We start from the raw sequence: 1153433 nt of genomic DNA, 5'->3' as shown, positions 1-1153433 counted from the left end.
TTTTGACATATATTTTGGTTTTTTGTCTTTTCTGCTATTGTTACTGTCTGCTTTGTTGTTTTATTGCACTCACTGAGCTCTTTACAAAAATGATGTTTTTTTTTGTTTTGTTTTTTAATGTGCCGTGATTACATATGGGTGACTAGAGTCACAGTGGATGTGTTGGACAAAACAAAATAAATCGGGAAAATTTTGAAATTGGACATTAGCAGACATAGTCAACATCACACACAAAAAAATAACTGCAAATAAATATTAACAACTTTATTTGTATGTAAAATCTGCTGATGCTCACCAAATTTGTCTATTGAATATGAGGCATTTGTTGTTAAAATGTGTTTGTAGATGCTTGACAGACGAAATAATAGAAATATTCCGAATTTTCAACAAATTGTTTTGTTGCGAAAATAGTTGACTGCTATCGATATGAAAACAAAAATACAAGACTGGTTACGCGCACATCGCTGAGAATATGTACGAAAGCTAAAAGAAGTATGCGAAGAACAGTGCTGCCGCTAGTGAAAAATTGAGTGAAGTAGATTTTGGAAAAAAGTGGAGTAGATTGAATAAAATTGAAGTAGCATACATTTTTGAAAACAAAACAATAGAATTCATTTTATTATACCCTCCACCATAGGATGGGGGTATATTAACTTTGTCATTCCGTTTGTAACACATCGAAATATTGCTCTAAGACCCCATAAAGTACATATATTCTGGGTCGTGGTGAAATTCTGAGTCGATCTGAGCAAGTCCGTCTGTTGAAATCACGCTAACTTCCGAACGACAGAAGCTATCGACTTGAAACTTGGCACAAGTAGTTGTTATTGATGTAGGTCGGATGGTATTGCAAATTGGCCATATCGGTCCACTTTTACGTATAGCCCCCATATAAACGGACCCCCAAATTTGGCTTGCGGGGATTCTAAGAGAAGCAAATTTCGTCCGATCCAGCTGAAATTTGGTACATGGCTTCAGCATATGATCTCTTACAACCATGCAAAAATTGGTCCACATCAGTCCATAATTATATATAGCCCCCATATAAACTGATTCCCCGATTTGGCTTGCGGAGCCTCTAAGAGAACCAAATTTCATCCGATCCGGCTGAAATTTGATACATGGTATCTGTTTAATGTCCAACGACATTAAACTAATATCATTTGTTTTTTCACTTTTTTTATTTTTCATTTCATTATCTCCATTGCCATTATTCCTTTCATTTGATCAGTTTCCTTAATTTCCTTATTCATTTGTATTCTTATTCTTTCATATTTTGTTTATTTTGAATTGCTTTTAACATTACTTTCGTATTACATTTTAATTTTCAACATTCATTTGATGTTTGGTTTGTTTTCATTTGTTCTTTGTTTCTTATTGAAAAGACTGTTAGGAATAACAACAACAATAACAACACTCAACATCATCTACATCCAGTGTAGAGAGTGAGTGTTGGTATTGTTACTGTTGTTGCCTGTGATCTTTTTTTTTACTTTGCCCTTGACCGATATAAAGGGAAACAAGAAAGTCAGTTGGTTAACGACTTGCTTTATATTCGGTGCGCTCGACTTAAAGAAAAACAAACAAACAAACATCAAGTGAAAATCAAACTCATAAATAAAAGTGAATTTTTGTGATACTAATTTGAAGTTAATAAAACAATACATTGTGTAAAAATTAAATAGAAATCAAACAAAGACTTTTATTAAAACTAACAAGGCAACATCAAACGGTAAAAACGAACGGGCAAATTAAAACAACAAAAAGTGGCATAGTGAATGCAACAAACTTAAAGAAATATACTTAAACAAATTAAATTAAAATAAAAGTGGGAGAATTTTTGCCCCCACTCAAACATTTGGTCCTAATCGAACCGAATAAGTGTTTTAGTTAATTGTTCAAGTGACCTTTGTGAACAATAACTCACATAGAAATTTGTTTGTGCAACAAGTTTGAGCTTTGGTAAAATGCAAATTGACCTAACTCCATTAATGGAAAATTAAATGAAATAATTTATATAAAATTTTTCTTTTTAAAAATTAAACGTGTGTGACATTGACATTTATGTGAATTAACAACAAAAACAAAATCTGTGGTGAAAGACATACAAACGTAAAAGAAAAAAAATATATATAATAATAAAAAGGAAAAAATTAGTAAATTGTTGGTGACTGAAAATTATCTTGAGGAAAAAATTAGTTAATATTTTTGAAATCTTGTAAAGGAAAAAGTGACATAGACAAAAAGTGAAAGAAAAGTAACTTGTGCAAGGTCCAGTGACATCTTTTTTGGAAAATTGCAAATTTTTGTGAAATAAAAAATTGTGACCTGTGAAATAAAATACATAAAAGCAGTTAAAGCAAATAAACCAAATAAAGTTGTGTGACATTACATAAGTGCAAATCAAGATTTCAAAATAAGTGACGTTTTGTAAAAAGCAACTGTAAATTCTAACTGTCAATTCCAAAACAAAATTTTCAAAAGTGTTGACCTCAAAGTGATTTTCTCTTTTTCTTGTAGACCTCCGTTTATTTATCAAGACCTCTCAACGAGTACAACAAAGAGACTCCAATTCTCCACACTCGCAAAAAAAAAAACAACGGAGTAAGTACAATCACTTTTGCTTTCCTCTTCGTCCCGATTTAGTCGCTCTCATCGACTCATTTGCTTACATATTGGCGAATCGGTAAATTGGGTTGCCAGATCGGACCTTTTTTGAAATTTTGCGGGGACATTTTTGGAAATTTTTAATTTGAAATTTCTCGATTTTCTGATAAATTTTCAACATACCAACGCCAGTTGACCTATAATATTGATATTTCGTGGGATTTTTTCGATTCTTTTTTATTTCGACCTACTTTTTCGAAATGAGCGTTTCTGAGAAATTTACTAATGCCTTTAACGACCTTATGGACTTCGAGCAGGCTGAATCCAATAGACCTGCCGAAAAAGATGTGCACTCTCTAGACGTGTTACGCGTTCATGTGGACCATTTATGGACCCAAGTTCAAAGGTCGTATGAGATATGTAGAGACTATAAGGCACCAGAAGGAGAAAAACCAATTGATTTAAAAATTTTGCGCGAAACTTATCGAAAGGCTCTGTCGTCCTACAAACTTGTTGTCAGCTCACTCAACGCAGAAAAAGAAGCTCTTTCTTCCCTCAACCATCCTCCAGAGAAATCAGAGAGACTTTCAGCCCCCAGCCCAGCGGGCTTTGACAGATCACATGAATATGCCATAAAATTACCGCCATGCGATACGGACGTTTTCTATGGCAGCTACAAGACCTGGCCAACATTTCGCGACCTTTTCTCGGCAATTTACATTAAAAATCCGAGACTTAGTGGGGTTGAAAAACTTTACCATTTGAATCAGAAAACTGGAGGTGAGGCGCGAGAAATTATATCCCACGTACCACTTGTTAACGAAGGCTTTGACATCGCTTGGAAAAGTCTAGCAGATCGCTACGAAAACAAGCGTATGCAAGTCAATGAGCAAATTCGTATATTATTTGACCTCCCCGCCGTATCTGTACATTCAAGTTCATCACTTAAATTGCTTCAACGCACAGTAACTGGATGTTTACAGACTTTAAAGACCTTGGACATTATTACCACGTCATGGGATCCGATTTTAATATATTTATGCTCTCAGAAATTACCGAGAAATTATTTGGAGGACTTCGAAAAGAATCTAGACGACAGTTCTCAAATGCCTTCATGGCGTAATTTTGATGATTTCTTGACCCAAAAGTTCAAGACTTTAGAATCCGTAGGCAATGTTCAGCCGTCGACCTCAAAATCAAACAGCAAACCTCAGGAAAAGACATACAATCCAAAAGATCGGCGCATTCATACTTTCCAGACGAAAATAGAAGAAAAAACTAAAATGAGACCTAATTCAAAAAAAACACCTCAACCTCTCACCACAGTAACATGCCAACTTTGCAAAGAAAGTCACACTTTGGGAAAATGCCCTAAATTTTTAGAAAAGAACATAAATGATCGTATTCATTTTGTAAAAAATAGTCGATCATGTTTCAATTGTCTCACAGCAGACCACCACATCAAAGATTGCAAAAGTAACTATAACTGCCGAACTTGCAATCAACGACATCACACACTTTTACACAAAGGTAATGGCGCATCGACCATGTCACTTGAACAAGACGCCAGCGTACGACCTAGTACCAGTGCTCAAGCCTTTACAACAACTATACAGTCCATACCAGATACTGAACAACCTCACATCACGACTTTAGCTCTCCGAGAGGCTAATCGACCTGCGCTTAGACCTCAGTCTAGAGAGACATTACTCTTCACAGCCCTTGTTGAAATAGAATCGAATGGTCAGAGATACGAAGCTAGAGCGATCATAGATCCCGGATCTCAATCGACTTTTATCTCCGACAAATTGAAAAACCGACTTAGACTTCCGACCAAGCGGAACTTAGTGCATGTCTCAGGTTTGAGTCCAACAGTGACTGAAACATCAACCCAGGCTTGTATTTTCACACTGTGCTCAAAGGTGGAACCCAATTTCAAACTAGATGTTTTGGCTCCAGTTCTAAAGACCTTACCATTTAATTTGCCGCCTAAAGACCTAGACATCGACATCAGTACATTTGAACAACCCTTGGCAGATCCGTACTTTTACGTAAGCCAATCAATTGACATTCTCATAGGACTTGACCTAGGTCCCTCAATTTTTGACGTAGCAGCTCCGATTCGTCCACTCGGCTCACTTTTGGCACAAAAGACAGTATTTGGCTGGATTGTGGGGGGACCAGTGGAGAAATCGACTGAATCAAAAAATGAGATATCGCTTTTCAATGCAGTTGCCCTCGATAAAATCCTCACACAATTTTGGGAGGTGGAGGAGACCCCAAAACCCATTTTGAGGTCGGAAGAGGACAAGACCTGCGAAACAATCTTCCAAACTACGACCTACCGAAACAGTTCAGGAAGATTCGTTGTTACCCTTCCATTCAAAAATGGTGTAGAAATTGGACATTCGCGTAGTATAGCAATGGCTCAGTTTCTACGGATGGAAAAGATGCTCAGTACGAAGCCTGACATCAAACATCAGTATGACCAAGTAATACTTGAATACCTGGACCTAGGACATATGAGAAAGATACATCATTCTGAGATTCAGAAAAGACCTAACTACTATTTGCCTCACCACGCGGTGATAAAACCAGACCGTGTTACAACTAAATTGCGAGTTGTCTTCAACGCGTCGTCTCCGACTTCTAACAAGAAAAGTCTTAACGACATTTTGTACCCTGGACCTATTCTTCAGCAGGACCTCGTTCTACAGACTTTGAAGTGGAGACTTTTCAAATATGTCTACAACGCGGACATTACCAAAATGTATCGTCAGATACTAGTCGACCCATCACAAACTCAATATCAGCGAATATTGTTTCGGAAATCCCCTAAGGACCCAATTGAGGACTTTGAACTTCAAACAGTGACCTTTGGAGTCAATTGTGCCCCATTTTTGGCAATAAGGACCTTACTACAGCTAGCTGAAGACGTTCGACATTCTCATCCTTTGGCTGCTAAAGTTTTAGAGGAAAACATGTACGTTGACGACGTTCTAGCAGGAGGGCATACGGTCAATGAGGCAATCATTTCTAGAAAGCAACTAGAAAGTGCGTTACTATCTGCCGGGTTTGACCTCATGAAATGGACTTCCAATGATCCTCAAGTCATCAAAGACCTTCCTGAAGAAAAACTTCTATCATTAGATTGCCTGACTTTGTCCGAAAATATTGGAACCAAGACCTTAGGGATAAAATGGGACATTAAAGCGGACTCATTTTCATTTCCCCAACCTGAAATTATAATTAAACCCTCGTATACTAAACGAGAGGTTCTTTCAACCATAGCTCGATTTTTTGACCCATGTGGCTGGTTAGCGCCAATTATAATCGTCGCCAAGCTCATCATGCAGCAAATCTGGCTGGACAAAGTCGGATGGGACGATGGGCTAACACCACTGACCTGTATAACATGGCAAAATTTCCTAAAGACCTGCCCTGACATTCAAAGTGTCAAAATACCTCGCTGGGTACAATTCACTCCAGAATCCAAGGTAGAACTACATGGGTTTTGCGACTCTTCGGAGAAAGCTTATGCTGCGACTTTATACATCCGACTTGAAACGGGGAATGACATAAAGTGCCATTTACTAGTTGCTAAAACTCGTGTAGCCCCCATCAAAAAGCTGTCGTTGCCGAGACTTGAACTTTGTGGCGCAGTTTTACTCTCGACTTTGGTGTCTTCTACAGTGCCACGTTTACAGTTGACCTCATATGACCTACATTTCTGGACCGACTCAACGATTGTTCTATCATGGCTAAATCGACCTTCTTGTACTTGGAACACTTTCGTGGGAAATAGGGTGGCGGAAATTACAGAAAAAGTAGGAACCTCAAACTGGCGACATGTAGAGTCTCGATATAACCCAGCAGACATCGCTACAAGGGGGTGTTCGTCAACTGACCTACAGACTTACGACCTGTGGTGGTACGGACCTTCCTGGTTGAAAGAACCAAAAAGCCGCTGGCCGGTTCCCAAACAAATGGTTGAAACGACTTTGGAAATAAAACCGGTTAAGACATTTTTCACAACGACCTATGAAGATCCATTGGAACGATTTTCTAGTCTTTCTCGAGCTTACCGGGTTCTCTCTTATGTATTTCGGTTTTGGAGAAATACAGGTTCCAAAAGAATACACCTTCGATCAACTTCTACTGAAATTTCATCCGATGAAATTAAATTCGTTAAAACTCGACTTATCATAATAACACAACGACATAATTTTGGAGAGGAATATACTCAACTTTCGAAAAAGCTTCAGATAGCTTCAACCAGCTCACTTTTGACATTGAACCCATTCGTAGATACCTTTGGCATTATGAGATCAAATGGACGTCTTACAAAATCGCCATCTTTGACATTTAATGAACGACATCCCATCTTGATTCCCCATGATTGCCGACTTGCACGATTACTTGTTGAGCATACTCATAAATCGACTTTACACGGCGGCAGTCAACTGATGATTCGTATTTTAAGAACAGAATTTTGGATCTTTCGACTTAAACCTCTTGTGAAATTTGTCATAAATCACTGTAAGACTTGCATTTTGTACAAAAAACATACGAGAAACCAGATCATGGCTTCTCTACCTCCTGAACGGAGTACTTTCACACGACCTTTTCAAAACACCGGAGTTGACTTTGCCGGACCTTTTAATATTCGAAATTATACAGGTAGAGCATGTCTCATTACAAAAGGTTACGTGTGCATCTTTGTATGCTTTTCGACCAAAGCCGTACATTTGGAGGCCACTAGCGACCTCTCGACCCAAGCTTTTCTCGCTGCATTTGCCCGATTTATTGGTAGACGGGGTTGTCCTGCAAAAATGTTTTCGGACAACGGAACCAACTTCACGGGAGCAGCAGAAATGCTGAAAAAAGATCGGATAGAGTTCTTCAGACATTTACAATCTGACCTTATCACTCGACATTCATCTCAGGACATTGAATGGAATTTCATTCCACCCGGTGCCCCACATATGGGCGGACTATGGGAGGCCGGGGTGAAATCCTTTAAGTCCCACCTAAAAAGGGCGATTCCTGACATGACCTTCACTTTTGAGGAACTTTCAACGATTTTAGCTCGTATCGAAAGCTGCCTCAATTCAAGACCTCTAAGCCCCGCTAATGATGACCCAAATGACCTCTCTCCACTTACACCAGGACATTTTCTAATTGGCGCCCCAATTTTGTCCCCAGCTGAACCAGACCTATCTTCAGACAATATCACGCTTGCCAATCGTTGGAAACGTTTGAAGATAATCTCTCAGCAGTTTTGTCAACGATGGAAGACTGAATATCTGAGAGAATTACATCGTAGGTATAAGTGGAAGAGACCACAGGAAAATGTGAAAATGAATGACCTCGTAATAATCAAGGATGACAGACTTCCTCCGAATGACTGGAAACTAGGAAGAATTATTCATCTTTATCCAGGATCAGACGATAATAGCCGTGTAGTTGACCTTAAGACCTCCAATGGGGTCATTCGAAGACCTATAACTAAATTGATTCCTCTTCTCTCCAATTAAATACATACATAAATTAGCTACGATCCGCACTATACACGTTCCTCTTTTCAGAAATGGCAGCCAAACAACCAACCACTGATCGACACAGCAGCAGACCCAAGGGATGGATGTATTCATGTGGTCTCTGTAAACAAGATCACCCCATCAAGACCTGCCATAAGTTTTTGAGCCAAGGGCCGTCCGAGCGCTTTGAAATCGTCTGTCAGCATTTTTACTGCATAAACTGCCTCGCTTGTTCACACATACGCCGTGATTGTCCAACTAAGTTAAGTTGCCAGATATGCAATGCCAGACATAACACGCTTCTACATTACGCACCACAAATCAAAGAAATGCACGCCAAATCTGAGGAACGTGCGGAGCCACGACCTAAGTCATGTGTTGAACGACCTCAACCATGTGACAATCGACCTCAACCACATGCTAACCGACCTCTACCACGTGAAGAAAGACCTAGTCCTTGGGAATCTATACGCCGACGCAGCCTGTCAACCGATAGAGACTCAACTTCACAGGAACGGAAATCCCGAACACCTAGTCGACCTTCACATTCAGCCAAGCGACCTCAACGCAGCCAATCAGAGTTCAAATTGGTACCGCAACCTCATGTGCCGTTCAGGTGGTCTAAAGTTCTTGTCCCCACGGTTCAAGTTCATGTGGCTTTTCCGGAAGAACCGTATATATGGCATACCTGCCGAGCGATCTTGAACTTCAGTGCTACTGTGTCTCGGATTTCTTGTAACCTTCAGTCGTCACTACATCTTCCGACCTTTGCATATCGTGACACACGCTTTGCCAAATTTCGTTTATCAGGTCGGCTTGCGCGTTTCAAATGGACAAAAGAAATACGAGCACTGATGACCAGCGACCTCCCACGAAAACCCTATGATGGACCTATATTATCTAATCCGGACAAAGACTTCTCGCTCGACACATTGGCTGATCCCGACTTCAAGTGCAACACTCCAATTGACATCGAGCTGGGTTCAGATTACTTCGCAGACCTATGGCGCAACGGCTCGCTTGAAACCAACGTACCAGGCGTCGTCGCCATCAAAACAGCACTTGGCTATACTTTTAGCGGATCCATGGGGCGACTTTGGTGAAGAATCACTGGGAGGCCGGCATGTTTAATGTCCAACGACATTAAACTAATATCATTTGTTTTTTCACTTTTTTTATTTTTCATTTCATTATCTCCATTGCCATTATTCCTTTCATTTGATCAGTTTCCTTAATTTCCTTATTCATTTGTATTCTTATTCTTTCATATTTTGTTTATTTTGAATTGCTTTTAACATTACTTTCGTATTACATTTTAATTTTCAACATTCATTTGATGTTTGGTTTGTTTTCATTTGTTCTTTGTTTCTTATTGGAAAGACTGTTAGGAATAACAACAACAATAACAACACTCAACATCATCTACATCCAGTGTAGAGAGTGAGTGTTGGTATTGTTACTGTTGTTGCCTGTGATCTTTTTTTTTACTTTGCCCTTGACCGATATAAAGGGAAACAAGAAAGTCAGTTGGTTAACGACTTGCTTTATATTCGGTGCGCTCGACTTAAAGAAAAACAAACAAACAAACATCAAGTGAAAATCAAACTCATAAATAAAAGTGAATTTTTGTGATACTAATTTGAAGTTAATAAAACAATACATTGTGTAAAAATTAAATAGAAATCAAACAAAGACTTTTATTAAAACTAACAAGGCAACATCAAACGGTAAAAACGAACGGGCAAATTAAAACAACAAAAAGTGGCATAGTGAATGCAACAAACTTAAAGAAATATACTTAAACAAATTAAATTAAAATAAAAGTGGGAGAATTTTTGCCCCCACTCAAACAGTATCTAACAACTATGGTCCACATCGGTTAATAATTCAATGATTATAACCGCTATGTTCATAGTAATTAAAGGAATAGGAAAAACAATTAGGTAATATGGGGAAAAATTTAAAAATTTGAAGCAGAACAAAAAGTGAAGCAGATTTTTGGAAGAAGGAGTGACGAAGTAAATTTTGTGAAAATGAAGCAAAATACTTCAATTGAAGTAGTAGCGGCAGCACTGGCGAGAATACCGTTAGAACAAAATGAGTATGAGCACATGCACGTGTATGCTAGCAAGCAAAGAGTTCATTCATCAGAGAATACAGAAAAACGTTTATAAATGTCTGTGAAAAATTTATATTTTTCATTTCTAAATGTGTTTGTTATATGAGATAATTAATAAAACCATATTAATATCGGGATTAGAGTTTATACAATTCTAATTAACTAGAATATATATCACTGGGCAAAAAGTTGTCAAAATGCTTGCTAGACCCTGGACTACTCAAATTTAAAATCGTCATACATTTACAAAAGTGAGTATAGGATTTTCGACACAAAAATGTTACATGTTCCCCGTCCAAAAATAGCATTTGGGTCATATTTCTTCTCTGTGTGTACTTAACAAAATATCTCCAAAATTGTTCGGGCAATTTTGGTGCAATTTGTTAATTCTGTCAATTTCAATTTAATTTTTTGTCAATACACCAATAAATTTGTTACAGGTCATTGTTAGACTCCAACAATTCCCATACAAATTTTTTCGTTCAAATTCAAAAATATTTGTTGAGGATTAAACGTAATGTTCAACAACAAATATTTTGTACTGTTGGATGCTCAACAAATTACTTACACATTATGTTATTGAGAACACAAATTATTTGTTGCCTTCTGATGGTAACGATTGCTAACAACTTTTTTGTAATAATGGTTATTTAAAGTACAAATTAGTTTGTTGCAGGAAAATTAACAAATTTTGTTATTGGTTTTCCAACAAAAGTTATTGGTTCTCAAACTTATTTTTATCCGTGCATCATGTATAGAACATGACTTGCAATGTATCTACAACGATGCTTTGAATATTTTGGACGATTTTGGAGTAAGTGCATGTTCACACACGGATGAAAAAGACTGTTTTTCATATGTTTGGCTATAAACATTATATGTTTGGAACACAAATTTTTAAACACAATATTTTTGAGTGCAAGCATATAATGTTCATAAACTAGCATAACATGTTTGGGACATATATGTTAATATGTTAGAACATATTATGTTTGGGACATAAAATGTTTGTAAATATAATATGCTTGGATGCAAACATATATTAATTTAGAAATAGCCTATAAATATATATGTGTTTAGTAGCTTGGACCGCTATTTAACAGGGAGCGATATTGAATTAAGTTGGTGGTTGTTGCTTGTTATTACAAAATTAACATTTTATTTTTCCTTGGGCAATTGATCAGCTACTTCTTTGATCCTTAAAAACTGTGTGGTCCGCTGTTCGAATCCCCGTCCGGCAAAAGGTAAAATTAAAATAAAAAAAATCATAAAATTGAATAATTTCTTCTACAATGTTTGTATTACAGAAAAATGTGCTAAGAACTAAAAAATCTCGTGGAAGTGAGAAAGATGTCGGGGAATATACAATTGGGCAGAAACAAAATTTTGAGCATTCAGGTCGAAAACCTATGTTGTTAGCACCTATATTACCTGTTTATTTTCATAATTCATTATGATTGTAAATATATAAATAAATAAATAAAATTTTGAGCACAATATTGTTTGGGAGAATTTTTTTTGAGCATATAATATTTTTGGGTGCAAAAATGCTTCCAAACATATTATATGGTCACATAATAACATATCGTTTTTTGGAAGACAGCATTATTGAATTTGGATGCAAAAATACAAAATGTTTGGAACTTAGACTACCCAAACATATATTGTTTAGACCAATATGCTTTCAAACATATTATATATTGGTAGAGATCAAACATATAAATGTTTGGGCAATACCCAAAAATGTATATGCTTGAAGCAAAATATGTTTGGGAGTATATGTTACAGAAGCGATTTTTTGTGAGGGTGCATCCATTATGACTATCGGTTGACGAACATATACTCGTATATTTATTTCATATGGGGGATGTCATTAGTTAGCGAACAAACGTAGTTGTTGGCAATGAAAAAACATTTTAGAATTCAAACCAATTGGCCAATGATATTGTGAAGTAAGTATATAAAGGATGATTTTTTAAACCACGTTTTGTGTTTTGTTTCACAGCCAAAAATCTTCAGTTTGGCCTATAATTTAAACATAAATCGTCTTACCAAGCAAAAACGCTTGCAAATTATTGAATTTTATTATCAAGATGTGTGTTCCGCGATGATGCTCATTTTTGGCTCAATAGATACGTAAATAAGCAGTAAATATTTTTGTCGGGCTATGTGAAGCACATGTCTATACGGACAAACCAGCTTCAATTGACACATTGGAAGACAATATTGAAGCATATATTCGTGAGATACCAGAAAAGTTGCCAAAATTGAACTAGTCGGATTGACTATTTGAGGCTTCAAAGATTAATCATCAAACATTACATTATATGGACCGCGCTTCCGATTCAAATAAAGCTTTCATGTATTTTTCAGAATTTTATATGTTTTTTGTTTTGTTTGAAAAATACTCTCGGGGATTTGGCTGTGCGATTTACCTTTCTAATGTTTTCGTCCACACGAGGTGTAATCAAAAATCATGTATGATCTGACTGAAATTTCTGGCAGGCACATTTTTATGCAGGTCAAACTTGTCATACAATGAACGCTTAGTGGTTTAATTTATAATGAATTTTCTAAATTAAACAATAAAATTATATACAGATTTTTTATAATTAAAATTACAATAAATAAAATTAAGAACTAGCAACTAAAGCTATCGGCTTATATTTATTAAAATATTTAGTCGTCTACCCTTGACATATAATTTTTGTTTTTCATTTGTACCACTGTCTGAAAACATAGTTTTCCCGATTTACTTCCTAGCCGCCAGTTTAGTTGCTTAAGATGTGGTTGGTCTGGTGCACTTTTCATTTATGCCAGTCGTTGATTAATAAAATGAAAACAGTAGATAGAAAAGAAATAGTTGTTTATTTGCCTGATTAATTAAAGTTAACGTGATCATGGATATTCCAAGCATAATGTGGAATATCATGGTATATATGAATCGAGAGTGGAACGAAGACGGACACCAGTGTGATGACAACGACTACTGTGGTGCTACACACCGAAGGATGGAGAGCAGTATAGGAGTAGAAATCATCCCATACACGCACACTTATAGCTATCGATTGAAACTACTTCCTTGATACGAGTGTTAACGCAGAGAGGAAGCTACTACTCATTGTAAAGATCTGGACCCCGTTATGATTCGGATAATTCAACATTAATCACTCGGAACAGTTTCATTCAGGAAAAAAAACTCCATGGATTTGCTTAACCAGTTAGAGAATGAATTTATTGCTCCTTCCCATGTGACATTACACATTTCGTGTAATATTTGCAAGAAATTTCCATTTAAATCATACCATCGTTTTCTCTTCCTTGGAAATATGCAAATTTCATCATGTATCGTGATATAATTAGCTAAACATGAAATTGTATTATATGTGCTGGTTTTTTCATGCAGTGGAAAGGAAGTAAGTGCCTCTAAAGTGGATACGACAATTTTTTTTAATAAAATGTTGCAATAATTAAAAGATTTGCCAAAAATGAATGTAGAGCGTGTGATATAAGATTTCGGTTATGCGACTATTCTTTGCATTTGTAAGGAAATGTCAACAGGTCAGCAAAAAAATTAAGTATTATCGCATGGGAATACTCCAGAGTTAGTTCTGATTACGACAACAATTATGAACCTAGATTCTTTAGAGGAATTCATACTGTGCAGAAAAAATTGCAGGTAAATGAAAAAAAAAACAACAACAAAACAATTAACTTGTAGACCCAAATTGATTGTGTAAATTGTTTCTCATCAAAACGGACGATCGGGAGATGGCGGATTCATTATTTAGCCGATGATCGAGATTTTACGCGATGTTCAGTTTTTAGGTGATACAGAATTGATGAATTGGTCTATAATGATATAGAAGATCTGGAACTACACGTTTCAAGTAATGTATCTGATTGCCGCAAGTAATGTATCTGATTTTAACAAGAATGTTATGTTTACATTATGTTCTCAAAAAATATTTGAGGTGATCATATTCCATTATGCTCTCAAAAATATTTGAGGTGATCATGTTCCTTCCCTGGATGTCTGGAAACTGGCGAATTGATCGATGATCGGAAATTGGAGAATTTTCTAATTTGTAGAATATCGGAAAGTGGTGAAGTTATATTGCCGTCTCTTCATCAGCATTAGTTTGGCATATGGTATTGGTTTCGGGTATGGTAATCATCACGGTACTCCAGTTCACGAGCAGTAACAAAAAGCTCTTGCAACATGTTTGAGTTTATCCTATTAAGTTTAAAAATTATTACTCATGCAAAAAATAAACAGTTTTTGTTACAAACTTCATTCATTTATTAAAGTTTTTTATACCCTGCGCCACACTGTGGAACAGGGTATTATAAGTTAGTGCATATGTTTGTAACACCCAGAAGGAGACGAGATAGACACATGGTGTCTTTGGCAAAAATGCTCAGGGTGGGCCTTTGAGTCGATATAGCGATGTCCGTCTGGCCGTGAACACATGTTTGTAATCAAAGTCTAGGTCGCAGTTTTAGTCCAATCGACTTAAAATTTGGCACAAGTATGTGTTTTGGCTCAGAATAGATCCCTATTGATTTTGGAAGAAATCGGTTCAGATTTAGATATAGCTCCCATAAATATTTTTCGCCCGATATGGACTTATATGGCCCCAGAAGCCAGAGTTTTACCCTAATTTGCTTAAAGTTTTGCACAAGAAGAACAATTAGTTCTATAGTCAAGTGTGCTAAATTTTATTGAAATCGGTTCAGATTTAGATATAACACCCTTATATATCTTTCGCCATATATTGACTAATACGGTCCCAGAAGCCAGAGTTGTACCCAAATTTGGTTGAAATTTTGCACAGGGAGTAGAATTAGCATTGCAGCTATGCGTGCCAAATTTGGTTGAAATCGGTTCAGATTTAGATATATCTCCCATATATAGCTTTCGCCTGATTTACACTCATATGACCACAGAGGCCAATTTTTAACTCCGATTTAGTTGAAATTTTGCACAGGGAGTAGAATTAGCATTGTTGCTATGCGTGCCAAATTTGGTTGAAATCGGATCAGATTTAGATATAGCTCCCATATATATGTTTTTCTGATTTCGACAAAAATGGTCAAAATACCAAAATTTTCCTTGCAAAATCGCCACTGTTTAGTCCAGCGTTGCCAATTTAGCTTTTTTCCCGCTAGATTTGGCTTTTTTTGAAAACGTTTAGCGGGGAAAAAATGCATTTAGCTTTTAGCTTTTTTTCTGGCTTTTTTTCATGACCCTTTTAGCTATTTTTGGCTTTTTTATTTTCGACATGTTTCTATTGAAATATGGATAAATCGGCGTTTTTATCTAAGCCTTGCTGCAAGTATAAGGGTTTCCACATATTTCAAAGCTCAGTTGAAACATTAATAATGAGTCCAGCCATTATGCGGGCACTTTTGTAGCAAATACACCTTGTTGTAAAGTTTTTTCATTATATACATAAAAGTTATCGTAAACTTTAAATCTACTATTACCATACAAATTTGTTAGATAAACTGTCAGTAAATTATTGGGAATATTATCATTTGACTCATTTATCCTTTTTATGTTATTATAATATTCTAAAGTTATTACGATATTACTAAATTAAAATAGTAGATGTGAATAGCTTTGTGTACTGAAAAAATATTGTCGTCTCCTTAAAATACGAACGCGAATTTTGGTTATAATAGCATTTGTGAATTTCTTTTATATAAACTGTTTTCCTTGTGCAAAAGACGATAAAGTCGTTTTGTCCTTATAATTAAGTGATTCAACTTAAAAATGGGTATGCTTTCATGAAAGAAGGAAGAATTAATGAAATAGTCGTCCCCGCCCGACTTTAGACTTTCCTTACTTGTTTTTTTTTTTATTATTCCCAAAAGCTCTAACAAAACAATTTTTGCTACAAAATTTTTATTATTCCTGCAACTAAAATACTTTTTGTTTCATAAAATCGAAGGCAGAATTTAAAATAATTTATAAAAACGGATATTTGATATTTTTATTCTTTGTAAAAGAAACGAAAATTTCAAAAGTTGTTGGTTGGACTAAAGTTTTTTTGGGAAACCCTACACTGTTAGAAAAATATGTTTTTCATATGTTCCGATATAAACAAAATGTGTTTCGGGCACGATTTTAAACCACAATATATTTAAGTGCGAACATGTAATTTTCCTAAACTAACACTAAATGTTTGGGACATCTATGTTAATATGTTAGAATATATTATGTTTGGGGCATGAATGTTTCATAAAAATCATATGTGTGAATACAAACATATATAAATTTACAAATTTCAACTAAACATACATATATTGTGATATATTATTCAAAGCGACAGAGAGAGTATAGAGAGAAATAGAGATGGAAACCGGGAGAGTTGACGAAAGATATCAATATAACACAGCAAAAGAGTCAAAAGAGAACATTTTCTGTGAAACCGCTTGTATGTTGTTTCGGAAAACTGTTTTATGATAAGGCCAAAAATTTGATATGTTTAAGTCTAAATATTATTTAATTTGAATAAAGAGAATATAAATTCTGAACCAAGAGAATAGACATTTGAAAAACAAACAGCTTATGTTTTCGCCTTGAGAGCAGCATATTATGTATGTGTGGACATGTGTTTTGTTTATCATTTTGGCATTATGGGCACAATTTTCTTGGTTCGTTAAAAGAAATCAGGGGTCTTCATAAAAATAACGAAAGGGCACTATACTCTTTTTAGAGTTGGGACGGTAAAATGAAATAAGGAGGAAATAGTGAAAAATTACACAGTAAAATGTAAAAAAAACAAAGTTTAGTTTCTCTTCATTAAAAAGTAGTCCACGAGGAGTTGACGGACACTATCAAATATAAAAGCGGGCATTAAGTTCGACTTTTACAGCTAAAACAATTTAAAAAGTTTATTTTCTTTAAAATGAATTATTAAAGAAAAATAAAAGGAATTTTAGAGCGACGGTGTTAAATGCTAGTAAAAAACTGTTCACTCCTAAATAAATTTATGTTTATATTATAAAATTATGTATGTATGTTTATACTCGACTCCACGTTCTTCTTTTGTTAGTTTTTGAATTCCCTCCAAATTTTAAAGTTTTGTACAAAAACAGTTTTTTATTACAAGATTGTTATTTTTGCAATAAAAAATAATATTTTATCCAAAAATCATTCAATTTCGTTTATATCAAGCACTGTTACTGACTATAAATCTTTAATAACGCACATTTCGATGTTTCATTTAAAAAAATTAATATAGTATAAATATAAATGTGTAAATTAAAAAAAAAAAAAAAACAAAACAAAAAAAATGTTCGGTCGGAGCAGGGATTGAACCCACGACCCTTTGCATGCAAGGCAGACATGCTAACCACTGCTCCACGTGGCAAACAAATGTATGTTTCTGTTAAATAATGTTATGTTTGCATGGGCTCGTGGGCGCTGCAAACTATGCTATATAAATGTAACTTAAAACGATAATTATCTACTGGTGACTATAACAGCTACGTAGCCCAGTGGATAGTGTGTTGGCTTACAAACTGTATGGTCCTCGGTTCGATTCTCCGTGCAGGCGAAAGGTAAAATTTAAAAAATTTATAAAAGTGAATAATTTCTTCAACATTATTTGTATTACAGAGAAAGGTGCCAATAACTAAAAAATTTCGTGGAAGTGAAAATTACGAGTATGTTAGGGAATGAGCACAATCGTGTTTGGGAAAAATTCTTCCAAGCATATAATATTTTTGGCTCAAAATGCTTCCAAACATATAATATGTTCACATAAAACAAACATATTAATGTTTCGGCAGTATGCAATAATATATGTGCTTCCTGCAAAATATGTTTGGAACATATGTTAAAGAAGCAATTTTTTTTGAGGGTGTAGCGACTGAAGAGAAGATCCGGATTGTAGGCCTCAGTTTCAGGTAAACAATAGTTTTAGTTTATAGTCCATAGCACATATAGGGGATTTTCAGATATAGCCCAAAAATCATTATTTTAGTATCATTATGATATAAATTTCACCCATATAGTTTGCTGAACAATCCATTTCATTTATAGGCCGATATATACAATTTTTTATTGTTCTGATAAAATGAAATCGATATAGACTATTTGAGATATAGTTCACAATAAAAAATCCTGGAAACATCATAAAAAAGCGTAGATACACCCTCAAAAAAATAAAATCGCTTCTTTAACATATGTTTCAAACATATTTTGCAGGAAGCACATATATTATTGGATACTGCCGAAACATTAATATGTTTGTTTTATGTGAACATATTATATGTTTGGAAGCATTTTGAGTCCAAAAATATTATATGCTTGGAAGAATTTTTCCCAAAGACGATTCTGCTCATTGCCTAACATACTCGTAATTTTCACATCCACGAAATATTTTAGTTCTTGGCACCTTTTTCTGTAATACAAATAATGTTGAAGAAATTATTCACTTTTATAAATTTTTAAAATTTACCTTTCGCCTGCACGGAGAATCGAACCGAGCACCATACAGTTTGTAAGCCAACACACTATCCACTGGATTACGTAGCTGTTATAGTCACCAGGAGATAATTATCGTTATAAATTACATTTATATAGCATAGTTTGCAGCGCCCATGCAAACATAACATTATTTAACAGAAACATACATTTGTTTGCCACGTGGAGCAGTGGTTAGCATGTCTGCCTTGCATGCAAAGGGTCGTGGGTTCAATCCCTGCTCCGACCGAACACTTTTTTTATTTTTAATTTACACATTTATATTTATACTATATTAAATTTTTATAATGAAACTTCGAAATGTGGGTTATTAAAGATTTATACTCAGTAACAGTGCTTGATATAAACGAAATTGACTGATTTTTGGATAAAATATTATTTTTTTTATTGCAAAAATAACAATTTTGTAACAAAAAACTGTTTTTGGTACAAAACTTTAAAATTTGGAATTCAAAAACTCTAACAAAAGAAGAACGTGGAGTCGAGTATAAACATACATAAATAATTTTATAATATAAAAATACATTTAGTTAGGCGTGAACAGTTTTTTACTAGCATTTAACACCGTCGCTCTAAAATGCCTTTTATTTTTCTTTAATAATTCATTTTAAAGAAAATAAACTTTTTAAATTGTTTTAGCTGCAAAACTCGAATTTAATGCCCGCTTTTATATTTGAAGGTGTCCGTCAACTCCTCGTGGACTACTTATTAATAAAGAGGAACTAAACTTTGTTTTTATACATTTTACTATGTAATTTTTCACTATTTCCTCCTTATTTAATTTTACTGTCCCAACTCTAAAAAGAGTATAGTGCCCTTTCGTTATTTTTATGATAAAATGATAAACAAAACACATGTCCACACATACATAAAATGGTGCTCTCAAGGCGAAAATATATGCTGTTTGTTTTTCAAATGTCTATTCTCTTGGTTCCGAATGTCTATTCTCTTTATTCAAATTAAATAATATTTAGACTTAAGCATATCAAATTTTTGGCCTTATCATAAAACAATTTTCCGAAACAACATACAAGCGGTTTCACAGAAATTGTTCTCGTTTGATTCTTTCGTTGTTATGTTGATATCTTTCGTCAACTCTCCCGGTTTCCATCTCTATTTCTTTCTCTATACTCTCTCTGTCGCTTTGAATAAAATATCACAACATATGTATGTTTAGTCGAAATTTGTAAATTTATATATGTTTCATTCACACATATGATTTTTATGAAACATTCATTCCACAAACATAACATATTCTAACATATTAACATAGATGTCCCAAACCTTTAGTGTTAGTTTAGGAACATTACATGTTTGCACTTAAATATATTGTGTTTTAAAATTGTGCCCGAAACACATTTTGTTTATATCGGAACATATGAAAAACATATTTTTCTAACAGTGTATATATTATAATTAAATTAATTGTACTCCCTTGAAAATGTATCTCATTGATTTAAATTTTAATAAAAAAATAAATGAATAGGCGTCCAGGTCCAGGCGTGTATAGATTTGTATCTGGCGTTTTCTTTTCAATGGCTCTATTAACCATGTTCCTTAATCTATATCTGTCCACAAAGCTCGAAAAATAATTGTATAATTAGATATAATGCATTTGGAAGTCAATTGCCTGTTTCGGTATCAGGCTAACATGAAATATAAGTTGTGTTCCTTTACGTACTACTAGTTACTACTTTTACTAGTTTTTACTAGAAACCGTTCCTCAACCCCAAAAAATAGTAAACGTAGTAAACAATTTTAAGAGAACAATGTCAAAATGCATGTCTCTTTTAAAATTTTTTTACTACAAGTTACTCGACAAATTCTTTCGAGTAAAAGTTGTAGATATGTCATGACAAAAATAATTATTTGTTTTCAAATTTTCCAAACTAAAGTAGTTCCAAATCGCTTTTTTTTGGAAATAAATCTGTAACTTTTTAATGGATTAAGATATCATCATAATTTTTTCTTTGTGCCAAAGCTGAAATGTTTTTCTCTATATTTAGAAGTTTGTAGGTCCCTAGTGGATTCACGGGCTGGTCTATAGACGTTGGAAGTTGGACACCTCGGATGTATGCAATTTAGTGTTACTTGGCAAACGCGCAATTATGCACCAATTTTCATGATTTTTGCTTTGCTGGATAGAACTTATAAACTACCATAAAAAGATTGTGTATGTGTGCGAATATATATAATATTTGCGAGACAGGGCCTTACAATTTATTTTTTTGCAAAATTTTAACAAAGTGGGGTCTGTATTTTGAGTCTAGAAGGACTACATTCCTTATAAAATTCTACGTATTCTGGAGGAAAATTTTGTGCACCTTTGTGCTTTAGATTTAACGTGTAGACTCCACAATTTGGAATTTCAAAACAATGCCGAACCAATACCACTTGTTTCGAAAAAAGTACCAAAACATTGACCGACTCACACCAAATTCGGCACACCCTTTAATGGACCAAAAGTACCTCTACGTTTTGAATTTCATGCAAATCGGATAAAAGTTTTAATGTCTATGTCATGAAGACCCCAATACGGGGGTCGGTTCATATGGAAGCAAAATCGAAACTTAGGCCGAAGTAGTCCCATCTTCAAAATTGACCTGCATGTAGAAGAAAAACGTGTCTGTTAAAATTTCAGCACTATAGGTTCATTATTGAAGGAAGTAGTCTGATTACAACAGATAGCCAGACAGAGAGACATCGTCTTATAATTCCTCTCTGATCAAGACTATATATACTTTCTATAGTCAGAATTCGTTATTTGTATGTGTTACAAACGGAATGAAAAACCCCACCTTATAAGATACTGATAATATGCGCTATTACTCTACTTTATGGCCCAGAAGCCAGAGTTTTACTTTGATTAAAAATTTTGCAAACGGAGTACTTTTTATAACAAAGTAAAAACCATAGCTTCTTTCTATCGTAATAAGGATTTCAAAGTTTCCTGCAAAAAATCTGCCATTTGTCAAAAAAAATTTTTGGATATAAAAGTATTTAATTTACCTACATGTTTTGAAAATATTTATTCAAATCACAATGCTTCTTTTGTTTTTTACTTGACATTTTTACAATTTTTACTATATTTTCGTTCCTGTACATTTAACAAATATAGAAATCTGAGAGGATTTTCAATATTTCTCTCTTTTACTACTTTTTACTACGAGTAAAGTAAAGGAACACACCTATAATAAGCAACGATGAGCTCGTCGTAAAACTAGGAAAAAACACGACTAATGTACGCGTTAGAATTGTTGTTGTATCCTGGAAACCAGTTTCTGTAAGTTGTCACATGTGGTTGTAGTTGACTGTAGAAAAAATAAGCATTGTTCGACTGTTCACCACTTAGGTGAATTCTAACAAATTAGCTTTCCAAAAATAAATTTCGTGTTGTTGCATTACTATGTAACAAAACGAAATAAAAATAAGATTAAGGGACTTGTAAGTTATATGAAAAGATGATACAGTGGGAGAAAAGATGATTCAATTTGTAAGAGGAAATTTCCAAATGTTTTCTCCATAAGGAGTTAGCATAAGGGGCCCAAAATTGAGTTATCTCTCCCAGCTGTGGAAAGGTTCATTCGCCCGAACCGAAACATGTACAGTCCAGGCGTGTATAGATTTGTATCTGGCGTTTTCTTTTCAATGGCTCTATTAACCATGTTCCTTAATCCATATCTGTCCATAAAGCTCGAAAAATAATTGTATAATTAGATATAATGCATTTGGACATCAATTGCCTGTTTCGGTATCAGGCTAACATGAAATAAAAAAAATTATGTTTTTCGATCTCAAGTTCAAAGAAAAACCTTTCATAATTATATTCCTTTAAATAAACAGTAACTGTCGATTTTCACATGTTGTCCAAAAAAGTTGTGTAACTATGGGTATAAGCGAAAGCTACTGCATTTCGTAATGAATGGACTCTGCGACAGAACTACGAATCGACACCCAAGTTATTAAACTTCAGGTCTAGGTCACATTGCGTAAATTGCGGACCGTAGCCATTGACTCAACTGGAAGATGATATGTACGGTATTCCTTCTCCTTTAATGTTTACCTTTCCATAATAATTTAACGTGAAATAACCGAGACTGCAGAAATATCAACAAATTCCATGAGTCATATTCTGGACAAATTTTTGGGCTTCAGAATTTCGAGCAAATAGAATCAACACGCAAAAGGCTTTGAACAAAGAAACAATAAAATAAATTGTAATCTTAATATTGTATATATTTGTAAAAAATGCTTATATTTTATATCTGCCGCTTCAACCATTTATTCAAAATCCGTTTACATTACACTTAGGGTAAGTAGTAATCAAAATGCAACAGATAACAAAATCCGCCCCATCTCATGAATTTGTAAAATTTGTACCTTGTTATAAAAAATTATATAACAATTAATCATTAAACATTCCATACATTACAAACAACAAATTATTATTATTTCTTTTCATATATCTTCTTTAAAATTGTATGGCTTTTTCAGCAACAAATTAAATAAAATGCAATAAAACACAATGGTGTTTCACGAATAGCCATTTCCAACAACATTTGCTTTAATAGTAACGGCTAGCATATTAGCCAAATGGATTTCGAAACCATAAGAGTTTATTTGGTACTAAGCTTCATATTCATATGAAGAGGGGGAGAGGGGATATGGTGAACATATGAAAGAAAAAAAACTTGTGTTATAATTAATTTTGATTTATATAGAAAACTTAAACAATGTAAAAACTGCATAAATATTGGACAGTAATGGTCCAACAATACTGGCCCCCACAAAAACCACACATAAGAAATGCATAAAACAAATCGCTTTAAAGTTTCAACACATTTTCCATCATTACTTCATCTCGCTAAGACATTTGAAATGCTGAAATATATTTAGTAAAACAAATTGGCATAACATCAAATGCAAATAAATTTAAGTGTGTTTTTTTTTGTGAAAGTCTACAAATGATGGAGCAAAAAATTGTTTTAATCGTTGGGCGTAGGTGGAAATGGGAATGACAGCCAACTGCAGGCAGACTATGGCAGCTTTTGTGTGTGCATGACAATGAATGAAAAAATCCCAACCATAGGCTATAACTTTCTGGCCATCATACTTGGTTTGACTTAAGCACTGGCGTAATAAATAGGCCTACTTCTATTTCGAGTTTCCTTCACAAATCCATGACAAATCATTGGCAAAAAGTTATGGTTGATGTAGGAAGTTTCCCTAACCTTGGCATAAACCTTAAAAACACACATTCACTTTGTCAATCCCTCTACAAACCCATATACGATTCCCATTTATGCATCTTCTAGGCTCGTCGTATTGGCATCTCGTCCATATCCATGTTCATTGAAAACTACTCCCAGTTGTTGGTTCACTTATATTTTCCGTTGACATCGAAATCGAATCTGGTTTTTCGCGTCTATATAAAAAGTAGGCCTGTCCGGTAAGAGGCATAGATATTTCCCCAACAAATCAGCTACATCGATGGAAATTGGAAAACCCCAAAATGAAACGCAAACGTAATAGGCCAACAAACAGCATTACAAAAAATATAGCAAATGCAGAAAAGTGGCTATTGTTGTCCAACACCAAGAAAAGAAAAACTAGAAAATTTCATAATATCCGGTTAAGAGAGGGAAAAAGGAAAAACATTTGTGGATTTTTATCATCACCGGATCATAAATGCATAGTGACAAAATGGAAACTCAATATAAATAAATGGCTGTCACTGTTGGGGGGATCACAGTCAATATTGAGCTTATTAATGTATATTAAAACAAAAATATTTATACGTGGACGAAAAAGAATTTGGAACTTCTTCCAAAGGCACAACTTTAAAAGCACTTCCAAAATATGTACTCCCAAAGATGTTCTTTATTTCAACTACAAAGGAAGTTCTTTTAATTCAATTATTTATAACTCGTTTTTTTCTTATTTTTAATAGGTAAATTTAATTTTTTTTTTCAAAAAGGTTAAAAACAGAGTAAGCTTTAACAAAATGGTACAAATTATTGAAATTTTGTTGAAAAAAATTCAAAATCCATCCAAGAAATGTCGGGAAGTTTTCAAATTATTTTAATTCCAACGTTTCGGACAAGCGTTAGAATGCATTAAAATCATAAAAAAATATAAATATTATTTATTTGACAAAATATGACAAAAAAAAATTAATTCACATTCAAAACACTGATTTTGAATCACAGAGTAAGAAGTGATGCAAATTCAGTGCAACGGCTGTTGAAATGGTGGACATCCGCTTCATCGCTTCTGCACCAATTTTGCACTACTTCCGGATCCAAAAGGAAAATTTTCACTACTTTTTTGGCGACGCTTTTTTACTGGCTATATGTATATACACTCAAAGAAAATGTCATTAAGAGTTTTTTTCTACCAGTGTAGGCCTAAGGTGAAACATAATATTTTACAAACAATATTTTGTTTGGACCAATTCTGAAAATATATATGCTTGAAGCAGAATGTGTTTGGGAGTATATGTTACACAAGCGATTTTTTTGAGGGTGTAGCTTAATCATTATATTTTAGTTTAGTGTACACAGGAAAAAGCCCGTTGTAAAACTGATGCCAAAGTGAACTTATGTTTACGGCAAAAAATCTGATTTGCGTTAATTTATTTTTTTTTTTTTTTGAAGAAATATATATGCTTGAAGCAGAATGTGTTTGGGAGTATATGTTACACAAGCGATTTTTTTTGAGGGTGTAGCTTAATCATTATATTTTAGTTTAGTGTACACAGGAAAAAGCCCGTTGTAAAACTGATGCCAAAGTGAACTTATGTTTACGGCAAGAATCTGATTTGCGTTAATTTATTTTTTTTTTTTTTTTTGAAGAAATTTTCCCCCAGCACAATAGAATTTTCTTTATTCCATGTATTCCTGGGAGCCACCGTGGTGCAATGGTTAGCATGCCCGCCTTGCATACACAAGGTCGTGGGTTCGATTCCTGCTACGACCGAACACCAAAAAAGTTTTTCAGCGGTGGATTATCCCACCTCAGTAATGCTGGTGACATTTCTGAGGATTTCAAAGCTTCTCTAAGTGGTTTCACTGGAATGTGGAACGCCGTTCGGACTCGGCTATAAAAAGGAGGTCCCTTGTCATTGAGCTTAACATGGAATCGGGCAGCACTCAGTGATAAGAGAGAAGTTCACCACTGTGGTATCACAATGGACTGAATAGTCTAAGTGAGCCTGATACATCGGGCTGCCACATAACCTAACCTAACCTAACCATGTATTCCTAGAAAATAATATGAGACGTGACTATAAATTTCAATAAGTTCAATGCTACCTAAAACGGAAGGACATTTTCAAACACTTCTCAAAAATAGTAAGAATAAACTATAGTAATGAGCTGGCGCCAATGATTTTTTTATTAACTTAAGTTAATTTTTGCTTTTTTAAGAAGGAAGAATTTCGTTAATGAAAGTTAAAAATTCGAAAATCTTTGTCAATACTCTTCAATGGAAGTCCAAAAGCCAAACGGCATAGCTTAAAATCCCCGCTTGGGTGAAAATGTTCATTTTTACTTTCATTGCGTTTTTATTTTTTACTATTTCCAAAAATTTAAATTTTTATTTACACCTAATTGAAAAATTCAAACCACACAATTTTAATATAATTTTTGTGCTACGTATAAAAATTAAAGATAATAATCAATATGAACCACAAAATTGACTACTATTATTTTGTATGAAATACATGTGCATGCTGCAGTTACTGCCTTTGTAACACAACATTCAACATTCATCATATGTACATTCGTATTTAGGTCTCAATTTGAATAATTACTTAAAATTTCACAAATTTCAAAACCACAAGTACTTAAAAAAAGTTGCACTTTTGTGGGTGATAAAAGTTATGACAGTAGCATATTTAATATGATTTCCTTCTTGGCAAACGAAATTTCCTACATTGACTTGTTATAAGTGGAATAGTTAAATATGAGTGATCAATTTAAATCCGTGTACACATATCTTCGGAATGATGACACCAAATCTCTAGTTGCCAAAACTCTCACTTTATGGTAAATATAAATAAAATATAAAGAGGTTGTGACAATGCAATTAAGAAGTAGAGTTTTCCTTTCCTTTTATGATCCATCTTATTGTGCCCAAAAGTCGGAAGGGGCCGGTACACCTATTTGGCGACATTGAAGGTGTGAACCGATCCATAAGTAAAGTTTTTATTCTGTAAGCGAACTTCTTTATTTATTAACTCATCATCGAATCGGCCCGATCATTCGTCACAGTACAGCCCTGTGATCGTTTTACTATCTTCCATGTATTCGAAATAGATAACACCTCACACCTGTAAACCTCAGAAAACCATGACCATCACATTTCGGGAGGACGATGTTTATCAAAAGCATCAGTTCTCAAACATTGTTAAACAATACTCTGAATTGGTCTTTTGATTGCGTTTTGTCCTAGGAGAGCATATTCGAAAACTTTGTCCAGGAATTACCCACGCGGGTTTTTGAAATGACTACTGTCTCTGCTATGTTATCTTGCACACACTCAATAAGCAGCCATCACTTTATTCTATGTGGTATCCGTCTTCATAGCACATGAAACCGATGTGGGTCACTCGCTAAACCTTTCACAGCATTCTCTTCACGCAGAGAATGAATATGATCAACCCAACCATGTTCCAAGAGCAAAATGTTACTTTTTCACGGAAAACATGTAGCATCCCAGCAAAAAAAGCGTTGCCAAAAAAGTAATGAAAATGTTCTTTTTGGATCCGGAAGTTGTGCAAAATTGACGCAGAAGCGATGAATTTAACATGGGCTTGTCATAGGACGGAAGTCCTCCATTTCAAAAGCCTTTGCACTGAAGTTGCATCACTTCTTTAGGTGTGATCCGAATTCAATATTTTGGATGCGAATTAAGAAATTTTGTGATATTTTGACAAATAAATAATTTTTAAAAATTGTTTATGAATTTTAATGCATTCTTACGCTTGTGTGGAACGATTGACATCAAATATTTTCAAAAATTCGCAATTTTTTCAGATTGGATTTAGCATTTTTTTCGACAAAATTTAAATGATTTGTACCATTTTATGAATTCTTACTCTGTTTTTAACCTATTTGAAACAAAAAAAGTTAAAATTACCCATTAAAAGTATGAAAAAACCAAGTTATAAAAAATTTAATTAAAATAACTTCCTGGGTAGTTAAAATAAAGAACATCATTGGGAGTGCATCTTCTGGAAGTGCTTTTAAAGTTGTGCCTTTGGAAGAACTTCCAAATTTTTTTGCAGGGATGTTTGTTGAAATCATGTTCTATTCTCAGAAATTATGTATCTGATTTCGGAAAGCATGTTATGTTTTACGAGAAAAGATATTTTTTGCGACAAACATGCTACATGGTCGCTGTGAAACAGTAACATGGTGCTCTTGAAACATGTTTGAGGTGATCATATTCCTTCTCTGAGTGTTTGTCTTCGCTGAGCGATTTACCTTCTAAAAAAAACAGAATAAACTTATAAATCAAGTTTTCTAGAATCAGGTGGCAATCCCGTTTCCGCATGCAGCGAAAATTAAAATACGATTACGATCTAGCGGTAATTACAACTAACAGGTTGGCTGATAAGTCCCCGGTCTAACAAAGAAAAACACATTTTTTTGTCAAAATTCGTTTTTATTATTTAACATAGTTCCCTTCAAGAGCGATACAACGATTATAACGACCTCCCAATTTTTTGATACCATTTTGGTAATACTCCTTCGGTTTTGCCTCAAAATAGGCCTCAGTTTCGGCGATCACCTATTCATTGCAGCCAAATTTTTTTCCTGCGAGCATCCTTTTGGGTGGGGAAGCAATTCGAAGCCCAATTCATGAATTTTTGTCATCGTTCTCAATGACTTGTGGCACGGTGCGTTGTCTTGGTGGAACAACACTTTTTTCTTCATGTGGGACCGTTTTTCCGCGATTTCGACCTTCAAACGCTCCAATAACGCCATATAATAGTCACTGTTGATAGTTTTTCCCTTCTCAAGATAATCGATAAAAATTATTCCATGCGCATCCCAAAAAAACAGAGGCCATTACTTTGCCAGCGGACTTTTGAGTGCTATATGGTGTTGTAGTCTGGTGGCCGGCGCTTCAGAAACCGACTTGTTTAGATAAAGTTCAGCGTATGGCGTGTTTGTGTATTTCAGGCGAATTCAGCAAGACAGGAACAAATTCCCTTAATGTCATGCTGCATCTATTGCCTTTAGACATTTTGGCCAAACAGTCAGCTGCTGTGCGGCTGTGCGGTTGCGCGGTTGCGCGGTTGCGCGGTTGCGCGAGCTATCGCTGTGGTCAGAAAAAAGTTACGGTCACAGTTCGGTCCTCAAAACAATGCCAGATGTGCCTAACGTAGTGGATTACACTTTGGCGAGTCCACTTTTCGACAAAAAGTTTGAGACCCCGGGGAATAAAGAATATATAGATTTCCACACTGATGGCTCCAAATTGGATGGACAAGTGGGGTTCGGAGTATATTCTAATGATCTGGAACTTCGAATAGCGAAAAGATTACCTAATCACTGTAGTGTTTTTCAGGCTTAAATATTAGCAATAAGAGAGGTGGCGAATTGGCTGAGAAGTAATGTTCCAAAAAATGTGGGCATTAATATATACTCAGACAGTCAACCTGCAATAAAATCCTTGGACTCTGTGTTCCTCAACTCGAAAACGGACATCGACTGCCGCAAATCTCTCAATGAGATAGCTGAGCAGTACAATATTCATCTAATAAGGGTGCCTGGCCATAGGAACATACCGGGGGACTGCGAAGCGGATGAATTGGCAAGGCTGGGGACTACCTTACCTATTCCTGGAGAACTAGAATTTGTTCGTATGCCCCTAGGTACCTGCAAGCTCATGCTGCGTGAGAAGGCTGTTATGATGGCAAATGTTCGATGGGAGAATTGCAAGGGTTGTAACGACACCAAGCAAATATGGCCCCACTTCAACTTAAACCGCACACTAGATATGCTAATGTTCTCGAGATGTCAGATATCACTCCTGATATCTGCTATAACGGGTCGCTGCCTGATAGGCGATTTTGCAAAAACTATTGGCGCGAAATATAATGACTATTGTATGAGCTGTCATGATGCGGAGGAAAAGGAATCAATTAAACACCTCTTGTGTGAGTGTCCTGCATTTTGTGTAAAGCGCAAGCAACTTTTAGGAGCATATAGCTATCGCGGATCTTATTACTGGCGGATCTGGAAAACGTTAACTTAAGCAGTCTGCTAATGTTTTTGGAACAATCACTGATACTATCATCATCATCATATGAAGGGATAGAATGATCATCAATGAGCAGAAATTGATAGAACTGAGACCGTTGAATTACACGCAAAAAATATTTTGAAGCTAAGTATATAAACAATATATAAGATAATTTTCGGTTTTTTGAAAATATACCTTTCGTCCAGACGATCATACAGTTTGTAAGCCATGGTTGGTTCAGCGAAGAAAAATAATCGAGAAGGTTCAGCGGTTAAAACTAGAAGTGCCCATATGTAATAGGTACTTTTAGTTAATGTGGTAAATATCACAATGGACTGAATAGTCTAAGTGAGCCTGAATCTTAATCGGGCTGCCACTTTAACCTAACCTAACCTAACCTTTGAGTCTTTCCACGCTTCTGAGACGGTTCACCGGTCGCTATCCACTCAGCCGACTGTCGATTGGACTCAGGAGTATAGTGATGGAGCCATGTCACATCCATTGTCACATATCGACGGAAAAACTCGGGTGTATTACGAGTTAACAGCTGCAAACACCGCTCAGAATCATCAACACGTTGTTGTTTTTGGTCAAATGTACGCCCGCGCCGCACCCATTTTGCACAGAGCTTCCGCATATCCAAATATTGATGAGTGATATGACCAACATGTTCCTTTGATATTTTTAAGGCCTCTGCTACCTCGATCAACTTCATTTTACGGTCATTCAAAATCATTTTGTGGATTTTTTTGATGTTTTCGTCGGTAACCACCTCTTTCGGGCGTCCACTGGGTTCACCGTCCTCCACGTTCATTTCACCACGCATGAATTTTGCATACCAATCAATTATTGTTGATTTCCCTGAAGCAGAGTCCGGAAACTCATTATCAAGCCAAGTTTTTGCTTCCACCGTATTTTTCCCCTTCAGAAAACAGTATTTTATCAAAACACGAAATTCCTTTTTTCCATTTTTTTCACAATAACAAAAGCTGCTTCACAAGAGACGCTCTATCTTACAAACTAATTGACTTACAGACGTCAAATTTTGACACGAACCATTTGAAGGTTGGTACTATATAAAAATAATATGCATTTAATACTACACGCTCACAAAAAATCGCTTCTGTAACATATACTCCCAAACATATTTTGCTTCAAGCATATACATTTTTGGGTATTGCCCAAACATTTATATGTTTGATCTCTTCCAATATATAATATGTTTGAAAGCATATTAGTCTAAACAATATATGTTTGGGTAGTCTAAGTTTCAAACATTTTGTATTTTTGCATCCAAATTCAATAATGTTGTCTTCCAAAAAAACAATATGTTATTATGTGAACATATAATATGTTTGGAAGCATTTTGCACCCAAAAATATTATATGCTTAAAAAAATTCTCCCAAACAATATTGTGCTCAAAATTTTAGTTATTTATTTATATATTTACAATCATAACGAATTATGAAAATAAACAGGTAATATAGGTGCTAACAACATAGGTTTTCGACCTGAATGCTCAAAATTTTGTTTCTGCCCAATTGTATATTCTCCCACATCTTTCTCACTTCCACGAGATTTTTTAGTTCTTAGCACCTTTTTCTGTAATACAAACATTGTAGAAGAAATTATTCAATTGTATGATTTTTTTTTTATTTTAATTTTACCTTTTGCCGGACGGGGATTCGAACAGCGGACCACACAGTTTGTAAGGATCAAAGAAGTAGCTGATCAATTGCCCAAGGAAAAATAAAATGTTAATTTTGTAATAACAGGCAACAACCACCAACTTAATTCAATATCGCTCCCTGTTAAATAGCGCTCCAAGCTACTAAACACATATATGTTTATAGGCTATTTCTAAATTAATATATGTTTGCATCCAAACATTTTATATTTACAAACATTTTATGTCCCAAACATAATATGTTCTAACATATTAACATATATGTCCCAAACATGTTATGCTAGTTTATGAACATTATATGCTTGCACTCAAAAATATTGTGTTTAAAAATTTGTGTTCCAAACATATAATGTTTATAGCCAAACATATGAAAAACAGCCTTTTTCATCCGTGTAGCGACGCCATCTATGTGTCAGACCGGGGACTTATCAGCCAACCTGTTAATGTAGCGGATGAGCGTATTTCCAGTAAAAAGTGTCATATTGTTGCAATATGGCCATCCGTTAATATGTTTCATCTCGGACTTCATAATTCTCTTCACTCCCAACCATAAATTTTCAAAGATTTCGAAGAAAAAATAAATGGCGAGGTATTTGTTTTTTTCTCATTTATACGCAAGCATTTCTAAGGAATACATTTTTCTTAATCTTACCGATTTTAATTTAAATCAAGACAAAAGGTAACAACAATAAAAAAAAATCACAAATCTCGGCATTATGATAGGAATAAATAAAAAGGCACATTTGTGGAATATTTTGAATTTCTTCCGGGTGACTAATGTGACTGATATTCAAAGGAATCCATTACACTCTCCTTTACTTTGGCTGAAAAAAATGTAAAAATTTTGTCTATTTCTGGGTTAGTGTGAATCGGGGCAACAGTGAAAAATTTGCATACAACAGGTACAAAATAAATGGAACCCCACCATAGCAGCTGATCTTCCATGATTTGGAGCACCAAGTTAGTAGTGTTTGGTGCGGCATTACCTGCCTCCAGCACAATGAATATTCATCATAAAAAAAGCTTTATTTTCATATCTTGTTCAACAGATGGAAATCTGCAGTCCATATAGTCTGTGTTTTCTTTTCTTCCTTTTACCTCTATGCAATCACCATAATTATGAAGCGTTGGTGAATGTTTATTTTTTTCAATTTTGCATAATAAAACAAAACCGCAAAATGATTTGAATAAACCGCTGTGATAGATCTGTCAATTCTGGAAAGGAGATTTAATGAAAATAGAGCAATATTTGTTATGTAATTTCTCTTTTAATGATTTATTTATAGGAATGACAACATTTTTCACATATGAAACGACATCGAGGAACAGCCGAAACAATGTGAACGTATTTAGAAAAAGGCGAAGGTTGTTGACCAAAGGTGGTAATATAAATTTTCCGTAATTTATATCTTGTGATCACATTGACTTCATGGAGAAAAAGTAAAACGATGGCACACCTGTACAATATGGAATTACGGGGCCAATTTGAAGCTGTTTTGATTTAAGTTCTTCAGAAACCTATCCCTATTGCCAAAGAAAAAATGTTTATCATTATAACGCACCGGTTCACACCTCCACCCTTTCTATGGTCAAATTGCTCTATTATTATACAAAGATAAAAATGCAATCGAAACGAAATTTTTAATAATGTTAATGTATCTAAGTTTTATTTATTAATAAATTACATCCTATGTACTTATTTGTAAATTTTATTGCAAATCTTACATTAATTATAAGTCAATATCTTTTAGATATTCTTGTCGAGATTCACTTATAATTCGATCATACCATTTCTTACTACCTACTGGTAGAGACTTAGCTATAAATCGGCTCTTAAAGGATGGACTTGGATCCATGGAGCTGTGATGTTCCTCTAGGTTTCGTAATGTGTTTTCGGGCAATGATTTTTCGGCATTATTTTCTTTAGATTTTACATACTTCTCAGCAGGTGATGCATGTAAATCAGGATCAGTCAGAATTTTTTCCGAATTATTTACTTTTTGTTCATTATATTTATTCGATTTTGAAGAAGGTTTTTCATCATTGTTTGAGGATCCTTTGCCTTCTTGGTTATTGGGCAATTCCAAGGTGATTATGGGAAAATCAGGATGGATAAAGGCATTAAATGTTGAAAATCCAATTTCATGAGCCTTCTTCCCATCATTGGCCACCAGAGGGACATCACCATTTATTACCTCTAAAACTGCAGGATTCACTAATTCCTTTTCCAAATCTGGTGGATTCAAGTCTATGCCGTGTTCAGCTTTTATGGGTTCTACAGGTAATAGAACAGAAGTTAAGTTTAATTTTTCGCCTTCATCATATTTTACTTGTGGTTGGATGGTCTCCAGTGGTTTATCCATAAGTATGCTTGGTTTTTTGGTAGGCCAATTTTCCAACCATTTTCTTTTATCTTCCGGTTCGAAATTCTGCGTTTGACTCAAATAACCCTGCTCTGGGTTAGCCATGAAATGTGTGATACTGACACTGCCATCTGGTCTAACATAGCCATAGGAACCTTTTACACTGCCATTGCCATAGCGTTGTTCATCTCGAAACTGTATGTTACCGCTGGCTTTGTCATTCACTTCAAAACCAAAAGCATAGGTGTTGGGGCCTATTGTGGATGGTAAAATGAAAGATGACAAAAACAAATGTAAGAAAGCTTTTTATTAAAGCTTTTATCTATTGCTGAAACTTACCATAGATATTGTGACGATAATATGAAGTCACCGGACTACTGCCGCTACCACTATTGTCAGCCGGTGGTGCCTTAAGATGTGCTCTAGGTTTGTTGGGTAAAGTAAGGCCAGTTGTAAGGCATATGCTAAGGCTTAAAAATATATACTGAACAAAAAAAAAACAAGTTACCAATTAGCTCTATTATAGGCGACAGCATCGTTTAAGCTACAATCAATTCTTTCTATATCAGACTTAAAAAAAGCGATGTATAAAAACATAAAATAGAGATTTTTGAATATATACATAGTATACACGATATAGAGACAATATAGAAATGTCGGTATGCTTTTTTGTTGTAATCACGCTGCATCAAAAGTGAATCTATTGTTTTTAACCCTTTCACTACCGATGTCCACTTAGAAGGACAATAGGAAAAACAATAAATTCTATTTTCCTACATAGTTTCGATTTATTTCTCGATGTTATTTTAAAGTAGAGGCTTTAATCTAAATAAGCTATAAATATTTTCCATATTGGGAAATATTTATAGCTTAAGTTATTTAACAATAAACGAAAATTTGAGACAATTTTTCTACTATATGTTTCTAGTAAATGGACATTCATACAAAAACCATAGACGTGAAGCTTGCACACAAACATTTTTTCTAATTTAATTACAAAATTAATTGATCCAATTAATGTTTTAGTTGAAATGTCTTCAATCACAGAAATAATAGTATCAATTAAAAAAATATTTATTTATTTATTTATTGTTTATTTTAATCATACAGTAAATGTATGATTAAAAAGGGGAAAAGTAGCATTGGCTGCTAAGGCCATCAGCTATCAATTAAAAAATTAATTGTAGGTCAATAAAGAAATTAATTGATACTATTAATTTTTGTGATTGATTGTGGTTTCAAATAAAAATTATGTTGAATCAATTAAATTTTTAATAATACTATTTTTTAAGTTCAATCATCTGTGATCGTAGCCATAAGAAAAAAGTTCTGTGATATTTCAATTTAGTTTTTATTTATTTTTTTTTAATTATTTTAAATTTGTGTTTAATGTTATGGTATTCATGTGCCGTCACTTTTTACATTTTAACAATGATATAGAAAATATGAAAAAAGACTAAATATTAAATTAAATTAAGATTGACAACATTGATTGAGATCGGTTGTGTTTTTTATCGCTGCGCAAGTTGCTCTAAAAATTGTTAAAAATCTACGGTTTATAAAAGCCGAGTATAGTAAAAAGTGACTTTAATCAAATTAATAACTAAAGTGACACTCGAATAAAAATGCCACGATCAGGCAAACGTCGTAGTGTCGCAAACAAAACGAAATTAATATGTGGTAACTGCAAACATGATATCAAAGAAGAAAGCGAAGGTTACATTCAATGTGACAAGTGTGGAAATAGCTATCACTCTCAATGCTCTGGCCTAACGAAAAGAGAATTTGAGAGATTATGCGAAAACGAGAATGAGATGTTTACTTGTCAAACATGTGAAGATGGAAATGGAGAAATTAAGAAAGAATTGAAAACAATAAAAACAGAGTTGAAAAAATTGGAGAAGTTGGAGAAATTAGATCAGCTGACAGACTCAATTCAGTTTATGTCAGAAAAATTTGATGTTTTGTTGAAAGATGTGAAAGAAAATAAGAAAAAAATAAATGAAATACAAGCTGAAAACAAAAAACTAAAAAATGAAGTTCAATCGCTCAAGTCGTCTATGAAGTATTTAAATGACAGAATGGTGAAAAAAGATTGTATTATTAGTGGATTGGAAATATCTAATGAAATAAAACCTATGGATGCCGTGATAAAATTGGCAAAAGATGTTGGAGTTGAACTGAGACCAAGTGATGTGGATGAAGCATTTTATCTAGAAAACAGAAATAAAAACAAAACAAATAAGACAGTTGTAGTGAAATTTGCGTCACAACAAAATAAAGAAAAAGTAATGGCAGCAAAAGCAAAATTAAAAGAGAACGATGGTACTAAAAAGATTTATATAAATGACTTTTTGAGTAGAGAGACATTAGCATTGCTCAATTATGCAAAATCTTTAAAAACAATTGGATATCGTTTTGTCTATGCCAGAGATGGTAAAGTAATCTGCAAGAAAAGTGAAATAGCGAAACATCAAATAGTAAGAAGCGAGGAGGATGTGGATCGCTTACTCACGGAGGCAACAACAAGCAAACACTGGCAACGCAGATCCATGGTCCAAAATAGGCAACTAATAATTCCTAGTGAAGATGAAGAAGAGAATGAAAATGAAGAAGATAACGAAGATGGAGAAGCAGTATATGTATCCCCTAATTAGACAAAATTTTGTAATACATTTTTTGTTATAAATAAAAATATTATTAATTAAATAATTATGGAAAGAAATCGATATTTTAAACAATTTAGTAACTTTGAAAAATATGTATGTCGTTTAGAGATAAATTCTTTTAATGTTTTAAGTTTGAATGCTAGAAGTATTGCGTCTGTTGATAAGTTCAATAGATTTAAAACATATTTGTCATGTTTTCCTAAAGTACCAGACATAATAGCAGTGCAAGAAACTTGGTTTAGCGCAATTGCTACGCGGATGTATTCAATACCTGGTTTTGATAGTGTTCACTGCAGTAGAGAAGATGGATATGGTGGTACTTCGTTGTATATTAATTCTAAATTTCGATATTCTGTTCAATTTTGTGAAAGTCGAGCTTTTGTAGAAATGATAGTTATAAAGTTGCCGAATATATTAATTGACAGCCGGCCTTTAATGATCGCATCTTTTTATAGATCACAGAAATGTAATTCCAACACCTTCATGTATATGCTAGATAACATACTTAATGATTACGCTCGCAACGCTCTTGTAGTAGTCGGTGATGCCAATATTGATTTGATTCAGAACCCATGTAAAGTTGACTTGCTGTCTTTGCTTCAAAATTACGATTGTAAAATTGCTCATAAACTAGTGACTAGACCAGATTCTGGAACATGTATTGATCATGTATTTAGTAATTTCTCAGAACGACTTTTTATAGACTCAGTAGAATGCAGTTTATCTGATCATAATATGATCTTTTGCAAAATGGAGATGCAAGTCATACCAGAGAGGACTAAAGAGTCTTTTAGATCTTATTGCGATTTTAGCAAGGCTAAGGACGTATTGAAGAAGAATTTGCCGGAGAATTTTTTACCATATACATCTACTGGTATTGCAGATAATGTTATAAGGACTATGGAGAATGCTATATGTAAATCGACTGTTGTGTTGAAGGCTAAGGAAGATATTCGTTTTGATATATCCCCCTGGATCAATGAGGATCTGAAGAAACTTATTCATTTGAAAGAGAAATTATTGAAGAGAAGACGGAAGGATTGCAGGAAAGGAGATATAAATGAACAGCTGAGAAGAATAAGCAGAATCATACGTTTCTCAATAAAATTCTGCAGGAGTAATTATTACAAAATGGCTTTAGACAAGATAAGGGATGATCCAAGGAAATCTTGGCGATTCATTAATGAAGCAATGGGTAGAAAGAGTGGTAACGCTCCGAATTTATTTGGCTTGGATGAAGAAGAAACTTTGGTTCAACAAAAGGCAAATGAATTCAATGGGTACTTTATTTCATCCTTGAGCAACATGAAAGGTCAAATAGTCAGACGACAAGATGATTCAATCAACTTTTTTGGTACGCTTACGCGTAGTAGGGTAGATTTTCGTCTACAGAATGTTGAATTAGAAACTGTCAAAGATGTGATTATTGGGATGAATGTGAATAAATGCTCTGGGAGCGATAATATCTCGCCGAAATTTTTAAAAAGATGTGTCGATGAGGTTGCTCCTGCTATAAAAGAAATGATTAATAAGATTATTAATACTTCGGAGTATCCAGGTTGTCTGAAGATGCACAAGATAATACCTATACCAAAGAAGACTAATGCACGCAATATAGAGAATTTTAGGCCAATATCGATTCTCTCGTCTGTTGATAAAATATTTGAGAAAATACTATTTGATCGGCTTTCGAGCTATATTACGGAGAATCAATTCATGTACAAATTTCAGTACGGGTTTAGGAAAGGATGTGGTGTGAATGATGCTGCATTGAATGTAGTGCAATTTATATGTAATAGCCTAGATACTGGATTTAGTGGTGTTGCAGGACTATTTTTTGATTTTACGAAAGCTTTTGATTTAGTTGATCACAATATAATGCAAAGTAAATTGGAATATTATGGTATACGTGGATCAGAGTTGAATTTATTCAAAAGTTACTTCGAAAATAGGAAACAGTTTGTCCAGCTGGGGAAAAGTAGAAGTTTTGTTGGTCCTGTTTTATATGGAATACCACAAGGTAGTGGACTTGGTCCTTTACTATTCTCGCTCTATTTGAATGATTTGGGTAACTTGGGATTGGAAGGCAAACTTTTCATGTTTGCGGATGATTTTTGTTTATTTTATCCATACAAATATGACACAGTTTTGAGGGCACGCGTAGAAAGAGATGTTGCGATGTTACTCGAGTTTGTAAGATTGAATGGATTGGTTCTTAATCCAGCTAAAACACAGCTGATTCGTTTCCGTCCCCATTCTTCGACTTTGAACCATGATTTCATAGTGAATATAGATGGTACTGACATAAAGGAGAGTCACGTAGTTAAGTATTTGGGTATTACACTACAAAGTAACATGTCATGGGACCTACATATCAATGAGATAAAAGGAAAAATAGCGCCTGCACTTGGTATATTATATAAACTTAGATGGAAACTGGATCAGAAGACGAAATTGGTTATATATCACTCTCTAATTGAGTCGCAAATAAGGTATATGGTGGCTGTATATGCTGCTAATAAAAACTGCAATGCTTTAAAATCTCTTCAGAGCTTACAGAACAGAGCATTGAAGATTGTTTATAACTTGCCTCGGAACTTTTCGACAAGTCGATTGTACATGGATGTTGCAAAAAATGTTTTTCCAATAAATGCGATATATACATATCAAGTTTTAACATTTATATATAAAACCCTAAACAATGTTGGTCATCACACTATTGAATTTAAAAGAAATCAAATGAATTTCAATACAAGAAATCAATTGAATTTAAGAGTAGCACGCTGTCGTTTAGAGAAAACCAAACAGAGGATTGATTATATTGGAGGAGTTATGTACAACGAATTACCAAATGAAGTTAAATTAGTAAATACAGTTTCACAATTTAAGAAGAAATGCAAAGAATTTATTTCAAATAATTTGAGAAACTTTATTTAAATTTGCATGTAATTTACAAACAAGAAAAGTTTGCACATATTTACATAAAAGACATAATAATTAATGTTGTAAAACACAAATGTACATATATAATTTTTTCTTTTTTGTCGTTCTTTTAACTAATAAGTGAATTTAATGTATTAAACTAATGTTGTCAATTGCCTCTGTAATGCCATTATGGCGCTGAGGCTACAAGAAGTATGAAAGATACAATAAAGTACAAATTATATAAATAAAAAAAAAAAAAAAAAAAAAAAATTCAATAAAATTCATCCCAGAAGAAGTTGGAAATTACCAACGAAACGTCGGATAAAAATATGAAGTAAAGTCTTTTTATTTGCATATTTAGAGACATTAAAAGCTCGATTTAGAATTAATCTAAAAGAATACAAAAATAATATTTTTTAAAACTCAATTAAGACTTTAATTGGAAAAATTTTCGTGAAATTTTTTTCTGTGTGGTTTGCTACCCTTTATACGTTTAATTACTTTGGAAGTTCTTCTAAATGCATATCTTTAAAAGCACTTCCAAAAATATACTCCCAAAGATGTTCTTTATTTTAACTACACAGGAAGTTATTTTAATTCAATTTTTTATAACTCGCCTTTTTCATATTTTTAATGGCTTATTTTAACAATTTTTTTGTTTTATATAGGCTAAAAACAGAGTAAGAATTAGTAATATGGTACAACTTTTTAAACTTTTGTCAAAAAAATGCTGAATTTTTTAGGTCAAACGTTTCAGACAATTGTTAGAATGTAATAAAAATCATAAAAAATTATAAAAATTATTTAGTTGGCACAATATCACACATTTTTGTAATTCTCATCTAAAACACTGAAGTGGGATCACGACTTAAGAAGTGATGCAAATTCAGTACAACGGCTGTTGAAATGGTGAACATCTGTCCTATGACAAGCCCATGTTAAATTCATCGCTTCTGCGCCACTTCAGGATCCAAAAAGAAAATTTTCAGTACTTTGGCGACGCTTTCTTTGCTGGGTACTTATACAATGATGTGTCTTTGGTAAATTATATGATTTCCTTTACGTTTATCGGAGCAGTTTTTGATTCAGACCATATATAAATCATTTTCCCGACTCGACATTTTGTATTGTATATACGACTTAGGTCCAGAACTTTTTTATCCGAATTGATCACAATTCATTATGTAGCTTCTCATGGCTAATTATGATCTATATTTCTTTATTCAGAACTTTTTGTGGGCACAATTTGTTAGAGTCCAGTGTTCAGTGGTCAAAATCCAAAATGGTCAATATAAATCCATACACATAAAGATTACATTGATCAATGTAGGTCCATAGCCTGATATAAAACCTCATATAAATCTACATCTCAGGCATATGGCTTCGACGAGAAATTTAGGAAGCACACAAATTCGAATCGCTCTTCTTGACGGAATAGGTTTCTTTAAAACCATTTGAAATTCTTTATATTAAATGTATATTCCCAATACTTTACTACGACACATAGGATCAGAGCAACGATCCATGGTGGCAGTGTGTAGAACTCGGACCGGTCTGATTTTTATTGCTTTTCACTCCGAATTTTGATGCCTAGTCCTCCAATTTTTATTTGAAAGAGAAATCTCTGGAAATATACGATATCGTTATTTCCGGTAGTGGGCCAAGTTTATTTGGAATATTTGAATTAACCTTAATATAAATCATGTATCAGTCGTACATATATGATAGAGTTCATATATTAGTCTTCACTAATCAAACACTTTTGCCAATGTTCCCCTTTTTAAACTATACAATTATATTCAAAATTCATCACTTATTCAAAAAAAAAATTAATTCATTTCACTTTCGTATGTTAGTAAATTCATGAATTGTGTGACCTCATATTTAATTTAGTTCTTTAAATTGTTCAAACTTACTCTCCCGATTAATGCCAAACGCAAATTTTGTGACATTATCTGAATATTAATAGAAATTGAATTGAATTCACAATTTATCCGTTTTTGCTTATCAAATTTCTCCGACTTATTTACTCGACCAACTTTGTAGTTGAACTGAACTTGAAGCAATTTGGCAAATAGAATTTACCTAGCAAGAAAGGTTTGCAGAGACCTGCAAAAATATTTTATTAGTTTCTTATTGTAAATTAATGAGCCAGCCACAAAATTGGTGGTGTCATAATGTTAGTAACCCACGGGTCTTGCAAACACTGACAAGGCATTAGAAGGTAAGAGCGCAATGAAAGGTGATACAAATTAATTATGAATTCTATACAAATTACTGGACGATGGTTATTAGAATTAAATGTAAATTAACATAAGCACTAACAAGAATATATAAAGATAAAGAGAAAAAGTTGTAGGACTGATAGTGTGTTTGTTGCTTAAGTCTTTTGTTTTGGTAAAATATTTCCCAATTGTCATATGCTTATATGCCTGGCAATATTATGTTAGAATTTTATGGTGGTATGTCGTAATATTTCCGTTGCTTTTGGGATTTTTTCGAAAGAAATGTATATAGAAGCCTAGAAGTACGATAATATAAAACAACACATTACCCAAATAATATAAAAAGAAATGGTTATATAACAAATAACTAGAAATGGAATTTGAGAAAAGAATTAAGGTACAAATTTTGTGCCTTAAAACTGTAGTACCTCATTTTCAAAATAAAACAAGTATATATAGCCGTAAGTTCGGCCAGGCTGAATCTTATGTACCCTCCACCATGGATTGCGTAGAAACTTCTTCTAAACACTGCCATCCATAATGGAATTACTTGGGTTGTGGTATCTTAAATCGTTTTCTAAATTGTGAGTTAGTCCATACGTGGTATATATTAGACAAAAATGGTATGTGTAGGTAAGTCTACAAATAATACGAAACGATATGGACTTTTGCACGGTACATAGATAGCCCGAATTGAAATATGGGGGTCGCTTATATGGGGGCTATATACAATTATGAATTTGATATGGACCAATTTGTGTGTGATTGGGGATCGATTTATCTGAGGGCTATATATAACTATAGACCGATGTAAACCTAGTTAGACATGGTTGTTAACGGCCATATACTAGCACAATGTCACAAATTTTAACTGGCTCGGATGAAATTTGCTCCTCCAAGAGGCTCCAAAACCAAATCTAGGGATCGGTTTATATGGGGGCTATATATGATTATGGACTGATATGGACTACTTTTGGCATGATTGTTAAATATCATATACTAACATCACGTACCAAATTTCAACCAGATCGGATAAATTTTGCTTCTCCAAAAGGCACCGGAGGTCAAATCTGGAGATCGGTTTATATGGGTGCTATATATAATTATGGACCGATTTCGACCAATTTTTGCATGGGTGTTATATTAACACCACGTACCAAATATCAACTGAATCAGATGAATTTTGCTCTTCCAAGAGGCTCCGGAGGTCAAATCTGGGGGCTATATATGGGGGCTATATATAATTATTGACCGATGTGGACCAATTTTTGCATGGTCATTAGATACCATATACTTACACCATGTACCAAATTTCAGCCGGATTGGATGAAATTTGCTTCTCTTAGAGGCTCCGCAAGCCAAATCGGGGTATCGGTTTATATGGGGGCTATATATAATTATTGACCGATGTGGACCAATTTTTGCATAGTTGTTAGAGACCATATATTAACACCACGTACCAAATGTCAACTGAATCAGATGAATTTTGCTCTTCCAAGAGGCTCCGGAGGTCAAATCTGGTGATCGGTTTATATGGGGGCTATATATAATTATGCACCGATGTGGACCAATTTTTGCATAGGTGTTAGAGACCATATACTAACACTATGTACCAAATTTCAGTCGGATCGGATGAAATTTGCTTCTCTTAGAGGGTCTGCAAGCCAAATTTGGGGGTCCGTTTATATGGGGGCTATACGTAAAAGTGGACCTATATGGCCCATTTGCAATACCATCCGACCTACATCAATAACAACTACTTGTGCCAAGTTTCAAGTCGATAGCTTGTTTCGTTTGGAAGTTAGCGTGATTTCAACAGACGGACGGACGGACAGACGGACGAACGGACATGCTCAGATCGACTCAGAATTTCACCACGACCCAGAATATATATACTTTATGGGGTCTTAGAGCAATATTTCGATGTGTTACAAACGGAATGACAAAGTTAATATATCCCCATCCTATGGTGGAGGATATAAAAATTATTACCACAAAACACCTTATTAGCTGTGGAACTCCATTCCTCATCATATCCTCTATCAACCACCCAGCAAAAAAATTTGGAAGTTCTTCCAAAGGCACAACTTTAAAAGCACTTCCAGAAGAAGCACTCCCAATGATGTTCTTTTTTTAACTACCCAGGAAGTTCTTTTAATTCAATTTTTTATAACTTGTTTTTTTTTCATACTTTTAATGGGTAATTTTAACTTTTTTCGTTTCAAATAGGTTAAAAACAGAGTAAGAATTCATAAAATGGTACAAATCATTTAAAATTTGTCGAAAAAATGTTAAATCCAATCTGAAAAAATTGTGAGTTTTTGAAAATATTTGAGGTCAAACGTTTCCGACAAACATTAGAATCTATTAAAAATTATAAAAAAATTATAAAACATATTTATTAGACAAAATATGACAACATTTTTTTATTTAAATGCAAAACATTGAATTCGGATCACACCTAAAGAAGTGATGCAAATTCAGTGCAACAGCTGTTGAAAGGGAGGACTTCCGTCCTATGACAAGCCCATGTTAAATTCATCGCTTCTGCGTCAATTTTGCACCACTTCCGGATCCAAAAAGAACATTTTCATTACTTTTTTGGCGACGCTTTTTTTGCAGGGCAATATATTCTGATAATTCGTCAGATGAATTTAGTAATCCCATTGAGAACTAACCTCTCATCATCCGAAGAAAGGTTTTGAGTCTAAACGGTTTTGTCCTTAATCAATTTGACAAACATATTTAGGTAACATGCGAAATAATGAATAATTGTAATAACTCGTATTATTTCCAACATTTTGTTCCTAAACAAAATTAATATTCCACATTATTTTTTATTTTCATATTTGCTTTTTATTGCAAAACAAATCGTCACAAAGTATATTAAATAATAGTACAGATGCATGGTTATTGTTTCAATTTTGAACTTAAATCTAACAGATGTAGATGAGATAAAGCTAAACTTAAAAAAAAAAACAACAAAAACATAATATGAGTTAGTATAATCATTATAAAATTTAAAAATAGAATCGATCCAATAAATCAATAAAAACAACAACTACATTGAGAAAACATAAAATAATGCATTTTTTTGTATTTATTTTCATAATTTATTATGATTTTAAATAAACTAATAATAATAATAATGCTATGATATGACTTTAGCAAATTTGAATATTGGCAAGTTTATTGAAATATTTAATACACAAGTTTTCCTAAGATTTTCTAAAATTGGCAACAGAAATCCAGATGAAGATGATTACGAAGTTTATAAATATTACACACATAACGAAATATTTGTTTTTTTTCTTCGAAATTAAAATTTGTGAAAAACTATGTTACCCTTTTGTCTTATAAAATATTGAATGTGTACCATAAATGCATTTTATTATTTTTTTTTTTTTTTCTTTAATTTTAAGTACTATTCTCGTGATTCAAGGATGATTTCTTTTCAACGCATATAAACTCACACATTTTTTAATTTTTCCAGTACTTGTTTATTAATAATTTTACATTTTAATTTTGTGTTATCACTTCCAAATATGAACATAGTACCCACCTTTTGGGTAAACCCATCAATTATTTATCTAAAAGTTCATAATTATTTTTTGTGTGTATTAACAGCTATTAATAATAACTAACAAAAAACTGGACTTAAATCCATTTAGATATTTAAGCTAACAAAATTCATTCAATTTCATTTTTTAATATCGATCCGCTCATTTTTAGTGATGATATAATAGAGCAGGTGCGGGTGCATGAGCATGTGCATAAATTGGAGCAGCATGGATTGTATGAATGGGAGCAGCATGAATTTGTGGAGCAGCAGGTGCAGCATGAGCTGCAGGTGCTGTTTTGTGAACAACGGCATTAAAACCATGATGATCATCGGCTGTATAGTCCACGGTACGCACAGAGCCATCCGCTTCAACCAAGGAATATTGACCTTTCACGGCATCACCATCACGTTCTTCGCTTTGTGATTTTATATCACCAGAATGGGGATCTTTAATTCCATAATTGAATGAATATTTGGGATAGGCCTGGAGATTATACAAATTGAATTATTTACATTGAGTATTTTTGAAATGTTAATGGTACATACCACAGGTTCAGCTTGGGCATGAAGGGGGGTAGCATGTATCAGATGACCATGACCATAGTGTTCCAGTTCAATTGGTGTCGCTTGTGTCAAAGTGAAAATGAATGCAATAGCAACGATAAACTTAAAAGAAATTTAATTTAATTATAATAATTGAAATTAAAATTATAATGGAATCTTTAGTTATTACGTCTATAGGTCTAAAGATCTGTATTGTTTTCAGAATTCTTGATCTGAAAAATTTGTTGATGTTCAGGTGGATAGAAACAGTAAACCCACCAGAAAATTTTAACTAAACTGGATAACAAACTTCGATATCACAAAAATAAGTAAATATTTTTCAAATTAAGAACATTTATTAGACTTAATCGGTTTTTTTTACTTGTAAAAGAAAATTTCGAAGTTTGAAGGAAAAAGATTGGAATTCAAAATTGCAAAATGTCTTTAGCGCCATACGAAGTTTTTAAAGGCCGCATTTGTGGTAAAATGTACAAATTTTAAGAAATTCTGAACTGTTTTGTTGAACATACGAATTTAGGAAATCGATTTTCTCCGTTTTTGTATAATGTTGCTACCCTTTTTTAGTTAATTTAACTAACGTACGCAAAAAATTATTAAATCAAGGAAACTTTGTCAAAACATAAATTTCATTTAGAGCGTTCTCTTTTTTTTTTTTTTGAGTGAGGATAACCACCGAATAATTGATTTGTATTCAACCGACACTGAGATAGAACCCATGGCCAACTGTATGCAAGCCGATATGCTAGTCATTGCGCCACGACGTCTCTTGTCACTCTTAGTATCACTTAAACATCATACAGAATGGACCAATTAAAAGCACTAATTATACAACTGACGCTTCAAATATGATTTTAGCTTCAACTTATTATATAATTGATTGTATTGTTGCCTGGCCTTCTGAATCAATTTTTTTATAATGTTTTATTTATTTAGTTCGGTATATTTGTTGGTATAACCTACGTGTTCACATCAATTTTACTTTTATTTTTTATAATATTTTATATAAATTATAAATCTACCTAATTCACTTTTTATATACCTTCATTTTGTTGTCAATATGTTTAACTTTGCACTATGTATAATTTTTATATTTGCAAGGATGTTTTTTAGCCGTTAAGTGGTACTGATACCAATCGTTTGCCGTAGAACGCTTTACTGATGAATATTTCAAATGACCAAAACTCCTTATATACTTTTCATTTGCCATTTTTCTTGTAAACACCCAAAAACAATATTTTATCCTCCGTTTGCAGCAATATCTTATTCTGCCACAAACCTACAATTATGTTGGACTCTTGCAATACGCATCACAGTGGTGGGAATGTCACAAGACATATAAATAAATATATTAATTTATTTAGCTCCATGGAAAGTGGAGAACATACTTCAGTCAATGTGTATGAAAAGATGTAACACCTATAAGCAGTAACCTGAGCCCCAAGCTTACGCTGCACAATTAAGAAATTATCTTCAAATGCTCACCGTACATGAGTTGAGCTGAAAAATGTCCAGAAATGGCCACGTTCCTCTGGGTACAGATGCCTGAATATGATGATGATGTGTTTGAATTCTACCAAGGAATAGTTCTATTTTCTGAGGAACAAAATTTGAGAAAAGCGAAGTTTCAATGCTTGCCCTAAATTCAGGTCTTTTAAATAAAATACTTTATAACAAAGGTGAATTTCGTTTGTCTAAAATGTTTGTTCCGGGGGAAAGTATTTTTTTGTGTGGTGATCAACATATTAATATAAATACATATAAATTAGACTACAGTTAACAATTAATTGAAAATCGTTTAATTTTATTTGAATTTTATTTAAGTCAATATACTGTGGTTAACATTTTTTATTTAGAATTTATTTGCCTTTAGTGAGACATCTTTACCTAACAACTTTACAAACATGATTGGCCTAAAATTTTGTTTCGGAGGAAAGAATTATTTTTTTGTGTGCTTTTTGAAATCTATCACTTCATTCTATACCCATATATATGTGTAATACTGAAATTAATAAATTTAACCCACTGTGAGTTGCACCATTCTTAAATGTTAAACGAAAAAAGTAATCTCAATAACTTACCAGCATGCGAAAAATATCTAACGCATTGCCCCGCCTTTTTGTCAACGTAATCCAGCACAATCCAAATGACTCAATAACATAGTCCTATTTGTTAGATATTTCAAACTGGATCCAGGAAAACTAGATAGCTGGAGTAAAACAAATTTATCAAAAAAAAAAAAAAACAGATAATCAATGCGAGAGTACACTTAAAAATCTTTTAGGTCCACACATAAGTGTGCCGAAGATAGTGTGTATCGGTCCATGATTTGGTATTTCCCTCATACACTGAACTGGTTAATTTTAGAAAATTCAGATTATTTATAGAAAATTTTAACTAAACAGTATTACAAACGCTGAAATCACGCCGATATCACAAAAATATGTAAATATTTTTTATAATTAGACATGATTAATTATTTTCACTTGTTAAAGAAAATTTTGTAGTTTGCAGGAAAAAAAATGGATTTCAAAATTGCAAGAATGTCTTTAGTGCCTTACGAAGTTCAATATGATCGCATTTGTAGTAAAATTTACAAATTTAATGAAATACTAAACAATTTTGTGGGAAGTACGAATTTAGTATTTAATATTTATGCTGCATTTTTTTGTATAGTTTCTTTCCCGTTTTTAATTCATTTAACTAACGCACGCAAAAAAACTATTTGAGTAAAGGAAACTTTCTCCAAACATAATAATTCCATGAACTAAAAAAAAATTAAATTGGCTTTAGTGAAATAGAGGGTTCACTTTTTTTGGAGTGTTTAGACCGATTTCACCTCTTGAGCGTCTAGACATCCCAATTATTTTCCGATTTGTCTAAAATTCAAAATCTAGAGGTATTTTGGGTCCACACGTTAAGTCCGTATATTCTTTTGTTTTTTGTTTTAATTTTACCTTTTTCCGGGACGAGAATCGAACCCGATTTGTGACAACACACTAACCACTTTCCCATATAGATCTCACCTTCATCAACACACAAATATCGCTATAATCACACAAATTATGGAACAATAAAATAATCACAAATCGTGGATTGACGGTAGACAAGCAAACGGATACACAGCTAGGGCTACATGCATTCCGAAGGTCATTAAATTCTGCTTCTAAGATCACATTATGGACGATGATGAAAGATTGTCGTAAAGATAAATCATTTAATATGGGGTCTGTAGAAAATTATGCATCTTATTAAATCAAACATATATAAGAAATATACACCCTCAAAAAAAATCGCTTCTCTAACATATACCCCAAACACGTTTTGCTTCAAGCATATATAGTTTCAGAATTGGTGCAAACAAAATATTGTTTGTATTGTTCAAACATATTATGTTTCACCTTAGGGCATATACTGGTAGTAAAAAAAAATGTTAATGAAATTTACTTTGTGTGGATATATTTTTAAGGCGCCAATTGGTCACTTCCATTATTTTACTTGCAGCATACTCTCTAGGTCTCTCTTTCTAAACACATATAAGTTTATAGGCTATTTCCAAATTAATATATGTTTGCATTTAAGCATATTATATTTACAAACATTTTATGTCCCAAACATAATATGTTCTAACATATAAACATATATGTCCCAAACATGTTATGCTAGTTTATGAACATTATATGTTTACACTTAAAAATATTTTATTAAAAAATTTGAGTTCCAAACATATAATTTTTACACCCAAACATGTGAAAAACGGTCTTTTTCGTCCGTGTACGTACACGCAAAAACAAACAATTTCTTCAACAAAGTTTTCATTTGCTGTTAAAATAGATTTTATCAAGCTAGACAAAATTCGTTGGGGACAAACGTGGTAACAGATACCATAAACAAATATTTACTTGCATTTAAAGAGACACCTTACCAACACCAGAGAAGGAATATGATCACCTCAAACATGTTTTAAGAGCAAAATGTTATTTTTGGGTGGTGACCATGTAACATGGTTTTCTCAACCATGTTATTTTCTCGGAAATCATGTGTCTTATTCGGCAAGCAGTTATATTTGACGAGAAAATAACATTTTAGTGACAAACATGTTACATGGTCACCATACAAAAATAACATTTTGCTCTTGAAACATGTTTGAGGTGATCATATTCCTACTCTGCATGAACAAAGGAAATTTCCTTCGTCTAAAACTGAACTATTGAAGGGTCTATTCAGATGCGGGACATATAAGAACCATCTTTTACATTACAAACTTCCTAAATTTCTAGTCAAAATGTTCGTGATCGGAAATTACGATGTGTATGTACTTCGATGAATATTTATTTATTTCGTCTATAAGACTTGTGTAAGATGATATGTGATGTGTAAGAACGTAGTGATTACAACCCGAACTTTTATGAATTACATTAAAGAACTATGCCCAAAGAAACAACACGATGTTTTAGATAAACCAAATTCCCCTTTATTATAAAGTATTCCCATTGAGAGGAATTAAACTGGGAGGTCTCTAAATTTTTTTATTTGGGTTTAAAGAAAAACTAATTTTTTTTGTTTCTAATTTTTTTTTATTTATTCTTATATTGTTTATTTACTTTGCTGTTATTGTGAGATCAGTTCAGTTGATTCCGTATAGATTTCGGCTCTCTTTTTGTTTATTTGGAGTCTGGGAAAATAACAAGTTCTTCTTTGAAACTAACATGTTCTCTTTTGGACGCATTTGAATGATTTTTACTTATTTATTTTTATACCCTCCACCATAGGATGGGGGTATATTAACTTTGTCATTCCATTTGTAACACATCGAAATATTGCTCTAAGACCCCATAAAGTATATAAAGGGTGATTTGTTAAGAGCTTGATAACTTTTTAAAAAAAAAAAAACGCATAAAATTTGCAAAATCTCATCGGTTCTTTATTTGAAACGTTAGATTGGTCCATGACATTTACTTTTTGAAGATAATTTCATTTAAATGTTGACCGCGGCTGCGTCTTAGGTGGTCCATTCGGAAAGTCCAATTTTGGGCAACTTTTTCGAGCATTTCGGCCGGAATAGCCCGAATTTCTTCGGAAATGTTGTCTTCCAAAGCTGGAATAGTTGCTGGCTTATTTCTGTAGACTTTAGACTTGACGTAGCCCCACAAAAAATAGTCTAAAGGCGTCAAATCGCATGATCTTGGTGGCCAACTTACCGGTCCATTTCTTGAGATGAATTGTTCTCCGAAGTTTTCCCTCAAAATGGCCATAGAATCGCGAGCTGTGTGGCATGTAGCGCCATCTTGTTGAAACCACATGTCAACCAAGTTCAGTTCTTCCATTTTTGGAAACAAAAAGTTTGTTAGCATCGAACGATAGCGATCGCCATTCACCGTAACGTTGCGTCCAACAGCATCTTTGAAAAAATACGGTCCAATGATTCCACCAGCGTACAAACCACACCAAACAGTGCATTTTTCGGGATGCATGGGCAGTTCTTGAACGGCTTCTGGTTGCTCTTCACTCCAAATGCGGCAATTTTGCTTATTTACGTAGCCATTCAACCAGAAATGAGCCTCATCGCTGAACAAAATTTGTCGATAAAAAAGCGGATTTTCTGCCAACTTTTCTAGGGCCCATTCACTGAAAATTCGACGTTGTGGCAGATCGTAAGTCTATTCATGATGAAATGTCAAAGCATACTGAGCATCTTTCTCTTTGACACCATGTCTGAAATCCCACGTGATCTGTCAAATACTAATGCATGAAAATCCTAACCTCAAAAGAATCACCCTTTATATTCTGGGTCGTGGTGAAATTCTGGGTCGATCTGAGCATGTCCGTCCGTCTGTCCGTCCGTCTGTTGAAATCACGCTAACTTCCGAACGAAACAAGCTATCGACTTGAAACTTGGCACAAGTAGTTGTTATTGATGTAGGTCAGATGGTATTGCAAATGGGCCATATCGGTCCACTTTTATGTATAGCCCCCATATAAAGGGACCCTCAGATTTGGCTTGTGGAGCCTCTAACAGAAGCATATTTCATCCGATCCGGCTGAAATTTGGTATATGGTGTTGATATATGGTCTCTAACAACCATGCAAAAATTGGTCCACATCGGTCCATAATTATATATAGCCCCCATATAAACCGATCCCCAGATTTGATCTCCGGAGCCTCTTAGAGGAGCAAAAGTCATCCGATCCGATTGAAATTTGGTACGTGGTGTTAGTATATTGTCTCTAACCACCATGCCAAAATTGGTCCATATCGGTTCATAGTTATATATCGCCCCCATATAAACCGATCCCCAGATTTGACCTCCGGAGCCTCTTAGAGGAGCAAAATTCATTCGATCCGGTTGAAATTTGGTACGTAGTGTTAGTATATGGCCGCTAATAACCATGCCAAAATTGGTCCATATCGGTCTATAGTTATATATAGCCGATCCCCAATCACACAAAAATTGGTCCATATCGGTTCATAATCATGGTTGCTACTCCAGCCAAAAATAATCTACCAAAATTTTATTTCTATAGAAAATTTTGTCAAAATTTTATTTCTAAACTCAAAACAAACTTTACCTGGGCCCAAAAATATTGACCTTCCTTTAAGGATTTTGGTATTGATTCCGAGCCAAAGATGCGGCTTCTTTAAAATGAAGACATTTTTAGGGTCCTCCCTGGCTTTAAATCTAGGATCGGTAAAATTAAAATTGGATACAGATCTCATTCATCGAATTTTTATTCACTGTTTGCTATATATTAGTAAAGTTATTCACGTACAAACAAATTCCAGTTTCAAAATCCAAATTATGCCAAGTACTTCAAAATAAAAACTGTTTTCTTAATGCCCAAAAAAACTTTAAACCAAAGATGCAAATCCTTAAAATAAGTCTTGACCTATATTTGAAGCATTTTTATCTTAAATTTAAAGATTCAATATTTCAGTTGAGTTAAAGACGATTTCTTTAATTAAAAAATGTTTTTCTTTATTTTAAGGAACATTTGCCTTACTTCAAAGATCTACAACTTCAACAGTGGGACGCAAAATTTCAATATTTGTGTCCAAAATTTAATGAAAAAAATTTTTGAAGCAAGAAGTATAAACTTTCTTTTAATTAAAATTTCATTATTTTAAAGAATTTTGTCCTTGCATTTCGTAAATTTCGAGTCCTAAAATTTAAGTTGCATAATCTTCCATATTAGGTCAATATTTTTTTCAGTGTATAGAAACTTTTGTCAAAATTTTTTTTCTATATAAAATTTTGTGATACTTAATTATGTTATATACGTATTTTTATACTTTTTAGTTTAATATATACTACGTATGGACTACCTTGCAATTTAGAAGACGGTGTTAGGAAGTTTTAAGATACCATGCCATCGGCAAGTGTTACCGCAACCCAAGTAATTCGATTGTGGATGACAGTCTTCAGTAGAGGTTTCTACGCAATCCATGGTGGAGGGTACATAAGCTTCGGCCTGGCCGAACTTACGGCCGTATATACTTGTTATATTTACAATCATAATAAATTATGAAAATAAACAGGAAATGTAAACCCTCAACACAAATCGCTTCTGTAACATATACCCCAAACACACTCTGCTTCAAGCATATATATTTTCAGGATTGGTCCAAACAAAATATTGTTTGTATTGTTCAAACATATTATGTTTCACCTTGGACATAAACTGGCAGAAAAACTTAATTTAATGAAATTTTCTCTGTGTATATATATTTTTAAGGCGCCAATTGGTTACTTCCATTGTTTTACTTGCAGCATACTCTCTAGGTCTCTCTTTTTAAACACATATACGTTTATAGGCTATTTCTAATTTAATATATGTTGGCATCCAAATATATTATATTTATAAAATCTTTTATGTCCCATATATAATATTTTGTGGTTAACATATATGCCCCAAACTTGTTATGCTAGTTTATTACCAACATGAGCTTGCACTTAAAAATATTGTGTTAACAAATTTGAGTTCCTAACATATAGTGTTTACACCCAAACATATAAAAAACAGTATTTTTCGTCGGTGTACAAACTTCCTAAACTTCTAGTCTAAATGTTGAGAACATAGTGATTACAAATGTACATGATTTATCCATGAACTACAAATTTTTGGACAAACGAAATTCCCCTTTATTATAAAGTATTCTCATTGAGAGTAATTATATACGAATTTACGGCAAACGATTCAACGACGGTGTCAAAACTTTTTTAAATTGTTTGGAAGAAAATTAAACAAAATTGTTTAGTTTCTAAACTTTTTATTTATTCTTTTGTTGTTTTTTTCTGTTATTGTAAAATCAGCTCAGTTAGTCCGTTATAGTTTTCTGCTCTCGTTTTGTTAATTTGGAGTCTCGGAAAATAACAAATATGCATTTGTAATTTTTTTTTCTATCTCCTTTCTCTTTGAAATTAACATGTACTCTTTTGGGCGCATTGTTAGATTCAGATATTAAAATAATATACAACAATTATGTTACTATTTATTTATTTTACTATTTGGTATTTAACATTTATATTTCATTGATTTAAATATATACAAAAAAACTAAATTAAAAACATTTATCATTTCTGCTTATGTCAAATCTTACAACATAAATACTATATCAAACAATTATAAAAGATTTATTTAAAATAGTTTTTTGGGAAATGGGATTTGCGAAGGCTGTTAGTAAATTTGATAAAGCTGCTCTATTCCTACATTTGATTGATTTTATACCCTAAGAGTATTAAATACAAAACAATACACTTCATTAAACTTTTTCATTGACTTAGTAATGACCTAAGGCTGAATGTCCATAGTAAGGATCAGAGGCTGCATGACCAGAAGGATCCGACTTATGAACAACAGCATTAAAACCATTGATATCATCAGCACTATAGTTCACTGTTCGTACTGAACCATCTGGTTCTACCAGAGAATATTGTCCTTTAACTACATCACCATCGCGTTCTTCAGCTTGTGACTTGATATCGCCGGTCTGAGGATCTTTAACGCCGTAATGAAAGGAATATTTTGGATATGCCTGTTACAGGAAAAGAGTATATTAACTTAAAATCCGGAAAGATTGTACTTGATTGTATACATACTGGTGCTTCTGCAGCGGCAGCTATTGGGCCATGATCTAATACTGCTCCATGGTCATAGTTTCCAATTTCAATGGGAATACTTTGGGCGATGGTCACAAAACAGGCAGCTATAACAAAGAACTTAAGAGAGAACAAATTGTTAATGTTTTATATTTAGAAATACTAAAAAAAAACTTTGATATGGAAGAATGATTTGGAAACCATTAATAATCGAATAAATTTTTGTTTAAAACAAAATGTCTTTAAAATATTAAGTATATATTTTTTTTTAATATTTTTAAAATTAGTTACAAATAGGGGTTTTTCCCCGGGAACGAGATCCCGGGAATTCCCGAGAAATTGCTATTATTTCGCTCCCGCTTTCCCGGGAATGAAGGGCGGGAATTCCCGGAAAATTTTCTGTACAATATTTTATGTATAATAGAGGGTTTTATATGGCAAATGACAGTTTAAATCTAGTTAACGTGGATTTTTGGAAGTGTAATGTGAATAACTATGGTACCAAGTCGTAGTAGTTGCCTTGTTGTACATAGTCGTGGGTTCTAATTCAGATTCCAACGGGCTCCCAATTGTTAAAAAGAAGTTTGCACTTCCTAATTTATGATTGTCATATTTCTGTAACCCGACATTCCGATAGACTGGAAGACTGAGTAAACCCACGTTGGCAATTGCATAATTTCAAAATTTCATAATTATTGCAAGGATGTTTTTTATGAAATAAAAAACATCCTTTAAGTAAAGTAATGTTTGTGCAAATTTCGGCAATATCAGTCAACAGATTACGATAATAAAAGAAAATTTTCGAAAAGAATCGATTTATTTTTCAAGATACTCTCTTGAAATTCAATACACTTAGCCTAGCAATGCTCCAGACCTTTGTAAGGTGCAATGGTTACCATACGCCGCCTGCATGCAATAATTCATTGGTTCAATTCCAGTTTCGGTCAAACACAAAAACAAGTTTTTCAGCGGTGGATTATCCCTCTCAGTAATGCTGGTGACCAGTGGTGCCAACTGTTTTGGGCTGAAAATCGTCATATTTTAAAATATTTTTCGTCAAAATCGTCAATTCGTCCCAAAAAATTCGTCAAAAATCGTCACCCACAAAAGAGCGGAAAACAATGATTTAAGAGCAAAATAAATGTTTTATTCAAACAAAAATATAAGAAGAGGCTTAAATTCATAAACAATACCGTTTAAATCTCTACTTCAGTAATGTAACTTCCAGTTTTTTAAACGTAGATTATTTTTTAGGATATGACTAGACTATACTATATTTCTGATTGTGACTACATTTTTAAGATTTTTTCCGATTCAATTTGTTTAAAAATGTTCCTTGATAATTTTCCATTTTTCATTAAATCCTTATTACTTTCTCATGTATAATTTTTATTATTAATACTATTTGTGTGCATAACTAGGCTTATCGGCAAAAGGTTTAAAGAGTTTTTGGATAGAATAACTCGTAAAGTTGAAGTTTCAAAGGAATTCCGAATTTTTGTTTTATTTATATTGTTTGCTGTTAATTTCTTGCTACATTGGAGACGAACGAGAGCAAGCTAGACGCAAATTGTCATAGCATTGAGACTAAAACATTATTGTTACTTTACAACTTATTAAAATTCGTCAACTTATAACTACGTTACTTTGAAAAATCGTCAAATCGCCATAAAAAATTTAAAGGAAACACTCGAGTCGAACATTTTCAAAAATCGTCAACTCATAACTAAGTGTCTTAAAATCGTCGTCAAATCGTCACAGGCCAAATCTACCATTAAAAATCGTCAAAATGACGAAAAATCGTCAGAGTTGGCACCGCTGCTGGTGACATTCCTGATTGTTTCAAAACTTCTCTAAATGGTTTCAAAGTAATTTGAAGGATGTGAGGACCCTTGTCATTGAGCTAAACGTGGCATCAGTGACAACTCAGTGATAATAGAGAACTCCACCACTGTGGTATTACAATGGACGGTGGGCCACTATACCTAACCTTGTGGGCATTCGTGTTGGCGATCTTCTCTATTGATGTTTTTTATACCCTCCACCATAGGATGGGGGGTATATTAACTTTGTCATTCCGTTTGTAACACGTCGAAATATTGCTCTAAGACCCCATAAAGTATATAAAGGGTGATTTGTTAAGAGCTTGATAACTTTTAAAAAAAAAAAAAAACGCATAAAATTTGCAAAATCTCATCGGTTCTTTATTTGAAACGTTAGATTGGTCCATGACATTTACTTTTTGAAGATAATTTCATTTAAATGTTGACCGCGGCTGCGTCTTAGGTGGTCCATTCGGAAAGTCCAATTTTGGGCAACTTTTTCGAGCATTTCGGCCGGAATAGCCCGAATTTCTTCGGAAATGTTGTCTTCCAAAGCTGGAATAGTTGCTGGCTTATTTCTGTAGACTTTAGACTTGACGTAGCCCCACAAAAAATAGTCTAAAGGCGTCAAATCGCATGATCTTGGTGGCCAACTTACCAGTCCATTTCTTGAGATGAATTGTTCTCCGAAGTTTTCCCTCAAAATGGCCATAGAATCGCGAGCTGTGTGGCATGTAGCGCCATCTTGTTGAAATCTTCCATTTTTGGCAACAAAAAGTTTGTTAGCATCGAACGATAGCGATCGCCATTCACCGTAACGTTGCGTCCAACAGCATCTTTGAAAAAATACGGTCCAATGATTCCACCAGCGTACAAACCACACCAAACAGTGCATTTTTCGGGATGCATGGGCAGTTCTTGAACGGCTTCTGGTTGCTCTTCACTCCAAATGCGGCAATTTTGCTTATTTACGTAGCCATTCAACCAGAAATGAGCCTCATCGCTGAACAAAATTTGTCGATAAAAAAGCGGATTTTCTGCCAACTTTTCTAGGGCCCATTCACTGAAAATTCGACGTTGTGGCTCGTTAGTAAGTCTATTCATGATGAAATGTCAAAGCATACTGAGCATCTTTCTCTTTGACACCATGTCTGAAATCCCACGTGATCTGTCAAATACTAATGCATAAAAATCCTAACCTCAAAAGAATCACCCTTTATATTCTGGGTCGTGGTGAAATTCTGAGTCGATCTGAGCATGTCCGTCCGTCCGTCTGTTGAAATCACGCTAACTTCCGAACGAAACAAGCTATCGACTTGAAACTTGGCACAAGTAGTTGCTATTGATGTAGGTCGGATGGTATTGCAAATGGGCCATATCGGTCCACTTTTACGTATAGCCCCCATATAAACCGATCCCCCGATTTGGCTTGCGGAGCCTCTAAGAGAAACAAATTTCATCCGATCCGGCTGAAATTTGGTACATGATGTTAGTATATGGTCTCTAATGACCATGCAAAAATTGGTCCATATCGGTCCATAATTATATATAGCCCCCATATAAACCGATCACCAGATTTGACCTCCGGAGCCTCTTGGAAGACCAAGTTTCAGACTGATTCAGTTGAAATTTGGTACGTGATGTTAATATATGTCCTCAAACACCCATGCAAAAATTGGTCGATATCGGTTCATAATTATATATAGGCCCCATATGAACCGATCCCCAGATTTGACCTCCGGAGCACCTTGGAAGAGCAAAATTCTTCCCATTCGATTGAAATTTGGTACGTGATGTTAGTATATGGTATCCAACAACCATGCAGGAATTGGTTCCTATCAGTTCATAATTATATATAGCTCACATATGAAGCGATCACCAGATTTGACCTCTGGTGCCTTTTGGAGAAGCAAAATTCATCCGATCTGGTTGAAATTTGGTACGTGGTGGTAGTATATGATATTAAACAACCATGCCAAAAGTGGTCCATATCAGTCCATAATCATTTATAGCCCCCATATAAACCGATCCCGAGATTTGGTTTTGGAGTTGAGTGAGTTGAAATTTGTGGATGTCAGTCTTTCGTAGAAGTTTCTACGCAATCCATGGTGGAGGGTACATAAGATTCGGCCTGGCCGAACTTACGGCCGTATATACTTGTTTTTTTTTTTTTTTTTTTTTTTTAATTTGAATCAAAACGAAGTCGCACGGGGTCAAATAAGAAAAATACAGCGGAAGGCGACGTTAATTGTAGTACTATTTGCCCAATTTCGCTGAGGCTAGGAGGTGTCAGCTGGTGCGTTATGATAATGTGCTCTTCCATTTATTTTGCAAAAACAAAAATTGATTCAGTGATCAACACACGTGGTTAAAGAAGGCAGTGTTCCGATCTGGCTGTATTTTCACCGTAACCGTTTATAGGAATATTTTTTTGCGAAAAACCATTAATTTAAATTCATAGTTTTAATTGTTTACACTCGAAAAAAGTGCATCTGGATCAAATATTATTGACATTTATGATTCTAACACGAGCTTCTTCGTTTATTCAGCCATTATTTCTTATCACAGCTCTAACTTCAGAGTTCTACCGTTAAATACAGCTTTTTTGTTAATAACCATCTTCTTTCTCTTGAAATCACAACATTTTCATTTATCACTACTTGTTATTGGGGAGAAAATATGTCATAACATTTCCTCCCTGATAATATTTATTTATTCGCCAAAAAAACCTCAAGAAAATTCTTTCGCAATGGTATTCTTCAAATAAAGTCTAGAAAATATCTCATGTCGACAATATTCACCGCAACTTTATTTAGTTTTTTGTTAATAAGCGATTATTATCTTTTCGGAGATTAATCCTTCCCAATGGAAATACATGGATTTTAGTTATTAGTTTTTAAAATTATTTTTATTTAAACTGACACTTGAGATATCATATTTTTGTCCAGGTAATCACAGTTTTGTAACCTTTAGTATTACCTTCATTTCGAAATGTTCGGATTTTCACAAAAAGAAATTTTTTCTTAGTCACAATTCGATTCGAGAGATTCCGCGACACACAGCTTTTACCGGTCTATGTTGCACTATTGAATATTCCATTTGGACCAAATCACTTTATATACAACAGTTTTAATTGATTTTTATATAAACATTCCAAATAAGCCACAATATGTGTTACATTCATTTGGGCTGGCATCATCCAATTGAAGTTTCAAACAATTTTCTATTACATCTGATATGGATGGAACCACTGCAATTTCCAATGCATCATAACTTGTTATACGACCAATGCGATAATGTCCTCAAACAAGTGATTGCGAAGAAATGTATAAAAAAGTTAAGTAATCATTTTGATCAATTGTCTAATCGTCTGTTCATTTTCGTCATTTAGCAACGGTTGATGGACACAACGTGTGTGTGGCCAAGATCAAATATAATAAAAATAATGAAGGAAGATCTTAGGTCGGATGATATTAACCTAAATAAATCATGTGAGGTGTGTGCATATGTGAAGAAGATTCATTACTGATAATTAACATATCTACAAGTATCCAATAAGAATACCTGTCACCGGTTTTTAAGATATCGTATTAAATAAGCATTTCGATGAAATTGTCCTATATGTGTTATTACCTCTTTCAAAAGGCAAAGTACCATCCACAACCGTTAATATTTTTTTTTACCTCCCTTATCTACATTTAAAGAAAAGAGCACTTGGATCAAAGGATTTCGTCTTTCATTTGGTATGTGAAGAAATCTGCTCTTCAGATGATAAAGGGTGTGTTTCCCAAAAAAAAAAATGAAACACGTCAAGTATTCTTTGGAATTCACGGACAAAGCTTCTTGCTTTATTGAGTTCTTCTTAAAGACTAAAAATTATAATGGCGATTAAAATAAAGAATACTCCTAGCATATATGTACATATGTATCAGATCGAAATGAAATTATAAGAGAAACTTTGTACTAAAAATTCATAAATGAAACAAAATAAAAGGAATTCAAAATTAAATTTAAAATGAGTCATGGGGACTTTTGCGGCTGTTGAACATGGCTTCAACAGTATGTATTCTCATATATTGGCAAAGCCAGTTTAAACAGCCAAATTATAGTAGATACTTCAAAGTACAACATTTTTTTTAATTTAAAAATAAACCAGGCCTTTATTTCAAAAATAACAAGTAAATACGGCCGTAAGTTCGGCCAAGCCGAATCTTATGTACCCTCCACCATGGATTGCGTAGAATCTTCTACGAAAGACTGTCATCCCCAATCGTATTAATTGCGTTGTGGTATCTTAAAACTTCTTACCATCGTTTTCTAAATTGTGAGTTAGTCCATACGTGGTATATATCAGACAAAAAAGTTATGTATAGGTAAGTCTACAAATAATTACGAATCGATATGGACTTTTGCACGGTACGTAGAGAGCCAGAATTGAAATATGGGGGTCGCTTATATCGGGGCTATATACAATTATGAACATGTTATGGACCAATTTTTTGTGATTGGGGATCGATTTATCTGAGGGCTATATATAACTATAGACTGATATGGACTTAGTTAGGCATGGTTGTTAACGGCCATATACTAGCATAATGTACCAAATTTCAACTGACTCGGATGAAATTGGCTCCTCCAAGTGGCTCCAAAACCAAATATCGGGATCGGTTTATATGGAGCCTATATATGATTATGGACTGATATGGACCACTTTTGGCATGGTTGTTAAATATCATATACTAGCACCACGTACCAAATTTCAACCAGATCGGATGAATTTTGCTTCTCCAAAAGGCACCGGAGGTCAAAACTGGGGATCGGTTTATATGGGGGCAATATATAATTATGGACTGATATTAACCAATTCTTGCATGGTTGTTGGATACCATATACTAACATCACGTACAAAATTTCAACGGAATCGGATGAATTTTGCTCTTCCAAGGAGCTCCGGAGGTCAAATCTGGTGATCGGTTTTTATGAGGGCTATATATAATTATGGACCGATGTGGACCAATTTTTGCATAGTTGTTAGAGACCATCGGATGCAATTTGCTTCTTTTAGAGGCTCCGCAAGCTAAATCGGAGGATCGGTTTATATGGAGGCTATATATAATTATGGGCCGATGTGGACCAATTTTTGCATAGTTTTTAGAGACTAACACCATGTACCAAATTTCAGCCGGATCGGATAAATTCGGGATGTTCTTTAAAATATCTTTAGGCTTGGCCTACATCTTGGTTTCGGAGAAAATAAATAACAATTTTATGTTAAGAGAGATTACAACATTTCCATATGGCTATTTTTCCAATTAAATTCTTAATTGAGTTTTAAAAAATATCCAATTAAAAAATTAATTGAGTCAACAAATTTATTAATTGAAATAAAAATCAATCACAAAAATTAATAGAATCAATTAATTTTTTTTTAAATTTATACTATCATTTCTGTGATTGAAGACATTTCAATTAAAAAATTAATTGGATCAATTAATTTCGTGAATGAATCAAAAACAAAAAAAAAAAAAAAACAAGTATATACAGCACTAAGTTCGACCGGGCCGAATCTTAAATACCCACCACCATGAACCAAATATTAGGGTTTTCTTTGAAATTTCAGGAGGGCTTGAGGACTTGAGGACACTTCCCGAAGATAAATTTAAAGATTTCAACTATGAGGACTATATCAGATTCTGGATTTATAAGAACAATTTTTGTTTGAGTTTTAGAGGAATCATTAACATGTATTGTAAGTGTGCAAGAAAATTATAAAATAACGTCTTGATTTGAAATCTTAAATCTGTAGAAGTAAAATCTGGAAATTTTACATTGAGTTTCAAGCAATTTTCATGATCAGTGCGCCTTCTACACCCTCAAGAAGTGAAGTCGGTCTATATGAAGGCATTACCAAATGGACCGATAAAAACTTAATCCGATACACGTTTTTGCGAGCCTAAAATACCAGAATATTTACAATTTCAGGCAAATCAGATAAAAACTACGGTTTATAGAAACCCAAGGAGTTAAATCGGAAGATCGTTCTTACCTCTTTATGTACTAAAATAGCTCTAGATTTCCAAATTCAGACAAATTGGATAAAAACTACGGTTTCTATAAGCTCAAGACCCCAAATCGGGAGGTCGTTTTATATGGGGACCATACCAAAATATGGCCAGATACTCACAATTTTTGGCACACGTATTTGTGGTCCTACAATACCTCTAGATTTCCAATTTCAGGTAAATTGAATAAAAACTACGGTTTCTATAAGTCCAATAAGTAAAATCGGGAAATCGGTCTATATAGGGGCTATACCAAAATATGGACCGATACTCACCATTTTTGGCACACCTCTTTATGGTCATAAAATACCTCTAGATTTCAAAGTTCAGGCAAAATGGATAAAAACTACGATTTCTATAAGCCCAAGACCCCAAATCGGGAGGTCGGTTTATATGGGGACTATATCAAAACCTGGACCCATATAGCCCATCTTCGAACTTGAACGAGTTTGTGCAAAATTTCAGCACGATTGCTTCATTATTGAAGACTGTAGCGTGATTACAACAGACAGACAGACAGACGGACAGAAGGACATCGTTATATCGTCTTAGAATTTCTCCCTGATCAAGAATATATATACTTTATATAGTCGGAAATCGATATTTCGATGTGTTACAAACGGAATGACAAACTTATTATACCCCCGTCACCATACTATGGTGGTGGGTATAAAAATTATGAACCCCCTCATTCGACTGATATTTTTCGGTCCAGCGAGTGAGTGTTTTAATGTTTTAAAATTAAAAGAAGTCGTCGGAAGTATACGGTAAAGATATGGCGCGTCGGATTTGACAGTGGCCAGGGAGGAGATGTGAACCGGCGAATTCTTAAGGTCGCGAAATGGTCCAGTCGGATATCCCGATTGTTCGGGATACTACAAGATTTTATTTGGTTCACATGTTGTGATTTCCAGAAAAACATATACAGCGAATGGACAGTTTTCGTCCTCAGCCGGTTGTTCCTTGGTCTCCATTGCAGGCTAGAGAATCCATATTTTGTCAACTGTTACCAAACGATGGTTTCTGCAATTACTACTAATCAATTAAGTATCATTTAAAATTCGATTATTTGGAGTATTCCAACACATTCTCTTTATTTGATTATTAATTTTTTTACTTTATTTACTTATTTTATAGAGAACTCATATTCAATGTAACTTTTGAAATATATACAAATAGGTCAACTTAAGAGCAATAATAAAAAATAGAACAGATTGGTAGAGTATTAAACCGACTTTATGAGAATAGATAAAATGTTCTGAGAAAATTTAGAAAACTAAGAATAACTAAAAGTCATATTTACAATATTTTCATAAAAAAATTATAGATAGATTCAGAGAAAAACACAAAAATAAAATATGGAAACTTAATATAACTATGATTAACAAAATATTAAATGCACATTTAATTCAAAATACTCATAAGATAGGTAGGAAGATAAAAAGTTACGTACTAGATTTTGGTGAAAACAATTTGAATAATGCACAGTGACCGGCTCTTTGAAATAAAAAAGAATATAGAAAACAAAACAAAAATTATTGAACCAGATAACCAGTTTGTTGGATAGGTCTTAAATGGCACCATGAAATTATAAATGATGGTCTTATACTAAATCCAAAAATACAATACAATATCAAATTTTTAAAAGATAAAATACCCCATTAAAAGGACCGAGTAAGAAGTTCACTAGAGATAATTAATAAATTATTTACAAAACATAAATAAAATTAAAGTACAAAAAATAGACTAAGAATATTGAGGACAAATAAAAGTAAAACGGTGGTTTTCTTTTTTTACTCAAATCATCCCAATGGAGTATTCCTTATTTTTGTGATGGAAAAGAAATATGCATTAAAATGTGTAATGTTGTGAAATCTGGTTCAAATGAAAATTGGATAAACTGAATACAAAAAGTCTAATATAACTTAAGATTTTACAAATTAGCTTATATATGAGAAGTTTTATACACTAATGTATATATATCATAGGTCAATGAACCAAAAAAAACATAAACATAAAAAACTTCATTCAATACTTGGTCATACCATATTCCGGTCCTTTGGGAAAATCAATGCGTTTGATTTTAGTCAATTATACAATATTCAAGTATCCTTCTTTTTAGAGTAATTTCCCATTAATAATGATGCAACAAATGCGCCGGAGCAGGGGCATGAGCATAAACGGGTGCTGCGTGTATGGCATGGGCTGGAGCTGCATGAACTGCTGGTGCTGTCTTGTGGACAACAGCATTAAATCCACTATGATCATCAGCACTATAGTTTACGGTACGTACAGAGCCATCAGGTTCAACTAATGAATATTGTCCCTTAACAACATCGCCATCACGTTCTTCAGCTTGAGATTTAATATCTCCAGTATGGGGATCTTTAATGCCATAGTTGAATGAATATTTGGGATAGGCCTAGTGATTTAAAAAAAAATATATTTAAAAAAATGTTTTCCATAGTTGTTAATTTCAAACTTACCACTGGCTCTGGATGAGCATGAACAGCAATAGGAGCATGAGCTAGAATCGGTCCATGGCCATAGTGGCCCAAGTCTATTGGATTTGCATGGACTGCAGCCATTAACATGGCGATGACAATGAAAAGCTTGAAATAGAAAATAAGTCTTATTAGTCGCTTTTGCAGTAAGAATGACATAAAACGTAAACTATTTCTTGCGGAAGATAAAATGCAAAACACTCGAGGGTGTTGTATTATTCGATTGAAGGTGTAGGAGTTACCTTAATACAACTTGCTTCAGGTCGTACCCTATTTACAAATTTTGGCATGAGAAATTTGTCGACGTAGTAAATGCCACATTGGAGCTGTACTATACTTAATTATTAGATTGTAATAAATAAATGTAATCGGCAAAATCAAATTTCTCAAATTGCGCTACAACTGTTGCCCTATTTATCAGATTTGACCCCCTTGCCATACACTCAAAAAAATTAACACACCATTAAAGAAAATGTAGGTTTATTTTAAAAATAAACCGTGAACACATTTTGTAATCAAAGTCTAGGTCGCAGTTTTAGTCCAATCGATTTCAAATTTGGCACAAGTAAGTGTTTTGGCTCAGAATAGAACACAATTGATTTTGGAAGAAATCGGTTCAGAGTTAGATATAGCGCCCATACATATATATATATATATATATATATATATATATATATATATATATATATATATATATATATATATATATATATATATATATATATATATATATATATATATATATATATATATATATATATATATATATATATATATATATATATATATATATATATATATATATATATATATATATATATATATATATATATATATATATATATATATATATATATATATATATATATATATATATATATATATATATATATATATATATATATATATATATATATATATATATATATATATATATATATATATATATATATATGTATGGGCGCTATATCTAACTCTATATATATATATATATATATATATATATATATATATATATATATATATATATATATATATATATATATATATATATATATATATATATATATATATATATATATATATATATATATATATATATATATATATATATATATATATATATTTCGCCCAATATGGACTTATATGGCCCAAGAAGCAAGAATTTTACCCTAATTTGCTTAAAATTTTGCACAAGAAGAACAATTAGTACTATACTCAAGTGTGCTAAATTTTATTGAAATCGGTTTAGATTTAGATATAGCTCCCATATATATCGTTCGCCCGATTCACACTCATATGACCACAGTGGCCAATCTTTTACTCCGATTTACTTGAAAATTTGCACAGGGAGTAGAATTGGCATTGTAGCTATGCGTGCCAAATTTGGTTGAAATCGGTTCAGATTTAGATATAGCTCCCATATATAGCTTTCGCCCGATTTACACTCATATGACCACAGAGGCCAATTTTTAACTCCGATTTAGTTGAAATTTTGCACAGGGAGTATAATTAGCATTGTTGCTATGCGTGCCAAATTTGGTTGAAATCGGTTCAGATTTAGATATAGCTCCCATATATATGTTTTTTCCGATTTCGACATAAATGGACAAAATACCAACATTTTCCTTGTAAAATCGCCACTGCTTAGTCGAAAAGTTGTAAAAATGACTTTAATTTTCCTAAGCTTCTAATACATATATATCGAGCGATAAATCATAAATAAACTTTTGCGAAGTTTCCTTAAAATTGTTTCAGATTTAAATGTTTCCCATATTTTTTTACTAACATTGTGTTCCACCCTAGTGCATTAGCCGACTTAAATTTTGAGTCTATAGATTTTATAAAAGTCTATAAAATGCTGTCCAGATCGAGTGATATTTAAATGTATGTATTTGGGACAAACCTTTATATATAGCCCCCAACACATTTGACGGATGTGATATGGTATCGAAAATTTAGATATACAAGGTGGTGCAGGGTATAATATAGTCGGCCCCTACCGACTTTAGACTTTCCTTACTTATTTTTTACTAACATTGTGTTCCACCCTAGTGCATTAGCCGACTTAAATTTTGAGTCTATAGATTTTGTAGAAGTCTATCAAATTCTGTCCAGATCGAGTGATATTTAAATGTATGTATTTGGGACAAACCTTTATATATAGCCCCCAACACATTTGACGGATGTGGTATGGTATCGAAAATTTAGATCTACAAAGAGTTTCAGGGTATAATATAGGCGGCCCCGCCCGACTTTAGACTTTCCTTACTTGTTTTTTTTTTGTAATATGTTTCTTGGAAATTTCCGTTGACTTTCTTGAGGGTATATTGCATTTTGTACAAATTAACTTAAAAGTATGCCTTCTTCTAGAATTCACATCGGGGAATTCATTTGAGCACTCAAGAATCCAAAAAGTTTTACCTGAATAGAATCTGAGCCAAAGATACGGCTTCTATAAAATAAAGGTATTTTTATGAAGCTACCTAGCTTTAGCCTAAATTAGGCTCACCAACATTAAAATTTAGATACGGATCTCATAGAAAGTAGTTTTATTCTCGTTTAGCGATATCTTACCCAAGCTTTTCACGTACAAATAAATATCTATCTTAAAATCAAAATTATAACAGATACTTCAAAGTAAACAATAACTTTTTTAATTAAAAAACTAAAAAAAATTTAAGCTAAGAATATTCCTTAAATTAACATTTTTTTTATTTTAAAGAAAATTGTCCATAGCATTGTGTATATATATTATATTACGTAAATTTTTTTTCAGTGGAAAGGCTATACACCCAGAGAAGGAATATGATCACCTCAAACATGTTTTAAGAGCAAAATGTTATTTTTGGGTGGTGACCATGTAACATGGTTTTCGCAACCATGTTATTTCCTCGGAAATCATGTATCTGATTTCGGCAAGCAGGTTATATTTGACGAGAAAATAACATTTTAGTGACAAACATGTTACATGGTCACCATACAAAAATAACATTTTGCTCTTGAAACATGTTTGAAGTGATCATATTCCTTCTCTGCGTGTAGTAACAGGCTAATAGATCCCTTAATGAAATCTTAGAATTTCACTTTAATCAATAATACGAATTTTTGCGTCTTTATGGGACCCAGATGCAGAAGATTGAACGAAATAAAAAGCGCCCTTGATTGAAATATAATATACAGTGAAAACTCTCAGAAGTGGGTACTCACGGTCGCCTAAATGTTGTCCATATTTCGGAGGTGTCCATTTATGAGAGGTTACTTTTAATGTAATAAAATAGCAAACGTCTCAAAAAATTTTACATTTTTGAGAGGTGTCCGGTTTACAGAGTGTCCAGGTTTGAGAGGTTTCACTGTACAATCTCAAAAGTAGACAACGTTCTTGAGACGTTTGATATATTATCACAATAAAATTAATCTCTCATAAGGTGATACCTCTCATAATTTAGGCGAGCGTAGGTGTCCACTTCCGGGAGGTTTCACTGTGTTTTTAATGGCAACAAAATTCATTTATTTCACTACATTCGTTTTTATATATTAGCATTTGGTTATGGAGCAATATAAAAATATCATATTAATGTAATTTATCTCTTTCCATTTTATTGGTTTTCAATTGTAGAGTATAAGAAAATCTTTCTTTCCGCAGTTCTCGTTCTTTTCAATATTGGTTTGTTTTTTAATTCCTTTAAGGCAAATTTGTCTTAAATAAGCAGTTCACTGGTACCTTCATTTCGTATTTTCTTGGTGTATCTTTATTATGTAAAAGGACTCGGAACACAATCCTCACTACAAAAATGTATAGATTTTTTTAACTTTATTTGTTTTTTTTTTTTTTTTGGAATCACACCAACCGTTTGCAAGAAAATATTAAACTGATGCCTATTTCAAATGTCCAAAACTCTTTATATACGTTTCAATTGCTTAAAACACAATGCAACTGTTGCTGCGGCAACGGCAACGTCTACAATATCTGCCAAACTGCATCATCTGAATTTACCTCAAACCTTTGAAGTGTGTTTGAATTACTGCTCGCTGCCCATTTTGCAGATACAGCATCAAAGATGCAAAAGACACTCAAAAAGAGCCCAACATCGAGCGGTGGCAAGTGTGACTATCAAGTTCTATAGTCTTACGGAGTGTATATGGATGATTGTGTGTGTGTGGCATATCCATGCAATGCTTTGTAGTAATCCATACCTGATATATCTTTGCACCTCCATGGTTACCTACCATGTTCAAGTGTTTAGCTGCTACGCGCAAGCGCATTTCTTAGCGGGGGAATCTCACGCCACAATTCACAGACTAATTTCTTCTAATGGAAATACAAAACATTTTTTGTTTGCATATGGAACCCAAATTAAAAGATTCAATGATAACGAAACAGAAATTGCATTGCAAACAATCTTTGGAATTGATTGAATGAAATGACATAGATGATATCGACTAATGTGGACATTATTTAATGGGTATGAATTGATTGGAATCAGAAATCACATTTTTTGTATCATTCATCAGTTTGGGAATTTGAAATAAGGCATAACGTTTTATTAAATGAATGATAAATTACTAAATTCCAATAAGGCTGACAGTACCAATCCTTGTGAATATTATGGCTTCTGGTGCTGGTTATAAAAATATTGGTTCCATAACCACAATGTCCTTAGCGGAAATATTAATACTAGAGGTGTGCGCGTGACACGAAATTATTGTGAAACGCGTGATTCACGTGAGTCGTGAACAAAATCCAAAGCAACCCTCGTGAATGTGCGTGAATGGGACTAAAATAAATATGTCGTGCGGGAGCGTGCGTGAGAAATAAAATCGGTTCATGAATGTGCGTGAATAAAATTTCTGCAAAATCACGCTCACGAAAATAATCAAGATTTAATTCACACTGAAATGAATTTGGCTCTCGAAGTACTATATTCTATTTTTGAATTTTGTTACCTTTGCTGATTTCCATTTGGAAAATATAGTGATTCTCGTGACTTTGTCGTGAATTGTCGTGCATCGTGCGTGAACGTGAGTTTTTAAAAGTAGTTCGTGCGTGAGCGTGCGTGAGTACAGGTTTTCATTTCGTGAATGTGTGTGAATGGGATTGGGTACCACACGTATCGTGCGTGAACGTGCGTGAATCAAGATTTTGCTTCGTGAATGTGCGTGAGTGTGATTGAAATTTCAGTCACGCACACACCTATAATTAATACTAGACCTCACACGCTGAAAAAATATTGTCATGCACACAGATTTATTGTCCTTGTTAAAATACGAATTCCAGTTTTGCTTAGCACTTAATACGATACAAAGTTTTTCTACTTGACCAATAGTGGATACATTTTGCGTTTTACCTTTAGAGCTTGGAGATTCGACTATAAAATTGGTACCTTTGCATAGGTACCTTTACACATTGAACTGAGTTAATTTCTCCTAACATATTGGGGACAAAAGAAATGTTATGGAAATCGCATGTAAATTTGATGATTCACAAATAGAGGATTTATTTCAGGACTTAATTTTAAATGCGCTTATTTCATCAAACATGACATAATTTGTGTTAATTTTATGAATTTGGATATTTAAATAGTTTTTGAGGACCTTTAATACCACATGATGAAAAAATTAGAAAAAATCAGAAGATAATTATTACATCTTAACTACATTCTAGGGAAATTCTTCCCTTCCTTGGCTTGGAGTCTTCCCTTCCTTGGCTTGGAGTCTTTTGAACCGGATATGCTTTTTCAGTACATGAAAGAAGACCAAGTTAATTAAACACAATTCTCACATTTCTCACCAGAGAACATACTATTGGAAATTCATCAGCAGCAGCTCCTTCGCTCTTCCGAGTCTAAATTTTTGTGGGTGTGTTTGCATCTACTATCCTATTCAAGTATAAGAGTCCACCGGATTAAGTAAACCCTATTGGTGTGGAAATTTACGAATTACTCATCCATTCCACTAGCAATTTGTCAAATATCCGTATTTTGGTAGAGTTTTGTTCCAATTTAGATCTAGCGATAGGCACTTACATGGCCACACATTCCAAAGGACACTCAGTTGTAAAGGGTGGTTAAATTGTAAGGGCCGATATTAAATGTGAACCACACCTAAACGCCAAGTTTTTTCTGAATTTAATTTGACATTTCTCTTTTTCAGACTTACTCAATTTGAACCATGGACGTCGTGAATGGGCAGCAGCGTTGCCAGAATTGTTTCACCAAAAACCGCTAGATTTGTCCAAAAAACTAGCCAAAAAAAGCTAAAAAATGTTAAAAAATAGCTGGAAAAAAGCTAAATTTTTTTGTATCAAAAGTCACATTTTTGATTGAAATTTAACAAACTTAAAGGCTTTATTTCACTTAAAATGCATATTATTTTAATTGTATTCATTTTATTTCCATTTCTGTGAGACTGTAAGAAAATCTATGCTCTATTTGCATACTCGATACATTTTGATTACTATCACAAGTCCTTCATTTATATTTCCTAGTAAAAAACTTTTTTCCCGGTAAACTTGCAATTATCAGCTGGTTAATCGTCAACAAGTCCAATGTCGCATAGAACTGCATTAGAAAATATCAATATATTTCGTTTTAACTGAATTAATGATAAATTCGTGAACGTGTACACTTCACCTAATATTACCCAAGAGAATAAAACCCATTCTAACTGTCTTGCAAGTTTATACTGAATAACTTTTATTCGAAAATTTCCCATACAAACCTATTGTCCAATTTTCGTAAATGTAAATCCATTCCATTAATAAATAGCAGATTTGTTTTGATCCTATCACTACGAATTTTTTATTGCATTTTTTTGATGTTAAAAAAATAATACCACATTCAAAACTTTATTTCCTTAATTATTTCTATGTTCTGTTCCAAAGATTTTGTACACTAATGATTTTGGTATTGATTCAGAGTCAAATTTGAATTTATTCGTTTTTTCATGAGCTATCACAGTGCTTTAAAAATGTGCTAACGACAACTTAAATTTCCAAATTCAGACTCGACTTTAAGTGGAAATTATTCTGTGTATACGTTTATAAAATAAAATGTTGAAAAACCTCTTCTATTTTTGAACGCTATTTTGGTTTGTGGTCAAGATACAAAAACTCCACAAATTTAAAGACTATTTAATTAATTTTAAGAATTTTTTAGAATTGACCCTAGCCTTCTTTCATGAAAAGATACCCATTTTTAAGTTGAATCACTTAACTATAAGGACAAAACGATTTTATCGGCTTTTGGACAAGGAAAAGAGTTTATAACATATAAGAGAAATTCACAAATGCTATTATAACCAAAATTCGCGTTCTTATTTTAAAGACATGAAATCTTTGGCCTCATGACAATATTTTTTCAGTGTACAAAGCAATTCACATCCACTATTTTAATTTAGTAATATCATAATAACTTTAGAATACGTATTAAAATAACATAAAAAGGATAAACGAGTCAAATGCTATTATTCCTAATAATTTACTGACAGTTTATATAAGGAATTTGTATGGTAATAGTAGATTTAAAGTTTACGATAACTTTTATGAATACGAGGAAAAAAACTTTACATCAAGGTGTATTTGCTGCAAAAATGCCCGCATAATGGCTGGAATAATTATTAAGGCTTCAATTGAGCTTTGAAATATGCGGAAAACCTTATTCTGGATAAAACGAAGTTTTATCCATATTTCAATAGGAACATGTCGAAAATAAAAAAAAACCAAAAATAGCTAAAAGGGTCATGAAAAAAAGCCAGAAAAAAACGCTAAAAGCTAAATGCATTTTTTCCCGCTAAACGTCTTCAAAAAAAGCCAAATCTAGCGGGAAAAAGCTAAATTGGCAACGCTGATGGGCAGAATGGTTCCAAGAAATGGCAACATCAATTTTCGAAGAAAATCATCTTCAGTGATGAGGCACATTTTCACCTCAGTGGATTCGTCAATAAACAGAATTGCCGCATTTGGGCGAATGAGAATACAAGAGTGATTGTCGAAAAACCAATGCACCCACAAAGTGTGACTGTTTGGTGCGGTTTATGGGCTGGCGGCATCATCGGGCCGTATTTTTTCCAAAATGAGGCCGGTCAGGCAGTTACTGTGAATGGTGTTCGCTATCGTGAGATGATAACGAACTTTTTATGGCCCGAATTGGAAGATATGGATGTGGACGATATGAGGTTTCAACAGGACGGTGCCACTTGCCACACAGATAACGAAACAATGGCTCTTTTGAGCAACAAATTCAATGGCCGTGTTATCTCACGTAATGGCGATGTCAATTGGCCGCCAAGATCATGTGATTTGACACCGTTGGACTTTTTTCTTTGAGGTTATTTGAAAGAAAAGGTGTACGTCGATAAGCCAGCAACAATTCAAGAGCTAAAGGATGAGATAATTCGGCACATTAACGGCATAGAACCTCCATTATGCCTCAGCGTCATCGAAAATTTGGACCATCGGATGAAGGTGTGCCACCGAGGTCGCGGCGCCCATTTGGCCGATATTTTGTTCCATACTTAATTGAGTAATACCAATATATCATAATAAAATAAAATTACAATAATTTCCTAAATAGTTTGTGTTTTATTCAAAATCAACATCGGCCCTTGAAATTTTAACCACCCTTTACTTAAAATTACTCCCATATTATTATCACATTATTAAAAATGTGTGTCCTGATAATGATAATAACATTCTTTAATGATTTCTTAATAAAGATAAAGGCCCATATACCAAAAAAATTATTGACATTTTATCGAAGGATTTTATAGGGGAAAAGTTGGTTTAAAGTAGAGGTGTGCACGTGAGTAATATTTTACTCACGCTCACGCATACTCACGACAGAAAAATCTTACTCACGTACACTCCCGCACGATATTATTTGCTAGAGCTCACGCTCACGCGTACTCACGAAAAGGAACTTTGTACTCACGCACGAAAATGTCGTGACTCAAGAAAAATATCGTGACACATGTAAAATATCGTGACTCACGAATAATTTTTTGAGTAATTTACCTTAGGGACGTGTCTGAAAACATGATCATGATTAAAATCGAGAGCATTGTTAAACTCTTAACATCCTAGGTGTCACTAAATTTGTAAATCAATTCAACTCGTAAGCGTTTTATGTCCGTGAACGGGATTATTTTCATGAGCGTATTTTTCCGAAATTCGTTACTCACGCACACTCACGAAGAAACTATTTTCGTGACTCACGTTCACGCACGACATTTGGTTTGTTAATCACGCTCACGCACACTCACGCCGTTTACATCAGCGTGAGTCACGACAATTTCGTGTCACGTGTACACTTCTAGTTTAAAGTTCACAAACTTTTTTATATATGTGGGGGAAAGTAGTTCACTTTTATACTTTATGAAAATGTTTAATTTTAAAAAAAAATTCAAAAAATTTTGTCTAAGATTTACATAAAGAACAAATTTATAAAAACTATGCTTGAATTGAGATGAATAGACAAATTTGAACAGCTATTATACAATATGTTTAAAAAAAGAACCTTAGGATAATGGGGGACATTTTATAATGTTTAACTAGATTTATTTTTACATTTATTGTGAGATTCATTTAAAGGTTTATCATATTATTGTTTTATTAAAACCTACCAACGAAATGAGATCTGTGATTTGTTAGAACTGATCTTTCTACTAAATTAACTAATTTTTGATTGCACATTTTGTCACACCTCCTTGCTTTTTCCTAATGTAAACTGCTTCCATATTTCTAGGCCAATGTGTTGTTAGCACAAGTTTTGGTCTTAAGTCTTTTGTTTTCAAATCCCCTCGGAGTTTCATACAGTCCGCCGCTTCTTGAAGATACTGGCTTTATTTAACCAGTACGGTGTTGTGTCAATTTTAGTATTTTAATTGTTGAGATGAACCTTGGAATTCCCATAAATAATTATAACTCTACTTTAGATTACATTTTATTATACTAGCCTGTAAGGGTCGCAAAGACTTAAAAAATATATAATGGCATAAGAAATAAAACCACTGTTATTTATTTGTAATTTTTCGTTTCATTTTTTATTTTAATATTTTTTTTTCGATTTTTGTATTTACATTAACATTTTGTTCTGTTGCAAATGATTTGCGAAAATTAATCATATAAAAATATACATAAATTTAATACATCTTTAAAATGAGAGTATGATAAAGAGGAAGAGGAAAAGGAGAAATAGGAAGAACATGTAAAACAACATTAAAGTAAACTCTCCAAACACATTGAAATACCAGCAATTGCTTACAGAGAGCCTTGGGAAAATTTTCAGAATAAAGTCAAAGAGAGTAACAATCTCATAAATAGATTAAGAAGAAAAAAACTTAAAGTAGAGAGGGAGAATGAGAGCATATGCGACTGAGTTCGACTTGTATTTAAATAAAAATTATAATGTCTAAAATTACAATGAGAATTGAGAATTCTAGCGTTAATATAATAAATGCATGTGAAACTAATTTTAAATTATAAACATGAGAGAGACAGAAAAAACTCACAATGGCCATATTTATAAGCATGAGGGAAATATCCTCGATTTATTCACATACCACATAGAGAGAGGGAGAAAATCTTCATAATGATTACTGTTTAAATGGCACTTCGAGATTAATGCGGCTCTGTATAAATATTATACAGGAAATCACAAAAGGATAATGACTTTCTCGAAACAATAATTCATAAAAATAATTTTCTCCCTTTCTATGATTGGCATAGAGTAGAGTAGATTTGATTATGGTCTTAAGGCTATGCAAAGATATTGTATCACCTCCATGTGGTAACAAAGTTCACTAGATAGTAGTAGACATAATAAATAAATTATTTACAAAAGTGAAATAAAATTAAAGTTATACGGTAGAGACTATGAGTATTGAGAGTAATAAAAGTAAAGACGGTGGTTTTCTTTGTTACCCAGTGAAATGGTTCAACAAACCCTCCACAAAGCTTTGAGCTTAATCATACCCATGTTTTGTGAATATCATATTGGCCATATATTCGAAATTCGAAAAACGAAAAGTTTTATGAATATTGGTGAAAACAAAGAAATTTGAGTTGCAATGATTGATGATTGAATTGTATCATGCTTGATGATTGATGCTTGTTTCATTCTTGCCTATGGTTAACTTAATATTGATAGAAAATTAATGTTTAATTATGTTGCCTTGATGGTCTTGCTATCATTTACCAAATTCCTCACTGAGAAATTGGCGCTAAACTTAAATACAAAATTTTCTGCCATTAAAAAAAAGATTTCATAAATTCTAGGCCATACCGTATTCCAGCTCATAGTCATATTCTTTTACCATTATTTTCTCCAAAGGATATTCTTCTGAGAAAAAATGTTACGTTATCCTCCATCCTCGATACCTGAACTCACTATCCTTATACCGATGCAAACATCAACTGACTTCTTAATAATGATGCAACAATGGAGCTGGAGCATGTGCATAGACTGGTGCGGCATGGATGGCATGGACGGGGGCAGCAACTACTTTGGGAGCTGTCTTGTGAACAACGGCATTGAAACCATTATGATCATCAGCTGTATAATCCACAGTACGCACTGAACCGTCAGCTTCAACTAGCGAGTATTGGCCTTTGACTACATCACCATCACGTTCTTCGGTTTGTGATTTAATATCACCTGTGTGGGGATCCTTGATGCCATAGTTGAACGAATATTTTGGATAGGCCTGGAAAGATTCAATATTCCCCAATTACTTCCTCTCGAAAGCGTCTATAGTAAATTAATTCAACTTACTACTGGTTCTGGTGCATGTACAGCAATGGGAGCATGGGCAATCACAGGTGCAGCATGTAGCAGAGGTCCATGGCCGTAGTGACCCAATTCAATTGGGATGGCTTGGGCGGCGGCAATAAGTAAAGTAATGGCAATGAAGTACTGCATAATTAAAAGAGAAAACAAGGTTTTATTGTTTGTATTGTGTTAAATGAAAATTGATATTCAAAAGTCTGATATAAGAATGCTGTGAGATTATAAAAATTTGCTGAAACAGTAGGAATTCTAAAAGATGGCTTTGATCAAATCGAATTGCGTAATATTGAGCATGCGAAATCGGTGCGGTATTTTACGATGAAGTCCACGTCAACGAAAAACCGAATCATGGGTAGGACGAAAATCGGTCTCACTCAACAAAAGTGGCCCATAATATTATCCAACAAAAGTGGACCATAATATTATCCAACGAACGCAGGCGTTATTTTCATGTTATTGTCATAATGTTCACAGGATGAACATTTATTTAGCATATTGAACGGGGTTGTTGTTCACAATGACATATTTTTTGGTATAAGGACTAACGATATGTAATTTGAAAAATATTTGCACTTAATTTCCATGGGTCGCGTGATCTTCATGTACTGATTTTATCCTTGTAAGGATTTTGGTTATAAGATGTATTTTGTATCGAGTGTGGTGGGGTTCCACCTGAATTTACTGTTTCCTTACTGCACTGAAAAAAAAAACTTGATCAGTTCTAAAGATTTTGTCTAAACACGAAATATTTTGGTACTGATTACGAGCCAAAGAAGCGAAGAATTTTAGTTAGTTCATTAGTTTTCTCTGCATTTTTATCATGTTAACCACAGCAAAATTTTCTAAATTCACTATCCTCAGTTCATCAGAAATTTTTATTATGTAATGATACCAATTTTAAAGTCTAATCTCCTTATCCTAAGGACAAAACGCCATCATTGAAAAGTTTATTGATTTTTGATCCAGACATTTTTGTTCAGGGAAATGCTAATATTTGGCAAACATGTGTTTCAGGAAATGCTATGCTAAGCAAGACTCGCATGTGACTCGAATGTAAAAATTCAAATTTTTGAAACAAATCGACCCTATTTTAGTGTGAAATATATGTAACGATCAGAATAAAACATTCTCCATGCCAGAGTAATGACACGCAGAAGAAAAGTAAACTGGTTTATGGGAAAAATTAACTTCCTTATGCGAAAATTCAATTTAAGGACATTTCTGAATTTTGACTTACAATTTACGAAATTAATTTCATAAAAGCAAAAATGAACTGAATGTCATAACCACGCTGAAGTTCATTCTTGTATCTTTGAGAGAGTACGGATATTTCAGCATTGAACTTACTCTCATTGAAATGTATACCCACGTTTAGTTCATACAATTTTTGGGACATACTTGGAGTAAAGAAAACTTTATTAGTCTGGATAAAGCTTCTTAAAAATATTTTAAAAATAAACACAAACTTAATTTTTACCAATAAAACAAAATTTTAACATCAGTTTATTAACAGACTTATGTGTATTCTGAATAATTTGGTAATTGAATTATTGAAATTCTTTGTGGTTACGGAAAAGATTGGGCATATCGACAAATGAGAAGTAGTTCATTCAAAAACGAATTAAAATTGTTCTTGAATTAAACCTCTCTTGTATAATTATCAAGTGCTAAGGTATAGTTTTCTTCAAGACTATTTCTAATCATGTATGTTTGCAACTTGTATATGTTGTTTCTTAAAAATTTTATTTCTGTTATATTTTGGCTTCATTGAAACGGGAAACTTTAGTCCTTAATGTCACGTTAATAACACTCTATCCTTCTCAGACCATCACTAATCGCAAACAGTTCTTATGTGACCGGTTATTTGCAACAGTTTCGTACCTTCATATTTTGGCAATTATGTGTGGATTTTCAAATTCGGTTTTAATCACAATCACGAGCAACAAGGACACGCACTCACGCAACACCACAGATCTAAAAACAAATTAAATTTCTCAAATAAGAACACAATTCGAATTGCAAAATTAAAAAATATTTTCTAATGGAAGTTTAGAATCAATTCTTTGTGAATTTTGTTTGTTGGCGATACCAACCGTTTGCAAGAAAACGCTGAACTGATGATTATTCCAAATGACCAAAACTCTTTATATACACGTTACAATTGTACAATTTTACACAGCATCCGTCTATCTAGCATGGCAAAAAGCTGCAGCTAATGCAGTTGCCGTTACCGCTGCCACCATGGCTTAACATCTACGTGCTACGTAAAGTACCTTCAGAGTGAGTCTAATTTTCTGCATTCAACTGCCCAAGCAGATATAACCAATTGAAGTTTTTGAAGAATCCAAACAAAAAACAGCACACAAAAAATTCAACAAACTCCAGCAAACCAAGACAAAAACTATCTGTTACCAATATTTTCGCCGAACTCAACGACACTTTAGCGTTAACCTATCTAATGTTAACTTAATCAAGTGCCACTGTAGTGTGAGTGTATGCAACGGCGAGAACTCAATTCTACCGCTAGTGTATACAGGCCAAATTAAGTTATACTCGTACTGTAACTACGATCCAAGCAACAACAAACTACGACGTCTCCCATTAGATGTCGCAGTCACATACAATGCGAATGGGCCTAAAAACTGCAAAATAATCTCAATGTTTGAAAAACCGCACCACGCATGCTCAACGACACCAAGAATGCTCTAGCTTATTACTTGTACATGATACATTTCGTTATTTAAACGCAACATGATTTTAGGACTATCCTGGTAAAGTTAATTTCTTATACCCTCTACCATAGAATGGATGGTATACTAACCTTGTCATTACGTTTATAACACATGGAAATATTGGTCTTAGACCCCATAAATTATATATATTCTGGGTCGTGATGAAATGCGATGTACATCCGTCTATTTAAATCACGCTAACTTCCCAATGAAACAAGCTATGGACTTGAAACTTGACACAAGTAGCTGTTATTGATATATATCAGCATAGTCCCCATATAAATCGCCACCCAGATTTGACTTCTGGAACCTCTAAAAAGAACAAATTTCATCTTGGAGGTGTAAATTTCATCCGATCTGGTTTATATTTGGTCCGTCAGTATACGTTCTCTACTAATGATACAAAAATCGATTCATATCGGTTTATACTTAACCCTTAGCCCCAATATAAATCGATCCCCAGGTTTTATTTCTTTGGCCTCCTGGAGGAGTAAATTTCTTTCGATCTGTTTGAAAGTTGGTACGTGATGTACAAATAGGTCTACCAAACAACTATGCAAAAATTGGCCCACAAACATATATTCCCTTATTATAAACCGATTCCATATTTTTACCTTCCCGAGCCTCTTGCAGGAGCAAATTTCATCCGAGTCGGTTGAAATTTATCCCTCCTCATAATTATTCATGTAATCCCATCTATATAAACCGATCACGAACTTCACATTACTGAACAATAATTTCATCTTCTCTCAGGACAGTCCTTATTTTATCATATATACATTTCGTTAATGTGTCTCTGGGTGCGCCTTCGTTATCTTGCAGTTTTCGTTTAGGCGTTTGTTTATTTCCCTCGCACATTTTGAAGGTGGAAGCAACATTCGAAATCAACCAACCTCTTTTATTTTTCTAAGCCTGGCCAAATTCGTAGCAATTGTGCGAATTTACGATTTTTACATTTCTGAATGTTTGCACAGTGGAGAATTAAATAAACAACCAACAAAATTTGAAATTAGGTTACACAGGCCTAAAGGTGGAGTCTTGGAGTGCTTGCATTGATATCGGCAGCAGCATAGCCATTGTCAGTGGTATCTATTAATCCATATGATACCCGTGGTAGCTATGCATAACCGGCGTTTTTTTCGGCAGCAACACCACCACCAGCGGTGACAGTGGACTGCTGCATAGCACAACACAATGACGGCGTAGTACAGCGTCGATAACAGAACATTGCGTTCAATGACTTTCGTTTTCTTTTCGACCACAAGAGATCACTTGAACAAATTATCTTGCAAAAAAAGTCATACGTGAGTTGTAGAGGGGGAGGTTTTGGGTTTGTTGCTATGGTCGTTATTATTTTGGTTATTACTCTTTTGAATAAAAAAAAAATGTTTGGTTAGTAAAATTTATTTTTAGCTTGTCAACTGTATTTCTTTCACCCTCCACAATGGTATTAGGGGTCTACAAGCTTGGGTATTCTATTTGTAACGCTCTCAGTATCTTAAAATTAGATACCTATATTTCCTAGAGCGTCGGCGAATTCTGCGATATTCTACCAACACCTGTCCGTCTGACAAAATTGAAAAGTTTAGTAATTATCGGATGTGTCAAAAATCATGGCTGGAGGAAAAAAAATAACCTTCCCGTTATAGTTTTGTTCCGATTTTAATTGATCTCACTATCACATTAAAATTCACATTAGATTTAGTGACAGCCCATTATATTACACTGAAAAAAAAGTGAACCCACCAGGAAGAAAAATTGTGTTTAATTTTAGAAAATTTAGATTAATTTTAGAAAATGTTAACTAAACAGTACTACAAACACTGACATCACGCTGATATCACAAAAATAAGTAAATATTTTTCGACAAATTCAATATAATTTATTAAACATAAATAATTATACATTGCGCCACACTGTGGAACAGGGTATTATAAGTTAGTGCATATGTTTGCAACACCCAGAAGGAGACGAGATAGACACATGGTGTCTTTGGCAAAAATGCTCAGGGTGGGCTCTTGAGTCGATATAGCGATGTCCGTCTGTCCGTGAACACATTTTTGTAATCAAAGTCTAGGTCGCAGTTTTAGTCCAATCGACTTCAAATTTGGCACAAGTATGTGTTTTGGCAGAATAGATCCCTATTGATTTTGGAAGAAATCGGTTCAGATTTAGGGCGTTTTCGTTTCGCAAAAAATATGGTGTTACACTACTTTTTCCCGTATTGTATTTTCGCTCAAATAATAGTATCATTCCAAAGTTATTGTTAATTCATAATATTGTGAGGGATACAGGATCCAAAATCTATGACAGTTTCCTTTATATTTGCCACTCAATTTCGAGAATGTTGCACCTTTTTTCCCAATCGAAATCGCCATTAGATATAGCTCCCATATATAGTTCGCCCGATATGGACTTATATGGCCCCAGAAGCCAGAGTTTTACCCTAATTTGCTTAAAATTTTGCACAAGAAGAACAATTAGTACTATAGTCAAGTGTGCCAAATTTTATTGAAATCGGTTCAGATTTAGATATAGCTCCCATATATATCGTTCGCCCGATTTACACTCATATGACCACAGTGGCCAATCTTGTACTCCGATTTAATTGAAATTTTGCACAGGGAGTAGAATTAGCATTGTAGCTATGCGTGCCAATTTTGGTTGAAATCGGTTCAGATTTAGATATAGCTCCCATATATATGTTTTTCTGATTTCGACAAAAATGGTCAAAATACCAACATTTTCCTTGTAAAATCGCCACTGCTTAGTCGAAAAGTTGTAAAAATGACTCTAATTTTCCTAAACTTCTAATACATATATATCGAGCGATAAATCACAAATAGAAATTGCTTCAGATTTAAATGTTTCCCATATTTTTTACTAACATTGTGTTCCACCCTAGTGCATTAGTCGACTTAAATTTTGAGTCTATCAAATTCTGTCCAGACCGAGTGATATTTAAATGTATGTATTTGGGACAAACCTTTATATATAGCCCCGAACACATTTGACGGATGTGATATGGTATCGAAAATTTAGATGTACAAAGTGGTGCAGGGTATAATATAGTCGGCCCGCCCGACTTTAGACTTTCCTTCTTGTTTCTTTCATTAGCAAAAAAAATTTTGTAGCTTGAGGTGAAAAATTGGAGTTCAAACTTACAAGAATATCTTTAGTGCCATACAGAGTTCAAGATGGACGCATTTGTAGTGAAATTTACAAATTTAAATAAATAATGAACTATTTTGTGAGAAGTGAAAATTTAGTACATATCATTTTTTTTTAACCAAAGTTAAATTAAACCAAATTGAATTAATGATAATTTATGTAACTTCTCAATAAGGGTATAATTAAGTCGGCCTACTCATTACTACTTTACTGCTATGAGTCTTACATATATTGTGCACTTTTTTCTGTATGGAGTTATATATTTTTTTCATTTTGACACTTGACATGTATTATAAATTAGACTAAAGTGAATGTAAATGATATGATAAATATCTGTCTACATGTCTGTCCTCCAGTCCTTCCTCTGTCAAATGTCTGTCTATCTTAAAAGACATGTATGACATACCGATGGTATTGTATTTTGTATGAATTGAGGGCTTGTTATGTACAGGGCTAAAGGTTATTTAATTTAAAACCAAAAATATTGGCACATGGCCATTGTGTTGTTTTTTCTCTCTCATTTTTGGACTCTGGCTAACAATTAGAATTGAAAACTAAAAACTACAAATCATTGTCATGCCTCATATGCCTGTCTTGCTTGCCATTATTTGCACTTAGCTGCACATTCCAATGTTTGTTGCAATTTTTTCCCAAAGAATATTTCATCTACGCCCAGTTTGAGTTGAATAAAAATTTGATAATTTACTATTTACGTCATCCATAGTTAGAACTTCAAATGGTACATGCTTAAAGTTGGCAGACTTACATTGGGTACGCATAAATTTTAAAATATTAATCCACTAGCTTTGCAACACACTACAATGGAGCTACACAATTTTAATTAACTATAAATTCGTCGAATCGAATATTTGAAAATGCATAGAAAGAATTATTAACAAACAGCATTTTAATTATACAATTATTATTCGAGCTTTATGGACAGATATAGATTAAGGAACATGGTTAATAGAGCCATTGAAAAGAAAACGCCAGATACAAATCTATACACGCCTGGACTGTACATGTTTCGGTTCGGGCGAATGAACCTTTCCACAGCCTTTAGTATAGATCTGGCTGGGAGAGATAACTCAATTTTGGGCCCTTTATGCTAACTCCTTATGGAGAAAACATTTGGGAAATTTCCTCTTACAAATTGAATCATCTTTTCTCCCACTGTACATCATCTTTTCATATAACTTACAAGTCCCTTAATCTTATTTTTATTTCGTTTTGTTACATAGTAATGCAACAACACGAAATTTATTTTTAGAAAGCTAATTTGTTAGAATTCACCTAAGTGGTGAACAGTCGAACAATGCTTATTGTTTCTACAGTCAACTACAACATATGACAATTAACAGAAACTGGTTTCCAGGATACAACAACAATTCTAACGCGTACATTAGTCGTGTTTTTCCTAGTTTTACGACGGGCTCATCGTTGCTTATTATATTACATGTTAGCCTGATACCGAAACAGGCAATTGACGTCCAAATGCATTATATCTAATTATACAATTATTATTCGAGCTTTATGGACAGATATAGATTAAGGAACATGGTTAATAGAGCCATTGAAAAGAAAACGCCAGATACAAATCTATACACGCCTAGCATTTTAATCAGCTGTTCGTGAGTTCATCAAAGCTTATTTGCTATTTATGAAGTCTCGTTTTCCATAGAAATTATATTAGTCGTTTAGTTTATAGGTCTTTTCCTAAATTCTAGTACTAAGACCGCGTTTTCGCGTGCAAACCGTTATACGCTATATAAAAAACATTCGTTTTTTTGAATATATTCGAAAACACATTTACGCAACTCATTTTTCGCTGGTAAAAATATGAACGTATATTATTTCTGATTTTGAGCACATTTAATGTTATAATGACCTATATTATGAAGGAAACAGTCTAGTTTCTAAATTACGTATACACTCAAAAAAAGAGTTTACTTGAATCCAAAGATTTTGAATCCAAGCTTCCTTAAGGATTTTGGTATTGATTCCGAACCAACGATGTGGCTTCTTTAAAATAAATACATTTTTAGCGACCTATCTGGCTTTAAATCTATACGCACAGAAAAAAAACATGGTTGGACATGGTTTTCGCATCCATTTTAGAGCATGTAATTGTCGAGAAAACCATGTATTTTGTCTTTGTAAAAATAATTTTCGAGCAGAGAAAAATGTATGCTGGTGATAAGCGTTTAAATGGTTCTCAAATGCCGCAAATATGTTCTATTATTTAAATGATACAATTTGAGACCATTACATGGTCAGGAAAATCATGTACCTGACCATTCAATTTTTCGACTTTTTTGCAGGGAAAAAAGTATTTTTATAGGTTAGGTATAGACATGTCTAGAACCATTACATGGCCATAAATACCATGTACATTTTTGTTCGTGACCATTTAATTGTTTAACTTTTTTGCAGCGAAAAGAGTTTTATAAAAACATTGAGTAGGTAACATAAATAAATAAAAACAAACAAATAAAGTTAATTTTGTGTTTTCTTTTCTCAAGTGGCGTTTTTCGACGACGACAAAAGTTTTTTCATAAAGATCACAACATTTTAGGTTGTGACCATGTTCTTTTAACTAGGAGAAAAACATTTTTGACGAATACCATAACATTTTATATCGTGACCATTGTCTTTTGATTCAAACTAAATTATTTTTATCAATATAATAACATTTTAGATGAGACAATTTTATTTTTCTTAGAACCATGTTCACTGAGCAAACATGGTTGCAGGTCGCCGCAAAAATAGCTCTTTTCATATTATTTTGCTCTTCGAATATGATTGTGACAATCATGTTTCTTCTCTGCGTGTAGAAGCAATACTATTAAAATTATGATTCAAATCTCATTTATCAAATTTTCATTCTCTTTTCGCGGTATATTAACCCTTTCACTACCGAAATAAACTAATGTTAAAAACTTTAACTTCTCTTCTGTTTTTACTTGTACTGACAGCATGTAGAACAAAAATTGCCATTTTGAAAACCTACCTCAATTACTTCAAGAGCTATATGAGCTTGTTCTGAAAACTTGATTCTTGAATTGTGACCAAATGGCCTTACGAAAATAAGCGCTATTTGGCCTATAATATCCTTCTAAGTTTAAAAAATCCAAATTATAACGGATCCTTCAAAGTAAAAACTGTTTTCTCAATTCCAAAAAAAAAAAATTAAAACAAAGATGCTAAATCCTCAAACTATGTTTGAGCTTATATTTGAAGCGTTTTTATCTTAAATCTAAAGATTCTTCATTTCAGTTAATTTAAGGAGTATTTCTTTAAATCAAATCTGTGTTTTTTTACTTTAAGGAAAATTTTCCTTAGTTCAAAGTCCTCCGACTTTAACGGAGGGACGCAAATTTACAATATGTATATCATGAATTTAATGAAAATAATAGCCTAGTTCGCTACTACTGGTGCACAAAAATTAGTATTTTTCGTACACAGTAACATTTTGTTGGAGCTCATATTCATTATGAAGCATAATAAGGTCTTGTTCCATTTGGGATTTGGGGCTCATTTTCCTGTTGCCCATTTTATTTATTTATTTATCAATTAATTACATTTACAATAAAATTATAAATATAATTGTAAGCTGTGACTGTTAGGGTCTTAAGCTTAACCCATTTTCATACAGCCAAAAGATTGATATAGAATCATCTTCGTAGTTTCATTAAATTTATACTTGAATTTGTACAACAAACCTTCAACTGATGCCACTTTCTATCTAAGACCTTGTATATGCTGATCCTAAGATAAATGTGATTATAAATCTAAATCCAAATAGCTTACCAACTTCATCAAAATTCAAGTCAAAGTTAACCTCAATGACGATGAAACATCAGGCGTAGGCAAATGACATAAAAATACAGAAACAATTTACCAAATAGTCCTATGTTCTTCATATCATTACAATATATAGCAAATAAAAGTGGATCCAACACACTTCTGGGGGGAACGCACTATTGAACGTTAGGTTAGGTTAGGAGGCAGCCCGATGTATCAGACTCACTTAGACTATTCAGTCCATTGTGATACCACAGTGGCGAACTTCTCTCTTATCACTGAGTGCTGCCCGATTCTATGTTAAGCTCAATGACAAAGGACCTGCTTTTTATTGCCGAGTCCAAACGGAGCTCCACATTGCAGTTAAACCACTTAGAGAAGAGGTGAAACCCTCAGAAATTTCACCAGCATTACTGAGGTGGGATAATCCACCGCTGAAAAATTTTTTGGTGTTTGGTCGAAACTGGGTTTGAAACCACGACCCTGTGTATGCAAAACGGGCATGCTAACCATTGCACCACGGTGGCTCCTATTGAACGTTAGGTTAGGTTAGGTTAGTTGGCAGCCCGATGTATCAGGCTCACTTAGACTATTCAGTCCATTGTGATACCACAGTGGTGAACTTCTCTCTTATCACTGAGTGCTGCCCGATTCTATGTTAAGCTCAATGACAACGGACCTCCTTTTTATAGCCGAGTCCGAACGGCGCTCCACATTGCAGTGAAACCACTTAGAGAAGTGGTGAAACCCTCAGAAATGTCACCAGCATTACTGAGGTGGCATAATCCACCGCTGAAAAACTTTTTTGTGTTTTGTCGAAACTGGGTTTGAACCCACGGGCATGCTAACCATTGCACCACGGTGGCTCCTATTGAACGTTGCTTTTTTACTGTTCACTTTGCATAATAGCGATGTCCTCTAAAAGAGGCCTCAACCTAATGATGGTCCACAAGTGGCAGGAAAACTTAATTAGATTGATTTTAACATATGCGCTATTAAAATTATTGTTGTCGCTGCTACACGTTGGTTTGGTGGTCAGATTTTCCTGGATCGAGAGTGAAACTAAAAAACAGTATACCTATACAAACGAAATACTAATTGATCCACGAACAATGAATGACCCACTGCCCTCAATCTTTCAATAACTTACGAAATCCATGTACAATCCTTTAGCCATCTAAAAAAATTCGCATGAACTCAATTAAAAATCGTGGCATATATTTCAGCTACGCGAACATTTGAATCAATTCCAAAAAATGTAAATTTCGCATGCAACATATTTCATCATTTCCATTGATATGGGTGGCATGCAATCCACCAAAAAGCAATAACGAACGACACCAAAACTACGTCATACACCTCAGAAGCTAAAGCAGTGGTATATAGCGATTTGATATGACAAAATACCAGCACATTTTTCTTATTTGCCTCGACAAGGAGGCTGCCTGCAAAAAATCTCTCCTAACCCACAAAGAAATATGGACCTCTGCGAAGTCTATATTTCAAAGTAGACCATATGTATTTTTTTTGCGAATGATTTCGCAATGGCATAAGTGAGAGAGAAAAAATGTACATAATTGAAATTGATATTTTAACGCCACAATTTAAAAGCGAAAACCGCCAAACATGCGTGTTGGTGGCGAACTGGTGTCATAGCAGAAAGGTACACATGTTGCACACTCACTCAATCATACAGTCGGTGTGAATGCATTCTCCTTCCAATGAAATCATGAAGAAAATACTATCAATTTTTTGAATGACAATCATTGGAAAACAACAAAAAGGAGGGTATATGACAAGAGATTCCATTTTTTCCAGGCGGTAACTCTGATGTCAGCAATATCATTGACAAAATTGAAATTGAATTTTTATGCAGATGTGAATCATTGAAGAATTGCGCAATTTTGCACAATCAAAAAATATTACAAAGTATTTTCAAGTTTTAAATTTGAATATGATTGATTAATAAATGAATCATGAATGGCACTCTCACGCAGTGTGAGCCGCAACAGATTCCAAGTCTTCTGTTAACTAGTTCTAGTCTTGTTAACTTCCCAGCAAAAAAATTTGGAAGTTCTTCCAATGGTACAACTTTAAAAGTACTTCCAGAAGATGCACTCCTAATGATGTTCTTTATTTTAACTACCCAGGAAGTTCTTTTAATTCAGTTTTTTATAACTTTGCATTTTCATATTTTTAATAGATAGTTTTAACTTTTTTTGTTTCAATTAGGTTAAAAACAGAGTAAGAATTCATAAAATGGTACAAATCATTTAAATTTTGTCGACAAAAATGCTAAATCCAATCTGAAAAAATTGTGAATTTTTGAAAATATTTGAAGTCAAACGTTTCCAACAAGCGTTAGAATCTATTACAAATTATAAAAAAATTATAAAAATTATTTATTTGACAAAGTATTACAGAATTTTTTAATTTACATCCAAAACATTGAAGTCGGATCACACCTAAAGAAGTGATGCAAATTCAGTGCAACGGCTGTTAAAATGGAGGACTTCCGTCCTATGACAAGCCCATCGCTTCTGCGTCAATTTTGCACCACTTCCGGATCCAAAAAGAACATTTTCATTACTTTTTTGGCGACGCTTTTTTTGCTGAGTTATCAGATATGCACCTCTCTGATACAGTGTGGGTGATATGTATTGCAAGCTATTTCAGATTGCTATCATTTCTAAACCACTGATCAAGCAAATGACAGATTTATTCTATGACAATTTATTTTATTATTTACAAACTTACAAATGTTTGTAAATAATAATAATCACACAATCATGATAGTGTGATTGCTTTGGCTTGAGAAACACTTGTGGTTATCGTGTTAGAACCCTCCAAAATTTACTTCCCAGCGGCGGAATCGAGAAGGACCTTGCAAATTCAGGCATGTTAAATGCCTTAAATTGGAAGGAGTTGTGTTTATAAGGCATGCATGTGTACTGATTTTACATTCATCGGAAGCCTTCTAAAATCAGACCTGTATTTAAGCATTGCATTTCATTTACTTTTTTCATTTTATGCACACGGACATTCTCTCTGCCTTCTTTATAGCAAGTTGTATAGCATGGGTGTTAAAATTATGTAGCAAGAGAGATGTCTTGCACCCTCACAAAAAATCGCTTCTGTAACATATACTCCCAAACATATTTTGCTTCAAGCATATACATTTTTGGGTATTGCCCAAACATTTATATGTTTGATCTCTTCCAATATATAATATGTTTGAAAGCATATGGGTCTAAACAATATATGTTTGGGTAGTAGTTCCAAACATTTTGTATTTTTGCATCCAAATTCAATAATGTTGTCTTCTAAAAAACAATATGTTATTATGTGAACATATAATATGTGCTTAAAAAAAATTCTCCCAAACAATATTGTGCTCAAAATTGTATTTATTTATTTATATATTTACAATCATAATGAATTATGAAAATAAACAGGTAATATAGGTGCTAACAACATAGGTTTTCGACCTGAATGCTCAAAATTTTGTTTCTGCCTAATTGTATATTCCCCCACATCTTTCTCACTTCCACGAGATTTTTTAGTTCTTAGCACCTTTTTCTGTAATACAAACATTGTAGAAGAAATTATTCAATTTTATGATTTTTATTTTATTTTAATTTTACCTTTTGCCGGACGGGGATTCGAACAGCGGACCACACAGTTTGTAAGGATCAAAGAAGTAGCTGATCAATTGCCCAAGGAAAAATAAAATGTTAATTTTGTAATAACAAGCAACAACCACCAACTTAATTCAATATCGCTCCCTGTTAAATAGCGCTCCAAGCTACTAAACACATAAATGTTTATAGGCTATTTCTAAATTAATATATGTTTGCATCCAAGCATATTATATTTACAAACATTTTATGTCCCAAACATAATATGTTCTAACATATTAACATATATGTCCCAAACATGTTATGCTAGTTTATGAACATTGTATGCTTGCACTCAAAAATATTGTGTTTAAAAATTTGTGTTCCAAACATATAATGTTTATAGCCAAACATATGAAAAACAGTCTTTTTCATCCGTGTGTGCTCTCGTTTAAAAGAGAGCTTTAAAATTGTTTACATTCCTATTAATTTATAATTAGAATGCATTTGCATGCATCGACTTACAAATAGAAATGAATAGGCATGTAATTGCATTGCTTTCCACTTCCAAAAATAAGCTATTAGGAATGCGTAGGATTTCGTGTATGTTAGAGGAATTGTATTTGAACATTTTCTACCCCCAAACAAAAACAAAAATGAAACATAGCAACATTTGAAATTTATAACTATTTATGTCAGAAAATATTTTCATTAATGCCATGTGGATAATAATTTAGCGTACGCCAGTACATGCTATTCGTTAGTTGAATTCTTGATCTGGTAAAGTACGTATGTCTTCCAAATTATAAAGTGTTTCGCATTTGCGATAGTAACCTTAAGTATAAGTCATTAATTTTATTTTATTATTTTCATTTTTTAATGCATTTTAGTTCTTTCAGATCTTGACAATAAATTTACCGAAACGCAGAAAGAATCTTGGTGAGTGACTTGACATTTTCTTTATGTTTTTATATATCTCTGAATGCTAATCTTTTTTAATGTTAAAAATAAATAAATTTTAAACAAAAGCATAAAAATTTAATACCGGATTATTTATCTATCATAAAGGCATTATTTTGGGAATGTGTATAGAAGGCCTTCCTAAACGAGAACCCGTATAGCGCTACAACATGCCTACAATAGGAAGGACGTGAGAAGTAGTTATATTATCAGTAATTATGTAGGTGTTTTATATACACTCCTGTAAGCCTCCTTCTTTTTGGAGGGCTGGTGAAGGGTCTTTTCTGGAAGCTACAAATAAGGCCTTGTCCTCCAATCTCACCCTATGTTAAATGGAAAGGAAGGTGTAATGTCCTAATGTCCTAAGTAGGCCTCTGTAATGCCTAGACAGGCCTGGAAGGAGGCCTTTCAACCACATCCGCAGAAATAATGCGAAAAGTGAAGACCAGATTTAATCATTTATATATATATATATATATATATATATATATATATATATATATATATATATATATATATATATATATATATATATATATATATATATATATATATATATATATATATATATATATATATATATATATATATATATATATATATATATATATATATATATAATTAAATAATATATAGCGATTTACATTCTCTAATTACATATTAGCCGTATAAGCATGGGCTTGTAGACAATCAGCCATATCGAACTACGCTGTTTTGAGGTGAAGAACATTTAGGCTAACGTGGTTAGGGAATCCTTGCATACAAAGAGTCATGGGTTCAATCCAGGTTTCGACAGTTACTCTCTCAGTAATGCTGCTGATATTTCCGAGTGTTTCAAAGCTTATCTAATAATAGGCAACATAATTCGGACCATAATAGGCAACGTAATTCGGACTCTGCTATAAAAACGAGGTTCTTGTCATACAGCTAAACATACAATGGGCGGTCACTATGTCTAACCTACGACATTGCCAATACATATTTTATTCGTCCGATTTTGAAAATTATGGCATTTCCAACTATATCTCGCGAATACCTTGAGGCTCTGCGATGTTTTAATGTATATCCGAAATAATAGTAAAGTTAAGTGCCTCAAAAATTACCTCGGGAGTTGCATTGAAGCCCTCTAAATCTTTAATGAAACTCGTCTTGTTAGAATGTAGAATCTAGGCAACATACCGTTCGAATACCTCAAAATTAATAGAAATAACTTCTTTAGCTCAATCACGCACTGTATCCCGTGGTTTACATACTGAGCTAATAAACTTGTAAAAATAGAACAATTAGGTGGCACTACTTGTTGCAAATTGACATTTATTTATTGACTATTGGTATTTACGAAAAAGTGCCGGTTTGCTGTGACTTCAAAAAATAATAAAAAATTGTTGTGCTTGTGTGTAATCTTGATAAATTGCAGAGGTAAGTGTTTGAGCTTTATTGTAGAATGTTCTTTTTGAACAATTTTTAGGTTTTTTTTGGTGTCAAATAATTTTTGGCAACACAACCAATTTGTGGGAGTTTCTCTTCAAATAATAAAAATAAATGAAAATTAAAAAATACATGTATTTTATTTTTTTGTTGTCATCTCCAATACCAAAAATCGTACAAATCGGAGTTCATGAGTGATAGAGGGTTAATCAGTTTCAGGCAGTATTTTCTCATAGTATTTCGTTTTATAGACCATCATAACTGACAGATGAACAGACATAAATAGACGGCTTGGAATGTTTTAGCAGAGTGCATCATAAAGTACATCTTCTGTGCTTTAAATTGAACAAAATAATACAGTCTAAAGTAGGGCATACTCAAAAAATCGAAAATAAAAATTAACCAAATAATTATTATTTTTTCGATTATTTCCGGATCTTTTGCAGTGTAGATACATGGTGGAAATTGCATTGTGGCATGTCATTTATAACAATGAGCATTCCTTTTATTTGTTCAAAGCCCACGTGCAAATGTTCCATGATTTTGGTTCGTTAAACAATAACACCAACATTACCAGGTGCATAAATCATCGCATTGTCAATGAATGACGATTTACTTGGAATGAATGAATCAATGGACAAAGCAACCATCCAACACAGTTTACAAATTGTATGCAGTGTACAAAATGAAACAAAGCAAACAAAACATAGGAAACTCAATGTAAATTAACAGGAATTTATATTCATGCAAATCGACTCTAAAAGAAAATTCCATTTTTGAATATGGTCATAAAGACAAATTCTGTTCTCAGAGAGGACATAACTAGATTGCAAAGAACATGAGTTTGACTATGAAGAGATATGCCCCCCTAAGATATATATGTGATAATTGTGTTCATTACTTATTAATTTAATAAGAAATTTTCGATATTGCCCAACGTTTGATATATGTTACATATATTAGGAATGGAACATTCGACTGTTTTGAGTTCTCAGGTTTTAAATTTATTCTTTAGGGTCGGGACGGCGCGAACGCCATTCCCGGCTATCAAAAATTGCACGCACGAGTTATTCACATTAGGAATAATCGCAGAGGTCAACTCAATCGTAAGTGCAATGATAGAGCCTCACTCCGGGGGAACCGCCTTCGTGATCACGGTAACCCCTACGCCAGGTAAGTATGCTTTTCTCAGCAAACTATTGATATCTTATTCAATATTGAACATGAAGTAAATGAGAATTATTCAAATATGTTAAATATCCAATGATCATCAAAAGTACAAATGTTGGTATGTTAATTGAACCATCTTCTTATTCGTATTAGGTGGTGAAGACATGCCTAAAACAAACAATGAATAAGGGAGAGAAACTGTTTAATTATTCCTGTGTGGATAAAGGATCGCTTTCAACACATGAAACTGCCTGTTTGAGCGAGTGCTCGAAAACTACCTACAATTTAGATAGCGACTATAACTATAGAAATTATAACACTAGAGTGCAACAGTATTTCTTCTGTCATTGTGGGATGGGCAATTCATGCATGAATGTCTACCTAGCCTAAGACGTTGCTTATTATTTGTTTGTTGTTTATGCACATGACCACGATAATAACCACGAATTCTTTAAGAATATCATTTTTCTTATGCTGTCGAAATTTCATTTTGCTGTTTATACCCTAAACCACATAGTGGTCAGGGTATAATAAGTTTGATCGGCCAAAAAATATGCCTAGCAGAAATATTGATTTTAGACCCCATAAAATATATACCGATCGACTCAGAATCACCTCCTGAGTCGATCTAGCGCTTGGTGTCCGTCCGTCCGTCCGTTCGTCTGTCCATGTATTGGTTGTTCACAGGATTCCAGTCGCAATTATTAACCGATTTTGATGAAATTCGGTACAGGGAGTTTTTTGGACACAAGGACGAACGCTATTGAATTTGGAAGAAATCGGATCAAATTTAGATATAGCTCCCATATATATGTATCGCCCGATTTCGACAAATGGGGTCACGTTGCGCTTTTTTCAAACGGATCGTCACCAAATTTGGCAAAAGGTAATATTTTCCATGGCCCTTCAAGTCTGCAAAATTTCATCCAAATCGGTTCAGATTTAGATATAGCTCTCATATATATGTATCGCCCGATTTTTCTAAATTTGGCCATAAAACCCTTATTTATCAACCGATCTTATTCAAATTCGGCTAAATGTAGTCTTCTATAGCACTAACTATATGTGCAAAAAATCATCGAAATCGGTTCAGATTTAGATATAGCTCCCATATATATGTATAGCCCGATTTTCCCAAATTTGGCCATAGAACCCTTATTTATTAACCGATCTTACTAAAAGTTGGCTAGATCCAGTCATCTATAGTACTAACTATATGTGCAAAATTTCATCGAAATCGGTTCAGATGTAGATATAAAGGGTGATACGGTCGAAATTCGGTCAAGGGAAAACGCGTGTAAATCGGTGAAATCGTTTATTTAAAAAATCAAATTAAATTTCTTTTTCAAGTTCAATTGGTATAAAATTCAGGAAAAATATTCAGTTAGGCTTTCGCTTTTCCAAATCCTAATTGCCGGGCCTCACGTTTGACACCTGCCATCAGATTTTGTACAGCCACCTTGTCCACCTTCTTCGCCGCAGAAAGCCAGTTTGCCATGAACTGCTGCTCGTCCTTAGCAGTTTTTTTGGTCTTCTTTAGCTTCCGCTTGACAATAGCCCAGTATTTCTCAATTGGGCGGAGCTCTGGCGTGTTGGGAGGGTTCTTGTCCTTGGGAACCACCTGCACGTTGTTGGCGGCGTACCACTCCATAGCCTTTTTACCGTAATGGCAAGATGCCAAATCCGGCCAAAACAGTACGGAACAACCGTGTTTCTTCAGGAAAGGCAGCAGACGTTTATTCAAACACTCTTTCACGTAAATTTCTTGGTTGACAGTCCCGGAAGCTATGAAAATGCTGCTTTTCAAGCCACAGGTACAGATGGCTTGCCAAACCAGATATTTCTTTGCGAACTTTGACAGTTTTATGTGCTTGAAAATATCTGCTACCTTTCCCCTTACTTTTGCCGTATAAAACTCCTGTCCCGGAAGCTGCTTGTAGTCGGCTTTGACGTAGGTTTCGTCGTCCATTACCACGCAGTCAAACTTCGTCAGCATCGTCGTGTACAGCCTCCGGGATCGCGCTTTGGCCGTCGTACTTTGTTTATCATCGCGATTTGGAGTTACTACCTTCTTGTAAGTCGATAGTCCGGCTCGTTTTTTGGCTCGATACACGGTTGTAGACGATACACCCAGCTTATTTGCGGCATCTCGGAGAGAGATGTTAGGGTTTCGCTTGAAACTACCGGCAACTCTCTTTGTCATCTCAGCGGCTTCCGGTTTTCGATTTCCCCCCGATCTAGACTTCCTGGCTGTCGACAAACGTTCCCCAAACACTTTAATTACATTTGTAACGGTTGATTTGGCAACTTTTAGCGATTTTGCCAGCTTTGCGTGCGAGTAGCTCGGATTTTCGCGATGCGCGAGCAAAATTTGGATACGCTGCTCTTCTTGCTTGGACGGCATTTTGACAACTGAAGAGTGAATTCCAAAATCAAAATATGAGCAACATTCTACACACACACCTTCAAAATGAGGGGTGTTCAGGTTTTTTAAATGCAAAATTGAAAGAAATACGTCAAGTTTATATTGACCAAATTTTGACCGTATCACCCTTTAGCTCCCATATATATATCGCCCGATTTTGAAAAATTCGCCCTTATAACCTTATGTTTGACCATACAGGCCTCATTTCGTAACTGATCTTACTCAAATCTTGCACAAGGTAACCTTTTGTGGTATTAATCAAACCCGCAAAATATTATGCAAATTGGTTCAGTATTAGATATAGCTTCCATATATATGCATCGCTCGATTTTCTCAAATTTGGCCATAGTACTCTTATTTATTAACCAATGTTACTCAAATTTCAAATTTTGATATACTGGCCGATCGTATTTATACGTACTTGTAGCTCTTACATAAGAATATTGCTCGATTTTTACAAATTTGTATTTATTACTCACACTAATTTAACGATTTTCTCTTTTTTAATAATGGGCTCAATATTAGTGGCATACTAACTCCGTAGGCGCAATACCAACACAGCCAGTGTTGCTAGAAGTAGGGGAAATTCCCTTTATGTGGGGTTTTTCTAATATTTAGCGTCTTGTAGGGCCACAATGTAGGACATTTTCACTCAACACAATTTGTAATAATTTTTACATTTTGGTGGCTCTAGAGGAGGAAATTAGAAGCCGGCAAGGCTTGATCTTTAACAATATATGGTAAACTTTGTTCCTGTAGAGAATTTTGTCAACATTTTATTTCTGTAGAACATTTTTTCAAAATTGTATTTCTATAGAATTTTTTTTTTCAAAATATTATTTCTATAAAAAATTTTCTCAAAATTTTATTTCTGTGGAATTTTTTCTCAAAATTTTACTTCTATAGAATTTATTGTCAAAATTTTATTTCTATAGAAAAATTTCTGACAAAAATTTGTTTATAGAAACTTTTTCCAAAATTTAATTTTTATAGAGATTTAACAAAAGAGATTACTAATTTGGGTAGAATTCTACCAACTGTGGCAACCGTGGTGGTAATACAAAGTAGGGAACTTTTTTGTCCTTGTAGGGTAAACCGAACAATTTCCGTGGCAACATTGACTATGAGCTATAGTCAGATTGACACAAAGCACCCATAGACATGTACCCCTTAATTTTCTTAAATATGCAACTGCGGTTTATCTCCCAAACCTATATGTTACCCCACAAATGCTTATGATTACTAATTCTGTAATGGTGGTTTAGGGTATGATATAGTCGGCCCCGCCCGACTTTCTACTTTACTTACTTGTTTTACTATTGATTTCAAACTTGTATGTAGCATCCATTGTTAGTTTCTTTTAATATCTTTTCCATCAGTTAATATCTTTTCCATCAGTTGACCTTTACTGTGCGAATATTCTTACCAACATCAAGCACCACTTAAACAAAAATATTTTGTTCAAGGTTTTGTAGACATAATGTCTCAAGAATGTTACCTTCACAGGTCATTGTAATTTCGTTTTTATTTCTATAATTCTCATTTACTTTATATAATATGTTGCATAAGATGTCAGCCGCATGCTGAGTAAAGCATACTTACCTGGCGTAGGTAACGAAAAATATTTTAGTGACTTAGGTTATCGAATTACACACACAATCTTTCCTCCTAAACAACATTTTAGACAAGCAAACATCGCGTTTTCAAAAACTGTTACATCGATCGATGAAAGATCACCCATCGGATAAGACGGGTGAAACCAGTCGATATAACTACTAAAGGGATGTTGAACGGTAGTCAGGAGGATGACACTAATCATAAATGGGACCTTAGAATTGAGGGAATTTCTGTGTAAAACAGAAACAGTGGGTATTGATGTATGTAGGGCGTGTTGTGAAGAAACAGATACCTTGGAATTGTACGGGACATAATATAAGTTTATGATAGGTTCTTAAATGAGATCTATGACAAATTTCGTTATAATCGTATAAAAGCCAGAACAAATGGAATGACCGTGGAACAACTGATAACTATGGCTAAACTCAGGGGTTAAAGTCCAAAATAGTTCGAATAGACACGTTTTCACACAGATCAAAGCTATTGTGAACTCTCTTGTTCTTAATTGTTTTACAAAACCTCAAGTTAGAAGAATGACCCCCCATAAACTCAAATCTAATAGTATGACAATTGAGAGTCAACGATACTGTTTGAAATCTAAAAAACTAAACTATTTTAAATAAACCACAAGTACGTGTAATATCAGATTCTGTGACTTTTTATATTAATTCTTTCATGAATTGTCAAGCTAGAAATGACAATAAACGACAGATCCTTTGGAGAATCACGACTTAAGATTTTTTTAAACAGCTAGACTCTTGTCTGGCCTGCTGGCCAGTATTTCCAAGCATTTGTTACTCAGTATGTCACTAAGCTCTTTAGATGGTTGACTGTCTCAAGCCATGTTGATGTTGTTTTTACTTTTCTTTCGTGAAGTAGCTTACTAGTCCGTCCTGCTGTTTGGTTTGGACAAGCTGCTTGGAACATGCTGCTTATGGATATTGTTGCCTATTTTTTTTTAGTTTCCTCTTGGCTCGTTTGCCTTATGGTTGTACATGGACAACAGAGTAACTACAAAGGCGACTAGCAAACATTTTTTAAGCTATTTTTCTTTTATTCTCCGCCATGTTCCTGCTCTTGCTTCTATGAATGAATATTATGCAATTGTTTGTTTTTGTGTCAGTTATCGTTTTTGTCGCTATGTTTTTTGTGTTGTTTGTAGAAAATGATTGGAAAATTATATTTTGTTGTTTTTGTCACTGTAGTGTCTTGGTGGAATTTTCTTAGTATCTAGGTTACAAATGCCAATGGTGTCTATACTTTTTATGTCCCTGACTCGATGTCCAATGTGCGAACATTGGGCTCTTATTGTGTGTATGTGTGTGACGAATAAAGCAAGGGCTATGCAAATAAGTAAATCGATCATAATTTGACTATTAATTAAAAATACTCTTTTTAAGGGGTACCTTAAAACCATTCGAATATATATACACCTTTTTTACATGACCTATAGACTTAAGACAAGGCAAATATGTGCTAATTTTTATTCATTTTTTTTTTTTTGTATTTCTAGACCATTTATAAAAATATATTCCAGACCTGTAACATTTATTCAATGCTTTACAATCTACTCAGTGTTAAAATAACATTCATACAACATTAATGCCTTAGAACGGTTTTCATTTCTCAGGAACAAAATTTTGAGACAACTAAAATTTTCTACAAACAGAAAACAACAAAAGATAATGACATTGTCATTCCGTTTAGTGAACAATGAAATATGAGTGATAAAAACAGCACTATGTGAGATAACATATTCCGAATTGTTCTGTAGATGTATCACATGCATTCCTTTTGAAAGTACAGTGAAAACTCTCAAATTTGAACACTCTGAAAACCGGACACCTCCCAAATGTGGACACTTGTAGATGCTTCAATATCGGAACCATATATTGCTACTTCTGGAATTCCCCAAGGTAGTATTCTTGGCCCTTTGTTATTTATATTATATCTTAATGATGTTCAATTTTGTTGCCAGTTTGCAAACTGTTTGATTTATGCTGATGACATTAATATATTTGCAAATATTTATTAAGTGCTTATCTGATGTAATCTTGCTACAATCTAATTTAGATAGATTCTCGTGGTGTGAATTAAATGTATTGCCCTTGAATATTTAGAAACATTCACGTTCACCTATCCTACTCGAGAAGAAATAATGTTCTAAATTCTTCTTATCTTAGAAATGATCGGGAACTGTTAAAGGTTGATAATATTCGTGATTTGGGGGTTGTTTTTGATGTTAAATTATCGTTCAAATTACATATAGATTATATAATGCCTAAGGCTTATGCGATGTTGGCATTTGTCAAACGAAATTCTAAAGAATTCTTAGATCTATATGCTAGAAAGATATTGTACATGAGCTTTGTGAGATCTAGGCTGGAATATGCCGCGATTGTATGGAATCCTATATACACTATCCATTGCGATCGAATTGAAAGATTGCAGAAGAAGTTCATAAAGTTTGCACTATCGTCTGCGCCTTTTACGGATCCATTGCCTTCATATGAAGCTAGGTGTAGACTAATTCATTTGGATTCTCTTCAATCCCGTAGATTAAAGTTTTCTGTTTTGTTCATTTATAAAATAATTAATGGATTTATAGATTGTCCGTCTCTTTTAGAGTTGATTGGTTTCAATGTACCAGTACATTGTTTGCGAAGTCATGATTATTTTACAATTCCTGCTCATAGAACTAAATATGCATCCTTGGAGCCAATTTTAAGATCTCTAAAGGAATTTAAAAATTTTAAATAATAACTTTGATTTAGATTTTTCAATTTCCCTAAATAATTTTATTTCTATTTTAGACTTAATTTATTTTTAGAATTGCTAGTCTGTAAGGAATGTATTCCATAGACTGAATAAATAAATAAATAAATAAACAACTTGTCTGGGGACATTTGCTATATTAACACATTAAAATTGACCTCCCATAATTGGACACTTCCCAAATGTGGACAAACTTTAGATGACCGTGGTTGTCCACCGTTCAGAGGTTTCACTGTAATAAAATTCATTTTATCCCAAGAGCCCAGATTTGTTCTACGTGCAAAGAAAAAAATCAGCAGAGCTTAATTTAGTTCGCCTAGATGAGTATTAAAAATATTCCGGCATCAACAAGGCGACTAATTTCGGAATTTGAGTCAAATTAATTTCCAAAGTTGAGCAAAAATGCCCAGCTTCGTAGACCTTCAAAAAAAATAGCCCAAAACAGTCAACATTTTAGCTTCGGCATGCTGAATCCTTGGAGCGAAAATATGCATTTAGCATTAAACTTTGCCTAACAATTAGATCTACAAAAGGACTTGTTTAAATAGTGGAAGGTACATAACCTTCGTCTGACAGTACTCACATCCATTCATATTTGTATTTAATGGATTGTTTTCTATATTGCCTCCCAGCAAAAAAATTTGGAAGTTCTTCCAAAGGCACAACTTTAAAAGCACTTGCAGAAGATGCACTCCCAATGATGTTCTTTATTTTAACTACCCAGGAAGTTTTTTTAATTCAATTTTTTATAACTTGGTTTTTTCATACTTTTAGTGGGTAATTTTAACTTTTGTTTGTTTCAAATAGGTTAAAAACGGAGTAAGAATTCATAAAATGGTACAAATCATTTACATTTTGTCGGAAACGTTTGACCTCAAATATTTTCAAAAATTCACAATTTTTCAGATTGGATTTAGCATTTTTTCGACAAAATTTAAATGATTTGTATCATTTTATGAATTCTTACTCTATTTTTAACATATTTGAAACAAAAAAAAATTACCCATTAAAAGTATGAAAAAACCAAGTTATAAAAAAATGAATTAAAAGAACTTCCTGGGTAGTTAAATTAAAGAACATCATTGGGAGTGCATCTTCTGGAAGTGCCTTTAAAGGTGTACCTTTGAAAGATCTTCCAAATTTTTTTGCTGGGATATAATAACGACCTCAAGTATTCATCCAAACACGAACGGACAGCTTAAATAATATAGAATATTGAAAATATAATTCCCGTAGAACTGTTTCGATGGTCCATCTACGTAAATGAATAATACCTCAAACGAACAGTTTATATAATATAGATTATAGCACCATTTTAACTGGTGCTATAATCTATATTATAAACTACTAACTACTACTCTGTGGCCACTTGCCCTGGCCACAGAGTAGTTTGCGGTATGAAAAATAAAAAAATAAAAATATATATTGACCAATAAATTCCAGAAAATCTATAAAATTAAATAAGTTTTCTATGCGTTACATTTAAACATATGTGTGTTATCTATTGGCCTCACCTACAAATCCATATTCATATTGGAACAAACTAGAGCTAAAAAAAAACAAATGTAATTAACACAAATCCACAAAATTGATATTGGACAGTAGTTGTCGTTGGTGCTTTACAAAATAACAAAAGCAAAATATATTGACGTTTACGCATATCCAGTTTAGTAAGACAACTTTTACAAAAATATCAAAAATTAAAATTTTGTGATTGCGTTGTAAATGGATTAGACAAAAACTGTAACATATTGTTATGCCAACAACAAAAAGACACATTGCTCTTAATATGACGAGATTAAAATCAAAAGACTTAAGACACAAACTTTGTAAAAAAAAACAACAAACAAACATACACGCAAACAGGGTGCTTAGGCCAATTTGAATATAAATAGTGGGATTATTCTCTGCACTCGTTGCGAATGAAAATTCTAATCTAATTTAATTGGATAATTGTGTTTCATATTTCTCTTAAGCCCTGTTTGTGACGCTTTGAATTGATTGAAAATTCTTTGGCGGTCACTATTTTGAGTTTTTTGTCATTAACATGCCATACCAGTGGCATATGAATATCCGTTTCACTTGTCCATTGAATTGTCACAATAATCACGTTTCACCATACGTCATGCTGTTCTCTGTCCTACTCGGATTACAGTTCAAAAGTGAAAAATGCCAATCGATAAATGTACGCACATTACATAGTTGATTGAATTATGGACCATTCCATTTATAGGACCCAACGCAAGTGTTATGTCATTAAATTCTTAAAAAATAATAACAAATTTGAATTTTATAACCATCAGTATATCTGTCCTTCATTAAACTTTAGTTACATGGTTCTAGACAAGTTCGGTTATTTGCTTTATGTATATTTTTGAAAAACATAGTCGTTTCCTATTCATTTAAATTGTAACGGAAATATGTTCTTAAATGTAAATTTCCCCTTACTCATTATGGTGAAACCGCTTCGAGAAGTTTTGAAATACTGCCGAAATTGGAATAATTTTAGGTCTGTAAGAATCGAGCATCTTTAATTAATTGATTAAAAATATTCCATCTTCAAAATTAAAAAAAAAGAAAATAAAAACATTTGTATAGTAGAATGGGACAGTAGGAACTCGTCTATTAAAAAAATCCTATTTCTAAATCACAAAAAGTTGACCTCGACTTTTTTGGAGAAAAAAGTCGATTAATCGAAAAATGGATTTTCTACTTTTGTATCCCTAATTGCCATTGTGGCCTTAAGCAAAATCTATTACAAAGTTCCTTCAATGCCAAGAAACAATGGAACTCACCATAACTCGTTCAATCATGGCCCATGATCGTAAGTAGAGCATTTGGTTAAACAAAAAATCTGTGAGAATTTATTACTGGTCGCTAGAAACAAAAGATCAATCTACGATAATGCTTGTTTCGCAGTTCACATCTAAAGATCATTTGTGAGCTTGTCTCTCTCTCTCTCTGTGTTCTGTGACTTTGCATACAAATCTCTTGTGAATTAGAACTTCAAAAGTTTAATTAAACAATCAAAGGAATCTAAAACCATAAATTTTAGAACACCAACTCCATTTCAACTTCAAACATACAAACCAAAATAAATGATTTTCCAATTAAGAGACAAAACAAATCAAAATGATTTATGTAGTTTGTTGGTCATATGTGAAAAGTTAACAGTGGTTCATGGTAAGGAATAATGATTTATTGCGAAGGCTTAATTGAAAACCTTTTTTGAATGTCCACCTACGTAAAGGAATCATCAAAATATAAATATATATATAAGTCCCCCACGATTAAAGCTTTAGAAATGAATCCCAAATATTGGTAGATTTTTAAAAAAGATGACAAGCGATGTCACCCTCCCAATGTAAGTATTAAAAATCTTAGCAGTGAAACAGCTAATTGAAATTAAATACGTTCAGTTCAGTTATGTTAATAATACCCACACGGTTGAAAAAGACTGTTTTTCATATGTTTGGCTATAAACATTATATATTTGGAACACAAATTTTTAAACACAACATTTTTGAGTGCAAGCATATAATGTTCATAAACTAGCATAACATGTTTGGGACATATATGTTAATATGTTAGAACATATTATGTTTAGGACATAAAATGTTTGTAAATATAATATGCTTGGATGCAAACATATATTAATTTAGAAATAGCCTATAAACATATATGTGTTTAGTAGCTTGGAGCGCTATTTGACAGGGAGCGATATTGAATTAAGTTGGTGGTTGTTGCTTGTTATTACAAAATTAACATTTTATTTTTCCTTGGGCAATTGATCTACTACTTCTTTGATCCTTACAAACTGTGTGGTCCGCTGTTCGAATCCCCGTCCGGCAAAAGGTAAAATTAAAATAAAAAATCATAAAATTGAATAATTTCTTCTACAATGTTTGTATCACAGAAAAAAGTGCTAAGAACTAAAAAATCTCGTGGAAGTGAGAAAGATGTGGGGGAATATACAATTAGGCAGAAACAAAATTTTGAGCATTCAGGTCGGAAACCTATGTTGTTAGCACCTATCAGAGAACTGCAACCGGTGGCATTTTTCGTATTGCAATCTTACCCACAAAATGTCGGTGGCAGTGAGTAAGACACCAATTACCATGCGATCTTTTACATTGATACAAATGCGAGAATAAAAACACCAATAGTATATAACAATGTTCGTATGCAGTGTCTTGCAATCTTAAACCAATCTACATCATAACAACGTTCGGTAAACAAAAAACGAGGTTGGCACTTAAGTGTGATTGCACTCAACAACAACAATTACTAGCAGTTGGCATTAGCTCAAGAGAATTGAGAGAGTGCCAAATAAGAGAATACCAAACTGCTGAGATATGGGTAACCAATTTGTGTGATTGCTTTACTACGGTGTTTTCGAGAGACCAACACTCATACTAACAAACACCGACAGTCGTCGGTTGCATTGGATATTGGTGGTTGAAATTTTTTTTACCAATTGATGTTTTAAGATTGCAAATGTTGGTGTTTACTAAATACACTGGCCGGTTGCGGTAGATCGCAGCCGTTCTCTGGCACCTATATTACCTGTTTATTTTCATAATTCATTATGATTGTAAATATATAAATAAATAAATAAAATTTTGAGCACAATATTGTTTGGGAGAATTTTTTTTAGGCATATAATATTTTTGGGTGCAAAATGCTTCCAAACGTATTGTATGTTCACATAATAACATATTGTTTTTTGGAAGACAACATTATTGAATTTGGATGCAAAAATACAAAATGTTTGGAACTTAGACTATCCAAACATATATTGTTTAGACCAATATGCTTTCAAACATATTATATATTGGAAGAGATCAAACATATAAATGTTTGGGCAATACCCAAAAATGTATATGCTTGAAGCAAAATATGTTTGGGAGTATATGTTACAGAAGCGATTTTTTGTAAGGGTGCACTCACGGTTTAACCGATAAATTACCGACTTACGGATGGTTTAACCGATTACTTTTCATCAAAGCAAGTTTACCCTCACTAAACAAATATCAAACCGGAGGTACCCTATTTTTCCATTCAAATTTTGGGTAAGTTCATTTATATAGATGTCAAGATAAAGCGGGTAAGAGGAAAGGAAAGGTACCCTCTTTGCCCTGGTGATAAGATATGGAGTATACTGTGTTCACCTCAAGAATACAAAGACCGAACCTTGTAAATCAAACCAGTTATGTACACAAATCAAAATATATAAAATCAATGACGCATCCCACGACTCTCACAATGTTCCTAGAAAAGAACAGTGAGGATTGAGGATATTCCCAAACACAAGAAATTCGATACTTAATTCCCTTTGGGGAATATCTCCTTTTTTATCAAATGCAAATTCGAAAAATTGATACGCATCCAAAGTTAAATATCAAGCAAATTTGTTTCTTAAGTTAGGTTAGGTTAAAGTGGCAGCCCGATTAAGATTCAGGCTCACTTAGACTATTCAGTCCATTGTGATACCACATTAACTAAAAGTACCTATTACATATGGGCACTTCTAGTTTTAACCGCAGAACCTTCTTGATTATTTTTCTTTGTTGAACCAACCAGATTGTTCCAAAAATATTAGCAGACTGCTTAAGTTAACGTTTTCCAGATCAGCCAGTAATCTGAAGCTATATGCTCCTAAAAGTTGCTTGCGCTTTACACAAAATGCAGGACACTCACACAAGAGGTGTTTAATTGATTCCTTTTCCTCCGCATCATGACAGCTCATACAATAGTCATTATACTTCGCGCCAATAGTTTTTGCAAAATCGCCTATCAGACAGCGACCCGTTATAGCAGATATCAGGAGTGATATCTGACGTCTCGAGAACACTAGCATATCTTGTGTGCGGTTTAAGTTTAAATGGGGCCATATTTGCTTGGTGTCGTTACAGCCCTTGCAATTCTCCCATCGAACATTTGCCATCATAACAGCCTTCTCACGCAGCATGAGCTTGCTGGTAGAGAGGGGCATACCAACAGATTCTAGTTCCCCTGGAATATGAAAGGTAGTCCCTAGCCTTGCCAACTCATCCGCTTCGCAGTTCCCAGGTATATTCCTATGGCCAGGCACCCATATTAGGTGAATACTGTACTGCTCAGCCATCTCATTGAGAGGTTTGCGGCAGTCGATGGCCGTTTTCGAGTTGAGGAACACAGAGTCCAAGGATTTTATTGCAGGTTGACTGTCTGAGTATATATTAATACCCACATTTTTTGGAACATTACTCCTCAGCCAATTCGCCACCTCTCTTATTGCTAATATTTCAGCCTGAAAAACACTACAGTGATTAGGTAATCTTTTCGCTATTCGAAGTTCCAGATCATTAGAATATACTCCGAAACCCAATTGTCCATCCAATTTGGAGCCATCAGTGTAGAAATCTATATATTCTTTATTCCTCGGGGGTCTGTGTGCACCACGCCTCACTGTTGGGGATTAGAGTCTCAAACTGTTTGTCGAAAAGTGGACTCGCCAAAGTGTAATCCACTACGTTAGGCACATCTGGCATTATTTTGAGGACCGAACTGTGACCATAACATTTTTCCGACCACAGCGATAGCTCGCGCAACCGCACAGCCGTTGTTGCAGCTGACTGTTTGGCCAAAATGTCTAAAAGCAATAGATACAGCATGACATTAAGGGAATTTGTTCCTGTCTTGCTGAATGCGCCTGAGATACACAAACACGCTATACGCTGAACTTTGTCTAAACTTGTTGGCTGGTGAAGTGCCGACCACCAGACTACAACACCATATAGCATTATAAGTATAACCACTGCCATGTATAGCCAATGCACAATTTTTGGTTTTAGTCCCCACTTTTTTCTATTGCCTTTTTGCACGAGTACAAAGCTACCGTTGTTTTTCTCGCCCTTTCTTCAATATTAAGCTTAAAGTTCAGCTTCCTGTCCAAAATAACGCCAAGGTATTTTGCACACTCACCAAAGGGAGTTTTAATACCCCCTAAGGAAATGGGCCTAACCGTGGGTTAGTTAGTCTTTGCAAATTTCTTGGATAGGGAAAGCCCCTAAAGAAATTGAGTAAGAAATCTGTAAAGGGAATAAGATAGGCATTAACCCTATAATGCCCAATCCCGCCTTTAGGCGGCCTTCATTAAATCAGGAAGCTTTTAGTAAAACACACCTTACGACAACAAAAGTGGGTGAAATAAAAAGAAAACTTAGTTAAAACTGTTCATGAGGCTTTGCAGCATATACTGAATTTAACCATATAAATTTTTTTGTTTAGTTTTGTTGCTTTTTTATCGTTAACTTTGAATATTTAATCAGCTGGCAAAAAAAAATTGGGCATTAGAGGGTTAAATATCAATTTTTCATCCCAATATCTTTCCAGGTGTCTTGTAGACTTCTAGTAAATCTGAAAGCAGGATAGTGGTGTAGCCTACACCGTGTATATCCTTTCAGTTAAGTTACGTATTATTCTGTTCATATATACAAAAACTTACAAACTTGTATTTCTTTTTACGGTTCGCGTATATATTAACATACATTTACCAATCATTGACGTTTTTTTTTTTTGTTTATATTGTAGGCCATTTTAGAAATAATGACAAAATTATAGATCATTTAGCAAGATCTAATTTCGAATTAATAATGATGTTTGGCTACTTGATCCAATTCGTTTAGCGTAAACAAGAAACCAAGTCGAAATCATGTATTTTTCTATAATGAATTACTTTGCAGTGTTCATTGCTTATCTTCCAAGCAACCTGGCAATTTAGTTTCATTTCGTACCCCTCCTAACTACGCCACAACTATTTCAAGAAAAATAAGAAGAAAAAATGAAACAAATGTTTCCACAATGCATAAATTTTTGTGTGAATTGGCCAAAAAGATCACAGCTGGTGATTTCGAGGTGTTTTTCGACAATGTTGGTGTTGCTTTATTTCATAAAGTACGCATTTAGACTAAATGTCGTTAACACGAAAAATATGTTTTCCTTAAATCATGTTTGTGTCTTAAGTCTTTCGTTTTCATTTGAAATGTTACTATGATGCAAGCTAGTTCAACTGTTATTGATGAAGATAAGCAAATGCTAAATGGATTGGATTTTCTGTAGTCCATAAACAACTATTCTATAAAGTATATCATATTAAACATAAAAATTGCGTATTAATCCTTAGTATGAAATATCTAAAAACTAGTTTGAAATCTTGATACAAAATAAAAAAACCGTTTATCTTAAAATATGGTTTGAAACATCCGATTGAATGAAAATTCCACCATTTACATGATCTTGGAAAGGAAAATCTCTCAAAATTGCAACTTTTAGAAGGCTAATCGAGGGTTGTCTATTTTGCAAAAGTGGTGATTTTTATACCCAGCACCATAGAATGATGACGGGGGCATAATAAGTTTGTCATTCCGTTTGTAACACATCGAAATATCGATTTCCGACTATATAAAGTATATATATTCTTGATCAGGGAGAAATTCTAAGACGATATAACGATGTCCGTCTGTCTGTCTGTTGTAATCACGCTACAGTCTTCAATAATGAAGCAATCGTGCTGAAATTTTGCACAAACTCGTCTTTTGACTGCAGGCAGGTCAAGTTCGAAGATGGGCTATATCGGTCCATGTTTTGGTATGGTCCCCAAGACCCATATTTGGGGTCTTGGGCTTATAGAAAACGTAGTTTTTATCCAATTTGTCTGACATTGGAAATCTAGAGGTATTTTAGGACCATAAAGAGGTGTGCCGAAAATGGTGAGTATCGGTCCATATTTTGGTATAGCCCCCATATAGACCGATTTCCCGATTTTACTTCTTGTGCTTCTAGAATCCGAAATTTTTATCCTACACAGAAAAAATTTCACGAAAATTTTTCCAATTAAAATTTTAATTGAGTTTTAAAAAATATTTAAATACAAATTTAATTGATTCAACAAATTTTTTAATTGAAACAAAAATCAATCACAAAAATTAATAGTATCAATTAATTTTTTAATTGGATCAATTAATTTTTTAATTGACCTTCAATTAATTTTTTAATTGATACTACATTTCTGTGATTGAAGACATTTCAATTAAAAAATTAATTGGATCAATTAATTTCGTGATTGAACCAGAAAAAAATTTTTTGTGTGTATTTACCTGAAATTGGAAATCTAGAGGTATTTTCGGGTCATAAAGAGGTGTGCCGAAAACGGTGAGTATCGGTCCATATTTTAGTATAGCCCCCATAAGAACGATCTCGCGATTTAACTCATTGGGTTTCTATAAACCATAGTTTTTATCTGATTTGCCTGAAATTGTAAATATTCTGGTATTTTAGGCTCACAAAAACGTGTATCGGATTAAGTTTTTATCGGTCCATTTGGTAATGCCTCCATATAGACCGACTTCACTTCTTGAGGGTGTAGAAGGCGCACTGATCATGAAAATAGCTTGAAACTCAATGTAAAATTTCCAGATTTTACTTCTTCAGATTCAAGATTTCAAATCAAGACGTTATTTTACAATTTTCTTGCACACTTACAAGAGATGTTAATGATTCCTTTAAAACTCAAACAAAAATGGTTCTAATAAATCCAGAGCCTGATATAGTCCTCATAGTTGAAATCTTTAAATTTATCTTCGGAAAGTGCCCTCAAGTCCTCAAGCCCTCCTGAAATTTCAAAGGAAACCCTAATATTTGGTTCATGGTGGTGGGTATTTAAGATTCGGCCCGGCCGAACTTAGTGCTGTATATACTTGGTTTAATACAAATAATAATAAAGGACAGTGATTAACAGTCATTATAGATGAAAGCGAAATTTATGACTAACTATATAAAATGTACCCCGATTATAGAATCAATGTATATGATTTAAACAAACGCTGCTAACTTATGTGTAACCAAATGTGATATGTGGTCAATCTCAGCTGCAACCAATTATTTTCACAGACCGACGCCTGCGGGAAGGAGCAAAAGGCTTTTGAAATAATTATCACCACATGAGAGTGTTTCTAAAGCCAAACTTATATAATCATTAAACCCACTGCAAAAGTGAATGTTTTGTTGCAGTTTCGAATTTCTTGGTATTTGCCTGGTGTATTTGTATCAACTGAATATGACAACAAAATTGTTCACAGCAGTATTAGGAACAACAAGTGTGTTGATGGAGAAACCATGGTGATGATTGGTGGTCGTACAGTGATCTAAAGGTTACTTAAGCTAACATTTAGAAAATGGGTCATTCGCCAACACATCGAACGACAGGAATCGTACAGAAATTTATGATGCCAATAAAACCAAATGTTTGAGATCTATTTTAGTTTAACTTAATTTCAAAGCTTAAAAGCATATTGTGATTGACCAAACCATGTCCATCTGTTTGTATAATGAAAATGCGAAAATTTTCGAATTTTCATCAAATTTTTTTGAAAGAAGATGTATGAGATTTACAAGTGTATTACAACATCCGAAGCAAAAATTACCAATACATCATAACGATATGATATAGTACTATATATAAGTTCGATTGCACTGAAAAAGAAAGCATGTCCGGTTCCAAAGATTTTTTTTATACTTATGATTTTGGTTTTGAGTCCGCTTCATAAGAAGCGGAGAATTAAAGCAAGGACACTATTAATACACAATTCTCTTTTAAATTTGAGTTTTACGTACATGATTCTAGGAAACAAATTTTAATTTATTTGTTTTTTTTTCAGCTATTTTTTTAATGTACTTTAAAAACGTTTAAACGACACCTTCTTAGCTCTGTAGCCAAAATGCAAAATATCAACAAATTGAAAAACGATTTCATTACTTTTGAAGATTTGTTTGCAGAAGTATTAAAGCCAAGTTGACCTTTGTAAACGAAAGTTTCTTTCATGTTAGGATACCCAATTTTAAGTCGAATCACTTAACTAAAAGGGCAATACGACTTCAATTAGTAAATAGGTTTACACTTCTCCAGCGTCGTCAAATATAGCTTCACAGAATCCAATGCAGGGTTGATAAAGTAGACACTTTTATGCTTTTTTTGATACATTTCGACTGCCAAATGCACCGTGGCACAACCGCAAGCCATTTGGTACTTCTTCATCACAATTACTCTACATAGAGTTATTCTGCCCTAATGTGTGAACGTTTCTCAGATATCAACTCAACACTAGAAATTATAAATAGCGGATATCGAAGAAATAAACATATTCCCAAATGAGGATATTATAGTTTTTATTACAGGATCTCAACATTTTTGAGAGGAATATTGCCTGTATCACATTCGTTTGGTAGATTATGCAAAGAGGTACTTCTTCATAAATTTTCTATTGAAATAAACTTTTGAGAAAATTTTCTATACAAATAAAATTTTGACAAAATTTTCTACAGAAATAAAATTTTGGCAACATTTTCTACAGAAATAAAATTTTGTTGTTGTTTTTTATTGCAGCTTAAAACCATACATTGACTAAACTACAAGTGTAGCTTAACCAACAGAGGAAAAGAATGTTTGTCAAATTTATTTGGGCAAAGCCCTATAGACTGCAAGATGGTTGGATGGACGGACGTTTCGGAATTACCACATTCCTCATCAGCATCCTCTACTTGCAGCAAAACTATCAACCAATTATCAGAATAAATTCAGGTAGTTTATTAAACCCAACTATAAACAACACTTGAACCCTCCGAAAAAAGGTTTTATATTGATAGCCGGCTTATGCCGAAATAAATTCAAAACAAACATATGTCTTATCCTATGCCACTGTCAAATCATCGATTTGAATTCAGTTGGCTGGGTTTATTTTGAGCGTGCCTCCTCTTCTTTTTCCATTCTTTTTGTTTTGTTATTGTTGGTTTTGTTCTTTAAGCATTGTTGTTGTTTTTTATTGCAGCTTACATTGACTAAACTACAAGTGTAGCTTAACCAACAGATAATTGATAAAATTTTGAGAAAAATTTCTATAGAAATAAAATTTTGACAAAATTTTCTATCGAAATAAAATTTTGACAAAATTTTCTACAGAAATAAAATTTTGACAAAATTTTCTATAGAAATAAAATTTTGACAAAATTTTCTATAGAAATAAAATTTTAACAAAATTTTCTGTAGAAATAAAATTTTGACAAATTATCTATAGAAATAAAATATTGACAAAATTTTCAATAGAAAAAAATTGTTGATAAAATTTTCTATACTAATAAAATTTTCAAAAAAATGTCTATAGAAATAAAATTTTGACAAAATTTTCTATCGAAATAAAATTTTGACAAAATTTTCTATCGAAATAAAATTTTGATAAAATTTTCTACAGAAATAACATTTTGACAAAATTTTCTACAGAAATAAAATTTTGACAAAATTTTCTATAGAAATAAAATTTTAACAAAATTTTCTGTAGAAATAAAATTTTAACAAAATTTTCTGTAGAAATAAAATTTTGACAAATTATCTATAGAAATAAAATATTGACAAAATTTTCAATAGAAATAAATTGTTGATAAAATTGTCTACAGTAATAAAATTTTCACAAAATTGTCTATAGAAATAAAATTTTGGCAAAAAATTCTATAGAAATAAAATTTTGACAAAAATTTCTATAGAAATAAGTTGTTGACATTTGTTGTAACATTTTGGCAAAATTTTCTATAGAAATAAAATTTTTCAAAATATTTATTTTTTTTTTTTTGAAAAACTACAAAAATGCTCAAATCAGTCTAGATTGAAGATAGTCTTTAAATTTGATATTATAATTTTAGCACCTTTCGGCTTCGAAAAGTACCTTTTTAATACATTTGTAATACTTTTTCGTCAACATCATTTATCATCCCTGATCCAATGTGTAATAATTTATTTAATAGTTTAAGAAAAATATCTTCCTTGCGAAATTAGTATTTTTTTTTAAATTTATTAGTTAAATCGGGACGGCGCGAACGCCATTCCCGGCTATCAAAAATTACACGCACGAGTTATTCACATTAGGAATAATCGCGGAGGTCAACTCAATCGTAAGTGCAATGATCGAGCCTCACTCCGGGGGAACCGCCTTCGTGATCACGGTAACCCCTACGCCAGGTAAGTATGCTTTTCTCAGCACACCACTGACATCTTATTTGATATGGAACATGAAGTAAATGAGAATTATTCATATTTGTTCACAATCCAATGAACATGGAAGATAATTTTACCTTTGCTATGATATTTCAACCATTTTCTATTCACTTTAAAAGGGTGGTAGATATTTGGTGGTAAAGGCATGACAAACAACAAAGATACTCATATTTGTATAGATTGGCCTTAATTTCGTATAATACTACAGCTTCTCGTGCCACTGTGTGATGAATACTAACTCGAGGAATACCAAACTAACCGAGGAGATTTCCCATTGTCATTTCGAATACTACAACATTTCTCCTGACACTGTGTGACGAGAATTAAATCCTTGAATGCCTACCTTCTCGAGGAGATTTCTGTTGTTTATCTCTTCATCCACATACACAACTACAAATTCTTGAATGTTGCAGCCAAAATTTTATTTCCATAGATTGACATTGGGTTATTTGTGCGCATGTTCTTACAAACGCCAATCAACCCCTTAAATAAAGATGTTGTTGAAACAGTATCTCACGAATATTGTCTTCAATTTTCATTGCATATTGATTTTATTGCAATGATTCCCATTTACTCCATGGTCCATATTGAATAAGATGTCAGTGGTGTGCTGAGAAAAGCATACTTACCTGGCGTAGGGGTTACCGTGATCACGAAGGCGGTTCCCCCGGAGTGAGGCTCGATCATTGCACTTACGATTGAGTTGACCTCCGCGATTATTCCTAATGTGAATAACTCGTGCGTGTAATTTTTGATAGCCGGGAATGGCGTTCGCGCCGTCCCGATTTTTCTAATAAATCTAAAAACACAATGTTATGTTGTACTAATCCCTAAGGTAGCATTGGAAATTTTTATATAAATAAATCCAGGATTGATATCAAAGATTATAGATTCAGGAAGATAGGAAATTAGCTACTGAGGAGATCGAACCATTTACCGGGTTAGTTTAATACTCGAACCAAACGCGTATACGACAAGTATTGACATAACATTAAAATGCAAATAAAAAGAAATTAAGTGCACGAAATAAATTTCCTGAAATGGGAAAATGTAATTTTTTTGTTGCCTAAAATTTAACATTGTTTCATTAAGAACATTAAGTTTTTCATTTGAAAAATAAAAACGAAAAACAAATAAAAAAAATTACAAACATGTATGGAACTAACATGGTAAATGCAACAATTGGTATGACACAAGCCAATTTCCTATCTTCCTCAAGTTTATTGTCTTTGATAGATATGACGTAGTTTGTCTCAAACGTAGCAAAATGTTTAAGTACAATATTTTAGGTAAATATTTTGCAGATCTTCCCAGTTTATTTATCAGTTGTATTCAATTACCAAAAACTCTGTATTCCGAGCCCATTTAACCATTTTACTTTGGTACATGTAACTTGTAACTTCTTGTTAGAATACATACTTAACTTTAATTATAGTTTGTCTACTTTAGCGATCTTTACTGAAAAACATATGTAAGCACAAATGTACCATATGGATCTATGAATCACAAAAAGTTTGATTCTATTAATGCTTAATAATTTTAGTTGAAGTTTATTGTTACATTCACAGTTTTATATAAATTTTATTTTCCAACTCTGAATCACTTCATTCTCAAAGATGACAGGAATACTTTGTAAATGAGGTATATTTATATGATCCGTATAATTAAATCTCTTTAGGTGTATATCATGACAATTTCTTATTTTTCTAATCGATCCATATAAATCCAATCTAATTTCTTCAAATTTTACAAATCGTTTTCCTTGTGTTAAAAAATATTGTAAATGAGATGAACATTTTAAGAAAAGTAAAAAAAAAACTATTGGTATGCATAAACCTACTGATAAACATTTATGTTTGTTGTAAACACATCTTCCCTATCGATATGTCGCCCTTATCATATTCAAAAGCTTCTACAAAACTATAATTTCAAATTTATTAGTCAAATCGGGACGGCGCGAACGCCATTCCCGGCTATCAAAAATTACACGCACGAGTTATTCACATTAGGAATAATCGCGGAGGTCAACTCAATCGTAAGTGCAATGATCGAGCCTCACTCCGGGGGAACCGCCTTCGTGATCACGGTAACCCCTACGCCAGGTAAGTATGCTTTCCTCAGCACACCTTTGACATTTTATTCGATATGGAACATGAAGGAAATGAGAATTATTCATGTGTGTTTACTACCTAATGAACATCAAAAGAACAATTATTAGTATGCTCTTTAACCGTCTTATTCCCATGTTTAAAAATAAAGTGACAGAAACCTAAGACTAAGTTCAATATTACATTTTACATTGGTGTGGAAAAACACTATTGGTTTCATCTGTCATTGTGAATTTTCTAAAATTAGCTACCATGAAGACAACAATTACTTATAAAGGTTCCTTGTAATCCTTCCCCGATTACTATTGCTATTGCTACGAGTGCAAGCATTTATACTATCATTGTGCGACAGGCATATATGCATGCATGACTACCTAGATAACAAGTTTTCCCATTATTCGTTTATTGTGTATTACAATGTCTACAAAAACATCCACGATGTCCTGAGGACAACCGTTTTCTTCAATGTTGTTGCCGACATTTTTTTACTACTACATATTTAGCACTGTTCTTCTATGGTTATCTTTTCCATCAGAAGCGTATGTTCTTACAGACACCAACCAACCCCTTAACCAAAAATATTTTATCCAAAAATTTGGTCGAAATGTTGTCTTCAGAATATTATCTTCAATGTTCATCGTAACTATTGTTTTATTGCAATAATTCTCATTTACTCTATATTGTAAATCGAATAAGATGTCAGTCGTATGCGGAGTAAAGCATACTTACCTGGCGTAGGGGTTACCGTGATCACGAAGGCGGTTCCCCCGGAGTGAGGCTCGATCATTGCACTTACGATTGAGTTGACCTCCGCGATTATTCCTAATGTGAATAACTCGTGCGTGTAATTTTTGATAGCCGGGAATGGCGTTCGCGCCGTCCCGAATAAGCAATAAATTTAAAAATCAGTGATACCGAAAACGAGAAGTATAGATCTTTTCGTTTTGTTTAAACCTAGGGTTGCCAGGTGCACTAAAAAAAGCATGCTCGGTTCCAAAGATTTTGTCTTTACTTTAACATTGTTGGTATTGATTCCGAGCCAAAGAAGCGGAGAATTCAAGTAAGGATACTTTTAAGACACAATTCTCTTTTAAATTTGGGTTTTGTGTACTTGCTTCTAGGCAGCAAATTTTAATTTTTCGGTTTTTTTCTTCATATGCTATCGAAGCCCTTTAAAAACGAATTAACGACAATTTTATTTTCCAAATTAAGACTCGACTTCCAGTAGAAATTATGCTATGTATCAAGTAAAAACGTCTTTAAAATAAAGTGTTGAAAAACATGTCCTATATTTGAACGATTTTTTGCTTTGTAGTCAAGATGCAAAAAGACAACAAATTTAAAGACAATTTCATTAATTTTAAAGAAGAAAGTCCTTAGCCCAAAAAAAAATTTTTTCATGTTATGATACCCATTTTTAAGTCCAATCACCTAATTATAAGGACAACACGACTTCATTGAAAAGTTTATCGACTTTTGGACAAGGAAAAAAGTTTATATTAGAGAAATGCGTCTTCTACCCCAAGCAAAATTTGCATTCGTATTTTAAGGACATGAAATCCTTGGCCTTACGACAATATTTTTTCCAGTGTAGGTAATAGGTATACAGTATTTGTAAAATTTGGCATTAAATTTGTAATACAACCACCAATATATCGCCGAGTACTTATTCAGTAGGATTGGGTTGGTTGTAGTATTTCTTTTCTATAAAATTATTACTTTTTTGTGTTCTTATTTTTATAATAGGTTTAATTTTAACGAATATTTATCCTTATTTTAAATCCAATGTGCAAAAATTTTCTACCATATGTAGGCCGATAAAATTGGTTTGTGCAAGCAATCTCTTAAAATGGGTCAATAAATGTTGAGTCAACCAAAAAGATCATGACACACATAAAATCAACATCGTCCGTCCATTTAACCACTGGCTGGAAAAGTGTTACAAGTCAAAGCCGCCTTTCCTCCCTATCGGCCAAATCAGATTATACCGTGAAATTGAATTGAAATACTGGCAAATCATTACATTTAAACGCTGACTTTTTCATACCACCTACCAAGTAGGTTCCACTCTCGTTGAGCCTATTTGGTCTATCGGTTTGACATGTCCAATAGTTTTCCCATGGAAACCAACTTGGCTCCCTTCACTTTTAACAGCCATTATATGAATAATTTAACACACAAATTTCTATATCACTAACTTATATTTGTCCATGCTTCCAGATAGTTGTCTGGCTTTTTAGAGGTTGGTTTTGTATCTTTTGCTATTTTTCCGTATCAATTTCCATGGTATCTCTCTCTGTGCATGCTTGGACTAATTTAAATTGAATTTCCAAAACAAAAAAGAAAAACTTTGTATTTCTTGCTATTTTCACTTTCCAATGGTAATTGGCAATAAGTCCAACTAAGCTTCAATTTTTTTTTTGATAAATTAATTTTAATTATTCGCTTAAATGGCTATTCGAATTAAATACCACAGAAAATGGACCACAGAATCCATCCATCCCATGGCAAACATTGTAGTGTGGAATCTTGTTTTGGTTTTCCATTTTTGGGTGGACATTGCACAATACTTTCGGTGAATGTGAATTCTACGCGAGTGTCGTAACTTTGGTGAAGTAAGCCCATTAATTGTTACACTCTTGATAAAATTGAAGATCTTATCGCCTACTATAAACCTTTAAGCGATTTATATGCAATCAAAAGAAAGAATAATATTTTATATACATATGTATTTCTCTATGTAGATTTTACGAAAAAGTTCTATAATACATCTTGAGTTTTGTGGTGGGAAGTGGTATGTTAGAATTTATATTTTTGGTGCTTTTTGGCCTTGGGGAGTTGGCAACACTGGCCTTTACAGAGACAACATTAATAAGAGAGAAAAACTTCGTTGGTCTACAATTTTATTTCGGACGAAAAGAATTGGAAAGGGCGATTGTTAACTCTCTGTCCAAATGCCAAGCAATGGTATTAAATATTTGAGATCTTAAGGACTTACAAGGCATGAAGTATATATATTCTTGATCGTGGTGAAATTTTGAAATTCATTACATTAACGAAAACTGCTTTTGAATATTTAATTAAATCGCATATTGGACTACAAGGAGATGTGATTTATGCCACTCTAGTTTTTGATGTTGCCATCAATTTAAAACTTCCCCAATTTTGTTTCCTGAGCATGCAGATATTTATATTATTAACTAAATGTAGGTATAAAATTCAATGACCAAACAAATAAGTTCAATATAACCTAAATAAAAAAAATCGTATGATTCCCAAAAATACTATATCACTAAATTTTCCTTGTTTTAACAAATCATAGCGGAAATCCCAAAAATTGAGAACAGGCCGTATTAGCTAAAGGAAGAAATTCCAAATTTTCAAACGAGGTAGTTCATGTTTCTTATAGGACAGTTTACATTTTTCTGTTTCCTAAGGATGGTGCATGAGCTATGAACCGGTCAAACTCAGTTCTACTTTTCTTGCTAATTTTAAATTTCCATAAAAAGTCAGATAGAGCAATTTCTGAACGCTCATTCGCGATTCGTATTGCTAGGCTTTGGAATCGTCTCCCTGCAAGCATCAAAGACTTTTCTTTGAGTCCTCACAATTTTAATAAAAAGCTTCTTCAGCATTTCTGTGAGTTGAATTAAACCTATCGTAACTGTTGTCGCTAACAATTTTAACTGTATTGCATTTAAATTTTTAATAATTGGTTTTATTAGGGAAAATGTGTTTTGATTTTACTTTACGATATTTATATAAGTTGCATAAATTGTGTTTCTATCATTATGTAGTCCAAAATGGGCCTTAATTGATTAACAAAAATTGAATTGAATTGAAAATGACAAAAGATTAAATTCTTACTATTCCCTCGGATTCAAAAACAAATAAACATTTAAAAATATTCCCATGAAATGCCAAAATTGCTACTCTTGCATAATATTAGTAATAAATTTTGCAGACAACTATGTATTAACATTGGCACTTTTTTATGGATACGAGTGAATCACACTCGGAATTTGCAGTAACTAAGTTCAAGCAATACAAAATGTCCAGATATTTAATCAAGCATGCAACAATAAAGACCAAAAAATGAAGAGAGGAGGACAACATCGTCAACAACAGCAATGCCAGACACTTCATCGTTTAGACCATATGTTTGGGACCAGTAACGCCTTACTAGTGGCGGCAATCTTTGTTTGCCATAACTTCAAACAAACAAAAATAACAGAAATCCCAACAACTTCCAAACAAATTGTGCCGTTTGACGATATTACCAAGACCCTGCAAAAGGTTAAAGCATCAATATACCAGCAAAAAATATACATATATATTCGAATTTCATGCATATTCAAAGCTAACTAGCCGGCCAACGCCAAGCTACAATAACTTCCAAGCAACTACACCCCAACCATGGCCAATAGCAACCATATATTTACGTGAAGAGCAACAAAAACTGCAACATCGACAATAGCCACCAGCATTAATGTTTAATGTACCTCTCATTTAACTACAATCGATGCAGTGTCTCATCTGTACGACACTAACGCCAATACATTGTCCAATTGCAAATCGAAGCTTACACACTCAATGCTAATAAATAATGTGGGAATATAACTATTGAGCACAGAATAGATTATGATGATCGATTGAATTAAGTTGGTTTAAAGTGGATTCATACGACGATCAGAAAATTTCTATACTGAGTAAACTAATAACAGTCGTCAAAAATTGATTCCAGATGCCGCATTAAGGAACTTCGATGGTGTGTAGGTGTGTAAACTATTGATCTGAGTCCGAATATATTAAGTAATGGATGGATTTGATCTCTGTGGCATGTAACGTCATCGCCGTCATTTTCAATAGACGGTATTCCTGTGTGTGAATCTCTTCGAAGATTATTCATTACAACAACTACTACTGTCAGCATCAACGGACATGTAAAAATCTGTACTGAATTAGTTTTTTTTTTGGCAATGGATTCAATGTCTCAGTTAAGATCAGATCAATCAAAAATATTTTGCTTTATTTTAAGGAAAATTAGCGCTACTTTTCAGATATGTGAATTTAACATAGAAATATAAACACCCAGAAAAAAGTGCCTTCGAAACTAAAGGAAAAATTTTTCATCAATATAGTTTATCCATTTTATTTCCATTAAGGTAAAATTTTGTGGGAAATAATAAAATTTACTGGTTTCAGTAAAAAAATCCTAAACTGTAAGCAGTTAGGAATAGTTCATTAACTAGAATAAGGCATGGAATTTTACTCATACTGTTTTCTTTGCTGGGTATAAGAATTTACTACTGAACAAGAAAATTTTATTCACCGATAACAAAGCATTCGTAAAAATAAACAAAACCCGAACTAAAACCAAGTTTCCTCAAAATTAGTAAAATTTCTTATAAAATGATAATTGCGACTTCCTTTATAATAGAAAGTTTTTCATACATACGAACAACGCTTGGCATAGAAAAATATTTTAGTTCATTCGTACTAAGAAGTATGCAATCCTTTCAAAACTTAAGGAAACACACTTGTTAGAATATAGGAAATTTTCCTATATTTCTATTGTCTACCTGTAATCGATACCTGTCATCGTAATCGATGTGTTTGCGCGTGGGTGTAATCGATATGTTTGCGCGTGGGTTGTTTTTTAGTTGAAATCGCGTTGTTGTGGTATACGGAGAGATTGTTAAAAAATAATATAATAAATAACAAATAAAATATATAAAATATTTGTTATTTTAAATTAGTGAGGAAAATTTTCGTTTTTTTGAAAATAAATCTATCAATGTTCGTGATGGTGTATAAAGAAAGAAAACACCAGCAGAATAACAACCCTTTCATTTGTCTTAATTTTGGAATCTTCAATTATGTGGAATAATTTGGAATTCAATTATCAGGTAATATTCAGTGACGCTAACCTTTTGTAACACAAATGGTTTATGATTTTTTATATTTGTAGGTATTGAAATTGTAAAAGGAGGACAAAATCGTTAGGCAGCAACTTATTAAAAGTGAAAAGTAAAAGAAGAAGAAAAAGTGCGTTTTACAGTTGATAATATCACATGGTTGATTCTTAATAAATATATTCAATATATTAATAAAACATGTCTTTTATTGAAGATAAAATTGCTTATATAAATAAATAAAATTGTATTTAAAAACGAAGGTAAGCAGTTCTAATTATGAAGTAAAAGTTTTACCACAAATGTGTAAGATTTGTCGAAATGAATGAAAAAATGTCAATAAAATCATTCCATATATGAATTCAAATTAGTTAAATTTTTTCATTCTGTAGTATAGTGGTATATAAATATAGGAAAAATGTTAACTAATATATGGAATGCATCATACCTAATTTCTACGAAAATCACATCGTTCAAACAAATAAAAATGTCTTTGGCGCCATACGAAGTTCAACTTTCTTCACAATGAGTTCATTTTAACTTAAAGAAGGGGTCACTTTTTTCTGGGTGAAGTTAAATTTTTAAAGCTGCTTTATTTTAAATAATATAAATACATCTTTAAAATAATAATACACCCAAAAACAAGTGAACCCACCGTGGAAGAAAATGTAGGTTTATTTTAGAAAATTTTAACTAAAAGAGTTTTCTAATATATAATATATATAAATAAGTTAATAATAATAATAAAATAAGTTAATAATATAATATATATAAATAAGTTAATAATTTTTGTCAAATTGAAGAAAATTTATTAAAAATAATTTTTTTTTCTCTTGTTTAAGAAAATTTCATATGTTGAAAGAAAAAAATGGATTTAAAAATTGTTAAAATGTCTTTAGCGCTATACGAAGTTCATGACAGGTACAATTTTAGTAAAACTTACTCATTTGAGAGACTTATGAACTCAATTTTAGTTCACGTCATTAAAGTTAACAAAAAATTATTCAAATAAGGAACATTTACTCATATTGTGCAAAATTTAACTAAAAGCAACTAATATTCATGAACTAAAATAAAGTTCAGTTGGCATTAGAGCCCCTTTTTTCTGGGTGTAAAAATGTGTCCTTAGTATTGCGTAAATTGTGTGTCCTACAATTTAGGTTATATTTGTTATCTTTCATAATAGATCAATATTTTTTGCAGTACATATTTTGAATCATTCGAAAGTACACTGAAAAAAATATTGTCGTGAGGTCAAAGATTTCATGTCTTTAAAATGCGAATGCAAATTTTCTTTAGCATAGAGGACGCATTTCTCTCATATAAAGTTTTTTCCTTGTCCAAAAGTCGATAAACTTTTCAATGAAGTCATATTGTCCTTACAAGTAAGCGATTTCACTTAAAAATGGGTATCATAACATGAAAGAAAAAATGTTTGGGCTAAGGTCAACTTGACTTTAATAATTCAGAAAAATTCTTTAAATTTAATGAAATTGTCTTTAAATTTGTTGTCTTTTTGCATCTTGACTACAAAGCAAAAAATCGTTCAAATATAGGACATGTTTTTCAACACTTTATTTTAAAGACGTTTTTTACTTGAAACATTTCATAATTTCTACTGGAAGTCGAGTCTTAATTTAGAAAATAGTTGTCGTTAACTCGTTTTTAAAGGACTTAAAGGACAGCATATGAAGAATAAAAGCTGAAAAAGTGAACAATTGAAATTTGCTTCCTAGAAGCAAGTACACAAAACCCAAATTTAAAAGAGAATTGTGTCTTAAAAGTACTTGTATTCTCCGCTTCTTTGGCTCGGAATCAATACCAAAATTTTTAAAGTAAAGACAAAATCTTTGAAACCGGGCATGCTTTACATGATATCCTCAGGAAGTCAATAAAATTTTTTATAGCAGATTTAACTTTATTTTGGTTCATGAAAATTAGTAAATTTTAGTTCATTTTTCCGAATTTTAGAAAATTTTCCTTATTTTAATTTTGTTGCTTACTTTAAGACGTGATAAATTAGAAAAAAGTTGTATATAAATAAAGTACACAATTTTACTAAATTTTGAAATTAGTTCCTATTTTCCAAAAATTCATAAGTTTCTCAAAACAGTACATTTTTCTTAAATTGTGTCAGAACAAACATATATTATTTTTTAAAAAAAAAATTCTTCAATTTGACAAAAATGATTATTTGTACTATGTTGCAGTTACTAAGACAGTTAAGTTAAAAATTTCTAAAATTTATCTACATTTCCTTTCATGGTGGATTCACTTTTTTCTGGGTGTATTGTGACAAAATGTTCACTCACATCAACATATTTCTTAGGGCGATCATGGGCAACGCAACTGGGTAAGCCTTTTATTTTTATCAATGCTCCGAAAAAAAAACTATTAAAAATTTAATACCAAAGATATTGCAACTTTTCCTATTGCAATTATCGATATCAATCAACCAATTGACACCAAATGGAAGTATTTCAATGCTAGCAAACCACTTCATCGATGTGGCCAGCTTTTGCCATGAGTTCAGAATGTGTCTATCATGGATGTTCATTAACAGGGACTGTTAATGTTGACGAATAAACCATTTGTGGTTGCAAAATTTTAATGTCATTATTTACACAATTTTCCTACATTTTATATAACCGTAAGTTGAACTAGCACATAGCAGCAGTAGAAAAAATCAATTCAAATTTGTCCCAAATTGCAGAATTTCTATTATCATCTATTATACAGTGGGCCAATTTAATATAGATATTTGTGGCTACAGATTTACCGTTGAGAATTTCGAAAATGTGGCACAAAAAAATTAACAATTAAACACATTATGAAAACTTTAACCCTTTCACTACCGATGTCCACTTAGAAAGCCATTCGAAAAAGACACCAAATTCTATTTTCCCACTTAGTTGCGATTTACTTCTCGATGTTATTTTAAAGTAGATGCTTTAATCTAAATAAGCTATAAATATTGTCCTATTGGTGAGGCCTAAAATACATTTATATAAACTTCTTTAACAATAAACGAAAAATACGAAAATTTGAGACAATTTTTCTACTGTATGTTTCTAGTAAATGGACATTTATACAAAGACTATAGCTGATAATTTTTCGGGTTCTTATTTGTATTTTTTTTTTCTCACACTTTGAAAAATATTATAGGCCAAATAGCGCTCATTTTCGTAAGGCCATTTGGTCACAATTCAAGAATCAAGTTTTCAGAACAAGCTCATATAGCTCTTGAAGTAATTGAGGTAGGTTTTCAAAATGACAATTTTTGTTCTACATGCTGATAGTACCAGGGCTGCGGAGCCGGAGTCGGAGTCTGAAGATGTTGCTGGAGTCGGAGTCGTAAAAATTTTGCTCGACTCCGACTAAACCAAATTTTTTAAAACACTTCACATTTTTGTAACTAAGCAAGTTTTATCGCAAATTAGTTTCCATTGCGTTATTCATTCGATCAATGTACAGCATGATTGTAAATGAAAATCAACTTCCAATTACGGCTATCTTTTTATGTTTCCTAGAATGTTAGACTAGAAGATTATTTCTATAGAAAATTGAGTCAAAATAATAAAATAGAAGAAATAGAATATTTTATTTCTATAGAAAATTTTGCAAAATTTTGTTTGTTATACAAAAATTTTTTCAAAATTGTATTTCTATGATAATTTTATTTCTATAAAAATTTAAGTCAAAATTTTATTTCTATAGAAAATGTTGCCAAAATTTTATAGTAATATATTTTTTTTATTAGAAAATTTGGTCAAAATTTTATTTCTATAGAAAAAGTTGTCAAAATTTTATTTCTATAGAAAATTTAGTCAAAATTTTGTTTCTGTAGAATATTTTCAGAATTTTATTTACTACACAAAAATTTTTCTAAAATTTTATTTTTATTGATAATTTTTTCAAAATTTTATTTCTATAAGAAAAAATTGTCAAATTTTATTTCTATAGCAAATTTTGCAAAATTTTGTTTCTATAGAATATTTTACAAAATTTTATTTCTATTTGCAAAATTTTGTTTGCTACACAATTTTTTTTAATTGTATTTCTATTGATAATTTTTTCAAACTTATATTTCTTAAAAAATTTTGCCAAATTTTATTTCTATAAAAATTTTATTCAAAATTTTATTTCTATATATTTGGTCAAAATTTGATTTCTATAGAAAATTTTGCCTAAACAATTATAAATATTTCCCAAATATTGCCCGAGTTTTGTAGAAGTCTGATTTGAGATTTTATCAAAATGTAGATCTAAATACAAAGTTGTGTAGGGTATATTATAATCGGCCCGCCCGACTTTAGACTTTACTTGCATTTTTATTTTTTGTTAATATTGTGTTACGTCCCATAATGTTAGATTTAAATTTTAAGTACATAGATTTTGTAGAAGTATATACAATTTTGTCTAAATCGATTCATATTCAAATTCATGCATATGGGAATATAAACCTTTATATAGCTCGCAACAAATTTAAAGGATTTGAGATAGTATCAATAATTTTGATCCACAAATACATATACTGTTGGTATATTCTCATATTATGATGGTTATTTATATCATTATTTTATTTATTAAACATTGCCCTAAATTTGAAATATAGAGTTCAATTGGCATCTAATGTGAAATTAAGACCTTTTTTTGCACACATAAATAAATACGATACTTTATATCGATCCACCGGAGTCGGAGTCGAGCTGATAAAAAATGCTGGAGTCGGAGTCGAGCAAAATTGGCTCGACTCCACATCCCTGGTTAGTACAAGTAAAAACTGAAGAAAAATAAAGTTTTTAACATTAGGTTTATTTCGGTAGTGAAAGGGTTAAATTTAACATTCAGGAGATCAAGTCGGTTCATTTAATATATAAAATTTTCATTGCATACTTTTAGACGGTACACGTGTCCACTGAAAACGTTATAGTAACAAAGGGAAATTTTCTAACAAATATATAATAATATACATAAAGTATTATAGTAAAAATGAATGTAAATAAAAAGTGACTCACTAAGGTAAAAAGGTGGCACAAAAATCTAAAACGTATGACATTTAGTGGCGCGAAAGTATCAATTTTTTAATTTTCTCTGTCTATTTCATTGGAAAAGCAAGCCCCAAAATAAAAAGGTAACACGTATTGAGCACTAAATTGATAAACATAACAAACAATGAATTTAAAAGAGCAGGTCGGATCTACTGTACCCTCTACCAGAGATTATGTACAAAATTCTACTAAAGACAATAGCTCACAGTCGCTTTGTTTGGGTTCTGGTAGATGGAAATGCATAATCGAATAGCAATTCTATTTTTCCGATGTATTAACAATATTATTCCCGTACAAATAAATGCCAGTTTAAATGTCAATATTATAAAAGAATGTAATAAATATTTTCTTTATTTCAAAAAAATTAAACAAATGATGCAAAATACTGAAAATAAGTCTAAGCTTATATTTTTTATACATAATCCAAAGATTTATTACTCAATTAATTTAAGGAATATTTCTTAAAATTAAAAAAAAAATGTTTTTCTTTAATTTAAAGGACATTGGACTGACGAATGTTCGTCTTTGAAATATGACTTTAACCCTTTCACTACCGAAATAAACCTAATGGTAAAAACTTTATTTTTATACCCTCCACCATAGGATGGGGGTATATTAACTGTGTCATTCCGTTTGTAACACATCGAAATATTGCTCTAAGACCCCATAAAGTTTATATATTCTGGGTCGTGGTGAAATTCGGAGTCGATCTGAGCATGTCCGTCCGTCCGTCTGTTGAAATCACGCTAACTTTCGAACGAAACAAGCTATCGACTTGAAACTTGGCACAAGTAGTTGTTATTGATGTAGGTCGGATGGTATTGCAAATGAGCCATATCGGTCCACTTTTACGTATAGCCCCCATATAAACGGACCCCCAAATTTGGCTTGCAGAGCCTCTAACAGAAGTAAATTTCATCCGATCCGGCTGAAATTTGATATATGGTGTTGGTATATGGTCTCTAACAACTATGCAAAAATTGGTCCACATCGGTCAATAATTATATATAGCCCCCATATAGACCGATCCCCCGATTTAGCTTGCGGAGTCTCTAAGAGAAGCAAATTTCACCCGATCCGGCTGAAATTTGGTATATGGTGTTGGTATATGGTCTCTAACAACTATGCATAAATTGGTCCACATCGGTCCATAATTATATATAGCCCCCATATAAACCGATCCCCAGATTTGACCTCCGGTGCCTTTTGGAGAAGCAAAATTCTTCCGAACTGGTTGAAATTTGGTACGTGGTGGTAGTATATGATATTTAACAATCATGCCAAAAGTGGTCCATATCAGTCCATAATCATATGTAGCCCCCATATAAACCGATCCCGAGATTTGGTTTTGGAGCCTCTTGGAGGAGCAAATTTCATCAGAGTCAGTTTGGTACATTGTGCTAGTATATGGACGTTAATAACCATGCCTAACTAGGTCCATATCGGTCTATAGTTATAGCTATATATAAAACAGATAAATCGATCCCCAATCACACAAAAATTGGTCCATATCAAGTTCATTATTATATATAGCCCACATATAAGCGTCCCCATGTTTCTCTACATACCGTGCAAAAGTCCATATCGATTCGTAATTATTTGTAGACTTACATATACATACCTTTTTTGTCTAATATATACCACGTATGGACTAACTAACAATTTAGAAAACGATGTTAAGAAGTTTTAAAATACCACAACCCAATTAATTCGATTGTGGATGACAGTCTTTCGTAGAAGTTTCTACGCAATCCATGGTGGAGGGTACATAAGATTCGGCCTGGCCGAACTTACGGCCGTATATACTTGTTTCTTCTGTTTTACTTTAACTAACAGCATATAGACAAAAAATTGTAATTTTGAGGACCTACCTCAATTAGTTCATGAGCTTTATAAGATTGTTCTGAAAACATGGTTCTCGAATTGTGATCAAATGATCTTACGAAAATAAGCGCTATTTGGCCTATTATATCTATTGAAGTGTGCAAAAAAGAATCCGGAAAAATATCGGCTATAGTTCTTGTATAATTGTTCATTTACCAGAAACATACAGTAGAAAAATAGTCTCAAATTTTCGTATTTTTCGTTTATTGTTAAAGAAGTTTATAAGACGCATTTTAGTACTCACGAATATGGGAAATATTTATAGCTTATTTAGGTTAATGCCTTTACTTAAACTAATATCGAGAGATAAATCGACTAAGGGGGGGAAATAGAATTTGTTGTCGTTTTTGAATATCCTCTTAAGTGGACATCAAATGGTTAACGGAGGGACGCAAATTCCAAAGAGCCGTGTCCTAACATAATTGAAACGAGAAAAAAAAGATATTAGAGCAATGACTATGAAGTTTCTTTTCATTGAAATTTTCATTTCGGTTGCCTATTCTTCTTATTAGGTTAATATATTTGTTTTTTTTTTATATGTTTTAACCCACTGTGACATTAAATAACCATTGACTATTTGCTACAATTGAAGTGTAACGCTTTTTCCAATTACCTTTACTTTTGAGTGAGGTTACCACAAAATATCCCAGAAAAAAACATAATTCAAAATATTTTCTTCGATTTCTGCGGTTTCCTTTAAATTGATAATCAAAGCAGACAATCCAGAAAGATCTTATAAATAACCCAGAAGTGTCACAAATCTCATTTAGTTTCGTAAAAGGCCAAGCCATCATCGACATTCATAGTAATCCCCATAGTGATTGAAAAAAGGAGAAGAATACTAAAATTAATTTTCCTTTTACTGCCAAAATGTTAATTCACACATTTAAACATAAAACTACACGGAATAACATCCATCACATTACACGGCAATACTCGTCACCACCCAAGAGAGTAGCGACAAACAATAGCATTGGAGTAACAGATGAATCAGCAGCAACATTAGCAGTAGGCAGTAACAACTCCAGTAGCAGCAGCATCTATGCCAAACAGCTTCATTTTTCACCCCATCAACTACGCACTCGCCATCATCAGAGTTATCTATCATCGGTAATAGCTGTAGTTTTAGGTGTCACCTTATTGCCATTGGTACCACCATGTGATGCTGTTGGTTATTCATACAGCCGTTTCCGTGGTCCCGTCTCGGGTCCAGAATATCGCATACATGTACGCAATAGCAATGTTGATGGTTCAGCTGCTGGTAGCACGCGTCATCATCTTCATTCGCATCGCTATCGTCCCGATGATGAGGAGTCACGCTTGGATTATGTTGCCAAACCGGAATATGAATTTGCATACGGCGTGGAAGATGCTCAAGCTCATATTTTACACAATCGCAATGAGATGCGCGACGGTGATACTGTAAAGGGGGTTTATAGGTGAGTTGCAAGTAATGGTAACATACATGGCAAATACTTGCCCTATGCGAAAGGAAGAAATGCAAAGTCCATGAAACGGAAGTGGAAAACGTGTAACAAATTGGGGCGATGGATTGTGGTTTCGGGTTCACACAAATTCCATCAAGATCAAGTTTGATTGCACACCTCTAGTGAAATAGCGGAAAAAGGAAATACAAAAAATGGTATTTGTATTTGAAAGAAACAGAGAGAATGTAAACGATACCATTATATGATTGTGAGCGTATTTATTTTTATGAGTACTGATACACGGTACTAAATAATCTGGTCATTTGTAATTTGTCACAACATTTTGGTTGCAATCATTACAGGATGTTGTATATGGTATCAATTAATATCGAGTAATTATGTTTCAGAAAAATTGGGGAATATAACATAAAATTTGTTTGTCTTTCTTAGGAAAGTATTTTTTTTTTTTTTGCGTAAAGAATTTTCGAAACACCTGCACGCTCACAAAAAATCGCTTCTGTAACATATACTCCCAAACATATTTTGCTTCAAGCATATACATTTTTGGGTATTGCCCAAACATTTATATGTTTGATCTCTTCCAATATATAATATGTTTGAAAGCATATTAGTCTAAACAATATATGTTTGGGTACTCTAAGTTCCAAACATTTTGTATTTTTGCATCCAAATTCAATAATGTTGTCTTCCAAAAAACAATATGTTATTATGTGAACATATAATATGTTTGGAAGCATTTTGCACCCAAAAATATTTTATGCTTAAAAAAAATTCTCCCAAACAATATTGTGCTCAAAATTTTATTTACAATCATAACGAATTATGAAAATAAACAGGTAATATAGGTGCTAACAACATAGGTTTTCGACCTGAATGCTCAAAATGTTGTTTCTGCCCAAATGTATATTCCCCCACATCTTTCTCACTTCCACGAGATTTTTTCGTTCTTAGCACCTTTTTCTGTAATACAAACATTGTAGAAGAAATTATTCAATTGTATGATTTTTTTTGTATTTTAATTTTACCTTTTGCCGGACGGGGATTCGAACAGCGGACCACACAGTTTGTAAGGATCAAAGAAGTAGCTGATCAATTGCCCAAGGAAAAATAAAATGTTAATTTTGTAATAACAAGCAACAACCACCAACTTAATTCAATATCGCTCCCTGTTAAATAGCGCTCCAAGCTACTAAACACATATATGTTTATAGGCTATTTCTAAATTAATATATGTTTGCATCCAAGCATATTATATTTACAAACATTTTATGTCCCAAACATAATATGTTCTAACATATTAACATATATGTCCCAAACATGTTATGCTAGTTTAAATATCTAGTTTAAATATGCTTTAAATATCGATATCTGACGATAGTGATACCACAAAGTTTGGTTTATTTGCGTCCATAAATAGACATCCAGATTTGAATACTGATGGTGCAAGTATCATTCGATACACTTGAAGTATTGTGCTAACTTCAGTATTTACCTTTTTCAGTATCACTCTATAGTTCTTGGTCGTCCCAACAAGCTCATTGAAATACCATATATGATGAACAGTCATATCAATGTGTGCTTCTCAATTCATTATTATGCTCAGTAGAGGTGTACGCGTGACACGAAATTCTCGTGACACGCGTGAATCAGGTGAGTCGTGAATAAAATCTGAAACAACACTCGTGAATGTCCGTGAATGGGACTAAAATAAATATGTCATGTGTGAGCGTGCGTGAGAAATAAAATCGGTTCGTGAACGTGCGTGAATAAAATTGCTGAAAATCACACTCACGAAAATAATCAAGATTTAATTCACACTGAAATTAATTTGGCTCTCGAAGTACTATATTCTATTTTTGAATTTTATAACCTTTGCTGATTTCCGTTTGGAAAATATCGTGAGTCTCGTGAATTTGTCGTGAATTGTTGTGAATCGTACGTGAACGTGAGTCTTTAAAAGTAGTTCGTGCGTGAGTACTGGTTTTCATTTCGTGAATGTGTGTGAGTGGGATTGGCTACCACACATATCGTGCGTGAGCGTGCGTGAATAAATATTTTGCTTCGTGAATGTGCGTGAGTGTGAGTGAACTTTCTGTCACGCGCACATCTCTAATGCTGAGTAAATAAGGACTCCTAGAGGTTCTTTTAAAAACTTACAAATGTAACTAGCATTATGGAGAGGGGATAAACCACAGATAAAAAAACTGGTTGATGTGGGGATCGAAATTGGAATAAAACCTAGGACCCCTTAGCAGTGCTGCCGCTACTACTTCAATCGAAGTATTTTGCTTCATTTTCACAAAATTTACTTCGTCACTCCTTCTTCCAAAAATCTGCTTAACTTTTTGTTCTGCTTCAAATTTTTAAATTTTTCCCCATATTACCTAATTGTTTTTCCTATTCCTTTAATTACGATGAACATAGCGGTTTTAATCATTGAGCATATGCAAACCCTATTTTTCATCGCTGGAATGGCAACCCTTTATTTTAGAGGTATTTTAGTTAGAGATCATATGCTGAAACCATGTACCAAACTTCAGCTGGATCGGATGAAATTTGCTCCTCTTAGAGTCCCCGCAAGCCTAATTTGGGGGTCTGTTTATATGGGGGCTATACGTTAAATTGGACCGATATGGCCCATTTGCAATACCATCCGACCTACATCAATAACAACTACTTGTGCCAAGTTTCAAGTCGATAGCTTCTTTCGTTCGGAAGTTAGCGTGGTTTCAACAGACGGAAGGACGGACATGCTCAGATCGACTCAGAATTTCACCACGACCCAGAATATATATACTTTATGGGGTCTTAGAGCAATATTTCAATGTGTTACAAACAGAATGACAACGTTAATATACGCCCATCCTATGGTGGAGGGTATAATAAAAAGAAATCTATTGTTTTGTTTTCAAAAATGTATGCTACTTCAATTTTATTCAATCTACTCCACTTTTTTCCAAAATCTACTTCACTCAATTTTTCACTAGCGGCAGCACTGCCCCTTAGTGACTCCCGGCCTTTTAACCTGTTACTCAAATAAAAAAAGATATTTGAAGGAAACAAACAATAATCTTAATCATCTCTCTTAATTTTTCAGCACTGTCGATCCAGATGGAACAGTCCGCGTTGTCAAGTACACCGCCGATGATGTCAATGGCTTTCAAGCTGAAGTTATAAGAAATGGTATCTCAGCAATACATGGCCAACTACAAGAAGATTCACCCATTACAATCGCCCATAGTAATAATGGCAACAACCATAATGGATACTATAGATATCACTATCCTACGAATATGCCCAACAATGGTAATCACTATCACCATTCAACTCAACATTATCCACCAGAGGGCAATCATGACACTCTACCTTCACCTATGGTGGATTACAATAACCAAAACAATCCCAATTTAAATCACTATGATCAAAATAATTACCACGGAAATTATTATAATACGAATCAGGATAACAGTAATCGTGATGAATATCTGCCACAATATGAAGTAACTGAGGAACCAGTTAGTGATAGCCATACTAATGAAGATGAGGACGAAGATTCAGTGGATCAGTACAATAGACTTAAAGGTTCGGAAGATAAGAAAAAAGTTAATGATGACGATTATGATGATGAAGACGATGACGATGAAGAAGATGATTACGATGACTCGGAAGAGTTGGAAGATTATGAAGATGCAGTTAAAAAGCAAGGAGCAAGTAATGACAATGACGACTACTACTAATTACTATTATTGACTATATTTCAATTATAAAATTAAAAATAGTAGGATATAAATTTATACCAAGAGAAAAATAATTAAATTAAAATTTGCCAAGTATTTATCGGATTATTTTCGTATATACATTGTATAAGGTCTCAGACCAATATGGTTATTATTTATCCCAAAAAAAAAAAATTAAGTCGAATGCTATGCTATGATCCATCAAAAGTTACTTTTGATAGCTTATTTCTTTGTCTAAGAGGCTACCATGTTATAATCATCCTCTTAATCGTTTGGCAGGGGCTCATGAACAATATTTATTTTGTTGCTTTCCATATTTAATTATCTCGAGGCAAATCAATTTAGATAATCAAGTTTTACATGCGCATTCCACATTAAAAAAATATATATTAATTTGCAGAGATTTTCTTTGTGACATGTCATGAAGGGTGGAAAATTACCCATAAAAGATAAATTACGCATTAATATATTGTACATAAAAATGGCCACCACTGTGGAACAAGATTTTACTTTAATGTGATTGTTGCCCGAAACCGTTCCTCAAAAAACAAGTGAGCAAACCAGGAGGTTTTGCAGCTTGTTTTACTTCTGTATTGAATGGTGTTTTCCATGTACCAGTTTCGTTATTGCGTTGCAGTGAAATGAAAAGTGAGGCAAGTCCATCAGTCCCATGTCTCAATAGATTGGATAGATTCAAAGAATCCAGTGACAAACATGAAGACATTCATGGACTCATTCATAAGTAGATACCATCTGAGATGGCAACAAACAAAAATCCCCCCTTTACTCATTCAATCAAATAGGCATCCAGTTTAAAATCCTATCAGGCAGCTGTCCAGCCTGTTCTCCATGAGAGTGTCAGTTGGTCAGAAAGTCGTTTAGTCTATGGTTGAAACCAATGGAAACATGACAGCAGAGCTCTGTTGTAATATTTATTTCACCATGTATGTACCGCCAAATGACCAATATAGCGACCATTACCACCACTACTAAATCAAAAACAACAATAATCTTGAAGAGCTATTAAACTATTCCCCGAAGATTTGTTATATCTTGCCCTATCTATCTATGTCTGGAACTGTATCGATCTGCAACTCCACATTCAACTATAGCGAACATTTAAAATCAATGAATTCCTTCCACTACTTGGTGCACTCGAAAAAAATATTCGTAAATATATAGAAAATTAAATGCAGACGAAAGTTCGTTGAGATCGAATTCTCCATCATGGGTGCAGAGTTAATACTATCTTACTTTGCTCTCGAATTTGAACTAGAGAATGAAGCCGCCGAATCGCGCCTCTGATTTCAGTCGCCGCCAACCATTTTTGCCAGTCGACGCCGCCGACTCATATCGACTCAAATTTAGCCGCCAATTAATCAAAAATATCGATTTAAATCAGATAACTGTATTAATAATTGATTTGAACCTTCAATCCCACAATCAATCAATTTCAAACTGCTATAACAGTTTTACAAAAAGTTTGCTCAGAAAATTTTAACGAAATTCGTTTTGTTTGTTATTGTTGGCTTCTCTTCAATCGTTATTGTTGTTTTTGATCTCAGCTTAAAGCCATGCATTGACTAAACTACAAGTGTATCTTAACCAACAGAGGAAAAGTATGCTTGTCAAATTTATTTGGGTAAAGCCTTATAGACTGCAAGATGGTTGGATGTACAGCTGTTTCGGAATTACCACATTCTTCATCAGCATCCTCTACTTGCAGCAAAACTATCAACCAATTATAAATTCGGGTAATTCACTCAACCCAAAGTGAACTACACTTGAACCTCCCGAAAAAGGGCTTGATAGTCGGCTACTGCCTAAACAAATTTGCCAGCATATCTCTTTTCCTTTGCCAAACTCAAATCATCGATTTGAATGCATTTGGCTGGGTTTGTTTTTGAGCGTGATTCCTCTATCTTCATTCGTTTTGTTTGTTATTGTTGGCTTCTCTTCAATCGTTATTGTTGTTTTTGATCTTTTGAAATGTAAATTTGATTGTAAGATTGGTTGTACAACTAATCTCATTCGAATAACTTTTAATTGATTTTATAATGGATAATTGTCCGCCGCCAGACTATAAGTTTTTCCGGACGGAATGTCCAATCGATACGACAATTCGTTGATGACTAAATAATCAGTAAATTTCTTATCGATCCCATAAACATGCAGCAGTATCGATTATGCCTTCGGACTTAACTTATATTGTGGCCAATATATGGGATATGTTCGACAAGACCACTGTCGTCCGGATACACTTATAGTCTGCAAGGCGCATTAGCCGTCAAGACGCCGCCGCCGGAGGAAAAAATTTAGTGTCAGCCGCCGCCGACAAAAATGGGTTGGCTTCATTCTCTGATTTGAACCATTTGTGCCGTTAAATGCTACACTTTTGGACCCTTTGTTAAAATGACCTTTTTAAACTCATTGATTTAACTCCAAACCAGAAAAGAGACATGGTTGTTAATTTGATGAACAAAATAATATGATTGTGGATTTTTCATGTACAGAAAGGACACAACACTATTAACTACTTGCCATTAGGATTGCAAAAGACTTTTCTCATACCAATAAATGCATTTTGGTTCAATTTTCAACGCAATGATAAAAAAAGAGTTCCTTATAGGTTACATTGAACAATGTTAGTCACCACTTATGAAATTTTAAATGTCTGGAAAGGTGTTTACCTTAGAAATTAGGTTTACGCATGTCCGTTGTTGACTTAGGGTCATCTGATTTAAATATTGCAAACACTCTATTCACCTCCATTTACTCAACGGTAACTATAATTGTTTCACTATAATAAATGAGGAGACCAAATTGTGTCAATATTAACTGACATTTTTGTTTGGGTGTTGCAAATGGCATATGAATTAAAATGAGAGTAGAGTAAACAGACACACTTTTTTCGCTTAAATAAATGTTGTTAGAAATTAGGTCAGTGGAGAAGTAGTCAATAACCAGGCCAATGACCAGTGGACACGTTTCTCTCCTTTTCTGTACGGCTTGCACTCTTAATTGACAGTTTAATTTCGCTGTTATTGCTTGGTAGCGGTGATGGTAGTGTTTCGACTTTTCTGAATAGCGATTATTGTTAAGTCTTTTATTATTAATAGATCGATAGATCGATCGATTTATCGTCTCTCTTATGTCTTTTTCATAGTGGCAAATGGATAATCAAAATTCTTTCAATACCTTGCTCCAAAAACAAAAGTGGTGTCACATGAATAGACACTGAGAATGGCTATGATGAAAATGAAATGAAAATATGTTGCAATCATCTTTCAGCAACAAATTATTCGCTACAATAAACTCACTTGAAATGGGTTCTGGTTATGCGATGGAATCTAAACTTATTTTAATTCAGAGCAGCGATGGCAAATCTTTGGAACAATCGATAGATCAATACGGGTATTTCCATTTAAGATTGATATTCGTCTATTTGAATGCCCTCGCCAAAGCTAGAAAAGAAAAATTTGCAACACCTACACCCAAAAAAAAAACTGCTTTCCCCACACACAAAAAAATTTCACGAAAATTTTTCCAATTAAAATTTTAATTGAGTTTTAAAAAATATTCAATTAAAAATTTAATTGATTCGACAAATTTTTTAATTGAAACAAAAATCAATCACAAAAATAATAGTATCAATTAATTTTTGAATTGGATAAATTAACTTTTTAATTGACCTTCAATTAGTTTTTTAATTGATACTATCATTTCTGTGATTGAAGACATTTCAATTAAAAATTAATTGGATAATTAATTTCGTGATTGAATCAGAAAAATTTTTTTTGTGTGCAGGAACGAATTTTATACAAATGAAATTCCTCTTTGATATAAGTATTTTCTTGATGAGCAAATAAATGTGCAGTTATGACAAGCGTTGCAGCGATCATCCCCATTTTCTCATTAGCTATAAAGAATATAAAGTTTTAGGAAAATTCGTTTTGTTTGTTATTGTTGGTTTCTCTTCAATCATTGTTGTTGTTTTTGATTTTAGCTTAAAACCATGCATTGACTAAACTACAAGTGTAGCTTAACCAACAGAGGAAAAGTATGCTCGTCAAATTTATTTGGGCAAAGCCCTATAGACTGCAAGATGGTTGGATGTACAGCTGTTTCGGAATTACCACATTTCTCATCAGCATCCTCTACTTGCAGCAAAACTATCAACCAATTATCAAAATAAATTGGGGTAATTCACTCAACCCAAAGTGAACTACTATAATTGTATACTATAATTGTATACAACTTTTTTCTCATTTTTAGTTCACGTCATTTAAGTAAGCAAAAAATTATTCAAATAAGGAATCAATAAATTTTCACGAACTAAAATAAAGTTTATTTGGCATTAGCGTTTCCTTTTTTTTTTTGAGTGTGTGTATAAGGACTGCGCGATACTGTAATTGTGATTGGCTATGAGGATGACATCATATTTGATACTGCCTGATATTTTTATCTATCTAGAATCAAATACAAACAACTTATTTTCAAAATTCCTCATAAATTAGAGGAGATCGGAAACTTTCGTTCATGTAAACATTTTAAATTAGTTTTGAAATCTCAATGTAAAATACTTGCTAATTGTAAATACATTCTATATATAGAAATAAAGTTAGCTCCTTTAACCCTAGCTTTGGCACTATATACAAATGTAAATATTTCATTTTTGACACTTTTGCTATTTCAACAATATTTATCCGATTTTTATGGAATTTGGACTCAATGGCTAATTTTTCGTGCTCTTTCATAATATGTACAAATTTACCAATATTATTTACTATATAGCAATTTTTCAATACATTTTTGTATTTTTCTTCAAAATCTGCCACTATTTACAAATGTTAATATTGTGGTTTAAGATACTTTTAGTTGATTTGTTTTGAATTATTTCATATGAAAATAATACAAATAAAAGAAGAGGAAATAAAAACTTAAAATATATATATTTTTGGGCAATTGTAGCATTTGGGTTTGCACTCAGCTGTGCTCCACACAGACTGGTTTTTTACATTGCCCACATTTTTGCCTTGTAGGACGCTTCCATTTTTTCTAATCAAGGTAGCACATACAGCAAGCGTTTTTTACTTTTGAATATCCTCTATCACCTTCATCAGGCATAAAAGAAATAGCCAACGATTGTATAGGTTCACCGATAATGTGTCTACAATGCTCAAATGTTTTTTGTAATTGGTTTAGAGCCGTTAAAACAAGATTCACGACAAATTTCATATTTTCGTTCCATTCAGGATTTTTTATCCAATTTAAATCTGTTTTTACTAACCAAAACTTTCTACCTGTCTAATTCAGATAGTTCACCGTCGTTTTCCATATGATATTCCCCCACTTCATTCTCATGTAAATCGGAGTAAAATTTGACCTCTGTGGTCATATGTGTATAAATCGGACTAAAGATATAAAATTTGGAATGCATAGTAAGAATGTTAAGTCTACACCCTGTGCAAAATTTCACGTAAAACGGAGTAAAATTTAAGCTTCTGTGGCCATTTCTGTATAAATCTGGCGAAAGATATATATGTGGGAGCTATATCTAAATCTGAACCGATTTCAACTAAATTTGGCATGCATAGTAAGAATATTAATTCTACTCCCTATGCAAAATTTCACGTAGATCGGAGCAAAACTTTGGCGTCTGTGGTAATATGGGTGTATATCGGGCGAAAGACATATATGGGAGCTATATCTAACTCTGAACCGATTTCAATAATGTCGAACAGATAATGTTCAAAAACAACAATATTTTTTCTGTAGCGAATATCACAATGCAAAACAAACATAACAAGTATATACGGCCGTAAGTTCGGCCAGGCCGAATCTTATGTACCCTCCACCATGGATTGCGTAGGAACTTCTACTAAAGGCTGTCATCCACAATCGAATTACTTGGGTTGCGATAACACTTGCCGATGGCAAGGTATCGTAAAACTTTTTAACACTGTCTTCTAAATTGTAAGTTAGCCCATACGGGGTATATATTAAACAAAAAAAGGCCGATTAAATACGTATATAATCTAGTTTGACAAAATTTTCTATAGAAATAAAATTTTGACAACATTTTCTATAGAAATGAAACCTTGACAAAATTTTCTATAGAAATAAAATTTTGACAAAATTTTCTATAGAAATAAAAATTTGACAAAATTTTCTATAGAAATAAAAACTTGACAAAATTTTCTATAGAAATAAAATGTTGACAAAATTTTCTATGGAAGTAAAATGTTGACAAAATTTTCTATAGCAATACAATTTTGACAAAAATTTCTATAGAAATAAAATGTTGACAAAATTTTGTATAGAAATAAAATGTTGACAAAATTTTGTATAGAAATAAAATGTTGACAAAATTTTCTACAGAAATAAATTTTTTAAAAAATTTTCTATAGAAATAAACTTTTGACAAACATTTCTATAGAAATAAACTTTTGACAAAACTTTCTATAGAAATGAAATTTTAACAAAACTTTCTATAGTAATAAAATTTGACAAAATTTTCTATGGAAATAAAGTTTTGGTACACTGAAAAAAAAGCATACTCGGTTCCAAAGATTTTGTTTTTACTTTAAAAATTTTGGTATTGATTCCGAGCCAAAGAAGCGGAGAATACAAGTAAGGATACTTTTAAGACACAATTCTCTTTTAAATTTAGGTTTTGTGTACTTGCTTCCAAGAAGAAAATGTTAATTTTTCGCTTTCTCAGCTTTTTTTCTTCATATGCTATCAAAGTCCTTTAAAAACGAGTTAACGACAACTTTATTTTCCAAATTAAGACTCGGCTTCTAGTAGAAATTATGCTATGTTTGAAGTAAAAAACTTCTTTAAAATAAAGTTTTGAAAAACATGTCCTATATTTGAACGATTTTTTGCTTTGTAGTCAAGATACAAAAAGACAACAAATTTAAAGACAATTTCGTTAAATTTAAAGAATTTTTCTGAATTATTAAAGTCAAGTTGACTTTAGCCTATAAATTTTTTCTTTCATGTTAAGATACCCATTTTTAAGTCAAATCACTTAATTATAAGGACAATACGACTTCATTGAAAAGTTTATCGACTTTTGGGCAAGGAAAATAACTTTATTTTAGAGAAATACGTCTTCTATGTTAAGCAAAATTTGTATTCGTATTTTAAAGACATGAAATCTTTGACCTCACGACAATATTTTTTTCAGTGTAGATTGACAAAACTTTCTATAGTAATAAAATTTGACAAAATTTTCTATGGAAATAAAGTTTTGGTAGATTATTTTTGGCGATATGGACCAATTTTTGTGTAATAAGTCATCGGCTATATATAACTAAAGACCGATATGGACCAATTTTTACATGGCTGTTAGAGGCCATATATTGACAAAATGTACCAAATTTCAACCGGATCGGATGAATTTTGCCCCTCCAAGAGGCTCCGGAGGTCAAATCTGGGGATCGGTTTATATGGGGGCTATATATAATTATGGACCGATATGGACCAATTTTTGCATGGTTGTTAAAAACCGTATACTAAGACCACGTACTAAATTTCAACCGGATCGGATGAATTTTGCTCCTCCAAGAGGCTCCGGTGGTCAAATATGGGGATCGGTTTATATGGGAGCTATATATAATTATGGACCGATATGGACCAATTTTTGCATGGTTGTTAGAGACCGTATACTAACATCAGGTACCAAATGTCAACCGGATCGGATGAATTTTGCCCCTCCAAAAGTCTCCGGAGGTCAAATCTGGGGATCGGTTTATATGGGGGCTATATATAATTATGGACCAATAAAGACCAATTTTTGCATGGTTGTTAGAGACCATATACTAACATCAGGTACCAAATTTCAATCGGATCGGATGAATTTTGCCCCTCCAAGAGGCTCCGGAGGTCAAATCTGGGGATCGGTTTATATGGGGGCTATATATAATTATGGACCGATATGGACCAATTTTTGCATGGTTGTTACAGACCGTATACTAAGACCACGTACTAAATTTCAACAGGATCGGATGAATTTTGCTGCTCCGGGAGGCTCCCCAAACCAAATTTGGGGATCGGTTTATATGGGGGCTATACGTAAACGTGGTCCGATATGGCCCATTTTCAATACCATCCGACCTACATCAATAACAACTACTTGTGCCAAGTTTCAAGTCGATAGCTTGTTTCGTTCGGAAGTTAGCGTGATTTCCACAGACGGACGGACAGCCGGACAGACGGACAGACGGACAGACGGACGGACGGACGGACATGCTTAGATCGACTCAGAATTTCACCACGACCCAGAATATATATACTTTATGGGGTCTTAGAGCAATATTTCGATGTGTTACAAACGGAATGACAAAGTTAATATACCCCCATCCTATGGTGGAGGGTATAAAAAGCGTTTATGAAGTTAAAAATAACAAAGAAAACAAAATATTTACATATGTAAATAGTGTCAGATAATGTAGAAAAACATTGGTGCCTAAGCTAGGGTTAATGCCGTTAAGGCGCTGGGACAACAAAGAATTTATGAATTAATTGTAAGAATAGAAGAAAATAAAATAAAATTTCAACAGGAGCAGGAAATGCATAATATCGTAGAGAAGGAGGTTGGACTATGCCTAAAATCTTTAACACCTATTGTTGTAGGCTCAACTCTCAAAACAAAGTTTACTTGAATTCAAAGATTTTGACCTTCCCTTAAAAACATTGGTATTGATTCCGATCCAAAAAATACTGCTTCTTTAAAATGAAGATTTTTTTTAGGGAAAACCCTAGGCTCAAAAAAATTTAACAGATTTCATTTATTGAATTTTCATTATATTTTTGTATTTTTCTTCAAAATCTGCCACTATTTACAAATGTTAATATTGTGGTTTAAGATACTTTTAGTTGATTTGTTTTGAATTATTTCATATGAAAATAATACAAATAAAAGAAGAGGAAATAAAAACTTAAAATATATATATTTTTGGGCAATTGTAGCATTTGGGTTTGCACTCAGCTGTGCTCCACACAGACTGGTTTTTTACATTGCCCACATTTTTGCCTTGTAGGACGCTTCCATTTTTTCTAATCAAGGTAGCACATACAGCAAGCGTTTTTTACTTTTGAATATCCTCTATCACCTTCATCAGGCATAAAAGAAATAGCCAACGATTGTATAGGTTCACCGATAATGTGTCTACAATGCTCAAATGTTTTTTGTAATTGGTTTAGAGCCGTTAAAACAAGATTCACGACAAATTTCATATTTTCGTTCCATTCAGGATTTTTTATCCAATTTAAATCTGTTTTTACTAACCAAAACTTTCTACCTGTCTAATTCAGATAGTTCACCGTCGTTTTCCATATGATATTCCCCCACTTCATTCTCATGTAAATCGGAGTAAAATTTGACCTCTGTGGTCATATGTGTATAAATCGGACTAAAGATATAAAATTTGGAATGCATAGTAAGAATGTTAAGTCTACACCCTGTGCAAAATTTCACGTAAAACGGAGTAAAATTTAAGCTTCTGTGGCCATTTCTGTATAAATCTGGCGAAAGATATATATGTGGGAGCTATATCTAAATCTGAACCGATTTCAACTAAATTTGGCATGCATAGTAAGAATATTAATTCTACTCCCTATGCAAAATTTCACGTAGATCGGAGCAAAACTTTGGCGTCTGTGGTAATATGGGTGTATATCGGGCGAAAGACATATATGGGAGCTATATCTAACTCTGAACCGATTTCAATAATGTCGAACAGATAATGTTCAAAAACAACAATATTTTTTCTGTAGCGAATATCACAATGCAAAACAAACATAACAAGTATATACGGCCGTAAGTTCGGCCAGGCCGAATCTTATGTACCCTCCACCATGGATTGCGTAGGAACTTCTACTAAAGGCTGTCATCCACAATCGAATTACTTGGGTTGCGATAACACTTGCCGATGGCAAGGTATCGTAAAACTTTTTAACACTGTCTTCTAAATTGTAAGTTAGCCCATACGGGGTATATATTAAACAAAAAAAGGCCGATTAAATACGTATATAATCTAGTTTGACAAAATTTTCTATAGAAATAAAATTTTGACAACATTTTCTATAGAAATGAAACCTTGACAAAATTTTCTATAGAAATAAAATTTTGACAAAATTTTCTATAGAAATAAAAATTTGACAAAATTTTCTATAGAAATAAAAACTTGACAAAATTTTCTATAGAAATAAAATGTTGACAAAATTTTCTATGGAAGTAAAATGTTGACAAAATTTTCTATAGCAATACAATTTTGACAAAAATTTCTATAGAAATAAAATGTTGACAAAATTTTGTATAGAAATAAAATGTTGACAAAATTTTGTATAGAAATAAAATGTTGACAAAATTTTCTACAGAAATAAATTTTTTAAAAAATTTTCTATAGAAATAAACTTTTGACAAACATTTCTATAGAAATAAACTTTTGACAAAACTTTCTATAGAAATGAAATTTTAACAAAACTTTCTATAGTAATAAAATTTGACAAAATTTTCTATGGAAATAAAGTTTTGGTACACTGAAAAAAAAGCATACTCGGTTCCAAAGATTTTGTTTTTACTTTAAAAATTTTGGTATTGATTCCGAGCCAAAGAAGCGGAGAATACAAGTAAGGATACTTTTAAGACACAATTCTCTTTTAAATTTAGGTTTTGTGTACTTGCTTCCAAGAAGAAAATGTTAATTTTTCGCTTTCTCAGCTTTTTTTCTTCATATGCTATCAAAGTCCTTTAAAAACGAGTTAACGACAACTTTATTTTCCAAATTAAGACTCGGCTTCTAGTAGAAATTATGCTATGTTTGAAGTAAAAAACTTCTTTAAAATAAAGTTTTGAAAAACATGTCCTATATTTGAACGATTTTTTGCTTTGTAGTCAAGATACAAAAAGACAACAAATTTAAAGACAATTTCGTTAAATTTAAAGAATTTTTCTGAATTATTAAAGTCAAGTTGACTTTAGCCTATAAATTTTTTCTTTCATGTTAAGATACCCATTTTTAAGTCAAATCACTTAATTATAAGGACAATACGACTTCATTGAAAAGTTTATCGACTTTTGGGCAAGGAAAATAACTTTATTTTAGAGAAATACGTCTTCTATGTTAAGCAAAATTTGTATTCGTATTTTAAAGACATGAAATCTTTGACCTCACGACAATATTTTTTTCAGTGTAGATTGACAAAACTTTCTATAGTAATAAAATTTGACAAAATTTTCTATGGAAATAAAGTTTTGGTAGATTATTTTTGGCGATATGGACCAATTTTTGTGTAATAAGTCATCGGCTATATATAACTAAAGACCGATATGGACCAATTTTTACATGGCTGTTAGAGGCCATATATTGACAAAATGTACCAAATTTCAACCGGATCGGATGAATTTTGCCCCTCCAAGAGGCTCCGGAGGTCAAATCTGGGGATCGGTTTATATGGGGGCTATATATAATTATGGACCGATATGGACCAATTTTTGCATGGTTGTTAAAAACCGTATACTAAGACCACGTACTAAATTTCAACCGGATCGGATGAATTTTGCTCCTCCAAGAGGCTCCGGTGGTCAAATATGGGGATCGGTTTATATGGGAGCTATATATAATTATGGACCGATATGGACCAATTTTTGCATGGTTGTTAGAGACCGTATACTAACATCAGGTACCAAATGTCAACCGGATCGGATGAATTTTGCCCCTCCAAAAGTCTCCGGAGGTCAAATCTGGGGATCGGTTTATATGGGGGCTATATATAATTATGGACCAATAAAGACCAATTTTTGCATGGTTGTTAGAGACCATATACTAACATCAGGTACCAAATTTCAATCGGATCGGATGAATTTTGCCCCTCCAAGAGGCTCCGGAGGTCAAATCTGGGGATCGGTTTATATGGGGGCTATATATAATTATGGACCGATATGGACCAATTTTTGCATGGTTGTTACAGACCGTATACTAAGACCACGTACTAAATTTCAACAGGATCGGATGAATTTTGCTGCTCCGGGAGGCTCCCCAAACCAAATTTGGGGATCGGTTTATATGGGGGCTATACGTAAACGTGGTCCGATATGGCCCATTTTCAATACCATCCGACCTACATCAATAACAACTACTTGTGCCAAGTTTCAAGTCGATAGCTTGTTTCGTTCGGAAGTTAGCGTGATTTCCACAGACGGACGGACAGCCGGACAGACGGACAGACGGACAGACGGACGGACGGACGGACATGCTTAGATCGACTCAGAATTTCACCACGACCCAGAATATATATACTTTATGGGGTCTTAGAGCAATATTTCGATGTGTTACAAACGGAATGACAAAGTTAATATACCCCCATCCTATGGTGGAGGGTATAAAAAGCGTTTATGAAGTTAAAAATAACAAAGAAAACAAAATATTTACATATGTAAATAGTGTCAGATAATGTAGAAAAACATTGGTGCCTAAGCTAGGGTTAATGCCGTTAAGGCGCTGGGACAACAAAGAATTTATGAATTAATTGTAAGAATAGAAGAAAATAAAATAAAATTTCAACAGGAGCAGGAAATGCATAATATCGTAGAGAAGGAGGTTGGACTATGCCTAAAATCTTTAACACCTATTGTTGTAGGCTCAACTCTCAAAACAAAGTTTACTTGAATTCAAAGATTTTGACCTTCCCTTAAAAACATTGGTATTGATTCCGATCCAAAAAATACTGCTTCTTTAAAATGAAGATTTTTTTTAGGGAAAACCCTAGGCTCAAAAAAATTTAACAGATTTCATTTATTGAATTTTCATTATATTTTTACGCTATTTTAACAAAGCAACTCGCATAAAAATACACTATCTCCAAAAATTGTCCGTACACCAAACTGTTGAAGCTATATTTCACTGTATCTTAGAAACAATATGGCCGACTCGTTTCAAGTAAATTTTATTTTAAAGATCAAGCTTGAATGATTTTTTCTATTGGATACCAAAAAAGATCGAATAAAATCAAATTATCTAGTTTCTAAGATACGATGAAATATATGTTCAACAGTTTGGTGTACGGACAATTGTTTGAGACAGTGTATATACGTAGCCCATGTCAGCACCATTGGTAGACGATAATTGTTATTTAATTTTATGAAAAATCACTCCAACACATATGCGTTCACAAATATTTAACAAAAAATGTGAAAAGTTGCAGATCAACCAAATGTATAAATCAATTAAGGCTTAAAACGAGACAGGAATTCATTAGCCGGTAAATTTTGTCTTAAAACTCCACCAACAGTCAGTCACATTGAATGTGTTTATCTCACACCGACAATCAATAAATAGTTAAGTTAATTTTATAAATTTTGGTTGAAGAATAATTATTTTGATAAATTAAATTGAATGTGTGTTCTAAAAACAGAGAGATAATATATCTCTCTAATAATCTGAGTTATTTTCTCCACACTGAAAAAAATATTGACCTAATATGAACGATGATGCCACCAAAATTGCAAGAAATGCAATGTACAAAAATTAAAGGCAAACTTCTTTAAAATAAAGAAATTTGAATTGAAACATAGTTGATAATCTTTGCTTTAATATTTTTTCATGAAATCTTTGAAAATTGTGTTCGTCCGTTAAAGTCAAATGTCTTTAAAGTAAGCCCGATTCCCTTATAGTAAACACAATATATTATTGAGTTAAGGAAATAATCATTAAATTAACTGAGGTATTGAGTCTTTAAATATAAAAACTTCAAATATAGGCTGATATTTATTTCACGGATTTCGTATCTTTGATTTTAAGTTTTTTGTTTTTTTTTTCGAATTAGGAAAACATTTGCACTTAAGATATCAGTTAAAAATTTTACTTTTAAAATGGCAAAAGGGGACGAAAATTCGATAAACGAGATCTGTATCATAATTTTGATTTTTTACCACCTACACTCATAGAAAAAACTCTGCAGTCGATGTCTGCTGTTATATTTTTGTACTTCGGGGTCTAACGCACAACAAATTATAAAATTTTTAAATTATAAATTTTTGCCCAATGCATATTTAAGAATCAAAAGTAGTTATTGGTATATTTTTGCACTGTAATATATTTACAAGCTCCTAAATGCGATCAGCAAACTTTTAGTTTGATGTTATGCCTCAATTTGATAAATATTCCGATTTTTGGCCAAATATATTTAAAAAATATTGTTTTACGATAAAACACGTTTTTGTGTAATCAAGTTTAAACAATAGCAGACAATGTTTGCTATTTCAACAAACTGAGACTGCTTTTTCAGCAGACTTTTTTCTGTTTTTTTTTTTCTATTTAAGGAAGCCTCATCTTTAGCTCAGAATCAATACCAAAATCCTCTGGAGAAGGTCAAAATCTTTGGATCTAAGTAAACTTTTGTGTGTATGAACATAAGTGAGTTTTTATTATTTATAAAACATTTATATAAATTCATAATTATATTAGTGCCTCAGCGCCTTTAAACCTCATACAAATTACACTTTCAAAATCCACTTTAACTAGATTTCAACTGTCATTTGCCTTATAAAAAAGGGATTTCAAATCCACTTTTAGTAGATTTCGAGCCTAATAATGTGAATGGGCTATTAGATATTTTAGAGGCTACACTTAAACAGTGAACCCACCAGAAAGGAAAAGTTCGATTAATTTTAGAGAATTTTAACTATACTGTATTACAAACCCAGATGCCATGCCGATTTCACATAAATAAGGCTATGGTCACACAAGTCAAATATTTGACCAAAATGAGTGTCAAACATTTTTCCAGAAGCATTTTCCATAGATCTGGATACGGTTTTTTGGAATATAACCCTACCATGATGTTATGTATCCAATATGAGCTCAAAATGTTTGCTGGTTCGGCTGTGGCGACGGATTTTTTTTCGATTTCTGTCAAATATTTGATCAGTGTGACCATAGCATAAGCAAATTCGACAAATTCAAGAAAATTTATTAGTCATAATTATTTTTTCACTTGTTTTTATACCCTCCACCATAGGATGGGGGTATATTAACTTTGTCATTCCGTTTGTAACACATCGAAATATTGCTCTAAGACCCCATAAAGTATATATATTCTGGGTCGTGGTGAAATTCTGAGTCGATCTAAGCATGTCCGTCCGTCCGTCCGTCTGTCCGTCTCTCCGGCTGTCCGTCCGTCTGTGGAAATCACGCTAACTTCCGAACGAAACAAGCTATCGACTTGAAACTTGGCACAAGTAGTTGTTATTGATGTAGGTCGGATGGTATTGAAAATCGGCCATATCGGACCACGTTTACGTATAGCCCCCATATAAACCGATCCCCAAATTTGGCTTGGGGAGCCTCCCGGAGCAGCAAAATTCATCCGATCCGGTTGAAATTTGGTACCTGATGTTAGTATACGGCCTTTAACAACCATGCAAAAATTGGTCCATATCGGTCCATAATTATATATAGCTCCCATATAAACCGATCCCCAGATTTGACCTCCGGAGCCTCTTGGAGGAGCAAAATTCATCCGATCCGGTTGAAATTTAGTACGTGGTCTTAGTATACGGTCTCTAACACCCATGCAAAAATTGGTCCATGTCGGTCCATAATTATATATAGCCCCCATATAAACCGATCCCCAGATTTGACCTCCGGAGCATCTTGGAGGGAAAAAATTCATCCGATCCGGTTGAAATGTGGTACCTGATGTTAGTATACGGTCTCTAACAACCATGCAAAAATTGGTCCATATCGGTCCATAATTATATATAGCCCCCATATAAACCGATCCCCAGATTTGACCTCCGGAGCCTCTTGGAGGGGCAAAATTCATCCGATCCTGTTGAAATTTGGTACCTGATGTTAGTATACGGCCTCTAACAACCATGCAAAAATTGCTCCATATCGGTTCATAATTATATATAGCTCCCATATAAACCGATCCCCAGATTTGAACTCCGGAGCCTCTTGGAGGAGCAAAATTCATCCGATCCAGTTGAAATTTGGTACGTGGTGTTAGTATATGGTATCTAACAACCATGCAAAAATTGGTCCATATCGGTCCATAATTATATATAGCTCCCATATAAACCGATCCCCAGATTTGACCTCAGGAGCCTCTTGGAGGAGCGAAATTCATCCGATCCAGTTGAAATTTGGTACATGGTGTTAGTATATGGTATCTAACAACCATGCAAAAATTGGTCCATATCGGTCCATAATTATATATAGCAAAATTCATCCGATGCGGTTGAAATTTGGTACATTTTGTCAATATATGGCCTCTAACAGCCATGTAAAAATTGGTCAATAACGGTCTTTAGTTATATATAGCCGATGGCTTATTACACAAAAATTGGTCCATATCGCCAAAAATAATCTACCAAAACTTTATTTCCATAGAAAATTTTGTCAAATTTTATTACTATAGAAAGTTGTGTCAAAATTTCATTTCTATAGAAAGTTTTGTCAAACGTTTATTTCTATAGAAATGTTTGTCAAAATTTTATTTCCATAGAAAGTTTTGTCAACATTTTATTTTTATAGAAAATTTTGTAAAAAATTTATTTCTGTAGAAAATTTTGTCAACATTTTATTTCTATACAAAATTTTGTCAACATTTTACTTCCATAGAAAATTTTGTCAACATTTTATTTCTATAGAAAATTTTGTCAAGTTTATATTTCTGTACAAAATTTTGTCACAATTTTATTTCTATAGAAAATTTTGTCAAGTTTTCATTTCTATAGAAAATTTTGTCAAACTATATTATATACATATTTAATCGGCCTTTTTTTGTTTAATATATACCCCGTATGGGCTAACTTACAATTTAGAAGACAGTGTTAAAAAGTTTTACGATACCTTGCCATCGGCAAGTGTTATCGCAACCCAAGTAATTCGATTGTGGATGACAGCCTTTAGTAGAAGTTCCTACGCAATCCATGGTGGAGGGTACATAAGATTCGGCCTGGCCGAACTTACGGCCGTATATACTTGTTTCTATTGTAAAGTTCGAAGAAAAAAATTGGAGTTCAAAATTTGGAAAAATGTCTTTAGTACCACATGTAGCCACTTTCCATGGGTTAACATTTTCCCGATCCACGCCAATAAAATACACTAAATAAATACATAACTAAGGAAACATAGACGTTTCAAAATTTTAAATTTTCTGGTTGTAAAATTTTCTTGTCAAACTAGAAAATTTTCATTTTCATTGAGAGACAAGGAGACTTAAGTTGAATAAAATTTTCTCCGCTCCCAGCACCAGATAAAGATACTGGTCTAGAGCTATTGAAAAAAAAAAAAAACTACAAAATTCAGATTCCGGGAAAACCGACAATTATTTTTTTTTCTCTCTTAAAAATTTCCTGGTAAGTTCGCTGGACAATGAATTGCAAACATCATAGTTATTCTACCTATTTGGCTGTTTAGGAATCCAATTCGGTTGGGAAATTCGGTGGTAAAAATCCTCTACCCGGAGTTACTCCGGGGATTACCAATTTTGGCATCACGAAACAAAGCTCCAAGAAATTGACAACATTTTGGGTTGAGGCCACTCTACTCGTATTAAGCCAATTACCTCAGATTAGCCAAATTAACTCGAATCAATTAATTTGGATTTCACCTATTAACTCGGATTATACGTCCTAACTCGGATTAAGCCAATTAACTCAAATTAGCCTAATTAACTCGAATCAATTAATTTGGATTTTACTCTATTAACTCGGATTGTACCTACTAACTCGGATTAGACCATTTCACTATAATCATTAAGGATACGATGTGGAGGCACTGATCGAATTTTTGATGGGAATCTTCTACTAATATTGTTTATTTGCATATACTATTCTTTAGGATGTTGCCCAGTCATCAAGCTGGATTAATTTAAGTTTTAGTTAAAATGGCCCATTTAACTCTTCTCAACTATTCTATTATCCTACGTAATCGAGCTATGCAAAATTGAGGTACAGACTATAAAATAGATTATTAAACTTTCATATATGAAATTATCCCGAAGTCGCAGGCCTGTGTACAGCGCTGGATATGAATGGTAAGTCCAATCTTAATTTCCTTATTGAAAGAATATTTTGTATTTAAAATTGCATCAGCTCAACCGTACATACGTAATTTTTTTATTGTCCTTTAATTATTTTCCTATCGTTGATATTGTTACCAATTATTTTATTAACCATATGGTCAAGCTTTATAATTGAGTTTTTTAAATTTTTTTTTAAATAATTGGATCAGCATCTCTAACTGTTATTCACGATTCTACCATACGTCTATTAGAATGATATATATATTTTTAAATAGATATTAAGATGTTCTAAAACGTATATTTCTTTCACCACGAAAGGTAAGGGTTGGTAGGTAGAGGATGTTAGGGCCGACGCGGAAGGTCGCCGGAATTGGTCGGGTGGGTTTAGTATTAATGGCAGCAGACTGACATCTCATGCTGCGGTTCTCATCATCATCGTTCTAAATTTGATGTGCATTCGGTTATTTCGGTTCTCCATTCCCTATATTTCCAAGAGCTACCTTTCTTATTTACTTTTATGGCAGCGTATCCAAATCCCCTTTCGTTAGGAAGAACCCCCCCAGGACTGAGCATCGTCGGCAAAAAGAAGGTAGCCGTCCTCTTCGAAAGTGGAGCCCTATGCGGTGGATCGTTACATAAATTAAATGGCGCCCAACGTGGGGCCAGCAGTTAATGTTTATAAAGAATTATCAGTAAAATAACACCTCAATGCTGGCTTCATAAAGATTTCAGGTTTCAGTATCTTTTTGAGATATTCGTTTATTGCTCGTGCTATCAACTTACCTTTGAAATATGTGAAACCTTATATCAGTGTGATATAGGATTGTTCGAATTCTCGACTGGCAGTCCTACACAAGATATGATCTCAATCTTTTATATCACTCTTTAGTACTACTCCTTTTAACCTATTTATATTCTAAATTTTTATCCTTGAAAACTACCGGGGTGGTCTTTAAAACTTGGTTTAAGCCGATTATTTACTCCCGTTAGTGTAAAGGATTCGGTTTACAAAATTGAAATTTTGGCGGAGTTCGTGCTTTTTGTATATTATTGCGGAAAGTGACCGCTAAATTTGAATGAACGGTTTATATACAGATTTTTTTATGATGGTTGATGAGTACATTCATATTAATCCTCTACTGATACATACCTGAGGCTGAGTAGTGACGACAATTGTAACTGTTATTCGATAGTATTTGGTTTAGACAGATTTTTTTAATACAATAGCTTAAAAAGAAAAAGTATTGTGAGGATGCCTTTGACTAGAAGTTCGGATCGTAATTTAGGCGCAAGGGAGCAAAATGTAAGTTTCGTGGTAGAGACGTGCGACGAACCTCCAGCTGAAGGAACTCATAGATCGAGGTCCAGAAGTAGAAGAGAACAAAATCCTCCAAATATGGGAGAGAGAAATGGAAATCGAAATCATATAGACGAAAATAGAATTAGTGAAATGATAAATAGTTCAGTAAATTCAATTCGTGCCGAAATCTCTACGTCTATATTGTCGGAAATTAGAGATTTGATGCGGGGACTTAATATAGATAACACAAATGGAAATCACAGGGACTCGGCTACAAGGAATGGGCAGCAAGAGAATTCGTTTAATAATATAGACAGTCCTGAAAAGGTCCTTAACATAATTAAGAATTGGAAACTGTCGTTTTCCGGCAGTAATACCGGCATTAGAGTGGAAGAATTCATTTATAGAGTCAATATTATGACCTCGAATACCCTTAATCGAAATTTCACTATGTTGTGTAGATATCTCCATATTCTTTTTGAAGGTAATGCTTTGGAATGGTATTGGAGGTATCACCGCCAAAATGATACCATCGAGTGGGTTGAATTTTGCGAAGCGTTAAAGGCCCAATATAGAGACTTTAGCACGGATTTTGATATTCGCGATGACATTCGGCGCCGTAGACAAAGAAATAATGAAAGTTTCGATGAATTCCTTGATTCGGTAATAGCTTTATCGGATAGATTACGCGTCCCTATGACAGACGAGGAACTGTGCGAAACTCTAATTCGAAATCTTAGGCCGGAAATAAGATATGAGTTACTTCATGTGGACATCAGACGTGTTTCGGATTTACGCAAGTCCGCGAGGAAGCACGAGAAATTTGTAAAAGATGTTCAGATGGCTAATAAGTTTAAACAATCCAGGAATATAGGACAGGTGGCTGAAGTTCAAGCCCTTTCTGATAACTCGGACAGAGAATGGATGACATCGGATATCTGCGAAGTTCGGAAAGAGCTCATCTGCTGGAACTGCGAACGCAGCGGACACCTTTATAAGGATTGTATGCGCGACCGAACAGTCTTTTGCTACGGATGTGGTTTGAAGGGTGAATATAAACCCACCTGTTCGAGATGCAAAAATTCGGGAAACTTGAAGAAGGATGTCCCTCACCAGAAGAGAGGACATCCTATAGTGTAGACACCCACTCTATGAAATACGAAAACATTGATAATTACCCAGATGCGAAAGATATGACATATATACGACTTAACGATATAATAGGAACAGGAAAGGGATTAGAAGTTAGACGAAGAGGTGGTTCTAAACGTAGTGCTATACGTATGAGGACCTTTTGGAAGGAAGTAAAAGCGTTCAGAAAATACCAGATTTCATCGATTGTGACACGAGAGTTAGATACTAGACCATACACTCCTTTAACAATCGGGGGTAAATTGTACTTTGCACTATTAGATAGTGGCGCTAATAAAAGCGTAATCGGAGGGGATCTGGCCAAGAAAGCCCATTTAATGCCCAATTTTAAGAAAAGCCGCGGAAACGTGAAAACAGCAAATGGTGATAGACAAGAGGTATCAGGTATAATAAACATGGAATTTACATTCAAGGATAAGGAGTGTTCGTTCGAATTTTTGGTAGTAAATGCAATCAAACAGGACATTATATGCGGAATAGATTTTTGGAAAAAGTATCAAATCGAAATTACAATCGGGGAGCAGTGTGCGGAGATTAACTCAATTGATTCGGATTCCAATACAATCGAGCTTACGGTAGATCAGAGACGGAAGCTGGATGCTATGATAGAAACATTTCCGAATTCCGACCGCGATGGGTTAGGATGTACGGACTTACTAAAACATCACATTGACACCGGGGACGCCAAACCTATCAAACAAAGATATTACCCCATTTCTCCCGCTCGAGAAAAAATTATGTGGACAGAAATTGATAGAATGTTATCTTTAGGTGTCATTGAAGAGTGTCCTCAATCTCCATGGTCGTCACCATGTGTTCTAATCGTTAAACCAGAAAAGGTTCGTTTCTGTGTGGACAGTAGGAAATTAAATTCCGTCACGATTAAGGACTCTTACCCCATTCCTAATATTGAAGGAATATTATCGAGACTCCCGGCCGTCCGATTCATTTCGAAGGTGGACCTTAAAGATGCCTTTTGGCAAATAAAGTTAGATGACATATCAAAGCCCAAGACAGCATTCGTGGTTCCAAATCGTCCGCTTTACCAATTCACGAGAATGCCTTTCGGGCTCTGCAATGCGCCCCAAACAATGTGTCGTCTCATGGATATCGTGATACCTTACGATATGAAGACCCATGTATTCGTGTATTTGGATGACTTATTGATCGTATCGAGAAACTTTGAAGAACATTTAGAGCATCTACAGAAGGTGGCTTTGCAATTTCGTAGAGCAGGCCTAACCATCAATGTCAAGAAAAGTTGTTTTGCGATCAAACGTGTTAAATATTTGGGTTATATAGTTGGGGAAGGCTCGTTGAGCGTTGATCCAGATAGAGTCAGCGCTATTGCGGAATTTCCGGTACCAACGTCAGTTCGGAAACTGCGACAGTTTTTAGGAATGATTGGATGGTATAGAAGATTTATATCGGATTTTTCCACCCATACCTTCCCGCTTACTGAACTGTTGTCCAAGAAAAGGGCTTTCAAGTGGACTAAAGAGGCTCAAGAGTCTTTTGAGCTATTGAAAATCAAACTATGTCAGGCTCCTGTATTAGTGCATGCCAATTTCGATAAGCCGTTCATATTGCAATGTGATGCCTGTACGGTGGGAGTAGGAGCAGTCCTCGCTCAGGAAGATGAAAATGGTGCGGAAAGACCTATTGCATATATGTCGCAAAAATTGAATAAGGCCCAAAGAAACTATACCATTACAGAATTGGAATGTTTGGCTGTGGTATTAGCCATCAAACGATTTCGCGCTTATATCGAAGGTCATGAATTCAAGGTAGTGACAGATCATGCTAGCCTCAAATGGCTGATGCGCCAAAGTGATCTTTCTGGAAGATTAGCCAGATGGGCGTTAAAATTACAAAGCTTCGATTTCACCATTGAACATAGGCGTGGAAAAGAGAATATAGTCCCAGATGCTCTTTCCCGAATATATGAATCGGAAATTGGAGAGCTAGAGGTTGAGATTTTGCCCCTAATAGATCTGGATTCAAAAGAGTTTATGGGAGAAGAATATACGAAATGGCGGGACACACTGATTACGTCAGAATTTCCCGAGTTCAAAATCGAGGGCAAATACATATACAAGAGAACAAAGTTCGACAATGACGTCGAAGGGAAGCCAGAGTCGTGGAGATTACTTGTACCCGCAGGAATCAGAAATGATGTTATATATGCGGCGCACAATACGCCAAAATTTTCTCATTGCGGTATAGCCAAAACTATTGAGATCTTAAGAAGATATTTTTTTTGGCCTAAGTTAGTGATGGATGTGAAACAATATATTGGAAATTGTGACGTGTGTAAAACGACTAAGGTCCCAACTTCATCATTGAAGCCACCAATGGGGCAGTTGATTCTCACCGAGAGACCATTCCAGCGATTATATGTAGACTTGATAGGCCCATTGCCAAGAACAAGAAATGGCTTTATCGGAATCTTAATTGTATTAGATCACTTTTCTAAATTTACTTTTCTAAAGCCGTTGAAAAAGTTAGATTCAAAGCCCATTGTTTCGTATCTGAACGACGAAATTTTTACCTGTTATGGGGTCCCTGAAGTGATAGTTTCCGATAATGGGACGCAATTCAGAAGCAGTGATTTTAAAAGATGTTTGTCCGAGCGTGGAATTAAACATCAAACCACATCACTCTATAGCCCACAATCAAACGCTAGCGAACGAGTAAATAGAACCGTGAATGCAGCATTAAGGGCGTATGTAAAGGACGACCACCGGCACTGGGATAAAGTTTTGTCTAGTGTTAATTGTGCAATAAGAAATACAGTTCATCAGTCCACAGGAAGATCCCCATACGAACTGCTATTTGGGCAAAATATGATTACGCACGGAAAAGATTTTGAATTATTGCGGAAATTAAAAATGTTGGAAGGTGAAGATACGGCAATACGGCGAATGGACAAATTTACACTGTTAAGGGACTCAATTCAACGGAAATTAAAAGCTGCGTACGAGAAAAACGTGAAATTGTACAATAGAAAGTGTAGAACAAGGCTTTTGAATGTAGGTGAGGAAGTAATACGTAGAAATTTCACACAGAGTTCGAAGATAAATAAGTTCAATGCAAAATTAGCTCCAGTCGGAGTAAAGGCGAAAGTAGTACGAAAGGTTGGAAATGTGAGTTATGAATTAAAGGACATTGTAGGAGACAAACAGGGCATATATCACCTGAAAGATATATGGACTTAAGGTTTTTTTTTTTTTTTTTTTTTTTTTGTTTTTGCGTCGTGTTGTTTGTAGCCACTTTCCATGGGTTAACATTTTCCCGATCCACGCCAATAAAATACACTAAATAAATACATAACTAAGGAAACATAGACGTTTCAAAATTTTAAATTTTCTGGTTGTAAAATTTTCTTGTCAAACTAGAAAATTTTCATTTTCATTGAGAGACAAGGAGACTTAAGTTGAATAAAATTTTCTCCGCTCCCAGCACCAGATAAAGATACTGGTCTAGAGCTATTGAAAAAAAAAAAAACTACAAAATTCAGATTCCGGGAAAACCGACAATTATTTTTTTTTCTCTCTTAAAAATTTCCTGGTAAGTTCGCTGGACAATGAATTGCAAACATCATAGTTATTCTACCTATTTGGCTGTTTAGGAATCCAATTCGGTTGGGAAATTCGGTGGTAAAAATCCTCTACCCGGAGTTACTCCGGGGATTACCAATTTTGGCATCACGAAACAAAGCTCCAAGAAATTGACAACATTTTGGGTTGAGGCCACTCTACTCGTATTAAGCCAATTACCTCAGATTAGCCAAATTAACTCGAATCAATTAATTTGGATTTCACCTATTAACTCGGATTATACGTCCTAACTCGGATTAAGCCAATTAACTCAAATTAGCCTAATTAACTCGAATCAATTAATTTGGATTTTACTCTATTAACTCGGATTGTACCTACTAACTCGGATTAGACCATTTCACTATAATCATTAAGGATACGATGTGGAGGCACTGATCGAATTTTTGATGGGAATCTTCTACTAATATTGTTTATTTGCATATACTATTCTTTAGGATGTTGCCCAGTCATCAAGCTGGATTAATTTAAGTTTTAGTTAAAATGGCCCATTTAACTCTTCTCAACTATTCTATTATCCTACGTAATCGAGCTATGCAAAATTGAGGTACAGACTATAAAATAGATTATTAAACTTTCATATATGAAATTATCCCGAAGTCGCAGGCCTGTGTACAGCGCTGGATATGAATGGTAAGTCCAATCTTAATTTCCTTATTGAAAGAATATTTTGTATTTCAAATTGCATCAGCTCAACCGTACATACGTAATTTTTTTATTGTCCTTTAATTATTTTCCTATCGTTGATATTGTTACCAATTATTTTATTAACCATATGGTCAAGCTTTATAATTGAGTTTTTTAAAATTTTTTTTAAATAATTGGATCAGCATCTCTAACTGTTATTCACGATTCTACCATACGTCTATTAGAATGATATATATATTTTTAAATAGATATTAAGATGTTCTAAAACGTATATTTCTTTCACCACGAAAGGTAAGGGTTGGTAGGTAGAGGATGTTAGGGCCGACGCGGAAGGTCGCCGGAATTGGTCGGGTGGGTTTAGTATTAATGGCAGCAGACTGACATCTCATGCTGCGGTTCTCATCATCATCGTTCTAAATTTGATGTGCATTCGGTTATTTCGGTTCTCCATTCCCTATATTTCCAAGAGCTACCTTTCTTATTTACTTTTATGGCAGCGTATCCAAATCCCCTTTCGTTAGGAAGAACCCCCCCAGGACTGAGCATCGTCGGCAAAAAGAAGGTAGCCGTCCTCTTCGAAAGTGGAGCCCTATGCGGTGGATCGTTACACACACGAAGTTCGAAATGGGCGCATTATTGGCAATTTTTAAGAAATTCTAAACTATTTTGTGGGAGACACGAATTTAGTAAAACTTTATGCTTGATTTGTGTATAATGTTCTCCCTTTTTTAGTTCATTTAACTAACGTACATAAAAAACAAGTAAGTAAAGACTAAAGTCGGGCGGGGCCGACTATATTATACCCTTCACCGACTATATTATACCCTTCACCGACTATATTATACGCCAAAATTTGTGATACCATCTCTCCTTTATATTTGCTGGAAGCTATATAAAGGAGATAATTTTTTACTTCTACAAAATCTCTAGAATTAAAACTTAAATCGGCTAACGCTATCCAGTTAATTGTAGGAAATGAAAATGGGTCTAAAATGTGTACCAGTCTACCATATTTCCCCAACTCTGGTGTACGTATATATGGGAGCTATATATAATCTGAACGATTTTGACTAAATTTGACATGTATAGTTAGAATAATAATTCTGCTATCTATGCGGAATTTCACGTAAATGGGAGTATAATTTTGGCCCCCCTGGTCATATGAGTGCAAATCGGACGGAAGATATAAATGGGAGCCATATCTACATCTGAACCGATTTCAACCAAATTTGGCACAATTACCGATACTACTAAACGTACTCCTTGTGCGAAATTTGAAGCTAATCGTGGCAAAACCCTGGATTTTGAGGCCATATAAGTTCAAATCGGACGAAAGATATATATGGGAGCTATATCTAAATCTGAACCGATTTTACCAAAATTTGACACACTTAACGATACTATTAAACGTACCCCTTGTACAAAATTTGAAACAAATCATGGCAAAACTCTGGCTTTTGTGGCCATATAAGTTCAAATCGGACGAAAGATATATATGGGAGCTAAATCTAAATCTGAACCGATTTCAACCAAATTTGGTACACTTACCGATACTATTAAACGTACTCCTTGTGCAAAATTTGAACTAAATCCCGGCAAAACTCTAGCTTTGGAAGCCATATAAGTGCAAATCGGACGAAAAATATATATGGGAGCTATATCTAAATCTGAACCGATTTCAATCAAATTTAGCAAGCATTGGTAGAATGTCAATTCTTCTCTTTATGCAAAATTTCACGAAAATAGGTAGTAAACTTTGGCCTCTGTGGTCATATAAGTCTAAATCGGACGAAATATATATATATGGGAGCTATATCTAAATCTGAACCGATTTGGCTGATATTTAGCAAGATTTTCAAGATTCATAAAATATTTGGATGTACGGTAATTCAAGAAAATCGGTTGATAAACACGCTAACTATGACCAAATCGGGGATAAATATATATGGCAGCTATATCTAAATCTGAACCGATTTTTTCCAAAACCAATAGCGATTGTCTCTGTCCCAAGAAACGGCCCTATGCCAAAATTCAGGACGATCGGACTTAAATTGCGAGCTGTACTTTGTGCACAAAATTACATATACAGACAGACGGACGGACGGACAGACATATAGGCAGACAAACAGACGGACATCGCTAAATCGACTCAGTATTTAATTCTAAGCCGATCGGTATACTAAAAGATGGGTCTATGACCACTATTTCTTGGCGTTATATACAAATGCACAAACTTATACCCTGTACCACAGTAGTGGTGAAGGGTATAAATATTAAAGACAAGAAAACTTTATCAAAACATAATAATCTCATCAACTCAAATAGAATTAAATTGGCTTCAGTGCCTATAGGGTTCACTTTTTTTAGTGTAGTTGGCAAATTGATATGCTACCATTTAATGTTAATATATTTTTTTTTTTTTTGTCGTGTTTATTTATTCAAAATTAACTATATAATATATAACTACAATAAACAATAGTATATAATATTTAGTCTCTTAATACTTAGTCCCCTAGTCGGGCTCTCGAGTACAATAATTATGGTTGAAATTTTTATTTGAAAATTTATGATATTAGTTTTATTCTTTCATGTTAGTAAATCTATTGCAAATTTTTTGTAATGAAAAGTAATTGCAAAAAACATCACGTTTAGATTTATTTTTAAAGGTTAAGTCAGAAGTTTAAAAGCAAAGGATTTAAAATATAAATTTTAATTCATTAGCCACCAGTACTGTTTTGGTACAGGTTTATTAGAGGAAAGTAGGTCTCTATTTGATATGCTAGTGCTGAATCTTAAGTTATTGTCTGAATAGTTTGTACAATCAATAGCTTTGATATTGGCCCTTCTATAACGGTGATAAAACACAGGAAAGGCACTTTCTTTCTGAATGATCTTTTTTTTATCGAGGTATAAAAAAGCCTCAGGCGGGGCCCATCCTTTACTTGACGTGTCTACAATATATCTTTCATCCGCATAATATGGCGCCAATATCAAATTATTCGTAGTACATGAAGTGCATCTTACAATGTAATTTCTGATCAGATGAATAATAAAATTGTCTATCCTTACTACATTCGCTTCATCATAAAGCTTTTTATTTGATATGTATTTTGTGTAGTCGCTGTGTGCTGACCTAAATAAAGAAGTGCAAGCTCTTATACATTTTCTTTCGAAAACTCGTATCCTTTCCATATAGGATGGACATATATTAAACCAGATAGGACTTCCATATGAAATAATTGGTCTAATTAAAGATTGGTACATAATAATTTTAATGCGTGTGGTAATATATCTTGAATAAAATAGTCCCTTATATAGGAAAAATGCATTTCGAGCCTTTGTTAAAATATTGTTGACATGGTCGTTAAAATATAGAAAATTGTCCAAATAGATTCCTAGATATTTTACTGATTGTTTGACTGGGATTTTAGTGTCACACAATTCCGATATTATTCCAAATTTTCTCCAGTTTCTTCTGATATCATTATTACATTTGGTCACTGGCGGTCTAAATAAAATAGTCTCACATTTATTTATATTAATTTTCATTTTCCAATCCAGAGTAAATTGTTCTACTTTATTAAAAATTACTTGCAAATTCGTATTTATTCTATTTATAGAATTATCTGCATGATAAATAATAATATCATCAGCAAAAGATATCATATTTTCAACTTTTTCCATTAAATCCAGTAAATATAAATTAAAGAGTATTGGGGAGTTGACGGTTCCCTGTTGTAAACCATTAATTATGCTAAATGATTTACTGCTTTTATGGTTACCATTATGTATCTCAAAGGATTTCCCATTTATCATATTATAAATTAGAATAATCAGAGCTTGTGTGAAGCCGTAGTTCTTAAGCTTAAATATTAGACCTGGAATCCAGACATTATCAAATGCCTTTTCCATATCTATCAAGCATGCACCTGTGTACATCTTATTATTCCACTTCCAATTAATGAACGATGTTAATAAATGAACTGCGTTAATAGTTGAATGTTTGAATTTGAAACCGAACTGTCTTTCACTTAAAATTTCATGATCAATACAGAATTTATTTATACTATTGTTAACGCAGCATTCGAAGATTTTACTAATATTCGGAAGAAGACTAATGGCTCTATATTTGTATAATACATTGCGATTTTTTGTAATATTTATTGTATTGTATTGTAATAATTATGAGTGCAATATATTAGCAGAATTAACCACATATACCAGAAATGAGTGTAAAACAATTTCTAATTTTAAAAGGAAATTAAAAGAGTATTTGTTATACAGCAAAAACATAACTTACGGCCATTTTCATGAAGCTCCGTTAGTGCTACATTAGCTAACTAATTTTTAAACCGATCTATGGACATATCTGTCATCTTGTCTATACATTCTATATGCCAGTTTGGAGCTTAACTGCTAGAAATTTTTCAGTTAAAGTTAACTGGAGAAAAGATATTTTCAATTTACTTTCTGGTACTGACAGTTAAAGCCTAACGGAGCTACATGAAAATGGCCGTAAGTTATGTTATTGCTGTATAACAAATACTCTTTTAATTTCCTTTTAAAATTAGAAATTGTTTTACACTCATTTCTGGTATATGTGGTTAATTCTGCTAATATATTGCACTCATAGAAAAAAGTCTGCTAAAAACAGCAGTCGATGTCTGCTGTTATATTTTTGTACTTCAGGACCTAATGAACAACAAATTATAAAATTTTTAGGTTATAAATTTTTCCTCAAAGCATTTTTAAGAACCAAAAGTAGTTTTTGGTATATTTTTTCACTGCAATATACTTACAAGCTCCTAAATACGATCAGCAAACATTTTGTATGCTGATCGTATTTATGCCTCAAATCGATAAATATTCAGATTTTTGGTCAAATACTATAGATATTCATAAAATATTGTTTTAATTATGTTAAAACAATATATGTCAGTTGACATTTTTTTTTGTTTCAGCCAAAATAAAACATGTTTTGCTGTAATCGAGCTTAAAAGGAAATTTTGCTATTTCAGCAAACAGTTACTGCAGTCCCTTTTTCAGCAGACTTTCTGCTGTTTTAGCAGACTTTTCTGCTGTCCCTACTAACAAATTTCTTTGGGTGTGGTTAAGTTTGATCATGCGAAAGTAATCTTCCTTTAATTATTATGGGTCGTGCATTTTTATAGGATATTAGTTTGTAAGTGGTTGTGTGTGTGTATAAGTCAGTACATACATCAAAAATTCCCAGTCAGAAATTCCTGATGGTTATAAATATTGAGCGTTGTAACAACGTTGGAAGCTAACGTTGAAACAACGATTGCTAAAGAAATTAATTGACGGTTTTTAAAAAGTACATCTTCCACAAAATTATCGTTGAAAATTCATTTTCCTTCAATACTTAAGGTTTTTTTATGAATAATGGAGGTATTACTGTTGATGTAAATTGATTTAGAATGGGATAATATTCATTTTTCATATAAATTGAAGGTGTACACTAAAAAACAGTGAACCTACCAGGAAGAACAATTGTGGTTAATTTTACAAATGTAGGCAATTGTACAAAGTTTTAACTAAACTAAACGATGATTTCACAAATATAAGTGTGTATCTGTGGATTTATGATAAAACCCCATAAGTCTAAAAACTCAATTTTAGAGGGGAACGAAAATACACCTACACGCTCACAAAAAATCGCTTCTGTAACATATACTCCCAAACATATTTTGCTTCAAGCATATATATTTTTGGGTATTGCCCAAACATTTATATGTTTGATCTCTTCCAATATATAATATGTTTGAAAGCATATTGGTCTAAACAATTTATGTTTGGGTAGTCTAAGTTCCAAACATTTTGTATTTTTGCATCCAAATTCAATAATGTTGTCTTGCAAAAAACAATATGTTATTATGTGAACATATAATAGGTTTGGAAGCATTTTGCACCCAAAAATATTATATGCTTAAAAAAAATTCTCCCAAACAATATTGTGCTCAAAATTTTATTTATTTATTTATATATTTACAATCATAATGAATTATGAAAATAAACAGGTAATATAGGTGCTAACAACATAGGTTTTCGACCTGAATGCTCAAAATGTTGTTTCTGCCCAAATGTATATTCCCCCACATCTTTCTCACTTCCACGAGATTTTTTAGTTCTTAGCACCTTTTTCTGTAATACAAACATTGTAGAAGAAATTATTCAATTGTATGATTTTTTTTGTATTTTAATTTTACCTTTTGCCGGACGGGGATTCGAACAGCGGACCACACAGTTTGTAAGGATCAAAGAAGTAGCTGATCAATTGCCCAAGGAAAAATAAAATGTTAATTTTGTAATAACAAGCAACAACCACCAACTTAATTCAATATCGCTCCCTGTTAAATAGCGCTCCAAGCTACTAAACACATATATGTTTATAGGCTATTTCTAAATTAATATATGTTTGCATCCAAGCATATTATATTTACAAACATTTTATGTCCCAAACATAATATGTTCTAACATATTAACATATATGTCCCAAACATGTTATGCTAGTTTATGAACATTATATGCTTGCACTCAAAAATATTGTGTTTAAAAATTTGTGTTCCAAACATATAATGTTTATAGCCAAACATATGAAAAACAGTCTTTTTCATCCGTGTATATAGCACCCAACACATTTGACGGATGTGATATGGTATCGAAAAATTAAATCTACAAAGTGGTGCAGAGTATAATATAGTCGGCCCCGCCCGACTTTAGACTTTCCTTACTTGTTTTCGACTAATTCAAGAAATTTTTTATACAAAATATTTTTTTTTTCACATTTTAAAGATAATTTCGTTGTTTGAAGGAAAAAATTGGAGTTCAAAAATTGCAAGAATGTTTTTTTGGCGCATTTGGGGTAAAATGTACAAATTTTAAGAAATTTTGTTTGAAATACGGACATTTGTGAATAACTTTTCCCCTTTTTTAGTCCATTTAACCAACCTACGCAAAAAACTATTAATGTAATTCCCTTACTTTCACAAAATACAATAAGTTCATTTTTTTTAGTGTACGTTTGGTTTTTTGAATGGAAAATGTATAGTCAAATTAAAAACTTCAATTTGAATTTTCAGTGCTTTTTATTGGTTGTAAAAACCATCGATACACCGTATAACGATGTTATGATTTTGGGGTTGTCAAAGCGTTCGTTAAACAATCGAAAAATCGTATAAAATATTGTTTTCATGACGCTTTGAAAACGTTGTTAAATACGATCGATACACCGTAGAATGATGTTATCATTTTGGGATTGTAACAACGCTTTTTCCCACCGTGTATCAACCGTTTACAATGCTTTTACAACGCTTTTCCGATGGTTTTTTTCTGAATGGGTTAGTTCTTCGTTCATACGAACAAATTTCATTAAATTTTAAACTAATACCCATGTGTTGATTTTCATGTTCAACCAATCAGTTACAATTCAGTTTTTTTAGAATGTCATTAGTTTCATGTTCGAATTGACGTGTTAAAAACATTGAACACCACATAATAATGGTCAGTGGAAAGCAAGCACCCATACACAGAAAAAAAATATCACCAAAATATTTCCAATTAAAAAGTTAATTGAAGTTGAAAATTTTTTCAATTAATAAATTAATTGATACAATAAACTTTTTAATCATGATAGAAACATTAAGTTAATTAAGTCAATGATTGAAATTTTTAAAATGTTTAATTAAAAAATTAATTGATACAATTAACTTTTTAATCAAATTCGGAAGACTAATTCAGTTAAAAAAGTGCTGATTTTTTTTACTTTTTTAATTAAAAATGTATTTCAAACAATCATTTGTTAATCCAAATAAAAACTCTAAGCCAATCTAACTAAGTAATTAAAAATAGTTACCTTTTTTAATTCATAAATTAATTGAATTTTGCTGAAAAAATCAATTAATTTTTTAATCAAGAATTTTTTCTATGCCCAATTAAAACTGTGATTGATACTATCATTTTCGTGATTGAAGACATTTCAATTAAAAAATTAATTGGATCAATTAATTTGGTGATTGAATCAGAGAAAATTTTGTTTGTGTGTAATTGACATGTGAACAGATATTAGTACTTAAAAAAAGTTGTGGGAATTTTTCAAAAAACCAAAAAATCTCTAACAAGTTCGGGCTTAGATATTTTTTCTTTGTAACTGAAATGAAAGATTGTACAAACTATGCAATTTTTGCACACTCAATTTACACATTATTAAGGACTAATTTCTTTAAAATAAAGAAATTGTAGTTTTTGCAGAATATTTTTCTATGAATGTACCAAAAAAAATATTTATTTGTCAGTATTTAATTTAATACAATCTTTGAATTTAACCGCTTTGTAATGGTCGTTACAACATCAACTAAATTTTCGTCACATCAATACACACACACACACACCATGAGCCAATTCATTAATTAAGACATTATCTAATTTATTTAATGTGTCAATTTGGAATTTTTAACTTTACAGCAACAAAAAACCCAATAAAATACTTAAAGCTAAATCTATCCAAAACCGTTTTCTTGCACTTAGCAAAAAATTAAGAGTCTAAAACTCTAGGAAAAACCTTAAATGTTAACGTTGGTACACATGCATCTTGTTCTGATTATGGTCATTGGCTGAGTTACATAAGAAATTTCCCTAAAATGGTCTTCTCTTATTGAACATTGCCTCGAGTATCGTATCATAATGAATACCCAAAACTGTAAAACAAAATACTCGAACAACTTTATTGTTTATAAAGACCGTATGTGGCTGCCAAGTTAAAAAAAAAAAAAAAAAAACTAATCAGACTCGATATGTTCAGCGTGTGAGCTCAAGTTATTTATTATATACAAGATAAATTTTAATTGCTTTAGTATGACAATTATTATTATATATGAAGAATTGCTAAAAAATAATACAGTACAGGATATAATGCAGAATAAGTTACACATTCGCTTTGTAACATATCGAAATATCTTTCTGCGAATATAAAATGATGTCCGTTTTTCTACATGTCCGTCTACATTCTTATAAGTCACATGTCGCAATTCATTTCATTCTGAGATTTAGATACTTTTACACATTTTTTTTTTTTTGTCATATTGTACATCCAAAGAAATTTGTTAGTAGAAACAGCAGAAAAATCTGCTAAAACAGCAAAAAGTCTGCTGAAAAAGGTTCTTAAATATGCTTTGGGGAAAATTTATGAACTAAAATTTTATAATTTGTTATTCGTCAGACCCTGAAGTACAAAAATATAAAGCAGACATCGACTGCTGTTTTTAGCAGACGTTTTTCTATGAGGATATCCATTTTGAGAAATGTTCCTGTATCTCGTTATTACATGGCGTTGGATATCATGAAGTATGTATTGAAAATAATGGCACTTCTCTTCTATATGAGCTACAAAATCTTCTATATGAGTTACAAAATCTGCAATCATGAAGTACTGAAAATAATGGCACTTCTCTTCTATATGAGTTACAAAATCTGCAATGTGGTAACGCTAAATATTTGGGAATTGTACTACGACTCATTTTTGAATAGTGAATGAATATAGATTTTGTTGTAATTTTAATTTATCTAGTAATTTACAGTAATCCCTCGATTTACGTCGTGATTGGTTCCGGAATTTGCCGACGTTAATCGAAACGACGTAAACCGAATTAAAAATTGCTCATACTTATTCCTAAGTCCATTTATGTATGTATGTGTGTGTACATAATAAAAAATCTTCAAAAATAAAGGCAATTCAGTAAGAATTTCAGAAAAAAAATGTTTCGATGTCATCATCGTTGATACTTATTGTATGGAAGGCGTTTTTTATATTGTGGGCAAAAAAGTCGACGACGTAAATCGAATGGCGTCGTAAATCGAAGTTTGAAGGAACAAAAAATTTGACGACGTAAATCGAAACAACGTAAACCGAGAAGACGTAAATCGAGGGATTACTGTACTGTTTAGTTCATATTATTGAGTTATTACTGTTTACACTTCATATGAGCTACAAAAAAATACGTTTCACATATACTACCATCTATCTTTAGCTCCCCATTTCCTATATTTGACACCAAGTTCAATTGTGTTCAAATTTCATCACAACTTTGGCCCACCACTTCAGCGTGATCAGTCACTAGTCCGTATTCGGTGGCCCAATATTTGAAAGTCGATGTTTTCAAAATTTTATAAATTCACAGATAATTGAATTTTCCAAGCCCAAAATCGGGATTTTGTTCGCCAATTTCAATTCGCTATCATTTTTCGAGAAATCATCATTTCGAGATATATTCGTAAAATTAGCCCATGGGAGCCACCGTGGTGCAATGGTTAGCATGCCCGCCTTGCATACACAAGGTCGTGGGTTCGATTCCTGCTTCGACCGAACACCAGAAAGTTTTTCAGCGGTGGATTATCACACCTCAGTAATGCTGGTGACATTTCTAAGGGTTTCAAAGCTTCTCTAAGTGGTTTCACTGCAATGTGGAACGCCGTTCGGACTCGGCTATAAAAAGGAGGTCCCTTGTCATTGAGCTTAACATGGAATCGGGCTACACTCAGTAATAAGAGAGAAGTTCACCAATGTGGTATCACAATAGTCTAAGTGAACTTGATACATGCTTTACTTATGTCTCTTGTAAACTATGGCATTGAAATATTTTCTGGAACATGGTCTTACAATTTAGATAGGTTACAGAGAATTGTCCACAGAATTGTCCGCTATATATATGATGTTAAATGGTATGATCATAATCGTATTCATGCATGTTCTTCTAATTTTCTTGGTTGCACTTTTTGAAATTACTTGAAACTGCGTTCGTTCTTCATTTTTTTGAGATTATGCAATCAAGAAAACCAGAAGTTCTAGTAAATAAATTTTCATTTATAACTTCAACGTGAAATGTTTAAATTGATGTCCCTATGACACATTCTTCGATATATGAGAAGTCTTTTTTTATTCGAGGTCTTCGTTTTGCCTAATTCACTAAGAAATTTTTCCTTTTCTTACCAATCATCGACCCATGGCTTCAAATTACAAGATCGAGCAAATAAATAAAATAAAAATCCCAAGAGTAATATTTTGGATGATGTTAATAACACACATTCTTAATCAATTACCATTTTCTTAATAAATGTGCTGGTTATTGGGTTTTTTATTTAATTTTGCAATACCTGGTGGCTGAGGGCCATTTTTTAATTGTAATGTATTTATCATCGATAAGGAATTTACCATTAAATAAGTTATACAACAACTTAGTCGTAGTAGGTAATCTTACTGTATTATAGGCCTTATTAGGTTTCCTATGTAATGATGTTTGAAAATAAAAAAATAATCACAAGATATACTTTTCGTGAATGTCAGAAATCATTCACAAAAACCATGTAGCCAATATATTTGTTTTTAATTTTTCACACACTAACTTTGTTACTCATATCTCGTCCCCGCTTACAATTTAGTTCTTGGTACTGCTGCATAGAAGTAGTTTCCTTATAGGACATGTCCTTGCGAAAGTAATCAAGATTTCCATTTAATAGTAATTACATACCAATTTTGTACTAGGTTACTTCCAAAATTACTTGGTATTAAAAAAGACCAAAGATTCACTTTTTCCACTATATCTCTTTAAATTATATGATAGGTTGAAGAAAACGAGACTGTGTACTTTATATTTATTTCCCGCCTGCACCTATTCATCAATTTTTTCATAGTTTCTTTTTGACTGGGTTCTTTTTTATTTAAGACAACTCTTCACATAAATTATTTTATAATTTAAAACAGGAAAAAAACATATTTCAACAACGTTAAATATCTGTAAATCTAATTTGCCACAGCGTTTAGCATCGATGGAATTTCACCTTCGATACGTTCACGTATTAATTCTCCCCTAGATTTTTGTATCAATTGCTTCACACTATAAAACCATTCACCTACAAAAAAGTCAATAGTAAATGAACAAAGTTAATGTATACAATATTTAAAACAAATATTTACCAATATTTGTATTGGCCACACAATCCTTAAAAGCTTGGCATCCTTCCATACTACTAAGTACACCATATACGGACAGATCGGCCAAGTTTGGCTGTTTACCGCCCATGAATTTTGTTTTACGCTTTTCCAATTCCTTTGTCCACTTATTGCAGGCATCATATATGTGAGAACGGACATCGTCTGACAATTGGTGGCGTTTCTTTAAAAGTTTAGCTATACCCCACATTGCTGTAGCACCAGCATATACCATTAGATTTCTTTCCCATCTGGGAAAATGTATATCCCATTCGCCAGCCTGTGAAAACCATTCGAAAGTTTCAAAAGCTTCATCCAACGATTGATAACAGTTGGGGGAAATGAGATGTACTAAATGAGAGTCCGCCCATGTACGCCATTTACGTTCGCTTCTGAAAAATAGGAAGAACAAAGATATTATTTTAATTTTAAACCAAAATGAACTATTGAAAAACTACAATATAAGCAACAATACATTGGTTAACCTAAAAATAAAAAAACAACAAGTAAAAACAGTCTAAAATCGGACGGGGCCGACTATATTATACCCTGCACCACTTTGTAGATCTAAATTTTCGATACCATATCACATCCGTCAAATGTGTTGAAGGCTATATGTAAAGGTTTGTCCCAAATACATACTTTTAAATATCACTCGATCTGGACAGAATTTGATAGACTTCTACAAAATCTATAGACTCAAAATTTAAGTCAGCTAATGCACTAGGGCGGAACACAATATTAGTAAAAAATATGGGAAACATTTAAATCTGAAGCAATTTTAAGGAAACATCGCAAAAGTTTATTTATGATTTATCGCTCGATATATATGTCTAAGAAGTTTAGGAAAATTAGAGTCATTTTTACAACTTTTCGACTAAGCAGTGGCGATTTTACAAGGAAAATGTTGGTATTTTGACCATTTTTGTCGAAATCAGAAAAACATATATATGGGAGCTATATCTAAATCTGAACCGATTTCAACCAAATTTGGCACGCATAGAAACAATGCTAATTCTACTCCCTGTGCAAAATTTCAACTAAATCGGAATTAAAAATTGGCCTCTGTTGTCATATGAGTGTAAATCGGGCGAAAGCTATATATGGGAGATATATCTAAATCAATAAATCGATTTCAACCAAATTTGGCACGCATAGCTACAATGCTAATTCTACTCCCTGTGCAAAATTTCAACTAAATCGGAGCAAAAAATTGGCCTCTGTGGTCATTGACTACACTAGTACTTGTACTCCTAGTGCAAAATTTCAAGCAAATTGGGGTAAAACTCTGGCTTCTGGGACCGTATTAGTTCATATCGGGCGAAAGATATATATGGGAGCTATATATAAATGTGAACCGATTTCAATAAAATTTGGCACACTTGACTATACTACTAATTGTACTCCTAGTGCAAAATTTCAACCAAATTCGGCCAAAAATCTGGCTTCTGGGGCCATATAAGTCCATATCGGGCGAAAGATATATATGGGAGCTATATCTAAATCTGAACCGATTTCAATCAAATTATGCACACTTGACTATACGACTAAGTGTTATGTTTGTACATCATTTCAAGCAAATCGGTATAAAACTCTAGCTGGTCCATATTAGTGCATATCGAGCGAAAGATATATATGGTAGCTATATCTAAATCTGAACCGATTTCCAAAATCAATAGGGTTCTATTCTGAGCCAAAACACATACTTGTGCCAAATTTTAAGTATATTGGACTAAAACTGCGACCTAGACTTTGATTACAAAAATGTGTTCACGGAAAGACGGACATGGCTATATCGACTCAGGAGCCCACACGGAGCATTTTTGCTAAAGACACCATGTGTCTATCTCGTCTCCTTCTGGGTGTTGCAAACATATGCACTAACTTATAATAACCTGTTCCACTGTGTGGCGCAGGGTATAATTAAGACCACTTAACGTAAAAGTTTTGTTTTCACAAAAGGCACTTAAGCAACCAGAGAACTGAAAGTGTTCTATATATAAAAGACATGTTTTCTATTCCCTACTATATCAAAACTATATAGTAGGGAAGAGTATTGATCCCTATAAAAATACTCCGCCAAATTTACTTTCGCTCTTTCAGTATCAATTGATGTTGTTTCGCATTTAGTGTTGTAGTCTACTGATAAAAATAGACAACTTTATTTTCTTATACTCTTAGCTTATCTCGATAATCTAACAAATATCTTCTCATGCATACATGCTTGACTATGGAATTACATTGGCGATATTAATAGATCTTTTATTAGTCATACTTACTCTTCAGATTCTTTGGAATGGCCCTTGGGTGTATGCTCTTGATACATTAGAAAATATTTATTCATTATATCGTGCTTCTTTTTCAGATTATCATCGAAAAAGGATATGGTGGGATAGAATTGTGCCAATTCTCCTACATCCGTTTTCTTGTCATTCAAATAGGTGGCAATCAGGGAAATAATTGCACTGGAGTCACTCATTTGAACATATCGTCCATCGCGCTGACGTATCAATACCATTGGCACCTTTTTCTGTGGTGACCATTTTATGTCCTGACGCAATACAGCATCCACCTCGACCACTTTATACGAAATGCCCATATAGTCTAGGAACGCTCTTACTTTACAACAAAATGGGCAGGTTTGAAATTGAAACAAGGTTATGTCCAAACCAGAGGTATCCTTGGGATTAACGTAGCGTTTGGTAATTTTAACATTAGCCGGAAAATCTTTTATAACGATGGGTGCCGTGCGCTCATGTTCCTTATGAGAATTGCCATCTTTCCAATTCATATACAAAGAATAAACAGTACCACCTGTGGCCCCCAATGCTGATCCCAAAATTGCTAGTTTTAATGTGCTAGGGCCAGATTGAGGACGTTTGGTTTGATTGGTAGTCAAAGCACGACGATGGACAAGGTTACGTGATACCGCATTTGCATTCTTCACATACACAAAATGCCGCATGAAAATGTTATTTATCCGTGGTAAAGACATGATGACAACACTTCTATGTCAGAGGGAGGCGCTTAGATGTAAAATTTAATAAATTATTTTTAAGATCGAATTAAGTTTAATTTTAGGACATGGGTAAAGAATCCAAATCAAAACTACCCTTGGGAGACTGATGTCACATCAAATCAGCTGTAATTGGCAAGTATCACCGAATCAAAAAGTGTATCCAAACATTTTCTAAACCTTAATGGGTCGTACAGACGGCTATACTTTGTAATACTACATTCACACCAGCCACGAAATGCTCTTGGTATGTGCCGTTCATATAATCTGTTTACCCGTACGAATCAGTGTTTGTAAAAAATCGTACAGTGCGATCCAATGCTAAGAATGGTCGACGATAATGCGCCGTCCTGACTATAAGTTTATCCGGACGGAATGTCTGTTTTTGAAAAGAATCTTACAATGTGGCCAATCGATACGAATTATCGGCGATGACTAAATATTCGATAAATGTGTTATCGATCACATTAATAAGCAGCAGTATCGATTATGCCGTCGGACTTAACTTATAGTGTGGCCAACATCCGGGATATGTTGGACACAAGCACTGTCGTCCGGATAAACTTATAATCTGGACGGAGCATATATGCGCTTTACAGTTATCAGTTATTCCGGAAGGAATGCCGGTGTTTGTAAAGAATCTTACAGTGTGTCGGATCGATACGACTTGTTGGCTCAATATATGGGATATGTTCAATACGAGCACTGTCGTCCGGAATAACTGATAATCTGTAAAGCACATAAGTAAAAACTAGATAAGTGCGTAATTTCGAAGGCATACTGCTGCATGTTTATGGGATCGATAACACATTTAAGGTGAGTACTAAGTTCGAGTTTAGCCGCTAATTTTCACTAAAGGGAAAATTAAATCAGTAAAAAAAGTCATAAAATTATACATATTTGTTGCAGATTTCATTAAAACTTGGTGGGGAATATCCCAAAGCAAATTTTTCAAAGTTTGTATTCCTTAAAATGGAGTATTAAAGAAAAGTAATCGTGAAAAAATTACGATTTTAGCGGCTAAACTCGAACTTAATACCCACCTTTACCGATTATTTAGTCATCAGCGAATTGTCGTATCGATTGGACATTTGTAAGATTCTTTACAAACACCGACATTCTGTCCGGAAAAACTTATAGTCTGTAAGACTATATGGTGCGGCCAACATATGGGATATGACTCTTGTTTCACAATAGCCGAACAACACTTTCGTTTAGTAACTTGGAGCGGTACAACTTCTCAATATTGACGACGCTTTCGCGATAATATTTAGATATTGTGTACAATTGTTTTCAACGTGCTAGGGTTTTTAAGAAGTGTCGTCAAATTCAACAAAAATCTTAGAAGGCCTATAACGCTACCTAACGTTGTAAGTGAACTTTGAAATAATGATCTCGAGTTGTAGAACAAATATTTATTTAAATGCAACACTACCATATTCCAACATGCGCGTCTCTACGACCACTAAAGCGACACTGCACCATGTCTAAATGCATGTTATCTGTCAAAACCTAGTCTTGCTGCATGGATATGTGTGTCGATGGCATTTTGACAAACATTTATTTCATATCATTGTGTTTTAACAAATCGGATTTGGAAAGTAATTAGTTTATTTCGTATGTATATAAATTTCGCAACATTACACTACGTAAAACTATCATTGACGATCGCACACGATAAAATTAACAAAGAAATAGTTTGACATTGAACCGAAGACAAAGGAAATTATGGAGGAACAAAACCAAGAAAACGATCAGAAACCAGGAGAACCACAGACTACAGACAAATGTAATGGGCCATCAGAGTGTAAGGACACCAACCCTGCAAGTAGGAAAGAAATCTTGAAAAGAGTATCAAAAAAATCTGCTGACGTTAGCCAAAAATTGCGGGATAAGCGTGTTAATTTGCAAAAAAAAGTCCGTGAAGTAAATGGTAACCGAAACCTGGCTGCTATAAACGATAATAGGGCTGAGCTTATCATGCGTACCATTAAAAACGGGGATTCCCAACAAATGTATAAAGTTGAGGGTCCAGTTGCTGGTACAAAGATACCGCCGACTGCAAATAATACTCCTCCTACTGTTCCGAATGGTGATTTAAACCAATATACGAAGAAGGAATTACAAAGTATGGTTGGGGGTCTACTCGAACTAGTTACCAAATTAACATTGGAAGATACTAAATTGCAATCAAAAGTTAACAAACTAGCAGCAAACATAGATGTTTTTAAAAACTACTCTCTTATTTGGTCATTCAATGATAATTTACCGTCCACATCACAATCGGCAGTAAAACAAGAAAATCGCAAAGAGCGTTCAAGGCAAGACAGCAACTCACAAAAGACAGAAAGAAAGAAGGAAAATCCCCAAGGCTCAAAATCCAATTCCAATAATGGGAAGGAAACCCAAACTAAGGCAAATGAAGAAAAAAAGAAACCTAAAACCCCAGGAGAAATGTTTGTCAACTATATCAACATGATGCTATCCGATTATTTTGGAGATCAAAACGGTGGTGCTCCCAAAGTCATTTGTACTCTAGAGAACCTGGACGATCTGGAGAGTTTTGCCCAACATTTGGTTCAACTGGGTCTTGGACGTATTATCGAAAAGGAAATTAGGATTAATCGTAAAAACAATCGGCAGTCTTTTATATCAATGTGTGACGATAGAGAAGGTTTCGAAAGAGATGGCGCGGTTACATTGCCTGTGGCAAGACGTTATGCATTTGATGGCGACATTGTGAGAGCATTTGTTCTGCATCCTCATATAAGTACTGGCCAAAATGGAGGGGACCAATGTGGTAAGAAAACAAAGAGTACGTCGTCGCCGACATCATCGCCAAAACTTGTTGGTGGCAAGGAAAACTCAATTTGTTTAGCCGATGACGAAGATCCTCTCGGAGAAAACGACATTTCACCAGATACTGATCTGGAAGAGGTCGATTTAGCAGATGCCACTGTCGTCATATCGGAGAATTGTCCCAAAGCATTTGTAATCAAAATTGTTAAGCAAACCGAATTGCGTGAAGTTGTGGGATCTATAAGTTTTAAAAAAACCACCAACTTAAATTCCAAAACCTATTTCACATTGAAGCCACATGATATGAAATTTCCTATGGTATATGTTCCATCCGAGTCCTGTGACGAGCATATAAAATCTGCCAGCAAGGATGATATTGTGGGCATGTTATTTCTGGCCCACATTCTCGAAATTGATATCAATGGCTATTGTATAGGAGAATTAGTACAACCTGTGGGAAAAGTTGGTAATTTAGAGGCCGAAATTAATGCCATTCTACTACATAATGGCCTAAAAAACTTGAAACCGTATGATCAGAAATTCTATGATATGTATGACGCACCTATGGCTCCCATCACTGAAGATGACCTTAAACAACGAGAGGATTTACGCAAGAAATGTATATTTACTATAGATCCTTTAACTGCTAGGGATCTAGATGATGCAGTTTCCGTTGAGAGACTAGGTGATAAAGAATATGAAATTGGTGTTCACATCTCAGATGTTTCGCATTATCTTGAGGAAAATTCGGAATTAGATAATTTGGTAAAGGAAAGAGCCACCTCAATCTATTTAGTGAACGAAGTGATACATATGTTACCCACATCCCTATGCTTCCGTTGTTCTTTGCTACCGGGAGAGGATAAGTTTGCATTTTCAGTATTTTGGCGGTGGAATGTTGAAAAGGAGGAAATGTCACAACCCAGATTTACACGTTCTGTTATCAACTCCTGCGCTCAATTTGCCTACGAGCATGCACAAAAAATCATCGATAATCCTGAAGAAACATTTGGCAAAGATGATTTCCCCGAAATCCTCAACAACTTTACACAGGACGATGTAAAATGGCGTGTTCTGTTATTGCATTCGATTGCCCAGAAATTAAAGAGCCAAAGATACGAGTCTGGTGCATTATCAATAAACAATCCGAAAATACGTTTCTCTCTAGATCCCGTTTCGGGAGAGCCAATATCATTTGAAGCCGAAGGCCGTAAAGAGGCCAACTATTTGATTGAAGAATTCATGTTATTAGCAAATCAGGCGGTTGCTAAATTCATATATCAACACTTTCCGGATACCTCAATACTTCGTAATCATCCACCACCTTTACAAAAGTCCATGCGGGCCCTAAAGGAAAGATTGGCCAATCTGGAACTAGATTTTGATATTTCCAATTCAAAGTCTGTCTATGAAAGTATGCAGAGATTATGTAGTAAAGCATCCGAGCCTGACTGTGTAGAAGCTTGTCTCAACACTTTATTAACAAAACCTATGGCTAGAGCTCGGTGGGTAGAAAGATTAAGATCATTTCATATTCTTATACAGCTTACTATTTCCGGATTCCCTTATAGGTATTACTGCAGTGAAGGCAAATCGTCGGAAGCCGATTTTTGGCACTATGCATTATCTATACCAATTTACACTCACTTTACCAGTCCAATTAGAAGATATCCTGACATTTTAGTGCATAGGTAAGCATGGTGTGGGAAGGAAACAATACATATTTGATTTGAAACTCATCGCCAATTGCCGGATTGAGAACTGATAGATACCTGTTCAAATAGTTAGAGATGCAATGCAATCCAATGCAATGCCAGGTTTAAGTAAAAAAAAAAAATAACATGAGAATCTCATGGTTAAAATGGACACCTCAACATCTCTAACTAAAGAAACTCTGAGACAGTCAGCTGCATAGGTTATCAATGAACATCTGGTAGTGAAAGAGGACCGATAGAAAGACATAATAAGACTAGCGTTCCACATTGCTTCTAAGGGAAAATAATTAATTTCTGACTTTTAAATCGCAGTGATTCTGCATCTTCTACAGCGGAAACGATTATCGATACCAATTTACACTCACTTTACCAGTCCAATTAGAAGATATCCTGACATTTTAGTGCATAGGTAAGCATGGTGTGGGAAGGAAACAATACATATTTGATTTGAAACTCATCGCCAATTGCCGGATTGAGAACTGATAGATACCTGTTCAAATAGTTAGAGATGCAATGCAATCCAATGCAATGCCAGGTTTAAGTAAAAAAAAAATAACATGAGAATCTCATCGTTAAAATGGACACCTCAACATCTCTAACTAAAGAAACTCTGAGACAGTCAGCTGCATAGGTTAACAGGTGAACATCTGGTAGTGAAAGAGGACCGATAGAAAGACATAATAAGACTAGCGTTCCACATTGCTTCTAAGGGAAAATAATTAATTTCTGACTTTTAAATCGCAGTGGTTCTGCTTCTTCTACAGCGGAAACGATTATCTATACCAATTTACACTCACTTTACCAGTCAATTAGAAGATATCATGACATTTTAGTGCATAGGTAAGCATGGTGTGGGAAGGAAACAATACATATTTGATTTGAAACTCATCGCCAATTGCCGGATTGAGAACTGATAGATACCTGTTCAAATAGTTAGAGATGCAATGCAATCCAATGCAATGCCAGGTTTAAGTAAAAAAAAAAAAATAACATGAGAATCTCATCGTTAAAATTGACACCTCAACATCTCTAACTAAAGAAACTCTGAGACAGTCAGCTGCATAGGTTAACAGGTGAACATCTGGTAGTGAAAGAGGACCGATAGAAAGACATAATAAGACTAGCGTTCCACATTGCTTCTAAGGGAAAATAATTAATTTCTGACTTTTAAATCGCAGTGGTTCTGCTTCTTCTACAGCGGAAACGGTAACATTAGATTTTATACAATGGGACAACATAACATTGAGTGTTAGTTACATGCAATTTGTTTAAATGTATTACCCTGTTTGATCTGTTTTATCAATTATTTTCTTCGGTGTGCTTTAACATTCCCGTATCCAGACCATCTGGGCCTATTGCTTTTGATGCCTTGACGGCTTTATCGCAATAGGTATATCCTCCCGGCTGAGCTCAACCAATTCTCATTAAATGCTAGTGTTTAAACATCACAATTGAAATTCGGTCGTGACTTTTTCCATCCCTATAATGGTTGACTGAATTACGGTTCTTCCTTCTACTGGGAGTGGTTTATAACTTGCCCGCACATCATTCAATGTTACATTGTTTGCTAATAAGACGTTCTTCTAGTAGAATATCATAGTCCCAAAATGTTGTGCTCTGATTCTGGAATCAGCGTTAGTCATATGAGTATCTTTTGCTTTTCTGTGGGAATTGTTGTTTCTATCCTGTGGAATTAGTACAAGAGGTATGTGGGAAGCTACTGCTGCGTAGATGATTTTGATGTGTTACACGACTTGACAAAATCAATATGAGAAAATATGGGTATAGTAACAGGTTGGCTGATAAGTCCCCGGTCTAACAAAGAAAAACACATTTTTTTTGTCAAAATTCGTTTTTATTATTCAACATAGTTCCCTTCAGGAGCGGTACAACGATTATAACGACCTTCCAATTTTTTGATACCATTTTGGTAGTACTCCTTCGGTTTTGCCTCAAAATAGGCCTCAGTTTCGGCGATCACCTCTTCATTGCAGCCAAATTTTTCCCCTGCGAGCATCCTTTTGAGGTCTGAGAACAAGAAAAAGTCGCTGGGGTGGGGAAGCAATTCGAAGCCCAAATCACAAATTTTTGCCATTTGTATTACGAGTTAACAGCTGCAAACACCGCTCAGAATCATCAACACGTTTTTGTTTTTGGTCAAATGTGAGCTCGCGCGGCACCCATTTTGCACAGAGCTTCCGCATATCCAAAAATATTGATGATTGGTATGACCAACGCGTTCCTTTGATATCTTTAAGGCCTCTGCTGTCTCGATCAACTTCATTTTACGGTCATTCAAAATCATTTTGTGGATTTTTTTTTATGTTTTCGTCGGTAACCATCTCTTTCGGGCGTCCACTGCGTTCACCGTCCTCCGTGCTCATTTCACCACGCTTGAATTTTGCATACCAATCAATTATTGTTGATTTCCCTGGGGCAGAGTCCGGAAACTCATTATTATTAGCCAAGTTTTCGCTTCCACCGTATTTTTTCCCTTCAGAAAACAGTATTTTATCAAAACACGAAATTCCTTTTTTTCCATTTTTTCACAATAACAAAAGACGCTCTATCTCACAAACTAATTGACTTACAGACGTCAAATTTTGACACGAATCATTTGAAGGTTGGTACTATATAAAAATAATATGCATTTAATTCTAGCGACGCCATCTATGTGTCAGACCGAGGACTTATCAGCCAACCTGTTAGCTCACTGAAGCAGCGATTGGAACAGCTCCTGGAACTGTTACATTTGGCTTCCTTCTGTTTCATAGATTTATTTATGTTACGTACAATAAACTATTTCAAAGTACACAGACAAAAATATGAAATCTTCTCATTAGTTATTAATTGAATGAAATTGATTCAATCATGGAAATAATGATGTAAATACTAGTTTGTTTACAAAAGTGTCATACATACGAATTGAAGTTCTAACAAAAACTCTCGAGTAATAGCGACATTATCATGTTATATCACTTTATTTCTATTTTCCAGGGCTCTTGCTGCTTCTTTAAATTACTGCCCACCATCGAAACGAACTGCCGATGAACTACACCAATTGGCAAAAATATGCAATGAACAAAAAAATAATGCTAAAAATGCTGGTGACGAATCTATTGATCTCTTTTTTGTACGATATATAAAAGCCAAAGAGTCTATAACACTACGCGCGGTTGTAGTTGACATCTTTCAGCATATGATGAATGTGGTTACAATTGAAACAGGTCATAATTTCACAATTAGTTACAAGATGCAAAAAGTAGTGATAGATACAAGCCATGTACCATCTCACATTTTGATCTCTGAAAAGAATTCTCAAATGCCACCGAAAAAATTGCAGTTATTTTCTTCTGTTTATATACGTATTGTGATAAGAAATAATAAAACATGTGCTTTCCTCACATCACAGAGACGTCCTACTTGCAAAGAGTCCACGAAAATCCGTGACACAAATTCACAAAATAATGAAACTGCACCAAATGACTTGCGAAATAATTCAACATCCGAACAAGAAGAAAAGAATGCAACCTCTTCCAAGAAAAAACCTCGCCCAAAAAAGAAATCTAAGAATAAGGATAAAGTATATGCTTTGGTTGCAGATGATGTTGAAAAGGAATAAGTAAAACCACTCGAACACTACCATTTGAATAAAAACAGCGTGTGTGTTTCAATTTATACACATTCATAAAGCCTATTTAAATAACAAGTATTCTTGTTTTAGCCAAACCATTCATCGCGATTTTGTACAAACCCAAATCTATAAAACATTTTTGTTTTCCCAAATTTTGTTATCTATTGTGTAATTACTATTCGTAATTACTATATACTAAATTATTATAGACTAAAACTAATGTTTCAAATTATTATGTTTTTGTTTCAATGAATTTATCCAATACTTTTAGGAAGTATTGAAATTATATTGAACAGTTTTTTTTTATTTCAATGCAATACTTTAGATGTTATAATACACGTAAGTAATTCATTTTAAACATTGTGATTACAATAATTTAGTGAACAGATTTATTGAATATTTTTATTTATAAAAAAGACTTTGGAAAATCAAAAGACATGTTCACGAAAAACTACTTGATTACGAAATTATTTGTTTAGATCACGGAATGTATTTTCTAATACAGATTTTTTGTATATATCGAGAGACAATTGGATAACTGTTGGAAATAAATAACCATTTTATACAAGTTAGCTACAACCAATTCCTCTCATAATAATTATAAAGGGAAAATACATCGGTCAGGTAAACCATCTGAATTTGATATTGTTATTAGTTTATTATTATTCCATTATAGCATTGAGATTAGTTTAATTTGTTTTATTATTATAGTTGTATTTGAATCAAATTGATTTAATTCAACTTCACTATGTAATTAAAGAAAAAAAAACATTCAATTAAATGAATTAAAATTAATTTAATTTCAATTATTCGTATGTATGTTGTGCTTATTCGTGTATCCTAAAAACAGGTAAGACTATTGACCTATTAACCGAAGAGTAGATTTTATTATTAAACAACATATCCCCTTGGTCTGATTCACTAATACACGAAATTCAAAATTGCCCTCAATATATTTGAAACCACGATGATATACGATAATAACTTCGCGTACAAAAAGATCATTTCGAATAATTGGCGTTTTACTTTTCGATATAGTCGTCTCTTTCTAACTCGATTCACTTGGCTCAGTGATCCTAAAATTATTTGGAAACTAAGAAAATTTACACGGAGCCAAATCATGAGATTACGATGGATTAGGCAATAGTTGACCATGACAAATTGAGGCATAACAACAAATAAAATGTTTGCTAATCGCGTTTAGGAGCTTGTAAGTATATTACAGTGCAAAAATATACCAAAAACTACTTTTGGCTCTTAAATATGCTTTGGGGAATTATGTATAACCTACAAATTTTATAATTTGTTGTTCGTTAGGCCCTGAAGTACAAAAATATAACAGCAGGCATCGACTGCTATTATTTGCAGACTTTTTTCTATGAGTGTACACTTTGGTTCTTTGATTTTTTTTCTTCTGGGCACAATGCACAAAAAACTGTAGCTCCGTTGGGGTGAAGGGTATACACATGCATTCCCTCTAGATTTAAAAAAGAATATGCTAATAACATTTATTTGATCCTTATTAAATAATTAGTATTCAACAATCATTCAGAGCTTCCGCATATTGAATGACAAAAATTTGACGTCTACATTGTTTTTTATAGCGGATTGTACGAAACCTGATCGTGTACTTTTCTTTCGAAGCATTCTATGAATTACAATCTCCTAAAAATTGACTCTCCTTGTTTCGTTCTCCTACAAACTTTGATGGGTATATTGAAATGCTTGTATAACAATTAAAGGTATGTACTATGTTCAGTTTTCAAGCTGAAACCCAGCGTATTTTCACGGTTATTTATTTTAATTAATTAATATAGATATCCCAGCAAAAAAAATTGGAAGTTGTTCCAAAGGCACAACTTTAAAAGCACTTCCAGAAGATGCACCCCCAATGATGTTCTTTATTTTAACTACCCAGGAAGTTTGCTGAAATAGCAAACATTGTCTGCTATTTTGTAAGCTCGATTACACAAAAACATGTTTTAGATTGGCTGAAACAATGTCAACTTAGGAGCTATCCTAACATAATTAAAACAATATTGTATGAATATCTATAGTATTTGCCCAAAAATCTGAATATTTATCAAATTGAGGCATAACACCGTATTTATCGTATTTAGGAGCTTGTAAGTATATTACAGTGCAAAACAAGTAAGGAAAGTCTAAACTCGGGCGGGGCCGACTATATTATACCCTTCACCACTTTGTAAGTCCATATTTTCGATACCATATCAAATCCGTCCAATGTGTTGGATGCTATATGAATCCATACACATATATTCTGTATATCTGAGCAGATCTGTCAGAGTTCTGCAATACTTATAGATTTTACATTTAAGTCGGCTAATGCGCTGAGGTGGAACACAATGTTAGTAAAAAAATATAGGAAACATTTAAATATGAACCAGTTTTGAGGCAACTTCGCAAAAGTGTATTTATGATTTATCGGTCGATAGATGTGTAATAGAGTAGTAGGAAAATTTGAGTAATTTTGATAAGTTTTCGACTTAGCAGTGGCGATTTGATAAGGAAAATGTAGGTATTTCGGCCAGTTTTGTCTAAATAGGAAAAACATATATATGGAATCTATATCGAAATCTAAACCGATTGCAATCAAATTTCACATGCATAGTTACTATGTTGAATCTACTCCCTGTGCAAAATTGCACGTAAATCGGATAACAACTTTGACCTCTGTGGTCATATGACGGAAAATCGGGCGAAAGATATATATGGGAGCTATATCAAAATCTGAACCGATTTCAACCAAAATAAACACGCATATGCAGAACATTAATTCTACTGCCTGTGCAAAGTTTCAAGTTCAATTCTACTTCCTCTGCAAAATTTCACGTAAATCAGAGTAGCACTTTTGCCTCTGTGGGCATATTAGTCCAAATCGGGCGAATGATATATATGGGAGCTATATCTAAATCTGAACCGATTTCAACTAAATTTTGCAATTAACGATACTATAAAACGTACTCCTTGTGCAAAATTTCAAGCAACTCAGGGCAAAACTCTGGCTTTTGAGGCCATATAAATTCAAATCGGACGAAAGATATATATGGGAGCTTTATTTAAATCGGAACCGATTTTAACCAAATTAAGCACACTTAACGATACTATTAAACGTACTTCTTGTGCAAAATTTGAAGCAAATCAGGGCAAAACTCTGGCTTTTGGGGCCATATAAGTCCAAATCGGTCGAAAGATATATATGGGAGCTATATCTAAATCTGAACCGATTTCAACTAAATTTGGCACAATTAACGATACTATTAAATGTACTCCTTGTACAAAATTTTAATCAAATCAGGGCAAAACTCTGGCTTTTGAAGCAATGTAAGTCAAAAACGGACGAAAGATATATAGGGGAGCTATATCTAAATGTGAACCGATTTCAACTAAATTTGGCACAATTAACGATACTATTAAACGTACTCGTTGTGCAAAATTTGAAGCAAATCAGGGCAAAACTTTCGCTTTTGGGGCCATATAAGTTCAAATCGGACGAAAGATATATATGGGAGCTATATATAAATCTGAACCGATTTAGCTGATATTTGGCAGTTTTTACGGCACTGACAAAATATTCAGATGTACAAAATTTGAAGAACGTCGGTTCATAAATACGTGAATTATGATCAAATCGGCAGCTATATTTAAATCTGAACCGATTTTTTCCAAAATCAGTAGCGATTGTCTTCTACCCGAAGAACGACATTATGTCAAATTCGAGGACGATCGGACTTAAACTGCGACCTGTACTTTGTGCACAAAATTACATATACAGACAGACGGACGGACAGACGGACAGACAGACAGACGGACATCGCTAAATCGACTCAGAATTTAATTCTAAGCCGATCGGTATACTAAAAGATGGGTCTATGACCACTATATTTTGGCGTTACATTCAAATGCACAAACTTATTATACCCTGTACCACAGTAGTGGTGAAGGGTATAATTATGCTTTTGGGAAAATTTATAACGTAAAAATTTTATAATTTGCTGTTCGTTGGGCCCTGAAGTACAAAAATATAACAGCAGACATCGACTGCTGTTTTTAGCAGACTTTTTTCTATGAGTGTAATCTGGAAAAATTGTGCATTTTTGAAAATGTTTGAGGTCAAACGTTTCCGACAAGCGTTAGAATCCATTAAAAATTATAAAAATTATTTATTTGACAAAATATCGCAGCATTTTTTAATTTACATCCAAAACATTGAATTCGGATCACACCTAAAGAGGTGATGCAAATTCAGTGCAAGGGCTGTTGAAATGGAGGACTTCCGTCATATGACAAGCCCATGTTAAATTCAATTTTGCACCACTTCCGGATCCAAAAAGAACATTTTCATTACTTTTTTGGCGACACTTTTTTTGCTGGGATATTAAATGTTTCGCAATTAAATGCATTAGATCTTTTCCAACCATAATTTGACAAGGCTTGAAAAAAATGTAATCGCCTTCATATATATGTTTGCCCTTTTAATTTAGTGTTTACGAACATATCCTGCCAGCATTTCAAAGTTCCATTGCATCCTCATCGCTACCACAGACTCGTAAGTGACACTGCAACAGTCGCCAACTGACTCCATCGAGAATAAAACTATGGTTCCCAAACACATTTTGCTTTTAGCATATTTATTTTCAGGATTGGTCCAAACAAAATATTGTTTGTATTGTTGAAACATATTATGTTTCACTTTAGGCATACACTAATAGAACAAAATATGAAAAACAGTATTTTTCGTCCGTGTAGTTTCCCTTTTTCAGCAGACTTTTTGATATTTTAGCAAATTTTTCTACTTGTGTCTACAAACAAGTTTCCTCGGGTGTATTATGTCAGCTACTCTGTGTAGAGTAATTTGTATTAAAATGTTCCTTGGTTTTCAAACATTTGTGTTTTCGATTTTTTTTTGCCAAATATAAGCCATACACTTGAGCTTTTCAAAGGCCTCCAAGTAGCCCCTATACATACCACTCTTCCACAATGTGTATTAATGAACTTATCAATGTCAATAGTGAGTGATAATACTTGGGGACAGGGTAGTGGTTTTTTAAAAAAGAATATTTATATGTGTATTGGTTTATTTTTGGTGAGAAACCACAGCCCGAAACTTGATCGATATGCAAATACTGTAAATTCATTCAATTCCACAAATATACAAATTTTATATTTTTTAGCAATATTTTTGTGCGGTAATAAGTACTAGCTAGCTTCCATATATTCTTTATATTTTATGGTGAGGAGGAGCATCTTTGAAGCGGATCAAAATATCAGTATTTATCAGTCTTCGTTTTAAAGAGTAAAACAGTTTACTTGAATCCGACAAGAACTACGGTTGCTTTTGCACAGCGAACATTGATTTCATAGCCATGAAACCGATACTAATAATTTTTGGTAATATAGAAATAGTTCAATTTCATTTTTTTTTTTTTGATTTTACTAAACGATAAATAGAATGTGAAATTCAAATACTTTCGGTTCCTGAATTTTTTGATATATTTTTTTTTCTTCTAAATTGAAGGACTTTTCTCCACATAGCATTATTGTATAATAATATCTATGTGCAAGTGTTAAGTGTTTGATTTAATAATAAAGGTGAGTATTAAGTTCGAGTTTAGCCGCTAAAATCGCTAAAGTGAAAACTAAATCAGTAAGAAAAATGCATGAAATTATACGTATCTGTTGCAAATTTTATTATAACTTGATGGGGAAAAGCCCAAAGCAAATTTTCACAAAGTTTGTATTCCTTAAAATGGATTATTAAAGAAAAGTAATCGTGAAAAAATGACGTTTTTAGCGGCTGAACTCGAACTTAATACTCACCTTAACGTAGAAATTAATACGAATTGGTGAAAGAAATTTAAAAAGAAGTGCAAATTAATGCGATTGAAAATTCAGTCAGTACGCCATCTCCTCAAGCTATTAAAATACATCTTAAACGCATCTACAATTTTTTTGGAAGTTGATCAATGTAGAGCTTATAACGGAGTTTTGGTTTAATAAGTACTTAAGTAAAAGATAAAAAAAAAATAATTCTTAGATCTGAAACGAAACTTTAGACCAACGAAAGGCAAATCTATATTTGCTTATGTTATCATTTGTAATGTTTGTTACCAGCAATGTTTACTTAGTTGGTGGTCGTCGTCTTCAATAGTCACAAATATTGCTGGTCTACAAAAGCCTGAAAAAAAGTTGTTACCAGGACAAAAACATTTCCGCTGTTTCAACTAATGCAGTGTGATATTTCAGCAGCGATGTTTTTCACAAACTTTTAGCAAACACGTTTGCTAATTAAGCAGTATTTGTTTGTTATTTCAGCAGAGAAAATATTTGCTGTTTCAACAAATGGATGTTTGTTGAAACAACTATATGGGCTGCCTATCCTTTTCAGCATACAAAAACTGCTGTTTTAGCACTTTTGCTGCTTTGAATAAGAAAATTTTTTGGTGTAGCCTATAGAAAATGTGCTAACTTCAAAATTGTACACTCATAGAAAAAAGTCTGCTAAAAACTGCAGTCGATGTCTGCTGTAATATTTTTTCCTTCAGGGCCAAATGAACAACAATTTATAAAATTTTTAGGTTATAAATTTTTACCCAAAGCATATTTAAGAACAAAAAGTAGTTTTTGGTATATTTTTGCACTGCAATATACTTACAAGCTCCTAAATACGATCAACAAACATTTTGTTTGCTGTTATGCCTCACTTCTATAAATATTCAGATTTTTGGTCAAATACTATAGATATTCATAAAATATTGTTTTAATTATGTTAGGATAGCTCCTAAGTTGACATTTTTATTTGTTTTAGCCAAAATAAAACATGTTTTAGTGTAATCGAGCTTCAAAAATAGCAGGAAATGTTTGCTATTTCAGCAAACACCGACTGCTGTCCCTTTTTCAGCAGACTTTCTGCTGTTTTAGCAGACTTTTCTGCTGTCCCTACTAACAAATTTCTTTGGGTGTAATATTTTTATTTTTATGCATATATAATTCAATATTTTTCTCTTTCAGGTATATTATCAATAATAATAGGTCAAGCTTTAGGTAGACCACAGTTTCAGAATAGATTCCAGGGACCCGTACAACAATTTCCAGGAAATCCTTTCTTACCATCCAACAACAACCAAGTGAACGGTGGTGGAAACAATTTCTTCCAACTACCTGCAACTCCTGCAACAACAGCTGCACCAAACACTCCTACTACAGCATCACCACAATATTTAGCTTGTCTGCAAGGATGTCCTTCCACTATGGAATATAATCCCATATGCGGTACTGATAATATAAATTATCACAACAATGGTCGATTGACCTGTGCTCAGAGATGTGGCAAAAGTAAGTGCTATCAAATTTTTGTTTCTCTGTTCACAACACACATCTATATTATATTGACAAAACATATACTCAAAAAAATAAGACCAGCCGAGAACTGATGAATTGTTTAGGCACTTGATGCAAACTCAGTTTCAGTAGGACATTTTCTAGGAAATTTTCTTGGCTGGCGGTATATCTGAAACTCCACCCTATAACAGTTTGGTTCTAACGTTTATATCGAGTTCTATTATGGCAGGGTCTTCGAACTTATGTATTTACTTGGATCAATTATAGTTTTCACTCTAGTAGTCACTCCGAGTCAGTAGCTGCTTCGGGATTGGCAGAAGGCTCGCGTGTGGTAGCCGCGGAATACATATTGTTGGTAGTTACACAGAAAAACTTTCATGAGCATTTTTCTATTTATAGTCTTAATTGAGTTTTAAAAAATATTCAATTAAAAATTTGTTCAATCAATTAAATTTTTAATTGAATATTTTTTAAAACTCAATTAAGACTTTAATTGGAAAAATGCTCATGAAAGTTTTTCTAATTGAACAAAAATCAATCACAAAAATTAATAGTATTAATTATTTTTTTAATTGATACTATCATTTCTGTGATTGAAGACATTTCAATTAAAAAATTAATTGGATTAATTAATTTCGTGATTGAATCAGAAAAATGTTTTTTTGTGTATATAATATGGAAGGCATTCTTTCAAGTTCTAACTACTTAAACCGAAGGCTGGTAAGACTACATAACACAATGAGAAACTTAACTACCCAGAATGAAGCCCGGAATATATACACCCAAGGAAATTAGTTAGTACATACAACAGAAAAATTTGCCAAAACAACAAAAAACTCTACCGAAAAAGTTAAAGCAGTACGTGTCTACGATTACACTAAAACACGTTTCAGTTTGGCCGAAACAAACAAAGATGGTAAACAAAAAAAACGTTTTTTCGGATTAAAGGTGGGTATTAAGTTCGAGTTTAGCCGCTAAAATCGCTAAAGTGGAAATTAAATCAGTAAAAAGGCATAAAATTATACATATTTGTTGCAAATTTTATTATAACTTGATGGGAAATACCCCAAATTACATTTTCACAAAGTTTGTATTCCTTAAGGTGGTTTAATTAAGAAAAGTAATCGTGAAAAAATGCGATTTTAGCGGACAAACTCGAACTCACCTTAAATCACGAAATTAATTGATCCACATAATTTTTTAGTTGAAATTGCTTCAATCACGCAAATGCCAGTATCTATCACAGGATTAAGTAGAAATATTGTTCCTATGTAGAGTTGATTGTAATATAATAGAAACAATATATATTTAAAATATATCTTGTATTTGCTTAAAAATAAGAATATCCTATGTATGCGCTTTAGGATATACGAAAAAAAACTATCTTTGTCTCTTGTAACATTTTTATATTTACAAATTGTCGTTCGGTAGACCATAAAGTGCAAAAATATAGCAGCAAACAATGAATAATGTGTTTAATATACTTTTTTTTCAAAGAGTGTAGTAAACAGTTTGATATCAAATCTTAAGATTGAAATTTAAATTAAAAAAATCACTCTTTTTTTATAGACAGAGATAGAAAAAACAGAGCTGTACACAACAGACAAAGATGAACAAATTATGTTATGTTTTTAATTTTTAAGATTAGAATAATTGTTATATAGATATATTTTTTTTTCAATATTGGTCGATAATTTCGTACAGCATAATGATAAATGATAATAAAATATTTATTAATAATTTTTCTCCATTTTCAGACGTTTCCGCATTGCGTGCTGGCACTTGTAGCCCTTTGTAGTCAACAATTATTATTACCTCATGCTTATTTTTTGATTTGATTATAATGTTATGTATTTAAAATATTTAATAAATTATATTAAATTTTCTACAAACGTGATTTTTTTTTAACCTAGGAAACCTACTTTCATTCACCCATTTTAATCATATACACACAAAAAATTGTCTCGTAAATTTAAGAAAATTTTTACAAGAATTTATTACAAGAATTTTCCCAAATTTTAGTTCATTTTTCGTATCTTCAACGAAAATTAACTACTCGCTAAAATTTCCAATACAAGATGGAACTCCATAAACGTTATACGAGACAAATTAACCGATAACAAGAAAAATCTTATAATTTATTGGATTCCCGGACACACATGTCTATCAGTCCATTTCGTTTGTATTAAGCACTGTTTTTTCTGACTTCATGTCTTTAATAAGACATGAATATAATAGCATGTAGTGTTGAACATCTTTTCCGAAGCTTCCGAACATATCTGGTTTATATGTAAAAAAAAACAAACAAAAAAAACTTTTTGGTGTTTGTTCGAAGCAGGGATTGAACCCACGACTCTTGGCATGCAAGGCGGACGTAGAACCACTGCTCCACGGTGACCAAATAAATGTATATTTCTGTTAAATGAAGTTTGTTTAATCGGCTCGTGTGCGCCGCAAGCTATGCTATATAAATATAACTTATTTTTCCCTGTAAAAAAGTAAAAAAAATTAATGGTCAGGTACATGATTTTCCCGAACATTTAATGGCCTCAAATTCTACCATTTAAATGATAGAACATGTTTGCGGTATTTGAGAACCATTCAAATGCTTATTGCCACCAAAACTATTTTTACAAAGACAAAATACATGGTTTTCGCGGCAATTAACAGGTTGGCTGATAAGTCCCCGGTCTGACACATAGATGGCGTCGCTAGTATTAAATGCATATTATTTTTATATAGTATCAACCTTCAAATGATTAGTGTCAAAATTTGACGTCTGTAAGTCAATTAGTTTGTCTTTTGTGAAGCAACTTTTGTTATTGGGAAAAAAATGGGAAAAAGGGAATTTCGTGTTTTGATAAAATACTGTTTTCTGAAGGGAAAAAATACGGTGGAAGCAAAAACTTGGCTTGATAATGAGTTTCCGGACTCTGCCCCAGGGAATCAATAATAATTGATTGGTATGCAAAATTCAAGCGTGGTGAAATGAGCACGGAGGACGGTGAACGCAGTGGACGCCGGAAAGAGGTGGTTGCCGACGAAAACATCAAAAAATCCACAAAATGATTTTGAATGACCGTAAAATGAAGCTGATCGAGATAGCAGAGGCCTTAAAGATATCAAAGGAACGTGTTGGTCATATCATTCATCAATATTTGGATATGCGGAAGCTCTGTGCAAAATGGATGCTGCGCGAGCTCACATTTGACCAAAAACAACAACGTGTTGATGATTCTGAGCGGTGTTTGCAGCTGTTAACTCGTAATACACCCGAGTTTTTCCGTCGATGTCACAATGGATGAAACATGGCACCATCACTACACTCCTGAGTCCAATCGGCAGCCGGCTGAGTGGATAGCGACCGGTGAACCGTCTCCGAAGCGTGGAAAGACTCAAAAGTCCGCTGGCAAAGTATTGGCCTCTGTTTTTTGGTATGCGCATGGAATAATTTTTATCAATTATCTTGAGAAGAGAAAAACCATCAACAGTAACTATTATATGGCGTTATTGGAGTGTTTGAAGGTCGAAATCGCGGCAAAACGGCCCCATATGAAGAAGAAAAAAGTGTTGTTCCACCAAGACAACGCACCGTGCCACAAGTCATTGAGAACGATGGCAAAAATTCATGAATTGGGCTTCGAATTGCTTCCCCACTCACCGTATTCTCCAGATCTGGCCCCAGCGACTTTTTCTTGTTCTCAGACCTCAAAAGGATGCTCGCAGAGAAAAAAAATTTGGCTGCAATGAAGAGGTGATCGCCGAAACTGAGGCCTATTTTGAGGCAAAACCGAAGGAGTACTACCAAAATGGTATCAAAAAATTGGAAGGTCGTTATAATTGTTGTATCGCTCTTGAAGGGAACTATGTTGAATAATAAACACGAATTTTGACAAAAAAAATGTGTTTTTCTTTGTTAGACCGGGGACTTATCAGCCAACCTGTTACATGCTCTAGATAAGCATTAAATGGATGCGGCAACCATGTCCAAATATGGTGCGTGAATAACAGCAACATAGCTCAGTGGATAGTGTGTTGGCTTACAAATTCCATGATCCGCGGTTCGATTCTTCGTCCAGGCGAAAGGTAAAATTTAAATCGAATAATTTCTTCTCATTGTTTGTATTACAGAAAAAGGTGCTAAAAACTAAAAATCGTCGTGAGAAGTGAGAAAGATGTGAAGGAAAATGCAATTAGCCAGAAAAGATTGTTCTTTTGAGTTATTGTTTTTACATCCTGGAAAAGAAAAACGTTTATCACAAAAAGTATACACTTTTCTTCCAAATAAACTTCCTTACAGCGAAAAGCAAAAAAGAGAAACGAACTTTGTTTGTCCAAAATTTCGCTTGGGAGGAAAGAATTATTTTTTTGTGTGTACTTTTGTCTTAATAATATATGTAGGTGCTTGAAAACAATATGTATATCAACAGTAATTGTTTAAAATTACAATTAAAATTAAATTGCAGATAAATGTTTATATATAGAAGATTTAAATAGATAATTACTCATCTAGATTAACCACATCAATTAAACATGCTATTTATTAGATGAGTTCCACATTTTACACAAAATTTACAATTAAATTGATTTACAATTAAATTGATAAGATTACGTTGTCCTTGAGACTTCAGATTTCTCTAACCTTTGTGTAAGAAAATATATCCTTTGATGTTATATTCTGTCGCCATAATGTGATGGAGTATTTACAATTTTGGACCTGAGTGTTCCCAAATGCGTATTTGACATTGGACATAAATTTGTTTCGTCTTCATTATATCCGTGGTATCACAATGAACTGAATAGTCTATAATAGATTCTATTGGCATTCCGATGTAAAATATATTTTATACATATAGGGTGACTGATATGTACACGGATGAAAAAAACTGTTTTTCATATGTTTGGCTATAAACATTATATGTTTGGAACACAAATTTTTAAACACAATATTTTTGAGTGCAAGCATATAATGTTCATAAACTAGCATAACATGTTTGGGACATATATGTTAATATGTTAGAACATATTATGTTTGGGACATAAAATGTTTGTAAATATAATCTGCTTGGATGCAAACATATATTAATTTAGAAATAGCATATAAACATATATGTGTTTAGTAGCTTGGAGCGCTATTTAACAGGGAGCGATATTGAATTAAGTTGGTGGTTGTTGCTTGTTATTACAAAATTAACATTTTATTTTTCCTTGGGCAATTGATCAGCTACTTCTTTGATCCTTACAAACTGTGTGGTCCGCTGTTCGAATCCCCGTCCGGCAAAAGGTAAAATTAAAATAAAAAAATCATACAATTGAATAATTTCTTCTACAACCCAATAAACACAAACGTTTAAAAAATGCTAAATTTCAACAATTTTTCAAACATTTTTTCAAAGGATTAGGGTAATATTCAAGTTGAGAAATTGTTGAGATAATCGCGTTCTCAACAAAAAACAGACATTACCCTCAACAGTGAAATTCAACACATTAGCAATAATATCTCAAGTGTTATCCTCAAATTGAAATGCATCGCTACTCAATAATTTGTCAAACAATTTTCGATGCGAGTCAAATTCAAAATTAACATCTTTGCAAATACTTTTCAACCTAAATTTGTATGAATGATATCCCCACTTCAAATTGAAAGTCAAAGCCAAAATTCTATGAATTTTGTAAATTTATTCATTTTCATCAAAATAAAATATATAATAATACACTACACTGCATAATACACTACAATACCAATTGATAAATAATAATCTTATTAAACATATCAACAAATAAGAACAAAAAAGAAAAAAAAACAAACAAACAACAAAACTTTAAATATCTTAAACATTATTAGTAAACACTTTTGCATTGATAATTCGATTTCCTTCCTTTTGGTGTCATAAAACAGCATTAAAATTTATTAACATGCGGACAATTTGAAATTAGGAACGTACTGGACCGCGTGTTAGAATTGATTTCCAGCAGTAGGAATTCACCATTTTAAACTGATAATAGCATATGAATTAAACTGACGATGTGATGCACATTTTCATCCAGAAGTTGTTGATTTCAACAATTTGTTGTTTTTAACAATTTTAATTGGTTGCACTTGTAATGTTTCTGGAAACTTTTTCTTGTCGATAAGCCACTCATTTTTCATTGGTCAGCTTCTTAATGTTTGCAAGAATGTAGCATCCAAAGATTTTAGTTTTCTGCAAAGAGATTTAAATTTAGTGACTTCTCTAAAGTGTTGATTTAGTTTTTCATATTGACGTACCAATTATTATAAACTATTTGAAGCAGTTCCAGTTAATTGTCCACCATTTTTTCATCGGTCAGCTTTTTATTGTTTTCAAGAACGTAGAATCAATAATTTTAGTTTTCTGCAAAGAGATATACATTTAGTGACTTCCTTAAAGTTTTATTTCATTTTTTATTTTCACTTACCTAGTTTTATAAACTATTTGGTTATTTGTCTAAAATTTTCCATTTTTTTTATTTCTTGCAATTGACCACGAACTTACACATCTTACGGTAGTGTTTTGTCAAAGTTTTCTCATATTATCTTCAACACCTTTTCAAAGATTTCGTCAACATTTTGGCAAATTGGAAGTAATTCGCAAAAAATTTGAAGATGTATTGAAGATGAGCTATTTCAAGTCAAGTTGAATTTATGTTGAAAATTATATTTACCCTCAAACTGAAAAGTTGTTGCATTTGAAAAACGCTTATCCTGTTTTTATTGGGAATGTTTGTATTACAGAAAAAGGTGCTAAGAACTAAAAAATCTCGTGGAAGTGAGAAAAATGTGGGGGAATATACAATTGGGCAGAAACAAAATTTTGAGCATTCAGGTCGAAAACCTATGTTGTTAGCACCTATATTACCTGTTTATTTTCATAATTCTTTATGATTGTAAATATATAAATAAATAAATAAATAAAATTTTGAGCACAATATTGTTTGGGAGAATTTTTTTTAAGCATATAATATTTTTGGGTGCAGAATGCTTCCAAACATATTATATGTTCACATAATAACATATTGTTTTTGGTACGACAATATTATTGAATTTGGATGCAAAAATACAAAATGTTTGGAACTTAGACTACCCAAACATATATTGTTTAGACCAATATACTTTCAAACATATTATATATTGGAAGAGATCAAACATATAAATGTTTGGGCAATACCCAAAAATGTACATGCTTGAAGCAAAATATGTTTGGGAGTATATGTTACAGAAGCGATTTTTTGTGAGCATGTGCAGAATTATACAAAACTTCGGTATATTGTTCCACTCACGGCGAAGCACAGTCTTGAGATGATCGACCCTTTGGAATTTTTAGTGCCAAAATTACTCTTCAAAATACCCCCGGCATAAAAGTTCAACGGATTGAGATCAGGAGATTTTTGTGGACATTGTTCGGTGCAAATGAGGCGTAGAACCTAATTTTTAAGACATTCCCATAATATTGGGAATTTTTTTTGAAGACCCACAACATTACCATCGGTAGCGTTTGTGTTCTGTTGGCCAATCGTATATGCCCTCTTTGACATCTAAAACCGGTAATTTTTTTTCAGAAACTGCTCAATTTGGAATGGTTTCTCATCGGAGAAAAACAGAATTTGGTAATTGACCATTTTTGTGCAAACGAAGCCACTCCTTGCCTCCTTCCAATCTAATTTGCATCGATGAGCTTTTGCACTTTTTGGAACTTCGATGACTTTAGTCTCTGCTCATTTTGCATCCATTCTCATGCTGTCAGACGAGCGATCCAAAAATGATAGCAACATGAAATTGCAATATATATTAGCCATACTGTATTGCCACTTACGGCCTTTTTATGTAGCACCGTTAGGCTTCATCTGTCAGTTAACAAAAAGTATTGCATATATATGTTCTTTTAGATTCGGAAGTGGTGCAAAATTGGGGTAGAAGCGATGAATGTAACATAAACTTGTCATAGGACGGATGTCCACAATTTCAACATACGTCGGACTGCATTTGCACCACTTCTTCAGGTGGGATCCGAATTCAGTGCTTTGAATGTGAAATAACATATTGCATATATCTTTAACTGAAAAGTAATCGGCAGTTAAGTTTCTAACTAGCATATGAATATATTAGCAGAATGACAGATATATCCTTAGATTGATATAAAAAAAGTTGGTTGGCTAGCATTACATTAACGGAGCTTCATGTTCATATCGATATTCACTTAGAAGTTATTGTCCTTTTTGCTGCATGTCCCTGCCAGCATTTCAAAGTTCCATTTCATCCTCATCGCTACCACAGACTCGTAAATGTCACCACAACCATCGCGAACTGTGATGGGGGAAGCATATCAAAAAGTACAAAATGTACATGAAAGTATTTTGCCATCACTACTTTTACAAAAGCCATTTTATTTTTTGTGAAACGCCAAGCGCAACCAGCTTGTTATACTTTATTTAAATAAAAACGAAAATAAAGTTCTGAAAACATAGATTTTACGCTTAAAATTGTGAAAGGTATATTGGTGAACAATTTTTGATTTTCCAAATGGAATAAAGTGATTGTTTTTCAAATATTTTACAGACACGCTGCCTCCATCGAATAAAAACACTGGCTGATAGACGCTGCAACATGTAACTCGCTACTTGTAACTCTACATCATCATTAATGCAAAAAATTATGTTAAATGTGATGTGATAGTGGTATAAATGTTATATTTTTAAGAATTTGTAAATGATTAATCAAATTAATAAATATCTAAACAAACGTGTTTTACTCGACCACAATGATTCTTTTACCACTATCTTAAAATGTGCTTTTTCTGATTGTTTGGAGGGTCTCTTATTGGCGTCGTTCTAAATTGATCTATAAAGGCACCTAATAATTGCACTCATGCGAAACCTCTTTGTAGTAACTTGGCGTGGTACAACTTCTCAATAGTGACGGCGCTTTTCCGACGAGTTTTTGATATCGTATATGATTGTTTTCGACGTACTGGGGATTCTCAGAAGCGCCCCCAAATTCAAAAAATGTTGGCAGGGGTGTTGGTACAATTGAAAAAACCGACACAACTCCGACTGAAACCATTACTCGGCAACCCTTATTGCTTCCATGTTGAATTCGTTTGGTAAACTAAGCAAAATTTTTATTTCTTTTGAAAAAATGTTTGAAACACACATTTTCGGCCCACCTTAATATGTAAACATACATATGACGCGAGATAATCAGTCATTTTAAAAACAGGTTGATAAGTCAAGAACACATCTTGTATTGAAAAATATTACTCAGCTCAAAACAAAATAGATAATGTGAGATATTCAATACTCGTGTGTAGATTGATGATCTCCGAAATCTACAGATGCTTTCATCTTTGTTGTTGATCGATACTCACAATAAGAGAATGAGATTATTTAATGCATATACATATTATGGAAATTCCATTCAATATCAATTCTCGTTTGTTTTTAAAAATAACAAAAACATTCTCAAAACTTTCTTTGTATGACAACAAAAACAATTGAGAATACCAGTGGAGCAAGCAATAAAGAGCTACTGTTATAAATGTTCTCAATCTTTTGAAATTTTGCAATCTAGACTTAGAAAAATTCGTGGAAATTATCAAATTGATTTAGTACAGAATCATTTATTAAACCATAAAGTTCATTTTGGCATCGAGCCTACACTGAACAAGTATATTTTTGGAGAAAGTGTTAAGACAGTTACTCATAATGTACGGTTCCTATATCAGTTTAGCCCTGGGTATGTATTGTCAATTGAGATATGAATGACATTGGTTAACCATGTCTATATATACAACCGATTCATCAATATGTGTTAATAAAATATGTTTAGATTCTATAGTACTTGAGAAAAATTTACATATATACAGTGGAAAATATGTAATCACTATAGTGATGGTAATATATACGAGATTTTATTTAAAAAAATTAGCTCCCTTAGATTAGTTTACATTTTCTAACAATTTATTAACAATTATTTTCCTTAAAAATATATTTTATAAAAAATTGAGCGTTTAAAAACATTGCTTTACAATTTTTTTATATATATGTATTTCTTTTTATACGATTTCTATATTATATAGATATGTGTATGAGACTAACCTTTGTATATATTTTAGGTCTTCTTTTGATACTTTCTAATGTCGATGCGTTCCCCGATTCCCGTAATCCTAATTTGGAATATGAAATCATCAACCCCAGAGCCCCGCAGGTACATAGCAAACCAGTGCTGGAACCCTTAACAACCACTAGTACTCAGCGTCCGCAGTTAATTAACACACCACCTCCACCACCAAGAGATACGAAGAATTTCGCCTATGATCCAATATCTAAAACCTGGTCTGAAGTCAAGAAAAATTCTCCACCCCCAGCAGAAGATGCTTTTGTTTGGAATCAAAGCAATGATAAGTGGTTAACTATGATACCCCGGATTTAATGCAGCCAAAAAGTTTTCCATTGTGGGTGTTTACGTATTTTGAATTGCATACGGTTACTCAATATAAAATACCTATATTTATAATTTTTTATATTGTACCAAGAATGAAATTTTGTGTATAAAATATCAAATCTATATATCAGTATCAGTCCAATCTGTATTTCATAGAGTCATGGATAATGAAGTATATTTAATCGACGTTTCGTGCCCTATCCTGTGTGGCAAAAGAACAATCAGAGGGAAGTTATGAGTGTTGGACCCCCACACTGAGAATATATTTCCATATCATGAAATCTGTGAGCCATAAAATTTTCTTTGTTAGCTGTTTCATCAACTTCTGAAGAGAAAACTACCTTCAGTCCGTTCAGTTCCATGATCGGATTATATGCAGGAGTCTATAAATAATTATGAACCAATATGAACCAATTTTCGCGTGGTATCGAGGGGCACAATTTGAAAAGTATTGAATTAAATTTGTTCCTCCTTGAGGCTCCAGAATTTAAATATTGGGGGTCACTTTATATCCCAGCAAAAATGTTTTGAAGTTCCTCCAAAGGCACAACTTTAAAAGCACTTCCAGAAGATGTACTCCCAATGATGTGCTTTATTTTAACTACACAGGAAAACAGAGTAAGAATTTATAAAATGGTACAAATTATTTAAATTTTGTCGAAAAAAGTGCTAAATCTAATCGGCAAAATTGTGAAATTTTGAAAATATTTGAGATCAAACGTTTCAGACAAGCGTTAGAATCCATTAAAAATTATAAAAAATATTTATTTGACACAATATCACAGATTTTTTAAATTTACATCCAAAACATTGAATTTGGATCACACCTAAAGAAGTGATGCAAATTCAGTGCACCGACTGTAGAAATGAAGGACTTCCGTCCTATGACAGCCCATGTTAAATTCATCGCTTCTGCGTCAATTTTGCACCACTTCTGGATCCAAAAAGAACATTTTCATTACTTTTTTGCTGGGATGTGCTATATATAGTTATGAAACGATATGGTCCAAATTAGATGGACTGCGTGATTATTAGAAAGCATATACTCATGTACCGAATTTCAACCGGATCGCATGAAATTTGCTCTTCCGGAAGTCAATTTTGCGATGCTTTAATAACAGGGATGAGATAACTAGATCTCCTCCCTTTTATATGCTAGGTTAGGTTAGGTTAGGTGGCAGCCCGATGTATCAAGCTCACTTAGACTATTCAGTCCATTGTGATACCATATTGGTGAACTTCTCTCTTATCACTGAGTGCTGCCCGATTCCATGTTAAGCTCAATGACAAGGGACCTCCTTTTTATAGCCACCGTTGTGCAATGGTTACCATGCCCGCCTTGCATACACAGGGTCGTGGGTTCAAACCCAGTTTCGACCAAACACCAAACAATTTTTCAGCGGTGGATATCCCACCTCAGTAATGCTGGTGACATTTCTGAGGGTTTCAAAGCTTCTCTAAGTGGTTTCACTGCAACGTGGAACGCCGTTCGGACTCGGCTATAAAAAGGAGGTCCCTTGTCATTGTGCTTAACATGGAATTGGGCAGCACTCAGTGATAAGAGAGAAGTTCACCACTGTGGTATCACAATGGACTGAATAGTCTAAGTGAGCCGGAAATATCGGGCTGCCACTATACCTAATCTAACCTAGTATTATCCAGTACAAGATTGAGTAAGGTATCGTAGACTTTTAGTGTCCTCGTAGCTTCTCTGTCACCGGCGTTTTTCTTTGTCATCATTACCGCCAAAGACAATAAACTTGAGGAAATTGGCTTGCGTCATACCAAATGTTGCATTTACCATGTTAGTTCCATACATGTTTGTAATTTTTTTATTTGTTTTTCGTTTTTATTTTTTAAATGAAAAACTTAATTTTCTTAATGAAACAATGTTAAATTTTAGGCAAGAACAAAATATTTACATTTTCCCGTTTAAGGAAATTTATTTCGTGCACTTTATTTCTTTTCATTTGCATTTTAATGCTATGTCAATACTTGTCGTATTCGTGTTTGGTTCGAGTATGAAACTAACACGGTAAATGGTTTGATCTCCTCAGTAACCAATTTCCTATCTTCCTACAATTTATAATCTTTGATTACCGCCTCCTTTCTGTTGGTCAGCCATTGTAAATAAATAAATAAATATTTACGCGACTTCACCCAAATTCAAAAGCGTTTTTGCATTTATGTTCCAGAATATTATCATACTAAAATTAATTAAAACATTCGTTTTTTCTACTCTTAATAGGTTATGGATTCTAAGTTTATTACATATTTATAAGTAGCGATACAAAATGTTAAATATCATTATTTTTTAATCTTTTACTACATATTTTGTTTTGTTTTCTTTTATTAATTTTAATATCATTAATGTTAAAGCACCACATTTTATAGCATTTGTAATATAATAAATAATACTTGTATTTATTCGAATCGATTCCTTTGAAACCTTAGACCTTAAATGTTCTATCCGATCGAGATTTTTGATCTAAAATAATTTTTATGCGACACAATTCCTCAACAGTGAAATTCAATTTCTTGCCACAACTATCATTGAATTTATCAATCTTTTCCGCCAATTCGTTGACCTGGGTCTTGAGCATTTGTATTTCAGATCTTACATCGGATATGCTATTAACATAATTCTTCAGTTTTGTAGCCAAATCAGTTTCACCCATCAAAATGTTGGGAACATTTGTGGCCGATCGTGGTCTCAAAAGCTGATCATGTTCGGATCTAGTTGGTGTTTTACTTGGGCAGTAGTCGGTAACATTATTACGATTTGGACTCTTCTCCTTATTGAATTTTGTTGAGTTCTGTCGTTGCAAAGATCTTTGAAACATGGAATAGTTCGATTCTAGCTTACGTCTTCGTATGCTCATATTACGATCTCTTCTCTCCGCCACCAGTTTGTAGATATTCAATTTAATATCTTCCGGTAACTGAGTATCTCTAGGATCATTAGGTCTTATGACGAAGAGAAGTTTATTGCGTGAGGTACGTAACAAGGCACTTCTTTTGCATAATTTCAGTAATTTGGTAGGGGCTCCTCTTAGCAGACGGGAAAAAAATAAGCTCTCCAAACGTGATACCAATTCAGCTTGTCGTACCAATCGATCCAGTGACGCTGAGACCTGTAAGCCTTGTATATCGCTGACAGCCAAACCAACCATTAGATTAGTTAAGATTACAGTGACCAGCAATACAAAACTAAGGAATATGAAATGTGATGTTACCGGATACTGTATTTTTCGATTGTCTCCATAGAAAATATCTTCGAATTCCAATTCGCCGGACATCATTGTCATTGCTTTTAAGAAAGACCTATAACATACACCCAATGGAATCAAGTCATTTGGAGGTGAATTTGAGATGATTTTTTTTTTACATACCATGTTATATTCTTAAAAGGTTTATAGTCATTGAACAGAACTGAGAAACTCAAACCAAATGCAATCAATAGACAAATGTAGGCCAAAAGAAATTTTCCAAAATTCATTGCCACTTTGGTAAACATTTGCACATAAACTCCAAATATAGGGAATCGTCCAACCAACATCATCAACTCTACCCATACCAAGAGGACGACAACAGCAGCCACATGGTGCTGCCATATGGGTACTTCTTCCAGTTTATCAACATCTAAAATTTCGGGTGTCTAAAAAAAACATATTTTTATTAAAAAATTGATTTGTTATAGAAATAATATTTTTGTTTGTCGTTTGTTACAAAATTTTTATTTTTTCAATAAAAAAAAATTATTTTGGAACCAACACCCCAGTCCATTTCGTTTATACCAAACAATGTTCTTTTCTGACTTTAAGTCTTTAATAAGACACACTTTACAGTTTCATAGTAAAAATGTAATATAGTAGTATGTAATGTTGAACACCTTTCCGGAGTCTTCCGAACATATCTGGAATGTATGTAAACAAAGCAAATAAAAAAACTTTTTGGTCGAAGCAGGGATCGAACCCAGGGCCCAGGCGGACGTACCAACCACTGCTCCACGGTGCCCAAATAAATGTATCTTTCTGTTAAAAAAATTTCGTTTAATCGGCTCGTGGGCGCCGCAAGCTATGCTATATAAATATAACTTATAACGATAATTTTCTATTGATGGCTATAACAGCTACGTAGTGGATAGTAGATGTGTGCACGTGACACGAAATTGTCGTGACTCACGCGTGAGTCGTGAGTCACGTTGATGGTAACGGCTTGAGTGTACGTGAGTCACGAAAATAGTATCTTCGTGAGTGTGCGTGAGTAACGAATTTCGGAAAAACACGCTCACGAAAATAATCCCGCTTACGAACAAATGCTTACAAATTCAATTCATATATAATTTTAGTGACATCCCAAGTGTTAAAAGTTTTATAACGCTCTCGATTTTAATCATACTCATATTTTCAGTCAGGTTCTATAGGTAAATTATTCATAAAATTATTCGTGAGTCACGACATTTTTCGTGAGTCACGACATTTAAAAGATTTTCGTGCGTGAGTCCTACCAAAAAATATCGTGCGTGAATAAGATTTCTCCGTGCACCCCTCTAGTGGATAGTATGTTTGATTACAAACTGTATGGTCCTTCGCCGTCCAGGCGAAATTTAAAAAATTATAAAATTGAATAATTTCTTCTACATTGTTTGTATTACAGCAAGAGGTGCTAAGAACTAAAAACCCTCGTGGAAGCGAGAAAGACGTGAGGGAAAATGCAATTAGCCGGAATAGATTGTTTTTTTTTTTTTTGAGTTAGTCTTTATGAAATTGTCCTGGAAAGAATAAACGTTTATCACAATAGTATACACTTTTCTTCCAAATAAACTTCCTTACAGCGAAATGCATATGAGAAACGATCTTTGTTTGTCTAAAATTTCGGTTGGGATGAAAGAATTATTTTTTTGCGTGTAGATTCAATGATTCATAAAATACTCTGTGAATTGCCGCGAAAAGTATGCCTTTTTTCAAAATTTTTCCAAACTTACCACACATAATAAAACACCAAAAATTATTGACCATTGCAACCAGTTCTCCCAGTATTTGGCATAACCCTGCAATCCATGAGCCATCTTGAAGAACATTAAAACAAACAAAACAATAAATACCAATTCCTCAGGGTAGGTTATTCTATAACTCATACCTGAAACAGTTCCTTGCCTAATAAAAGTAGATTTAATATGATTACAAAATATCCAACTGTTGGTATATATCCAGGAGCTCGACACTCTTCATTCTCCTCACAGTGATGTACATAAACACCAACGATATACATGGTAAAGAGTATAACATATATGGCATGATACAGTAAGGACATTAGGAAGAATTTCCGTATTCGTCTCCATTTGAGGAAAAGAAATGTCTCACACAACGGATGCATTAATATCCTCTTTTGGCCAACCTGTAATATAAAAGAAAAATCATAAATCATCAAGTGGAAATTAATACAATAATTAGCACTTTAAGAAATTAAAAATCTTTCATCGAAAGGGCGAGAGGTATTTACTAACGTGTAGTAAATTTTGGACAGCGACCAGAATTGACTTGTATTTTCTTTTTCAACGCCGATTTAAGGGGGGAAAATGAATAAATATCGGCTCGCGATTTGGTTCCTGCACAGAGCAAAATCAGAAGGGGTGCTCCGTATGAGGCGAAAACAGTCTGATCGGCTGAAAAAAAGATACTGCGATTCACGAGATGCGATTCATAGCCATATCCTGTAGAATAAACGATCACAGATAATAGGTTCAATTTTGCAACGACAACCCACGCTATCATATGGGCTACCGATCATCGACGCCTCGGAGGTCTATTGTGCTGCCCTCCAGAAAATTTGTTCTTCGGATAGGTTAAAGGAGTTGGATCGTCGCCGGGTTATATGTTTGTTCCTTTTTCACGCAGAGAAGGAATATGATCACCTCAAACATGTTTCAAGAGCAAAATGTTATTTTTGTAGGGTGACCATGTAAAATTTTTGTCACTAAAATGTTATTTTCTCGTCAAATATAACCTGCGTGCCGAAATCAGATACATGATTTCCGAGAAAATAATATGGTTGCGAAAACCATGTTACATGGTCACCACCCAAAAATAACATTTTGCTCTTAAACATGTTTGAGGTGATCATATTCCTTCTCTGGGTGTTTGTAGGCTACTCTTAAACTTATCAGGTCACCATCGCACATTAAACTTTTGAATACTTATGTACGTTCAAAAATGAATATAGGCATTGATTTAGTTACTTACCTCTATAAGGGAAAGCAATAATTCGGTTTCTCCTCGTTCCAAAGCTCCTGGTGGTACTAACCATCGAAAATCCAATTTAATCTCACAATCGACATCACCAATCTCATGGTCATTAACTTTAATAGAACCATCAAATTTCAACATCAGTTTGGGTATAACTTCCGGTGTTCGCCGTACAATAAAAGACAAAGCTGAAACATTGCCATCTGTTCGAGCTGTTATATCGGCTCCATGTTCTGAAATGTTTTTGAAATCAAATAATAAGGATTTTCGGAATAGACTCTATATATTATACTCACCTATGAAAGCATAAACACAGTTGCTGAATTCATTTAGAGCAGCTATATGCAATGGGGTATATCCATAATTATCAGCCTTATTTACATTAGCTCCAGCCTTAAGCAGAGCTGTGCAACAGTCCAGACATCGTGACTGTTTGACGATTGCAGCATGCAAAGCTGTTCTTCCATCACGATATACAGCATTGACATTGGCTCCATGCTTTATAAGTAACTCCACAGTTTCAATGGACTGTGAAAGACAAGCTAAATGTAAAGGTGTTTGATGACTAGCATTTCTACAGTTAACATCAGCCTTATGTTCCAATAGTAAACGCACACAGTCGACATAATCGTTTTCAGCAGCTAGAAGATATAAAAAAAATCTAACTTCACTAGAAGAATATACTACCGCTAGAATAAAAAAACCTAGCGCTAGTATTTCTTCTTCTGTATCCTGCATCCATCTGTAAATAAACTATCGTATATTATCTGAACTGATATTCATGAAGCAACTTTACTAAATGCAGACAAATACAAAAAGAAATAAATTAGCTTTAGTGTGAGGCGTGAGAATCCGCCTACATGAAACTCTAAAAAAACTGTACAAGTATTTGTAGTTATTCAAGATCTAAAAGTCGAAATTTGACTTTTTGTCTAAATTTCGACTAAATGACTTGAGGTGAATAGTTAGTCAATATCAATTAAGCGCAAATACGATATTTTTACGCCGACTGCATTTTATCGAAATTATAGTTCATCGAAATTATAGTTAATAGTTATTTCTCCCTACAATCCTATTGTCCATGTGGCATATGTTTGGACAGATATGTGTGGCAGACAAAGGCAGAATTGGATGATATCCTATATCCACACGCTCACAAAAAATCGCTTCTGTAACATATACTCCCAAACATATTTTGCTTCAAGCATATATATTTTTGGGTATTGCCCAAACATTTATATGTTTGATCTCTTCTAATATATAATATGTTTGAAAGTATATTGGTCTAAACAATATATGTTTGGGTAGTCTAAGTTCCAAATATTTTGTATTTTTGCATCCAAATTCAATAATGTTGTCTTCCAAAAAACAATATGTTATTATGTGAACATATAATATGTTTGGAAGCATTTTGCACCCAAAAATATTATATGCTTAAAAAAAATTCTCCCAAACAATAGTGTGCTCAAAATTTTATTTATTTATTTATATATTTACAATCATAATGAATTATGAAAATAAGCAGGTAATATAGGTGCTAACAACATAGGTTTTCGACCTGAATGCTCAAAATTTTGTTTCTGCCCAATTGTATATTCCCCGACATCTTTCTCACTTCCACGAGATTTTTTAGTTCTTAGCACCTTTTTCTGTAATACAAACATTGTAGAAGAAATTATTCAATTTTATGATTTTTTAATTTTACCTTTTGCCGGATGGGGATTCGAACAGGATCAAAGAAGTAGCTGATCAATTGCCCAAGGAAAAATAAAATGTTAATTTTGTAATAACAAGCAACAACCACCAACTTAATTCAATATCGCTCCCTGTTATGTAGCGCTCCAAGCTACTAAACACATATATGTTTATATGCTATTTCTAAATTAATATATGTTTGCATTCAAGCATATTATATTTACAAACATTTTATGTCCCAAACATAATATGTTCTAACATATTAACATATATGTCCCACACATGTTATGCTAGTTTATGAACATTATATGCTTGCACTCAAAAATATTGTGTTTAAAAATTTGTGTTCCAAACATATAATGTTTATAGCCAAACATATGAAAAACAGTCTTTTTCAACCGTGCACATAAGAATCTAAAAGAAGAATGTGATACAGTGCAAAATAGTTCATCAAAGTTTAAAGTTAATAATTTTGGAGCCTTTACAGCAATATCATAGAATTATATAACATCTAACATCAATTGAGAAAATTAAAAACTATATGGGTCCAAAATTATGTGTATCTAAAAAACCAAAACCCTTTTCCCACTTCCCAAAGGTTACTTTAATTTTATTTACTCATCAGCAATCTATGGAGCCACCGTGGTACAATGGTTAGCATGCCCGCCTTGCATACACAAGGTCGTGGGTTCGATTCCTGCTTCGACCGAACACCAAAAAGTTTTTTAGCGGTGGATTATCCCACCTCAGTAATGCGGGTGACATTTCTGATTCGGCTATAAAAAGGAGGTCTCTTGTCATTGAGCTTAACATGGAATCGGACAGCACTCAGCGATAAGAGAGAAGTTCATCACTTTGGTATCACAATGGACTCAATAGTCTAAGTGAGCCCAAAGATAATTGAGTATAACAAGATTTAGCATTGTGCTCTTATAAAGAGAAAACAAATGTCAAGGTGTAGAGGGCTATGAGAAAAAATTGTTTTATTTGTCAATTTTTTCCAAAGCAGCTCTGCCCAGGAATAAATTTAAACGGCAATATTCACATAAAACCATAATGAATATTTGCTTTAAAATACACATACGTTTTATTTTAATTTTCTACACTCGTTTTGGTATTGCTTTTGTGGATTTTTATTCAGAAATTTATGAAAAACACAAATGTTTTGATATTTTCCGACGCAAACGGCAGTACATTTGAGAGACACGTCGACGCAAACTTTATGATATTCTGTTGACAGAGTCCTCTGGTGCTTCAGTTTTGCTATGACAAGACCGCATCTTCTTCTCAATTATCTTTGGTGAGCCTGATACATCGGGCTGCCACCTAACCTAACCATCAGCAACCTATCCTATGTGTCATCCAGATGGTAGATTGTAAGCAGGCGCTATCCAATAAATCCCCCGAAAAAAAAAACTAGATCTTATCTTTTCTTCTTGGTATTTTACATTTTCGATTCGATTTCGCGATTGATTGCTCTTCTATAACGAAATCTTCATACAGGAAACATCAAAGCCTATTTGAACATCTACACCCTCATATATACATATTCTGCTTCAAACAATTGTTCGTACTGTGCAAACATATTATGTTTCATCCTAAGCATTTTTTAAAGGCTAAAAATTAGTTAATTCATTTTTAGTTTTTAAACAAATATGTTCATAAATTGTTAATGCTCTCTGCTATAAATTTGAAATGCTCTCCGCTATTGTATTGGTCAAAAAAATCGACATGTTTAATTCTAATGTTTAGACTTAACCATTTAAATTTTTTGGGGTACCTCGTTCAAGTGCGAGACACATGTCAAAGTTAATGCCAGCAAATTTATCCACAATAAAATATGTCTCTCAAGTAGAGCACCACTTGCTCGCATTTGAGTCTCTCAATGCGTTATGTGTGTATGTATGTATATATATATATATATATATATATATATATATATATATATATATATATATATATATATATATATATATATATATATATATATATATATATATATATATATATATATATATATATATATATATATATATATATATATATATATATATATATGTTTGTACGAAATTTCTAAATAAATATGTGTTTGCATCTAGAGACATTATATTAAAGAAAATGCAATGTCCCAAATATAATTGTTCTAACATATATGCCCCAAAAAGGTTGTACTAGTTCATCAACATTATATACTTAAAAATAATGTGCTAAAAATTTTAGTTCCAAACATAGGATTTTTACACCCTAACATATGAAAAACAGTATTTTTCGTCCATGTAGTTTGAAGCAATGGGTTCAGAAATTTTAGTAACATTTTCTCTCAGGAATTAGATTATAACGCACTTCACTATTGGGAATCATCAATTCGGCAAAATTTTGATAAAAGTATTGTGACCTTGCCTTTTTCAAAAAAAATATAGTATTCTTTTATTTTCTATAATAAATCTAATAGCAAATACATGCTTCTTTGCAATTTTGAAAATCATCAACGAATTTTCTAATGAATTGATTCGATGTACTATTTTTATTGCATTTTAATGAAGCGATTCTTATGGTCCACATGTTTGCGTTACCACCGTCAAGTGCTCTCAACAATGAACAAATTAAACAGAAAGAACATATTTAATCAAACAAAAATGTATACAAGCGAGCTGATCGCTGGAATACCGGAATAAGAAACATATGTTTACATGACGATTGAACACATGTATACAGGCGTTAATGTAAACAAACACACTCACAGATAAATCGTAATTCTGAATGGATATAGTGATACGGCATGGAAAAAGTAGGACGCCAAAAATTATAAATTTAATTAAGTACTTCAGAGCAACAATGGGGCAATTGTTACCATGCCCTGCTTCCATACAAAGGATCATGAATTTTATCCTTTTTTAGATCGTAAAAGCAATTTATTAATATTTTATCGATAGTTTAGAAAAAAGTTATTAAGACTATTTAGGAAAATATGTTGAAATTGAAAGTGTATTGAAATTTTTATTATTCAATGTAAAAAATTAATATTCAATTCCAGATGAATTTGGAAAATTTTTAATTATACAAGTATTTTTCGAGCTTTATGGACAGATATAGATTAAGGAACATGGTTAATAGAGCCATTGAAAAGAAAACGCCAGATACAAATCTATACACGCCTGGACTGTACATGTTTCGGTTCGGGCGAATGAACTTTTCCACAGCCTTTAGTATAGATCTGGCTGGGAGAGATAACTCAATTTTGGGCCCTTTATGCTAACTTCTTATGGAGAAAACATTTAGGAATTTTCCTTGTTATATCTCAGCGTATAGTTTAGTCATAAATTGTTAAGTATTTTTTTAATATGACTTTCTTTTAAAAAGAATATTTTGTATGTATATTATTATTTGTTAATTATTTTTTTTTTTTTTTTGAAACCAGTTTAATGTTTTTCTTTGTTGTAAATGCAATATTTAATTTCGGGGCAACTCCAGATGGATTCGAACAAATGTAAAAAATAGAGAATTGGTAAGTTTTCTTTTAAAAATTGGCTTTTTACGTTTTTATGACCTTTTTATCATCAAAATTGCAGGTTTTAATACCTTATGTTAGTACTTTTTTAATCAATTTTTTTGGAAACCAATGTAATATTTTTAATTTAAATAAGAAATATTTAATTTCAGAATAACCCCTTAAAAATTTGGAAAAAATTTTAGTACTCCTTTGCCTGTAATTTAATAGTGAATTGGTAAGGATTCTTTAACTTTCTTTTAACCTTGGACAGTCATTCTTATTTTTTGTACATTAACGTCATCCTTCGTCATTTTGACTACGGCTCATTTCAAGACGCTATAATTTTCATCGTGAGCGAAAAAAAGTGAACCAAACTTTAGTATAAAACAAAAATTCATAAAACGGTCGAATTATTATAACTTAAATTTGCAAATTCCCAATAGACTAAAATGCATTTTAAATCGAAAATGAAGTTACGTGTATGCATATTATTATTATATTTTTCATTAGATTTTTTTGGAAACCTATTTAATAATTTTATTTAATGTAAAAAATAATTTTATATTTCCCCTCAGCGTACAATTTAATAGAGAATTGGTAAGTTTTATATTAAAACTTTGTCTTTCTTTCAACTAGAATATTTATTTTATTATACACGCAAAAAACTAATTCTTTCCTCCCAAACGAAATTTTAGACAAACAAAGTTCGTTTCTCATTTGCTTTTCGCTGTAAGAAAGTGTATTTGGAAGTAAAGTATATACTTTTTGTGATAAACGTTTATTCTTTTCCAGGATGTGAAAACAATTTCATAAAGACAAACTCAAAAAAAAAAACCTTGCTTTCTTGCTCATTGCATTTTCCCTCACATCTTTCTCACATCCACGGGTTTTTTTTAGTTCTTAACACCTTTTCCTGTAATACCAACAATGTAGAAGAAATTATACGATTTTATAAATTATTAAAATTTTTTACCTTTCGCCTGGACGGAGAATCGAACCGCGGACCATGCACTTTGTAAGCCAACACACTAACCACTTAGCTATGTACCTGTTATGGAAATCAATTGATAAATATCCATATACGTTATATTTATATAGCATAGCTTGCGGCGCCCACGAACCGAATAAACAAAGTTTATTTAACAGAAACAAACATTTAGTTTGGCACCGTGGAGCAGTGGTTGCTACGTCCGACTTGCATGCCAAGGGTCGTGGGTTCGATCCCTGCTTCGACCAAAGTTTTTTTTTTTTTACTTATATTCCAGATATGTTCGGAAGATTCCGAAAAAATGTTCAACATTACATTGTAGTATATTAAATTTTGAACTGTAAAATGTGTCTTATTAAAGACCTAAAGTCAGAAAAGAACAGTGTTTGATATAAACGAAATGGACTGTGTTGTTGTTTCAAAAACAACTTTTTTTTATTGAAAAATAAAAATTGTGTAACAAACGAATTTTTTTGGTGATAAAAGCTTAAAATTTTCGAAGCAATTCAAAAAAAACTCTAACAAAAGAAAAACGTTTTCGATACACGTTTTCCAAACGTTTTTTTTCTTTGCGTGTATCCTTCACATCGATAACAACACAGTTTTATGAGTTTATATAGAGTACTTCAATAGGGTTCACTGTTTTTTCAGTGTAGAATTGTGAAACCTCCAGGAAGGATGGTTAAACAAATTTAAGAAATTCTGAACTATTTGTTGGGAGTTTATGCTTCATTTGACTATAGTTCTCCCCCCTTGGTTAGTTCAATTCACTAACGTACACAACAAATTATTAAAGTCAAGGAAACTTTCTCATATTGGAGAATTTTTTTAAGCGCCAGGAGGGTTCAAGTTTTTGCCATAAGTAGGCTTCCACGAGGGACAAAGTGACCGGAAATCTATGATTTCGTATTGGGGGACCGTATGTTAAAGATGCACGAGTTAGCTGATACAGTAGAAATTTCGAATTCATTTACTTTTCACTTAAAAAGTTGCAGCACTCTATTGTCCCATATATTTTGTTGTCCCACACAAATAATATCATAAAATAAAATCCTCTACTCTTTTCCATTTTCGATGTGCTTACCCAAATGCAAAGCCGTCAGTTTGCCTTCTCCAAATTGTGAACGTACATCTGCCCCATAATTCAATAACAATTCCACACATTTTGTAAAACCCAAAGCACAAGCCGTATGCAAAGGAGTTTCCGTGTACACTTGTGGCGTATTTGGATCTGCACCATATTTCAAAAGAGTTTCGACACAGTCAATAGCATTACGATCGATGGCAAAGTGCAAGGCCGAACGTTTTTCCAGTCCAATATTGATGTGGGCTTTTCGCTTTAATAACAGCAATATGCATTCCACACTTTTCGAGCTAGTGGCACAATGCAATGGTGTGACTTCCTTTTTGGCATCCCAACGATTTGGATCGGCCCCACGATCCAAAAGAACTTTAGCGATATGAGCATTACCACGACAACAGGCAAAGTGTAAAGGTGTCCTTCCTTGGGGATCACAGCAATTGGGATCACTGCCACAGTGATCGAGTAAATAGCTAATATTTTCCACACAACCATATATGGAGCAGTACAGCAGAGCCAGTTGAGCATCATTTGATGCAGGTATTAACTCAGTAAATGTCCCAGTTTTTGCCATTTGAGCCACAGCAGCAGCATTATTCAATTGACCCAGAGTCTCCTCGATCTCTTTATTATCCCAGAGAACCTGATGTTGTTGTTGCAACATTAGGATTTCATGAGCTTCGTCACTAAAAATCGTATCACTATTACTTTCACTGGAAATGCTTCGTTGATAGAATACCTCATTGTCAATGCCGCCTTCGGAATTTCGCTTCAAATCGTTTTCCTTGATAAGTGTGAAATAAAAATAACAGCATCGAGAAGAATTTATGAAATTTATAATGATATGTCAGAATGCAATTTTTTGTGGTTTTGTTGGAAAATCACTATTACATAGCGATGTGATGTACCCTACATCAGGTTTTGTTTGAAGTTTTATTTTTTATTACTTACGATGGGAAAATTTCTCTCCTAATATGAAGTTGAAAACTTTTTCAATTAAAAGCTTAATTAATGGACTGTTCAATTTTAAATAATTGTCTTTAATTAATTTGAACTGTATTGAAGCAAAAATGGGCCTAGACCACTATATACACTAATTATATGAAAATAAAATCAATCAGTCTAGTTCTGTTAACTTAAAACGGCTAGCATTGTCACACGTGCCGAGAGAGACTAAATTAAAACAAAAATCTTATATAGGCAAGCCGACGGCTAAAATATCTCAAAATGTTGCCCATGATAAATCTATAGGCACAATGGGTGACACGGTTGCTCTCCTCGGAAAACAAGCGCACCCTTTAGACAAGTTTTAACCTATGCTTGATACTACGTAAGTGAAATCCAAAACACTTTCTATGATTACTTTCGTAATAGTCGACGAAACATGGTCCACTGATATATGTCGCAACCAGATAAGATATATGATCACACTAAACCTGTTGCATAGCGGTGCTTTTTCACGGGTGACATGTTTTTTTTATGAAAATATTGTTTTTTCGCCAAAACTAAACATTTTTACCAAAACTAGTACATATTTTCGAGAAAAAAAGATGGAAACATGTTACATTTTTCCCGCGAAAAAGTAATATTATGTTCTTGAAACATGTTTGAGGTGATCATATTCCTTCTCTGCGTGCGGATAACGAGAAACGTTCGACTGATTTTCGTAGTGAATATAACTGTACATGCGGTCAATTCAGCCGGAATGGTGATGTATCTATTGGAATAAAAAAATGTGTATGTCACATGGTGCACAAAGTTTACTTGGATACAGATATTTTTACCTTTTGGATTTTTGTATTAATCCCAAGCCAAAAATGCTACTATCCAGCTTTTTATATATACTCTATACAGATCTCATTTATCGAAATTTGATTCTCTCTTTGAGATACATCTAACCGAGACCCCAGAAACGTTGAAATAGTGAATTGTATCCGGCGAACTCGCTTCTAAAATGTCTAATCATACCCATCTGTTGGATGGTCCCCATTGCGTGATGTAATCACAAATGTGATTCACTAGGTTGCACTAGGTCGATTAGACACTAGATTGAAGAAAACGACTCACTAAGCAAATATGGCTTTTTCACGATGATACATCTAATTTCCGCCACGGTCAAATTGATTGGATAATGACCGATTTGTCGCTAAAATAGGTAGTAGCTGGATATAAAAATATATATCGAACACGAGAATATTATTTCTGCCACGGAGGACTGATTTCCAAGACTTGAGAGAACGTAAGGACTCATTTATTAAAAGATTGTTAAAAATTGATGGACAAGATTGCCTTAGGTAAATAAAAAGCAATACAAAATTTCTTTGAAACGTCGTCTAATCGGAAAATCGGTCAAAATTGCACTTGTGCTCCTATACCAAATACTATATGAGTTTATATATAATCTAAGCTTGAAACTATACAACCTGATGTAAGTTAAATATGCAATAACAATAAATGAATAAGAAAAAAATTAAATTGATGGATACTACTAACAATTATTGAAAATCGTACGTTTTCCATAATATGGCCAATGACAAATATCCTTTACTTCACTCAATAGTAACGAAATTTTTGACAAAAGATCAACATAAATCATTGAAAACGCGAATGTGTTCATATGCCACAATTAAATATTCATAACCCTCAAATATAAACCGACACTCATCATTTTCAATTATCTTTGAATAAATATTGAAAATTTCAACATTTGTTTATTTTAACTGAAATTAGTCAATTCCAATACACTAATACAATTGCAGAACGCACAAAAATCACAAACGAACACAGAGTTTTTTCCGTTTTTCCAAATCCGTTGGAGATCTAATCCGTTCAACTGTTATCCATAGACTGCCTACAAGAATATACTCAAGAAGTTGAGAGAAACAAAATAATTTTCATTGGTCATGATCTTGTCACAGATCAATGGATAATTTCATTCTTTTATTTTAGTTTTTGTTGTAGCAATTTTTGTTTTTGATGTTTTTCTTTACACAATTGGTTAAGGCACTTGACCGTTTATTTTAAATTGTTTGTTTTGGTTTATCTTAAGAGGGAAAATAAATTGTGGGAGCAATTATGAAGAGTTTATAGTTGAGAATAGAGAGAGAGAGAGAGAGAAAGACCCAAACAGAGAGTACCTGCCAATGATACGCTAAAAAACAACAACAGAATAAAACAACCACTTGAGATATCAATGGAAATGTGTGAAAATTCTCACTTTGCTCTAAACAATGCATTTTCCAAAACAAATAAAGGAAATTATGATTTTGGATAGAGTATAAATATTCGGTAAAACTAATATCATATTTATATATAGGTGTATACTATACACAATAATCTGGTTAGGAAAGATAAACAGTTTTTTGTTCAATTATTATAATTATGTTGGGCATGCAAACTCTTGATATATTTATACCTGGTTTGTTTTCAAATTCAACTCAAACAAAAGATTATAAATTGTAGGAAGATAGCAAATTAGGTACTGAGGAGATCGAACCATTTACCGGGTTAGTTTAACACTCGAACCAAACGCGTATAGGACAAGTATTGACATAGCATTAAAATGCAAATAAAAAGAAATTAAGTGCACAAAATAAATTTCCATAAAGGGGAAAATGTAATTTTTTTGTTGTTGACTAAAGTTTTTATTTAAAAAATTAAAAAAGAAAAACAAATAAAAAAATTACAAACATGTATGGAACTAACATGGTAAATGCAACATTTGGTATGACGCAAGCCAATTTCCTATCTTCCTCAAGTTTATTGTCTTTGCACATGATGTCCTCTCGAACATAACGGACAATGCAAAACGCCATGAGGTAAAACACTTCTTTACTTAAAATTGCATATATTATTTGTAATACGATGCGTATGACAAATACCGGTACTCATACGCCACCTCGTTTTTCATTACAACAATGATTAATGTTGTTTGCCGAATTTATGTTTACATCTCCATGGGAAAAAGGCCACGCGTGACATCTCGAATCCACCGAAACCATTTGCAATGGCAAGTAGACTTCCCCAGTTTCTATGAAAACTTAATTTAGCCAAGAGGGTGCAACGAAAAAACGATATTTCGAGTGGGAAGAGGGACCCGAATATTTAACTAAACCTTTCAAGGTTTCTAGTGTACTTCAAATTATGGAACATAGAAAGGGGTTTCACTACCGAACACTTTTCCTGATTGGTTAATAAGATGTTATTAATTTTGCAAGAAATATTTTCACAGTTTTATCAAGTGTTTTCTCAGGCTGGGCCATAAAAAGGAGGTCCATTTTTTATAAGGAAGAATTCTCCATCTAAAATAAGCGGATTCCATTTTCACGTTATCTAACATAAACTACCACAGGTGTTGAAATCTCTCTTGTCATTGAGTTCTATCCGATACTAGACTGTGATGTAGGTAATATGTGAAAATTTTTTATACCCTTCACCACTACTGTGGTACAGGGTATAATAAGTTTGTGCATTTGTATGTAACGCCAAAAAGGAAAAGTCTGAGACCCATCGTTTAGTATACCGATCGTCTTAGAATTAAATTCTGAGTCGATTTAGCGATGTCCGTCTGTCTGTCTGTTGGTGTATTTTTGTGTGCAAAGTACAGCTCGCAGTTTCAGTCCGATTGTCCTAAAATTTGGTATAGGGTCTTGTTTCGGCTCAAAGACGATCCCTATTGATTTTGGAAAAAATCGGTTCAGATTTAGATATAGCTGCTATATATATTTTTCACCGATCTGGTCATAATTGGCGTGTATATCAACCGATCTTCCTCCAATTCCGTACATCCGAATATTTTATGAGGCTCGAAAAACTTGCAAAATATCAGCCAAATCGGTTCAGATTTAGATATAGCTCCCATACATAGCTTTCGCCCGATTTACACTCAAATGACCACAGAGGCCAATTTTTTGCTCCGATTTAGTTGAAATTTTGCGCAGAGAGTAGAATTAGCATTGGAGCTATGTGTGCCAAATTTGGTTGAAATCGGTTCTGATTTAGATTTAGATATATAGCTTTCGCCCGATTTACACTCATATGACCACAGAGGCCAATTTTTTGCTACGATTTAATTGAAATTTTGCACAGGGAGTAGAATTAGCATTGTAGCTATGCGTGCCAAATTTGGTTGAAATCGGTTCAGATTTAGATATATCTCCCATATATAGCTTTCGCCCGATTTACACTCATATGACCACAGAGGCCAATTTTTTAACTCCGATTTAGTTGAAATTTTGCACAGGGAGTAGAATTAGCATTATAGCTATGCGTGCCAAATTTGGTTGACATCGGTTCAGATTTATATATAGCTCCCATATATATGTTTTTCTGATTTCGACAAAAATGGTCAAAATACCAACATTTTCCTTGTTAAGTCGCCACTCCTTAGTCGAAAAGTTGTAAAAATGACTCTAATTCCTAAACTTCTAATACATACATATCGAGCGATAAATCATAAATAAACTTTTGCGAAGTTTCCTTAAAATTGCTTTCGATTTAAATGTTTCCCATATTTTTTTACTAAAATTGTGTTCCACCCTAGTGCATTAGCCAACTTCAATTTTGAGTCTATAAATTTTGTAAAAGTCTTTCAAATTCTGTACAAATCAAGTGATATTTAAATGTATATATTTGGGACAAACCTTTATATATAGCCCCCAACACATTTGACGGATTTGATATGGTATCGAAAACACACTTGACGGATGTGATATGGTATCGAAAATTTAGATCTACAAAGTGGTGCAGGGTATAATATAGTCGGCCCCGCCCGACTTTAGACTTTCCTTACTTGTTTTATTGTTCAAAAATGTCGAAAATAACAACACATTTTAGAATCAATTTAAACTTGTTCGAATTGGCTACGAATTGGTCCATTCCCGTCGAAGAGCCGTCTAGGGTGTCCAAATAACCTTTTTTTTTGAAAAGACGGTTTTCGGTGTATCCGAAAATCCCATTTTTTTAGAAACGGGTTTCGGTTTTTATTTTCGCAAAACCTGTCAACCGGTAAAAACCGAAATTAAAAAATTTAGTGAAAATGAGTTTTAAATACTCATTTTATTAAAAAAAATCATTGTAATAAAATTAACAATTTATAGAACATTGACAGGAAAATTAAATGCCGTTAAGGTGCTACTTTTGCGCTGAAACTACTCGTTGACTGATGTATATATAAGTTTTCTAAAAGATTTTTTTTCTTTTCCGAGCACCGACACTTTAGACAGACAATGTTCTTTGTCTAAAATGTCGGTCCAAGCAAATAAAAAAAATTTGAGACAATGTCACATAAACATTCGGACTCTTCTTTGGACACATTATAAAATATTACAAAACGAATGAAACTATATTTCATCCAGAATGGTTGAATGATGACCATATAAACACCGATAAAGATCCTGTGAATATAATGTACTACTTAAATGAACATTAAGAAAATACTCGAGGATTTTATGGATATGGCAAACTGATTGTATTGTATATACCAGATATATGCAAACCAGATATATGCAAACAAGAATTTGATTCCCTTAATGAATACCTTTACCTCTGCATTAAACCAATTTCAGTGATCACCATGAACAATTTCATTCTATTATCTTAGCCGTTTCCAGTTTTTATTTTTCGATGTTTTTTCTTATCCCATTCGTTTGAAGCTCTTGACCGTTTATTTACTTTGGGGATAAATGTATTGTTTTGGGTTTGTCTTAAGAGGGAGAATGAATTAGGCAGCTGGTATGAATAGTTGTTAAAGAGAGTGAGAGACAGGGGACAGGGAGAGAAAGAGAATATGTGTCAATTATTTGATAAAAAAGAAAACAACAGAGCAAATCATACAATTGAGTTATCAATGGAAATGTGTGAATTTTCAATTGGTTTTGGACAATGAGATATCTAAATGTTTTTGTTTCTCTCCATTCAATTTCTTAAAAAATGCGGCGGCATTTGCAAGAAGAAAAAAATACAGAAGAAATTATGATTTTCGATTCAGTACAAAAGGAAAAAATCGAAAATGTTGTTAGTGTATAAAGAAATAGCTGAGGTTATTTTCTAATGTTTGGAATTCCGCAGCTTCCGAATTATACTGCGAAGTCATAAAAAATGTTGGATGTCTGGGAATGAAATACATAACATATAACACATGGCATAGACACATATTTTTCCTTAATTATTATAGCCATATCTATTAATATATTGTTCATACTAAATATTATGCTTGAAATTATGGTGTACTTATATCTAGAGATATTCATTCTCCAGGCTGTTAATACACATAATAACCCGCATAAAGTGGAACGGTCAATATAACCGGGCGTGATGTATTATTAACGCACCAATCTCTGGTTTACGAATACGATAAACTACTATGTAGCGTATGATAAATATTGGTACTTATACGCCACTGCATACACGAATGACGATTGTTGGTATGGGAAGGTTTTTCTTTTTTTGTTGTGTTTTAAAATCCAAATAAAGATTTTTCTACCAGTAAACACCTCAAAGTGCCCAGGATATTGATACTAAAACCAAAAATACTAGTCCTATAGTTGAGATATCTTACGTTGCAATTTTTACACAAAATAAAATTTGAAGTTGAGATAATTTTGGAATTAGCTCTTAGCAAGACCTACAACTATATAACAACAATACACAATGTTCTTATGGATAAGGAATTTAATAGGAATAGATTTCAGAAGATATTGACAATTCAAAATTTTGGGTTTTATAATTCGTAAAATAGAACATGGGGGGTAGATAGGTTACAATTTGTACTCGAACTTCTTGAAATTTGGTGAGAATTTGTTTGATATCAGAATCTAGACAAATACAATAAATATAGATATACAGTTTTCATAAATATTGCCATCTATTTAAAACTTTTATTTTTATTTATATTTTCGTTAATATTTTAAATATACTGTAAACTTTAAATTACATAACCTGATGTAGGAGATCAAATGTGCAATATACATGTATCACTTACAATTATTGAAAATCGTACGTTTTCCATTATATGAGATGATAAATATCCTTTACTTCTTTCGATAGCAAGGAATTCTTGGAAAAATTAACAAAAATCGTTGAAATCCCGGATGTGTTCATACGCCACAATTAAATCATCATAAACCACAAATAAAAACTGACACTCAACATATCCAAATATCTTTGAATAAATATTTAAAAATTCCACATTTGTTTATTTGAACAGAAATTATTGAATTCCAATATACTAACACAAACATAAAACGGAAAAAACAGCAAAATATTTTTCCGATTTTCAAATCCGTGGAAAATCCAACCAACTCAAACGTTATCCATCGACTGACTGCAAGAATAAGAGCAAAGAATTTGAGTGGAATACAAAAAAAGTAAATGATCATGATCTTGCCACCGATGAGCGACAAACTTCATTCTTTTATTTTAGCGGGAGCATTTTTAATCGATTAGGTTAAAACACTTAACTGTTTATTTACATTTTTCGAATAATCTAAACAGGGAAAAAAGAGCACTAACATAATAACGAAATGTGAGAGGCAGTATTAAGGATTTATATTTGAGGAATAAGAGAGATTCGAGTGCATATGCCACAAGATAACAAACAAAGAACAGAGCAATAGAGACACTTGAGTTATCGATGGAAATATGTGCTCTCTGAAGAATTATTGTATTATTATTATTTCTCCTTTAAATTATTTCTTTCAAAATGTGATGGCGTTTAAGAAAGTAAAAAATAGGTGAAATTATGCTATTAAATACAGTATGTAGAATAAAAAAAATGGGTAGAAATGGCTATAATGCTTATATATTTTGTTTACCATATAATGATGTTTGGAATTTCCCAGTTTCGATATGGACTGAGAAATAATCAAAACTATTGTATTTCACATATCTGAAAATAAAATATATAGACAATTTGGACTAAATACATCCCAAATAAGAAAAGTGCGTTAAAACAGCAATCCGCGTTTTTATACAATATAATTAAAAGTTCCTAAATACGACCAGTTATGACTTACTATAAAAAACATTCAGATTTCTGAGCAAATACAAGACATTTTCTGTATACTGGGTGACTGATATGTAATACAATAAATATCGCAATACTGTTTGAAAGCAAAAAATGTCGGCAATAACATTAAATTTTATAATCAGTTTAGTTTCGTTTGTCACAAATTATAGCTTCCAGATGGCAGTTAAAGCCATCATACGATGCATGCAAGTATCTCGGTATATTGGCCGATTCTAGATAAAGCGCCTTCTTGAAATGATGGACTTTGGTATTTTTTAGAGGTAACCATACTCTCTTAAATGTCTCAGAAAACGAGCGGGGACGACAATCGACCGTTACGATGGTTCACCGCATGTCCACCGTTCTGGTGACCAATTGAAGGTATAAATTTTCAACTGACCTCTTTGGCAAGTAAACCGATCATATTGTTTGTTCACAAACTGCTTAATTTAGAATGGCTTCTAATCGGGAAACCCAAATTCGGTAACTTGTGATCTTCCAAAAAGAGCTCTTGCACTTTTTGGAACTTCAATAGCTTTAGTCCAAGCTCATTTTTTAATATGCGTTGCATCTGTTTTCGCAGTATATTCAGCTAACACCCAAGTTTTGGAGCCACCTAGGTGCAATGGTTAGCATGCCCGCCTTGCATACACAAGGTCGTGGGTTCGATTCCTGCTTCGACCGAACACCAAAAAGTTTTTCAGCGGTGGATTATCCCACCTCAGTAATGCTGGTGACATTTCTGAGGGTTTCAAAGCTTCTCTTAGTGGTTTCACTGGAATGTGGAACGCCGTTCGGACTCGGCTATAAAAAGGAGGTCCCTTGTCATTGAGCTTAACATGGAATCGGGCAGCACTCAGTGATAAGAGAGAAGTTCACCACTGTGGTACCACAATGGACTGAATAGTCTAAGTGAGCCTGATACATCGGGCTGCCACATAACCTAACCTAACCTAACACCCAAGTTTTTACATCAGCTGCGTAAATTTCGATCAAATCTGGTCTTCACTTTTAGGATCATTTAAGGTATTGTTATTGTTTTTTCCTGCACTTTTTAGATGCGATGCAAGTATCACGATGACGAGCAGTGGTACGAAAAACAAAAGGCTTTTTTCACATGCTGGAAGGCTCTAATGCAGCCACTTCTTTTTTCCCAGGTAAATAAAAAGCAATCATCACGATTGGCCCTGGTTCATCTTTTTGTTTTTGTTTCAATCAAACTATTGCAACTATTTTTATGGCAATCAAGTCTAAAATATAGCAGACAATGTTTGATAGTTTTAGAAGACTTTTCTGACGTCTCTACTTACAAATTTGTGTGTAGTTTAAAACACTCGACAGAATAAAATTTAGATAATACTTAGAAAATCAAAACCAATTATAAATCTTTGCCGGCAAATTATGTAGTTTAGCATTGTTTGTCAATTGAGGCCGACAGTTTTTATTTTGTTTAATACGAACAAAATTTATCATCCACAAGAAGCGTTGTAGGAATGTAAAAAAATACCACGAAAAAAAATTATTACATCTCCATAACACTAAATTACAAAAACATTTAGATTCTTTTCCTAGCAATGGAGTCTTCGAACAAATTATATAAATCAATGAAATTGTGGTTGTATCCTTGCGCCGCAATTTAAACAAAATAAAAACTACTTATAAAACCATGAACTCAGCAATGTCAATTTGTATAAATATGACTAATTTCCATATTGGTTTCTTTTAAGTTCGAATGAAAGTGCAAAAGTAAATTGACTTTTTCCAGATATTAAAATCCATAGTTTTATATCTCATTCAAAAGTTACCCACCGACTGAAGAGCAAAGAGTTGGAGATGAATACAAGAAATTTCAATATAATCTTGCCACGAATAAATGAATAATCATTAGCTGTTGAAGTCAGTTTCTATTGTTTACGACTAATTCTGGATCATTTGGAGATCGCTGCTTGTTTTTAGAGAATTCAGCGATGTTAAAAAGCAATGGCAGAGTAAAACAAACACTTGAGTTTTCAATGAAAATGTACGACATTTTTCTAAGGATTATGGGTTCAATACCAGTTTGGGCTGAACACTATACACCTAGACCTCGCTTGTTTTTACTTTGCGTCTTTAGATTTTCGAAATTGCGTTGTTATCAGTCTCCAATCTTTGCATGAAACTCATAATTCACTTCGCGTCGTTTCAGTTTGCGTCGTGTTTTTTTTTTTTGGTGTAAAGTTATTCAGCGGTACATTTCCCAATCTCAGAAATGGTGGTTAGTCTGAATGTGCCTGGTATAGCGGGCTGCACCTATACCTAACCCAAAATTAAAATATCCTTCTACCAAACAATAAAATTAACGAACGCTAAGGCAACTTACGCTAAAATTTTGACAGTCAAATGACCACAAATTAGCTCAACTGTACCATTACCCCCTCAATAGTATAACATTTATTAATACGTATGCCTGCATTTTTATTGTTTTCTTTCAGAAGTATGAAGCTATATTTGCTAGTTTAGATTTAACATTCATATCACTTAGTATATGTATGGTTATTCTACTAAATTATAAAGAAATTGTCTCTATATTAAATTAGATTAATCACTAATTGATACAAGACGAACATGCGTTGAAATACAAAGGCATTGTTACGTACAGTTTTGACCCGCTGGAAAGTATTTTTTGGTCATTGAAATTTGTTTCGAATTACGGCTATAATAGTTTTAATGTTCAAATATATAAAGGATGTTTATGATGTGTAGCATATTATTGATATTGTTTCAAAAACAGTGTGAATTGTTAAATATCTCTATACATCTGCGATATTTATAATATGTTTACTGGTTCTGTAGGCGAGATGTCTCTTCAATAACAATATTGTTTAGTTGTTGGGGTATCTATTGTTGTCTATTTCCTAATTCGCGACTGCGGTAACGCAAATGATCATTACGACGCATTCTCTGACGACGAGCGCCTACACCGACTGAATGACGATCCTGTCGCCGTTCACTTGTGTTACTTGCACTGTTACGACGAGTTATTGATTGCATCGAACGATTGATTTGCTGATGACGATTTAGCGGTTGCTGATTTGTGTGACTTGCACTATTATTGCTATGAGTTCTTTCATTGGAAGGAGTGGCTCGTTGTTGATGGGTGCGATTAATATTGTGGCCATTAGATTCTTGCATTGATCGCCCGTTAGCCAGTTCGTACGGTATCCCATTCAATATACAAAGCATGAACTTCAAAAACTCAATGTCTTGCTTCAAACGGCGAATTTCTCTTCTATTAGCACGTTCAATATTCCCATCTAACATCTATAGAAATGCAAAACGTAGATGACGAAAGTATTATTAAAAGAAATTTTCATTCGGATTTTCATATACTATGATATACTATAAGGAAATCAAAAACAAAACCTTTCTGAATGTATTTACCTAAAGCGCTACTGTGGTGTGGTTCACACAAAACGTGAAATGTATTTCAGACTAGCCTATAGCATATAAGGATTTCGGCTTATTTACTAAATTTTAATATTGCTTTATATTCAATTAGGGTCAAATAAGTATTATCAGGTTATATTTAGTTATAAGTCCTATTTAGTTATAAGCTACGGTTACAATGCAGCCAATTGACAACTTTTGAGAAATCTCATAAATATATAAGTAAAATTGGTTTGGTTTTCATTGTTATAGAAATGAAGGGGTATGGTTTCTATTGCAGTTTCGTACGAACATCAGCGTTTAAGCTATCCTTTAACTCCTCTCAGTAATTCGGGATGCATTACATGCGGTTAAGCCCGGATTATTGGATGGAAATCTAACATAATTGAAGTATATGGCCCATATAAAACGTTCTGCATAAAACCTTGAGCACCTACACTACACGATTTTCATTGCAGAGGACAAATTCGAACTTTAAATCCCTGAGAACTCTAATAATATTCAATTTCTCCCTACCCCGCTTGATATTCTTTGAACTTGTTCATATTCTTTATCCAAACATAAAATACTTATATATACTTATTTGTATAGATTTATGAATCACAAATACTAAATACCTCGGGCATTTTTAATGAAGAGTTGTTTCCAAGCGATGGACAATTCCTGTCTTGTTTCGTTTGACGTTATTTCGAAATTTGATCGTTGACTACTAGATTGCATACTACGGGGTGTTTAGACGTAATAAAGGACATACTTGACAGAGTTGATAAAATTTAGTTTGTAAACACAACCATAGCGTTAGGCGGTAGGCGAACACCTATTTACATATGTATCTTCACTGTCAATATTTTACAGTTCGATTTTCTCCTCATCTCTACCATAGGTTCCTAATGCGCTTTACAGATTATCAGTTATTCCGGTCGTCAGTGCTCGTGTGGAACATGTCCCATATATTGTGCACATTAGGTCTGTTCGCATACTTTTCCAGTAAAAAATATCCAGTAAAAACTAGCAAGAGAATAAGAGTGTATTTTACACTCTTTGCTTAAAATTGCTGAAAAGTACACGAACGGTATCCAGTAACTATTTGCTCATTGAAAATTTCAGCTGCTAAAACATTGAAAACAAAAAACGAATCCTGTATATTTAACTTCCAATCGTAGTTGCCGAACATGTACATTGTATTGGTACTTTGTTTGTTATCATAAACCAGCTGGCAAACTATGCTATGGTTTGCAAGATTTTACTGGGGGAAAAATCTCTAGCAAGGCATATTAATTATTGTAATATTTATGTACACAAAGAATGTAAACAAACCTACTAAACGTAAACAAAGCCTTTGACAAGATGAATGTCGATATTAGTCACCTGATTGCATGACTTTACCTCTTTAATATGCCTTGAATCTCTAGCAAAAACTTGCAATTTCTCTATCTCATAACTGTCAAATGTAGTCTCTCTCCGGCTCTCTTTTGTTGGCGTTTTAGGCCGGTATGCACCTCTAGCGAAATTTTCGGTAGCAAAAATTTATTTAAGTCTACAACAAAAAAAACAGGGCTGTGTACACAAATTTTAAACCAGCTAATCACTTTTAAAAATTGTTAATATATGTTCCAAATATTCCTCAAATAAATTGTTTATTATTTACAGACCTTTTAAAACTTTTACGCACACAATGATTGTAATAAATTAAATGTTTGCTGACAAAATATGCTTTTGACAACCCTGTTATTTTCATTAGAGGTGCGTACCAGCTTACGAAATTGAACGCTACCGAAAATTTCGTTAGCATAAATAGCAATGCATTTCTTATGGGAATGAAATTTTTCGCTAGAGGTGCATACCGGCCTTAACACCGGAATTATATGTTTGTTAGATGGGCGTTACAAATTGACGGTATCCATTTGGAAAAGCTGAAGAAGACGATAATGTACCACATGTCGGTAAAGCTGTTGCCGAATGTGGTAAGACACCAGGAGTAGAGCGGCTAGCGTTATATTCTTAACAATTATTAGTGTCCAGTGCTGTGTGAGGTTTGGTTGCAAAACAATTTAAAAACTGATAGAAAAAACTTTTCAAAACAATTATCATGAATGCGTGTGTGTAAACAATCTAATCAGCTGCTGCGTATACATATGTAATAATGTTATGACGTTTGGCGATGTTGTCAATTAAATTTCTGAGAAATAAACGCGAAAATTTTCCAAAATGGCTGTTTTCTTCCTTCGAAATCTATTGTCAACACTCTCATTTTTCAACGCGAAAGAATGATTTAGGGACTTTTTTTTCGTGCCAATAAACATAGTACCTACCTTTAATTAATTAAAAAAAGTAACCGTGAAAACAAGCTGGTTTTCAGCTTGAAAACTGAACATAGTACTCAGCTTAATGGTGTTTTCTTTTCTGAAAAAAGTGCTTTGCCTTCATTTTGTCTGTACAGAATGCGCCTTTTTAAAATGTTACCAGCAACCTAAAAAAATGCTATCATTTCAGCGGGCAGAAAAGAATTCGAAGAAGGAAACAGGGCAATCGCAGCACTCTCGTTTGTTGACAGTGCTAAAAATGCCCGTAATTTGCCTCTATGCGTGGCGCTATTTTCACAACAGAATTCAAAGCCTTTTCGCACTTTTGCCTGTTTTTTAGAAAAGAACCTAAAAAGTACATTTTCCGGGCAAAATGCAAAAAGTGCGAATTTTTTACAAGAAAAGAAAACGCCATAAGTTTATCCGGACGACAGTGGTCGTGTCGAACATATCCCATTAATTGGCCACATTATATGTTAAGTTCGAAGGTATAATCGATACTGCTGCATGTTTATGGGATCGATAACACATTTACCGATTATTTAGTCATCGCCGACAATTCGTATCGATTGGCCACAATGTAAGATTCTTTACATAAGTAGACATTCCGTCCGGAAAAACTTATAGTCTGTACGACGCATTATGCGATGTTCAAGTGATGAGTGTAAAACTGACATAAATCCAATAAAGTCTCCACGAAGATGGAAAATAGAAGTGCGCGTGGAAAGTCTCCCCAAATGGTTTTTAAATCCAAAGAGGAGCTTGATTACAGTTACAAAATGGAAGATGTCACATAGAAAATTAAAATTGCTGCATCATAACAGAAGTACAAAGTGGCTATAAATACATAATAAATTGATTGACTAAAAATAAAACGTGTGGATGTATTCCAATTAATAGAAGTGTAATAGCGCATAAAAAAATCCAAGGACATGCTTTTATGTAAATGCTGGTATGTATGGTAAAAAATATGGTTAAGGCCGGTAATATCACGCGAGCAAGGTTACATAATTTCAAGCTAAATTTCTGCAGTATTATTTTTTATTTTAGCGGTCGAATTTTTTACCTTTAGTGCCTAATCGCCTTGAATTAAACAACATAATATACTTCTAGTGCCTTGATTACTTATGACATGGAAGATCATGCTGGATCCCAATGTGGCGAATATTGTTAGATTTGGAAATGGGTAAGTCAATATAATCAACATTTTGTAAATGTTTTTGAAATGCGCTTTAGGTTAAAGATATGTCTAAAAACGTAATCGCGAAAAATTGTCTTATTCAAAGTATCGTACCTCAGTAATGCTGGTGACATTTCTCAGTGTTTCAAAGCTTCTCTAAGTGGTTTCACTACAATGTGGAACGCCGTTAGGACTGGAGCATAAAAAAGAGGTCCCTTGACATTGAGCTTTACATAGAATCGGGCAGCACTCTGTGATAAGATAGAAGTTCACCACTGTGGTATCACAGTGGCCGGAAATATAGGGCTGCCGCTATACCTAACCTTGGTTACATCGTCTTAGAATTTCTACCTGATCAAGAATATATACCTTATGTAGTCGGTGTTACAGTCGATATTTTGATGTGCTATAAGCGGAATGGCAAACCTTTTATACCCCAATCACCATTCAATGGCAATGGGTATGAAAATTGTTTGCAAATCTTGGGATTGGCAATTAGTAGCTCAAGGCTTGTTCGTCTTCATAGCTTATTTTTTTACCGCGTTAGCAGCAAATAAATTTATTATATTCTTTGTTTTTTAAGCTAGAAATTCTAATGAATACATATTTAGAAAACAAAAAAATAAATACAATTTTGAAAATTTCGTGATGTATCGCTATCAATTGCTTACATATTTCTCGCACAAGGAATACATTATACAACTGTATTATTGGTATAAAAATGAAATTTACTTTTAATTTGAATTTTTCAAAGAGTCGATCTTTTTGTTTTAAATGTTGAAAATCACAAGATGCAAGTGACCAGTAATGGCAGGTGCTAATTTCGGTGTTCGAGTTGAAAATCACTTTATTTTTTCGATTACTTTTTCCAAAACAATCAAAATTTTAAATGAAAACAAATATATGCTAAATCTTGGACAAATCTAGATGGAAAAAACAATGCGTATGAATTGAGTTAAATTATCTGCTTAATCGAACTTTAAAAAAGTAACCGCGGAAATTTCAGCGCGAAAAGCGAACAAAGTACCACCCTTGAAAGAGTATGGCTTCCGTTGTTTTTGAGACTCGGTTCTCAACACTAACTCTTTGGTTTACCGCCACCGAGAACTAAAAGATCTATCTTTCACATATAAATCTGGTCCATCTTTTTCCATTTGGTCGCAGTGGTAACATTTCTCGAGGAGCAGTGCGTCTAGTTTTTTCTAGACCATGTCTTAGTAATCGTTAACACATTTTGCACTATCCGTTTTCAGGACTAAAAGCTCTACGCGATTCAGAAGACTTTTTGGTAAACGGTTTCTATTCCAATAAAAGCTATCGTTTCAGCGTATCTTTGAGTAGATTTTGGCTTTTCTATCTCTTCACGTTTGGCCAGTTTATTCCAATTTCTATGTAGAATTATCAGGGGTGTTCTGATATATACTGGCCCATGGCCCAAATTACAAATTCGAGCAAATAAAATAAAAATAAAAATAAAAAATGGGTTGTTATTCACAGTATCGCTGGGGGGGCTATAGCCCCCTTAGCAAAAAATTAATAGACTGAAGTTATAGGTTCAATTAAGGGTTTATCTTATAAAAATGCATTTTTATTTATAATCGGACTTCAACATAACTAGACAATTAATTTATAAAAAGTAATTAAAAGTAGTTCCAATTTTTTTGGGTGTTGTTCTAAAGGCACAACTTTAAAAGCATTTCCAAAAATGTCCTCACAAAGAAGTTAATTATTTTAAGTACGTATTTTTAATGGGTGTTTTTTTAATAGGCTAAAAAAGAGCAAAAATGATAAATTTTCGAAAATATTAGAGGTCAAATGTTTCACACAAGCGTTATAATGCATTAAAAATCATAAAAACTTATAAAAAAATTTTATTCTGGAAAATATCACAAAATATTTCTTGGGGGTCTAAGCCCCCTCCTCAGAGGCTTTCCTACGCTTATGTCCAAGGGTCAAACCCGTGGCACAAAACCTAAAATTATACCTACTATAAAGAGAAGTATCAATCTATGAGTAAAAAAGATCCATTTATCGGATCTAAATAAATAAGAAATATATATTGACGTTGATGCATCAATTATTTAAAAAACACACATTGGAGGGAGAGAAGTGCAGAAGTGTAACTGCATACACAGGATTAGTGCATGAAGATTTGCTCTGTGTTTTCAATTTTTGGTTGAATTATTTCACAAAAAAAAACTGAACTACCTCGTTTGAAATTAACTAAACTAACGTCAAAAAATATTTGATAACTTCGAAATTAGTAATAAAAAATTATTTATATTAAAAAAAATATAAAAAAAATAAATGTTATTAATTTAAAGAAAAAAATAAAAATATGAAACAGTAAAATAAAACAACATGAATATAACACTACTCTATGAGTAAGTCAACATTACTAACCACTGTTGCCAGGTTGGGGGCAACCCCTACATTTGTGGGGAAACCCCCATATGTAGGGGTTTCCCCACAAATTTAGGGGTTTCCCCCCAAATTTAGGGGTTTTTATTACGTTAAGGGGGGTTTTTAGGGGTAACATTTAGTTGGAGGGATTTTTGGGGGTAAAAAATATGTTAGAAATTATAAAGTGGAGCAATTCTCAACCAAATTCGGAACAATTCCGGCATGAATTTTGAGAAAAAAGTCCACCAAATACAAGCAAGTATGCAGTAGCATTTTTAATATATGATACAATTAAAAAAAAATAGAAATCATATGTTAACATAGTAGCTGAAAGCTACACTAGTTTACAAAATAAAAAGAAATTTCATGTACACTTGATGAAAATCAACTTTTCTTATGTATTTTGAGCTGCAGAATTCGAAAAAAAAATATTTTTTTTATGGAACAGTTTTGAGATATACCGTTATTTTTAAATTTTCGCTCTTTTTTCACTAAACACAATATATATCGAGTTATAAATGTTCGATTATAACGTACTTAAATGAAAGGCAATAAGATGACGAATAATCGTGTGTAATTGGATCTGTGATAAGTGGTTCAAAAAATATCAATGCCAAAAATCAACATTTTCAAAAAAATCGTATAAACCATTAAAAAAATTTTTTCTCTTCATGGTCGTATATACGTTATAATCGGACATTTCTAACTCGAGATATATTGTGTTTGGTGAAAAAGAGCGAAAATTTAAAAATAACGGGATATCTCAAAAATTGTTCCTTAAAAAATTTTTAAAAACTTTTTTCGAATTCAGCAGCTCAAAATACATAATTTGATTTTCATCAAGTGTACATTTTGAGTGCAAACTAATGTTATTGGTCTCATAATTCTCATAACGCCTAGAATTTTGGCGAATAATGTATATATTTACTGAAATTTAAGTTTTGTTTCCTTGTTTAATTCTATTATTTCTACTTTATAAACGTTTTTTTTTTTAAATTAATTTGATTTTATAGTTTTATACATTGAATTATTTTGTTTTACCTGCTTTTTAAAATTCTTGATTAAAAAATTAATTGATTTCGTTAGCAAATTTCAATTAATTTTTTAATTGATTCAATTAAATTTTTAATTGATGTTGATTGCAAAATTCAATTAATTTTTTATTTAAAAACTAAACTATTTGTAATCGCTATACTACATTTCAATCACTTTCTATAACTATTTTTTATCCTTTTTAGTTTGATTCAAAAATGTATATTTTCAAAAATAAAAAAAATAATAATTAAGAATTTAAAAAATATATCCATAATTTTTTAACTGTCTTATTCTTCCGAGTTTGATTAAAAAGTTAATTGTATCAATTCATTTTTAAATTGATACAATTAACTTTTTAATTTAATTTTAAAAATTTCAATCACTGACTTAATGTTTTCAGTTTGATTAAAAGATTAATAGTATCAAATAATTTATTAATTGAAAAAGTTTTCAACTTGAACCAACTTTTTAATTGGGAATATTCTGGTGATATTTTTTTCTGTGTATATATATATTTAAATTTAATTTTTAAAGTGAATCACTACAGGTTTTTTTTCCACTATATTTGGGTCTCCTTTTTGTACTATTTACATTCTTATTTTTTGGGTGTTTTTGAAAAAAGTCTAGACCATTTTAGGGGTTCTTTTCTTAAGATTTGGGGGGAAGAATCAAAAACAGAAAAAGCTGGTAGACTCAATACATTATCATAACAAAAATATTTTATATAAATAACTAAATATATATGTAACGAAATAAGAATTAAAACATAAAACAAAAGAATTAAAAACTACTCATATTACCAATTTTTCGTTTTAAAATTTCCCAAAGGATCTCAATTAGATTTAGTTCAAGTGACTGTCATGCACATTTCCCAAGATGCGTTTGCATTATCACATCGGACAAAATGTTTTTAAAGTACTAACTATTTGTCATTCGAACCATCTAAGTTAAAGTTTGATTCGTCGGGAAATATAACACTGTTGATCAGGTATTTTTGTAAGAAGATGCGTTAATCCGTTTTTTTTTTGAAAAAGGGTATTTTTTAACACTTATGATCGACGTGCTTCTAGGGCTTTAAGTCGGATCGTTACGTTTTACATAACCAGTTGATGTAAATTTTTAATTTTTTGACAGGAATTGTTGTTTTGCAATACACCGGCTTTAAAACTGTCTATAATTTGCTTTTGTAGTTATGCAGATTATATTTCTTGACGTTTCTTTTTGTCGAATTATTCCAAAAATATAGCATAAAGACCTATGACGATAAGTTTATGACAAAATTATGAATGAACTTCATGATATTCCTTTGATGCTTTTGATGAATGATTAATCTATCCTCTTAAGTCCTTTTAGTTGTTCATCTATAACAAGTAAGGAATGTCTAAAGTCGGGCGGGGCCGACTATATTATACCCTGCACCACTTTGTAGATCTAAATTTTCGATACCATATCACATCCGTCAAATGTGTTGGGGGCTATATATAAAGGTTTGTCCCAAATACATACATTTAAATACCACTCGATCTGGACAGAATTTGATAGACTTTTACAAAATCTATAGACTCAAAATTTAAGTTGGCTAATGCACTAGGGTGGAACACAATTTTAGTAAAAAAATATGGGAAACATTTAAATCTGAAGCAATTTTAAGGAAACTTCCCAAAGTTTATTTATGATATATCGCTCGATATATATGTATTAGAAGTTTAGGAAAATTAGAGTCATTTTTACAACTTTTGGACTACGCAGTGGCGATTTAACAAGGAAAATGTTGGTATTTTGACCATTTTTGTCGAAATCAGAAAAACATATATATGGGAGCTATATCTAAATCTGAACCGATGTCAACCAAATTTGGCACACATAGCTACAATGCTAATTCTACTCCATGTGCAAAATTTCAACTAAATCGGAGTTAAAAATTGGCCTCTGTGGTCATATGAGTGTAAATCGGGCGAAAGCTATATATGGGAGCTATATCTAAATCTGAACCGATTTGGCTGATATTTTGCAAGTTTTTCGAGACTCATAAAATATTCGGATGTGCGGAATTTGGGGAAGATCGGTTGATATACACCAGATGACCAGATCGGTGAAAAATATATATGGCAGCTATATCTAAATCTGAACCGATTTTTTCCAAAATCAATAGGGATCGTCTTTGAGCCGAAACAGGACCCTATACCAAATTTTAGGACAATCGGACTAAAACTGCGAGCTGTACTTTGCACACAAAAATACATCAACAGACAGACAGACAGACGGACATCGCTAAATCGACTCAGAATTTAATACTAAGTCGGTATACTAAAAGGTTGGTCTATGGTTACTCCTTCTTGGCGTTACATACAAATGCACAAACTTATTATACCCTGTACCACAGTAGTGGTGAAGGGTATAAAAATGTACAAATAATTTCATTGAAGAAGAAAATAGTGCATCGTGTTTAGTAAAGGTTGATTTTTTAGCTTTTATCTCTTTGGAAAAACTGGGTTTAAACAGTTACGCACGTTCCACGTTTTGTTTCATTGTCAGACATCTTCAGTTTGGTCTATAATATAACCGTAAATAGTCATACAAACGTATAACGCTTCCAAATTATTTAATTTTATTATCAAAATTGTGGCTCAATGAGCTACTAATGCATCCACAAAAAGTCACTGTTTGTTGCGGATTATGGAATGGTAGAATTGGCTATATCAAATCTTATACATATAAAACCGCTTCAATTGACGCATTGAAAGACAACAATGAAAAATTTAGTCGTTATATACTGGCCGAAATATTCGAAAGAGTATGCCAAAATTAGACTAAGCGGATGGGTCATTGAGGTCGCAGTCGCGGTCATATATGCATGAAAAATTTTTCAAAGATTAAATTAAATAGACTAGACTATGGATTCAATTTTTTATTTCCAATAGCTCTTAAAAAATCACCATTTTTTTGCAAATGTTTTGAACACAACACTCTACGTTTGGATATACAGTTGTGCGAAAAATAATAAGGACAGTCGCATTCACCGTCTTTATACCCAGCAAAAACTAGGTAACCACATCTCATTACAATTGACATTACCAGGAGTAAAGCTGTCATTACACTTTGCATTACATTGCGGCGAGTTATAATGACTTAACTTGTAAAAATAAATACTTCTCGGTAATTTTCGAATTGTTATTCTCAAATTTTATGCAGTTGTAGTTAACGATTTAATAAAATAGAATAAATGATGGCACCATTAGATATAATTATTAACATAATCGAGCACTTACATAAAAAATCAAAAATAATATGTAATGTAACGGTAATTCTGAAAATTTTTCCGTTAAGAAATTATCACAAATATTTCATAATAATTGTGGTTAATGACATTAACATATTATGTTTTAAATAAATGCTTTCTTATACCTCATTCACATTACACTTCCAAAATGCGCTTAAACTAAATTTCAAATGTCATTTGCCTTATGAAAAAGAGACTTAAAATCCACTTTTAGTAGATTTTGAACCTTATGTGAATTTGCTATTGGATATATTATAACGAAATTCACGAATCCAACTCCTTAAACAACCTACATTTATTTCTATTTTAAGTGTGAAATTAAATTGCATCTTATTTAGATTATTTATTCGATTTTTTGTTTATTTATACAATATTCGTTTCTATTCAAGTAGTTCTCCTATTACAGCATCACTCGCCATATTTTGATCCATTGTAATCGGCGATAGAAATCAATATTTTCGAGATTTGGTTGCCTGAGACAATAAGTAGCTATTTTGCAAGCTTTGGTGTATCTACGAATATGTAATTACATATTAGGTGATTATATGCTTTAAATGCACTACTTATTTTATGGCCGAAAGTATGCCAGGGGAGAAGTACTTTCCTTCTAGGACATGCGTATGTAAATGTAATCCGAAGCGATGCCAATTAATAAGTGGTTATTAATTTTTAAATAAGCTTACCTACAAGATTACCGGGTAATGAGAGTTTTTGCTGGGTATGTTTACGAATTCATATAGAATTAAAAAATGTTTGAAAAAAGAATGTTGGTGTCCAATGCTTGTAGGCGACATTAAGAAATACTTTTATAATTTGCGTTACTTTTTCTTTCGTTTTCAAAGCAAAACATTTTTTTTGGCAAAATGAGTGCACTCATAGAAAAAAGTCTGCTAAAACAGCAGTCGATGTCTGCTGTTATATTTTTGTACTTCAGGGCCTAATGAGCAACAATTTATAAAATTTTTGGATTATAAATTTTTCCCCAAAGCATGTTTAAGAACCAAAAGTAGTTTTTGGTATATTTTTGCATCAATCACAAAAATAATAGTGTCAATAAATTTTTTAATTGGATCAATTAACTTTTTAATTGACATTCAATTAATTTTTTAATTGATACTGTCATTTCTGTGATTGAAGACATTTCAATTAAAAATTAATTGGATCAATTAATTTCGTGATTGAATAAAAAAAAAATTTGTAACAGTTTATTGTGATTTCATCCATTTTTATGTTATACGCTTTGGTACTTCAGCATGTGGCCAGATCGAGGAACTGTGCGTCTAAGGTGGGGTGCGTCCAGAGTGATCTGGCGGTAAGTCGGGTTGGTTTAGCTGGGCAAGAGAAAAGATGACGCGTGTCGTGTGGCCCTTGGTTGCAAATTGAACATACGTCAGCTACGCTGCTATCAATCACTGATAAGTAGGAATTGAGGCGGCTGCACTTGCGTGGGAGGTCTCTTTCCTCCGGTGCTATGGGCGGTGGACGGACTCCGAGAACAGGATTAACCTTGTAGCTTCTCACCGCTTCAACTACAGTATCCTCATGAATCCTGTTCAAACGTGTCTGGTACGCTGCTTGATCTAGATGTTCTCTTTTATAGCGCTGGATCTCGCGCTCTAGATGATGTATATCAATCCTTACGTTCCTGGGTGGTGGTTGTGCATCCATGAGATGGTGGTTTGGATGATTACTGCGATAACAACCCAGGAGATATTGCTTTGACAACATGTAGTTGTGTCTTCGCACAGGGATGATCTTTGTCTCCACATAAAGGTGATCCAGGGGTGTGCTGCGGAGACACCCAGTCGCAGTTCTAAGGGCAGCGTTCTGACAGGTTTGTATGTTATTCCACTGCGTATCACTATTCTGCGGTGTCCACACTGGCGCTGCATAGTTTACCACTGACCGGCCAATTGCCTTATAGGTAGTTAACAAGGTTGCTTTGTCCGCACCCCAAGTACTTCCGGCAAGTGACTTGTGGACTTGAGTTCTATTTGTAATTTATCTTGCATCGGCCTTATGGCTTTAAATTACAAAATTGAGCAAATAAAAAAGGCCCATTTATCGGATCTAAATAAATAACACTCATAGAAAAAAGTTTGCTAAAAACAGCAGTCGATGTCTGCTGTTATATTTGTGTATTTCAGGGCCTAATGAACAACAATTTTTAGGTAATAAATTTTTCCCCAAAGCATATTTAAGAACCAAAAGTAGTTTTTGGTATATTTTTGCACTGTAATATACTTACAAGCTCCTAAATACGATCAGCAAACATTTTGTGTTCTGTTATGCCTCAATTCGATAAATATTCAGATTTTTGGTCAAATACTATAGATATTCATAAAATATTGTTTTAATTATCTTAGGATAGCTCCTAAGTTGACATTTTTATTTGTTTTAGCCAAAATAAAACGTGTTTTAGAGTAATCGGGCTTCAAAAATAGCAGAAAATGTTTGCTATTTCAGCAAACAGTGACTGCTGTCCCTTTTTCAGCAGACTTTCTGATGTTTTAGCAGACTTTTCTGCTGTCCCTACTAACAAATTTCTTTGGGTGAAGAAATAATCTATATATTGACGTTGATGCATCAACACACAAATTTTTTTTTCAATCACGAATTCAATCACATAATTAATTTTTTATTTAAAATGTAAAATGTCACGAAAATGATAGTATCAATCACAGTTTTAATTGGGCATAGAAAAAAATTCTTAATTAAAAAATTAATTGATTGCATTAGCAAATTTCAATTATTTTTTTAATTGATTCAATTAAAACTTTAATTGATGTTGATAGCAAAACTCAATTAATTTTTCAATTAAAAAAGGTAACTATTTTCAATCACTTTCTGAATTGGCTTAGAGTTTTTATTTGGAATAACAATTGATTGTGTGAAATACATTTTTAATTAAAAAATGTTCTTCACTTTTTTAACTGACTTCGTCTTCCGAATTTGATTAAAAAGTTAATTGTATCAATTAATTTATTAATTGAAAAAACTTTAAACTTTAATTAACTTTTTAATTGGAAATAAAGGGTGGTTAAAATTTCAAGGGCCGATGTTGATTTTGAATAAAACACAAACTATTTAGGAAATTATTGTAATTTTATTTTATTATGATATATTGGTATAAAATATCGGCCAAATGGGCGCCGCGACCTCGGTGGCACACCTTCATCCGATGGTCCAAATTTTCGATGACGCTGAGGCATAATGGAGGTTCTATGCCGTTAATGTGCCGAATTATTTCATCCTTTAGCTCTTGAATTGTTGCTGGCTTATCGACGTACACTTTTTCTTTCAAATAACCCCAAAGAAAAAAGTCCAACGGTGTCAAACCACATGATCTTGGCTGCCAATTGACATCGCCATTACGTGAGATAACACGGCCATTGAATTTGTTGCGCAAAAGAGCCATTGTTTCGTTAGCTGTGTGACAAGTGGCACCGTCCTGCTGAAACCACATATCGTCCACATCCATATCTTCCAATTCGGGCCATAAAAAGTTCGTTATCATCTCACGATAGCGAACACCATTCACAGTAACTGCCTGACCGGAAAAAATACGGCCCGATGATGCCGCCAGCCCATAAACCGCACCAAACAGTCACTCTTTGTGGGTGCATTGGTTTTTCGAAAATCACTCTTGGATTCTCATTCGCCAAAATGCGGCAATTCTGAAGGTGCACGATATGCATTTTGATTTGAACGCCCTTTTTCATAATAAGTCTGGATAACTTTAACACGTTGTTGGATTGTATATCTCTCCATGGTTCAAATTGAGTAAGTCTGAAATAGAGAAATGTCAAATAAAATTCGGAAAAAAACTTGGCGTTTAGATGTGGTTCACATTCAACATCGGCCCTTACAATTTAACCATCCTTTATTTTGGTTATATTTTTTTCTGTGAATTGGATTAAAATTTGCTAAAAACCACATCGATTGGCATAAGCAAAAATGGCGAAATATTTTGTGGTTCGTTGAAACAAAAGTAAACTTGTTTTCTTCTGATAGAGGTGTCCACCACGTAATAAGACCTATCCATCAAGAATTCAATCCCAAATATACTTTAAAACCGGTCCAAAACTGTGGTGACAGCATCGTGGTATGGAGACCATTCTCGGATTATAGTGTGGGTCCTCTATATCGTATACAGATTATAATGAAATCATCTGATTACAAAGATATTTTGCAAAAAACAATGTTGTCTTATGCCGAGGAAAATATGCCACATCAATGGGTCTTCCAGCTGGTTAATGATCCAAAGCACACTGTAAGGTACACAAAGAAGTGGTCCCAGCACAATAAATTCAATCTATTAGAATGGGCGGTACAGTTCCAAGAATTGATCCCAATAGAAAAATTTGTGGAACTAAGTTAAAAGGGCAATCAGGGAAATGTGTCCATGAAATTGCGGTGAGCTTTGGAATATAAAGCAGAATGCGTGGAACGAAATACTGGTAAATTTTTGCCAAAATTTGGTCGATTCAATGCCTACAAGGAGTTCTACTGTTCTGGATATCTAATTATCCGCAACTAAGTGCTAATGTAGCACTGATACTTTATGGAACAATTATCAGTATAAATATCTATTTAGTTTTGTTAAAGTTAGTAATAGATTTAAACTTTCATGAAGTGTCCTAATTTTTTTTACACGTAAATCTTGTCGATTTATACCAAATCACAAAAATATCGACAATTTGTGGAACTAAGATAAAAGGGCAATCAGGGAAATGTGTCCATGAAATTGCGGTGAGCTTTGGAATATAAAGCAGAATGCGTGGAACGAAATACTGGTAAATTTTTGCCAAAATTTGGTCGATTCAATGCCTACAAGGAGTTCTACTGTTCTGGATATCTAATTATCCGCAACTAAGTGCTAATGTAGCACTGATACTTTATGGAACAATTATCAGTATAAATATCTATTTAGTTTTGTTAAAGTTAGTAATAGATTTAAACTTTCATGAAGTGTCCAATTTTTTTCACACGTAAATCTTGTCGATTTATACCAAATCACAAAAATATCGAAATACTCGTACAATAGTAACAAACATTTTGTTACTAATATTGTCTCTACATCTTAAGAATAAACAAATCGTTTAAAAAAGAATGATTTTTCAATTTTTTGTTCGCTTGTTAATGTTATCTAAACGTTCGTAGGTACTGTCCCTATTATTTTTCACATAACTGTATAACAATATAACAGCCCATTCATTTACATAATAAAATTTGGAAATGTCTCTCCATAAAGACTAATTATGTTGTAAACTATAAAATTCTTATTAGGAGGAATTACTTAGATCATATTCAACGTAGTTAATTACAAATCTTTCGAATTTTGAATTTAAATTCGCGTTGTACATATTTTTGTACCGATTCTGGATAAATATGTTTTGTTGTTTTTTAGTCTGCCTCAGTTTGATTATCCAGTAAGTTCTGTATATGTTATATAAGAGATGTAGATATAAAGTACATACGAAATAAGAAAAAATATTCTAATAATATATGACCACATTTGCTGTCTTATACAGAACCTCAAAGTCGCATATTATTGTCTACTACTCTATTTCTTGGTGTCTTTTAAAGAAGAGGGTTGATAAATAAAAATAACTCGAGCGAAAGGCCATGAGAATTCTTTGAGAGGGATGTTTTGCTAAAGTTCGCAAGGCTGTTTACATTTTTAGGTAGATGTAGTAATTTCTTATTTTTCCGAATAAATAAAAAAAATTAACAGTGATTGACTTAGGTAGACGGCCAGCCATCACATAAAATCTCAGACCCATTGTTTTTATATACAATAGAAACAGTCGTCGCGAAAATTAATTTTATTTAATACTTTTGTTTGGATTATGAATGTCTTACCTGAATGTTATTGTATACACCCAAGTAATTTTGTTACTAGACACAGAAACTAAAGCAGCGAAAATCTGATGAAAACGGGTAAGCAGTCACTGTTTGTTGAAATAGCATAATCGAGTCTGTTATTTTCTAGACTCGATTATATTAAATCATGTTTTAGCTTGACTGAAACGCTAGACCATGAATTACAAAAATACAACTGCTTTCTTACAGCTTTCCTTGAGTGTATGGATATTAAAACACAATAAGGAAATTTGTGTTGTATTTTATGAAACAATTTTAAATTAGCATTACATTCGTCAGAGTTAATATTAATATTAATAACGTATACCTGAATGCCATGTGTCATAGTAAACTATCAGATAATGCATGTAGATGGGAGAAATAAGAAATTTCTTAATGATAAATTTATCGCAAAGAAATAATTCAGATTGTTGGAGTAAAATGAAGAATGTTTTTAATTTATTGATTTTATTATTACACATTGGTCGGTAGGAAGGTGTGCTAATTCTTGTTTATTTTGTCATTTTAGCAGATTTTTCTACTATATTCATAGCAATATTAATTTTATTTATTACACATAAATTATGTTCTCATATTGAACAAAAACAACAACATTTCTAAAAACCTTCTCATTATCCAATTTATCACCCATTAAATTGTTTGTTTAGTTTCATAAATAAAATGTAAAGATACCATGAATTTTATTTTCCACTCCGAAAAATTTGTCCTAGATTGTCAAAGAAATTTCTCGAACTTTTTATTGATATTTTATTGATTCGGATATGTTTTTCTTTAGTATTCTTTGTACTAAACATATTTTATATTTCTGGATATGTATAAATGTAATCCTATAATCACCTATAATGAAAAGTTATATCAGGTCACTGTTACTATATTAACGCGTTGTTTGAGTATATTAATTATGTGTCTATTTGTAACAATGAATCGTTATAAAAGTAGATTTAAATTTCTACAAAAACATAGCACATATTAATACATAATTTATTTTTATTACAAATGGAACAATAATGCAAGACTTTCGTTGCACAAGCAGATATAATTTTTATCCCTGAGTGAATCATAAGCACGGTATCCACTCGTGCCAAAAATAATCTACCAGAATTTAAAAAAAAAAATACAAAAATTCTTGCAAATTTAAAAAAATCTTATACGGCATACACATTATACTTCCAAAATCCACTTTAACTAGATTTCAACTGTGATTTGCTTTATAAAAAGTAGATTTCAAATCTCAAAAATGTGGATTTTGAGTGTAATGTGTAGAGCCTTTTGATCAGATTTTTGATCAAATTTTTGAGGTTAGTATAAAAAAAATGTTTTACGTCGAAAGAAATATTCTACTTTTTATACCTGCTCCACACTGTGGAACAGGGCATTATAAGTTAGTGCATATGTTTGCAACACCCAGAAGGAGACGAGATCGACACATGGTGTCTTTGGCAAAAATGCTCAGGGTGGGCTCCTGAGTCGATATAGCCATGTCCGTCTGTCCGTGAACACATTTTTGTAATCAAAGTCTAGGTCGCAGTTTTAGTCCAATCGACTTCAAATTTGGCACAAGTATGTGTTTTGGCTCAGAATAGATCCCTATTGATTTTGGAACAAATCGGTTCAGGTTTAGATATAGCTCCCATATATATGTTTCGTCCGATATGGACTTATATGGCCCCAGAAGCCAGAGTTTTACCCTAATTTACTTAAAATTTTGCACAAGAAGAACAATTAGTACTATAGTCAAGTGTGCCAAATTTTATTGATTCAGATTTAGTTCAGATTTCAGATTTAGATATAGCTCCCATATATATCTTTCGCCCGATATGGACTAATACGGTCCCAGAAGCCAGAGTTTTACCCCAATTTGGTTGAAATTTTGCACAATTAGAATTGTAGCAATGCGTGCCAAATTTGATTGAAATCGGTTCAGATTTAGATATAGCTCCCATATATAGCTTTCGCCCGATTTACACTCATATGACCACAGATGCCAATTTTTAACTCCGAGTTAGTTGAAATTTTGCACAGGGAGGAGAATAAGCATTGTTGCTATGTGTGCCAAATTTGGTTGAAATCGGTTCAGATTTAGATATAGCTCCCATATATATGTTTTTCTGATTTCGACAAAAATGGTCAAAATACCAACATTTTCCATGTTAAATCGCCACTGCGTAGTCCAAAAGTTGTAAACATGACTCTAATTTTCCTAAACTAATAATACATATACATCGAGCGATAAATCATAATTAAACTTTTTCGAAGTTTCCTTAAAATTGCTTCAGATTTAAACGTTTCCCATATTTTTTACTAAACTTGTGTTCCACCCTAGTGCATTAGCCAACTTAAATTTTGAGTCTATAGATTTTGTAAAAGTCTATCAAATTCTGTCCAAATCGAGTGATATTTAAATGTATGTATTTGGGACAAACCTTTATATATAGCCCCCAACACATTTGACGGATGTGATATTGTATCGAAAATTTAGATCTACAAAGTGGTGCAGGGTATAATATAGTCGGCCCCGCCCGACTTTAGACTTTCCTTACTTGTTTATTTTAGCAATTTATTTCAATATTTGCTATATTATATATTATAATCTTATTAGCGACATTTTTTAATGTATAAATATGTCTTGAATTGTAAGTGTCGAATTTTACATTTTATTCCTATAGAAAATTTTGTCAAAATTTGATTTCTGTAGAAAATGTAAAAAAATTTATCTCTATAGAAAATATTGTCAAAATTTTATTTCTATAGAAAATTTTGCCAAAATTTTATTTCTGTAAAAAATGTTGTCAAAATTTTATCTCTATTTCTATAGAAAATTTTCAAAAATTTTACTTCTCAAGAAAAATTATCCAAAATTGTATTTCTCAAGAAACATTTATTTCTTGTTGTCAAAATCTTATCTCTATAGAAAATTTTGTCAAATTTTTATTTCTCAGAAAATTTTGTCAAAATTTTATTTTTATCTTCTATATATTTATTTTGCAAAATGTTATTTCTATAGAAAATTTGTCAACATTTAATTTCTATCGAAAATTTTGTCAAAATTTTATTTCTAAAGAAAATTTTGTCAAAATTTTATTCTTATCTTCTATATATTTATTTTACAAAATGTTATTTCTATAGAAAATTTGTCAACATTTAATTTCTATGGAAAATTGTGTCAAAATTTTATTTCTATAGAAAATTTTGTCAAAATTTTATTTCTATAGAAAATTTTGTCAAAATTTATTTCTCAAGCAAAAATTTCCAAACTTTTATTTCTATTGTCAACATTTTATTTCTATAGAAAATTTTGCCTAAATGTTATTTCTATAGAAAATAAAAGAGAAAAAAAAAAAATAAAACCAACAATAAAAAAATGTCCTTGATTGTCAAAGAAATTTCTCGAACTTTTCATTGATATTTTATTGATTCGGATATGTTTTTCTTTAGTATTCTTTGTACTAAACATATTTTATATTTGTGGATATGTATAAATGTAATCCAATAATCACCTTTAATGAGAAGTTATATCAGGTCACTGTTACTATATTAACGCGTTGTTTGAGTATATTAATTATGTGTCTATTTCAACTAGATTTCAACTGTGATTTGCTTTATAAAAAGTAGATTTCAAAATGTGGATTTTGAGTGTAATGTGTAGAGCCTATTACTTTGACAGGTTTGATCAAATTATTGAGGTTAGTATGAAAAAAATGTTTTACTTTTTTATTTTAGTAAATCATTTCAATATTTGTTATATTTTATATTATAATCTTATTAACGACATTTTTTGGATATATAAATATGTCTTGAATTGTAAGTGTGTCGAGTTTTAAATTTTATTCCTATAGAAAATTTTGTCAAAATTTGATTTCTGTAGAAAATGTAAAAATTTTATGTCTATAGAAAATGTTGTCAAAATTTTATTTCTATAGAAAATTTTGCTAAAATTTTATTTCTGTAGAAAATTTTGTCAAAATTTTATTTCTATCGAAAATTTTGTCAAAATTTTATTTGTATAGAAAATTTTGTCAAAATTTTATTTTTATAGAAAATTTTTGTCAAAATTTTATTTTTATAGAAAATTTTGCAAAAAATTTACTTCTCAAGAAAAATTATCTAAAATTGTATTTCTCAAGAAACATTTATTTCTTTTTGTCAAAATTTTGTTTCTATAGAAAATTTCGTCAAATTTTTATTTCTCAGAAAATTGTGCCAAAATTTTATTTTTATCTATATATTTATTTTGCAAAATGTTATTTCTATAGAAAATTTGTCAACATTTTATTTCTATAGAAAATTTTGCCAAAATTTTATTTCTCAAGCAAAATTTTCCAAAATTTTATTTCTATAGAAAATTTTGCCAAAATTTTAGTTCTATAGAAAATTGTGCCAACATTTTATTTCTCAAGCAAAATATTCCAAAATTTTATTTCTATAGAAAATTTCAAAATGATTTATAGAAATAAAATTTCTATAGAAAATTTTGTAAAAATTTTATTTCCATAGAAAATTTTGCCAAAAATTTATTTCTATAGAAAATTTTGCCAACATTTTATTTCTATAGAAAATTTTGCCAACATTTTATTTCTATAGAAAATTTTGCAAAAATGTTATTTCTATCGAAAATTTGATCAACATTTTATTTCTATAGAAAATTTTGCCAAAATTTTATTTCTATAGAAAATTTCAAAAAATGTTGTCAATTTTATTTCTATAGAAAATGTTATTTCTCAAACAAAATTTTCCAAAGTTTTATTTCTCAAGCAAAATTTTCCAAAATTTTATTTCTCTAGCAAAATTTTCCAAAATTTTATTTCTATAGAAAATTTTGCCAAAATGTTATTTCTATAGAAAATTTTGTCAAAATTTTATTTCTATAGAAAATTTTTTCAATATTATATTTCTATAAAAAATTTTGCCAAAATGTTATTTCTATAGAAAATTTTTTCAACATTTTATTTGTATAGAAAATTTTGTCAAAATTTTATTTCTATTGAAAATTTTGTCAAAATTTCATTTTTGTAGAAAATTTTGCAAATTTTATTATCCAAACTTGTATTTCTCAAGAAACATTTTCCAAAATTTTATTTCTATAGAAAATTTTGCCATAATTTTATTTCTATAGAAAATTTTGTCCAAATTTTATTTGTATCGGTAATTTTGTCAAAATTTTATCTCTACAAAATTTTTTTTAAATTTTATTTCTCAAATTTTTTTCCAAAATGTTATTTCTATAGAAAATTTTGTCAACATTTTATTTCTATAGAAATATTTTGTCATAATTTTATTTCTATTGGAATCAAGAAAAATTATCCAAAATGGTATTTCTCAAGAAACATTTTCCAAAATTTTATTTCTATTGCCAAAATTTTATTTCTATAGCAAATGTCAAAATTTTATTTCCATATAAAAATTTGCCAAAATTTTATTTCTATAGAAAATTTTGCTAACATTTTATTTCTATAGAAAATTTTGCCAACATTTTATTTCTATAGAAAATTTTGCCAAAATGTTATTTCTATCGAAAATTTTGTCAACATTTAATTTCTATAGAAAATTTTGTCAAAATTTTATTTCTATCGAAAATTTTGTCAAAATTTTATTTCTATTGAAAATTTTGTCAAAATTTTATTTCTAAGAGAATTTTGCAAACTTTTTACTCCTCGAGAAAAATTATCCAAAGTTTTATTTCTCAAGAAAAATTTTCCAAAATTTTCTTTTGCCAAATTTTCTTTTGCCAAATTTTTATTTCTATAGCAAATGTCAAAATTTTATTTCCATATAAAAATTTGCCAAAATTTTATTTCTATAGAAAATTTTGCTAACATTTTATTTCTATAGAAAATTTTGCCAACATTTTATTTCTATAGAAAATTTTGCCAAAATGTTATTTCTATCGAAAATTTTGTCAACATTTAATTTCTATAGAAAATTTTGTCAAAATTTTATTTCTATAGAAAATTTTGTCAAAATTTTATTTCCATAGAAAAATTTGCCAAAATTTTATTTCTGTAGAAAATTTTGCCAACATTTTATTTCTATAGAAAATTTTGCCAACATTTTATTTCTATAAAAAATTTTGCCAACATTTTATTTCTATAGAAAATTTTGCCAAAATGTCATTTCTATCGAAAATTTTGTCAACATTTAATTTCTATAGAAAATTTTGTCAAAATTGTATTTCTATTGAAAATTTTGTCAAAATTTTATTTCTATTGAAAATTTTGTCAAAATTTTATTTCTAAGAAAATTTTGCAAACTTTTTACTTCTCAAGAAAAATTATCCTGTTTTATTTCTCAAGACAATTTTTCCAAAATTTTATTTCTTTTGTCAAAATTTTATTTCTATAGAAAATATTGTCAAAATTTTATTTCTATAGAAATTTTTGCCAAAATTTTGTCTCTATAGAAAATGTTGTCAAAATTTTATTTCTCTTTGCAAAATCTACGAAAACATCAATAATTCTATCAAACTACCAAACAGTAAAAAATCTACCATTTTTGGTAGAATTCTACCAACTGTGGCAACCGTGATCATAAGTCATATATGGGAAAAATTCGTATATTAAATTTTTTAACTCGATAACGAATCTACGTCCATGGCGGAAGTTATTATAAAATAATATAAGCAATATATATTAAGACGAGTTTTAAATTTGAATTTTGAAAACAAATCTAATTTATAGATTTGTTTTAAACTGAATTAAAAAATAAAAATAACTCTAAATACATTCTTTTTCCAATGCTTTCACCTTCATATGTGCTATAGAGTGGCTACTGGATACACAATGTTATTCTTAAGCAGTTTTAGAATTGTTCCATTATAGTTTTTTTTATTTTTACAAACAAAAGAAAAAATGTAAAACTATGCTACAAAGGCGTAACAATTAACTATATTATTGAAAAGCCGGCAAAGCAGTATCTGTTCTAAATATTTTCAAATTTCTAACTTAGCGAACAGATAGGAAAAATTCTGCTAATAATTGCAAACACCGACTGATGTTTTTAGCAGACGAATTAATGTTTGTTTTTTCGTTTTATTTTGATAAAATTAAATGGATAATAGGTAGTTGAATATTCAAATGTCCGTTTTCGTTGCTCGAATAGAAACTATTTTTTAGTTGAAACAGCATTAGTTAGTTTTCCTTATGTTCTGATTGTTTTATATAAGGATAATATATCTATGAGTTTTACTGTATCAATAAAACTTCTGCAAATTCTGTTGTTTTCTGATGGATTGAATTGTCTAAGTGAATCTATACCTAAACCTAAAGAAATGTGTTATTAGTCACAGCGAAAATAGCAGAAAGTCGGTTATTTTTTTAAACTTCATTACCCTTAAACATGTTTTTGTTTGGTTGAAACAAACAAAAAAGTTTAACTTGGGACGATAGCCCCACGCAATGAAAATGTACAAAGAATATTTTTTGTATTTGTAAAAAATCTGAAAATCTGAAAGGGCATAAAGGCATACAAAAAACTGGTTGCTGATCGCAGATCCACTACAGAACTAAGTACAAAAATATAAAATTAACCGCCTTTTTAATTAATGTAATCTAGCTTTTGATGGGTATAGAGATTTAATTATTTTATTAATTATCACAAAACGGTTCCATCGGTTTTTTTGCTAGAGTTTTCTATACAGGCAAAAGTTACACGATACTAAATGAAACCGTCTCTTATTGGCCTATGGGCTTGGCTATTTTCACAATAAAAAAACAAGTATATACGGCCGTAAGTTCGGCCAGGCCGAAGCTTATGTACCCTCCATCATGGATTGCGTAGAAACTTCTTCTACACACTGCCATCCACAATCGAATTACTTAAGTTGCGGTAACGCTTGCCGATCGCAAGGTATCTTAAAACCTCCTAACACCATCTTCTAAATTGTATGTAAGTCCATACGTGGATATATTAAATCAAAAAAGATCGATCCAATACGTATATAATTCAGTTTGACAAAGTGGACATAAAATTTTAACAAAATTTTCTACAGAAATAAAATTTTAACAAAATTTTCTATAGAAATAAAATTTTCACAAAATTTTCTATAGAAATAAAAATTTTCTATAGAAAGAAAAGTTTCGACAAAAATTTCTACAGAAATAAAATTTTAACAAAATTTTCTATAGAAATAAACTTTTGACAAAATTTTCTATAGAAATAAAATCTTGGTAGATTATTTTTGGCTTGAGTGGCAACCATGATTATGAACCGAATAAAATTTGAACAAAATTTTCTATAGAAATAAAATTTTGACAAAATTTTCTATAGAAATAAAATTTTGACAAAATTTTCTATAGAAATAAAATTTTGGTAGATTATTTTTGGCTCTAGTGGCGACCATGATTATCAACCGATATGGACCAATTTTTGTGTGATTGGACCTATTTTGGTATGGTTGTTAGCGACCATATACTAACACCACGTTCCTAATTTGAACCTCCAAGAGGCTCCGGAGGTCAAATCTGAAGAACGTTTTATATGGGGGCTAATATAATTATGGACCGATATGGACCAATTCTGGCACGGTTGTTAAAGATCATATACTAACACCATGTTCCAAATTACAACCGGATTGGATGAAATTTGCTTCTCTTGGAGACTTCGCAAGCCAAATCTAGGGATCGGTTTATATGGGGGCTATATATAATTATGAACCGATGTGGACCAATTTTTGCATGGTTGTTAGAGACCATATACCAATATCATGTACCAAATTTCAGCCGGATCGGATGAAATTTGCTTCTCTTTGAGGCTCCGCAACCCAAATCTGGGGATCGGTTTATACGGGCGCTATATATAATTATGGACCGATGTGGACCAATTTTTGCACGGTTGTTAGAGACCATATACCAATACCATGTACCATGTACCAAATTTCAGCCGGATCGGATGAAATATGCTTCTCTCAGAGGCTCCACAAGACAAATCTGGGGATCGGTTTATATGGGGGCTATATCCCTTTCCGACCGTATACGCACAATTGTGCGGGTAAGTTTAAGTCTCTATAATGTCTTTAATATATGACGTACTGCGATAAGAGCGGCAAAAAAATAATTGTGTATGCTCTCTCTTTGTCTAAGAATGTGAAGAACCGTTATAAATATTTGTTTTTCATATTAATTTTGTAGTTTCAGCAGTGTACTTTGCGCATTTGTAAAAATGAGGGGAAGAAGTAAGTTTGCAAAAAAATTAAAATTATTTAAGTTATGGAATATTTCATCAAACAAGTGTTTTCAATAAGAAAACATATTAAATATTGTATGCAAACAGTATCTTCGTGATTATTTTGTGTTTTTTTGATATTTTTACGTCCGGGCTTTTACCGGAATTTACCGGACTGCAACAATAGTGCGTATCCTGAAAAAACAGGATACAGGATCAAACTGAACAAACTTAATAATTTAAAATGTTCTATGTACACATAAATAACAGAATTCAAAAATTTAGGAAAATCTACCACGTGGATCGGCTATAGGTCGGAAAGGGATATATAATTAAGGACCGATATGGACCAATTTTTGCATGGTTGTTAGAGACCATATACCAACATCATGTACCAAATTTCAGCCGGATCGGATGAATCTTTCTTCTCTTTGAGGCTCTGCAAGCCAAATCTGGGGATCGGTTTATATGGGGGCTATATACAATTATGGACCGATGTGGACCAATTTTTGCGTGGTTCTTAGAGACCATATACCAACACCATGTACCAAATTTCAGCCGGATCGGATGAAATTTACTTCTCTTTTAGGCTCCGCAAGCCAAATCTGGGGATCGGTTTATATGGGGGCTATATATAATTACGGACCGATGTGGACCAATTTTTGCATGGTTGTTAGAGACCACATACCAACACCATATACCAAATTTCAGCCGGATCGGATGAAATATGCTTCTGTTAGAGGCTCCACAAGCCAAATCTGAGGGTCCCTTTATATGGGGCCTATACGTAAAAGTGGACCGATATGGCCCATTTTCAATACCATCCGACCTACATCGATAACAACTACTTGTGCCAAGTTTTAAGTCGATAGCTTGTTTCGTTCGGAAGTTAGCGTGATTTCAACAGACGGACGGACGGACATGCTTAGATCGACTCAGAATTTCACCACGACCCAGAATATATATACTTTATGGGGTCTTAGAGCAATATTTCGATGTGTTACAAACGTAATGACAAAGTTAATATACCCCCATCCTATGATGGAGGGTATAATAAAATAAAAATTGGGCGATCACAGTTGTATACGTTTAAATTCTTTTTATATCAGTACTTTAACGAGACATTTGACAAAATAACGAAGAATGGATTTCTGCGCGAAATTTAAATTAAAACTGTCTTTATCTTTTATATAAAAGTTGAAAATCGACTTTTTGGAGAAAAGTCAAAGTCGACTTTTTGTAATTATTAGATCAATCGACTTGTGGATTTTTTGAAAATCGGGTCAAATCGGCTTGTCAAGTTGGTCAATAGCAACATCAAAAGTCTATCTTTCTATAATCGCAATGTAGGAAAACAATATGTAGGAATCAATACTTTATTCTATGCACAAATATACTATTTTTTTTTTTTTTTTGTTGATGCTTTGGATCACATGTAAAATTCGAATGTAACAGACGTCATTAAACATAACTTTATACATAAAGTATTAAATAAACAAATGAATTATTGAGAAATGAAATGAGCATCTTTGAAATTTCTGTTGACATTAAATTTTGTTCAACTCTCTATAAATATACACAGGGCATCTTAAACTTCTTCTTAGATTTTGTTTCTTTTGTATACATTCCTACAAAAATTCAACCAATTGTTTTTCTTTGTGTATTTAAAATGACATATTTACGTATACACATCTCTGTTCAATTATCGAATAAAGAAGAAGCGCATTAATTCGAGTTCGAAGAAAAACGGGGATAAAGAGAAAATAGGAAAATAAAGTCCGCATAAATCGTAAAATGTAGGGCATTTTAATGCAAGAGTAATTACAGAAAACGTCCATGAATTTCTAAAACCAATGATTAAAAATATATTCCTTGGGTTCAGGTAGAGGCTATTTGTGAAAAAACCCTAAGAGATTAGTTGGAAAAAGGGATGACAAAGACTAGGAAATACGCACGTACCTGCAAACACTTTGGGGTGGAATACATTCGAAGTTGGACATTTGGCTATAAAAGGGCGAGTACAACTGAAAATTTCACAGTCGTTGGCAAACAGTCGTGTAGTGTTCATAGTCGTGAAGAATAGTTGAAAGTGTTCCCTTAATACAGAAAAATATTTATTCAATCGTTGCTAGCTGAAGATCCAGATAAAGGTGTGTTTTGTGACCCTCTAGAGAAATACCAGTACTCTGTAGATCTTTATTAAATTTGGAAAAACAAAATGGTAGCTCTATATAACGTTGAAGATGCTTATGGCCAAAATCCCAAAACATTGGGAGACTGGGTTAAAAATTTTCGTTTGAAAAGAATACAAATGAAACGCAAACTGCGCTCCTCTTCGGGTGGTGAACTTCGTGTTTGTGCCATTTTGTCAACAGCTTTAATGACGGCCGAATTAGAGCTACGACGAAAGCAACAAGAACGGTTTCAAAAATGGTTAGAATTCCAAACGAAAATCAATAAAAATAACGAACTTCAACCGGAGAGAAGTCGAAGTGATGACAATGAAACGAGATGTGGGCAAAACCAAGTCATACAAGAGGAGGAAATGGTTCTGGTGGCCAGTGGTGATGAAAGTGCAAACAGAAACTGCTGCAAACAAAGTGAAGAGATTACAAATTTATGGAAAGAAGAATTAAGTGAATTAGATAATTTTATGCGCAGTATTAGTAGTAGTGCTGATAACTCTACAACAACAAGAAATGAAATCAATAATACTAATGGATGTGGCCACCATCAAAGCCATTGTGATAAAATACTAGAACAAAGCAGATACCAGCCTCCCTTACCACCCCTTAACCATCATCATCATCAGTCAATAGAAGTTTCCAGTTAATGCCTATTTCTAAGTGCAAAGCAACATCTCTGTGAGGAGATTTCTAGAGACTTGAAATGTGATTTATGTAGTATATAAAAATATTAACTTACTGATAGTATATAATATTGTAATATCTCCTAACATTTATGTATTCTATCCACTGTTATTCCTGTAAAGAAGTTATATTACGCCAGTTTTTCCATTTACAGTCCGTTGGGACCTTTGTCTGAAGCTACAAAAACCCCTACAACCATGTGAAAAATAATGGAGATCTAGAAGAAGTTACCCAATCTGTGTATGGTGATACTTCTGAAAATGATGTGGCCTCTCCTGACCACCATTGCTGGACAGAGAACATGAGACAGGGTCTTCAGCTCAATAGATAGTCAACGACTGGGTGGAAAATTTAAACCAAAACAATCGGTTTGTAAATTCTTTTTCATTTTTTATTTACTCTCTAATATAGCCAATTTTAAAGAAAAGAAAAAAATCGAAATCTTGCGAAATTAACCAGAAACGATTACTCAGGGCCATAAAAAATGTTCAGTTTCTTTTGTTGGTGTGACGCCATTTTGAAGATACACAGAAATCGGTATGTATTCATAATCACGTACCAATACAATTTCACAGTAAAACGAAACGTTTTCGAAAACACGAATATACTACGTTGTACACAAAGAAACAAAGGAAAGAAAATAAAATGAAAAAGAAACACACACACACATAATCGTCGTATAACACATACCTGTGCTCTCTTCTTTGTTTCTTGACGCCTCTGTCGGAGAAATATGAGAGGTATTGGCCTTCAGTTTCGTATTGAACATTATTAGAGGTTTACACGACCGTACAGAGGTGATTTTATTGTAGTATAAATTTTTTCCATTAAAAAACTCCCTGCTTTAGAAACTATGTTTCTTATCCCCATTTATGCCTCACATAGAGAATATGTCTACATTTATTAAATGTAAATCGAGCCTCAGAAAAAATAGGCCAGGTACCAAAAATTACATTGCCATTGTCATAAGTGCATTATAACCGCCATGTGGCAATTAGTTATTATTTCTTTTTCTCTCCCCACGAGTGAGTAATCGTTTTTGTGTTATTTTCTTTGTCTACTGATTTTGTTTTAGTAGTGGTATATGATGTATAATAGTATATTATATACGTAGAAAAGAAAACAAAATGAAATAGCGTGATTCATATTGAATTGTTGTGCTTTATGTTAATGTAAAATTTCGCAAATGAATAAAAACTTAATCGTAAGACATTAGTTAATTTTTTTGTAAATATCTGAAAAGAAAAGTTCAAAGAATTTTGAAAAATAAAAGTATTCCATTTTAAATGATTATATGAACAAACAAAACTCGTGTATGTCTTTATTTCTCCTTCAAAGCAAATCCAGCCTAAATAATGATTTTATTTTACAGCTTTCGTAAAGCCTATGCTTGTTGGTTGTGTTGATTGACCTCATCCGTAAAAACAAACAAACAAAACACAATATAAAACGAACACTACTTTTCAATGATGAAGATGAAGAGGAACTTGCTCTAATTGCTGTAGAGAGCAAGAGAGATGACAAGAGACCAGAGTGAGTTTGTACCAGTACCATGCATCTTTTTTAGGACCATGCAACACCAGGGCACACCTACTTTTCTACTCGAGTATTTACAACAACCCCATCCCCATTTTGCTTATATCTATCAACTCATCCAAGCAGCGAAAATTCTGCACAATTCAAATCAAATCATAAATCTCAAAGAGTAGTGGAATAAACATATCAATGAATGGTTTGGCCATGCATCCTTCTGTTCTTCGAAAGCTTGAGCACACAAACTTCAAATCTCAAAATGTACTGCTGGTTAAGGGGGAAACCAAAGTCACCCAAATACATGCTACGAAGAAGATCTGGTATTATCTGGCTTCAACATCACGTTGGCTAACTGAGTTGCTGTCCGGAGTATCGTCTCTTCGCATGCAGATGATGTGGCGACATCATTCGTCCACCAACACACCTTCTCTTCTTTCAAAACCAAAGGATTTCGCTCTGGGGATGATGATGAAGATGGTATTTATGAATATTTTCCTCTAAATCAACATTTTTCCCAAAACTTTCAGTAAGCAGAGTATAGCCGAACAAAATTCGTACATCTCATCCCTTTATGTAGAGGAATGCTGGTGGTATCATCCTATCGTGGCAGTCTTCTCTTATTAATTATCACATTCCACTGATCATTGTGTACTTAAGGTGTTCTCCTCATCCCTGCCCCCGAGATAGTTGCTGTGATGCGTAAGCACCCCTGGCAGTCATCAAAATATCAAAAACTCTCAATGACCGACCCCTCTTAATTAGAACACATACATCCGTTTTAAATATGACGTTTTACAACTTTCATAGGAAAATAATGTCTCTGCTGCGAATGATATCGTTCGGATCCTTATGAGAGAATACCACAGGCAGGTGTTGCTTTTATTCCTTAACACATATTGTTATGATTTTTAGCACTATGACTCAGTTGAACTGTTCCTGGGCGTAGTAGTTGTGCTATCGTGTGGCGACCTTCATCAGATCCCATATCAATCGTGGAATATGGATCCATTACCAGACTACTACAGGCAGGTGTTATCTTTTTACCTAATATTCGATTGTTGTGAATTTTAGCATTATGACCCAGTTGATCTGTGCCTGGGTGTAATTATCGATTTTTTCTCCAAACCATGTCCCGTTTAAATGGGTGTATACCACTGTTGGAAACACTGGCTTTTCGATTGCTGAAAACTATTTTGCAATACTACGAAAGAATCTGGCTTTAACAGGCAGGTGTTATGTTTTTCTTAACATTACGATTATTGTGATTTTTAGCGTTATGACTCAGTTGATCGGTTCCTGGGCGTAACTAGGTGGTCATATGGTTACATTATTCAGACATGAAATGCGCGGTAAAGAATAAGGAGCTTGACGATGTAAGCAAACAAAAAATTTGTTATCAAATTAACGGAAATTTTACAGGCGTCCATTTAACACCATATATGTTATGGGAACCGTGAAGAGATAACTCGACCCAAGGGAGTGGTCCAACTTTGCATTGGTCTTTATAGGTATCCTAAATTTATAGTACAACGCCTTCATCATAAAAAATTACAGAGGAATTATGAATCTACATTGCGTAAGAGAAATAGAGATATTTTCCAACTTTAATCACATTTTTGCAGAATACAAAGAATTTATATGGTATCCATGGAAGGATATTCTTAGAATGCAGAATTTAAATCGATATGGTAAATACTAGCCAATATGCAATGTATGACAAGGGGAACTGCAAGACATAACAGGAATATTAGTTAATGAGTACCACTATGTTTTGAAATCGAAGCTTTTTTTTATATCGCCCATACCCCTAATCTGACTTTTTAGCATTATGACTCAGTTGATCTGTGCCTGAGCATAATTTCTTATAGTGCGAGCACGCATCCGACTTGTATGGCATAGTTCCATAATATTTAAGTGTAAGAAGACAATCGATTTGTTGTTCTACTCATTTACCTATTTGCAGACCAGTCGATCTTTGACTAATGGGTTCAACTTTGATATATATTAGAAAGTCTAACCAATGCCGTAAGAACACTGAAAAGCACAATTACTGGACTAATTTCCTATTTGCAGACCAACTATTGAGTAATCCAAAATGTAAACACATATTGCCCATGGAATATCGCCGTTTTGAAACTATAATCAGGAATCTAGCAACATTGTCACGTCGTGCGTAAGAAAACATACAAGTCTGTTTTCTAATTATTTATAATTTGCAGGAATCAAGATATTCTAATGTCCGTATGGCGAATTTTTAATTAAATCGGACGCAACTTTTGCTTTCGTAGTAACCAACATTAAAATAATGCATATGTGAATTGAACTCACCATTGATTGGGGTGCCCACTTACCATACTCTTAATTCCGTAAGAATTTGTTGGATTTTATTTGGGACTAACCAACTTTTTGCAGATTATATGACACTAAAGATAGAGGGTGTAGTCCAAAGGCTCGTTTAAACTACAACCGTTGTGCTAGCTACATCAGACAAGCCTTTCATTTGTACTTGTATATATCAACACGTTTTTGAATGAATTTTAGCGTTGTGTCCCAGTTGACACAAAAAAATCATACAAATAAGCAAAATCGACAGTTAGCGGGAGCTGAATTATGAAATCCACACATTAATGATAATGTTATTTGAAGACAAAAAAAAGGATTATCATCAGGCAAGATTACTTTTTATACATGACAAAACGCACTTTTTGAATGTTTTTAGCGTTGTGACACAGTTGAATGTGCCTGTGCATAACTATGCCAATCTCGAAAACTTGAAACGTTCTGTATATGGTCTTTTATGCAACATTAACATCTGGAAAACGTGTTTGGCCACTAAATGTGCAGGCAAGCTTTCTTTTTCTAACCCTACAAAACGAAAACGTTTTTGAATCCATTTTAGCGTTGCGACACAGTTGAACGGTGCCTGTGTGTAGCATGAGGAGCTAGTAAACATTCAGTATGACATCAATATAACACATTACCTTTTCTACAAAGAAATGTAACAGGCAAGCCTTTTGTCTCGACTCACCTTAAAAACAAAAGTTTTTTCAACTTATTTTTAGCGTTACTGTACAGTTGATCCGTACCTGTGAGTAACCGAAAGGAAATAATATTCACGTTTTCGAAGCATTCTCCAACTGGCGGAGGAACAAAACTTAAAACACTGAACAACTGATTCTTTACTTTTCTCTGATCTGCGTTGCTAATTGATGAAAATTGTGCTCTTTCTCTTTGTTTCCATTCCATATATATTTTGTATGTACTTTTAGAAGAGAAGCAACTCTAAAACTGATCCAATTACCATTGAGTTCAAGTGAGGCCGCTTTCAATAAATGCGTAAAATCAATATCATCCCGTTCGCTGACATAATTATTCTGGTAAATGTACTCGATACTCGAAAGAAGCATTTAACTCATTTGCTTTGCAGAGAAATTCATCACATGAGAAAAAATAACCAGTAAGCTAAGGGAATCGCTAATAATATGTTGTGTTGTATGACGATGATGTTGATAAACAACAAAGAAGATGCAAAATGCCTCGAAACATTCACAATCACATACGCCTGTCCCATGTTGTTTCCCCCAGGCCCCATGCACACACATAGATATGTATGTTTTCCGATATCATGATCGGGCGATTTCGGGCGAACGCGGCTCATGCGCGCGCGTTTGGGCTAGCTGAGCTGAGCACGCCAAGGCCATAAGAGACCGAACTGTACGTACGCTTTTGCATGCCATTACCTCTTGAAGTATGATACAAACACTGATGATAATGTATCGTTTATCTTATGACATCAAGAGAGAGTCATATATCGATTGTGCGCGACGGCAACGAGGAAGATAAGACTTGGCACCCTCGAAAAAATATAGCTAAGGGAATCGCTAATATTTTTTGATTACGCAATAACAACGCGTCCGTCGTATGTGTTATTGCGATACCCCGTGAATGTGCACATTTAAGATTTTTGTGATCAGCAACGCTGTCCATATGTTCTGCGTAAGCTTTTGCCCGCCAAACATTCTTATACTAATCAATTCTTTACAGAACATCAAGTGAAGCTCAATTTTGCTAAGGGAATCGCAAACTTAAGATAAGTTACCATCTATTAATGTATTACTCATAGCTCATATATGATGAATGTTTACTGAAATGGCAGCGATTTATGGCCAACAAAAATATGAACAGCATGTTAACACTGATGGAATCATCCATGAAACTAACAAAATTCTTACAGATTATCCAAAATCCAAACTTAAATATTGCTAAGGGAATCGCAAGCATTTAAATTAATTCCGATCACTTTCCATGTGATCATATCCAACATAGGTAAATCCATGTATGCCATATGATTAATGTACAATTTTGTTGTGGCCAAGTACTGAATGAATTGTGACTGCTATTATGACTTAATCTGAAGAGAACGAAAGGCACAATATGTGATGAATATTGCAATGTAATTGACACGGAAACTAACTGATTGATACTTGAATAATGTCCTGGCCTTACACAGATATCACGAATATAAAAGCGAAACAAAGAGCAATGAGAGTCTGCGTTGAAGAAATTAGTTTTGCTGGCAGCATTTTCTTTTCCTGTCTTCTTTTTCTTTTTTACGTGTTTTTCAATAGCTTTCTATGTCACAGTTGATCTGTGCCTGTGCATAGTATTCGTTTGGGCGTTTAAAGGACGGTAATAGTGCTCATCCGCGCTATGGGAATTATGTGGATCGATCCGAAGCTCTTTTTCTCTGTTTCGTTCTCCTTTCCACGTTTTATTATTTTTTTAGCTTTTTGTGCCACAGTTGATCGGTGCCTGTGAGCATATATTGACTTGGTACTTGGGAGTCGTCTTGTGACTGGACTGGCTGTCTGTTTTTTTCTTTTTCTTGTTCTTCGTTTTGTTTTTTCTTGTGGATAATATATTTTAGAATTGTGTCACAGTTGATCGGTTCCTGTGCACAATGGGTATATCAAGACGTGGCCTTCGGAAGGCGGACATAGCTACTGGATGAAGGAGATGCGTTTTTTCTCTCGCTTTCCGTTTTGTTTTTATTTTTTTGCGTTTTGTAGCTTTTTATATTATGACACAGTTGATCGGTGCCTGTGCATAATTCAACTTAGAGAACGATGATGAAGAAGACAGACTTTTGTGAGAAACGTAGGGAGATGACTATAAGGCGATTACAACAACTTCCTAATATTTTTTTGTATCGCTATGTGGAGCTTGAACGAGCAGCTAGATTTCTTTGCTTCTTTTGCTTTTTATACAAAATTTTTAGCGTTATGATACAGTTGATCGGTGCCTGTACATAACTCAATTTATATGAATATTTGGGAAAATCTACCTTGGGATGGTGATTCTAGATGATGGTGATGATGACCATGGCAATGAAGATGATGATTCACAGCTGAAGCAATTTCTCTTTTATACTTATTTTAAACAAAATCATTGGGATTACTTATTTGTGTTTCGGAGAAATTTGTACCCGCAAATCATCGTGTTTTGCCTTGTGCAAGATAATGCTGCTTGAGTTCAACTAAATCCATTGTTTACTCTTGTCAGCTAATACAGGTTATTGTATACATTTCATTTTCACTTCGCTAATGGTACAATTTACAGGCATGTTTGTTTCCAACCACTTCCTCCGTCTATGAGGAGCATTTGAGAATGTCTTCTATTTCCCCGATCAATTCTACACTACAAATATCGTTAAAGGGAATCCATACGATACAACAACTCAGCAGGCCCTACAAACCGCTAAATCTACTTTACCAAATGTTTCTTAAAGGGAATCCAAGAAACACGGCATCTGTAACCTCTATTTTTCCTGCTATAATTTTTTCGTTTCAAAACTTTTCTATGTTTCCTTTTCCACACCATTGTTGTTTGTTATAAACGTACGCCCTATTTATAAAAAAAAAAAAAAAAACAAAAAAAAAATTGTAACAACATTCCTCTAAGATTGAGAAAATCCAAATACCTTGTAACCCAAAAGAAAACACTGAGATGTTGAAAATCACAGTATAAAGAATCTATGAAAAATTAATTTCCAAAAATTATGATGAAAATGTAAAGATATCATTATTATCCATCAATATGAAGCAATAGCCTAGGATGTTTTAAAATCAAATATTTGTTTTGTTTAATGATAATGTTTTTGTTATGTAAATTCCATACTTACACTGTATAGATTAACAAAAAAACTTCAAATGTTAACTTTAATTTTCTGTAAGATCTGTAATTTTCATTACTATTCCTATGTTAAATTGTTGATATATTGATGATACTTGTATATTTAAATGGAGAGAAAGCGAACCGATGCTGTGGAATACACTATAATGTCCCTTTAGTGATAGAGCGAAACAGATTCAACAGCAGCTTCAAGTGTTTGGGAATTGACATCATCCAATATGCCTTTAGTTACGCATGACAGACTGAGATCCAATGCCGGGATATCTCTATTGAAAGCGAGAGGGAGAAGGAACTAGCTTTTTGAATATCCGTATTAAATTTAAGAAAGGAGATTATTTAGACTATTGGGGATATGAAATCAACAACATCTAGTTTTCGTGCTTATGAAATTTTCAATCATCAAGTATGAATAAGCAGAACACCTATCATCAAGTCAGAGCTTCAAGTCTAGCAATCCGATGCAGCTATCAGAGCTGCTTTTTTCATCACAATATTCTTCTGCAAACGTCAAATTCACACAACATCTTATCCTTGATATGTCGAAATTTCAGTGCCCTAAGAACCCAAAAGTCTTTGAAATGTTTGCATCTTTGCCGAGATATATAGAAGTTAAGATTACTGACCTGACCATCATCTTGAACGAACCATCTAGGCGATCACATCTCTTGTAGCAATTAACTCTAAGGGTTTGACGTCGATGAGCGACGGATTATAATTCATCGTACAATTCACACTTGCTGTGTGTGTTCTCTTCCTATCATCAATCTATTCACCGCAAGCTGCTTCTGAATGTAACATCATTTGAGATTGTTTGCAACACACTTCTTTGAGAAATTACAATTCAAAATGCAGCCGAAGCAATCACTGAAATCATCATCATATTGTTATTTTAAATTAAGAAAACTGCACGTACACATACACGCACACTGATTAACACGAAGGTTAAATGGTCCAAAAGGTTTATCAAAGAAAAGCGCTATTAGTGTATATCCATCGATTGTTGAAGAAGAATTGTCTCTCCAAATCTTCTACAAAATTAACTCTCAAGCAAAACACATATTTGAAATTTGTCCATCAAAATCGACGACCTTCCTGTTGTTATGAATAAGAGGCGAGCATAGCGGTTGCTTTATTTACAACATGCGCTAACGAATATAATTTTCGTACTGTGCGAAACTCCATTTGATGACATCCTTTCTGGTGCTGACCTTTATATTTTTGCAACGATATAAAATATCTGAGATTTTCGATCCATCACCTAATAATGGTTCTTCCTATCAATGAGCAGAGACTTTACGATGTATACCCGAAAGATGTTTCGCACTTGTTAGATTGAGAACTTTTTCATAAGGAGTTGGCGATAAAAATCTCTAATTTTCGCATATATATAAATGAGGAGTGGTATATCCCGATTTGAATTTCTATCAATCTGCAGTAATATTTGCAGCGTTTCCAAGGAATGAAACTTTTTAGTCTGAATATTTGCAAGCACTAGCTGTAATAAGAACAATTGGTCCAGATTTAATATTTCACTCATTCGTTGGAGTATATCTGCTCCTATTATCTTTGGAATATACTTCGTACATATGCTCTGCAACTTTGAAATTTATTCGTACCTTCTGTTGAGATGATTTCACGAAGCTCGCCTTGTTCTAGAATGGGAAGAATATCAATTTGTCTGCAGCAAATTCAGAATCATCGTTTATATAGCAATGCAGTAACGTGTTGACGGCGGCGTGGGATTCCAAGTGTTGACGGCGGCGTGGGATTCCAAGTGTTGACGGCAGCGTGGGACTCCAAGTACTGACGGCAGCGTGGGATTCCAAGTGTAGACGGCGGCGTGGGACTCCACATGTGGACTGCATCGGAGGATTCCAAGATGTGACGGCGGCGTGGGATTCCAAGGATTGACGGCGGCGTGGGACACAACATATGGACTGCATCGTGGGATTCCAAGATGTGACGGCGGCGTGGGATTCAAAGGATTGACGGCAGCGTGGGACACCACATGTGGACTGCATCGTGGGATTCCAAGAATTGACGGCGGCGTGGGATTCCAAGAATTGACGGCGGCGTGGGATTCCAAGAATTGACGGCGGCGAGGGACTCCAAGGATTGACGGCGGCGTGGGACTCCAAGGATTGACGGCGGCGAGGGACTCCTAGGATTGACGGCGGCGTGGGACTCCTAGGATTGACGGCGGCGTGGGACTACATGGATTGACGGCGGCGTGGGACTCCAGGGAGATATGGCGACATCGTGGGAATATTTTCTCTTCTTCGTTGATTTTTTTTCCATCCTATAAGGAGCAAAGTTATTTCTCTCAAATCCAATAGGGTGGTTTTTTTGTAGAATGTGCAAAAGCTTTCAATTTAGTATCGTCCGTTTTCGTTGTTTAAATGCCCTTGGGAATATGCGACTGATTTTCTATATTTCACATTTTGTATCCTTAATCCCGCACATAAATATTTCATTATCATTTTTCATTGTTCTTTAACAACTTTGAATAAATTATTGTTCAACTTAATGAATTTCGAAAAAAGTAAAAAAATGAGTTTTATTAAATAAAAATTATATCTTAAATTGAAAACTAATAAAAATTTCCTTTTTCTTCACAATTAAAACTTTTGTTTTTTATTTCAAAGGGCGAGGAGATCACTTCTAGAATACCACTTGGGCCTGTGGTTATAAAAATAATAGTGGTCAAATTGTTTAACAAATTTCAATAAACTATTTTTCAACTTAATGCAATTCGAAAAAAGTACAAAATGTGTTTTATTAGATGGAAATTATATCTTAAATTGAAAACTAATAAAAATTTGATTTTTCTTTACAATTAAAAATTTTGTTTTTTATTTCAAAAGGCGAGGAAATCACTTCTAGAATACCATTTGGGGCTGTGGTTATAAAATTAATAATGGTCAAATTGTGTAACAAATTTCAATAAATTATTGTTCAACTTACAAAATGAGTTTTATTAGATGGAAATTATATCTTAAAATGAAAATTAATAAAATTTTGCTTTTTCTTTACAATTAAAATTTGTGTTTTTTTTTTATTTAAAATGGCGAGGAGGTCACTTCTAGAATACCACTTGGGGTTGTGGTTACAAAATTAATAGTAGTCAAAAATTATTAGTTGGGACAAATTATCCAAACTACTCTGGAATTTATCAAATCAAATTAAAAATTAGGTTTGTATTTAAACTTTCAAAGAAGTGTATTGGGCTAATTGACTAAACTTTATTTACTCTTTATCCTTGCAAAATACCTTTTTTTATTGTCAACAAATAATAAATAAAACATGTAAATCAACTTATGAAATATTGTTTGTAATATTAGAAAGGCTTGGAGATACCGTAAGTTTATAATTGTAGTACTTTTTTACCTGTATTAAAGTCGTAGGGCCAGTTCTATGTTTTGTTTTGACAGCGCAGTAGGGCCAGTTCTATGTTTTGTTTTGACAGCGCATATAATAATTTCGCGATTAACATTCTCAAAAACCAATTTAACTTTATTTTAGTTCATGGAAATTATTATGTTTTAGTTTGAGATTCTTCACTTCCCAGCAAAAAAATTGGAAGTTGTTCCACAAACATTTCTTTTAAAGCACATCCCGGAATCCCCCATCGATTTGTTCCACTTCCGATGGAGTCCTTTTGGAGAAGTCCACAAACATTTCTTTTAAAGTGCATCTTGGGATTCCCCATCGATTTTTTTAACTTCCGATGAAGTCCTTTTGGACAAGTACTAGAAGGTATGCAATTAGGCTAATTCAAGTGAAAATTTAAGTTTTGGACAATTAAATTTCACAAACACTATTAGAAAATCAATAAAAAAAGTAAAAAAAATAATACAAATAAAATTAAAAATTTCACCCCCCGCTAGGATCTGAACCTGTATCGTTTGACTTTTTCACTTCCATGGAAGTTCGTTTGAGAAGGTTTTGCAAATTACGATAATTTTTATTTTTTGTTGATTTTTAATGGAAAAAATATTTTTATACAAAAATATACGCAAAAATATCAAAATATTAACGATGTTTAACATAAAAAATACTTTTAAACAATTATGTGCTAAGGCGTTCGGCTATGGTGCCTACAAACCCAGGTTCAACCCCCGGTCGGAGCGAAAAAGTTCAAATTGAAAAGATTAAATAACGAAAAAAAAATTTAAAGTGTAATAAAGAAATATTGATAATTTTTTTTTTTAATTTCTTCATTTAAATAAAACGAAGTACTTCCGTCCTATGACAAGCACATGTAAAATTCATTGGAGATGATGATTTGGTGTTAAGATTTTTTTTTTATAAATCTTGGTTGTGTTTTAGCCAGAAATACGACTATCCAGTACTATACTTATTTGACTATATTATGAGTACTATTATATACCAAATAGTAATTACAGTGTCCGACTTCACAGTGTCCTTACTTAAATTTCTATAAATTAAATAGACATCCAATGAGACCATGACTTTATTTCATTGTACAATGCTGTGCCAGGACAGGACGTAGCTTTGGTTTGGCGATGACCTAGTAATGTGTATCCACTCTTTAAATAGCCACCGTTTATGGCTTGGACAATTAAATCTTTAGCATTCTGAAGCATTTGGCTGGAAGGTTTGGTATCTAAAACACAAGAGGTACTCATAATGTTGCCTAATTATTATAGAAACGAAACTTACTCTCATAATTGCCCAAAAATACAATGCCAATGCTATTGCGATTATAGCGGGGAGCATGTGAACCCTGATAGCCCCAACCACGACCTTCGTAGACATTTCCATCACCAGCTATTATGAAATTGTAACCAATATCGCTGAAATTACGCCTTCCTTTATGATCGGTTTGTATATTTTTTATTAGACGTTGGCAATCGGCTTCCGTGCTACAGCCATTTGGATTGTCCGAGTGATGTATTATTACATAATCTACGGCACCATTAATACGAACTGGCGATCTAGCTGGAGCTGCATCCCAGCTGCTGCGTGGTTTTATGGTTACTCCCAGAGAACAAGGTAATATCATAGCTGAAACAATCCGAAATGTGGAAGTACATATCACTTATTTAGTAACGCCTCAAGATGACAACACACTGTATTTCGTTTCCCTATTTCCAGCAACACTTGGAATAGATAAAACTATTTTTGTTTTTGTTCGTTGGGTTACATTTTGCACGTAATGCATTAACATCAAAAATAGAATGCAGTTTTTAGTAGACAAAACTTTCCTGTTTCAGCATATTTTGTACTAAAAGCAAACAATTTATAACACTGGAAAATCATCCTTATTTTTTGTACACTAACGTCATCCTTCGTCATTGACATTTGACTACGGCTTATTTCAAGACGATATAATTTGCATCACGATCAATAATGATTACCAAAATTAAGTTTATTATAATAAATATTTCGCCCTATTGAAGTCAAGTTATTTTTCTGAGTTTTTGATTGGGAAGTACAAATAACTTATAGACCACATTATGCTTCTTATTTTGTAGAAGTTTGATTTCAATTTTTATGGCTCAATCAAGAGATGTTTGAACATTTAAAATTATTGTTTGATTTTTCCAACACTCAGACCCCAGCTTAATGAGGCCGTTATAATTACGAAAATATCAATACAATTTTTAAAGTATTTATTGGACATTTTGAATGACTACTAGTTTTAGTATTAAATAATTTAATCAAAATATCAAAATATAGATAAAAAATTACAACGTTTGTAGTTGTAATAACAGAAAAAGGAACTATTAAACGATTATAAGTTTGGATCACGGCATTCGATCGAAATTTCTCTAGCATTGCCAATAGTAAAAAACGACACAGAACAAAAAGAAATTGCAAAACTAAGTTAGCGGTCCAAAATAAAATGTAGAAAACACACTGTTTTGAGGATTTCAAAGTAAAAAGTGAATTGTATTGTTTCCCAGCAAAAAAGTTTGGAAGATCTTCCAAAGGCACAACTCTAAAATCACTTCAAAAATGTTCTTCCAAAGATGTTCTCTATTTGAACTACACAGGAAGTTTTTTTAAATTCAATTTTTATAATTCGCTTTTTTCATATCTTTAATGGGTAATTTGAATTTTGTTGTTTTAAATTGGTAAAAAACAGAGTAAGAATTAATAAAATGGTACAAATTATTTAAATTTTGCCGAACAAAGTGCTAAATCCATTTTAAAAAATTACGAATTTCTGAAAATGTTTGAGCATTTCAAGTCATAAACAATTATAAAAATTATTTCTTTGTCAAAATATTACAAAATTTTTTTATTTCACATCCAAAACACTGAAGTGAACCAAATTCGGTTAAACGGCTGTTGATTGAATGGTGGATATCCATCCTACGACAAGCCCATGTTAAATTCATCGCTTCTGCGCCAATTTTGCACTACTGCGATCTACCGCAACCGACCAGTGTATTTAGTAAACACCAATATTTGCAATCTTAAAACACCAATTGGTAAAAAAAAATTTCAACCACCAATATCCAATGCAACCGACGACTTTCGGTGTTTGTTAGTATGAGTGTTGGTCTCTCGAAAACACCGTAGTAAAGCAATCACACAAATTGGTTACCCCATAGACCTTTTAATACATAGATGAGCCATGGGTGTCAAACTATGTTTGACAGTTCCGAAGATTAAGAATAAACGAGAAAAATAAGAGCACGCTTACAATCTCTTTCGTTTTCCTTTTTGTAGTTTGCCAATTTTACACAAAATTAGACCGTTTATGATGCACCAGAGGATTTATAAATAAATTAATATATTAAAAGTTCATATTTGAACAAAAAATTGTGACCAAAACCGCGAAAATACGAAATTAAATTTTGAGCAGCATTGCTCTTTACGAACAACACAAAAGCAAATGCACGAAAATTAATATTTGGGACTGACTCTTTACGAAAAAATCAAAACGAAATGTCAGAAAATTAATTTTTGGAACTGACACATTTTTTTTAAAGAGAATAGTGGATCATCTATGTATTATAAGGTCTATGGGTTACCCATATCTCAGCAGTTTGGTATTCTCTTATTTGGTACTCTCTTAACCCTTTCGACCCTAAAGTTGCCTGTGGGCAACTTTTTGTGTTTTGAGACTCACTGTTAGCGTTGTTTTTGTACATAAAACTGTAACGGTATCGAAAGCTACAAGTGTTTGCTTCAAGTTGAATGAAAAATCAGCTAATTTGGTTGTCAATTAGCAAACAATTTTTCATTAATACGCACGTACCTCAAGAAAAAAATATTTGCGAATTTAAAAAGAGGTTTTTATACATGTGACTTTTTTCAAAAATTACAACTAAAATGTTGAAAATTTTTATTAAATCTATTGTAGTACATGTCAAATAAAATATTTCTGGAAGTCAAATCTTAGAATTGCAAAAAAACAACAAATGGGAAATTTTTAAAATTGAAAAGTTGCCTGTGGGCAACTTTGGGCAATTGTGGTAGTAAAATTACATATTTTTGAACATAAGACCTGGAGAAAAAAGGTTTGAAAAACAATGATTTTGAAAAAATTTTGAACTTCAATTGGGATGTCCCAGTGACGAGAAATGCGGCGATGATGTGGAAAACATATCTGCAGTGCAGTGGGGAATTTGGAAGGAATCGTAAAAAGGGAGGAAGCCACTTCTTGGCAACGTACTAGTGGATTAGCACGAATATTGACGCTTTATAATACTTTGGTTTTTTACACCGCCAGTTAAATTGACATGGGTTAAAAACAAAAAAAAAAAAAACATTTTCGTAAGTCACGCGTGATTCACGCGAAGTCGTGAATTAAATTTAAACGAAATCTCGTGAATGAAATTTAAACGAAACATCGTGAATGTACGGGATTAAAGAAAAATGTGTGGCGCGTGAGCGTGAGTAAAAATCAAATTGTGTTCGTGATTGTGGGTGATTAAACTTTCTCCGAAATCACGATCCCGATAAAAATTTACTTTCACGATCCAACCCACGCTCACGATCCAACTCACACTCAAGATAAAATTCACGTTAACAATAAAATTCATATTCACGATAAAATTCGCACTGGCGGTAAAACAGACACAAAAAGTCACAATCACGAACAAATTCACGTTCACGATTAAATTCAAGCTCACCGATTTTAATCACCTTTACAATTTTAATCACGCGTAAGATTTCGATAGCGTGAGTCACGAGAAATTTCGTTAATTGCCAGAATTTTATTGAGCCACGAAAATTGTCGTGTTCCGAAAATATTCGTGACTTACGAGATTTGTCGTGAATTACGAAAATTGTCGTGACTCGTGCGAAAGCGTGAGACATAAACATTGTTCATGTGTGAGCGTGTGCGAGTATGACTTTTCATTTCGTGACCGTGAATTCATACCTACATGGCATGCGTGAGTACAAATATTTCTTCGTGAAAGTGTTTGAGCGTGATTGAAATTCCACTCACGCGCGCATCTAAGTATATATTTACTGTAAAATAACAAAAAACTTAACAAAAATCCAATAAAACGTAATACGTCTATCATTACAAAACAAAATAGTTTGTAGTCACAATTGCCCAAAGTTGCCCACAGGCAACATTCTCTACCGCCTAAACGAATGGGCGTGGCGACCCGAAATTTTGGCTAGACGCTTCTTAAATGACTTCAACATGATTAAAAGTAAAAAAAAAAATTTAGCGATACCTATAAAAATTCGGGGTCGAAAGGGTTAATTCTCTTGAGCTAATGCCAACTGCTGGTAATTGTTGTTGTTGAGTGCAATCACACTTAAGTGCCACGCTCGTGTTTTGTTTACCGCGCGTTGTTAAGATGTCGATTGGTTTAAGATTGCAAGACACTGCGTACGAACATTGTTATATACTAGTGGTATTTTTATTCTCGCATTGGTATCAATGTAAAAGATCGCATGGTAATTGGTGTTTTACTCACTGCCACCGACATTTTGTGGGTAAGATTGCAATACAAAAAAAGCCACCGGTTGCAGTTCTCTGATTTTCACTACTTTTTTGGCGACTCTTTTTTAATGATGGGTTTACATCTTTTTCATATTCCTCTTCTTCCGATTGGAGGATGATATGCATATACAATTAATACGGTGACTAAAAAGGGATGTGAATAACCCATTATCGCTGTTTGATTTGAAGTGAAATGGTTCAAAAGAAGATTTCGCTGACGAATTGAGCGTTGGTTATTTGGAGAAATACATTGTTTTGTGGCTATTGATCCCACAATCGGACTTGCCTGTGCACAATTTTTCTATATGGTTCTTTGTCAAGCTAGGAGGTCGCTCACGAACTCGAGTATAACCAATTTTTGTTTACCTTTTATTAGAGTTATATTAGTCCTAAATATTCGAAATATGTCCATTATATGTACATTTACTAACAAATTGATCTAAAACATTCATTTCTATTCCTCTTATATGGAGAAAACAATGCAAACAAAAAGTAAAACATGTTTTACGACTGTAAGTTAGAAATTTCGATATCGAATGCCGAGATTAGCCCCCTGATCGACTTGGGATCGGTTTCCAGTTTGTTCTTTGGAATACGAAAACTCTTCTATCTTATGATCATTAGCAATCATAATCAGTTGATATTGAAAACATACCGGTTTGAAACAAAATAACAAAAATAACGCCTAACATCGATGATTTCGAAGAAAATCTCTTCTGATTGCACAAACTAAAGTTTTATTTTTTACTTACCCGCAGAGATGAAACAGTATATTCTTATTATTAATGTCGCCATTATCAGACTTCGTTGGTGTTAACTATTAAGATTTCTTTAATGGAATGTGCCAAGTATATACACATTGCTGTGGTTTTATAAATGAACAATTCCATGATCCTAATGATCTTTAGGTTCACTTTACTTATCAGCCATAAATGATTGTCAGTTTTTGGATTGTATGGAAATAAATGGGGATTCACAGATATTCTCAGGTTTTATTTGAGTTTTTACACTAGTTAACCATTTAGTTTTCATTTTACTTTTTATATCGTCTTTTGGATTTTAACCCTGGAAAGTCATCCTTATTTATTGTACACTAACGTCATCCTTCGTCATCAGGGATTATTTCAAGACGCTATAATTTGCATCGTGAAGAAAAATGGGAAAATTGAGTTTAGTTTCTTATTCAATTTGTGTTTAATTAGTATACAGCAAAAATTCATAAAATGGTTGAATTAGTATAACTTATATAAATTATTTCCAATCGACTAAAATGCATTTTAGATGGAAAATGAAATTACGTCTAGGGCTAAGTTTGTCCTTTTTTTACCCAATGTATTGTAAATCCGATTCATTGATTGAATAAAATATATGAACTATATATAATTATTACTGCTCTTCAGCTTGAGAATTTTTGGTCAATGTTATGACCGCAGTATTATGAGGTTGCTTCAATAAGTACTCAAAAAAAAAAAACAAAAAAACAAAAATTTTGGATACAACTTCTTTTTCTTCTTCAATTGAGTCCCGACAATTCAGTTGGTAAAATAGCAGATTTTTTTGGCGAAACATAATAATATAATACTTTTAGATGTTGCATACTATATATTACTTTTTACAATAAATTTGACATATTGCATAAAAAATCCGAAAATATTTCTCTGAATTACATTGTTTGACTTATTTTTTATATTATTTGAAAGGTGAGTGATCGTTGCTTTTGCTCTCTGTATCCGAAAATTATTTGACGCACGTAGGTTGTAGGGTTGCGAATCTCAAATATATTCCACTCATTCACATAGATATTCTGGAGAATAATTTTACAGTTTTAGCAAACGATACTGCTTTCCCTTTTTAGCAGACAAAATCTTTTTAAAGAACTAACCTTTTTACTTTTATTACTTCCTTTTTCTTTTGAGTGTAAGAGAATTAATGGTGGGTTGACAAATACTGCATTTAGTGTCAAAATCTATCGAAGATTGTACATTAAAAAATAAATATTTCCAATTAAAAAGATTTAACAAAAAATTAACTGACAAAATTTACCTTTTTTTAAAAGAGTCAGTTTGGAAAATGATTAAAAATTTTACATTTTTAATGAAAATGTTAGTAATTCCAATTAATATTCAAATTAAATAAAAATACAAATATTTTTAACAAAAAATATATTAAAAATGTTGTTCGAAAATAAATTGTGACACAAATCCAAAGAAAAAACCAACTTTAATTGAAAAATTCATAATAAATAAATGATAGTATATTAATTGAACTAATTACAACGTTAATTCAAAGTGCCGAAAAAATAATTTTTTGTTAATCAAGCAGATTTTGTATTTCAAATTAATTCTGTGATTGATTCCATCATTTTAGTGATTGAATTAATTTCAATTACAAAATTAATTGGATTAGTTAATGTCGTGATTGAATCTGAAAACAATTTTTCCTGTGTAGATCTCGTGCGTACTTAAAGGTCTACAGCCAAAAAATAATTCTTTCCTTCCCAACGAATTTTTAGATCAACGAACATCGTTTTGAGTTTTATTTTCTTAGTATAATAGTTTGTTTGGAAGATTTTTGTATTGTATTGCTTTTGTGATAAGCCTTTACGGGATGTTAACACAATCTAATAATAAAACTAGCTCAAAAATAAATGTTTTTTGAATTTTCTGGCTAATTGTATCATCCGTACATCTTTCGCACTTTCACAAAGAATATAAAAGTAAATAGATCCATTATTTCATTTATATCTATTATTAAATTTTTATATATTAAATTGTTAGAATTAATCATTCAGTTTTTATGTTTTTATGTGCACCTAGATAATTGATCATTAGTGTCGTCTTATTGGTTCATCACTAACAGTCTCTCTCGCTCTCTTTTAATTATAACCATAAAAAAATGTGTCAGTTCCAAAAATTAATTTTCTGACATTTCGTTTTGATTTTTTCGTAAAGTCAGTCCCATACATTAATTTTCGCGCATTTGCTTTTGTGTTATTCGTAAAGAGCAATGCTGCTCAAAATTAAATTTCGTATTTTCGCGGTTTTGGTCACAATTTTTTGTTCATATATGAAGTTTTAATATATTAATTTATTTATAAATCCTCTGTTGCATCATAAACGTTCTAATTTTGTGTAAAATTGGCAAACTACAAAAAAAAAAAAAAATGTTGTCATTCTGTTCTTGGCGCTTGGACAATAAATATCGTTTAAGAAAAACCCTTCTTTGTCATCACTGGGGAATGCCGGCGGGGTTACGTTAATTTATAAAATATAAACCTATAAATTATTATTACTCGGAAAGTAGAACAGATTGGACGCATACGTCTGTCTTGCCCTCTTTCCCTATAACATTTACCCATAGGCGACTTTGACGTTAACGTCTGTTCTGCTGGGGCTATAAAGGTTAAAAGTACAACATTACAACAACAAGAGCTGAACAAGAATCTCATGCACATCCTCTACAAATATTAAATTTAAGGATATTTTTTTAATTTTACCTTTTACTCGTACAGAGAACCCAACCACAGACCAACTGTTTTGTAACACAACACATGTAGCTATTATTGTCAGAAAATGTTTTTCAGAAAACTTATCAATAAAGAGAAATAACAAGGCGCCGACTTTTTAGTTTTAATTAAATGAAGACTTTATTCTTTTCACTTGGCTCACATTCTGTTTTCTCTAATTCATATAATATACCTATATAAGTATATCTGTATATGTATATGTATCTGTTATCTGTGGGTGTTTATGTGTTCTTTTTTACTATGTATTTAATATGTAAATATTATGAGGGGAAATGTGGTGGTAAAAATTATTATTCTTATTACAAGTATATGCATGTATTTAGGTATGTAAGTTTTATTTAATACATTATTTAACATAAAAATATCCAATATCATTATCGTTATCTCACAAACTAATAAACAAATAATACAATTTATTTTATTTTATATATGCAATTGAGAAAAAAAATACATAATATGGAATTTAAAAATATTATTAATATCGGTGCTGTATTGTAATTTAAGTAAATGAGTGGTTTCTAAGAGGTTCAATAAACATATTTTTCACAATATTTTATTTCTTCATTTATTGCATTTTAATACAAAAATAAAATATTGTTAAAAAATATATTCTAATTAATATTTTTGCGATCGCAAACTATTGGTTTATGAAGTTAATATTAAACTTTGTAAAACTGCAATATTATGTTACTTATTTGTGGCTCTCTTAGATTCTATGACAAAGGACCTCTTTATACCCCGAGTCTGAATGCTGAGACAAACTGTGTGTGAAACTACATAGAGAAGTTTTGAAATACTCCAGATGTCATCAGCATTTTTGAGAGGAGATAAACCACCATTGAACAATTTGTTATTGTTTGACCCAAAGTGGAATTTGAACTAACGACCCATTATATACATGGAGGGCATCTTAACAATTGAACCATAGTTAGGTTAGGTGAGGAAAAAAAATGTTTCGTCGCATAATCTGAGTTACATTTTATGGGCCTCTCGGTGTTGGCTGGTTCGGTTAACGTTCACAAGTAAACAAAATTATAATGTCATCAATGAAAAGGAGGTTTTTTTCATTTCTTACGCAAAAAAAGAAACTATCACGAAAAATTTTCCAATTAATGACTTAATTGAGTTTTAAAAAATATTCAATAAAAAATTTAATTGATTCAACAAATTTTTTAATTGAAATTTGATCAATTAATTTGTTAATTGATACTATTATTTCTGTGATTGAAGTAATTTCAATTAAAATTTTTTTTTGTGTTTATATGAATTGTACTGGTTTGAAAGCAAATGTTTCTTTCCACACAAAAATTTTTTTTTCTGATTCAATCACGAAATTAATTGATCCAATTAATTTTTTAATTGAAATGTCTTCAATCACGAAAATGATAGTATCAATCACAGTTTTAATTGGGCATAGAAAAAAATCTTGATTAAAAAATTAATTGATTTCATTACCAAATTTCAATTAATTTTTTAATTGATTCAATTAAAAATTTAATTGATGTTGATTGCAAAACTCAATTAATTTATTAATTAAAAAAAAGGTAACTATTTTCAATTACCTTATTTGGATTAACAATTGATTGTTTGAAAAAAAATTTTAATTAAAAATTTAAAAAAAAATGTTAATCACTTTTTTAACTGACTTAGTCTTCCGAATATGATTAAAAGTTTATTGTATCAATTAACTTTTTAATTAAAAATTTTAAAATTTTCAATCATTGACTTAATTAACTTAATGTTTCTATCTTGATTAAAAAGTTAATTGTACCAATTAATTTATTAATTGAAAAAAAAATTCAAATTCAATTAACTTTTTAATTGGAAATATTTTGGTGATATTTTTTTCTGTGTCTACAAACTTCGTGTAGTACAAACATTTTCTTTTTATTTTTTCTGTTTTGCCTCACTTGGAGAATGATATAATTCACAAATTAAATTTATCATATAACTTCCCATTTCCAATGGTTGAGGGTTCTACATTGCAAACGAAATAAGCAACAAACAAGCATCTTTAACAGCTGAACGACAGCAGCTGCGTTGGAAAGTCGAAGTTACGCAACATTGCATTTCCGTAAAGGCCCCATACTAGCAACAAGTTTTATAATACAAGTTTTTTTATACATACGCATAATCATGCATGTTCTGGGTCTCACCGCACTGTACACCTTTTAAGACACTCCTCTTAAAAAGTTTGTTGTTCTGACATACACGTGAGAACTTCTGATCAGAAAATGTTAACAGCTGATTTTTTCCGTAATGCATTTTACAGCAACTAAACATATTTTGCCGGTAAAATTAAGTAGACAGTGGAATAAAAATTGAAAACAAATCGTAACATATACATCAGTCAAATTTAAAATTTTTTTTTATTGTATTTCGTGCCATATGCAGTGATCTTGCTCAATAAAATGAGCAACATACATTAAAGTTTCAGAATCTGTTATTTATTTGTGTTACAAATCTTCTGATTTTGCAAACGATAGCTGTACACGATGTCAAGTGTAGTCGAGAATACCTCTTACCAGAGCAGGCACGACCTGCCAACATTGTGTTCTCAAATAAATTATAAAGGTCTCCGAAGAACTTTTTTTTTGGATCACGCTGATGCAAATTGTAGAAGTTAAACCAGTTATAGTTTAGAAAATGTGCATTTATTTAAAATACAATACAACGAACGTTATATTAAATTTGTGGAATAAACTGAAACAGACGAGTTATTTAAGCGAAAACAATTTCATTAAAAATACGCACTTTAATTTTTCCTTTTCATTGCAACACACTTATATAACATGGTTTTTTATAAAACATTATTACTATTTAAATGATATATCTTTTAAATTGTCAAATTGAAAACAAAGAAACAAAAATTATATAAAACTGTTAACTGTGTTCGTTTGCCTTCAAATCTTCCCTCTTGCAAATCAAATATAATTACAAACGTTTTTTGTTTTTTTTTTCTTTGTAGCGGCTAAAATTAATTATGTACTAAATTATTGTAAAGTTAATTTGAATAAAAATAAGGAAAGATAGAAAAACTTAATATGTACAATGTTTTTTGCAAGTGTTTAGTTTTAGTTTTGTATATGTATAAGTATGTATGAATATAAACATGTTTTTAATTATCAATTTCACTTGAAATTAATGAAAATTTCTTATTTTTATATGATTTAAATTTTCAGTATTTTTTATGGTTTTGCTTAAATTTTGCAAAAAATATTACTCTTTATTCAAGTAAATGTTTATCAATTTTACTCTCCAGTTTATTTGAATTTCTTTTCAAAAGATTTCAGTTTAAATTGGTTGATTATTGTTTTCTCACTACATAATGTTTTGTTTTTCCTTTTTTCTGTTAACAATATATTTCTTAGCTTTGTTTAATATATATATATAAATATTTTTTAATTTCTGTGTTTTCCAACAGTTTTTTCTTAAATTTTTTATGTTTGTTTGTTTAATATTAATGGAATTTTTTACACCTTTGAATTGTGTAAGTTATTTTTGTTGTTTATTTAGAAATTTTATTTGTTTTTTTAATAGAAAAAAGTTCAGCTTAGTATTTGTAGATTCAACTCTCTTATATACGATGTTAAGAAGAGTACAAAGAGAAGACTTTAATGACATTCAAAGTTTGGTTTTGGGACAAAGCATATTGGTTTCAAGAAGTTTTGTTTTTGTTTTTTGCAAAGAAGATTTTAATATTTGTATACATTTGTGTTCATTTCTTTGACCTAGGCAATGGTCAAATATATCATAAATATTTTGAGGTAATAAATGTTTTCCAATTTATGTCTACACAGTTAAGAAATGACAAACAAAAAATCATATAAATGTTTCATCTGCAATTATACTGACTTTGCATCACTGCACTTAAGGAAAAAAATCCGCAATAACAGCAAAAAAATTGTTTTGGTAAAACAGCCAAATTGCTACTGCTGCACTGACTACATACATGTTTGCAATTTCAGCAAAGGAAAATTATTGATTAAGCAAACATAACTGTCCAATTAGAAAATTATAGCTAAATATCAAACTATCATTTACTATCTGCTATGTTCTGACAAGTTATTGATGTTACATGGTTTTTATTCCAAAATAAGAAGATAAAACTCGGTATAAAAATTACTTTCCATTCATCGGCATAAAAAAAAACATACTTTTCGATCAAAATAGTTAACTTTTTCTGCGAGACAGTGGAACCTAAATTTATTCAAACTAAAGTCTGACCATCAATATGCTTTCAAAAGTAGTAGAACATTGTAATCGTTGGATTGTCCACCATTGACATTTTTTCTCTAACCAAGAGCTAAAATCGTAAAATTTAATGTAATAATAATTAAAGCCAGTAAAAATGTACTAATTATAACGATAAAACTTTTCCACGAAGTATGCAGTTTTTTCCACACAGAAAACTGTTTTGTGGAAAAAATTGAACTGAATTGAAAAATTGAATTGAATTTTCCTCCACTTTTTTTTTTATATTTCCGTAATGCGTTGTTAAAACAACGAAAATATAATTACCTGATATAGTTTCCCTCAGCAAATAAAAAATGAACTGAAATAAAGAAAACTACAAGATATATTTAGGAAGGTAGTTTCAAGCTATCAGGTGATTACAAGTTTTTTTCATTTGAGCAGAACTTTGATTGTCGGTATTTGCTTAATGGCATAGGTGTAGCTAAAAGGGTTTTATGGGTTTGTCATCTCCCCCTACCAAATACCATGCAGTATTTCTTCAAACTATGATTATATATCATTGAATTAAATGTTCCGGTTTCTTCCAATCTACAAGAATTTATTTTTTTTTGTTTTGAGGTATCTTCACAATGAGCACACATTGTAGCTTTTACTTCTTACGAAAATGTTGCTAGCTACGCCAATGTTTAATTGAGAAATAAAAATTCAAAATAAAATTATTTTATACCAAAAATTTTGAATTTTTCGAAAAGTAACGAAATAAATTGTCCTCATAATTGATGGTAAGAATAACTCATATTTCGAAGTATATATCGGTATTGTTCAATAAGTGGGAAATTTAATTCAATTAGACTGACAATCAATGTTTCAATATGGTGACTGCACTCAAAAAAATTTGAACTCTCTATTTCACTAAAGCCAATTTAACTTTATTTTAGTTCATGGAATTATTATGTTTGGAGAAAGTTTCCTTTACTCTAATAATTTTTTGTGTACGTTAGTTAAATTAACTAAAAGCGAGGAAAAAAATATACTCAAATGGAGCATAAAGATTAACTAAATTCTTGTCTTCCACAAAATAGTTCAGAATTTTCTTAAATTTGTAAATTTTACCAAAAATGCGTCCATCATGAACTTCGTATGTCACTAAAGACATTCTTGCAATTTTGAAGTCCTAGTTTTTCCTTCAAACTACAAAATGTTCTTTAACAAGTACAAAAACTTAGTTATGTCTAATAAATTTTCTTGAATTTGTCGAAAAATATTTACTTATTTTTATGACATCGGCGTGATGCCAACGTTTGTAATACTGTTTAATTAAAATTTTCTACAAATATTCAAAATTTTCTAAAATTAACCGAAAGTTTTCTTCCTGGTGGGTTGACTGTTTTTTCAGTGTGACATTTTTGTTTTTGTAATACTAAAACTACCTTACTAAATCTGCCTTGGATAACTATTATTGGCGCAAAATCAAGACCCCTTTCAACGTTTAGTACTTTGTTCTTACTATTATTGGGAATCTGACGAAAATGTTGTTCTGCTTTTGTTTACGTTGAACTTATTTTTCAGACATACTTGGGATAAGGAAAATCACATTGGGTTGTGGAAAATTTCGAACAAAAAAATTTTTAAAATTTAAATACAACCGAATATGCAATCTCTGTGTAGAGAATAAAGTCAGCATCCCAGCAAAAAAAATACTCATTCTCCTAGAACTATTCTGCCTACTTCAAACACATCTTGCAATATTCTAAATTTTTGGTATTACTCAAAAAAATCTGAGCCCACCAACAAAGAAAATGTATGTTTTTTAGAAAATATTACAAATGCGAATTAACATAAAATACGTTGATAATTACAGAAAATTCAATAAACATAATTAAATGTTTATATTATTTATGAAAAGTTCGTATTTTATTCACCGTTTTAGAAAATGTAGAACTATTTTAAAACTTTTTTGGTCATCTTTGTTCAAGTCCTTTATTAAATTAAAAAAAAAAATTATACAGAGAGGAAATCCCATATAGTGGGAAAACTTATGTAGAATCTATTAATTTTCATTAACCAAAATAAGGTTACATTGGCTTTCGGAATTTTTGTAGACTTTTTTTAAAGTGCTTTCCTTGAACCAAACTGCATATTCTTGAGCATGTAATTTGTAATTTAATTTCAATACCATGGCTGTTATGACAAAAACAAAAGGAATCGGTTTAAAAAATAGTAGATTGTGATCCATTGCAGATTGAATTGTTTTCAATTATAAATTGTGGTCACTACAACTGTTTCAGAATTTTGTTGCTGTTATTTAGGAATAAATCAGATAAGACATTTCATAATATTCTTAGCCTTTTTGGTTTGTTTCAATAAAACTCTGATGCTTAGTTTATCGCAATGGAGAAAAAATGTATTCGGCCAAATGTGTTACTACTTGATTAAATCTTTCCCGTTTTTTCAGAAGATAGTTTGCAAATGGTCGCGTTATTAAAACGATTGATTTTTATGTAAACATTCCCACTTTTCACCAATTTCTTTTATGGTAAAGTTTTTTGTGTAGACATAGAATATATCTGTTCCACAGTAGAATATTAATTCAAAATGTAGTTTTGTTTCATTTGATGTTACCAACAATCGCATTAACTATGACTTTTGACTTGGCAAAAACGAAGGTGGGTATTAAGTTCGAGTTAAGCCGCTAAAATCAAGAAATAAATCTTTAAAAGCAGAATAACATTACAACTTATTTTTGGCAAATTTTATTATAACTTGTAGGGGAATGATGCAAAGCAATAATTGAAATGGGTTGTTTTAAATAGAGTTATTAAAGAAAATTAAGCGTGAACAATTGTTTTTTTTTTTTTAGCAGGATAATGCGAACATAATACCGGCCTTAAAGGAACACATTTTTTGTGCTAATCATCAATAGAATGTGCAACTCTGTTTCGAACCAAATACTTGCCCTAATCTGTTTGGTTACATGGACACAATTTCCACCAAAGAATTCGATATCCCTACAAACTACCCTACGAGAAATTGGTGTAAATGGACCTACCATAGGACTTTTTAAATTTTCATGATTTTATTGATTTCAGAATGATATATTGCTCAATATATTCCAAAAGGTTTTTCTTATTGTCCCAGACTACTTCATGAAGACCTGCCTATGGGTCCTACTAAGTTGTCTCGGAACGTGTCCTTAGAAATAAGTCCAAGTGGTGTCCTAAATTTTAAATTTACCCCGTCAATGACAAACCCGTGTTAGAGTGACCGGTCCCTTCCATACATTTGCACCAGATCTGGCGCTGATCCATAAAAAACGGCGACTAGCTCTATACCGGTCCTGGGGGCAGATCCTCTTCCACCATTGGGTAGAGATTGGTAGGGATTTCAGAATAATATATTGCTCAAAATATTCCAAAAGGTTTTTCTTATTGGTGCGATTCGAATAAAACAAGTTTATAAGAGATTGTCCCAGACTACTTTATGAAGACCTGCCAACACATAAAAACTTTCCAATTAAAATTTTAATTGAGTTTTAAAAAATATTCAATTAAAAATTTAATTGATTCAACAAATTTTTTAATTGAAACAAAAATCAATCACAAAAATAATAGTATCAATTAATTTTTTAATTGGATCAATTAACTTTTTAATTGACCTTCAATTAATTTTTTAATTGATACTGTGATTGAAGTCATTTCAATTAAAAATTAATTGGATCAATTAATTTCGTGATGCCCCCGTCAATGATAAACTCATGTTAGAGTGACCGGTCACTTGCATATATTTGGACCAGATCTGGGGCTGGTCAATACAAACCGGCGACTAGCCCTATACCGGTCCGGGTGTCCGGATCCTTTTTCACCATTGGGTATTGTAATCAGAATAAAATAGGCGACTTGTTAGAAATTTGGAAAAGTGGACTTTTCGAGTTTTACGCTTTTTCAAAATGTGGAAAATTCAACTTTTCGGCTTTTCGACCTTACGATTTTTTTTTTCAAATTTTCTTTTTGAGTTTTTCATATTCATTGGGAATCTCTTTTAAAATAAATAATATTTTTATCAAAATTCGATTTTAGTCGATTTTCGGAAATATCGCAGGTCTATTAGACGAATTTGAAGATTACACAAATTCCTATTATAAACTACTGCATTAGTTTTACAATGGAATGTAATGAGAGCGTTATCGTGTCAAAAGGTGATTAAAATGTACAAAATGTTTAGAAGAAAAGAAAACACTAAAATTATGGTTGTGGATTTCATGGTTCAGCATTGGACAATATTTTTGGCCCAGAATTTGTCATAATCATGTTCAGTTCATACATGCAATTCGTACGCTCTCAGAAAAACATTGTCTTTCTTATTATTATGTTGTTGGCTTTACAGTGCCGGTCACTGATTTTTCGTTAAAGGTGGGTATTAAATTCGAGTTTATCCGCTAAAATCGTCATTTTTTCACGATTACTTTTCTTTAATAATCCATTTTAAGGAATACAAACTTTGTGAAAATTTGCTTTGGGCTTTTCCCCATCAAGTTATAAAAAAAAATCTGCAACAAATCTGCAACAAATATGCATAATTTTATGCCTTTGTTTACTGATTTAGTTTTCACTTTAGTGAGAAAATTACTATTTTAGCGGCTAAACTCGAACTTAATACCCACCTTAATACATCAAAATGCATGGAGAATTGCCTACACTCAAAAAAAGTGAACACCATTTGGCATTAAAGCCAATTTAATTCTATTTGAGTTCATGGAATTATTCCGATTTGAGAAAGTTACCTTGAATTTAATAATTTTTTGCGTACGTTGGCTATATTAACTAAAAAAGGGAAACATTATTATACACAAATGAAGCATAAAGATTTACTCAATTCGTGTCTCCCACAAAATAGATCAGAATTTCTTGAAATTTGTAATTTTTACCAATAAATGCGCCCAACATCGTATGACACTACACCCAAAGAAATTTGTTAGTAGAGACAGCAGAAAAGTCTGCTAAAACAGCAGAAAGTCTGCTGAAAAAGGGACAGCAGTCACTGTTTGCTGAAATAGCAAACATTTCCTGCTATTTTTTAAGCTCGACTACACTAAATCATGTTTTATTTTGGCTGAAACAAATAAAAATATCAACTTAAGAGCTATCCTAACATAATTAAAGCAATATTTTATGAAAATCTATACTAATTGATTAAAAATCTGAATATTTATCGATTTGAGGCATAACAGCAAACAAAATGTTTGCTGATCGTATTTATGAACTTTTAAGTATGTTACAGTGCAAAAATATACCAAAAATTACTTTTAGTTCTTAAATATGCTTTGGGGAAAAATTTATAACTTAAAAATTTTATAATTTATTGTTCATTAGGCCCTGAAGTATACAAATATAACAGCAGACATCGACTGCTGTTATTTGCAGACTTTTTTCTATGAGTGTAAAGACAGTTTTGCAATTTTGAATTTCAATTTTTTCCTTCGAACTTCGAAATTTTCTTTAAGAAGTGAATAATAATCATGTCTAATAAATTTTTTGGAATTTGTCGAAAAATATTTACTTATTTTTGTGCTATCAGCGTTTGGACTGTTTGGTTAAACTTTTCTAAAATGAACCAACATTTCCCTTCTTGCTGGGTTCACTGTTTTTTGAGTGTATGGAGAGTCACCGTTGATGTATTCAGATAATTATAAGATTTGTTCGATTTGCGATTATCCTGATCAAGACAATAGTTGCATAGTAAAATTTTTCCAAACAGGATTGTTACATTTTTCCAAACAGGAATAATGGTCATCTAAACATTTTGAATTAATATTTCACTGTGTAACAATTTGCGATATATTACATAGGTTTGTGTTCGTTAGAATGAATATACAAAGGAGGTGTTAGTTAATTTGTAAATAGTTTTAGGTTTTTGTAGTTTTGTATTCATAGTTCTGCATTCCATTACCACAATGTGTTGTAACATACAATATGTTTGTTTCTGTTTTACTTTCTTATTGCTTTATTGATACACAAACAAATCTCTATTACATATAAATTGGTATGTAAGTATATACTATGTAATTTCCAATTACCAAATTATAATGGTAAACTGCATAAAATATAAACTAATGCCAAATGCGAATTTCAAATTTGTTTTTTTTTTGTTTGTTTGTTTACTGGTTAACAATTACATCAAATATTTATAAAACAAAATTTTAAATTGAAATAAATACATATGTTATTATAATCGTAAGTATAAATATCCCATTCTATCATTCATTCTCTCATCCCACATATTGCGTCGCCTAAATCAAGAATGGAACAATATTATCGTTAAGGAATCTTGTCCTAGGTCCTAATGTATATATTTATATATATATGTATTGCGACGCTAGTAGCTTTGTGGGGGGGTGCATGGTCTTTTCCAATTGCTTTGGTCCTATGGGTTGTAAGCCTGCTTCGTGTAGAGAACATTCTGTTACACTTTATGTCTTCTTGTGTTTTGTTGTTGCTGCTACTGCTGAGTTGTTGCTGTTGAAACCCCAAAATTGTTGTTGTTATTTATTTTATAATTTCTTCTTGTTTTGTTTTAACAAAGTTTTGAGTTGTTATTTCCTTCGCTGTTTAATGCTCAGATTATCAAATTTTTTTGTTTTGTTTTTTTTTTCTGCAGAATTTTACAATTTTTTTGTGTTATAATTTTTTCTTTTTTTCCTTTCTCTTAAGTTTAATGGATTTCTTTTATTTAAAATTTTTTATATTTTGTTGCACAAAATTTTGTTGGGTATGGAGTTTTTATCGTTACTTTTTGTTGCCATTGCAATTGTCATGGCCTATGGAACCTGTAAAGAATAAACGAAAACGTGATATTAGAAATGATGTAGATTCATATAAAGGAGTCTTCTAAAAACAGCAGTCGGTGGCTGATGTTATATTTTTTGTTTTTATCTCAAGGTCTATTGAATAACAATTCGTAAAATCTTGGTTCTTAGTATTTTCAAGAACCAAAAATATTTAGTTGTTTGTATATTCCAGCAGTCTAATAATGCTATGTTCCCACTCACTCGTTTTTGAAAATTTTTTCACCGCACCCAGAAAAAAGTGCCTTCGAAACTAAAGGAAAAAATTTTCATCAATATAGTTTATCCATTTTATAAAATTTACTCGTTTCAGTAAAAAAATCCTAAACTGTAAGCAGTTAGGAATAGTTCATTAACTAGAATAAGGCATGGAATTTTACTCATACTATTTTCTTCGCTGGGTATAAGAATTTACTACTGAAAAAGAAAATTTTATTCACCGATAACAAAGCATTCGTAAAAATAAACAAAAACCGAACTAAAACCAAGTTTCCTCAAAATTAGTAAAATTTCTTATAAAATGATAATTGCGACTTCCTTTATAATAGAAAGTTTTTCATACATACGAACAACACTTGGCATAGAAAAATATTTTAGTTCATTCGTACTAAGAAGTATGCAATCCTTTCAAAACTTAAGGAAACACACTTGTTAGAATATAGGAAATTTTCCTAAATTTCTATTGTCTACCTGTAATCGATACCTGTCATCGTAATCGACGTGTTTGCGCGTGGGTGTAATCGATATATTTTTAGTTGGAATCGCGTTGTTTTGGTATAGGGAGAGATTGGTAAAAAATAATATGGTAAAATAATATAATAAATAACAAATAAAATATATAAAATATTTGTTATTTTAAATTAGTGAGAAAAATTTTGGTTTTTTTTAAATAAATCTATCAATGTTCGTGATAGTGTATAAAGAAAGAAAACACCAGCAGAATAACAACCCTTTCATTTGTCTTCATTTTGGAATCTTCAATTATCAGGTAATATTCAGTGACGCTAACCTTTTGCAACAAAAATGTTTTATGATTTTTTATATTTGTAGGTATTGAAATTGTAAAAGGAGGACAAAATCGTTAGGCAGCAACTTATTAAAAGTGAAAAGTACAAGAAGAAGAAAAAGTGCGTTTTACAGTTGATAATATCACACGGAAATTGGAAATAGTGGAATAATAAACTAATATTTCAAAGAGATTTGATGCTGTTGATTCTTAATAAATATATTCAATATATTAATAAAACATGTCTTTTATTTAAGATAAAATTGCTTATAAAAATAAATAAAATTGTATTTAAAAACGAAGGTAAGCAGTTCTAATTATGAAGTAAAAGTTTTACCACAAATGTGTAAGATTTGTCGAAATGAATGAAAAAATTTCAATAAAAGCATTCCATATATGAATTCAAATTAGTTAATTTTTTTCATTCTGTAGTATAGTAGTATATAAATATAGGAAAATGTTAACTAATATATGGAATGCATTATTCCTAATTTCTACGAAAATCACATCGTTCAAACAAATAAAAATGTCTTTGGCGCTATACGAAGTTCAACTTTCTTCACAATGAGTTCATTTTAACTTAAAGAAGGGGTCACTTTTTTCTGGGTGCGTTCACGCCAATTTTAGATATCCTGGTTTGGTATTTACCACAAATCCAAGAAATTCCCATTTATTCCAAAAATGTACTATTTGACATATATTTTGAAAAGGATATGCTTAGTGGGAGCATATTTCAAATAAGGGTGGTCCACAGTCTAGAACTGAAATGTTTCATAGGAGAACTTGTGTTTTGGGATTTGCTTTTGAGGAAAACGAATCATTTTAAAATGCTTTTTGTTTCCTGCTATGCCTTAATTTCAGAAAAATTTATATTTGTAAGCAAATACGGATACTTCTTATGGTTGCTATACTGTTTCTTCGGATCAAATAAAGAATAGGGTATACTTATACTAGCTTTAAGAAGGGCATTAAAATATGAAGTTAAATTGAAATTAAATTTGGAAATTGACTTATATACCTGAAGTGACCTCCTATACTTCACTTTATCTATGGCAATAAAATGTATACGTGGACCATTTCCCAGCTGACATTTCCATTTTTTTTGGGTTGGTGGCAAGTGTAATTGCACCATATACACATATGGTCAAAATAATAAGTACACGTTGGCATTTTTTCTTCTTTGTCCTAATTCTAACATATCCCAATAAACACAGGATGAGCGTTTTTCAAATGCAACAACTTTTCAGTTTGAGGGTAAATATAATTTTCAACATAAATTCATCTTCAATACATCTTCAAATTGTTTGCGAATTACTTACAATTTGCCAAAATGTTGACGAAATCTTTGAAAAGGTGTTTAAGATAATATGAGAAAACTTTGACAAAACACTACCCTAAAATGCAACGAAAAAACCATGTGGTTTTCAATACTTATTTGTGCAACGAAGTTCGCAAGAAATTAAAAAAATGGAAAATTTTAGACAAATAACCAAATAGTTTATAAAAATAGGTAAGTGAAAATAAAAAATGAAATAAAACTTTAAGGAAATCACTAAATGTATATCTCTTTGCAGAAAACTAAAATTATGGATTCTACGTTCTTGAAAACATTAAAAACTGACCGATGAAAAAATGGTGGACAATTAACTGGAGCTGCTTCAAAGAGTTTATAATAATTGGTACGTCAATATGAAAAATTAAATCAACACTTTAGAGAAGTCACTAAATTTAAATCTCTTTGCAGAAAACTAAAATCTTTGGATGCTACATTCCTGCAAACATTAAGAAGCTGACCAATGAAAAATGAGTGGCTTATCGACAAGAAAAAGTTTCCAGAAACATTACAAGTGCAACCAATTCAAATTGTTAAAAACAACAAATTGTTGAAATCAACAACTTCTGGATGAAAATGTGCATCACATCGTCAGTTTAATTCATATGCTACTAACAGTTTAAAGTGGATATTTTGTGAATTCCTTCTGTGGAAATCAATTCTAACACGCGGTCCAGTACGTTCCTAATTTAAAATTGCCCGCATGTTAATAATGTTTTAATGCTGTTTTATGACACCAAAAGGAAGGAAATCGAATTATCAATGCAAACGTGTTTACTAATAATGTTTAAGATATTTAAAGTTTTGTTGTTCGTTTTTTTTTTTTGTTCTTATTTGTTGATATGTTTAATAAGATTATTATTTATCAATTGGTATTGTAGTGTATTATGTAGTGTAGTGTATTATTATATATTTTATTTTGATGAAAATGAATAAATTATACAAAATTCATAGAATTTTGGCTTTGACTTTCAATTTGAAGTGGGTATATCATTCATACAAATTTAGGTTGAAAAGTATTTGCAACGATGTTAATTTTGAAACTGACTCGCATCGAAAATTGTTTGACAAATTATTGAGTAGCGATGCATTTAAATTTGAGGATAACACTTGAGATATTATTGCTAATGTGTTGAATTTCACTGTTGAGGGTAATGTCTGTTTTTTGTTGAGAACGCGATTTTCTCAACCATTTCTCAACTTGAATATTACCCTAATCCTTTGAAAAAATGTTTGAAAACTTGTTGAAATTTAGCATTTTTCAAACGTTTGTGTTTATTGGGATATCTTTTAATTTGGTGTTGTAACTACGTCATGTAACTAAAGATCAATATTGGCAGCACTGATTCAATAAGAAAAACGCAAAAATTTCATTAGTTTTGTTTCCTGTGTTCAAAAAGTTTGTTATTGTTATTGTTATTTAGTGGCGATGAATGGAATGCAAATTTAGTAAAAAATTAGATGAACCGAAAAAGTCATTGTAGTAGAAAAGAAAAGACTGGCTTTAGCTCTAAGAATTGAGGGAAAATCTCTTTGAACGACCGTCAAATCTTTTAAGAGATCGTTGCTTTGTGTCCAAAATGCCCTAAAGAAAAGAAGTTCTGCGAAAACACGTAGAAAACCAAGCAAGACACTTCGAAAAACAGATAATCTTTTTGTCACTCTCCCATAAAAAGGCCCTTTCAAATCATCCATACAAATTTCTGCTGAAATAGGCAATGTGATATCTGCACGATCTATTTGGCGGCGATTAGTGCATGCCAAATTACCCGGCCGAACAGTAGTCAGAAAAGTTCCTAAAAATGCTACGAAAAAAAATTGTAAGATTAGACTATGCTTCGCCAGAAAACATTATAGATGGTCAGGAACGGTAGGTGAGAGAAAATGGCGCAATATCTTGTGGAGCAATGAAACTATAAAAAAAATATTCCGAAATGATAGTAGTCGTAATGTTCGTCGACCCCAAGGAAAAAAATTTCATATGCGCTTCACAAAAATGACGGTCAAGTATGGGGGCGGGAACATAATGGTATGGGGCTGTTTTTTTATGGTATGGCCTAGGTCGAATTTATCGCATTACTTATAAAATGACCCGGTTCGAATATAGAAATATATTGGAGAACACAATGCTGCCGTACGCAGAAGAAAACATACCTCTAAGGTGGATGTTTCAACAAGACAACGATCCTAAACACACTTCTCGCTTTATTAAAAATTGGTTCCAAGACAATGACATAACCCTTCTATATTGGCCTACTCAGTTACCAGACCCTAAACCAATTGACAACCTTTGGGGAGAGTTAAAACACAGAATTGGGAATGAAACATTTCAAAATAAACAACAACTTTGGAATTATGTGAAGATAACATGGTATGAAAACTCAGATGAAACCAGTCGGAAGCTTGTAAGCAGTATGTCAAAGCGAGTATAAAATGTTATCAAAATAAAGTTGATACACTGGTTATTGATAATGTAATAATGTAACAAAATTGTGTTCAATTTAAAAAAAAAAAAAAACAAGTATATACGGCCGCAAGTTCGGCCAGGCCGAAGCTTATGTACCCTCCACCATGGATTGCGTAGAAACTTCTACTGAAGACTGTCAAACGATTTACTTGGGTTGCGGTAACTTTTGCCGATGACAAGGTATCTTAAAACGTCCTAATACCGTAATATATACCACGTAGTCCATATTAAACTTAAAATGGCCGATTAAATACGTATATAATTAAGTTTGACAAAATTTTCTATAGAAATAAAATTTTGACAACATTTTCTATAGAAGTAAAATTTGGACAAAATTTTCTATAGAAATACGATTTTAACAAAATTTTCTATAGAAATAACATTTTTACAAAATTTTCTATAGAAATAAAATTTTTACTAAATTTTCAAAAGATTTCAAATTTTGACAACATTCTCAATAGAATAAAATTTTGACAACATTTTCTACAGAAATAAAATTTTGCCAAAATTTTCTATAGAAATAAAATTTGACAAAATTTTCTATAGGAATAAAATTTCGACAAATTTTGCTAGATTATTTTTGCTCGAGTGGCAAGCATGGTTATGAACCGATATGGACCAATTTTTGTGTGATTGGGGATCGGCTATATATAACTATAGACCGATATGGACCAATTTTTGCATGGTTATTAGCGGCCATATATTAACACCATGTACCAAATTTCAGCCGGATCGGATGAAATTTGCTTCTCTTAGAGCAATCGCAAGCCAAATTTGGGGGTCCGTTTATATGGGGGCTATACGTAAATGTGGACCGATATGGACCAAATTTCGCATGGTTGTTAGAGACCATATACTAACACCATGTACCTAATTTCAGCCTGATCGGATGAAATTTGCTTCTTTTAGAGCAATCACACGCCAAATATGGGGGTCCGTTTATATGAGGGCTATACGTAAAAGTGGACCGATATGGACCAATTTTTGTATGGTTGTTAGAGACCATATATTAACACCATGTACCAAATTTCAGCCGGATCGGATGCAATTTGCTTCTCTTAGAGCAATCGCAAGCCAAATTTGGGGGTCCGTTTATATGGGGGCTATACGTAAAAGTGGACCGATATGGACCAATTTTTGCATGGTTGTTAGAGACCATATACTAACACCATGTACCAAATTTCAGCCTGATCGGATGTAATTTGCTTCTTTTAGAGCAATCGCAAGCCAAATTTGGGGACCCGTTTATATGGGGGCTATACGTAAAAGTGGACCGATATGGACCAATTTTTGCATGGTTGTTAGAGACCATATACTAACACCATGTACCAAATTTCAGCCGGATCGGATGAAATTTACTTCTCTTAGAGCAATCACAAGCCAAATTTGGGGGTCCGTTTATATGGGGGCTATACGTAAAAGTGGACCGATATGGCCCATTTGCAATACCATCCGACCTACATCAATAACAACTACTTGTGCCAAGTTTCAAGTCGATAGCTTGTTTCGTTCGGAAGTTAGCGTGATTTCAACAGACGGACGGACGGACGGACGGACGGACGGACATGTTCAGATCGACTCAGAATTTCACCACGACCCAGAATATATATACTTTATGGGGTCTTAGAGCAATATTTCGATGTGTTACAAACGGAATGACAAAGTTAATATACCCCCATCCTATGGTGGAGGGTATAAAAAATATGTAGACCTGTATATTTCACGATTTAGAAAATGTAATTATTATTTTGTCCATTCATTTTTGACTCTTACTTTGTCTTAATTGGATTAGCTTTTTATTTCACTTGTCTTTTCCAGAAAAGTATTTACTTTTAAGTTAAATGTATGTCATTAATATGAATTATATACTCTATTTTGCTTGAATTATATACTCTAGTTTGGTCAGGAGTTTTATAGATATATATGTTCTATTTTTATGAAAAACTTTTAAATTTTTTATTCAAAATCTAAATCGAGTGCAATATTATTTGTAAAATTTCCCAACAAATATCAAATGTTTAATTAACTCCATCTCCAACACATGGATGTTATTGTGATGTTGAGAAAACCAATTAAAATAAATAATTGAAAAAATTCCGGAAACATTTTTTTAAATGGGCAGTCAGTCAGCCCATTTGATTGCAATTTCATTTCAGCTCACATCAATCTTAGTCCTTTTTGCCCTTGTATTATCATTTCATTTATTTTCCAAGAGTATTTTTGGCTAACAAATTTTGAAATTGGAAACAAATGTGTTCACACTGGTATTACTAAAACGTCACTCACTCCATTGTGCCCCGGACATAGTGCAGGGCAAATGTAAGCGCGTGTATGTGTGTATATATTCATGTCAGGGTATGTATGTGTAAATGGAAGATGAAGGAGAACAGTTAACAGGAAACGGATATAAAATGTAATTTTTCACTTGAATACATTTTGATAAGAAATAGACTAAATTTTGTGGAAGAGGAATATGGCCTTAAGAAAAGTATAGACCACATAATAATGGGCTTTGGACAATTTTAAGGTTTTATTATCGAAAATTTAATTTTGTTATATAAAATTTAGTTTTGCTGGAACTCTGGGACGTGTCCAGTTATGAGATAATACGATTTGATTTTGGGACAGTAAATGGGTTTCCAATAAGAGGTGTTACTCTGGTATTTAAATAATTTTTTACAAAAAAGATCCTTTTAATGAAATGTTTGCATAATTTTCCTGATATCTTAACGAATTCTATCTTTGAGTTCATGACTCAACGCTGTTTGTGTACGTGGTTTTTCACAGAATGATAGCTTCAGAAGCAGGTGATACGAAATCATTGGACCGTCAATGAAGCAGTATTTTTCTAATCTCCCGAAAATACCTTTCTTGTTCAGCCTTGTATGATTCTTACCTGGTTAAATGCCGACTACCCTCGTGTACCGCCATCTCAGATGATTTAAATTCATTCAATTCTTTGCGTATGGCAGCCTTATCCTTTGGTGTCAGTCTTGTCCATGGCTTATCAGCTCGACGATCATAATCGTGGGCCTGAGTCACTTCTATATAATCATTGAAACGGATAATTTTCTTTTCCTTAAGCTCCTCGACGGTGGGTCGAAAACTTAATTTACGCAATAAATATGATTTCTTTTCTTCTTTTTGTTTTTTCTCTTCGGCGGGTGTTTGTGCTACAATGAATGATGACAATGACAAATTAATTAATATCTATTGGGCTTCGGATTGCAATTCACTTACTCTTCAATATGTTACGTTCCACCAATTCATCGGCTGTCGGTCTCATCGACAGACGTCGTATTAAACGGGCTCCAATGGCTTCCTTGGATTCTTTGACATCGTTATCGTTAACTGGATGCAAGATATTGCGATTGATCAGATCCTGTTTATCGGGACGCAATTGCAGCTTCAGTGACAATGACTCTTTGCGTGCAATTTTCGCCTGGCGAGATGTATCATCGTCGCGATAGAGAACGCGTGAAGCATCATCATCGCTGCTATCACTACTATTTTCACGTATCACAAATGGCCGTGTGTTCTCCTTGTTTTCCATGGTGCATGGTAGATTTATATTAAACATTTGTTGCCTACTGTTGAAAGCAAAGATAAAGAAAACAAAATCAGACCCATACTCAAAAATGTAATTATTTGATTGTATTACTATTCAAAGATTTACAAAGAATGTTATTCTATACAAAATAATAAGTTTAGTTTAGATCTATATATAATATATAGTGCTGTATGTTGTTATTAATAATGCGTATATATATATTATTCCAAATAGTCATATATATTTTATTCTATTAATATTTGTATCTCTATTAAAGTGTATGTTTGTTGCATACTTTTAGGGGTCACCAAACACAATCATGCATTTCAATTAAATATTAACAAACTTTCCTACAGTGTGTTTCTGCAGATTAGTTAATTGTATAGAATTGTTCGAAAAAAAAAATATTATACACAGAAAAAAATGTCTGTAAATCGATAAGTTTGCAGTTGTATGTTTTAAATCGATTAATAAGGGATTTCTGTGGGAAATACCTTCATTAGTTCACAAAATTTATTTATTTTTAATTCAATTTTATTTAATTATCTTAAAATAATAAAATAATAATTTTTATATTAAACAAATTTAATTCATTTAAAATTATCACTGAATATTGTATATTGTAATATGATTTAAATCGAATTTTAACCCTTTAACTACCGAAATAAACCAAATGTTAAAAACTTTGATTTTTCTTCTTTTTTACATGTACTAAAAAAGCAGGTCCAAACAAAATTTTAATTTTGAGGACCTACCTCAATTAGTACAAGAGCTAAGTTTGTTGTGACCAAAGCTATATTTGTCCTATTATCATATCTATCGAAGTGTGGGAAAAAATACAAAAAAGAATCCTTAAAAATATCAGCTACAGTTTTTGCATGAATGTCCATTTATCGGAAATATACTGTAAAAAAATAGTCTCAAATTTTCGTTTTCTGGTGAATAAGTTTATAAAAATAAATTTTAGTGCTCACCAATGTGGGAAATATTTATTTAGATTAAAGCCTCTACTTTAAAATAACATCGAGAAATAAATCGAAACTAAGTGGGGAAATAGAGATTGTTGTCGTTTTCGAATGTCCTCCCAAGTGGAAATCGGTTGTCAAAGGGTTAAAGTAATTTAAATCGAGTTTTACTTTAATTTAATTTATCGTTTATAAAAAAATAGTCTCAACTTTTCGTTTTCTGGTGAATAAGTTTATAAAAAAAAATTTTAGTGCTCACCAATGTGGGAAATATTTATTTAGATTAAAGCCTCTACTTTAAAATAACATCGAGAAATAAATCGAAACTAAGTGGGGAAATAGAGATTGTTGTCGTTTTCGAATGTCCTCCTAAGTGGAAATCGGTAGTCAAAGGGTTAAAGTAATTTAAATCGAGTTTTACGCGCTAGCAGGATGTGAATGTTAAAATGAGGAAACCGACTTTTATGAAAGGTAAATCTAGTTCAAGCAGTATGGCCAATCTCTTGAGATACATTGAAGCTCTTAAAGGGTGATACGGTCAAAATTTGGTCAATATAAACATAACGTATTTCTTTCAATTTTGCATTTAAAAAACCTGAACACCCCTCATTTTGAAGGTGTGTGTGTGTAGAATGTTGCTCCTCTTTTGATTTTGGAATTCACTCTTCAGGTGTCAAAATGCTGTCCAAGCAAGAAGAGCAGCGTATCAAAATTTTGCTCGCGCATCGCGAAAATCCGAGCTACTCGCACGCAAAGCTGGCAAAATCGCTAAAAGTTGCCAAATCAACCGTTACAAATGTAATTAAAGTGTTTGGGGAACGTTTGTCGACAGCCAGGAAGTCTGGATCGGGGGGAAATCGAAAACCGAAGCCGCTGAGACGACAAAGAGAGTTGCCGGTAGTTTCAAGCGAAACCCTAACCTTTCTCTCCGAGATGCCGCAAATAAGCTGGGTGTATCGTCTACAACCGTGCATCGAGCCAAAAAACGAGCCGGACTATCGACTTACAAGAAGGTAGTGACTCCAAATCGCGATGATAAACAAAATACGACGGCCAAAGCGCAATCCCGGAGGCTGTACACGACGATGCTGACGAAGTTTGAGTGCGTGGTAATCGACGACGAAACCTACGTCAAAGCCGACTACAAGCAGCTTCCGGGACAGGAGTTTTATACGGCAAAAGGAAGGGGAAAGGTAGCAGATATTTTCAAGCACATAAAACTGTCAAAGTTCGCAAAAAAATATCTGGTTTGGCATCTGTACCTGTGGCTTGAAAAGCAGCATTTTCATAGCTTCCGGGACTGTCAACCAAGAAATTTATGTGAAAGAGTGTATGAATAAACGTCTGCTGCCTTTCCTGAAGAAACACGGTAGTTCGGTACCGTTTTGGCCGGATTTGGCATCTTGCCATTACGGTAAAAAGGCCATGCAGTGGTACGCCGCCAACAACGTGCAGGTGGTTCCCAAGGACAATAACCCTCCCAACACGCCAGAGCTTCGCTCAATTGAGAAATACTAGGTTATTGTCAAGCGGAACCTGAAGAAGACAAAAAAAAACTGCTACGGACGAGCATCAGTTCAAGGCAAACTGGCTTTCTGCGGCGAAGAAGGTGGACAAGGTGGCTGTACAAAATCTGATGGCAGGTGTCAAGCGTGAGGCCCGGCAATTCGGGTTTGGAAAAGCGAAAGCCTAACTGAATATTTTTCCTGAATTTTATACTAATTGAACTTGAAAAAGAAATTTAATTTGATTTTTTAAATAAACGATTTCACCGATTTACACGCGTTTTCCCTTTGACCAAATTTTGACCGTATCACCCTTTATAATTTCTTATAATTTTAACAAATGTGTCCATGCTGTGTGCGTGTGTTCATGGAAATTTTGTTTCTATATAAAAGAGATTTTGTAAACTAGTGTAATTTGCGTTAACTCTTAAATGCGCACTGTATCTTTTAAGATACAACCAGAAAAAAATTCTTACGTCTTTACAGTTTGACCAAATTCTATGAAATCAAGTTTGATGCAATTAAAACATCATAACGGTATTTTTAAAAATATGTTTTCCGTAACGTTTGTAGTACTTCTGAGTAATCTGCATCGGAACTGTACATAATATTTGACAAGTTAAATAATATGTACCAGAGACGAAGTAATGTTGGTAAAAAAATGATTAATGTAAAAATATTTCTATTGTCTATTCTCTACTAAAATCAAATTGTTTATTTGTAAATAAAAACTTAGTTTAATGCGCACTGGACTTTTTTTGAAACAACCACTATTTTTTTCTTTTTTTGAAAAAAACAATGTGGTATGCAGATGTTCTTTTTACCATTTTGGAGGAATCGGTGATCTTGTGTATTTAACCCTCTAATGCCCAATCCCGCCTTAAGGCGGTCTACTATAAAACGGGACGGTTTTAGTAGAACACACTTAAAGACAAGAAAAATGGGTAAAATAAGAACAAAACTTAGTCAAAACTCTACAAGAGACTTTGCAGAATACACTGGATTTTACCATATTGATTTTGCTTGTTTCGTTCTCTTGCTTTTGTATCGTAAGCCTAGACTATTTTATCACAGAGCAGAAAAAATGGGCATTAGAGGGTTAAGAGTCAAAGATTAATTGGATTTCCCCATTTTACAAAATGACAAATTTAAATATGTACTGAAAAACAAATATACTTTGCATTGCCTACTTTTAGGCTCTATCTCATAAAATGTATACAAAGGATTTTAAAGGCATTCAAAAAATCTAATTTATCAAATGCCAGCGTGCATAAATTATGTGATGGTTGAAAAAATATAAAGTAAACCTCTTTAGTGCTTGTAAACTCTTTCCTTATCTTCCTTTCCTAAAAAAACCATGACGAAAAAGCTCTCAACATAAAGCAAGTGTTAAACATTTTATATACCGTTTTTATATCTTTGTCGGCTTTTTTATATACACACTTCCTTAAAAAGAAAAAAAGCCATTCTTCTGCACTTGTGTCAATTTTAGCCTAAAGAAAAAAAGGTAAACTGAGATTACGCCTCTTTTTTGTTACATCAATACCTCCTTTTCAAAGTTGCTTTCATCAAGAAGCATCGTTCAAAGTCAACATTCTTCATTTAGGTCTGTTCCACTTCAAACCACGAGGGCCCTAGCATCTGTGTCAATGATGATTGGCCTAATCATTGTCATATCTCAGAAGTGTGTTGAAGCATTAATGAATAAATAATTGAAATTGTTTTTCAGCAATGATGACATTCCTGTTAAATATTCTAAGCTAGCTGCCAACAATACCAAGGATGAAAAGCTCCATTTTTCGTGGATTACAGGAAACCCCTTAAAAATGATAAAGTGTGGGTAGGACGAGAGCTCACGCACAGAAAAAACATGTTTGGACATGGTTGCCGCATCCATTTAATGCTTATTTAGAGTATTTAATTGTCGCGAAAACCATGTATTTTGTCTTTGTAAAAATAATTTTCGAGCGGAGAAAAATATATGTTGGCAATAAGCATTTAAATGGTTCTCAAATGCCGCAAACATATTCTATTATTTAAATGATAGAATTTGAGACCATTATATGGTCAGGAACATCATGTACCTGACCATTCAATTTTTTTTACTTTTTTGCAAAGAAAAACGTATTTTTATAGTTTACGTATAGACATGTCTACAAGCATTACATGGCCATAAAGACCATGTACATTGTTTTCGTGACCATTTAATTTTTTAATTTTTTTGCAGCGACAAGAATTTTATAAAAACATTGAGCAGGTACACACGATTTTCATTTTGCGCGTCAGTCGTGTGTTGATTGTTTCTTGGAATGGACGGAGAATACGGAATTATTGTGTTTTGTGTTAATTTATTTATTCAGAAATGGCACGTGGTTTTATGTGAATACAAAAAAGGAAAGTGTAATTGAAAAAAATATACCTGGTTTTTGTTCTGCATTTTGATATATGGTATAATTTATTTTTATTTGCAGTTACATGATGTCTGCGTTTGTACATTTGATGGGCACGAAGTAAATATGGAATGATTACTTATTGTTGAAATTGAACCACACTAGAGTGTGTAAAAATATGTGAAGTTTGCTTGCACAACATTATAAATACAAATAAACAATGAATTAGTTTATAAATAAATAAAAACAAATAAATAAAGTTGATTTTGTGTTTTCTTTTCTCAAGTGGCGTCCTTTTTTCGACGACGAAAAAAGTTTTTTCATTAAAATCAAAACATTTTAGGTTGTGACCATGTTCTTTTAACTAGAAGAAAAACATTTTTGACGAATAACATAACATTCGTGACCATTGTCTTTTAATGGAAACAAAATTCTTTTTATCAATATAATAACATTTTAGATGAGGACAATTGTATTTTTCTTAGAACCATGTTCACTGAGCCAACATGGTTGCAGGTTAAAATGTTACATGGTCGCCGCAAAAATAGCTGCTATCATATTATTTTGCTCTTCGAATATGATTGTGGCAATCATGTTTCTTCTCTGCGTGCTCTTAGAAATTTTACAAAATTTCAAAATCCATTACATTTGAAAGAAAAGTAAATATTAAATATATATTTACAATGTAACATGGATATTAATTGATGACATTAAAGAAAAGTGGCGACTTTTTTTTATGAAAATAACAAATGAAAAGTGATATTAATGAAGCCTACATTAGGGCCTCAAGTTCAACTAAATTTTTTCAAATAAAATTTCTTCGATCGTTTAACATCCCACTCCTGTCTGTTTCATCGGTTTCAGGTCATTATGATATCATACACAGAAAAAAACATCCGTAGTTAGACTAACGCCAAATTTACAAAAAAAAATATTGTCCTGAGGCCAAAGATTTCATGACTGTAAATAAAAAAAAAAAACTAATATAACAAATTTTACAGATGCGCCATCCTGAAAATTGATTTGATTGTTTTCCTTATATTCTGCGTTTGGTGTGGCGGCCAAAAAACTTGGTATTGATTTTGGTGTTGCTACGAACAAAAGACTGTTCAGCAGTGGTCTCAGTAGAAAGCAAGGATATTTGGTATCAATATACCCTACACAACCATTGTAAAATATGTAACAAGCTTGGCCATATATACGCAACATTGGCCTATAGAATGATGTACTGGATAACATAGTCGGTTTTCTCAGAGAATTTAATCATTTACTTGTATTGCTTTTTTGTGGTAGATCTTGGTAAGGAGTTGAAGTCGTCTCATGTTCAAAGATTGCTGTAGTTTGTCTTCGACTATTTCTCATCAGCGTTTGTATTGTTGTAGTAGATTTTATTTTTCTTTCGGTTTCGATTCACTCGAAATTTTACGAATAATTGGCACATTTGAAAAATTCGGTCATTCTTTTGGCCAAGTCTTCTCAACTACGATTTGCTTCCTCATGGTCATGCTTTTGTTGTTGTTAGTATACATGTTTCCGGATGATGGCGTTGGTAAAATATTGAAATAATTTATACAGCATTTTCTTTTCTTCATTTTCTGGCCGGGGCCTGATAAGGACGAAACCATCGTCGAAGGCCATATCATTGAAGATGAAAATCGCAGATGTAAGACAAAAACAAAAAAAAGGATCTGTGTTGGTATATGGGCGAGGCGCAAGTGAATAGTGAACAGAAGATAAATGTTTCATAATTAGGAGTATATTTGCGAGGATACTCTTTGTGTTTGTCTTACAGTTGTTGATATAGCGAATGGTATGGGGGGAGTGAGGGAGGAATACATCTGGATACAATGGACAGTGATAAAAAATGAGCTCCATTGATGTGACAAATTATGGAGAAAGACGATTTGTGCACTTCATTTCGTTGTTAGTGTTGTTTAATGATATTAATGCTAATTTTCAGGTATCAGCTGCAAAGGCAATTCAGTTTCTTTGTATTTATGAAGTGACACATGTTGAAGATTTTTTTTTTTTTGAATTAAGCGTTGATTAAGTAAATTATAATGAATATGCTTATGAATAGAATAGGAGCTGTTAAAGAGAATAATTGTCGACACATAACCGTGGGTCTAGGAATACAAACAAAGACTTTTTTGTAAACAAAAAATTGTCCTTTAATGGTTAAAGGAGTGTGATTATTGTAAATTTTGTTTTATCCACTCCCATAGGATGTTAGGTTTGGAATCGGGGCAGTCAGTGATTATAGGCGCACTTAGACTATTCAGTCCATTGTGATACCACACTGAAAAAAAAAACATGCCAAGATTTTGTCTTTATACTAATTGTACAATTAATTGTCATTGACAACAATTGCAGTGAGCTCCATTTGAAATCCCAAATCAATCTTTTCTCGTTGAGTTCCAAGTGAATACTAATTTCTTTATTGAATATAAACTCATATCTAGAATATTGAAAATTTTAACCTAATCTAGAACAAGACAACAATAATCTGTTATCATTCTTCTAGCTGTCTTATCTTCACAAGTGGAAAGAGAAAGTAAATATAAACACTATGCTGGAGATTATTGATATTTAGTTACATAGGACGTATTTGTTCCATATGCATTTGTTTTGATTAGAACCCCTCAGAGATCCCATGTTCAAAGCATATTTGTTTTGAACACTAATGATTTTGGTATTGATTCCAAGCCAAAGAAACGGAGAATAGAAGTAAGCAGACATTTAAGACACAATTCTCTTTTAAATTGAGTTTTGCGTACCTGAAACTAGGAAACATACAATTAATAAAATTTTTCAGTTTTTTTCTTCACGTACTATCAAAGCCCATTAAAAACGTGTTAACGACTACTTAAATTTAACAAGTATAAACGGCCGTAAGTTCGGCCAGGCCGAATCTTATGTACCCTCCACCATGGATTGCGTAGAAACGTCTACGAAAGACTGTTATACACAATCGAATTACTTGGGTTGTGGTATCTTAAATCGTTTTCTAAATTGTGAGTTAGTCCACACGTGGTATTGATTAGACAAAAAGGTATGTAAGTCTACAAATAGTTACGAATGGATATGGACTTTTGCACGGTACGTAGGGAACCAGAATTGAAATATGGGGGTCGCTTATATGGGGGCTATATACAATTATGAACTTGATATGGACCAAAAACCAATCTAGGGATCGGTTTATATGGGGGGCTATATATGATTATGGACTGATATGGACCATTTTTGGCATGGTTGTTAAATATCATATACTACCACCACGTACCAAATTTCAACCAGATCGGATGAATTTTGCTTCTCCACAAGGCACCGGAGGTCAAATCTGGGGATCGGTTTATATGGGGTCTATATTTAATATGGACTGATATGAACCAATTCATGCATGGTTGTTGGATACCATATAGAAACATCACGTATCAAATTCCAACCGAATCCGATGAATTTTGCTCTTCCTAGGGGCTCCGTAGGTCAAATCTGGGGATCGGTTTATATGGGGGCTATACATAATTATGGACCGATTTTGACCAATTTTTGCATGGGTGTTTGAGGCCATATATTAACACCACGTACCAAATATCAACTGAATCAGATGAATTTTGGTCTTCCAAGAGGCTCCGGAGGTCAAATTTGGCGATCGGTTTATATGGGGGCTATATATAATTATGGTTGGCATGGTTGTTAGAGACCATATACTAACACCATGTACCATATTTCAGCCGGATAGGATCGGTTTATATGGGGACTATTTATAATTATGGACCGATATGGACCAATTTTTGTATGGTTGTTAAAGACCGTATACTAACACAATGTACCAAATTTCAGCCGGATCGGATGAAATTTGCTTCTCTTAGAGCAATCGCAAGCCAAATCGGGAGATCGGTTTATATGGGGGCTATATATAATTATGGACCGATGTGGACCACTTTTTGCATGGTTGTTAGAGACCTAATACTAACACCATGTACCAAATTTCAGCCGGATCGGATGAAATTTGCTTCTCTTAGAGGGTCTGCAAGCCAAATTTGGGGGTCCGTTTATATGGGGGCTATACGTAAAAGTGGACCGATATGGCCCATTTGCAATACCATCCGACCTACATCAATAACAACTACTTGTGCCAAGTTTCAAGTCGATAGCTTGTTTCGTTCGGAAGTTAGCGTGATTTCAACAGACGGACGGACGGACATGCTCAGATCGACTCAGAATTTCACCACGACCCAGAATATAAAGGGTGATTTGTTAAGAGCTTGATAACTTTTTTTTAAAAAAAAAACGCATAAAATTTGCAAAATCTCATCGGTTCTTTATTTGAAACGTTAGATTGGTCCATGACATTTACTTTTTGAAGATAATTTCATTTAAATGTTGACCGCGGCTGCGTCTTAGGTGGTCCATTCGGAAAGTCCAATTTTGGGCAACTTTTTCGAGCATTTCGGCCGGAATAGCCCGAATTTCTTCGGAAATGTTGTCTTCCAAAGCTGGAATAGTTGCTGGCTTATTTCTGTAGACTTTAGACTTGACGTAGCCCCACAAAAAATAGTCTAAAGGCGTCAAATCGCATGATCTTGGTGGCCAACTTACCGGTCCATTTCTTGAGATGAATTGTTCTCCGAAGTTTTCCCTCAAAATGGCCATAGAATCGCGAACTGTGTGGCATGTAGCGCCATCTTGTTGAAACCACATGTCAACCAAGTTCAGTTCTTCCATTTTTGGCAACAAAAAGTTTGTTAGCATCGAACGATAGCGATCGCCATTCACCGTAACGTTGCGTCCAACAGCATCTTTGAAAAAATACGGTCCAATGATTCCACCAGCGTACAAACCACACCAAACAGTGCATTTTTCGGGATGCATGGGCAGTTCTTGAACGGCTTCTGGTTGCTCTTCACTCCAAATGCGGCAATTTTGCTTATTTACGTAGCCATTCAACCAGAAATGAGCCTCATCGCTGAACAAAATTTGTCGATAAAAAAGCGGATTTTCTGCCACTGTTTTGGGTAATAAAATTCAATGATTTGCAAGCGTTGCTCGTTAGTAAGTCTATTCATGATGAAATGTCAAAGCATACTGAGCATCTTTCTCTTTGACACCATGTCTGAAATCCCACGTGATCTGTCAAATACTAATGCATGAAAATCCTAACCTCAAAAGAATCACCCTTTATATACTTTATGGGGTCTTAGAGCAATATTTCAATGTGTTACAAACGGAATGACAAAGTTAATATACCCCCCATCCTATGGTGGAGGGTATAAAAATTCAGACTCGACTACAAGTAAAAATTATGCTATGTTTCAATTAAAAAGTTCTCCAAATAAAGTGTTGAAAACATCTCCTATTTTTAAACGTTTTTTTTTTAGCTTTGTAGCCAAAAAAGACAACAAATTTAAAGACTATTTCATTAATTTTAAAGATTTTTTCAGAAGTATTAAAGCCAAGTTAACCTAAGAAAATCGAAATTTTCTTTCATGTTAAGATAACCAATTTTAAGTCGAATCACTTAACAGTAAGAACCAAACGACTTCATTGAAAAGCGTGTCGACTTTGGAGAAAAAAAAAACGTTATATCAAAGAAAAGTGTCTTCGATACTAAGCAAAATTCGCATTCGTATTTTAAAGTAATGAAATCTTTGGCCTCAGGACAATTATTTTTGCAGTGGCACAAGTGGTATTTTTTAATGAGTGCTTATTATAGTCGCGTTCGAACGGAGTTTCACATTATGGTGAAACCACTTAGAGAAACTTTGAAACACTCAGAAATGTCACCAGAATTGCCTTGGCGGAAAAAATTATTGGTGTTACTGGGATTGAACCACAGTGGCTTCCCATCTAGTCCAATGTACACGGGCATTAAAGAAAATTTAGGTTCATTTTAGAATTTTACCTAAATTATTTTACTACACTGAAAGAAGAGTTTTCTTTCCTAAGGAATCAAGTTTTCTTTTGGGGTTAAAGTTTTTGTAAAGAAAATACTTTATCACAAAGAAGAATTTCTTTTGTCTAAAATTTCGTTCTGGAGGAATAGATTTCTTTCTTTGGGTATAATCGCAACATGATACAAATATGTCTATACTTTTTTCTCAGTTAAGAAACATTAATTTTTGAAGGAGAAATTTGGAGTTAAAATTTCTTAAAATAATGATTAGACGTTGTTGTGGCAACTCCGATGCTGTTAACTGTTAACGCGTATGGGGCAAAAAGAAATTTAGATGTACACTGAAAAAAAAGCATACGCTGTTCCAAAGATTTTGTCTTTACTTTAACAATTTTGGTATTCATTCCGAGCCAAAGAAGCAGAGAATACAAGAATACAAGATACTTTTAAGACACAATTATTTTTTAATTTTTTTCGTTTTTTTTTCAGTTTTTTTTTCGTCATATGCTATCCTTTAAAAACGAGTTAACTACAAGTTTATTTTACAAATTCAGGCTCGAAGTTATGCTATGTTTCAAGTAAAAAACGTCTTTAAAGTAAAGGGTTGAAAAACATGCCCTATTCTTCAACGAGTTTTTGCTTTGTAGTCAAGATGCAAAAAGACAACAAATTTAAAGACACTTTTATTAATTTTAACGAACTTTTCTGAATTATTACCCCAAAAAAATTTATTTTCATGTTATGATACCAATTTTTAAGTAAAATCACATAATTATAAGGACAACACAACTGCATTGAAAAGTTTATCGACTTTTGGACAAGGAAAACAATTTTATATTTTTTATGTGCTAAGCAAAATTTGCATTCGTATTTTAAGGACATGAAATCTTTAGCCTCACGACAATATTTCTTTCAGTGTATAAATGATCAATTTGTAATGCAAATTTACAAATGCTTACAAAAAATTACAATAATATAAAAACAACTTTCCCGATGTGTATTGGTGAAATCGTGGATGTCTGATTATAAAATCGTAACCATTACGTTTTCAGATCATGAGGCTGGTTGTTTTTTTGACAACACATGGTGTCATTTTATCGTTTTCAGATTGACACCGTCTGCTCTCGGTTTGACACCACATGTGTGTTAATTTTCATGAGCGGATCATTTTGAAACGTGCACACCGTTCATAATTTTTTCTATGGGGACATGCTAGTAAAATTTCGTTATTTTAACAACGCATTATGTACTGAAAAAAATATTTACGTGATTTTAAAGATTATGCAACTTAAATTTTAGGATGCGAAATTTACAAAATATTGAGGACAAAATAATGAAATTTTAATAAAAATAAAGTTTATAATCTTTGCTTCAAACATTTTTTTCATTAAATTTAGGACACAAATTTAGTAAATTTGCACCCCTCCGTTAAAGGCACATGTCTTTGAACTAAGGCTAATTTTCCTTAAATTAAAGAAACACATTTTTGACTTAAAGAAATTGTCCTTAAATTAAATGAAATATTGAAACTTTAGATTTAAGATAAAAACGCTTCAAATATAGGCTAAGACTTATTTTGAGGATTTAGCGTCTTTGGTTTAAAGTTTTTTTTGGAATTAAGAAAACATTTTTGTACTTTTAAGTATCCGTTATAATTTGGATTTTTAAACTGGCTTTTGTTTGTACGACAGTACCTTTATTAATAAACCGCGAAAAGAGAATGAAAATTTGATAAATGAGATCTGTATCTTAATTTTAATGTTATTGGTCCTAGATTTAAAGCCAGATAGGTCGCTAAAAAATTTCTTTATTTTAAAGAAGCCGCATCTTTGGCTCGGAATCAATACCAAAATCCTTAAGGGAACATCAAAATATTTGGATCCTAGTAAACTTTTTTTTGAGTGTGGAAATCTCAAAAAAATTCAACGTGGTTGAATTTGTGCACGAGATAGTTAATTTCCTCATAAAGCAGTTTACTTTTTTTTCCTATGCATTAGTTGTTTGTTATATGCACCCAATTTATTGAAAGGGCTTCATCACTAAAAGCATCGTTTGGGAATTCAATGTAAATTCAATCGCATTCTTCTGCTTGTGTATTATTACACTGGGATACACCCGCTCTCATATCTCTTCAAACAAAAAAAAAAAAGCGAAAGCGGAGATGCGACATATGGATTCGAACGACCCTGAATGCTATATTTGTTGTTAAGGCTTAGAAATGTGGCACGTAGCAAGCGAGTGTGCATATAATACACACATATGCCACCAAATGAATCTCTCCAAAGGATCAACCGCAAACATTACCAATGCCAAGATAAACACCACAAGAATTATGCGCCTCCATATAAACTGTAATGACAGATTTCTTTGTGGAGCGTGATTTTTTTCCCTACATTTTTGCCCTCATAAACCCTATATTCGGTTTTCTCACTTTGCTTTAAGCCTTTGTTCTGGTGAAAGGAGATTTACTTTAAATATTAAATGTTATGAGGTACAAAAGTACTGTCATAACAGATCGAGGAGCGCGGACAGGTTGCTTACAGGCCCAAGAAATGAAGAAAAAAAAGCAAAATCTTTAAATATTAAAATGGTTGAGATGATTTTGTTACGACATTACATCCTTCAAATGTTCTCAAATATTTGCAATCCTTGAAGTATACTTGGCGCTTCTTTTTTTGTGCTGGGGAAAATGGTGACATATCTTAGGACAATTTCAATTATGTGATGCCTACTTTAAGGCGCTGAAAAAGTAATCTCTGATGATTTCTTTGCCATAAAAGTGTAAAACCCCGGATATTAACACCTTTGCTGCATGAAGAAGACAACAGGAAATACTTATAGGTATAAGAAACAAAAATTGTTTATTGAAGAGATTTGGCCTTCAGAGATTTGCCCAAGCTTTCCCATATAATGAAATATTAAGTCATATGCACACACAAAAAGTGATTTTCCCCAGAAAAATAAACACATTGAAAGATTTAACGATATTCGTGCAAGAATTTAATTTTAAACAGCAATGAAGGAGAATGGAAAATATTATGGTTATTTTTGTGTACTTTTGTCATCATATAACTTATAATCACCCTGCAAATAAATGATGGTTAGATTTACTAATGCTAAGAACTTAAGTGATTTAAATTAATAAAAGTGACTTACTTCAGAGATATTATAGAAACTATTATCGCCCCCTTACAGTTAAATTGCAATATGCATTTTTTTGACCTTGCAAAATGCTATTCTCCAAAATGACCTCACAATTGCCAAATATTTTTGCAGTTATAGTAAATAGAAAACGTTGTTAAATCGCTTGATTAGATTATAGCAAACTCATTTCATTGTTTGAAGCACTTCTAAAGAAGAGATTTTTAATAAACCTTGGACTATATGACATAGCAATTGAGCAAGTGAAAAGTGCAACAATATTAAATTCAATTTAAGTCTATTCTTATTGTAGCAATATCAATAAAAAGTTTCCATTTACAATCCAAGTTGTAACAAAAAGAAATGTTTTCAAATTCACGAGTTTTACAAATTTCACTCATGTCATTCATACAGTAGATCTGACGTTGTCCTGTCACTGACAGTGTCACGTCGCGTTATTACTACAAATGTTGCATACAGAAAAATGAAATTGTACGTATGCGGGCAATACACACCCACCACATACATACAAATGTCGTTATTGATATTGAGGTGGAGGTGGGTCAAATCAGGACAGCTGTTTTTAGCCCAATGTGAGCGTAGTAAAAAAAACTTGTGGGAAAAATCAATCCATCATAATATTAATATTCCCCATTCCAGTTCAATAGCTGCAATTACTTAGTATTTTATTAAAAAAAAATAATAATAATAAATTAGTTGCCCAAGCATTTGTAGGTGCGTTAAAAAAGTAGAAATCATTGATAACCCAATGAAATTTACCGTAAAAGAATTAGAATAGACTTAAATTTGTGCTTTTTGATGACATAAACGTATTTAACACCTAATGGTAGCTTTGTATTAGAACCTGTGGATTCGGATCAAGTAGAGAATATATTAGACAATCTGCATATTAATAAGGCACCAGGTTTTGACAAGGTGACTAAGAAGATGTTATTAACTAGGAAATATTCAGTCGTGCAGATAATAACGATGCTTTTTAACATGATACTGCAGAATTCGGTTTATCCTGAAATTCTTAAGTTGCAGAAGATAACACCAATTCCTAAAGTAAACTGCTTAGTTCAATTGAGAATTATCGTCCGATAACTACCTTGTCTCTTGTTGATAAGATATTGGAAAAAATAATTGTTGGACAACTGTTGGATTATGTAGATGAGAAATGCATATTGTCTGAGAGTCAATATGGATTTATGAAGGCTACATGAACAGAAGAGGCTGTTCTTAATGTAATTGACTCAATTTGCCATGGGTTTGACAATGGCTATAAAGGAGTAGCGGGAGTGTTTTATGACCTTACAAAGGCATTTGACCTTGTCGATAATTCTATATTGATAACGAAATTAGGTTTATTGGGATTTTCTCCAGCAACATTGGAATTATTTGAGAATTATTTACAGAATAGATGGCAGTACGTTTCAATCGGTGAATTTGAAAGTGATAAATTGCCCGTTTTGTCAGGTGTCCCGCAAGGCAGCGTTCTTGGGCCGTTGTTATTTTTTTTCTTTTTATTTTCTTTATTGTGCAAATTACAAAACATTAATACATTTCGTCTCTGCGCCATTAGGCATTTTAGAGACTGATCAGAAAGTATATATTTACAATTTAATAAAGATATACATATTATTAATTAAATTCCATTTTATGTAATTACAATAATTAATAATATTTTACAAACTCCACATACATTAAACCAGAAGCTCTTCAATTCGTTCTAATAAATACTTCTTTAAAGTAATTTTAAACAAAGATAGATGTTCAATTTCTTTAATATACAAGGGCAGCAAATTATATTGCTGCGTACCTACATGATCAATACGTTGTTTTGTGGTTTCAGATTGACAATCAGCTATTTTTAAATTATTTCTATTACGGGTATTCACCGAAAGCTGATTTCTCACAAACTGTATGGTGTGATGTCCGATATTATGTAAGCTTTTATAAATATAGACCATTAAATTATATATTAATGATCTGTCAAATATCCCCTTTAGGGGAAAACTATTTTTATATGCGGACCACATATGTCTATTATATTGTTATAATCATTCGGAAGTTTTACAAACACATATTGAATATGATGCATCGATCTTGTCGGAGTTTTTGAGGGTCAACAGACTTAAGTTGAACGGGAGGAAGACAAAACTGATACGATTTAGACCACATGTATCCAGAGAGGATACTACTTTGAGTGTACATATTGATGGAGACATTATTAAGGAATGTGTTGCTGTAAAATATCTTGGGATGTACATTAGTAGGAACTTGTCATGGGATACGCATATAACGCACTTAAAGTCAACTTTATCATCTGCAATAGGAATATTGAATAGGATGAGAAATAAGCTCAATGTGGAGCAGAAAATGATGCTTAACCAATCCCTTATTCATTCTCACCTGACATACCTGCCGGGAGTATATGCTAGTAAATGTTGTTCCCTAATAAGATCTCTTCAATCTGCACAGAATAGAGCACTTAAGATAGTTTTCAACCTTCCTCGTCGATATCGTACTCGGGATTTATTTAGGAACTTTGCAAGTGGTATCCTTCCCGTGAGAGGTTTGTACAAGCAACAAATTAATACTTATGTTTTTAAATGTGTTAGAGGTATAGGAAAACATACATTACAATTTGGTTCCAACCTAGCGCACACCCATCGTATGACAAGACAAGCAATGGATCTTAATACTGTTAGATGTCGCCTTGAGATGACAAAACAGCGTATAATCGAATACAACTTATTGCCATCGAATATGAAAAACATTAATTGTATATCACGATTTAAGAGTGAGTTAAAAGACTTTCTAATCCAAAATGTAGAGATGCTCCTTACATTTTAAGTGTATATAGACAAGTAGTATTTTTTAAATTTAAATTATAATATATATTTATAATATGTATTATTTTAGAATTTATTCTTGTATTTATATGAATTAAAAATTTATATTTTGGTATATACTTTACATTTATATGCAGTCAACTTGTTGCCAGTTTGCTTCTTTTAAGCCTTTTTTGGCGCAGAGGCCTTAGGTTAGGTTAGGTTATGTGGCAGCCCGATGTATCAGGCTCACTTAGACTATTCAGTCCATTGTGATACCACATTGGTGAACTTCTCTCTTATCACTGAGTGCTGCCCGATTCCATGTTAAGCTCAATGACAAGGGACCTCCTTTTTATAGCCGAGTCCGAACGGCGTTCCACATTGCAGTGAAACCACTTAGAGAAGCTTTTGAAACCCTCAGAAATGTCACCAGCATTACTGAGGTGGGATAATCCACCGCTGAAAAACTTTTTGGTGTTCGGTCGTAGCAGGAATCGAACCCACGACCTTGTGCATGCAAGGCGGGCATGCTAACCATTGCACCACGGTGGCTCCTTGAATTTTATTTTGTAATTGTATATATGAATAATAATAATAATAATAAAAAAATACACATAAACAGGATCTAGTTTACAGATTGTTGTTACACGCAGAAAAATAAAACGTTTAGAAAACGTGCGCCGCAAATATTGTCTTTTTGTTACAGTTTATTGTGCCTTTTCTAAAAGTGCAAACATTTATTAACAATAAAATTTTTTTGTTGCCATTTTTATTTTGCCGTAAATAAATACCTTTTTATTCCAAATACACAGTCGATTTTGTTTATATCTGAAGCTGAGTACTATGTTCAGTTTTCAAGCTGAAAACCCGCTTATTTTCACGGTTACTTTTTTTAATTTAATTAAATTATAAATACAAAATAGTTCACAATCAATTCCTTAGATCTTTTCCATTCATTATTTCGCAAGACTTTTTATAAATATAATCGTCTTCATAGAGATTTTTGTACTTTTAATTTAGTGTTTTGGTGAAAAATACGAACATAGTACTCACCTTGAAGAATAAATGGCTTTTTATACCGTAAATGTGATACATTTTAATGTTTTGTGGTAAAAATATAGTACTATGCAAAGCCGCACATCCTAAATTGACCCGAAAATGTCCGAAATATATGTAAAATATTCTGTGTTTGTTCTACACAAAAGTTGTATTTTGTACATGGTTTGTAAGAAAGTGAGCATCAGACGTTTACAACTAAAGTTGTTTGCTTTGTTTAAACGAAGTTTTATTAAATGCTCTTGTGTGTGCATTAAACACTGGTCTATAAATATAAAGGGTGATTTGTTAAGAGCTTGATAACTTTTTTTTAAAAAAAAACGCATAAAATTTGCAAAATCTCATCGGTTCTTTATTTGAAACGTTAGATTGGTCCATGACATTTACTTTTTGAAGATAATTTCATTTAAATGTTGACCGCGGCTGCGTCTTAGGTGGTCCATTCGGAAAGTCCAATTTTGGGCAACTTTTTCGAGCATTTCGGCCGGAATAGCCCGAATTTCTTCGGAAATGTTGTCTTCCAAAGCTGGAATAGTTGCTGGCTTATTTCTGTAGACTTTAGACTTGACGTAGCCCCACAAAAAATAGTCTAAAGGCGTCAAATCGCATGATCTTGGTGGCCAACTTACCGGTCCATTTCTTGAGATGAATTGTTCTCCGAAGTTTTCCCTCAAAATGGCCATAGAATCGCGAGCTGTGTGGCATGTAGCGCCATCTTGTTGAAACCACATGTCAACCAAGTTCAGTTCTTCCATTTTTGGCAACAAAAAGTTTGTTAGCATCGAACGATAGCGATCGCCATTCACCGTAACGTTGCGTCCAACAGCATCTTTGAAAAAATACGGTCCAATGATTCCACCAGCGTACAAACCACACCAAACAGTGCATTTTTCGGGATGCATGGGCAGTTCTTGAACGGCTTCTGGTTGCTCTTCACTCCAAATGCGGCAATTTTGCTTATTTACGTAGCCATTCAACCAGAAATGAGCCTCATCGCTGAACAAAATTTGTCGATAAAAAAGCGGATTTTCTGCCAACTTTTCTAGGGCCCATTCACTGAAAATTCGACGTTGTGGCTCGTTAGTAAGTCTATTCATGATGAAATGTCAAAGCATACTGAGCATCTTTCTCTTTGACACCATGTCTGAAATCCCACGTGATCTGTCAAATACTAATGCATGAAAATCCTAACCTCAAAAGAATCACCCTTTACATGCTTGACTGTATGTGTTACTTGTGCGTAGATAGCTAGTGTTTGTGTGTTGATGACAATTATATCTACATGGCCGTTAGAGCTCACCAAACAGATGGTCCGCGGATCGATTATTTTTCCGGGCAAAAGACAACTGCTACGAAATGACAAATCTCGTAAAATTGTTTACTTGATGAGAGACAACAAATACAGGTTTCATAACACAAAAGGGTGCAAGAAATAGAGAACTCTCCACAGTTTTTGTATGATCGCTTATGGATTTGCAAATAAAAAGAAAAAAACTATGTCAAAACTATTAATTCTTTCGATCCTCCCTTATGTTCTTATCCATTTGGCTTTCAAACATTCTCAAGAATTTTCGAAATGTGAAGCACGTTCAAATCCTTGTTCACGACACCCAAACTAACCCTCAACCTTGAATGTAGTAACAACAGCACCGAATTTTATTCAACGGTGGTCCCAGCATCTCTCCATTAGAAAACGAAAGTAATCTGCATTAGGCACTGCCTTTCTTTGCAACACTATACGTTTTGGGGGAAAAAGTTTTTTGCTTTTGTGTAACAAAAAATTGGAATTTTATATCTTTTATATATGCATATGACATTCAAATGACTAACAGAGTATATGTCTGGATAACTGTCTGTCCGTCTGTATGTTTGTCTATCTCTTTGACAGTTTTCTAAACATATGAACAAAATGAAATCCTTGCAACCATATTAGAATTTATGCAAAACTAAAAGGAGCACATCATACCTTTGTGGGATTTTTTTATGGAGGTGTTGAGCAAATTCGGCATGTTACACACGTGCTTCTTTTCTGTGCAATAAAAATTTTATAAGGTTACTTTCACAGTTTCTACATATGAAAAAACGAGCATAGCGAATTTTGTATTTCATTATTCGTGTCTTGAAATTGTGCAAATTTCTCATTAGAATATTGTTCTTGCTCTTACAGTGATTCAGTTCAATGAAATTGGAATTAAAAATGTATAAATTTTGAATTTATTTTTGTTCGCCTGTCAAAAGTTTATCATACATATAAACTAAATTGTAAGCGTTTGCGAGAAATAATTGGTTGTTTATTATGTAGGTTATGTTGTTAGTACCAATTAAAATCTGACGTATGTTAACCCAAATAGTCCTGTGATGGTAAGTCATTATTCCCAAGCATACTGTAGTGGAGTGTGACACTCACAGCAATTTCTAAAATAAACATTTTCTAACAAACAAAACATTCTTGGTGATAAAAGTTCAAATTTTTCGAAGAGATTTTTAAAACAACTGTTAATTGTTTAGTAAAGATTATATATAAAATATATTTTATTTTTTATAAACATATTTTGACGTTTACCTCACTACAGTAAATAAAATTAAAAAGGTTCTTTTTATACCCTCCACCATAGGATGGGGGTATATTAACTTTGTCATTCCGTTTGTAACACATCGAAATATTGCTCTAAGACCCCATAAAGTATATATATTCTGGGTCGTGGTGAAATTCTGAGTCGATCTGAGCATGTCCGTCCGTCTGTTGAAATCACGCTAACTTCCGAACGAAACAAGCTATCGACTTGAAACTTGGCACAAGTAGTTGTTATTGATGTAGGTCGGATGGTATTGCAAATGGGTCATATCGGTCCACTTTTACGTATAGCCCCCATATAAACGGACCCCCAAATTTGGCTTGTGATTGCTCTAAGAGAAGTAAATTTCATCCGATCCGGCTGAAATTTGGTACATGGTGTTAGTATATGGTCTTTAACAACCATGCAAAAATTGGTCCATATCGGTCCACTTTTACGTATAGCCCCCATATAAACGGACCCCCAAATTTGGCTTGCGATTGCTCTAAGAGAAGCAAATTCCATCCGATCCGGCTGAAATTTGGTACATGGTGTTAATATATGGTCTCTAACAACCATACAAAAATTGGTCCATATCGGTCCACTTTTACGTATAGCCCTCATATAAACGGACCCCCATATTTGGCGTGTGATTGCTCTAAAAGAAGCAAATTTCATCCGATCCGGCTGAAATTTGGTACATGGTGTTAGTATATGGTCTCTAACAACCATGCAAAAATTGATCCATATCGGTCCACTTTTACGTATAGCCCCCATATAAACGGACCCCCAAATTTGGCTTGCGATTTCTCTAAGAGAAGCAAATTTCATCCGATCCGGCTGAAATTTGGTACATGGTGTTAATATATGGCCGCTAATAACCATGCCAAAATTGGTCCATATCGGTCCACTTTTACGTATAGCCCCCATATAAACGGACCCCCAAATTTGGCTTGCGATTTCTCTAAGAGAAGCAAATTTCATCCGATCCGGCTGAAATTTGGTACATGGTGTTAATATATGGCCGCTAATAACCATGCCAAAATTGGTCCATATCGGTCTATAGTTATATATAGCCGATCCCCAATCACACAAAAATTGGTCCATATCGGTTCATAATCATGCTTGCCACTCGAGCAAAAATAATCTAGCAAAATTTGTCGAAATTTTATTCCTATAGAAAATTTTGTCAAATTTTATTTCTATAGAAAATTTTGGCAAAATTTTATTTCTGTAGAAAATGTTGTCAAAATTTTATTCTATTGAGAATGTTGTCAAAATTTGAAATCTTTTGAAAATTTAGTAAAAATTTTATTTCTATAGAAAATTTTGTAAAAATTTTATTTCTATAGAAAATTTTGTTAAAATCGTATTTCTATAGAAAATTTTGTCCAAATTTTACTTCTATAGAAAATGTTGTCAAAATTTTATTTCTATAGAAAATTGTGTCAAACTTAATTATATACGTATTTAATCGGCCATTTTAAGTTTAATATGGACTACGTGGTATATATTACGGTATTAGGAAGTTTTAAGATACCTTGTCATCGGCAAAAGTTACCGCAACCCAAGTAAATCGTTTGACAGTCTTCAGTAGAAGTTTCTACGCAATCCATGGTGGAGGGTACATAAGCTTCGGCCTGGCCGAACTTGCGGCCGTATATACTTGTTTCCTATTATATACTATTTTACAAAGCAAATCATATTTGAATGACATGAGCTTTAACATCAGATTTTATTATAGTAATAGGACATGTTGATGATGATTTTTGATGTTGTTTTTCTTCTTCTCAAATTCATCATATTATTCAAATGTATTTTGTTCATATCTACAAGAAATTGCTATACATATTACTGTTCTTTTATGTTAAACTCCATGGGGTAATTTATAAATATTCCTCAGACATGCAAGGATGGATCTTTACAGCTACGACAATGTGATATGTACATAAGAGAATAAATATATTTTTTATAGGAAAATAAATTCGAATTTATGGTAAGTGCGCCGCTTCATTTGCTCTCAAAAAAAAAAAAACTTGTTGACAACAAAAGAAAATTACGTTTCGAACTATGGTTTTGGTGTACTATAAGTTGTGGCCTTTTTTTCATAATATCATAAGATTTACGATGGTGACCATTTGGGAAAACCCTTGGTTTATCCAATATTATAAAAAATTTAGGCGATGTTCATTTCTTATTCGAGATAAAAAAAAACGATGCACTACTTAATGATGAAAACGCTTTTCATTTATGACCCTACAGTTGATTTAAGACAACGTTGTCATATGTTTTATATCAAATCCAAAAAAATCGACCGAATAAAAGTACACCATGAATTATGTGCATTACTGAGATATCCCGAAATGAGTTGCAAGGGGATTTATCATGTAACATTTGGAATTTGCACTTTATGTAAAATCGCCCTACTATCATGCGAAGAATAATTCAGTTTTAAGGGCAGTAACGTCTGCAAAAGTAATTATGTTTTCCCCCCTTTCCTTGTTTTGAGAAAACTCATGACCATCACAACCAGCCATAATGAACAAATTCAGTAGCAAATTGCAAAAACAATTGGCCAAAATAATATCTATAAAAAAGTATGGTAATTTATAGAGAATGGCATTGCACATGAAGCCCATTGCAGGCCAGTTGGCACTAAATTAATTTGAATGTCAGGAATTCTCCCATAAACATTACAGATCACAACAGATAATAATTAATTAGATTTATTGATTGGATTAATCCCAAAGTGAATGATGGATGGCACACTCAAAAAAAGTTTTTTACAAACTGTAGGGCCCGCGGTTCGATTCTCCGTTCAGGCGAAAGGTAAAATTTAAAAAATATATAAAATCGAATAATTTCTTCTCATTATTTGTATTACAGATTTTTAAATTATTCTTTATGAAATTGTTTTTACATCCTGGAAAAGAACCTACATTTATCACAAAAAGTATATACTTTTCTTCCAAACTTACAAAGTTCCTTACAGCGGAAAGCAAACGGGAAGCGATATTTGTTTGTCTAAAATTTCGTTTGGGAGGAAAGAATTATTTTTTTGTTTGTACACATTACATTTGGCATTAAATTGGAAATTCTCCATTTAATATACAATAACTGAAAGCCAGTTGTTAAGGTCTTGAACACACCGCTTCTAACGGCCCCGAAAACGTTATTTCCCTCAGAACCGACAATCATTGTAAGAAGATAAACCAATCCACCGGCTTTTATTACTCTAGATACATATCTCATTTACCGATTTATTAACAACGCTTTTTACGGACAAATAGATGTACACGCAAAAAAATAATTCTTTCCTCCCAAACGAAATTTTAGACAAACAAAGTTCGTTTCTCATTTGCTTTCCGCTGTAAGGAAGTGTATTTGGAAGAAAAGTATATACTTTTTGTGATAAACGTTTATTCTTTTCCAGGATGTAAAAACAATTTCATAAAGACTAACTCAAAAAATTTTTTTCTGGCTAATTGCATTTTCCCTTACATCTTTCTCACATCCACGATGTTTTTTAGTTCTTAACACCTTTTCCTGTAATACCAACAATGTAGAAGAAATTATACGATTTTATAAATTTTTAAAATTTTTTTACCTTTCGCCTGGACGGAGAATCGAACCGCGGACCATGCACTTTGTAAGCCAACACACTAACCACTGAGCTATGTACCTGTTATGGTCATCAATAGATAATTTTCCATATAAGTTATATTTATATAGCATAGCTTGCGGCGCCCACGAACCGAATAAACAAAGTTTATTTAACAGAAACAAACATTTAGTTTGGCACCGTGGAGCAGTGGTTGCTACGTCCGACTTGCATGCCAAGGGTCGTGGGTTCGATCCCTGCTTCGACCAAAGTTTTTTTTTGTTTTTTTTTTTACATATATTCCAGATATGTTCGGAAGATTCCGAAAAAAATATTCAACATTACATTGTACTATATTAAATTTTGAACTGTAAAATGTGTCTTATTAAAGACCTAAAGTCAGATAAGAACAGTGTTTGATATAAACGAAACGACTGTGTCGTTGTTTCAAAACTAACTTTTTTTATTGAAAAAATAAAAATTTTGTAACAAACGAATTTTTTTTTGGTGATAAAAGTTTAAAATTTTCGAAGTAATTCAAAAAACTCTAACAAAAGAAAAACGTTTTCGGTACACGTTTTCCAAACGTTTTTTTCTTTGGGTGTATTTTTAAAAATTCAAATTAAAATAAACACTTCAAATAAAAAAATGTCTTAATGTCAAAACATATCTTTAGACAAGGATTTAATATATTATCTAATTAAAAGATAAATTATTTATTTTAATTAAAATCTCTTTATTTTATAGAATTTTGTCCTCAGTGTGGTTTTGTGTTATTTTCGATTCCTAATATTTCGTATTAGGATTTTTTTTCAGTGTATGTAAACCTTTCCTGTTGAGAATTCCGAGATACAGACAATAATTATTTGAATTTGATATTATTATCGGCAGATCTCTCCGTTTAAAGGTTATTGTCAGCTATAAATATTCATGAATTTTCATATTTTTCACTAGTTAAAATATATTTTTCCATTCTTTCTTGGAGTAGATACTAGGCCAGCTATATATTAAAATTACATGAAAAGATATATATTTAGTATACCCTCATGCAAGTTTTATATGTATTTCTTCCAAAGAATTCGTATAAAATTATAAGAATAATTTAATAGAGTCAACTCATGAATATTATAGTATGCCACCAATATAACGAATAAGTTTCTACTCCTACATAAAAAAACTAAATTAACCTCCTCCATCATGGGAGAAAATATACAAACGTGACAGGACGAACTTTGAAATAAGTATGCATATGTATATTTGCAAGTCTTTTGTGTTTGAGAATGCGTAAAAATGTGTATGCTTAATGTATTTAAAGCTCTACGTGGATTTGTATGTGAAATGTTGGTCTGGTATAAAAACCCACTCAAACATACACTCGCGTACTTAGCCAAACAATCAAATCTGTTTGTGCGTTAACAATTTCTTTTGATGAAATTAAAGCGAAGCCACTGAGGTGGATATAAAGAATGGGTTTATTTGAGAGAAAGAGACTGCGAGAGAGAGAGAGAGAAACAAATTCATCGTGTGTATTTAGAGTGTGGGTTGATTTTATATTATGCAAATGGGGGTGACAGTATTCGTTGGCTTATTTGAAATCAAAGGTGATGGCGTAAAAACTTGGTAGGGTTTTTGCATAGACACAAACAAATTTTTTCTGATTCAATCACGAAATTAATTGATCCAATTAGTTTTTTAATTGAAATTGATGTCATTAGCAAATTTCAATTAATTTTTTAATTGATTCAATTAAATATTTAATTGATTACATGACAAATATGGTATTTAACAATTCTATGATGGTGGGTATACAAATTGCTATATGTTGCTATTGGTAATTTGAGAAGTCGAAGAGGGCTAACATAACTTTCAATTTGGAATAGTCTAATATAACTATGAATTTTATGTAAATTTAAAATTTACTATTAGGTGCAATGAGCCACCGTGGTGCAATGGTTAGCATGCCCGCCTTGCACACACAAGGTCGTGGGTTCGATTCCTGCTTCGACCGAACACCAAAAAGTTTTTCAGCGGTGGATTATCCCACCTCAGTAATGCTGGTGACATTTCTGAGGGTTTCAAAGCTTCTCTAAGTGGTTTCACTGCAATGTGGAACGCCGTTCGGACTCGGCTATAAAAAGGAGGTCCCTTGTCATTGAGCTTAACATGGAATCGGGCAGCACTCAGTGATAAGAGAGAAGTTCACCAATGTGGTATCACAATGGACTGAATAGTCTAAGTGAGCCTGATACATCGGGCTGCCACCTAACCTAACCTAACCTAACCTAGGTGCAATGAAAAGTAACAACAAATTTATTTACTTTATTTCGGTGAAGTAATTAAAAGGTGATATTTTCGACTTTTTGAAATTTTGGATAAATACATCTTTGATTATTTACAATGTCGAGTTTTGGAATTATTCAATATTTGGAGATGTCTACATATTAAAATGCCATCTATTTAAAATTACTCTTATTCACGAAATTAATGGATCAAACTAATTTAAATTTCTTTGATAACGGAAAGGATAACGCCAAATAAAAAATTACTTGTTCCATTAAAAAAAAAATAATTGTTCCAATTACGAAATTAATTGTTCCAATTCTATCATTGATTTTTATTTTGATTAAAAAAAATAATGAAAACAATAAACTTTTCAATTCAGCATTTCCTAAAATGTCATTAAGTTTTGAATTACAAAAAATTGTTGACTTTTATGTGTATTAAAATCTACTTTTTCCGTACGGGTCGATTCGCTTATGTGGTGAGCAAATCATTAAGAATATAACAAATGCGAAAATTTTAATCGAATGAAGTAAAAGCTTAATTTCGTTGATGTGTTTTTTTACTTTTTCCCTCCAGACATTCTTGTATTTAAACTACTAAGTTATCCACGAAAGAGCATGAACATATGTGCAGCAGTTTTATTTTGTATTATAATGCCCCAAAGCTTTTGATTTTCATTAACAAGGCCATGCAAATCAATAACTACAGGTTTTTCTTTTGTTAATTACAAAAAAAAAAAATTTCTCTGAAAACAAATGTAAAAAAAATCAAGAAAAATATTTTAAAAAAAAGTGTAGAACTCATAGTAGTGTTTTGACATAACTAGGACATTAGAGTATAACTCATAGGTGTTTGGTGCTAATCAGGGGCGTAACCAAGATTTTGAGTTGTGGGTACAAATGCGTTTTTGGAAAATGGAATATTATAGTCTCAAAAGAGCTACGTCCCTGGTGCTGGTGGAGAAAAAGTTGTCATTGGGTGAATGAGTGATAATTTTGTGGATGTTATTTTTTTTTTTGGTGTAGGTTTGGTGTTTAAGGTTTGAAAAATAAACGGAAATAAATATACAACAGAAAAACATACAAGATCACATCACATAGAATACAAAGATAGGGATAACAATTGGAAAATATTTTAGATATTTTCTTTTGATTATTTTTGTTGGCTATATAGAGAAAGAAAAACATAATCTAACTTATTACCATATTCTAATCCGTGGTCGTAGTATGGGCCTAATTGATTAAGGAAGAAACCAAATCATAAAGTGGTAGGACATACAAAAAGGTTACAAAATAGAGGTATTCATCGCCAATAGTGGGGTGACCGTGGTGACGTGGTGATGAAGGAAGGTGGTATTGAAAGTTTCCAAAAAAATAATGTAAAGGAGAAAAAAATATCAGAAACACAAAATAGTATTACACATTGTGTAGTTGGAAAGGAGTTTGTTTTTTATTAATGTCCAATAAGTACCGTGATGGGGAAAGAAGAAAGAAAGAAAAAAAGTATAATTATAAGTTAGAATTGAACCATTATTATAATTGTTGAAATGTTAATTTATATAGGTATGTATTTAACTGTTTTTTATCTCAAAATACATAAATTAATTTATAGAAAAAAATCTCTACTCTAAATTAAAAAAAAGGGAAAACATTCAAACTGAACATATTTTAATAATTAAAATAGATTATTAATCTTCTAATTAGTTTATCTTTAAATGCTTTTCCTTTCACCGGTGTATTTGAATGCTAAAAAAAAAATTATAAATTAGATTATCACAATACTCACTTTAAATTATAACTATTGGTAGCATCCTGCCTTACTACCAATGGACGCTGATGACTGGTTGAGGTATGTGAAGCATTATTGCTCATACCACTGCCACCAACACCACTGTTGTTGCCACTACCTCCTGCACCACCACCCATGCCTTGAGGCAAACTGCCATTGGCATTTGTATGATCCTGGATTGGCGTGGCTGGTGATGATGAAGAGTTGACATTGTGGCCGGTCTTCTTTTTAAGGGCCGATTTTAGAGGAACTGCATTTGGTTTGGGCTCTTTGGCTGGAATTTCCTCAATGCGTTGTGTATCGATATGATTTGGATAATGCTGATAATTGTAATCATTATCAGAATCGTTATCATCATGATCATGATCGTTATCTGAAAAGGTAAGCGTGAAAAATTAGGATAATTTCAGTGAAATATTACAAAATTTGTTTTATTGAACAGAAAGTGGGGACTTTTTCGCCACACGTTTTTGGACGTATTTCCTATCTGAAATGCCGATACCTCATATCGCCTGAATATGGACATATTCAGGCGGAAATAGGGTTCACAGTTTCACTTCAATCACGGAATTAATGGATCCAATGAAATAATTAATTATTATTTGATTCAATTAAAAAAACTAATTGACTCGAAAATTAATTGATACTATTGATTCTTGTGATTGATTTTTGTTTTGATAAAATAATTTGTTAACTCAATTAAATTTTTAATCGCGAAATTTTTTTGAAATTAATTTAAAATTTTACTTGGAAAAATATCACAACTTTCAATAATTTGGATATTAAGCTGATTTCTGTTCATAATCACACAAAAAATTTTTCTGATTCAATTACGAAATTAATTGATCCAATTAATTCTTTTAATTGAAATGTCTTCAATCGCGAAAATGATAGTATCAATCACAGTTTTAATTGGACATACAAAAATACTTTATTAAAAAATAATTGATTTCATTAGCAAATTTGAATTAATTTTTTAATTGATTCAATTAACAATTTAATTGATGTTGATTGCAAAACTCAATTAATTTTTAATTAAAACGGCAACTATTTTCAATTGCGTTCTGAATTGGCTTAGTGTTTTTAGTTTGATTTACAATTGATTGTTTGAAATAAATTTTTAATTACAAATTAAACAAAATATTCATCGCTTTTGTTAACTGACATAGTCTTCCGAGTTCGATTAAAAAGTTAATTGTATCAATTAATTGTTTAATTAAAAATTTTTAAATTTTCAATTAACTTAATCGTCCTATATTAAAAAGTTAATTGTATCAATTAATTGAAAAAATTGTCAACTTCAATTAACTTTTTATACCCACCACTATAGAATGGTGACGGGGGTATAATAAGCTTGTCATTGCGTTTGTAACACATCGAAATATCGATTTCCGACTATATAAAGTATATATATTCTTGATCAGGGAGAAATTCTAAGACGATATAACGATGTCCGTCTGTCTGTCTGTTGTAATCACGCTACAGTCTTCAATAATGAAGCAATCGTGCTGATATTTTGCACAAACTCGTCTTTTGTCTGCAGGCAGGTCAAGTTCGAAGATGGGCTATATCGGTCCAGGTTTTGATATAGTCCCCATATAAACCGACCTCCCGATTTGGGTCCTGGGCTTATAGAAATCGTAGTTTTTATCCAATTTGCCTGAAATTTGAAATCTAGAGGTATTTTACGACCATAAAGAGGTGTGCCAAAAATGGTGAGTATCGGTCCATGTTTTGGTATAGCCCCCATATAGACCGATCCCCCGATTTTACTTCTTGGGCTTATAGAAACCGTAGTTTTTATTGAATTTACCTGAAATTGGAAATCTAGAGGTATTGTAGGACCACAAACACGTGTGCCAAAAATTGTGAGTATCGGCCCATATTTTGGTATGGTCCCCATATAAACCGATCTCGCGATTTTACTTCTTGGGCTTATAGAAACCGTAGTTTTTATCCAATTTGTCTGAAATTGGAAATCTAGAGGTATTTTAGGACCATAAAGAGGTGTGCCGAAAATGGTGAGTATCGGTCCATATTTTGGTATAGCCCCCATATAGACCGATCTCCCGATTTTATTTCTTGGGCTTATAGAAACCGCAGTTTTTATTCAATTTACCTGAAATTGGAAATCTAGAGGTATTGTAGGACCACAAATACGTGTGCCAAAAATTGTGAGTATCGGTCCATGTTTTGGAATGGTCCCCATATAAAACGACCTCCCGATTTGGGGTCTTGGGCTTATAGAAACCGTAGTTTTTATCCAATTTGTCTGAAATTGGAAATCTAGAGGACCATAAAGAGGTGTGCCGAAAATGGTGAGTATCGGTCCATATTTTGGTATAGCCCCCATATAGACCGATTTCCCGATTTTACTTCTTGGGCTTCTAGAATCCGAAGTTTTTATCCTATTTGCCTGAATTTGGAAATCTAGAGGTATTTTCGGGTCATAAAGAAGTGTGCCGAAAACAGTGAGTATCGGTCCATATTTTAGTATAGCCCCCATAAGAACGATCTCCCGATTTAACTCCTTGGGTTTATAGAAACCGTAGTTTTTATCTGATTTGCCTGAAATTGTAACTATTCTGGTATTTTAGGCTCACAAAAACGTGTATCGGATTAAGTTTTTATCGGTCCATTTGGTAATGCCTCCATATAGACCGACTTCACTTCTTGAGGGTGTAGAAGACGCACTGATCATGAAAATTGCTTGAAACTCAATGTAAAATTTCCAGATTTTACTTCTACAGATTTAAGATTTCAAATCAAGACGTTATTTTATAATTTTCTTGCACACTTACAAGAGATGTTAATGATTCCTCTAAAACTCAAACAAAATGGTTCTTACAAATCCAGAATCTGATATAGTCCTCATAGGTGAAATCTTTAAATTTATCTTCGGGAAGTGTCCTCAAGTCCTCAAGCCCTACTGAAATTTCAAAGGAAACCCTAATATTTGGTTCATGGTGGTGGGTATTTAAGATTCGGCCCGGCCGAACTTAGTGCTGTATATAATTGTTTTTTCTTTTTTTTAATTTATTTTATTTCAGAACATAATATCAAATTTCGTAGTGCCCCAGCGCCTTAAAGACATTTTAGGGGCGAGTTGGCAATGTGTGTTTAAAACAATAAATATTTTTTATTTTTTTTATTTTGATCTTTATTACAACTGAGTTCAACTCATTAAGCAATTTTTCTATAATACATGTTGTTACACTGAAAAAAGAGCATGCCCGGTTCCAAAGATTTTGTCTTTCCTTTAAAAAATTTGGTATTGATTCCGAGCCAAAGAAGCAGAGAATACAAGTAAGGATACTTTTAAGACACAATTCTCTTTTAAATTTGGGTTTTGTGTACTTGCTTCTAGGAAGCAAATTTTAATTTTTCGCTTTCTCATCATTTTTACTTCATATGCTATCAAAGACCTTTAAAAACGAGTTAACGACAACTTTATTTTCCAAATTAAGACTCGACTTCCAGTAGAAATTATGCTATGTTTGAAGTAAAAAACTTCTTTAAAATAAAGTTTTGAAAAACATGTCCTATATTTGAACGATTTTTTGCTTTATAGTCAAGATACAAAAAGACAACAAATTTAAAGACAATTTCATTAAATTTAAAGAATTTTCCTGAATGATTAAAGTCAACTTGACCTTTGCCCAAACATTTTTTCTTTCATGTTATGATACCCATTTTTAAGTGAAATCACTTAATTATAAGGACAACACGACTTCATTGAAAAGTTTATCGACTTTTGGGCAAGAAAAACAACTTTATATTAGAGAAATGCGTATTCTATGCTAAGCAAAATTTGCATTCGTATTTTAAAGACATGAAATCTTTGACCTCACGACAATATTTTTTTCAGTGTATATAAGGAATATACATAACATATATGTATTATACAATTTATAGATTTTCATATATTACAGTTAATTTATTTTCCAATTGTAAAATTACATTAGAAGCATTTCAATATTTTGAAGAAGATATTGTCTTAATTGTGTTTTAAAAGAAGATATTGATATCAGATAAAAAGGCATCTGATTATATTCTATAGTACCAATGTGTCCAATTGTTTGTTTCGTTAATTCTAGTTTACCTCCCTTTGCCAATAAGTTAGAGCTATTTCTAGTATTAAAAGCTGTTTGGTTAATGTGAAATTCTATAGGACAATGTCTTGGAAATATTTTTTTCTGCGACAATTCGGAAAAAATTGAATTTTCTTCAATTTGCCATAAAGTACTAACATGTCGTATCATGTTGCAATTAGTAAAGTATTTTAGTTAAAATTTTCTTAAATAAACCACCATTAAGGGTTCACTTCTTTTTGGCGTAATTTTTAAGTTATAAAAAATAATTGGCTTACTTATAAAATATTTACTTGCAATATTGCCTAAATATTTGCCAAAGACTTCTAGAAATTCCCAAACCCTAACCAGCAGTGTAATTGAAAATCTTGTTCAACAAATTGCAAATTTTATTGCTTTATCAAAGTTCCCTCCCTCCCAAAATAAAAAGAAATTGTATTTGTCTTAACAGAAAATTCTTGAGAAGCACTCTCTCCACAAAAAACAACATTATTGTGCTGCTACCTTGCCATGATAAGGTATGGCAGAGCACTATATGCAAGTCCCATCAAAACTACTAAACTCTCAGACGCTGCTTGTCTGTCTTACCATCACAAGGAAAATGAAGGATAACAGCAAAGGAGCTTTTCTTAATTTTATATATGCAATATCCTAGCTTTATTAAGAGGAGTGAATAATCATAAAATTAAATATTATACATGGTAATAAAGGGAATGAATTCAGTTGGACCATGGAATGTGTTTGCTTCATTTTTGTAAAATGTTTTCACGCGTAATTGAAATGGTAAAAGGTATAAGGGTGGTCTATATCCTATTTCTGCCTTTCTTACAAAAAGGACACATTAAATAATGCTCCTACAGGATGGATATTTATTTCAAAAGGAAGGTTTTTCTAAATTTTTATTACATGAAGTCTAGACCTTGGTTGTGTATAACACAGAAGATATTCGATACTTTTAGCCACAGCGATATATTATAAATTTTAATTAATTGTGGGTTTATGTTTTCTTTTAGGAGTGAAGCCGTTAAAAGCAAACGTATCAAATTTCTATAAAATACGGCGGTTCTTTAGGATGCTAAAATATTATATCAGGTGTATAACGAAGCTCTAACATATCTAAGGTCATAAATCAACGCCATAAAAAATTCTGATTGGATAAGAATAAATTTGTGAGTAAATTATAAATGTTACAGTGCAAGAATATAACAGCGTAATAGATGAAGTATACGAAATTATGATTAGCTTTACTTGTCATTGAAATTTTAATTGGATATGGATATGGATCAAATATTTATTGCATACTTTAAGGCCTGGTTGTAAATTTTAAATTAATAGCATTTTTGGGATGTGATAGCAAAATTTAAAAAAAAATCATTTTAATTTAATATTTGCTAAATTCCTTTAATTTATGTTTGTAATGACTTGTGTTTCAACCCTCCTATGGGTAGTAAGGTTTCTGTGGACTTTGGTATTTATATGTTATCAAATCTGATGGTTGATGAAAAAAATATTGTAGCGAGGCCAAAGATTTCATGTTCTTAAAATACGAATGGGAATTTTGCTTAGTAAAGAAGTGTTTTTTCTTGTCCAAAAGTCGATACACTCGTTTTGTCCTTATAGTTAAGTGATTCGACTTAAAATTGAGTATCCTAACATAAAAGAAGATTCCGTTTTAGTAAGGTCAACTTGGCATTAATACTTTTGAGAAAATCGATTTCAAAATTAATGCATTTTTGTGATTGAATTTTGTTTCAATTAAACAATTTGTCGAATCAATTATATTTTTAATTGAATATTTTTATAAATCTCAATTAAAATCTGAATTGTAAAAATATTCGTGATATTTTTTTCTGTGTGCATTACGAGTACGTTTCCATTTAATAATAAATATTTACCGATTTTTGAAATACGTTTCCAACAAGATTTTGTTAGAATTTTTTTTTGTATGTATCACTACCTTCCAATAACTATATTCATTATTTTCAACATCAATAGGAATTAATTAAATAAATACTGAATTTAATTGAATTAAATTTTACAAATTCCTTAGATGCCTTCACTTTGCTTTATGTAACATTCTTCAAATACACCATCAGTTTTCCTAATTTTCAGAGTTCTTAAAACTAATTAAAAAAGAAACTTACCATAATCGTCATATGGCTGATAATCTTTATCATTGACAGCGCCCGGCCCATGCGGTCGTCCAGCAACTAAAGTTGGCGATGGCGTCGAAAACATAGGAGGCGGTGGGATGGGACCGATCTCTGATAACGGTATGGGAGGTTCGGGTAATTCGGAAAGCATTACACCGCCAACCATTTTACCACCATGATGATGATGGCCAGATGCATCTGCGTACGGTGGAGGCGTACTACCCGGTGGACCACCCATCATGGAATTTCCTGAAGAACCATCAGGATCTGCAAATAGAAGAGAAGAACGAAAACCAAAAGGTACATAAATAAAAAATCCGGCTTACTTTCATATTTGATTTTCACATTTTTATTGCTTCTTTATAAAGCCATTATTCATAGAAAACTTTTTCCATGAAGCACAACTCATAACCACAGCCGCCACTAGATGGGTGGCATGGTTGGTGGGATTTACACGGGTAAGCACACATACAAACACAGAAATACCAGTAGTAAGACAAATATTCCATTTACAAAAAGTTTTTACATTTTATGGAACGTAAAAAAAGTAGAAAAACACTGACAACATCGGAATGATATCTTGCTTAGAGCAAGAGTAAGGAATGTGAACCACGAAAGGGGCATTCATGTTCCCTTTTCATTTGCGTTCAGTGAAGAAAACACAAAAAACAGACCGACAGAAAAAAGGAATTGTTTTTAATTCTTTTTATGACAGGTCTTAAAATTTATGTGTCAACTTTAAGATAAAAAAAAAATCACTCGACTGCATATCTTTTACCACTGAAACAAACACTACAACTGCAAAGTACATACAGTTGTCGTACACATCCGCTGCATACTAAGCTTGCAGTTTCATGCATTCCATTCCATTCATCTGACCATATCCGTTTATTGACTCAACACAGGAAACGGAAAGACTACTGCATTCATTATTGATTTATTCGACTTCTTGTGCAAGTATCTGGTGTTTGGCCAACCGAGGAAAAATATGCGGGTAAATTGGTAATTACGATTGTATTCCAAGAGAGGATACATATTTCTATTAAAAAAAGGAAAACTAAAATCGAATTTAGGATTAATATACGCCACTAAACTCGTGGCCACTAAACTCGATTGAAGTCATGAGCGAGAGTATATTTCCTACAAGTATTTTTATCCAGTGATGCCAACTCCCAAAGGTCAAAAAATCACCAAAACTATATTATAAATTCTAACATACCAGTTCCGACCACAAAAACTATTCCAGCCAGCTAAAATTCAATGTACTACTAAAAAAACAAAAATTTCCAAAGATGTATTATAGAATTTTTGGGTGTTGATTTGAAACATTTTTAATTTTAGGAAATTATGAACCTCTATCCATTTGTACAGTTTTATAATTTTTAATGTTTGTTTTACTCTCATTCAATTCATTTTAATCAGTAATGAATTTCAAATATGTTGTTTTTTTTCAGAGGAGAAAATAAATTTTTCGACACTAAATTTGGAAATATTAATATTCTAGTATATTAAAATTTTTGAAGGGATCCTATTTCATATTTCAATTATGAGTGCTTTTGCGAATTTAATACAAACGTTTTTAATAACATCTTTATCAAGTTCAGAAATTCTCCACCCTTGGTTAGACTTTACAAAAGTATAACCCAAATAAAAATATTGATTAAAAAAGGATTAATATCATCTTCATAACAAATTCTATATTTGGCAATATAGTTGAGTCTCTTAAGCTTTGGGCAATCTAATAAAAATTTTTGTATGAAAAGATGTCGTCAATTAAATTCAATACTGTTCAAATTTAAAAAAAAGTACCAAAAGCACTAAGTTGGTGCTTTTTTTTAGAAAAGGCACTGAAAAGGACATTTGGTGCTTTTTGGAAATCCAAAAGCACTAAATTTAATGCTAAAAAGCACCAAATTGGCATCACTGGTTTTATCATATTTCGTTTAAATGTCACTTTTTCGGATCGCGAGCAAGTTTAACTAGTTTTTTTCATTTGTCGTTAAGTGTATAACAGGTTGGCTGATAAGTCCCCGGTCTAACAAAGAAAAACACATTTTTTTGTCAAAATTCGTTTTTATTATTCAACATAATTCCCTTCAAGAGCGATACAACGACTTTAACGACCTTCCAATTATTTGATACCATTTTGGTAGTACTCCCTCGGTTTTGCCTCAAAATAGGCCTCAGTTTCGGCGATCTCCTCTTCATTGCAGCCAAATTTTTTCCCTGCGAGCATCATTTTGAGGTCTAAGAACAAGAAAAAGTCGCTGGGGGCCAGATCTGGAGAATACGGTGGGTGGGGAAGCAATTCGAAGCCCAATTCATGAATTTTTGCCATCGTTCTCAATCACTTGTGGCACGGTGCGTTGTCTTGGTGGAACAACACTTTTTTGGAACCGTTTTGCCGCGATTTCGAACTTCAACCGCTCCAATAACGCCATATAATAGTCACTGTTGATGGTTTTTTCCTTCTCAAGATAATCGATAAAAATTATTCCATGCGCATCCCAAAAAACAGAGGCCATTACTTTGCCAGCGGACTTTTGAGTCTTTCCACGCTTCGGAGACGGTTCACCGGTCGCTGTCCACTCAGCCGACTGTCGATTGGACTCATGAGTGTAGTGATGGAGGCATGTTTCATCCATTGTCACATATGTATTACGAGTTAACAGCTGCAAACACCGCTCAGAATCATCAACACGTTGTTGTTTTTGGTCAAATGTGAGCTCGCGCGGCACCCATTTTGCACAGAGCTTCCGCATATCCAAATATTGTGATATGATATGACCAACACGTTTCTTTGATATCTTTAAGGCCTCTGCTATCTCGATCAACTTCATTTTACGGTCGTTCAAAATCATTTTGTGGAATTTTTTGATGTTTTCGTCGGTAACCACCTCTTTCGGGCGTCCACTGCGTTCACCGTCCTCCGTGCTCATTTCACCACGCTTGAATTTTGCATACCAATCAATTAATGTTGATTTCCCTGGGGCAGAGTCCGGAAACTCATTATCAAGCCAAGTTTTTGCTTCCACCGTATTTTTTCCCTTCAGAAAACAGTTTTTTTATCAAAACACGAAATTCCTTTTTTCCATTTTTTTTTTTCACAATAACAAAAGTTGCTTCACAAAAGACGCTCTATCTCACAAACTAATTGACTTACAGACGTCAAATTTTGACACGAATCATTTGAAGGTTGGTACTATATAAAAATAATATGCATTTAATACTAGCGACGCCATCTATGTGTCAGACCGGGGACTTATCAGCCAACCTGTTATGTGCGTAAAAAGGCGTTATCAACAAGCAAGCGTGGGTTACATAAAGCGAGAGTCTCAGACTTGAAAACGAAAGGTTTCGATGTAATATGTTGTGATTTGATTTGTTTGTGTTTGATGTTTATTTTTGATTATTTCAATGTTGGCCAGCCTAATGAGATTCCAGTGCTTACAAACACCGCCAAGCAAATTAAAAAGTTTTCTTATGGCAAATGCTATACATTGCCACAGCAAATTAAAAAAAAAAATAAGAGAGGTGTATGTGTCGGTTTTAGACATTCAAACTTGATTGATTTTATTGTGGAAAATCGTTGCCCAAAAATACGGCAAAATTTAATTCTATTTTCTTTTCAAAAGTATCCTTAAATTTAAGCAACAATTCATTATATAAGCCAATACACTACCTATGCTATGTAGCTATTATACTCATCAACAACACAAATATTTTTATAGCCATCAGCACATAACTAAATTATAAAGCCATGCAGATCTGTTAATGCACACACAAAGCACATTTAAAAAATTTCGTTCAAAGAAAACATAATTTTGTGACGATCCTTTTGTTACAAACGATACTACTATGTTTGGAACAAAAAATATAATTTTTCAACATTTTCCAAAAGTAACCCCACATTTTGGGGGAAATACAACTGTATCAAAATAATAGAGCTTGCCACACCTGTTTTTAACGTTTCTTTTTTGTGTGTAACAAAATATTTTGGGTTAGTCATTATTATATTGTTTTCACATCTTTTAACGTTTATCAAAAAAATTCCCCCCATCTAAAATCAAAATGGATATTCATCTTCGAAATTGATAGTCTTAATTCCAGGCAAATTATTTAGATTAAAAAAAAAATTGAATAGATTTTATGCAGTATTTCTTATAAAGACAATATGGTTTTAATAAAAAAAATCGTGTTTGTTTTTTTTTTGTACAAATAATCTGACCATTGGGTCACTTTGCACTGACATTACCAATGTCACTTTCTTTGCCCAAGTGTAAACACTTCCTAGGTCATCTGTGAATGTATGTAGCATTTTGTATACGTATGGTGTCTTTGGATGTACTTACAGTGTTCATAGCAGACGTTGACACGTCTAGCTAATTTATTGGTGCCCAGTGTATTGGGTCTTTCCATTTTGGAATTTTGTGTATGGGAATCATGTTGATCACGGCCACTAACCATATGTGAGTGATTTTGCTGAGAGCCTCCACTGCCGCCCCCAGGTGGAGGCAACATAGAGCCCTGACATGGTGGCTGTTCGGTATTTGGGGACAGGGTACCATTACCACCGTGCTGTGCATCAGTCTTGTCTTTTCTGGGTTCTGAAAGTATTGTAAAATGGATGGCGACATTAGTGAAGGCATCAAGAAACCAAAAAACATATAAAATAGAAAGAAGCAAGGCAATAATAATAAATGTCATGACGGCCAGATGTGTATAGTATGGGTCACCACCGATTGGCAATGAGGAAATTATGGCAAAAATTTATATGGGTATATCACAAAGTCTAATAGGAAATTGCTATTTCTTGCTGAAATATTAGTTTTCCTCAATTACGTGGCAAATGAATTAATCGAATATTAGGGAAAGAAACTAGTTTTTCTAGTTGACCACCCAGCAAAAAAAAAAGCGTCGCCAAAAAAGTAGTGAAAATGTTCTTTTTGGATCCGGAAGTGATGCAAAATTGTCGCAGATGCGATGAATTTAACATGGGCTTATCATAGGACGGATGCCCACCATGTCAGTAGCTGTTGCACTGAATTTGCATCACTTCTTAAGGTGTGATGCAAATTCAGTGTTTTGGATGTGAATTAAGAAAATATGTGATATTTTGACAAATAAATAAATTTTAAATTTTTTTATGATTTTTAATACATTCTAAATCTTGTATGGAACGTTTGATATCAAGTATTTTCAAAAACTCGCAAGTTTTCTAGAATGGATTTAACATTTTTTTCGGCATAATTTAAATAATTTGTACCATTTTATTAATTCTTAATCTGTTTTTAAACTATTTGAAACAAAAAAAAAATAAATTTCCCATTAAAAATATGAAAAAAGCGAGTTATAAAAAGTTGACTCAAATGAACTTCCTGTGCATTTAAAATAAAGAACATCGTTGGGAGAAAATTTTTGGAAGTGCTTTTAAAGTTGTGCCTTTAGAAGAACTTCCAAAATTGTTTGCTGGGCAGTTTTACTAAAAAACTGAAAAACAATCTCTAACACACAAAAAAAATTTTTTCTGATTCAATCACGAAATTAATTGATCCAATTAATTTTTAATTGAAATGTCTTCAATCACAGAAATGATAGTATCAATTAAAAAATTAATTGAAGGTCAATTAAAAAGTTAATTGATCCAATTAAAAAATTAATTGATACTATTATTTTTGTGATTGATTTTTGTTTCAATTAAAAAATTTGTTGAATCAATTAAATTTTTAATTGAATATTTTTTAAAACCCAATTAAAATTTTAATTGGAAAAATTTTCGTGAAATTTTTTTGTGTGAATGTTGTGTTAAATATTTTCAATATTATATAATTTCATTGTAATTTAGTATGTAATAGTGCTCTTAGCTGATGGCCTTAGCAGCCAATGCTACATTTCTCTTTTTTTTATCATAGATTTACTGTATGATTAAAATAAACAATAAATAAATAAATAATAAATAGTACTCTTTAACTTTATTCTTTAATTCAACTAGAATGTATTGTTCAAATTCAAACATTTTAAGCATTAAATGGAAAATTTTAAGAGGCAAATGAATTTATTTAATATTCGAAAAATAAACTTGATCTTTGAACAATGTTTTTGTAAGGTCCCTAAGGGTATGCTAAATATTTTCCAGAGTGTGTAATTTCATTGAGGTTTAGTATATAATAGACATGTTTAATTAAGCTTAGTATCTATTATTCAAATAGTTTTCCGAAGCATTAACTAGAATCTTTTATTATAAAGCAGCTTTAAATGGAATCTTTTATTTTACAAATATACAAATGTCTTCAAGGGAGGTAGCCGCAGTAGTTCTATGAATACACCCACACTGTGCACAGACAATTCAGAATCCAATAATCACAACATTCTTTCCAGGCGTCAAATGGTATGCAAACTATTTAAACAATGCAAAACATCATTTACTATTTACTATTGCATAGTCGAGTTCATTTATAGTAGTTGTCATTTTGTATCCTAATGAAGTTGTATTTTCTAATAAAATATTACTACGGGCTAATCCGAAATATTGGATGGAACCTTGTATTATAAAAACGAGCTAGATAAATTATTTGTGTTAAATAGTTAGTCATAGTCAGGGGGCTAATCACGGCATTCGACATCGAGAACTTTTGATCGAAATAAAAATTTTTCGGATCACGGGAGTCGATATCGAGCTTTTTTTTTTTGGTCGAAAATTTTTTCGATTGGTAAATTGCAATCGTAAAATATTTTGCACTTGTTTTTTACATTGTTTTCGCCATATAAGAATAGTAAATATATTAGTTTTAGTTCGAGTTATTGCTAATTTGTAGTAAATTTTCATATAATGAACATGTTTTGAATATTTAGGACTAATGCAACTCCAATAAAAGTTAAACAAAATTTGGTCATAGACGAGTTCGGGAGCGAGCATCCTAGCTTGTCAAAGAACCATATAAAAAGTGCACATGCTAGATCGATATCCAAGAGATTGTGATCAACCAATTACCGTACCATTCCGTGAAAACATAACGCTTCTGGACCACCTTGTAAGAATAGTGAATAATGAAGACTTTCACTGGCCAAAAGTTTTAAGACGGCAGACAATTGTAAAGCGATAGAATTGACGTTGATATGCCACCAAAAATTATATTCCTCCTTCGTCAGCCGAAATCGTCCATTGAGCCTGCAAAAAGGTGACTTTCTAACAGTGCACACCATTTAAAATCCATGTACTTACACCCAGAGAATGAAGCCGACCCATTTTTGTCGGCGGCGGCTGACATTAAATTTTTGCATCCGGCGGCGGCGGCTTGACGGCTAAGCCGATATAAATAAGTCTCTTCGGCGGCGGACAATTATCCATTATAAAATCAATTTGAAGTTATTCGAATGGTAATGAGATTAGTTGTACAACCAATCTTACAATCAAATTTATATTTCATTCAAATTTTCTGAGGTAAATTTTTGCAAAATTATTATAACACTTTGAAATAGATTGATTGGGGGCGAAAGGATCAAAATTTTGACTAAAATTACTACAATTATTAATAAAGTTTTTTGATTTAAACTAATATTTTTGATTAATTGGCGGCTAAATTTGAGTCGAGATGAGCCGACATATTCGGCGGCGGCGTCGACTGGCAAAAAATGGCCGGCGGCGACTGAAAACGACGGCTTCATTCTCTGCTTACACCAATAGCGATGTGCACCTTTATTCCCTATTTGTCGCCAAATTATTTTACATTCATATCATCCTCCAATTAGGAAGGAATTCGGAGGAATGTAAAAAGTGATATGGGTCCATAAGATATAATGCAACACAATTTTCGTTTTACTTTGAAATCTTCAAAAACATATGTGTTTTTCTACATTATCTATTTTGTGCCGCTAACTTAATTTTGTCATTTCATTTTGTTCTGCTTCGTTTTGTGCTGTTGGCAATGATGAGAAATTGCATCAAATTTCGATCGAATGCCGTGATCCAAACTTTTAATCGTATCGACATTTTTTCGATACGATTATGAATTCGATTTCGAATGCCGTGATTAGCCCCCAGGATCAGAATAATCAGGATATATGCAGTGTTGTGTCTAGTACAATTGAAGTATTTATACCGATCTAAATTGCAATTTTTACATCATTTTAGCAAATATTACACTTTGTTACCAATCAGGGAGAATGCTGTTTTCATACTTCCAAAAATTTAAATTTAAATATCAGCATGCTTTTAGGCCATACATGTAGCACTAAATAATGCGAGAATGAAAGGTTTTCGCATGAAAATACTTCAAAGCGAATAATTTAACCTTCTAGTCCCCGGTCTAACAAAGAAAAACACATTTTTTTGTCAAAATTCGTTTTTATTATTCAACATAGTTCCCTTCAAGGGCGACACAACGATTATAACGACCTTCCAATTTTTTGATACCATTTTGGTAGTACTCCTTCAGTTTTGCCTCAAAATAGGCCTCAGTTTCGGCGATCACCTCTTCATTGCAGCCAAATTTTTTCCCTGCGAGCATCCTTTTGAGGTCTGAGAACAAGAAAAAGTCGCTGGGGCCAGATCTGGACAATAGGTGGGTGGGGAAGCAATTCGAAGCCCAATCCATGAATTTTTGCCATCGTTCTCAATGACTTGTGGCACGGTGCGTTGTCTTGGTGGAACAACGCGTTTTTCTTCTTCATATGGGGCTGTTTTGCCGCGATTTCGACCTTCAAACGCTCCAATAACGCCATATAATAGTCACTGTTGATGGTTTTTCCCTTCTCAAGATAATCGATGAAAATTATTCCATGCGCATCCCAAAAAACAGAGGCCATTACTGTGCCAGCGGACTTTTGAGTCTTTCCACGCTTCGGAGACGGTTCACCGGTGGCTGTCCACTCAGACGACTCTCGATTGGACTCAGGAGTGTAGTGATGGAGCCATGTTTCATCCATTGTCACATATCGACGGAAAAACTCGGGTGTATTACGAGTTAACAGCTGCAAATACCGCTCAGAGTCATCAACACGTTGTTGTTTTTGGTGAAATGTGAGCTCGCGCGGCACCCATTTTGCACAGAGCTTCCGCATATCCAAATATTGATGAATGATATGACCAACACGTTCCTTTGATATCTTTAAGGCATCTGCTATCTCGATCAACTTCATTTTACGGTCATTCAAAATCATTTTGTGGATTTTTATACTCTGCGGCACACTGTGGAACAGGGTATTATAAGTTAGTGCATATGTTTGTAACACCCAGAAGGAGACGAGATAGACACATGGTGTCTTTGGCAATAATGCTCAGGGTGGGTCCCTAAGTCGATATAACCATGTCCGTCTGTCTGTGAACACATTTTTGTGATCAAAGTCTAGGTCGCAATTTAAGTCCAATCGCCTTCAAATTTGGCACATGTTCCTAATTTGGGTCAGAATAGAAGCCTATTGATTTAGGAAGAAATCGGTTCAGATTTAGATATAGCTCCTTATGTATCTTTCGTCCGATATGCACTAATATGGACCCAGCAGCCAGAGTTTTATACCGATTTGCTTGAAATTTTCTAAAAAACATAACACTTAGTCGTATAGTCAAGTGTGCAAAATTTGATTGAAATCGGTTCAGATTTAGATATAGCTCCCATATATATATTTCGCCCGATATGGACTTATATGGCGCCAGATTTTTGGCCGCATTTGGTTGAAATTTTGCACTAGGAGTACAATTAGTAGTATAGACAAGTGTGCAAAATTTGATTGAAATCGGTTCAGATTTAGATATAGCTCCCATATATATGTTTTTCTAATTTCGACAAAAATGGTCAAAATACCAACATTTTCTTTGTTAAATCACCACTGCTTAGTTGAAAAGTTGTAAAAATGACTCTAATTTTCCTAAACTTCTAATACATATATATCGAGCGATAAATCATAAATAAACTTTTGCGAAGCTTCCTTAAAATTGCTTCAGATTTAAATGTTTCCCATATTTTTTACTAAAATTGTGTTCCACCCTAGAGCATTAGCCAACTTAAATTTTGAGTCTATAGATTTTGTAAAAGTCTATCAAATTCTGTCCAAATCGAGTGATATTTAAAAGTATGTATTTGGGACAAACCTTTATATATAGCACCCAACACCAGGGATCCGGAGCGGAGCGTGGAGCGGAGCGGAGCAAGGCCTTTTTTAGCCGGAGCGGGAGCGGAGCGGGAGCGGCATTTCTAAAATCCGGAGCGGAGCGGTTTCCAAATGAAAAACCGCTCCGCTCCGAATAAAATATTACTTGAATGAAATGTGTAACTTTGAAATTACACTGTGTAGGTAATTTCAAATTTAGCTAGTACTTAGCGTAGTGTGAGCAAACGTTTAACATGTGCGATATGTATTTTTGTACGTACGTACATTGGGGAAAACACAACGTGTTTTTTTAGTAATTGTTTTCAAAAACGGCAAATGTCAAAATATATCTCTAGTATGTGTTGTAAAAGTAACAACAGTACTTTCGATCAATTTCATCCCCTTTACTACAAAGATGTTTGTAATGAACGTCAAATAAATGCAATTAAACGATCTTATTTATATTTAATTTTTTAGTTTTCTACACTGAAAAAAATATTGTCGTGAAGTCAAAGATTCCATGTCCTTAGAATAAGAATGCAAATTTTGCTTAACATGGAAGACGCATTTCTCTAAAATAAAGTTTTTTTTCTTGTCCAAAAGGCAATAAAATTTTGAATGAAGTTGTACTGTCCTTATAATTAAGTAATTTTACTTAAAAATGTGTATCATAACATGAAAGATAAAATTTTTGAGGTAAGGTCAACGTGACTTTAATAATTAGGAAAAATTCTTTAAAATTAATAAAATTGTCTTTAAATTTGTTTCCTTTTTGCATCTTGCCTACAAAGCAAAAAATCGTTAAAAAATAAGACACGTTTTTCAACACTTTATTTTAAAGACGTTTTTTACTTGAAACATAGCATAATTTCTACTGGAAGTCGAGTCTTAATATGGAAAAAAATAACTCGTTAACTCGTTTTTAAAGGATTTTGATAACAACTGACGAAAAAATCTAAAAAAATGAAAAATTAACATTTGCTTCCTAGAAGCAAGTACATAACCCCCAAATTTAAAAGAGAATTACGTCTTTAAAGTATCCTTACTTGTATTCTCCGCTTCTTTGGCTCGGAATTAATACCCAAACTGTTAAAGTAAAGCCAAAATCTTTCGAACCGGGCATGCTTTTTTTCAGTGTAAGGACATTCATATTTGCTTTACTGTTGTACTATATCCTAGCATTCTCTTATTTCTGATATTACACAGTCTTACACAAGTTTACATACGGTTTAGGAAATTGTATTTTCTTTAATTAATAAAATATAATAAAATTTGCATATATATGCTTTAGATTTTGTAAATTAACTTGAAAAACAAAGTATTTGTCAATTTTCAAGAAGATTTTTTTAGTCTGGATTATAAACAACAACAAGAAACATGTTTAGTTATAAGGTAAAAACCTCAAGGGTATGTAAACTTATGTGAGACTGTGTAGTTCTCCAAAAATTTAATTAAAATTATGGATAGTTTCAATTTTGGTTGAAAAATGTGCGCATATACATTTATTATACTATAAAGGGAAAAAAGCGAAATTAAGTAACACTAGATCTGAGTAAGAATATTCGTGGGTATACCACGGACTGATGTCGATGGAGGTTGTTGCAAACATAAACATACACACACACATTACAAATATAACAAAACCTCTTCTCTACGTCTGTTGCAAAACAAAAAAAACTTTCGGAGAGTAGTTACTTCTACTCTGTGTATAGACTTTCAATTCCAATCAGCGTTGCCGTTTTGGTCCGATCGGACCAAAATTGGTCCAAAAGATTTCTAATTTTTAAATTTGGTCCGATGGTCAGACCAAACAGAATTTGGTCCATTTTCATAAATTTGGTTTCTATCACATATTAAATAGTAGATGGTGCACCGCAAAGAATATTGTCGGGAGGCCAAATACTTCACATGCTTCAAATACGAATTTTGCTTAGAATAGAAGACGTATTTATCTGAAAAAAAGTTTTTCCTTGTCTAAAAGTCTCTAAACTTTTCAATGAAGTCTGTTTATCCTTATATCTAAATGATTCGACATAAAAATGTGTATCCTACACCCAAAAGAAAGGGGCTCTAATGCCAACTAAACTTTATTTTAGTTCATGAAGATTAGTTGATTTTAGTTAGATTTTGTACAATATGAACAAATGTTCCTTATTTGAATAATTTTTTGATAACTTTAATGATGTGAACTAAAAATAAGAAAAAAAGTTGTATACAAATATAGTGCACAATTTTACTAAAAAATAAATTAGTTCATATTTTCCTAAAATGGCAGAAGTTTGCTTAAATCGAGTTCATAATTCTCTCAAATGAGTAAATTTTACTAAAATTGTACCTGTCTTGAACTTCGTACAGCGCTAAAGACATTTTAACAATTTTTAAATCCAATTTTTTCCTTCAACATATGAAATTTTCTTACATACCAGGAAAAAATTAATTATTTTTAATAAATTTTCTTCAATTTGACAAAAATTATAAACTTATTTGTAACATGTTGCAATTAGAAAACTATTTTAGTTAAAATTTTCTAAAATAAACCTATATTTTCTTCCATGGTGGGTTCACTTTTTTTGGGTGTAACATGAATGCAAATTTCGTTTTAATGAAGTCAAAATGGATTTAATATTTCTGAAAAAATCTTCAAAATTAATAAAATGTTTCAACACATTGTTTTAAAGTCATTATACCCTAAACCATATAGTGGTTAGGGTATAATAAGTTTGATCTGCCAAAAAATGTGCCTACAAGAAATATTGATTTTAGACCCCATAAAATATATACCGATCGACTCAGAATCACCTCCTGAGTCGATCTAGCGCTTGGTGTCCGTCTGTCCATGTATTTGTTGTTCACAGAATTTCGGTCGCAATTATTAACCGATTTTGATGAAATTTGGTACAGGGAGTTTTTTTGGGCACAAGGACGAACGTTATTGAATTTGGAAGAAATCGGATCAAATTTAGATATAGCTCCCATATATATGTATTGCCCGATTTCGACAAATGGGGTCACGTTGCACTTTTTTACTAACCAATCGTCGTCAAATTTAGCACAAAATAATCTTCTGTATCACCCTTTAAGTCTGAAAATTTCATCGAAATCGGTTAAGATTTAGATATAGGTCCCATATATATGTATCGCCCGATTTTGCCAAATTAGATCATAAACCCCTTATTTATCAACCGAGCTTACTCAAAGTTGGCGAAATGTAATCTTCTATAGCACTAACTATATGTGCAAAAAATCATCGAAATCGGTTCAGATTTAGCTATAGCTCCCATATATGTACCGCCCGATTTTTCTAAATAAAATAAAACTCAATTGAACAAATAATACAATGTTTGTACTATAATTTTCTCGAAGAGGAGCGGAGCGGAGCGTGGAGCGGAGCGATTTTTTTTTTCTCGGAGCGGAGCGTGGAGCGGAGCGGTTGTTTTTTCTCCGGAGCGGGAGCGGAGCGAAAAAATGGACCGCTCCGGATCCCTGCCCAACACATTTGACGGATGTGATATGGTATCGAAAATTTAGATCTACAAAGTGGTGCAGGGTATAATATAGTCGGCCCCGCCCGACTTTAGACTTTCCTTACTTGTGTTAAGTGTATTTTAATGGGGTTTCTAATGAATTAATTAAGCAATTTAAGTGTTAGTATTACATTACGAAATATTTGAAACAACATACAACTAAAAAACAACATAAAACTTTGCATTCAATTAATAAATGATTTATGGCATTATTACCATCTTTCCTAAAAAAACTATCCCTTTTAAGTTAATGGTAACGACATAATAATCTCTTTCTCAAAGTATGCTATAAAATTTTCCCATAAAAAAGAATCATTGAAAATATAAAACCCCTCCCAATAAGCCACTCAGTGATGTTGCATGACAAGCCATATTAAGTTCATTACAAAATCTTCTATCTCTCTACATAATACACTACACTGAAAAAAATATTGTCGTGAGGCCAAAGATTTCATGTCCTTATAATACGAATGCAATTTTTGCTTAGCACAGAAGACGCATTCCTCTAATACAAAGTTTTTTTCCTTGTATTGTCTTTATAATTAAGTGATCTGACTTCAAAATGGGTATCATAACATGAAAGAAAAAATTTTTGGGCGAAGGTCAACTTGACTTAATTCATAAAAATTCTTTAAAATTAATGAAATTGTCTTTAAATTTGTTGTCTTTTTGCATCTTGACTACAAAGCAAAAAGTGGTTGAAAAATAGGACATGTTTTTCAACACTTTATTGTAAGACGTTTTTTACTTGAAACATAGCATAATTTCTAGTGGAAGTCGTGTCTGAATTTGTAAAATAAAGTTGTCGTTAACTCGTTTTTAAAGATCTTTGATAGCATATGAAGAAAAAAGCTGAAAAAACGAAAAATTTAAATTTGCTTCCTAGAAGCAACCCAAATTTAAAAGAGAATTGTATTCTCCGCTTCTTTGGCTCGGAATCAATACCGAAATTGTTAAAGTAAAGACAAAATCTTTGGAACCGGGTATGCTTTTTTTTCAGTGTAATGTTGGTTAAAACTATTGATGTGGTTGGCAAGACATTTGCCAAAAAGTAACATTATGAAACCAAAACGAGAAAACCAATTCATATGGTTCTATTTGTCACTATTGTTTTCCCACTCTCTCTCTCTTTACGTTTAAATGAAAATTATTCTCAAGACACAAGCTTAACTTTTGCTGTGGTTCGTATGGTACCACAGTTTAGCGGTAACCAATATCAAGCAATACACCAGCCCACCCATTACATGAAGTCGTTATTTAAACCTCATGTCTTAAAATGTTATAAATGGCTTTTGAACATAGTATTTTATAAATGTGGTTGGAAGAATCGTTCACAGAAAATTTAAGAAGCATGTGAAGAATGGTTTTTGAAATGAAACAGAATACATTAGATTGTATGGTTTTTATGGAATGAAATCTGGGAAGTCTATAAGCAAGAAATAAATATATAGATATTTTTTATTAAAATGTTAATTTATTTAATAATATGTAATGAGAGTTTTCTTTATGAAATCAGGAATGTGCTTTCTCTGACATGACTTGCGATAGCAACTAATACTGTGATGGAGACACGTGTACGAGTATTGCAAATACATTGTTAGTCAAGTGACCTAACCAAACTTTTGCTTTCAAACTTTTGTACCTAAAGTTTTTCCTCTAGGTTCTATTTAAAATTGTAATCATTCTACTTCTTCAATGTATCCCTTATCATTAGAGATTTTAGGTAAATCATAGCACATTCTCTTCAGTATGGTTGGATTGTCAGCTCTTTCATCAACCACATGAGTTTAAGTATCGTTCCTTGTTTCAGTTATTCATTCAAACCAAAAGGATTTTGTGGGCAAACGGTTGCTTGGTTCTGTCGATGTTTTTTTTTTTTTTTTTTGAAAAATAGTTTTTAATTGGTATTAAGCCGAGGAAATACAATATTGGGAGTGGTGTTTCATTAATCAAAGTTGTCGTAGTGATGTATGTGGGTGGTATGATGGCAGATTAGTCTTGTATCCAAGTCACATTAATGTATATGACTTTTTTGAGGGCTATAGTAATTTAAGTAAAATGATAATTAATGGACCTAAAGATTTCATATTTGATTGGATGTTTTCATTCGGAGGCAGCAAAAATGATTGCGAAGAAACGAGATTCTTAACAGTTGAATTTAAAAAAGGAGATATTAGAATATTTTTGGGTCAACCGAAAAAAATCGGTAGTTTAACTAACGCTAAATTTACCTTATTTTTCTTGCACAAAAATTATTTGTTTGTATTTAAATTGTATTATTATTTTCGAAATTTCCAACAGCCCAATGAAATTTTCCTTCAATGACCGTACACATAAGTTCAATATGAACTAACGCAAAAGAAAAACAAGTAAGTAAAGTCTAAAGTCGGGCGGGGCCGACTATATTATACCCTTCACCCCTATGTAGGCCAACATTTGTGTTACCATCTCAACTACTTCACATTTGCTGGAAGCTATATAAAGGAGACAATTTTTTTACTTCTACAAAATATCTAGAATTAAAATTTAAGTCGGCTAACGCTATCCAGTTAATTGGAGGAAACTTTCATTGAAAATGGGTCCAAAATGTGTAACAGTCTACCATAACATATTTCCCCAATTCTGGTGTACGTATATATGGGAGCTATATATAATCTGAACCGATTTTGACTAAATTTGACATGTATAGTTAGAATAATAATTCTGCTATCTATGCGAAATTTCACGTAAATGGGAGTATAACTTTGGCCCCCTGGTCATATAGGTGCAAATCGGACGGAAGATATATATGGGAGCCATATCTAAATCTGAACCGATTTCAACCAAATTTGGCACCATTAACGATACTACTAAACGTACTCCTTGTGTGAAATTTGAAGCAAATCACGGCAAAACCCTTGATTTTAAGGCCATATAAGTTCATATCGGACGAAAGTTATATATGGGAGCTATATCTAAATCTGAATCGATTTTGACCATATTTGGCACATACAATAGTATCGTTAAAAGTACCGTTTGTGCAAAATTTGAAGAAAGTCAGGGCAAAACTCTGGCTTTTGAGACCATATAAGTTCAAATCGGACGAAAGATATATATGGGAGCTATATCTAAATTTGAACCGATTTCAATCAAATTTACCAAGCATTAGTAGAATGTCAATTCTACCCTCTGAGCAAAATTTCACGAAGATCGGTAGAAAACTTTGGCATCTGTGGTCATATGAGTCTAAATCGGACGAAAGATACATATGGGAGCTATATCTAAATCTGAACCGATTTGGATGATATTTTGCAAGATTTTCGAGATTCATAAAATATTTGGATGATATTTTGCAAGATTTTCGAGATTCATAAAATATTTGGATGTACGGTATTTCAAGAAAATCGGTTGATAAACACGCTAACTATGACCAAATCGGGGATAAATATATATGGCAGCTATATCTAAATCTGAACCGTTTTTTTTCCAAAACCAATAGCGATTGTCTCTGTCCCAAGAAACGGCCCTATGCCAAATTTGAGGACGATCGGACTTAAATTGCGAGATGTACTTTGTGCACAAAATTACATATACAGACAGACAGACAGACGGACATCGCTAAATCGACTCAGAATTTAATTCTAAGCCGATCGGTATACTAAAAGATGGGTCTATGATCACTATTTCTTGGCGTTCCATACAAATGCACAAACTTATTATACCCTGTACCACAGTAGTGGGAAGCAAATATTAATTATTCGCTTTTTCAGCTTTGTATTCTTCATATGCTATCGAAGTCCTTTAAAAACGAGTTAACGACAACTTTATTTTCCAAATTCGGTCTCGACTTCCAGGAGACTTTTCAAATAAAAAATGTCTTTAAAATAAAGTGTTGAAAAACATGTCCTATTTTTCAACCACTTTTTGCTTTGTAGTAAAAGACAATTTCATTAATTTTAAAGAAATTTTCTAAATTATTAAAGTCAAGTCGGCCTTACTCCAAAAAATTTTTCTTTCATGTTATGACACCCATTTTTACGCCAAATCACTTAATTATAAGGACAATGCGACTTCATTGAAAAGTTTATCGACTTTTGAACAAGGAACAAAACTTTATATTAGAGAAATGCGTCTTCTATGCTAAGCAAAATTTGCATTCGTATTTTAAGGACATGAAATCTTTGGCCTCAATATTATATAATATTTTTTTCAGTGTAGTATAATTTAGTTCAATTTTCGCACGAGGTAGTTCATTCTTGCTTTAAAACAGCATATATAATTTTCTGTATATAAAAAAAAACAGCTGCTCAAGTTGAACCTCAAGAATTTTCATTTTATAATTAACGAAAGAAAAAAAACTTGTTGTATAAAATCGAAATGATATAATTTATTAGAAAATTATTGGTTTAATAATACTTTAGATTAAGAAATACTTTAGTCGTTAAGCCCAAAAGTATGCACTATATTCCACTTATTACAACATTTACTTAAATAATGTATAAAATGCAAAAGCATGGAAATATTTCAATGGGTATTGTGGGATATGGTGCACCACTTGGGCGGTGAATTGCAAAGATTACCCGTAGATGAAAGACTCAAAGCAAATGTAAATGAATGTATTTCACTCATTTCTTTAGAATAAATTTCGCATTGAAATACTTGAATACTTTCAGGCGGGCATATGAAGTTGTAAAAGTACTAAATTTCACAGTGGAAGTGTTTATAATTTAATAACGGAACCCAATAGTGTTACCACTATTGCCTTTTTGATTTTGTTTATAAATTTCGGACCACCTTAAGATTATCCATTACTTTACTTTATTTAAATTTGCAGTCATTGTTTTCCAAGTTATATTCTGAAGTCTTTGAAAAAAACTAGACAATTTTTTAACTTGAAGATTTATCGCAAATTGTATCTCAAATACCATCATTGTAGGAAATCTAAAAATACAAAGTACATCGGTTGGTACGAATTTTAGGTTTTCAAAAGTAGGGTATAGTCTTTAAAAAGGTGAGCTTCAACAGAAGTTGATTAATGTCAAAAGTTACCATTCTTTTCAGATGAAATCAATCTCGTATAACTAGAAGGTTTTTTTTTTGTTAAAATGTAAAACTGTCAACAATAATTGCCTCATGCTTAGTATAAAACATAAGAAAAAAATATTGTTCTTAGCTTTGAAGCATTTTCTGCAAAACAGTTAAATGCTTAGTAAGCACAGGACACCTGCAAAGAATGACAGTCCATGACATGGATTATAATACTGACCGTATGCTGATAAGGGTCCACGAATTTCTTTAATATTAGCAAATAACATTAACGCCCACTGTAAACTTTGCAATAAAAGGTAGACCAACTTCATCCCATCCTCATGAAGAAAAAGTTTTGCCTCTAACTAATTTTCTTCCCTAAAACACAATGTCCACTTCTGCATTGGACATTGAATAATGTGAAAAAAGTTTTGCTTGTTTAAACTTTAAGCACCATTAACTTAAAATGGTGCTCGGTGTTTTCTACTCTACCACCCACTTTTCACTTTGCTACATCCTGTTTACCCACTTTTCTCAATCAGGGTAGCTCAGCAAGGACTCTTCATCATAATAACAAATTAAATTATGTTTATTTACAATTTGCGGCCAATTGGAGGGTACGCTCGAATGAGTGGTTCTGTGAGTGCTCAAAAAAAAAAGAAGAAAGGCAAAGGAAAGCAAATTAAGAAAAAAGTGAATAAGGTTGAAAAATCGATGTATGAAAGCCTGAAAGTAGACTATGGATTTTTATTCATTCTAGGGGGTATTTTGAGAATGATGAACTTTTCTGGTTTTTCATACCTTTGTTAAGCTAAGTAGGTTGCTACTATTTGTTTAGAGGCAATTGAATGGAAATTCAATTTGTTTTTTTTTTTTTGTAATATAAGTTTATTAAACATTATATTTTGGCCAGCAATTTGGTTGATTGATTTTTGGAAATATTTCTTAATAGAGTTACTCCATTGATTAATACAAATGAATGGATTGCTGGGAAAAATGAAAACAAACGGTGCTGTGGGATAAATGAAGGCTATAAGTTTGCATATTTTCCCGCGCCGACCGAAAGTTTTACAAATGTGCAATATTACATTAATAAATGTTTTATTATAAACGAAAACATGATTATTGAGTGAGTTAGGAATTATATTATAAAATAATTACAAAGAAAGATCAAAACTTGGCATCAACATTCAAAAAGAAGTAGGATTTATGGATAATGAAAAATTTTCCACAAATTTTCCACTTACGTGGCAAAATGGCAACACTGCGTTTCTCTTATACCCATAGCCATTTTAAAGATAAGAGCTTATGAATTTATCAACTTCGAAAAACTTCCTTTTAATTTTTATACAACTCTTCATAAATGACATTGCATATCTTTTGTATGAGATAAAAAAAAACTGTTGCATACATATCGGAGAACTATAAGTACAAAAAATCTATTAAAATCGGTTTAAATGATAATGAACTGTATAACCATAAAATTAGCAACTAATCCATGCTTAATTTAATGCCGAAAGATTATCAACACTTTTTATTCATTTATAGTTTGATAATTGACTACTAATTGATTTAAAATATTTTATTAAACTCCATATACTATGTCACGACTTTTTTATACGCTTTCGTACAACAACTGCCCAGAGATAAATTTTGTGATGCAGTTGAGTACATAACTATTTATTGATATTTGCAAATAACACAAAAAAAAAAACAGACAAGCAAAACGAGAATAACTATAAAAACAAACAATTTTTGCTATGATTAATTGGAATCGAATAGAAAGTTGGCCAATAAACAACATAGCATAAACATGGTCTTCGTATTGATAGGAGTATTTGTTTATATGGCATTTTTTCCGTGAAATTGAATATAAATTTTTGGTTATAAAAAAAAATAACATACTTTTGAATTCATTCACCAGAGGGAACTTTCAATCAGAGATTATATGCATGATAGGAATTGAAATTATTTGGGGTTGAAATTTAACGAAAAAATATTGTTTTGGAGCAGAGAAAAAAATCAAGTACAATTCCTCCAATAGACAGTACTGATAGTACTGTGAAAAATTAAAATTGCAGTGTAATATATTTGAAACTAAATTAATACTTTTCCATGATACTAAAAGAGAAACTATCTCTGAGAGCTAAGCAATAAACTTTAATTGAATTATAAGTCTCAAAAACACTTAATGCTATATTGTTTTATCTTATAGTTCTCCGAAATGTATGCAACAATATTTTTTTTTACTTTACCCAAAAATATGCAATGTCATTCTATATGCAATTATGAAGAGTTTTTGCATTACATTTGCGGCCCAAGGGAAAATGTGTGTGGTGAATAAAATCATAACTGTAACTTATATATGGGTATATTTTCCACCCACTTAATATGGATGTTATGATCCAACTATGATTGTGCATGATGAATGTATACATATTAATTGAAGATAATATTTGACCAACAGTTTCGTGTTATTTACATTCAAAATTGCTTCCTAAATGTATGCTTCAAATTACAATGTATGCTGGATATCATAGCGTATGATTTATTTTATTGGAATTGGTAGCGTATGATAAATATTAGGTTTTACTGTGGCAAATGTTTATTATAGCTCGATTCACGTAGCAGATAATATGTGAATTCGAATGAAAAGTGGTATTATATGTAGTTGTACTATCCAAATAATATCAATTATTTAAATGGGAATCTTAAAATAGGCTGTACTTAATATTTCCCAGTGAAAATGGGAGGGTACGGTATATCATAAAACACATTTCAACACAAAATTACCTTACAGCACTAGGCATAAATTTAACAATGGATCTGACTTCTTCCTTGCGTTCTGATTTTTATACACAAGTTATAAGGGGAATGCATAGGGGATAACAAACTTTCCCTAGAATACATATATGATTTGAATTTGCAAAATAATTTTTGGTAGTTATGCTAGACATGGACTGGGTTCTACATCAGTGCTTTCAGTGCATTGATTTTGAACTGGGTTCATAACTAGCATCGCTTAGTAATTTAAGAACTAGAAAGTTTATAAAGTTTGCATTATTGTCTGTGCCTTTTACTGATCCTTTGCCTTCATATGAAGCTAGGTGTAGGCTAATTCATTTGGATTCTCTTCAATCGCGTAGATTAAAGTTTTCAGTTTTGTTTATTTATAAAATAATTAATGGATTTATAGATTGTCCGTCTCTTTTAGAGTTGATTGGTTTTAATGTACCAATACATTGTTTGCGAAAGCATGAATATTTTGCAATTCCAGTTCATAGAACAAACTATGGATCTTCGGAACCAATTTTAAGATCTCTTAAAGAATTTAATAATTTAAAAAATAACTTTGATTTAGATTTTTCAATTTCCCTAAATAGTTTTAATTCTATATTAGACTTAATTTATTTTAAGAATTGCTAGTCTGTAAGGAATGTATTCCATAGACTGAATAAATAAATAAATAAAAACTAGTTGTAAGAATAACATATTTGAGGCATGCTCTCATAATATGGAAGTGTCGGGAGCAAACACGAAAGCACATATGATAATAACACTATGAACATTTAAAAATAAACCTGATGTTGTAACAAGTTGACTGATAAGTCCCCGGTCTGACACATAGATGGATAGATAGTACCAACCTTCAAATGATTCGTGTCAAATTTTGACGTCTGTAAGTCAATTAGTTTGTGAGATAGAGCGTCTTTTGTGAAGCAACTTTTGTTATTGTGAAAAATATGGAAAAAAAGGAATTTCGTGTTTTGATAAAATACTGTTTTCTGAAGGGAAAAATACGGTGGAAGCAAAAACTTGGCTTGATAATGAGTTTCCGGACTCTGCCCGAGGCTAATCAACAATAATTGATTGGTATGCAAAATTCAAGCGTGGTGAAATGAGCACGGAGGACGGTGAACGCAGTGGACGCCCGAAAGAAGTGGTTACCGACGAAAACATCAAAAAATCCAAAAAATGATTTTGAATGACCGTAAAGTGAAGTTGATCGAGATAGCAGAGGCCCTAAAGATATCAAAGGAATGTGTTGGTCATATCATTCATCAATATTTGGATATGCGGAAGTTCTGTGCAAATTGGGTGCCGCGCGAGCTCACATTTGACCAAAAACAACAACGTGTTGATGATTCTGAGCGGTGTTTGCAGCTGTTAACTCGTAATACACCCGAGTTTTTCCGTCGATATGTGACAATGGATGAAACATGGCTCCATCACTACACTCCTGAGTCCAATCAACAGTCGGCTGATTGGACAGCGACCGGTGAACCGTCTCTGAAGCGTGGAAAGATTCAAACGGCCGCTGGCAAAGTAATGGCCTCTGTTTTTGGGATGCGCATGAAATAATTTTTATTGATTATCTTGAGAAGGGAAAAACCATCAACAGTAACTATTATATGGCGTTATTGGAGCGTTTGAAGGTCGAAGTCGCGTCAAAACGGCCCCATATGAAGAGGATAAAGTGTTGTTCCACCAAGACAACGCACCGTGCCACAAGTAATTGAGATCGATGGCAAAAATTCATGAATTGGGCTTCGAATTGCTTCTCCAGATCTGGCCACCAGCGACTTTTTCTTGTTCTCAGACCTCAAAAGGATGCTTGCAGGGAAAAATTTGGCTGCAATGAAGAGGTGTTCGCCGAAACTGAGGCCAATTTTGAGGCAAAACCGAAGGAGTACTATCAAAATGGTATCAAAAAATTGGAAGGCCGTTATAATCGTTGTATCGCTCTTGAAGGGAACTATGTTGTATAATAAAAACGAGTTTTGACAAAAAAATATGTTCTTCTTTGTTAGACCGGACATTACGACAATACATTATAGTCTTAAGAATTCCCAGCTAATCTTTGATTGTGTCATTTACGTAAAAAAAAGACTCAATAAATACAAATTACAAAATTACACATTTCAAGTATTTTTATTTAAAAAAGAATATATACTATACATAGAATCACATAATTGAAGACAAATCTGTCGTTGAGTCCGCCGGGGATAATGGGCGAACCCGGTAGCTAGCTCTGCGTGAAGCCTAAGCAGCCTTTAGGAAATGTTAGCCTTTCTAGAACTTTCGCCTTTTCATTCAAATTTTCATTTCAAGTGGCACTGGGATTTTCAAAGATGTTGACAAAAAGTAACTGCTAGATGTGGTAAATAAGTTTTTTAATGTTAGTTTGAAGAACGTCAAAACTTGCCTTGAAATTGGAAAGGCAGCTAAAACGTTACCTTTTTTGAGTTGCACATACATTTACCATAACATACATTGCTGCGAAATATTCGATTTATTTGGTGCGCAGAAATATATCACCAAAATGTTGACATTTAAAATTTTATTAGAATTTTTCAAAATATTCAATTAACAAGTTAACTGATTCAATTAAATCACAAAAGTCAATTGTATTTGGTGTTTGATACTATCATTTCTATGACTGAAGACATTTGAATTAATTAATTTAATAAACTTCGTAATTGAAGACAAAAAAAAAGATTGTTTTCTGAGTAGTATACACCAGAGAACGGCTGCGATCTACCACAACCGACCAGTGTATTTAGTAAACACCATTATTTGCACTCTTAAAACACCAATTGGTAACAAAAATTTCAACCACCAATATCCAATGCAACCGACGACTGTCGGTGTTTGTTAGTATGAGTGTTGGTCTCTTGAAAACACCGTAGTAAAGCAATCACACAAATATCTCAGCAGTTTGGTATTCTCTTATTTGGTACTCTCTCAATTCTCTTGAGCCACACTCGTTTTTTGTTTATCGAGCGTTGTTACGATGTCGATTGGTTAAAGATTGCAAGACACTGCATACGAACATTGTTATATGCAGTTCTCTGTATACACACAGAAAATATTTAAACTATTTTATGGGAAAAATGAATTATTTCGTGTGAAAATTTAACTAAATTTTATTCCACTTTTTGAGATTACTACAATGCGTTGCTTAAACAAGGAAACTATAATTACCTTGTGTGCCATTTTAAGGAACGAAGGAAAAAATTCTTGACGGCAAGTCTGCCCACATTTACCGTCCACTTGGTCATTCTTACTATTGTTGTACGTATTTTGTATTGTCATTGAATTTTTTAACTATATTAACCCTCTAATGCCCCATTTTTCTGCTATCTGATAAACTAGTCTAGGTTTATGACACATAAGTCAGAGAACGAAACAAGCAAAATCAATACGGTAAAATTCAGTGTATTCTGCAAAGTCTCTTGTAGAGTTTTGACTAAGTTTTGCTCTTATTTTACGCATTTTTGTTGTCTTTAAGTGTGTTTCACTATAAGCGTCCCGTTTTATAGTAGACCGCCTAAAGGCGGGATTGGGCATTAGAGGGTTATGTTCATAAAATGTGTGAGAGATGCATTGGACTACAGAACATTTCGAAACAAAAAAAAATTGTTTTCTTTGTGTATCCTCTTAATATGAATGCTTTGGCTTACACACTAATTGAGATTCCTAATCTGATGATAAAAATCATGTCTGAAATCCAAAAATTCTACACATAAATTACGCATCTCATATTTACACATCCTAACAGGGAATCTACCAGCATAGTGCTCTTGTAAAAATCTACGTCACTATGTCTATGTGTCTCATTATGATCATCAAATTCTGTTATCATCTGCGACATCGAACAAATCTCCAAATATTTTTGTCGAAAGGGGAAAGGGCCATAAATTGATTTGTTAAATTACATTCGTAGCCGCAAAATCAGAATCATGAAGTGAATAGCAACGCGAATAGTTTGGCAAGGTGCCAGCGATAAACGCCAATGGTATTAGAAAGAGGAAAAGAGACCGAGAGAAAAATATGTGATGAAATTTATGGTGCAAAATTCTGAACACGTTGTGAACATCAAAGAAGTAGCAAGGATTGCGATTTTGGAGGGGTGGTTATACATATACTGCGATTTTCGAAAAGGATTAATCACATTGAGTCCAATGTGTACTTCCCTTCCAACGTCTCTGGTGTACACATATGCAGGAAAAAAGTTTCAAAGAAAGAAGGCAAATTCAGTTTTTACAATAGGGACTGTATTATAGAAAAGAAGACTACATTCCTATTTTCTCACCACATCTTTTGAATATTATGGAATAGTTAGATCAGCCATTATAGAACCCATGTGCGTTTTTTGTTAAGTGTTTGCAATTTCCAAACATATTTAAATTTAGTCTAGCTAAGCACACATGTGATGGCGGACAAAAATTCACGGTCACATTTGTTTTGTTAATGAAAATTTTGCAAAGTTTATAGACTTAATTATATATAAAGACGTAGCGTGGATATTAGGGTTTACAGAGACTGCAAGTTAATTTTTATTTTTATGGAATTGAAAATATGAATTATTACTATAGCTTACATGTTTTTTTATGTGATATCATAGATATTATGAAATACTTGTTTTACAACGTTGATATACCACCGTAATATTCTAAAACATTTGTGTTATTAATGGAAATTTTGCAAAGTTTATGAACTTGATATATGAAGACGTATAATGGACATTAGGATTACTTGAAACTGTTGGTTAATTTTTAGTTTTATGGAAATGAAAATGTCAATTATTAGCTAAAATATTTTTTTTTAAATTTTATTTGATACCACATATATTGGGAATAATTTTATAGCGTTGATAATATATACCACACTAATATTCCAAAATCTTGTATGGTATACACCATCCCAAAACATCATTAGTTATTTAAAAGTTCTATGCATTCCTTTGTAGTGATTTATGTTCTTAGTGAAACTATATCAATTTCAGTAGACGCAGTGAACAAAAACTTTATGACGTACATTTTGCAAGTACGCAAATTCTTGGTTATATTTTAAAGACATTTAATCAGCTGTGTATTTGTTTGGTAAAATTTAAATGAGCATTAATAATATTTTGACATATCTTATGAGATTTTTATTTATACTTAGCAACAAAAAGTGTATAAAAATAACCCATGAACAAAGAAGACTGACATCATTAAATAGCAGTAAAGAGTAAATTAAACGTTTAAATGTGTATTGGAAAATAGACAACAAAATAATCATTAGCAAGGGAGCGTATGATGTATAGAATTATGGCCGTGTATATTGAAGCGTATGATAAATAATAATATATAAAATTGAAAATTACTAGAAAGGAAGAGTTTATTCACAGTCGATCAGTAGAATAATAAATGTGTGGTACGCAACGGTACGCAAGGATAAAAATTAACCCAAGGGGAACTACTAACAGTTTTATTAAGTTTTTTATTTCACAAATACAAGAGCAGCATGAATGAATAATGGAGCGTATGATAAATATTATTAGGAAAGGTGTATGGAAGCGTTTGTTAATCATTAATTATTTTATCTCAATACAAATGACAAGAATTATCTCCAATGAAGTGAAAGGACAAACGGGCGAGTCGACCAATATATATCATAGGATCTAGGACCAATATTTCTAGTATGCCAGCAGCCCTTTAAGTTATATGTTAAAGTAGTGCGAAGCACTTAGCAGATGCAAAAATACAACAGATGTAATAAATGGGTTAAGAAAATAGAACCTATAGTGTTAGGGAATAGTAGGCGTATGACAAATATTAATTGCTTTCATAATATTTTCGACTTTAGCAATTGATGAGTGTTCTTGGACTTGGTTGTAGAAATAAAAAAACTAAAGAATAAAAAGGAAGTATTTAATATTTTATTTTGCACAAAAAAAAACAAGTATATACAGCACTAAGTTCGGCCGGGCCGAATATTAAATACCCACCACTATGAACCAAATATTAGGGTTTCCTTTGAAATTTCAGGAGGGCTTGAGGACACTTCCCGAAGATACATTTAAAGATTTTACCTATGAAGTGTGCAAGAAAATTATAAAATAACGTCTTGAAATATTAAATCTGTAGAAGTAAAATCTGGAAATTTTACATTGAGTTTCAAGCAATTTTCATGATCAGTGCACCTTCTCCACCCTCAAGAAGTGAAGTCGGTCTATATGGAGGCATTACCAAATGGACCGATAAAAACTTAATTCGATACACGTTTTTGTGAGCCTAAAATACCAGAATATTTACAATTTCAGGTAAATCAGATAAAAACTACGGCTTCTAGAAACCCAAGGAGTTAAATCGGGAGATCGTTCTTATGGGGGCTATACTAAAATATGGACTGATACTCACCGTTTTCGGCACACCTCTTTATGACCCGAAAATACCTCTAGATTTCCAATTTCAGGCAAATAGGATAAAAACTTCGAAGTAAAATCGGGAAACCGGTCTATATGGGGGCTATACCAAAATATGGACCGATACTCACCATTTTCGGCACACCTCTTTATGGTCCTAAAATACCTCTAGATTTCCAATTTCAGACAAATTGGATAAAAACTACGGTTTCTATAAGCCCAAGAAGTAAAATCGCGAGATCGGTTTATATGGGGACCATACCAAAACATGGACCGATACTCACAATTTTTGGCACACGTATTTGTGGTCCTACAATACCTCTTGATTTTCAATTTCAGGTAAATTGAATAAAAACTGCGGTTTCTATAAGGCCGAGAAATAAAATCGGGAGATCGGTCTATATGGGGGCTATACCAAAACATGGACCGATACTCACCATTTTTGGCACACCTCTTTATGGTCATAAAATACCTCTAGATTTCAAATTTCAGGCAAATTGGATAAAAACTACGATTTCTATAAGCCCAAGACCCCAAATCGGGAGGTCGGTTTATATGGCGACTATATCAAAACCTGGACCGATATAGCCCATCTTCGAACTTGACCTGCCTGCAGACAAAAGACGAGTTTGTGCAAAATTTCAGCACGATTGCTTCATTATTGAAGACTGTAGCTGGTTACAACAGACAGACAGAGGGACATCGTTATATCGTCTTAGAATTTCTCCCTGATCAAGAATATATATATACTTTATATAGTCAGAAATCGATATTTCGATGTGTTACAAACGGAATGACAAACTTATTATACCCCCGTCACCATTCTATGGTGGTGGGTACAAAAATGCCGAATGACAATTACAATTTTTTATTTCTATATTTGAAAAATTAATTTTTAAAAGGCAAAAATTATTTTTAAGCATAGTGAAAATGTTAGAGTGGTGTTGCTCCTACAACCACCACAACTCCTCTAATCTACCAGGAAATAACTCACAAAACTGAGATACTATTATGCACACAGCCATTTAAATTGAAATGTTATGGAAATATGTGTCAAGCAATTAACAAATGCAAAAATGCAACAGAGTTAATAAAGGGTTTAAGAAAATGGAGTCTATGGTGAATATATTAAGACAAATATTAATAGCTAATAACCAACTCAACTGAAATACGTCAAATTATTCCCTTTCAGCATTAGGTTAGGTATAGTGACTTCTCGTCATGGACTATTCAGGACATAGGAGGTGAACTTCTCGCTTAGAGAAGTCCTCAGAATTCTCTCTCAGAAATGTTACCAACACCAAAAGCTTTTTGGTGTTCATCCGCAGTTGTGGCCGAACCCATGACCAATATATGCTAACAATTGCACCAAATTTCATTTAAGCTGCCGATGTGGTACAATGGATAGGCGACCTCCATATTAGGAAAGCAATGTCGGTTTCCAAGCATAGATAAACACACAAAAATATTGGTGAAAGATTTGTTCTGCATTTGATTACTTTCTCTAGGGAACTCTATAGGTGATGGCGATTTATTAAAATGAAAATAAATCCTAATGCACTCACTAATATGAAACTATCTCCCATGGCCGTTATAGTTTAGCATAGTACCATATCGGATTGTTATTACAAAAACATTTGGACTATAAAGTCCAAAGTTTGTCTCATTTCATATTCAACTTAATGTAGATATAACATAGACATAATCAGTGTCTAAACTGTATTTGAAGCCAATACCAATATTTTTTCAAATAAAATTTTATAATAAATTAATTGATTTGATTATTTTTTACCCAAAAATAAAACTCAACCACAAAAATTAATTGAATCAATAAAATGTTTAAATGAAATAATAAAAAAATTATAAATATCATTGGAGAGATTAATGGCACCAATTAATTTCGTGATATTTTCCCCAATATTTTTAATGACAGAGTTACATGAAGTACAATTTGCGCGAATGTCATATAAAAATAATGTATTTTCTCGAGACAAACGTGTTATCAAATTATTTTCATGGGCTCTATATATTTTAATTAATTAATTTGTTTTTTTTTTTTTTCATTTCTCCACACACATATCAATTACTTTCTTTGTGTATTCTTATTAACCTAAAAATTGTATTTTCATAGTAGACTCAAAAAAAAAAAATATATATATATATATATAACGAATATTACAAAGTGTTGCCACCCCCCTATTCAAAACTCTTGTCACGAAGGATCTATTACCCACAGCGAATGCTTACGATGGTAACATATAATTTTAATTAAGTTATATTATTGACAGCATTCATAATAAATATCATTGTTTCAGCAGTGACACTTAATATGATTTTATTTTCCAAAAGATTGTGGTGCTCTATCATCGTTCAGTTGGTTCTGACATATTGATGTCATAAATTCCCCCTCAAAACACCCATCAACCGATATGAAAATAAGATTCAAAGTAAACAAAGTCTCTAAGAAATACAATATCTATGGCAAAAAAGCCGACTATTGAGGGGCCTTTATGGATAGGTCTATGCTTGAGAGCTCTTGGCCGTATTTTGTCATGGTGGGAATTGATTGTTATTTTGATTGAAAAAATTCAGCAATATTATGGAAAACTTGCGTTGGTGTTTTGTGTGTCTACATTAAAGTTTACCGTCCAAAGAGTAATGAAAATAACGCCTATGGAATTTTTCTGCAATCAAATTAATTTCTTCGAACTTATTGGTCAAGTAATCATATAATTCTTTCGTTTGGTGCCCAGACATATCTTGAAGGCATTATAAACATGGTTTTTATTGTTATTTCTGTCTGGATTTTTACCAGGAAAAACAATTGAATGACCGTAGTATATTAAGAAAATATTAATTAATTTAATTAATTTAATTACTATAGTATTTAGTTTTCATTTCATCATAACTTATAATAGTAATTATATAGATCATACGCCACACAAACCCCAACCGACAAATATTGCTCGTACACAAAAAAAAAATATTTTTTTTGTCTTCAATCACGAAATTAATTGATCCAATTAATTTTTAATTGAAATGTCTTCAATCACAGAATAGTATGAATCATCAAAGTCAATTAAAAAATTTATCGTTTCAATTAATAAATTAATAGACAGAATTAATTTTTGTCTCAATTACAATACTTGTTGAACCAATTAAATTTTTAATTGACCACATTCAATTACAGTTTAATTCAAATTTTAATTGGAAAAATTTTTGCCATATTTTTTTTTGTATACTTTTATTATATATAATAAATAGAACATCTCATTCAATTTACCATTTTTTTAACAATTTCTTTATTTTATTTTTTGTGCATAAAATGTGATTGACACACGCCTTATTGTCCAAATATTAACAATCATTCGTTTGGTGCCCAGACATGCTTTGAAGGCATTACAAACATACTTGTTATTGTTATCTTTGTCTGGATCTTTAACATGGTAAGTAATTGAATAAACTTAGTATACCCAGAAAATATTAATTTATATATTAAATTAAATTAAATAAAATTTAATTTAGTTTTAATTTCATAATTGCCGAAATTCAATAACTCTACAATAATGGTAATTATATGAATCATACGCCACCTTACACAAAATGGTAATTATTATTCATAGTATACTTTTAGGTAATATACAACAAAGAGAGCATCTCATTCTATTTTAGTGCCAATTAAATTAAGCCAATGTTTATTATATATCAAAATATACAGTATTTCGTATACTAAAACTCGTAACACATTGAGAAAATAATATTACAAAATGTTTAAAAAATTCTTATGTAGCAATTTTTCAACAATTGGTCGTTTTATTTTTTTTTAGAATAAAATGGGGTTGACCCACGTATAGGTCCTAGAATTTAATATACTTATACCAAGTGCTTAGACACAATCAAATCAATTTATTCGTCTTTTTGTCCACGTATCATAACAATCTTTCGTTTGGTGCCCAGACATGTTTTGAAGGCAATACAAACGTAGTTTGTTCTCTTTGTAGGTATCTTTGACAGGGAAAGTAATTGAATGAACGTAGTGACCAAGAAAGTATTAATTTAATATAAAAATTACTACAGTATTTAAAATAAACTCCACAATAGTTTGCAAACTCAATACTTATAATAGTAATTGTATAATTCATTATTTGTAGTATACTTTTAGGATATTAAATAAGTATGACATCTCATTCGATTTTAATGTCAATTGGATTAAGTTAAGGTTTATTATTTCTAGATATTAAGTATTTCGAATACACAAAGAAAAAAATTTCATATTTTACTTACTTTTACTTAAAAAGTTTTAAATTCTCAAGATTTGTTTTTTTTTTCTGCATAAAATTAGCTTGACACATGTAGGACCACTACAGAATCTACTCTATATACCGAGACTCTTAGATAACCTATATAACACAAAGATAATCCTATCATTTGAGAGGAGACATGACACGCAATTTAGGCCACTTGACACCAGGGATTGGAATAAAGTGTGAGAGTGAGAAGAATTTTTAGAGCATCCCACAAGTCATTCGCTAAAAATAAATGAAGTTTCTAAGACCTTATATATAATTTAATTTATATTACTAGATCAAAAGTTATTGCTAAACAAATTGGAATGTAAATTTCCATAACATTTTATGCAAAAAATTCTTGTAATCTAGTGTTATATACTCGTACAGATATAGACATCTTCGCTTCTTTCCTCTCTAAAGAGCAATCAATACAATTTGCTAATTACCAATTCATGGCTGCTTGTAGATGAATTCGAAGCGGTGGATTAATGATGTGTTGGTGGTTCTCTGCCTCTGACACTTCCAGTTCAGTATAACAGATAATGTATACATGAGAGTTGGCTTTTCCGTGTGAGTGTTTGTGTATATTTCTATTAAATTGACAACTAATTTCATTTGGCAAATTTGAATTGAATATCATTATCTTCTCTGTTTAATCAGTTTATGGTTAAGCTTATTACCAAATTACATTTTGGTATTGTGTCAATGTGTGTTGGTAGGATGTATTTGATTATTAACTTAATGGAGTTTTATCGTATACGATGATTCTATGTAAATTTAATTTTGATAATCAGTAAATTATATACAATTTATATTTTGACATTAACAGATAAATGAGGCAAAATTATAATTGGCCAAAGTAATAAAATAGAATTGACTTTTAAATTCAATAGGGTTTATTACAGAGCAAAATAAAAATCGATTTATTTGGACACTAAGGGTATTTTTTTTTAATTTTAATTTGTTACACTTTAAATTATGGTTGTGTATATATGTATTATTTTTCCGTTTATTGATACACTCATGGTAATCCCATGACTTTATTGCATCACATATATATGAACTTTTTTTTTGATGTATGTGATAAATGAAAAACACGTATCGTGTAGAATTTTTTACGTTTCCCCATGATTGGTACATTTTGCTAATTACTTTTATCATGAGGTAAATTGTAATCGATATAAAATGGATAGAACATCAAAATGTAGCAATTTGAATAAATGAAACCTATTTGTACTCAAAGTTAGTAGTTTGAAAACAAAATTCACACATCAATCTTCTCAATTGCCTGTTGACAATTTCACAGTTAAACATATGTTTTTCATAGAGCATTTGTATCTATGTGCGTTTAGACTAGTGCAGTATGAAAATATACAAGATTTGTTTCCGACCTGGATTTATGGAGTTCCACTAAAATAAAAGTTTGATTTCAAGGCAATTGATTGTGACATATATAGGGCATACAATGTGAGAAGGAATATGATCACCTCAAATATGTTTCAAAAGCAAAATGTTATTGCGGAAATTTTCGCCAAACATGAAATGCTTCCCTAAATCAGCTATATAATTTCCGATAAAATAGCATGATTGTAATAAACTTATTATATGTTCCCCATAGACATAAAATTTTGCTTTTTTGAGAGGTATCATATTCCTTCCCTGCACCCAGCGAAGGAATATGATCACCTCAAACATGTTTTAAGAGCAAAATGTTATTTTTGGGTGGTGACCATGCAACATGCTTTTCGCAACCATGTTATTTTCTCGGAAATCATGTATCTGATTTCGGCAAGCATGTTATATGTGACGAGAAAATAACATTTTACTGACAAACATGTTACATGGTCACCATACAAAAATCACATTTTGCTCTTGAAACATGTTTGAGGTGATCATATTCCTTCTCTGCGTGTGGTTTCTCTTATTTCTAAACCGACCGTCTGACAGGTGATAGATCTATTCCAATGACAGTTCATTTAATAGTTTCCAAGCTTACAACAGTATTTTGATCTATTGCATTCAGAAAAAAAAAATTAATCGTGGTTGGAATTCAAACATGGTAATGTGATTGCCATGTTTAAGAATCTCTGTATTATTAGCTCGATTTTGAATGGCCTCTACTCGAGAATTTTATTCGAATCGGTTGGGCCATCATGAAGTCTAACAACCCTCTTTGATTGTTTCTTACAATTTTTATTTAAATAGCATAAAAACTCAAAATTTACTAGTGCTCCAGTGGTTCCACTTAACACAAATTTTTATCATTTTAATGTGGACAGAGCTGACCTACAGGATAGTGAATTTGAGTTTTCATGCGTTGACCAGAGGGAAGTTCTCGAGTGTGCTAGACTTGTCAGATCTAATGCTGTTGCGACTGATAATATAGACCCCAGATTCATGCGTTTGCTATTCCCTTTTTTGTTACCATTCATCACATCCATATATAATAGGATAATTACGGAGAGTTCATATCCTGAATCTTGGAAACATTCTAAGGTTATACCCATTCCTAAGTCTCATGGTGAATATCGTCCTATTACGATTCTTGGATTTCTTGCCAAAGTTTTTGAGAAGATTTTGCACAGGCAAATTACCACCCACTTGCAGGGCAACGCTCTATTGACCGATGTGCAGTCAGGATTTCGTCCAAAACACAGTTGTACGACTGCACTAGTAAATGTAACGGAGGATATCAGAAGTAATTTGGACAATAATTTGGAAACTCTTTTAGTTCTACTGGATCACTCGAAAGCTTTCGATACAGTTCATCATTCTGTCCTCTGTTCGAAGTTACGGCATTACTTTAAGTTTTCGTCCTCTGCTGCACGTCTTATTCACAGCTATGTTTCATTCAGGACACAAAGTGTCTACACTAATAATGAAGTGTCTTCCCCTCGGCCTATTTCACGGGGGGTTCCACAGGGATCAATACTAGGACCGCTGCTGTTCACTATGTATACAAACGATCTCCCACTGAATATTAGACACTGTCAGATACACATGTATGCGGAGCTCTATATTGGCTACAATGCGGGAAATGTTGAGGAGACTATTGTCATGGTAAATGATGATTTGGCTAACGTTTGGACTTGGGCCATGGCCAATGGTCTCTGCTTAAATCCAAACAAAACAAAGTTCCTTAGAATCAGGAAGAGGGCTAATAGGGATACGTCAAATGTGGTCATTAAAATTATTGATCAGCCCATAGATCTTGTGGCACAAGCTAGAAATCTCGGTATGATTTTCAATGACAAGCTTACATGGTCTAACCATATAAACGCCGTTGTTGGCCAAACTTATCAGAAACTGCGATCGTTATGGGCTACGCAATCCTTTACCCCTTTGGATATTCGGTCTCTTCTTGTCAAATCATATATTATCCCGGGGCTGCTTTATGGATGTGAACTGTTCTCGAATTGCGATGCTAATAGTAAGTCTAAATTGAATAGGCTTTTTAATAACATCACACGATATGTTTATGGTTTGCGACGCTATGACTCGGTTTCTGAATATAGGGATGCATTGTTTGGGGTATCGTTGGAGAAACTAATGTCTATTAGAACTCTGATATTTTTACACAAGATTATACACTCAGGACATCCTTCATATTTGAGTCAAAGGCTAGTGTTTGCAAGATCAAACAGAGGAAGGAAGATTATACCTTTTAGACATACGAGCTTAGTCTCAGAATGGCATTTTTTCATAAATAGTGTCCGTCTCTGGAATTCACTACCAAATAGTTTACAACTCACCAGCAGCGCAGTAAATTTCAAATCTTCGTTATTCGACATCTTTAGTGTTCCACGTTAATGAATAGCCAAAGTTATTTATTCTTTATTATTATTATTTTTATTTATTATTATTATTATTATTTTTCTTTTTTTTAATGTAAATTACGATCAATTGTTTTCTTTTTAATTTTTATTTTCCAATTGTTCTTATTGTTTATAATGTTACAGTGTTTTACTTTTAATTTTCCTATGCAATATTTGTTTAAGTTCTAACTTTGTATTATTGAAATTTAAAATCTTTGTTAAAATGTTTATGTTAGTTATAATGTTAATATTGTTATATTTTTCCGTTTTCTCACTTTGTAATACTTCATTATGGATACGTTTCCTGCACTCTAATTATAAGATATTGTTCTTGTTGTGCAGGACATAACAATCATAAATAAATAAATAAAATTTTCATAGATATTTGCAAAAAATTTTCATAGATATTTGCAAAATGCGATTTAAATAATTTATCCATGACTACTTGATTGATATACCCTGTTTTTTTAGAAAGAATTCTAAAATATATACCACCATCATAAAAATATATTTACTAAATGAGAGCACTTGTACGATATATTTTTAGTGGTACATAATCCCACCACTTCCTGTTTATTTTAAACATTTAGCAAATGTCGAAAATGCAAATTTTACAAAAAAAAAAAAAAACAAATAAAATCTTTGATAACTGAAACAGATGATGGCTCACACGAAACGTGTAGGCTACCATAGGCTATAGTAAAGACACAATTCAATAGGCAAAATAAGAAAATTGATTTCTATCCATTCAACGATAGTGCTACACTCCTACACTTTATTCCAGAAATGTCATACGAAAGCCACACCACCCACGGTTGTTTTCGTTTCCCCATGACAGAATGAATGAAAATTCTATTTTAAAAAAATTGAAATGGAATGGCGGTTTTTTTCACGCTGGCTTCAAATTCAATTTCACAAAATTGAACTGTACCACAAATGCACCACTAAATATGATTGAATCGAATAGAATTGTGTCTTTCAATGTCGCTCCATTTTCAATTTCCGTACAATCAGTTTTTCCACAATATCCTTGCATTGATAGGGCGCGATAGCAGTTCAAGTGGTTTTGTTTTGTAAGGCTTAACATATGGCGAGTCTGAGTGAGAGAAATCAACATGTGTCAGATAAAAGATTTGAAAGAGGAAAGGAATGTAATTTTATTTAATTATAATAAAACCGGTGAAATATGGTCATAGTAACGTTTTTATAGTTATAACGGCTATTAATTTAATTTATTAATACTAGTTTACATATGAAATTGTACCAAAGGGATATGTAGACATTTCCATGACATGAGAAGGTTACTTATCATAATATACTAGTTTAACGCTGATTTAATGTAATCATATTGTATTAAATACAAACAATTTCGTTATGATAATGACCTTAACGTTTGAGTCGTATACCCCTAAGGTGATATTTTAAACTTCAGTAAATAAAAAAAATCGGAGAAGTTGAAAAATGTTACACTGCACACAAAAAAATTTTTTCTGATTCAATCACGAAATTAATTGATCCAATTAATTTTTTAATTGAAATGTCTTCAATCGCAGAAATTATAGTATCAATTAAAAAATTAATTGGCAGTCAATTAAAAAATTAATTGACTCGATTAAAAAATTAATTGATACTATTAATTTGTTTGATTGATTTTTATTTCAATTAAAAAATTTCTTGATTCAATAAAATTTTTAATTGAAAATTTTTTAAAACTCAATTAGGATTTTATTTGGAAAAATTTTCGTGAAATTTCTTTTTGTGTGATGGTAATGGAAATTTTCAATAATGATCTAATATAGGTTTTAACACAAAATTTGTGATTATAGCAAAATAAATTTGATCTATATGAAAATGTGCCTCTAAGTGACAGATAATCATGGTCGTGGTTTGCTTAAATTTGGTATTAGGTTTAGTATAAACGGAGTGCGGTCATGGTCACCCAACATTTTTTTTTTATTTATTACACTTTTTCGTTTCCTTGTTGTAATAACTGAAAATGCAAAACAAAAATTAAACGGAAATTGAAAAATATTAATCCTAAGAAAACTTTTGCAATGATGCAAATGGATACCTCCAATCGCCATGTGAATCATAAACAATAGAAATCAATACAAAATCTAACAAGATACGCCCACATTGTATTTTAAGGTAAACAAATAAAGCAAATACATAAAAATTGAAAATAAATACCAATAAACTGCAAACTGCAAAATTGATATGGGAAATTTCCAAGTGAATGGGTTGATGGTATAAAAACATTCTTAATGTCTAATTCTAATTCTCTGTCAATGTAAAATGGAAAATCTTTATTATTTATCAATTTTAAGTACTCCTCTTCCGATAAAATATACATATGCGAACGGGTTTTCCAATCCTCGAAGCATTCTAAATAGTCCCTTTACCGTGTTGTCATTAGCACCTTTTTTGATTTATCATTTATCCCAGGGTGGTGTCTTGAGTTCTGAGAATGGTCAGAAATCACACAGAGAATACGGTGGTTTCAAAGCGATATTGGTTGAATTGTATGCCTATCTGCTTCCACAAAAGGACTAACTGCCTGTTCGTGGAATTTTCGTTGATATCTCGAAAACCAGGGTCTGTGGACTCACAATTGTAAATCATAAATAATGAGTTTAGGAAAAAATTTATGATTTTCTAGAAAATATATATTTCAGTTTCAATCTAGACGAACGCTTTGTTTCGAGTCGATTTTGTGTTTCATGAACAGGCAGTAAGTCAGTTTAAGTAAATTGCACAATAAATAACTAGAACGTAATGTTAAATATCAGCCAAGGTCAATTTCTATCATATAAAAGTATTTACCTATAGATTGAAATAATTTATTCCCACTCGTTTGATATAAAGCACTATCACTTCAGCTCTCTCTCTCTCTCTCTCTGAGATGTTACAAATTGATATTAATACACTCTTCTACTATAGGGACGCATTGCGTCAAAGGCAAAAAGATTACAAAACGAAAGATTTTTCAAATTGAAAAATACATTGGAAGAATCACAAAAAAAAAAGAACAATGCATGTCACTATTTTTGTAGAAATTTTTGCTCTACTTTTTCTTTGTGCATCGACTGTGATATTGACCTACTGCTGTTGAAGAGAAGAATAGAAATCAAGAGTTGTAGTCTAGCAAGAAAAACGACTGCATATTTACAAACAATTTAGCATTGTGACGGTTCTCTGAGAAGAGTATAACTACGAGAGTGAGTAGTGTGTGGGAAATGTATGAGTGAGTGTTTTGTGCAACTTATGAATATAAGCAAGCAACGAAGACATGATGTCGTTGCCAGATGCAATTGCTCGGTATGCATTTTGAAAATATAACTAAAATTGGCAACTCCATGTGAATGAAGGGGATTCTAATAACAATGGCCTGGGTGATTCATATTAAAAATATTTTTTGTCGTTGAATCGATGTCGTTATAGCCGTTTCTTTTATGAAAATTCTTAGCTTTCTCAATAAATAAACGCAGAAAACAGTGGTAATTTCGATATAAACAAAATGTTTTTGTTGTTTTGTCTACATATTTTCTCTTATTTTAAGCCAATAAATATTTCTATGTGAACTATATTTTGAACAATTTGTGTCTATTTATATATATTTTTCATTAGAGCATTTATATCTACACTGAAAAAAATATTGTCGTGAGGTCAAAGATTTCATGTCTTTAAAATACGAATACAAATTTTGCTTAGCATAGAAGACGCATTTCTCTAAAATCAAGTTATTTTCCTTGTCCAAAAGTCGATAAACTTTTCACTGAAGTCGTATTGTCCTTATAATTAAGTGATTTGACTTAAAAATGGGTTTCTTAACATGAAAAAAAAAATTTATAGGCTAAGGTCAACTTGACTTTAATAATTCAGAAAAATTCTTTAAATTTAATAAAATTGTCTTTAAATTTGTTGCCTTTTTGCATCTTGACTACAAAGCAAAAAATCGTTCAAATATAGGACATGTTTTTCAAAACTTTATTTTAAAGAAGTTTTTACTTCAAACATAGCAAAATTTCTACTGGAATTCGAGTCCTAATTTGGAAAATAAAGTTGCCGTTAACTCGTTTTTATAGGACTTTGATAGCAAATGAAGAAAAAAAGCTGAGAAAGCGAAAAATTAAAATTTGCTTCCTAGAAGCAAGTACACAAAACCCAAATTTAAAAGAGAATTGTATCTTAAAAGTATCCTTACTTGTATTCTCCGCTTCTTTGGCTCGGAATCAATACCAAATTTTTTAAAGTAAAGACAAAATCTTTGGAACCGAGTATGCTTTTTTTCAGTGTATGTGTGATTAGTCTATTGCAGTACGAAAATATACAATTTGTTTCTGACCTGGATTTAAGGAGTTCATCGTGGAATTCAAGTGCGGTAATATGGTTGCTTTATATTTGGCACCAGAAATGATTCGAAAAGTGAAGACCATATTTGATTCTCTTATTTTAAGCCAATAAATATTTCTATGTGAACAATATTTTGAACAATTTGTGTCTATTGCGCACCATTTTCCCGAATTCATGAAAAGACCTTCGTTTCGTTATGGAAAGACGCAAATGTTATCAAAATAAAACAAAAACCAATACTAAAGGAATAAATTATTATAAACAGCCGTTACCATTTATTATAATATATTTTAATTATCCATAATGAAAATGTGCTGCCATTGTGGAGAATATAAGGAAGCCGTAGATAAAATATATTTATTATAGGTATAATTTATAAATTTGTTTTCTTTTCATTCGCCATTTTCGCCATTATAGCCTCGCCAAAGGTGCAGTAAATACATGAATAATTTTCTCTTAAATGCTCAAAAAAGTTAATTCTCCAAATTACCTATTTTTTATTTCATAAAAATTTTTATGTTGTATTTAAAATTTCTCCAATATGAAAAAGTTTCCTTAACCAAAATAATAATAAACAAATTGTTGTCATTTTATTATTCTCGACGTTTCACTTTGGGATTTATATGTTAATTATTTTTTTTTAAATGTTAGATAATTAGTTAGATGTTCGGCAAACAAAGAAAAAAAAACACAAAAAGTATTTTTTATAATTTTTTTACGTTTTATTTGCACTGGATGTTTTGACTGAAACAAATTTATCACTGGGACAATTCGATATGAAAGACATTATTCAAAAGCTTCGACTTCGATTAATCAGTCTCTTGACGCCGAAGGTCGATTCGTGGCCGATTATCGATTTTGGCCGAATGCCGTAGTCGAAGCTATCGAGCTCTATAGTTTCGTTTAGATTAGATTATTTCATAATATATTTTTACATAATATTTGGGTTCATTTGGTTTTAAAAATGTTAAAATTAAATTTTTTATAGATATTTACTTTCTGAAGATGATCACCGAAGGCGTATCGAAATATTCAAATATATGAATTTTAAAAGTCAATCACCGAAAACACAACAACACTGTTGTTTTTTTAATGTTTCATGACCTCAAGCCAAATTAACTACAAAATTATTTAATTAAAAGGACAGCTAAGACAATTTTAACATTATATGTCTACGTAAACCTTATGTCAACAACATTATTAAGAAATTACAGTTAAAAAAATATATATACAATTACTTATTACCTTTGTGACGTTTTTCCTCAGGATTTGGTTTTTGTTTCTACACTTAATTAAAAATCAATTAAGGTCGCTGTACTCTAGAGGAAAAAGAACAAACCCTTTATAACAGTCCCTTTGTCGACAATTAATGTAAATTTAATGCAAATAATTGTTTCCATGAAGGACATATATTTGCCATTAATTGCAGAAAATTACAAGAAAATAATCATTTAATTCTAAGGCAGGAGTTCGTTGAGACTTTTTAATTCAAAGTCAACACCTTTTGAGTATTTTGAATGTCTACGTCCTTGAGCTGATGTATGAATTCAATGGAAATACAGATCTACAGAATTTTTGCGTATTTTTCGAATATACGACTGTATATATATATATTTGATATCATAAAAATGTCTACAATAAATATACTACATATTTATTGTAGATTTCAATTTTAATAAACAAAAATCCATCGAGACAAAAAGCAAAATATGCATACAAATTATTCATTTGTTATTTTCACAGAAGGTGTTGCCATAAAAAAGCAATACACAACACATCTCTACGTTAGCAAAAACAAAGTGATATCAATTCATTTCAAAAGTCTTAAAAAGATTAAAAGCATATAAAAATTGCAAAGTAAACGATTTTATTGTTGCTTGCTTTATTTCTGCTCCATGGATATTTGGTTGGGAGCCACCGTGGTGCAATGGTTAGCATGCCCGCCTTGCATACACAAGGTCGTGGGTTCGATTCCTGCTACGACCGAACACCAAAAAGTTTTTCAGCGGTGGATTATCCCACCTCAGTAATGCTGGTGACATTTATGAGGGTTTCAAAGCTTCTCTAAGTGGTTTCACTGGAATGTGGAACGCCGTTCGGACTCGGCTATAAAAAGGAGGTCCCTTGTCATTGAGCTTAACATGGAATCGGGCAGCACTCAGTGATAAGAGAGAAGTTCACCACTGTGGTATCACAATGGACTGAATAGTCTAAGTGAGCCTGATACATCGGGCTGCCACATAACCTAACCTAACCTATGGATATTTGGTTGAAATGGACCATGTTTTCCATCCAACACCAGGATACGAGGTTATAAATTTAAAGACAATTTACTCTTCTAGAACTATACCGCAGACAAATATTGCAAAGAGCGAGAGGTAATATATATAGAGCGACTAGGCAACCAATTGAAATGAGTTGAAAATTAATTAGTGAAAAATAGGTGGAGAGGAGCAAAAATAAATATTTTAATCGGTTATATTAGGTTAGGTGGCAGCCCGATATATCAGGCTCACTTAGACTATTCAGTCCATTGTGATACCACATTGGTGAACTTCTCTCTTATCACTGAGTGCTGACCGATTTCATGTAAAGCTCAATGACAAGGAACCTCCTTTTTATAGCCGAGTCCGAACCACTTAGAGAAGCTTTGAAACCCTCAGAAATGTGGGATAATCCACCCCTGAAAAACTTGTTGGTGTTCGGTCGAATCAGGAATCGAACCCACGACCTTGTGTATGCAAGGCGGGCATGCTAACTATTGCCCCTCGTTGGCTCCCAATGGGAGAAGTAGTGATGTAGGAACAATGAATATGTATACCCTAATCCAAATTAGAAAGTAGCAATGGTTTGAAACGACTAAAAAGTGTAATACACTGAAAACAATATAGTCTTGGGGCCAAAGATTTCATGTCCCTTAATTACGAATGCGAATTTAAAGAAAATACTTGAAAAAAAACGAACAAATTAAAATTTGTTCATTAGAATCAAGTACGCAAACTCAAATTCAAAAGAGAATTGTGTCATAAATATATTCTTACTTCAATTGCCCGCTTCCTTATATTGGAATCAATATCAAAATCATTATTGTAGAGACAAAATCTTTGGAACCGGGCATTTTTTTTCAGCGTAGGCAACAGAAGTGTTTGTAGACCCCAAGTTAGGTTAAGAAGAATTTCGTTCGTTCGGGACTTCTTGGAGTGAATAGATTACATCCGCTTATTACTTAATATGGCTAGTTTATTTGCATTAAGTAAAATCATTTTTTTGTTTTTCACTTGTTAAAGAAAATTTTGTAGTTTGAAGAAAGATAAAATTGATGTTCAAAATTGCAAAAATATCTTTAGCGCCATACGAAGTTCAAGAGGGACTTATTTGAGAAATATTTTAAAAATAATGATCTCTTTTGTGGAAAATAGGAATTTAGAAAATCTTTATGCTTTAAATGATACACAAGCGAAGCATAAAGATTTTTTAAATTCTTATTTTCCACAAAAGAGATCATTATTTTTTAGTTTAACCAACATTCAAAACAGTACTTGTATGAATCCGCTATACATGTAATGAGCAGGTTTTTGTATAATCTCCCAAAAGAAACGCTTTTTAGGTGTCATGCGTTTGTTACCTTGTGTAATTGCCAATCTATGTATGTCTCTAGAATGTTTTAAACAACGAAATATTTTTTTTTTGGTCTTGAGTACTCCAATAAAATTTGTTTCTCTTTTTTTTTTTGTTTGGTTTCTTGGAATAACCTTCGACAAGCCAAATTTATTACTTCTACCATTACTATAGCATGCAATAAATGAACGTAGATAAAGTCCTTGGATAAGGATTGCTTACAGTGGACCACCGATAAGTCATATCACATTTTTCGGTAATGAAGCTTCCAGTTAACAGAAAGTAAATTGCAGATATGTTTTCTTTGGTTAAGTTTAACCGAAAAATTTTCCCCAATTAAGTTCCTAACTGGTATATAAATTTGTAGGCAGGATTACAGACATGCACTGAAATAAATATTGTCGTGAGGTCAAAGATTTCATGTCTTTAAAATACGAATGCAAATTTTGCTTAGCATAGAAGACGCATTTCTCTAATATAAAGTTTTTTTCCTTGTCCAAAAGTCGATAAACTTTTCAATGAAGTCGTATTGTCCTTATAATTAAGTGATTGCACTTAGAAATGGGTATCGTAACATGAAAGGAAAAATGTTTGGGCTAAGGTCAACTTGACTTTAATAATTCAGAAAAATTCTTTAAAATTAATGAAATTGTCTTTAAATTTGTTGCCTTTTTGCATCTTGACTACAAAGCAAAAACGTGTTCAAAAATAGGACATGTTTTTCAACACTTTATTTTAAAGACGTTTTTTACTTAAAACATAGCATAATTTCTACTGAAAGTCGAGTCTTCATTTATAAAATAAAGTTGTCGTTAACTCGTTTTTAGAGGACTGAAAAAGCGAAAATTTGCTTCCTAGAAGCAAATACACAAAACCCAAATTTAAAAGAGAATTGTGTCATAAAACTATCCTTACTTGTATTCTCCGCTTCTTTGGGTCGGAATCAATACCAAAATTTTTAAAGTAAAGACAAAATCTTTGGAACCGGGCATGCTTTTTTTTTCAGTGTGTCCATAGCATTAACGGAGCTTCTTAAAATGGAGGTTAATAATATTCAAATGTATCAATATAAACGTTTTAGGTTGTTTAGTTTTATTTAAAAAAAAAACATACGTTAATTAAACTACAAGAGTAACTAAACCAACAAATGAAAATGTTTGTTTATCAAGGTTGTAAGATGGACGAATTTAAACGAAATATAGAAGTTTCCACAAGACCCAGTTTGTCATAGAAGGAAAATATTTCTTTATAATACTTACAGAGAGTTGAAAGGTATTACCTGCGTTCGTTCTCTCACCTGCCGTCTATCTCTCTATTTTAGCTTGTTATGATTTCATATATTAGTGTTACTTAATGTTCATATCCAGACTAAGAAATGCTTACCAGGTAAGGCTCTTGTATATAGTAACCGAAAGCGATGGTAAGCAATTATTCCCAAGCATATCGTATTGTCAGAGGTAATGACACATCTGCTTTTGGTAAGATGCATTGAGAACAAAATAACATATGTTAGTAAATACACAATTGGAAGATTGGGAGCCACCGTGGTGCAATGGTTAGCATGCCCGCCTTGCATACACAAGGTCGTGGGTTCGATTCCTGCTTCGACCGAAAACCAAAAATTTTTCAGCGGTTATCCCACCTTAGTAATGCTGGTGACATCAAAGCTTCTCTAAGTGGTTTCATTGTAACATAATGTGAAACGCCGTTCGGACTCGGCTATAAAAAGGAGGTCCCTTGTCATTGAGCTTAACTTGGAATAGGGCAGCACTCAGTGGTAAGAGAGATGTTCACCAAAATGGACTGAATAGTCTAAGTGAACCTGATACATCGGGCTGCCACTTAACCTATGATGATTAGCTATCGTACACGTTTTAACACTGGTGAAAATGCTTTTTAGTATAAATCTGCGAAGGGTGATGGCTGCATTCTAGATGCTGCGAGTCACTGTAAATTCATTTGCAGTGATGAAAAAAGTAACAAATATTTTCTGGCACTTTAATAGGTATGAGTTGAGGTCATTGGGAATAGGGAAACGCGTGTCAGTTGTACAAAATAGTAGCATTAAAAATTGTCACGTATTGTTTTTTTTTATTGGTGAACATATTAAATTTTCATTTCTGTGGATGTCTATATTTAATTAGAATTTTCACAATATACGATACTAAATTATGGGACTTTGAAGAAATTATGCAAAAGTCGGTAAACATGATTATATTTTTCAAATATAATTAATTTCAGAAATTGTTTTCTTCGAAGGCCAAGATTTGTTTCAGATATCATTTATGTTATGTTTTACTGTAGACTTGGTAAGGCTACATCCAATATTGTAAATACTAATCGATTCAACCTAACCTCCTTAGTCGATAAGCTTTGTCTATCACCCCATCTGTTAGTTTTTCTGCTTTTGGTAAGATGCATTGAGAACAAAATAACATATGTTAGTAAATACACTGGGAAAAATTCAGTTGCATTGATAATATTCGTTTTCAGCACACAAATTTTGGAATTATATTCTAACGCTGAAGAAAGGTTAGATTAAAATATTATTGCCATGAATATAATGACAGATATCAAGTGATTAAGAGATCTATTGTTGATGATGTTGCTAATAATTTTGTGATCTTTTTCGAATTATTACAAATATGAATGAATCTGCGTTTATACTCTATATCAGATATTTTCATTGGTTGGTTGACCTCAAAGATGATGAGATATAAATAAGTGCCAGAACTCAATGAATATAACATTTTTTATATCACACTTGTTGTTCATAAAGCATTCGTTATATGTTATGAAGCAATAAATTTGAAATTTTCAAAAAACAAAAAAAATGTTTTTTTGCGTTTTGCTATTTATCAATGACTGAAAATAAATTGGCCGTTTAGAAGCATGTCTACAAGAAGGGGTGCAATCATAAAATCGTGTAAAGATTAAGAAAAAAAAAAAAAAAAAATAACATGCCTAATTTATTATGCCCTTCATAATATATGGGACAATTTTATATAGTCTATTAGGACAAAATCACAAATAGATGAATCGCTTTTGTTCATTGTGCTCATTATAAAAATCAAGTAATTGATTTGAGTCGAGTTTGAAAAATATCGAGATTGCAAAAAGTGGATGTCATTTTTATATGGGGTATATTAACTTTGTCATTCCGTTTGTAACACATCGAAATATTGCTCTAAGACCCCATAAAGTATATATATTCTGGGTCGTGGTGAAATTCTGAGTCGATCTGAGCATGTCCGTCCGTCCGTCCGTCCGTCTGTTGAAATCACGCTAACTTCCGAACGAAACAAGCTATCGACTTCAAACTTTGCACAAGTAGTTGTTATTGATGTAGGTCGGATGGTATTGCAAATGGGCCATATCGGTCCACTTTTACGCATAGCCCCCATATAAACGGACCCCCAAATTTGGCTTGCGAATCCTCTAAGAGAAGCAAATTTCATCCGATCCGGCTGAAATTTGGTACATGGTGTTAGTATATGGTCTCTAACAACCATGCAAACATTGGTCCCCATCGGTCCACTTTTACGTATAGCTCCCATATAAACGGACCCCCAAATTTGGCTTGCGAATCCTCTAAGAGCAGCAAATTTCATCCGAATTGGCTGACATTTGGTACATGGTGTTAGTATATGGTCTCTAACAACCATGCAAAAATTGGTCCACATCGGTCCATAATTATATATAGCCCCCATATAAACCGATCCCCCGATTTGGCTTGCGGAGCCTCTAAGAGAAGCAAATTTCATGCGAATTGGCTGAAATTTGGTACATGGTGTTAGTATGTGGTCTCTAACAACCATGCAAAAATTGGTCCACCCCCCCATATAAACCAATCCCCCGGTTTGGCTTGCGGAGCCTCTAAGAGAAGCAAATTTTATCCGATCCGGCTGAAATTTGGTAGATGGTGTTAATATATGGCCTCAAACACCCATGCAAAAATTGGTCGAAATCGGTCCATAGTTATATATATATATGCCCTATATCGATCCCCAGATTTGACCTCCGGAGTCTCTTGGAAGAGCAAAATTCATCCGATTCGGTTGAAATTTGGTACTTGAAGTTAGTATATGGTATCCAACAATAATGCAGGAATTGGTTCATATCAGTCCATAATTATATATAGCCCCCATATAAACCGATCCCCAGATTTGACCTCCGGTGCCTTTTGGAGAAGCAAAATTCATCCGATCTGGTTGAAATTTGGTACGTGGTGGTAGTATATGATATTTAACAACTATGCCAAAAGTGGTCCATATCAGTCCATAATCATATATAGCCCCGATATAAACCGATCCCGAGATTTGGTTTTGGAGCCTCTTCGAGGAGCAAATTTCATCCGAGTCAGTTGAAATTTGGTACATTGTGCTAGTATATGGCCGTTAACAACCATGCCTAACTAGGTCCATATCGGTCTATAGTTATTGGTCCATATCAAGTTCATAATTTTATATAGCCCCCATATAAGCGAACCCCATATTTCAATTCTGGCTCTCTACGTATTGTCAAATACATACCACGTATGGATTAACTCACAATTTAGAAAACGATGTTAAGAAGTTTTAAGATACTACAACCCAAGTAATTCGATTGTCCATGACAGTCTTTCGTAGAAGTTTCTACGCAATCCATGGTGGAGGGTACGTAAGATTCGGCCTGGCCGAACTTACGGCCGTATATACTTGTTTTTTTTTTTGACAAAAAATTTACCTGTCGAAAAGTCGAATTTCAGTTTTTGTAATAGAAAAATGATTAGTGGATTTTCATCAATATAAAGAGTAGATTAATTTAAAATAGAGTTTTTGTCAATGTTAAAATCGACTTTTTCTAATCTTCAAAATCGACTTTTTCAAGCCAAATCCACCAAGCTATTTGTGATGTTGGTAAAAAACTGACTAATTTAGTTTTCATATATTGTCTGTTGTTTTAGTAATAACTTTAAATATACATAATAATGTAATGTACCCATTGCTTGTTTAATAGTCGTTGGAAATCGTTTAAGTAATTTATCATTTTTTGTTAAGAAATAGTGTTGCTCAATTGGAATTTATGGTTACCTAGTTTAGTAATCTTTATATTGGTTAAGATATTTACACACAAATAAAAAACGTTTGGAAAATGTGTACCAAAACCGATTTTCTTTTGTTAGAGCTTTTTGAATTTCTTCGAAAATTTTAAACTTTTATTACCAAAAAAATTTGTTTGTTACAAAATTTTTATTTTTTCAATAAAAAAAAATATTTTTGAACCAACAACACAGTACATTTCTTTCTGTTCTGTTCTTTCCTGACTTCAATCTCTTTAATATAACACATTTTACAGTTTATAGTCAAAATTTAATATAATAGTATTGTAATGTTGAACATCTTTTCGGAATCTTCCGAACATATCTGGAATATATGTAAACAAAAAAAAAACTTTTTGGTGTTCACTCGAAGCAGGGATCGAACCCACGACCCTTGGCATGCAAGGCGGACGTAGCAACCACTACTCCAAGGTGCCCAACTAAATGTATGTTTCTGTTAAATAAAGTTTGTTTAATCGGCTCGTGGGCACCGCAGGCTATGCTATATAAATATAACTTATATGGATAATTGTCGATTGATGACAATAACAGCTACAGTGCATAGTTTGTTGGCTTACAAATTGCATGGTCCACGGTTCGATTCTCGGTCCAGGCGAAAGGTAAAATGTAAAAAATCTATAAAATAGAATAATTTCTTTTACATTGTCTGTATTACAGAAAAAGGTGCTAAGAACTAAAACACCTCGTGGAAGTGAGAAAGATGTGAGGGAAAATTCAATTAGCCAGAAAAGATTGTTTTTTTGAGTTGGTATTTATGAAATTGTTATTACATCTTGGAAAAGAATAAACGTTTATCAAAAAAAAAAAAGTATATACTTTTCTTCCAAATAAACTTCCTTACAGCGAAAAGCAAATGAGAAACGAACTTTGTTTGGTCTAAAATTTCGTTTGGGAGGAAAGAATTATTTTTTTGTATGTAGGAATTTAAAACGATTATATTTTTTTTTAATTTTTATAACCCGACCTTTTTGGACAATTTCAGAATAAAAATTAAAAATAAAATAAAATCCACTAATCGCGTTTCATCCAAAATAAACAAACACATCGAGAGACAAGTTTTCTACGTAATTCGACTTTTTAAAAGGTACACGCAAAGAAAAAAACTTTTGGAAAACGTGTACAGAAAACGTTTTTCTTTTGTTAGAGTTTTTTGAATTGCTTCGAAAATTTTAAACTTTTATCACCAAAAAAATTCGTTTGTTACAAAATTTTTATTTTTTCAATAAAAAAAGTTATTTTTGAAACAACAACACAGTCCATTTCGTTTATATCAAACACTGTTCTTTTCTGACTTTAGGTCTTTAATAAAACACATTTTACAGTTCATAGTAAAAATTTAATATAGTAGAATGTAATGTTGAACATTTTTATACCCACCACCATAAAATGGTGACGGGGGTATAATAAGTTTGTCATTCCGTTTGTAACACATCGAAATATCGATTTCCGACTTTATAAACTATATATATTCTTGATCAGGGAGAAATTCTAAGACGATATAAGCATGTCCGTCTGTCTGTCTGTCTGTCTGTCTGTTGTAATCACGCTACAGCCTTCAATAATGGCGATATCGTCCCGAAATTTGGCACAGATTAGTTTTTTGTTTGCAGGCAGGTCAAGTTCGAAGATGGGCTATATCGGTCCAAGTTTTGATATAGTCCCCATATAAACCGACCTCCCGATTTGGGGTCTTGGGCCTATAAAAACCGTAGTTTTTATCAGATTTGCCTGAAATTGGAAATCTAGAGGTATTTTGGGACCATAAAGAGGTGTGTCGAAAATGGTCCGTATCGGTCCATGTTTTAGTATAGCCCCCATATAGACCGATCTCCAGATTTTGCATCTTAGGCGTCTAGAAACAGTATTTTCTATCCGATTTGTCTGAAATTGAAAATCTAGAGGTATTTTAGGACCATAAGGAGGTGTGTCGAAAATCGTTCGTATCGGTCCATGTTTTGATATAGCCCCCATATAGACCGATCTCCCGATTTTGCTTCTTGGGCGTCTAGAAACTATATTTACCATCCGATTTGCCTGAAATTGGAAATCTAGAGGTATTGTGGGACTATAAAGAGGTGTGTCGAAAATGGTTCGCATCGGTCCATGTTTTGATATAGCCCCCATATAAACCAACCTCCCGATTTGGAGTCTTGGGCCTATAAAAACCGTAGATTTTATCCAATTTGCCTGAAATTGGAAATATAAAGGTATTTGAGGACCATAAAAAGGTGTGCCGAAAATGGTGCTCATCGGTCCATGTTTTGGTATAGCCCCCATATAGACCGATATCCCGATTTTGCTTTTAGGGCTTCTATTTATAAACTATATTTACCATCCGATTTGCCTGAAATTGGAAATCTAGAGGTATTTGAGGACCATAAAAAGGTGTGCCGAAAATGGTGCTCATCGGTCCATGTGTTGATATAGCCCCCATAGAGACTGATTTCCCTATTTTGCTTCTTGGGCTTCTAGAAACTATATTTACCATCCGCTTTGCCTGGAATTCTTGAGCTATAATAAACTGTATTTATTACATGATTTGCCTGAAATTCGAAATCTAGAGGTATTTTTAGATTACAAATAATAGTGCCGAAATTGAGGTATATCGGTCCATATTTTGGTATAACCCCCATATAGACTGATCTCTCGATTTTTACTTCTTGGGCGTCTAGAGACTATATTTTCTGGTCGATTTGTTTAAAATGGAAAATCTGGAGATATTTTAAGATCACAAATATGTGAGTAGCAAATGGTGCCTATCGGTCCATGTTTTGGTATAGCCCCCATATACACCGATCTCCCGGCTTTATTTCTTGGGCTTCTAGAATCCGTAGTTTTTATCCGATTTGCTGGAAATTAGTAATCTATAATACAATTTTAGACAAACGAAATTTCTTTTTGTTATTAAGTGTTTTCGTTTATTCAACGATTGTCTCTAAAATTTGTGTCAAAAGAAAACAAACTGAAAGTAAAAGTTTCAGATTTCACTCATCGTATTTAAATAAATGCGGAAAAATCTACAGATTTAAGATTTTAAATCCAGGCGTAATTTCAACATATACACGATACGTTTATATTTTCTCTAAAACTCTAACAAAATTGGTTCTCATAAATCCAGAATCTTATCTGGTCTTCATAGGTAGAATCTTTAAAGTTTGTCTTCGGGAGCTGGCTCGTTTGGGAGTCATCAAACCCCCTACAATTCTATATATTATCAAGTAACCCACTACGACGAAGAGTTTTCATAGTAAACTATTATACTTGATTCATGGTGGTGGGTATTTAAAATTCGGCCCGGCCGAATTTACTGCTGTATATACTTGTTTCGGAATCTTCTTGTTCGAATCCCCGTCCGGCAAAAGGTAAAATTAAAATAAAAACAAAAAATCATAAAATTGAATAATTTCTTCTACAATGTTTGTATTACAGAAAAAGGTGCTAAGAACTAAAAAATCTCGTGGAAGTGAGAAAGATGTTTTTTGGAAGACAACATTATTGAATTTGGATGCAAAAATACAAAATGTTTGGAACTTAGACTACAAAAACATATATTGTTTAGACCAATATGCTTTCAAACATATTATATATTGGTAGAGATCAAACATATAAATGTTTGGGCAATACCCAAAAATGTATATGCTTGAAGCAAAATATGTTTGGGAGTATATGTTACAGAAGCGATTTTTTGTGAGGGTGAAGAAGCGAAAAATCCAATTTTTGATTCTAATTCTAATAATTGCTACATCAAACTTGTTGAAGATTAATATCGACTAATTGATTTAACTCAATTTTGAGAAGCCGCAAAAGTCCATTTTATAATTGAAGATTGTAAAAAGTTGTCTTTCTGAATAAAAATTACATTTGTCAGAAATCCAATTTTCGCATTAACAAATAGAAATTGTGTGTATATGTTGGAATACAAATTTCAATTAGTCAAAGACTACAAAAATTAAGCTCTTCTATAAAAACTTGGATTTATTGCTTCATTGATTATTCTCACAGTTGATTTTGAGTTTCTGGCCGACTATTTAGAATATTAAAGTAGATTGGATGGAATAGTGAATTGAAGTTATCTTTATTTAAATGAGTTATATGCCATTTCACTAAATTTACAGAATGTAAATTCATTTTTTCTTTAAAAGGTAAAGTACGACCTCACCCAATCTGAATCCTCGAATGATGTATTGGTCAACCTTTATTTATTTGTTATCATGTCATGCATGCAAATTTCTCTGTGGACAATGTTAACAAAGAAACCTGGTGGGTTTAATGATCTCACACGACAAATCGGGCACAAAATAAAAGAGGCCTAAGTGCCTTCCTATGCGTCTCACCGGCTGACTAACCTCAAGTACGAGGTCCATCATCGATCAAAATTTGACATTTGTGTTGAATCACATCTCTCTCGCCACAAAGCTATGTAAACATTATCAATTTTTATTTTGAAAATACTTCACCACCCACCACTCAGGCATGGGCGGCTAGAGATGGACCCATATGAAAAATGTCTATGACAGTACTGACAAATTTGTCACACATTTGATTTGAAGAGAAATGGATGTACGAGTATTTGGACTTGGTTTGCAGTGAAATAATCAATTACAACAGCTAAGAATATTTAAATTTTATGTCTTGTATTTTGTTTATGATGTTTATTTTTTTATTTATTTTTTTAATTATATACAATGATGACATTGTAGGCAATATTTTTGAATTTTTGTAATGTTCATTGATTTTTATTACGATTTTAATGAAGTGAACTTTGAAAATACATTTCAAATATGTATATTGGAACTATTGAATCATTAATTAATGCCTTTGTGCAATTTTCTAATAGGCTTGTGTCTGGAATTGTTGGAAGTCATATAAGGAGAAGAATTTTTCAGATAATTAAATAATCACAGTATGTCATTATATTAATATTTAATCAATTATCATTAGAGTATTAATAATGAGAAGTTTCTTGGTCAATGCAAATATTTAACATGAATAGTGAATATTCTTTTCTAATACATACAAAGAAGAAACAGGGTTGTTACAAAAAGCAAAATAATATAATTGGAGCTGCTTTGTGGCGAAATGTAACATTTTCCCCACGACCATATTCGTTCAATGAACATGCTGCTAATAAAAATACCGTCGAACTGCTTTATAATGATTCGTGACGGGAACAGAAAATTACCTCATTATACAGAAATTATATCAGAGTAGTTATGATCTTAACGAAAAGAAATCGGTTCGAATTAAAAGAACATTGTACACCCAGAGAAGGAATATGATCACCTCAAACATGTTTTAAGAGCAAAATGTTATTTTTGGGTTGTGACCATGTAACATGGTTTTCGCAACCATGTTATTTTCTCGGAAATAATGTATCTGATTTCGGCAAACAGGTTATATTTGACGAGAAAATAACATTTTCGTGACAAACTTGTTACATGGTCACCATACAAAAATAACATTTTGCTCTTGAAACATGTTTGAGGTGATCATACTCCTTCTCTGCGTGTAATTGTTTAAAATGTTGGGGGGACTTCAACAAAAATGTTTTTCTTCCATTTAAAAGGACATGGTACATTTTTAAAATTTTGTGGTTTTTTATGGAAATGATTTTTTCTCAGTTAACCATATAAAATTTAAGAAAATATTCTTTTCCAATTAAAATATTTATTCATCAGTGCCATGTGAGAAAAAACGGAAACAATTCAAAAAACTTTATTTCGCAATAAGTTCCAACAATTATCTTTCCAAATTTACATTTAATTTAATTGGCTGAGGTAGCTGTAAAATCCTTAATAATTTAAAGACAGGTTTCAAAACTGTTTTAAACTAAACTATTTTAGTTGCGTAGGAATTCTATTCCAATACAACTCAATTCAAACCTCCTTGGAATATCACACTGTTTAAACTGGATTTAACTTATTTTCATTGTCTTATTCATATTTTCATATTTTTAAGAATTTTCATTTATTTTGATTGACTTGATTTTTCTCATCTTGTGCAATTCATTAATCATTCCAAATGATTAAATATGCCTAAAAATATATCTTTTATTAGGACAGAGAGAAAAAAATCGAATACTTTATTTGTGATATGTCCACAAGCGAACCATTTGTGCTAATGGCCTTTCAATGCTTTAGCGTTAAAATAGACAATATCGTTGCATAATTTATGCATCTCATACCCTAAATTCGAATGATAAATGAAGTTGCGTTGCAAATGCTGCTGCTACCGCCTTGATATTGAACTATCATCAGCAGAATTTCTTGAATCTATTTTTTTTTATGAGTCAATACACATACACGTACATTAGCCAGGAATTTTAAATGACTGGCACAACAATATAATCATATTGTCTATAAAAATTATAAAGACGTATAATTTCGAAGAAATTTTTTATGTAAATAAAATTTCTCGGTTTTCTATACCCAGCAAGAAAAAATTTGGAAGTTCTTCCAAAGGCACAACTTTAAAATCACTTCCAAAAGATGTACTCCCAAAGACGTTCTTTATTTCAACAACACAGGAAGTTTTTTAAATTTAATTATTTATAACTCGCTTTTTTTCTTATTTTTAATGGGTAAATTTATTATTTTTTTGTTTCAAAAAGGTTAAAAACAGAGTAAGCTTTAATAAAATGGTACAAATTATTGAAATTTTGTCGAAAAAAAATCAAAATCCATTCAAGAAATATTTCGAATTTTTCAAAATATTATAATTCAAACGTTTCCGACAAGCGTTGGAATTCATTGAAAATAATAAAAAAAAATTATAAAAATTATTTATTTGTCAAAATATGACAATATTTTTTAATTCACATCTGAAATACTGAATTTTTTAATCACAGAGTAGGTGAGGTTAGGTTATGTGGCAGCCCTATGTATCAGGCTCACTTAGACTATTCAGTCCATTGTGATACCATATTGGTGAACTTCACTCTTATCACTGAGTGCTGCCCGATTCCATGTTAAGCTCAATGACAAGGGACCTCCTTTTTATAGCCGAGTTCGAACGGCGTTCCACATTGCAGTGAAACCACTTAGAGAAGCTTTGAAACCTTCAGAAATGTCACCAGCATTACTGAGGTGGGATAATCCATCGCTGAAAAACTATTTGGTGTTCGGTCGAAGCAGGAATCGAACCCACGACCTTGTGTACGCAAGGCGGGCATACTAACCATTGCACCACGGTGGCTCCCGAATCACAGAGTAAGAAGTGATGCAATTTGGACATCCGTCCTAAAGGGTGATACGGTCAAAATTTGGTCAAGGGAAAACGCGTGTAAATCGGTGAAATCGTTTATTTAAAAAATCAAATTAAATTTCTTTTTCAAGTTCAATTAGTATAAAATTCAGGAAAAATATTCAGTTAGGCTTTCGCTTTTCCAAATCCGAATTGCCGGACCTCACGTTTGACACCTGCCATCAGATTTTGTATAGCCACCTTGTCCACCTTCTTCGCCGCAGAAAGCCAGTTTGCCTTGAACTGCTACTGGCCACTCTCTTTGTCGTCTGAGCGGCTTCCGGTTTTCGATTTCCCCCCGATCAAGACTTCTTTAATTACTTTAATTACATTTGTAACGGTTGATTTTGCAACTTTTAGCGATTTTGCCAGCTTTGCGTGCGAGTAGCTCGGATTTTCGCGATGCGCGAGCAAAATTTTGATACGCTGCTTTTCTTGCTTGGACGGCATTTTGACAACTGAAGAGTGAATTCCAAAATCAAAATAGGAGCAACATTCTATACACACACCTTCAAAATTAGGGGTGTTCAGGTTTTTTAAATGCAAAATTGAAAGAAATACGTCAAGTTTATATTGACCAAATTTTGACCGTATCACCCTTTATGACAAGCCCGTGTTAAATTCATCGCTTCTGCACCAATTTTGCACTACTTCCGGATCCAAAAAGAAAATTTTCACTACTTTTTTGGCGACGCTTTTTTTACTGGCTAGAAATAAAATGTCAACAAAATTTTCTAAAGGTTAGGTTAGGTCTGTCTGGATATGGTATGTGTCTCGCACAAAACATCGAGTTTACCAGTCGACTTTTTTTATCAAGATGTTTTCAGTGGACAATTATTCCGCCTAAAAGTATGCAATCTTTTGAATACTAAATTTCAAGGAATGGTTTTCAATGAAATTAAAATAAACTTACCCTACGGGAAATTAGTGCAAATTGCCACTGACGGACCTATCACAGGACTGGTACCTGTGATTCAGTTTATCGCAGTTTTTAAATAATCATAATTTAATGATTTCCATACTCGCTTAATATAAAAATCTTATTGGATCTACACATTTAGTGAAGTGGAATAACCAGAATAATCTATTGCTCAACATATTTCAAAAGTTTTTCATTTCTGGTGCGATTCGGATAACGAAAATGAAACAGATTCCTAAGAGTTTTTCCGAGACTGGTTCATTGAGGACCTGTCTATGGAGTGTTACTACTAAAATGTCACAGGGCGTGTCCTAAGGAACGAGTCCAAGACGTTTCCTAAGGTGTAAATTTACCCCGACTATGACAAACCCATGTTAAAGTGACCGGTCCCTTTCATACGTCTTGACCAGAACTAGGATTGCTCTATATACACCAGGGACTAGTCCTGTACCGGTCCTGTGGTTAATCCATTTCCCGTAGGGTATAGTTAAGTTATTGAGGATCTGATATAAATGCGTTTAATTACCATTTTTCTTTGTCATAGAGTGTGCAAAATTGAGTGTACCAACTTTTATTGCTATTGCCACTAATTGTGCCACTTTTTACAAGTTCTTAACGTTAACACTGATTACTACATTACCTTCGTTTATGCGTAAGTATGCTAAATATATATTTCATAAAAGACGTACCTGCAAAGAAAAAAAAGAGAAAACTTTTATAAACGATATGAAGAAAAAAATGTAAAAATTCTCTTGGGAGTAGAGAAAAAAATCTACAAAAAAGCGAGACTAAGAAGAAATACTCCCAAATACGGATTCCAAAATGTATTGCAAACATGTTTTCTACAAAACGTTGTTCTATAGAAAATTTATTCTACATGTTTGCCTTTTGTACAATGAAACATTTTCTTTTGCCATACGTCCTGGGCAACATTTTGCTGAACATCATGGTGGATATGTATGAGTGGGTGGTACTTGTTACTAACGTTGTACAAATAAAAAAAAAAAACAAACACACACTAAAGTATACTACTTCTGTGTATAAATGCCTAAAGGTATGCTACAATCCATAACCACTATACATCATCTTATGAAGCTTAACTGGAATCTGTTGAAATTGGACCAATCCTTCTTCTTCTTGTGGCCCTTACTTATGTAAGGGGATTTACATAGTATTGGTTAGCACAGCATATCACCATGGAAAATGTAAGTAAAACCAATATTCATTATACCCTTGGGAGTTTTGTTGTTGTTACTTGTTGTTACGGGGCACAAGGATAAAATTACAATTTGAGATTGAAAAACATTTGGAATTATTGAAATTTTTGGTTTTGAAAGTATTCGGTGTCCTACTAGGGAGTCGCCTAACCACATTGTATAATTAAAAAGAAATTTTATGGTCACAATAAGAGGAAATACTCACATACACTTACCAAGAAGAAATTTTTAATTTCCGCGAAAAAGATCGGGAATGACTAGAAGGCATTTTCAACTTGGGCTGTTGTTGAAAAACAAAACATGTAGCATAGTTGAGCTCTCGGCGGGTAGCACGTTTTGCTTAAATAGGGTCAATGGCACAACAGACAGCCACTGACAGATTTCTAAATATTTTTCAGAGGTCGTAGATTCTTCGTTTCGCTAACGTCTGTGGGGTTACCTTTTTTGCTTTAAAAAAGTTTATATTGTGCTCAATCAAGTATTTTTTATTTCCATTTCCCACAAGACTGTTTGTCATCATATAAAAACCCAATGCTGTATTTTTCACATCCATGGATTTTGAATGGATACATTTTTTTACTGGAAATCCACATTCATGATCTTTACATGAAAGGAAGTCACAGTTACAAATACCCCAGCTGAATCCTTTTGTCTTATATAAATGCTATTTCTGCATATATGTATGTATATACATGCGCATACCCTTCTATGGAATGACTACCATAAACGAAGAACAAATATATATATATACAAGACCTTAGTATTAGAGTAGCCTAAATACAGCTCTTAACGATTACATAAAGGATACAAATTCTGTGTTGAATATTATATACACGCATAGAAAAAAGCTGACTTGGTCATGTCTATGACAATTATTTAATGTTAAATTCAAGCATTTAATTGTCGTAGTCTTTGTGAAAAGTGTTTTCTGGCCGAGAAAACAATACTGTGGAATTAAGCACTTAAAGAGTCTGAAATACTACAAACATTTGAATGATAGAAATTTTTGGACTTTTTTTCCTGCGTAAAGTGTATTTTTATTGTTTACGTATGATATAAAGGGTGATTCTTTTGAGGTTAGGATTTTCATGCATTAGTATTTGACAGATCACGTGGGATTTCAGACATGGTGTCAAAGAGAAAGATGCTCAGTATGCTTTGACATTTCATCATGAATAGACTTACTAACGAGCAACGCTTGCAAATCATTGAATTTTATTACCTAGAAAAGTTGGCAGAAAATCCGATTTTTTATCGACAAATTTTGTTCAGCGATGAGCCTCATTTCTGGTTGAATGGCTACGTAAATAAGCAAAATTGCCGCATTTGGAGTGAAGAGCAACCAGAAGCCGTTCAAGAACTGCCCATGCATCCCGAAAAATGCACTGTTTGGTGTGGTTTGTACGCTGGTGGAATCTTTGGACCGTATTTTTTCAAAGATGCTGTTGGACGCAACGTTACGGTGAATGGCGATCGCTATCGTTCGATGCTAACAAACTTTTTGTTGCCAAAAATGGAAGAACTGAACTTGGTTGACATGTGGTTTCAACAAGATGGCGCTACATGCCACACAGCTCGCGATTCTATGGCCATTTTGAGGGAAAACTTCGGAGAACAATTCATCTCAAGAAATGGACCGGTAAGTTGGCCACCAAGATCATGCGATTTGACGCCTTTAGACTATTTTTTGTGGGGCTACGTCAAGTCTAAAGTCTACAGAAATAAGCCAGCAACTATTCCAGCTTTGACAACAACATTTCCGAAGAAATTCGGGCTATTCCGGCCGAAATGCTCGAAAAAGTTGCCCAAAATTGGACTTTCCGAATGGACCACCTAAGACGCAGCCGCGGTCAACATTTAAATGAAATTATCTTCAAAAAGTAAATGTCATGGACCAATCTAACGTTTCAAATAAAGAACCGATGAGATTTTGCAAATTTTATGCGTTTTTTTTTTTTTAAAGTTATCAAGCTCTTAACAAATCACCCTTTACTTAGAACCATTTAATGCTCAAAAATACCATGTACATTTTTTTTCGTGATCAATTAATTTTTCGTCCTCTTCTCTGTGTGTACACGCAAAAAAAAAAACACGTTTGGAAAACGTGTACCGAAAACGTTTTTCTTTTGTTAGAGTTTTTTTGAATTGCTTCGAAAAGTATACACTTTTATCACCAAAAAAATTCGTTTGTTACAAAATTTTTATTTTTTCAATAAAAAAGTTATTTTTGAACCAACAACACAGTCTATTTCGTTCATATCAAACACTGTTCTTTTCTGACTTTAAGTTTTTAATAAGACACATTTTACAGTTCATAGTAAAAATTTAATATAGTAGAATGTAATGTTGAACATTTTTTCGTAATCTTCCGACCATATCTGAAATATATGTAAAAAAAAACTTTGGTCGACGCAGGGATCGAACCCACGACCCTTGGCATGCAAGTCGGACGTAGCAACCACTGCTCCACGGTGCCCAACTAAATTTATTTTTCAAATAAACTTTGTTTAATCGGCTCGTGGGCGCCGCAAGCTATGCTATATAATTATAACTTATAGGGGTAATTGTCTATTGATGACAATAATGGCGACATAGATCAGTGGATAGTGTGTTGGCTTACAAATTGCATGGTCCGCGGTTCGATTCTCCGTCCAGGCGAAAGGTAAAAAAAAATTTTAAAAATTTATAAAATCGTATTAATTTCTTCTACATTGTTTGTATTACAGAAACAGGTGCTAAGGACTAAAAAACTTCGTGGAAGTGAGAAAGATGTGAGGGAAAATGCAATTAGCCACAAAAAAACATTTTTGAGTTAGTCTTTATGAAATTGTTTTTACATCCTGGTAAAGAATAAACGTTTATCACAAAAAGTATATACTTTTCTTCCAAATACACTTCCTTTCAACGAAAAGCAAATGAGAAACGAACTTTGTTTGTCTAAAATTTCGTTTGGGAGGAAAGAATTATTTTTTTGCGTGTAGTCAAATTCGATATTTTAGTTACTCTATAGTTTAAAGACGGCGAAATGCATTTAAAACAAAAAATGTTACAAAATTCACATTAATACGAGGGCGGTTCGGAAACTTCTTAGTCTATCAATGAAAGAGAATAATTAGTTTTTCAAAAATATTTTTATTTTTCAATATAATCTCCTGAAACTTCAATAGACTTAGTCCAACGCTTTTCTAGCAATTCTATCCCTTGATTAAAATAGTTTTCCTTAAGGTCTCCAAAAAAGTGGTTTACAACTGTAATTGCATCTTCATTTGAGGTAAAACGCTTGTCAGCAAAGAATTTTTTTTAGATTTGGGAAAAAGTAAAAGTTACTGGGAGCTAAATCAGGAGAATAAGGTGGGTGGTCAAGCAACTCGTACATTTAGCCATTGTTAAAACACTCTTGTGCACTGGTTCGTTGTCTTGATGACAAACTATTTTTTTGTGTGTTGTAAGCCAGGACGTTTTTCTCGAATTTGTACATTTAATTGATCCAAAAGGTTGCAATAGTACTCTTAATTTATTGTTTTACCCTTTTGCGATAGCCAATCAATAAAATACCTTTGAAGTCCCAAAAAAACGTTGCCATAACCTTGCCAGCCGATTGAATTGTTTTTGCCTTCTTTGGGGCACTTCCTCCAGCTTCAGTTCATTGTTTGAATTGTTCTTTTGTCTCTGGAGTGGATCCATGTGTAGTCAACGCTTAAAATCCATTTTATTTCGCTTAAAACGATCCAAACAAGCTTGAGAAATGTTCATTCTTATGTGTTTTTGAAGGACTGTTAACAAATGCGGCATCCATCTTGCAGAAAGCTTTTTCATCTGTTGTTCTTCATGCAAAATTAAATGGGCTCGATCATTTGAGATGCCCATGATATTAGCAATTTCACGCACTTTTATTGGTCGATCATTTAATACCGATCATGCACTTTGGCTACAATTTCTGTTGTTGTTGCTGTTTTTGGATGACCACTACGTGGTTCATCTTCAATTCTTGTAAGACCACGTTTAAATTCAGCAATCCAATTTTTTACTGTTGCACATGAAGGAGCACTTTAACCTAACACATCCACCCTATCATTATGAAATTCTTCTCCCGATAAACCTTTTTTATGTAAATATTTAGTGACAGCACGCATTTCTAATTTTTTCCTTTGTAAAAAAAAATTGCGGATGCGTCTTTTTTCAACACCTGTTTCTATATGAAGGAGTTGCCAGATCGAAACAAAATTTAATATGTGTTCATAACACAGATGGAAGTTTCCAAAACACTTAATTTTTTTCTGTTTATACAGCGCTTTTTGTGCTAGGCTATGAAGTCTCCGAACTAGCCTCGTATATCTGTCATGTACATCATATTTAATTTATTGACAATTCATTATTTTATTTACAAGCCACTAAAACTAGTTTTATTTGGGCTATTGCACATACTATCGAAAAAATTATTGCTAGGTGGTACACGTTCTTTAACTGAAAACGCAATAATATGAAAAGGGGGAAATACTTACAAATGTTAATTCGATTACTTTTTAAAAGCTCCGACCCTATCCCGGAAATTGGGTTCAAAATTTACAAAAAAATATTACAGCATAAAAGGAATTAATGAAATAGTGAGGCAACATGAAAAAAAGGTGGCACAAAAATGTAAAAAGTGCCGTATAGCAAAAAAGTGACACAAAAATGTCACTGTTTGGAAATAATGGTAAATAGGGAACCACCGTGGTGCAATGGATAGTATTTAGTGGTACAAAAGTGCGCCAAAAAATAATAACACTTTTCAATAGCATACATTTCGGCATCATATGTAATATAACTCCTTTTTGTAGTACTGGTTGCAACATGAGCAGTTCAGAACAAAGTTTTAGTGGCGCTCTATCCAGAACATTTTCTAATTAGTGAAAATGTCGCCGGTAATGCAAGGTTGAATATGATGAACTGACGTTTCCTCGATTCACAAAAGCTATGCATTATGAAATTCAAAGTAATAAAATATCTTAAATATCCAGCAACTTTTGGGCAATTTATTAAAATAAAAATTTTGAAATTTCACTAGATTTCTGCAATAAAGTTGATGGCAGTGTTGCCCATATTGTCCATATTCTGAATAGACAAATACTTTGTTTTCTTTTACTGTCTCACCGTTTGGCTATTCAGAGCAAAAAGGGAATAAGCCTAATAAAAGGTTTCATTGAAATAAACAAATGGTTAATGTAGCATGGCTGTCTTTTGCCTTAACGGGGGTCTCAATGTTAGGGAAAAATCGCAACAAAAACGGAATTTAGTTTAGTTGCTTTTGGTGTTCAAATATGAATAGGACGTTTTATGTTCAACATGTTTTAAAGAGTATCTATACAACTACAAAAAAACTTAAAACTTATTAATATTAACAACCAGTAGTGGCAAAGCAGCTTTTTAAAACGTACGAATAAAAATTGTTTGCAAAATTAAACTTATATTGAATTTAATGAATGGTAAAAAGTAAAAAGAATGTCGAATATTTTTTTACCAAATTAGTAGCACTTTCAAAATTTTCCCATCTAATTAAGCTATCAGACCTAAGGTTGTTTTCCGCAAATAAAAAGACTTTGTTTATTGCATTGTTCCCAACGTTTCAACAATTTTTGTTGTCTTCTTCAGGGGAGTTCGTCTATTAAATAAAAACCATATTATACTTTTGTACCTTAACAACACCATAAAACATTTCCACTTACAATATTATTTTAACTTAAGTTACATTGAATTACAGTATACACGAAACATATAAAACAACATAAGACATAAATTAAAACTGTAAGCAGCACTTATGTTGTCAGTAACTTCTTTTAAGTTCATTCAAGTATTCTGCAGTTATCAAAGTCAGCTATATGCCCAGTGTTCATTATGTGTTGTGATAATGCTGTTCTTTCTTTACGTTTTTCTATGTCCGTTTTGTGCTCTCCAATTCTTGTCTCCAGTGTTCTCTTCGTAGTTCGTAAAGTTTTCGGTAAAATCTAGGCCTTTTTTGTTTTCTGTGAAATCTAAATATTATCCATCTGACACAAATTTAGTGCAAGAGAAAATTATCAACGTGCAGTCAACGGCTATTGTGGAAATGTCTGCCGGATCGGAGCCATATTAATTTTTTACGAAAAATGGAAATATCAGTCGCAGATTAGACTATTGTTTTCGAAATGTAAACTGCTTAACGAATTCAAAGAATGTGTTTATGGCGACTATTATTCTTTGATAGCTCGAGATAATTAAGGGATTTGGAATTTAAAACGATCGCGCAGAATGATGTAAACTATAGACAAAGAATCAGGCGAAAATTTTGATTGCATGAAAATGCTCCGTTTATGGATTTCAAACATATGATTCACATCGACAATGTGAAAAAAAAAAAATAAAACGATAACATGACTGTACTATACCGATTAATGGTCCAATGGTCCTTCGCCCATTTGACGAAGAAAAAGCTTCACCCTGATTACACATCGCCACTATAAAATTCTGTTTATTTCCGAACTTAAAAGAGTTCCCCGATTGGGCAAACATGTTACATGTTCCTCGTCCAAAACTAACATAATGCTCTTGAAACATGAAATACACCCTTCTCTGGGTGCGTATTGTGGGGGTATCATATGGTCTAAACTTCCTTTTCCTTCCTTCCTGCTGCTTCAAAATCCAATTAATTTGCCAATACATGCGATACAGATAAAGTCGTACATGTTTAATGACATGTACCACAAAAAAGCTACATCTCGTTAAAAAGGTCTTTTTCTCATAATATAGGTATGTCTGGTTTTTGCAATTTTACTTGCCATAGAATTTAATACCATCACATCAACCATACCATAACCTACAACAGTCCCTTTCTGTTCGAATGACTCTCAAAAACACAAGGGCCAATTGGTATTTTGTGCAAAAATCTTTAAAATGGTATGTGCATGTATATGAATGTGTGTGTGTGTTTGTGTACGATATTGCTATGTTTGGTGCCTGTTTCATTAAAGTGCGGAAAACCCTCATCAATATCAATATGCAGCCGACATCAAGAGTTTTTGTTTCCTACTGACACAACAGCAATCTTTACCACTATCTATACCACATCTCTCCGAGTATATCGTAGTGTCACTTGCGAAAAATTTATTCCACACAAAAATATTCGAAATTATTTCATCACACAGTGGATGTATTTCGGATTTCGATGCGGCGTAGTTAATTACAACTATATGTTAGTTAATCTTGTCTCAAAATTATCTATCGCCCACTGTGCCATATTACAAAAGAATCTATCGTTGCTCTTGCTGCTGCTGCTGTTGTTGTTGTTGTTGTTGATGCCTTTGTAGCTGTCAACAGTCATAGCAGTGTTTTTGACATTGTTGGCATTCTCACAGTTCATTTGACAGTTGGGGTATTTGTTTCACAGTTTTTACCGATATTTTGTATTGGCCATAGATAGGACAGGCATCGCAATGGGGTTTTATTAGAAAATAATAATAAAAGGAATAGGATTGACGTTATTTGGTATTGAGAAATTTAGCATTGGCATCAGATGATATCCAGCTAGAGTGTGGGAGACACATGGTGAAGTCCAATATATTGGATTAATATTTGAAGAGGGAAAATGTTTCGGGACATTTCGGATATTCCAGCTTATAGGATTGTTTGTCTCTAATGGCTATATAAAAAAATAATAAGTTGCTGTTCTGAAGTTCCATTCAACTAAATGGGAAAATGTACACTGAACAAAAAATATTGATTTAAAATTTTATGCCACCTCGATTTTAGAACACGAAATTTGCAAAATACTAAAGAGAAGTTAAAATGAAAATGTGTAATTAAAAGAAAGTTCATAATATTTGCTTTTAAATTTTTTTTTCATACCATCTTCTATTCCACTCCTGATGGTTCCAAATAGCTTGGAAATAATTTTGCAACTATTGAATGGATAAATATATCAACATATGACGATTTTATGAAGTGTAGTCGTTGTGAAAAATTTGAAGCAAATCAAAGTGAAACTCTGGCTTCTGGGGCACGGTTGCCAGATTTTTTTTGAGAGAGATCTCCAAAATTTCGAAATTATTTCCCCAAAAAATCCCCAACTGAAATATTTTTCCCCACGAAAAATCCCCAAAGAAAAAAAAAATTCATATAATTATTGTATGTGTGCAAATTTTATTCTATGAAAAATAAAAACAATCTTACAATATCGAATTCTTTAATAGGTAAGGACTTCAGCAAGTCTGTTAGCTCGTCAATTGTTGCAATCGATGTGTGTTTTGCAATAAAAATTACGGAGTTTTTTCTTCCGAAAGTTATACCAATCTACCAAAAATTGGAGAAAATCCAGACAAGAATTATTTTGTAAAAATTTTATTTCTATAGGAAAACTTTCTCAAAATTCAATTTCAATAGAAAGTTTTGTCAACATTTTATATCCTTAGAAAATTTTCTCAAAGTTTTACTTCTACAGAAAATTTTGTCAAAATTTTATTTCTATAGCAAATGTTGTCAACATTTTATTTCTACACAAAAAAAAATATCACCAAAATATTTCCAATTAAAAATTTCCAAAATATTTCCAATTAATAAATTAATTGATACAATTAACTTTTTAATCAAGATAGAAATATTAAGTCAATTAAGTCGATGATTGGAAATTTAAAATTTTTTAATTAAAACATTAATTGATACAATTAACTTTTTAATCAAATTCGGAAGACTAAGTCATTTAAAGAAAGTGATGAATATTTTTTAATTTTTAATTAAAAATGTATTTCAAACAATCAATTGTTAATCCAAATAAAAACCAATTCAGAAAATAATTGAAAATAGTTACATTTCTTAATTAAAAAAATAATTGAGTTTGGCTATCAACATCAATTAAATTTTTAATTGAATCAATTAAAAAATTAATTGAAATTTGCTAATGAAATCAATTAATATTTTAATCAAGAATTTTTTCTATGACCAATTAAAACTGTGATTGATACTATCATTTTCGTGATTGAAGACATTTCAATTAAAAAATTAATTGGATCAATTAATTTCGTGATTGAATCAGAAAAAATTTTTTTTGTGTGTATAGAAAATTGTGTCAAAATTTTATTTTATTTCGTTTTGTTTTTATTGTTGGTTTCTCTTCTTCTATTTCTATAGAACATTTTTTCAACATTTTATTTCTATAGAAAATTTTGTCAAAATTTTATTTCTGTAGAAGATTTTGTAAAAATTTTATTTTTATAGAAAATTTTGTCCCAATTTTATTTCTATAGAAAAATTTTACTTCTATAGAAAATTGTGTCAACATTTTATTTCTATAGAAAATTTTTAAAACTTTTATTTCTATAGCAAATGTTGTCAAAATTTAATTTCTATATCATTGTTTTGCATAGAAATTTATATCAAAATTTTATTTTTATAGAATATTTTATCAAAATTTTATTTTTATAGAATATTTTATCAAAATTTTATTTCTAAAAAAAATTTTGTCAAAATTTTACTTCTATAGAAAGTTTGTGAAGCACCTCTTAATTGGAGGGGAGGGAATATTTTGCAAAATCTACCAAAGCCCATAAGCGTTATTGTATTTCGCTTTTACACGTTCTATAACAAATTTTATACTGTGATTTTGAAATATCCCCAGAAAAAGCCCCAAATCACGAAGTCATCCCCAGTCGAATACCCAGATCCCCAAAGTGAAAAAAATATCCCCAACCACGAGAAAAAAAATCACCAGTTTGGGGAAAAATCCCCTAATCTGACAACACTGTTCTGGGGTTCATAACTGCAGATTTGGCAGCTAAAACAAAATTTCATATACCCAAGGTGACCAGCTTTCAATGCCTATTTTGAAAACTTTATCCCTTCAAAAGTTGCAGAATTATTTCCAAAAATGGAATTTGCAACCACTATATGCGGACGACCGTCATGGCATCCGGACTTCTTAAGGATAACATTTGCTATTTCCCTGCAAGAAATTTGAGGATATCCGACACAAAATCCTCAGCAACACTTTTCTACATGGACAGCAGAAGTACGCAGGCAGTTGACAATTCCGATAACAAACTACCCCAAGATTCTCAGGGTCTCATTTGACAGCCTTTCCAAATCGTCTGCCCACGCCACTGCAAGTTCCGCGGTAGAAAAAGGCCCTCAAGTCGCTTGGAGATTGGATGAATATTTCTGATTAGAATATATTCACACAGATTACATAAAAATAAAAATTAAAGATTTACCATTCAATATTTGGACAATTTCTTGGAAAATTTCCAAATTTTTCTACCGGATATTCAATAAAAAATCCGTACTTTATTAACAATAATACAACTCTTTTGATTGGATTTTTTATTAGACGAATAAACAAGTGAAAAACTTTTTTTTTATTGTTTATTCTTGTTATTACTTTTGTTTATTTTATTTTTTTTTACCTCGGCGCTTGACTCGCGCTCTACCATATAGAAATTATTTGTTTATTTAAAAAAAATTGCCACATCTTGTAAAAGTTTCCATAATTTGGCACATGGAATGCTTTCCACCTCTACGAAAGCAGTGAGCTGATGCTGGCTGGTATCCATAAAATTAGTTTGGATCGACCTTCACCCACAGTTGAAGGAATTTTAATGAACTTCACCTTAAGGCAAGAACTATACACAGCAGACGAAGAAGAATATAAATAAAGGCAGACAGAATGAGAGACATACATACCAAGATGACAAAGAAGAGGAAATAAAGCAAAAACAAGAAATTTTGATAATAGGTACCACGCCTACACTCTGCATCATGAAAAGAAAATACAATTCATATTTCCCTGGCGGAATATACGTTGTCCGTATAATCATCCTAACAAATATATTAGGGTGGGGGTTAATATAAAAAAAAAAAAAACGAAAAGCAAATATACACACATAATTATGTGCTTGTTCTGTGATTCATGATGGAAAATATTATAATTTTGTTTATTTGAAAAATATTTGTTATTTAATGAAATCATATGAGATTATATATACATATGGGTATGTGCATAAATAATCATGTTTGCAATAAATATAATTATAGTCAAACACATATACAGTCGAACTTCTATATAACGAAACAATTATAAGACCACCCCATTGCTTCCATTTAACGAATTTCCATACAGCAAATATTTTTTTAAGCAATCATAATGCGTTTGGAGCAAGGATTGATATAACACCAATCCTTAGCATGCACCGAAGGAATTCTCTTCGTTAATTTTACGAAGAATTCTTCATTAACTATTCTTCGTGAATTCTTCATTAAAATAACGAAATGTTCATTCATTTTCGTAAATTTTACGAAGAACATTTTACGAATATATGAAACTTCTACGAAATATTCTACATTAACTTTTCTTCGTAAAAAGTTCGTACTTTTAACGAAACTTTCTTCAAATTTCATGAATTTTGTGAAGAAGGTTTTACGAATATTTTACGAAACATTCTGCGTTAAAATTTCTTCATAAAAATTACGAAACATTTTCTTTGAAATAACGAAGAAGTTTCATTGAAGTTGTAAAATTTCCGTTCGCGACATTAAATTGTCTTTTATAATGTGCTTGAGTGTATTCCTTTATTCTATTGTGTTATGCAAGTCTATGCTACTTCTCATTTGGGTGATAGCGCGCTATGAATAAAAGTGAAGCAATAAAACTAAAAATTGTTCAAAAACTTAAGATGTAAAGTAGTGATGTCATTTTTCACACTTGTAACTACAATCACTTTCGACTATAATTTTTTTCTTCTAAAAGTTCGAACATTTTTGAAAAAAAGTACGAAAGCACGAAAATTTTTCATAAAAAGTACGAAACATTTTCATAAAGAGAACGAAATTGTTTCATAAAAAGTACGAAAATTTTTCATAAAAAGTACGAAGATTCTTCATAAAAAGTACGAATTTTTTCTTACAAACTACGAAAATTTTGGAAGAACTTTTCTTCGTAAAAAATACGAAATATTTCGTACTTTTAAGGAAAAGTTTCTTTGGTTGTAAAACAATGACAAATTTCGTACTTTTAACGAAATTTTTCGTTCTTTTTACGAAGAAAATTCTTTCGGTGTGCCCGCCTTGCATACACAAGGTCGTGGGTTCGATTCCTGCTTCGACTGAACACCAAAAAGTTTTTCAGCGGTGGATTATTTCTGAGGGTTTCACAACTTCTCTGAAATGTGGAACGCCGTTCGGACTCGGCTATAAAAAGGAGGTCCCTCGTCATTGAGCTTAACATGGAATCGGGCAGTCTAAGTGAGCGTGATACATCGGGCCGCCACCTAACCTAACATCAATTTTGTTTTTAAAGAAAGAACTCTGTAAAGTATTCCTTTAATACTTTCGTTAATCAGTATCATCCATCACATCTAGCTTTAAATCTACACTGAAAAAAATATTTACGTGATATTAAAGATCACGCAACCTAAATTTTATGATACACAATTTATAAAATAACAGGTTGGCTGATAAGTTCCCGGTCTGACACATAGATGGCGTCGCTAGTATTAAATGGATATTATTTTTATATAGTACCAATGATTCGTGTCAAAATTTGACGTCTGTAAGTCAATTAGTTTGTGAGATAGAGCGTCTTTTGTGAAGCAACTTTTGTTATTGTAAAAAAATGGGAAAAAAGAAATTTCGTGTTTTGATAAAATACTGTTTTCTGAAGGGGAAAAATACGGTGGAAGCAAAAACTTGGTTTGATAATGAGTTTCCGGACTCTGCCCCAGGGAAATCAACAATAATTGATTAGTATGCAAAATTCAAGCGTGGTGAAATGAGCACGGAGGACGGTGAACGCAGTGGACGCCCGAAAGAGGTGGTTACCGACGAAAACATCAAAAAAATCCACAAAATGATTTTGAATGACGGTAACATGAAGTTAATCGAGAAAGTAGAGGCCTTAAAGATATCAAAGGAACGTGTTGGTCATATCATTCATCAATATTTGGATATTCGGAAGCGCTGTGCAAAATGGGTGCCGCGCGAGTTCACATTTGACCAAAAACAACAAAGTGTTGATGATTCTGAGCGATGTTTGCAGCTGTTAACTCGTAATACACCCGAGTTTTTCCGTCGATATGTGACAATGGATGAAACATGGCTCCATCACTACACTCCTGAGTCCAATCGAGAGTCGTCTGAGTGGACAGCCACCGGTGAACCGTCTCCGAAGCGTGGAAAGACTCATAAGTCCGCTGGCAAAGTAATGGCCTCTGTTTTTTGGGATGCGCATGGAATAATTTTTATCGATTATCTTGAGAAGGGAAAAACCATCAACAGTGACTATTATATGGCGTTATTGGAGCGTTTGAAGGTCGAAGTCGCGGCAAAACGGCCCGGCAAACGGCAAAACCGAAGGAGTACTACCAAAATGGTATAAAAAATTGGAAGGTCGTTATAATCGTAGTATCGCTCTAGAAGGGAACTATGTTGAATAATAAAAACGAATTTTGACAAAAAATGTGTTTTTCTTTGTTAGACCGGGGACTTATCAGCCAACCTATTATTCAAGAAAAAATTTCTTTAAAATAATGAAATTTGAATTAAAATTTATCATCTTTCCTTCATCATTATTAAATTTAGGAAACAAATTTTGGAAACTGGCGTCTCTCCCTTATAGTCGCATGTCTTTGAAAGTTTTTCCTAAAGTAAAGAACTATGTTTTTAATTTTTGGTTTAAAGTTTTTTTTAATTAAAAAAACATATTTTACTTTGAAGTATCCGTTATAATTTTAAGTTTTAAACTGGCGTTTGTTTGCTCGTGAATAGCTTTATTAACAGACCGCGAAAAGAGAATAAAAATTCGGCGAAAGAGATCTGTATCCTAATTTTAATTTTATTGATTCTAGATTAATAGCCAGATAAGTTCCTAAAAATGTCTTTATTTTAAAGAAGCCGCATCTTTTTTTTTTTGAGTGGAAGAAACCTACACTCATAAGTAAATTTAAAATTAGGATACATATCTCATTTATCAAATTTTCCTTCCATTTGCGATATTTGAAGTAAATGTCAGTTTAAAAATGAAAATTACCAACTTCAAAGAAAATATTTCTTTCATCATTTCAAAACAAAAAAGCTTGAAACCAATGAAGCAAAATCTTATAATAAAAATTAGCCTAGATTTGAACCTTTTTAAGGATTATTTCTCTAGATCAAAAACGTTTTTATTTACTACAAAGGAAATTGGTTTTACTTCAAGGGAAGGACGAAATTTTCGAAGATACGTGTCCCAAATTTAAAGAAAATAATTCTTCATGCCAAAACTATCAACCTTCTTTTAATTAAAATGTCTTTATTATTAAAGAAATTTGTCCTTAATGTTATGTAAATTGCGTATCCTAAAATTTAGGCTAAATATTCTTTCATATTAGGTTAGGTTAGGTGGCAGCCCGATGTATCAGGCTCATTAAGACTATTCAGCCCATTGTGATACCACATTGGTGAACTTCTCTCTTATCACTGAGTGCTGTCCGATTCCATGTTAAGCTCAATGACAAGGAACCTCCTTTTTATAGCCGAGTCCGAACGGCGTTCCACATTGCAGTAAAACCACTTAGAGAAGCTTTGAAACCCTCAGAAATGTCACCAGCATTAGAGAGGTGGGATAATCCACCGCTGAAAAATTTTTTGATGTTCGGTCGAAGCAGGAATCGAACCCACGACCTTGTGTATGCAAGGCGGGCATGCTAATCATTGCACCACTTTCATATTAGGTCAACATTTTTCGGTGTTTAAATATCGCGATTTATGCTTCTCTAAATGTATTAGAAGACTTTTTTTAAATTGGTACTAAAAAAATTGTTTGCTGTAGTCCAATTTTTTATAACGAAGTCAGTATTCAGTCTCTTGAAATTCGTTATAGAGAAATCCGACTGTAAGGGGGTTCGTTCATGCTAATTAATAAACATTATCAACCGTTTGAATAAAAGCAAATAAGCACACATCACACATCACACGTATTATAACATTTTCAATTAATTAAATGCATATTTCATAAGTTTACTTCGAATTAAATTTATTTTATTTATTATATTATTTATTTTCTTTCAAATTAATTAATTTTATTCTTTTTTGCTAGTATTTTTTTTTTTGCATATATCGAAGTGCCAATTTGTTTTACCAATGCGTCCTTATTTTTTTCATAAAAACTTTTGCTTCACTTTGAGTTTCCATAACCAAGTGTACATATTTAATTGATCTGCAGTATGCGATTCATATTCACTATTACTATTTCTGTAAGATTACAACGACCGGGTGGTGCTAATGAACGCGAAAAATATGTGAATATTTTTAGAAATTTGTACGAGTTATTTTCAATAGTGCGCTGTGAATGATGAGAGGGAGGGGTCAAAATTCTTATGTAAATTAATTTTGATGGCATCTTTTGCGTTATGCTGTAAATTAAAAAAGGCTTTTCATATCACTCAATGGCTTACGATATTTGCTGACAGACAACCAAATAGATGGACAGAAAGAGATTTTATAGTGAATAATTTAATTTCGTAAAATGACACTTAGAAATGATTTTAAGAAATGTGTAAATATTTATGTAAAAGGAAATTATAGGAATTATTTTCAAACGAGAAATATAAAATGATTTGAAAAAAAAAAAAAAAAAAATATTGAATACATATGGCAAGGGATTTGTTGCAAATTGTTTTTTTTTTTATTGAATAATTTCTCATTGACCTAAATGGGGTTGTTCCTAATAGCTACAATGTAATTTTAAAGGTTTCCTATTTGAAAGAGAAATAAAAAGAAATCTTTACTTTGTCCTCTATGTTTAAGCTTATTTTTCTTTCAATTAAAGCCCATTAGCCTTAAGGCTATTACAACTCGTTGTCTTAACTACGATATTCGTTTGAACCCATAGAAAAAAGGTGTAAATGGTATATAAAGCTTTTATTGTTTTCTTAAGCTTTCATTTATTTTCTGTGTAGTTTTTTTTTTGCTAAAGGAAAACAAGAAATCCTGATAACAGTAAACCTAAAGTAAAACTTGCGTTTACCCTTTTGAAAAAAATGTCTAAACGACCACAAAATATTCCTTTCCGTTTTGAATAAAAATATTTGTTTATTTTCCGGTTCCTCTTTTCATATGCCCCCTTCGTGTTCTTTTCATTCGCCCTTTATGCTATGAAGAATATAGACACATTTATGATTCCAATTGAAAGGAGGTTTAAAATCTTTAGGTTAAAAATATGTCAGTATTGCTGTTTTTGTTGTAGTTGTTTCAGTCGTTACTGGCATATGTTTTACAAAATATGAATATAAGATTTATATGTATGTACATAAATATGTATATGTACATAAATATTGAACATATTCATGGGCATAGAAAAGGAAGCACTCACACTAGGAAATATACATATAAATTGTTTTAATTTTTTTTTTTAAGTTAATTGGATCCAAACATTGTCCGTCCGTCCCTTAAGGAAGTTTAGAAGCAGTAAAACGGCTGCTTCTTTAATATTTTTCGAGAGCAATATAACATTAATTCTAAGCTGGAAAAAAATTACATCGAAAACAATGTTTGTTTTTATTAAAATAACACTAAATCAAATACAGAAATGGTCCAAATAGGCCCTAGCCTATATTTGAAGCATTTTGGTTTTAAATCAAAAAATGAAATATCTCAGTTAATTTAAAGATTATTTCCTTGTCTTTAAATCAAAGACAAAGTATTAATTCCTGGGCATAAATATCAGTGGAATGAAGAAGTCATCACCACCATGGTGCGCAGGCACCGATGAAATTTATTTATCTTACAGAGCCACCGTGGTGCAATGGTTAGCATGCCCGCCTTGCATACACAGGGGCGTGGGTTCGATTCCTGGTACGACCGAACACCAAAAAGTTTTTCAGCGGTGGATTATCCCACGTCAGTAATGCTGGTGACATTTCTGAGGGTTTCAAAGCTTCTCTAAGTGGTTTCACTGGAATGTGGAACGCCGTTCGGACTCGGCTATAGAAAGGAGGTCCCTTGTCATTGAGCTTAACATGGAATCGGGCAGCACTCAGTGATAAGAGAGAAGTTCACCACTGTGGTATCACAATGGACTGAATAGTCTAAGTGATCCTGATACATCGGGCTGCCACATAACCTAACATAACCTAACCTACAGATTAAAATGGTGAAGCATGGTGGGTATATTGGTACACGGACGAAAAATACTGTTTTTAATATGTTTACATGTTTGGAACTCAAATTTGTTAACACAATATTTTTAAGTGCAAGCATATAATTTTCATAAACTAGCATAACATGTTTGGGACATATATGTTAATATGCTAGAACTATTATGTTTGGGACATAAAATGTTTGTAAATATAATATGCTTAGATGCAAACATATATTAATTTGGAAATAGCTTATAAACATATATGTGTTTAGAAAGAGGGACCTAGAGAGTAAGCTGCAAGTAAAATAACGAAAGTAAGCAATTGGCGCCTTAAAAATATATCCACACCAAGAAAATTTCATTAAAATTTTTTACTACCAGTGTATGCCCTACACACAAAGCAAATTTCATTAAAAGTCAGCCAACGAAAAATTTTCATTGATATAACGAAACATTTTCATTAATACAATGAAAATATTCGTTAGTAGTACGAAACGTTACGTTGGTTGACAGAAAATTCGTTCGAAAAACTCAATTATTTTCTTGATTAAAGGTGGGTATTAAGTTCGAGTTTAGCCGCTAAAATTGCCATTTTTCACGATTACTTTTCTTAATTAATCCACTTTAAGGAATACAAATTTTGTGAAAATTTGCTTTGGGCTATTCCCCATCAAGTTATAATAAAATTTGCAACAAATATATATAATTTTATGTTTTTTTTTTACTGATTTAGTTTTCACATTAGCGATTTTAGCGACTAAACTCGAACTTAATGCGCATCTTAAGACAGTCTATTATTTATTTTATTATTGTTTATTTATTTGTAATAATTCTTCATATAATTTTACAAGAGATACTTTTTAATTGGAAATATTTTGGTGATATTTTTCTGTGTGCAATACAAAAATCTTGTTGGCTCATCTTGCAAGTGATGTTACTAATATTTGGAAACTGCATAAGAAAATAACCAAAAAAATATTTACATAATCTCTTTATCTCCTTATCATTCTCCCAAGGGCTACCTCTCTCATCAATTATGGCAATCCGTTCAGAGTATTTACTAAAGAGGAACAGGATATCGAATGGCACAGCTAGAGCCTTAGACGTGAGAGTGCTCGTGTCAAGGATGTGGATAACTAGCTCCTCGTTCCCTCATTATTTCAAGATAGGAAAATAATAACTCCTTGTCCACAAAGGAGTCTTGCCCAAGTGAGGCCCAACTTCCCAGCCGAAGCGGCGGGACTCGCAGGCGAGCGTGATGAACGCCGTCGTGCTAACCCTGCTGATTCTAGAATCAGAGAACTAAATCTAGAGATTAGTATGATAGTCGACGAGCACAAGCGGAACACTTGGTTAGAGCACCTGAAGCAATGTAACTTATGCTATGGTCACACTGGGCAAATAGAAATCAAAAAAGAATTCGTCGCCACAGACAAACCAGCTAACATTTTTAACTCATGTTGGATATATATCATCATGATATGATAATTTTCCAAAAACGGTATTCAGATATTCGGAAGATGGTTCTGGAAAAATATTTGACACTCATTTTGGTCAAATATTTGTCTAGTGTGACCATAGCCTTAGGCACAGGGACAGGTAAATTGTGGTCAACAGTTAGAGCCCTCTCGAATCCCGCTACAAGGGATGATGGGATTTCAGTCACCTTTGGCGACGTGACTGTGACTGATCCGAAGAGATGCGCCAAATACTTGAACCGACAGTTTGTCGAGCATCCCGAGAGTGATATAGCGAAAAGGAGAGCCACACGTCGCATACATGGTCTCCGAGCCGACGACACACCACAATTTACTGCAGCCGAAGTTACCAGTGTCATCAACAGCGCGAAACCATCTAAGGCGATGGGCCCCGACGGAATTTCAATGCTAATGTTGAAGCATCTGGGAATACAGGGAGTTGAGTACCTGACCAGACTCCTCAATTTGTCCTTAGAATCACTCATTATACCCGATTTCTGAAAGAGGGTAAGAGTGATTCCACTAATGAAACCAGGCAAATATTCGAGTAAAGGTGAATCGTACAGACCGATATCCCTTCTCTCGCCAGTAGCCAAGACACTTGAGGCACTACTCCTCCCTAGCCTTGTGGAGAATTTTCCAGCTGTCCACCATCAACATGGATTCCGTAAGGTACACAGCACGACGACAGGCTTACATGCCATTTCGACACATATGAATAAGGGACTTAATCAGCCCAGGCCGTGTCATACGACGGTCCTCGTGGCGCTTGACCTATCGAAAGCATTCGATACGGTCAACCATGCCACATTATTTGAGGACATCGAGAATACGTCCCTACCGGCAGGAGTGAAACGTTGGGTGCTGAATTATATGTGTGGGCGCCAGTCGTACGTGGAATTCAGGGACAAAAAGTCAAAACCCCGTAGAGTTAAACAGGGAGTTCCCCAGGGTGGGGTGATATCTCCGGCACTGTTTAACCTCTACCTGTCCTCGATTCCACGCCCACCTGACGGCGTCGAGATTGTATCATATGCGCATGACTGTACAAACTTGGCATCTGGGCCCAATGTTGATGACATCTGCGATCGTTTAAATGTCTACTTAGCTTACCTTACCAGTTATTTCACTGCGAGAAACTTGAGGATATCCCCCACCAAATCCTCAGCCACACTATTCACTACATGGACGGCAGAAGTGCGCAGGTAGTTGAATATTAGTGTCGATGGCGAAATAATTCCGACCACAAATTACCCCAAGATTTTTGGGGTCACATTCGACAGCCTTTTCAGGTCGTCTGCCCATGCCACTGCAATTTGTAATAAGCTCCGTGGTAAAAACAAGGTCCTCAAGTCACTTACCGGCAGTACTTGTGGTGCGGACAAAGAAACCTTGTTAATTACCTATAAGGCAATTGGCCGGTCAGTGGTAAACTATGCAGCGCCAGTGTGGACACCGCAGACTAGTGATACGCAGTGGAATAACATTCAAACCTGTCAGAACGCTGCCCTTAGAACTGCGACTGGGTGTCTCCGCAGCACACCCCTGGATCACCTCTATATGGAGACAAAGATCATCCCTGTGCGAAGACACAACTACATGTTGTCAAAGCAGTATCTCCTGGGTTGCTATCGCAGTAATCATCCAAACCACCATCTCATGGATGCACAACCACCACCCAGGAACGTAAGGGTTGATATACATAATCTAGAGCGCGAGATCCAGTGCTACAAAAGATAACCTCTAGATCAAGCAGCGTACCAGGCAGGTTTGAACAGGATTCATGAGGATACTGTAGCTGAAGCGGTGAGAAGCTACAAGGTTAATCCTCTGCCCATAGCACCGGAGGAAAGAAACCTCCCGCGGCAGACTAGGGTAGTTTTAGCCCAGTTAAGATCAGACAAGTGCAGCCGCCTCAATTCCTATTTATCAGTGATTGATAGCAGCGTAGCTAACGTATGTCCAATTTGCAACCAAGGGCCACACGACACGCGTCATCTTTTCTCTTTCCCAGCTAAACCAACCCGACTTACCGCCAGATCACTCTGGACGCACCCACCTTAGTCGCAGAGTTCCTCGATCTGGCCACAAGCTGAAGTACCAAAGCGTATAACATAAAAATGGATGAAATCACAATAAACTGTTACAACAACAACAAAGGAGTCCCTATGCCTTGACAGGTAATTTTTAATGGACTTCTGGAGGTGATAGAGAAGAAGAGCAAGGAGAAGGACCAGTCATATAGTTAGCCAACCATTTCTTAAAATAACATCATCTATGAAGATGATATGACTTAACCTTTCAAAGGCTTTAGACAAGTCCAATGCTACGAGAATTAAAAACGTGGCCTTAATTGGGGTATATACATTTTTTGCTCTATAAATTTCTTAAAAAATCTTAAACTAGGTTTCTTTAGTTGTTTATATTTGGCTCCTTATTTCAAAATATGTAGAAGAATAATCTATTTGTATAGCATTAGATATCAACAAGAAAATGTTTTTTGGTTTTTGTTTATTTCATTTTGAAATATTTATAAAATAAATAATTTTTCCATTTTGTTTCTTTGAAGAAAGCGGTAGGATAATAGAAGTGTGTTAGAATAGAAACAATTTTGCTTGAAAGCATACTCGTAAATTTTCATTAAATATCAGCCCCAATATAGGCAACATAAAATGCGTTTTTTCGTATTTGTATACAAACAATAAATTAATAAATATTATTGCTCGAGATATATACAAATGTATAGCTTAGAAACCAAGAATAACTGAATTGAACTTTTGGCCTATTCCTTCACACCCAAAAGGAGAAAAGTTTTTTTTCTAAGGCTATTAAGTTTTGCCTTTTTCCGTAACATCAATTCTTGTTGTTTTCGAGCAACCTAAGTTGGAAGAAATGTTTATGAATTACTTTTAAAACTGAACGGTAAGGTTTTCTTTTGGCAACGAGAAAAAAAAAATAAATTTGTATGGAATACAAACACTTTTCTTTTAGAACAAAGAACACAAAGGGAAAAAAACGAGATGAAAAGGAATTGTGTTTCTTTTTTAGGTTTTAGGTTGCCCAAGTCCTATACAAATATCATATACCCATCGATGCGCAACTGTCTACAAAATACAGACACATTCTAATCTGCTCATATTTTATTTTATTTTTTTTATTTGGCAGGTCATACTTTTTGGCTTGAGGGTCTTATATATTAAATTGTGAAATTCAATTCTTATATGGTTACATTTGGAAATAAATTCTCATAGAACCAGCAATGAAATCAATACATCACAATTTAGTTGGATTAATTTCAAAGGAAATTGAATTTTATTTAATAGGATTTCGCGAAATCGTATTATTCAAGCTTAAAGTGAATAATAACATAATTGAGCAAAATAATTTTTAGATGGTTTCATTTTATAATTAAAGTTGATTATAAACTATGTTAACTAAAGTTAGTTTGACATATAGCTCATAAATTATCAATAAATTACAACATTTATTTATTTAAGTCTTTTCTTTTTGGTTCTAAGCCTTTAGAAGGTTGAAGCTATGAAAAAATAATAAAAAGTCTACTAACAAAAATAAGAATGATGCTGATTTAACTGGCAAAACAAATGTCCCATCTTTTATTGCTTATATATATGTCAAATATTAGGCAGATAGCTTATAGTTTTTAAATTGTAATAATTAATAAATAAACTCAAACATGAAGTATACTTTTAGAGGCTTACTTGTCCATCGATTTTATTTATTATATCAATCAGGAACTAGAAATAAAATAAAAATTCTCTCTTAAGTTGCCTACGAACTTCATATGCCTGGTAAGAGAGATATTTCTTATATTACATCTTAGTTTGAAGACTTTCAATAATAGAATAAAAATTCAGTCGATTATTTCGTAATTTGATTTAAAAACAAATTAGTCAACAATTTTATCTCACTAGTATCCTATGTCTAGTGCATTAAGTGATTGTATAAAATTAGTCTTTGGTTTACATACAAGTTTGAAAAGTCAAACTAATGCTAAGTGGTATTACTACCATCACTGTAATTCGCCATTTTAATCAATGAAGCCATTTACAAACCCCCGAAAGTATATTTCTTTTTGGTATACTGTGGGGCAACAGGATTTGCTACTTAATACATTTAGCCAGCCTTATAGTTAGACTAGTAAACAGATAAAGTTCAAAGCTTAGATAGAGAGGTAAGAAATTTTTATATTTCTTTTTCAAACTTTCTGAAAAGTGGAGCCAACACCATGGTTTTCTGCAACTAACTTAAACCAAAATAAAAAAATTTGTTTCGCAGCTAATTTGCGAGGATACGAGTATCATCAGTGTATCTTATTGGCGTGAGACGATAAAGTTTTGCATTTATATTGGTCAGATGAATGGAATACTAAACCCTCCGTTCTATTTTCCCAACTCCCAAAAAAAATTTTACGTGGTATTAAAAATTACTCAAACCTAATTTTAGGACACGCAATTTACAAAATGTTATCTACACCCTCAAAAAAAAATCGCTTCTCTAACATATGTTCCAAACATATTTTGCAGGAAACACATATATTATTGGATATTGCCGAAACATTATTATTTTTGTTTTATGTGAACATATTATATGTTTGGAAGCATTTTGAGCCCAAAAATATTATATGCTTGGAAGAATTTTCTCCCCAAGAAGATTGTGCTCATTCCCTCACATAATTTTCACTTCCACGAAATTTTTAGTTCTTGGCACCTTTTTCTGTATTACAAAAAAATGTTGAAGAAATTATTCAATTTTATATATTTTTTTTTTTTTAATTTTACCTTTCGCCTGGACGGAGAATCGAACCGGGAACCATGCAATTTGTAAGCCAACACACTACCACTGGGCTACGTAGCTGTTATAGTAACCAATAGACAATTATCGTTATAAGTTACATTTATATAGCATAGCTTGCAGCGCCCACAAGCCCATGCAAACATAACATTATTAACAGAAACATACATTTGTTGGCCACGTGGAGCAATGGTTAGCATACGTTACTATTTCTTTTAACAAACCAAGAAAAACAATTGTGCCCATAATGCCAAAATGATAAATAAAACACATGTCCACACATACATAAAATGCTGCTCTCAAGGCGAAAACACATGCTGTTTTTTTTTTTCAAATGTCTATTCTCTTGGTTCCGAATGTATATTCTCTTTACTCCGAATACCCATTCTAATACTCAAATTAAATAATATTTAGACTTAACCTTATCAAATTTTTGGCCTTATCATAAAACAGTTTTCCGAAACAACATACAAGCGGTTTCACAGAAATTGCTCTCTTTTCATTCTCTCGCTGTGTTATGTTGATATCTTTCGTCAACCCTCCCGGTTTCCATCTCTATTTCTTTCTCTATACTCTCTCTCTGCCGCTCTCTGAATAAAATATCACAACATATGTATGTTTAGTCGAAATTTGTAAATTTATATATGTTTACATTCACACATATTATTTTTATAAAACATTCATGCCCCAAACATAATATATTCTAACATATTAACAGATGTATCCCAAACATTTAGTGTTAGTTTAGGAACATTACATGTTTGCACTTAAATATATTGTGTTTAAAAATTGTGCCCGAAACACATTTTGTTTATATCGGAACATATGAAAAACATATTTTTCTAACAGTGTACAAATTTCTTTAAAATAATGAAGTTTTAAATAAAAGAAAGTTTCAAATCTTTGGAAATTTGCGTCCTCCGCTAAAGACGTATGTCATATTTTCCTTAAAGTAAAGGAAACCATTTTTGACTTAAAGAAATCGTAATAATTTGAATTTTTATATTAGCATTTGTTTGCAAGCGAGTAGCTTTTTCAACATATCGCAAAAAGAGATGAATAGTGTAAATAAGATCAGTATCTGGTGGCACCATTGGCCCACTGTGGCTCCCAAAAATTTTTTTTTTAATTGAGAACAATGTCTAATCGTTTTTCCCATAGTATTATGGACAAAATATGTACAGTGGCAAACATAAGTATTGGCACACCAAACAATTTTGATAAAACCAAGCGTTAAAAGTGATATTAAGCTATTTTAAATAAAAAAATATTTGAATTCGGATTGTAACTGCACTAAGCATTTAGATCATTTTTTATTTTAGAACATTTTTTGTTCTTTAAATATATAAATTATAAAAACTTAAAAAGGCACATTTTTTGAGGAACAAAATTATTGGCACAAATAAGTTTTTTGATACATTTAGTACTTGTTGGCCAATTCTCTTTGTTTGATAACATCATCAAGCCATCTAAACATTGAATGGACTAATTTTTTGTTGTACGACGGACGGACACCATGAGATAAACCAACTCAGGAGGTGGTTCTAAGTCGATCGGTATATATTTTATGGGGCTTAGGTATAGTGGCAGCCCGATATTTCAGGCTCACTTAGACTATTCAGTCCATTGTGATACTTTATGGGGCTTAAAATCAATATTTCTGGTAGGCACTTTTTTTTGCAGATACCCCCACCTCTATGTGGTTTAGGGACCTGTGACAATACTTATGTGTGGCACTGTATAAAGTTGCCCTACAATTTTTTTTTGTTAAGATTAGAAATTAATTTATTGGAAATTTACCTTATTTATGTATGTATAAAAATAGTGAAAACGTACCTGTAAAGAAAAATAAAATGTTGTTAAAAAAATATGAAATAAATTACTATGAATTTAAACAAAATTTATTTTGTATTGGTATTGTTGGTTTCTTCTTCCTTCAAAACATGATTTCAGCTTAAACCCATACGTTGACAAAAGTGCAAGAGTAACTTAAGCATCAGAGGAAAAGTATGTTTGTAAAATTTATTTGGGCAAAACCCTTTAGACTAAATAAATTAAAATTTATTATTATTATATTTATACGTTGTAGAATATCTTTGTAAAGGGTCAATATAAACTTGACGTATTTCTTTGCATTTAAAAAACCTGAACACCCCTCATTTTGAAGGTGTGTGTGTGTGTAGAATGTTGCTCCTATTTTGATTTTGGAATTCACTCTTCAGTTGTCAAAATGCCGTCCAAGCAAGAATAGCAGCGTATCAAAATTTTGCTCGCGCATCGCGAAAATCCGAGCTACTCGCACGCAAAGCTGGCAAAATCGCTAAAAGTTGCCAAATCAACCGTTACAAATGTAATTAAAGTGTTTGGGAAAGGTTTGTCGACAGCCAGGAAGTCTGGATCGGGGGGAAATCGGAAACCGGAAGCCGCTGAGACGACAAAGAGAGTTGCCGGTAGTTTCAAGCGAAATCCTAACCTCTCTCTCCGAGATGCCGCAAATAAGCTGGGTGTATCGTCTACAACCGTGCATCGAGCCAAAAAACGAGCCGGACTATCGACTTACAAGAAGGTAGTGACTCCAAATCGCGATGATAAACAAAATACGACGGCCAAAGCGCGATCCCGGAGGCTGTACACGACGATGCTGACGAAGTTTGACTGCGTGGTAATGGACGACGAAACCTACGTCAAAGCCGACTACAAGCAGCTTCCGGGACAGGAGTTTTATACGGCAAAAGGAAGGGGAAAGGTAGCAGATATTTTCAAGCACATAAAACTGTCAAAGTTCGCAAAGAAATATCTGGTTTTGCAAGCCATCTGTACCTGTGGCTTGAAAAGCAGCATTTTCATAGCTTCCGGGACTGTAAACCAAGAAATTTACGTGAAAGAGTGTTTGAATAAACGTCTGCTGCCTTTCCTGAAGAAACACGGCTGTTCCGTACTGTTTTGGCCGGATTTGGCATCTTGCCATTACGGTAAAAAGGCCATGGAGTGATACGCCGCCAACAACGAGCAGGTGGTTCCCAAGGACAAGAACCCTCCCAACACGCCAGAGCTCCGCCCAATTGAGAAATACTGGGCTATTGTCAAGCGGAACCTAAAGAAGACCAAAAAAACTGCTAAGGACGAGCAGCAGTTCAAGGCAAACTGGCTTTCTGCGGCGAAGAAGGTGGACAAGGTGGCTGTACAAAATCTGATGGCAGGTGTCAAGCGTGAGGCCCGGCAATTCGGATTTGGAAAAGCGAAAGCCTAGCTGAATATTTTTTCTGAATTTTATACTAAATGAACTTGAAAAATAAATTTAATTTGATTTTTTAAATAAACGATTTCACCGATTTACACGCGTTTTCCCAAATTTTGACCGTATCACCCTCTATATGGGTATAATTTAAAAAAGTAAGTAAACATCTTTATTAGATTTATTTATTTATTATAGATGTTTATTATTTTTTTAAATGAATTATGAAATACAGTATATGTGGTACAAATAGGAAGAAGTAATGCGAAATCGATGTGATTCAGCGAATATGTAAAAGAATTTCCCCTGACCTATGTAGAATTCATTGCTATCGATCCAATTTTATGATTTTCGTTGGTTTTTTGGGGACACTTACTTTGCTGGCATATTTTCTTCACGATATAAAATTCTAAATTTATTTCAGTATTTTTATTAATTTAATATTTATATAAACTATATCTGAACTAATCATACCAGTTCCCAAAAACTAAATCACTCATAAACTTGATTAAGACGAGACATACATAACACATAATAAAAAAATAAAAATATTTGCATTTAAAAAGAAACTATGCATATTTTTAAAACTATAGGACTTATGTATAATAATAATAAAGTTTAGCATATACATACACACACATAGGCTCTGATTGAAATGTCCAACATCTGCTGCGAAAATTTCATTCATAGAAGTGCATCGTATAGAAACCACATATCAGCAACCGAATTTAATTAGAGCCCACTACTACAAGCTCTCATATACAGCAGAGACTACAATAGGCAGCACATAGCGTGGCATAAAACAGCGTTGACATGCGAACCCAAAGGAAAAATCCATCAGGCCACAAACGACATCAGCTTGCTTTTTTTTTGAGATGATAAAGGCGCCTGCCGTTTGAGAGACAGAGAGCAGCACATGTATTTCTAGGAAACATGTTGCATATTGAAGCAAATGGGGAGAAATGATTACAAACGCCATAACAGTCTGCTAGGGCAATGCATAGTTGCAAGAAAAAAAAGAGAACAGATCTCGTTAGGTGATTCAATGACCAAGTGTATGGTTGCCATTTAAGATGACTGACCAACCGTCACTCATAATCAAATCAGCATAACTGGGTTTTTCATACAATCTGAAGAAGTGTAGTAAGCGAAATTTTCACAAGAATTTTATCTTTTGTTGCTGTGAAATGGAAAATTAACATTTGTATGACGATCGTTAAGCACTTCAAATTAAGGTTTTGTGAAACAGTGGTCAAATCAAATGTATGAGATAAGACCTATAAAGCTAATTTTTATTACAACGGTCTCAAAATTGAGTATTTTCGTTGAAGTTTGTAAAAATGCATTTTATTCATATTATCCAATAATATGAATCATATTTATAGCGTATTTAGAGTACAGCATCTACTTTAAAATAAAATCGAAACTGAATGAGGAGTTTAAGTTTGACATAGTTTTCGAATGTCTTCTGTAGTGGACATCTGTAGTCAAAGGGTTAAGAGTCCTTGTAGAATTCCTAATTGTTGAAAATTACTGCATTGCTGAGTTCTTGTAATTCATTTGGAAGAGAGTTCCGCAGACAAATAGTGAAAAATTACCATTGTGTATGTTACTTCCTACGTAACATAGGTACAGTAATCCCTCGATTCGAAACAACATAACCGAATTACAATTCAAATATAAAGGTAATTCAGTATTTTATTCATAAATAAATAAATATATACACCCAGAAAAAAGGGGCTCTAATGCCAACTGAATTTTATTTTAGTTCATGAAGATTAGTTGATTTTAGTTAAATTTTGCACAATATGAGTAAGTGTTCCTTATTTGAATATTTTTTTTGCTAACTTTAATGATGTGAACTAAAAATCAGAAAAAAAAATTGTATACAAATATAGTGCACAATTTTACTAAAAAATAAAATAGTTCATATTTTCCTAAAATGACAGAAGTTTGCTTCAATTGAGTTCATAAGTCTCTCAAATGAGTAAATTTTACTAAAATTGTACTTGTCTCGAACTTCGTACAGCGCTAATGACATTTTAACAATTTTTAAATCCAATTTTTTCTTCCAACATATGAAATTTTCTTAACCCTTTCACTACCGAATTAAACCTAATGATAAAAACTTTTATTTTTCTTCTGTTTTTACTTGTACTAACAGCATGTAGAACAAAAATTGTCATTTTGAAAACCTACCTCAATTATTTCAAGAGCTATATGAGCTTTTTCTGAAAATTTGATTCATGAATTGTGACCAAATGGCTTTACGAAAATAAGCGCTATTTTGCGTATAATATCTTTCAAAGTGTGAGAAAAAATACAAAAAAGAACCCGTAAAAGTATCAGCTATAGTTTTTGTATAAATGTCCATTTACTAGAAACATACTGTACAAAAATTGTCTCAAATTTTCGTATTTTTCGTTTATTGTTAAAGAAGTTTATAAAAATGTATTTTAGACCTCACCAATATGGACAATATTTATAGCTTATTTAGATTAAAGCCTCTACTTTAAAATAACATCAAGAAATAAATCGAAACTAAGTGGGAAACTATAACTTGGTGTACATCGGTAGTGAAAGGGTTAAACAATTGAAAAAAATTAATTATTTTTAAAAAATTTTCTTCAATTTGACAAAAAGTATTAACTTATTTGTAAAATGTTGCAATTAGAAAACTATTTTTCAAAAATATCAGAGTTTAAAAATTAAGTCAACAAAAAAATGAAAAGCCGTTGCGTCCCAGTAAAAAAAAGCCCAGCCAAAAAAGTAGTGAAAATGTTCTTTTTGGATCCGGAAGTAGTGCAAAATTGGCGCAGAAGCGATGAATTTAACACGGACGGATGTCCACAATTTCAACAGCCGTTGCACTGAATTTGCATCACTTCTTACTCTGTGATTCAAATTCAGTGTTTTGGATGTGAATTAAAAAAATGTTGTCATATTTTGACAAACAAAACGAATGAAGATAGAGGAAGCACGCTCAAAAACAAACCCAGCCAAATACATTCAAATCGATGATTTGAGTTTGGCAAAGGAAAAGAGATATGCTGGCAAATTTGTTTAGGCAGTAGCCGACTAACAAACCCTTTTTCGCGAGGTTCAAGTGTAGTTCACGTTGGGTTGAGTGAATTACCCGAATTTATTCTGATAATTGGTTGATAGTTTTGCTGCAAGTAGAGGATGCTGATGAGGAATGTGGTAATTCCGAAACAGCTGTACATCCAACCATCTTGCAGTCTATAGGGCTTTGCCCAAATAAATTTGACAAGCATACTTTTCCTCTGTTGGTTAAGCTACACTTGTAGTTTAGTCAATGCATGGCTTTAAGCTGAGATCAAAAAAACAACAATAACAAATAAATAATATTTATATTTTTTTATGATTTTTAATGCATTCTAACGCTTAACCGAAACGTTTAAATTAAAATATTAAAAAAAAATCGCAATATTTCTTTAATGGATTAAGAATTTTTTTCCACAAAATTCCAATAATTTGTACCATTTTGTTAAAGCTTACTCTGTTATTAACATTTTTGCAACAAAAAAAATTAAATTTACCCATTAAAAATAAGAAAAAAGCGAGTTAAAAATAATTGAATTAAAAGAACTTCTTGTGTAGTTGAAATAAAGAACATCTTTGAGAGCACATCTTTTGGAAGTGTTTTTCAAGTTGTGTCTTTGGAAGAACTTCAAATTTTTTTTTGCTGGGGGTTGTATACATACAAAAAACATTGCCACTTGGAAAATTGTGTTATATATGCAATATCAATCAGAATTTTCGGTAAGACCCTGTAGGAATTTCTCGAACTCACTCAAAATCAAACCAACTTTTTACTAACTAATTTGAGGCGATTTTTAGCTAACTCCAGTTGAATTTTTCCCAAACTCACTTTTTCTCGATCAGCAATGAGTTACCTTTTCGCTCACTCTAAGCTGATGCATATTTAAGTGAAGTAAAGTCATGGAAACAATTCAAATAAACAAACAAAAAATGTATTGACTTCTATAACTGTCAATTTGGATTTGGCTTTTTATGTTTGTTTCAATTGTAATTTCAGAGAATTTTGTAATTTTTTGTCACGGATAGCGGTAAGTAACATATAAATGCATAATTAAAATGGAATTTAATAATTAAACTTTGTTTTTTCTACTAGAATCCATCATTATCAGTGACGGTATAAATGGAAACTTCCAATAAAAGTATTAAATGGCTGTTTGGGGACGTAGATATTGCGAAATACACTTAAGCCTTTTGGACTTCCCTGACGAATGCCACTTCCATTCAGAGCGCTTCTTTACAAAAGTAGGTACAACTCCCTCTGAGTTAAACGAGAAAATTAAGACAACACTCAAACTCAAGACATGATGAACTAAACTAATATTACCCGAATTTTTATTTACGTTATATTTTATTTATTGTAAAATAATTTAAAAAATCTGAATTGTTATTATTTTTTAATTAATTCAAAATAAAATGAATCAAAAATAATACAACAAAAACAAAATATTTTATTATCCACAAAGAGCTCACCATAAACTAATCAGTTAGGAGCTAACTCATAGTATGCTCATATATTATCAGCCTAAAGCTAACTCACTTTGAGCTAACTTTTGGTTAGCTGAAGCTTATGTAGGGTTGAGTGAGGACTGACTCGTTCCAATGACAACACGTGTTAAAACTGAATAGGATTTTACATGGGAAATGAGTTAGGTTTTGAGCCACCTATGACTCAGTTATAACTAACAATTTATTAACTTAAAGTCACCTCAATTTCCTACAGGGGAATTTCAGAAATAATTGTTTCGATGTCATCGTCATAGGTACTTATTTCAATTATGGAAGGCGTTTCTGATAAAATTGGAAAAAAAAATCAACGATGTCAAACGAGTGGCGACGTAGGTCGAAGTTGGATGGAACATAAAATTTTACGACGTAAATCGAGCGATTGCTGTATACGTTCTCTACATCAATTAACAGGTTGGCTGATAAGTCCTCGGCCTGACACATAGATGGCGTCGCTAGTATTAAATGCATATTATTTTTATATAGTACCAACCTTCAAATGATTCGTGTCAAAATTTGACGTCTGTAAGTCAATTAGTTTGTGAGATAGAGCGTCTTTTGTAAAGCAACTTTTGTTATTGTGAAAAAATGGAAAAAAGGAATTTCGTGTTTTGATAAAATACTGTTTTCTGAAGGGAAAAATATGGTGGAAGCAAAAACTTGGCTTGATAATGAGTTGCAGGACTATGCCCCAGGGAATTCAACAATAATTGATGCAAAATTGCAAAATTCAAGCGTGGTGAAATGAGCACGGAGGACGGTGAACGCAATGGACGCCCGAAAGAGGTGGTTACCGATGAAAACATCAAAAAAATCCACAACATGATTTTGAATGACCGTAAAATGAAGTTGATTGAGATAGCAGAGGTATTAAAAATATCAAAGGAACGTGTTGGTCATATCGACGAAAACATCAAAAAAAAATCCACAAAATGATTTTGAATGACCGTAAAATGAAGTTGATCGAGATAGCAGAGGCCATAAAGATATCAAAGGAACGTGTTGGTCATATCATTCTTCAATATTTGGATATGCGGAAGCTCTGTGCAAAATTGGTGCCGCGCGAGCTCACATTTGACCAAAAACAACAACGTGTTGATGATTCTGAGCGGTGTTTGCAGCTGTTAACTCGTAATACACCCGAGTTTTTCCGTCGATATGTGACAATGGATGAAACATGGCTTCAGCACTACACTCCTGAGTCCAATCGACAGTTGGCTGAGTGGACAGCGAACGGTGAACCGTCTCCGAAGCGTGGAAAGACTCAAAAGTCCGCTGGCAAAGTAATGGCCTCTGTTTTTTGGGATGCGCATGGAATAATTTTTATCGATTATCATGAGAAGGGAAAAACCATCAACAGTGACTATTATATGGCGTTATTGGAGCGTTTGAAGGTCGAAATCGCGGCAAAACGGACCCATATGAAGAATAAAAAAGTGTTGTTCCACCAAGACAACGCACCGTGCCACAAGTCATTGAGAACGATGGCAAAAATTCATGAATTGGGCTTCGATTTGCTTCCCCACCCACCGTGTTCTCCAGATCTGGCCCCCAGCGACTTTTTCTTGTTCTCAGACCTCAAAAGGATGCTCGCAGGGAAAAAATTTGGCTGCAATGAAGAGGTGATCGCCGAAACTGAGGCTTATTTTGAGGCAAAACCGGAGGAGTACTTCTAAAATGGTATAAAAAAATTGGAAGTTCGTTATAATCGTTGTATCGCTCTTGAAGCGAACTATGTTGAATAATAAAAACGAATTTTGACAAAAAAAAAATGTGTTTTTCTTTGTTATACCGGGGACTTATCAGCCAACCTGTTAAATTTATTTTTTTTAATCCGACTATTGTGGCGTGTGTATATAAATTATCTTCTGTATGTATAAAAGTGAGTAAATATTTAGCAACTCATCAATTTAACAAATTTAAATTAAATTACAATTTTAAATAAAACTAAACTTGGTATTATAATTAAATGGTATTATATAAAAAAAGAAAACAAAAACAATTCATCAATTCCAATTCATTTTAAATTAACTGATGCGATGTAAAATGTAATTATATATTTTTTTCGTTTTGATTACTTCCAATTGCTTTATATTAAACTGGATTGCCTTTTAGTGAATGCTCTTTCGCCACCAATGTCCAGTGAATGATTGTTGCGGCATTTTGGTCAGATATTTCTGTATGCCAAAGATAACAACAAGAATGATTCACAATGTTTTAGAAAAAAATGATTGTTTATGCCACCTCTTTGTTTTTCCCACATTCTATTCTTTTATTTACGGCATTTGCTTTCTGCTCAATGTCTGATGATAATTGCTAAATATTATATTTAAATTATCATTTGTTAGAAAGTCAAGGTCATTGTTGGACTACTAGAAGGTAAAAACAGCAGTCATGGGCAAACATATTGTGAAAAATTTTCATATTCGAATTTTCTATGGGGGGAAATTTATGTGCTTTTGACAAGCAATTTAGAAAATATTATTGAAATTTTCATATATTTGAATTTTACCTAAAAATATACAACTATTACAAATTCAACAAAAGTATACTAATGAAAAGTAAACTATTTCAGTTTCGGCCAAACATAGCTCCTGATGGTATGCTAAGTTAATTACACTTGTTTAAAAGGAATTTAATTTGCTAATGTGTATAAGCATCAATACTTTGCAATGAATTCAAATGGAAAAATCAATTCAATGGAATGTATAGAATGTTAAATTTAAATAGAACTCGTTTTCTTAATTATACATTTTAATTTAGTTAGATTTCAATAAAATTACAAATTTTACATTTTATAATTTTACATGCTTATGTAAATTAAATGTTAAAATTTAAAGTAGTTTAAACTATAAAATATGATTTTACAATTTTATTTTTTGCTATTTATAATTACAATTTAGATAACTTATTGAAAAGACATAATGGACAATTTCACCTAATTTTCTTTAACCAATGCCCGAATGTATGCAACAAAATTTAAGTCAAGGGATATCTAAAACTAATCTCTAATATAACAAAACTCATTTTTATCTAATTTAACATCAAAGTAATTACGAACTATGAAACGAAAGTGTGTGCTATTAAACCCTTTGAATGGCATGCTTATGGAAAATATTCCATAAATTGCAAGCCTTGACCATGGAAGTTTGTCATGTGTCAGCATGAGTATTCAGTAACTAACGCCGTCATCGCCATCATCGCAATTGTCAGCATCATCATCAACAACGCCGACACCCTACAAGGTCCAATCGTATCAAGTCATCAAGTTGTAGTGTCATATCAACATTATCATTGTCATGGTCAACAAAGGACATCAATGTCATCATCAACAGAACGCCTTCATATCAATGGTCATGCGGTTAAGGCGGCAGAAATGTAGAACTAAAGACAATGCAGCAAAAATTCCAGGATCATTTTTCTTTTACCCCGAGAGAAATAGGCGTAGATAGTATAACAAAAGCTCGAGGTGACACAGACAATAGACTCGAAAACAAAAGCCATCATCATCGTGCCCCAAGGCCATGATCAAAGTTATTTGTTTTGCATTTCCCTTTTTCTAGTATGTAACCTTGAATCATACAAAATGTGTTAGAGTTAGGTCCCAGTGCGGTTGTAATAATGACTTGAATAATATCCTAACCTAAGGATGTTCGTAGGTAATATGTAAATGATTTATTAGTATTGCTGGCAAAATAAAACCTCAAATATGGTTTTATTTTCAAACTTTCAATAGAATTTACACAAGTTTTTTTCTACGAACAATAAAAATATCATAGCCACCAATATAGAAGATACATCTGGGTTAAAATTTCCTAGAGTATTAGTGAAAATTTTCCCGAAAGTATGCAATTATTTTTGTAAGACATTTGAAAAGTCGGTATCAGGTTTCCATCCATTATAAGTGTTAATTGCGATAAAAAGGTAAAGTGATTGTGAGGTTAACGCAAATCTATTTTTATGTCATGTTCATAATATAATACCAAATAGAACAAGTATATACGGCCGTAAGTTCGGCCAGACCGAATCTTATGTACCCTCCACCATGGATTGCGAAGAAACTTCTACGAAAGACTGTCATCCACAAATTTCAACTCACATGGTTGTTAAATATCATATACTACCACCAAGTACCAAATTTCAACCAAATCGGATGAATTTTGCTTCTCGAAAAGGCACCGGAGGTCAAATCTGGGGATCGGTTTATATGGGACCTATATATAATTATGGACCGATATGGACCAATTTTTGCATGGGAGTTTGAGGCCATATATTAACACCACGTACCAAATTTCAACTGAATCAGATGAATTTTGGTCTTCCAAGAGGCTCCGGAGGTCAAATCTGGTGATCGGTTTATATGGGGGCTGCATGGTTGTTGGATACCCTATACTAACATCACGTACCAAATTTCAACCGAATGTGAAGAATTTTGCTCTTCCAAGGTGCTCCGGAGGTCAAATCTGGGGATCAGTTTATATGGGGCCTATATATAATTATGAACCGACATCGACCAATTTTTGCATGGGAGTTTGAGGCCATATATTAACACCACGTACCAAATTTCAACTGAATCAGATGAATTTTGGTCTTCCAAGAGGCTCCGGAGGTCAAATCTGGTGATCGGTTTATATGGGGGCTATATATAATTATTGACCGATGTAGACCAATTTTTGCATGGTTGTTAGAGACCATATACTAACACCATGTACCAAATTTCAGCCGGATCGGATGAAATTTGCTTCTCTTAGAGGCCTCGCAAGCCAAATCTGGGGATCGGTTTATATGGGGGCTATATATAATTATGGACTGATGTGGACCAATTTTTGCATGGTTGTTAGAGACCATATACTAACACCATGTACCAAATTTCAGCCGGGTCGGATGAAATTTGCTTCTCTTAGAGGCCTCGCAAGCCAAATCTGGGGATCGGTTTATATAGGGGCTATATATAATTATGGACCGATGTGGACCAATTTTTGCATGGTTGTTAGAGACCATATACTAACACCATGTACCAAATTTCAGCCGGGTCGGATGAAATTTGCTTCTCTTAGAGGCCTCGCAAGCCAAATCGAGGGATCGGTTTATATGGGGGCTATATATAATTATGGACCGATGTGGACCAATTTTTGCATGGTTGTTAGAGACCATATACTAACACCATGTACAAAATTTCAGCCGGATCGGATGAAATTTGCTTCTCTTAGAGTCCCCGCAAGCCAAATTTGGGGGTCCGTTTATATGGGGGTTATACGTAAAAGTGGACCGATATGGCCCATTTGCAATACCATCCGACCTACATCAATAACAACTACTTGTGCCAAGTTTCAAGTCGATAGATTGTTTCGTTCGGATGTTAGCGTGATTTCAACAGACGGACGGACGGACATGCTCAGATCGACTCAGAATTTCACCACGACCCAGAATATATATACTTTATGGGGTCTTAGAGCAATATTTCGATGTGTTACAAACGGAATGACAAAGTTAATGTACCCCCCATCCTATGGTGGAGGGTATAAAAACGGCTCTGATTTCATTCAAGCTGAAGCTCATGTACGCTCTTCCATGGATTTCAAACCTTAGGAACTGCTGTAGCAGATCACTAGTCAGTTTTCTAAGCTATCGTTTTCGCTGATTGAAGTAAGATCAAAGTATGCAAAACCCTGAAAATATCATTCATGGGTTAAAGTGACCCAGATAAATCGAATAAAAAATATGTAAGAATTATGACACCCATCAACAATAAAGCAACTAAAAGGTTGGAAAGCTATACTTGGATATATTAAAAATGGAATGAGAAACTCTTTTAGATCCTCCATCCAATGGCGGATATGCAATAGATTTTGTATAATGTAATACCCACTTTTGTATAATAGTGCAGGCAATTTTGAGTCACTTCTTAGTACGTATATGGTCTTGTGACACATTTCTTCGAAATTAACAAAATAACTCAAATTCCATATGAATCGGTCGACTATTCTCTGGAATATCTTTGATAAACGGTTTAAAACACACGAAGCTCTGTATGGGGACGACTCCAGAACCTGTATTTAGAACATCCTTTAGGCCATCTATGGCTAAAGTTACACCACAGACGATTTTGAAAGGTCAAAACTGGTGTTCAATTTGTGTAAAGTGTGGTAAAGTAAAACGTCATTGATATGAAAGCTTTGGAAAAGCCAAAAACCCATCTTAAAATTTGAAGAAAAAAATATTTACCTTATATTACATAACAGCGTTGTGGAAATGTAGAGACGGTGAGCTTAACGAATAAAATTATTCAAATATTAAATATTTCTTTCAAATGCTGATGATCTATCTCTGTATGGAATTTGGCCTGAAGCAAAAATAGGGTAAATAGTTTAGGTGAACAAGTGCTTACCAAGAGCATTTGTATCAATATCGTATGCTTACGAATAATGACTTACTATTAACGGATTATGTAGGTGATGGTACCTCACATTTTCATCAACTACACAACATCACAAAGATTACTTTTTATTTCTCGAAAACAATATTGTTTGCTCATATTTCGAACAGCTTACAAGTAATCTCTTGGTAATGCTGCAGGGAAGTACTTTCCTCATAGGACATTGTATTCCTCGAAATATCATACTCCATCATACAATTTTTTGGCGACGCTTTTTTTGCTGGGCAGCTAGATCTCTAATCTTGCATAATAAATAATTATGCAAATCTACAATCAATCAAATTCAACTTAAAAGAGGCAATTTATTTTCAATTTGATTTAGGACAGTACTTCAACTGCAATCTAAACAACTTATCTACTTTTTACCTTACATTCAGCGAAATATCATACCACCAATGTAAATACGAAACGAATGTTTGATAAGAGGATAGCTTCTAGATTTTTTTTCGAGAAATCTAACGCTTTGTCATTTTTTCCAGCCAGTATGGAATAAAATACAAGTCTTCATTTTATTGTTAAATAAGAGAGGAGCATGGAAATTGTGGAGCACAATAAATCATCAGTTCGAATTTCTTATTACCTTAGCTGCTAATAAAATTACGAGCGCCCCAAGGTATGCAAATAAATTTTAAGAAAAATTATGAAGATATTTTTCTGACAACTGCTATCATATGATAGAAAGTAAGTATCCTAAAAAGAAATTTGTTAAGAAAAAATGAATCATTTTTAAAGGTTATATTTTTACATATCTTTATTCGTTTAGGCGAAATGTTGCAAGAAAATGTACATTGTTTTTTTTTTAAGGTTTGTTTACTCTAATAATAAGGGTCGTTTACTTTTTTTAAAGTTTACACTCCTTAACATTTATGATTGGATTGTTAAACATCAAAAAAGCTAACTAAGTGAAGGAGGCCACAGCTTAACGTTTACAAAAATAAACGAAAACACAATAAACAAGCCAAGAAAGGTAGCCTGACCTTTGATGTGATTACATCCTTAGCTCTTATTGCAATATTGAAGAGTTGATGGTGTACATAGATGTAATATTTTGAAGCATTAATTTAAGATTATCAATTCAATTCTGCCTTTTTGAGTAAGACATAATCAAAATGATTTTTTTTTAAGGAAAATTTCGTCTGTTGTAGGAAAATTTGTGCAATATTAGAAATTGCAAACAAATCATTTGACCCATACAATATTCAAGATGGATGAATTTTTGGTAAAATTTATAAATTTCGGTAAATTTTAAATCATTTTGTGGGAAATTCAAATTTAGTAACATTTTTTATAATTTAGTTATGAAGACAGGTTAGCTGATATGCGGTCCAGGCCGAGACTTTTTTTTAGAAATAATTACTTTCTATATACATACAATTCATTGGTTTATTAAATCAAAGAAAAATCCAACTATAATAAGAAACATTTAATTTAAATTTAATTTAAAGGTAACATAATCATAAACATAAAAAAATACAATAAATAATTAATTGCTTAAATAAATTTTTTTTTTTGCTACGAAACTCTATTAGATTTTTAATTAAGTCAACAACAAAAATATTGAAAGTATAATGAAGTATATTTTTCAGTTCTAATGATTTCTGTGACTGATACTATCATCAGGGTTGGCCTGTCACAAACTGTGACTTTTGCGACATACATTTGCGACGGTACAATAAAGGGTGATACGGTCAAAATTTGGTCAATATAAACTTGACGTATTTCTTTCAATTTTGCATTTAAAAAACCTGAACACCCCTCATTTTGAAGGTGTGTGTGTGTAGAATGTTGCTCCTATTTTGATTTTGGAATTCACTCTTCAGTTGTCAAAATGCCGTCCAAGCAAGAAGAGCAGCGTATCAAAATTTTGCTCGCGCATCGCGAAAATCCGAGCTACTCGCACGCAAAGCTGGCAAAATCGCTAAAAGTTGCCCAATCAACCGTTACAAATGTAATTAAAGTGTTTGGGGAACGTTTGTCGACTACGGCAAAAAGAAGGGGAAAGGTAGCAGATATTTTCAAGCACATAAAACTGTCAAAGTTCGCAAAGAAATATCTGGTTTGGCAAGCCATCTGTACCTGTGGCTTGAAAAGCAGCATTTTCATAGCTTTCGGGACTGTCAACCAAGAAATTTACGTGAAAGAGTGTTTGAATAAACGTCTGCTGCCTTTCCTGCAGAAACACGGTTGTTCCGTACTGTTTTGGCCGGATTTGGCATCTTGCCAATACGGTAAAAAGGCCATGGAGTGGTACGCCCCCAACAACGTGCAGGTGGTTCCCAAGGACAAGAACCCTCCCAACACGCCAGAGCTCCGCTCAATTGAGAAATACTGGGCTAATGTCAAGCGGAACCTAAAGAAGACCAAAAAAACTGCTAAGGACGAGCAGCAGTTCAAGGCAAACTGGCTTTCTGCGGCGAAGAAGGTGGACAAGGTGGCTGTACAAAATCTGATGGCAGGTGTCAAGCGTGAGGCCCGGCAATTCGGATTTGGAAAAGCGAAAGCCTAACTGAATATTTTTCCTGAATTTTATACTAATTTAACTTGAAAAGAAATTTAATTTAATTTTTTAAATAAACGATTTCACCGATTTACACGCGTTTTCCCTTGACCAAATTTTGACCGTATCACCCTTTACGTATGTCGCAAAAGTCGTAAACCTACTGTAGAAAACCTAATTTGGAATAGAAGAAATCCTGAACATTTTTTAATTTAGCTTGACAGCATTCGCTGTGAGTTTCTGCAGAAATTTGTGAAAGTTTTCCCACGGTCAAGCCTATTTTCTTAGGTGGTATCGAAATTCCCGTTGGTGAGTGTGCAAAATACCTTGGGGTTATATTGGACAGAAGACTGAACTTAAAGCTAAGAAAGGACGAGAAAATCCACGGTTACCCCGTACTTGTGCAAAAGGCAATAGGGAAAATGTGGGTACTAAAACCTTCTCTTCGCACATACCATCGTCTTGTATGTGATCGAATTTGCTACCCAGCTGACGCGACTAAAGTATTTTGAGTTATTTAGTTGAGTTCGTTGAATATACGAAAAATGAACGACTTTTGTTACTTTTTCTACATTTACGAGACGTATGTGACGTTTACGACGTTTACAACTTTGCGACAGTCGCAAACCTAAAAAAGTTTGATACAGACCATCTCTGACTATGATTCTTGTTATTGGATCGGAAAAAAAATTTTGTCTATGTAAATTGATCATAGTGCCTCCTATTTTTGAGTGTACTGTATACTCGCCACAATTCCACTTCATTTTTAATCCATTGAATTAGGAAAATACTGTTTATACTTCATAAAACTATTTTTATTATGAAGGGAAAAAGGTTACATATTCAAATATTGCACAGTCATTCATTAGCAACAAAAATGCAAAATTAAAATTCATAGTTTTAAGTGGACCACCAAAGAGAAGGTGGCTAAGACCATAGCCACAATTAGAAATAAAAACAGAAACCCAAAAATTTACAAAAAAGAAAAACAGAAACTTCTGTGAATTTTTCATTTGAATTGCAAGAGTACAAAACTAAGAGGTACTTAGTTTAATTGCTCTGCAATGCAGCGGTTATATAGTAAAGCTTTAACCATAGTAAAGGGGATCCAAGAACTTCTAAATAACGACAGACATAAGGGTGAGATTTCTATTGTGCACTTACACACACACACATACACACAGGGAAAAAGCAAAACGATTTTAATTCGCATTTATTTAATGTAGGACCATTGCCATCACCAGCATCACTTGGTGCTAATTAAGTGACCATTTATGTCGTTTGCAAATCATTAGTAACAATTTTAAAGCAAACTTTGTCCATTTCCCCACAGTCATACTCATATTCGCACAAATCTACACATTCTCTCACACTCATACACCCGCAGAGGCTAGGGACTAGAGTTTTATGTGTGCTTGTGATAATTTGTTCCATCATCGTTTGACTAACCATCAACTCTCCTCATAATGGTTAAGTTCCTGACCTTTACAGCATGCGTATATGTTAGTGCCAGTGCCTGTGTCTGTTTGCTTTTGAACAATTGTGGATCGCATCCTTGGGGGTATGTCATACGTTTTAAATGGAATATGAAAGCTGGTGCTAATTGCTTATGTACAAAGTATGAGTAATTAATTTCATTTTTATCATATTCCTCTCTGTTATACACTTTTCTCACTCACTCATTCACACACACACATGTAGAGGGCCCTCACACATCCTTGTTAAAGAGTGAATTCATTTGAAAAGCCCTCAGTGCATATGAATGTCTTTAATAGAACTACATGTGAAAGTCTTATTGAGGGATTTGATTGTATAAGAAACAAATTGACCATCTGAATTCATGTTATATCTCAATGTAGTTGTCAAAAGATTATCCGTAATTTTCTCATGAATATCCATAAGTCATAGGGATTTGATTTAATCGGTTTTTAAAAGTTCTGTTCATTTGCATGTTTACTTCATGGGATTGTTTCTTAGAATAATTACAACATATTCAAAGATTACAGGGAAAGAACAGATCATAGATTGCACAAAGGAAAGCTTCAATTGGACACAGTCAGTTGTATGATACCCTAAGTTAATCATAGACGGAAAAAAATAATTTTTAGATTCATTTGAAAGTTTTTTGGATGATTGTCCTAATAGCTAATAGGGCCTAGCGTATTTTGATGTAAATAAAACAATTTTTAACCCTTTCACTACCGAAGTAAACCTAATTTTAAAAGCTTAAATTTTTCTTCTGTTTTTAATTGTACTAACAGCACGTAGAACAAAAATGGTCATTTTGAGAACCTACCTAATTACTTCAAGAGCTATATGAGCTTGTTCTGAAAACTTGATTCTTGAATTGTGACCAAATGGCTTTACGAAAATAAGCGCTATTTGGCCTATAATGTCATTCAAAGTGTGAGAAAATACAAAAAAGAACCCGTAAAAGTATCAGTTATAGGATTTGTATAAATGTCCATTTACTAGAAACATACCGTAGAAAAATTGTCTCAAATTTTCGTATTTTTCGTTTATTGTTAAAGAAGTTTATAAAAATTTATTTTAGTGTTCACCAATATGGAAAGAATTTATAGCTTATTTAGATTAAAGCCTCTACTTTAAAATAACATCGAGAAATAAATCGAAACTAAATGGGAAAATAGAATTTGGTTTCTTTTTCGAATGTCCTTCTCAGTGGACATCGGTAGTGAAAGGGTTAATAAACATGTAGTTTGCCAACGTTTCGTCGATGTATGTCGACATTATCAAGGGATTTTTTTATTGTAACGAAAAATTTATTTTTTACATTAAATTGATATTGTTATTACAAATAAACGTCCAACGACTTTTCCGCACACAGAACTGTTTCAATCACTGAAAGGCTACTATTAATAGACAACGCCTTTAAATAATTTATTGGTTCCATTAAAAATTTAATATCCCGAGTAAAAATCGATAGATCTAATTTGATACGATTAGATATGACTAGATCCGAAAATGATATAAGATATAATCAAATCTACACGCAAAGAAAAAAACGTTTGGAAAACGTGTACCGAAAACGTTTTTCTTTTGTAAGAGTTTTTTGAATTGCATGGAAAATTGTAAACTTTTATCACCAAAAAAATTCGTTTGTTACAAAATTTTTATTTTTCCAATAAAAAAAGTTATTTTTGAAACAACAACACAGTCCATTTCGTGTATATCAAACACTGTTCTTTTCTGACTTTAGGTCTTTAATAAGACACATTTTGCAGTTCAAAATTTAATATAGTACAATGTAATGTTGAACATTTTTTCGGAATCTTCCGAACATATCTGGAATATATGTAAAAAAAAAAAACAAAAAAAAAACTTTGGTCTAAGCAGGGATCGAACCCACGACCCTTGGCATGCAAGTCGGACGTAGCAACCACTGCTCCACGGTGCCAAACTAATTGTTTGTTTCTGTTAAATAAACTTTGTTTATTCGGTTCGTGGGCGCCGCAAGCTATGCTATATAAATATAACTTATATGGATATTTATCTATTGATGACCATAACAGGTACATAGCTCAGTGGTTAGTGTGTTGGCTTACAAAGTGCATGGTCCGCGGTTCGATTCTCCGTCCAGGCAAAAGGTAAAAAAATTTTAAAAATTTATAAAATCGTATAATTTCTTCTACATTGTTAGTATTACAGGAAAAGGTGTTCAGAACTAAAAAAACCTCGTGGATGTGAGAAAGATGTGAGGGAAAATGCAATTAGCAAGAAAACAATGTTTTTTTTTTTGAGTTAGTCTTTATGAAATTGTTTTTACATCCTGGAAAAGAATAAACGTTTATCACAAAAAGTATATACTTTTCTTCCAAATACACTTCCTTAAAGCGAAAAGCATATGAGAAACGAACTTTGTTTGTCTAAAATTTCGTTTGGGAGGAAAGAATTATTTTTTTGCGTGTATGTACTATGGAATTAGATCTGATCAGATCTCAATATTGGCCCAGATCTAATGTCTTAGATATAATTATATCTACGAGGGCGGTTCGGAAACTTCTTAGCCTATCAATGAAAGAGAAAAGTTTGTTTTTCAAAAATATTTTTCTTTTTTAATATAATCTCCTGAAACTTCAATACACTTAGTCCAACGCTTTTCTAGCAATTCTATCCTTTGATTAAAATAGTTTTCCTCAAGGTCTTCAAAATAGTGGTTTACAACTGTAATTGCATCTTCATTTGAGGTAAAACGATTGCCAGCAAGGAATTTTTTAGATTTGGGAACAAGTAAAAGTCACTGGGAGCTAAATCAGGAGAATAAGATGGGTGGTCAAGCAACTCGTACTTTAATTCGTTGATTTTCGCCATTGTTAAAACACTCTTGTGCGCTGGTGCGTTGTCTTGATGAAAAATTATTGTTTTGTGTTGTAAGCCAGGCCGTTTTTCTCGAATTTGTACATTTAATTGATCCAAAAGGTTGCAATAGTACTTTGAATTTATTGTTTTACCCTTTTGCAGATAGTCAATCAATAAAATACCTTTGAAGTCCCAAAAAAACCGTTGCCATAATCTTACCAGCCGATTGAATTGGTTTTGCCTTCTTTGGGACACTTCCTCCAGCTTCAGTCCATTGTTTGTATTGTTCTTTTGTCTCTGGAGTATAGTGGTGGATCCATGTCTCATCAACAGTTATGAAACGACGCTTAAAATCCATTTTATTTCGCTTAAAACGATCCAAACAAGCTGGAGAAATGTTCATTCTTATGCGTTTTTGATCGACTGTTAACAAATGCGGAACCCATCTTGCAGAAAGCTTTTTCATCTGTAGTTCTTCATGCAAAATTAAATGGACTCGATCATTTGAGGTGGCCATGATATTAGCAATTTCACGCACTTTTATTCGTCGATCATTTAATACCGATCATATCATGCACTTTGGCTACAATTTCTGTTGTAGTTGCTGTTTTTGGACGTCCACTACTAACGTATGCAAAGATTATTAGCGTAAAGGAAACTTTCTCCAAATATAATAATTAGTGAAATAGAGGCTTCACTTTTTTTGAGTGTATACAATTACATTATTCAGTACGATCCCATTTCTAAGAAATTACAAATTTACAAGTTAATTTTCTATAATTGACTGTTCCTAAAGCGGCAAAAAGTAGCGCTAAAGCGGCAAAAGTAGAAGTCCTTTATGCTCAATTATATGAATAACTTTTACTCTCACCTTTACCTACTTACAAATATTCATAACTGACTTTAAGGTGACACATATGTAGGAATATTCATAAAATCCGAAAAACCTCTGTTTAGAAAGAAAGTTTACCATTAATTGTCCTTTATATCCACAATGTCACGTACTCTCTAGATGGCACACTTCGAAATTTGATCAAATGGTGGTTGGTGGCAAACATGGCATACAGCTCCACAGTCTCCATGAGTGACTGTATATTCGTATTTGTTTTATTTTTTATGATCTTTGTATTCTACTCAACTGAGTCGACAGTTTTGTCCTGACTCTGATTTTTTTTATATTTTTCGGTAGGTTGGATGATTTGTTAATGGCTGTACATAGTGATGATTACTGGTTGTGTTGGTTTGTGACTGTGATTCTTCTATCTTGGTCCTAGATATCCTGAATGCCATAAAATGGTAAATGTTTTAGTCATAAACGAGCATGCTTCCTTTTCACAGAAATAAAGTAGAGAAAAACTCTGCTTTCCACATCAGCAATTTTTATATTTTTCATCAATTGTCACCAGCAATGCTTCGAAGCTTAATTTTGTATATGTATTGGTGTTTGTTTTATTTTTAAAGTAGTGTAAGTGGTGTCTCTTGCAATTTTAATATGCCACGTTTTGTTAACGAATTGGAATTTAAACGTTAAAAGAGTGATGTTTCTTTTACACTTAGCTGAATGGGTCATTCATGTTTGCGGAAATAAGTGACTTGTTAATGAGTTGGCCAAATAAATTCTTAATTCATTGAAAGATGGAAAGATAACCGGTAGAGTTGGGGTGTCCGAGGTAACACGAATTAGCTGTACAAGCATACTGGGAATCTATAGTTTAGGTTATCAAGAGATATTGGAGAAGAATTTACTATTGGTGTAAACAAGTAAGTGTGTTGGGTGGAAAAGTTTTTAAAATTTTGTGTTATTTAAAAAAATTAACCATTTTTCTATATTTTATTCTTAATTGCATCACTGCAACATGATTTCTTTAGTTCTCACCAGATATTTTTAAAATTTTACTTTTTGTCCGGTAAATATCGCCATAGCCACACACACACAAACAATATATACAGGCAAATAAATTTTGTTTATAAATCAGATTGTAGTACACATTCAAGCAGATTACAAGAAACTTCATTTAAAGAAAACAAATCACTCTAGTAATGTCATCTAATTGTAAATATATTTGAAAATGTTTCGTAAGAGTCAAAAAAAGGTGCGGAATTCCACAGTATTTTACTACCTCCAAATGTGTCGTATTTGAGACATAAATTCGTTTGATATGTTTTCAGAAAATTTTTGTACTTAATATAAATAAAATCGACTGTGATGTCAGATGTTTTTTATTTACACTAAAAATTGAAATTTTATAATAAAACTTTTTAACTGATAGTAAAAATTTGCAATGAAACTATTTTTGGTGTTCTTTGAAGACTCCATGGTGCAATTATACGTAGGGTCGTGGGTTCAACCCCAGTTTCCCATCTCAGTAATGCTGGTGACATTTCTGAGTTCTTCAAAGCTTCTCTAAGTGGTTTCAACGCAATGTAGAACGCCGTTCGGACTCGGCTATAAAAAGCGGGTCCCTTGTCATTGAGCTTAACATAGAATCGGGCAGCATTAAGTGATAAGAGGGAACTTCACCATTGTGGGCTGCCACTATGCCTAACCTAAACTAACATTTGCTGCTGATAAGTCCCCGGTCTGACACGTCGCTAGTATTAAATGCATATTAAAGGGTGATACGGTCAAAATTTGGTCAATATAAACTTGACGTATTCAATTCAATTTTGCATTTAAAAAACCTGAACACCCCCCATTTAGAAGGTGTGTGAGTGTACAATGTTGCTCTTTTTTTGATTTTGGAATTCACTCTTCAGTTGTCAAAATGCCGTCCAAGCAAGAAGAGCAGCGTATCAAAATTTTGCTCGCGCATCGCGAAAATCCGAGCTACTCGCACGCAAAACTGGCAAAATCGCTAAAAGTTGCCAAATCAACCGTTACAAATGTAATTAAAGTGTTTGGGGAACGTTTGTCGGCAGCCAGGAAGTCTGGATCGGGGGGAAATCGAAAACCGGAAGCCGCTGAGACGACAAAGAGAGTTGCCGGTAGTTTCAAGCGAAACCCTAACCTCTCTCTCCGAGATGCCGCAAATAAGCTGGGTGTATCGTCTACAACCGTACATCGAGCCCAAAAACGTGCCGGACTATCGACTTACAAGAAGGTAGTGACTCTAAATCGCGATGATACAAAATACGACGGCCAAAGCGTGATCCCGGAGGCTGTACACGACGATGCTGACGAAGTTTGACTGCGTGGTAATGGACGACGAAACCTACGTCAAAGCCGACTACAAGCAGCTTCCGGGACAGGAGTTTTATACGGCAAAAGGAAGGGGAAAGGTAGCAGATATTTTCAAGCACATAAAACTGTCCAAGTTCGCAAAGAAATATCTGGTTTGGCAAGCCATCTGTACCTGTGGCTTGAAAAGCAGCATTTTCATAGCTTCCGGGACTGTCAACCAAGAAATTTACGTGAAAGAGTGTTTGAATAAACGTCTGCTGCCTTTCCTGAAGAAACACGGTTGCTCCGTACTGTTTTGGCCGGATTTGGCATCTTGCCATTACGGTAAAAAGGCCATCGAGTGGTAAGCCGCCAACAACGTGCAGGTGGTTCCCAAGGACAAGAACCCTCCAAACACGCCAGAGCTCCGCCCAATTGAGAAATACTGGGCTATTGTCAAGCGGAACCTAAAGAAGACCAAAAAACTGCTAAGGACTAGCAGCAGTTCAAGGCAAACTGGCTTTCTGCGGCGAAGAAGGTGGACAAGGCGGCTGTACAAAATCCGATGGCAGGTGTCAAGCGTGAGGCCCGGCAATTCGGATTTGGAAAAGCGAAAGCCTAACTGAATATTTTTCCTGAATTTTATACTAATTGAACTTGAAAAAGAAATTTAATTTGATTTTTTAAATAAACGATTTCACCGATTTACACGCGTTTCCCTTGACCAAATTTTGACCGTATCACCCTTAATTTTTATATAGTACCAACCTTCAAATGATTCCTGTCAAAATTTGACGTCTGTAAGTCAATTAGTTTGTGAGATAGAAATGAATTTCATGTTTTGATAAAATACTGTTTTCTGTAGGGCTTGATAATGAGTTTCCGGACTCTGCCCCAGGGAAATCAACAATAATTGATTGGTATGCAAAATTCAAGCGTGGTGAAATGAGCACGGAGGACAGTGAACGCAGTGGACGCCCGAAAGAGGTGGTTACCGACAAAAACATCAAAAAAATTCACAAAATGATTTTGAATGATGAAGTTGATCGAGTAGCAGAGGCCTTAAAGATATTAAAGGAACGTGTTGGTCATATCATTCATCAATATTGGGATATGCGGAAGCTCTGTGCAAAATGGGTGCCGTGCGAGCTCACATTTGACCAAAAACAACAAGGTGTTGATGATTCTGTGCGGTGTTTGCAGCTGTTAATTCGTAATACACCCGAATTTTTCCGTCGATATGTGACAATGGATGAAACATGGCTCCATCACTACACTCCTGAGTTCAATCGACAGTCGGCTGAGTGGACAGCGACCGGTGAACCGTCTCCGAAGCGTGGAAAGACTCAAAAGTCTGCTGGCAAAGTAATGGCCTCTGTTTTTTGGGATGCGCATGGAATAATTTTTATCGATTATCTCGAGAAGGGAAAAACCATCAACAGTGACTATTATATTATATTATATATCATTATATTATATATCATTGGAAAAAAAGAGAGAAAGAATTAGGTAATTTCCTTTTAATATCTGAAAAATTGCGAAAAAATTGCATTTTCGAAAACGAAAATGTGTTGCAGACAGAATTGACCAAAACCAAAGTCCCTTTTTACGTCGAAAAAAAAAAATAAATAATAAAAACTCATCTCCCGAAAAGATAATAAAAACTCATCGCCCGAAGAGAAAATAAATTAAATACTTGAACATGATTAACTAAGATTAAGGACCCTTAATTTAGAACATTGCTCGGACCCTAATTTTCAATTTTGATCTTTACCACTTGATGACACAACTGTATCAAACAAATAATTTTGGAAACCCCAAGTTGGACATCTATATATAGTATATGATTTAGTTTTATTATATTAACCTATAAATTTTTAAAATTTGGAAGCTGTAATTGTCAACAAGCGCTTGTCGACCCAGCGAATGGATTAAATATTTGTGAGTACTACAAGTTTTTAGTATTAATTTACACTATATATAAGATTTTTTTTTTAACAATTTGTTTTCCTATTTATAATTTACTAATGTAGTAGCCATTACCCATTTATGCTTAATAATTAATTGTACCATTATCATGTACTAAATTTCTTGTCCATTATTTCGAAATTGAAGATGTGACCGTATAGAATGATAAAAGGGCTGACGAAATGGATAATGGTCGGCATGGCAGGGAGGGTTTTCCGATCAACACTAGATATCATTACCATCTAGATATCTAAACTCACGACTTCTATCCCCTTTAAAAGACATATGCATCTGTCGTTATTAAACAAAAAAAAAAAATAATAATAATAAAATCGGAGGAGAATACATATGCTACCCATATATTTTATTCAGTATGTAGCGGACTCGGATCTAACTTCCTTGCCAAAAGAACGCACCCTCCACTGAGCACGGCCGGGACCTATGGTAGCCGAGGTCAAGAGGAGTTAGGGTCAGATTGGAGAGTCGTTACACAGGGAAGAAATTTGGCTGCAATGAAGAGGTGATCGCCGAAACTGAGGCCTATTTTGAGGCAAAACCGAAGGAGTACTACCAAAATGGTATCAAAAAATTGGAAGGTCATTATAATCGTTGTATTGCTCTTGAAGGCAACTATACTGAATAATAAAAACGAATTTTGACGAAAAAAATGTGTTTTTCTTTGTTAGACCGAGTCAACCTGTTATAATTTTTAAATGGTCCAAAGTGTACTCGTAACCACTTCCAACATAAAAAATTTCAAAATCTGTTATCGAAGATATTATATCCAATCATATTGCTTTACGCTTCGAATGTGAAAATTATGTTTCTTCTCCGAGAGTATGATATGGAACATCGAGCAATAAGCCATCATACATTCTCATTCGATTCGGTATTACTTTTTAGGTGTAGAAACTTGGACCTTTTTCATTAACTTTATTCAATTTAATATTCTAAGCAAATATTCTGCGATAATCAATCTATATTTGGCAAGCTTACTTTGCAATTTTTCCTGAGTTTTTTTTTTTTTTTTTTTTTTTTCACCTACATATAGTTAATACTCTTCACGTATGTTTCTTATCGTATACTTAAATTGTTACTCAAATATGTACAAAAATAAAAAAAAGTTATTTTTTTTTGTTTTCTTGCAGAACTTCAAAAAAAGAAACTCAAACTTCTTTAAATTGCGACGTGTTCTTTCCCACATGTTTTTAGGCACATACAATTCTTTGATATAATTTCACAAGTTTTACCTAAAAAAAATTGCCTTAATAATGTGAATGTGCTTTGTAATACAAATTACAAGAATTTCTTCTGTTATATGCAAAGCCCCCCTTCAAAAGAACAAGTAAGAAAGTAAAAATGTTGAAGTATAGAATATTTGGGACACGTAGTCGTTTTAATTTTTGAATTAAACTGAACGCGACATTTATAGCAGATGTGACCCTCATGGTGTTTATTTAAGGTTTCCTTAAAACAACAACCAACCAAGCAACGAAACAAAGAGTGAACTAAAGACTAACACCAACGCATAAAACGCCTACACACATACATAAATAGAGACAAGGAAAATGTCATACGCATATATATATACTCCCATATACACAGACAAAAAAAATATTCTCCTTCTGAATGATATTGTAGACCGATGAATTTTGAGATTGCCGTTAAAGTGGCAAATACACTGAAAAAGTAGTCCATTAGTACAAAGATTTCTTGTCCTTCAAATACAAATCCTATACAAATGTTTTATCCACAAAAAAAAAAAATTCTGATTCAATCACGAAATTAATTGATCCAATTAATTTTTAATTGAAATGTCTTCAATCACAGAAATGATAGTATCAATTAAAAAATTAATTGAAGGTCAATTAAAAAATGAATTGATTCAATTAAAAAATTAATTGATACTATTAATTTTCGTGATTGATTTTTGTTTCAATTAAAAAATTTGTTGATTCAATTAAATTTTTAATTGAATATTTTTTAAAACTCAATTAAAATTTTTAATTGGAAAATTTTTCGTGAAATTTTTTTCTGTGCAGGATCAAAACTCGATAAACTTTTCAATGAAGTCATTTTTCCTCTAGAGTTAGTACATTCGACTTAAAAATTGGTATCTTTACCAATTAGAGAAAATTCTATAGAACTGAGCTCAATTTGTTTTTAAGAAATTGAATATAAATGATTGAATTCATATTTAGGATAGGAGATGCCTTTTTAGACTTTATTTTAGGGAAACTTTTTACTTACAAAATTTGTACTTGGAAGAAACATATTTTTTTTTAAATCACGAAATAAATTGAATTCGTAATTTAAATTTTTGTTTAACACTTAGATGTTACATGAAGAAAACAGAGTTGGGAGGGTTGTTTACGAAAGTTAGTTAAACCCATTTAGGTAGCCTTTAATGGTCTCAAAGTGCCACTAGGCTACAATGATACAAATGATTTGCGGGGATATATACACTGAAAAAAAAAACATGTCCGGTTCCAAAGATTTTGTCTGAATATTAATGATTTTGGTATTGATTCCGAGCCAAAGAAGAGGAGAATTGATGTAAGGATTTCTTTAAGTCACAATTCTCTTTTAAACTTGAGTTTTGCGTTCTTGATTCTAGGAAAAATATTTTAACTTATTAATTTTTTTCAGCTTTTTTCTTCATGTGTTACCTTAAATTCCAAATTCAGACTTGAATTCAGGTAGAAATTATGATATGTTTTAAGTAAAAACATTTCTAAAACAACGCATTGAAAAACATCTCCTATTTGTGGTCGCCTTTTTTTTTGCTTTGTAGTCAAGATATAAAATTTTAACAAATTGAAAATTTAATTTTTCAGAATTATTAAATCCAAGTTGACCTTAGTTACACAAAATTTTCTCTCATTTAAAGATACTCATTTTTAATTCGAATCACGTAATTATGAGGACAAAACGACTTCATTGAGAAGTTCATCGAATTTTGGAGAAGGAAAAAAAACGTTTATATCAGAGAAATGCATTTTCTATGCTAAGTAAAATTCGCATTCATATTTTGAGGACATCATAATAATATTTGGCCTTGCGATAAATTTTTTTTTCATTGTACATACACTGAAAAAAATATTTACGTGATATTAAAGATTACGCAACCTAAATTTTAGGATGTTAAATTTACAAAATATTAAGGACAAATGTCTTTAAAATAATGACATTTTAATTAAAATAAAGTTTATAAACTTTGCTTCAAATTTTTTTCATTAAATTTAGGACACAAATTTTGTTAATTTGCATCCCTCCGTTAAAGTCGCATGTCTTTGAACCAAGGCTAATTTTCTTTAAAGTAAAGAAACACATTTTTGATTTAAAGAAATTGTCCTTAAATTAACTGAAATATTGAAACTTAAGATTTAAGACAAAAACGCTTCAAATATAGGCTAAGGTTTATTTTGAGGATTTAACATCTTTGGTTTACCGTTTTTTTTTTTTTTGGAATTAAGAAAACATTTTTTACTTTGAAGTATTCGTTATAATTTGGATTTTAAAGCTGGCATTTGTTTATACGTGAGTACCTTTATTAATAAACCGTGAAAAGAGAATGGAAATTTGATAAATGAGATCTGTGTCCTAAGTTTAGTTTTATTGATTCTAGATTTAAAGCCAGATAGGTCTTGTTGTTGTTTTTTTTTTATTTCAGCTTAAAACCATACATTGACTAAACTACAAGTGTAGCTTAACCAACAGAGGAAAATAATGTTTGTCAAAGTTATTTTGGCAAAGCCCTATAGACTGCAAGATGGTTGGATGTACGCACGTTTCGGAATTACCACATTCCTCATCAGCATCCTCTACTTGCAGTAAAACTATCAACCAATTATCAGAATGAATTCAGGCAGTTCATTAAACCAAACAATGAACCACACTTGAACCTTATGAAAAAAGGTTTTGTATGATAGCCGGCTTATTATTATAAATTCGAAACAAACATATCTCTTTTCCTATGCCACTTTCAAATCATCGATTTGAGTGCATTTGGCTGGGTTTATTTAGGTCGCTAATAAATTTCTTTATTTTAAAGAAGCCTCATCTTTGGCTCAGAATCAATACCAAAATCCTTAAGGGAAGGTCAAAATCTTTGGATCAAAGTAACCCTTTTTGTTGAGTGTAGGTTTACCCTTGACTTTATCGTTATAATACTGTCCAATTCACCCTAATGTATATTCACATACATGCACATGTACATGTATTTGATATGTGTAACCCTACAGCGAACGAAAAATTCGAAGGTGGAAACAGAAAGAAACAAAACAGCATTGTGTTTAGAGATATGTCTGTGTATGTGTACATTCAACATAAATTCGTGCGTTATTAAGACGATACCAACACACGTTTAGGCCAGGAAGGAAAACCATACTTATGCAAAATGTGAAATAAACACCAATGCATTATCAAATAAACACCCTTTTATATCAAGACTGGTAAATTTTAATTTGAATTTTGAACGAGCTGTGTTCTTGTGAAGCTACGATGTTATAATGTAGCTATAGAAAAAATAAAAACAGGTTGATGTACATTTGGAAAGGAACGATTTTTTAAGGAATAATTTAAGATAAAAGTTATTAGTGCTGTATATTTTATACATTGGAGAGCAGTTGTGAAAACATACAACAAACTTTATGTTAGAACTGCATTTAAAGTCATAAAGATTTGATAAAGTAATAACATTTTAAGGAAACAAAAGGAACCTCAGGGATATTTAATCTAAAAAATGTTTACTTCGAAACAATTTTTTTCCATATAAATTGAACGTTTTATATCTATTTACAGAACCCACGATTGAGACTTGCATGCGTCGAAAAAAAAAATATTTTTCCATATAAATGGAATGCCACAAAAAAGGGTACATCATAAATTGCTATATCATGTAATCATGTAACGTTTTTTTTTGGGTCCACGTAAATTTATTATAAACAAAAACCCCTGCATAATATTACGATGATATTGCAAAATGTTATGAGTGTTGGTCACTATCGAGAGAAGTATCTACAATAGAGTGACTGCAACTTATATGGGGCAAAAAAAATGTCGGAATCGTGTTCGCCTTAATCCCCACAAAACGAATCCCCTTTACAGATATTGGGATAGCTAAAATTTGAGCCCGATTAAACGACCTTAACACGTGCCGCTCGTCGCTCAAAATTTGAAAAAAAAAACGAATTTTTTGGCCAAAAAGTTAGGCGGCACGTGTGAACGTCGTTTAATCGGGCTCAAATTTTGGTTATCCAAATATCTGGAAAGGGGATTCGTTTTGTGGGGTTGAGGCGAATGCTCCTAGTGGCACCAGGTCGCGTTTTTGAAGCTAAAGGCTGGCGTAAGTCGGTTTGACTCAGAGTTACAACAATTTTGTTTATAACATAAATTTTTAAGGACAAAATAAGCTATCGTTTGTGATATCGTGCGTGTTTTTATTATTTACCGTTCTCGAGTTATGGCTCAATACGTCAACGTTTTGGCCAAAACATTCGTTTTTTTTTTAATTTTGAGCGACGAGCGGCACGTTTTAGCGTCGTTTAATCGGGCTCAAATTTTGGCTATCCCAATATCTGGAAAGGGGATTCCTTTTGTGGGGTTAAGGCGAACAAGATTCCGACATTTTTTTTGCCCCATATAAGTTGCGGTCACTCTAATCTACAATACTGCCAAATTTATTTTATGTAAGTGTGGGAAATTTAAAAGCCATTGAAAGGATATATCCAAGTAAAGTAGATTTTAATAGTCGAAAAGCAATCAGAATTACAATGCCGACTTTTCGACTTTTCAAAATTACAAAAATAATTTGAAAATGGATAATAAAATAAAGTGCGAAAATCGCGACAAAAAAAATAAAAAAAGACGACTGAATACGATCGTCTAATAAATTAAGAAAAAACGACAATTTCATATTAAAACTCGGGTGAAAAATTTAAACCTCTATTTTGCCAATAACAAATCGAAGCAGAGATGGATGGACTTACAGGTTTAATCGCGCTGAAAAAACAGTGCACCCACCATGAAGAAAACTTTTGGTTAATTTTAGAAAATTTTGAATATTTTTAGAAAATTTTAACTAAACAGTATTACAAACGCTGGCATTACGCCGATATCACACAAATAAGTAAATATTTTTTGACAAATTCAAGAACATTTATTAGACATAATAAATTTTTTTCATTTTGTAGTTTGAAGGAAAAAATTGGTGTTCAAAATTGCAAGAATGTCTTTAGTGACATATGAAGTTCTTGATGGACGCATTTGTCACAAATTTAAAGAAATAATGAACTATTTTGTGAGAAATACGAATTTAGTAAATCTTTGCTTAATTTGTGTATAATTTTTTCCCGTTTTTTAGTTAACTACCCAGCAAAAAAATTTGGAAGTTCTTCCAAAGGCACAACTTTAAAAGCACTTCCAGAAGATGCACTCCCAATGATGGTCTTTATTTTAACTATCTACGAAGTTCTTTTAATTCAATTTTTTGTAACTTGTTTTTTTCATACTTTTAATGGGTAATGTTAACCTTTTTGTTTCAAACAGAGTAAGAATTCATAAAATGGTACAAATCATTTAAATTTTGTAAAAAAAAAATGCTAAATCCAATCTGAAAAAATTGTGAATTTTTGAAAATATTTAAGGTCAAACGTTTCCGACAAGCGTTAGAATCCATTAAAAATTATAAAAAATTAAAAAAAAATATTTATTTGACAAAATATTACAGAATTTTTTAATTTACATCCAAAACATTGAATTCGGGTCACACCTAAAGAAGTGATGCAAATTCAGTGCAACGGCTGTTGAAATGGAGGACTTCCGTCCTATGACAAGCCCATGTTAAATTCATCGCTTCTGCGTCAATTTTGCACCTCTTCCGGATCCAAAAAGAACATTTTCATTACTTTTTTGGCGACGCTTTTTTTGCTGGGTAATGTACGCAAAAAAATTATTAGAGTAAAGGAAACTTTCTCCAAACATAATAATTCCATGAAATAAAATTTGTGCAACTTATTTCTACACTGAAAAAAATATTGTCGTGAGGTCAAAGATTTCGTGTCTTTAAAATACGAATGCAAATTTTGTTTAGCATAGAAGACGCATTTCTCTAATATAAAGTTTTTTTTCCTTGTCCAAAAATCGATAAACTTTTCAATGAAGTCATATTGTCCTTATAATTAAGTGATTTCACTTAAAAATGGGTATCACAATATGAAAGACAAAATGTTTGGGCTAAGGTCAACTTCACGCAAAGAAAAAAAAACGTTTGGAAAACGTGTACCAAAAACGTTTTTCTTTTGTTAGAGTTTTTTGAATTGCTTCGAAAATTTTAAACTTTTATCACCAAAAAAATTCGTTTGTTACAAAATTTTTGTTTTTTCAATAAAAAAAGTTATTTTTGAAACAACAACAGAGTCCATTTCGTTTATATCAAGCACTGTTCTTTTCTGACTTTAGGTCTTTAATAAGACACATTTTACAGTTCAAAATTTAATATACTACAATGTAATGTTTTTTTTCGGAATCTTCCGAACATATGTGGAATGTATGTAAAAAAAAAAAAAAAACAAAAAAAACTTTGGTCTAAGCAGGGATCGAACCCACGACCCTTGGCATGAGAGTCGGACGTAGCAACTACTGCTCCACGGTGCCAAACTAAATGTTTGTTTCTGTTAAATAAACTTTGTTTATTCGGTTCGTGGGCGCCGCAAGCTATGCTATATTAATATAACTTATATGGATAATTATCTATTGATGACCATAACAGGTACATAGCTCAGTGGTTAGTGTGTTGGCTTACAAAGTGCATGGTCCGCGGTTCGATTCTCCGTCCAGGCGAAAGGTAAACAAATTTTAAAAATTTATAAATTCGTATAATTTCTTCTACATTGTTGGTATTACAGGAAAAGGTGTTAAGAACTAAAAAAACTCGTGGATGTGAGAAAGATGTGAGGGAAAATGCAATTAGCAAGAAAAAATTTTTTTTAGTTAGTCTTTATGAAATTGTTGTTACATCCTGGAAAAGAATAAATGTTTATCACAAAAAGTATACAAATACTTTTCTTCCAAATACACTTCCTTACAGCGAAAAGCAAATAAGAAACGAACTTTGTTTGTCTAAAATTTCGTTTGGGAGGAAAGAATTATTTTTTTGCGTGTTGACTTTAATAATTCAGAAAAATTCCTTAAATTTAATGAAATTGTCTTTAAATTTGTTGTCTTTTTGCATCTTGGCTACAAAGCAAAAAAGACGTTTTTACTTGAAACATAGCATAATTTCTACTGGAAGTCGAGTCTTAATTTGGAAAATAAATTTGTCGTTAACTCGTTTTTAAAGGACTTTAATAGCATATGAAGAAAAAAAACTGAAAAAGCGAAAAATTCAAATTTGCTTCCGAGAAGCAAGTACACAAAACCCAAATTTAAAAGAGAATTGTGTCTTAAAAATATACTTACTTGTATTCTCTGCTTCTTTGGCTCGGAATCAATACCAACATTTTTAAAGTAAAGACAAAATCTTTGGCACCGAGAATGCTTTTTTTCGGTGTAGCGTTGATATTTTGTGCCGCTAAATGTCACACGTTTTAAATTTTATGCCACTTATATCACGTTTTGTCACTTTTTTTGTTAATTAATTTTATGCTGTAATATATTGTGTAAATGTGGATCCAAAAACTGCTATGATTACTGATGTGATCCGATAATCGACTGTTCACATTTTTTAAGCAGACACATGCATCGCCTAAAACTATGTAACGAAATTTGTCTAGAGGACGTAACTTGTGTTACTCCCCTGAAATGATAGTTCACCAATCAGATGAATTCAGCAATGCCTCTAAAAATAGATTTGGTGCAGTAATGTAGTAACAAATTGAAAACGAACAAGTATATATACAGCAGTAAGTTCGGCCGGGCCGAATCTTAAATACCCACCACCATGAATCAAATATAATAGTTTACTTTGTAAACTCTTCGTGGTAGCGGGTTTCTAGATAATATATAGAATTTTAAGGGGTTTGATGACAAATTTTTTCTCAAGCAAATCAGTTCAACCAGATTCTACCTATGAAGACTAGATCAGATTCTGGATTTATGAGAACCAATTTTGTTTGAGTTTTAGAGAAATCATAAACATATCGTGTATATGATGAAAGAACGCCTTGATATGAAATCTTAAATCTGTAGATTTTTCCCGCAATTATTTAAATGAATACGATGAGTAAAATCTGGAAATTTTACTTTCAGTTGCAAGCAATTTTCATGATCAGTGGGCCTGTTATACCTTGAAAGAAGTGTTTTCTTTTCTGAAGAACAAAATTTTAGACAAGCAAAGTTTTCTTTTGACACAAACTTTAGAGACGTTGAGTCACTTATCAAAAATTCTGATTAGTTTGTTCTAAACGAAAATACTTTACAGGGAAGGGGAATTTCGTTTGTCTACAATTTCATTCCGGAGGAAAATATTTTTTCTATGGGTGTACCCTCAAGAAGTTTTTGAGGGTCTAAAATTCCAGTATATTTACATTTTTGTGCAAATTGGATAAAAACTACGGTTTCTAGAAGCCCAAGGAGTTAAATCTGGAGATCGGTCTATGTGCAGGCTATACTAAAACATGGATTGGCACACACCATATTCGGCTGACCTACTTGTGCACCCAGAGAAGGAATATGATCACCTCAAACATGTTTTAAGAGCAAAATGTTATTTTTGGGTGGTAACCATGTAGCATGGTTTTCGCAACCATGTTATTTTCTCGGAAATCATGTATCTGATTTCGGCAAGCAAGTTATATTTAACGAGAAAATAACATTTTAGTGACAAACATGTTATATGGTCACCATACAAAAATAACATTTTGCTCTTGAGACATGTTTCAGGTGATCATATTCCTTCTCTGCGTGTCGACAGCCGGATTCCAGAAGTCCTAGAAATAAATTCGGGAGTTAGGTCTATATGGGAGCCATACTAAAACATGGACCAATACTCACCAAATACCTCTGAATCCCACTTTCAAACGAATTGGGTGAAAACTACGAATTCTAGAAGCCTAAGAAGTAAAATCGGAAGATCAGTCTATATAGAGGCTATACATAGACCGATACGGAGAATTTTCGACACACCTCTTTATGGTTCTAAGATACGTCTATTTTTCTAATTTCCGGCAAATTGGATAAAAACTACGGATTCTAGAAGCCCAAGAAATAAAGTCGGGAGATCGGCCTATATGGGGGCTACACCAAAATATGGACCAATAGGCCCCATTTGCGACACACATATTTGTGATTTTAACCCTCTAATGCCCAAGCCCGCCTTTAGGCGGTCTTCATTTAATAAGGAAGCTTTTAGTATAACGCACCTTAAGACAATGGGTAATATAAAAAAAAAAGTTAGTTAAAACTGTTCAAGAGGCTTTGCAGCATATACTGAATTTTCCCGCATACATTTTTCTTGTTTAGTTTTTTTGCTTTCGTGTCGTTAACATTGAAAATATAATCAGCTGGCAAAAAAATTGGGGCATTAGAGGGTTAAAATACCTCTACATTTTCAATTTCAAGCAAATCGGCTAGAAAATATAGTCTCTAGACGTCCAAGAAGTAAAATCGAGAGATCGGTCTATATAGTGGGTTTTACCAAAAAATGGACCGATACATCGTGGCGGTGAAAAAAATGGTTCAAATTGGGAGAAATGATTCTCGTATGCAATTTTCATAGGAAATTAGCATATAAGACCCAAATTGAATCATCTCACCCAGCCAGATCTTACTAGCGACTACGGAAATGTGGATTAGCCGACACAGAAACATATTTACAGTCAGGCTTGTAAGATGGGTATCTGGCATTTTCTTTTCAATAGCTTTGTAATACAAATTCCTTAATCTTCATGTCCAATTAGCTTGCATTAAAATTGTAATAATATGTACAATAATTGATTTGGACGAAAACCCAACCTGCGTTGATATCAGGCTAACATAAAGATACAATCAAATGTTAGCAGGAAATTCTTAAGACTATAATTAATGTAGTGTCTTAATTGTAAATAGCGTATTATTTTTCTTATATTAAATTACTAATACGCTCGCGAAGAAAATTTGAGAGAAGGAAGAGAACATTACTTGATATACGAATTAATATTTTCCACACTGAAAAAAAAAGCATACTCGGTTCCAAAGATTTTGTCTTTACTTTAAAAATGTTGGTATTGATTCCGAGCCAAAGAAGCGGAGAATACAAGTAAGGATACTTTTAAGACACAATTCTCTTTTAAATTTAGGTTTTGTGTACTTGCTTCCAGGAAGAAAATTTTAATTTTTCGCTTTCTCAGCTTTTTTTCTTCATATGCTATCAAAGTCCTTTAAAAACGAGTTAACGACAACTTTATTTTCCAAATTAAGACTCGGCTTCTAGTAGAAATTATGCTATGTTTGAAGTAAAAAACTTCTTTAAAATAAAGTTTTGAAAAACATGTCCTATATTTGAACGATTTTTTGCTTTGTAGTCAAGATGCAAAAAGACAACAAATTTAAAGACAATTTCGTTAAATTTAAAGAATTTTTCTGAATTATTAAAGTCAAGTTGACTTTAGCCTATAAATTTTTTCTTTCATGTTAAGATACCCATTTTTAAGTCAAATCACTTAATTATAAGGACAATACGACTTCATTGAAAAGTTTATCGACTTTTGGGCAAGGAAAATAACTTTATTTTAGAGAAATACGTCTTCTATGTTAAGCAAAATTTGTATTCGTATTTTAAAGACATGAAATCTTTGACCTCACGACAATATTTTTTTCAGTGCAACAAAACATAAATAACAGAAAAATGATGTCATAAATTTGCTAATTTAACAATTATAAATTTTAAAGCTTAGTTTAACGTCATTAGATATATAATATATACTAAAGGCCTTATCATGTTGTGTATTCTATTCCAAAGAAAATTTTAATTGCATATCCTTCCTTCTTGACATTTAGTAAAAAAAAAAAAACAAAATAAATTAAAATCCGCCTTTATTTCCTGACTTTTACAAGTTCACAATTAGGAGAACTTCTGTCCCCAAGCAGAATACTAAACAATGAAGCTCATTTACTATTAAAGAGAAACGAGAAAATGTTTGTGGGATGTTCTAATATTCATTTCCTTTCAACCAGTAACTCCCAATGGCATTGCAATAATGTCCTCTACAAAATGTAAGGTGGTATGGAGAAGTGAATAAAAGAGCCAAGTAAATTCTATGATATTTTTTTTCCATTTTATGTGATGGAGGGGGGTAGAACATTTTTGTAATCCTTAATCTTATCTCATTTTGTGTGCATTTTACAACTGTCAAATTAGAAAACAATAATTTATTATTCAACATTAGAAGAAAGAAGAAAACCTTGTGGTAACTGATTTTAGGTTTCCACTCAAGTATCCTATCATTTATTTTAAAATTCAACAACATGGGTTAACACACACTCTCTCAAGAGCACACACACACCCACACACTTGAATCCGCGAACGAAGCTTTATCTTCTTGTGTAATGCAATTGTTTTCATTCCTTTTTTTGAGCCGGATTTTCTTTACAGCTATTTCATTCCTTCGAATTCTTATTGCAGATTGCACTCCAGCATTGATTCACATACATATTCACCGCCATAGTTTGTGATTGCAAAGTACTCAGGGTTAAGAGTAGAAACATTAAAGAATTTGTTCAGACTTTTTGTTTGAGTTTCTTTCTTTGGAAAGAAAGACAGAGAAAGGATTTTTTTATAAGTTGTTAACTCAACTCAGCATGTTGGTTTAATTTAAAGATGAGGATAATGGGAGAATATTTTTTTATTTCTATTGTTTATACGTTACAGGACAGAGAAACCTTGGATGAAATTGAATTTTGTTGGAGTTTTTATACGACATTTTTTGTCATAATATTGAGCTTAGGTAGATAAAAAGCAAAATAGATTTTTCGACAAATTGACTTTTTTTGTATTAAACAAGCATCTAAAAGTAAACAACTTTAAGTCCTTTTTCAAATTCTATTTTAATCAAGTCATCAACTTTATGTGTAAGTTTAGTTTCCATTATTGACTAAATCATTGTTTTTTTGTAAAATAACATTTATAGATAAATGACGTTGCAAAATCTTGAACAGACGGTAACGAAATGGAATAGAAGGGTTCATGAAACCTCAAAACGGAAGGTTTCGTCCACAGATGTTCACGATTTAATGAACGGCGTTCGTTTTTCTTTCACTATGAAGAGTAAAAAAATAAATCTGCTTTTGTTTTATTTTTATACCCTCCACCATAGGATGGGGGTATATTAACTTTGTCATTCCGTTTGTAACACATCAAAATATTGCTCTAAGACCCCATAAAGTATATATTCTGGGTCGTGGTGAAATTCTGAGTCGATTTGAGCACATCCGTCCGTCCGTCCGTCCGTCTGTTGAAATCACGCTAACTTCCGAACAAAACAAGCTATCGACTTGAAACTTGGCACAAGTAGTTGTTATTGATGTAGGTCGGATGGTATTGCAAATGGGCCATATCGGTCCACTTTTACGTATAGCCCCCATATAAACGGACCCCCAAATTTGGCTTGCGATTGCTCTAAGAAAAGCAAATTTCATCCAATCCGGCTGAAATTTGGTACATGGTGTTAGTATATGGTCTCTAACAACCATGCAAAAATTAGTCCGTATCGGTCCATAATTACATATAGCCCCCATATAAACCGATCCCCCGATTTGGCTTGCGGAGCCTCTAAGAGAACCAAATTTCATCCGATCCGGCTGAAATTTGGTACATGGTGTTAGTATATGGTCTCTAACAACCATGCAAAAATTGGCCCACATCGGTCCATAATTCTATAGCGCCCCTTTTAAACCGATCCCCCGATTTGGCTTGCGGAGCCTCTAAGAGAAGCAAATTTCATCCAATCCGGCTGAAATTTGGTACATGGTGTTAGTATATGGTCTCTAACAACCATGCAAAAATTGGTCCATATCGGTCCACTTTTACGTATAGCCCCCATATAAACGGACCCCTAAATTTGGCTTGCGATCGCTTTAAGAGAACCAAATTTCATCCGATCCGGCTGAAATTTGGTACATGGTGTTAGTATATGGTCTCTAACAACCATGCAAAAATTGGCCCATATCGGTCCATAATTACATAACGCCCCCATATAAACCGATCCCCCGATTTGGCTTGCGGAGCCTCTAAAAGAACCAAAATTCATCCGATCCGGTTGAAATTTGGAACATTGTGTTAGAATGTCGTCTCTAACAAACACGCAAGAATTGGTCCATATCGTTCTATAATTATATATAGCCCCCATATAAACCGTTCCCCAGATTTGATCTCCGAAGCCTCTTGGAGGAGCAAAATTCATCCGATTGAAATTTGCAACGTGGTGTTAGTATAAGGCCGCTAATATCCATGCCAAAATTGGTCCATATCGGTCTATAGGTATATATAGCCGATCCCAAATCACACAAAAATTGGTCCATATCGGTTCATATTCATGGTTGCCACTCGAGCCAAAAATAATCTACCAAAATTTTATTTTTATGGAAATTTAGTCAAAATGTTATTTCTATAGAAAATTTTGCCAAAATTTTATTTCTATAGAAAATTTTGTAAACATTTTATTTCTATAGAAAATTTTGTCAAAATTTTATTTCTATAGAAATTTTTTTCCAAATTTTATTTCTATAGAAAATTTTGTCAACATTTTATTTCTATAGAAAATTTTTTCAAAATTTTGTTTCATATCTAATTATACAATTATTTTTCGAGCTTTATGGACAGATATAGATTAAGGAACATGGTTAATAGAGCCATTGAAAAGAAAACGCCAGATACCAATCTATACACGCCTGGACTGTACATGTTTCGGTTCGGGCGAATGAACCTTTCCACAGCCTTTAGTATAGCTCTGGCTGGGAGAGATAACTCAATTTTGGGCCCTTTATGCTAACTTCTTATGGAGAAAACATTTGGGAAATTTCCTCTTACAAATTGAATCATCTTTTCTCCCACTGTACATCATCTTTTCATATAACTTACGAGTCCCTTAATCTTATTTTTATTTCGTTTTGTTACATAGTAATGCAACAACACGAAATTTATTTTTAGAAAGCTAATTTGTTAGAATTCACCTAAGTGGTGAACAGTCTATAGAAATTTTTTTCCAAATTTTACTTCTATAGAAAATGTTGTCAAAATTTTATTTCTATAGAAACTTTAAACTTAATTATATACGTATTTAATCGGCCTTTTTTAGTTTAATATATACTACGTATGGACTACCTTGTAATTTAGAAGACGGTGTTAGGAAATTTTAAGATACCTTGCCATCGGCAACCCATGTAATTCGATTGTGGATGACAGTCTTCAGTAGAAATTTCTACGCAATCCATGGTGGAGGTTACATAAGCTTCGGCCTGGCCGAACTTACGGCCGTATATACTTGTTTTTTTTAATAGTTTTCGTTTTCAAACGATTTAGATAGAATCAAAATATGTTATTATTTAAGAAGAAAGTTATGTCAAGAATAATTGTATATTAAATCTATGCGTGTCCAAATCTGAATTCGTTTTTGTTAAAATAAAATAAACATTGTTCTTGGGACAAATATGTGACCTGAACTTTGATTATTAAACTTCACGGAATGATGAAATAATTTTCTGGATTCACTTTGAAGGTGTTATATTTTTTGTGAACTTATGTAGATTGTACACTTACTTTTGGTGGGATATAAATATTTTGAATTAACTTCCAATTGAATTGTTTAAGTTTATATCTGCATTATAAAACCGTAATCATTTTATTATAGCAAAGAGAATACCAAATTCAGTATGTTTTTTGTTTGTTTTTCATTATAAGCTTTTTAAATATGAACAACTTATGGGGAAACATTTAACAAAACTTAACTTCATTTGAATAATAAAGGCCCTAAAGGATTTCACACATACGCATACAAAGACTCTCTAATTCACTTTACACAACATTAAGTCCCACACAAAGTGTTGTGCCAATATTTGCTTAAAACCTCTTTTAGGGCATTTCATAATATATTCCAAGTGGCATTTAATCCAAACATCATAAATATGGCTACTATAGTGTGCCATGGGCTTAATTTAAACAGATCAAGTTTATAATTTATTTAAATTGCATTTCAACACATTGCATTTATTCACTTGAGACCTAAGCAAATAAATGAAAACCATTTGTATTCCTTAGTGAGCCACATACTTTGGCATATCATTAATTTCTTTTTAATTCTCCAAATACGGTTGATGTGGTCCGTTGTGTTGTTCTCTACACAAGTCTTTGCGAATTGTTTATATGCTGTTTTTTATTTTTTTATTTCAAGGTTAACTGAATGTAAATTAAAGTATAATTTTGCGACAAATTTGTAAAAAATATAATGAAACAAAAACAACTGTGGTACAAGACTAAGGTTATTCGTGAGATTTAAAGGAAATTTTATAAGAAGATAACACAGAAATATCGTACACGAACGTTCCATAAGGAGGTTGCTCCATATTTCCGAGTCCAAAAATCGATTTATGAAAAACGCGTAAATTTTACATAATATATTGCCAACAGACAGATAGTGAGTCTTCAATAAAACCGACTAGTTTATACAGTTTAAAAGAGAAATCCTCAATCAATAGCAGTACAATCATTCTATCAAAACTCTTAATTACGAGGATTTGATATTCCGTCAATACGATTGACAGGATTTTAGGGAAAAAAGAAAAGCTGATTGAATGGATATTCCAGGGACCCGATAAAGATGTTTTGAGAGTATTTGTTTGTCTCCATTTTCTTTTAACCTCATAAATTTCGATGTAAATTCCATTTGGAACAAAATATGCTAAAAAAAAAACTAAAAATAAGGTATTTTTAAGATTTTATAAAGAAGACTGTGTGACAATTGTCTCTAAGATATGCGATATCCAAATAATTTAATTTGAGACATAATAATACAACTCATACGCACTGAGGTACAGTAAATATTATTCCTCATACGCCACAGGGAGTCAAAATATCATCAACGCTGATTAAACAGTACTTACACTCAAAAAAAAAAGTGACCCCACCGTGGAAGAAAATGTAGGTTTATTTTAGAAAATTTTAACTAAAATAGTTTTCTAATTGCAACATGTTACAAATAAGTTAATACTTTTTGTCAAATTGAAGCAAATTTTTTAAAAATAAATATTTTTTTCTGTTTAAGAAAATTGCATATGTTGGAAGAAAAAATTAGATTTAACAATTGTTGAAATGTCTTTAGCGCTGTACGAAGTTCGAGACAGGTACAATTTTAGTAAAATTTACTCATTTGAGAGACTTATGAACTCAATTTAAGCAAACTTCAGCCATTTTAGGAAAATATGAATTATTAGATTTTGTAGTAAAATTGTGCACTATATTTGTATACAACTTTTTTTTTTATTTTTAGTTCACGTCATTAAAGTTAGCAAAAAATTATTCAAATAAGGAACATTTACTGATATTGTGCAAAATTTAACCAAAACCAACTAATCTTCATGAACTAAAATAAAGTTCAGTTGGCATTTTTTTTGGGTGTACACTAAAAAAAAGTTAACTCTCTATTTCACTACAGCCAATTTAACTTTATTTTAGTTCATGAAATTATTATGTTTGGAGAAAGTTTGCTTTATTAAGTACTTTAGTTAAATTGAATAAAAAACCGGAAAATTATACACAAATTAAGCATAAAGATTTACTAAATTCGTATTTTTCACAAAATAGTTCATTATTTCTTTAAATTAAATGAACTTCCTATGTCACTAAAGACAATCTTGCAATTTTGAACTCCAATTTTTTTCTTCAACCTACAAAATTTTCTTTAACAACCCAGCAAAAAAAGCACTGAATTTGCATCACTTCTTTAGGTGTGATCCGAATTCAATGTTTTGGTTGTAAATTAAAAAATTCTGTGATATTTTGTCAAATAAATAAAAATATAATTTTTATAATTGTTTATAATTTTTAATAGATTCTAACGTTTGGCTGAAAAATTTGACTTCCAATATTTTCAAAAATTCACAATTTTTCAGATTGGATTTAGCATTTTTTCGACAAAATTTAAAAGATTTGTACCATTTTATGAATTCTTACTCTGTTTTTAACCTATTTGAAACAAAAAAAGTTAAAATTACCCATTAAAAGTATGAAAAAACCAGGTTATAAAAAATTGAATTAAAAGAACTTCCTGGGTAGTTAAAATAAAGAACATCATTGTGAGTGCATCTTCTGGGAGTGCTTTTAAAGTTGTGCCTTTGGAAGAACTTCCAAATTTTTTTTTCTGGGAAGGGAAAAAATTACCTGAATTTGCCGAAAAATATTTACTTATTTTTGTGATATCGGCGCAATGCCAGCATTTGTAACAGGTTGGCTGATAAGTCCCCGGTCTGACACATAGATGGCGTCGTTAGTATTAAATGCATATTATTTTTATATAGTACCAACATTCAAATAATTCGTGTCAAAATTTGACGTCTGTAAGTCAATTAGTTTAAGAGATAGAGCGTCTTTTGTGAAGCAACTTTTTTTATTGTGAAAAAAATGGAAAAAAGGGAATTTCGTGTTTTGATAAAAAAAACTGTCTTCTGAAGGGAAAACTACGGTTGAAACAAAAACTTGGCTTGATAATGAGTTTCCGGACTCTGCCCCAGGGAAATCAACAATAATTGATTGGTATGTAAAATTCAAGCGTGGTGAAATGAGCACGGAGGACGGTGAACGCAGTGAACGGCCGAATGAGGTGGTTACCGACGAAAACATGACCGTAAAATAAAGTTGATCGAGATAGCAGAGTCCTTAAAGATATCAAAGGAACGTGTTGGTCATATCATTCATCAATATTTGGATATGCGGAAGCTCTGTGCAAAATGGGTGCCGCGCGAGCTCACATTTGACCAAAAATAACAACGCACAGAAAAAAATATCACCAAAATATTTCCAATTAAAAAGTTAATTGAAGTTGAAAATTTTTTCAATTAATAAATTAATTGATACAATTAACTTTTTAATCATGATAGAAACATTAAGTTAATTAAGTCAATGATTGAAATTGTTAAAATGTTTAATGAAAAAATTAATTGATACAATTAACTTTTTAATCAAATTCGGAAGACTAATTCAGTTAAAAAAGTGCTGATTTTTTTTCTTTTTTAATTAAAAATGTATTTCAAACAATCATTTGTTAATACAAATAAAAACTCTAAGCCAATCTAACTAAGTAATTAAAAATAGTTACCTTTTTTAATTAATAAATTAATTGCGTTTTGCAATCAACATCAATTAAATTTTTAATTGAATCAATTAGAAAATTAATTGAATTTTGCTGAAAAAATCAATTAATTTTTTAATCAAGAATTTTTTCTATGCCCAATTAAAACTGTGATTGATACTATCATTTTCGTGATTGAAGACATTTCAATTAAAAAATTAATTGGATGAACTAATTTGGTGATTGAATCAGAGAAAAAATTTTTTGTGTGCGTGTTGATGATTCTGAGTGGTGTTTGCAGCTGTTAACTCGTAATACACCCAAGTTTTTCCGTCGATATGTGACAATGGATGAAACATGGCTCCATCACTACACTCCTGAGTCCAATCGACAGTCGGCTGAGTGGACAGCGACCGGTGAACCGTCTCCAAAGCGTGGAAAGACTCAAAAGTCCGCTGGCAAAGTAATGGCCTCTGTTTTTTGGGATGTGCATGGAATAATTTTTATCGATTATCTTGAGAAGGGAAAAACCATCAATAGTGACTATTATATGGCGTTATTGGAGCATATGAAGAAGAAAAAAGCGTTTTTCCACCAAGACAACGCACCGTGCCACAAGTCATTGAGAACGATGGCAAAAATTCATGAATTGGGCTTCGAATTGCTTCCCCACCCACCGTATTCTCCAGATCTGGCCCCCAGCGATTTTTTCTTGTTCTCAGACCTCAAAAGGATGCTCGCAGGGGGAAAAAATTGGCTGCAATGAAGAGGTGATCGCCGAAACTGAGGCCTATTGTGAGGCAAAACCGAAGGAGTACTACCAAAATGGTATCAAAAAATTGGAAGGTCGTTATAATCGTTGTATCGCTCTTGAAGGGAACTATGTTGAATAATAAAAACGAATTTTGACAAAAAATGTGTTTTTCTTTGTTAGACCGGGTACTTACCAGCCAACTTGTTAATACTGTTTAGTTAAACTTAAAAAAAAAAAATATTCAAATCTTTCTAAAATCAATCAAAAGTTTTCTTCCTGGGTTTTTTCAGTGTACACATTACTATCAAAACGTAGTAATATGCATGTGAGAAATTAGACTTTATTATACGTCCTCCATATTCAAAGTTGTTCTTCTTTAAAAGATGAGTGAACTTTTTTTTTTTGGGGGAAATGTAGCCCCCTATTTACATCATCAACTCCAAACTCAAATTAAATATAAATGTTTTATTTGAATTTAATTAAAATGCTAATTACTTAATCAAGTGGAAATTTAATACTTTATAAAATTGGCCAATGGAATACGAAAAATGCAAAAAGCCTAATCACGAAGCAATTATTAATTATTGACACTCAACACAAACATTAAACAAGTTAGGCAAACATGCGAATAAAATATTACCACTTTACTAGTATTTTTTTTTTTTGTAAAAACAAATACTTTTCGTTATAGCTGTATTATCGATATTTATAATTTAAATGGAATATAAAATTCATTATATGAAGTACAGCAAGTAAATAAATTGGGAACAAAGTAAAAATTTAAAATACACAATAACAAAAAAAAAACAACAACTTTATGCATATGGTAGTAGTTGTTGAAATTTACATTGAAAAGCCACAACAAATGAACGATTATAGAACTAATTGGCAAACTAAATACCAGAGATGGTCCAAGTAGCAATTTTTTGTGTTTTCTACTGTCAAAAAGTTGTAAACGTCGAAAACGTCATATACCTGTATAAAAGGTAAAAAACGTAGTAAATGTCAAAAAACGCCTACAGGACCCTTAGATTTGATTTCAAAAACTATTTTTAGTATCCTAAGCCATGAAAACGTCATATTGAAGTATTTTAGATTTTTTTATAATAATATTTTAAAATTTTTATTCAAACGAAATTTGCACGATTCGCTGGCATAAACATTTGAATGCAACTCGTTTTCATTGTTGTGCACAAATCGGATTTAGGTACAACATGTGGGCATGCAAAATACCAACCACGCATATTTAATTTTATTAATAATCATTCTCAAATCAAGTAAGACATAAATGGTTCTAATAAACGTACTGTACAAAAAAATATATTTTTGCCAAAAAGTAAGTATTTTACGAAGGTTAGCATTTTCTTTTTTATAATGAAAAGTCATTCATAAATACAAAAATTTAAAAACAAAAAGTACGAAATAAACGGTTCTAAAAAAAGTATTCAATAGAAATTCGTATATTGTCAAAAACTAAGTATTTTACGAAGGTTTACGACGTTTTTGACGTATGGTAAAATACGTCGTAAATGTATGTCAAATACCTTACAGTTTACGACAGACCATCTCTGCTAAATACACATACACCAGAGGTTGACAACATTTGCATATTGAGGCGGGGGCAAAAGAAGATGCTATTACTATTTACATGAAGTAAGAATATCTGTCAAAATGCAATTCTAATACCGATCGATTTATCTACCGATATGGTTGTCGGTCTAGTTTAAGAGGTCAATTGAAAAGTGTTCGGTCTGACCCATAAATAAAGCTACAAGAATTAATTCCATATTATTTATAATAAGTCTGAAAAATACCAATTTAGAAATTTTGGCTGGTGTCGGATTATAAGATTTTTTTTGAGTCAGTAAAAATAATGACAAAAATCAATGAATTTACATTTCAGATGTGGTCTCAACGCAACTACGTTTTATTTTCATTTCTTAAATTAATATATGGCGGAAAGAAATTTTCGTCGAATAAAAGAGATGTTCGCCAGAACCGAAGCCTACTTGGACAAAGGTTAATTAGAAATACGAAAATCGTATTTAAAAGATACTAGAGGTTTGCTATAATCCCTGTTCACCTGAATTATATGAATAAAAAATGTGTGTGTTTTTTTTATTTTTAATTTAAAACCTATAATAAATGGGGAAGATATTAGAAACAATGGCTTTCGGTGTGTTTTTTATAACAGTTGCACTAAAAACTTTTAAATACTAATTGCGGTCTTCATTCAGGTCAATTTCCGTGTCTATGAATACGGACCCACCTTTGTATTTGCTACATATTTACTCTAGTCATGCATTAGTAATATCGAAAATATGCATTTTTGTAGTTTTTTTTGTGTTTTGCTGTGGGCGTCATTTACACAAATTGTTTTAATGAATTTAACTAAAAACAATTGCCAGCTACATATAGAAAATGTCAAAGTTTTTCAATTAAAAATTTAGCCATGAAGAGAATTGATTGGTTTATTGTTCTGAATGGCTTATATTTCCGAAAGGAAAGTGAGAGAAATATTTGGTATAGGTGTATACACACCAAAAACACGCTTTGTATTCTATCACACGATTCTGAATGTAAAGCGGTTTAGATTACAAAAAATGAAATACCATTTTTTACACAAATTTGTAAATTTTTACAAATGTATGGACTTTTCCATTTGATTCTCAAACCATTAAGGTGGAAGCTTAATTCTTCGCTTTTTACTTTGTTTCGAAAAAAGTTGAATCGTACATAATTATATGAGTGTGCGCACAATAAATATAAGCTTGGCGACGAAGCGTAAAAATAAGTTAAATAAATTTTAACTTTTCCGACTTCTATAAGTTGCCTTGCATATGACTTTAAAAACATTTTTTGCTTCCAGTTTTGTGTATGGAAATATAAATTTGTTTGTGTTTATGAAGCGACAATTATGCTTTTCTATGTATGTTGGAAAAAAGAAGCCGCTTTAAAGCGAAGAAAAAAACTAAAACACGCTTGTTTTTTTTTTTATTGTGTTTCGGCCTTTATTGTTTTGATATCAGTTTAAAACCATACGTTAACTAAACTACCCAGCAAAAAAAGCGTAGCCAAAAAAGTAATGAAAATGTTCTTTTTGGATCCGGAAGTGGTGCCAAATTGACGCAGAAGCGATGAATTTAACATGGGCTTGTCATAGGACGGAAGTCCTCCATTTCAACAGCCGTTGCACTGAATTTGCATCATTTCTTTAAGTGTGATCCGAATTCAATGGTTTGGATGTAAATTAAAAAATTCTGTGATATTTTGTCAAATAAATAATTTATTTTTTTTTTTAATTTTTAATGGATTCTAAAGCTTGTCAGAAACGTTTGACCTCAAATATTTTCAAAAATTCAAAATTTTTTCAGATTGGATTTACCATTTTTTTTTCGGCAAAATTAAAATGATTTGTACCATTTTATGAATTCTTAATCTGTTTTTAACCTATTTGAAACAAAAAAAGTTACAACTACCCATTAAAAGTATGAAAAAACCAAGTTATAAAGAATTGAATTAAAAGAACTTCCTGGGTAGTTAAAATAAAGAACATCATTGGGAGTGCATCTTCTGGAAGGGCTTTTAAAGTTGTGCCTTTGGAAGAACTTCCAAATTTTTTTGCTGGGTACAAGAGTAGCTTAACCGACAGATGAAAAGTATGTTTGTGAAATTGATTTTCCATTTCTAATTAGTGTACATGAAAGCCGGCTTTTTCTTGTCGACTACTTAGAGTTGATCTCGTATGTATACAATATAAACATTACAAACCAGAAATATTAAGCAAATACGAGGGTTCTATTTCGGGTCTAAAGAGTAAAAACAACAGGTGATAATTGAAAAACGCGTAATTGTTTCTAATAATATCTTCCCCATTTAAGATCTATACACTTTTGCATGCATTTGAACCCATTGTCGAAACAATTTTCTGAACGCATCCACAGCTTAATCAGGTGTCGAACTTTCGACGGCTGGTTACTTTCAGGCTCATACGTGTAAATCCTAAATCACGATGTACGAGTATTAGATGTGTTTCGAAGTACCGTGATTGTATTTTATTTCTTTCGATCATTAGACACAAGCTTTTTTGAGCCATTGACAAATTGTGTGGGATCCAAAGCGAACTTATTTGTTTGACGTTTAGATGTTCATGCAATATTGAATTTTTACTGGTCTCACTAATACCTAAGGTTGTCTCAATCTCACATGACGAAATATCAGTTGGCGCACAGCATCAATGGTTTCCGGAACAACAACTGATTTTGGATGACAATTACGAAATTAGTCTTGGAGGGAACAACGACCTTGGCTGAATTCGCTGGTCCTTGATGGAGCTGCCAAAAACATTAAATTAAGTTCATATATACACTGCTGTGTAGTTAATACACGTCGAAAGTTGACGATGATGAATCTTTTCAATATTTCGCTGTAAACAACACAAATAACGCTCTCATGTTAAAACGACAAAAAATGTCAAGATATACGATAGTGCTGCCAGTTGGCAGATTGCAACACTAGGGTTGCCCTATCCTGCCGTATATAAGCCAATCCTCGTAAAATAATATAAACTTAGCTTCAATTTGTCATGTTTATAACAGGTTGGCTGATAAGTCCCCGGTCTGACATATAGATGGCGTCGCTAGTATTAAATGCATATTATTTTTATATAGTACCACCATTCAAATGATTCGAGTCAAAATTTGATGTCTGTAAGCCAATTAGTTTCTGAGATAGAGCGTCTTTTGTTAAGCAACTTTTGTTATTGTGAAAAGAATGGAAAAAAAAGGAATTTCGTGTTTTGATAAAATACTGTTTTCTGAAGGGAAAAATACGGTGGAAGCAAAAACTTGGCTTGATAATGAGTTTTCGGACTCTGCCCCAGGGAAATCAACAATAATTGATTGGTATGCAAAATTCAAGCGGGGTGAAATGAGCACGGAGGACGGTAAACGCAGTGGACGCCCGAAAGAGGTGGTTACCGACGAAAACATCAAAAAAATCCACAAAATGATTTTGAATGACTATAAAATGAAGGTGATCGAGATAGCAGAGGCCTTAAAGATATCAAAGGAACGTGTTGGTCATATCATTCATCAATATTTGGATATGCGGAAGCTCTGTGCAAAATGGATGCCGCGCGAGCTCACATTTGACCAAAAACAACAAGGTGTTGATGATTCTGAGCGGTGTTTGCAGCTGTTAACTCGTAATACACCCGAGATTTTCCATCGATATGTGACAATGGATGAAACATGGCTACATCACTACACTCCTGAGTCCAATCGACAGTCGGCTGTGTGGACAGCGACCGGTGAACCGAAGCGTGGAAAGTCCGCTGGCAAAGTAAAGGTATCTGTTTTTTTGGGATGCGCATGGAATAATTTTTATTGATTATCTTTAGAAGGGAAAAACCATCAACAGTGACTATTATATGGCGTTGTTGGAGCGTTTGAAGGTCGAAATCGCGGCAAAACGGCCCCATATGAAGAAGAAAAAAGTGTTGTTCCACCAAGACAACGCACCGTGCCACAAGTCATTGAGAATGATGGCAAAAATTCATGAATTGGGCTTCGAATTGCTTCCCCACCCACCGTATTCTCCAGATCTGGCCCCCAGCGACGTTTTCTTGTACTCAGACCTCAAAAGGATGCTCGCAGGGAAAAAATTTGGCTGCAATTAAGAGGTGATCGCCGAAACTGAGGCCTATTTTGAGGCAAAACCGAAGGAGTACTACCAAAATGGTATCAAAAAATTGGAAGGTCGTTATAATCGTTGTATCGCTTTTGAAGGGAGCTATGTTGAATAATAAAAACGAATTTTGGCAAAAAAAAAAGAGTTTTTCTTTGTTAGACCGGGGACTTATCAGCCAACCTGTTAAGTAAAATAAAATGCAATAAAATTTTGCTCATTGAATGCTCGACATCAATGAGTTTTTAATTGAGTTTGTCGATCTATTATGTATGCACAATGAAGTATAAGGGCGAGTGTATGAAGCTTTTCATAAACTTTATGTAAAAATATATATTTTCAGTGTCGAAAGGGATGTATGGTCCATTTTTAGTACAAAACATGTCATATATGCATCCGTAGCCATTCGAAAATAGTATATTTACATTTCATTTTGTTGATGAAATGTAAACTGGTTGAAAAAATGTACCTATGTTTGTTTTATGAATCAAAGATTATATTTCACAATTAGCATACAAGCCCTTTTTCAGATGTATGTTCAAACCCTAATACCTTGTATATAGTGAAAATTTGACAAATTGATACATCGAATATAAAACATTTTAGTGTTGCATGGCGAAGTTAGGATCTACATGCAAATCATGTTATTACCACCTACTGTATGTTAGGGTGGGTCAGCTTGCACGGCTGACAATACATTATTAGTTAATGAAACAAAATGATTGAAGTAAGTCTTGGTTAAATTGAATTTTCTTCTTACAATGTTTAAGCAAAACCTTAACTACAAATTGTTATAGATATTTTAAAATAAAATAAGAGATATTACCAAATTTGCTATTCACACATTCTATGTTTTGAAAATATTCCATATAAATTTCCTGGATTATACCCTATTAAGCTTGTGTATGAATATATTAACCTGCCTAAACAATTTGTCGGTTATTTGCTTTTGATATGAACAAGTGAAGCAGTGTTGCAATTTCAATTGAACATAACCGCCCCATACACCCACAACCACCGAAATGTGCTCTGGTGCACCGTTGATAGATTTAATGAATTTGACAGAAACGGATGCGGTTATTAGCCGGAAGTTTCATGAGCCATTGTTGAAGCTTATGACCGTACGATCCCATGCAAAAGGGCCATATTTGTGAAACCACAATGAAATTCATTGATTGGAATTTTAATTGAAATAAAATGAAGGTGGTACCATGGCATTTTGTGGAAAATGTTTAGTCAAACTCTTTAATAAACTCATACAATAATTATGATGTAAAGGTAAGCAATTAAAATTGATAAAGGTAATGGACACACAATGTATGTTGGAAAAATTTCGCAAAAGATGTATTCCAAACTGAAGTATTTGGTCTTGTACAACAGTGGTCAACATTTTTAAAACGAAAAATGTCATTTAATTGAATAGAATTTAAAATTCGACGAAATTTTCTGTAGCCAAAAAATTTCGACAAAATTGTATATGAAAATGAAATCTTTAGAACTTTAAGAGGTACATGGTTATGGGAGTTTTTGCTGTTTTAGAAGATTTTTTTGCTGTTTCTACTAACAAATTTCTTTGGGTGTACGAAGTGATTTATTGGCATAGAACTGGCGAGATTTTAATCGAAAATTTCTTTGAAATAGAATTTCGTTCAAAAATTTGCAATGGAAACTTCATTCTCGGTATGAATTACAAAGAGAAACATTTTTGCAAAAAACAAATTTCCCGAAAATTTTCTATAGCAATAAAACTGTGACGAAATTGAACGAATATTTCCAGATAAATAAATTTCTATAACAATATTTATTGAAATAAAATGTAGTCAAAATAGTCTAAAGAAAAAAGTTTCTTTCCCACGAATTTTCAGTCATAAGTTGAAATTGTAAAGAGAAAAATTTTTGCATAAATACGAGAGCGTTTTTTGTTTTTGCAATGGAATTTTTGTGTGTAAAGCTATTCAGATGGGTCATTTGGCATTGCTGATTGTAATTTCACCACGCATTGTCCTTGGTCTTGAATGCTTACATTGAAGGTTTTTTCGATGAAACTGACAACAAACAAAAACTGAAATCATATGGGGAGGAGACTTTAAGTACACACACACGCACACTCACACATTGTAAAATTGAAATAATGTGAGTGTATGTGTACACACAAAAAAATTTCACGAAAATTTTTCCAATTAAAATTTTAATTGAGTTTTAAAAAATATTCAATTAAAAATTTAATTGATTCAACGATTTTTTTAATTGAAACAAAAATCAATCACAAAAATAATAGTATCAATTTTTTAATTGGATCAATTAACTTTTTAATTGGCCTTCAATTAATTTTTTAATTGATACTATCATTTCTGTGATTGAAGACATTTCAATTAAAAATTAATTGGATCAATTAATTTCGTGATTAAATCAGAAATTTTTTTTCTGTGTAGGTACTTAGATTTTGGTATTTTTTGTTACTCCTTTGTGGGACTGTCAATAAAACACACACACACACACGAAGTAGTGATGGGTTTTATTATTGTGATTTTTAGACGTTTGTCCTACCATATACGAATCATCCATCTGACTAGTCCAGCAGCCATTTAGCCATGCAACTAAACAATGGTCCATTTCTTTGGGTTTGTCCTCGAAACATTGACAGTTTGCCAAAAAAAAGAGAGAAGTACAAAAAATTTACCAATTTCTAGAAGAATGGGGAGCTGGAGTGAAATCAAACGATTCCAAACGATAGAATAACGAATGAATTGTTTGTATATTTAGATCTCAAAAAAAAAAACTGGCAGTTTCATCAAAAAAAAAAAAAATCGCCCTTTCATTTTGCATTCCACGAAAAAACTAAATTGACATGTCCAACAAAACAAGAGGAAATAGAAGAAAATTGCTGGTTGTAAGTCTTGCATTATAAACGTGGTTTTCAGCAGTCTTATTGGTATGCACATGACAACCAAAAAGCTTTAGTAAAAAGGCTAATTTTTCGATACAGAAGCAAAAGGGAAATGTGTTTATAATTGATGGAGCAATAAAAATGTCATATTTTTCAAATACATTTAGAATATGGGAATGCAAAGAGAATATATAATTTAGGGCTTTGCGATTTGGGCAAAACTTTGGGTTTGTTCTTGGCCGAAAAGTATGGAGCTCATACACCCAGAAAAAAGACCCCTTCTTTAAGTTAAAATTAACTCATTGTGAAGAAAGTTGAGCTTCGTATGATTTTCGAATGATTTTATTGAACTTTTTTTCATTAATTTGGACAAATCTTACATATTTGTGGTAAACCTTTTACTTCAAAATTAAAACTGCTTAACTTCGTTTTTAAATACAATTTTATGTATTTATATAAGCAATTTTTTCTTCAATAAAAGACATGTTTTATTAATATATTGAATATATTTATTTAGAATCAACAGCATCGACTGGCCTTGAAATATTAAAACACATTTTGTTCTTCTTGTAGTGCCTATCACTTTGAATAAGTTGCTGCCTAGCAATTTTGTCCACCTTTTACAATTTCAATACCTACAAATATAAACAAAACAAGTATATACAACACTAAGTTCGGACGGGCCGAATCTTAAATACCTACCACCATGAACCAAATATTAGGGTTTCCTTTGAAATTTCAGGAGGGCTTGAGGACTTCAGGACACTTCCCGAAGATAAATTTAAAGATTTCACCTATGAGGACTATATCAGATTCTGGATTTATAAGAACCATTTCAGTTTGGGTTTTAGAGGAATCATTAACATATCTTGTAAGTGCACAAGAAAACTATAAAATAACGTCTTCATTTGAAATCTTAAATCTGTAGAAGTAAAATCTGGAAATTTTACATTGAGTTTGAAGCAATTTTCATGATCAGTGCACCTTCTACACCCTCAAGAAGTGAAGTCGGTCTATATGGAGGCATTACCAAATGGACCGATAACAACTTAATCCGATACACGTTTTTGTGAGCCTAAAATACCAGAATATTAACAATTTCAGGCAAATCAGATAAAAACTACGGTTTCTAGAAACCCAAGGAGTTAAATCGGGAGATTGTTCTTATGGGGGCTATACTAAAATATGGACCGATACTCACCGTTTTCGGCACACCTCTTTATGACCCGAAAATACCTCTAGATTTCCAATTTCAGGCAAATAGGATAAAAACTTCGGATTCTAGAAGCCCAATAAGTAAAATCGGGAAATCGGTCTATATGGGGCCTATATCAAAATATGGACCGATACTCACCATTTTCGGCACACCTCTTTATGGTCCTAAAATACCTCTAGATTTCCAATTTCAGACAAATTGGATAAAAACTACGGTTTCTATAAGCCCAAGACCCCAAACCGGGAGGTCGTTTTATATGGGGACCTTACCAAAACATGGACCGATACTCACAATTTCTGGCTCACGTATTTGTAGTCCTACAATACCTCTAGATTTCAAATTTCAGGAAAATTGGATAAAAACGACGATTTCTATAAGCCCAAGACACCAAATCGGTAGGTCGGTTTATGTGGGGACTATATAAAAACCTGGACCGATATAGCCCATCTTCGAACTTGACCTGCCTGCAGACAAAAGACGAGTTTGTGCAAAATTTCAGCACGATTGCTTCATTATTGACAAACTTATTATACCCCCGTCACCATTCTATGGTGGTGGGTATAAAAATCATAAACCAATTTTTTCACAAAAGGTTAGCGTCACTGAATATTACCTGATAATTGAAGATTCCAAAATGAAGTCGAATGAAGGGGTTGTTATTCTGCTGGTGTTTTCTTGTTTTATAAACCAATTTTCAACAAATATTTTATATATTTTATTTTATTTTTTTTTTAGAAAAATAATAGGAAGATGGAAATCCCCATCGAAACGTTGGATAAAAATATGAAGTAAATAATCTTTTATTTGCATAAACTCCTGACCTTGAAAGCCTGACTAGAAACTCTAGAAATCATTCCAAAAATATATATTTTATTTGTTTTTTATTATATTATTTTACTATATTATTTTTTAACAATCCCTCCGTATACCATAATAACGTGATTCCACCTAAAAAAACAACCCACGCGCAATCATATCGATTACATCGATGACAGGTATCGATTACAGGCAGATAAAATAAATGTAGGAAATTTTCCTTTATTCTAACAAGTGTGTTTCCTTAAGTTTTGAAAGGATTGAATACTTCTTAGTACGAATGAACTAAAATATTTTTCTATGCCAAGTGTTATTCGTATGTATGATAAGCTTTCAACGGTATAGAAGAGGACGTTGACAATTGGCTGAAAAAAGCTAGACCAACATTTGGCCGACTGAAGAAAATATGGAGGGCAAGACAAATATCTCAGAACACAAAAATGAAGATTTTCAATTCGTGCGTGAAGTAAATACTTCTATATGGAAGCGAAACCTGGCTCATGTGTAAAAACATAGCCCAAAAATTCAAACTTTTGTCAACAAATGCCTCCGCATAATATGTGGTATATTCTGGCCCAATACAATAACAAATGTAGAAATGTATACAAAAGTAAATGAAGAAACTATAACAAGACAAATTGCTAGACGATAATGGAGATGGATTACGAAAACCTGCAAACGCCACCTCTAGAATGGCCCTGGAGTGGAACCCCCAAGGATCGAGAAGACCAGGACGACCCAAATACACATGGCGCAGAACCATACAAACTGACTTATTAAGAATAAACAAGATACTAAATGATATTAAAATTATATGTATCGATAAAAGCAGATACAAAATTCTTGTAGAAGCCCTATGGTCCCAAGAGGAACAATAAAGGAACAAAAAAAAAATGATAAGCTTTCTATAATAAAGGAAGTCTGAATTATCATTTTATAAGAAATCTTACTAAATTTGAGGGAACTTGTTTTTAGTTTATTTTTACGAATGCTTTGTTATCAGTGAATAAAATTTTCTTGTTCAGTAGTAAATTATTATACCCAGCGAAGAAAACAGTATTAGTAAAACTCCATGCCTTATTCTAGTTAATGAACTATTACTAACTGCTTTCAGTTTAGGATTTTTTTACTGAAACAAGTAAATTTTATTATTTCACACAAAAATTTACCTTAATGTAAATAAAATGGCTAAACTAAATTGATGAATATTTTTCCCTTTAGTTTCGAAGGCACTTTTTTCTGGGTGTATGGAATAGAGCTGCGATATAGTTTGGTTTAAAGTCAAGCTTTGAATGTCATATGGCATTGACCCCCTAGACTCAGTCAGGGAGCCACCGTGGTGCAATGGTTAGCATTCACAAGGTCGTGGGTTCGATTCCTGCTACGACAGAACACCAAAAAGTTTTTCAGCGGTGGATTATCCCACCTCAGTAATGCTGGTGACATTTCTGAGGGTTTCAAAGCTTATCCCACCTCAGTAATGCTGGTGACATGTCATCAGTAATGCTGGTGACATTTCTGAGGGTTTCAAAGCTTCTCTAGGTGGTTTCACTGGAATGTGGAACGCCGTTTGGACTCGGCTATAAAAAGGAGGTCCCTTGTCATTGAGCTTAACATGGAATCGGGCAACACTCAGTGATAAGAGAGAAGTTCACCACTGTGGTATCACAATAGACTGAATAGTCTAAGTGAGCCTGATAACCTAGACTCAGTCAGTCAGTCATGTCTTACTTCCAGCATCATATTCCACCATTTTCATTCAAGCCGTATTTTTTGCTCGGAATCAGTAGCTAAATCCTTAAAAGATCCTTTGGATCCAACCAAACTTTTAGTGTACTAGATGTAACATATGCGTACTATTTTAAATATTTTCTTAATCTTTGATAATAACGAAATTGTTATCGTTTTCGTATTTTTATATAAAAAATAGTTTTATTCTATATAATTGCTATAAAAATGTTAAGTATTAAATTAACACTGATGACACATAAAGATAAAAGATTATTTCTTTTAGAAACGTTGTTTATTAAGGACCCTCTCCGCTGTATACAATTCACCCACACCAAATAAGGTTATAAATAAACTTTAGCCATTAAAATGTCACAATCTTTTATTGAAAATCATTAAACATAACACTCGACAATGTTGACATTATGCCTTTGTATGTGTATACAATATGTGAGAGAGTGTGTGTGTTGGTTCGTTCTTTAGAATATCATCAATGTGTGTATGTGTATAATAGAGAGTATAAATGAACACATAGGTACTTATATACATCTATACAAATGCAAAAATATAAAGAAAAAAGGCTTTGCACATTCACATAGAGACTCAAACTTGAGTTTATTTTAGAATACACGCGAAACGGAATTCATAAGAGTACTCCTTAATGCGCTAACACAAGAACACTTTTAATGGTTTTTAATGTACAAAGACACTACTCGTACTCTCATATTCTGTCATTTGGATATTAGGGTGGAACAGGGACAGTGAAAAATAATTTGATATTTAGGAAAATGTAATGTAATACACTTATGCTACAGTGAAAAATCATACTGTCAAATTGCTCTGCTGTATCATCATGCCTGCGCATGAATTGCTGAAACAGTTCTCCCAAATGCCCTATATCAAAATCCATGAATATAGGATTATCACATCTATTGTGGGAACATAGCAATCTATATCAGGTGAACAGATGGACGAATGAATAACCAGTACTAGATCGCAGCAGCAGTCGATTATGAGTCTATCACAATCAAATTTGGTAATATACGGTTCGGTTATAATAAATGTCATGACATATAACAAATTCTATGAACCATAAATGCATTTATCTGCAATAAGAAAAAAATCGAAAGGACATCCAAACTCATTGAAGGCCAAAAATGTTTTAATAGACAAAGAGAGAGAGAGAGAGAGAGAGAGAGAAATAGGAATACTATTTTATAACCTCAAAGCCTCTCTGCTGACTGTAAAATTTGATGAGCAGCTATGACGATGTTGCATTGTACTTATTGAAATGCCTTTAGTCATGGCATTTTTGACATTTGCGGCCAATAAAACAAGAACATGATAAAAAAAAACAAATATTTTTATGTATCACATACTCAACAATGCCATTAAACCAAATTCCAAATGCAACAATTTCTAGAAAGTATTGGCGAAATATTTTCATCATAAAAATAACATTTATTACTAGTGAATAACAACAATGCCCTGTTCTATTTGTATATTAAACATTATCTTATAAATAATTTCGACATGGAAATCATGAAGGATATTTATTGTATATCACAATTTTAGTGTTAACCTCCTCAATAAACAACGATGTTTGGCTTTTATGATGGGTCAGATTAATAGGCCCAAAAGCTGTTCATTCAATATGAATATGTGGACATGGCTTTTATATTGTATTTCTCTTTTAATATGGCATAGTAGAAAAGGAATTCATGAAAATATTGATATGGCGGCTCTTCTTATTGTTATGATGGATAAAATATTGACGAAAATATTTCTTTCCATACAAATGTGGGAAATTTTCCTACATTTAAGATAGATATAGAGAAAATGTGAATAGTCTCTGGGCTGAGTAATTAATTTATGATGTGACATATGTTTTGATTAAAAGTAAAAGAAAGTCCTTGATAGAAAAAAATGTTATAATGAATGTTTTTGAGATTTACGAATGGACTTGTAATTAATAAAGAAATCTAATATGATTGTTTTTCTCCATACCATAGCCTTGATATACATATCCAAGATTTAGATTAAGACTTGAAATTAATAAAGAAATCGTAGATTAATGGCCTTCTCTATGGCCTTGATATACGTTTGTAATATTAAATAATTTCCAAAATAAATTCATTAAATAAAGACAATAGGTTTCTATTATTTATTATTTTTCGCCGAAAGATTAAGATATTTTTACTTACGAAATTATGTCTTCGGTTTACTTACCTGAAAAGAAAAATGGAAATTATATAAAAATTGTATGAGTTAAACATTTTATGATATAAAAAATATATATTTGGAATGTTAAACGACCAAGGAAGAAGCATTTCTGCTGGGAGTTTCAAAAGGTATCATTAAAGGTGGCATAAAAAGTGCCACACTTTCTAGCAAAGTAAAAAAGCGGATACATTTCTTAAACATTCTTCATTATTAGAAACAGCTACAAACTGCGGATTGCTTTATGCTGAGACCAAACGAAAAAGATTCATTTGAATGAAAAGCCACCTGACCTAACCTAACACAATAATTTGCCAGAAATGAGGAATGTAGAACAATATAAAATGTTAAAAGAAAGTTAAGAGATTATTTATTGCCAAATATTGAAAACAGAGTCACGATTGAGAATTTGTAATAAATATGGAAGATGACACATAAAAATAAAAAAAGTGGAACACACTTTTTTATAAAGGGGAAAATACAAATTAAGCATATTCATATTCGTTACTTTTTATACAGAGTCAAGATACTAGATTTTTTTAATCATATTTTTTAATTATAACGAATTTTGCAATTATTTTGTTTCATTTTATTGAAGACCGTTCCGAAAACTGAACAATATTGTTCCCTGATGTTGGTAGCTCAGCGACAGTTTCTTTGCATACTTCCAGGCGGTACATGTTGCCGCTTTGAAAGACCATGATATAAGAAAGGAGAAATGTTTACATGTATAGCATTGGATTCCATTAGTTGTTTAGACACAGCTCACATCTGTATTTTTAAAGTGATTTGGTATAACATTTTAGAAATACAATTACAGTATAATTACAATTACAGCATCCCAGCACACACAAACATTTCTTTTAAATCCCCCATCGAGTTTTTTCAACTTCCGATGCAGTCCTTTTGGACAAGTCCACCAACATTTCTTCTAAAGCGCATCGTGGGATCCCCCAATGATTTTTTTCCACTTCCGATTCAGTCCTTTTGGACAAGTGCACAAACATTTCTTCTAAAGCGCATCTTGGGATCCCCCAATGATTTTTTTTCTACTTCCGATGCAGTCCTTGTGGACAAGTATTACAAAGAACGCAATTAGGCTATTTTAAGTGCAAATTTTGGACAATTAAATTTTACAAAAAAATAGAAAGCTAATAAAAAGCTAAAAAAAGAAATAGAAATTAATAAAAAAAAGTAAAAAATAATAAAAAAAAAATAAATTTCATTCCCGCTGGGATTTGAACCTGTGCCGTTTCACTTTTTCGCTTCCATGGCAGTTCTTTTGAGAAGGTTTTGCACATTACGAGAATTTTAAATTTTTTTTGTTGATTTTTAATGGAAAAAATATATTTATACGAAAATATATGCCGAAAATAAAAAATAAAAACGATGCATGACATAAAAATAATTTTTTAGAAAAATATTTGATAAAAAAAAAATTCCCGCTGGTGAGATTTGAACCTGCGTTTCTTATTTTTTCGTTCATACTAATAAAGAACATCTCGAGAAGCAATTAGAATGTTATCCCTTGGTGCGTATTACGATCATATCACAAACATTTGAATTGACCTTTCGACGCTTCATGTTCAATGGCGTTTGTGGCTGAGTGTGCTGCAAGTAGAGGATGCTGATGAGTGAGTGAGTGTGAGTAGAGGATGCTGATGAGGAATGTGGTAATTCCGAAACGTGTGTCCATCCCACCATCTTGCAGTCTATAGGGCTTTGCCCAAATAAATTTGACAAACATTATTTTCCTCTGTTGGTTAAGCTACACTTGTAGTTTGGTCAATGCATGGCTTTAAACTGAAATCAAAGACAACAATATGATTGAAGAAGAAACCGAGTGGTAAAAAAAATTTTCAAAAAATAAAACAAAGTATCAAATTTACCATTGAAGTTGCGCAACGGTATCACAACCCCCAAACTACACAGAAATATTTTTAGATTCAATAACTAAATTAATTGAAATGTCTTCAATCTCATATATGATAGTATCAATCACCAAAGTTATTTTAATTGATACTATTAATTTTTGTGATGGATTTTTGTTTTAATTAAAAAAAAAAAAAAAAACAAATGCTGGATCAGTTAAATTTTTAATTGAATATTTTTCAAAATACAATTCAATTTGTAGTTGGAAAATTTTTGGTGAACATTTTTTCTGTGTAGCAAAATTAAGTGATCGATTTCTAGATAAGTCGTACCATCAAACGAAAGCTACGCTTGTCTAAGACTTCGTTCCTCCGAAAAGAAGACTGTTCTTCCACTGTATAACCTAGCCTACTAGGCCGAAAGAAGACTTTTCTTTTCTGAGAAACGAAATTCTAGACAACGAAGATTTCTTTTGACGCTAAAAAGAATTTTAAAGGCCACTAAAAAAGGTTAGAGGCGATCGTTGCAACGTTTGTCTTCAATTCGGTTTTATGCACCCTCAAAAAAGTCGCTTCTGTAACATATACTCCCAAACACATACTGCTTCGAGCATATACGAGGGCGGTTCGGAAACTTCTTAGCCTATCAAACCTCAGTAATGCAGGTGACATTTCTGAGGGTTTCAAAGCTTCTCTAAGTGGTTTCATTGCAATGTGGAACGCCGTTCGGACTCGGCTATAAAAAGGAGGTCCCTTGTCATTGAGCTTAATATGGAATCGGGCAGCACTCAGTGATAAAAGAGAAATTCACCAATGTGGTATTACAATTGACTGAATAGTTTAAGTGAGCCTGATACATCGGACTGCCACCTAACCTAACCTAACCTAACCTAACCTAACCTAGCCTATCAATGAAAGAGAATAGTTAGTTTCTCAAAAATATTTTTATTTTTCAATATAATTTCCTGAAACTTCAATACACTTAGTCCAACGCTTTTCTAGCATTTCTATCCCTTGATTAAAATAGTTTTCCTCAAGGTCTTCAAAATAGTGGTTTACAACTGTAATTGCCAGCTTGCCAGCAAGAAATTTTTTTAGATTTGGGAACAAGTAAAAGTCACTGGAAGCTAAATCAGGAGAATAAGGTGGGTGGTCAAGCAACTCGTACTTTAATTCGTTGATTTTAGCCATTGTTAAAACACTGTTGAGCGCTGGTGCGTTGCAACCTGATTACTATTGCAACCAAAAGGTACTCTGAATTTATTGTTTTACCCTTTTGCAGATAGTGAATCAATAAAATACCTTTGAAGTCCCAAAAAACTGCTGCCATAACCTTACCAGCCGATTGAATTGTTTTTGCCTTCTTTTGGGGAACTTCCTCCAGCTTCAGTCCATTGTTTGGATTGTTCTTTTGTCTCTGGAGTATAGTGGTGGATCCATGTCTCATCAACAGTTATGAAACGACGCTTAAAATCCATTTTATTTCGCTTAAAACGATCCAAACAAGCTTGAGAAATGTTCATTCTTATGCGTTTTTGATCGACTGTTAACAAATGCGGCACCCATATTGCAGAAAGCTTTTTCATCTGTAGGGGAGCCACCGTGGTGCAATGGTTAGCATGCCCGCCTTGCATACACAAGGTCGTGGGTTCGATTCCTGCTTCGACCGAACACCAAAAAGTTTTTCAGCGGTGGATTATCCCACCTCAGTAATGCTGGTGACATTTATGAGGGTTTCAAAGCTTCTCTAAGTGGTTTCACTGCAATGTGGAACGCCGTTCGGACTCGGCTATAAAAAGGAGGTCCCTTATCATTGAGCTTAACATGGAATCGGGCAGTACTCAGTGATAAGAGAGAAGTTCACCACTGTGGTATCACAATGGACTGAATAGTCTAAGTGAGCCTGATACATCGGGCTGTTATCTAACCTAACCTAACCTGTAGTTCTTCATTCAAAATTAAATGGACTCGATCATTTGAGGTGGCCATGATATTAGCAATTTCACTCACTTTTATTAGTCGATCATTTAATACCATATCATGCACTTTGGCTACAATTTCTGTTGTTGTTGCTGCTTTTGGACGTCCACTACGTGGTTCATCTTCAATGCTTGTACGACCCCGTTTAAATTCAGCAACCCAATTTTTTACGGTTGCATATGAAGGAGCACTTTCACCTAACACATTCACCATATCATTATGAATTTCTTGTCCCTATAAAACATTTTTATGTAAATATTTAATGACAGCACGCATTTCTAATTTTTCCATTGTAAAAAATTGCGGATGCGTCTTTTTTGAACACCTGTTTCTATATGAAGGAGTTTCCAAATCGAAACAAAATTTAAAAATTTATTTTCAAGACTGGCCCAAACATATAATGCTTTACCTTAGGCATACAGTGGAGAATGAAAATTTATGAATGTCCTAAAAGTTTAATTTGCAAACATATAATTTTTACACCCAAACATATGAAAACCAATCTTTTTCGTCCGTGTATGTGATAGGAATCTCATAAAATTAGAAAAATTATTTTTCCTCGCCCGTTTGGTACTCGCTCTTTTTATAAGCCTTGTTGCACTTATATTTATGGTTATTTCATACCCCTTGTTTTGTATTAAAATTTGCTAAAACTATTTCAATCATCATAGAGGGGTTTCAATTGCCTCAACTAATCCTCAATCACATGGCTTATTATAAGCGATTTTATTGTGTTCGCGGTTAGAGCATTGGCGAAAGTGGTGTTTGTGGTTGCTGTTTCAGCAGTTGTGTTTGATTCTATTGATTTCTGGGATTATCATCAATTTAATAAATGGAAAATGGAATAACGAGGTTAAGTGTGTATATTATAATAGAGAATAGTGTGGAGGATTGATGGGAATTTTATATCGAAAATATGATTTTTCAATATATCATATGTAATTACTTTTGTAATTATAATTATGCTTATTGAGTCGAAAATAAAGTAAATGATAAAATCAAATTATAATAGGAAATTCTAAAGAATAAAATATATATTTTCTCCATCTAGCATATGGAAAAGCGCAATAATTCTAACAGTCCGATTTTCAATAATATTGATGTATGTATATATACTGTATTCTTAAATATTATAATAACGGATAAGTTGTTTTAAATGTGAAAAAAACTGAAGGCGAAGAGAAGACTTATAAAAATATGTTTAAATAAAACAAAAGTGCTAAAGTAAACTCAGACCGAATAGGTTGATAGATATGCTTTAAGTTTTGTTTGTGTTCTTGTCCATTCTGTCATAAAAATTCCTTACATATTAAGGCGAAATATCGATAAAAAAAAGAAAATGGATAACAATGTAAAGACATCGGCCTTGATCAATCATTTCATTATAAAAATAAATTAAATTGAAAAAATTTAAATTGAATTTCATTTAGGCTCTTTTTAACTAACTTATTTTGTGGGTTTTGTTTTTTGATGTCTTTATTTGACTTCACATCTTCTTTATTTATAAGGCACTCAAAGACAATAAATTCTACAAAATGTATAAGAGAATCGTACCCTTTGTATATGTAATGAATTAGCCCATTTATTAGGCTATCATTATTTATAAGATCTCTTTATTGGCCAAACTACTGATACCAATTATTTAACATATTGGCAAGGTCAATCTTCAATTATTGAGAATTAGCTAGAAATGCTTGTATCTTCCAAATACATGTATAACTGCGGTATAATGTTGCTGGCAATCGACGTACTTAGAGATGTTTTTAATGCCATAAATTGGTGATGTGCCCTCTCGCTTCGTTTTTTGTTATTTATTATAGCATCTTTACTGTGTTATGGAACAAATGCAATTCAAATTGGTGAGAAAATTGTTTTTTTTTTTTTTTTTAGATTTGCACATGCACTTAAAAAAAAGTCATGCCCAAAGCTTTTGGCTTTACTTCACAAATTTTTTTTTCTGATTCAATCACGACATTAATTGATCCAATTAATTTTTTAATTGAAATGTCTTCAATCACGAAAATGATAGTATCAATCACGGTTTTAATTGAAAATTAAAAAAATACTTGATTAAAAAATTAATTTATTTAATTTGAAAATTTCAATTAATTGTTTGATTCAATTAAAATTTTAATTGATGTTGATTGCAAAACCCCATTAATTTTTATACCCTCCACCATAGGTCATTCCGTTTGTAACACATCGAAATATTGCTCTAAGACCCCATAAAGTATATATATTCTGGGTCGTGTCCGTCCGTCCGTCTGTTGAAATCACGCTAACTTCCGAACGAAACAAGCTATCGACTTGAAACTTGGCATAAGTAGTTGTTATTGATGTAGGTCGGATAGTATTGCAAATGGGCCATATCGGACCACTTTTACGTATAGCCCCCATATAAACCGACCACCCAGATTTGGCTTGCAGAGCCTCTCGGAGGAGCAAAATTCATCCGATCCGGTAGAAATTTGGTATGTGGTGTTAGAATATGGTATATAACAACCATGCAAAAATTGGTCCATATCGGTCCATAATTATATATAGCCCCCATATAAACCGATCCCCAGATTTGACCTCCGGAGTCTCTTAGAGGAGCAAAATTCATCCGATCCAGTTGAAATTTGGTACGTGGTGTTAGTATATGGTCTCTAAAAACCATGCAAAAATTGGTTCATATCGGTCCATAATTATATATAGACCCCATATAAACCGATCCCCAGATTTGAACTCCGGAGCCTCTTGGAAAAGCAAATTTAATTTGATCCGGTTAAAATTTGGTACGTGGTGTTAGTATATGGTATCTAACAACCATGCAAAAATTGGTCCATATCGGTCTATAATTATATATAGCCCCCATATAAATCGATCCCCAGATTTGACCTCCGGAACCCCTGGGAGGAGCAAAATTTATCCGATTCGGTTGAAATTTGGTACATTACGCAAAAATTGGTCCATATCGGTATATAGTTATATATAGCCAATGGCCAATCACACAAAAATTGATCCATATCGCCAAAACTAATCTACCAATTTTTTATTTATATAGATAATTTTGTCAAAATTTTATTTCTATAGACAATTTTGTCAAAAATTTATTTCTACAGAAAATTTTGTCAACATTTTATTTCTATAGAAAATTTTGTCAAAATTTTATTTCTATAGAAAATGTTGTCAAAATTTAATTTTTATAGAAAATTTAATCAACATATTATTTCTATAGAATATTTTGTCGAACTGAATTATATACGTAGTTAATCGGCCTTTTTTTAATATATCCCCCGTATGGACTAACTTACAATTTAGAAGACGGTGTTTTTTAAGACACCAAATCAATTCGATTGTGGATGACAGTCTTTAGTAGAAGTTTCCACGTGGTGGAGGATACATAAGATTCGGCCTGACCGAACTTACGGCCGTATATACTTGTTTGAATTGAAATGGTAACTATTTTCAATTACTTTCTAATCTGTTTTTGTGTTTTTAGTTTGATTAAAATATATATATATATATATATATTTTGAAATAATTTTCTATTTAAAAATTTTAAAAAATCCATCACTTTTGTTACTGACTTAATCTTCAGAGTTTGATTAAAATGTTAACTGAATCAATTAATTTTTTGGTTAAAATTTAAAAATTTTCATTAATTGCCTTAATTAACTTCAGGTTTCTATTTTGATTAAAAAGTTAATTGTATCAATTAAATTATTAATTGAAAAAAATTTCAACTTCAATCACCGAAGTATTTTCATTTAAATACTTTGGTGATATTTTTTTCTGTGTTTAACAATTTTGGAATTGATTCCGAGCCAAAGAAGCAGAGAATACAAGTAAGGATACTAAGACACAATTCTATTTTAAATTTGGGTTTTGTGTTCTTGCTACTAGGAAGCAAAGTTGAATTTTTAGTTTTTTCAGCTTTTTTTTACATGATATCAAAGTCCTTTAAAAACGAGTTAACGACAACTTTATTTTCCAAATTCAGACTCGACTTCCACTAGAAATTATGCTATATTTCAAGTAAAAAACGTCTTTAAAATAAAGTGTTGTAAAACATGTCCTATTTTTGAACGATTTTTTGCTTTGTAGTCAAGATGCAAAAAGACAACAAATTTAAAGACAATTTCATTAATTTTAAAGAATTTTCTGAATTATTAAAGTCCAGTGGATCTTACCCCAAAAAATTTTTCTTTCATGTTATGATACCCATTTTTAAGTCAAATCACTTAAATATAAGGACAATACGACTTCATTGAAAAGTTTATCGACTTTTAGACAAAGAAAAAAAAATTTGGACTAGAGAAATGCATCTTCTATGCTAAGTAAAATTTGCTTTCGTATTTTGAGGACATGAAATCTTTGGCCTCACGACAACAATTTTTTTCAGTGTGCTCATTGGTTTTTTGGCCAACTATTGATTCTAATTCTAAAGAATGTTTTTCTTCTGAATTTTGTACATAATTCATAATTACGTTGTATATAAGTTTTAATTTTAAAATGTAAAATTTTCCATAAAAATGTCTTGGGGATATTATTAAATAAGAACAATATGAAATCGAAATTAAGTTATTTGAAAATATGAAATGTACAAAGTAGAAGCCTAAAGGCGGGATTAAAAATATGAGAAAATGTAGCAAGAGAAACGTTATGTATGAGTTGAGAGGTTAATTTCGTTATTATGTCAACAAGGGAATAAAGGGTGATACGGTCAAAATTTGGTCAAGGGAAAACGCGTGTAAATCGGTGAAATCGTTTATTTAAAAAATCAAATTAAATTTCTTTTTCAAGTTCAATTAGTATAAAATTCAGGAAAAATATTCAGTTAGGCTTTCGCTTTTCCAAATCCGAATTGCCGTACCATTCCATGGCTTTTTTACCGTAATGGCAAGATGCCAAATCCGGCCAAAACAGTACGGAACAACCGTGTTTCTTCAGGAAAGGCAGCAGACGTTTATTCAAACACTATTTCACGTAAATTTCTTGGTTGACAGTCCCGGAAGCTATGAAAATGCTGCTTTTCAAGCCACAGGTACAGATGGCTTGCCAAACCAGATATTTCGTTGCGAACTTTGACAGTTTTATGTGCTTGAAAATATCTGCTACCTTTCCCCTTCCTTTTGCCCTATAAAACGCCTGTCCCGGAAGCTGCTTGTAGTCGGCTTTGACGTAGGTTTCAACGTCCATTACCACGCAGTCAAACTTCGTCAGCATCGTCGTGTACAGCCTCTGGGATCGCGCTTTGGCCGTCGTATTTTGTTTATCATCGCGATTTGGAGTCACTACCTTCTTGTAAGTCGATAGTCCGGCTCGTTTTTTGGCTCGATGCACGGTTGTAGACGATACACCCAGCTTATTTGCGGCATCTCGGAGAGAGAGGTTAGGGTTTCGCTTGAAACTACCGGCAACTCTCTTTGTCGTCTCAGCGGCTTCCGGTTTTCGATTTCCCCCCGATCCAGACTTCCTGGCTTTCGACAAACGTTGCCCAAACACTTTAATTACATTTGTAACGGTTGATTTGGCAACTTTTAGCGATTTTGCCAGCTTTGCGTGCGAGTAGCTCGGATTTTCGCGATGCGCGAGCAAAATTTTGATACGCTGCTCTCCTTAGGTTAGGTTAGGTTATGTGGCAGCCCGATGTATCAGGCTCACTTAGACTATTCAGTCCATTGTGATACCACAGTGGTGAACTTCTCTCTTATCACTGAGTGCTGCCCGATTCCATGTTAAGCTCAATGACAAGGGACCTCCTTTTTATAGCCGAGTCCGAACGGCGTTCCACATTCCAGTGAAACCACTTAGAGAAGCTTTGAAACCCTCAGAAATGTCACCAGCATTACTGAGGTGGGATAATCCACCGCCGAAAAACTTTTTGGTGTTCGGTCGTAGCAGGAATCGAACCCACGACCTTGTGTATGCAAGGCGGGCATGCTAACCATTGCACCACGCTGCTCTCCTTGCTTGGACGGCATTTTGACAACTGAAGAGTGAATTCCAAAATCAAAATAGGAGCAACATTCTACACACACACACACCTTCAAAATGAGGGGTGTTAAGGTTTTTTAAATGCAAAATTGAAAGAAATACGTCAAGTTTATATTGACCAAATTTAGACCGTATCACCCTTTATGTGTCAGACCGGGGACTTATCAGTCAACCTGTTATTTTATTATGTCCTTCACATCGATAACAACACAGTTTTATGAGTTAATATATTAATTCTTAATTCATTATTTCTCTAATTGTTTCAGGTACAAACTTTACGAGGTATCTAAGAAAAGTTTAATTCATTACACCATTTGATAAAATGCCCCCAAATATGGTAAGTTACAAGCTAATATAATATACATATTAATTTTTAACAATTTTCATTATTCCTTCCATTTTTTTCAGCAAGATACGAGTATGTGAAAAATATACTTACGATGAATAAAAAATTAAGGAAGGAAGTCAAAATGTCCAAACAACGAGATAAAATAAACTACTTTCTTGTTCCATGTGGCCGTAATTGTTATTCACAAAAACTATTGTATTAAGAACTTCCATCATAAGTTTTTATAATAAAGTACTTTTGTCTAAAGAAGACGGTTTGTTGTTCCTTTTATTATTTAATTTCTCTGTATTGTGGAAAGATTTATTTAATGCCATAGATGAACTCAAATTTAAGAGAATTATAAACTAGACAAGTAGAAAAATATTTTAAGGGCTAGATCATGGTCAATATTACTACAGTTTAGTTAATTTTGCAATGGAAAAGGGTTCACTGTTTTTTTCATTGTAATGAGTTTTTGTTCTACATGAAAATCATGTCAGGATTTATAAAAGTTAGCTGCATTCGTAATCGTTTCAGTTCATAGAATATGCGATATTGCATATCTAGATTGAAAGCATATATGTACATTCCCATACAAACATCCAACTATTTGCCCAACAACTATAAAAGTTGAGTTTTATATTCTGTATTTGCATTTTGCTTAACTATGTAAATGATTCTATGTGACAGTGTAAGGGTGTCAAAGAAAACAAATGTTTCGAGTGAAGAATGTAAGCAGGGGTAATGTTGTAAATAAATTACTTTACAACTCTACCATGTCAAAGGACAATTATATGTGTAATGGCTGTTACACACAAACAGACTGTCACAAGTATTTAAATTTGAATGCATTTACAAAACATTGATGTTGTAGGGAGTATACGATAAGGAAAAACTATATGTTGTGGAATATTTCCCAAGAGCATTTTCCTTCGTTAGTTTTTGTGGTCCTTGGCAATGTTAGGCAAACCCAAAAACATTGTCTGCCATCGTAGAGATACACAATGATCTCAGGAAATAGTAGTTGGAGTTTTTTTTTTACTACAAGGCTACACCAAGAGAGCTTCAATTTAACTTAGAAATATATTATATGCAAAAAAGTTATTACATTGCAATTTGTGATATTCATATGCAAAAAACTATGCCAAAAAATGTTTTCGAATAACTTTTTCTTCTAAATAAAAAAAGTTTAGAATTTACTTAAAATTTACAGAAATAATTGTAATTGTTTTATATTTTAAATTAAGATGAATAGTTAAGCAAAAACTGAAACATAAATATGCCGAGTAATTGTTGTTATAGTCGACATTTTAACGTTTTGTCTTGTTTGAAAGGTATGCAGCAATAAATTTCAGAGGAGTATTGGATGTATGAAGAAGTTTCAATTTGACACATGTCATGGGTATCGCAATGGAATAATTATTATTCCTCTATTTGTATTCTTTCATAAAACTAAAATCGTTCGTATGACTAAATTAGAAAAAAAGAAGACACAATATGAGTCATCAATCAAGGCAATTTTAAAAACTTCCCAGCAAAAAAAAAAAAAAAAAACGTCGCCAAAGAAGTAATGAAAACTTTCTTTTTGGATCCAGAAGTGGTGCAAAACCGATGAATTTAACATGGGCTTGTCATAGGATGGAAGTCCTCCATTTCAACAACCGTTGCACTGAATAACTGGTTGGCTGATAAGTCCCCGGTCTGACACATAGATGGCGTCGCTAGTATTAAATGCATATTATTTTTATATACACACAAAAAAAAATTCACGAACATTCTTCCAATTAAAATTTTAATTGAGTTTTAAAAAATATTCAATTAAAAATTTAATTGATTCAACAAATTTTTTAATTGAAACAAAAATCAATCACAAAAATAATAGTATTAATTAATTTTTTAATTGGATCAATTAACTTTTTAATTGACCTTCAATTAATTTTTTAATTGATACTATCATTTCTGTGATTGAAGACATTTCAATTAAAAATTAATTGGATCAATTAAATTCGTGATTGAATCAGAAAAAATTATTTTGTGTGTAGTACCACCTTCAAATGATTCGTGTCAAAATTTAATCCTCTAATGCCCAAGCCCGCCTTTAGGCGGTCTTCATTTAATAAGGAAGGTTTTAGTAAAACACACCTTAAAAGAACAAAAATCGGTAAAATAAAAAGAAAACTTAGTTAAAACTGTTCAAGAGGCTTTGCAGCATATACTGAATTTTACCGTATACATTTTTCTTTGTTTAGTCTTCTTGCTTTCGTGTCGTTAACATTGAAAATTTAATCAGCTGGCAAAAAAATTGGGGCATTAGAGGGTTAACGTCTGTAAGTCAATTAGTTTGTGAGATAGAGCGTCTTTTGTGAAGCAACTTTTGTTATTGTGAAAAAAATGGGAAAAAAAGGAATTTCGTGTTTTGATAAAATACTGTTTTCTGAAGGGAAAAAATACGGTGGAACCAAAATCTTGGCTTGATAATGAATTTCCGGACTCTGCCCCAGGGAAATCAACAATAATTGATTGGTATGCAAAATTCAAGCGTGGTGAAATGAGCACGGAGGACGGTGAATGCAGTGGACGCCCGAAAGATGTGGTTACCGACGAAAACATATCATTCATCACTATTTGGATATGTGGAAGCTCTGTGCAAAATGGGTGCCGCGCGAGCTCACATTTAACCAAAAACAACAACATGTTGATGATTCTGAGCGGTGTTTGCAGCTGTTAACTCGTAATACACCCGAGTTTTTCCGTCGATATGTGACAATGGATGAAACATGGATCCATCACTACACTCCTGAGTCCAATCGACAGTCGGCTGAGTGGACAGCGACCGGTGAACCGTCTCCGAAGCGTGGAAAGACTCAAAAGTCCGCTGGCAAAGTAATGGCCTCTGTTTTTTGGGATGCGCATGGAATAATTTTTATCGATTATCTTGAGAAGGGAAAAACCATCAACAGTGACTATTATATGGCGTTATTGGAGCGTTTGAAGGTTGAAATCGCGGCAAAACGGCCCCATATGAAGAAGAAAAAAGTGTTGTTCCACCAAGACAACGCACCGTGCAACAAGTCATTGAGAACGATGGCAAAAAATCATGAATTGGGCTTCGAATTGCTTCCCCACCCACCGTATTCTCCAGATCTGGCCCCCAGCGACTTTTTCTTATTCTCAGACCTCAAAAGGATGCTCGCAGGGAAAAAATTTGGCTGCAGTAAAGAGGTGATCGCCGAAACTAAGGCCTATTTTGAGGCAAAAACGAAGGAGTACTACCAAAATGGTATCAAAAAATTGGAAGGTCGTTATAATCGTTGTATCGCTTTGAAGGGAACTATGTTGAATAATAAAAACGAATTTTGACAAAAAAATATATTTTTCTTTGTTAGACCGGGGACTTATCAGCCAACCTGTTAAATTAAAAAATTCTGTGTATTTTGCCAAATAAATAATTTTTATAATTTTTTTTATAATTTTTGATGGATTCTAATGCTTGTCGGAAATATTTTAAAAAATGCACAATTATTTCAGATTGGATTTAGCATGTCCAACAAAATTTAAATGATTTGTTTTTAACCTATTTGAAACAAAAAAGTTAAAATTACCCATTAAAAGTATGAAAAAACCAAGTTATAAAAAAATGAATTAAAAGAACTTCCTGGGTAGTTGAAATAAGGAACATCATTGGGAGTGCATCTTCTGGAAGTGCTTTTAAAGTTGTGCCTTTGGAAGAACTTACAAACTTTTTTGTTGGGTTATGAATTGATGAGGACAAACTGGGAAACCCCGTCTTTGGTAGGTTCGAGTGTAATTCCCAGTGGGTTTAGTGCATTCACCGAATTTGTTCCAATAAATGGTTGATAATTTCGCTGCAATTATGCAATTAGGTGTGGATGGGGAGTTTTCCGAAAAAATCCGTACATTACAACATTTTGCAGTCTAAAGGCTTTTGCCGTAATAATTTTGACAAACATAAGTTTTCTCTGTCCATAAACTTCTCAATGAGATCTGTTTTTCTTTGCAGCTACTTAAATTTAGATATATTAACTTGAAAGAAACTTTTGTTTGACTAAGGTCAAGTTGACTTTAAAAATTGAAAAAAAAAGTCTTCAAATTTAATAAATGAAATAAGTTTGTAGACATTTTGTAACTTGACTACAAAACAAACAAAAAATAGGAGATGTTTTTCAGAACATTATTTTAAAGATTTTTATACTTGGAACATAGCATAATTTCTACTAAAAACTAATATCGTTCGTATGACTAAATTAGAAAAAAAGAAGACGCAATATGAGTCATCAATCAAGGCAATTTTAAAAACTTATGAATTGATGAAGACAAACTGGAAAACCCTGTTTTTGGAAGGTTCGAGTGCAATTCCCAGTGGGTTTAGTGCATTCACCGAATTTATTCCAATAATTGGTTGATAATTTCGCTGCAATTATGCAATTAGGTGTGGATGGGGAGTTTTCCGAAAAAAAAAATCCGTACATTAAAACATTTTGCAGTCTAAAGGGTTTTGCCGTAATAATTTTGACAAACATAAGTTTCCTCTTTCGATAAACTTTTAAATGAGATCTCTTTTTCCTTGCAGCTACTTAAATTTGGATATATTAACTTGAAAGAAACTTTTGTTTGACTAAGGTCAAGTTGACTTTAAAAATTAAAAAAAAAAGTCTTCAAATTTAATAAATGAAATAAGTTTCAAGACATTTTGTAACTTGACTACAAAACAAAAAAATATGAGATGTTTTTCAGAACTTTATTTTAAAGATTTTTATACTTGGATCATAGCATAATTTCTACTTGAAGTCGAATCTGAATTTGGAAATTTCAGTTTTTGTTAACACGCTTGCAATGCACTTTGATAGTACACGAAGAAAAAATCAGAAAATACGAATGAATTAATATTTGTTTCCTAGTATCAGGTACGCGAAACTCAGATTTAAAAGAGAATTATGTCTTAAAGGGTGATACGGTCAAAATTTGGTCAATATAAACTTGACGTATTTCTTTCAATTTTGCATTTAAAAAACCTGAAGACCCATCATTTTGAAGGTGTGTGTGTAGAATGTTGCTCCTATTTTGATTTTGGAATTCACTCTTCAGTTGTCAAAATGCCGTCCAAGCAAGAAGAGCAGCGTATCAAAATTTTGCTCGCGCATCGCGAAAATCCGAGCTACGCGCACGCAAAGCTGGCAAAATCGCTAAAAGTTGCCAAATCAACCGTTACAAATGTAATTAAAGTGTTTGGGGGGCGTTTGTCGACAGCCAGGAAGTCTGGATCGGGGGAAAATCGTAAACCGTAAGCTTCTGAGACGACAAAGAGAGTTGCCGGTAGTTTCAAGCGAAACCCTAACCTCTCTCTCCGAGATGCCGCAAATAAGCTGGGTGTATCGTCTACAGCCGTGCATCGAGCCAAAAAACGAGCCCGACTATCGACTTACAAGAAGGTAGTGACTCCAAATCGCGATGATAAACAAAATACGACGGCCAAAGCGCGATCCCGGAGGCTGTACACGACGATGCTGACGAAGTTTGACTGCGTGGTAATGGACGACGAAACCTACGTCAAAGCCGACTACAAGCAGCTTCCGGGACAGGAGTTTTATACGGCAAAAGTAAGGGGAAAGGTAGCAGATATTTTCAAGCACATAAAACTGTCAAAGTTCGCAAAGAAATATCTGGTTTGGCAAGCCATCTGTACCTGTGGCTTGAAAAGCAGCATTTTCATAGCTTCCGGGACTGTCAACCAAGAAATTTACGTGAAAGAGTGTTTGAATAAACGTCTGCTGCCTTTCCTGAAGAAACACGGTTGTTCCGTACTGTTTTGGCCGGATTTGGCATCTTGCCATTACGGTAAAAAGGCCATGGAGTGGTACGCCGCCAACAACGTGCAGGTGGTTCCCAAGGACAAGAACCCTCCCAACACGCCAGAGCTCCGCCCAATAGAAAATACTGGGCTATTGTCAAGCGGAACCTAAAGAAGACCAAAAAAACTGGTAAGGATGAGCAGCAGTTCAAGGCAAACTGGCTTTCTGCGGCGAAGAAGGTGGACAAGGTGGTTGCACAAAATCTGATGGCAGGTGTCAAGCGTGAGACCCGGCAATTCGGATTTGGAAAAGCGAAAGCCTAACTGAATATTTTTCCTGAATTTTATACTAATTGAACTTGAAAAAGAAATTTAATTTGATTTTTTAAATAAACGATTTCACCGATTTACACGCGTTTTCCCTTGACCAAATTTTGACCGTATCACCCTTTAAATGTATCCTTATTGAAATACTCCGCATCTTTGGCTCGGAATGAATACCCCAATCATTAGAGTAATGACAAAATCTTAGGACCCGGGCATGATTTTTCCGTGCGGATTTAATACCAAAATCATTATAAGTGTAAAGACAATGTCTTATATACCTTCAATGTGTATATTTTTTTTATATTAAAGTAGTCAAAAGAGAATCAATGACTTGGAATATGATTTTGAGGAGTATTTTAGGATTTAAGCTGGAACATACGTATAATTCCGAACTAAACCTGTTTTTATACATTAATTAGTACTGTCCCCGAAACTGCACTAGAAATTTAATTAATGATCTTACTCAGGACATAGTCATATCTCTCATGCAAGTACTTGAAGGTCTGTAGTCTCATTGAAAGATTCTTCATAAGATTGATAGTAAAGACCTACGCAAAGAAATTTGTCAAAATCTAAGTGGTTTAGGAGCAACATCCTTTTGATATGATTGGCAAATGGCAAATGTCATTGAGTAATATATTTTAATGTGCTTATTTGAGAGACAATGTTTGGCACCCTTAGCATTGCGGAAAAAAATAAATATTATAAGCCTACCAACATTCCGAAGCATTACTTCCATTTGTGTCAGACTTAAGCCCATTGTCAAAACGAGTTGAGTTTTTTTTGTTTGTTTTTGTTCGCATGTCATTTATGAGGGTATGCCATTTTCTTTTGACACCTACACTAAAACCCCCCATAAAATACACAGACAGACAATGTAATCAGTTATGCAGTTATTTTTCCATTTGTTCCCTCCAAAAAAAAGCAATATTACTTGCATACTTTTGGGCAATTTATATTTAATACTTTGTAAGACTATGTGTATTGGTACTGTCTATCACAAGGCTGTATGTGTGTGCTGATGATGGTGGTGGTAAGGCGTAAAAATTGTGTGCACGTTTGTGGTAGTGGAAAGTTCGACTATACTGTTGGTGTATTTTGTTCTCTTCATTTTCTTTCGTTAAGCAGGATTTATAAACTCTGTTGCTGTGGCACCAGCCACTTTATCAATGTCAGAACATTGGCTATAAGTATGAAGGCAAGGGCTTTTCCTGAACGGCAGCAGCAAAATGGAAATAACAACGCAACTCAAAACAAAAAATGTCAGGGTATTAATATTTACTTAGCCAAAAGTTGCAATAGCCAAGTTATTATAAGAATGATCGATAGGCTTAGGTTTAGGCTTGACTACAATAAGTTTTTTGTTGTTGTTTGCTATATTGGTATTACTGTAGCAGTCAATGTCCTTGCTTGATTTAATTTGATGCCTTTCGTTCCTCGACTAGCATAAGTTTCCTTCTCCCCTTTATGACTTTCAATACAATAAAAATTTATTATAGTTAAATTAAAAGTTTTATACATTCTCCCATCGAATTCGTAGCTTTTTAATGTTTCTGTGATATTTTTGCTATTCATTGTAGAAAGGGTTTCTTTCACAATGTCTACTACATCAGAAGATGAAGTTTTGTCATTAATTTTTCATGAAGCAAATAAAATTGATTTAATAGGAGAGGCTGCATATCGATGATGAAACAAAAGAGTTTCGATCCTTTGAAACCATGTCGACAACGAGCTATAGAATAGGTTGGTGAAATCATGAAATTCCTCATTTGACTATGTCAGGACAGCCCATCATAGGGCTGTGTTATACGGAAGACAGGTGATGACATGGAAAAAGTAATATCGAAAAAAACAAGAAAGAAGTATTTTTTTGTAATTTGTCTCGAAACAATTGTTGCAATATCAAAGAGATTAATTAAAAAAGTTTGGTGTAAGGACGATGAGCAATCGAAGGAATGAAATTTTTTTCCAGAATAAAACAACTTTTAACGAATGCCTGAACATTTTTATTAAGAATTGATAATGATAACATTTTCGCCAAGACCATGCAGTCGGATTTATTACGTTTTTAAAGCTAAATTCGTGTAAAAACCTGCAGATATTTAAAGAAAGAAATTAAACTTTAAATTTAGTTCTGAATAAGTTCTTATTTAAGATTATTTTTCGTATTGTTATAAGCTTATAATTATACCCTAAACCACATAATGGTCAGGGTATAATAAGTTTGATCGGCCAAAAAATGTGCCTACCAGAAATATTGATTTTAGACCCCATAAAATATATACCGATCGACTCAGAATCACCTCCTGAGTCGATCTAGCGCTTGGTGTCCGTCCGTCCATCCGTCCGTCCGTCTGTCCATGTATTTGTTGTTCACAGGATTCCGGTCGCAATTATTAACCGATTTTGATGAAATTTGGTACAGGGAGTTTTTGGGCACAAGGACGAACGCTCCCATATATATGTATCGCCCGATTTCGACAAATGGGGTCTCGTTGTGCTTTTTTCAAACGGATCGTCACCAAATTTGGCAAAAAGTAATCTTTTCTATCGCCCTTCAAGTCTGCAAAATTTCATCCAAATCGGTTCAGATTTAGATATAGCTCTCATATATATGTATCGCCCGATTTTTCTAAATTTGGCCATAAAATCCTTATTTATCAACCGATCATACTCAAATTTGGCTAAATGTAGTCTTCTATAGCACTAACTATATGTGCAAAAAATCATCGAAATCGGTTCAGATTTAGCTATAGTTCCCATATATATGTACCGCCCGATTTTCCAAATTTGGCCATAAAACCCTTATTTTTCAATCGATCTTACTCAAATTTGGCTAAATGTAGTCTTCTATAGCACTAACTATATGTGCAAAAAATCATCGAAATCGGTTCAGATTTAGATATAGCTCCCATATATATGTATAGCTTGATTTTCCCAAATTTGGCCATAGAACCCTTATTTATTAACCGATCTTACTAAAAGTTGGCTAGATCCAGTCCTCTATAGTACTAACTATATGTGCAAAATTTCATCGAAATCGGTTCAGTTGTAGATATAGCTCCCATATATGTATCACCCGATTTTGAAAAATTCGCGTCTAATAACCGTATGTTTGACCATACAGGCCTCATTTCTTAACTGATCTTACTCAAATCTTGCACTAGGTAACCTTTTGTGGTATTAATCAAACCAGCAAAATATTATGCAAATTGATTCAGATTTAGATATAGCTTCCATATATATGCATCGCTCGATTTTCCCAAATTTGGCCATAGTACTCCTATTTATTAACCAATGTTACTCAAATTTCAAATTTTGATGTACTAGCCGATCGTACTTATACGTACTTGTAGCTCTTACATAAGAATATTGCTCGATTTTTACAAATTTGTATTTATTACCCACACTAATTTAACGATTTTCTCTTTTTTAATAATGGACTCAATATTAGTGGCATACTAACTCCGTAGGTGCAATATCAACACAGCCAGTGTTGCTAGAAGTAGGGGAAATTCCCTATATGTAGGGGTTTTTCTAATATTTAGCGTCTTGTAGGGACGTAGGGCCACAATGTAGGACATTTTCACTCAACACAATTTGTAATAATTTTTACATTTTGGTGGCTCTATAGGAGGAAATTAGAAGCCGGCAAGAATTGATCTTTAACAATGTGTGGTAAACTTTATTCCTGTAGAAAATTTTGTCAAAATTTTATTTCTATAGAACATTTTGTCAAAATTGTATTTCTATAGAAATTTTTTTCAAAATATTATTTCTATAAAAATTTTTCTCAAAATTTTATTTCTGTGGAAGTTTTTTCAAAAATTTTATTTCTATAGAATTTATTGTCAAAATTTTATTTCTATAGAAAAATTTCTCACAAAAATTTGTTTATAGAAACTTTTTACAAAATTTTATTTTTATAGAGATTTAACAAAAAAGATTACTAATTTGGGTAGAATTCTACCAACTGTGGCAACCGTGGTGGTAATACAAATTTATATTCTAAGTTATATACGTTGCATATTCATGTTTTAAGATAATAAAGTACTTAGAACCATTTTTGTTTTGTAAAATATTTTTAAATTTAACGAAAAATATAGTAGGGAAAATTGTTTGGGAATGTATGGGAAAGTAGGGAACTTTTTTTTGTCCTTGTAGGGTAAACCGAACATTTCCCCTGGCAACATTGACTATGAGCTATAGTCAGATTGACACAAAGCACCCATAGACATGTACCCCTTAATTTTCTTAAATATGCAACTGCGGTTTAAAATCTCCCAGACCTATATGTTACCCCACAAATGCTTATGATTACTAATTCTGTAATGGTGGTTTAGGGTATGATATAGTCGGCCCCGCCCGACTTTCTACTTTACTTACTTGTTTTTTTTTCATGATACAGAAAAAGATAACTTTAGTTTTCAGATTCTCAATTTTAATTATAGCTCCGTTGCATAAGAAGTTATTTGAGTTTAATTCAAGGAGGCATCACCCTTAAAATATATCTAAATGTGTTTTGTAAGCTGTTTTTATGGCTAAGTTAATCTCGCATCTTCCGATATTGATATACCCCGTAATTTTAAGAAGAAAAAATGAGATACTATGAGACTTCAATCCATTTTTAATTTTTTAATCATAAAACACTGCCAACATTTAACTTCGGTGTTATGAAAATGTCGTCGGGACATCGGATAATATATTTGTTTTTAATTTGGAAAAACTCCATTTCGGATTAGTTCAGAATGGTGGAACCTTTTGGGAGCGCAAATTAAAAATGCGGATTTTTTAAATGTTTTTTTTTTTCGAAAACAAAAGACTGACAATTGAAGTATTGTCCCTCGCTACTTTTTCCATCATTCTAGCAACATACGGATACCTGGTCAAAGAAATGTCTCGTCTTTTTACACAATTTGTAAATACGAATAAGCAATCGATCGGAATAAGGGGTAACCAGAAGGAGCAATGTCTGGGCTATATGACGGGTGGTTTAGGACTTCCTTTTCCAAATCAGTTTTTATGGGCTTGGCAACATGTATATGAGCGTTATCGTGCTGCAAATGCTTTTCAAAATATTGTGGCCGTTTATCACGCAATACAAACCTCCTGAGATCACCTTATTCGGTTGCAGCAGCTCATAGTACATCACACCCAGTTGGTCCCACTATATACACAGCCCTAAGGTTCTTTCAATGGATATGATTGATTTTATGATTTTTATTTTGATCCTTTCACTTGGGATTGTCGTAGTGGATCCATTCGATATATGATGGAGAAGGGGAACTTTTTGAAATTATCAAGTTATTTGACGTTTTCTGTGAACACACAAAAAAAAATTTCTGATTCAATCACGAAATTAATTGATCGAATTAATTTTTTAATTGAAATGTCTTCAATCACGAAAATAATAGTATCAATCACAGTTTTAATTGGGCATAGAAAAAATTCTTGATTAAAAAATTAATTGATTTCAATTAATTTTTTAATTAAAAAAGGTCAATATTTTCAATTACTTTCTGAACTGGCTTAGAGTTTTTATTTGGAATATGTTAACATATGATTGTTTGAAATACATTTTTAATTATAAAATAAAAAAAATGTTCATCACTTTTTTTAACTGACTTAATCTTTGACGAATTTGATTAAAAAGTTAATTGTATCAATTAATTTTTTAATTAAACATTTTAAAATTTTCAATCATTTACTTAATTAACTTAATGTTTCCACCTTGATTAAAAAGTTAATTGTATCAATTAATTTATTAATTGAAAACATTTTCAACTTTAATTAACTTTTTAATTGGAAATATTTTGGTGATATTTTTTCTGTGAATGTAGGGTTTGGCCCACAACATTCGGAGTTTTACGTTTGACAAACACACTGAAATAAAAGTTTATCAGTTTCATAGATTTAGTTTTTACTTCAATTATTTTGGTATTGATTCCGAGCCAAAGAACCTAACCTAGCCTAACGAGCTAAAGAAGCTAAAAATAACACTAACGATGCATTTCACAGTTTTTTGAATGCGCTTTAGCCTTGTTGTCAAGATACAAAAAGTCAACAATTTCAAAGACGATTAATGAAATTTTTCAGAATTATTAAATCCTAGCCATTTTAAGGTCAATTCATCTAAATCTAAGAACAAAACGCCTTTAATGAAATGTTTATCTACCGCCACTCTACACTCATAGAAAAAATCATGCACGGCGTGCTCATTTCAAAACGATTCGTTCATGAAAGTGAATCAACACACATGTGGTGTCAAACTGAGAACAGGCGGTGTCAATCTGACAACGATAAAATGACACCATGCGTTGTCAAAACAACAACCAGCGTTCATGATCTGAAAACGTTACGACTTTATAAACAAAATTAAAAAAATGTTTCCGCTAGCGTGACTCGAACCTGGGTTTTCTGCACCATACACGTTAACAGTCGCCTTAGCACATTGCACCACCGAGGGAGTTGCCATAATAACGTCTAACGATGAAAACGAATGCCGTTCATGAAATCGTGAACACCCGTAGACGAAATTGTGAACATTCCGTTTTGATTTTTTGTGAACGTTTTCGTTTCATTTTGTCACCGTCCGTTCACGACTATGGAACGTAACTTTTTCTATTAGTGTAGACAGTCTTCATTTCAAAGACATGCTTACGCCATTATTTTTTTTAGTGCATTAAACCTCCCAACAAAATAGTGTAGCCAACAAGCCAACAATGAAAATGTTCCTTTTGGATGAAAATGTTCCTTTTGGATCGGGAATTGATGCAAAATTGGCTCAAAAGCAATACATTTTATATGGGCTAGTCATGCTGCCTTGATTTCGTATTGGTTAATCAAATTTTAAGCTATTTCAGTAGGATTCCATTACGTAAAACACTGGATTTTTATATATCACCTCAAACGAACTGCCTGTGAAGTGAATATTAAGTCCATATTTAGAAGAGCATTTTTCGATGTTAATTAAAAATTATGATTTAGGAAGAACTTCCAAATTTTTATGCTTGACATCAACGAATGTTCTTCAAGTTTTTTTTTTGTAATAATTGGACAGCGAGGCGACCAAGGAAGGGATTTAAGAAAAGAAGGAACGAGGATATTTTGCCCAAATTTTTATAAACATCATCTGATGATGTTGATCAATTATCTTGATGGCGATGGTCTTGATGCATATGGCCGGCATGGGCATTCCAAAAAAATGTGTCCGACTTTTTTTTTTGTTCCTTGAAGTTTTTAGAATGCCAGCAGTCAACATCCCTAAACCAATTTTATTTAAAAATATTGGGGAATGTGGTGAAAGCTTTTGAAATCAAAATGGGATTCCTCATATGTCCATATCAGTACATGAAACGGTAACTGCACATAATATTTTTTTCTGCTTCAATCACGAAATTAATTGATCCCATTAATTTTTAATTGAAATGTTTTCAATCACAGAATTTATAGAATAAATTAAAAAATTAATTAAATTAATTAATTAAATTAATTAAAAGTTAATTAAGACAAGTATATACGGCCGTAAGTTCGGCCAGGCCGAATCTTATGTACCCTCCACCATGGATTGCGTAGAAACTTCTACGAAAGACTGTCATCCACAATCAAATTACTTGGGTTGTGGTATCTTAAAACTTCTTACATCTTTTTCTAAATTGTGACTTAGTCTATTCGTGGTAGAGAGCCAGAATTGAAATATGGGGGTCGATTATATGGGGGCTATATATAATTATGAACTTGATATGGATCAATTTTTGTGTGATTGGGGATCGATTTATCTGAGGGCTATATATAACTATAGACCGATATGGACCTAGTTGGGCATGGTTTTTAACAGTCATATAATAGCACAATGTACCAAATTTCAACTGACTCGGATGAAATTTGCTCCTCCAAGAGGCTCCAAAACCAAATCTCGGGATCGGTTTATATGGGGGCTATATATGATTATGGACTGATATGGACCACTTTTGGCATGGTTGTTGGATATCATATACTAACATCACGTACCAAATTTCAACCAGATTGGATGAATTTTGCTTCTCCAAAAGGCACCGGAGGTCAAATCTGGGGATCGGCTTATATGGGGGCTATATATAATTATGGACCGATTTCGACCAATTTTTGCATGGGTGTTTGAGGCCATATATTAACACCACGTACCAAATTTCAACTGAATCAGATGAATTTTGGTCTTCCAAGAGGCTCCGGAGGTCAAATCTGGTGATCGGTTTATATGGGGGCTATATATAATTATTGACCGATGTGAACCAATTTTTGCATAGTTGTTAGAGACCATATACTTACACCATGTACCAAATTTCAGCCGGATCGGATGAAAGTTGCTTCTCTAGGGGCTCCGCAAGCCAAATCGGGGGATCGGTTTATATGGGGGCTATATATAATTATGGACCGATGTGGACAAATTTTTGCATGGTTGTTAGAGATCATATGCTGACACCATGTACAAAATTTCAGCCGAATCGGATGAAATTTGCTTCTCTTATAGTCTCCGCAAGCTAAATTTTGGGGTCCGTTTATATGGGGGCTATACGTAAAAGTGGACCGATATGGCTCATTTGCAATACCATCCGACCTACATCAATAACATCTACTTGTGCCAAGTTTCAAGTCGATAGCTTGTTTCGTTCGGAAGTTAGCGTGATTTCAACAGACGGACGGACGGACATGCTCAGATCGACTCAGAATTTCACCACGACCCAGAATATATATACTTTATGGGATCTTAGAGCAATATTTCGATGTGTTACAAACGGAGTGACAAAGTTAATATACCCCCATCCAATGGTGGAGGATATAAAAATTGATCCAATTAAAAAATTTATTGATACTATTAATTTTTGTGATTGATTTTTGTTTCAATTAAAAAAAATGTTGAATCAATTAAATTTTTAATTGAATATTTTTTAAAACTCAATAATTTTCGTGAAATTTTTTTCTATGTGTGTGTGGGAAAACAAGCAGATGACAAAGGCTGTATTGTAAAATTATACATTTGAATTCGAACACACAAATAAATGTCGCCAATACCGTCAAAATTACTGCCTTTCTTGGAAAATGTTTACCTAGAAGAAAATTTGTTATGTCATTGATTTTCAATAAGAGTTTTAATACAACAGGAGCTTTAGTACAATAATACTATGCTAAAACTCTACAAAACCTTTCCATAAATATGTAATCCCATTGAATGTCTAATGAACTGGCATAATTAATCATTTTATTTTATTTGTGGTTTAGAAATTCATATATATCGACCACATTAATAATATGTTTGTTTTCCTTGTTAATAATCATCAATGCCATTGAAATCTATATAGACTTTGATTAGTTGTACAACAATAGGATGATAATCTTCATATAAAGCAGTTGATTGAAATATAAGTGCAAATACATATATATATATATATATATATATATAGGCATAAATACCTATGTATTTGTGTATGTAAAGGGTGATTCTTTTGAGGTTAGGATTTTCATGCATTAGTATTTGACAGATCACGTGGGATTTCAGACATGGTGTCAAAGAGAAAGATGCTCAGTATGCTTTGACATTTCATCATGAATAGCCGAACGATCTGCCACAACGTCGAATTTTCAGTGAATGGGCCCTAGAAAAGTTGGCAGAAAATCCGCTTTTTTATCGACAAATTTTGTTCAGCGATGAGGCTCATTTCTGGTTGAATGGCTACGTAAATAAGCAAAATTGCCGCATTTGGAGTGAAGAGCAACCAGAAGCCGTTCAAGAACTGCCCATGCATCCCGAAAAATGCACTGTTTGGTGTGGTTTGTACGCTGGTGGAATCATTGGACCGTATTTTTTCAAAGATGCTGTTGGACGCAACGTTACGGTGAATGGCGATCGCTATCGTTCGATGCTAACAAACTTTTTGTTGCCAAAAATGGAAGAACTGAACTTGGTTGACATGTGGTTTCAACAAGATGGCGCTACATGCCACACAGCTCGCGATTCTATGGCCATTTTGAGGGAAAACTTCGGAGAACAATTCATCTCAAGAAATGGACCGGTAAGTTGGCCACCAAGATCATGCGATTTGACGCCTTTAGACTATTTTTTGTGGGGCTACGTCAAGTCTAAAGTCTACAGAAATAAGCCAGCAACTATTCCAGCTTTGGAAGACAACATTTCCGAAGAAATTCGGGCTATTCCGGCCGAAATGCTCGAAAAAGTTGCCCAAAATTGGACTTTCCGAATGGACCACCTAAGACGCAGCCGCGGTCAACATTTAAATGAAATTATCTTCAAAAAGTAAATGTCATGGACCAATCTAACGTTTCAAATAAAGAACCGATGAGATTTTGCAAATTTTATGCGTTTTTTTTTAAAAAAAAGTTATCAAGCTATTAACAAATCACCCTTTATATATGTATGAATGAACAAATGAATTGCGTTCTTGAAAGTAAACATTTTGTACAGTTTTCAATTTGTAAATGATCACCTCAATGAAGCATGAAATGAAATAACATCATTTACAGATGGACAAAATGACAAGGATTACATATCCTTTCTACATATATTCAACACCAATTTGGGTGTATACGTATGTATTACAGAATCTGTGAGTAGGGAACCCAGTTATATAGAAACTCGAGTGCTATACCATCATGCTTAACACGTAGACAATATTTGCCAACGACTTCATGGTGTGGCAAAGTTTTTCAATAAAGCCTTTTGGACATTCAAACACACACAGAGACAACCATATCTTCAATACAGTTTCATCCTTGCAATGACAATTATTTTCAATCATAAAAGCAATTTCTACACTACCGTGCTTGGCAGGCTTAAATACCCATAACACATTCGTTGTGTGCCATAAACTCATTGAGAACGAGTGAGCAGTGATGCCAACTCCCGGAAGGCAAAAAGCATCAAAACTGTATTATAAATTCTAACATACCACCTCCCACCACAAAAATTACTAAAGCCAACTAAAATTCAAAAAAAAACTTCCTAAGATGTATTATAGAAGATTTCGAATATTGATTTGACGTAATTTTATAAAATTATGAACCTCTATTCAAGTGTACACCTTGATCACTTTGAATGCTTTTATCCATTCATTTTGGTCTGTAATGTCTTTCAAATTTCAAAATATTTTTTTGAGGTGAAAAATATTTTTTCGACATTAAATTTGCAAATATTAATATTTATTTCAGTTCTGAGAGCTTTTGTTAAATTAAAACAAACGTTTTTAATTACATATTTATCAAGTTCAGAAATTCGGCACTCGTCGCTAGACATTTCCCAGCAAAAATTCCTATTACCATGTATGAGTATAAGTATGCCTGCGCCAAATTGGTTCAAAACAATAACCTAAATACCAATATTGATTAAAAAATGAATCTATACCATCTTAATAACAATCAAATTCTATACTTGGCAATGTAGTTGAGTTCAACCTTTTGAAAATCTAATCCGAATTTTTGTATGAAAAGATATTAAACTTAATACTGTTCAAATTGAAAAAAGCACCAAAAGCACTAAATGAATATGCCAGAAAGCAGCAAGTTGGTGCTTTTTTTGAAAAGGCACTAAAAGGCAATTTGGTGCTTTTTGGAAATTAAAAAGCACTAAAAGGCAATTTGGTGCTTTTTGGAAATTAAAAAGCACTAAATTTGATGCTAAAAGCACCAAATTGGCATCACTGCGAGTGAGTGTGTGTGTGTGTGAGTGAAAGGGAGAGAGAGAGTATACTTAAAGGAAAGATAAACATGTCATAACGTGATAATCATAAAGGCAGCTTAATACTCACTAGCTGAGTAGACGTAACTACTGTTTCGATATTCTTACGAGCATCAAGGGAAAATAAAATGATGAAGTAGTTGGTTTTTTTTCTGTTAATATCGCACAAAATTGTTTGATATGAGTAAAGCAAATTATCTACTATGGCTATGGCGATAGCCTTGATGTATATGTATACAAGTACGTGCCTTATATCAGTATCGTTAAACTGATTCTAAATTTAAATTATTTTCATTGCAAAAAAAAAAGTATTTGCTTTAAGTTTAATTTTATTATTTTTTCGAAAATTTAAGTTTAATTTTATTATTTTTCGAAAATACGATCACGTCAAATAACAGGTTGGCTGATAAGTCCCCGGTCTAACAAAGAAAAACATATTTTTTTGTCAAAATTCGTTTTTAGTATTCAACATAGTTCCCTTCAAGAGCGATACAACGATTATAACGATCTTCCAATTTTTGGATACCATTTTGGTATCCAAAAATTGGATACCAAAATGGTATCATTTTGGTATCAAAATAGGCCTTAGTTTCGGCGATCACCTCTTCATTGCAGCCAAATTTTTTCCCTGCGAGCATCATTTTGAGGTCTGAGAACAAGAAAAAGTCGCTGGGGGCCAGATCTCGAGAATACGGTGGGTGGGGAACCAAATCGAAGCCCAATTCATGAATTTTGCCATCGTTCTCAATGAATTGTGGCACGGTGCGTCGTCTTGGTGGAACAACACTTTTTTATACCCACCACCATAGAATGGTGACGGGGGTATAATAAGTTTGTCATTCCGTTTGTAACACATCGAAATATTTCCGACTATATAAAGTATATATATTCTTGATCAGGGAGAAATTCTAAGACGATATAACGATGTTCGTCTGTCCGTCTGTCTGTCTGTCTGTCTGTTGTAATCACGCTACAGTCTTCAATAATGAAGCAATCGTGCTGAAATTTTGCACAAACTCGTCTTTTTTCTGCAGGCAGGTCAAGTTCGAAGATGGGCTATATCGGTCCAGGTTTTGATATAGTCCCCATATAAACCGACCTGCCGATTTCGGGTCTTGGGCTTATAGAAATCGTAGTTTTTATCCAATTTGCCTGAAATTTTAAATCTAGAGGTATTTTATGACCATAAAGAGGTGTGCAAAAATGGTGAGTATCGGTTCATGTTTTGGTATAGGCCCCATATAGACCGATCTCCCGATTTTACTTATTGGGCTTATAGAAACCGCAGTTTTTATGCAATTTGCGTGAAATTGAAAATCTAGAGGTACTTGAGGACCATCAAAAGGTGTGCCGAAAATGGTCCGTATCGTTCCATGTTTTGGTATAGCCCCCGTATAGACCGATCTCCCGATTTTACATCTTGGGTTTATAGAATCCGTAGTTTATATACAATTTGCCTGAAATTGGAAATTTATTGGTATTTTAGGACTATAAAGAGGTTTGCCACAAATGGTGAGTATCGGTCCATGTTTTGATATAGCCCCTATATAGACCGATTTCCGTATTTTACTTCTTGGACTTCTAGAATCCGGAGTTTTTATCCAATTTGCCTGAAATTGGAAATCTAGAGGTATCTTCGGGCCATAAAGACGTGTGCCGAAAACGGTGAATATCGGTCCATATTTTAGTATAGCCCCATAAGAACGATCTCCCGATTTAACTCCCTGGGTTTCTAGAAACCGTAGTTTTTATCTGATTTGCTTGAAATTGTAAATATTCCGGTATTTGAGGCTCACAAAAACGTGTATCGGATTAAGTTTTTATCAGTCCGTTTGGTAATGCCGACTTCACTTCTTGACGGTATAGAAGGCGCACTGATCATGAAAGTTGCTTGAAACTCAATGTAAAATTTCCAGATCTTACTTCTACAGATTTAAGATTTCAAATCAAGACGTTATTTTATAATTTTCTTGCACACTTACAAGAGATGTTAATGATTCCTCTAAAACTCAAACAAAAATGGTTCTTATAAATCCAGAATCTAATATAGTCTTCATAGGTGAAATTTTTAAATTTATCTTCGGGAAAATGTCCTCAAGTCCCCAAGCTCTCCTGATATTTCAAAGGAAACCCTAATATTTGGTTCATGGTGGTGGGTAGTTAAGATTCGGCCCGGCCGAACTTACTGCTGTATACACTGTTACAAAAATATGTTTTTCATATGTTCCGAAGTAAACAAAATGTGTTTCGGACACAATTTTTAAACACAATATATTTAAGTGCAAACATGTAATGTTCCTAAACTAACATTAAATGTTTGGGTCACGTATGCTAATATGTTAAAATATATTATGTTTGGTGTACGAATGTTTCATAAAAATAATATGTGTGAATGTAAACATATATAAATTTACAAATTTCGAGTAAACATATATATGTTTTGAAATTTTATTCAGAGAACGACAGAGATACAGTATAAGGGAAGAAATAGAGATGGAAACCGGGAGAGTTGGCGAAAGATTTCAACATAACACAGCGAAAGAATCAAAAGAGAGCAATTTCTGTGAAACCGCTTGTGTGTTGTTTCGGAAAACTGTTTTATGATAAGACCAAAAATTTGATATGCTTAACATAAGTATAATTTTATTTCATTTGAATATCAGAATGTGTATTCGGAGTAAAGAGAATAGGCATTCGGAACAAAGAGAAAAGACATTGAAAAAAAAACTTGTGGACATGTGTTTCGTTTATCATTTTGACATTATGTGCATTTTGGCATATTTTCTTGGTTCGTTAAAAGAAATCGGAACGTACGAGGTGTAAAATTGAAAAAGTTTAGTTTCTTTAAAACGATTTTTAAAGAAAAGTAAAAGGCAAAACAATCTTCTTTGGGAAAATTCTTCGGAACATATAATATTTTTGGACTCAAAATGCTTCCAAACATATAATATGTTTGCATAAAACAAACATATTAATATTTCGGCAGTATCCAATAATATATGTGCTTCCTGCAAAATATGTTTGGAACTTATGTTAAAGTATCGATTTTTTTTGAGGGTGTATACTTGTTCTTCTTCATATGGGGCCGTTTTGCCGCGATTTCGACCTTCGAACGCTCCAATAACGCCATATAATAGTGACTGTTGATGGTTTTTCCCTTCTAAAGATAATCGATAAAAATTATTCCATGCGCATCCCAAAAAACAGATACCTTTACTTTGCCAGCGGACTTTTGAGTCTTTCCATGCTTCGGAGACGGTTCCACTCAGCCGACTGTCGATTGGACTCAGGAGTGTAGTGATGGAGCCATGTTTCATCCATTGTCACATATCGACGGAAAAACTCGGGTGTCTTACGAGTTAACAGCTGCAAACACCGCTCAGAATCATTAACACGTTGTTGTTTTTGGTCAAATGTGAGCTCGCGCGGCACCCATTTTTCACAGAGCTTCCACATATCCAAGTATTGATGAATGACAGGACCAACACGTTCCTTTGATATCTTTAAGGCCTCTGCTATCTCGATCAACTTCATTTTACGGTCATTCAAAATCATTTTGCGGATTTTTTTGATGTTTTCTTCGGTAACCACCTCTTTCGGGCGTCCACTGCGTTCACCGTCCTCTACACGCAGAGAAGAAACATGATTGCCACAATCATATTCGAAGAGCAAAATAATATGATAGCAGCTATTTTTGCGGCGACCATGTAACATTTTAACCTGCAACCATGTTGGCTCAGTGAACATGGTTCTAAGAAAAATACAATTGTCCTCATCTAAAATGTTATTATATTGATAAAAAGAATTTTGTTTCCATTAAAAGACAATGGTCACGATCTAAAATGTTATGTTATTCGTCAAAAATGTTTTTCTTCTAGTTAAAAGAACATGGTCACAACCTAAAATGTTTTGATTTTTATGAAAAAACTTTTTTCGTCGTCGAAAAAAGGACGCCACTTGAGAAAAGAAAACACAAAATCAACTTTATTTATTTGTTTTTATTTATTTATAAACTAATTCATTGTTTATTTGTATTTATAATGCCGTTCAAGCAAACATCATATATTTTTACACACTCTATTTTATTTCAATTTCAACAATAAGTAATTATTCCATATTTACATTGTGCCATCAAATGTATAAACGCAGGCATCATGTAACTGCAAATAAAAATAAATTATACCATATATCAAAATGCAGAACAAAAACCAGGTATATTTTTTTCAATTACACTTTCCTTGTTTGTATTCACATAAAACCACGTGCCATTTCTGAATAAATAAATTAACACAAAACACAATAATTCCGTATTCTCCGTCCATTCCAAGAAACAATCAACACACGACTGACGCGCAAAATGAAAATCGTGTGTACCTGCTCAATGTTTTTATAAAATTCTTGTCGCTGCAAAAAAATTAAAAAAATAAATGGTCACGAAAACAATGTACATGGTCTTTATGGCCATGTAATGGTTGTAGACATGTCTATACGTAAACTATAAAAATATTTTTTTCTCTGCAAAAAAGTAAAAAAATTGAATGGTCAGATACATGATTTTCCTGACCATATAATGGTCTCAAATTCTATCATTTAAATAATAGAACATGTTTGCGGCATTTGAGAACCATTTAAATGCTTATTGCCAACATATATTTTTCTCCGCTCGAAAATTATTTTTACAAAGACAAAATACATGGTTTTCGCGACAATTACAAACTCTAAATAAGCATTAAATGGATGCGGCAACCATGTCCAAACATGTTTTTTCTGTGCGTGTATGCTCATTTCACCACGCTTGAATTTTGCATACCAATCAATTATTGTTGATCTCCCTGGGGCAGAGTCCGAGCAGAGTCCAGCGCATTTTTTCCCTTCAGAAAACAGTATTTTATCAAAACACGAAATTCCTTTTTTTTCCATTTTTTCACAATAACAAAAGTTGCTTCACAAAAGACGCTCTATCTCACAAACTAATTGACTTACAGACGTCAAGAGCAACCATTTTAGCTCTTTATCCAATTGAGTGAAGTTGCAATTCAGAAATAGGCTAATTCAATAAAGTATCGTAATTATACAGAAAATTTAACTAATAATCTAATCTACTTCCCTTACTGTAGGGCTTACGAGTATATAAAACTTGTCAGCTCTTAGGTCTCTCTTATCCTTCTATAGTCATTGTAAGGATATCACACAATCATATTTGCAAAAATTTTTTCAATGAAGAAAATACATTTTACTCATCGCTTTACATCCCTATGTACTCATACACACACACACAGGCTGATTCACAAATGACTTGAGTTTCCGATCATTGTTACTCTGCAATCAATGTCCTTTCATTACATTCACTCACTTGACTCTTTCACCTTGGCCTTCAAGCCATGATTTGCTATTAGTGGTGGTCAAACTTGACATATATGCTATATTTTACATTTTATTGTATCCAATTTGCGAATCCAAGGTTACCATCAACTTTTTATTGGCCCACACTCTAAGGGTAGGACTTGTGTGAGGTTAACCACAACGATGAGTGGACTATCTGAGATAATCATGCTTATGGTTTTCAACAGAGCAAAAGATGATGGTGGGAAATGTTAGCGATAGTATGTATGTGGTAGATGTGGTGTGGCGAAGCGAATATGACATGAAATATGAAGCGAATACGTAGTGATATCTATAAATCAATAAGAAAATAAATTCATTTTTTTTTCAAAAGAAGAAGAGCCGATAATTAAGTTTCTTTATTAAACTTATTTCTGCAATGTAGACGAAAAGAAGAAATGTGGGAAAACAGGAAGGATATTAATTAATTTCTGTTTTACCGTAATCCATTGAAATACTACACAGAAAGAAAAATTACTTTCTTGTGATTACTTTCCTTCCTTTCTTTAAGAACAAATAAACTCGAATTTACGACGTATGATGCATAGATACTCTGTATTTTTTTTATTTGGTTTTAAAGCATATTTCTTTGCTCAGAAAAGAAAGCTATTCTTTCAGTGTTTTAAGTGAAAAAAGAATATTGATTAAGCACATATGCAAGTAAATGATATCCTTTGGTCAATTCACTTTATCAATATGTACAGAAAATAACCAACATAAGCATTTATTATAATTATAAATGGGAATCCTACGAATTCACCTTCTCCTTGGCATAGTCTTTTGAGCATTAAGATATTTACATATGAAAATCAATATTTAATTTCTATAGAGAAGGTGTAATATAGATGACCATACACTTCCTAAGGATAGAGAATAATGCATTTGATGGAGGAGGAGGTGTAAATATGTGTACCACTATTGGAATGAGATGATGACGATGATGATGTTTAATCAAAGTCCATTTCATGGTGATATCCACAATTAAATGGAAGAAATCCTTTTGTGATATATCTCAATGTTTGTTATTTGTTGCTTGAAAACTTCATGCAACAATGGGGTAATAACTAGGAAAGGTCTATTGAAAAGGCAGTTCAATTCATTATAAACTTCTAGAACAAACACAATTTGTCTGTTAACGTGGAATTGATATAAATTGATACACTTTGGATTTAGCAAACAAACTCTTTCATCGAATTTGTATTAACAACAACGCAATTTTCAGCACATTTGGGATATATCCATAATGGTTATGTTGTACTTGCCATAGGATTTTCATAAAAGTTTTGTAATTTTGCACAAGGGGAATATTTGGTATATCAACCAAATGAAGCTTAAGAATTTTGGATGAATTGACATTAAATGAAATAAATGATGTTAATGAAAGAACAAACTAAGATAAATAGTAAAAATTTATGATTTCACAAATAAATAAGGAGCTAAATTCCATGATGAAAAATATAATTTTTGAGAAGGGCATTTAATTTTTTTATTTTCTGATGGGGAGAAGAATCTCTACATTGCTAATCGAAATATGTTAACCGATTCAATTGTTTGGACTGTAAGGGGAGTTTCTGTGAATAAAGTTTTAGATCGGAGAACTATATTGGCATAAAACCCACTGTTTAGGTAAAATTACCCAGCAAAAAATTTGCAAGTTCTTCTAAAGGCACAACTTTAAAAGTACTTCCAAAAATTGTCCTCCCAAAGATGTTTTTTGTTTCAACTACATAGGAAGTTCTTTTAATTCGATTTTTATAACTCGCTTTTTTCATATTTTTAATGGATACCCAGCAAAAAAAGAGCTTCCAAAAAAGTAGTTTGGATCCCCAATCTGTGATGCGGAAGTAGTGCAAACTTGGATCATCTCCAATGAATTTTACATGGGCTTGTCATAGGACGGAAGTACTCCATTTCTGGATTCTTTGCATTGCTTTAGAAGTTGTGCCCTGGAAGTTAATTTGAATGAAGAATGAAGCGAAAAAAAAAACAATTTTTTTCAACCAATTTCACTTTTTTCATCCATATGTTTTATTACACAATTAATTTCCTATTATCTAATTTTTACAATTTGAAAAACTTTTTCGCTCCGACCAGGGGTTGAACCTGGCACCATAACAGAATGTCTTGGCACACTCAGCCACAAACGCCATTGAACATAACGCTTCGAAAAGTCAATTCAAATGTTTGTGATATGATCGTAATACGACACCAATGAATAACATTCTAATTGCTTCTCGAGATGTTCTTTATTAGTATGAACGAAAAAATAAGAAACGCAGGTTCAAATCTCACCAGCGGCAATTTTTTTATCAAATATTTTTCTAAAAAAATATTTTTTTATGTCATGCATAGTTTTTATTTTTTGTTTTCGAATTCCAGCGGGGATGAAATTTATTTTTTTATTTATTACTTTTTTTATTAATTTCTATTTTTTTTTAGTTTTTTTATTAGTTTTCTATTTTTTGTAAAATTTAATTGTACAAAATTTGCACTTAAAATAGCCTGATTGCGTTCTTTCTAATGCTTGTCCACAAGGACTGCATCGGAAGTAGAAAAAAATCATTGGGGGATCCCAAGATGCGCTTTAGAAGAAATGTTTGTGCACTTGTCCAAAAGGACTGCATCGGAAGTTGAAAAAACTCGATGGGGGATTCTGGGATGGGCTTTAAAAGAAATGTTTGTGGAACAACTTCCAATTTTTTTTGCTGGGATAATTTAAACTTTTTATACCTTTTTTATGACAAAGTTAATATACCACCATAGGATGGGGGATATTAACTTTGTCATTCCGTTTGTAACACATCGAAATATTGCTCTAAGACCCCATAAAGTATATATATTCTGGGTCGTGGTGAAATTCTGAGTCGATCTGAGCATGTCCGTCCGTCTGTTGAAATCACGCTAACTTCCGAACGAAACAAGCTATCGATTTGAAACTTGGCACAAGTAGTTCTTATTGATGTAGGTTGGATGGTATTGCAAATGGGCCATATAGGTTCACTTTTACGTATAGCCCCCATATAAACGGACCTCCAAATTTGGCTTGCGGGGACTCTAAGAGAAGTAAATTTAATCCGATCCGGCTGAAATTTGGTACATGGTGTCAGCATATGATCTCTAACAACCATGCAAAAATTGGTTCACATCGGTCCATAATTATATATAGCCCCCATATAAACCAATCCCACGATTTGGCTTGCGGAGCCTCTAAGAGAAGCAAATTTCATCCGATCCGGCTGAAATTTGGTATATGGTGTAAGTATATGGTCTCCAACAACTATGCAAAAATTGGTCCACATCGGTCAATAATTACATATAGCCCCCATATAAACCGATCCCCCGATTTGGCTTGCGTAGCCTCTAAGAGAAGCAAATTTCATCCGATCCTAATGACCATGTAAAAAATGACCATGCAAAAAATGGTCCCCATCGGTCCATAATTATATATAGCCCCCATATAAACCGATCACCAGATTTGACCTCCGGAGCCTCTTAGAAGACCAAAATTCATCTGATTCAGTTGAAATTTGGTACGTGATGTTAGTATATGGTATCCAACAATCATGCAGGAATTGGTTCATATCAGTCCATAATTATATATAGCCCTTATATAAACCGATCTCCAGATTTGACCTCCGGTGCCTTATGGGGATGCAAAATTCATCCGATCTGGTTGAAATTTGGTACGTGGTGGTAGTATATGATATTTAACAGCCATGCCATATGTAGTCCGTATCAGTTCATAATCATATATGTAGCCCCCATATAAACCGATCCCGAGATTTGGTTTTGGAGCCTCTTGGAGGAGCAAATTTCATCCGAGTCAGTTGAAATTTGGTACAGTGTGCTAGTATATGGCCGTTAACAACCATGCCTAACTAGGTCCATATCGGTCAGTTGTTATATATAGCCCTCAGATAAATCGATCCCCAATCATACAAAAATTGGTCCATATCAAGTTCATAATTGTATATAGCCCCCATATAAGCGACCCCATATTTCAATTCTGGCTCTTTACCACGTATGGGCTAACTCACAATTTAGAAAACGATGTTAACGATGGTGGAGGGTATATACTTGTTTTGATTCAAATGGGTTAAAAACAGAGTAATAAATAATAAAATGGTAGAAATTAGTAAAATTTTGTCGAAAAAATTCTAAATCCAATCTAGAAAAATAGCGAATTATTGAAAATATTTGAGGTCAAACGTTTCAGACAAGTGTTAGAATGCGTTAAAAATCATAAAAAAAATATAAAAACTATTTATTTGGCAAAATATTACAAAATTTGTTTTAATTTACATCCAAATCACACCTTAAGAAGTGATGTAAATGCAGTGCAATGGCTGCTGAAATGGTGGACATCCGTCCTATGACAAGCACATGTTAAATTAATTCATCGCTTCTGCGCCAAGTTTGCACCACTTCCGGATCCAAAAAGAACATTTTCACTACTTTTTTGGCGACGATTTTTTTTGCCACAAACATATTTGTAAAAGTTTTCTTAAAATTTCCTAATGATTTACAATACCTGGAAAAGGGGAAATTCTTCCAATAATTCCTCTGCCACTTACCTAAAAATAAATAAGAGAAAACATAAATTAGTTCACTAAAATGAATATTTCTTAAAATTGGAAATTTTATCAATGAAATGAAAATAATTTTAGAACTGAGCAAGTATCTGCTTTTCTTGCATTCGATCACAAATGCTACACTTTCTTCTTTTCTATATTTCAAACATATTATTCCAATATTTTAAAATTAAAAAATATTTGATAATTTAATATAAAGAAACATCTCTTCGAGGCAAATAGTCCACTAAAGATATAATGACTTTGGATATAATTGATAACGAATTTGGCAGAATATCTCCCATAATGTATGTACTAAAATATTGAAAAAAAAGAAAGAAAAACGAGCATCTTATTTTCAATAATGTAAGTACATGCCAACAGGCTTATAGAGATGTTTAGGGTTAAATAATGGTCCCATGATTGGCAAAATATGTAAAAAAGATATTTTATTCACCGCTACTCATATCTAAATCGTACACTGAAAAATTAGCTCTAATAACATATGAAGTAAATTTTTTGATTTAAGTATTCTAAAAATACCAACCAAAAGATCCATTACCATACGATAACAATAAACAGATGACCATCCCTTACTCATTTTAGAATGAATTTATAAAAGTTAGTGGATAATTTACATAATGCTACCCAGCAAAAAATACTTCAGCAGTAAGAGTTTAGTTGCGCTTTTTGGTATACAATAAACTAGGCAGTGCATCCACACTGCATGTATCGGTGGCAATAATGTAAACGAGTAATCAAACTAGTTTATGATCATTCGTTTATTCAGTATAGATGCATGAAAGGTAGTGCTGTTTTCCTTCATACCAATAACAATATTGCATACTTCTGAGCAATATTGCACACTTGTTATTGAAATGAGCAATTATATCAGCGCTATGTAGAAGCTGCTATAAATTGGGACATCGCCCACATAAATCAGCGCTGATTCGGTTGTTTTGTAAGCAGTTGGTACTGTCTCTCTCCCTTACAATCCTGCTGAAAGAGTGCTCCATTTTTTGCTGGGTAATTTTGTCAATGTCGGATCATTTTTTACACTTAACAATTAATATGAGTATATACTTTTACTTTGATATAAGAACATTTTCTTAGAAATTTTCCAAAAAAATATATATAAAATTCTATTCATTGCAGGTCCCAGTGTTACCAATGTCTCATTTTGCCGGTAAATTTGCCACAGTTTTCTAATGTTGATACTTTTGTGCCACTTTTTAATTCCTTTTATAATCTAACCTGTTTTGTAAATTATGAATTAAAGCGGATGCATGTATCTCCTAAAACTATACAATTGTCTGTAGCAAATAAATCGTGATACTCCCTTGAACTCTAAAGTTCAAGTGGTAAGTTTTGATCGAGATAAAATGATTTTTTTTTTATTTATTTATTCATTATTAAGTTACAATTGAAATTGATAACTTAAATAGCTTAATGGCTATGACAACTAAGGTCTTAAATAAGGTCTTTATTTTGAGGATAATTTAATTTAAAAAAATATTTAACAATTTTATTTAGAAACCCGATATCAAAATTAAATTAAATGTATTCAACTTATAAAGCTTTGTGCCCCTTTTCTAAAATGTGCCACTTTTTATTGCGAGTGACTTTGTTTTGCCCACTTTTTTTTGTGGAAATTCTCAATGGTAACAAATTTTTCTTTTAGTGTGGATATTGCTTATTTAAGAGGATACAACTACAACGAAGAAGAAAAACGAAATCAATATGCTTGAATGACACATGTCATAAGAATAACATCATATTAGTATTTTGTGTGTTACAACAAACCTATAGCCTTAGGCTATGAGTGAATCCGCAATGCCATGGAAAATATAAGCGTATGTTAGGGATGAAAGAGATATAATAATCTAGTATAGTTTATTTGTAACATGGTGCCGAGAAATAACAACGGAAACAAAAAACATATTATACGAAGCATATGTTAGGGATGAAAGAGATATAATAATCTAGTATAGTTTATTTGTAACATAGTGCCGAGAAATAAAAACAGAAACAAAAAAAAAAAAAAACATATTATACGACCATTGGTAAATAAAAATGTATCTTAACCCTAACCCTAAGATGCAGTTTTACACTTAGAAGTATTCTAACATTTGACAAAATAAAAATAGAATTATCCATATTTATGCAAAGCAAAAACTATGAATATCTTATATCTTTAAAGACAAAATATTTTAAAAGAAAAAAAAAAAAATATATATATATATATATATATATATTCCAAAAAATACATATTATAAAAATATAGATATAGTCTGATATATGACAAAATAAAATTCCTCAAATATATGCTAACACAAATAGGAATATCTTAACAGGCTAAAGATGAAATATTTGAAAAATTCAAAGCATACAACTAGGTGCTGTATATTTTAATAATTCTACAAAGCATACATCACTAGCAATTGTGTGAAATAAAACATATCAATATGTTATATAAATAAACTCAAAAGAATTTCTCAATAACACTACACGCATATTTATATAGACTTAAAAATGTTATTAAAAAAAAAAATAATAGGTAGTAAATTCTAGTGATCTTCATTCCTAAAATTATTGATGAATTGAAGTTTCATACAATATTTTTTTAATGCGCAACATTTTAAAGCAGTGAATAATGTTATCTATTACAAGGCCATACTTTATTTCAGCTTCCAGCTAACAACAACAACAACACACATGATTGATTATGTTTGCGGGATTACTACTCAAAGCTGTGCCATCATAGAAGTATGCTGTATATGATTAATTTTATATTAGCATAAGCGGCATGAATAAATCATCAAGGTGCAATAAATGTTTTTGACATAATGTAAAATATTAGGGAAAATATACATCAGGAAAATGTGATTAATGTACTTGATGGATTTAGTGAATGGGTTCTTTAAAGCTTAATTTCTCCCTAGACGAAATAAATAAAAAATCTTTGGATTTTTTTTTTATAGAATATTTTATTTTTATAGCAATGTTTGATAGAGATTTTATTTTTATACTAAAAAGTTGTTCGAAATTTTACTTTAAGAGGAAATTAGCGTATCCCGACCCGCTTCGTTGCGCCTTCCGAGGCGTATTTGTAGGAACATTTTGCGTTAACTTAGTCACACATATCCAAACAAATTCGAAAAGATTTGAATTCTTTCAAACAAATCGGACTACTTGGTTTTTCGTTTATAGATAAAAAGAAAGAAAGTTTATAGATTAAAAAAAAGTCTGACGGATGTTCACGTACCCCATATTAATTTCACAAATTACCCAACGGTTCCTATAAATTCTATCGAAGTAAATCGACAAAGTTTATTTCACTATTCCCCTACCCCAACCATATCCAAAAATCATGTACTAATTTAACAAGTATATACAGCAGTAAGTTCGGCCGGGCCAAATCTTAAATACCCATCACCATGAATCAAATATTAGGTTTTCCTTTGAAATTGCAGGGGGGTTTGAGGACAGATCAATCAGAGCAGGTCAACCAGTACACTTCCCGAAGATTTTACCTATGAAGACTATGAAAGATTCTGGATTAATAAGAACCATTTTTGTTTGAGTTTTAGAGGAATCATTAACATCTCTTGCAAGTGTGCAAGAAAATTATAAAATAACGTCTTGACTTGAAATCTTAAATCTGTAGATTCTCAACCGAGAAGTAAAATCTGGAAATTTTACATTGAGTTTCAAGCAAATTGCATGATCGGTGCGCCTTCTATACCCTCAAACAGTGAAATCGGTCTATATGGAGGCATTACCAAATGGACCGATAAAAACTTAATCCGATACACGTTTTTGTAAGCCTAAAATACCAGAATATTTACAATTTCAGGCAAATCGGATAAAAAGTACGGTTTCTAGAAACCCATGGAGTTAAATCGGGAAATCGTTCTTATGGGGCTATACTAAAATATGGACCGATACTCACCGTTTTCGGCACACCTCTTTATGGCCAGAAAATACCTCTAGATTTGCAATTTCAGGCAAATTGGATAAAAACTTCGGATTCTAGAAGCCCAAGAAGTAAAATCGTGAATTCGGTCTATATGGGGCTATACCAAAACATGGGCCGATACTCACCATTTTCGGTACACCTCTTTACGGTCCTAAAATACTTCTAGATTTCCAATTTCAGACAAATTGGATAAAAACTACGGTTTCTATAAGCCCAAGACCCCAAATCGGGAGGTTGGTTTATATGGGGACCATACCAAAACATGGACCGATGCTCACAATTTTTGGCACACCTCTTTTTGGTCCGAAAATACCTTTAGATTTCGAATTTCAGGCACATTGGATTAAAACTATAAGCCCAAGAAGTAAAATCGGGAGATCGGTCTATATGGGGGCTATACCAAAACATGGACCAATACTCACCGTTTTTGGCACACCTCTTTATAGTCATAAAATACCTCTAGATTTCAAATTTCAGGCAAATTGGATAAAAACTACGATTTCTATAAGCCCAAGACCCCAAATCCGGAAGTTGGTTTATATGGAGATTATATCAAAACCTGGACTGATATAGCCCATCTTCGAACTTGACCTGTCTGCAGACAAAAGACGAGTTTGTGCAAAATTTCAGCACGATTGCTTCATTATTGAAGACGGTAGCGTGATTACAACAGACAGACAGCCAGACAGACAGAGGGACAGACGGACATGGTTGTATCGTCTTAGGACTTCTACCTGATCAAGAATATATACTTTATATAATCGGAAATCGATATTTCGATGTGATACAAACGGAATGACAAACTTTTTATACCCCCGTCTATGGTGGTGGGTATAAAAGTCATGTATTAATTTAATCACCACGTTCCCTGTAAATTTCAAGTAGATCGGAGAAGGTTAAATTTTGCTCTATTATTTTAAAGGGGCGTCAATTTCCCCGATACAATATCGACAAACACCCAATAGCGCTCTTAACGTTCCCTGAAAATTCCAAGAAAATCTAGAAGGAGAAAGTTCCCTTCCTGACCAAATACCTAAACATCAGGTACATCATATTGATTTCATAACCTTCTCCCACTGCCTTTGTAAATTTCAAGAAAACTTGAGAATTTTAGTTTCAGAGTAGGTCCCCTTCTAGAGGAGGACCAAATATCGAAAAGTGATGTAGCGTATCTTGTGTAATCGTCCCAGAAAATGTCAAACAAATTATAAGCCCAACTTTCAAAAAGCAGGTCAAGGAGCGGCCCTCTTCCCGTCCAAATATCACAAAATGAGGTATCCAATATTAATGTCATAACCTCTCTCCACGTCCTCTGTAAATTGCAAGTATATTGTAAAAGTTTAATTGTTTCTCTGTATGTACTTAAGGAGAAGCGTAGGGCATAGGGAGACATATGCCCTTTTATTTTTCCCCGGCCAAAAAATAAGGAACCTGATATAAATTTCATAACCTCACCCAGTTTTTCCCATAAAATTTCAGTCGAAGGACTTTAGTTTTGTTTTCACTGTACTTTAAAAAAGTCGGGCAAAGGGGAGGTCCGACCACATATCGAAAATAAAGTAGTCGTTTGTTGTCTAGACGCACCCTTCAACTTTTCTTGAACATTTAAAGCAAATCAGATAATTTTGTTCCAAGTCGAGCAAGATCCCCCTCCCCTTCCACATATAAACACATCAGGTACACCGTATTAATTTCATAACCTCACCGCATGTTTCCGGATAAGGTAATTTAGCGAATTACAAAAAAAAAAAAAAATAGGACAAAGAAACATACTTTGAATTTTATATATATAGATTTGGTCAAAATTTTATTTTTATAAATATTTGGTAGAAATTTTATTTTTCTAGAAATTTTGGTCAACATTTTATTTATATTGAAAATTGGGTTGAAATTTTATTTTTGTAGAAAATTTGTTCAAAATTTTCTTTTTATAGAAAATCTGTTCAAAATTTTGTTTTTATAGAAAATTTGGCCTATATTTTATTTTTATAGAAAATTTGTTAAAAATTTTATTGAGTAGACTAGTTGGGTAAAATTGTCTTTTTATAGAACATTTGGTCAACATTTTATTTTTATAGAAAATTTGGTAGAACATTATTTTTTATAGTAAATTTAGTCAAAATTTTATTTTTATAGAAAATCTAGTCGAAATTTTTTAAAGAAATTTTTGTTGACATTTTATTTTTACAGGAATTGTAGTCAACATTTTATTTGTATAGAAAATTTGGCTGAAATTTATTTATTTGTTATAGTCAATTTAGTGTGGTAGCCCAATTTATTGTCAGTTTCACTTAGACTATTCAGTCCATTGTGATAATTATTTTATGTTTTGTTATACCCTGCTCCACACTGTGAAACAGGGTATTATAAGTTAGTGCATATATTTGCAACACCCAGAAGGAGACGAGATAGACACATGGTGTCTTGGCAAAAATGCTCAGGGTGGGCTCGTGAGTCAATATAGCCATGTCCGTCTGTCCGTGAACACATTTTTGTAATCAAAGTCTAGGTCGCAGTTTTAGTCCAATCGACTTCAAATTTGGCACAAGTATGTGTTTTGGCTCAGAATAGATCCCTATTGAGTTTGGAAGAAATCGGTTCAGATTTTGATATAGCTCCCATATATATATTTCGCCCGATATGGACTTATATGGCCCCAGAAGCCAGAGTTTTACCCTAATTTGCTTAAAATTTTTCACAAGAAGAACAATTAGTACTATAGTTAAGTGTGCCAAATTTTATTGAAATCGGTTCAGATTTAGATATAGCTCCCATATATATCTTCGCCTGATATGGACTAATACGGTCCCAGATGCCAGGCTTTTACCCCAATTTGGTTGAAATTTTGCACTAGGAGTACAATTAGTAGTGTAGTCAAGTGCACTAAATTTTATTGAAATCGGTTCAGATTTAGATATAGCTCCCATAAATCGTTCGCCCGATTTACACTCATATGACCACATTGGCCACATAGCATTGTAGCTATGCGTGCCAAATTTGGTTGAAATCGGTTCAGATTTAGATATAGCTCCCATATATAGCTTTCGTCCGATTTACACTCATATGAACACAGAGGCCAATTTTTTGCTCCGATTTAGTTGAAATTTTGCACAGGGAGTAGAATTAACATTGTAGCTAATCGTGCCAAATTTGGTTGAAATCGGTTCAGATTTAGATGTAGCTCCCATATATATCTTTCGCCCGATATGGACTATTACGGTCCCAGAAGCCAGAGTTTTACCCCAAATTGGTTGAAATTTTGCACTAGGAGTACAATTAGTAGTGTATTCAAGTGTCCCAAATTTTATTGAAATCGGTTCAGATTTAGATATAGCTCCCATATATATCGTTCGCCCGATTTACACTCATATGACCACAGTGGCCAATCTTTTATTTCGATTTAATTGAAATTTTGCACAGGGAGTAGAATTAGCATTGTAGCTATGCGTGCCAAATTTGGTCGAAATCGGTTTAGATTTAGATATAGCTCCCATATATATCGTTCGCCCGATTTACACTCATATGACCACAGAGGCCAATTTTTAACTCCGATTTAGTTGAAATTTTGCACAGGGAGTAGAATTAGCATTGTAGCTATGCGTGCCAAATTTGGTTGAAATCGGTTCAGATTTAGATATAGCTCCCATATATATGTTTTTCTGATTTCGACAAAAATGGTCAAAATACCAACATTTTCCTTGTTAAGTCGCCACTGCTTAGTCGAAAAGTTGTAAAATGACCCTAATTTTCCTAAACTTCTAATACATATATATCGAGCGATAAATCATAAATAAACTTTTGCGAAGTTTCATCAAAATTGCTTCAGATTTAAATGTTTCCCATATGTTTTTTACTGACATTGTGTTCCACCCTAGTGCATTAGCCGACTTAAATTTTGAGTCTATAGATTTTGTAGAAGTCTATCAAATTCTGTCCAGATCGTGTGATATTTAAATGTATGTATTTGGGACAAACCTTTATATATAGCCCCCAACACATTTGACGGATGTGATATGGTATCGAAAATTTAGATCTACAAAGTGGTGCAGGGTATAATATAGTCGGCCCCGCCCGACTTTAGACTTTCCTTACTTGTTTTTTACTAACATTGTGTTCCACCCTAGTGCATTAGCCGACTTAAATTTTGAGTCTATAGATTTTGTAGAAGTCTATTAAATTCTGTCCAGATCGAGTGATATTTAAATGTATGTATTTGGGACAAACCTTTATATATAGCCCACAACACATTTGACGGATGTGATATGGTATCGAAAATTTAGATCTACAAAGTGGTGCAGGGTATAATATAGTCGGCCCCGCCCGACTTTAGACTTTTTTTACTTGCTTTTATTTTATAGAAAATCTGGTTGAAATTTTTTTATGCACAATTTGTTTAAAAATTTTTTATAGAGAATTTGGTTAAAGTTTTATTTGGTCTAAAGTTGTTTATTTAGAAATTGATCGAAATATTATTTATATAGAAAATTAGTTAGTAAATTTGTTTTTATGGAAATCTTTGGTAGAAATTTAATTCTATAGAAAATTTAGTCAAAATTTAATTTTTATTGAATATTTGGTCAAATGTTTTGTAGAAAATTTGGTAGAAATTTTATTTTGTCAACATTTATTTTTATTATTTTTATAAAAAAAATTGTTCAAAATTGTATGTTTTGTTGAAATTTTATTTTTATAGAAATTGTGGTCAACATTTTATTTGTGTAGAAAATTTGGCTGAAATTTAGTAAAAATTTTATTTTTATTGAAAGTTTAAAGTGGTAGCCCGATTTATTGTCAGGCTCATTTAGACTATTCAGTCCATTGTGATAATTATTTTATGTTTTTTTGTTTTTTTTTATTTTATAGAAAATCTGGTTGAAATTTTTTTATAAACAATTTGTTAAAAATTTCATTTTTATAGAGAATTTGGTTAAAGTTTTGGCCTAAAGTTTGTTATTTAGAATTTTATCGAAATATTATTTATATAGAAAATTAGTTAGTAAATTTGTTTTTATGAAAATCTTTGGTAGAAATTTAATTCTATAGAAAATGTAGTCAAAATTTAATGTTTATATATGGTCAAATGTTTTGTAGAAAATTTGGTAGAAATTTTATTTTGTCAACATTTATTTTTATTATTTTTATAAAAAATTTGTTCAAAATTGTACTGTTATAGAAAATTTGGTAGAACTTTTCTCATTTGATAGGAAATTTGGTCGAATTTTATTCGTAGAAAATTTGGTCTAATTTTTTATATAAAATTGGGACGAATTTTTTGTTTTTATATAAAATTTGCTGGAGATTTTATTTTTATAGCAAATTCTGGTAGAAATTGTATTAGAAAATTTCTTTAAAGTTGTATTCTATTTGTCTTTGTTTTTGTTTGTTTTCCTCAACATGCTACATAACTTTGGGGCTTACCTAAAGACCTCTTAACTGCTGCACTCTTATTTGGTGTCGTGGAGCGTCGATATCCCTCTGGCAAAAATGCTGGTGGGGGTGTAATTGGTGGAGCTGGTATACCAAAATCGCTAATGGGTGATGTTGAGGCCGATTTGGATTTTGGTGGAATTTCTGTTGTGGGTGATGAACCAGTGCCATGTTTATGCTCGGTGCCATGATACAATTCCAAATGATGGCGATCACAACGGCGACGCCGTCGTATATTAGGTGCCAATGTTTTCATATTCGTAGATGATAAAGTCTCTGGCGGTTTTGTATTGGCTCCAGTTTCAGTATCGTCTTGCGGATTTAAACGGCGATAATAGACTCTTAGGACTGCAGTTGATTTGTTCTGCTGTTGAGGCTGTTGCGGAGGCGGTGTTTGTGATGATGTTTGCTTCTGTTGCTGTGGCAAACTATGTGGATAATCGGTGTTGTGCTGATAGTGTAACATTTATCTTTGGTGGCTAACAAGAGGGTAGGAAGCGGACAAAGGGGTTTAGTTTTTTTTTGTTTTGTTGGGTAATATGTCTACGGGCGGGCCTTATTATGTTTGCTCTACAATTATTTATTTAAAATTCTCACAAAAATATTTCTTTTTTATTTTTGTCTGTTGATCCTTCTTTAACGGTCCACGGCGGTTTCGGGTATTATTTTCAGGGTGCTTATATGCTTTCTAAAGTGAGTTTAAGTTCTCTTATATATCTGCATGAAAAATAGTAACTATTTTTATTTTCTTCAATAAGTCAATATTTGTAGTTGTTTCAAATGGAAGCTTCGTTTATTGCGCGGTTTTCACCACTCTCTGTTGCGGTACCTTTTGCTGGTGTTTTATTTGTTTTGTTTTTATGTTTCAGGATTATTGCCAGGATTCCTGTGTATGTATGGGTATATGCTTATCAGTTGTACGTGTTGATATTTGCTTTGGTAGCTGTGATATTTACTTGAGTAGTTGTGTGTGTGTGAGTATTCTAGGCAAATGAATTTTTACTGCTGTTTAAATAGGACTGATTTCGTTTGTGATGTTCTAGTTGTTTTTATTAAAATTTTAATTTTTTTCTTGTTTTGTAGAATTTAGTTACTTTTTATACTTAATTGTTTTATTTTATTTCTTACTATGGATCAATAGAAAGCGTAGAATATTTGTAGTTTTGTAGCTGTTTTTATTGTTGTTGTTTTTTTTTTTTCAATGATTATTGCTGGTTTTATTTGTTGTATTTTTCGAAGCACTTTAGTTGCAAAATTATGTAGACCTTTTGATTTTATTTCATTAACTTCTCAATTTGTACATTCAATGTTTAATATATATATATATTTCAACTATTTTTTAATTTGATTTAGTTATGGTTTTGTTTTTACCACACACATATAACAATGTTAAAAGTTTATTTTTATAAAATACACTTTTGGGATTATTAAAAGGAGTTTAGCTGTAAAATATTTTTAAATGGCATGTTTAGAAAATTAAGTTTTTTTTATTATATAATTGAATTGTGGGGGTTTTCTCTCTCAAAAGGATGGTCCTTACATACACTGAAAAAAAAGCATGTCCGGTTCCAAAGATTTTGTCTTTACTTTAAAAATTTTGGTATTGATTCCGAACCAAAGAAGCGGAGAATACAAGTAAGCATACTTTTAAGACACAATTCTCTTTTAAATTTAGGTTTTGTGTTCTTGCTTTTAGGAAGCAAATATTAATTTTTCCTTTTTTCAGCTTTTTACTTCATATGCTATCAAAGCCCTTTAAAAGCGAGTTAACCCTTTCACTACCGAAGTCCACCTAGGAGGACATTCGAAAACGACACCAAAATCTATTTCCCCATTTAATTTCGATTGTTTTTTGTGAGCACTAAAATGCATTTTTATAAACTTCTTTTGCAATAAACGAAAAATACGAAATGTTGAGTCCATTTTTCTACTGTATGTCTCTAGTAAATGGACATTCGTACAAAAACTATAGCTGATATTTTTTCGTGTTCTTTTTTGTATTTTTTCCCACACTTCAATATATATAATAGGTCAAATAGCGCTTATTTTCACAGAGCTATTTGGTCACAATTCAAGAATCAAGTTTTCAAAACACACCCATATAGCTCTTGAAGTAATTGAGGTAGGTCCACAGAATTAAAATTTTTATTCTACGTGCTGTTAATACAAGTAAACCCACAAGAAAAATTTAAGTTTGTAACATTAGATTTATTTCGGTAGTGAAAGGGTTAAAGACAACTTTATTCTCGAAATTCAGACTCGACTTCTAGTAGAAATTATGCTATGTTTCAAGTAAAAAACGTCTTTAAAATAAAGTGTTGAAAACATGTCCTATTTTAGAACGATTTTTTGCTTTGTAGTCAAGATGCAAAACGACAACAAATTTCATTAATTTTAAAGAATTTTTCTGAATTTTTAAAGTCAAGTTGACCTTACCCCAAAAATTTTTTCTTTCATGTTATGATATCCATTTTTAAGTCAAATCACTTAATTATAAGGACAATATGACTTCATTGAAGAGTTTATCGACTTTTGGACAAAGAAAAAAAAACTTTATATTAGAGAAATACGTCTTTTAAACTAAGCAAAATTTAAATTTACATTCGTATTTTAAGGACATGAAATCTTTGGCCTCACGACAATATTTTTTTCAGTGTAGGATCTACTTGTTATTCGTTAAATAAAAATTACAAAATGGTACGCTACTACACTCAAAAAAAAGTTTACTTAGATCCAAAGATTTTGACCTTCCCTTAAAGATTTTGGTATTGATTCCGAGCCAAAGATGCGGCTTCTTTAAAATAAAGAAATTTTGTAGCGACCTATCTGGCTTTAAATCTAAGACCAATAAAATTAAAATTAGGATACAGATCTCATTTATCAAATTTTCATTCTCTTTTCGCAGTTTATTAATAAAGGTACTCACGTACAAACAAATGCCAGTTTAAAAATCCAAATTATAACGGATACTTCAAAGTAAAAAATTTTCTTAATTCCAAAAAAAGAAAAACTTTAAACCAAAGACGCTAAATCTTCAAAATAAGTCTTAGCCTATATTTGAAGCATTTTTATCTTAAATCTAAAATTTCAATATTTCAGTTAATTTCAATTAACAATTTCTTTAAATCAAAAAGTGTTTCTTTACTTTAAGGAAACTTAGCCTTAGTTCAAAGACATGCGACTTTAACGGAGGGACGAAAATTTATAAAATTTGTGTCCTAAATTTAATGAAAACAATTTTTGAAGCAAAGATTATAAACTTTATTTTAATTAAAATTTCATTATTTTAAAGGCATTTGTCCTTAATATTTTGTAAATTTATTTATTTATTAAACATTTAAAACCATAATTATGGTATTAAATGTGGGAGGTACTAACAGCAAAAGTTTTCGACCTAGGAACAAAAAATGGCAAAAAATGGTTCTTAAACAATGTGACTTTGCAAAATACAGATACATGGTTTAACAACGATTACTAGCCCCCATATTCAAAATTTTAATTTAATTATTAATTCCATTTTGCTCATACAAATGCTTTCGATTGACTGTTTATTAATTTTTTTGAATGTGGACATAAGTCTTTAAATCACCATAAAATGTTGGGCTTCGTAAAGTTTGGGATTGGCCCGGGTGTTATATTGTTCCAACTTCAAGTTTTATTGTTGCACTGAAAAAAAAGCATGCCCTGTTCCAAAGATTTTGTCTTTACTTTAAAAATGTTGGTATTGATTCCGAGCCAAAGAAGCGCAGAATACAAGTAAGGATACTTTTAAGACACAAATCTCTATTAAATTTGTTTTTTGTTTTGTGTACTTGCTTCTAGGAAGCACATTTTTATTTTTCGTTTTTTCAGCTTTTTTTACATGATATCAAAGTCCTTTAAAACCAGTTAACGACAATTTTATTTTCAAATTTAGACTCGACTTCCAGTATAATGCTATGCTATGTTTCAAGTAAAAAAGTCTTTAAAATAAAGTGTTAAAAAAATGTCCTATATTTGAACGATTTTTTGCTTTGTAGTAAAGATGCAAAAAGACAACAAATTTAAAGACAATTTCATTAATTTTAAAGAATTTTTCTGAATTATTAAAGTCAAGTTGACCTTAGCCCAAAATTTTTTTCTTTCATGTTATGATACCCATTTTCAAGTTAAAGATCTTAATTATAAGGACAATACGACTTCATTGAAAAGTTTATCGACTTTTGGACAAGGAAAAAAACTATATTAGAGAAATGCGTCTTTTATTCTAAGCAAAATTTGCATTCGTATTTTAAAGACATGAAATCTTTGACTTCACACTGAAAAAACAGTGAACCCACCAGGAAGAAAACTTTTGATTAATTTTAGAAAATTTCGAATAGTTTTAGAAATTTTTAACTAAACAGTATTACAAGCGCTGGCATCATGCCGATATCACAAAAATAAGTAAATATTTTTCGACAAATTCAAGAAAATTTATTAGACATAAATAATTTTTTTCACTTTTTAAAGAAAACTTTGTAGTTTGAAGGAAAAAATTGGAGTTCAAAATTGCAAGAATGTCTTTAGAGACATACGAAGTTCATGATGGACCCTGTTGTAGTAAAATTTACAAATTTGAAGAAATAATGAACTATTTTGTGAGAAGTACCAATTTAGTAAAACTTTTTACTTCATTTGTGTATAATTTTTTCCCGTCTTTTAGTTCATTTAACTAACGTACGCAAAAAATTATTAGAGTAAATGAAACTTTCTCCAAATATAATAATTTCATGAACTAAAATATTGTTAAATTGGCTTTAGTGAAATAGTGAGTTCACTTTTTTTTGAGTGCACGGCAATATTTTTTTCAGTGTGGTTAGTCGCTTTCCGTTATTTCAGATCCCTTAAACTATTCAGTCCAATGTGATGTGTAAATGTGGTGAATTCTTATCACTGATTGCTGTCCGATTCCGACGTTTATCTCAATGACAAGAGACCTCTTTTTTATAACCGAGCCAGAATGGCGTTTCACATTCGCATAGTCAGAAATGTCACCAAAATTCCTGAGAGGGCATAAACCACCGTTGAAAAACTGGGATTGAATCTACGACATTTTGTATGCAAGAAGGGCTTGCTAACCTTTGCACTACCATTTTTTAAAATTGTTTTTGTGTTTATTTTGTGGTTTGACAAAGTCTATATATTTATACGAAAGAGTTTTTTTCCTCATTTTTCAGATTCAGAAATGGAATATCAAACCGATCGTCGTCGAACCGTTGAGTAAGATATACGCCCTGAAAAGGCCTAGATCTGGGGGGACTGGAAAGGCATGTTATACTGGAGGTCCCCACGATCCACCGTATGACTGAATATTCTAAGTGAGCCTGATAATAAATCGGGTTGCCACTTTAACCTAACATTAACCTTGGGTGGTGATGGTTGATGACAATGTACCCGGTAGAAAAAGTCCCAAATTTCGTACCAAATGAAGTAGGCGGCAGATTCTATTAGCGTTATTACCCTTGAGCATTTGAACTTTTTAATAAAAATAGAAAAATCATTATTTTAACGAACAGTTTCACAGTATTTATGTAATGGGATCAATGTTGTGGACATATCTCGCAAAAAAAATATTTTAATAAAGAAATCAATAATACGTTACCAAGTCTAGCAACAAGTTTTATGTTTTCTCTTATCCAAATATTTTTCATAGTCCACCATCCTTCTCAAACAAAATTATCCAGACGAAATGAATACAAGAAAATTCTAGAAGAATTCAATTTAAGCAATTCCAAGATTCCTGCACGCACAATTGAGAACATTAAATTTGTCTGGCTTTGGCTTTATTATTTTTTTTAATCTTTCCAAGAAAGAAGGAGAATATTTATTAGGCACGACATTGATTTGGTATTTTTTTGTGGGACAATCATAACGACAAACACCATTGACGTAAAAGAGAGAATCAGTTCAGTGACTTTTTCCGATGGTAGCATCTTGTAGTGTGCTTTTTTTTGGCAACATTTTTTGGTAACAAATAATGTGAATTTGAAGTGCAGTAACATCAAGTCATTAGACATGACAATGTCTAACATAGATATTCGCAAAAATGTTACTAATAACATCTTTAGTGATGAATATTATGGGCCAGCAGACTTTCAGACTTTGATAATATTTTTATGATTACTGGCATGAACAATACAAGTAAATGTAACGACTTTGTCCTTTTTCTGAACAACAATCTGTCTACAACAAAAGCTCAAAGCTTAGAACATATTTTCTTAGTTGGACCCTTTTTCATAGTATTTGTATTGTGTTTTTTTTTGTGCCATTTGACACGCAATCCCAATCATATACTGGAATCTCTGACAGTGACATTTTTATGTTGGCTGCGGTCTAGGGACACCGCTTTAAGGAAAATAAATACATATTTGCATTATTAGCATACATTCAAGGAGCATATATTAGCAATATTTTTAAAGCCTGCTTTTAGGCTATACCCATCTTTTACATATAAGGCAGTATTATTTATGGTTAATTTTAAGGTCTACATTAACTACGATGTATACATATGAACCATTTTCACCCCCAGAGAAAGTCCATATTTTTTTTAAGACAACAAAGCAAAAGGAACAAAGAAAGAATCTTCATAATCCAAACCACCCAAAACCAAAAGGAAATAACCTTAAATTCTACCGTCTTATTATGGTGATGGGTAGCAGAAGAAATAAATATTGTGGTCCCATAAAATGCTCAGCAGGTTACATAAAAGGCAGAAAAAATTAAGTCTAAGACATATCACTTGCTAGCAAGGATCTGCATAAACCATCACATCTTTAAGGCCACACAAATTTTACTTGAGTAGAAAATTTGTTAGCTTGTTGCGGACTAAAAGAGGAAATTCAATTTCCGTTAAATTTTTACATTTCGCACACACAAAAATACCAGGCTATAAAAATCCCTCCTCCGCCCATTCTGGAGAGAAAATGAAAACGGAAGTATCTCTTGAAAATGTCTTCAGGCGGTAAGTGGCCACCAAGGAGCCATATCGAATAACTCTCCAGATACTTAAGTGCCAACAACAAAAGTGAGAAAATGAAAAAGCCATCTTAAGAACCAATGACCATCGAAATGAGCATGTTACATGGACATGTTAATGGCATAATTAATATGGCAACAGTCGAGCAATAACCTTCGAAACTGAGAAAGTGTTGGGAACTAACATAGCGTTGATATGCTATGCCAAATTTTAATAAAGAAAAAATTGTCAATATCTGACGAAAGGAGGAGGCTAAATTCCAATAAGAAAAAGACAATTTTTTTTCATAAAAAAAAGAAACTATAAACGTGAGTAAAATACATTTTTCCTGTAATTTTTGTCGATTGGATGGATGATAATGCCGTTTTAGTAGACTCGTTTCTTCCATTTTCTTTCTTTTTTCTTTGGTGATACCCATGCGATGAATTTTTCTCATTGTTAGGCACGTAAGCATGCGAAAAAAAACTAACGTTTCTACGATTTGGCCTCAATATGGAATCCTCTCAACCGAGGGCTTATGTCTATAATTGGAAAACGAAATTTAAGCGAAATCATTGTAGGAAAAAGTCTCACTTAACTATTAAGCCTTCTTTTCCTTAATATAGGAATCAGTAAAAAAATTAGAGCATACCTTTAGGCTCAAAATTTTACTTTCTTCGCCACCGACGCTTTGAGAGCCACAAGGATACTAAACAATACAAAATGATAAAAAAAAACCTTGTGATTCAATACCAAATTTTATGTTCAATATGTGAACATGGCAAAAATAGATAAAGAAATTAGTCGCCATGTTTGGAATCCTTTACAGTCTCAAGGAAGAAAACAAGTAAAAAATCTTACATGGATCCATTTATTTTTTGTATTGAATAGTGTGTTACAAACTTGAATCTTGATCATCTTCTTAGTTTTATACTTTTAAAAAATTATTACATTGTGAATAAATAATTGATTAATGCCCATTAATTGAATTTTTTTCGAAAATATTTTTAATTGTGAAATAATTAAAATTAATAGTAAAATTTAAATTTTATAAAATGAATTTCAGAGAAAATAAAAATATTTAAATAGTAACTAAGGTATAATTGAAGTTAAAATGACCAAAGTACACCGAAAAAAAAGTGAACTGTTTTATAGGAAGAATGAACTACCACGCACGAAAATTGAACTAAATTTTACTCCACATTTTGAGATTTCCACAAAGCGTTGTTAAAACCAGGAAATGTTAATGCCCTGTTGTACATTTTAACTGCTGATCACGAAATTACATCATCTCATATAAGAACAAATTAACTAAAAATAATGAAGAAAATCATTGGCGCCAAATCATGACCATTTTAACCATACAGTAGTTCGTGCCTACTATTTTTGGGAATCGTACGAAAATTTTCATTTGTTTTAGTTCATATTGAACTTATGTGTGCGGTCATTGAACTTTATACTCACGTTTAGTTCATAAAATTTTTGAGACGTACTTAAAAAAACGAAGATTTCGTTAATCTGTGGAAAATTTCGATAAAAATCTACAAGCAAATAATTTTTTTCCAATAAAAATAGGTTTAATTTAGCGTTAGTTTAACTACGGAAATTTTTTTCTGTGTACAATACAATAAATAATTGATTGCCTTATTAGAGAATTAATTGAGTTTTTCCACCAAAATTAATTAAATTGGTTATTGAAAGGATTAATTATAAATGACCAAGAAATGAATCAAAATAACAGGATGACTGATAAGTCCCCGGTCTGACACATAGATGGCGCGCTAGTATTAAATGCATTAGTTTGTGAGATAGAGCGTCTTTTGTGAAGCAACTTTTGTTATTGTGAAACAAAAAATGGAAAAAAAGGAATTTCGTGTTTTGATAAAATACTGTTTTCTGAAGGGAAAAAATACGGTGGAACCAAAAACTTGGCTTGATAATGAGTTTCCGGACTCTGCCCCAGGGAAATCAACAATAATTGATTGGTATGCAAAATTCAAGCGTGGTGAAATGAGCACGGAGGACGGTGAACGCAGTGGACGCCCGAAAGAGGTGGTTACCGACGAAAACATCAAAAAAATCCACAAAATGATTTTGAATGACCGTAAAATGAAGTTGATCGAGATAGCAGAGGCCTTAAAGATATCAAAGGAACGTGTTGGTCATATCATTAATCAATATTTTAATTAATGGGTGCCGCGCGAGCACACATTTGATCAAAAACAACAACGTGTTGATGATTCCGAGCGGTGTTTGCAGCTGTTAACTCGTAATGCACCCGAGTTTTTCCTTCGATATGTGACAACGAATGAAACATGGCTCCTTCACTACACTCCTGAGTCCAATCGACAGCTGAGTGGACAGCGACCGGTGAACCGTCTCCGAAGAGTGGAAAGACTCAAAAGTCCGCTGGCAAAGTAATGCCTTCTGTTTTTTGGGATGCGCATGGAATAATTTTTATCGATTATCTTTAGAAGGAAAAAACCATCAACAGTGGCTATTATATGGCGTTATTGGAGCGTTTGAAGGTCGAAATCGCGGCACAACGGCCCCATATGAAGAAGAAAAAAGTGTTGTTCCACCAAGACAACGCACCGTACCACAAGTCATTGAGAACGATGGCAAAAATTCATGAATTGGGCTTCGAATTGCTTCCCCACCCACCGTATTCTTCAGATCTGTCTCCCAGCGACTTTTTCTTGTTCTCAGACCTCAAAAGGATGCTCGCAGGGAAAAAATTTGGCTGCAATGAAGAGTTGATCGCCGAAACTGAGGCCTATTTTGAGGTAAAGTCCTACCAAAATGGTATCAAAAAATTGGAAGGTCGTTATAATCGTTGTATCGCTCTTGAAGGGAACTATGTTGAATAATAAAAACGAATTTTGACAGAAAAAATGTGTTTTTCTTTGTTAGACCGGGGACTTATCAGCCAACCTGTTATATTTTTTGTTTTTAATTAATTCTGTCATTGCTAATATCATTTTCTTGATTGAAGAAATTTTAATAAATAATTAATTCGATTAATTCATTTCGAGATAAAATTGTTTCTATAAAATGCTAATATTTCTTTACGAATATTTAATTATTTAAATTACAATTAAGATAAAATCGAATGAAATTAAGTTTAAAATGACTAAATTATATGGAACTAAGCTAATGAAGATTTCGATTCTAATAAAAAGTGCCATATTGTCGACTTTGGTTTTGGGTTTAGAAACTCTCACTTTATTATGGATTAGCAATAACTTAAGTATGAGTCCCAAAACATACATTTTTTTAACACCAAAACGTATGAAAACACCATTTTTCATCCGTGTGAGGGCTTATATCTATTATAGAAAAACAAAATGTAAGCGAAATCATTCTACGAAAAAGTCTCACTTAACTATTAGGCCTGGTTTTCCTTTATATAGGGATCAGTAAAATTTAAAGCATACCTTTAGGCTGAAAATTACACTTTATTCATTACAGATGATTTGCAAGTTTTCGCCATGGAACTAAGCTAATGATGATTTCAATTCTAATGAAAAGTACCACATTTTCATAATTGGATGCAAAATATAGTCGACTTTATTATCGATTTTGAATTGAAATATGGAAAAACCCTCGATTTATTATGAATTAGCAATAATTTCAGAAGGGATCAATAACTTGGACGAAAGAACGATGAGTGAACAAGTATATACGGCCGTAAGTTCGGCCAGGCCGAAGCTTATGTATCCTCCACCATGGATTGCGTAGAAACTTCTACTGAAGACTGTCATCCACAATCGAATTACTTGGGTTGCGGTAACACTTGCCGATGGCAAGGTATCTTAAAACTTCCTAACACCGTAATATATACCACATAGTCCATACGTGGTATATATTAAACTAAAAAAGGCCTATTAAATACGTATATAATTAAGTTTAAAGTTTCTATAGAAATAAAATTTTGACAACATTTTCTATAGAAGTAAAATTTGGAAAAAATTTTCTATAGAAATAAAATTTGGATAAAATTTTCTACAGAAATAAAATTCTGTCAAATTTTCTATAGAAATAAAATTTTGACAAAATTTTCTATAGAAATAAAATTTTGACAAAATGTTCTATAGAAATAAAATTTTGACAAAATTTTCTATGGACATTACATTTTGACAATGTTTTCTATAAAAATAAAATTTTGGTAGATTATTTTTGGCTCGAGTGGCAACCATGATTATGAACCGATAAGGACCAATTTTTGTGTGATTGGGGATCGCCTATATATAACTATAGACCGATATGGACAAATTTTGGCATGGTTATTATCGGCCTTATACTAATACCACGTTGCAAATTTCAACCGGATCGGATGAATTTTACTCCTCTAAGAGGCTCCGGAGATCAAATCTGGGGAACGGTTTATATGGGGGCTATATATAATTATGGACCGATATGGACCAATTCTTGCGTGTTTGTTGGAGACCACATTCTAACACCACGTTCCAAATTTCAACCGGATCGGAGGTCAAATCTGGGAATCGGCTTATATGGGGGCTATATATAATTATGGACCGATATGGACCAATTTTGGCATGGTTGTTAGAGACAATATACTAACACCACGGACTAAATTTCAATCAGATCGGATGACTTTTGCTCCTCTAAGAGGCTCCGGAGGTCAAATCTGGGGATCGGTTTATATGGGGGCAATATATAATTATGGGCCGATGTGGACCAATTTGTGCATGGCCATTAGAGAACATTTACCAACACCATGTACCAAATTTCAGCCGGATCGGATGAAATTTGCTTCTCTTAGAGCAATCGCAAGCCAAATCGGGGGATCGGTTTATATGGGGGCTATATATAATTATGGACCTATGTGGACCAATTTTTGCATGGTTGTTAGAGACCATATACTAACACCATGTACCAAATTTCAGCCGGATCGGATGAAATTTGCTTCTCTTAGAGCAATCGCAAGCCAAATTTGGGGGTCCGTTTATATGGGGGCTATACGTAAAAGTGGACCGATATGGCCCATTTTCAATACCATCCGACCTACATCAATAACAACTTCTTGTGCCAAGTTTCAAGTCGATAGCTTGTTCCGTTCGGAAGTTAGCGTGATTTCAACAGACGGACGGACGGACGGACATGCTCAGATCGACTCAGAGTTTCACCACGGCCCAGAATATATATACTTTATGGGGTCTTAGAGCAATATTTCGATGTGTTACAAACGGAGTGACAAAGTTAATATACCATCCTATGGTGAAGGGTATAAAAAGTAGTGTAAACCAGAGAACTGCACGAGTAACAGCACTCGTTCAGTGACTCGATTTATGTTGATGCTTTTGTTTGGTTCGATGAGCGAGAGTGAGCAATGTTTTATTGATCTCGATCGAACACTCAGGTTTCATTAATTTATTAACAAGGGATGATCAAACACGCTGTTTGAAATTGAATGAACGAGAGTGAACTTTTGTTTTCATTCGAGTTTGTTCGGGACATTTGATTATTCAACGCACATTCAGACAACTTGGTGCACGTGCTCTAACAACAACTAACAAACACAAACACCTGTTAGTTTTGCTATTTTTGCTTAAGTGGGCGAAAATTGTGAAAGCATATTGTTTTTTAATTCTTTATATAAAAATGTTAATACCTAAAAATCGCAAAACACATATGCATAAAAATCTGTTTATTTTTTACACGAAGTTCCCTATCATAGAATTTAGTCAAAACACATATGCATAAAAATCTGTTTATTTTTTACACGAAGTTCCTTATCATAGAATTTAGTCATAAAATCAAATGAAATAAAAAGTTGTTTGTTTTCTAAATCTGTGAAATTTATGTTGCTTGATTTCATTCAGGCTCGTTCATTTCTATGTTGATCAAATCAAATCAAACACAACAAACAGAAAAATCATACCAATCGTGTTCAACGAAATTGAGCGTCCCGTTCGATATAATCATTCACAACTTTCTAACCAACACAAGCGTATGATTTGGTTGATTGTAACAAAGTTCTTCAATCAATACATTTTGAAATCACAACATTTTTGTTTAGGTCGAAAACCTTTGTTGTTAGTACCTACCTCATTTAATATAATAATTTATTATGGTTTTAAATTCTTTAATAAAATAAAATAAAAAAAAAATGTTTATTGTAGTTTGAGCGGGTCGAACGAACTCGTTTTTTTCATGCACATGAGTGTTTGTATTCGTTTTTTTTTTTTAAGAAATGATTTAGTAGGCTTGATCATACTCGTTGCAGCTCTCTGGTGTAAACGTGTTGCAACATTTCACCACTGTACAAACGAAATCATTATAAGAAACAATTCTGTCATCTTTATTTTTGAAAAAATTTAATTCAGTTTAATAAAATTTCACATAAACCCAATAATTAAATATTAATCAGAATTGAAAAAAAAAATTATCACGCGCTGCAATATAGCTCATGTTATCCACCAAGTAGTTAATTTTCCCAAATAGATTTTTACTGTACGAAAACAAACTCTCTCTATAATCTCTACAAATCCCAAAAGTGATTTAGTAATCTCTCCTATTGTCAACACATCATTAAGCAAATCGGTAATCTTGAAAATTGTCGTTTCTTTTTTTGGAGTTGACAAAACAAAACTTTTAGGCGAATTACAAATTTATTGTGCCCTCAAGCTGTAAGAAACCAGAACACACTGGCAAAAGTCATAATTGAAACAAATGTTCGTTCATTCGACTAATCTTGTCAATGCAAACCCACGCCCGTCCTCTCTCTCTCTCTCTCTCTCGCAAACTTTCACCAAGGATGGCTATGTAAATATATATAAAGACAAACAATGTCTATCCAATGCAAATGAAACAAATGCCTGTAAAAGTTGAGAAACCAAAGCTAGACATCCTTTGTGGATGATATCCTTGGTTGTCGGTTTTACGATCTGCCACTAAGGAAAGAAACGAAGAAAAAATGTCAACTAAATAAAACTTTGCTAACGGGAAAACAATAGAATCTTTTGTGCCACCACCATCAAAGCAAATAAAACATGAAAGTATAGTGGATTTTCTAAGGAAATGCCCAGATGCCATTAAGTCAAGATGTGTGTGGTATTGCCCTTTAATTAGAACACTGACCAAATAACAACTCAGTCTCCATTTGGACATAATTAAATTACGACCAAGTTTAATGGACAAATCTGGACGGTTTAGAGCAAAAGCGAAGGTAAACTCTCAAAACCTTCAAGATTACAAGTTGAAAGGAGCTATGAATCAGGAAATGGAATATGACATAGGAAGCAAGTGGCTGTTATAAACACAAATGAAATCACACGAACATACACATACATACTCATACATTCAACTGCAATCTCGTGATGTTAAGTCTCGTAAAAACGACACGCTGCTACCGTAAAAGTGACATTAAAGTCATAAAAACGAAACTTTCCCCAAATGCGTGGATTTGTTATGGCTATGTGTGTTATAAGTATGCGTGTTTGGCGTGTGTGTGGGAGAAGATGTATCAGTTGTGTACACAGATAGCAGTGTGAGATGTGTGCTTTAGAGTATTTTCTCAAAGCAAATACAGTAACATGCACATATCGTAACATACACAGAGAGAATTTAGAGATAATAAAAAGAGCATAGTGTATCAACTATAATGAGAGCAAGTTTAGACGAAATTATTGACTTGCGGAATCGATGGAAGTCCATGTACAAGACAAGTCTAGTATACAAGGATTAATCAGTCGACTTCAGAGTGGACTACTTTCATCTAACTCAGCAAAAAAAGAAGTTCTTCCTAAGTCGAAAAATTTCACTTCGCAAGAAGTTCTTTTGAGGTGATATATTAAAAATTTTTTGTTTTGCACTTTTTTTGCGGTAAAATTAAATTTTCGGAATTTTTCGGTGGATAAATAAACAAATGGAAAAAGTGTATTGATCCAATTCTCGACAGGCGCACAGTGGGGTTTTTGATGTCAAAAGTGGGAATTAATTCGAAGTAGCTTTCCCTGTTTATAGTTTTAACTTTTTTCGGCCAAATTCACTAAAAGACATAAAACCAATCAAATTTTAAATATTTTTTAGTCCACATTTTATTTGTTTTCCATTAATTAATTTGCAAAAAAAAAAAAAGAGAATGAATATCTGCTTTTTGATCTGATTCTTAACAATTATTATCATCATCGTCAGAAAATTACTATATGTATCATTATCATCAACACTGGCATTTTGATAACCATCAAGATTTGACTCAAATATCAACATTTGAATTACTTCCATAGGCAAATTGTGGGGTTTCTTCTCTTTTAATTTCTCATTTCTGATATAACTGGATCCGAAGTATGTTAATTAACAGTCTTTTAAATATCTCTTTATTTGACTTTTTCATAGAACATTTTCGCAAAAAATGCTCTCTACAATTTTTAAAATCTTTGTTTCTAGCTTCTTGCGCTTCTTCCGACAACTGTCCAATTGGAAGTAAAGCGTGGTTAATTATTTCTGCTCCAAGTAATAAATATTTGTGAACAGTTGGGGACATATAGTACCAGGGGTTGAAAAATGTATTTCCATTTAATTTCGAAATGTGCAAAAAAGTGCAGACAACTTTTTCATCTATGCTTTCAAAAGAGTTTATTGTTTTAGAAAAAATAAACTTTTTTACTTAATTTGGCTTTATTCACTACTATTTGTCGATATATTTCTCGAAATCCTCTAATTTAAAGACTTACGAGCGAAACTAAATTTCAAATAATAACACAAGTCACATATAAAAACAAAAAACACAAAAATAATCTTATTAACCTGAGGATGAAGGTTCCATTATTATTTTTTTAATTATCGCTTTAGAAAACACTCAAAACTAATTTTTAAGATACCAATAATTTACATTTATATCGCACGCAAGGAAAACGTAAAATAACTCCAACTTCAAACATATATAGTGACACAACGGTACTTGTCAAAGACACAATTTTTGCACTAGTGATGTGGAATTTTGTGTACTTTTACCGACTATAAAAATTTTTTCGGTTCTCCTAAATTTCATTTTTCAATTAATTCCCATTTTTGGTATCAAAAACCCCAATGTGAGGCGTGGAATTTGCAATAAAACATTTGCAAGTATTTTTCAAAACATCTTTGCATAGAGATAAAAATCGAAAACGTTGAGAAAAATTTTGTTTTGTTTTTTTTTTAATGAAATTCGATATCCTCACATCTGTAGAACTAATGTGAAATCAAAGATGTCTTCAAGCATATGACAAGCTTTCTTTCAAAATAGAACATTTTCCTTGCTTTATTGGCTACATTATGTTTTCTGAGAAAATAAATCGGTTTCGAGGATGAACCAAACATCATTCAGTCACATCTCTTTTTAATGACAACTAAATCGCTTTATTTCAATTTACATATGGTTTGCTTTTAGCGCGTATGGAAGGGGGAGTGTCCGCCGTTTCTAGAAAAATACGGGTTGGTGATTCCAGTAACGATATCAAATGGGTTTCATTAAGCACAACATGATTGAATATAATTGCTATAATAGGTACTCCAAAAGATCGAGTGGATAATTTCCTGCACATTTGCTTATTCAGGCCATGTGAATCCTTGAAATCATTGCAGAGTAGTGTTCAATGTTTTTTAAGCAATTAATTCCAGTAAAACCAGGGAATTACCATAACAGTGAACGTCACCCGGCGACCATCTTTCAAATAAGTAGATGATAATCCCATTAGTGGGAGGGGTAAAGATCATCGCTTTCATTGATTCACAATGTGTGATTCATAACGAGTATTTGGAACAAAAAAGGAATGACCGAAAAAGTGAACGACATCCGTCAAAAGTTTTCTAAAAACGTAGATCACAAGGGTCACCGTTGGGTTCGATTGACAAGGTTTGATCCATATCGAGGACCTGAAGAAGCGTAACACAATCACATACCGAATTATTAGATCTATTCGGTGAAAGACACTCGTAACACACTGGCTCATATAACTCCCGTCTGGCCATAGTCAAATTGGGATTGCAATTTGGCTAAGAACTAAAATTTCAAATAACGTATTCTCTTGATTTGATGCACACCTTAAAAAAAACGCACATCGACACAATGGAGAAAACGCCACTTGCAGGGTTAAATAGTTGCAACATCGCTGGAACCATTTTTGCAATATTGTTTATTGTTTATATCCGAGCGGAGATAACGAGAAAATATACTATGAACATCGCTCTTATCAATGAGTGCTGCCTGATGCAATATAAAATTATTATAATGTATTGTATTCTTTATTCTTTGTATATATTTCATTGACTTAAGATGTCTGATGCTATGTTAAGCGTACTGGCAAGGGAGCTCCTATTTCCCATTTGCGTTTCGCATTACGGTGAAACCATTTAGAAAAGTTTTGAAACATTCAGAAATGTTTCCAACATTATTGAGAGTGGATAGTCCACCCCTGAAAAACATTTTATCGGAATGCTGATGAGGAATGTGGTAGTTCCGAAACGTGCGTCCATCTTGCAGTCTATAGGACTTTGCCCAAATAAATTTGACAAACATACTTTTCCTCTGTAGTTTAGTTAACGCATTGGTTTTAGGCTGAGAGCAAAACAACAACTATGATTGAATAGCAAACCAACAATTAACAAGTATATACGGCCGTAAGTTCGGCCAGGCTGAATCTTATGTACCCTCCACCATGGATTGCGTAGAAACTTCTACTAAAGACGGTCATACACAATTGAATTACTTGGGTTGCGGCCGATGAAGGCATCTTAAAACTTCTTAACATCATCTTTTAAATTGTGAGTTAGTCCATGTGGGATATATATTAGGCAAAACAAAGGCCGAATAAATACGTATATATTCAGTCCTTGACCGGTATATATAGGGAAGAAATAATTACGAACCGATATGAACACTTGTGCGGCAATTATAAAGCCAGAATTGAAATATGGGGGTCGCTTTACCAAAATGACAGATTTTTTTACTGTTTGGTAGATTGGTAGAATTCTTGATGTTTTGGAAGATTTTGCAAAATATTCCTCTCTAACTAAGAGGTGCTTCATAAATTTTCTATAGAAATAAAATTTTGACAAACCTTTCTACAGAAATAAAATTCTGAAAAAATTTTCTAAAGAAATAAAACGTTGACAAAATTTTCTATAGAAATAAAATGTTGACAAAATTTTCTATATAAATATAAAATTTTGACAAAATTTTCTATGGCAATAGAATTTTGGTAGATTATTTTTGGCTCTTATATTTGGCAAGCCAAATCTGGGGATCGGTTTATATGGGGGCTACATATAATTATGGACCGATGTGAATCAATTTTTGCATGCTTGTTAGGGACCATATACCAACATCAAGTATCAAATTTCAGCCGGATCAGATGATATTTGCTTCTCCTTGAGGCTCCGCAAGCCAAATCTGGGGATCGGTTTATATGGGGGCTATATATAATTATGGACCGATGTGGACCAATTTATGCATGCTTAGAGACCATATACCAACAGCAAGTATCAAATTTCAGCCGGATCAGATGATATTTGCTTCTCTTTGAGGCTCCGCAAGCCAAATCTGGAGATCGATTTATATGGGGGCTATATATAATTATGGACCGATGTGGACCAATTTTTGCATGCTTGTTAGAGACCATATACCAACATCAAGTATCAAATTTCAGACGGATCAGATGATATTTGCTATACGTAAAAGTGGACCGACAATAATAACTACTTGTGCCAAGTTTCAAGTCGATAGCTTGTTTCGTTCGGGGGTTAGCGTGATTTCAACAGACGGACATGCTTAGATCAACTCAGAATTTCACCACGACCCAGAATATATATACTTTATGGGGTCTGAGAGCAATATTTCGATGTGTTACAAACGGAATGACAAAGTTAATATACCCCGCCCTAGGGATCTATAAATCGAAAATCGATTAATCGATTATTCGAATTTTGGCATTAAAATCTAAAAAAAATCGAAATCGATTATTAACCTAAAAATAATCGCAAAATCCATTTTAGATTATCAAAACTCGATTTTAGTGTTTTCTGTTTTCATATTCATTGGTTTCAATTTAATTGAAAAATACCGAGATATTTATTCATTTTTATTTATAGAATTCTATTACCAATAAGAATAAAAATATTGATTTGATTAAGTTAAATATCAAATTGGTTTAAATGAATCCTTTGTGTTTTCAAGGAATTCAAGGAAATTCAATTTATTTTGTGAAATAATGATAAATGATTCGTACATGTTAAAAATTTTATACTTAGCATTTTAAAAATATATTAAACAAATTTAAAAAAAAATTAACATGTTTGACTAGAACACTAATTTTTGCATTTCTCTCCAACTCGCAAAAACAAAATAAATTTCGTAAAATCGAATATTTTGTGTAATCATTATTTCTATGAAATTCTATTACGAAAAATCGAATATTCGAATTTTGAATGGTAAAAATAATCGAAAATCGATTTTTGATTAAAAGTCAATAATCGAAAAGTCGAAAAATCGATTATTGGTTTGTACTATAGATCCCTACCCCGCCTCCATCCTAACCATGTTACCAAAACGTACATACTAGTTCAAAAAGATGAAAAAAACATAGGGTGAATTTTTTCCTCAACATTCAATTTTTTATGGAAATTAATATTGTTCAACAAACTACAAGTTTTTTTGTAAAATTTACTGAGTGCAGATACGACCATATGGTTAGCTATAAAATTTTTCGAGTGTGTATAGACACTACCATATAAAGGTTCTCTCATGCAATTAAAAGTTTATCTCAGTTTTTGTTTAAGCATCTTAATGAAAATTAAGTTTACACCGTTAAGTCGAAATGTTAAGTGAACATTAGGTTGCTGTTGTTGTTGCTGCTTAATGTGTGTTTTACTGTTATCATTATTGCTATTATTTTTGTACTCAATACTTAGCTTGTACGGTTTTTAGGAGTGTTGACTGGTGCCGTTAATGTGAGTGTGAATGTTACACACATCTCACTCTCTTTGTGTTTGCTCTCCGCCACTATTACTTCTCTATCACAGCAAACTAAATGATTGTCTAGTAAAAGGAAACGGAAATTGTAGATGGGACTTGGAAATAAAAACAAAGCAAATAATAATGTTGCGTTTTAATTAAACCGCCCATTTGAAAAGGAAAAGACGACGTAGCTAAGTACATAATGAAAACATTTAATTGTTCTAAGAACATGAAAATTAAGTAAAAATCATCCTGAGACATGCTTAATTAAAATTGAAACGCCCTCACACATATACACCGGGGTGTAAATAAGCCTTTATCTAGACACAGCCAATGTGAGGGTGTAAATTAATATACATATATGTATATACACACACACACAGATATGTATACCAACTTGTTCACACATATGTTAACATGATCAAGGCTTAATCTTTTAAGGAAATCTAAATGCCGAGGCCATAAATCTTTGGACATCCATTTAATGTGAAAGGTAAAATGCGAACACAGATTTTTGGAAGCATCTGTTTTTGGGAATGCCGGGCAAGGTTATCCGACTAATTTTGAATTGTGTTTAATTTAATTTATTTAACATAAGCTGGTATCGTAATGATGTTAAATCGATTAGGGAAATATTTCACCATAAAAAAGGTCTTCATTACATCTGAGAATTCATGTATATTTTCAATGTAAAATTTTAAGAATTGCTAATTGTTTTTTTTTTTTTGTATATAACATAAAAATATAAATTTCCCATTTTATTGTCCTGAATTATAATGCTTGCAAATTTTTCAATATGTTTTGTCTTTTAAGAGCATATAAAAAATCTTGCTGAACATTGATATTTTCTTTCGTCTCTTGAACTTAATTGTCAACATGCCATATTCTCAAAGGAAACCAAAAAGGATAGTCTTACATCTCATGCTGTGTTCATTAAGTTTGGTTTTTATATAAAAGAAAAATAAAATGATTGTCATTTAGGTGAAAGCAATTTGTCATTATGTCAAGCAGTAACAACAAATAAAAAAATATAATTTTGTAATTGATATTCAAAATATTCAAATAGCTTTAAAGGATCCTTACAGCTGTGACAATTCTAATTGCTTACGAGTGACATCTGCCTAAGATGTCAGTTAGAGATATTTGAAGTGATAAGACACATTTGAAGGAAGTAGTGCGAAACATTTTCTTCATTTAAAAAACAAAGTCATTAAATCCTCATATACTTTATTACTATTGACTACCACCTTTTGCAACAATGTTAAGTATGTGTTTTTTTAAGATTTTAGAAAGATTTTGCTAATATGCCTAAGAAATACTGAAAAATAGAAAATATGATCATTTGAGTTATGAGCTTTCGGGGAAATAATGTTCGATTCTAAATGAAAGAAAAAGTCATATAACCATACCATCAATGAAGTCCCATTTCTGTTAATCATAGATGAAATTAGTTTTACGATTTCATGGGGTAAATGATAAACGAAAACTCTGTTTGCATTAGGTCTATAATATTTCTGATAGCATACTTTCTTTGGAGCCTCAATTTATTGTGATTCAAATATGAAAACATATAAAATAAACCTGGTGTAATTCAAATCTATAAAATTAATATATTTTAATAAAACTAAAATAATTTAATTAGATAATATTGAGCAGTGGTTAATGAACTGAATAGTCTAAGTGAGCCTGAAAATGAATCGGGCTGCCACTTTAACTTTATTGAGCAACTATAGATTCTCTAAAATAATCGTTCGATACTCGTAGAATGTGGGGAACATTACCTAAATCAAAATTTTAACCGAGAGATTTACCAGGAACCACAACAATTTAAATTAAAATCTTTATTATACTCTCCACCATAGGATGGGGGTATATTAACTTTGTCATTCCGTTTGTAACACATCGAAATATTGCTCTAAGACCCCATAAAGTATATATATATATATTCCGGGTCGTGGTGAAATTCTGAGTCGATCTGAGCATGTCCGTCCGTCCGTCAGTCTGTTGAAATCACGCTAACTTCCGAACGAAACAAGCTATCGACTTGAAATTTGGCACAAGTAGTTGTTATTGATGTAGGTTGGATGGTATTGCAAATGGGCCATATCGGTCCACTTTTACGTATAGCCCCCATAAAAACGGACCCCCAAATTTGGCTTGCGATTGCTCTAAGAGAAGCAAATTTCATCCGATCTGGCTGAAATTTGGTACATGGTGTCAGTATATGGTCTCTAACAACCATGCAAAAATTGGTCCATATCAGTCCACGTTTACGTATAGCCCCCATATAAACGGACCCACAAATTTGGCTTGCGATTGCTCTAAGAGAAGCAAATTTCATCCGATCCGGCTGAAATTTGGTACATGGTGTCAGTATATCGTCCACATCGGTCCATAATTATATATAGCCCCCATACAAACCGATCCCCAGATTTGGCTTGCGGAGCCTCAAAGAGAAGCAAATTTCATCCGACACTGCTGAAATTTGGTACATGGTATTAGTATATGGTCTCTAACAACCATGCAAGAATTGGTCCATATCGGTCCATAATTATATATAGCCCCCATATAAACCGATCCCCAGATTTGAACTCCGGAGCCTCTTAGAGGAGCAAAATTCATACGATCCGGTTGAAATTTGGTACGTGGTGTTAATATATGGTCTCTAACAACCATGCAAAAATTGGTCCATATCGGTAAATAATTATATATAGCCCCCATATAAACCGATTACCAGATTTGGTTTGCGGATCCTCTAAGAGAAGCAAATTTCATCCGATCCTGCTGAAATTTGGTACATGGTATTAGTATATAGTCTCTAAGAACCATTAAAAAATTGGTCCATATCAGTCCATAATTATATATAGCCCCATATAAACCGATCCCCAGATTTGAACTCCGGAGCCACTTAGACGAGCAAAATTCATCCGATCCGGTTGAAATTTGCAACGTGGTGTTAATATATGGCCACTAATAACTATGCCAAAATTTGTCCATATCGGTCTATAGTTATATATAGGCGATCCCCAATCACACAAAAATTGGTCCATATCGGTTCATAATGATGCTTGCCACTCGAGCAAAAATAATCTAGCAAAATTTTATTTCTATAGAAAATTTTGTCAAAATTTTATTTCTATAGAAAATTTTGTCGAAATTTTATTCCTATAGAAAATTTTGTCAAATTTTATTTCTATAGAAAATTTTGTCAAAATTTTATTTCTATAGAAAATTTTGTCGAAATTTTATTCCTATAGAAAATTTTGTCAAATTTTATTTCTATAGAAAATTTTGGCAAAATTTTATTTCTGTAGAAAATGTTGTCAAAATTTTAATGCTATAGAGAATGTTGTCAAAATTTTAAATCTTTTGAAAAGTTTGTAAAAATTTTATTTCTATAGAAAATTTTGTCAAAATGTTATTTCTATAGAAAATTTTGTTAAAATCGTATTTCTATAGAAAATTTTGTAAAAATTTTATTTCTATAGAAAAAGTTGTCAAAATTTTATTTTGTCAAAATTTTATTTCTATAGAAAATTTTGTCAAACTTAATTAAATACGTATATAATCGGCCATTTTAAGTTTAATATATACCAAGTATGGACTACGTGGTATATATTACGGTATTAGGGAGTTTTAAGATACCTTGTCATCGGCAAAAGTTACTGCAACCCAAGTAATTCAATTGTGGATGACAGTCTTCAGTAGAAGTTTCTACGCAATCCATGGTGGAGGGTACATAAGCTTCGGCCCGGCCGAACTTACGGCCGTATATACTTGTTATTATATTGATCCAGTTCAATTAAATTTTGTTTAATTTAATAAAAATTAAAATAATTTTAATTAATTTAGTAAAATTGAACAAATATGGATTCTCTAAAATATTTATTGTATTCCCCACATCTCCTATTTATAAATGTCACCAAAAACTGTTAAATGTAAATCAAATTCTAGCCCGAGAGATTTATAAGGAAGGCACCATAACAATTTAATTTAAAATCTTCCACTATATTTAAATAAAAAAAATTCCCATGACAATGTATTATGGTTACTTCATGTGATTCCAAAACACTATTTGGGGGAAATATAACATCAGGAAAATAATGTACATATGTATATATACAAAATCAAAATGATATGCGAATGTGTGTACACTACACATTGTTTTGAACAAATTATGCCAAGAATTTCAATAGATGCTTTCTTTTTTTTCTGTGGGACGAGAATCCTCTTGAGAGAGAAAAACAAATGTGATTTACAGCAAAACAAAAAGAACTGCGAATATTTTTCATACACACACATACAGACCTCTACTAGTATATATAAATAAATTTCACCGCTATGAGAACTAAATATTTTAATTGTTTTATTTTGTTCAGATTTTTTTTTAATAAACTATGCCATAATAGCATATAAAAAACGAAAATTTTCTTATGTTTGGAATTTATTGGTAACATAAATCAAGTATTTTAAATGTTTTTTTTGCTAACCAATGAACAAAAAAATATTTGTTTTGTGCAAATGCGATTTGACAATTAAGAAGAAGAAGAAACATTTTTGAGCATGATCACAGGAATTATGTCGATATCGATGATCATATTAGTGAACAGAAAACTGTAGATTATAACAGGATTATTACAGACTATTACATGGTCACAAAAATCTTTCATTGTGTGGTAGTAATTATTTAATTTTCGTTTAAGTTCATACATGGACTTAAAGTTCCAAAAATTATGACTACCCCAGACCAGTGATACCAGTGGTGATATTCGGCACATTTGATAGGTTTAAGGACCATGGTTTTATATACCTGAAATATGTTAAGATTTATATGAGATCTAAATCCAAATCTTAACCTATTTTAAACAAATTGTAGATACTTTACGACACTATTAACCCTTAAATGCGCATTGTATCTTTAAAGATACAACAGGAAAAAATTATTAAATTTTTGACCGAATTCTACGAAATCAAGTTGCATTTGAAACATCAAACCGGAAAATCTATAGAACTTCTGTGTAATCTGAAACCAAAATTTTAAATCAAATTCTGCCCGAAAACCTACAAATTGGAAGATATATAATATTTACCAGAGGTGATAGAAATGTTTTAAAAAATCTGTGTATACTCTACTGAAATCAAATTGTTTATTCATAAACGAAAGCTTAGCTTAACCCTTATACTACGTAGGGCATTAGGTCGTATTTTTCATCACCGAATTTCTTACTTTTGGATTATAATTAAAAGTTCTTACTACTCAGCATAAATTGAGCATATGTTACCAATTAATGCACCGAGTGATAGAAATTGTTAATTATATTCGAACAGTAAGATATGCGGTGTTGAAAACTACGATATGGGTCATCAAATGACCCTAACGTAGTATAAGGGTTAATGCGCATTGTATCTTTTAAGATGCAACCACTATTTTTGTAAAAAAACAAATGGGTTACGTCGATGTTCTGTTTTATTATATATTTTTTACGGAGGAATCTGTGTTCTTCTGCATTTAAGGGTTAATTGTACTCCTTGTGAACATTTAAAGAAAATCAGGTTAAAACTCTGGCTTCTGGGCTATATAAGAGTATATCGGTCAAAAGATATATACCTAAGTTTTTGACACAATTAATAGGGTTCTATTCCGACTTATTACAAATTTGAATAGGATTGGGTTAAAACTGCAATCTAGACTTCGATCACAAACATGTGTTTATAGACCGACAGATATGGCTAGATCAACTCGTAGACCCTGATCATTATTGCCAAAGACAGCATGGGCCTATGTCGTCTCGTTCAAGGTATTGCAAAGATATCCACTAACTTATAATACCCTGCTCCATAGTGTCGCGCAGGGTATATATATGAAAAATATTAATCCAATTAAAATTTGTTTTTGGAATTTTAATTCAATACAATTTTTTTTTAATTTAATCAAAACAAAAATCGATCCCAAATTTTGATTAAATCATTTAATTTTTTTAATTGACATTGGTGACTGTTATTATCATTTTTGTGATTGAAGAACTATCAATTAAAAATTAATTGGATCAATCAACATTGAACACAAAAAATATTTGTTTCTGTGTATTGGGTTAGTTTAAAGATAACTTTTGTAAGAAACACATTTGATTTTAATATTAAGGATTTTTTTTTCTTCTATTTAATGAAAGGATTTTAATAAAGTCTTTTCAATTTAACGAAAGGACAAAAATATCAAAGACGAGCATCCTGGCTTTAGTTATTTATTTATTAAAAATAATAATAAATTGTAATATTAAATGGGGAAGGTACTAAAACCAAAGGGTTTCAACCTAATTTTAATTAAAATTATTTCATCAAACAAGTTGATTTTAGTTTATTTTAAGTGAAATATTTGTTTTTGTACAAAAAAAAAAAATATATATATCCTTAGTATACATAGAAATTTTGTAAACTGAAATCTTTATTGGATTTGCACAAAAAAAAATAATTGCTTCGTTTAATTTGGAAATCAAAACAACAATAAATTCCTTTATTGATATTTATTATTTATATTTTATATTTCGGTGATTGAGACAATTTAAATTATAAAATAATTGAATCAATCAATAAAATCGAAATATATATTTTTTCTGTGTAGTATAAATATGTAGGTCTACAATGTAAACTACACGCCTTTTAAGCCAGTTAAGCCTTAACTCTTTTAATCTCAAAGGCGATTTCATTTCAATTTTGTTTCATCATCATTATTACACAGAAAAAAAATTCACGAAAATTTTTCCAATTAAAGTTTGATTTGAGTTTTAAAAATATTCAAATAAAAATTTAATTGATTCAACAATTTTTTTTAATTGAACATATAATAGTATCAATTAATTTTCTGTGAATGAAGACATTTCAATCAAAAAATTAATTGAGTCAATTAATTTCGTGATTGATTCAGATTTTTTTTTTGGTAATTGAACATTAATAGTATCAATTAATTTTTTAATTGGATAAATTAATTTTTTAATTGGCTTTCAATTAATTTTTTAATTGATACTATCATTTCTGTGATTGAAGACATTTCAATTAAAAAATTAATTGAATCAATTAATTACGTGATTGATTCAGAATTTTTTTTTTTTTGATAATTGAACATTAATAGTATCAATTAATTTTTTTATTTAAATAAATTAATTTTTTAATTGATTTTTAATTAATTTTTTAATTAGTACTATCATTTCTGAGATTGAAGATATTCCATCTAAAAATTAATTGAATCAATTAATTTCGTGATTGATTCAGAAATTTTTTTTTGTGTATACATGACCCTGATGACTATGTTACTTTTTTTTTGTGAACGAATAAATCATTAACATTAACATAGTGGAAGTAAAAATGTTGCTTCATATACTTCAAACATTGGCTTTTTATTATGGTATCCTCAAACTTGAATATTGATTACGCAAACTGGTGTGAGTGTATGAAAATATTCATTCTTTTTCACTAACTTTAATAAAACTTACACATTCACAATATATAGTTTAAATTTTGTTGTTTATTTTTTATTTTTGTATACTTTAAAATATATGTTTATTATTTTTAAAATATTTTTAAGAAGCAATAACAGTTATTGATATATATTTTCCTTTAAATTTATTTTGTTTTAACTTTAACTTTAATTTTTGGTTTTTATTATTTTTTTTTTTTTTTTGTATATTTATTTATTCATATAGTTTGCAATAAAACAGTAATTTAAAAAATATGTTTTTGATTATATTTTGGTTTTTGTTACTTTTTTAGGAATTTATAGTTGTATATATATATATGGTTAATAATATACTTAACATTGGAGAAAATATATTTATTTTTCTTTTTTTTTATAAAACCATTTGTTTTCACTTTTTCACTTAGGGCAAACAAAAAACCTTTTGTTTCACGGCCTTTTTTTGAGTTTTATAATTTAAATTCTTTTGACATTAATAGTTATTTATTAATTTTTTTTTTTGTTTTTTTGCTATATAATTTATTATTTGGTTTCAGAAAAATTATATTTTTTTTATTTAAATTTAGTTTTGGTTTTATTTTTAAAATACTAACTGTGTTTCATTAATTTGTTTTTTATTAGTTTATTATCATAAAACAATTATTTTTTTTTAATTAAAATAAAATTGTGTGTTTACATTGACAGTTACTTGTATTTTAATAAGACCAAATTGATATTTTTTATTAATTAAACTTATATTGTTGATGTCTTTATTGACTATTTGACTTGTAGGCTTTTCCAATTTTACCGCCTTTTCAACAATTTGTGGCATTCATTTATTCCAAAAAGCAATTCTTGTTTTTTTTTTTATTATAAAGTGAAGGTGGTTGCGATGGGTCTCCCGTTTGCAAAACCATTAAAGAAATGTGTCACAATTTATTTTTGCCAATTAATTTTTTTCCTATATTTGTGTTTGATAAAAATAATTTGCTGCTTTTATTTGTTGCTTAGAGCCAATGACCAGAGAGCATAGAACACACCAAAGAGCTTTGCCAAGGAAATGTTACTAACAGAAATCCAAGATAGAGGTAAAAATGTGTACTCAAAACGAATTAAAAATGCCGCAAAAATTTATGATTTAGAAAAATTAAATATTTTCTTTTTGTTTCGTTTTAAATTTTGCGCTCAATTCACATTAGTATGATTTTTATTTGAATTTTGTCACTTTTGTTGGAGTTTTAGAAATTTTTTGTTACTCGATTTTTTTTTTTTGTTATTTGGTTTTTTTTCTTAAACCCAAAACAAAATATTTTCCAAAAATGATGTTTTGTTTGAAACAAAAAACTAAAAAAGAAGAGAGCGCGCGCACTTTCAAAAAAGGCGTCTGCCACGTTTGAAATTTGCCAACAAACTGAAAACAGCGATGCTCTGTTGATGTTAGGGACAAGAATTTTTGTAGCCAAAACTGTTTCTGTTGTTGACTGACTGAATGACTGAGTGAGTGAGTGAGCTGGTGAGTGAATGTGTGGCAGAGTGCTCTTTTACATCACAGCCAAGCCAAGTGAAATAGCACGGAGTAGTAGAAGAAGAAATATCATCGGCAATGGTAACACACGGAGACACATGAAAAAAAAAAAAAACACCCAGCATCAATGGCAAGAGCATCAACAGCAAATACCCCAATGCCCTAATAATACAATACAGTGGCCGACGACAGCATCATAACGATACCGACCAAAGACGATGATGATGATGACTATGATTATGAGTGTAATGATGATGCTGTTCTGTTGCTGCGAGGTATTCTTTCGTCTCCCATCGTTTGTTCTCTTCTTAGTATAGATTGCTCTCGCCCCAAAATATACAGACAACTGTTGTTGTTCTAAATGTGGGTGTTCGAAAATGAGTACTTGAATTTGGTTGTGAGTGTGTGTGTGTTTGTTTACATGTATAAGAGTTTGGTCGGCTTTAGGCCTTTGTTGTTGTTGTTTTGCCTTTGTGTGTGAGTGTGGCATGTGATCTGTGCGGGTGTTTTGTTATTGTTTGAAAGAATTTGCAAGTACACAGGATACATATACATATACACAATCATACTACCACATAAGCACAATGTCAATGTAAGAGCAATGTAGTATTTCCGTTCTAAGTTTTACAAAATATTTTTCAAACAACTACTCACACACATACAAACACCCATGAAAAGAGAGCTTCAGGCGAAGTAAAAAATTGATTCACTCACATTGGGCATACACATGAACATAAGGGTGAGCTTGAGAAACATAAAACGTTTTATTTTAAAGTAGACTATTTTAGTTCGTTTTATGTTGGCTAAATACTTATCAAACCACTTTCCTATAATAATTTTAAATACTAATCATTTTACGCTTAAATAACATAAGCACTATAACAGGTTGGCTGATAAGTCCCCGGTCTGACACATAGATGGCGTCGCTAGTATTAAATGCATATTATTTTTATATAAAGGGTGATACGGTCAAAATTTGGTCAATATAAACTTGACGTATTTCTTTCAATTTTGCATTTAAAAAACCTGAACACCCCTCATTTTGAAGGTGTGTGTGTGTAGAATGTTGCTCATATTTTGATTTTGGAATTCACTCTTCAGTTGTCAAATGCCGTCCAAGCAAGAAGAGCAGCGTATCAAAATTTTGCATAGCGAAAATCCGAGCTACTCACACGCAAAGCTGGCAAAATCGCTAAAAGTTGCCAAATCAACCGTTACAAACGTAATTAAAGTGTTTGGGGAACGTTTGTCGACAGCCAGGAAGTCTGGATCGGGGGAAATCGAAAACCGGAAGCCGTTGAGACGACAAAGAGAGTTGCCGGTAGTTTCTAGCGAAACCCTAACCTCTCTCTCTGAGATGTCGCAAATAAGCTGGGTGTATCGTCTACAACCGTGCATCGAGCCAAAAAACGAGCCGGACTATCGACTTACAAGAAGGTAGTGACTCCAAATCGCGATGATAAACAAAATACGACGGCCAAAGCGCGATCCCGGAGGCTGTACACGACGATGCTGATGAAGTTTGACTGCGTGGTAATGGACGACGAAACCTACGTCAAAGCCGACTACAAGCAGCTTCCGGGACAGGAGTTTTATAGGGAAAAAGGAAGGGGAAAGGTAGCAGATATTTTCAAGCACATAAAACTGTCAAAGTTCGCAAAGAAATATCTGGTTTGGCAAGTCATCTGTACCTGTGGCTTGAAAAGCAGCATTTTCAAAGCTTCCGGGACTGTCAACCAAGAAATTTAAGTGAAGGAGTGTTTGAATAAACACCTGCTGCCTTTCCTGAAGAAACACGGTTGTTCCGTACTGTTTTGGCCGGATTTGGCATCTTGCCATTACGGTAAAAAGGCCATGGAGTGGTACGCCGCCAACAACGTGCAGGTGGTTCCCAAGGACAAGAACCCTCCCAACACGCCAGAGCTCCGCCCAATTGAGAAATACTGGGCTATTTTCAAGCAGAACCTAAAGAAGACCAAAAAACTACTAAGGACGAGCAGCACTTCAAGGCAAACAGGCTTTCTGCGGCGAAAAAGTGGCGAAGAAGGTGGCTGTACAAAATCTGATGGCAGGTGTCAAGCGTGAGGCCCGGCAATTCGGATTTGGAAAAGCGAAAGCCTAACTGAATATTTTCCCTAAATTTTATACTAATTGAACTTGAAAAATAAATTTAATTTGATTTTTTAAATAAACGATTTCACCGATTTACACGCATTTTCCCTTGACCAAATTTTGACCATATCACCCTTTAGTACCAACCTTCAAATGATTCGTGTCAAAATTTGACGTCTGTAAGTCAATTAGTTTGTGAGATAGAGCGTCTTTTGTGAAGCAACTTTTGTTATTGTAAAAAAAAAAAGGAATAAAAGGAATTTCGTGTTTTGAGTTTCCGGACTCTGCCCCAGGGAAATCAACAATAATTGATTGGTATGCCAAATTCAAGCGTGGTGAAATGAGCACGGAGGACGGTGAACGCAGTGGACGCCCGAAAGAGGTGAATGATTTGTTAAAATGAAGTTGATCGAGATAGCAGAGGCCTTAAAAATATCAAAGGAACGTGTTGGTCATATCATTCATCAATATTTGGATATGCTCTGTGCAAAATCAATATTTGGATAAGCTCTGTGCAAAATGGGTGCCGCGCGAGTTCACATTTGACCAAAAACAACAACGTGTTGATGATTCTGAGCGGTGTTTGCAGCTGGTAACTCGTAATACACCCGAGTTTTTCCGTCGATATGTGACAATGCATGAAACATGGCTCCATTACTACACTCCTGAGTCCAATCGATAGTCGGCTGAGTGGACAGCGACCGGTGAACCGTCTCCGAAGCGTGGAAAGACTCAAAAGTCCGCTGGCAAAGTAATGGCCTCTGTTTTTTTGGGATGCGCATGGAATAATTTTTATCGATTATTTTGAGAAGGGAAAAACCATCAACAGTGACTATTATATGGCGTTATTGGAGCGTTTGAAGGTCGAAATCGCGGCTAAACGGCCCCATATGAAGAAGAAAAAAGTCTTGTTCCATCAACGCACCGTGCCACAAGTCATTGAGAACGATGGCAAAAATTCATGAATTGGGCTTCGAATTGCTTCCCCACCCACCGTATTCTCCAGATCTGGCCGCCAGCGACTTTTTCTTGTTCTCAGACCTCAAAAGGATGTTCGCAGGGAAAAAAATTTGGCCGAAACTGAGGTCTATTTTGAGGCAAAACCAAACCAAAATGGTATCAAAAAATTGGAAGGTCGTTATAATCGTTGTATCGCTCTTGAAGGGAACTATGTTGAATAATAAAAACGAATTTTGACAAAAAAATATATTTTTCTTTGTTAGACCGGGGACTTATCAGCCAACCTTTTAGTACAATTCTCCAGTCAATGTGAAAATCGAATTTTAAGTTCGCATTCCCAGCAAAAAAAAAAAAAAACAACGTCGCCAAAAAGTTGTGAAAATGTTCTTTTTGGCGCAGAAGCGATGAATTTAACATGAGCTTGTCATAGAACGGATGTCCACCATTTCAATAGTCATTGCACTGAATTTGCATCACATCTTACGGTGTGATCATTCAGTGTCTTGGATGTGAATTAAAAAAAATGTCAATAAATACTTTTTATATTTTTTTTTTATGATGTTTAACGCTTTCTAACGTTTGCCTGAAACGTTTGACCTAAAATATTTTCAAAATTCGTAATATTTCTTGATTGAATTTTTTTTTTTAAATTTAAATAATTTATGCAATTTTATTAATTCTCCCTCTGTTTTTAACCATGTTTAAACCAAAAAATTAAAATTACCCATTTAAAATAAGAAAAAAGAGAATTATAAAAAACTGAATTAAAAGAACTTCCTGTGTAGTTAAAATAAAAAAAAAAAACATCTTTGGCAGTGCATCTTCTTGAAGTGCTTTTAAAGTTGTGTCTTTGGAAGAACTTCCAAAATTTTTTGCTGGGTCATTGAGCGAAAATGTTTTTTTTTTTTTGATTATTGTTCATTAATGATTTATTTTAAGAAAAAAATTTTTTAATTGTTTTTTTTTTTTTTTTTGTCACCAAGTTTTAAAAAAATTTGCAACAAATAGGCATTGTTATATGCTGTTTAGCAGCTAAATTTGAACTAAGTATTCCTCAGAAATATTACACACATTCTATTTCCGAAGATAAGTTTATAAAAAAGTGTTTTTTCCGATCCACCTTCATATATATACAATTCCTGTCGAAATTTTTGCAGTAATGAATTTTCCATTCATCCTTATACATGGACATATTTAAAATTCTAGTTCACATTGATCCAGGCATTGGCTTTAGGAATAGCCATAGCAAAAGATAAAAGTTTTTGCTTAAAAAAAAGGCAAAAACATACTCAAGTTTTTTGCCAAGTGTCAATATAGGTTTCTTGTTTGTTGTTGTCGTGTTTTTTTTTTTTTTGTTCACGAACCACTAACCTTGTTTAGCATTTTCTCGCAAACATGTTTTTTGATGGTCCCTACCTTGGATGGCTTAAGAAACTTGAAATAAAACTAAACACCCTCCCTAAATAGCAATAACAAAATATAACTCCCCATATCCTTTGATGCAGTTATTTAGTGTTTTTGTTCTCGAACGTAGTTGCATCATTTATGCATAGTTTAGATGAAATTTCCTGCTTTTAATATTTTGGACTAGAAATTTAATTTATTTTTAATGAAAAATTCCATTAAACTTGATAATATTTATGTACAAAAAAAAAAATATTTTCTAAGAATGTGGTATTGACAATTTGTCAGTGGTGTTGGTTCTCCTTTTTCCTCTTTGGTTTGCAAAAAGTCTGAATACAAATATGTAAATACTATATGATACAAAGTGATTTGTAAGCAATTTGGTTTCTTCTTTTTGGTTTCTTCGAAAGCGAAACTCTATGACAGGGTCATGATGAATAAATATAAGCGAAAAGTTATAACCTTGTTAATTTATGGATTGTCTAGAAACTTTGAATAATCCTTTTTTTCTAGTTCATAAAAGCGAGAAAAACGCTTAACAAATATTCACCCCTCATAATTTATGTTTTATTTACGACACTTTTATGCTAAGGCTTCCAGAATCAAGAAGCAAAAAAAAAATCATTGTCATTGATAACTTTGTTTGAAACATTTTATGACCTTTTGCTGGTGTTTGGGCTTTTAGGTGACCATTCATATTTTTGGTGTTAGTTGTTATAGGTTATAAAATGTTTAGACTCGAATTTTGGTAGCTGGATATTTCTTAACCAGTCGACAGGAAAAAAAACAAACGTAAGAAACTCTAAAAATATTTTATGTTATAGGGAAATTGTTCAATGTAGTAGGACTTAAGAGGTAGCAGTATACTGAAATATGTACAAAATATTTGTCTTAAAGCACGAAAAAAAATAGATTCTGGATCATTGTGAATAATTGACATTTGTATGTCTATCTATCTGCTCGTTCTAATCGTACCCCATTTCGATCGTATAATTTAATTCAAAGACATAATAAAATCACAAAATACGGTCTTAAATTAAATTATAAATAATAAATTAAATTATAAATAATAAAAAAAGATTACAAAAAGTATTAAATTACTCTTAGTTTAACCTATGCTGAAAATCTTGAATTAAATATTAAGTCGAAGAATGTGATATCGTTTATAGTTGTATGGCGCGTTCCACTTTGGAAATTGGAACTACTCTGTACAGGGTGGCGTATGAGTGGTGTTTTAATGGTAAAACAACTTGCAATAATCATACGCTCCGAAGGCAATACATTTGGAGGTATTCGAGGCTGCTATGCTATACTATAGTGTGATTGTTTTATATAGTTGGCTGGAAATCGGCAAATTACTAATTGATTTATCAACATTTAGCATCCGAAAAGTGGAAAAAAACGATAACATCAGAAATGATCCGAAAAACGAAGACCTTTTTCGACAGAAATCCAGCCGTAGTCTTAGAAAATTTGCTCGTGAGATGAACATCACGCAAAAACGGATGCTCCACACATTCGAAAATGACCATGGTCTAGCCCATTCAAGTTCCACAATATGCAAGAGCTCGCCGATGTACGAAAAAAGCTCAAATTGAAATCATTCCAAAATGAACAGATTATGAACAAACAAAATTATGGGGTTTCCTGGTCATAGAGGTCAGCCAAAAATGGACACCTCCGAATGACGGATAGAACTCAAGCGCTGCCGATGCTACTGGTGTGGGCCGCCGTAACCCCCAATAGTTATTCCCCACTCGTATTCATCGACCATAGGTCAAAATAAATGAGGTATGTTATCCAGGGCTGTGAAGTCGAGTCAATTTTGCTCGACTCCATAATTGTTTAGACAATTTCGCAAAAATGCATTTATGATTCATTCATTGAAAAATTTGAAAATTTGAGTCATTTCTACAAGTTTTCGACTTAGCAGTGAGTATCAGTGAGCATACAATTTTGGAAAAATTTTTGTCTAGTAAATAAAATTTTGCAATATTTTCCAGAGAAACAAAATTTTGATTAAATTTTCTATAGAAATAAAATTTTGGCAAAATTTTTTATAGAAATCAAATGTTGACCAAACATATAGAAATAAAATTTTGAATAAAATTTTTATAAAAATAAAATTCGGCAAAATTTTTTATAGAAATAAAAGTTTGAAAAAATTATCAATAGAAACACAATTAAAAAAAAAAATGTGTAGCAAACAAAATTTTGCAAAATTTTCTATAGAAATAAAATTTAGCAAAATAACATATTCTATAGACTAAATTTTCTATAGAAATAAAATTTTGACAAAATTTTATACAAAAAAAAATATTTCTATAGTAATAAAATTTCGAATACATTTTTATAGCACTGAGCATCAGTAAGAAAAAAAATTTTTGAGAAAATTTGCTATAGAAATAAAATTTGACAATTTTTTCTTATAGAAATAAAATTTTGAAAAAATTATCAATAAAAATACAATTTTAGAAAACTTTTTTGTGTAGTAAATAAAATTCTGCAAAATATTCTACAGGAACAAAATTTTGGCAAAATTTTCTATAGAAATAACATTTTGACCAAATTTTCTATAGAAATAAAATTTTGACTTAAATTTTTATAGCAATAAAATTATCAATAGAAATAAAATTAAAAAAAAAAAATTGTGTAACAAACAAACTTTTGCAAAATTTCTATAGAAATAAAATTTTGCAAAATATTCAATAGAAACAAAATTTTGACACAATTTTCTATAGAAATAAAATTTTGACTAAATTTTCTATAGAAAAAAATATTTCTATAGTAATAAAATTTTGAATAAATTTTTTATAGAAATAAAATTTTGACAAAATTTTCTATAGAAATAAAATTTTGACAAAACTTTTTATAGAAATAACATTTTGACAAAATTTTCTATAAAAAACAACTTTGAAAAAAATTTCTGTCAATATTCCACATATGTATATGGCCTTAAAATAAAATAAAAAAAAAAAAAAATTATTTCGGGCATTAAAATGGATCGATCCAGCCCATCTGCGTTCTAGGAAACATCAAAAGATAGCCGTAATTGGAAGTTGATTTTCATGTACAATCATGCTGTACATTGATCGAATGAATAACGCAATGGAAACTAATTTGCGTAAAAACTTGCTTAGTTACAAAAATGTGAAGTGTTTTTAAAAATTTGGTTTAGCCGGAGTCGGAGTCGAGCAAAATTTTTACGACTCCGACTCCAGCAAAATCTTCAGACTCCGACTCCGGCCCCACAGCCCTGATGTTATCGAGATAATGTCATAAAGGCATTATAGAAGCCCTGGGCAGACATACATTTCGGCTGCCGACCCTGGACACTCTAACAAGACTCACCATGCATCAACCAATAATGTCTTAAAAAACATGACCACTGTGAGGGTACAAATGAAGCAAGGGTCCGTGGCATTTTGTAGAGTAAGGTTGGCAAAAAAAAAAAAAAAAAAAACAAAGCAAATTGTCGATCATCTCAAGCCGGCGTTTCGTTGGGAATGGACTACAAACTACCGCAGTCACTTGGAGCGTGTGATGCTTATTTTCCTGCCAATGGTAGCTAATTCGAAAGAATTTAAACTGATTCTAAAATTTGATGTTATTCCTTTATTTCATATCATATCAGCAAATCTGTATAGTTTGGTAATATTTCACAGTAAATGACTGCATTCTAAATATATAAATTTTAGTGTAGCATTTAGTTAACCAAAAAAGATTTGTCTAATGTTAGCCAAATTCTGGTAGTATTGTGGGAGTTTTGATATAATGATAGAAACCTTTTTTTGATTCTCTGAAATTCCACAGAAAACAGAGTATTTGCGACAATGGCCAACCTTAGGTTAGGTATAGTGGCAACCCGATATTTCAGGCTCACTTAGACTATTCAGTCCATTACTGAGTGCTGCCCGATTCTATGTTAAGCTCCATGACAAGGGACCTCCTTTTTATAGCCGAGTCCGAACGTTGCAGTGAAACCATCGTTAGCCACTACTTTCCTCCATACGGATACCTCGAATAAAATACGACTCACCGTTTGACTAAATCAACAAATCGACCCAATTTTTGGCTTCCTCGTAAGAATGAAGATGCTGCTCAGTCAGGTAAATTAACTACAGAGTTCTTAAATTTCGATAGAATTACCTTTACCTCGTCGTTATCTTTTTACACCAAAGACAAAGAATATATGTAAAATATAATGTCAAATATAAAATAAAACAATAGCGGTAAAATTCAAAATAATAAACATCACAGAAAGAATAGACCTAAAATGACCACGCTCATCCCCATTAAGTACAGATAATAAAAACCTCCATCCCACTAAGTTCGCAAGACAAGAAAAATGCCCATGAAATTCTTGATAATCGCACAGTCGCTGTTACCGTCATCATACAATCGATTATGGCGGTTTTGTTTATGATGTTCTGAGGAATGGAAATAATGCATACTCATGGTCATTTTATTGTTGACACAACAAACGATTTACTCTGATGCTCTTATAAGAGCAAAAGAAATGAATGTAAGGACACATACACACTTCCATAGGATTGATGCTTTCTACATAGCCACATTAATAAATGGCTGGTGTATTGGTATGTGTATCCATAATAATGCCGACAATGTTAAGTAAAAGAACAGAGACTTACTTGATTACAATTGTATGTTGTACATTGCTCTGGTATTAGTGTGAACTCATACAAGGACATTTTAGCGGCAACAACATGTTGACCGTTATCACGCGCATGCCATTCAGAATATAAACAACACGCATACATATATACAAATGGGGAAAACTTTGAAGACTATTACATGTTGAAAGAAAAAGAGACTAAAAAGTTGAGAGAGATCCCAAAAAAAAAAAGAGAAAGTGAGAGAAAAAGCTGTTGTTTGGAAACACAAAACCTTGTTGATTCCCAGCATACGTTTTGTCGCTAAGTGGAATCAACAGAAGAATTTTTTCCCTATACTGACTTAACAGATTGTCTTTTTTTAAATTAATCCACGTAACTGTTAATAAAAAAATATAAACAATTGTAGGATGTCATATATTTCCGAAATCTTACAATTAACATAAGACAAGTGAGCTAAACTCGAGCAGATATCCCACATAAATCCTGCTTAGATAATTGTACCGAACAAAATAAGACATTGCCAGGTCCAAACCTATAGAAACTATACCAAAAGCCAAAGCCCAAATGGGAAAACTTTGAAGACTATTACATGTTAATAGAAAAAGAGACAAAAAAGTTGAGAGAGATCCCAAAAAAAAAAGAAAGAGAAAGTGAGAGAAAAAGCTGTTGTTTCGAAACACAAAACCTTGTTGATTCCCAGCATACGTTGTGTCGCTAAGTGGCATTAACAGAAGAATTTTTTCCCTATACTGACATAACAGATTGTCTTTTTTTGAATTAATCCACGTAACTGTTAATAAAAAAATATATAAACAATTGTAGGATAAATGGGTTCATATATTTCGGAAATCTTACAATTAACAAAAGACAAGTGAGCTAAACGAGCTAAACTCGAGCAGATATCCCACATAAATCCTGCTTAGATAATTGTTCCGAACAAAATAAGACATTGTCAGGTCCAAACCTATAGAAACTATACCCAAAGCGTGACCTAAATCTAAATTTTTGTACCACTTTAATGGTATATTTGCCACTTTTTTCAAGCGTTGACACTTTTTTTGGCATCAGTGGCAATTTTATGTAGCTCCGTTAGGCTTCAACTGCCACTTAACATAAATTGCAGATACCTTCTCTTTGATTAACTTTAACTGAGAGATTTTCAGCAGTTCTTAACTAACATTCACACAAAAAACAAAAAAAAAATTGTCTGATTCAATCACGAAATTAATTGATCCAATTAATTTTTAATTAAAATGTCTTCAATCACAGAAATGATAGTATCAATTAAAAAAATTAATTGAAGGTCAATTAAAAAGTTAATTGATCCAATTAAAAAATTAATTGATATTATTATTTTTGTGCACAGAAAAAAATATCACCAAAATATTTCCAATTAAAAAGTTAATTGAAGTTGAAATTTTTTTCAATTAATAAATTAATTGGTACAACTAACTTTTTAATCAAGATAGAAACATTAAGTTAATTAAGTCAATGATTGAAAATTTTAAAATTTTTAATTAAAAAGTTAATTGATACAATAAACTTTTAATCATATTCGGAAGACTAAGTCAGTTAAAAAAGTGATTAACATTTTTTTAAATTTTTAATTAAAATTTTTTTCAAACAATCAATTGTTAATCCAAATAAAAATTCTAAGCCAATTCAAAAGGTAATTGAAAATAGTTACCTTTTTTTAATTAATAAATTAATTGAGTTTTGCAATCAACATCATCAACAACAATCATCAACATTGAATCAATTAAAACATTAATTGAAATTTGGTAATGAAATCAATTAATTTTTTAATCAAGATTTTTTTCTATGCCCAATTAAAACTGTGATTGATACTATCATTTTCGTGATTGAAGACATTTCAATTAAAAAATTAATTGGATCAATTAATTTCGTGATTGAATCAGAAAAAAAAATTTTTGTGTGTGATTGATCTTTGTTTCAATTAAAAAATTTGTTGAATCAATTAAATTTTTAATTGAATATTTTTTAAAACTCAATTAAAATTTTAATTGGAAAAAATTTCGTGAAATTTTTTTGTGTGTTGGTATATTTAGGTAGGATGGCAGACATGTTCATAGGACAAAGTTTTTTCATGCTTGTGCCACCTTTTTTGTCATGTTGTGCCACTTTTTAATTAATTTATTTTTTCTCGTCTCCTCTTTTATACGGGTTTCTAAATTTATCCTAATATCAAATAAAACTTTTACAAATCCATTTGCAAAGATGGCAAAATTTGCTAATGTTAGGGGGTTTAAAAAAAGGTCTTTAACATATATCGCAAAAAAAAAAAACACGTAGGAATAGTTTGAGGATTCTTTCTCAATTTCCCATTTTTCTCGATCTCACCTCGTTTTTTTTACCCCTTTTGGGTTAGTAGATACTAACTAAAAGCAATATGCGAAAATGTTATGGCGAAACGTGAACATAATGTCTTACATAATCGGCTTAAATAGGCGTTTATAATACCATTATTTACTCTCATCTCACTGGTTTTTATTGCTTTCCCTTCTTTTTCATGGAAAGATACAGCACAAAAACGACATCCTGTATTTACCGGCAATGGGTGCAACCCACACAAATGCATCCTAGTATGACATGATAACATGACCCTCACCAAAACACAAATACCAATGCAAGTAAAACATTGACACTGTTGCTCTTCCTGTATGTCCATGACAGTGTCATTGGATGTTGCTGGTTTCAAGGATGAAAGGATCCAAAGGAGGATATTTTTATGGGAAAACAGTCGACGAGGACATGATGAGCGAGGTGGGTTGTAGAATGGCAATTGGGAAATGTTCAATGCTGAGCGGCCTGTTGCATATTTCATTAGAATATATGCGAAAAATGATAAGCAATGACAATGAATATTGTAGCTTTTGGTGTTGTTGTAAAGGATTTGAATGCAGCCAATGCTAGCTAGCTATCGATGAAAAGTTTTAGTTTTGTTTGCTTTACTCTTGTGCTGTTATTGTTGTTTTTAAGCATAAAACTAAACACAGGCGTATATAAACAACAACAAAGCGGAAAAAAACTGTTGCATACTTCTAAGGGCTTTCATAGGAAACGAAACTGTTTGTGTTTTCACTACATTGACGAAATAACTCACCCACATATACTCATATTATAAAGCTTTTCTAAATACGTGGGTGTTGAAATTTGTTACTCTCTCTCACTCTCTCTCGCTCTCTCTTCGCTATATGTTTGCAAATGAGTGTTGTGGTATTTTATAATGCATTTTAGATGGGCTCTTAATTTTGATGTGTGTGCGTGTGTGTGTGAATGAATTGATTTCAATTAAATTTACATTAGAGACCGAGCATATGTTTAACTTGAGGAAAATTAGAAAATAAATGATAAATTTCGATTTAATTTCGCCACAAATTACCATCACGAAGGGACCATGTAAATATTTGATAAGCCTAATTGCTTTGCAAAGCAATCTTTAATTAGTTCCTTCGATACTAGTAGGGTTATGGGCTCCCTTCATTTCATACACCTCCTTCCCACCACCACCACCACTGGGAGTTGATTGGATAACAACACAGACTTTGAACAAATAGCAAGGAAATGTTATAGACCTCAAATGTTCGAACAGCAAGTGCGTTTCGTATGAATTTCATTAGCTAACCAAAAAAGGAAAAAGGTTAAATTTCTTGGTTTATTCTCAAATGTCAGATGTCAAATTAAATTTCCATTTACCTTGACGTCTATGTGTAAACATATGCATGTATGATTAATGTAGTTGGAAAAGTCATAGCCTGGGGGAATATACAATCTAAAGCATTTTCATGTAAGTTTGTGCGTATTTGAGTAACAGTATCCACCAATGCGAGGCATCTTTAATGTATGATTCCTTGGAGCTTTTGTAAAATGCCAAAGGGCCTTAGTATTTACCCACCAACAAAAACAAAAAAAAACAGCCAACCAACAACAACAAAATTTATGAATAATTGATATATCTGTTTAATAATAAAAATGTTAAAGTTTTTGGATTCTTTCAAAAGTGTGTACATTACACAGTCATCAAGAGAATTACATACACTTGTCAGCCGCACTATATTGAGTATATTCAGGGGAATGTTCGTTCCCCCAAAGGAATTCTGATGGATTTGTTTTATTGGAGCAAAAAAAAAATATAATATTCGCTCTGTGGATAAAATTTTTTAATAAAGTTTGTTCAAATTCATCTGTGACAGCTATATACGTAATTTTTAAATTAAAAATGTTTATGTCAGAAACGGAGCTAAAAATTAATAATTATAATAATAAATAATAAATCATGAAATCTCTGAAAAATAATTAAAATCAAGCTCTGAGCTCTTATTATAAAAAAAATTAATTTAAAGATTACTTTAAAAATTAAAAAAAAAAAAAATAAATTTAAAGACTACTTTAAATTTAATCATTTTCTTTAAATTAGATCAAATAGTTAGTCCATGTTTCCCATAAACTTTTTTTATAGCATTAATCTCTTAAGTTATATAGAATATGATCTGAATTATTTTTTAAACAATTTTGGTTTTACAGAAAATAACGTAAAGAAACTTGATGCTATATTTAGTTATTTGAAACTTAAATGAGTTTGGTATTTTCAAAATGTTAAAAATTTTACTTTTGCCTTTATTTCCATTAATAATTTGTACCTCATTGAAATTGGAAGTCAATTTATATTATTTTTCTGTTGATCTTACTTTCCAAACACGTACTCGTAGTTACGGATTTTTTCATGCAAATATGTTTAATGAACCAACATATCGATGGCCTTATTCCAGAGTACGCTAAGTCGACTTACCATGTTTTGATGGAGTTCGCTGTTTTTTATTCGGATTGATATGAATTGCATCCTGTCAAAAGTTCGAATTTATTGGACACTTCTATCAAAAGTTATGGTTAATATTGTACTAGCCTGTGACTAAAGATTTAAAAAATGTCCAATCAAAAAAGGACAAAAAGCTTTGTTCGGTCTAAAGCGGTCTAAGTCATTTTTAGCCATGTCCTATTATCACTATTTTGAGTTCGTACATAAAGGGTGGCTAAATTGTAAGGTCCGATGTTGAATGTGAACCACACCTAAACGCCAAGTTTTTTTTCCGAATTTTATTTTACATTTCGCTATTTCAGACTTACTCAATTTGAACCATGGAGAGATACACAATCCAACAACGTGTTAAATGGTTCCAAGAAATGGCAACAGTGGATGATCAATTTTCGAAGAAAATCATCTTCAGTGATGAGGCACATTTTCACCTCAGTGGATTCGTCAATAAACAGAATTGCCGCATTTGGGCGAATGAGAATCCAAGAGTGATTGTCGAAAAACCAATGCACCCACAAAGAGTGACTGTTTGGTGCGGTTTATGGGCTGGCGGCATCATCGGGCCGTATTTTTGCCAAAATGAGGCCGGTCAGGCACTTACTGTGAATGGTGTTCGCTATCGTGAGATGATAACGAACTTTTTATGGCCCGAATTGGAAGATATGGATGTGGACGATATGTGGTTTCAGCAGGACGGTGCCACTTACCACACAGCTAACGAAACAATGGCTCTTTTGCGCAACAAATTCAATGGCCGTGTTATCTCACGTAATGGCGATGTCAATTGGCCGCCAAGATCATGTGATTTGACACCGTTGTACTTTTTTCTTTGGGGTTATTTGAAAGAAAAGGTGTACGTCGATAAGCCAGCTACAATTCAAGAGCTAAAGGATGAGATAATTCGGCACATTAACGGCATAGAACCTCCATTATGTCTCAGCGTCATCGAAAATTTTGACCATCGGATGAACGTGTGCCACCGAGGTCGAGGCGCCCATTTGGCCGATATTTTGTTCCATACATAATTGAGTAATACCAATATATCATAATAAAATAAAATTACAATAATTTCCTAAATAGTTTGTGTTTTATTCAAAATCAACATCGGCCCTTGACATTTTAACCACCCTTTACTAAAAAAAAATTATAATAAATATGATTTTAAGACCGAAAATAAGGGAATTTCTATCGTATACGGTTTTTGAGAAATTCAAAAAAAATTGAACTTATTTACTGTAAAATTCACTTTTTAGACTTAGCGTACTTTGGAATGAAGACATTGATATACTGTACTGTGCTATAACCATAAATTGGGAATAACGGTGCCATTTGTATGGGAAATTCAAGAAAAATCGTTAGTATGTAAAAAAAAGTGTTCGACTCTATAACTTTTTTTTTAAGGATGGGATAATAGCCAAGTTGAGGTAATTATGCACGTTCAATATTTTGATTAATAATTGTGCCGGAAATTTTCATCGAAGTGAAGCGAAGTATATGAGCACTTCTCCAATACCAAATATCCCATTTGAATGATATGATTCCGTCTGAAAGTTTGCAAATATTCAACAACAAGGTTAGGTTAGGTTAGGTTAGCTTAAAGTGGCAGCCCGATTAAGATTCAGGCTCACTTAGACTATTCAGTCCATTGTGATACCACATTAACTAAAAGTATCTTTTACATATGGGCACTTCTAGTTTTAACCGCTGAACCTTCTCGATTATTTTTCTTCGCTGAACCAACCAGATTGTTCCAAAAGCATTAGCAGACTGCTTAAGTTAACGTTTTCCAGATCCGCCAGTAATCTGAAGCTATATGCTCCTAAAAGTTGCTTGCGCTTTACACAAAATGCAGGACACTCACACAAGGGGTGTTTAATTGATTCTTTTTCCTCCGCATCATGACAGCTCATACAATAGTCATTATACTTCGCGCCAATAGTTTTTGCAAAATCGCCTATCAGGCAGCGACCCGTTATAGCAGATATCAGGAGTGATATCTGACGTCTCAAGAACACTAGCATATCTAGTGTGTGGATTAAGTTTAAATGGGGCAATATTTGCTTGGTGTCGTTACAACCCTTGCAATTCTCCCATCGAACATTTGCCATCATAACAGCCTTCTTACGCAGTATGAGCTTGCAGGTAGCTAGGGGCATACCAACAAATTCTAGTTCCCCTGGAATATGTAAGGTAGTCCCTAGCCTTGCCAACTCATCCGCTTCGCAGTTCCCCGGTATGTTCCTATGGCCAGGCACCCATATTAGGTGAATATTGTACTGCTCAGCCATCTCATTGAGAGATTTGCGGCAGTCGATGGCCGTTTTCGAGTTGAGGAACACAGAGTCCAAGGATTTTATTGCAGGTTGACTGTCTGAGCATATATTAATGCCCACATTTTTTGGAACATTACTTCTCAGCCAATTCGCCACCTCTCTTATTGCTAATATTTCAGCCTGAAAAACACTACAGTGATCAGGTAATCTTTTCGCTATTCGAAGTTCCAGATCATTAGAATATACTCCGAACCCCACTTGTCCATCCAATTTGGAGCCATCAGTGTAGAAATCTATATATTCTTTATTCCCCGGGGTCTGTGTGCACCACGCCTCACTGTTGGGGATTAGAGTCTCAAACTTTTTGTCGAAAAGTGGACTCGCCAAATTGTAATCCACTACGTTAGGCACATCTGGCATTATTTTGAGGACAGAACCGTAACCTCTTTCCGACCACAGCGATAGTTCGCTCAACCGCACAGCCGTTGTTGCAGCTGACTGTTTGGCCAAAATGTCTAAAGGCAATAGATGCAGTATGACATTAAGGGAGTTTGTTCCTGTCTTGCTGAATGCACCTGAGATACACAAGCACGCCATACGCCGAACTTTGTCTAAACTTGTCGGCTGGTGAAGTGCCGTCCACCAGACTACAACATCATATAGCATTATAGGTCTAACCACTACCGTGTATAGCCAATGTACAATTTTTGGTTTTAGTCCCCACTTTTTCCCTGACTGACATGACTAGTTCTGTCTATGCAGGATTTACCCCAAGACCATTATCTTTCGCCCATTTCTCAGTCATCCGGAGGGCTCTCTGTATAATATCTCTAACTGTTGATGGGAATTTTCCCCTGACTGCGTATGCCACCACTTGTATCCTTTATTTTTCTAGGGAAACAAGAAGGTCGTTTATAGCAACATTCCAAAGAAGAGGTGATAAGAAGGAATCAATTTCAAATCGATCCTTGATTGAAGCAAGTCGAAATTTTTGGTGTGTGATTGAATTTTGTGTCGACGAAAATTTTAATTTAGTTTCTTGAATTTTGAATTGATTTTAATTAAATTATCTTTAAATTTAATATTTAATTAAAATTTTAGTTGAGAAAAAATTCTGCGCCGTCCACACAGAAAAAATATCACCAAAATATTTCCAATTAAAAAATTAATTAAACAGTTTAATCAAACTAGAAGCATTAAAACACTTAAGTCAACGATAGATTTTTTTTTTAAATTTTTAACAAAATTTTTAATTAATTAACATTTTAATCAAACTCGGAAGACTAAGCCAGTTAATTATTAATTTTTAATTAACCATTTATTTGAAACAATCAATTTTTTATTCAAACTAAAAACTCTAAGTGGGTTAAGACTGTGATTAAAAATAGTTCAATTAAAAAAATTAAAATTAAGATTTACAATCAACATGTTTAATTGGATCAATTAAAAACTTAATTGAAATATGCTAAAGAATTCAATTAAAATTTGGATCAAGTGTTTTTTGATGCTCAATTAAAACTGTACTTTTTGTGCTTGAAGACATTTCAATTAAAAAATTAATTGGATCAATTAATTTCGCGATTGAATCAGAAAAAAATTTTTTTTTCTATGTACTCAAGGATCCTAAAGCACACAAAAATACAGAATACACCCATAGACACAAATGAAATGACAATTAAAACAAAAAATATCTAAAACGGAGTGCTATCAATGTGAAAACCCACTTAATATTTCCATAATGGCCAATATTCTACTCGAATGGTATCTCCATACACCTTTCCCTTAAATGCTGGCATATTATCCATTTACATACAATTGTGTGTGTGTATTTGTCTAATAAGCTGATAGGTTAGTGTGTTTAGTTGGTTCCGGTCTTTTCTCTCTTGCTCTCTTCCTATTGCACACACATATAAATATCCCATTTTAATAATATATATTTATTTCTATGACCCTAGCTTGTTTTGCGTTTTTTCAAAGGATACTTAAGATTCATAAAATGATTCCTATTGGAAGATTTTGCTTTTCTGCTCTTTGGTTTCTCAGTCATTCTCGGTGATTCCTAGCTAGAATTCAATGTAGGAACCATGGAACATTAGCTCACTTGAAGATATAATAAATTCATTAATGTTTTATGCATACAATGATTTCCACTTTTGTCATTTCTGTTTTTCTTTGTCTTTCTCCTTGGTGATTGGCTTTAGGATGTTTCGCTCCTCATTTGGGGTTTATGTTGGTATTGGTGTTTATCGTTTGTTGTGTCTTATCTTGGCTTGGCTTATTTCGATCATTAGATTTATTTTCAAGTCAACAACAGTCGTAGAAAACGCATCTGAAGTAGCAGCAGTCAGCATTAATTGACACATGTTTACATACAAACACATCTTGGCTAATGAAAGCTTACACCAAGAGCATGGGTTTAAGGATAATGGAATGGGTTGTGGTTGCGTGTGCTGAACCAAGAAGAAAAAAAAATTTTTGGGTCTTGTTAGCTAAATTAGTTATTGCGATACACTGATTTCTTTTCGAATGTTATTTTTCGTTTCGGTATTGTGGTTTTCTTTTTTAATTAACAGCGAATGATTAACAATCGCTTGAATATATGCTGTGTTCTCTGCGGGGAAAACATTAGGGTTGGACTTAAAATGTTGCTATTAATCAAATAATCATATTTTTGCAATCGCACACAATAAGAAGTATCTGGAATATCAATTTTTTTTAATATCTGGTGTTAATCTAGGCCATATTTTCCACATTTAAACATGAAATATTTTAAAATGAAATTTAAACTTTCGTTTCATACCAAATAGGCTCAATTCGCAAGCCTGGTGTTCAGAAAAATATTTATTTATTTATATATATATTCTTATTTATTCAGTTGAGGAGCTTACAAAAGTTGGGTGTTATTTTAGTCAGACGAAAATCACTTGCCATTTCCTTGTGACTTTAAAAAAGGTTTGTTTGGAAGAAAAGTATAGAATTTTTAAATAAATATTGGCACAAGATGTGAAAACAACGAATTATGGAGTTCAAACGACTGGAAAGCCCTAACACGCTGCATGAAAATGGCTCTGCTATATTTGTATCCATTCCAGGCGAAGCGCCTGGAGATGATCCACATTTTGGTAGTTTTTCGTGCCAAGCTTAATCTACAAAATGCCCCGCAATTGGTGCAAAAGTCCAACGGATTAAGATCGGGAGCCACCGTGGTGCAATGGTTAGCATGCCCGCCTTGCATACACAAGATCGTGGTTTCGATTCTTGCTTCGACCAAACACCAAAAAGTTTTTCAGCGGTGGATTATTCCACCTCAGTAATGCTGGTGACATTTCTGAGGGTTTCAAAGCTTCTCTAAGTGGTTTCACTGCAATGTGGAACGCCGTTCGGACTCGGCTAAAAAAAGGAGGTCCCTTTTCATTGAGCTTAACATGGTGATAAGAGAGAAGTTCCCAATGTGCTATCACAATGGACTGAATGGCCTAAGTGAGCCTGATACATCGGGCTGCCACCTAACCTAACCTAAGATTGGGAGATTTTTTTGGACATTGTAAGGTAAAACTGAAACAAGGAACCTCCTTATTAATCCATTCTTGATTGAAGTGTGCTGAGTGCGATGACTCTGACTCATGTTGGAATGTCCATGCTCAGCGGCTGAAACGTTTGTCTGCTCAGTGGTTCAAATAAAACAGTGGTTCAAATCTATTATAGTTGTTCAAACTGGGCGTTTTGGACCAAAAAGCCCAGTTTGAATAACTATAATAGAATACAAATTGAAACGTACGGTAATAAATACTTATTAAAAAAAATTTCATTTTCACCGCACCGTCGATGAATACGAGCAGGGAGCGACCATCGGCCGCTACGGCGGCCCACATCATTACTGTCAGCGATGCATGAATTCTGGTGTCCAATAGAAGGTGTACATTTTAAGCTGACCTCTTTGGCTAGTAAACACGAGAAGTTTGTTTGTTAACAAACTGCTCAATTTGAAATGGCTTCCGATCATAGAAAATTCCGATCATAGAAAAAACGAAATTTTAGACAAACAAAGTTCGTTTCTCATTTGCTTTTCGCTGTAAGGAAGTGTATTTGGAAGAAAAGTATATACTTGTGGTGATGAACGTTTATTCTTTTCCAGGATGTAAAAACAATTTCATAGAGACAAACTGAAAAAAAAAAAACAAAAACATTGTTTTCTTGCTAATTGCATTTTCCCACGAGGTTTTTTAGTTCTTAACACCTTTTCCTGTAATACCAACAATGTAGAAGAAATTTTTAAATTTTTTTACCTTTCGCCTGGACGGAGAATCGAACCGCGAACCATGCACTTTGTAAGCCAATACACTAACCACTGAGCTAAGTACCTGTTATGGTATCCATATAAGTTATATTTATATAGCATAGCTTGCGGCGCCCACGAACCGAATAAACAAAGTTTATTTAACAGAAACAAACATTTAGTTTGGCACCGTGGAGCAGTGGTTGCTTGCCAGGGGTCGTGGGTTCGATCCCTGCTTCGACCAAAGTTTTTTTTGTTTTTTTTTTATACCCACCACCATAGAATGGTGACGGGGGTATAATAAGTTTGTCATTCCGTTTGTAACACATCGAAATATCGATTTCCGACTATATAAAGTATATATATATATTCTTGATCAGGGAGAAATTCTAAGACGATATAACGATGTCCGTCTGTCTGTCTGTCTGTTGTAATCACGCTACAGTCTTCAATAATGAAGCAATCGCGCTGAAATTTTGCACAAACTCGTCTTTTGTCTGCAGGCAGGTCAAGTTCGAAGATGAGCTATATCGGTCCATGTTTTGGTATGGTCCCCATATAAAACGACCACCCGATTTGGGGTCTTGGGCTTATAGAAACCGTAGTTTTTATCCAATTTGTCTGAAATTGGAAATCTAGAGGTATTTTAGGGCCATAAAGAGGTGTGCCGAAAATGGTGAGTATCGGTCCATATGTTGGTATAGCTCCCATATAGACCGATCTCCCGACTTTACTTCTTGGGCTTCTAGAATCCGAAGTTTTTATCCTATTTGCCTGAAATTGGAAATCTAGAGGTATTTTCGGGTCATAAAGAGGTGTGCCGAAAACGGTGAGTATCGGTCCATATTTTAGTACAGCTCCCATAAGAACGATCTCCCGATTTAACTCCTTGGGTTTCTAGAAACTGTAGTTTTTATCTGATTTGCCTGAAATTGTAAATATTCTGGTATTTTAGGCTCACAAAAACGTGTATCGGATTAAGTTTTTATCGGTCCATTTGGTAATGCCTCCATATAGACCGACTTCACTTCTTGAGGGTGTAGAAGGCGCACTGATCATGAAAATTGCTTGAAACTCAATGTAAAATTTCTAGATTTTACTTCTACAGATTTCAGATTTCAAATCAAGACGTTATTTTATAATTTTCTTGCACACTTACAAGAGATGTTAATGATTCCTCTAAACCCCAAACAAAAATGGTTCTTATAAATCCAGAATCTGATATAGTCCTCATAGGTGAAATCTTTAAATTTATCTTCGGGGAGTGTCCTCAAGCATTCCTGAAATTTCAAAGGAAACCCTAATATTTTGTTCATGGTGGTGGGTATTTAAGATTCTGCCCGGCCGAACTCAGTGCTGTATATACTTTTTTTGTTACATATATTCCAGATATGTTCGGTAGATTCCGAAAAAATGTTCAACATTACATTGTAGTATTTTAAATTTTGAACTGTAAAATGTGCCTTATTAAAGACCTAAAGTCAGAAAAGAACAGTGTTTGATATAAACGAAATGGACTGTGTTGTTGTTTCAAAAATAACTTTTTTTTATTGAAAAAATAAAAATTTTGTAACAAACGAATTTTTTTGGTGATAAAAGGTTAAAATTTTCGAAGCAATTCAAAAAAACTCTAACAAAAGAAAAACGTTTTCGGTACACGTTTTCCAAGCGTTTTTTTTTCTTTGCGTGAATCACAGTTTTAATTGAGCATAAAAAATATTTATATTTATATTTAAATCATATATCGATTAATTTTTTGATTTGATATAAAAATTTCAATTAATTGTTTAAATGAAAATTTCTTCAATTTCAATTAACTTTTTAATTAGAAATATTTCGGTATACATTTTTTGTGTTGACTCTTTCTAGTTGAATACTTTTCGGTGCATCGGTGAGCTCGTGGAACTTTTGGAAACTCAATGGTTTTAGCTCAAGCACATTTTTCAATATATGTTACATCCGTTCTCGCGATATGTTCAGCTCATGAGCACGTTTTCCCACTACGGCTTGGATTTCGTTCAAATCTGGCCTTCATTTTTCGGGTTGTTACCGTTTTTTTCGTACAGTTTTTGGACGCGATGAAACACTGCCAGTATTACGCTAACTAGAAATGGTATGAGAAACAAAAGATTTATTCACATTTCAAAATGCAGGATGATAACGATAGTCAATTGTAATTTTCCTGCTTTAAAACTAAAATGAACTATCACTGGAATAAATCTGTCAGCTCTCAGACGAGCAGTTTCGATATCAATTTGGTTGCAATATATATCAGCCTCACTGTACATCCAAATATTTTATTATTTGTTATTAATTTTATAACTTCCTGTGTTCATAAATGTCGTTTAGTTCATTTAAAATTGCCTATTTCTTAAATGAACATATTTTTTAAACGAGTTTAGAAGTGTTAGTTGTGTAAAATTTTTTAAATTTTACCTTACAGGCATATTTATTATCCATAGAAAAAAGAACAAAAATAAGAACAGTAAAATGGAAATTCTATTCACTTGAATTTTGTAAATCTTTTGGGTCAATAAATTATTTATAATTTTTAGTTTGATGTACAAAGCTTCTTCTTCTTTTTTTCTTCTTTTGAATAACATTAAAGAAAATATTAAAATAGAAATAATATTAAGCAATACGATATTAAATTCGATATACCTATTCATGTCTGCTAAAGAAGTTATTGTCAGTTCTTTTTAGCAATCTCTTAAGCTTATTTGCAGCCATGGCAATGCATTAATCGGATCTTCTCTACCTTCAAGAATAATATACATAAATTGTATCGGATGTAATAAAAATGCTAAAGTTTATTTAAAAACAAGTTAATAAGAAATATGTTGACATCTTACTAGAGGTGTGCACGTGACACGAAATTGTCGTGACTCAGGCGTGAGTCGTGAGTCACGCTAAGAGAAACGGCGTGAGTGTGCGTGAGCGTGGTTAACCAACCAAATGTCGTGCGTGAGCGTGATTCACGAAAATAACATCTTCGTGAGCGTGCGTGAGTAACGAATTTCGGAAAAACACGCTCACGAAAATAATCCGGCTTACGAACATAAAATATATTTGAATCATTTTTATCTTAAATTTAAAAATTCAATATGTCAGTTGAGTTAAAGACGATTTCTTTTAATTAAAAATGTTTTTCTTTATTTTAAGGAACATTTGCCTTACTTCAAAGATCTACAACTTCAACAGAGGGACGCAAAATTTCAAGATTTGTGTCATAAATTTAATAAAAAAATTTTTGAATCAAGGATTATAAACTTTCTTTTAATTAAAATGTCATTACTTTAAAGAATTTTGTCCTTAGCATTGCGTAAATTTTGAGTCCTAAAATTTAAGTTACGTAATCTTCCATATTAGGTCAATATTTTTTTCAGTGTAGAAGAAAACAATTTTTAATGAATACCATAACATTTTAAATCGTGACCATTGTCTTTTCATTCAAACAAAATTCTTTTTATCAATATAATAACTTTTATATTTTTCTTAGAACCATGTTCACTGAGCCAACATGGTTGCAGGTTAAAATGTTACATTGTCGCTGCAAAAATAGCTCCTATCATATTATTTTGCTCTTCGAATATGATTGTGGCAATCATGTTTCTTCTCTGCGTGTAACAAGGCGTTTTTAATGTTTATCATTATAGTATTTAATGTTAAATGTTTGTTATTGCATTCGATTTCTTTTATGAACTTTTTAATGATCTCCTAAAAATATGCAACAAAATGTATATAAACTGTAAACATGCCAAGTAATTAACACCCATTTTAAGTCCAATTTTGTTGATTCAACGGATAAAATCAATTAAGGGTTTATAACATAGGCTTTAAAAAACAACGATACGGTAAATCCCAGTACATACTACAAAGTTTTTCAGTTTTCGCTAATGAAAACTTTCTTTCTTGTAATATTTTCGCTACAACGAAATTAGCCCGAATTTATTATTCGCGTAGCAGTGATTGTTAGTAATTTGTTTTATTTAGTTTCTCTTAAAGATTTACTTTCTTAATCTTGTTTCTAAGAAGAAAACAATCTATATGGCATAAATCCAAATGAAAATACAAGAAATCAAAGCAATATTCTTACTTATGAACTTCTTTCCTTAGTTAGTTATTGCCATGTCTATTTGTAGTGGTCTTCTTTTGCCAATTTATTATTTCTTTTTATTCAACACCATAGTTGGTTTGCATTTGTAATATTTAATGGACTCCTGTGAAGTTGCTACACTCTCTTTCTCTCTCTCTCTCTCTGTCCACAACTCTGCAAAAAGTTAGAAAAAAAAACCGCACAATTTTAGCCACGAAAATGACCATGTCCTTGTGGTGCGGTTTTTTGTAGATTTCTTGGTAGATTTTTGTTTCGAGAAATTTCTTTGAACTTGGCATGAAAACAAACTTCTTTTTCGTTTCATTTGTTTTGAACATTTTTGGCTTTAGTTTTATTTGAGACACCAGCAGCAGCAATAAAACTTTTTTGTTTTCATGTTTATTCGAATAAAGTTTAATTACAAGGAAACTACAGAGCTTTCCAAATCTTGTTAAACTATTTTATTTATTCGATAAATGGAGATTAGTTTGATATAAACAAGAAACTGAAATCCTGCTAGAATAATGTATGTAATGGAGTAAAGATTTTACTTATTCTTCATAGGGACTAAGTAAATATATTTCAATCAAATTTTAATAAAAGTCTTACCAATAATGTCAACCAGAATTATTCACAAAAAGAAAAAGGTTTGAGCTTACCTGAAAATAGAAAAGAAAAAACAGGGTTATGAATATAAGATTTCTTGAAGATTTCGAGTATATTGGTTCATGTGTTGTAATAGTTCAAAAAGTCAGCGAGTTAGGCTACATTGATCAAAAAAAAGAAGTACCCAGTTTAACCTATGCTTACCAAAAACTAATCAAGGGGAAGTCTCTTAGCACCTAAAGCTCTTTCTTTACCGCTCATGCATTGATAAATTCAATGTGCACTGAAAAAATTCGTCTTTTCAAAATGTATTAACGGCAATTTAAGTTTCCAAATTCAGACTCGACAACAAGTAGAAATTTGGATAGGTTTCAAGTAAAAAGTCTTTAAAATACAGTGATAAAAAACGTGTCCTAGTTTTGAACGCTTTTTTGCTACACGCAAAAAAAAAACGTTTGGAAAACGTGTACCGAAAACGTTTTTCTTTTGTTAGAGTTTTTTGAATTGCTTCGAAAAGTATACACTTTTATCACCAAAAAAATCGTTTGTTACAAATTTTTTTATTTTTTCAATAAAAAAAGTTATTTTTGAACCAACAACACAGTCCATTTCGTTTATATCAAACACTGTTCTTTTCTGACTTTAGGTCTTTAATAAGACACATTTTACAGTTCATAGTAAAAATTTAATATAGTAGAATGTAAAGTTGATCATTTTTTCGGAATCTTCCGAACATATCTGGAATATATGTAAAAAATAAAACAAAAAAAACTTTGGTCGAAGCAGGGATCGAACCCACGACCCTTGGTATGCAAGTCGGACGTAGCAACCACTGCTCCACGGTGCCAAACTAAATGTTTGTTTCTGTTAAATAAACTTTGTTTATTCGCTTCGTGGGCGCCGCAAGCTATGCTATATAAATATAACTTAAATAGATATTTATCTATTGATGACCATAACAGGTACATAGCTCAGTGGTTAGTGTGTTGGCTTACAAAGTGCATGGTCCGCGGTTCGATTCTCCGTCCAGGCGAAAGGTAAAAAAAAATGTTAAAAATTTATACAATCGTATAATTTCTTCTACATTGTTGGTATTAAAGGAAAAGGCGCTAAGAACTAAAAAACCTCGTGGATGTGAGAGAGATGTGAGGGAAAATGCAATTAGCAAGAAAACAATGTTTTTTTTTTGAGTTTTTTTTTATGAAATTGGTTTTACATCCTGGAAAAGAATAAACGTTTATCACAAAAAGTATATACTTTTCTTCCAAATACACTCCCTTACAGCGAAAAGCAAATGGAAAACGAACTTTGTTTGCCTAAAATTTCGTTTGGGAGGAAAGAATTATTTTTTTTTGCGTGTAGCTATCCTATCTTCATCTATGAACATTTTCTCTCTGTGCCCAAAAATCGAAAGTCCTAGAGTAATGCGACCAAAGTATATGATATTTTTTTGTGATATTTTTCTTCTACATGTCCTATTAGTTTTAAAGTCTTCTAATTGAAATATAAAAATTGAGAGTTTTTTCATTTAATTTACAGGATATAATAAACGATTAAATACAACAAAAATCAAATAAAACAAGTACGGAAAGTCTAAAGTCGGGCGGGGCCGACTATTTATACCCTGCACCACTTTGTAGATCTAAATTTTCGATACCATATCACATCCGTCAAATGTGTTGGGGGCTATATATAAAGGTTTGTCCCAAATACATACATTTAAATATCACTCGATCTGGACAGAATTTGATAGACTTCTACACAATCTATAGACTCAAAATTTAAGTTGGTTAATGCACTAGGGTGGAACACAATGTTATTAAAAAAAATATGGGAAACATTTAAATCTGAAGCAATTTTAAGGAAACTTCCAAAAGTTTATTTATGATTTATCGCTCGATATATATGTATTAGAAGTTTAGGAAAATTAGAGTCATTTTTACAACTTTTCGACTAAGCAGTGCCGATTTTACAAGGAAAATGTTGGTATTCTGACCATTTTTTTCGAAATCAGAAAAACATATATATGGGAGCTATATCTAAATCTGAACCGATTTCAACCAAATTAGGCACGCATAGCTACAATGCTAATTCTAGTCCCTGTGCAAAATTTCAACTAAATCGGAGTAAAAAATTGGCCTCTGTGGTCATATGAGTGTAAATCGAGCGAAAGCTATATACGGGACCTATATATAAATCTGAACCGATTTCAATCAAATTTGGCACGCATAGCTACAATGCTAAATCTACTCCCTGTGCCAACCAAATCGGGCCAAAACTCTAGCTATTAGAACCATATTAGTCCATATCGGGCGAAAGATATATATGGGACCTATATATAAATTTGAACCGATTTCAATCAAATTTGGCACGCATAGCTACAATGCTAAATCTACTCCCTGTGCCAAATTTCAACCAAATCGGGCCAAAACTCTGGCTATTAGAACCATATTAGTCCATATCGGGCGAAAGATATATATGGGAGCTATATCTAAATCTGAACCGACTTCAATCAAATTTTGTACACTTAATTGCACTACTAATTGTACTTCTACTGCAAAATTTCAAACAAATTGGGCCAAAACTCTGGCTTCTAGGACCATATTAGTCCATATCGGGCGAAAGATATATATGGGAGCTATATCTAAATCTGAATCGATTTCAACCAAATTTGGCACGCATAGCTACAATGCTAAATCTACTCCCTCTGCAAATATCAACCAAATTGGGCCAAAACTCTGGCTTTTAGGACCATATTAGTCCATATCGGGCGAAAGTTATAAAGGGTGATTTGTTAAGAGCTTGATAACTTTTTTTAAAAAAAAACGCATAAAATTTGCAAAATCTCATCGGTTCTTTATTTGAAACGTTAGATTGGTCCATGACATTTACTTTTTGAAGATAATTTCATTTAAATGTTGACCGCGGCTGCGTCTTAGGTGGTCCATTCGGAAAGTCCAATTTTGGGCAACTTTTTCGAGCATTTCGGCCGGAATAGCCCGAATTTCTTCGGAAATGTTGTCTTCCAAAGCTGGAATAGTTGCTGGCTTATTTCTGTAGACTTTAGACTTGACGTAGCCCCACAAAAAATAGTCTAAAGGCGTCAAATCGCATGATCTTGGTGGCCAACTTACCGGTCCATTTCTTGAGATGAATTGTTCTCCGAAGTTTTCCCTCAAAATGGCCATAGAATCGCGAGCTGTGTGACATGTAGCGCCATCTTGTTGAAACCACAAGTCAACCAAGTTCAGTTCTTCCATTTTTGGCAACAAAAAGTTTGTTAGCATCGAACGATAGCGATCGCCATTCACCGTAACGTTGCGTCCAACAGCATCTTTGAAAAAATACGGTCCAATGATTCCACCAGCGTACAAACCACACCAAACAGTGCATTTTTCGGGATGCATGGGCAGTTCTTGAACGGCTTCTGGTTGCTCTTCACTCCAAATGCGGCAATTTTGCTTATTTACGTAGCCATTCAACCAGAAATGAGCCTCATCGCTGAACAAAATTTGTCGATAAAAAAGCGGATTTTCTGCCAACTTTTCTAGGGCCCATTCACTGAAAATTCGACGTTGTGGCTCGTTAGTAAGTCTATTCATGATGAAATGTCAAAGCATACTGAGCATCTTTCTCTTTGACACCATGTCTGAAATCCCACGTGATCTGTCAAATACTAATGCATGAAAATCCTAACCTCTAAAGAATCACCCTTTATATGGGAACTATATCTAAATCTGAACCGATTTCAATAAAATTTGGCCCACTTGACTATACTACTAATTGTACTCCTAGTGCAAAATTTCAAATAAATTGGGCCAAAATTCTGGCTTCTAGGACCATATTAGTCCATATCGGGCGAAAGATATATATGGGAGCTATATCTAAATCTGAACCGATTTCTTCAATAGGGTTCTATTCTGACCCAAATTAGGAACATGTGCCAAATTTGGAGGCGATTGGACTTAAATTGCGACCTAGACTTTGATCACAAAAATGTGTTCACAGACAGACAGACGGACGGACGGACGGACGGACGGACATGGTTATATCGACTCAGGGAACCCACCCAGAGCATTATTGCCTATTCCACAGTGTGGCACAGGGTATAAAGATTGTGTAAAATACCAACTTTTGCATTACTTCAAAGACATACGACTTTAACGGAGGGATGCAAATTTCCAAAATTCGTTTCTTACATTTAATGAAAAAAATTTAATCATAGATTATAAACTTTCTTTATATTAAAATTTAATTTAAAGAAATGTGTCCTTTACAATGTGTAAATTGTGTGTTAAAATGTATGTTGCATACTAGGTTAATATTTTGTTTGCAATGTACCTGCCCTGAAATTTAATTAAATTAATGTAATTAAAGGTCTTCACTGGACTTTTTCAAAAAGTAGGCCAATGAGGAGGTCCCTCAACCAGATCTCTTATCAAAAACTTTTTCCTATAACGATATTGACAATATGCATAGCCTAAATTTTTCCCGCAAAAATATAAGACTGCATACTAAGCTAAGCTAAAAGTTTAATAAATTAACAACATGTTGGCTCATAAACTTTCTAGCTAACACCTTCAATATTGCTATTCTCAAAGTTCTTCAAAATCAATGAATTTCTGTTGGGGAAACCTTCTAAAGAAGAATTTTTAATTTTCTTGCCTCAATCAGAAAAAAAGGAAACTTTGTGAAATTACTTGAAGACAATTAAGTATGTGTTAAGGACACTTTAGTTTATATGAAATAATAAAAGTTTTCCTCAAGTGGGATTGTTTGGGGACAATTTGTGTTATTCCAAGTATGTATATGGGTTTAGGGATCGATGTATACGTGTAAGTGTGAATGTGTCACTGTGTGTCTTTAACGTTTCTTCTATGGAGAAAATAAGGCTTTTTTTTAAGAGACCTTGATATGATGCATTCAAGCATCATGTGTTCACATTTTTATATGATGAGCTTGTCCTTGTTGGCTTGGATTGTGGTGTTTGGGATGGCTTTATTTTCAATTGAAAAATGTTACAAAGCCAAACAATTCAACCTTCAGTATTACGACGCCATAAGTTGTAATCGAAATTCTAGGATAAATTATAACAACAATAAATGTTTTATTTTCACAATACACACAATTACATTTACACAGGGTTTACATATATATATACTGAGACACACGCACACACACACCCACAGTGGAATGAGCTGCTAAGTAGCCTTCAACTCAACCCTGATAGTCATGGACAACCATTATCAATGTTAATTCTGGTATGGGCTTGACTGTATTACAACAAAATATGAAAAATATATGAGTTGCTTGTTTTCAATTTCTCATTTTCAAATATCGCCAAAGTTTATTTTAAATTTTGCAAAATATATATGCGTTGTTATGTAATTATAATAAAACCAAAAGGGCTTTGTTGGCGCACAGGATTTGTTATGAAAACACCAGAGTTACCATGTTATTACAAAAATAAAAAAATGCCCAAAAATTTGAGGATGTAATGAACATAAAACCTTAATTGAAAAGTCTTGACTTCACTCCTATACTGGAAAACCTTTTTCAAAACAAGCTTTAAATGAATTTGAAAAATAGATATTTAACAAAAAAAAAAAAAAATAAATAAATTATATTATACAAAAAATAATAGTAATTACTGTACGTGACCAAAAGGGAATGTAAATTTTCCGTTATTCTAAAGCTCCATGTTCTATTCTTGGAAAACTTAATAATTAATAATAATTAATAATAATTAAGTTAATAATTTAACTTAATTAAAGTCCCCGGTCTAACAAAGAAAAACACAATTTTTTGTCAAAATTCTTTTTATTATTCAACATAGTTCCCCTCAAGAGCGATACAACGATTATAACGACCTTCCAATTTTTTGATACCATTTTGGTAGTACTCCTTCGGTTTTGCCTCAAAATAGGCCTCAGTTTCGGCGATCACCTCTTCATTGCAGCCAAATCTTTTCCCTGCGAGCATCCTTTTGAGGTCTGAGAACAACAAAACGTCGCTGGGGGCAAGATCTGGAGAATACGGTGGGTGGGGAAGAAATTCAAAGCCCAGTTCATGAATTTTTGCCATCGTTCTCAATGACTTGTGGCACGGAGCGTTGTCTTGTTGGAACAACACTTTTTTCTTCTTCATATGGGGCCGTTTTGCCGCGATTTCGACCTTCAAACGCTCCAGTAACGCCATATAATAGTCACTGTTGATGGTTTTTCCCTTCTCAAGATAATCGATAACAATTATTCCATACGCATCCCAAAAAACAGAGGCCATTACTTTGCCAGCGGACTTTTGAGTCTTTCCACGCTTCGGAGACGGTTCACCGGTCGCTGTCCACTCAGCCGACTGTCGATTGGACTCAGGAGTGTAGTGATGGAGGCATGTTTCATCCATTGTCACATATGTATTACGAGTTAACAGCTGCAAACATCGCTCAGAATCATCAATACGTTGTTGTTTTGGTCTAATGTGAGCTTGCGCGGCACGCAGTTTGCACAGAGCTTTCGCATATCCACATATTGATGAATGATATGACCAACACGTTCCTTTGATGTCTTTAAGGTTTCTGCAATCTCGATCAACTTCATTTTACGGCCATTCAAAATCATTTTGTGGATTTTTTTTATGTTTTCGTCGGTACCCACTTCTTTCGGGCGTCCACTGCGTTCACCGTCCTCCGTGTTGAGTTCCCTGGGGCAGAGTCCGGAAATTCATTATCAAGCCAAGTTTTTGCTTCCACCGTATTTTTTCCCTTCAGAAAACAGTATTTTATCAAAACACGAAATTCCTTTTTTTTCCATTTTTTTCACAATAACAAAAGTTGCTTCACAAAAGACGCTCTATCTCACAAACTAATTGACTTACAGACGTTAAATTTTGACACGAATCATTTGAAGGTTGGTACTATATAAAAATAATATGCATTTAATACTAGCGACGACATCTATGTATCAGACTGAGGACTTATCCGCCAACCTGTTAATCTAAAATTTCTCAAATTAACTAAAAATTTTCTTCTTGGTGGGCTCATTGTTTTCAGTGTATGCAATGAAAAATCGAATTTTCATATATTCAATGGACATTTAGTTTTTATCCACACCTGTAAAAAAATATGGTGGTATCCACCATTAAGTAAAATTTTATTTTCTGGCATGACAATAGCAAAGAACTAAAAACTTCACATAAACTAATATGCAGATTTAATTTTTTTTATTTATATCGTTTATTTTTCATTTATTTACTAGAAGGATATCGTTTGAAATAAAGGGTGATACGGTCAAAATTTGGTCAAGGGAAAACGCGTGTAAATCGGTGAAATCGTTTATTTAAAAAATCAAATTAAATTTCTTTTTCAAGTTCAATTAGTATAAAATTCAGGAAAAATATTCATTTAGGCTTTCGCTTTTCCAAATCCGAATTGCCGGGCCTCACGCTTGACACCTACCATCAGATTTTGTACAGCCACCTTGTCCACCTTCTTCGCCGCAGAAAGCCAGTTTGCCTTGAACTGCTGCTCGTCCTTAGCAGTTTTTTTGGTCTTCTTTAGGTTCCGCTTGACAATAGCCCAGTATTTCTCAATTGGGCGGAGCTCTGGCGTGTTTGGAGGGTTCTTGTCCTTGGGAACCACCTGCACGTTGTTGGCGGCGTACCACTCCATGGCCTTTTTTACCGTAATGGCAAGATGTCAAATCCGGCCAAAACAGTACGGAACAACCGTGTTTCTTCAGGAAAGGCAGCAGACGTTTATTCAAACACTCTTTCACGTAAATTTCTTGGTTGACAGTCCCGGAAGCTATGAAAATGCTGCTTTTCAAGCCACAGGTACAGATGGCTTGCCAAACCAGATATTTCTTTGCGAACTTTGACAGTTTTATGTACTTGAAAATATCTGCTACCTTTCCCCTTCCTTTTGCCGTATAAAACTCCTGTCCCGGAAGCTGCTTGTAGTCGGCTTTGACGTAGTTTTCGTCGTCCATTACCACGCAGTCAAACTTCGTCAGCATCGTCGTGTGCAGCCTCCGGGATCGCGCTTTGACCGTCGTATTTTGTTTATCATCGCGATTTGGAGTCACTACCTTCTTGTAAGTCGATAGTCCGGCTCGTTTTTTGGCTCGATGCACGGTTGTAGACGATACACCTAGCTTATTTGCGGCATCTCGGAAAGAGAGGTTAGGGTTTCGCTTGAAACTACCGGCAACTCTCTTTGTCGTCTCAGTGGCTTCCGGTTTTCGATTTCCCCCCGATCCAGACTTCCTGGCTGTCGACAAACGTTCCCCAAACACTTTAATTACATTTGTAACGGTTGATTTGGCAACTTTTAGCGATTTTGCCAGCTTTGCGTGCGAGTAGCTCGGATTTTCGCGATGGGCGAGCAAAATTTTGATACGCTGCTCTTCTTGCTTGGACGGCATTTTGACAGCTGAAGAGTGAATTCCAAAATCAAAATAGGAGCAACATTCTACACACACACACCTTCAAAATGAGGGGTGTTCAGGTTTTTTAAATGCAAAATTGAAAGAAATACGTCAAGTTTATATTGACCAAATTTTGACCGTATCACCCTTTATTGCATATAAAAATCAAATTTTCAAATTACCCCATATGTTAAAACACCTATAAACAATAAAATATGGCATCACTGTTAGAAAACCACCACTTATACTCTGGGAAACGAAATGTAAACAAAATATAAATACGCGCCTTAAAATATGCTCCAAAAATAAAAATACGCACATTGCTTTGGCTATAAAAGGGGGAAGAAGTAAACCATTCAACTATATATAGCAAATATTATGAAAGAGAGTCAGCTGATATATGAAACAGAGAGAGAGCATAAAAGCTTTATTTTCCCCATATTATGACCTTCTTCATTAACCCTCACTGTTAGTTTACATGGGGTGGAGTTCTCCTGTATCTTGAGTACTGTTGTTGTACAAGGAGAGAGTATAACGTGCGTTCATGAAACTGAACTTGAGATGATGCTGTTCAATGTTACTGTTAACCCACATTGTTGTTATATCTACTTCAGTTCAGTTGTTGATTGTTGATGTGTGCGTGCGTATGTGAGAGACTGCAAATTGTATCCAGTGGTCTACTTGAACTTGACTGCCTTGTATGGCCGAGACGTAACATAATTGTCCATGAATCCGTTTAGCTAAATGAAACCTGACTAACACATACATTCACCCACATACACAGTCATTGCGATAGAGCACGTGTTTTCTTTTACCAATACAAATATGAGAGAAGGTTGTTTGGTTGCTTACAAGTCATTGTTATCTGCGTCTGTGCAGTAACGTCCTTTGATCTGTTCTTTATTGTATAGCTGATGTATAGCTCTGGCTCAAATACTATTGCTGAGACTTGCTTTACTCGATTCAAACTCAAATAAATGGGCGGTTTTCACCATTAATTCCATGTGACGTAAATCACACAAATTCCCGGACATGCTCACACCTTTATATTATACCACACATCATCATTGTCAACCTCATAGTCATCTAAATGAGGCATTTAGTGCGAATTTGCTTAGCAATGTTTAAAGGAAATTTTTCTTTATTTTACGATTAACTTTTGGATGCTGTTTTGTTTGTTTTTGCTTATGTGGTCTTAATGATTTGACGAATGTGATAGTTTATTATTTATATATAGCGGAAGGAGAGACTCACAATCGCCTAAATTCTGTCCATATTAAGGAGGTATTTATCAAACGTCTCACGAAAATTGTCCACATTTGAGATGATCCGCTTTTCACAGTGGGGGGTTTTACGTTTAGGGGTTTCACTGTACACATTTAAATATTAAGAAAAAATAAAACGTAAACGTAAAATTTGGAAACCCAGACAGGTACTTGTTTGTACAGTACACTCAAAAAATGTCCTCCGATATGATTTCGTTTTATTTATTTCTGATAAGCCTGTTGATACGAAACCAATTACGAATATCAAGAAAATTTAAATTTACAGCGATTATAGAGAAAGCCCAGGCGATTATATAGGGCACCTAGATTTTTCCATATCTGATTGGGGAGAAGAACTGCCTCATTAACTGGACTTTTGCGAAATGAACTTATGGCCTTTGAATTGATTGGAATTTTCAGACAAGGTAAAGTTTGGCCGTGCTGTTAAAATTCGATACCTACACTGAAAAAAATATTGACCTAATATGGAAGATTATGCAACTTAAATTTTAGGAATCGAAATTTACCCAAAGATAAGGACAAAATTCTTTAAAATAATGACATTTTAATTAAATGAAAGTTTATAATTTTTTTTTTCATTAAATTTAGGACACAAATCTTGAAATTTTCCGTCTCTCTGCTGAAGTTGTATATCTTTGAAGTAAGGCAAATTTTTCTTAAAATAAAGAAAAACATTTTTAATTTAAAGAAATCGTCTTTAACTCAACTGACATATTGCATCTTTAAATTTAAGATAAAATCGTTTTTACTTTGAAGTACCTGTCATAATTTGGATTTTGAAATTGGAATTTGTTTGTACATAAATACATTTATTAATATATCGCAAAAAGAGGATAAAAATTCGATGAATGAGATCTGTATCTAATTTCAATTTTATTTATCCTAGATTTAAAGCCAGCGAGGTCCTTCAAAGATGTCTTTATTTTAAAGAAGCCGCATCTTTGGCTCGGAGTCAATACCAAAATCCTTAAGGGAAGGTCAAAATCTTTGGATCCAAGTAAACTTTTTTTTATTGTAATTGTTTGGATAGCTTGCCAGGGAGTGTGATCGCGATAACTTCGAAAGTCGGATTTTGAGAAGATCGCGTTTGCCAAATTATAATATGTAGGCGTAATACATAACCCGTTTACTCACCCCGGACAAGAAACCTGTACGTGAGAACATTCTAATAATATGAAAGATGTTAGGAAACACAATTTACGTACACAATATTAAAGAGAAACATCTTTAAAATAATGAAATTTTAATTAAAAGAATAGGAGAGTCCGATTGGCGGGTAAAATCACAATGAAACTCTCAACTGAATTCGTGAAAGAAGATAAACCACCTCTGGAAGAATGGTGTTCGGCATTTAAACCATTTAAATGTCTTTCAACACTTTATCTTAAAGACTTGTTTACTTGAAACATAGCATAATTTCTATATGAAGTCGAGTCTGAATTTGGAAGCGTAAGTTTTCGTTAACACGTTTTAATGGACTTTGATTACTCATGAAGAAAAACGGATGAAATTTCTTTGTTTCAAGTGTATCGTGCGTAAGTACATAATTTCATTTCGTTTTTATGCGTAAAATCCTACCACGCAGAACTCTACACGAAACCTCCAAGGAGACTATTTCAAAGAAGTTAATAAAGTTTCACTTTTGGCTAGAGTGGTTAACCCCTTGAATTCCAACATAGTTGAATCCATTTAGTTGGAATTTACTCCGAAGATTTTGGGAGACCCTGAAAATGGGAAAGGAATCTTACTTAGTTTGACGACCGTTTGGCGGAAATTCCTACGGAATCGAATAACTTGAATCCTTCTAAAAATATAGTTACCCGTGTAAAAATTGGGGGATCTAATCAGATATGATTAGATATCAAAATTGGCCCCTTTAGATATAAGCAGATATACCTACAAATGATGAGATAGAATTAGATATAAATGTATATAATTCCATATATAACCAGATCTAACATCAGATCCACTTATATATAGGGATAGATATAATTATATCTAAGTCATTAGATTTAGACAAATATTGACATCTGATCCGATTTATTTCTATAGTAATAAGATATGATTAGATCTTACCAGATCTACTCATGTCTAATTGTATCAAATTAGATCTCTCAAATTTTAATAGGGTAGTGAACAATTTGATCCAGTGCACAGTGGGCCAAATGACAGGTTTTTGACGCATTAAATCAACGAAAGCACCCAGAGCTCTGAAATTGTTTACATATACCACTGGGGATGAGAATAAAGTTTGATAAAAACTTTGGACCGATCCGCCCACTGTCACGCCCACTTTCAAATGAAGGCCTATTTCAATCCAAAGGAAGCGCCTAGAGCTCTGAAATTTTGTATATGTACCACTGGGGATGAAAATAAAGTATGATAAAAAAAATGGACCTATCCGCCCATTGCCACGCCCACTTTCAAATGAAGGGCGTATTTCAACCCAAAGGAAGCGCCTAGAGCTCTGCAATTTTGTACATGTATCACTGGGGATGAGAATAAAGTGTGATCAGCATTTCGGACCGATCCGGCCACTGCCACGCCCACTTTCTAATGGAGGATGTATCTCAACCAATTTTATCATACACCAAATTAAATATATCAATATGTAGTGTTTATTTGCCTTTCGACCTACGCGTTATAGATTGAAAGGGCTTTGAGTTTCTGTTGTTTTGGATTTCTGCCCACACGTAGATGGACTAGAAATCGTGGTAATTTTGTTCACACACGTCGTTGGGCGCGCGTGGCCTAACCCTTATCGCAAATCAAAGAGTCGGAGTTACAATTTTACAAATTCATTTATTGAGGTCTTCGTGACCTATTCTTTAGAGTTGCAAATCATAACTAAACATAAAATATATTAAACTAAGCCGTTAGGGAACAAACGGTAAAACTTAACGAAAATAGGATGATATGTCATAAGTAGAAAATGATAAATAGTAAAGAAAAAATGAAATCATAACTCTCTGAAAACATTAATAAAACGAAAGTAAAAATTAATAAACAAAGAGTAAAGACTAAGAGAAAATATGATTTCTTGGAGCGAATCCGTTGGCGCTCTTCGTAAGCACATTTTAACATAGGACTGAATGACGTCTTCCATTCGAAGCTTGTTGAACTCGCTTCAACATACTCCCGCCTCGGGCTGAGGAACGAGTTCGGCTTTTGATTACATGTGCACTTGGGAAGTGATTCGATGTCACCCTTCGCTCCGATTCGATATTCCCGCTTGTGGGTTCTTCTTCTATTCGCCTGTAAATAAAGAATAAAAAGAAGTACATACAAATATGCGAATGGTTCAGGGTGGATGATCGGAATGCGAGGTGGATTATACCAATGTAGGCATGTTCGATTTTGTGGACTGTAAGTTCGTACTGATATATTATTTTTTAGCGGCGGGTTTTCGTAGTTATTAGTGGTATGTTTGTTCAATGTAGTTTTATTTCGTTTATTCGTGTGAATATGCTTTTTATATTTCCATCGATGGGCGATATAATGACAATTCGTCTTCAATGATTTCTTACACGTTTGTGGTTGAATCGTATTTGGTGAAACGTATTTCGTTGTTTTCGCGGGGAATGTAGTAGATTCATTTTTAGTTTTTGTGAATGTATCAGGTTGATATTGATCGAAATTTATTTGTTGCAAAAACTCAATATTTTCTTTGTGGATGGGAAGTCGGGCTTCTAATTGTGATAAATATGAACCATTTATCGTTCGTTGATTATACTCTTCGTTTGAGTGCTTGGAGGGTAAATCGGTAGGACTTTCTCGTATGTGTGAAATTGGTTGTGGAAGCTCCTGTGAACTTGTATTTTGTGATGGGGACGCTCTTTTTGCAGATGTATTAATATGTGTTGGAATCGTAGGTCCTGAGAGATACCATCCGAACTGGGACTCTCGGGCTTCTATACAATTTCCTATTTGTGTGATGATACCAGATTTATTTATGGCGGGAAGGTAATTACTTCCAATAATTATGTCTATAGGTCCTTTCTCGTAGAAAAGAGGATCAGCAAGATCCAATTGCGTTACTTCTCTGAGAATTTCGTTACTAGTTAGTCGTGTTGAATGGACACACGCTGGCTGTGACACCACTATCGCGTGGATATCTATGCAAAATTCTGATTTTGAAGTTTTTAATGTTAATAAACATTTGCTTCTACTTTTTTCAATTAGTTTGTTTGCTAATCCTGAAATTTTAGTAGTATGGGATTTTGTTGGTAGACCGAGTTTTTCTTGTATCCGTTGTGAGACGAAACTGCTCTCCGACCCAGTGTCTAGAAGTGCTCTAGTGGCAATCGATTTCCCCTGATGTTCTACAATTACTCGGGCTGTTGGTAAGAATGTGTTCCCTCCGATCTGTGAAAATTGAATATTAGTTTCATCTTCTACTTCTTCCTGTGGCTCACTTGATCCACCAGATATTTCTTGTTGTAATTGGTTACGTGGTTGCTGATCTTGGCTATTTTCACGTGGATGGTTGCTGTTGAACTCGAGATGCAACATTGTGTGATGCATTTTATTGCATCTATTACACCGTCTGTTACTTCTGCAATCCAATTTAGTATGATTTGGTGAAAGACAATTTAAACAAACCTTATTGGACTTAGCGTACTCATTACGATCTTTCGGCGATAAGGCTTTGAAATATTTACAAGACGTAAGCCAGTGATTTTGGTTGCAGTTCTTGCAACTGGAGTTTGGAATTTGTTTTGCGTGAGATAATTTGTACTTGGAGTTTTGATCTTCCCTAGCGTAGGGTTTTCGGAAATCCAAAACAGTTTCCAACTTTTCAATTCTATTTGAGAGGAACGTGTCCATTTCATGCCACGAAGGCAATTCTTTGTGGTTTGTCAAAGAATCTTCCCAGGCTCTTAACGTGTCGTCGGGAATTTTAGAAGAAACAATATGTATGAGGATCGGATCCCAATTATCAACGGGTATGTCATAAGACTTGAAAATAGCCAGACTATCGTTAACCGCGCTTTGAATTTGTCGAATTGACTTTGGTGACTCGTTTGAAACAGATTGAATCGAAAAAAGCTTTTTCATTTGTTGATTCACCAATATGCGCTTATTTTCGTAGCGATTCTTTAATGCCTCCCACGCTAAATTGAAATTTGCGTCGGTTAATTCAAATTTCTGTACAATATCATTCGCTTCCCCTCGAGTTTTACCGCGAAGGTGATACAGCTTCTGAGCTGGGGATAAATGTGGATGATTTCCAAATACAGCTGAAAAGATGTCTCTAAATGCTGGCCATTTAGAGTATCCCCCCTCGAAAGGTGGAGTATCGCAGGGCGGCAATTTGAGAGAAGGCGCACTTCGTTGTGGCGGAATATGATCGACACTGTTTTCTTGTTGACTATTTGTTTTAGAACAAATAGCTATCATTATGCTTTCCTTGCATTTTTGATATTTAGCGCAAGCTTCTTCAAATTTTTGGCCATTAACGTCATTATAATCATGTTCCTCTTTCTCATCTTCTAATGTTAATGCCTCATAACTCGCAACTAGCTGTGGCCATCTTCTTTCCAATTCCAAATCTTTAATTTCTAGTAACTGAACCGATAGTGTTTCTGCCTTTTGATTTTCGAGTTCTTGGCAGAATGTTACGATCTGATTATGATTAAAAAGAAATTTTCGACGCGTAGCCATTTTCCTGTGTGATTTTTTACACCTACTTGAGAAACACCAAAGAAAATTATACGTTTCTGGGTCGCAAAGATTTACTTTTGGATTGTAATATCTCGAAGATTTGCCCGCTTATGAAGACGATTCGACAATATATCAAAAATGCAATCGCAGTGAATGTATTTTGTCTGTACAATTGAATGTAAATATATTTTTATCGCAAAATTCCAACTAAATATATTTGAATGACGGTATGCTTAAATATTTCAGTCTTAAATCTCCACCGAATCTATTATTATTATCTCTTACACGAAAACCAGTAGAAAAAATTAAAAAAATGTTAAAAATTCGTAGGCTTGTATGTAATTTTGTTGAATCCCTCGCGGATGTTCTGGGCAAAAATTGTGGCAAAATTATGTGTGCATTCGTTGTGGTTTTCTTTTTACTTTCTTTGGTCGCGATGACCTAATTGTAAAATTACTCAAGTTTGAACAAAGTTGTGTGATATGACAAATTTATCAAGTGTATACGTAACTTGTAAAGAGGTCCAAAATTTCCAAAATATTTCTCTGCCGTCAAGATTGTGTATATTTTTTACGCGCAGTCGTTTGTTGCAAATATTTTGAAAATTTTCCAAGAAAAATAAATTGGAACGACTCACCGAATAATTTTTGTTGGATGTGTCTCTGGAACCGCGAAGGAAATTATCCCCGCTATGGCAATATTATTTATGCAAACCAAATTTATTTTATTTTTCACCGCAAAAGTGTTTTTATTCAAATTAATTTTTAGTTAAATTTGTGTGGAAAAATATTTAGTTTATTTTCTTTGTTTCGTTTTTTTTTTTTTGTAAATCCACATTAATTTGTTATATTAATTCTCTATACCGCTATTATTTGTTTTTCACCACTACACCGTTTGTTTATTGTCTATTTATTTTATTTTGTATGTGGGATTTTTTATTCTGTCCACGGAGGAAAATTCCCTGAAGGTAGGGTAACCCTATACAATTTGGCACTTTTTCCCACGGGTAACAATTTTCCACTATCACGGCAACACTATTATAGCGGTACTTTGAAAATAATCTTTGGTTTCTTTTTCACTTTTATTTCTCACTTATTTTGTAAAATTATTTCAACTCAATAATTTCAATATTAATCTGCAGCTTTAGTTATTTATTTCTTCTTGTTTATATATTTTCTTGCCACTGACCGTTGTTCCCCGTTTTGTTCCAATAATTTCTTCTCGCACACACACACACTATCACTATTGTAAGGCAAAATTTTTTACCATTTATTTTCATTCTTTTTGCCTTTATTTTAATGTCACCACACTTTTATTTAATTACTTACTTTATTTTCTTTCACTTTTTGTTTATTTGAACGCATTAATATATCGTTTAATTATATTTATTTAATAAAATACTTCGCGTAGAATCGAAACGTTCTTACCGTCGGTCACTTGTGTCCTTTTACTTTACCAGTTTGTTTGACGTTTATGCCAATGATCATCTGTCATATGATCAACAAGTTACCCAGTAGGGATCGTCGTCTTAAGGGAAAATTGATGGAATGTTACCACTGAACGACCGTTAAAATTTTAATTTGCTAAAATTGTCAATCTGGTAATTACAAACTGTGGGAAAATTGTTATTGTAGCACGGATCGTATTTTAGACAACTTTTGGCGTTTTCTATTATCCCGTAGACAAACGTTGTTGTTGTTATCTTTTTGTTTTCTTCTTTGTTCTCGCGATATAGTATGTGGGTATTTGTTTTTGTATTATATGCACCGAATTACACGCACACACACTTTCTTGCAAATATTATTGTCTATTACTTTATATTTAAGCACGGAATTGATATTTCGTTCAGTTTTTTTGTATTGTTTTTTTTGTTTTTGGAGTTGTCTATTTTCACTTTTGTCTCCTTTTTTGTGATTAATTTGACGCTTAAGTTTGTCTCAAATTTTTATAGCACTGTTTTTGAATTTTATGTATTTTAGGGCCTGTTCACACTAAGCAACATAATCTGAAAGGCCAAACACAATGTTTTTTAAACGAAATTTTTGAATTTTGTTATCGTTTTTCGTATTTTTGTATACGTTTTGTCTGCGCGAGATGACAGCGTTGACATTCACTGATTTCTTTTGATCACACCACGAACCACTAACACATTTGCACTTACCCAATCTATTCTTTATCACTTTTTGATGATGATGATGAAGTTCGCTTGTGATGATGATGTTTCTCTCCTCGTTGGAGTCGCCTTTTTTATTCTCGGTCGAGAATCGTTTTGTATCCAATGTATGAATTTTTCACTGGTACTTTGTTGAGCTACGGTTGCTCCTGGTTGTTCCTTCTCCCAATATCCAATTAGGAGGCTCGAATGGACCATATGTTTATTTGCCTTTCAACCTACGCGTTATAGATTGAAAGGGCTTTGAATGGAATGCCTTATTTCACACGTTGATGAACATAAGGGCTTTTGAGTTTGGTTTCGTTTGGTTATCGCGCACGTCATATAGCGCGAAGCCTAAACCTTTCTTAAAGAAAAGACGTTCGTTTAATTTTCTTTTCTAAGAATTTATTGGTCTTCGTGACCTTCTTCTTTGACAATTCAACCGTAACTAAACATAAAATATATTAAACTAAGCCGTTAGGGAACAAACGGTAAAACTTAACGAAAATAGGATGATATGTCATAAGTAGAAAATGATAAATAGTAAAGAAAAAATGAAATCATAACTCTCTGAAAACATTAATAAAACGAAAGTAAAAATTAATAAACAAAGAGTAAAGACTAAGAGAAAATATGATTTCTTGGAGCGAATCCGTTGGCGCTCTTCGTAAGCACATTTTAACATAGGACTGAATGACGTCTTCCATTCGAAGCTTGTTGAACTCGCTTCAACATGTAGTAACATTGGAAATTGAAAATCTTCAATGACTATTTATCAAGTTCCTTAATCTAATAATAATGATGCTTGCAATGAGCCTATTACAAGAGCTTTGAGAGAATTTAATTCAATAAATTTAAATTGTAATATTGATCTATCCGTTCCTTTAAAAGATTTTGATCAAATTCTGGATGTATTTTATTTTAGAAATTAGGACATTTTTAAGTAGAACATTTTGGAAGTATATATACAAATTAGAAATTAGCGAGTCTGTAAGGATTATATTGTGAATTATCCAAAGACTGAATAAATAAATAAATAAATTTGTCCATAAAAGGTCGAATAATAATTGTAAAATTAAAATATCATGCATTTGGACGTTAATTGTCTGTTTCAGTATCAGACTAACATGAAAAATAATTAGAACGGATGCTCACTGTTACTCCATCTTGATCACTACCTTAGAGTGTATATGATTTTAGTTCAATTCAATCTCTTAACTACACTCTCATTTTATATCATTATTTCTGCAACTCTATGTAGAAATGCGAACATATTCATTACAAAATGTCCAGATTTTGCCAACCCTGTATTTGTTTAAAGAAAAAAAAAATTGTGTTCCAAGTCCAAAAATAATATTTTGTTCTTGAAACATGTTTGAAGTGATCATATTACTTCTGTACGTGTCACTACCTTAACACTCTGCTATATGTAAGTCTATATTTAAATATTAGCTTTATGATTTAGCAAATTTTGTAACGGAACCTGTGTCGAAGAATCAGTTACAGTAAGACACCCAGGACGACATTTTATTTTATACCTATTATTAATGATATGGTAGATATTGCAGATTTACCCAAATTTCTCATTCGTTGCCATTGTTTTGTCCAAATGTTTATTCTAAACAAAGTAACGCTACTTCATTATATTTCCCTGCACAATTATTTTACTTTTTTCTTCAAGTTGTCATGGTATACTTCTCTCTTTTTAATGTGTTTGTATTATTATTACAGCACTGGGAGTTGTTTTCTATCCAATATTTAATAATTTCTGCGTTTTGATTGTAACGCCATAATTATAATGGGGTAGCTTCATTAGCACTTATAAGCAGACAAATTTATGTTTGCAAGAAAGACAACATCTCAACCTTTCTACGCAGTATAAAACTCTACCAATACGTTCCAATATAGTACTTTCTACTCCAGACAACATGGGAAATACATTATATTTAGCAAAGAAAAATATGTTTTTTTCACACATTTTTCTTAAATAACCAAACAATATTTACAATCGCTATTAATTTTTACTAAAAGTACATACCTTGACTTAAATTTTACATTTTAAATTAAGTTTATAACTTTAAAAACTTTTTTTTTACCAGCAAAATCTCTAAAGCACCTTGCTAAACTATGAATTCAAGAAAAAATCAATAACAAAGAGTTGCCACCTCGTCGGCCTGAAACCGCCAAACGGGTTGTCATATTGTTTTACCATTTTGGATTTGTTTTTGGTAATGTGTTGTCAACTTTTTCGTATTACCAAATAGTTAATTTTCACAAGTTAAACAAATTGATTTTATGCGTTAAATTTCAGTCATTTGGCCCAATGTGCAGTGTATAGATAAAATGTGAATTTTGGAAAGAACCTAAAATCTTTACACATTTGTATATGTGAGGTATTAAAAATATTATTAAGATTTTTTCTTGCTTTTTGTGAATGAGAATGCGCCGGTAAATGTATTTAAATATCCCTGTTTCTTTATCTCTTGTTTCGATACACAATACATATGTTAACACTTATTCATTGTTTTAATTTATTTCATTATAAACAACAATGACCTAACAAGTCACTTAACCATGGTATTTCAAATAATAGTAGTGGCAAACCGAATATCAAACACAAGCTAAATGAGAGAAGTCCTTATAACTCACAGCCACTACAAAACAAATATTTAAGTTAGCCACTACCAAAGGCAAACATATAAGAAAGCGGCAGAATTCTACCAAACCCATAACCCAAATATCCCCCCACACCTACACAATAGTGTAGGTGAGAGAGACACCGTTCGTACTCTCCCTCCACTCATAACTGCAAGTGGGAGCATTAAAACAATTGCTTGGTGGAATTCTTCATCATCTAAGTGTTTGTGATGCAATCGAACCCTTTCTAAATATCTCGAAACCATTCCCATTGACAACAATATGCATGTGATTATGTGGACATTTGTGCAAGGGAATTTTGTATTGTATGTCGGCATGGTTTTGTCTATGCAATTGACAATAGAAGAGACAGAGCGAGTGTACAGGTGATAATAGAAATTCACACAGCCACCGAGTAAATACCTGAGATTTTCAGGTTATACAACAATGCTGCCACACACAGCAAACCAAACGAAAATACCAATAATCCAACACACACACACAGTCATTCCAGGCAAATGTTATGCGTTGATGAACATTAAAATCACGATACTCAGAACTATGTAAAGCTCTCTTGTACATTAATCCCAACAAAGACGATAGCTTTTCGCCGCATTAACCCCAAGTCAGTCAGCTAGTAAGTCAGTCGTTGTGGTAAGCCAGCATTCATTTGGTTCATGCATTCACATATAGACTAGAAACGCAGGTTCATGCTTTGGCATAAATGAATTCCTTTAATATGCTATGCAATCCATAAAAGGAAACCACAGGCATAACATACGTTTACAAATGTTTACTTAGTATACAGCATGTGATATATGAGGCCGGTTACATTGTGAAGGGAAATATGATGGACATAAGGTTATAGCGTGGGTGTTTATGACATTCATATGTGTACAGGGTACATGCCACTAAATGTTGTCATATATATAAACGACAAATTCCTGTTACACTTAAAAAAGGAAAAGTTTACTGGGTTCCAATGATTTTCCCCATACACTTGGGGATTTTCATATTGACGCAAATTCTCTTTTAATAAGGTAGTTGACTAGACACAGTCTCTAAAAATTGAAAATTTCTATTGATGGGATTGGAAACTTGGTTAGCGATATCATTTCTCCAATTTTCCATTTGCTTTTCCGAATAAATCACACGAAATTCCCCTTTGTTATAAAGGGTGATACGGTCAAAATTTGGTCAAGGGAAAACGCGTGTAAATCGGTGAAATCGTTTATTTAAAAAATCAAATTAAATTTCTTTTTCAAGTTCAATTAGTATAAAATTCTGAAAAAATATTCAGTTAGGCTTTCGCTTTTCCAAATCCGAATTGCCGGGCCTCACGCTCGGCACCTGCCATCAGATTTTGTACAGCCACCTTGTCCACCTTCTTCGCCGCAGAAAGCCAGTTTGCCTTGAACAGCTGCTCGTCCTTAGCAGTTGTTTTGGTCTTCTTTAGGTTCCGCTTGACAATAGCCCAGTATTTCTCAATTGGGCGGAGCTCTGGCGTGTTGGGAGGGTTCTTGTCCTTGGGAACCACCAGCACGTTGTTGGCGGCGTACCACTCCATGGCCTTTTTACCGTAATGGCAAGATGCCAAATCCGGCCAAAACAGTACGGAACAACCGTGTTTCTTCAGGAAAGGCAGCAGACGTTTATTCAAACACTCTTTCACGTAAATTTCTTGGTTGACAGTCCCGGAAGCTATGAAAATGCTGCTTTTCAAGCCACAGGTACAGATGGCTTGCCAAACCAGATATTTCTTTGCGAACTTTGACAGTTTTATGTGCTTGAAAATATCTGCTACCTTTCCCCTTCCTTTTGCCGTATAAAACTCCTGTCCCGGAAGCTGCTTGTAGTCGGCTTCGACGTAGGATTCGTCGTCCGTTACCACGCAGTCAAACTTCGTCAGCATCGTCGTGTACAGCAACTCTCTTTGTCGTCTCAGCGGCTTCCGGTTTTCGATTTCCCCCCGATCCAGACTTCCTGGCTGTCGACAAACGTTCCCCAAACACTTTAATTACATTTGTAACGGTTGATTTGGCAACTTTTAGCGATTTTGCCAGCTTTGCGTGCGAATAGCTCGGATTTTCGCGATGCGCGAGCAAAATTTTGATACGCTGCTCTTCTTGCTTGGACGGCATTTTGACAACTGAAGAGTGTATTCAAAAATCAAAATAGGAGCAACATTCTACACACACACACCTTCAAAATGAGGGGTGTTCAGGTTTTTTAAATGCAAAATTGAAAGAAATACGTCAAGTTTATATTGACCAAATTTTGACCGTATCACCCTTTAAGGTGTTTTCTTTAGGAGCAAAGAATCTCTGTCGATTTTGAAGCATGACCGATGTAAGCATGTTTGCTTTTATAACGATGCGATACAAAAAACCTATCCTTCGCTCAAATGCTATTTTGTGGGCACAAAACTTGACATTTTGGGAGCCATAGGAATTATGTTGTTTACACTCCGGACAAATCGCACATACAAAGCTATTAAATGAGGCTATAACAAGAAAGGTTTCAGTATTGTTGGCTGCTGTCAGTCCTGCATTATGCAGCTTTGGAGCTGCGCTGCCAAACAAGAACTGGTACATACACAAAAGAAACCCAAATCCTGCGCATACTCCTTGGAACATACGGAACACTGACTTGCACCGAGACTTGGCGCTTAGAACTGTTGAAGAAGCAGCAAGTCTCAACTAACTGAAACATGCACAGAAATTACAAAGTCAGGTCAACCAAGACTTAAATAACATTTCCCGGAAGTACCGATCCATAAGAAGGCTGTGAAAGACAGTACCGATGGATTTAACTCCAATATTACATTGAAATCAAGAACTAGGATGTACACAGTCTTACACAAGTTTACATACGGTTTAAGAAATTGTATTTTCTTTATTTAATAAAATTTAATAAAATATGCATATATATGCTTTAGATTTTATAAATTAATTTGAAAAACAAAGTATCGGTCAATTTTCAAGAAGATTTTTTTAGTCTGGATTATAAACAACAACAAGAAACATGTTTAGTTATAAGGTAAAAACCTGAAGGGTATGTAAACTTATGTGAGACGGTGTAGTTATTGAACTAGTTTCCTATAAATCAACTTAGCTAGGCTAAATGTTCTAGTGTTAAGTTGTTGAATTAAGCTATCAAGAAATTACTAGATGAGACAAACTCAGTCGCAATAATATAAAAAATACAACTTTCGATGTGGATTAACTCAACGACAGTGCATCGATGATATTCATTCAATTTTTGGCGATGATGCTCCGTCAAGGACCTGTGTTTATCGATGGTATGGGGAATTCAACCGAGTTCGTAGTTCACTCCAAGACAAAAATCATAAAGGCCGCCCAATATCAGTTGTTCCGGAAACCATTGATGCAGTGCGTCAACTGATATTGCAAGACCGTCATGTGGGATATTCGTGGGACCGACATACATTCGATATTGCATGAGCAAAAATTTCTTCGCGTTGGATCTCACTATGGTAATCGCTCAAAAAAGGCTCTTGTGGATTGATCGAATAGTCAAAAGAAATGCTCCAAAAAGACGACGAAAATAAAAACCTGCCAACTGTAAGGACGTTTCAAGATGATTAGGTTAGGTTAAGTGGCTGCCCGTTGTATCAGGCTCACTTAGACTATTCACACCATTGTGATACCACAGTGGCGAACTTCTCTCTTATCACTGAGTGCTGCCCGATTCGATTTTAAGCTCAATGACAAGGGACCTCCTTTCTATAGCCGAATCCAAACGGCATTCCACATTGCAGTGAAACCACTTAGAGAAGCTTTGAAAACCTCAGAAATGTCACCAGCATTACTGAGGTGGGATAATCCACCGCTGAAAAACTTTTTGCTGTTCGTTCGAAGCAGGAATCGAACCCACGACCTTGTGTATGCAAGGCGGGTCTCCTAACATCCCATTGCAACCATTTGAAACAACACCTTTCGAATGATGTCATCATCATTCATTTCACGCTTCATTTTTAAAATGAACACATAGAAGTTTCGCAGGCTTTCCTAATGTACTCCCCTCCATAGGTCCGTTGTCCCAAAGCATTAAAACTCCCTCGTTTTTTGCTTAATTAACATTGAGTGGAGTAGGTTGAAAAAAAGAAGGAAAAAACACAACCGACACGAAAGGAAAATATGGCACACGGAAACCGGATTAATGGCTTTAAATGAAATAAAGTGGGCCACTTTGCAAAAAAATAAATTAAATTAAAATAATAATAACAACGAAAGAGAACCAGAAGAGGATAAACATTGCCAACAGCGTATATCACTTTGGCAGTGGATTGGTGTTGCACAAACACCAAGTCACGTATCGTATTTTGTTGCAAACACTAGAGCTCACATGACGTCCAAGTAAATGAGAAACTTCCGGCTATATTCACACATAAACGTCAACACACCATGCCGCACACACACGCACATGCACACTCAATGAGTGGGTACATATCATAGAGTTGATTTTACAATTTCCTTCAGTTTAAAGTCCTGGTGGGTAAGCCGTGGCATAATTAAAGTTTTTAAATGTAAATATGGATTGACTCAAAATAAATTGAAATTCCGGAAGGACTACACCAAATGAGCTAAATCATACTCGCTCTTTCTTCATTGTAGGGAGAGGGAGAAAAGAGAAACGGATGTAAAATATTATGCGCACACAAGCATTTTCGCTTAATCAGCTTAACTTAATTAAACTTAATAACTTTAAAACCAAACATGGTAGCGGAGTACGACACACTTATCCATCTATGCACGGTGAACATGGGAAAGAGAAGCATGGTAAGGAACATTTTTAATTAGTCCTTAAAGGTCTCTATCTACCGGCGAAACCATAACACTAGATAAACGTACACAAATACAATTAAAGTTCATTGTAACTGGCGAAATTAATGTAATTAACAATGAAATATAAGCACATAATGTAAAATTCCCACGGACAGTTTGAACTGCTTTATTATCTTTTTTGGAGGTCACAATAGCATAGGAAAGTTGAAGATGTGATATTTAGCCTTACTCAGAAGTTGTACACCCAAAAAAAAAATTCGAGATGTGCTGAAATGATTGGCGGCAACTTAGACTGATTAAAACGTTACTGAGACGTTGCTGAGGCTTTGACTTTGAGTTTAATTTATGAGATTTCAGTTGGCAACCATTAAGATTTTTGCCTAGAATTCAATAACTGAAGTTTCGACCTGCAGTCTAATCACTGAGATGTTGGCCAAAAATGTTCGGCTTTACTGACGTTTTGACTGCAATACAATCATTGACTCTGTGGCCTGAACTTCGAACATTTTCGTCGTGGTCTGCAGTACATTCACCGAGACACTGGCCTACGGGTTGTAGACTGAGGTTCAGCCTACAATTTATTCAGTGAAGTATATATACTTTCAATTCAATTACAGAAACTTTGCCCTCTTATTCGACCAGTCAGATGTTTACGTGACATGTTTTGTGACTAAGGCTTTAGTCTGAAATTCAAACATTTTAGATGATAACTGCAGTCCAACATGCTGAGGTTTCCGTCTGTAGTTTAAACAATTTTCGGGCCTACTATTCCAAAACACTGAGGCTTAGGACTGCAATTCAGAAGTTATAGAAAACTTCAAACCTACTTTTACCAAAGAAATTCCTTTGATAAACTTCCAATAAATTGTTTTCAAAATGGGCACAAGGTTTTTGCCTTGTGTACACAGAAAAAAATTTCCCAAAAATTTTTCCAATTAAAATCTTAATTGAGTTTTAAAAAATTTTCAATTAAACATTTTATTGAATCAAGAAATTTTTTTAATTGAAATAAAAATCAATCAAACAAATTAATAGTATCAATTAATTTTTTAATTGAATCAATTAATTTTTTAATTGACTGCCAATTAATTTTTTAATTGATACTGTCATTTCTGTGATTGAAGACATTTCAATTAAAAAAATTAATTGGATCAATTAATTTCGTGGGTGTGTACAATCACTGAAGTTTTGGGAGTTAAATCACTAAGGCTTCTTATGTTTATTTAAACCTGGAATAGCTAACAAAGCTTCTTACATGAGTAGTATTTTTTCCGATATTAATCAGTTCTTCAAATTCCGCCTATCTACCAATGAACGATCTCACCATCTCTCAGTTACCGGTGAATCAACGAACTTACCAGTTCAACATCTCCTACTTAACAAACCAATCATCAGTTCTCGATTATGAACAAATCAAAGTTCAACTACACATTATCTACAAAATCAAGTCCTCATCATATATCGATCCTCTACAAAACAATGAATTCACAAATTCTTGTCATCTATTCATCAATGACTTCATTAGATCCTGATAATTAGCATATCAGATTGCAACCATATTAGAGTTATAACCAAGAAATTAGTTATATATTGTCACATAACAGGTTGGCTGATAAGTCCCCGGTCTAACAAAGAAAAACACATTTTTTTTGTCAAAATTAGTTTTTATTATTCAACATAGTTCCCTTCAAGAGCGATACAACGATTATAACGACCTTCCAATTTTTTGATACCACTTTGGTAGTACTCCTACGGTTTTACCTCAAAATAGGCCTCAGTTTCGGCGATCACCTCTTCATTGCAGCCAATTTTTTTTCCCTGCGAGCATCCTTTTGAGGTCTGAGAACAAGAAAAAGTCGCTGGGGGCCAGATCTGGAGAATACGGTGGGTGGGGAAGCAATTCGAAGCCCAATTCATGAATTTTTGCCATCGTTCTCAATGAATTGTGGCACGGTGCGTTGTCTTGGTGGAACAACACTTCTTTCTTCTTCATATGGGGCCGTTTTGCCGCGATTTCGACCTTCAAACGCTCCAATAACGCCATATAATAGTCATTGGTGATGGTTTTTCCCTTCTCAAGATAATCGATAAAAAATTATTCCATGCGCATCCCAAAAAACAGAGGCCATTACTTTGCCAGCGGACTTTTGAGTCTTTCCACGCTTCGGAGACGGTTCACCGGTCGCTGTCCACTCAGCCGACTGCCGATTGAACTCAGGAGTTTAGTGATGGAGCCATGTTTCATCCATTGTCACATATCGACGGAAAAACTCGGGTGTATTAGGAGTTAACAGCTGCAAACACCGCTCAGAATCATCAACACGTTGTTGTTTTTGGTCAAATGTGAGCCCGTGCGGCACCCATTTTGCACAGACCTTCCGCATATCCAAATATTGATGAATGGTATGATATCTTTAAGGCCTCTGTTATCTCGATCAACTTCATTTTACGGTCATTCAAAATCATTTTGTGGATTTTTTTAATGTGTTCGTCGGTAACCACCTCTTTCGGGCGTCCACTGCGTTCACCGTCCTCTTTCCTCCGTGCTCATTTCACCACGCTTGAATTTTGCATACCAATCAATTATTGTTGATTTCCCTGGAGCAGAGTCCGGAAACTCATTATCAAGCCAAGTTTTTGGTTCCACCGTATTTTTCCCCTTCAGAAAACAGTATTTTATCAAAACACGAAATTCCTTTTTTTCCATTTTTTCACAAAAGTTGTTTCACAAAAGACGCTCTATCTCACAAACTAATTGACTTACAGACGTCAAATTTTGATACGAATCATTCGAAGGTTGGTACTATATAAAAATAATATGCATTTAATACTAGCGACGCCATATATGTGTCAGACCGGGGACTTATCAGCCAACCTGTTAGCTAACAAAGCATCTTGCATGAGTAGTATTTTTTCCGATATTAATCAGTTCTTCAAATGAATGATCTCATCATCTCTCAGTTACCGGTGAATCAACGAACTTACCAGTTCAACATCTCCGACTTAACAAACCAATCATCAGTTCTCGATTATTAACAAATCAAAGTTCAACTACACATTATTTACAAAATCAAGACCTCGTCATCTATTGATCCCCTACAAAACAACGAATTCTTGTCATCTAATCATCGATGACTTTATTAGATCCAGATAATTAGTATATCAGATTGCAACCATATTAGAGTTATAAGCAAGAAATTAGTTATATATTGTCACATATAACATGAGTAAAAATATTGATATATCACTCACAAGAGAGGATATTCACACAGAGACCCTGGAGATTACTGAGTTTTCTTCAGAAAAATTGACAAAGGCTATTTCATTTGTAAAATCTCTGGTTTAGCTTCCATAAATAGCTAGATATAGCTTCCATATATAACATAAATTTAATCCCAAGGTATTAACTGAATTAAATAAAGAGTGGAACATTGCAATCTGTTACTAAATTCGATGTGATTTTGTAAAAATGTCGAATGTCCTAGGAAACTGTTAGCATCCTAGAGACAAGCCAGCGAACTTACACCTTGGCACACATACCATCCAGGCCAATTGGAGAGGACTAGATTATAGTGGTAAAATTTAGAAAATATTGTCATATTCTTTATACATTTGGTTGATTTTGTTTATTTTCATTCTACTCCGGTCTACCCTAAGGTATAATGAAGTAATATTACATCTATACAATTGTTGTACATTCATCATGACCATCAGAAAATATTATTTAATGTTTGTGGCTTTTGTGAGAAGTCATTGTCTGCATGACCGACATTACCATTATTATTGTTGCGTATATATAATAAATAATTCTTTGTCATTGCTTATATGTGTCGGTGCTTTAAGAGGGAAGTCTATTTCAAAGTAAAGAAAAAATCTTTACAAGTCTTAAAAGCTTTTTGTATCCCACTCCCATTGAACCATATCCTGTAGCAAAACAAATGCATAGATGATATAGAAAGGGATTTATCTTTAATGCGTATAGACTTAAGTATGAATATATGTTTTGGTTTTAATACCATAAACCAGTAAGTGCTAAGGATTTAATAAGACTGTACTAAATGAAAAGATATTTACTACAAAAATAACTTATAGATGTTAAATATCGATCGATGTATTACTGTTTTTTTTTAGTTTGTTCGTCCATTTCATGTTCGCAATATATTCCGACGTGTAAGCTGTGAACTAGATAGTTATTGACATTCATAAATAGCGAATTTTTGTAGCAGAACCGAGCTTCAGATTTGTTAATCAGTAGATATCTGATATAGCAAACGATATTCGTCTACTACAATTCATTCTTACGTGGCGTGTGTAAAACCTGCCCAATATATCTTAACTTTATCCACCAGAATCATACTTTCTTATATTCAACTCTGTCATTCCGTTTTTTTTTTTTTTTTTTTGTTTAAATAATAAATTTAATATTCTACATCTTACTTATATTTTGAATAACTATGTTTTTAATTTACATTTTTGATTTGATAATTACTGTAGTAACCTTATAGGGGTCAAGACTTTTTCATTCAATTACAACTGAAAATCTAAATCATTCACACAAAGGTAGCAAAAATTCTTCTCTCTCTCTCCACTAATGCTGGCTATGTTATATAAGAGAAAATACTAACGTTTGGCAGAATGCCCAAAATATGGCCAACATATAATGGTGAAGTAGTACTAGTACTGCATAACCACTTACAGTGGTATAAAGGAATAAATTTCAAGAATAATAATAAACATCAAAGCATTAGCTACCAGGGCGGTGGAGTCGGAGCCGGAGTCGTATAAATTTTTCTCGACTCCGGCGAAACAAAATTTGAAAAACACTTCATATCTTTCTAACTGAACAAATATTTCGACAAATTAGATTCGTTTGGGGTTTTTAATTGAACAACGAAAAATGAAGTACTGGATTTTAGGCCATTCAAAGTGCATTTATATGGGTGAAATTGCACGGTGATATAAAAAGTAGGTTTTACTAGAATATGGGCTGAATTGATCAATTGTATAATCCAGTTTTAACATATTAAACTATCAATTTTTAACCCTTGATAAACGTACAATTTTAAGGCAATATAGCAGTAGAACCCAACGTTCTGAATTTTTGGCAGGCATGTCGAGTTCGTAGATGGGTCATACTGGACAATTTTGTAATATATCACTTACATATAAACCCATCTCCGATTTGTTTTAAGAAATTTTTCTCAGTCTAAAATTTAAAATTTTTTTGAATTATTTTGACATCCATAAATAAATGCAGAAATTTCCCGTCGGCCCAGATTTTGTATATGGAGATAATTACTTGAGAAATCTCCATATACACCCGATGTCCTTGGAAGCTGTAATTTTAAATTAAACCACTGCCAACGTACCATATGAGGCCATCTTTTGGGAGAACGTTTATTTAATCAAAGGCACTCGAAATTCTTTACATTAAATGAATGGCCTCTGATGGCCATAACTGATAGACCATTTAGAAATCGATGTTTCACCATTTTACTTCTATACACCCAGAGAAGGAATATGGTCACCTCAAACATGTTTCAAGAGCAAAATATTATTTTTTGACAAAATTACATGGTTGCAGCGAACATGTTACATGGTCACCATCCAAAAATAACATTTTGCTCTTGAAACATGTTTGAGGTGATCATATTCCTTCTCTGGGTGTAGAAACAATATTCGTAACTGTCCAGCTATTCTTGTTATCTGTTGTATGGTAGTGGTTATTTAAAATTCCGCCTGTCCTAATTTATGACAGTTTATTATACCCACCACCATAGAATTGTGACGGGGGTATAATAAGTTTGTCATTCCGTTTGTAACACATCGAAATATTGATTTCCGACTATATAAAGTATATATATTCTTAATCAGGGAGAAATTCTAAGACGATTTAACCATGTCCGTCTGTCTGTCTATCTGTTGTAATCACGCTTCAATAATGAAGCAATCGTGCTGAAATTTTGCACAAACTCGTCTTTTGTCTGCAGGCAGGTCAAGTTCGAAGATGGGCTATATCGGTCCAGGTTTTGATATAGCCCCCATATAAACCGACCTCCCGATTTGGGGTCTTGGGCTTATAGAAACCGTAGTATTTATCCAATTCGCCTGAAATTGGAAATCTAGAGGTATTTTAAGACCATAAAGAGGTGTGCCAAAATCCGTGAGTATCGGTCCATGTTTTGGTATAGCACCCATATGACCGATTTCCCGATTTTACTTCTTGGGCTTCTAGAAACTGTACTTAGTATCCGATTTGGCTGAAATTGGAAATCTAGAGGTATTTTAAGACCATAAAGAGGTGTGCCAAAATTGGTGAGTATCGGGCCATGTTTTGGTATAGCCCCCATATAAACCGACCTCCCGATTTGGGGTCTTGGGCTTATAGAAACCGTAGTTTTAATTCAATTCGCCTGAAATTGGAAATCTAGATGTATTTTAAGACCATAAAGAGGTGTGCCAAAAATGGTGAGTATAGGTCCATGTTTTGGTATAGCCCCCATATAAACCGACCTACCGAATTGGGGTCTTGGGCTTATAGAAACCGTAGTTTTAATCCTATTCGACTGAAATTGGAAATCTAGAGGTATTTTAAGACCATAAAGAGGTGTTGCAAAAATGGTGAGCATCGGTTCATGTTTTGGTGTAGTCCCCATATAGACTGATCTCCCGATTATACTTCTGGGGCTTATAAAAATCGTAGTTTTTACCCAATTTGACTGAAATTGGTAATCTGGAGGTATCTTGGACTACAAAGAGGTGTGCCAAAAATGATGAGTACAGGTCCATGTTTTGGTATAGCCCCCATATAGACCGATCTCTTGATTTTACTTCTTGGGTAGTATTTTAGTATTAGTATTTTTTTCCCAATTTGCCTCAAATTTAAAAATCTAGAGTATTTTAGGACCATAAGAAGGTGTGCCGAAAATGGTGGTCTACATGAATATATAGCCCCCATATAGACCGATCTCTAGATTTTACTTCTTGAGCTTATAGAAACGGTAGCTTTTATCCAATTTGACTGAAATTGGAAATCTAACATAGGCGCGTATCGGTCAAAGCTTTAGTATAGCCCGATCTTCCGATTTTACTTCTTGGGCTTATAGAAACCGTAGTTTTTATCTGATTTACCTGAAATTGTAAATATACTGGAATTTTAAAATTAAAATAAACATGTATCGGATTTAGTTTTTATCGGTCCATTTGGAAGGCGCACTGATCATGAAAATTGCTTGAAACTGTATGTAAAATTTCCAGATTTTACTTCTCGTAATCATTTAAATAATGGGGATGAAAATCTACAGATTTTAGATTTCAAATCAAGGCGTAATTTCATTATTATCTTGCACACATACAAAATATGTTAATGATTTTTCTTAAAGTCAAAGAAAAATTGTTCTTATAAATCTTGTATAGTCTTCATAGGTAAAATCTTTAAATTTATGTTCGAGAAGTGTACTGCACCGAAAGAATTCTCTTCGTAAATTTTACGAAGAATTCTTCATTAACTTTCTTCCTGAATTCTTCATTAAAATAACGAAATTTTCATTCATTTTCGTAAATTTTATGAAGAACATTTTACGAATATACGAAACTTCTACGAAACATTCTACATTAACTTTTCTTCGTAAAAAGTTCGTAATTTTAACGAAACTTTCTTCATATTTCATGAATTTTGTGAAGAAGTTTTTACGAATATTTTACGAAACATTCTGCGTTAAAATTTCTTCATAAAAAGTACGAAACATTTTCTTTGAAATAACGAAGAAGTTTCATTGAAGTTGTATAATTTCCGTTCGCGGCATTAAATTGTCTTTTATAATGTGCTTGAGTGTATTCCTTTATTCTATTTTTTTATGCCAGTCTATGCTACTTCTCATTTGGGTGATAGCGCGCTATGAATAAAAGTGAAGCAATAAAACTAAAAATTATTCAAAACCTTAAGATGTAAAGTAGTGATGTCATTTTTCACACTTGTAACTACAATCACTTTCGACTATAATTTTTTTCTTCTAAAAGTTCGAACATTTTTGAAAAAAAAGTACGAAAGTTTTTCATAAAAAGCACGAAAATTTTTCATAAAAAGTACGAAACATTTTCATAAAAAGTACGAAGATTCTTCATAAAAAGTACGAATTTTTTCTTACAAACTACGAAAATTTTGGAAGAACTTTTCTTCGTAAAAAGTACGAAATATTTCGTACTTTTAAGGAAAAGTTTCTTTGGTTGTAAAACAATGACAAATTTCGTACTTTTAACGAAATTTTTCGTTCTTTTTACGAAGAAAATTCTTTCGGTGTGGTTGAATGCTCAGCTTGAGAGAATATCTCTCATCAAACCCCCCTGAAATTTCAAAGGAAACTATAATAAAGGGTGATTCTTTTGAGGTTAGGATTTTCATGCATTAGTATTTGACAGATCACGTGGGATTTCAGACATGGTGTCAAAGAGAAAGATGCTCAGTATGCTTTGACATTTCATCATGAATAGACTTACTAACGAGCAACGCTTGCAAATCATTGAATTTTATTACCAAAATCAGTGGCAGAAAATCCGCTTTTTTATCGACAAATTTTGTTCAGCGATGAGGCTCAATTCTGGTTGAATGGCTACGTAAATAAGCAAAATTGCCGCATTTGGAGTGAAGAGCAACCAGAAGCCGTTCAAGAACTGCCCATGCATCCCGAAAAATGCACTGTTTGGTGTGGTTTGTACGCTGGTGGAATCATTGGACCGTATTTTTTCAAAGATGCTGTTGGACGCAACGTTACGGTGAATGGCGATCGCTATCGTTCGATGCTAACAAACTTTTTGTTGCCAAAAATGGAAGAACTGAACTTGGTTGACATGTGGTTTCAACAAGATGGCGCTACATGCCACACAGCTCACGATTCTATGGCCATTTTGAGGGAAAACTTCGGAGAACAATTCATCTCAAGAAATGGACCGGTAAGTTGGCCACCAAGATCATGCGATTTGACGCCTTTAGACTATTTTTTGTGGGGCTACGTCAAGTCTAAAGTCTACAGAAATAAGCCAGCAACTATTCCAGCTTTGGAAGACAACATTTCCGAAGAAATTCGGGCTATTCCGGCCGAAATGCTCGAAAAAGTTGCCCAAAATTGGACTTTCCGAATGGACCACCTAAGACGCAGCCGCGGTCAACATTTAAATGAAATTATCTTCAAAAAGTAAATGTCATGGACCAATCTAACGTTTCAAATAAAGAACCGATGAGATTTTGCAAATTTTATGCGTTTTTTTTTAAAAAAAAAGTTATCAAGCTCTTAACAAATCACCCTTTATTTGATTCATTCATGGATCCAAGTAAACTTTTTTTTGATTGCAAGAGGTGGCATAAATATGTGAAAATGGTGGCATTTAGTGGCACAAAGGAGTCATCGCTTCAAAACAGAGGCAAATTTGTCACTGAGGTGGCAAGTGGAGTGATATATTATGCATTTTCATACACTCATCCAATTTTAGTATGCTCTGAATCATCAATCAACTCATCGTTGGTTTTGGCCGAAACAAAGCTCACGCGGCCTCCCTTTTTTTCTCATAGTCAAATACTCGTGAATTATATGATATGTACATGTACATCTTGATATTTTTCAAGTTACGGTCATTCCAAATCATATTGTGGGTCATTTAATGTCTCTTTCGGATCAGTTTCTGATTGTAACCCTTCATACAAAGATCACAAAGTTTTACTCACAAAAAAACTGATATGTTTTAAACACTTTTATGATCAAATCCTTAAATTATTCAAGACTCTGTACAGCAGGATATAAGATATTATATGTTTATTTGTTTTCTATTCACACCACTGTACTATGTAATTTGGATATATTTTGCAATATTCTTTGGTCTTTGTTTCAATGGCGGTGGTATTTGTTTGCAGCTGGAAAATAAAGGTAAAAATCATTACCTTATTCTATTACACCTCATGGCTGGGTTGCTTTGTACTTTTTGGCTTACTTTCTAGTGAATCGTTATACAATAAGCGAATAGTTTGTTGGCTAGCTTTGCTCTTTGTATACTACCATTCTATGGTTATGTGATTTAGTTATTCATTAAATTACAACTGCAGTTTGTTTTGCGAATTTTTTTTTTATTATTATTTTCAGATTTTTGTGATTGTTTTTGGGTTTTAGAACAAAACCAAGCTATGGGAATTGATATCTCCTTGCCAACAAACCAAGCTCCCAAAAACAAAAAGCTACCAAGTTGTACCACCAGCAAGTCATCATCATGACCATCAAGTGCAACCATTTTCAACTTTCATATGGCCAACAAATTTTTTTCGCCGATTGTAGTGACCTTCAATCAGGGTGTGCATTATATTTACATTTTCCGCTTTTTGATATCTATTTTTATTGGTGGATGGGGGAAGTTGCAGAATTCACGTTCATGGCACATTGTAATTTATAACGACTAAAGGAAAATATCACTCTGAAGCTTATTATTTAAAAAAACAAGTAAGGAAAAAAATTTTTTTATTAAATTTAGGACACAAATTTTGTAAATTTGCGTCCCTCCGTTAAAGTCGCATGTCTTTGAACTAAGGCTAATTTTACTTAAAGTAAAGAAACACATTTTTGATTTAAAGAAATTGTCCTTAAATTAACTGAAATATTGAAACTTTAGATTTAAGACAAAAACGCTTCAAATATAGGCTAAGACTTATTTTGAGGATTTAGCGTTTTTGGTTTAAAGTTTTTTTTTTTGGAATTAAGAAAACGTTTTTTACTTTGAAGTATCTGTTATAATTTAGATTTTTAAAATGACATTTGTTTGTACGTGAGTACCTTTATTAATAAACCGTGAAAAGAGAATGAAAATTTGATAAATGAGATCTGTATCCCAATTTTAATTATATTGGTCCTAGATTTAAAGCCAGATAGGTTGCCAAAAAAATGTCTTTATTTTAAAGAACCCGTATCTTTGGCTCAGAATTAATACCAAAATCCTTAAAGGAAGGTCAAAATCTTTCGATCCAAGTAAACATTTTTTTGAGTGTAGATTCTGTATATCTAACCAGATCTGGACAGAGTTCTCCAATACTTATAGATTTTACATTTTAGTCGGCTAATGCGCTGAGGTGGAACAAAATGCTAGTAAAAAACAAATAAGGAAAGTCTAAAGTCGGGCGGGGCCGACTATAGTATACCCTTCACCACTTTGATCGATACCATATCACATCCGTCAAATGTGTTGGAGGCTATATAAATATATAGGTTTATCCCAAATACATACATTTAAATATCACTCGATCTGGACAGAATTTGATAGACTTCTACAAAATCTATAGACACAAAATTTAAGTCGGCTAATGCACTACACTGAAAAAAATATTGTCGTGAGGAAAAAGATTTCATGTCTTTAATATACGAATGCAAATTTTGCTTAGCATAGAAGACGCATTTCTCTAACATAAAGTTTTTTTCCTTGTCCAAAAGCCAATAAACTTTTCAATGAAGTCGTATTGTCCTTATAATTAAGTGATTTGACTTAAAAATGGGTATCATAATATGAAAGAAAAAATGTTTGGGCTAAGGTCAACTTGACTTTAATAATTTAGAAAAATTCTTTAAATTTAATGAAATTGTCTTTAAATTTGTTGTGTTTTTGCATCTTGACTACAAAGCAAAAAATAGTTCAAATATAGGACATGTTTTTCAACACTTTATTTTAAAGACGGTTTTTACTTATAACATAGCATAATTTCTACTGGAAGTTGAGTCCTAATTTGGAAAATAAAGTTGTCGTTAACTCGTTTTTAAAGGACTTTGATAGCATATGAAGCAAAAAAGCTGAAAATCCAAAAATTAAAATTTGCTTCCTAGAAGCAAGTACACAAAACGCAAATTTAAAAGAGAATTGTGTCTTAAAAGTATCCTTACTTGTATTCCCCGCTTCTTTGGCTCGGAATCAATACCAAAATTTTTAAAGTAAAGACAAAATCGTTGGAACCGGGCATGTTTTTTTTTCAGTGTAGGGTGGAACACAATGTTAGTAAGAAAATATGGGAAACATTTAAATCTGAAGCAATTTTAAGGAATCTTCGCAAAAGTTTATTTATAATTTATCGCTCGATATATATGTATTAGAAGTATATGAAAATTAGAGTCATTTTAACAACTTTTCGACTAAGCAGTGGCGATTTTACAAGGAAAATGTTGGTATTTTGACCATTTTTGTCGAAATCAGAAAAACATATGTATGGGAGCTATATCTAAATCTGAACTAATTTCAATCAAATTTTGTCACACATGACTATATTACTAATTGTACTCCTAGTGCAAAATTTCAACTAAATCGGAGCAAAAAATTGTCATCGGCGAAAGCTATATATGGGAGCTATATCTAAATCTGAACCGATTTCAACCAAATTTGGCACGCATAGCTACAATGCTAATTCTACTCCCTGTGCAAAATTTCAACTACATCGGAGTAAAAGATTGGCCAATGTGGTCATATGAGTGTAAATCGGGCGAAAGCTATATATGGGAGCGGAGCAATATCTAAATCTGAATCGATTTCAACTAAATTTGGCACGCATAGCAACAATGCTAATTCTACTCCCTGTGCAAAATTTCAATTAAATTGGAGTTAAAAATTTGCCTCTGTGGTCATATGAGTGTAAATCGGGCGAAAGCTATATATGGGAGCTATATCTAAATCTGAACCGATTTCAACCAAATTTGGCACGTATAGCTACAATGCTAATTCTACTCCCTGTGCAAAATTTCAATTAAATCGGAGTAAAAGATTGGCCAATGTGGTCATATGAGTGTAAATCGGGCGAACGATATATATGGGAGTTATATCTAAATCTGAACCGATTTCAATAAAATTTGGCACACTTGACTACACTACTAATTGTACTCCTAGTGCAAAATTTCAACCAAATTGGGGTAAAACTCTGGCTTCTGGGACCGTATTAGTCCATATCGGACGAAAGATATATATGGGAGCTATATCTAAATCTGAACCGATTTCAATCAAATTTAACACTCTTGATTATAGTACTAATTGTACTCCTAGTGCAAAATTTCAACCAAATTGGGCTAAAACTCTGGCTTCTGGGGCCATATAAGTCCATATCGGGTGAAAGATATATATGGGAGCTATATCTAAATCTGAACCGATTTCTTCCAAAATCAATAGGGTTCTATTCTGAGCCAAAGCACATACTTGTGCCAAATTTGAAGTCGATTGGACTTACACTGCGACCTAGACTTTGATTACAAAAATGTGTTCACGGACAGACGGACATGGTTATATCGACTCAGGAGCCCACCCTGAGCATTTTTGCCAAAGACACCATGTGTCTATATCGTCTCCTTCTGGGTGTTGCAAACATACACACTAACTTATAATACCCTGTTCCACAGTGTGGTGCAGGGTATAAAAATTGTGTAATGCATTTTGTCATCCCCCTCTATTACTAATGCCATCTACCCTACCTCGACTCATAGTTCTCTTAGAGTTCTTAATTAAATTTTGTTCCTTTCATGTTAAAACGACGATCATGGTTGGTTGGTGGTTGACGATGGCAAAAAAACGTGAAACTTTGAATGTCATCGTGCCATTGGGCGTATGATTGTTATGAATTTTTAATCTCCTTTGTATAGTGTTTGGCAGCTGTCTTCCTCCGTGGATGGCTGTGATGATGATGTTGGGAATGCGGTCTTTGCAGATGACTATGGCTTCAAAGTTTGAAAATTATTTTTCTTGCTATTGAATGAATGATGAGTAACGTAAATGGTAATTGCAAGAGCTATTAAATGACCAGAGGCATGTGGGGTATGTGCTTCAAAGCAGAATTTATCTAATGTTTCGTTATGACATTTTCAAAGGTAGACAACCACTTTCGAGAATTACGACTGAAAAATTTCCCCATTTGAAGTGGGATTGCAATATGAAACTACCAAATACTTTGAATTTCGATTTTGCATTTCAATTATCTAACTGTGGATATTTAAGAACACTAGAGTTAAAATTAAAAAAAAAATCTTATAACAGTTCAATTTAGAGGTATTGAAGAAACTAACATATTCTGGAAAGAAATTTATCAGCAGTAACCGCTGAAGTTATAAGACATTTCTTAAAAAGGGAAAACAACCAATACCTGATTAAATATCAGCAAAGCATTTTTTGTTATTTATCATCTCAAGAGTAATGGGGAAATGTTTTGTTTACCTTCAATCCCGAAATTAATTAATTTTTAATTGAAATATTGTTACTCAGGGAAATTATATCATCAAAGTCATTACAAAAAGTAATTTCTAAATTAACTATTGCGATTGATTATTGTTATAAGTACACATATGCTGAATCGATTAAATTTGTGCTTGAATAGTTTTTATTGAATTCTATACCCAAGTTTAGTTCATAAAATTTTTGAGACATCCTTGCAGTTTCAAAATTTCATTGGGCTTGGGGGAAAATTCTTTAAAAAACAAAATAAACTATTTGCAAAAAAATTACTTAATTTTTCCCATCAGTTTAACAACAGACTTTGTTCTCTGTGAACCACATACGTCAACTATACTCACGAAATGATAATAATGGCTTCAACAACACGGGTACAAAATGCTAAACAAAAATCCAATTTCATCCCATGGTAAGGGATACAAAAAACCTCACATAAATAAATTTAGGTATCATAAAAATTCTACTAGATCAAATGGAATATTATGCGAAATTATTCTTTCATGATTTTTCTTTGTATGAAATTTACATAAAACATCGATTAAAAGTAATTGATGGTATTGTTAACATTACAATACGAGACCGGAAAATGTTTCACTCCCAAAGGTTGTGAATATGATAATTTGGACGAAAGTATACACAGAAAAAATATCACCAAAATATTTCCAATTAAAAAGTTAATTGAAATGAAAATGTGAATATGATAATTTAGACGAAAGTATACACAGAAAAAATATCACCAAAATATTTCCAATTAAAAAGTTAATTGAAGTTGAAAGTGGCTTCAATTAATAAATTAAATGATACAATTAACTTTTTAATCAAGATAGAAACATTAAGTTAATTAAGTAAATGATTGAAAATTTAAAATTGTTTAATTAAAAAATTAATTGATACAATTAACTTTTTAATCAAATTCGGAATACCAAGTCAGTTAAAAAAGTGATGAACATTTTTTTTTGTTTTATAATTAAAAATGTATTTCAAACAATCAATTGTTATTCCAAATAAAAACTCTAAGCCAATTCAGAAAGTAATTGAAAATATTTAAATTTTTTAATTAAAAAATTAATTGAGTTTTGCAATCAACATCAAGTTTTAATTGAATCAATTAAAAAATTAATTGAAATTTGCTAATGAAATCAATTATTTTTTTAATCAAGAATTTTTTATATGCCCAATTAAAACTGTGATTGATGTTATCATTTTCGTGATTGAAGACATTTCAATTAAAAAATTAATTGGGTCAATTAATTTCGTGATTGAATCAGGATTTTTTTGTTTTTGGTGTGTACCAAAAATATGCAGACAGAAAGACCGATACATAAGGAGAGCATAATATACGAAGTTTTACAACAATCTGCTTCGATTGATTTTGAACATTTTTGACAGTATAGATGTGTGTATACACTGAACAACATTTTTATTTCAAATTTAAGCATAATCTTTAGAAGTCAATTAAATAAAATATACATCCATAATCAAAACGACACTTCATTATGTTATTTTGTATCCCAAACAGAAAAAATATATTTTCCTGATTTAATCACGAAATTAATTGATGCAATTAATTTTTTGAAATGAAATTTGTTTAAGCACTGGAAAAATTATTTGATTTCTCCTATTATTTTTTGATTGGTTCAATTAAAAATTTAATTAAAAACTTAATTAATTTTTTTATTGAGGTAATCAATTAATTTTCCCTTATATGAAATAAGTTTCTTTTACTTTTTTATGAATTTTTCAATTATAATTAACTTGGAGTTTTCTTTAGATTTGAAGGAACTAATTATTTCTGATCAAAATTGTCAATTATATTTTTGATTGTAAATATTTGTTTTATTTGATAAATCCAACTAAAATTAATTGTTTCTGATCCGATTTTGCGCCATTTTCCGATTATAAAAAGAAATTTTAATTGCTTTTATACCCTCCACCATAGGATGGGTCGATCTGAGTCGATCTAACGATGTCCGTCCGTCCGTTGAAATCACGCTAAATTCCGAACGAAAGAATCTATCGACTTGAAACTTGGCCCAATCAGTTGTTATTGATGTAGTTCACATGATACTGCAAATGGGCCATATCGGACCACTTTTACGTATAGCCCCCATATAAATCGATCACCAGATTTGGCTTTCCGAACCTCTTAGAGAAGCAAATTTCATTTGAACCTGTTTTGTCTCTACCAAACAAGGAAAAGTTGATTCATATCGGTCCATAATTATATACAGCACCATATAAACCGATCCCCAGATTTGGCTTTCCGAGCCTCTTGGAGGAGCAAATTTCATACGAATGTGTTGAAATTTTGTATGTTGTGTTAGTATATGGACACGTCTGGAGCCTCTTGGACGAGTAAATTTCATCCGATTCGGAACAAAATCGTTCCATATCGGTCTATAGTTATGTTAAAATTAATTGCTTCTGATCCGATTTTGCGCCTTTTCCGATTATAAAAAGAAATGTTAATTGCTTTTATACCCTCCACCATAGAATGGGTCGATCTGAGTCGATCTAACGATGTCCGTTGAAATCATGCTAAATTCCGAACGAAAGAATCTATCGACTTGAGACTTGGCCCAATTAGTTGTTATTGATGTAGTTCAGATGGTATTGCAAATGGGCCATATCGGACCACTTTTACGTATAGCCCCCATATAAATCGATCCCCAGATTTGGCTTTCCGAGTCTCTTGGAGAAGCAAATTTCATCCGATCAGGTTGAATTGTCAGTATATAGTCTCCAACACCCATGTGAAAATTGGTCAATCCGCAGATTTGGCTTTCGGAGCCTCTTGGAGGAGTAAATTGCATCCAATTCAGTTGAAATTTTGATGTGTTTTTAGTTAGTATATGGACACTAATAACTATGGAAAATTTTTTCCATATCGGCCCATAATTAGATATAGCCCCCATATAAAAAAATGCTCAGATTTGACCTCCGGAGCCTCTTGGAGGAGTAAATTTCATCCGATTCGGAACAAAATCGTTCCATATCGGTCTATAGTTATATATAGCCCCCATATCGGTCTATAGTTATATATAGCCCCCCAGATAAACCGATCACCAATCACACAAAAATTGGTCCATTTCAGTTCAGATCGAAATAAATCGACCCCCATATTTCACTTCTGGCTCTATAATTACCATGCAACAGTTCATATCGGTTCGTAGCTATTTACAGACTCCATATATACCGATCAAGAACTGAAATATATACGTATTTAAGCGGTCTTTTTGTCTAATACATATATACCCCGTATGGAATAATTTACAATCTAGAAGATGCAGTTAGGACTATACGGACAGATATATTCCCATCCAACTATTAATATAATTTTGTCGCTGCATTGTTAGGATGAAACCGCCCCATCGATAGTTTGGCTACTTTAAAAAAAAAAAACGTATTTTCTAGAGCATTAGGACACCATCTCTACACAAAACATAAATGAATTAGGGATCTATAGTACAAACCAATAATCGATTTTTCGACATTTCGATTATTGACTTTTAATCAAAAATCGATTTTCGATTATTTTTACCATTCAAAATTCGAATATTCGATTTTTCGTAATCGAATTTCATAGAAATAATGATTACACAAAATATTCGATTTTATGAAATCTATTTTGTTTTTGCGAGTTGGAGCGAAATGCAAAAATTAGTGTTCTAGTCAAACATGTTAATTTTTATACCCACCACCATAGAATGGTGACGGGGTATAATAAGTTTGTCATTCCGTTTGTAACGCATCGAAATATCGATTTCCGACTATATAAAGTATATATATTCTTGATCAGGGAGAAATTCTAAGACAATATAAGCATGTCCGTCTGTCTGTCTGTCTGGCTGTCTGTTGTAATCACGCTACAGCATTCAATAATGGAGCTATCGTCCTGAAATTTGGCACAGAATCGTCTTTTGTCTGCGCGCAGGTCAAGTTCGAAGATGGGCTATATCGGGCCATGTTTTGGTATAGCCCCCATATAAACCGACCTCCCAATTTGGGGTCTTTCGCTTATAGAAACCGTAGTTTTCATCCAATTTGCCTGAAATTGGAAATCTAGAGGTATTTTATGACCACAAGGAGGTGTGTCAAAAATGGTGAGTATCGGTCCATGTTTTGGTATAGCCCCCATATAGACCGATCACCCGATTTTACTTCTTGGGCTTATAGAAACCGCAGTTTTTATCCAATTTGCCTGAAATTTGAAATCTAGAGGTATTTTATTACCATAAAGAGGTGTGCCAAAAATGGTGAGTATCGGTCCATGTTTTGGTATAGCCCCCATATAGACCGATCTCCCGATTTTACTTCTTGGGCTTATAGAAACCGCAGTTTTTATCCAATTTGCCTGAAATTTGAAATCTAGAGGTATTTTATTACCATAAAGAGGTGTGCCAAAAATGGTGAGTATCGGTCCATGTTTTGGTAAAGCCCCCATATAGACCGATCTCCCGATTTTACTTCTTGGGCTTATAGAAATCGTAGTTTTTATCCAATTTGCCTGAAATTTGAAATCTAGAGGTATTTTATGACCATAAAGAGGTGTGCCAAAAATGGTGAGTATCGGTCCATATTTTGGTATAGCCCCCATATAGACCGATCTCCCGATATTACTTCTTTTGCTTATAGAAACCGCAGTTTTTATTCAATTTATCTGAATTTGGAAATCAAAAGGTACTTTAGAACCGTAAATAGGTGTGCCAAAAATGGTGAGCATCGGTCCATGTTTTTGTATGGTGCCCATATAAACCGACCTCTCGATTTGAAATTCTAAATATTCTGGTATTTGAGGCTCACAAAAACGTGTATCGGATTAAATTTTTATCGGTCCATTTCGTAATGCCTCCATATAGACCAACTTCACTTCTTGAGGGTGTAGAAAGCCAACTGATCATGAAAATTGCTTGAAACTCAATGTAAAATTTCCAAATTTTACTTCTCGGGTGAAAATCTACAGATTTAAGATTTCAAATCAAGACGTTATTTTATAATTTTCTTGCACACTTACAAGTGATGTCAATAATTCCTCTAAAACTCAAACAAAAATGGTTCTTACAAATCCAGAATCTGATATAGTCCTCATAGGTGAAATCTTTAAATTTATCTTCCGGAAGTGTCCTCAAGCCCTCCTGAAATTTCAAAGGAAACACTAATATTTGGTTCATGGTGGTGGGTATTTAAGATTCGGCCCGGTCGATTTTACTGCTGTATATACTTGTTTTTTTTTTTTTTTTAATTTGTTTAATATATTTTTAAAATGTTAAGTATAAAATATTTAACATGTACGAATCATTTATCATTATTTCACAAAATAAATTCAAGGAAATTGAAAACACAAAGGATTCATTTAAACCAATTTGATATTTAACTTAATCAAATCAATATTTTTATTCTTATTGGTAATAGAATTCTATAAATAAAAATGAAGAAATATCTCGGTATTTTTCAATTAAATTGAAACCAATGAATATGAAAACAGAAAACACTAAAATCGAGTTTTGATAATCTAAAATCGATTTTGCGATTATTTTTAGGTTAATAATCGATTTCAATTTTTTTTAGATTTTCATGCCAAAATTCGAATATCCGATTAATCGATTTTCGATTTATAGATCCCTAAAATGAATAGATAGTATTAACAAACGAAGTTTTCTTTTGTCTCTAATGTTTTTTTCTTTTAGAGCAAATGAAATAATTTTTTTCACACTGAAAATACTTTACTTTACTTTTGTTTTGTAGAACTTTGTTCTGAAGAAAAATATTTTTTCTTTGGATATGGTAGAAATACAAAATGCGTTGCACATACACAAATACATCACACATACACCTACTCAAACACAATACTCATAAACACAATACACGTGTTTTATTAGCATACTTTAACAGGACATGAAACTATAATTTGGTTTAAGTCGGAAAATACACACATTCCCCTCTCACACACACACATACGCACCAGTTCACTAATAAGGAAGGAATCAAATGTTTTTTGGCTAACAAACTCACTTAGCCATAGAGGCATGCCAAAGGAAAATGCTATCAATTTTGAGGAAACTGAAGAAGAAAACACCCAAGATGAAATAAAAACCAAGCACGAAAAACGTAACAAAACCTAAAGACAAGGATATGCTAAACAGGTCTCAGGAGCATTAATAAACGTGAGCCCAAAGATGAACCCAGGAAATAAGAAAAGAAAACTGGTAGGGGGTATAATGAGGTCCCTCACGTATAGAAATTATGTAAATATGCCGATATTAAAGTATTCAAGCATAGGCATAAAACATTTTCATTCTGTGGCTTTGCCAAATGGATGTGAAGAAACAAACTTAGTTAAATCGAGCATATCGAAAATACGTGGGATTTGTACTGAGACTGGGAGTGTAACAGGAGTGATGGGACAAGAAATATGGGAAGCTTTAAGGATATTTGTTGATACCAAACTTAAGAAATTGCTTAAATCAATCTTGGACAAAACGTCATCTATTTATATTCTACATTACCACTGTATGGTTATATACATTTAGGGAAAAACAGACTCTAAAATTCCACATTAATGAAACTATCAAATGCGAATCACTATCCGTCTATATGACCATGAAAAACTTCCTGTCAAACCCCATTATCTGTGTAAATATTAAACTTATTTTAAGGAGAATACAAATGGAAATTTCTTTTGTTTAAATTTTCGTGGAAAGTATATCTCTTTGGGTGCAACGGCCTTTGCAAGATATGCTGCATTAAAAATGACTTTATTTTAAAGAATAAAATCATTTTTGGCTCTGAATCAATACCAAAATCCTCAAGTAAAGGTCAAAATCATTGGATCCAAGTAATTTTTTTTTTGAGAGTACGCACCTGTAATATTTACAAAGAAAAAATATTTACGTGATATAAAAAATTACGCAACCTAAATTTTAGGATGCCAAATTTACAAAATATTAAGGACAAATTTCTTTAAAATAATGAAATTTTAATTAAAATAAAGTTTATAATCGTTGCTTCAAAAATTTTTTTCATTAAATTTAGGACACAAATTATGTAAATTTGCGTCCCTCCGTTAAGGTCCCATGTCTTTAAACTAAGGCTAATTTTCCTTAAAGTAAAGAAACACATTTTTGATTTAAAGAAATTGTCCTTAAATTAACTGAAATATTGAAACTTTAGATTTAAGATAAAAACGCTTCAAATATAGGCTAATACTTATTTTGAGGATTTAGCGTCTTTGGTTTAAAGTGTTTTTTTGGAACTAAGAAAACATTTTTGTACTTTGAAGTATCCATTATAATATGGATTATTAAAACTGGCATTTAATTGTACGTGGGTACCTTTATTAATAAACCACGAAAAGAGAATGAAAATTTGATAAATGAGATTTGTATCCTAATTTTAATTTTATTGGTCCTAGATTGAAAGCCAGATAGGTCGCAAATTTCTTTATTTTAAAGAAGCCGCATCTTTGGCTCGGAATCAACATCAAAATCCTTATGGGAAGGTAAAAACCTTTGGATCCAAGTACACTTTTTTTTTAGTATACCATGGATATTCGCCTCCACCATTACCGTTTACCACATTTTTATGTCCACCACCATAGACTGGTGACGGGGGTATAATAAGTTTGTCATTCCGTTTGTAACACATCGAAATATCGATTTCCGACTATATAAAGTATATATATTCTTGATCAGGGAGAAATTCTAAGACGATATAACGATGTCCGTCTGTCTGTCTGTCTGTTGTAATCACGCTACAGTCTTCAATAATGAAGCAATCGTGCTGAAATTTTGCACAAACTCGTCTTTTGTCTGTAGGCAGGTCAAGTTCGAAGATGGGCTATATCGGTCCAGGTTTTGATATAGTCCCCATATAAACCGACCTCCAGATTTGGGGTTTTGGGCTTATAGAAATCGAAGTTTTTATCCTATTTGACTGAAATTTGGAATCTAGAGGTATTTTATGACCATAAAGAGGTGTGCCAAAAATGGTGAGTATCGGTCCATGTTTTGGTATAGCCCCCATATAGACCGATCTCCCGATTTTATTTCTTGGGCTTATAGAAACCGCAGTTTTTATTCAATTTACCTGAAATTGGAAATCTAGAGGTATTGTAGGACCACAAATACGTGTGTCAAATATTGTGAGTATCGGTCCATATTTTGGTATAGCCCCCATATAGACCGATCTCCCTATTTTACTTCTTGGGCTTATAGAAACCAAAGTTTTTATTCAATTTACCTGTAATTGGAAATCTAGAGGTATTGTATGACCAAAAATACGTGTGCCAAAAATTGTGAGTATCGGTCCATGTTTTGGGTATGGTCCCCATATAAAACGACCTCCCGATTTGGGTTCTTGGGCTTATAGGAACCGTAGTTTTTATCCAATTTGTCTGAAATTGGAAATATAGAGGTATTTTAGGGCCATAAAGAGGTGTGCCAAAAATGGTGAGTATCGGTCCATATTTTGTTATAGCCCCCATAAGAACGATCTCCCGATTTAACTCCTTGGGTTTCTAGAAACCGTAGTTTTTATCTGATTTGCCTGAAATTGTAAATATTCTGGTATTTTAGGCTCACGTGTATCGGATTAAGTTTTTATCGGTCCATTTGGTAATGCCTCCATATAAAATTTCTAGATTTTACTTCTACAGATTTATGATTTCAAATCAAGACGTTATTTTATAATTTTCTTGCACACTTACAAGAGGTGTTAATGATTCCCCTAAAACTCAAACAAAAATGGTTCTTATAAATCCAGAATCTGATATAGTCCTCATAGGTGAAATCTTAAAATTTATCTTCGGGAAGTGTCCTCAAGTCCTCAAGCCCTCCTGAAATTTCAAAGGAAACCCTAATATTTGGTTCATGGTGGTGGGTATTTAAGATTCGGCCCGGCCGAACTTAGTGCTGTATTTACTTGTTTTTTAATTAATATTGTTATTTGTGGTATTCTGTAGAAAAGTCTAGCGACGAGTGCCGAATTTTTGAACTTAATAAAGATGTCATTAAAAACGTTTGTATTAAATTCAAAAAAGCATACACAACTGAAATAAGCAATAGACTCCTTCCATATATTAAAATTTTGAAAGTTGAATGACATTACTGATCAAAATGAATTGGATGAAAGCATTAAAACTGATCAAGGTGTATACTTGAATAGCGGTTCATAACTTCATAAAATTACAAATTCAATACAAAAAAGTTCTATAATTATAATACATCTTCGGAATTTTTGTTTTTGTTTTTTTTTTTTTTAGTAGAGCATTTAATTTTAGATTTTGTAGTGGGAAGTGGTATGTTAGAATTTATAATATATTTTTGGTGCTTTTTGGCCTTGGGAAGTTGGCAACACTGGTTCTGAGCACTATTTTCCCTCTAATACTACAGTTTTTAAAGCGCCTGAAAATAGGCAAGGAACATTTTCTACAGTAGGTTAACTGCGTTTTGTCCTGAAGTGGCAATTTTAATGATTGATTTTCGATGAAATGGAAATAAAATTATAGTTATGTTAATTTATATTTAATTTGTAAAATCCATCACTTTAAAATATAGTAAAAAAACTTATAAAATCCATTGCATTCGTACATTTTTCTTCATTAAAATGTATGCTACTTTTTGGGCCACCTTTTTAATATGCGTTTGATACTTTTTCCAAAGGTAGTACTCTATGGGAGTACAATCTAAATTTAACCAGAGTTCTATTCTATTACATTGTCCTTGTACATAAGTGCTTCTTAATATCATCTTTGATACATGTCAGGAAAATATATGACCTGCATTTTTGAATAACAAATATATTTGAAGGATTATGGATTAAATGGTTTCACGAAATAATTGTGTGTGAATGAAATGCCGTCAACATTTCAGTGTTTTGTACCCTGACCACTCACTGGAGCAGGGTACAACCACCTATCTATTCTCCATATTACTGAGAGATTCCTGTCACATCTTTTCTTTGAAGTAAACGGTAGGTAACGGGCAGAAGTTCAAACTTTTTGTTTCCCAACTTTTCTACTTTGCGAAAATATGCTCAATACATCCCAACAAAAAAACTATCTAACCACTACCTTCAAACTCTACACCTAAGAAATAGCAAAAAAAAAAAAATATTTGTCATTTTTTATCAAACAACAAAAAATAGTTGAGCGAGCAGAAAAATGTTTGTAATTCATGTTACTTTGGAAACTTTGATAAACCTCTTGAGATTTTTCTACACAACTTCAATGGCAGTGCAAAACTGTATGAAGGAAGAGGAATTACGACCAACCTATAGCAGTTTTACAATGATTTCCAGTGGCCAAAGGCCAGACATCTGGTGGAATATAACAAGAGCAATTTATATACTCACATTCCATTGCAAACTTCTTTAAGGCAACTTTCTAAACTATTCGCTATCCACCACCACTATTCACACGAGCAGTTACCCTAAATGTTGACATTGAGGTTAACTGCAAGCCGCACACAAAAAGCCTCGGCCATAACTTGTGCAATAATCCCATTGCTATGCTCATTTCGCGGTTAAGGTGGCAGTGGCGATAACTTTTGAAAGGAAACCAAAGGACTATAAGTAGGAGTAATCAGAGAAGAGTGGCAAAAAATAAAACTACAAAGCCATGAAAATGGATATGGGGTCCGGGAAACGGGGAGGTTAGTTTGTCATTGGCACACTATACGAAAAAAAGCGGGGATGGAAAAGCATGTTCTTTTCCATTGTACATGGCCAGGATCTCATTGATAAGGCACAAAAAGCAAAAAAATACTGTAAAGGACAACGCCTTGAAATGTGTAACAGACATTTACTCACACAGACACACATTTGAACAGTGCTACTTGCACACATACATTCAGTGCTGACATTACGACACACTCTACCAACAAACACCAGAGAGAATCATAAAAGCAGATAATGAAAAATTCCTCTTTTACTCAACACAGAAAGGCAAATCCAAACACCCAAACCTGAAAACATACACACGTGTCTACTCACATACTCTGGGGTAACATTAAGTCCTTTTGTCCTGTAAGCAGCCTTCATCGCAACATCGCATGCGAGTCTCTTTCTTTTTTGCCACAACAACTGATGATGTTGATGACACAGCTTAGCGCGACAACAACAAAAATTAGCCAGCCAACGAGTCATTATTCACATCTCCTCACGAATGAATTCCTTCAGAGAGAGAGAGAGAGAGGGACAAGGTGTTTCTTTTCTTTTTCCGAAAATTCCCTTGTGGGTTGCTTTTTTTTTTTCTTGGTGCGTCTATGTTTGTTTTAATAAATATTTCATGACCTTTCATTGGAAAATGATAATGAAAACATGCTGTCAACCACTCAAGAATATTTCAAAATTTACATAAATTTTTTGCACTACATTATAATTGGGTGATAATTAGCCTGATGTCTCTATGCCTGGTTCCAAAGATTTTGTCTTTACACTAATGATGTTGGTATGGATTCCAAGCCAAAGAAGCGGAGAATTGTAGTAAGGACACAATTAATTGAGTTTTGCGTACTTGATTCTAGGAAACAAATCTTAATATATTCGTTTTTTTCTACTTTTTTCTTCATGTGCTATCAGAGTCCCTTAGAAAAGGATTAATTTCAAAATTCAAATTCGACTGGAATAAAGTGTTGAATGCGTTCAAAAAAGGTCAACAAATTTAAAATTGATTTAATTAATTTTAAAGAATTTTTTTAGAATTATTAAAGGCAAGTAGTTCTTAGCCAAACAAAATGTAACCAATCAGAAGAAAATATCGATTTCGGAAAAAACAACTTCATTAAATAGTTTATCGACTTTTCGACAAGGAAAACAACAACTTTATACCATATAAATGCGTCCTCAATGCCAAGTAAAATTGGCCTTCGTATTTTAAGGACATGAATTCGCAACAACATATATTTTTCCGTGCAACAATACATATAAATTTGAATGAGTCATAGGGGAAATGTAACAGGAAACTTCTAATCAACATGTAAATAGAACATACCAGAGTTGCCTTTTATATGGCGAGATTGGGCAACTTTAGTATTGCAATCTGCCAACTGAGAGTTCTATCGTAAAGCTGGACATTTTTGAACACATACGTACTCAGAACGTTTTGACATCCTAGCACTATTTTTGTTGCTTACGGCACCTAAAAAGATTCATTTCGCCCAAAAAATGGAATTAAATCGTAGAAATTTTCATGCGATTATTTTGTCGATGTGGATTAACTCAACAACGGTGCATCGATGAACTTAATTCATTTTTTAACGATGAAGATCCGTCAAGGACCAGTGTTTATTGATGGTTTTCAACCCAGGTCGTAGTTCACACCCAGACATATTTCATGAAGGTCGTCCAAAATGAACTGTTGTTCCGGAAAGCATTATTGCTAAGCGCCAAGTGATATTGCACGATCTTCGTTTGAGTTTGAGACAACCTTAGGCATTAGTTGGACCAGCATACATTCAATATTAGGGAGCCACCGTGGTGCAATGGTTAGCAAGCCCGCCTTGCATACATATGGTCGTGGGTTTAATCACAGTTTCTTCGGAACACCAAAAAATGTTTCACTGGTGGATTATCTCTTCTCAGTAATGCTGGTGACATCTTGGAGTGTTTCGAAGCTTCTTCAAGTTGTTTCACCGGAATGTGGAAAGTCGTTCGGACACGGCTATAAAAAAGAGGTCCTTTAATATAGAATCGGGCAGCACTCAGTGATAAGAGAGAATTTCATCAGTGTGGTATCACAATGGACTGAATAGTCTAAGTGAGCCTGAAATATCGCCTATCAATTGGTCGAAAAAAATTCTGTAAAAATACATTCGAAACACAACTGTTACACGCACGAACCCGAAAGAAAACAGCGGTCGACTGGAGATACCTCAATCAGAATGGCCTTCGTGTGCTTCAACAATTGGTTCATACACCTGCCAAAGTGTATTGATGTGAATGGGCAAGTTTTTGTTCTCTAATCCCGAAATCTAGACACAACTCTGGTACACGGAAAAAAATTTCCGTAGTTAAACTAACGCTAAATTTAACTTATTTTTATTGCAAAACAAATATTTGTTTGTATTCATATTTTATTATTTTTTGCGAAATTTGAAAATTTCGTTTTTTTTTTTTAAGTATGTCTCAAACATTTTAAGAACAAACGTGAGTATAAAGTTCAATGACCGTACACATAAGTTCAATATGAACTAAAGCAAATGAAAATTTTCGTACGATTCCCAAAAATAGTAAGAATGAATTACTGTATGGTAAAAATGGTCATGGTTTGTCGCCAATGAGTTTCTTCTTTAATTTTAGCTAATTTCTTCTTCTATGAGAGGGTGTAATTTCGAGAACTGCAGTTAAAAAGTACAACTGGGCATTAATTTTTCCTGGTTTTAAAAACGCTTTGTGGAAATCTCAAAACGTGGAGTAAAATCTAGTTCAATTTTCGTACGAGTTAGTTTATTCTTCCTGTAAAACAGTTTAATTTTTTTCGGTGTATTTAGAATGACACGACAAGAAGATTTTGCAGCGCTAAGGTCTTCGTCATCTGTTTCAAACTCATAAAAACTTATATGGAATCACTCAAATAGGAAGTCTACCCCACCCGCCATAATAGTCCAGATATTGCTCCTTCTGATTATCACTTGTTCCGATCGATGACGCCTGATCTGACTGATCAACGTGTTAGGTCTTGTGAGGAAGCCAAATACCAGCTGGATTGAGTCATGAGTCGTTTTTCGTCGCGGTATCTTTACGTTGCCAGAAAGATGGGAGAATTAGTGGCTACCAATGGACAATAACAGGTTGGCTGATAAGTCCCCGGTCTGACACATAGATGGCGTCGCTAGTATTAAATGCATATTATTTTTATATAGTACCAACCTTCAAATGATTCGTGTCAAAATTTGACGTCTGTAAGTCAATTAGTTTATGAGATAGAGCGTCTTTTGTGAAGCAACTTTTGTTATTGTGAAAAAAATGGAAAAAAAGGAATTTCGTGTTTTGATAAAATACTATTTTCTGAAGGGAAAAAATACGGTGGAAGCAAAAACTTGGCTTGATAATGAGTTTCCGGACTCTGCCCCAGGGAAATCAACAATAATTGATTGGTATGCAAAATTCAAGCGTGGTGAAATGAGCACGGAGGACGGTGAACGCAGTGGACGCCCGAAAGAGGTGGTTACCGACGAAAACATTAAAAAAATCCACAAAATGATTTTGAATGACCGTAAAATGAAGTTGATCGAGATAGCAGAGGCCTTAAAGATATCATATCATTCATCAATATTTGGATATGCGGAAGGTCAAAATGGGTGCCGCGCGAGCTCACATTTGACCAAAAACAACAACGTGTTGATGATTCTGAGCGGTGTTTGCAGCTGTTAACTCGTAATACACCCGAGTTTTTCCGTCGATATGTGACAATGGATGAAACATGGCTCCATCACTACACTCCTGAGTCCAATCGACAGTCGGCTGAGTGGACAGCGACCGGTGAACCGTCTCCGAAGCGTGAAAAGACTCAAAAGTCCGCTGGCAAAGTAATGGCCTCTGTTTTTTGGGATGCGCATGGAATAATTTTTATCGATTATCTTGAGAAGGGAAAACCCATCAACAGTGACTAATATGTGGCATTATTGGAGCGTTTGAAGGTCGAAATCGCGGCAAAACGGCCCCATATGAAGAAGAAAAAAGTGTTGTTCCACCAAGACAATGCACCGTGCCACAAGTCATTGAGAACGATGGCAAAAATTCATGAATTGTTTCGAATTGTTTCCCCACCCACCGTATTCCCCAGATCTGGCCCCCAGCGACGTTTTCTCGTTCTCAGACCTCAAAAGGATACTCGCAGGGAAATAATTCGGCTACAATGAATAGGTGAACGCCGAAACTGAGGCCTATTTTGAGGCAAAACCGAAGGAGTACTACCAAAATGGTATCAACAAATTGGAAGGTCGTTATTAACGTTGTAACATATCGCTCTTGAAGGGAACTATGTTGCATAATAAAAACGAATTTTGACAAAAAATGTGTTTTTCTTTGTTAGACCGGGGACTTATCAGCCAACCTGTTACTTTGATTGATCAGTCTGCTAAATTTTTTTACGGAATAAATTCTCAAATATTTGAAAAATCCCACATTTTTAATTTATTGCAACGTTAATTTCTTTCAAACTTGTAGTTTATTTTTGCACTCATCTCAATAGGGTTGCTAGATGATGGTTGCCGAAATCCGGGACATAGCGCCGTACATTCCGGGATTTGTCGGGAGAATCACATTTTTTGAAAATAGTTGCCCATATTTTATGACTTGGTAAATTTTCATAAACGCCATGGCGTAGTCGTTATTGTCTGCAGACTTTGAAATTCCTAAATATGTCGGAACCTCTGAAATTTTCTACCAAGATGGCTGCGATGATTTTATATCAAACGTAAATATTTTTTTGGAAATTTTTTTTTTTTTAAGACGGAAACCTAAACTCATATTTACTGGCATATTACTTTCGGTTTTGGCAAACAAACTTAAGCTTTGAGGTGACAATCGTTGCTTCTTTTGTAGTGCCTTTCGATACTAGGAATTTGGATATCACCATGGACATGGTTTTGTGTATATTTCTCATCAGAGTTGGGGATTGTTACAGTGTGACTAACGAGTATATGGTGATAGGGATAAAATTGAACTTTGAAATGTTGGCTGACTTCACATATAATTTGTAAAAATGCATTTCGCAGAAAAACGTGAATTTGAAATAATATTTTAATAATATATAATATTTTTTACATTTACTGCTTAAGTGACAGCTGGTTATTCGAAAGACAGTAATTTGATTTATTTCTCATAGTGGTGAGATGGAATGAAATGGTAGAAAATCTGACAGACAAAAAGTATGCAAATCCAAAACCAAAAATATTTTTGAAAGCGATTTCATTTCAAATTGTTTTCTTTTCTAAGAAGTGGAAAAAATGAAAACATATGCCTTGAGAAATTGAAATTCCGGGATTTTTGGCAAACTTTTTGAAAGATTCGGGACACTTCCTGGAGACGAAATTCCGGGACAATCCAGTCGAATCCCGGCCATCTGGTAAGACTAAATCTCAATGAAATATTCTCTATTTCAAGTATGTCTCAACAATTTTGTGAAGCAGTGAAGAAAGAGATTGTGTATAATGGTCGAGTAACTATCAGAGAGGTTGCTCATGATATTAGGTTAGGTTAGGTTAGGTGGTAGCCTTATGTATCAGGCTCACTTAGACTACTCAGTCCATTGTGATACCACATTGGTGAACTTCTCTCTCTGCTCATGATATTGGCATGTCGTTCTATTCATGCCAAACAATGTCTCATGGACATCGCTCAGGAGTTGTTGGAAATCGTTAACGTTAACTTTAAATTACCTCAAAAAGGGGTAACTCACATAACTGAAGACACCGATGAAAGATACCCACTTTGCTAAAATTGAGAAAAGAAAATAAAAATCGAAGCAGGAGCTGTTCTCTAAAAAACAAAAATGCTGGCGTAACTGTATTATATCTGACGCAGATTATTTTAAAGGGGACAAAATAATTATTAATCCATAAATAAATACTTCAAATAATGGTTGTTTTTTTATTCCTCGTACATACCTAACAGTAATTTCTATATAGGATTTTACTCTCGTTTTTAGTGTTTGATTATTACCGCTTTGATCTTTACTTGTGCATGTTTTCTGTGACGTGTTTTGCATTTCTTTAAGCAACACCTTCCTCATGAACGTGACCTTCAATGTATCACTCTGGGTTTAGTTTTAAAATGTCAGCATACTTCCGTTTGTGGGTTTTTTTTCTTGTGGTTTTGCTGTCTTTTTGCAGCTACTCTCACTTGAGGGAGTTTTCTTGGTATTTTTCTTGCTGCAGTTTATTTGCCACTGCAAACCCCATTTCAAATATCGTTTTGAACTTTTTTTTTTTTTATTTAAGGGTATACGTTTAACAGTATTAGCAAAATGGCGAATTGCTGAGCTATCCTGTATCATGAAATGAGCCATTTTGTGGTGCTTTGTAATGCACACGTCTCGACATGGAGGGAAGCAAAAAGCCTTGAAAGCAACAAGCATCAGTGTAGATTTTTTTTTATAGAATTTAGCAACTATTACATACATAAGATTTGTGGACATGGTTGCAGTGTAGTTTTGCCAAGTAACATAACTCCCAAACATCACACTCGGTTGGTATATAAATTTGCAAAAGGTTTGCTGTGGATAACATAACGTATAAGGCGATAAATAGACTATAGACAATTTCCGTTTCCGTTTTATATGGTTTGAGTTCACTTAACGTTGAAATAGTTTCAAAATAGAACAACTAGAACTGATAAAAATTGGTAAAAAAATAGTTCAAAAATATATAATGGTTTTATGGCTTCCCAGTGTATGTATCTGTTGTAAAAGCCTGAGTACATGGCTTCAGAGGTTGTCGACTATTTTTGCCCGTTTTTGAGTTCAGAAGCAAACTGATTGATATTTTTCTAATCCTAATCCTAACGTTAGGTGGATTGTTATTAATACACAGCAAAAATCTGGAAGTTATTCCAAAGACACAACTTCAGAAGCACTTCCAAAATATCCTTCCAAAGGTGTTCTTTATTTTAACTGCATTTTTATAACTGTTTTTTTTTTATATTTTAATCGGTAATTTAATTTTGTTTTAAGGTGAGCTAAAAACATAGAGAGAATTAATAAAATGGTACAAATTTTTTCGAAAAAATTATAAATCCAATCTAGAAAAATTGCAAATATTTGAGGTCAAACGTGTTAGACAAGCGTTAGAATGCATTAAAATTCATAAAAAAAAACAAGTAAGGAAAATCTAAAGTCGGGCGGGGCCGACTATATTATACCCTGCATCACTTTGTAGATCTAAATTTTCGATACCATATCACATCCGTCAAATGTGTTGGGTGCTATATATAAAGGTTTGTCCCAAATACATACATTTAAATATCACTCGATTTGGACAGAATTTGAGACTTCTAAAAAATTTATACACCCAAATTTTAGTTGGCTAATGCACTAGGGTGGAATACAATTTTAGCAAAGAAAAATATGGGAAACATTTAAATCTGAAGCAATTTTAAGGAAACTTCGAAAAAGTTTATTTATGATTTATCGCTCGATATATATGTATTAGAAGTTTAGGAAAATTAGAGTCATTTTTACAACTTTTCGACTAAGCAGTGGCGATTTAACAAGGAAAATGTTGGTATTTTGATCATTTTGGTCGAAATCAGAATAACATATATATGGGAGCTATATCTAAATCTGAGTCGATTTCAACCAAATTTGGCACGCATAACTACAATGTTAAATCTACTCCCTGTGCAAAATTTCAACCAAATTGGGCCAAAACTCTGGCTTTTAGAACCATATTAGTCCATATCGGGCGAAAGATATATATGGGAGCTTTACCTAAATCTGAACCGATTTCAATCAAATTTTGCACACTTGACTATACTACTAATTGTACTCCTAGTGCATAATTTCAACCAAATTCGGCCAAAAATCTGGCTTCTGGGGCCATATAAGTCCATATCGGGCGAAAGATATATATATGGGAGCTATATCTAAATCTGAATCGATTTCAACCAAATTTGGCACGCATAACTACAATGCTAAATCTACTCCCTGTGCAAAATTTCAACCAAATTGGACCAAAACTCTGGCTTTTAGGACCATTTAGTCCATATCGGGCGAAAGATACATATATGGGAGCTATATCTAAATCTGAACCGATTTCAATCAAATTTTGCACACTTGACTATACTACTAATTGTACTCCTAGTGCAAAATTTCAACCAAAATCGGCCAAAACTCTGGCTTCTGGGGCCATATAAGTCCATATCGGGCGAAAGATATATATGGGAGCTATATCTAAATCTGAACCGATTTCAATCAAATTTCGCACAATTGACTATACGATTAGGTGTTATGTTTGTACAAAATTTCAAGCAAATCGGTATAAAACTCTGGCTGCTGGGTCCATATTAGTGCATATCGAGCGAAAGATATATATGGGAGCTATATCTAAATCTGAACCGATTTCTTCCAAAATCAGTAGGGTTCTATTCTGACCCAACATGTGCCAAATTTGAAGGCGATTGGACTTAAATGGCGACCTAGACTTTGATCAAAAACGTGTTCACAGACAGACGGACATGGTTATATCGACTCAGGGACCCACCCTGAGCATTATTGCCAAAGACACCATGTGTCTACCTCGTCTCTTTCTGGGTGTTACAAACATATGCACTAACTTATAATACCCTGTTCCACAGTGTGGCGCAGGGTATAAAGATTATTAAAATTATATCACAATTTTTTTTTTACTTCACATCCAAAACACTGGATTCTGAAGACACCTAAAGAAGTGATGCATATTCAGTGCCTGTTGAAATTATGAACATACGTCCTATGAAAAGCCCATGTTAAATTTATCGCTTCTGTGCTAATTTTGCACCACTTGCGGATGCAAAAAGAACATTTTCACTATTTTTTTGGCGACGCTTTTTTGTTGGGCTGTAGTACCGTATTTATATCCAAAATCTTTTTCAGAGTTAAAGACCAGTAAGGAAAGTCTAAAGTCGGGCGGGGCCGACTATATTATACCCTGCACCACTTTGTAGATCCAAATTTTCGATACCATATCACATCCGTCAAATGTGTTGGGGGCTATATATAAAGGTTTGTCCCAAATACATACATTTAAATATCACTCGATCTGGAATAATTAGATAGACTTCTACAAAATCTATAGACTCAAAATTTAAGTCGGCTAATGCACTAGGGTGGAACACAATGTTAGTAAAAAAATATGGGAAAAGTTTAAATCTGAAGCAATTTTAAGGAAACTTCGAAAAAGTTTATTTATGATTTATCGCTCGATATATATGTATTAGAAGTTTAGGAAAATTAGAGTCATTTTTACAACTTTTCGACTAAGCAGTGGTGATTTTACAAGGAAAATGTTGGTATTTTGACCATTTTTGTCGAAATCAGAAAAACATATATATGGGAGCTATATCTAAATCTGAACCGATTTCAACCAAATTTGGCATGCATAGCATCAATGCTAATTCTACTCCCTGTGCAAAATTTCTCTGTGTTCATATGAGTGTAAATCGGGCGAAAGCTTTATATGGGAGATATATCCAAATCTGAACCGATTTTGCTGATATTTTGCAAGTTTTTCGAGACTCATAAAATATTCGGATGTACGGAATTTGAGGAAGATCGGTTGATATACACGCCAATTATGACCAGATCGGTGATCGGTGAAAAATATATATGGCAGCTATATGTAAATCTTAACCGATTTTTTCCAAAATCAATCAAACAGGACCATATACCAAATTTTAGCACAATCGGACTAAAACTGCGAGCTGTACTTTGCACACAAAAATACATCAACAGACAGACAGACGGACATCGTTAAATCGACTCATAATTTAATTCTAAGCCGATCCGTATACTAAAAGGTTGGTCTATGATTACTCCTTCTTGGCGTTACATACAAATGCACAGACTTATTATACCCTGTACCACAGTAGTGGTGAAGGGTATAAAAAATAGATATCACACTCTAGGCAATAGAACAGTGACATTGAATGAACAAGACACAAGACACGACACAAAATCCAAGGTAAACTGACAACAAATGAAAGGACACAACTGGTAAATCTAGGTAATTTGCAGAGGAAATGACAATCATATTACAATACAAAAATGTAATTTTGGAACCAAAAGTAAAAAAAAAAAAATCTACACATGTCCTTATATCTCATAGAGATCTCAAATAATTTGAGATGAATTTGTTATCATGGCGGGTGAATTAAACAATAGGTTTCTGTCAACAACGTTAATGTCATGTTTTGTCTCATACTGTCTAAGCTCTGAAAAAGTACAAATAGAGATCTACTGCGAAATTGCTTTTGATATAATGAACAGGTGCGTTACAATTTTTTTAATTTGAACAAAAATTAGTTGAAAGCATGCTAAGTTAGTATACAAGGTATCTAGGACATGCAGCAAGGTTTGAGATTTTCCAAAATTATATTAACAACTTGAATTAGAAAAATCTTTAGACGAACACTTAGCAAAAATGTAATTTCGGGGAAAATCGAAAACAAAAGGCCAATTGGTCGTTAACGCCACTAATATTAAAGTTTTAAGATTTTTTATGATATGATTTTTTTTATAATCATGCTAAGCTTAAACGTGGTGACATAAGCTCCGATTATGGTGAACGGTACATTCCCAATAATTTGGGAGTATTCCAGTTCTTACCTTAGTACTTCGTATATTTTACAGAGCAACATTAATATTTGAACCGATGTGGTCTGGCATATTTGCGAATTAAGTTTTTATAAGAAATTGAGTAAAATATCCTTAAAGTACTAAATGGCTGACCTCTAATGGAAAATTTCTCTATTCACCACTGTCACCAATAGGTTTTCCTTACATAGCACAAAAAGTTAAAAGTCATTTGATGCCATCTCAAAACCATTTGAAGTTGAGGAAAGCTATAGTAAAAGTTTTTAAATCCCAGCTAAAATTCAGAAAGCTTAATGTTAACATAAACATGGACAGCAAATTCTGCATATTTTTGTCTATATGTATGGCGCCATCTTTTCATTGCTTCTGATATATGTTATCTTCTATATATCAAAAGCTATGAAAAGCTTTAGCTTTGAACAGTATTACAGTTAGTTCATAGCATGGATAACAATGTTAATGTTCTCAATTTAAGTTCTAACAATTTATTTAGATTTTATTCGTTTAAGCATACACCACTGCGGTTTTTTATAAGCACACCATAGATGGCGCTTTGTCTTCTGTATAACTAAAAAGCTCTAATTTGTTTTCTTTCTTCTTATGAAAATAAACAGTAATGTTGTTATATATACCAAGCAAAAACTTGGTAATTACCCAGCAGTAAGAGTTTAGTTGCGCTTTTTAGTATACCATAAAGTAGGCAGTGCATCCACACTGCATGAATCGGTGGCAATAACGTAAACGAGTAATCAAACTAATTTATAACCATTCAATGACGTTATTGCAACCAATTCATGCAGTATAGATGCATGCAAGGTAGTACCGTTTTCCTTCACGCCAACAATGCTATACTCAAGACTATATATCACTTCGGAGCAATATTTGTATTAAAATGAGCGCTATGTAGAATCTGCTCCAAATCGGGACATCGCCCCCAAAAATCAGAGCTGATTCGGTTGTTTTGTAAGCAGTTGGTACTGACTCTCTCCCTTACAATCCTGCTGAAATAGTGCTCCATTTTTTGCTGGGTAGCTGTGGTCACCATGTTGAAAATAGGTAATAAAATAAGAGTTTAATTTTTGAGGAACAAAATTTCAGATCGCCCCCAAAAATCAGTGCTGATTCGGTTGTTTTGTAAGCAGTTGGTACTGCCTCTCTCCCTTACAATCCTGCTGAAATAGTGCTCCATTTTTTGCTGGGTAGTTGTGGTCACCATGTTAAAAATAGGCAATAAAATAAGAGTTTAATTTTTGAGGAACAAAATTTCAGATAAGCGAAGTTTTGCTTTGCTTGTCATAAATTAGAAAATATGTTTTAAGAAATGGGAATTTTTTTTTGTGTACATAAAGGAAAGTTTGGAAAGGGAGTAGACAAATATTTCGGTATTTAAGCTGTAAGCACACGCAAAAAAATAATTCTTTCCTCCTAAACGAAATTTTAGACAAACAAAGTTCGTTTCTCATTTGCTTTTCGCTGTAAGGAAGTGTATGTGGAAGAAAAGTATATACTTTTTGTGATAAATGTTTATTCTTTTCCAGGATGTAAAAACAATTTCATAAAGACTAACTCTCAAAAAGAACATTGTTTTCTTGCTAATTGCATTTTCCCTCACATCTTTCTCACATCCACGAGGTTTTTTAGTTCTTAACACCTTTTCCTATAATACCAACAATGTAGAAGAAATTATACAATTTTATAAATTTTAAAATTTTTTTTACCTTTCGCCTGGACGGAGAATCGAACCGCGGACCATGCACTTTGTAAGCCAACACACTAACCACTGAGCTATGTACCTGTTATGGTCATCAATAAATAATTATCCATATAAGTTATATTTATATAGCATAGCTTGCGGCGCCCACGAACCGAATAAACAAAGTTTATTTAACAGAAACAAACATTTAGTTTGGCACCGTAGAGCAGTGGTTGCTACGTCCGACGTGCATGCCAAGGGTCGTGGGTTCGATCCCTGCTTCGACCAAAGTTTTTTTGTTTTTTTTTTTTTTTGTACATATATTCCAGATATGTTCGGAAGATTCAGAAAAAATGTTCAACATTACATTGTACCATATTACGTTTTGAACTGTAAAATGTGTCTTATTAAAGACCTAAAGTCAGAAAAGAACAGTGTTTGATATAAACGAAATGGACTGTGTTGTTGTTTCAAAAATAACTGTTTTTATTGAAAAAATAAAAATTTTGAAACAAACGAATTTTTTTGGTGATAAAAGTTTAAAATTTTCGAAGCAATTCAAAAAAACTCTAACAAAAGAAAATCGTTTTCGGTACACGTTTTCCAAACGTTTTTTTTCTTTGCGTGCATCTGCATTGAATGAATTCTGAACAACGTGAATTCCGATCAGAGATGGTCTGTTGTAAACTGTAACGTATTTGACATACATTTACGACGTAAACCTTCTGAAAATATATAATTTTTGACAATATAAGAATTTATACAGTACACTTGTTTTATTTCGTACTTTCTTACAATTTTTGTATTTACGAAAGGCCTTCGTTTCATTAAAAAAAAGCAATCTACAAAATATGATAAATAAAGTAGAGATGTATTGCAAAATGTAGAGTTTGGAAGTTAATCTGACGAAATCAGAAATAATGGTCTTTAGGAATGGTGGGAAATTAAGCCGGGCAGAAAGTTGGACATATATGGGAGAGGAAATAAAAATTTCAAATGAATTTAAATATTTAGGGGCAACTTTCAGTATAAAAAAATAAAATTCCATAAGCATATTCAACAAAGGAATAATGAGGCAAAAAATGCTATAAACTCAACGTGGAAGAATTTCATAGATAGAACGGATGTCAACACGAATGCCAAGTGGAAGTTGTATTTAGCTGTCTGTCGATCAATCCAGACGTATGCAGCCCAAGTTTGGGGATTCTCTTATTTCGAAGAAGTTTATATATTGCAGAGATATTTTTAAAACGGATTTTGAGAGTACCCAGTTTTACCCCAAATTACATACTCATGCTGGAAACGAAAGTTGAAGATACACAAATATATACATTGGGCTTACATTTAAAATATTTAGAAGAAATAATGTTTCGATACACGGAAAACAGACTCCCACATCAGCTTGCTGACATTATATGGGGCCATTATTCTGGGCGAAAGAGTTGAGAACATTGGCCCAAAATCTAATTTTTCAATGGCCAAGAATCTCTTCTCCAACGAGCTGGAATGCGTTTGCCACAAACTTACTAAATATCATGAATCAGCGCATGTAAAATAGAAATATTATGAATCAGCACCTACGTCTATATAAATACCTGGACCCAAACAGGGCTCACCTTTATCTAAATGAAAAATATTCTTAACGAAACATTATATGGATATTTAAAGCACGCAGTGGAATGATGCCACTAGGATACAATGAGTTTGTTTCCGATGAGTCCGCTCGAAAATGCAAACTTTGCAATATGAATGAATATGCCCTATACTCAGGGAATTTCGGATTTCGGTATTTAGGAAGCCAATACTTTCTGATGAGGAAGTAATTACGATAATAGATGGGATGGAAGACGGAGATTGGGATAAGCTAGCGATCTATATAGAAGCCAGTTATAAATTCCGCCAGTTCATAATAAATGAATATAATTAATAAAAAACAAGTATATACGGCCGTTAGTTCGGCCAGGCCGAATCTTATGTACCCTGCACCATGGATTGCATAGAAACTTGTACTGAAGACTGTCATCCACAACCCAGCAAAAAAATTTGGAAGTTCTTCTAACGGCACGACTTTAAAAGTACTTCCAAAAATGCCCTCCCAAAGATGTTCTTTATGTTAACTGCACAGGAATTTCATTTGAGTCAATTTTTTTATATATTTTAATGGGAAGTTTAAAATTTTGTTGAAAACAGATTAATAATTAATAAAAAGTGCAAATTATTTAAATTTTGCCGAAAAAATGTTAAATCCTTTCTAGAAAAAATACGAATTTTTGAAAATATTTGATGCCGAACGTTCCGGACAAGCGTTATAATGCATTAAAAATCATACAAAAAATTTTAAAAATTATTTATTTGTCAAAATATCAAAAAAATTCTTAATTCACATCCAAAACACTGGATTCGCATCACACCTTAAGAAGTGAGGCAAATTGCTTCTGCGTCAATTTTGCACTACTTCCGGATCCAAAAAGAACATTTTCACTACTTTTTGGGCGACGCTTTTTTTGCTAGGAATCGAATTACTTGGGTTGCGGTAACACTTGCCGATGGCAAGGTATCTTAAAACTTCTTTACACCGTCTTCTCAATTGTAAGTTAGTCCTTACGGGGTATATATTAAACAAAAAAAGGCCGATTAAATACGCATGTGTCAACATTTTATATAGAAATAAAATTGTGACAAAATTTTCTATAGAAATACAATTTTGACAAAATTTTCTATACCAATAAAATTTTGACAAACTTTTCTATAAAAATAAAATCTTGACAAAATTTTGTATAGTAATAAAATTTTTACAAAATTTTCTATAGAAATAATATTTAGATTATTTTAGGGGATCGGTTATATATAACTATAGACCGATATGGACCAATTTTGGCATGGTTGTTAGCGGCCATATACTAGCGCAATGTACCAAATTTCATCACGTACCAAATTTCAACCGGATCGGATGAATTTTGCTCCTCCAAGAGCTCCAGAGGTCAAATCTAGGAATCGGTTTAAATAGGGGTTATATATATTTAAGACCGGTATGGACCAATTCATGTATGGTTGTTAGACACCATATACTAACACAACGTACCAAATTTCAACCGAATCGGATGAATTTTACTCATCCATGAGGCTCCGGAGGTCAAATCTGGGGATCGGTTTATATGGGGGTTATATATAATTATAGGCCGATGTGGACCAATTTTTGCATGGTTGTTAGAGACTATATACTAACACCATGTACCGAATTTCAGCCGGATCGGATGAAATTTGCTTCTCTTAGAGGCCCCGCAAGTAAAATCTGGGGATCGGTTTATATGGAGGCTATATATAATTATTGACCGATATGGACCAATTTTTTCATGGTTGTTAGAGACCATATACTAACACCATGTACCAAATTTCATCCGGATCGGATGAATTTTGCTCCTCCAAGAGGCTCAGCAAGCCAAATCTGAGCGTTGGTTTATATGGGGGCTATATGTAAAAGTGGTCCAATATGGCCCATTTGCAATACCATCCGACCTACATCAATAACAACTACTCGTGCCAAGTTTCAAGTCGATTGCTTGTTTCGTTCGGAAGTTAGCGTGATTTCAACAGACGGACGGACGGACGGACATGCTCAGATCGACTCAGAATTTCACCACGACCCAGAATATATATACTTTATGGGGTCTTAGAGCAATATTTGGATGTGTTACAAACGGAATGACAAAGTTAATATACCCCCCATCCTATGGTGGAGGGTATAAAAAATATACGTATGAATAATTAACCACATAAATCAATCTTGATAAGATTTACGACAGACGTATTTTTTTTTACATTGTCGTTATTAATTTCATCTTCTTGTATTGAAATTTATGTACATTTACTGAATATAAGTATGTAATAATCGAAGAAATATTCATTCAATAAAGAAGAATACTACTACTGCACTGAAAAAATATCGACCTAATATGGAAGATTATGCAACTTAAATTTTAGGACTCAAAATTTACGCAATGCTAAGGACAAAATTCTTTAAAACAATGACATTTTAATTAAAAGAAAGTTTATAATCATTGCTTCAAAAATTTTTTTTTCATTAAATTTAGGACACAAATCTTGAAATTTTGCGTCTCTCTACTGAAGTTGTAGATCTTTGAAGTAAGGCAAATTTTCCTTAAAATAAAGAAAAACATTTTTAATTTAAAGAAATCGTCCTTAACTCAACTGACATATTGAATTTTTAAATTTAAGATAAAAACGCTTCAAATATAGGCTAAGACTTATTTTAAGGATTTACATCTTTGGTTTAAAGTTTTGTTAGCATTAAGAAAACTGTTTCTACTTTGAAGTACCTGGCATAATTTGGATTTTGAAATTGGTGGAAAAACTAAGAGCAGCAAACAATTGTCACTTCTCCTGTAAAACAAAAATTCTAGGGTCTAGCCAGGATTAACTGGTTTTCCTTTTCAAGGTTTTTGTATAATGTTGTTTACTTTTAATTCTGTATTACAACTTACCAAATTAATGGAAATAATTAGAAATCGTGTTGGTAACTCACCTGAAAAGAAAAAATATATACATTAAATTAATTTTTATGTTTAATTGTGAAAATATATTAACAACAGCTTAACCCAGATTAACCCAAAGCATGTAAAACGTTTAAAATATTCAATGTCTTTACCATACTGTGTGTTGTATTAACAAAAATAATTTATTTTATAATATAATAAAAAACAATTTGATTTTATGCATTTATTTTTTTATATAAATACGAGAGTATTTACCAAAGGAAAAATGTCTACTTAATGGAAATGTCAATGCTTTTGTTAAATGAGAAATGGTAAAAAAAGAACCCTTGAACAATCTACAAGTATGTGAATAGTGAAATAGAAACCACTTAAATGTAATCAATATTCATCATGATCTCATAGAAAAGTGACATAAAGTTTAGATCAATAATGCCTACTAATCCATGCGAGCATTTTATTATGACATTCTTTTTGCAGGACCTTGCCTTTAATGCCCCTAGACAAAAGTTAACCTTGAAACTGAAGTATTTCAAAGGACCTTATGTTTTTTTTTGTTTTGTTTTGCATACAGTTAAAAATAAACAATAGACTCAAGACCAACGGAGCGGTTGACCACTTTAAGTGATATTAGAAGTAAGTATGAAAAGCATTGTAGAAAAAAGTACGTTAAGCGTTTTGTAAACAATTGACATTTGACGAGTTCATATATCCTACGAAACACTAGAAAATGTAGACGAATAGAGAACCTCCTGTAAAACCTCATCTAAACGGTTATGAACATCCGTGCTGAGAATATGAATGAGCTTTAATTTTTCAAATGTTAATGAAAAAAAAAAAACATACAAAGAACAAACCCAAGCGATGCCTTCGCAATCAAGGAGCAACAGTTCCCCCTCGACAAGGTGAGTAGAATTTTTTATTTAAATAAAAATTATTCGCAATAACATACGTTTAGTAATCTTCACCTTGTTTCGGTTAGAAAAGCAATGAAAATTTTCTTTTTGGATCCGGAAGTGGCGCAAAATTGGCTCAGAAACAAGGAATTCTACATGGACTTTACAGCAAAACAAAAAAATTGGAAGTTCTTCTTAAGTCATTACTTTAAATGTACATCCAAAGACTCTCTTTTTGAAATGGACTTAATTTTAACTTCCCAAGAAGTTATTTTGAGGTGCTATATAGAAATTCTTTTGTTTTACCCGGTTTTCGTAATAAATTTAAATTTTGAATTTTATTGCGTATAAAAAAATAAGGACAAATAATGGATGAAAGGTAAATTGCGGAACTAAATCAAAGATCCTGTAAAGGCTGTGTTCGATATCTTCTCCTTTGAGGGCTAAAGTAAAGGTTTGGCTAAACGAGTTTCAAGGTGGTCGTTGGATTTTAATTAATCTATGATTATGATATGCCCCGAAAACAGCTAAAAAATCACAATTTTTATTGAAATATTATAGATACCCATCTTAGCATTACGCCACGGTGGTTCCTTTGGGAGCCTCCGTGGTGCAATTGTTAGCATGCCCGCCTTGCATACACAAGGTCGTGGGATCGATTCCTGCTTCGACCGAACACCAAAAAGTTTTTCAGCAGTGGATTATCCACCTCAGTAATGCTGGTGACATTTCTGAGGGTTTCAAAGCTTCTCAAAGTATGTGTCAAATGAAAACCCGCATATTTATTATCACTAAAAATAAAAATAAATGAAATCTTGGGATTTAACCAATTCTCCATTTAAGGTCATCAAATACGGCATAAACCTCAAAGTTATGAAAGGATCCAATCCAACGAAATTGTTTTATTATCTTCCACATTTATCTTTACGAATAACTCTCTGTGTGATGGTCAGTATGTTTGTCAGTATGTACTTAAAAATCTTTTCTTTTTTTTAGATTTTATGCCAGTCAACCCTTTTACTCTGTGTCTGAGCGTATTTCCATTATGGAACTGTCTTTCCGGCAACATATCATACAAAACAATATCGTTTTCTACTTTTAAAGATATTGCTTGTGTAATAAATAAATAAATAAATAATAAAATAAAATCACGTAATGGCCACACATATATATGCAGAAGTACCCTCTAAGAAATCGAAATAAATACCAAAAAACATGGGCTTGTCATTGAAAGCAACAAATTGACTCTGTTATGCACTACTAGTAATCGACTGGGGAATCAGATCCTTTATTTGTAGTTCTACATGTTCACATGAACACTCACATATAGGCCCATACATAATCAGACTAGTTCCGCATTCTCAGAGTAAAGAGAAGTCGTTCCACATGGGATAACTTTTAAGGCAAAAAACTGGAGATTTTAACTGGGTTTGTTATTAAAGGAAACATACTGATTCCCCTATACACTACCTGTAAACGACTGTGGAACCATTTCAGGCGAATTTAACATGGGCTTGTCATTGAAGGCAACAAATTGACTCTGTTATGCACTACTAGTAATCGACTGGGGAATCAGATCCTTTATTTGTAGTTCTACATGTTCACACGAACACTCACATATAGACCCATACATAATCAGACTAGTTCCGATTTCTCAGAGTAAAGAGAAGTCGTTCCAAATGGGATAAACTTTAAGACAAAAAACTGGAGATTTTAACTGGGTTTGTTATTAAAGGAAACATACTGATTCCCCTATACACTACCTGTAAACGACTGTGGAACCATTTCAGATCCCTCGTTTCCAGTTCCACAAAATCCGACTTAAGCACGAACCAACTCTAAATGTCCACACGAACACACATATAGATAGAAAATATATAGATAGAAGTACCCTCTAGAAAATCAGAATAGTTACGGACTTATAGTAATACTAATACCATAGAAAATATAATATATAAGTAAATATATAAGTAGTCCTACACGGGAATGCTTTTTAGGCAAAAAAAAAGGAGAATTTAACATGAGTTTGTCTTTGGGGGGAATAAATTGTCTACGTTATACACTACCAGTAATCGACGGGGTAATCAGTTCAGATCGTTTATTTCTAGTTTCAAAGAACCTAATGCTATTCCTAAAAAAACTATAATTTTATAATTAAGGCTGGTTTTACCTGATTCCCATCTACCTTATATTCGGAGAAATTATTACAAACGTTCGAATATAAGAGGAAAAATTACGAAATAAAGGGTGATTTGTTAAGAGCTTGATAACTTTTTTTAAAAAAAAAACGCATAAAATTTGCAAAATCTCATCGGTTCTTTATTTGAAACGTTAGATTGGTCCATGACATTTACTTTTTGAAGATAATTTCATTTAAATGTTGACCGCGGCTGCGTCTTAGGTGGTCCATTCGGAAAGTCCAATTTTGGGCAACTTTTTCGAGCATTTCGGCCGGAATAGCCCGAATTTCTTCGGAAATGTTGTCTTCCAAAGCTGGAATAGTTGCTGGCTTATTTCTGTAGACTTTAGACTTGACGTAGCCCCACAAAAAATAGTCTAAAGGCGTCAAATCGCATGATCTTGGTGGCCAACTTACCGGTCCATTTCTTGAGATGAATTGTTCTCCGAAGTTTTCCCTCAAAATGGCCATAGAATCGCGAGCTGTGTGGCATGTAGCGCCATCTTTTTGAAACCACATGTCAACCAAGTTCAGTTCTTCCATTTTTGGCAACAAAAAGTTTGTTAGCATCGAACGATAGCGATCGCCATTCAACGTAACGTTGCGTCCAACAGCATCTTTGAAAAAATACGGTCCAATGATTCCACCAGCGTACAAACCACACCAAACAGTGCATTTTTCGGGATGCATGGGCAGTTCTTGAACGGCTTCTGGTTGCTCTTCACTCCAAATGCGGCAATTTTGCTTATTTACGTAGCCATTCAACCAGAAATGAGCCTCATCGCTGAACAAAATTTGTCGGACGTAAAGCGCGAAACACATTTCGAACCGAACACTGATTTTGGTAATAAAATTCAATGATTTGCAAGCGTTGCTCGTTAGTAAGTCTATTCATGATGAAATGTCAAAGCATACTGAGCATCTTTCTCTTTGACACCATGTCTGAAATCCCACGTGATCTGTCAAATACTAATGCATGAAAATCCTAACCTCAAAAGAATCACCCTTTAGAAAGAAATCGCACATTATTATTTAGAAATTGATTCGTTTTATTTTGGCAGAACATTTAATCGATCACAGTGACAAATCTTTGCATTCCTGGAAATTAGCCTGACACATACTACTGAAACTTTAATCGTTTACGCAATTTTTATGTTCCACTAAATTAGAAAATATTTTATTGGGTACCCAATACCCTAGGACGCTTAGTTTAAGAGATATGGGCAAAAGAAGTTTTTCATATAAAAATTTCAATTTTTTAGGGTTTGGGTGGATTTTTCAATTTTTTGGGGGTGGTCACGAATTAAAGTCCTTTTCGCTCTAGGACGCTTAGTTTAGGAGATATGGACAAAAGAAGTTTTTCATATAAAAATTTCATTTTTTTTTAGGTTTTGGGTGGATTTTTAAATTTTTTGGGGTGGTCACGAATTAAAGTCCTTTTCGCTCTAGGACGCTTAGTTTAGGAGATATGGGCAAAAGAAGTTTTTCATATAAAAATTTAATTTTTTGTAGGTTTTGGGTGGATTTTTCAATTTTTTGGGGGTGGTCACGAATTAAAGTCCTTTTCGTTCTAGGACGCTTAGTTTAGGAGATATGGACAAAAGAAGTTTTTCATATAAAAATTTCAATTTTTTTAGGTTTTGGGTGGATTTTTCAATTTTTTGTGGTGGTCACGAATTAAAGTCCTTTTCGCTCTAGGACGCTTAGTTAAGGAGATATGGGCAAAATAAGTTTTTCATATAAAAAATTAAATTTTTTAGGTTTAGGGTGAAAAGTTAGATGTATCCCTAGATTTTATAGATTAACTCGGGACCGGTTTCTTTTAACAAACGTAGACTACTCAACTAGTGACTGGTGTCAACCAGACTATCTCTATTCTTAGAAGGTAGGTATGAATGTTAAAGTGGTGTGCGTTTGTGTGTGTGCCATTAAGAATATACTCGTATATATTTTTATGGTTAAAATGACAATAACATCGACAATGTCAACGATTGTGGTTGCATTGTTGGTCGTTGTACTTTCTTTGTGAATTCACTCACGTAATTGATAAAGGACTACGACCAAGAGTCATAAAAAGGTTAAATGCGTGTAATGTAAGGATGTTTGAATGTGTGTGAATGTTTTTGTTGATGCGAGGAATATTGACGGCAACAGTAGTTGCCACTTTATTCAGCAACAATTTTTATGTTGTCTTTCACACATAGGCACATACTCACAATTTCGACCAGTAACATTTGCCATAGAAAGTTCCATTTTTATGGGAAACTGTAAAATTGTTTAAAGTCTAATAAATGTATTCTATCTTAAGGCACAAACTAGACAAATTAAATTTATGGCACACCTTCTGCAGATCACATAATCATAAATGTACACAGAGAAGATTTATCAACAATATTTGTTGAATTATTAAATCAAATCATTATTCAAATCAAAATGATTGATATTATCAATTCCGTGATTGAAGCCATTTCAAATGAAAAATACATGAATTAATTTCGCGATTGAAAGGAAACAATATTTTTGTCTGTGTAGTATAGCCGTTATTTGTATTTATAAGCAATATAAATGTAATACAAAGGGTACACAGAAAAAAAATTTTACGAGCATTTCTCCAATGAAAGTCTCAATTGAGTTTTGAAAAATATACAATTAAAAATTTAATTGATTCAAAGAAATTTTTTAATTGAAAAAAAAATCAACCACAAACATTAATATTATCAATTTTTTTTTTTTTTTTTAATTAATATCGTCATTTCTGTGATTGAAGATATTTCAATTAAAAATTTAATTGGATCAATTAATTTCGTGATGGAATCAGAAAACAAGGTGTTTGTGTGTAGTACATCTACTGCAATGTTATCGTGGAGACTTTCTCAAAAGTGGTACAAAGAGTGTCATTCACAATAAAAAGTCGCATATTTATTTTAAAAAGTGGCACAAACAATGTCGTTCTTTCAGATACAAAAACCAATTCTTTATTTTTTTTAAGTTGGGTTTAAATTAACCTAACATACCTAGCAAAAACTAGGTAACCGTTTACGATTCTTTTCGCATTACCAGTAACAATATCATTTCAATGGCATAGTGGCAGCCCGTTATTTTAGGCTCTCTTAGATACAATTTTGGTACCACAAGGGGTCAACTTCTCCTTATCAATGAGTTCCGCCCGATTCTATATTTAGCTCAAAGACAAGTGACCTCCTTTTGGCGTTTCACATTACCAAATTTTTAAATTTTATACATTACCATCACCAATAAAGGAAGATACGGTCAAAATTTGGTCAAGGGAAAACGCGTGTAAATAGGTGAAATTGTTTATTTAAAAAATCAAATTAAATTTATTTTTGAGGTTCAATTAGTATAAAATTCAGGAAAAATATTCAGTTAGGCTTTCGCTTTTCCAAATCCGACTTGCCGGGCCTCACGCTGGACACCTGCCATTAGATTTTGTACAGCCACCTTGTCCACCTTCTTCGCCGCAGAAAGCCAGTTTGCCTTGAACTGCTGCTCGTCCTTAACAGTTTTTTGGTCTTCTTTAGGTTCCGCTTGACAATAGCCCAGTATTTCTCAATTGGGCGGAGCTCTGGCGTGTAGGGAGGGTTCTTGTCCTTGGGAACCACCTGCACGTTGTTGGCGGCATACCACTCCATGGCATTTTTACCGTAATGGCAAGATGCCAAATCCGGCCAAAACAGTACGGAACAACCGTGTTTCTTCCTGTCCCGGAAGCTGCTTGTAGTCGGCTTTGACGTAGGTTTCGTCGTCCATTACCGCGCAGTCAAACTTCGTCAGCATCGTCGTGTACAGCCTCCGGGATCGCGCTTTGGCCGTCGTATTTTGTTTATCATCGCGATTTGGAGTCACTACCTTCTTGTAAGTCGATAGTCCGGCTCGTTTTTTGGCTCGATGCACGGTTGTAGACGATACACCCAGCTTATTTGCGGCATCTCGGAGAGAGAGGTTAGGGTTTCGCGATGCGCGAGCAGAATTTTGATACGCTGCTCTTCTTGCTTGGACGGCATTTTGACAACTGAAGAGTGAATTCGAAAATCAAAATAGGAGCAACATTCTACACACATACACCTTCAAAATGAGGGGTGTTCAGGTTTTTTAAATGCAAAATTGAAAGAAATACGTCAAGTTTATGTTGACCAAATTTTGACTGTATCACTCTTTAATACAGATTACTAGTGCCGAATAGGAAACACTTTAATAAATGGGATGCAGGTTATAATCCTGTAGCGACCCTATTTTTTTTTTTTTTTTTTTGAAAAATATTTTTTGGTCAGAATTGACTTTGGAGAGATTGTCGGCATATTATACACTAGCGAGAAGAAAACTAGCGAACTCCAAAGGCAACAAAGGAAAGGTTATATGGTTGTGCCCGTCATGCAGGGAAAGAAGCTTATGATGTGTATTTGATGGGACCACCTGGGTGTGGTTTGCTCACGGTTGCCACAGTTAGTAGAATTCTACCAAAAATGGTGGAATATTTAGTGTTTGGTAGAATTCCTCTCGAACTACGAGCTACTTTACAAATTTTCTATAGAAATAAAAAATTTTTATAGAAATAAAGTTTTGAAAAAAATTTCAAAGAAATAAAATTTTGACAAAATTTTCAAAGAAATAATATTTTTTCTTTGGTAGTTTTTTGGTATTTTTTTTTTTAATTTTGGTAGATTATTTTGGGCTCGATTGGCAAAAAAATAACTGCAAATAAATATTAACAACTTTATTTGTATGTAAAATCTGCTGATGCTCAACAAATTTGTCTAATGAATATGACACATTTGTTGTTGAAATGTGTTTGTAGATGCTTGACAGAGGAAATAATAGAAATATTCTGAATTTTCAACAAATTGTTTTGTTGTGAAATTAGTTGACTGCTATCGATATGGAAACAAAAACAAAAATACAAGACTGGTTACGCGCGCATCGCTGAAAACATGTACGAAAGCTAAAAGAAGTATGCGAAGAATACCGTTAGAACAAAATGAGTATGAGCACATGCACGTGTATGATAGCAAGCAAAGAGCTCATTCATCAGAGAATACAGACAAGCATTTATAAATGCCTGTAAAAAATTTATATTTTTTAAATTTGGTAGTTTCTTAAATGTGTTTGTTGTATGAGATAATTAATAAAACCGTATTAATATCGGGATTAGAGTTATTACAATTCTAATTAACTAGAATATATATCACTGGGCAAAAAGTTGTCAAAATGCTTGCTAGACCCTGGACTACTCAAATTTAAAATCGTCATACATTTACAAAACTGAGTATAGGATTTTCGACACAAAAATGTTACATGTTCCCCGTCCAAAAATAGAATTTTGTCATATTCAGTCTCTGTGTGTACTTAAAAAAATATCTCCAAAATTGATCCGGCAATTTTGCAATTTTGGTGCAATAATTCTGTCAATTTCAATTTAATTTTTTGTCAATACACCAATAAATTTTGTTACAGGTCATTGATAGACTGCAACAAACCACATACAAATTTGTTCGTTCAAATTCAAAAATATTTGTTGAGGATTAAAAGTAACGTTCAACAACAAATATTTTGTACTGTTGGATGCTCAACAAATTACTTACAAATTATGTTATTGAGAACACAAATTATTTGTTGCCTTCTGATGGTAACGATTGCTAACAACTTTTTTGTAATAATGGTTATTAAAAGTACAAATTAGTTTGTTGCAGGAAAATTAACAAATGTTGTTATTGGTTTTCCAACAAAAGTTATTGGTTCTCAAACTTATTTTTATCTGTGTGGGTATACTACGAGGTGCTTTAAACGAATTAAACGATCATAGGAGCTTTGCATCAAACCCCATTGATGCGTTTCAGCCGAGTATTGTGTGATATATGGGCACAATATTTTAAAAGACGCGAAAAGGTGATTTTGCAGCACGGTAACGCTCGTCCATAAGTTGATAAAAACGCGCCAAAAGGAAACCCTAACCCCACCCGCTTTATAGCCTTGACATTGCTCCTTCTGAGTGCTACTTGTTCCGATTGATTACGTATGACTTGGTTAGCGTTAGGGTTAGATATATTGGCAGCCCGTTATTTCAGACTCACTTAGACTATTCAATTCATTGTGATATTACAGCAGTGAATGTCTCTCTGCCAGATTCCATGTTCACCTCAATAAGAAGGGACCTGTTTTTATGGCTAAATACGAATGACGTTTCACATTGCGATCAAGTCACATAAATAAGCTTTGAAACACACAAAAATGTCACCAGTATTACTGACAGGGGATAATGCAAATTTGACCGGACATCAAAAAGCTTTTCAGCGGTGGTTTACGTTGAAGAACCTTCAATAGCATACTGCCACCGTACCCAATCTAACCTAACACTGGCTGGCTGATCAGCATTTTCGTTCTTATGAGGAAGCCAAAAATTGGATCCATTCGCGGTACTTCGATACTTCGATCAATCAGTCTGTTACATTTTTTGTTATTTGAATAAATTTCTTAAAAAATTCCCATATTTTTAATTTACTCTCCCAATAGTTTCTACAATAAATAAGGCTGAATATCCTGCATATACTGAAAAAACAGTTTGTCCGGTTCCAAAGATTTTGTCTTTACTTTAAAAATGTTGGTATTGATTCCGAGCCAAAGAAGCGGAGAATACAAGTAAGTATATTTTTAAGACACAATTCTCTTTTAAATTTGGGTTTTGTGTACTTGCTTCTAGGAAGCAAATTTTAATTTTTCGTTTTTTTTCAGCTTTTTTTTTTTCTTCATATGATATCAAAACGAGTTAACGACAACTTTATTTTCCAAATTCAGACTCGACTTCCAGTAGAAATTATGTTATGTTTCAAATAAAGAGTTGAAAAACATGTCCTATTTTTGAACTACTTTTTGCTTTGTAGTCAAAATGCAAAAAGACAACAAATTTAAAGACAATTTCATTTCATTTCACTTTATTTATAATTATAATCAGAAGCTCAAATAAGGCCAAAATTGATTACAAAAGTTATACATTGGTTTGACACTTAATTATAAAATATAATTTAAGCTCATTAATATCAATACTATATATAATTTTTGAATATATTATTAATATACTAATCAAGATTCAAGAACCTAACACGAACATGGATGAATGGAAGGAAAAAGAGATATTTGTAGCATAAATACAATTAATTTTAAGAATTTTTCTGAACTATTAAAGTCTAGTTGATCTTAGCCCAAAAATCTTTTCTTTCATGTTATGATACCCAGTCAAATCACTTAATTATAAGGACAATACGACTTCATTGAAAAGTTTATCGACTTTTAGACAAGGAAAAAAACTTTATATTAGAGAAATGCGTTCGTATTTTAAAGACATGAAATCTTTGACCTTACGACAATATTTTTTTCAGTGTACCTTCTTATTTATTAATTGCGCCAAATAAACGCCAGTTTTTAATAAATAGCCCAGCTCATTTCTTACATACATTTTTCCCACTCTCGTCCAGTTGTGAGGGCAATCTCAAGGGCAACATATATAAAAATGCAACAGATCACAATAACAAACTTATCCTGTATCATACACAGAAAAAAAGGTGTCTTGTTAATTTTAGGACCAGTTTAACTTCCACATAGTTCAAAAAATTTACTGTAATATAGTTAATTTTTCGTAACCACTGCGAAAATTAACTTAGCTAAAGGAAAACTTATAAAACTTCAGTAAATGTTTTTTAGTTCACTAACTACGAAATGGGACGGATTTTTCCTTAAATAAATTTCCAATACAATAGTTAATGCATCGTTGATTGTATTATAAAAAGACATAGGCAATATAAAAATCTTACTACGAAATGTGGACAATTTACTAAGAAAAATTTTTGTATGGAAAAAAATTTTTGTAGCAAAAATTAACTTAACCACAGTACCGATTCGTATGGCGGCTTCCTACAGCTTATTTCGGTTTTTACTATAAGTTGGAGTATATTTCCTCACATTGAAAATTTTAGATAAAGTAGAATAAAAAGTAGTTAATTTAATCCTTGACGGGTGTATATAATTTTTTATGGATTCCTCGTAAATTTTGAATATATTTTACCTTATCCTATAGATAGAATACCAACTAATCAATAAACGTGATACTGGAAATTGAAGTGAGAAGAAATTATGAAATTATTGCATCATCTTTTTTTTTGTGTTTGTTATTGCGATGATGTTATGGAATGTGTGTTGTTGGTATCTTTTGTGGTGATAGTTTTTTTGTTGCAATAGCGAGATCAGAAAGGGATCATGTGTGTGTGGAGTTGTTTTTCTTTACATATGTGTCCTTTATGACTATTTGTGTCTTTGAGTTTTATTGGTGCATTCAGTTCTGTTGATGCATTTATGAAGCGCACACCTGGTGCGCTTGCGTGCGGTATTTGTGTTTATTAATAAAAATACATTTATTTCGTAACATTTTAGAAACTGATAAGTGAATGGTGTGATGTTAGAGAAAACAAATACACTTTATATTGATAAAAAATAAATAACTCTAAAATAAATCACATATTAAGAAACTGTATATTTCTATTAATAATTTCGTTCGAGTTCGAGTTTAGGTGCTAAAATCAGAAATAAATCAGTAAGAAAAGTATAAAATTATACGCCTTCGATGCAAATTTAAATATAACTTGATGGAGAATAGCTCGAAACAAGTTTTTTATTAAGTGTATATTCTTTAAATGGATTACACGATTAAGAACAGAAAATCGTTTTTAAGCTTATGTAGAACGCTGTTTTTTTAATTTAATATGATGAATTGTTTTCAAGTTATTCCAATATATATAGCGGAAGTGCCTTAATTTTGAACATAACCGTATATCTCAAAAAATCGAGCTCTTAAAAACCAAGTGTAAATTTGGATTCAGCTACCTCAAATTACTAAAAATTTGATATAAATTTTAAATGAACACAAAAACGGTTCAATTTTGTTCCCATGTATTTCTAAAGAAAACTAATCATGAAAAATTGGGATTTTAGCCACTAAACTCGAACTTAATATCCACCATAAATACAAAATGCTATATTGACAAGTGGAAATTATATCTAATTTTATAATATTTTTATTTCATTTATATTCTGAGAAGGATTTCAAAAATGTCCTATTTGTGCATGGATATGATTCCACTAATGTAGTAATTGGATGATTTTTTTCAATGTGGTAAGTTTTTCGTCCATTTGTAATAAAGCCAAAATTTCTATTTATTAAAAATAATTTTCATTTGCAGGATGACAGCAAATCTAATGGTATTTTTTGGAATCTTCTTACTGTTTAATGCTAACTAAGCTGATATCCCTATTTGCTCTAAGAAAATTCTGTTGTAAGATAAAGATAAAAATACCATAGAATTTGTTAATATTTTTATATTTTATATACCTTTTTAACTTCAGAGGCTTATGACGCAAATCCACACAACAAAAACTAGCGAAATCGGTGAAATTGGACAAAAATGAAATGAAAATAGCAACTTATGGCATATATCTTTCATATGGATAGAAAATGGAAATTGATATTAATTAGTTTCATTCTACTAACATAGAATATTACTCTTTTGAAGAAGCAATTACTAACTACCGAAAAGTAACAGCATACAGCGTACGAATAAAAACATTTCTTTTATTGTATATCATAAGCCATAGTTTTATGTAATATAATAATAATTTTTTGAAATAAAATACTGGTAGTTATGAAAAATTGTCTTATATTGTACGAAAAATTTCTTAGTTGTATACAGGCTTGTTGTACCTTTAATTCCTCAATTTATTTACTTCTTTGAAAATTATACTGATAAACAGTTTATTTGAAACCAATTTCTAAATATAGGATTCCCAAAAACTTGTTCATTTTTCCGGATAGCAGGAATATTTTGAATGAGTGTAAGTACATTCTTCCCACAGCGTAGTAAGAATGAACTAAAATACGATGCAATACATAAACTTATTTATAAGAAAATCATGAACTTATCTAGATGAAAAAAATCTTTGGCGCCAAATCATGGTCATTCTTACTATGGGTTAGTTCATTTTTCGTAAACAATAGTAAACTTTTTTTTCGGTGTACTTTTATCCCTATCAAAGTTATTAGAGAAAAGAATAATTGGGAAAAGCTAACATATATGACAACAATCCACCACTAATGAGTTACAAAACACAATGTCAAATAATGAATACTTACACAGAGAACAAAAATGAACTGTTTTATGGGAAAATGAACGGCCTCGTGTGGATATGGAACCAAATTGTGAATTAAATTGTTGGTTTTTATACGACCTTGATTGTTTATTATTTTTGGATTCTTTTAGATTAATTCTATAACTCTAAATATGCAAATAAAAATACTTTACTTCATATTTTTATCCGACGTTTCGTTGGTAATTTCCAACTTCTTCTGGAATGAATTTTATTGAAATCTGGCAACGATAGAAATAACAAAAAGGGGGCCAATTTACATTTATGTGGAGTACCATAAGTCAATCTCTATACTTACATTTAGTCTTTTTTCATATTTTCGATATCATTGTTAAAAGGTAAAAAGTGACGGCACATGAACACCATAATATTAAACACAAATTTAACATAATTTCAAAAATAAATAAATAAAAACTAAATTAAAATATCACAGAGCTTTTTTCTTATGGCTACGATCACAGATGATTGAACTTAAACTAAATGATTGCTAATGTATAAGCAGAATTAAATTTTTTGAGAAACACATAATGCCTTGTTTTCAAGTACCATTTACGAAATTCGTCATTCTCATTAAAGCAAAAAAAAAAAACTAAAAGAAAAGAAAAGAAAAAAATCATTCATCCAGGACCAGATCATTATCACGCTGTAGTTCATTCTTACTATTTGTGAGAAGTGTATCAAAAGTATCTCCTGCTTTAGTTAGAATTGAACTTATTTGTACGATAACTGAAATTTATACTCACGTTTAGTTCATACATTTTTGAGACATGTTTCGTATAATAGCTATGTCAAATTTCTTAAAAAAGCTTCAAAATAAACTAAAACAAAATATTTTTTGCTCCTAAAAATAGGTTAAATTTAGCATCAGTTTAACAACAGACTTTTTTTCTGTGTATGACAATACAAGGCAAAGATGACTGACCGAATAAATAAATTCAAAACAAAACAATAATGCACATAAATTACCATGAATTCCATGTAAAATAAATGAGAAAAAAAAACAGAAACAGAAAACACATCTTATTAAATAAAACGACCGTTAGCAATAGAAAAAAATGCAACAGTGTTTTACCCACACATGTACGGGAATACCTAAAATGGGTGAGATAACTGCTCTCCCTCTCGCACTCACACACCCAACTGCATTTTCATTTCACACTTAATGCACAGTTGGCATCTGAATAGAAAAAATGTCATAGCAACACCTAACCACTTCACACCTACATAACCCATGTGCATACCATGAGATTGTGATACTCTTACTGCAACCATACCTAAGAGGGTCTATAAGGACAACGTACTTCGGTGGTGGTAGGAATGAAACGATGGACTTATGTCTATGACAAATATCCTAACTAACAGGGAGATTGTAAAGAAAGAAACATAAATATATGTTAGGCTATATTAGCACAAATGACACTCCCCATTTTAACCTTTAACCCTCTAATGTCCAATCCCGCCTTTAGTCGGGCTTCGTTAACCCTCTAATGCCCAATCCCGCCTTTAGGCGGGCTTCATTTCATAAGGTAGATTTTAGTAAAACACAACTTTAGACAACAAAAGTGGGTAAAATAAAAAGAAAACTTAATTGAAACCGTTCAAGAGGTTTTGCAGCATATACTGAATTTTACCGTATAATTTTTTTTTTGTTTTCTTGCTTTTGTGTTGTTAACATTGAATAATTAATCCGCTGGAAAAAAAATTGGGGCATTAGAGGGTTAACTACTGAGGTGACATATATATTGAGGTGGTGGTAAATTTTACCTTTTGGAAGAATTTGGAAGAATTTTGGCAGAAAAAGTTTTTTTTTTTTTTTTTAATTATTTGCTTTTAATATGAGTTGGATAACACATTTTTATACCCTGCGCCACACTGTGGAACATGGTATTATAAGTTAGTACATATGTTTAAATTTATGATATCAGACTTGTGGTTAAATAAAACAAGGATTAATAGCACACTGTAATTTAAATAAAAAACAATAACAGAGAGGGTAAAATTTACCACACATACATATTTTTTGTGGTTTCTTTACAACAAAGTAATTTTTTTAATATTGTTTTAAAGCAAAATACAATTTTCTTAATAGTTTTATGTTTTTCTTGATTATCTTCAAAACATTTTTGCAAACAAAATGTTAAGAAATTATTTTTGAGTACTCATAAAATGGGTTTAATTTTCGATAATATTTCTGTTTAACTACACAGATAAAAATTTCACGGAAATTTTTCCAGTTAAAATCTTAATTGAGCTTTAAAAAATATTCAATTAAAAATTTAATTGATTTAACAAAAATTTAATTGAAATAAAAATCAATCACACAAATTAATAGTATCAATTAAATATTTAATTGGATCAATTAATTTTTTAATTGACTCTCAATTAATTTTTTAATTAATACTATCATTTCTGTGATTGAAGACATTTCAATTAAAAAATTAATTGGATCAATTAATTTCGTGATTGAATCAAAAAAAACTTTTTTTGTGTGTAGTTGTTTGTAGTTAAACGAACGCCACATTTAACTTATTGTTTTCGAAATTTTCCCCAGCCCAATGTTCCCAATGTTTCTTTTTTTCAATATGTCTCAAATATTTTATGAACTAAACGTGAGTATAAAGTTCAATGACCGTACACACAGAAAACGTTTTTTCATGATTCAATCCCGAAATTAATTTATCCATTTAATTTGTTAATTGAAATTTCTTCAATCACAAAAATTTTAATTGATGTTGATTGCAAAACTCAATTAATTTTTTCCAGTAAAAACGTAACTATTTTCAATTACTTTCTTAAATGACTAACGGTAATTTTCATGTAGCACCGATAGGCTTTAGTTGCCAGTTAACAGAAAGTCAATTGCACATATCTTCTCTCCGGTTAACTTTGTTAGTAGTTAAGCTCCTAACTAACATATGGAATAACAGGTTGGCTGATAAGTCCCCGGTCTGACACATAGATGGCGCCGCTAGTATTAAATGCATATTTTTTTTATATAGTACCAACCTTCAAATGATTCGTGTCAAAATTTGACGTCTGTAAGTCAATTAGTTTGCGAGATAGAGCGTTTTTTGTGAAGCAACTTTTGTTATTGTGAAAAAAATTAAAAAAAAAACAGAATTTCGTGTTTTGATAAAATAAAATAAAAATACGGTGGAAGCAAAAACTTGGCTTGATAATGAGTTTCCGGACTCTGCCCCAGGGAAATCAACAATAATTGATTGGTCTGCAAAATTCAAGCGTGGTGAAATGAGCACGGAGGACGGTGAACGCAGTGGACGCCCGAAAGAGGTGGTTACCGACGAAAACATCAAAAAAATCCAAAATGATTTTGAATGACCGTAAAATGAAGTTGATCGACATAGCAGAGGCCTTAAAGATATCAAAGGAACGTGTTGGTCATATCATTCATCAGTATTTGGATATGCGGAAGCTCTGTGCAAAATGGGTGCGCGCGCGAGCTCATATTTGACCAAAAACTCGTAATACACCCGAGTTTTTCCGTTGATATGTGACAATGGATGAAACATGGCTCCATCACTACACCCTCACAAAAAATCGCTTCTGTAACATATACTCCCAAACATATTTTGCTTCAAGCATATACATTTTTGGATATTGCCCAAACATTTATATGTTTGATCTCTTCCAATATATAATATGTTTGAAAGCATATTGGTCTAAACAATATATGTTTGGGTAGTCTAAGTTCCAAACATTTTGTATTTTTGCATCCAAATTCAATAATGTTGTCTTCTAAAAAACAATATGTTACTATGTGAACATATAATATGTGTGGAAGCATTTTGCACCCAAAAATATTATATGCTTAAAAAAATTCTCCCAAACAATATTGTGCTCAAAATTTTATTTATTTATTTATATATTTACAATCATAATGAATTATGAAAATAAACAGGTAATATAGGTGCTAACAACATAGGTTTTCGACCCGAATGCTCAAAATTTTGTTTCTGCCCAATTGTATATTCCCCGACATCTTTCTCACTTCCACGAGATTTTTTAGTTCTTAGCACCTTTTTCTGTAATACAAACATTGTAGAAGAAATTATTCAATTTTATGATTTTTTTAATTTAATTTTACCTTTTGCCGGACGGGGATTCGAACAGCGGACCACACAGTTTGTAAGGATCAAAGAAGTAGCTGATCAATTGCCCAAGGAAAAATAAAATGTTAATTTTGTAATAACAAGCAACAACCACCAACTTAATTCAATATCGCTCCCTGTTAAATAGCGCTCCAAGCTACTAAACACATATATGTTTATAGGCTATTTCTAAATTAATATATATTTGCATCCAAGCATATTATATTTACAAACATTTTATGTCCCAAACATAATATGTTCTAACATATTAACATATATGTCCCAAACATGTTATGCTAGTTTATGAACATTATATGCTTGCACTCAAAAATATTGTGTTTAAAAATTTGTGTTCCAAACATATAATGTTTATAGCCAAACATATGAAAAACAGTCTTTTTCATCCGTGTACACTCCTGAATACAATCGACAGTCGGCTGAGTGGACAGCGATCGGTGAACCGTCTCCGATGCGTGGAAAGACTCAAAAGTTCGCTAGCAAAGTAATGGCCTCTGTTTTTTGGGATGCGCATGGAATAATTTTTATTGATTATCTTGAGAAGGGAAAATCCATCAACAGTGACTATTATATGGCGTTATTGGAGCGTTTGACTATTATATGGCGTATTTGATCGCGGCAAAACGGCTCCATATGAAGAAGAAAAAAGTGTTGTTCCACCATGACAACGCACCGTGCCACAAGTCATTGAGAACGATGGCAAAACTTCATGAATTGGGCTTCGAATTGCTTCCCCATCCACCGTATTCTCCAGATCTGGCCCCCAGCGACTTTTTCTTGTTCTCAGACCTCAAAAGGATGCTCGCAGAGAAAAAATTTGGCTGCAATGAAGAGTTGATCGCCGAAACTTAGGCTTATTTTGAGACAAAACCGAAGGAGTACTACCAAAATGGTATCAAAAAATTGGAAGGTCGTTATAATCGTGTTTTTCTTTGTTAGACCGGGGACTTACCAGCCAACCTGTTATATAGGCAAGATGACAGATATGTCCATAGTGCGGTTTATAAGTTCGTTAGCTAACGAAGCTCTAACGGAGCTTCATAAAAATGGGGGTTAGTATTTTAGTTTGATTAAAAAATTGATTGTTTGATATACATTTTTAGTTAAAAATTAAGAAAAAAAAAAACAAGTAAGGAAAGTCTAAAGTCGGGCGGGGCCGACTATATTATACCGTGCACCACTTTGTAGATCTAAATTTTCGATACCATATCACATCCGTCAAATATGTTGGGGTTTGTCCCAAATACATACATTTAAATATCACTCGATCTGGACAGAAATTGATAGACTTCTACAAAATCTATAGACTCAAAATTTAAGTCGGCTAATGCACTAGGGTGGAACACAATGTTAGTAAAAAAATATGGGAAACATTTAAATCTGAAGCAATTTTAAGGAAAGTTCGCAAAAGTTTATTTATGATTTATCGCTCGATATATATGTATTAGAAGTTTAGGAAAATTAGAGTCGTTTTTACAACTTTCGAATAAGCAGTGGCGATTTTACAAGGAAAATGTAGGTATTTTGACCATTTTTGTCGAAATCAGAAAAACATATATATGGGAGCTATATCTAAATCTCAACCGATTTCAACCAAATTTGGCACGTATAGCTACAATGCTAATTCTACTCCCTGTGCAAAATTTCAACTAATTCGGAGCAAAAAATTGACCTCTGTGGTCCTATGAGTGTAAATCGGGTGAAAGCTATATATGGGAGCTATATCTAAATCTGAACCGATTTCAACCAAATTTGGCACGCATACACAGAAAGAAGTTTTCACGAAAATTTTTCCAAAAAAAATCTTAATTGAGTTTTAAAAAAATATTCAATTAAAAATTTAATTGATTCAAAAAATTTTTTGATTGAAATAAAAATCAATCACACAAATTAATAGTATCAATTAAATATTTAATTGGATCAATTAATTTTTTAATTGACTGTCAATTAATTTTTTAATTGATACTATCATTTCTGTGATTGAAGACATTTCAATTAAAAAATTAATTGGATCAATTAATTTCGTGATTGAATCAGAAAATTTTTTTTTGTGTGTAGCTACAATGCTAATTCTACTCCCTGTGGAAAATTTCAATTAAATCGGAGTAAAAGATTGGCCACTGTGGCCATATGTTCAATTGTCATTCAATTAATTTTTTAATTGACTGTCAATTAATTTTTTAATTGATACTATCATTTCTGTGATTGAAGACATTTCAATTAAAACATTAATTGGATCAATTAATTTCGTGATTGAATCAGAAAAAAATTTTTTTGTGTGTAGCTACAATGCTAATTCTACTCCCTGTGGTAAATTTCAATTAAATCGGAGTAAAAGCTTGGCCACTGTGGCCATATGAGTGTAAATCGGGCGAACGATATATATGGGAGCTATATCTAAATCTGAACCGATTTCAACCAAATTTGGCACGCATAGCTACAATGCTAATTCTACTCCCTGTGGAAAATTTGGGCCAAAACTCTGGCTTTTAGGACCATATTAGTCCATATCGGTCGAAAGATATATATGGGAGCTATATCTAAATCTGAACCGATTTCAATCAAATTTTGCACACTTGACTATACTACTAATTGTACTCCTAGTGCAAAATTTCAACCGAATTCGGCCAAAAATCTGGCTTCTGGCGCCATATAAGTCCATACCGGGCGAAATATATATATGAGAGCTATATCTAAATCTGAACCGATTTCAATAAAATTTTGCACACTTGACTATACGACTAAGTGTTATGTTTGTACAAAATTTCAAGCAAATCGGTATAAATGGTATATATGGGAGCTATATCCAAATCTGAACCGATTTCTTTCAAAATCAATAGGGTTCTATTCTGACCCAAATTAGGAACATGTGCCAGATTTGAAGGCAATTGGACTTAAATTGCGACGTAGACTTTGATCACAAAAATGTGTTCACAGACAGACGGACGGACATGGTTATATCGACTCAGGGACCCACCCTGAGCATTATTGCCAAAGACACAATGTGTCTATCTCGTCTCCTTCTGGGTGTTACAAACATATGCACTAACTTATAATACCCTGTTCCACACACTGAAAAAACAGTGAACCCACCAGAAAGAAAACTTTCGGTTAATTTTAGAAAATTTTCAATATTTGTAGAAAATTTTAACTAAACAGTATTACAAACATTGACATCACGCCGATGTCATAAAAATAAGTAAATATTTTCCGAAAAATTCAAGAAAAATTGTTAGACATAACTAAGTTTTTTCACTTGTTAAAGAAAATTTTGTAGTTTGAAGGAAAAACTTGGAGTTCAAAATTGCAAGAATGTCTTTAGTGACATACGAAGTTCATGATGGATGCATTTTTGGTAAAATTTACAAATTTAAAGAAATTCTGAACTATTTTGTGGAAGACACGAATTTAGTTAATCTTTATGCTTCAGTTGAGTATATTTTTTTCCTCGGGTTTAGTTAATTTAACTAACGTACACAAAAAAATATTAAAGTAAAGAAAACTTTCTCCAAACATAATAATTCCATGAACTAAAATAAAGTTAAATTGGCTTTAGTGAAATAGAGAGTTCACTTTTTTTTTGAGTGCAGTGTGGCGCAGGATATAAAAATTTTCAATCATTGACTTAATTAATTTAATGCCTCTATCTTGATTAAAAAGTTAATTGTATCAATCAATTTATTAATTGAAAAAAAAAAATCAACTTCAATCAACTTTTTAATTGGAAATATTTTGGTGATATTTTTTTTGTGCACATACAGCAAACGAAAGTTTTCGTATGATTCCCAAAAATAGTAAGAATAAACTACAGTATGGTTAAAATGGCCATGATTTGGCGCCAACGATTTTTTCTCTACTTCTAGTTCATGTTTCCTTCTATGAGTGAGTTGTAGTTAAAAACTACACCAGGGTAAACATTAACAACGCTTTGTGGAAATCTCAAAAAGTGGAATATAATTTAGTTCAATTTTCGTAGCACGTAGTTTATTCTTGCTATACAATTGTTCACTTATTTTTTTTCTGTGTAACCCTTTCGATACTTCTTTTTTGTTTACAATTTTAAAAATTTTCGTTGTTACGTTATTTACTTAGAATATAAAAAAAATATATATATTTTAAAATCGAAAAAACCCCCAAAGGGTTAAGGCCAACCATAAAACAGAAGACGAATAAGAAACAGGAAATATTATGGAAAATTAAGCCACAGTTGAAATCGAACACATCATTTCCGCAGCAGGATACTGACACTAAACCAAACAAACAAAAAAGAGCTTTGAAATAAACAAATGGGCATTAAAAAGAAAAACCGAGGGAATCGTGAAAGAGAAATTGAAAAACAAATTGGAAAAGCGAAAGAGTTCATAAAACAAATGAGAGCAAAAATTTCCGGTTTCATAAAGAATTTTATAAAATTTTATAGGAAACTAAGAGAACCCCAAAACAAAACTAACTAACTGAGAGAATCCATAAAATCTCTTACATCTCTTAAGGCGCATGTGTTTCAGTTGATAACGAGCGAATGAAACATATAAAAAGTACTCGCCGATAAGTGACGTTGTTACTAGCCAACAAATAATCAAATAGAAGTTTTACCTACCATTGTTTGCATTATAAAAGCATCCCCCCAACTGCTTAAAAAAAAAATACTGCAAAATTTTCACATTTAGCTCCTTTACCTATTTTTGTAGCACTCACACATGTACACTTCTCTTTGCTTTATAAAAGCAGCTATAAATTTTTTTTTCCAATACAATGAACTAGAAAAAAAGAACATATGAAATATTCCAGTAAAAATGCATTACATTGTTCTCTAGATGTTGACAAAGACATTTTCAAAGAAAGAAAAAAGGAAACAAAAAAAAACGGATAGCTTTTAACAACAAAACTAGGTAAAATTGCACTGATGTTTGTTGACATGCCTATACACGTGTATGGGTATTTAGGTAAGGATAACGATACGATACGAGTGACGAAATAAATGACGTTGCATCAGCTTACAATAACAATTTCCCTTGGCAGAGTCATTTGAAATAACAAAAACAAATTGCATGATATTAACAAATATGCGAAGGAGAACAACAGAATAACAACGAATAATAACGCCAACACATTAAGGAGTAATTGTAACCCCACTCGACTGTACTATCAAATGCATCTATGGTAATTTTCTTTGGAAATGCCTCGCAATAACAAAACAAAAATTAGTTTGTAAATTATTACAAAGTTTGAACTTTTAATAAAGTTCATAATACCTACAACGAGTTAGTAAAAATTCTGATGGAGACAGCTCGCGAAATTCATTTCCACATTTTCTTCACCATCTATATACAATATAATATTAAATTTTACAAAGATCTCGCTAAGAACGTAAACTAAATTATTCTATTGACCACCAACCAACCCTTTCCATATACTGAGCTAGGAACAACTTACGTTGGAAATGTAGCCAGTAAATGGCACTGAAAACTAATTGCATGCGCAAAATGTTCTTGACATTTTTTGGCAAAAAAATGCTAATGTGTTGCTTTCATTCACCAGCGTGAATGCTGGAGAAAAATTCTATTTTAGAACACACATACATTTGTAAGTGTGTGCATTAAAACGGAAAAAATAACTAAAGAATTTTTATAAGAATTAGGAAGAAAAAAAAAAACAAATGAATATCAATTTTAAGTCTAAATGTTCAAAGCTAATATTTTTGCAAAGGGCAAAGTTGATAATAACACTAGGTAACAAATAACAAAATTTTCTCTGTGATTTGTTTCTAGCATATTTTTTCTTATTGATTTTATGTGAATTTTTATATGGTTTTTTCTGCCACATTTTTACTAAAAAAACGCCGTTTTTTAACCTTTTTAAGCCGCCAACATCCAAACTTCTTACCCGAGTTGAAAATTTTCTGAGAATGAGTTGTAGACGGCTCAATTTTCTTTAATTTGAGTAGTATTAGGATCAAAAAGGTCAAAGAAAACGAAAGATATGCTCAAAATTGTAGGTGTACCTCCAAAAATTAAAAAAAATTAAAAAAATTGTATCTCGAAAACCAATCGACAGAAAATTTTTTAAAACTCATTTTCGTGTTTAGTAGGTCAAAATCAATAAGAAAAAATATGCTAGAAACAAATCACAAAACGACTGTTGGCTAGTGTAATTAGACTGACTTTAGAGCAAATATTTAGAGATGATGTTTTGTAAAGAGATTCCAAATTTAGGTTATTCACTAAGAGGCTACATCTACATAAATAATTCGAGTCAAATTTATATAAGAAAAAATTAAAAGGATGTATTCGAAAACTCTATGACACGCTACACTAGAAGTCCCGTTGTGGTAAGGTCGTACATAGCTTTGAATCTTATAAATTTTGTAATTTCCCCCTTAAAATGGCCACTGTTTCGTGCTGATATTTTAAACTTTAAAAATGTTACCTCGATTCTTTCCTTTGCACGAAAAAAAAGCCTGCGTATCCTGCATTCTCTTTTTCCGTTTACTACAATCAAACAACAAACAAAAATCATAATCGTAAAATAAGGTGGGCGAAAAGTTTTTTAAATATTTTCAGTGCCCCTGAAGGTATGCTACAATTCCTTCGCACTAAGACCTTTTAAATGCATGTAAATGTATACAAAAATAAAACAAAATCAAACTATAGGCCAGGATTCAACTCACAGTATTTTAAGAAATGCCACTTCAACTTAAACAACAAACGCTGCAATTTTGTTGGAATGAGAAGTAGGCTAAAATACTAAAAACATATAAAAAATTTGTACGTGTGCCTTTAAGAGATGAAAATAAACTTTCAACATATAAAATATTTTCAAATATATTTACATCATTTACACACAAATATGGGACATTTCACAAAAAATTTCTTGTCTTCAATTACAAACTTCATTACAATAATTCCAATAATTTTTAATTGAAATTTTAACAATACCAATGCCCTGGTCAATTAAACAATTAAATCATTAAAGATATAAATTCATGTCATTGATATTTTTCTATTAAAAAAATAAAATAATTAATATTAATTATTAATATTACTTAATAACACATAAATATATATATTTTTAATTGAATTACGATTTAAATTAAATGAATATTGATTATGTTTCCTCTTCTTTGTATAAAAATGAGATAGTGACACGAAATTTTATCAATTAAAAAGACTCAATTTTTTTTTGTGAAAATATTAATTATTTATACAAATGAACACAAATTAATAACAAATTTCAGAATCCATAATTACTTGGCAATCATTTAAATATTTTGGTGCAAGGCTGATTTTTTTTCACTTTGCCAACAATAGCCAGTTACGCTTGAACTCCAACATTTTAAATGGACTCAGAGGCAAATGCTTTCAGTGGGTTAGAACCACGGTTGCCACAGTTAGATTTGGTAGATTGGTAGAATTCTTGACGTTTTGGTAGAGTTTCCTCTCCAACTAAGAGGTACTTCACATAGAAATATGATTTTGACAAAATTTTCTATAGAAGTAAAATTTTAACAAAATTTTCTATGGAAGTGAAATATTGACAAAATTTTCTATGGAAGTAAAATATTGACAAAATTTTCTATGGAAGTAAGATTTTAACAAAATTTTCTATGGTAGTAAAATTTTGACAAAATTTTCTATGAAAGTAAAATTTTAACAAAATTTTCTATGGAAGTAAGATTTTAACAAAATTTTCTATGGAAGTAAAATATTGACAAAATTTTCTATGAAAGTAAAATTTTAACAAAATTTTCTATGGAAGTAAAATTTTGACAAAATTTTCTATGGAAGTAAAATTTTGACAAAATTTTCTATGAAAGTAAAATTTTGACAAAATTTTCTATGGAAGTAAAATTTTGACAAAATTTTCTATGAAAGTAAAATTTTAACAAAATTTTCTATGGAAGTAAGATTTTGACAAAATTTTCTATGGAAGTAAAATATTGACAAAATTTTCTATGGAAGTAAGATTTTAACAAAATTTTCTATGGTAGTAAAATTCTGACAAAATTTTCTATGAAAGTAAAATTTTAACAAAATTTTCTATGGAAGTAAGATTTTAACAAAATTTTCTATGGAAGTAAAATATTGACAAAATTTTCTATGAAAGTAAAATTTTAACAAAATTTTCTATGGAAGTAAAATTTTGACAAAATTTTCTATGGTAGTAAAATTTTCTATGAAAGTAAAATTTTAACAAAATTTTCTATGGAAGTAAGATTTTAACAAAATTTTCTATGGAAGTAAAATATTGACAAAATTTTCTATGGAAGTAAGATTTTAACAAAATTTTCTATGGAAGTAAAATATTGACAAAATTTTCTATGGAAGTAAAAAAATGACAAAATTTTCTATGGAAGTAAGATTTTAACAAAATTTTCTATGGTAGTAAAATTTTGACAAAATTTTCTATGAAAGTAAAATTTTAACAAAATTTTCTATGGAAGTAAGATTTTAACAAAATTTTCTATGAAAGAAAAATTTTAACAAAATTTTCTATGGAAGTAAAATTTTGACAAAATTTTCTATGAAAGTAAAATTTTAACAAAATTTTCTATGGAAGTAAGATTTTAACAAAATTTTCTATGGAAGTAAAATATTGACAAACTTTTCTATGGAAGTAAAATATTGACAAACTTTTCTATGAAAGTAAAATTTTAACAAAATTTTCTATGGAAGTAAGATTTTGACAAAATTTTCTATGGAAGTAAAATATTGACAAAATTTGCTATGGAAGTAAGATTTTAACAAAATTTTCTATGGAAGTAAGATTTTAACAAAATTTTCTATGGAAGTAAAATATTGACAAAATTTTCTATGAAAGTAAGATTTTAACAAAATTTTCTATGGAAGTAAGATTTTAACAAAATTTTCTATGGAAGTAAAATATTGACAAAATTGTCTATGAAAGTAAAATTTTAACAAAATTTTCTATGAAAGTAAAATTTTAAAAAAATTTCTATGGAAGTAAAATTTTGACAAAATTTTCTATGGAAGTAAAATTTTGACAAAATTTTCTATGAAAGTAAAATTTTAACAAAATTTTCTATGGAAGTAAGATTTTAACAAAATTTTCTATGGAAGTAAAATATTGACAAACTTTTCTATGAAAGTAAAATTTTCTATGGAAGTAAGATTTTGACAAAATTTTCTATGGAAGTAAAATATTGACAAAATTTTCTATGGAAGTAAGATTTTAACAAAATTTTCTATGGTAGTAAAATTTTGACAAAATTTTCTATGAAAGTAAAATTTGAACAAAATTTTCTATGGAAGTAAGATTTTAACAAAATTTTCTATGAAAGTAAAATTTTAACAAAATTTTCTATGGAAGTAAGATTTTAACAAAATTTTCTATGGAAGTAAAATATTGACAAAATTTTCTATGAAAGTAAAATTTTTACAAAATTTTCTATGGAAGTACAATTTTGACAAAATTTTCTATGGAAGTAAAATATTGAAAAATTTTCTATGGAAGTAAAATTTAAACAAAAAATATTCTATGGAAGTAAAATTTTGGCAAAATTTTCTATGGAATTAAAATTTTAACAATATATTCTATGGAAGTAAGATTTTAACAAAATTTTGACAAAATTTTCTAAGGAAGTAAAATTTTGACAAAATTTTCTATGGAAGTAAAATTTTAACAAAATTTTCTATGAAAGTAAAATTTTGACAAAATTTTCTAAGGAAGTAAAATTTTGACAAAATTTTCTATGGAAGTACAATTTTGACAAAATTTTCTATAGTACAATTTTGATAAAATTTTCTATAGAAATAAAATTTTGACAAAATTTTCTATGGAAGTAAAATTTTGACAAACTTTTCTATAGAAGTAAAATTTTGACAAAATTTTCTATGGAAGTAAGATTTTAACAAAATTTTCTATGGAAGTAAGATATTAAGAAAATTTTCTATAGAAGTAAAATTTTGACAAAATTTTCTATGGAAGTAAGATATTAAGAAAATTTTCTATAGAAGTAAAATTTTGACAAAATTTTCTATGGAAGTAAGATTTTAACAAAATTTTCTATGGAAGTACAATTTTGACAAAATTTTCTATAGAAGTACAATTTTGATAAAATTTTCTATGGAAGTAAAATATTGACAAAATTTTCTATGGAAGTAAAATTTTGACAAAATTTCTAAAAAATTCAATATCTTTAAAAATATTAACCTTCGTGGTAGATCATACTATAAAAGTCAATGGTGAATAGTTCTCTCTTTTTGTAGAAGTAGTAACTTTCCCTTATTAATGCAAGCTATAATCGTTATGAAATTTAAAATTCAACACATTTAAAACTCAAGGGATATTTATACACCCAAAAAATTATCGCTAATAGGAGAAATCATACTATATAATATTGCAAATAATGCAATAAACTTCTAAAATAAAATAAGGCATTTCTTCCTAAAAAAAGCTAATTTTTTCATACTATCCACAAATATTAGATCAAAAATTTCAAAAAAGAAAAAAAGTTTTTATGAGTTTGGTACTTTTTTGGTAAAATTTTCTTCAAATTTTGGTATATGGCTTGTACCACAATTTGAGCAAAATATAATGGGCTGTCAATAAAACAAATTTCAGCTGTTATTTCTACTGTGGCAGATTTACCAGTATGATTTTGGTCAAATATATGTATGGGAACTTCCTTTAATATCAAAGTTCGAACGGCGAAACTTTGGTTTGAAACTCTCAAAAATGTCCAAACCACCACTGAAAATGTTTTTTGTGTTCGTTCGAAAATGCGATTGAACCCAAAAGCCTTTGTATGCAAGACTAACAATTGCACCAAGATGGCCCTCTATGTCACTGGTCAATTAATTAGTTTCTGTGTCCATCTAACCTTGACGTTTTGTTAGTCCGTGCATCTATTTGTCGTTTGGAATTTGGATAAACTCCACTAATAGCTTTCAGAAATATTTGTCGCCAATCGAACACAAGTAATTCACTCTCTAAATTTATTGTGGAACACCTCATATACACAATCACATAAGTTTGAGGGAAATTTACACAAATTGAGGACGAAAAATTTGGTCTTAAATTGTAAAAACCCTAAGAATAAAATAAAAATACGCAGACAATCTGCTAACCAACCGTCCTCAAAGTAGTACAGCTATCATCCCTTTTTCATAAACATTCCAACTCTCGGTGACCTCACGTTGGGCCTACACAAACTTGTGGTGCTTTAACTGGCATGAGCGCTGGGTTCTAAGGAAGGAAAATGCAAAACCCACACGGTCTTGCAAATTTGTTTACAAGTTTGTGAAAAGATTTAAATAGAGTTTTTTTTTTCGAACTACTTAAGTTAACAAAACCTCACAAATGGATCTAAGCTTTCAAAAACTTAAATGAACTACAGGGTAAAAGTGAAATGAAAGACGGATACAAAAACCATGACAAGATATTTGGGCATACCTGCCATGGCAAAAAAAATAGACCTAAAAACATAATGCAATAAATGCAGAATTTTTAAGACAAACTCAAAAATGGAAATACGAATACTGGAGAAAAAATATTTTTTTATTATTTTTATCCGCTTTTCCTCAGATTTCTTTTTTTATAAAAAGAAAAACTAATTTCATTAACAGCACCTGTGTGCGTTTTACATTAGAAATTTACAGTATACAATTTTTTGAATTATGAGTTTATGTCTTGACATAAAATTAACTGAAAATATCAGCAGATGTATCTGTGCGATGAAAAATTGTCTTCGTAAAAAAATGTTGAAAATTTTCTAAGCACCATATTCGGCTAAATGTATAAGATATAAATCATCGTTGAGCTATATCAAAGAATTATCATTAAATTTAATTTGTAAGAAGAGTTCGGTGTTATAATTCAATTTGCCTGGACTAAGTAACATCTTCATAAAGCTCCGTTAGGTCACAAACTTTTAAAAGATACAATGGATACGTATGATATTCTGTTAGGAACTTAAATGCCAAAAAAATCAGTTAATATTAAATTGCAAGAAAAATATTTTAATTAATTTATATTAAAAATTTACTTTTTTAAACTTATACACAGACGAAAAAGAATGTTTTTCATATGTTTGGGTGTAAAAATTATATGTTTGGAAGTCAAATGAAAATCGTGTCAAAATTTTATTTGTATAGAAAATTTTGTCAAAGTTTAATTTCTATAGAAAATTTTATCAAAATTGTATTTCTATAAAAAACTTTGTCAATATTTTATTTGTATAGAACTTTTTATTAAAATTTTTATTTTTGTGGAAGATATTGTCAAAATTTTAACTCTACTGAAAATGTTGGTAAAATTTTTATTTTTGTGGAAAATATTGTCGACATTTTATTTAATAAAAAAAAATTGTAAAAAGTTTACCTCTAATGAAAATTGTGTCAAAATTTTATTTGTATAGAAAATTTTGTCACAATTTTGTTTCTATAGAAAATTTTGACCAAATTTTATTTCTATAGAAAATTTTGACCAAATTTTATTTCTACAGAAAATTTTATAATTTTTTTTCTATATAAAACTTAGTCAAAATTTTATTTGTATAGAAAATTTTGTTAACATTTTTATTTTTGTGGAAAATATTGTCAACATTTGATTTATATTAAAAAATTTGTAAAATTTTATCCCTTATGAAAATTGTGTCAAAATTTTATTTATATAGAAAATTTTGTCAAAATTTTATTTCTACAGAAAATTTTATAATTTTTTTTCTATATAAAACTTAGTCAAACACAATATTTTGAAGTGCAAACATGTAATGTTCATAAACTAGCATAACATGTTTGGGACCTATATGTTAATATGTTAGAACATATTATGTTTGGGATATAAAATGTTTGTAAATATAATGTGCTTAGATACAAATATATATTAATTTGGAAGTAACCTATAAACATATATGTGTTTAAAAAGAGAGACCTAGAGAGTATGCTGCAAGTAAATTAATGGAAATAACCAATTGGCGCCTTAAAAATATATCCACACAAGAAAATTTCATCAAATTTTTTTACTACCAGTATATGCCCTAAGGTGAAACATAATATGTTTGAAAAATACAAACAATATTTTGTTTGGACCAATTCGGAAAATATATATGCTTGAATTGCTTTGTTTGGGGTATATGCAACAGAAGCGATTTTTTTTTTTTTTTTTTTTTTTGAGGGTGTAGTTAAGTCACAGAGGATTTAAGTATATGAAAATGTCTCTAAGAATACAGTGAAGGGACCCATATCGATTAATTTGACCATGCCAAGGCGTGAGATGTGAACCTCAAATATATCTTTTTTCCAATTCAGGGTTAATTTTGATATAGTAGAGTCCCTCGACCTTTTGTCCTTCCCCATGTAGTCGATGAGAATCACACCTTGAGATTCCTAGAAAATAGTGACCATCACCTTTCCGGTCCATAGGCCAGCGGAGCGTAGTTTACAGATTCTATTCCTTGATCTCCGATGTGTATCGCTGCAATTACTCATGAGTAAGGAACATTTGCATAATTCACGACGGAACCATTAGCAAAATAGTTAAAATAAAATATGATTCATTAGCGAACCATCAAACAATGGATGCTATTGAACTGTGAAAGGTGATCAAAACCGTGAAGATGATTGGTATCGAAGAGTATGAGTTTAATCGTGAACATGAACATGAGTGTGATTGTTTTGTGTGCCTATATTTTACTGTGAGTATGAATTTTTATCGATAACATACATTTTTATCGTGAACATGAATTCTATCGTGAACATGAATTTTGTTGTGAAAACAGAATTTGATATTCACTCACGCTCGATACGTTTTTGTTTAGTCCCATTCACGCAGATCCATGAGATTTTGTTGAAATTTCACGATTCCCGAGTGAAAATATTGTATTTACAAATTACGTTGTTAGCTCAAATTTAAACATAATTTTAATTGTATTGACAAGAAAATTCATTGATTTTTGATCTCTAAACTAAAATTGAAGTTTGAAAAAATTGGGTCCGATGGATGTTTATTCACCCCGCACGATTGCTCTCTGTGTCCTATACATTTCAAGTAAATCGGATTAGTCAGGATATGGGAAGGTTCATTCCTGGTCGAAAAATCAAAAAAATCGGTAACCATTTTTCGGGGCAATACTGCAATCTAAGTTCCATCCATATTACAAATAAAAGTAGAAAATTTAATTTTTTAATATGCTTAAAAAAATTGGAAAAAAGAAAAATATAAAATATAATGAACTGCATTTTCTTTGAGGGACCTTGAAGTTGTTCTGAAAATTTCAAGAAACAAGAGATTGACAAGATTTAATAAAAGCTAAACTTTCAAAATGAATGAAAAGGCGATGGGGAACGATGGGCTAAATACACTGTAGAATAAGATTTGGGTTTATTCTAAAGTACACGTGGGACAGTTATGTATGACCACCCCTTTAAAATCGTAGAAAGGGGTGCCCCTCTCCATAGAATGCTTTGTTTGTCGAGGCACCATTTTTCCGAGGAACATATTTTCTCATAAAGCCGACCAAATGCAAGTTGTCCTCTCCGACCATACAGAAAATGGTTCATAAAGTTTTATTTCCCACAATACCCCTCAAATGGTGAAGATTATCAATTTAATAGGTTTTAATATTTAGCCCTTTCTTACTTGTTGCTATCAGAAATGATCCTGCATCCAGTGTGATCAGGATGTCACTATGTCACAGATGTAGAGAAAAGTACATATCGCTCTATGTCTCAGTACTTTCTTTGCTTTCCATTTAAAACAAACAGTTTCTAATGAAAGCCCTATGAATTACCCTTTTTTGCTATGACAATGGCATGTACTCGTAACTATAAAATTAGTTGTGTATGTCAAAACTTTTATGACATTCTAACAAATTTTGGTATTTGTTTGTTAAATTCTTAATACGTGTAGCTTTAAAGCATTTCGTTGTCGTTGCTTCGTTTAAATGGATATTTGTAGGTCTCCAAAGAACACTCAATTTAAAAATGAAATTTAACTTTTCAGAAGTATTAAAATGTAAACAAACTGTAAATGTAGCTAAAATGCATAGAAAAAGGAGCCTATGAGGACGACAAGGGATCAATTTAATAACAAACAATAAATACACACACAGACATACCTTTGAAACAAGCACACCCCATGATGTATCCCATCATCAGCGTAAACTTTGATAAGCTTAACCTTGACGCTAATGATGGCAACGACGACAAAACGACAAAAGAGATTTGGTCGATGTGTGTGTGTGTAGGTAGGTAGGACGATGATGATGATGATGATGACGTTGTGGTTAAAAGAAGGTGTTGCTAAAATGCCACAGGGAGAACAAGTATTCCTTTCGCTGCTTTTGGTTGATGTCTAAAATTACTTTTCTCTGCTGTTCTTAGTTGTTGGTGTTTTTGTTTATTTTGGCACTTCACCTCAACAGACAGTCGAAAATATGAACATGTGTAGTCATATAAGTATTTCATACACTTGCACGAACACACTCCGACATTTATGCACTGAGAGTTAGACACAAAGATTGTAGTTGAGCATATGTCTAACACAGGAGAATATTCAACACCCGCTCTCCGTTGTAGCCTCAACAAAGAAAATCTGTTGTTGGCGAGAAAGATGTTTTAAAAACACACACTCGTTATGTGTGTGTTTGTGTATTGTCAGTGTTTGTGTCAGTAGTGTGGTACATTCACATTTTATTATTAATGGCAAGAGCAATAAGTTGACAACTCCAACACACCACACTTTGACTACACACGCATACTGGCATTACATTAAGCGGAGAGTATTTTACTGGTCTGTCATCAATACTTAAACACTCACGCATACACAATGGAGGAGCACTTAAGAGCAGATATTCACAATATGCTATGGTTTAGTTGGTGTTGTTGTTGCTACTGGGAAACGGATGTTATCAGTAAATTGTAGTGGTACCTCAATGGGTATGTATGCGTGTTGGTATTCCAAATGTTTGAATATTTGCGTTATGTTATATTTTGCTTTATGTTGCAAATATCTTAAATAACTTTCTTCTATTTTCATACCATATTTCTCGTCTGATGGAAATTTTAAATAATCCTCTTGGTATATTTATAATAATCAGGGAGTTTGGAAGATTTTAGCACCTTGGTTTATTATAATGAAATTTATTGTAACACTAAATTATTATTTTCAAAGGATTGTTATGGTAATGATTGCTGCTTTATTCACTTATCCTTGATGTGTAATGCTTTAAATGATTGCATATGTTTTTTTTTTTGCTTTTGTTTTTGTTTTCAATCTCCATTAGTATTTTCTAAAATTAATTTCTTATATTTAATATGGTTTTTGGCATCTATTAATCGTAGATGTTTTTGAATAAGGCTTCTTCTTGTTGTTATTGGGTTTTTACTGCCTATAGTTGCATTCATTAGATTTTGTTAAATATTTTATTGCTTATTTTTTGAAAAAATATTGTGACCTTAAATAAATGCTTAACATTTGTTTCTTCGATTTATATACAACTTATTGATAATTACGATTATTTTATTTTTTATCACATTTGTTGTTGTTGTTATTTGTGTTGCTATTACAATATTTATCGCTTCATTGAATTTGTGCGGTTTATTTCACTTTCTTGGAATTTTTCAAAATTTTTTAGGTCAATGACTTTTAAGCCACATTTTTGTTTGTTATAAATTTAACGAAATTGGGATTTTTTATGTAATTTTCTCGTTTTTCATTTTTTTTAATAAATCACGTTTTCTTATATTGGCATTTATTATTGTTTTGTTAATATTGGTTGCTTTATGATGTATTGGTGTTTATTCTCTATTTGTAGTAGTAATTTTTTAAATTTTTCTTTAGTGAATAAATTTAATTTGTCTTATGTATTAGGTTTTTGTGATTTTATTGTTATCTATTTGTCAAAAGAAACTTGTAGTCATCCGTAATTACACCACGTAATAAAATGAACATGTTTTAAAACAATAAATGAGACAGAATCAAAGCAAAACTTAATTATTTTTTTAATTGAGACAATCAATTATTTAGTTGGACTGTACTATCTTTTCCAATTAGTTTTTGAATAGATTCAATTAAAAATTTAGCACCTTCTCTAGTATGGTTATGTTTTTTATATTGGCCATGTTTTTTTTTTCCTGTGTAGATATGGTACCTACACAGGAAAAAACTATACTAATATCGTCTATAAGGATATTTCTTTTTAGTGCTCTAAAAACAAAGTCCAGGTTCCAGAGTATCGCGGACGATTACAACTCCTGGGAAACCACAAGAGAAGAACCTAAGATGTATGGACCATTTGTAGAAAGAAAGAAAAACGGTCTCTTAATTTATTTTTATACATTCTAAGCTCTCAAAAAGTATTAGAACCTTTGGCTATATCGGCAAATATAAACTGTTTTCCCATAACTCTTAATGAGCTCAGTGCCGGAAGCAAGGATAATATCACAAAAGCAATTAACTATAGTGTAGTATGTTCTTCTAAAAGACTACTGTCAAAACTTTTTGACAGATGGAACATTTTAAACATTTTAGAATTTTGGCTTATTAACTTAGAAATTTAAATTAAAAACTATATTAACAGAAAACGAGACTTATTTTATGGGTGTACAAATATCCCTTAATCTTTAGTTTGGCCCAACATTGAAATGCTACTTCCCAGAAAAAAAAAATTGGAAGTTGTTCCACAAACATTTCTTTTCAAGCCCATCCCAGAATCCCCCATCGATTTTTTTCAACTTCCGATGCAGTCCTTTTGGACAAGTCCACTAAAATTTCTTCTAAAGTGCATCGTGGGATCCCCCAATGATTTTTTTCCACTTCTGATGCAGTCCTTTTGGACAAGTGCACAATCATTTCTTCTAAAGCGCATCTTGGGATCCCCCAATGATTTTTTTCTACTTCTGATGCAGTCTTTGTGGACAAGTATTAGAAAGTACGCCAGCAGGCTATTTTAAGTGAAAATTTTTAACAATTAAATTTCACAAAAAAAAAATAGAAAATTAATAAATACGTGAAAAAATAATAATAAAAAAATGAATTCCATCCCCGTTGGGATTTGAACCTGTGCCGTTTGACTTTTTCGCTTCCATTCTTACGAAGTTGTTTTGAGAAGGGTTTGCAAATTATGAGGATTTTTAATTTTTTTTGTTGATTTTTAAATATATTTATACGAAAATATATGCCGAAAATAAAAAATAAAAACTATGCAAAACATAACAAAATATTTTTTTTAGAAAAATATTTGATAAAAAATTACCTCTGGTGAGATTTGAACCTGCGTTTATTTTTTCGTTCATACTAATAAAGAACATCTCGAGAAACAATTAGAATGTTATGCTTTGGTGTCGTATTACGATCATATCACAAACATTTGAATTGACCATTCGACGCTTTATGTTGAGGCTGAGTAAGGCGTTATGTTATGGTGCCATCAAACCCAGGTTCAACCCCTGGTGGGAGCGAAAAAGTTTTTCAAATTGTAAAAAATTAGGTAATAGGAAAATAATAGTGTAATAAAAAATATGGTTGAAAAAAAAAATAAATTGGTTGAAAAAAAATCGAGTTTTAAATGTCTTTATTCAAATTAACTTCCAGGGCACAACTTCTAAAGCAATACAAAGGATCCAAAAAGGGAGTACTTCCGTCCTATGACAAGCCCATGTAAAATTCATTGGAGATGATCCAAGTTTGCACTACTTCCGGATCACAGATTGGGGATCCAAACTACTTTTTTGGAAGCTCTTTTTTTTGCTGGGTACTTCTACATCAAGTAGGATGTTACCATGTGCTATCACAATGGGCATTGTTAGTCTGTGTTTGCATCAAATGAAAACAAAAAATTACCTAAACATTGCGAAAATTCAGGCACACTGACATGAAGCATTCCGTAAACAAACGCCACACTTGGTAGCCCCAAAACATATTCATCTGATTGATCTTAGCCATTACCCAGCAAAAACATTTGGAAGTTGTTCTAAAGGCACAACCTTATAACCACTTCCAAAAATGTTCTCCCAAAGATGTTCTTTTTTTAAATACACATGAAGTTCTTTTAATTAAATTGCGAATTTTTTTTAAATATTTTATGTCAAACTTTTCAGACAAGTGTTAAAATGTATTAAAAATTATACAAATATCACAAAATATTTTTAGTTCACATTCAAAACATTAAATTTGGATCGAACCTTAAGAAGTAATGCAAATTCAGTATTGAAATAGTGGACATACGTCCTATGACAATCGCTTCTGCGCCAATTTTGTACCACTTCCGGATCCAAAAAGAACATTTTCACTCCTTTTTAGCGACGTTTTTTTTTGCTGGGTAGTTCATATTGCAGTATGAAAAAATTCCAGTTTCTCCTTACAGAAATTAGTCCAGAGTAGGCGTTATGGTATAGTACTTGAAGTTGGTGGGGAGTATCTTCAAAAGTCTACCAAACGTTAAAAAATCAACTCAGTTTAGTAGAATTCTATTAACTGTGGCACCCGTGATTGGAATAAGAATTGTTGGCTAATCCACCCACGGAGGTAATTAGGGTAAATTCCACCATGGTGCAATGGTTAGCATGCCCGCCTTGCATACACAAAGTCGTGGATTCGATTCCTGCTTCGACCGAACACCAAAAAGTTTTTCAGCGGTGGATTATCCCACCTCAGTAATGCTGGTGACATTTCTGAGGGTTTCAAAGCTTCTCTAAGTGGTTAAGTGAAACGCCGTTCGGACTCGGCTATAAAAAGGAGGTCCCTTGTCATTGAGCTTAACATGGAATCGGGCAGCACTCAGTGATAAGAGAGAAGTCCACAATGGACTGAATAGTCTAAGTGAGCCTGATACATGTGGCTGCCACCTAACCTAACCTAGGGTAAATTCCATGATGTCGATTTGCTATAAAGCTACCTAAGGCAACAACTATACACTCAAAAAAAAGTGAACTCTCTATTTCACTAAAGCCAATTTAACAATATTTTAGTTAGTTAATTAAATTATTATATTTGGAGAAATTTTCATTTACTCTAATAATTTTTTGCGTGCGTTAGTTACTTGTACCAAATTTGAAGTCGATTGGACTAAAATTGCGACCTAGACTTTGATTACAAAAATGTGTTCACGGACAGACGGACATCGCTATATCGACTCAGGAGCCCATCCTGAGCATTTTTGCCAAAGACACCATGTGTCTATCTCGTCTCCTTCTGGGTGTTGCAAACATATGTAATAACTTATAATACCCTGTTCCACAGTGTGGCGCAGGGTATAAAAACTTCTAAACACAAGTCCATAGAAATGACTTGAAACAGAAAATATTATTCGTTTCCTGCCATAGCCAGATTGCCTGTGATATAAAAAGTTTATATGACTTGTTTAATGACTTCATTGACAAACCTTGACTATAATGTTCGATTGTCGTTAAATATGTCAATTAAACGTTGAGACCAACCAGCAAATGATGTACTCAACTACACATCCATGACAACGATAGATGTGTTCTTAACTGGAAAGTGATTAAAACAGAAATTCAAAGGGCAAAGGGAACATATAAATCATCAAATCATCATCATGATCACAGTAATGTCAAATAAAAACCGGTAACAATTGCGAGCTCGTATGAATTTCATAATGGCATACCGACAAAATATGACACCAAAGACCATATATGACATTTTCACTGTCATTGCATCCATATTCCCATATATCCCTTCTTTTCTATGGAGGTAATGCCCATTGACATGATGAACCATAAAAAATGGAACAAGACATATTATGTTACACTCACATTCACACCCACACTCACACATGTTTGCAAAGTAAAAGGATGTTGATATGACTGTAGGCAAGATGGACAAATGATTGTGAAAGCCATCAATGTACACATCAAGGAGGTACTTGAGTATAGGACAGCACATCAAACAATTCGTAGAATGAGAAACAAAGTTTCAAGAAAATCAAGTAAAATTGAACAAAATAAAAAACATACTCTCTAATAAAAAAAAAAAAAACTCAACCAAAACCACCCATAGACAGCAGATGTCGCAAGGACATGACAGGCGACGATAGGATAACAGCAATGTCAAACAAAATACTCGACAGGGGTGCCATGCAAAAGAAATCCAACAAATACCACTATTTGAAAAATGACATTTGTTTATGTACACACATACATGTAAGGCTATATATGTGTGTTCTTGTGTACATTCATGGGGTGTCATTGTTGTTGTTGTCATCTTTTTGCAAGTAATTTAAACAATTACTGTAATTTTTCATATTGCTCTTTTTCTATTACACTGTTCCCTGTAATAACTAGAGCTCATCAATTGCTAAGAATTACAAGAGCCAAGTGTGTTGCTGTGTTTAGCCAGCGTGTCATGTAATCTTTTCTGGTTTTTGGTGGCGTATACGCTCTATTAATTAATTCAATTTATTGTTGGTCATACGTCACCGTGTACAATTATTTTTATTTCAACTAAATGTGAAAAAGGAAATTCATTTGATTGAGTAGCGAATTGTGAGCAGACATTTTTGTTTATTTATTTATTTATTTAAGTCTATGGATTACAATCCTTACAGACTAGCAATCTTAAAAATAAATTAAATCTAAAGTATTAATAAATTTATTTAGAGAAATTGAAAAATCTAAATTAAAGATATTATTCAACTTGTTAAATTCTTTTAAAGCTCTCAAAATGGGCTCGCAAGAAGCATAATTACTCCTATGAAAAGGAATATTAAAATAGTCATGACGTCTAAGATTCCGTACTGGTATATTAAAACCAATAATCTCTAGAAGAGGGGGACAATCTATAAATCCATTAATTACCTTAAAAATAAACAAAACAGAAAATTTTAATCTACGGTTCTCAAGGGATTCCAAATGAATTAATCTGCATCTAGCTTGATATGAGGGCAAAGGCTCCGTAAAAGGTACAGATACTAAAGCAAATTTAATAAATCTTCTCTGTAATTTTTCAATCCGTTCACAATGCAATTTATATATAGGATTCCACACAATGGAAGCATATTCCAGCCTAGACCTAACATAGGCCTCATATAGAGACTTCCTGGTATAGGGATCCAAAAACTCCTTACAATTCCTCTTCACAAATGCTAACATAGAATATGCCTTAGGCATTATATAGTCAATATGTAATTTATATGTAAGTTTGGAATCAAACACAATTCCCAAATCACGAATACTAAGCACTTTTTGAAGTTCACTATCATTAATAAAGTACGACGACTCAATCAAGTGTGTCTTACGAGTATATGGTAAATGAAAGCATTTTAAGACATTAAGTGGCAATAAATTCCTTATACACCAAGATGATAAACAATTAATATCAGCCTGAAACAAGCGTGTATCAGCGACACAATTGATTCTTGCAAAAAGCTTGATATCATCGGCAAATATTAAAACCTTAGAAAAAGAACATGCGCTAGTTATATCATTAAGAAACAAAATAAATAATAAGGGCCCAAGTATACTTCCCTGGGGCACACCGGAGGTTGCTATATATTCCATAGATTTTGAGCCATCAACGCAAACAAAGCATCGGCGTGAAATCAAATAAGACATTAACCAACGCCACATATGAGAATGAAATCCGATTGTACTAAGTTTCAACAGAAGTATACTATGAGACACCTTATCAAAAGCCTTACAAAAATCTAAGTAAATAGTATCTACTTGATAACCTTGCTCTAAACTTTGTAAAAGATATTTATTAAAAACTAACAAATTCGACAATGTTGAGCGATTCTTTACAAAACCATGCTGTGATTCCGAAATGCAGCGCTGTACTACTGATGATATCTTATCATAAACCAAGTGTTCCAATAATTTAGATACATTTGACAGTTTCGAAATCGGTCTATAATTACGCACATCACCCTTTAAACCAGATTTAAAGACAGGGGTAATAGACGCAATTTTCCAACTATCTAGAAAAATTCCAGTACTTAGTGATAAATTAAAAATATGCAGGAGAGGAAACGACATAGATGAAGCACAATTCTTCATCAAAGAGGAAGAAAGCCCATCAACGTCCAACCTCATAGAATCTTTAAGATTCAAAAGTCCATTATAAACGTCATCAATTGAAAGTTGAATCAAACCTAGATCAAAAACAGAAGAAACATTATCTAGAACATTAGAATCCACAAACAGTGGATCTATTTGAAAGTTTGAACTAAAAAATCTTGCAAATAAATTAGCCTGTGATTCAGGAGAACTAGCAAAATCACCATCCAAATACATAGATGATGGAAAATCGCTATGCGATTGTTTAGATTTGATAAATTGCCAAAAAGATTTAGGGTTATTTTTTATTTTGCCCTCAAAGTCAAGTAGATATTGTTTGTAAAGAAATTTATTCAAAAATGCGAACTCACGAGAGTATTGCTGATGAAGCCTTTTACTATCAGACGACTTAGTGGATTTATAGATTTTATAAAATTTATTCCTTAGGTTTTTTAATTTCTTTAAACCATCAGTATACCAGGGAAGTCTATGCTGAAGTCTTTTAAAACGAGGGATATTATAATGCATTATGTTTTTCACTTTACTTATAAAGAGAGAGTAACAATCCTCAATACATTTATCTTTGAATAAGTCCATCCAAACAGTTCCTTCAATTAATTGATTAATTAATTCAAAATTTGCAACAGAGAAATTAAAATTAAGATTATCATACATACAAGCTTTTGCAAAAACATAGAATTCAATTTTAAGAAAAATGGCAACATGATGCATATCAGTGGAACTAATAGGATGAACACATTCATCAATGGAGAAATTTAAATTTTGAGATATAAATGCCAGATCTAAGAGCTTTCCAAGTGAGTTACTAAATCGATTAATTTGATGAAGAGCCAACGAATACATCGAGTCTACAAAGCTACTCTCAATAATAGAATTAACATTAGTAGGATAAATAAGATCACTATCTAAAGAATCCACCCAAACAAGTTTACTTAAATTAAAGTCACCAAGTATTAAGCAACCATCCGCATCATTATCAGGAACAAGGTTGGAAATGTTGAACAAATGGGCATCATATAACGACTGATGAGAATTAGGAGGAATGTATGATAAAATTAAGATCATTACACCATTCAATCCAACAATTTTAATGCATATCTGATCCAACAAAGTATCATTATTGGGCAAGATGACTTCTGATGTTAAAAATTGTTTTTTAACTGCAAATAACACTCCACCACCACGAACACAACCTGTTTTCTCCAGATCACGATCTTTGCGAAATACATTATAAATGTTGGAATTAAAAAATTCTGCATTATGAAAATCCCCATTAAGCCAAGTCTCAGTTAAGGCAATTACATCAAAGTCAGATTGAGCAGTAGCCATATATACTTCATTAAACTTTGTTCTCATTCCACCAATGTTTTGATAAAAGATCTTAAGGGTCGTAAACTTAGATGTTATTATGTCTTTTGTACATCTTGCTGAGCTGTTTGAAAATTCACAAAAGGTCGAATCCGTACATTAGCGGGCCATAGTGATGGCTGAAGTATTGCGCTATAAGCCTCAGGAGTAATGCCAAGTTTAAAACTTATACTTCTTAACTCACTCAAATTAGCATCTTTTTTCACCAGCTTGAAGCAACTAATATTATTGCAGTTAATGTTAAGATATTTAGCAACATAACTAAGAATATCTTGTTCCGTGACTGTAGGACGGAAAGATGATATATGCACCCACTTCTTCTTAACAACAACATCCAAGTCCACATTATTATTTTGTCCAATTACAACTTGTTTACGATTTTTTCTTGGCTGTATATTAGCAAATGGCAAATTTTTGGGTGGTATGTTTATATCAGCATTACCTCCAAAGCCCAAAGTATCTATGTTTGCAGCAGCGAAATCATCATTAACATCACCAGCATTAGAGTAAACAGTAGAATTGTTGACTGCAACAACACGATCCTCAACTTGAGATAAATGAGGAGTAATTTCATTGACACACACATTAACAGTATTATCAATGCCCAAACTGCTACTCTCATCAACAGAGTGAGAACCAATATTATCAATGCCCACACTGCTACTCTCATCAACAGAGTGAGAACCAGAGAGCGCATTAATGCAATTATCAACAACAAGTTCAGTAAGAGATGCACTTGGTTCAGCAGTAGAGATAGTAGTCAAACCGGTATTAGAAGAAGAAGAAGCAGTGCATAAAGAATTTACATTTGTGTTGGATTGGACAATCAAGTTAGAAAGCATGCTCTTAAGTTCTCTTACATCATTAGCAAGCAGAGAAACCGAAGCAACCAAGTCACTGGATATACGCAGACATTCATTGCAGTTATAAACACAATTTTTCGTTTTTCTAATTGATTCCAGTGTATTTTGATCATTGACACCCGAACAAAAGTAATGCAATTTACCATTGCAAATCTTACACCTTACATATTTTGAAGATTGTAAAGGCTTGTAGCACTTAGCGCAGATATTTCTTGTTGATACAGCTTCCATAACAAACGACTATGCGGCACAATGGTCAGAATTGCTCACTTGCTCGAGTAGCGAATTGTGAGCTGACATTTTTGTTTAAATTTCTAGGAAAATTTCTAATGCAATGATTTTGAATTTATATGGAACATATTTAGATGAAAATATTCCATAGTGGTTTTATTACCACAATTTATCACGGGGCGACAAATGTGAACTTTAGTTAATGATCTACCATTGCTCTCAAATTTTCATTGAAATTAAAACTTGCGCTACAAACACTTTGTAAAAAACACATTTTTTATATTTGTAGTAGGGCGAGGTCCCTTACTTTTTTAAAGTATTACTTAACATTCCAGCAAAATGAATTTGGAAGTTCTTCTAAAGGCACACATTTAAAAGCACATCAAAAAATGTTATTTGTTTTAACAACACAAGAAGTGCTTTTACTTCAATTTTTTTAGAACTCACTTTTTTATACTTTTAATGGGAAATTTTATCTTTTTGGTTAACAATAGGTTAAAAACAGAATAAGAATTAATAAACTGGTACAAATTATTTAAATATTGTCGAAAAAAATGCTAAATCCTTTTTAGAAGATTGCGAATTTTTGTAAATATTTGACGTAAAACGTTTCACACAAGCGTTAGAACGCATTATAAATCATAAAAAAAAATTAAAAATTATTTATTTAGCAAAATATCACAAACATTTTAATTTACATTCAAAAACAATGAATTCGGATCACACGTAAAGAAGTGATGCAAGTTCAGTGCAAGGGCTGTTGAAATGGTGGACAGCCGTCCTATGACAAGCCCATGTTAAATTCATCGCTACTGCAAAATTTTCAATACATGACGCTTATTTTGCTGGAATATTCCATGCATATGATATTTGCGAGGAGAGGAGAACAGTCCATTGCCTAATAAAGATGAAAGTTAAGAGTTAAAAATAGGGTATTAAAAACAAGTAAGTTCGGCCGGGCCGAATCTTAAACACCCACCCCCATGAATCAAATATTAGGGTTTTCTTTGAAATCGCAGATGGTTTGAGGACAGATCAAGCAGAGCAGTTCAACCAGAACACTTCACGAAGATACATTTAAAGATTTTACCTATGAAGACTATATCAGATTCTGGATTTATAAGAACAATTTTTGTTCGAGTTTTAGAGGAATCATTAATATCTCTTGTAAGTGTGCAAGAAAATTATAAAATAACGTCTTGATTTGAAATCTTAAATCTGTAGATTTTCACCCGAGAAATAAAATATGGAAATTTTACATTGAGTTTCAGGCAATTTTCATGATCAGTGCGCCTTCTATACTCTCAAGAAGTGAAATCGGTCTATATGTAGGCATTACCAAATGGACCGATAAAAACTTAATCCGATACACGTTGTTGTGAGCCTTAAATACCAGAATATTTACAATTTCAGGCAAATCGGATAAAAACTACGATTTCTATAAGCCCAAGAAGTAAAATTGGGAGATCGGTCTATATGGGGCTATACTAAAATATGGACCGATACTCACCATTTTTAGGACACCTATTTATGGTCCAAAAATACCTCTAGATTTCCAATTTCAGGCAAATTGGATAAAAACTACGGTTTCTATAAGCCCAAGAAGTAAAACCGGGAGATCGGTCTATATGGTGGCTATACCAAAACATGGACCGATACTCACCAATTTTAACACACCTCTTTATGGTCATAAAATACCTCTAGATTTAAAATTTCAGGCAAATTGGATAAAAACTACGATTTCTATAAGGCCAAGACCCCAAATCGGGAGGTCGATTTATATAGGGACTATATCAAAACCTGGACCGATATAGCCCATCTTCGAACTTGACCTGCCTGCAGACAAAAGACGAGTTTGTGCAAAATTTCAGCACGATTGCTTCATTATTGAAGACTGTAGCGTGATTACAACAGACAGACGGACATGGTTATATCGTCTTAGAATTTCTCCCTGATCATGAATATATATACTTTATATAGTTGGAAATCGATATTTCGATGTGTTACAAGTGGAATGACAAACTTATTATACCCCGTCACCATTCTATGATGGTGGGTACAAAAATTATTTGGTGTTCGCGAGGAGGGGAGAACACCCCATTACCTACACCCTCAAAAAAAAAATCGTTTCTGTAACATATACCCCAAACACATTTATATTTTTAGGATTGGTCCAAACAAAATATTGTTTGTATTGTTCAAACATATTATGTTTCACCTTAGGGCATACAGTGGTAGAAATTTTAATGAAATTTTCTTTATGTGGATATATTTTTTTGAGGCGCCAATTGGTTACTTCCTTTATTTTACTAGCAGCATACTCTCTAGGTCTCTCTTTCTAAATACATATATGTGTATATGTTATTTCCAAATTAATATATGTTTGCATCTAAGCATATTATATTTACAAACATTTTATCATAATCATATCATAATATGATTATGATAAAATGATTTACACAAGATAATATGTTCTAAATATCACAATGGACTGAATAGTCTAAGTGAGCCTGAATCTTAATCGGGCTGCCACTTTAACTTTAACCTAATATGTTCTAATATATTAACATATATGTCCCAAACATGTTATGCTAGTTTAGGAACATTATATGTTTCCACTTAAAAATATTGTGTTAAAAAATTTGATTTCCAAATATATAATTTTTACACCTAAACATATGAAAAACAGTCTTCTTCGTCCGTGTAGCATTTAACAAAATCTCCATGAGATCGTCGATTTACATGAGCATTTTGTGGAAGATTTCATGCAGATGAAAATAACGTATAGTTTTGGAGAACTACTCCGGGAACTAGGATACCTAATTTACAGCTAAACATCTGTTCTTGTAGATGAAATAGACAAGTCTTATCGTCCCAAAAAAAAAAAAAAAAAAAATATTTTGATAAAGTGCATATTTATTTTTCACAAAGTCTCTGTTTAGTTATATGTCTAAGACCCAGCGACCCAGTCTAATTCCTTTAAACCGACTGAAACATATATTTTGCCAGACCTTAAAAATGAAGCTAAGAACCCAAGGGGTCAGGGTGCCACAGTGGTGCAATGATTTTTGCATGCCCGCCCTGCATGCAAAAGACCATAAATTCAATCCCAAAAAGTTTTTCAGCGGTGAATTAACCCCTCTTAGTAATACTGGTGACATTTTACCGTAATGTGAAAAAGAGGTCACTATGCATTGAGTTAAACATGGAATCGGGCAAAACTCATTGATAAGAGAGAAGTTCACTATTTGTGGTATCACAATGGAATGAATGGTCTAAATGAGCCTAAAATATGTATAATAACGGACTGCTACTATAACTAACCTTACCTATGGGATCAGTCTCGTACTATGTACTATGCGTTACATCTTAGTGCATCCTATTCAAGCAATGTTAGCTTTGAGCCACTGTAGTGGCAAATTTGCTACTTTTTTCAAGCGGTGATACTTTTGAGCCAATAATTTCTATATTTTTTTTTTTTGTACCGTGCCACATTTTATTTACATTTATTTATTTTGGTACATTTTGATCTCATATCACGTTAAGATTACGGAAATGATCGTCATCTTACCAAATACGTTAGAATACGTGTCGAATATTATATTTGTGTACAATATTCCATTTTCCCACTAAAAGTATGCAAAGAAATTATTCTATTCTAAATAAACTGAGTTAATCTCTTGAATGTTAAATTTAGAGAAGTGGTGTTCAGGTTACTGAGGATCTAAATTCAAAAACTTGTTTCGGAATTCTATACATAATTATTTCATTTTCTAAAGTTAAATAAGTGCAATAATTTATGGCGAGTGGCACATTTTGTACCACATATGGAACATAAAAATTAAATGATCTACTTTTGTATGTCATATTTTCAACTATTTCTAAATTTCGACTGCACTAAAAAATTTTCCCATTTTCCCCAACCTTCGCCACACAACACCCACTATGCATAATGATGATATTCATTTAATTAATTCCTCTGGGTAATGCTATTCCTTCGAAGTTAAATTCTAACAGCATTGGATTCAGCCTGATGCCTTTTTAATGACCTTAAAGCTAAACATGGCTTTTTTTTCACTTCATTGGATATTTTTGTGATAATGACCTTTTCATCAAACAGAGACATCAAAAGAAACCAAGAAAAAGCGACACACACACTCACAAATTGTATACATTTTCCAATGCGAAGGACCGCCTTTTTGACAAACAAAGCAAAGCGCTAACATCCCCCTGTATAATCACAGTCTAGGAAAACACTTCACACGCATCCATACATACTAAATGCCAGTTGAAACCACAAAGGTTTGAATACCAAAAACCTCAACAAAGACTTATTAAGAAGACAAGAGACACGCAAACATTTATCGCTGATATAGAAAAAATGAATCTAAGAGACAGCAATGGCGTGAGCTTGGTGGTGTTTAGACGAAAATTAGTTTAACAAATAAACAAAAGACCATTGAAATAGTCTTTTGTCATCGCCTTAATGTTCTAGAAGAGTAATGTCCTTATTCATATGTTATATTAGGCGAATAGTTTTTATTGATGAATCGTTCTTGGAAACTTTCAAATAATTTGAGAAATTTTTATTTGAGAAAATATTTGTTTTTTTGTTTTCAATTAAACTAAAAATTGTAAAGTTATACGAAAAGATGATGCACAGTACGGGTGAAAAATGGTTAAATTTGGGAAGAATGATTCTCGTATGTAAATTTCATAAGAAATTAACATAAAAGAACCAAATTGAATCATATCACCCGGCCAGATCTCGCTAAAGACTATGGAAATGTGTAGTGGCCAACACTGAAACAACACTTGAGAGATGGGTATCTGACATTTTCTTTTCAGTAACTTAATGATGTCAATTCCTTTAATCTTCCTGTCCAATAAGCTCGAATAAATATTGTAATAATTTCTAAACTAAAAATTTTTCTTTGATTTCATCACGTCGCTTTTCATTTTCACAATGCATTTAAAATTTTAATATTTTGTAAATTAATCATCGAAACTTTTAGAAATGCAATTAATTTCAAATGCCTTTAGAAATTTCGAACTGTGGTCATTTTTTTTTTTTTGTTAATAAAAATGTGAATGGCCCCACAATTCACGGTAATGAAACTACAGACTAGTTGCTTGTGGATATTGTAAATTCGATGATCTGTTCACATCTTTTAATTGAATGGGAAATTTTTGCGATATTGATTGATAGTTATTCATCGAATAGAATAAAAGAAACACAATGAAAAAATTTTGCAAATATCGAAAGTATATGAGTCTTTGTGGTAAATTAAAAGGCGATACCAATAGAAAATGCAATTAATAAGAAACGAAGCTAAACAAAATTATGATATTCTGACGGAGAAGATAACAAAGCCCGCCAGCATGAAGACGTGACGTATGTGACAAGCTGACAAAAAAAGTGTACGTAAAATTTTCTTTTCTCCGAAACGAAATTCTAGACAAATTTAGTTTTCTTTTGTTGTTAGAGTTTCTTCTTTCCGGCCAAACAAAGGAGGACGACAGTTGCAACTTGTACCATAAATAAAGATTTTTAGTGTGACTGATATGTATTGCAAACAACTTCAGGTTGATAGCATTTCTCATCCTCTCTGACAGCTGGCAGATTTATTCTAGTGACAGGTCATTTTCATTTTCACAAGATTACGAAAATATGCTGACCTATTGAATACAGAAACAATGTTATTGGTGATGGAATTTAAACGTGATAGTGCGATTGATTTATTAGGTGGAAAACCACAAGTGGCTATCCCCAGCATTTAAATGTGAATAAATATTTTGTTTTTCGTACCATTGCTCGTTGCAGTGTTGCATCGTGTCCAAAAAGTAGACGAAAAAAGTACAAATATGATGTAAATCCAGGCCGCAGTGTTAGAAAAGTAGCTCATGAGCTGAGCATATCACGAGAACGTATGCAACACATATGAAAAACAAAGTTTGATGTAATTAAAGTTCCAAAAACGTGCAAGACATCACATTAAGGGCAAATTTCTTTAAAATAATGAAATTTTTATTAAAACAATGTCTTATAGTCTTTGCTTCAACAAAATTTTGTTTTTATTAAATTTAGGACACAAATTTTGGAAATTTGCCTCCCTCCGTTAAAGTCGTAGGCCTTTGAACTAAGCAAATTTTCTTTATTGTAGAGAAACACATTTTTGATTTAAAGCAATCGTCCAAGAATTGAAATATTGAATCTTTGGATTTAAGATAAAAACGCTTTAAATATAGGCTAAGACTTTGACTTTGAGGATTTTGCATCTTTGGTTTAAAGTTTTTTTTATGCCCTCCACCATAGGATGGGGGTATATTAACTTTGTCATTCCGTTTGTAACACATCGAAATATTGCTCTAAGACCCCATAAAGTTATATATTCTGGGTCGTGGTGAAATTCTGAGTCGATCTAAGCATGTCCGTCCGTCCGTCCGTCTGTTGAAATCACGCTAACTTCCGAACGAAACAAACTATCGACTTGAAACTTGGTACAATTAGTTGTTATTGATGTAGGTCGGATGGTATTGCAAATGGGTCATGTCGGTCCACTTTTACGTATAGCCCCCATATAAACGGACCCCCAAATTTGGCTTGCGAGGCCTCTAACAGAAGCATATTTCATCCGATCCGGCTGAAATTTGGTACATGGTGGTATATGGTTTCTAACAACCATGCAACAATTGGTCCACATCGGTCCATAATTATATATAGCCCCCATATAAACCGATCCCCAGATTTGGCTTGCGGAGCCTCAAAGAGAAGAGCAAATTTCATTCGAACCGCCTGAAATTTGGTACATTATGTTGGTATATGGTCTCTAACAACCATGCAAAAATTGGTCCACATCGGTCCATAATTATATATAGCCCCCATATAAACCGATCCCCAGATTTGGCTTGCGAAGCCTCAAAGAGAAGCAAATTTCATCCGATCCGCTTGAAATTTGGTACATTATGTTGGTATATGGTCTCTAACAACCATGCAAAAATTGGTCCACATCGGTTCATAATTATATACAGCCCCCATATAAACCGATGCCGAGATTTGGCTTGCGGAAACTCTAAGAGAAGGAAATTTCATCCAATCCGCACGCAGAGAAGGAATATGATCACCTCAACCATGTTTCAAGAGCAAAATGTTATTTTTGGATGGTGACCATGTAACATGTTTAGGGCAAAAATTTTCTTTTCTCGCCAAAAATATTATGCTTGCCGAAATCAGACACATAATCTCCGAGAAAATAACATGGTTGCGACAAACATTTTACATGGTCACCATTCAAAAATAACATTTTACTCTTGAAACATGGTTGAGGTGATCATATTCCTTCTCTGGGTGCGGTTGTAATTTGGACCATGGTGTTAGTATATGATCTTTAAATACCGTGCCAGAATTGGTCCATATCGGTCCATAATTATATATAGCCCCCATATAAACCGTTCCACAGATTTGATCCGGTTGAAATTTGGAACGTGGTGCTAGAATGTGGTCTCCAACAAACACGCAAGAATTGGTCCATATCGGTCCATAATTATATATAGCCCCCATATAAACCGTTCCCCAGATTTGATCTCCGGAGCCTCTTAGAGGAGCAAAATTCATCCGATCCGGTTGAAATTTGCAACGTGGTGTTAATATAAGTCCGCTAATAACCATGCCAAAATTGGTCCATATCGGTCTATAGTTATATAGAGGCGATCCCCAATCACACAAAAATTGGTCCTTATCGGTTCATAATCATGGTTGCCACTCGAGCCAAAAAATAATCTATCAAAATTTTATTTTTATAGAAAACATTGTCAAAATGTTATTTCTATAGAAAATTTTGTCAAAATTTTATTTCTATAGAAAATTTTGTCAGAATTTTATTTCTATAGAAAATTTTATCCAAATTTTATTTCTATAGAAAATTTTATCCAAATTTTATTTCTATAGAAAATTTTATCCAAATTTTATTTCTATAGATTTTTTTTTTCAAATTTTACTTCTATAGAAAATGTTGTCAAAATTTTATTTTCTCAAAATTTTATTTCTATAGAAACTTTAAACTTAATTATATACGTATTTAATCGGCCTTTTTTAGTTTAATATATACCACGTATGGACTATGTGGTATATATTACGGTTTTAGAAAGTTTTAAGATACCTTGCCATCGGCAAGTGTTACCGCAACCCAAGTAATTCGATTGTGGATGACAGTCTTCAGTAGAAGTTTCTACGCAATCCATGGTGGAGGGTACATAAGCTTCGGCCTGGCCGAACTTACGGCCGTATATACTTGTTTTTTTTTTTTTTAATTCATAAAGAAATATGTTATCTGTATTAAATGTATTTTTTTACAGATGCCTGATCTTTGCCTTCAAATCAATACAAAAATCCTTAAGAGAAGGTCAAAATCTTTGTAGGCAAGTAAACTTATTATTGATGGTACGTACGAAATTAATTTTATATTCTCGATGAAAGTCAGGACACCCTAATTACTGTATAGTCATACATAACATGACGTCTAAACTAATTGTTTCGCCAACGTATTTACACTGCATATTACCCCAAGAGATAAATAGACATCGATAACATGGCTTTTATGGTTAGGTTATAATGCCGATGATGTTCCCCCCAAATAACAGGTGGTCAAAACCACTACACACATCCCCCTTCCACACTGCTCTTTGCTCACACACAAAAAATACATCAATGAATATTGAATACTAGGCATGGTATTGAGTCAGTTTATATATCATCTCTTTTGTTCTGTGTGGGAGTGCATTGAAGAATGAACATTGATTATAGGCCACCAATGCTTCATTGGCGTCTTCCTCATATATATGGTACAAATATTTTTAGTAGCTTATATTAGACATTTTTAATAGAATTTTTGGAATTTTTATTTCTTTCACCAAAAATAGAATACCGGAAACCAAACACGAAAATAATGATAGCAACATAAAAGAGGTTAATACATTTATTGGGATACAAGGAAAAATAGATTTATTTTTAAGTATGCCAAGGTCACCCGAGAATATCAGAGGCCTTAATTTAAAACCATATTGGGTAACCTTCTATTATTAGAAAACATTAGGAAAAGTCTAAAGGCGAACAATTTATTTTTGCGAGACAATCAAAATGAATAGTGGTGTCAAAGTTAATAGACCACTGAATCATTAATTATTATAATGACTAATTAATCATCTAATACCAAAAGGATTTGCCTGTTGGACATAAATATTCAACAATTTAATTATTAGAGTGCAAAGGCTCAAGAATTTTTTTTTTTTTTTTGTATAGGAGAAAGGTCAGGTCCTCAGATTCATTTATCATCCAATCACATTCAAATGGAAGGCAAATACCAAACATACACACACACATACACATACTACAATGAGAAAGCCCAAAATAAAAAGATAAACAATGAAGCCTTTGAGTCATATGAATAAATAAACCAGAGAGTAATACGATATGAGTAATACGATATGAGAAAATGATGAATTATGGAATTGGTCTCTTTTTCTCTTTATGCTCAGTAATGAAATAACAACATCAACAAATATAAAAATAAAAATAATGCTAAGAATGTTATTGTTGTTGTTGTTGTTGTTGCGGTTGCTATTCTTCATGTCATTGGCGCCTTCGTTGGAGTTATTATTTTTCTGTTTTTTGAGGTCTTATCGCATTTTCGCATATTAAAAAGCTTATCGTACACATTCCAGATAATGCCACAATAGAGATATTTGTATTTTTGATTTCTATAGAACATATACGACACCAAAAACCCATAGAAGGCTTTAATATAAATAATCAATTAGCTTTATAGATGTTCTGTTTATCGATGGATCAATTTTGTATTGGTATTTGCAAAGCAAATATAAACACGTGAAATCTAATCAATACACATTAAAAAAAATAGTGAACCCTCCATGCCACTAAAATCAAATTAATTATAATTTAATTCATTCGTTCATCCTTTTTTCGAGTGTAAAGCGACGGCAACAAAAAAAAAAAAACAGATCTCTATAAAAATATAACTCATATTTGGGGTTCTTTTGTTACTGTAAATGCGAGCGTTTTAAATTTAGTATTGCCTTAGAAGATTATGGATTCATACACTAAAAAAACATTTTCATGATATTAAATATTATTCAACCTAGATTTTAGGATGTGCAATTTAAATAATATTAATGACAAATATCCTTAAAATAATGAAATCTTAATTAAAATAAAGTTTATAATCATAGCTTCACAAAAAAAAATTTTTTTAATGTATGACATACATTTTGGAAATTTACGATCCTCCGTTAAAGTCGTATGTCTTTGAACACAAGGAAAATTTCCTTAAAGTAAGGAAACAACTTTTTAATTTAATTAAAAAAAAAAAATTTATGTATGACATACATTTTGGAAATTCGCGATCCTCCGTTAAAGTCGTATGTCTTTGAACGCAAGGAAAATTTCCTTAAAGTAAGGAAACAAATTTTTAATTTAAAGAAGTCGTCCTTACATAAATTGAAATATTGAATCTCTAGATTCAAGATAAAACGCTTCAAATATAGGTTAAGACTTATATATATACACGGCAGTGGTTAGACCTATAATGCTAAAGGGTGATTCTTTTGAGGTTAGGATTTTCATGCATTAGTATTTGACAGATCACGTGGGATTTCAGACATGGTGTCAAAGAGAAAGATGCTCAGTATGCTTTGACATTTCATCATGAATAGACTTACTAACGAGCAACGCTTGAAAATCATTGAATTTTATTACCAAAATCAGTGGCAGAAAATCCGCTTTTTTATCGACAAATTTTGTTCAGCGATGAGGCTCATTTCTGGTTGAATGGCTACGTAAATAAGCAAAATTGCCGCATTTGGAGTGAAGAGCAACCAGAAGCCGTTCAAGAACTGCCCATGCATCCCGAAAAATGCACTGTTTGGTGTGGTTTGTACGCTGGTGGAATCATTGGACCGTATTTTTTCAAAGATGCTGTTGGACGCAACGTTACGGTGAATGGCGATCGCTATCGTTCGATGCTAACAAACTTTTTGTTGCCAAAAATGGAAGAACTGAACTTGGTTGACATGTGGTTTCAACAAGATGGCGCTACATGCCACACAGCTCGCGATTCTATGGCCATTTTGAGGGAAAACTTCGGAGAACAATTCATCTCAAGAAATGGACCGGTAAGTTGGCCACCAAGATCATGCGATTTGACGCCTTTAGACTATTTTTTGTGGGGCTACGTCAAGTCTAAAGTCTACAGAAATAAGCCAGCAACTATTCCAGCTTTGGAAGACAACATTTCCGAAGAAATTCGGGCTATTCCGGCCGAAATGCTCGAAAAAGTTGCCCAAAATTGGACTTTCCGAATGGACCACCTAAGACGCAGCCGCGGTCAACATTTAAATGAAATTATCTTCAAAAAGTAAATGTCATGGACCAATCTAACGTTTCAAATAAAGAACCGATGAGATTTTGCAAATTTTATGCGTTTTTTTTTTTTAAAAGTTATCAAACTCTTAACAAATCACCCTTTATATGGTGTTGTAGTCTGGTGGCCGGCACTTCACCAGCCGACAAGTCTAGACAAAGTTCAGCGTATGGCGTGCTTTTGTATCTCAGGTGCATTCAGCAAGACAGGAACAAACTCCCTTAATGTCATACTGCATTTATTGCCTTTAGACATTTTGGCCAAACAGTCAGCTGCAACAACGGCTGTGCGGTTGCGCGAGATATCGCTGTGGTCGGATAAAAGTTACGGTCACAGTTCGGTCCTCAAAATAATGCCAGATGTGCCTAACGTAGTGGATTACACTTTGGCGAGTCCACTTTTCGACAAACAGTTTAAGACTCTAATTCCCAACAGTGAGGCGTGGTGTACACGGACCCCGGGGAATAAAAGATATATAGATTTCTACACTGATGGCTCCAAATTGGATGGCCAAGTGGGTTTCGGAGTATATTCTAAAGATCTGGAACTTCGAATAGCGAAAATATTACCTGATCACTGTAGTGTTCTTCAGGCTGAAATATTAGCAATAAGAGAAGTGGTGAATTGGCTGAGAAGTAATGTTCCAAAAAATGTGGGCATTAATATATACTCAGACAGTCAACCTGCAATAAAATCCTTGGACTCTGTGTTCCTCAACTCGAAAACGGCCATCGACTGCCGCAAATCTCTCAATGAGATGGCTGAGCAGCACAATATTCACCTAATATGGGTGCCTGGCCATAGGAACGTACCGGGGAACTGAGCTAGCAAGGCTAGGAACTACCTTACATATTCCAGGGGAACTAGAAACTGTTGGTATGCCTCTGGCTACCTGCAAGCTCTTACTGCGTGAGAAGGCTGTGATGATGGCAAATGTTCGATGGGAGAATTGTAAGGGTTGTAACGACACCAAGCAAATATGGCCCCATTTACACTTAAACCACACACTAGATATGCTAGTGTTCTCGAGACGCCAGATATCACTCCTGATATCTGCTATAACGGGTCGCTGCCTGATAGGCGATTTTGCAAAAACTATTGGTGCGAAGTATAATGACTATTGTATGAGCTGTCATGATGCGGAGGAAAAGGAATCAATAAAACACCTCTTGTGTGAGTGTCCTGCATTTTGTGTAAGGCGTAAGCAAATTTTAGGGGCATATAGCTTCAGATTACTGGCGGACCTGGAAAACGTTAACTTAAGCAGTCTGCTAATGTTTTTGGAACAATCTGGTTGGTTCAACAGAAGAAAATAATCGAGAGGGTTCAACGGTTAAAACTAGAAGTGCCCATATGTAATAGGTACTTTTAGTTAATGTGGTATCACAATGGACTGAATATTCTAAGTGAGCCTGAATCTTAATCGGGCTGCCACTTTAACCTAACCTAACCTAGGTTAAGACTTATTTTGAGGATTTAGCATCTTTGGTTTAGTTTCTTTTTTATTTGGAATTAAGAAAACATTTTTGACTTTGAAGTATCCATTATAATTTTGATTTTTAAACTGGCATTTGTTTGTACGTCAATAGCTGTTTTTTTAATATAATGTGCAAAGCGAATGAAAGTTCGATAAATAAAATTTGTCTCGTAATTTTAATGATCCTAGATATAAAGCCAAATAGGTCGCTAAAAAATTTTTTTTTTATTTATTTATTAATTTATTTATCCTGCACAACAAGACTTACGACTTATATTTACTGTACAGGAATTTTCATTAAAAAGTATTTCCTCTTGCATTTAAAAGTATTTCCTCTTTCATTAAAAAGTATGTCATTATTTTAAAGAAGCCACATCTTTGCCTCGGAATCAATCCTTAAGGGGAGGTCAAAATCTTTGGATCCAAGTAAACTTGTTTTGAGTGTACACTCAAAAAATCTACAAAGTTGTGGTTCTTCCCTTAAGGGTTCTGGTATTGACTCCGAGTCATCGCTGTAATGAGTGCCACCGTGGATCATGACAATATTTTTTTCTCCAAAATTGAGTTTAAAATACAATTTCAAATAATTGTCTATTTTTTATTGATAGTCCCACCTATCAAAATATGATTAGCATGTAGTATTAGAAATTATTTCAAACTGTAAGTTGTTGCATCCAAATGTAAATGCAAAGTAATTGCGAGTAAAATTTTATAAATATTCAACTGCATATTTTAAAATTTTATTAAAATGAAAGTCTACTTCAGTCAATGCAATGCTAGGAAAAATCTAACAAATGCATAGATGTAGCATTTGTTAGATTTTTCCTAGCATTGCATTGACTGAAGTAGACTTTCATTTTAATTATGGCACTTGCAAATAATGTCAACCATAACCACGCTGCTATGTGTCGATTAAATAACAGAAATCCTTAAAAGGCTCGACTAAACCAAACACGGAAGGTAACCACAACGATGCATACCTCCCATACTACATCCAATGCGAATAATTTAGCGATTGACAGCTATTTGGCGAAAAGCATGCGGGGTGTCTGAAAGGGGTGCAGTGTTTGTATTTAACATGGATTTCAGTGTTTTGTGGTTTTTGCTAGTGACTCTGCTATAGTCGAATTTATTGTTGTTTTGTGTTTTTTTTTGCAGCGAAATTGCGCTGCTTATTTAATTACAGACGCTATGGAGTCAACATTGCAATATGTGTTGCGCCTCAAATAATTAAAGAAAGCTTTTTTTTATTAGCAAAACAAGCAAAGTGCTGTTTTGCTTTTTTTTCTTTGTTTTAATTATCGAGAAAATAAATTTATTTAGCTACTTATATAGCTATAAAACTGCATTTCCTAAAATTAGCTCTTAAAGATATTATATACTGAAATATACCAAATTAAAGAATTTTTTTATACACACAAATATATCTAATTAAAGAAATTTATTAAAGTTCTAGATATTTATTTGTTTTTATAAGAAAATACTTTTTTTTTGTTTTGGAAATTTTAGTAAATTTTAATTTTAGTAAATTTTAGTTTGGAAAAAATGTTTTGAATTAATTTTTTTTTTTTTTTTTTTTGGAAATTTGCCAGTAAAAACTAGAAATTGAAATTAGAAAATTTGACTTTTGAAAGTCTGCTTTACAAACTTTATCAAAATTTAGACTTTCCCAATTTTTTACAACTTGAAATTATCATTATCAGGGACTATATTAGATTTTTATTTTGATTTTGTATCTAAACTCAATTTGTTTTTTTTTTTTTTTGAATTATAGAAATCTTCCCCAAGGAAATCATATGACAAATCTTTGTATCTAAACTCAATTTGTTTTTTTTTTTTTGAATTATAGAAATCTTCCCCAATGAAATCATATGACAAATCTTTACTCGAGTAAAATCTTAAGACGATTTATATGCGTGCTACAGAGGAGGATCACTTCCTAGAGCAGTTATTTTTGAATGGGGAGAAAACAACATTTTTGATTCTCTTGATTCACGCGTGCCAAGTGCTATGGTAGCTAACCAAAGGTGTACATTTTCAGTGACCTCTTTGACAAGCAAAGTCGATCATTTTGTTTGTTCACAAACTGCTCAATTTGGAATGGCTTCTCATCGGAGAAAACCAAATTCTGTAAGTGAACACATTCGTTTAAGCGAAGAAACCCCTTGGCTCTTTCCAGTCTAAGTTTTTTGTTCATCGGTGAGATCTCGAACTTTTGGGAATTTCTAAAGCTTTAATCTAAGCTCATTTTTCACTATGCATCGATTTTTTTTCGCAATATGTTATGTCAAGCTCACGAGCAAGTTTTTTGATCATTGCGGCAGAGATTTCGATGAAATCTGAGACCTACCTTTCTGGTGTTGTTAGCGCCTTTTCGTTCGTTTCGGAAATAAAAGATTTATTCACATTTAAATGTTGGAAAGATCTAACAATAGTCACTTTTGATTTCACAGCCAAATATAAAGCAATCATACTATCAAGCTTGAAATCCTTCACGAATAACTTTATTTCTGAATACAAGACGAGCCTCTAAAATGTCATATAGCGTTAAGGCCAATTTAATTAGATAACGAAATATTATTACGTTAAAAAAAATTAAATAAAACAAGTATAAACGGACGTAAGTTCGGCCAGGCCGAGTCTTATGTACCCTCCACCATGGATTGCGTAGAAACTTCTACGAAAGACTTTCATCCACAAATTTCAACTCACATGGTTGTTAAATATCATATACTACCACCACGTACCAAATTTCAACCAGATCGGATGAATTTTGCTTCTCCAAAAGGCACCGGAGGTCAAATCTGGGGATCGGTTTATATGGGTGCTATATATTATTATAGACTGATAGGAACCAATTCCTGCATGGTTGTTGGATACCCTATACTAACATCACGTACCAAATTTCAACCGAATGGGAAGAATTTTGATCTTCCAAGGTGCTCCGGAGGTCAAATCCGGGGGATCGGTTTATAATGGGCCTATATATAATTATGGACCGATATCGACCAATTTTTGCATGGGTGTTTGAGGCCATATATTAACATCACGTACCAAATTTCAACTGAATCAGATGAATTTTGGTCTTCCAAGAGGCTTCGGAGGTCAAAGCTGGTGATCGGTTTATATGGGGCCTATATATAATTATGGACCGATATGAACCAATTTTTGCATGGTCATTAGAGACCATGTACTAACATCAGTACCAAAATTCAGCCGGATCGGATGAAAATTGTTTCTCTTAGAGGCTCTGCAAGCCATATCGGAGGATCGGTTTATATGGGGGCAATATATAATTATGGACCGATGTGGACGAATTTTTGCATAGTTGTTAGAGACCATATACTAACACCATGTACCAAATTTCAGCCGGATCGGATGAAATTTGTCTCTCTTAGAGGCCTCGCAAGCCAAATTTGGGGGTCCGTTTATATGGGGGCTATACGTAAAAGTGGACCGATATGGCCCATTTGCAATACCATCCGACCTACATCAATAACAACTACTTGTGCCAAGTTTCAAGTCGATAGCTTGTTTCGTTCGGAAGTTGTGATGATGAAGCGTGATTTCAACAGACGGACGGACGGACGGACATACTCAGATCGACTCAGAATTTCACCACGACCCAGAATATATATACTTTATGGGGTCTTAGAGCAATATTTCGATGTGTTACAAACGGAATGACCAAGTTAATATACCCCCCATCCTATGGTGGAGGGTATAAAAAGAGATCAAAATGCTTTTGTAGGCTTTTAAACAATAAAATGGGATGCCACTGGAATATATCTATTAGCTGTCAGACGTGCGGTCTAGAAATATGAGCAACCTGTCTATTATACATGGGAGCCACCGTGGTGCAATGGTCAGCATGCCCGCTTTGCATACACACGGTCGTGGGTTCGATTCCTGCTTCGACCGAACACCAAAAAGTTTTGTTCGGCGGTGGATTATCCCACCTCAGTAATGCTGGTGACATTTTTGAGTGTTTCAAAACTTCTCTAAGTGGTTTCACTGCAATGTGGAACGCTGTTCAGATACGGCTATAAAAAGGAGGTCCCTTGGCATTGAGCTTAACTTGAAATCGGACAGCACTAAGTGATAAGAGAGAAGTTCACCACCAGTGGTATCACAATGGACTGAATAGTCTAAGTAAGCCTAATACATCGAGCTGCCACCTAACCTAACCATTATACATGGACCGAGCATTACCTCAGCCGATATAACTCTGAATGTCCATGCGTCTATTTATATGTTTGGGTTTTTTAAATCTATGTTATCTTGATCAAAGCCTTGTTATTGTTAGTGCCTAATGCGCTTTACAGACTATCAGTTATTCCGGACGACAGTGCTCGTGTCGAACATATCCCATATATTGTGCACATTATATGTTAAGTTCGAAGGCATAATCGATACTGCTGCATGTTTATGGGATCGATAAAACATTTACCGATTATTTAGTCATCGCCGACAAGTCGTATCGATTCGACACACTGTAAGATTCTTTACAAACACCGACATTCCGTCCGGAATAACTGATAATCTGTAAAGCGCATTAGGCACTAACAACAACAAGGCTTTGATCAAGATAACATAGATTTAAAAAAACCCAAACATATAAATAGACGCATGGACATTCAGAGTTATATCGGTTGAGGTAATTCTATTTTCTATTATGTTGGTATGGACTTTATGTCCGAAAAAATTTGAAGAAATTAAATTCAGAACAAATATTTAAAGAAATTCATAAATTACTACATCATTTTTCCAATATAACATTATTCGATATTGAAATTTTGCAAAAAAAAAAATGTTTGCTCAAAAACCACTGTGAATTTTTTCGAAATGACACTGTATCGCCGAGTAGGCAGCAACAGTAGTAGTAGTAGTCGTTGACACACTATCTTTGCATGGTATTTTATATTTGTCTGCTTTATTGTTATTGAGTTGTCGTCGCTGACCTCGAAACTCAATTGAAAATGTTTGTTTGTTTTCCGTTCGATGCCACGAGTCAACCGCGAGAAAATAAAGGCCTTTTCTCCAAATAACAACCCCAACAATAAGAGTCACACTCAACACATACATACACTCGGTGTATCCAGTATAGCCCACACAGAAATTTTATCCAATTGAAATTGATTTATGAACAGATTCTCCAGAGAGAAATAACATCATCTGTAAGTGTATGTGTGTGAATGACTAAATAATGTAGAAATGTCACATGTCAGCTAGGCATACATCGTTCATGCAGGATATTTGTGGATTAACCAGAAGGCTAATATCTTTCGGCATCATGGTTTAACCCTAAGATTTGGAATACAGTGAAACCTTTCCAACTTGGACCATCTAAAAACGGGACACCTACCCAAAGTGAACAGTTGTCTGGGGATGTTTGCATTATTAACACATTCAAATTAACCTCTCATAACTGGAACTTCATAAATTAGGACAAAATTTATAGAGGACATGGGTATCCTCTTCTCAGAGGTTTCACTGTATTTCTTTTATTCTTATTCACATCTGGCATTCCCTTTAAAATTTTATAACAACCAAATGAGAACCCATTACACAAAAATAGAGAATCTTTATAGAGATATCATAATTTTTTTCTTTTTTCAAATTTATGGAAAGCAACAAATAACCACAAAAACATTTTTTGGCATTGATAACGAAGTGTTTTATATTTCTTTTGGATCAGTTTTTTTTCTTTTGTACCTTTATCATACGAATCCAACAGATGTGCGGTTAAGAACTATAGAGGAAGAAATTCTTTTGAACGGTGGCTGTGAGTGTGTGTGTGTGCGCGCGCGATGGCGGCAATTAACGATGAAGAGTGTAGAAATTGATATAATAAATGAAATTAAAGAAATTCCAAACAGATGATAACAATATTAAAATTTATTAAGGGAGACATCACCACAGAAGTCAGCAGATTGCGGTGATTTTCTCATCGAATCATTCGCATGAATGAATTTTGCACAAACACGTAAAACTAAAAATTAAAATGCATATATATATATATATATATATATATATATATATATATATATATATATATATATATATATATATATATATATATATATATATATATATATATATATATATATATATATATATATATATATATATATATATATATATATATATATATATATATATATATATATATATATATATATATATATATATATATATATATATATATATATATATATATATATATATATATATATATATATATATATATATATATATATATTCACCCCGAATAAGACAATTTTTTTCCAATAAAAGGCCAATTTAAATTAGTTAAAAACAAGTAAGGAAAGTCTAAAGTCGGGCGGGGCCGACTATATTATACCCTGCACCACTTTGTAGATCTAAATTTTCGATACCATATCCCGCCAAATGTGTTGGGGGCTATATGTAAAGGTTTGTCCCAAATACATACATTTAACTGTCACTCGATCTGGACAGAATTTGATAGACTTCTACAAAATCTATAGACTCAAAATTTAAGTCGGGTAATGCACTAGGGTGGAACACAATGTTAGTAAAAAAAATATGGGAAACGTTTAAATCTGAAGCAATTTTAAGGAAACTTCGAAAAAGTTTATTTATGATTTATCGCCCGATATATATTTATTACAAGTTTAGGAAAAGTGGCAATTTTACAAGGAAAATGTTGGTATTTTGACCATTTTTGTCGAAATCATAAAAACATAATGTGGCACGCATAGCAACAATGCTAATTATACTCCCTGTGCAAAATTTCAACTAAATCGGAGTTAAAAATTGGCCTCTGTGGTCATATGAGTGTAAATCGGGTGAAAGCTATATATGGGAGCTATATCTAAATCTGAACCGATTTCAACCAAATTTGGCACGCATAGCAACAATGCTAATTCTACTCCCTGTGCAAAATTTCAACTAAATCGGAGTTAAAAATTGGCCTCTGTGGTCATATGAGTGTAAATCTGGCGAAGGCTATATATGGGAGCTATATCTAAATCTGAACCGATTTCAACCAAATTTGGCACGCATAGCTATAATGCTAATTCTACTCCCTGTGCAAAATTTCAACTAAATCGGACCAAAAAATTGGCCTCTGTGGTCATATGAGTGTAAATCGGCCGAAAGCTATATATTGGAGCTATATCTAAATCTGAACCGATTTCAACAAAATTTTGCACGCATAGCTACAATGCTAATTCTACTCCCTGTGCAAAATTTCAACTAAATCGGAGCAAAAAATTAGCCTCTGTGGTCATATGAGTGTAAATCGGGCGAAAGCTATATATGGGAGCTATATCTAAATCTGAACCGATTTGAACCAAATTTGGCACGCATAGCTACAATGCTAATTCTACTCCCTGTGCAAAATTTAAACCAAATTGGGGTAAAACTCTGGCTTCTGGGACCGTATTAGTCCATATCGGGTGAAAGATATATATGGGAGCTATATCTAAATCTGAACCGATTTCAATAAAATTTGGCACACTTGACTATAGTACTAATTGTTCTTCTTGTGCAAAATTTTAAGTAAATTAGGTGAAACTCTGGTTTCTGGGCCCATATAAGTCCATATCGGGCGAAATATATATATGGGAGCTATATCTAAATCTGAACCGATTTGTTCCAAAATCAATAGGGGTCTATTCTGAGCCAAAACACATACTTGTGCCAAATTTGAAGTCGATTGGACTAAAACTGCGACCTAGACTTTGATTAAAAAAATGTGTTCACTGACATACAGACAGACGCACATGGCTATATCGACTCAGGAGCCCACCCTGAGCATTTTTGCCAAAGACACCATGTGTCTATCTCGTCTCCTTCTGGGTGTTGCAAACATATGCACTAACTTATAATACCCTGTTCCACAGTGTGGAGCAGGGTATAAAAAAGTGATGCATTGTATAGCATTATCTCTACGTTGCATTCAGGAGCTTTAATTCAGTTGAGCTGAATAACTCTGTTCATAGAATAAAATTCAATTGCTCTTAGCAAACCTCTTCAAAGACATACTTCAGTACACAGAAGAAAAATCCCGTTGTTAAACTAACGCTGAATTTAACTTATTTTTATTAAAAAAAATATATTAATTTCATTATATCCCTTGTGTTGGTCCTATGTCAAAACACTCCAATAATACCCAGCATTAAAAGGAACAAATGCTTCCTTGATACTCTTTTTTTGCCAGTAATTGGGATTTATACATGAATAAATAGAATGGGCAAACGTATACATTGTGGTTTGTTAGCTGGTCTAACAAAATATTTTCATTTAAGCCAATATTGGCAAAATCTTAGAGATAACTTTTTCTCAAGGTCAATATTGGACAGAGATACTCTTAGGGAGTTATTGCAAAAATTTTTATAAGGGAATTAATAAAACTTTCTATTTAGAGAACTTTTCAAGAAAACCCCCCATAAGAGGATGACTCTAAATTTTGCATCTCATCTGCTACGCCATTCAATTAAAAGAATAAAATTAAATTAATTTTCTTAAGACATTCACCGTGAAAAGTTCCTTCACACTTGATCCCTTATAATTCAATTAAAATTGGAAATACTAACCCAATTGCGAAGGTGCTACTTCAAAACGACCTCAAAGCACTTGACAACAACTCAGTGTCAAAGTAACTAAGGATATTGGGCATATTGTTATAAGAAATTTCTTTAAGTCACTTAGGGTCAAAAGTTTTCTTTCCTTTGTTTAAATTCAAATGAGATATACAAATTGAAGATTTTTGGGATGTTGTGAAATTGGATACGACTGAGCTAAAGAAGAGATTTTTCACTGAAATGAAATGAAGAATGTAGTTTAATATTTAATATTTTTTAAGGAATACTTCCATTTAGCATAGAAGTTATTCAGCTATTTCTCACGATCAAAGTTTCATTGAAGGGCAATATATATTTCTTCAAAGTAAAACTTTCGTTCAATGTTAGATTGCGAAGCAGTTAGAAGGAAAAGTCAGAAGAAAGGCCGCAAAATTCCATATAGTGTTGAAGTTTGGAGCCCAGCACTTTTGCAATCGAATCACAGAGTGGTTATGGCAAATGAGAACAGAATGTCATATTTGTTTATATCATGCAAATGATTTTAATGCTATGTTGCATCTCTAGTCTTTGGATATATAGACCAAAAAACCTATTGGAACACCGTGAGTATGTATTCGTGATCTATCGTTATAATCGGCATGGTCATTATGCGGTTTTCCTGAAGAAGATCCCAGCAAAAAAGCGTCGCCAAAAAAGTAATGAAAATGTTCTTTTTGGATCCGGAAGTGGTGCAAAATTGACGAAGAAGCGATGAGATTAACATGGGCTTGTCATAGGACGGAAGTCCTCCATTTCAACAGCCGTTGCACTGAATTTCCATCACTTCTTTAGGTGTGATCCGAATTCAATGTTTTGGATGTAAATAAAAAAATTCTGTGATATTTTGTCAAATAAATAATTTTTATAAGTTTTTATAATTTTTAATGGATTGTAACGATTGTCGGAAACGTTCACCTCAAATATTTTCAAAATTTCACAATTTTTTCAGATTGGATTTAGCAGTTTTTTCGACAAAATTTAAATGATTTGTACCATTTTATGAATTCTTACTCTGTTCTTAACCTATTTGAAGCAATAAAAAATTTAAAATTACCCATTAAAGGTATGAAAAAACCATGTTATAAAAAATTAAATTAAAAGAACTTCCTGGGTAGTTAAAATAAAGAACATCATTGGGAGTGCATCTTCTGGAAGCGTTTTTAAAGTTGTGCCTTTGGAAGAACTTCCAAATTTTTTTGCTTGGATGTAGTTTTAATTTTCACACATATGAGCATATTACTGAGCCATCTTCTAATTCGGTACCGGCTATGACACGGCCTGACTACACTGAAAGAAGAGTTTTCGGTTCAGAGTAACGAAATTTTAGCCAAGCAAAGTTTTCCTTTGACGCTAACAAAATTTCTTTCAAAGCAAATTAAAAATTTTAAAAGACAATCGTTGAAAAATTTTAAAAGACAATCGCTTATCATATATTCCGATTAATTTGTTTGTCTAAAATTTCGTTCCGTACAAAAGTATTTATTCTTTGGGTTGTAGTATGACAAAAAAAGATGTATCTACTTTTGCTTGTTTTTTTAGACATGTTGAGCTTTTGAAGCTCGATATCAATAATTTAAAATTGATCACTACACAATTTGTAGAACATTAAACAAATCCTCAGTAAGTCGATGGCCAAAGCTAAAATATACTGGAGGAGGAATAACTGAAGAGTTTATTATCCACATTAAGATAGCAATCAGATGATTTTTTAAAGTCCACTTCAGATATATGTGATCACTTATGTCTAATATGGTCGGAATAAAGGGCGATACGGTCAAAATTTAGTCAATATAAACTTGACGCATTTCTTTCAATTTTGCATTTAAAAAACCTGAACACCCCTCATTTTGAAGGTGTGTGTGTGTAGAATGTTGCTCCTATTTTGATTTTGGAATTCACTCTTCAGTGTCAAAATGCCGTCCAAGCAAGAAGAGCAGCGTATCAAAATTTTGCTCGCGCATCGCGAAAATCCGAGCTACTCGCACGCAAAGCTGGCAAAATCGCTAAAAGTTGCCAAATCAACCGTTACAAATGTAATTAAAGTGTTTGGGGAACGTTTGTCAACAGCAAGGAAGTCTGGATCGAGGGGAAATCGAAAACCGGAAGCCGCTGAGACGACAAAGAGAGTTGCCGGTAGTTTCAAGCGAAACCCTAACCTCTCTCTCTGAGATGCCGCAAATAAGCTGGGTGTATCGTCTACAACCGTGCATCGAGCCAAAAAACGAGCCGGACTATCGACTTACAAGAAGGTAGTGACTCCAAATCGCGATGATAAACAAAATACGACGCCGAAAGCGCGATCCCGGAGGTTGTACACGACGATGCTGACGAAGTTTGACTGCGTGGTAATGGACGACGAAACGTACGTCAAAGCGACTACAAGCAGCTTCCGGGACAGGACTTTTATACGGCAAAAGGAATGGGAAAGGTAACAGATATTTTCAAGCACATAAAACTGTCCAGTTCGTAAAGAAATATCTGGTTTGGCAAGCCATCTGTACCTGTGGCTTGAAAAGCAGCATTTTCGTAGCTTCCGGGACTGTCAACCAAGAAATTTACGTGAAAGAGTGTTTGAATAAACGTCTGCTGCCTTTCCTGAAGAAACACGGTTGTTCCGTACTGTTTTGGCCGGATTTGGCGTCTTGCCATTACGGTAAAAAGGCCATGGTACGCCGCCAACAACGGCCAGTGGTACGCCGCCAACAACGTGCAGGTGGTTCCCAAGGACAAGAACCCTCCCAACACGCCAGAGCTCCGTCCAATTGAGAAATTCTGGGCTATTGTCAAGCGGAACCTAAAGAAGACCAAAAAAACTGCTAAGGACGAGCAGCAGTTCAAGGCAAACTGGCTTTCTGCGGCGAAGAAGGTGGACAAGGTGGCTGTACAAAATCTGATGGCAGGTGTCAAGCGTGAGGCCCGGCAATTCGGATTTGGAAAAGCGAAAGTCTAACTGAATATTTTTCCTGAATTTTATACTAATTGAACTTGAAAAAGAAATTTAATTTGATTTTTTAAATAAACGATTTCACCGATTTATACGCGTTTTCCCTTGACCGTATTACCCTTTATGAAGAGAACATCGATTTGCGTATCTCATGTCTGACTATGCAAATGCTAATTTTCAAATGATTGACAGTTATTAGATGCAGTTCTTGTCGAAATCTAAGTTAAACTCAAAATATTGACGTTGTAAGTACTGACCATAGCCTCAGTGATTGAACTTCAGACCATAAATAATCAACTGCAGGCCAAAACCTTAGTGTTTAAACTACTGGATTAAGCCTCAATGCTTCAACTACAGACTAACGTCTCACTCTGTAAATTATACAGGCAGAAGTCGCCAAATTCTCTATATTTCGAAGCCAACTGCAGATGGAAGACTCAGTGTTTGCCCATCAGACCTAGTTAGTGTCTGATCTGCAGGCCTAAAAGTGTTTCCTTTTAATTGCAAATCTGCCTCAGTGATTGAACGAACGGCAGACCAAAGTGGGTCGAAACCTCATTGAGGCTGAAACTCGATGTTTAAAGTACAGACCAAAATCTTAGTGATTGAACTTTAGATCTACACTGAAAGAAGAGTTTTCTTTTCTGGGGAACGAAGTTTTAGACAAGCAAAATTTTCCTTTGGTGTTAAAGAATATTCTTTAAAGACAAATAAAAAGAATTAGAGACAATCCTTGAAGGTTAGGTTAGGTGGCAGCCCGATGTATAAGGCTCACTTAAACTATTCAGTCCATTGTGATATCACAGTGGTGAATCGCATATGATAAATTTGAGTTTGCTTGGTCTAAACGGAAATACATTATAAGAAATGAGAATTTCGCTCCTTTGGGTGTAAGACTCAGATAATCAACTGCAGGCCGAAGGCTCCAAAGTCTTAAAGATGGAACTGCAGGCCAAAACTAACGTTTTTAAACTGCCTCGATATTTCGGTATTTGACCTTCAGGCCGAATCTTTAAACTGCAAGCCGACGTCACAGAGCTTAATTACAAATCGCACAGTGTTTAGATTTAACTTCAAATCTTCATCAGGGATTGAGCAGCGGACGAAGCCGCCGTGCTTGCACTCCAGCCTTAAGTCAAAGTCCCTTGATTTTATATATTTTGCATAACATCATGATTCGTACAAAAGGTACGTTTCTCATAAACATTTGCAGAATAACAGGTTGGCTGATAAGTCCCCGGTCTGACACATAGATGGCGTCGGTAGTATTAAATGCATATTATTTTTATATACAACCTTCAAATGATTCGTGTCAAAATTTGACGTCTGTAAGTCAATTAGTTTGTGAGATAGAGCGTCTTTTGTGAAGCAACTTTTGTTATTGTTAAAAAAAAATGGAAAAAAGGAATTTCGTGTTTTGATAAAATACTGTTTTCTGAAGGGGAAAAATACGGTGGACCAAAAACTTGGCTTGATAATGAGTTTCCGGACTCTGCCCCAGGGAAATCAATAATAATAGATTGGTATGCAAAATTCAAGCGTGGTGAAATGAGCACGGAGGACGGTGAACGCAGTGGACGCCCGAAAGAGGTGGTTACCGACGAAAACATCAAAAAAATCCACAAAATGATTTTGAATGACCGTAAAATGAAGTTAATCGAGATAGCAGAGGCCTTAAAGATATCAAAGGAACGTGTTGGTCATATCAATCATCAATATTTTTTGATATGCTGAAGCTCTGTGCAAAATGGGTGCCGCGAGAGCTCACATTTGACCAAAAACAACAACGTGTTGATGATTCTGAGCGGTGTTTGCAGCTGTTAACTCGTAATGTACCCGAGTTTTTCCGTCGATATGTGACAATGGATGAAACATGGCTCCATCACTACACTCCTGAGTCCAATCGACAGTCGGCTGAGTGGACAGCGACCGGTGAACCGTCTCCGAAGCGTGGAAAGACTCAAAAGTCCGCTGGCAAAGTAATGGCCTCTGTTTCTTGGGATGCGCATGGAATAATTTTTATCGATTATCTTGAGATGGGAAAAACCGTGAACAGTGACTATTATATGGCGTTATTGGAGAGTTTGAAGGTCGAAATCGCGGCAAAACGGCCCCATATGAAGAAGAAAAAAGTGTTGTTCCACCAAGACAACGCATTGAGAACGATGGCAAAAATTCATTTTTCTTGTTCTCAGTCTTCAAAAGGATGCTCGCAGGGAAAAAATTGGCTGCAATGAAGAGGTGATCGCCGAAATTGAGGCCTATTTTGAGGCAAAACCGAAGGAGTACTAGGTTAGGTTAGGTTAGGTGGCAGCCCGATGTATCAGGCTCACTTAGACTATTCAGTCCATTGTGATACCACATTGGTGAAGTTCTCTCTTATCACTGAGTGCTGCCCGATTCCATGTTAAGCTCAATGACAAGGGACCTTCTTTTTATAGCCGAGTCCGAACGGCGTTCCACACTGCAGTGAAACCACTTAGAGAAGCTTTGAAACCCTCAGAAATGTCACCAGCATTACTGAGGTGGGATAATCCACCGCTGAAAAACTTTTTGGTGTTTGGTCGAAGCAGGAATCGAACCCACGACCTTGTGTATGCAAGGCGGGCATGCTAGCCATTGCACCACGGTACTACCAAAATGGTATCAAAAAATTGGAAGGTCGTTATAATCGTTGTATCGCAATTGAAGGGAACTATGTTGAATAATAAAAACGAATTTTGACAAAAAAAATGTGTTTTTCTTCGTTAGACCGGGGACTTATCAGCCAACCTGTTAAATGAGCTCATTATAGATAAAACAATTTATGAAGTGAAATAAAGACACAAACATACCCGCAAAAAGCAAACATAATATTCTTGAGTTTCTTTTACTCTCTTTAATAAATTCACTGTTTAGCTTCCACAAATATAACAAATTATAAACTTTTGCAATGCGGTAAAATTTTCTACATCAGCTAAATACCTAAATCGCTAATTTTCTCCTCAGGCTTCTGGGATAATTTTCAAAGTGACTGCCAAAACAAAAAACAGACGACATAATCTAAATATGGCATTTTATTATTATAATTTTTTAACCAATTAAATACCACCACTAATAGCAAAACACATAAAACGCAGACGCACACACACACACACACCGATTTACAAACACACATTAATTTCCGTCTATAGTTGCTTAGAGGGAACATGGCATGGATTTTTTTTATTATAGAGGTTCACGACCTCAGACACTGTTTACGGGTATGTATAATTTTTGTTGGATTCCTCGGTAGGTTACGAGACGATGTTATTATGGGTAACACAAAAGGGACATGAAAATCGGCAATTTTACAAACTTTTAATCACATTTTGCATTCAATTCACACACAGATAGATTTGCACTAACACATATAAAATAAATTGAATTGAGTTTTCTTGACAAATTCATTTAAATATTTAGAGATTTTTTTCAATTAAAATTTTTATCAAAATTCGTTAACACGTAGAAAAATCATTTTCCTGGCAGCACTTGGTATAATAAGGACGAATAAATGAAACGGCCGATATGAAAGAGTATAAGGAAATTATAGCATAAAAAGGATACAGAACAGGAAAACCATAAGATAAGAGCAAACAGCATAAAGAGGAGCAAAAGTCAAGAGAAAGAGTGTGAGAAAACTTGGATGGAATTAAGAGAATTTTAATACTGCTATAAAACTTCTTTAGTATTCCGGTAAGAAAAACATGTTAGGATAATGGAGTAAAAGTAAAAAACAACATGAGGCTATACCAAAACAGAAGTAAGGAAAACTCCAAAAACCCCTTCAGAGAAAGTTATAGTCTATGCAAATGCTATAGGAATATCGTACATATGGATGTTTGTAGAAAACATTTGGAAAGTCTTAAAGGACTTTACTATTTGGCCTATAATTAAAGATCCGTACCATTTTGTTTTTTTATTGCGTGTTGAAAATTTAACTAAAATCGAACAACGTCATTTCTACTTCTTCCACCCCCAATGAAATACGAGTATTGCATACTTTCCCCAATATTTGTCTGCATTTTATGAATGAATTTAACACACCCCATATTTCCAGGAACTATGCTCCATATATCAACCAGACCTTTAGCCAAAGTAGCGTAGGAGGTTACACAAATAGATTGGTCTACTACAAATCCCTTATGATTTATTCAATGACATTAATAATAAGGAGTGGTTATGTTTAATGGGAAATTTATGAGAAATGCCACAATTGAAACGAGCACCAAAGTTGTCAGCAATCAGACTAGTAAATTAATTCTTTTTGTGAAGCTTCTGTCTAGATATGATATTATATTCATAAGATGATACATTTGTTTGGAAATTTTGTCACTTAATCGTTTGTTAGCAACAAATAATTGTTGCTCTTCAGAGTAACATGATTGCTATTACGGATGAACTAAGGACTTTGTATTCGCCTTAGTCGTTGTGAGAATGATAAATGCTATCTTTCTGTTTAGGTTAAATATGTGAATCTGCTGAGAAACCTCTCAGTAGCGGTCACTTACAGTCGTCGCAATTTTGTCGCCAATTTGGGAAGGTGAAAGAGAAAAGTCATCGTATAAATCTTTAAAGTTCTATATTGACCCTTTCTTTTTCGTTCCAGAACCCGTGGACTTTGCAGCTTCGTTACAAAAATCAGAAATCTGATCTTGCTGAAATTTACCTACAGGGTTGCAACCAATTTCTGTTTACTATCATTTCTAAACCGCTCATCTAGGAGCTGATAGATTTTTCCCAGTGACGGTTCATGTTATTGTTGACAAGCTTACAAAAGCATTTTGATCTATTTAATTCACAACTAAATTTTTTCCTGATGGAATTCAAGTATGATAGTATTGATTGCTTCATATTTGGCTGGAAAACCACAAGTGAACTAAATGGCTATCGTTAGAGACCTCCAGCAATTTTATGTGGAGAAGTCTATTGTTTCTCGTAACATTACTTGTTACCATGCTACTGGCATTGCATTCAAAAAGAGGACGAAAAACCAAGTAACAAGCCAAAAATGATTCGACAAGTGATGACCAGATTTGATTGGAATCCACGCCGCTAAGGAAGAAAACTTCCTCCTGAGCTGAAAATATGAGCTTGAACGGAAACCATTGAAGTTCCAAAAAGTGTAACAGCGCGCCGATGCACAAAACTACACAGTCTCACACAAGTTTACATACGATTAAAGAATTTGTATTTTCTTTAAATAATAAAATATTATAAACAATGAATATATTTTTTTATTTATTTTTTATTTTTTGTTAAATAATTTGAAAAACAAAGTATTTGTCAATTTTTAAGATTTTTTTGGTGTGGTTTATAAACATCAACAAAAAACATGTTTAGTTAGAAGGTTAAAAACTCAGGGGTATGTAAACTTGTGTAAGACTGTGTATGTTAGACTGGATTAAGAGCCAAAGAGTTGCTTCGCTTGCAGGAAAGTGACCAGTTACCGCCTTGGGTTTTTTTTTCAGATGAATAACCATTCCGAGTTTACTTGCCAGTACTTAATGGTAATGGTCCGGACCGTAGTAACGTCCCATTGTATTCATTGACCGTAGACCATAGACATTCCAACAGTACTCAACATGCGCCAACCAAGAATGGCTTAAAAACGAGAATTCTCACTTCATTTCTAGCGCAAAATGGCCACCAAAATCTCCTAATTTTAGTCCGTTGGACTATTGCAACGTGGAACATTTTGGAGATTAGGGTTGTCACTAAAAAATGCCAGTGTCGGCAATGTCAAAACGGCGCTTGATCGGGAAATAGGCCAACATACCAAATGTCACTTAAAAACGAGAATTCTCACTTCATTTCTACCGCAAAATGGCCACCAAAATCTCCTAATTTTAGTCCGTTGGACTATTGCAACGTGGGACATTTTGGAGATTAGGGTTGTCACTAAAAAATGCCAGTGTCGGCAATCTCAAAACGGCGCTTGATCGTGAAATAGGCCACAATACCAAAATGTCACTTTCATGCAGCGTGCAATGGCTTTACCGGCCGTTTGAAGGTCATAACTCATGCCAAAGATGACCAATTTGTACAAATCTAAACTGATTCTAAAATTTGGTGTTATTTCCGTTATATTTTGCTTTTAAACAATAACATATCAGTCACACTTTATGTTCGGCCGATTTACGATACTATTGTCACAGATTCTACATTTTATAAACCTACACAGAAAAAAATTTCCGTAGTTAAAGTAACGCTAAATTTAACTTATTTCTATTGGAAAACAAGTAAGAAAAGTCTAAAGTCGGGCGAGGCCGACTATATTATACCCTGCACCACTTTGTAGATCTAAATTTTCGATACGATATCACATCACATACATACATTTAAATATCACTCGATCTGGACAGAATTTGATAGACTTTAACAAAATCTATAGCCTCAAAATTTAAGTCGGCTAATGCTCTAGGGTGGAACACAATATTAGTAAAAAACATGTGAAACATTTAAATCTGAAGCAATTTTAAGGAAACTTTGCAAAAGTTTATTTATGATTTATCGTTCGATATATATGTATTAGAAGTTTAGGAAAATTATAGTCATTTTTACAACTTTTCGACTAAGCAGGGGCGATTTTACAAGGAAAATGTTGGTATTTTGACCATTTTCGTCGAAATCAGAAAAACATATATATGGGAGCTATATCTAAATCTGAACCGATTTCAACCAAATTTGGCACGCATACCTACAATGCTAATTGTACTCCCTGTGCAAAATTTCAATTAAATCGGAGTAAAAGATTGGCCACTGTGGTCATATGAGTGTAAATCGGGCGAACGATATAAATGGAGGCTATATCTATCTGAACCGATTTCAACCAAATTTTGCACGCATACCTACAATGCCAATTCTACTCCCTGTGCAAAATTTCAATTAAATCGGAGTAAAAGATTGGCCATTGTGGTCATATGAGTGTAAATCGGGTGAACGATATAAATGGGGGCTATATCTAAATTTGAACTGATTTCAATTAAATTTGGCACACTTGACTATAGTACTAATTGTTCTTCTTGTGCAAAATTTCAACCAAATTGGGGTAAAACTCTGGCTTCTGGGACCGTATTAGTCCATATCGGGCGAAAGCTATATATGGGAGCTGTATCTAAATCTGAACCGATTTCAATAAAATTTGGCACACTTGACTATAGTTCTAATTGTTCTTCTTGTGCAAAATTTTAAGCAAATTAGGGTAAAACTCTGGCTTCTGGGGCCATATAAGTCCATATCGGGCGAAATATATATATGGGAGCTATATCAAAATCTGAACCGATTTCTTCCAAAATCAATAGGTATCTATTCTGAGCCAAAACACATACTTGTGCCAAATTTGAAGTCGATTGGACTAAACCTGCGACCTACAAAAAAACGGACAGACGGACATTTTTGCCAAAGACACCATGTGTCTATCTCGTCTCCTTCTGGGTGTTGCAAACATATGCACTAACTTATAATACCCTGTTCCACAGTGTGGAGCAGGGTATAAATAGGTTGAGATTTAGGTGTATTAACAATGGAAGTATCAATTGAGCAATTTCATGTAATTCCCCATAACTAGCCCAGACTCCTTGCACACAGAAAAAATATTACCTACAATTGTGAAATTATTACAAATTAAACAAATTAATTTTTTAGTTGGCATTTGTGATATTATTGAAGCCAAAAAAAATATTTTTTTTTGTTTTAAATTTAATTATGTATAGTTGATCAAATTAATACAATTAGGTCATTGACCTTTAATTTTGAATTTTTGGTTGAGTGACAACCTGTTGTTTTGATATTTTTAATTTTTTGTTTCTAAATACCTCATAATACTCATACGAATTGTCACCATGAACTTTTTCTAACTATAGAAATGTAAAAGAAAAAATCGAAACTAGAAACATTCACTAAATCAAATCCTTCAGACAAAATAATATTCACACAACCACATAAAAATTTTAAAACAACATCTGTTTTCTGTTTCCCGTTTAGAAATTTTTCCACACAAATCTTTTTATTTTCAACCTTGAGCAATAATTTTTCTTTATCACATATTAGCAGGAATTGCTGTTGTTGTTTTTTTTTTTTGGCTTCTGTTTGCTGTAAGCAGCTCAATTTGCGAAAGCAATATTTTTTATTAATAAAATTAACATTAACCATTTGTTTAGACACTACCGGTAGTAGCCTCCACCAATGCAGCAATTTTAGCCTGAAATAGATTTCTAGCTTGGTTAGTTGTATGCGTATGTGTGTTTGTTTTTTTGTTTATTGTTTACTTTTTCCAAACGTTGCCCTAGTGTAAACAATTGTAGACCAAAAATAATTTTTGAATATTGGATGGTGATTGTTTTAAGGCAATAAAATCACAAGAACCCAATATCATGTAATACAAAAAAAGAAGAGCAAATATGAAAGATAAAAAATTTATATATATTTTGTTTTGATTTTTTTTTTGTTTTGTTTTTTATATTTAGGAAAACCACGATATCCCCTCATTTCCGGTAATAGAAGGAATTTCCTTCTCACTGTATGTTGTTTTTATTGTTATGTTTGTCATTCAACTTCTTTTCGTTTTTCACTCTCCATCGCAATTAAAATTCCAATCAAACCACAGACACGATTTTCCACATCCCCTAAGGTAAGTGGTGAGTTTGGGTGGTTATACTGGTGAATACATTGCGAAGCATGGAATTACATAGGAGCTTAGTTGCATAAATTTGAGAGAAGTGAATTGAAAACGACGATTAATGGCATCACCGCCGCCATTAGCTTCACATGGAGGGACATAGAGTAATGAACACAAGCACTGATATTCGCAAGGCAGAAGCCTATGTTGAGTAATAAATTAGAACACCCACAATGATACACATACAAGCATATAAATACTAGAGAGATATTACAGGACCTATTCTCCCTCGATAGACTCATTTATCACTTTACAGGTACTTTTTGTGCTTTACACATAAATACATTGCCAAGGGAACATAGACACACACACACACACACAAATTCGGGAGAGGACAGTAATAGACACCATAGAAAATGTTGTGCGGTCTTCCTTGGAATTTTTTTTATCAGATAAATTATTTTTCGTTGTATTTTATATTTAATTAAACTTTTTTTCTTCTCACATATATATTTTTTTGCTTTATTTGCATTTCCTTGAACTTGTTATCAATTTCTTTTTTTTTTTTATATATTTCTTAAATTCTTTTAGCTCTTCTCTTTAACAACGAAAGAATTTCATATTCTCATTCTTTTATTTGTTTTTCATTAAATTATTATTTAAATTTACAATATATCACAATATTACTTTTTTATTGGATTTTCGGGTAATTTGTTTTTGTGCTTTTTGTTGTGTGTTGTATTTTTTTTTTCTACTGCTTTTATTTTTGATTTTACGAGTGATTAACGGCAAACAAACGAAACTTGAATAAGCCGCAGCCGCTATACGCTGCGTATATTGAACGTCAACTAAGTTTCACTTGACTCAAAGGCGGGCCGCTATGCGAAAAAACGCATACAATTTTGTCTGCCGCCTTATTGGGATTTTGTGTTTGCTATAAACAATGATAAAGTCCAATGTATGAATGAAAATCTCTTTTCGTAAGAGTGAGAAATATTAAGAGTAAGTGAGGAGAGAGTAACTGAGAGAAACCAAATTGTGACTCTGTTAATCAAATTCAATGTTACCACATTGCTGAAAAGTATGTGGAATTGGCGACTATCCCAATTCCCAATTGAATTGGTTGAGCTGTTTGTGTACTAAACGACACTGAAAAATACACTCAAAAAAAGTTAACTCTATATGTCACTAAAGCCAATTTAATGGCGTTTTCTTTTCTTGTAAAAAATGCACACTTTTTTTGCATTTTGCCCGGAAAATGTACTCTTTAGGTTCTTTTCTAAAAAAACAGGCAAAAGTGCGAAAAGGCTTCGAATTCTGTTGTGAAAATAGCGCCACGCATAGAGGCAAATTACGGGCATTTTCAGCACTGCCAACAAACGAGAGTGCTGCGATTGCCCTGTTTCCTTCTTTGAATTCTTTTCTGCCCGCTGAAATGATAGCATTTTTTTAGGTTGCTGGTAACATTTTAAAAATGCGCATTCTATACAGACAAAATGAAGGCAAAGCACTTTTTTCAGAAAAGAAAACACCATAAGTCTATTTTAGTTCGCGGATTCCTTGACTTATAAGGAATAAGTTTTTGCGTACGTTGGTTGAATGAACTGAAACAGGAGAAAAAATTATACACAAATAAATTAAATTCCTGTCTGCTACCAAATAGTTCAGAATTTCTTAAAATTTGTAAATTTTACCAATAATGCGCTCATCTTTAACTTCGTATGGCACTAAAGACATTTTTGAAGTCAAATTTTTTCCTACGAAATTTATTTTACAAGTGAAAAAAAAATGTTGTCTAATAAATTTTCTAAAATTTGTCGAAAAATATATACTTATTTTTGTGAAATTCCTTTTCAGGGTGTTTTATGAAAAATAACCTATTTATACCGACTGCTTAATACAAGGATTTTACATAATTACACAAAAAAATTCTTGAACCTACTTAACCCTAGGATAGGCGATAAGCTTTCAATCACTAAGCGCTCAAAGTCAAATTTGGTCTGGCCAGACCAAGTAGTCTATCCTAGGGTTAAATAATATCGAGTCTTGTGTATTAGATTTGGGAATCTTTACGGTGATGTGTATTTATTTATTTTTAAGGAATTTAGTTTTAAGTTTTTATTCTGAAGCCTACACGCCAAAAAATAATTCTTTACTCCCAAACGAAATTTTAGGCAAACAAATTTGCTTTTCGTTGAAAGGAAGTGTATTTGGAAGAAAAGTATATACATTTTGTGATAAAAGTTTATTCTTTTCCAGGATGTAAAAACAATTTCATAAAGACTAACTCAAAAAAAATTTTTTCTGGCTAATTGCATTTTCCCTCGCATCTTTCTCACTTCCACGAAGTTTTTTAGTTCTTAGCACCTTTTTCTGTAATACAAACAATGTAGAACAAATTATACGATTTTACAAATTTTAATTTTTTTTTTACCTTTCGCCTGGACGGAGAATCGAACCGCGGACCATGCAATTTGTAAGGCAACACACTATCCACTGAGCTATGTAGCCGTTATTGTCATCAATAGACAATTAACCATATAAGTTATATTTATATAGCATAGCTTGCGGCGCCCACGAGCCGATTAAACAAAATTTATTTAACAGAAAAATACATTTAGTTGGGCACCGTGGAGCAGTGGTTGCTACGTCCGACTTGCATGCCAAGGGTCGTGGGTACGATCCCTGCTTCGACCAAAGTTTTTTTTTTTTTTTTACATATATTCCAGATATGGTCGAAAGATTCCGAAAAAATGTTCAACATTACATTCTACAATATTAAATGTTTACTATGAACTGTAAAATGTGTCTTATTAAAGACTTAAAGTCAGAAAAGAACAGTGTTTGATATAAACGAAATGGACTGTGTTGTTGGTTCAAAAATAACTTTTTTTTATTACAAAAATAAACATTTTGTAAAAACGAATTTTTTTGGTGATAAAAGTGTATACTTTTCGAAGCAATTCAAAAAAACTCTAACAACAGAAAAACATTTTCGGTACACGTTTTCCAAACGTTTTTTTTTCTTTGCGTGTAAGCGTAGGATATAATGTTACTGTGTAATAACAGGTTGGCTGATAAGTCCCCGGTCTGACACATATATGGCGTCGCTAGTATTAAATGCATATTATTTTTATATAGTACCAACCTTCAAATGATTCGTGTCAAAATTTGACGTCTGTAATTCAAATAGTTTGTGAGATAGAGCGTCTTTTGTGAAGTAACTTTTGTTATTGTGAAAAAACGGATAAAAAGGAATTTCGTGTTTTGATAAAATACTGTTTTGTGAAGGGAACAATACGGTGGAAGCAAAAACTTGGCTTGATAATGAGTTTTGCCCCAGGGAAATCAACAATAATTGATTGGTATGCAAAATTCAAGCGTGGTGAAATGAGCACGGAGGACGGTGAACGCAGTGGACGCCCGAAAGAGGTGGTTACCGACGAAAACATCAAAAAATCCACAAAACGTTTTTGAATGACCGTAAAATGAAGTTGATCGAGATAGCAGAGGCCTTAAAGATATAAAAGGAACGTGTTGGTCATATCATTCATCAATATTTGGATATGCGGAAGCTCTGTGCAAAATGGGTGCCGCGCGAGCTCACATTTGACCAAAAACAACAACGTGTTGATGATTCTGAGCGGTGTTTGCAGCTGTTAACTCGTAATACACCCGAGTTTTTCCGTCGATATGTGACAATGGATGAAACATGGCTCCATCACTACACTCCTGAGTCCAATCGACAGTCGGCTGAGTAGACAGCGACCGGTGAACCGTCTCCGAAGCGTGGAAAGACCCAAAAGTCCGCTGGTAAAGTAATGGCCTCTGTTTTTTGGGTGGCGAATGGAATAATTTTTATCGATTATCTTGAGAAGGGAAAAACCATCGACATTGACTATTATATGGCGTTATTAGAGCGTTTGAAGGTCGAAATCGCGGCAAAACGGTCCCATATAAAGAAGAAAAAAGTGTTGCTCCACCAAGACAACGCTCAGTGCCACAAGTCATTGAGAACGATGGCAAAAATTCATGAATTGGTCTTCGAATTGCTTCCCCACCTGCCGTATTCTCCAGATCTGGCCCCCAGCGACTTTTTCTTGTTCTCAGACCTCAAAAGGATGCTCGCAGGGAAAAATTTTGGCTGCAATGAAGAGGTGATCGCCGAAACTGAGGCCTATTTTGAGGCAAAACCGAAGGAGTACTACCAAAATGGTATCAAAAAATTGGAAGGTCGTTATAATCGTTGTATCGCTCTTGAAGGGAACTATCTTGAATAATAAAAACGAATTTTGACAAAAAAATGTGTTTTTCTTTGTTAGACCGGGGACTAATCAGCCAACCTGTTACTAAAAACTAATGGAAAAAATTGAAACAGAATTGTGTACTATTTATTTGTTGGGAATCGTTCTTAGAATTTCCTATAAAAAAAATCTCATACTTTTATGACAATATTCACGAATCCATAAAATGCTAAATTTCTTTTGTATTCAATTTAAGAGCAAGATTTATTTCTATAAAATAACATTCTACACCAAATACAAAAGTTGCTCAAGAACTGATGACATTTTCATTATACGTATATTATTTTAAGACAAAGACGACAACATTTTTAGTTTTAAACAAAATTTTTAAATTACAACTTTTTCTCATGTGGTATGATGGTAACTCTATTATGCATGAGTACATTGAATAGTATAGCTACCACAAAGTGAGATTTAAAGAGAAAATCCTATACATTCAATCTCATCTCATATGGAATGTCTCTTCTAAATTTCTCTGTATTGATTACTGTCAAATGACATAATGAAATCAAAAGAGTAAACAAAACAAATACTCTGAGAGATAAGCGGCATAAAACAACATGTGCATAAAATAAACATTTGCTCAATGAAAAATAACAAAATATATTTAAATGTAGTTTTCTTTTAGACAATAAATTATAAAATATAAAATACCCACAAATTCGAAAAGGCGAAGGGGATAGGGATTCGAAGATAAAGAGAGCAGATGTGAAAATAAAATAAATTTTAATTGCCACTCTAATTTATAACAGCTGAGTATACAGAGGCCAGCTAGAAGAGTGTTTCGTTCTATTGATGCGATACCCCACCACAACAACAAATTGTTTAAACAATTTACTTTTTAATATAAAATGGGTAAAAAAAATGCATATTATTTTTCATCATCGAAATAATAAACTATTAAATACGCCAGTAGTTTTGTATAGTAGTGGGCTGAGACTAAAAACTTGTTATCCCCAAAAATGGTAGTCAACTCGGAAACTGGTATTCAATGGAATGCACACCACATCGATCTGAAAGTCATTAGAATCAATTTTTGTTGTTTTTTAATTTTTTTATTAGTTGGTTTTGCTTCAAACGAGACAATTTGTCAGTATTTACTAAATACGATAATTAGAAAAAAGAATTGATAAAACGACTTAATTCTAATGGATATCTACGTCAAGAATATTTTTTTTAGGCATCATTAGTTTGGAGACATCAGCTACCCAAGTAAATTATATAAATTTTGAAAAACTTTAAAGGTCGGAAAGTCGACGTTTTGATTAGAACCCCTAAAATAATACCCCGTCATCCGCTGCATCAATTGGGTACAGATGTACTAATGACACTCGTTTTCTCTTATTTCGTCATGCGATGTAGATTCTGCCGTCGTTGATTATCGTTTTGCATTCTAATACAGTAAGTGATCTCACAGTAATGTCTGCTATTGTTTTTATTATCATTTAGACGCAAAAAAAATGGTTTTCCTCCCAAACGAAATTTTAGACAAACAAACATCGTCTCAAATTTGATTTTCGCTGTAGGAAAGTTTTTTCGGAAGAAAAGTATATGAATTTTGTAATAAACCTGATTAACTCCAAAATGTTTCTGGCTGATTTCATCTTCCCTCACATCTTTCAAACTTCCACGAGGTTTATTTAGTTCTTGGCCCCTTTCTTTTTAAATTTTACCTTGCGCCTGGACGAAGACTCGAACCGCGGACCATACAGTTTGTAAGGCAATACACTATCTACTGGGCTACATAGCTATTATTGTCATCAACAGACAATTATCGCTATAGCCTTCAATGCACAAGCAAAGCATACAGTCAAGCAGTAATATTTATAGAGCATAATTTTAGGCGCCCACAAGCCGACGTAAAGAAACTATATTTAATAGAAACATACCTTTAGTTGGCCACTTTTTTTTTAATACACCTTTTGGGAGCGGAAATAATGTAATTTTACATAACAGGTTGGCTGATAAGTCCCCGGTCTGACACATAGATGGCGTCGCTAGTATTTTATATAGTACCAACCTTCAAATGATACGTGTCAAAATTTGACGTCTGTAAGTCAATTAGTTTGTTATTAGTGTCTTCTGTGAATCAACTTTTGTTATTGTGAAAATAATGAAAAAAAGGAATTTCGTGTTTTGATAAAATACAGTTTTCTGAAGGGAAAAAATACGGTGGAAGCAAACACTTGGCTTGATAATGAGTTTCCGGACTCTGCCCCAGGGAAATCAACAATAATTGATTGGTATGCAAAATTCAAGCGTGGTGAAATGAGCACGGAGGACGGTGAACGCAGTGGACGCCCCAAAGAGGTGGTTACCGACGAAAACCTTAAAAAATCCACAAAATGATTTTGAATGACCATAAAATGAAGTTGATCGAGATAGCAGAGGCCTTAAAGGTATCAAAGGAACGTGTTGGTCATATCAATATTTGGATATGCGGAAGCTCTGTGCAAAATGGGTAGCGCGCGAGCTCACATTTGACCAAAAACAACAACGTGTTGATGATTCTGAGCGGTGTTTGCAGCTGTTAACTCGTAATATGGATGAAACATGGCTCCATCACTACACTCCTGAGTCCAATCGACAGTCGGCTGAGTGGACAGCGATCGGTGAACCGTCTCCGATGCGTGGAAAGACTCAAAAGTCCGCTGGCAAATTAATGGCCTCTGTTTTTTGGGATGCGCATGGAATAATTTTTATCGATTATCTTGAGAAGGGAAAAACCATCAACAGTGACTATTATATGGCGTTATTGGAGCGTTTAAAGGTTGAAATCGCGGCAAAACGGCCCCATATGAAAAAGAAAAAAGTGTTGTTCCACCAAGACAACGCACCGTGCCACAAATCATTGTGAACGATGGCAAAAATTCATGAATTGGGCTTCGAATTGCTTCCCCACCCACCGTATTCTCCAGATCTGGCTCCCAGCGACTTTTTCTTGTTCTCAGACCTCAAAAGGATGCTCGCAGGGAAAAAAATTGGCTGCAATGAAGAGGTGATCGCCGAAACTGAGGCCTATTTTGAGGCAAAACCGAAGGAGTACTACCAAAATGGTATCAACAAATTGAAAGGTCGTTATAATCGTTGTATCGCTCTTGAAGGGAACTATCTTGAATAATGAAAACGAATTTTGAAAAAAAAAACAAGTAAGGAAAGTCTAAAGTCGGGCGGGGCCGACTATATTATACCCTTCACCACTTTGTAAGTCCACATTTTCGATACCATATCAAATCCGTCCATGTGTTGGATGATATATGAATCCATACACATATATTCTGTATATCTGAGCAGATCTGTACAGAGTTCTGCAATCCTTATAGATTTTACATTTAAGTCGGCTAATGCGCTGAGGTGGAACACAATGTTAGTAAAAAACATATAGGAAACATTTAAATATGAACCAATTTTGAGGCAACTTCGCAAAAGTGTATTTATGATTTATCGGTCGATAGATGTGTAATAGAGTAATAGGAAAATTTGAGTCACTTTGATAAGTTTTCGACTTAGCAGTGGCGATTTGATAAGGAAAATGGAGGTATTTCGGCCAGTTTTGCCTAATTAGGAAAAACATATATATGGAATCTATATTGAAATCTGAACCGATTGCAATCAAATTTCGCATGCATAGTTGAATGTACTCCCTGTGCAAAATTTCACGTAAATCGGATAACAAGATTGACCTCTGTGGTCATATGACCGAAAATCGGGCGAAAGATATATATGGGAGCTATATCAAAATCTGAACCGATTTCAACCAAAATAAACACGCATATGCAGAACCTTAATTCTACTGCCTGTGCAAAGTTTCAAGTTCAATTCTGCTCCCTCTGCAAAATTTCACGTAAATCAGAGTAGCACTTTTGCCTCTGTGGGCATATTAGTCCAAATCGGGCGAATGATATATATGGGAGCTATATCTAAATCTGAACCGACTTCAACTAAATTTTGCACAATTAACGACACTATAAAACGTACTCCTTGTGCAAAATTTCAAGCAACTGAGGGCAAAACTCTGGCTTTTGAGGCCATACAAATCCAAATCGGACGAAAGATATATATGGGAGCTATATCTAAATCGGAACCGATTTTAACCAAATTAAGCACACTTAACGATACTATTAAACGTACTCGTTGTGCAAAATTTGAAGCAAATCTGTGCAAAACTCTCGCTTTTGGGGCCATATAAGTCCAAATCGGACGAAAGATATATATGGGAGCTATATACAAATCTGAACCGATTTAGCTGATATTTGGCAGTTTTTACGGGACTGACAAAACATTCAGATGTACAAAATTTGAAGAACGTCGGTTCATAAATACGTGAATTATGATCAAATCGGTGATAACTATATATGGCAGCTATATCTAAATCTGAACCGATTTTTTCCAAAACCAATAGCGATTGTCTTCTACCCGAAGAAAGACGTTATGTCAAATTTGAGGACGATCGGACTTAAACTGCGACCTGTACTTTGTGCACAAAATTACATATACAGACAGACGGACAGACAGACAGACAGACGGACATCGCTAAATCGACTCAGAATTTAATTCTAAGCCGATCGGTATACTAAGAGATGGGTCTATGACCACTATTTCTTGGCATTACATACAAATGCACAAACTTATTATACCCTGTACCACAGTAGTGGTGAAGGGTATAAAATTGTGTTTTTCTTTGTTAGACCGGCGACTTATCAGCCAACCTGTTATGTTCAAAAATTTTCGTCGGATTTCGAAAAGAAGTCTGGAGTTTCATGGTAAAAATTTTATATAGTAGTATTACAACGGTTGCGATACACTTTTTTTTTTGCATGTACATTTCTATTTTTCTTTATTCATAAACATATAAAAAAGTATTATTGTTGTTTAGATTTAAGCTTAAAAACATGCATTGACTAAACTACAAGAGTAGCTTAATCAACAGAGGAAAAGTATGCTTGTCAAATTTATTTGGGCAGAGCCCTATAGACTGCAAGATGGTTGGATGTACAGCTGTTTCGGAATTACCACATTCCTCATCAGCATCCTCTACTTGCAGCAAAATTATCAATCAATTTTCAGAATAAATTCAGGTAATTCACTAAACCTAAAGTGAATTACACTTGAACCTCTCCATTATAGGTTTTTGATAGACGGCTTTGCATAAACAAAGTTGCGAATTTCCCCTAGATTTTAAAATCTCATAGAAGCTTCAACAAATAATTAATAATAATTTAAAAAAAAATTGCTTTTAGATTTTGAAAGTTCTACTTAAGAATTTTCCAAAGATTTTCAAACTGGTTGTCTAACTTTTATATCATACTTTACAAATGTCATGTTTATTTAATTAATATTTATATAAAATTATAAGTTCAATTAGTACAACTAATAACATTTTTATCGATGGCAGTATAATGGTAGATGTCATAAAAAGGTTAGTAATTCCATTAAACCACCATTGACTTTAACATCCCTCCTGCTGCTGTTGTCAATTGTCTACAAAGGCCATGAAGGCAATAAATAATTCTATGCAATTAATTGATAGTACTTTTACAGGGCCTCCAAGATACATTCATATTTCTGACAAAAAAACAACCACAAGCCATATTGGCAATATCGTAAAAAAATCAACGGAAGGAAATTCCGCCACAGGACGGTTATAACGAAGAGTGATAAATAATTTAACTGCATTTTTTTGTGGAGTCATAGACAAAATATTCCTAAAGTGTAAAATTGACATTCAAGGATAATTGTTTTCATTTCCTCGCTTCATGTAAATGTAGTAGTAAAAAATTTTAAAAACAACAAAATGAATTACATTTGTAAATGTGATAAACATGTTTCACCTACAAATTTGTAGGATTCGGAAAATGAATAAAATACACTCGGAATATTTTTTATTTAGACACAAACGATATACGAACCTTAACACCATCACCAACCAGCAACATCCTTTTATGTAGTCACATAAATAACTCTGGGCCCCATTTTCAAAATTGTCACCACCACCACCAATAATAATGACCACAAACTTAATATTTTATAGTAATTAAAAATAAATCACAACTAAAATATTTCAAAACAGAATACGAAACAATGATATTCAATGCAACATATAAATGTAACAAAATAAATATGAAAATTCGGCGTGCCAATTTACAAAATATTATCAGCATGTATATGTTTGCCTAGAAAACAACATCTTTGTTCGCTTATAGTATAGAAACTACACCGAAAAAAAGCTTGCGCGGTTCCAAAGATTTTGGCTTTACACTAAGGTATAAATTTAGGGAGCCACCGTGGTGCAATGGTTAGCATGTCCGCCTTGCATACACAAGGTCGTGGGTTCGATTCCTGCTACGACCGAACACCGAAAAGTTTTTCAGCGGTGGATTATCCCACCTCAGTAATGCTGGTGATATTACTGAGGGTTTCAAAGCTTCTCTAAGTGGTTTCACTGCGATGTGGAACGCCGTTCGGACTCGGCTATAAAAGGAGGTCCCTTGTCATTGAGCTTAACATGGAATCGGGCAGCACTCGGTGACAAGAGAGAAGTTCACCACTGTGGTATCACAATGGACTGAATAGTCTAAGTGAGCCTGATACATCGGGCTGCCACATTACCTAACCTAACCTAACCTAAGGTATAAATTCCGTGCCAAAGAAGAATTATACTAAGGATATATTTACGAAGCAATTCACTTTTAAATTTAAGTTTATTGCATTTTATACTAGGACATGAAATTTTAATTCATTCGTTATTCTGTTTGGTTTTTCTCATGCAATATCAAATTTCTATATAAACTTGCTAATCAAAACTGAAAATTCTAAATTCAAACAAGTATATACGGCCGTAAGTTGGGCCAGGCCGAATCTTATGTACCCTCCACCATGGATTGCGTAGAAACTTCTACGAAAGACTGTCATGCACAAATTTCAACTCACTCGGATGAAATTTGCTCTTCCAAGAGGCTCCAAAACCAAATCTCGGGATCGGTTTATATGGGGGCTATCAATGATTATGGACTGATATGGACCACTTTTGGCATGGTTGTTAAATATCATATACTACCACCACGTACCAAATTTCAACCAGATCGGATGAATTTTGCTTCCCCATAAGGCACCGGAGGTCAAATCTGGGGATCGGTTTATATAAGGGCTATATATAATTATGGACTGATGTGAACCAATTCCTGCATGGTTGTTAAATATCATATACTACTACCACGTACCAAATTTCAACCAGATCGGATGAATTTTGCTTCTCCAAAAGGCACCGGAGGTCAAATCTGGCGATCGGTTTATATGGGAGCTATATATAATTATGGACTGATAGGAACCAATTCCTGCATGGTTGTTGGATACCGTATACTAACATCACGTACCAAATTTCAACCGAATGGGAAGAATTTTGCTCTTCCAAGTTGCTCCGAAGGTCAAAGCTGGTGATCGGTTTATATGGGGCCTATGCATGGGTGTTCGAGGCCATATATTAACATCACGTACCAAATTTCAACTGAATCAGATGAATTTTGGTCTTCCAAGAGGCTTCGGAGGTCAAAGCTGGTGATCGGTTTATATGGGGCCTATATATAATTATGGACCGATATGAACCAATTTTTGCATGGTCATTAGAGACCATATACTAACATCATGTACCAAATTTCAGCCGAATCCGATGAAATTTGTTTCTCTTAGAGGCTCTGCAAGCCAAATAGGGGGATCGGTTTATATGGGGGCTATATATAATTATGAACCGATGTTGACCAATTTTTGCATGGTTGTTAGAGACCATATACTAACACCATGTACCAAATTTCAGCCGGATCGGATGAAATTTGCTTCTCTTAGAGGCCTCGCAAGCCAAATTTGGGGGTCCGTTTATATGGGGGTTATACGTAAAAGTGGACCGATATGGCCCATTTGCAATACCATCCGACCTACATCAATAACAACTACTTGTGCCAAGTTTCAAGTCGATAGCTTGGTTCGTTCGGAAGTTAGCGTGATTTCAACAGACGGACGGACGGACATGCTCAGATCGACTCAGAATTTCACCACGACCCAGAATATATATACTTTATGGGGTCTTAGAGCAATATTTCGATTTCGGAATGACAAAGTTAATATACCCCCCATCCTATGGTGAAGGGTATAACTAGACTTGAAAGTCATCATCTTTTTTGAATAGATTTTAGCTTCATAGTAAAGTTACAAAAATTTCGTCGAATTTACGACGAGACGATTTCAATAATTTCAAAGATTTATTTACAAATTTTTTGGACAAATTGACCTCAGTTGTAAAGAATACCCAGTTTAAAATCAAATCTCTTAAATCTAAGGACAAAATGGCTTCGTTGAATATTTTAAGGACTTTTCGGCAATAAAAAATACTTTGCATCAGAGAAATGCGTCTTTTGTTGCTAAGAAAAACTCGAATTCGTACTTGACGGACCTAGTGCTCACGACAATATTTGTTCAGTATAAATACTAAAAATATTGTCTGAAATTAAAATGTTCTCCTAATTTTTAATGGCATCCGCCGTTAAATAAAATATAAATAAAAAATATAAATAAATTAAAAAAAAAAACTTGTAACTAAATAACCCCTTAAGCGAAATAACCAAAACTTAAATGTACAAAATAAACAAACGAAAACATAAACTCACCATTATTATTGCTGCTGATGGCAAATCGTTGTTGCAACTGTTGCGCCAGTGCTTGATGATGCTGGGCCAATGGTGTCAATGGTGCTGTTGTCGTTTGTATGGCACCCAACGAGGGCGAGTGCGGCACATAATTGCTACCGCCAACGGAAATCGTTTCACTCGCATTTGAGGAAATTGTATTGTTATTATTTGAAGTCCCACTGGTCTTGGGCAGAGTACCGCCAAAGGATGCCTTAGCCATAGTGGGTGTGGTATCACCACCTGCCCCACTATTATTGCCATTATGTATTGCATTACATTGAAATTGTTGTAATGATGCCAAAGAACTATTTCCTTGTTGTTGTTGCTGATTTGACTGGTGCTGCTGTTGTTGGTGTTGCTGCTGCTGCTGATGTTGTTGTTGTTGGGTCAGAGCAGAATTAATACTAGTACTACCACCATTACCCGAAGAGGCATTGGCTAAAATGGAATTGCTTGGAATGGCTGATGATAATATCGAGCCATTTGCGGTAGAATTATTAACGCCGGTTGAATCATTGAAATAAGATTCCTCACCTGTAAATTGAAAGTTCATGAAACTTGTTTTAAGACATTTTATGTGGAACAAATAACAAAATATTTGACAAAAGATGTAAGATATAATATAACAGGTTGGCTGATAAGTCCCCGGTCTGACACATAGATGGCGTCGCTAGTATTAAATGCATATCAGTTTTATATAGTACCAACCTTCAAATGATACGTGTCAAAATTTGACGTCTGTAAGTCAATTAGTTTGTGAGATAGAGCGTCTTTTGTGAAAAAATGAAAAAAAGGAATTTCGTGTTTTGATAAAATAATGTTTTCTGAAGGGAAAAAATACGGTGGAAGCAAAAACTTGGCTTGATAATGAGTTTCCAGACTCTGCCCCAGGGAAATTAACAATAATTGATTGGTATGCAAAATTCAAGCGTGGTGAAATGAGCACGGAGGACGGTGAACGCAGTGGACGCCCGAAAGAGGTGGTTACCGACGAAAACATCAAAAAAATCCACAAAATGATTTTGAATGACAGTAAAATGAAGTTGATCGAGATAGCAGAGGCCTTAAAGATAACAAAGGAACGTATTGGTCATATCATTCATCAATATTTGGATATGCGGAAGCTCTGTGCAAAATGGGTGCCGCGCGAGCTCACATTTGACCAAAAACAACAACGTGTTGATGATTCTGAGCGGTGTTTGCAGCTGTTAACTCGTAATACACCCGAGTTTTTCCGTCGATATGTGACAATGGAATAAACATGGCTCCATGACTACACTCCTGAGTCCAATCGACAGTCGGCTGAGTGGACAGCGACCGGTGAACCGTCTCCGAAGCGTGGAAATAATTTTTATCGATTATCTTGAGAAGGGAAAAACCATCAACAGTGACTTTTATATGGCGTTATTGGAGCGTTTGAAGGTCGAAATCGCGGCAAAACGGCCCCATATAAAGAAGAAAAAAGTGTTGTTCCACCAAGACAACGCACCGTGCCACAAACCATTGAGAACGATGGCAAAAATTCATGAATTGGGCTTCGAATTGCTTCCCCACCCACCGTATTCTCCAGATCTGGCCCCCAGCGAGTTTTTCTTGTTCTCAGACCTCAAAAGGATGCTCGCAGGGAAAAAATTTGGCTACAATGAAGAGGTTAGGTTAGGTTAGGTTATGTGGCAGCCCGATGTATCAGGCTCACTTAGACTATTCAGTCCATTGTGATACCACAGTGGTGAACTTCTCTCTTATCACTGAGTGCTGCCCGATTCCATGTTAAGCTCAATGACAAGGGACCTCCTTTTTATAGCCGAGTCCGAACGGCGTTCCACATTCCAGTGAAACCACTTAGAGAAGCTTTGAAACCCTCAGAAATGTCACCAGCATTACTGAGGTGGGATAATCCACCGCTGAAAAACTTTTTGGTGTTCGGTCGTAGCAGGAATCGAACCCACGACCTTGTGTATGCAAGGCGGGCATGCTAACCATTGCACCACGGTGGCTCCCACAATGAAGAGGTGATCGCCGAAACTGAGGCCTATTTTGAGGCAAAACCGAAGGAGTACTACCAAAATGGTATCAAAAAATTTGGAGGTCGTTATAATCGTTGTATCGCTCTTGAAGGGAACTATGTTGAATAATAAAAACGAATTTTGACAAAAAAAATGTGTTTTTCTTTGTTAGACCGGGGGCTTATCAACCAACCTCTTATTACTTTGTACCAGTAAAGTTAATTTGCCCCTATACCATAAGACTAATGTTTAATCGCATTGATCAGTGTAGCAGCAACAAACAGCAATAACCATCGTATGATTTTCTACCTATTATGCTAGTATATAAGTTATTGTTTTTTTTTTTTGCTCTCTTTTTTATATGCTTTTGCATACCGCTAGAACATAGAATATTAAAAATTTACATTAACCACCCATGTAACGAAGTCGTGCTAATAATTGTAGTAACAATAGAAATTCACTTATAGTTTGATCGTCAATAAGTTTGCATCACCAAATAAATTTATAAGGAAAATACAGTCAACTCTTTTTTTCATCAACTTGAATTATAATAAAAAATTTTCAAGTTACAAAACATTTAATAAACATTGTTTATGTTTTTTATGTTTATGTATATTTGCATTGCAAAAACAATTAAAATACAACACTCAAACAAACGCCATCTAGTGGTGAATAGTGTACGTACATTGATTCGTGTTACCAATATCTAACAACTGTATCATAAGATTGGCAACTAATTTGGGTAGTTATCACTTTATCGTTTAAATCAACTCGTCACATACAACTTATTGACGTTAGCTCCACCTAGTAGCCAATAGTATGAAACACCTACGCTGTAGTGTTACCCATCTTAATTGAATTGCTTAAAAGTTAGCAATTCACTTGCGTAGCCATCATCACTTGGTTATTTAAGTCAATTTATGGTAGAAATATGGAATATATTGGTGAATATTATCAATATGACAGATTTAGTATAATGTTCTGCCAGGTTGGATATCCTAAATTGATTTTTCAACAAGTAAGGAAAGTCTAAAGTCGGGCGGGGCCGACTATATTATACGCTGCACCACTTTGTACATCTAAATTTTCGATACCATATGACATCTGTCAAATGTGTTGGGTGCTATATATAAAGGTTTGTCCCAAATACATACATTTAAATATCACTCGATCTGGAAAGAATTTTATAGACTTCTAAAAAATCTATAGACTCAAAATTTAAGTCGACTAATGCACTAAGGTGGAACGCAATGTTAGTAAAAAAATATGGGAAACATTTAAATCTGAGGCACTTTTAAGGAAACTTTCCAAAAGTTTATTTATGATTTATCGCTCGATATATATGTATTAGCAGTATAAGAAAATTAGAGTCATTTTTACAACTTTTGGACTAAGCAGTGGCGATTTTACAAGGAAAATGTTGGTATTTTGACCATATTTGTCGAAATCAGAAAAACATATATATGGGAGCTATATCTAAATCTGAACCGATTTCAACGCATAACTACAATGCTAATTCCACTCCCTGTGCAAAATTTCAACTAAATCGGAGCAAACAATTGGCTTCTGTGGACGTATGAGTGTAAATCGGGCGAAAGCTATATATGGGAGATATATCTAAATCTGAACCGATTTCAACCAAATTTGGCATGCATAGCTACAATGCTAATTCCACTCCCTGTGGAACATTTCAACTAAATCGGAGCAAAAAATTGGCCTCTGTAGTCATATGAGTGTAAATCGGGCGAGAGCTATATCTAAATCTGAACCGATTTCAATAAAATTTGGCACACTTGACTACACTACTAATTGTACTCCTAGTGCAAAATTTCAACCAAATTGGGGTAAAACTCTGGCTTCTGGGACCGTATTAGTCCATATCGGTCGAAAGATATATATGGGAGCTATATCTAAATCTGAAGCGATTTCAATAAAATTTGTCACACTTGACTATAGTACTAATTGTTCTTCTTGTGCAAAATTTTAGCAAATTAGGGTAAAACTCTGGCTTCTGGGACCGTATTAGTCCATATCGGTCGAAAGATATATATGGGACCCATATCTAAATCTGAACCGATTTCTTCCAAAATCAATAGGTTCTATTCTGAGTTAAAACACATACTTGTGCCAAATTTGCAGTCGATTGGACTAAAACTGCGACCTAGACTTTGATTACAAAAAAGTGTTCACGGACAGACGGACAGACGGACATGGCTATATCGACTCAGGAGCCCACCCTGAGCATTTTCGCCAAAGACACCATGTGTCTATCTCGTCTCCTTCTGGGTGTTGCAAACATATGCACAAACTTATAATAACCTGTTCCACAGTGTGGCGCAGGGTATAAAAAGACAGCAAGGGGAGTTCCGGTACAAAATAAAAGGAAGAATCCCCCAAATAAGAAACTCCCGCTTGCCCAAACAACAAACAAATGTATGGCGATTCTTATAAAACGTGCACTTTTTTCGAAATATAAACGACTGTATGGTAAACTTAGGATTTTGAATTCCTCGCATTATAAATTGGCAATTACTATAGGAATTTTTTTTCTCAGAAAATAAATCACCCTTCAACTTCTTGATTTACTCAAAATTTAGAACGGTACATTTTTGTGATATATGCTTGGCTTGTCATAGGACGGATGTCCACCATTTCAACAGCCGCTGAACTGAATTTGCATCACTTCTTAAGGTGTGAGGCGAATTCAGTGTTTTGGATGTGAATTAAGAAATTTTGTAATATTTTGACAAATAAATAATTTTTAATTTTTTTATGATTTTTAATGCATTATAACACGCCTGTCTAGAACTTTTGTGATCCAATATTTTCAAAAATACGAAATTTTTCTACAAAGGAGTTAGCATTTTTTTGCGGCTAAATTTAAATAATTTGTACCATTTTATTAATTCTTAATCTGTTTTTAATCTATTTGAAACACAAAAAGAAAAAATAAATTTCCCATTAAAAATATGAAAAAAACGAGTTTTAAAGAAATTGATTCAAATGAACTTCCTGTGCAGTTAAAATAAAGAACATTTTGGGAGAGCATTTTTGGAAGTTATTTTAAAGTTGTGCCTTGAGAAGAACTTCCAATTTTTTTCTGGGAGTCCAAGTGAGCCTGATACATCGGGCTGCCACCTAACTTAACCTGGTTGTGATTAAAGTCAAACGTAATCAAAATTTGCACCACTAAAGTATATATCTGTCCACTATCGAATACCTTCAATTCAATAGACTGGATTCGTGGTACTACATATATATAGTCGACTCTTCACTATTTTAGCTCTTTCCTATGTGTTCTTGTATTTTCTAGATATTTTTCCTTCGAAATACATTGTCAAAGTCGTCTATTTTTACACCGATCATTTAGGCTTCTCGATAAAAAAAAATCTTTACTCACTACTAGCATATTATAACAATCATTGCATTCAATTATGTATTCAACTCAGGCCGCATCAACATAATTGTTGATGACAACAAACCAACTCTAATCTAAGCAAGCATATGCAGAACTTCCATTGCACATGTGCGCATGAAGCTTAACTCGTTTAAAATAATGTCGCTAACGTTAATCCTGTTAGTATGAATCCTTTTAGCTGATGTCCGTTGATTTCATTAAGCATTTGTTGTTTGTACTGCCATCACATCTCGATATTGGAATCTTAGTTGTTAGTACACTCACAGCTATCTACTAATTGATGGACATAATGCTGGAGAAACACTTTCGGAATATTTAATTGAGAAGAGGAAAGGCTGCAAAAAGCATAAACGTCAGGATTTCAATACCTAAGAGAATGCTTGCAAATTCTGCAGCAAAGCCATTTCTCAGGATATTGGCATTTAGAATCATATGCCAATGCAATAGTAGAAAATTTAGCTCAATAAAAATGCATGGAATTGCAATACTCTGCATCTTATTATAGACAAATGTCCCTTGGAATGTGTTATTTATGATTCAGCCAATGTCTCCGTATTGATTGGATTGGATAAATCTCTATATTTGCGTAGCTAATAAATATGGATTAGGTTAGATTAAGACTTTACATACACGCAAAAAAATAATTCTTTCCTCCCAAACGAAATTTTAGACAAACAAAGTTCGTTTCTCATTTGCTTTTCACTGTAAGGAAGTGTATTTGGAAGAAAAGTATATACTTTTTGTGATAAACTTTTATTCTTTTCCAGGATGTAAAAACAATTTCATAAAGACTTACTCAAAAAAAATTGTTTTCTTGCTAATTACATTTTCCTTCACAACTTTCTCACATCCACGAGGTTTTTTAGTTCTTAACACCTTTTCCTGTAATACCAACAATGTAGAAGAAATTATACGATTTTATAAATTTTTAAAATTTTTTTACCTTTCGCCTGGACGGAGAATCGAACCGCGGACCATGCACTTTGTAAGCCAACACACTCACCACTGAGCTATGTACCTGTTATGGTCATCAATAGATAAATATCCATATAAGTTATATTTATATAGCATAGCTTGCGGCGCCCACGAACCGAATAAACAAAGTTTATTTAACAGAAACAAACATTTAGTTTGGCACCGTGGAGCAGTGGTTGCTACGTCCGACTTGCATGCCAAGGGTCGTGGGTTCGATCCCTGCTTCGACCAAAGTTTTTTTTTGTTTGTTTTTTTTTTTTGCATATATTCCAGATAGGTTCGGAAGATTACGAAAAAATGTTCAACATTACATTGTACTATATTAAATTTTGAACTTTAAAATGTGTCTTATTAAAGACCTAAAGTCAGAAAAGAACAGTGTTTGATATAAAGGAAATGGACTGTGTTGTTGTTTCAAAAATAACTTTTTTTATTGAAAAAATAAAAATTTTGTAACAAACGAATTTTTTTTTTTTTTGTGATAAAAGTTTAAAATTTTCGAAGCAATTCAAAAAACTCTAACAAAAGAAAAACGTTTTCGGTACACGTTTTCCAAAGTTTTTTTTCTTTGCGTGTAGGTATAACCCCATATAGGTATAGGTATGAATACGCGCACGTTACTAATATTAAGCATAGACTAAAGATTGCATAGATGATCCATTTCTCTATGCGAAGAAATTGTATTAGTTACAAAAATTAATTTATAATCAAATTTTCTTTGAAATATTGATATTCTTGAAATCTTACCTGGTTCTTGTATATTCCCCAGTGGGCTTTCTGGTAATAAGATACCTTTTTGAACAAGTTCTTCACGATTGGCACGTACTGATATTTTTCTTTCAAGGGCTGCAAAATATAATTAAAAACAACATTTTCAACATTAGTATTTAAAAAGTTGTAATATGTAATTAAATCATAAAAAATCTAAAATAATATCGTATTATACTTAGTAGGTTCAACTCTTAGTTCAATTCTCTTTTAGAGTCATCAGTTCAACTCTTTAGTATCAGTGAAGACCGAAAATTTAGTGTTTGAAGACTGTTGTGAAGTCCCAAAAATAAGTTTGCATACCAAAATCTCAATGATTGAACCCAGTGTTACCAATATGTCTTCGCCGCAAATTGGAACTCTTTTTATCCCCAAAAAACCTCAACTTAAATTAAAATTCTTCACAAAAATTCCTAACTCATTGATGAAACTACTTAAGACAAATAAATTAAAATTTATTGATTTACCTTTTAAAATTTAAGTTCATGAACCAACTGAATATCTCTATGTATTGTGACTTTCCCGGACCCAATCTCTGACTACTCGGAAATTTTTGATAATTTACAAATTGGACAAAAGGTATAATATATCCGTCATGCCAGTCTGTCAATTTCAAATGATCAACATTTTAGAACATTTTCTCTCGCCAGTAGCCAAGACACTTGAGGCACTACTTCTCCCCAGCCTTGTGGAGAATTTTCCAGCTGCCCACCATCAACATGGTTTCCGTAAGGTACACAGTACGACGACAGCCTTAACAGGTTGGCTGATAAGTCCCCGGTCTGACACATAGATGGCGTCGCTAGTATTAAATGCATATTATTTTTATATAGTACCAACCTTCAAATGATTTGTGTCAAAATTTGACGTCTGTAAGTCAATTAGTTTGTGAGATAGAGCGTCTTTTGTGAAGCAACTTTTGTTATTGTGAAAAAAAAAATGGAAAAAAAGGAATTTCGTGTTTTGATAAAATACTGTTTTCTGAAGGGAAAAAATACGGTAGAAGCAAAAACTTGGCTTGATAATGAGTTTCCGGGCTATGCCCCAGGGAAATCAACAATAATTGATTGGTATGCAAAATTCAAGCGTGGTTAAATGACACGGAGGACTGTGAACGCAGTGGACGCCCGAAAGAGGTGGTTACCGACGAAAACATCAAAAAAATCCACGGGTTTTTCCGTCGATATGTGACAATGGATGAAACATGGCTCCATCACTACACTCTTGAGTCCAATCGACAGTCGGTTGAGTGGACAGCGACCGGTGAACCGTCTACGAAGCGTGGAAAGACTCAAAAGTCCGCCGGCAAAGTAATGGCCTCTGTTTTTTGGGATGCGCATGGAATGACTATTATATGGCGTTATTGGAGCGTTTGAAGGTCGAAATCACGGCAAAACGGCCCCATATGAAGAAGAAAAAAGTGTTGTTCCACCAAGACAACGCACCATGCCACAAGTCATTGAGAACGATGGCAAAAATTCATGAATTGGGCTTCGAATTGCTTCCCCACCCACCGTATTCTCCAGATCTGGCCCCCAGCGACTTTTTCTTGTTTTCAGACCTCAAAAGGATGCTCGCAGAGAAAAAATTTGGCTGCAATGAAGAGGTGATCGCCGAAACTGAGGCCTATTTTGAGGCAAAACCGAAGGAGTAGTGCCAAAATGGTATCAAAAAAATTGAAGGTCGTTATAATCGTTGTATAGCTCTTGAAGGGAACTTTGTTGAATAATAAAAACGAATTTTGACCAAAAAAAATGTTTTTTTATTTGTTAGACCGGGGACTTATCAGCCAACTTGTTACATGCCATTTCGACACATATCAATAGGGGACTTAATCAGCCCAAGCCGTGTCATAGGACGGTCCTCGTGGCGCTTGACCTATCGAAAGCGTCCGATACGGTCAACCATGCCACATTATTTGAGGACATCGAGAATACGTCCCTATCGGCACGAACGAAGCGTTGGGTTCTGAATTATATGTGTGGACGCCAGTCGTATGTGGAATTCAGGGACAAGATGTCAAAACCCCGTAGAGTTAAACGGGAGTTCCCCAGGGCGGGGTGATATCTACGGCACTGTTTAACTTCTACACGGATGAAAAAGACTGTTTCTCATATGTTTGGCTATAAACATTATATGTTTGGAACACAAATTTTTAAACACAATATTTTTGAGTGCAAGCATATAATGTTCATAAAATAGCATAACATGTTTGGGACATATATGTTAATATGTTAGAATATATTATGTTTGGGACATAAAATGTTTGTAAATATAAAAAGCTTGGATGCAAACATATATTAATTTAGAAATAGCCTATAAACATATATGTGTTTAGTAGCTTGGAGCGCTATTTAACAGGGAGCGATATTGAATTAAGTTGGTGGTTGTTGCTTGTTATTACAAAATTAACATTTTAGTTTTCCTTGGGCAATTGATCAGCTACTTCTTTGATCCTTACAAACTGTGTGGTCCGCTGTTCGAATCCCCGCCCGGCAAAAGGTAAAATTAAAATAAAAAAATCATACAATTGAATAATTTTTTCTACAATGTTTGTATTACAGAAAAATGTGCTAAGAACTAAAAAATCTCGTGGAAGTGAGAAAGATGTGGGGGAATATACAATTGGGCAGAAACAAAATTTTGAGCATTCAGGTCGAAAACCTATGTTGTTAGCACCTATATTACCTGTTTATTTTCATAATTCATTATGATTGTAAATATATAAATAAATAAATAAAATTTTGAGAATTTTTTTTAAGCATATAATAATTTTGGGTGCAAAATGCTTCCAAACATATTATATGTTCATATAATAACATATTGTTTTTTGGAAGACAACATTATTGAACTTGGATGCAAAAATACAAAATGTTTGGAACTTAGACTACCCAAACATATATTGTTTAGACCAATATGCTTTCAAACATATTATATATTGGAAGAGATCAAACATATAAATGTTTGGGCAATACCCAAAAATGTATATGCTTGAAGCAAAATATGTTTGGGAGTATATGTTACAGAAGCGATTTTTTGTGAGCGTGTACCTGTCCTCGATTCCACCCCCTCCTGACCGGTCCCATTGTTGATGACATTTGCGATCGGTTGAATGTCTACCTCGCTGATCTTACCAGTTATTTCACTGCAATAAATTTGAGGATATCTCTCACCAAATCTTCAGCCACACTATTCACGCAGGCAGTTGAATGTCAGAGTCGATGGCGAAACAATTCCGACAATAAAATAACCCCAAGATTCTCGGGGTCACATTCGACAGCCTTTTTAAGTCGTCCGTCCATGCTGCAATTTGTGATAAGCTCCGCGATAGAAACTAGAGGTGTGCACGTGACACGAAATTGTCGTGACTCACGAAAATTTTCGTGACTCACGCGTGAGTCGTGAGTCACGCTCATGGCAACGGCGTGAGTGTGCGTGAGCGTGATTAACGTACCAAAATGTCGTGCGTGAGTGTGAGTCACGAAAATATTATCTTCGTGAGTGTGCGTGAGTAAAGATTTACGCTCACGAAAATAATCCCGCTCACCGACATAAAACGCTTAAGACTTATATTCATTTACAATTTTAGTGACAGCTGGGATGTTAAGAGTGTAATAACGCTCTCGATTTTAATAATGCTCATGTTTTCAGACACGTCGCTAAGGTAAATTACTCAAAAAATTGTTCGTGAGTCACGACATTTTTCGTGAGTCACGATATTTTTCGTGAGTCACGGTATTTTCGTGAGTCACGACATTTTCGTGCGTGAGTGTGCGTGAGTACACATTTTCTTTTCGTGAGTGTGCGTGAGCGTGAGTCCTACCAAACAATATCGTGCGTGAGTGTGCGTGAGTAAGATTTTTCCATCGTGAGTGTGCGTGAGCGTGAGTAAAATACTACTCACGTGCACACCTCTAATAGAAACAAGGACCTCAAGTCGCTTGCCGGCAGCACTTGGGGTGCGGACAAAGAAACCTTGGTAACTACATATGTTATAAGGCAATTGGCCGGTCAGTGGTAAACTATGCAGCGCCAGTGTGGACAACTCTAACGAGCGATACGCAGTGGAATAACATGCAGACCTGTCAGAACGCTGCCCTTAGAACAGCAACAGGATGTCTCCGCAGTACACCCCTGGATCACCTTTATGCGGAGACTAAGATCATCCCAGTGCGTCGACACAACTACATGTTGTCAAAGCAGTACCTCTTGGGTTGCCATCGAAGTTGTCACCCGAATCAGCATCTTGTGGATAGACAACCTCCACCCAGAAATGTAAGGGTTGATCTTCACCTTCTAGAGCCCGAGATCCAGCGTTACAAAAGAGAGCCTCTAGATCAGGCAGCGTACAAAACAGGTCTGAACAGGATTCATGACGATACTGCAGCTGAAGCGGTGAGAAGCTACTAGGTTAATCCTGTTCTCGGAGTTCGACCGCCGCCCATAGCACCGGAGGAGAGAGACCTCCCACGGCAGACAAGGGTAGTTTTGGCCCAACTAAGATCAGGCAAGTACAGCCGCCTCAATTCATACTTATTAGTGATTGATAGCAGCGATTGATAGTAGATAGATCTTCAAATATGTCAAAGAAGTGACCTTTTCCAACATTTTCCTTACTGGTCTTCACGATTACCAGTAAATTTAAGTTAGATTTAAAATATATTTATTGTAATTCTATAACTTACACTTTGAGGCTGCTTCGAATTTTTCGCTTTTCTTTTTCCGCCGCCATTTCCAGGGTTTGAAGAAACGCCCCAAAGCGCTTAATTTACTTTTACGCTCCAGAGGTGGTGTGCGTGTACCAGAACCTAAACTATTTGTACGCAATGCAGCACCGTTTTGTTTTTTAGCTGAAACGATAAAAAAAAAATAAAACAAAAATTATTGATTATGAATAGAAATGGTAAAAAGAAACAAGAAACTGTAACCGACAGAATATAAATTGCAGTACTATTTTTGGTGCGGTAAGAGTAAAACAGGGAGAGCGGGGAAGGAATTGCATTTAGATTGGCGGTTTTGTAATATGACACCAGTGCATTTAAGTGGCAAAAATAAAATACTTTGTACATTTTCTATATTACATCTCGATTCATATGTGGCACTTTATACATTAGATAGGGGATATAAGCACATCCCATATAAGAAAGTTTAACGAAACATGATAATTTTTGTTGTATGGCAACTTTTATAAGAAAATCTTAATAAAAGAATTAACACATTTCTTTTAATTTTTGGTAGTAGGTGATATAAAGGGTAATTTTTTACCTGTTGTGATTTTGCAATGGATATGAGGTCATGAACAGATACCTCAATGATTGTCAATTTTAACATTTTCGGCAAATATTACACTACATTTATTATACATATCTCAAATCTAATTAGGTAAAAAGTGACATATGTGAATGTAATCCAAAATGATAGAAAATGTTACTCTTTGCGCCACCTTTTCAAGAATATGCCACTTTTACTATAAATCATATTTTTTCTTATACTTTTTTAGACTTTTAGGGATATTTTTTCTATTAATTTTATAAAAATACTTAAAACAATGTCCGTCCGTATGAGTGATTACAAATCAAAATGTCATATTTCGTTTTTGGTAACTACTTTAGTGAAACAATATCAACAATCACAATTATCTAATATTTTCTGATCATGATCTTATCGGTATTGTCACATACACATTTTGCGACGATCGCTGTCATCACCAAACAAAAATCCAAACTTGGCTAATGTGCAATAAATAGCATCGGCTAGTACGTAGTGGTTTAATCTCTTCATCGGGAAGAGTGATGAAAACGCAACTTCCTGTTTCACCATCTTGGGTAGCAGCGCCAGCAAGCAAGGAATCAAAGCAACCTTATGACAAAATCAAACAAACAATCTACAAACATGGACAAATGGCCAAATACACATAGTGATCTGGTGGTGGTGCATCATGTTTCAGCTACTGTGCTTTGCTGGGTGTTTTTATGGCTTTGGCTCATAGGCCTTATAGAGTGGCTATAATTGTTAATGCCTGGTGGCAGAGGTAAAAAATAAAGAGTGCAACAGAAAAATGCCGGTTTTGAGTAGCACACTGACTGACTGAAATCGTCGTCGATGTTGCAATCGACATAAGCGGTAAAGACGACAAGTTGTTGTTGCCTTTTTTACCACCCTCCCCACCAACGACGTAATCTAACATGCACAAAACATGCCCCCATGACAGATTCGAGATGAGGCAAGAGACTGCAGACGAATTAATTTACTTGTGCTACAATTTTGAATCACGCAATATCGGACATGGAATGGAAGCAAGTTTATTGCTCTTCTTTTAACGCAGACTAAATTGCCATAGAAATTTGTAGACAATGCTCATTTATGGCACATCTTTAGTTTGCCGGGATCGCAACTTTGGTTATGTATCATCAGCATCATAATCAACTTTGTATTTCATGGAAATATTTTCTATTAATTTATGTTTAATAATTTTTTATGACTAAATATATAGATCACTTAGCTTTGAGGTTAGTATGAGAAGATGAGTGTGGCATGAAGGAAGAAGCATTTGGCATTCTCAACTTTTGCAGAGGAATCTGGGAGTCTGTAGGCCTAATGGTTACTGGTTGTGCCTTCTTTATATGAAAATTATAAATGAGGAAGATGCAGTATGTGTATACGGCGAAGACATTTTAAAAATACGAGGTCGATAATGCGATCTTCCCCAACACGCGATAGCGCAAGCCTGGATAAAGACTCAATTTTAAACCTTGAGGAAAAAATATACCTTCTCGAAGAGATTGACATAGAAAATCTGGCATACTGTCGGATTCGGCTATAAGAGAGGGGTGACTTATGGTTGAAGTAAACATAGAATCGGGAGTAGTACATGATAGTTTGTCTTAAGTCTTAACGAAGGTGTTTTGGGTCTACAAAAAAGTAGACAAGTGGCGATTTATCAGTTAATCTTTGCTCTCATACGACACACTCAATGTTTCCCTTATTCCCTTTTAGTATCAAAATTTCCACTTTTTTATGATATATTTATGCTTCTAAATGAATTCCTTTTATATTATTGTGACACCTATTTGTGATTATGTGGGACATTGTTCTCAATTTTAACCCATAATTTGTGCCTTGATAAATAAAGGAGTTTACGATACTCTATAGCGAAAATATGTGGCGTCTGAAAGTATGCAAGGATTTTTGTAGTAGATAAATTGACTTTCGCCATTTAATGATCAATTTTATGAAGTGATTTTTGATTAATACGATATTAAATGATTCTTAGTTTAATTAAGATTTTATTTACAAAAAAAAAATGCACAATTGTATCTATGAAAACTGTTATACAATAAAGCCTCTCAAATCGGGACACTCTGAAAAGTGGACATATCTAAAAAATGGAAAAATGTTTTGAGACATTTGCTTATTAAAGGGTGATACGGTCAAAATTTGGTCAATATAAACTTGACGTATTTCTTTCAATTTTGCATTTAAAAAACCTGAACACCCCTCATTTTGAAGGTGTGTGTGTGTAGAATGTTGCTCCTATTTTGATTTTGGAATTCACTTAAAATGCCGTCCAAGCAAGAAGAGCAGCGTATCAAAATTTTGCTCGCACATCGCGAAAATCCGAGCTACTCGCACGCAAAGCTGGCAAAATCGCTAAAAGTTGCCAAATCAACCGTTACAAATGTAATTAAAGTGTTTGGGGAACGTTTGTCGACAGCTAGGAAGTCTGGATCGGGGGGAAATCGAAAACCGGAAGCCGCTAAGACGACAAAGAGAGTTGCCGGTAGTTTCAAGCGAAACCCTAACCTCTCTCTCCGAGATGCCGCAAATAAGCTGGGTGTATCGTCTACAACCGTGCATCGAGCCAAAAAACGAGCCGGACGGCCAAAGCGATATCCCGGAGGCTGTACACGACGATGCTGACGAAGTTTGACTGCGTGGTAATGGACGACGAAACCTACGTCAAAGCCGACTACAAGCAGCTTCCGGGACAGGAGTTTTATACGGCAAGAGGAAGGGGAAAGGTATCAGATATTTTCAAGCACATAAAACTGTCAAAGTTCGCAAAGAAATATCTGGTTTGGCAAGCCATCTGTACCTGTGGCTTGAAAGGCAGCATTTTCATAGCTTCCGGGACCGTCAACCAAGAAATTTACGTGAAAGAGTGTTTGAATAAACGTCTGCTGCCTTTCCTGAAGAAACACGGTTGTTCCGTACTGTTTTGGCCGGATTTGGCATCTTGACATTACGGTAAAAAGGCCATGGAGTGGTACGCCGCCAACAACGTGCAGGTGGTTCCCAAGGACAAGAACCCTCCCAACACGCCAGAGCTCCGTCCAATTGAGAAATACTGGGCTATTGTCAAGCGGAACCTAAAGAAGACCAAAAAACTGCTAAGGACGAGCAGCAGTTCAAGGCAAATTGGCTTTCTGCGGCGAAGAAGGTGGACAAGGTGGCTGTACAAAATCTGATGGCAGGTGTCGAGCGTGAGGCCCGGCAATTCGGATTTGGAAAAGCGAAAGCCTAACTGAATATTTTTCCTGAATTTTATACTAATTGCACTTGCAAAAGAAATTTAATTTGATTTTTTAAATAAACGATTTCACCGATTTACACGCGTTTTCCCTTGACCAAATTTTGACCGTATCACCCTTTATTGTTATAGCTTAAAGATTAACCTTCCAAATTTTAGGTGACAATGAATGTTCACTCCTCGATAAATAGGACGGTCCTGTGACCTCATTTGCCTAACTTAGGTATTCACACCTAGAGAATTTCATCAACTGTAAGGGCTTTGGGATTGTATTTGTCGTCGGCAGCAATCCACTTTGGTCTCGGTTATCAAGCAGTGGATTCATATTTTGCCGTCTGCCATGAGACGACGCATAAAATTGCTTGGATTGCACTAAAACAGCTTCAAACCTTGATCTGAAATAGTTTCGGAAGACGCCACTCGTGGCAACATCATGAATAAGCTTCTCAGCAAAAAAAGCGTTGCCAAAAAAGTAATGAAAATTTTCTTTTTGGATCCGGAAGTGGTGCGAAATTGGCGCAGGAGCGATGAATTTAACATGGACTTGTCATAAGACGAATGTCCACCGTTGCACTGAATTTGCATCACTTCTTAAGGTGTGATCTGAATTCAGCCTTTTGGATGGATATTGGAAAATTTTGTGATATTTGAAAAAAAAAAAAAGTATACTTTTTTGATTTTTAATGCATTCTAACGCTTGTCTGACCCCAAATAGTTTCAAAAATTCACAATTTTTCTGGAATGAATTTAGAAATTTTTTGAACAAAATTTAAATAGTTTGTACCATTTTAAGACTTTGTATTCAACCTATTTGAAACAAAAAAGTTAAAATTAACCATTAAAAACATTAAAAAAATTGAATTAAAAGAACTTCCTGTGTAGTTAAAATAAAGAACTTCTCTGGGAGGACATTTTTGGAAGTTCCTTCAGAACAACTTCCAATTTTTTGTGCTGGGTTGTGATGTAAAAACGAGATTCATTTAATATAAGCAAGACGTTGCACAAAAACCAACTTCTTCATCTTGCTTCATAATTTTGTACTCTCTTCTCTGACACTCTTAGCTTAGACAATATTTTATAGTATTCTAGCCTTGCGACAAGCATTGACTAAGCAGGAAACATAAATGACAACATATGCGAGCATTTTCCCTCTCCTCTTATTTCATAAATGCATTTGTGCTTACAAACTTTACTAAAAACTTTTCAATCGTTAATGCTGATGCAACTCTGTTTTTTTTTTACATCATCTAATGTGTGATTCTACATGGAATTCCCCAAGCCATTCGCCAACTCAAGTTTACCAAACGATAGGTAGGAAGGTTTTCCCACATAGTCCAATAGTGATTGTGAGATCTTTTGTGAGCATCTGTTTGTTGAGTGACTGGTAAAAACTAAGCCATTAAATACGCACATGGAGTTCTTTTCTTTAGTTACATTCACAAGTTCTTAGTGGGAAGCAATGACAATCCCATGGCTGAAATGCATTTTCCATACAACTGGGTACTATTCATGAATTTAAATTTTATGGTTACAAAAAAACTGGGTTATATTTATTTTATAGTGTATAGAAAGAAAACTATAGACAATTTTGGCTAATGATGTCATATATTTATAGAAAAAAAAATATATAATGGAAGCAAGTACAACTATCAAAAAGCGCGAGAGTTTAGCTAAATTTTCAACGGGTTTATTACAAGCAGCTGTTTTATTCCGATAATTGGTTGAAAGTTTTCGAAAAAGTCGTCATTGCAGTCTAATGGGAGTCTGAAGATTTTGCTGGAGTTGGAGCCGATTTCATATTTTTGTAACTAAAACATGTAAGGAAAGTCTAAAGTCGGGCGGGCCGACTATATTATACCCTGCACCACTTTGTAGATCTAAATTTTCGATACCATATCACATCCGTCGAATGTGTTGGGGGCTATATATAAAGGTTTGTCCCAAATACATACATTTAAATATCACTCGATCTGGAAGAATTTGATAGACTTCTACAAAATCTATAGACTCAAAATTTAAGTCGGCTAATGCACTAGGGTGGAACACAATGTTAGTAAAAAAATATGGGAAACGTTTAAATCTGAAGCAATTTTAAGGAAACTTCGAAAAAGTTTATTTATGATTTATTGCTCGATATATATGTATTAGAAGTTTAGGAAAATTAGAGTCATTTTTACAACTTTTCGACTAAGCAGTGGCGATTTTACAAGGAAAATGTTGGTATTTTGACCGTTTTTGTCGAAATCAGAAAAACATATATATGGGAGCTATATCTAAATCTGAACCGATTTCAACCAAATTTGGCACGCACAGCTACAATGCTAATTCTACTCCCTGTGCAAAATTTCAACTAAATCGGAGTTCAAAATTGGCCTCTGTGGTCATATGAGTGTAAATCGGGCGAAAGCTTTATATGGGAGATATATCCAAATCTGAACCGATTTCAAGGAAATTTGGCACGCATAGTTACAACGCAAATTCTACTCCCTATGCAAAATTTCAACTAAATCGGAGCAAAAAATTGGCCTCTGTGGGCAAATGAGTGTAAATCGGGCGAAAGCTATATATGGGAGCTATATCCAAATCTGAACCGATTTTGCTGATATTTTGCAAGTTTTTCGAGACTCATAAAATATTCGGATATACGGAATTTGAGGAAGATCGGTTGATATACACGCCAGTTATGACCAGATCGGTGAAAAATATATATGGGAGCTATATCTAAATCTGAACCGATTTCAACCAAATTTGCCACATATGACTATATTACTAATTGTACTCCTAGTGCAAAATTTCAACCAAATTGGGCCAAAACTCTGGCTTCTGGGGCCATAAAAGTCCATATCGGGCGAAAAATATATATGGAAGCTATATCTAAATCTTAACCGATTTCAATCAAATTTGGCACACATGACTATACTACCAATTGTACTCCTTGTGCAAAATTTCAAGCTAATCGGGATAAAACTCTGGCTTCTGGGGCCATATAAGTCAATATCGGGCGAAAAATATATATGGAAGCTATATCTAAATCTGAATCGATTTCAACCAAATTTGGCACGCATTGCTACAATGCTAAATCTACTCCCTGTGCAAAATTTCAACCAAATTGGGCCAAAACTCTGGCTTTTAGGACCATATTAGTCCATATCGGGAGAAAGATATATATGGGAGCTATATCTAAATCTGAACCGATTTCAATCAACATTTGCACACTTGACTATACTACTAATTGTACTCCTAGTGCAAAATTTCAACCAAATTCTGCCAAAAATTTTGCTTCTGGGGCCATATAAGTCCATATCGGGCGAAAGATATATATGGGAGCTATATCTAAATCTGAACCGATTTCAATCAAATTTTGCACACTTGACTATACGACTAAGTGTTATGTTTGTACAAAATTTCAAGCAAATCGATATAAAACTCTGGCTGCTAGGTCCATATTAGTGCATATCGGGCGAAAGATATATATGGGAGCTATATCTAAATCGGAACCGATTTCTTCCAAAATCAATAGGGTTCTATTCTGACCCAAATTAGGAACATGTGCCAAATTTGAAGGCGATTGAACTTAAATTGCGACTAGAGGTGTGCGCGTGACTGAAATTTCACTCACACTCACGCACATTCACGAAACAAAATGTTTATTCACGCACGCTCACGCACGATACGTGTTGTAGCCAATCCCACTCACGCACATTCACGAAATGAAAACCAGTACTCACGCACGCTCACGCACGAACTACTTTTAAAGACTCACGTTCACGCACGATTCACGACAATTCCCGTGATTCACGACAAATTCACGAACCTCACGACATTTTCCAAATGGAAATCTGCAAAGGTAACAAACTTCAAAACTAGAATATAGTTCGAGAGCTAAATTAATTTCAGTTAAAATACGAATATGAATTAATTCTTGATTTTTTTCGTGAGCGTGATTTTGCAGAAATTTTATTTACGCACATTCACGAACCGATTTTATTTCTCACGCACGCTCACGCACGACATATTTATTTTAGTCCCATTCACGCACATTCGCGAGATTTGCTTTGGATTTTGTTCACGACTCACGTGATTCTCGCGTGAATCACGCGTGTCACGAGAATTTCGTGTCACGCGCACACCTCTAATTGCGACCTAGACTTTGATCACAAAAATGTGTTTACAGACAGACGGACAGTCGGGCATGTTTATATCGACTCAGGGACCCACCCTGAGCATTATTGCCAAAGACACCATGTGTCTATCTCGTCTCCTTCTGGGTGTTACAAACATATGCACTAACTTATAATACCCTGTTCCACAGTGTGGCGCAGAGTATAAAAAAAAAATATGTCTTCAAGAGTACAAATGTTTTGGAAATCGCAGACTCTGGACTCTGTCCTAAGAAAGCGATATAAAGACCCCAATTGAAAACGAAACACAAAAGGAAATAGGGGTTCGTTTTCATTTGCAATATTGGGGTTTATTTTCATAATGCGAACGGGCCCCAAAAATAAAATGAAGTTACTTTCAAAAAGAAAACATAAATATTTGGTGTTGTTGTTTGCCATATTATTTTTTCGGCTGCTACTTTATTTAGCTTTTGGGGATAATTTTCATGGGGCTCATATTTATAGCGCCCCAAAAAATATTAATTCTTTCTATGTAATATTTTATTTACTTAGCCGTATTAAAATGGAATCACAGAAGTCACTTTATATGCGTTAGCTTACTTTGTATTCTGTCCATAAGGTAACGTCGCTAGCCCCAGCCACCAATATCACTTTGGAATCTCGTTAGCCCATTTTGGACTTTGAGCATAGGACAAAACTATAAACCCCTAGCGAAGTTTGTCCACCCTTGTCAATTTAAGTTTGGATCTACATATAGGAGAAAGTCTTAAACCTCTCCATACATAGTACTTTGAATTTGCTATAGATCACGAAAGAACGTTGTAGTTTTCTTTATTGCTTTATTTATTTTTTATTTCAGATTTTTTTCCTATGGATCAGACTCCATCCAACGCTAGTTTTCCTATGGATGGAGCCTGATCCATAGGAAAAAGTCTGAAATTCCAGCCGAAAGCCAGCCAAGCAATAAAGAAAACTACAACGCTATGTAGAACAATAAAATAGTGGAGAGTGAAATAAAAACGAAATCAAATCCCAGAAAGTGAAAACAGAAACCACTTGAAATTTGGGGAGATATAAATTGAAATTTGAGGAGATATAAACTGATCAGATGTTCTGTATAGGTGTCCAACAACCATATTCTCATTAGCATACACAAATGTTGTATCTTGTACTAAAATAAAACACACCTAATGTTTCTTTTCTTCTCAGCAGTTATTGCGCAAACATTTTACTAATCACAGAAAGCATGTTAACTACAGCACTTCCATGGCACTCCTGTCATGGAATGACAATTTTTGCTACTCATTCTAAGCTGTGGGAATGTGCCGCGTGACTTTTGTTTTGATTTTGTAACAGTTATGATGCAAAGTTTTTCTAGCATCTAAAGAAGTGCACAAATGTGCAAACTAAAATGTCATGTGGTTTAAAATATGTGTTTTTTTTTTTTGCTTGTTTATAATGTGTACTAAAGGACTTGCTATTCTATCATGGTACAATGTCAGTTTATTTCCATTATTCTAGTGGTAATTGATGCTCTACCACAATCCAAACTAAGGTCACATTTGTTGGCAACCATTCACATGTGTACCATTTGCCAATTTTTGCAAATGTTAAAAAGCATTAATCAAAGAGAGTTGACTGGCATACCGACATTTTCCATCTTAAATGGAAAATGCAAAGTTTTCGAAAGAAATTTCAGAGGACACAGAGTCTAAAATATCAAACAAGATGCTTTTGTTTGATGTTTTTATTTTATTGCAACAGTTTAATAAATCAATATTACAAAACAATTTTTCTTAAGTATATCATAATGAATATAGATTTATTCTATTTTTTTTTAATTTTAATATTTTTTTTTATAAACAAAAATTCAATCATTTAATTAAAAATTACTTATTTTAATTTAAATCACTCTTATTAATTTACTTGATACCCCAAATACCAGTAGACTCACAATAACGGTTGCCACTTATGCCAAAAAATAATCTACCAAAATGTGAAGAAAATTTTAACAAAAATCTACCAAATTTAAAAAGCTTGTGGTTAGTGTGATAAAATGTTTTTTTTTTTTGTTTTTCTTGGAAAGCAACATACGAGGGCAGTTCGGAAACTTCTTAGCCTAGCACAAAAAGCGCGGTATAATCAGAAAAAAGTTAAGTGATTTGGAAACTTCCATCTCTGTTATGAACACATGTTTTGTTTCGATCTGGCAACTCCATCATATAGAAACAGGTGTTCAAAAAAGACGCATCCGCAATTTTTTTACAATGGAAAAATTAGAAATGCGTGCTGTCATTAAATACAGTCAAAGCTCGGTTTAACGAACGATATATTGTCAGGCTCTTTCGTTATTCAGAAAAATTCGTTAAATCGAACGGGAATATTAAATGCTAACTTTTATTGAAAATCTTAGTTTTTTACCAGATGAGTAAAAATTCATAATCATTTGAAAAAAATTAAAGCAAAGAGACACTTAAAAAATAATACTTAAAATAATCCTGATGAACTTGATATATCTAGGTTAGGTTAGATTGAAAAGAGGATCCAAGATTCGTTGTCTTATGGGGGCCTATATACACCCATGTCATAATTTGTGTGCTCTTAACTTCTTAGACGAATTGCCTAATTTGTTTCCAGTCCCCGGTTTCAAGATGGGCCAGGCATAGGTAGTGTTCATAGTAACATCTTCCTAAAACGCCCTACATACACCATTACTCTGCTGCTCCTGTCGGCATAGATGTACTCTCAACGCTAGATTGCCGTTTCGACCGAGCACCAAAAAAGTTTTTCAGCGGTAGTTTATCCCTCTCACTAATGATGTTGACATTCCTGTGTATTTTATAGTTTCTCTTCAGCTATAAGACGGAGGTTCCTTGTTATTGAGCTAAATATAGAATCGGGTAGCACTCATTATTAAGAGCAAAATTCACCACTTGTTCAACTGGCAATCCTACGAAATATTGCCACTAACGAACCTATCACAGGACTAGTACCAGTGCTCGAGTTTGTCGTAGTTTTTAAATTTTTATATATTTTATTGATTTCTATACTCTCTTTATTTTAAAATTTTATTTGATCTAGACATTTACCTATGGGCCAATATAGTCCAAAAGTTTTTCTTTCTGGTGCAATTTGGATGATCAAAATAATACCGGTACCTAAGGGTTTGTCCCAGATTGGTTCATGAGGACCTGTCTAGTCCTACTAAGTTCTCCCAGGTAATGTAGTTTGGAATGGGTCCAATCTGTGGCATGCAGTGTAAATTTGTCCCCGTCAATGACAAACCCATGTTGAAGTGACCGGTCCCTTCCATACGTTTCGGCCAGAACTGGGACTGGTCTATTCACACCAGGGAGTAGTCCTGTGCCGGCTCTGTTGTAGATCCATTTCCCGTAGCGAAGCTGAGCCACTCTATCTAACCTAACTTTACCAGTTACCCGGCCATTGAATATGTGTTTTCAAACATTTTAATGGAATCTAAATATCTTGGGAATGTCGTACTTTGTGGACATTTCCTAAGGACTTAAGCCATTCTCAGAATCGTCAAATAGTGCTGATTTTTTGTTGTTTATTTTCTTAAGATTAATAGCCTTTTCGTTAAATCGAACGTAAATTTTGTTCAATTGTTCGTTATTTAGAATACTCAATGTTAAGAATTTTGACGTTCGTTAAATTGGATTTTCGCTAAATGGGATATTCGTTAAACAGAGCTTCGACTGTATTTTCATAAAAAAGGTTTATCGGGACAAGAAATTCATAATGATATGGTGAAAGTGCTCCTTCATATGCAACAATAAAAAATTGGGTTGCTGAATTTAAACGTGGTCGTACAAGCATTGAAGATGAACCACGTAGTGGACGTCCAAAAACAGCAATAACAACAGAAATTATAGCCAAAGTGCATGATATGATATTAAATGATCGACGAATAAAAGTGCGTGAAATTGCTAATATCATGGGCATCTCAAATGATCGAGTCCATTTAATTTTGCATGAAGAACTACAGATGAAAAAGCTTTCTGCAAGATGGGTGCCGCATTTGTTAACAGTCGATCAGAAACACATAAGAATGAACATTTCTCAGGGTTATTTGGATCGTTTTAAGCGAAATAAAATTGATTTTAAGCGTCGTTTCATAACTTTTGATGAGACATGGATCCACCATTATACTCCAGAGACAAAAGAACAATCCAAACAATGGACTGAATCTGGAGGAAGTGCCCCAATGAAGGCAAAAACAATTGAATCGGCTGGTAAGGTTATGGCAACGGTTTTTTGGACTTCAAAAGTATTTTATTGATTGACTATCTGCAAAAGGGTAAAACAATAAATTCAGAGTACTATTGCAACCTTTTGGATCAATTAAATGTACAAATTCGAGAAAAACGTCCTGGCTTGCAACACAAAAAAATCGTTTTTCATCAAGACAACGCACCAGGGCACAAGAGTGTTTTAACAATGGCTAAAATCAACGAATTAAAGTACGAGTTGCTTGACCATCCACTTTATTCTCCTGATTTAGCTCCCAGTAACTTTTACTTGTTCCCAAATCACATTTTCACCTCAGTGGATTCGTCAATAAACAGAATTGCCGCATTTGGGCGAATGAGAATCCAAGAGTGATTGTCGAAAAACCAATGCACCCACAAGGAGTGACTGTTTGGTGCGGTTTATGGGCTGGCGGCATCATCGGGCCGTATTTTTTCCAAAATGAGGCCGATCAGGCAGTTACTGTGAATGGTGTTCGCTATCGTGAGATGATAACGAACTTTTTATGGCCCGAATTGGAAGATATGGATGTGGACGATATGTGGTTTCAGCAGGACGGTGCCACTTGCCATACAGCTAACGAAACAATGGCTTTTTTGCGCAACAAATTCAATGGCCGTCTTATCTCACGTAATGGCGATGTCAATTGGCCGCCAAGATCATGTGATTTGACACCGTTGGACTTTTTCCATGTGGTTTTATTTAAAAGAAAAGGTGTACGTCGATAAGCCAGCAACAATTCAAGAGCTAAAGGATGAGATAATTCGGCACATTAACGGCATAGAACCTCCATTAGCCTCAGCGTCATCGAGAATTTGGACCATCGGATGAAGGCGCCCATTTGGCCGATATTTTGTTCCATACATAATTGAGTAATACCAATATATCATAATAAAATAAAATTACAATAATTTCCTAAATAGTTTGTGTTTTATTCAAAATCAACATCGGCCCTTGTAACCACCCTTTACATTAACCCTTATACTACGTTGGGTATTAGGTCGTATTTTGCACCACCGAATTTTTTACTGTTGGATTATAATTAAAAGTTCTTACTACTCAGCATGAATTCAGCATATGTCACTAAATTATGCACTGAGTGATAGAAAATTTTTATTATATTCGAACAGTAAGAAATACGGTGATGAAAAATACGACATGGGTCATCAAATGACCCCAACGTAGTATAAGGGTTAAAAGACATTATCTCTCCTATTAGCGACAATTTATGGGTGTAAAAATATTCCTTGAAATTATATGTGTTTGAAACGTTTGACCGCTTTCAGCTTGCAACAAACAAGAAGTTAGTACCTCTACAAACAGGGAGAAATTACTCTCTATTGACCGATAGTATGACCTAACACGAAAATTAAAATTTTTAAAGACATTGAATTTATAGAAATTTACTTATATTTAATTTTATTTCTATAGAAAATTGGGTCAAAATTTTATTTCTATAGGTAGTTGAGGTACCTCTTACTTGGAGAGGAATATTTTTCAAAATCTACCAAAACATCAAGAATTCTACCAATCTATCAAACAGTAGAAAGTCCACAATTTTTGGTCGAATTTTAACAACTGTGGCAATGGTGCTCACAGTAATCATTTGATACTATCATTTGTAATAACAAAATTAGCAAATTCAATATGATCATAATTCAAAATTAAATAATTTCATCCTAAATGTATGCCATAAATTAGGCGATACTATCAAGCCCTTAAAAGCATGCTGGATTTTATTAGAAACCATAACTTCCAACACTCATACAATTCATATTTATGCAATTCTTATTTACTCATAACCATAAAAGCGAACAGTATTATCATGTAATCATTAATCTACACAAAGACTAATTAACCCTAAAACCCATTTGAAGATTATGCCCAGAGTAATTGCCAACGAAATTTTCTCCTCCTCCGTAGTTTTGCAATAACAAAATTTAGAACAAACCAACAAATAGTGCATCACCAAAGATATGGAAAGAATAACGTCTGTGACATAGAGCCCTCAGCTAATTTTCCAAGTGCAGAATATTGTAGTATTGTAAAAGCAATAAAATTGTTGTGAGTTATCGAGTTCTTATAATACGAATATGTACTTTTCAAGCCACAACGAGTGTTATTACATGATTGCATGGGTTTTGCAATTTTCACACCAAGTGATAATTTGCTACAAATAGCAAATTTATTTAAATTCACGATTGTGAATATCCACTGCCTTAACAGGATGAAAATATTCTGAAGCACGTTTGCTTATTTGTTTTTGTTTTTTTTTTTTTTGGTTTTTCATCTCAAATTACCCTCATTTTTACATCAGCAATCCATTGGTGCGAATTTTTCACGTATACTATATTTTTTTTTTATTTTGTGCATTTGGAAAAGCTCATGTTGTTAATTTACCAATGTGGCTTTCGATTGTGGGATATAACAGCGAAACCCCTTAAAAGCGCTGCAACAATGAACGAAATGATCTGTCGGCGGTATAGAAGTCACCATTGGCTAGGTTATAATACAAATGGAAATACGGATATTGAAATTGAGAGTTATTAAATAAAAAAAGTGAATTTTTTTATTCATCGTTATAGAAGTAAAAGCAAATTGCAGAAACCACGAAAAATGTTTGCTATTGTCATACACAAAATAACGTTTTAATTTGTAAATTTTTATAAATTTATGTACTTTTCCATAAAATCGATGAACTTTCAATTGGGCCACGTTGCATAAAATACGAGGCAAACATCATAACATAAGAAAACGTTTTCAAAGAAGTTTTAGTTGAGGAGTGCTCCATGATCGCATACCTGAAGAAACGCTAGCGACCGAGTGTGAAATTCTCATACCGGAGAGACAATCATGGTCTAACGGAACCCTTATGGAAGCCCCTTATGGTAACAATTGTTACACAGAGGGAGCGAAGATGGGGGGTAGAACGGGATTGGGGGTATACTTAGAAGACTCTGGCGCCGAAATCTCCTTTCGCTTGGCAGACCATACAACTATTCTGCAAGCAGAAATCAGAGCGATCACGGAGAGTGTAAGATGGCTCAGAACAAGCACAAGGCCACTAAGTGTAAATGTTCTCACCGATAGCCATATGGCTATACGAGCTATAGCATCCAATACGGTTAAATCATGAACCGTTTTAGAATGCAAAAATATAATAAATTCCTACTCCGTGTATGGCTCCATTAGAATCATCTGGGTACCTGCTCACTGTGGGGTGGATGGAAACGAGCATGTGAATGACCTAGCGATAAAAGCCAGGAAAGCTGAGGAAGTAAACTTGGATAACTCCAAGCCCTTCCGGGCTACCCGGTCCGAGTTAAAAGTGTGGGCGAAGCGATCACATGTAGAGCTGTGGAACAGTGAAATAGTCGGAAGGACCACGAAGATCATATGGGGAGATCCCGATGAAGATAAAACAAAAGAACTACTGAAGGAGAGTAGGAGTACGATCAGTAGGGCTATTGGAATCACCACGGACACTTGGACCTCAGGGCTCACTTGCACCGTATAGGTGTAATAAATGATAGTTTATGCAGGGCATGTGGAGAGGACGAAGAGACACTTGAACATTATATGTGTCACTGCCCGGTATTTACAAGATACAGGTCCCAACATTTGGGAGTCGAAAACATTCCAAATTTAAACCGATTGAAGGGAGTAAAATGGAAACAAATTAAGGAATTCGTCGAACACAGCACAGAATTCTTAAAATAGGCATGGGGTTATAATTATAAACTAGAGCGCACAACAAGCCGATTTCCGGCTTAGGTGTATGTGATATGACATGAGACGGAGAAATCCGACTCCTCTCTTCAACCTAACCTAACCTAACCTAACCTAACCTAAACCAGTTGATGATCGGAGGAGTATTTATTAATATATATATATATATATATATATATATATATATATATATATATATATATATATATATATATATATATATATATATATATATATATATATATATATATATATATATATATATATATATATATATATATATATATATATATATATATATATATATATATATATATATATATATATATATATATATATATATATATAGTGGCAAATTGCCACTGATTGACCTATCGCAGAACTGGTACCGGAGCTCCAGTTAGTTGTTATTTTGAGTCGTAATTTATTGATTCCCGTACTCGCTTGACATTAAAATCTTATTGGATCTACACATTTTGTGAAATAATATTATCTGAATAACTATTTTTAAGAACAATACGATTTATTGGCCACAAAGGCTTACTATATAATTAAATAAAATTAAATGAAATGAATAACCTGATTTTTGACATATTTCAAAAGTTTTTTTTCCATTTCGAATGCGATTCGGATGTCCAAAATGAAACAGATTTCTAAGTGTTTGTCCAAGAGTGGCTCCTGTGGACCTGTCTATGGGGTGCTCCTGCTAAATTATCCCAGGACATGTCCTTTGGAATGAGTCCAAGACGTGTCCTAAAGCGTAAATTTATCCCGTCAATGACAAACCCATATTAAAGTGACCGGTCCCTTCCATACGTTTTGACCAGAACTGGGACTGGTCCATAGAGGTCTTGTGGTTGTTCCATTTCCCGTAGGGCGAATTCAAGAATCTCTTAAGATTTGTTCGAATTGGCTATCTCTGGCACGAATTACGCTTGACAAAACCATCACAAGCCGCACCAAAGATGTTCTGCGATATTTTGTCCAGCGAAGCGCCGTCTTGAGATTATCTGCACTTTAGTATTTTTTAGTGCCAATTCAATTCATTAAAGTTTAACTAAAATCAACTAGTCTTCATGAATTAAAATAGAGTTCAGTTGGCATTAGCGCATTGTGTGGTAGAAATGAAACAAATAAGTCCTGCTGGCTTCAATTCGGTTTTTAGGTCATTTTCCAAGCGAAGCAAATTCTTGCCTCTTTCTAGTCTAATCTTTTTGTGCATGGATGAGCTCTTGCACTTTTTGGAACTTCGATGGCTTGAATCCAAACTAATTTTCCAATATGTATTGCAACCGGTCTCGCGATATGTTCAGATTAAATATTAACCTACACATCTGTGCCATTTGGGTTTTGAGGCTCATTTTCCTCGGACCGATTTTTTCCGCTCTTGGATTTGTTCAAAAAATGTAAACTTTTTATTTATTCTCATCTAAGCCTAATTTCACATTTGAACCATATTTTAATTTTTGGAATTAAGAAAAAAATTTTACTTTGAACCATCACTTATAATGTCTCTAAAAATCTCTCTATTGTAAAGAAGTCGATTTTTGGCTAGGAATCAAAATCTTTGGATCCAAATAAACTTTTTTTTTGAGTGCGGCTTTCACTTTTCGGCTCATTTCTGGTATCTTACAGTCAATCAAGGGAGCCACCGTGGTGCAATGGTTAGCATGCCCGGCTTGCATACACAAGGTCGTGGGTTCGATTCCTGCTACGACCGAACACCAAAAAGTTTTTCAGCGGTGGATTATTCCACCTCAGTAATGCTGGTGACATTTCTGAGGGTTTCAAAGCTTCTCTAAGTGGTTTCACTGGAATGTGAAACGCCGTTCGGACTCGGCTATAAAAAGGAGGTCCCTTGTCATTGAGCTTAACATGGAATCGGGCAGCACTCAGTGATAAGAGAGAAGTTCACCTCTGTGGTATCACAATGGACTGAATAGTCTAAGTGAGCCTGATACATCGGTCTGTCACATAACCTAACCTAACCTACAGTCAATCAATAATAACTATTACTTGGTTCGGAAGTTTGCGTGATTTCAACAGACGGACGGACATAGCATGATCGACTCAGAATTTCACCACGACCCAGAATATATATACTTTATAGAGTCTGAGACCAATACTTGAATGTATTACGGAATGACAAGGTTAGTATACAAAACCCCCCCCCCCATCACATGGTAGAGGGTATTCAAATGTACAAATTCATATTTTATTTGTTTTTGTGCGCATGTACCCTAAACTAGAACACATTGAGATAAAGGGCAGTAGAGCATAGCATTATTCAGTCTTTGTGACAAAGATGCAATCATCTGCCTTTGTTTGGGTACCTGCGACTATCGTGCATATTCACTGTAATCTACATTTAATTGTTGTACTACAAAATCACAAATTTAAGATAAGAATGAGATAATAACTCCACAGCGTTTATACCATGCAACTATTTCCAAATGCAGCATCCCAAGCAATGGCTAACATTGGATGCATTTCTGGCAAAAATCCAATGGGACAACATTATTCAAATGGCAAATGGAGTGACGGCAGCATGACAACCACACATACTTAACTACCCACGTAAACATTATCCCATCAAATCTCTAGAATCGCTATGCAGCACTCCAGACAAACCCGATTCAGTGAAAACTAACCATCATCATTGCGAATGAACGACTTAAGCACAACAACTGTTTCTGCTAATGATGGTTGTCATGGCGGACTAGGCCGATTATTTGTGAATGGAAATGAGGAGGTCTAGCTAGCTCAGCTTGAAGAGATTCCATGAGGAATACAATGGAAAATGGCCATTAAAAGTGTAATAAACTTTGAACAAAACGTTGTACTCGTATCGGGCGACAATCGACTCACCAACCAACTAGGAATGCAGGAAAACAGTACACCCAAGTATCAGCGGTCACTATCAGAACTCTATGCACTGAAGCATAGAGCAAAGATGTAACAGCAGGTCAATTCAAGAGACATATTCAAGAAAAAGAAAAAAAAAACAAACTACGTGAAATGGCATCAAATGCATGCATGATTTGACTTTCTTTGAGCAAAATTTTACAAGAGAGACAGTGGCAAATATGTACACCATTTTCATTTGTAATATGGAAATTTTGTCAAAAATTTTAGATTAGATTTTTCTTTTTAGATTAAGGGGTTCTTTATTAATTCAAAATTTTACAAAAAATAAATATGAAAATACATCAATTAGTATATATTTTTCAATTAGATTAATAAAGACAAAATAGTATTTGACAATGTTTCTTGTGAAACGTCTGTCTCTTCTTGTATTTCTTAGTTTCAATTAAATTCGTGTATCAAAAATTGCCTATTATTCATTGCATTTTTTATATAATTTACTAAGTTTTGCCAGCCATTATCATCATGTCCATTTAATATACACATAGCCCATAAAGTCTGCGTTCATCATATTATTATTTATACAATGTACAAGAAACATACCATAAATGCGAAAAAGTAGACAAATTTGTTCATATATATTTCATTTGAACTCTTAAATACGAAAGCAAACAAAAAACACAAAGAAATTCATTACTATATTGAAGATAACGGTATTTAATTAACATAACTACTAAAAAGGGAAACCAAAAAGTCTGCGTTCAGTCAAACAAAATTGTATAAAAATATTAAAAATATGTAAAAACTTCTAAAACTTCTATATAAACGGGATAGCCTCGTTGGTTTAGAATTTCACTTAGTCTGTTTGGCATAGAATTTACCAATTTTTCTGTTTACTCTCCTGTTATTTGGGCCCGCTCCATTTACATTGTCCTGCGTAACGTTTTCTTGGTGGAAATATTGTGTTGCCGTATCCTTTTCTCCAGTGGATCACACAGACCTTTTATTAGGTTAAGATCAGGTGATTGTGAGGGTATTTTAAGCTTTTTTTGGGACATTATATGGAAGTCAAAGTCTTACGACCTCAGCAGTATGCTATGGATCGTTGTCCTGCTGGAACCAAAACGTCTCTCCTAAGTCAGGTTTTTCGACACTTTGACTTAAATTGTGGAATAGTACGTTTAAATGACAGTATTTGTCCATCATCAGTTCAAAAAATATCAATTGACCCCCTCCAGAAGCCGCCATTCACCCCCACTCCATAACTTCTATATAAACGGGATAGCCTCGTTGGTTTAGAACTTCACTTAGTCTGTTTGGCATAGAATTTACCAATTTTTCTGTTTACTCTCCTGTTATTTGGGCCCGCTCCATTTACATTGTCCTGCGTAACGTTTTCTTGGTGGAAATATTGTGTTGCCGTATCCTTTTCTCCAGTGGATCACACGGACCTTTTATTAGGTTAAGATCAGGTGATTGTGAGGGTATTTTAAGCTTTTTTTGGGACATTATATGGAAGTCAAAGTCTTACGACCTCAGCAGTATGCTTTGGATCGTTGTCCTGCTGGAACCCAAACGTCTCTCCTAAGTCAGGTTTTTCGACACTTTGACTTAAATTGTGGAATAGTACGTTTAAATGACAGTATTTATCCATCATCAGTTCAAAAAATATCAATTGACCCCCTCCAGAAGCCGCCATTCACCCCCACTCCATAACACTGCCTCCGCCATGCTTCACCGTGCCAACAAGGTTTTATTTTTCAAGCGCAGTTCCTGCGTCCTTTCACACAATTTGACGTCCCTTTATTCCAAATATACAAAACTTTTTTTAAATGACACTTTAACATTTTCCACAATTTAGGAAGAGGTTATCCTGGGATTAGCCTTCACCATATTAAAAAATTGTACGCTCTTCCCGTATTGATAACACTTTCGGGCGTTTTTATGTTAAAATGCAAGCTTCTTTACATTTGTTTATAACTCTTTGTATAGATAAACATGATCTAACTACAGTTTTACTAATAATTCGAAAATTTTTGTCTTTTTGGCATAATTTAATCATTATTTTGCTTTCGTCAACGCTAATTTTTTTACTCTTAAATTCCCTTTTGTAATTTTTCTACTTTTGTGAATTAAATGAGGAAACGATCTCGCTAATCGATCAAATATAATAACAAAAATAAAAAATAAAAGAAAACTGAAAAGAAAACTAAAAAATGTAGCGGTACAATTTGAATAAATATAGTGAACGCAGACTTTGTGGTAGCAGTTTGCAAACGTTCATTCGATTACATGGCGCTGTCATTAATATCAGAAGAATCTTCATTTTGTTGCATATTTATGAAATAACGGATACAAATAATAAATACACCATACAAATTTTTTGCTTTGTTATAACAATATTGTTTGTTTTTATACAAATAAATAACGAAATTGAAGTGAACGCAGACTTTGTGGGCTATGTGTACATATCATTTCATATTGGTTTAAAACAGGATTCCGGAAATAAGCAACTCTAAATTCTTTGAAAACAGGACAAATTCTTAGGAAGTGCTGAATATTTTCCATAGCATGTGTATTGCAACGGGTGCATTGTTGCTCTGTTTCATCTAACTACTCCATCCTTATTTGAGTTCAAGTTTAAAACTCCGCTTCGCGCCTTAAAAATCCAGATCATGCCATCGGTTGAATAATCATCCGTCAAATATGATAACCCTCTGTTATAATTTAGGTACTTATAAAAACGTTCACTGGAGTTCTTCTTGTGGATATTATTTCGGAAATTAAATAATTTTAGTTACGTCAATATGTTGTTACTAAACGAGTGCCAATGGGCTGCAATATTTCGAAGGTCGGGCCAAAATATATTCATATCGCTTGCTTTCCTTAACAGGTTGGCTGATAAGTCCCCGGTCTGACACATAGATGGCGTCGCTAGTATTAAATGCATATTATTTTTATATAGTACCAACCTTCAAATGATTCGTGTCAAAATTTGACGTCTGTAAGTCAATTAGTTTGTGAGATAGAGCGTCTTTTGTGAAGCAACTTTTGTTATTGCGAAAAAATGGAAAAAAGGAATTTCGTGTTTTGATAAAATATTTTTTTCTGAAGGGAAAAAATACGGTGGAAGCAAAAACTTGTCTTGATAATGAGTTTCCGGACTCTGCCCCAGGTAAATCAACAATAATTGATTGGTATGCAAAATTCAAGCGTGGTGAAACGAGCACGGAGGACGGTGAACGCAGTGGACGTCTGAAAGAGGTGGTTACCGACGAAAACATCAACACAAATCAACAAAATGATTTCGAATGACCGTAAAATGAAGTTGATCGAGATAGCAGAGGCCTTAAAAATATCAAAGGAACGTGTTGGTAATATCATTCATCAATATTTGGATAAGCGGAAGCTCTGTGCAAAATGGGTGCCGCACGAGCTCACATTTGACCAAAAACAACAACGTGTTGATGATTCTGAGCGGTGTTTGCAGCTGTTAACTCGTAATACACCCGAGTTTTTCCGTCGATATGTGACAATGGATGAAACATGGCTCCATCACTACACTCCTGAGTCCAATCGACAGTCGGCTGAGTGGACAGCGACCGGTGAACCGTCTCCGCAGCGTGGAAAGACTCAAAAGTCCGCTGGCAAAGTAATGGCCTCGGTTTTTTGGGATGCGCATGGAATAATTTTTATCGATTGTCGTGAGAAGGGAAAAACCAGCAACAGTGACTATTATATGGCGTTATTGGAGCGTTTGAAGGTCGAAATCGCGGCAAAACGGCCCCATATGAAGAAGAAAAAAGTGTTGTTCCACTAAGACAACGCACCGTGCCACAAGTCATTGAGAACGATGGCAAAAATTCATGAATTGGGCTTCGAATTGTTTCCCCACCTACCGCATTCTCCAGATCTGGCCCCCAGCGAATTTTTCTTGTTCTCAGACCTCAAAAGGATGCTCGCAGGGAAAAAAATTTGGTTGCAATGAAGAGGTGATCGCCGAAACTGAGGCCTATTTTGAGGCAAAACCGAAGGAGTACTACCAAAAGAATCATATTTTCTCCCACTGTACATCATCTTTTCATATAACTTACAAGTCCCTTAATCTTATTTTTATTTCTTTTTGTTACATAGTAATGCAACAACACGAAAATTATTTTTAGAAAGCTAATTTTTTAGAATTCACCTAAGCGGTGAACAGTTGAACAATGCTTATTGTTTCTACAGTCAACTACAACAACATGTGACAACTTACAGAAACTGGTTTCCAGGATACAACAACAATTCTAACGCGTACATTAGTCGTATTTTTCCTAGTTTTACGACGGGCTCATCGTTGCTTATTATATTTCATGTTAGCCTGATACCGAAACAGGCAATTGACGTCCAAATGCATTATATCTAATTATACAATTATTTTTCGAGCTTTATGAACAAATATAGATTAAGGAACATGGTTAATAGAGCCATTGAAAAGAAAACGCCAGATACAAATCTATACACGCCTGGACTGTACATGTTTCGGTTCGGGCGAATGAACCTTTCCACAGCCTTTAGTATAGACTGACTTATATCGAGTCAATTGATAACGTGATAAACGTGCACACTGTTTGGAAAGGAACGGCAATATGATTTTTTTCGCACTATAACTCTCGAGCACGAAAGAGTTGTATAAGCCGTAAAACATATTTGGAAACACTCAAATGGAGAATCCTACCCCACCCGCCGTATAGCCCAGACAATGATCCTTCTGATTACCACTTGTTCCAATCGAAGACGCATGATCTAGTTGTTCAGCATTTTCGTTCTTATGATGTAGACAAAAAATGGTTCGGTTCGCGAATTGGGTCAAAAGACGAGTCATTTTTTTTTTTGTTTTTTAAGCCGAAATGGAAACAATGACGTTAAAAATGAAGAATGAACCAACAAAAAGAAAATTTATTTATATAGCAAATTTCAAAAAAATTCATTAAAAAAATTTCGGAGAATTAGTTTCATTTGCATTTACTTTATTTTTTTATGTCTACAGTGTTAACACACTATCCCTTGTACAGTTGTTGATCTCATTTAGTCTGGCTTAAATACATGCAGTGCTCAATCAAAGTGCTATCGACAAAGCAAAGCAGCCTATGGGCAAGAATCACATCGTACATCCACTCAAGTTAATCGATAATGCACTGGGGGACCATGTTGTGTGGACACCAACAATGATAGAGGCTGAGAAACTACAAAAAAACTGGTCGAAGAGGCGGACTTAAGATAACTACAGCAGATCTGTACTGATTACAATGGTAGATGGCTTGTCAATGGCCATTTTCACCGTTGTCTCATTGCTATTGCTGTTGCTGATGTTTTCGATGCAATTTAGGTTTCGTTGAACTCTTGATTCGCTGCTACTGTTGATTGTTTGTTAAGCGCTTTTATGCTTTAAATGGCTGTTATCGACATGGATCTTAAGTTTAGAGTACGGATGGAACACATGGAATATTACATAATATTATATGATGAAATTGCCTTCATCGAATGCAGTCAATTGGTACTATGCAATGATTTGGACTCATTTGGATCAACTATTTGGATACCATCATGTTATAGAGGTTAGAATTTCACTAAATGTGATACAGTACAACCTCCCTAGTCCGGAATGATATAGTTTCAACCTTTGTCTGGACTACAGTACAGACAAATTTATTGTAGTTAGGTTTTAAAAATATATATCGTAGAACATATCGATGCCCTCATTCCAGAGTGCGCTAAGTCGACTTAGTATGTTTTGATGGAGTTCGCTGTTTTTTATTCGGACTGATGTGAATTACATCCTGTCAAACGTAGGAATTTATTGGACACTCCTATCAAAAGTTATGGTTAATATTGTACTTAGCCTGTGACTAAAGTTTTAAAAAATGTCCCAACCCAAAAAGGGCAAAAAAAATGATTTTAAGACCGAAAATAAGATCTGGAGAATACGGTGGGTGGGGAAGCAATTCGAAGCCCAATTCATGAATTTTTGCCATCGCTATCAATGACGTGTGGCACGGTGCGTTGTCTTGGTGGAACAACACTTTTTATACCCTCCACCATAGGATGGGGGTTATATTAACTTTGTCATTCCGTTTGTAACACATCGAAATATTGCTCTAAGACCCCATAAAGTATATATATTCTGGGTCGTGGTGAAATTCTGAGTCGATCTGAGCATGTCCGTCCGTCAGTCCGTCTGTTGAAATCACTCTAACTTCCGAACGAAACAAGCTATCGACTTGAAACTTTGCACAAGTAGTTGTTATTGATGTAGGTCGGATGGTATTGCAAATGGGCCATATTGGACCACTTTTACGTATAGCCCCCATATAAACGGACCCCCAAATTTGGTTGCGGAGACTCTAAGAGAAGAAAATTTCATCCGATCCGGCTGAAATTTGGTACATGGTGTCAGCATATAAACCGATCACCAGATTTGACCTCCGGAGCCTCCTGGAAGACCAAAATTAACCTGATTCAGTTGTAATTTGGTACGTTATGTTAGTATATGTTATCCAAAAACTACGCAGGAATTGGTTCATATCAGTCCATAATTATATATAGCCCTATATAAACCGATCCCCAGATTTGACATCCGATGCCTTTTGGAGAAGCAAAATTCATCCGATCTGGTTGAAATTTGGTACGTGGTGGTAGTATATGATATTTAATAGCCATGCCAAAAGTGGTCCATATCAGTCATAATCATATATAGCCCCAATATAAACCGACCCCGAGATTTGGTTTTGGAGCCTCTTTGAGGAGCAAATTTCACCCGAGTCAGATGAAATTTGGTACATTGTGCTAGGTCCATATCGGTCTATAGTTATATATAGCCCTCAGATAAATCGATCCCCAATCACAAAAAATTGGTCCATATCAAGTTCATAATTGAATATAGCCCCCATATAAGCGACCCCCATATTTCAGTTCTGGCTCTCTACCACGTATGGACTAACTCACAATTTAGAAAACGATGTTAAGAAGTTTTAAGATACCATAACCCAAGTAATTGTGGCTGACAGCCATTCGTAGAAGTTTCTACGCAATACATGGTGGAGGGTACATTCGGCCTGGCCGAACTTACGGCCGTATATACTTGTTCTTCTTCATATGGGGCCGTTTTGCCGCGATTTCGACCTTCAAAAGCTCAAATAACGCCATATAATAGTCACTGTTGATGGTTTTTCCCTTCTCATGATAATCGATAAAAATTATTCCATGAGCATCCCAAAAAACAGAGGCCATTACGTTGCCAGCGGACTTTTGAGTCTTTCCACGCTTCGGAGACGGTTCACCGGTCGCTGTCCACTCAGCCGACTGTCGATTGGACTCAGGAGTGTAGTGGTGGAGCCATGTTTCATCCATTGTCACACATCGACGGAAAAACTCCGGTGTATTACGAGTTAACAGCTGCAAACACCGCTCAGAATCATCAACACGTTGTTGTTTTTGGTCAAATGTGAGCTCGCGCGGCACCCATTTTGCACAGAGCTTCCGCATATCCAAATATTGATGAATGATATGACCAACACGTTCCTTTGATATCTTTAAGGCCTCTGGTATCTCGATCAACTTTTTCTTTTACGGTCATTCAAAATCATTCCGTGGATTTTTTTTTATGTTTTCGTCGGTAACCACCTCTTTCGGGCGTCCACCGTCCTCCGTGCTCATTTCACCACGCTTGAATTTTGCATACCAATCAGTTATTGTTGATTTCCCTGGGGCAGAGTCCGGAAACTCATTATCAAGCCAAGTTTTTGCTTCCACCGTATTTTTTCCCTTCAGAAAACAGTATTTTATCAAAACACGAAATTCCTTTTTTTCCATTTTTTTCACAATAACAAAAGTTACTTCACAAAAGACGCTCTATCTCACAAACTAATTGACTTACAGACGTCAAATTTTGACACGAATTATTTGCAGGTTGGTACTATATAAAAATAATATGCATTTAATACTAGCGACGCCATCTATGTGTCAGACCGGGGACTTATCAGCCAACCTGTTACCTTGCTTTGAGTTTTATAAGAAATTTCTGTCCGGATTACAGACGAAAAAATTTAAAAAGTGTCCGAAAAATTAAAAAGTCCGGAATACTGGATAGTACTGTACTTTTTAAATTGTTGTGCCAACTTTTCCTCTTATTGTCCCACTTTTAATTATATTAATTTATAGTGTACGATGTTTTATACATTTGTATTCCAAATAACGTTAAAATTACGGATATGATTCGTGTCTTAACAAATAATCGTGTATATCAGACGAATACATATTTGTGAACAAATTTCCCTTAATGTCGTAATGTTATCAATGGACAAGTGTACCGCCAAAAATTTTCAATGGGAATCGTTTGTAGTAGACCGGGTCAATCTTCTGAATATTAAATTTCAAGGTATGGTTTTAAATAAAATGGAAGTGAAAAAAATTTTAGGTTAATGACAATCACATAAAACAATGATATGTGCGACCTTTTTAGAAATAATGTGCCACCTTTTATTGTTATTGCTACTTTTTGTGCTACTTTTTGGAAATTCCCAACGGTATCGCTGGTTACAAGAGTAGTGAAGCTCAAGAAATGTTTGCAAAACCATGATTGTTGGGCTTGAAAGGTCCGTAGTTCGATTCCTCTTTCGGGAAAAGGTAGACATTTACATTCTTTGCATTACAGAAGAGAATGTAGTGATCATGTGAAAGCGAGAAGGATGCAATAAAATGTTAGCTTGTCTATTTTAAATTGACAAATTTGTTCATAAAAGTAATTAAAGTTTTCCCAACAAAATTTTTGGAAAAAACGTTCCAGATTTCCCGGTCTAATATTTTATTTGGAAGTAAAGATTTTTTCTTTTGCGTGTACAAAGAAAAACTTTTCATTTGACACTTGTTCCCCGACATATTCTACCCAACTAAAGGTCATAATGGTTAAGTTTTATGAGCTTGTAAGGAATCTCTGTAAAGCAAAATTTGTGTAAGATTAAGAAATAGTTTCCTCAAAGGCCTAGTTTCCCAGCCCAACGACATTACAATGAAATTAGGTTTTGTCCCCTATGACATAGAAAGCGAGAAAAAAAACAAACCAAGAAAGTTGGCGACATGCGGTAAGCCTCAAGGTGTGGGCCATATACAGTTCATAGAAGAACCATCATTTGTCCTATATTTCTTGGCAATATTACACCTCCCTTGTGAAAGGAAATTAACAAATAATACAAGCACCATATTGCTAGCATATGAAGGCGGAAGAAAACCCAAAGACCTACAAATGAATCTTTAGTTACATTTACAACTTTGAATGTTATGATCAGATACAGACAGATTTTGTTGTGCACTGTGAAAAATGTGTCGCTAGGATGGGGTTATTTCCATATTTTTTAATAACTTTATTTTTTTTTAATATTTAATTAGCACTAGAGCTAGACACTAATAATTTTTTAAATTACCTACACACAAAGAAAATTTCATTAAAATTGAGCCAAGGAAACTATTTCATTGATGGAATGAAACATTTTCATTTCAACAATGAAAATATTCGTTAATTTTTTGATTTTTTTTAATTTATTTTATTTTCATATGTAACTAAGCCTTACAAAGGCCTTATACAGTTACTTAAATCAACATTTTAAATACTACTTAAAACAATTCTCTTATTTCTAACATTAATATACTAACAATAATACAACAACAGGATACTACTCTATAATAGTATGAAACGTTTCGTTGATTAACAGAAAATTCATTATAATAATTTGTTTCACTGGCTCAATTTGAATGACACCTTTCGTTAGTATAACGAGGTTTTTTCTATTAGTGTATGCACTATGAAAAATTAATATTTTTTAAATACTGCCAGTGCTAGGGTTGAACCTAAATTATTTCTAAAATTTTTAATTTTCATAAATATTAGAGAATTTTTTTTCTGTGTACCTGAAACCAATACAATGTATCTTTTAGCAAAACCCTCATAAATTATTTTGACAAAAGTACAATAGTAGTAAACAATGTAAACTTTGTGGTTTATCCAATCACTGCTGGTTTTACACCACAAAATTTCTGCTAAAATTTGAGCAGAAACAACAATAGCAACACTATTTTTAAACAATATAACAAGAGAATAGATATAAATATGTAATGTTAAGGGTCTAATACACCCTTCCAGAATCTATTTTTGAGAAATTTTAGAATGTGGGTGACTGTAGTTTACATCGAAATTATCGAATTGGTTTTGAGTTTTAAAGTAAAATTCATTTTTCACCTACAGGCATTAGTTTATTATTTTTGGTTTAAACACGAGAATGGTTCGATAAGTACTCAAACACACCACCTCATTAAGAATATCGGAGAAGCATTTCCTATCATGTAATACATTGTCCTAAACGGATACTGTCAAAATTTTGGGATATAATCCCCAATCTATTTTTCAGGTAGCGATAAATCGTATTCGTCAGAGGGTAAAAACACTTTAGCACAACTGAGCCAAGTGTATTAAGTTACCCAGCAAAAAAAGCGTCGCCAAAAAAGTAATAAAAATGTTCTTTTTGGATCCGGAAGTGGTGCAAAATTGACGCAGGAGCGATGAATTTAACATGGGCTTGTCATAGGACGGAAGTCCTCCATTTCAACAGCCGTTGCACTGAATTTGCATCACTTCTTTAGGTGTGATCCGAATTCAAAGTTTTGGATGTAAATTAAAAAATTCTGTGATATTTTGTCAAATAAATAATTTCTATAATTTTTTATATTTTGACCTCAAATATTTTCAAAAATTTACAATTTTTTCAGATTGAATTTAGCATTTTTTCGACAAAATTTAAATGATTTGTACCATTTTATGAATTCTTACTCTGTTTTTAACCTATTTGAAACAAAAAAATTAAAATTACCCATTAAAAGTATGAAAAAACCAAGTTATAAAAAATTGAATTAAAAGAACTTTCTGGGTAGTTAAAATACAGAACATCATTGGGAGTGCATCTTCTGGAAGTGCTTTTAAAGTTGTGCCTTTGGAAGAATTTCCAAATTTTTTTGCTGGGTAACAGAAGGCGTGATGAAAAAATAAATTGGATTTTTTGTACAAAATTATATTCACTTTTTTCTTTAATTATTGGGCCAATAGTCTTAAAGAATTCCCGACTCTAATAAATACAGGCAACTTAGGTAAAAATTCATGGCATCCATATATGGACGTTAGTCAAATTGTATGAATAGGATCTCAAAAATCTTGAATCAATTTTTTGGCAAACCGGTTGGATATACCGACATAATGTTGTATGTTTTAGGCCTTCCAGAAATTGAATTGGGAGATCAGTCAGTACGTGATCTATAGAGGTTAGGTTATGGATTGCGTAGAAACTTCTACGAAAGAGTGTCATCCACAAATTTCAACTCACTCGGATGAAATTTGCTCCTCCAAGAGGTTCCAAAACCAAATCTCGGGATCGGTTTATATGGGGGCTATAAATGATTATGGACTGATATGGACCACTTTTGAAATGTTGTTAAATATCATATACTACCACCACGTACCAAATTTCAACGAGATCGGATGAATTTTGCTTCTCCAAAAGGCACCTGAGGTCAAATCTAGCGATCGGTTTATATGGGAGCTATATATAATTATGGACTGATAGGAACCAATTCCTGCATGGTTGTTGAATACCATATACTAACATCACGTACCAAATTTCAACCGAATGGGAAGAATTTTGGTCTTCCAAGGTGCTCCGGAGGTCAAATCTGGGGATCGGTTTATATGGGGCCTATATATAATTATGGACCGATATCGACCAATTTTTGCATGGGTGTTTGAGGCCATATATTAACATAACGTACCAAATTTCAACTGAATCAGATAAATTTTGGTCTTCCAAGAGGCTCCGGAGGTCAAATCTGGTGATCGGTTTATATGGGGGCTATATATAATTATGGACCGATATAGACCAATTTTTGAATGGTTGTTCGAGACCATATACTAACACCATGTACCAAATTTCAGCCGGATCGGATGAAATTTGCTTCTCTTAGAGCAATCGCAAGCCAAATTTGGGGGTTCGTTTACATGGGGGCTATACGAAAAGTGGACCGATATGGCCCATTTGCTATACCATCCGACGTACATCAATAACAACTACTTGTGCCAAGTTTCAAGTCGATAGCTTGTTTCGTTCGGAAGTTAGCGTGATTTCAACAGACGGACATGCTCAGATCGACTCAGAATTTCACCACGACCCAGAATATATATATACTTTATGGGGTCTTAGAGCAATATTTCGATGTGTTACAAACGGAATGACAAAGTTAATATACCCCCATCCTATGGTGGAGGGTATAAAAATTCCAGAAAAAGTAAAAAAAAGCCGATGATACGTGGAGAAAACAGATGAAACAAACTTGTTTCAATTGCATTTATACACATTGACCCAAACAGCCCATTAAAATAAATACAAATCTGAGAAAAATATCACCAACACCAACAATTTTTCCAATTAAATGTTAAAAAAATTCAATTAAATATTCTATTGATCTAACAAAATTTATTATCAAATCGTTATTATTTGGATCACTTATATTTATACCCTTCACCACTACTGTGGTACAGGGTATACTCGTAATAAGTTTGTGCATTTGTACACGCAAAGAAAAAAAAACGTTTGGAAAACGTGTACCGAAAACGTTTTTCTTTTGTTAGAGTTTTTTGAATTGCTTCGAAAATGTTAAACTTTTATCACCAAAAAAATTCGTTTGTTACAAAATTTTTATTTTTTCAATAAAAAAAGTAATTTTTGAAATAACAACACAGTCCATTTCGTTTATATCAAACACTGTTCTTTTCTGACTTTAGGTCTTTAATAAGACACATTTTACAGTTCAAAATTTAATATAGTACAATGTAATGTTGAACATTTTTTCGGAATCTTCCGAATATATCTGGAATATATGTAAAAAAAAACAAAACCAAAAAAAAAAAACTTTGGCCGAAGCAGGGATCGAACCCACGACCCTTGGCATGAGAGTCGGACGTAGCTACCACTGCTCCACGGTGCCAAACTAAATGTTTGTTTCTGTTAAATAAACTTTGTTTATTCGGTTCGTGGGCGCCGCAAGCTATGCTATATAAATATAACTTATATGGATATTTATCTATTGATGACCATAACAGGTACATAGCTCAGTGGTTAGTGTGTTGGCTTACAATGTGCATGGTCCGCGGTTCGATTCTCCGTCCAGGCGAAAGGTAAAAAAATTTTAAAAATTTATAAAATCGTATAATTTCTTCTACATTGTTGGTATTACAGGAAAAGGTGTTAAGAACTAAAAATCCTCGTGGATGTGAGAAAAATGTGAGGGACAATGCAGTTAGCAAGAAAATAATGTTTTTTTTTTTGAGCTAGTCTTTATGAAATTGTTTTTACATCCTGGAAAAGAATAAACGTTTATCACAAAAAGTATATACTTTTCTTCCAAATACACTTCCTTACAGCGAAAAGCGAATGAGAAACGAACTTTGTTTGTCTAAAATTTCGTTTGGGAGGAAAGAATTATTTTTTTGCGTGTATATAACGCCAAGAAGGAAAAGTCTGAGACCCATCGTTTAGTATACCGATCGGCTGAGAATTAAATTCTGAGTCGATTTAGCGATGTCCGTCTGTCTGTATGTCAGTCAGTCTGTCCGTCCATCTGTCTGTATATGCAATTTTGTGTGCAAAGTACAGCTCGCAGTTTAAGTCCGATCGAAATTTGGCACAGAGTTTTACATGGGCTCAAAGACAATCGCTATTGATTTTGAAAAAAAACGGTTCAGATTTAGATATAGTCGCCATATATATTTATCACCGATCTGGTCATAATTAACGTATTTATCAATATATTTTCTCAAAATTTCGGGATATAAGGGTATAATATAGTCGGCCACGCCCGACTTTAGACTTTACTTACTTGTTTTAATTGACGTTGGTGATTGATACTAACATTTCTGCGATTGAAGAAATTTCAATTAAAAATTAATTAGATCAATTGATTTTGTGATTGAAAACAAAAAATAGTTTTTTTCTGTGCAGAAGATGTGTCTGTATGGTGGAAATATACAAAAACAAAAACTTCCGTTGTAAAAAAAAAACTTTTTTATAGTTCAAAAAGCACATCAGATTTAAAGCACATGTTTTTGTTTTTTCTCCACTTAAAGAAATAATCTTTCAATTAAATTGGAGTATTTTTTCTTAAATCACGATTGAGAGTAAAGACATTCTCCATATTCTTTTTTTTTTGCATTTTCTACAACTATGACCACTGTGCATTGGGTAGTAGAATCATTATAAATTTCTAGTACCATTTTAGTGAATACTTCCTATCTTTTCGCCCTTTGGCATAGTATCGAATGGAAAGATATACAACCCATTTGTGGTTGGTGAATTTGATATTCACACAGATTGTTACGACTTTTCAGAGGGTTGTGTAAAATAAATCTAAGATTTCAGCGTACATCTATGTTTTTAGTGATTCTTTTTTACTCACTGGCAGTCGCATCGACAGCAACTGCTTTTGCTGCTGTAGATGCGAAAGCAATGTCGCTAACAGAAGCTTTGTCACACAATCCTCAGTCATATAATGATGATGTCAATTATAAAAAATGTCTAAGTTTACATGTCCCACTATTCACGAAAAAGAAATATACACCAAAAACTGTGTGCGTCAAAAAGCATAGGAAAAAATTAAATTTTCGAGATAAAAAATGCCAATATATTGTTAAAAAATATGAGATAAAAAAGTGGTAGCATCGCTGGGGTAAGTGTAGGTAAAATAAATCGAGACTTTTCCAGAAAAAAAATTTTTGTTTTGAAAGCTAAATTTTAATTTTGAAATCCTGAAATAGCCGGCTGCTGTGTATGTCATGATATTAATAGCTTATGTACACTGACAAAAATGAAAGCGCAATACTTACAACTAGTAACTTATAAAGGGTGGTTAAATTGTAAGGGCCGATGTTGAATGTGAACCACACCTAACGCCAAGTTTTTTTCCGAATTTTATTTGACATTTCTCTATTTCAGACTTACTCAATTTGAACCATGGACGTTGTGAATGGGCAGAATGGTTCCAAGAAATGGCAACAGTAGATGATCAATTTTCGAACAAAATCATCTTCAGTGATGAGGCACATTTTCACCTCAGTGGATTCGTCAATAAACAGAATTGCCGCATTTGGGCGAATGAGAATCCAAGAGTGATTGTCGAAAAACCAATGCACCCACAAAGAGTGACTGTTTGGTGCGGTTTATGGGCTGGCGGCATCATCGGGCCGTATTTTTTCCAAAATGATGCCGGTCAGGCAGTTACTGTGAATGGTGTTCGCTATCGTGAGATGATAACGAACTTTTTATGGCCCGAATTGGAAGATATGGATGTGGACGATATGTGGCTTCAGCAGGACGGTGCCACTTGCCACACAGCTAACGAAACAATGGCTCTTTTGCGCAACAAATTCAATGGCCGTGTTATCTCACGTAATGGCGATGTCAATTGGCCGCCAAGATCATGTGATTTGACACCGTTGGACTTTTGTCTTTGGGGTTATTTGAAAGAAAAGAGGTATCAACGATAAGCCAGCAACAATTCAAGAGCTAAAGAATGAGATAATTCGGTACATTAACGGCATAGAAGCTCCATTATGCCTCAGCGTCAGCGTCGAAAATTTGGACCATCGGATGAAGGTGTGCCACCGAGGTCGCGGCGCCCATTTGGCCGATATTTTGTTCCATACATAATTGAGTAATACCAATATATCATAATAAAATTACAATAATTTCCTAAATAGTTTGTGTTTTATTCAAAATCAACATCGGCCCTTGAAATTTTAACCACCCTTTATATTCAAACTTCTATACACACAAAAAATTTTTTCTCTGATTCAATCACCAAATTAATTGATCCAATTAATTTTTTAATTGAAATGTCTTCAATCACGAAAATGATAGTATCAATCACAGTTTTAATTGGGCATAGAAAAAATTCTTGATTAAAAAATTAATTGATTTTTTCAGCAAAATTCAATTAATTTTTTAATTGATTCAATTAAAAATTTAATTGATGTTGATTGCAAAACGCAATTAATTTATTAATTAAAAAGGGTTACTATTTTTAATTACTTAGTTAGATTGGCTTAGAGTTTTTATTTGGATTAACAAATGATTGTTTGAAATACATTTTTAATTAAAAAAGTAAAAACAAATCAGCACTTTTTTTAACTGAATTAGTCTTCTGAATTTGATTAAAAAGGTAATTGTATCAATTAATTTTTTAATTAAACATTTTAAAAATTTCAATCATTGACTTAATTAACTTAATGTTTCTATCATGATTAAAAAGTTAATTGTATCAATTAATTTATTAATTGAAAAAATTTTCAACTTCAATTAACTTTTTAATTGGAACTATTTTGGTGATATTTTTTTTGTGTACAGTGAACACCAATACAATTGAAGCTCTCTCTATAATGAACAAATTTCCAAAACACTGCTAATTGATAATTTTTGTATAATGCAATCTATAAACACAAAAAAAAATTTTTCTGATTCAATCACGAAATTAATTGATCCAATTAATTTTTAATTGAAATGCCTTCAATCACAGAAATGATAGTATCAATCAAAAAATTAATTTAAGGTCAATTAAAAAGTTAATTGATCCAATTAAAAAATTAATTGATACTATTATTTTTGTGATTGATTTTTGTTTCAATTAAAAAATTGTTGAATCAATTAAATTTTTAATTGAATATTTTTTTAAACTCAATTAAAATTTTAATTGGAAAAATTTTCGTGAAATTTTTTTGTGTGTATAATGAAGTCATTTTCTGGCCCCGTTAAGATTCATTATAGAGAAGTACGAATGTATATTGAACTTTTTAATCAAATGAAAAAAGGTTCAAAATTACTACTTTTTCAATTAAAATAATAATTATTCCAATTAAGATTTTAATCTAAAAAAATATATAATAAAAATCAATTATATTTTTAATGTAAACAATTAATTAAGTTTTGCTATCAAAAACAATTAAATTTTTAATTAAATCATTTAAGAATTTACATAGAATTGCCGCAGAACTCAGTTAATTTTCGAATCGAGTATATTAAATATTTCTAATTAATCGAGTGATTAATATCATCATTTTCAGGATTGAAGAAATTCCAATTAAAAAATAATGGAATCAATTAATTTGATGATTGAATCTGGTAAAAATGCTGTGCACATTTATTAGGATTGATTGACAATATGACGCCTTTAGGTTCTTGCATAGTGAGATTGGTGTAGGGTGTCATATACTTCTTACTAGGTTTTCCTCTCTGTGTTTGATATCATCGAAAAAAATTCATATTCAATATCATAATGCAAAATACCAAATTAAAATATACCACAAATAAAAAATATAACAAACAGTAAGCAAATATAAACCACAGCGAATCGCACCAACCCCAATTTAGCAAACTCAACTACAATGGAGCAGCCTATCCATTACCATAGTCATAGCAGAGGCATCATCATCGTCACCAACGTCATAGCCAAAGGCAGCGACTTGTAGCTGCGATGTAACACAAGCAAAGAAAAAACAAACTAGATATCGTCAACTGCCACAATAGGGGCCGAACCCTAACAATGAAAACCACCACATAACCGGTTTCACACAACAACAAAAATTGCATTAAAATTTGTGTCAAAATTAGCATAAATTAAAATTGAATGGGGAAAAAAGTCAACACGAAAATGGAAATCTTAATCATGACATTTCTAGAGAACTTAAATTAGAGGGACAGAAGAGAATAATTGCCGTAGACGAAAACTAAAAAAATACACACACACGCGCAAGATTTTATTCTTGGAGACTGGCATCTGAACTAAACAGACAAAAAAAAACTATATTTAAGGTATTGGTTCTAAGCCAAAGACTAACATAGAGGCTTTATAATTGGCCATCTTTAAAGACTTGACTAATATTTGGAACCATGAACCATGGCCCCCGGGGACCGCTCCGTTTTCATCGAAGCTATCCTCTAAATGTTGTTTGTTACCGGGAAGATATTTTGTATAACGGAGCCTTTAATATGAACGACTTGTATCAATCCTTTTTGGAATTGCTCTGATCATAGTATTAAACAAAAACTTACGGGTACCGTATAAAATTGTTAAACATTGTTTAAATTACCTGTAATGAAACAAAAATAGAGAACAAATAATTAGTGAATGTGGCATCATATTTCATGGTATTTAAAAGTAAATATTAAAAAAGGAATGTCAAGATTTTAATGTGCACCTCCAATAACAGCTCATGAATTTGAAAAAAAAATTGCATTTTTATTAATCCCATATATTTTTAATTATTAGCCGCCAATAATTTCAGATAGCTAATATATTCTCTCCATCTCTCTCTCTTCCCTTGGTATAAAGCAGTGTTGCCCGTATTTTCCGGGATCTTGTCCCCAAAATGGAACGCTTTCATCCCCAAAAATCCTCAATAAAATTTTAGAAAGTTTTTTTGAAAAAAGTAAAGTGGACTCTTTTGTATAAAATCCGTAAAAAATAAAAATTGGAAAAAATTGCAATTTTTGCAATTTTTGTTATACCAGTTTGCGAGTTACAAAAAATCAAGATTTAAAAACACAAAACCAGGATGCGGGTGCTCAAAATATCATCCGATACCAGCCCTCATCAGAGTTAATTATTGGTATAAAGAGTCATCGAAATTTTTTTCTTATGCAAATCATCTTCTAACTACTTGAGAAATAAATATTAATGAAAACTTATTTCTAAATAGTCAAGAAATAAAATTGGGTGATAGACCAAAAGGCGTTGTTGTCCCGATATGAACTCTATTCTATATGTATGAGATATAATTTCCAAATCAGTGATATACGCAGATGAGTCCTTACGACATAATTTCACAATAGTAAACAATTTCTAAGGAAACATAGTAAAACGTAAAGTAGCTCTTGGACGCCCAAATAAATGCAGTGGAATAAAGTGGAGGATTTTTTTATTTTGGAGATTCTCTGTATTTCTTTAAGTCTTTTTTAATCATGTAAAGAATTTCATATAAACCATAATGTTTAATTTTATTTATTTTATTTTATTATTTCGAAAATTCCCCACAAAAATTCCCAAATTTGTAGAAATTACCCATCAAATTCCCAAGTCCCCAATTCCATTGCACCACGGGAGCCACCGTGGTGCAATAGTTAGCATGCCCGCCTCGCATACACAAGGTCGTGGGATCGATTTCTGCTTCGACCGAACACCAAAAAGTTTTTCAGCGGTGGATTATCCCACCTCAGTAATGCTGGTGACATTTCTGAGGGTTTCAAAGCTTCTCTAAGTGGTTTCACTGCAATGTGGAACGCCGTTCGGACTCGGCTATAAAAAGGAGGTCCCTTGTCATTGAGCTTAACATGGAATCGGGCAGGACTTAGTGATAAGAGAGAAGTTCACCAATTTGCTATCACAATGAACTGAATAGTCTAAGTGAGCATTATACATCGGGCTGCAACCTAACCTAACCTAAGTCCCCAACTCAAAAATGTTATCCCCATCCACGAAAAAATATCCCCGATTTGGAGAAAACCCCCCAATACTGGCAACAATGCTATAAAGAATTATATTTTGTCATAGAGGGAGAGGAAATTTTTAATACTACCTCTTAACAGGGATGGAAAATACAATTTTTAAGAAAGTACAAAAAAAATTATTTTTTTGAGCGAAAAGGTACTTTTTACTAAATTTCAACAAAAATTTCACTGGAAGATTATTGTCAAGAGCTCCTTTGTACTGAATTTTAAAGAAAATAAAATTTTGACAAATTTTTTTATAGAAACAAAATTTTGAAAAAAAAAATCTATAAAAATAAAATTTTTACAAAATTTTTTATATAAATATAATTTTGACAAAATTTTCTATATAAAAAAACTTTGACAACATATTCCATAGAAATAAAATTTTGCAAAAAATTTTTATAGAAATAAAATTTTTCAAAAATTTTCTATAGAAATAAAATTTTGCAAAAATTTCCTATAGAAATAAAATTTTTACAACATTTTCAATTAAAATAAATTTGTGTCAAAATTTTCTATGGAAATAAAATTTTGCAAAAAAGAAATAAATTTTTGCCAAAATTTTCTACCGAAATAAAAAATCGATAATATAGAATCGCATTCTTTTTTCGACTAAAACATTCTTGAAATTCAATAAAATTCTGTTTTTGACTATGGCTTATACAAAATCGAGATTTTCTTACCACATGAACTTGTCTGTTTTGCCATATTTGTAAAAGAGTATTAAAAAGGTTGATAAAGACTTTCTCAAAACATTAAAATATTTTGTCAAAGCTATTGTACCATAAATCTGATATCGACTCAAAAATGTCTATACAAAAGGTACTAAATCATTCGCGGGGGTACTACCGTACTGACCGGGGTGAAAAAGTATTGAAAAAAGTACTATAGTACTGCATTTTCCATCCCTGCCTCTTAGTCTAAAGAATAACAAAAAAAAGAGAGAAAAAGAGAAACGTTTGGAAAATTGTATAGCATGCTAGAAAATTTATTGAACCTCTCAATTTGTTTGTTTACTTGGGTATAGAAAATGATGAAGCAATATTGAAAAGTGATTGGTATACATGCATGTTATTTTTTAGCTATTGAGAACTAGAGTTAGGGAATTAGGAAATTAGTAACTAACAATAATATAAACATAAAAACTAACATTCTAAAAATTTTAAGAAATATTTTTTTTATTTAGTTTATGCTTTAAAATATTAACCGTTCTTAACGTTTAACTGCTGAGGTGAGGTATTGGCAAATTAACCGATTTATTTTTTGAAAAAAAAATTGGCAATTTTTTTTTGATTTGTAATTTATTTGTTTTTAAAGTAAGAAAAATATAAGACTAGTTAAACAAAACAAAGTTTAATAGAACTCAGTAAATTAAAAACCAAAAAGATGGAGTAAAATTTACCAACACCACAGTAGCTTAAGATTAAGATTTCACTTCCATTCCCTATTAGTTAGACCCCGATACGATAAAAAAAAAAAAAAAACAGCTTAATGGCTTATTTGCGAGCATCTAAAATTGGAGTTTACGGATTTGGCCAAATGCCTTCATTTGTGGCTAGATTTTCAATTTTTTAGCCTATAAAGCTCATAGATAAATTAATCAATAAAAATCATATAATTTTCATGTTACAATGTCTGTATTCTTTAATTTTATTAAATTCTCATAACCTTGTCCAATCAGCGAATGACATTCAAACAAATAAAAAAAGACAAATAGAAATTTAAAGAAACATGACAAATTGATTGATCATGCAAAGAATATGGATGAACGGGCAGGCAGGGCATGTGCTACATGGAACGAGTCGTTCATAATAGACAGTTATTAAGACTAATTAACAGAAACATAAAACTTCCGCTTGTGGAGAAATTAAAAACTAAAATTAATACTCTGACATATAAATATGTTGGGTGCCTTCAAATTTAACACCAAAATTAGAACAAAATGTTCGTCTGAGAAAACTGATTAACAATCATGGTGACAAATACAAGTTAACATCGTTAATGGAATCAACAATAAAAACAAACAAAACTGTCATACAATTTCTTAACAAAAACAAACTGAAGGAAATGCTGTTTTGGAATTAAAAAAAAAAGTAAATAAAAATGTTTTCTAGATAAGAAAACTGGCACAAACCTCTGAAGGTAATGTGGCTTTAAAAGTCAAATATTCTATAAACGAAAGTGAAAGGCAAATGAAAGCAGTGGAAGTACATATATAGTGCTTAGATAGATCAGAACATTTCGAGGTTTATCAAGAATTTGTTATCAATTTGGCCTCTCTACCATAGAATGAGAGAATAAATTGATAAAAACGGTATTCGGATATTTGGAAAATGCTTCTGGAAAAACTTTTAACACTCTGAAACACGAAACTTTGACGTAGGCTGGTCATCCTATAACAATAAAAAATTTAATATACTGCATAACTTGACAAAACCAATATCAAACCAAAACAATGTACAAACATAAAGTCAAGCCAATGAGAATAGAAATAAAAAACACTTGATTGGGGGATATAAAATCAAAAGTGCAAAAATTATCGGAATAAACATTAACAGCTTTATTAACCGGTATTAAGAGGACGCCACAATTTGGGTATATATACAAATTAGACTACATGGTGCCAGTCATTAAATAAAAATAAATATTTTAACAGTATTTAAGTTTTAATTGAGTAACAAAAACATTTGGAAATTAAAGACGAAAATAAAAAAATATATTTCTTGTTTCGATATCAGAATAATATGAAAAGTAATTGAAATTTTTAATGTTTTTATTTAATAAACTAAAGTTTAGTTCAAGTTCTATTATTATAATTTCTGTGTTTGATTTAATAATTCATTGAAAAACAAGTAAGTAAAGTCTAAAGTCGGGCGGTGCCGACTATATTATACCCTTCACCCCTATGTAGGCCAAAATTTGTGTTACCATCTCAACTACTTCACATTTGCTGGAAGCTATATAACATAAAGGAGACAACTTTTTTACTTCTACAAAATCTCTAGAATTAAAATTTAAATCGGCTAACGCTATCCAGTTAATTGGAGGACACTTCCATTGAAAATGGGTCTAAAATGTGTGACAGTCTACCCTATTTCCCCAACTCTAATGTACGTATATATGGGAGCTATATATAATCTGAACCGATTTTGACTAAATTTGACATGTATAGTTAGAATAATAATTCTGCTATCTATGCGAAATTTCACGTAAATGGCAGTATAACTTTCGTCCCCTGGTCATATGAGTGCAAATCGGACGGAAGATATATATGGGAGCCATATCTAAATCTGAACCGATTTCAACTAAATTTGGCACAATTACCGATACTACCAAACGTACTCCTTGTGCGAAATTTGAAGCAAATCACGGCAAAACCCTGGATTTTGAGGCCATATAAGTTCAAATCGGACGAAAGATATATATGGGAGCTATATCTAAATCTGAATGGATTTTGACCATATTTGGCACATACAATAGTATCGTTAAAGTACCGCTTGTGCAAAATTTGAAGTAAGTCAGGGTAAAACTCTGGCTTTTGAGACCATATAAGTCCAAATTGGGCGAAAGATATATATGTGAGATATATATAAATCTGAACCGATTTTAACAAAATTTGACACACTTAACGATACTATTAAACGTACCCCTTGTGCAAAATTTGAAGCAAATCACGGTAAAACTCTGGCTTTTGTGGCCATATAAGTTCAAATCGGACGAAAGATATATATGGGAGCTATATCTAACTTTGAACCGATTTCAATCAAATTTACCAAACATTAGTAGAATGTCAATTCTACCCTCTATGCAAAATTTCACGAAGATCGGTAGTAAACTTTGAGATTCATAAAATATTTGGATGTACGGTATTTCAAGAAAATCGGTTGATAAACACGCTAACTATGACCAAATCGGGGATAAATATATATGGCAGCTATATCTAAATCTGAACCGATTTTTTCCAAAACCAATAGCGATTGTCTTTGTCCCTAGAAACGGCCCTGTGCCAAAATTGACGACGATCGGACTTAAATTGCGAGCTGTACTTTGTGCACAAAATTACATATACAGACAGACGCACGGACAGACAGACAGACAGACGGACATCGCTAAATCGACTCAGAATTTAATTCTAAGCCAATCGGTATACTAAAAGATGGGTCTATGACCACTATTTCTTGGCGTTACATACAAATGCACAAACTTATTATACCCTGTACCACAGTAGTGGTGAAGGGTATAAATATAAATAATTAATTAAAAGCAAAAAAACGTCTTTATTTTGACGAAGCCGCATTTTTCGTTGGGTATCAATACTAATACCCTTAAGGGGTTTGGTCAAAATCTTTGGATTCACACGCAGAGAAGAAACATGATTGTCACAATCATATTCGAAGAGCAAAATAATATGATAGGAGCTATTTTTGCGGCGACCATGTAACATTTTAACCTGCAACCATGTTGGCTCAGTGAACATGGTTCTAAGAAAAATGTAATTGTCCTCATCTAAAATGTTATTATATTGATAAAAAGAATTTTGTTTCAATGAAAAGACAATGGTCACGATTTAAAATGTTATGGTTTTCATTAAAAATGTTTTTCTCCCAGTTAAAAGAACCTGGTCACAACCTAAAATGTTTTGATCTTTATGAAAAAACTTTTTTCATCGTCGCAAAAAGGACGCCACTTGAGAAAAGAAAACACAAAATTAATTTTATTTGCTTGTTTTTATTTATTTATAAACTAATTCATTGTTTATTTGTATTTACAATGCCGTTCAAGCAAACATCATATATTTTTACACACTCTATTTCATTTCAATTTCAACAATAAGTAATTATTCCATATTTACATCGTGCCCATGAAATGTACAAACGCAGACATCATGTAACTTAAAATAACTTAAAAATAAATGATACCATATAAAATGCGGGACACAAAACAGGTACATTTTTTCAATTACACTTTCCTTTTTTCTGTTCACATAAAACCACGTGCCACTTCTGAATAAATAAATTAACACAAAACACAGTAAATTCGTATTCTCCGTCCATTCCAAGAAACAACCAACACACGACTGACGCGCAAAATGAAAATCGTGTGTACCTGCTCAATGTTTTTATAAAATTCTTTTCGCTGCAAACAAGTTAAAAAATTAAATGGTCACGAAAAAATGTAAATGGTCTTTATGGCCATGTAATGGTTCTAGACATGTCTATACGTAACCTATAAAAATACTTTTTTCCCTGTAAAAAAGTAAAAAAAATGAATGGTCAGGTACATGATTTTCCCGACCATTTAATGGTCTCAAATTCTATCATTTAAATGATAGAACATGTTTGCGGTATTTGAGAACCATTCAAATGCTTATTGCCACCATACATTTTTCTCCGCTCGAAAACTATTTTTACAACGACAAAATACATGGTTTTCGCGGCAATTACATGCTCTAGATAAGCATTAAATGGATGCGCCAACCATGTCCAAACATGTTTTTTCTGTGTGTGTAGTGAACATCGGTAGTCAAAGGATTAAGTTCCGAAACCCATAGAAATAATCTTGAACGGCTTTCACATTTAAAAGCGATCCATTGATGAAAGTAAATCAACACATATATTGTGGCAAACAACATCCAGCATTCAGGTTCTGAAAACGTAATTGTTTTCAATTTGTATTCAAGTGTCAGGTCCCAGGCTCTACACAGCTATGGGACAATTTTTTTATTTTCTTTTATTTTTTATTATTATCATTGTAATTTCTTTTTTCTCATTTAGGTAAACCTTTTTTTTTTTGAGTTCTACAAAATTCTCCACAAATATTTCGACATATTTAAATATATGACAAAAAATTAAATTTCGCAATACCTCACCACTTATAAACGGTCATGAAGCATTGTCTGCCTAATTAAACTTTCTCTACAAATTTTTAACAATGATATCTATATAATTATTAAGTTTACTTGAAATATGATGACTCATTCATTATTTTTAGATTTATTATTTATTTTTATGATTTAGAGTTTATTTAACATGGCTATGGTTGTCTATTGTATCGAATTTGCATAAAAAGCAATGAATTGTACAATAGTTTATGCATCGATTGTGTCTGTTAGTTTTTAACGCTTATTTATATTGTCGGATATTTTATTCCAACGTAATTTAAAAAACAAAACCAATGTTATTGGTGACGGTGCAGGTATTTGTGGTTGAAAAAAAAGGGTTGGCTATAAACATACATTGACTGGTGATTTAATATTAGTTTCATTTTTTATGTGGAAAAATTGCAGCGTTTTTGTTGAGTAATGTTGATGAATAATAATGTTCACCCACTAAAATGTCTAAATAAATAACTAGAATTCTATTGAAGCCCTTAGATTTTAGCAACTTCTACACTGAAAAAAATTTGTCGTGCGGCCAAGGATTTCATGTCTTTAAAATACGAATGTAAATTTTGCTTAGAATAAAATACGCATTTCTCTAATATAAAGTTTTTTTTTCTTTGTCCAAAAGTCGATAAACTTTTCAATGAAGTCGTATGTCCTTATAATTAAGTGATTTGACTTGAAAATGGGCATCATAACTTGAAAGAATTTTTTGGGTTTAATTTTTTGGGGTAACGTCAACTTGACTTTAAAAATTCAGAAAAATTCTTTAAAATTAATTAAATTGTCTTTAAATTTGTTGTATTTTTGCATCTTGACTACAAAGCAAAACATCGTTCAAAAATAGGAAATGGTTTTCAACACGTTTTTTACTTGAAACATAGCATAATTTCTACTAGTAGTCGAGTCTGAATTTGGAAGTTGTAGTTAACTCGTTTTTAAAGGACTTTGGTAGCATATGAAGAAAAAAAGCTGGAAAAACCAAAAATTAAAATTTGCTTCTTAGAAGCAAGAACACGGGCATGCTTTTTTTTCAGGAAAGTCTAAAGTCGGGCGGGTCCGACTATATTATACCCTGCACCACTTTGTAGATCTAAATTTTCGATACCATATCACATCCGTCAAATGTGTTGGGTGCTATATATAAAGGTTTGTCCCAAATACATACATTTAAATATCACTCGATCTGGACAGAATTTGATAGGCATCTATAAAATCTATAGACTCAACATTTAAGTCGGCTAATACACTAGGGTGGAACACAATGTTAGTAAAAAATATGGGAAACATTTAAATCTGAAGCAATTTTAAGGAAACTTCGCAAAAGTTTAATTATGATTTATCGCTCGATATATATGTATTAGAAGTCTAGGAAAATTAGAGCCATTTCTACAACTTTTCGACTAAGCAGTGGCGATTTGTACCAAAAGTGGATAAACTTTTTAAAATAGCCATTTTAGTGATTCGTCTTTAAAATGGGTATCTTTACACAGGGGAAAATTCCGTTAAACTGATGACAACTTGTCTTTAAAAATTCTTAAACAATTCTTGAATATCAAGGAAATGGTCAAAAAAATTCGATGATTTGTTGGTATTTTGACCAAATAAGAAAAACATATATATGGGAGCTATATCTAAATCTGAACCGATTTCAACCAAATTTGACACGCATAGCTACAATGCTTATTCTACTCCCAGTGCAAAATTTCTACTAAATCGGAGCAAAAATTGGCCTCTATGGTCATATGAGTGTAAATCGTCATATGAGTGTAAATGTAAACTCTGGCTTCTGGGGCCGTATTAGTTCATATCGGGCGAAAAATATATATGGGAGCTATATTTAAATCTGAACCGATTTCTTCCAAAATCAATAGGGTTATATTCTGAGCCACAACACATACTTGTGCCAAATTTGAAGTCGATTGGACTAAAACTGCGACCTAGACTTTGATTTTAAAAATGTGTTCACGGACAGACGGACATGCCTATATTGACTCAGGAGCCCACCCTGAGCATTTTTGCCAAAGACACCATGTGTCTAACTCGTCTCCTTCTTGGTGTTGCAAACATATGTACTAACTTATAATACCCTGTTCCACAGTGTGGCGCAGGGTATAAAGATTATTGAAAGGAAAGACGTCTTCTAGTTGTAAACGCTTTTTTAAATCTATATTGCAGATGCCAAAAATCATCGAATTTTTTTTACTATTTCCTTGACATTCAAGAATTGTTTAAGAATTTTTAAAGACAAATTGTCATCAGTTCAACGGAATTTTCTCCTGTGTAAAGATACCCATTTTAAAGACGAATCACCAAAATGCCTATTTTAAAAAGTTTATCCACTTTTGGTAAAAACAATCGTTGTTTCAGAGAAGTCTATCTTCGTATTTTAAGGACATAAAATCTTTCTGGTTACGATAATATTGTTTCGTTGTGGGGTTCCTGATACTTTAATTTTCAATTTTTAGATAGGTCATCTTCATCACCGATGGATTGAAGTTTTGTTGTTGTTGTTGTTGTTTTTTTTTTTTAATAATCATTGTTTAACCAATTTAATTGATTCAGACTCTTTTGACTTGTTTATATAGTAGTTTGGAAAAGTCAATTACCGAAAATGTTTTTCCTAGCTTCAAAATATTCCAAAGCCAATAACATAATTGGAATAAATTTGTTTCGAGTGCACAGTTAAGTGCTGTCCATTTATCGAGACTTTTTTTTCACATTTACCTTTGATATTGGCATATTTTTCATAGAAGAAATGCCTAGTCGGTTCCAATGAAAAACTTTTCATTTCATACACTTTCATTCATTGCTTGGCACAAAATTCAATTTAGTTTGAGAGTTATAGACTGGAATCGCCAGCCAGAAACCAAACGAAATATTTTTGGTGCCATCAGTACTAGCTGACTTTGCCTATATTCAAGTTCTTCTTCAATATACGGCTCTAAATCCATTTCATATAAATACAGTGATTTCGTTATTATATGTTGACCTTTTTGATTGTCGTTATCTTACCCGTTTCTTCAATAAAATCTAAAGAGTTTATTTTGTTTGCCAACAATTGATTTCACTTTTAGCTCAATCGTTGGCCCTTTGCCAATATTTATAGCTATTTTGTAGAATTATATAATATACAAAAACCTTTTATTTGTGTATACTTGTAGGCTTTATTCTATTGGCTTTATCCAAAAGTTAGAGATACAGTAAAAGCAAAATAGAAAATCAATAGGCAATGTCTAGTCAAATATCGTTGTAAACATTGGTGTTTACACGAGGGGAAATATTCTCATACTTTGCACTGTTTTGTCAACATCCTAACAAACAAAACACCTAAAGGTATGCTGTAATTTTATGTCGAATTAGATAAAGCAAAAAAAGTATACTATACTCTTAACCAGACAATGACACTAACAATAAAAGTTGACTTTGTAAATGCTAAATTACTTACTCTAATGTTGTATTCCTTTTTCCTGGTGCTTCGTGCCGAAAGAACAACTAAGAGAAAATGAGGGAGGCTTCCATTTTGTTTTTTGCATCTTTCTTGGTTGAGTCAAGGGCTAATTAAAAAACTCGTAATGCATAGCTAATGGAAGTATAGGTATACATTCTACATTGGTGTGCACCATAGAGTCTATATGTATATCGCTCTAATGTATAGTCACACTGACGAATCAGTTTTTGGCAGATGCTGTGCCATTTCCATCTCATTATCATTGTTTCCGGTTTAGGGTAAAATAGTTCAAGTAGTTCTAAAGACTGACAGAACACAGTGAGTAAGTGTTTGGGGTTTTAAACAACGGTGAAACTTTCTAAGTTTTATTCAAAACAAGTTTTTTAATACATTAGTGTGTTGAATTAAACTTTTATTGTTGTAACACTGTTCTGGTGTTGAATAATAACAAAATCATTACACTTTGTCCATGGAGGACTTTTAGAGAGAAAAGCTCAAAAAGAATTCACTAACATAGATATAATTAAATTAATTTAATTGTTTGCACCATATGACTTTGGAAGTCACCGTGGTGCAATGGTTAGCATGCGCGCCTTGCATACACAAGGTCGTGGGTTCGATTCCTGCTTCGAACGAACACTAAAAAAGTTTTTCAGCGGTGGATTATCCCACCTCAGTAATGCTGGTGACATTTCTGAGGGTTTCAAAGCTTCTCTAAGAGGTTTCACTGCAATGTGGAACGCCGTTCGGACTCGGCTACAAAAAGGAGGTCCCTTGTCATTGAGCTTAACATGGAATCGGGCAGCACTCAGCGATAAGAGAGAAGTTCACCAATGTGGTACCACAATGGACTGAATAGTCTAAGTGAGCCTGATACATCGGTCTGCCACCTAACCTAACCTTGGTGGAACTACACTTTTTTTCTTCTTTATATGGGTCCGTTTTGCCGCGATTTCGACCTTCAAACGCTCACATAACGCCATATAATAGTCACTGTTGATGGTTTTTCATGCGCATCCCAAAAAACAGAGGCCATTACTTTGCCAGCGGACTTTTGAGTCTTTCCACGCTTCGGAGACGGTTCAACGGTCGCGGTCCACTCAGCCGACTGTCGATTAGACTCAGGAGTGTAGTTATGGAGCCATGTTCCATCCATTGTCACATATCGACGGAAAATCTCGGGTGTATTACTAGTTAACAGCTGCAAACACCGCTCAGAATCATCAACACGTTGTTGTTTTTGGTCAAATGTGAGCTCGCGCGGCACCCATTGTGCACAGAGCTTCCGCATATCCAAATATTGATGAATGATATGACCAACACGTTCCTATGATATCTTTAAGGCCTCTGCTATCTCGATCAACTTCATTTTACGGTCACTCAAAATCATTTTGTGGATTTTTTGATGTTTTCGTCGGTAACCACCTCTTTCGGGCGTCCACTGCGTTCACCGTCCTCCGTGCTCATTTCACCACGCTTGAATTTTACATACCAATCAATTATTGTTGATTTCCCTGGGGCAGAGTCCGGAAACTCATTATCAAGTAAAGTTTTTGCTTCCACCGTATTTTTTCCCTTCAGAAAACAGTATTTTATCAAAACACGAAATTCTTTTTTTTTCAATTGACTTACAGACGTCAAATTTTGACACGAATCATTTGAAGGTTGGTACTATATAAAAATAATATGCATTTAATACTAGCGACGCCATCTATGTGTCAGACCGGGGACTTATCAGCCAACCTGTTATTGCATGAACATTTGACCGTCAAAGCAATTTGTTCGCGTTGGAACCCACACAATTTGTCAATCGAAAAAGGGCTCGTGTCGACTGGTCGAAAGAAATGCTCCAGAAATACGATCGACGTGCTTCAAAACACGTCTGTGATAAATCGTGGATGTACGCGTATCAGCCCGAAAGTAAGCAGCAGTCAGTCCACTGTTCGACTCCTGAAGAAGCGGTCGATGCGTTCAGCAGGCATGTTTGGGAGACACCTCTATCAGAGTAGCAAAAGTTCTTCGACATAGATTGTCGCTTATTAATATTTCTGTTCTAATCGCGAAATATAAGAGGCAACCATTGTTTAGTTAGATTATCGGAACACTTAAGAATGCAAGAAACATTATAAAATTTCTTACAATGTACAATGTGTCAGACCGGCGACTTATCAGCCAACCTGTTAAGTGGTTTCACCGTAATGTGAAACGCCGTTCGTACTCAGCTATAAAATGAAGTTCCTTGTCATTGAGCAAAACTGTGATAAGAGAGAAGTTCGCCACTGTAATATAACAGTAACCGAATAGTCTAAGTGAACCTGAAATAACGGGCTGCCACTATATCTAACCTAACCACGCCGTAGTTCATTCTAACTACTCTTGAGAATTGTAGGAGACTTTTGTACGTTCATTGAAATTTACACTCACGCTAAATACATAAAATATTTGGCACATTCTTCGACGAAAGAAAAATTCTTAAAAAAATTGTTAAATGAGTTGAGATGAGATGGGGACCGTAGCGAAACCCCGTCTTACGTTTGGTTGCAAAATCTCATCAAGTAGTTTGAATGGCTTTTCATCATGCATTGGCGAGAATAGCGGTTTATGCAGTGGAAATTTACTAAAGCCACGTCGAGTCCCCAACAAAATATAATAGTAAATTTATATCATTGATGGATTTGGTGCTCAAACTGCCAAAGACCTTACTCTCAAAGATAGATATTTTGTTCAGAATCCCAATATTTTTAATTGTGCAAAGATAAGGCTAAGATGATTAATTCTTGCTCCCAGATCGATCAGTCGTCCTTTGCTCATTAGCTTACAAAGCCCACACAGGGGTACATCGTAATTGGCCTTTCGCGTCTGGCAATGCAAATGCTGGTCTTTGCCCCCAGCTCGATCAAGGAATATACTACTTCAGTTTATAAATCCCACTATGCTGGGGCACCTAGAGTTTCAACCCCAGTTTCCACCGAACCCCAAAAGTTTTTCAGCTACGGATTATTCCCTCTCAGTAATGTTGGGTGTTTCAAAGCTTCTGTAAGTGGTTTCATCACAATGTGGAACGCTGTTCGGACTAAGCTAAGATGAATCGAACCGGGCAGCATTCTTTGTTGTCTATGTGGTAGCATTGCGGTACCACAATGGGATGAATGGTCTAAGTGAGCCGGCTGGCACTATACCTAGCCTAGGTGAAATGTACTATTAATTAACCCTAGTTTAAATGTCCGCTTAACGTCTCTGAAATCCTAGAAGACTAGTGGTCCCGATAACGAAATCCCCAGACATATCTTTTGCAAGGTTCCCATTGGTTGATTATTTTCTCCTGATGTTATGAAGCATGTCGATGTCTCATCGTGTTGATGTATACATTGAAGGTTATAATAAAAGGTAGATTTTAGTACGTCTATTCAAGGAAGTTTTCATCACGAGTTGACCACCAACAACCTATACTAACAAATTTTCAAGATCAGAAACAAGATCGAACGATCTATAAGCAGGTTGATTACGCCTGTGTGGTTATTGAAAATTCTTGCTTTTGGGGACGGAATAAGGTTGCAAAATAAGGTATTGCAAATATTCACCGTCAGCCACTCCAAGCTACATGAAAAGCTTCTGTAGCACTAGTCCAAAATTTTATCGGAAGGAGCATGCAACCCTCCCATCTCATCGGCATAGACATAGATAGATTTGAAGCAGGCACATACAAACATATTTCTATCACCGTCCCCTTTAAATAGGGATAATAAAAACTATACAGTCGAAGTAATAATTTGTTCAGCATTTAAAGTTGAATATTTTTACAATGTCATGGATTCTCTTGGTATGATTCATGCAGCAGGTAAAAACTTTATCTATATTTGTATTTATGCAAAATTCTATGCTTTACCATTTGAATTTTCTTTTTATGTATCAAGGGTATGCACGAGTAATGGAGTATAACTTGACATGATAATACGGTACTAACGAATGGCATAGCTTTTTGAACAAAGTGCAGTATTGCTCTATTTAGTTTTCACATTTCTATTCAATTTAACCCAATCAAATTCAGTTCAATTCAAATTTTAGTTTCATTTTTCTAGTGTTAGTCATTGTCATGCCAACCTTTGGGAAAAAGTACATCAATATTGAAGTTGTTCAACAACAAAAAAACGGCTAGAAAACAAACGATATAAACAATTTGGAAATTTGTGTAAAAGAGAAAAACTGTTCCAAAGAAAATGCTTCTTGTGTTAGAATAAGAATACATAGAGAACATAGATGTACAACAATTCGTCCGTCCAAACTAAGAATTTTGCGCAAAGCTTCATGTACTTAAAATGTACAAATTCAGGAACAGAATGTGGCGATTTTAATGATTTGAATTTGAAATGATATCAACCCAAGTTATTCGATTAACGAATAACTTGGGTTGTGTGCAATTTTAGTTTTTAGTACAACAACGCAATCCATGGTGGACGGTCCATTAGATTTGGCCGAACTTTCGGCCGTAACGGTTGGCTGATAAGTCCCCGGTCTGACACATAGATGGCGTCGCTAGTATTAAATGCATATTATTTTTATATAGTACCAACCTTCAAATGATTCGTGTCAAAATTTGACGTCTGTAAGTCAATTAGTTTGTGAGATTGAGCGTCTTTTGTGAAGCAACTTTTGTTATTGTGAAAAAAATGAAAAAAATGAAAAAAAAGGAATTTCGTGTTTTGATAAAATACTGTTTTCTGAAGGGAAAAAATACGGTGGAAGCAAAAACTTGGCTTGATAATGAGTTTCCGGACTCTGCCCCAGGCAAATCAACAATAATTGATTGGTATGCAAAATTCAAGCGTGGTGATATGAGCACGGTGGACGGTGAACGCAGTGGACGCCCGAAAGAGGTGGTTACCGACGAAAACATAAAAAAAATCCACAAAATGATTTTGAATGACCGTAAAATGAAGTTGATCGAGATAGCAGAGGCCTTAAAGATATCAAAGGAACGTGTTGGTCATATCATTCGTCAATATTTGGATATGCGGAAGCTCTGTGCAAAATGGGTGCCGCGCGAGCTCACATTTGACCAAAAACAACAACGTCTTGATGATTCTGAGCGGTGTTTGCAGCTGTTAACTCGTAATACACCCGATATGTGACAATGGATGAAACATGGCTTCATCACTACACTCATGAGTCCAATCGACAGTCGGCTGAATGGACAGCGACCGGTGAACCGTCTCCGAAGCGTGGAAAGAGTCAAAAGTCCGCTGGCAAAGTAATGGCCTCTGTTTTTTGGGATGCGCATGGAATAATTTTTATCGATTATCTTGAGAAGGGGAAAAAACCATCAACAGTGGCGTTATTGGAGCGTTTGAAGGTCGAAATCGCGGCAAAACGGTCCTATATGAAGAAGAAAAAAGTGTTGTTCCACCAAGACAACGCACCGTGCCACATGTCATTGAGAACGATGGCAAAAATTCATGAATTGGGCTTCGTATTGCTTCCCCATCCACCGTATTCTCCAGATCTGGCCCGCAGCGACTTTCTTGTTCTCAGACCTCAAAAGGATGCTCGCAGGGAAAAAATTTGGCTGCAATGAAGAGGTGATAGCCGAAACTGAGGCCTATTTTGAGGCAAAACCGAAGGAGTACTACCAAAATGGTATCAACAAATTGGAAGGTCGTTATAATCGTTGTATCGCTCTTGAAGGGAACTATGTTGAATAATAAAAATGAATTTTGACAAAAAAAAATTGTTTTTCTTTGTTAGAACGGGGGACTTATCAGCCAACGTGTTAGATAAGCATTGAAATACTGTGTCACAGTATGGAATGTCACAAGGGATGGAACGCAGGACCTTTGTACGCCATGCGGGCATGTTAATTATTTCACCACGGTGGCTTCCGTGAAGCACACTTTTGGTCAAGGAGAAAAACTTTGTATCAGAGAAATGTGTCTCCTATATTAAGCAAATCTCGGATTCGTATTTTAAGAATGCGTATTTTTATGTCCTTTTGACAATATTTTTTTTTCAGTGACTATTTAGTTGTTGTAACTTAATTATATTTAGTTTGTTTTAATTAAATTTTTTTATTATATGCTAATATTCGATGACATCAATAACAACAAGAATAGTTTGCAATTGAGGAAAAACTATATGCAAACATTGTATTTTTATTTTCACACAAAAAAAAATCAAGCCATTGAATACCGATTTATTTTCATTCATTAATGATGGTACTTATCACTAAAAACTGCGAGAAAAACGTGTGTGTGCTCCATTGAGGTTTTTTTCTTTTGAATACATCACAGGAAAAAAAGTCAATGGAAAAAACAATCAATTTTCCACAAGTGACCATTATTTCCACCGCTTCCAAGAGGACTTACCTGAAATTAAAAAAAGAAGAAACATTCATTAGATATAATTGTCTTTATAACATTGCATTGAAAGTGTAAATAATGTAAAATAGTATATAAAGGAATAATGGCATAATTCTTATAATTGTTATGCTGGCGATTTTTCAATTTTCTTCATTGCTTTCGAACTTAGTGTGAATTTCATCTGACCTACATGAAGAACTACCCTTTATCATTGACTCAAATGTGGAATCGAACATCACTCCCGTGAGTAAAGAAACATTCAACATCTGTTAAAAACTCAAAGTTAGTCTGCAATATTTTACCTAACCCAAAGATAGATAAACATTAAAGATCAATCATTTGTAAATTCAAGAATATTATTATATGCACTTAAATTTCACTCTAAAACAAACGATCCATATATATTACTCTTTGTCTTTCATCTTGAAAAGAACGAAAAAAACACAACAGAGAAACAAACCATGGAATTGTTTGAATAACTATTGAAGTATTCAACAATGAAAGCGTATGATCCATTTTCAATTAGATAAATGATATTGCAAAAACGCAAGAAAAAAATAAAACCCAATATAAATATTGTTTGTTCAAATCATGAAAAATAAAGTGCTGCGAATAAATTCCAATTTCAAGCTAACAATAAACCAACTAACTACTGCAATATCATACATCCCAGTTCCAGTCCCAGTTGGTATGTAATGCATGGAGCTGGGTGGTGACGTTTACTACAATATTACAACTGCATTGTACATTTCAGGCAAATTCCAAATCAAAGAAATTTCTTTGATAAACAGCGGTAAGTACAGTAGAGAGACCTATGCCAAATTTAAATAAAAAAATAATAGATGGAAACAGGGGGGATGGACGGGCAGGGTTATATCGATTGGAAAAAGTAGAGAAGAAACATATTCGAAGACCAATATCATATGAATACAATTTTTTTGTGGTGACCATGTAACATTTTCATCAAAACCAAGATCGTCCAGTGAACAGAACATAGTGCTAAAAAATAATATTGTTGCCGTCTAAAAGATGAATGATGAACGCCGTCCTAAAAATTAAATATATTCCAACTTGCTGGAAAGTTGCAGATGTGGTCATGATACAAAAACCGGGGAAAACACCGCACGATCCCAATTCATAAAGACCAATATCTCTGCTACCAGTAATTGGTAAGCTATACGAAAAACTATTTTCCAGAAGACTGCAATCATTTATTGTCTCGAAAAATATAATACCGGATCATCAATTTGGATTCCGGAAAAAGCACTCGACTATCGAACAAGAACAAGTATATCGAGTCACCGATTATATTGAAAAAGCCTTCGAGAAAAAAACAAGTTTGCTCCGCTGTATTCTTGAACATTTCCAAAGCTTTTGATGGAGTATGGCATGATGGTCTCTTTCTAAAGCTCAGCAGATTACTTCCAAAGAATTATTGTGAGATTCTTAGCTCATACCTGAGTAATCGATTTTATAGAGTATGACATGATAATGAATTTACTAATCTATATCCAATATCTGTAGGAGTTCAGCAGGGCAGTATACTTGGACCTATGCTGTATCTACCTTACGATATGCCTGTTAACAAAGATTGTTTCATAGGAACATTTTAATGTCAACTGGAAAAAAATACAGAGGTATCCGCACATAGCCTCCCGACATCTTTAAACAAGGTTCACCAATGGACAAAAAAACTGGGGTCTAAAGCTCAACAGTAGCAAATCTGTTCATGTTGACTTTGATACAAACCCCTAAATATAGGCAATGAAGAAGTGTATTTTTCAAACTCAGCAAAATATCTTAGTTTTCCACTGGATTCTAAATTAAATTGGAAAATTCATATTGATAAAAAGTGCGAAGAACTAAATATTAAATACCGCAAACTAAGCTGATTAATCGGGAGAAAAAAATCAGTCCTGCACCCAGAAAAAAGTGACCCCTTCTTTAAGTTAAAATGAACTCATTGTGAAGAAAGTTGAACTTCGTATAGCGCCAAAGACATTTTTATTTGTTTGAACGATGTGATTTTCGTAGAAATTAGGAATAATGCATTCCATATATTAGTTAACATTTTCCTATATTTATATACCACTATACTACAGAATGAAAAAATTTAACTAATTTGAATTCATATATGGAATGATTTTATTGAAAATTTTTCATTCATTTCGACAAATCTTACACATTTGTGGTAAAACTTTTACTTCATAATTAGAACTGCTTACCTTCGTTTTTAAATACAATTTTATTTATTTCTATAAGCAATTTTATCTTCAATAAAAGACATGTTTTATTAATATATTGAATATATTTATTAAGAATCGACAGCATCGAATCTCTTTGAAATATTAGTTTATTATTCCACTATTTCCAATTTCCGTGTGATATTATCAACTGTAAAACGCACTTTTTCTTCTTCTTGTACTTTTCACTTTTAATAAGTTGCTGCCTAACGATTTTGTCCTCCTTTTACAATTTCAATACCTACATATATAAAAAATCATAAAACATTTTTGCTGCAAAAGGTTAGCGTCACTGAATATTACCTGATAATTGAAGATTCCAAAATGAAGACAAATGAAAGGGTTGTTATTCTGCTGGTTTTTTCTTTCTTTATACACTATCACGAACATTGATAGATTTATTAAAAAAAAAAACGAAAATAACAAATATTTTATATATTTTATTTGTTATTTATTATATTATTTTACCATATTATTTTTTTAACAATCTCTCCGCATACCAAAACAACGCGATTCCAACTAAAAAAACAACCGACGCGCAAATATATCGATTACACCCACGCGCAAACACATCGATTACGATGACAGGTATCGATTACAGGTAGACAATAGAAATGTAGGAAAATTTCCTATATTCTAACAAGTGTGTTTCCTTAAGTTTTGAAAGGATTGCATACTTCTTAGTACGAATGAACTAAAATATTTTTCTATGCCAAGTGTTGTTCGTATGTATGAAAAACTTTCTATTATAAAGGAAGTCGCAATTATCATTTTATAAGAAATTTTACTAATTTTGAGGAAACTTGGTTTTAGTTCGGTTTTTGTTTATTTTTACGAATGCTTTGTTATCGGTGAATAAAATTTTCTTTTTCAGTAGTAAATTCTTATACCCAGCGAAGAAAATAGTATGAGTAAAATTCCATGCCTTATTCTAGTTAATGAACTAATCCTAACTGCTTACAGTTTAGGATTTTTTTACTGAAACGAGTAAATTTTATTATTTTTCACAAAAATTTACCTTAATGGAAATAAAATGGATAAACTATATTGATGAAAATTTTTTCCTTTAGTTTCGAAGGCACTTTTTTCTGGGTGTGTCCACAAATAATAAACTCTTAATATATAAGCAAGCATTAAAAACAATGTGGTTATATGGCAGTCAACTATGGGGATGTGCGGCAAACAGTTCTATCGAGAAAATACAAAGGTTTCAAAACAAAGTGATAAGAAGTGCAGCAAACGCTCCATGGTATGTCCGAAATCTCCGTCAAGAACTCATTGAAAATGTTCTTTTTGGATCCAGAAAAAACTTGCTTCAGAATACATTTAACTTGTCATAGCATGGACATCATCTTCTTAAGCATCCGCCGCATGGATTTCGCATTAGTTCTTCATATGTGATGCTATTTCCGAATTTCGGATTTCATTAAAAAACATAGGGGAAAACTTACAAAAATAAAATGTTTCTTAACATTTTCGACTTTTATCTCTAACAGGTTGGCTGATAAGTCTCCGGTCTAACAAAAACAAATTAAAACAAACTAAATATAATTAAATTACAACAACTAAATAGTCACTGAAAAAAAATATTGTCAAAAGGACATCAAAATACGCATTCTCAACATACGAATCCGAGATTTGCTTAATATAGGAGACACATTTCTCTGATACAAAGTTTTTTTCCTTGACCAAAATTGTGCTTCACAGAAGCCACTGTGGTGAAATAATTAACGTGCCCGTATGGCGTACAAGGGTCCTGCGTTCCATCCCTTGTGACATTTCTGAGTATTTCAATGCTTATCTAACAGGTTGGCTGATAAGTCCCCGGTCTAACAAAGAAAAACGCATTTTTTTTTGTCAAAATTCGTTTTTATTATTCAACATAGTTCCTCTCAAGAGCGATACAACGATTATAAAGATCTTCCAATTTGTTGATACCATTTTGGTAGTACTCCTTCGGTTTTGCCTCAAAATTGGCCTCAGTTTCGGCGATCACCTCTTCATTGCAGCCAAATTTTTTCCCTGCGAGCATCCTTTTGAGGTCTGAGAACAAGAAAGTCGCTGGGGCCAGATCTGGAGAATACGGTGGGTGGGGAAGCAATTCGAAGCCCAATTCATGAATTTTTGCCATCGTTCTCAATGACTTGTGGCACAGTACGTTGTCTTGGTGGAACAACACTTTTTTCTTCTTCATATGGGGCCGTTTTGCCGCGGTTTCGACCTTCAAACGCTCCAATAACGCTATATAATAGTCACTGTTGATGGTTTTTCCCTTCTCAAGATAATCGATACAAATTATTCCATGCGCATCCCAAAAAACGGAAGCCATTACTTTGCCAGCGGACTTTTGAGTCTTTCCATGCTTCGGAGACGGTTCACCGGTCGCTGTCCAATCAGCCGACTGTCGATTGGACTCAGGAGTGTAGTGATGAAGCCAGGTTTCATCCATTGTCACATATCGACGGAAAAACTCGGGTGTATTACGAGTTAACAGCTGCAAACACCGCTCAGAATCATCAACACGTTGTTGTTTTTGGTCAAAAGTGAGCTCGCGCGGCACCCATTTTGCACAGAGCTTCCGCATATCCAAATATTGATGAATGATGATATGACCAACACGTTCCTTTGATATCTTTAAGGTCTCTGCTATCTCGATCAACTTCATTTTACGGTCATTCAAAATCATTTTGTGGATTTTTTTTATGTTTTCGTCGGTAACCACCTCTTTCGGGCGTCCACTGCGTTCATCGTTCATCGTCCACCGTGCTCATATCACCACGCTTGAATTTTGCATACCAATCAATTATTGTTGATTTCCCTGGGACAGAGTCCGGAAACTCATTATCAAGCCAAGTTTTTGCTTCTACCGTATTTTTTCCCTTCAGAAAACAGTATTTTCTTAAAACACGAAATTCCTTTTTTCCCATTTTTTTCACAATAACAAAAGTTGCTTCACAAAAGACGCTCTATCTCATAAACTAATTGACTTACAGATGTCAAATTTTGACACAAATCATTTGAAGGTTGGTACTATATAAAAATAATATGCATTTAATACTAGCGACGCCATCTATGTGTCAGACCGGGGACTTATCAGCCAACCTGTTCCAGTATTTTATTGCAAATTCTATTTTATTTTTTCTCTTTCTATAATTTATGCAAAGTAAAATTCAGAAAAAATTTACTTAGATCTCCTAAATTTTCTTGTAGTATTTATCGATGGTATGGTGAATTCAACCGCACGGATGAAAAAGACTGTTTTTCATATGTTTGGCTATAAACATTATATGTTTGGAACACAAATTTTTAAACACAATATTTTTGAGTGCAAGCATATAATGTTCATAAACTAGCATAACATGTTTGGGACATATATGTTAATATGTTAGAACATATTATGTTTGGGACATAAAATGTTTGTAAATATAATATGCTTGGATGCAAACATATATTAATTTAGAAATAGCCTATAAACATATATGTGTTTAGTAGCTTGGAGCGCTATTTAACAGGGAGCGATATTGAATTAAGTTGGTGGTTGTTGCTTGTTATTACAAAATTAACATTTTATTTTTCCTTGGGCAGTTGATCAGCTACTTCTTTGATCCTTACAAACTGTGTGGTCCGCTGTTCGAATCCCCGTCCGGCAAAAGGTAAAATTAAATTAAAAAAATCATACAATTGAATAATTTCTTCTACAATGTTTGTATTACAGAAAAAGGTGCTAAGAACTAAAAAATCTCGTGGAAGTGAGAAAGATGTGGGGGAATATACAATTGGGCAGAAACAAAATTTTGAGCATTCAGGTCGAAAACCTATGTTGTTAGCACCTATATTACCTGTTCATTTTCATTATTCATTATGATTGTAAATATATAAATAAATAAATAAAATTTTGAGAATTTTTTTTAAGCATATAATAATTTAGGGTGCAAAATGATTCCAAACATATTATATGTTCATATAATAACATATTGTTTTTTGGAAGACAACATTATTGAATTTGGATGCAAAAATACAAAATAGACCAATATGCTTTCAAACATATTATATATTGGAAGAGATCAAACATATAAATGTTTGGGCAATACCCAAAAATGTATATGCTTGAAGCAAAATATGTTTGGGAGTATATGTTACAGAAGCGATTTTTTGTGAGCGTGCGAGGTCCTAGTTCACTTCGACAAAAAAATTGTGAAGGTCCTCTAAAACCATCTGTTGTCCCGGAAACCATTGGTGAGATTTAGACAATTTTGGGATATTAGGGGGACCAGTACACATTCAATATTGTATGAACATTTGACCGTCAAAGCAATTTGTTCGCGTTGGAACCCACACAATTTTTCAATCGAAAAAGGGCTCGCGTCGACTAGTCGAAAGAAATGCTCTAGAAATACGATCGACGTGCTTCAACACACGTCTGTGATTGGTAATAAATCGTGGATGTATGCGTATCAGCCCGAAAGTAAGCTGCAGTCAGTCCACTGTTCGACTCCTGAAGAAGCGGTCGATGCATTCAGCAGGCATGTTTGGGAGACGCCTCTATCAGAGTGGCAAAAGTTCTTCGACATAGATTTTCGATTATTAATATTTCTGTTCTAATCCCGAAATATAAAAGGCAACCCTTGTATAGTTAGATTATCGGAACACTTAAGAATGCAAGAAACATTATAAAATTTCTTACAATGTACAATCTATTTAAGTGGATGACAAATCGAAACCGTTAGAAAATTCTTCAATTAACGTAAATCGCTTATAGACCACAGTGCATTGCCAATAACAATGGCGGTTGTTTTTTTATTCTATCTAAAACACAGTATAGAATACAAAGACTGCAGTAGCAGACCAATAAAAGTTTATAATTTTTATTTTCAACAAATAACGAGCACAAGCCATACCAAAGCACAAACCATTTCCCTCGAACCCCCTTCCCACCTTCTGCAACTGCATGCCTTGTGATTGCATGTGAGATCTAGCCAGCAAACGGTCGGACTTTAAATGCTGTTATGATGTTGGCAGCTAGCAGAGTGTAAAAATAATGGCTAGTAGGGAACAACAAAAAGGCCTTTTTGAAGATATCAAATGAACAATTTTTATGTGACTAAAATGGGTGATGTCTCTTAGCGGATTGACTTACGAGTGTGGTGCGATAAGTACATAGTATAAGCACAAAATGACAAATATTATTAAAAAGTGGAGATTTATTTTCGACATAGTCTACCTTTTATTATTATTTGCATATCCGTGATATAAACATAGCTCCGTTAATATTAACAAAGTTTTAACAGAGCTCTGTTAAGTATTTAACAGAGGGAAAAATAAATAAGATTTTTTTTCGACATCGTCTACAGTAGAATTCATTTATAGCGACCTCGGTTATAACGATCATCCGTTTATAACGACGGATTTTCAAAGCAAGTTTGGTTCTTAATAGTTTGTACATGCGCAAGCATTCGCTTAGAACGACTCCGGTTTTAGCGACCATCTGCTTTTAACGACCACTTTGCACGTCTGCTTTGGAATGGATATTCGGTTATAACGACGATGTAAGTTCTGTGTACTAATTTTTATTTTTTTCATTCCATTTTTTGTCTTAAATAATGAAACATATACTGCGGGGAATCACATAATTTGTTTTCGACTATCCCAAACAGAGGTGCAAATGACAAAGAAGAAATATTCAAACCAGTTTGGGATGAGTTCGAGTTCAAACCAGGACTGGGATGAGTTCGTAAATGTCGATGAAAACGTCGTGACATCAGAAGAGCCTTCATTGAGAGAATAGTGGAGAACACAAAAGAAAATGATGGAACTCACAGCGATAATGAACCAGATGACGAAGATGAGCCAATCAAAATTCCAACTAGGACAGAAACCTTGAGTGCGGGGTACACATTAAAACAGTATTTACGATTTGGGGGTTCTGAGAGTTTATATAGTTCCGTTCAAATTATTGAAAGTAAATTATTAAAAGAAATTCTTGTAAATAGAAAACAAACCAAAATTCGAAACTATTTACAATCTCAATAAATATGAATATACATGATAAAAAAAAACTTAAAAATATTGTGTACACTTATTTGGATACAATGACGTTCGGTTATAACGACGTATAATTTCGGTCCCTTGGCGGTCGCTATAACCGAATTCTACTTTATTTTTTATTATAATTTGCATATCCGTCATATAAACATAGCTCTGTTAATATTAACAAAGCTTTAACAGAGCTCTGTTAAGTATTTAACAGAGGGAAAAATAAATGTGTAACTATGGAAGAGGCAGTATACACACATTTATTAAATTTTAGAGTTCGATTCTGAAAATTCATTGCCGAAATTCACCATATTTGAAGTGTCCAGTGATAAAAGTGACCACAGTACAAAACCTACATACCAAATTATAATGTTCGATAACTTCAATATAGCCCAAGAGCAGTCGTGGATATCCACAAAGAGAAGATAGCAAATTCTTTTGCAGCGCCTTAATTTCAAGGCCTTGTTTTATGCTGAACTGAACTGAAGTGAACGAAAATTAAATAATGTGGTAGCTAAAAAGCAGTGAATAGAGGAACGAATGTATGATGGTTCTTTTGCCGCCTATATAAAATGCATTCATTGAATGCATTGGCAACAGTAATTATTTAACATTTTTTTCTCTCCCCCTTTTTTTGTTCAAAAGTTGTTTCTTTGTTGTATAAAATTTGTTTATGCGTATGTCTGGTGCTACATTATTGGTCTGAGTGCACAAAACATAAAACTAATTTTTTCATATATTTTTTTTATTTATTGCTATTGCTGCTATCTGCAGTCATGTATTAATGCTTCAACTTTGGTTTCTATTTAAAACATAATTATTATTACTCGATTTATTGTTTTCACTCAATGGTTTATGCTGAATTCATTAAAACTAGCATTGCATAAATATTTTAAAATTTCCATTAATTTCTACAAACTTAAACAATGTTCATTAAACACATGAATTTTATTCAAGAGGAATCCCAACGAAGCTTATAAATGAATGGCTCTTTTTGCTAAAATTAATCGTTAGCAGTTTTCATTTGTTATAAAAAGTAATATAAGTGAAAAGTGATTAAATCAAAAATTTAATACATTCAATTAATGTATCAATGAGAAAAGTAAATTTTGCACAAGAGGCATCACCATACATTGCCATCACAAATCTTTTCCATAGAGATTTCAACATAAAATGATTTTTTGTTTGTTTATATTTCCATCAACATTGACTTTTCCACGTTAAATATCCAAAAAATTTGAAAGTAAATTTTTATGTATAGTCTATCAAGTGAATACATATCAGAAACTGTCATTAGTGATAACTTTGGCAATCTGTCACTCAAGTGACATTTTCTGCGACAACATACCATAAAATTACATATATTATTTATATTAACCAAGGCTGGTTCAATAAATTGGCAATTGCCAATAAATTAACATATGCATTCACGTTAATCAATTTAGCTATTAACATATTACATAAAAATATATATTTTATGGAAATTTTATTTTTATAGAATATATATTTTTTCTCGTCAAACTTTTATGTTCATCGACCTTTTAATTGTAATAGAAAATTCCATAGACATTTTTTTATAGAAAGTTTCATCTCTCAAAGTTAAATATAGCTTCGATATATTTTTTATATTCATAATAAATTTCATCACTTTATTTTTATAGAAAATTTCATGGATATATTAAAAAAAAATCATATTTGTATAGAAAAATTCGTGTTCATAATAAATTTTCTCACTTTATTTTTATAGAAAATTTCATCGACACATTATAAACAAGTAAGGAAAGTCTAAAGTCGGGCGGGGCCGACTATATTATACCCTGCACCACGTTGTAGATCTAAATTTTCGTTACCATATCACATCCGTCAAATCTGTTGGGGGCTATATATAAAGGTTTGTTCCAAATACATACATTTAAATAAATATCTGAACAGAATCTGATAGACTTCTACAAAATCTATAGACTCAAAATTTAAGGCGGCTAATGTACTAGGGTGGAACACAATGTTAGTAAAAAACAAGTAAAGAAAGTCTAAAGTCGGGCGGGGCCGACTATATTATACCCTGCACCACTTTGTGTATCTAAATTTTCGATACAATATCACATTCGTCAAATATGTTAGGGGCTATATATAAAGGTTTGTCCCAAATACATACATTTAAATATCACGCGATTTGGACAGAATTTGATAGACTTTTACAAAATCTATAGACTCAAAATTTAAATTGGCTAATGCACTAGGGTGGAACACAATTTTAGTAAAAATATGGGAAACATTTAAATCTGAAGCAATTTTAAGGAAACTTCGCAAAAGTTTATCTATGATTTATCGCTCGAAATATATGTATTAGAAGTTTAGGAAAATAAGAGTCATTTTTATAACTTTTCGACTAAGCAGTGGCGATTTAACAAGGAAAATGTTGGTATTTTGACCATTTTTATCGAAATCAGAAAAACATATGTATGGGAGCTATATCTAACTCTGAACCGAATTCAATCAAATTTGGCACACATGACTATACTACCAATTGTACTCCTTGTAAAAAATTTCAAGCTAATCGGGATAAAACTCTGGCTTCTGGGTCCATATAAGTCCATATCGGGCGAAAGATATATATGGGAGCTATATCTAAATCTGAACCGATTCCAATAAAATTATGCACACATGACTATATTACTAATCGTACTCCTAGTGCAAAATTTCAACTAAATTGGGCCAAAACTCTGGCTTCTGGGGCCATATTAGTCCATATCGGGCGAAAAATATATATGGAAGCTGTATCGAAATCTGAACCGAATTCAATCAAATTTGGCACACATGACTATACTACCAATTGTACTCCTTGTACAAAATTTCAAGCTAATCGGGATAAAACTCTGGCTTCTGGGTCCATATAAGTCCATATCGGGCGAAAGATATACGCATAGCTACAATGCTAAATCTACTCCCTGTGCAAAATTTCAACCAAATTGGGCCAAAACTCTGGCTTTTAGGCCCATATTAGTCAATATCGGGCGAAAGATATATATGGGAGCTATATCTAAATCTGAACCGATTTCAATCAAATTATGCACACTTGACTATACGACTAAGTGTTATGTTTGTACAAATATTCAAGCAAATGGGTATACAACTCTGGCTGCTGGGTCCATATTAAATCTGAACCGATTTCATCCAAAATCAATAGGGTTCTATTCTGACCCAAATTAGGAACATGTGTCAAATTTGAAGGCGATTGGACTTAAATTGCGACCTAGACTTTGATCACAAAAATGTGTTCACAGACAGACGGACGGATGGATGAGAGCCACCGTGGTGCAATGGTTAGCATGCCCGCCTTGCATACACAAGGTCGTGGGTTCGATTCCTGCTACGACCGAACACCAAAAAGTTTTTCAGCGGTGGATTATCCCACCTCAGTAATGCTGGTGACATTTCTGAGGGTTTCAAAGCTTCTCTAAGTGGTTTCACTGGAATGTGGAACGCCGTTCGGACTCGGCTATAAAAAGGAGGTCCCTTGTCATTGAGCTTAACATGGAATCGGGCAGCACTCAGTGATAAGAGAGAAGTTCACCACTGTGGTATCACAATGGACTGAATAGTCTAAGTGAGCCTGATACATCGGGCTGCCACATAACCTAACCTAACCTATGGACGGACAGACGGACATGGTTATATCGACTCAGTGACCCACCCTGAGCATTATTGCCAAAGACACCATGTGTCTATCTCGTCTCCTTCTGGGTGTTACAAACATATGCACTAACTTATAATACCCTGTTCCACAGTGTGGCGCAGGGTATAACAATTAATTGATACAATTAACTTTTTAATCAAATTCGGAAGACTAAGACAGTTAAAAAAACGTGATGAATATTTTTTTAATTTTTAATTAGAAATGTATTTCAAACAATAAAAACTCTAAGCCAATTCAGAAAGTAATTGAAAATAGTTGCCTTTTTTTAATTAATAAATTAATTGAGTTTTGCAGTCAACATCAATTACAATTGAATCAATTAAAAAAATAATTGATTAATTAATTAATTAAAAATTAATTAAAATTTGCTAATGAAATCAATTAATTTTTTAAACAAGAATTTTTTCAGAGGCCAATTAAAACTGTGATTGGTGCTATCATTTTCGTGATTGAAGACACTTCAATTAAAAAATTAATTGGATCAATTAATTTCGTGATTGAACCAGAATTTTTTTTGTGTACCTTGCCATCGGCAAGTGTTATAACAACCCAAGTGGATGACCGTCATTAGTAAAACTTCGTATGATATCCATGGGGAAGGGTACATAAGATTCGGCCTGGATGAACATTAATTGTTCGTAAGTTTTTAGGCGCAGAAATTTAATATTCTGGGGAAAAAATCAAATATTTCGATATCGTATTCACCCGAAGAATGTATCTTAAGAGTATTTACTACACCGAAAGAATTCTATTCGTTAATTTTACGAAGAATTCTTCATTAACTATTCTTCCTGAATTCTTCATTAAAATAACGAAATTTTCATTCATTTTCGTAATTTTTACGAAGAACATTTTACGAATATACGAAACTTCTACGAAACATTCTACATTAACTTTTCTTCGTAAAAAGTTCGTACTTTTAACGAAACTTTCTTCACATTTCATGAATTTTGTGAAGAAGTTTTTACGAATATTTTACGAAACATTCTGCGTTAAAATTTCTTCATAAAAAGTACGAAACATTTTCTTTGAAATAACGAAGAAGTTTCATTGAAGTTGTAAAATTTCCGTTCGCGGCATTAAATTGTCTTTTATAATGTGCTTGAGTGTATTCCTTTATTCTATTTTTTTTTTGCAAGTCTATGCTACTTCTCATTTGGGTGATAGCGCGCTATGAATAAAAGTGAAGCAATAAAACTAAAAATTATTCAAAAACTTAAGATGTAAAGTAGTGATGTCATTTTTCACACTTGCAACTACAACCAAATGCACTTTCGACAATAAATTTTTTTTCTAAAAGTTCGAACATTTTTCAGAAAAAAGTACGAAATTTTTTCATAAAAAGTACGACAATTTTTCATAAAAACTACGAAAATTTTTCATAAAAAGTACGAAACAATTTCATAAAAAGAGTACGAATTTTTTTCTTACAAACTACGACAATTTTGGAAGAACTTTTCTTCGTAAAAAGTTCGAAATATTTCGTACTTTTAATGAAAAGTTTCTTTGGTTGTAAAACAATGACAAATTTCGTACTTTTAACGAAATTTTTCGTTCTTTTTACGAAGAAAATTCTTTCGGTGTACTAAAAAAATCGTTCGCTAAGGTACTAATTGAAGGAAGATGGTCACCAACATTTCAAAAAAACACTAACAACAGCGCAATGAAAACCTCTACGAACTTATTTTACGACCCAATAAAGTACATTCCTAATTCCTTAAAAGACTATTAACTTGTCCTTCCTACCTACCTACCCTTCTAAATAAACCACCCATTAATTACGCTTAGTAGTATATTAATGGTCCCTTTTTGAAACAGCCATTTTCTAAAATTACATAGAGAGGGTTAGATAGCAAGAAAAATTTACTCATTTATGTATTTATTCAATGATATATTCGAGAATATTGATATGGGCTCACAAAAAGTCCTATACTTATTCACAATGTGTTGATGGTGGTGGCTATTTGCTTTTAGAATATTCATCAACTCGAACTTTCAAACTGCCAACCATTAGTTTCAATTGATTAATTGAAAATGCTTCAACAACAACCAACAAATTGGAATCACATGTCTTCAAGACAAGACACACAAGCCAGTGAGTATAAACTTATAGATAAATACATGTAATATTGTTGCATATTCTTGTTAATAATTAATTTTAATAAATGCACTTATGCCATATTAATGGTATAGATGTGTTTGTAGATAATTGTGGTGGTTGTAAAATTGACAGGAAATACTTCTATCATGTATATGTTAACATGTGTGATAATATACACTCAACAATGAAATAAAATGTAGCTTTATTTTAGAACATTTTAACTAAAATATTTTACTCATTGCAACATGATACAAATAAGTTAATTTTCTTTTGTTAAATTGAAGAAAATATGAAGAAAACAAATACAACAGATTTTCGTGAATTAATCTAAATCGAATCGGATATTGAAATTTTTTTGGTTTTTTTTTCTGAGGGTATATTGTATTCAATTCATATTCAATATGAAAAGTGAATGGAAATTTGTTTTGTTTGGAATGCAGTGATTGATTTTCAAATGTGTTAACCACAAGGTGGTGCAAATTGATGCTCTCTCAGTTTATCATTAGTTTGGTATGTCTCAGAATTAAGAAAAATTAACACAGCAGCACTGTTTTCGATGTCCTCATTCCAGAGTACGCTAAGTCGACTTAACATTTTTGCATGGAGTTCGTTGTGTTTTATTGCATCCTGTCAAAAGTTCGAATTTATTGGACACTTCTATCAAAAGTTATGGTTAATATTATAAGTAGCCTGTGACTAAAATTTTAAAAATTTCCAACCCAACAAGGGCAAAAAACTTTGTTCGTTCTAAAGTGGTATAAGTCATTGTGTGCTATGTTATATTATCACTATATTGAATTCGTACATACTAAAAAAAATCAACAATAAACATGATTTTAAGACCGAAGTGAAAAATTTGAGAAATTCCAAAAAAAAAAACTTTGAACTTGTTTCCTGTAAAATTCACTTTTTTAGACTTAGCGTACTTTGGAATGGAGACATCGATTTCATGTTGTATTCAAAATGTGTACACAAGTTTTTTATCATTATATTGGAAAACTTGGGTAATAATCGATTGTTATTACGGAGACAACAAAGGTATGAGAGAGAGGGAGGGAAAGAGAGAGATGGAAATGCATTTAATTGCAAAGAACCTATAAATATTTATTTTCGTTTGAAAAAATCATCGTCGATAACACACCTGAACTTATATGTCTGTTGTGGTATTTATCTGTACACTTGTAATCGTCTTTGTATGATTACAATTACACCGAGAGGAATTATCTACATTAGGAAAATTTTTTCAGTATTGTCTTTATTTTTAAACATCTATGTGATTTAATTTGAAGTCGTGCTATCATACATGAACCGGTGGTACGCGGTTCGCCATCCACTAATAGGTCTGTTTTCTTTTAGTACTCGATACAACATTTGTATAAGCTATCCATAACATCGGTGTTCTATCTCATTAGTGAAAATTGCATCGGTGTTGCCAGATTGCATTTTGATAAAGTGACGTTTCCTCGATTCACAATAGCAATTTATTGTGATTAATTTGTCGTATAAAATGCAAATAAAAGTGGTACACTCAAAAAAAGCGAACCCTCGATTTCACTAAAGTCAATTTAACTTAATTTTAGTTCATGAAATTATGAAGTTTGGAGAAAGTTTCCTTTAGTCTAATATTTTTTTTATTTGCGTACGTTAGTTAAATGATCCAAAAAATGAGGAAATGGCAAATGAAGCATAAAGATTTAATTAATTCGTATTTCTCAGTGTTTTTAATACTCTTTGGTTAGAATTTTCCAAAAATAGTCACAATTTTCTAAAATTAACCAACATTTTTCTTCCTGGTTGGTTCACAGTCTTTTTCAGTGTAAAGTGTCGTAAAAAATCACAGCAATAAATATTTGTTACTACTTTGGCTCTTTATACATTAAAAATTTAAGATTTCAATTGTTTTCTGTGATCATCATAGACCAATTAAAATAGAGACATACCTTGACAATTCACTATAGTTTTGTTTATTTGCAGTGCGCAGTCATTCCACTCAATAGCGCAGTCAAGTGACTCAATTTCTTTTTGGAAAACGAGAATAGCCGTACAAATCAGTCAATTTGCATTACAAAAAAGGTGTGGATGTACAGAATTTTACATGTTTTTCCAATATTTGGTGTTTCATCAAAAGAACTAAGGAAAGAAAACAAATTAAATCCAAATTTAAAAATCACTCAATTGCAGACGTAAAAGAGCCCTCTACGGTGTGCAGACAAACTACAGCGCTGTGAATTCACTTGAGATGTCTATATCTTCCTTGGTCTATGTGATCATTTCTAAACAGCTGATGCGCCAGTGTTGCAAATTTTGTGGACATATCTTGGATAAACGATTACTTTGTTTTCTTTTAGTCCGTCACCGATGGGGTATCCAGTATTAAAACAAAACATGTCTATTGTCCTTCCTAAATGGTTTATTAACTTAGGTGAGTTAGAACATTAGTTACACAATGGCTTCATAATGGCTTAGATGACAGAGAAAAAAGTATTAACCAAAGAAACTATTACAACATAAATAATATTCACATGACAACACAGCTGGTCAATGTTGGTGGATACACCCATTAACATGACACTAGGCTAAACAAAATTACCAAAGTATGTCATTCGAGGACATTGACTACTAATATCATTGAAGCTAAAATGTATATCCTTGTTTGCCCTACTCAAACACATAAAGCCACTGAATGGCTTTTGAACAAAAAACTTTTGGTCATACAACCAACCATATGTCCACATAAGAGAATTATGTTACAACTTGAGACGGGCAAATATCCACATATGACAGGATAAAGACCAGAAGACAGTATAACAATAATGATTTACTGTAGTAAGAATACAAATATTAATTTTAATAGGACAAAACACTGACAATACGGGTATTATCGACGTATGAGCGGAAAAATGTCTATCCTGCAGGATAAAGGTGTAGTTGAAGCAATCTATAGATATCTGAATGGAAAAGGACTATCAAAAAAGAAATATTTCGACAATCATTTCTCACCGTGGTGCAATGGTTGGCATATCCCCCTTACAAAGGATCATGGGTTCAACCCCTGCTTCGACCAAACAAATAGTGGTAGATTAGCCCCCCTCAAAGCTTCTCTATGTAGATTCACTGTAATGTGAAACGCCGCGCGGACTCCGCTATAAAAAGGAGGTCCCTTGAGCTAAACAAAGAATCTGGCAGTATTCATCAATAAGAGTGGAGTTCATCACTTTTGGTATCACAATGGACTAAATAGATAAAGTGCGCCTGAAACAACGGGCTACCACAATACCTAATCTAAGCTTTAATCTCTCTAGATCAGAACCGTTGAGAATTTCTGAAAAGTGGCATCCGCAACAAAAAGTGGTACACTCATTTTAGAAAAGTGATACACTTTTTCATAAAGAAAAAGTAGGTTAGGTTAGGTGGCAGCCCTATTTATAAGGATCACTTAGACTATTCAGTCCATTGTGATACCACATTGGTGAACTCCTCTCTTATCACTGACTGCTGCCCGATTCGATGTTAAGCTCAATGACAAGGGACCTCCTTTTTATAGCCGAGACCGAACGGCGTTCCACATTGCAGTGAAACCACTTAGAGAAGCTTTTAAACCCTCAGAAATGTCACCAGCATTACTGAGGTGGGATAATCCACCGCTGAAAAACTTTTTTGGTGTTCGCTCGAAGCAGGAATCGAACCCACGACCTTGTGTATGCAAGAAAAAGTAACAATGCATTTATATCAGTATTTTATATAGAATTGTGAAATATAAATATATATTTTTTTAATTTAGATCCACAGTACCATTTTATCTCCATTTAATTTTAAAATATTCCTTGTACTTGATGTATTTACTATATATATATATATATATATATATATATATATATATATATATATATATATATATATATATATATATATATATATATATATATATATATATATATATATATATATATATATATATTTTTTTTTTTTTTGGATTATTATTTTGTTCCGTTTATTAGTTTCTAAATTTTCCTATATGATTAAGCTATCAGATCTAAAATTTTGTTTGCATACTTTTGGGCGGAACATTTATCCAGTGGATAACATCCACTGAGAACATTATGACACAAAAAAGAATATTGTTCACAAATATAATATTTGAATAGTAAACTCGATTATTTGGTAAAACACCGACCATATCCGTAAATTTGGGGACACAATGTATACAAAAATCTGATAGTATAAATTAATGTTATTAAAAAAGTGGCGCAGTATGACGGAAAGGCAGCACCAAAATGTAAAAAGTAGCAAATTTGGTGGCACAAAAGTGTCACCGATGAATAAAGTGGCAAATTTTCTAAAGGCCTTAGAAAACGTTTTCCATACATCACGAAAGTACTCGCACTGGGAGCTTATTAAAAACAAGTAAGGAAAGTCTAAAGTCGGACGGGGCCGACTATATAATACCCTGCACCACTTTGTAGATCTAAATTTTCGATACCATATCACATCCGTCAAATGTGTTGGGGGCTATATATAAAGGTTTGTCCCAAATACATACATTTAAATATCACTCGATCTGGACAGAATTTGATAGACTTCTACAAAATGTATAGACTCAAAATTTAAGTCGACTAATGCACTAAGGTGGAACGCAATGTTAGTAAAAAAAATATGGGAAACATTTAAATCTGAGGCACTTTTAAGGAAACTTTCCAAAAGTTTATTTATGATTTATCGCTCGATATATATGTATTAGAAGTTTAGGAAAATTGGAGTCATTTTTACAACTTTTCGACTACGAAGTGGTGATTTTACAAGGAAAATTTTGGTATTTTGACCATTTTTGTCAAAATCAGAAAAACATATATATGGGAGCTATATATAAATCTGAACCGATTTCAACCAAAATTGGCACGCATAGGTACAATGCTAATTCTACTCCCTGTGCAAAATTTAAACTAAATCGGAGTTCAAAATTGGCCTCTGTGGTCATATGAGTGTAAATCGGGCGAAAGCTATATATGGGAGATATATGTAAATCTGAACCGATTTCAACCAAATTTGGCACGCATAGGTACAATGCTAATTCTACTCCCTGTGCAAAATTTAAACTAAATCGGAGTTAAAAATTGGCCTCTGTGGTCATATGAGTGTAAATCGGGCGAAAGCTATATATGGGAGATATATCTAAATCTGAACCGATTTCAACAAAATTTGGCACGCATAGCTACAATGCTAATTCTACTCCCTGTGCAAAATTTCAACTAAATCGGAGCAAAAAAATTGGCCTCTGTGGTCATATGAGTGTATATCGGGCGAACGCTATATATGGGAGCTATATCTAAATCTGAACCGATTTCAATAAAATTTTGCACACATGACTACACTACCAATTTTACTCCTAGTGCAAAATTTCAACCAAATTGGGGTAAAATTCTGGCTTCTGGGATCGTATTAGTCCATATCGGGCGAGAGATATATATGGGAGCTATATCTAAATCTGAACCTATTTCAATAAAAATTGGCACACTTGACTATAGTTCTAATTGTTCTTCTTGTGCAAAATTTTAAGCAAATTAGGATAAAACTCTGGCTTCTGGGGCCATATAAGTCCATATCGGGCGAAATATATATATATAGATATATATATATATATATATATATATATATATATATATATATATATATATATATATATATATATATATATATATATATATATATATATATATATATATATATATATATATATATATATATATATATATATATATATATATATATATATATATATATATATATATATATATATATATATATATATATATATATATATATATATATATATATATATATATATATATATATATATATATATATATATATATATATATATATATATATATATATATATGTGTATATGTATATGTGTATATGTATATGTATATATATATATATATATATATATATATATATATATATATATATATATATATATATATATATATATATATATATATATATATATATATATATATATATATATATATATATATATATATATATATATATATATATATATATATATATATATATATATATATATGGGAGCTATATCTAAATATGGACCGATTTCTTCCAAATCAGTAGGGTTCTATTCTGAGCCAAAACACCTACTTGTGCCAAATTTGAAGTCGATTGGACTAAAACTGCGACCTAGACTTTGATTACAAAATGTGTTCACGGACAGACGGACATGGCTATATCGACTCAGGAGCCCACACTGAGCATTTTTGCCAAAGACACCATATGTCTATCTCGTCTCCTTCTGGATGTTGCAAACATATGCACTAACTTATAATACCCTGTTCCACAGTGTGGCGCAGGTTATAAAAACCCTGCACAAAACAAGCTTCGTACTAATCATGGTTTGAAGAGCTACATAAATACGGGAAGAATGTTTATCAAAATTCAATTCATAATAAAATTTCATAAACCCAAATAAAAAGCAAATAAAATAATTTTATAAATATTTCCTTTAACTATACTTTTCATTAACAATTAATATTCTGCTCTTGGATTTACTCCAGTCAACAAAATTTATTTATTATTATTTAATTTTTTTTTATTTTCTTAAACTTGACCTTATAATTTGCAACGACGCCAACAACAGTGATGATTCTCAATTGTAAAATAATTCTAGGAAACCAAAATGCTGCAATGACACCACTCAAACAAAAGCCACAAGCAATTTATTCTGAAAGCTATTCGCTCATATTTCACTTTCTAAATGAGCTGAATGAGCTAAGAGTAAAGGAAAAATCAAGCGCCACAACTATAATCATCTCCTCATTAATGCATTCAAAACAATGAATGATTCAAGAAAAGATATTTTTAGAAGCATTTGACGCCAAAACATTTGGCAATAGAAATGAGGAAACATGACAAAATTTGCAAAGAAAGAAAATCATTGAGTGACTACCTATTTAGAAAGTGTGTTCATTTTATGTATATAATAAAAATGTATTTGGGGGAACAAATTTACATACAAAGGAAACTAATAAAACGTGATGATATACAAAAATTCCAAAATGATAAGAAGAAAATAATTATGTTCAACATTTAGGAAATAATTTATTAAAATTTATTTTTGTTAAAAAAAACACTAAATATAAAAATCAGAACATTTCCTATATCGTTTTTTTTTTTAATTTTTATTATTAGTTAATATATTGAAATTGCAATTACCATTTAACAATCGCTTCAAACTCGCACGGTTTCTTTCATGGTTATTTTTATACCCACCACCATAGAATGGTGACGGGGTATAATAAGTTTGTCATTCCGTTTGTAACGCATCGAAATATCGATTTCCGACTATATAAAGTATATATATTCTTGATCAGGGAGAAATTCTAAGACGATATAAGCATGTCCGTCTGTCCGTCTGTCTGTCTGTCTGGCTGTCTGTTGTAATCACGCTACAGCATTCAATAATGGAGCTATCGTCCTGAAATTTGGCACAGAATCGTCTTTTGTCTGCGCGCAGGTCAAGTTCGAAGATGGGCTATATCGGGCCATGTTTTGGTATAGCCCCCATATAAACCGACCTCCCGATTTGGGGTCTTTCGCTTATAGAAACCGTAGTTTTCATCCAATTTGCGCGAAATTGAAAATCTAGAGGTATTTTGGGACCTTGAAGAGGTGTGCCAAAAATGGTGAGTGTCGGTCCATGGTTTGGTATAGCCCCCATATAAACCGACCTCCCGATTTGGGGTCTTTCGCTTATAGAAACCGTAGTTTTCATCCAATTTGCGCGAAATTGAAAATCTAGAGGTATTTTGGGACCTTGAAGAGGTGTGCCAAAAATGGTGAGTGTCGGTCCATGGTTTGGTATAGCCCCCATATAAACCGACCTCCCGATTTGGGGTCTTTCGCTTATAGCAACCGTAGTTTTCATCCAATTTGCGCGAAATTGAAAATCTAGAGATATTTTGGGACCTTGAAGAGGTGTGCCAAAAATGGTGAGTGTCGGTCCATGTTTTGGTATAGCCCCCATATAAACCGACCTCCCGATTTTACTTCTTGGGCCTATAGAAACCGTAGTTTTTATCCAATTTGCCTGAAATTGGAAATCTAGAGGTATTTTTGGGCCATAAAAAGGTGTGCCGAAAACGGTTAGTATCGGTCGGTATTTTAGTATAGCCCCCATAAGAACGATTTCCCGATTTAACTCCTTAGGTTTCTAGAAACCGTAGTTTTTATCCGATTTGCCTGAAATTGTAAATATTCTCGTATTTAAGGCTCACAAAAACGTGTATCGGATTAAGTTTTTATCGGTCCATTTGGTAATGCCTCCATATAGACCAATTTCACTTCTTGTGAGTATAGAAGGCGCACTGATCATGAAAATTGCTTGAAACTCAATGTAAAATTTCCAGATTTTATTTTTCGGGTGAAAATCTACAGATTTAAAATTTCAAATCAAGACGTTATTTTATAATTTTCTTGCACACTTACAAGAGATGTTAATGATTCCTCTAAAACTCAAACAAAAATGGTTCTTATAAATCCAGAATCTGATATAGTCCTCATAGGTGAAATCTTTAAATGTATCTTCGGGAAGTGTCCTCAAGCCCTCCTGAAATTTCAAAGGAAATCCTAATATTTGGTTCATGGTATTTAAGATTCGGCCCGGCCGAACTTACTGCTGTATATACTTGTTATTTAATAATTCATTTTAAAACATAAGATAAAAGAATTTTTTGAAATTTTAATTTTTAATTGAATTCAGTAAATTAAAAAAACTAACAATTTTAATTAAGATGAAATTAAATAAATAAATTAGGAGACTTTTTATGAGAACATAACTAAGTCAACCTATCCGAGTGATGAGATGGGTGCTTATTAATTTATTTCTTTTGTTTACATGTTTCGACTCATTTGTACACTCATTTATGATTTACAACAATAATAAATTAAGCAGTAATGACAGGCGCACAGTAATAACATGCAAAGAATTACTATAAAAAACGTGCTCACCTAAACATTATAGCTTTTTATTGTCTTGTTTTCGTAATTTGATGTTGTTTTAAATTTTTAAGAATAAAAAAATAAGCTCGGTATTTGAGACGTAACATGCATGCCAGCGCCACTTGTTAGGGTATATGAATGAATTTTGTTCCGTTTCTTTTCACGTAGCTATAGTCGATCAAAAAATCATGAAAGAGTGAAACTGACAGAAAGTGAAGAATTTATGTTTAGGTCTTCTTACAAATAAATAAAGTAAATATTGTTAGCTTTACTCACGCTGATCGATAGTCGACGAAAAAGGGTGTTATCACGTGCTTATGAGTAATACGAGTATGATAGTTTCCCATAGCGATGGGGTTGGAGCCAATGTGTAGTTATGGAGGGAATTAATAAGTAAAGACAATTATGTGAAAAAAGCTATATCCAACGCAAAGAAATTAGCGATATAAACCTCCATAGAACTTGCCTTAAATCGGCTAAATGTGAAGATATTTAAAAGCTAAATATTAACCAAAGACTCGTTGAAATAATAACTTTTATTATAAAAACTAAAAATCTTCTGAATCGCAATAATGAACGAATTGAACTAAATTATACTCCATATTTTGAGATTTCCACAAAGCGTTGTTAAAACCAAGAAAATTAAATGTCCTGGTGTACTTTCTATCATAGAGGAAAACTAAAAGTAAATAACAAAATCATTGGCTCCAAATCATGGTCATTCTAACCATACTGTAGTTCATTCTTGCTGTTTTTGGAGTCATAGGAAAATTTTCTTTTGGGTTAGTTCATATTGAACTTACGTTTACATTCATTGAACTTCATACCCAAGTTTAGTTCATAAAATGTTTGAGACATACTTAACAAGAGAAACTTTCATTGTGTTGTAAATGTAAAAAATGTGCGATAGAACGCATGTTCATATACGGATTTATGCGCCCATATGTATGCCATGAGTAAAAAAAGGTGCATTGTGAGAAACCAGTTGTGGTTGATATAAGAAGGTCATAATGCTGTAATAAACAAGTAATCGGACTTAAATTTGGCCGGGCCTAATCTTAAAAACCCACCACCATGAATCAAATAATACAATTGTTTCCTTTGGAAACTCTTTGTCGTAGCGGATTACTAGAAAATATATAGAATTTCTAATGGTATGTTATTATACACCTATCACCATCTTCAACACCATTACATCTCCTAAATCATGATTCTATATACAGAAAATCTCTGTATCAATCACCCTTATTCCTGAAGTCGCCCTCGCCGTCTTTTTTTTGTCGCTTTTCGTCAGTCGCCACTAATTGGTATTCCGTTCGTCGATATATTCTGCTATCGAAGAAAATCGGTATTCCTGGTGTCGCTTTTTGTCGCCAACATCGTCGCTTTTTGTCGCCTTTAAATTTACCAGCGACGAGTTTAGTGTTTAAGTTTTGAAGAAGTTTTTTAGGCTTTATTAATCGAACAATTGAAAAATAAATGTTAAAAATGGAATAAGAGGTAAAGTGACTAATCTTCAACAATTACAAACAAAATGGGGAAAAAAATCAGTATATATAGCACATTTTTTCCGCGTCAAATTAAATATTTTTTCTTGATTTTCCGACATAGAATTGCGTCAGAAATAAAAATATTTTAAACCGAAAAAATTAAAATTCTTTTTTTTTTTCACATCAGCTGATTGTTTTCTAGCGATATCGGCCTTTTATTACCGAGTATTGTAATTGGTACAAAAAGTAATCGTCATCGTGGCCGTCGCCACTTCGCAGGAATACCAAATGAATGACAAGACGACTTAAAAGCAACAGAAGACAAAAAGCGACGGCGAGAGCGACTTCAGAAATAAGGGTGAATGATTTATGTTTTGTATTTGATTTTTTTTTTTTGTGAGTAGTGTTAGTTAGGCCCTTAGATGAAGTTTTCTTCTTCACAAGAGAACAAAATTCGCTTATTCAAATATCAACAACTTTAATGAATTAATTCATATATTATTTCAGTTTATTTTGCTTCGTTAACCAATGAGTAATGATCGCACATATGAAAGGAAGTAAATAAAACGAAATAATGATTTTTCAAAATTGCTATGCGAAAAAGTCGTTGCCATTTCAAATACATTTCAGCTTCGGCGGTCAAAAGTGAGCATCCAAAAGAGTTATAACAATAATTAATCATTTCGTTTCATTTGCGTACACACGCATTGGGTTTTTAACCTTTTGCACCGCAAAATACACTGAGAGGTTACGATAAAGAATATTTACAAAAAAAAAATAATAATAATTAATAATTAAACTAAGCTCCTCCTTAATTCTTGTACCTATGTTCCAGTTGAGATCAAGATTTGTACAATATGTATGAAATGAACAGGTTTCTTTAGTATCATGGAAAATATATAACTGTAGTCTAAAGTGCTCAGATGACTTTCCAGTTTTCCAAATTTCCACATACTCGTCTATTCTTTTTTATTGGAGAAATTATTTGACATTTCGACATTTATTTGAAATTTCGAAATCAATTTATATCAATCCAATGTCCATTTATAATATTCTAATAGTTAGAATTAACTTTCTGGGTTTAGAATCTGATTTTTTCCATATAAAGGCCAGCACTATTGACGTGGAAATAACAAATTACAGGAAGAATTCGTGATTATATTCCAAAACACGAATATTACTTACACGAATTCTGTCGTCCTATTTCAGTGAAATTTGTTAACAATACCGGTTTTAATATAAACACATAAATTCCATAATACAGTCATCACTGATTTATAAACAGAAATTTTTCTCCCAGTGGAAAATGTAATAAAGTTTATGAAATTGTCCTTTGGCAAGCCACAAACACATATCAGGCTTACTGCTTACGTTTGTTAATTTACACCCAATTATAACACCCTCAAATATTGTTTGCGGTATGTTGATATTTCATATGACTGTGAAATATGGGGTATACTTGGGGTAATTTAAATGGAAATATAGAACCGGAGCAATTGTTAAGGATGGTGAGAAAGAGTTACCCATATAACATGATATTGACCTGAACCCTTGTTAGAAATTTACAAAAAGCACAAACAAAAACCCTCTTCAAAATGCAAGCTTGAATATCATCAGCATCATCATATAAATATATGCGAAATCATATACAGCAGATGTCAGAAAGCCAAAGATTCAAGTGGATAGCTCATATTTTTGGTAGGCAAATATTTTTTTCTTATTAGTTAGTAATGTGTCAAGTTATTTGTCTGCTCTCATCAAGTGATTAACCAAAATATACATATCTGAAGCCCACATCATTACGACCAAATTTCTATTTTGATGTTTTGTTTTTGAGGAAATCGTGTTGTGCCGACGATTTTATCTATACATAATTTATGCATGTGTCTACATTCCATTAGTGTATGCCAATTTCCCATAATCATAAAATCCGTAACACGTGCATTTAACTCTTCCATAGTTCTCATTTTCAAAGGTGTGTTTATTTTTAGATCACAATTTACATTTTGAATATTTTGCCAAATTCCACAACATTGGGTTATACATCTTGAAAAATATGCTTTTGGAGCTAGAGGCTAGCTCAGCAACAGCTATATACAATATATACACAACTTATCGGCCAGCAGATACTGCCTAATTGTTTCCTCAATATGTTGACCATTTTCTATTGGAATACATTGACGCAGTACTCCTGTTACTGGTACTGGTAGTCTTCATAGAAGGCTATTGTCTTGTAGCTTTTAACGAAACACCTTGCACATGAGCTTGATAAGTCGGAAAACCCAAGGGAAACGCATGGTTTGAGCACCTAAAGCGAAATGACTGAAGAATATTCATGTTTTGTAGCACTGTGAAGTACACCTGGCATCTCGGTGCAAGGCTTTGCAATTTGTCTGATCTGAGACTACGGATGTCATCGGAAAGCCTTTGCTTTCAAAGATGTTGAAACCCCTGAAAGTTGTGTTCATTTTACGGAAGATACGAAAAATGTTCTGTAATTAAAAGATAAAAGAAGCTCGAATACAAGCAGAGAAAGAATATGATCACCCCACACATGTTTTAAAAGCAAAATGTTATGTTATTTAACGGTGAACATGGAACATTTTTGTCGATAACATGTTGTTTTCTCGCAAACATATACATGGCTGTATAAATCAGATATGTAATTTTCGAGAAAATAACATGGTTGAGTACAAAAATAACATTTTGCTCTTGCTCGCTAACATGTTGTTTTCTCGCAAACATATACATGGTTGTAGAAATCAGATATGTAATTTTCGAGAAAATAATATGGTTGCGTACAAAAATAAAATTTCGCTCTTGAAACATGTTCACATTCCTTCTCTGGGGTGTAGGAAGTTCTTCAACATTCACTTTACTTTCTGGATCTTGCTCCTACTAACTATCGTCTGGAAAATATTCGGCAATTAAAAGAAGCTTGAAGTTCTTGAGTTCTTCAGCTACCACCTTTCCGCTTTTTGTCATTCCAAATGAGGGGGTGTTACACTCGATGGTCAAGAAGACCTTAAAATCTGCCTCAAACAATTCCTCGACACTAGGCCGGCCTATTTTTGGCAGAACGTATCAACAAATTGGTCGAGAGGTGCGCAGAGGCCATAAACTGACGTGGACGATTGTCAACCACCGCATCGATCCTCATATTGATGACATCTGTGATAGGTGTGGCAGGTATACAGCCAGTCAAATGTCTGAGTGGCAACAAATTAGCCTTCCTAAAATAAACAGAATCCTCAAGTAACATACTGGCAGCACTTGGGATAAGGACAAGAAAGTTTGTTGACTTCTTATAACACAATAAAGGACTTACATTTGAAGACTTTTTAATGTACAGTTTTTGAAATTCTTTTCCAGTTGGTTTAGTCTTTTTATTGTCAGATAAAAAAAACGTCTCGATATCTATTTCTTCTCAGAATAAATAATGATTATAGTCATTCTTGCAATTCTTATAATAGGTTAGGTTAGTTTAGGTTTAGACTATTCAGCCCATTGTGATACCACATTGGTGAACTTCTCCATTCTTATAATAGACACAAAGGGTTTCATTAATTATTTATTATTGAGTCTCATTGGTAAAACCTGTCATTTGTTAATTAATTATTTATGTATGCAAACACTGTAGTCCTTCGTAGAATGTTTATACACTCTATCACATTCCGATTGTGTGTGTATTGGAATTCTAAGAAGCGCATTAAATGATTTACTAATCAACTGTATGATGAACGTGGTATTTATGAGAGATGAGGTATGAATAGATATCAAAGTTCTTCTAATTAGATATTTGTAATCTCTGAATAGAAACCATATTCCACAAACTATTGTTGTGAAGGTGGTCGATTGTATTGTATTTCATATTAGTTTTCAAAGCAGGATTAATAACCTAAGCCAAAATACAATTCAATTTATTATACGACACAAGTAATATGTAGTAGACTAAGCAGAATGTAAATCAATTTGGGGCAAATGAAGTCAAAGCCGTGTGTAACAGGAAGTGTAAGCATATTCTTAAAGACTGAAAAATATCAATATTGCTCGGTAATCCGATTCATGTTTTCGGAAGGAAAATAGTGCAGCGAAATCAAAAGATACTTCGATGACCACTGTCTTCTTCGAAAATGTCCTCCGCGATAAAACTCAACGATATGATATTCAAAGACTATCGTTTTAAAATATGCGAAACAGCTGAAATACCACGGGTCAGTTTATGCACAAGATCCACAACAGCATAATAGTACTATAAGCCATCCACCGTCGATTTTTTCGTCTTCCAAAGTATCAAAAAATGATTAGAACCTTAGGCTTACAATAAGGTCACTTGTGAAGGTACCAGCAAACCTACATGCAAAAAATAGTTAGGTTAGGTTAGGTTAGACCCACCAATGAAACAAATTGGTTAATAGAACGATTTTTCGTTAATATAACGAATTTTCTGTCAATCAACGTAACGTTTCGTACTATTAACGAATATTTTCATTGTATTAATGAAAATGTTTCGTTATATTAATGAACATTTTTCGTTGCCTGACTTTTAATAAAATTTGCTTTGTGTGAAGAGATAACGTTACTGTTATTTTACCTCAATGATAGATTTTTGGCTATTTTTTATTATGTGACGAAATGTCATACTTTACGGTTTTCTCGGTTTTGATTAGAGCTGTCATTCGGGATCGATTTTTATAAATCCCAGAGAATCGGGATTTCAAAATATAGAATCCCAGGATTTTTTTCGGGATCCCGACATTTTCGGGATTCTTTAAATATTTTAAGTAATAACAATCTACAGCGCCAAAAATGGTTGTACATTAAACCAATTTAGTGTAATTCAATTTTATTTAAAAAAAAAACACAAAAGAACATAAAAGTAAATTAAAAAACAATTTCAAATCGCTATCATACTTAACGAACACTCAGTCCAACTCAACAATATGAAAAAAAGGAGAAACAAAACACTTTGAAAAAATAAATTAGAAAACAATTTTATATCGCTATCTTACTCAGCAAAACATTTTGATCCTTTTGTACTTCATCATTCTAAGTCACTTCTTCACAATATCAAGGCATCCAACTTGTTATCAGATAAACGCGATCTTGTTATATTGTGGACAGACCTTCTATCATTGGTTTTTATTTTATGTTGCACAAATTCCATTTCACTTGAACTCATTGTTCAAAGGATGACCTTATCGTTTACATTTATGTTTGATGAAATTTTGATTTTTATAGTATACGTCATGTATAATAAATTCTTACTCAAGTTCTACCATAAATTTTTAGTTACTCAATTTGTCGGGTATGAAATCCAAGGGCCGTTCGCACTGAATGAAGACTCCAAATTTATTAATAAATACTGCTAAAAAGCCACAAATTTAACAAATTGGAATTTATTTTTCGTGATCCCGTAAAAATTCAAAATAAAACATCCCGGGATTCGGTATTAATCCCGTCCCGAAAATCCCGAGATTTCGGGGCGGGATTTATCCCTGGTGACAGCCCTAGTTTTGATCCATTCGTGTCATTATTGAACAATTCGTTTTTTCTGGCATATTCATAATTAATATTGTTCATGAGCACTTCTTCATTACCAAATTACACAGGCAAAAAATATCACCAAATATTTCCAATTAAAAAATGATTAAAGCTCAAAACCTTTCCATTAAAAAAATTTATTTATACAATTAACTTTTTAACCAAACTAAAAATATTACGGCTATTAAGTGAATGATTGAAACTTTTTAATTAAAAATTACTTGATACAATTAACTTTTTAATCACACACAAAAAAAAACTTTTCTGATTCAATCACGAAATTAATTGATGCAATTAATTTTTAATTGAAATGTCTTCAATCACAGAAATTATAGTATCAATTAAAAAATTAATTGAAGGTCAATAAAAAAGTTAACTGATCCAATTAAAAAATTAATTGATACTATTATTTTTGTGATTGATTTTTGTTTCAATTAAAAAATTTGTTGAATCAATTAAATTTTTAATTGAATATTTTTTAAAACTCAATTAAAATTTTAATTGGAAAATTTTTTGTTAAATTTTTGTGTGCACACTCGGAAGACTAAGCTAGTTAAAAGAATGATTGAAAATTGTTTAATTTTTAATAAAAAAAATTAATTGACACAATTAATATATTATTCAAACTCACAACACTAAGCCAGCTATTATGAAAGTGAAAATTAAATGAGATTTGTAAACAACATCAGTTACATGTTTAATTAAACACATTTTTTTAATCAAGTATTTTTTTATTCCCAATTAAAACTGTGATAGATACTCTCATCTGCGTTATTGAAGCAATTTCAATTACAATATTAATTGGTTCAATTAATTTCGTCATTGAATTAAAAACAATTTGTTTGTATATACAATCAAAACTGTACGTCGATGTCTAATAGTATACTCTCGTGAAACAGGATAGACAAATTTAAACTTCGCATTGATTATTTATCCTATCCTATCTAAATATGCACCTACATCTCATATTTCATACAATTGTTAAATTGCAATTTGAAACCAACACAAACAACAATATCCTACTGCATATAAAATACAATTTATACAAGCCGATTGTCATGCTAGCTATCAATTGAATTCTCAATGATAACTATCTATAATTACAAAATTGTGAATTGTGACCACGATTTGAATTTTTAATTAAAATTCATAGCAGAAATATGTGTAGTAGTCATGTTTCAAAATGCAATTAATAATAAAGTATATACGTTTTTTCCTTCTCTATTGGTTGGCGGGACTAACTGATGGTCATAGTATTGAACACGTGTCCACGTAAATCACGAATAATTGGCAATTGAAAACTTGTGCCACACACACAATGAAAGGCATAGAGCAATTGTTTTGCTAATATATGGTAGTATAAAGGAGTATTTTTTCTACATTTATTGCATACTTTTGGGTGTTTGGGAAATAATTATTGGTGTATATGCCAAGTGTGGCTAATATGTATTACAACCAACTTCAGGTTGCTGTCATTTCTAGACCGCTCCTTTGAGAGACAACAGATTTATTCCATTAGCAGTTCATTTTATTTTTTTTGCAAGCTTGCTAGAGCATTTTGATCTTTTTCATCCAGAAACAAAGTTGTTCGTGATGGAATTCATGCGTGCTGGGAAACTACAAGTGGCCCTCCAACATTTAAATGTGAATCAATTTTTTATTTCTCATTACCGTGATACTGACCCTATCGCATCGCGTCCAAATATTAGCGAAGCGATACCAGCGTGATGAGGTCCCGTGGGATCTACAATAAAAACGGATAGTAGGGAGGTTATCCCTACAATATTTTTCGATTATTTACTATAGGTGGAGTCTTCTATGACAAACAAATATTGTCAATGATCCGAAAACTGAAGGCCAGATAAATTTCGGCTACAGACCATGGATATTCCAACAAGACCATCGCACTCAGCACACATCAACCAATGCCTTTAAACGGAGATTTCTCGCTCCATTTATACCGCATAATGGCCACCAAAATGTTCAGACCTCGATCCGTTGAACTTTTGCGCCTGGTGTATTTTGGAGAATAAGGTTACCACAAAAAATATAAAATTGTCGATAATCTCAAGACGTCGATCTAAAGTATTGAAGCCCTGCACAGAAAAAATGTCACGAAAATTGTTCCAATTAAAGGTGAGTATTAAGTTCGAGTTTAGCCGCTAAAGTGGAAAGTAAATCAGTAAAAAAGGCATAAAATTATTCACATTTGTTGCAAATTTTATTATAACTTGATGGGGAATAGCCCAAAGCAAATGTTCACAAAGGTTATATTCCTTAAAATGGATTATTAACCCTTATGTATGTGATAACACCGGAAGCGATACCAGCGTGATGAGGTCCCGTGGGACCTACAATAAAAAACGGATTGATGAGGTCCCGTGGGACTTCCATTAAAAAACGGATAGTGGGGATGTTATCCCTACAATATTTTTCGATTATTTACTATAGGTGGAGTCTTCTATGACGCACAAATTGCATATATAGATATTTGTTTGTAAATATAGAGTTTTCGTTAATTTTTAATAGAAATTTTTGATATGTATTCTAGAGGCCCTGATGTTTGTCACAGGCGTGGTACCTATCCATATACGTACCAAGCAACAATATATTGCTTTGGTAGTTGAATGTTCTGAACAAACTGGATTTTTGAAGGAAAAACAATACGATTTTTTTAGTGGCGTTCGTTTTGTTCGCAGTATTATGTCCATAGTTGTTGCTTCAAACTTGGTCCCATATATATGGGAGCTATATCTAAATCTGAACCGATGTCAACCAAATTTGGCACGCATAGCTACAATGTTAATTCCACTCCCTGTGGAAAATTTCAACTAAATCGAAACAAAAAATTGGCTTCTGTGGTCATATGAGTGTAAATCGGGCAAAAGCTATATATGGGAGCTATATCTAAATCTGAACCAATGTCAACCAAATTTGGCACGCATAGCTACAATGCTAATTCTACTCCCTGTGCAAAATTTCAACTAAATTGGAGTTAAAAATTGGCCTCTGTGGTCATATGAGTGTAAATCGGGCGAAAGCTATATATGGGAGATATATCTAAATCTGAACCGAGCTGGCTGATATTTTGCAAGTTTTTTGAATTTGAATTTGAGGAAAATCGGTTGATATACACGCCAATTATGACCAGATCGGTGAAAAATATATATGGCAGCTATATCTAAATCTGAACCGATTTTTTCCAAAATCAATAGGGATCGTCTTTGAGCCGAAACATGACCCTATACCAAATTTTAGGACAATCGGACTAAAACTGCGAGCTGTACTTTGCACACAAAAATACATCAACAGACAGACAGTCAGAAGGACATCGCTAAATCGACCCAGAATTTAATTCTAAGCCGATCCGTATACTAAAAGGTTGGTCTATGATTACTCCTTCTTGGCGTTACATACAAATGCACAAACTTATTATACCCTGTACCACAGTAGTAGTGAAGGGTAAAATTATTTTGTGTGGGGGCACACAAGCATTTTGGCCGCAGACCATGCGGGACAAGGGATATGATCACCTCCTAGAGCAAAATGTTAAAAAACAAGATTTTTGTCTCAAACATAAAATTGTTGACGAAATCACATACATAATTTTGGAGAAAAAATAAGATGGTTGTGACAAACATGTTACATGTTCACCGTCCAAAAATAAAGTTTTGATCTAGCAGGTGATCATATTCCTTCTCTGGGTGTGGACATTCCAACATGACTCAACACGCACTCAGCACACGTCACCCAAGGATGGTTCCAACAGAGATTCCTCGATTTATTTCATTTCAGATCACAATTCGTTGGTCTTTTACGCCTTGCACATTTTCGAGATTAAAAATGAGTCTAAAACAAACCAATGTGTCGACCATCTCAAGACGGTGATTTGTTAGGAATGAGCAGAGAATGAAGCTGCCAAGTCGCGCCGCCGATTTTAGCCGACCCGTTATTAGCTCATCTCGATTCAAATTTAGCCGCCAATTAATCTAAAATATTGATTTATTTCAGAAAAATTTAATAATATTTGTTATAGTTTTTGCCAAAATTTTGAACTTTCCACCTTCAACAATTAGTATCAAGTTGCTATAATAGTTTTACAAAAATTTAGCTCAAAAAATTGGAATGAAATATAAATTTGATTGTAAGATTGGTTGTAAAACTAATCTCATTACAATTCGGAAAACTTCAGATTGATTTTATAATAGATAATTTTGCGCCGCCGTTGGAGGCAAAAATTTAGTGTCAGCCGCCGCCGACAAAAATGGATCGGCTTCATTCTCTGGGAATGAGCTAAAACACCGCAGAGCCACTTTCGTACAGCGTTCTGATGGCTTTGTCGTTCCGTAGGCAACCAATTCGAATAAATCCAAGTTGATTTTAAATTTTAAGTTGCTCATTATTGGATATAAACCATTTGATTTAAAACAAAACATTCTCCTTGATGCGTATAATATAAAATATAACGTAAACAATAAATTTTACATTTAACATAACAAAACCCTTCAATATTCTTTATTGTTTTTGTCACCCCTTAAAAATGTGGCATTTAAATAAACACGCAAAAAGTTTAAGCTACTCTAGGTACTCATAACTTTGGTATTTTTCAGAGTTATTTTCTTTGTAATGTAACTAGCTAATGACTAAAAAATCAGTCCTATACCACTGAGAAGTAGAAGGCGACATCAGAAAGTGAATGAAATGAAGAGCACATATTTATTGGTTTTCTTTGCCAACGCAGACTCGCTGCAATTTTATTTCGTTCACAATACATGAAACGACACAATGGCTATCCGAAAATGTTGGTTTCTGTTTACACACTTATAAAAAATTTATTTTTTATGTATTCTGTTGCAAAGGTATTAAATGGATGATTTTCATTCTATATCATTTAATTTCACTTAGTTTCACTGTTTTTTTCTTCTTTTTAATTTCACTTCATTTAATTCTATTTAATCAAAATTGATTTGATTAAAATTTATTGTCTTTTTTCTGAATTCATTCTTTTTTAGAGGAGTTTATGATGTCTTGTATAATAAATCTAGGCACTTACTTAAATTTTTTTTCAGTGTATGTATTTTTGTATATGTTTTGTATTTCTATTATATTATATATATAAGCTACACAATATGACAGGCATGTTTGAAATAAAATATCAGGGTTTTGGGTTTTTCTGCTATTGTGCATTCACCATTGTATTGTCATATTAACTAGCTGTCCAAACGTTGCCACTTTTTGTCCGTAGACTAACGTAATGATATGAGTTAGAAAACAAAAAAAAACTCATATTCAACTAAATTATTACTAGCACGACATCCATTATATTCAATTTAATTTGATTCGTTTTCAAGAATACTAATGACACTGGCATCTTCACAGTCATCATACAAAAATATGTGAATTAACTGACAATCCATAGATGTACACAGTACTCACACATCCCGCTACAACGAAAGATTAGTTAATAAAGAATTTTATTTAAACCACTGTGCAATAATAATCTTGACTATATTTGTAAGATGTGAGAGGGTATCAGTTTCCTTGACTTCGAATATACAATACAAAGATGTTATATTTTTCTCGATTATCCCACATATCCACTACTATGGGGTATTGTACAAAATAAAATTGAGATATTTTTCCCATAGAAGCTTCCCAGCAGATGGACAATGGATCATTTCGAGCTATACATTGGCATTGAAGATGATGTGAAAGAAGGTTATTCTCAATTATATGAATAATTTCGATTATGTTTAATATCTTTAGATGCCAAATTTCCCAGAAAATATGTCATTATTCGAATGCGTTTTTTTGTCTATATTTACTTTGGATTCCGAAAGTAATTTGAGCTGTATGATGATTTGCATTGAAGTTATGGATGATGTAGAAAAACTAACGGAGGAGTAGATGATCTAATCTGTACAGGCAAATTTTTCATTTATCATGAGTTTTTGCCGCTAATGCGTTATTACCCTATCAAATCGCATACAAAATGTGTGGATTTTCACCTGGCAACACTGATCGTAACAAACATATATCTTCTCTGTAAATAGGTCCACGTAATTGCACTACGAAAATACTCTAACAGCTTATGCTAAGTAGTTAACATACCTCTGTTAGAAAATTCAAGTTATCACTAAGGAAATTATTTTCCTTACATGAACATGTTTTCCTTGAGAATATTTCACCACTTGGAAATATGGAGCTAACAACTATTTAAAATTTTTAATACCGCATTAGTTTTATTGAAAAGTCTCTTCTCTTCTTTTCTAAGAGAATAAAATATTGTTAAAGCCAGAGTTTTGCAAAGGTTCTATCATTTCATCATCCTTAAATTTACTTTGAGCACAAAATTATATTTTTCTACTCTTCAGCAAATTATTTAACTCAATTAATTCAAAATGATTTTAAATTCCTATATACATTATTCGACTTACCGTTGACTTGATCTTTATTGTCTTGCACACCGGGTGGTGGATTACAATGTAATATATCCGATAGGGAAAGGGAAGAAGCAATCAATTGACGCTTTTCCTCGAAATTCAAATAATCCATGGAATTACTTCGTTGTGGAGTTACGGTAATTGTAACAGATTTTTGCATCTTTGCCACCACACACAATTGTTGTTGTTGCTGATGTTGATCATCTTCAGGATCCTCGGATTCGTGGGCAACAGTCGAATTGCTAGATAAAACCAATGAATTATTATTCGGATTCAAATCGGAGACATTGGCATTAGTGTTGGTTGCTGGTGGGGGCGATTGATAATGATTAATATATTGGAATGGTGGATTTTGAGCTATTGCCGCTGAATATGAAGGCGGGGGATTTAGAGGGGATGGTGAGGATTTACCCATACCAACTCCACCTCCATAGGGATGATGATGATGATCATTGGCATTGATGGCGGCTACAAGAGAGGCTAAATTATTGCGGCTATTATTGTGAATGAGATGTGATGCTTGGGAGGTGGGTGGTGATTGGGATAATTGAGCGTGTTGTTGTTGGAATTTGTGTTGTTGCTGCAGTTGGGCCAACAACTGTTGCTGCTGTTGTTGATATTGTGGTGGTGGCAAGAATTGTTGTTGCTGTTGTTGTTGTTGGTCGTGTTGACTGTTATTTTGTTGAGCAAAATTTGTTACAGCATTCTGTTTATTGCTGCGCATAGACATTGTACAGCAGCTTCTTTTTACTGAGTGAGAGGAGTGAGCACTTGCACTCTCTTTCTCTCTTCACTACACAGTCACGCAAACTGTAATACCACAGCAATACAGGTGTAAATTATTCAATTACACCACTTTTTTATGTTGGCGTTTTAATCGATGGACGGACGTCTATATGTCTCGTCGACAATTGTTTGGCTAGTTAGCAATATAGTATGGCAAAGTGAGCGTGTTTGTTTACAATTAAAAACCAGTTAAGAAGAGACAATTGAAAATAAAAACAACCATAGCACAATTTCAAGAGCAGAACTGGAACATAGGGAAGACACGCCACCAGTTACAATTAATTCAAATGGCATCCATTCAGAATTACGCGTAATTTTTTCAAGTGATGACAAGCCCCACGCATACCTCCACACTCTATTAAATGTGGCAAATAAGTAAGTCAAAGTCAGGTTCTGGTTCTGCTAGAGCTATGAAGGTGGTGTGCTACTGTTGACGACAGCCTTTGTCGAGATATCGACATTTTATTATGTCTCTGACGACTAGTGTTGGCTTTTTAATTAGTTACCCTTCTCGTGCTTCTCGTGTTGTCCACTGGTGTTTGGTCAATTTGTAATGTGATATTGTTTACGTAGTGTGTCAATATTGATGCGAGGAATTAAGTGGCTCATTTCCGTCGCCCACATTAACTGAAATTCCTTGTGAATGGCCACAATACATCAAACAGAAAGGATGGACAGACGAAGGTAAATGACTTGTTTGCTTTATTTTTTCACTTTATGGTTGGATACTCGGATAGGTTTATGTCACAATAACGATGGGAGCGCACAGACATATATATGATTACTACATGCATTTACATATAATTACGATTTTTATTTTGGTAGTTATGGCATCTGGAAGAACTAAAGAAGAAATAGACGAAAACAAAACAATTTAAGTTAAATAAAGATTTTTGTTTTCAATAAAGTTATACGAAGCCTTTCGAAATTCAACCAGGATTTAATTGCGAAATCAATTAGCAATAATGTGGAATATTAAATCTGGAATTTGCACTAAGCGATTTCATCAAGCTGGGATTACGGATCAAGCTGGGTTTACAACTACACGGACGAAAAAGACCGTTTTTCATAGGTTTGGGCGTAAAAATTATATGTTTGGAACTCACATTTTTTAACACAATATTTTTAAGCTAGTTTATGAACATTATATGTTCATAAACTAACATAACATGTTTGGGACATCTCTGTTAATATGTTAGAACATATTATGTTTGGGACATAAAATGTTTGAAAATCGAATATGCGTAGATGAAAACATATATTAATTTGGAAATAGCCTATAAATATATATGTGTTTAGAAAGAGAGACCTAGAGAGTATGCTGCAAGTAAAATAATGGAAGTAACCAATTGGCGCCTTAAAAATATATCCACACAAAGAAAATTTCATTAAAATTTTTTACTACCAGTGTATGCTCTAAGTTGAAATATAATATGTTGTAACAATACAAATAATATTTTATTTGGACCACTCCTGAAAATATATATGCTTGAAGCAAAATGTGTTTGGGAAGCGGAAGTGTTACAGAAGCGATTTTTTTTGTGGGTGCACCCAGAGAAGGAACATGATCACTTCAAACATGTTGCAAGAGCAAAATATTATTTTTGGATGGTGATCATGTAACATGTTTGTCGCAAAAATATTATTTTCTCGCCAAACATAACATGCTTTTCGAAAACATATACATAATTTCTGAGAAAATAACATGATTGCGGTGAACATGTTACATGGTACCATCCAAACATAACATTTTGCTCTTGAAACATGTTTGAGGTGATCATATTCCTTGTCTGGGTGTGTACTCAAACCCTTCCATAGTGCTTTCAAACTGGCACTCCATTAAAGTATGCCAGTATTTCAATGAAATATTTCGATACACACAAAAAATTATTTCTTCCTTCGAAATTAAATTCTAGACCAACTGAACTTTTCTATTATCAATTTAAGTTATCTTAATTCAAAATCTTTGTTTATGGTGCCCGTTTCCACATTTGTCCCCAACCAACTTTATTTAGTCTGTAAAAACAAAACAACAGAAAAACTCGTTTCTCAGAAAAAAAATTACTTTTAGCGTGTGATATTTAAATGGACTAAAGGGGCAAACTTGATCTTAAGCGCAACATAGGGGCAAAAAGTCATGTCATTGGACGCAGAATATATAACACTAAAAATTTTCCAATTCAAATTTTAATTGAATTTTAAAATTATTCAATAAAAAATTAAAATAAAAATTTAAAATTATTCATTAAAAAAAAATCAAATAATTTTATAATTAAAACAACAATCAAATACACAAAGTAATTATACCCTGCGCCACACTGTGGAACAGGGTATTATAAGTTAGTGCATATGTTTGCAACACCCAGAAGGAGACGAGATAGACACATGGTGTCTTTGGCAAAAATGCTCAGGGTGGGCTCCTGAGTCGATATAGCCATGTCCGTCTGTCCGTGAACACATTTTTGTAACCAAAGTCTAGGTCGCAGTTTTAGTCCAATCGACTTCAAATTTGGCTGAGAATAGAACCCTATTGATTTTGGAAGAAATAGGTTCAGATTTAGATATAGCTTCCATATATATATATTTCGCCCGATATGGACTTATATGGCCCCAGAAGCCAGAGTTTTACCCTAATTTGCTTAAAATTTTGCACAAGAAGAACAATTAGTATTATAGTCAAGTGTGCCAAATTTTATTGAAATCGGTTCAGATTTAGATATATCTCCCAAATATATATCTTTCGCCCTATATGGACTAATACGGTCCCAGAAGCCAGAGTTTTACCCCAAGTTGGTTGAAATTTTGCACTAGGAGTACAATTAGTAGGGTAGTCAAGTGTGCCAAATTTTATTGAAATCGGTTCAGATTTAGATATAGCTCCCATATATATCGTTCGCCCGATTTACACTCATATGACCACAATGGCCAATCTTTTATTCCGATTTAATTGAAATTTTGCACAGGGAGTAGAATTAACATTGTAGCTATGCGTGCCAAATTTGGTTGAAATCGGTTCAGATTTAGGTATAGCTCCCATATATATGTTTTTCAGATTTCGACAAAAATGGTCAAAATACCAACATTTTCCTTGTTAAATCGCCACTGCTTAGTCGAAAAGCTGTTAAAATGACTCTTATTTTCCTAAACTTCTTATACATATATATCGAGCGATAAATCGTAAATAAACTTTTGCGAAGTTTCCTTACAATTGCTTCAGATTTAAATGTTTCCCATAGTTTTTTTACTAACATTGTGTTCCACCCTAGTGCATTAGCCGACTTAAATTTTGAGTCTATAGATTTTGTAGAAGTCTATCAAATTCTGTCCAGATCGAGTGATAATTAAATATATGTATTTGGGACTAACCTTTATATATAGCCCCCAACACATTTGACGGATGTGATATGGTATCGAAAATTTAGATCTACAAAGTGGTGCAGTGTATAATATAGTCTTCCCCGCCCGACTTTAGACTATGTTACTTGTTATATCAATTACCTTTGGTGATTGATTCGACCATTTTTGTGATTGAAGACATTTCAATAAAAATTATTGGATTGAAAATACGTAGAAAACATTTTCACCTCCAAATCTCTAATTTGGATTTCATTTTCAATTTAGGAAACCAATAGGAAGTTTTTGGGCTGCCATGAATGTAGTTAATTTTTTTATTTTATATACATTAAAAAAAGTGAACCTACCAGAGCACAAAAGTCAATTACACTATATTTTATTTCATGAAAATGATCATGTTTTAATTAACAGGAGCAAGATTCCTTTACATAAGTATTTTTTTAATATTTGCTAAATTCGTGGTTCCCATAAAATAGTTCAGAATTTCTTAGAAGTTGTAAATGTTAGCACAAATGCGCCCATCATTGAACTCCATAGTGTTACTTTAATCTACGAATCTTTTTTACCATGTACAAAAAAAATGAACTATGTCTAATAAATTTTCTTGAATTTGTCGAAAAATATTTTCTTGTGATATCGCCGATTGTAATACAAATTAGTTTAAAACCTTCTAAAACTAACTTTTTATTTCCAGGGGTCTATTATTATTATTTATTTATTTATTTTTCTTTTCAACAAAAATACGATCATTTTGGAGGATATAGGAAAAATTTGTGAGGTAAAAATTGGTAAATTTTGGATTAATGTAGTTACTTTGCCTTTCTTGAACAAAAAATTAATTTTTCCAATTAATACTTGTTGCTAAAAACAAGCTCCAGTTACGATTTTATCAACAATTATTAATTGGAAAAATCAAAATACAGGTAGAAATTAAAAAAAAAAAAAACATTCATAATACAAAAAAGAAATTGCTAAGGTGAAATTATGGAACCATTTTATATCAGAATGGAATTTAATCAACATCGCTTCACTATTTCCGGCCAGTTTAGTCTATTCCTCCGGACTTTCTTACTTGCTGTTTTAAACAATTTCTTCTATTCTGATTAAATGTACTTTGACCTTACATCGCAAGCAGAAATAATTCTCGCATCGCAATGCGTTACAATCATTCCACAATGCCACAATTGGTGTTGACTCCTTCATCTATAGTCTGCCACCATATTCACTTTTAATTGAAGTGAATTAAATACTTCCCGTTGGCTCCCTTGTATGAACTCTCCATTACTGAATTATAATGCGGGAGAAAGGAGAGGTTCCAGCTTGCTGCTTTTTGAGTATCATTGATAATTATCTTCATTTTTCTCTCACTCTCTCTCTCACTCATACTCCTACATATCTACACTTCATAAAGACGAGATGTTAAGATTTTTGACATTACATTTCACACATATTTATTGTGAAGTATCATTAACTTAAATGTTTCAAATTCTTCAGCGTTCTCTTCAAGCTCCAAGCGATGGTTCTAGCAACCAACATTACCGCCTACACTTCCTTCTATTGCTCTATAGACAATGATGATGTTAGGTTGATATGAGTACAATGTGAAGAAAATCAACCCACAATAATAAGAGCAACAACACATAAGTACGTGTGTGTTAAGCAGTGGAAAGAAAAATTGCAAAAAATGGTCCATTCAGTTGTCAATTTCTAACACAAATGAAAGCGACAGAGCCGCCGAAACAATTGAATGTGACATGACAGACAGACTCAAGTATGCCCCCACAAATGACAATGGAATAGCCGGTATGCAATAAGAAGACATTAAGGGTAGGCACCATGGACCCAAACAGTCACAGGGCACAAAACTCACAAACCAAAGCAATAAAGACAAGAGCTTGAAATATTGAGAAGGAGAACGAGAGAGTGGAATACAAAGCAGACAATTTAAAATTGCCCTGCATAAAAGAGAATTGATGATGATGAAGTAACAAAAACAAAAGAAAAATGAATGCATTTTTGTACATGGAATTCAAGTTTCAGAATTGGAGTTGAGGAGAGAGAAAGAGAGTGGAGAACCACAAAACAATGAAGGACTCCCCCCATATATAAAACGCATGAAGTGAACAAAGTCTGAATTTACGGAGAAGGAAATAAAGAAATAAAATTTAAAAAAAAAAAAAAAAACATCTTAAAGGCAATCATCAGACGAAGAGTAGAGCGGGTGTTTCGAGTGGAGTCGAATGTTCGTAGAGGAATCCCATCCATACTTCTTAAGTTTCCATACCATTGTGAATACACAGAGTGCACCCTTTAGTAATCAACCATTGAAGGAAACCATTTAGAGACATATGCAAAGGCATTTGTAATGAGTTGAAGGGTAAGATAAACGAATGATGCTAAGATGTACAAATTACCAGATGTTGGTAAATAGGGATGATATATTTCAAAAAATTAAGTCACCAAATCTGATGATATTAAATAAAACAATAGCTTTATAATTAAAAGCGATCACATTTTTAACCCTTTCACTACCGATGTCCAAATAGAAGGACATTCGAAAAAGACAATAAATTATATTTTCCCACTTAGTTTCGAATTATTTCTCGGTGTTATTTTAAAGTAGAGGCTTTAATCTAAATAAGCTATAAATATTTTCCATATTGGTGAGCACTAAAATACATTTTTATAAAGTTCTTTAACAATAAACGAAAAATACGAAAATTTGAGACAATTTTTCTATTATATGTTTCTAGTAAATAGACATTCATACAAAAACTAAAGCTGATATTACTTCGGGTTCTTTTTTGTATTTTTTCTCACACTTTGAAAGATATTATAGGTCAAATAGCGCTTATTTTCGTAAGGCCATTTGGTCACAATTCAAGAATCAAGTTTTCAGAACAAGCACATATAGCTCTTGAAATAATTGAGGTGGGTTCTCAAAATTACAATTTTTGTTCTACATGCTGTTAGTACAAGTAGAAACAGAAGAAAAATTAAAGTTTTAAACATTAGGTTTATTTCGGTAATGAAAGGGTTAAATCTATTTCTAGTGTTAGTAGATTGTGGAAGATATTTTATTTGTAATTATTACACAACCTCTCAAAATGTCTTTTGGACTATGAACGTGTAACAAGTAACTAATAAAAGAGAAACTGTATAAGAAACCAATTAATATAATCTCAGAATTATGAAATTTAACCCTCCAATGACCCAAATGCAACAAAATGCCAGCTGATTCAATTTTCACGACACAAAAGCAAGAAAAAATGCTGCAAAGCCTCTTGAACAGTTTAAACTAGGTTTTCTTCCTTATTAAATGAAGCCCGCCTGAATTCCTCTAGATCACCTAATTTTAATCGGCTAACGGAAATAAGCTCTCAATAAATAAACCCTAAAGCTGTAATGCAATAAAGCCTCAAAACTTTCTATTAAAACAAATACAACGATATTTGGGCTATTGTGTCCGTTTTGAGGTGTTGTTTCATACTGAAGTTTTTGGAGATATTTCATTATCCTTTCCCCTCTAATTTATTTTTTGTTTTCTTTTTTAATTATTTATCTATTACAAAAAATGACTAACCAATAGTTTAGTTTAGATGTCAATAAACAATAGATTTATAGAAATTAAATTATGAGAAGACTCACATAGTTGAACTAGGACAATTATTGTACAATTTTCATTGGAATTCAGGCTTTCAGATATTAAAGCGAGTTAATAAATCGTGTGATTTGAAACGGCGCAATCTTCTAGGTTGGACTAAATTACGAGATTCGCGATTAGTACTATCCGGTGATGGTAAGTCATTGTTCTCTAATGGCGCTTTTCTGGATTATGTTTATACCAAATATAATAACTTTTTTCACAAAAGGTCATTACCCAATTAAAACCAAATATTGTTACCTAAAATATTGTCCTATAATATACCCGAGGCTATGAAAATTTCCCCATAAGTTCAAAAATTCCCCAATTTAACATAGCTATATTCAATTCCCTGAATTGTTATTGCATTATTACCGTACACAACAGCTGTTACTTGAATCCATTGTGAAGGAAGAGAATCACAAGATGATTAAATTGAAGGAAGTTGTAAAGAACAATTGAGTGTTTTATATTGCGCGCATACTCTCATTCTCATGTTATTGTTGATATTAGCTAAACGCATTGTTGTAGCTTTTGTCTCTTCCGCATTGAAGAACACAAGTTGTATATTTTTGATGTGAACGAAGAAAAGTATAAAGTGAAAAAAGTATATATGACGGAATTTTCAGCCTGACCGAATCTTATGTACTCCCGACCATGCATTGCATACAAAGTTCTACTAAAGACTGTCATTCGTAATTGACTTACTTACTGGTTGCGACAAAAAATGTTTCATTTTAACATTAATGCTCTTGAAACACATCATAATTCTTCTCTATGGGTATTTATGGAAAGTTTCAATAACATATTTCGCTCGGAAGTTAGTTGACTTCAACAGATGGATGGACGATCATCGCTATAAATATCAACTCACGACCAAGAATACATATTGTCTATGGGTTCTTAAACCAATATTTCCAAGCATTTCAAACGGAATGAAAAATTCAGTGTACTCCCCTATGATGGGAAGCATAAAAATACATATAAAAAGAAGTTTTGAAGAAATAAGAAGAACATTTTAGCGTATATTATTTCAAAGCTTTCTTTTTTATATTGTCATGTCCTTGTTTTTGAGCGGAGTTGAATAAATGTATTTTCTCTAGTAATTATGAATAATTCAATTTGATTTTCTTTTTAGTCGAAAGACATAAAAAATAATACGCATTTTCTACCCATGCATAAAGTTAAATATGATGGGTTCAATAAAATGTATCAATTTCATGCAGTATTATTTATTATATATGAATGCAGAATTTTTTCTTTAATGATCCCAAACATAATTACAAGACAATGAAATAGGTTAGGTTAGTTTAGGTGGCAGCCCGATGTATCAGGTTCACTTAGACTATTCAGTCCATTGTGATACCACATTGGTAAAATAATGAAATAATAATAAAACAAAATTTATCTATTAATTTTCTCAAAAAATTTTAAGTTAACTCCAATAGTAACCATTGAGGCGAATTAAAAAGAAAGATGAAGATGTGGAAAAAAATAAAAAAAAAAACACACCAAAAAATTACAATAATTTATTTGGGCATCCAGATTTTATTTGTTGGAACACAATTAACCATACGGCATGGGTACTAGTTTTTGCATACACAGAAAAAATATATTCAATGTTTTTTTCGATAAAAGTTTTAATTGAATTTAAAAATAGAGATCAAATTAAAAATTTAATTGAATTGATACTATCACAGAAATGATAGTATCAATTAAAAAATTAATTGACAGTCAATTAAAAAATTAATTGGTATTATTAATTTGTGTGATTGATTTTTATTTTAATTAAAAAATTCGTTGAATCAATTAAATTTGTATTTGAACATTTTTGTTTGTTTTTCTTATTTACTATTATCAAAAGCCAAATAAAATTTGATAGGTTGATGCAATATGATATAAATTAGCTTTAAGATTATAGTTTTTAACAGTAAATTTAGTAACATATTATTATTGTAATTGGTCATAATTTCCTATCTTACTCTGAATTTAACTTTGTAATTATTTTAGGCCTGTAGGGCTTTTCGATTACTAATGAAATAAATGAAATGAAAAATGAAATATTTTTTTAAAATTCAAGATTTTAATTGGAAAAATGTTGGTGAACTTTTTTTTCTGTGAACAGTCAATGACACAAATTACTAGTATCAATTATTTTTTTATTTTGATCAATTATTGGTGATATCATTTTTATTATTGAAGAAATTTCAATTTCTCGGAATCTTTCCTACTAAAGTCTTTTATGATTTGGAAAGTCGAGATTCAAGTATCGAAACCGCATGCGGCTTAATTTTCCTAAAGTGGTTTCATTCAAAAATTTGGATTGGAATTTAAAAAAAAATTATGTAGTAAGAAAGATCCGCAAATTTCAAATTAGATTTTATCTTCACCCACAAACCTGTGAAATGTCTCTTTTGCCTGCCGACACTTCATTTTCTTTTATAAGAATTCGGTAAAATTTTCGGGCCCGCATCTTTCAGTTTTGCTTTAATTGTGGTCTCGTTTGCTTTTGCCACCACCAACAATTGTCGGTGACCACAGTTATAGTATCATTAAATCCACCAAAGAAACAAAACAAAAACGAATAAACTATAAGACCTGTCCGTCGAGGAAAATGTCACTATCTCAACATTGTCATAGTTGAAATCCCAGAAACAAAAGGCGCCACAAAACATTAAAAAACAATCTCTGGTATTAAAAACGTTAATACCAGCCAAGGAAGGGAACAAAAGCCAAAACAGTTTCCATTTTACTTTCAGTAGACATTTACCACGTTCCACTCTGGGGGCCTATGGACGAATACAACTACTCTTTGTAAATATCTATGGACGGAACATTGAGGGATTGGATGAATGGTGGAAGCCTATGGGTCTTATTTGCAAAGCTCATGGGACCCAAACAGCCCAACCATACTTTAGTGAAACGATGAGGTTTTGCTGATTTTTAGTGATATTATTTGCAGTCGTGTGTAAGTTTTCATTATCTTGGGAGAATAATAGCAGCATCCCACTACATGTTTTTGTTTTATGTATGCTGTTCCCATAATACTAAGGGAAGTTCCAACATTTCCAACCTATCTAAACATCCATTCATCCGTCCAATACCGTTTACATGATTGTTGTGTCAGTCATTATGTCGACAAATGAAATAATTCGGAGTATGGGATACTAGGCCCATTTCTGCCTAGGACTTCCTTTACTTTTCCATCAGACTCATCCACTTTTTCGTTTTCTTTTAGTTATGGCCATGGTTTTATAATATAGTCAAGATTTAATGTTAAATGTTTCTCAGAGTATGCTTTTCACATGAAATGTCCCATTATTTTCATTCGTTTTCAGTCTTTGGGCCAAAAGCCAAAATTCATTGGGCTATACCAATACCAGTGGTTGTTTCAATGTCAATGTGTGATTGTGATAGGTAGAATAGGCTGAAATTTGTGACCTGAAATTTTAATCGACGAAAACTTTTCATATAGTGGGAGGGAAGTAATTTCTATGGTCGAGAATCTGTCAAAAGAGTTGCTATAATTTATTTTGATTTTATATTCAAAATAAATTACAGCAACTATTTTGCCAGATTAAAATTTTTCTGTACTACTATTTTCCATAAAAGATGGGAGTGATTCCCCAAAACTATGCAACACGTAATAACTACAGATTTCAGTATTAAAATGTTTGGTCGACTAACGGCCTTTTTTCTATATATCTGCGTTAGACTTGCGTATCTTGCCATATTTTTAAAAATCGCTAATATTATGAAGATCATATGGCCAAATGTATTGGCAAGGACTCATATCATTGTATCAGTTTTGATATCCAATATGAAAAGTCAACATTTGCTTTTCGAAACACTAATCCAGGCGTGTTACTATGTAATTCGTTTCGATAACAACATCAATCGAAAACGAATTGGTGCCACTGTGTATTTGAAATTCGAGGTGTAAATTTTCTACAATCGGAGATTCAGTTCGTTTTTCGAAAACGTAACAACTATGGATCACGGTTGTAAATATCAAAAGTGTACGTTTCGAAAAAATACCATTCGATTCCATTTGAGTTAGCGGAAAAGGCGAAAAATTTAAGTTATTTTTGTTATTTTTCATCCAAAATTGTGTAAAATGTAAAACTAGAAAAACCCACACACTAAACCAGTTTTGAGGTAATGGTGAATTTTGTGTCGAAGCATCCTGATTTGGAAAAAGATTTTTTGAAGTCACCCGATGCAAAGATCAAATCCCATAATCTGTGGAAAAGATTGGCTCCACCTGTACGTGTCAGATTGGAAAAACTTTATTCCTTTAGAAGGCTTGAGTTCCAATAAATTCGTCATAAATAATGCACCAACCAGCTTATCTACCGCAGACCAAAATTTATTGGAGAACGAGCTACCTATGTGTGTACGGTTGACGATGAACAAGGAGCTGAACAATCACAGAGCTCCACAACTGCTTGTCCGTTTACTCCTTGCCCTCCAACAACAACTCGTCGTGTGCGCCAATCCAGCAAAACGATCTTGTCCAATTTGGTCACGAAATTTTAATGTGGCAGCTAACTATATTTCGGGCCTTACCGCTGTAGAACGCATTGTCGGGGCAAGCACATCCTTTATTTTGTCCATTACATAAGGGCTGTTATCTTTTTGCACTGGATGCAACATTTGTATGGGCTATCCAGAACATCGTTGCACTGGTGTTCTATACAGAACATCTCATCAGTGCAAGTCGCGCCGATGTTGCCAGATTACATTTTGATAAAGTGACGCTTCATCGATTCACAATAGCAATTTATTGTGACTAATTTATCGAAAAACATGAAATTCAAAGTGGTACAGTGCCATAAATAATCGCAGCAGTAAATATTTATTACTAATTGGAGCATTTCATACATTAAAAATGCAAGATTTCACTTCTATTCTGTGATTATTTTTCAACAGCTGATGACAGTGTTGCATATTTTTGGAGATGTCCTGGATAAACGAGTACTCTGTTTTCTTTTAGTCCTTCACGGCTTAAGGTATCCAGTGCTAAAAGAAAACAGCCCTATAGTTTAATGCTTCCTTCAACAATCTGAAAGTTTTTATAAAACTAACAACACACTTATTCAGGCGGTTAAATAAACAAACATATTTATTAACTTTAATCCGAAAGCGATGATATATTTATGCCATCTCTCAATATTCTTATTTCGGCACGTTCATTGTTTCTTTCAAACCACAAAGCAACAGTATTCATTTCATTGTATTTATTAAATTTTTTATCACTGATAATGCTGCCAAATTACACCTTTTTTATTATTCGTAAGTGGTGCCATTTTACGTTATAAGCTGGCTACACTTTTTAGTGAATTCGATAGTATTACATAGTACGAAAGAGAAATCGAATCGAAAACAATTCTCGTATAAAATTAATTATCGAAACGAATTACCCAGAGCTCGAATGGGGAGTTACCCAGAGCTCGAATAAGAGGTTGTTTTAGCATCCAACGTACTCGCGGGTCTTGCGCTCAGCGGCCATGAGGTGAGTTATCTTCGATGACGAAGAAGACATTAAAATCTGGTTTCAGAACATCTTTGACATCAAACCGGTCGATTTTTGGTGAAACTGTATCAAAATATATGGTTGGATAATTGGGGAGAGGTCGTGAGGTTTAACGGAGAATACATCATAATTAATTGTTATAATTATTGTTTATTATTTAAATAAATCTTTGGGAGCCACCGTGGTGCAATGGTTAGCATACCCGCCTTGCATACACACACCCTCATAAAAAATCGCTTCTGTAACATATACTCCCAAACATATTTTGCTTCAAGCATATACATTTTTGGGTATTGCCCAAACATTTATATGTTTGATCTCTTCCAATATATAATATGTTTGAAAGCATATTGGTCTAAACAATATATGTTTGGGTAGTCTAAGTTCCAAACATTTTGTATTTTTGCATCCAAATTCAATAATGTTGTCTTCCAAAAAACAATATGTTATTTTGTGAACATATAATATGTTTGGAAGCATTTTGCACCCAAAAATATTATATGCTTAAAAAAATTCTCCCAAACAATATTGTGCTCAAAATTTTATTTATTTATTTATATATTTACAATTATAATGAATTATGAAAATAAACAGGTAATATAGGTGCTAACAACATAGGTTTTCGACCTGAATGCTCAAAATTTTGTTTCTGCCTAATTCTATATTCCCCCCCACATCTTTCTCACTTCCACGACATTTTTTAGTTCTTAGCACCTTTTTCTGTAATACAAACATTGTAGAAGAAATTATTCAATTTTTTTATTTTAATTTTACCTTTTGCCGGACGGGGATTCAAACAGCGGACCACACAGTTTGTAAGGATCAAAGAAGTAGCTGATCAATTGCCCAAGGAAAAATAAAATGTTAATTTTGTAATAACAAGCAACAACCACCAACTTAATTCAATATCGCTCCCTGTTAAATAGTGCTCCAAGCTACTAAACACATATATGTTTATAGGCTATTTCTAAATTAATATATGTTTGCATCCAAGCATATTATATTTACAAACATTTTATGTCCCAAACATAATATGTTCCAACATATTAACATATATGTCCCAAACATGTTATGCTAGTTTATGAACATTATATGCTTGCACTCAAAAATATTGTGTTTAAAAATTTGTGTTCCAAACATATAATGTTTATAGCCAAACATATGAAAAACAGTCTTTTTCATCCGTGCAAGGTCGTGGGTTCGATTCCTGCTTTGACCGAACACCAAAAAGTTTTTCAGAGGTGGATTATCCCATCTCAGTAATGCTGGTGACATTTCTGAGGGTGTCAAAGCTTCTCTATGTGGTTTCACTGCAATGTGGAACGCCATTCGGACTCGTCTATAAAAAAAGGAGGTCCCTTGTCATTGAGCTTAACATGGAATCGGGCAGCACTCAGTGATAAGAGAGAAGTTCACCAATGTGGTATCACAATGGACTGAATAGTCTAAATGAGCCTGATACATCGGGCTGCCACCTAACCTAACCTTGAGCTTTTACGAACTTATCTTACAACCCAAAACTAATAAAGACATTTCATTTTATTTTTTGCTATAGGAGCTACTGATTGGAAGCAAAATAAGAAGACAACAAAATTTCTATCTGATTGAAGAGAAAGTGGGTGAGAATTAATCCTAACAAAAATTCTTAAGGGTGTCATTAAAGTGGCGCCATAATAAAATTTATTTACATATTCCCCTCAACCTTATCCCATTTGTATGGTATAAAATGTTTACGCAATAAAAAGATGATATGACGTTCGTGATTATGTTTAAATTAGCATGAAATTACATGTGATAGTAAAACAAGTCAATAAGGGGGAATTATGAAGAGAGTTGTCTTTATGACTGTATTACACATGAGATTTAAAAGCTTTAAAATATAACACAAAATAATTACAGTAAAACTCCTCAGAAGTGGATATCTAGGACAGCCTAAATATTGCTCCACATTTGGTAGGTAATCTTTTGAAAGAATTTAATTTTATTGTGATAAGATATCAAATATCTCACTGTCCATTTATGATGGTGTCCTAGTATAAGAGGTTTCTTTGTATTCCACAATTTTCTATATCCATGTTGAGCTTAAGAGGTTTCTTTGTATTCCACAATTTCCTATATCCATGTTGAGCTTAAGATTCAATTTTGAACCAACGAATACAAACACTTCATGAAAGCATCTGTTTTATTTTTACTAATATCTATTTGTTAATTTATTTTAGACTTTAATTTTTCTGAAAAAGCGTTATAAAAGAAATGTAAAATTAGCTAAATGAACTTCCTAGAACAATAATAACAACAAATTTCGACGAATTTTAATTTGAAAAGAAAGATGAATTACAATCTGAAAAGAACAGGAAAATTATCATTGACAACGAAATTTAGTTTTGGGAGTGGTTAAAGTATAGGCCCATAGTAGCAAGTAGAGGTGAACGCGTGAGTGAAAATTTACTCACGCCCACGCACAGTCTCAACAGAAAATGTTACTCACGTATATGTGTGGTAAAATTTTACACTCACTCGTAATCACGAAATGAAAGCCGTACTCACACAAGCTCGCGTACGAACAACACACGCACGATTCGTGACAATTCACGAGACCTACGATATTAAGATGATCTCAAGTAGCAAAACGAGGAAAAATATCAAAAATATCAAATATAACCAAAAGAACGTCAATTATTCAAAAAAAAAGGTTAGGATAGGTACAGTGGCACCCCGTCATTTCAAGGTCACGTAAACTATTCTGTCCATTGTGATACCACAAGTGGTGAACTTCTCTCTTATTAAAGATTGCTGGCCGATTATATGCACGCAGAGAAGGAATATGATCACCTCAACCATGTTTCAAGAGCAAAATGTTATTTTTGGATGGTGACCATGTAACATGTTTATGGCAAAAATGTTCTTTTCTCGCCAAAAATATTATGCTTGCCGAAATCAGACACATAATCTCCGAGAAAATAACATGGTTGCGACAAACATTTTACATGGTCACCTTTCAAAAATAAAATTTTGCTCTTGAAACATGGTTGAGGTGATCATATTCCTTCTCTGGGTGTGCTTAGCTCAATGACAAGGGACTTCCTTTTTATTCCACATAGAGAAGCATTGACACACTCAGAAATGTTACCATCATTATTGAGAGGGTTTAATCCACCGCTGATAAACTTTTTGGTATTTGGTCGAAACTGGGAATGGTACCCATGACCATTTGTATGCAAGGCAGGCATGCTAGCTATTGCACCACTGTGGTATTTAGAATACGAATAAGTATTAAGATGTTATACTTATAGAGCGTGATTGATTTTGAGCGTGAATTAGGAAAATTTTTATTCACGAACCGGTTTGTTTTTTTCACCCACGCTCCAGCACAATATATTTGATGTTGTCCCATTGACGAACATTCACGGGAATACCATTGAATTTTTCGCACGATCCACGTGTCACGCGCACACCACTAGTATCAAACATCCATCGTTATATGACAATGTAGAAGCAGCAGGAGACCATACCCGCCATAAAGATGGCAAATCGCCTTAGAAGAGTATCAAAGGCTATTTAAGCCAGAAAGACATTGCTATGCCAAAAACGAGTCTCTACTCAAAGTAGATAAAATACCAATAAAGCAATTTAACAAAGGGCACATACCAAACAGAAATGTGCTTAAATTACTACAAAGGAAAGTCATCGACAAAAATGAAAAACAGAAACCCAAACAAAGTGAACAAATTCCATGACCATTGAAAGAAGAAAAAACGAAATAAGATACAAAATTCGTATGATAACAGTGGCGAGGAGATAGCCAAGCTTATAGAGAATCCAAAAAGCCATGTATACACTCAGAGAAGGCTGGGCTTAATATCTACACAACCACCGAAATGATAGTATCAATTAAAAAATTGAAAGTCTATTAAACAATTAATTGATCCAATTAATTGTTGTGATTATTTTTTGTTTCAATTAATAAATTTGTTGAATCAATTAAATTTTTAATTGCATATTTATTAAGACTCAATTAAGACTTAATTTGGAAAAATTTTTGTGATTTTTTTTTGTGTAGTTAATTTTTATTAATTTTTACTTTGATTTTTTTTTTAATTTTTCGAGTTCAAAAATATAAAATGAGCTAAATAATAAAACTTTCAATTAAAAGACGTAAGTTTATTTTACTTTCCTTGAGCTAAACTTTCTCATTCATAATTAAAATTCTCTAACTGTGAGTAAATGGCTTGTAGTCGCCAATATTGTGGAGTTTAATCAAATTTACGGCATACAATTTTCTGAGTGTAGAAATTGACGACTGACCGAAAAAATACAGTGGGCCGGCACAAAAGAAATGTAATGGTTTTTAAAATTATTTAAATAGAAAATTTGGGTGGTACTGAAATACACCACTTTGAACACATGCATAGACTGCCGCAAATCTTTCAATGAGAGGGCTGAGCAATTCAATTTGCCCACCCAATAGGAATACTTGTGCACAGAGACATACCACGGTAGTGAAAATCAAATTAGTTATCAAGACTAAAAACTTTATTTTGGCAACATTACATGTTGGTACACCTCGGGAACTTCCATGGAAGAGAAAAAAAAAGCCAAAGGAAAAAAGCCAATTCTCCCTGGAAGGAACTCCATTATTGTTTATTAATTTTCATGGTTTATTAAATTTTTCATAGATTTTCTATTACTTTGCGACATTTAATTGGTTAATTTAATTTAATTTAATAATTTAAACTGGAAAACGTTAGCTTGAGTCCGCTTTAAAGCTTTAAAGAATTCAATAGAAGAGTAAATTCTGCGAATTTGAAGGCGAAAACGGGAGTATCTTATGCTGATGTCCTGTGTTGTTGAATATACTATATTTAGGCTATTTACACACTGAAAAAAATATTGTCGTGAGGTCAAAGATTTCATGTTTTTAAAATACGAATACAAATTTTGCTTAGCATAGAAGACGCATTTCTCTAAAATAAAGTTATTTTCCTTGTCCAAAAGTCGATAAACTTTTCAATGAAGTCATGTTGTCCTTATAGTTAAGTGATTTGACTTAAAAATGGGTATCTTAACATGAAAGAAAAAATTTATAGGCTAAGGTCAACTTGACTACAAAGCAAAAAATCGTTCAAATATAGGACATGTTTTTCAAAACTTTATTTTAAAAAAGTTTTTTACTTCAAACATAGCATAATTTCTACTGGAAGTCGAGTCCTAATTTGGAAAATATAGTTGCCGTTAACTCGTTTTTAAAGGACTTTGATAGCGTGTGAAGAAAAAAAGCTGAGAAAGCGAAAAATTAAAATTTGCTTCCTAGAAGCAAGTACACAAAACCTAAATTTAAAAAAGAATTGTGTCTTAAAAGTATCTTTACTTGTATTCTCCGCTTCTTTGGCTCGGAATCAATACCAAATTTTTTAAAGTAAAGACAAAATCTTTGGAACCGAGTATGCTTTTTTTTTTTCAGTGCAGTGAAGGCAAAATAACTTCACCAATCGTTCGGCCCAACTGAACTCATCATATGTTCAATTTTTATTTGGCCTAAAGCGTATACAGACAATAACACATTTGAAAAAAAGCAAGCCAAGCCCAAAAAAATGTACTACATCTTATATAGCTCCCTTATATAGCCCTCAAAAAAAAAAAGAAATATTTGTCGTAAAAATGCATTTCATGACAAAGGCCAAAAAAATGTCGCGTTTTACCAAATTAACCATTGTGCTTGTGTGGCTAATTAAAAAAGAAGGGGGTGTGGTGAGGTAAGTCATTCACACCCCTATTTATATGGTAATAAATTAATTATACAAGTGTTATAATATAATTTAAACAAGCAAATCTCACCAACGAAAGTAAAGAAAATATGGACTTTGCAAAATGAACAGTGGGATAGATCAGATAAATTGCAAAAGATTCCTACACTGAAAAAAAAGCATACCCGGTTCCAAAGATTTTGTCTTTACTTTAAAAAATTTGGTATTGATTCCGAGCCAAAGAAGCGAGAATACAAGTAAGGATACTTTTAAGACACAATTCTCTTTTAAAATCGGGTTTTGTGTACTTGCTTCTAGGAAGCAAATTTTAATTTTTCGCTTTTTCAGCTTTTTTTCTTCATATGCTATCAAAGTCCTTTAAAAACAAGTTAACGACGACTTTATTTTCCAAATAAAGGCTCGACTTTTAGTAGAAATTATGCTGTGTTTCAAGTAAAAAACGTCTTTAAAATAAAGTGTTGAAAAACATGTCCTATATTTGAACGATTTTTTGCTTTGTAGTCAAGATGCAAAAAGACAACAAATTTAAAGACAATTTCATTAAATTTAAAGATTTTTTCTAAATTATTAAAGTCAAGTTGACCTTAGCCCAAACATTTTTTCTTTCATGTTATGATATCCATTTTTAAATCAAATCACTTAATTATAAGGACAATACGACTTCATTGAAAAGTTCATCGACCTTTGGTCAAGGAAAAAAACTTTATACGAGAGAAATGCGTCTTCTATGCTAAGCAAAATTTGCATTCGTATTTTAAAGACATGAAATCTTTGACCTCACGACAATATTTTTTTCAGTGTAGCGAAAAAAACTGGAAGTTGTTCCCCCCAAGTCAATTCATTTAAAATGCATACAAAGATGGTCTTCTAGACGTAATTTTCACTTCACAAGAAGTTCTGTTGAGGTGATTTAAAAAAAACCATTCGTTGTACATAGTTTTTGAAATTAATTTAAATTCTACTGTGTAAAGCAAGAACAAATGAAATATTGGGAATCTGCAACAACAAAAAAATATGAAAAAATTGTACCGGCCAATTTCTCCCCAACCGAGGAGTTTGTGATAAAATATTTGCAAGTATTATTCAAAACATCTTTTCGATGAGCGTAAAGAAAGTTAAGAATTTTTTTTTATTTTATTAAAATGAAGTACGAAATAATGAATTAGTATCACATTTGAATAACGAAATAAGTGCAGCAAATGTTTAAACAGATGACTTCAGCCCTATGACAAACCCATGTAAAATTCATTGCTTCTGAGCTTATTTTGCACAACTTCCGGATAAAAAAATACATTTCCGAAATTTTTTGGGCTATTTTTGCTGTTTTTTTTTTTTTTTTTTTTTTTTTTGCATCAATTATTAATCCCGAAACTTGCATATATTAATTTTCGCTTTGTAGTTCTGTGCATTTTTTTTTTTTCAAATATGGCAGCTCTACTTAAAAATTCGATATGACACCACTTTCAAAATTTAAGGTGCAATGGAAAATTCAAAAGAATTTTTTCCTTCGACCATTTCAGAAAAGTAACTAAAGAAGAAACAAGCACAAAAGAACCAAAAAACCATTCCGTGAATATTATGAACTCACAATGGGGATGCTGATGGTGTGGTGGCAGTTGTGTTGGGGCGACAAGGGTGTGCTATGTTCACCGTCCATACACGTTCCGAAAGTGCGTTTTGCAATGCAATCCTCGTCCTAGTATGTCGGCATTAATAAAAACTCAAAGCAAAAACAACAACAATCCGGCAGACGACAACGATGATATACAAGGCACATGAAGTAAATAAAAGAATCGGCAGTAGCAAGTAAACTCTGGCAAGGGTGACGACATGTGGTGGCGGCGGCTCCCAAATGTTTGGCATAAAAACATACCAAAAAGTGGTTGCCCTTCATACCCTCCCCCAATCAGACATGTGCTCACACACACATCCACACTCACATGATTATATATTACAACCCAGCGGCGGATTGGGTTAGTACTCCACAAAATTATGCCTCGTTTTAGCACTCCTTACTAATGATATTATCATGTGTGTCACTATTGTTTTTTTATAGCAATCTAGGAGGCATAGGCCTTCCCTGCAAATAAATGCACTATGAGTACATCTCGTATCTTTTATTAGGTCTTTACGAGGCCTTTTCTAATACAATGAAATGTATACTAACCAGGGATGGAAAATACAATTTTTAAGAAAGTTCAAAAAAGGTATTTTTTTGAGCGAAAAGGTACTTTTTACTAAATTTCAACAAAAAATTTTAGACTGGATTTTAAAGGAAATACAATTTTGAAAAAATTTTTTATAGAAATAAAATTTTGACAAAATGTTCAATATAAATAAAATTTTGCAAAAAAAAAATTATATAAATAAAATTTTGCAAAAAAAAATATATAAATAAAATTTTGCAAAAATTTTATATAGAAATTAAAATTTGCAAAAATTTTATATAGAAATAAAATTTTGCAAAAATTTTATATAGAAATAAAATTTTGCAAAAATTTTATACAGAAATAAAATTTTGCAAAAATTTTATATAGAAATAAAATTTTGCAAAAATTTTATATAGAAAAAAAATTTTGCAAAAATTTTATATAGAAATAAAATGTTTACAAAATTTTCGATTGAAATAAAATTCTATCGAAATAAAAAATCGATAATATAGAATCGCATGCTTTTTTCGACTTAAACATTCTTGAAATTTAATAAAATCGTGTTTTTGACTATAGCTTTTACAAAATCGAGATTTTCGTCCCGCATGAACTTGTCTGTTTTGTTATATTTGTAAAAGACTATTAGCAAACAAGGTTGATAAAGACTTTCTCGAAATATTAAAATATTTTGTCGAAGCTATTGTACCATAAATCTGATATCGACTCAAAAATGTCTACACAAAAGATACTAAATCGTTCGCGGGGGTACTACGGTACTGACCGGGGTGAAAAAGTATTGAAAAAAGTCCTATAGTACTGCATTTTCCATCCCTGATACTAACTTGTGGTTTGCCGAACATCATAACAGAAACGATGAGAAAGAACGAAGACTTCACAAAAAAATATCAAAAGTCAGCAGCATTAATTGCACATGTTTACATGATATTGCCCAAACAAACAAACAAAACAAAAAAACATGAACAAAAATAAAAAAAAAAAGAAATAATAAAAATAAAAATAAAAATAAATAACAAACAATATATTAAAATTTAAAAAACAAACAAAAAATTAAATAAAAAAATAAAATAAAAAAGAAAAAAAAATTAAAAAAATAAAAAAAAATAAATAAAATAAAAAACAAGTCTAGAAAATAATATAACAATATTTATAGTACAACCTTTGTAAGTAGGCATTTGCGAGTAGTAATCAATTCCTAATTATCAGTTATTTTTTTTTTTTTTGCTTTTTTATATACACACTGTTAGAAAAATATGTTTTTCATATGTTCCGATATAAACAAAATGTGTTTCGGGCACGATTTTAAACCACAATATATTTAAGTGCGAACATGTAATGTTCCTAAACTAACACTAAATGTTTGGGACATCTATGTTAATATGTTAGAATATATTATGTTTGGGGCATCAATGTTTCATAAAAATCATATGTGTGAATACAAACATATATAAATTTACAAATTTCGACTAAACATACATATGTTGTGATATTTTATTCAAAGCGACAGAGAGAGTATAGAGAGAAATAGAGATGGAAACCGGGAGAGTTGACGAAAGATATCAATATAACACAGCAAAAGAGTCAAAAGAGAACAATTTCTGTGAAACCGCTTGTATGTTGTTTCGGAAAACTGTTTTATGATAAGGCCAAAAATTTGATATGTTTAAGTCTAAATATTATTTAATTTGAATAAAGAGAATATACATTCTGAACCAAGAGAATAGACATTTGAAAAACAAACAGCTTATGTTTTCGCCTTGAGAGCAGCATTTTATGTATGTGTGGACATGTGTTTTGTTTATCATTTTGGCATTATGGGCACAATTTTTTTCTTGGTTCGTTAAAAGAAATCAGGGGTCTTCATAAAAATAACGAAAGGGCACTATACTCTTTTTAGAGTTGGGACAGTAAAATGAAATAAGGAGGAAATAGTGAAAAATTACACAGTAAAATGTAAAAAAACAAACTTTAGTTCCTCTTTATTTAAAAGTAGTCCACGAGGAGTTGACGGACACCATCAAATATAAAAGCGGGCATTAAGTTCGAGTTTTACAGCTAAAACAATTTAAAAAGTTTATTTTCTTTAAAATGAATTATTAAAGAAAAATAAAAGGAAGGAAAAATAAAAAGGAAAGGAATAAAAAACTGTTCACTCCTAAATAAATTTATGTTTATATTATAAAATTATGTATGTATGTTTATACTCGACTCCACGTTCTTCTTTTGTTAGTTTTTGAATTCCTTCCAAATTTTAAAGTTTTGTACAAAAACAGTTTTTTATTACAAGATTGTTATTTTGCAATAAAAAATAATATTTTATCCAAAAATCAGTCAATTTCGTTTATATCAAGCACTGTTACTGACTATAAATCTTTAATAACACACATTTCAAAGTTTCATTAAAAAAAATTAATATAGTATAAATATAAATGTGTAAATTAAAAAAAAAAAAAAAAAAAAAAAAAAATGTTCGGTCGGAGCAGGGATTGAACCCACGACCCTTTGCATGCAAGGCAGACATGCTAACCACTGCTCCACGTGGCAAACAAATGTATGTTTCTGTTAAATAATGTTATGTTTGCATGGGCTCGTGGGCGCTGCAAACTATGCTATATAAATGTAACTTAAAACGATAATTATCTACTGGTGGCTATAACAGCTACGTAGCCCAGTGGATAGTGTGTTGGCTTACAAACTGTATGGTCCTCGGTTCGATTCTCCGTGCAGGCGAAAGGTAAAATTTAAAAAATTTATAAAAGTGAATAATTTCTTCAACATTATTTGTATTACAGAGAAAGGTTCCAATAACTAAAAAATTTCGTGGAAGTGAAAATTACGAGTATGTTAGGGAATGAGCACAATCGTGTTTGGGAAAAATTCTTCCAAGCATATAATATTTTTGGCTCAAAATGCTTCCAAACATATAATATGTTCACATAAAACAAACATATTAATGTTTCGGCAGTATGCAATAATATATGTGCTTCCTGCAAAATATGTTTGGAACATATGTTAAAGAAGCGATTTTTTTTGAGGGTGCATATGTCAAATTGTTTTTGTAACGTAGTCTACATATTGTAGTTCCCAACGCTGTTTAACCTAAGATATATACTTAGTATTAAGGTGCAACTATATCTCAAGTTTATGCAGTCCTAGTTAGTTTTTATTAAATAAAAAACAAAAATTAGAAATCAAATATAAAATAACTCAAATATATAAGTTCGAGCATTAAAAATTGTTAACATAAAAATATATATTATTTAAATATTAAATTTTTAGTTGCAAATGATTAAACTTATTGGTTAATAACCTGCGTTAGTAGGCATTTGAGAGTAGTAATCAATTCCTAAATTTTTATATTTATATATCAAATGGTTTTTGTAACGTAGTCTACATATAGTAGTAAGATATATAAAGGGTGATTTGTTAAGAGCTTGATAACTTTTTTTTTTAAAAAAACGCATAAAATTTGCAAAATCTCATCGGTTCTTTATTTGAAACGTTAGATTGGTCCATGACATTTACTTTTTGAAGATAATTTCATTTAAATGTTGACCGCGGCTGCGTCTTAGGTGGTCCATTCGGAAAGTCCAATTTTGGGCAACTTTTTCGAGCATTTCGGCCGGAATAGCCCGAATTTCTTCGGAAATGTTGTCTTCCAAAGCTGGAATAGTTGCTGGCTTATTTCTGTAGACTTTAGACTTGACGTAGCCCCACAAAAAATAGTCTAAAGGCGTCAAATCGCATGATCTTGGTGGCCAACTTACCGGTCCATTTCTTGAGATGAATTGTTCTCCGAAGTTTTCCCTCAAAATGGCCATAGAATCGCGAGCTGTGTGGCATGTAGCGCCATCTTGTTGAAACCACATGTCAACCAAGTTCAGTTCTTCCATTTTTGGCAACAAAAAGTTTGTTAGCATCGAACGATAGCGATCGCCATTCACCGTAACGTTGCGTCCAACAGCATCTTTGAAAAAATACGGTCCAATGATTCCACCAGCGTACAAACCACACCAAACAGTGCATTTTTCGGGATGCATGGGCAGTTCTTGAACGGCTTCTGGTTGCTCTTCACTCCAAATGCGGCAATTTTGCTTATTTACGTAGCCATTCAACCAGAAATGAGCCTCATCGCTGAACAAAATTTGTCGATAAAAAAGCGGATTTTCTGCCACTGATTTTGGTAATAAAATTCAATGATTTGCAAGCGTTGCTCGTTAGTAAGTCTATTCATGATGAAATGTCAAAGCATACTGAGCATCTTTCTCTTTGACACCATGTCTGAAATCCCACGTGATCTGTCAAATACTAATGCATGAAAATCCTAACCTCAAAAGAATCACCCTTTACTTATTAATAAGGTGTAATAATGTCAAGTTTTTGCAGTCCTTGATTGTAGTCCTAATTATTTTTATAATCTTTTTTTTTTTTAAGTAAATTTAATGTAATTCTTTATTTTGAGTATCCCTGTAACCGTATATGGCCATTTCGGCTTGGTTGTAAAATGAGTTAAAATAAAAAAAAGTCTATTGAAGATTGTGCTATCGACAGGTTGTGTTGTATTGTTGTATTGTTTTATTTTTGATATAATATATTAACATTATTTTCTTTGCAGGATACTTAAATATATTTAAAATATTTAAAAATTAAAATATTTGCCCATATGCAAAAAAAAATATTAACAGTTTAACGGAAGAATTTACATGGTAAAAGTAGGCTTGAAGTCTCCTTGAACTATTTTGTATACGGAGGATACACTTTTCATTTTATTATTTTGTGACATAAAAAAACCTACCTTTTATAAAAAATAAATATTTTAAAAAGTATTTTCAATATTTTTATTTACTATTGTGGTCTAAAAATTCTATCATTCATTCAAATGGAATAGAACATTTGCATGGTCATACTAGGGCGAATGATTAGCACTAACATTCCTATCAGAGAACGGCTGCGATCTACCGCAACCGACCAGTGTATTTAGTAAACACCAATATTTGCAATCTTAAAACACCAATTAGTAAAAAAAAATCTTCCACCAATATCCAATGCAACCGACGACTGTCGGTGTTTGTTAGTATGAGTGTTGGTCTCTCGAAAACACCGTAGTAAAGCAATCACACAAATTGGTTACCCATATCTCAGCAGTTTGATATTCTCTAATTTGGTACCCTCTCAATTCTCTTGAGCTAATGCCAACTGCTGGTAATTCTTGTTGTTGAGTGCATCACACAAGTGCCACACTCGATTTTTGTCTACCGAGCGTTGTTACGATGTCTATTGGTTTAAGATTGCAAGACACTGCATACGAACATTGTTATATACTAGTGGTGTTTTTATTCTCGCATTTGTATCAATGAAAAAGATCGCATGGTAATTGGTGTCTTATGCGCTTTACAGACTATCAGTTATTCCAGACGACAGTGCTCGTGTCGAACATATCCCATATATTGTGCACATTATAAGTTAAGTCCGAAGGCATAATCGATACTGCTGCATGTCTATGGGATCGATAACACATTAACCGATTATTTAGTCATCGCCGACAAGTCGTATCGATGCGACACACTGTAAGATTCTTTACAAACACCGACATTCCGTCCGGAATAACTGATAGTCTGTAAAGCGCATTACTCACTGCCACCGACATTTTGTGGGTAAGATTGCAATACGAAAAAATCCACCGGTTGCAGTTCTCTGATTCCTATGTCACCACGGGTAAAAAACATATGATGTTGGTATGCCCAATGATGAAATAAGTACTCCATGTGACCTGATTTTTATCGCGAACGGTTAGCACTAACATTCCTATGTCACCACGGGTAAAAAAACTATGATGTTGGTATGAGAAGATCAGGCCTCATGATTACAAAAATCAGCACTCCAATCAGGCCTCCTTAGTAGTTTTTTCCGCCGCTTGGAATGAATGCCGTCGTATAAAGCAAAAAGACACTGTGTAAAACAGAAACAAAAATTTTGAGTTTGCTGTATTTTGGGGGGACTTTGCCTTCATAAAGGGTGCTTAAAGGGGTGTTGGTTGGATTCTTTGGCTTACTTAAAGGGGGGGAAAAACAGAAAGTGTTTTCGTATTGTAAGCACATGACTTGTAAAAATTTCTGTTGTGTATTTTGTTGGAAATAACATTGAGTGGGGAATCAAAATAAGCACCAACAACAATAACAGCACATTTATTTTCAGAGAGGGATGAAGTGAGCTTCTCGTTTTGAGACGAAGTAGAGTCCTTGTAGTTTACAAGCATATGTCGGTAAGTGTATGTATGTGTGTGTGTGTTTGTAGCATTCTTGCATTTGGATACTTTGTTTTCCCTGTTTATAAAAAAAAGACGACATACAACGGCAACCACAACAATATCACAAAAATTCTTGAAGGTTTTGTGTTGCATTACTTGTATCTGTGTTGTAGCAACATTTCCAACACTGATGTGCTATCGCTTTAAAGTCATAATTTTCAATTTTCTTGGATAGTTTCTTTTCGCCATGGGGTTTGTTAGTGTTTTTGTTTTTTTTTTGCGTGCGAGGAACAGCATGCATGTCTAGACAAATATTAGTTAATTTTCACTGATTATGTTTACACCTCTGATGTTGCTCAATTTTGCTTGTTCCTGGATGCCATTGCTGTTAGGTGTTCAAGGTACAAAATAGACAGAGAAAATATTTGCAAACTATGAAAAAGATGTATTACAAACTATTCCAAGATTTATTCGTGCATATTGGACAAGAAGATTAAGAGAATTGATGCTATTAAGTTATTCAAAAGAAAATGACAGATAACATACCAATCAATTTGGGAAGAATAATTCTCGTATCTAATTTTCATAAGAAATTAGCATATAAGTTCCAAAATTAATCTATCCCCTACCAGGGGCCAAATCACCGCATTCGTCATCGAGTTCTGTTTCGTATCGAGAAACATTTCGATCGCTGTAAAATTTTGGATCACCGCATTCGATCGTAATTTATTTTGTCTACAACTTTTTTTTACATTGCTGTAAACATATGGTAATAAAAAAAAGATGATTTCAAAATAACTTATTGTGATCAAAATATGTATATGTGTAAAAATTATTATGAATCCATGTGTTGTTTTCCTCGTCTTCGGATTCAGAGGATGAGTACAAAGTGGCATTAGTAAGGAAAAATATTCGAGACAAAATCAGTCGTTTAGCATTGCCTGAATTGCATTGCCTGTAAGTGATTCTATTTTGAAGTTAGTGTTTTTAACTAATTGTGTTTTTAACATCCATAGATTTAAAAGACGCTTTCGTCTGTCAAAAGAAGCTTTTAAATATGTTCTTGAAAAATGAGTTTTTTTCAAGCGGCTACTGAGCATTCCTTTCATTGTTCCGTTTCCCTAAATGCAAGTAATATTATATTTTCTTAAATGTATTTTGCCAAAATATATAAATAATACATCCATTTTCACCAACTACTTGTTTCCTTTTGTTTACCTTTTTTTCTGCTCAAAAATCACTACATATTTCGTTTTCGATAGCATGTCGTGTTCAACTTCGAGTAGAAACAATTCGATAACGACTGCGGTGATTCGCGTAAACTACATTGCGACGACGAAGTACTCGATTTCGACTGCGGTGATTTGGCCCCAGATCTACACTAAAAGCTATGGAAATTTGACTTAGCCAGTGATGAAACATGTGTATAGCCAGGCTTGTGTAGTATCTGGCATTTTCTTGTCAATAATTTAATAGTGTCAATCCCCTTAATCTTCTTGTTCAATAAGCTCGAATAAATATCGTAATAATTTGTTGTATAAACAATTTGGACATTAAACCAGCCTGCATTGATATGAGGCTAACGTAAAAATAAAAACGATGTATATTACAAATAGCAGCTCAAATTTAATGTACATTCAATAGCATTAAGTTAATCGAATGAAATTCATGGAATTCAATTAAGTGGAATGCATTACATTAAATTAAATTCTATGATGCAGGGTATGGTCAAACGACTCCACATACATCCGATTTATCCAGCAATTTCACTCAAAAAAAAAACTCTGAACCCACTCGATGGGAAAATGTAGGTTAATTTTAGAAAAATTCAACAAAACTGTATTAGAAAGGTCGATATCGCATTTTTTGTAAAACTGTATTAGAAAGGTCGAAATGACTTTTTTAGTATTCTGTTTAAAACTGAGGCTCTCGCTACTAATGCTACAAATATCCTCAATTATCGTGGATTCTATGAAACACTTGTATGATTTTTTTACCATCAATGAAGTCGTTATGCGTGTTTAACAAATTGACTCGATAGCAAAAGTTTAACTGATATTGTTCCATATTTTTTAAAACGTTTTTTTTTTCATAAACTACAGCAATGTTTCAAGCCCACTAAAGCTTATGTATATGTAAGATTTTTTGTTATAATTCCACACATTTTTAGAAGAAACTTAGCTAGGTCTTCTCCGACGAGAAGAAATTTTCAATTAAGCAATACGTAAACTTCCAGATTTATCGTGCTTTCAAGCAGAGAAGGAATACGAACACCTCCTAGAGCAAAATGTTAGTTTTATATTGGGTACATGGAACACTTTTGGGGCAAAAATTTTGTTTTTTCGCCAAACACAAAATGGTAATTTTCGAGAAAACAACATGGTTGTGACAAACATGTTAAATGTTTACTGTCTCAAAATTTTGCTCTAGGTAGAGTGATCACATTCCTTTTCTAAATGTACTGAACTGTTATCTGTCCAATTGGTCGGATTCCAATCTGATAGCCTTCAGAGAGGATGTGCCGTTACGAGGTCAAAATACTGGCTAATTAAATTCGTGCATCTTGCAATTTATTATATCGGGAAAACTCCACACATTTTTATCATTTCAGTCTAAAGGTGGATATTAAGTTCGAGTTTAGCCGCTAAAATCGTATTTTTTTCACGATTACTTTTCTTTTATAATCCATTTTAAGGAATGCAAACTGTGTGCAAATTTGCTTTGGGCTATTCCCCATCAAGTTATAATGAAATATGCAACAAATATGTATGATTTTATGACATTTCTTACTCATTTAGTTTTCACTTTAATGAAAATTAGCGGCTAAACTCGAACTTAATACCCACCATAACATGCAAAGAATTTAGATTGTTTTTTTTATTAAATATTTTTGTTTTAAATAAAATTGAGGACATGATGAAATAAGACAATCAATATTTTCACCGAACAAAAATTAATGTCGTTTCATGGTAACATTTCGTGTCAGCTACCCTGTATTCTATACTTAAGCTTTAATAACGAGTATTTTGTTTATCTATTTTTAAATATGTTATCGTCTAAGAACTCATCCGTTTTTGTTCTGTGAAGCCCAATTCCATAAGCCCATAAATTTGATATTCATAACTTGTCCCAAACCAAAACCAAACATGTAATCTCCGAAATGTTATCTCTGTCGCACAAAACCCCCCACTGAGTGTCTGATGAGGAAAGTGTTTTTGTGGAAACTCGAAAAAAAATTCTAGCGTACTGCACAGCATCAGAATACAAATTACATTAAGAGTTAGTCCGGAACTATGTTAACAGTAAGAACACCAACAAAAAAAATGCATCGAAAGGCTTGAGCAATGTGTTGTGGTGTAGACTGGTAAAATGTTGGCAGAAACCAAGTCTAGTTGTGAGTCATTCGTAACAAATTTTATAAAATTGCAAAATATAATAAACTAGCAAATATATGTGGGAGCGGAACTTTCATATATAGATCCCAATATCTGAAAAATGATTCCTGAGTAGACATTCCCGAGGCCTATTGTAATGTGTTCCCGGAATATCCATAAAATAAAGGAAAAGCATTTTCTTATGTTCGCATCTGAATGATGTCTCATATAATATGAGATACCAGTTTGTTTACATCGCAACCGCAAACATCCCACAGGATAAAATGAAATTTTTCTATTTTACCGATGCAGAGTGATGCTACTGCATTTCAACAATAAGGTACCATATTTTTACAGCCGCCTCGAAACGGAATGCCGCATAGTATGAGACATTTGAAAATACTGGCCAACACAGATATGTCTCCTTAAATAAAATGTTCTTATTTTTGTCAACTAAAAATCCCTATACTGATAGTTTTCATCGAACTGAACTCTGTTCCTGGCATACTTGATGAGGGACCAAAGAATGTCTCAAAACACAGCCAACATTGGGACAAAGACATAAAACAGAACATGTTTTTTATTCTAGTCTGTTTTTATTTTTATTTGCAGCTTTCTGTTTTTGATTATTTGTGTTACTTTTCTTTACAAACTTCCGCTAGTCTGTAATGTGGCTATGCTTGAAGCGCCGCCTCTCTCCCTACTACGAAATGGTGCAATGAACCTTTTGTTTATTTTATAGTTCAGTAGTTAAAAAAAAACATCATTCTTAGTAGTACATTCGTCCAGCAAACCGTCTATCTATACCAAGAACCAGCCCATCAGTTGGCCAACCATCCATCCATACAGCGACCAAATGAAATGCTATGTGCTATTTCATTTTAACGCCGACTACCGTTGGAAATGTCTACCGACTTCTCTTAACTGGCTATAAGGCTTTGTGTTTCATTTTCTGTGCTATTGTTTTTCGAATTACGGGTAATGTTGATGATGATGGAAAGGGTTCGTATGAACGACACCAACCCAACGACCCAATGACTGATATAGCTATGTTTGTTGTGGTGTTTTTATGGGATTTTTTGCTAGCTTTTTTTCCGGTGGTAATTTTTTCTATTGCAGATAACGATACAGGGGAGACCAGTAATGAGCTTTGAGCGGTTCGTAAATAATGCGGATTTAGAAAATATAAATCAATCAATAGTACATGAAAGCAATGAGGAGCCAACCCCAGATAAACCATATGTTAGTTGAGAACTTTAACGTAAAGTCGATAAAAACATTTCTACAAGATACCGAACAAAACTTATTTAATTAACAGTAATTGGTGGGGATCAATATTGTGTAATATGAAATTTCTTCGAATGCCTTGTCGTAACAATAGATGTGTTTTTTTTTTGCATTATAAAGTTAATATAAAATTATAAAAAAACAAGTATAATAAACAAATTTAAATAAATTGAAATAATTATGATCAATTTTATTATTAATTAAATTACATTAAATTATGTAATTTAATTCACTTTTTTCAACTTGAATTCACAAGTCTCCAGGCATTGCATTTACCAAAGATTATAGATTTGAGAAAGATGGGAGATTGGCTTGCGTCATACCAAATGTTGCATTTACCAGATTAGTTTAATACATGTTTGTAATCTTTTAGTTGTTTTTAGTTTTTATTTTTTAAATGAAAAATGTAATTTTCTTAATGAAACAATGTTAATTTTTAGGCAACAACAAAAAAATTACATTTTCCCCTTTATGGAAATTTATTTCGTGCTCTTAATTTCTTTTTATTTGCATTTTAATGCTATGTGAATACTTGTCGTATACGCGTTTGGTTCGAGTATTAAACTAATGTGGTAAATGGTTTGATGTGCTCAGTAGCCAATCTCCCGTCTTCCTCTTCTATAATCTTTGGTATTTACTATTGAATTTCCCTGAGATGCAGTGCGTTGAGTTGATACACATAAATACTAAAATACCCCCACCTTACAGTTTGTAAAGCACCATAAAAATATTCATATAAAAATTCTCATTATTATTATATTAGAAATATTCACTAAAATTTGCATCATAAATCACACTGGCCTGTGAAAACGTAAACCCAAAACATGAACATTGACACCTCAAACAAAGAACAAGAAGAAGACGAAACATTTGTTAAAGCAAGTACGACTCATGGCTCTCTTGTTCTTGTTGTTGTTATTGACATCGTAGACGCAATGTTTATATATCCCGTGTAGACAACTGTTACGAACAAGAGATCTTAAATTCTGTTTTGAGTGCTGAGCATATTTAACACCTGTACAGCAACAATTCAAGTTGTGGTCGCTGCTTTCGTTGTCTAAATTCTTTAGTTTTTTTTTTGTGGTGAGTAGCATCATCAATTTTTTTTAAGAAAGAATAGAGACAATGACGGCAGGATGGAAATGAAATCGAAAACAACTGAAAGGAAGCATGTACGAAACACACACTTGCTAGTAGTGGTAGTGGCTGGTGGCATTTTATCATCATAGCCAAAACTCCAAAGTGTCTTAAGTTTGCCTTATAAAAAACAAAGAGCGGTTGGCAAAGAGACAGAGACGGAGAGACTTTATGAGGGAAAAAAAGAGCACGCGTTAGTGAGTAATATACTTAGTTTATGGATTTTTTGTAGGGGTCTCCTTTTGTTGTTGCTTATATTATTGGTTTTGTTGTTATTTGTTGTTTTTTTTATAGTTTGGGGCAAATGTCTCACACAAGGCACATACTAGGTTGGCAAGAAACGTACTCCACACTACTTTGCTTGTACGAAGAAAATCATAATAGTTGGGGGTTGCCAGATTGGATTCAATATGATTGGAACAAACATAAACTCACAAAAAAAAAATATTTTGTAAAATAAAATATTGAACAATATGTTATATAAATATTGAACAATATGTTAAATAAAATATTGAACAATATGTTATATAAATTTTGCAAACGATTTGCTGCCTTTAGGTTTATATAGCAAATTGCTATATTAATTTCAGCATTATGCAAATAAGTTAATGCATTTTCTCTAATTGAAGAAAATTTATTAAAAATATTTTGAAGAGCAAAATGGGAGTTACAATTTCTGCAAATGTCTTCAGCGCTATACGGAGTTCAAGACAGACACAATATAAGATAAATTAAAAAAAAAGTTCGAATTTAGCAAAATTGTGTACTTCAAAAACATGTTTCTCCTTTTTAGTTGATATCATTGAAATAAGCTAAAAGGATTTAAAAGAAGGACATTTCTCCAATTTGGTACAATTCAACTAAAACAAACTAATTTTCATAAAGTAAAATAAAGATAAATCGGCTATAGCCCTGTAAATATAAATAGTTTAGTTGACTTTTCTGTGAATACTGAGCTGTATTTGTAATCGCAAAATATTGAAATTTTCTTAATCCCAAAACTTATAATGAGAAGCTCAACATAAAATTGAATTGCCCGAAAGTATAAATTGTTTTTTTTTTTTCAAACATAATATAATTAACATGACTATGTCTATTCTCTTTCTCCTGGTTGTCAACAAGTCAACAAATTTGTTTTTATTAATTGTATATTTTTAGGAATTTACATTAAATTCTGGTGTTTCCAGGTATATAATTCCAAATTTTGACATAGCTCTGATATGCCAGGAACTTGTAAATAAAGTGTTGTTTTGGACCCAAAACTAGATGTGCTGGATGTGGTTGGCATTCTTTAATGCAATCCCAATTACTTTTACTTTTTGGAGAAACTACTTTATCCAGATTCAAAAACCGAAGCACGTTGTTTTCAATTTTTATCCCACCTCCATGAAGTGATTGACTCAAAATGCTTTATCGGTCCATTTTCATTTAATAGGTTGGCTGGTCTGGCATCGCTAGAATTAAATGCATATTGATAATGAGTTTCCGGACTCTGCCCCAGGGGAATCAACAATAATTGATTAGTATGCAAAATTCAAGCGTGGTGAAATGAGCATGGAGGACGGTGAACGCAGTGGACGCCCGAAGGAGGTGGTTACCGACGAAAACATCAAAAAAATCCACAAAATGATTTTGAATGACCGTAAAATGAAGTTGATCGAGATAGCAGAGGCCTTAAAGATATCAAAGGAACGTGTTGGTCATATCATTCATCAATATTTGGATATGCGGAAGCTCTGTGTAAAATGGGTGCCGCGCGAGCTCACATTTGATCAAAAACAACAACGTGTTGATGATTTTGAGCGGTGTTTGCAGCTGTTATATGGCGTTATTGGAGCGTTTGAAGGTCGAAATCGCGGCAAATGAAGAAGAAAAAAGTGTTTTTCCACCAAGACAACACACCGTGCCACAAGTCATTGAGAACGATAGCAAAAATTCATGAATTGGGCTTCGAATTGCTTCCCCACCCAACGTATTCTCCAGATCTGGCCCCCAGCGACTTTTTCTTGTTCTCAGACCTCAAAAGGATGCTCGCAGGGAAAAAAAAATTGGCTGCAATAAGAGGTGATCGCCGAAACTGAGACCTATTTTATTTTCATTTTATTTAACAATACAGTAAGCCTTCGTGGCCAATAAATCGTATTGTTCTTAAAAAAAATACATTAATAGTAATTGTAAAGTTATCAATCCTAATCATTAATACTTAAATTACCCTACTATGCCTACCACTCCACCATCCTCACTTTGGCCAAAGTCACATAGAAAACTAATATTAATAAAGGTAAACTAACACCTACCATTGGTAAATAACAGTCAACATTAAATATATTCATTCAAACTAGTCAGTAGCAAGTTCCTAAATTGATTCTCAGGAAACCCAAAATCCCTTACTGCTACAGGAAGATTGTTCCAAACCCTAGCAGTAGTAACAATAAACCCCGTCTCAAAAAGGGAACAATTTATTCGTGGTATAATTATCTGCGGATTTCTCACCGATCTGGAAAAAACAAATCCCTGAAGAAGTTCATGTAACAACCCATTTCTTTTCATCCTATGGAAAAACATTAATCTCCGCGACAAAACGTAAGGTTCAAATGAAGAACCAAGAAAATCAATTACCTTATCTGTCACGTGTTCAAAAATACGCAACCCAAAAACATAACGCACTACCCTGTTCAGAATCAGAGCAATCTTTGACCTATTATATTGAAACGTACAAGATACCACCTCGATACAATAGTTAATCTGAGACATCAGCAAAGCATGGGCCACTATACGCTTGACACGCTCAGTCAAGTATATACCACAATTGTATAATTTCCTTAGTCGCAAAGTCACTCTCGCTGAGAGGGAAGATATATGTTGTCCAAAATCCAAATTCGCATCAATTGTAATACCCAAGCATTTGACCGTCTGAACAAACTGAATAACCTCACCACACATTCTGACCTGCGGATAGGTCACATTGCGATACCCCGCCTGAAACATAATCGCCGTCGTCTTACCTGCATTAATAACCAACCTATTGTCAACCATCCAGGAATAAACAATATCAAGAGCAGAATTCATGCGCCTCTCCAAACTATCCAGACCTTCCATCCCACCTGTAAATACAATTTGAATGTCATCCGCATACATATATACTCTAACAAAATTAGGTTCCAAGCATCCAACAAAATCATTCAAGAACATGATAAACAGGAGCGGTCCAAGTACAGAACCTTGGGGTACTCCACAACTCAAGAATGCAGTACCCGAACTCCGCCCATTCAACTCCACGAACTGCGATCTTCATGCAAGTATGACAGAATCAGTCTACACGCAACTCCTGAAAATCCATAGTTCGCCCTAAGCTTGTTAATTAATAATGTATGATTTAGACGATCAAAAGCCTTAGACAGGTCAAGCGACACCATAGCACAGTTCTCCCCTCGATTTAGACTACATCTCACATGTTCAGTCAAACACAAAAGCAAAGCCGTCGTACTATAACCCCTCCTATATGCATACTGATTACTATTCAATAAATTCCTAGATGTGATATACCCCACTATCTGACACTTAAGAATATGCTCCATAACTATAGAAAGAGCAGGAAGTATACTTATAGGACGAAGGTTTTCACATTCATAAGAGTTACCCTTTTTCGGAACCGGCACAACACGAGCAAATTTCCAACCCACCGGGTAGATAGACGTGGTTATGATCATATTGAAAAGATTAAGAATGTATACAGAAATATATGGAAATATTGAGGCAAAACCGAAGGAGTACTACCAAAATGGTATCAAAAAATTGGAAGGTCGTTATAATCGTTGTATCGCTCTTGAAGGGAACTATGTCGAATAATAAAAACTAATTTTGACAAAAAATTTTTTTTTCTTCGTTAGACCGGGGACTTATCAGCCAACCTGTTAGAATAGCCATTTATAGGCAGAATAATTTTATTTCATGAAAATATAGAAGCACAATTTGTGTTCTTTTAGAACGAAATCTGGAGATTTTCGAGCTAATCGATTAAATGATTAGTCTCCAGCTTCAAAACCAAAGGAATTTGTCTTCAATTTTTCTCCCATTTCTATGAAGTGATTGACTCAAATACTTTATAGGTCCATTTTCTTTTGGTATAGCAAATAGAGACTGACTTATTTAACTTCATGAGCATGTAGAAGCACAATTTGTGTTCTTTTAGTCCAAGATTTGCAGAACAATATTCGTCAAATTTTTTAATGAATGTCAGCTTATCCAGTAAAAACTGGATCTGTGATTGAGTTGAAACACTGCTTACCAAGATAATTTGTATCCCAGGAATGCCGTATGCGTGAGAATATTTACTTAATATCTCCGCACGGATCAGATTTTCCTAAGTACTAACACGTTACAAAAAAAAAAAAATACTTGGTTCCAAAGATGTTGATATTTCCTTAAAAAGTTCGGTATTGTTGTCGAGCCATAAGTGCTGCTTCTTTAAAAAAAAAATAATTTTTAGGAAGTTTATATCCTTGAAAACAAAACACCAGATGCAAATCTATACATGCCTACACGCAAAGAAAAAAAAACGTTTGGAAAACGTGTAACGAAAACGTTTTTCTTTTGTTAGAGTTTTTTGAATTGCTTCGAAAATTTTACTTGGTGATAAAACCAAAAAAATTCGTTAGTTACAAAATTTTTATTTTTTCAATAAAAAAAAGTTATTTTTGAACCAAAAACACAGTCCATTTCGTTTATATCAAACACTGTTCTTTTCTGACTTTAGGTCTTTTAATAAGACACATTTTACAGTTCATACACCCTCACAAAAAATCGCTTCTGTAACATATGCTCCCAAACATATTTTGCTTCAAGCATATACATTTTTGGGTATTGCCCAAACATTTATATGTTTGATCTCTTCCAATATATAATATGTTTGAAAGCATATTGGTCTAAACAATATATGTTTGGGTAGTCTAAGTTCCAAACATTTTGTATTTTTGCATCCAAATTCAATAATGTGTCTTCCAAAAAACAATATGTTACTTTGTGAACATATAATATGTTTGGAAGCATTTTGCACCCAAAAATATTATATGCTTAAAAAATTCTCCCAAACAATATTGTGCTCAAAATTTTATTTATTTATTTATATATTTACAATCATAATGAATTATGAAAATAAACAGGTAATATAGGTGCTAACAACATAGGTTTTCGACCTGAATGCTCAAAATTTTGTTTCTGCCCAATTGTATATTCCCCCACATCTTTCTCACTTCCACGAGATTTTTTAGTTCTTAGCACCTTTTTCTGTAATACAAACATTGTAGAAGAAATTATTCAATTTTATGATTTTTATTTTATTTTAATTTTACCTTTTGCCGGACGGGGATTCGAACAGCGGACCACACAGTTTGTAAGGATCAAAGAAGTAGCTGATCAATTGCCCAAGGAAAAATAAAATGTTAATTTTGTAATAACAAGCAACAACCACCAACTTAATTCAATATCGCTCCCTGTTAAATAGTGCTCCAAGCTACTAAACACATATATGTTTATAGGCTATTTCTAAATTAATATATGTTTGTATCCAAGCATATTATATTTACAAACATTTTATGTCTCAAACATAATATGTTCTAACATATTAACATATATGTCCCAAACATGTTATGCTAGTTTATGAACATTATATGCTTGCACTCAAAAATATTGTGTTTAAAAATTTGTGTTCCAAACATATAATGTTTATAGCCAAACATATGAAAAACAGTCTTTTTCATCCGTGTAGTAAAAATTTAATATAGTAGAATGTAATGTTGAAAATTTTTTCGGAATCTTCCGACCCCATCTGGAATATGTTATATATATAAAACAAAAAACTTTGGTCGAAGCAGGGATCGAACCCACGACCCTTGGCATGCAAGTTGGACGTAGCAACCACTGCTCCACGGTGCCCAACTAAATGTATTTTTCTGTTAAATAAACTTTGTTTAATCGGCTCGTGGGTGCCGCAAGCTATGCTATATTGATGAGAATAACGGCATGCATGGTCCGCGGTTCGATTCTCTGTCCAGGCGAAAGGTAAAAAAAAATTTTAAAATTTATAAAATCGTATAATTTCTTCTACATTGTTTGTATTACAGAAAAAGGTGGTAAGAACTAAAAAACATCGTGGAAGTGAGAAAGATGTGAGGGAAAATGCAATTAGCCAGACAATTTTTTTTTTTTGAGTTAGTCGTTATGAAATTGTTTTTACATCCTGGAAAAGAATAAACGCTTATCACAAAAAGTATATACTTTTCTTCCAAATACACTTCCTTTCAGCGAAAAGCAAATGAGAAACGAACTTTGTTTGTCTAAAATTTCGTTTGGAAGGAAAGAATTATTTTTTTGCGTGTACGTATGTCTTACTTCGAAAACATACGACTTTAAGGCAGGGACGCACTCTTTGAACATTCATTTAATTAAAATTTCTTTATTTCAAGTATATTGTCCTTAATATTTCAGTGTTGGTAATAATGCAGAGAAGTACTTTTCCAACCCCCATACAACATATCTTTGTCAAAGCAGACATCCATCAAAACTTTTGGAAATGTTGAACTAATTCCTTTAATATAATCTAAACGTAGAAGAACGTAGTCCCCACTTATTTTATCATGGATAAAAAATGAAATTCGACCCATTTTTTGTTTTAATCCCACCTTTGATACTACTGCAAATTCATGTAAAAAAGAAAAACAATCAAATGTGGCAACACTTTTACCTGAGCAATATAAACAAAAAATGGAAACAACAACAATAACTATGACGTCTGTCGACCACGACCAGACACCAGAGAGTGGTTAAACCGGATTTTTCTTAAATACTGCTGCTGGTTTTGTTGGTGTATTTGGCACTACTAAAACACCAAGAAGAAAAACACAACACAGAAAACAAAAAAAAACACATCGAAAACTTGCTCTCTAAGGAATGAAGAATCCAAAAATTTGTCGGAAAAGGAATGATCCTATAAGGTGGTTGAATTTCGAAAGGTATTGAAATTATCAACAGTTTTTTTTGTATGAGTAATGGAAAACTGTCTTTGTGTTTAACAAATATTATTATTACCTTATTGTTAATTTTTCGTAGATATATTAATACTTATTTTTTTGTAGACAAGTCCGCATTACAATTCGTTGCCAACTTTTTTTTTGTATAAACAATTTGCACTCTTTTCTTATTTCACTATTATTGCTCTTATTTTATTTTCCCTTTTGGGCAATATGGGAATATTTCTTTGTTATTTTTCTAACAAACACACACTTTAACATATAAACAAATATACAAAATTTTTGTATTCTTTTTTTGAATATTTCTGTATTATTATTAACATTAGAATTTAACACCTTTAGATTGTGAGGGGACTATTTTGGCAGGTCGTTTAGCCTATCTCTTTCTACCTCAAACAAACACACATGATAGAATCACTGGGGATAGCAGTAAATGAAAAACACTTTTTTTTTCAAGCTTCTATTTGCTCTTCTCTCGTATCATCGATGATTTTATAACTCACATTCTTGCACTGATCGATCATTTGTTATTTATATTTATTTTTAATCATTTATTTATTTATTGACTATAGATTTATTTGCATTTCTCAACCATATTTCCAGATTAAGCGGCAAAACTATAGCGGCACACACACAATAATGGATGACGGTGTAGAAGAGGTAACAATCGATGAGGCATAGTAAAGAGAACACAGGCCGACGAAACGGGGTGAAGAGGAAATTAAACGCACGACCGTCTCATACACTCAGATAAAAACAATACACAACGACGAACCGTTTACCGTCTTTACTCTACAACGAACGGATATTTACTAAAGAGATGCCACCAGCACATGAATGTGTATTGAATCAAAGAGTATAAATAAACAAGAGGGTCGAAACGTCTCATTTTTGTAATATCGTATAAATGCCATAGATTAGGGTCGAACATGTTGCAAAACGGTACCAACATTTTCTTCGTATTCCCTTTTGTTATCTACGGCTTTTCACATGGTTTTGATTCGGTAACTTGCGATTCGATTTTGAAAAATCAAATTATTCTTTTTGTAATCAAAAATTTTTTTAATTTATAATAAGAAGTGAATTCTTATAATTTTTATAAATGTTAAAAAACAACTTCACGCGAAAATCTAGTGAAAAAGTGAAAGTTTTCTAGAGTATTTCACGTTAAGCCTAGTATTCAGCTTTAGCCGAAATTTCATGTAGGTACCAATTCAGATGTTCCTTGAAATGTTTGCTTAAGTATGTTACAGTCATATTGTCATAAAAAAACAGTAAATTTATTGTTTATCGATCTTTAATAAATTGTCTAAAACACGACAACTTATCGAATGAATGTTTTGGGACATAGAATTCATAGATTTAGCAAACAGAAGTATTCTTTTGGTCCTTTTTTGCGTTTTTCGTTTTGTTTTTTAATGAAAAAATAATTTGAACATAATGAAAATCTAGCACACATTGCAGAACACGCCTTATAATTTTTCCATGTTATCAAACGTAAATAAAACATGTTGCATGTTTGACCCTAATCTATGGCATTTGGGCATATCGTAAGTGAGCGATTTCGACCCTCTTTAGTTATTTATACTCTTTGGTATTGAATGCACAAACATTGCGATGGTTCTCCTTGTTTAATTGTGGCATTCTCTTTCTAGCAAAGAGTATAAATAAACAAGAGGGTCGAAACGTCTCATTTTTGTAATATCGTATAAATGCCATAGATTAGGGTCGAACATGTTGCAAAACGGTACCAACATTTTCTTCGTATTCCCTTTTGTTATCTACGGCTTTTCACATGGTTTTGATTCGGTAACTTGCGATTCGATTTTGAAAAATCAAATTATTCTTTTTGTAATCAAAAATTTTTTTAATTTATAATAAGAAGTGAATTCTTATAATTTTTATAAATGTTAAAAAACAACTTCACGCGAAAATCTAGTGAAAAAGTGAAAGTTTTCTAGAGTATTTCACGTTAAGCCTAGTATTCAGCTTTAGCCGAAATTTCATGTAGGTACCAATTCAGATGTTCCTTGAAATGTTTGCTTAAGTATGTTACAGTCATATTGTCATAAAAAAACAGTAAATTTATTGTTTATCGATCTTTAATAAATTGTCTAAAACACGACAACTTATCGAATGAATGTTTTGGGACATAGAATTCATAGATTTAGCAAACAGAAGTATTCTTTTGGTCCTTTTTTGCGTTTTTCGTTTTGTTTTTTAATGAAAAAATAATTTGAACATAATGAAAATCTAGCACACATTGCAGAACACGCCTTATAATTTTTCCATGTTATCAAACGTAAATAAAACATGTTGCATGTTTGACCCTAATCTATGGCATTTGGGCATATCGTAAGTGAGCGATTTCGACCCTCTTTAGTTATTTATACTCTTTGCTTTCTAGTATGAGGGAAACAAAACAAAACGACAAATAACATGTATTGTATTGTTTCTCCCGTTTAAGTGCTGCCAAGTTTCTAAAAGAGAGACGAGAGAACTAATTGGTACTCAGACATCTAATTAGAAAATAAGTGGTAGGTAGTCTATAATATAATAGCAAGCAATAAATATGTAGTATGAATTTTATGTCATGCAACATATATTTTTAAAGCATTGCCAGATTTGAAATGAATTAATGTAAATGAAATATTTCAAACTGTAAAAACTTTCAACCGTTAAAATTTTTTGAGTCTTGAAATCTATATTGCAAAAAAAATCTCTTATATTGTTGGTCCTGGATATACAGTGAAACCTCTCAAACTTGGACACTCTGAAAACCGGACACCTCCCAAATGTGAACAGTTGTCAGGGGACGCTTGCTATATTAACAAATTAAAATGAACCTCTCATACCTGGACACCTCTCAAACGTGGACAAAATTTAGGCGACCGTGGGTGTCCACTTTTCAGAGGTTTCACTGTAGCTGTGTTTGCAGCTGTTAACTCGTAATGCACCCGAGTTTTTCCGTCGATATGTGACAATGGATGAAACATGGCTCCATCACTACACTCCTGAGTCCAATCGACAGTCGGCTGAGTGCACAGCGACCGGTGAACCGTCTCCTCTGTTTTTTGGGATGCGCATGGAATAAATTTTATCGATTATCTTGAGAAGGGAAAAACCATCAACAGTGACTATTATATGGCGAATCATAAAGTCTACGATCTCACTAATCTTTCCACGGAGCCCGTTGCAATTAAATTGCAAAAATGATGCACTCTCCGGAACTGGTACAACAATATTCGGTGTAAGATGCTGCGGAGCGTTTGAAGGTCGAAATCGTGGCAAAACGGCCCCATATGAAGAAGAAAAAAGTGTTGTTCCACCAAGACAACGCACCATGCCACAAGTCATTGAGAACGATGGCAAAAATTCATGAATTGGGCTTCGAATTGCTTCCCCAACCACCGTATTCTCCAGATCTGGCCCCTAGCGACTTTTTTTGTTCTCAGACCTCAAAAGGATGCTCGCAGGGAAAAAATTTGGCTGCAATGAAGAGGTGATCGTCGAAACTGAGGCCTATTGTGAGGCAAAACCGAAGGAGTACTACCAAAATGGTATCAAAAAATTGTAAGGTCGTTATAATCGTTGTATCGCTCTTGAAGGGAACTATGGTGAATAATAATTTGACAAAAATTTTGACAAAAAAAATGTGTTTTTCTTTGTTAGACCGGGGACTTATCAGCCAACCTGTTAGAGGACCCTCAATGTCCTATACGTGACATAAATTGGAAAATATTTGTTTTCTTCAATCACAAAAATTATAAACCACAGATTCAAACGTGGACAAAATTTAGGCGACCGGAGCCACCGTGGTGCAATGGTTAGCATGCCCGCCTTGCATACACAAGGTCGTGGGATCGATTCCTGCTTCGACAGAACACCAAAAAGTTTTTCAGCGGTGGATTATCCCACCTCAGTAATGCTGGTGACATTTCTGAGGGTTTCAAAGCTTCTCCAAGTGGTTTCACTGCAATGTGGAACGCCGTTCGGACTCGGCTATAAAAAGGAGGTCCCTTATCATTGAGCTTAACATGGAATCGGGCAGCACTCAGTGATAAGAGAGAAGTTCACCAATGTGGTATCACAATGGACTGAATAGTCTAAGTGAGCCTGAAACATCGGGCTGCCACATAACCTAACTTAACCTAACCTAGGCCACCGTGGGTGGTCGTCCACCTTTCAGAGGTTTCACTGTATTTCATTTTTGTAAGTTTTCATTAAAAATGTTAATTAATTTATTTTTAAATGAATTTATTTTTTTAAATGAACACTTTCTCTATCTTTATTTCTCCAATTTAATTAAATACATTTTAATAGTGAACAAAATCGACTTTGAAGAAACAATCGAAACGATTATGATATGATTTGTGTTGTATATTTCAATGCTGATAACTCATCAACAATTGGAAAGTTGCGATGTCCAAAGTGGACTTGTCAATAACGGCAAATGGTGACAAGGCTTCTCGAAGACCCACTGGTCTGGGAATCCCATTACAACCCAGCAAAAAAGCGTCGCCAAAAAAGTAATGAACGTGTTCTTTTTGGATCCAGAAGTGGTGCAAAATTGACGCAGAAGCGATGAATTTAACATGGGCTTGTCATAGGACGGAAATCCTCCATTTCCACAGCCGGTGCACGCATTTTGCATCACTTGTTTAGGTGTGATCCGAATTCAATGTTTTAGGTGTAAATTAAAAAAATGCTGTGATATTTTGTCAAATAAATAATTTTTATAATTTTTTATAATGTTTAATGGATTCTAACGCTTGTCTGAAACGTTTGGCCTCAAATATTTTCAAAAATTCTTTTTTCAGATTGGATTTAGCATTTTTTCGACAAAATTTAAATAATTTGTTCCATTTTATGAATTCTTAAACTGTTTTTAAACAATTTGAAATAAAAAAGTTAAAATTACCAATTAAAAATATGAAAAAAGCATGTTTTAAAAAAATAAAATAAAGAACATCATTGGGAGTACATCTTCTGCAAGTGCTTTTAAGTTCGACTAGTTATTCTAGAACCCCACGGAAGAAACTTTCTGCACTAAGTACCCCCTACTGGCAGTGTTAATACCCATATACAGTGCAACACATAAATATTGGCACAGAACCCTAAAGCACATATTGGTTGGGGTATCTGCAAAAAGTACCTAGCAGAAATATTGATCCCATCAAATATATACCGATCGACTCAGAACCACCTCATGAGTCGGTTTAGCACTTGGTGTCCATCTGTCTGTCCATGTATTCGTTTTTCGCAGTATTCCGGTCGCTATTATTAACCGATTTTGATGAAATTTGTTTGGAATTTGGTGTTGATGGAAGAATGGGGGAAGATAGGTACAGGTGATGTTATCAAACAAAAAAGGAATGCCCAACAGGTACTAAATGTACCAAAAAAATTTAGAACTAACTGGGCCAATAATTTTGTTCCTAAATAAATATGCCTTTTATAAGTTTTTTATATTTGATTATTTAAAGAACAAAAAAAAATAAAATAAAAAATAATCTAGATGCTTAATGCAGTTACAATCCGAATTAAAATATTTTTATACCCTCCACCATAGGATGGGGGTATATTAACTTTGTCATTCCGTTTGTAACACATCGAAATATTGCTCTAAGACCCCATAAAGAATATATATTCTGGGTCGTGGTGAAATTCTGAGTCGATCTGAGCATGTTCGTCCGTCCATTCGTCCGTCTGTTGAAATCACGCTAACTTCCGAACGAAACAAGCTATCGACTTGAAATTTGGCACAGGTAGTTGTTTTTGATGTAGGTCGGACGGTATTGCAAATGGGCCATATCGTTCCACTTTTACGTATAGCCCCCATATAAACGGACCCCCAAATTTGGCCTGCGATTGCTCTAAGAGAAGCAAATTTCATCCGATCCGGCTGAAATTTGGTACATGGTGTTAGTATATGGTCTCTAACAATCATGCAAAAATTGGCCCACATCGGTCCATAATTATATATAGCCCCCATATAAACCGATCCCCCGATTTGGCTTGCGGAACCTCTAAGAAACGAAAATTTCATCCGATCCGGCTGAAATTTGGTACATGGTGTTGGTATATGTTCTCTAATGACCATGCAAAAATTGGTCCATATCGGTTCATAATTATATATAGCCCCCATATAAACCGATCCCCAGATTTGTCTTGCGGAGCCTCTAAGAAACGAAAATTTCATCCGATCCGGCAGAAATTTGGTACATGGTGTTGGTATATGTTCTCTAATGACCATGCAAAAATTGGTCCATATCGGTTCATAATTATATATAGCCCCCATATAAATCGATTCCCAGATTTGTCCTCCGGAGCCTCTTGGTGGAGCAAAATTCATCCGATTCGGTTGAAATTTGGAACATGGTGTTAGAATGTGGTCTCTAACAAACGTGCAAGAATTGGTCCATATCGGTCCATAATTATATATAGCCCCCATATAAACCGTTCACCAGATTTGATCTCCGGAGCCTATTGGAGGAGCAAAATTCATCCGATCCGGTTGAAATTTACAACGTGGTGTTAGTATAAGGCCGCTAATATCCATGCCAAAATTGGTCCATATCGGTCGATAGTTATATATAGCCGATCCCCAATCACACAAAAATTGGTCCATATCGGTTCATATTCATGGTTGCCACTCGAGCCAAAAATAATCTACCAAAATTTTATTTTTATGGAAAACATTGTCAAAATGTTATTCCTATAGAAAATTTTGTCAAAATTTTATTTCTATACAAAATTCTGTCACAATTTTATTTCTATAGAAAATTTTGTAAAAATTTTATTTCTATAAAAAATTTTGTAAAAAATTTATTTCTATAGAAATTTTTTTCCAAATTTTATTTCTATAGAAAATTTTTTCCAAATTTTACTTCTATAGAAAATGTTGTCAAAAATTTTATTTTGTCAAAATATTATTTCTATAGAAACTTTAAACTTAATTATATACGTATTTAATCGGCCTTTTTTAGTTTAATATATACTACGTATGGACTACCTTGTAATTTAGAAGACGGTGTTAGGAAGTTTTAAGATACCTTGCCATCGGCAAGTGTTACCGCAACCCAAGTAATTCGATTGTGGATGACAGTCTTCAGTAGAAGTTTCTACGCAATCCATGGTGGAGGGTACATAAACTTCGGCCTGGCCTAACTTACGGCCGTATATACTTGTTTAATTTAAAATAGTTTCATATCATTTTTAACGTGTGGTTATTATCAAAATTGTTTGGTGTGCCAGTACTTATGTATGCCACTGTTTATAATTCCCCAATTTCCGATATTCGGAATCACAAATCCGATAATTTTCGTTTGGCGATATTTTCTTAATTCTAACACATGAAACATCAAATTTGAAATTATAGTTTCCCTTAATGAAAAATTTAAATTGGATTGAAGTGCGATAGTATCCAAATTTAGCTTTGTAAGAAAAATAAATTCTTGCAATTAAAAAATACATAGCTCTTTAAAACTACGGTCCTTCTATCTTTAGATATGAAAAAAAATCAATAAAATAACTCAGACATCACAAATCTACACATTGGACTGAAATCGGACTAAAATCCATATTGGAATAAATTGTTATAAAGTTTGTCAACCATACGATATTGAAAAATCACAATTTCTGACAATTCTTTGATAGGATTTTATGGAATTCAACATCAATCCTTATTTGTAAACTTTCAATTCCTTCCATCTACTACATTTAATTGTAACTAAGCACAAATAGCATATCTAATTTATTCGACATGCTCAAATCGGGTTCCTTTCAATATCCTATTTTACCACAAAACTAACTTTTTCACTTCCTTTTCATTAGAACTTTTGTTATGTTTCCCACTAAAGCTTTTGTTTTGTAGGATTATTATTCTTTTTTTTTTTTGTACTATCAGGTTTTGTTTTTGTTCATCCCTATTCTTTGCATTTCGCATCTTGCCGAGACAATGGTAAGTGAATGTACGATGTTATATTTTTATACCATGGAAGATATATGTGTGTCCGTGTATGGGCATGTGTGTGTGTCTGCATGCTGCGTTAACAGTATATTGACCTGAAGCAACACAAAAGAAAACAAAAACAACTTTCCTCCCTTGGTTCAACACCCCCTAGATGATTGGAATATGGCAGAAAGCCTAGAATAGAGAAAAGCTAAGAAAGTTTATTTCCTCTTATCACTGTGGTCGAAGTTTTTGTATACCACCAGCGTCCTGGTAGGTCCAGCCTGATAGATAAGGCAAAAGCAACAAAAAATTACCCTCAGGATCATAACATTACCAAAATACTGAAGGGAAGTATCAGATTATAAGTTCTGTGTGAGCCTAGGGAAGATATAATATGGATAAATGAAAATATTTTAGAAATGCTAATAGAAAATGTTGTTGCTTTTCCGCAAAATATTTTTAGTTTGTGTTGTTGGAAAAATATTTGTCAAATAGTCAATGAAAAATGCCGGTAAATGGTTGAACACAAGAGATTACACATGCGCTAAACTTTTCTTTTCCTTCTCTCTCTATATATCTCACCGTGTATACATCTCTCTCATGGCGAATGACAATACCAAATAAACATTACGTTTATTGCCGGACCTTTTTATAGCCGACACAATATAGCATTGAATTTTCTCTAGCATGATAGTTTGTTTTAGTACCAACACTTTTCAAACTGTCACATTGTATAAATTGACCGTTACAACCCACTAACAATGGGACACTTTGAATAATTTGATTTTTAAATAAAACTAAATATACAGTTAATTTAAATAAATCATTATTAATTTTTTAGTCTAAAAAAAACTGTCTGAACAAAATTTCAGACAAGCGAAATTTTCTTTTGAAGCAAACAAACCTTCTTTAAAAGGAAATAAAAAAGCCTCCAGATAATCGTTGCGTCGCTTCTAATAAATTCTGGTTTAATTGCTCTTAAAGAAAATACTTTAAAAGAAATGTCAATTTCCTTTCTGCAAATTTTTAGATCCGTGCTGTTAACAATGATCGGTCTCAACGGTTTTACGTGATTTTAACTTTTTTTTTTTTTTTTTTTTTTTTATTCACAATTTATTACAACTGAGTCTTACTCATCTAGTAATTTTTTGCTAGCATAACTTAATAATCTTATACTAGAAATTTTTAAACTAGTAGATATATTTGAAGAGTACAGTACAATTACTATGCTCAAATTTTGGGTTTTATTATATATTTGCAATAACTAAATCCATGGGAACAGTTCTTTGCAGTCTTCTGTTTGTTTGAAAATTTCGGACTATATTATTTAAGTCCAAGTTGTCATGCAATACCAATTTTTCTACATGTTTCAGCGCGTTGTGAGTTATTTCTTCCTTGATGGTTCTGATCCCCAGGTCACGGTGGAGGTCCTGGTTGCGTATGTACCAAGGTGCGTGAGTAATGGTACGAAGTATTTGATTTTGGGTTTTTTGAATTTTTTCCAGTTCTTCTTTAGCTGCACAGCCCCACAGCTGAATTCCATAGGTCCATATTGGTTTAATTATCTGGTTGTATAATAACATTTTATTTTGAATAGATATTCTGTGGTCCACTAACATCCAATAAATATCGGAGAATTTTATTTTAATTTCCTTATTCTTTTTCTTTACATGTTCTTTCCATTTTAATTTGGCGTCAAGGGTCATACCCAGGTATTTTGCTGTGTTTGCATAAGGTGATTTTAACTTGATATTAAGTTCAATAATTATTGAGATTACCTATCTATTGCGTTTACTCGCCTCATAATTTTCTTAAAGCCTACAAAAAATCTCTCCATAGAAGTTCTTGCTGTGATTAGATCAGCAAAGTTCCTTCCACCATGGGGTAGGAGTCTAAATTAATTATCAATTGGTGGAAGTTACAGATAAAAGAGCAATTTGATTTGAGAAGAACTGATTTCTTTCCCAGCAAAAAAAATTGAAGTTCTTCACAGGGTACAACTTTAAAAGCACTTCCAAAAATGTCCTTCCAAAAATGTTCTTTATTTTAACTACGCGGGAAGTTCTTTTCATTAAATTTTTTATAACTCGCTTTTTTCATATTTTTAATGGGTAATTTCAAAATTTTTTGTTTTAACTAAGTTCAAAACAGAATAAGAATTAATAAAATCTTACAAATTTTTTTTTATGCTAAAAAATCTTAAAAAAATTTTTTTTAATGCTAAATTCATTCTAGAAATATTGCGAATTCTTGAAAATATTTTAGGTGAAAAGTTTTAGGCAAGCGTTAAGCTGAGTACTATGTTCAGTTTTCAAGCTGAAAACCAGCTTGTTTTCACGGTTACTTTTTTTAATTAATTATTTAAGAAATATAAAATTATTTGCAATCAATTCCTTGGACTTTTTCAATCCATTATTTGGCAAGACTTGATCAAAATATAATCGTCTTCATAAATATATTTGTAATTTTAATGTAGTGTTTTGGTGGAAAAACCGAACATAGTACTCACCTTTAGAATGCATTAAAAATCATAAAAATAATATACATTTTTAAATATATAATATACATTTAATATACATTTTTAAATTCACATCCAAAATACTGAATTCGGATCACACCTTAAAAAAATGATGCAAATTCAGACTGTTGAAATGGTGTACATCTGTCCTACACGCAAAAAAAGACGTTTGGAAAACGTGTACCGAAAACGTTTTTCTTTTGTTAGAGTTTTTTGAATTGCTTCGAAATTTATACACTTTTATCACCAAAAAAATTAGTTTGTTACAAAATTTTTATTTTTTCAATAAAAAAAGTTATTTTTGAACCAACAACACAGTCCATTTCGTTTATATCAAACACTGTTCTTTTCTGACTTTAGGTCTTTAATAAGACACATTTTACAGTTCATAGTAAAAATTTAATATAGTAGAATGTAATGTTGAACATTTTTTCGGAATCTTCCGACCATATCTGGAATATATGTAAAAAAAAACTTTGGTCGAAGCAGGGTTCGAACCCACGACCCTTGGCATGCAAGTCGGACGTAGCAACCACTGCTCCACGGTGCCCAACTAAATGTATTTTTCTGTTAAATAAACTTTGTTTAATCGGCTCGTGGGCGCCGCAAGCTATGTTATATAAATATAACTTATATGGATATTTATCTATTGATGACAATAACGGCTACATGGCTCAGTGGATAGTGTGTTGGCTTACAAATTGCATGTTCCGCGATTCGATTCTCCGTCCAGGCGATAGGTGAAAAAAAAATTTAAAAATTTATAAAATCGTATAATTTCTTCTACATTGTTTGCGTTACAGAAAAAAGTTGCTAAGAACTAAAAAAACTTCGTGGAAGTGTGAGAAAGATGTGAGGGAAAATGCAATTAGCCAGAAAAAATTTTTTTGAGTTAGTCTTTATGAAATTGTTTTTACATCCTGGAAAAGAATAAACGTTTATCACAAAAAGTATATACTTTTCTTCCAAATACACTTCCTTTCAACGAAAAGCAAATGAGAAACGAACTTTGTTTGTCTAAAATTTCGTTTGGGAGGAAAGATTTATTTTTTTGCGTGTGGGTATAAAGTTCAATGACCATACACATACATTCAATACGCACTGAAGCAAAAGGAAATTTTTGTACGATTCCCAAAAAATAGTAAGAATGATCTACTGTGTGTTTAATATGGGCATGATTTGACGCCAATGATTTTCTTCTTTATTTTTAGTTAATTTGTATACCCTGCGCCACACTGTGGAACAGGGTATTATAAGTTAGTGCATATGTTTGCAACGCCCAGAAGGAGACGAGATAGACACATGGTGTCTTTGGCAATAATGCTCAGAGTGAGTCCTTGAGTCGATCTAGTCATATCCGTCTGTGAACACATTTTTGTGGTCAAAGTCTAGGTCGCCGTTTTAGTTCAATCGACTTCAAATTTGGCACAAGTTTCTCTTTCGGGTCAGAATAGAACCCTATTGATTTTGGAAGAAATCGGTTCAAATTTAGATACAGCTACCATATATATCTTTCGCCCGATATGCACTAATATGGACCCAGAAGCCAGAGTTTTGGTTGAAATTTTGCACGAACATAACACTTGGTTGTGTAGTCAAGTGTGCTAAATTTTATTGAAATCGGTTCAGATTTAGATATAGCTCCCATAAATATCATTGGCCCGATTTTGCGTCATATGACCACAAAGGTCAAAGTTGTAGTCCAATTTATGCACAGGGTGTAGAATTAACATACTAAGTGTGCATGCCAAATTTGGTTGAAATCGGTTCAGATTTCGATATAGCTTCCATATATATGTTTTTCCGATTTGGGCAAAAATGGCCAAAACACCCACATTTTCCTTATAAAATCGCCACTGCTCAGTCGAAAACTTGTAAAACTTACTCAAATTTTCCTTTATTTCTAATACATATCTATCGACCGATAAATCATAATTAAACTTTTACGAAATCGCCTAAAAATTGGTTCAGATTTAAATGTTTCCTATATTTTTATACCCACCACCATAGAATGGTGACGGGGGTATAATAAGTTTGTCATTCCGTTTGTAACACATCGAAATATCGATTTCCGACTATATAAAGTATATATATTCTTGATCAGGGGGGAATTCTAAGACGATATAACGATGTCCGTCTGTCTGTCTGTCTGTTGTAATCACGCTACAGTCTTCAATAATGAAGCAATCGTGCTGAAATTTTGCACAAACTCGTCTTTTGCCTGCAGGCAGGTCAAGTTCGAAGATGGGATATATCGGTCCAGGTTTTGATATAGTCCCCATATAAACCGACCTCCCGATTTGGGGTCTTGGGCTTATAGAAATCGTAGTTTTTATCCGTTTTGCCTCAAATTGGAAATCTAGAGGTATTGTAGGACCACAAATACGTGTGCCAAAAATTGTGAGTATCGGTCCATATTTTGGTATAGCCCCCATATAAACCGATCTCCCGATTTTACTTCTTGGGCTTATAGAAACCGCAGTTTTTATCAAATTTACCTGAAATTCGAAATCGAGAGGTACTTTAGAACCGTAAAGAAGTGTGCCAAAAATGGTGAGCATCGGTCCATGTTTTGGTATGGTCCCCATATAAACCGACCTCCCAATTTGGGGTCTTGGGCTTATAGAAACCGTAGTTTTTATCCAATTTGCCTGAAATTGAAAATCTAGAGGTACTTGAGGACCATCAAAAGGTGTGCCGAAAATGGTTCGTATCGTTCCATGTTTTGGTATAGCCCCCATATAGACCGATCTCCCGAGTTTAAATCTTGGGTTTATAGAATCCGTAGTTTATATACAACTTGCCTGAAATTGGAAATTTATAGGTATTTTAGGTCCATAAAGAGGTGTGCCACCAATGGTGAGTATCGGTCCATATTTTGGTATAGCCCCCATATAGACCGATATGCCGATTTTACTTCTTAGGCTTCTAGAATCCGAAGTTTTTATCCAATTTGCCTGAAATTGGAAATCTAGAGGTTTTTCGGGCCATAAAGAGCTGAGCTGAAAACGGTGAGTATCGGTCCATATTTTAGTATAGCCCCCATAAGAACGATCTCCCGATTTAACTACTTGAGTTTCTAGAAACCGTAGTTTTTATCCGATTTGCCTAAATTGTAAATATTCTGGTATTTTAGGCTCACAAAAACGTGTATCGGATTAAGTTTTTATCGGTCCATTTGGTAATGCCTCCATATAGACCGACTTCACTTCTTGCGTGCGCACTGATCATGAAAATTGATTGAAACTCATTGTAAAATTTCCAGATTTTACTTGTCGGGTGAAAATCTACAGATTTAAGATTTCAAATCAAGACGTTATTTTATAATTTTCTTGCACACTTACAAGAGATGTTAATGATTCCTCTAAAACTCAAACAAAAATGGTTCTTATAAAACCAGAATCTGATATAGTCCTCATAGGTGAAAATTTTAAATTTATCTTCGGCAAGTGTCCTCAAGTCCTCAAGCCTTCCTGAAATTTCAAAGGAAACCCTAATATTTGGTTCATGGTGGTGCGTATTTAAGATTCGGCCCGGCCGAACTGACTGCTGTATATACTTGTTTCTACCAACATTGTGTTTTTTTGGGGTAGTATTCATATTTTATTGCATACACTTATCGCCTTCCCCTCCAATATATAATAGAATAAATTTAAAGTACTCCCAGAGAAGGAATATATTCACCTCTTACAGCAATGTATCGGACATTATATATGATTTCGCAAGATAACGCAAATATTGTTTTTGCGGCAAAAAAATTGTTTTTCCCATCGAAAAATAACATTTTGCTCCAGAAGGTATTCATATTCCTTGTCAGCGAGTGAATCGCATGAACTTTGAAAGAACTGAGCGGAGGTCAATTCAGCGGATTTCGATATCAAAGCAATGATTGCCGACTGTATAAAGGGACATGCCTTTCGTTTTCACTGTGAAAGACAACACACACCACATATGGATGTTACACATTTTTTTCATATTTTATTTCCAACAAGGATATTAGGATAAAAAAAAGTTTAGAAACACAATATGAGAAGTTTATTTAAACAGAAAATACAATGCATTTTTCACTCATAGAGAATCAGCATTGAGACGAGTCGTGTCGTGGAAAAACAACACACATGCATTTGCCCTTGAACGAATGCATGGATGAAATGGTGACAACATTAAAAACCACTTAAGTCAACCATTCTTGTGGTGTTTCATTTGGCATTGTTCCTCGCTACCCTTCTCTACTTTCCTCTTTACCAACACATCACAGATGATTCTGTCAATGACCACTTATATACACATAAACATTACGACTTTTCAAACGAGCTCAACACACCCAAAGAAAAAATACTTTTCTCCGGAATGATATTTTAGACAAATTTTAGACAACAAAGTTTTCTTTAGAGGGAAAGATTTGTTTAAGCAAATAAAAACAAGTATATACGGCTGTGAGTTCGGCCAGGCCGAATCTTATGTACCCTCCACCATGGATTGCATAGAAACTTGAACTGTCATCCACAATCGAATTACTTGGGTTGTGGTATCTTAAAACTTCTTAACATCGTTTTCTAAATTGTGAGTTAGTCCATACGTGATATAGACTAGACAAAAAAAGGTATGTATAGGTAAGTCCACAAATAATTACGAATCGACATGGACTTTTGCACGGTACGTGGAGAGCCAGAATTGCAATATGGGGGGTCGCTTATATGGGAGCTGTATAGAATTATGAACTTGATATGGACCAAATTGTGTGTGATTGGGGTTCGATTTATCTGGGGGCTATATATAACTATAGACCGATATGAACCTAGTTAGGCATGGTTGTTAACGGTCATATACTAGCACAATGTACCAAATATCAACTGACTCGGATGAAATTTGCTCCTCCAAGAGGCTCCAAAACCAAATGTCGGGATCGGTTATATGGGGGCTATATATGATTAAGGACCGATATGGACCACTTTTGGCATGGTTGTTAAATATCATATACTACCAACACGTACCAAATTTCAACCAGATCGGATGAATTTTACTTCTCCAAAAGGCACCAGAGGTCAAATCTGGGGATCAGTTTATATGGGGCCTATATATAATTATGGACTGATATGAACCAATTCCTTCATGTTTGTTGGATATCATATACTAATATCACGTACCAAATGTCAACCGAATCGGATGAATTTTGCTTCTCCAAAAGGCACCAGAGGTCAAATCTGGGGATCGGTTTATATGGGGCCTATATATAATTATTGACCGATTTCGACCAATTTTTTCATGGGTGTTTGAGGCCATATATTAACACCACGTACCAAATTTCAACTGAATCAGATGAATTTTGGTCTTCCAAGAGGCTCCGGAGGTCAAATCTGGTGATCGGTTTATATGTGGGCTATATATAATTATGGACCGATGTGGACCAATTTTTGCATGGTTGTTAGAGACCATATAGTAACACCATGTACCAAATTTCAACCGGATCGTATGAAATTTGCTTCTCTTAGAGGCTCCGTAAGCTAAATCGGGGGTCGGTTTATATGGGGGCTATATATAATTATGGACCCATGTGGACAATTTTAGCATGGTTGTTAGAGACCATATAGTAACATAAAATTTAGGACGCAAATCTTGAAATTTTGCGTCCCTTGTAGATCTTTGAAGTAAGGCAAATGTTCCTTAAAATAAAGAAAAACATTTTTAATTTAAAGAAATCGTCTTTGACATATTGAATTTTTAAATTTAAGATAAAAATGCTTCAAATATAGGCTAAGAAATATTTTAAGGATTTGCATCTTTGGTTTAAAGTTTTTTTTTTTAGCATTAAGAAAACAGTTTTTACTTTGAAGTACTTGGCATAATTTGGATTTTGAAACTGGAATTTGTTTGTACATGCACACAGAAAACAGATTGGTTGGAAAACGTTTGCAGTAATAAATATTCGACACTCAGAACATAATATAAGTTGTCTCAATAGTTTTCCAGTATTGTTGAATATTATTTGTCCCCTACAACCATTTGGTGAAAATTGCAATAAGTTTTGTTGTGTGTTGAAAGATAAATAGTTGTGACAACCAAATGTCACTTCTATGAAAAATATTTCCTGACATCGGTACATACGACCTACCGTAAAGAAATTTCTCAACTGTTATTTAGTAATCATCACTCACATTTGGTAACCACAGCCGAATTCGATTTGAATAATTTTTCAAATGTCAATGTCATTATTGTTAAATTCATCATATTTTGTATTATTAAATCCATAACATGTGAACATGGATTTCAACTCAAAACGAGTACATATGGTGGAAAATACTGCCAAGATGTAAAACCTCCATGGGCCGCATACAAGGTATTATCTTCAAAAGCTTGCAATGGACTGAAACTGAATAAAAAACAATGGTTTGTAGCTGAACTGGTTATGGACACAAAATGAAATTTCGAATTTCAGGGATCAATGATATCATCAAATGCGGCCTGGGGAAATCAAGTTTAGTTTTTGGACCGTAAAGCATACTACGGTGGGTTATGGGCGCTAACGTTGTCTGTTGATTCGGATTTTATTTTGAAGGCGTTTTAAAGGCTATATCATTCGTTGAACTTTTCATCAATTTTTTCATTGAGGAGGTGTTTGTGTCATGGGTAATGATGAAAAGTCAAAGATTTTCATTCGCAAATTTCAATCTCTTGTGGCAAAAGTACTTGGGCCTTGGGCCGGGTATGCCGTCTATAATCATTTTTTGTGCTTCTGTATTTTGCTCTAAATAATATTTAAATAACAATAAACCTATAATTTGTAATTTAATAAAATATATGTATCTACTTTTCAATTCGATTGGGGATATTAATATGGTTGGGTGGTACAATCGAATAACGAAGTCACCCATAACCTATTTCATCGGCTGACACAACCAATACCAGAAGTGGTATTAGTTGCATCTCCCATCATTCGATTGTGTCGACCGAATTAGTTAGGTGACACAACTGCCAACAGACAGTTGCAGCAACTTCCAAAATGAGGTTGGCAATAAATTCGATTATCACAACCAATCTGTATTCTCTGTGTGAATACCTTTATTAATATATCGCAAGCAGAGAATAAAAATTCGATGAATAAGATCTGTATCCAATTTAAATTTTTTCGATCCTAGATTTAAAGCCAGGGAGGTCCCTACAAAATGTCTTTATTTTAAAGAAGCCGCATCTTTGGCTCGGAATCAGTATTAAAATCCTTAAAAGAAGGTCAAAATCTTTGGATCCAAGTAAACTTTTGTTTGAGTGTAGTCAAGATGCAAAAAGACGACAAATGTAAAGACATTTCATTAAATGTAAAGAATTTTTCTGAATTATTAAAGTCAAGTTGACCTTAACCCAAACATTTTTTCTTTCATGTTATGATAATCATTTTTAAGTGAAATCTCTTAATTATAAGGACAATACGACTTCATTGAAAAGTTTATCGACTTTTGTACAAGAAAAAAAACTTAATATTAGAGAAATGCGTCTTCTATGCTAAGCAAAATTTGCATTCCTATTTTAATGATATGAAATTTTTGACCTCACGACAATATTTTTTTTTTTCAGTGTATGTACTCTTCGGAGAAATACAAAACAATTTTTTTTAGTTTGTAACAATACCTCAGAGACGGTCATATAAAATTCATGTGACACTGTTCAACAACCAACACAAAAAATTGGTTAATGAGAATGCCATACAGACATACAAGATAGCACTTACAAATTTCCAGAAAAAAAAAATATATCGAAAGACAGGGTGAAGAGTCACAACACAACTTAAATGCATTAGCCAAGTTAAAAATTCTCAAAACAAAGTTAAGACATCAGTGAGTAAGTGATGAATGAATGACAATGGCTGTGAGTATACCAACCAACACAAACACAACAAGATCTCAGAGATGTGAGTAATGAATGAATTAATGGACATCAAACATCATTGCTAGACTCTCCCTTTCTTATCTACATTTCCGTTTGCGTCCTCTCTCATAAGAACCATTGTTCTCTTTCACTCTCATTCCCTTCTATTTAATTCACAATAGTCTCACACTGCGACAATAAAATATAAACAAAATATAAGAGGAAATAATTAATTTGAAGTGTATTTATTACACAATGCCATGGGTGGCTTATTAGTAAACGAGTCATGACATCTAAATAAAATGAAAATTCATAAAAAAAGGTGAGATACTCGTGAAGGGGGGACTATCATATAGACACTTGAATGACAGCTAAACTACCATGTCAACTTGCATAGATAATGGCTGGGGTGCCTAAGCATATTAAATATAGGTTGATCTATTCAGTATTGGTCAGAGCTGTGAATAAAACAAGCAAACTAAAAAATCATCACCTACACTGAAAAAAAAATTGTCATGACGCCAAAGGTTTCATGCTTGACATAGAAGACTCATTTCTCTGATATTAAATTTTTTTATTTGTCCAAAACTTGATAAACTTTTCAATAAAATCGTTTTGAACTTAGAGCTAGACGAATAAAAGAATATTGAAACAAATTTCAAATCAGCCTTAAATTAGATGATTGTTTGTAATGTAAAGTCCAATGAAGCCCACCGGGGTTCATTTCACATTGTTTAAGGGCAATCTTAATATTAACACATAAATTGAGCAGTAATGTGTAATACTTACAAAATTATTGATTAAAACCAATTGTAGTAATTACCTGAAAAGATATTTAATGAAAAATAATATGTTAGTTATATTATAATGAATTGCATTTAAATAAAACGAAACGTACTTTGCATAGTATTATTAAAATCAAAAGGGGTACATTATTGCAGTTTTAAATTAAGGTGAAATGTATGAAATTTCCAACCAAATTCAGGTTGCTATTACTTCTAAACCGCTCGTCTGACAGCTGGCCAATTTATTCCACACTGGAAAAAAGCATGCCTGGTTCCAAAGATTTTGTCTTTATTTTAACAATTTTGGTATTGATTCCGAGACAAAGAAGCAGAGAATACCAGTAAGGATACTTTTAAGACACAATTCTCTTTTAAATTTGGGTTTTGTGTACTTGCTTCTACACTGAAGAAAATATTGACCTAATATGGAAGATTATGCAACTTAAATTTTAGGACTCAAAATATACGCAATGCTAAGGACAAAATTCTTTAAAACAATAACATTTTAATTAAAAGAAAGTTTATAATCCTTGCTTAAAAATTTTTTTCATTAAATTTAGGACACAAATCTTGAAATTTTGTGTCCCTCTGCTGAAGTTGTAGATCTTTGAAGTAAGGCAAAGTTTCCTTAAAATAAAGAAAAACATTTTTAATTTAAAGAATTCGTCTTTAACTCAACTGACATATTGAATTTTTAAATTTAAGAAAAAAACGCTTCAAACATAGGCTAAGACTTATTTTAAGGATTTGAATCTTTGGTTTCAAGTTTTTTTAGCATTAAGAAAACTGTCTTTACTTTGAAGTACCTGGCATAATTTGGATTTTGAAATTGGAATTTGGTTGTACATAAATACCTTTATTAATATATCGCAAAAAGAAAATAAAAACTCGATGAATGATATCTGTATCCAATTTTAATTTTATTGATCCTAGATTTAAAGACAGGAGAGGTCCGTAAAAAATGTCTTTATTTTAAAGAACCGCATCTTTGGCTCGGAATCAATACCAAAATCCTTAAGGGAAGGTCAAAATCTTTGGATCCAAGTAAACTTTTTTTTGAGTGTAGGAAGTAAATTTTAATTATTCGTTTTTTTCAGCTTTTTTTTTCTTCATATGCCATAAAAGTCCTTTTAAAACCAGTTAACGACAATTTTATTTTCAAATTTAGACTCGACTTCCAGTAGGATTTATGCTATGTTTCAAGTAAAAAAAGTCTTTAAAATAAAGTGTTAAAAAAATGTCCTATTTTTGAACGATTTTTTGCTTTGTAGTCAAGATGCAAAAAGACAACAAATTTAAAGTTCATTAATTTTAAAGAATTTTTCTGCATTATTAAAGTCAAGTTGACCTTACTCCAAAAAAATTTTCTTTCATGTTATGATACCCATTTTTAAATCAAATCACTTAATTATAAGGACAATACGACTTCATTGAAAAGTTTATCGCCTTTTGAACAAGGAACTTTATATTAGAGAAATGCGTCTTCTATGTTAAGCAAAATTTGCATTCGTATTTTAAGGACATGAAATCTTTGGCCTCACGACAATATTTTTTTCAGTGCAGTGACAGTTCATGTTATTGGTTACCAGCTTATATAAGCTTTTTGATATATTCCATTCAGAAATAATGTTATTCGTGATGGAATTCAAACATGCCAGTGGGATTGCTTTATAATTGGCTGGAACACTAAATATTATACCTAGAGCCCTCCAGCATATAAGAGAGAAGAGTGCAGATCAGATTTGATCGAAATCCACAACGCAGTGGCAGAAAACTTGCTCGTTAGCTAAACATTTCACAAGAACGTATACAAGACATATTGAAAAACAAGTAAGGAAAGTCTAAAGTCGGGCGGGGCCGACTATGTTATACCCTGCACCACTTTGTAGATGTAAATTTTCGATACCATATCACATCCGTTAAATGTGTTGGGTGCTATATATAAAGGTTTGTCCCAAAGACATATATTTAAATATCACTCGATTTGATCAGAATTTGATAGACTTTTACAAAATCTATAGACTCAAAATTTAAGTTGGCTAATGCACTAGGGTGGAACACAATGTTAGTAAAAAAAATATGGCACGCACAGCAACAATGCTAATTCTACTCCCTGTGTAAAATTTCAACTAAATCGGAGTTAAAAATTGGCCTCTGTGGTCATATGAGTGTAAATCGGGCGAAAGCTATATATGGGAGCTATATCTAAATCTGAACCGATTTCTTCCAAAATCAATAGGGATCTATTCTGAACCAAAACACATACGTGTGCCATATTTGAAGTCGATTGGACTAAAGCTGCGACCTAGACTTTGATTACAAAAATGTGTTCACGGACAGACGGACATCGCTATATCGACTCAAGAGCCCACCCTGAGCATTTTTGCCAAAGACACCATGTGTCTATCTCGTCTCCTTCTGGGTGTTGCAAACATATGCACTAACTTATAATACCCTGTTCCACAGTGTGGAGCAGGGTACAATGAGCGTGGACTAAAGCCAATCAAGTACCAAGCAGTGCAAGATCTCGCCGATGCCCAAACATCGTTAGACTGGCAAGTTCTAAGGAGTTGCTTCGTTTGCATGACAATGGCCAGTTACTGAATTTTGTACTCATTTTTATACTTTTCAACTTAATTTGTTAGCACATTATTTTTAAGTGCAACCATATTCAATTCAATTAATTTTATTCATCCGAAATTTCATAGGTTTACATAACAGGTTGGCTGATAAGTCCCCGGTCTGACACATAGATGGCGTCGCTAGTATTAAATGCATATTATTTTTATATAGTACCAACCTTCAAATGATTCGTGTCAACATTTGACGTCTGTAAATCAATTAATTTGTGAGATAGAGCGTCTTTTGTGAAGCAACTTTGGTTATTGTGAAAAAAATGGAAAAAAGGTATTTCGTGTTTTGATAAAATACTGTTTTCTGAAGGGGGAAAATACGGTGGAAGCAAAAACTTGGCTTGATAATGAGTTTCCGGACTATGTCCCAGGGAAATCAACAATAATTGATTGGTTTGCAAAATTCAAGTGTGGTGATATGAGCACGGAGGACGGTGAACGCAGTGGACGCCCGAAAGAGGTGGTTACCGACGAAAACATCAAAAAAATCCACAAAATGATTTTGAATGACCGTAAAATGAAGTTGATCGAGATAGCCGAGGCCTTAAAGATATCAAAGGAACGTGGTGGTCATATCATTCATCAATATTTGGATATGCGGAAGCTCTGTGCAGAATGGGTGCCGCGCGAGCTCACATTTGACCAAAAACAACAACGTGTTGATGATTCTGAGTGGTGTTTGCAGCTGTTAACTCGTAATACACCCGAGTTTTTCTGTCAATATGTGACAATGGATGAAACATGGCTCCATCATTACACTCCTGAGTCCAATCGACAGTCGGCTGAGTGGACAGCGACCGGTGAACCGTCTCCGAAGCGTGGAAAGACTCAAAAGTCCGCTGGCAAAGTAATGACATCTGTTTTTTGGGATGCGCATGGAATAATTTCTATCGATCATCTTGAGAAGGGAAAAACCATCAACAGTTACTATTATATGGCGTTATTGGAGCGTTTGAAGGTCGAAATCGCGGCAAAACGACCCCATATGAAGAAGAAAAAAGTGTTGTTCCACCAAGACAACGCACCGTGCCACAAGTCATTGAGAACGATGGCAAACATTTATGAATTGGGCTTCGAATTGCATCCCCACCCACCGTATCCTCCAGATCTGGGCCCCAGCGACTTTTTCTTGTTCTCAGACCTAAAAAGGATGCTCGCAGGGAAAAAATTTGTCTGCAATGAAGAGGTGATCGCCGAAACTGAGGCCTATTTTGAGGCAAAACCGAAGGAGTACTACCAAAATGGTATCAAAAAATTGGAAGACCGTTATAATCGTATAGAAGGGAACTATGGTGAATAATAAAAACCAATTTTGACAAAAAAATGTGTTTTTCTTTGTTAGACCGGGGACTTATCAGCCAAGCTGTTATTAGTGCGTATCGTCTCCATAGTAGGCAACATCGAAGCTTTTCGTAGCTTTGAAATCAAAATTTTATCGCCAATTGTATTGACCCTTGAGGGAGACCAGCTGGGATTGACTTTTGTGAAGAGGTGCAGTTATTTACGAATACTGCAAACGTTCTATTGGAGAGAAAATCGGCAATTATTTTACAGAGGTATTTTGGGATATTCATAGAAATCATTTTAAATACTAGTCCGTAATGCCACACTGTATCGAAGGCCTTTTCGATATCTAAAAGTACCACTCCAGTCGTGTATTTGTGATGATTTTAGTATGAATTATTTTTACTTGGTGGACGGTGCTGCGCTGTCTTTTAAAGTCAAATTGCTCTTTAGTAAAGAGTTTGTGATATGTGATATAATCGTTGAGTCTGAAGAAAATACATTTTTCATACACTTTGCCTAGATTGCTTAGTAGACAAGGAGCCACCGTGGTGCAATGGTTAGCATGCCTGCCTTGCATACACAAGGTCGTGGGTTCGATTCCTGCTTCGACCGAACACCAAAAAGTTTTTCAGCGGTGGATTATCCCACCTCAGTAATGCTGGTGACATTTCTGAGGGTTTCAAAGCTTCTCTAAGTGGTTTCACTGCAATGTGGAACGCCGTTCGGACTCGGCTATAAAAAGGAGGTTCCTTGTCATTGAGCTTAACATCGAATCGGGCAGAACTCAGTGATAAGAGAGAAGTTCACCCAAGTGGTATCACAATGGACTGAATAGTCTAAGTGAGCCTGATACTTCGGGCTGCCACCTAACCTAACCTAACCTAGTAGACTGATGGGTCTATAGCTGGAGGGATTATAGTGCAAGCATATAATGTTCATAAACTACACTCAAAAAATTTTTACTCGAATTCATATATTTCGACCTTCTCTTGGCGATTTTTGGTATTGATTTCCAACCAAAGATGCCGATTCCATAAACTTAAGACATTTTTAAGGACCTTTTTTAACTTTAAATCTAGGTCCTATAAATTTAAAATTAGAATACACATCTCATTTATCGAATTTTCTTTTCACAATATATCACCAAAGGTATTAATGTACAAATAAATGTGAGGTTACACTCAAGAAAAAAAAAAGTTTACTTGGATGCAAAGCTTATGACCTTCCCTTAAGGATTTTGGTATTGATTCCGAGCCAAAGATGCGACTTCTTTAAAATAAATAAATGTTTGAACGACCTATCTGGTTTTAAATCTACGACCAATGAAATTAAAATTAGGATACAGATCTCATTTATCAAATTTTCATTCTCTTTTCGCGGTTTATTTATAAAGGTACTCACGTACAAATAAATTTCAGTTTAAAAATCCAAATTATAACGGGTACTTCAAAGTGAAAAATGTTTTCTTAATTCTAAAAAAAAGGTTTGGAAGGTTCAAGTGTAGTTCACCATGGGTTTAGTGAACTGCCTGAATTTATTCTTATAAATGGTTGATAGTTTTGCCGCAAGTAGAGGATGCTGATGAGGAATGTGGTAATTCCGAAACGTACGTCCATCCAACCATCTTGCAGTCTATAGGGCTTTGCCCAAATAAATTTGACAAACATTCTTTTCCTCTGTTGGCTAAGCAACTCTTGTAGTTTAGTCAACACAATGGTTTTAAAGCTGAGATCAAAACAACAAATATAAAAAAAAAAACTTTAAACCAAAGACGCTAAATCCTCAAAATAAGTCTTAGCCTATATTTGAAGCGTTTTTATCTTAAATCTAAAGTTTCAATATTTAAGTTAATTTAAGGACAATTTCTTTAAATCAAAAATGTCTTTCTTTACTTTAAGGAAAATTAGCCTTAGTTCAAAGACATGCTTTAACCGAGGGACGCAAATTTACAAAATTTGTGTCCTAAATTTAATGGAAAAATTTTTGAAGCAAAGATTATAAATATTATTTTAATTAAAACTTCATTGTTTTAAAGAAATTTGTCCTTAATATTTTGTAAATTTTGCATTCCAAAATTTAGCTTGCGTAATCTTTAAAATCACGTGAATATTTTTTTCAGTGTAGGTATAGTGACAGCCCTATATTTCAAACTCACTTGTGATCAATCAGTGATGCATCAGTTTAAAAATCCAAATTATATCTAATACTTCAGAGCAAACATTGTTTTCTTAATTTGCATTGATTTTCTTAATGATGGAAAATCTTCAAAACATCTTGAAAACATTTTTTTTTATAAAAATGTCTTTATTTTAAAGAAATTTGTCCTCAATTTTGTGTAGATTGTATAATCTTACATATGGAGTCATTTGAGATATTTTATTCAGTATGGTCGGCATATATTGAACCTGTTTTCTCTCCTTCCCAATTTTGTAGTATATTTCACCAAAGTTGTGAATGAACATGGATTCAATTCCCATATACCATAAAAATCATAAAATAAAGTTTTTTTTTTTGTTTCCGCTCTTGTATTTTAAGCAAGAGTGATTTTATTTAAAGTCACAAATCGTTCAACACACTTTAGCCATTAAATGTTCATCAAAATTACAACGCCAAGTTTCCGATCTATTTACGCAAGAAGTAAGAGGCAGCATAAGGATAAGTGTAAGCACTAGCATATGGAGCTGCTACATAAGGTGAGGCAGCAACATAGGAGGCAGCGGCATAGGGAGCAGTATAGGCAGCTGTGTAGGCGGCAGTGTAGGGAGCAGCAGCCACATAAGGAGCAGTGTAAGCCAAAGGAGCAACAATACCAGGCTTAGCAGCGGCCAAGGCAACGATAGCCATCAAACACAAGGCGAACTAAATGGATCACATCAAAAAGGAAGAGACCAGTGGAAAATGTGAAAAGAAGGAAATCGTTTAATAACATTTTCAAACTTTTTTATCCTTTCCTGCCCAAACCCAAAACAAACAACAAGCTAGAAAGGAAGTGACTTTCTTGGTTTTACATAAACTTACGAATTTGAACATTTTGTTTTGTTGTTGTTGTTGTGCTTGGAAGATACTTGTGGTTTATCAAAATGATTTAATTAAACTGATAACAAATAATTTAAATTGTTTGCTATTTATACTTAAAATAAACAAAAACAATATCCCAAAATGGTTCATCATAGTGATAGTCAATAGTTTCAGTCTAAGGTAGTTTCCTCCAATCGCCCTAAGTCTAGAAGTTAAGCCAACTTGATAAAAAAAGAGGGCCAGGCGACAGTACAATGTTGTGTTCTTCATATAAACAAATTTACATACAAAATTGTATGAGTGTGTGCGTGTATGTGGGGGGTTATACATGAGCACTTGTTTTCAGGCCTTTTTTAGCTGGTGTTTATTGTCGTTGTAATTACGGAAGGTGTTGGCAGAATTTTAAATTAAATATCGATTTTTATTTGCATGGAACATAAAAATCGCCACCAACATCGAGGGCAACAATTCGGACTTGGTCATCGCACAATGGGATACATTTCTTTTAATAGGCCTCAGCCTATATTGTCGTGGATTTTCTCATTCTTTAATCTGGATGGGAAAAGTCGATTTACCACAAGTTTCAATATTTACTTAAAGTTTTCAGAGACGGTTGAAAGTTGTCCCGCGACAAAAATTCGGTATAACCTTTACTTGGAACATGGTCGGGGAGGAGAATCTCTATCGAGTACGTTGTCTTCGACATTTTCACCGAAACATAATTAGTAATCAGAATTTTTTAATATTTAGCATTTTTGAATATTGTTCACCCCGAATTTTTAATAATATTTGATATAATTTTTCGAGAGGTGAAAGACGAGCCCATATCATTAACATGTGGCGCTTGAGATCAAAATTGAATTTTCAGCTCATCTCTTTGGCAAGTAAACTCGGTCATTTTGTTTATTCACAAACTGCTTAATTTGGAACTGCTCAATCGGAGAAAACCAAAATTGGTAACTGGCCGATGTCGTGCAAGCGAAGCATTTCCTGACTTTCCCCTCTATGTCTTTTTGTGCATCGGTGAGGTTTTACACTTTTTGGAACTTCAATGGTTTTAGTCCAATCTCATTTTTCAACATATGTTGCATCTCGTATTCTCGCGATATATTCAGCTCACGAGCAAGGTTTCTACCACTGCTACGTGGATTACGATCAAATGCGGATTTCGGACAAAGACGAGGTCCCCGTTCCCATACTCATATCCAACGATGTCTTCCACTACCTTCCACCAAACATTTCCAAAATATGTGGTACTTTTTATACCCACCACCATATAATGGTGATGGGGGTATAATAAGTTTGTCATTCCGTTTGTAGCACATCGAAATATCGATTTCCGACTATATAAAGTATATATATTCTTGATCAGGGAGAAATTCTAAGACGATATAGCCATGTCAGTCTGTCTGGTTGTCTGTTTGTTGTAATCACGCTACAGTCTTCAATAATGAAGCTATCGTACTGAAATTTTGCACAAACTCGTCTTTTGTCTGCAGGCAGGTCAAGTTCGAAGATGGGCTATATCGGTCCAGGTTTTGATATAGACCCCATATAAACCGACTTCCCGATTTGGGGTCTTGGGCTTATAGAAACCGTAGTTTTTAACCAATTTGCTTAAAATTTGAAATGTAGAAGTATTTTGGGGCCGTAAAGATGTGTATCGGTCCATGTTTTCATATAGCCCCCACATGGACCGATCTCTCGATTTTAGTTCTTGGGCAAATTTATCAAATTTGCCTGAAATTGGAAATCTAGAGGTATTTTAGGACCATAAAGAGGTGTGCCGAAAATGGTGATTATCGGTCCATGATTTGGTATAGCCCCCATAATGTCCGATCTCCCGATTGTATTTCTTGGCCTTCTAGAATCCGTAGTTTTTATGCAATGTACCTAAAATTTAAAATCTAGAGGTATTTTAGGACCATAAAGAGGTTTTTCAAAAATGTTAATTATCGGTCCATGATTTGGTATAGCCCCCATATAGACCGATCTCCCGATTTTACTTATTGGGCTTCTTGAATCCGTAGTTTTTATGCAATGTACCTAAAATTGAAAATCTAGAGGTATTTTAGGACCCTAAAGAGGTTTTTCAAAAATGGTGAGTATCAGACCATGTTTTGATATAGCCCCCATATAGACTGATCTCCTGATTTTACTTATAGGGCTTCCGGAAACCATAGTTTATATCCTACTTGCCTGAAAATCTAGAGTTTTTTAGGACTGTAAATAATTGTGCTGTATATAATATTGTGCATCAGTACAGGTTTTGATATAGCCCCCCGTAAAAACCGGCCCGATTTGGGGTCTAGATTCTAGGACCGTCATATAGACCGATATAGAAGGCGCACTGATCATGAAAATTGCTTGAAACTGAATGTACAATTTCAGGTAAAATTTTTAAATGTATCTTCGGGAAGCGTACTGGTTGAACTGATCTGCTTGGGAGAATATTTGTCATGAAATCCCCTGAAATTCTATATATTATCAATTAAGTCGCTACGACGAAGAATTTGCAAAGGAAAATATTATATTTGATTCATGGTAGTGGGTACTTAAGATTCGGCCCGGGCGAACTTACTGCTGTATATACGAGTACTTGTTTTAATATATTTCAGTTCAAACTTGGGATTGAATCGCTATTTTGATGTTACGGCCTTCTCTTATGTTATGCAAGGGAGCCACCATGGTGCAATGGTTACCATGTCTGCCTTTCATACAAAGGGTCATGGCTTCAATCTCAGTTACAACCAAACCCCAAAAAGTTTTTTCGTCGTGAATTATCTCCTCTCAGTATTGCTGGCAATATTTCTGAGTATTCCAAAACTTCTCTAAATGATGGCAGTGCAATGTGAAACGCCGTTCGAACTAGGCTATAAAAATGAGATCCCTTGTCATTGAGCTAAACAAAGAATCGGGCAGTACTCATTTATAAGAGTTAGGTTAGGTGGCAGTCCGATGCATCAGGCTCACTTAGACTATTCATTCCATTGTGATATCACATAGGTGAACTTCTCTCTTATCACTGAGTGCTGCCCGATTCCATGTTAAGCTTTATGACAAGGGGCCTCCTTGTTATAGCCGAGTCCGAACGGCGTTCCAAATTGCACTAAAACAAATATGTAATTCCGGTATATGGATTATATAAGCAAGGATTATTGCTCTACATGTTCAAAGTATTGAATGGAGTCGGTGGAAGAACGAACATTTTTCAAAGAACAATTATGAGCAGTGGACGAGATACAAGGCAGTAAAATAATATAAAAACAGTAAGATGTCGGTTGGAAGTAACGAAACAAAGAATTCGATATGCTGGAACAAGTCACTACAATCCTTTACCTCATAGTCTGAAGAATAGTTCAGGGATATCTACTTTTAAAAATAATTTGAGAAAGTACATTATAGAAAATCTAGAAGAATTTTTGTAATCTTGAATATTCAGATAATTTATAAATAATAGTTGAACTTTAGTTAGTTGTCAGATAAGCCTCTATAAGCCTATAAGGCGCTGGGGTGGTAAATTGTTAACATTGTATTGAACTATCATGAATAAATAATATTATTTAAAAAAAATCATCCTACCATGGTCCGTACCGTTCATATATGAAAGAGCGAAGATAGGTCCGAGTGCAGATTTGGGAAAAATTCTGTACTTTTAAAACATAATCACATTTGCGATCCCGGAAAATGGCAAGCTATAATCATCAAACGTAACAGGCTAGTATTAAATGCATATTATTTTTTATATAGTACCAACCTTCAAATGATTCGTGTCAAAATTTGACGTCTGTAAGTCAATTAGTTTGTGAGAATAGAGCGTCTTTTGGAAGCAAATTTTGTTATTGTGAAAAAAAATGTTTTGAAAAAGTGTTTTGATAAAATACTGTTTTCTGAAGGGAAAAAGTATGGTGTAAGCAAAAACATGGCTTGATAATGAGTTTCCGGACTCTGTCCCAGGGAATAATTGATTGGTATGCAAAATTCAAGCGTGGTGAACTGAGCACGGAGGACGGTGAACGCAGTGGACGTCCGAAAGAGGTGGTTACCGACGAAAACATCAAAAAAATCCACAAAATGATTTTCAATGACCGTAAAATGAAGTTGATCGAGATAGCAGAGGCCTTAAAGATATCAAAGGAACGTGTTGGTCATATCATTCATCAATATTTGGATATGCGGAGAGATGGTCTGTATCAAACATTTTTAGGTTTGCGACTGTCGCAAAGTTGTAAACGTAACATACGCGTCGTAAATGTAGAAAAAGTAATAAAAGTCGCAAACTCAAAATACTTTAGTGGCGTCAGCTAGGCAGCGAATTCGATGATATCCAAGACGATGGTATGTGCGAAGAAGTTGCAATTCTTAGGAATGTTCACAATTTTCGGTTTTAGTCCCCACATTTTCCCTATTGCCTTTTGCACGAGTACAGGGTAACCGTGGATTTTCTCGTCCTTTCTTAGCTTTAAGTTCAGTCTCCTGTCCAATATAACCCCAAGGTATTTTGCACACTCACCAACGGGAATTTCGATACCACCTAAGAAAATAGGCTTGACCATGGGAAAACTTTCACAAATTTCTGCAGACACTCACAGCGAATGCTGTCAAACTAAATTTAAAAATTTTCAGGATTTCTTCTATTCAAAATTTGGTTTTCTACAGTAGGTTTACGACTTTTGCGACATACGTATTATACCGTCGCAAATGTATGTCGCAAAAGTCACAGTTTGTGACAGGCCAACCCTGGATATGCGGAAGCTCTGTGCAAAATGGGTGCCGCGCGAGCTCACATTTGACCAAAAACAACAACGTGTTGATGATTCTGAGCGGTGTTTGCAGCTGTTAACTCGTAATACACCCGAGTTTTTCCGCCGATATGTGACAATGGATGAAACATGGCTCCATCACTACACTCCTGAGTCCAATCGACAGTCGGCTGAGTGGACAATGACCGGTGAATCGTCTCCGAAGCGTGGAAAGACTCAAAAGTCCGCTGGCAAAGTAATGGCCTCTGTTTTTTGGGATGCGCATGGAATAATTTTTATCGATTATCTTGAGAAGGGAAAAAACCATCAACAGTGACTATTATATGGCGTTATTGGAGCGTTTGAAGGTCGAAATCGCGGCAAAACGGCCCCGTATGTAGAAGAAAAAAGTGTTGTTCCATCAAGACAATGCACCGTGCCACAAGTCATTGAGAACGATGGCAAAAATTCATGAATTGGGCTTCGAATTGCTTCCCCACCCACCGTATTCTCCAGATCTGGCCGCCAGCGACTTTTTCTTGTTCTCAGACCTCAAAAGGATGCTCGCAGGGAAAAAAATTTGGCCGAAACTGAGGCCTATTTTGAGGCAAAACCGAAGTGATTGACTCAAAATGCTTTATCGGTCCATTTTCATTTAACAGGTTGGCTGATAAGTCCCCGGTCTAACACATAGATGGCGTCGCTAGAATTAAATGCATATAATTCTTATATAGTACCAACCTTCAAATGATTCGTGTCAAAATTTTACGTCTGTAAATCAATTAGTTTGTGAGATAGAGCGTCTTTTGTGAAGCAACTTTTGTTATTGTGAAAAAAATGGAAAACAAGGAATTTCGTGTTTTCATACAATACTGTTTTCTGAAGGAAAAAACACAGTGTGGCGCAGGGTATAAAAAAAAATACGGTGGAAGCAAAAACTTGGCTTGATAATGAGTTTCCGGACTCTGCCCCCAGGGGAATCAACTATAATTGATTAGTATGCAAAATTCAAGCGTGGTGAAATGAGCACGGAGGACGGTGAACGCAGTGGACGCCCGAAAGAGGTGGTTACCGACGAAAACATCAAAAAAATCCACAAAATGATTTTGAATGACCGTAAAATGAAGTTGATCGAGATAGCAGAGGCCATAAAGATATCAAAGGAACGTGTTGGTCATATCATTCATCAATATTGAGAACGATGGCAAAAATTCATGAATTGGGCTTCGAATTGCTTCCCCACCCACCGTATTCTCCAGATCTGGCCCCCAGCGACTTTTTCTTGTTCTCAGACCTCAAACGTATGCTCGCAGGGAAAAAATTTGGCTGCAATGAAGAGGTGATCACCGAAACTGGGGCTTATTTTGAGGCAAAACCGAAGGAGTACTACCAAAATGGTATAAAAAATTGGAAGGTCGTTATAATCGTTGTATCGCTCTTGAAGAGAACTATGTTGAATAATAAAAACGAATTTTGACAAAAAATGTGTGTTTCTTTGTTAAACCGGGGAGTTATCAGCCAACCTGTTAAGAATTTGTTTTTCTTATAATGAAGTCTTGAACTCCTCCTTAATGCCGATTTTATGTTTTTTTTTAGGGTTATGAAAATATAACCAAATGATAGGGAATTGAAATATGTGTTCGTTTTAAGAAAAAAACACCCCACTGTATAATGGCCCATGAGCAATGTTGGCCAGCATACCGCATGATATTGTAGTTCTTGTTTATGTTATCGTTGTAGTCATTCGGTTCTCTATACCCATCAAACCAAAGGCTTATTGTGCCAATAACCTGGTGCTCTAGTAATCGATAACCAATGACCAAGAACAAAACTGACAACATAGACAACAGACACAGGAGTACCAATAACAACGGGAGCAAGTTTTACACTAAAAGAAAAAATACAAAGACAATATTAGAGACATTGGATTTTCTGAATTGGTTTTGTCTACATGGAATAATTTTTTCTTCACCTCAGTGTACAAGACGAAATTTTTATTCACAACTTGGACTGGGGATGTTCTTGCGAGGAAATAAACCATATTCGGTTACAGCATTGATATGTATTGAGCGATTTTCTCAAATACTTTGACAAATACGACTATGACTCAAAACTCAAATCCTTCCGAAATTTGACAGGAAGTATTCTTTGATATGTGCTACATATGTTCTTGTTGTAGCAGTGTTGTGTGTTCGCTATTGGTACATTAACTTGTGTTCAGATCGAGAAACTTTGGGGTAGAATTAGCCAGGCAAGCGGTTACGGATGGAACACACCTAAATTACACTTCTACCAATCAATGATCGGCTACACTCTGCTGTAGCAGAACAGGATGAACCTTGTGTAGCTTTTACCGTTTCAGCTACAATATTTTTATAAATACTGTTGCGTGGAAAGCTGCCTTATATAAAATCTCTCTATTTTATAAAGCTGGATCTCACGAAAAACTGTCTGGGCAACGTGAATGTTAGTGAGGCCTGGAGCTCACTGAAGCGGTGATCATTGTAATCTCTAAAGTATTCCCACCAATAGGCTATCGTTTGGTTGATAAAGTCTGCTATTCAAAGGTTATCAATTTGTTTAACATGTAAAATATGGAATCAACGATCTGCTCCAAAGCTATAACTCTCTTGTCATTTCCCAGGAGTGAATTGCAAAGTACATATTGGGCATTGAAGAATCCTAACGCCAAACATCAAATAGTTCTCGAAATCAGATACATAATGTCCGAGAAAATAATATGGTTGCGACAAACATTTTACATTTTCTCCCATTTAGGAGGTGCTTTTCTACATGTATTCACATTGTAACAGGTTGGGTGATAAGTCCCCGGTCTGACGCATAGATGGCGTCGATAGTATTAAATGCGTATTAATTTTAAGAGCGAGTACTTTTAAACCATAGGTCCGAGTACTTTTAAACCATAATCACATTTGCGGTAAATTACAAGCTATAATCGTCAATCGTTTTGCGTATAATGAAGTCTCGAACTCCTCTTTAATGCCGATTTTATATTTATGTTGCCTTTCTACCTGTATTCACAATGTATATCTCTATTTACACAGTCCCAGACATTTAATGACCACATAGGGGTTACTGGTGTCTGGCACAAGCGTGATAGGTCTATACTGCATGCAACGTTGCAATATGAAAGGCCTCCACCTCCATTCCTAATGCGATTATTTCGCAGCACATTGTATTCATCACAACGGTGCAAGCTTCAGGTACCGTTTAGCTTTGCCTCTAACGTCACCGCGATCATGATTATGTTCAAAAGTGACATACGAATTAAATCGCAAGCCGTAGGCCGATGAGCTGGAGCCATTGGATAAATCTGGTACAGAAATCCCGCCATTGTGGGATCGATGTGCCGGACATCACTAATTGTGTTGGTATAGGTTATCGTAATTTGCATCTGATGTCATATTCACTATAATGACCAGCTTTACGGAAATAATTAACAACGTCCGCACTTTCTCAGAGTGTAGTATGAAAAGCAAAAAAAGCAATCTTGTCTATCGTTGTTCACCCAGAAAACCGTAGTTTTTCCATGTGCTCACATAGCTTAGAGGTGGTGGAAATATGGTTCGATGTAGGTTTTCATAGTGGATTTCGTCATTGGCCTTGTCGTTAGTTTTGTTGCACTTTGGTCAAAAAACACATCTATTTTAAGTACGGGGTTTTCTGTTACCAAAGTTTTTTCCACCACACATACAGGTCATTATATATAGGTGGACATTCCAAAGGCTTTACCAATTTATAAAAATGGAGGTTCTATTTTGTGTTCCTTTCTCATAGCGGAATGCAATGTGAGATATATTTCTTGTAAACTCTCTTATGACATGTGATGCCACTAGGAATTAAAAAATATACAGAGTATGAGACGAAAACTGGTAACCGAATTGAATAAAGATTCTCATTGTGAAACATTTGAGAAGGTGAGCGCATCGGAACACAGTATGATCCCTGGGATTATATATCACCGTTCACCAAAAAATTTTAAACTCACCATTAGAGAAAATGGAGGTTGGGCAAGTTTTAACTGACACGACTTAAGACTCATTCTAAAGGGCACATGCTGGGACAACTTAGTAAAAGTACCCCATAGAGAGTTCCTCATGAACCAGTCTGGGACAAACTCTTAGGAATTTGTTTTATTATGAGCATCCGAATTAAGCTCCAGAAAGGAAAATTTTTAGTATATTTTGGACAACAAATTATTCGGTTAGTTGTATTTCAGTAAATGTGTAGGTCCAATTAGATTTTATTATCAAGAGAGAATAGAAACCAATAAATTATATGAAAATGTAAAAATTGAGACAAACTGGAGTACGGGTACCAGTCCTGTGATAGAATCGTTAGTTGAAATTTGCAACAAAGATGAGATCTATTTTTGGTTGACTGATAAGTCCCCGGTCTAACATTCAACATAGTTCAACATAGTTCCCTTCAAGAGCGATACAACGATTATAACGACCTTCCAATTTTTTGATACCATTTTGGTAGCACTCCTTCGGTTTTGCCTCAAAATAGGCGTCAGTTTCGGCGATCACCTCCTCATTGCAGCCAAATTTTTTCCCTGCGAGCATCCTTTTAAGGTCTGAGAACAAGAAAAAGTCGCTGGGGCCAGATCTGGAGAATAGGGTGGGTGGGGAAGCAATTCGAAGCCCAATTCATGAATTTTTGCCATCGTTCTCTATGACTTGTGGCACGGTGCGTTGTCTTGGTGGACAACACTTTTTATGCTCTTCACCATAGGATGGGGGGTATATTAACTTTGTCATTCCGTTTGTAACACATCGAAATATTGATCTAAGACCCCATAAAGTATATATATTCTGGGTCGTGGTGAAATTCTGAGTCGATCTGAGCATGTCCGTCCGTCCGTCTGTTGAAATCACGCTAACTTCCGAACGAAACAAGCTATCGACTTGAAACTTTGCGCAAGTAGTTGTTATTGATGTTGGTCGGATGGTATTGCAAATGGGCCATATCCGTCCACTTTTACGTATAGGCCCCATATAAACGGACCCCCAAATTTGGCTTGCGAGGCCTCTAAGAGATGCAAATTTCATCCGATCCGGCTGAAATTTGGTACATGGTGTTAGTATATGGTCTCTAACAACCATGCAAAAATTGGTCCACATCGGTCCATAATTATATATAGCCCCCATATAAACCGATCCCCCGATTTGGCTTGCGAAGCCTCTAAGAGAACCAAATTTCATCTGATCCGGCTGAAATTTGGTACATGGTGTTAGTATATGGTCTCTAACAACCATGCAAAAATTGGTCCACATCGGTCCATAATTATATATAGCCCCCATATAAACCGATCCCCCGATTTGGCTTGCGAGGCCTCTAAGAGAAGCAAATTTCATCCGATCCGGCTGAAATTTGGTACATGGTGTTAGTATATGGTCTTTAACAACCATGCAAAAATTAGTCCACATCGGTCCATAATTATATATAGCCCCCATATAAACCGATCACCAGATTTGACCTCCGGAGCCTCTTGGAAGACCAAAATTTATCTGATTCAGTTGAAATTGTGTACGTGGTGTTAATATATGGCCTCAAACTCCCATGCAAAAATTGGTCTAAATCGGTCCATAATCATATATAGGCCCCATATAAACCGATCCCCAGATTTGACCTCCAGAGCCCCTTGGAAGAGCAAAAGTCTTCCCATTCGGTTGAAATTTAATACGTGATGTTAGTATATGGTATCCAACAACCATGCAGGAATTGGTCCCTATCAGCCCATAATTATATATAGCTCCCATATATCTGCTTGAAATTTGGTACGTGGTTATCGTATATGATATTTAACAACCATGCCAAAAGTGGTCCATATCAGTCCATAATCATATATAGCCCCATATAAACCGATCTCGAGATTTGGTTTTGGAGCCTCTTGGAGGAGCAAATTTCATCCGAGTGATTTGAATTTTGGTACATTGTGCTAGTATATGGTCATTAGCAACCAGTTTTAAGATACCACAACCCAAGTACTTCGATTGTGGATGACAGTCTTTCGTAGAAGTTTCTACGCAATCCATGGTGGAGGGTACATAAGATTCGGCCTGGCCGAACTTAAGGCCGTATATACTTGTTTCTTCTTCATATGGGGCCGTTTTGCCGCGATTTCAACCTTCAAACGCTCCAATAACGCCATATAATAGTCACTGTTGATGGTTTTTCCCTTCTCAAGATAATCGATAAAAATTATTCCATGCGCATCCCAAAAAACAGAGGCCATTACTTTGCCAGCGGACTTTTGAGACTTTCCACGCTTCGGAGACGGTTCACCGGTCGCTGTCCACTCAGCCGACTGTCGATTGGACTCAGGAGTGTAGTGATGGAGTCATGTTTCATTAATTGTCACATATCGACGGAAAAACTCGGGTGTATTACGAGTTAACAGCTGCAAACACCGCTCAGAATCATCAACACATTGTTGTTTTTGGTCAAATGTGAGCTCGCTCGGCACCCATTTTGCACAGAGCTTCCGCATATCCAAATATTGATGAATGATATGACCAATACGTTCCTTTGATATCTTTAAGGCCTCTGCTATCTCAATCAATTTCATTTTACGGTCATTCAAAATCATTTTGTGGATTTTTTTGATGTTTTCGTCGGTAACCACCTCTTTCGGGTGTCCACTGCGTTCACCGTCCTCCGTGCTCATTTCACCACGCTTGAATTTTGCATACCAATAACAAAAGACGCTCTATCTCACAAACTAATTGACTTACAGACGTCAAATTTTGACACGAATTATTTAAAGGTTGGTACTATATAAAAATAATATGCATTTAATACTAGTGACACATAGATGTCAGACCGGGGACTTATCAGCCAACCTGTTATTTGCTGGAACAAATTGTATACAAGGTTAGGTTAGGTTAGGTTATGTGGCAGCCCGATGTATCAGGCTCACTTAGACTATTCAGTCCATTGTGATACCACAGTGGTGAACTTCTCTCTTATCACTGAGTGCTGCCCGATTCCATGTTAAGCTCAATGACAAGGGACCTCCTTTTTATAGCCGAGTCCGAACGGCGTTCCACATTCCAGTGAAACCACTTAGAGAAGCTTTGAAACCCTCAGAAATGTCACCAACATTACTGAGGTGGGATAATCCACCGCTGAAAAACTTTTTGGTGTTCGGTCGTAGCAGGAATCGAACCCACGACCTTGTGTATGCAAGGCGGGCATGCTAACCATTGCACCACGGTGGCTCCCAAATTGTATACAAGCAATGTTTCATTTTGACATTTAAAAAATTATCGAAAATTCAGGTTTACTTGATAGTAAGGAAAATACTTTATAACGAAGGGAAATTTCGTTTGTATAAAATTTCGTCCTGGAGGAAAGTATTTTTTCGTTGTGTGTAAAAAGCTTTGTTAAAAAATGCAAGAAGACAATTGACAACTCGAGATCTATATTCTGGTTTAAAAATTATATAACCTGGATTTAAAGCTGGATTGCTTCCTAGAAGAAACCATATGCAATCCCATCTACAATCTGGTAGATGCCCAGCAATTCAAAAAAATCAATTTTTAATTCTGCGGTAGAACAATGGACTACGAAGCAAAAAACTAATGGAATTCAGCCATTCAGAACTATGGCAGAGAGTCGTCCAGCGATTTACCTTGAATTCAAGATTTGCATCAGATACAAAAAAAGAAAATGGACAGAATTCTATGAATGAGGATTTTGCTACAAAAAAAAAAAAAAAAAAAAAAAAACTTTGAAAAATTACAAGACTAACACAGTACTTGAAGTGTTAGGGTAAATTGGCAGCCCGATTTATTTCAGCCTCACTTATTCTCCTCCATTGTGACACCACAGTAGTGAACAGGGCTGTGGAGCCGGAGTCGGAGTCTGAAGATTTTGCTGGAGTCGGAGTGGTAAAAATTTTGCTGGACTCCGACTCCGGCTAAACCAAATTTTTTAAAACACTAACAGATGGGCTGGATCGATCCATTTTAATGCCCATATCAATTTATTTGAAATATGTCGAACAATCGAAATTATTTTTTTTGTTTTTAATTTTATTTTAAGGCCATATGGAATATTGACAGAAAATTTTTTCAAAGTTGTTTTTTATAGAAAATTTTGTCAAAATGTTATTTCTATAAAAAGTTTTGTCAAAATTTTATTTCTATAGCAAATTTTGTCAAAATTTTAATTCTATAAAAAAATTTATTCAAAATTTTATTACTATAGAAATATTTTTTCTATAGAAAATTGAGTCAAAATTTTGTTTCTATAGAATATTTTGCAAAATTTTATTTCTATAGAAAATTTTGCAAAATTTGGTTTGTTACACAAAAAGTTTTTCAAAATTTTATTTCTATTGATAACTTTATTTCTATAAATTTAAGTCAAAATGTTATTTCTATAGAAAATTTTGTCAAAATTTTATAGTAATAGATTTTTTATTAGAAAATTTGGTCAAAATTTGATTTCTATAGAAAATTTTGCCAAAATTTATTTCTTTAGAAAATTTTCTATAGAAACAAAATTTTGCAAAATTTTATTTCTATATAAAATTTTGCAATTTTTTTTTTTTACTAGACAAACATTTTTCCAAAATTGTATGCTTAATGACAAAGGCCGAACGGAGTTTCACATTGTTGTAAGACCGCTTAGAAGCTTAGAAACACTCAGAAATGTCACCAGTATTAATGAGGGGGGATAATCCACTGATGAAAAAGTTGTTTGCGTTCGGTCGAAGCTTGGATCGACCATGCCCGCCCTTGTATGCAAGGCGGGCATGCTAACCATTGCACCATGGTGGCTCCATGCACTTCGATGCAGATTAGCTAGTTTTGGTCCAACTTAGAATTGCAGCCTCTTCACTCCTATTTATCCATAATCGATAATAACTTGGCTTGACGTATGCCCCATTTTCATTTATTACCAGGCACATATCATGCTAGTTGCATAGTTCTTCGATTTAAAAAAATCGACATCAACTAAGTTAATATCACATATTTGCCTTATATTTTAAATCTACTACAATTTCCCTGAAAAAAAAAAACATAATCCACAAGAAAACACATAAAGGCATTTCCTAACATACTCTCTCATATTTGACACTTTGGCCATTGTTGCCTTTTCAATTCTTTACACACTTTACACATGCGATTAACTTCACTACCAATGGAGCTTATTTGTGACACACTCGCACATACTTTCACACAAACACAAATTCAGGATATTGAAAGGATGATCTTTTATCAACAAAAACCCACAAATTCTAACACTGAGTGGTTGTGAGTAATCGCACTAGGGTACTAGACTATATATAGTCCTGGATTTATTTAGACATTTGGTTTTCTGGGAACACATGCTTCCTTTGGTGGCCGGAGGAATCAGAAGTTTATGGAAGGTAAATACAAACAAGCATAAGGCTGACAAAGCAAACCACGAAACGCGGTAATCCCTCATATCCTGGAAAAGGTAAGCAAGGCATAGTCATGCGACAAACTATGCAAATACATATGAATGCAAAATATTTCGTCCTTCCGCCCTTGCAAAAATTTTATTCAACTAAAAATAACTGATTTTGGTTAACAAGGGGGTTCAAGAGAGGAAGGCTTTATTTAACTAAAGATTATTTGGATTTACTACATGAAAAGTTTGTGTAGCTAAAGTAAATTTTTGTGATTTGTATGAGAGTGTGAGAGGTAACCAAAGTCAAATGTTATCATGTCAAATTGGACGGAAAACATTTGTTTATCTGCCCAGGAGGATGGCTTAATTATTTGGGAAGTCAACCACCGCAAACAATGCTCTAATTTAAGGCTTGAAATGAATTCATGGAATTTACACGAACAACAATTTATTTTGTTAGTTTTACATACCGTTTCCTTTAAATAGGCTAAATGAGGGATCACGAAATTCCCAACAATAGATAATAATTGGATAGAGCTATTTAGGAGGAATTTTAAAAATCTATTTCAAATTTAAATATTTAATCTAACAAAAATAGGACCCCAGACCCAATACAATGGAATTTGAAACTTTTATAGAATACAGGGAAACAGCATAAATACATTGAGAGCATAGAATTTTTTATTTGTCAGGAACGACATTTTAGACAAACAAAATAAAAGACTGTAAAAGTAATGCCCTGCCTGGTGGGTGTACTGTTTGACTACAATTCACGAAATTACAGAAGAAAAAAAATGAACTAAAAGTAAAGAAAAAACTCAATTGCGGCAAATGGACTGAATAGTCTAAGGGAGCCTGAAACTAAATCCGGCTGCCACTTTAACCTAGTATTGGTGCCAAATCATAACCATTTTAGCCATACAGTAGTTCATTCTTATTATTTTTAGAAACAGTACTAACATTTTCTTTTGCGTTAGTTCATATTGAACCTGGTTGTATGCTCATTGAACTTTATATCCATATTTGAGACATACTTAACGAAAGGAAAATTTCATTGGGCAGTGGAAAATTTCGAAAAAAAACAAGTATATACGGCCGTAAGTTCAGCCAGGCCGAATCTTATGTACCCTCCACCATGGATTGCTTAGAAACTTCTACGAAAGACTGTCATCCACAATCGAACTACTTGGGTTGTGGTATCTTAAAACTTCCTAACATCGTTTTCTAAATTGTGAGTTAGTCCATACGTGGTATATATTAGACAAAAAAGTTATGTATAGGTAAGTCTACAAATAATTACGAATCGACATGAAAATTGAAATATGGAGGTCGCTTATGTTACACGCAAAGAAAAAAAACGTTTGGAAAACGTGTACCGAAAACGTTTTTCTTTTGTTAGAGTTTTTTGAATTGCTTCGAAAATTTTAAACTTTTATCACCAAAAAAATTCGTTTGTTACAAAATTTTTATTTTTTCAATAAAAAAAGTTATTTTTGAAATAACAACACAGTCAATTTCGTTTATATCAAACACTGTTCTTTTCTGACTTTAGGTCTTTAAAAAGACACATTTTACAGTTCAAAATTTAATATAGTACAATGTAATGTTGAACATTTTTTCGGAATCTTCCGAACATATCTAGAATATATGTTACAAAAAAAAAAAAAAACTTTGGTCGAAGCAGGGATCGAACCCACGACCCTTGGCATGAGAGTCGGACGTAGCTACCACTGCTCCACGGTGCCAAACTAAATGTTTGTTTCTGTTAAATAAACTTTGTTTATTCGGTTCGTGGGCGCCGCAAGCTATGCTATATAAATATAACTTATATGGATATTTATCTATTGATGACCATAACAGGTACATAGCTCAGTGGTTAGTGTGTTGGCTTACAATGTGCATGGTCCGCGGTTCGATTCTCCGTCCAGGCGAAAGGTAAAAAAAATTTAAAAATTTATAAAATCGTGTAATTTCTTCTACATTGTTGGTATTACAGGAAAAGGTGTTAAGAACTAAAAATCCTTGTGGATGTGAGAAAGATGTGAGGGACAATGCAATTAGCAAGAAAATAATGTTTTTTTTTGTTGAGCTAGTCTTTATGAAATTGTTTTTACATCCTGGAAAAGAATAAACGTTTATCACAAAAAGTATGTACTTTTCTTCCAAATACACTTCCTTACAGCGAAAAGCAAATGAGAAACGAACTTTGTTTGTCTAAAATTTCGTTTGGGAGGAAAGAATTATTTTTTTGCGTGTATATGGGGGCAATATAGAATTATGAATTTGATATGGACCAATTTTTGTGTGATAGGGGATCCGTTTATCTGAGGGCTATATATAACTATAGACCGATATGGACCTAATTAGGCATGGATGTTAACGGCTATATACACAATGTACCAAATTTCAACTGACTCGGATGAAATTTGCTCCTCCAAGAGGCTCCAAAACCAAATCTCGGGATCGGTTTATATGGGGGCTATATATGGTTATGGACGGATATGGACCACTTTTGGCATGGTTGCTAAATATCATATACTACCACCACGTACCAAATTTCAACCAGATCGGATGAATTTTGCTTCTCCAAAAGGCACCGGAGTCAAATCTGGGGATCGGTTTATATGGGGGCTATATATAATTATGGACTGATATGAACCAATTCCTGCATGGTTGTTGGTTAGCATATAGTAACATCACGTACCAAATTTCAATCGAATCGGATGAATTTTGCTCTTCCAAGGGGCTCCGGAGGTCAAATCTGGGGATCGGTTTATATGGGGGCTATATATAATTATATACCGATTTCGACCAATTTTTGCATGGGTGTTTGAGGCCATATATTAACACCACGCACCAAATATCAACTGAATCAGATGAATTTTGGACTTCCAAGAGGCACCGGAGGTCAAATCTGGTGATCGGTTTATATGGGGGCTATATATAATTATGCACCGATGTGGACCAATTTTTGCATGGTCATTAGAGACAATGTACTAACACCATGTACCAAATTTCAGCCAGATCGTATGAAATTTGCTTCTCTTAGAGGCTCCGGAAGCTAAATCGGGGGATCGGTTTATATGGTGGCTATATGCAATTATGGACCGATATGGACCAATTTTTGCATGGTTGTTAGAGACCATATACCAACACCATGTACCAAATTTCAGCCGGATCGGATGAAATTTGCTTCTCTTAGAGCAATCGCAAGCCAAATTTGGGGGTCCGTTTATATGGGGGCTATACGTAAAAGTGGACCGATATGGCCCATTTTCAATACCATCCTACCTACATCAATAACAACTACTTGTACCAAGTTTCAAGTCGATTGCTTGTTTCCTTCGGAAGTTAGCGTGATTTCAACAGACGGACGGTCGGACGGACATGCTCAGATCGACTCAGAATTTCACCACGACCCAGAATATATATACTTTATGGGGTCTTAGAGCAATATTTCGATGTGCTACAAACGGAATGACAAAGTTAATATACCCCCATCCTATGGTGGAGGGTATAAAAACAATAAAATTTAACTACAAGCAAATAATTTGTTGCTTGCAGTAAAAATAAGTTAAATTTAGCGTTAGTTTAACTACGGTTTTTTTTTTTCAGTGTAACAAAATTGAATGGGTATGACCTTGTAGATTCATTATATAATTGTTGATATACAATCAAACTTAGAAAATATCCAGATGTCAAGAGATACGACATTAAATTTATGTCAAATTCAGTTCAATTCTACACTGTTAGAAAAATATGTTTTTCATATGTTCCGATATAAACAAAATGTGTTTCGGGCACAATTTTTAAACACAATATATTTAAGTGCTAACATGCAATGTTCCTAAACTAACACAAAATGTTTGGGACACATATGTTAATATGTTAGAATATATTATGTTTGGGGCATGAATGTTTCATAAAAATAATATGCGTGAATGTAAACATATATAAATTTACAAATTTCGAGTAAACATATATATGTTGTGATACTTTATTCAGAGAGCGACAGAGAGAGAGTTAGTATAGAGAAAGAAATAGAGATGGAAACCGGGAGGGTTGAATAAAAAGATATCAACATAACACAGCGAGAGAATGAAATGAGAGCAATTTCTGTGAAACCGCTTGTATGTTGTTTCGGAAAAATGTTTTATAATATGGCCAAAAATTTGGTATGCTTAAGTCTAAATATTATTTAATTTGAATAGTAGATTGAGTATTCGGAATAAAGAGAATAGACATTCGGAACCAAGAAAATAGACATTTGAAAAAAAAACAGCATATTTGTATTACAGATAAAGATGCGAAGAACTCAAAAATTTCGTGGAAGTTAAAAATAAGTGAGGGAATGAACACAATCTTCTTTGGGGAATTCTTCCAAGCATATACTATTTTTGGACTCAAAATGCTTCCAAACATATAATATGCTCACATAAAACAAACATATTAATGTTTCGGCGGTATCCAATAATATATGTGCTTCCTGCAAAATATGTTTGGAACATATGTTAGAGAAGCGATTTTTTTTGAGGGTGTAATGTTGGTGCTAACAAATTTCTTTCAAAATTTATCAAAATCAATTTCCCTATGAAGTTCCCAATTTCCGCATTCGTTAATGCATATTAAGCTTGGTAGCTATTAAAACAAATTTTATAACACCATAGAAATCTACAAAAAAAATCGAAATCTACGCTAGCAACTTATTTCAATATCCCTTTCGATTTCTTTACTGTGGTCAAGTAAAGCAATCACAATACCAATATTCCCACAAGCCACCACCAATTTACAAAACTAAAACCTCCATCATTGAACAGGCAACACTCGATCAATATTCTCTACTCGCATTACATTCGATGGCATTAGAATAAGAATTTGGCTATAATTACAAAACGTTTTTAGAATAATAAAACTTTCTAGGCCATCTCAGAACTGGTGAAAAAAAAAAACAAAATTCGACTCACAATAAAACGAAATCGAAAGCAGAACAAAAGTAAAGTGAACAAATATAATCAGACATGACAGACAGAAGCTGTGGAGGTGGGTACGTGTTGTAGTAGGTTATTGGTATACTCTACTTTAAAATAGGGATGCCAATATGAAAATCCCTTTGACGTTACCAACATGCCCAGTAATTTGTATACTGAAGAAGAGTTTTCTTTTCTGAGGAACGAAGTTTTTGACAAACAAAGTTTTCTTTTGATGCTAAAAAATTTTCTATTGAAGTAAATAAACATCTTTACAACAATTGTTACAAATTCGGGTTTAGTTGCTCGTTAAGAAAATACTTTATAACAAAAGGGAATTTAGTTTGTCTAAAATATCGATCATGAGGAAAGTATTTTTAATTTTTTTGTTTTAATGTAATAATTGGGCCAGGACTTACCTACAAAAGAGAACGAGCAAAGAAAAAATACTTTCCTCTGGAACGAATTTTTAAACAACTGAAATTCCCGTTTCCTATAAAGCATTTTATTTCTGAGCAAATTGACCAGATTTCATGCGAAGTGATTTAGCGATTGTCTCTAATCTATTTTATTTTTCATAATAGAATATTTTTACGAACAAAAGAAAAATTTGTTTGTCTAAAGAAATCTCTTATTTCAATGTAAGTGCACTTTTTCTTTTAGGAAAAAAATTATTATAAGCATTTGTACGTTACAAGTTTAAAATAGGAAAATATGTAAATTCGGTTTGAAAACAAAAAAAAGTAAATAAATAAATCTTGTTTTATAGTTTTAAAATATTCACAAAATATATAGAAATACAAGTTTATACGGCCGAAACTTGTCTTCCATGAGGCACAAGCAATCAAATCTACACACAAAAAATATTTTTTCTCTTTAATCACGATCCAATTAATTTTTAATTGAAATATTGCGAATTTTCAAAATATTTGAGGTCAAATGTTTCAGACAAGCCATGCAGTAAAAATCATAAAAAATTATAAAAAGTATTTGTACTTTTAAAATGATAGACTAGGAAAGAAAGCCTTCCATGAGGCACAAGCAATCAAATCTACACACAAAAAATATTTTTTCTCTTTAATCACGATCCAATTAATTTTTAATTGAAATATTGCGAATTTTCAAAATATTTGAGGTCAACTGTTTCAGACAAGCCATGCAGTAAAAATCATAAAAAATTATAAAAAGTATTTGTACTTTTAAAATGATAGACTAGGAAAGAAAGCCTTCCATGAGGCACAAGCAATCAAATCTACACACAAAAAATATTTTTTCTCTTTAATCACGATCCAATTAATTTTTAATTGAAATATTGCGAATTTTCAAAATATTTGAGGTCAAATGTTTCAGACAAGCCATGCAGTAAAAATCATAAAAAATTATAAAAAGGATTTGTACTTTTAAAATGATAGACTAGGAAAGAAAGCTATTTGTTCACCACCCCAGCAAAAAAAGTGTTGCCAAAGAAGTAGTGAAAACGTTGTAGGGTCGCTTGTAGCACTTGGATTCATTTTGTTACACTTTCATGTAATTCGAATAATTTGGTTATAATATTGGTTTTATGATTTCATAAATAAAGCTTGGATTTGAATAGTACTTAAAACTTAGTCTACGATATGGTAGACGCAGGTTGAAGGTAGTGTTACAGAATGAGATAGATGTAAATTAAGTATATTTTCGGGGAAATGAAATAAAATAAAATAAAATGAAATAAAATAAAATAAAATAAAATAAAAAAATAGTATCCTAAAATGAGTTTTTGCCAGGATCCGAACCTGGGCGTGTGTGACCATAGTCGAAGGTGTTGCCCACTGGGCTATCGAAAGCTTGAAGGACGACTTGACTATTTTCATAGTGATTCCCTCTATTGATAACGCTAGAATTGCTAGCTTGATTTATTGATCGCGTTTCTTGAATATTTTTTTCTTTTTTTTTGGGTTTGTGGGTATTCATGCCATTTTCGAAATAGCAGGAATTTTCCAACATTTTTTTTGGAAAAATTCAGCCTACTAACGCTGGCTTTCCATTGCGTTCTCTTGCTATAAATGGGAGTTCTTTTGCCCGAATTCTCAGTTTATCTCGTCAATTGTTCAATTTGAAATCGGACAGCGCAGCGAACATTTAAATTTTTTGTATCCTGAACTAAAAATTTGTCTTTTCATTTTGTAAGTATGAAAATAAAAGAATTGACTGTGCTTTGTTCTTTGGATTGAAAACTTGTATGTTATTAATTAGGACGAGATAAATTGGATTTGGACGAAATTTCTTCTATTTGTGGACATTCCTTGGTTTTTGGATTTTTCCCAGAAGATATTCGGTGGCATTTCTCCTGTATTTTGGCCTCCAATAGTCATTTCACCCGCCTGTGATTTGGGCCAGGACAAAATTATTCTGGTTTTACCGGGTTTACCATTTTTCCATACCAGGAGCGCAGGAAAACCATAAGCTGTTTCATTTCGCTAAAAGGTAATATACATGTATTGGTTTCGTCCCATCCAAGCATCGATGCTTATTTTTGGAAACCTTGTTTGTGTTTTAGGCATCCTATTTTTTGAATTTTCCTTGGGCATATCCGACTTGGAAGCACTCTGCATGGGTACGGGCAACCCTCAGCGAAAAACCCGCAACATTTTCCGAATTGACCCCTATATGATCTTTATTATTTTCTCCTGAGGATACCATAGATTTATTGGCTGGTCCAGATCGAACCACGAATATTGTGGAGTGATTGTGTGAAAAGAAAAGTGTTCGCTACAGTTTTTATAGTTTTTGCTGTCCGGTTTAAAGTAAAACAAAGACAGTAAATTTGAATTGAATCCGGAAAAGTTCTTAGTTTAAAAGTAGTTATTTTAATTTTTTTTAGTTAAAGTTTTGTAAATATGCAGATATCGTGTTTTTAAATCATTTCGGTTTCGTATGTATGTGAGTGAAAATCGGTCGTAAATTGATTATTTAAATCAACCAAAATTATATTTCAACATTTACGACACCAACACCAATATAAACCAAATTCAAAAATTTAGTGATTTACCGGATATCCCATGAAGGATCCTTCATCGTTGGAACCAATAAGTAGTAAGTCATTTATTTCCTTTTCCTATACTTATTCCCGGCATTACCAACCATCAAAACACTGGTTTAAGTTTTGCAACAAAAATCATTATTTTGCAAAGTCACCAAGAAGGGGAATTTTCTCCTAATATTGATGTTTGGTGTGTAGGTGAATAACTTTTACATGTAACCACGATCAAAAGTCACCCAACGCTCACGTAGTTATTTTGCCAATCAATCAAAAATCAGTTGATAGCCCAGTGGGAGCACTCACGACTTCCAACCATAAGGTTGGGGGATCGAGCCCGCTTTCGGTCATTTAATTTTTTTTTATTTTCAATTTCCTCTTGGTTTTATTTTTTTTATTATGTTTTTTTTAAATTAATAAAATTAATACTTTTTTTGCTATTTTTATAAAATCAAATATTATTTATTATTGACTTTTATGATGGTGTGGTGAATATATATTTTAGTGTAATTAAAAACAGTATTTGCCACTCATTATAATTGTGCATTTGGCCAACCACCCATAAGTCATTAGTTAGCCTAGTGGTAAGACTCGCGGCTTGCAATCGTGAGGTCGTAGGTTCGAGCCCGGTTTGGGTGATGTGGTTTTATTTCTTTTGTGCAAAGTAACGCATTTTTATATTATTAAAAATTGTTTTTATATGATTTTGAAAGTAAAAATAGCAGTGATTGATATAAAATCTCGATAATGGTGACAAAGTTTTGATTTTGATTATATGTAAAGTGTATCTTGTATTGTTGTTGTTGTATGGACGTATAAAGCCACACTATCGAATCCCGGCTCAGTTGAGTGAAAATTAATTTTCTTTAATTTTCGGTTTTTCTCGTTTTTTTATGATTCGACAATTTAAAATAACGCGTATCTTGGAAATTGAGATTCAATATCGTGATCCTAAGCCCTAGTGTGAGAGAGGGTTTTGCTATCGAATCCTATCGTGTTGAAAAAAAATAATTTTATATTTTGCTTAAACTTGATTTTTTCGTTTTTTTATTATTTTAAATTTCGGAAAACCTAAAAATTAGTAAAAGTAAAAGTTAAAAATTAATTTAAATCTGTTTTGGTTTAATTTACTTTTTTTTGTTATTAAATATTATTTCGGTTTATCTTTGAATATTATTGGACTTTTCGCGGTACAAATATATTTAACCACTCATATACATATACATATTTATATATACCATGATATCCGAACTGGATATATTCTTTTTCAGCTATTTTGTTTCTGTAATTATTCGTGAAATAACCGATCTCTGCATATCAATAGTTTATTATTCTTTTTTTTTTTTTGCTTTGCATTTGCATTTTTTGGGATAAAATGAAATATTAGGAATATAATGATTAGTGTTAAGGAAATTTTGTATTGGTATAATTCAGTATTTTTTTTTTTGTTTACAAATTTCGTTACGAATTAAATGCTTTTGGATTATTTCGAAATATTAATTGAATTCCTTTGCAAGTTGCCTTGATTTTAAGATGAAATGTTTTCTATGAATTATTCGGTTGAATAAATAATTATGGAGCACTAAATATATATTTTTTTTGATTTCCTAACTGGGAGATGGGTTGAAGGTTGTTTGGGACCATGTATAAATTCATTGCATACGGCTCATGGTCAAGGTTGGGAGGGGTATTATCAGATGTCAACATCCACACATCTGCTTAGCATCGAGTTTTCTTAATTTTTCCCGATTCTTTCTATCCTATCCATCTTATTTTATCGCACGCATATTTTAAGTAATAGTTATTCTGTGGTTTTTTTTGGCACATACTGAACCTGGTAGTTAAGTTTGAACCCCACCGATAGCCGACGAGCAGAGGCCGGATACCAGATGCGTGCCACTACATATTGGTTCAGAGCAGACTTGCCACTATTAGGAATTCCTAGAACGTTGTATGCTACAGATAATTTATTATTTATGGCGCCCAACAAGTGTGGCCAACACAGTTTTAAATTTTTTTAAATTATTTTTTTTCCATCTTTGAATAATTCAAAATATTTCGTGTGGCTTCACCTAGATTTTTTTTCTCCTTTCATTCTATTTTTCTTTTTAACTACTTTTTTCACCATTTGTATAGGTGTGATAGATTGTCGTAATTTTTGGCTTGTAACTTTTTAGACTTTGTGCTCAAACCGATCTATTATATCTTATACTCTATATTTTTGTGTTATAGATCTTTTCATTGACGAATTCTGGAATAGTTGTTATTGGATTTTATATGGCTAATGGCAAACCGTCTTCGTTTATGATAACATTTATAGTACCCTCATCGTTTTTGGTTTTTTAAAAAGAGCTAGTTTTCAGGATTTTTGTTATTGGATACATTAAGCTAGTAGCAAACCGTTTACGTAGTTTTAGGAAACATGATTCTCTTCTAATACTTTTCTAAGCAAGACAGGAAATTACTTAATTGGATTTATTTTTTCCAATTTAGTACCGTCTATGGCTTTTCTTTTAATTTTCTTCTATTTTTAAGGAATTTTCGATGCAAAATAATTCTCAACCCATCACCAGTGATGGATTTAAAATTTCATGGTATTGTTCAGTTTTTTTCTGTCGAGTATCTACCGTATTTATTTCACCACTCACTGCTAATATTATTTATTATTATTAGGTGTTTATAAGAATTTTATTGGGATTTTAATTTTTTTTTGGAATTTGAAATTTAGGTTATTTTGTAATTATATTTTGTTCCGGATTTATTTTTTTAAGGTTTTATTTTGTTTCTTTTGGGAATGTCGCAAGATACGGAAAATTTGTCATTGCCTACTGGATCTGAATGTCCACTTTGTAATCATTTGATTACTAGTCCACTTTATGGCATTGCTTCATCTTGTTCACATACTTTTCACAAGTCGTGTCTTGCTAAATATATTAAGAAAAATAAAAATTGCCCTTCCTGTGGTGTGATAATAACTGTAGCTAACCAACCTTCGCCTATGATGACTCGTCTTCAATCGCAGAGAGCTTTAGATTTTGATACCAGTCGTGTAGGTTTACAGGCTGCTGGCGAAACTTCACCGTCGTCACAAAATCAGGGTCAAGAGAGATCTGTTGTCCAGGAAACATTAGGCGTGGGGGACACTCAGTCTCCGGTGATGAATCGTACAGTTGATCAGGTAAATATTCGTAGCTTGATTACTGCTGCTGTAAATGCTCAACAGGAGGAGATGATGAACCGTATTACAGAACAATTAGCTAGAATGATTGATTCAAGCATTCAGTCCAGTTTAAGTCGATTTAATCAACCCCCTCACACAAATCAAATTTCGTCACCTGTAGCGTCGAATTCTCGGCCTATTAATACTTCTCCTGCAGATCCTTTGTCAGTTCAAACTTTGGAACAATTGTTAGGGATACCAAATGATACGAACCGGTCGTCATATTTGCCAGCTCGAAATCTGGCCGGCTCAAATGTTTCTAATACCCCGAGTTTAGATTCGTCTATTCGGCCTGATAAAGTTGGTCGCATTATTAGTAACTGGAAACTCAAGTTTTCTGGTGACCGAAATGGGATGTCTATTGAAAATTTTCTCTATAGAGTAGAGGCTTTGACTAGGGAAACCCTTGGAGGTAATTTCGAATTGCTTTGTCAACATATTTCTACATTATTTGAGGCAAAGGCTAGCGAGTGGTACTGGAGATACCATAAGTCTGTTTCAACTATTCGTTGGTCTAGTTTATGTTCGGCTTTGAAAATCCAATATAAAGACTCTCGTACTGATGTTGATTGGAGAGAGCAGATTCGTGATCGGAAGCAAATGTCGAATGAGAGTTTTGATTCGTTCTACGAGGCCAGTGTCAATATTAGTGACAGGTTGTCTCAGCCTTTAGACGAGAAGGTTCTTGTCGAAATTCTTAGGCGAAATCTTTTACCGGAAATTCAGCATGAGATACTCAATGTTCGGATTGATTCCATAGCGCATTTGAGGGATATATGCCGTCGTAGAGAATTTTTTTTACAGGATATTAGTAAGAGACATTTTCCGTCAAAACCGACAAATTTTCGTAAGAACGTTCATGAATTATTGGCAGATTCAGATGATCTTTTAGGGGATTTTGATGAAATATCCGCTATTTCATTAGTTTGTTGGAATTGCCGTAAAAGTGGCCACCGTTACCAGGATTGTTTGGAAGATCGTTCCATATTTTGCTTTGGATGTGGTGCTCCAAATATTTATAAACCTAATTGTTCCACCTGTAATCCAAAAAACGGCCAGCCCAGTGCGCTGAAAAGTGCACGCAAACTGACGAAATCATCGAGCACGAACACCGATTAAAATCTTTTTATGTTGAAGATCCAATTATACGACCGATTACTGGAACTGATTTTCCGATTTCTATTTCCCCAGTAAAAATTTTAAAACCAATTATATCGACAAATTCTATTTTAACTGATGCTAATAATCAAGTTAATACCGATTATGTTTCTTCTGATTTGACCAATTTTAATCGATTTTCACCTAAAAGGGGTGAAGTTGGGAAACATCCACCGATTTACTTTAAGCCTTTCCATGTACGTTTAGCGGAGTATGAGGCTAAACGAGCTGAGATTTTTAACAGTTTACCACTCACTAAAAAGCAATCTCGTTCTACGGAGCGTATGCGTGATTTCTGGAATGTTATTAAACATACGCGTAGGGAACTTCTGTCTGTTGGTTCTGATAAACACGATGATGTTAGGCCATATGCTCCTGTTGTACTTTTTGGTAGGACTATTAGTGGTTTATTGGACACGGGTGCAACTGTAAGCTGTTTGGGATCTGATGCTGCTAAAGAATTTTTGGATTCTAAACGGGTTTTTAGGAGATTTAGGACGTTTGTTCATACCGCTGATGGTAAGGGTATTACTGTTCTGGGCAAAGTGGATACTGATATTGAATTTAAAGGGGTTTCGAAAGCTATTTCCCTTTATATTGTACCGGATTTGTCTCAAAATCTATATTTAGGTATGGATTTCTGGAAAATGTTTAATTTATTGCCGCCCGATTTACTATCTTCTTTAGTTTTGCGACCTAGTCCAAATCGGGTTTCTGAGATTTCTATTCAACAGCCATTGTCAGATTTAGATAAACGTCGTTTACAGGCTGTAGTTGATATGATACCATCGTTTGCGAGGCAAGGACTTGGTCGTACCTCTGTTATTTCTCACACGATTGATGTAGGTAATGCTACGCCGATCAAGCAACGCCATTTTCCCGTTTCGCCTGCTATGGAGAAACTAATTTATGACGAGATTGATCGGATGCTAGCAATGGACATCATAGAGGAGTCAGATAGCGCGTGGTCTTCTCCCATGGTTCTAGTACGCAAGCCGGGGAAAGTTCGACTCTGTTTGGACAGCCGGAAAGTAAATTCAGTTACCGTCAAGGATGCTTATCCTTTGCCCAATATTGACGGCATTTTGAGTCGACTTCCTCGTGCTGAGTACATAACGAGCTTGGACCTTAAGGACGCCTTCTGGCAAATTCCTCTTAACAAATCGTCGAAAGATAAGACAGCATTTACCGTTCCTGGCCGCCCCTTGTATCAATTTAAAGTTATGCCTTTTGGCTTATGCAATGCTCCTCAGACCATGTCACGGCTGATGGACAAGGTGGTACCGGCGAATTTGCGAACGGAGGTGTTTGTCTATCTGGACGATTTGTTGATAGTATCCGATTCTTTCGATCGTCATTTAGAGGTTTTGCTAATTATCTCGCAACAGATCAAAAGTGCAGGGTTGACAATTAATATTGAAAAGTCGAAATTTTGTGTTCCTGAAGTTCGTTATCTTGGTCACCTTATTGGACATGGGGTTATTCAGACAGATCCAGAGAAAGTTTCAGCGATTGTTGATTTCCCGACACCTCGGTCTGTTAAGCAACTCAGACGATTTTTGGGTATGTCTGGTTGGTACCGAAAGTTTATCAGGAATTACGCGTCGGTTACTAGTCCTTTAACGGATTTACAAAAGGCTAACAGGAAATTTGTATGGAATGAAGAAGCTCAAAAAGCTTTTGAAGAATTAAAGTCCATAATGTCAACCGCCCCAGTGCTGCATAGTCCAGATTTTTCGCAACCATTTTATATTCATTGCGATGCTAGCAGTACTGGTATAGGAGGCGTTTTGGTGCAAAAATCAGCGGAGGGTGATGAAGTTCCTATTGCCTTTATGTCAAAGAAACTGAACCAAGCCCAACGCAAATATACAGTCACCGAACAGGAATGTTTAGCTGCTGTGCTAAGCATAAAAAAATTTAGAGCTTATGTGGAAGGACATGAGTTTACTATAGTGACCGATCACGCTTCACTGAAGTGGCTCATGTCCCAAACAGATCTCAATTCAAGGTTGGCACGATGGGCATTAAAGCTTCAAGGGTTTAAGTTTAAAATTGAGCACCGTAAAGGTTCGAGAAATATAGTTCCTGATGCACTTTCGCGTACTAACTGTGAGGATTTGTCCGAACTCGAGATATTCGAATTGTCCGATGTAGACAGGACTGGAGTTTTCGTGGATTTGAATTCCGAACATTTCAAAAGCCAGCAATATTTGGATTTACTAGATAGAGTTGGTAAGACAATTGACAAGACGCCAGATTTAAAGATAGTCGATGGCTTTCTTTACAGACGGACAGAACACTGCACCGGAGATCAATTGCGAGATGATTTCGCTTGGAAACTATGGGTTCCCAAAGAGTTAGTTTTGGAGCTTCTTAGGAAGGCACATGATAGTCCACTTTCGTCCCACTGCGGTATAAACAAGACCTTGGAGAGGATTCGTCGTTTTTATTTTTGGCCTAATCTGGTGAACGATGTTCGCGAGTACATTAACTCGTGTGAGATTTGCAAGAGTACGAAACATCCCAATTTTACTATGCGACCACCCATGGGGAAGACTAGCGAGACATTCAGATTTTTCCAAAAATTATACGTTGATTTCCTCGGTCCTTACCCACGTTCCAAGGCAGGGAATATTGGAATTTTTATTGTTGTCGATCATTTCAGTAAATTTTGTTTTCTGAAGCCTGTGAAGAAGTTCACTGCGGATGTTGTCGTTAAATATATGGAGCAAGAACTGTTTCACACTTTTGGTACCCCCGAAACTGTTGTATCCGACAACGGGTCACAATTTAAATCTTCTCAGTTTGCGAAGTTAATGGGAACGTATGGTGTCAATCATGTTTGTACTGCGGTACATTCGCCCCAAGCTAATGCTTCGGAGCGAGTGAATCGTTCAGTACTGGCTGCGATTAGATCCTACCTTAAGCACGACCATAGCTCTTGGGATGAATACCTTAGCAGCATCAGTTGTTCTCTGCGATCTTCGTTTCACACATCCATTGGTAGCTCACCATATTATATGGCTTTTGGTCAGAATATGATCACAAATGGTAAGACATACTCCCTTTTGCGAAGGCTTGAAATGCTAGAGGATCGTGGTGTTCGCTATGATAGGGATGATACTTTGGATATTGTTAGAAAGAATGCCTCTAGGAATATGGCAAAAAGGCAGGAGCAAAACGAGAGGCAGTATAACTTGCGTTCCAGAGTGGTGAATTACGTAGAAGGTCAGGAGGTATATAGGAGGAATTTCAAACAAAGCAACTTTGAAAAGGGGTATAATGCAAAATTGGCTCCACCTTTCCTGAAGGCCAGAATAAGGAAGAAAATTGGCAACGTTTACTATGAGTTAGAAGACTTGAACGGTCGTGCAATTGGTATTTATCATGCAAAAGATATAAGGCAATAGTTTTAATTTTGGATTCATTTGATCCCTCTTGCTACAAGCGGGATCAGCTTTGTGTCTCCTCCGGATCCCCAAACCTGATTTTAGCGGGGGGGAATTGTAGGGTCGCTTGTAGCACTTGGATTCATTTTGTTACACTTTCATGTAATTCGAATAATTTGGTTATAATATTGGTTTTATGATTTCATAAATAAAGCTTGGATTTGAATAGTACTTAAAACTTAGTCTACGATATGGTAGACGCAGGTTGAAGGTAGTGTTACAGAATGAGATAGATGTAAATTAAGTATATTTTCGGGGAAATGAAATAAAATAAAATAAAATGAAATAAAATAAAATAAAATAAAATAAAAAAATAGTATCCTAAAATGAGTTTTTGCCAGGATCCGAACCTGGGCGTGTGTGACCATAGTCGAAGGTGTTGCCCACTGGGCTATCGAAAGCTTGAAGGACGACTTGACTATTTTCATAGTGATTCCCTCTATTGATAACGCTAGAATTGCTAGCTTGATTTATTGATCGCGTTTCTTGAATATTTTTTTCTTTTTTTTTGGGTTTGTGGGTATTCATGCCATTTTCGAAATAGCAGGAATTTTCCAACATTTTTTTTGGAAAAATTCAGCCTACTAACGCTGGCTTTCCATTGCGTTCTCTTGCTATAAATGGGAGTTCTTTTGCCCGAATTCTCAGTTTATCTCGTCAATTGTTCAATTTGAAATCGGACAGCGCAGCGAACATTTAAATTTTTTGTATCCTGAACTAAAAATTTGTCTTTTCATTTTGTAAGTATGAAAATAAAAGAATTGACTGTGCTTTGTTCTTTGGATTGAAAACTTGTATGTTATTAATTAGGACGAGATAAATTGGATTTGGACGAAATTTCTTCTATTTGTGGACATTCCTTGGTTTTTGGATTTTTCCCAGAAGATATTCGGTGGCATTTCTCCTGTATTTTGGCCTCCAATAGTCATTTCACCCGCCTGTGATTTGGGCCAGGACAAAATTATTCTGGTTTTACCGGGTTTACCATTTTTCCATACCAGGAGCGCAGGAAAACCATAAGCTGTTTCATTTCGCTAAAAGGTAATATACATGTATTGGTTTCGTCCCATCCAAGCATCGATGCTTATTTTTGGAAACCTTGTTTGTGTTTTAGGCATCCTATTTTTTGAATTTTCCTTGGGCATATCCGACTTGGAAGCACTCTGCATGGGTACGGGCAACCCTCAGCGAAAAACCCGCAACATTTTCCGAATTGACCCCTATATGATCTTTATTATTTTCTCCTGAGGATACCATAGATTTATTGGCTGGTCCAGATCGAACCACGAATATTGTGGAGTGATTGTGTGAAAAGAAAAGTGTTCGCTACAGTTTTTATAGTTTTTGCTGTCCGGTTTAAAGTAAAACAAAGACAGTAAATTTGAATTGAATCCGGAAAAGTTCTTAGTTTAAAAGTAGTTATTTTAATTTTTTTTAGTTAAAGTTTTGTAAATATGCAGATATCGTGTTTTTAAATCATTTCGGTTTCGTATGTATGTGAGTGAAAATCGGTCGTAAATTGATTATTTAAATCAACCAAAATTATATTTCAACATTTACGACACCAACACCAATATAAACCAAATTCAAAAATTTAGTGATTTACCGGATATCCCATGAAGGATCCTTCATCGTTGGAACCAATAAGTAGTAAGTCATTTATTTCCTTTTCCTATACTTATTCCCGGCATTACCAACCATCAAAACACTGGTTTAAGTTTTGCAACAAAAATCATTATTTTGCAAAGTCACCAAGAAGGGGAATTTTCTCCTAATATTGATGTTTGGTGTGTAGGTGAATAACTTTTACATGTAACCACGATCAAAAGTCACCCAACGCTCACGTAGTTATTTTGCCAATCAATCAAAAATCAGTTGATAGCCCAGTGGGAGCACTCACGACTTCCAACCATAAGGTTGGGGGATCGAGCCCGCTTTCGGTCATTTAATTTTTTTTTATTTTCAATTTCCTCTTGGTTTTATTTTTTTTATTATGTTTTTTTTAAATTAATAAAATTAATACTTTTTTTGCTATTTTTATAAAATCAAATATTATTTATTATTGACTTTTATGATGGTGTGGTGAATATATATTTTAGTGTAATTAAAAACAGTATTTGCCACTCATTATAATTGTGCATTTGGCCAACCACCCATAAGTCATTAGTTAGCCTAGTGGTAAGACTCGCGGCTTGCAATCGTGAGGTCGTAGGTTCGAGCCCGGTTTGGGTGATGTGGTTTTATTTCTTTTGTGCAAAGTAACGCATTTTTATATTATTAAAAATTGTTTTTATATGATTTTGAAAGTAAAAATAGCAGTGATTGATATAAAATCTCGATAATGGTGACAAAGTTTTGATTTTGATTATATGTAAAGTGTATCTTGTATTGTTGTTGTTGTATGGACGTATAAAGCCACACTATCGAATCCCGGCTCAGTTGAGTGAAAATTAATTTTCTTTAATTTTCGGTTTTTCTCGTTTTTTTATGATTCGACAATTTAAAATAACGCGTATCTTGGAAATTGAGATTCAATATCGTGATCCTAAGCCCTAGTGTGAGAGAGGGTTTTGCTATCGAATCCTATCGTGTTGAAAAAAAATAATTTTATATTTTGCTTAAACTTGATTTTTTCGTTTTTTTATTATTTTAAATTTCGGAAAACCTAAAAATTAGTAAAAGTAAAAGTTAAAAATTAATTTAAATCTGTTTTGGTTTAATTTACTTTTTTTTGTTATTAAATATTATTTCGGTTTATCTTTGAATATTATTGGACTTTTCGCGGTACAAATATATTTAACCACTCATATACATATACATATTTATATATACCATGATATCCGAACTGGATATATTCTTTTTCAGCTATTTTGTTTCTGTAATTATTCGTGAAATAACCGATCTCTGCATATCAATAGTTTATTATTCTTTTTTTTTTTTTGCTTTGCATTTGCATTTTTTGGGATAAAATGAAATATTAGGAATATAATGATTAGTGTTAAGGAAATTTTGTATTGGTATAATTCAGTATTTTTTTTTTTGTTTACAAATTTCGTTACGAATTAAATGCTTTTGGATTATTTCGAAATATTAATTGAATTCCTTTGCAAGTTGCCTTGATTTTAAGATGAAATGTTTTCTATGAATTATTCGGTTGAATAAATAATTATGGAGCACTAAATATATATTTTTTTTGATTTCCTAACTGGGAGATGGGTTGAAGGTTGTTTGGGACCATGTATAAATTCATTGCATACGGCTCATGGTCAAGGTTGGGAGGGGTATTATCAGATGTCAACATCCACACATCTGCTTAGCATCGAGTTTTCTTAATTTTTCCCGATTCTTTCTATCCTATCCATCTTATTTTATCGCACGCATATTTTAAGTAATAGTTATTCTGTGGTTTTTTTTGGCACATACTGAACCTGGTAGTTAAGTTTGAACCCCACCGATAGCCGACGAGCAGAGGCCGGATACCAGATGCGTGCCACTACATATTGGTTCAGAGCAGACTTGCCACTATTAGGAATTCCTAGAACGTTGTATGCTACAACGTTCGTTTTGGATCCGGAAGTGGTGCCAAATTGACGCAGAAGCAATGAGCTTGTCATAGGATGGATGTCCACCATTTCAACAACCGCTGCACTGAATTTGCATCACTTCTTAAGGTGTGAGGCGAATTCAGTGTTTTGGATGTGAAATAAGAAATTTTGTGATATTTTTACAAATAAATAATTTTAAAATAAAAACATTTTAATGCTTGTCTGGAACTTTGGTGATCACATATTTTCAACAAGTTTTTCTACCAAGGATTTAGCATTTTTTTACCATCCACCATGGGATGGGGTTGTATATTAACTTTGTCATTCCGTTTGTAACACATCGAAATATTACTCTAAGACCCCATAAAGTATATATATTATGGGTCGTGGTGAAATTCTGAGTCGTGGTGAATTCCGTCCGTCCGTCTGTTGAAATCACGCTAACTTCCGAACGAAACAAGCTATCGACTTGAAACTTGGAACAAATAGTTGTTATTGATGTAGGTTAGGTTATGTGGCAGCCCGATGTATCAGGCTCACTTAGACTATTCAGTCCATTGTGATACCACACTGTGATATCACTGATTGCTGCCCGATTCCATGTTAAGCTCAATGACAAGGGACCTCCTTTTTATAGCCGAATCCGAACGGCGTTCCACATTCCAGTGAAACTACTTAGAGAAGCTTTGAAACCCTCAGAAATGTCACCAGCATTACTGAGGTGGGATAATCCACCGCTGAAAAACTTTTTGGTGTTCGGTCGTAGCAGTAATCGAACCCACGACCTTGTGTATGCAAGGCGGGCATGCTAACCATTGCACCACGGTGACTCCTTATTGATGTAGGTCGGATGGTATTGCAAATGGTCCGGATGGTATTGCAAATGGTCCGGATGGTATTGCAAATCGGTCCACTTTAACGTATAGCCCCCATATAAACCGATCCCCAGATTTGGCCGATACGGCTGAAATTTGGTACATAGTATTAGTATATGGTTTCTAACAACCATGCAAAAATTGGTCCATATAGATCCATAATTATATATAGCCCCCATATAATCCGATCCCTAGATTTGGCTTCCGGAGCTTCTAAGAGAAGCAAATTTCATCCGATCCGGCTGAAATTTGGTACGTGGTAGTAGTATATGGTCTCTAACAACCATGCCAAAATTGGTCCATATCGGTCCATAATTATATATAGCCCCCATATAAACCGATCCCCAGATTTGTCCTCCGGAGCCTCTTGGAGGAGCAAAATTCATCCAATTCGGCTGAAATTTGGTACGTGGTAGTAGTATATGGTCTCTAACAACCATGCCAAAATTGATCCATATCGGTCCATAATTATATATAGCCCCCATATAAACCGATTCCCAGATTTGACCTCCGGAGCCTCTTGTAGGAGCAAAATTCATCCGATCCGGCTGAAATTTGGTACGTGGTAGTAGTATATGGTCTCTAACAACCATGCCAAAATTGGTCCATATCGGTCCATAATTATATATAGTCCCCATATAAACCGATCCCCAGATTTGACCTCCGGAGCCTCTTACAGGAGCAAAATTCATCCGATCCCGTTGAAATTTGGTACGTGGTATAAGTATATGGTCTCTAACAACCATGCACGAATTGGTCCATATCGGTCAGTAATTATATATAGCCCCCATATAAACCGATCCCCAGATTTGTCCTCCAGAGCCTCTTGGAGGAGCAAAATTCATCCAATTTGGCTGACATTTGGAACGAAATGTTAGTATGTGGTCTCTAACAAACACGCAAGAAGTGGTCCATATCGGTCCATAATTATATATAGACCCCATATAAATCGATCCCCAGATTGGACCTCCGGAACCTCTTGGAGGATCAAAATTCATTCGATTCGGTTGAAATTTGGTACGTGGTGTTAGTATATGGCCGCCAAAATTGGTCCATATCGGTCTATAGTTATATATAGCCGATCCCCAATCACACAAAAATTGGTCCATTTCGATTCATAATCATGGTTGCCACTCGAGCCAAAAATAATCTATCAAAATTTTTTTAGAAAATTTTATTTCTATAGAAAATTTTGTCAAAATTTTATTTCTATAGAACATTTTGTCAAAATTTTATTTCTATAGAAAATTTTGTCAAAATTTTATTTCTATAGAAAATTTTGTCAAAATTTTATTTCTATAGAAAATTTTGTCAAAATTTTTTTTCTATAGAAAATTTTATCAAATTTTTATTTATATAGACAATTTTATCAAATTTTTATTTCTGTAGAAAATTTTGTCAAAATTTTATTTCTATAGAAAATTTTGTCAAACTTAATTATATACGTATTTAATCGGCCCTTTTTTTAGTTTAATATATATCCCGTATGGACTACCTTGCAATTTAGAAGACGGTGTTAGGAAGTTTTAAGATGCCTTGCCATCGGCAAGTGTTACCGTAACCCAAGTAATTCGATTGTAGATGACAGTCTTCAGTAGAAGTTTCTACGCAATCCATGGTGGAGGGTACATAAGCTTCGGCCTGGCCGAACTTGCGGCCGTATATACTCGTTTTCGGCTAAATTTAAATAAGTTGTACCATTTTATTAATTCTTAATCTGTTTTTAACCTCTTAGAAACACAAAAAAAAAAATAAATTTCCCATTAAAAATATAAAAAATGAACTTCCTGTGCACACTGAAAACAATATTTACGTGATATTAAAGATTACGCAACCTAAATTTTAGGATGCGGAATTTACAAAATATTAAGGAAAAATTTCTTTAAAACAATAAAATTTTACTTATAATAAAGTTTATAATCTTTGCTTCAAAAATTTTCGTTAAATTTAGGACACAAAGTTTGTAAATTTGCGTCCCTCCGTTAAAGTCGCATGTCTTTGAACTGAGGCTAATTTTCCTTAAAGTAAAGAAACACATTTTTGATTTGAAGAAATATTCCTTAAATTAACTGAAATATTGAAACTTTAGATTTAAGATAAAAACTCTTCAAATGTAGGCTAAGACTTATTTTGAGGATTTACCGTCTTTGGGTTAAAGTTTTTTTTTTTTTAATTAAGAAAACATGTTTTACTTTGAAGTATTCGTTATAAGTTAGATTTTTAAACTGGCATTTGTTTGTACGTGAGTACCTTTATTACTAAACCGCGAAAAGAGAATGACAATTTGATAAATGAGATCTGTATCCTAATTTTAATTTTATTGGTCCTAGATTTAAAGCCAGATAGGACGCTAAAAAATTTCTTTATTTTAAAGAAGTCGCATCTTTGGCTCGGAATCAATACCAAAATCCTTAAGGGAAGGTCAAAATCTTTGGATGCAAGTAAACTTTTTTTTGAGTGCAGTTAAAATAAAGAACATCTTTGGGAGAGCATTTTTGGAAGTTCTTTTAAAGTTGTGCCTTGAGAAGAACTTCCAAATTTTTTTGTAGGGACATTATTGCCCTCTATGTTACCTGACTTGCAAATAATTTGCGAAAATATTTACGGTTTAAACTAATTTGTCATCAAATGACATCTCAATATCGTAATGCAGATTGTTGTTTACGCAATACCCACTGACATCCCTAACACCAAACTATACAAAAATATAATTCATGACGGGAACATTTAGTCCATGTTTTATGCTCATCGTTCGACATCAAGTTGGGTTGGCACAATGTTTACCAATCATCAATGAAATGCCAGTAAACAATAAAATTCCTTCCCCCTTTGTTATATTAAGACAACATAAACTAAAGTTTGACCTTAGTACAGCAAACGTGCCTGTATCAAATTTGCATATCGTCCAAAAATATCTGAACATTAAAATTTACAAATATTTGCCAGAATTTACAATAAACAGCAGCAGTAAAATTTTCTCACTATAAAAACTCGAAACCATTTACGATTGGTTATCAGTTCAATACGTTCTGCAAACAAACTACACCACACCAATAATCAAAATGTTCAAATTCGTAAGTTAAACAAATATACATAAACTGCCCTTGTAAAAAGTCCAACTATAAATATCCTTAAAATCCTTTGCGTTTATTATTTAAATTTATTTTAATAATTTATAAAAATATTTTTTTTGTTTCTTTTTAGTTTGCTTTGTGTTTGATGGCTATCGTTGCCTTGGCTGCTGCTAAGCCCGGTATTGTTGCTCCTTTGGCCTATACTGCTCCCTATGTAGCTGCTGCTCCTTACACTGCTGCCTATACAGCCGCCTACACTGCTCCCGTTGCTGCTCCCTACTATGCTTCCCCCTATGTAGCAGCTCCCTATGCTAGCGCTTACACTTATCCTTATGCCGCTTCTTACCTCTTGCGTAAATAGATCAGATATTAGGACTTGATATGGAATGCACTGTTGTTTGGTTAAAGAATTTTGTGAAATTATTGAAAAAACAAAAACTGGAAAAAAATAAAAATGCAATACTTTTTTGTTAACACTTAAAACAATCATAGTTTTTATTTGGAATTTTATATAGCATGGGTTTAAATTTCGAAATGAAATAAAATCCACTAAAGATTTGGAAAAATTAACCAGGAAAAAAAAATCAAAATACTTATTGTTACTTAATGGAACTCACATTTTCATTTCGGAAGACCGTCACCGGTGTCCTGATGTTGTGTTTCGAAGTCTTGATTGCAGAAGAGCTAATTTCTTTAATCATTTTATAAATACTTGTCAAACAATATGGGGGATTTTTATGATGAATTTTTCAAAAATTCTCAATTTAAAAATGGGAATTTTTGGGGACAAAAGCGTGCTAATTTAGGAACAAGATCCAAAAACTACTGGCCACACTTTTTTCGACCACAGTGATAGCTCACGTATCTTTTAACAAAATGTTTCTGTTGTAAACATGCAACATTGCATTAAGAGCACATGTAGCTGATTTTTAAAAAATGAACATATGATACATAAAAACTTCAGTTTCTAAAGTTTGATAATAAATTGCTTTGCTGGTCTGTAGAACCACTGTATACTGATTTTATGTTCTACCTCTTCGATATTATCTTAACCCCGAGTAAAAACTCACTTTGGGTTACTTCGAACTTTTTTCAATATTGAGTTTAATGTCCAGCTATATGTCCACTGTAAGTTAAACAATCAAAAGAAAGAAAAACAAGTATATACAGCAGTAAGTTCGGCCGGGCCGAATCTTAAATACCCACCACCATGAACCAAATATTAGGGTTTCCTTTGAAATTTCAGGAGGGCTTAAGGACTGGAGGACACTTCCCGAAGATAAATTTAAAGATTTAACCTATGAGGACTATATCAGATTCTGGATTTATAAGAACCATTTTTGTTTGAGTTTTAGAGGAATCATTAACATATCTTGTAAGTGTGCAAGAAAATGATGAAATAACGCCTTGATTTGAAATCTTAAATCTGTAGAAGTAAAATCTGGAAATTTTACATTGAGTTTCAAGCAATTTTCATGATCAGTGCGCCTTCTACACCCTCAAGAAGTGAAGTCGGTCTATATGGAGGCATTACCAAATGGACCGATAAAAACTTAATCCGATACACGTTTTTGTGAGCCTAAAATACCAGAATATTTACAATTTCAGGCAAATCAGATAAAAACTACGGTTTCTAGAAACCCAAGGAGTTAAATCGGGAGATCGTTCTTATGTGGGCTATATTAAAATATGGACCGATACTCACCGTTTTCGGCACACCTCTTTATGGCCCGAAAATACCTCTAGATTTCCAATTTCAGGCAAATAGGATAAAAACTTCGGATTCTAGAAGCCCAAGAAGTAAAATCGGGAAATCGGTCTATATGGGGGCTATACCAAAATATGGACCGATACTCACTATTTTCGACACACTTCTTTATGGTCCTAAAATACCTCTAGATTTCCTATTTCAGACAAATTGGATAAAAACTATGGTTTCTATAAGCCCAAGACCCCAAATCGGGAGGTCGTTTTATATGGGGACCATACCAAAACATGGACCGATACTCAAAATTTTTGGCACACGTATTTGTGGTCCTGCAATACCTCTATATTTCCAATTTCAGGTAAATTGAATAAAAACTGCGGTTTCTATAAGCCCAAGAAGTAAAATCGGGAGATCGGTCTATATGGGGGCTATACCAAAACATGGACCGATACTCACCATTTTTGGCACACCTCTTTATGGTCATAAAATACCTCTAGATTTCAAATTTCAGGCAAATTGGATAAAAACTACGATTTCTATAAGCCCAAGACCCCAAATCGGGAGGTCGGTTTATATGGGGACTATATCAAAACCTGGACCGATATAACCCATCTTCGAACTTGATCTGCCTGCAGACAAAAGACGAGTTTGTGCAAAATTTCAGCACGATTGCTTCATTATTGAAGACTGTAGCGTGATTACAACAGACAGACAGACAGACGGACATCGTTATATCGTCTTAGAATTTCTCCCTGATCAAGAATATATATACTTTATATAGTCGGAAATCGATATTTCGATGTGTTACAAACGGAATGACAAACTTATTATACCCCCGTCACCATTCTATGGTGGTGGGTATAATGATATCGACCTTAGGAGACTAATTTATCTTTTGGGATCTTGCAGCCGATTTTTTTTAGCCAAATAGACTGGTTTAAATTTTTGCATCGTCTTTTGCTGCACATTAGAACTCGATCGAAGGGTGTTTTTTTGGTTCCATGTTTTACAAAAACAGCAAAATTAAACCGAAGCCGAATGATTTAAAAATGGAAATCCCTTTTGGCATATTACTCGTATGTCTCTAACTGCTGATTAGAGCTAGATTGAAGCGGATTTTTTGGTCGAAACACGCTCAGAGACTTACGTCTCTTACTGCACATTCGACTTCAACTGAAATGGATTCTTTTGACCGAAGCGATTTTTCGGCAAAAACGGCAAAAATTCAGCCGAAGCCGAATATTTAAAAATTAAAATCTTTTAAGGATACTGGTGGAACTATTGGTACCATACGTGTTTCAAGGCACATTAGAGCTCGACCGAAGCCGATGTTCGGCGAAGAAGGCAAAGTTAAGACGATGCTTAATAAATTAACAATTAAAACCTGACTGATTTAATTTTCAAGATTCTACGTTTCTTACTGCATAATGGAGGCTGACCGAAGAGGGTATTTTTTTTTACCGAAGCCGACCTTCGGCAACAAAAAGAAAAATTTTCCAGTCTATTGAAATAATTTCCAACAGACTGGAAATTTCGAAAAAATCTTCGGCTTCGGATAAGCAGCCTCATCACACCAAAGTCAGACAATTAATTTTTGTTAGAATGCAGAAATCGATTTTTTGTCGAGCTGTACTGCATATTCAATGAATAGTTCCTTCATTGCAGGATGCGACATTTCTCCCACCAATTTGCCAGTCATGAGAACTCTTTGGACATCCAGTATCAAAACATCTATATAGGCCACCATTTTTATCCATTTTTTCGACTGCGAAGAGCAAAAGTCAGTTTATATTGACATCACAGCAAAAAAATTTGGAAGTTCTTCCAAAGGCACAACTTTAAAAGCACTTCCAGAAGATGCACTCCCAATGATGGTCTTTTTTTTAACTACCCAGGAAGTTCTTTTTATTCAGTTTTTTTTATAACTTGGTTTTTTCATACTTTTAATGGGTAATTTTAACTTTTTTGCTTCAAACAGGTTAAAAACAGAGTAAGAATTCATAAAATGGTACAAATCATTTAAATTTTGTCGAAAAAATCCTAAATCCAATCGGAAAAAATTGTGAATTTTTGAAAATATTTGAGGTCAAACGTTTCCGACAAGCTTTAGAAGAATCCATTAAAAATTATAAACAATTATAAAAATTATTTATTTGACAAAATATCACAGAATTTTTCAATTTATATCCAAAACATTGAATTCGGATCACGCCTGAAGAAGTGATGCAAATTCAGTGCAACGGCTGTTGAAATGGAGGACTTCCGTCCTATGACAAGCCCATCGCATTCATCGATTCTGCGTCAATTTTGCACCACCTCCGGATCAAAAAAGAACATTTTCATTACTTTTTTGGCGACGCATTTTTTGCTGGGATACCAAGGTAAAGGTGAAGGAACTATTCGTACGAATAGAAAATAGATGTGACCTTAAAGTAAGTACACAGAAAAAAATTTCACGAAAAATTTTCCAATTAAAATTTTAATTGAGTTTTAAAAAATATTCAATTAAAAATTTAATTGAATCAACAAATTTTTTAATTGAAACAAAAATCAATCACAAAAATTAATAGTATCAATTAATTTTTTAATTGGATCAATTAATTTTTTAATTGACCTTCAATTAATTTTTTAATTGATACTATCATTTCTGTGATTGAAGACATTTCAATTAAAAAATTAATTGGATCAATTAATTTCGTGATTGAATCAGAAAAATTTTTTTTTGTGTGTACTTAGTCACATAGAGTTAAAATTGAAATAAAAACATGTTCTATGTTAGCTATCAATCAACCTATACAGAGACTGAAGGAGAAATAATATGGATAAGCCCATTGCATCCATATCCTTTGGACCGGAGTGGGAGGACATTCCTGCTCTAGATATGAAATAGTCGTGGCATACTGCCCTTTTTTACTTAAATAAATTTTAGCAGTCACTGCTAATAACTTCCCCTGAGTAGTTTTGTCTTGTTGGGGACTTAGTTCTCCTTATATTCTATTTCGTTCTAGAATCTGAAATAATTTTCTCCTTCGTAGCTTTGGTAATGCGCTTATAAATGATTCAGTCATTTGATTTTCGGGAAAATATGTATGCGAAACATATCTATAGTCGAGAGCCGCATTATGACATTCCTTAGCATGTCCTTTTTGCATTCGACAGAGGTTTCACCAGTAGCTTTAAAGTGTTTCAAAACTTTTGTAAATGGGATGGTTTTGTCCTGAGTTCGCAATAATCTTCAGATCGACCTATCTTAAATGCACGACTGGCTAGGTAAAAAACGAACACACCATGTGTGGATACATTGCGATTCAATAACCACATATAAGAAATTAGTTGCCTCTGCCCACATCTGATTGCTGGTTGCATTCTTCTCCTTATCAAGGAATATTACACCTCCTAAATGCTATTTTTGGAATAAAATTCTTGTCGAAAATAACATGATTGACACAAACATGCTACATAACATTTTGCTTTAGGAGGTGATCATATTCCTTCTCTGGGTAGTCTTTCTGACATGACAAAATTATTGGGGTAAGCACTTTGATATTATTCAAATAGATAATGGAAGCTTTATTTCGGCAGGCTCAGGTCCTGCGGTTTAACAAAATGTATTGACTATATATCGCATTCGTCTGAATCCAAATGTATCATTCAACTGCCCCCCCCCCCCCCCCTTGGTATACAGTTTAGAGTTTTCGATTATACTTCCCTAAGGACTAAAATGTTCAACCACCTAGTTTGCGTTCTCAAACTTCAGCTCAAGGATAAGGAACTTCTTTTTATAGCCAAGTCTGAATGGAATCATCAGGGTTCAGACTTTTGGTAATTATAGAGGCTGTTCTTGCCATGGCTCTCATTCGCCAATCCCTTCCTCTCAAAATCCATGTCGCTTTTGTCCTAGATTTAAGTTTTTCCGTAATTCGATTCGATGTAACATTACTCATCTTGAGCCATTTGTGTCTTAACATTAAACATGGACATTTGTAATATTTAATAAATATAATAAAATTTAGCACACTTCAGAAAATAACAAACTAAACTATTATTATTAAAATAATTGATTATTGAAAATTCAATGTAATAAGTGTCACTTCCATACTACAACATCATAACACCCACGTACTTCATAATGCTTCCTCTATGCTAAATATGACGTTTTACCTTAATGTGCCGACACATACGTGCCAGTGTCAAATTCAGACACTAACATAACAAATCAAAAAGTAATGAAAAATATTAATTTACAATTGAATTAGTCATTTTTCAGAATTTATTCTAATAATTCTAAATGAAATTCTGTATAAAAAGGGGAAATTGTTAGCAATACAATATCAATTGAAAACCAATTTGCAATCACATCAAACAACAACTAAATCACTTCAAAATGTTCAAATTCGTAAGTATCAGTTTACGAGATCCTGAATATTATTAGCAGTAGTACAAACAGAAAACAATAAGGATACTAACAAATAAAAAACAAAAAATGTTAAATTCCTTTTATTTTCTTGATTCTATAGTTTGCTTTGTTTGTCGTGGCTCTGATGGCCTTAGCAGCTGCCAAACCTGTCGTTGTTGATCATGTGGATTATTCAGCTCCTTATGTGCTTGATGATCATCATGCAATTGCTTACACCGATGCCGAAACCGCCCATTACTATGATGCTCCCTACGTAGCTGAACATTATGCTTACACCTATCCTTATGAGGAATCTTACTATTTGCATAAATAGGTCGGACTTAAGGATTGTTTTCGTTTTCATTGTGAATTTTGTTAAATTGAAGAAATATTGTTAAAAATAAAAATCGACTACATAAAAACACATACAACCTGTCGTTTTAATTAATGATTCAATATGGAATTTAAAATATTTTAGGACTAATATTATTCTAATACAGTTTCAGTTACATTTTGAATAATTGAGTTATACAGAATTGAATTACATTAAATTGTGTTGGAAAGTATGAAAGAGAGTTGAAGTCAAATTAAATAAATTGAGTAGAGTTTAAACAAATTGATCTTAAATGGAAATGATAGAACTTAAAGTGAGTTAAATTAGTACTGATTATGAATAAATTGCATTAGAACTAAATTGCACCAAATTTAAAGTACTCGTCCAGTATAACAGGTTGGATGAATTTTTTAGGATCTTCACAAATATAAATTCAAAACAATTCAAAAAGAATTGGTATCATTAGATCGCAACAGACTAAAATCAAGTTCCGGAAATTACGACCCCAAAAACTGGAGCTGTGGGCGGTAGTGACAGAATGAGCCCAGTAAGAAGTATTTTCGAAAATTGGTACAATTTCCATTATTTCAGGATCGAAGAAGTTAAGATCAGCAAGATTTCCTTGGTGATCATGAATGACTTGTAGTTTCTTTTCAATTGTTGACATAAGGGAATATTGACATTTGATTTTCAAATTCCAGATATTGGATCCAGATAATAAATGATAATTTTAACATAACAGTCACTGCTAATAACTCCCCTGAGTAGTTTTGTCATTTTGGAGACTTAGTTATCCACCACCGTGGTGCAATGGTTAGCATGCCCGCCTTGCATACACAAGGTCGTGGGTTCGATTCCTGCTTCGACCGAACACCAAAAAGTTTTTCAGCGGTGGATTATCCCACCTCAGTAATGCTGGTGACATTTCTGAGGGTTTCAAAGCTTCTCTATGTGGTTTCACTCCAATGTGGAACGCCGTTCGGACTCGGCTATAAAAAGGAGGTCCTTGTCATTGAGCTTAACATGGAATCGGGCAGCACTCAGTGATAAGAGAGAAGTTCACCAATGTGGTATCACAATGGACTGAATAATCTAAGTGAGCCTGATACATCGGGCTGCCACCTAACCTAACCTAACCTAGTTCTCCTTATATTCTATTTCGTTCTGGAATCTGAAATAATTTTCTCCTTCGTAGCTTATCATTTAGCATCTTTGGTAATGCGCTTATAAATGGTTCAATCATTTGATTTTCGAGAAAATATGTATGCGAAACATATCTATAATCGAGAGCCGCATTAGGACATTCCTTAGCATGTCCCTTTTGCATTCGATAGAGGTTTCAGCAGTAGCTTTAAAGAGTTTCACAAAACTTTTGTAAATGGGATGGTTTTGTCCTGAGTTCGCAATAATCTTCAGATCTTCTTATCTTAAATGCACGACTGGCTAGGTAAAAACTAACACACCATGTGTGGATACATTGCGATTCAATAACCACATATAAGAAATTAGTTGCCTCTGCCCACATCTGATTGCTGGTTGCATTCTTCGCCTTATCAAGCAGAGAAGGAATATTATCACCTCCTAAATGCTATTTTTGGAATAAAATTATAACATGGTTGATACAAACATGTTACATAACATTTTGCTTTAGGAGGTGATCATATTCCTTCTCTGGGTAGTCTTTCTGACATGGTTGAACTTCATGTGATTTCAAAATTATTTAGGTAAGCACTTTGATATTATTCAAATAGATATAATGGAAGAGAATCAAGCCGACCCATTTTTGTCGGCTAGGCCGAAATAAATTTGTCTATTCGGCAGCGGACAATTATCTATTAATAATTCAATTTGAAGTTATCCGAATGGTAATGAGATTAGTTGCACAACCAAGCATATTATTAAAATTATTAAAACATTAAAATATAACATTTTCTGAGCTAAATTTTTCAAAAATTACTATAGAAGCTTGACTATTTGATTGTGGGTGGAAGGTTCAAAATTTTGGCAAAAAATATAACAATTGTTAAGTTTTGATTAAAATCAAAATTGTTGATTAATTGGCAACTAAATTTGAGTCAGATGAGTCGACACATTCGACAGCGTCGACTGGCAAAAGCGGCTTCATTCTCTGATTTGGACCTTGGAGCTGAATTATAGTAGGACCACATGATCTGGGTACAGATTTCTTTTCCATCATTCAATATAGTTCGAAGACACAGACGGTCCACTGTGGATCTAAAAATTTTGAAGTTCTTCCAAAGGCACAACTTTAAAAGCACTTCCAGAAAATGCACTCCCAATGATGATCTTTATTTGAACTACCCAGGAAGTTCTTTTAATTCAATGTTTTATAACTTGGTTTTTTCATACTTTTAATGGGTAACTTTTTTTTAACTTTTTTGTTTCAAATAGGTTAAAAACAGAGTAAGAATTCATAAAATGGTACAAATCATTTAACTTTTGTCGAAAAAAATGCTAAATCCATTCTGAAAAAATTGCGAATTTTTGAAAATATTTGATGCCAAACGTTCCACACAAGCGTAAGAATGAATGAAAAAATTTTAAAAATTATTTATTTGTGAAATATCACAAAATTTCTTAATTCACATCCAAAACATTGAATTCGGATCACACCTAAAGAAGTGATGCAAATTCAGGGCAACGGCTGTTGAAATGGAGGACTTCCGTCCTATGACAAGCCCATATTAAATTCATTGCTTCTGTGTCAATTTGGCATCACTTCCGGATCCAAAAAGAACATTTTCATTACTTTTTTGGCGACGCTTTTTTTTGCTGGGATCATGAACTCGATAAACATAAATATTTGAAGCTTGATAGGCTTCTACACTGTTAGAAAAATATGTTTTTCATATGTTCCGATTTAAACAAAATGTGTTTCGGGCACGATTTTAAACCACAATATATTTAAGTGCAAACATGTAATGTTCCTAAACTAACACTAAATGTTTGGGACATCTATGTTAATATGTTAGAATATATTATGTTTGGGATATGAATGTTTCATAAAAATCATATGTGTGAATACAAACATATATAAATTTACAAATTTCGACTAAACATACATATGTTGTGATATTTTATTCAAAGTGACAGAGAGAGTATAGAGAAAGAAATAGAGATGGAAACCGGGAGAGTTGACGAAAGATATCAATATAACACAGCAAAAGAGTCAAAAGAGAACAATTTCTGTGAAACCGCTTGTATGTTGTTTCGGAAAACTGTTTTATGATAAGGCCAAAAATTTGATATGTTTAAGTCTAAATATTATTTAATTTGAATAAAGAGAATATACATTCTGAACCAAGAGAATAGACATTTGAAAAACAAACAGCTTATGTTTTCGCCTTGAGAGCAGCATTTTATGTATGTGTGGACATGTGTTTTGTTTATCATTTTGGCATTATGGGCACAATTTTTTTCTTGGTTCGTTAAAAGAAATCAGGGGTCTTCATAAAAATAACGAAAGGGCACTATACTCTTTTTAGAGTATAGTGCCCTTTAGTGACAGTAAAATGAAATAAGGAGGAAATAGTGAAAAATTACACAGTAAAATGTAAAAAAACAAACTTTAGTTCTTCTTTATTAAAAAGTAGTCCACGAGGAGTTGACGGACACCATCAAATATAAAAGCGGGCATTAAGTTCGAGTTTTACAGCTAAAACAATTTAAAAAGTTTATTTTCTTTAAAATGAATTATTAAAGAAAAATAAAAGGAATTTTAGAGCGATGGTGTTAAATGCTAGTAAAAAACTGTTCACTCCTAAATAAATTTATGTTTATATTATAAAATTATGTATGTATGTTTATACTCGACTACACGTTCTTCTTTTGTTAGTTTTTGAATTCCTTCCAAATTTTAAAGTTTTGTACAAAAACAGTTTTTTATTACAAGATTGTTATTTTTGCAATAAAAAATAATATTTTATCCAAAAATCAGTCAATTTCGTTTATATCAAGCACTGTTACTGACTATAAATCTTTAATAACGCATATTTCGAAGTTTCATTTAAAAAAATAATATAGTATAAATATAAATGTGTAAATTAAAAAAAACAAAAAAAATGTTCGGTCGGAGCAGGGATTGAACCCACGACCCTTTGCATGCAAGGCAGACATGCTAACCACTGCTCCACGTGGCAAACAAATGTATGTTTCTGTTAAATAATGTTATGTTTGCATGGGCTCGTGGGCGCTGCAAACTATGCTATATAAATGTAACTTAAAACGATAATTATCTACTGGTGACTATAACAGCTACGTAGCCCAGTGGATAGTGTGTTGGCTTACAAACTGTATGGTCCTCGGTTCGATTCTCCGTGCAGGCGAAAGGTAAAATTTAAAAAAATTATAAAAGTGAAAAAGAAAGAAAAAGGTGCCAATAACTAAAAAATTTCGTGGAAGTGAAAATTACGACTATGTTAGGGAATGAGCACAATCGTGTTTGGGAAAAATTCTTCCAAGCATATAATATTTTTGGCTCAAAATGCTTCCAAACATATAATATGTTCACATAAAACAAACATATTAATGTTTCGGCAGTATGCAATAATATATGTGCTTCCTGCAAAATATGTTTGGAACATATGTTAAAGAAGCGATTTTTTTTGAGGGTGTATCTCTTTCAATATTTTCGAAGCTGCCGGATAATTAATTTAATGAAATGTCATGTAATCTTTCATGAATTTTCAAGAAATTCAAAGAAAATTCTTAAACTTGGGACTATTTCATATTGTAAGTAGCAATTGGTTTCCATATCAGTAAAATGTATAAGCCACAAAACCATCCAACCAAGTTCTTAAAAGAAATTTTCGATGTATCCTTGAAACATTCAACACTTTTTGCGTTGGTTTTTTTTTTGTAATTATGGATATAATTTTTGCCGATTTTTAACTACCTCTTAACTGACTATTAACATGACAAATTGTTTGCTAACATTAAACGCAATGCCCATACTAACTATCCACAGAGCAGACATAGCTAGCCTTTTACCATCACTATATAGCTTGACCTTAGTACGAGTAATACGTGCCTGTATCAGGCATTCATATCAGTCAAACTAAATGTGTGAACAACAATATAAAATATTCAAGTTAGTAGGAAATATTTGGCAGAATTTACATTTTTATTTCACTATAAAAACTAGAAATTGTTAACGATTAGTTATCAGTTCAATAAGTTCTGTAAACAATTAAACTACACCACAAAACATCAAAATGTTCAAATTCGTAAGTTTACACAAAAAAAAAAAAAATAAATGTGATAAAATAACTACTTTGAATATCCTTAAAAAAAAACCCATAAAATTAATTAATTTGTTTTATATTTATTTTTAGTTCGCTTTGTGTTTAATGGCTATCGTTGCTTTGGCCGCCGCTAAACCCGGTATTGTTGCTCCTTTGGCCTACACTGCTCCCTATGTGGCTGCTGCTCCCTACACTGCTGCTTACACAGCTGCCTATACTGCTCCTGTTGCTGCTCCCTACTATGCTTCCCCCTATGTAGCTGCTCCCTATGCCAGTGCTTACACTTATCCTTATGCCGCTTCTTACTTCTTGCGTAAATAGTTTGGATATGAGGAAGATTATCGCCTGCTTATTTTGTTGGAATATTTTGTTGCAAAAATCATAATAAAAAATTTAATTTGTTAAAACAAAGAATATTTGTTTTTATTCAAAAAGAAAACAGCTCAGAATAAATGAGCTTGCAACGAAGTAGTTGGAATCGCCAGTTTGTGATTGGGAGGCAAAGCAAATTTGGTATTTCTCCAATGGTAACTCAGGCGTTATATTCGATTGTTCTATACATCTAAAGATATGAAGCTTACATAGTTCATAATATGCCTCAAGGTCCCATATATAAAAAAAATTAACAAAACGGACATTTTTCCAAAATTTTATAAAATTAAAAAAAAAAATAATTTTTAATATTAAACAATATTATACGGCCGTAAGTTCGGCCAGGCCGAAGCTTATGTACCCTCCATCATGGATTGCGTAGAAACTTCTTCTAAACACTGCCATCCACAATCGAATTACTTAAGTTGCGGTAACGCTTGCCGATGGCAAGGTATCTTAAAACCTCCTAGCACCAACTTCTAAATTGTATGTAAGTCCATACGTGGTATATATTAAATCATCCAATACGTATATAATTCAGTTTGACAAAGTAGACATAAAATTTTGATAAAATTTTCTACAGAAATAAAATTTTAACAAAATTTTCTATAGAAATAAAATGTTCACAAAATTTTCTATACAAATAAAAATGTTGACAAAATTTTCTATAGAAAGCAAATTTTGACAACAATATCTACAGAAATAAAATTTTAACAAAATTTTCTATAGAAATAAACTTTTGACAAAATTTTCTATAGAAATAAAATCTTGGTAGATTATTTTTGGCTCGAGTGGCAACCATGATTATGAACCGAATATAATTTTAACAAAATTTTCTCTAGAAATAAAATTTTGACAACATTTTCTATAGAAATAAAATTTTGGTAGACTATTTTTGGCTCTAGTGGCAACCATGATTATGAACCGATATGGACCAATTTTTGTGTGATTGGACCAATTTTGGTATGATTGTTAGCGACTAACACCACGTTCCTAATTTGAACCGGATCGGATGAAATTTGCTTCTCTTTGAGGCTCCGCAACCCAAATCTGGGGATCTGGGGACCATATACCAACACCATGTACCAAATTTCAGCCGGATCAGATGAAATATGCTTCTCTTAGAGGCTCCACAAGCCAAATCTGGGGATCGGTTTGTATGGGGGCTATATATAATTATGGACCGATGTGGACCAATTTTTGCATGGTTGTTAGAGACCATATACCAACACCATGTACCAAATTTCAGCCGGATCGGATGAAATATGCTTCTGTTAGAGGCTCTGAGGGTCCCTTTATATGGGTGCTATACGTAAAAGTGGACCGATATGGCCCATTTTCAATACCATCCGACCTACATCGATAACAACTACTTGTGTCAAGTTTCAAGTCGATAGCTTGTTTCGTTCGGAAGTTAGCGTGATTTCAACAGACGGACGGACGGACGGACATGCTTAGATCGACTCAGAATTTCACCACGACCCAGAATATATATACTTTATAGGGTCTTAGAGCAATATTTCGAATGACAAAGTTAATATACCCCCATCCTATGATGGAGGGTATAAAAAGTTATAAAAAAATATCGAATGTTTGTTTCCAATTACAATTCGCACCATCGCAACTCCTCACTCCATGTTTCATTGCATCATTCATCATAGCTTTCTTCCGTCTTTCATACAGTTTCTGTGAACATTCAAATGAAATTAAAAATTTAAAAACACTTTCTGTTCTCAATGAAATTTTAATATCAGTCAGCCAAAGTTGCAAGCACTAGGATCCATGGAATGGCCACCATTCCTTCGTGGAACGGTTAACACCATCAATATTTGCACGAGTAGCAGCCTTTGGTAACAGAATAAAAATTGCAAGGGAAATTGAAATGGAAATTGAAGCTTGGACAAAAATTCACAGTAGTTAATTCAATAATTGAAGGTCGTTTGGAGGAAGAGAGGGAGCTGACAAAGTGGTTTGAATGTAGGAAAATAAAATTACTGCATTAGCCAAAGTAATAGAAAAGCAATTTACTGTAATTTCAATAAAAGTCAGATTAGAAACTTGAGCTTTCCATTTCTTTTTTTAATGAAGCAAAGCGTTTTAAAAATCTCTCTAATTAGTAGAGAGGGTTTGTGATATTGGTACTTACTATGTATAGGAAATTGGCAATGGCATAGAAGCATCAGAATAGGAATAGGATATATTAGCAATTATTCCACAATTTGTGGGTTAGAATTAATGAATACTGTACACATAATCATCGTAATGAATAAGACATTGAATTTGATATCGTAGCAAATTTCCTATTAAATTGCTTTGGAGAGGTTTGGATTCGTTGGCCTTGTATTCATACGAGTTTGCTAATGTGTATTGATATGAAATATTGTTGACAAGATACGATAGAAAAATTGGGTATTTTATTTGTAAGGCAATAAAAATATAGTCCAAAGTGAAGGGAAGACAGCTGTGCAAGATATTAACAACGTCACCAGATCCCTTTAATGGTCATGTCGATATCCGGTTGTTGAGATTATTGGCGGAGCTACGAAATTTTTCTGGGAGGGCTTATGACATTTTGAAATGTTCGAAACCACGTGCGAGGCTTGAGTATCAAGTTCGGGCTTAGCCGCTAAAATAAAAATGAATCAGTAAAAGCAGAATAAAATTATATCTTATGACACATTTAAGTATGAGTTGAAAGGGGAATGTTCTGAGGAAGGAGATTTTTGTTTAATTTTAGAAAATTTAGGTTAATTCCAGAAAGTTTTAACAGAACTGTCAATGCCGATATAATTTTCGTATTTTTTTAAGGGAAAAATTGGAGTTCAAAATTACAAAAATGTCTTTACTGCCAAACGAAGTTTAAAATGCGCGCATTTTTGGTAAAATTTAGAAATTTTAAGAAGTTCTGAACTTCACTTGGATTCAAGTGGGTTCACTTGTTTTGTTAAAAATTTTAAGAAATTCTGAACTTCACTTGGCTTCAAGTAGGTTCACTTTTTTTGTTAAAATATCTACACATATCAATTCCGCCGTTTTTGTAGTTTTTAACAGATTTGTCAAAAGTTGCTATTATCGCCCTATATTTCTAACTTTCTAAAGTTTTAGAGTAAGATAGATACACACTGAAAAAAAAATATCAAAGATTTCATGTCTTTAAAATACGAATGCAAATTTTGCTTAGCATAGAAGACGCATTTCTCTAATATAAAGTTTTTTTCCTTGTCCAAAAGCCGATACATTTTTCAATGAAATCGTATTGTCCTTATAATTAAGTGATTTCACTTAAAAATGCGTATCATAGCATGAAAGAAAAATTGTTTGGGCTAAGGTCAACATGACTTTAATAATTCAGAAAAATTCTTTAACTTTAATGAAAATGTCTTTAAATTGGTTGTCTTTTTGCATCTTGACTACAAAGCCAAAAATCGTTCAAATATAGGACATATTTTTCAACACTTTATTTTAAAGACGTTTTTACTTGAAACATACCATAATTTCGAGTCTTAATTTGGAAAATAAATTTGTCGTTAACTCGTTTTTAAAGGACTCTGATGAAGACAAAATTTTGAAAAAGCGAAAAATTAAAATTTGCTTCCTAGAAGCAAGTACACAAAACCCAAATTTAAAAGAGAATTGTGTCTTAAAAGTAGCCTTACTTGTATTCTCCGCTTCTTTGGCTCGGAATCAATACCAATATTTGTAAAGTAAAGACAAAACCTTTGGAACCTTTGGATAAAACCTTTGTTTTCAGTGCATGTAGACACATCCTTCCAATTTAATTTTGTGATCATCTTGATTTGCATGGAATTAGCCTTGTGTCCTTTAAACAACATACATCTCAAATCCCATAAAAAATGTCTACACACTTAAGAGGTCAAATCTGGAGATCGGTCTATATTCGGTAAATACCAAAACATGAACCGATACGCTCCAAATTCGGCGTACTTATCCGTAAACCCAAAATAATGTCCAGATTTTGAGTTTCACGTAAATCGGTTAAAAAAAGGGCGGTGTCGACCGATACATACCATATTCGGCACACTTATTTATGAACTCTAGATTTTGAATTTCAGGCAGATCCGATAAAAGTTCGGATGTTTAGAAACTCAACAAGTCCGATCGGGAAATAGGGCTATATGGAGGCTAAACTAAACCTTGGACCGACACACACCATATTTGGCATACCTTTTTATGGACCCAAAATACTTCTAGATTTTCAATTTCAGATCCGATAAAAGTTCGGATGTTTAGAAACTCAACAAGTCCGATCGGGAGATAGGGGTATATGGAGACTAAACTAAACCTTGGACCAACACACACCATATTTGGCATACCTTTTTATGGACCCAAAATACTTCTAGATTTTCAATTTCAGATCCGATAAAAATTCGGATGTTTTGAAACTCAACAAGTCCAATCAAGAAATAGGGCTATATGGAGGCTAAACTAAACCTTGGACCGATACACACCATTTTCGGCATACATTTTTATGGACCCAAAATACTTCTAGATTTTCAATTTCAAGTAAATCGGATATAAATTGCGATGCCTAAAAGCCCAAGAAGTCAAATCAGGACCTATACCAAAACATGGATGGAGGCCGATATACACCTATTTGTGGTCCTAAAATACCTCTAGACTTCCAATATCACGCAAATCGAATAAAAACTACGTTTTCTAGAAGCCCAAGACCCCAAATCTGGGGATCTGTTTATACGGGAGCCAAATCAAAACCTGGACCGATATAGCACATCTTCGAACTTGGCCTGCGTGCAGACAAGTGACGAATCTGTGCCAAATTTCAGGACGATAGCGCCATTATTGAAGACAGACAGACGGACATGCTTATATCGTCTTACAATTTCTCCTTGATCAAGAATATATACTTTACAAACGGAATGACAAACTTATTATACCCCCATCATATGTTAGGTTACCTAACCCACCCCGATCATCATTCTATGGTGGTGGGTATAAAAAATAAAGTACACTCAATTTTAGTTCAAGGAAATTACTATGGTTTAGTTAAACTTTCCCCAATACAAGATAGTTTCCTAAGCTTATGATATCGGTTTAAAACAGTTTAGTTCAAATTTTCTGCAATAACCCCAAATTTTCAATATTAAAAAAAAATTGTCCTACCTGTTGTGTTCTCTGATTTTTGAGTTTAATGTACCCATATTTTAGCCGCCACTGTCAATTTGAATTATTATAATCTACATAAATCTAACTAATTTTGGATTCCATTCAAATTAAGTTTACATATTTTTTTCCGGCATGTCCATCAATGAGCTCTTATCACTGCTGTCGCAAACACCTCAGGCAAATTGAATTTATTCCATGGTCTCTCGGTGTCCATATGGTCAGAATCCGAATGCTGGGCAACAACTAAGGCGGCAGCAGTATAGTGAAACTTGTAATTATATCTCGTGGGTAATCCACAATCTAGAATAATGAACATTTAATCTTTTAATGGATGTGGAAAATGAGATGAGCGCCAGAACTGACCTTGTCCAACGCAATTACCTACACCAAAACACGCAAACACACAAACGCCACAAACGCACATATGAATTCTAATGTTCTTCGCCCCGCAAATCTCATTTACATAGTTCATGGACTTGGAATTTATACCGGGTGTGTGAGTGTGCATGTATATATAAACGGATATAAATACAATCACTCTAATTTATAACTCGCCTTATGTATTAGGGAGGAAGATTTTTTTATTGAATTTTGATTTTTTATAAAGTCTTTTTCTGTTTGTTAAACTACTAGGGGAAAAATGGACTAAATTCTAGTTCATTCATTTAAATTTTTTTAGGGCATTGTTAATAAATTTGGTTATAAAAAAATTTCGAAAAAAATCATAAAATTTAACTACAAACAAATAATTTATTTGCAACAAAAACATGGTAAATTTAGCATTAGTTTATCAATGGACTTTTTTTGCGCGTTGATAAATTATAATTTGTTTCCCAGCATCAATTATGCGAAACTTAAATTTTGTATGTGAATTGTGGCTTAATTGTATCCTTTGTGTCTTCGTTTCTTTGGCTTGGAAATAATACCAAAATAACTAGAGTAAAGACAAAATCTTTGGTACTGGGGTTTTCAGTGTATAATTGAATTTAATAAATCCTTTGCATTAACCCTTTCGACCCTAAAGTTGCCTGTGGGCAACTTTTTGTAGTTGGAGACTAACTGTCAGCGTTGTGTTTGTTTTTAATCATAAAATTGTAACGGTATCGACAGCTACAAGTGTTCTCTTTAAGTTGAATTAAAAAGCAGCTAATTGCGTTGTCATTTAGCAAGTTTATTTTCATTAATACGCACGTGCCTCAAGAAAAACATAATTGCGAATTTGAAAAACGGTTTTTATAAATGAAATTTTTTTCAAAAATTACAACAAAAATATTGAAAGTTTTTATTTACAACATACTGGTAGATTAGCACGAATATTGGAGCTTTATTAACTTTGGTTTTTTAGACTGGCATGGGTTCAGAACAAACAAACAAAAAAAAAAAAATTCGGTGAATCACGGATGATTCACGAGAAGTCGTGAATGAAATTTAAACTAAATCTCGTGAATGTGCGTGATCGGGAATAAACAAAAATTTGTCATGCGTGGGCAAAAATCAAACTGTGTTCGTGATTTGCGTGAGTAAAATTTCTCCGAAATCACCCTCACGATTAAAATTCACGTTCACGATCCAATTCACGCTCACGATAAAATTGACGTTCACGTTAAGACAGACACAGAAAAAATCACACTCATGACCAAATTCACGTTCACAATTCAAACTCACCAATTTTAATCACCTTCACGGATTTTATCACGCTTAAGATTTCAATAGCGTCCGTTATTTGATGGTGAAACATATTTGAATTTTGCTAATGGTTCCGTCGTGAGTTATTTTATGAATGTTACTTACCGCTCAGTAACTGCAGCGAGTCATGAGATTTGTCGTGAATGACGCCAATTGTCGTGTTCCGAAAATTTTCCTGAGTCACGAGATTCGTCGTGAATTGCGAAAATTGTTGTGAATCGTGCGGGAGCGTGAGGCATAAACGTTGTTCGTGCGTGAGAGTGCGCGAGTATGACTTTTCATTTCGTGAAATTGCATGGGTGTGAATTCCTACCCCCATGGCGTGCGTGAGTACAAATATTTCTTCGTGAATGTGTCTGAGCGTGAGTGAAATTTCACTCAAGTATATATTTACTGTAAAAATGACAACAAACTTAAAAAAAAACAATAAAACGTAATACGTCTATCATTACAAACCAAACCATTTTATAGTCACAATTGCCCAAAGTTGCCCACAGGCAACATTCTCTACCGCCCAAACGAGTGGGCGTGGCGACCCGAAATTTTGGCTAGACGCTTCTTAAATGACTTAAACATGATTAAGAGTATAACAATTTAGGATTACGATTACAAAGCAATTTAGCATGGGATCAACATATAGGATATGTGAAATCCAAAATTGCCCCAGCTGTTGGTATTTTGCGAAAGTTTAGGAACAAATTTGACCAAAGGACTAAGCTTTTAATTTATCAGGCTCTAGTTCAGAGCCATTGTAACTATTTGGCTATATTTTATGCATACAAGAAAAGTGCGGAGTTAAAGACTCTGCAAATAATGCAAAATAAGGCGTTGAAAGCGATGGCAAACTTGCCAATAGGATACCCAACGCTAAACCTGTATACGGATATTTTTCCTCATATTTTACCAATTCATGGAACTTATATGTATTCAAATGTTTGCATCAAATAGGACATCATACAATTTATTTCTTGTGCAATAGTCATAACATTAACACACGTAATAATAATCTGCTAAATGTTGTTTTATGCAGAAGTGAGACAACTAAGCAAAGAATTGAATATTCTGGCAGTTTAAGATATAATAATTTGCCCAGTGAAATCAAGTCTGTTTCAAGTATTTCTGTTTTTAAGACGAGAATAAAGGAATTTTTAAAAACCAAAATTGATGAGCTCCTAATATAATTGTAGTTCTATCCTTGAGGTTTTTTTTATTTTTATTTTATTTTTATTATTATTACATTGGAATTAAAAGTTAAAAAATAAAGTTTATATAATATGTTGCCAACGAGCCTCTAAAATGCCTTAATGGCGCTGAGGCCATACTAAGAAATTTGTAAATTTATAACGTTTTAATAAAATGAAAAAAAAAAAATTAGCGATATCTATAATAATTCGGGGTCGAAAGGGTTAAAGACAAATATACAAATCCAATCTGATTGAAATTTCGACAATAACGCAACTCTAAAATGTTCCTGCGATTCTCCAATGCGATTCTGCGACGCAACCTATTCCACATATTTGTTGTTTGCCAGTCTATTGTGTTTGAAATGATTTTCCTGAAAATAATTAATGTTCAACAGTACGCTACGACGACATGCGACAACGACAAAAATATAATGGAAATTTATCATAAACAAAGCAATAGCCAGCAATAAATAACATTCTTCCATTAATTAGTGAAACGAAAAATATTAAATAATTTGGAAAAATATGAAAATAATACATGTACATATAGAGTAAATATTTTAATTTATGCTGGTAATTATTGGTATTATATTAAAATTTTGCAAAAATAATGATGTCATATTTTTAAAGGTCTATACTCGTATATTGATAGATAGCAGGGACCAAAATAAAGGCGAAACTGGAATCAAAAATTCAATCATTTGAACCCACATTAAAACCCTAATATGGCGTATTAAATAATCTCACATTAATGACACATATGCCCATGTTCCCAAATCCACTTCCAGGTGAATGTGAATCAATTCCACGATTTTCGTGTCCTACAATCCACACCCAGAGAAGGATTATGATCACCTCAAACATGTTTTAAGAGCAAAATGTTATTTTTGGGTGGTGACCATGTAACATGGTTTTCGCAACAACGTTATTTTCTCGGAAATCATGTATCTGATTTCGGCAAGCATGTTATATTTGACGAGAAAATAACATTTTAGTGACAAACATGTTACATGGTCACCATACAAAAATAACATCTTGCTCTTGAAACATATTTGAGGTGATCATATTCCTTCTCTGCGTGCACTTTCAACGGAATTTTCGTGAAATCAATTCACTTGCAAAAGTCTAGGTGAAGGTTGAATTATGTCCAAGATGGGTGTATTTCCGGTTAAAAAAAAGTACTCGCGTAAAAAATTTGAAATGTTTTATATTTAATACATGAGTTTTATTAAAACTGCGTCATTTTTAATTAAAAAAATAATAAATTATAATAAGTCTTGATTCCACTTATTTTGATTTCCGCCTTAGTGAATTTTTGGGTGATTTCTGCAACCCAGCTGGGTGATTTCTGCAACCCAGAAAAGTTCAAAAAAGAACGTGGAATTAAGAACACCAAAGTTTCACGTTCGTGGATTTGACGTGAATAGTGGATATCGCAACATGGGTGATAATCTTTGTTTCAAAATTTTCTTCACAAAATTTAGGATCTTCGAAATTTGAGTCTTAACACCAAATGTCGTAACTATTTTGAAATTTTTTCAAAAAAGTCAATACTTGGAATCCAAGACGCCTTTAAAAAAACTGATAGGCAATCCTCCTAATTTAAGTAATTTTGTTTTTCTAATTCACGACTATTATTGTAGTAAAAGACAATGTCATTCCATATTTCATTAATACAATATGATATTCTATATTAGTTAATAATTTAATTAGTTTGAAAGAAACATCTAATGTGACAACAACATTGCCAAGGCAAACAATGACAAATTGCAAAACAAACAAAAACCAAATGACCCAATGAAGATAAAATAGACCCACAACAAAAAGATTCGACGACAGCTTGGCCCATTTAAATAGATTTTTTTCTGTTTTGCTTGGACTATTCATACGACCAAAGTAAATGAGCCAACCAATGACCAGATGACCATTAGATGGGCAAATGAACAATACAAGGACAGATAAAACTCATGAGCATAAAATCAAATTAGTATTCTTAGAGTGACCCGCATGGCCAGAAAAAAAAACAGAAGCTAACAAATGTAACACGGTAGCCATTGTCTGGGTCCATGGTGGTCTTAGACCTTTTTCAGTGGGTGTCATATGGTTGGCGGTTATAATTTGATGAACTATGTGCAATCTTTAGCCATTGGACCGGAAGAAACGGATGTTGGAGCTAATTCAAGAGTTAGAGCATCTACTACTTAGCAAAGAAAAAAAAAACAATACGGAGATTGGCAGTAATGAGCTCTAATTCATTAGCCCTGGTAGAATTGTTGGCCACTTAGTTCATAGGTCATTAAATGAATGCGCTAATTTACTGTGGATATTTAAAAATGACCTATCTCTCTCTCTTAGGTGTTGCGTGACTGGCGGTGGAACATTCATATAAAAGACTTTGATGATTTGAGACAATCAAACAGTAATCCAACAATTCCTACAACTACGGACTGATTATCGCCTATGGTCTTTGCCAGAAAATTTTACACACGCTCACACGTACAAGCGCCTACACAGTTATTTACAGAAAATGTTTAAATTTGTAAGTATCCTGGCAACACAAACAAATATTTCCTTTTTCCTTATTTTCCCTCTTGTCTGATAAAGAATGCCATTGCCTATTCATTAAAGTCCATTAACATGCTTACAGTTCATTTTGTGCTTAATGGCCATTGTTGCCTTGACTACTGCCAAACCTGGTATCGTTTCACCCTTGGCCTATTCATCTCCTGTGATTAGCACTGCTGCCTTGCCTTATACGGCCGGTTATGCCGCCCTACCCTACTATGGTTCATATGCAAGCCCCTATTATGGTTCATTTGTAGGATCCCATTATGCTTCACCTTATACAGCTGCCACTTTTGGAGGAGGATATCATCATCCCTATGGGTCGTTTATCTTGAGACGTTAAAATTCAATTAAAAAAATATTGTAGACAAAAGACAGCATGTAACATACGCAAGTTATACAGACGGACGGACGGACGGGCGAATGGAAAATGTCAGAGATTTTGATGAAAATAAAGAGATTTAAATGGCGATGACTACTAAGAAATATTATTCTGTAATTTATGTTGCCACAATTGCTGAGGAGAATTGGGTAAGTAAAAGTAAATACAAAAATGGTCTCAGTAATTAATTAAGGAGAAATTAGGAAGTAAATAAGATCTACAGCAAAAGGATAATTTTCAAATGAAAAGTGGACAACAATTAACGAAAGGGTTTTACTCATTCATTACACTGACAAAAAAAATGTTATTTATTTATTACAAGATTTACAATCATAAATTATGAAAATAAATGTAAAAAAAATTAGGTGCTAACAACAAATGTTTTTGACCAAAAAAATGTTGACCAAATAGGAAATATTATGCAAGCTAAATTTTAGGATACTTAAAAAGAAGTTTTTATTTAAAGAAAGTACATAATCTTGTCTAATGTCTTTATATTAAAGAAGCACCATCTTTGGATCCGAATCAATACCAAACTTCACAAGAGAAGGTCAAAACTTTTAAAGTTAAGTTGTTTTTGTGTTAAAGAGAATATTTTGAAACACAGTGTTAAGGAATTAAATATTTTTACGGTATGGATGAGTATTGAAATGAAGTTTAGCGAAATTTTTACGAGAAGCTAAGCTAGGGGGTTCTTCAAAGACCTCTCCAGAAAAAAATTTTTCCACCACCATCAGAATCGTTATCGTAAAACAATTTGGGAGGCTATCTTCACAAGGGCCATATAAAACAAGTAAGGAAAGTCTAGAGTCGGGCGGGGCCGACTATATTATACCCTTCACCACTACTCGTATGTATACCAACATCTTAACACCTTCAAATTTGTAAGAAGCTATATAAGGCTTATTTTCCCATAAACAATTATTTCAATATGAACCGATTTGGACAATTTTTTTAAACTTTCACAAAATGTCTAGACTCAAAATTTAAATTCGTTAATGACCGGGATGGACCACAATGTTAGTACAAAACAAGTATATTCGGCCGTAAGTTCGGCCAGGCCGAATCTTATGTACCCTCCACCATGGATTGCGTAGAAACTTCTACGAAAGACTGTCATCCACAATCGAATTAATTGGGCTTTGGTATCTTAAAACTTCTTAACATCGTTTTCTAAATTGTGAGTTAGTCCATACGTGGTATATATTAGACAAAAAAGTTATGTATAGGTAAGTCTACAAATAATTACGAATCGATAATGACATTTGCACGGTACGTAGAGAGCCAGAATTGAAATATGGGGTATCTTATATGTGGGCTATATACAATTATGAACTTGATATAGACAAATTTTTGTGTGATTGGGGATCTATTTATCTGAGAGCTATATATAACTATAGACCGATATGGACCTAGTTAGGCATGGTTGTTAACGGCCATATACTAGCACAACGTACCAAATTTCAACTGACTCGGATGAAATTTGCTCCTCCAAGTGGCTCCAAAACCAAATCTCGGGATCGGTTTATATGGGGGCTATATATGATTATGGACTGATATGGACCACCTTTGGCATGGTTGTTAAATATCATGTACTAAATTCACGTACCAAATTTCAACCGAATCGGATGAATTTTGCTCTTCCACGAGGCTCCATAGGTCAAATCTGGGGACCGGTTTATATGGGGGCTATATAGAATTATGGACCGATGTGGACCAATTTTTGCATGGTCATTAGAGACCATACACTAACACCATGTACCAAATTTCAGCCGGATCGGATGAAATTTGCTTCTCTTAGAGGCTCCGCAAGCCACATCTGGTGATCGGTTAATATGGGGGCTATATATAATTATAGACCGATGTGGACCAATTTTTGCATAATTGTTAGAGACCATATATATTTGTTTCTCTTAGAGGCTCCAAAAGCCAAATCGGGGGATCGGTTTATATGGGGGCTATATATAATTATGGACCGATATGGACCAATTTTTGCATGGTTGTTAGAGACCATATACGAACACCATGTACCAAATTTCAGCCGGATCGGATGAAATTTGTTTCTCTTAGAGGCTCCAAAAGCCAAATCGGGGGATCGGTTTATATGGGGGCTATATATAATTATGGACCGATGTGGACTAATTTTTGCATGGTTGTTAGAGACCATATACGAACACCATGTACCAAATTTCAGCCGGATCGGATGAAATTTGTTTCTCTTAGAGGCTCCGAAAGCCAAATCGGGGGATCGGTTTATATGGGGGCTATATATAATTATGAACCGATGTGGACCAATTTTTGCATGATTGTTAGAGACCATATACTAACATCATGTACCAAATTTCAGCCGGATCGGATGAAATTTGTTTCTCTTAGAGGCTCTGAAAGCCAAATCGGGGGATCGGTTTATAAGGGGGCTATATATAATTATGAACCGATGTGGACCAATTTTTGCATGGTTGTTAGAGATCATATACTTACACCATGTACCAAATTTCAGCCGGATCGGATGAAATTTGCTTCTCTTAGAGTCCCCGCAAGCCAAATTTGGGGGTCCGTTTATATGGGGGCTATACGTAAAATTGGACCAATATGGCCCATTTGCAATACCATTTTACCTACATCAATAACAACTACTTGCGCCAAGTTTCAAGTCGATAGCTTGTTTCGTTCGGAAGTTAGCGTGATTTCAAAAGACGGACGGACGGACATGCTCAGATCGACTCAGAATTTCACCACGACCCAGAATATATATACTTTATGGGGTCTTAGAGCAATATTTCGATGTGTTACAAACGGAATGACAAAGTTAATATACCCCCATCCTATGGTGGAGGGTATAAAAATATTGGACATATTTAAATTCCATAAAATTTCGCAAATCTTCATTTATGATTTATAGGTCGATATATACGGATTAGAGTATAGGTAAATTTGAATCATTTTTGCGAGTTTTCGATTTGACAGTGACAGTGATTTTACAAGGAACATGTGGGTATTTTGGCCATATTTGCTAAAATCGGAAGAACATATATACAGTGACTCACACGTCTAACCGGACGCGTGCAACTTCAAATTAAAATTTATGACATATATATGTGAAAAATAGAGATTATTTATTATTATTATTATACACAATCGATCAAGTTTGGCACGAAATTGGGCGAAAACTTTACCAAAAGAGGCATTACAATGTCCAGGAGCTCAAGTCATCTATTTTGGAAGTATGGATCAATATGGATCTTCAAATTTGCAAAAATCATTTGTCTTCAATTCCAAAGAGGCTAGAAGTTGAAATATCTGCTAACGGATATGCGACAAAATATTAATAATAATATGCATTTCATATGTTTTGTTACATTTTTTAAATTAAGAGTGGCGTTTTCCTTTATTTTGGTGTATAGTTTTACCCATAAAAACAAAACAAACAAAATTCATAAATAAAATATAGTTCGACAGCTAAATCAATTTCAATTAACATACGAGTAAGAATTAAATCTTGATTCTTTGTCGTGAGCGTGATTTTGCAGAAATTTTATTCACGCACATTCACGAACCAATTCTATTAGGCGTGATTCACGTCACGTCTAAATCGGGCGAAAGATATATATGGGAGCTATATTTAAATCTGAACCGATTTCAACCAAATTCGGTACGCATATTTATAATGTTAATTCTACTCACTGAGCAATATTTCATGTAAATCGGAACAAAAGATTGGCCTCTGAGGCTATAGGAGAGTAAATCGGGCGACTCCGAATTTAATTCTAAGCCGATCGGTATACTAAAAGATGGGTCCATGACTACTCCTTCGCAGCGTAACATACAAATGCACAAACTTATTATACCCTGTACCACAATAGTGGTGAAGGGTATATAAACGGGTGATAATAGTAGATAAAAGGCACTCAAAAATAAAATTTTTAATCAATATAGACCTTCGCAAGAACATCGAATTGGCATCAGCCAGCATTTGTTCATCTAAGTACAATTTTTAAATTCTTTTCATGCATTTGAATGGATCATCATCATTTCCCCACTTATATCCATTAGGGTATAATACGTATGTCGCAAAAGTCGTAAACATACTTAATGTAAAAAACATAATTTTGAATTAAAGAATATTTTTTCATTCAATTTAGTTAGGCTCTCCGATAAAAGGGATGCAAAAACTGCTGTGTATTATATTTATTCAAAACTCTACTAGTTTTACTTCTCTCATTCGCAGCTTCAAACTATTCTTGGTTTGCGTGGTCCATAATGTCCACCCAAGCCTTAGGTGCATCAGCGAATGACTAGCTACAATTTTGAAAAATGTTAATTAGTATAGAAATTGGCTCTAATAAGTCAAAAAATGATTTTTATAAAATTCTCTCTAAACAAAAATTTACGTATGGAAGACTTAAGTAGTTTTCCTTCTTTCCAGTTTCTGCAGAAATTATGGAAAGAAAAGATGAGCGAATACCGACGGCCTTGTTTACTGCGCCATCAAGTAGTTCATAGTAATTTTGGCTTGGAGTATAAAATTGAAATAACTCTACTTTCAAGTTTTTTTTTTAACACGTTAATAACTTTATTCCTGAGAATTGAAACTTTTTCCGCACATATCATCATCTTGGATAGCATTCGCTACCTAGCTGAAGGGACTGAGGTATTTTGAGTTTGCGACGTTTGCTGCTTTTTCTACATTTACGGTGCGTATGTGACGTTTACGACAGTCCCAAACCTAAAAAAGCTTGATACAGGCCATCTCTGATCTCCATCATTATTGTGTAGGTGTGGGGCACTGATTAAAGTGGGGCAACATGAAAATTACATAACGAATTTTGACATATCCTAAATAATGATTTATTCTTTATTGGCATTCTATGCCCTTATTTCCAAAAGAGAATTTTTCCCAAAATCAATTTATCATTGTTCTATGTATGGATATTTTTGCCTTTCTCCACATCCAATCCCAAACGATTTTCATACAATTTTTTATCTCATTGGATCTCAATAGCCTTGGGTTAAGGGACTTTACCGCCTTGTTGCCTTTTTGTGGTGGTAAGCAATCAAATCCGAAATGATTATCGAACATTTCATCCGTCTGGCCATTTTACTTTTATCTAAATATTTCATTTCTGTATCTTCCAAAAAAGTTTGGTTTTCTTTTCCTATCATAAGACTTAATGGTGTTTTCTGCCCTTACAACTTTAACTCATTTGGCTCGCCATTATATTGGCTGTTATCATTGGCATCATCAATATGTTATCGTCGTTATCATTTGACGATCCCAGCCGTCATAAAAGTAATCCTCCCCCTCTTCGATTTCATATTCAGAATCTATGTTAGTATTGAGTTTCCTACGACACTGCAGGTTTTATTTTTATTTCTATAGAAAATATCGTCCACGTGTTATTTCTATAGAAAATTACGTCGAAATTTTATTCCTATAAAAACTTTGTCGAAATTTTATTTCTACAGGAAATTTCGTCGAAATTTTTATTTCTATAGAAAATATCGTCGAAATTTTTATTTCAATAGAAAATTCCGTCAAATTTTTATACCTATAAAAAATTCGTCGAAATTTTATTCTTATAAAAAATTTCGTCGAAATTTTATTCTTATAAAAAATTTCGTCGAAATTTTATTTCTATAAAAGTTTCATCGAAATTTTATTTCTATAGAAAATTTCGTTGAAATTTTATTTCTATAGAAAATTTCGTTGAAATTTTATTTCTATAGAACATTTCGTCGACATTTTGTTTCTATAAAAATGTTTGTGTCGACATTTTATTTCAATAGAAAATTTCGACGAAATTTTATTCCTATAGAGAATTCGTCGAAATATTACTACTATAGAAAATGTCGTGGGAGTTTTATATAGAAAAATTTCATTGAATTTTTTTTTAGAAATTTTATTGTCATATTTCGTAGTAATTTTATTGTTACAGAAAATTTCGTTAATTTTTTTTTATAGAAAATTTCGTAGAAATTTGATTTCTATAGAACATTTCCTTGACATTTTGTTTCTACAGAAACTTTTATCGACATTCGATTTCTATAGAAATTTTTTTGTTACAGAAGTTTTTGTCGAAGTTTTATTGTTATAGAAAATTTCGTAGATATTTTATTGTTATCGAATATTTCGCTATTTTTTTTTTGTAACAAAAACTTTCGTTGAATTTTTTTTGGTATAAATTTCGTAGAAATTTTGTTGTTGTAGAAAATTTCGTTTAAACTTTATTGTTACAAAAAATGTCGCCGATTTTTTTTTTGTTTCTATAGAAATTTCGTTGAATTTGTTTCTGTTATAGAAATTTTCGTAGAAATTTCATTGCTATAGAACATTTCCTCGACATTTTGTCTCTATAGAAACTTTAATCGACATTTTATTCTATAGAAAATTTCGTCGAAATTTTTTTGTTACAGAAATTTTTGTAGAAATTTAATTGTTATTGAAAATTTCGTAGAAATTTTATTGTTATTGAAAATTTCGTAGAAATTTTATTGTTATTGAAAATTTGGCTATTTTTGTTTTTTGTAGCAAAAACTTTCGTTGAACATTTTTTGGTATAAATTTCGTAGAAATTTTATTGTTATTGAAAATTTCGCTTTTTTTTTTTTTTTGTAACAAAAACTTTCGTTGAAATTTTTTTGGTATAAATTTCGTATAAACTTTATTGTTACAAAAAATTTCACCGAATTTTTTTTATATCAATAGAAAATATCGTCGAAATTTTTTTGATACAGAAATTTTTGTAGAAATTTAATTCTTATAGAAAATTTAGTAGACATTTTATTGTTATTGAAAATTTTGCAATTTTTTTTGTAACAAAAACTTTCGTTGAAATTTTTTTTGGAAAATTTCGTAGAAATTTTGTTGTTGTAGAAAATTTCGTATAAATTTTGTTACAAAAAATTTCGCCGAAATTTTGTTGTTATAGAAAATTTCGCCGAAATTTTTTTGTTATAGAAAGTTTCGCCGAAATTTTTTTGTTACAAAAAATTTCGACGAATTTTGTTTTATATCAATAGAAAATTTCGTCGAAATTTTTTTACTACAGAATTTTTTGTAGAAATTAAATTGTTATAGAAAATTTCGTAGAAATTTAAATTGTTTTTTTTTGGTAACAAAAACTATCGTTGAAAAATTTTTAGTATAAATTTCGTAGAAATTTTGTTGTTGTACAAAATTTTGTATAAATTTTATTGTTATTGAAAATTTCGCTATTTTTTGTAACAAAAACTTTCGTTGAAAACTTTTTGGTACAAATTTCGTAGAAATTTTGTTGTAGAAAGTTTCGTACAAACTTTATTGTTACAAAAAAATTCGACGAATTTTTTTTTATATCAATAGAAAATTTCGTCGAAATTTTTTTTGATACAGAAATTTTTGTAGAAATTTAATTGTTATAGAAAATTTCGTAGAAAATTTCGTATAAACTTTGTTACAAAAAATTTCGCCGAAATTTTTTTGTTATAAAAACTTTCGTAGAAATTTTATTGATATAAAAAATTTCGTAGAAATTTTATTGTTATACAATATTTTTTTGTTATAGAAAATTTCATATTTTGCAATTTTTTTTTGTAACAAAAACTTTCGTTGAAATTTTTTTGGAAAATTTCGTAGAAATTTTGTTGTTGTAGAAAATTTCGTATAAACTTTGTTACAAAAAATTTCGTCGAAATTTTGTTGTTATAGAAAATTTCGCCGAAATTTTTTTGTTATAGAAAATTTTGCCGAAATTTTTTCGTTATAGAAAATTTCGCCGAAATTTTTTTGTTACAAAAGATTTCGCCGAATTTTTTTTTTTATATCAATAGAAAATTTCGTCGAAATTTTTTTATTACAGAATTTTTTGTAGAAATTTAATTGTTATAGAAAATTTCGTAGAAATTTTATTGTTATTGACAATTTGGTTTTTTTTGTAACGAAAACTTTCGTTGAAACTTTTGTGGTATAGGAAATTTTGTTGTTATAGAAAATTTCGTAGAAATTTTATTGTTATTGAAAATTTCGCTATTTTTTTGTAACAAAAACTTTCGTTGAAATTTGTTTGGCATAAATTTCGTAGAAATTTTGTTGTTGTAGAAAATTTCGTATAAACTTTATTGTTACAAAAAATTTCGCCGATTTTTTTTTATATCAATAGAAAATTTCGTCGAAATTTTTTTGATACAGAAATTTTTGTAGAAATTTAATTGTTATAGAAAATTTCGTAGACATTTTATTGTTATTGAAAATGTAGCCACTTTTTTTGTGACAAAAACTTTCGTTGAAATTTTTTTGGAAAATTTCGTAGAAATTTTGTTGTTGTAGAAAATTTCGTATAAACTTTGTTACAAAAAATTTCACCGATTTTTTTTTTTTTTTTTTTTTGTTATAGAAAATTTCGCCGAAATTGTTTTGTTATAGAAAATTTCGTAGACATTTTATTGATATAGAAAAGTTTGTAAAAATTGTATTCTTGTAATTTCTTCAAAATTTTATTCTATAGAAAATTTCATAGAAATTTTATTGTTATAGAATATTCCGTCGAAATTTTGTTTGTTACAACAAATTTCGTTTAAATTTTTTTGTTATAGAAAATTTCGTAGAAATTTTATTTTTATAAAAAATTTCGCCAAAATTTGTTTATAATAGAAAATTTTGTCGAAATTTTATTGTTATAGAAAATTTCGTCCAAATATTATTGTTATAGAAAATTTCTTGAAAATTTTATTGTTTTAGAAAAATTCGTCGAAATTTTATTGCTATATATAAATTTCGCTGAAATTTAATTGTTCTTATTTATTTATTTTTTGAACTGTTTTCATTTTTTTTGTTTTTTTTTTTTTGAAAGGCGAAAACTGGATTTGACAAAATTTTGAAACAAAAAAATCTACAATTTAATTATGATTACAATCCCTAGACCCCACTGTACATTCCCTCGTCATTGTTTGTGGATTTGAGGATATGACAGAATAGACCATTTTTTCACCATTGTGTCATTTTTGGTGTTTGGTGCTCGTAGTTGTTGTTTGTTGTTCATTTAACCGAAAAATGCTAATGTGTTCATATTAATGTCGGATGACGGCGGTAGTGATGATGATGATGACTCTAAAGATGACGACTACTCGTACTACGACAATATTATACGATGTCGCATATCCTTAGATCTACTTTCAAAGTTCATTGTATGCACATACGAACATACGCACTCCACACACTTCAAGCCACAAATTTACACACACAATCGACATGTGTTTTACATCGATATACATGTGTATGTGTATCCATCCCATTCTTGTGGAACATAAAAGCGTTCAACTTTTATAAGGCAATAAAGTAAAATGTGTGGATGTGTGCGTGCGTGTATGTTGATGCGTGGCTATGATGGGATGGGAAAAAGTTCGGGTTGAAAAACAAATGTTTCCTTGGGATTTGTATACCAGTCTAATGGCTTCTCATGAATATTTGAAATGCAACCAATCTAAACCAAAAAAAGAACAGTTGGCAGGTTTTGATTTTCTTTAAAACATCAATATGAAAGATTTTGGGTGATGGTTATCTGGGGTTTCTTCAAATCCTGTTAGAATGTTGAAAAATTAAATTTGTGTAACTTTAACAAAATGTTTTTAATATTCGTTGGAATTTTGATGAAAGTTTTGTATCATTGTTGTTTTTTTTTTTTTTTTTTTTCTTACAAGATATTTTGGATGGTAAGGGAAAATTGGAAAAATAAGTCACGTATCTAAGCGTTAGCGTTTTTCGTAAAGCCATTTTAACCAAATATGTGTCGAGTATTTCCCCCCTTATGTCTTGCTGTGCGCTCCAATACTCTTTTTCTCGAGATGTACATGAGAACAAAATGTCGCGAGTATATAATAACTACTCACGTACAATCACGATTGTAGGAGGTCACTTATGAACAATTTACCGTGAAAATCGCATCACTCCCAATTTATGAATTCTCTGTTGACTCGCTACATTTCACGAAATTTTTGGTACCACCGGAATGTGTGAATAAAGTAAAACTATTACGATAATTGTTTTATTAATTTGGAGGGCGGTTAATATAAAAGAAATGAAGTGATAAAGAATGTAATAAATATGGACAATGAATAATTAATGACCATGAATATGTTTTAGTGAGCGTGACATTTAAAAACGTGAGCGAAACTACAATTGCCTATTTAGTTAGTCACGATGTTAGTATAACTAAAATTTATGCTAGACGCTGTTGAAGAACTATCCTAGGGTAGGGATTTCCATTTCGGTATAATCAACATAACAGGGATACACTGAGAAATCAACGGGGAGCAAGCGGCGAATGTGAAAAGCGTAAACTGTCACAAGGCCGTTTTCTGGAACTCACAAGGTGTGATTCACATCGACCTAGCATTTTACCTATGTTAGATTACACAAAACAAAAATTATGATTCAAACGCACAATTAATTTATCCAAATAATTTTTAATTGAAATGTCTTTAATCACGAAAATGATGGCAGGCATCAATCACAGTTTTAATTGGACATAAATAAATTGTTGATAAAAAAATTAATTGATTTGATTTTAAAACTTCAATTAATTTTTAAATTGATTCAATTAACATTTTAATTGGTGTTGGTTTCAAAAAATAATTAATTTTTAATTGATTGAATTAAAAACTTTATCGATGTTGATTGCAAAAAAATCAATAATTTTTTTAAATTGATTAAATTAATTATTTAGTTAAACTTCTAAACAATTTCCAACTAACTTTTTCATTAAACTCAATTGAGTTTTGTAATCAGCATCGATTATTTGTTTTTTAATTAAATTGTTAATTGGAATAATTAATTGCTTAATAAAAACTGCGAAAATCTTCACTCATTTTCTTAAGTAACTTTGTGTTTTTATTCTGTCTTTCGAGGTTTATTAAAAAATTCATTGTATCAATTAATTTTTTAAATACAAATTTAAAAAATTTCAATTAATGTTACGAGTTTAATTAGAAAAAATTCTTTGTATCAATTAATTGAAAAAGTTTTCAGTTTCAATTAAATTTTTCGTTGGACATATTTTGGTAATATTTTTTCTGTATATGTAAAGTGGCAGTCCGTTTTTTTTTTAAGGCTCACATCAATGAACTTTTTTAATTGGAAATATTTTGGGAATATTTATTCTGTATAGGTATAGTGGCAGTCCATTATTTAAGGCTCACTTAGACTATTCAGTCTATTGTGATACCACAGTCCTTAACTTCTCTCTTATCACTGCGTGCATGAAATTCCACTCACATTTATGCATATGCACGAAGCAAAATTTTTGTTCACGCACGGTACGTGTGGTAGCCAATCACACTCACGCACATTCATGGAATTAAAACCAGTACTCACGCACGATTCATGTGATTCACAGCACTCACGACATTCTCCGGTAGTGTGCATATGCCAGACGATTACATTTATAACTCGACTCATGCATATGCATATGCCAGACGTCATTTTAACTCGGAAGTGCGACAAACGGGAGTGAGCATAGGTAACTAAATTAATTTCAGTTAACATACGAGTAAAAATTAAATCTAAATTTTTTTCGTCAGCATGATTTTGCAGAATTTTTATTCACGCACATCCATGAACCGATTTTATTTCTCACGCGCGCTCACGTACAACATACTGTTTTTAGTCCCATTCATGAGTCACGTGATTCACGCGTGTCTCGAGAATTTCGTGTCATGCGCACACCTCGATTCTGTACCTACTGAACATGGTTCGGTTTATGTCTTCGATAAGATAAAGTTATCTTTACGGACATAACATTTTAATGAAATGTTCTTCTGTGTTTAATTTTATTATAATAATTTCAATTTTATGTTTTATTTTCAATTTAATATAATTTTATTTAATATATTTAAATTAAAGCTATTGTTTCTTTTGCCATACCACTTTTAGATTTTAATTCTAAAAATGTCGAAATATTTTTCCTTAATTTTGATTTTAATTCCATAGCATCCCAAACATTTGACAATAAAAGCTACGTTTTTCACTTATATATTGTCTTTCACTTATACACAGAGAATACAGATTGGTTGTGTCAATCGAATTTATTGCCAACCTCCTTTTGGCAGTTGTAGCAACTACCAGTTGGCAGTTGTGCCACCCGACTGATTCGGTCGACACTACCAATATCTCATATGATGTTGGTTGGGTCTGCGGACGACATTGGTTGTTGCTACCTTCATCATTCGGTTGTGTTGCCCAACTTTGATAATACTAATGACCGAATTAAAAACCAATTTCGTCTCAGTTAAATATTATATTTTATTTTATTAAAATATGTGTATATAATAAATCTAAATACATCGAAAGAAGAAAATTGCACTAAATCAACTCATGTACCCTCAGCCATGAATTGGCGAAATCATCCTATAGGTAAGAAATCTTTACTAAAAATAAAATAAAAATAGATTAATGAATGGAATGGTATATGTTCGTGTTGAAATCAAATAAATACGATAGAACTTCGGCCTGGCCTTATCTTAATGGTGAAAATCGGTTACTAGCAGATTGCAAATAATTACAAACCACACTATTTGTGAACATAAATTCACAATTCGCCAAACGTCTTGGAGAGGTCCAGCCCATTTGGAAAATTGTAAAAATGTCTCAAATATACCTACACATCTAATTATAAATCATAAATGTTTTCGGGAACCTCCTCAACCTCCACGATTATTTTTGATACATGCTAGATATTAAGATTGTTGAGTTATTTTGAGTCCTCTAAAAAAATTCATGCTGTACTGTGATCCCATTCATGGCGAAGAGATGATAAAATTTTATGTTTTTATTATCGTTGCCTCTATTTAAAATTTTGAAATAAAATTCTTTATTCTTCTTCCAAAAAAAGAAGAAAAAAATGACATTTTATAAATATTTTAAATGATAGTCGGCTATGAATAATATATGACAATGATGGTTACTAAATGATTGTTAAAAATGTCCCTTACGGATGGTCGTATCAACCAATACGAATCAAAATTATTCAAAGGAGGTAAATTTGGTTACTACAACCATTTATGTTGTGGCACAACAGAAAATCTGTTGAAAATCCCATCAAATGGTTACAGACATGAATAAATATATGTAAATACAGAAAATTGGTATAAACAACTAATATTTATTTCTAAATATAGAAAGTTCATAAGAACAACCTAATTCCAACCATTCTCTTCTCTGTGTGTATGGAGCTTTCATAACCTTTTTAAGTCATCGTCTCTTTTTTTCCATTTCTTCATGTAAACTTTCCACAGGGAATTACATATACTTGGAAATTGATTTTCTAGCTCTTTTGAGACTTCTTTTGATGCCACGAAATATTTTTGGAATAAAATTTATCTTGGGTTGCTTTTCATGCCAATATAAGTCAACCCTGATTGTTTATACCTTTGTTCTGCTTGGGTAGCTACGTTTATGTCGTTTGACATCAGCCAAGAGTTTAACACCTGCAGGTTATCATCAATGTCATTGAAAAAGGTTTTTGGCGTGTATTTTCATGTATGAAGTTTTGAAAAAAGAAAAATATAACATTAAAAAATATGACATACGTATGTGAAATATTATTTGATGAAGGGTTGAACGTTTATGTCAAAATATTTTATTATATATACATATGTATATATTTTTTGTAATAAAATATTTCGTATGAAAATTAAGTTTAAAAGGCAGCATCGATAGTTTAATAAAGGACCTAACTGGATTTGTTTTTGTTACTTTGCAAGAGAAAAGAAAAATTTTAATAAAAATGTTATATAATATTTTTTTGTAATGCTTTAGCTTTTCAAAAGGATATGCAGTCTATTAACACCTGATACACTTTCTACATATGACCAATAAACACTCCTTACATTATTACTGACATAAGTTATGAAATCATTTTTAATATTCTTTAACGAACTGCAATAGTTTGGTTTTATACCAGGAAGAGTTCGTAATAAACAACCAGAGAATGAATAGTCTTTGCACAGGATAAATAATGAAAATAATACCAGAATGATGGGAGTGTGTTAACATTTAATCATTGTAACATATGACACATATATCACAATCTACTGCTAACTCACATTGAGTTCCGTTTTTCCACCATTTTCAATGTTGGCTGACTGCTGGCACAAAACAAAAAATACGTGATTGTGTTACTCTCAGTGGTATAAGAGCGGTGGCATGAAAATAAATATACATATATTTTGTAGATGTATACGTACAGGATAATGAAGTAAACGGATAGCCTACTGACTGAGGAATACTAGAGTCAACTTGACACGTAAGGGCCGCAAAAAAAACACATCTACTATACGCCTACGCAACACAATCAACCTCTCTCCCAACACTAACATCAACACCACTCATAATCTACGAATTTATGTGTATGTGTGTACACCTACACAGAATGTACTTAATTTGAAGGAATTAATTTCAAAAGATCTCATGGCTCGCTAATGATGATGACGGTGAGGAGCCAAACTTAAATATTTATGAACCAATCATTTATATCTATGGCATTATTATTATTCAGCATTCGTTTAAATTATTAAATTGAGCGCAAAATATACAATTTCATGGCTAAAATAAAAAATCACTTTAATTAAATTCACCACAAATATGAAATGAAGCTCTAAAACTGTTTGATTGAATAATACATCAGTTACAAATGAAACAAGTATATACCGTAAGTTCGGCCAGGCCGAAGCTTATGAACCCTCCACCATGGATTGCGTAGAAACTTCTACTGAAGACTGTCATCCACAATCGAATTACCTGGGTTGCGGTAACACTTGCCGATGGCAAGGTATCTTAAAACTTCCTAACACCGTAATATATACCACATAGTCCATACGTGGTATATATTAAACTAAAAAGGCCTATTAAATACGTATATAATTAAGTTCAAGGTTTCTATAGAAATAAAATTTTGACAACATTTTCTATAGAAGTAAAATTTGGAAAAAAATTCTATAGAAATAAAATTTGGAAAAAAATTTCTATAGAAATAAAATGTTGGCAAAATTTTCTATAGAAATAAAATTTTGACAAAATTTTCTATAGAAATTACATTTTGACAATGTTTTCTATAAAAATAAAATTTTGGTAGATTATTTTTGGCTCGAGTGGCAACCATGATTATGAACCGATATCATATGCTGACACCATGTACCAAATTTCAACCGGATCGGATGAAATTTGATTCTCTTAGAGACTCCGCAGTTCAAATCTGGGGATCGGTTTATATGGGGGCTATATATAATTATGGGCCGATGTGGACCAATTTTTGCATGGTCATTAGGGAAAATATACCAACACCATGTACCAATTTTCAGCCGGATCGGATGAAATTTACTTCTCTTAGAGGCCTCGCAAGCCAAATCTGGGGATCGATTTATATGGGGGCTATATATAATTATGGACCGATATGGACCAATTCCTGCATGGTTGTTGGATACCATATACTAACACCACGTACCAAATTTCAATCGGATCGGATGACTTTTGCTCCTCTAAGAGGCTCCGGAGTTCAAATCTGGGTATCGGTTTATATGGGGCTATATATAATTATGGGCTGATGTGGACCAATTTTTGCATGGTCATTAGGAACGTATACCAACACCATGTACCAATTTTCAGCCGGATCGGATGAAATTTGCTTCTCTTAGAGGCTCCGCAAGCCAAATCGGGGGATCGGTTTATAATTATGTACCGATGTGGACCATTTTTTGCATGGTTGTTAGAGACCATATACTAACACCATGTTCAGCCGGATCGAATGAAATTTGCTTCTCTTAGAGCAATCGCAAGCCAAATCGGGGGATCGGTTTATATGGGGGCTATATGTAATTATGGACCGATATGGACCAATTTCTGCATAATTGTTAGAGACCATATACTAACACCATGCCGGATCGGATGAAATTTGCATCTCTTAGAGCAATCGCAAGCCAAATTTGGGTTTCGTTTATATGGGGGCTATACGTAAATGTGGACCGATATGGGCCAATTGTTGCATGGTTGTTAGAGACCATATACTAATACCATGTACCAAATTTCAGCCGGATCGGATGAAATTTGCTTCTCTTAGAGGAATCGCAAGCCAAATTTGGGGTCCGTTTATATGGGGGCTATACGTAAAAGTGGACCGATATGGCCCATTTCCAATACCATCCAACCTACATCAATAACAACTACTTGTACCAAGATAGCTGGTTTCGTTCGGAAGTTAGCGTGATTTCAACAGACGGACGGACGAACGGACGGACATGCTCAGATCGACTCAGAACTTCACCACGACCCAGAATATATATACTTTATGGGGTCTTAGAACAATATTTCGATGTGTTACAAACGGAATGACAAAGTTAAAATGCCCCCATACTATGGTGGAGGTTATAATAAATTCATCATATTTGTTAAATGACTTAGTCTTCCGAGTTCGATTAAAAGGTTGATTGTATCAATTAATTTTTTAAATAAAAATTTAAAAACTCCCATACATTGACTTAATTAAGTGAATATTTTTATCTTGATTAAAATGTTAATTGTATCAATTAATTAATTAATTAAAAAAATTTTTCATCTTCAACCAACTTTTTAATTGGAAATATTTTGCTAATATTTTTTTCTGTTTAGTTACAAATGTCGGATGCTATTTTCCAAACGTTTTTTTTTTGCGTACATTAATTAGAAACGAAAAAACGATGTACGTACAAATGAATCATACGATTTTACTAAATTTGAAGTTGACACAAAGTAATTCAGAATTTCGCAATTTCGCAGATTTATTTTTTAAATCGTTTCGTGAGTACCCAATTATGTGGTCTATAAATAGAACTGCTTGGTTGTATGTGATATAAAAATACTAATGACAACTACAAAGATTACGCGGAAGTAAGTATAATATTAAGGAAGGCCCTACTACCAGCAAATCAACAAAAAGTTCATACTTTGCTTCCAAACAAAAATAGTTTATGTATTGTGGCAGCTATTTCAATGTCACTTATTTAGTCCATTCACAATGTTGAATTTTTCTCCATATGTATGAGATATTTAATTTTTCCCGCTAAATTTTTTTTTCTCAGTGTAAATTTTTGTTTGTAGAAAAATTTATCCCATTTCGTATGGATGGGGAAATTTTATCCTGGCTGGATACATCTCCGTGGTATATGTTGTATACTGGCATGCCAATCAATAATTTCATGGTTTATAATCTTCCAAGGAAATGTTTAATTACACATTCCTTCTTTGTATCATTCCAGATACTGCAATTTGCTCTTAAAATCCATCATTTCAAAAAGTTAAGTAAGTTAATTAAGAACTTGTTGCGTCTCTTCGACTGTGATCATTGAAGAATTAATATTAAAGTATTGTCATAACTCCTCCTTGGGCAGACAACATGAACTTATTGCAATTAATTTTGTTTATAGAACGTGACTCCTCTGCACGAAATCAAAACTCAATTCATCAATTTTCGCAAAAATTAATTATAAGAATTTTAATTTCTCTTTCTCCAAACTTAAAATGAAAATATGCAGTAAAGCGTTGCTTGAGGTATGGAAGGAGGTCACATTGGAATATAGTCGTCTTAGTTTTTAATGCGAAAGTACCTAGAATTGCACTTACTTTTGCCCCCACTCTATGACGAGTTCTTGCATACCAGCTTGTTATGTTTAATCGCATTTAATTATTGAATTCTCCATAACCTTCAGTTAAAAACGTTTGCCATCAAACATTCACCGACAAATGTCACACAAGAGGGAAATATTTCACAAATTCCTCAAAATCATGAGCATGAGTAGAAATTCTACAATTTCAAATGCACATCAAAGCCTGGGATTGAGAGGGCGACGAGCTATATCCAAAATATCGCTTCTAATGGGAAGCTAGGTGGTGAAATTCTACCATGTGAAAAATGACGAATGTTTGTGGGATTTCAGATTTCCCCTGGTAAACATGTGTCACATTTCTCATTTGTATCAACCAACCAGCAGCCATCATACATTAAAACAATCTGTTATGCTTGTGCCCATTTCAACTGCACAGTGGAATGTTAAAGCTTGCAAAGCAAATTGTTTAACATGAAAGGAAACTAACGAAACTTTGGCTTTACTATATAACAGGTTGGCTGATAAATTCCCGGTCTAACAAAGAAAAACACATTTTTTTTGTCAAAATTCGTTTTTATTATTCAACATAGTTCCCTTCAAGAGCGATACAGCGATTATAACGACCTTCCAATTTTTTTATACCATTTTGGTAGTACTCCTTCTGTTTTGCCTCAGTTTCGGCGATCACCTCTTCATTGCAGCCAAATTTTTTCCCTGTGAGCATCCTTTTGAAGTCTGAGAAAAAGAAGAAGTCGCTGGAGCCAGATCTGGAGAATACGGTGGGTGGGGAAGCAATTCGAAGCTCAATTCATGAATTTTTGCCATCGTTCTCAATGACTTGTGGCACGGTGGTTTACCTTGGTGGAACAACACTTATTTTCTTTTCTTCTTCATATGGGGCCATTTTACCGCGATTTCGACCTTCAAACGCTCCAATAACGCCATATAATAGTCACTGTTGATGGTTTTCCCTTCTCAAGATAATCGATAAAAATTATTCCATGCGCATCCCAAAAAACAGAGGCCATTACTTTGCCAGCGGACTTTTGAGTCTTTCCACGCTTCGGAAACGGTTCACCGGTCGCTGTCCACTCAGCCGACTGTCGATTGGACTCAGGAATGTAGTGATGGAACCATGTTTCATCCATTGTCACATATCGACGGAGAAACTCGGGTGTATTACGAGTTAACAGCTGCAAACACCGCTCAGAATCATCAACACTAGGGTAGTTTTGGCCCAATTAAGATCAGGCAAGTGCAGCCGCCTCAATTCCTACTTATCGGTGATTGATAGCAGCGTAGTTGACGTTTGTCCAATTTGCAACCAAGGGCCACACGACACGCGTCATCTTTTCTCTTGCCCAGCCAAACCAACCCGACTTACCACCAGATCACTCTGGACACACCCCACCTTAGTCGCAGAGTTCCTTGATCTGCCAACAAGCTGATGTACCAAGCGTATAACATGAAATGGATGAGATCACAATAAACTGTTACAACAACAACATCAACACGATGTTGTTTTTGGTCAAATGTGAGCTCGCTCTGCACACATTTTGCACAGAGCTTCCGCATATCCAAATATTGATGAATGATATGACCAACACGTTCCTTTCTTTAAGGCCTCTGCTATCTCGATCAACTTCATTTTACGGTCATTCAAAATCATTTTGTGGATTTTTTTGATGTTTTCGTCGGTAACCACCTCTTTCGGGCGTCCACTGCGTTCACCGTCCTCCGTGCTCATTTCACTACGCTTGAATTTTGCATACCAATCAATTATTGTTGATTTCCCTGGGGCAGAGTCCGGAAAGTCATTATCAAGCCAAGTTTTTGCTTCCACCGTATTTTTTCCCTTCAGAAAACAGTATTTTATCGACGAAACACGAAATTCCTTTTTTTCCATTTTTTTCACAATAACAAAAGTTGCTTCACAAAAGACGCTCTATCTCACAAACTAATTGACTTACAGACGTCAAATTTTGACACGAATCATTTGAAGGTTAGTACTATATACAAATAATATAAATTTAATACTAGCGACGCCATCTATGTGTCAGACCGGGGACTTATCAGCCAATCTGTTATTAAGGACACAAATTGTATACCCATGACTTTAACATTCCGTTCGAAACTACATCTAACAGATGATAGCTTAAAAATTCTTCTTTAACTAAAAACTCTTTCATATCCCACTGTATCTCGTTTAGTCAATTACTCGATGAAATATTTGGACCAAAAAGGGGCCGTTGGAACAATCACATTCAATGTATGGCATTCGTTTAAGTATCATATATCTATAGGATTCTGTTGAAAAGCATACGGATTTATATGAAGAATATCCCTAGGATATGAACAAGCAACAATTCCCATAATTTTAAGTATCTCATGCATCCTACATGCTGTGAACATCACAAAATTCTAGTCATGTAGGCCAGTTAGAATTTGTAATACTAAACGAAGATGTATTAAACATTTCTCAATGCCTGGACATTTTGAACATACATATTTCGACATTTACGATTGTCTTGGTGGTATTCACATATAAAAAGCTTTTTGAGGCAATAAAACCTCAAGTGTTTATGGTGTGCAAAGTAAAGGCGAAGAGTTTAGCAATCAACTGTAGGGGGAAACTAAAATGAATTCTCTATGTCAGATAAAATCGAAGGACGACAATTGGGATACGAAGGGACGTGGTATTAACACCTAATTCGATGAAGTGAACGGCCTCTACTGCATGAATCTAGAATGAAGTTGATGTTGAATGCATTTGTTTAGTAAAAATTTCACACTTTAAAAGACAATAGTTTTTCGTTTCAGTGAATGCAAATTTTGTAGTATTCCTAGACCACTTCCTCCTCTTCCCTACAGCTTTTGCTCCCTATCAAAGTAGTCAATTGATCCAAAAGGGATTTAATTTTTAAATTTGATTCCATCAGTTTGAAATTAGCTTTTTAAAGCCATTTCAATTCTTCTCGGTATTCACAATTGTTAAGTTATGTAAGCTAAATTTAAAATTTGTACATGTGGATACTACATTAGGTTCTGTAGCTTTACATCTCCGTGGTATATGTTGTATACTGGCATGCCAATCAATAATTTCATGGTTTATAATCTTCCAAGGAAATGTTTAATTACACATTCCTTCTTTGTATCATTCCAGATACTGCAATTTGCTCTTAAAATCCATCATTTCAAAAAGTTAAGTAAGTTAATTAAGAACTTGTTGCGTCTCTTCGACTGTGATCATTGAAGAATTAATATTAAAGTATTGTCATAACTCCTCCTTGGGCAGACAACATGAACTTATTGCAATTAATTTTGTTTATAGAACGTGACTCCTCTGCACGAAATCAAAACTCAATTCATCAATTTTCGCAAAAATTAATTATAAGAATTTTAATTTCTCTTTCTCCAAACTTAAAATGAAAATATGCAGTAAAGCGTTGCTTGAGGTATGGAAGGAGGTCACATTGGAATATAGTCGTCTTAGTTTTTAATGCGAAAGTACCTAGAATTGCACTTACTTTTGCCCCCACTCTATGACGAGTTCTTGCATACCAGCTTGTTATGTTTAATCGCATTTAATTATTGAATTCTCCATAACCTTCAGTTAAAAACGTTTGCCATCAAACATTCACCGACAAATGTCACACAAGAGGGAAATATTTCACAAATTCCTCAAAATCATGAGCATGAGTAGAAATTCTACAATTTCAAATGCACATCAAAGCCTGGGATTGAGAGGGCGACGAGCTATATCCAAAATATCGCTTCTAATGGGAAGCTAGGTGGTGAAATTCTACCATGTGAAAAATGACGAATGTTTGTGGGATTTCAGATTTCCCCTGGTAAACATGTGTCACATTTCTCATTTGTATCAACCAACCAGCAGCCATCATACATTAAAACAATCTGTTATGCTTGTGCCCATTTCAACTGCACAGTGGAATGTTAAAGCTTGCAAAGCAAATTGTTTAACATGAAAGGAAACTAACGAAACTTTGGCTTTACTATATAACAGGTTGGCTGATAAATTCCCGGTCTAACAAAGAAAAACACATTTTTTTTGTCAAAATTCGTTTTTATTATTCAACATAGTTCCCTTCAAGAGCGATACAGCGATTATAACGACCTTCCAATTTTTTTATACCATTTTGGTAGTACTCCTTCTGTTTTGCCTCAGTTTCGGCGATCACCTCTTCATTGCAGCCAAATTTTTTCCCTGTGAGCATCCTTTTGAAGTCTGAGAAAAAGAAGAAGTCGCTGGAGCCAGATCTGGAGAATACGGTGGGTGGGGAAGCAATTCGAAGCTCAATTCATGAATTTTTGCCATCGTTCTCAATGACTTGTGGCACGGTGGTTTACCTTGGTGGAACAACACTTATTTTCTTTTCTTCTTCATATGGGGCCATTTTACCGCGATTTCGACCTTCAAACGCTCCAATAACGCCATATAATAGTCACTGTTGATGGTTTTCCCTTCTCAAGATAATCGATAAAAATTATTCCATGCGCATCCCAAAAAACAGAGGCCATTACTTTGCCAGCGGACTTTTGAGTCTTTCCACGCTTCGGAAACGGTTCACCGGTCGCTGTCCACTCAGCCGACTGTCGATTGGACTCAGGAATGTAGTGATGGAACCATGTTTCATCCATTGTCACATATCGACGGAGAAACTCGGGTGTATTACGAGTTAACAGCTGCAAACACCGCTCAGAATCATCAACACTAGGGTAGTTTTGGCCCAATTAAGATCAGGCAAGTGCAGCCGCCTCAATTCCTACTTATCGGTGATTGATAGCAGCGTAGTTGACGTTTGTCCAATTTGCAACCAAGGGCCACACGACACGCGTCATCTTTTCTCTTGCCCAGCCAAACCAACCCGACTTACCACCAGATCACTCTGGACACACCCCACCTTAGTCGCAGAGTTCCTTGATCTGCCAACAAGCTGATGTACCAAGCGTATAACATGAAATGGATGAGATCACAATAAACTGTTACAACAACAACATCAACACGATGTTGTTTTTGGTCAAATGTGAGCTCGCTCTGCACACATTTTGCACAGAGCTTCCGCATATCCAAATATTGATGAATGATATGACCAACACGTTCCTTTCTTTAAGGCCTCTGCTATCTCGATCAACTTCATTTTACGGTCATTCAAAATCATTTTGTGGATTTTTTTGATGTTTTCGTCGGTAACCACCTCTTTCGGGCGTCCACTGCGTTCACCGTCCTCCGTGCTCATTTCACTACGCTTGAATTTTGCATACCAATCAATTATTGTTGATTTCCCTGGGGCAGAGTCCGGAAAGTCATTATCAAGCCAAGTTTTTGCTTCCACCGTATTTTTTCCCTTCAGAAAACAGTATTTTATCGACGAAACACGAAATTCCTTTTTTTCCATTTTTTTCACAATAACAAAAGTTGCTTCACAAAAGACGCTCTATCTCACAAACTAATTGACTTACAGACGTCAAATTTTGACACGAATCATTTGAAGGTTAGTACTATATACAAATAATATAAATTTAATACTAGCGACGCCATCTATGTGTCAGACCGGGGACTTATCAGCCAATCTGTTATTAAGGACACAAATTGTATACCCATGACTTTAACATTCCGTTCGAAACTACATCTAACAGATGATAGCTTAAAAATTCTTCTTTAACTAAAAACTCTTTCATATCCCACTGTATCTCGTTTAGTCAATTACTCGATGAAATATTTGGACCAAAAAGGGGCCGTTGGAACAATCACATTCAATGTATGGCATTCGTTTAAGTATCATATATCTATAGGATTCTGTTGAAAAGCATACGGATTTATATGAAGAATATCCCTAGGATATGAACAAGCAACAATTCCCATAATTTTAAGTATCTCATGCATCCTACATGCTGTGAACATCACAAAATTCTAGTCATGTAGGCCAGTTAGAATTTGTAATACTAAACGAAGATGTATTAAACATTTCTCAATGCCTGGACATTTTGAACATACATATTTCGACATTTACGATTGTCTTGGTGGTATTCACATATAAAAAGCTTTTTGAGGCAATAAAACCTCAAGTGTTTATGGTGTGCAAAGTAAAGGCGAAGAGTTTAGCAATCAACTGTAGGGGGAAACTAAAATGAATTCTCTATGTCAGATAAAATCGAAGGACGACAATTGGGATACGAAGGGACGTGGTATTAACACCTAATTCGATGAAGTGAACGGCCTCTACTGCATGAATCTAGAATGAAGTTGATGTTGAATGCATTTGTTTAGTAAAAATTTCACACTTTAAAAGACAATAGTTTTTCGTTTCAGTGAATGCAAATTTTGTAGTATTCCTAGACCACTTCCTCCTCTTCCCTACAGCTTTTGCTCCCTATCAAAGTAGTCAATTGATCCAAAAGGGATTTAATTTTTAAATTTGATTCCATCAGTTTGAAATTAGCTTTTTAAAGCCATTTCAATTCTTCTCGGTATTCACAATTGTTAAGTTATGTAAGCTAAATTTAAAATTTGTACATGTGGATACTACATTAGGTTCTGTAGCTTTACTAATCTTTCATGTTTTAGTTGTAGAGGAATCTTAAATTCCCCGGATAGGCCTTCAAGGAAATCTAATGAAAATTTCACATATTAGATTTTGGGTCAGATTTTAGATCTTTTCAGACCATTTCGACCTCTATACACGGGTGTGCACCAGAAGTTAAATAAGAAGATCGAACTATATGAGAGATATATCAGAATATGGACCGATATTAAGAGCAATTGACACATCAAATTGTTAAAGGGTGATACGGTCAAAATTTGGTTTTGCACGCAAAGCTGGCAAAATCGCTAAAAGTTGCCAAATCAACCGTTACAAATGTAATTAAAGTGTTTGGGGAACGTTTGTCGACAGCCAGGAAGTCTGGATCGGGGGAAATCGAAAACCGGAAGCCGCTGAGATGACAAAGAGAGTTGCCGGTAGTTTCAAGCGAAACCCTAACCTCTCTCTCCGAGATGCCGCAAATAAGCTGGGTGCATCGTCTACAACCGTGCATCGAGCCAAAAAACGAGCCGGACTATCGACTTACAAGAAGGTAGTGACTCCAAATCGCGATGATAAACAAAATACGACGGCCAAAGCGCGATCCCGGAGGCTGTACATGACGATGCTGACGAAGTTTGACTGCGTGGTAATGGACGACGAAACCTACGTCAAAGCCGACTACAAGCAGCTTCCGGGACAGGAGTTTTATACGGCAAAAGGAAGGAGAAAGGTAGCAGATATTTTCAAGCACATAAACCTGTCAAAGTTCGCAAAGAAATATCTGGTTTGGCAAGCCATCTGTACCTGTGGCTTGAAAAGCAGCATTTTCATAGCTTCCGGGACTGTCAAGCAAGAAATTTACGTGAAAGAGTGTTTGAATAAACGTCTGCTGCCTTTCCTGATTTGGCATCTTGCCATTACGGTAAAAAGGCCATGGAGTGTTACGCCACCAACAACGTGCAGGTGGTTCCCAAGGACAAGAACCCTCCCAACACGCCAGAGCTCCGCCCAATTGAGAAATACTGGGCTATTGTCAAGCGGAACCTAAAGAAGACCAAAAAACTGCTAAGGACGAGCAGCAGTTCAAGGCAAACTGGCTTTCTGCGGCGAAGAAGGTGGACAAGGTGGCTGTACAAAATCTGATGGCAGGTGTCAAGCGTGAGGCCCGGCAATTCGGATTTGGAAAAGCGAAAGCCTAACTGAATATTTTTCCTGAATTTTATACTTGAACTTGAAAAAGAAATTTAATTTGATTTTTTAAATAAACGATTTCACCGATTTACACGCGTTTTCCCTTGACCAAATTTAGACCGTATCACCCTTTAGTGAAAGGTAACACTACTGCAAATTGCATGAAAATTTTGAATACTATTGTAAAATCTAGAGATCAGTTTCAGGCGTGCTATACAAAAACATAAACCATTATAAACCAAATACATGTCTCTTGTGGGCTTAGATAACTCTACGAGGGCGCTTCTGAAACTTCTTAGCCTACACTAGCCAACAGTCGTTTTGTGATTTGTTTCTAGCATATTTTTTCTTGTTGATTTTACGAAACACGAAAATGAGTTTTAAAAAATTTTCTGTCGATTGGTTTTAGAGATACATTTTTTTTAAAATTTTTTTTTAAATTTTTGGAGGTACACCTACAATTTTGAGCATATCTTTCGTTTTCTTTGACCTTTTTGATCCTAGTGCTACTCAAATTAAAGAAAATTGAGCCGTCTACAACTCATTCTCAGAAATTTCAAATCGGGTAAGTAGTTTGGATGTTGGCGGCTTAAAAAACTTAAAAAACGGCGTTTTTTTAGTAAAAATGTGGCAGAAAAAACCATATAAAAATTCATATAAAATATAAAACACGATGCTAACAGCAATTTTGGTGTTTACTAGGTAATTTTCGTGTTTAATAGGTCAAAATCAATAAGAAAAAATATGCTAGAAACAAATCACAGAGAAAATTTTGTTATTTGTTACCTAGTGCTATCAGAGAAAGAGAATAGTTAGTTTCTCAAAAATATTTTTATTTTTTCAAAAATATTTTTCAGTTTTTCAAAAATATTTTTATTTTTCAATATAATCTCCTGAAACTTCAATACTTTTCTAGCTTTTTCTAGCAGTTCTATCCCTTGATTAAATTAGTTTTCCTCAAGGTCTTCAAAATAGTGGTTTACAACTGTAATTGCATCTTCATTTGAGGTAAAACGCTTCCCAGCAAGATTTATTTTTTAGATTTGGGAACAAGTAAAAGTCGCTGGGAGCTAAATCAGGAGAATAAGGTGGGCGGTCAAGCAACTCGTACTTGTAATTCGTTGATTTTAGCCATTGTTAAAACACAATTGTGCGCTGGTGCGTTGTCTTGATGAAAACTTATTTTTTTGTGTTGTAAGCCAGGACGTTTTTTTCGAATTTGTACATTTAATTGATCCAAAAGGTTACAATAGTACTCTGAATTTATTGTTTTACCCTTTTGCAGATAGTCAATCAATAAAATACCTTTGAAGTCCCAAAAAACCGTTGCCATAACCTTACCAGCCGATTGAATTGGTTTTGCTTTCTTTGGGACACTTCCTCCAGCTCCAGACCATTGTGTGGATAGTTCTTTTGTCTCTGGAGTATAGTGGTGGATCAACGATATGAAACGACGCTTAAAATCCATTTTATTTCGCTTAAAACGATCCAAACAAGCTTGAGAAATCTTCATTCTTATGCGTTTTTGATCGACTGTTAACAAATGCGGCACCCATCTTGCAGAAAACTTTTTCATCTGTAGTTCTTCATGCAAAATTAAATGGACTCGATCATTTGAGATGCCCATGATATTAGCAATTTCATGCACTTTTATTCGTCGATCATTTAATACCATATCATGCACTTTGGCTACAATTTCTGTTGTTGTTGCTGTTGCTGGACGTCCACTACGTGGTTCATCTTCAATGCTTGTACGTTTAAATATTTAATGACAGCACGCATTTCTAATTTTTCCATTGTAAAAAAATTGCGGATGCGTCTTTTTTCAACACCTGTTTCTATATGAAGGAGTTGCCAGATAGAAACAAAATTTAACATGTGTTCATAACAGAGATGGAAGTTTCCAAAACACTTAACTTTTTTCTGTTTATACCGCGCTTTTTGTGCTAGGCTAAGAAGTTTCCGAACTGCCCTCGTAATGCGCTTTACACACTATCAGTTATTCCGGACGACAGTGCTCGTGTCAAACATAAAGGGTGATACGGTCAAAATTTGGTCAAGGGAAAACGCGTGTAAATCGGTGAAATCGTTTACTTAAAAAATCAAATTAAATTTCTTTTTCAAGTTCAATTAGGCTTTCGCTTTTTCAAATTGCCGGGGCTCACGCTTGACATCTGCCATCAGATTTTGTACAGCCACCTTGTCCTCCTTCTTCGCCGCAGAAAGCCAGTTTGCCTTGAACTGCTTCTCGTCCTTAGCAGATTTGTTGGTCTTCTTTAGGTTCCGCTTGACAATAGCCCAGTATTTCTCAATTGGGCAGAGCTCTGGCGTGTTGGGAGGGTTCTTGTCCTTGGGAACCACCTGCACGTTGTTGGAGGCGTACTACTCCATGGCCTTTTTACCGTAATGACAAGATGCTAAATCCGGCCAAAACAGTACGGAACAACCGTGTTTCTTCAGGAAAGGCAGCAGACGTTTATTCAAACACTCTTACACCCAGCTTATTTGCGGCATCTCGGAGAGAGAGGTTAGGGTTTCGCTTGAAACTACCGGCAACTCTCTTTGTCGTCTCAGCGGCTTCCGGTTTTCGATTTCCCCCCCGATCCAGACTTCCTGGCTGTCGACAAATGTTCCCCAAACACTTTAATTACATTTGTAACGGTTGATTTGGAAACTTTTAGCGATTTTGCCAGCTTTGCGTGCGAGTAGCTCGGATTTTCGCGATGCGCGAGCAAAATTTTGATACGCTGCTCTTCTTGCTTGGACGGCATTTTGACAACTGAAGTGTCAAAATCAAAATAGGAGCAACATTTTACACACACACCTTCAAAATGAGGGGTGTTCCGGGTTTTTAAATGCAAAATTGAAAGAAATACGTCAAGTTTATATTGACCAAATTTTGACCGTATCACCCTTTATCCCATATATTGTGCACATTATAAGCTAAGTCCGAAGGCATAATCGATATTGCTGCATGTTTATGGGATCGATAACACATTTACCGATTATTTAGTCATCGCCGACAAGTCGTGTCGACCTGACACACTGTAAGATTCTTTACAAACACCAACATTCCGTCCGGAATAACTGATAGTCTGTAAAGCGCATAAGTCGAAGTCATCTCTCGGTAATATTGAAATTCGACCACTCGACTTTCAATGTTTGCCAAAAATCGACTACAAAATATCGATAAGTCGACTTCTCCAAGATTTGAAAAAGTCTACGTTTTTGAATTTTTGATTTTGTTTTCAATCGCTAAATCTAAAGTACTATGTACAACAATAAATTACTTTTCAAAACATTTTCCTTTGATCCGATTTTGGAAAAACTTAAGTCCAACTAAATTTTCGTTGTGGCAACGCTGTTCGTCATTGTCGATTGAAACTTGGGCAAGATCTCAAAGTATATGAACAAATAAAATGGAATCACAATAACTATTTAACACTATTCTCTAAATATGGAACGTATTAAACTGACAAAACATCAATGGCATCTTTTACGTCACCAACATAGCCCTTAACGTCGTCATTATCAACATTGTCAACATCACTCACTATCGTGTGCATGTAATGTCTGTCTAGCCAAGTGAAGAACAATCTCAAGTGCAATTTGAACATTAAGAGGATTTCGCCTAAATCTGCTTGTTAGATGAGGTGATTTTGTTCGAACATAAACACACTAACCCATGTAAGACATATACAACGAAAAACCCCCAAAGAAATGCTTGGAAATAGTAGGAAATGTTTGGTTTGCCTTATTAAGAAATCACATCTTCACAATAACATGCTCATTGTAATTAAACACAACCTGAAATAATAGGAGAATATATGAGATTATTCTTAGAAGCTTAGGGAAAGTAAGGTAAAGGATGTGAAGAGTTGACAACGAGTACATTAATGATATTCTAAACTCTTAATCAATGCATTTTAATTAACAAAACATAGTACAAATTTCCATGAGTTGACCTTTTTATTGTTGTCTAGTATACCAAGCACTCAAAAAAGTTTATTTTAATTCTACAATGTTGACCTTGCTTATACACACACAAAAAACATTTTTCTGATTCAATCACAAAATTAATTGATCCAATTAATTTGTTAATTGAAATATCTTCAATCACGAAAATGATATTATCAATCACAGTTTCAATTGAGCATCACAAAATTACTTGATTAAAAAATTAATTGAATTTATTAGCAAATTTCAATTGATTTTTTAATTGCTTCAATTAAATTTTTAATTGATATTGATTGCAATATTCAATTATTTTTTATTAAACACGACACTATTTTTAATCACTATCACTATACTATATTTCAATAAATTTCTATAACTATTTTTTTAATTCGATTCAAAAATTTATTGTTTCAAAAAATTTTTAATTAAAAAAAAATATTTATAACAGGTTGGCTGATAAGTCCCCGGCCTAACAAAGAAAAACACATTTTTTTTGTCAAAATTCGTTTTTATTATTCAACATAGTTCCCTTCAAGAGCGATACAACGATTATAACGACTTTCCAATTTGTTGATACCATTTTGGTAGTACTCCTTCGGTTTTGCCTCAAAATAGGCCTCAGTTTCGGCGATCACCTCTTCATTGCAGCCACATTTTTTTCCCCGCGAGCATCCTTTCGAGGTCTGAGAACAAGAAAAAGTCGCTGGGGCCAGATCTGGAGAATACGGTGAGTGGGGAAGCAATTCGAAGTCCAATTCATGAATTTTTGCCATCGTTCTCAATGACTTGTGGCACGGTGCGTTGTCTTGGTGGAACAACACTTTTTTCTTCTTCATATGGGGCCGTTTTGCCACGATTTCGACCTTCAAACGCTGCAATAATGCCATATAATAGTCACTGTTGATGGTTTTTCCCTTCTCAAGATAATCGATAACAATTATTCCATGCGCATCCCAAAAAACAGAGGCCGTTACTTTGCCAGCTGACTTTTGAGTCTTTCCACGCTTAGGAGACGGTTCACCGGTCGCTGTCCACTCAGTCGACTGTCGATTGGACTCAGGAGTGTAGTGATGGAGCCATGTTTCATCCATTGTCATATATCGACGGAAAAACTCGGGTGTATTACGAGTTAACAACTGCAAACACCGCTCAGAATCATCAACACGTTGTTGTTTTTGGTCAAATGTGAGCTCGCGCGGCACCCATTTTGCACAGAGCTTCCGCATATCCAAATATTGATTAATTATATGACTAACACGTTCCTTTGATATCTTTAAGGCCTCTGCTATCTCGATCAACTTAATTTTACGGTCATTCAAAATCATTTTGTGAATTTTTTTTGATATTTTCGTCGGTAACCACCCAGCAAAAAAATTTGGATGTTCTTCCAAAGGCACAACTTTAAAAGCACTTCCATAAGATGCACTCCCAATGATGTTCTTCAGTTTAACTACCCAGGAAGTTATTTTAATTAAATTTTTTATAACTTGGGTTTTTCATACTTTTAATGGGTAATTTTAACTTTTTTTGTTTCAAATAGGTTAAAAACAGATTAAGAATTAATAAAATGGTACAAATCATTTAAATTTTGTCGAAAAAATGCTAAATCCAATCTGAAAAAATTGTGAATTTTTGAAATTTTTTTGGGTCAAACGTTTCCGACAAGCGTTAGAATCCATTAAAAATTATAAAAATTATTTATTTGACAAAATATCACAGAATTTTTTAATTTACATCCAAAACATTGAATTCGGATAACACCTAAAGAAGTGATGCAAATTCAGTGCAACGGCTGTTGAAATGGAGGACTTCCGTCATATGACAAGCCCATGTTAAATTCATCGCTTCTGCGTCAATTTTGCACCACTTCCGGATCCGAAAAGAACATTTTCATTACTTTTTTGGCGACGCTTTTTTGCTGGGTTCACTGCGTTCACCGTCCTCCGTGCTCATTTCACGACGCTTGAATTTTGCATACCAATCAATTATTGTTGATTTCCCTGGGGCAGAGTCCGGAAACTCATTATCAAGCCAAGTTGTTGCTTTCACCGTATTTTTTTCCCTTCAGAAAACAGTATTTTATCAAAACACGAAATTCCTTTTTTTCCATTTTTTTCACAATAACAAAAGTTGCTTCTCACAAACTACTTGACTTACAGACGTCAAATTTTGACACGAATCATTTGAAGGTTGGTGCTATATAAAAATAATATGCATTTAATACTAGCGACACCATCTATGTGTCAGACCAGGGACTTATCAGCCAACCTGTTAATTTTTTAGCTGACTTACTCTTCCGAGTTTGATTAAAAAGTTAATTGTATCAAAAAATTTTTACTTGAAAATTTAAAAAAATTTCAATCATTGACTTAATTGACTTAATGTTTCTAGTTTGATTTAAAGGTTAATAGTAAAAATTAATTTTTTAATTGAAAAAGTTTCCAACTTCAATCAACTTTTTAATTGGGAATATTTTGGTGATATTTTTTTCTGTGTATTATAAATGTTTTAAATTATATTGCCTTAAGAATATTTGTATTAATTCCTATTAAGGTATTCTTCAATGTTCCATATTTTCGAGCAGTGTAATGAACAAATATTAACGTAGTTAATATGAAAGATTGAAAACATTAACAAACTGCTTAAGTTAAAATTCGCTTGCGCCTTACACAAAAAGCAGGACACTCACACAAGAGGTGTTTAATTGATTCCTTTTCCTCCACATCATGACAGCTTATACAATAGTCATTATACTTCGCACCTATAGTTTTTGCAAATTCGCCTATCAGGCAGACTAGAAGTGTCCATATGTAATAGGTACTTTTAGTTAAATGTGTTATCACAATGGACTGAATAGTCTAAGTGAGCCTGAAATTTAATCGGGCTGCCACTTTAACCTAACCTAACAATGAAAGATTGAAATTGGGCGATAAAAAAACTTTAAATTCAAACTTCAATCCTTTATCTATTAAGATTTTCCATAAACTATTACAACAAAGATAAATTAAAGTTGTATCCAAGGAAACTAAAGTTCTTCCATTTCATATATTTAAATTGAGGTTTTTTTCTTTTGCTTATTGGGTATTTTCATTTTATAGGATACGGACGTTGGAAAACTTTAAGTTTCTCAACATATTTTATGCATCATCCATAACATAACTTGCTTACGTACCATATTTTTTATTTGGAAAGTTACAGAAAATCCCGACAGACACGTGCATTCTATTTTATGATATTTTTTATGTATATTTATCTTCGTGCGTTTTTCTTTTTGTTTGGTAATAAAATGAAAAATGTCTTATGATCTTGACGCACACAATCATATCATTGCGTTACTATTACCGCAAAAAGTGATGACACAAAGCCAGATAAAACTGTGAATAAATAAATTCTAGTCAATATGTTATTTTTGGCAAGAGGTAAAATTGCTACGAAGGGTAGAAAGGAAAAATAAAAATCTCACATACTCAAATACCTTCATTAGCAGACATGTAGTAAAATTGCAGTTGTCTGCTACTGAATGTGAAGATTTTTGGTACTTTTTCGTTTTATTCGTATTTTTCACTTTTCCGTTATTGTTAAGCAAAAGAGCATCAGGACGAGCACCAATCTCACATTACACATACCCCCACCACCTATTTCTATGGTGCCCTTATACATGACTACGAGTTATATGGGTGTGTTTGTGTGACCCGAGGAAACGGAAGTGTTACTGTCACTGATGAGAGTATGATGATGACGACAATGACAACGACTACAACGATCATTACTATGTTCGTAATCGTTTCTCTTCTTGCATCACCAACGCCGACATTGAAGATGTAGATGAAGTGCAAATGCAACGGAAGTTACTTTGTAAATGTAATATGAAGTATGCGCAAACACTCCATATATCCATTTACATTCCTTTAGAGTCAAGAGCCAGAACTGCCATAACTGTTGTATGCTCTATTTACTGGTGAATAGATACAAGTGAAGGCGAAGAGAAAGGTATGTGTCAGTACAGGAACTAGAGATGTGCGAGTGATAAAAAATTAATCAGATGAAGGTGAATGAATTGTGAGAGCTGAAATTAGTCTACAGAAAAATCACATCAAACATAATTTAAGAGCAAAATGTTATGTTTGGATGGGGACCATGTAACACATTTGTCACAACAATTATGAGTCTGATTTCGGCAAGTATTTTATATTTGCCGAGAAAATAAAATTTCTGCGGAAAAATTGTTACTTGTTCCTCATCCAAAAATAACTTTTTTTTTCTATTGACGGTGATCAAATTCCTTTCCTGCGCACGCAGAGAAGAAACATGATTGTCACAATCATATTCGAAGAGCAAAATAATATGATAGCAGCTATTTTTGCGGCGACCATGTAACATTTTAACCTGCAACCATGTTGGCTCAGTGAACATGGTTCTAAGAAAAATGTAATTGTCCTCATCTAAAATGTTATTATATTGATAAAAAGAATTTTGTTTCCATTAAAAGACAATGGTCACGATCTAAAATGTTATGTTATTCGTCAAAAATGTTTTTCTTCTAGTTAAAAGAACATGGTCACAACCTAAAATGTTTTGATTTTTATGAAAAAACTTTTTTCGTCGACGAAAAAAGGACGCCACTTGAGAAAAGAAAACAAAAAATCAATTTTATTTATTTGTTTTTATTTATTTATAAACTAATTCATTGTTTATTTGTATTTATAATGTTGTGCAAGCAAACTTCACATATTTTTACACACTCTAGTTTGGTTCAATTTCAACAATAAGAAATCATTCCATATTTACTTCGTGCCCATCAAATGTACAAACACAGACATCATATAACTGCAAATAAAAATAAATTATACCATATGTCAAAATGCAGAACAAAAACCAGGTACATTTGTTTCAATTACTCTTTCCTTTTTTGTGTTCACATAAAACCACGTGACACTTCTGAATAAATAAATTAACACAAAACACAGTAAATCCGTATTCTCCGTCCATTCCAAGAAACAATCAACACACGACTGACGCGCAAAATGAAAATCGTGTGTACCTGCTCAATGTTTTTATAAAATTCTTTTCGCTGCAAACAAGTTAAAAAATTAAATGGTCACGAAAAAAATGTAAATGGTTTGTATGGCCATGTAATCGTTCTAGACATGTCTATACTTAAACTATAAAAATACTTTTTTCCCTGTAAAAAAGTAAAAAAATTGAATGGTCAGATACATGATTTTCCCGACCATTTAATGTTCTCAAATTCTATCATTTAAATGATAGAACATGTTTGCGGTATTTGAGAACCATTCAAATGCTTATTACCACCACACATTTTTCTCCGCTCGAAAACTATTTTTACAAAGACAAAATAAATGATTTTCGCGGCAATTACAAGCTCTAGATAAGCATTAAATGGATGCGGCAACCATGTCCAAACATGGTTTTTCTGTGCGTGCGTGCAGTGATTATGATTGATCGTTCCTTTTGAACATTGGAACTAGTTCTTTCAAATCGTTCCTTCGTACTATTTCGTTCCATTTATACCGCTTTTACTATTTCCCATCATTGTCATATATTAAAGACAATAGTCTTCAGAGGAACTATTTCCTTTATATCGTGTCTTTGCTCCATTTAGGTCTTTGAATACTGTCAATCAGCTATGGACTCTCTTTCACAACCTTAAAACACGTTTGCATTCATGTATTTGAACAAATACAAATATTTCATATTTGTGATGTGGTTCTTAACGCATTTTTTTGTTTATTCTATTTATGTTATTTTTTAATAAGTGTGGTTTAAATCGTCCATCCAAATTCAAAATTTTTATTTGTTTCCCCTTTAACTTTCTCCCAAATTGCCTCTTTGTCTGTCAGGATGTCAAAAACCTGACCCAAGTAGGATAAGGTATTAAATAAAAAAAGGAAGAGTGGGTGCGAAACCGAACTACTTGTAGAATTGAAAAACAATGTAAGCAAGGCCTGAAGACAATATTGTTTGGTAGTTTCGGAGTTTGTTTTGAATTTAATATTGTGAACCGTTTTCAAGTTATTCCAAAATATGTAGCGGAAGTGACTTAATTTTGAACATAAAAAAAGTGGAACAGATAAAAAAAACCAAGTGCAGATTTGGATTCAACGACCTCTAATTAGTAAAAATTTGCTAAAAAAGTTAAATTTTGTTCTCTTGTTTAATATTTAAACGATTCGTCTTTAATATTCGCCAATACTGTTCTATGTCACGAGGAGTTTGACCCTACTTGCTTCGCCCTAATTCACATAGCCGTACTGGCATAATTCCGCTTTAATTTTGTCACTTGGTGAGAAGTTCACCAATGTGGTGGTATCACAATGGACTGAATAGTCTAACTGAGCCTGATACATAAGGCTGCCACCTAACCTAACCTTCGTCACTTGCAAAATTTTGTTATAGTTTAAAAGGAGACAATTTTATTAAAATGACCAGAAAAATTTTAGACACAATTTTTTGTGGTAAGGTCACACTCGGCAAATATTTGATAGAAATGAAAAATAATTCGTGGCCACCAAGCGAGACCAAAAAACATTTTCAGCTCATATTGGCCATGTAGCGAAATTTTCCGAAAACTGTACCCGAAAATGTCCTTTGCTGCAAATATTTGCCATTGCGAATACTACACTGAAATATGTTCTCCCAGTTCCTACGAAGTTCTCTTTACATTAATGATTTGTGTATAGATTCTGAGCCAAAGATGCCGATAATTACACTAAAGATGCATTTAAGACGCAATACTCGTTTGACCCTAGTTCAGGTACTAAGTTTTTCTACATTACATCTTTATTATGAAATATTTCTATTTGTAAATTCGAATTTATACTAGACTCAAACAAAAGTTTACTTGGATCCAAATATTTTGACCTCCCCTTAAGGATTTTGGTATTGATTCCAAGCCAAAGATGCGGCTTTTTTAAAATAAAGACATTTTTAGCGACCTATCTGGCTTTAAATCTAGAACCAATAAAATTAAAATTAGGATACAGATCTCGTTTATCAATTTTTCATTCTCTTTTAGCGGTTTATTAATGAGGCTTCTCACGTACAAACAAATGCCAGTTTAAAAATCGAAATTAAAAGGGATACTTCAAAATAACAAATGTTTTCTTAATTCAAAAAAAATAAAAACTTTAAGCCAAGAACGCTAAATCCTCCAAATAAGTCTTAGTCTATATTTGAAGCGTTTTTATCTTAAAACTAAAGTTTCAATATTTCAGTTAATTCAAGGGCAATTTCTTTAAATCAACAATGTGTTTCTTTACTTTAAGGAAAATTAGCCTTAGTTCAAAGACATGCGACTTTAACGAAGGGACGCAAATTTACAAAATTTGTGTCCTAAATTTAATGAAAAAAATTTTTTGAAGCAAAGATAAAAAACTTTCTTTTAATTAACATTTCATTATTTTAAAGAAATTTGTCCTTAATATTTTGTAAATTTCGTATCCTAAAATTTAGATTGTGTAAACTTTAATATCACGTAAATATTTTTTTTCAGTGAAGCCTTGCCTATTTAATCGGCTGGCAGATAAAATGGGACATTAAAGGGTTAAATCCAAAGATTCAATATCTCAGTAAAGTTTATCGAAAATAATATTCTTTAAGGTAAATTTGCATTACTTCAAGACATGCGACATTAAAGAATTATCCTTAGTATTTGTTCAGTGTATACTAAGCAAAAGTCCCATTCGTAGTGTAAGAAAAAGAAATCATAATATTTTTGTCAGTGCAATATTTCACAAAGTTTGTTCAGTGACATTAACTTCCAAGGAAATTGCCACCACGTTCTAGTCTACGAACTCGCAAAACGCAAAGTTTTGAATTGTCAATAACTCGCAAACCATTTCATCTTTGGCCAAGAATTTTCTTCCAGTTAAATTCTTTATTTATATTTTCATTTATCATTATGGTTCGGAAAATAAAACTTGAAAAATTTTTATATTTTGCTAATTCGTAAAGCAGAACAGGGGAGCATATAAACCAATTAACGAAGTTAATCACAGACAATGATAATATTTTACAGTTGCATGCCAAATAAAAAATCACATTTTGCCAGTGTCTAACAGGTTGGCTGATAAGTCCCCGGTCTAACAAAGAAAACCACATTTTTTGTCAAAACTCGTTTTTATTATTTAACATAGTTCCCTTCAAGAGCGATACAACGATTATAACGACCTTCAAATTTTTTGATACCATTTTGGTAGTACTCCTTCGGTTTTGCCCCACAATAGGCCTCAGTTCACCTCTTCATTGCAGCCAAATTTTTCCCTGCGAGCATCCTTTTGTGGTCTGAGAACAACGGTGGGAGGGGAAGCAATTCGAAGCCAAATTCATGAATTTTTGCCATCGTTCTCAATGACTTATAGCACGGTGCGTTGGCTTGGTGGAACAACACTTTTTTCTTCTTCATATGGGGCCGTTTTGCCGCGATTTCGACCTTCAAACGCTCCAATAACGCCATATAATAGTCACTGTTGATGGTTTTTCCCTTCTCAAGATAATCGATACAAATTATTGCATGCGCATCCCAAAAAACAGAGGCCATTACATTGCCAGCGGACTTTTGAGTCTTTCCACGCTTCGGAGACGGTTCACCGGTCGCTGTCCACTCGGCCGACTGTCGATTGGACTCAGGAGTGTAGTGATGGAGCCATGTTTCATCCTTTGTCACATATCGACGGAAAAACTCGGGTGTATCACGAGTTAACAGCTGCAAACACCGCTCAGAATCATCAACACGTTGTTGTTTTTGGTCAAATGTAAGCTCGCGCGGCACCCATTTTGCACAGAGCTTCCGCATATCCAAATATTAATGAATGATATGACCAACACGTTCCTTTGATATCTTTAAGGCCTCTGCTATCTCGATCAACTTATTTTACGGTCGATCAAAATCATTTTGTAGATTTTTTTGATGTTTTCGTCGGTAACCACCTCTTTCGGGCGTCCACTGCGTTCACCGTCCTCCGTGCTCATTTTACCACTCTTGAATTTTGCATACTTCCCTGGGGCAGAGTCCGGAGACTCATTATTAAGCCAAGTTTTTGCTTCCACCGTATTTTTTCCCTTCAGAAAACAGTATTTTATCAAAACACGAAATTCCTTTTTTTCCATTTTTTGCACAATAACACATGTTGCTTCACAAAAGACGCTCTATCTCACAAACTAATTGACTTACAGACGTCAAATTTTGACACGAATCATTTGAAGGTTGGTACTATATAAAAATAATATGCATTTAATACTAGCGACGCCATCTATGTGTCAGACCGGGGACTTATCAGCCAACCTGTTACAAAGGTCATCATTTTATTTTAGGATTGTATTATTATTTTTGTCTGCATAAAATCATTGTTTGTTTTTTTTTTTCGTTCTCTGGCATAGAAAAGTGCATTACTCACACATATACAAACAAACCAAAAGACAAATATTCAAGCATTCATCATATACGCGGAGAAACAAAGCCAGCAATACAATTTAGTTCGTCGGCAATTCTCAGCTGTAAGTGCTCACATAACATATGCACACACACACCCATAACAACAACAATAACAGATTTTAATACTACAAACATTGTTTACATTTCAACTGAGATTGTCTTTATTTCACCTACATCATAAACCCCATCATCCCTCACTGTCATTACCAACACCCAAACATTGCAAGAAGAAAAAGTTATGAGCATTAAATGCTTTGCATACTTTCAGGCAAGTTTCGAATGGAAAAACGTGATACAAACATCGCAATAAAAACACAAAAGGAGACATGGATGGAAGCAATTTTTCTCCTCATCGCCGCCGTCTCTTTTGTCGTTTTTTTTTATGGGACAAGGTTGTAAGACTTGTCATTATTAGAAAATATTTGCAGCATAGCAGTTTTTTAAGATAATGCATTGCTTTTAAGGTATTGATAGATATGAAAAGCTAAACATAACTGACATCGTGCAATGGGCATAATTTTAACTACAAAATTTAGCATTTGTTCAAATGTAAATAAATGCGACTAAACTTAACAGAAAGTTTGAAGACATTTGCAGAGGGATTTAAGTATACTCTTGAGATATGGAAAATTTTAGTTAAAACGTAAATAACAATTTCTCTTCGCAGATGTGTCAGAAATGCTGCAAAACGTTTATGTCTCATCCCAGCAAAACAAAGCGTCGCCAAAAAAGTAATGAAAATGTTCTTCTTGGGTCCGGAAGTGGTGCAAAATTGGCACAGAAGCGATGAATTTAACATGGTTTTGTCATAGGACGGATGTCCACAATTTCAACAACCGCACATTGGGGTATTTCATACCGATTTGTGTGATTAATTCAAAAATTCAAATCGAAGATACCCATCCATGATGGGTACCGTTCGAAAGAGAACATTACTGTGTGAAACAATAATTGGAAAAAAGTCAATGGTATCTGTGCACTGCGATTGCAAATTTGACGTTTCTTTACTTTGGTGCGCGCATTGTAAAAAACACAAGTGTTTTGATATTTAAAAGTGATTTTTCTTACAAAATTAAACAAGTATACTTTTTTTAACAATAGAACCTTCAACCTCAGCAATTTGTATAAGTTTTAATGGAATATATTAGTACAATAAGTGACTGTTTGTATTTTTAATAATTTTTTCCGTACAGGCGTATAAAATACTAAATTCAGTGGAAATGTATTTTTTTTTTTCTTGAAACAGCAAATGTAAGTGATATGTTAACAAAAAAAAATTTTGCCTATACTTGCCCCTGTTAAAAAAATAATTTTGTTTTGTATGCCTCCAACGCTGCATAAATATTTTATACATGGACCGGAAATAGTATCTAATGCATTGTTGCCAATAGGTCAATTGTCCGAAGAGGCTCAGGAGGCCCGAAACAAAGACTTCAAACGTTTCAGGGAGGATTTTGCGTGAAAATGTAGTAGGCAGAAGGCTAACGAAGACATTTTTAATAGATTTTTAACCACTTCAGATCCTTTAATATGTTCTCTAGGAAAGCTTCCAAAGAAAAAATTTCAAAATTTTCCTATTGCAGCTGTGGAGCTCCTCAAACCCCCAAAAGAGGATAATGTTGAAAATGATGATATGGAAGATACTGATGATTTTGAAAACAAAGAAGAAGAAGATGATGATGCTGGTTTTGCTAATGACTCAATGCCAGATGACTAATAATATAAAAAAATAAAAAAAAAAAAATTAACAACCGTTTCTTATTTTTGTATTGGATATGTATTTCATTAATTTTAAGGAAAAAAAAAATAAAGTTACATTAAAGTAAATGATTTGATGACGTTTCTTGTATCTAATAACTGTTTCCTAACTTAAACAAGTAAGGAAAGTCTAAAGTCGGGCGGGGCCGACTATATTATACCCTGCACCACTTTGTAGATCTAAATTTTCGATTCCATATCACATCCGTCAAATGTGTTGGGGGCTATATATAAAGGTTTGTCCCAAATACATACATTTAAATATCACTCGATCTGGACAGAATTTGATAGACTTCTACAAAATCTATAGACTCAAAATTTAAGTCGGCTAATGCACTAGGGTGGAACACAATTTTAGTAAAAAAAATATTGGAAACGTTTAAATCTGAAGCAATTTTAAGGAAACTTCGAAAAAGTTTATTTATGATTTATCGCTCGATATATATGTATTAGAAGTTTAGGAAAATTAGAGTCAATTTTACAACTTTTCGACTAAGCAGTGGCGATTTTACAAGGATAATGTTGGTATTTTGACCATTTTTGTCGAAATCAGAAAAACATATATACGGGAGCTATATCTAAATCTGAACCGATTTCAACCAAATTTGGCACGCATAGCTACAATGCTAATTCTACTCCCTGTGCAAAATTTCAACTAAATCGGAGTTAAAAATTGGCCTCTGTGGTCATATGAGTGTAAATCGGGCGAAAGCTATATATGGGAGATATATCTAAATCTGAACCGATTTCAACCAAATTTGGCACGTATAGCTACAATGCTAATTCTACTCCCTGTGCAAAATTTCAACTAAATCGGAGTTAAAAATTGGCCTCTGTGGTCATATGAGTGTAAATCGGGCGAAAGCTATATATGGGAGCTATATCTAAATCTGAACCGATTTCAACCAAACTTGGCACGCATAGCTACAATGCTAATTATACTCCCTGTGCAAAATTTCAACTAAATCGGACCAAAAAATTGGCCTCTGTGGTCATTTAAGTGTAAATCGGGCGAAAGCTATATATGGGAGCTATATCTAAATCTGAACCGATTTCAACTAAATCTGACACGCATAGCTACAATGCTAATTCTACTCTCTGTGCAAAATTTCAACTAAATCGGAGCAAAAAATTGGCCTCTGTGGGCAAATGAGTGTAAATCGGGCGAAAGCTATATATGGGAGCTATATCTAAATTTGAACCGATTTGGATGATATTTTGCAAGTTTTTTAAGACATAAAATATTCGGATGTACGGAATTTGAGGAAGATCGGTTGATATACACGCCAATTATGACCAGATCGGTGAAAAATATATATGGCAGCTATATCTAAATCTGAGCCGATTTTTTCCAAAATCAATAGGGATCGTCTTTGAGCCGATACAGGACCCTATACCAAATTTTAGGACAATCGGACTAAAACTGCGAGCTGTACTTTGCGCACAAAAATACATCAACAGACAGACAGACGGACAGACAGACAGACGGACAGACAGACAGACAGACAGACGGACATCGCTAAATCGACTCAGAATTTAATTCTAAGCCGATCCGTATACTAAAAGGTTGGTCTATGATTACTCCTTCTTGGCGTTACATACAAATGCACAAACTTATTATACCCTGTACCACAGTAGTGGTGAAGGGTATAAAAAATATATATTGCGTTATTGAGAAGCTTGGCTGATCTAATCACACCTTTGGGTGCCAATTACCCCAGTGTGAACCGTTGCAAAGAATTTGCATCACTTCTTAAGTTGTGATTCGAATTCAGTGTTTTGGGTGTGAATTAAAAAATGTCAAAATATTTAGTCAAATAAATAATTTTTATAATTTTTGTGATTTTTAATGCATTTTAATGCTTGTCTGAAACGTTTGACATCAAATATTTTCAAAAATTCGCACTTTTTGTTGATTGGATTTAGCATTTATTTTTTCGACAAAATTTTAATATATTTCAACATTTTCTTAATTCTCACTCTATTTTTAACCTATTTGAAAAAACAAAACGTTAAAATTATCCTATAAGAATATGAAAAAAGCGAGTTATAAAAAATTGTATTAAAATTACTTCCTGTGTAGTTAAAATAGAGAACATCTCTGGGAGGATATGTTTGGAAGTGCTTTTAGAGATGTGCCTTTGGAACAATCTCAAAATTTTTTGTTGCTGGTATCATATATGGTATGATCCTTCTAAGTTTCAAGTAAACCCTACACTGTTAGAAAAATATGTTTTTCATATGTTTCGATATAAACAAAATGTGTTTCGGGCACAATTTTTAAACACAATATATTTAAGTGCAAACATGTAATGTTCTCAAACTAACACTAAATGTTTGGAACACATATGTTAATATGTTAGAATATATTATGTTTGGGGCATGCATGTTTCATAAAAATTATATGTGTGAATGTAAACATATATAAATTTACAAATTTCGAGTAAACATTATATGTTGTGATGTTTTATTCAGAGAGCGACAGAGAGAGAGAGAGAGTATAGAGAAAGAAATAGAGATAAAAACCGGGAGGGTCGACGAAAGATATCAAATTAACACAGCGAGAGAATCAAAAGAGAGCAATTTCTGTGAAACAGCTTATATGTTGTTTCGGAAACTGCTTTATGATAAGGCCAAAAATTGTATATGCTTAAGTCTAAATATTATTTAATTTAAGCCTAATTATTATTTAATTTGTGTATATTATAAAATAATTTATGTATATTTATAGTCGACCCCACGTTCTTCCTTTGTTAGAGTTTTTGAATTCCTTCCAAAATTTCAAACTTTTATACCAAAACCAGTTTTTTATTACAAAATTGTTATTTTTGCAATAAAAAAATAATATCTTAGCCAAAAGCTCAGTCCATTTCGTTTATATCAAGCACTGTTTCTGACTGTAAATCTTTAATAACCCACATTTCGAAGTTTCATTATAAAAATTTAATATTGTATAAATATAAATGTGTAAATGAAAAAAAAAAAAAAATGGTGTTTGGTCGGAGCAGGGATTGAATCCACGACCCTTTGCATGTACGGCAGACATGCTAACCACTGCTCCACGTTGTCAACACATGTATGTTTCTGTTAAATAATGTTATGTTTGCATGGGCTCGTGGGCGCTGCAAACTATGCTATATAAATGTAACTTATAACGATAATTGTCTACTGGTGACTATAACAGCTACGTAGCTCAGTGGTAGTGTGTTGGCTTACAAACTGTATGGTCCTCGGTTCGATTCTCCGTCCAGGCGAAAGGTAAAATTTAAAAAAATTATAAAATTGAATAATTTCTTCAACATTATTTGTATTACAGAAAAAGGTGCCAAGAACTAAAAAATTTCGTGGAAGTGAAAATTATGTTAGGGAATGAGCACAATCTTCTTTGGGGAAAATTCTTCCAAGCATATAATATTTTTGGGCTCAAAATGCTTCCAAACATATTATATGTTCACATAAAACAAACATATTAATGTTTCGGCAGTATCCAATAATATATGTGCTTCCTGCAAAATATGTTTGGAACATATGTTAGAGAGGCGATTTTTTTTGAGGGTGTACATTCAGTATGCGTAAATTTTTGTCTCGGGATATATACCCCTTTCTTCGACCCAGCGAGATGCCACTTTCTCATAAATTTCTTGACCTTCATCTACGCACAAAGAAAATAAGTTTGGAAAACGTGTAGCGAAAATGTTGTTTTGTTTTTTTTTTTTCATTTCATCGAAAATTTCAAATTTTTATCACCAAAGAAATGTCTGTTACAAAATTTTTATTTTTGCAATAAAAAAATAATTTGTGTTCCAAAAACACAGTGCATTTCGTTTATGTCAAGCACTTTAGTCTTTAATAAGACATATTTTGATGTTTCATAGAAAAAATGTACACAGAAAAAAATATTATAATTTTTGAGCTAACAATAAATTGTTGTTACAGAAAATTTTTAAGTTTAACAAAATTTTTGTTGATATAACAAAATGTTTGTTGATATAACAATATTGGTTGCTAAAGTGACTAAAATCGTAATTGTATTTACAAATTACGTTGTTAGCTCAAATTTAAACATAATTTTAGTTGTATTGACAATCAAATTAATTGATATTTTTTTGTGTGTAATACAGTAGTATGTAATGTCGAACATCTTTTCGGAATCTTCGGAACATATTTGGAATATATGTAAATTACATTACTTCCGTTTCCAACAAAAGATCATTTTTGTGGTCGGTCGAAGCAGGGATTGAACCCACGACCTTTTGTATTCAAGGCGGGCATGCTAAGCATTGCTCCACGGTGGCCATCTGAAGGTATGTTTCTTGAAAATAAAGTTTCTTTACATCGCCTCATGGGCGGCGACAACTATGCTTTATAAATATAACTGCTTGACTGTTTGCGTTGCTTGTGCGTTGATGGCTATAGCGATAATTGTCTCTTGATAGCATTAGCAGCTGTGTAGCCCAGTTGATAGTGTGTTGGCTTACAAACTGTATGGCCCGTGGTTCGATTCTCCGTCCAGACGAAAGGTATAATTAAAAACAAGTATATATGGCCGTAAGATCGGCCAGGCCGAATCTTATGTACCCTCCACCATGAATTGCGTAGAAACTTCTACGAAAGACTGTCATCAACAATCGAATTACTTGGGCTGTGGTATCTTAAACTTCTTAATATCGTTTTCTAAATTGTGAGTTAGTCCATACGTGATATATATTAGACAAAAAAGTTATGTATAGTTAAGACTACAAATAATTACGAATCGATATGGACTTTTTGCACGGTACGTAGAGAGCCAGAATTGAAATGTGTGGGTCGCTTATATGGGGGCAATGTACAATTATGAACTTGATATGGACCAATTCTTGTGTGATTGGAAATCGATTTATCTGAGGGATATATATAACTATAGACCGACATGGACCTAGTTAAGCATGGTTGTTAACGACCATATACTAGCACAATGTACCAAATTTCAACTCACTCGGATGCAATTTGCTCCTCCAAGAGGCTCCAAAACCAAATCTCGGGATCGGTTTATATGGGGCTATATATGATTATGGACTGATATGGACCACTTTTGGCATGGTTGTTAATTATCATATACGATCACCACGTACCAAATTTCAAGCAGATCGGATGAATTTTGCTTCTCCAAAAGACACTGGAGGTCAAATCTGGGGATCGGTTTATATGGGAGCTATATATAATTATGGGCTGATAGGAACCAATTCCTGCATGGTTGTTGGCTACCATATACTAACATCACGTACCAAATTTCAACCGAATGGGAAGAATTTTGCTCTTCAAAGGGGATCTGGAGGTCAAATATGGGAATCGGTTTATATGGGGCCTATATATAATTATGGACCGATACCGACCAATTTTTGTATGGGAGTTTGAGGCCATATATTAACACCACGTACCAAATTTCAACTGAATCAGATGAATTTTGGTCTTCCAAGAGGCTCTGGAGGTCAAATCTGGTGATCGGTTTATATGGGGGCTATATATAATTGTGGACCGATGTGGACCAATTTTTGCATGGTTGTTAGAGACCATATACTAACACTATGTACCAAATTTCAGCCGGATCGGATGAAATTTGCTTCTCTTAGAGGCCTCGCAAGCCAAATCGGGGGATCGGTTTATAAAGCGGATATATATAATTATGGACCGATGTGGACCAATTTTTGCATGATTGTTAGAGACCATATACTAACACCATGTACCAAATCTCAGCCGGATCGGATGAAATTTGCTTCTCTTAGAGGCCTCGCAAGGCAAATCGGGGGATCGGTTTATATGGAGGCTATGTATAATTATGGACCGATGTGGACCAATTTTTGCATGGTTGTTAGAGACCATATACTAACACCATGTACCAAATTTCAGCCGGATCGGATGCTCAGATCGACTCAGAATTTCACCACGACCCAGAATATCTATATACTTTATGGGGTCTTAGAGCAATATTTCGATGTGTTACAAACGGAATGACAAAGTTAATATACCCCCCATCCTATGGTGGAGGGTATAAAAATATATGAAATCGAATTATTTCTTCCACATTGTTTGTATTACAGAAAAAGTTGCTAAGAACTGAAAAACCTGGCGGAAGTGAGAAAGATGTGAGGAAAATACAATTAGCCAGAAAATATTGTTTTTTTGAGTTAGTCTTTATGAAATTGTTTTTACATCCTGGAAAAGAATCAACGTTTATTAAAAAAGTATATACGTGTCTTCCAAGCAAACTTCCTTACAGCGAAAAGCAAATGGGAAACGATATATGGTTGTCTAAAATTTCATTTGAGGGTATATATTTTTGTTTTGAGTGTATGTTCTCCGTATATTTCGCATAAATCAGATCGTATAAAGTGGGCCAAATATTGTTAACTTCAATACGATAATTATATCTGAAAACTTCAAATAACGCATAAAATATAGGTTTAATTTTCAATTGGATAAGGACGTTAAACACATTAAATTAAGGAGAGCCTTTTCTGGAGTTTTGATTTTTCAACATTTACTTCACACATGAACTGGAGTAGAAAACACACTTTCGAGTTCACTTCTTCATTTTATCATTATTTGTATTGGTGACATTTCTTTCGGTGTAAAACATGCTTAATATCAATAAGATTATACAATTATTAAGTGATCTATAATAATTTACTCATCAGTAAATTATTATTGAAATATTATAGCACATGCAAATTTTTATCTCCAAATTCTTTAAGAATCACAAGATAACAAGAAATCCTGGCCACCTGGAACTTATTTTAGTTTTATTTACCTGAGCTAGACACTTCAATGTTTACATTTCATTAGAAGTTGAATAAGTCCAGGATACCAAAACTTACCTAAAAAGAAATCAAAAACAAAAGTAAAGGTCAACACTCGCTTAAATTTACAGTTCATACATCATTAAAATTAATTAGAAATTTATTATTAACATGAATACAAACAAAAACTAAAAAAACACAAACCAAATATTTTCATAAGTGAACCAAATGAAAGGAGTCATGGAAAAATGGTATTGCAACGGTTTTTGTTTAATATCTATTGGAAATAGACATTACTGTTTAAAGGGAAAAAGTTTTTTGTTGTCCCTCAAAAAATACGATTTAAACAATAATGATGTGTTTTTAAGGCAGCATTAAATTTGTGGAATTAATTATATTTTTATTTTTCAGTTTCATTTCCCCATCCGAACAGAGTACTATGAAATTGTTATCTATACAAATTTCATGTGTAATTACAGCGTTATTTGTTATTGCTGCACTAAACCTTTGATAGAATGGAAGAAACAAGGAAACTAAAAAACTTTCAATGAAGTGCACAGACAAAGTTTGCGAAAACAAACAGAAATATTTTAAGAGAAATTAAAATAAAAAAATGCAAATAAATGAAATCACAAAATGGGGACACAAAAGAACTTCAACATTGAATACCCAAATGAAAGTGAAAACAATTGGTTCTATGTAAATTTTCGTGGAAAGTTTGAGGGCTAATCTGGAAATCGCGAAAATTGCAATGATACAAAAAGTATGTAGTTTTTCAAAATAAAACAATTCCGCACATGAGGGTTGTGGATCAAAAATTTATTTGAGTCATTAACATATAATACGAAAAATTTAATTCATAATAATTCAAAGATCCAACTGAAATCCTTTAGACTCTACGTGGGCAGTTCGGAAACTTCTTAGCCTAGCACAAAAAGCGCGTTATAAACATAAAAAAGCTAAGTGTATTGGAAACTTCCATCTCTGTTATGAACACATGTTAAATTTTGTTTCGATTTGGCAAATCCTTCATATAGAAACAGGTGTTCAAAAAAGACGCATCCGCAATTTTCTTACAATGGAAAAATTAGAAATGCGTGCTGTCATTAAATATTTACATAAAAAAGGTTTATCGGGACAAGAAATTCATAATGATATGGTGAATGTGTTGGGTTGCTGAATTTAAACGTGGTCGTACAAGCATTGAAGATGAACCACGTAGTAGACGTCCAAAAACAGCAACAACAACAGAAATTGTAGCCTAGGTGCATGATATGGTATTAAATGATCGACGAATAGAAGTGCGTGAAATTGCTAATATCATGGGTATCTCAAATGATCGAGTCCATTTAATTTTGCATGAAGAACTACAGATGAAAAAGCTTTCTGCAAGATGGGTGCCGCATTTGTTAACAGTCGATCAAAAACGCATAAGAATACAGAACATTTCTCAAGCTTGTTTGGATCGTTTTAAGCGAAATAAAATGGATTTTAAGCGTCGTTTCATAACTGTTGATGAGACATAGATCCACCACTATACTCCAGAGACAAAAGACTGAAGCGGGAGGAAGTGCCCCAAAGAAGGCAAAAACATTTAAATCGGCTGGTAAGGTTATGACAACGTTTTTTTGGGACTTCAAAGGTATTTTATTGATTGACTATCTGCAAAAGGGTAAAACAATAAATTCAGAGTACTATTGCAACCTTTTGGATCAATTAAATGTACAAATTCGAGAAAAACGCCCTGGCTTACAACACAAAAAAACTAAGTTATCATCAAGACAACGCACCAGCGCACAAGTTTGTTTTAACAATGGCTAAAATCAACGAATTACAAGTACGAGTTGCTTGACCACCCACCTTATTCTCCTGATTTAGCTTCCAGTCTAAAAAAAATTCCTTGCTGGCAAGCGTTTTACCTCAAATGAAGATGCAATTACAGTTGTAAACCACTTTTTTGAAAACTTTGAGGAAAACTACTTTAATCAAGGGTTAGAATTGCTAGAAAAGCGTTGGACTAAGTGTATTGAAACTTCAGAAGATTATATTGAAAAATAAAAATATTTTTGAAAAACTAACTATTCTCTTTCACTGATAGGCTAAGAAGTTTCCGAACCGCCCTCGTAGGTATTTTTTTGTACAGTATACGTTTTTTAGAACCATTTATGTATGTCTTATTTGATTTGAAATGACTTTTCCTTATAAATCAAATTGTAAATATAGGCGTACTACTGCCATTTAGATTTCACATAGACGTATTAAAATCGGAGTTATTAACAAATTTAAATCTGCGTGGTTGAGTTTTTTCACAATTTTCATAGTTTAAGCAATTTGAAAACGACTTGCCAGCAAATTGCTTTTGAGTAAAAATTTCAAAATAATATTATAAACAAAATCTAAAATACTTTAACCCTTTCGACCCTAAAGTTGCCTGTGGGCAACTTTTTGTGTTTTGAGACTCACTGTCAGCGTTGTTTTTGTTCATAACGGTAATCGAAAGCTACAAGTGTTTTCTTCAAGTTGAATGAAAAATCAGCTAATTTGGTTGTCAATTAGCAAAAAATTTTTCATTAATACGCACGTACCTCAAGAAAAAAATATTTGAATTTTAAAAAGAGGTTTTTATACATGTGACTTTTTTCAAAAATTACAACTAAAATGTTGAAAGTTTTTATTAAATCTATTGTAGTACATGTCAAATAAAATATTTCTGGAAGTCAAATCTTAGAATTGCAAAAAAACAACAGATGGGAAATTTTTAAAATTGAAAAGTTGCCTGTGGGCAACTTTGGGCAATTGTGGTAGTGAAATTACATATTTTTGAACATAAGACCTGGAGAAAAAAGGTTTGAAAAACAATGATTTTGAAAAAATTTTGAACTTCAATTGGGATGTCCCAGTGACGAGAAATGCGGCGATGATGTGGAAAACATATCTGCAGTGCAGTGGGGAATTTGGAAGGAATCGTAAAAAGAGGAGGAAGCCACTTCTTGGCAACATACTAGTGGATTAGCACGGATATTGACGCTTTATAATACTTTGGTTTTTTACACCGCCAGTTAAATTGACATGGGTTAAAAACAAAAAAAAAAAACAAAACAAAACAAAACATTTTCGTGAGCCACGCGTGATTCACGCGAAGCCGTGAATGAAATTTAAACGAAATCTCGTGAATGAAATTAAACGAAACCTCGTGAATGTGCGTGAACGGGATTAAAGAAAAATGTGTGGCGCGTGAGCGTGAGTAAAAATCAAATTGTGTTCGTGATCGTGAGTGAGTAGACTTTCTCCGAAATCACGCTCCCGATAAAAATTTACTTTCACGATCCAACCCACGCTCACGATCCAACTCACGCTCAAGATAAAATTCACGTTAACAATAAAATTCATATTCACGATAAAATTCGCACTCACAGTAAAACAGACACAAAAAGTCACAATCACGAACAAATTCACGTTCACGATTAAATTCAAGCTCACCGATTTTAATCACCTTTACATATTTAATCACGCTTAAGATTTCAATAGCGTGAGTCACGAGAAATTTCGTTAATTACCAGAATTTTATTGAGCCACGAAAATTGTCGTGTTCCGAAAATATTCGTGACTTACGAGATTTGTTGTGAATTACGAAAATTGTCGTGAATCGAATGCGAAAGCGTGAGACATAAACATTGTTCATGTGTGAGCGTGTGCGAGTATGACTTTTCATTTCGTGACCTTGAATTCCTACCCACATGGCATGCGTGAGTACAAATATTTCTTCGTGAATGTGTTTGAGCGTGATTGAAATTCCACTCACGCGCGCATCTAAGTATATATTTACTGTAAAATAACAAAAAACTTATCAAAAATCCAATAAAACGTAATACGTCTATCATTACAAAACAAAATAGTTTGTAGTCACAATTGCCCAAAGTTGTCCACAGGCAACATTCTCTACCACCTAAACGAATGGGCGTGGCGACCCGAAATTTTGGCTAGACGCTTCTTAAATGACTTCAACATGATTAAAAGTAAAAAAAAAATTTTAGCGATACCTATAAAAATTCGGGGTCGAAAGGGTTAATATGACGTTTTCATGACTTAGGATACTAAAAATAGTTTTTGAAAGCAAATCTAAGGATCCTGTAGGTGTTTTTGACATTTACTACGTTTTTTACCTTTTATACAAGTTTGCAACTTTTTGACAATAGAAAACCCCAAAAAATTGCTACTTGGACCATCTCTGTTGGTGAATTCAAGCGAGATCGTATTTCACTCCAAGACCATTTTCTGGAAGGTCGTCCAAAATCAGTTATTGTTCCGGAAACCATTGATGCTGTGCACCAACTGATATTGCAAGATCGTCATGTGGCCTATCGCCAGATTGAAACAACCTTAGGTATTACTGACACATCAAAAAATTGTTCAAGTTGGATCCAACACAATTTTCCAATCGCTCGTCGATTGGTCGAAAGAAATGCTACAAAAATACGATCGCGGTGCTTTGAAACACGTCTATGCCATTGTGAGAGGAAATGAATCGTGGATTTAAGCGTATGAGCCCGTAGAACAGGGGGCTAATCACGGCATTCGATATCGAGAATTTTTGATCTATATATTTCCATTTAATGATCGAAATTTATTTTCGATTGTTAAATTGCAATCGAATATATGATATTTTGAATATTTAAGACTAATGCACTGTTAGCAGTGCTCGGGAAATTGCATCAAATTTCGATCGAATGCCGTGATCCAAACTTTTAATCATATTGACAAGTTTTTCGATACGATAATGAATTCGAATGAACCGAACCGAATTCAAAAAAAGTTACTCGCGCACAAAACAAATGCTCGCCTGTTCATTTTGCGGAAAAACTGGACATGCCGAAATCATACCACTATAACAAGGCAGTACACTCAATTCTGAAACAACTGTTTGTGAACCAACGGCTCAAACAACTGCATTTTTGAGCATCTCTCAAACAGCGATTTAATGGGTTATCGGCCGCATAGTCCTAACGTGACACTGAATGATTTCTTTTTATTTCCGTACGTAAATTGTTTTTATATATTTTTTTGTTTTGTTCTCTATTAAAATATAAATATATAAAATAACCCTCGTACAATATAATAGTTTGCAATTTCCTAAACTGATATAAGATATCTGGTTGAAATTTCGCCTTTAGCCGTTGACTAGAATAAAAATGAAAACGATAGTAAATTGTCATGCTGCATCTATTGCCTTTAGACATTTTGGCCAAACAGTCAGCTGCAACAACGGCTGTGCGGTTGCGCGAGCTATCGCTGTGGTCGGGAAAAAGTTACGGTCACAGTTCGGTCCTCAAAATAATGCCAGATGTGCCTAACGTAGTGGATTACACCCTGGCAAAACCACTTTTCGACAATAAGTTTGAAACTCTAATTCCCAACAGTGAGGCGTGGTGTACACAAACCCCGGGGAATAAAAGATATATAGATTTCTATACTGATGGCTCCAAATTGAATGGACAAGTGGGGTTCGGAGTATATTCTAAAGATCTGGAAATTCGAATAGCGAAAAGATTGAATGGACAAGTGGGGTTCGGAGTATATTCTAAAGATCTGGAAATTCGAATAGCGAAAAGATTACCTAATCACTGTAGTGTTTTTCAGGCTGAAATATTGGCAATAAGAGAGGTGGTAAATTGGCTGAGAAGTAATGTTCCAACAAATATTGGCATTAATATATACTCAGACAGTCAACCTGCAATAAAATCCTTGGACTCTGTGTTCCTTAACTCGAAAACGGCCATAGACTGCCGCAAATCTCTCAACGAGATGGCTGAGCAGTACAATATTCACCTAATATGAGTGCCTGGCCATAGGAACATACCGGGGAACTGCGAAGCAGATGAGTTAGCAAGGCTAGGAACTACCTTACATATTCCATGGGAACTAGAATCTGTTGGCCCCATTTAAACTTAAACCGCACACTAGATATGCTAGTGTTCTCAAGGCGTCAGATAGCACTCCTGATATCTGCTATAACGGGTCGCTGCCTGATAGGCGAATTTGCAAAAACTATAGGTGCGAAGTATAATGACTATTGTATAAGCTGTCATGATGTGGAGGAAAATGAATCAATTAAACACCTCTTGTGTGAGTGTCCTGCTTTTTGTGTAAGGCGTAAGCGAATTTTAGGAGCATATAGCTTTAGATTACTGGCGGACCTGGAAAATGTTAACTTAAGCAGTTTGTTAATGTTTTTGGAGCAATCTAGTTGGTTCAACAAAAGTAAATAATAGAGAAGGTTCAGTGGTTAAGACTAGAAGTGCCCATATGTAATAGGTACTTTTAGTTAAATGTGGTATCACAATGGACTGAATAGTCTAAGTGAGCCTGAAATTTAATCGGGCTGCCACTTTAACCTAACCTAACCCCTACTATAGTCCTACATCACAGGATGACCCACATAAGGAAAAGTATGAAGCTTATAACTGAAATTATAAAAGATCTTGATCGATTTTCTTAAAAAATAAACTTAACATAGAGCAGAATACAATAACATCTGTAGAAAAGTCTCGTAAACTTTAATCTTTATTTATTGACTCATATACCTAAATCACTTTTTACATGAATAAATATCAAACCTAAAAGCTCTAGGTCTAAGATTTCTCATTTCAATACTTGTCCCATATTATCGTTGCGAATCTTTATAGGTTTACCCATAAAAACTTATCGGATTATTGCCAACACAAAAAACTCAACAATTTCTTCATAAATGTTCCCAGCAGACAGAATCCTCTGTGAAATATACTCTCCTTCTTCACAATTCAATGGTCCTCCCTCTTATCCCACTTTAGTAATTTGAATAGGACGTAAATTCCTTTTGTTATCGCTTCTGTTTCGGAAATATTTATTATGAACATTCGGTTCACTTCATTCCCATATCCTGGAATAAGGACAAAAATTCTCTTGTGTTGCTGGCATCTATGGCCATTGTGTTATTCGTCTTTTTGATCGTCTCACTATGTTTGGTTGTAGAAGAACAACTTTTCACATCACAAATGCTCAAACAACGCCAACAACCAATAATCAACAACAAAGCCGTTCAACAAAGCCTATATGGGAAACGGCAATAAAAAGAAAACTCCTGCACTTTTTCTGTTCAAATTTGACAAAGAAAAAAAAGGAAGCCATATATGGATAATAAAGAATTTTTTCAGTGAAAAAAAAACTAGGATATACAACAAATAATGGTGTCAGTAGATATTAAATAACACATGGTAAACTTTTTCACAAAATTGGAATTTTGTATTGTTAAAATATCGGCTCAATTGGAGAGACTGTTAAATTGCGATTCAACAGGCCGAAATGCTTATTAAAATATTTTTTTTTTTTTTACATAATTATGCAACATTAATGAAATTAACTGAGTTAAATGTTTTCTAAACAAAGAATGGTAGAAGAATTTAAAATTGTAATCATTACAGGCTTTAACATGTGGTGTACATAAAGAAATATTGTTAGACATCGGTTGTATTAAGTTGATCGACCCATCCTATTTACTTTGCAAGTCTATCATCTTCAACAGCCAGTAATGGCGAAGGGCTGACAGAGAATTAGAGGAGAATATGGGAGTTAACAGAGAAGAGCGTCCTCGACTCTCAAGCTGCAGGTTTCATCCACTTATACAGCGAAGGATAATACCCTATATGTAGGCAGGATTATTCTAGCACAGCAACACGATCGAGATTTCTGTAATTCAACTGTACACTAAATGGAAGAACTATTGAATGGATGATATGGCAAAAAGATAGCAGAATTACGGTCTTTTTGTGCTAGTAGAAGAACTAGATTGAATTCTCAGTAATGAAACGGGGCCTGAAATTTCGTAATGCAACGGCAACATTGGTTTAAGCAATTGAGAGATTCAACTGCCGACCGAAGTCTGAGGTAGAGGTGTGCACGTGACACGAAATTGTCGTGACTCACGAAAATTTTCATGATTCGTGCGTGAGTCATGAGTCACGCTCATGACAACAGTGTGCGTGAGCGTGATTAACAAACCAAAATGTCGTGCGTGAGCGTGAGTCACGAAACTAATATCTTCGTGAGTGTGCGTGAGTAACGAATTACACTCACGAAAATATTCCTGCTCACCAACATAAAACGCTTAAGAGTTAAACTCTATTACAATTTTAGGGCGTTTTCGTTTCGCAAAAAATATGTTGCCCTGGTGTTACACTACTTTTTCCTCATTGTATTTTCCCTCAAATTAAAGTGTCATTCCAAAGTTATTGTTACTTCATAATGTTGTGAGGGATACAGGATCCAAAATCTATGACAATGTCCTTCATATTTGGCAATCAATTTCGAGAATGTTGCACATTTTTCTCCAATCGAAATCGCCATTAGTGACACCTGGGATGTTAAGAGTTTAATAACACTCTCGATTTTAATAATGCTCATGTTTTCAGACACTTCGGTAAGGTACATTAATCATAAAATTATTCGTGAGTCACGACGTTTTCGTGCGTGAGTGTGCGTGAGTACAAATTTTATTTTCTTGAGTGTGCGTGAGCGTGAGTCCTACCAAAAAATATCGTCCGTGAGTATGATTTTTTCAGTCGTGAGTGTGCGTAAGCGTGAGTAAACTATTACTCACGTGCACACCTCTAGTCTGAGGGCAGAAGGAGAATTGTAAATTGCTTCGTCATTACGGTTGCTTTTGTACAAGCTTTTTGGACCACTACCTAACTTGCTTCCGCACTACTTTCTTTGGAAATACTCCGCATTTGTGGTTTCCATCTTGAATTTTTCTGTACATAAATAGCTTCCGCATGAGTTTGCTTAAGGTTTCCTATCTTGCTTCTGTTATGCTTCTCCACTTATCTTGGTCATCTAGCTGCTTCGATATTAAAATTGCTTCTGTACTTGCGATACATCCCCAGTTGCGGGCATCCGCATTTGTTGCTTCCGCACCACTTGTTATGACACATAACTTCTGTGGTCGTTTGCTTCGATATATTATCCATATACACTTATCCATATTCACTTAGTTGCTTCAGCGTCTAGCTGATTTCCACACCGTTTTGCTACGGCATCTAGATTGGTTCCGTACTCTGACATATACAACCACTTGTCTTACCTGTGACTTTTTACTGCACTACGTAGTAGTAGGCTTTGGTATCTTCTTATTTGTTGCCTTGCTAGTTCATTCATCACTTAACATATGTTGTCTGTGAAAAAGCTGCCTCCGCATAAGTTGCTAGGCAGTTATCTTTCTTCCCCACAAGATGCTACCGTACCCACTTTCTTTTGCACTGGTTGCTTTGACATTTAGCCACATTGGCATCTAGCTTACATCCGTACTTTAGCTTATTTCTACCCTTGTTTGACCGACTTAGCTGTCCGCAATCGCATCCGCCTACAACCATCTATCTTGTCAAATAAAGTAACAAAGTCAAATCAACTAGACTTAAACGTATACGAACCAATCAAGCCGAAAGCACTAACCCTAATCAACATAGCCGAATCAATATAGGCAAAATAACAAACGGAATAAACCAAGCGGAGCCATCAACTAATCCGAATCAACTAAACGAATGATTCTAAAGACATCAGATACGCCATTTAAGCAGAGATGTAATATTAAGTACACTTGTACTAAATTTGGTACAATTCGTAAGACAAGTTACATCGGCCAAAGATGCTACATACACTGAAAAAAACATTGACCTAATATGGAAGATTATGCAACTTGAATTTTAGGACTCAACATTTACGCAATGCTAAGGACAAAATTCTTTAAAACAATGACATTTTAGTTAAAAGAAAGTTTATAATCCTTGCTTCAAAAATTTTTTTCATTAAATTTGGGACACAACTCTTGAACTTTTGCGTCTCTCTGCTGAAGTTGTAGATCTTTGAAGAAAGGTTAGTTTTCCTTAAAATAAAGAAAAACATTTTTAATTTAAAGAAATCGTCTTTAACTCAACTGACATATTGAATTTTTAAATTTAAAATAAAAGCGCTTCAAATATAGGCTAAGAATTATTTTAAGGATTTGCATCTTTGGTTTAAAGTTTTTTTAGCATTAAGAAAACTGTTTTTACTTTGAAGTACCTGGCATAATTTGGATTTTGAAACTGAAATTTGTTTGTACATAAATACCTTTATTAATATATCGCAAAAAGAAAATAAAAACTCGAGGAATGAGATCTGTGTCCAAATTTAATTTATTATACCCTCCACCATAGGATGGGGGTATATTAACTTTGTTATTCCGTTTGTAACACATCGAAATATTGCTCTAAGACCCCTAAAGTATATATATTCTGGGTCGTGGTGAAATTCTGAGTCGATCTGAGCCTGTCCGTCCGTCCGTCGGTCCGTCTGTTGAAATCACGCTAACGTCCGAACGAAACAAGCTATCGACTTGAAACTTGGCGCAAGTAGTTGTTATTGATGTAGGTCGGATGGTATTGCAAATGGGCCATATCGGTCCACATTTTCGTATAGCCCCCATATAAACGGACCCCCAAATTTGGCTTGCAATCGATCTAAAAGAAGCAAATTTCATCCGATCCGGCTGAAATTTGGTACATAGTATTGGTATATATTCTCTAATGACCGCGCAAAAATTGGTCCACATCGGTCCATAATTATATATAGCCCCCATATAAACCGAACCCCCGATTTGGCTTGCGGAGCCTCTAAGAGAACCAAATTTCATCCGATCCGGCTGAAATTTGGTACATGGTGTTAGTATATGGTCTCTAATGACCATGCAAAAATTGGTCCACATCGGTCCATAATTATATATAGCCCCCATATAAACCGATCCCCCGATTTGGCTTGCGGAGCCTCTAAGAAACGAAAATTTCATCCGATCCGGCTGAAATTTGGTAAATGGTGTTGGTATATGTTCTCTAATGACCATGCAAAAATTGGTGCATATCGGTCCATAATTATATATAGCCCCCATATAAATCGATTCCTAGATTTGTCCTCCGGAGCCTCTTGGAGGAGCAAAATTCATCCGATCCGGTTGAAATTTGCAACGTGTGTAAGGCCAAAATTGGTCCATAACGGTCTATAGTTATATATAGCCGATCCCCAATCACACAAAAATTGGTCCATATCGGTTCATATTCATGGTTGCCACTCGACCCAAAATAATCTACCAAAATTTTAGTTTTATGGAAAACATTGTCAAAATGTTATTTCTATAGAAAATTTTGTCAAAATTTTATTTCTATAGAAAATTTTGTCAAAATTGTATTTCTATAGAAAATTTTGTCAAAATTTTATTTCTATAGAAACTTTAAACTTAATTATATACGTATTTAATCGACCTTTTTTAGTTTAATATATACTACGTATGGACTACCTTGTAATTTAGAAGACGGTGTTAGGAAGTTTTAAGATACCTTGCCATCGGCAAGTGTTACCGCAACCCAAGTAATTCGATTGTGGATGACAATCTTCAGTAGAAGTTTCTACGCAATCCATGGTGGAGGGTACATAAGATTCGGCCTGGCAGAACTTACGGCCGTATATACTTGTTTGATCCTAGATTTAAAGCCAGGGAGGTCCGTAAAAAATGTCTCTATTTTAAAAAAAGACGCATCTTTGGCTCGGAATCAATACCAAAATCCTTAAGGGAAGGTCAAAATCTTTGGATCCACTGTGATACCACAGTGGTGAACTTCTCTCTTACTACTTAGAGAAGCTTTGATACACTCCGAAATGTCACCAGCATTACTGACACATATCAACATTTCATTTCAGAACAAATAATTAACAAGAACCTTAGGTTAGCTTAGTTATAGTGGCGTCCCTTAGGGTATTTGACCAAAATGACAGGGCCATTTTTGAAATATTCAGATTTCGTTCTTGAAAAATACTGCTATCGTTATGTTATATTCCAAATATAAGCTAGAAGTTTTTGCTGATTTGACGTGTTCGTCTTTGATTTCTGTCAAATATTTGCCTAGTGCGACCGTTAGACATTGTATACTAGAGTGATGAATTAGTTTTGGTTAGTTTAGGTATAGTCCGATCGGCGATCCACATTGCAGTGAAACCACTTAGAAAAACTTTGAAACACTCCGAAATGTCAGCAGCATTACTGAGATGGGATAATCCACCGCTGAAAAACTTTTTGGTGTTTGGTCGAAACTTTTTGGTCTTTGGTCGTCCCTGTGTATGTAAGAAGGGCATGTAAATCTATCTAGATTGCATAATAAGAAGTAATGTAATGAAAGTAATACGAAATTTGAACTAAATTAAAAGATTTGGTAGACCTATTTAAACACTCTCTTTTGCTCGGTTTAGACTTTTAAGAAATAATTTTATAATTCCCAGACGCTTCATTTTCTAAGAAAGATTTTTTTCAATCTAGTCATTTTTCATCGGGTGACAATTCCAAAATGACAAGCCATTATTTTGCAATATGTCTTTGCCATTCAAGTTGTGTTGATAAATTGTATGCCATGTGTAATGTCAGCTTTCATGAAAAGCTGAAAATTTGAAATGTTGTCAAAAGGAAAGCTGTTAAGTTTTAACTTGAAGTCGGTTATATACAGTGGCTGTTTAGTATTTCGTAAAGCAAACCAAACACCCATTCATACTTGCTCTCTAACAGAGGCACTATGTTCTGTTGTCCTTCATGATTATTGTTGTGATTGTTGGTCTTCTTCGACCACAACAGTATCTTAAATATTTTCCTTTTTTACCATAGGGCATGACCCACTAAGAAACTTTTTTCATTTCTCTTCAGCTTTTTTTCAGTTTTTGCTTTCACACACATTCTGAATGAACCATAATAAGCCAATGTGGACAAAAGCTTTGTGACCAAAGTTGAGAGGAAATACGAGTATAAATGTTTTCTATACTCAAGCTGTGTTGATGGTCTGTGGTCCTTCTTCGGTTTGCTTATAAACTCAGTATACGATGTCAGTCACTACAAAACAAGAAATCTAATCAAACGAAAGAGAAAAGGGTCCTTGCACACACACACGTATTATCATTGACATTGTCTTGAAAGGAACTCCAAGAATCGATAAAGAAACCAAAAACCATTGACAAACCGAGTCAAATGAACCGAAGCAGTGGTGAAGAAAACTTTACTCTAGATCTAAACTACCATGAAATTTATTTCACCTACAGGTTATTTATTTTCTAACTCCCACGAATTTACCAAATACTCTTCACTTAAGTTGTCTGGTATTTAGCAACAAGTTTTCCTTACAAGTTGAATCTGTGTTCGAAGAGTGAGTGACATCAAATTAATTGAATGGACAGATTTACCACCCGAACAAGGGTTTAGCTGATTTACGAGTTTGTAAGGATTTGACTAAAGGTGTCGCCTTCATTAATTTCTCATTTAAGATTGATAAGGACAAAGGCGTACTCAAGGTAAGGTAATTTAATTTTACAAGAGTGGTCCGATAATTAGTTCGAATGCTCAAAAACAACAAAACACTTTGGAGATATGATGATTTAGTTTCCAACATGGTCTCCTTATAAATCTATACACTTGGCCCAGCGATGCTTGGTTAACTTTGTTAATCTGACTGAAATATACATTTGCTCAAGGCCGGCAAAATAGATATCTTGGCGTTGATGATTTCTTCATTTGACTTTATGCTCAATAATTAACCTTATTAAGTTGCAAAACAAAACGAAATCAAACACTTCAGCAGATTGAGGTGGATGAGATAGTAATTTTACCAAGAAGACTGACTTGCGAGGCTGGAAAATAATTCAGATAATTCAGAAGCATTCTCATGAAGTGATTTGGAAATAAAAGGCTGCCATTGTAGCCTTAAATACAAATGGAATAGTGTGTATCATATTGATTTCTCGGTACTGAAATTCCTGACAAAAATGCAATAAAAGAGAAATTGAAGTATCTCTTCGTAGGAGGAGAATATTTTGAAAAATCTACCAATCTACAAACAGTAAAACATCTATAATTATTTTTTTGATAGAATTCTACCAACTGTGTCAGTAATGCTGGTGACATATCTGAGTGTTTCAAAGCTTCTCTATGTGGTTCCACTGCAATGTTCGGACTCGGCTTGGCATTGAGTTTAACATGGAATCGGTCAGCACTCAATGATAAGAGAAAAGTTCACCACTGTAGTATCACAATGGACTGAATAGTCTAAGTGAGCCTGATATATCGGGCTGCCACCTAACCTAACCTACCAACTGTGTCAACCCTGGTACAGAACTCGAAGTGTGCACATTTTTGATAAAATTTGCAAATTTTCAACTATTTTGTACGAAATTAGAATGTAGCAAAATTGTAAGCTTCATTTGTGTATACACAGAAACAAGAGGTTTCTTTTCTGAGGAACGAAATTTCGACAACCAAAGTTCTCTTTTGACGCTAAATTGTTTTCTTTTAACCCTGTAAAGTCATCGTTATTTTTTGTATACTAACGTCATCCTTCGTCATTTTGACTACGGCTTATTTTAAGATACTATAATTTGCATCGTGAGCAAAAATGCAAACAAAAATTGAATCTATATTCTAATTCAATTTGTTTTTAATTTGTTTAAAACAAAATGTCATCAAATTGTTGAATAAATAAAACAAAAATTAATCATTTGCCAATCAACTCAAATGCATTTTAAATTGAAAATGAACTTACGCGTCGTCATTTTGACAATGGATGTCTAGGTTTAAAGCGAATAAAAAATATGAGAAACAATCGTTGAATCGCTTCGGGTTTAGTTGCTCTAAAAGTAAATACATAATAAGAAAGGCGGATGTCCCATCAAATCGATGTTTTAAATACATTTGTTCGAGGCGATGTGTGGCGGCGGTTGGTTTTCCTGATTACTTGGAAGACAAGTGGCAAACAAATGGTTGTGTACCACTCAAAATTGGCTGTTCTGCGTTGTCTAGTGGTACCAGTTTGGCCAGTTTTTCCCAAAACAAAAATTGCTGGGAAGTGCAACGTGCGTGAACAATTTTTTGGAATTTGACTCATGTTGAAATACGCATACAGTCAACTGCTATTTGGACCGTTCGCCAAGAGCCTTGTTTTGAGCGACTAACAAATTGTGTGGGATCCAATTTTTTTACGGTCAAATGTTCATGCTATATTGAATGTGTGCTGGTCCCACTAATACCTAAGGTTCTCTCAATCTCACGATAGGTAACATGACAATCTTGCAATATCAGTTGGCGCATCAATGGTTTCCGGAACAACAACTGATTTTGGACGACCTTCACAAAATTTGTTTTGGAATGAACTATGACCTCGATAAACACAGATCCTTGGCGGAGCTTCTTCGCCAAATATTGATGCACTAATATTCATCGATGCACTGTTGTTCCGTTAATCCACGTCAAAAGTTGTAAGAACTAAACGTACGAAAATGTTCACAACACAAATAGCGCTCGTATGTCAAAACGTTCTCACTATGTATAACCTCAAAAATGTCAAGCTTTACGATACAGCTGTCAGTTGACAGATGGCAACATTAGGGTTACCCAATCTTGAAATATAAAGGGAACCCTCATATTTGCACCTCAGCTGGTCCTTTGACCAGACTCAATGAAAACGATGGGAAAGCGGCCATCGACTGTGCTTCCTCCTCTTATTCGATGTCGTTGCGTCAAATTAATGTATCTTGGAAAACATTTTTTTCGGAATTTAAATTGCTGGATAAGTTAGTAGCCCTAAAAAAATAATTAACCCACCAGGAAAGAACCCAGCAAAAAAGAGCTTCCAAAAAAGTAGTTTGGATCCCCAATCTATGATCCGGAATTAGTGCAAACTTGGATCATCTCCAATGGATTTTACACGGGCTTGTCATAGGACGGAAGTACTCCCTTTTTGGATCCTTAGCATTGCTTTAGAAGTTGTGCCCTGGAAGTTAATTTGAATGAAGAAATTTAAAAAGCGAAAAACAATTTTTTCAACCAATTTCACTTTTTTTCAACCTATTATTTCCCTATTATCTAATTTTTACAATTTGAAAAACTTTTTCGCTCCGACCAGGGGTTGAACCTGGGTTTGCTGGCACCATAACAGAACGCCTTAGCATACTCAGCCACAAACGCCACTGAAATAAAGCGTCGAAAGATCAATTCAAATGTCAATTCAAATACGAGACCAAGGAATAACATTCTAATTGATTCTCGAGAAGTTATTTATTAGTATGAACGAATAAATAAGAAACGCAGGTTCAAATCTCACCAGCGGCAATTTTTTATCAAATATTTTTCTAAAAAAAATATTTTTTTATGTTATGCATAGTTTTTATTTTTTATTTTCGGCATATATTTTCGTATAAATATATTTTTTCCATTAAAAATCAAAAAAAAAAAAATTAAAAATTCTCATAATTTGCAAAACCTTCTCAAAAGAACTTCAATGGAAGCGAAAAAGTCAAAGGGCATAGGTTCAAATCCCAGCGTAGATGAAATTATTTTTTTTTTATAATTTTTTTACTTTTTTATTTTATCTTATTTTCTATTTTTTTTTTATTAGTTTTCAATTTTTTTTTTTTAATTTAATTGTCCAAAATTTGCACTTAAAATAGCCTGATTGCGTTCTTTCTAATACTTGTCCACAAGGACTGCATCGGAAGTAGAAAAAAAATCATTGGGGGATCCCACGATGCGCTTTAGAAGAAATGTTTGTGGACTTGTCCAAAAGGACTGCATCGGAAATTGAAAAAACTCGATGGGGGATTCTGGGATGGGCCTTAAAAGAAATATTTGTGGAACAACTTCCAATTTTTTTTGCTAGGAAATTTTAACTGAACTTTATTACAAACGCCGATGTCTCACCGATTTGACAAAAATAAGTAAAGATTAGACATAATTATTTTTTCCCTTTGAGAGAAAATTTCGTAGTTTGAAGCAAAAATTTCGAGTTCGTACGAAGTCAAAATGTTTCTTGTTGGTTCACTGGGTTTTGAGTGTTAACAGGTTGGCTGATAAGTTCCCGGTCTGACACACAGATGGTGTCACTAGTATTTAATGCATATTCATTTTATATAGTACCAACCTTCAAATGATTCGTGTCAAAATTTGACGTCTGTAAGTCAATTAGGTTGTGAAATAGAGCGTCTTTTGTGAAGCAACTTTTTTTATTATGAATAAAATGAAAAAAAAGTAATTTCGTGTTTTGATAAAATACTGTTTTCTGAAGGGAAAAAATACGGTGGAAGCAAAAACTTGGCTTGATAATGAGTTTCCGGACTCTGCCCCAGGGAAATCAACAATAATTGATTGGTATGCAAAATTCAAGCGTGGTGAAATGAGCACGGAGGACGTTGAACGCAGTGGTTACCGACGAAAACATCAAAAAAATCCACAAAATGATTTTGAATGACCGTAAAATGAAGTTGATCGAGATAGCAGAGGCCTTAAAGATATAAAAGGAACGTGTTGGTCATATCATTCATCAATATTTGGATATGCGGAAGCTGTGTGCAAAATGGGAGCCGCGCGAGCTCAAATTTGACCAAAAACAACAACGTGTTGATGATTCTGAGCGGTAATAGTTTTTCCGTCGATATGTGACAATGAATGAAAGATGGCTCCATCACTACACTCCTGAGTCCAATCGCTGAGTGGACAGCGACCGGTAAACCGTCTCCGAAGCGTGGAAAGACTCAAAAGTCCGCTGGCAAAGTAATGGCCTCTGTTTTTTGGGATGCGCATGGAATAATTTTTATCGATTATCTTGAGAAGGGAAAAACCATCAACAGTGACTATTATATGGCGTTATTGGAGCGTTTGAAGGTCGAAATCGCGGCAAAACGGCCCCATATGAAGAAGAAAAAAGTGTTGTTCCACCAAGACAACGCACCGTGCCACAAGTCATTGAGAACGATGGCAAAAATTCATGAATTGGGCTTCGAATTGCTTCCCCACCCACCGTATTCTCCAGATCTGGCCCCCAGCGACTTTTTCTTGTTCGTGGACCTCAAAAGTATGCTCGCAGGGAAAAAATTTGGCTGCAATGAAGAGGTCATCGCCGAAACTGAGGCCTATTTTGAGGCAAAACCGAAGGAGTACTACCTTCACTATAGTACTCCTTCACTATAGTACTCCTTCAAAAAATTGGAAGGTCGTTATAATCGTTGTATCGCTCTTGAAGGGAACTATGTTGAATAATAAAAACGAATTTTGACAAAAACAAATGTGTTTTTCTTTGTTAGACCGGGGACTTATCAGCCAACTTGTTATGTTATAAAAAGATTTCACAAATATAAGCGACTTTTTTTGAAAATGAGACTTTTTCAAAATATGCAATGGTAACACTGGTGATGGTATTCCTTCTCTGGATGCCCTATGCGGTGCTTGGGCTCCCAAACATATTTTCAACCACCAAATACGATGAAGATGCAACACAAACAACTTTCTCTTTTAATAACCTCAGATGCAAATGCATGATCATAATTCCTATCCTGTATTTAAAAAGTGGCATATTCGACAAACATGTATCACAATAACATAAAACCTCATACACATTACACTTTTAAAATCCACTTTGACTAGATTTCAACTGTCATTTGCCTCATAAAGAAGATATTTCCAATCCACTGTTTGTAAATTTCGAGCCTAATGTAAATGGGCTATGAACCAAAATGGAAAGTTTGAAGGTCATTTAAATGCTTATTATCATCAAAATCATCCCTGGGTAAAAATTCTGCTCACGAAGACAAAAATATATGCGATAATTAAATAGGCATCAAATGTCTTAGGTGTTAGCTTCTTTCTCTGCGTGTACATAGTTCAAATAATAAAAAAAAATAAAAAAGGTAAATATTTACACCCACAACACTATAAAATCATTTCATTTATTTATGCAAAGGACAACAATACCGTAGAGAACGTGCCCATGCTATTCACCATAGCATTGCTTCAAAGCAAAGCTGGTGTGAACATTTTTCGGACTATTACCATAGTAGTCATAAATATTACATGAACTTTGGTATTGATTTCTTGAATATTAAAATATTTTTACCATTATCAATGTTATAATGCTACCTTTATTTTTATGAACGTGCGTCAGATACATGCATTCCAAGTTCAGTATTTACATTTATTTTATTTCTTGTGTATAAGTGTTTTTGTTTGCTACAATGAAGAATATGGAAGTTGTATTTCTGCCTACATTTAAGAATGATCTAACACTACGTTCTTACTACAGATGGGAATACGAGTGTGATGGAAATTTCACACATGATGGAGTGGAGTACTAACGTACTAATAACTCTCAATGACTAATATCAATTAGGAGGCGAGGAGGTTAAAACGATCTGAATTCAAGAAATACCGCATATATAAATTAGGAGAATTAATTTGTTTGAGTAAGCTCGATCTATCTTAATCCTCTAATGCCCCAATTTTTTTGCTAGCTGATTAAGTTTTCAATGTTAACGACACGAAAGCAAGAAAACTAAACAAGAAAAATTTATACGGTAAAATGCAGTATATGCTGCAAAGCCTCTAGAACAGTTTTAACTAAGTTATCTTTTTATTTTACCCATTTTTGTTCTCTTAAGGTGTGTTTTACTAAAACCTTCCTTATTAAATGTAGACCGCCTAAAGGCTGGCTTGGGCATTAGAGGGTTAATAATGCAATGCTTAAAATCATACTTCACTATTTTGAGATTAGCTTATATTTTCCTCCCCAGTAATAAAAACAACATGTCCGATTCGAAAGATTTTCTCTTTATACACGCAAAGAAAAAAAAACGTTTGGAAAACGTGTACCGACAACGTTTTTCTTTTGTTAGAGTTTTTATTTTTGAATTTCTTCGAAAATTTTATACTTTTATCACCAAAAAAATGCGTTTGTTACAAAATTTTTATTTTTTCAATAAAAAAAAATATATTTTTGAACCAATTTCGTTTATATCAAGCACTGTTCTTTTCTGACTTTAAATCTTTAGTAAGACACATTTTACAGTTCATAGTAAAAATTTAATATAGTAATATTTAATGTTGAATAGCTTTCGAACATATCTGGAATATATGTAAAAAAAAAAAAAAAAAAAAAAAACTTTTTGGAGTTAGGTCGAAGCAGGTCTCGAAACTACGACCCTTGCAAGGCGGACGTAGAAACCACTGCTCCACGGTGGCCAACTAAATGTTTGTTTCTGTTAAATAAAGTTTGTTTAATCGGCTCGTGGGCGCCGCAAGCTATGCTATATTAATATAACTTATATGGATAGTTATCTATTGATGACAATAACAGCTACGTAGCTCGGTGGATAATGTGCTGGCTTACAAATTGCGTGGTCCGCGGTTCGATTCTCCGTGCAAGCGTAAGGTAAAATTTTAAAAATTTATAAAATCGTATAATTTCTTCTACATACATTGTTTGTATTACATAAAAAGGTGCTAAGAACTAAGAAACCTTGTGGAAGTGAGAAAAATATGAGCGAAAATGCAATTAGCCAGAAATGATTGTTTTTTGAGTTAGTCTTTATGAAATTGTTTTTACATCCTGGAAAAGAGTAAACGTTTATCACAAACAGTATATACTTTTCTTCAAAAATAAACTTCATTACAGCGAAAAGTAAATTAGAAACGAACTTTGTTTGTATGCACCCGATGTCTTTGGAAGCTGTAATTTTAAATTAAAGCACTGCCGGTCTTTTGGGAGAAAGTTTGTTTCATCAAAGCCACTCGAAATTCTTAACATTAAATTAATGGCCTGTAATGTCCATAACTGATAGACCATTTATAAATCGATGTTTCACCATTTTTTTAAACAAAAATCGTAACTGTCCAGCTAATCCTGTCATATGTTGTAAATAGGACGGGCGGAATTTTAAATAACAGCTAATTTAAAATTCCGCCCGTCCTATTTTTTTGGCAGTTTATGTTTGTTTTATATATCCGACACATTACATTTTTAACCTCTAAATATTCTATCTGATTAGTCCGACATTTTGATTTTATTATTATTTTTTTTTTATGTAAATTTATTTTTTATAAAAGACCAATACCAGGATTTTAGTTCTAAAACTTCTGGAAGCTTAATTATTTTTTGAAATTTTGTGTTTTTATAAATACATATATGTGTATTGTTGTTATCTACCCATATATTGATGTGGTCTCTATATAGTCTTGCGTCGTATTTTAATTTATTGGCCTGAAATAAAAATGTAGAGTTCGTTACATCCCAAAAATGCTGAGGTTTGTCGTCGAGTCATATCAACATTTAAAATTAGAGTTCTTTTGGACATATAAATACATATGGCCACCGTGGTGCAATGGTTACCTTGCCCGCCTTGCATACACAAGGTCGTGGGTTCGATTCCTGCTACGACCGAGCACCAAAAAGTTTTTCAGCGGTGGACTATCCCACCTCAGTAATGCTGGTGACATTTCTGAGGGTTTCAAAGCTTCTCTAAGTGGTTTCACTGGAATGTGGAACGCCGTTCGGACTCGGCCATAAAAAGGAGGTCCCTTGTCATTGAGCTTAACATGGAATCGGGCAGCACTCAGTGATAAGAGAGAAGTTCACCACTGTGGTATCACAATGGACTTAATAGTCTAAGTGAGCCTGATACATCGGGCTGCCACATAACCTAACCTAACCTACATATGGCAAAATAGAATACTTATATCGGTCTATTTTTGTAACCTTAAAAATACAATTAAAATGAGGTACACCACCTCGAGTCGACTCCGGAGTCGGAATCGAGGCTAAAAAGAAATGCTGGAGCCGGAGTCCAGCAAAATTGACTCGACTCCACAGCCTTGCCATAAAGTATATATATATTCTGGGTCGTGGTGAAATTCTGAGTCGATCTAAGCATGTCCGTCCGTCTGTTGAAATCACGCTAACTTCCGAACGAAACAAGCTATCGACTTGAAACTTGGCACAAGTAGTTGTTATTGATGTAGGTCGGATGGTATTGTTAATGGGCCATATCGGTTCACTTTTACGTATAACCCCCATATAAACGGAACCCCAGATTTGGTTTGCGGAACCTCTAAGAGAAGCATATTTCATCCGATCTGGCTGAAATTTGGTAAATGGTATTTGTATATGATATCTAACAACCTTGCAAAAATTTGTCCACATCGGTCCATAATTATATATAGCCCCCATATAAACCGATCCCCAGATTTGGCTTGCGGAGCCTCTAAGAGAAGCATATTTCATCCGATCCGGCTTAAATTTGGTACGTGGTGTTGCTATATGGTCTCTAACAACCAACCAAAAATTGGTCCACATCGGTCTATAATTATATATAGCCCCCATATAAACCGATCCCCCGATTTGACCTCCGGAGCCTCTTGGAGGAGCAAAATTCATCAGATCCGGTTGAAATTTGGTGCGAGGTGTTAGTATAGGGTCTCTAACAACCATGTCAGAATTGGTCCATAACGGTTTATAATTATATATAGCCTCCATATAAACCGATCCCCAGATTTGACCTCCACAGCCTCTTGAAGGAGCCAAATTCATTCAATCCTGTTAAAATTTGGTACAATGCGCTAGTATATGACCATTACCAACCATGCCAAAATTGGTCCGTATCGATCTATAGTTATATTTGGCCCACACATAAACCGATCCCCAATCACAGAAACATCACGATTGCCACTCGAGCCAAAAATAATCTACCAAAATTTTATTGCCATAGAAAATGTTGTCAAAACTTTATATTTCAATAGAAAATTTTGTCAGAATTTTATTTCTATAGAAAATTTTGTCAAAATGTTATTTCTATAGAAGCTTTGAGGTGGGATAATCCACCGCTGAAAAACTTTTTGGTGTTCGGTCGAAGCAGGAATCGAACCCACGACTTTGGGCATGCAAGGCGGGCATGCTGACCATTGCACCACGGTGGCTCCCAATTCTGGCTCTATAATTACCGCACAAAAGTTCATATCGGTTCCTAATTATTTCTTCCCTATATATACCGGTCAAGAACTGAATATATACGTATTTAATAGACCTTTCTTTTGTCTAATATATATCCCGCATGGACTAACTTACAATTTAGAAGATGATGTTAAGAAGTTTTAAGATGCCTTGCCATCGGCCGCAACCCAAGTAATTCAATTGTGGATGACCGTCTTCAGTAGAAGTTTCTACGCAATCCATGGAGGAGGGTAAATAAGATTCGGCCTGGCCAAACATACGCCCGTATATACTTGTTTTCAGTTTGTTTCCTCAAACAAAATTTTCTTTCATATAATGCTGCCCATTTTTCATTCGAATCACTTAACTATAAGGACAACGCGACTTCAAAAAAAAAAACAAAAAAAACTTTATATCAGTAAAATGCGCCTTTTATGGTAAGCAAAATTCGCATTCGTATTTTAAGGACATGAAGTCTTTGGCCTAACAACAATAGTTTTTTCAGTGAACATGTTCTATTTCATACTCTTACAAAAGTTGGGTGGACTAAACCAAGGAATATCGCGTTTTCCTACGCAGATGGACGAACGGATCTACTTCTTTCGAATTGGAATTATGTGAAACTATTGTTTGGTTTTTTTAATATATGTTTTATCCGATTTATTTTAAAAACTTTTAAAATCGATTTAGTTCACAATAGACAAAAGGTAGAGATTTGTATGGAAACGCATAAAAATGCAAATGATACATCAAACACACCACACTCAAAAACTCAATCAAAGTCTTTCACAACAAGAGATATCTTATCTCGAGTATGCTGTCTATATAGAAATGTAAATAAATAATATCGATTGTTGTACGTATTTACATATTCTGATGTAAATCTCAAAGTGAATACTATGGTAAGTCCTTTCTACAAAGAGTTGTCTCACTAGAAATGCTTAAATTTGGAACAATTGCATATTTTTAGGATGTAAATGTCAAATAAAAAGAAATGAAACTTTATTTGATTTTAATAAAATTTAGAAAACAAAAAAAATTCTGGAAAATAATTATATGTACACTGAAAAATATATTGACCTTATGATTATGCAAGTTAACTTGTAGTATACGCAAATTTCTTTAAATTAAAAATAAAAAAATAAAAACATATTTTAAATTAATAAATAGTTTATAATCATTGCTTTTGCATTTTTAAATTAAATTTAGAACGCGGTTATTGAAATTTTCCACAGCTTAATGAAATCTTAATTTGTTAAGTATGTCTCAAACATTTTATGAACTAAACGTGAGTATAAAGTTCAATGGCCGTACATATAAGTTCAATATGAACTAAAACAAATGAAAATTTTCGTACGATTCCCAAAAATAGTAAGAATGAACTGCTGTATGGTTAAAATGGTCATGATTTGTCGCCAATGATTTTCTTCTTTACTTTTAGTTAATTTTTTCTTCTATGAGATGATGTACAACAGGGCATTAAAATTTCCTGGTTTTAACAACGCTTTGTGGAAATCTCAAAATGTGGAGTAAAATGTAGTTCAATTTTCGTGCGCGGTACTTCATTCTTCCTATAAAACAGTTCACTTTTTTCGGTGCAGGATATAATAATAAAGTCACCTCAAACTCCAATTTGCACATCAAATCTGTCGAAACCTCCCATTTGAAATCGACCAGACGTGAAATTACTCCATGGGTGAATGGGAATCTTATGAAACTCTTTGCATTAAAGGAAAGGCTTTTGAAAGCGCGAAGAAGACATCCTGAGAATGTGGACATATCTGAAAGTTTAAAATCTATAAGTAAAACTATTAGAAAGGCTTACAAGCAATCCATGAATGTTTTTTATGCAGAAAATCTGCGAGATATTGGAAATGAACCAGCGAAATGTTGGAGATTTCTAAATGAAAGTCTAGGAAGAGGTAAAAAGAAGACATTGTGCTTAATAGATGCTGATGGGAATAAAATACCTGAGGGAGCCCATATGGCGAGACTATACAATGAATATTTTTTGCAATCTGTGCGAGACTTGAAATCGAAAATTGTATGTTTACCTGGCGACCATTTTAATAGTTTAGGGACTCTTAATACTTCTTCTCGTCGTCTAAATTTTAGTACTGCTACTAATAACGATGTAGAGCGCGTCATCTTCAGTTTAAAGAAAGGGAAATGTCCTGGTTTTGACGGAATTAGTTCTGATTTAGTTTTGAGATATTCTCATATGATTATACCTCATTTAACTCGAATATTCAACGACATTGTGATTAGTGGGACCTATCCCAATGTACTGAAAATCCATAAAGTGATGCCGATCCCGAAGAAAATTAATGCTTGCACAGTGGACTGTTATATGTCAATAGCTGTTTTATCGACATTTAATAATATCTTCGAGAGACTATTGTATAACCAAATATCTAAATATTTGGAAGGTAATGAACTACTAAGTGATTTCCAATATGGGTTCAGGAAAGGATGTGGGACGGAAGAAGCTGCAGTAAATGTGGTGAATTCGATATGTGATAAATTAGATGGTGGGAATAAAGGTGTAGTGGGAATCTTCTATGACTTTTCCAAGGCTTTTGATCTAGTTGACCACAATATTTTAATTGAAAAACTTAAGTATTATGGCATCAGAGGTAGCACTTTATACTTGCTCCGACATTACTTGCAAAATCGTAGACAATATGTCTCCATAGGAGACTACAAGAGTGAAGTCGGTGTTGTGGAACACGGTGTTCCACAGGGAAGTGTACTGGGACCACTATTATTTAGAATATATTTGAATGATATTGTGAACCTCGAATTGGACGGCACGATATTTTTGTATGCTGATGATATTTGCGTCTTATATGGTTATAGATTTGAACAAGCTGTTAAGGTATTGATTGAACGCGATGCAGCTTTGATTTCTGAGTTTGCCAGGGTCAACAAATTGTATCTCATCTCCGGTAAGACTAAGGTTATACGTTTTCAACCTCGCGTTAATCGTAGTACTTCTTTTTCTGTACGTATAGAAGGAGTAGAAGTAACTGAGGTACCAAGTTTAAAGTATCTGGGGATTTACCTTCAATGTAACTTGAATTGGGACGAGCATGTCGCATATTTGAGGGGGAAATGCGCACAGGCCATTGGTTTCTTATTTAAGTTTAAAAACTGGTTTAGCTTTGACACGAAAATGCTAATATATAGGGCACTGATACAAAGTCATCTGAACTATTTGATTATTTTGTATGGACACGGGAAAAGTGAGGAATTGAAATCCCTATTCAGATTGCAGAGCAAGGCTTTGAAAATTGTAGCTGACTTGCCCATCATGTGTTCTACACTTGATCTATATAAAAATAGATTTTCTTCGATATTGCCAATATATGGTTTATATAGAATGCAACTTTTGACTTATGTTTACAAATGCTTACATCATATAGGACACCATACTGTAACGTTTGGAGTAAATCAAAGTTCTTTTAATACAAGAAACAACAGTAATTTAAGATTAGCCAGATGTCGCCTTGAAACGACGAAGCAGAGGGTTGAATATATGGGAAGTAAAGCGTATAATAGTTTGCCGAATAATTTGAAAAATATTAGTACGATTTCTTTATTTAAAAGGTTAATTAAAATGCACCTAAATGATAGTATAGATGAAATTCTGCCATAATTTGTTTATAACTACATAACTTTTATTATATATTTCATACATTAACTTCCTAAAATAATGTATTTACCTAGTTTTTGCATATCCATTTTATGTTAATATTCAAGACTTATGTTATTTATTGAGCTTTGAATTTACCTTTGCCAACTAGCCTCAACAAGGTCTATAAGACGCTGAGGCATCTATATCTTGTATATACCATAAAGCTGTTACTTAAAAAGAAAAATAAGTGTGTTTTCATTATTTTAAGTATACACATATTGAGATCATCTTAATGTCCACTTTTCAAAATAATTGAGTTTTCAGTATTTAAGGCATACACAAATATACCTCTATTTCAAATGCAGTCAGTATTAGTTGGAATTCAAATATTACTTTAATTGAACAGAAACCACTCAGCAATAAAAACAGCTTTTTAGAAAACACGCATTCAACCATTCAAGCATTAAATTTCTTTTGAAAAGTGGTGTGAATATAATCATACAGTCACCTTAAATTCCAGCTTTGAAATCAAATAATATTTAATGATGATATAATGATTTCATATTCTCAAATACAATCGGAATTACTTTGAATTCAAATATTACAATAATTGAATAGAAATCACTCAGTTAATGCCAGCAAAAAACAAACGGCTTATTGAAAAGCATAGCCTACTTTTAGGAGCCATGAAATGACTAAAGCATTCAACCATTCAAGCATTAAATTTCTTTTGAAAATTTCATTCCTCAGCTAATGTAGTTCACTTTTCTTTTTCGTTTTATATACTTCTCCCACTCACTCTCTCTTTCTCTTACTTCAATAATGTTTGTTGTGTTTACCTTTTAACAATAATTTCCATAATTTCTTGCGATTTTTCAATTTAACTTGATTTGATTTTCTTTCATGATTTCTACATTGCCTTGTGGGAGTTACTGCTGATGGCGGAGACGATGATGACGTTTCCATTCCGAATTCTTTGATTTGCTGATAGTCTCGGTGTTTTACCACGGTGGCATGATATGAGCCGACAGTAATATGCGTTATTTTACTTCGATGATGTAAGGACAACCGATGATGTTTTTGCCTTGCAAAGGTATTATTATGTTGATCCTTACAGCTTTGACGATGGTTTTCTTTGGGCAAAAGTTTATGCTGTTGCCACAACATTTTTGTGTTTGGGAAATTTAATGTTAAAACCAGGGATAAATGCAAATCTCGCTCAGAAATTATTTTTTTTAATTAAAAAAAAATACACAGATTTGTATTATTTTTCTTATTTCATTCCTTGTTTAATCGCGCCTACGATAAATTTTTATTACAAATCGAACTCGTTTTTTAGTTATTTCCAATACCGTCACAATATATATCCGCGGTGCTACATTTTAATATTCGAACGTTTATTAAAGAACTGAAAACGAAAACAACAACAAAATCGTATCGTGATGAAAAATAACTCAAGTGCAACAGCCATGAAAATAGTTAAAAAATGATTGCCCAAAGAATGTCAATGGAAAATGGACAACAAGAAGAAACAATGAAAATTAAGCATTGCAATGGTCAGCCGGTGGGTGACAGCAACAATTTCCACAAATGGCTTCCATTTCCATGCACAGGGTTTTTTTTTACTTTTTCCAAATAATAGGGAAATGGGAAATTTTCCGATATCTCTAGGAAGAAAAACCATTTGCAATAATGTGTATTGAAATTCGAATAAGAGAGAAAGGAAATACAAATAGAACTTGCATTTATTTGCTAGCAAAATCCATCTGAAAATAAATTTCAGCTATTCAGGAAATCTCTTTAATGTTTAGTTAAAATAATATAGCATACCCTTAGGAGCTTTTGAAGGCAATGACATATATTTAGTTAGTATTTATTTTGTATTCCGAAATTCTCAATATTTCAAATTTCTGCAGTTCCTAAAAATTACAGCTCTGTATTGATTCTGAACTGGCTCCATAGTAAAGCTTAATAATTTGTGTATTAGTTAGGGAAGTGAGTTTGAAGCATTAGTTAGCATGTCCGCTTTGCATACAAAGAGTCAGGGGTTCAAAGTTTAAGTGAGTCTGAAATAACGGTTGGTTGTTATATCAAACTAACAGAGATAAATAAATGGTACACTTCCTCTCTATGAAACAAAAATCATAGCGCACTTTAGTACCAATTTTACCGAAATAAAAATAATTTTCGATTGGAATAAAACCATTTAGTACATCTCTGTATTATTCAAAAGTTACTTTATTTTACCAAGACTATACTATTTTATCCAGTGCTCGAATTTTGCTCAAAAATGCCCTGAAAAAACATAAAAACACATGAAGCTTGGCACTTTTTAAAAAGAGCGGGTCGACATGACAACTACGCTCACAAGCGACAATGAAATGAGAAATGAAACTCGTAGAACTTGTCTATAAAATGAGGATTGTTTTGAATTTTGTATACATAACTGAGATGCCATATTTTAAATTTTAAACATTTTTCTAGGGAAACGATTGGAAATAAAAATATGTGTGGATAGCAAAATATGAAAGTATGTGAAAAAGTTTAACAAAATTCAGCATAACCCCCATATTCATGGCACTTACATATAAAATTTACAAAAGCTTTAAAATAAAGGAAATTAACAGAAAATTTGCCTGCAATATTGCCGTACAAAAGTGGATATTGAATTTTCATACCGTGGACATATTTTATTTCTTTTATATTTTTGCAATAAAAACAAATGAATTAAAAACATACATAGTGGCTTACTATCGTGATTTTATATTTACATACAAAATGTTTACAAACACAATTAAAAAACAATTAAAAAACAAGTGAGTAAAGTAGAAAGTCGGACGGGGCCTAAACCACTCCTACTGGATTAGTAAACTTAAGCATTTTTGGGGTATCTTTGGTATAGGTTTTGGAGATTTCCATATTAAGGAACATAAAGGGAGGTACATGTTTATGGGAGTCGCGTCAGAATCTGAGCAGAAATGTCTAATATTAGGAGCTATAGTTTATTTTGCATGGCCAAATTTGGGAAAATCGAGCGATGCATATAACAGGTTGGCTGATAAGTCCCCGGTCTAACAAAGAAAAACACATTTTTTTTTCAAAATTCGTTTTAATTATTCAACATAGTTCCCTTCAAGAGCCATACAACGATTATAGCGACCTTCCAATTTTTTGATACCATTTTGGTAGTACTCCTTCGGTTTTGCCTCAAAATAGGCCTCAGTTTCGGCGATCACCACTTAGGTTAGGTTAGGTTAGGTTAGGTGGCAGCCCGATGTATCAGGCTCACTTAGACTATTCAGTCCATTGTGATTCCACATTGGTGAACTTCTCTCGTATCACTGAGTGCTGCCCGATTCCATGTTAAGCTCAATGACAAGGGACCTCCTTTTTATAGCCGAGTCCGAACGGCGTTCCACATTGCAGTGAAACCACTTTTAGAAGTTTTAAAACCCTCAGAAATGTCACCAGCATTACTGAGGTGGGATAATCCACCGCTGAAAAACTTTTTGGTGTTCGGTCGAAGCAGGAATCGAACCCACGACCTTGTGTAGGCCAGGCGGGCATGCTAACCATTGCACCACGGTGGCTCCCGGCGATCACCACTTCATTGCAGCCAAATTTTTTCCCTGCGAGCATCCTTTTGAGGTCTGAGAACAAGAAAAAGTCGCTGGAGAATACGGTGGGTGGGGAAGCAATTCGAAGCCCAATTCATTAATTTTTGCCATCGTTCTCACTGACTTGTGGCACGGTGCGTTGTTTTGGTGGAACAACACTTTTTTGTTCTTCTTCATATGGGGCCGTTTCGCCGCGATTTCGACCTTCAAAAGCTCCAATAACGCCATATAATAGTCACCGTTGATGGTTTTTCCCTTCTCAAGATAATCGATAAAAATTATTCCATGCGCATCCCAAAAAACAGAGACCATTACTTTGCCAGCGGACTTTTGAGTCTTTCCACGCTGCGGAGACGGTTCACCGGTCGCTGTCCACTCAGCCGACTGTCGATTGGACTCAGGAGTGTAGTGATGGAGCCATCCATTGTCACATATCGACGGAAAAACTCGGGTGTATTACGAGTTAACAGCTGCAAACACTGCTCAGAATCATCAACACGTTGTTGTTTGTGGTCAAATGTGAGCTCGCGTGGCACCCATTTTGCACACAGCTTCCGCATATCCAATTATTGATGAATGATATGACCAACACGTTCCTTTTATATCTTTAAGGCCTCTGCTATCTCGATCAACTTCATTTTACGGTCATTCAAAATCATTTTGTGGATTTTTTTGATGTTTTCGTCGGTAACCACCTCTTTCGGGCGTCCACTGCGTTCACCGTCCTCCGTGCTCATTTCACCACGCTTTGCATACCAATCAATTATTGTTGATTTCCCTGGGACAGAGTCCGGAAACTCATTATCAAGTCAAGTTGTTGCTTGCATTTTTCCCTTCAGAAAACAGTATTATATCAAAACACGAAATTCCTTTTTTCCATTTTTTTTTCACAATAACAAAAGTTGCACAAAAGACGCTCTATCTCACAAACTAATTGACTTACAGACGTCAAATTTTGACACGAATCATTTGAAGTATCGTACTATATAAAAATAATATGCATTTAATACTAGCGACGCCATCTATGTGTCAGACCGGGGACTTAGCAGCCAACCTATTATATGGAAGCTATGTGTAAATCTGAACCAATTTGCGTAATATTTTGCGGGTTTGATTAATACCACAAAAGGTTACCTTGTGCAAAATTTGAGTAAGATCAGTTAAGAAATGAGGCCTCTATGGTCAAACATAAGGTTATTAGGGGCAAATTTTTCAAAATCGGGCGATACATATATGGGAGCTATATCTACATCTGGACCGATTTCGATGAAATTTTGCACATACCGTTAGTACTATTGAGGACTGGATCTAGCCAACTTTGACTAAAATCGGATAATAAATAAGGGTTCTATGGCCAAATTTGGAAAAATCGGGCTATATATAACATATATATGGGAGCTATATCTCAATCTGAACCGATTTCGATGAAATTTTGCACATACAGTTAGTGCTATAGAAGATTACATTTGACCAACTTTGAGTACTACCGGTTGATAAATAAGGGTTTTATGGCCAAATTTAGAAAAATCGGGCGGTTTATATATATGGGAGCTATAGCTAAATCTGAACCGATTTCGATGATTTTTTGCACATATTGTTAGTGCTTTAGAAGATTACATTTAGCCAACTTTGAGCAAGATCGTTTGATAAATAAGGGTTTTATGGCCAAATTTAGAAAAATCAGGCGGTACATATATATGGGAGCTATATCTAAATCTCAACCGATTTCGATGAAATTTTGCAGACTTAAAGAATGATGCAGAAGATTATTTTGTGCTTAATTTGACGACAATCGGTTAGTAAAAAAAGTGCAACGTGACCCCATTTGTCGAAATCGGGCGATACATATATATGGGAGCTATATCTACATCAAATTCAATAGCGTTCGTCCTTGCGCTCAAAAAACTCCCTGTAACAAATTTCATCAAAATCGGTTAATAATTGCGACCGGAATCCTGTGAACAACAAATGCATGGACAGACGGACGGACACGAAGCGCCAGATCGACTCAAGAGGTAATTCCGAGTCGATCGGTATATATTTTATGGGATCTAAAATCAATATTTCTGATAGGCACATTTTTTGGCACATCAAACATATTATACCCTGACCACTATGTGTTTTAGGGTATAATGAAATCAGAACTCACAACATATTTGCCCGTCTCCATTCATTTCATTTGCATTTCAAATTAAAACATATGGCATTTGTGTCTCACCTACTAGTACTTATTTTTTGTGTGACATATGAAAGAGCTGTGTGAGCAGGAGTTTTTCGTTTAAACTAGCTCCAAATGTGCCTACTTTTCAGTGCCGCTCACTTTATTCATAGGGCTCCGAGAGCAAGAGCTAAAAAACTGAACAGCCCTTTTTTAAAAAAAGTGCTGAGCCGGAGCTTCGGAGCCATTTCGAACACTGATTTTATCAAATATGATGATTGAGGCTCCTATTTAAGGGTTTTTGATCAATAAATGTTTTCCCACATAAGCAATTACACTGTTAATATTGGTTCACACCAATATTGGATATTTTTAGGAGCTTTAAAAACTAATACGAAAAACTTAACCACAGTTTTATCCCTACAAAATTAAAAACAGATATTGAACATTTAAATGTTTAACCCTATAGCCCACCCTCCAGTTGAAAGACCAACCTTTAATAAAATTGTGGCAGCAAAATGTTACAAACAAAAAAGATTAGAAATGCAAGAGAATACCATAAAGCCAACCACCTTAACCTCAAACCTTAAACATGGAATAATTCTTCCTCTCTCTCTCTCTTTCATGGGTTGCCGCCAAAATTTCCTTCATAGCCAAGCATAGAGAATAAAATTAAAATAAATATATAACTGAAAGTAATCACAAAAAGTATTGATAAAGAAATATAACACATAAGATAGAAGAGAGTGAGAAGAGTAAAAAATAACCATCAACATTTTCTAATTTCGGAACAAAAATTTACATGAAATGATATTGGAAAAATGCAGATTATTATGCAGCAAATTAAAATGAGAAACTAGAGGAGCAATACACGAGTGCTCTCAAATATCTGAAGATATGTATGATGACTTGGAATATGAGTTTTGTTAAGCGGTACACGATGGAAAAAATCCTGAATTAGCATAGACACAAATTTCATTAAATTTAATTATAAAACTTTAATTGGCATTGCCGAACTCAAGTAAAGTTCAGTAGAAAAAATTAAAGAGCACTTTATGGACTATGGAAGCATTCAGTATTGAGGAAATTTTTAAATCTTGTAAATGTAGGCAAGTTAAGTCTGGTCCACATAATATCTACTATAAATATAGACTTACTTAATTATACATAGACTCATTTATTACCTAAAACGAAACAAAAAAAAAATCAAATTACATAATTATAAGTTTATGGTGAAAAATTTAATATGATAACTAAAATCTATGATTCGTTTTATATCAGAACAAATTATAAAAAGTTGGTATTGCCCCACCACCTTATACACATTTTAGGCTGCTATAAACATTCAATATTATTCTGATGGCAAGAATGACATCAAACATGAAAAACTTATTTACAATTTTCAACTGAAAAAGTTTGTGTTGTTTGGTCGAAAATGGAACTAAAGCCACCACCATTTGTATGCAAGGCGGGAATGCTAACCACTGCACCATCGTGGTGCCCTTTTTATACCCTCCACCATAGGATGGGGGTCATTCCGTTTATAACACATCGAAATATTGCTCTAAGACCCCATAAAATATATATAACAGGTTGGCTGATAAGTCCCCGGTCTGACACATAGATGTCGTCGCTAGTATTAAATGCATATTATTTTTATATAGTACCAACCTTCAAATGATTCGTGTCAAAATTTGACGTCTTTAAGTCAATTAGTTTGTGAGATAGAGCGTCTTTTGTGAATAAACTTTTGTTATTGTGAATAAAATGGAAAAAAAAAGAAATTTCGTGTTTTGATAAAATACTGTTTTCTAAAGGGAAAAAATACGGTAGAAGCAAAAACTTTGCTTGATAATGAGTTTCCGGACTCTGCCCCAGGAAAATCAACAATAGTTGATTGGTATGCAAAATTCAAGCGTGGTGAAATGAGCACGGAGGACGGTGAACGCAGTGGACGCCCGAAAGAGGTGGTTACCGACGAAAACATCAAAAAAATCCACAAAATGATTTTGAATGACCATAAAATGAAGTTGATCGAGATAGCAGAGGCCTTAAAGATATCAAAGGAACGTGTTGGTCATATCATTCATCAATATTTGGATATGCGGAAGCTCTGTGCAAAATGGGTGCCGCGCGAGCTCACATTTGACCAAAAACAACAACGTGTTGATGATTCTGAGCGGTGTTTGCAGCTGTTAACTCGTAATACACCCGAGTTTTTCCGTCGATATGTGACAATGGATGAAACATGGCTCCATCACTACACTCCTGAGGCCAATCGACAGTCGGCAGAGTGGACAGCGACGGGTGAACCGTCTCCGAAGCGTGGAAAGACTCAAAAGTCCGCTGGCAAAGTAATGGCCTCTGTTTTTTTGGATGCGCATGGAATAATTTTTATCGATTATCTTGAGAAGGGAAAAACCATCAACAGTGACTATTATATGGCGTTATTGGAGCGTTTGAAGGTCGAAATCGCGGCAAAACGCCCCCATATGAAGAAGAAAAAAGTGTTGTTCCACCAAGACAACGCACCGTGCCACAAGTCATTGAGAACGACGGCAAAAATTCATGAATTGGGCTTCGAATTGCTTCCCACCCACCGTATTCTCCAGATCTGGCCCCCAGCGACTTTTTCTTTTTCTCAGATTTCAAAAGGATGCTCGCAGGGAAAAAATTGGCTGCAATGAAGATGTGATCGCCGAAACTGAGGCCTATTTTGAAGCAAAAACGAAGGAGTACTACCAAAATCGTATCAAAAAATTGAAAGGTCGTTATAATCGCTGTATCGTTCTTGAAGGGAACTATGTTGAATAATAAAAACGAATTTTGACAAAAAAAAATGTGTTTTTCTTTGTTAGACCGGGGACTTATCACCTAACCTGTTATATTCTGGGTCGTGGAAATTCTGAGTCGATTTGAGTATGTCCGTCCGTCTGTTCAAATCACGCTAACTTCCGAACGAAACATGCTATCGACTTGAAACTTGGCACAAGTAGTTGTTATTGATGTAGGTCGGGTGGTATTGCAAATAGGCCATATCGGTCCACTTTTACGTATAGCCCCCATTTAAACGGACACCCAAATTTGGCTTGCGGATCCTCTAAGAGAAGCAAATTTCATCTGATCCGGCTGAAATTTGGTACATGGTATTAGTATATGGTCTCTAATGACCATGCAAAAATTGGTCCACATCGGTCCTTAATTATATATAGCCTCCATGTAAACCGATCACCAGATTTGACCTCCGGAGCCTCTGGGAAGACCAAAATTCATCTAATTCAGTTGAAATTTGGTACGTGGTGTTAATATATGGCCTCAAACAAAAATTGGGCGACATCGGTCCATAATTATATATAGACCCCATATAAACCGATCCCCAGATTTGACCTCCGGAGCCCCTTGGTAGAGCAAAACTCATCCGATTCTGTTGAAATTTGGTACGTGATGTTAGTATATGGTATCCAACAACCATGCAGGAATAGGTTCATATCAGTCCATAATTATACTTATATAGCTCCCATATAAACCGATCCCCAGATTTGACCTCCGGTGCCTTTTTGAGAAGCAAAATTCATCCGATCTTGTTGAAATTTGGTACGTGGTGGTAGTATATGATATTTAACAACCATGCCAAAAGTGGCTCATATCAGTCCATAATCATATATAGCCCCCCATATAAACCGATCCCGAAATTTGGTTTTGGAGCCACTTGGAGGAGCAAATTTCATCCGAGTCAGTTGAAATTTGGTACATTGTGCTAGTATATAGACGTTAACAACCACGTCTTACTAGGTCCATATCGGTCTATAGTTATATATAGCCCTCAGATAAATCGATCCCCAATTACACAAAAATTGGTCCATACCAAGTTCATAATTATATATAGCCCCCAAATTTCAATTCTGGCTCTCTACGTATCGTTCAAAAAGTTAATATCGATTCGTAATTATTTGTAGACTTACCTATACATAACTTTTTTGTCTGATATATATAGCACGTATGGACTAACTCACAATTTAAAAAACGTTGTTAAGAAGTTTTAAGATACCACAACCCAAGTAATTCGATTGTGGATAACAGAGTTTCGTAGAAGTTTCTACGCAATCCATAATGGAGGGTACATAAGATTCGGCCTGGCCGAACTCTACGGCCGTATATACTTGTTTATATTTAAGCCAAAGATTCTATATCTCATTTAATTTAAATATGATTTCTTTAAAAGATTTAAAAAAAATTGTAGAAGTAAAATTTAAACTTTTACTTAATTAAAATTTCTTAATTTTAAAGAAATATTAATAAGTAAATTTAGTGTCCTTTAGTTAAGGAAACATAATCTATTGTATCATGACAATATTTTTACAGTGTACATAGATATAAAATGTAATAAATGATGTCGAACGGAATGAGATAGTGTATAGTGAAAAATGTATATATACGAATCGCTGGACACCAACTTTAAACATCCTTTCTACACTTTTTCTACCTGTATGCAGTGCTCGATTTTCCAAAGTCTAACGGCGCATTAAAGTTTTGTTTGGCCCTGTATCGACGTTTTAATTGTTTCTAATTTTCAATTATTTCAAAGCTACTTTCCAAATGCTGTTTTTGACAGATAATTTCTAACTGAGTGCATTTTCAAAAATTCATTATTGAACAATAACAATCACTACAAAAAAAAAAAACAAAAATGGAAATGGAAATCAATAAAGGAAACAAATATGAAACTCTTTTCGAGAAACAATTTCATGTGAATGACAGGCTTCTGATTGAAAATCAAGAAAACTGGGAATACGAATACCAAAGCCAATGAATAATTACACACGCCCTTTTGCAATAGGCATAAATCTAAATGAAGTGAAACAAGAAAATGATTAACAAACTTCAAAAAGAAACAAGGAACACAGTAGGAATTCTTTAGAACAAAGGATATGTAAACATTGAGGCATTTCTATTTATGTATATGCCCAAAATGAGGTCTTGTCAATAGTTTTGTGAATTCTAATTTCCCTTTTTCAAGTAATGAAACACTCGACGTTTTTAGATTTACAAATCAGTACAAAAAGTCATGTGGATGTTATTGAATTATAAAATACGCCACTCTTAAATTTATATTTCTGCCTAAATGTATGCCAAGTATTTTAATGGTATTATTTACAAATAGTAGCGGTCATCGAAATGTAAATTGAGCTAAAAATTACTTTTTAACAGTGTGTTTAAAGGTAGGACACAAATATCAGTTAATTGAAATCATCGATGTCGCATTGTGACATTGGTAAAATTTTTGGTAAATGGCAGCGGATTTAAAAACACATGGAAAATATGAAAGCGTTATTCACCGAAAGAATTCTCTTCGTTAATTTTACGAAGAATTCTTCATTAACTATTCTTCGTGAATTCTTCATTAAAATAACGAAATTTTCATTCATTTTCGTAAATTTTACGAAGAACATTTTACGAATATACGAAACTTTTACGAAATATTCTACATTAACTTTTCTTCGTAAAAAGTTCGTACTTTTAACGAAACTTTCTTCAAATTTCATGAATTTTGTGAAGAAGTTTTTACGAATATTTTACGAAACATTCTGCGTTAAATTTTCTTCATAAAAAGTACGAAACATTTTCTTTGAAATAACGAAGAAGTCTCATTGAAGTTGTAAAATTTCCATTCGCGGCATTAAATTCTCTTTTATAATGTCTTTGAGTGTATTCATTTATTCTATTTTTTTATGTAAGTCTATGCTACTTCTCATTTGGGTGATAGCGCGCTATGAATAAAAGTGAAGCAATAAACTAAAAATTATTCAAAAACTTAAGATGTAAAGTAGTGATGTCATTTTTCACACTTGTAACTACAACCAAATGCACTTTCGACTATAATTTTTTTTCTAAAAGTTCGAACATTTTTGAAAAAAAGTACGAAAGTTTTTATAAAAAGTACGAACATTTTTCATAAAAACTACGAACATTTTTCATAAAAAGTACGAAACATTTTCATAAAAAGAACGAATTTGTTTCATAAAAAGTACGAAGATTTTTCATAAAAAGTACGAAGATTCTTCATAAAAAGTACGAATTTTTTTTCTTACAAACTACGAAAATTGTGGAAGAACTTTTCTTCGTAAAAAGTACGAAATATTTCGTACTTTTAATGAAAAGTTTCTTTGGTTGTAAAACAATGACAAATTTCGTACTTTTAACGAAATTTTTCGTTCTTTTTACGAAGAAAATTCTTTCGGTGTTGCCACCCCCAAAATAGTTTTAGCCCTTCCTCCCTCGGAATATTTATCTGTTTTTTAGTCGTCGTTTCAAATAATAAATATGTTTTTGGCGATAAAAGTTTTCGAAGAAACTCAAAAAACTCTAACAAAAGAAAAACGTTCTCCAAACGTTTTTTTCTTTGCGTGTATCCTTACTACAAGTCTCTGCTTTTTCATGTCCTACACTGAAAAATATATTGTCGTGAGGTCAAAGATTTCATGTCTTTAAAATACGAATGCAAATTTTGCTTAGCGTAGAAGACGCATTTCTCTGAAATAAAGTTATTTTCCTTGTCCAAAAGTCGATAAACTTTTCAATGAAGTCGTATTGTCCTTATAATTAAGTGATTTGACTTAAAAATGGGTATCTTAACATGAAAGAAAAAATTTATAGGCTAAGGTCAACTTCAGAAAATTAATTCAGAAAAATTCTTTAAATTTAATGAAATTGTCTTTACATTTGTTGCCTTTTTGCATCTTGACTACAAAGCAAAAAATCGTTCAAATATAGGACATACACAGTCTCACATAAGTTTACATACCATTGAGGTTTTTACCTTATAACTAAACATGTTTCTTGTTGTTGTTTATAATCCAGACTAGAAACATCTTCTTGAAAATGGACAAATACTTTGTTTTTCAAATTAATTTACAAAATCTAAAGCATATATATGCATATTTTATTATATTTTAATAATTAAAGAAAATACAATTTCTTAAACCGTATGTAAACTTGTGTAAGACTGTGTATTTTTCAACTCTTTATTTTAAAGGCGTTTTTTACTTGAAACATAGCATAATTTATACTGGAAATCGAGTCTCAAGTTGGAAAATGAAGTTGTCCTTAACTCGTTTTTAAAGGACTTTGATAGCATATGAAGAAAAAAAGCGAACAATTAATATTTGCTTCCTAGAAGCAAATACACAAAACCCAAATTTAAAAGAGAATTGTGTCTTAAAAGTATCCTTACTTGTATTCTCCGCTTCTTTGGCTCGGAATCAATACCAAAATTTTTAAAGTAAAGACAAAATCTTTGGAGTAAATCAGTGTAAGATTTGTTTTAAAAAATCAAACAAGCAAAAATCCGAAATTATTTCACAACAGCTACACCTATTTAGATTTATTACAACTCCAAGAGAACAAGGCATCGTCTAACCTGGGGCTTCTACCAAAAAATAATCTTTTATTTTCGCTTCAAAAATACTTTCAAAATTCTAAGTACTTAAATTGCAAATTCTATTAAGCATTAAACTCTTTAGAGAAAAGTTAAGTCATTTATAAAAAAAGAATGCATGCTGAGACATAGCATGGGTATGTGTGTTTTTGGCGATGCATAAGACTATTAAACAAAATTATTTCACGGAAAGCAAATCTTCTTGACACTATCGTCTTCCTCCCCAGCAATCATACTCGGTATGTCGTATGTCTCCATACCATCCAATGCTTACCTCAAACTGCCACCCCATTGTTTTTGGGGATTTTCTTCAAAGAGAATAATTGCAACTAAAACGAAACGAATCATATGGTTGAGACTAAGGGATGGATGATGGTTTATAAAGAAAATTCTCTAGTACTTGAATTGTTCATATCATGTTTTGGTTGGTGTTTGCTTGTTGTGGTTCTGGTACTTGAGGGTATAGTCAGCTGCTATAGTAGTCCGTATACATACATATGCATGTATGTGTGTTCATTTTCTGGGTCAGTCTTTTGGGCGCCCAAGTGTGAAGGATTATAAATATAACAACAAAGACAACACCAACTAGAATGACAAAAACAAAAACAATAACCACATCACTGCCAATAGCAAAATAACCAGCAGTTTGTTTTCCTTTTCTTTGTTTTTTTCAAAGACGATTCTTTCATTTAGTTCATGGATTGTGTATATATTTAGTTTTAGCCTTTTATTTGGATGTACCACATTATACATTTAGTTACAAACGAGATACGTAGAACACATCTAAACATACAGCCATTCACACAGATTCAACGCAAGGCATTTATGTGTAGAAGGGGTCCATCAATGTATATAGATAATGACATCGTTTTATATATGTATATAAAAACCGAGACATTAATGACTATGTATAAAAATGTTGCATACTTTTAGGTGTTGCAAGAAATCACCTAATCCCCTCATTGTTAGAAGTTGCAAGTAAAGGGTGATTCTTTTGAGGTTAGGATTTTCATGCATTAGTATTTGACAGATCACGTGGGATTTCAGACATGGTGTCAAAGAGAAAGATGCTCAGTATGCTTTGACATTTCATCATGAATAGACTTACTAACGAGCCACAACGTCGAATTTTCAGTGAATGGGCCCTAGAAAAGTTGGCAGAAAATCCGCTTTTTTATCGACAAATTTTGTTCAGCGATGAGGCTCATTTCTGGTTGAATGGCTACGTAAATAAGCAAAATTGCCGCATTTGGAGTGAAGAGCAACCAGAAGCCGTTCAAGAACTGCCCATGCATCCCGAAAAATGCACTGTTTGGTGTGGTTTGTACGCTGGTGGAATCATTGGACCGTATTTTTTCAAAGATGCTGTTGGACGCAACGTTACGGTGAATGGCGATCGCTATCGTTCGATGCTAACAAACTTTTTGTTGCCAAAAATGGAAGAACTGAACTTGGTTGACATGTGGTTTCAACAAGATGGCGCTACATGCCACACAGCTCGCGATTCTATGGCCATTTTGAGGGAAAACTTCGGAGAACAATTCATCTCAAGAAATGGACCGGTAAGTTGGCCACCAAGATCATGCGATTTGACGCCTTTAGACTATTTTTTGTGGGGCTACGTCAAGTCTAAAGTCTACAGAAATAAGCCAGCAACTATTCCAGCTTTGGAAGACAACATTTCCGAAGAAATTCGGGCTATTCCGGCCGAAATGCTCGAAAAAGTTGCCCAAAATTGGACTTTCCGAATGGACCACCTAAGACGCAGCCGCGGTCAACATTTAAATGAAATTATCTTCAAAAAGTAAATGTCATGGACCAATCTAACGTTTCAAATAAAGAACCGATGAGATTTTACAAATTTTATGCGTTTTTTTTTTAAAAAAAAGTTATCAAGCTCTTAACAAATCACCCTTTATAATGGAATAAAATTAAATAAAGTTAATATGCAAATTTAAGAGAATTAACACACTCAAAAAAACGGGCTCCTCAAAGTACAAAATGTTTGCTTGATTTAAAAAAACATTCCTGTCTTTGAATATTCTATCTTTAATCTAAAGATCTAATATATCCATTAATTAAAAAAAATCTTTAAAGCAATAATGTTTTCTTTATACTAAAGAAAATTGGTCGTAAAAGAAGAGAAGATTAGGGAATAATAGATCATAACGTTCAACACAGCCTATTTGGTTCCACGAGAAAGTCGTCTCTCTTCTTCATACAAAATAGATAGTTTCGTACCAGTACAACACTTGACTTGTAGGAGATTAGATGCATTTATTAAACGCTTCTGTTTGCACCCTTATCAAGGTTTCTTTTACTTCCTCATCACTACTATCAAAGATGATAAAGAGTAATTCTCTCAGAACAGAGAGGCAAATTTTGCACTTTGCATCCGACAACATTTTCTAACAATATATGCACATCCTTGGCCACTATTCCCGCATGTTTACTAAATAGAAAGCAGATGCCAAACATCACGCTAAACATTCTGAGACAACATTCTCAGATTTTTGAAATTTCAATATTAGAAAATATAGGGCCGAATTTGATATCATTTTGTCCACATCAACTGGGAGAAATGCCATTGACCACCTGGCAGCCTCGTCACCGCTGACTTCATTACCAATTTCCAATTGCATTCATCGTATTTCAGCAGGTAGGTCTGCTAACCGCTAAAGTAAGAATCGAGAGAGAAATAGCATATCAATCAATAATTCGTCCTCCTGGTCTCTAATTGGGATCGGTCATGATCATGCATGGTGCGGTCGATATTTAACAGAACAATGAATAATAGAGGCTATTCTCCACTGGCGTTTCATTCTCCGTTTTTTGTCTTATCTGAAGCATATTCTCCTTGATTTGCCGTAGGAGGAAATGTTTATCCGGTCCGTAGAACAGAGTCAAAATTCATAATTAAATGATAAGCTTTTCACAGCCCCAGTTATGACCTGCCTGGTATGCAATCTGATGTCGAGACATTCTTTATCTCTCCCTCTCTTGTAATACTGGATCTGGCGCTCTAGATAGCGAATATCCCCTCTGAATTTTGTGAGAGCTGCATACTTATCCACATGGTGGTGATTTGGATGATTACTACGTAACAGGTTGGCTGATAAGTCCCCGGTCTGATAAATAGGTGGCGTCGCTAGTATTAAATGCATATTATTTTTATATAGTACCAACCTTCAAATGATTCGTGTCAAAATTTGACGTCTGTAAGTCAATTAGTTTTTGAAATAGAGCGTCTTTTGTGAATCATCTTTTGTTATTATGAAAAAAAATGGAAAAAAGGAATTTCGTGTTTTGATAAAATGCTGTTTTCTGAAGGGAAAAAATACGGTGGAAGCAAAAACTTGGCTTGATAATGAGTTTCCAGACTCTGCCCCAGGGAAATCAACAACAATTGATTGGTATGCAAAATTCAAGCGTGGTGAAATGAGCACGGAGGACAGTGATCGCAGTGGACGCCCGAAAGAGGTGATTATCAACGATCAAAAAAATCCACAACATGATTTTGAATAGCCATAAAATGAAGTTGATCGAGATCAATATTTGGATATGCGGAAGCTCTGTGCAATTGGGTGCCGCGCGAGCTCACATTTGACCAAAAACAACAACGTGTTGATGATTCTGAGCGGTGTTTGCAGCTGTTAACTCGTAATACACCCGAGTTTTTCCGTCGATATGTGACAATGGATGAAACATGGCTCCATCACTACACTCCTGAGTCCAATCGACAGTCGGTTGAGTGGACAGCGACCGGTGAAACGTCTCCGACGCGTGGAAAGCTTCAAAAGTCCGCTGCCAAAGTAATGGCCTCTGTTTTTTGGGATGCGCATGGAATACTTTTTATCGATTATCTTGAGAAGGGGAAAACCATCAACAATGACTATTATATGGCGTTATTGGAGCGTTTGAAGGTCGAAATCGCAGAAAAAAGTGTTGTTCCACCAAGGCAACGCACTGTGCCACAAGTCATTGAGAACGATGGCAAAAATTCATAAATTGGGATTCGAATTGTTTCTCCACCCACCGTATTCTCCAGATCTGGCCCCCAGCGATGTTTTCTTGTTCTCAGACCTCAAAAGGATGCTCGCAGGGAAAAAATTTGGCTGCAATGAAGAGGTGATTGCCGAAACTGCCTATTTTGAGGCAAAACCGAAGGAGTACTACCAAAATGGTATAAAAAATTGGAAGGTCGTTATAATCGTTGTATCGCTCTTGAAGGGAACTATTTTGAATAATAAAAACGAATTTTGACAAAAAAAATGTGTTTTTCTTTGTTTGACCGGGGACTTATCAGCCAACCTGTTAGATCCAATCAACAATCGTATAAAGTCAGTATTGTTTTTTTTTCCTCCTCTTGAATTCTATAAGTGCGCAACATTTACTCCATATTTTTCAGATTTTTATTCATTTTAATTGGCTGTTTGGGTTAATGTTTATAATTGCAAATAAAACAAGTTTATTACATCTTTTTTCTCGACGTTTCATCGGCATTTTTCCGACCTATTCTACAGATTTTTTATTTGAAATATCTACAGAGGAAATTTAGATTCTATTAAAATTTGCATTGATTGTGGATTTTAAGTTTTACTTACAACTGTGTTACATTTGCTTCACATGTAAATTATTAAAACAAGACATTTCATACAATAATAATAAATAAATAAAAAAAATGTCAATATTGCAGCAAAAACTTAAAATCTATATCACAGAACTATGTTCACTCTTTAAACTATTGCATCGGAATACTGTAATTTTGTATTGTCTTTGTCTTCCTTGGTGTTCATTGACGTTTCTATTCTCTGTTGAATGCGTAGGCTATCCAGTGTATAACGCTTGTCTTAATTTCTCTCTGGATTGAGTATTTTAACAGCTTTGAAATCTATGCTATGTGTACTCTCTTTGATGTGTTGTGCTAAAGCTGTGCTATCTCTATGTTTGTTGATGTTGGCTTCATGTTCTGCCATTCGTACTCTCAATTATCTTCTTATTGTACCCACATTCCATTTTACCTCAAAGACTTAACAGATTTTTAAGAAATGTTTGCGTGTAATTAAAAGACACCTATTGTGATAGGTTGGGTTAGGTATAGAAGCAGTCCTATAATTCAGGCTCACTTCGACAATTCAGACCATTGTGATACCACAGTGGTGAACTTGTCACTTATCACAAAGTGCTGCCCTCCTGCTTCTTTACAACCGAGTCCGAACGGCGTCCCACTTAGAGAAGCTATGAAGCTCAGCATTACTGAGAGGGGCTGTTTGGTCAAAATTGGAATTGAACCCAAGGCCCTTTGGACATTCCAAAAAAAAGTGAACTCTCTATTTCACTAAAGCCAATTTAACTTTATTTTAGTTCATGGAATTATTATGTTTGGAGAAAGTTTCCTTTACTCTAATAATTTTTTGCGTACGTTAGTTAAAATTAAGCAAAAAGATTTACTAAATTCGTATTTCTCATAAAATAGTTCATTATTTCTTTAAATTTGTAAATTTTACCAAAAATGTGTCCATCATGAACTTCGTATGTAACTAAAGACATTCTTGCATTTTTTAACTCCAATTGTCTCCTTCAAACTACAAAATTTTCTTTAACAAGTGAAAAAAATTAATTATGTCTAATAATTTTTTTTGAATTTGTCGAAAATTATTTATTTATTTTTGTGATATCGGCGTGATGTCAGCGTTTGTAATTAACCAAAAGTTTTCTTCCTGATGGGATCACTGTTTTTTCAGTGTATGCAAGGTGGGCAAGCTAACCACTGCACGACGATGGTTGCCTATTGTGATAAATGTTCTACTTTTTTGTTTGTTGTCTATTTCTGTAATCCATGTAGTGAGTTTGATGACGAATATCTTTAAATTTCACTACTAATCTAGTAGAGTCAATCAACGATCGCTTAAAGCCGGCGTTGGTGCTCTCTCTATTAAATTCTACAAACATGCAACATCTATTCCAGTTTAACTCAAATAGTTAAGAGATTTGTGTAAGAAATGTATCACTGACTGTAATTAAAAGACACCTATTGTGACAAAGACTTTACTTATTTTTTGTTTGTTGTCTTTTTCTCTGTATAGTTTAGTAGTTCATTACTGGCAGCATCCTTTGCGATGAATGTGTAATGAATTCGCTAGTACACAAAAAAAAAAACTACAGTGAAATCTCTCAGAAATGTTGTCCACATTTGGGAGGTATCCACTTATAAGGGCGTAATTCTAAGCAAAGTTTGAGAGGTTTCACTGTATACGCATTACATTTGTAAAATCTATTTAGGTACATATGTAGAAGCTATACGCATCTCTTTATGCACGTACATACATACATTGATATGGTCTATATTGGCAAAGGAAACTATTTTCATTTACTCCCTAAAACAACTAATTGAAAGGAAATTTCCACTTAAAGGATTCCGGATATAAGCAATCACTAAACCCCTATGAGAGCATACTAATGAAAGTGAAAGTGAAGCAAAGGAAAATGGGACGACGTATTTCTTTAGAAACTAAGTACGACAAAGTGTGTCGCATAAATGAGAAACCTTTAAAAGTAATCAAGAGTTACTTCATACACAAAGCCATTGAGAATACTTAGTGCTCAGCTCATTTGCAAAATTTCAAGGAAATCACAGATGCTACGTTTTTTGAAACACTCTAAATGAAAATGGAACATTTGGGATGAACGCTCCACGACCAAATCAAAATGATGTACCGTACTACGAGGGCAGTTCGGAAACTTCTTAGCCTAGCACAAAAAGCGCTGTATAAACAGAAAAAGTTAAGTGTTTTGGAAACTTCCATCTCTGTTATGAACACATGTTAAATTTTGTTTCGATCTGGCAACTCCTTCATATAGAAACAGGTGTTCAAAAAAAAACGCATCAGCAATTTTTTTACTTCAAAGGTATTTTATTGATTGACTATCTGCAAAAGGGTAAAACAATAAATTCAGAGTACTATTGCAACCTTTTGGATCAATTAAATGTACAAATTCGAGAAAAACGTCCTGGCTTATAACACATAAAAATAATTTTTCATCAAGACAACGCACAAGAGTATTTTAACAATGGCTAAAATCAACGAATTAAAGTACGAGTTGCTTGACTACCCACCTTATTCTCCTGATTTAGCTCCCAGTGACTTTTACTTGTACCCAAATCTAAAAAAATTCCTTGCTGACAAGCGTTTTACCTCAAATGAAGATGCAATTACAGTTGTAAACCACTATTTTGAAAACCTTGAGGAAAACTATTTTAATCAAGGGATAGAATTGCTAGAAAAGCATTGGACTAAGTGTATTGAAGTTTCAGGAGATTATATTGAATCATTGATAGGCTAAGAAGTTTTCGAACCGCCCTCATATTATTCTTCGAATTGCTTTGCTCTAGTTCGGATAATTTGAGACGTAAGCCATGAGGGAGGTCCTTCTCCCACTCTCGATTACAGTTAAGTTTTAAATTGGATTAATCAATTTTTTAATTGGTGTCGATGATTGATCTTATCAATTCCGTGAATGGAGTAATTTCAATTAGAAATTAAATGGATCAATTAATTTCGTGGATATGTTCTGTGCATTAAAGTATCACCCACCATCTGCGTTTGCTACAAAAATATATAGGAAATGAATAATTTCTTTATATTTGGATCACAAATTGGGGGGTAATTATATTATGCACGTTCGCGTACTCAACATTTAACAACTTAACGAATATAATAAACTGCACTGGAAATACTTCGTTTATTAGCCAAAAGATGCATGTTTTTATTGTTATCAAACCAAATTATTACTGGGTATGTTTCAGTGGAACCGTACGCGAATAGACCTATTGTCTACCGTCGTTGATGCATTACATTAGGCACATACTCTTTTTTCTTACGCACACACATTGTAGTTCATTGTGATGCCATTGATGAAGATTTTTTTATATTAATCAGGTCTATTTTTATCAGAATAATGTTCCATCTTATAACAAAGTTCAATTGCATGACAAACAATATGCGTCACCACTTTCAATAGTTGAAAATTACTAACAAATACTGCTAGAAACATTATTAAAGCTTTAAACAAGCAAGGAAAGTCTAAAGTCGGGCGGGCCGACTATATTATGTGTAGATCTAAATTTTCGATACCATATCACATCCGTCAAATGTGTTGAGGGCTATATATAAAGGTTTGTCCCAAATACATACATTTAAATATCACTCGATCTGGACACAATTTGATAGACTTCTACAAGATCTATAGACTCAAAATTTAAGTCGGCTAATGCACTAGGGTGGAACACAATGTAAGAAAAAAAAATATGGGAAACATTTAAATCTGAAGCAATTTTAAGGAAACATCGCAAAAGTTTATTTATGATTTATCGCTCGATATATATGTATTAGAAGTTTAGGGAAATTAGAGTACAACTTTTCGACTAAGCAGTGGCGATTTTACAAGGAAAATGTTGGTATTTTTACCATTTTTGTCGAAATCAGAAAAACATATATATGGCAGCTATATCTAAATCTGAACCGATTTCAACCAAATTTGGCACGCATAGCTACAATGCTAATTCTACTCCCTGTGCAAAATTTCAACTAAATCGGAGTTAAAAATTGGCCTCTGTGGTCATATGAGTGTAAATCGGGCGAAAGCTATATATGGGAGCTATATCTAAATCTGAACCGATTTCAACCAAATTTGGCACGCATAGGTACAATGCTAATTCTACTCCCTGTGCAAAATTTCAATTAAATCGGAGTAAAAGATTGGCCACTGTGGTCATATGAGTGTAAATCGGGCGAACGATATATATGGGAGCTATATCTAGGTTAGGTTAGGTTAGGTTAGGTGGCAGCCCGATGTATCAGGCTCACTTAGACTATTCAGTCCATTGTGATACCACATTGGTGAACTTCTCTCTTATCACTGAGTGCTGCCCGATTCCATGTTAAGCTCAATGACAAGGGACCTCCTTTTTATAGCCGAGTCCGAACGGCGTTCCACATTACAGCGAAACCACTTAGAGAAGTTTTGAAACCCTCAGAAATGTCACCAGCATTACTGAGGTGGGATAATCCACCGCTGAAAAACTTTTTGGTGTTCGGTCGAAGCAGGAATCGAACCCACGACCTTGTGTATGCAAGGCGGGCAAGCTAACGATTGCACCACGGTGGCTATATCTAGAATCTGAACCGATTTCAATAAAATTTGGCACACTTGACTACACTACTAATTGTACTCCCAGTGCAAAATTTCAACCAAATTGGGGTAAAACTCTGGTTTCTGGAACCGTATTAGCCCATATCGGGCGAACGATATATATGGGAGCTATATCTAAATCTGAACCGATTTCAATAAAATTTGGCACACTTGACTACACGCAAAGAAAAAAAACGTGTACCGAAAACGTTTTTCTTTTGTCAGAGTTTTTTGAATTGCTTCGAAAATTTTAAACTTTTATCACCAAAAAAATTCGTTTGTTACAAAATTTTTATTTTTTCAATAAAAAAAAGCTATTTTTGAAACAACAACACAGTCCATTTCGTTTATATCAAACACTGTTCTTTTCTGACTTTAGGTCTTTAATAAGACACATTTTACAGTTCAGTCAATATACTACAATGTAATGTTGAAAATTTTTTCGGAATCTTCCGAACATATCTGGAATATATGTAAAAAAAAAACAAAAAAAAACTTCGGTCGAAGCAGGGATCGAACCCACGACCCTTGGCATGCAAGTCGGACGTAGCAACCACTGCTCCACGGTGCCAAACTAAATGTTTGTTTCTGTTAAATAAACTTTGTTTATTCGGTTCGTGGGCGCCGCAAGCTATGCTATATAAATATAACTTATATGGATATTTATCTATTGATGACCGTAACAGGTACATAACTCAGTGGTTAGTGTGTTGACTTACAAAGTGTATGGTCCGCGGTTCGATTCTCCGTCCAGGCGAAAGTTTAACAAATTTTAAAAAATTATAAAATCGTATAATTCCTTCTACATTGTTGTATTACAGGAAAAGGCGTTAAGAACTAAAAATCCTCGTGGATGTGAGAAATATGTGAGGGAAAATGCAATTAGCAAGAAAACAATGTTTTTTTTTAGTTTGTCTTTATGAAATTGTTTTTACATCCTGGAAAAGAATAAACGTTTATCACAAAAAGTATATACTTTTCTTCCAAATACACTTCCTTACAGAGAAAGGCAAATGAGAAACGAACTTTGTTTGTCTAAAATTTCGTTTGGGAGGAAAGAATTATTTTTTTGCGTGTATAGTACTAATTGTTCTTCTTGTGCAAAATTTTAAGCAAATTAGGGTAAAACTCTGGCTTCTGGGGCTATATCGGGCGAAATATATACATGGGAGCTATACCTAAATCTGAACCGATTTCTTCCAAAATCAATAGGGTTCTATTCTGAGTCAAAACACATACTTGTGCCAAATTTGAAGTCGATTGGACTAAAACTGCGACCTAGACTTTGATTACAAAAATGTGTTCACCGACAGACGGACATGGCTATATCGACTCAGGAGCCCACCCTGAGCATTTTTGCCAAAGACACCATTTGTCTATCTCGTCTCCTTCTGGGTGTTGCAAACATATGCACTAACTTATAATACCCTGTTCCACAGTGTGGCGCAGGGTATAAAAATGTCAAATTTCTTTTGAATCTGCTATTTGCTTAGTTTACGAGTATTGCTCATATTTATTCTAATGCTAATGAAATTTCCCAATAAGTTTCAACAATTTTAGATTTCCATTTATTTTTAATCAAAGACAAAGAAAACTTCACCACTTCTTCATATTTCTTCTTTTTGTAAACCTGCAAATATTTTCCATTAATTTTCCAGACCATTATATCGATCAAATTAAGACATCATCAGGGCCTAAAAATAAAAGAAACTTTATGTGGTCTACAACAACAAAAGCTAATTATACCTGATAATCGTTGTCAAATTTCCCAGTCCCCCTTTGGAAATTTCCACAAAGTTATCACTTGGCCCCATCTTGAGGAATTCCGTGAACAAAACAAAGGAACAAAAAACAACGCCATCGAAATGAAAGATAAATAAAGCCGACAGCCATATTCCCAGCTGTACGCCAAGAACTTTTCTATAACGCCATGGGGACGACAATGAGATGAGTTGGCTGATATAATAGGCAGGGAGACCTTGAACTGGTGAATGTCACACCTCCTGCCGGGTGTTCCATTGTGTTCTCACAAAAAGACATTTCATAACATCTTCTTATCTGGCACTCTTGTATGCTACCCAAGACCCGGTAGGCTGTGGCAACAAAAGCGCCTAAAAAATTGAAAAACCTCAAACTACTTGAGAAAAAAACTCTTGAGTATTATGAGACTCATTACTAGTTACAAAACTTGCTTCTCAATTGTCAGTCACCACCATCCATTGTAGTGGTGGGAGGTATGAAGGCGTATTCATTTTTTATTGGTCTTACTGTCATAGCCGTTTTTCCGTCATTAACCGTGGGCTGTAATTTTACCACTTGACTTAATTTCGTAGTATTGTCACGCATCTGCCTTAAAGGATTTCTATGCGAGATGCTTAACACAAAGTGGGAAAAAACTCGTATTTCGTACAGTGGGATGAATGAAAATGGATTGTGATTTCATTTATAAAAAAATTCACTTTTATAGAAACATTTTCGGAATTTCTATTCTTATAAAATTTTTCTTTGAAATTCTATTTATATAAAAAATGTTTTGAAAATTCTATTTATATAAAAAAAACATCTTCAAAATTATATTTTTATAGAAAATTTCGTCGACAGTTTGTTTCTATGGAAAGTTTTGTTGGAAATTTATTTCTATGGGAAATTTTGTTGAAATTTTTCGCTGCAAGTTGATAATGCTAATGAGCAATGTGGAGATTAAGTTAGGTCAGTGTTGCCAGTAATTTTCTGGCTCTTGTACCCAAATTATGATGTTTTCTTCCCCAAAAATCCCCAATTTAAACTTAAATTCCTCACAAAACTCCCCACTACACTTTTGACAAGTTAAAAAAAAAAATAAAGTAAAAGGCTCTGCTGTAGAAAATCAGTAATACTTTAAAAATTTAAATTTTGTCATATTTAGCAAGCTGCAATAAGATCAAGAATTCGAACTAGAACACAAAGAGACTGATGATCGTCTTCCAAATGCTGGAGATATGAAAATGGGAGTTCGGTCACTTTGTATTTATGAACGAAAATTTACTTCTAAATATTCAAATAGTAAAATTGGGTGGTAACACGTTGACAGAATTCTACCAGAAATGGTAGATTTTTTATTGTTTGGTCGATTTTGCAAAGAGGTATTTCATAAATTTTCTATCGAAATAAACTTCTGACAAAATTTTCTATAGAAATAAAATTTGGACAAAATTTTCTATAGAAATAAAATTTTAACAAAATTTTCTATAGAAATAAAATTTTGACAAAATTTTCTATAGAAATAAAATTTTAACAAAATTTTCTATAGAAATAAAATTTTGACGAAATTTTCTATAGAAATAAAATTTTGACAAAAATTTTCTATAGAAATAAAATTTTGACAAAAATTTTTCTATAGAAATAAAATTTTGACAAAATTTTGTACACAGAAATAAAATTTTGACAAAATTTTCTATATAAAAATAAAATTTTGAGAAATTTTTCTACATAGAAATAAAATTTTGACAAAATTTTCTACACAGAAATAAAATTTTGACAAAATTTTCTATATAAAAATAAAATTTTGAGAAAATTTTTTACATAGAAATAAAATTTTGACAAAATTTTCTATAGAAATACAATTTTGTTGTTGTTTTTGATTTCAGCTTAAAACCATGCATTGACTAAACTACAAGTGTAGCTTAACCAACAGAGGAAAATAATGTTTGTCAAATTTATTTGGGCAAAGCCCTATAGACTGCAAGATGGTTGGATGGACGCACGTTTCGGATAATTAAAGAAAGAAACCAATAATAACAAAACAAAACGAATGAAATAAAATTTTGATAAAATTTTCTATAGAAATAAAATGTTGACCAAATTTCTATGGAAATAAAATTTCAACAAAATTTTCTATAGAAATAAAATTTTGAGAAAATTTTCTATAGAAATAAAATTTTGAGAAAATTTTCTATAGAAATGAAAAAAAGAGGAAGCACGCTCAAAATAAACCCAGCCAACTGCACTCAAATCGATGCTTTGATGGTGGCAAAGGAAAAGAGAAATGTTTGTATTTGTGAATTTATTTCGGCATAAGCCGGCTATCATAAACCTTTTTTCGGAAGGTTCAAGTGTGGTTCATCTTGGGTTTATTGAACTGCCTAAATTTATTCTGATAATTGGTTGATAGTTTTGCTGCAAGTAGAGGATGCTGATGAGGAATGTGGTAATTCCGAAACGTGCGTCCATCCAACCATCTTGCAGTCTATAAGGCTTTGCCCAAATAAATTTGACAAACATTCTTTTCCTCTGTTGGTTAAGCTACACTTGTAGTTTAGTCAATGCATGGTTTTAAGCTGAAATGAAAAACAACAGCAATGATTAAAGAAAGAAACCAACAATAACAAAACAAAACGTATGAAATAAAATTTTGACAAAATTTTCCATGGAAATAAAATTTTAACAAAATTTTCTATAGAAATAAAATTTTAACAACATTTTTTATAGAAATAAAATTTTGACAAAATTTTCTATAGAAATAAAATTTTGACAAAATTTTCTATAGAAATAACATTTTGACAAAATTTTCTATAGAAATAAAATTTTGACAAAATTTTCTATAGAAATAAAATTTTGACAAAATTTTCTATAGAAATAAAATTTTAACAAAATTTTCTATAGAAATAAAATTTTGACAAAATTTTCTATAGAAATAAAATTTTGACAAAATTTTCTATAGAAATAAAATTTTGACAAAATTTTCTATAGAAATAAAATTTTGACGAATAGTTAATGGAAATAAAATTTTGACAAAAATTTCTATAGATTTTAATTTTGTTTACTATCAAAGGATTGATCAGGAAAAAGAATAAGTAAACTTGTACAATAAAATAATAAAACATTTCTTTTGAAGATACATTTTTTCTATAACAAACACCAAAATAACATAACATTTTGACAAAAATTTCCATATAGAAAATAAAAATTGACAAAATTTTCTGGATGGAAATAAAATGATGAGAATATTTTCTATAGAAGTAAAATTTTGGGAAAATTTTCTGTAGAAAAAAAAAGTTTGTTAAAAAAGATAAAATCTATTTCTCGAAAAATCCCCAAATTTATGGAAATTTCCCAACAAATCCCCAAGTCCCCAACTCAGAAATTTCGTCCCCATTCGCGAAAAAATATCCCCAATTTGGGGACAAATCCCCAATACTGGCAACAATGAGTTAGGTATAGTGGTCCATTGAAATACCACAGGTGGTAAACTTCTCTCTTGTTAATAAGTGCTGCCCGATTCTATGTTTAGCTCAATGACAAGGGACTTCCTTTTTATAGCCGAGTCCGAACAGTGTTTTACTTTACGATGAAACAACATAGTGAAGCTTTGAAACGCATAATTCATCGCGGAAAAATTTTTTGGTGTTTATTCGAAACTGGGATTAAACCCATGACCCATAGTATGCAAGGCGGACATGCTAATCATAGCGCCACGGTGACTAATTTATAATTTTCATTAACACACGTATTGTTGAAAATTGTGTCACTTCGTTAAAGTCGTGTTTTGGAAGCAAGGCACATTTTTCTTAAGGTTAACAAAAAACATTTTTATTTAAAAAAAATCGTCAAATTAACTGAAATATTGATGTTGATATTAATATTGTCATATCTTTGGGTTCATCTCTAGTATATATTTTTTTAATAATTGTTTTTCTTATATTAAATTGTTTAAACTGACATTTATTTATATTGCATTAAAATTACCAACATTGGGATAAATGAGATCGGTATCCTAATTTTAATTTTATAAAGCCTAGAATTAAAGCAAGACACCTTCCTAACAAATGTATTAAATTTTAAAAAAGCATCATATTGGGTGGTAACTGAATCAATACCACAATCCTTAAGGAAACATCTACATTTCTGAATCCAAATAAGCATTTTTTTTTTTTTTTTGAGTGTAATCTCTGACATAATGCAACTTCAATTTTCAATAACCAGTATACCTGCTTACTTTCCTTTGTTTGTTCCAACAATAAAAAATATCTGAGCCAGTGTAACTGTGTGTCAGTTTGTTTGCTTTGTTTAACTTTAATGTGGCAATGAATGACGGCAGCATATTATATTCAACTGGGATTATCCAGGATTTTCAAGTTTCAGAATTATTGTTTGAGACATTCATTACAACTGATATTTATTATAACGAAAAGCTATACTGTCAGCTTTAATTTTGTTGGCTTCTATGACAGAGTTTCTGTATTTTTTGAATATAAATCCTTGTTAATGAGAAAATGTCTCAATTATATGATAGATGGGCCTTACAGAGGAAACACTTTTGTACGCAACAAAGAAAGTCGATGGGTTTTATAATTCAAAAAAATTAAATAAATTTATTTCAAGATATAATAGGGAATTATTGCCTTATTAAATACGTATTTTAAACTAATATCAGACAGTAAAATTTAAAGTCAATAGCATAGAAGTCAAATGTTTACTAGTGAAGTTTTTAAATATAATTTCGAATTAAATTCCCAGAAATTAGTAATGAGAATCAAAAAGTCGACTTTATATTTTTGTCGACTTTGTTCTTACATTAGAAATGCAATAAGCTTTCGCAGAAAATTAGTAAGAGGCTAGAGTGTACTTTCTCTTGTATTGAGGAGAAAATCCTATTATTTGTAAAGGACAGAGGAAAGTGCACAGACACATTCTACACCATTTGAACATTGGTACACTGAAAAAAAAACAGTGTATCAGGAACAAAAAATTTAGTTAATTTTAGAAAATTTAAATTAATTTTAACTAAACATTACTACAACCGCTGACATCAAAATAAGTTAACGTTCATCGACAAATTCAAGAAAATTTAGTAGACATTATTAGTTTTTGTTGAGAAAATTTTGTAGTTTGAAGGAAAAAAATTGGAGTTCAAAATTGCAAACGCGTCTTTAGTGCCATACGAAGTTCAAGATGGCCGCATTTGTAGTAAAATTTACAAATTTAAATAAATAATGAATAATATTGTGAGAAGTACGAATTTAGTAAATCTTTATGCTTGATTTGAGTATAATTTTTTCCCCGTTTTTTAGCTCATTTAACTAACGTACACTGAAAAAAATATTGTCATGAGGTCAAAGATTTCATGTCTTTAAAATACGAATGCAAATTTTGCTTAGCTTAGAAAACGTATTTCTCTAATATAAAGTTTTTTTCCTTGTCCAAAAGTCGATAAACTTTTCAATGAAGTCGTATTGTCTTTATAATTAAGTGATTTCACTTCAAAATGGGTATCATAACATGAAAGAAAAAATGTTTGTGCTAAGGTCAACTTGACATTAATAATTCAGAAATATTTTTTAAATTTAATGAAATTGTCTTTAAATTTGTTGTCTTTTTGCATCGTTTTTAAAGGACTTTTGTAACATATGAAGAAAAAAAAACTGAAAAAGCGAAAAATTAAAATTTGCTTCCTAGAAGCAAGTACACAAAACCCAAATTTAAAAAATAATTGTGTCTTAAAAGTATCCTTACTTGTATTCTCCGCTTCTTTGGCTCGGAATCAATACCAAATTTTTTAAAGTAAATACAAAATCTTTGGAACCGGGCATGCTTTTTTTTCGGTGTACACAAAAAATTATTACAGTAATGGAAACTTTCTCCAAATAAAGGGTGGTTCAATTGTAAGGGCCGATGTTGAATGTGAACCACACCTAAACGCCAAGTTTTTTTTTCGAATTTTATTTAACATTTCTCTATTTCAGACTTACTCAATTTGAACCATGGAGAGATACACAATCCAACAACGTGTTAAATGGTTCCAAGAAATGGCAACAGTGGATGATCAATTTTCGAAGAAAATCATTTTCAGTGATGGGGCACATTTTCACCTCAGTGGATTCGTCAATAAACAGAATTGCCGCATTTGGGCGAATGAGAATCCAAGAGTGATTGTCGAAAAATCAATGCACCCACAAAGAGTGACTGTTTGGTGCGGTTTATGGGCTGGCGGCATCATCGGGCCGTATTTTTTCCAAAATGGGACCGGTCAGGCAGTTACTGTGAATGGTGTTCGCTATCGTGAGATGATAACGAACTTTGTATGGCCCGAATTGGAAGATATGGATGTGGACGGTGCCACTTGCCACACAGCTAACGAAACAATGGCTCTTTTGCGCAACAAATTTAATGGCCGTATTATCTCACGTAATGGCGATGTCAATTGGCCGCCAAGATCATGTGATTTGACACCGTTGGACTTTTTTCTTCGGGGTTATTTGAAAGAAAAGGTGTACGTCGATAAGCAAGCAACAATTCAAGAGCTAAAGGATGATATAATTCGGCACATTAACGGCATAGAACCTCCATTATGCCTCAGCGTCATCAAAAATTTGGACCATCGGATGAAGGTGTGCCACCGAGGTCGCGGCGCCCATTTGGCAGATATTTTGTTCCATACATAATTGAGTAATACCAATATATCATAATAAAATAAAATTACAATAATTTCCTAAATAGTTTGTGTTCTATTCAAAATCAACATCGACCCTTGAAATTTTAACCACCCTTTATAATAATTCCATGAACTAAAATAAAGTTAAATTGGATTTAGTGAAATAGAGAGTTCACTTTTTTTAGTGTAGAATACATCATTGGGATATGCACTGAAAAAAACTTGAACAGTTACAAAAACTTTGTCTTTACTTAACCCTTTCACTACCGAAATTAACGTAATGTTACAAACTTTAATTTTTCTTCTGTTTTTACTTGTATGTAGAATAAAAATTGTAATTCTGAGGACCTACTTCACCTACAGTTTGTTCTGAAAACTTGATTCTTGAATTGTGACCAAATAGCTCTATGAAAATAAGCGCTATTTGACCTATTATATCTATCGAGGTGTGAGAAAAAAATACAAAAAAGAACCCGAAAAGATATCGGCCATAGTTGTTGTATGAATGTCCATTTACTAGAGACATACAAAATTTCGTATTTTTCGTTTATTGTTAAAGAAGTTTATAAAAACGCATTTTAGTGCTCACCAATTTGGAAAATATTTATAGCTTATTTAGATTAAAGGCTCTACTATAAAATAACATCGAAAAATAAATCGAAACTAAATGGGGAAATAGAGTTTGGTGTCGTTTTCGAATGTCCTCCTAGGTGGACATCGGTAGTGAAAGGGTTAAAGACCAAAGAAACGAATTGTTACAACAACGTTTTCCATAGCAGGATGCATATCTTAATTTATTAATTTTTGGATCTGTTGTCGTCATGTTTAAACAAAGTCCTTCAAAACCTGTTAACCACAACTTTAAATTCGTCTTCATGTATAAATTAGGACATTTTTCATATTAAATGCTTCTTTAAAATAATGTCTTGAAAGAAGACTCCTATTTTTGAACGCTTTTTAGCTTTATAATCAAAATACGAAAAGTGTACGAATTTTAAGACAATTTAATTAATTTTGTAGAATTATTCAAAATTATTGAAGCCATGGTAACAACAATTCTTTAAATTCTCTTTCATGTAAAGATACCCATTTTATAGTCAAATTCTAAGGATAAAATCCCACAATTTGAGGGTAACTCTTCCTCACAAGTTGAGGGTACAACCTTCCCCACAAGTAGAGGGTACATTATTTTCCATTATATTTCACAGGTAATGGACACCTTGTAATTCACCCAGGCCAGCACAGTGTACGGTTCACTGTTCACCGATGTATATACGAACCGCACTACCGATTAAGCAGAATGACCGAACCGTACTACCGATTAAGCTGAATCACCGAACCGTACTACCGATTGAGCTGAATCACCGCATTACCGATAACTGACTCCGACCGCCTTTGCCTTTGCCTTACGTCTTCCTTCAACACAAGAACAAATTGTAAATTACCACCAATAAATCCTGTTTAAAAACACTAATTTACACTCAAAATTTACACTTGATGAAAATCAACTTTTCTTATGTATTTTGAGCTGCTGAATTCGAAAAAAAATGTTTAAAAATTTTTATGGAACATTGTTTGAGATATCCCGTTATTTTTAAATTTTCGCTCTTTTTTCACTAAACACAATATAACAGGTTGGCTGATAAGTCCCCGGTCTAACAAAGAAAAACACATTTTTTTGTCAAAGTTCGTTTTTATTATTCAACATAGTTCCCTTCAAGAGCGATACAACGATTAAAACGACCTTCCAATTTTTTGATACCATTTTGGTAGTACTCCTTCAGTTTTGCCTCAAAATAGGCCTCAGTTTCGGCGATCACCTCTTCATTGCAGCCAAATTCTTTCCCTGCGAGCATCCTTTTGAGGTCTGAGAACAAAAAAAGTCGCTGGGGTCCAGATCTGGAGAATATGGTGGGTGGGGAAGCATTTCGAAGCCCAATTCATGAATTTTTGCCATCGTTCTCAATGACTTGTGGCACGGTGCGTTGTCTTGGTGGAACAACACGTTTTTCTTCTTCATATGGGGCCGTTTTGCCGCGATATCGACCTTCAAACGCTCCAATAACGCCATATAGTAGTCACTGTTGATGGTTTTTCCCTTCTCAAGATAATCGATAAAAATTATTCCATGCGCATCCCAAAAAAACAGAGGACATTACTTTGCCAGCGGACTTTTAAGTCTTTCCACGCTTCGGATACGGTTCACCGGTCGCTGTCCACTCAGCCGACTGTCGATTGGACTCAGGAGTGTAGTGATGGAGCCATGTTTCATCCATTGCACATATCGACGGAAAAACTCGGGTGTATTACGAGTTAACAGCTGCAAACACCGCTCAGAATCATCAACACGTTGTTGTTTTTGGTCAAATGTGAGCTCGCGCGGCACCCATTTTGCACAGAGCTTCCGCATATCCAAATATTGATGAATGATATGACCAACACGTTCCTTTGATATCTTTAAGGCCTCTGCTATCTCGATCAACTTCATTTTACGGTTATTCAAAATCATTTTATGGATTTTTTTGAAGTTTTCGTCGGTAACCACCTCTTTCGGGCGTCCACTGCGTTCACCGTCCTCCGTGCTCATTTCACCACGCTTGAATTTTGCATACCAATCAATTATTGTTGATTTCCGGAAACCAGCCAAGCCAAGTTTTTGCTTTCGCCGTATTTTTCCCCTTCAGAAAACAGTATTTTATCAAAACACTAAATTCCTTTTTTCCATTTTTTCACAATAACAAAAGTTGCTTCACAAAAGACGCTCTATCTCACAAACTAATTGACTTACAGACGTCAAATTTTGACACGAATCATTTGAAGGTTTGTACTATATAAAAATAATATGCATTTAATACTAGCGACGCCATCTATGTGTCAGACCGGGGACTTATCAGCTAACCTGTTATCTCGAGTTAGAAATGTCCGATTATAACGTTGTTGTTGCTTATAACTTTGTAATTTTTCGGTCGTTTTTCTTCTAGTTGGTCTTATTACTTACGTTAGAGTATCGTCTATACTAGAGGTCTGCATCGAATAACTTTTCACTACATGTGTGCAATTCGCTGTCGAATATAGTACATACACTGTCTTTCTCTCAGAGCGCAAGTAGTGAAGTGAAGAGAACACTTGCTTGTCAAATACCACCAAGTACTTATCCGAAACAATATGTGTTCCGAAAAAAAGGAACAATAAAAATGTAAGTACTTGACAAAAAGTACAACATCGATTCTCTTCACTTCACGTGGTACCACAAGTATTTCTCAGTTATGTGCGAAGTAAAACTTTCCATTATTATTAATCATAGATATGTATGTATATCACATATTTCACATATTTATGTATGTCACACACTTACCTTAACGTTTGCCGTTCTTTATAACAAACCAAAACATATATTATAGAGAGTAACTGTTTTTTTGTATTTCTGAAACTGCATATGGTACATGGAGTACTCTATGAAGTTTTGTTCTCGCAACATACTCGACGTGATCACTCTGAGTACACTTCTATAAGAGAAAAAGAGGAATATGTGTTTGTTGGTAGTGAAGACATCAGAGTAGCAACAAGAAGTTACTCGTGGCTTTTGGTGTTCATCAAAATGTGTACCAATTGTTTTGCGACTCTCTCAAATAGATGTACTCATGTAGCAAGTACACGTGTACTCTGCATTTACAAATGGAATTGTGCAGACCTCTAGTCTATACGACCATGACGAGAAAAAATGGTTTATACTTTTCTGGCGGAAAAGGTCCATTGTAAAATACAATTTTTTTTGAAAATTTCGACTTTTCGCATTGATATTTGAACCAATTGAACCAATTAACTTATCACAGATCCAATTACACACGATTATTCGTCATCTTATTACCTTTCATTTACCAACAACGTTACAATCGGACATTTCTAACTCGAGATATATTGTGTTTAGTGAAAAAAATCGAAAATTTAAAAATAACGGGATATCTCAAAAACTGTTGCATACAAAAATTTTTTTAAATTTTTTTAAAAGTTGATTTTCATCAAATGTACATGATTTTTTTTATAAACTAGTGTAATTTACCCTAATCAGTGCAACCAACTTGTGTTCTTATTTAAGGTTTGTTGGTCCTTGGACTAAAAAAACACGTTACACGTTTCCCACATTTACTCACTCCCTGTTTTTCATACTTAAATATTTTTGATGAAAAAAAAAAAAACATTGGCAAATGAATTTATTACTGTAATGATGGGTTTAATATACAGTCTTATATGGATGAGTAACTAGTAATAATATCTCAGTAGGTAGTTATTGGTGTCACCCCCAACAGCATTGTTTTTTAGTTTTGTATAAACTTTTTCTCCATGATGGGTCAAAATGATACATACTCCTAGTTTTCTATAAGAACCATCATCGAAAAAGAAATGTCAATAATTCTTAGGTTTTTCATATTTATTTTTTGCTGCCATGATGGGTTTCATTGTGGTCGCAAAGTATTAATTTTTTCATTTACCCGCTGCACAGAAAAATGGTATGAGTAAGCAATGTATGTTTAGGACGAAGATGTTGTTTTGCACCTTCCTGGTGCTACACAGCTTAATGATGTCGAAAAACGAAACGCTAATAAATTGCGCCAAACTTCTACGAGACCTAGGGTGTGTATGAGTTATGTGAACATAAATCACAAGACTTATACGCATCATAGTACCACAGGAAGCCTTATGAATTGGCGCGATAAATTGAAGAGGCAAACAAAAAAGATTTACAATGACAAAAATAGATTCTGTCATGTATGGTAAATCTTACGCAATTTTTTTTTTTTTTTTTGTGAAAACAATTGAGCACTAGGTTTTACGTGGGCAACTCAATATACAAAGATATTCTTTCTTTTGTCTTTTAACCACAAGCTTTGTAACGATTAAATTTATCCAGTTTCTGTTAAAAAATTACAACTAAGAACATCAAATTTACATGATATAGATGATTACTAAAGAAACCATACATAATTGATTTTACAATTTCCATAAATTGAATTGAAATGTTGACATCGGTATATACGTATGATACGCACTCCAAGTTTTCGCCAGTTTTATTATGTGGGCGTACATGACAAGTTTGATTGATTTTACTATGTTCGAAATAGCAAATATCCATCATGATAACGAATATACGCCCACATAAGTATATGGAAATATGTGCATAAAAACTATGAGGGATAAGTATGATAAATGGCACCAAAGGAATATAAAAAACTTTCATTGCGGAAAATTTTTCTCACAAATGCAAATGTCATTGAATTTGTTGTTCATAGAAAATGTCATCGAAATAATGTTGTTGTAGAAAAATTCATTAAAATTTTGTATTTATAGAAAATTTCGTTGATATTTTATTTGTACAGAACATTTCCTAAAAAATTTATTTTATATTAAATTTCCTAGATATTTTGTATTTATAGAGATTTTTTTTAATGAATTTATAGAAAATATGGGCGAAATGTTGTGTCCTATAACATTTTTCTTTTTTCCTATAACATTTTTCTTTTCTCAAAAAAATAGAAAATAAGATTAAGGGATCGCAGCTATGTGAAAAGATGATGCACAGTGGTGGTGAAAAACTGGTTCAATTTGGGAGAAATAATTCTCGTGTGTAGTTTTTATAAAATTTTTTATTAGCCAACACTGAAACATATGTACAGTCAAGCCTGTGAGATTGGTATCTGTCATTTTCTTTTCAATAGTTTAACAATACCAATTCCTTAAACTTCATGTTCAAGAAGCTCGTATTAGAATTGTAATAATTGATTAATGCGAATAACCAGCCTGCATCAATATCAGGCTAACACAAAAATAAAAATAGAAAATTCCGACAAAATAAAATTTTTATGAAATTTTATATATATTTTTATATTTTATAAAAAAAAATAAATAAAAATTTGGATCTTATAAAAATCTATGAAAATCCTGCATTTCGTTCGTTATATATTTATCATTCTGTATCCCTAGATATCCTCTAACACATCCATCAAGATCCCGAATGTACGCCAACATATCTATGTATATGGAAATATGCGCACCACAAAGATGTGGTATGTTCGTAAATGGCACCAAACTAAAAAAAACAAACAAACAATTTTTATTGAGAAAAATGTTGTATGTATGTAATTTTTTCTAAAAAAGCCTTTGATATGCATAGAAATTTTCGTCTAAATAATGTTGTTATACACTGAAAAAAAGCATGACCGGTTTTTGTCTTTATTGATTTTGATATTGATTCCGAGCCAAAGAAGCAGAGAATTCAAGTAAGGATACTTTTAAGACGTAATTCTCTTTCAAATTTGGGTTTTGTGTGCTTGATTCTAGGAAGCAAATTTTAATTTTTCGTTGTTTTCGAGTTTTTTTTTTTCTTCATTTCAACGACAATATAAATTTTCAAATTTGTCGAGCCTTAATTACAGTAGAAATTAGGCTATGTTTCTAGTAAAAAACGCCTTTAAATTAAGTGTTAAAAACATGACCTATTTTTGCTTTGTAATCAACATATAGAAAGATAATAAGTTTAGATACAATTTCGTTAATTTTAAAGAATTTTTCTGAATTTTTAAAGTCAAATTGACCCAAAAACTTTTTGTAACATATGCCCATTTTTAAGTCGAATTACTTAATTATAGGGACAAAACGACTTCATTGAAAAGATTATCGACTTTTTGACAAAGATAAATGCGTTTTCTTAGCTAAGCAAAATTCGCATTCGTATTTTAAGGACATGAAATCTTTGGCTTCACGACAATATTTTTTTCAGTGTAGGAAATTTTGTCAAAAACGTGTATTCATAAAAAAAATTGTTGCATTTTGTTCTGTAGATTTTTTTTATTTGTAGAGGGTTTCAAGGGGGTTACTATGTACTTCGTTTCAATAACAACATCAATCGAAAACGAATTGGTTCCACCATGTAAACCCACACACTAAACAGTACCAGTTTGAGGTAATGGTGGATTTTATGTCGAAGCATTTGGCAAAAGGTTTTTTTTAAGTCACCCGAAATCGCAAAGACCAAATCGCATAATCTGTGAAAAAGATTGGAAGGCGATCTCAATATGATGGGTCCACCTGTACGTGATGTGTCAGTTTGGAAAAAATATATTTCTTTAGAAGTGCCAATAAATTCGGCATAAGTAATGTACCAACCAGCTTATCTACTGCAGACAAAAATTTATTGGAGGACGAGCTACCTGCACACAAAATTTTTTTTTCTGGTTCAATCACGAAATTAATTGATCCAATTAATTTTTTAATTGAAATGTCTTCAATCACAAAAATGATAGTATCAATTAAAAAAATAATTGAAGGTCAATTAAAAAATTAATTCATACTATTAATTTTTGTGATTGATTTTTGTTTCAATTAAAAAATTTGTTGAATCAATTAAATTTTTTATTGAATATTTTTTAAAACTCAATTAAAATTTTAATTGGAAAAATTTCCGTGAAATTTTTTTCTGTGTGGATGTACAGTTGACGATGAACAAGGAGCTCAACAACTTCTCGCCCTCTTTACTCCTTGTCCACCAACACCCACTCGCCGTGTGCGTCAATCCAGCAAAACGATCTTGGCCAATTTGGTGTTGATATCCACCTTGACCAAGGAATTTTAATGTGGCAGCTAACTCTCGGGCCTTACCGCTGTAGAACGCATCTTTCAAACCATAAATCAACACTATCCATATTATTGTATTTACTATTTGTGTTTTTTTTTTTTTGTTTATAAATTTTTGACAGTCACACACAATGCTGCCAAATTACACCTTTTTTATTATTCGTAAGTGGAGCCTTTTCATGTTATAAACTGGCTACACTTTTTGGTGAATTCGATAGTATTACATAGTACGAAAGAAAATTCGAATCGAAAACACTTCTCGAATAAAATTAATTACACTAGGTAACAAATAACAAAACGACTGTTGGCTAGTGTTATCGAAACGAATTACATAGTAACCCCCCAGAATTCTTTTAGAATTCTTTTCCTATAGAAGATCTCATAAAAATGTTGTTTTATAGAAGTTTCCTAGAGAATCTGTATTTGTAGAGGATTTCTTAATTTTTTTTTATAGAAAATATCAGAGACTTTTGTTTTCTATAAAATTACAAAAACAAAACTTCTTCAGAATCTTATCAACAGTTTTTATAGAAAAATTTGTCGAATTCCTGCTTTTCGTTTGTATATTTCTTATTCTGATTATTTTTTACTATGTACCCCCACATATCCACTAAGGCACTCTCTTCACAATTTACACACAATGCCAGTGCTGCTTTTCGTTTGTATATTTCTTATTCTGATTATTTTTTACTATGTACCCCCACATATCCACTAAGGCACTCTCTTCGCAATCTACACACAGTGATGCCAACTCCCGAAGGGGAAAAAGCACCAAAAATATATTTTAAATTCTAACATAAAGCCATCTAAAACTCACTGCTCAAAAAAAATACGAGGGTAGTTCGGAAAGTTCTTAGCCTAGCACAAAAAGCGCTGTATAAACAGAAAAAAGTTAAGTAATTTGAAACTTCCATCTCTGTTATGAACTCATGTTAAATTTTGTTTCGACCTGGCAACTCCTTCATATAGAAACAGGTGTTCAAAAAAGACGCATCCACAATTTTTTTACAATGGAAAAAATTAGAAATGCGTGCTGTCATTAAATATTTACATAAAAAAGGTTTATCGGGACAAGAAATTCATAATGATATGGCGAATGTGTTAGGTGAAAGTGCTCCTTCATATGCAACAGTAAAAAATTGGGTTGCTGAATTTAAACGTGGTCGTACAAGCATTGAAGATGAACCACGTAGTGGACGTCCAGAAACAGCAACAACAACAGAAATTGTAGCCAAAGTGCATGATATGGTATTAAATGATCGACGAATAAAAGTGCGTGAAATTGCTAATATCATGGGCATCTCAAATGATCGAGTCCATTTAATTTTTCATGAAGAACTACAATATGGGCAAGATGGGTGCCGCATTTGTTAACAGTCGATCAAAAACGCATAAGAATGAACATTTCTCAAGCTTGTTTGGATCGTTTTAAGCGAAATAAAATGGATTTTGAGCGTCGTTCCATAACTGTTGATGAGACATGGATCCACCACTATACTCCAGAGACAAAAGAACAATCCAAACAATGGACTGAAGCTGGAGGACGTGCCCCAAAGAAGGCAAAAACAATTCAATCGGCTGGTAAGGTTATGGCAACGGTTTTTTGGGACTTCTAAGGTATTTTATTGATTGACTATCTGCAAAAGGGTAAAACAATAAATTCAGAGTACTATTGCAACCTTTTGGATCAATTAAATGTACAAATTCGAGAAAAACGTCCTGGCTTATAACACAAAAAAATAATTTTTCATCAAGACAACGCACCAGCGCACAAGAGTGTTTTAACAATGGCTAAAATCAACGAATTAAAGTACGAGTTGCTTGACCACCCACCTTATTCTCCTGATTTAAAAACCAGTGACTTTTACTTGTTCCCAAATCTAAAAATATTCCTTGCTGGCAAGCGTTTTACCTCAAATGAAGATGCAATTACAGTTGCAAACCACTATTTTGAAGACCTTGAGGAAAACTATTTTAATCAAGGGATAGAATTGCTAGAAAAGCGTTGGACAAAGTGTATTGAAGTTTCAGGAGATTGTACTGAAAAATAAAAATATTTTTGTAAAACTAACTATTCTCTTCCATTGATAGGCTAAGAAGTTTCCGAACCGCCCTCGTATTATAGAACTTTTGTTTTGAAGCATGATTTGAATATGAAATTATTAATTCATTTTGATCAGTAATGTCTTTAAAATTTCACACTATTTTTTTCAGAGAGGAAAAATCTTTTTTTCGACATTAAATTTCGAAATATTAATATTATTCGAAATATTAATATAGGGAGTCTATTTCTTATTTCAGTTATGAGTGCTTTTGTGAATTTAATACAAATGGCATCTTTATGAAGCTCAGAAATTCGTTACTCGTCGCTAAGCATTTATAAAGAATACCCTAAATACCAATATTGATTAAAAAAATAATCAATACCACCTTCGTAACAATCAAATTTTATATTTGGCAATACAGTTGAGTTTCTTAAATTTTTGAAAGTCTAATCTGAATTTTTATATGAGAAGATATCGTCAATTTAATACTGTTACTACTGTTCAAATTTGAAAAAAGCACCAAAAGCACTAAATGAAAATGCCAGAAAGCACCAAGTTGGTGTTTTTTTTTTTTTTGAAAAGGCAATTTGGTGCTTTTTGGAAATCTAAAAGCACTAAATTTGGTGCTAAAAGCACCAAATTAGCATCACTGCACAATGCATTACATTTTTCTATTTAAAGATGTTAACTTCAATTTCAACCTAAATTTAACTGATATGTGTAGGTGTAGGAACGTTTTAGCTGTGGGTGTAAAGATACATTCGAATTTTTGGATACACATGTAAAGGGTGATTCTTTTGAGGTTAGGATTTTCATGCATTAGTATTTGACAGACACGTGGGATTTCAGACATGGTGTCAAAGAGAAAGATGCTCAGTATGCTTTGACATTTCATCATGAATAGACTTACTAACGAGCAACGCTTGCAAATCATTGAATTTTATTACCAAAATCAGTGTTCGGTTCGAAATGTGTTTATCGACAAATTTTGTTCAGCGATGAGGCTCATTTCTGGTTGAATGGCTACGTAAATAAGCAAAATTGCCGCATTTGGAGTGAAGAGCAACCAGAAGCCGTTCAAGAACTGCCCATGCATCCCGAAAAATGCACTGTTTGGTGTGGTTTGTACGCTGGTGGAATCATTGGACCGTATTTTTTCAAAGATGCTGTTGGACGCAACGTTACGGTGAATGGCGATCGCTATCGTTCGATGCTAACAAACTTTTTGTTGCCAAAAATGGAAGAACTGAACTTGGTTGACATGTGGTTTCAACAAGATGGCGCTACATGCCACACAGCTCGCGATTCTATGGCCATTTTGAGGGAAAACTTCGGAGAACAATTCATCTCAAGAAATGGACCGGTAAGTTGGCCACCAAGATCATGCGATTTGACGCCTTTAGACTATTTTTTGTGGGGCTACGTCAAGTCTAAAGTCTACAGAAATAAGCCAGCAACTATTCCAGCTTTGGAAGACAACATTTCCGAAGAAATTCGGGCTATTCCGGCCGAAATGCTCGAAAAAGTTGCCCAAAATTGGACTTTCCGAATGGACCACCTAAGACGCAGCCGCGGTCAACATTTAAATGAAATTATCTTCAAAAAGTAAATGTCATGGACCAATCTAACGTTTCAAATAAAGAACCGATGAGATTTTGCAAATTTTATGCGTTTTTTTTTTTAAAAAAGTTATCAAGCTCTTAACAAATCACCCTTTATTAGCTGTTGTTGTTTTCCTTTTGGGTAACGCGAGGAATAAATTCCCATCAAAGAGAGTACAATGTCAATCTTGGAATACATTTTGATATGAAAGAAATTTGAGTTTGTAACGCATATCCTCGGAATAGGTGCTACATGCTATGTATGTGCTTCTATTGGTAGCCCATATACAGTGGGTGAAATATTTGTGATGTCACTTGTTATTCATCCCACTCTATCTTTGATGTTTGCTTTTATTTTAACTTTTGTTTTTATTTCATTGTTTTTTACCAAGTTACTTGTTTTGTGTAGGACTTTTTTTGTTTTGTTTTCATCATCCACTTTATCATTGTCATCATCATTATGGCCATGGGAAACCGTTAGAATGATCATTATGCAATGTTTGTGTCTTTAAAAATATGTAAAAAGTGTTTACATTTGTTCACACAGTGTTACACTTTAAGAATTTTTTTTAATATTAACGAAATTTGTCATTAAAATTAAGCAATAATATATTTTGCAATTACAATGCTTTTTATATTTAATAACGAAACATTTCATACTATAAATGCAAATTTTCACATTATTTTTGAAAAAAAGTTTTCTTTTGTGACACACTAATTTTAACAATGTATGACTAAAATGACTAAAAAGAAAACTCTAATTAAATGCATTTACGAGGGCGGTTCGGAAACTTCTTAGCCTATCAATGAAAGAGAATAGTTAGTTTTTCAAAAATATTCAATACACTTAGTCCAACGCTTTTCCAGCAATTCTATCACTTGATTAAAATAGTTTTCCTCAAGGTTTTCAAAATAGTGGTTTGCAACTGTAATTGCATCTTCATTTGAGGTAAAACTCTTGCCAGAAAGAAATTTTTAGATAGGAGAATAACTCGTACTTTAATTCGTTGATTTTAGCCGCTGGTGCGTTGTCTTGATGAAAAATTATTTTTTTGTGTTGTAAGCAAGGACGTTTTTCTCGAATTTGTACATTTAATTGATCCAAAAGGTTGCAATAGTACTCTGAATTTATTGTTTTACCCTTTTGCAGATAGTCAATCAATAAAATACCTTTGAAGTCCCAAAAAACCGTTGCCATAACCTTACCAGCCGATTGAATTGTTTTTGCCTTCTTTGGGGCACGTCCTCCAGCTTCAGTCCATTGTTTGGATTGTTCTTTTGTCTCTGGAGTATAGTGGTGGATCCATGTCTCATCAACAGTTATGAAACGACGCTTAAAAGCCATTTTATTTCGCTTAAAACGATCCAAACAAGCTTGAGAAATGATCATTCCTATGCGTTTTTGATCGACTGTTAACAAATGCGGCAGTAGTTCTTCATGAAAAATTAAATGGACTCGATCATTTGAGATGCCCATGATATTAGCAATTTCACGCACTTTTATTCGTCGATCATTTCATACCATATCATGCACTTTGGCTACAATTTCTGTTGTTGTTGCTGTTTTTGGACGTCCACGAAGTGGTTCATCTTCAATGCTTGTACGACCACGTTTAAATTCAGCAACCCAATTTTTTACTGTTGCATATGAAGGAGGACTTTCACCTAATACATTCACCATATCATTATGAATTTCTTGTCCCGATAAATCTTTTTTATGTAAATATTTAATGACAGCACGCATTTCTAATTTTTCCATTGTAAAAAAATTGCGGATGCGTCTTTTTTGAACACCTATTTCTATATGAAGGAGTTGCCAGATCGAAACAAAATTTAACATGTGTTCATAAAAGAGATGGAAGTTTCCAAAACACTTAACTTTTTTTGTTTATACCGCACTTTTTGCGCTAGTTTCCGAACAGCCCTCGTATATCAATTTATCTATAGACTTTTTGAAATAGACAGTTTAGGGGAGTTTACCTACCATAGACCTACCTACACTTGAAAACGCTATGGTATCATGAGTATAAAAAATTCATGGTAAGTGTTTGATGTGTAAACTCAATTATATGTTACAACTATGATCATGTTCGAAATCTTGACGAAATTTAGGATCACAATCTATAAAACAAATTCTAGCATAAAAGGAATTAATTAATTAAAGTGGCATATCTTGACAAAAAAAAGTGCCACAAAAATGTAAAAAGTACGGCACTTAGTGCTATAACACTAACTTTATTATTCTTTTTGAAATTTGCCTGGGTTCCGTATGTCTTCTTGTTATGATTTTTACATGAAATTACCTATATGACCCATGATTATTATCTTTTTGATGCTTATACAGAAAGGGTTGCCTCCCCTGCACGAGGATTTTTTATTATAGTGAGAAAAAACCAACTTAAGTTATCCAATATACATCATGGAACAAAACAGATATCCCTACGATAGGTTAGATTCAGTGGAAACAACACCTTTCGTCACGAGTGTATCGTGTTACGACACACAGGTGACAAACTTCTTTATTATCAATAAGTGCTTTCCGATTCTGTTTGGTAGTAACATAGGTTCCTAGAGTTTTGCGTTAGAGTTATTTTACGACGACGTGTTTTGTTAGTTTGCCAAATTATTTGTATTCATACGAATGGACTCATTCTTCTCTACAAAACTGTATTATTTTCCGTTTTTGCATAATTTAAGTCAATTTAAGTCAATAGCTAATGGCCTTAGCAGCCAATGCTACTTTTCTTTCTTTTCTTTTTTTATCATACATTTACTGTATGATTAAAATAAACAATAAATAAATAATTATTAGTCATTTTCAGGCTTATATGTGGAATATCCAGCGGAAAAAATCACCACATGCGACATCCGCATTTCATCAAGGACAAAGGAGCATAGGTAGCAGTCCTGCGATAGGTACGTTAATGACAATTGTTTCTATATGTCCGAGCGGATTCTGCTGCTTAACCTATCACAGGACTAGCACCGATGCTCCAGTTTTTATATTTTCATATAATTTATTAATTTCTATACTCTCATCATACTAATCTTATTGGATCTACACAAATATCTAATATTCCATTCCATTTGTCTTTCTGGTGAATAGAATGGAATTATCGAATGCTCAAAATGAAGCAGGTTCTTAAGTGGTTGGTCTAGATTGGTGCAAGAGGCTCTTTCTATGGGGTGGTCCTACTAAACTGCCCCGAGGACCTTTGAAATGAGTCTCAGTCGTGTCGTAAAGTGTAAATTTATCACGCCAATGCCAAACCCATATTATAGTAACCGTTCATTTCCATACATTTTGAGCAGAATTGGCACTGGTCCATACACACCACAGACAACTCCAGCGCCGGTCCTGAGGCTGATGCATTTCCCGTAGGGTATGTACGTAGAAATTTGCACAAAAACATGTTTCTCGAAATTCAAACATGGGCACTTAGACTTTCAAGACACGCATCGAAGTGAACGATGTAGAGAATTCGACGAAGGCCATATGAGGGCACTATTACAGGAATAGGGTCGCCAACAATTCGGAACAAATTAAAATCAGTGCAATAACAGCTCGTTTTTCAACTTCAATCGATAGGTTTTACTGAAAATATGGGATCATGATTGCCTCTTTGTACCAGCGATAAAAACTGGGAACCGTTTTGTCTGATATTTTGGCCTCTCCACTTCCTACACAGAAAAAAATTTCAAGAAAATGTTTCCAAATGAAGTCTTAATTGAGTTTTAAAAATTATTCAATTAAAAATTTAATTTATTTAACAAATTGTTTAATTGACACAAAAATTAAAAGTATCAATTAATTTTTCAATTGATACTATTATTTCTGTGATTGAAGACATTCCAATTAAAAATTAATTAGATCAATTAATTTCGCGATTGAAGACAAACATAAAAACATAACATTGAAAAAAACATAACATTTTATGTTTTGTTTGTTTGGTTTTTTATTTTATTGCACAACAAGATTTAGATCTTATAAATTAAAGTACATGAATTATATGATACAATTACGATATTCTCCACATCTTAATATAAATAAAAATGTATAAGTATTAAAAAGATTCCAAATAATATAAAAAGGCAATTAATACAATTAAATTAAATTAAATTAATGGAAAAAATAAAAAAAAAATAATAATAAAAATAAATAAATAATTAAATAAGCAAAGTTTAATTAAAATAAAATTTTGAATAGAGATATAACATTATGATAATTATTTTGTATAAAACAATAAGTAAAAAAAGAAAAACAAATTAAGTAAAAGTTAGCATAGACCTGTATATTATATTACATTTGGTTAAGATAAGTAATAAGTTTTTCCTTAAAAACATTTGCGTTGCTGTTAAGCTGTAGACTATGTGGAAGAACATTACAGAGTCGCACTGCATTTATAAAGAAGTGCCATTCCGAAAACATGGATCGGTTCCGAAATGGAGTCAATGTCTTGCCCCGATTGGATCTCGCAAACTGAAGCCTCTCGTAGAGATAAGGTGGTTTCCGAGTATATATAATTTTATGAAGAAACAAAATAGTCCTGTATTTAAGCAGATTTTCCAAAGACATACCTTAGAGCAAGCTACTGTACCGGGAGATATGTTCGAAACGATTAAGTCGATACACATATCTAATTATATTGTTATATAAAACATTCATTTTTCTTATAACGAGTAGCTACCTCTGCCTAATGTTTAATGCCCTATTCCAGAAAATAATTTACACGAAATTTTCATTAATGATGATCCAATAGCATCCCAGCAAAAAAAAAAACATCACCAAAAAAGTAGTGAAAATGTTTTATTTTTGGATCCGGAAGTGGTGCAAAATTGGCGCTGAAGCGATGAATTTAATATGGACTTGTCATTTCAACAGTCGTTGCATTTGCATCAATTTAAATAATTTTATTTTATTAATTCTTAATCTATTTCTAACCTATTTGAAACAAAAAATTTAAATTTCCCATTAAAAAAAGCGAGTTATAAAAAAATTGAATCAAAAGGACTTTCTGCACCCAAAGAAAAAATATTTTCCTCCAGAACGAAATTTTAGACAAACGAAATTCCCCTTTGTTATAGAGTATTTTCTTTATGAGCAAATAAACACGAAGTTGCCTTTAAAGAAAGTTTTTTTAGTGTCAAAAGAAAACTTCGATTGTCTAAAATTCCGTTCCTCAGAAACGAAAATACTATTTTCAGTGTGAGTAGTTAAAATAAAGAACATCTTTGGGAGGACATTTTTGACAGTGCTTTTAAAGTTATGCTTTTAGTAGTACTTCCAAATTTTTTTGCTGGGATATAGAGTGTTATTTAGTTGGAAGTGATTTTAACGTTATGCCTTTTGAAGTACTTTCAATTTTTATACCCTCCACCATAGGATGAGGGGTATATTAACTTTGTCATTCCGTTTGTAACACATCGAAATATTGATCTAAGACCCCATAAAGTATATATATATATTCTGGGTCGTGGTGAAATTCTGAGTCGATCTGAGCATGTCCGTCCGTCCGTCCGTCTGTTGAAATCACGCTAACTTCCGAACGAAACAAGCTATCGACTTGAAACTTGGCACAAGTAGTTGTTGTTGATGTAGGTCGGATGATATTGCAAATGGGCCATATCGGTCTACTTTTACGTATAGCCCCCATATAAACGGACCCCCAAATTTGGCTTGTGAGGCCTCTAAGAGAAGCAAATTTCATCCGATCCGGCTGAAATTTGGTACATGGTGTGAGTATATGGTCTCTAACAACCGTGCAAAAATTGGTCCACATCGATTTATAATTATATATAGCCCCCATATAAACTGATCCCCCGATTTGGCTTGCAGAGCCTCTAAGAGCAACAATTTTCATCCGATCCGGCTGAAATTTGGTACATGGTGTTAGTACATGGTCTCTAACAACCATGCAAAAATTGGTCCATATCGGTCCATAATTATATATAGCCCCCATATAAACCGATCCCCCAATTTGGCTTGCGGAGCCTCTAAGAGAAGCAAATTTCATCCGATCCGGCTGAAATTTGGTACATGGTGTTAGTATATGGTCTCTAACAACCATGAAAAAATTGGTCCAGATCGGTCCATAATTATATATAGCCCCCATATAAACCGATCCCCCGATTTGGCTTGCGGAGCCTGTAAGAGAAGCAAATTTCATCCGATCCGGCTGAAATTTGGTACATGGTGTTAGTATATGGTATCTAATGACCATGCAAAAATTGCTCCACATCGGTCCATAATTATATATAGCCCCCATATAAACCGATCACCAGATTTGACCTCCGGAGCCTCTTGGAAGACCAAAATTCATCTGATTCAGTTGAAATTTGGTACGTGGTGTTAATATATGGCCTCAAACACCCACGCAAAAATTGGTCGAAATCGGTCCATAATTATATATAGGCCCCATATAAACCGATCCCCAGATTTGACCTCCGGAGCACCTTGGAAAAGCAAAATTGTTCCCATTCGGTTGAAATTTGGTACGTGATGTTAGTATAGGGTATCCAACAACCATGCAGGAGTTGATTGGTTTTAATGTACCAATACATTGTTTGCGAAAGCATGATTATTTTGCAATTCCTGCTCATAGAACAAACTATGGATCTTCGGAACCAATTTTAAGATCTCTTAAAGAATTTAATAATTTAAATAATAACTTTGATTTAGATTTTTCAGTTTCCCTAAATAGTTTTAATTCTATTTTAGACTTAATTTATTTTAAGAATTGCTAGTCTGTAAGGAATGTATTCCATAGACTGAATAAATAAATAAATAAATAAATTGGTTCCTATCAGTTCATAATAATATATAGCTCCATATAAACCGATCCCCAGATTTGACCTCCGGTGCCTTTTGGAGAAGCAAAATTCATCCGATCTGGTTGAAATTTGGTACGTGGTGGTAGTATATGATATTTAACAACCATGTGAATTGAAATTTGTGGATGACAGTCTTTCGTAGAAGTTTCTACGCAATCCATGGTGGAGGGTACATACCGAACTTACTGCCGTATATACTTGTTTTTTTTTTTTTTTTTTTTGCTGGGATATAGCATGTTATTTAGTATACCTGATTTTTTAGATTTTGTCTTAAATTCTGATCTAATACAATGTGTGACACCACTTTGATGGGTTTGAAACACTCAGAATTCCATCTCTCATAACTGAGAAGAGATAAAATAACGTTAAGAAAAATTTGGTATTCACCCGAAATTAACCCACGACTCCCTAAATGCGACGAGAAAGCTTAATATACATTTTCCCATTTTCACATCAAACCAAGGATTACATTATACGTGATACAAACCCTTGCAAAACTACAACGTTCACTTATTAGAAAGAAATGAAGAACGAACAAACAAATTGAAAAACAAACAACAAACGCACGAATACCTAAAAAAAAACAACATCAACTTAACAGAAAATAACATTAGAAGTTTCTCAAAAAAATCACTTACTTAATATTCCGAAGGGGTTTTTTAGACTCTATTAAATGTTCCCTAGTTTGTTTATCCTGTACTGAGCATCTTTTAAAGACAGGATGGAGATGCTTAGTGTGTATATATTGAAGAGTTGTATTGTAATGTTCCTCCTACATCTATGGCTTAATCAGGTTTGTTTTTTTTTTATTATTAACGAGAATTTTGTATTTTTATGTACTTTATGGAAAAAGAAATTAAATACCCCTGGGTTAAATTTTTACTAACGGTGTTGTTTCTTTTTTCATCAAAAACAACGGCATCTAATATCCGGATCCCACGTATTGCCAAGGGTATTTCCATTCATTTTTTTTAATTGTTTTAATTGAATGTTAAATGCATCCGTTCTTTAAACTGTATTACGATACCTTGTGTTGAGTAAAGTAAATTTTCCAAAGAAAACAATTTGATACAGTTTCTCCATAAATTCCTTTGAATTTGTATGCTTTATCAAATTTATTTTCATGGAATTATAATGTAATTTAAAGAAATGGATTGTTTAAAGCCAACTACTAGAATATAATATCGAAACATTATTGGTACACGAAAACTTGTGATTTAATCGAATATTTTACATGCAGATACATATCGAAAAAAAAAATTCCTTAAATGTTCTCACATTTAAGACAAATCTTAGAATTTAATCTTTATGTTTCTTTTGTTTTTCTTCTCTTTAATGTATGGGCCAACGAAATATCCCCAGGCTTCCATACATAAAACAATACCCTGGTTAACTGAATTTTTTGTCTTCAAATGAAAATGTGTATTGAAATGAATAAATTATATGCCAGAATGTTGGCGAAATTCAACCATATTTTATAAAGATGTCTCTGGGGTTTATGAATTACAAAAAAGTAGTGTAATACGTATAGACTGATCCACTTTAATGGCCTTTTTTTATGGGCTTTTTTTAATGGGCTTTTTTTTAATGGGCTTTTTGTGATAGGTCATAAGGTCATCCAAAAAAAATTTTTCCCTGTATGCATGAGTGTCATTGTATTGAGTGCATTGGCTGGCTGTGTGGTGCATGTGCATGTATTGTGAAGATGAGATAGGGAGGGAGGGAGGGAGAGATAAGAGTTTGGATGTTGGGAAAAGTGTGTGGAGTTTTCTGATCGCCTAGTATTGATCAATCGTTGAAACCTAAAGTGATTCTTGAGAATGCTATTGATTTGTTTAGCATTCTAAAATGAGAGAAGAAATGCATGTGCATGTGTCGTGAAGATGAGACAGGGAGGGGGTGAGATAAGATTTTGGCTGTTGGGAAATTTTGTGTTATTCGATTTGATTTCTTGGTTGACTGTGTGGAGTTTTCTGATCGCCTAGTATTGAACAATCGCTGAAACTTAGATTTTGTGTTTGTTTATGTATCATAGAAGAATGGGTATGGAAAAGAGATAAGTGATTCTCTAGTTTGGCTGTCCCTATATGCATGATTGTCATTGTGTTGAGTGCATTGACTGGCTGTGTGGTGCATGTGCATGTATCATGAAGATGAGATAGGGATGGGGAGAGATAAGATTTAGGCTGTTGGGAAAATTCGATTTGACTTCTTGGTTTGCTGTGTGGAGTTTTCTGATCGCCTAGTATTGAACAATCGCTGAAACCTAGATTTGGAGGAAGAAGGTGTAGGGGGAAGAGATAAGTGTTTCACTGTTGGGAAATCCTATTGAATTGTTTGTCATTGCACAGAATGACCACCCAAGATGTATATGTATCGTGAAGATAAGGTATGGAGGGGGTGAGATAAGATTTTGGCTGTTGGGAAAATTTGAGTTATTCGATTTGATTTCTTGGTTGACTGTGTGGAGTTTTCTGATCGCCTAGTAAGATGTAAACATTGATGTCTAATTGCATACAAAATATCTATGAAAATCAGGCAATGTGTCTATTTGTTTAGATTTTTTATGTATTTGTTACTTTTTGAGAAGAAATGTGTATTTATAAAGGGATAAATATCTCATTCCTCGAAGAAATATATAGTATATTCATTTGAAATTTTAGTTCCCAATTGAATTCTAAACCCCGACTTAGCAATTCATATGCACGGAGTTTTACGTTGTGAATACAACATTTAAAAAAACTGAAAAAACGGAATTTTGTTAATTTTTTGGTGTTTTACAAAAAAAAAATCGAAGTTTTACGTTGTGAAAAAAGACAACATTTGTTAACAAACGAAAAAAAAAAACAGAAACGGACACGTTGTGAAAAAAACAACATTTGCTAACAAACGAAAAAAAACAGAAACGGACGTTGTGAATTTTTTTGGTGTTATACAAAAAAAATTAATAAATAAATCAAAACACGTAAAATACGTTGAGACTTTTTGTTGCAAAATAATAAATATAAACAAAAAAAGAAAAAAGAAAAGAATCGTACCTTTTAAGAAAAAATTGCGATTTGTTTCTTGTGCTGCAAAAATAATTAATAAAAGGTTTATTTATAAAAATTTAAAAAAGAAATATTTGAAAGAACTTTAAACAAAATGGAATCCCAAATGTTGACGTGCAAAGTATGCAGAAAAATGTTCAAAAGCCAAAATGCACTCCAAAAACATTTGCAGACACACAAAACGTGTAGTTTATGTGGTTTGATGGTGCGAAATGTCTATGCATTGAAATTACATATGGAAATTCACCAAGCGACAATGCATAGACAAGGTTTTGGACAACAACAGCAACAACAACAGCAACAACAACAGCAACAACAACAGCAACAACAACAGCAACAACAACAGCAACAACAACAGCAACAACACATAAACATGTCCGTGGGAGGTGGAATCTACCCCCAACAACAATATAATTGGGATCAGCAACCAGGGCTTAATCCAGGGTCCCAACAACAACAACATTTTAACTTGCTGCAGCATCCAGGACCTATCTTTCATCAACAATTGCTGCAGCAAAATCAAAACTTGGAGCAACACTCAAACATATTTGAGCAGCAACAGTTTAATTTCGACCAGCAACCAGGGCCTAGTCATGGTCAGAGGAATTTAAATAAAGTATGTGAAATATGCAACGTCTATGTAAACCCAATGAATTGGTTCAAACATCACCAGTCTCCGAATCACATACAAAGAAGTGATGTTATTATAAATAACCAATTTAGACAGACGATGACAGGATTTAAAAATCGTGTAGGAACTTATACGTACCTAACCGATATGAATACCATAGATATAAATGAGGTATTCGAAGAATGTAACAAGAGTTTACACCTGTTAATTTTAAATTCACTGGCGAAGAATAAAAGTCTGAAGATAAATATCCAACTAATTGGGGAATACATAAAGTTGGGTGGTGAAGAGCTCCAAATGCAACACATGTACCATGTGTCCAAAATGCAGAGACTGGTTATGTCAGACAACATTGAGGATTTCATTAAAAGGCATATTGAGGAAATAAAGAGTCAAATGGCGGATTTTCAGGAAAGAGACTCTGGATGGACTTTGACTCGAATTGAAAAATTTGAAATCAACATCAACAAATGGTCTGGCTTTTGTGGTTCCCAATATATTCCAACGCCACCAAAATTATATTCGAAAAAAGCATGTATCAATGTCAGAAATACGGATGAATACTGCTTCAAATGGAGTGTCATTTCGGCGTTAACTTCCCCAAAGCCAACCCACCCAACTCGAACTTCATCCTATCGAGTAGATATCAGGCAGCAGAATATTTTGTTAGAAAACAATATAAATTTAAATTTTGAAGGGCTAGAATTCCCTATGCCTGTGCAAGAAATCCCAAAATTTGAAAAGCTGAACCCAGGAGTTAGTATTAATGTATATGGGTATAACCGGAAAGATGACACTGTCATCGGGCCATACCACATATCCCAGAATGTTGTTCCAAATGGGGTACACATTAACTTGTTGTTGTTGGAGAGTGGGGGTAAAGCACATTATATTTGGATTAAAGACATGTCAAGGTAAGAAAAAAATCCTTCATTTCATTTTTTACTTAAATATTAATAAAATATTTTTTTTTTTTATTTTATTTGTTATAGATTATTATCTTCGCAGTTAACCAAAAATTGTAAGAAATTAAAAATTTGCGACAGATGCCTGCAATACACTTCAAACTCCGAAAAGTGGTCGAATCACTTAAAGGAATGTTCCAACATTGTAACCACCGTACCGGATGCAGGTAATAATTTTATTCGCTTTAAAAACATAAGTAAAACGATGGATGTCCCTTTCGTTGTGTATGCCGATTTTGAGTGCATACTAGAGAAAGATAGTTTAGGATCAACAATAAATAAGCACAAACCGTGTGCTTTTAGTTTTTATATAAAATGTAGTGTAGATAGTTCGTTAGATAGATTTAAGATTTATACTGGGGAGGATGCTGGGGAAAAATTTGTTAAATATTTAGATTTAGAATGTAGAGATATATACGAAAGGTATTTATCATTAAAAAAACCAATGTGTCCCTTATCACCTATTGAGGAATCCAGTTTTCACGCAGCTCAATTGTGTCACATTTGTGACAAAAATTTAGATACGGATAGGGTTAGGGATCATTGCCATATTACTGGAAAATATAGGGGGGCGGCCCATAATGAATGTAATTTAAATTATAAGATCCCAAAGTTTATACCAATCTTTTTCCATAACTTTTCGTCATATGACTGTCATCTATTTATTAAAGATTTACTAAACCTTATTCCTGGAAATACCTCAGTTATACCGCTAAATAAAGAATTATATATATCGGTATCTCATAAAATTAAATTTGATAATGGGGATCTTTTAGAATATAGGTTTTTAGATTCTTTAAGATTTATGCCTTCAAGCTTGGATAGCTTAGCTAAAAATCTGTTAGATGACAAAATGACTACGGTTAGATCTAATTTCTCAAATGACCACGAATTTAAATTAATGAGAAGGAAGGGTGTATTTTGTTATGAATACTTGGATTCATTTCAAAAACTTAAAGATATAAACCTTCCCTCTATAGAAAACTTCTACAGTAAATTAACCAACAAAAGTTGTAGTCAGGAGGACTACAATCACGCTATAGAAGTTTGGACAACATTTAATTGTAGAACACTTCAGGATTATATGGAGTTATATTTAAAAACGGATGTCCTTCTACTCACAGATATATTCGAAAACTTTCGAATCTTATGCAAAAGCATACATAAGCTGGATCCTTGCCAATATTTTACGGCGCCTGGTCTATCTTATGATGCTATGCTAAAGCTGATAACATCGGATGGTTTTAGCCTAGAATTGTTGAAGGATGTAGACACATACAACTTTATAAAAAATGGCATTCGTGGAGGTATTACTCAATGTAGTAAAAGATATCACAAAGCCAATAATAAATATATGAAAAACTTTAATCCTGATATTGTATCTACATTTTTATTATATCTTGATGTTAATAACCTATATGGATGGGCGATGCAGCAATTCTTACCATATGGTAATTTTAAATGGGTTGCAGAAGCTGACATTATTAGGGATCCTAACGTAATCAAAAATTTTAAATTCGATTCTCCTGAAGGGTATATTTATGAAGTTTCAATAAGTTGTCCACCCCATCTACATAATAAATTTAATGATTTACCTTTAGCGGCTGAAAACAAAAAAGTGGGAGGATCGAAACACAACAAACTTGTTGCAGATCTTACACCAAAAGAAAGGTATACCATCCACTACATGACACTAAAACAATGTTTAGAGCAGGGCTACGTTCTAAATGAAGTGCATAGGGTGCTTACTTTTAGTCAAAGACCATGGCTAAAGGAATATATTGACAAAAACAATGATTGTAGGAAAAAAACAAATATTGCTTTTGAAAAAAATTTCTTTAAACTATTGAACAATGCAGTATATGGCAAAACAATGGAAAATGTTGAAAAAAGAAAAGATGTGTCTATTGTAAAACAGTGGGCATATAGTGACAGGCGTAAGTTAGGTGCTGAAGCTCTAATTTCAAAACCAAACTTTCATAGTATATCCAAATTCACAGACAATTTTTGGGCTATTCAAATGAATAAAACAAAAATTGTTTATGATAAGCCAATATACTTAGGATTTTGTATTCTAGAATTAGCTAAGTGGAAAATGTATGACTTCCACTACAACTTTATGAAAGAAAAGTTTGGTGAAAGAATACAATTAAACTATATGGATACAGACTCTTTCATATACACCATCGAATCTGAAGATGTGTATGAAGAAATTAGACCTCATCTTACTACACATTTTGATACATCTGAGTATTCCGAAGATAATCCTTTCAATTTTCCTCTTGTAAATAAAAAGGAAATTGGATTAATGAAGGATGAAAACTGTGGTAAGATTATGACAGAGTTTGTCGGTTTAGGTCCAAAAATGTATTCATATACTGTTGAGGATGGTTATGAAATTAAAAAGGCTAAAGGTGTGAAAAAAAGTGTAATGGACAACTATAAAATTGATGACTATAGGAATTGTCTATTTACTAAAGAAAAAGTTTGTGATACAATGCTCACTTTTAGGTGTAAGCTACACAACATCTATACGAATGCCTTGAAAAAAGTTGTATTAAGTCCGTTGGATACAAAGCGTATGATCAAGGAAGATGGAATTAATACTTTCGCGTGGGGTCACCATGAAATTGAATCAAGTATGGAAAATATGCTAGTTGATATAGATGGCAATGGTCTAGATTTAGATTTAGGAGCAATCGAAACTGATTCCTCTTTAGAAAATTTAGTTCAACAATATACATCTGATTTTGATATGGATTTTAATGATCTAATGGATATAATTTTAATGTAAATACACTAAACTATTTATTATGTATTGTATGTATTTAAAAAATTTAACATTAAGAATTGTTATTTATATAGAAAAAATGTAATAAATAAAATGAAAAAATTGATGTATACATTTTTGTTTTATTTTTATTTATTTTAAAATTGATTATGGATATAAAGGTATGTATGGTTCATTGAAAAAAAAAAATTAAATAATTTTTCGCACATTTCCCGTCAATGGTGTATATTCAATATAGCGATCGTGAATTATTAAACAATATGCTATGGTGTTTGCAGGAATGGGTTTACTGGTTTCGAGTTCAATTCTGACATCTATGGGACCTTGTTTGACCATTTCATTTTGGTGGCTAACATCGATGACTGCCATGGGGGTGTTCTTAAATTCAGCGCTTGTTAGTAATGGTTGTGGTTCTTTCATATAAAAGCTGTGTTGAAATTTGGCGTACATGTCATATAGAATAGCATATCTATTATCATCAAATTTGAGATTAAGATCATCATATGGGTAAGTATCGGAATTTAGATGAACTTTTAAATTTACTAGATTACAATGTATAAACTTGTTGTTTTTTTCAAATACCACGATTACAAATCTGGGGCGCTCTCTATTTAATGAAAGCTTTACATTCCAATTACATTTTGTCGCATTTGGGAATGTAGGATTAAAGTGACAATCCCAACTCCGAAAAGCAAGCGGTAATGTGGTACCATCTTTAATCGTTTTTATAATTTTCAACTTTGTTATATCGGAAGCTTGCACATGTGGTATTCTCCATGTTATATTCTGTATCGTTAGTTTAACCATTTCTTCAGGCTTTGTGGAAAAGCAAGCATTATGATCATTTGAACTGCGCAACAAAATTAAGTCATGTTTACAGTTTAACACGATTTTATTGAAGTCCTCTGCGAAGCCCAACAATAATTTTAACGGAACATAAAAATTAAATGACCCGTTTTCCATGTCATTGTGTTTACTCCATCCTGCATTCAGCATCATATTCGAATCCAATTCATTGAGAGATAAATAATTTTTTATAGTACTCGCCATTCCTAAATAACGTGTTCTATCAATTTCAACCCCATTGATTTCATAACGAATCTCATCAAACATATGTGCTACACAATTATTTCGCAGTCTAGCATTTGGTGTTGCTATACCATCCATCAGCGTTATGAAGCCTTCTATGTAGATATAACTTTCAGATGGTAAGACATAGAGATCTTGATTTTGGATTGTTATTCTAATTTCATCATTATTTTTATATGACTGTATATATGGCATATAGCTATGATAATCCTTCTTAATAATGCTTTCATCAGAAAATGGTTTTTCTGCAACGCTTAATATTTCAGACATTTTTCTTAAGCTGTAGTTTTAAAGATTTTAGGAATAGTTTATTTTCTTTAGTTAATTTACGTTTTATAGATTGGGGCAGTATATTTTGTGTAATTAGCTTGGCTGCTCGTTCCGGAATGGAATCATTACCTATTTTATTGTAATATTTATTATAGATAATCATTTCGCTTTCGGTTTTAGATGAAATCGTAAAGTAATCTCTTCACCCCGAAAATTTATTATACGCCTTTCTTGATCCACAATCCAAACTTTTAGACAACTTATTTCCTTGACATTCACAGGTAAATAGATTAAATTCCTGGGTATCTCATCCATTTTATATCCTGGAGAGACATTCATAGCAAACTCATGTATTATATGCGACGGTGTGTTATTCATATATGATCCTGTGATTATATTACATTGGACTTGGATGGCATTCACTTTCATTATGTTCACTGATTGATGTGATTTATGTCGTGCATTAGGTAGCAAAATTCGATTGTTGAAGCCAAATAGCGCGCCAATAGAACGATCTTTGTTAAAATCAATAATATCGTGGGAGGAATATATTTCAATTTGAAGTGTATTATTATTAGCCTCAATCTCTAATATTTTGTTGATATTTTTCTTTACATATTCATGTTTTAAAAATTTAACAATATCCTCCAGTTCATAAGATCCCACCGGAATTTCAATGCAATCACCACCAATGTGGAAAAGATTGTTATCATAGTCAATATTTGGAATTGAATTATACGAATGAAAATCAACTAAAGCACATTCATATTCATCATTAAGTTGTATGGGTGGGAAATAATTGGTTATGAGCACCGACGATCTTCCGCTTAGGGCTAATGTAATTGACATTATGAAAACTTACTTTAGAATGAAAAACAAAATTAAGTTTCAATCTTCTTTATTTATTTTATATTACTAAATACACATCATAAAATTTCATTCTTATTAATCCATGAATTGTGGTCATTAGAAAATCCCAACCATTTAACATATGCTTGTTGACCTTTTGTTTTTAGAATTTTTTCAACGAGGTAAACATCAGGGTGTCGCGTTCGCAGAATTTCTTCTCTATAGAAACCTCCTTTTATTGGATTACCTTGATAATCTTCCAATAGATATGTGGTAGGATTAGTGTTTTGGATAGAACTTATTCGAAAAATTTCCGTACTGAAATTAGGTGTATATCCTTTTTCAAATATATTTTTATATTTACTTATGCGAACATAGTCACCAACATGGAAGTTTGAGGGTTTATATACTTTAAGATGATTGTAGGCAGTTTTTAAAATATAATCCTCATTATTTTTATTGACATCAATAGGAGCCATTTTTATTGTTCTGTGTATTTTCCGATTATATTGATTAACTAAATTTGGTAAAATGTCAATCCACTTATAGGAACCGTTGTATGAGAACTCTTTAAACATAAAATTTTTTAGTGTACGATTAAAGCGTTCTACGATGGATGCTTTCATCACACTAAATGTGGAGTAGTGGTTTATTGAGTACTTTTGCGTAAGACTTTTAAACTCTTTATTAAAAAATTCTTTACCATCGTCTGTTTGTAGATTTTTAGGTGTTCGACCTTTGTTCAATATTTTTCTAAATGCATTGGAAACATCATATGCATTCTTAGTTTTAGTTGGTTCTGCCCATGCGTATTTTGAAAATGTATCGATGACGGTTAAAATATATTTATATCCTCTATTTAAAGATGAATAAGTTCCCATTTCAACCAAATCAGCCTGCCAAAAGTCATCAATTCCTTTCATTATATATCTCCGACGGGGAAATTTTTTCCGGGCTTGAGTGTGTATCTCTTGTACTATTCCTCTTTTGGCCATTGTTACTTTGTAATTAAATTTGATTAATGAACTTGAGATGTTATTCGCATATCCGGCAGGACTGTAAATATATCCTTGATAATAGTTTTTAGCTGCGATATTTCTTGATGTATTGTATTGACTTCAATATTTAAGTCTTTTTTTAGTAATTCACGTGAGATTTCGATTTGTTTTTGTAAGTAAGTTCTGTTGACTGCGTCTGCACTTTCCACCGGTACCCCCACGTTTTTAATCTTTTTATTTTGGAAATCGATGTTATTATGCTTGTCAATAGCAATACCAAATATTTTCGGAACATATCTTTTCAACTCACTAGAATTTGAAAAGTGACCAAACTTATCGACGCTCATATCTCAATTGAATGCAATTGACAATTATCAGAATATTATATTGGCTTCCCTTAATTCTTCAATTATAGATATTATTTCATTGTTATGATTTGAATGGCCAGCTTGTTGAGATGCAATAAGAAGTTTTAAGCGTTCAACTAATTCATTCGGATCATCCCAATATATATAGTTTGGTTTATTTAAATTTAGGCTCATTAAACCTTTACCAGTGTAAGTGTCACCAAAAAGTTTCTGGATAATCCTTTTATATTTATATCCTTTATTCCCTCGTATTTGACCAACAGAATCATAGTTCTTGCGATGAGCATTTGTTCCCAAAAGAATTTTCTTGTATATATCCAATTCCAGTGAATCATACTTTTGTGGCTGTTTATGGGTGATTAATTCAAACAAGCCTGGCGTGTTTGCCCACGATTGATTCCCAACAACAATCTTATCATCGCTAATGTTAATAGGACTGTTTCCCAATTTCCACACTCCATTTTCGTCTTTATATGGTCCATATACAGTATCGAGAGTTTGATCATTAAAAAGTTTAGTTAAATTAATAGTATAGAAATTATCATCTTCCAATTGTGAAAAATAATTTTCTGAATTTTCTTTATTGTCGCTGTCTTCATCACTTTGAGAATCCAGTTTAGAATTTATAATTTTTTGAGAGTGTTTATTAAAATTTGATTTAGGAGGTTCGGTCTTTATTGGTGTGCTACTTTCAAACTTAAAAGTAGGAAGTTCTTTATTTCGCTGTTTCATTTTCTCATTTTTTAATTTCATTAAATTATTCAATGGATCTGTTAAAGGCTTGAATACATTTTCCAGTTTATGTGAAGCGTCGTCTTCTCCTAATTTTATGCTTTGAAATTTTTTTCTCAAAATTTTTCGAGATTTTATTAATTCTTTCAATATTTTTTCATTCATATTGTATCACCAATAGAAATCTTTTGAATTATTTTAAACCGATAATGCTAACTGATGTATCGCTTTCGAACCGCTTTCGAACCGCTTTCGGACCGCTTCCGTACTGCTTCCGAATCGCTTTCGTACGGCTTTCGAACTGCTTAGATAAGTAAAGAACCGTCCTTAAAATAATTTCAAATCGGTTGCAGATGAGAAGGGGGTGTAAGTAGACGTCTGCATACAGTGGAAAGACATATACTACTAAGGTGTAATAAATATGTCAAAACCTTTTCTATATCTTCCATCAGCGATTTCATCGTCTTTGCTTATAACCATAAAACCATACCTATCCCTCCAACATTCACGACATATATCCACAAACATTTTATAGGACATATCGCTACCCACATGGTCATTAAATATATGTTTCATATTCGTTTCATCTTGCTTAAAAACAACAATTATGTTTGCATTATCCCGTATCAAATGTTTTGGTATGCGACTGTAAGTTTGGCATAAGTAAAATGAGTCTACATTTTTGTGACGACCCATAGAGAAATAATCACGAATATTATTCTGTTTATCGCATGCGACATCATCAAATATCATTATAGAGTTTCGTTTTGCTTCATGTGGCGGTATAACATCGTCGTTGTTGTTATATATGAAGTATCCCATACCACTTATAGGCTCAATTAGTCTTCTCAGGTATTCATATTTGGGTTGATATAACGATTTTGAGTATAAATATATATTTTCAAATGTTAGCCCATTTTCACTTTCTATAAGGCTTATCATAACATTAGTTTTTCCGCAATTTGATGGGCCCACAATTAGACATCGAATGGAATCGGGTAACAATGAACCATGTTTCGATTTATTAGGTTTCGCTTGCGTAAAATCTAGATCACGAACAGAAATACTTGTATCCTGTTTAAGTAAACGCATATTGACGACTAATTTATTATTAAACTGACCAAATAAATTTATGTGTTTATTTTTAGTTGAGAGCATATATATGTTTGTATTTCGGAAGAGACAAGTCAATCGCAAACGATCCATACAAGGAAGAGGATTCGTAAACAATTTAATCAACGCCTTACCCATTGAGCTACATTTACCCGGATACCAATTTTGTGGACCAGGAACAAAACTCGATAAAAGATTGAAAAGGGGTGATAAAGGGATAAATGCTTTGGATGCAGCCTGTAAAATTCATGATATAGCTTATTCACGAAGCTCAGATATTGAAAAACGCCACAAAGCAGATAAGGAACTCTTAGAGAGGGCGTGGGAGAGAGTAAAAGCTAACGAAAGTACTTGGGGTGAAAAATTAAATGCTTATTTAGTCTCCAACGCAATGAAAGCAAAACTAAAACTTGGCATGGGTATGAGGAAGAAAAAAGCATGCGGACGTACAATTTTCAATTCAACAATTAAAAAAGCCAACACACTACTAAAGAAGCAAAAACCTGTTGATATTAACTCTGCAATAAAAATCGCTCGGAAGGTTATTAATTCATCATTCAAAGGGAAAAAGTCACATGTCGTCATCCCAAGAGTTATTAATGTTCCTAAAATTGGCGGTTTTCTACCATTGGTTCCTATTATAACAGCACTAGGTGCCTTGGGTGCAATATCTTCGGGTGTATCATCGATAGCAAGAACAATTAACACTGCTAAAGATGCTAAAAAGCAACTAGAAGAGAGTATGCGTCACAACAAAAGTATGGAGTCAATTGCTATGGGTAAAGGACTTTATCTTAAACCATACAAAACTGGTATGGGTATTACCCTAAATAATACGGATACAAAAAACTAATATCTAAGCTACCTAACAGACCGCTGACAGATATAGACATACAAATATTTGGGAAAGAATATATACCACATTTTCGAGGAGTCTTTATGCGAGATAATCTTCCGAAAAAATGTCAAACAAAAGAATGTGGTGTAGTAAACTTAGACTCAAGTATAGGATCTGGAACTCATTGGGTAGCATATTATAAAAACCACAAAGAAATTGAATACTTTGACAGTTTTGGAAATCTTCAACCCCCACTAGAAATATTGGTTTATTTAGGTCCCAATATCAAATATAATTATCAACGAGAGCAAAGGTTTAATACATTCAATTGCGGTCATTTATGTTTACAATTTTTACTCCAAATTGTATCACAAAAAAAAAAAATAAATAAATAATGTTTAATGTTCTCTGTTATTTGAATATAAAAGCAAGATGAGACTTTCCTTGATTTAGTTGGCTACGAAATATTGTCCGTTATACTTCGAATCATGTATGTACCGGATTTTGTATTGGTGGACTTTCAATACTGTCATGGGAATGATGACAGCATATATATAAAAGAATTGGCGTATATGCGAGGCTATTCTGTCGTACCCAGCTATTTCCTATTCAAACCCCCTTTCGATAACAGAGAACTAGTCAAGGAGGGTAAACGGAAAAACACATATTGTAAAAAATATGTTCACGGCTTAGATTGGAAAGATGGTGATATAAATTACACTGAAGTTGGCGATGCCTTGGAACCACTAAATAGTTATAAGTATGTGTTTGTTTTTGGACAAATTAAGAAAGAATTCCTTCAAAAATATTTAAATACAAATATTGTAAATCTAGAGTATAGAACAATTTTCCAAAATATGAGAAGCTACTATACGCATTGCCCTATGCATAAAGATAGGAAATTCAAGTGTGCTGTAAATAATATATTTAAATTATTTATATATATAGAGAAATTTTATGAATCTATAGAGGAAATTATTTATGAAGAAATACAAAACTAAACAATATTTCTAAACAAAAAAATAAATAAATAAATCTAAATAAAATAAAATTCATCTGTGTTTCAATTCATAAATTTTACATGTATTCCAATATCAAATATAATTATCAATTAATGTAAAGCTCTGAAATGTAAACTTGATATTTAACACCCTCATTTTCTGAATATAAAAGCAAGATGAGACTTTTTTATATTTAGTTGGCTTCGTAAAATTGTCGGTTGTACTTCTCATCATGGTCAATTTTCAAAAATCAGATTTTGTATTGGTGGACTTTCAACATTGTTTTGGAAATAATGATTGCATATATATAAAGGAATTGGCGTATATGCAAGGCGGTTCCGTTGTACCAAACTATTTTTTATTCAAACCTCCTTTCGATAGGAGGGAACTTGTCAAGGAGGCCAAACGGAAAAATGTACATTATAAGAAATTTATTACTGGCTTAGATTGGAAAGATGGCGATGTAAATTACACTGAAGTCGGCGAGGTCTTAGCACCCTTAAATAGTTTTAAGTATGTGTTTGTCTTTGGAAAAATTAAAAAAGAGTTTCTTGAAAAATATCTAAGCACAAATGTTATAAATCTAGAATATAGAACTGTTTTCCCAAATATGAGAAACTATTATACCCATTGTCCTATACATGAAGATAGGAAATTTAAGTGTGCTGTAAGTAACCTATTTAAACTATTAAGATATATAGAATGGCATGATTGTATAGATGACATGATTAGTAAGACAATAAAAAATGAAAATTGTTCACAACAGTAACCCATATGCTTTAGTATGTATACTGCGGTGGGATTATTTAGTTTTATAATTTTTTCTTGTTCTTGTCCACCCAAATTCAAACTAATTCCAAATAAATGAGAAGAAACATATATGATATTAAAATGTTATTTTATTTTATATTACTTTGTTTAAACTTAAATTATTTTTAAAATTTTTGCATCAGGATGTAAATAGAGTAAATCTTCCAACATTTCCCTATGACTTTCCGGGTCCATGTCATTATCTGCAATCCTCATTAAGTCATCCAATGATATTTCACTGAGGAAATGTTGGCCCTCCGGTATATTCTGTTCTTCCACTTGCATGTTGTTTAGGATTCGATCATTCAGATTTACATTTTCATCCTCATCATCGCTGAATATAATTTGGGATGGTGGTAAGGCCATTTTTTTCTCGTGATGTTGAGTTGACGAAGGCTGAATTGAAACTGTCCCTATGAGTTTCTTTTGGACACTCTTTGAAAAACTGAAAATTCATAAATTTTCGAATTCCATTGTAGTGAATGGAAATTCGATGCATTTGAGATAATTTTTTGTTTGGACACTTGTAGTTTTCAAAACACTCAAAATATTCTATAAGCAATACATTATGAAATGCGATTTCTATTGCATGTTTGTTGTTTCTCAAACCCTATGACAAATTCTAAAAATTGACAAGAAAAAAAACACAATGGTTTTGTTTCGAATTTCATTCTTTATTTAAAATTTTCATTTTTTTCTTTTAATAATTAATATGGTGCGTAAAATGGATCGGAGGACAAACACTGTTTCAACTCCAATCTGCTAATTGGATTCTCCTTATCGTCTGAAATAGACACTTTTGAAACAGAAAATTCTCCAGAATCTATACGTTGAATTGTATCATCATCCAGGCTGTTAAATCTTTTGGGTAAATATAAGATTTGATCATCCACCAAACGCAGCACTATAGAATCCCCATACTTTGTAGTTGTCCTATAGCATCCTTCAATAGAATAGTCCTTATGTGTAACCATATCCTTAATATGTAGGATACGTTTTAAATTTTTTTCATTGAAAATGGACACGACATCTATAGCACCGGACATATTTATTTATTTATTTATTCTAATTCAATTACGTTTTCTGAACTGTGGTATAATTCCAGAGAGCATATGGCTTTTATAAGCGATTGTTCAATCCCAGGCGATCAGAAAACTCCACACAGCCAATCAAGAAATGAAAACGAATAACACAAATATTCGTTTTCATTTCTCAGTCCGAAGATTTTTTGAATGACCTTGCGACCTATCATAGAAAGCCCATTAAAAAAAGGCCCATGGACAGACACTCTGCCTCTGATTTTAGAATGCTAAACAAATCAATAGCATTCTCAACAGTGAAACACTTATCTCTTCACCCTACCCCTTTTTTCTATGACACATAAACAAACACCAAATCTAGGTTTCAGCGATCGTTCAATACTAGGCGATCAGAAAACTCCACACAGCCAACCAAGAAGTCAAATCGAATAACACAAATTTTCCCAACAGCCAAAATCTTATCTCACCCCATCCCTATCTCATCTTCATGATACATGCACATGCACCACACAGCCAGTCAATGCACTGAACACAATGACACTCATGCATATAGGGACAGCCAAACTAGAGAATCACTTATCTCTTCACCCTATCCCTTCTTCTATGGCACATAAATGAACACCAAATCTAGGTTTCAGCGATTGTTCAATACTAGGCGATCAGAAAACTCCACACAGTCAACCAAGAAATCAAATCGAATAACACAAAATTTCCCAACAGCCAAAATCTTATCTCACCCCCTCCCTATCTCATCTTCACGACACATGCACATGCATTTCTTCAAAATCTCAGGCGGTCACTTTGTCTCCCATTTTAGAATGCTAAACAAATCAATAGCATTCTCAACAGCGAATCACTTATCTCTTCACCCTATCCCTTCTTCTATGGCACATAAATAAACACCAAATCTAGGTTTCAACGATTGTTCAATACTAGGCGATCAGAAAACTCCACACACTTTTCCCAACAGCCAAAATCTTATCTCACCCCATCCCTATCTCATCTTCATGATACATGCACATGCACCACACAGCCAGTCAATGCACTGAACACAATGACACTCATGCATATAGGGACAGCCAAACTAGAGAATCACTTATCTCTTCACCCTATCCCTTCTTCTATGGCACATAAATGAACACCAAATCTAGGTTTCAGCGATTGTTCAATACTAGGCGATCAGAAAACTCCACACAGTCAACCAAGAAATCAAATCGAATAACACAAAATTTCCCAACAGCCAAAATCTTATCTCACCCCCTCCCTATCTCATCTTCACGACACATGCACATGCATTTCTTCAAAATCTCAGGCGGTCACTTTGTCTCCCATTTTAGAATGCTAAACAAATCAATAGCATTCTCAACAGCGAATCACTTATCTCTTCACCCTATCCCTTCTTCTATGGCACATAAATAAACACCAAATCTAGGTTTCAACGATTGTTCAATACTAGGCGATCAGAAAACTCCACACACTTTTCCCAACAGCCAAACTCTTATCTCTCCCCATCCCTATCTCATCTTCACGATACATGCACATGCATTTCTTCAGAATCTCAGACGATCACTCTGTCTCTCATTTTAGAATGCTAAACAAATCAATAGCATTCTCAAGAATCACTTTAGGTTTCAACGATTGATCAATACTAGGCGATCAGAAAACTCCACACACTTTTCCCAACATCCAAACTCTTATCTCTCCCTCCCTCCCTATCTCATCTTCACAATACATGCACATGCACCACACAGCCAGCCAATGCACTCAATACAATGACACTCATGCATACAGGGAAAATTTTTTTTGGATGACCTTATGACCTATCATAGAAAGCCCATTAAAAAAAGCCCATTAAAAAAGCCCATAAAAAAAGGCCATTAAAGTGGATCAGTCTATACGTATTACACTACTCAAAAACAAAACGAAAATATTTGCGGTTTGTGAATAACATTTGAAATATTTCATTTTGTGGTGAAATCTAACCAAGAAAACATCGTTGGTGCCTGTTGGGTTATATAGACATTATTTCACAATAATGACCATTTATATGAAAAGATTATCAATGAAATTCTTGTATTGTGCTATTAATTGAAGAGCTCATTATTTAACTTCTAATAAAAATATTATGAAGAAACCTTTGTTATGCTTTTTTTATTTTTTACAACATTCGACATGGAATAACTCGACAACAGTGCATGGATGAACTTAATTAATTCAATTTTGGCGATATTTATCAATGGTGCGGTGAATTTAACCAAAGTTGTAGTTCGCTCCAATACGAATTTCATGAAGATCGTCCAATATCAGTTGCTGTTCCGGAAACTATTGATGCTGTGCGGCATCGGATATTGCAAGATCGTCATTTAACCTATCGTGAGATTGAAACAACCTTAGGCATTAGTGCGACCAACATACATCCAATATTGCATGAAAATTTGACAGTCGAAAAAATTTTTTCGCGTTGGATCCCACAGAAATTCTCAATCGCTCAAAAAAAAGGCTCGTGTCGATTGGTCGAAAGAAATGCTTAAAAAACATCAACGCGGTGCTTCGAAACACGTGAATTTACGCGTATGTGCCCGAAAGTAAACAGTAGTTGACTATATAGGTGTTTCAAGATGAGCCAAATACAACAAAAGATGCGGAAAAACTGCAATGCAATCGTACCCCAAGAACGTAAAATCGTACCCCTAGAACGAAGAATCGTACCACTAGAACACAACCATTTGTTTGGCAGTTGTCTTCTAAGATATCAGAAAAACCAACCGCTGAAGACGGATCACTTTTAACCACGACAATTCGAGATGTGGCTCATTGACTTAAAAAACTGTATTTTTGAGCAACCATAATATCGATTTGATCGGTCATCCACCGTATAGTCCACATTTGGCACCAAATAACTTATTTTCATTCCCCTACGTAAAAAAATAAAATGAGAGGTCCATGTTTTTCGACACCTGAAGAAGCGGTTGATTCGTTCAGAATGCATATTTTGGAGATACTACACGCAGAGTGGCAAACGTGTTTCGACAATTGGTTCAAACGCATGCAAAAGTGTATAGATTGCAATTTTCGATGATTAACAGGTTGGCTGATAAGTCCCCGGTCAAACAAAGAAAAACACATTTTTTTGCCAAAATTCGTTTTTATTATTCAACATAGTGCCCTTCAAGAGCGATACAACGATTATACCGACCTTCCAATTTTTTGATACCATTTTGGTAGTACTCCTTCGGTTTTGCCTCAAAATAGGCCTCAGTTTCGGCGATCACCTTCATTGCAGCCAAATTTTTTCCCTGCGAGCATCGTTTTGAGGTCTGAGAACAAGAAAAAGTCGCTGGGGGCCAGATCTGGAGAATACGGTAGGTGGGGAAACAAAGACTTGTGGTACGGTGCGTTGTCTTGGAGGAACAACACTTTTTTCTTCTTCATACGGGGCCGTTTTGCCGCGATTCCGACCTTCAAACGCTCCAATAACGCCATATAATAGTCACTGTTGATGGTTTTTCCCTTCTCCAGATAATCGATAAAAATTATTCCATGCGCATGAAAAAATGGACGAGACAACACGTACACTGAGGTGGCAGCCGCTGGCCGATGGCTGGTATCCATCGGGTCAATCCGGTGCGTAGAACCCGCTTTTTTCGTGTTGGAGAAGGTGCATCCCGGGGAGCCTTCTCCGCCTGCTTTTGGTCCGAGCCGGGATAGAGGAAAACCCCGGACCATGGTACTGTGCCGTCTGCCGAAATCGAATTCACCATCGCTCGGTTTCGGTGAGGTGTAACCGGTGCATGGAATGGGTGCACTTCCGGAATTGCTCCGGCCTAACATCGCTGCGGGAGTATAGTCAAACTGACTTCGTGGCAGGATGCTGTGCCAATGACAGCAGCAGTGGGTCATCTGATTATGTGACCCCACCGACTTCTCCCGCACAACAATATTCTCCGCCGCAGCATCTTACACCGAATATTGTTGTACCAGTTCCGGAGAGTGCAACATTTTTGCAATTTAATTGCAACGGGCTCCGTGGTAAGATTAGTGAGATCGTAGACTTTATGAATCGGAAAAGGATAAGGGTCGCGGCGATCCAGGAAACAAAGCTGAATCCCACCTGCAGCCTACGACATTGTGATGGGTACAATGTCCTACGGAAGGATCGCACAAGAAATGGAGGTGGTGGCCTGGCTTTCATATTACACCGTTCCGTGCAGTATAGACCTATCACGCTTGTGCTAGACACTAATGACCCGTACATGGAATGTATGGGGGTAGCAGTTAAGTGTGGGGCTGCCGAGATAGAGCTATACAATGTGTACATACCGCCGGTTGGTAGCTGTGCTCCTGGTTATAGCCCAAACATTGAGTGGTTGTTGAGCGGGCATAACCGATTGGTTCTAGGAGATTTTAATGCCCACCATGAACTCTGGCATTCTCTCCTGGGTAATGACCAGAGGGGCATAGCTTTGGCAGAGCAGATAGACGACTCCACATTTTGCACGGTGAACGAAGAGGCCCCCACGAGAATTATGGGTGACTGCAGCAGTTCGCCAGACTTATCGTTAGCATCGCCTGGTCTGATAAATGACGTCTCCTGGCAACCCGTCATTTCATTGGGTTCGGACCACCTCCCCATAATTCTCACCATCAACCGACCCTCCGATTTCATAACCTCTGAACGCCGGACGTTTATTAATCAAAAGAAAGCCAACTGGGAAGGCTTCAGAGAATACACCGATCGCCGCTTCAGTGAGCTCCCGTCCCCCTCACATGTTCATGTTGCCCAGAGGGAGTTCCGGGACATCATCAACGCAGCAGCCGCTCGCTTCATACCCGCTGGTCGAATTGCCCAGGTGAGGCCCAACTTCCCAGCCGAAGCGGCGGGACTCGCAGACGAGCGTGATGAACGCCGTCGTGCTAACCCTGCTGATCCTAGAATCAGAGAACTAAATCTAGAGATTAGTAAGATAGTCGACGAGCACAAGCGGAACACTTGGTTAGAGCACCTGAAGCAATGTAACTTAGGAACAGGAACTGGTAAATTGTGGTCAACAGTTAGAGCCCTCTCGAACCCCTCCACAAGGGATGATGGGATTTCAGTCACATTTGGCGACGTGACTGTGACTGATCCGAAGAGGTGCGCCAAATACTTCAACCGACAGTTTGTCGAGCATCCCGAGAGTGATAGAGCGAAAAGGAGAGCCACCCGTCGTGTACGTGGTCTCCGAGCCGATGACACACCACAATTTACTGCAGTCGAAGTTACCAATGTCATCAACAGCGCGAAACCATCTAAGGCGCTGGGCCCTGACGGAATTTCAATGCTAATGCTGAAGCATCTGGGAATACTGGGAGTTGAGTACCTGACCAGACTCGTCAATTTGTCTTTGGAATCACACATTATACCCGATGTCTGGAAAATGGGAAGGGTGATTCCACTACTGAAACCGGGCAAAGATTCGAGCAAAGGTGAATCGTACAGACCGATATCCCTTCTGTCGCCAGTAGCCAAGACACTTGAGGCATTACTCCTCCCCAGCCTTGTGGAGAATTTTCCAGCTGCCCACCATCAACATGGATTCCGTAAGGTACATAGTACGACAACAGCCTTACATGCCATTTCGACACATATTAATAAGGGACTTAACCAGCCCAGGCCGTGTCACAGGACGGTCCTCGTGGCGCTTGACCTATCGAAAGCATTCGATACGGTCAACCATGCCACATTATTTGAGGACATCGAGAATACGTCCCTACCGGCAGGAGCGAAGCGTTGGGTGCTGAATTATATGTGTGGACGCCAGTCGTACGTGGAATTCAGGGACAGAAAGTCAAGACCGCGTAGAGTTAAACAGGGAGTTCCCCAAGGTGGGGTGATATCTCCGGCACTGTTTAACCTCTACATGTCCTCGATTCCACCCCCTCCTGACGGCGTCGAGATTGTATCATATGCGGATGACTGTACAATCTTGGCATCTGGGCCCAATGTTGATGACATTTGCGATCGGTTGAACGTCTACATAGCTAATCTTACCAGTTATTTCACTGCGAGAAACTTGAGGATATCCCCCACCAAATCCTCAGCCACACTATTTACTACATGGACGGCAGAAGTGCGCAGGCAGTTGAATATCAGAGTCGATGGAGTAATAATTCCGACCACAAATTACCCCAAGATTCTTGGGGTCACATTCGACAGCCTTTTTAGGTCATCTGCCCATGCCACTGCAATTTGTAATAAGCTCCGTGGTAGAAACAAGGTCCTCAAGTCACTAGCCGGCAGTACTTGGGGTGCGGACAAAGAAACCTTGCTAACTACTTATAAGGCAATTGGCCGGTCAGTGGTAAACTATGCAGCGCCAGTGTGGACACCGCAGACCAGTGATACGCAGTGGAATAACATACAAACCTGCCAGAACGCTGCTCTTAGAACTGCGACTGGGTGTCTCCGCAGCACACCCCTGGATCACCTTTATGTGGAGACAAAGATCATCCCTGTGCGAAGACACAACTACATGTTGTCAAAGCAGTATCTCCTGGGTTGTTATCGCAGTAATCATCCAAACCACCATCTTATGGATACACAACCACCACCCAGGAACGTAAGGGTTGATATACATAATCTAGAGCGCGAGATCTAGCGCTATAAAAGAGAGCCTCTAGATCAAGCAGCGTACCAGGCAGGTTTGAACAGGATTCATGAGGATACTGTAGCTGAAGCGGTGAGAAGCTACAAGGTTAATCCTGTTCTTGGAGTCCGACCACCGCCCATAGCACCGGAGGAAAGAGACCTCCCACGGCAGACTAGGGTAGTTTTGGCCCAATTAAGATCAGGCAAGTGCAGCCGCCTCAATTCCTACTTATCGGTGATTGATAGCAGCGTAGCTGACGTTTGTCCAATTTGCAACCAAGGGCCACACGACACGCGTCATCTTTTCTCTTGCCCAGCCAAACCAACCCGACTTACCACCAGATCACTCTGGACACACCCCATCTTAGTCGCAGAGTTCCTTGATCTGCCAACAAGCTGATGTACCAAGCGTATAACATGAAATGGATGAGATCACAATAAACTGTTACAACAACAACAACAACAACAACATTCCATGCGCATTCCAAAAAACAGAGGCCATTACTTTGCCAGCGGACTTTTGAGTCTTTCCACGCTTCGGAGACGGTTCACCGGTCGCGGTCGCTCAGCCGACTGTCGAATGGACTCAGGAGTGTAGTGATGGAGCCATGTTTCATCCATTGTTACATATCGACGGAAAAACTCGGGTGTATTACGAGTTAACAGCTGCAAACACCGCTCAGAATCATCAATACGTTGTTGTTTTTGGCCAAATGTGAGCTCGCGCGGCACCAATTTTGCACAGAGCTTCCGCATATCCAAATATTGATGAATGATATGACCAACACGTTCCTTTGATATCTTTAAGGCCTCTGCTATCTCGATCAACTTCATTTTACGGTCATTCAAAATCATTTTGGGGATTTTTTTGATGTTTTCGTCGGTAACCACCTCCTTCGGGCGTCCACTGCGTTCACCGTCCTCCGTGCTCATTTCACCACGCTTGAATTTAGCATACCAATCAATTATTTTTGATTTCCCTGGGGAAGAGTCCGGAAACTCATTATCAAGCCAAGTTTTTGCTTCCACCGTATTTTTCCCCTTCAGAAAACAGTATTTTATCAAAACACGAAATTCCCTTTTTTCCATTTTTTTCACAATAACAAAAGTTGCTTCACAAAAGACGCTCTATCTCACAAACTAATTCTTGTCAAATTTTGACAAGAATCATTTGAAGATTGGTACTATATAAAAATAATATGCATTTAATACTAGCGATGCCATTTATGTGTCAGACCGGGGACTTATCAGCCAACCTGTTAATAATATAAAAGGCAACCCTCGAATATATAATAACTTTAATAAGAAATACTTTCAAAATATTGTCACGAAATCTGAATATCGTTAGGAACTATTCAATGTATCAAATATCATAGTTGCTGTAGGGTTGGTGTAGCGTATAATAGAACCCTCTATACCAAGGTTAAGCTCACTAACTTTATATAGAATTTCCTGTATTATACATACCCAACAGAAAATAATTATAAAATTGGAAGCACCCAAATTATAGTGTCCATAGTGTAGGCACTACTTTTCTGCGCATAGTTGTAAGTGCAGAATTCAACGCTATTTCTTCTAAAGATGTAAGAAAGTTCTGCATTTACAGCGGGCGACGCACTTAATTGTTTTTTTTTTATTGAACGCCCGACAAAAATTAATTTAAATATGTAAGTGCTTAAATTAGTGCAATTTCGTTCCACTGTAGTAAGCGAGTGCTTGTTTCTTCGCTTACCAAGTTGCACTTCTATAAGCAAGAGCTTGCTGTGATTTTTTTATCAAGACTTCTTACGAACGAACAATATTGTGCGAAGAGTTGTTTAGTTGAATTATTGTGTTTGAAGCATAAAGACATATTTTGCGGACGATTGAACTCATGTTGCGTTCTCGTGTTTTGTATTGTGTTTGTATGCGGGAGTGCAGTCAACCTGTTGGAAGAGTATTTCTCGTGAGCCGAAACAAATTCCACTATTGCAATAATAGTTGGGATTTGTACTCCAGATGAGATTACAGGAAAGAAACAACCAATATCAAAACGATGGAATGGAAAAAAGAACAAAACGATTTGGTTTTAGATGGATGATATTATTAGGGATTTATTTCTTTTCTGAAACAACGCCTTACCAGTAGATATGATGATTTCAAACAGAGTAGTGTGTTTAAAATTATTGCGGAAGCTGTGTTTTTGACATGGCTTGACAGTTTTGTAGGTTTTTAGTTGTCATTTGTAATTATAATTTATCGATTTGTGTGGATTTGTATCTGGATAAGTAATTGGGTATTCTAAGAATCCCAGTAGGGATTTCAGTGTTGGAGAAATTAGTATTTTAGACGGGAAAAGCTTTTCAATTGTTTATGTGACATAAACATTAGCGGCCCCCTTGCAGTATGTCTGCAATAAGCTGATACAAAAATGTCAAACCACATCTGGTGCTATTATTAAATAAAAATTAAACTAATATGAAAAAATTCATTAATTCGGGTGTTGTAGTTCTGGTATTACAATTTAACACAATTCAATATATTATTTCTATATTAAAGCATTTTTTGTAGTATTGAGATACAAATATATTTAAGTGCTTATATAAGAACATTTGTGGAAGTTCACGTTTTCATAAATTTTCAATATTTCATTGCTTAAGTGTGGATTTTAATTCGAAAGAAAAAGTGTTGAGATACTAAAAATACATTAGTTAGTGCACGTTCCATAAATAGACCAACCAAAAATCGTGTTTTGGGCTGTTGGCAGCCCAGCCCTGTTGAGAAATCCCTCGCTTATTACACGTGAATATACGTCAATTCCTAAAATAATCGAAATTGGAGCAGACTTGTAGAACTCTTTATCGGCTAAAAGCATGTTTGAAAAATGTCGAGCATAAGATGGTGATAACGATTTGCTAGGCGTATGAATAGCAATCCGATTGTTAACTTTCAGGACGGTTTCGATGTAAATTTCCGAGTTGTATGTAGACATCAATGTGAGTGGGCAGATAGTTTCGTCGTCCAACGTAAGAGTAGTCAAATTAAGTTTATCTGCTACTTTGGAGGATATACAACTGGATTTCGATCCAGAGTCCAACAGACATCTTATGGTACAATTTCCGTTTTTTGTGTTGACGGACACGACTACTGTCGGAAGCAAGGTTATAGCATTGTGCTTTAAAATAGCCGAAAGTGTTGTATTCGCCGAGTTAAATGATGATGAAGTAGTCGTCGATGTTGAGGACGATTGTGTCTTGGAAGTTGACGCTGGAGATTTAGCTGAAGTTTTAGCTGAAGCCTTCTGTTTCTTTCGTTTCTTAGATTCCAACCGGGCATGGGTGTGTAGAAGACTATGATGAGCTTTTTTACAATATCGACAACCAGTTGTAGTGAAGCATGTGTTGCCAGAATGCTCATGCGCTAGGCAATTGGTGCAATATCCGTATTTGCGTACTATTTCTTGACGTTTCAAGATATTCATATCCAAGAAACGCTTACATTTCCGTAAAGGATGAGACTGTCTACACAAACGACAAATGTACGATTGGTTTGTACTCCGTTTATTACGATTTTGGTGGGAATGTGATGTGGATTTATTATCACGCATTTTGGAACTATAAGAGAAAATAATAATATTCGTTTGGAAATCTGGAATGACTTAAGTACTTATTATGCAGTACTGGCTAAACTGTATCTTCGATAGGAAGAACTACGAGTTTTGTAATCGGTCGGGTAACAATGCCTTTTTGCGTAATAATTTCAGCGACTCTAACTCGGTTATCAGCCCCAGTATATACCTTTTTTATTCTCCCAAGGCGCCAACAGTTTGGTGGCAAATTTTCTTCACGTATGACCACCATGGTATTTTCTTGTAAATTATCGGTTGCCCGTTTCCACTTATGGCGCTTGTGTAATTCTTTAAGGTACTCTTCTTTCCAACGGAAACAAAAATGTTGGTGGATCACTTTAAGCCGTTGCCAGCGGTTTACAATGGATAATGGACTGTCTTTTATTGGAGGATCAATGGGAGCTAAAAGTGGAGTTCCTATTAAGAAATGTCCTGGGGTCAAAGCAGAAAGATCTGATGGTTCTTGAGAGCAGGGGGATAAAGGACGCGAGTTTAGACACGCCTCAATTTTTGCAAGGAGAGTCTGAAATTCTTCAAATGTATGCTTGAAGTTTGCCGCAACCTTTTTAAAATGAGCCTTAAAGCTCTTGACCCCAGCCTCCCAAAGCCCACCCATATGTGGCGCACCTGGAGGAATGAAATGCCACGTCACATTTTGGTGGGCATAATTGGAACTTAATAACTGATTGGAAGTCAGTAAGAATTCTTTTGCTAATGTTCTGGATGCACCAACAAAATTTGTACCATTGTCCGAATACAGATGCAATGGACAACCACGGCGGGAAACAAATCGACTGAAAGCTGCTAGGAATGCAGACGTTGATAGCTCGGAAGTGGCTTCCAGATGGATCGCCTTGGTGGAGAAACAAACGAAGACGCAAGTGTATCCCTTCGAAATTCGACATGATCGGCCGGAGTATGACTTAATGTCAAAAGGACCAGCGAAATCAAGGCCCGTGTGAGTAAAGGGCCGAGAAAATTCTGACCGTTGAGGTGGTAATGCAGACATTAATTGTGTCTGACATCTATGCTTGTAAAGAATGCATGGTTTGCATTTATTTATGGTCGTTTTAATAAGATTTTTGGCCTTGGGTATCCAGTATTGTTCTCTAATCAACCTCAATACCAACTGATTACCGCCATGGAGACAGATTTCATGAATAAATTTCACGAGAAGACGTGAATATTGGCAATTGTATGGTATAATAATTGGGTGTCTTTCATTGTACCTTAACGCAGGCGAAGCTGAAAGACGACCACAGATACGCATTATGCCTTCACTATCTATAAACGGATTCAAACTCAATAAGGAACTAGACGATGCAATATTTTTCTTTGCGGAGAGTGCGTGGTATTCATTAGGATAATGTACCTTTTGACACATGACTTGAAGCTTAGTATGGATTGAAAGAACTTCAAAAGTGGAAATATCTTTCATGGGACTGTAAAAATTGGACTTGTACTTTGGATGGGTTCGATACAGAAACCGGTACATGTAAGCAATTACTCGAATAGCCCTTGGAAGCGATGAAAATCTATCCAAAACATCGTCAAATTGTGCGAAATAGGTAAAATTTACCTTTATTGGCTTTCTCTCTAAATCGATATCTTCGTGATCGAAAATTGGCCAATTAGGTTCTGAACTTCGAAGGAATGGTGGTCCTTGCCACCAAAGTTCATTTTCAATTAATTCGCGTGGAGTCAGACCACGACTTGCTAAGTCTGAGGGATTAAGTTCAGACGAAACATGGTGCCATCTGTGAGGTGGAATAATTTGAGTAATTTTAGATACTCTATTGGCCACAAACGTACCCCAATAGCAAGGAGGTTTGGAAAGCCAGGATAAAACAATTGTGGAGTCAGTCCAGCAATCCACAGTAAATTCATTTAATCTCAATTGGGGAACAATATGGTCGATCATTTCGGCTAGTAAAGTTGCCCCACATAACTCTAGTCTTGGAATCGATAAGGTTTTTATTGGGGCAACTTTGGTTTTAGAAGCAACCAAATGAGTGGATATGAAGTTTGTGCCCCTTATACGAATATATAATGCAGCGGCGTATGCCTTTTCTGAGGCATCGCTAAACCCATGCAACTGTACCTCACTATCTGGAGAATAGTTGAACCATCTAGGGATTTTTATTGAATTGACATACGGATAGTTACTTTGGAAAGTAGTCCACTTTTTCAAGGACTCTGGAGTTATCCTTTCATCCCAGCCTGTACCATCAACCCATATTTGCTGCATTATTATTTTTGCAACTATGAGGCATGGTGCTAGCCAACCAGCTGGATCGAAAAGCTTTGAAATCTGGGATAATACTTCCCTCTTCGTATATGTAGATGAAGTGGGGAAATCTTGAACAATGAAGAAAAACGAATCCGATAAGGCATTCCAGCGAATGCCTAGAGCTTTAGCAGTACTGGAGTCATCGAATTCTAAAAATTCGGCATGAAGTAAATCGGATGACGGGATATCGGATAAAATTGATTTGGAATTAGATGTCCATTTTCTCATTTCGAAGCCAGCGGATTTTAAAGCCAAAATAAGTTGATTTCTAGCCTCAATTGCTTCCGAAATAGTATGAGAACCAGCTAATGCATCGTCCACATACATGAAATTTCTAAGAATTTCGCTAGCCTTTGGATACTTATGTTGGACATCATCTGCCAATTGAAGCATGGTGCGAATTGCCAGATAAGGCGCACAATTGACTCCAAAAGTGACAGTTTTAAGTTCAAAATCCTCTAAAGGATTTTGAGGATTTTTTCTAAAAAGAATTCGTTGAAAAGATCTTTGGCTGGGATTTACAAGAATTTGGCGATACATTTTGGTTATGTCGCCGTTGAAAACATACTGGAAAAGTCGCCAATTTAGGATGAGCACAATGAGCTCATTTTGTAAGATGGGACCTGTATGTAACACATCATTTAGGCTTACCCCATTGGAAGTTGGGGCCGAAGCATTAAATACCACTCGGACTTTGGTAGTAACACTTTCGGGCCTTATAACTGCATGATGTGGCAGATAATAGCACTTGGAGTAATTTGGAATTGAATTAGGGCTAACTAGACTCATATGATCTAGAGTTATATATTCCGCAAGGACGTTATCATATTCCTCCTTAAAAGCAGGAGTGCGGATTAGGCGGGCTTCGTTGCGAAAATATTGGGCCATGGCAATCTTTTTTGATTGGCCGAGATCAACATCATTCGGATAAGACTCCTTGAATGGAAGAGAAACAATGTATCTCCCTTCATTATTTCTTGTCGTCGTGCGGACATAAAAATCTTCGCAAAATTGATCCGAAGCGGAAATGAACTTTTTCCGAGGAAGATCTTCTATCTCCCAAAATCGTGAAATCTCTTTATCCAGTGAGATTTCACAGAAGTATGATACTATATTGGGAGAAATATCCCCGGAAGTATCTGGAATGGGTCCGGTCAATATCCATCCAAATATTGTTTCCTGAGCCATTAAGGATCCACAAATATCGCGCTTAAGGCCAGGAAGCATAATGGATGGTAAAATGTCCCCTCCTAAAAGGACATCAATTGTGGAACTTTCATAAAATCTAGGATCAGCGAAAGGAATGTTGGGAAGTTTCGAAAGTGATTCAATTTCAAAGGTCCTAGAGGGAAGATTTCCCGAAAGGTGTGGAACCACTAGTGCCGTAGTGAAAATTGCAATATTTTCATCCGTATTGGACCCTAATACAAAAGAACATTCTTTCTGTACAGCAGCCGACACAGTGTTGTTCAATCCTGATATGTTGGCACTAGTGCGTCTAAATGGCAATTTCAAAATATTAAAAAGCTTTTGGGAAACAAAAGTTCCCTCGGATCCCGAATCGACCAAAGCTCGAGCAGTATATGTCAACCCACTGTGACAGATCTTCACCAAAGCAGTTCCTAACAAAACACCACGAGAGCTGGTCGAAAAGCATGAATGGACAGTTTCATTTCTAGAAGTGGACTGTATAGATGATGAAGTGGATGGAAAAACCGCTGCACTCGGATTGAGTTCGGTGCTATTAGGTTTTTCGTTTTGTGGCTTATGGAGTAGAGTGTTGTGCTTTTTGTTACAAAAGCGGCAAGAATATTTGCTGTTACAACTCTTGACTGTATGAACTTTAGAAAAACAATTTATGCACATACCATTAGCTTTAATTTCTGAAAATCGTTGACTCGGATCCATTTTTAAAAATTTTGGACACTTGCGAATGATATGGAATTCTTTGGGGCATAATGTGCATTTTGGTTCAGAAATATTATTCTGAAATGTTTTCACATTCGACGGATTTCCCCGATTAGTGGATTTTCCAGTTGGGAGCTTTAAACGACTCGTGGGATTCGGTTCCTGTTTCCGGATTTCGGACACTGACTCTAAAGTCTTATGACGATTTGTCAGAAATGTGTCCAATTCAGACCACTTAGGAATCGCTGTTTTATCCGACAGGGTCTGTTCCCACAACGTGAGCGTGGAATCGGGTAAACGATTGGAGCAAATAAAAGTAAAAATTGGGTCCCATGTTTCAATTTCGATGCCGTACTGTTTAAGCAGTGAGATACTAGCATTCATATCTCTTTGAAGCTTCTTCAAAGTGGCTCCAGATTCAGCAGTAATCACCGGAAGACTAAATAAGTTCTTGAGTTGTATGTTCACGAGAACTCTTTTATTCTCGTAACGAGCACAAAGACTCTTCCAAGCCATCTCGAAATTATCGTTAGTGAGGGGGAATTTACTAACGATGTCATGGGGCTCGCCTTGGGTCCTTCGGGTGAGGTGAAACAATTTTTCAACGGAGCTCAATCTAGGATTATTCAAACAAACAGCTTTGAATATATCCCGGAAAGTTGGCCAAGTTGAGAAGTCACCCTTAAAAGTTGGGATTTCGCACGGTGGCAACTTGAAGCCGTTCGGAGCTTCTGGAATTGGGATGTGTACCGCATGCGAAGTGACAGACTGAGGATTTGGATTCACCCTGGGTGAAAAGTGGTCAGATAAAATTTCTTTCAGTCGGGCATTGCAACGGCAGTATGTCGTGTATGCACTGCGATACTTCCCCTTGACGGTCTCTAATTCGGATGCTTTTTCCGGATTTATGCCCTCTTTACCCCCCTCTTGATCATCTTCATCATCACCGTCGGCCTCAATGTCCTGAAGGCACTGGTCATAGGAGAGCTTAATTTCCTCCCACAGTGCTTTCAGTTCTTCCATATGCGACTCGACTAAGTATGATGACGATAGAGGGGTGTTTTTATCATTAAGGTTGGCTTCAAATTCAACCAACCTGTCTGAAACACGGATAAATCGGTTAAGAGACATATTGAATCTAATGGACTGAGGTAATATTACAATCACGTAGTGGAGATAGAAGATCTTCAACCGTAAATTGTAAACGAATTCCCGAAACAAAAAATCTAGTATTTCATACACAGATTAATAGGATATCCCAAATTATGGACAATGTATGAATTTTAATGAAAATATATACCACTTATCGTATTGGTAGGATTAAAAAATATGGAAAAATTCTTACTATTTATTTAGTACTTATTAAATGATTTAAACCATAATAAAGTATGATATTAAATCAGATAGGTACTAACGACAAAGGGTTTCGACAAAAAAAATTGTTATATTCGTGTTAAGTTATTCCCAAAAAATTCACAATGACAACTCATAAATTCTTTGGAAATAAATACAGTTTCCCGAACCCCATATAATTCACCAAAATTGTGCCCAAAACTAAAGAATAAACACGCTTCGACAACCCTACTTTATTTTTATGAAAGAATTTTACGTACTCAATAGATATTTTGTATCTATCGCATTCGATAAACAGAAATTACAAACACTTTTACCAAATCAACTGTTTTGTATGCAACCAAGGGTTCTCTGCATAGATCAAAAAATACATTCCACAAGAGTAAAGAGATAATGGAGTTTAAGAGAACGAGAGTACACCGATTACGCCCACACAGAAACAACCAAAATTGTACAAGTGATGAAGAGGTATAGTGGGCAGAAAAAAAAATATGGAAAGGGGGGTCGGAGTACAACGAAAATATCTCTGAGAGTAATTGCAAACTTTGGTTAGCACACGTAAATAAAACCCAATGCGATTATGATGAGTATTAAACTGGCAGAATAAAGAAAAGGTAATTGTGGGCAACGAGCGTTGGTAGTCAAAAAGTTTACAGAGCAACCTCGATGGTTGTAGTGTTATATTTCAGTTTTATGTAAAGGGGAACTTTTTTTTATATACACGAATGGTTTATGTGTAGTAACAATTTCTTACTTTTCACAAGTACACAGAAAAAATTAGTCTTTACATTAAAAGCATTCTTTCAGTTTAACTAATATTTATTTAAAATTTTCGAAAAATATTTATAGTGTAATTTTACTTTTAATTTGATATATTCAATAATCCAATTTATAGAATATATATGACAATTAATTATTTCCGAACATTTTTTTTTAGTTAAATTTAAATTATTTATTATTTATTTATTTATTTTAACTTGTAAGTTATATGTTTAATTTAAATAATTAATATTTATTTTAACTTTTTGAAAAGTAATCTTCAATTTACTTTTTAATTGGAAATATTTGTTTTTTTTTTCTGTGTAAATGTATACTATGTTTTGATTTTATGACAAAAAACTTTTTGTTTAATTATGAATGTATAAGAATGATTATTAATTAATTATTTGAAGAAAAAATATCGTATCAAAAATGAAAAGTAGAATAAATAAATAAAAAGTAGAATAGTTTGAATAATAATTGTGCTATACGTGGTAGCAGATGTTGTACTGTAGCTGATGGTACGATCAGCACATACATGGAATTTGACATGAACAAGAGGGGCGATGTATGGAGTCGTGGACGTCAGCTAATGCTGGTAGAGAAATAAATCGCTCAAGTGATAAGAATTGGAGGGACTCTTATACTGAATGAGTGTATGAAGTGGAGGAGAGAAGCGTATGTGTGGTTTGGCGGGAAAAGGAGAATAGATTGCTGAGCGACAAATGAGAAATTAGAAATATGTATGGGTGTTGGAGAAGTGTAGAAGGATGAGGGAAGGGTACATCTGTAAAGCAAACAATTATCATTGGCATATCTTCATAGCAGAGCCATGTTAAACATTACAACAGGCTTCTGTTATGAGCATAGAATTTCATATTGGTGACCCAGTGAAACACGTGGGTTAGCATACATATGGACGATTTTGTTTTCTATTGAAGATTTAAGACTCACCACAATATCTTAGAAATTAAAAAATCTTCCTCTTCAATTTTTATACCTCGCCTCAGACATCAATAGCCTTGATTCTTAGCTTCTATGGTCTCCATACGCAGATTTTCCAATTAGGTTCACAATATTTCCTTTTTCATAAATTCTCAATATTTTCCCAATAGTAGAATGCTTGTTTCATCAAATTCAAATATATAACAATTGTTCCCTTTTTCTTTTCACTTTATAAAATTTGATTTCTCGAATATTTCATTCTAATATTTAACAAAGTTGTTACCACACCGAAATTCAAATGAGCAATGAAATATAGCAAAAGACGAAAACGTAAACTAACCTGTTTGGAGCGATGCTGGCGTTGAGTGGATGCTGTGGATTCTGTGGAGTTGATTTCTCTGAGAGCTCTTGTCACAGTGTTGTTGGAATCTGGCTCGAAGTGGACCAAAATGTTTGTATGCGGGAGTGCAGTCAACCTGTTGGAAGAGTATTTCTCGTGAGCCGAAACAAATTCCACTATTGCAATAATAGTTGGGATTTGTACTCCAGATGAGATTACAGGAAAGAAACAACCAATATCAAAACGATGGAATGGAAAAAAGAACAAAACGATTTGGTTTTAGATGGATGATATTATTAGGGATTTATTTCTTTTCTGAAACAACGCCTTACCAGTAGATATGATGATTTCAAACAGAGTAGTGTGTTTAAAATTATTGCGGAAGCTGTGTTTTTGACATGGCTTGACAGTTTTGTAGGTTTTTAGTTGTCATTTGTAATTATAATTTATCGATTTGTGTGGATTTGTATCTGGATAAGTAATTGGGTATTCTAAGAATCCCAGTAGGGATTTCAGTGTTGGAGAAATTAGTATTTTAGACGGGAAAAGCTTTTCAATTGTTTATGTGACATAAACATATTGTATGTTAAAGTGTGTTCATTTCATAATTTTTAAAGGCAGTATTTTACCGCTATCTGGCAGTACTTTAGCGCTATAATGGTTCCAATATTCCAAATTGTTATGTGCATTCTTAAGCGCACTAAAGTTGCGATGATTTCCTCATGTAAATTTACGGCTTCTGAATTTCATACAGAGAAGAAACGCATTCAAATGGGACATTTCCTTATAAATTTATCAGTGAATTCCTCGCAGAGGTAAGCACTGACTGACTTTGACTTCCCTTACCAAGCTGCTGAAAATTCCGCAGGTTTTTTGCTGGGTATTCATTTGATTTTCATTTCAAAATCCCATTGTCGAAGACAAAAAAATTAATTTCAATATCGAGGAAATATATAAGTGCTGGCCTTAGCTAATGGCTATCTAGGATTAAGGGTATTCGTAAAAGGATTTACAGAAAACGTATGAAGGACATTATTCTTATCGATTATAATCTTTAATGCTTTAAGCAACTGAAGTTTAATTTGGCAGAAGGTGACACCCTTAGCCATAAAAAGTGTTTTTGTTTATATTTTATTCCAGTAAACTAATAAAATTATAATACACATAGAGCTATAACCGAAGGACATAGGGATCCTTTGACTACTCATACAACTTTACCAACTATTTTCGCATCTTTTTTTTTGTCTTACATCTGATACCATTTCTATTACTGTCGCAGTTAATTTCATTCACATTAATATGGTTTCTTTCTCTCCCATCTCTCTATCTCTCCTACAACAGACACTTGCGACTATTTCGCTTTATATACAACGGCAGAGTAGCTTGTTTGACTAAAGTATAGTGTTCCAAGAGTAAGGACTTAAGGTAGCTTTCTCTTCATTCGCAATACACTTCAATATTATGCCCATACTTTATTGGATTATCGCAAATGTTGAGGATATTCTGTATCAAGGACTGGCTTTCGTTTTAACTGTGTTCAATTGAAGCTCAGGATATTTATGGATGCACAAAAAATGTATTAGGTGTAGTAAAAAAGAAATCCTTTATTCTACCAATAGATGGCGTTATTTATCTGCATCTCACATTGTATAAGTCCGATTTGTTTTTTTTTTTTCTGTGCAGTAAAAAATTCAAAGGAGTTAAGTGCTTCAATATTTTTTTCTATTGTGTTTTTGTTTTCAGTCCAATGCGATTAATTGCCATTAAATTGTCTACTTTAGTTAATTCCCAGCAGGTTACTGGTATATGTGTCAGCAATTAATGTAGTTTTTAATTTGCATTTTATTATGAGGGGTGAGGATTTTTCAGACGTTCGCTTTCATCGTCGACTCGTGAATGATAAATGACACCACCATCAAAATTCACAAACGTGCCTGTCATTCATAAATCCTCTTTGGCCGCAGAGTAGTTAGTAACGCTAAATTTTCACTGCACAAATAAACGGTTGTTTCACTACACATAGCCATGGCTGGTATTATGAAGAAGATGATTGTATGGGGGCCTTAACACTGGTAGCAAAAAGTAAGTTTTAATAACGAAATATATCGTTAACATTGAGCTAACGAAATAAATTCGTAGAAACAACAAAATTATGCGTTATTATAACGAATTTTCTGGTAACCAATGAAACGTTTCGTACTATTAACGAACATTTACATTGTCTTAATGAAATTGGTGTCGTTATTTCAAAGACAAAATAAGGTCCCCTGATTAGGAACTCAACTAGTCGTGAATATTCAAATTTTTCAACATCAGCTTTAAGATGAAAAAATGTCGTGGGCTCAATTTTAATGACATTTTCTGTGTTTAGTTCAGTTTTATGGAAACGTCTCCTTCTGTCTAAGCCTAGACAGCCTTGTCATTAAGGTGCTCTACAGTACTAGATTCACGCGAAGCGTTCTCCTACTGAGCCGTTTAATCCATTGATATAAATAATGGAAAATAACCAGATGTATGAACTAACAGCATGACCGGATGCCTCAATTTAAATATTTGAACAGATTTGGCAACCTCCTCTCTCTCCAGACGTTTGTTTTAATAGCATTAAAATAAAATGGACCCAGTCCCTAGGCCATAGGTGGACAAATTTCCTGATAGTTCACATCATCTCCCCCATGCCGATTTTTTTAAAAAATTTAAAATATGAACTAAAATAAAATACGGTACACAGGAGAGGGTAGCTTTCTTTTCATATTTGCACGGGCAGGGGCATCACAGGCAATTCATTGCCAAGGACTGATGGATAACTTCTCTGTTATAAATGAGTGTTACACTGAAAAAAATATTTACGTGATATTAAAGATTACGCAACCTACATTTTAGGATGCGAAATTTACAAAATATTAAGGACAATTTTCTTTAAAATAATGAAATTTTAATTAAAATTTCAAGTTTATAATCTTTGCTTCAAAAATTTTTTTCATTAAATTTAAATTTAAATTTTGTAAAGGGTGATTCTTTTGAGGTTAGGATTTTCATGCATTAGTATTTGACAGATCACGTGGGATTTCAGACATGGTGTCAAAGAGAAAGATGCTCAGTATGCTTTGACATTTCATCATGAATAGACTTACTAACGAGCAATGCTTGCAAATCATTGAATTTTATTACCAAAATCAGTGTTCGGTTCGAAATGTGTTTCGCGCTTTACGTCCGATTTATGGTCTACATAATCGACCAAGTGAGCAAACAATTAATGCGATTGTGACCAAGTTTCGCACTCAGTTTACTTTATTGGACATTAAACCAACCACACGAATGCGTACAATGCGTACAGAAGAGAATATTGCGTCTGTTTCTGAGAGTGTTGCTGAAGACCGTGAAATGTCGATTCGTCGCCGTTCGCAGCAATTGGGTTTGTGTTATTCGACCACATGGAAGATTTTACGCAAAGATCTTGGTGTAAAACCGTATAAAATACAGCTCGTGCAAGAACTGAAGCCGAACGATCTGCCACAACGTCGAATTTTCAGTGAATGGGCCCTAGAAAAGTTGGCAGAAAATCCGCTTTTTTATCGACAAATTTTGTTCAGCGATGAGGCTCATTTCTGGTTGAATGGCTACGTAAATAAGCAAAATTGCCGCATTTGGAGTGAAGAGCAACCAGAAGCCGTTCAAGAACTGCCCATGCATCCCGAAAAATGCACTGTTTGGTGTGGTTTGTACGCTGGTGGAATCATTGGACCGTATTTTTTCAAAGATGCTGTTGGACGCAACGTTACGGTGAATGGCGATCGCTATCGTTCGATGCTAACAAACTTTTTGTTGCCAAAAATGGAAGAACTGAACTTGGTTGACATGTGGTTTCAACAAGATGGCGCTACATGCCACACAGCTCGCGATTCTATGGCCATTTTGAGGGAAAACTTCGGAGAACAATTCATCTCAAGAAATGGACCGGTAAGTTGGCCACCAAGATCATGCGATTTGACGCCTTTAGACTATTTTTTGTGGGGCTACGTCAAGTCTAAAGTCTACAGAAATAAGCCAGCAACTATTCCAGCTTTGGAAGACAACATTTCCGAAGAAATTCGGGCTATTCCGGCCGAAATGCTCGAAAAAGTTGCCCAAAATTGGACTTTCCGAATGGACCACCTAAGACGCAGCCGCGGTCAACATTTAAATGAAATTATCTTCAAAAAGTAAATGTCATGGACCAATCTAACGTTTCAAATAAAGAACCGATGAGATTTTGCAAATTTTATGCGTTTTTTTTTTAAAAAAAAGTTATCAAGCTCTTAACAAATCACCCTTTACATTCGCGTCGCTCCGTTAAAGTCGCATGTCTTTGAACTAAGGCTAATTTGCCTTAAAGCAAAGAAACACATTTTTGATTTAAAGAAATTGTCCTTAAATTAACTGAAATATTGAAACTTTAGATTTAAGATAAAAACGCTTCAAGTAAAGGATAGGTTAGGTTAGGTGGTAGCCCGATGTATCAGGCTCACTTAGACTATTCAGTCCATTGTGATACCACATTGGTGAACTTCTCTCTTATCACTGAGTGCTGCCCGATTCCATGTTAAGCTCAATGACAAGGGACCTCCTTTTTATAGCCGAGTCCGAACGGCGTTCCACATTGCAGTGAAACCACTTAAGAGAAGCTTTGAAACCCTCAGAAATGTCACCAGCATTACTGAGGTGGGATAATCCACCGCTGAAAAACTTTTTTGTTGTTCGGTCGAAGCAGGAATCGAACCCACGACCTTGTGTATGCAAGGCGGGCATGGTAACCATTGCACCACGGTGGTTCCCAAATAAAGGATGACTTATTTTGAGGAGTTATCGTCTTTGGTTTAAAGATTTATTAGAATTAAGAAAACAGTTTTTACTTTGAAGTATTCGTTATAATTTGGATTTTTAAACTGGCATTTGTTTGTACGTGAGTAACTTTATTAATAAACCGCGAAAAGAGAATGAAAATTTGATAAATGAGATCTGTATCCTAATTTTAATTTTATTGGTCCTAGATTTAAAGCCAGATAGGTCGCTAAAAAAAATTCTTTATTTTAAAGAAGCCGCATCTTTGGTTCGGAATCAATACCAAAATCCTTAAGGGAAAGTCAAAATCTTAGGATCTAAGTAAAGTTTTTTTTTGGAGTGTACTCGATAATATGATCAGATTAATGACAATTAACATCCTCTTTATAGCCGAGCCTAAAAAGTGTGTATAATTGGATAATTTTTTTAATTGGTGTCGGCCATTCATATCAATTCTGTAATTGTATCAATTTATTTTGCAATTGAAATCAAAAAAAAAATTTTGTTTCTGTGTGTGTGTCATTTTTTAAATCAACATGGCCTAACAAAAAATATTTTTGCTATAATATGTAATTTAAGGATAATTTCCATAACATCTCACCAACTTACCTTTATACATAGGAAATTCACCATCACTGTGCGAATGACACAACATCATGGGTGATCGACATCGTGAGCGATCACCACCACCGCTACTGCCAGCACTTGTCACAACTCCGCCACTTCCACTTGAGCTGCCACCATGCTCATGTTTCCCACCACTATGTGGTTTCGAATGACTCACAGAAGTCTGACCGCCGCCTGCGTGTGAAGTGGTCGATGATGTGGCCGCAGAAGCCGAATAGGAACGTGGCACATGACTCAAGGTACGGCGGCGCATAGTGGCCAATGCATGCTGTTGTGACAAGGATCTATGCTGTGGCGTCAAATGATGACGTCCATGATGATGATGAGCCGTAGTAACTTTAACTGAGGAAGGCAAGGTTATCGCTGCCACCGTCGATGAGGTGGATGACATGTTAACAACGTTTGAGGCCTGACATCGATGCAACGTAGCCATGGCACCTGATACCGAGGAAGAGCCTGCAATGGCATTGGAAGAGGTCATATTGACAACACCTCCGCTACTACTAAGATTCAATGACATGTGATGCTGTAACGGTGGGTGATGATGATGTTGGTGTTGATGTTGATGGGTTTGGTGTTGCTGATGTGTGTGGTGATGATGCACCTGTTGTTGTTGTTGCTGCTGATGCTGCTGTTGATGCTGTTGATGCTGCTGATGTGATTGTTGTTGCTGACTGACCACAGCTGTAGTGGTCGTAGTGGGAAGCCCTATATTTCCAACACCAGCCCCCACCCCACCCAAATTGCTATGCTGTAGAGGTGGATGAGAATGCTGATGGGTAAGTTGCCGAGGTCCATGGTTATGGGTGTGAGAATGGCCACTCTGACCACCCACTCCTACAGCTGCAATGCTATGTTGATGCTGCAATTGACGTTGATGGTGCTGATGTTGATGCTGTTGTTGCAGCTGCTGCATTATCTGTTGATGTGTGGTTTTCAGTGTCGATTGTGTTGAGGGAGCCCCTGAGGAAGCGGAGGTACCCGTTCCACCCACATGACTTCCTGACGAGTGAGCATTATTGTTAGTGGCCAGAGTAGTACTATGACTTTGATTTGCGTTTCCGGTATTTCCGGTGTTGCCAGTAGAATTTCCGCTTCCTACCGTAGTTGCCGTAACCGCAGCAGGGTTTTTCTCCCATGGTCCGTTATTGCTTGAATAATCCACGTTGGTCGTTAGTTAGATCGACGGGTTTTATTTGTGGGGGACTATTTGATTATAGGCCCAATCGCCGTGGAGCACAAGTAAGTAGCTTTGAGCCACCTATTCACTACAAGAAGATTTGTTAATTTTCTCCCTTTATTTATTCACGTTAATAATTCTGCATATTTATTTTGCTTTTTTTTTTAATTTTACATTTTCTTTAACCACTGATCCTTTCCGGCCTCTTGTACCCTGAAAACAATTCCCTTTAAATTAATGTGTAAAACTTTGGCCAAAAGGCTTGGGTAGGTTTGCTCAAAGAAGCTGAATGTTTGGTGGGTTGGTAATCTCTTAGTAAACCAGCTTTGACTTGTCTTGAGCAATGAAGGCATTCATGAGAGAACAGCAACAAAGGCAACCAACAGCACCAACACCCTCATCACCATCATTATGGTTCATTTACTGGAACGGTGTATTTTTTACGGTTCTCAACCATTTCAGTAATGGCAATCTTCAAACCCTTTTTGCTTTATTACGGTACTCAAAAAAAAATTGTCGGAATTTTTGGCACTCTTAAAGGGGAAAACACAAACACGCTTTCATTTATAACGAGGGTTGAGGAAGTGTTTTGATATATTTGTAAAATAGGTGATTCCATTCGGGTATGATGAGGTAGCAAAATTCCAAGAAGTTGCAAATTTACTGAAGCAAGACAATTTTAACTGCTGAAAACCACTTTTAAGAAGATTTTCTTTCATTCTCATTACAGTACAGCATTGGCTTCTAGATGAAAACCCTACAAGTGTTTTTTTTTATCAAAAACAGAGATCAACATACATATACACTTCAAAAGAAAAGCAAATTTGTATTGAAAAATTTTGAGCTACATTTAAAAATGCTGCCATTTATTCTGAATCCAAATCGAAAGAAATTACGAGTTTGAGGAACTCAGCTAAACATTTGCAAGTTCTTTGCAAGTCATTAATTTTTATATACACGTGAGAAAATGCTCTTCCAGAGATGCGCCTATTTTTAACATTACACAAACTTCTCTTGAGGTGATATATAAAAACCAATTGTTTAACGCTAGTTACACTGAAAAATATCAACAAATTTTTCCAATAAATATTTTTCAAAAAATATATACAATATTATTTTCTGCGTAAGCAATACATCTAAGTTCTCCAAATTGTACTTGGTATACAAAATAGTAGGGACAAATAAAAAACTATGAATTTCAAAAAATTTTTGAGAAATTTCAATGAGCTGGTGTGTTATTATTGTCATCTCAAAGCTACACAGAAAAAAAAATTCCCAAAAATATTTCCAATTAAAAAGTTGCTTGAAGTTGAAAAATGTTCAATTAATAAACTTATTGATACAATTAACTTTTTAATCAACGTAGAAGCATTAGGTTAATTAAGTCAATTATTGAACATTTTTAATTAAAAAATTGATACAATTATAAAATTAACTTTTTTAATCAAACTCGGAAGACTGAGTCAGTTAAGAAAGTAATTGGAAATAGTTACGTTTTTAATTGGTTTTTCTAATCAACATCAATTAATTTTTTAATTGAATCAATCAAAAAATAATTGAAATTTGCTAATGAAATCAATTAATTTTTTAATCAATTATTTTGTATGCCCAATTAAAACTGTGATTGATACTATCATTTTTGTGATTGGAGACATTTCAATTAAAAAATTAATTTCGGAATTGTATCAGAAAAAAAAAAATTTTTTGTGTGTTCATCGTTAAACTCATGCGAAAATAAACGTATTTTACTTGCAAAAAAACCTTTTCTAATTAATCTTTATAATTTAAAAAAATGCACCAGTACAAATAAATTTAAAAATTTTCAAATTACACGAAGTCATTGAAAATATAACCAATTAATATTTTAATTGAATTTTACAAATTTTCAATTAAAAGTTTGATTGACCCTACTATTTTAATAAAGCAAAAATTAATAGAAGTAATTAATTGTTTAATCGATTCAATTAAGTTTTTATTTGACTGTGGCATTGACAGTATCATTTTCAAAATGTATCCTCCCTTCTTTGGCAATACTACAATAATTTAAGAAAAATCAACATCTTTAGTAATGTTTTTTTTTTTTCAGTGTAAACTCGCAAAGGAAAAAATCCAAAATCAATTATACCTATATTTGGAAAAGAAAGCTATTTTAAGCTGTCGCATCAAATGCCCAAAGCCCTCATTAGAAAAGTTCCTATAAAACGAACGTACAGGTGTTTTCATCCTCCACTCCTGAGGAATATATCATATCTGTATGGAATCACCCATTTTTGCTATTTTTCTTATATTTTCAATTTAGTTGGTTGTTGAAGATGTCAAATATGCCACTTAACAAACAGCTTCTAAATTAATGGTCATCCCAACGAAGCAAAGAAAAATCCAAAAATAAACAAAATTGGCCTCACGTACTTCCAAGTGGAGGAGTATGATTTATTTTCTTTTTTTTTTTTGTTAATAATGCTTTTCTGATTGGTTTTCTTTTTGGTTGTGATTCACTTAATATTTGGTAATTAAACACTTCACTTTTACTTGATTTTCGCTTATTTTGTAAAATATAAAGATCACGTAGAAAAACTTTTATTTAATTTATGATTACTTTTTTTAACTTCACCGCCAATTTTTTTATTTTACTTATGTTGAAGGTATAAGGCAAATTTTTGTCGTAGCATTTCTTGTACAGCTTCTTTAAATAGATTATATTTTTTTTTGTTTTGCTTTTTTACTCACATCCCTTATAAAAATAAGGACATTGTTTTATTCGCACTACAAATTTGCATAGGGAGGGACAGTAGAAATCGAACATCCGAATTCGAAGAATTTATTCATATTTATGCAGATATGCTGTGCGTGATCACTTACTCAAAATTCTCTGACACAGCAACACACTCGCCCACACACGACTACAATTCCATTCAAATAGACGAGACGTTGTTTTTAAGGATACTGCAGCCACGAGACTTTCCCTTATTAAACACCACAATGCTAAGATGCCACACAGACTGAACTATTTATGATAAGTTGACAATGGCTTGAGGCAAAATATTACTAAACACCGAAATAACAGACAATTTACCAGGGGATTTTTTTAACGGAAGAACAATCGAGGAAGACGGCCGTTATTCCACCAGTTCAGCGTTTTTTTTTTATCATAAGCCAAAAGCATAGATTCAATCCCTTGAGTTTGACGGAGGGGCCAATATCTGACCCACACCACACACAAACCAAAACAAGCGACAATATTCCGAAAACAATTTCCCAAGCACTTTAAGGATACATTTCAATATGCCAAAAGACTCAAAGGATAAGCACACCGCCTCGCGTTACAGTTTAACGACTAGGATTTGTATTCTCCGATGGGTTTTTAGTGTGTCAAGTTCACGACGCGTCCGATGATTGGGTGGCTACGATTTCCACATACGTACATTTTTGTGTGGCGCGCTAAAAACAGGTGACAAACTCTCGAAACCAGCACCGAAATGAAACTGAAATTTGTGCCATTATCCTCATAGCAAATGTCCTGTATGGATGGATGCCATACTCACACACAGCATGGGATGGAGCAACAAAAACTGTAACACAATTTTATTGAATGTTAGCCAAAAAACGAAGGCATCACTAACGCACTGGGAAAAGGAAAAAACAAACAACACCAAAAAAAAGCTTTTTCTCTTGATATAAACTCTCTCTCTCTCGCTGTCTGCCTCTCACCAGGTTCTAAAAAAAATCCCTATTAAAGCTTTGCAACAGAGTGTAAACAGAGAGCATCAGCAATGATGGTGAGAGATGTACAATACACGACGAATAAATACCCCCCAAAAAATCGGGTCGACTATGACATTCAATTGGCAGGCAGCAGGATTATGTTGCGTGTCCTACAAATGCACAATTACTACACAACGCGTTGTTGCTGACATAGTGCGATGTCTTCTGTCCCGCTCTCATTGTCCTGTTTATGGGCTAATTTATTCGTTGGTATGTATGTATGTGTTGTAGTTTTCCTTGCACTCGACAAGCTTCGTGTTTGCATGAATGTTTGTATTTGCGTATGCGAATGTTTTGTGGAGGGCCTAAGTGTATGCGTGTTATTATCTTTTCGTATTTTTGTTTGTTCCTTACTCTGTTTGTTGGAAAACGAGAAGATTGCCCTGAGATATACAAGATGATGAGTTTGAGTGAACAGATGCTTGCTGTAATTGTTGTTGTCATTTCAATTATAACAAACAAATGCTAATAATAATAACGACAACAACATTTTGCATTACCAGATACTATAATAAATTTTGTTAAGTAATTTATTTGGGACCTATGGATATATTTTTATATAAAATCTAAACGATTCAGTATGCAACGGGTCCTAATAAGTATATAAAAAAAATTTATAATAATTTCAAATGCTGTTAAAAATATTTATATATTAAAAAAAGGTTTAAATTAATTTTAGGGCCCTTAACTTAATTTAAAACTTTAAGCTCTTTTAAGCCTACATAATTTCCAAGGAATTTGGGTGCCTAAAACAAATTTTCGAAGTACAAAATTTATGAGATGCTTAAAAAGCGATTTTAGGATAAAATCTTGAAAAACATCCGCTATTTTCAATGTTTTCTTAACTTTATTACCAAGATAAAAAAAATCATCATGCAAGACAAGTAGACCTCAGATTAAGGAAATTTTCTTTTATGTAAATATAATCATGTTAATGTCGAATTCTTCTAAAATTCTAAAAACAAAATAACAAAAGTTTGTCGACTTTTGCTCAAGTAAAAAAATCTTTGTGTCAGAGAAATACGTCTTATGCTACGCAAAAATGGCATTTGTATTTTAAGGACATGACATCTTTGATTTTACGGCATTTTTTCGGCGTCCTAGCCACGGTTGCCACTCGAGCCAAAAAAAAATCTACCAAAATCTACCTACATAATTTCCAAGTAATTTGAATGCCTAAAACAAATTTTCGAAGTACAAAATTTATGAAATGGTTAAAAAGCGATTTTAGGATAAAATCTTGAAAAACATCCCCTATTTTTCAGTTTTCTTAACTTTAGTACCAAGATAAAAAAAATCATCATGCAAGACAAGTAGACCTCAGATTAAGGAAATTTTCTTTTATGTAAATATAATCATGTTAATGTCGAATTCTTCTAAAATTCTAAAAACAAAATAACAAAAGTTTGTCGACTTTTGCTCAAGTAAAAAAATCTTTGTGTCAGAGAAATACGTCTTATGCTACGCAAAAATGGCATTTGTATTTTAAGGACATGACATCTTTGATTTTACGACATTTTTTCGGCGTCCTAGCCACGGTTGCCACTCGAGCCAAAAATAATCTACCAAAATTTGAAGAAACTTTTACCAAAAAACTACCTAATAAATCTTGTTTTGACCAGTCTAATCAAATATTGGTGTTTGTTATAGAAAAAATGTTTCTTCAAAAGAAATGTTTTATTATTTTATTGTAGAAGTTTATTTATTATTTTTCCTGATCAGTCCTTTGATAGTAAACAAAATTTTAATTTTATAGAAAATTTTGTCAAAATTTTATTTCCATTAACTATTCGTCAAAATTTTATTTCTATAGAATATTTTGTAAAAATTTTATTTCTATAGAATATTTTGTAAAAATTTTATTTCTATAGAAAGTTTTTTCAAATTTTTTTTTCTGTAGAAAATTTTTTCAAAATTTTTTTTTCTATAGAAAATTTTGTCAAAATTTTATTTCTATAGAAAATTTTGTCAAAATTTTTATTTCTATAGAAAATTTTGTCAAAATTTTATTTCTATAGAAAATTTTGTCAAAATTTTATTTCTATAGAAAATTTTGTCAAAATTTTATTTCTATAGAACATTTTGTCAAAATTTTATTTCTATAGAAAATTTTGTCAAAATGTTATTTCTATAGAAAATTTTGTCAAAATTTTATTTCTATAGAAAATTTTGTCAAAATGTTATTTCTATAGAAAATTTTGTCAAAATTTTATTTCTATAGAAAATTTTGTCAAAATTTTATTTCTATTGAAATGTTTGTAAAAATTTTATTTCTATAGAAAATTTTGTCAAAATTTTATTTCTATACAAAATTTTGTCAAAATTTTATTTCTATAGAAAATTTTGTCAAAATTTTATTTCTATAGAAAATTTTTTTCAAAATTTTATTTCTATAGAAAATTTTGTCAAAATTTTATTTCTATAGAAAATTTTTTCAAAATTTTATTTCTATAGAAAATTTTGTCAAAATTTTATTTCTATTGAAATGTTTGTAAAAATTTTATTTCTAAAGAAAATTTTGTCAAAATTTTATTTCTATAGAAAATTTTGTCAAAATTTTATTTCTATAGAAAATTTTTTTCAAAATTTTATTTCTATAGAAAATTTTGTCAACATTTTATTTCTATAGAAATGTTTGTCAATATTTTATTTCTAAAGAAAACTTGTCAAAATTTTATTTCTTGAGGAAACTTTTGAAGTACTTCTTAGTAGAGGAAGAATATTTTGCAAAATCTACCAAAACATCAGCAATTCTACCAATCTACCAGACAGTAAAGAATCTACCATTTTTGGTAGAATTCTACCAATTGTGGCAACCGTGGTCCTAACCCACAAATAGAACAAAGATTTTAGTCAAGTAAAGAATTCTGATTAAAATTTAATTGGAACCATTAAATTCGTGATTGATCATGGATTTTATCACTTTATCCTCCGTATTTGGTGAAGGCTAACCGTCCGCCTGTTACTCTATGTATGAAACTAGTCACAGAAAACTTGAAACACTCAGAATTATGATGAGATAAACTAATATTGAAATATATTTATTTGGCCGATATATAGGAATTGTACACATGACCCTATAAATGAAAGCGGGGCATGAAAGCTATTGCACCATTATGACCCTCCGAAAACAAAAGGGAATCATTGGCTCATATTATGGAATACGCCAGTTTGCGAAAATTTTGGTAGTATCCTTTTACGAGATTAAACTACACGACACAAAATGTTGCTTCTCCATAAAGGATGTGATGGAATTTCTCTAATACCAATAAGAGCAGCCCCAATCTCGAGGATAAGAGAACAACAACCTATGCAAAAATCTAAATTTTTTTTTTTTTGAATATCGACTTTACCAAAAATTTAAAGAAGAAGGCGATTACTACACAGAAAAAAATTTCACGAAAATTTTTCCAATTAAAATTTTAATTGAGTTTTAAAAAATATTCAATTAAAAATTTAATTGATTCAACAATTTTTTTAATTGAAACAAAAATCAATCACAAAAGTTAATAGTATCAATTAATTTTTTAATTGAATCAATTAATTTTTTAATCGACCTTCAATTATTTTTTTAATTTATACTATCATTTCTGTGATTGAAGACATTTCAATTAAAAAATTAATTGGATCAATTAATTTCGTGATTGAATCAGAAAAAAAAATTTTGTGTATTTGATGCTTTAGAAATCCTAGTATGTATTTAGTACAATAGAAGAAAAGTTATATATGCTCCTAATGTCATTTTACATTTATTGTATTTCCTACGAACATTGTATGAAAACATATAGGCGAACTTCTCAAAAGTGCATCTTGAGGATATTTTCAATATCAATATTAAGCATCCATACGAGAGTTGCCTTGGGCATGGTGTTGCAATCTGTCAATTTACAGCTGAGAACATTGAGGCACGCAGGCGGCATTTGTGTTATTTACAGCAACTTAAAAGATTAATCTCGCCCAAAAAAATTGAATTAAACTGTGAACATTTTCGTGCGATTATTTTTTACAATTTTCGATGCGGAATGGAACGGCAGTGTATGGAAGAACTTAATTAATTTTTTGGCGATGACGCTCCGTCAAGGACCAATGTTTAAAGTAAACAGCAATCGATTAGTCCACACCTAAAGAAGCGGTTGATGCGTGCAGAATGAATGTTTTGGAGATACCTTAATCAGAGTGGAAACAGTGGTCCGACAATGGGGGATATTTTGAAAAACAATAAGGTGATTTTTGGTGATTAATATTTGTTTGTTTGTTCTCTAATCCCAAAACTTTAAATAGGCAGAATTTTTTCTCGCATTGGATTCGTTATACTTTCATAAATTTGTGGTAAATATTTGGATATCCTCACCAAGTTTTTTACTTTATTTATGTCATTTCGCCAGTGTAATGGTCTTCCACAGAACGCAATAATCATTGAATTAATTCATTTAATGAATATATCTTTTCATTTTAATTATTTTCTCATTTATCATTGCCGTAATTCTGTAAATTCATTATGGTAATTTAATATTATAAAATTCTACATTACAATATGAAAATTAATTACTGCTGACACTCGGTAATTGGTTGTATTTGCATAAGTAACACAAAGAACCATGTGAATCATTTCAATCGTTGGAATCCTTGGAATGTTGTGCAAAATTGTCCCAGATTAGATGTCATTGTTAAATCGTTTAAATGTGTAAGCAGAACTGTGCAAGGAGAGTTCAGTAGGTTAGACGACGAACGCCAGAAGAATCCTTTAGAAATCCCCCACAAACACAAAAATTAACGTTGATTATATTTGCTAACAACTTAGAACAACAACAACGATAGCATAACGTAAAGCGCATATAAAGAGCAAAGCAGATAGATATGACTACTAAGTGAGTAAGACAGCGTATATATGTGTTTGTGTGATGGTGTATTTGTGTGATATCCCCCCAACAGTAAATATCTTTCCAGCATTGAGATGTAGATGAAACAAATCAACACACATACATACAAATATTCTCTTATATACGCACATATTTACTGTAGAATGCCTACGCAGAGTGACACCACAGAGGCAAACATGCTTCATTAACACAAGGTCCATAGAAGACAAATAGAAACAGTACGAATACCAACACCAATAGCCTAAGATCAGAATAAAAACGTACAAATATTTATACCAACAACGAAGGGAATGTTAGTGTTCGTATATGCTAAAAAAGAAATAGACAAACATCTCTTTAAGGAAGCAAAGTCACTTACATATATCCCAACAATGAAAGAAATATATTACACGTAGAAAAAGAACTACCACTATATTACAAAATGGAAGTAGCGCAAACCATATTTTATCTCTGAATGAATTAATGTAAATTTCTCCCTCTCTGGTTTATGTGATAATTAATAAATTATTGCTTTTTTATGTTAGCCTGATATCAACGCCGGCTGGTTTTTCGTCCAAATCAATTAATTTACATTAATTACAATTTTAAATGCGAGCTAATTGGACATGAAGACTAAGGAATTGGTATTATTATGCTATTGAAAAGAAAATGCCAGATACCCATCTTACAAGCCTGACTATACATATGTTTCCGTATTGGCTAATCCACATTTCCATAGGCTGGGTGAGATGATTCAATTTGGGTCTTATGTGCTAATTTCTTATGGAAATTACATACGAGAATCATTATTGCGTCGAAAGATACTACTAAGAAACTCTGTAGTTATCGACTCAGAAACACCACCTGTACTGTCGTTTCAATATGCCTGAGATTCAGAAAATTGTCTGGGTCATATTTTTGTACCATTTTTATACTCACCCCCATAGAATGGTGATGGGGATATGCCCGTTTCCGTTTGTAATATATCGAAGTATTGAGGCTACAATAGAAAGTATGTATATTCTTGATCGCGAAATTGTAAGACGTCATAAAACCCTTGTGAGGGATTTTGTGGACAGGAAGATAAGGGGTCCACTGACATCCGTGCAATATATAGCGCGTATAGGTCCATGCTATAGCCCTCATATAGACCAATCTCCCGATTTGACTTCTTGAGCTTCTAGAAATCGCAATTTTTAGGCAAGTTGCTTGAAACTTAAACGCTAGAGGTCCGCAAATAGGTGTGCGTATATTGAGTGTATCGGTCTATGTTTTGGTATAGCCAACATATAAACACTAATTCCGATGTTAAATCGCAAATTTTACTATTTGCTTCAAATTAGAAAGCTAGAGGTATTATAGGTCCACAAACGAATATGGTGTGTATAGGTCCATGTTTTGGAATTTTTATCCGATTTGCTTGGAATTCAAACTCTAGAAATCCACAAATAGATAGATGTAAGGCATAGCTTTGGCAGAGCAGATAGATGACTCCGCATTTTGCACAGTGAACGAAGAGGCCCCCACGAGAGTTATGGGTGATTTCAGCAGTTCGCCAGATATATCTTTAGCGTCACCTGGTCTCAAAAATGAGGTATCCTGGCAACCCGTCATTTCACTGGCATCAGATCACCTCCCCATAATTCTCACCATTAAACGACCCTCCGATTTCATAACCTCTGAACGCCGGACGTTTATTAACCAAAAGAAAGCCAACTGGGAAGGCTTCAGAGAATACACCGATCGCCGCTTCAGTGAGCGCCCGTCCCCCTCCCATGTTCATGTTGCCCAGAGGTCGTTCCGGGACATCATCAACGCAGCAGCCGCTCGCTTCATTCCAGCTGTTCGAATTGCTCAAGTGAGGGAATTCCCAGCCGAAGCGGCGGGACTCGCAGACGAGCGTTATTAACAACGTCGTGCTAACCCTGCTGATCCTAGAATCAGGGAATTGAATCTAGAGATTAGTAAGATAGTCGACGAGTACAAGCGGAACACTTGGTTAGAGCAGCTGAAACAATGTATCCTAGGCACAGGAACAGGTAAATTGTGGTCAACAGTGCGAGCCCTCTCGAACCCCGCTAATAGGGATGATGGTATTTCAGTCACCTTTGGCGACGTGACAGTGACTGATCCGAAGAGGTGCGCCACATTATTCAACCGGCTGTTTGTCGAGCACCCCGAGAGTGATAGAGCGAAAAGGAGAGTCATTCGTTGCATCCGTGGTCTCAGAGCAGATGACACACCACAATTTACCATAGCCGAAGTTACCCAAGTCATCAACAGCACGAAACCATCCAAAGCGCTGGGCTCTGACGGAATCTCTATGCTAATGCTGAGGCATTTGGGAATACTGGGAGTTGAGTAGTTGACCAGACTCCTCAATTTGTCCTTAAAATCGCTCATTATACCCGATGTCTGAAAAATGGGTAGGGTGATTCCATTACTGAAACCAGGCAAAGACTTCTCTCGACAGTGGCCAAGACAATTGGGGCACTACTCCTCTCCAGCCTTGTGCAAAATTTTCCAGCTGCTAATCATCAACATGGATTTCGCAAAGTACACAGTACGACAACGGCTTTGCATGCATTTCAGCATTTGTAAATAGGGGACTCAATCAGCCCAAGCCGAGTCACAGGACGGTCCTCTTGGCGCTTGACATATCGAAGGCATTCGATACGGTCAAACATGCCAGACTTTTCGAGGATATCGAGAACACGTCCCTACCGACAGGAACCAAGCGTTGGGTTACTAATTATAATAATAATAATTGCGGGCGCCAGTCGTACGTGGAATTTAGGGATAGGAAATCAAGACCCCGTAGAGTGAAGCAGGGAGTTCCCCAGGGTGGGGTGATATCTCCGGCACTGTTTAGCCTCTACCTATAATCTATTCTACACCCTCCAGACGGCGTCGAGATTGTATCATACGCAGACGATTGCACAATCATGGCATCTGGGCCCAATGTTGATGACATCTGCGATCAATTAAACGTACGTATTCAACTGCCTGCGTAGAAGTACGCAAGCAGTTGAATATTAGTGTCGATGGCGAAATGATTCCGACCACAAATTACCCCAAGATTCTTGGGAGCACATTCGACAGCCTTTTCAGGTCGCCTGCCCATGCCACTGCACTGCTCCTGCCGGTCCTCAAGTCACTCGCCTGCAGTACTTGAGTTGCGGGCAACGAAACCTTGTTAACTACCTATAAGGCAATTGGCCGGTCAGTGGTAAACTATGCAGCTCCAGCGTGGACACCGCAGACTAGCGATACGCAGTGGAATAACATACAAACCTGCCAGAACGCTGCCCTTAGAACTTCGACTGGGTGTCTCCGCAGCACACCCCTGGATCACCTTTATGTGGAGACAAAGATCATCCCTGTGCGAAGACACAGCTACATGTTGTCAAAGCAGTATCTCATGGGTTGTTATCGCAGTAATCATCCAAGCCACCATCAAATGGATACACAACCACCACCCACGAACGTAAGGGTTGATATACATCATCTAGATCGCGAGATCCAGCGCTACAAAAGAGAGCCTCTAGATCAAGCAGCGTACCAGGCAGGTTTGAACAGGATTCATGAGGATACTGTAGCTGAAGCGGTGAGAAGCTACAAGGTTAATCCTGTTCTCGGAGTCCGACCACCGGCAGACTAGGGTAGTTTTAGCCCAATTAAGATCAGACAAGTACAGACGCCTCAATTCATACTTATCAGTGATAGAAAGCAGCCAGCTGACGTATGTCCAATTTGCAACCAAGGGCCGCACGACACGCGTCATCTTTTCTCTTGCCCAGCTAAACCAACCAGACTTAACACCAGATCACTCTGGACACACCCCACCTTAGACGCAGAGTTCCTCGATCTGGCTACAAGCTGAAGTACCAAAGCGTATAACATAAAAATGGATGAAATCACAATAAACTGTTACAACAACAATAACAACGAATATTGTGTGTATCGCTTCATGTTTTGGTATAGCAACCATATAAACCCATATTCCGATTTGATTTCTTAGTCTTCCAGAAATCATAATTGTAATTCGATTTGCTTAAAATTGGAAATCAATAGGTCCATTAGTAGATGTGCCGAATGTGGTGCGTATCGACCCATGTTTCAATATAGATTGACCTCCCGTTTTGACTTCTTGAGCTTCTAGACACCGCAATTTTTATAAGAGCTGTCGTGCTTATTCGAGTAATGCAGATAGAAATCTAAATTCCTTAGATTTCAAATCATATGAACTTAGAATTTCATTATTTTTATTTTGTCCATAAAATGTAGGTCATTGTATGTATCGAACCACAAATGAATTAATCTAATGGCGGACACACAATTAGGGCCACTTAGACTCAAGTATACGTTTTGGGTCAACTGGTATATACAATTTATATCTCGATACGGGTTTTTTTCAGTGTGTTTTGATGTATTTGTAGATTGGATTGAATTAAGAATACTTCTTTAGACACAAAATTTCCTCCTAACATCGTACCACAAATTTTCTAACGAAAAAAATCCTAGAGATCTATTTAGCTCTCTAATATTTATTTGGGGAGTACCTAAGGGAAGACAACCAAAATAAATTAAGCAATCAGTACAAAAACAAATACAAAAATAAATACAAATCGCACAAGGGATACATAAAGGACCCATTGCAATTCTCTTAAATTGAATAAACTGTTGTGTAGCAGAAACATCACCATTGGTATCAGTGAAATAACGAACGGCACATGTTATAAAAACAGATACAACAATATCACATGTACCAAATTGCAAATACTGTGTCGTAGTGTCGCTATTTTATGACTAGGCATCAAAGGCTTTTACTAGAGCATACAGACAAAACCACAAACATGTATTCATACCTGTTCGATTGTTTTTTCCTTGCTCTCCCACATTTCGAGCAAAGTTGAACGAACTTTTCAATACACATACAACAGTGAAAGGACTTTCAAATTCTCTTCATTTAAAGCAGAAATGAAAGCACAAGCAAGAGTATTCATAAAATAAGAGACAGCATTATGCTCTGCAAATGTGTGAACAAATGTCAAACTGTAGAGAGCTATGAGAGACAATTGCTTTTTCTGTCAATTTTTTTTAGCTCCAGCGTGGACACCGCAGACTAGCGATACGCAGTGGAATAACATACAAACCTGCCAGAACGCTGCCCTTAGAACTTCGACTGGGTGTCTCCGCAGCACACCCCTGGATCACCTTTATGTGGAGACAAAGATCATCCCTGTGCGAAGACACAGCTACATGTTGTCAAAGCAGTATCTCATGGGTTGTTATCGCAGTAATCATCCAAGCCACCATCAAATGGATACACAACCACCACCCACGAACGTAAGGGTTGATATACATCATCTAGATCGCGAGATCCAGCGCTACAAAAGAGAGCCTCTAGATCAAGCAGCGTACCAGGCAGGTTTGAACAGGATTCATGAGGATACTGTAGCTGAAGCGGTGAGAAGCTACAAGGTTAATCCTGTTCTCGGAGTCCGACCACCGGCAGACTAGGGTAGTTTTAGCCCAATTAAGATCAGACAAGTACAGACGCCTCAATTCATACTTATCAGTGATAGAAAGCAGCCAGCTGACGTATGTCCAATTTGCAACCAAGGGCCGCACGACACGCGTCATCTTTTCTCTTGCCCAGCTAAACCAACCAGACTTAACACCAGATCACTCTGGACACACCCCACCTTAGACGCAGAGTTCCTCGATCTGGCTACAAGCTGAAGTACCAAAGCGTATAACATAAAAATGGATGAAATCACAATAAACTGTTACAACAACAATAACAACGAATATTGTGTGTATCGCTTCATGTTTTGGTATAGCAACCATATAAACCCATATTCCGATTTGATTTCTTAGTCTTCCAGAAATCATAATTGTAATTCGATTTGCTTAAAATTGGAAATCAATAGGTCCATTAGTAGATGTGCCGAATGTGGTGTGTATCGACCCATGTTTCAATATAGATTGACCTCCCGTTTTGACTTCTTGAGCTTCTAGACACCGCAATTTTTATAAGAGCTGTCGTGCTTATTCGAGTAATGCAGATAGAAATCTAAATTCCTTAGATTTCAAATCATATGAACTTAGAATTTCATTATTTTTATTTTGTCCATAAAATGTAGGTCATTGTATGTATCGAACCACAAATGAATTAATCTAATGGCGGACACACAATTAGGGCCACTTAGACTCAAGTATACGTTTTGGGTCAACTGGTATATACAATTTATATCTCGATACGGGTTTTTTTCAGTGTGTTTTGATGTATTTGTAGATTGGATTGAATTAAGAATACTTCTTTAGACACAAAATTTCCTCCTAACATCGTACCACAAATTTTCTAACGAAAAAAATCCTAGAGATCTATTTAGCTCTCTAATATTTATTTGGGGAGTACCTAAGGGAAGACAACCAAAATAAATTAAGCAATCAGTACAAAAACAAATACAAAAATAAATACAAATCGCACAAGGGATACATAAAGGGCCCATTGCAATTCTCTTAAATTGAATACACTGTTGTGTAGCAGAAACATCACCATTGGTATCAGTGAAATAACGAACGGCACATGTTATAAAAACAGATACAACAATATCACATGTACCAAATTGCAAATACTGTGTCGTAGTATCGCTATTTTATGACTAGGCATCAAAGGCTTTTACTAGAGCATACAGACAAAACCACAAACATGTATTCATACCTGTTCGATTGTTTTTTCCTTGCTCTCCCACATTTCGAGCAAAGTTGAACGAACTTTTCAATACACATACAACAGTGAAAGGACTTTCAAATTCTCTTCATTTAAAGCAGAAATGAAAGCACAAGCAAGAGTATTCATAAAATAAGAGGCAGATTTTATGCTCTGCAAATGTGTGAACAAATGTCAAACTGTAGAGGACTATGAGAGACAATTGCTTTTTCTGTCAATTTTTTTAAGGTAGCTCTGTCATTCATACACTTTCTAATTCAATTTTCTATCACCAATTTTATAGTACTATAAGGGCTGCGTTCTTTTAGCACTGGATGCCCTAAGCAGTCACGGACTAAAAACAGAGCACTCGTTTATCCAGGACATCACCAAAAACATATGCAAAACAGTCATCAGCTGTTTAAAAACAATCACAGAAAACAAGTGAAATCTTACATTTTTAATGTACGAGGGCGGCTCGGAAACTTCGTAGCATATCAATGAAAGAGAATAGTTAGTTTTTCAAAAATATTTTTATTTTTCAATATAATCTCCTGAAACTTCAATACACTTAGTTCAACGCTTTTCTAGCAATTCTATCCCTTGATTAAAATAGTTTTCCTCAAGGTCTTCAAAATAGTGGTTTACAACTGTAATTGCATCTTCATTTGAGGTAAAACGATTGCCAGCAAGGATTTTTTTAGATTTGGGAACAAGTAAAAGTCACTGGGAGCTAAATCAGGAAAATAAGGTGGGTGGTCAAGCAACTCGTACTTTAATTCGTTGATCTTAGCCATTGTTAAAACACTCTTGTGCGCTGGTGCGTTGTCTTGATGAAAAATTATTTTTTTGTGTTGTAAGCCAGGACGTTTTTTCTCGAATTTGTACATTTAATTGATCCAAAAGGTTGCAATAGTACTCTGAATTTATTGTTTTACCCTTTTGCAGATAGTCAATCAATAAAATACCTTTGAAGTCCCAAAACACCGTTGTCATAACCTTACCAGCCGATTGAATTGTTTTTGCCTTATTGTGGGCACATCCTTTGTCTCTGGAATATAGTGGAGGATCCATGTCTCATCAACAGTTATGAAACGGCGCTTAAAATCCATTTAATTTCGCTTAAAACGACCCAAACAAGCTTGAGAATTCTTATATGTTTTTGATCTGTTAACAAATGCGGCACCCATCTTAGGTTAGGTTAGGTGGCAGCCCGATGTATCAGGCTCACTTAGACTATTCAGTCCATTGTGATACCACATTGGTGAACTTCTCTCTTATCAATGAGTGCTGCCCGATTCCATTTTAAGCTCAATGACAAGTGACCTCCTTTTTATAGCCGAGTCCGAACAGCGTTCCACATTGCAGTGAAACCACTTAAGAGAAGCTTTGAAATCCCTCAGAAATGTCACCAGCATTACTGAGGTGGGATAATCCACCGCTGAAAAACTTTTTGGTGTTCGGTGGAAGCAGGAATCGAACCCACGACCTTGTGTATGCAAGGCGGACATGCTAACCATTGCACCACGGTGGCTCCCATCTTTCAGAAAGCTTTTTCATCTGTAGTTCTTCATGCAAAATTAAATGGCTCGATCATTTGAGACGCCCATGATATTAGCAATTTCACGCACTTCTATTCGTCGATCATTTAATACCATATCATGCACTTTGGCTACCATTTCTGTTGTTGTTGCTGTTTTTGGACGTCCACTACGTGGTTCATCTTCAATGCTTGTACGACCACGTTTAAATCCAGCAACCCAATTTTTTACTATTGCATATGAAGGAACACTTTCAACGAACACATTCACCATATCGTTATGAATTTCTTGTCCCGATAAATCTTTTTTATGTAAATATTTAATGATAGCACGCATTTCTAATTTTTCCATTGTAAAAAAATTGCGGATGCGTTTCTATATGAAGGAGTTGCCAGATCAAAACAAAATTTAACATGTGTTCATAACAGAGATGGAAGTTTCCAAAACACTTAACTTTTTTCTGTTTATACCGCGCTTTTTGTGCTAGACTAAAAAGTTTCCGAACTGCCCTCGTATGAAAAGCCCAAATAGTAATACATACGTATATACTGCTGCGATTATTTATGACACTGTACCACTTTGAATTTCATGTTATTCGATAAATTAGTCACAATAAATTGCTATTGTGAATATAAACAGCGTCACTTTATCAAAATACAATCTGGCAACACCGACGGGACTTCCACTGATGAGATGTTCTGGATAGAACACCAGTGCAACGATGTTCTGGATAGCCCATACAAATGTTCCATTCAGTGCTAAAAAGTAAAAATAGCCCTAGAGTTAGGATTACCAACTTATAAAAATCAAAATTTAATCGAAAGAAATTTTGGATTATAAAGAAAGACCATCCCGATAGACGGACGAATGATATGCCATATTTGACGAATGAAGCCATGAGACAAATTCCGTTCAAACATAGGAGTTCCGCTTAATATTAACAACCAGGCCCAATGTAATATACCCACCTATAACTGTACACTGAAAAAAAAAGAATGCTCGATTCCAAGGATTTTGTCTTTATTCTTATGATTTTGGTGTTGATTCCGTGCCAAAGATGCGGAGAATTTAAATAAGAATACATTTAAGATACAATTATCTTTGGGTTTTGCGTACTTGATTCTAGGAAGCAAATTTTAATTTTTCGTTTTTTCAGCTTTTTTTTCTTCATATGCTATCAAAGCCCTTTAAAACCATATTAACAACAACTTTAATTTCCAAATTCTAACTCGACTTCCAGTAGAAAGTATGCCATGTTTTAAGTAAAAACGTCTTTAAAATCAACATGTCCTATTTTTAAACACTTTTTAGCTTTGTAGTCAAGAGGCAAAAAGACAACAAATTTAAAGACATTTTCGTTAATTTTGAAGAATTTTACTGAAGTATTAAAGCCATGTTGACTTTAGTCCAAAAAAATTCTTTCATGTTATGATACCCATTTTTAAGTCGAATCACTTAATTATAAAGTCAAAACGACTTCATTGAAAAGTTGAGCGAGTTTTGGAAAAGGAAAAAAACTTTATATCAGAGAAATGCGTCTTCTATGCTAAGCAATTCTTGGCCTCACAGCAATATTTTTTTCAGTGTAGAGGTAGTTTACATCTAATTATGGGACGATGATTACGGATATCACGCACCGAGTTTCAGGCGATTCGGATGGAAGCTAAGCCTTCAGGACATCATGAATTTAAATCTGGGATTGGGACTAAATGAGAGCTGTATACAATTTGGGGACCGATGTAGACCAATGTGTGTGTTACTTGTTACTTAGGAATGAATACCGACAACACGTACCGAAATTCAGCCGGATCGACCTTTAAGAAACGTATTTTTATTTCGTTTTGCTACCAAACAAATGCAGCAACCAATTGAAATCAGTTTTTGGAGGCATTGGTGAATATCTCTCTATAACACTTGTTATTTGAATTATGCCAATCTTTTATGCTAGAATTGTAGTTACAATTTATAATTATAAGCTAAATTCAAGCTTTACTTAAAATCGATAAAAAAAGTGATATTTGTTTCTTAGAGCCCCGTACCAGATACAAAACCGTCTGTTGTACGCGTATTTTTGCTTTTCCACTTTAATATACTGTAGAATTGTATTAAATTTTTTATTTATTTATTTAGGCAATACAATAAGACCAATAGATATTGCCCTTATTATTTTACATACGTTTTTAATTTATTTGTTTTATTTATTTATTTTTATCTAAGTTTTTATTTATTTTATTACTTTGGCAACTCTAATGCCATTCAATGACTCTCTTACTCTCTTGATGGCAATAAGAGAGTCAAAGGCTTTAAATTTCTCTTGAAAATAAAATGTAAAACAAAAGCTTTTTTTATTGCAAGAGACCTACAATTCTCGGATGCTGTAGTAAACTCACGCACATATGTCGTCTCTCACAACCAATGGTACATGGGATAAGTAAGGAGAACCAGGCTATAACACATATTTAGTTTTGGCGCATTTTCATTCAAGTCAAATGAACGACAAGTTCATGCACAAATCCCAATCGTTAGGGAGAAAAACGGTTTCTATTGTTGTTATTTTTGTGTTGGCCGTTTGGTTAGTATGTACGAACTGGTGTTACGATTTCCTATAGAATTTCTAATGATAACAATTCTTCATAGTCAGCAAATATGGGTTGGTTATTTGGTCATAGGTAGTATATTCCTACGATTATGTTTGTTGCTATTACTCAGTGTTGCCAATTTGGTGCTTTTAGCACCAAATTTAGTGCTTTTTGATTTCTAAAAAGCACCAAATTGCCTTTTTGGTGCCTTTTCAAAAAAAGCACCAACTTGGTGCTTTCTGGCATTTTCATTTAGTGCTTTTGGTGCTTTTTTATTTTGAACTGTATTAAGTTTAATTGATACAAAAATTTTGATTAGACTTTCAAGAGCCGAAGAAACTCAAATTTATTGCCAAATATAGAATTTGATTGTTATGAAGTTGGTATTGATTATTTTTTAATTAATATTGTTATTTAGGGTATTCTGTAGGAAAGTCCAGCGATGAGTGCCGAATTTTTGAATTTGGTAAAGATGTCATTAAAAACCTTTGTATTAAATTCACAAAAGCACGCACAACTGAAATAAGCAGTAGACTCCTTCCATATATTAATATTTTGAAAGTTGAAAAACATCACTGATCAAAATGAATTGGACGAAAGCATTAAAACTGATCAAAGTGTATACTTGAATAGCGGTTCATAATGGTGAGTACTACGTTCGAGTTTTGCCGCTAAAGTGAAAACTATATCAGTAAAAAAGACATAAAATTATGCATATTTGCTGCAAATTTTATTATAACTTGATGGGGAATAGCCAAAACCAAATTTTCACAAAGTTTGTATTCCTTAAAATTAATTATTAAAGAAGTTGTAATTGTGACTATTTTAGCAGCTAAACTCTATCTTAATACCCGCCTTAACTTCGTAAAATTCAATTCACAAAAGTTCTATAAAACATCTTTGGAAGCTTTTTTTTTTTTTTTTTTTTTTTTTTTTTTTTTTTTTTGTAGAGCATTTAATTTTCGATTTTGTGGTGGAAGGTGGTATGTTAGAATTTATAATATATTTTTGGTGCTTTTTGGCCTTGGGGAGTTGGCAACACTGCTATTACTGCCTACCATTGTCGTTGTGATAAGACAACTGATACACCATACATACACACAAACATAGACATTCTCCCACCTACATGTAAATTGTAGGTATTTACTATCTCGTATCTGGTGATAACAGTAACGAAGAGCAAGCAAATTTTTTGCCTTCTATACTAAACATCCGCTATGATATCACTAAGCAAATATGGGAATAGGATTCCAGAAAAATTCACAGCATTGAGAAGAGTGCCCATAAAACAGTACCCTTATATCTACCCCTATATAATACATGCATACGAGATTTTTGAAGAGTGATATGATTGTAAAACTAAGTGAATATGAATGTTAGTGTGTTGAGGAATGGCACCAACATATTGTAGAAAGAAATTTCCCATACACCTGCATACAATACCAATGAATGGGACAGTTCATTGGGGCGGGGGCGGAGACCAGGGCGTGTAGGTGTACTCGCATTTTGTATGCAAATGAAATAAAGAAGTAAATATAGGATAGTATAACATAAAGGCAATATATTTAGTATAAATATGTGGGAATTAAAGTAAGCATCCCGCCAACACATTCCCATAGGAAAAATATGCACTTTACTAAATACAGTTAATTACCTTGGTATCTAGTAGCCTAACTTATTTATTATTGCGGTATGCTAAAATTTAGTTTCGTGTAGTGTGACGATGCAAAAAAAAAATCGGGAGATAAGATAATTTTAAACCTCCATACTTTGACTTCAGTACTGAGTATTATATATGTATGTATTATTTTGATTACACATAGAAAACAATGTGTAATCTCCTCCAAAGAAACACTTATTTTATATTTTATAGAAGTTTATTTCTGTGTAATTACAATTTCAATTCTTTAATGAAAAAAAGTATTTAAACAAACTAGAAAAATTAAATTTATAAAATTCAATGTATACTGAATTGATAGTAGATATTTCAAAAACAAGTAAAAATAGTAACAGAGTGTACCTACTAATGTGAAGAAGGGAACTAACATGGTGCAATGATAACATGCTCGCTTTGCATATGAAGGATTTAATTCACATCGCGATGAAACTACTTACAGAAGCTTTGAAACAATCAGAAAGGTCACCAGCATTTTATTTATTTATTTATTTTTTATTTTTTTTTAATTAAAAATTAAAAAATGTTAATCACTCTTTTTACTGAATTAATCTTCCGAGTTTGATTAAAAAGCTAATTATATTAATTAATTTTTTCAATTAAAAAATTATTTAATTTTTAATGATTGACTTGATTATCTTATCTATCTTAATTAAAAAATTAATTGTATTAATTAATTGAAAAAAAAATCAACTTTTTAAGTGTAAATATTTTGGTGCTATTTTTTTCTTTGCAGGATAGGTTGCACACAAAAAAAATATCAATCAAACTCGGAAGACTAATTCATTTAGAAAAAAGTCATGGACATTTTTTTAATTTTCAATTAAACATTTATTGCAAACAATCAATTGTTAATTGAACTACAAACACTAAGTCAATTCAGAAAGTAATTGAAAATAGTTATCTTTTTTAATTAAAAACATGTAAGGAAAGTCTAAAGTCGGGCGGTACCGACTATATTATACCCTGCACCACCTTGTAGATCCACATTTTCCGATCTGGGCAACATTTGCTAGACTTCTATAAAATCTATACACTTGGTTTATAAATTAGGCAATAAACATGAATTTCACTAATTAAGAATAAAATCAAACAATATTAGCATTTTATTTCTAGATTTTAGATTTTTAGATTTTGCAAATAATTTCGTAAGCTTATATTATTTTTGTACTTTTATTTTTGGTTTTCTCTTGTGAAACGTAAGCTTAACACCGCCCGTTTATACATATATAACATATCACATGGATTTTAAAAATAGTTGTTTGTGGCTTGAATGATTTTTGTGTAAATTTCATATTCTATGATACTTCCGTGGAATAGCACAAAGTTAAGATTTACATTAGAAGGAATAAAATAGGAGATAGTTCAATTAGTGTGTTAATATAGCCAAATTCGTTAAAAAATAATTTGGGGTGTAGGGTTTGTAATTATACCAATAAATCTATAAAAAAATTTTTTAGGCGACTTTACAAGGAAAACGTTGGTATTTGCAACCAAATTTGCTACAGACAGTTGGAATGTTAATTCTACTTCCTGTGCAAAATTTCAAGTAAATCGGTTTAAAAGATTGGTCACTTTTGTCATTTGAGTGTAAATCGGACGAACGATATATATGGGAGCTATATCTAAATCTGAACTGATTTCAATCAAACTTGGTACACTTGACTACACTACTAGTTGTACTCTTAGTGCAAAATTTCAACCAAAATGGCCCAAAATTCTGGCTTCTGGGGCCATATAAGTCCATATCGGGCGAAAGATATATATGGGAGCTATATCTAAATTTGAACCGATTTCAATAAAATGTAGCACACTTGATTACACTACTAATTGTACTCCTAGTGAAAAATTTCAACCAAATTGGGCCAAAACTCTGGCTTCTAGTACCATATTAGTCCATATCGTGCGAAAGTTATATATGGGAGCTATATCTAAATCTGAACCGATTTCAATCAAATTTCGCACACATGACTATATTACTAATTGTACTCCTAGTGCAAAATTTCAACCAAATTGGGCCAAAGCTCTGGCTTCTGGGGCCATATAAGTCCATATCGGGCGAAAAATATATATGGAAGCTATATCTAAATCTGAACCGATTTCAATCAAATTTGGCACACATGACTATACTACCAATTGTACTCCATGTGCAAAATTTCAAGCTAATCGGAATAAAACTCTGGCTTCTAGGACCCTATTAGTCCATATTGGGCGAAAAATATATATGGGAGCTATATCTAAATCTGAACCGATTTCTTCCAAAATCAATAGGGTTCTATTCTGACCCAAAAAAGGAACACGTGCCAAATTTGAAGGCCATTGGACTTATATTGCGACCTAGACTTTGATCACAAAAATGTGTTCACAGACAGACGGACGGACAGACGGACATGGATATATCGACTCAGGGAACCACCCTGAGCATTATTGCCAAAGACACCATATGTCTACCTCGTCTCCTTCTGGGTGTTACAAACATATGCACTAACTTATACCCTGTTCCACAGTGTGGCGCAGGGTATAAAAATAATTGAGTTTTGCAATCAACATCAATTAAATTTTTAATTGAATCAATTAAAAAATTAATTGAAGTTTGCTAATGAAATCAACTAATGTTTTAATCAAGTATCTTTTTTATGCCCATTTAAAACTGCGATTGATATTATTATTTTTGTGATTGAAGACATTTCAATTAAAAAATTAATTGGGTCAATTAATTTCGGAATTGAATCAGAAAAAAAAATTGTTTTGTGTGTAATAAATAACACTAAAATGCACATGATCTTCAGTTAGCCATAACTTTCGAAAACTGTATCATTATTAGTTTGGGAATTATTGTAACGTCAGTTCTGGCGATAACTTCTTCATGCGATGCTTTAGTGGTCTGAAAACAAGAAACATTCAATGCGGCCAGATCGGGAGAATACTGCTATTCTTCAGCGATTTTGTCTTTCAAACGTTGTAATAATGTTGTCAAAGATAAACATTTTGACAATTATTTTAAGGTTAACCTCCCCAAATACAGACGCCATACCTTTTCTCTCCAAATTTTCTAGTATGCGGTCTTCACAGATGACAGTAAAAACATAATAGTTGTGTTCCTTTACGTACTACTAGTTACTACTTTTACTAGTTTTTACTAGAAACCGTTCCTCAACCCCAAAAAATAGTAAAAGTAGTAAACAATTTTAAGAGAACAATGTCAAAATGCATGTCTCTTTTAAAATTTTTTTACTACAAGTTACTCGACAAATTTTTTCGAGTAAAGGTTGTAGATATGTCATGACAAAAATAATTATTTGTTTTCAAATTTTCGAAACTAAAGTAGTTCCAAATCGCTTTTTTTTGGAAATAATTCTGTAACTTTTTAATGGATTAAGATATCATCATAATTTTTTCTTTGTGCCAAAGCTGAAATGTTTTTCTCTATATTTAGAGGCTTGTAGGTCCCTAGTGGATTCACGGGCTGGTCTATAGACGTTGGAAGTTGGACACCTATGCACCGATTTTCATGATTTTTGCTTTGCTGGATAGAACTTATAAACTACTATAAAAAGATTGTGTATGTGCGCGAATATATCTAATATTTGCGAGATAGGGCCTTACAATTTATTTTTTTTGCAAAATTTGAACAAAGTGGGGTCTGTATTTTGAGTCTAGAAGGACTACATTCCTTATAAAATTCTACGTATTCTGGAGGAACATTTTGTGCACCTTTGTGCTTTAGATTTAACGTGTAGACTCCACAATTTGGAATTTCAAAACAATGCCGAACCAATACCACTTGTTTCGAAAAAAGTACCAAAACATTGACCGACTCACACCAAATTCGGCACACCCTTTAATGGACCAAAAGTACCTCTACGTTTTGAATTTCATGCAAATCGGATAAAAGTTTTAATGTCTGTGTCATGAAGACCCCAATTGGGGGGTCGGTTCATATGGAAGCAAAATCGAAACTTAGGCCGAAGTAGTCCCATCTTAAAAATTGACCTGCATGTAGAAGAAAAACGTGTCTGGTAAAATTTCAGCACTAAAGGTTCATTATTGAAGGAAGTAGCCTGATTACAACAGATAGCCAGACAGAGAGACATCGTCTTATAATTTCTCCCTGATCAAGGCTATATATACTTTCTATAGTCAGAATTCGTTATTTGTATGTGTTACAAACGGAATGAAAAACCCCACCTTATAAGATACTGATAATATGCGCTATTACTCTACTTTATAGCCCAGAAGCCAGAGTTTTACTTTGATTAAAAATTTTGCAAAAGGAGTACTTTTTATAACAAATTAAAAACCATAGCTTCTTTCTATCGTAATAAGGATTTCAAAGTTTCCTGCAAAAAATCTGCCATTTGTCAAAAAAATTTCGATATAAAAGTATTTAATTTACCTACATGTTTTGAAAATATTTATTCAAATCACAATGCTTCTTTTGTTTTTTATTTGACATTTTTACAATTTTTACTATATTTTCGTTCCTGTATATTTAACAAATATAGAAATCTGAGAGGATTTTCAATATTTCTCTCTTTTACTACTTTTTACTACGAGTAAAGTAAAGGAACACACCTAATATTGTTCCTTCGTCCTATGGCAAACTTTTATGCTTTATGAGATAAATTTGGAATTTGTACGAAAAGTATTCAAAATGATTTTCTATGTATTATGAACCTATTGAGCCGAACTTGTATAAAATTGTAAAATATGACTCACCTATTATTGTATCTTCAGCAAACGTAACCGAATTTACAATTGATGTTGGTGTTTCGGGAATATCTAAAAAGGATATAAATAAAAAATGAAACAAAATCAAAATTAAAAATACAAAACGAAAATGGAAATGGAAAATAAAAACAAAGAAGAAAATAAAACACAAAACGAAAGAGATTCATCCAAAAATGTTCTTTTATTTCAAACCATAAAAAAATATATTGTACCGTTTTTTTTTTTAATTATAAAAAATTTACAAATTGTTATATATCGTATGTATTTCCATGACCAGTTTTATAGCTCCGTAAGCTTTTTGTACAAATAATCTACAGATATTTCAACATGTGCTTGCTGCATGCGGTTAAATTATACAAGGTTTTATTAACATTAAGCAATATTCTTAATTGATTACGGTTCAGATATTTCAATATATTATCGTACATTTCTGGGGGTATACCCTCCAATGAGGGATACATATAAGCTTCTAGTGATCGTAAGTGTTGATTCCGCATGGGTGTAAAAAGGCTATCCCGCAGGAATAAGGAAAGTTCATCCAATTTGCGAAATCGCTGAAACAATGGCTTATCCTTACGATGCGTAGCCAAAACATATCGACCAATGGAGAGTGCAATGCTATATCCCCTCGCACCTGTTGTATTAGCCGGTGATAAAGAAAGAATCAAAAAATCTCCGCTTACAAAACCAACCAGTAAGGAGTATATTTCATCCGGAGATGTTTCCTTCAAATCCACAAAAGTATAAAGCTTTAGGGAAAACCTTATTGAATCCTCCATTTTTACATATTTCGGAGGTATCCGACTTAATCGTAATACATTTTTGGAATGATAAGACGCAGTGGGAGAAGGACGTATAAGATATCTCTCACTTTCTTCATAACCTTCCTGGCTAACAAATCCCGATTCCAAGCTAACTGCATAGGCAATCAAAAATATTAATTCTGCTTGGGAGAGCGTTGTGCCTTCAAAATGTTTCAATATATTTTCCAAATGCAAGGGAATACCATCCATAGTGCCATCGGCCACTAATAGATAATCGAGATTCTTAATTTCTGGCAAAGACGTATCCGACCTGTGCCGCTTGTAGACTGAAATAGAAAATGTGTACAATTAATATATGAAATCAAAAGATAGTGTTTTTATTAGCACGATAAAAATTGAGAGATTGAAGCATACATGAAAGAAATTTAAAATACTAACCTGCTTAGTTTTAATTTTAGCTCAATATTCTCTTTTTTTACAAAACAAATATCAACATATATTGCAAAAACTTAAAACATGCCATTAGCTTAAAATGAAAATGAAAATGGGTCCAACCAATACGTTTTATTTATTTTGTGCTATTCTATATAACGCTGTTAATATTCGGATTACAAAGGTCATGCTATGTATGTACCACGTTGACTGCGGAAATGTATATGCAGCTTGGGAATTGCGATCACAATAAATAAAAAACATTCGAAATTTCGCAACGATTTCCGTTTTTTTTTTTAAATATTGGAAAGCCGAATTTCATTAATAACAAAAGTCTACATTTGGGACATATCACAATGGACTGAATAGTCTAAGTGAGCCTGAAACTTAATCGGGCTGCCACTTTAACCTAACCTTACATTTGGGACATGAATGCTTTTCGGATATAGCTACATCTTAGATTTCATCGTTCCTTCTTAAAAATATTGACAGGATTTCGTTTGTCATATCGAAATATGAATTCCCGACCCCATTCATGTACGATATATACATCAATAATGTCAGCCGATCTAGTTCTGGCTGGATCGTCCAACTATTTGTTGCAATATAGAGGTAGCAAGTCTTAACTGAACCTTATGAAAAGTGTTATAGTTAAGATCTTGCCATGATGAAAACACTGGTGAGTTTGGAGAAATCGGATGAAATTTGGATAAAATTTCTTAAAAGACATATAGGGCGGTTTGCAATTAATCAATCTATCAAAAGAATCCCCTCGGTTTTACTGATATAACCGAGGTGTGTGCTAAAAGAACGAGATTGCTGTTGTTATACCTGATAACCATGAACTTAGAAATTACAAAACTACAAAAAAGACCTTGACTGGAATACATTTTTTTCATTGGAATGATGGACATACTCCCATGATTCGAATGATGTATATGTGGGGATTCATTGGTGTACTCGGTGCTTTTGATGTTCCGATTGGGATAAATCGGAACCACTGATGTACAAACCTAACATAATTCATGAAAATTTTGTAATCGATTTTAATAATAGGCAACTAGGATCCAAGAATATTCACACAAGTAGGACAAATTATTATACGACCAATATTATGGAGAAAACATCAGAATAATGATCCACTCGAGCTGCAGTTAAACCGTGTACTACTACCTGTGTATATATGGTATGTATTGTTAAAAAAATAAAAAAGCAAAATTTGATTGATCGAAAAGTTGGTTTTAGGCTAAGAATGACTAAAAAATATTGCCATACACATTTGCTCGAATATTGAAGTCAAAACTAGACTCCATTTTCCAGTGGACATGGTTCATATAATTCGAAAATTAGTTCCTTACACAGAAAAAAATATCATCAAAATATTTCCAATTAAAAAGTTAATTGAAGTTGAAATTTTTTTCAATTAATAAATTAATTGATACAATTAACTTTTTAATCATGATAGAGACATTAAGTTAATTAAGTCAATGATTGAAAATTTTAAAATTTTTAACTAAAAAAATTAATTGATACAATTAACTTTTTAATCAAATTCGGAAGACTAAGCCAGTTAAAAAAGTGATTAACATTTTTTTAAATTTTCATTCCATTTATTTCATTTTCATTTATTATTCTCCAAAGTAATATACACAAAGCCAAACCTGGCCTAATTAACAATATATTACAGATTTATGCGGTAATAAACTAACTACAATAACAGGTTTATTAAGAAAAAATATTAAAAAAAAAAATCTAAAAGTATTTAATAACAATTAAGCTAATAAATAAATATATAATAAAAATATTAAAATTAACATAAAAAAACTATATATAAAGGGTGATTCTTTTGAGGTTAGGATTTTCATGCATTAGTATTTGACAGATCACGTGGGATTTCAGACATGGTGTCAAAGAGAAAGATGCTCAGTATGCTTTGACATTTCATCATGAATAGACTTACGATCTGCCACAACGTCGAATTTTCAGTGAATGGGCCCTAGAAAAGTTGGCAGAAAATCCGCTTTTTTATCGACAAATTTTGTTCAGCGATGAGGCTCATTTCTGGTTGAATGGCTACGTAAATAAGCAAAATTGCCGCATTTGGAGTGAAGAGCAACCAGAAGCCGTTCAAGAACTGCCCATGCATCCCGAAAAATGCACTGTTTGGTGTGGTTTGTACGCTGGTGGAATCATTGGACCGTATTTTTTCAAAGATGCTGTTGGACGCAACGTTACGGTGAATGGCGATCGCTATCGTTCGATGCTAACAAACTTTTTGTTGCCAAAAATGGAAGAACTGAACTTGGTTGACATGTGGTTTCAACAAGATGGCGCTACATGCCACACAGCTCGCGATTCTATGGCCATTTTGAGGGAAAACTTCGGAGAACAATTCATCTCAAGAAATGGACCGGTAAGTTGGCCACCAAGATCATGCGATTTGACGCCTTTAGACTATTTTTTGTGGGGCTACGTCAAGTCTAAAGTCTACAGAAATAAGCCAGCAACTATTCCAGCTTTGGAAGACAACATTTCCGAAGAAATTCGGGCTATTCCGGCCGAAATGCTCGAAAAAGTTGCCCAAAATTGGACTTTCCGAATGGACCACCTAAGACGCAGCCGCGGTCAACATTTAAATGAAATTATCTTCAAAAAGTAAATGTCATGGACCAATCTAACGTTTCAAATAAAGAACCGATGAGATTTTGCAAATTTTATGCGTTTTTTTTTTAAAGAAAAGTTATCAAGCTCTTAACAAATCACCCTTTATATAAATTTAAATTTTTTTAAATTAAAAAAAAAGAAAAAAGAAGACAAGACCTTGGCTCCCCAGCCTACAACAATAAAGAAATAAAAAAATATGTGAAATTATGGTCCATTATTGATGACTAGAAAAAAAAATGATTTTTATCATTGAATACTCTCTTTTAAATGAAGAAAATGTCTTCGAGAAAATTCCTTAGTAGAATAAGAAAACTTTCTTAAATGAAGCGGAAGATGATTCCAGATTCTAGCGACACGCACTGTAAAAGATCGATCACAAACAGCCGTATTAAAGCGAGGGAAAATTATCTGCGGATTTCTGATTGACCTTGAAAAAATAAAACGGCTTCGGAGCAGAGGTGGAGAACCCGTATTTACTAGCCTATAAAACAACATCAAAACCTTATGCTCAATATACATAGGAAAAGGCACCCCTAGAAACTCTAATACACTGCCCGAAGTGTGATCATTGCGCCTTAAAGAGAAAACAAACCGGACAATCATATTCACTATTCGTTGTAGCCTACTAAAACAAGCCAAATTCGCACCTGATACTACTTCAATACAGTAATTAACAGAAGACATTAGTAATGAAAAACCCAATCTCTTCCTAATATGAACTGGCATAAACAAATTTAGCGAGTAAAGCCTCCGAAGAGTGGACAGAACTTTCGAAAAAATAGAGTCAACATGATGTTCAAAACTAAGTCTCCTATCCAACACTACACCAAGACATCTCATCTCAGTAACGAAAGGGACTCCATAGCCATTGACTTTTATATTCAGTTCTACTTCATTATTTGTATGATAAAATAACATAGCTCTAGATTTAGAGTTATTTATGACAAAATCATTATCACAAACCCACCGACTAACATGTTCCAAAACATGATAAATATTCATCTCAAGTTGTAAAGTAGAATTACTACTGAAAAAAAGATGAATATCATCCGCATAAAGAAACGGAAAACATTCACCAATTGGAGACGAAACAAAAATATCATTCACATACAATATAAAAAGCAGTGGTCCAAGAACGGATTAAAATTTTTTTTCAAACAATCAATTGTTAATCCATATAAAAATTCTAAGCCAATTCAAAATGTAATTGAAAATATTTCCCTTTTTTAATTAATAAATTAATTGATTTTTACAATCAACATCAATTAAATTTTTAATTGAATCAATTAAAAAATTAATTGAAATTTGGCAATGAAATCAATTAATTTTTTAATCAATAATTTTTTCTATGCCCAATTAAAACTATGATTGATACGATCATTTTCGTGATTGAAGACATTTCAATTAAAAAATTAATTGGATCAATTAATTTCGTGATTGAATCAGAAAAAAAATTTTTTGTGTGTACAGAATGGACTTAATAGAGAAATGCAAAGCAGGTGCATTTGTAAGGCTAGAAATGTAAAAGATGTTTGAGTTTTTCAATATTGGTCAATGATAGAACAAAGGAGTTTGAAAATGGCTTTACGCCAAAGTGTGTCATATTGCTTGGACACGGCTATAAAACGCAAAGTTGAAAAATTATCAGGGGTAGAAATCTAGGGCATGAGAAAAGTATCTGAATACCTAATTAGTATTAAAATAAATCAAGGTCTAAGGTTGTTTTGCAAAACATTCAGTCTAGTCTAATCTAACCTATTGGTACTAGCAATTTTTAACATCTTTCCAATTGTATGTCACCAACAAGCCTCCAAGATCAATAGATTGTATATATAGTGAACAGATAAATTATCTAAACTGTAGAAATGACATTTCACATGGGAATTTTTTTACCCTAATTTTGTGTCCTATTATTTGTGGTTAATTGGTCTATATTAATTTACGCAATTTCGATTTGAATTTAAATTGTACTCCCGGCGACTTTGGAAAGAAAGTTCTATTTACAATAAAACTTTTATTGTCTAGTATGTCTTAGAGCGCCGAAATGATTCATCGGGCTATCGCAGAAAGAATTACGAAAAAAACAACAACATCCTTGGTTCACAATCTAATATTATCTTTGGTAGAGGCCAAAGTTTTGATATGTTAGGAGCAACAGGTAATATCAATACTCAAATGCCGCATGCAACATTCAAAACTTAAAACTTTATGCAAAAATCTGGTTCATATTTGAATACCTCTAGAGGTCGGTATTATTTGCTTACCGCTGCTGGCGTCTTTATGATTTTCTTTAGTGGGCATAGAGTCCTCTTCTGTAGATACATTTGCAGTACCGTCTGCGGAATCTTCTTTGAGTTCCGGGGTTTTATCCACCACTTCGGCGTTAGAAGCTGTATCTGACATTTTCACACAGAATTTTGTGTTATCTTGTTAAATTTTTTTCTTGTTGTGACAATTACAAGACACTTTTTCAATATCACATAATTTTTTTTTTATTTTTTTAGATCAATCCGTCGGTGTTTTTGTTGTTTTGTTGTTGTTATCTGTTTCGAACCCCTCGACACGAATTTTTATGCTTTTAGCTTCTTTGGATTCTCTTCGAAAAGCATCACTAATAATATTGGTAATATGGTGAGTATTTCACAGTATAATTAAATAAGTTATATTATCGAACGAAAAACATTAAAACATATTGTCGAATACATTAAACACAAAACAAAACAACTTGAATCAACAAAGTTCGCAAAAAACTTTTTGACATTTGCCAAACAATAGCACTAAATGATAGCATTAAACGTTTGCGTATCGCAGTAACCTACATGGAGAAAAAATTGTAAAATTCTAATTGGGATCCAATATGAAAATACGTTTATGCCGTTGCGTCCAAATAGAATCACTTCAGAAAAAATTCTAATTTGTCCTATAAAAGACGTTATTCAGTTTGTATTATCGCTCTAATACGGTGTTCTCACCAAGCATGTTTTGGTTTGAAATGTTTTCCCTTTATAAGCACTTCAAATCGAGTCGTTTTCGCCATAATGCTTAGTGCTAAGTTCGTTTCTGCGAAAAACGAATCCCAATAAACACAAACGTTTGAAAA

At 33.4% G+C, this 1153433-nt stretch overlaps 26 protein-coding genes, 4 long non-coding RNA genes and 5 other non-coding genes across 47 annotated transcripts; 17 read left to right on the top strand and 18 right to left on the bottom strand.

Annotated features, from left to right (window-relative positions):
• The first annotated feature begins 1391 nt into the window (after positions 1-1391).
• On the top strand, positions 1392-9895 carry LOC142236549 (uncharacterized). The gene is made up of 3 exons (XM_075307784.1): positions 1392-1732; positions 2521-2604; positions 8196-9895. The coding sequence occupies exon 3, from the start codon at positions 8198-8200 to the stop codon at positions 9248-9250; it is 1053 nt and encodes a 350-aa protein (XP_075163899.1). The 5' UTR covers positions 1392-1732; positions 2521-2604; positions 8196-8197; the 3' UTR covers positions 9251-9895.
• On the top strand, positions 2868-8144 carry LOC142235997 (uncharacterized). Its single transcript, XM_075307247.1, has one exon. The coding sequence runs from the start codon at positions 2868-2870 to the stop codon at positions 8142-8144; it is 5277 nt and encodes a 1758-aa protein (XP_075163362.1).
• Positions 9896-33348: 23453 nt separating the features above from the next.
• Positions 33349-41710, bottom strand: LOC142233647 (uncharacterized). The gene is made up of 3 exons (XM_075304648.1): positions 41584-41710; positions 34413-34557; positions 33349-34327 (listed from the first exon to the last, which is right to left on the bottom strand). The coding sequence occupies exons 1-3, from the start codon at positions 41617-41619 to the stop codon at positions 33441-33443; spliced, it is 1068 nt and encodes a 355-aa protein (XP_075160763.1). The 5' UTR covers positions 41620-41710; the 3' UTR covers positions 33349-33440.
• Positions 41711-45051: 3341 nt separating this feature from the next.
• On the bottom strand, positions 45052-46132 carry LOC142233899 (cuticle protein 8-like; the record flags this gene model as incomplete). Its single annotated transcript, XM_075304961.1, has 2 exons — positions 45052-45938; positions 46001-46132. Coding segments are annotated over 2 exons (450 nt in total), but the record flags the coding sequence as incomplete, so codon positions are not given.
• Positions 46133-54398: 8266 nt separating this feature from the next.
• Positions 54399-60022, bottom strand: LOC142234378 (cuticle protein 19-like). The gene is made up of 3 exons (XM_075305504.1): positions 59916-60022; positions 55114-55233; positions 54399-55049 (listed from the first exon to the last, which is right to left on the bottom strand). The coding sequence occupies exons 1-3, from the start codon at positions 59919-59921 to the stop codon at positions 54795-54797; spliced, it is 381 nt and encodes a 126-aa protein (XP_075161619.1). The 5' UTR covers positions 59922-60022; the 3' UTR covers positions 54399-54794.
• Positions 60023-64058: 4036 nt separating this feature from the next.
• On the bottom strand, positions 64059-69384 carry LOC142234270 (cuticle protein 19-like). The gene is made up of 3 exons (XM_075305364.1): positions 69227-69384; positions 65485-65610; positions 64059-65420 (listed from the first exon to the last, which is right to left on the bottom strand). Exons 1-3 carry the CDS (start codon positions 69230-69232, stop codon positions 65133-65135), a joined length of 420 nt encoding a protein of 139 aa, XP_075161479.1. The 5' UTR covers positions 69233-69384; the 3' UTR covers positions 64059-65132.
• A 6129-nt stretch (positions 69385-75513) lies between these two features.
• On the bottom strand, positions 75514-79459 carry LOC142234269 (cuticle protein 8-like). 2 transcript variants are annotated; one of them, XM_075305362.1, is made up of 4 exons: positions 79382-79459; positions 79170-79262; positions 77274-77414; positions 75514-77205 (listed from the first exon to the last, which is right to left on the bottom strand). In XM_075305362.1, the coding sequence occupies exons 2-4, from the start codon at positions 79173-79175 to the stop codon at positions 76924-76926; spliced, it is 429 nt and encodes a 142-aa protein (XP_075161477.1). In that variant the 5' UTR covers positions 79176-79262; positions 79382-79459; the 3' UTR covers positions 75514-76923. The 2 variants fall into 2 exon arrangements, with proteins under 2 accessions (XP_075161477.1, XP_075161478.1); XM_075305363.1 differs by lacking the exons at positions 79170-79262; positions 79382-79459 and having other exon boundaries at positions 77274-77420.
• Positions 79460-94016: 14557 nt separating this feature from the next.
• On the bottom strand, positions 94017-94181 carry LOC142237300 (U1 spliceosomal RNA). Its single transcript, XR_012722437.1, has one exon. It is a non-coding gene; the product is annotated as a U1 spliceosomal RNA (small nuclear RNA).
• A 19697-nt stretch (positions 94182-113878) lies between these two features.
• Positions 113879-114043, bottom strand: LOC142237341 (U1 spliceosomal RNA). The gene has a single exon (XR_012722475.1). It is a non-coding gene; the product is annotated as a U1 spliceosomal RNA (small nuclear RNA).
• A 649-nt stretch (positions 114044-114692) lies between these two features.
• Positions 114693-114857, top strand: LOC142237330 (U1 spliceosomal RNA). The gene has a single exon (XR_012722464.1). It is a non-coding gene; the product is annotated as a U1 spliceosomal RNA (small nuclear RNA).
• A 1159-nt stretch (positions 114858-116016) lies between these two features.
• LOC142237318 (U1 spliceosomal RNA) lies at positions 116017-116181 on the bottom strand. Its single transcript, XR_012722453.1, has one exon. It is a non-coding gene; the product is annotated as a U1 spliceosomal RNA (small nuclear RNA).
• A 719-nt stretch (positions 116182-116900) lies between these two features.
• Positions 116901-117065, top strand: LOC142237296 (U1 spliceosomal RNA). Its single transcript, XR_012722433.1, has one exon. It is a non-coding gene; the product is annotated as a U1 spliceosomal RNA (small nuclear RNA).
• A 12751-nt stretch (positions 117066-129816) lies between these two features.
• On the top strand, positions 129817-134293 carry LOC142234449 (uncharacterized). The gene is made up of 2 exons (XM_075305578.1): positions 129817-130468; positions 133575-134293. The coding sequence occupies exons 1-2, from the start codon at positions 129900-129902 to the stop codon at positions 134212-134214; spliced, it is 1209 nt and encodes a 402-aa protein (XP_075161693.1). The 5' UTR covers positions 129817-129899; the 3' UTR covers positions 134215-134293.
• A 36386-nt stretch (positions 134294-170679) lies between these two features.
• Su(P) (prostaglandin E synthase Su(P)) lies at positions 170680-174125 on the bottom strand. Its single transcript, XM_075305279.1, has 3 exons — positions 173257-174125; positions 170963-171369; positions 170680-170898 (listed from the first exon to the last, which is right to left on the bottom strand). The coding sequence occupies exons 1-3, from the start codon at positions 173970-173972 to the stop codon at positions 170789-170791; spliced, it is 1233 nt and encodes a 410-aa protein (XP_075161394.1). The 5' UTR covers positions 173973-174125; the 3' UTR covers positions 170680-170788.
• A 1386-nt stretch (positions 174126-175511) lies between these two features.
• On the top strand, positions 175512-182429 carry Dis3l2 (Dis3 like 3'-5' exoribonuclease 2). Its single transcript, XM_075303711.1, has 3 exons — positions 175512-178297; positions 178364-178483; positions 181505-182429. Exons 1-3 carry the CDS (start codon positions 175722-175724, stop codon positions 182127-182129), a joined length of 3321 nt encoding a protein of 1106 aa, XP_075159826.1. The 5' UTR covers positions 175512-175721; the 3' UTR covers positions 182130-182429.
• A 4926-nt stretch (positions 182430-187355) lies between these two features.
• Kaz1-ORFB lies at positions 187356-191395 on the top strand. Its single transcript, XM_075304019.1, has 3 exons — positions 187356-187553; positions 189174-189497; positions 191261-191395. The coding sequence occupies exons 1-3, from the start codon at positions 187529-187531 to the stop codon at positions 191299-191301; spliced, it is 390 nt and encodes a 129-aa protein (XP_075160134.1). The 5' UTR covers positions 187356-187528; the 3' UTR covers positions 191302-191395.
• A 6356-nt stretch (positions 191396-197751) lies between these two features.
• LOC142233186 (uncharacterized) lies at positions 197752-198261 on the top strand. The gene is made up of 2 exons (XR_012721346.1): positions 197752-198011; positions 198079-198261. It is a non-coding gene; the product is annotated as an uncharacterized LOC142233186 (long non-coding RNA).
• Positions 198262-199098: 837 nt separating this feature from the next.
• LOC142233185 (uncharacterized) lies at positions 199099-200095 on the top strand. Its single transcript, XM_075304018.1, has 2 exons — positions 199099-199254; positions 199634-200095. The coding sequence occupies exons 1-2, from the start codon at positions 199224-199226 to the stop codon at positions 199948-199950; spliced, it is 348 nt and encodes a 115-aa protein (XP_075160133.1). The 5' UTR covers positions 199099-199223; the 3' UTR covers positions 199951-200095.
• Positions 200096-202183: 2088 nt separating this feature from the next.
• On the bottom strand, positions 202184-221771 carry pyx (transient receptor potential channel pyrexia). 5 transcript variants are annotated; one of them, XM_075304014.1, is made up of 9 exons: positions 221697-221771; positions 221446-221625; positions 213468-214248; positions 206507-206851; positions 206208-206443; positions 205105-205362; positions 204950-205033; positions 203355-203620; positions 202184-203286 (listed from the first exon to the last, which is right to left on the bottom strand). In XM_075304014.1, exons 2-9 carry the CDS (start codon positions 221470-221472, stop codon positions 202413-202415), a joined length of 2871 nt encoding a protein of 956 aa, XP_075160129.1. In that variant the 5' UTR covers positions 221473-221625; positions 221697-221771; the 3' UTR covers positions 202184-202412. The 5 variants fall into 5 exon arrangements, with proteins under 5 accessions (XP_075160129.1, XP_075160128.1, XP_075160127.1 ...); XM_075304013.1 differs by having other exon boundaries at positions 221446-221761; XM_075304012.1 differs by lacking the exons at positions 221446-221625; positions 221697-221771 and adding an exon at positions 215958-216103.
• A 3129-nt stretch (positions 221772-224900) lies between these two features.
• LOC142234032 (uncharacterized) lies at positions 224901-226640 on the bottom strand. Of its 2 annotated transcripts, none has more exons than XM_075305096.1 (2): positions 226515-226640; positions 224901-225771 (listed from the first exon to the last, which is right to left on the bottom strand). In XM_075305096.1, the coding sequence occupies exons 1-2, from the start codon at positions 226521-226523 to the stop codon at positions 225349-225351; spliced, it is 432 nt and encodes a 143-aa protein (XP_075161211.1). In that variant the 5' UTR covers positions 226524-226640; the 3' UTR covers positions 224901-225348. The 2 variants fall into 2 exon arrangements, with proteins under 2 accessions (XP_075161211.1, XP_075161212.1); XM_075305097.1 differs by lacking the exon at positions 226515-226640 and adding an exon at positions 225892-226020.
• A 26329-nt stretch (positions 226641-252969) lies between these two features.
• Positions 252970-255318, top strand: LOC142235185 (uncharacterized). 2 transcript variants are annotated; one of them, XR_012721820.1, is made up of 3 exons: positions 253143-253290; positions 254165-254378; positions 254434-255318. It is a non-coding gene; the product is annotated as an uncharacterized LOC142235185 (long non-coding RNA). The 2 variants fall into 2 exon arrangements; XR_012721819.1 differs by lacking the exon at positions 254434-255318 and having other exon boundaries at positions 252970-253290; positions 254165-254375.
• On the top strand, positions 253297-254251 carry LOC142235183 (uncharacterized). Its single transcript, XM_075306437.1, has one exon. The coding sequence runs from the start codon at positions 253359-253361 to the stop codon at positions 253971-253973; it is 615 nt and encodes a 204-aa protein (XP_075162552.1). The 5' UTR covers positions 253297-253358; the 3' UTR covers positions 253974-254251.
• Positions 255319-264953: 9635 nt separating the features above from the next.
• On the bottom strand, positions 264954-271586 carry PGRP-SB1 (Peptidoglycan recognition protein SB1). Its single transcript, XM_075306438.1, has 3 exons — positions 271429-271586; positions 266419-266763; positions 264954-266362 (listed from the first exon to the last, which is right to left on the bottom strand). The coding sequence occupies exons 1-3, from the start codon at positions 271469-271471 to the stop codon at positions 266181-266183; spliced, it is 570 nt and encodes a 189-aa protein (XP_075162553.1). The 5' UTR covers positions 271472-271586; the 3' UTR covers positions 264954-266180.
• Positions 271587-284371: 12785 nt separating this feature from the next.
• Positions 284372-1031869, bottom strand: LOC142236606 (uncharacterized). Of its 6 annotated transcripts, none has more exons than XM_075307830.1 (13): positions 870871-871174; positions 870426-870619; positions 830037-831671; positions 739353-739517; positions 734647-734745; positions 727480-728034; positions 332213-332467; positions 327852-328127; positions 321614-321989; positions 321031-321060; positions 293287-293636; positions 292943-293219; positions 284372-285222 (listed from the first exon to the last, which is right to left on the bottom strand). In XM_075307830.1, exons 3-13 carry the CDS (start codon positions 830770-830772, stop codon positions 285207-285209), a joined length of 3135 nt encoding a protein of 1044 aa, XP_075163945.1. In that variant the 5' UTR covers positions 830773-831671; positions 870426-870619; positions 870871-871174; the 3' UTR covers positions 284372-285206. The 6 variants fall into 6 exon arrangements, with proteins under 6 accessions (XP_075163945.1, XP_075163950.1, XP_075163948.1 ...); XM_075307835.1 differs by having other exon boundaries at positions 830037-830284; positions 831637-831671; positions 870426-871173; XM_075307833.1 differs by lacking the exons at positions 830037-831671; positions 870426-870619; positions 870871-871174 and adding an exon at positions 1031527-1031869.
• On the bottom strand, positions 584357-588683 carry LOC142236609 (uncharacterized). The gene is made up of 2 exons (XR_012722111.1): positions 588567-588683; positions 584357-584829 (listed from the first exon to the last, which is right to left on the bottom strand). It is a non-coding gene; the product is annotated as an uncharacterized LOC142236609 (long non-coding RNA).
• On the top strand, positions 650731-651624 carry LOC142236608 (uncharacterized). Its single transcript, XR_012722110.1, has 3 exons — positions 650731-650804; positions 650872-650964; positions 651035-651624. It is a non-coding gene; the product is annotated as an uncharacterized LOC142236608 (long non-coding RNA).
• On the bottom strand, positions 895910-896521 carry LOC142235224 (uncharacterized). Its single transcript, XM_075306489.1, has 2 exons — positions 896426-896521; positions 895910-896266 (listed from the first exon to the last, which is right to left on the bottom strand). The coding sequence occupies exons 1-2, from the start codon at positions 896435-896437 to the stop codon at positions 896030-896032; spliced, it is 249 nt and encodes an 82-aa protein (XP_075162604.1). The 5' UTR covers positions 896438-896521; the 3' UTR covers positions 895910-896029.
• On the top strand, positions 933661-934374 carry LOC142234999 (uncharacterized). Its single transcript, XM_075306219.1, has 2 exons — positions 933661-933888; positions 934019-934374. Exons 1-2 carry the CDS (start codon positions 933877-933879, stop codon positions 934247-934249), a joined length of 243 nt encoding a protein of 80 aa, XP_075162334.1. The 5' UTR covers positions 933661-933876; the 3' UTR covers positions 934250-934374.
• On the top strand, positions 945454-946004 carry LOC142234646 (uncharacterized). Its single transcript, XM_075305811.1, has 2 exons — positions 945454-945572; positions 945681-946004. Exons 1-2 carry the CDS (start codon positions 945561-945563, stop codon positions 945909-945911), a joined length of 243 nt encoding a protein of 80 aa, XP_075161926.1. The 5' UTR covers positions 945454-945560; the 3' UTR covers positions 945912-946004.
• On the top strand, positions 956030-957026 carry LOC142236229 (uncharacterized). Its single transcript, XM_075307491.1, has 3 exons — positions 956030-956269; positions 956333-956516; positions 956625-957026. Exons 2-3 carry the CDS (start codon positions 956505-956507, stop codon positions 956883-956885), a joined length of 273 nt encoding a protein of 90 aa, XP_075163606.1. The 5' UTR covers positions 956030-956269; positions 956333-956504; the 3' UTR covers positions 956886-957026.
• Positions 1031870-1083028: 51159 nt separating the features above from the next.
• On the top strand, positions 1083029-1087045 carry LOC142235996 (uncharacterized). The gene is made up of 3 exons (XM_075307246.1): positions 1083029-1084200; positions 1084279-1084418; positions 1084923-1087045. The coding sequence occupies exons 1-3, from the start codon at positions 1083029-1083031 to the stop codon at positions 1087043-1087045; spliced, it is 3435 nt and encodes a 1144-aa protein (XP_075163361.1).
• Positions 1087046-1087275: 230 nt separating this feature from the next.
• On the top strand, positions 1087276-1094873 carry LOC142236112 (uncharacterized). The gene is made up of 2 exons (XM_075307364.1): positions 1087276-1087549; positions 1092497-1094873. Exons 1-2 carry the CDS (start codon positions 1087546-1087548, stop codon positions 1093312-1093314), a joined length of 822 nt encoding a protein of 273 aa, XP_075163479.1. The 5' UTR covers positions 1087276-1087545; the 3' UTR covers positions 1093315-1094873.
• A 10393-nt stretch (positions 1094874-1105266) lies between these two features.
• LOC142234503 (uncharacterized) lies at positions 1105267-1114276 on the bottom strand. The gene is made up of 2 exons (XM_075305663.1): positions 1113981-1114276; positions 1105267-1106371 (listed from the first exon to the last, which is right to left on the bottom strand). The coding sequence occupies exon 2, from the start codon at positions 1106362-1106364 to the stop codon at positions 1105465-1105467; it is 900 nt and encodes a 299-aa protein (XP_075161778.1). The 5' UTR covers positions 1106365-1106371; positions 1113981-1114276; the 3' UTR covers positions 1105267-1105464.
• LOC142235995 (uncharacterized) lies at positions 1106441-1153078 on the bottom strand. The gene is made up of 4 exons (XM_075307245.1): positions 1152598-1153078; positions 1146462-1146524; positions 1119411-1119884; positions 1106441-1111683 (listed from the first exon to the last, which is right to left on the bottom strand). Exons 1-4 carry the CDS (start codon positions 1152734-1152736, stop codon positions 1106441-1106443), a joined length of 5919 nt encoding a protein of 1972 aa, XP_075163360.1. The 5' UTR covers positions 1152737-1153078.
• On the bottom strand, positions 1146636-1147762 carry ntc (nutcracker). The gene is made up of 2 exons (XM_075307836.1): positions 1147676-1147762; positions 1146636-1147563 (listed from the first exon to the last, which is right to left on the bottom strand). Exon 2 carries the CDS (start codon positions 1147484-1147486, stop codon positions 1146785-1146787), a length of 702 nt encoding a protein of 233 aa, XP_075163951.1. The 5' UTR covers positions 1147487-1147563; positions 1147676-1147762; the 3' UTR covers positions 1146636-1146784.
• Positions 1153079-1153433: the final 355 nt, after the last annotated feature.

Source organism: Haematobia irritans, chromosome 4 (assembly GCF_050003625.1).
Source record: "Haematobia irritans isolate KBUSLIRL chromosome 4, ASM5000362v1, whole genome shotgun sequence".
In the NCBI taxonomy this organism is placed as follows: Eukaryota; Metazoa; Arthropoda; class Insecta; order Diptera; family Muscidae; genus Haematobia; species Haematobia irritans.
The sequence above is the reverse complement of the archived record's forward strand: the minus strand, read 5'-3'. Positions and strand labels throughout refer to the sequence as shown.

Bases quoted from the DNA above. Each gene is read 5' to 3' on its own strand.
- LOC142235997 (XM_075307247.1), top strand. From the start codon at position 2,868: ATGAGCGTTTCTGAGAAATTTACTAATGCCTTTAACGACCTTATGGAC.
- LOC142236549 (XM_075307784.1), top strand. From the start codon at position 8,198: ATGGCAGCCAAACAACCAACCACTGATCGACACAGCAGCAGACCCAAG.
- LOC142233647 (XM_075304648.1), bottom strand. From the start codon at position 41,619: ATGTCACAAAATTTGCGTTTGGCATTAATCGGGAGA. The intron at 34,558-41,583 runs GTAAGTTTGAAC...TTTTTTGTTCAG, and splicing joins GTTTGGCATTAATCGGGAGA to TATATATTTTTAAGCCTTAG. The intron at 34,328-34,412 runs GTAAGTTTCAGC...CATCCACAATAG, and splicing joins TTATCGTCACAATATCTATG to GCCCCAACACCTATGCTTTT.
- LOC142234378 (XM_075305504.1), bottom strand. The intron at 55,050-55,113 runs GTATGTATACAA...TTCCTGTAACAG, and splicing joins CTGCCGCTGCAGAAGCACCA to GCATATCCAAAATATTCCTT.
- LOC142234270 (XM_075305364.1), bottom strand. The intron at 65,421-65,484 runs GTAAGTTTGAAA...TTAAATCACTAG, and splicing joins ATGCTCATCCAGAGCCAGTG to GCCTATCCCAAATATTCATT.
- LOC142234269 (XM_075305362.1), bottom strand. The intron at 77,206-77,273 runs GTAAGTTGAATT...GAATCTTTCCAG, and splicing joins TACATGCACCAGAACCAGTA to GCCTATCCAAAATATTCGTT.
- LOC142234449 (XM_075305578.1), top strand. From the start codon at position 129,900: ATGTTAATTCACACATTTAAACATAAAACTACACGGAATAACATCCAT. The intron at 130,469-133,574 runs GTGAGTTGCAAG...TTAATTTTTCAG, and splicing joins ACTGTAAAGGGGGTTTATAG to CACTGTCGATCCAGATGGAA.
- Dis3l2 (XM_075303711.1), top strand. From the start codon at position 175,722: ATGGAGGAACAAAACCAAGAAAACGATCAGAAACCAGGAGAACCACAG. The intron at 178,298-178,363 runs GTGGGTAGAAAG...ATTCCCTTATAG, and splicing joins AAACCTATGGCTAGAGCTCG to GTATTACTGCAGTGAAGGCA. The intron at 178,484-181,504 runs GTAAGCATGGTG...TCTATTTTCCAG, and splicing joins CCTGACATTTTAGTGCATAG to GGCTCTTGCTGCTTCTTTAA.
- Kaz1-ORFB (XM_075304019.1), top strand. From the start codon at position 187,529: ATGAAACCGATACTAATAATTTTTG. The intron at 187,554-189,173 runs GTAATATAGAAA...TTTCTCTTTCAG, and splicing joins ACCGATACTAATAATTTTTG to GTATATTATCAATAATAATA. The intron at 189,498-191,260 runs GTAAGTGCTATC...CTCCATTTTCAG, and splicing joins TGCTCAGAGATGTGGCAAAA to ACGTTTCCGCATTGCGTGCT.
- LOC142233185 (XM_075304018.1), top strand. From the start codon at position 199,224: ATGTACGGTTCCTATATCAGTTTAGCCCTGG. The intron at 199,255-199,633 runs GTATGTATTGTC...TATATATTTTAG, and splicing joins CTATATCAGTTTAGCCCTGG to GTCTTCTTTTGATACTTTCT.
- pyx (XM_075304014.1), bottom strand. From the start codon at position 221,472: ATGGAAAACGTACGATTTTCAATAATT. The intron at 214,249-221,445 runs GTAAGTGATACA...ACACTTATCAAG, and splicing joins ACGTACGATTTTCAATAATT to GAAAACGATTTGAAGCGAAA. The intron at 203,621-204,949 runs GTAAGTTTGGAA...TGTTTTTTTTAG, and splicing joins TTGGTGTTTTATTATGTGTG to ACACCCGAAATTTTAGATGT.
- LOC142235183 (XM_075306437.1), top strand. From the start codon at position 253,359: ATGGTAGCTCTATATAACGTTGAAGATGCTTATGGCCAAAATCCCAAA.
- PGRP-SB1 (XM_075306438.1), bottom strand. From the start codon at position 271,471: ATGGCGACATTAATAATAAGAATATACTGTTTCATCTCTGCGG. The intron at 266,764-271,428 runs GTAAGTAAAAAA...GGATTGTTTCAG, and splicing joins ATACTGTTTCATCTCTGCGG to CTATGATATTACCTTGTTCT. The intron at 266,363-266,418 runs GTAAGTTTCGTT...CTTGTGTTTTAG, and splicing joins ATTTTTGGGCAATTATGAGA to ATACCAAACCTTCCAGCCAA.
- LOC142236606 (XM_075307830.1), bottom strand. From the start codon at position 830,772: ATGTCTATGCGCAGCAATAAACAGAATGCTGTAACAAATTTTGCTCAA. The intron at 739,518-830,036 runs GTAAGTCGAATA...TTATCGTTTCAG, and splicing joins CAATAAAGATCAAGTCAACG to CTAAAAAACAAAACGGTGCT. The intron at 332,468-727,479 runs GTGAGTTTATGT...CAATACTTTCAG, and splicing joins CATCAGCAGCAATAATAATG to AACCCAGAAAAGACAAGACT.
- LOC142235996 (XM_075307246.1), top strand. From the start codon at position 1,083,029: ATGTCCGTGGGAGGTGGAATCTACCCCCAACAACAATATAATTGGGAT. The intron at 1,084,201-1,084,278 runs GTAAGAAAAAAA...TATTTGTTATAG, and splicing joins TGGATTAAAGACATGTCAAG to ATTATTATCTTCGCAGTTAA. The intron at 1,084,419-1,084,922 runs GTAATAATTTTA...TATTTATTAAAG, and splicing joins AACCACCGTACCGGATGCAG to ATTTACTAAACCTTATTCCT.
- LOC142234503 (XM_075305663.1), bottom strand. From the start codon at position 1,106,364: ATGCGTGATAATAAATCCACATCACATTCCCACCAAAATCGTAATAAA.
- ntc (XM_075307836.1), bottom strand. From the start codon at position 1,147,486: ATGGATGGTATTCCCTTGCATTTGGAAAATATATTGAAACATTTTGAA.
- LOC142235995 (XM_075307245.1), bottom strand. From the start codon at position 1,152,736: ATGTCAGATACAGCTTCTAACGCCGAAGTGGTGGATAAAACCCCGGAA. The intron at 1,119,885-1,146,461 runs GTGAGTCATATT...ATGCCATTGCAG, and splicing joins TGCTGAAGATACAATAATAG to GCTCTTCCTCGGTATCAGGT. The intron at 1,111,684-1,119,410 runs GTAAGTTGGTGA...TCCGTGTTTCAG, and splicing joins TGAATTTCCTATGTATAAAG to ACAGGTTGGTTGAATTTGAA.